Raw genomic sequence first — 1,050,574 nt, 5'->3', positions numbered from 1 at the left:
TCCTCAGATGGTTGTCTAGCTTCCCTGCAAATGGATCTGTAGAATTCACTTCAACCAATATTGTATTCAATTCAGCTGGGGTTGTTTTGCTTGGAGCAGAGGGGGCTGAAGGGTGACACGATTAAGATGTGTAAAATTATGAAGGGCATAGACAGGAAGGAAATTTTCCCCTTCGTGGTCAGATCAGTGACTGAAGGCTTAGATTTAAGGTAAGGGTAGCAGATTTACAACAGATGTGAGGATCAAAGAGGCAGAAACCCTCATAACATTGAAGTGGTGCTCAGATGTGCAATTCTGTTGCCAAGATATAGAAGGTTTTATGGACTAGACTAAACCCCTCAAAATATATTAAGAAGGTAGTCTAGGCCCTCACTTCTGTTCTTTTTAAATGCAAGTGTCAGGCATTATATTCTGGATGCAATTCGATTGGTCAAACCACTTATTAAGCAAAGCATATTTTATTTTCACATGACATGAATGAATAAATTAACTTCATTGTTTAATGTAATCAAATGAGTACAGGGGAAAGTTTATATGTCACCTCTCACAGTGCCATCTTACGTACAAATGTTCCTAGATACAGTTTCTTCAGTCACGAGATTCGCTACAGTGTAACAGTGTTGCCAATGCACTGTGCCATCTTAGGTACAGAGTACCAAGGTACAATCCTTAGATATAGAATTGAGAAAAGAAGAAAAACACGTTACATTACAGCTATACACAGTATAACCATAGGTCAGAAGAACACAAAAAATAAATATCCTAGCCTCTCTCCAAGGGCTCTCTGCAGCAAATCAGTGCAGGGGGAACCCCCCAACATGGTCTGCTCATCAGCTACCACCATGTGCTGCACCGAGCTGCTGCTGCCACGCTCTACTTGTTGGCATCCCCACTTCGGGCCATTGGCTGCTGATGTCCCTGCTCAGGACACATTGGTTGCATGTGACCCTGCTTCAGGCCACTGACCACTGACCCCACATCGGAGGCCAGGAGTCGGAGACCAGGACCAGGCGTCCAAGGCTGAGAGTCTGAGAAGACAGATGAGGAGAAGAAAACTGTGGAAGGGAGGAAAAGAGGGAGAAAAGTAAAGAAAAAATGGACGAAGTGGATGAGCATTGCCTGGATCATCCTACTCAGCCACCAAGAACAGTTAAAATACAGATGGAATAAAAATAAAGAGAAGAATTGGCTTAACTCTAACTGTATCAAAATGCTCAACAAGATAATATATGTACTACCTACTATCAATTACCTGTTCCAATATAGTAACATTCCGTAAACACACCCATGGCAAAGCCAAATTCAGTGAAAAAGATTGTCTTGCATATAATTCTAGCAGCAGGAAGAGAACCTCGGTTTTTAGCTATAACAGAGAATGGGCTAAGAGCTTTCACATCTAGCTTCCAGATCCCAGCAACCATTACTGAAGGCTAAAACTAAAAAACATCCTGAGGGAACTTGACCTCACCCATTCAGGCTGCTTCTCTTTATTCCAACTTTAAAAAAACCTAAGGCTTCACAAGCCGTTTACTTTATTAGCTTCGGAGCAGACCACTGTCCACCTCTGTCTCAATCTTCCTTCATTAAAAAAAAGGACAACTTAATTCCTCTTACATTGGTAGTGTCATCACAAAGACTAAGGGGCAAGTGCTGGGAAATGGAATTAGAATAGTTAGAAGGCTTGCAATGACAAATGTGGACATGATGGGCTGAAGGGTTTTTTCCGTGCTCCAGACATCTACGACTCTCCAACTGTACTACTCCATGGGTAGTGAGTTCCTGTTTCTGAGCATTCTTTATTCAAAGAACATTCTTGAGTTACATGTTTGCCAAAAGCAGAAGGTGCCATGGAAGGAACTTTGGTCAATTTATTGCAGTGCAACTTGTAGATGGTACACAATTCTCCCACTGTGCATGACTGGTGGAGAGGATGAATGTTGAAAGTTTTCAATGGACTGCCAATCATGGAGATAAAACAACAAACTGCAGATGTTGGAGATCTAAATAAGAAACAGAAATTTATGGAGAAACTCAACAGGTTTGGCTGCATATACGGGGAAAATGCAGGCTTAACATTTTGAGTCCGGTGACTGTTCATCTGACTGTGTTGACCTGGACAATATATGTCTGATGTTTGTTCATATTGTTACTACAATAATGTCTTTTAGGTTATTCAATATTTAACATCCAAGCCCAGTTTCTTATATTAGGGAAGATAACTGAAACATTGCAGCATCAAGTAAAACATCCTGTTTGGAGACAAAAATCAAACCAGATGGTTTCAAGTTTCTTGAGTGCTGTTGGAGCTGCACTCACCTTGGCAGCTAGGGAGTATTCCATCACAGTCCTGACTTGTGCCGTGTTGATGGTGGGCATGCTTTGGGCAGTTAGAAAGTAAGCTGCTCACTGCTGATCCCTAGCCTCTGACTTGCTGTTGTAGCCACAATATCATATGGCTAGCTCTGTTCAGTTTCCGGTCAATAGTAACTCCCAAGATGTTGATATTAGGGGATTCAATGATCATAACACCATTGAATATCAAGGGGCAAACAGTTGGATTCTCTCACATTGGTGATGTTCATTGCCTGACTTTTGTATGGTGCGAATGTTATTTGCCACTTGTCAGCGAAAGCCTGGATATTGTTGAGATCTTGTTGCATTTGGACATGGACTGCTACAATATCTAAGGAGTTGCAATGTGCAATCATCAGCGAACATCCTCATTTCTGACTTTATGATGGAAGGAAGGTCATTGATGAAGCATCTGAAAATGGTTGGGCCTAGGATACTACTCTGAGGAACTCCTGCAGAGATGTCCTGGAGCTGCGATGATTTGCCTCCAACAACCACAACGATCTTCCAATGTGCCAGATGTGACTCCAAACAGGACAGAGTTTGCCCCCAATTCCCATTGACTCCAGTTTTGCTAGTGCTACTGGATGCCACACATATTCAAATGTGACCACGATCTCAAGGGCTGTCACTCTGATCTTGCCTCTGGAATTCAGCTCTTTTGTCTGAGTTTGAACAAGGTCTGTAATGAGGGCAGGATCTGAGTGGCACTGACAGAACCCAAACTCAGCATTAGTGAGCAGGTTATTGCTAACCAGGTTGATAGCACAGTTGATGACACCTTCCATCACTTTACTGATGATTGAGAGTAGACCGATGGAGGTGGTTGTTTGACCAGGTTGGATTTGTGTACAGGAAGTTTTCCACCTTGCCAGGTAGATTCCAATGTTGTAATTCTACTGGAACAACTCGGCTAGGTGTGTGGCAAGTTATAGAGCATGAGTCTGTGGAGTTCTGGAGGAGGCCAAAGTGGATCTTCCACTTGGCACTTCTAGTTGAAATTTCTTGCATGCTGTGTTGGTTCTCTGATTATTGAGGGCAGGGATATTTGTGGAACCTCCTCCTCCAGCGAGTTATTTAATTGTCCACTAACATTCAGAACTGCAGGGCTTAAATCTGATCTGTCGTTTGGGAAAATGCTTAGCTTTATCTATTACATGCTGTTTATATTGTGTGGCATGCAAGTAGTCCTGTTTGAAAGCCTATTAAGTACAATGATAGTGCCACATAACATAATAGGGGTTATTCTCAATGTGAAGTCGACACTTTGTCTCCACAAGGACTGAGCGGTGGTCACTCTTACCGATGCTACCATGGACAGATGCATCTACAGTCAGCAGGTTGGTAATGATGGGGTCAAATATGATTTTCCTCTTGTTGACTCCCTCACCACGTTACAGACCCAGCCTAGCAGCTACCACCCCTAGGACCCCACCAACTTGATCGATAGTGCTGCTGCTGAGCCACTCATAGTGGTGGACATTGAAATCCTCCATTCTGCACCCTCGTTCGTTCCTCCAAATGTTGTTCAACATGGAGGAGTGCTGATTCATCAGCTGATTGTGTATATGGGTAGGGTGATATATGGCAATGAGTAGGAGGATCCCTGGCCCATGTTTGATCTACAGTCATCAGGCTTCATGTGGTCCAGTGTTAATGCTGAGGACCCCCAGGATAACTCCCCCGTGATATTGTCTGTAAGGTATAATTCTGTGAGTATGATTATGTTGGGCTGTTGCTTGACCAGTCTGTGAGACAACATTCTCAATTTTTGCACTAGCCCCCAGATTTTAGTGAGGAAGACCTTGCACGGTTGACAGGGCTGTTTCCAGTGACTTTGTCAATGCCAGGCAGTCCATCTGATTTCATTCCTATTTTTGAGACTTTTTTTTGTAGCCATGGTAATTAAACGTCAAGTCTCTTATTGAAAGTGGTCATTACCTCCCATCTGGATATTGCAAATGCAATTCCTCGTTTATCAGCCTAAATCAGATGTTATCTAAGTCATGTTGCATTTGAACATGGACTATTTCAGTATCTGAGGAATTGCGAATGTTGCTGAATGTTGTACAATCATCTGTGAACATCCCCACTCTGGCCTTATGAAGGAGGGAAGGTCATTGCTGAAGCAGTTGAAGATGGTTAGGCCTTGGGCACTATGCTGAGAAACTGGGCCCTCTTGTGGCATTGTGATAGGGTTCCCTACCATAGATGCCTAAGTTCAAGTCTCACCTGCTCCAGAGGTGTGCAATGACATCTTTAAACAGGTTGATTAGGGAAAAAATGTGTTAAATTAAGAAAATATACTGAGGGCCTCCTGCTGAGATGACTGACAACAGCACCTTCTTTTTTAATGGTTTATGACTGCAGCTAGCAGAAAGTATTCCTCTGAATTCCACTGACTCCAAATTTTGCTCGGGCTACCTGTTGCCACACTCAGTCACGCTTTGATGTGAAAAGCAATCATTCTCACCTGAGTTCTTGAGGTCAGCTTTTATTCCCAAGTCTATATCAAATGCTAATTATTCAATTGTGCGACTATAGAAATGGATATTAGAATTTCGTTGTGTACAGTTTTCAGAAATTTTAAATTGTCATAGAAATTAGGGGCAGGGCTTTGAAATTTCTGAATGGTGGAAAGTCTTTGATGTGTTACTCACCAAAGTTCTCAGACTCTGAGGAACAAAAACAGTTCTGTGGACCCAAAACATTAACTCTGACTTTTTTCTTCACAGATGCTGCAAGACCTGGAAAGCTTTCCTAGCAACTTCTGTTTTTGTTCCTGATTTACGGCATCTGCAGTTCTTTCAGTTTTTCCAGGATGCTGAAGTGCTCTTGTAGCCACAGTATGGTTGTCCTGTTAGGTTTTTGGTCAATTGTTGTTACTAGTTGTTACAATTTGTCATACCTGCAAATAAAACTATCAATGTTTTGATCTTGATACTCAAGGATTCATTCTCAGGATATGTGAACGATATCTGAAATGTCGTCTTTTATGTTATCTTCTTTGCTGCATTTACCGACAATGGTTTGTAATGAACTTTTCTTGGAATAACACAGATGAAATTTATCATTTATCAGCGTAAATCTGGATATTATCTAAGTCTTGTTGCATTTGAACGTGGACTACTTCAGGAATTGTAAATGGTGTTGAACATTGTACAATCATCTGCGAACATTCCCACTCGAATTGTTAATGACATAATGCCACCACAAGATGGTGCAACATATTGCCTAGACACTTCACAAATAATCATCTGTGAAAATGCATCTTTCTGGTTTGTGTAACATGCTGCTGGGAGGAAATGAAGGTTATTGGAGAAGTGGACTGGTAATTATAAATGTTGATGGAATTAAAAACTGCTAATTCAAATCATTTACATATGTGCACAGTTGGGTCTCTAAGTGTCCCACTTTGGATGCCTAAGGATGAGAATCTTCAATGATCTTGACATTTTAAGAGCCTTGAGTACGAGGCAGTCATTCTACCGACTCTTCTAAATGGCTCCAAATCTTGCACTACATATAGAAGCCACCTTAAGGCTCTTGCGAAGTACCATCTCCCTGCTTGAGATGGATTCTCTGCATCACCCCGAAGGATAAGTATATTGACATCAACATCCTTGAAGCAGCCAACAGCATCAGAATCAAGGCCATAATCATCAAAACTAACTCCACTGGTTGGCCACATGCTTAGGCTGCTCGAGTTCTGGCTGCCAAAACAGATCTCAAGGAAGGCACTCGAATGAGAGGACGATAAAGACTTCCGAAGGCTTCCCTCAAGAAGAGCAATATAGATGTCCACGCCTAGGATACCCTCATCCATAAGAAACCGACTTGAGGGAAACTCCTGTTGAAGGTACACAATTCTTTGAGAGCACCTATTGGCAAGATGGAGTAAGGCAAAGGAGCTGGAGAAAGAAATATCAGCGACCTCAAAGCCAAAGACTAATCCCACCTCCTGGAATATCTCCCAGATGTGTGATCAGAGATGTGGCTTGAGGATTGTGCTCTCAGCTGCACAAGGATCCACAGAACTGGTGACAGGGAATTTCCTCAGTGGATGAGCATATAGCAATTGCTGGGACCAGTTAGCTCAGATGGTTGGAGGGCTGGCTTACAATGCAAAGTAATGCTAGCAGTGTGGGCTGAAATCCTGCGCCAGCTGAGGTTATCAAGAAGGATTCTCCTCAGTCTCTCCCCTTGCCTGAGGCATGGTGAGCCTCAGGTTAAATGACCATATGTCTCTCTCTAATCAGTGAGCAGGCCTATGGTTGTGTAAGATTATGATGACTTTACCCTTATCTTGTACTTTCTTTCACTCAACATCTCTGTAAGTGATTTTTCATCAGCCCTAAGGCAAGAAGGCAAGGTTTGGGTCTTCCTTTGTCTTGCAGGATTTCACGGCTATTTACTTGCGATTGTTTGGACTTGTCTTTCTATATACTCATGTCCACTTGGGTGATGATGCTGAACCCATTGTCTTCAATGAGTTGTGCTCAATTGTCACATACTATGGTTCTTCCAGGAGTCCATTAGTCAGTGGAAAGAAGTCATATTGCTCAGGAAATTGACACAGCTCTCAAACATTTCACCTTTTGAATAAAAGTGAAATTGGGGTGGTAGTCTGCAATTATAGGATAGAAATTTGGATTAAATACAAATCAGCTCTCAGACATGGCATGGCCCTGATGGCGTCTTTCTGTTCTATATTTCTGTGCTGACATACACTCTTGAAGACCCCATTCTTTCTCTGCTTTTGTAGGTGTCTGCCCATTCCACTGCTGATCTGGCTCTGAGGTTATGCTCCTCCATTCCTACACGGCCTTCAGCTATCTTCTGGTGAAGTTCTTCCTGCCCTGCTTTGAATGTGATTATTCTAGATCCAACTGGCCAAACAGCATCTCCCAGTGAGATGGTTTTTCTGATAGACTAGTGGTGTCACATTGCTCACGTGTTTGTTGCATCTTATCAGACCAACTTTGAATCACGTGCTGACAGACAATCTATAACTCCTCATCTTCAATGGCCAATCTCCATTTGGCTCAGTTTTGGTAGGGCTATGTTAACTAGGTGATGGATCTTTATACTGAGATCTTTTATCACAAGTTTATCCTGTGGTGACAATCATGATAAGGCACTTGTTCACACCATCATTCCTCCTGCCTTGTATTTCAGAGTGAAATTATAATTCTGAAGCTTACTGAGTAACGTTTGTCGTCTCTCTGGAATTTTGCATTGACTTTTCTTATAGATCTGTTCTAACGGATAATGATAAATCCAAAAGCTTCTTCCCATAGAGGTATTTTTGGGATTTCTCACATCCACACACAACTGCTGAAAGATCTCTTTATAGCTGGTCTCAGCCGATGATAGGCCATTTTATCTGTCTCTTACAACTGGAGATGTTGGTAAGGTTCTTCAACATACTGCAGAATTTTAAGAGCAAAATATAGATGGAATATTTCAAGACTAGAAGGCACATATTTATGGTGAGAGGAGAGAGATTTAAAAGAGACATGGTGGACAAATTGTTTGCATATATGGTGGTTCATGTGTGGAATGACCTTCCAGAGGAAGTGGTGGATGCAGGGACAATTACAACATTTAAAAAACATTTGGATAGGTACAGGAATAGGGAAGGTTTGGGGCATCTGGGCCAGGAGCAGGCAGGTAGGTCTAGTTTAGTTTGCGATAATGGTCAGCATGGACTAGTTGGACCCAAGGGTGTGTTTCCATGCTGTATGATTCAATGACTCTGTGCATTTCAGCTCAAAATTGAGAACTGTTGGTGTCTTGGTGATGTGTTGTTCCATGCGGTATTTTAAGAAGGTTCTCAGCATTCTTTTGAGCCTGAGCAGTATTCTGCCTGCACTATCTTGTTCTCTATCAGAAGGTTACAGTTCCATTCTCCTCAACCAAGAAATATTTTCAGAAAAAATAGTAATATTAGCCTGGGGTCAAGTTTGAAATGAATTAGATGACTGTTAACCTGTTTGATATGTCGCATATCCTGTTCAGATGTGTCACATATTAAGCCTAGGAGAAATAGATTCACATCTTCCAAAGACGACATCTTATGACATAATGATATATGTTCTAATGAAGGTGAGTGTTAGTATTCTGGGTTTTCTTCCAGAGGTACTTGCTGTAAAGTCTTTCTGCACATTAGAGTGATTGACTCTGTGGTTTAACAGCTATTTTTAATTCTTGCACATTCTATGGAAATATCCCACTTTTACACTAAAATCGCATTGGCGTTATAAAGCTGGATATTGTTTCTGTTTGTGTAGGTTTTATCTCCATGTCTGGAACAGTAACTTTTGCATCAAACGATTTTGTGAGTATTTTGTGTTGGCTTACCATGCAATGTTTTACTTGGCTCATACCTTAGAAGATTGGTACAATCTGATTAGCTTCTTGAGCAAGGTTAGCTTTCAGTTCCTGTCACTCTCCTGTGCTTTCAGTTTTCAGCTTCTACCACTTCTGAGTGGCTCTTTCCAATGCAAGTTCCTTTTTGAATTGTAACACAGCTGAAAGAGATGTATCACAAATTCCAGTAACAATTCTGACTCAAATTAGTTCTAGTTATGTGTTGCTTCAATCAAAGATTCTGACAATGCATAAAAGGTCATTTACAAAATTGTCAACTTGTTCCCCAGGAAGCTGTATTCTTGTTAAATCTTGCTCGATATATTATACGACTGAGACTTGATGTTGAGTAACTGTTCTTATAATATTATCAAATGTATCTACCTTTTCTCGCACACTGTCATTTTAAAAGATGTTCTGCAATAGGACCTGCAGGAAAAAGAAATGTTCACTTGCTCTCCCTTGATTCTTCTGTAATGTGGAGTAGGGGGATTATGTCGAATTGGCATAAAAGATGAGCTGACATTTGAGGCAGATGAGCTATGATCTTGTAGAACAGTGGAATAGACTTGAGGGGCTGACTGGCCTACTGCTGCTATTTATGTTCTTGTTTTTGTTTGGATATGTAACTTGGATGGAAATAAAAGCTTCAGCTTTTCTGACAGTTGTTATGGACCAGGCCATAACCCCTCAACAGATACTAAGAAGATAACCTAGACCCTTAACTGTACTTATTTTAAAGGCAAGTGCCAGGCTTTGCATTCCAGGTGTAATTTGCTTTGTCGAAATACCAGACTTGAAGCAAAACACTCTTTATTCATACACCATAGTTAAAATACAATAGAATAAAGAGCAAATTGGAATAATTTGACTCTATTAGAAAACTTAACAGAATAATAGATGATTTGACTGCTAAACAGTAACTGTTCCAATATAGTAACATCCCACAAACACACCCTTGGCAAAGGCAAATTCAGTAGAATAGATTGTCTCACAGGCAATTCTCCAGTCCAGGAGGAAAAACATCAATGGAAAACTCTGAGTGAGAAAGTAGCAGGGAAAGATGTACTGCAGCTTTCAAACCCAGCTTCAAGACTCCAGCAACTGCTACTAGCAAACTAAAACTAAAAGTCCTAGCTCTGAGGTAGCTTGACCCCAACCGGCTCTTAAAACTGTTCCAGCTCTTAAAAAAAACCCCAAGGCCTCACAAGCTGTTCACTTTATTGGATTCAAATAGATAGTGTGGTACCTCTGTCTTAAAACCTTTCTTCAAATTTTTTTTTAAAAAATCAGGAGGCAATAAATCTCTTTCAGCCATAGAATCATCACACAGTATCCACATGGTACATAGAACATCGAACAATACAGGCTCTTCAGCCCATGATGTTGTGCCAAACTCTTACCCTAAACCTAAGGTCCACCCCTACCTTATACTATCATCCATATGCCTATCTAATTGCTGCTTAAATGCCCCTATTGAGGCCAACTCCACTACCCTCTCCAGCAATGTATTCCACGCCCCTACTACTCTTTGAGTAAAGAACCTACCTGTGACATCTCCCCTATATCGACCTCCACTCACTTTAAAACTATGCCTCCCCATAGGAAAAAGTCTCTGGCTGTCCACTCTATCTTTGCCTCGAATCATTTTGTACACTTCTGTCAAGTCACCTCTCATCCTTCATCATTCTAAAGAGAAAAGCCCTAGCTCTCTCAACCTTTCCTCATAAGACCTGCCCTCCATTCCAGGCAACGTCCTGGTAAATCTCCTCTGCACATTTTCCAACACTTCCACATCTATCCTGTAATGAGGCGACCAGAACTGGACACAATGCTCCAGATGTGGCTGAACCAGAGTTTTGTACAGCTGGAGCATAGCTTCATGGCTCTGGAACTCAATCCCTCTATTAATGAAAGCCAATGCAGCATACACTTTCTTAACAACTCTATCCACCTGGGTTGCAGCTTTCTGGGAACTGTGGACATGAACCCCAAGATCCCTCTGCTCCTCCATACTGCTAAGAATCTTACTGTTAATTCTGTATTCTGCTTTCAAGTTTCCCCTTCCAAAATGAATCACATCACACATTTCAGGGTTAAACTCCATCTGCCACTTCTCAGCCCAGCTCTGCATCCTATCAATGTCCCTTTGTAACCTAGAACAGTCCTCCGCACTGTCCACAACTTGACTCACCTTTGTATCGTCTGCGAACTTACTAATCCACCCTTCCACTCCTACATCCAAATCATTTACAAAAATCACAAATAGAAGGGGACCTAGAACAGATCCTTGCGGTACACCACTCATAACTGAGCACCATGTTGAATATTTTCCGTCCACTAACACCCTTTGCCTTCTAAAGGTCAGCCAATTCTGAATCCAATCTGCCACATTTCCCCCTATCCCATGCCTCCTTACTTTTTGCATGAGCCTACCATGGGGAACCTTATCAAACACCTTACTTAAATCCATGTATACCACATCCACTGCCCCACCTTCATTCATGTCTTTGGTCACCTCTTCAAAGAATTCAATCAGGTTTGTGAGGCTTGATCTACTCCTCACAAATCCATGTTGACTGTCACCAATCAAATGCCTTGGTGTGTCAGATTTCTCCAGATGTACTGTCTGACTGGAATTTGCAAGCTGTAATGCTGTAGTTACTTCTTAGACTTTGTTGTTGTGATTGAGTGATTTGGAAGAGTTGTAAATATCTCTCGCTTTGTTCCTCAGATGACTCTTCTTTACATGCTGCTGTGAAGGATTGTGTTGTGATTTGGATTTCCCTGACCACTTTTATACAATTTAGGCTAATGTTCTCCAGTAGAATATTGCTTGCATGTGTCATAAAAATAATGGCACAATTTTGATGAGTGAGATAATCTACATCCCATACAAGATTTGGGCATCGTGCTGTTCTTTTGGATGGTTGCAAAGTCAAGCACTTGGAGATGTTGCTGTCCTGCTACAATTCCTCTTAAAAGGATTTTGTACATGTAGAGACAGTGCCCAGATCTGGAACACAGCACCTTACACTTGCTTTTAAATAAGATAAAAGTGAAGGCCTGGGCACTGTCTACATGTTATATTTGATGGAGGTTTTGTCTGGTCCATAATACCACCCTCTCAGGCTGCCCCTTCCAGACTATAAGAACTCACTGTATTATTTTATGCAAAAAACACTTCTTTTTCCTTTCCCTCCATCACTGTTGTCCACAACCTAAGAATGATTTTTCCACTTCTCTGTATCTTCTGGTTACTGCTACTGAATACATTTCTTCATGTCTTCTCTATGAAGACTCCTAATGATTTAGATTATTGCAGCGCCCCCCACCCCCACCCCACCCCAGGCTTCCTATTAACATTCTCTATGCAAAGGAGAATAATCTCAGGTTCTCCAGTCTCTGCACTTGATTGCTTTACCATATTCTAGTTCCCATTCTGATAGATCTCCTCTGGGTACAGATAGACAATTTGGGCAAAATTTACGTGGGCTCCTGGAAATGTGGCGTTTGTAGTGGCCTCTGGATTAGGGTTATCTGTCCTAAAGGGCCAAGATTATTAGGGTGGAAATCTTTTATACATAGAACACACTACAGGCCCTTCAGCCCACAATGTTGTGCAAACCTATTATCCTACTAACATCAAACTACCCTGCATGTCCTACATTTTACTATCCTCCATGTGTCTATCCAAGAATCACTTAAAAGCCTCTAAATTATCTGATTCCACTACGACTGCCAGCAGTGCTTTCTACATGCTACCGCTCTCCGTGTGAAGAACTTACCTCTAATGTCTCACCTATACCTTCCTCCGATCACTTAAAATTATGCCCCCTTGTACTAACCATTCCCAATTTACAATTGGGTTCTTCTGAGTCTCTCAAGATGTTTCACATCAGGAAGTTTGCAGTCTGAACTAAGTCACAGGGATCTATTTTATTTGGATGGGCCAGCACGTTCAAATGAACAAGACAACAATTAATAGGCCACTTGGCCGTTTGATGTTGCTTCTCCATTCAGTAGATCATGGCAGATCTGACTTTAACCTCCACTGTACATTCCTGCATATTCCCAATAATCTTTCATGCCCCTGTAATGAAGAATCTACCTATCTCTGCCTTAAAAATATCAAAAGGTTCTGCAATCTGCCTCCAGAGGAAGGGAATTCCAAAGGCTATTTCCTCATCTCATCTTAAATGGGTGATCTTTATATTTAAAATCTGACCCTTAGTTCTAGATTCTCCCACAATAGGAAACATTCTTTCCACATTTACCTGTTTAAGTCTCCTCAAGATCTCATATGTTTCAATAAAGTCACCTCCGATCCTTCTAAACTCCAAAGGGTACCCTCCTCATCTGTCTAGCTTTTCCTCAGACAATTAGCTCATTACAGATAGTGAAAGGGTTTAGTAAATGTTCTCTGACCTGCTTCCAACACATTAACACCCTTCTGTGCAAACAGTGACCTGTTCTGTACACAGTACTCCAGATACAGTCTCACCAATGCCCTCTATTGTAGAAGCATAATTTCCCTAACTCTTGCATTCAATTCTCCTCACAATGAAACATAACATTTTACTAGCTTTCCTGATTACTTGTTGTATCTGCATTATAACCTTCTGCGATTTATTTTTTAAAAAACCGTTCATGGAATGTGAGCTTTGCTGGCTAGGCCAATATTCATTGCCCATCTCTAATTGTCTGAGGGCAATTAAGAGTCAATTACATTTCTGTGGGTATGGAGGCACATGCAGGCCAGATCAGGTAGGAGTGGCAGTTTCCTTCCCAAAAAGACATTATTGAACCAGTTAATAAAATGTGAGGCTGGATGAACACAGGAGGCCCAGCAGCATCTCAGGAGCACAAAAGCTGATGTTTCGGGCCTAGACCCTTCATCAGAGAGGGGGATGGGGAGAGGGAACTGGAATAAATAGGGAGAGAGGGGGAGGCGGACCGAAGATGGAGAGTAAAGAAGATAGGTGGAGAGAGTATAGGTGGGGAGGTAGGGAGGGGATAGGTCAGTCCAGGGAAGACAGACAGGTCAAGGAGGTGGGATGAGGTTAGTAGGTAGATGGGGGTGCGGCTTGGGGTGGGAGGAAGGGATGGGTGAGAGGAAGAACAGGTTAGGGAGGCAGAGACAGGTTGGACTGGTTTTGGGATGCAGTGGGTGGAGGGGAAGAGCTGGGCTGGTTGTGTGGTGCAGTGGGGGGAGGGGACGAACTGGGCTGGTTTAGGGATGCGGTGGGGGAAGGGGAGATTTTGAAACTGGTGAAGTCCACATTGATACCATTAGGCTGCAGGGTTCCCAGGCGGAATATGAGTTGCTGTTCCTGCAACCTTCGGGTGGCATCATTGTGGCACTGCAGGAGGCCCATGATGGACATGTCATCTAAAGAATGGGAGGGGGAGTGGAAATGGTTTGCGACTGGGAGGTACAGTTGTTTGTTGCGAACTGAGCGGAGGTGTTCTGCAAAGCGGTCTCCAAGCCTCCGCTTGGTTTCCCCAATGTAGAGGAAGCCACACCGGGTACAGTGGATGCAGTATACCACATTGGCAGATGTGCAGGTGAACCTCTGCTTAATGTGGAATGTCATCTTGGGGCCTAGGATAGGGGTGAGGGAGGAGGTGTGGGGGCAAGTGTAGCATTTCCTGCGGTTGCAGGGAAAGGTGCCGGGTGTGCTGGGGTTGGAGGGCAGTGTGTAGCGAACAAGGGAGTCACGGAGAGAGTGGTCTCTCCGGAAAGCAGACAGGGGTGGGGATGGAAAAATGTCTTGGGTGGTGGGGTCGGATTGTAAATGGCGGAAGTGTCGGAGGATGATGCGTTGTATCCGGAGGTTGGTAGGGTGGTGTGTGAGAACGAGGGGGATCCTCTTTGGGCGGTTGTGGCGGGGGCGGGGTGTGAGGGATGTGTTGCGGGAAATGCGGGAGACGCGGTCAAGGGCGTTCTCGATCACTGTGGGGGGAAAGTTGCGGTCCTTGAAGAACTTGGACATCTGGGATGTGCGGGAGTGGAATGTCTTATCGTGGGAGCAGATGCGGCGGAGGCGGAGGAATTGGGAATAGGGGATATTCATCCACTTCACCAACACCTTCCACCCCAACCTTCAGTTCACCTGGGCCATCTCCAGCACATCCCTCACCTTCCTGGACCTCTCAGTCTCCATCTCAGGCAATTAGCTTGTAGCTGATGTCCATTTCAAGCCCACCGACTCCCACAGCTACCTAGAATACACCTCCTCCCACCCACCCTCCTGCAAAAATTCCAACCCTATTCCCAATTCCTCCGCCTCCGCCGCAGTGGTAAGTGGCAAGTGGCAGATTGGTTTAACGTCTTGAGGATTTGGTGGCACCTCTGACACTGCAGTACCCCTTCCATATTGTCCTAGAGCGTCAGCTTCAGTTTTGCAGTGAGTCCCTGGACTTGTCAATCTTCTGGCTCTGATAACAGTCCCACCACTGAGCCAAGGCTGGGGTACAGAGGGCTAGGTTTGTTTATCAGCTATCACCAAGGTGAGTTTAGCTTGTACATCAATATTGCAACAAATTCCTAACAGTATTAAGGAAGTTTTGCTTCTTTTGCATTGTGTTATAGTTAAGGAGTATCAAATTAAATATTGCAATCAAGTCAATTCTGGGCAGTTACTTTATTACTGTTTCACTATTACATTTAATAAACACTTGCTTATTGCCCAAAACAGAGATTCTGACAGCAATTTATTCCTTCATTATCTGAAGACATGTGTGGGCTTGTCATTTCTCGGTGGACATATTATTAGAAGGAGGATTGAATCCTGGGTAACATGTCACAGAAAGACTTTTTGTGTTGCTTGTTTGGTTACTAGGGATTCAGGGCTCATTTTTAGGAAGTGTTCCTCAGTATGTCAGTATTGTCTAGCTCAATCTGGAAATCTGAGCTGCTTGTTGTTCAGGTGCAGGTTTAAGAATGCCTAACATAAGCCATGGTGAGGGGGTGAGATAATGATGCAGTGGTAATATTCCTGGAGTAGCCATGCAGGAATTGACGTTAGTGCTTTTTGGGGGGCATGGGTCCAAATCCCATTATGGTGATCAGTGAAATTTAAATGAAATAATCCCATTTCACTGCTGTCATGACACCACCTGTTAATCAATCAGCAGTTTCTGCCCATACAGTATCAATTGTTGTTCCCACTTTACTTTGGTATTCTTGCAAATGAACTGATTAGAGCAGGACAAAATACTAAAGCACTGCATAACCAAGCAATAACTAAATTAAGTGAATAAAATATGGTACATGGATCTTCTCTCAACTATCATCAATTGTTATGAAAATCTCTCTTGCCCACTAATATCCTATAAGGGAAGAAATCTGCTCACCTTGCACAGCCCGGCCTTAGTATTGCTAACTCTAATTGAAGCAATGCCTAGAGACATTTTCCCATAATGATAATATGATTGCTTCATTTGTCAGTTCGATGTGTGGAAAATAAACCACACTATAGCTGCAAAAACAACGTACAGAGCTGAATGAACACAGCAGGTCTAGCAGCATCAGAGGAGCAGGAAAGCTGACATTTCGGGCCTAGACCGTTCTTCAGAAATTTCTGATGCTGCTCGGCCTGCTGTGTTCATACAGCTCTGTGCTTTGCTGTCCGGGATTCTCCAGCTTTTGCAGCTCCTGCTATCTTTGAAACACTATAACTGCACTGCCCCTGTAATTATTAGCCTGCCACCCTCGGCACATTAAATGCTATTTGGCAGTTTCAAGAAGTAGCTCAAAGCACTGAACACCTTTGTGGATGAAAAGCAAAGGATGTTTAGATCAAAAAGACTTAAACAGAGGCATTCAGAGACATACAAGGCATATGCTAGGTGAGATCAATGTTAGCAAGATCAGTGTTATTTGAGGCTAGAGAGTCCATTCATCAGTCTGATGTTGGCCAGCAAGAAGCTGTTCCTGAACCTGTTGTGCGTGTGTTCAGATTTCTGTATCTTCTGCCTGATGGAAGAGGTTGTAAGAGATCATTACATGGGGTGCAATGGGTCTTTGATGATGTTGGCTGCCTTTCCATGGCAACAAATATGTAAATGGAGTCCATTGATGGAAGATTGGCTTCCATGACACCGTGAAGGTGGGCTATGCACACCATCTTATGTGGTTTCTTATGATCCTGGGCAGAGCAGTTGCCATACCAGGCCACTGTGCACCCGGACCATGGTACATCTGTAGATGTTGGTGAGGGATCTTTTGGACATGCCAAATTTCCTGAGCTGTCTGAAGAAGAAGAGATGTTGTGTCTTCTTGACTGTTGCATCCACGTGGGAAATCCAGCACAGCTTATCAGTTATCGTCACTGCAAGGAATTTGATGCTCTTCACCCTCTCAACTTCTTCTGTTCTGGGTTTCCTCAAGCAGAGAAAATTGTTTCTACCCACCTACCTAAGGGCTACACAGTGGCTCAGTGGTTAGCACTGCAGCCTCACAGTGCCAAGAGCCCAGGCTTGATTCCAGCCTTGAACAGCTTCCAGTGTGGAGTTTGCGCATTCTCCCTGTGTCTGCGTGGGTTTCTTCCAGGTGCTCCAGTTCCCTCCCACAATCTGAAGATATGCAGGTTAGGTGGATTGGCAAGGCTCAATTGTCCACGGTGTCTTGGGATGCGTAGGCTAGCCATGGATTAGCCATTAGAACTGTGGGATAATGGTCTGGGTAGGATGCTCTCTGGAGGGTTGATGCAGACTTGGTTGGCCAAATTGCCTCTTTCCACACTGCAGGGATGCTGTAGTGTAATAGCTCTTCAATGGTCTTGATTCTAAATGACCCCTGGTCTTGTATGCCTTTGTTTGTGCCATTTGTCTTAACAGGGCCAATCTGTTTACAATAGCAATTCCTTGCGGTTCTTCAGAGCCAGGACTGTGGGGTGAATGTGAAAGTGGATAGCGGGGTAAATATGCATCACGCCAAAAGCAGCTAGAGAAATTGAAAGATATTGGTAGTGATCTCCTGGGTTCAGGATAGTCCCTGTCATTCAAGAGGCAGTTAGGTGCTTGAGCTGTGAGTGTATCTTTTCTACACATACTCCCTCCTTGATGTCTGAGCTGGGCCTGACCTATATCTTGACAACACTCAGTCATTATAAATGGAAAACTTTAACACCCACTTGCAATTCCTAACTTTAATCACACGATGTCACTGTAAAGCTGAGTTGTAACTTTCACATTAGAAACTCGACAAATTCATTCAACACTCAGCCGCCCTCGTGAGCATAAAGGGATTTTATTATTCTTTTTCTTTGAAGAGGTTGTGTTTTTCCTGGATGTGTCTGTTACTGGCAAGACTGGTATTTGTTGCCCATCCCTAACTGCCCTTGTGCAGAGTGGCTTGATCAGCTATTACAGTCAAATTGTCACCATAGTCTTACCAGATCATTCAGGAAGATGGCTGGTAGTGATATAACTGAAAGCCACCAAACCTCAGGTAAGGGGAGAAGTTGGGAAGGAGAGTATTTCATGACAACCTTGGATGGTATGGGGATTGAACCCACACTGTTAGCATCACACTGCTTCTACAAACCAATCGTCCAGCCAACTCAGGTAAACAGGCTTAGTATATCAGGAAGGATTAGCCTATAGCGGTCACAGTGATGTTAACTATAATGCTGTGAGTCACCATTGCAACAGGGAGTGTGATCTGTGTAATTGTCTGGACAGTAATGGTGCATTGTGAGACTTGGATACATGATTGTAGTTTGAGGCTATGCTGCTTTAAGAAGAATGGCTGTAAGGGAGTACTCCTTTGCTGATTGTTGTTTCAAAGGTTATAGAATTCCTACAGTGCAGAAAGAGGCCCTTCAGCCCATCAAGTCTGCAATGATGCTCTGAAGAGCATCCCATTTCCCCCAATCCTATCCCTGTAACCCCACATTTCCTGCAGCTTATCCACCCAGCCTGCACATCCCTGTACACTGCGGGGCAATTTAGCATGGCCAATCCACCTAACCTGCACATCTATGTACTGTGGGAGGAAACTGGAGCACCCAGCAGAAACCCATGAAGGCATAGGTAGGATGTGCAAACTCCACACATTAGGAATTCAATGTGATTGTCCCAATACATTAGGGGAAAATCCCTTCCGATATTATAACATCTCCACAAGCACTGGACCCAGCAAAAGGAGTGTGAGCTTGTATTTATCACACCTTCCACTACACCTGCCTGTCCCAAAGCCCATCACAGACGATAAATGTCTTTTGAAGTAATTGCTATTATTTTTGAGGCAAGTGAGGCAGGCCATCTGTGCACTGTAAAGTTCTACACACACACATAACTGGAACAGATGTAGACAGTTCAGTGCCTCAAGCTGGCTCCGCCATTCCCATTGATAAGCTTTGGATTTCCCTGTCAGACAAGAATCTACCCACCTCTGCCTTAAAAGTATTCAAAATCCTGACTTCATCTCCTTGGAGGCAGAGAGTTCCAAAGTTGCATAACCTCTGAGAGAAAATAGTTCTCATCTCTTTCCCCAAAATGAACAAACAAATCTGTTTTCTATGATGTTACATGATGAAGTTCTAAATACGTCTACAGGTTGACATGACTGCAGTTTTAATGTAGCTGGAAGCATGTGTGCATTTGTGTGCATGCATGTTCATTTGTGCAAGTGTATGTTCATGTGCGTGTGCATGTCTGTGTATATGCGTGTGTGTGTGTGCGTGTGTGTGTGTGTGTGTGTGTGTGTGTGTGTGTGTGTGTGTGTGTGTCCACATTGTGTCCTCTTCACCATCCCTTCCACAATAGACCCCAATACTGTCTACTTCCTCCTGGACAAGATTGATTTATTCAGCGCCTACAAATTTTTCAACATTTTCATATCTTGCAGGTGGGAGGAAAGGAACATCTTCAAGCTAGGCCATTACCATCTTTTCATTTATTCCTTTTATTTCCTGTTTGGCTTTGCCTTTCTTCTCCCTGTCATGAAAGTGTTAAATGTTAAATACAGACCATTGAACATAAATGCCATCATCTGACTGTTATAATTGAGACACACCACAGTGTGTCAGTGGTTAGCACTGCTGCCTCACAGAGCCAGGGACCTGGGTTGAATTCCATCCTTGGGTGACTATCTGTGTGGAGTTTTCCTATTCTCTCCATATCTGTGTGGGTTTTCTCCCACAGTGCAAAGATTTGCAGGTTAGGTGGATTAGCCATGCTAAATTTCCCATAGCAAGTAGATTAGCCATGGGAAATGCAGGGTCACAGGGATAGGGCAGGGTGATGAGTATGGATGGGATGGTCTTTGGACAGTTGTTGGGCTCAATGGCCTGTTTCCATACTGTAGGGATTCTATGGTTGAAATGATTTTTAAAATGGAAGGACCATGGACCTAAAATGGCTGCAGTGATCCCTTGATCATAGAGTGAGGCAAGCTGCAGTTGACCCATCTGGAACAAAACAAGCTGTCTGGACTAAAATGGCCATTGTTTTCCTAAAGATATTTAGACTGGGCAACAGATTCATTGTCTAAAAATTTATACCTTCTGCTTTAATTCACACATGTATGATAATTTCACATATTGGCTCACCTGCCAGTTAGTTCTTGTGGAAAGGCAATGGAGCTAGACTCAAGGAATACACACTGAACCATCTTTCAACAGCTGCTTTTCAGCAACACAGCAGGGGATGAGAAGAAAATAATGCATATGCGTGCAAAACTAGAAACTCACTCCCTCTCCTCTCCTGTTTCTTTCATTGTCTCAGAATATAGCATCTGGTGGAAAAGTAAATTGGGGAAACAACCTTTACTGACACTTCCAAGGTATCTATAGGTTCTGCTCCTGCTCAGGATACCAGTCAACCATTAAATGGCTGTGACTTCAGTTAAGTCAGCCAAGGCAAACAAGATGGCAGCACCAGGGTACATAGGAAGTGTTCAGGCTCCTGAACCCATCTGCTTTTGCTCAACAAGCCTGCTCTTCTTTTAAAGACTTTTTTCATTGATTTATTTTTAACATCAAAATACATCTAACCTTCTTTCAATGACTTCAGTGGAGGAAGGATGTTTCGGTAGGGTACTGCAATGTGGTCCATTCCTCATGGATATTCCAGAATCCAGAATATCTGGATTATTCTGGTTTGTCCTGTGGAGTGGTGATCTGCTTCAGTGGCATTGGTGTCTTTGGCGGCAAGATGGGTCTGGACCAGGATTCTTCAAGAGAGCTTCTTAGGCGTCTTCTGGCCTGGGATTCCAAAGGCCCGGCATAGTGGTATGCTTCTGCAGCATCTTTGGTGGCATGTTGGTCTGATCAGGGAGCCCAAGTGCCTAAGTTTCGGCTGCTCTGATGTTGGCTTTCGCCATTGGTGGAGAATGTGGTTGCTGTCTTTTTCTCAACCCTGGGGACCCGTGAGCCATGAATTGAACAAAGATGTACTTTGTCTTAAATTTTTTAAACATGATTTCTGTTATTAAAATAGGTGCTAGAGTATGCTAGCTATGAAGAGAGGTTGAATAGATTAGGATTATTTTCATTAGAAAGATGGAGATTGAGGGGGGACCTGATTGAGGTCTACAAAATCATGAGGGGTATAGACAGGGTGGATAGCAAAAAGCTTTTTCCCAAAGTGGGGGACTCAATTACTAGGGGTCATGAGTTCAAAGTGAGAGGAGGAAAGTTTAAGGGAGATATGCGTGGAAAGTTCTTTACACAGAGGGTGGTGGGCGCCTGGAATGCGTTGCCAGCGGAGGTGGTAGACGCAGACATGTTAGCATCTTTTAAGATATATTTGGACAGGTACATGGATGGGCAGGGAGCAAATGGACACAGACCGTTAGAAAATAGATGACAGGTTAGACAGAGGATCTTGATCGGCGCAGGCTTGGAGGGCCGAAAGGCCTGTTCCTGTGTTGTAGGTTTCTTTGTTTCTTTGTTTCTTTGTATGGTAACGTAAACTCTTCCCATGTACATTTTGTAAAAATAAAAATGAAAATAAGTTACTGTTCTATTCTATTCTAAGTTAATACCTCAAGGACACTACAGACCTTTAACTTTAGTATATTTATCCTCTCTTTCTGTACCAGGCCCTCTCTCTTTTAAATGTTTTACTGTGCTCATGCTGTGCCTGATGCCGTGCTTTTATTATTTTCTCGAGGTTTATAAATATTAAAACCCCCTATTCTTTTACTAGAAATCTTTGGTAATTGATTCCTTCATTTTCTAGCAAACTGCAAATTAATTTAACCATGTGTGTGCTAAAAAGGAAATAAAGGTATTTGTGGCATCTGACCAAGGGGAAGTTAAGAATGAGATGAACTAATTTTCCCACACTCCTGGTCAAAACACTTCCACCTGAATGCCTTGCCAACTCTTGTCTCATTTCCCCCTATTTTGTTTCTTTTTCCTAATGAAAACTCATTTAAATACCTCGAAACTGATGTGTAGCGATTATGAAGAGGTCAACCTCTTCAAATATGAGTTCCCTGATTGGGGCTTTTAACCTGGTCCAATCAGAGAGCCTTGGCTTACAGGTATAAACATCAGTGTCAGAGGTTGTGATCACTCCGAAAGCTGGCTCTGAGGGAGCTGGATCAGTGTCAAGGACTCTCCATGTATAAATAAAGAGTGACTTGGTGTTATGAAGGATTGCTTGACGCCTTTCTGATTATTAAAACTGAAACACTCAGAGAAGCTCGTGTCACCTCATAAACTGTTAAAGGAAGTGTGAAAAGTGATATAACCTACTTCTCACACCCAATTCTGTTACAAAGCAGTGGTTAAATGAGAGAAATCACTGATACACACTTTATAAGCAAAAAGTAACCACTTATTTATCTAAATTTTAACAGTGAATAAATTAACAGAACTACTAATAAACCAAACAATTCCTCCTCAATTATTAATTATTCCCAAATAAAACGAAATCTGATGGTATCTGTTCCAAAAGATATAACTCCCACTTTACAAACCACATTAAGAAAAAGAAAACTTAATGTCTTGAAATTACAGCCAAGTTAAGTCTTCCAGAATGTTCATTGCCTTCCCTGCTGTCCTCCAGTCAGGAACACTTTCCTCCGTCAAACTCATATGTCAGGAATATTAGCTAAGAGTGCTGTGGGACCTTTATTTGGATGGTGCTTACTCTGAGATCTTAGAGATTTCTGTGAGAGCCAGTGATTTTCTCTTCCTTTAGATCTGGTGTCTGTTAAGAGCTGTTCTCGTAACAGATGGCAGTTTGTTCTCACCCTCATTTTCAAATGCCCTCTTCTTTTATAGCCTTGATAACCTATTAATTTCTTACAATAGGATTGTTCTGAGGTTGTCAAACCATCAGGTTTGAATTTAATTGGGCTTTGGCGTCCCGTGCCTGGTTTAAATTAATTGGCTAAATTCAAAAACCTGTTGTCTTGGTAAAAACGCAGCTTGGCTTGCCAACAGCATAGCCTTTTGATACAACGTTTCAATTTCAAGAACTCTCTGTGCATCTGCTGCTGCCTGCAGACATTTCATGCCTTCCAAACCACAAATACAATACCAACTTTGCAACACTTGGTGATGGGATATCAGCCTCTATGGAATTATCTCATTATGAATTGCTTATCACCAAAATGTACAGACGTGTTGCTGAAATGATACATTGACATTAAAGTAGTGAGATTTACCCAGAACCCCGATTTTGGGAGCAGATTGCAAGCTGGAAGAGGACAATCAACTTGTTTAGAGTGAAGAGCGGAGTAGAACAAGCCTGAGTACTGTTGCCAAAATTATTCAAACTGTGCACAGAGCAGATATTCAGAGAATTAGAACCATTTCCAGGGCTAAAGATTGGAGGCAAGAACACAAGTAAATAGTTCACTGATGACACAGCACTACTTGCAGAATCAGAAGAGTGCAACAAAATGTCATAGGTTAAGGAAAATCTAGAAGTTTAGAATCTAGATTGAGGATGAATACCAGAAAGACAGAATCAATGGTTGTTACAAAGTCCATGAGAAGAAACTCAACTGAAGATTTAAGTGGATGGTGTACCACCCAAACAAGTTTATCTGTTCAAGATAAATACTTTCAGAAGGGGGATGATGTGGTGCGAGCTTGAAAGAACGATAGAAATATGCAGGAGCACATTTTAGAAGATGGAGGATGTAGTGTCAAGAAGAAAACAGAAATTTGTAACAAAGAAAATTATTTAGAACTTGTTACATTTTATTCACTTTCCTGTCTGCCTCAAGAACCTGGATATTGAGTAAAGATCAGAGGAGGAAAATAAGTGCCTTTGAAACGTGAATGCTAACATAGGAGGTAAATATTCCATGTACAGTCCACAATTCAAATGGAGATGTGTTTCAAACTGCAAGGGCAAGAAGAACTCTGTAAAATGACAACTGGAGAATATATTCTCAATATTTCAGCATTGGGGATCCGGGCTGGAAAGCTAGAGAGAACTCTGCTCGAAGACAAAGTGGAGGTGACAGGATAAGGAGTTGACTTAGGTGTAGTTAGATGATGATGTCATGCAGTGATTACAAATGAGCTCCAGCGGATTTGTGAGGAGCAAGAGAAGTGACTATGACATACCTGGACAGCAGATCTCCCACCAGGATTAGCTACAAACAGCAGCTTGAGGGCTTTGTGTTACAAATTATAATGTTTTATTTGAATATTTGAATGAAAATTCTATCTGCTTTCCATTACATGCTTGAACTTTCCTTAGATAAGCAATAGTGTCTCCCACTCTCCCCCTCGCTCCCCCTCCCCCATCTCTCTGAGTGCAAAACAAACTGATGATTCCACCTCCACACCAAGAACACAGGCAAATTACAGGTGTGCAGCAAGAAGAAACAGCACAACATACTTAGTGCTAAAGTTCATATTTGTGGAAGATACTTCCTATAAAAAGCTTGCTGACCTCTCCACATGAGAACCACTGTAATTGCAAAATGTCAGCTTGTTCCTAGTACAGGGCTTCCCAATGTAGGAGGGGCTGGGACTCCAAGTGGAGTTGCAAACTGATATTTTGGGGACATGACTGCTAAGGCAGCCACGGCCACTGTGGAACTCTGATAGGGGTCATGACAGCTGTACCCGTCCCACCCCATTCTACCTGGGCCCATTCTCACATGGATGGTACAACATTTTTCAAGATTCAAGATTCAAATGATGTCACAGTGGTGTAAGGGAACAGATATTGTTTTTCTTTTGGACTAGAAACTGGAGTGACAATCAGATATTGCTATTGCCAAGATACACAGGGTGTTTTGTAACTTGGAAGCAGTTGAGTGGTGCACATGTTTAGTAATACAGTTCAATGTTGTTGTTGGAGCAAGGACAGTGGTACTTTACTGAGTCAATTGGCATCAGGATTCTTCATGTTAAGGAAAGACTGTCTAAGCCTATGGCTTGGTCAAACTGCAAATTGTTACAGTTCTGTAAATGCAGAGCAGCCAGAGACCTCCAGAACCTTCAAACTGGAAATATCACTTGCTCCCTTGTCTTGGTCCAAACTTAAAGGCAGAAAAAAACAAGAAATTTAAAATAAACAATTCTAACAAGAAAAGACTTAGGTCTATTAGATCAACCATTGAAGTGAAGAACAAACATTGCTTTACAGGACCACAGCACGTGATCATCACTGAAATCAAAAGGAATTACATGAGATAATTTAACCAACCTCCGTTTGAACCTTCAGAATTTTGTGTTCTCTATCAATATTTTTCTACCCATAATATTTGTGCCAAACCATCATTTGTCTGTCTTAATTGAGAATGAATGATAGATTCTGTTTATTTGAGATTTCTAAAGGGGTGTAGTTTCAGTCACACAGTAATGGGTTGAAGGGCCTTCTTTTCCCTGCCATCTGTTAAAGTTAAGTATTGTTATAATAAACGGTGATATTTTCTGTTAATGATAAAACCTGGTGTGAATAGCTTTTGTCCTGAATAGCAATCAGTTAGGAAAATTGGTCAGCTTAACATAAGATCATAAGAAATAGGAACTGGAGTAGGCTATCAGCCCCCACGAGCCTGCTCCATCATTCAATAAGATCATGGCTGCCTTTTCTAATGGACTCAGCTTCACTTACTCGCATGCTCACTGTAACCCTCAATTCCTTTACTGTTCAAAAATATATCTACCTTTGCTTTAAGGACATTTAATGCAGTAGCCTCAACTGCTCCACTCAGCAAGGAATTCCACAGATTCACAATCATTTGGGTGAAGAGGATCTTCCTCAGCTCAGTTCTAAATCTACTCCCATTTATTTTGAGGCTGTGTCCCCTAGTTCTAGTTTCAACCTCCCTGCTTCAATCTTGTATATTCCTTGCATAATTTTATATGTTTCTGTAAGATCTCTCCTCATTCTTCTAAACATCAATGAGTATATTCCCAGTCCACTCCACTGGGATTTTGTTTTGTTTTATGACAGCATGTGAAACAATGGAACTTGATTACCAGTATACCATTTCCATCTTCTGGGATCCCTGTTTCACTTGTGATGAGAGGACAGTTAATATGGGGATGTCAGGTGATAGTGAGAAAAAAAGGGTGAGGAAGTAGCATCTTCAATGCAGTTCAGTTTTAATTACATTTTGGGAGGAAATAGTCTAGTGGCATTATCATTAGACTACCAGTCCAGAAACTCAACTAATGTACTGGGGACTAGGATTCATATCATCCCATGGAGATGGTGAAATTTGAATTCAATATAAGTCTGGAACTAAGAGTCCAAATGATGACTATGAATTCATTGTCGATTGTCAGGAAAAATCCCTTTGGTTTCCTAATGTCCTTTAGGGAAGGAAGTTGCCATCCTAACTTGATCTGGTCTATGTGTGACTCCAGACCCACAGCAATGTGGTTGACTCTTAACTGCCCTCTGCGCAATTGGGGATGGGCAATGTATGCTGGCCTGGCCAGTGATGTCCCCATCCCATGTGAGAATAAAAATTGAAGCTAATTTTGAAAAGATCTCTGACAGAAAATTTAGAAGATGAGAAACTTATGCTATTGACACAATGCACACAGATGTAAGTACTCTTATAATGAAATATGGGCTTATCTAGCAATGCAGATGAAACATTTGCTGTGTTTGTTAAATAAAGCATAAGTCGAGAGATTAGACTGTCAGTCTTCTCTTGAACTCTCAACCATACACTTCTCATCTGGGCACTGCTGGTTTGCACTCTGACACACACACCCTCATGTAGTTAGAAAGCCATGCTAATGTCACAAAATGTTGACCCAAATTTTCAGATCTGGGTTGCAATCCCCTTTTCAGACCCAGGTTGGACAATAAGTTGCCCACTTACTTTTCAAGAGCTCATCTGCCCTGACATCTATATGCAGGATCCTTCAGAACTGGAGCAGACCATCACACAACACAAGCAACATTGCAGTGGATCTGAACACATCTATGAAGTGTGTAATGTGTGTGGGAGAGAGAGTAAGGTGGTGAGTGGGTGGGACTGGTGTTGACAGGTGGTAAAGTAGAGAGTGCCATGTTGTTGGTGTGTTGGAGTAGTAGGTGGGCAAATGGTGTAGGTGAGTGAGAAGGAAGGGTGTGCCATCTGTCATGGGGAAGCATTCAGGTACCTGAGTAAGGGGATGAAAGGGTCAGCTGTGAGTCCCAGGAGGTGAGAGGTGTAGCTGGTTTTCGGTGCTGGCATGTGGGCCTTGTATCAGGAATCTGTGATGCTGAAGAGGTGTGGTGGTGATGGTGGGGGCAGGGTGTATGGAGCCAATTGTCTGTGAGGGTGGAGATGAGGAGATCATAGTAGGGATGGGATATGAGGATATTGCTTGGGTTTTGTTGACAGTAGGGGATGGACGAGGGTCAGGTGCATGTGAGAAATGTGTGGACTATTTGGTTGGGTGTCTGGGGGAGGGGAGGGTGTAATGTTGATCAGGTGGCCATGGGGTAAGGTGATGGAGGTCAGGTCGGGTGTTCAATAAGGGATCAGAGTGAGTGATTTGGGAGCCACTTCTTTTTTTACTCAGGAACTACAGCAGTTTGAATCTTTTCACTTTTGTCTGACTGACTCAGAAATTGAGACTTTTTGAGGAAGATTCCAGGCAGTTTACACTTCCTGCAGAGTCAGTATGTCAGGAGTTCTGAGGGATTATCTAGTGCACCTTACATGGCATGTCTGGTTTCTCAATGCTCCGCAACTACAGGATCTAGGCTATTCACTCTTTACTCTTTCCACACACAGTGCTTAGCATTAATATTTGCTGAACATCTGTTCATCCCTTTACTCACTTGCTGTAGAAAGACTATCAGCTTTTAAATGGGACAATCATTAATAGTGGAACCTTAACAACATGCATTAATGTAGTCTTTTTCTAGAAAAAAATAGCTACAAGGCATTTCACAGGAGTTATAGAAGACAAGGGTTGAGAGTGAGGCACATGAGGAGATAATGGGACAAAAGTTTATTCAAAGAGGTAGGTTTTATGGAGTGTCTGAAAGGCAGAGAGATGGAATGGTGGAATGGCTTAGGATGGGTATTCCCTGAGTTTACTGACAAGATAGCAGAAAGCAGAAACTGCTGAAAATAATCCAGGACATGCAATTAGACCGGAACTGGGAGGGGGTGAAGTTGCAGATAATTAATACCTTGTAGGGCTAGATTGGGAAGTTACAAAGACTGTGAGAGGTGATGGGTAAAGGGTTTTGTGTATGAGAAGGGGAATTTTAAATTTGAAGCACTGTGAAATGGTGAGCCAGCAGAAGACAGTGAGCACAGGGGAAGGGTGAATAGGACCTGGTGTGAGTTAAGATACAGACAGCAGATATTTGATTGTAGTCAAGTGGACGGAGGGTAGACAATGGGAAGCTGGCCAGTCAAGGTGATGGAATAGTCAATTGTGGAGCCTACAAAGGTATGGATGAAGGGTTCAGCAGTGGATAAGCTGCTGCAGTCCTGCGAATTAAGCAATGGTCCCTGCTTTTTGCTCAAGCTAATGATTGAGGCTAGAACAAATCTAGGATTGAACATCAATCTTGCAGTTTGTGATGGTTCAAGTATGTCCTCGACCAGTCTGCTTCATGTGTAAGGCATGCAGTTTTCCTTATTAACTCCCCAGTACTGGGAAGGGGTTCAGGAGAACAGCTGATGGGGTCGTGGTGGAGTCAGTTCAGAGGCATGGAAGAGTGGAGTGGGAACGGCCAGGGGTCCTAAGTAGTGGGGACATTCAGTCAAGGTAATAAAATGAGGAGTTTGTCAGGGGCAGTGTTGGTATTATCCATATGTCTATCTTCCTCAGTGTAATGGCGGCAGATCCTTCACAGGGCTGTGAGTTTCCCTGCACCACTGCAAATATTGCCAATGAGACCAATCTTGGACAATATCATTTCAAATGCTGAGGTCAGGTCATCCACATTCCACAGGATGTTGAGCACAGCATTGGAGACTAACATGACCATTCAAAAGAGAGTGAGAAAAAAACACAGCATTGTTTTTGTCCTCAATAAGATACCTGATCCTGACACCAAGTAAGCATCAGTGCATGACAACCATGAGATATGCCAGTACCTTTAACCTTCTGATTGAGCTAGATTCAACAAATAACTGTGATGCAAACCAACATAATGACATGCAACCAACATAATTAAATATTTGCAAGTGCAATTTAATTTTGAAAAATAAACCCTGTGTCAGCTTTGTGCTGTCACATCTTATGATGTTGGAAATACAGTTAGGCAGCATTCTTTTGGTTGTAATACAAACCCTGCCTGTCTTTGGGATTCAGAGCCCACTGCTAGCTGACTGGATGGGGGTGGCGTAATTTCTTCATTGACAAGCTTCCCCCTCTACTAACTGGAACATGATTTGCATGCTAACCCCTGGCACTTCAAATATTAATTGTAATTATGTGGGAAAGACGAAATAAGAGAAACTGGAAGTGGAGCATGATTCTGATTACAATGTTAGAAATGATACATATTGATATAGTCATCCAACTTTAGGATTTGGAACGATAACCACCAAGTATCAGTACTGAGGTTTCAACAAGGCTGCTCCCTAAACTTCAGAACCAGTGTCTCTCAAAAACTTGGTAATTTCACTGTTGTAATATTTCTGTACGTGTTTTGAAAACTATTTAAAACAACGGTTTTGTGGGGAAGTGAGGGAGTACGGATACTCTTTAATGTGCAGTGGGCTTACTAACTGAGAGTTAGTTTGCTGTCTTGCAAAATAGAATTCTAATCAAACTACAAACAGAGCTAAAAGAAACCTTTGACGCCTCCTAATAGTCCTTTGGCACACGTACTAGAAAGGCTAAATTGTGTTCATGAATTATATGCAAAAAATTGACTGTAACAAGGAGTTGAATTTCAAGTGTTTGACTCATTATATGCACAGGAGTTACACAGAATAATTGAGTAGCACAGTAGGAGGCCACACTGCACCTTTATTCTGCACCAGCTCCTTTAATGAGCAACTTAGTTAGCTCCACATGGCATGGCGCAGTGGCTCAGTTATTAACAAGGTTCAATTTCAGCATTGGGTGACTGTCTGTGAGGAGTTTGTACATTCTCCTCATGTCTGTTGGATTTCCTTTGGATGCTCCAGCTTCCTCCCACTGACCACAGATGTACAGGTTAGGTGGATTGGCCATGCTAAATTGCCAGCAGTGTCCAGGGATGTGCAGGACTAGTTGGGTTAGTCATGGGAAATGCAAGATTACAGGGAGGGATGCTTTTTGGAGGGTCGGTATGAACTTGATTGGCAGAATGGCCTCTTTGTGAGCTGTGGGGATTCAATGATTCACACACTCTTGCTCTTTCCTTATGTTTCTCCAATAATTCTTCTTCAAGTTTATTGCCTCTGAAATACTATTTGCCTCTTAAAGGTAGTGTTGAATTTGTTTCCATCAATCTATCAGACTGTGAATTCCAGATCAGGAATGCCCACAACATTAAAATATTCTTTGTTTTGTTACACCTTGTTCCATTGACAGTCTTAAATCTTTGTCCTCTTGTTGATTGACTCGACAGCCATTGGAAACTATTTGTCTTTACTGACAACATCAGAGTCAGGAATTGAACTCTTCATGATGTTAAACATCTCTATTGATCTGCTATAAAGAAGGTAACCCATAGATTTTTCTGTCTATCCTGGTAACTGCAATCCCTCTTTCCTTGGAGTACATCTCTTCTGTTCCCTTTTGAAATATATTACTACATTCCCCAATGTTTTGTGTCCAGAATTGGCTGCAATGGCTGGGATTCTTTGGAACGAATGGAGCACAGTGTAGTGGGGGGCATGGAGGGTACCTCTAATCATGGGGAGACTACATAGTCATGGTGGGGACACTGACTCTCACTTATTTAGCAGTGGGCACAGGCTGGCACAGGAATCTGCTGGTGGGCTAACACAGCTGATTATTGGGCTGTGTCCTCATTGTGATTTTGCCCTGGCTCAGACATTTTCCATGATGTGTACATGATTCCCTCCCCTCCCAGAGGTTTCCCTGTTTCAGAGGCAGCCTGTGTGCCTGATCAAAGAACTGAGATCCAACATTTTATGGCTATCAGAGCCCCTATCCTCCCTAATCATCTACTCCATTTCCCTGCCACCCAAACTGACCTGCTCCACCAACCTGTCTCCAGGGACCAGCCATGGTCCCTGGCAAAGACCTCAGAACTTTTACTAGCTGCAGAAACCGCTCCCAGAGGCTCGGCCTATACTGTTGAGATGCTGACCTCTCGAGGAAGGGATTTAGATACTTCAGGACATTAATTCTTTAGAATGCCTGGCTAAATGTCCACCTAAGATCCTGATTCCACTTAAATAGTTTTGGGGTAACCCCAGGAGAGGTCATGTTGACTTTACACCAGGTTTCCTGCCAATGAGCTGAACAAACGTCAAACAGAGACTAAATTCCACCCAGTATTCCATACAAAGTTGCAGGAGGAGAGCCATCATTTTATGTTAACCCTCTGGTCAAATTATCCACGTATCCAGTCAATTTGCCAAGTAGCTCATTTCAATTCCTGACTGATACTGTCAGTAAATACATGACATAAATCTAAAGATATTTTGATATGGGGTGGGACTGGGAGAGAGACAGAACATGTGGAGGTGTCTTAAATAGAACAGGTTGATTGGTCTATGCAGGGGTTTATTCCCCACAGAAGCTTCCTCCCATCCCATTGCTTCTCATCCTGGTTGTATATCCTTTTATTCCTTTCTCATGTTTTTAGTTTGTGCATGGACACGTGAAAGCTACCCACTCAAAACTATGTCAATGCAGTGTGGAGCTGGAGAAACACAGCAGGTCAGGCAGCAGCAGTGGAGCAGGAAAGCTGACGTTTCAGGTTTACACTCTTTATCAGGAAACTGGAAACGTCGACTTTCCTGCTCCTCTGATGCTGCCTGGCCTGCTGTGCTCCTCCAGCTCTATATTATATTGACTCTGACTCCAGCATCTGTAGTTCTTGCTATCTCCCCTAAATTATTCTGTATGAATGAAATTTCTTGAATACTTGTTTGTTTATGAGCAATCATTATGTTTTTGCTCTCCTGCTGTCCCACAAATGAAAGTACGTTGGTCTCATTGTAAGGAACTTTCTGCTCCGTACTGAGCTACCAATCCCTATGAACAAAGCTATTGGGATTGAAAATGGTAAAAGTAGCATTTGGACAGGAAATGGGGAATGTTTAGCGGGGTGGAGAGAAGGTCCTACAAAAGCGTTCTTTAGAGATCAGGAAGGAGGAGATTCACTCTACATTGAGTTACTTTGCCTGACCAAGGGCAGGTTTATCTGCATGGACTTTAGTTCTGATCTCAGGACTAAATCTTGATACTGTCTGAAGAACAGACACACAGCTCAGAGATTTCCTGAATCGGCCAATGACTGTCCAAAGGGAGAGTTCCCTGTCCAATTGTAGGAGGGCTCTCAGAGCTGGAGAACCAAAAAGATGCCTTCAAGAAGTGAGGGAGTGGTAGGCTGCCTTTCTCAGTAAGAAAGAAAGAAGCGTCCTTCCGTCAAGTTTATTGAACTATAAACTGCAAGAATTGCAATGGCAAGGGCAGGGATAGTTTGTGGTTGGGAAGTCATTCTGCAGGGTGTTGGAGCCTCAGTTTGAAGCCAAGCCTGGAGCCTGGCCCCAATAACCCCATGTCCCCGTTAGGATCGGCCATTCCCTGGATCTCCTCAATGTATCTTGAAAAGAATGTGAATAGATCCCTATTATTTTGTGGACATTTAGTCCTGCTGACCCTATTCTCATCTCTGGGAAAATGGTTTGGGGGTCAGGAATGATGGCTTATTGGCAGGCTCCCTGGCATTGCAAAATTCCATACCCTCTCAGGCTATACATTGCATGCATCAAGGCCTAAAAATCTATGTAAATCATTTGTGGGGGTGCTGGGAAGGGAACAAAATTTCCTAAGAATTGGTTCCGTTAGCATAGATTTTGAAAGTGCCCATTATAGGAGGGCGAGAAAAGACAACAAAGGAGAGAATATTTGAGGCACTGGGAATGAATGTGTTGGAACAGACCAAACCCGCTCAAACTATATTAAGAAGATAGTCTAGACCCCAACTTTTTTTAATTTTGAAGGCAAGTGCCAGTCATTATGTTCTGGATGCAATTCAATTGGTCAAACTACCAGGCTTGAAGCAAAATACGCTTTATTCATACACTGTGGTCATATACAGCAAAAGAAAGAAGATATTGGAATAACTTAACTCTACTGGAAAATGTAACAGAATAATGTATTATTAACTACTAAACAGTAACTGTTCCAATATAATAACATCCCATAAACACAAAGGTAAATTCAGTAAAATAGATTGTTTCACATGCAATTCTAGCAGCAGGAAGAAAAACCCAGCTTGCAGCAGTAACAGAGAGAGGAAGAACAGCTTCCACATACAGGTTCAAGACACCAGCAACTGCTGAAAGCTGGAACTAAAAATTCTGGTTCTATGGGAGTTTGATCCTATCCATTCAGGCTGCTTCTATCGATCCAAGTTTAAAAAAAACCCAAGGCCTCACAAACTGTTCACTTTATTAGCTCTGAGTGGACAGATTTCCATCTCTGTATCAACCTTTCTTCGTTAAAAAAAAGTCCAAAATATACCTCTTAAAGCAATTGTATTGTCACTAAGAGGACAGCTTGAAGGTTTTTTACATGAGAAGGTAGTGCTGAGGCCATTCTTCCACTGGGGAGATATCCGGCTCCCCAGAATAAAGATTCCTCAGCTTGCTAAGTACAAACACCCAGCTATATTGAGAAAAACAGTAAGGTTGACAAACATGTTGCAGCTGTGCAGGACATTGGTTAGACCACTATTGGAATACTGCGTCCAATTCTGGTCTCCCTGCTATAGGAAGGTTGTAGTGAAACTTGAATAGGTTCAGAAAAGATTTAAGGACATTGCCAGGGTTAGAAGGTTTGAGTTATAGGGAGATGCTGAATAGACAGGGGATCTTTTCCTTGGAGTGTTAGAGGCTGAGGGGTAACATTATAGAGGCTTATAAAATAATGAGGAGCATGGCTAAGGTAAATGGACAAATTCTTTTCTCCGGGATAGGGGAGCCCAGAACTAGAGGGCATAAGCTTAAGGTGAGAGGGGTAAGATTTAAAAGGGACCTAAGGGGCAACATTTTCATGCGGAGGATGGTGCATGTATGGAATGAGCTATCAGAAGAAGTGGCTGAGATTGGTACGGCTACAACATTTAAAAGGCATCTGAATGGGTATATGAATAGGCATGGTTTAAAGGGATACGGGCCAAATGCTGGCAAATGAGGTTAGATTCAGTTAGGATACATGGTCAACATGGATGAGTTGGACCAAAGAGTCTGTTTCTGTGCTGTACATCTCTATGACTCTATTTAGCCTATTATTTTAACACCTATTTAATAAGACGAACATATCCTAATACAAAGTTCCAAGTGAATTGCAGAGAGGGCTGTGAATCTGGGGAAAATACATAAGAAAGCAGAAAGAGCTGCCTGAATAATAGGATTAGATAATGCAGTTCAAGATGTTTCTGGTCTGATTTCTCTCTTTCTGCTTATGAGCTTGTATATGCAGCTCACCATTACCTTCTGAAGGGCACCCAGGGACAGGCAATAAATGCTTGACAGAGAGCAACAGCCGAGTCCCACAAGTTAATAAAAAAAATGGCTTTTAGTCTATGACATAATTTAAGACTGATATATTACAAGCTGCTGATCCTATATCCATGAATATTTAGGATCTATGAAAATAGTTATTCCTTTTATCTTTTCCTGCTATTTTCTACATTCCTCATTCTCTTTTTTATTTCATTGTCTTAAAGTCCTGGCAATCTGTGAGATGTCTGGTAAGCATTAGAACACAAGAACTGGGAGTAGGAGCAGGCCATTCAGCCCTTTGATCCTCCCCTGTCATTCATTCAGCCCCACAATTTTGCATTGGAGTAGGGCACATTTCAAACTTCCTCTTCCGATAGGGTGGAAGGGAAAATGAGCAAATTTCAGAAAGGAGAGCCCTATCACATCAACAGGCATCAACTACATTGTGAATAATGAATAGAAATTACTTTTAAAATGTGCCCAAGCAACAAACCTTAATAATAAAGCTGTTTTGTTCCTTCTTGCTTAAGAAGCAGAGATAGAGTGAGAAATAGAATCAGCCCCAATTATTGGGCACCAGAAAAGGGGGCAGTGATTGGGTTGAGCTAAGGGGTGAGATTTAACTAAGGCTGACCTTAACTCACCTCTGGTGAGGGCACACTCTGAGCTGGCCTCACCAGAATTCACATGAATGCAGGACTTGAAAGTGAGCTGACTTTCAGCCTGGAGTTTCCTACTTTCTCAGTCAGCTTTCTGTCTCTCTGTCACATGTTGTCCTCACCCCATGTCCTTATCCCTTTCACTCTTTCACTCTCATCACTTTCTCTCTTTTTCTCACCCCTTCCCTCTTCTCTTTTCACCCCACCCCTTTCTCTTTACATAAATCCCTCTCTTTTGTCTTAGTTGACCCCTTCAAAGAAAAGAAAAATTGGTCAGAGTAACCCAGCATTCTCTCATTCCCTCCCTCACTGACACAGCTGACTCTCAGCTCCTTTCTGCCATCTCACTCTCACTACCTTCTCCCTCTGGTGTGACTCGCAACACTTTCGTCTTCTCCTGAAAGGGTCCTGTTCCCAAACATGGCTGCAGACCATTGCCACAGCTTCAAGCCTCAGTCTGCGCTCAGCTCCAGGCCTCAGGCTTTACGAGGCTCTAGGGCTCAGGACTCTCAAGGGTCTTGGCCTCAGGCTGCTCAAGGGTCTAGGTCAGAAGATGTTTGAGGCTCCAGGCCTCAATCTGCTCAAGGGTTCAGGCTTCTGGCTGTAAGAGGCTCCACATCTCGGTAATTAATGTCTTTGGTACTCATGGGTTCTGGCAGTGTAGTGGATAGTTGCTTTATAGAGCATTGGCATTTGGACTGTGACACAATTCCCTCAAAGTGTCATTAGATGTTTGAACACTGTGAATTAAGTTGAAATTAATTTTGGTACAAATTTAAATACAAATACAAATATAGCCACTTATTTAATAAAAGGGAAATGTATCAACCTGAGTGATTGCAGTATCTTCAAAACAACTGTGTGTAGCGTTTTGAAGCACAACTGTCTTCCCCTTCATGCTAAAGCATGTGCTGGACACATTGCATTACAGTATGCTGCTTCTGGGCTGTCTTGCTGCATGATGCAGTATGGATCCCAGATGTTACAAGACTAGATGAATTGATGTTCAGCTGTTTAAATCAGCACAATTTGTAAATTTTCATGGCTTTTATGAGGCATTTCAGCTATTACCCACAACACCTGGAGGGGAGTGAAGCAGCTGATTTAAACAGCAGTTTAACCATTAGTGCAATCACTCTGCTTCCTGCCATACTTGGATTTAACGAGTTTATTTTGTATTCAGTCATTAAACCCGATCATGGTTAAAGTACTCTCTCTTTTTCTGTTTGCCTGCTTGCCTCTTCCTTTCTCATTGGTACAGTCTCTCTGTAAAGACCTTTCTACATAAATCACAAGTCCAATATTCCATTGTGGCCACTTCTGTCAGGAGTGAGCCTGACAAATTTTGTCCCCAATAGTAGCCAGAACAAAATATCTTTCAAACATAACTTTTAACAACAAGGTCGGGTTTATTGCTGTTTGCTGTTGCATTGTTTTCCTAAACAATTAATGGTTTATTTCCTATTTCTGTAAATAAGATTGGCCAACATAATCACCTCTTCTTGTCCCTACAGAATGTATGTGTGTGTGTGTGTGTGTGTATCTGAGTGTAGAAGTTTATAAAATAATGAGGGATATAGATAGACTAATAGTAGTTAACTTTTCTCTGCGATGGGGATTTCTAAACTAGGGGCCACATTTTTAACGTGAGAGGGGAGAGATTTTAAAAAAAAGATATGAGAGACAAATTCTTTACACAGAGATTGGTTCATGTGTGGAATGAGCTTCCTGAGGAAGTGGTGATATGGGTACAATTACAACGTTTAAAAGGCATTTGGATAAGTATGTGAACAGGAAAGGTTTGGAGGGATATGGGTCAGGAGCAGACAGGTGGGACTAGTTTAGTTTGGGATTATTGTATCAGAGATAATAGGAACTGCAGATGCTGGAGAATCCAAGACAATAAGCCGTAGAGCTGGATGAACACAGCAGGCCAAGCAGCATCTTAGGAGCAGGAAAGCTGACGTTTTGGGCCTAGACCTTTTCCTGATGAAAGATATAGGTCTGAAATGTCAGCTTTTCTGCTCCTAAGATGTTGCTTGGCCTGCTGTGTTATTCCAACTCTACACCTCGTTACCTTAGTGTGGGATTATGTTTGGCATGGACTGGTTGGGCCAAAGGGTCTGTTTCCATGCCATATGTCTCTATGACTATGACTCTAAGAGAGAAAACAAGGAATTATAGATATGTTAGTGTTACATCAGCAGTCAGGGAAATGCTGGAATTTATTATAGAGGATGGAATAAATAGATACCTCATAGAGTCATAGAGTTATACTTGGTTGACAATGTTCAGATTGGGCATAGTATTATTGATTTGCAAATGGAAAATCATGTTTAATGAACTTGTTGGGGTTTTTTTGAAGATGTTACATTCAAATTTGATAAAGGGAAGCTGCTGGATATTGTATACTTAGACTTAAATAAGGTTTTGTATAAAGTCTACCACAGAAGGCTGGTTTGTAAAATTTAAAGCACAGGGGATAGGAGTTAATGCACTGAAATGAATTAATGATTGGCTAACACACAGAAAACAGAGTGCAGAATTAAATGGGTCAATGTCATGTTGACAGGCGCTAGAGGGGTACTGCGTGGATCAGGACTTGGGTCTCAGCTGTTCACAATATATATCAGGGTGGAGGTGGAGGTGGAGGTGACTAGCAAGTGCAATATTTCCAAATTTACAGATGATACAAAGTTAAGAGGGAATGTACGTTGTAAGGAAGATATAAAGAGGCTTCAGGAGTATTTTGACAGGCTTCTCGATTGGGCAAGAACATTTCAGATGGACCAAATTGTGGAAAAATGTAAACTTTTTATTTGCAGTATCTTGAATCATGAGACAATGCATGTATCTTTTTAATGGTGTCTCCCATAGAATTGTATACACCATTTTGGATTTGTTTCAGTGGATTTTAGTTCTTACTCTGTCTGTAGACCTGTGCTGACATAGTTAGAACTTATTGCTCCAATTCATTAATTGGTTTTAGTTTCCACATGTGTCCTCTGTGATTGAATTATTGTTGAAATCAATTTGTTGTCTCCTTCATTGTGTTTCTGGGAAATTCCTTCCTACTTGATGTGGTATTCATGTTAATTATTGAGGATTCCTCTTTTGAAGGTAGGGAGCTCAGATGTTCTACTTGGTCTTGCCCATCCCTGGCCATCTCAGCACCTAATGTGTGACTTGGACCTGTCATAACTGAATGTTCACTCTGCTGTGATGCAACCTGACTCTATGCAGTTGCAAATTTTTCTGCTGTCTCGAGTGGAGTATTTTCATTCACTTGATGTGAGCATCACAGCACTTATTGTACATTCCTAGTTGTCCTTAAGAAGGTGAGTTTCCTTCTTGAACTATTGCAATCCACGTGCTGTCAGTAGACTCACAATGCCACCGGGGAGGGAGTTTGAGGATTTTGACCCAACAATAGTAAACGAATAGCTATGTATTTCCAAGTCAGTACGATGTGTGACTTGGAGGAAAACTTGCAGGAGGTGGTGTTCCCACATATCTGCTGCCCTTGCCATTCTGGATGGTATTGGTCAAGTGTTTGGAAAGTGCTGTCTAAGAAATCCTTGGTGAATTCCTTCTAAGCAAGTGGGAGATAGTGCACATTGTTGATACTGAGCGTCAGTGGTGAAGAGAGTGGATGTTTGTGAATATGTTGTCTATCAAATGGGCTGCTTTATCGTGGATGACGTCAAGTTTCTTGAGTGTTATTGGAGCTGCACTTATCCAGGCAAGTGGGGAGTATTCCATCACACTCCTGACTTGTGCCTTGTAGATGTTGGACAGGCTGTGGGGGTCACAAGGTCAGTTATTCATTGCAGGATTCCTAGCATCTAACATATTCTTGTAGCCACAGGATTTCGATGGCTGGTGCAGTTCATATCCTCCTGTGCACAAAATGGTTGTTACGTTTCAGAATCATCCTGATGCCGTGAAATCCCTAAGGTAATTTTTTCGTGAGGAGCGAATTTTTTTACATTCAGTGCTCTGCAGATGAGTGGATATGTACTTTAAATATATTTTTGACACGGAAATAGTTGGTGGAAAGCCAGCAGATGATGAAAATTGCTGAATAATTCCCTAAACATGTGCTTAATATCCGATTCAACAAAACAGAGCTGAAGACAGGACAGTGTAATTTGAAAAGGAACAGTATGTGGTTTTAGAGATAATGGGAACTGCAGATGCTGGAGATTCCAAGATAATAAAATGTGAGGCTGGATGAACAAAGCAGGCCAAGCAGCATCTCAGGAGCACAAAAGCTGACGTTTCGGGCCTAGACCCTTCACCAGAGAGGGGGATGGGGGGAGGGAACCGGAATAAATAGGGAGAGAGGGGGAGGCGGACGGAAGATGGAGAGTAAAGAAGATAGGTGGAGAGGGTGTAGGTGGGGAGGTAGGGAGGGGATAGGTCAGTCCAGGGAAGACGGACAGGTCAAGGAGGTGGGATGAGGTTAGTAGGTAGCTGGGGGTGCGGCTTGGGGTGGGAGGAAGGGATGGGTGAGAGGAAGAACCGGTTAGGGAGGCAGAGACAGGTTGGACTGGTTTTGGGATGCAGTGGGTGGGGGGGAAGAGCTGGGCTGGTTGTGTGGTGCAGTGGGGGGAGGGGATGCACTGGGCTGGTTTAGGGATGCAGTAGGGGAAGGGGAGATTTTGAAACTGGTGAAGTCCACATTGATACCATATGGCTGCAGGGTTCCCAGGCGGAATATGAGTTGCTGTTCCTGCAACCTTCGGGTGGCATCATTGTGGCAGTGCAGGAGGCCCATGATGGACATGTCATCAAGAGAATGGGAGGGGGAGTGGAAATGGTTTGCGACTGGGAGGTGCAGTTGTTTGTTGCGAACTGAGCGGAGGTGTTCTGCAAAGCGGTCCCCAAGCCTCCGCTTGGTTTCCCCAATGTAGAGGAAGCCGCACCGGGTACAGTGGATGCAGTATACCACATTGGCAGATGTGCAGGTGAACTTCTGCTTAATGTGGAATGTCATCTTGGGGCCTGGGATGGGGGTGAGGGAGGAGGTGTGGGGACAAGTGTAGCATTTCCTGCGGTTGCAGGGGAAGGTGCCGGGTGTGGTGGGGTTGGAGGGCAGTGTGGAGCGAACAAGGGAGTCACGGAGAGAGTGGTCTCTCCGGAAAGCAGACAGGGGAGGGGATGGAAAAATGTCTTGGGTGGTGGGGTCGGATTGTAAATGGCGGAAGTGTCGGAGGATAATGCGTTGTATCCGGAGGTTGGTAGGGTGGTGTGTGAGAACGAGGGGGATCCTCTTGGGGCGGTTGTGGCGGGGGCGGGGTGTGAGGGATGTGTCGCGGGAAATGCGGGAGACGCGGTCAAGGGCGTTCTCAATCACCGTGGGGGGAAAGTTGCGGTCCTTAAAGAACTTGGACATCTGGGATGTGCGGGAGTGGAATGTCTTATCGTGGAACTGGAAAGATGTGGCTAACCAAAGTAGCTGCTTAATGAGCTAATGTTATCTGGGAAAATTCAAGAGCAGCATTTGGGTTGGGAAAGAGAAATGTGGATAAAGGGAATTCCTGGTGAGTGGAGCATTCAAGACAGGATGGGCCAAATGGCCATTTCCTGACTACATTATTCTCTCCAGAACCATATAAGTCTGGGCTATGGTCAATTTCACTGCCTGTCTTTAAACCTCCTTTACTAGAGCTCCTGTAATAGGAAGCACAGTTTCTACTCCATTTCCCTTCCACAATTGGAAAAGAATCTCCCAGATTTTCCCCCTAAACGGCTATAAGATTTCATTCCTTTGCTCTTATTTTCTCTACCTCCCACAGGAGCGCCAGTGAATAGTTGCTGGAGAGGATGGCGCCTGAGGGTGTGATATCTAATGGGTAAGGTTAGCCTGATTGCCTTCTCCTATGGTCAATTTTGTGCTGCAGTTTCATCTTTTGAGTTAGCAGCACCAAGCCCAAATGTTAATAACATTAGAAGAGCATGAGAAATAGGAGCAGGAGTAGACCAATTTGCCTTGTCCTTCAATAAGATCATGGCTGGCCTGATTATGGCCTTAACAACACTTCTCTGCCTGCCCCATAACATTGATCCTATTGTTAATCAACTCAGACCTGACTACATTTAGTCAGCAGGTCTCCACTGCTCTGTTTGGTTGTGGGGGGTGGGTGGTGGGTGTTGCTGAAAGATTCCAAAGACTAATGACCCTCAGTGTGGTGAAATCCCTCGTCATGCCCCTCATAAATGGGACACCCTTTATCTTTCATCTGAATCTTGATTCCAGAATCACCACAAATTCTCCCAGTATCTATCCTGTCACGTGCCTCAGGGTCCTATATCTTTCATTAAGAAAAACTTGCATCAGTGCCCTAGCATAGGGCAGGGGTGGAGACCTAGGAAATAACTTTATTTAACTCAGGGCAGTTAAAGGCCCTTACAGTCAAATAAATACTTCTGAAGTAAGGTTCGTGTTTCCAAGTCCATAGCCCCTTTATCATCTCGAAGGACAAGGACACCAGTAACATAGGAAGAATACCACTTCCATATGACACACCATCCTGGCTTGGAAATGTATCAGCATTTCTAACTGTGACTGAGTCAAAATCCAGGAATTCACTTCTTAATGGAATTGTAGATATCTGTACGCTACAAGGATTGCGACTCATCACCACCTTTCCCAGGGCACTCAGCAATGGTAAATAAATGCTGTCCTAGCCAGAGATGCTTACATGCCATAAACAAACTTAATAGATAATTTATTTATCATGCTCCCTAAGATTTTCCTGCAGCATCTTCAGCTGATTTAATTTATAATTTATAACCTTTTAGAACCATTATTTCTTATTAAAGGAAGAGTAGCTTGGTATCAGAGGCAATTTCTTCAGCTTTGTTTTGTGCTCTGAAATAATTTTAAAGGCTTTGAGAGTGAAAGCCACCCAGCTGAAACTAATGTCAAACTCATCCAAGCCATCTGGGCTGAACAGAAAGTGGCATATTGCAGAGATATGCAGACTTATTCAATTGTTCAGCATCTGGCATTTTCAAGTCTCAGTTCTGAGTGGAATACTATTAGGGTAACCAATTACACCACCTGTCTTAGCAATACTCCTTAAGATTTACGGAGATCCTAATTTACAGTATTTAATAGGGAACCTCACAAAGCTGTACAATCTTACCAGCAGGGGTTATTGAATAGAGAAGAACCTTTCTCTTACCTGAGATACTTGGAGTCTTTGCCTTTAACCGCGGCAGGTTTGATTTTCTGTGTTTGACTCAGAACTCTGCTGAATTAGCCTTTCAGAGCCAGCCATGTTGGCACAGTGGATCAGTGGTTAGCACTGCTGCTTCACAGCACCAGGGACATAGGTTCAGTTCCACCCTTGGTTGATTATCTGTGTGGAGTTTGCACATTGTGGGCTTCCTCCCTCAGTCTAAAGGCATGGTGGCTCAGTGGTTAGCACTGCTACCTCATGGCACTGGGGACCTGGGTTCTATTCTACCCTCTGGTGACTGTCTGTGTGGAGTTTGCACATTCTCTTTGTGTCTGCATGGGTTTCCTCCCATAGTCCAAAGATGTGCAGATTAGGTAGATTGGCCATGCTAAATTGCCCATAGTGTTCAGGGATGTGTAGATTTGGTGGGTTATAGGGGGATGGGTCTGGGTGGGTGGATGGCTCTAAGTCTGAAAGGCAAGCATGGTAACAAAGATGGCCTAATGTACGCAGTTTCCTTCGCAAAGGAACCTTCTGACTTACCCCTTGTGGTAAGTATATTTATGATCTTTAGGCTGAAAACACATTGCCAGTGGAAGGCAGTATTTTGCTGAATTGGAACAGTTTTTCTGGGAGCATGGCTAGGTCTGGAGCACATATTTTTAGCACCACAAACAGCATGTTGTACGGGCCCTTAGCCTTTGCAGGAACCAGAATCATCACCTGTTTCTTGATATCATGTGAAGTGAACAGAATTAGCTGAAGACCTGCATCTGGGAATGCTGGGGACCATTGAAGGAAACTGAGATCCACTCAACATTTTTGACTGAAGATGGATGAAAGTTCTTCAGCCTTATCATGTCAAGCAAAGTGGCTTTGTGATAATTAGCATGATGGATAGGGGGGGTGTAATGCTGTTTGTACAATATTGCATCTGAAAGGGTGCGTCATTTATTAACATAAAATGTTAACTCCTGGGATCTAGGGAGTAAGGGATGGTAATGTGTTTAGCTTAGGCTACATGGTTCTATACTTCCAGGGGTGTTGTGACACCTGATGACTCTCATCTTAAATCAATGGGAAGATAATCATTTGGTAGTTTAGAACATGTGAAGAGGTTGACATTGTTGATGCAGATCAACTTGCACTCATCAGGACAATTTACAAGAATATCATTAAATGGGAAAAACCAACATTTACACTGGATGAGATGAGAGTGCTGATTGGTTGACAAGTGGACTCAGCGAACTGAGGTCAATTTTAAGGAGATTAAGTGCCGTACTCAGATCTGTGAATGAACCAGCATCAATTTTATTTGTATTGCTCATGTAGAAGCAACACTGTGACCAATGGGTATAAGACTAAGAATAAACTTGATGTCGATGGGACTTAATTGTTGTTTTTCCCGAATCAGCCTGTTCAGTGATGTTAAATCACGTAAGACCATAGGCTATAGCAGCAGAATTAGGCCATTTGGCCTACTGAGTCTGCTGCACCGTCCGATCATGGCTGATTTGTTTCTCAGCTCCATTCTCCTGCCTTCATCCATAATCCTTGATCCCTTATTAATCAAGAACCTACTCAATCTAAAATACACTCAATGACTTGTCTTCTAGAGCAGATGGGACTTGAACCTGGGTCAGTTAGCAAAGGGACCCTACCATCATACCACAAGAACTCCTTGGGACTTAGTTATTAATGGAAGTGGTAAAGAAGTTCAAAGTTTCTGAAATAAAGGAACTCAAAGTGGTTACTCTGCCAATATCCTGAATGTTACTGTTTTTGATTTATTTGTAAAATAATAACAAAGCATTTTGAATATGCTCAAGAGGCCAGTCAGTCTCTGAGAGACTAAGGAGAAGTTGTTAGTGGACTGAGAGCCATCACTAGGATTACAACCACGTCCCTTTGGATGAAAGGCCACACCAGAAACGTAATTGGAGACAGTAAGGACTGCGGTTGCTGGAAGCTAGAGTCAATAAAAATGCAGCTGGAAAAGTAGAGCCAATCAGACAGTGTCTGATGAGCAGTAAAGTCAATGTTTTAGGCTGAAACCCTTCATCAGGACTTGGGCCTTGGAGGTGAGGGGAGGGGTGGGCGCAGGGAAGCTCAGAAAAACTGTTCTGGGCTCCCATCTCCTTCCCCAGTCCTGACAAAGCATGTCAGCCCGAAACATTGACTTTTCCTTCTCCTCAGATGCTGTCTGACCAACTGTGCTTTTCCAGCTCCGCATTTATTGACCCTGAAAAGAAATTGTGGTTTTTCTTCTTTTCCCTCTCCTGTGGTACTGTCTGATATTTTCCGTCTAGTGTTTTTGATTGAACTTTCTGCGTCTGCAGATTTGTGGCTCAGTGGTTAGCTCTGCAGTCTCACAGCACTAGGGACCTGGGTTCAATTCCAGCCTCGGATGACTACCTGTGTGGAGTCTACACATTCTCCCCATGTCTGCGTGGGTTTCCTCCGGGTGCTCCGGTTTCCTCCCACAGTCCAAAGATGTGCAGGTTAGGTGGATTGGCCATGCTAAATTTCCAGTAGTGTTCAGGGGTGTGTGTTTTACAGCGGGATGGGTCTGGGTGGGATGCTTCAAGGGGCGGTATGGGCTTGTTGGGCCGAAGAGCCTGTTTCCACACTATAGGGAATCTAATCTAAGAGTTGTGTAAGTTCACTGTGTTTTGGCTCCATGAGGTTTGAGAAGCAGTGCTGGATGTAATTATTTTCTCAAATTTGTTGCCTTGTTATGTGTTTCTTTTACTGCTTAATTGTTTACAACTCCTCCGATAGTTAAATATAGGGTGGCAAAATTTTACGCTGATGTACTTTATGGAATGCTTAATGAGACTCCGCTGTAAATTATACCCTACTCATCTTTCCTTAGAAACAGCCTGGCAAAACAAGAACACATTTTTATTCATTGTTGCCCCACCTCCATCTTTGTGCAAGTTTTATCTGAGACTAATTGAGGGTGAAACAGCTCGTCAGGATCTTCAAGTCAAGTTTTCCTTTCCGATGCCGCTGCAGTCTTAGTGACCACCTGTTGTTAGTTGTTGCAAGGGTGGGCAAGATTGAACAATGACCAAAGCAACTATTTGTATTCACCCAGGACACCTTTGAAGGAAAGAACATTCTCTAACATGCTTCTTGGCTGGGTTTTGAAAAAGAGTGCGCAGCCTGTGAAGAAGGCAGATGGAGGGGTGAAAGTGAGGTTGGTGGAAGACATTAATTTTGAGGACATTTCTGAATACAGAGGGAAAGAGGCCAACTCACTTTGAATTCTTTCGTAGGTCTCAGGACATTTGGCTGTTTTCTTACCTAAGAACTCCTTTTCTTACTGAGTAAACTTTCTTCCACAATGTTTCTTCCAATTATTAGCTGCTTGCATCATTTCTGTGGGTTTTCAACCTAAGTTATGGAAGACAAGTGTGAGACCATGTGCAGAAATCCCTGATTGGCCCATTTTTATCTCCAATGATGCCAATGGTCTTTTAGTCATCTATTTATGCAGGCAGATCCAAATGGGTTCTGAGGATATTCTGGGCTGGAAATCTTGGACAACCATTTGCTGTTCCTTCACATGACACTTTCATTTGCTCCCCTTCCTTATGAGTGCCTCTCTTGTTGCACCTTCCTTCAATTGTCCACACAGCACACAGGAATGCTCATCCAGGGCACTGAGCATGGTGTAGTATAATGGGTAGAAGAGCTTGATGTGAAATGTCTTCTCTTTGTTATCATCAAATGGCTCTTACCTCATTGTTGACAAAGAGTTGAAGAGGTGATGAAAACTATAAAGACATATTGCTTTAATTTCTCAATGGTGTTATGGAGATCAGATGTGGACGCTTGTCCATCGGCACTGTGTGGGTTAATAATCAAGAGATAATATGTATGAGTAATGAAAAGAAAAGGATACATAAGTGCTATTAGAATGAGATAGTAACTAATAAGTAGAATAAGAATTAGGTTTAGTGTCACATGCACTCATTAACAAAAGAACAGGAGTACAGTGAAAAGTGTACAATGTCGCCAAAACACAACGTCATCTTAGGTACAAGTACCTAGGTGCAAATCTTAGGCACAGAAAATAGAGAAAATAAAGAGGAAGGTTACACTACTTTACAGATATAAATAGTACAAAAGTGAGGAAAATAAGAAATAAAGCTAAAAAGATAGACATTACAGTCTTTCTATAAAGGCTTCCACATGCTGTGACTGGGCTTTATCAGTTGCCAACCAGTAGCCATCTTTGCTCCAGGCAATTAGTCAGAACACCAGCTTTGCTTTCCATCACATTTTCAAGGCATATGCTAAGCAATTTCCAATCTTATGACTTTATGGATTATGTCTTTTTCACAGCTCAATCCAAATCTTTGAATGTATCTTTGGATGTGGCTCAATCCAATTTTGTGACAATCAGTCAGAACCTGCACTGCTTCCATTAAAGTTCTGTTGCTACCTGTCAGTCAAAGGACTTTAAAAAACATACACACGTATCATTTGCAAAATTAAAAGCAATTATCTAAATGAATTGGTCCAGTGTGGTGGAATCATTCTAAATTGTGAATTTAGTAAGACGACTGTCCATTTGGAAATTATGTAAATTGGCCATCTTACGTCCTCCCCATTATATTTTGAACAATATATTTGGAAGTGCAGTAAGTGACATGACAGTGTATAATTTCATTATGGTAATACATCAGTACAGATTTGGATTAGCGAGCAGTAAAGCTAATTATCTAAATTATAGCTCAAAGCGATGTAGGGTGGAAAGCCCAAAGAGCAAAAGCAAAACATCTGGGGCTTTATGTTCATATTGAATTGGAAGATAATCAAAACAACTGCACTTTGCTATTTCCTCGCTCTCTAACACTGGTAATGCAATAAAGTGCAATGCAATGTCCATTTTTCATGGTCCTAACAAACTAGGACTCTTATATATTTCCCATTGAAAGGCATTCTCCACTTCAATCTGCCCTTTGCATCGTCTGTGAGTGTCATGACAAAATGCTGATCTATAATCAGCTATGCTATAATGAATGAAAGGACAGTCTTGAGGGGCTGAATGGCTGATCCCTGTGTGTTGTCTGTGTTTCCCTTAATTTGAACTCAGTAACTTGATTACTTTCATTTTGCTGCTTAATTATTTCCTTATTTGTGTTTTGAAAGGGCCTTTCCTTTTGCAAGGAACTAACACCGCCCAGGAAAATTGGAAATAATTTTATATTTTAAAAAGAATTACCTCACCAAAAATAGCTGATGCCTCTGTCAGCTGCATTTGAGCACCTTAATGCAGCAACACTCAATTTTCATGTTGTGACTCAATATATATGTCGGTTCCTAACTTCAAAGCTCAACCTACGTCCTTAAGCAATTATCACAACACATTTTACAGATCTATTTAGTCACCACTTGCTTTGAAGGGATCTGAAATTTTGTTGCTATCATTACTGTCTGGTATTAAAACCAATAATCCATCTTATGCCTCTCCCAAGCGAAATTGCACTCTATATTTTTGTTAGAAAAGGTTTATTGCTCCAGATCATTGGCTTTCCACAATTTACTCAACTTGATAAAGTGTGCTACCAAGGATCACAGATGGAACTGTTTCATCTTCTCCTGGGAAGTGGTTGCAAAAAAATGACTAATCTTTGTAGGTAAACCAGCCAAGTTGTGCGAAGCATTGCACAGATTTTTATTTGTTGCCCATTTTCGTTCCTGCATCAGCTGTAGATTTTGACTCTTGTAGGCAGGGAGACCATTCCACAGCACTTAGACAAGAATGGAGGAGGATCCTACTTGTACCTTGTTTAAATACGTGAAATTTTCTTCATCAGTGACATTGGGCAGCAAATGTTAGCAGGTAATTAAAACATTATCCTTCCCCTCTGTTGGAGCACAAACTCAGTACCATTTGAACAAGGATTGGTGTTTAGTGATTCCTGGATTATGATCCAGAGCCATTTGCCCTAAATTTTATTCCAATCCTGCAAAATCCAGGACAGAGCAGCAGTATTCTGCAGTTCATATAGTTTTGTACTGAATTGAGTATAAAACATAGAAACGTAGAAAATAGGACAGGAGTAGACTATTCAGCCCTTCAGCTACTCACCATTCAACATGATCATGGCCAATCATGCATATCAGTACAATGTTCCTGCTTTCCCCCCCAGGCACTGTGATCCTCTTAGCCACAATAACTCTACCTAACTCCTTCTTGAAAGCAGTCAAAGTGACAGATAAGTCTGTTGAATTGCACTCTATATTTCTGTTGAATTAGCTGTCCTTTGGGTGAAGGGATTTCTCCTCATCTCAGTCCTAAATGGCCCACCAGGTATCCTTAAACTGGGACTCCCTGGTTCTGGATTCCGCAGTCATCAGCAACATCTTTGCTTTATTTACCCTGCCTAACCCTGTTGGAATTTTGTAGGTTTCTAATCCCCACTCAGTCTTCTAAACACAAGTGAATATAATCCTAGTAATAGTATGAACTGCCGATGCTGGAGAATCTGAGATAACAGGGTGTAGAGCTGGATGAACACAGCAGGCCAAGCAGCATCAGAAAAGTAGGAAAGTTGACGTTTCAGAAATTTTCTGAAGAAGAGTCTAGACCCAAAACATCAGCTTTCCCTTCCCGAGATGGCTTCAAAAATGTGTTCTACGTGCACCTAACAAACTCCCCCTATCCAATTCCCTGACACTAAGTGAGTCTCTGTCATTTCAGGGGATGTTAAAATCACCCACCACAACAAACCTGTTGTTTTTACATTTTTCCATAATCTGTCCACATCTCTGTTCACCTAACTCTTGTTGGCTATAGGCAGGGCTGTAGAACAATCCCTTGAAAGTCTGTGCTCCCTTCCTATTCCTGAGCCCCATCCATTTGGCCTCGCTGGATGATCCCTCCAAGATGTCCTCTCTCAACACAGCTGTGACTTCTCCCTATTTAGTAATCCAACTCCCCTGCCTCTTTTATATCCTTCTCTATCTTGCCTGAAACATCTAAATCCTGGAGTATTAAGTTCCAGTTCTTCCCTTGTCTCAACCAAGTACCTGTAATAGCTGCAACATCATAGTTATTTATGTATTAATCCAAGCTCTAAATTAATCTGCCTTACCTGTCACACAGCTAGCATTAAAACAAATACACCTCAGACTCCCAGTCATGCCATGTTCAGTGACTTTAAATTGTCTGTTTACCCTCTTTGTCTTATTAGTCCCCTGAGTCTTCCTTGGTCTTTTTACTTGCTGACCTACTGTGCTGGTTCCTATCCCTATTCCACACTAGTTTTTTTTATTCTTTATTCATTCACTGGATGAGGGCATTGCTGGCTAAACAGCATTTATTGCCCATCCCTAATTGCCCAGAAGGCAGTTAAGAGTCAACCACATTGCTGTAGGACTGGAGTCACATGTAGGTCCGCCCAGGTAAGGATGGCAATTTCATTCCCTATAGGACATTAGTGAACCAGATGGGATTTTCTGACAATCAGCAATGGATTCATTATCTTCATTAGGCTCTTAATTCCAGATATTCATTGAATTCAAATTCCATCATCTGCCTTGGCAGGATTTGAACCTGAGTCCCCAGAATGTTAGATAACAAAGTGTAGAGCTGGATGAACACAGCAGGCCAAGCAGCTCTACACTTTGTTATCTCAGATTCTCCAGCATCTGCAGTTCCTATTTATCCCCAGAATGTTACCTGGGTCTCCGGATTAACAGTCCATGATAATATCACTAGGCCATCACCTCCCTGAGGCCTCCTTCTGAGTGGCACCAGGAGACATCCTTGCCAGGATAATGGTGCCCCTTCAGTTTATGTACAAAATGTCCTTCTTAGACAGGTCCCACCAGGCCTAGAAGACATCCCAATGACCCACATGCATGAACCCTTCCCTCCTACAACAGCTGTTTAGCTACATACTTAACTGTACTATCTTCCTATTCCTAGCCTCACTAACATGTTACACAGGAAGTATTCCGGAGATTACAAGCCTAGAGCTCCTACTTCTCAACTTCTTACCCAACTCCTTGAACTCCCCTTGCAGGGCCTCATCTCTCTTTCTGACCCCCTGTGATCTCCAACACTTTGTTTTCAGTCTCGTTTTGCCTATCACCATCTAATGTGTCTGCCCCCATCTCAAACAAGGATGCTGTTTGGGAAAATGTAGCAGGTGATGGACTGTCAGGGTGATGTTGTACTGACCGCCAGGTTTCTGGAACAGAGAATCGCTCCTATGTAATAAGGGGTACACCAGTTCCAAGTGGTTGATTGTGATTGGGGACTCTCTACTCACAGGCACAGACAAACATTTCTGCAGCCAATGGCAAGACATCAGAAAGGTTTATTGCCTCTCTGGGGCAGGATCAAGGATATTCTGGAGAGGGTTCAGAATATTCTGAAAGGGGATAGGGATCAGTAGGAGGTTGTATTGTACCTATTGGAACTAACAGCATGGGATGAGAAAAGGACAAGTTTCTGAGGAGAGAATATAGGAAGTCAGATAAGAATTTAAACAGGAAATCCTCAACGGTAGTAGTAACTGGATTGCCCCCAGTGCCACGAGCTATTGAGGGCAGGAATAGAAGGATAGAGCAGATGAATGCAAGGCTGAGGAGCTGGTGCAGGGAAGAAGGATTCATATTTTTGGATTATTGGAATCTCTTTTGGGTAGAAGAGACCTGTATAGGAAGGGTGGGTAGCACCTGAATTGGAAGGGGTCTAATATACTGGCAGGGTGATTTGTTAGAGCTGCTCAGGATAAATTAAACTAGTAAAGTGTGGGGGTTTTGCCAGGACCCAGGGAGATAGTGAGGAAAGAGATCAGTCTGGCAGTAGTACAGTTGGGAAAAGGGGCAAGTCAAACAGCCATGGCAAGCAGGAACTAAGCAGAGATCGAGTTAGGTCTGATCATTAAACTGCATTTATTTCAATGCAAGAGGCCTAACAGGTAAGGCAGTTGAACTCAGGGCATGGGAGCATGGTTCTGAGATATCATATCAATTACAGAGATGTGGTTCAGGGATAGACAGGGCTGGCAGTGTAATGTTCCAGCATACAGATGCTTTGGAAAGGACAGCAATGGGGGGAGAGAGGAGGGGGAGTGACATTTTTGATTAGGGATAACATTATGGCTGTACTTAGGAAGGATATTCCTGAGTACATGTCCAGAGAAGTTAATAGGATAGAACTGAGAAATAAGAGATGATCACCTTAATGGAATTGTACTATAGGCCCCTAGTAGTCAGCTGGAAATTGAGAAGCAAGTTTGTAAGGAGATCACAGTTATCTGCAAAAATAATTGGGTGGTTATGGTAGGGGATTTTAGCTTTCCAAATACAGTCTGGGACTGCCAAAGTCTTAAAGGCTTGGATGGAAAGGAATTTGTAAGTGTATACAAGAAAATTGTCAGATTCAGTATATAGATGTTTCTGTGAGAGAAGGTGCAAAAATTTGACCTACCATTGGGAAATAAGGCAGTTTAGGTGACTGAGGTGTCAGTGGTGGAGCACTTTGGTGCCATTGACCATAATTGTATTAGTCTTAAAATAGTGACGGACAAAGCAAGAGCTGACCTAAAAGTTAAAGTCCTAAATTGGAGGATGGCCAATTTTGACAGTATTGGGCGAGAACATTCAAAAATTGATTCAGGGCGAATATCTGCAGGTAAAGGAATGACTGGAAAATGGGAAGCCTTCAAAAATGAGATAACAAGAGTCCAGGGATAGTATGTTCCTGTTAGGGTGAAGAGCAAGGCTGGTAGATGTAGGGAATGCTGGATGGCTAGAGAAGTTGAGGTTTTGGTCACAAATAAGAAGGAAGGATATGGTAGGTACAGACAGCAGAGACTGAGTGAATTCCTGGAAGAATATAATAGCAGTAAGAATATACTTAAGAAAGAAATCAGGAGAGCAAAAAGGGGACATGAGGTAGCTTTTGCAAATAAGGTTAAGGACAATCCAAAGGGATTCTATGAATATATTAAGGCAAAAGGGTAACTAGGGAGAGAATAAGGCCTCTTAAAGATCAGCAAGACCACCAATGTGTAGAACTGCAGGAGATGGGGGAGATATTAAATGAGTACTTTGCGTCAGCGTTTACTGTGGAGGAGGATATGGAAGATAGAGAACACGGCAAAATAAATAGCAACATCTTGAGAAGTGTCAATATTACAGAGGAGGACATGCTGGATATCTTAAAATGCAAAAAGGCGGATAAATCCCCAGGACTTGATCAGGTGTGCCCTAGAACTCTGTGGGAAGCTGGGAAGTGATTGTTGGGCTCCTTGCTGAGATATTTGTATCATTGATAGCTACAGATGAGGTGCTGGAAGACTGGAATTTGGCTAATGTGATGCCACTATTTATGAAGCGTGGTAGGGAAAAGCCAAGGAACTGATGAGCTTGATGTTGGTGGTGGATGAGTTGTTGGAGACAATACTGAGGGATAGCATTTACATGTATTTGGAAAGGCAAGGACCGATTACAGAAAGTCAACATGGCTTTGAGTGTGGTATATCATGCCTCGCTAATGTCATTGAGTTTTTTGAAGAAGTGACGAAGAGAACTCAGTGCTGAGTCTACTGCTTTTTGTCATTTATATAAATAATTTTAATATGAACATAGGAAGTATGCTTAGTAAGTTTGCACATGACACCAAAATTGGAGATGTAGCGGACAGCGAAGAAGGCTGCCTCAGAACACAAAAGGATCTTGATCAGATGGGCCAATGAGTTGAGGAATGGCAAATGGGCTTTAATTTAGACAAATGTGAGGTGCTGCATTTTGGAAAAGCAAATCAGGGCAGGACTTATGCACTTAATGGTAAGGTCCTGGGGAGTGTTACCGAACAAAGAGACCTTGGAGTGCAAGTTCATTCATCCTTAAAAGTGGAGTCACAGGTAGACGGGATAGTGAAGAAGGTGTTTGATATGTTTGCCTTTATTGGTCAGTGTATTGAGTATAGGAGTTGGGAGGTCTTGTTGCAGCTGTACAGGACATTGGTTCAGCCACTTTTGGAATACTATGTGCAATTCTAATCTCCTTGCTATAGGAAGGATGTTGTGAAACTTGAAAGGATTCAGAAAAGATTTGCGAGGATGTTGCTGGGTTGGACAGTTTGAGCAATAAGGAGAAGCTGAGTAGGGTGGGGCTATTTTGCCTGAGGCATAGCCTTATATTGGTTTATAAAATCATAAGGGGCATAGATTAGGGTGAATAGTCAAGGACTTTTCCTCAGGATGTGAGAATCCAAACTAGAGGGCATAGGTTTCATGTGGGAGGATAAGGATTTAAAAGGGCCGTTTGGGGCAACATTTTCATGCGGGGGTGGTGCATGTATGGACTGAGCTGCTAGAGGGAGGGGTGGAGGCTGGTACAATAACAAAATTTAAAAGACATCTGGATGAGTATATGAATAAGAAGGGTTTAGAAGGAAAAGGGCCAAATGATGGCAAATAGGACTATATTAATGTCAGCATGAATGAGTTGGACTGAATGGTCTGTTTCTGTGCTGTACAAATCTATGACTCTATGAGCGGGAGAAAATACAATCAAAGGTAATAGCATTACAGCTGAATAAAGGTAACTACAGAGGTACGAGGGAATAGCTGGGCAGAATTGACTGGAAGAGGAGCCTAGCAGGAAAGACAGTGGATCAGCAATGACAGGAATTTCTGGGAGTAATTCAAGAGATGCAGCAAAAATTCATCCCTTAGAAAAAGAAGTACGGTACAGAGAGGATGAGGCAACCATGGCTGACTAAGGAATTCAGGGATAGCATGAAAGCAAAAGAGAAAACATGCAATATGGCGACGGGCAGTGGGAAACAGAGGACTGGGAAGCTTACAAAGACCAACAGAAGGCAACAAAAAAAAGGAGGGAGAAAATTAAAGATGAGGGTAAGCTAGCCGGTAATATAAATGAAGACTGTAAGAGTTTCTCTAGGTATATAAAGGGCAAAAGAGAGGCAAAACCTATAGGCCACTGGAAAATGACAGTGGAGAGATTGTAGTGTGGAACAAGGAAATGGCTGAGGAACTGAATAATTACTTCGCGTCAGTCTTCATGGTGGAAGACACAAGTAATATTCCAAAAATTGAAGACAATTAGAGGGCAGAGCTGAGTATGTTGGTCATCACCAAGGAAAAGGTGCTAGTAAAACTGATTGGCCTGAAGATGGACAAATTACCTGGGCCAGATGGACTACACCCCCGAGTTCTAAAGGAGATAGCTGAAGAAATAATGGAAGCGTTAGTGGTGATCTTTCAGGAATCGCTCGAGTCAGGGAGGCTCCCGAAGGACTGGAAAATCATTAATGTGATACCCCTGTTTAAAAAGGGAATAAGGCAAAAGACTGAAAATTACAGGCCAATTTGCCTAACCTTGGTCTTGGGTAAGATTTTGGAGTCCATTGTAAAGGGTGAGATTTCTGAATACTTGGAAGTGTATAGTAAAGTAGGGCAAAGTCAGCATGGTTTCATCAAGGGGACGTCATGCCTGACAAATCTGCTTGAATTCTTTGAGGAAATGACTAGCAGGGTAGACCAAGGAGAGCCAATGGATGTTATCTACCTGGACTTCAAGGCGGCCTTCAATAAGGTACCACACAGGAGGCTGCTGAGTAAATTAAGGTCCCACGGTGTTAAGGGCAGGGTGCTAGCAACGGATAGAAGATTGGCTGTCTGGCAGAAAGCAGAGGGGGGATAAAGAGGTCTTTCTCAGGATGGCAGCTGGTGACAAGTGGTGTTCCATAAGGGTCGGTGCTGGGACCACAACTTTTCACTTTGTACATGAATGATCTAGATGAAGGAACTATGGGCATGCTGGCTAAGTTTGCAGATGATACAAAGGTAGGTGGAGGGACAGATAGTATTTAGGTAGGCAGGCTGCAGAAGGGTTTGGACAGGTCAGGAGAGTGGGCAAGGAAGTGGCAGATGGAGTACAACGTGGGAAAGTGTGAGGTCATGCACTTTGGTAAGAAGAATAAAAGCATGGACAATTTACTAAACGGTGAGAAAATTAAGCCTGAAGTACAAAGAGACTTGGAAGTTCTAATCGAGGATTCTCTCAAGGTAAACTGAGATAACAAAGTGTGGAGCTGGATGAACATAGCAGGCCAAGCAGCATCTTAGATTTGGCATGCTGTGTTCATCCAGCTCTACACTTTATTATCTCAGATTCTCCAGCATCTGCAGTTCCCAATATCTCTGATCTCAAGGTAAACTTGCAGGTTGAGACAGTAGTCAGGAAAGCAAATGCAATGTTGGCATTTATTTTGAGATGACTTGAATATAAAAGCAGGGATGTACTACCGAGGGCTAATAAGGCTCTAGCCAGGCTGCATTTGGAGTATTGTGAGCAGTTTTGGGCCCCATATCTCAGGAAGGATGTACTGGTCCTGGAGCAGGTTCAGAGGAGGCTCACGAGAATGGTCCCAAGAATGGAAAGCTTAACATGAGGGATGTCTGAGGACTTTGAGACTTATACTCATTGGAGTTTAGAAGGATAGGGGGGATCTAATTGAAACTTTCAGAATACTGAATGGCCTGGGCAGAGGGAATGTTGAAAGGATGCTTCCATTTGTAGGAGAGTCTAGGACCCAAGGGTTTAGCCTTAGAGTAAAGGGAAAATCTTTTAGAATGGAGATAAGGAGAAACTTCTTCAGCCAGAGAGTGGTGTATCTATGGAATTCACTGCCACAGAAAGCTGTGGAGGCCAGGTCATTAAGTACATTTAAGACTGAGATAGATAGGTTCTTGATTATTAAGGGTTATGGGGAGAAAGCAGGACAATGGGGTTGACAAACTTATTAGTCATGGTTGAATGGTAGAACAGACTTAATGGGCCAAATGGTCTTATTTCACTGATCCCTGCTCCTATATCTTATGGTCTTATGTTGGTAATACCAAAATGGACCGTGACCTCTGGCTGGTCAACCTCACGCTTCAGCATATCTTATACGTGCTTAGAAACATCCTTGGCCATGGCACCAGGAAGGAGACACACCATCCTGGAATCTCACTAGCAGCCACAGAAATGCCTATCTGGGTCCTTGATTACAGACTCCCCTTTCACTATTGCTCTCCTGCACTTCAACCTCAACAGAGCCAGTCATGGTGCCACTGCTCTAGCTGCTGCAGCTGCTTTCCCTGGAGAAGCCATGCTCCCCCAACAGTATCCAAAATAGTTTCCCTGTTGGAGGGTGGGTATGGCCGCAGGGGACTACCTGCACATGCTTACTCATATTCTTGGTGGTCATCCAACTCTTCCCTACCTGTGTAGCTCCTGCTGGTGATGTGACCAACTTGCTAAATGTACTTTCCATGACATTCTCCGCCCTCATGGATGCTCCATAGTGAGTCCATTTGCAGCTCCAGGCACTCCATGCAACAAATCAAGGGCTGCAGCTGAAGACACTTCCTGCATACATGATGATGACGTGTTTTTCTATGCTTAGTGATTTAAAATGGATGTCTGTGGCAGCAGCTTGAAAGTTTGCAAGAAGACAGAGAGCACCCAGATTGAAACATTTGTATCAAAAGGCCAAACAGTTGGCAGACCAAGCCGCAATTTTTACCAAGACAATAAGTTTTGAATTTAGTCAATCAATTTAAAACAGGCATTTAGATACCAAAAGCCTATCAAATTTAAATTTGATGGCTTTGACAACTTAGAACCAATACTATTGTAAGAAATTGATATGTCATCAAAAGTATAAAAAAAGGGGGCAGTTGGGCAAAGATTCTCACCTGTGGATTGAGACTGCAGTACTGATGTTGGAGTAGAGCAGTTGGATCCAATTGCAGATTCCCTCTCCAAAGCCCATTTTGGTGAGCACCTTCCACATGTACCTGTCAAAGGGCTTCTCCTGGTCCAGGTTGATGAGGAAGGCATCCACCCAACTATCCTGCATATAGATGACCAAATGGAAGCACTTTATCTCTATGCAGACACTACTGACTCAGTGTGCAAACCTGGTTCCTGAGCAGCCAATCCTATGTTTGCGAACCCCTTCTCAGTCACGGTGATTGAGTCGATTGCTCAGTTGCTTCTCACCAGCGCCGACTGTTGAAATTAGCAATGCATTGAGCTGGTAACTGGCAGGATGGTGTCAGCAAGCTTGAAAATACTACATTTGATTCCCAGATCAAAATCATTGATGTATATATATTGTGAACAGTTAGGATTCATTCACTGATCCCTGTGGAACCCATTTGTGACCACCTTTCAGTCTGAAAATACTCAATTTTTCCTTTCATCTGTTTCCTGCCTGGTGACCAATTCACAATCCATGCTAGTTTAGTGCTTTAATTTCAGTCAGAGAACAGTGATTCCGTGGTGTTTCTTTGCAGAGTTTTTATGCAGTTAGATACCTTGATATCATTGATGTAATATACTGGATATTACAAGATAGTATATGGTCTGAAATCTCAATGTCCCTATGTCGTTTCCAAATAAATAGGGATGGAGAATGATTTCCTATCACCTTCTTCTAAAATAATAAACTATTTGATGATTCTTTATGTTCTTTAAAATTTGATGAATCCTTGACCACTTGCTATTGCTTCTAACTTGAGAGTCAGGCACTGTACACTGTTCAATATGTTATCATCGTAAAACTCCCACTAAGTATGTTCCTGGTTTCTTCTTAAATGGGTATTTGGCAATACATTGTGCAACTTCTCTCTTTCTGCTCTCTCATTCTTTCCTTCATTGTATCAGCAATCCCATCCACTCATGATCAGAATTCATTCATTCAATGCCAATGATTACACTCTGCATTCAATAATTTTATTGTCTTAGTGATCACAACATCCTACAGTACATCTCATTGTATATTCTATCCCCCTATAATTGGCCAAAAAAGTACTTAGCATAGGTATTGTTGATGATAATACACCTTATTTTAAAATTGTTGAAATGTGTTCTGAACTTCACCAGTAAATCCACTGTTTGTTTCTTCACTGATTCATACAGCTTATTCATGTCACTTTCATATTGGTCACTAAGACTGCTGCTATGTCATGTCTGCAATGGCTTTCTTTTTTGCTTCGTCCTTTTCAGTGATGTGATGTCAAACTGGAACTCCTCCACTGCTAATTCTGCCTCCCAGAAACTTGGTTCACTTTTGCCATGCCAATCACTCAACAATGGTTTTCATTTACGTAGCACCTTTAATGTGCCAAAATTTGGCGCAGAATCACACTAGGCATTAAAAGGACAGGTGGGCAAATTTCAACATAGTTCACTTTTAAGGCTTATCCAAAAGGTGGAAAAGGGATAATGATTCAGATTTTCTCCACAACAGAGACACTTTCCACACAAAAAAAAGCTGAATGTCAACCAAAATCACAGCAGTGAATGCAGCATTGCATGGCACGGTGGCTCAGTGGTTAGCACTGCTGCCTCACAACACTAGGGACCTGTGTTCAATTCCAGCCTCAGGTGACTGTCAGTGTGGAGTTTGCACATTCTCCCTGTGTCTGTTTGGGTTTCCTCCAACAGTCCAAAGATGCGCAGGCTAGGAGGATTGGCCATGCTAAATTACCTGTAGTGTCCAGGGATATTTAGGCTAGGTGGATTAGACATGGGGAAAATCAGGTGTAGGGCATTGGGTCTGGGTGGGATGCTTTTTGGAAGGGCAGTGTGAACTTGTTGGACCAAATGGTCTGACTCCATGCTGTAGGGAGTCTATGATTTCTCATTTTTGTGAGAGCATTCCATGGTTCACACAGTTTACAGAGGTAGTTATTGGGAAATGATATAGGACATTGATATTTGAGATCATATATAGTCTTCCTTAAATAGTCATCTGCCTCTAGTCAAATAATTTTAGGGTCCCTGACATCTGAAACCTGGAGTGTAGAGATTTGATCAGTTGAGAGCAAGTCTTTTCTCTGTACAATTGGATAACCAGAATACCCATTTGCCAGCTGAGGTACCCATGATGGAATGATCTTAAGACACCTTTGGTACAAATCCCCCTTAGAAGGGTGGATTCAAAACTTTTTTTGGCATCTTTTCCCTTTAAGATTCGTTGCAGCAGTCTCAGATGTGCATTTGGAGCATTAATTGCAGAAGAGATGGTCCACAAAAGATGTATAAACATCTTGGAACTATCAAACTTGTCATGAGATGTCAAGAAGTGTCAGAAACTGTCAAAATCTGTCAAGAAACATTAAAACATGTTAAGAAGCACAAAGGAGTGTCAAAGCAATCAGGACTTGTAGAAATGTATTTTTATAAATGCTTTTCCCAGTGGAGCACAGACTATAATGTTGACGTTTGAGCAGTAAAGCTTTTTTTTTCTCCTGTGTACATATTATCATGGATACCAGGTGAGTTGAAATTGCAAATGAAGAGAGAAAGAATGGTCGATGGAAGGAGGTAGTGTTGGCATGGATGTATGAGGGATCATTGAATTGGTGTAGTGAGAATGAGGGGCCATGTGGAATGGGTAGGCGACGTTAGAAGGGCATGAATGGGATATGGAGAGTGTGTAGGGGTGAGGGGAGTATGAGGGGTGAAAGATGCAGGAATATTTTATTTCCATTTGTTATATTTTAATCATTAGACATAGCTTTGGAACACTGTGGCAGGTTTTTCATCCAGCCACCTATGCAAAAGTTAGTCCTCTCAAACTTTCCAAGTCACCTGGCCGGGCTCCGAATCTGGTCTGAGACTCCAGGCCAAAAATGGGAAATATAATGCATTTATGGGTTGGGTTCATGGCATTGGGAATTCTCCCATGGGAACAAAGGCAAAGTTCAAATGTTGTGGAGATTTAGGGAGAGGTTTCCAGAGGTTTGGCCTTGATCGCAGTGCAATGAAAATTGCTGTCTGATGGAAAACAGGCTCAGTCCCCCAAATTAAATTCAGTTTCACACTCTCGGTTATCACGGCCATTCTATTTTGATGCCAAAATATGCCAACACAATCCATCCTTGGTGCCTCACTCACAATTTCTTTCCTGATGCTTTTACGAGCTTAATATCTTTTCCTCATCTGTGTCGAACACTCTTTTTAAATATTTCCCTGCACTGTTTCACAGCATTGTTTGCCAGTGGTCACCCATTTTATTTTCTCACGGTCTAATGTTTGCCTTTTAAAATGGACATTTCTCCAATTCTATCTTTGTTGACTTTTTGTCCTTCACAATCGTTATCTGAAAGTTAGTCTGACAGTGAAATTGGAAGAAATGTTATGGTCAATATTGTCTGGAAATGCTTTGACTTCTACTTTTTGCACCAGCTGAAGTGCACTTTCCTTGTTATTAGAAACATAAAAAGAGACTTCCTGTTCACTTCTATTATGTATAATATTCATTATACAGCCTTAATATTCCATGACATGATCTTCAGGTTAATGCTTTGCATTTTTATTGGCCATCATAAATGCAAATTGTCAACACAGCGCATCAGTAATCTTTTGTGCATTAACTCCAGCTCATAAATTTCCTCATTTCATCCAAGTGTTTACATCCTGGAATAAAACAGCCTTCGGTATGAATGACCAAAAATTGTCCTTTTAATTTACAAGGTGTCATAAAGAAAGGTTTGTTTCTCTGGCTTGATGGCAAACATCAACAGGCTTTTTTGAAATGCACCATGATTTGGTCAGTCTGAACAATGAGGAGGATGAGCTTTGGGTATATTTTGCAGCTAGCAGGCACTCATTTTTGTTTTCTGAGCTTCTTCCTTCCAAAAATAGTTAGCCAGATTAGTGAAGGTAAGTGAAAAGAGTTCAAGTGTGGTAGATTCAAAGTACGATTAAAATTAAAATAATAACATTAGATTAATGAACTGTGAGAGAGTGATGATAGATAAAAGATAATAGGGCAAGCAGATTAATGATCTGGACGACTTCTCAACCTGTCTGACATGAATGATGCAGGTATCAAAGTGTTGGCCAGTTAAGTGTTGTGAATTCTCATGATACACTCCTGGCCCCATCATCATTTGTAAATCAACTCAAAAACACTGGACGGGGCTCTCCACTCCAAAGCCTATTTTACTGCACAGCAACAGCAATCGACACTGAGTGCCCACAAAACATTGAGGCAAGCAGTTTACCTTCCATCTGGGCCAGGAGGATCAGAGATTCCCCAGTTGGCCCTGCATAGAGTCCTTGGGCCATCTCAACAGTCACCCTCGTAGTTCTGCACTGTCTCTCAAAACTCTTAACCTCCAAAGCACATTGGTATTGTATCTGCTTCTACCACCTCCTTACAGCGTGTTCTGCCACCTCCTCACAATGTGTTCTACCACCTACCTCCCTCTATGTAAACAATTCACTTTGCATATCTCCTTTAAATTTTCCCTTTCTCACCTTAAACTTGTGTGCCCTCGAATTAGACATTTCCATTCTGGGGAAAAAAAACTCCAACTATCAACCCCATCCATGCCTTTCATAATATTACATACTTCTTTCAGGTTGTTCCTCAGCCTCCAATGCTCTAGTAAAAGCAATCTAAGACTGTCTAACCTCTCCTAATAGCTAATTTATTATAATCCAGTCACTATCCTGGTAAACCTCTTTTGCACCCTTCCCAAAGCCACCACATGCCTTCTATAGTGTGGCAACCAGAACTGCACACTTCAAATACTCCATATTCCAAATGTAGCCTAACTAAAATTTGATACAGCTGCAACATGACTCGCCAGCTTTAAATTAAATCCCTGACCAATGAAGGCAAGTATGCTGCACCTTTTCTTTACCACATTATCTACTTAGATTGCTATTTACAGAAAGCTATGGGCTTGTAACCCAAGATCTCTCTGTATAAGGGTCCTGTCATTAGCTATAGAATTTCCTTTTGCACTTGACCTCCAAAAATGCATCACCTCACACTTGTCCGGATTTAAGTCCATCTGCCATTTCTCTACCCAACTTTCCAGCTGATCTATACACTTGTTGTATCCTTTGACCACCTTCCTCAACCTCTACAACTCCACCAATTTCTACATTGATTGCAAACTTACTAATTAGACGAGCTGCATTTTCATCCAAATGATTTATATATATTACAGACAACAGAGGCCCCAGTACGGATTTTTGTAGAACACAACTGGCCACAGACCTCCAGTCAGAAAAACACCCCTCCACAAGTACATACCTTCTATGACCAAGCTAATTTTAGATCCAATTTGCCAACTTACCATGGGGATCTCATGTGACTTTAATATTCTGGGCCAGTCTCCCATGAGGGGCCTTCTTAAATGTTTTAGTAAAGTCTATGTAGACCACAGCCACGGTCATCAATCATCTTTGTTACTGTCTCAAAAAAATTCAAGTAAATTTGTGAAACAAGACCGCCACACAAAGCCATGCTGACTATCCAGAGAAAGTCCATTCTTTTCCGAATGTGAGCAAATCCCACCCTAGGATTCTTCTCAATAATTTTCCTATGACCAGCCTATAACTTCCTGGAATATCCCTGTTGCCACTTTTGAACAAAGGATAACATTGGTTATTCTCCAATCATCAGGGGCCCCACCTGTGCCTAAAGAGGATACAAAGATTTTGCACGAGGCACCAGCAATTTCCTTCCTCACTTCTCTCAGTATCCTGGGACAGATCCTACCAGGACCTCCGGACCTAACTACCTCATGTTCTTCAAGATACCCAACTCCTCCTCCTTCTTAATATCAACATACCCTAAAAATATCCATGTATTCCTTCCTAATGTTGTCAATATCTATAACATTCTCCTTTGTGAATATTGATGCAAAATACTCATTAAGGACCTCACCCAGTTCCTCTGGCTCCACACATTAATTCCCACCTTTGTTCTTGAGTGGACCTACCCTTTCCCTACATACCCTCTGTATAATACACATAAATAATATACACATAAAATGCCTTGGAATTCTTTTTGATCCTACTCACCAAGGAGATTTCAAGGCCCCTTTTAGACCTCCTACTTCCTTGTTTAAGTTCTTTCCTGCTTCTTTTATATTTCTCAAGAGCTTTATCTGATTTCAGTTTACTAAATCTTACATCTGCTTCCATTTTCCCTTTTGACTGAACTTTCAACATTTCTTGGCATCTAGTGTTCCTGAATCTTGCCATCCTTATCTATCATCCCCACAGGAAATTGCGGTCATGAACTCTGATCAACTAGCCTTTAAAAGACTGTGTCAATTACTGTCTGACAGCTGTCCAATCCAATTTCTGCAGTTCCTGCCTAACACTATTAAATTAGTCTCCTGAGATAGTAGGAACTGCAGATGCTGGAGAATCTGAGATAACAAGGTATGGAGCTGGATGAACACAGCAGGCCAAGCAGCATCAGAGGAGCAGGAAAGCTGACCTTTCAGGCTTGGGCCCTTCTTTAGGTGCTAGGCCAGAAACGTCAGCTTTCCTGCTCCACTGATGCAAATTAGCCTCCCTCCCAGCTTAGCACTTTCACCTAAGCACCAGTCTTATCTTTTCCATAACTATCTTAAAAAGTACAGAATTATGATCGCTGTTCGCCAAATATTCCCTCACTGAAACTTCAATCGCCTGACCAGGCTCATTCCCCGATTCAAAGTCTAGTCTCATTCTTTCCCTTGGTGTACAATCTATATTTTGTTTCAAGAAGCTGTCCTCAATGCATTGAACAAATTCTACCCATTTTAACTCCCTAGCACTAAGGAAGCAAGAGCTAATATTGAGGAAGTTAAAATTATCCACTTCAACAACACTGTTACTTCTACATCTTTCCATGATCTGCTCTGAGGATCAGGGATAGTCAGAATGAACCTGGAGATGCACAGTGGAACAGGATAAATATCTGAGGGGCAAGGTCAGTCAGAGCGAACCTGAGGATGAACAGAAGGATTAATACCTGAGAAGCAGCGCCAGTCAGAGTGAACCTGGGGGTGAACAGAGGGATAAATATCTGAGGAGCAGGGCCAGTCAGTGACCCTGGGGGTGAACAGAGGGATAAATACCTGAGGAGCAGGGTCAGTCAGAGTGAACCTGGGGGTGAACAGAGGGATAAATACCTGAGGAGCAGGGTCAGTCAGAGTGAACTTGGGGTGAACAGCGTGATAAATACCTGAGGAGCAGGGTCAGTCAGACTGAACCTGGTGGTGAACAGAGTGATAAATACCAGAGGAGCAGGGACAGTCAGGGTCAATATTAAGCTGAATCTCGGGGCAGAGAACCAGAGGTGCTGTTACAACTCAAAAAGTGATCCAGGCTTGGCTGCTTAGGAAATAAAAACTGAAATAACTGCAGATGCTGTAAATCAGGAACAAAACATAAATTGCTGGAAAAGCTCAGCAGATCTGGCAACACCTCTGAAGGAAAAAACGTGAACGTTTCGGGTCCAGTGACCCTTCCTCAGAACTGGCTGCTTAGAAACTAGGTTTGCAGATTGAGTGAGCAGTGTCTGGAGGGAGATAAAGTATTTAGTTTTTGTAGTTGTTATCAGCTAGGAATGGAGACGGGGAGTGAGAGTTTGGTGACTAGTGTGTAAGGCTCTGTAATCAATCTGACATTGATAAAGTTGTTGGTAAGGTTCACAATGGCAGGAGAAACTGTGCCCCATGGAATGCTGCTTCCACAATATATTGGAAAGCAGGGACACTTCTAGTTTCCATGGTGACTACATACGCAGGAAATGTGTTCAGCTGCAGCTCCTGATTTGCCTCATGGATTGCCTGGAGCTGCAGATAGACTCACTATGGAGCATCCATAAAACTGAGAATGTTGTGGGCAGCATATGTAGTGAACTGGTCTCACCAACAGTAAGGGCTAGACAAACAGGGAAGTGTTGGATAACCACCAGGAAGGTATGTAAATGTGGACAGGCAGTGAAGGAGTCTCCCGTGACTATTCCCCTCTCAATAGGGATGTAGTCTCCGATGGTATTATGTGGAAAGCAGCAACAGCAAGAGGCACCACGACTGACTCTGTTATACAGCAGGGATGGTTACAGCAGGGAGCAGCAGTGTTAGTGGGATCTCTCGTTAAGGGCATACAGATGTTTCCTTGGCCGGAGGCAAGACTCCAGGATGATGTAGTGTCTCCTTGGTGCCAGGGTAAAGGATGTTTCCGAGTGGGCACAGGATTTTCTGAAGGGGGAGGATGAGCAGCCGGAGGTCATGGCCCATATTGGTACAAACAGTATAGGCAGAAAGAAAGGTGAGGTCCTGCCAAGGCAGTTCAGGGAATTAGGTAGGAAGTTAAAAATCAGGAGCTCTAGGGTTGTAATCTCAAGATTACTTCCTGTGCCACGTGCCAGTGAGGCTAGTATTAGAAAAATAGTACAGTTAAATACATACCTAAAGAGCTGGTATAGAAGGGAGGACTTCAGTGAATGGGTTATTGCGATGTCTTCTGGGACCTGGACAAGAAGGACAGGTTGTACCTACATTGGATGGGCACCAATATTCTGGCAGGGAGGTTTGCTAGTGCCACACAGGGTGGCATAAACCAGGATGTACTGTGTGGAGTTGGATTATCAGCTGTGATCCTATTGAATGGTGTGCAGCTTCAAAGCGCTGGAAGGCCTACCCTGATCTTATTTTCAATGTTTCTATGTTTAATACTCGATTCAGTGCACAGCTACATAAACTGCAGGATATCAGGTTTCATTGTTGCTCTGTGCTGGATTTTCTGGCATTGGAATAAAATTAAGTGCAATGGCTTTGGATCACAATCCAGTGATCTCTGTCCACAATTCTCTGTTGAAATGGTCTTGAGTTTGGGCTCAGGCACAGAAGAAGGATTATGTTTGAATTGCCTGCTAACATTTGCTGTCCAATGTCACTGATGAAGAACAATCAATTCAGTCAAGCAAGGTACAAAGGATTTCAAAAAACACACACTCTGCAAAATTAAATGCATTTATTTTAATGAATTGAGCCAACCTGGTGGAATTATTCAAAGCTGTGAATTTAATAAGACAACTATCCATTTGAAATTATGTAAATTGGCGATCTTATGTCTTTTCCTTACTGCTCATTGTCTTATTGAATGGGGTCCCCACACACAGCAAGAGTCAACATCCACAGTGGATGAAGGAAGGAAAATATGCAACAATATAAAAATCTGTGCAATGTATTCTACAACTTGGCTGCAAATCAAAAAAGGATTTGTCATTTTCTGCGAGTAGTTCCCAGGAGAATATGAAATAGTTCCATCTGTGATCCTTGGCAACACTCTTTATCAAGTTGAGCAAATTATGGAGAGCCAATGATCTGAAGCAATAAACCTCTTCTCTTAAAAATATTGAGTGCATTTTAGTTTGGGGCAGGAATAAGATGGATTAATGGTTTTTAATAACAAGATGTGGGGTTGGATGAAGACAACAGGCCAGATAGCATCAGAGGAGCAGGAAATCTAACATTTTGGGTCTGGACCCTTCTTCAAAAATGAAGGGTCTGGACCCAAAATGTCAGCTTTCCTGCTCCTCCGATGCTACCTGGTCTGCTGTGTTCATCCAGATCCACACCTTGTTATCGCAAACACCAGCATCGGCAGTTCCTACTATCTCTTAATGGTTTTTAATACCAGACAGTAACGATAGCAACAAAATTTGCGATTCCTTCAAAACAAGTTCTGATAAAATGTATCTTTTTTTTTCCCAGAGTAAAAATGTCAATCACTAGGTTTCAGGGAAAAGGGGGAAAGTTTAAAAGAGATGTGAGAAGCAAGTGTTTTACACAGAGGGTGGTAAGTGCCTGGAATACACTGACAGTGGTAGAAGTAAATACGAAAGCAATGTCTAAGAAGGCACCCTGACAGATACATAACTAGGCAAGAAATAGGAGGATATGGACCATGTAGAGGCAAAAGTTGTTTAGTTTAGAAAAGCCTTGTGTTAGTGCAGGCTTGGTTGGCCAAAGAACCAGTTCCTGTGCTGTACTGTTCTTTGTCCAACATTCAGTCCTCTGGTTTCAAAATATGAAGAAAGGGAAAATATGAAAAGTCCTTACGAACTATTGATCTGACCCCAGCTGGAGCAAATCTGCAGTTGCGCCAGCAGCTCCCAGCAGCCATGTTTCATAACATCACATGTTGGGAACATATACTCTGGAAACTAATATACTGCAAAATCTCTCCCATCATGGCGTCACACTTGCTTTGCAACATCTTAATATAAATGCAATGTGCTAGAATCTTATAGCACAGAAGGAGGCCGGTCAGTCCATTGTGCTAGCTCTTTTAAAGGTCTATCCATGTAGCCCCAATTCCCATGCCTTTTCTAGCCATACAAATTCTTCCCCAGTTCCCAAGTTACTATTGTATCTGCTCCCTATCTTTCAGGCAGTGAATGCCAGACGCTGTACCTGAAAGATAGCAATTGAAGAACCGATAAACTTAGAGCGGCAATGTGGGATGCGGGTATTGCTGGCTGGCCAGCATTTCTTACGTATCCCTAGTTGCCTTTAAACTGAATGGCTTGCTAGGACATTTCAAAAGGTATCTGAGAGTCAACTGCTGTGGGTCTGGAGTCACATGTAGGCCAGACCAGGTGAGGACGACAGATTTCCTTCCCTGAAGGATGTTAATGTACCAGATGGCTCTTTTTCAACGAAGGCTTCATGTGCTATCAGAAGATTCTTAATCCTAAATACGTATTTTTTTAAAAATTGAATTCAAATACCACCATCTGCCATGGTGGGCTTTGACCATGGGTCCCTAGAACATTAGCTGAGTTTTTGGAATAATAGTCTCGTGATAATACCAATAGGCTACCGCCTCTTACACTTAAAGAGCAAACATTGGTTCTATTTTGTGCTTCTCATTAATCAATCTCGTGCGATGATGACTTGTATTATCTGCATCCGTCCTGATGAGGCTCAGGCAATTTCTGCTGCATTCTCTGCAGGGGAAGACAGCACGCTGGGAAGATTCACAACTCACAGGCCTCTGTTTTCCAAGGTCACCCTTCCCGGAAGCTAGACTTTGTGCTTCAGAACTCCTCTTCCAATGCAATTGTATATGGTCAACCTCCTCGGGTCACAACCCGTGGCATTCATTCCCAAGCTGGCAGTGTTAATGGATTCACCTTCACTCCTCCCTGTCCATTGCTTGTGACAGCATTGTCATCAAAAGATGTTGTCTAAGAGACCAGTTCCCTGTACAGAGGGCTTCGGGTATTGCTAAATTCACGATACTTTGAGCATTTCCATTTTAGTGTCAAATTCTGTTGTGTCCACAGCACGAGGGGTTGCCATCTTACTCCAGGTCTGACAGGAGATGGGGCTGAACTGGGGATAGGTTTCAGAGCATGAACATTGCCTTGTTACAGAAGGAAGTCGCTAACAATGAGCTTGCATCATGTAAAACAGACGTATCAACAAGTATTCTCCACAACAGATTTGTTTAAGTTTGTTGGATCTCAAACAGATTGCCCAAGGAATAACTGGACTGCTGATCCATGAAGGAAATAAATGGCAATCCTATCTTGATTTGTTCCAGTCAAATCAGCTTAACCTGACCTGCTTCTCTGAGCCCCATAGAGTTAAATGATTGTCTAGCGCTAGATAAATGCTTTTGGAATTGCTTTCTTTATATAACTCTAATGTGTTTCCAATACAAGTGTCAACACATAATTGAAGTTAGTATTAGCATTTTCCAATATCTAATACTTATCCCTGTATTTAATGAGCTGCAAAATAAATTTGTCCCATTTCTTACCTGAATTTCCCAAGGTATTCTTGGATGCATTCCATTGCATCCTTCTTTTTGCCTTATTCAATGTTCAAGCTCACTGGTTAATTTTACTCAGAGATAATGGGAACTGCAGATGCTGGAGAATCAGGCTCTCTGATGAAGGGTCTAGGCCCGAAACGTCAGCTTTTGTGCTCCTGAGATGCTGCTTGGCCTGCTGTGTTCATCCAGCTCCACACTTTGTTATCTTGGATTCATCAGCATCTGCAGTTCCCATTATCTCTGGATATTGTTTGCGTCTTGTTGCATTTTGACATGGCCTGCTTCGGTATCGAAGAAGTTGGGAATGTTGCTGATCATTGTGCAATTATTGAACTTTTCTGGCTTTATGATGGAGGAGATGTCATTGATGAAACAGTTGAAGATGGTTGGTCCGAGGTCATTACCCTAAGGAATTCCTGGAGCTGAGACGATTGATCCCGAACAACCACAACCATTTTTCATGGGGTCAAGTATGATACTAACTAGTGGGGAGGTTTTGCCTCTCACTCCCATTGACTTTGTTTTGCTCAGGGCTCCTATTTTGTTAGGGGATATGAGGAGAAATTTGCAGGGTTGACCAGTTGGAGTTAGCTTGTTATGTCAGATTTAATTAATTAACTGAATTTAAATTCTCATCTGCAATTCTATCTCTGAATTTTTAGCCCAGTAACATAACTACTGTGTTATTATAACTAAATCAAAATGCATCAGCCAAACAGAATTAACCATAACGAGAGCTTCAGATGAGAATAGGCTTCAGATGGGTTGTGATTTCTATCTAATAACTGGTTAATGTTATATATGAAAGATAGATATTTGAAAACTAATTTTATCAACGAGGCCACATGCCTACCTCAGTGGATAAGGGGAGAGAAGGTGCAAAAGAAATGGGTGAAGCAAAGAAAGATTTAAAAGGGATGCTTCTCCTGTTGCCAAAGAAATTTACAGATACAAAGTCAGTAAGAGTGGGATATCAGAATTCAAATATTACAATATGGTTAAATTCTGCTCTATGATATTCTTCATAGTTATCAATGAGGCAAAAGACAATTTAGTTTTTTCAAAACTGACAAAAGCTCCACTTGGCAGAGTTCTCCACTGAGTATCTTCTTCCATGGATTCTTCTTAGCTTGATGCTGCACCCCTTAATTGTGTTTGTGCAGAGGACCTTAGTTTCTTTTGCTAAACATTAGCTCTCTCTGAAGCAACGGCCTTGGACTATGATGATCCATTATTCTAATTTCATACACTATCTAGTGCAATTGGGATTTCCAGAGATTTGGCTCAACATTTATTGACTGGACTCAGCCTAAGACTTTGAGATTTGTCATCTGATCTTGCCAGCAGATGCTGAGAATAGAGCAAAGAGCAGAATTGTGAAGTTGCTTCAACTACCTTATGTGTTTATGGTATCCATTCCAGAACTCACAGCCATAAAGGAGAGAAGTACTGGCAAGAGTAATATACAAGAGATAGTAGGAACTGCAGACGCTGGAAAATCCGAGATAACTGCCCAATGCCTAAATGTGACTGATTATGGCAGGTACTAAGAAAGGTGATGTGGCTATGGTACTTGGTTTGCTTCAGGACATGGTTGAGCAGTTTCAAGGCTGAAGAGATTATGAGAGAGTAGGACATTGAGCAGCTTTTCCACTGTCTCCCCTTCCACGCTTCCCAAAACCAGTCCAGCTCGCCCCATCTCCCTAACCTGTTCTTCCTCTCACCTATCCCCTCGTCCCACCTCAAGACCCACCTATTTCTCCTTGCAACTAACCTCATCATGCCTCCTTGACCTGTCCATCCTCCCTGGGCTGGCCTATCTCCCCCCTATCTCCCCACCTATACTCACCTTTACTGGCTCCATCCCCAGCTCTTTGAATTGTCTGTCTCCTCTCCACCTATCTTCTCCTCGATGCATCTTCTATCCGCCTCCCCCTCTCTCCCTATTTATTTCAGAACCCCCTTCCCCATCCCCATTTCTGATGGAGGTCTCGGCCTGAAACGTCAGCCTTCCTGCTCCTATGATGCTGCTTGGCCTGCTGTGTTTATCCGGCTCTACACCTTGTTATCTAAGTAATATACAAGTTGATTTTTGCAGAGATTCCATTGCTGTGGTGGTTTAGTACCCTTGTCCAAACCTTCTGAGTATCCAGATCATCCTTGTGGCCTAAACTGATAAGTCTTCATCAAGCAAGTCATTGTTGGAGATTATTGTTCCAATCTGTTTAAAGCTATTAACTTTCTTCAGCTTTGTACTGTTGATGGAGATGTCTGGTTAAACAGTGCCAGATCTTGGCAAGGTCTTGTCTAGAACTTCAGTCTTTCATGACAGATTGTGAATCCAAACAGTTTTGAAGCCTCTGAAAATCTGTCGACCATGATCTGCAAATAATTCATTTCCAGAGCCATTGGGATATAAAAAGCAACAAAAAGAACTGCCTGAACAATTGCCGAAGTTTTGGGTTGTGCGCTAAGATGTTGTAGGTCAAAGATTGAGGCACTAAGCCAAATGGGAGATAAGCTCCCTCCTCAAGATCCCTAGCAACATGGCTAAGGAAATAGATGAAGGATAGGTGAAAGAGGACAGGTGCCAGGATGCAGACCTATTTCATTCTGTTCAAGATCTGAAAGAAAGCTGATGATTCATCATTTAAAAGACATGGCACATCATTCTGTTGAGAAACAGTTTGATGATCTTCAAATTTCTTTTGGGCAGCCACACCATTCTCCAATTGTCCCAGAGACTGTGTCAAAGGTACTTTGCAATTTCAATATAGATGCAATAAAGGGCCACTATCTGATCCAGAAATCTTTGCTAGATTCGTTTCAACTGTGAACATTGTATCCACTGTGATATAACCTGGATGAAAACCACTCTGAACCTCAGGTAGGTTTATTTCTGCTGCGATGATTAGTCTGTTCAGAGTGATGTAAAAAAAAACTTCCCTGCTTTGGTCAAATATGAAATATGCCTGTCATTCCCACTCAAGTTGATGGCAGAGTAGGGCTCCTCACCAGAGCTCCTCCACTTCGATCACTTTTCTTTTTTTCACTCTTTTCTTCCTTTCTTTCTTTTAGTCCTTGAGTCTTTACAGCTCAGTCGTGGAGGTGGTGACGGCCGCAGCTGGGGGAATTTGATGGTCAGCTGCAAGATGGATGATCGCGGTCAGCGTCATCACAGCTTCACCGATGTGCAGAGTGATACCAGAACGGCATGCTGCAGCAAAGTGGCTAATGCAGCAATGGAGCATCGCAGTGGCTGGGGCCTAGTGTGAACCCAGATGGCGGCAGTGGTGCGACACCAGCAAAGGATGCTGGCAGCAGTGGTCATTTGTGAAGGCAGCCTGCAAACACAGGCAGGTCTAGATTTGGTATGGCAAAGGGAAGAGTTGGGGCAAGCCCAGCTCGGACCATCTTCATGCTTAAGAAATAACTGCAATGTTTGACTTTTAAACTTTATTTCTTTATTTTCCTACTTTTATATTAAAAGACTGTAGTGCTGAACTTTTTAACTCATATCTTTATTTTTCTATTTCTGCAACTAAGATTTTGTACCTAAGTATTTTGTTCTAAGATGGTGTCATGCTTGGTAACATTATACACTTTTCACTGCAATCTTGCACCCAGTACTTGAGTACACTTGACAATAAAACCTAAATCTGAATCCTTGCCACACTCTGCTTCACTGCCTTTTGTTAATGGACTCCAACAATCGTGGCATTGGAAAAGCCATTTGGTAACTTTTCTTCATCCCAAGTGCACTTTGGGATATGATGGGCGTCTTCTATCACGTCAGAGGCTGTTGTTTTCAACATTACTACCAGGATTCCACCTTTTCCCAAAACCTTGCCTCAGTTCATCCACTTTTATAAATTCATTCATGGGATGTGGGCACCACTGCCTTTGCAGCATTTATTGCCCACTCCTAGCGGCCTTCTCAAACCTAGGGATGAGGTGCCAGTCATGAGAAGTTTCAACACAGGACTACATGCAAGCTAAAGAACAGAAGCATGTGGTAGTTAGAGGCAAGAATCACCAGATCAGAACTAAGGTCTGAAACCTTGGCACATCCAGTTGCAAAGCTATAGGGAATTTAATTGAAACAGGAGGAAGTGGATCCACAAGCAATTCCATTCTCATTATGGTTCAGCCGAGGACATCAACGCAAAACACAAGATTTAAGAATCTACAACAACCTTCAGACAAAAATGCTGAGAGCTTGCTCTATCTTGATCACATCACAGATGCCCATCTTCATCAATTTGATTCACTCCACATGAAAGCAAGAATCATCTGGGAGCACTGGATACTGAAAAGACTACAGGGCATCTTGACACTCTGAATGCAGAACTAAAGACTTCTGCTTTGCCCCAACCTAAGCTGTGTCATTACAGCTGCCACCCTGGCATTTACCCTGGCAACATGAGAAATTGCCCTGGTCCAGCCCAGTCAATTATTGCCCCATCAGTCTATTCGCATGCATTAGTGAAGTGATTGAAGGTGTCGTGGACAGTGCTAACAACACATTTTACTCAGCAATGATTTGTTCACTGATGCTCTTTCTCAGTTAGATTTCATGAGGACCAGTTTGCTCCTGACCTCATCATGGCCTCGGTTACAAACATGAACGAAAGAGCTGAACTCTATAGGTGAGTTGACAGCGACAGCCCTTGTTAGCAATACAGTATTTGACTCAGCATTGCATCAAGAAGCCATAGCAAAACTGGAGTCAATGGAAATCAGAAGGAGAACTCTCTGCTGGTTGGAGTCATACCTGGCACAAAGGAAAATGGTTGTGGTTGTTGGAGAGGAATTATCTCAATCCCAGAGGAGAAGTATAGGTGTGCTGCAGGGTTGTGACCCAGGCCCATGCCAGGCAAAGACTATCTCCAACAAAGATGAATCTGACCATTGCCCCTTGAATTCAATGACATTACTAACACTGAATCTCCTAGAACATCCTAGGGTTAATAATCACCAGAAATTGAACTGGACTTGCCCTTTAAATACAATACTTACAAAACAGGATAGAGACCGGGAATTCTGCAGTGATTAACTCACTTGCTGACTCCCCAAAGCCTAGCCAGTGTCTATGAGGTGCAGTCAGAATATATAGAACACTCTCCACTTTGCTGGATAAGTGCAGCTCCAACTACACTCAAGAAGCTTGACACTATCCAGGCCAAAGCAACAGCACTTCCAACAATAAACATATGCACATATGCTAAAGGAAGAAGAGTAGGTCACTGTGTCCTTCAAACCTGTTTCACCATTCAATAAGATCGTGGCTAATTTGATTTTAACCTCAATTCTACATTCCTGTAGACCCCTGATAATCTTTCATCTCCCTGGTAACCAAGAATGTATCTACCTCTGCCTTTAGAATATTAAAAGATTCTTCATCCATTGCATTTAGAGAAAGAGAATGCCAAAGATTCACAACCCTCTGATGGAAAACTAATTTCCTCATTTCTGTCTTAAATGGGTGAATCCATATTTTTAAACTCTGACCCATTGTCCTCGGCCCTCCCACAAGAGGAAACATCTTTTCCACATCCACACGGTCAAGTCCCCTCAGGACCTTACATGTTTCTATGAAGTCAGCTCTGACTCTTGTAAACTCAGAGAGTAGAGCCCCAGCTTGTCTAGTCTTTCCTCATAAGGCAGTCTGCTTTTTCCAGGTATTAATTTGGTAAATATTCTCTGAATTGCATTAACATTGTTGCGTACATTCAGTGTCTCGTTTCATACACAGCACTCCAGATGTAGTGTCAGCAATGTCCTGCATAACTGAAGCATAACATCCCTACTCTTTCACACAATTCCTCTCACAATAAAATATAACATTCTATCAGCTTTCCTGATTACTTGCTGTACCTGTATACTAATCCTCAGTGATCCATGCACTAGGACACCCAGATCCCTCTGCACCTCAGAGTTCTACAACCGCTCATCATTTAGATGATATGCTTTTTTTATTCTTTCAGCCAAAACAGATAATTTCACACTTTACCACATTATATTTCACTTGTCAAATTTTTGTCCACTCACGTAACCTGTCCATATCCCTTTGTAAGTTCCTTATGTCCTTCATACAACTGCCTTTTCCACCTCAGCAACACTTCTTCAGTACTGCACTGCGTTGCTCAGTCCTGATCATGTACTCAAGTCTGTGGGCTGGGGCTTCTATCCACAACCTTCGGGCTTGAAGTGGCAGTGTTGTCACTGAATTGCAGCTGATCTGCTAACAAGGTATCAGCCGTAGGGACTGCTTTGGTTTACATAGTCTGAGTTGATTGAGCCATTACTTTTATTCTCTTTGCTTTTGATTCTTATAAACATTGAATGTGGCAATTGGTCATCACCAAATAATGTCTACCCATTAATCAGAGTATTATAATTTAAGCTGCTTTGTCAAGTTAAGAAAATTATTGCAGTCCATATTATTTGTGAATCATTGGGTGCATGCATTTGACTTCCCAGTGTCTTTTGAGTAACCAAATCCCAAATACAGATTTTGCTTAGTTGAGTGCTATCATGTTTTGGGTGGGTGATGGCCAAGTTGCATTATTGCTATTAATCCAGAGACCCAGGTAATGCTTTGGGACCTGGATTCAAATCCCACAATGGGAGATGGTGGAATTTGAATTGAATAATAACCTGGAAGTAAGAGTCGAATGATGACCACGAAATCATTGTTGATTGCCAGAGGAAAAGCCCATCTGTTTCACTGCTACCCTTTAGAGAAGGAAATCTACTATGCTTACCTGTACCATCCTATATGTGACTCCAGACCCACAGTAAAGCGGTTGACTCTTAACTGTTGTCTAGGTGATTAGGGCTGGGCAATGATTGCTGGTCCAGCCAGTGATGCTCACATCCATGAATGGATAAAAAAGAACACATTGCCCAAATGATTTTACAATAGGTAATGATCAGTAGGCTGGCAGTTCTGGTTTCAATCTCACATTGGGTGCGAGTAGAGGGACAAAAAATTGGTTCTGGTACAAAAATATCCTTTAGTGTTTTCCTGCAGCCATTCTTTCCACGATGATCATGTCAGCAGAATTACTTCACTAGAAGATGCATCTTTGTCATATTGAATAACAGAAATCGGGTATTTTCTCAGATTTTTCATATCATTTCCTCTGACTTCTCACTTCAATGCCTCAATGAGCAAGATCGACGAGCACAGCTAGTACAGTCAACTGTCTTCTGAGTTTCACGAACATAATCTGCATGAATAATCTGCTGATGGATCAATTGAACTGATACTAACTGATGATAATTGGAAAAAGTGAATTATAGCTTAAAAAAAATCTGAGGTTGTAAAAGTTAATGGGTCACTTCTTACTGGAGTGGAACATCTTGTAATTTATATTGTATCAGAGATAATGGGAACTACAGATGCTGGAGAATCCGAGATAACAAAGTGTGGAGTGGGATGAACACAGCAGGCCAAGCAGCATCTTAGGAGCACAAAAGCTAACATTTTGGGCCTAGACCTAGCCCGAAACATCAGCTTTTGTCCTCCTAAGATGCTGCTTGGCCTGCTGTGCTCATCCAGTTCCACACTTTGTTATCTTGTAGTTTATGTGCTTGTTGGGATATTGGTCAGTTAATTTTCTGCATCCTTTAGCTCAAAAGTTTGGTGGTTTAACTTGCTGGAGGTGTGAGTTGGTAGCAACCTGAAACGGGCAAGGGGGCAGCTGGAATCTTCGTTAAAGGTGTGACCTACAGTTTATCTTTGGCTGCAAGGTCTGTAAAAGTTCAAGAAAACAGTACACACACCCCCACCCCCATTCCTCAGGACAATTGGGAATGGACAATAAATGCTGGCACACATCCATAACAATTTTAGAAAATTTCTTTAACTAATGAAAACTAAAGATTAGCAAAAAGATAGGAGAGATGAAAAGTGAAATTAGGCACAGAAAGGAAATAAGGAAAAGGAAATAAATATTTCATTGATAGAAAAGGGACAAGAAGAAAAATGGCATCTTTTTGCATCTTGTAATAATGACATTGAAATATTTAAATTGTTTCCTTCCCTTCAGGGCCAGAGATGTTGATTGATACTGGTGAAGTATCTTTATGCTAAAAATTAGCAAACTTAAGTTGTTGTGACATGCTTAATAGACAATTAATGTGCAAATTTAACAAGTTCTGAAAAATAGTGGGATATATCAGGGTGACTTTTTATCTGTGAAGGCAAAAGTGGTACAGTATAAACTGAGCAGCATGTTTTGTGAGATTTGCAACTCGTAACACTTAGCCCTGAATTTTCTGGATAATTTGCCCATTGATAACAGTGTGCACCATGAATATTTACTTTTCCTGTAAGCTCTGGATCAGTGGAAAGACAGTCTTTGCTGAAGGCTTTTTGATACCACTACAGAATTTTTTTTCACATTGAGCACATTTTCTGACCTAATTCTCAGGCGCAGCTGTCGGTATGGCATAAACATATTTGATAAAATAACAGCTTTGAGATGCCTCTAGGCTTTATTGAAGGTATTGTGGTCTGTGATGGAGGTGTTGATTGGAATATGTCATCTTTGTCAGCCATTAGTGAAAACCACCTCTGCAGATTTTCTACTGACACGATCAAAACAGAAGAGAAAGCTGGAAACATCAAGCTTTGCAAAAGCAGGTTGTTCCCTGTGATTGCGAAAAATGGAGCTCAGGACAGAATCACAAGTCACAAAGATAGGAAAGAGTGCTACTTTGTTTGCTGGTATTGTGTTGAACTATTAGGCCCTAGCTAGATGATAGCACAAGTGAGATCACCATAGCAAAGAAACATTGAGAAAGGGGCTGGATTTGGGAATGGGGCAAGAGTCATGGCACAGGCAATCTCATGGCTTTTTAGCCAAATCTCTGAGCAAGCCCATCATTACCATGAGGAGGAGAGTACCTGAAATGTTCAGCTATGATGACTATAAAACATCCATTGTGGCCTGGTACTATAGCTGTGAGCCTGTAATATTTAATCTTTCAGAAAAAAAACACAGACGTAGGTTTGCCCATGACTATATTTTTGGTCATAAGGACTGGGGGGCCTTCAAGCGCACATTGTTTTTCACACGCCTAACAAAGATACGTGTCAGTGTTGGTGGAGTTAGGTAGGATGAGGTGTGATCAATTTACAGGGAGAAGGGGGAAGAAAACAGAGAAACCACAAATTAAAAATCAAATAAATTCAATCCTTTGTGGTGTTTTCTGACTCTTTCTCCGACATTTTGAATCATGACACCTGAATTATTAGCGTATGGCTTGAACAGAATAGACAGCAAGGCAAGTTTTGTCTTAGGTCACAATCTCTGTATTAACATTATAATCCACAAACCGTGGAGAAGGTCTCCGCTCAGCAATCGTACATTACAATCGCAACTACTGTTTGGTTTCCCTGTTCTGGAATGTACCACAATACCCAATCCTAACCTGATTTCCTAACTTAATATCCTAATTTAGTACAACAATCACCCTTGGCTGGTCTTCCAATGGTGTTATAGGTCCTTCTTTATAGTTGCTCAAGCCATACCATCTTCTCCAAATGCCTTCAGGAATAACAGTCCACTACTACTTTTGCTTACTTGGACACTATTTTCATGCTGCTGGCCCAGATGTCTCATGCTCACTGCTTCAAACCTTTAGTTCTAATGGGCAACTTAACATCTTCATTCTTCATATACCTTTTTTAAAATATAAATGGAAAAAGCACTGTATCATTTACCACTGCTGCTGATCAATTTCAGCAAGGCCAATCTTTCACATCTCTTCAATGGTTAGAATTACAGAGAACATGAGTCCACCTCCTTCTATTTCTGGCATTCTTAATGTCAGCTATTTCCTTTATTGTAGTTGCAAAGTCATAAATGTTCATCATTCCCACCAAAACATGAAGTTACAGCAGAATCTCAAACAATGAGTTAACCTTTTGTAATATTTCCGTACCAAACTCATTGGTGTGCGATAGACTGGCCAGGATTACTTGGATCTGGGTTCAACATCACAAATAATGAATGACAAATGGGATTTTCTATTTACAAACAATGTTTCTATTTCACCCCACAGCAAAACAAAAGCCTTCCTGCTAATTAAAAGAAGGCTTGGTGTTGGTGTAACAGAACCTCCAGCTCCAGGTGGTGATGGTGAAGGGCAGTGCCAAGCAGGGCAGCACAAACAGTTGTGCAAGGACTTCAACCTGCAGGTGGCGACGGTGAGGGAGGGCAACTTGAACAGTGGAATAGACCCTCCCTAGAGAAAAGGGGAAAGGAGTCCTCATTGGAAGAAGGACCAAAACAACAAAGGATTCCTCAATAAAATGTAAACCCCAGGCTTCAGTCCATGTGCATACTGTAAATACTTCATTTTTTAACCTTAATTTTTCTCATGTTTGTAATGTCCTGGTGCCAGTGGAATGAAGGATCCCTGCTTTGTGATCTTTGTGCCGTGCGTGTGCTGAAATCTCTTGTTACATTTTATAATATGCTTGTGAAACTAATCAGTGCATTGTTCCATGGCTCTGCTGAGGGAGGGCACTGAGTAGGGGAGACAGGTAGTCCTCTCAGACCTTCTCTAGAGCAAACCCGGCCTTTGTCATATGCTGAAAGCGGAGAGAGAAGCCTGGTAGGGTCGGAGACAACTCAGCTCTCATCTGCACCTACAGATTTGATCCTATGGACACTTGGGTAAACTGGATAAGCCATATCAGAGCAAAGCCAAATACAAATTAATGTACAAGATGATCAGTTTCCAAAGCCAAAATTATTGCTAGTTGCATTTAATGTGTGAACCTATGGCCCCCTCTGAACATTTGTGCCTTGGTCAACAAGCCTCTCCCTTCCCTCTGTTTGTCAAGTCATCATCAACCCCTCAGTCACAACGATTCACTCTTTCCTCAATTTCTCTCCATCAGTGTCCCTCCCAGTCACCAGCACTCTCCCCTGACATCCACACGAGGCCTCTTCCACCTATCCACTGCCTCACCACACACCCGCTTTTACCCAATCCCTCTGATACTCCAGTCACCAGGCTTTTCTCTCAGTCCCCAGCTACGAGGCCTCTCTCTCACTCACCAATCACCAGGTCTTTCTCTCTCTCTTTCTCACTCCTCAGCCTCCAGGCCTCTCGCTCTCTCACTCCCCAGTCTCCAGGCCTCTCTCTCTCACTCCCCAGTCTCTGGCCTCTCTCTCTGACTCTACAGTCATCAAGATTCTCTCCAATGCACCAGTCACCAAGACTCTCTCTCTCGCTCCCTGAGGTTACAACATAAAAATTTGGAAGGGTGCCTGCAGTTCCCAGTCTAGTTTTATCAAGTCACAATAAGGGGTGCGTATGCCAATCAAATTATAGTTTCCTAGCTGCTGGACAGTCTAGGTGTGTGTCATATTAGATGAAAGCAGTAATAGGCTTCCTCACTGAAATAGCTTGTCAACAACATCTAGTCTTGCATTCCGATGATAGTAAAATCAGTGAATCACCAGAGGCTTGTAGCAAGACATGGCTCCATCTTAGCACAGTTCTGTACTTTCACCAGAGGAAGGGAGAAGAAGATTGAGAAAAATATAACGAATGTAAAGTTTAGCACTGCAGAATGAGGAAAGGCATTTGCTTCATTGGTTTTACAGACGTCTTGGCAAGGAAGCTATCATTCGTATAAATCACCAGATTGTTAGACAGAAAGTCCAACTGTTTTGTAAAATAAGGGGTCTTTCTGTCCTCCTGGAAGCTTATCCTGGCTTTACCATTCAAATCACTAGGTCACGAGTCACTGGAGCTCAGGGAAATGAATACGTACATCTGATTGAATTTCAGCACGCTAGGAAAAGGGGTTAGACCCCAAGGTTGATGCCTATTTCCTGACTCTGGAATGTGAGTTTTCCGGAAACTCCTTCATTGATGTGATTAGTAGATAGTACAAAGCTGGATGGGAGGGTGATAGTCTATATCCCAGTGTACTTAAAGAAGTGTCCCCAGAAATAATGGATACATTGGTCATCATCTTTCAAGATTCTATAGAGGCTGAACAGTTCCAATGGATTAGAGAGCAGTGAATGTAACCTCACTATTCTTCATATAGATATATTAATCTTTAATATTGGTACATTCAGACAATGAAGGCCATCAGTTTAACTGGGACAAGATAACAAGATAACCATAGTAGCCCAAGCCCAACATAGACACACACAGAAATTACTAGAGGCATGGTTCTCCACCCATAATGCAATCAACAAACACACAGAATTGGACCCCATATATAAACCCATACAGATCAAAATCGGAAATGACACTACTCACCATAATGAATCAAATAGTATACATTCTAAATGGATTAGAATAGCATCGCGTCATCAGAGGGTCCACTGATGATGTCACTTAGCATGGTTATGAAATGTCTGAATGAGAATAAGCCAGCTCGGTGAGCAAGTCAACAACCTTACCCACAACCTGAGCTACAGATCTTTGCCAAAACTTTAAACATTCTTCCCATGTCTGTGTGGGTTTCCTCAGGTTCTCCAATTTCTTTGTCAGACCAAAGATGTATAGGTTAGCTGGATTAGCCAGGAGATATGTAGGTTTACAGGGTAGAAGGATGGTTCTAGGTGGAATTTTCTTTGGAGAGTTATTAAGGGCTTGATGGGCCCAATGGGCTGCTTCCACGCTGTAGGGATTCTATGAGTGGGGTAGATTAAAACAAATTCTCTTCAGAAATCCTCCCTGAGAAGTAAAGATCAGTTACTGGTGGATTCTCAGCTTGCACAGTTTGCTGAGAGTGTTACAAACAGAAGAACATTGACAGTTGCTCTTCAGACAGGTCAAATTCATTCTCACTTCATTCAAAAATGCAATCATCTTATTCCACCCCAGAGTAGGCCACAGAATCTCTCTCAACTGTATGACTGCATTTGAGTTTCCTCCTCCTTACAGCTACAACATTGTTGCTATTTTTATCTTGTGCCTTATGGTGAACAAATTGTCCTTCGTTTCCAAGTTCAGACATTCATACAAGTCCACATAACTTTTAAGAATAATTTCTGCATCACATCTCTTCCGAACATATTACTTATTGCATGGCTTTATTAAAAATTGGCCAACCAAAGCACCACATGCCATGAAAGATAGTGAGGTAAATTATGAATGAGTTATAAATTGATTTCAAGCTCACATTTTAAATGCATCATGGGTTGTCGAGGGGGACCTGAGAGGACTGGAGATTAGTGTTGGGATAGGGAAATACAATTAATTTTGGTTCTAACCCTGTGTGAAAGAAAAGAGAAAACTGAGCAGAAAGTGGAAAACGGCGACAGAATTTGATTATCAGGGGGATCAGGGGTTACGGGGAGAAAGAAGGACAATGGGGTTGAGGAACTTATCAGCCATGATTGAATGGCAGAGCAGAGTCAATGAGCCGAATGTCCTAATTTCTGCTCCTATGTCTTATGGTCTTATGATCTTGTGATCAATCCCAGACAGGATGGATTCATTAAAGTGAAATCATGCTTGACAAATCTTCTGGAATTTTTTGAGGATGTGACCAGTAGAGTGGACAAGGGTGAATCAGTAGATGTGGTGTATATGGGTTTTCGAAATTCTTTTGGAAAGGTTCCACATGACAGATTAGGAAGGAAAATTAAAGCTCATGGTATCAAAGGTAATGTCTTGACATGGACAGAGAACTGTTTGGCTGACGGGAAGCAGAGAGTTGGAATAAATGGGTCCTTTCTAGTGTGGCAGGCAGCAATGAGTGAGGTGGCTCAGGGTTCACCGCTGGGACCCAAGCTCTTCATGACACATTAATGATGTGGATGAAGGAATTGAGTGCAATATCTCCAAATTTGCAGATGGCTCTAGGCTGGGTGGCAGTGTGCGCTGTGAGGAGGATGCTAAAAGGCTACAGGATGACTTGGACACTGGCTGAGTGGGCAAATACTTGTCAAATGCAATATAATGTGAACAAATGTGAAATTATCCATTTTGGTCGCAAAAACAGGAAGGCAGATTATTTTCTGAATGGTGGCAGTTTAGGAAAAAGTGAGGCGCAATGAGACCTGGGTGTCATGGCGGCACAATTGCTGAAGGTTGGCATGCACGTGCAGCAGTCAGTGAGGAAAGCCAATGGCATGCTGGCCTTCATAGCGAGAGGATTTGAGTATCGGAGTAAGGATGTTTCGCTATAGTTATACAGGGCCTTGGTGAGGTCACACCTTGAATATTGTATGCAGTTTTGTTCTCCTAGTCTAAGGAAGAACATTCTTGCTATTGAGGGAGTCCACCGAAGGTTCACCAGGCTGATTCCCAGGATAGCAGGACTGACATGTGAGGAAAGATGAGGAAAGATGGAATGAGGAGGGATCTCATAGAAACATATAAAATCCTGATGGGATGGGACAGGCTAGATGTGGGAAGAATTTTCCCAATGTTAGGAAATAGGGGTCACGGTCTAAGAATAAGGGGTAAGCCATTCAGGACAGAGATGAGGAAAAAATTCTTCACTTGGAGAGTTGTGAACCTGTGGAATTCTCTCCCACGGGAGGCTGTTGGGGCCAGTTCATTGTAAAAATTCAAGAGGGAGCTGGACGTGATCCTTGTGGCTAGAGAGATCAAGGGGTATTGGGAGAAATTGGAAATGAGAAATTGAGATTGCATGATCAGGCATGATCATATTGAATGGCAGTGCAAATTTGAAGGGGTGAATGGCCTACTCCTGCAGCACACGTTCTACGTTTCTAGTGTATTTGGAGCTTAAAGTGAACAGGAGGTCATTTACTAACCGAACACCAGCTTGATGATCAAACTGTCCACACCATGTGGCTACGGCATTGTAAGTAGACACATCCTTTTGCCTTCCATTCATCCCTGCAACCCCTTCCTCAAACAGCAAAACTTCAGGGAAAGGCAGCATCCACATCACCTGACAATATATTCTGGAGGCTCACTACTCTCTACTGACCCCTTTAAAACTGCCTAACATCCAATCTCTTGCTACTCAATCATAATTTATCCAATATCTCCTGGTCCTCCCAATCTTTTAACATGGAATCAACTGTCATTAGGTGTTAATTTTATTCAATTATTCAACAGGTCCAGATTCAATGATTCATAGATTTGTAGGTCCTTTTTGTGCTCTCTGGAGCATCAAGTCTGCACCGACATGACTGCCACTAAAAATGCACTCATCCAAATTTCTTGCAGTCGTTCCATATCCATTAAAGTGCTTTTGTAAATATTTTTAAAGGTTGTAAAGATTTTGGCCTTCACTACCTTCCCAGGAAGTGCTTTCCAGATTCCCATCACCCGCTGCATGAAAAAGGTTTTCCCAATTCCCCTCTGAAACTTTGCTTTCCCTAAAACTATGCCATCCTGTGATTGACCCCCTATTCACCCTGTCCATGCTCCTCATAATCTTATATTCCCCAATCATGAAGGCCCTCAGGCTTCTCTGCTCTGAAGAAAACAATCCAAGACTATCTAGTTTCTCCTAATAGCTCAATTTCTCCATCCCAGGCAACATCTGGTGAACCTCCTCTACCACTTCTTGTGCTATCACATCCTTTCTGTCGTGAAGTGAGCAGGGCTGTGCACAAAATACTCCAATTGTTGCTTGATCCACACTCTATACATCTCCAACATTACCTCCATGCTCCTCTGCTCTGCCACAACTGATGAAAGCAGGTGTCCCATATGCCTTCTTAACTGTCCCATTCACATGCTTTGTTGACTTGAGGGATCTGTGAATACTAGCACAAAATCCCTCTGTTTCTTTAAACTACTCAATGTCCTGCCTTTTATTAAATACTCCCTCGTCTTGTTTCTTCCAAAGTGCAACACCAGGGTTAAATATCTGCCACTGGTCTGCCCATCTTCCTATAAACCTACAACCATCTTCTCCCTAATAACCACTTTACCAATCTTGGTGTTAGCTGCAAATTTGCTTAAATATCATCCTATATTTTCATCTATATCATTTATACATTTAACAAATATTAAGGTCTCAATACTGATCCTTGTGGTACACCACTGGACACTGGCCTCCAGTCACTCAAACAGCCTTCATTGTGTCCTATTACTAAGTGAGTTTCTAATCCATCTCACCAAGTTTCCATCAATTCCATATGCTTTAACCTGCTCAAACAGTCTCCCAATTGGGGACCTTGTTAAAAGCTTTGTTAAAATCCACACAAACTACATCAACTGAACTTCCCTTATCCACACACTTGATCACATTTTCAAAAAGGTTTGTCAAGTTTGTTAGAGGCATAGAATATGCAACGGATCAACGGAAGGCAACGCATCATCCTCCGACACTTCCGCCATCTACAATCCGACCCCACCACCCAAGACATTTTTCCATTCCCACCCTTGTCAGCCTTCCGGAGAGACCACTCTCTCCGTGACTCCCTTGTCCAATCCACACTCCCGTCCAACCCCACCACACCCGGCAACTTCCCCTGCAACCGCAGGAAGTGCTACACTTGCCCCCACACCACCTCCCTCACCCCTATCCCAGGCCCCAAGATGACTTTCCATATTAAGCAGAGGTTCACCTGCACATCTGCCAATGTGGTATACTGTATCCATTGTATCCGGTGTGGCTTCCTCTACATTGGGGAAACCAAGTGGAGGCTTGGAGACCGCTTTGCAGAACACCTCTGCTCGGTTCGCAATAAACAACTGCACCTCCCAGTCGCGAACTATTTTAACTCCCCCTCCCATTCCTCAGATGACATGTCCATCATGGGCGTCCTGCAGTGCCACAATGATGCCACCCGAAGGTTGCTGGAACAGCAACTCATATTCCGCTTGGGAACCCTGCAGCCCAATGGTATCAATGTGGACTTCTCAAGCTTCAAAACCTCCCCCTTCCCCACTGCATCCCAAATCCAGCCCAGCTCGTCCCCTCCCCCCACTGCATCCCAAAACCAGCCCAGCTCGTCCCCGCCTCCCTAACCTGTCCTTCCTCTCACCTATCCCCTCCTCCCACCTCAAGCTGCACCTCCATTTCCCACTGACCAACCTCATCCCGCCTCCTTGACCTGTCCGTCCTCCCTGGGCTGATCTATCCCCTCCCCACCTCCCCATCTATACTCTCCTCTTCACCTATCTTCTCCTCTATCCATCTTCGGTCCGCCTCCCCCTCTCTCCCTATTTATTTCAGAACCCTCTCCCCATCCCCCTCTCTGACGAAGGGCCTAGGCCCGAAACATCAGCTTTTGTGCTCCTGAGATGCTGCTTGGCCTGCTGTGTTCATCCATCTTCACACTTTGTTATCTTGGACTATTTCCTGGTGTCATGTGATTTCTGGCTTTGCATTAATATTGGGTGAGGAGAGTTCAGACCACGCTGTGAATCCATCACAGTTGAATAGCCGAACATTGCCTAGGTATCAAAAGTGAAGACCCAGAGGATTACCTGCACCTATAGACCAGTGGCTTACTATAAAACACCTTCTCAAACACTTTCTCATGGTTTATTCATTCCTTTGTGTAAGTGCTGTACCTGAAACAAAATTTTACCATATATCTAGTTTACCATGACCTCTCCAATTCTAAATGAGACACAGAATCTCTCTTCATCTTAACTTCTTTACTCCACACCAATTAAATTCCTCCAACCCTTTGCACATCTCCACAGGACGAGCATCAGCATGTGCTCTGTCACCTTAACACCAGGGCCTAAGGGGATCCAATGCAGAAGGGAAAAGCAACAACTTAGAATGGATGTTCACTAACATGGAGTCAAAGATTAAACATGCCGCCATTTTTAAGCATGGCTTCCCGTTAATAAATTGTAAAATTGATTAGGCATCAAGGGTGCACAGTTTCCTTAAATAATTGGGAGTGAAAATTGCAGATTAGTTGTAAACTTATTGACTGATAATTAACTAATGTAGAAATTACTTGGCAAATGAGCCATTTAGGCACCCCTTCAAAAACACCCATTGTTTCCCTTACGGTGATTCTGCTACTAACTAGGTGTCAATTTTGCCTCAGTAACTGCCTCATTTCCTCAGCCAGATGATTTTGAGGTCAAGCCCATCATCCAGGCTGGCACTCCAGACAAGTACGAAGCAGTACTGCACTGCCTGAAGCACTCTCTCTTCTGAATGAGAATTTCAACTAATGTCTTGTCTGTTCTTGCTAGTGTAAGTAAAGATCCCATGACATTATTCAATGAAGAGCAGCAGAGATTTATCCCTGGTGTCTTGGCCAAACCGCAACCGACACCTTAAAACAGATTATTTGTTTGATTATTTCTCTGCTGTTTGCTGGGCCTTGCTGAGTGCAAGGTGGGTGCAGTGTTTCCTATATTCTAATGGTGATGGCCCTTTGAAAACCTAAGCGCTTGTGAAATTCTTTGGAGTTCTGAGGTTCTAAGAGGTACTATTTACATGTGAGATAATAAAATGTGAGGCTGGATGAACATAGCAGGCCAAGCAGCATCTCAGGAGCACAAAAGCTGACGTTTCGGGCCTAGACCCTTCATCAGAGAGGGGGATGGGGTGAGGGTTCTGGAATAAATAGGGAGAGAGGGGGAGGCGGACCGAAGATGGAGAGAAAAGGAGATAGGTGGAGAGAGTATAGGTGGGGAGGTAGGGAGGGGATAGGTCAGTCCAGGGAAGACGGACAGGTCAAGGAGGTGGGATGAGGTTAGTAGGTAGATGGGGCTGCGGCTTGGGGTGGGAGGAAGGGATGGGTGAGAGGAAGAACAGGTTAGGGAGGCAGAGACAGGTTGGACTGGTTTTGGGATGCAGTGGGTGGAGGGGAAGAGCTGGGCTGGTTGTGTGGTGCAGTGGGGGGAGGGGACGAACTGGGCTGGTTTAGGGATGCGGTGGGGGAAGGGGAGATTTTGAAACTGGTGAAGTCCACATTGATACCATTAGGCTGCAGGGTTCCCAGCGGAATACGAGTTGCTGTTCCTGCAACCTTCGGGTGGCATCATTGGGGCACTGCAGGAGGCCCATGATGGACATGTCATCTAAAGAATGGGAGGGGGAGTGGAAATGGTTTGCGACTGGGAGGTGCAGTTGTTTGTTGCGGACTGAGTGGAGGTGTTCTGTAAAGCGGAAGCTCCGGAGGCTTGGGGACCGCTTTCCCCCTCCCCGAAGGTTGCAGGAACAGCAACTCATATTCCGCCTGGGAACCCTGCAGCCTAATGGTATCAATGTGGACTTCACCAGTTTCAAAATCTCCCCTTCCCCCACCGCATCCCTAAACCAGCCCAGTTCGTCCCCTCCCCCCACTGCACCACACAACCAGCCCAGCTCTTCCCCTCCACCCACTGCATCCCAAAACCAGTCCAACCTCTCTCTGCCTCCCTAACCTGTTCTTCCTCTCACCCATCCCTTCCTCCCACCCCAAGCCGCACCCCCATCTACCTACTAACCTCATCCCACCTCCTTGACCTGTCCGTCTTCCCTGGACTGACCTATCCCCTCCCTACCTCCCCACCTATACTCTCTCCACCTATCTCCTTTTCTCTCCATCTTGGGTCCGCCTCCCCCTCTCTCCCTATTTATTCCAGAACCCTCACCCCATTCCCCTCTCTGATGAAGGGTCTAGGCCCGAAACGTCAGCTTTTGTGCTCCTGAGATGCTGCTTGGCCTGCTGTGTTCATCCAGCCTCACATTTTATTATCTTGGATTCTCCAGCATCTGCAGTTCCCATTATCTCTGATACTATTTACATGTGAGTTTCTTTGTCTCATCAGCTTGTTCCCATAGGAATTGCCCATGCCCTTCTTAGATGTCTCAGTGGATTCCTGCTGTACCATCCTTTCAACTTCTATCACCCTGCTTCAGAAAAATACTGCTTTGATTTCTACTTTTCCTTCATACTGTCCTTACTTTTAGCTCCGAGATCTCTGCAGTCCTCGAATTTTATGCTCTTCCATAAGCTGAATTTTAATCACATCAATTGGTATCTGTACTGTTAGCTGCCTGCGTTCTAAGCAATGCATCCCCTTCTCTAAATCATCATTTGAGACACTCCTAACAATTTGCATCTTTAGTCAACCTGCTCAAACATCTCCTCACATTGCTCAGTGTCAGATTTTTCTCTGAAAATGCTGTGAAGCACCTTAGGATACTTTACAATTAAAGGCACTATATCAATTCACCAAGGCTCCTTAGACATCACCTTCTAAATCCATGACCACTTCCATCCAGAAGGACAAAGGCAGCAGATATCCAGGAACACCATCACCTGCAAGATCCCCTCCAAGCTACTCCCCACCCTGACTTGGAAATATATTGCCCTTTGTTCGCTGTCTCTGGGTCAAAATCCTGGAACTCCATTCACACTACCATTGAGGGTCAACCAACAGCACACATAGACTGCAGTGACTCAAGAGGCAGTTCACCACCACCTTCTTAAAGGAACCCTACCTTCCGATATGGTAGCTGCTGTCTCAGGTTATCAAGGTCTGTGATAGGAAGCAGGAGTACAAACCAGCTGTTCTAGGGAACACGTTCATGATGAAGGTCTGTGGAAGATGGTGACAGAAGTCTCAAAAGCTTCTGCCACACACTGCGTTCAAACACTGCACAAGCCATTGAGGGTGAGGAGGAGCTGGCTGAGACCAACCAACCTGATGTTTCTTATCTAATTTGCCCGTGGTGCCCAGGGATGTGTACGTTAGGTAGATTAGCAATGGAAATGCAAAGTTGCAGGGATAGAGTGGTGTTGTCGTTCTGGGTGGGATGCTCTATGGAGGGTTGGTGTAGACTCAAAGGGCTGAATGGCCTTCTTGCACGCTGTAGGGATTCTATGATCGGCAGGAGTTCAGCGTGAAAATACATTTAGGCATACTGTGGTTTTACTGTGTTGTGAATAATTGTATGCTTATAAGGTGTATAGTTCTTCAAAACAATGTGCATGCATTGCCTGGTGAAGGAGTTCGCTCTTTACATTCCCCAGCTCCTGACAGGTGTGGGTATTCTTGAATGAAGGCAGGTCTTATTGCCCACATTTTGAGGATTGGGCCCAGCCTGAGGAAGATAGAGTCAAATGCAGTCACCAGATTTTACCTCCACACAGTGCAGAGCTGCCAAGTCTGCTTGGATGAATTCCTAGATGTTTTATCACATCAATCTTTCTCCATCACTCTGCATCCGCAGTTGTGCCTATTATCATTCAACAGATCCATCCTTACACAACATTAATTTGAAAAGAAGCCCGCTCTTTGTTAATCAACTGGATAACGCTTGCAATTGTTGGCCCATCATCAATAATTCTGTAACTATCAAGGATATCAAAATTAACAGCAAAACATATTAGTTTAGGAGATAGCAAGAACTGCAGATGCTGGAGTCAGAGTCAATACAGTAACACAGCAGGGCAGGCAGCATCCAAGTCTGTGCTCCTCCAGCTCCACGCTGTATTAACCATAATTGTTTAGGTGTCTAGAAACAGGGGATACAGTCTCTGCTTGTGGGGCACCATTTAAAGTTGTATTGAGAAAGTAGTTTTTCACTCAAAGGGTAGTGAAGCCATGGAATTCTCTACCATAGAAGGTGGTGGAGGCAGAGACACTGAATGTATTCAAGAAATAGATAGTTACGTTTTTAGATTTTTGAGGCATCATCGCAGTTTCCTGACATCTCAGAGGGTCCTGCAGAGCTGACAACACTAGCACAAAGGCAGGGTGGGGAATATTGAGGGAAAAGGCCTAACTGCTTGGCCCAGCAAGAGCTACAAGATAGGAATGTCCAACAGGAATCCATATTTTATTACTTGTGCTATATGGTAGTTACCCCTTACTTGATCAGTGTTCTGGTTTGAAGCGCAGATACCATGGGTTGCTCCATGAGAGGCCTGCCCAGTGGATGTAAACCGGTCATATCTGGGCTTCCCGTATAGCTGTGGGAAAGCTATGCATCTTGGGAATCAGTCCAAAGGCACATACTTCACATTTCTTTCTTGTTCTTTCATACGGAACTTATGGCTCCAGAGTGTTTGCAGACGCTGATGACCAACATCAACAGTCATTAAATCCTAATGAAGTCAGAAGACAATGAAAGATTAATTGTGGTGAATGCTGGTGAGATATTAATTCCCTTATGAGTGAAACATGCTGAGATTGAGATGCAACTGAATCATGGTGAGTGGAATAAAACTCAATGGTATAGCCTTTCACCTTTGTATTGCGTGGCAATCTAACATACACAGCAATGAAGACCAAAATAGTGAATGGATCAATTGACTCCAATTGCACAGTTTCTCTACAAGATACAAAGTCAACCTGGATCCAGTAGGATGTTGAAGGAGACTGAAGGAGACTGGTGAATCTTCAGTGTTTGGTTATATCTGTCAGTTGACTGTTCTCTACACTGTGATTAGTTGAGCACATATATGGTAACTGATAACATTAAAAGAACATACAAATTTGGAGGATTCAAACCTTTGTGTCTGCACCACCATTCAATCACTGTGACCTCAGCTTCACTTTCCTGTCTATCCTCAATAAGTTTTGATTCCCTTTTTAGTTGAGAATCTACTTCTACCTTAAAAATATTCAATGACCCTGCCTCCACTGTACCCTGAGGAAGATGATTCCAAAGACTCAAGGCCTTCTGACAGAACAAAATGTCTCATTTCCATGTTGAATGGGAAATCTCTGATTTTTAAACTGTGTCCCGTAGAAACATAAAAACATAGAAAATAGGAGCAGGAGTAGGCCATTCAGCCCTTCAAGCCTGCTCCATCATTCAATTTGATCATGGCTGATCATCCAACTCAGTATTCTATTCCTACTTTCTCTTCATATTCTTTGATCCCCTTAGCCCTAAGAACAATATTTATTTGAAAACATTCAATGTTTTGGCATCAACATCTTCCTGTGATATAGAATTACACAGGCTCACAACTCTCTGGGTAGTCTTGTAGTTCTAGTCTTCCTCAGAGGGAAAACATCCTTTCAGTGTCACCCTGTCGAGAAAGAGACACTAAATTTGCTGGAAGTATGAGATTAGACATTGTCTAATTGACGCAGCAGCCACGTACTACCCCTGCATATTCTCATAAATAGCAACAGCGGACTTTTGAAACTCACCCATCTCCAATTGACTCAGAAGAAATCACAACTGGGTTAGCCAATAAATGGCCCCAGATGTCCTCAAGGATAAAAAGGTACTTCATTCCTCTCAAAACATCACTTCTTTAGAACATAGAACAGCACAGTACAGTACAGGCCCTTTGGCCCACAATATTGTGCCATAATTTTACCCTAAACCTAAGGTCTATCTAACCTCCACCGCTACCTTATACTATCAAGCATATGCCTATCTAATAGCCACTTAAATGCCCCTAATGAGGCCGACTCCACTACCCTCTCCGGCAATGCATTCCACGCCCCTATCACTCTCTGAGTAAAGAACCTACCTCTGACGTCTCCCCTGTATCTACCTCCACTCACTTTAAAACTATGCCCCCCTGTAATAGCTACCTCAACGCTAGGAAAAAGTCTCTGGCTGTCTAATGTATCTATATTTCTGATCATTTTGTACACCTCTATCAAGTCACCTGTCATCCATTGTTGTTCTAAAGAGAAAAGCCCTACCTCTCTCAACTTCTCTCGTAAGGCCTTCCCTCCATTCCAGGCAACATCCTGGTAAATCCCCTCTGCACCTGTTCCAATGCCTCCACATCTTTCCTGTAATGAGGTGACCAGAACTGGACATGATACTCCAGATGTGGCCGAACCAGAGTTTTGTATAGCTGGAGCATAACTTCATGGCTCTTGAACTCGATCCCTCTATTAATGAAAGTTAACACATCATACGCCTTCTTAACAACTCTATCCACCTGGGTGGCAGCTTTCAGGGAACTGTGGACATGAACCCCAAGATCCCTCTGCTCCTCCCGACTGCCAAGAATCTTTCCGTTAACCCTATATCCTGCTTTCAAGTTTATCCTTCCAAAATGAATCACCTCACACTTTTCAGGGTTAAACTCCAACTGCCACTTCTCAGCCCAGCTCTGCATCCTATTGTATCCATTTATATCCTTTCTTTCAGGCTTTATGACCTTAGGAGTTTACAGTGGGTTGTTCAACATTTATTGCGGGCATTTAGCAAATCCTGTACTGGAAAGTTTCAAATAGCTTGGAGAAGAATGTCTATGATAGAGCAATTCATGATCTCTCACCTCACTGGTTACTGAATCTTTTCAGTTGACCTTGGTGTCAGATTGAGAAGGCTTTCACTGAAGGCTGAACTGTTAGACTCGAGCCAACTAATCTTTGTTACAATGACATAGCTGTGCTCTCCTTGGCCACACCATCAAGATTTAAATGCTCTTAAGTGTCCTGCTTTGAGTAAAATGTCCCCCACATTTTGAGGTGTAAATTTTCTTTCAATAGTGTGCAGCAGTGTGGCCCAATGGGTAGCATTGTCACCTGGAGTAGATAGTTGTGTGTTCATATCACACTCCCAGAACTTTAGACCAAAATTTGAGTTGGCCTTTGAGAAGACAACAATAAAGCATGGCACAGTTGGAAGTAGCAGCTTTCAGTGAGATGGTAAAACAATCAAGCTGCCTTCCAAACAAAACTAAACCCATCTGCCTTCTCTAGTGAATTTAGAAGCAAAAATTGCACTGCAGGCTCAGGCCTATATTTATCCTGAGACTAGAATACTGAAATGGTCCAGGGTGACCAGGTTGGGAGGGGGAACATGACTTTGTGGAGTGGAATATCGGGTCATGTCTGGTGGGGTTCTGTTGTGTGTGAGCACAGGTGTTTGGTCAGCTGAGATTGTCAAAGTGCTCAGTTCAAGAGGTGCTGTCATGTCTGATTGGTTTTGGTCTGGGGGATGGTGTCAAATCTGGGGTGGGAGGAGGTGTTGAGGCATAGATGTTAGATTGGGTCAGGGAAAATGTGATGTTAGGTTCAATGGTGAGGGGTGGGGGGGGGGGAAGAGATTGAGATGATGTCAGGAGTGGGAGGCAGAGCTTTGTAGTTGGGAATGGAGGGTGGTGTCAGTCTTAAAATTGGGATACACTTTAATAGTTACCCAGGAGTTAGATTATGACTTTAACCAAGCATGTTTCCTGGGTAACTATTTGGCTTATGTGAGCCTGATCCCTCTGAAAGCCCGAAGGAATTATTTCGTAAGGTTCTAGATGTCAGTTGGTTGGCCAAAAGTGGATTTATATTCCTCGGCATTCCCAATAGAAACAACTGAGTCAGGATTTCCAGTGCCTGACTCTGATCTAAGTTGTTGAAAAGGCTAAGTGGCCATTTGGATGTCTGGACCTATATCTGACCTTGCTAATTGTGGGAGCTTGCTGTGCACAAATCAGCTGTCATCTTTCTAACATTACAGCACTAACAACACTTGGCTGGAAAGTATTTTGGGACACTCTTAAGCCTGACGTGAAAACAAAGTTACGTTCATTTTTGAAAATCAAAAATAGTTGCGAATCACCTGGGAGCATCAATTGTCCTCCCTCTGGGAAACAGATTAGTTGCAGTGAAGCTGCCTCAAACGTCACAACGTTTGCATCAGCTGAAGTACTAATTTCAACAGTCAAATGAGCTAAGTGGGAGCTGGGTTTAGCTATTTTTGGAGACAGCATGATTTAAAATGCAGCCAGTTACAGTCTGGGGAGATGATTCACTCAGCAGTGGCAGAATGTTCAGTAGAATTTCACATTTACACAATCCACCCACTTGTAGCCCACAGATGCTATGTCTGTGAGTCAGGTTGCCAAAGAAAGACTACACCTCGTGTTTACCATTGATCTGTAAGAGATGGTACAAAGTGAGTAAACAGGGACGAGCTAGAATCAGGGTTCAGCTTGCTTTTAAAACTGCAGGAAGTTAGACCAACTCCATTTTAGAGTGGAGGATGGGCTGCAACTCCCTTCCCCCTCATTTCCACGATCGGAATGTAACACCAAGGGAATCCCAGGTCTTCTGCATAGAATCCTCTCAAATTCACAGAGAGTGACTAGCAAAGGAGGCAAATCACATTTTCTAGGCAGCTTTCCTTTCTTGAAGGCATTATTCCTGTAAAAGGGAAACTTCACTAATGGACCATGCAGGGTAAACGCAGGAAGGACATTCCTGGTAACTGCAGAGACCAGACCAGGGGTCACAGTCTAAGCAAATGGCATATCACAAGGAGTCTGCAGAAAGATATGGTGTCGGGCAAAAACATGACGGATGGAATGTAATTTGGAGAAGCACGAGGTGATGCATTTGGCAGGAAGATTGGAGGCAATAAATATTATTTAAATGCAGTGAGACCGCAAAAAGTTGGAGTACAGAGGGATTTGAGGGTCCTCATCCAAGAACCACAAAAACTCAGCATCCAAATTCAGTGGGTAATTGGGAAGGCAAACAAGAGTCGGCCTTTATTTCAATACAATGGAGTATAATAAGTAGTGAAGTTTTGCTCGAACTATGCAAGACACTAGTCAGTCCTTGGCTGGAAAACTGCACAGCTTTGGCACTTTATCTAAGGAAAGGTATACTGGCAGAGGCAGTCCAGAGGCCGTATACTAGGCTGATTTCAGGTATAGAGGGACTGATGTATGAGCAAATATTGAACAGATTGGGTCTGTCCCCATGGAATTTAGAAGAACGAGAGGCGACTTCATTGAATTTGCAAGATTCTTAGCAGACTTGACAGGATAGATGTGGACAGGTTGTTTCCCCTTGTGGAGGGTCTAGCACCACAGGGTGTAATCTCCAAATAAGGGATAAAGCAGAATTTCTTCTCTCAGAGGATAGTGGTCTATAGAATTCTATAGCACAGAGGCCTGCAGAAGAGATTGGGTCATTAAATATATTCAAGGTTGAGACAGACAGACGTTCAATTAATAAAAGGATCAAGGATTATGGGAAAAAGACAGGAAGATGGAATCGAGGATTTTCTGATCAGCCATGATCTCACTGAATGCTGGAGAAGACTTGATCGGCTGAATGGCCTACTTCTGCTCCTGTATCTTTTGGTGAGAGCCTTGGAGGGGAACTTGCAGGTGGTGATGTTCCAATGTGCTCTTCTATGGACCAAAGAAAAACATATCAGACCTGAAAAAAGACTAACTGAACCAAGAGCAAGTTAGGGAACCTGGAAATGTGAGTGATACAAGGCTGATTTGCATTGATTGCTAATGATCTGTTGGAATGGTTCAGAGTTGTCCTTCAGCTAGAGTATGAATGTAAATCAGAACTCTTTGAATAAAGTTGAATTCCTGATGGGCAAAGGAAAACTTGGAAAAAGAAGCTTACAGGTTGGGAAGGATGAAAATAAGTGAAGTACAGGTGGCACAGTGGTTAGCACTCACAGCGCCATGGACACAATTTCAATTCCAGCCTTGGTGACTGCCTAGGTGGAATGGTACATTCCTACCAAATTTGAATTAATTTCTGTCGGGTGCCCCAGTTTCCTTCCACAGTTGTGCAGATTAGGTGGATTGGCCATACTGAAATTGTCCCTAGTGTTCAGGGATGTGTTAGGCTTGGGCATTTTGCTGTGGGAAACATGTAGGTATGGGATATGGTGCAGTGGGTGGGTCTAGGTGGGATGCTCTTCAGAGGGCCAATGTGGACATGATGGGCTGAATGGCCTCTTTCAGCACTGTATGAATTCTATGATTCTATTTTCAACACAGTGTCACTACTATAGTCAGCGGAAAATTGAGAGCCACTGAACTAATTTAAAACAAGATCATACACCTTGGATCATTTCTAAGTCAGAATTGGAGTACTAAAGAGGCAATTCAGAAGTTGGAGCACAGTTTAACAGAAGGAAGGTAGCAGTCTACTGAGGTTGAAGAAAAGGCGGGGATACACATCTTAAATCCTGGTAAAGGCAGGAAGCATTCATTTAAAACACACACACAGAGGGATACATCCAGGAAAACAAAAGTGCAAAACCAAGAGGAATTATTATTTGGAGTGGTATCCAGTACAAATTCTCTCGAAATAATCATTAAAGGAATGAGATTGAGCTTATAGGGCTCTCCCCCTGCTAGTTAAGAGTTGGCACAGATTCAGACTCTGCCATCTGTGGTTTATCTGTGAGGTGGGTGCAGGAGAAATTACACACGACAGTGGATACACAACAGTCAACAAATTACCAGAAATGAGGTAGAGCTTGTTGACAAAATTGAGTTGAATACTCAGTCCATGTCACAAGAGGCTCAAGCAAATACAACAGGAACACAGAAGAAACCGATAACATACTGTGTTGAAGGTTGGCTATATCAGAAGTCCATGGGGTGGCCATGGAAACCTATCTTAAGCACCAAGAGCATTTCACAATCATTGAGGACTCGATTGTGTTTGATGAAAGGCTGGTCATTCCAGCTTCACTGCAGTAAGATTTCCTGGTTTAAGATGCACCAGGTACACCTGGGGATTTCCAAGTGCAGACACAGGACTCTTTCATTGATATGATGGTCAGGGATCAGAAAAATTATTGAGAATATCATAGCCAACTATGAAACTTGTGCGTTCCAGAGACCTGAGCAGTGTGAGCCACTCATACCTCTCACCTGCCCCACCAGACTGTGGGAACATGAGGGCACAGGCTGATTCAGTTGCGGTGGGAAGTCTTACTTTATTACCAATTAAAATTTTTCACAGTGGTCAGGGGTGAACATGTAATGTGTGACCATTACAGATGCATTTGTCAGAGTCTTGCGTTAAGTATTTGCAACACATGAAATCCCTGGTGTGTTCACATCAGACAATGGATCACATCTTGTTCACCAGTAAACATGGCCAGTTCTGGATTTGAACATATTACATGCTCACTGAGGTACCCACAATCCCATGGGGATGACAAGTGTTGGGTCCAGAGAGTTGTCACTTTTGAAGAAAAATGTTGGTTTCTAGGCAGCATTATCAAATTTCGAGTCTACCCACCTACCACCAGAATATCTGATGTGCTGAAGCTAGCTATCCTACCAAGGACATCGATGGGAGCATCAAGATACACATAAGAATGAGTCCTCAAGGGCACTGTTGTGCACTGTAACAGACATTTGATGTTTGAGTCATTTTCAGCCAAGGACGATGTGTGGATACAGGACTGTAACAGGAAAGTTAGTCATTGATGGAGGTGCACACTAACAGAGACTGTATATTGCTCAGTCACCTGAAAGAAACCACAGGAAGCTCATCCTATCACAGAATCATCCACTACTGCTAGGTTGATACAAACCCAATGAGGAATGTCATAACGAAAACTAAAAATTCAGCCCTCACATTGTCAACAAGAGAATTAAAGTTAGCTGACTTCAAATCAGGACTACTAATTTTTTTGAAAAAAAAATTGTTCATGGGCTGGGCCAGCATTTATTAACTGCCCTCTTAGCAATGACTGATGGGTAAAAATCAGCTGCATTGTTGTAGGTCTAGAGTCAAATGCAGGCCGGACCAGGTATGGGCAGCAGACCTCCTTTCCTGAAGGACATTAGTGAACTAGATGAGTTTTTTTTATGACAATTAACAATGGTTACATGGTCATCACTAGACTAGCTAATCTTTTAAATTCCAGATTTTTATTGAATTTGTGAATTCAGAGACTTAAGGGGAGATGCTGCAATGGTAAAAATAATTACATATGAAAATTTATATTATTAAATTATGGAAAAGAAAGCTTTGAGGGCAGATATTGTACATAAGCAAAAGGGTCTGAGGGGCTAATGCTGAGGAGTGCCTGAAGCTAAGGATTTTCAACGAACAAGGCCCACCTTTCAGGTTTACTGCACTGTTATAGACACTGTGTCAACATTATTAATGTGTACCATTGCTATCATGCAATAAATTTCGTTTGTTTGAAGACTTTTCTTGTTAATTAAAACAGAAAGCACTGGAGAAACTCAGGAGGTCAGAGTTAATGTTTTGAGTACAATATGAATCTTCTCCAGAATGCAATCTCTCTTTGATAGACGGCGAATTGGTTTTACTCAAGCACATTAGACGAAGCAGGCCTTACAAGAAGGAAGATGATGGCAGCACATTGATCAGATAGCACTTACAAGATGAGCAATGCTGAGGGACTGACCTTTCGTGCAATCATATAGCACAGAAACGGACCTTTCAGTACAAACAATGCCAGCTGACCATAACCCCAAACTAAACTAGTCCTACCTGCCTGCCCATGGTCCATATCCCTCCCAACATTTCTTGTTCGTGTATTTATCTAAATGCCCTGAGATGTTGTAAATGTACCTGCATCCACCATTTCCTCTGGACGTTCATTCCACACATGACATTCTCTGTGTAAAACAGATGCCCCTCCTGGCATTTTTAAATCTTTCTTCTCTCACCTTCAAAATACACCCCCAGTCTTGAAATTCCCGACCCTAGGGAAAAGATTCTTGACATTCACTTAATCTATATCCCTCATGATTTTATAAACCTCTATAAGGTCACCTCTCAACCTCCCATTCTCCAACGAATCAAGTCCCAGACTATCCAGTCTCTCCTTTATAATTCAAATCCTCCATTCCCAGCAACATACTGAAAAATATCTTCTGAACCCTTTCACCAATCTGTATGAGAGGAAAGACTTTTTCAAGTGGTATGTCGCTACAAGATAGAAGATCAGTTGGCTTAGGATTCGGGAAACTAGTGGTACCAGCTCTGCCTAATTAGTATCTGCTGTCCTCTTCTAGAGATCTCCACTGAAAGCAAGTCTGGTCTGTGGTACCATGAGCTCATGACGGGTGGGCAAACAGGCAGGCCCTCAATCCACCTCAGTTGGAATTAAAGGTTGCATCTATATAGCCTCATCTAAACCAAAGCATCTTCTATAGCCATTGAAATGTAGCCAGTGCCCTGACGAATCTCAGGTGAAACCAAATGTGTTCCACTTCTTTTACATTCTCTCGAGAAGGGAGACAGGGTTAGGAGACAATATCTCAGCTAAAGAACTGTATCTCTGACACGGCTGCACTCCTTAGTATTACACTGGAGAGTCACGCAAAGTTATGCACTCTGCAATGGGACTCACACCCAGGACCTTCTGTTCCAGAGGGGAGTGTGCTATCACAGAACCTGGCTGTATATACAGAGTTAGCAAGAACTGCAGATGCTGGAGTCAGAGTCAATACAGTATGGAACTGGAGGAACACGGGAGGTCAGGCAGCATCAGAGGGGAGCAGGAGAGTCACAATTTCGGGCCTGGACCCTTCATCATGGTAAAGAGCCCATTGCTCCTTTGATGCGGCTTTACTTGCTGCGCTCCACCAGCTCCAGACTGTATTGGCTGTATATAGAACAGTTTTACCACTGAATGGGTTACAATTAATAAAACTTTTAATATCAGTACAAGATTTAATAAGAACAAATGAAAGATTCCCCACCCCTCTCCATCAGGGCTTGAACTAGTAAATTGACTTACCAAACTACATATGCCATTGTCTCAATATTAACACCACACATGGCAGGGAAGACCTCCCACCCATGTAGACATATATCTGTCATGACTATGGGTTGGTCAATTCAGCTGGGAGTTGACAACAGATTACTTGTGATATAATTCAGTAAGCATTGCATCAGTCACATGGAATGATCATATCTCTAACATGCTTATTACAGGATTTGTTTCATGAACATTTTGCTAGCAATTCAACTTTTGGTTCCATTATGATTTTTACCCAAAATGGTTTTCTTTAATTCACTCACCGGATATGGGTATTGCAGGCTGGGCCAACATTCATTGTCTGTCCTTAGTTGCCCTTGAGAAGGTGGTGGTGAGCTGTCATGAACATGCGCTGTAGCTGGACCCACAATACCATTAGAGAGGTATTTTGAGGATTTTGGCCCAGTGATGTTGAAGGAACTGAGATACATTTCCAAGTCAGGGGCTTGGACAGGATTTAGCAGCTGGTGGTTACCCCATGTATCTGCTGCCTTTCTCCTTCCAGATGGTAGTGGCAATGGGTTTGAAAGGTGCTGACTAAGGATATTTGGAGGATTTCTGCAGGTTAACCTATCTTTCTCTTGCCAATGTTGACCTACATCATCCTTTCATTTTGAAAATTTTTTGAATCAAGGTTTTCATTTAATCTCATCAATTTTTGTTTCAAACCACTGCTTTATTTATTGATGCTGTTAGGAATTGTAATTGTGACAATTCTGTGATTAGCTCTCCAGCTAGTATATCTTCAGTAGATACTTTTAACGTAGACAGATTGATTCTTATCGTCAAATTCAAGCTGATACCTTCTGTTATGTCAATACAAAGGGTGAGATTGTTCCTGAATATATCAGCAATGTTTCTTATGCATTGAAAGGGCCACTAGAATTCACATTCTGGAAGGCAATGTAGCTTAGAGGTGGGCCCTGTAAAGATCTTTCATTAATTTAAAAAAATCAGGATATACCTCCTGTAACTGTGAATTACCGACAGGGGTCACAGGAGATACAAGGCACCTGCTTTCAATTTATTTTCCCCTGATACTCCACTCATTGTGTTGGTTTTCTGCAATTTTATTAAACCTGCAAGAGCATGTTTATTGAGTTACTATCGGGGAATACTGTTGAAAAGAGTAAGACCTCCAAAAGATGGTTGGCTTTTTGTCCTACTTTGAAAACAAGCACTAGTTTGGTTGGTGTCATTCTTGACGGGCTGAGTTAATTATTTTGATGACGCATTGTGTTGGTGTAAGCTCCTACGGCTTTGATTCTCTGAAGCATATATTCCACTGCTGCCTGCTAATGTAAATAGAAAGTGCGTTATGACTGGACCATATATGCATTCACCAGTTAGCAGTTCTTAACTGAGCAAAGCAAAATGACCAGATGATACTGGTCATCCGACTTGCCTTTGAAGGGAGTTGGACAGTCACAATGTGAAGGTTATCCAATTGGCCACAATACCTTTGTATGTAGTTTCTCTTGGGCCTGGGATGCTGAAAATCAAATAGGGAACTCACATCTGAAAATAGAAAGCAGAACAAAGCAATTGTTTTGTGAAATTTGCTTATCCCTTGGTGGTGAAAACAAAGATAGGAGATTTAAGATGTAGTTCTTATAGAGTTTGAATTCGGGCCTCACAGATACCTAAGACAGGCAATGGACTATTTATCAGTTTATTAAGTTTGATGAGAAAGAAGTAGTAATTTCAAAGGCCCAGTGGTATTATCGCTAGACTATTAATCCAGAAACTCCACTAATGTTCTGGGCATTCGGGTTCAAATTCTGCCAAACAGAAGGTGGAATTTAAATTCAATAACAATAAATTTGGAATTAAAATTTGGAATCTGATGATCACCATGAAATCATTGTCGATTGTCCAAAAAACCCATCTGGTTCACTAATGTTCTTCAAGGGAAGAAATCTGCCATCCTCACCTGATCTGGCTTATATGTAACTCCAGACCTACAGCAATGTGGTTGACTCTCAGTTGCCCTCTGAAATGGCCTAGAAAGCTATTCTGTTGTACCAATTGCCAAAAAGTCTCAAAGTAATGAACCCAAATGGATCACCTGGCATCGACCTAGGCACTGGAAAAGTCAAAGGCAGAAACAGCCCTGTCAACCCTGCAAAGTCCTCCTCACTAATATCTGGGGGCTAGTACCAAAATTGGGAGGGCTGTCTCACAGACTAGTTAAGTAACAGCCAGACAATGTCAATAGGGTTTGTTTCTGAGAGCATGACAATGTCCCAGACACCACATCACCATCTCTGGATATGTCCTGTCTCACTGGCAGGGCAGACCTAGCAGAGGTGATAACACAATGGTATACAGTTGGGAGGGAGCTGCTCTGGGAGTCCTTAACATTGACACTGGGCCCCATGAAGACTCTTGGCTTCAATTTAAATGTGCAAGGAAACCTGCTGATTACCACATACCGTCCTCCCACTGCTGATGAATCAGTATACCTTCACATTGAACAATACTCAGAGAAGCACCAAGGATGGCAAGGGCACAAAATGTTCTCTGGATGGGAGATTTCAACCTCCATGATCAAGAATAGCTCAGCAGCAATACTACAGATAGAGGTAGTCGGGTCCTAAAGAACATAATTGCTAGACTGGGTCTGTGGTAGGTGGTGAGGGAGCCGACAAAAGGGAAAAATGTACTTGGCCTCATCCTTACCAATCTGCCAGTTGCACATTGACAATATCGGTAAGCATGACCATCGTCTTTGTGGAGATGAAGTCCCACCTTCACATTGAGAATAATCTCCATCGTGCTGTGTGGCACTATCACCATGCTAAATGAGATAGACTTCGCACAGATCTAGCGACTCAAGACTGGGCATCCACGAGGTGCTGTGAGCCATCAACAACCGTAGAATTGTACTCCAGCACAATCTGTAACCTCATGGCCCAGCAAAGACGCCACTCAACGATCACCATCAAGCCAGGGGATCAACGCTGGTTCAATGAAAAGTGCAGGAGGGCATGCCAGGAGCAGCACCAGTATACCTGAAGATGAGGTAATGACCTGGTGAAGCCACCAAACAGGACTACTTGCACAAACAGCGAAAGCAGCAAGTGATAGACAGAGCTAAGCGATCAGACAGATTTAAGCTCTGCAACCTGCCACATCCAGTCGTGAATGTTGATAGACAATTGAACACTCACTGGAGGAGGAGGTTCCACAAATATCCCCATCCTCAATGATGAAAGAGCCCAACACAACAGTGCAAAAGATAAGGCTGAAGATTTTGCAGCAACTTCAGCTAGAAGTGCGGATCCATGGTGATCCATTTAACCTCCTCCAGTAGACCCCAGCATTACAGACACCAATCTTCAGCCATTTTGATTCACTCCACGTAATATCAAGAAACGGTTGCATGAACTGGATACTGCAAAGGCTTCCGGCCCTGACAACATTCCAGCAATAGTACTGAAGACTTGTGCTCCAGAACCTGTCACTCTCCTAGCTAAGCTGTTCCAGTACAGGTACAACACTGGTATCTACCCGACAACGTGGAAAATGGTCTGAATATGTCCTGTACACAAAAAGGTCAAATCCAACCCAGCCAATTACTGTCCCATCAGTCTACTCTCAAGTATGAGTAAAGTGATGGAAGGTGTCATCAACAGTGCTATCAAGCAGCACCAGCTCAGAAATATCGTGCTCAGGATCGCCCAGTTTGGGTTCCGCCAGGGCCACTCAGCTCCTGATCTCATTACAGCCTTGGTTCAAACATGAAAAAAAATCTGAATTCCAGAGGTGAGGTGAGAGTCACAGTTCTTGACATCACGGCTACATTCAACTGGGTGTGGCATCCAGGAGTCCGAGCAAAACTGGAATCAATGGGTATCGGGCGCAAATTCTTCGGTGGTTGGAGTCATATCTGACAGGTAGGAAGATGGTCGTGGTTGTTGGAGGTCAATCATCTCAGCTCCAGGATATATCGGCAAGAGATCCTCAGGGAAGGATTCTTGGCACAAGCATATTCAGCTGCTTCATCAATGACCTTCATTCCATCATAAGGTCAGAAGTGGGGATGTTCGCTGATGATTGCACAATGTTCAGCACCATCCACGACTCCTCAGATACAGAAGCTGTCCGTGTTCAAATTGCAACAAGATGTGGACAATATCCAGGTTTGGGCTGACAAGCGGCAAGTAACATTCGTGCCACACAAATGCCAGGCTATAACCATCACAAATAAGAGACAATTTAACCACCATCTCTTGGCATTCAATGTTGTTACCATCACTGAGTCTCCCACTATCAACACCCTGAGGGTTACCATTGACCAGAAACTCAACTGGACACATCACACAACCAGGGGCTACAAAAGCAGGTCAGAAGCTAGGAATACTGCAGTGACTAACTCACCTTTTGACTGCCCAATGCCTGTCTGCAAGGCACAAGTCAGGATGTGATGACAATCTCCCCACTTGCTTGGGTGAGTGCAGCCCCAACAATACTTAAGAAGCTTGACACCATCCAGGACAATCAGAGCTAATGTTTTGGGTCCAGTCACCCTTCCTCAGAACTGGGGAAATTCTGAGGAAGGGTCACTGGACCCAAAACATTAGCTCTGATCTGTCTTCGCGGATGCTGCCAGACCTGCAGAGCTTTTCCAGCAATCTCTATCATTGTTGCCTGTATTTTTAACGTGGGGTTAGGGAAATAGGGAGAGTGCTGTCAGCCCACTCTGTCAGCAAAACTGAAACCTCGGCAACACAGCGGGGGAGGTTGACAATGCCGGGCAGGTCAAAGGCCATGAGGTCAATGGTCAAGGCCAGAAAATGGTGGACTGCTTCAGTACCTGAGGAGAGTTGCGAATGGTACTGACCATAGTGCAATCTCAATGAACATCCCCACTTCTGACCTTATGATAGATGGAAGGTCATTGATGGAGCAGCTGAAGATGGTTGGGCCAAGAACCCTTCCCTGAAGAACTTCTGCAGATATGTCCTGGAGCTGAGATGATTGACCTCCAACAACCACAACCATCTTCCTACCTGTCACGCAATGACTGCAACACCAATGTCTCACACTTCTCAATGTAGCACATGCGTTCCACCCAGCCAATAGCACTCCCTTATGTTCAGATACCTACCTTCATCCTCACAGACCTATCTCTCAATGACTCCACATAACTTCAGTTATACGGTAGACTCATCAAACAATGCTACACAAATCAACTGCATTCTGCTGTCCCTTTCTATTGGAGGAGATGCAGGAGATTCACCAGGATGTTGCCTGGGATGGAGCATTTCAGCAACGAAGAACGTCTGGATAAGCTCGGGTTATTTTCTTTGGAGCAGAGAAGGTTGAACGGGGATCCTGATAAAAATGTGTAAGATTATGCGGACACTGTATAGGTTGGATAAAAAGCAATTGAATCCCTTATTTGAAGAGCCATTAAGAAGGAGAGACACTTTTAAAGTGAAAGGCAGGAGGTTTAAGAAAAATGTTCTTCGACCAGGGGATGGTGGGGGTTTGGAATACATTGTCTAAGAGAGTAGTTGAGGCAGGTAACCTCATAACTTACAAAAACAGATGATATATGAACACTTGAAATGCCATAGCATTCAAGGCTGTGAGCCTAGAGCACATAAGTGGGACATATGTAGGTCATCATGTATTTCTGGCGGTACAGACTCGAACTGCCTCTTCTGTACTGAATGATTCTACAAGGTGCCACATGACAGAACAGAGCAGACAGGAACAGAGGGGTCCCAACCTGCCTGTTAGCTTATAACAGGCTGGTGTTGTGCACTATAGGGCCACCTGCAACAGAAACAGTAGCATCTGGTATTGCTGAGATCATTGAGAATGACATCAGGTTCCTGTCTTTTTCCTCTCTCAGATCCACACAAACTTTCATCCTGTTCTCTGGGACAGATAAGCAAGCAGCTGATGCTGGGGCCATAGATCTCTTTAGCCTCCTCTCCCATGCACCATCCTGCCCCAGGTCATTTTTTGCTTCCACCCAAGGAATGCCACCTGCTCAGCCAAAGATGGGAGAGACCACAGAGGCCTAATGTAGAGATCTCATCACTTAATCTGACACTTGTAGCCATCACTGAGATTCTGGGTACATTGACTGAAGTACAAGATAGCACCTCACTGTCCCATCAACAGGCATCAAGGAAAGTCTGACTTCAATTAGTCAGAGAGACTCTACAGCTTGCTTTCCTGTCATGCTGCTGATTCAGCGGTACTGCCACTGCCACAGCACCTTGTGTAGACAAGTCACATCCTCCTCTGAGGATGCGGGACAACACTCTCAGCAACTCCAGGCCTCCAAAACATAAGACTTCTGGATTCACTCCAGAATACTTTCAGGCACCCTGCAGTAGAAAAGTTACCTTAGTTGCAATTGCACTCCTGGCCCTTTGAAGAAGTTGAGTGCAGGACTGCAGCCTCAAACCTGACCTTCGTGATGAATGGGCGAATGTCAGGACCTGGATGGTCCCATCTTGGAATCCTGGCATCACATCTGCTGGCTGGGCTGTTTGGCTCCAGAATGGTGCAAACTCAATGCCTCTCAACGCAGGCAATGGGTGCTGCAACTTGCTTCTTTCTCTTTCTGCAGCACCACTTGGGCAATGCAGGAAGTGGCATCTTCTTTATCCCTTGGAATTGAGGATGACTGCCTTCCATTCTGGGACTGTATGTTCCGAGGTGACCAAACTGTCCAGTGCTTGTTCTGCACATGCTGCTGCAGCTGGGGTTAAGATGGTGTTTGCTGAAACAGGCGTTGGAACAGTTGGGTTTTGTGCAGCCCCTCCACTGCTGGCTTGGGCGGTCCAGGACAAGCGATTCCTTCAAGTGGGTTGGGGGTGTTACTTTTTCTTCAGGGAGCTTTCGAGAATGTTCTTGCAGCATTTCCTCTACCCTCTCGGCATCTGTTCGTTGTGATGAAGCTTGGGATAGAGAGCTTGTTTTGAAGTCTTTCTCAGGCATATGGATGATGTGGGCACCCAGCACCCCCCTCCCAACCCCTCAATGCAACTAACCACTGCAACAACACTGCGGAGTTTTATCTGAAAAACTGTAATACTGATCCTCTCATTGGATTCGCAGAGTTTTGTGAAGGCGTCGATGATGACATACAACAAAACTGGGACTAGGCCACAGTGGCACCACTTAGAGTAAGCTCTCCATAAGGGAACTCCTAGCTCTCTCAGTCCTAGCACTTGACCTTTTCTGCCGAGTCAGGATTGGCAACACTCCTGAACCTGACAAGTACTTGGATATTGGGGTCTCTGCAGCAGCCATTCTGTCTCCACAATGGCTAGAGGACTATGTTGCTTTTTAACAAGAAAAGCAAGAGGATTTCTAAAGCATTCTTATGACATCAGGCTGTCTCATGTTATTTTGTAGCCCAAGTAGTTTAGAAGTGTAGCCAATGCAATGTGAATTAAACACTTCTGTTTATTTGCTGTTAATACAATTTCGATGGAAAATAAGGTTTTTTGGCATAATGTTAAATATCACCAGGTGAAGGTGAAGGGTTGGTCAATTAATTTACCAATCGGCATAGGGAGATGGGGCATGGCCATGAAGGATGCGTTAGGTGGTCAACACTGGCAGTCTGGGAAATTATGATTTGAAGCCAGTCAAGTGGAATATGTTTCAGCAGAGCTGACAATCCGGCTGCATACCCACAATAGGGTGGCAGCAGGTGACTGTCACTTCGACGACTCTGAAGATATGGACACATCAGTGGAACAAAACACTGCAATGCTCACATTTCATGAAGCAGACTTGGCTGCAAACAGTTTATTCTTTAAGAAAAGAAAAGCAGACAGTAACGAGGACAAAGGTACACCAGTCAAATCATTTGACCCAAACAATAAAGAGCCAGCCCCACTTGCCCTTTCCCTCCCCAATAAATAAAGTACTTTTACCCAGTAGGATAAGCCCCTAACACAAAACAGCCACAGCATGTCCTAAAGCTCAGGGTGCTGAGTCATATCCAGGACCACCCTTCCCCCTCCCCTCCCACCCCCAAACCCATCCTATCAAAATAAGGGCCTGGCAGTTCTCATGCAGTTTTAAAAAAATTGCGGTACAGAACAGCATAATTAACTGCAAATTCACTTGTCCTTTTTTTAAAAGGATGAATAGGGCTGGTGAGCCTGTGCTTTTACACTGAATCTTAACTTATGCCTCCCTGCACCCCCACTTTTAATTTCTTAACAAAAATGCTGAAATAGATCAAGACACTCATTTAATTTTACATTTACCAGTTTTGTTTTTAAATTTGATTTTCCCTTGTTGCAGTACAGAAACTTAAGACTTATTTTTTAAGAAGTGTTCTTCCTCTCTCGGATACTGGTTATTTTCAGTAGTCCGGGGGCAACACGCACCTTCCGTCTTCACTTAAGTGACAATTCTTCACACGGAGCTTAAACCCAGCGCTATTCTGTAACAAGGGCAACTCTGTCAAGGCTGGGCCTCCCCTCACCACAGCGTAGTTTGGGGGGGGGGGGGGGGGGGGGGGGGTGGGGGGTGGGCAGGGGGCTGATTTATTTCATATGAACGGCTCTGAGATCAGCTAACCAGACAGAGCCCTAAGGGTTCAACGCTGCTTTTCTGGTCTACATTATTCAGTTGCCCATTGTCATTACTCACTGAAGCTGAACAGTAAGAGGTGCTCAATAAGATTTATCTATTATAAGTAGATTTTTGGATCAGCAAATGAGTGAAGGGTTGTGTAGCAAGGTTTGGACAGGAGGAGGAGCGCAGACAGGAAAGTGGTGAGGAAGATCAGCCATGAACATACTGAACGGCAGTGCAGGCTTGAAGGGCTGAGTAGTCTAATCCAAAGTCCTATGTCCCTAATAATCACATTAGCTGCAGCAGAAGAATATAAATTCCTTCTTGGTAAAGGCTCCAGTCAAACCTTCCATCATGGCTGACAAGACAGTGTAGCTTTATTCTGGTATAGTGTCAGTTTTAGGTATTATAAACAGAAAATGTATACTAGATTCCTTGCTCTAGAAGAATCGAACTAAGAAAACTTGTGCGCAAACCGCCAGGAGCATATTAACAGACGATGTTTCAAAGAAATTAGATACCAGAATGTAACTTTCCGTTAAGGGAAAGTGGGGGTTGGGGGGGTGGGGCGAAGAAAGAGACAATTTTCAGATCTGACATAATTAGGACATCATTTAAAAGTAAAACTTGTTCAGTCATTATACGCAATTACTCCCATTATTAGATGTAAAACTTTGAAAAAACTCTACCTACAAAAGCCCCGACAGTCTCGGGGCTTTAAAAATCTACAATTACATTTTCAAATTGGCATTAGTATAGTTAACTTAAACATCTTCTAGTTTGCTTGTTCAACAATGCAAGTAAATTCATTCTTTCATATACTGAGCTACAAAACTGCTCGGGTCATTTCACAAATAAGAGACTGCTTTTCGAGGAACTGTGTGGAAAATTCCCTGATTCGTTACATACTGCTCATTACATTATGCTGACTAGCACTCAATCACCCTCAATCCCAATGAATATGGAAAAAGGAGGGACGCATTTTATGGGGAACAAAGAAAAATAAAAAACGTACACTCCAACATTTGTCACCTTCCAGAAGCAGCTGTCAATCGGTGCAAGTATTATTATTTTGGATAAAGAATGCCCAAGGCATTAGCAGCTGTGGAGGAACAAAATACACACAACATAAGAATTCGTCCCTGTTTCCATGAAGGAAAGGGGAAAAAAAAAATCAAATTTACAAGTCAGTGTTGAATATTTACACCTTTAAAAGCCAGAAGAATTAGATGGAAATTCAGTGCCTTATAAACAGAAGCCATTTTGTTCTAGAGTAGATACATCATGGGAATTACAGACCCACATACCAGAAGGCACCACAGCTTCATTAAGACAGACAACCTGACAAAAAAAAACTATTGTTAAGATTCATTCCAGAGGGCAACTTTTCCTTTTAAAAAATAATAATAATTTGATATTTAATTGTATGCAGTGCTGAGGTGACCAGTCAAACAAAATTTTCTAGTTCACTTTGTCCTGGAATATATAGAGGTTGTTTGTGGCGGCTACTGCTATGATATTCTCTGATGGATGCCACGCTGTGTGCAGAATCTTCTTACTGAAGTCCAAACTGTCAACACTAATTTCATCTTTCTTCCTTTTCCCACCCATGCATACTTTGCGAGGCTTGAGTATTGCTCTGGGTTTGCTGTTTTCCCGCGATGCCTCCAGTGTGACGTCACGCTTCGTGTTACGGTCAAACATTCGGAAGAAGTTGTTGTAGGAACCAGTCATGATTACACTGTGAAATCAATAAATACAGGGGGAAAGAAGAGAGGAAAGCTTGTTTAATATAAAGCTTCTCACAATGTCAAAAAGCATGTCAACACTTTTCAGACGCACATGGAAGGAACTGCCTTGTAATATTGTAATTGGTCTGTCCGTTGCACCTTTTTTAAACAATGGCATGATGTTAATGGTCCGCCAGCCTTTCAGCACCATGTCTGTACCCAGCAAGAACTAGGAGCGTGATAGTCAGAGTCTCTGCTCTTTCTTTCTTAGTTTGTTTACAACTTGGGATACATTACATGCTTGTGCAGCAATTTAGCTACTTTGGATAATTCTAGACCACCTAATATTTGCTCTTCCATTATAACAACCCCACTAAACTTTCATGTTCCCTTCATTAAGTAGGACTTCATCATTCCCCTTTTCTGTTAAAACAAACACAGGGTATTCATCAAGAACCATGCACAAGCCTCTGTCTGTGCATTCACTATTTTTCGGTCTTTAATGATGGATATGTCTAGAAACTTTAACTAGAAGAAGGCCAATCAGCCTACAGAATCTGTGCCATCATCCAAAGAGATCATGGTTGATCTAATAATTCTAACTTTACTTTCCTGACTTTTCCTCATAGCAGTGGATTCTGTTACTGATTAAAATTTGCTGCTTTCAGATTGGAATATATTTAACACTCTAATCTCGACAGCTCTCTGTGGTAAAGAATTCCATAGATTCATTTCTTCTCAAAGAAGATATTCTCCCCACAGATAGTAGGAACTGCCGATGCTGGAGAATCTGAGATAACACGGTGCGAAGCTGGATGAACACAGCAGGCCAAGCAGCATCAGAGGAGCAGGAAAGCTTGACGTTTCGGGTCGGGACCCTTCTTCAGAAATGGGGGAGGGGAAGGGGATTCTGAAATAAATAGGGAGACAGGGGGAGGCGGAAGGAAGATGGATAAAGGAGAAGATAGGGTGAGAGGAGACGGACAAGTCAAAGAGGCGGGGTTAGAGCCAGTGAAGGTGAATGTAGGTGGGGAGTTAGCCGGGGGGATAGGTCAGTCCAGGGAGGACGGACAGGCCGGGGGGGGCGGGATGAGATTAGTGGGTAGGGAGGGGATGGGGGTGGGGCTTGAGGTGGGAGGAATGGTTAGGGTGGCGGGGACTGGCTGGGCTGGTTTTGGCATGTAGTTGGGAGAGGGGAGATTTTGAAGCTTGTGAAGTCCACATTGATACCCTTGGGCTGCAGAGTTCCTAAGCGATTTGTTTAGTGTAGTTGTTTGTTGCGACACCTCCCAGTCGCAAACCATTTCAATTCCGCACCCCACCCCCAACTCCTCGGACGACATGTCCATCCTGGGCGTCCTGCATTGCCACAATGATGCCACCTGAAAAATGCAGGAACAGCATCTCATATTTCGCTTGGGACCTCTGCAGCCCAAGGGTATCAATGTGGATTTCGCAAACTTCAAAATCTCCCCTCCCCTACCCACATGCCAAAACCAGCCCAGCTAGTCCCTTCCGCCCTAACCATTCCTCCCACCTCAAGCCCCAAACCAATCTCCTACCCACTAACCTCATCCCACGCCCCTGATCTGTCTGTTCTCCCTGGACTGACCTATCCCCCCCAGCTAAACCCCACCTACATTCATCTTCACTGTCTCTAACCCCACCTCTTTGACCTGTTTGTCTCCTCTCACCCTATCTTCTCCTTTATCCATCTTCCATCTGCCTCCCACGTATCCCTATTTATTTCAGAATCCCCTTCCCCTCCCCCATTTCTGAAGAAGGGTCCCAACCCAAAACGTCAAGCTTTCCTGCTCCTCTGATACTGCTTGGTCTGCTGTGTTCATTCAGCTCCAGATATTGTTATCTCAGATATTCTGCCCATCTGTCTTAAATAAGTAACCACTTGTTTTGAGATTATGCCCTCTGGCCCTACACTCTTCCATAAGGGAAAACAGTCTTTCTGCAGCTACCCTGTCTGTCTCTTAACAATTTTGTACTTTTCAATAAGGTTTTGTCTCATTCTTCTAAACTCCAATGTGTACACGCCCAACTTATTTACCCTCTCCTCATAAGACTCTCTACCCTATACCTGGTATCAGCCTAATGAACCTTCTCTGGCATGCCTCTGGTGCCAATGTATCTTTCCTTAGATAAGGTGACCAAAATTGTTCACAATATTCCATCTTGTTTAACTCATGCTTTGTACAAAATAAAAACCGAAAGAACTGCAGATGCTGTAAATCTATTTCGGGTCTGGTGACCCTCCCTCAAAACTAGGGAAGGGTCACTGGGCCCGAAACAGTAACTCGGATTTTTTCCTTCACGGATGCTGCCAGACCTGCTGAGCTTTTCCAGCAACTTCTGTTTTTGTCCATGCTTTGTACAGTTTTACTAAGACTTCCCCATTTTTATATTTCATTCTCTTTGAAATAAAAGCCAACATTCCATTTGCTTCCTCTATTACTCTCTGGAATTTAGCTAAATTATAGGCAGTACCACCACTACTCTTCCTGTACACACTTCTTCACATTTCTTAACAACACACTGCATCAATTCCTCATCTCCAAACCAACAGCCCCTGATCTTTTACATTCAACCCCAACATTTGAGATCCCCCCCCCACCTTTTCTAATTTACATCAGGGAGCTTCAATACTGTGCCCAAGCCTCACTGATCTGAAGGAATCGCAAGAATGGCCAAAGATCTTTACAGCCCCCCACTATGCTTATCCTACTTACTGAGCGCCAATAATCCTAATCTTTGCTTTCTGTCCCTGAACCATTTCCATGTGGCTGTACTTTCTTTCATGTCATGGAGATTTTATGTTTGTAGTAAGTCAGTTATGTAGTCCCTTATTAAATCCGTTCTGAAAATTTTCAAAGATAGGATCAGTCAATTTTCCTTTATCCATCGCCCCCCACTGTGATTTCCTCAACAAATGATCTTGATCTTCTGAGGTTGGAATTTTACTTGGATGTTGTGATATCAAGTAACCATTCCCGGTATACTTCAGCCTAGATAATGAATGTCATTTGGCATTGACTGTCATAGCATAACCCATTCCTGTTCACAGAGGGCTATACACGTTATTGCAGGAGCCCCAGTAGTTCTATTGCTGCTGCTTGATTTTAGAATTAATGCACAAATTCACAAGATGCCAAATTTCTGGCATTGTTTACAAACTAGTGGCAGCTGGTGTAAATGCACTTTGTCCTCTAAAGGAATCATTTAGATGACAGTTCCAGTTCATGTAAAAGAGTAAGAGATACAGGTTATTTCACTGGCCTGTAGCTGGCATTCAGGCAAATTCAGATCAGAAGCACCACTTACCTGTCAGAGCCATTCCACACACACTCAAACTTGTCAAAGATACAGTCATTTTCATAGAGGGAACACAGCTTACTCCTCAGATATTCATGCACCTGACAAAATACCAGAAGTAAAGAAATAGGGGTTAGAATGGCCTCCACATAACCATGGGTGACAAGGATGATTTTTTTGCTCAATTATTAGGTACTAAGGGGCTAGTTGTGCTTGCTGTCAGTTATGGCTTAACCAGGAGGCAGTATAGGTCAGCAAGCACAGGATGAACAGGGCTTGGTGTGAATTAAGATTTGGGTGCAGTGTTTTAGATGACCTCAAGTTTGCAAAAGGGTAGAATATGGAAGATCAGCCAGGCTTGCACTGGAATCGTCAAGCTAGAGGGAACAGAGGCACAGACAAGGGTTTCAGCAGATGAGACAGGGATAGAGTAAGGTAATGTTACGGAGGTAGAAATAGGTGGTTCAAGTAATGGTGCAAATGAGAGGATGAAAGCTTATCTTGAGGTCATGTAGGACATAAGGCACCTGGCTCAGTCATATGTCCATTGAGAGGCATGTAGTCAGTGACTGAGATGCAGACCTTAGTTCTGATCTTCCCTATACTAAATTGGAGCAAATATCTGTTACAGCACTGGATGTCAGAAAAACAATCTAATCATACAACATCAATGGCTGAGCCAACAGAGAGGAGTGGGCAGACCAGGTGCTCTAACAGCGCACTTGAAATTTGACAACGTCTGTGGGTGACATCACTAAGGGACACCCAAAGTAAGAGTGAAGAAGCGGGAAACCCTTGCAAAGGATTCTCTGGCTATGATTTGGCAGATAAGAATGGAACCTCAGGCGTGGGCAGTCACTTATGTTACAAGCCCAGATGATGATACTGCTGGAGAATTCAGATTCCAAACTGAAATCTTGTGGGTTAGATTTTAAAAAGATGTTAGTTATCATGGTGGTCAGTCACTGAAATATAGTCACATGAGGCTGCAAAGATTCTTTAGGATTGGTAACAGATGCTTACACAAAGGATGAAAACTAAAACAAGAGAAAAACAAATGATCTAGATGCAGGACATAAAACACACAGCAAAATCAGATCCAACTTTCCAACATTATCTATTTATAATGATTCAGATCTGGAGAAATGACCTCTCCACAGCAAATATTTTAAGGTTGACTCAGTGGGTTCTCTATACTTCTTTCCTGCGAATCTTGAAGTCACAAATACTCAAAATTCGAAGTTTAGACTTTCTCAAGTTTTAACAGCCTGCAGTCTTCAAAATAAACATTCCCAATCTGAAACTTGCACAAACTAAACCTTTCTACTGAAGTGACTGTGTTTTCCTCAACTGGCCTATATTCGTTTCCAGGAAATAAACTATATTTTGTGTCTGACACTAGTCAGGTATCCTCAAACTACCCAAGTGCTCAATCTCTGTGTTTACTAATTAAAAATGATCCTCGATTATCCTGAGCCAGGAACATGCAAAAGACCTTCAAGGTTTACCCCACCTGTTGTAAACCACTACAGTAGAAATGGGAGAAATTTCTTCATCCAGAGAGTGGTAAGCCTGTGGAATTCTCCGCCACAGAAAGCTGTAAAGGTCAAAACATGGAATGTTTTCAAGAAGGAGTTATATGTAGTTCTTATGGCTAAAGGGATCAAAGGGCATGAGGAGAAAGCAGGAACAGGGTATTGGCTTAATGATCAGCACAACAATATTAAATAGTGAAGGACACTCAAAGGGCTGAATGGCCTATTCTCATTAATATTTTCTAGGCTTCTATGAAAGAATAAAGAAAAAAGTTTCAAAGGAAAACCAGCAGCTTTTCCCTTCTTCAAACTCTATTTGACAAATACCTGATATGTTTCTATGGGTCTGTTCTCCATGTTTAAATCCCAGACTTTGACAGTGAGGTAATCCCTCGTCATCATATATCTCCCACTGTGACTGAACTTCACATCTGATATGGAGGAAATGATCTCGGAGAAGAATGACCGGTTGCTGGGGTCCTCTGGCTCTTCGAAAACTGGAGAGTGATGCAGTCAAAAGGAGAAAAGAAATAAAATATAAAAATTAACATCTCTTCATTCACTTAACTGAACTATCAAAAGGCACAGATGATCATTTAAAATAATAAAGGCAGTAAAAACCTTAAAATTGGAAAATGTTCTCTTGCCTCTGGGATGGCAACTCAAATTCAAGTTAACATGAAACACACTTAATTTATCTCCAACTCAAAGTCAGTGTTAGTACAGAGCACATAAATACAGTGAATTCAGTTCGAATCTGACAATCTCAGCAACTGGGAAAGGGTTGGAAGGATTGTGTGTGGCGGGGGGGGGGGGGGGGGGGGGTGTAGTGAGGCAGAAGTCATACTGTGTTCCACGCTGGTCTTCAGAAATTGTAATTTTCACACATGTTCATTGAATGACCCCTTGTTCTTCTATCCTCTCTCAAAGGAAATAGCTTTTGGCCATCTTTGTAGCATTTTGAAACACCTCAAGTCTATACTCAAGGGAACACAGACGGGGTTTGAGTTAACAATCCTTTAAATTTACATAGGAATGTAACAACTATGAACAGGAGCAGACCATTCAGACCCTTCAGCTTACTCCACACATTCAACAAAATCACAGCTGATTTCCTGCTTCCAACCCACTTACACACCTGATTTCCATATCCCTTGATTCCTTAAGAGACCAAACATCTGTTCATTCCAGCCTTACATCTTTTCATTAATGGAGCATTGACAGCCATCTGGGGTAGCAAATCCAAAGATTCTCCTAATCTTAGGCTACATAACTGGTCCCTTATCCTGAGGCTTCCATCATGTTCTAGCTCCCCAGTCCAGGTGAAACATCTTAGCAGCTAACTTGACTAATTCTTTTTGTATGCTTCAATGAGTTTGCCTCTTATTCTTTGTGGAGGCCCAATTTATTTCAGCCAATCTATTGAGATTTTGCTGTAGCACCTCCAAAGGAAGTATATATTCACTTAAATATGAAGACTCAGTACTGCACCAAGTAACATGTATTCAAATATATGAATTAGGGGAAGGATGAAGACTGGGCATTCAAACCTGCCCTGCCATTCAAGAAAGTCATGGCTCACATGGTTGTGATCTAATTTTTATCAATCCCTAAAAGTCTGTGGCTCCCTTCCAAAAGTGGTGTCACCAAAGCCCTGTTGAATTGCAGCAAGACTTACTCATTGCAATTTGACTCCCCTGCAATAAACAGCAACATGGCATGTGCCTTCCTGACTACATTGCAATGATAAGATGGCTTTAAGAGGTGTATTTTGAACTGTTTTTCTTAATGAAGAAAGGTTGAGACAGGTGCCATGTGGTCTGCTCAAACCTAAGAAAGTAAACAGCTTGTGAGGCCTTGGGCTTTAAAGTTGGAACAACAGAAGCAGAGTGAATGCGTGGGGTCAAGCTCTAACAAACCAGGATTTTTAGTTTTAGCTTTCAGCCATTCCTGGGGTCTTGAAGCAGGATATGGCAGCTCTTATTCCTCTCTCTTTGTTACTGAAGAAAGCTGAGGTTCTCTTCCTGCTGCTAGAATTTCATGTGAGACAATCTATTTTACTTAATTTGTCTTTGCCAAGAGCATGTTTATGGAATGTTACTATATTGGAACAGTTAAGTAGCAGTAAATAATATATGTATTATTTTATTAAGCATTTTGATAGCTGTAGTCAAACCAACTCTTTTCCTTTATTTTTAATTTTGTATTTTAACTGCAATGAGAATAAAGTGTGTTTTGCTTAAAGTCAAGTAGTCTGCTCAATCAAATTGCATCTAGAAAGCAACACCTTGCACTTACCTTTAGAGTAAGAGAAGGTTAGGTTCTAGGCTATCTTCTTAATTTGCTGATAATTGCAGGGGAGTCAAAGGGCAATGAGTAAGTCTCGCTGCAATTTTGAAAGCGTTTGGTCTGGTCATTAAAATATACTACCTTTAAGAGTACAGCTACGTTTCTCTGTGTCAACATTTAGACGTTTCACGTCTTTCCAAATTTAACCTTCCATCATTCCGGTGAATCTGTGCAGTGCCGGCTCAAGGCTGAGAATCATTCCTGATGTGTGGTGCTTAAGTCTGAATTCAGTCCATGAAGAAAGAGCTGACCAAATAATTTCCTTATTATCAGTCCAACTACAGTTGCCATTGACTGTACATTGTTTGGAAGCTAATATAACCATGCTGTATTCTTGGAGTCTTCCTTGTGTCTGCCTTAGGGCCTGACTAACTTATTATGTGTGATAAACAATCTACATGTACAGCACTCCAAAAACCTGGTTAGAAATAAATCATGTAGTCTCTCTCTCTCTCTCTCTCTCTCTCTCTCTCTCTGAAGAAAATAGCCATTGGCTTCTTCTGTTCAAATTACATATTAATGACTTGAAATGGGGAGAAAGGGTATTACTTCCAAATTTACAGTTGGTACAAAACCTAGAAGAATGTATGTTATGAGGAGGATGCAAAATGGCACCTGAAGGATTTGGACAGACTTAGTGAACAGGCAAGAACACAGCAGACAGAATATTAATGTGGAAAAATGTGACATTCTTCTTTTTGGTCAGAGAAACATGTCTGTAGAATATTTCTTAAATGGTAAGAAGTTGGAATTGTAGACATACACAGGAACCTAGGTGTCCTTGTTGATAGGTCACTGAAAGCTAACATGCAGGTACGGCAATGAAATGTTAGCCTTTATTGTGAGAAGATTTGAGTGTAGGAGTAGTGGAGTCTTCATTCAATTGTATGGGATCATGGTTAGATTACACCTCGAGTACAGTGTGCAGTTTTGGTCTTTATATCTTAGGGAAGACATTATTGCCATTGGGAGTGCAATGGAAGATCACCAGGCTTGTTCCTGGGATTGCAGGACTCTTGTATGAAAACAAAATGTTGGGGCAAATTGGGCCTGTATTCTCTGGAATTTCACAGAATGAGAGGTGACTTCATTGAAAACATTTAAAGGGTTGAACAGGGTAGATGTAGGTAAAATGTTTCCCATTGTTATGGAGTTTAAAACTAGAGGGCATAATTTAAAAATAAGGGAGATGTCACTTAGGTCCAAGATCAGGAGCATTTTATTTCACTCAGTAGGTTTGGAATTATCTACACTGGAGGGCTGTGGAGGCTTAGTCTTTCAGTCTGTTTAAGGTAGAGAAGGCTATATTTCTGATCACCAGTGGTATACAGGTATATGGGGGATGGGATGGGTAATTAAATCAAATTTTAATAGTTTTGTATGCACAAAAGGAAAGTAGTATTTTTCAAGTTTTAATATATTCATAATGCTAAAATTTTAAAAACCTACTTTTTAGAAATAATTGGAGGCACACTGTAGAATCTTTTCCTCTTGCACTCATCAGGACCAAGCAACAATGCCAAATTCTGAATGAAGCAACAACTTATACTGATGAGATGATGCTGCTGAATGGTTGGTAAGTTAACTCTGATTGGTTGAGGTATTGTCATGGAGATTGTGCTTTCGTTTTATTTTGAAACGGTATAATGTCTGGTCAATGATAATGAAATGTGAGGCTGGATGAACACAGCAGGCCCAGCAGCATCTCAGGAGCACAAAAGCTGACGTTTCAGGCCTAGACCCTTCATCAGAGAGCTGTTCCCATTATCACTGATACGATAATGTCTGGTCACGTTTCTTTATCCTGCAGTGGACTCCTCCCTCCTGAAGACTATATGGAGTTTCTAGCAAATATATGTAAATAACATTGTAATCCTGACTGAGAATCTTAAATCGCTTATTAGCGCATCAACAGCTATTAGCAATTAGCCCGTTTCACAACTGCAAAACTCAGAACATGATGTTTAACGTTAAGCTGTGATTCCACACTGTCCCATTGTTAAAAACAGAGTTGGGATTGAAAGGAAATTGCAGGCCAGTCAATCTAACCTCATTGGTCAGCAAGTTATTACAAAGAATTCTGAGGGACAGAACATATCTGAACTTGGAGAGACATTGATTAACCAGGGATACACAGCATGGTTTGTTATTGGAAAGCTAAGTTTGAAGAATGTGATCAAATTTCTAGAGAAGGTGACCAGGAGTGTTGATGAGGTTAATGCGAGTGGTCTACATGGTCTTCAGCAAGGCTTTTGACAAGGTCCTGCATGGCAACCTGGTTAAGAAAGTAACCGTCTAAGACAAAATGGATGTTAGTTGCTAAATTGAGAGGCAGGAAGAAGCGGGTGATGATAGAGGGTTATTACTGTGACTGGAAGTCTGTTTCAGTGAGGGTCTGCATGACTAAGTGTTAGGGATTTTTGCTATTTGTGGTATACATTAAAAGTCTAAATTTAAATGTAGAGTGTGTGATCAAGAGGTTCATGGATGAAAGAAAATTGGTAGGGTGGTAAATAGAATGATAGTCATAATCAGCAGGTCATCAATGGAATGGTTAGCTGGGCAATGCAATGGCGAATGAATTCAATCCAGAAAATTGTGAAGCAATGCACATGACAGCAGCTAACAAAGCAAGAGACTACATTATGTTAGAACTCTGGAAAGTACTGAAGATTAGAGGTACCTTGGTGTGTATATCCATAGATTCCCAAGGACAGTAGCATAAATAGATAAGATAGTTAAGAAGGCATAAGGAGATATTTGCCTTTACTAGCTGAGGTATAAAATACAAGAGGAAGGAGGATATGCTGGAACTGTAAAAAACATTGGTCAGGCCATAATTGGAACACTGAATGAAAGTCTTGCCATCACATTATCGAAAGGATATAATTGCAGTAGAGAAGGTGCAGAGGAGAATTACCAGAATGCTGCCTAGGCTAGATTATCTGAGCTGTGTGGAAAGATTGTGTAGGCTGGGGCTGTTTTCCTCAGAAAAGTGAAAGTTGAGAGAGAATCTGTCAGATATTGTGAGAAGTCTTCATGAGGTCTCAGCCTTGACCAGTGAGTCAGTTCCCAGGAAGTGCAGCTGTGAATTGGATATAACATTGGCTCGACAGTCAGAGACAGAGGATGGTGGTCGAGGGTTGTTGTACAGACTGGAGGCCTGTGACAAGTCATGTGCCGGAAGGATTAGTGCTGGGTCCACCACTATTCGTCACTTATATAAATGGTTTGGATAAGAATACACGAGGCATGGTTTGTAAGTTTGTAGATGACACCAAAACTAATGTTATAGTGGACAAAGAAGAAGGTGATCCAAGAGTGCAACAGGATCTGGATCAACTGCACCATTGGGCAGAGGAGTTTAATGTAGATAAATGCGAGGTGTTATTAAGACCACAGGGCATGACTTAAACAGTAATGATAAGGCCCTACAGAGTGCTGTCAAACAAAGAGGCCTAGGGGTACATGTACAGCCTTCCTTGAAAGGGGCATCTCAGGTAGATAGTGTGATAGAGAAACTGTTTGGCACACTTGCCTTAATTGGTCAGGCTATTGAGAACAGAGGCACTGAGACATTTTACAGCTGTACAAGACACTGGTAAGGCCACATTTGGAGTCCTGTGTTCAATTCTGGTCACCCTTTACAGAAAGGATGTTATTAAACTGGAAAGGGTACAAAAAAGACTTACAAGGATGTTACCAAGACTGGAAAATTTGGGTTATAAGGTGAGGCTGAATAGGCTGGGATATTTCTCCTCCCAGCATAGAAGGCTGAGGACTGACCTTATAGAAGGTTACAAAGTCATGAGGGACAGAGATAGGGTGAATAGCCAAGGTCTTTTCCCCAGGGTAGGGGAGTCTAGGGCATAGGTTTAAGGCAACAGGGGTAAGTTTAAAAGGGACCTGGCAGGCAACATTATCACATAGAAGATGATGAGTACATGAACTGAGCTGCCAGGGGAGTGGTGGAGGTGGGTATAATCACATTTAAAAGACATTTGTACAGGTCCACAGATAGGAGGGATATGAGCCAAATGCAAGCAATGGGACTAGTTTAGTTTAGGAAACCTGGTCCCCATGGACGAGTTGGGCTGAAGGGCCCGTTTGCATACTGTGTGACTCTGTTATGGAATATTGATCAGGACAGAATTCACAGTTGTCAAAAAGTACAGAGACATACAAAGAGTAGTAGGCTATTCAGCCCTTTGTGTGCATTCTGCTTTACCTGGATTTGCTCATGGCCAAAACGATCACAATGTAAAATGCCACTGGGGCACAATGCCCAAGACCATCTACAGGGTCATGTGTCTGCGCAAAATTACATCTTCAGTCGGGGAGATAGGAAAAACAAGGGATGAAGAGGCATAAGCTTTGAACAATGGCAGAAGTGCTGAGACAACAGTCATATTATTGCAATACCTACACACACAGATCTCTGAATCAGCCCACATAAATTGACCTGTCTGCATGGAAAACAAAGAAACTACTTGTTACCTAACCAAGTGGCACATTTTAAAATTTTGTTTGTTTGCTTCTTGTTTTGTTGTGGATGGTTGATTTTCTTTCTACTGACACAACAACATTGTCTGAATAATGGATTTATTATTCCCACAAATGCGATAAAAGGTGCACGATTTTCCCAGTTAGAAAAATCAGGTGATAATTTGAGATCTGTTCACAGGCACTTGGTACAAGTGGTACAGTTCTGTATTTTTAACCTGCAATGCACTTTTGTTTTTCTGGAGTCCTTTCTTACCAATCCAATTAAATCAATTTCATTTAAGAGGGGATAAGCAATAACGTCTCTGAATTGTATCTGCCACACAGGACCCTTGAGTGAGAGAAGGCACTAACAGGATTAATTCTACACAATGTGCAGGGTTAGGGAGCTGACATTTGCAAAAGAAACCAGTGACCAACTGGGTCAGCTCAGTGCCAAGTCTTTTCAGCACCCACTAAATAACACTGTGATTGCAATTAATCTACAATTAGCAGAGATTAAAAGAAAACAATACTGAGAATAGGAAATCTGAAATCAAAGCAGAAAATTCTTGGGGCAGGATTCCTATCCCTTTCTCGCGTCTCCAGGTTTCCCACACCTCTTGTGTTGCTCCCTTTGGGCCTCTCACTCCAAATTGTTTCAGGGACTAATGCTACCAGCTTCACTTTGCGACTCCCTTGACACAATTCAATCTCTCGCCCACTGATTTTCTGGCTCTGGTTTTAACATCAACAAAGTAGCTCTGCTGAGATGCTTGTTTACCTCAATGATGTGAGCTATCCCACCTGTTCCCTCAAAGGTTGTGGGCTCAAGCTCCACCTCAGAGACATGGGCCCAAAATCCAAGCTGACACTTTATTGCCACACTGAAAAAGAGGGCACCTTTTCTTCAGTCATCATCAATGATGCCTTAAAAAAAACTGCCTTAGGGACTATAAAAAGCTTCAGGACATCATGAAAGCCTCCACATAATTATCATTTCCCTATTTCCGCCATTCTATCAAGGTCAAAGGATGCAGGCTGTGTGCACCGCATCCGTGGTTTCTTGATGAGTTCCCCAATATATGTGGGGCCTCATTGCTGCCACATGGCTTCAGAACTAATCTTCCCTGTGTCTTTCGAGGGGGTAGAGAAAACTCAGTTGAAAATGTGAATTTTTAAGATGAAACTGAATTGTACTCTGTTATTTAGAACAACACCATAATGTTCCGGCTAGCTTAAACAAAGTATTTTCCAATAAATGTACTGTGCTGCTAATGCACCAAGAAAGGTCCCAAGCAGGGCAATGGTTTTGTAAATGCTCTATAGATCTCCTTGAATTGCGTGTAAGACACCTGACAAAAACATGCCAGCCAAGCTTGATAATGAGTTGGAGTAACTGATTCCAATCAGGAGGCAACTCCCAACTGGCCTTCTACTCTCACTCCACATTTTGTTTTAAAATTCATTTAAGATAAATTTAAGATTCATAAAATCTTACAGAAAGAGAAGGTGAACATTTGGCCAATGTCGATTCTCTAACAAACTACCACTTCATCCCATTGGTCTATTTTATCCCAGCATCCTTTTAAAAAGAAAGTTTCTTTGTCACATATTTATTCACTTGCCTTTTAAAATCTATTCTGAATTCTGTTTCTGGAGGTATTACTCCAACTTAAAGGGCTAAATGAACTCCTTCAATGCTTTACCGTCCATGAATTTAAATCCTAATAAATTCTCTGGGCACTGACTGCTTTTCTGCTCCAAGCAAACTTTGATTGCTCACTGGATTTGGTACTTCAGCTTTGAATTGCAGTGGTGTCATTTTTATCAATGCTTGAAATTCCAAAAGAAGGGGCATTCAATGGGCATAATCTTCTGTTCTGAAGTCCAGGTTCAGTGGAGGCTGTGGAATTGTGAGTCATTTATAATCAGGAGTGGGTTGATTATTTTTGCACAATTATACCGTTCTCAAGAACATGCTGAATCTTGTGGCAGAGATAGTGGCACACTGACCTGCCCCAGAGGTTAACAGCTCCAGTGCTATATTTAAAGGAAACCCATGTAGGCATTCATTCCCTGCAAGCAGGAGCATCACTCAGTCTCTCCACCTAGATGCATGAAGCTAATCATTTTCCAGTCAGCCTAGCTTCCTTCCCAAGGTCAGCTTGCAATCTCCCCACACCCCCAACCTCCCCAGTCAGACCTCCACTCTCGGCCAGCCTCCTCGGGATGTGCCAATTACACTCCAGCCTCCCTTCCTTGTTTATCCTTCGTGGACAATCAAACTTGGACTACTGCCACCCGATCTCAATCATGGCAATGGCACAAACAAATACTCTCCAAATGAACTCCATCCCATCCTATTCTCTGTCTCTACTGTTATCTCCATTGACAATGCAATCTTCTATTAGAACCACTTCTGCTAACTCTTTCTCTGTCATCGATTCAGGATTGCAACTCCCAACACCCAACCCACCTCCACATGCCCCCACATTGCATTGTTGATAGGGCCTCTCACAGTGCATCTGTTCCATTCTCTGCACATCTGTTCTCACCCCTTCCCTCTTCTCCCAGAAATAGAATGTAGTTCCCTTTATTCTCATCTTCCATCCCACCAACCTGAATTCAATGGATTAGCACCCCTTCCACAAACATTCACTCCCTCCACCAATGACACTAGGTAGCAGAATTGTGTACCATCTACAAAAATGCACTGCAGAAATTCACTGAAGTTCCTTAGACAACATCTTCCAAACCCACAACCAACTTCCATCTAGAAGGAAAAAGGGCAACACATACATGGCAACACCAGTACCTGCAAGTTCCCTGCAAGCCAACTCCTATGAGTTAATTAAAAAAAGGTAACTATTACATATAGTTATCAATCTGAAATGTTAACTTCACCAATGCTACTTGATCTGCTGTTTATTTTCTTTGTTTTAAGTCAAGCAAACCTTGTTAGATTCTCTGCTTATGGTGAGTTAGTTTAATTCCAGCTTAAGTAGTACAGTGATAGTTGGAGATTACAAGGTGTAGAGCTGGATGAACACAGCAGGCCAAGCAGCATCTTAGGAGCAGGAAAGCTAAACATCAGCTTTCCTACTCCTCTGATGCTGCTTGGCCTGCTGTGTTCATCCAGCTCTACACCTTGTTATCTCAGATTCTCCAGCATTGGGAACTGCAGATGCTGGAGAATCTGAGATAACTAGGTGAAGAGCTGGATGAACACAGCAGGCCAAGCAGCATCAGAGTAGGAAAGCTGACATTTCGGGTCTGGACCCTTCTTCACAAATGGGGGAGGGGAAGAGGATTCTGAAATAAATAAAGAGGGGGGGTTGGCGGATGGAAGACGGATAAAGGGGAAGATGGGTGGAGAGGAGACAGGTCAAGGAGGTAGGGATGGAGCCAGTAAAAGTGAGTGTAGGAGGGGATGTAGGGAGGGGGGTTGGGTCAGTCAAGGGATGATGGATAGGTCAAAGAGGTAGGGATGAGGCTGGCCGGTAGGAGGTAGGGGTGGGTTTGAAGTGGGAGAAGTGGAGAGGTGGGAGAAAGGACAGACAGGTGAGGGAGATGGGGATGAGCTGGGCTGGTTTTGAGATGTGGTAAGGGCAGGGGAGATTTTGAAGTTTGTGAAGTCCACATTAATACCATTGGGCTGCAGGGTTCCCAAGCGAAATATGAGGTGCTGTTCCTGCAACCTTTGGGTGGCATCGTTGTGGCACTGGAGGAGGCCCAGGATAGACATGTTGTCCGAGGAGTGGGAAGGAGACCTGAAGTGGTTAGCGACTGGTAGGTGCAGTCGTTTGTCATGAACCGAGCGTAGGTGTTTCACAAAGCGGTCTCCAAGCCTGCGCTTTGTTTCCCCGATGCAGAGGAGGCCAAATCGGAAACAGCAGATATAGTATACCACATTAGCAGATGTGCAGGTGAACATCCTGGGGATGAGGGTGGAGGCATAGAGGCAGGTGTAGCACTTCCTGCAGTTGCAGGGAAAAGTGCCGGGAGTGGTGGGGTTGGTGGGGAATGTGGAGTGGACGAGGGAGTCAGAGAGAGCAGTCCCTCCAGAAGGCGGATAAGGGTGGGGAGGGAAAAATGGTAGTGGGGTCAGATTGCAAGTGGCAGAAGTGGCGGCGGATGATGCGTTGGACCCGGAAGTTTGTGGGATGGTACATGAGGATGAGGGGGATTCTGTTTCTGTTGTTATTGTGGGGAGGGGGTGTGAGGGATGAGTTGCGGGAAACGTGAAAGATGCGGTCAAGGGCGTTTTCGACCACTGTGGAGGATAAACTGCGGTCCTTGAAAAACTAGGACATCTGGGATGGCCAGGAGTGGAAAATGTCTCCTCTTGGGAGCAGATGCAGCGAAAGCGAAGGAATTGGGAATAGGATTATTTCAGAATGTAGCGAAGATGGCGATATTAGGAAGTTGGGTGGCACCTGTGGCCCATGTATTTCTAGAAGGTGGAAGGAGCAAGTTTGCTAGCTGTTCTTAAAGAACAGTTTGCGATTTTCTGCAGCTTGTATGGTGCACAAAATAACTGTTGGTGGGGGAAGTGAACATTAATGTGGAAGCATGTCATTGCAGCACAGATGAAGTGAAGAATTCAGAAGAAACCTCTTCACCCACAGACTGGTTAGAATGCAGACTCACTGTGGCAAATATTTGAGCTGGATATGAGCAATTGAGATAGGTCTACCTCTAGCGAGAAGCACAGAGAAAGTTAGAGGCTGGGGGAGGATGGAATGAGGAGCGAAGAATTGGTAAGTAAGGAGGAGAAAGTGTGAAAGTGCAAATGCGAAAGGAGTGCGGAGGTGGAATGGGTAAGGAGAGAGTAGGGGAGGGGCAATAGGGAGGGAGGATAAGTGGGTAGGGAATACTATGGAGATGGAAAGAGAAAGCTAGTTAAATCCATGGAAGATAGAAATAAAAGGATAAAGTTAAATGAAGTGGAAGGAGGCATATGCAGAGCATGAACACCAGCATGATCTGTGCCAGCGGTGTAGATACTACATTATAAGTTGCTCTATAAAATATCTTAAAATATACCATACCATGTCTCTTTGTAAGAAGTAGCCACTTCTGTGCATCTTAATACTAAAATCATACAGTTCAGTATGTTCAAGTCTTTCAAAAAACACGTTGGTAGAATTTTATTGCAGTAAATTATGTACAAGCTATGTGAGCTGCATCAGCTCCAATTCATTTGGCTAGACAAATTCCTGCCATTGGTCTCAGCTCAATCCCATGACAACCGACGGCTGCAGAATGTAATTATCACCTCATCACATCTCATTATTGGGCCTGCTCTGACAGACTACAGTGTCCCACACAAGGGTCACTTCTTCATGTGAGCCGACAGCCACGTGAGCTGATCACGAAAAAGAACCTTCCATTCCTGGAGAGGTGGATCAATCACATCTACTTAATCGGGAAATTGGGAAAATGGAATCACACCTTCCAAACTAGACAATTATCCAGGCTTAACCGCTCCATGTTGCAAGGTTAATGTTATCAATCAAAGATGTAGGATCCATACAGGAGTAGGTTGAGGCTATGAAACTGCCGCAGTACCGCAGTAGAAAATCACTTTCTCTGTTCAAGTATCCACCTAATAAGATCCAAGTATGCCTGTAAAACCCACATCTGATTAAAATTTTGGTCACCTACAGTGTGGAAAGAAGCCATTCAGTCCATCAAGTCAGCACTGACCCACCTAAACCGAGCCCCCAACCCTGTTCCTGTAGCCCTGCATTTACCATGGCTAATCTACTGAGCTCTGCACATGCCTGGATACTAGACAGCAATTTAGCATGGCTAATCCACCTAACCAGTGTGAGGTGATGCACTTTGGTAGGAGTAACCGGAAGGCAAAGTACTGGGCTAATGGCAGTGTAGATGAGCAGAGAGATCTCGGTGTCCATGTACACAGATCCTTGAAAGTTGCCACCCAGGTTGACAGGGCTGTTCAGAAGGCATACAGTGTTTTAGCTTTTATTAATAGAGGGATCAAGTTCCGGAACCAAGAGGTTATGCTGCAGCTGTACAAAGCTCTGGTGCGGCCGCACTTGGAGTATTGTGTACAGTTCTGGTCACCGCATTATAAGAAGGATGTGGAAGCTTTGGAAAGGGTGCAGAGGAGATTTACTAGGATGTTGCCTGATATGGAGGGAAGGTCTTACGAGGAAAGGCTGAGAGACTTGAGGCTGTTTTCATTAGAGAGAAGAAGGTTGAGAGGTGACTTAATTGAAACATATAAAATAATCAGAGGGTTAGATAGGGTGGATAGGGAGAGCCTTTTTCCTAGGATGGTGACGGCGAGCACGAGGGGGCATAGCTTTAAATTGAGGGGTGAAAGATATAGGACAGATGTCAGAGGTGGTTCCTTCACTCAGAGAGTAGTAAGGGAATGGAACGCTTTGCCTGCAACGGTAGTAGATTCGCCAACTTTAGGTACATTTAAGTCATCATTGGATAAGCATATGGACGTACATAGAATAGTGTAGGTTAGATGGGCTTCAGATCGGTATGACAGGTCGGCACAACATTGAGGGCTGAAGGGCCTGTACAGTGCTGTAATGTTCTATGTTCTATGTAACTTGCACATTTTTGGACTGTGGATGTAAACTGGTGGAAACAGATGTGGGCATAAGGAGAACATGCGAACCCCACACAGTCACCCAAGGCTGGAATCGAACCTGAACCTGGGTCCCTGGTGCTGTGAGGCAGCAGTGCCAACTACTCAGCCACTGTGCTGTTTCCATTCTCAGTTTTGAGAATGCTCCTGTAAAGCACTTTTATGCAGCTTACTAAAGTAAAGGCACAAAACAAACACAAATTGCTCATCTACTGGGAATTGCTGAAGTCAACACTGCTATCACCTGAGGTAGATCGACACTCAGAAAAAAATCACAACAAACTTTATAAATTTGGAATTGTGCAATACATTCAGTTCTGACACTGAGTCTTATATACAATTCATTGAAGAACCTGCACACATTGAGGTTTGTCATTTAGTCACACAAGGCAATGGTAAGGAGTTATGCTATTGAACTATAAAGATATTTACAGCACAGAAATAGGCAAGTTGGCCCAAACTGGTCCATGCTAATATTTATACTTCCCACGAGCCTCCACAATATCTACTTTCTTTTTCGTGTACTCAAACAGCTTCCCTTGAAATATATCATAGACATTTGCCTTAACCATTCCCGGGGTATTGACCTCCACATTCTATCCAGTCTCTGGGTAAAGTAGCTTCTCCTGAACTTTCTTAACATTTATTAGTGACTCCCCTATTTTTATGATCTCCCCAACAACTGGAAACATCCACTTTATCTCTATCCTGTCAAACACTTTGGTCTCATATACCATTTATTTGTTCAATTTTTCTTGCCTAGTTTCTTCCCACTCCTTCGATAAACCTGTAGTTTGCTGCATGTGATTGCATAGATTTATCCTGGTTCATTACTCACTGAAGGTCTTTGATAAATTTTAGCTGTAAGTGCGAGCAATACAAACATAGGGTCCTCACAGCTAAGCTAAATGCTGTTCTACTGTCAGAGATAATGGGAACTGCAGATGCTGGAGATTCCAAGATAATAAAATGTGAGGCTGGATGAACACAGCAGGCCAAGCAGCATCTCAGGAGCACAAAAGCTGACGTTTCGGGCCTAGACCTTCCACTCCCGCACATCCCAGATGTCCAAGTTCTTTAAGGACCGCAACTTCCCCCCCACGGTGATTGAGAACGCCCTTGACCGCGTCTCCCGCATTTCCCGCGACACATCCCTCACACCCCGCCCCCGCCACAACCGCCCCAAGAGGATCCCCCTCGTTCTCACACACCACCCTACCAACCTCCGGATACAACGCATTATCCTCCGACACTTCCGCCATTTACAATCCGACCCCACCACCCAAGACATTTTTCCATCCCCACCCCTGTCTGCTTTCCGGAGAGACCACTCTCTCCGTGACTCCCTTGTTCGCTCCACACTGCCCTCCAACCCCACCACACCCGGCACCTTCCCCTGCAACCGCAGGAAATGCTACACTTGTCCCCACACCTCCTCCCTCACCCCCATCCCAGGCCCCAAGATGACATTCCACATTAAGCAGAGGTTCACCTGCACATCTGCCAATGTGGTATACTGCATCCACTGTACCCGGTGCGGCTTTCTCTACATTGGGGAAACCAAGCGGAGGCTTGGGGACCGCTTTGCAGAACACCTCCGCTCAGTTCGCAACAAACAACTGCACCTCCCAGTCGCAAAACATTTCCACTCCCCCTCCCATTCTCTTGATGACATGTCCATCATGGGCCTCCTGCACTGCCACAACGATGCCACCCGAAGGTTGCAGGAACAGCAACTCATATTCCGCCTGGGAACCCTGCAGCCATATGGTATCAATGTGGACTTCACCAGTTTCAAAATCTCCCCTTCCCCCACTGCATCCCTAAACCAGCCCAGTTCATCCCCTCCCCCCACTGCACCACACAACCAGCCCAGCTCTTCCCCCCCACCCACTGCATCCCAAAACCAGTCCAACCTGTCTCTGCCTCCCTAACCGGTTCTTCCTCTCACCCATCCCTTCCTCCCACCCCAAGCCGCACCCCCAGCTACCTACTAACCTCATCCCACCTCCTTGACCTGTCCGTCTTCCCTGGACTGACCTATCCCCTCCCTACCTCCCCACCCACACCTTCTCCACCTATCTTCTTTACTCTCCATCTTCGGTCCGCCTCCCCCTCTCTCCCTATTTATTCCAGTTCCCTCCCCCCATCCCCCTCTCTGATGAAGGGTCTAGGCCCGAAACGTCAGCTTTTGTGCTCCTGAGATGCTGCTTGGCCTGCTGTGTTCATCCAGCCTCACATTTTATTATGCTGTTCTACTGTCATTCAGTTGCACAATTTTCATCTAGAGGATAGCTGTCTTTCCTATTGCTATTTACCATGGAGAAGGAGGTACTGAGTTACCTTCTTGAACCACTGCAGTTTGTGCAGTAAATTTAGGAAGGGAGTTCCAGAATTCTGACCCAGTAGCAGTGCAGGAATGGTGATCAAGATGACATGAGTCTTGAGGGTTGTGGTGTTACCAAATACCTACTACCCTTGTCCTACTAGACAATCTTTGTGACAGTGTTCAACTTGGCTCCTATCCCAACTCAGCTGCTGTTGAAACCATCATCTGTGTTTTTGTTACCTCTGAACTTAATTTATCCTTGATCTGTGGCTGGTTTCTCGCATTCTATGCCACATAAACTGAAGCTTATCTCAAACTCTACCTCTGTTTCTTAACTTGTAGTGAGTCCTGTTCCCCGATCACTATCTGCACTGACTTACTGCAACTCCCAGTCAACATGCTTCTAAAATTCTGTTTTCAAATGCCTCATTGGACTCACTCTTCCTTATCTCTGAAACCTCCTCCAACTGTACTATCTGAATTCTGGCCTCCTGTGCCTATTCCCAATCATAACTGCTCCAGTATTAATGGCATGGTTTCTGCTGCTTTGGCCCCCAAATTCTGTAATTCTCTCCTGATATCTCTTCAAGGGCTTTTGAAACCTACTTCTTTGGCCAAACCTTTGGTCAATTGACATCTTATTTTCTTATATAGCTAGGTTTACCTTGGAATGATTCGTTATGTTTAAGCTGCTATGTAAGTTAATGATACTCTTGCACATAGTGAGGAAGCTCTGCACGAAGGGAGGTGCCATCTTCAATTTCAGTTATGAAACTGAACCCGTATTTGCTCTCTCAGATGGGCATACAAGATCCTAGTCTCTTATTCTGAAGAAGAGCAGGGGAGTTGTTCCTGGAGTCAAAGCCAGTATGTTTCTTCAACCAAAATCAGATAAAACTGATGATCTGGCCACCACGAGAAAGTGTTCTTCACACAAATTAGCTGTCACATTAGCTACAACAGTGGCTAAATTTCAAAAATGTAAAGTGCTTTGAGGGGTCCAGTGATTGTGAAAGGTGCTATATAAATGCAAACATCTTTTATATAAAAGTAGAAAGTGTTAATTTCAAGAATGGCGGATTACAAAGGCAAGGAAATGGCACCACTGTTGCATAGATTACAACCTGGTTCAATCCCACATTCAGAAATCTGTTCTCGACAGCACACAACAGGAAACTTATGTTAGCCTTAGAGTGGCTGCAGCACAGAATGATAAACTTAAATCAAAAGGTGCTGGAGAATCTCAGCGGGTCTGGCAGCATCTATGGAGACAGAAACAGTGTAATGTTTCAAATCCAGTGTAACTCTTCTTCAGACAAGTCATGCTCCAAAGAAGAGTGATACTGGATTCAAAACATTAACTCTGCTTCTCTCTCCAAGATGCTGCCAGACCTGCTCAGTTTCTCCAGTCTGTTTTTATTTCAGATGGCCAGCATTTGCAATATTTTGTGGCACGGTGGCACAGTTATTAGCACTGCTGCCTCACAGCGCCAGGGACCTAGGTTTGATTCTACCCTCATGAAACTGTTTGTGTGGACTTTGCACATTCTCCCCGTGTCTGTGTGGGTTTCCTCTGGTTTCCCCCCACAGTCCAAAGATGTGCAGGTTAGGTGGATTGGCTATGCTAAATTGTCCATAGTGCTCAGGGAATGTGTAGATTTGGTGAGTTATGTGGGATGGGTCTGGGTGGGATACTCTGGGGGTTGGTGAGGACTTGTTGGGCCGGGGGGCTGTTTTCACACTGTAGGGATTCTATAAAAAAGAATTTAAAAATTACATTCATTCACCAGAATGAGACCAAGTTAACAAGGTAACACAGTGAAGGCAAGTTGGAGAAACTTGGTTTACACTGTGTTGATTATGGCAGAATAATGGAATGATATGATTAAGTGTTTATTATGTTGAAAGAGTAGATAGTGACTAATTACTTCCACTGTTAAAGGAAATCAAGAATTAGGGGACATAATCTCAAAATAAGAGCTCTGGTATTTAGAAGGGAAATCAGGTATCTTAAAGGATAGTAAAAATATGCAATTCACACCATCACAGGTTTAGAACATAGAACATAGAACATAGAACAGTACAGCACAGAACAGGCCCTTCAGCCCACAATGTTGTGCCGACCATTGATCCTCCTGGATGCACCCTCAAATTTCTGTGACCATATGCATGTCCAGCAGTCTCTTAAATGAGCCCAATGACCTTGCTTCCACAACTGCTGCTGGCAACGCATTCCATGCTCTCACAACTCTCTGCGTAAAGAACCTGCCTCTGACATCCCCTCTATACTTTCCACCAACCAGCTTAAAACTATGACCCCTCGTGCTAGCCATTTCTGCCCTGGGAAATAGTCTCTGGCTATCGACTCTATCTATGCCTCTCATTATCTTGTATACCTCAATTAGGTCCCCTCTCCTCCTCCTTTTCTCCAATGAAAAGAGACCGAGCTCAGTCAACCTCTCTTCATAAGATAAGCCCTCCAGTCCAGGCAGCATCCTGGTAAACCTCCTCTGAACCCTCTCCAAAGCATCCACATCTTTCCTATAATAGGGCGCCCAGAACTGGACGCAGTATTCCAAGTGCGGTCTAACCAAAGTTTTATAGAGCTGCAACAAGATCTCACGACTCTTAAACTCAATCCCCCTGTTAATGAAAGCCAAAACACCATATGCTTTCTTAACAACCCTGTCCACTTGGGTGGCCATTTTAAGGGATCTATGTATCTGCACACCAAGATCCCTCTGTTCCTCCACGCTGCCAAGAATCCTATCCTTAATCCTGTACTCAGCTTTCAAATTCGACCTTCCAAAATGCATCACCTCGCATTTATCCAGGTTGAACTCCATCTGCCACCTCTCAGCCCATCTCTGCATCCTGTCAATGTCCCGCTGCAGCCTACAACAGCCCTCTACACTGTCAACGACACCTCCGACCTTTGTGTCGTCTGCAAACTTGCTGACCCATCCTTCAATTCCCTCGTCCAAGTCATTAATAAAAATTACAAACAGTAGAGGCCCAAGGACAGAGCCCTGTGGAACCCCACTCACCACTGACTTCCAGGCAGAATATTTTCCTTCTACTACCACACGCTGTCTTCTGTTGGCCAGCCAATTCTGTATCCAAGCAGCTAAGTTCCCCTGTATCCCATTCCTCCTGACCTTCTGAATGAGCCTTCCATGGGGAACCTTATCAAATGCCTTACTGAAGTCCATATACACCACATCCACAGCTCGACCCTCATCAACCTTACTAGTCACATCCTCAAAAAACTCGATAAGGTTTGTAAGGCATGACCTACCCCTCACAAAGCCGTGTTGACTGTATTTGATCAAGCCATGCTCTTCCAGATGGTCATAAATCTTATCCCTCAGAATCCTTTCTAACACCTTGCAGACGACAGACGTGAGACTTACCGGTCTATAATTGCCGGGGATTTCCCTATTTCCTTTCTTGAAGAGAGGAATTACATTTGCCTCTCTCCAGTCCTCAGGTACGACTCCAGTGGAGAGCGAGGATGCAAAGATCTTCGCAAGTGGCGAAGCAATTGCATTTCTCGCTTCCCAAAGCAGCCGAGGACAAATCTGATCCGGGCCTGGCGACTTGTCAATCTTAATGTTTGACAAAATTTTCAGTACATCAGCTTCCTCTATCTCTATCCATTCCAGCATGCACACCTGCTCTTCAAAGGTTTCATTCACTACACAGTTCGTTTCTTTCGTAAAGACAGAAGCAAAAAACTCATTTAGGGCTTCCCCTACCTCCTCAGGCTCCACACACAAGTTCCCTATGCTATCCCTGATCGGCCCTACTCTTTCTTTGACCATTCTCTTATTCCTCACGTAAGTGTAAAATGCCTTTGTGTTTTCCCGGATTCCTTCTGCCAAGCCTTTCTCGTGCCCCCTCCTGGCTCTCCTCAGACCATTTTTGAGCTCCTTCCTTGCCTGCATGTAATCCTCTCTAGCTGAACTTGACCCTAGCTTCCTCCACCTTATGTATGCTACCTTCTTCCTTTTCACTAGAAGCTCCACCGCTCTCGTCATCCAAGGTTCCTTTATCTTACCCCTTCTTGCCTGTCTCAGAGGGACATATTTACTCATCACTCCCAACAACTGTTCCTTAAACCATCTCCACATGTCTATAGTTCCCTTACCATGGAACAACTGCTCCCAGTCCATGCTTCCTAACTCGTGTCTAATCGCATCATAGTTTCCTCTTCCCCAATTAAATATCCTCCCATTCTGCCTAATCCTCTCCTTCTCCATAGCTATGTAGAATGAGAGAGTGTTATGGTCACTATCACCAAAATGCTCTCCCACCACAAGATCTGATACCTGCCCCGGCTCGTTTCCGAGCACCAAGTCTAGAATGGCCTCTCCCCTCGTCGGCCTGTCAACGTACTGCGTTAGGAAACCCTCCTGAACACACCTTACAAAAACAGCTCCATTCAAATCTTCTGCTCGAAGGAGGTTCCAATCAATATTAGGAAAGTTAAAGTCACCCATTACAACAACCCTACTGCGTCCACACTTTTCCAAAATCTGTCGACCTATGCTTTCTACAATCTCCCTGCTGCTATTGGGGGGCCTGTAGTAAACCCCTAACGAGGTGACTACTCCCTTGCTGTTCCTAATTTCCACCCATACTGACTCAGTAGGCAGATCTTCCTCAACAAAGGAAGCTTCTGTAGCTGTGATACCCTCTCTGATTAGTAGTGCTACACCCCCTCCTCTTTTTCCCCCCTCCCTATTCTTTTTAAATGTTCTAAACCCTGGAACATCCAGCAACCATTCCTGCCCATGAGAAACCCATGTCTCTGTTATGGCCACAACATCATAGCACCAGGTACTGATCCATGCTCTAAGTTCATCACTTTTATTCCTGATACTCCTTGCATTAAAGCAAACACACTTTAACCGATCCCTTGGTTCCTTCCCAGGAAAATCCTTCCCACTAGCTGGTCTACCTCTTGCTACTGCCTCACCTGCATCAACGCTCACCTCTGGTATACAGCTCAGGTTCCCACCCCCCTGCCATACTAGTTTAAACCCTCTCGAACTACTCGAGCAAACCTTCCACCCAGGACATTGGTCCCCTTCCAGTTCAGATGCAACCCGTCCTTCTTGTACAGGTCCCACCTTCCCCAGAAGGCATCCCAATTATCAACATATCTGAAGCCCTCCCTCCTACACCAGCTGCGTAGCCACGTGTTCAGCTGCGCCCGCTCCCTGTTCCTCACCTCGCTATCTCGTGGCACCGGTAGTAAACCAGAGAACACTACTCTGTTCGTCCTGCTCTGCAGCTTCCATCCTAACTCCCTGAAATCACTTTTTATATCCTCAAACCTATTTCTGGCTATATCATTTGTGCCAATATGTAACACGATTTCTGGCTGTTCACCCTCCCCTTTCAGAACTTTATACACCCGATCGGAGACGTCCCGGACCCTGGCACCAGGGAGGCAACATACCTTCCGGGAATCCCGATCTTGCCCACAAAATCTCCTGTCGATTCCCCTAACAATCGAGTCCCCTACCACGAGTACTTTTCTATTCTGCCCCCTTCCCTTCTTTGCCACAGGTTTGAAGATACTGACTGATAATCGGTGCTTTCATGACAGATCAATGAGTTTCCGTTAGATAAGGGCATCACTGAATAGGCAGCTAAGACTGAAAAATAGGATTGAGACAAAGATCAGCAATGCTCAATTTTAATGGTAGACCAGGCCAGAGCCTGGACAGCTTTCCTGCTCTTCTGATGCTGCTGGGCCTGCCGTGTTCATCCAGCTCTACACTTTGTTATCTCAGATTCTTCAGCATCTGCAGTTCCTACTATCTCAGGAGCTACATAAGTACTGGGTTCTTTAGTTCTTTTCCTTAACATCACAGTCACAAATGACAATTAATATAATTTCCTTCTAACCTCATTCCTGAATTATTTCTTCAGCTTAACAATGCTCAGTTCCTCATTATACGTTTATTATTGTTCATTTCCTTAATGATTTGGAACACACAATTCACTGCACCTTGCACTGCGTTAAGGTGAGAGCTGATAACTCGGTAATCTCTAAAGAGCTTTATTTCTTCTCCTTTTAGTATGGAAGCAACTAATTTTCCCACTGAGCATAGCTAACTCAGTTATAAATGGATCTTTAGCCACTCAGGTTGCTGACTTGAAATCTTAACTCTATTACTCTCTCACAGACGCTGCTTGACCTGCGGAGTGTCTCCAGTATTTTTTTGCTGTTAGAAATTTCATTTTGATTGCATTTGATCTGTTTCTGTACTTCAGTTTCCACCTTAGTTGCAGTTGAAAAGAATTGCCTTCCTGGATGATTCGATTTATTTGACTTTAACTCTCTTGCAGTTGGATAATAGAATCATAGTATGATACAACACAGGAGGAGACCATTTGGCTCATTGTGCCAGTAGCAACACTTTGAAAGAGCTATGCAATTAGTCTCACCTCCCCCCCGACTATTCCCCCAAAAGACTGAAAAAATTCTTCCTTTCAAGTATTTATTTCATGCCCTTTAGAAAATTATTGTCAAATCTGATTCTATCATCTTTACAGATGGATCATGATTCACTGTTTAAAGAGAATTCTCATCTCACCTGATTCTTTTGGCAAACACCCTGAAAAAAAAATGCAATCTTTTTAATCCACCTAGAAAACTGATTCACCATGACACAGTTCAAAGCTTTCTGACTGTATAATGAATTCCAAGCTTTCCACATGGCACATAAATCCTTTAAGTATGATACTTAGTCCCTGTAACACAATATTGATATAAAGCAGTGTATTTTCCGTACACACATATCTCTGCTGGATGTGAGTGATGAAACACCAGTGCTCTGATCCAATCTCTTAATAACATCCTTCATCTGACAGGTTTGAATGATGTACACTGCTTATCAGATCCTTAACAAATATCACAATCATAATGTGGTGAAGCATTCACGTGGAAAGCACTGATGGATAGTGAATGATAGATAGGCCACAGCAACCGAATCCAGCTGAGATGGAGGGGGAGGAGCAGTGGGAAGGGGTTTAAGGATGAGACAGAATAATGAAGACAGGCAAGACATTTGAAGAAAACCATGAGCTGGGAAATTCCTCTGTGGCACTTTATTAATCACACACGACAAATTCCAGAGAATTTGTTGCCACGCAAGGCTGAATGGCAGAACTTATAATATGGACTTCAGAAAATAATACATAAAGAATGCAAAGTGAAAAAGCCAAGGTCTATAGTGCAGATGCTGTCAATGTTCGAAAGGAGAAGGTAGGGCAGCATAATGGCAAGTTTTGAAAAGCTTGTTGATCGTGTGAGGAAAGGAGGTTAAAGAATTAGACTTGGAGCCAACGTTTTCATCAGGTTGCTGGGGAACAAGAGGGAGCATGACTTGGAATAGGAATAACAAAGGAAGTACCACAAATCTCTGAAAAGAAAGTGGATTAGGTTTCTCAGATGCTGTACGCTTCTTTATGAATGATTGGATTCAAAAATCTGGACCATATTAAATCACAAGAGCTTTGTGAAGTATTTCTTGATTTTAGCCCTCATGGCCATATCTATCCATTCTGGTGTGTACCTGTGCAAAACCAAGACAGAGAACTATGCATATTCAGCACTTCATAGAACCACAGAATTACACAGTAAGAGATGGAGGCCATTTGACCCAACTCGCTTGTGTTGGCTGTCAAGTGTTTATCCATTGAAGAGTCTTTTTCCGTTTAGCCTGAAGGCTGATGTTACACTAAGGGATCCTGCAATCCCACACCAAAACCCTATGCCTGAGGGTCAAACTCGGTCTCAGTCAGCTGGTTCACCACTGAGGAGGCTGCAGAATCTCATTTTCTCCATGAAAATCTCACAGACACAGAATTTCACATAAATACAAGCCATTTTTATCCCTTCTAGTTTTGCAGTTATTGAAGAGACTGCAGGATTCTGGTTACTGCCCAGACAAGCCTAATTAAACCCGTGCAAACTGTTGTCAGACCAAGGAATTTGGATCTGTTTGGTTTAAGCCAATTGTGAGGGCACTATTACTCACGTCCCTAAATTCCCAAAAGCATACTTTCATCAATATTTTGTCCTCTGTGTTTCAACCAACTTCCTATCCATCATGAACAAAAACAAAGTTGCTGGAAAAGCTCAGCAGGTCTGGCAGTATCTGTGGAGGAGAAAACAAAGTTAACATTTCAGGTCCGGTGACCCTTCCTCAGAACTGATGGTGGCTGGGAAAACGTCAGTTTATACGCAGAAAATAGGGAGGTGGGTGGGATAGGGAGTAAACGATAGGATAGAGCCCAAAGAGAGAGAAAGACGGCTGGACAGACAAAGGAGTTGCTAATGATCAGGCTGGGAGGGTGAATAGTTGTTAATGGGGACTGTTAGTGACTAACAACAGGGGGTATGTAGTGGCAGGCTATGTGGTAACAAGGTCTGGGACATGGGGAGTTTAGGCCCTAAAATTATTGAACTCAATATTGAGTCCAGAGGGCTGTAGGGTCCCCAAGTGGAAAATGAGGTGTTTTTCCTCCAGCTTGTACTGGGCTTCACTGGAATACTGTAGCAAGCTGGAGACAGAGACATTGGCCAGGGAGCAAGGTGGTGCATTGAAGTGGCAGGCAACAGGTAGTTCAGGGTCTTTTTTGCAAGCAGAACGTAGATGTTCTGCAAAGTGGTCACGAAGTCTATGCTTCGTTTCCCCAATGTAGAGGAGACCACATTGTGAGCAGCGAATGCAGTAGACTAGATTTTTGGAAGTGCGGGTGAAGTGCTGCTTCACTTGGAAGGTATGTTTGGGCCCTTGGATACTGGGGAGGGAGGAGGTAAATGGGCAGGTGTCGCAGCTTCTCCGGTTACAGCGGAAGGTGCCGTCGGGCTGTAGGGAGGTGTTGGGGGTCAAGGAAGTATGGACCAGGGTATCTTGGAGGGAACAGTCCCTATGGAAGGTGGACAAAGGAGGAGAGGAAATGTGTGTCTGGTGGTGGCATCTTGCTGGCGGTGGTGGAGATAGCGTCTGATGATCTTCTGGATGTGGATGCTGGTGAGGATAAGGGGGACCCTATCGCTGTTGCAGGAGAGAAGAAAAGGGGTGAGGGCAGAAGTGCGGGAGATGGGTCGGACCCGATTGAGGGCCCTGTCGGCAACGGAGTTGGGAATCCTTGGTTGAGGAAGAAGGTGGACATTTTGGAGGCTCCCTTGTCGAAGTTGGCCTCATCTGAACATATGCGATGGAGATGGAGGAACTGAGAGAATGGATGGAGTCTTTACAGGAAGTGGGGTGTGAGGATGTATAGTCCAGGTAGCTGTGGGAGTCGGTGGGTTTGTAATGGATATTAGTGGCCAGTCTATCCCCAGAAATGGAAACAGAAATGTTGAGGAATGGAAGGGAGGAGTCAGAGATAGAACAGGTGAAAGTGAGGGCAGGGTGGAACTTGGAGGCGAAATTGATGAAGTTTTCCAATTCTTGATGATAGAGGGAAGCAGCACCAATGATATCATCGATGTATCAGAGAAATGAGTTGTGGGTGGGAGCCAGAATAGGACTGGAACAAGGAATGTTCCACATACCCCACGAAGAGATAGGCATAACTCGGGCCCATGTGGGTACCCATGGCAACCCCTCTTACCTGAAGAAATTGAAGAGGAGTTGAAAGAGAAGTTGTTGAGGGTGAGGGTAAGTTTGGCCAAGTGGAGGAGGGTGGTGGAGGATGGGGATGCTTCTGGTCTTTGCTCCAGGAAGAAGCGGAAAGCCCTAAGACCCGCCTGGTGGGGAATGGGTGTGTAAAGGCACTGCACATCCATGGTACAGAGGTGGCGGCTGGAGCCGGTAAACTGGAAGCTTTGAAACCGGCAAAAGGCATCAGATGAATCATGGATGTGTGGGGGTAGGGATTGGACCGGGCAGTGAAGACTGAGTCAAGGTAGGAAGAGATGAGTTCTGTGGGGCATGAGTAGGCTGACACAACGGGTCTACCTGGACAGTCCTGTTTGTGGATTTTTGGCAGGAGGCAGAAACTAACTGTGTGGGCTCAGGGGACTATTGACTTGGGAACGGATGGGGGAAAATCACCAGGTGAAATGAGATCCGTAACCGTAGTGGATACAACGGCCTGATGTGCCATGGTGGGGTCATGGTCCGGGGGAAGGTAGGAGGAGGTATCCGAGAGCTGGTGCTCGGCCTCTGCAAGGTAGAAGTCAGTAAGCCAGACTACAACAGCACCACCCTTGTCAGCAGGCTTGATGACAAAGTTAGGATTAGATCTGAGTTCACAGAGTGCAATCAGTTCGGAGGGAGATAGGTTGGATTTGTTGAGGGGGCAGTGATTTTGAGGCGACTGATGTCATGTCGACAGTTCTCAATGAAAAGATCAAGTGCAGGTAAAAGGCCAGAGGGTGGGGTCCAGGTGGAGGGAGAGTGTTGGAGTTCGGCAAAGGGGTCTGTGGGGTAGGGAGAGGAATCTTGTCCAAAGTTGGTACCTATCCATCATGTCTCTCGCTCTTCTATTCGAGTCGTAATTATATTAGCAGATGCCCTAAGTGGTAACATGTGAAGGAAAACCCACCTATAAAAGATTTACACTGCTACGACTACTAACAAACTCTTATTTCCAAATAGGTGGGTAGATGACTGTTTTGTAGCTGTATGGAACAGCTTGGTAATGGGAGTATTAGGTTATGGAACACATATCTTCACCATTATTGCCAGAATGTTGTCAGGAGACCATCGGATTTGCAGAGCCCACTGCCTTCAGCAGCTTGGTAATATCATGTGGAGTGAACTGAATTGGCTGAAGACTGGCAACTGTGATGTTGGGTTCCATGGGAAGAGACTGTGATGGATTGGCACTTTTAGCTGAAAACTGTTGCAAATGGTTCAGCCTTACATTTTGACTGATGTGTTGCGCTCTTCCATCATTGAGGATGGAGATATTTGCAGAACCTCCTCCTCCAGTGAGTTAACTGATCGCCCACACCATTCATGACTGGATGTGCCAGGACTGCAGAGCTTAAAATCTGATTGGCTGACGGTGGAATCACTCAGCTCTGTCTATCAATTACTGCTTATGCTGTTTGGCATGAAAGTAGTCCTGCTTTTTTAGCTTCAGCAGCTGCTGCTCCTGGCATGTCCCCCTGCGCTCTCCAGTGAACTACATTGATCCCCTGATAACAAAGTGTGGAGCTGGATGAACACAGCAGGCCAAGCAGCATCTTAGGAGCACAAAAACTGACATTTCGGGCCTAGACCCTTCATCGGTTTGGCACAGCGATAGTACCATTCAACAAAATGGAGGGTGTTGTCAATGCGAAGACAGGACTCATTCTCCTCAAAGACTGCGTGGTAGTCATTTTTACTGATATTGTTGAGGACAGATGCATCTGTGGCAGGCAAAGTAGTGAGAATCAGGTCAAGTACGTTTTTCCCTCTTAATAGTTCTCTGACTAGCTGCAGCAAACCCAGTCTAGCAGCAATGATCTTTAGGATTTAACCAGCTCAGCAAGTAGTGCTGTCGCTGAGATAGTCTTGAAAACCCCCAGCCAAAGCACATTCTGTGCCATCCTCAGGGCTTTCTCCAAATGCTCTTCAACAGCGAGAAACACTTCATCAGTCAAGGGTCAGTGTTAGTTGACAATCAACAGATGGCTTCCTTGCCTAGACTGACCTGGTACCATGAGAATTCATGGTGTACAGAGTCAATGTTGAGGGCTCCCACAGCAACTCTTAGTGCTTAGCACTGCCGCCTCAGAGTGCGGGACCCAGGTTCAATTCCCTGGCACATTCTCCCTGTGTCTGGCTGGGTTTCCTTCAGGTGCTCCAGTTTCCTCCCACAGTCCAAAGACGTGACCCTAGGTGGGATGGTTTTCAGAGGGTTAACGCGAACTCAATGGGCTGAATGGCTTTCTTCCACACTGTTATACTACTGTGCTGCTTTATCCGCTGGTCTGAACTGCCTGTGGGACAGAACAGACCCAGGAGTGTTGATGGGGTTGATGGTCTGGGAAGGTGTGTCAGATACGATTCTGAGTACAACAATGCCAATGCCTATATATGACTTAACCAGTCCGTGACAGTTAGTTACCCTAATTTTGGCACTAGTCTCCGTATATTAGAAATGAGGACTTTGCAGAGTTGACAGGGCTGAGTTTGCTTTTGTTGTTTCCAGTGTCTTAGTTAATATCAGGTGGTCTGTCTGGTTTCATTTCTTTTTTGAAACTTTCTAGTGGTTTTTCAACTGAATGGTTTGCTAGGCCATTTCAGAGGGCAGTTAAGAATCAACCACTGAGTGGATCTGTCACATGTAGGTCAGAGTGGATAAAGGTGGCAGATTTCCTTCCCGAAGGGATATTGGTGAACCAGATGAGGTTTTATTTCAATTGACAGTGGTGTGTATTACGGTCACCATTTAGTAAATTCAAATTCCACCATATTCTGTGTGATTTCCGAGAACAATACACGGGTCTCTGAATTATAAGTGCAGTGACAAATGCATTATGCCATCTTTGCCCCCAGTTAATAATGGAGGTATTATGAAGGATCTGAAATTTAGTGTTCTCCTCCCTCCTCACCGGCAGAAGGAAGGCCATACATTGAAGACTGGAATAAGGTTGTCCCAGATTCCGCATTGTCTGTAGAAGGATGTTACTCTAACACAAGGAATTGAAAGTCAAAGAGCCTTACCTTTCAGTTAGACACTTGCCAGCCGTCTGACCTCAACACACAGATCATTTGAAGGTCAGTTGGGGCCAAAACGTTAACACACTCTCCACATATGCTTCCAGACCTGCTGAATTTCTCCAGCATTTTCTTCATTAGTTTCAGATAATAACCTATGCTCCAATTTTATTGTGTAGCAGGGGTTCTGATAATGGTTGTATCTATGCTTTCCTCTTGACATGTCCTGCACATCCTCTGGTCATGTCTCTTGTGCTACTGGCTCCATTACCATATACTTCGGTCCTGTGTCATCATCACATTTAATTTCTCCTCCCTACCACCCCACTTGCAGAGCTTCCCTATTGTTCTTTCCTTCCAGCTCTCTCTCTTTGTACTCACTTTTCATTACATTTTACTATTTTATGATTTTCAAATTTATTATCTAGAAATTCATTTCAATTCAATTTTAACATACCACTGTAATGGGGTTTGAACTCACATGGAATAGTAGAGTTACAGCTACACAGCATGGAAAGAGATTCTTCGGTCCAACTCGCCCATGACGACCAGATATCCAAAAGTAATCTAAAGCCATTTGCTAGCATTTGGCCCATATTTTTCCAAACCATTCTTATTCATAAAATCATTCAGATGCTTATATATGTTGTAACTGTCCCAGTCTCCACCAACTCCTCTGGCAGTTCATTCCATACACACAACACCCTCTGCATGACAAAGCTGCCCCTAAGGTCCCTTTTAAATCTTTTCCCTCTAGTTTTAGACTCCCTATCCTGGGAAAAAGGTCTTGGCTATTCACCTTATCCATGCCCTTCATGATTTTATAAACTTCTATAAGATCGCCCCTCAGCCTCCGATGCTCCAAGGAAAATAGTCCCAGCCTATTCAGCCTCTCCCTATAGCTCAAACCCTCCAACCCTGGCAACATTTTTATAAATCTTTTCTGGACCGCTTTCAAGTTTTACAACATCTTTCCTATAGCAGGGAGACCAAAATTGGATGCAGTATTCCAAAAATGGCCTAATCAATGTCTTGTACAGCCATAACAAGTCCTCCCAACTCCTATACTCAAGGTACCGGCCACCCTGGGCTTCATGGTTACAATGACATTGCCATTGTACTACTTTTTCTCTATAGTGCAGTTACTGATTCTGTGGTTCATTCACTCTCTCCCTGTGCAGAACTTCTTGTCTCCACTTGGCAGCTCCTCAGATATCATATCTAGAATATTCAGAGCTCTCCTGCCTGGGGGAAGATGGAATCACCAATGGATATCCACCCACCCCCACCCCGCCCCCGTCAGTGTCCATTCATCAGATCGACCACTGAGGAGGACCTTGACCTATGGCCAATTCTGTTAATGAGTAGCATACTAAGGTGGCTACTTACGTTTGGAGTGTTTGTCACATAGCGCCGATGCTCGCATATCACACAGTCGAATTGTTCCTTTACTGCTACTGTACACAAACATGTTACACTGGTGTGGATGGAATTCTGCTGCTGTAATCACCTCAGTCAGTTCCTCCATGTTGGCTGGCTTTATATCTACAATATCTGGAAGACCGTGATTGAAGGAAACAACCAGCCTGAAATGCAGCGCATACCTACTCATCATATAACGTTATGCTTTATCTCTTGCATCCTGGATACACAGAGCTCAAAGGGGCATAAGTTTTCAAGTTGATAACCACCATTTCCCATCACTTTGCTGTGTGGAACTTAATGCCTACACTACAACAGTGACTACACTTCATAAAATACTTTACATCCACTGAAAAACTTCTTGATGTCACAAGAGACATTATATGAATTCAAAACTATCTTTCTTTCCATATTTATTAATAGCAAATAAACGCAACTCACCAACAGATGACTAATGGGCTTTAATGCAAAATACAGTGTACAACGAATCTTTCACTTTTACTCTAAGTGAAGGAGACCTGCATTTTGAAACAGACTGTAATTATTTGTATTCTGAAAGGTTCGTAACTGTTCAGTCCTCTGATTATTTCATGCTTCATTTTTATTTTAATGAGGACCCACATCCATGTTACAAATTAAATAAGTAATCATAATTCACAACATCACAATTCTGCACCTGTTGCCATAGCGATTTTTTTCAATAAACCAATTATTAAATTATCTGATTCATTAAAAAAGGATAATGGAATCTTAAACAGCCTGGAATGCAAATGGTGAATGTTAATTCAACTGAAGTAAAGTATAATATATCCAAAGATCCAGGGTACTCAGGGCAAATATAGAACCTCACAGCATTGCTTCAGCATGGATCAGCTCATTAGCAACAAAAAAGTTAACTAGACAACCTATATTTTGTATGTTAGAGATGTAAAACACCAGAACATGGATTCAAGCAAACCCAAGATAAAAAGAAAACAGTGGCATTTATTTCAAGAGATGGCGCTTTACAGAAAACAAGTTAAAACTTCTGTTCATTATTCATCAACCATAAAGGATTGGTCGATTGACAGTCAAGGATTATTCAGTTCAGCAATTAGAGGTCTATTCACTTGCCCATAGAATGTTGGGTGACCAGTGGTGGGAGTCTGGGGTGAGGGGCGGTCCAGAGGTAGGTCAGAGGCAGATCACATTCAGCCAGAATTGGCAACTCTAATTGGAGGGCAAAGGGCAGAGAGCTTGTCCCTCAGTTAAACAGCTACCCCCTTGTAAAGGAATGACATAAAATATACAACACAGAAATAGATCAGTTGGCCTAACAGGTCGACGTCAACATTTATGACCCATTCAACCCTACTCCCACCCCCCCACATTTTCATCTAAGTACACAATTGAAGACGTTTGTTGCCAGTATAATTAGGCTGTAAAGGTTACTTGTGGTTCAGAGACAATGAGAACCAAAACTGAACCACAACAAGCTCTATTAAATGGCAAAACAGTGTATATATTTAGCCCATTTAATTTTTCTGGCACTCTGTCAAGAGGTTAATACATATCTACAACTGACAAGTGGAATATAAAGGAAACTAACAACTGAATAAAGTAGTTCAAATGAAAATAGTTTTCACCCTCAAAGCCTCATTTGAACCATGATTTAATTTTCCTAGTTAGTTCTGGATCTAACTTCAAGCACAAAATAATCTAAACTTTTCCTTAACTATTTGACACCCTGTAGTAGGCCCTGAAGCACCTGATCAGCTTCTGGAACACCAGCATTCTGCTAAAGTTATTGCAACCAAAAACAAATCTCTAAAGTGGTTATGTTCCTTGCCAGCATTTATTTTTTCCATAAAGTGAGCCAAATGGAAGTCAAGGTAACAGAGATGCAAATGGACCTTTGAGGCAAACCCATTCCCAAGTTCCACGAGGCAGCAGCTCTGAGTACTATGGGGTCCTGCAAATCCACTTACTATTGATCAGGATTTTAAGTGCTCCTCCCACTGGTACAGGACACAAAGGGGCTGGTGTCCGATGGAATGAGATCTGTTACCAAAGAATCAGTATCAATAATTATTCTCATCATCATGGGTTGTCACAAACTCATGCGAGTCCCTGGATTGGGACATGGTGATACCTATTAAATCTCACAGCATAACATCTACAGTTGACATGAAGGAGGGAGAGAGTGACACATCAAAATGTGCTTCTGACACTGCACTGAGAAAGTTGATTGAAACACAAGTTCAATTTACACCAGGCTTCTTGATAGGTCAAGGCCTTCCCCTTCAAAATGTAAGGAAAGTCACCATCTTCTACTTGCTGATTGCTCATCCTTCCTGTTCAGAAAGGGAGGGCAGTTTTGCATGGAGGTGAGAGTGGTCTCACCCATTGGATAGAAAGGTGATGAGAGCCTCGCATCACCCTTTTCAAGGTGTTCTACTGAGGTTCCTTGTTGGATACAGCAGCAATCCCTGGAAACAAGAACCCTGGGGGCTTGGAGCTCCAACCTGCTAATAGCTGTCAAGTAACCCAGAAGCAGGGAACTCTGTCTAATGGCAAGATTAATAGGCAGGAAGGAAGTGCTGCTGCTGCTAGTACCACATCCACCCGAGGTGGAGACACCCACCTCCTTTCTAAGTCCAGGTTCTTTAAATAGGCACCCAATGCCTTTAAAATGGGAACACTCCCAGCCTACCCTGGGATTGCATGCTCCCTAATGGACAGCCCCTCTCCCGCTGCCAAAGGATTAATACCAGTGATGGTGAGGTAAGACTCTAAAATAGGCATTGACTGCCTACATAAGGCCTCAAATGGTAGCAGAGCGGGAAGATCATCCACTGGCTTTTCTGCCACAGACTTATTTGGGGAAGCAGGAAGACAGCAGGGTCTCTACTCAACAAAATCCCATCTGACTCAACACTCCTCCGTGCCCTCAATATGACATTATTAAGTCCCATCCCTTGTGTATGAACTGAAACAGGCTTTGATTTGATGCTTCCCATGGTTTAACAGCAGCCAGTACTCACCCTATTGAGACGTACATGGGGTAAGAATACTTGGCTGAGGTATTGAACAAAACCTGTGAAATTATTTAAGTGACAATTGGAACATCTGCGCAAAGAGAGGAAGCAAATTAAAATTTCTTTTTTAAGATACAGATTAAATTAAAGGCCATTTATTTGCTCCATTTGTGGTCCCCATTCTATCAGACATTATCATGCACCAATATTCTATTGATCATAAACTCAGTCATGTGAAAAAGATTACTTATTGATGAAACATGCTTTCGCCGTTCAAGGATACTGAAGCTTCGGTTGGTAATCTCCAGGTGCCAAAGGTTTATCCTCAAGTCATCTGCTGACATGTATGTCTCATAGTCACTATTTACGGAGATGGAGTTGATGTGATATGTGTGAGCATTGGCAAACACCCTTCGAGGACTGGCCTCCACCATCAGATCCATGGGCCTCAGCACCGGCACCTGGGGACAGAAACATACATCAATTTGAGAAACAAAGTAGAGCCCCGAGGTACACCAGGCCAGCCAACACTATAGCCGCAAACTGTGTTCCTCTCGTCTTTACAAAGTATATAGATTAGATACAGGCCAGTTCAAGTTCTAGTTTGTACTCTACGTGAAACTCCTACAATTGGCTTCACTTAACTATCGAGATAATTATAGGCTGAAGGGCCTGTACTGTGCTGTACTGATCATAAATTCTATGCCTTTCTCACTCTCATGTATTTTTCTAACTTACCAAGAAAAGCATCTATGGCACTCTCCTCAACTCCTCCTAGTGGAGATGAGTCCCTTGTTCTTATTCGTGATTGTTTTTCATACTGGAGATGGGTAAGTGCTATCCTGGCACAGATAGTGGAAAGAAAAGGAAGAAAGGCATTTGGTCTATTACTGGGTCTAGAGTCACATGTGGGTAAGGATGGCAGATTGACTAAGTGTTTTAGACAGAAACTTTGATTTACCTGCTCCTCGGATGCTGTCTGACCTGCTGTGCTTTTCCAGCCTCACACCTATAGACTCCGGCTTCCAGTGTCGGCAGTCCTTATTGTCTCAGGTTTCCTTCCCTGATGCCCATTAGTAGTGACAAGCTCTTACAACAGTGACAGTTTCACAGTCATCAATACTGAGACTAGTTTATTAATGGAACTAAAGTTCTACCCACTGTTGTTGTGAGATTGCACTAATGCAGCATTAATTTAAATCTCTGGATTATCACTGTCACACCAACATATCCCTGATCAATTTCAGCAATCTCTTCTGGATAGTGCAGTGGCCTATGGCTCTTCAGTATGTGGGCAGGATTGGGTTGCTTATCTGCAAGATCTCCGCATTGCTGAATCCAATGGGCCCAGGAGAAGGGGTTACCAGACAGTGTGGAGCCTGTCTCAGCCAGGACGTTCAGGGAGTGTGACAAAGCATCGGGGAAGAGGTGAACATGACAGCGCCATTTTCATGACACCACCAATGATGAAGTTTCTTGATAGTTAATGTTCACCGTATTTCAAAGCAATTCCAAGATAAAAATGAGAAACAAAGTTATTGAGTGTGACTTATTTTAACCTGAAATATTCCTGGATGTTACTGAAAGTCTTTAACAAACAAGCTGGAATGTCCACCAGTTCCATTAAAATAGTTTATAATCTATTCATGTCATCAGGGCCTTCCTAATCATCTAGAGCATTAGCTTCCAACTCTGAGCCACTAATCATGTTACATTTGCAGCAGTGAGGATGATTCTACATGGAAGGAGGTATTACTTTGCACCTGTGAGCAAGTATTTGCATTTGGGTATATATGCACATACATGGCTCAATAGGAGTGGGTACATGCAAATGTATACATGGGTGTGTGTGTGTGTGTGTGTGTGTGTGTGTGTGCACGTGCGTGTGCGTGTGCGTGTGCGCGCGCGACAGAGAGACAGAGACTGCTCCAAGACAGAGTCATCCACAGATGCCAAGTCACCATTGGGACGCCAAGGGTGGAGTGACAGCAGGGTCCTGACAGCAGCTGTGGCTGCGAAAGACACATTGACCAATGCGGTGTGAGAAAAATCGGCGATGCGTTATTCAGCAAGGCTGGATATTACCAAATACCCGGAGCCGCAGGTTGAGCTGTTCGTTCCGAGGCAAAGCAAACCTGATTGTCAGTCAATCAGGCAGTCAATTCTGTCGGGGAAAGGCACCACTGCCTCGCCAGCAGAACCTACTGGGCAAGGCAGAGAGTTCTTACTGAATTATTGAATGAAACCCAGTGACCCATCTCTAATTAGTCATGCAACTTCAAAAGGTCTCCAAGCACAACGATCCAAGTACTAATCTATTTAACATGACTGTCAGACAGTGCACACACCAGAGCAAGATGAATTACGTTGAACAAATAATCTATGATTTTTGTTTTACTCAGTTATGCTGCACTACTCCAAACATTCCACAGGCACACATTACGGTAAACTTGGGAAAGAAGTTAATTGTCTTTTTGCTATTCTTTCTTTTGCCTTTAATTTCAAGTATACCTCTTAATGTTTAACACCAATCTGACTGATGGGTGATCAGTTTTGAGATCCAATTAAGTGCTAAATATTTGTGGCATTCCTTTCATTACTTTTATAAAGGAACAATGTTCTGTTTCAGAGGCAATACTAAACCACTGCAGTTGTTGGCACTGATGGATGTTACTGTAGCAATACCAGAATAAGAGCAAGGGCTCCTTGTACCTTTGGCAATAGCCCTTCCTTAACCAACACCACAGATTTAAATAAAAATGATGCTTCTGCGGATGGAGGGTACGTTTGCCTATGTTGCATGATTGTACGTTTTGAGATTGCTTTTAAATGACTGACCCACCATTACTTAGTTTGTTTGCTGTAGGATCTTACAGTGCATCAAATGGGTCCGTGTGCTTCCCAAATTTGCAGTCAGTAACTATATGACAGGCTTGAGATTGGCAAAATATTGAGAAGCGATGTGTGGGCATATTACACAATGATCAAGAACATGTTGTCTGTACTGTGATTAAAGTAAATTCGATAATAACTTTCAAAAGAGATGTATATATTAGGGAAAACTCACAGGAACTTAGGAAAAGGTCAGATAAATGGGACTATGACTCAATGACTGTATTCCATTAGCTATGAATGAAGGGCTTTCGAGCATTCCAGTCGGTAAAAGCTGTAAGTCCTTTTATCCTTCAGCCTTCCACACAGTCCCCATGCCACCTCCATGTTTACAGACAGTCATTCAGTTCCACTCAGAGTTCTCATATCTGTCCTCATTATAAATCATGGCTGAGAGCTCAGGCCTGTAAAAAGAATATTTCAGCCGGAGATTCTGTTGTGACATCTGGAGAGAACTGTTGACTTTGCTTGACTGGCATCCTTAAGTGGTTAAAATACGTTGTTCTTTCTGTGGTCTCTTTTGTCAATGCCTCAATGTTTATTTGCTCAACAATAAGGAGGTGTGATATATCTGAAACCTCTGTTATTTTTACCACAATGCTCTGTATGATTGACCTCATGTAGAGTTATAGTTTCAGGACCATTCTTCTGCATTCCTCAAGGTCCTTCTTAATTCACCTCAGCCTAATATAAACTACAGCCTCTGTAAAATTGTCTAGCAGTCTCAATTTATGCACTTTATTTTTCTTTCCTATTCACATATGCTTGTGACCATCCCACTGCTAATTTAGCCTAAATCCTCCCAAGCACATTAATGAGTCTCCATATGAAGACAGTAGTCTCAGTTCTGTTGAGATGCAGCCTAGTACTTTTTAATAGCTGCCTGCTACTCTTGAATTGGTTCTAAAAGCCTCAGAATTTGAAGGCTTCTATTCTATATTATACATCAAGACACACATTGATCTACGCTATCTTCCAAATTCAATTCTTGCTGGCATACAGCACTGGGAATAACCTACAGATTATTTCCTCTAAGGTTCTACTTTTAAATCCACTTCTTACCTCCAGAAAATATGACTGTAGAAACTCAATTCTTGTCTTCTCTATGTTGTTGATATCAAAATAGACCACAGCTCAATGCCTTGACCCTGCAGAAGATTCTGCATTATCTCTCTGTAATTCTTCAACCTGGGGTCAGGGAGGCAGCATACCATGCAGGACTCATGACAATGGGTACAGAAATGCCTCTCTGTTCCCTCTCACAGTTATGGAACATGCTATAACAACTGTATTTCTAAATTCTGGTGCTGCATCTTCATCCATTGGAGCAATGGCCTAGATGGCAATGCATTAACAGTCTCATGCTGAGCACTGCTGCTTGACAGAGGCACACACCTTGCAGACTTTTGTATTTCCTCCTCCCACTTACAGCTACCCAACTAATGTCCTGAGCTCTTACTGCTCATGTGGTGACAACCCCCTGGATTGTGCAATTCAGGATGCACTCACACAAGCAGAAATCCTCAGCTCGATTTGGAGATACTTCCTTCATACATGGTGCCCCAAGACAGAGGAAGTATCCACGTACTCTCTTGAATAGTCTTGCCTCTACCACTTAAACCATTAAATTCACACTAGTTCTTGTCAACCTGCTCTGTATTTATACTCTATCAATTTACTTAGCTTTATACTAACCTTGGTTGAAGGTATGGTCTTCAGCAAACATTAAACTGAAGCTCCATTTATCTTCTCAAGTGGATATAAAAGATCTGCTGGTATTATTTCAAAGGTGAGAGGGAAGTTTTTGCTGTCCTTACAAATATTTGATGTCCAACCAATATTATAAAATCTGATTTCTGGCTCCTATTTCATCATGGTTTGTGAAATCTTCTTGTGTGTAAATTTCAATGATTAGCAATGATCACTTCAACAATATAAAGTGCTTTTAATATTTCCTGACATTTGAAGGGTAGCATACACGTGCAAATTCTTTCTTCGTTAAATGTTTATTCACAACACACAACACAAGAACACAAGAACTAGGAGCAGGAGTAGGCCATCTGGCCCCTCAAGCCTGCCCCGCCATTTAATATGATCATGGCTGCTCTTTTTGAGAATCAGCTCCACTTACCCACCCACTCACCATAACTCTTAATTCCTTTACTGTTCAAAAATTTATCTAGCCTTGCCTTAAAAACATTGTGAGGTAGCTTCAACCACTTCACTGGGCAGGGAATTTCACAGATTCACAACCCTTTGGGCGAAGAAGTTCCTCCTGACTACATCTGCTTCCCTTTATTTTGAGGTGATGCCCTCCAGTCCTAGTCGTTCAGCAGGAAATATCAATCAAGCCATCTGCCAATATCTGAATTGAGATCATTGTTCACAGGCTTTTCTGTATATTTGTCATTGACTATCGTTTTACCTCACAGCTTCAAAAAAGATCTAAATCCTGACCCAAGACTTATTAGCTTTGAAGGAGCACTTCTGACTGTAAACCTATCTCCTGTATTTTTCTGTTTTGAATGCTTTATGAATGAAAAGTATCCCCAGGGTTTTTAGCATCTCTATACATTTACTATCCAAATACTGTCATGAAAAGTATGAGTGTATATTGTGCTACTTTTAACTAAATGCTGGAATTCCCATAGTTCTGAAGGAAATAAAATCAACTCCTCACAAATCCCAATGATTGAGAGATCATGTCTAAAGATATATTCAGTGTAAAGGTCACAAATTGCTCTGGTATCCTATAAAGCTAATATTACACCAAGTCCTGCTCAGCCATCATCCCTGTGCTCACTAACTTGCACTGACTGCTGGTTTGGCAATACCTCAATTTTAAAGATCTCATTTCTTTCTTTCAAATCCCTCCACATTCCTATCACCACCTTCAGCCCTGTGACTCAGAAATAATTACATTGCTCCATTTCTGGACATTCAACATTTCTGGCCTCAAGTTGGACTGATGCCATCTACTAAGATGGGAAAGAACAAGATAGATGGCAGGAGAGAGAGAGGAAGTGACAAAGGTTGAGAAAGACATAGAAAGGAGAGAGAAAGAAAGAGAGAGCGTGAGAAAGAAAGGGAGGGAGAAATAAATAAGGGAGATTTCTGCTGTAATGCTAAAAAAGAATTCTGTTTTGGACCCCCTAATCAGAAATTAATGAATTGTTTCTATTAAAAAGGAAGAGATGTTGCGCGTCTTAACAAATATTAAAGTAGGTAGGTCCCCAGGTCCTATCCCAGAATATTGAGGGAGGCAAGAGAACAAATTTCTGGAGCATTGACTGACATCTTTGTATCCTCTTTGGTCACTAGTGAAGTCCCAGAGGACTGGTGAATAGCCAATGTTGTTCCAATGTTTAAGAAGGTTAGCAGACATAATTACAGGTCTGAGTGTCTCACGTCGGTGATAAGGAAATTATTGGAATAGATTCTCAAGGACAGGATCTATACACATTTAGAGGCAAATGGACTTATTAGCAATAGACAGCATAGTTTTGTGTGGGAGAGGTCATGCCTCACTGACTTAATCGCATTTTTTGAGGAAATGAGGTGATTGATGAGGGGAAAGTGGTCGATGTTGTCTACATGGACTTCGGTAAAGCCTTGACAAGGTCCCTCATGGCAGACTGGTACAAAAGGTGAAGTTACATGGTATTGGGTGGGCCGGCAAGACAGACTCAGAACTGGCTTAGTTATAGGAGAGATTATGAAGAAAGGCTGGCTAGACTGGGTTTATTTTCACTGGAATGCAGGAGGTTGAGGGGTGACCTTTTAGAAGTTTATAAGATTGGGAATGGCATGGATAGAGTAGGAAGTATGAACTTTTTCCCAGGGTGGAGGGGTAACTTACTAGGGGACACAGGTTCAAGGTGGGGAGAGTTCAAAAGAGATGTGAGAGGCAAGTTTTTCACACAAAGGGTGTTGGAAGCAAACACAATAGCAGCATTTAAGCACCTGGATAAATACACAAATAGGAATGGAAAAGAGAGATATGGATCCTGTAAGTGAAGATAGTTTTAGTATGGAAGCGCAAAATATGGCCGCACAGGCTTAGGGGCTGAAGGACCTGTTCCTGTGCTGTCCTGCTCTTGGTTCATTTTTATTCTTTGACCAGGTCACTTGATTCAGTGTTTGTGATCAAGGGATAGATACTGGCCAAGATCAGAGTGGATTCTACATCTTTTTTTCCCCAGCATGCTATCACTGAGTCAAATTGGCACTTGTCTCCAGGTCAGTGATATTAAGCTAATCCTTGCCAAGGGAAGTGTGCTGCGATTGTTGGCACCAGAATGGTTGGGAGAAGAAAGGTTTGCACTCTTTACTACTATTCAAAAAGGCCACTTTCTGACAGTGTGAGGACAAGATAGGGCTTGATTGTGACGTGTCCCCATGGCTTTTCAACATTGCCCGTTTAGTTTTGCTTACGACGCCCCCACCCCCACCCCCACCCCCATGCCCCCGATGTGAGAGGTTTTGGGAGGGAGGGACAGGTTAGGGTCTGCACTCCTCATTCCAGAACAATCCAGGAGAAAACAAAGATAAAATAAGACAATGAGGTGGGGGAGGGGGTGTATCTATGCTGACACATTCAGAGACAGCCCAGTCTGTTCTCAGTGACAAGCAAATGGCATTTTCTGACAGTTTAATGCCACCAATTTTAATTTCAGCTCTTAATATAGCACCGCACACCAGCGATGTAAAGCACTTACTGGTGCACTTCAGCAGCATACAGGCGAAAACAAAGGACTAATTGAAGTGGAAAACGTTTAAACAGACAGAAGGGATGAAAGGTTGATTGGAGGACTATAAAACAATGGCAGCAGCATACCAGGAGGTTAATCTGATTTCATACACTGTGATTTTCCTTTTGCTTCTGCCTTACATTTTTCAATTTCCGGCCACTCCCAATTTAATCCTGGGTTTGAATTAGGGGAATTTTATCACAAGCTTCCCTTTTATGAGGCTGGGGGTTGGGAAGGACTCCTATCCTTTTGAACTAAGTCATAAAAGAAATGAAGTCATAGCAGGTCAGGATGATTCATTGTTGAATCGTTGACACAACCATTACCTCATACAGAGGGGGGGAAATTCATAATAACGGGGGAATGGATGGTGCACACAGGGGTGACACAGCTTTTAATTCTTCAACAGGCTTTAAGCAGGAAGGAATGCACAGCTCAACCGACTGTTCACAAATGCTCCATCAATTAATGCAACAGTGACCCTATCATCCCAGTTGATGAAGTGCATTAGAAGAAATGCAACAGTAACATATGTTTTAGTGAACCTTTGCCTGTACAGAGTTTTCTGCTCTGTTCCATTGGACAGTGCCTGTTGCTGAAAAATGACAGAATTAAATTTTACCCACAAACAGCACAGCTATTCAGTCCATTCAGTCTGCACTGGTGCTTATTCTTCATTCGAGCATCCTTCCATCTTTTCTCATCTGAATCTACCATCAATAAACATCCACTCTCCCTTTGGTCCTTGACATTGAGTCATACAGCATGGGAAATGGTCCTTCGGTCCATCCAGCCCATGCCGAACATAATTCAAAACTAACGTAGTCCTGCCTGCTCCAGGCCCATATCCCTCTAAATCTTTCCTTTCATGTATCTTTCCAAACGTATTTTAAACATTCTACTTGTGCCCACATCCACCACTTCTTCAGGAAGTATGTTCTACATGCAAACTGCCCTCCATGTAAAAAATTTGCCTCATGTCTTTTTTTAAAATATCTCTCCTCTCACCTTAAAAATGTGCCCCCGGGCTTGCAATTCCCCCATCCTAGGAAAAAGACAACTACCATTAACTCATCTATACCTCTCATTATTTTATAAACTTCTCTCAAACTCCTATGCTTCAGTGAAAAAAAGCCCCAGCTTATCCAACCTTTCTTTATAACTCGAACCTTCCATTTCCAGCGACATCCTGGCAAATCTCTTATGAACCCTCTCCAGCTTGACAGTATCCTTCTTATAACTGGGCAACCAGAACTGGACACAGTAATCCAGAAGAAACCTCACCAATGTGGTGTACAACCCCAACATGAATTCCCAACTCCTATACTCAAAGGACTGAGCAATGACAGCAAGCCTGCCAAACACCTTCAAAGAATTACATACCTGCACCCCTAAGTCCATCTGTTCTATAACACCACTACCATTAATTATATAAACCTTACCCTTATTTGTTGTACCAAAATGCAATACCTCGCATTTATCCAGATTGAACTCCATCTACCATTTTATAGCCCACTGACCCATTTGATTAAGATCTCCCTGTAATCTTAGAAAATCTTCTTCACCGTCAATATGTCACCAATTTTGGTGTCATCCACAAACTTACTAATCATGTCTTCTATATTCTCATCCAAATCATTTATACATATGACAAACAAGAGAGGGCCCAAAACCGAATCCACTGGTCACAGGCTTCCAATCTGAAAAGCAACCCACTACCATCACTGTCTCCTGCTATTAAGCCAATTATGTATGCAATTGGCAAGCTCATCCTAAATCCCATGTGACCTGACATTACTAATTAGTCCACCATGCGGAACCTTGCCAAAGGCTTTACTGAAATCCAAATAAACAATGTCTACTACTTTGTTATCAATCTTTTTGGCAGCTTCCTCAAAAAGTTCAATCAAGTTTGTGAGATACTATTTTCCTCACACAAAACCATGCTGACTATCTCTAGTCAATCCTGACCTCTCTCAATGTCCAAGGAGCCTATCTTTTATAATGACCCCCCAACAATTTACTCACAAAACAGACTTAGACTCACGAGTCTATAGTTCCCTGATTTCTGCTTCCAATCTTTCTTAAACAAAGGAGTAACATTAGCCATCGTCCAGGCCCTATCAGAATGCCAGGGTACAGCTCTACCACAGATTTTCAAGATATATAAAAAAGCAAACTGAACACTGGGCTTTAGTTCTTGAGGGATGGAATTGAATTAGGACATTATGCCACACTTGTATCGAACTTTAGTGAGACCACACAGCACTACTGGTTCTATTATGTGTTTGAGGTACTGGGCAGATGCGGAAAAGGTTTTGATGGATGATACCAGGAAATGTGTGGGTATGCATAGTAGGAAAAGATCCACAGCTTGGGTCTCTCTCTTCCCTTGGGTGGGAGGGGAAAGATTTAAAAGGGACCCAAAGGGCAACATTTTCCACTCAGGATGGTGAATACATAGAACAAACAGCCAGAAGAAGTAGAAGAGGCGAGCAAATTTACAATATTAAAAAAGATTGGACGGATATATGACTAGTTAAGGTTTAGAGTGATATGGGGCAAATACAGGTAAATGGGACTTGTTCAGTTTCAGAAATCTGGTTGCCATGGATGAGATGGAGCGAAGTGTGGGTTTTTGTGCTGCATGACTCTATGATTTGATCCACAAGTTTTCCTTTGGTTCCTCAGAATTCAGTGGAGCATCTTCGGGACATATTTCCTCATCATGAAGGCAAAATAAAGGGAAGTTGTCGCTCTGCTAAAGAGCTACATGATGCAGTGGTGTTGTGTCTGAAAGAGTAAGAAATGGCCTGCCTTCCATGTGGTTGGCAGGATGATGGTGGAGTAAGAGAAATAGTCAAAAGAGGCATTAATAAAAGAATAATAACATTTAAGTGGCAAGGTTGAATTCTTTCCAGAATAAACAAAACCTATGACAAAGTCCATTCAGGCCAACCAATTTATTCATGACACGAGCATTAGTAGGATTTAGCAGCAGTATAATGATGGGGACTCATGATTACTGAAAGTAAATTGAACAGCAATGTTCGCTGATTACATATCGACCACAGTTAAACACAGAAATCAGGAAAATGCAGTCCAGGTTATGCTGCTCTGCCAGGAGGTGAATAATCAATGGTATCTGTTGAGAGAATTAGAGTTGAAACAGCTTTCTCTTCGCTCAAGTATTCAATTTGAAAAGCAGGGTTTTTTTTTAAAAGCAGGTATCAAAACTTACTGATGCGTGCATTTGGGCAGGGACACACAGTCAATATTGCAGGCACAACTAGCTACAGTAACTGGCCAAGGCAAATTCTGTGCTGTCTTTATTGTGATGCGATTGGAGTACAGGAATAAAGTAGGTGGGCTTCAATTATGTGTGGCAGCGCCTCAGAATATGGATGAGCATGCTCATGGCAAGAACCTGTGCCTGGAATCTTTGAATACAGGGAGGCTGTAGCATCAAACGGTTCTGGTTGATTAGGAACTCTCTTGCTCATCATCGGATATCAGAAGCATTTTCAGAATGATACTTAACCTAATTGGCCTTGTTACAGCGCAACCTTCCCTACCTGTCAAGTCCCAGGTGGGACTGAACCCATTGCTTCCGGCTCAGAGGTAGGGACAGTAACCAGGGTGCCACAGACCTCCTGCCAAAATTGTACAGGGCTCTGGTGAAACCACATTTGGGAGTACTGTGTACAGTATTGGGCTCCATATACAAGATGCCTTGGAGGCAGTACAGCAAAGGTTCACTAGATTGGTCCCTGGGATAAAGAGGCTGCCCTGTGATGAGACACTGAAAAAAAACTCAATGAAATTTAATAGAATGAAAGGTGATCTCACTGAAATTCCCAGCTTCTGAAAGGGTTTCACAGGGTAGACAATGAAAGGTTGTTTCCCTTGAATCTAGAATGCAGCCCACAGACTCGAGGGGCTGAGCACTGAGAATTGAGATAAGGCCACTTATCCACTCAAAGGATAAGTGGCTCTTTTGAATTCTCCACAGGGTTGTGAATGCTCTATCACCGAATATATTCAATTTGGTGTTTTCAGTGATTCGGCTACATGGGGAGCAAAGTTGAAGCCCAAGATCAGTTATAATTGTACTGAATGGTTGGATCGGACTCAGTGGTTATATGGTGAACTCCTGCTATCTCATGTTTTTACAGGAACAGGAATAGGCCATTCAGTCCATCAGGCCTGCTTCAGCATTCAATTAGATCATAGCTTATCATTTGTGTCAATGCCACTTGCCTGCTTCATCTCCACATCACTTGACGTCACCAGTCTCCAGAAATCTATTTATTTCTGTCTTGAATCTGATCACTGACTGTGGTCCCAAAGCCCATTTAGTCAGAGAATTCCAAAGACTCACTTTGATTTAAGTGAAAAAATGTTTCCTCATCTCAGTCCTTAACTTGAGATTACATTTCAGCCTCACCAGCCAGTGGAAACATCTTACTGACAGTCATACTGTCACGCCCTGAAAGAATTTTGTAAGTTTTCAATGATCACATCACATCCTGCTGTTTGAACTGTGTTATGGTATCAAGGCGTCAGTTTTTGCTTAGTGATTAGAGCTCTTGCCTTTGACGCAGAGGTTTGTGTATTCAAGTTTCTCTCCAGAGACCTGAACACAATAATTTGGGCTGACACTGCGGTGCCAGATACAAAGTGAGAAGCCCCTTTGAGATGCTTCAAATTTGATACTACATCGATCGAAGTATATAATATTAGGTTAGAGGAAGATAAAATGTAGGAAGCAGGGATATGTGCAATGTCCACAATTATTCAGTCATTTTTCTCCAAGGGATTATTTACATTATGTTTCAGTAATAGCCTGACTTATGAAAGGGCTGTGGCTCTCATCCAGATTAGCGGGCTGGTGCATACCATAGGGTTTAAAGGAGGACTGTGGCAATCAAAAACAATATGATATTCCAAGTTTGAAAGCTGCTCACATAAATTATTTGTATACTCCAGTGATTGTGTTTTTATTATTTTTGCACACACTTATAATATTCATACATAATTCCGGTGCCATCTACCTTTCTGCATTTATTATCACTACCATAAAAAAGAAGCCAGATTTGTACTAAAAATATCTCATATTTTGAAACTTAGACAGACTCCCCTGAGAGCTTACGGGACAGTACGAGCTCCATTTTGTTTTCTTTCCTTCATTGATTCATCAACAACCGATTAAAATCAGAACACTCAAGAGGCTTGGGTTGAGGAACACAGTGATCTTAACGAGTTGTAGGTCACTGACATAGGGACCAACTTAGTGCCCTGAAATTTCCCTCTTCCTCTAGTTTCAGCTGCCTTTTGATTTCCCTCTCGATTTCTTTTCCTTCCTCTGTTCGATATACAGACTTGGTCATTGGTCAATGGAGTACACTTCACTTGAGGTGAGGATGTTTACCCAATTAAAAATAAACAGGTTAAATTTTCTGTTCAAATAGCAGGTAGCGATTGTATCGAGATCATCCAGGTGGACCTCATAGAATATGAGTTCCCTGATTGAGCTAACCTGGTCCAATCAAGGAACCCTGGCTGACAGACATAAACAGGAGTATCAGAGATTTTGCTCACTGACGGCTGGGTCCGAAGAAACTGGATCAGTTTCAAGTACTATGCACTTGTAAATGAAGGGTGGCTTGGTGACAGGATACCAGCCTCTGTGAAGCTTTTTATCCCCTCCTTGTTCATTAACGGAATGAGGGAGTTGCTGACTAGGCAATATTAATTGCCCACCCCTAATTACCTGCAGGGCAGTTCAGAGTCAACCTCATTGCTGTGGGTCTGGAGTCACATGTAGGCCAGACTAGGTAAGGATGGCGGTTTCCTTCCCTGAAGGACATTAGTGACCCAGATGAGTTTTTCCAACAAACGACAATGGATTCATGCTCATCATTAGATTCTTAATTCCAGATTACTAAATTCAAATTCCACCCCACATAGTGGGATTCAAACCCACGTCCCCAGAATGCTATCTGGGCCTCTACATTAACAGTCTAGCAATATTACCATCAGGCCATCGCCTCCCCTTGTCAGCTATTTCAGTGGCAACATAAGAAAAAGTTATGCTCCTGAATAAATTTGCAGTCTTTGAGTTAGGGCAAGCATTTCTGGCATCATGTCATTTTTGCCATGCTTGACTCATTCAATCCTGCAGTTGAACACCGAGCCCAGTGGGTGGAAAGGAATGTGTTATTTTTTCTAGGCAAATGGCACTGGGGCAGATGAAAAACAACAAGTAATTTTCCTGACAGCTTGTGGACCCAAAACATTTTCAGTTATTAGGAGCCTAATGTTTCCTAAGGCATCAGATACTAAAACCTTCAAGAGTTAATGAATTTAGTTTAGCAATATTAGGACACCAAGTCTTCTCTAATTCTGAGATGCTATTGGTTTTACTTGGCAATTTAAGAACAGGGCAACCTTTGTTGAGATTTTAGACTAGGTTAAGGCAACTGGTAGAGGCATGTGATTTTTACTTAACCCTTAACGAAATGCTGAGAGACCATTTGGTATGTGGGATTAATGAGGTAATCATGCAAAAGCACTTACTAGCTGAAGCCCAACTGGACTTCAAACAGGCACTACAACTGGATTTGTCATTAGAAAATGTGGCAAGTGGAGCATTTGAGTTACAGGGTACACCAATGGAACTGAACACCCTCGCAAGGCTGACTGAGCTCAGGGAACACCACTTGAGTGAATGTAATAGCACAACCTCACAGGCGTATTCTAGGTCAGCCCACAGCAAACCCCAAAATGAAGCTAAGCCTCAGCCCAATGTGGTTAACATTTCCTTTAAGATCCGGACTGACAAGCCATTTTAGTTGCTGCCGGTGTGCGGACTCGCGACAGCAAAATAGTCCCACTAGGCCTGAATTCAGTAAGAGAATAAATAGGCCAGTATCCACCAGAGTGAATATGCTGGAAAGCCCCAACATCTGGCTTGGAACACAAATTGCTTAGTGCCATCCCAATCAGAACCAATCAAAATAAACATCTGGTTAATTGGTCACCCAGTTCTGCGGAGGTCAATACCAGTGCGACTGTATCAGTGATTGCAGAAGTAGTCTTGACCAAAATTCACTCTGGTCTCCAACCCTTACGTTTGGCTAGACTAAGGACCTATGCCGGGGAACCTTTACAGATTAAGGGTACAACTTCAGTTCCTGTCTGTTACGAGATCCAGCTGGTTCAATGACTGCTGATTGCAGTAAAAGCTCAAGCCCAAGCCTGGTGGGGTGAAATTCATTGAGAAAGATTCACTTTAATTGCTCAACATGTTTCAATTAGAAAATGGCTGCCTGATGAAGTCCTAATTAAATGCCTGCAAGCTTTTCAGAAAGGTCTAGGGACTCTTAAAGGAGCCAAGACCACCTTCCATGATGACGAGGAAAACATTCCATGATTCTGCAAGGCCAGTGCCATTTGCATTATGGGCAAAAGTAGAGGCAAACATCAGACAGTTGGAAAGTGAAGGTATCATCAAATCAGTCAATTTGAGAAATGGCAGCACTGGTTGTACTGGATGCAAAGCCCAACAGGTTAGTTCACCCTTATGGAGATTTTAAACAAACGGTAAACCACTTTTCACAGCTGGATAAATACCCAATACTTTGCATAGAGGTCTTATACAGAAACCTAGTGGAGGGGGCTGTCCTTTATGAAGCTGGACATGAGCCATGTGTATCTGCAATTGTGGTTACCTGAGGATTCGCAGACGTATGTTACAATTAATACCAATATGGGGTTTGTACTAATATGTGAGACTGCAATTTGGGTTATCATCAGTCTGTGCTACTTTTTGGTGGATGATGGGGAACATTTTACAAGGTCTTATCTGGATGACCTGCTAATAACCAATAAAGAGCACTTAGAGAATGTGGACACAGTCCTCAGACTTTACGCCAAGGTAGATAATATGCCTAAGAAAGGAAAAATGCATGTTCCAGATGCCCCAAATGACATACTTGGCCGAGAGAGCTGGCAAGACCGGGTTACACCTGTTGGAAGATAAAAGTGAAAGCGATCAAAGGTATCCCAGTTCCCACATCTGTACGAGAGTTTAGGTCTTTCCTTGGACTGGCGAATTATTACAGAAAACCCATACATAACCTGGCCTCCAACTTGGTACCCTTACATTTGTTACTGAAAAGGGGGTTGCCTTGGAAATAGGTCTTGTAGTCAAGACATTGGTTTTAGGGAAGTGAAGAAGCAGCTATCTCCATCAAAGGGTACACTATGATCCCAAACGAGATGTGGTGCTGGCAGCATGTGATACCTCTCTGTTCGATATCAGAGAAGTGTTGGCTCACAGGTGGCCCAAAGAGGGGAACACCCAAAGGCTTATGCTTCCTGGATTTTGGCTGATGCAGAACGCACATACACCTTGAGGAGGAAAGTTTGGTGGTCATCTTTAGTGTGAGAAAGTTCCACCACTACCTTTATAACTTTGTAACAGTAATAGAGCACAAACCCCTGCTAGGGCTAGTCAAAGAGGACAAGACTGTGCTACCCATAGCTTCAGGTCGAAATTCAGCAGTGGAATCTCTTTATAAGTGCATACAATTACAAGTTGGAACACAGTCTGGGAGGTCAAGTAGCAAATTCAGATGCCTTGAGCCACCTCCTGCTGGCGGATATATTACCAGTGGTACTGCTACTGGAAGAGCCCGATCTGGTTTTAAACTTTCTGGACACCCTAGTCATCACTGACAATATCTGACTGCGAAAGCAAAAAGATCCAACCCTGGCAAAAGTAAAACAACTGGTGGTGATGGAGGACACAAAAGGGTCATCACAACTTAAACTGATACTTTTCTGGGCCCTGTGGGACCAGGTCACTATACAGGATAGCATTTTATTATGGGAGAAAGAGTGACGGTCTTGAGCAAAGGTCATGGCCAGATCCTCACTGAACTCCACCAGGGTTATCCAACAGTGTCCAAAATGAAGGTATCGGCAAGAATTTTTGACAGGAAGGATTAGATGCAGACAGCCACATTGGTGGGAAGTGCCCAGAGAGCCAACAACCACAAAACCGACTGTCAGCAGCTCCCCCACATTCATAGAATGGCCGGGTAAGCCCTGGACTCGGATACACATTAACTACGCAAACCCTTTCATGGGCTGAAAGTTCTTAGTCATTGTGGATACCCGCTCAAAGTGGTTGGACATACACAGAGTTCATTCTCAAATGGAAACGTTGATAGAAATGCCATAAGCAGCTCTTCCAATACACAGACTCCCAGAACTGTTGGTCACAGACAACTGGCCATCATTTACCAGCAGCTCCATACCATCCATTGTCCAATGGTCTGGGAGAGAATACAGTCCAAAACTTTGAAGGCAGTCTTAAAGAAACAGCCTACAGTTTCACTTGATACCAAACTGTCCTAGTTCCTACTTGATTATTAGATCACCCATCATGCAAACACTCAGATAGTTCCAGCAGAACTTATCAGCCATGACTGAATGGCAGAGCAGACTTGATGGGCCGAATGGTCTAGTTTCTGCTCCTATGTCTCATGGTCTTAAAGACTAAGATGGGCCCAATACAACAGAGAAAGAAGAATTTAAGATGGGGAATAAGGAACTGACAGAGAAACTGAACAAATACTTTGGCCTGAATCTTTCTTATTTTTGCCTAAGTCTGAGTTGTATTGAATTTTTTGAAGGAATTCACAAGGCCTAGACAGTTTCCTCACCTTATCCGACCAAACTCCCTGTATTGTCTACTTACTCTGTCCCTATGGTATCCATCATGTCTGATTCTGACCTTACCTTACCAATTGCTGCCCTGTATAACGTGCCATCATCAGGTATTCCAGAATCCTTTGCTCCCATATGATCTTTAAAAGCATGTTGTGCACTTAGATTGGTACTATCATCTGGAACTGCCCTGCCATTGTTCCTGGTATTTGTTTCAGACATGGTAGATAGGGGAAAATCAGCATCCTGCTGTGCAGACAGGGACCTGGAAGTCCTGATGGATGGGATGCTACAGAGGCATGACATCGTCTTACCCCAGGACAGCAGTAGAGGCCCCAACGCCATACCGTGTTAGCCTGGTCTGAGGCTGTCATGTGGGACGAGCAGTCTCAGCTGTCTGCTGGAATGCCCAGTACTGCAGGTAGAAGGTTAGTATCCTTCACTCTGCCAGAGTAAGTGCCACCACCTTCTTTCACACTCATTCTATTCCTGCTACTGTAGCCACATCCTATCAAGGTTCAAAATCCACTACTCTCACATTGCCTGCAACAAATTTCCCTCACTAGCTGTCACTCACTCCAACCCCCGATCCCAAGAATCCTGCTTGCGCTCTGTGTTGCCTACTCACTTGCTTGGGACATCTCCCCTCCTGTACCAGCTGTGGTCACCCTCTTTCATTGCCTGTAACACTTGCCTCTCTCTTATTTGAGGATGAAACCAGCATGCAATAGGGCAGAAAGAATCAAGACGGGCATGGGCAGCTCTACATTCAGCTCTTTACCTCTAATATGGCAAGCATCATGACTCTGTCCACCCCAAACAGCTGATAACTGCATTCAAACCCCTAGACTGTTACTGGAGGTTCCACTTGACTCAGTGTGCCAGGGCCCCCAGCGCAAATGCCTGACTTGACTGAGACCTGCAATTCAAGCTTCCTGGCTTTAGATCTATGTTAAATGCCAAAGCAAGACAGCAGTTTTGTGAGTATTCAGGTAGATTCAGAGTGAATGAGTGCTATGATAACAAACAAAGTGCCCAGAGATAAAGTCTAGTCCAGTCTAAGAGCTGGGTGCATTTCCCTGAACAGTGTCCTTGCTGCTGCATTGGTGCACCCTGAGGTGAAGCACTGAAGTGCAGAAGCATACAGTAAGTGATGTGCAGATATACCAAGAGAGTTCTCAGAGGCTGGCACGTAATGGATACCAATGTCCATAGACATTAGGTGCATATGGCTGGTACCCATGGAGTGTGCCCTGAGATGGGTCCCTGGTATTCACTATGGATACCACATGAGCAAATGCCAACTGAATCCACCAGGCATCTACTCTGGCTTCCAAGTCAAAAGTTTTCTCTGGTGAGTTTGTCAAAATAGAAGCTGAATACTAATAAGATGAGTTGGGCAATCAACAAAGTATTTAACAAGCAATTACCCCCCTTAATTGGCAACTTATAGCTGCCTAGTGAGAATCTCACCACATGATGTGAACAGCACAAAAAATGAAGCAAGATACTCCCAACAGAGATTGGTTCTCATCTGATTCAGTCACAAATTTTGCCACAACCCACATCAAGGTACAAAAAAAACTTCTAGAAGTACAAGTGAACCAAGCAACTAGTAAGGATGAGGAACTGGAAGGAATCAGAATTAGTAAAAAGGGAGTATTAGAGAAATTATTGTGATTGATCCCTAGGGTCTGATGATCTACATCCTTTTGTGTTAGAACAAGTAGATGGGGAGATAGTGGTTGCATCACCTTCCAAAATTATTGATTCTAGAATGGTTCCTGCAGGTTGGAAGGTAGCAAATATAACACCATTATTTAAAAAAGGAGGAAGAGATGAAATGGGGAACCACAGGCCTGTTAGATTAACATCTCTATGAGAAAAATGCTGTATCTGCTATAGGGGATGTGACAACTGGACACTTAGAAAATAATGCTGAGACTAATGTGATATGTGATGTATGGAGTGCAATTTATATCTTTTTGAATAACATTTGTTTTGGATTATTGAACTTTGAACTAGAGGCATGCGTCTGAAGTGGTTAAATGATTATTTTTTAGGTCTTTCTGTAGCCATGGTGTTTTGTTTTTTTTTGAAAACACCCTGGGAGAGATTAGGGAAATTCATGAGTATTTTGTTTGCATTCGAGGTTTTTATGAGATGATCAAAACCAATAGGTTTTAGGTTTAAAGCTTAAAAGGTCAGGAACTTACTTTTGCTTTGTATTGATTAAGGAAATGCACATAGGCTGTTTTTCTAAGCTTTCATTTTCGGTGTGGGCAGGCTGCAAAAGTTTTAGCTGAAGCTGGATTTATAAAACAGTTGGACCTCAAAAAAGGAGGTTGGTCAGGACTGTTAGAAGAGGTCACCTCAGTGTAAAGAGTTTATTTCATAAGTTCTAGGCCAAGAGTGTTTATTTAAAGCCCTGAAAGGTTATTTGAAGCTGAAAGTCTAAGATTAATTATATGATGAATCAAGGGAGGGGCTTTCAGATTCTGATGATGGGGAATTGACACCACAGCAAAGTCAAACCCTATATGGGACATCAAAGGGAACTCTCTCTGGTAAGCGTATGGAGTATTTTGGGTGTTATGAGATTGTACTTTGCAGGGTTTCAAAATATTCAAATTTGTGTCATAGGAAATAGTTTGGTTTATTCTATTTCATCTTCACTTCATTTTCATAATAAACTTCTTTTTCGATACCAAACCTGAATCTGTAGCATTGCGGATTTGTTTCAGTGACAGGCCACCTTGTCAAAACCAAATAAAAAATGATCAAGCCTCAGTTCAGACTGGGATCTAACTTGTCCAGGAATAACATCAGCTGGAATCCCAACATTAGGCAGACTCACAAGATTTACGAAAGGGAATTATGATAACCAACCCTGCTGGAATTTTTTTTTGAGGATATAATTCACAGAATAGGTAATACCAAACCAGTGAATGTATTGCATTTTTTAAGAAGAATTTTGATAAGGTCTAACACAAAGGGTTAGTTAACAAAATTAGATCATGTGGGATTTGGGCTGAAAACTAGTTAATGGCAGAAAACAAAAAGCAGGAATAAATGGCTAATTCTCAGGTTAGTGAGCTGTAAGTACTAAGGTACCAAAGGATCAGTGCTTGGACCAGCTCTTCACGATCTATATCAACAATTTGAATGAGAGGTATGAAGTGTAACATCTACAAGTTTACTGATTACACAAACTAGGTGGGAATGTGAGCTGGATGCAAAGAGACTTTGAAGGAATTTTGACAGGTTGAATGAGTGAGCAAGAACATGACAGATGGAATATAATGTGGAAAAACATGAAGTTATTCCCTCTGGTATGAAAAAAACAGACGCAGAATACTTTTTTAAATGCTGAGTAAGTACAAAGTTTGACGTCCAAAGGGACACCGCTCTCCTTCTGGATGAGTCACTAAAAGCTAATATAGACGTGCAGCAAACAACTAGGAAAGGCAAATGGTATATCGGTCTTCATTGTGGCTCGATAAAAGTCTGCAAGAAAGAATGTTTTGCCACAATTCCACAGAACTTTGGAGAGACGGCACCTGGATGTACTATGTGCAGTTTTGGTTCCCTTATCCAAAGAAGCATATAATTGTCATTTTGGATCAAAATAAGATGTTATTGTTTAATGTATTTAATTTTCTGCTTCCATGTGCCTTGCTAATACAAATCCATCTATTAGAAATCCCCACCAAAATAGCTTTTCCGTGCTACATTCAGTCTTCAAAATGAATTTTAATAATGAAGGACACGTCCTGATGCCCCTGTTGGCATGCCACTATAAAAGAGATTGTTAAATCCTTTGGCAAATATTTATGCCTTCAGCAGTTGACAAACCGCACTCCTTTAGTGGTGTCCACCCTACTCTGTTGCTAGTCTAACTAACCACTATGCACATCCATTTTCACAATGCTCCACCTTTTGCACCCACTTGCCTTTACCTCTCTTTTCACTAGACATTCAGATGTGGCAGAAGGATGTTGTGGAGGAGTGATAATGGAATGACAGACAAATGTTGAAAAAAGACAAACACAATAAAAAGAACAACTTCCTTCTGAATTCAGTTGTCCACATTTTAGGCTTCACAAGTAACAAGAGGGGAGCATCCCTAATCATCTTTCTCACTACTTCTGACACTTCTTCATTATTCAATCCTCTTTCTTCCAGGTGAAACACTACAATGCTAATTTCCCAATTATGTTATGAAAGGATCAATTGTTTTCAATGTGGGGAAGTGATGACAGGTCTGTTCTTATAAAAATGATGCTGTTGAGTGGTTTATATAGTTGAGGATATTCTTCACAAAAATAACAGATGTAATAGTTATTTAAACCTTTATTTCATTCTATCTCAAAGTAGCTGTTCAGAGCTGCTCAGGTCCGCCCAGAGTGCAAACTAGATAAGTACACATGAAGGATGTAAGTGTGGTGGAGGGTCATGGGCTGGCTTGGATATTGGGCAGGAATTGCAATGAAGTTGGTAAACAACTCTATCAAGGGTCATGGCGGGCTGGCATTCAGAAGTTAGCAAAGAAAACAAGTGAAGAGGTTGAAGGAGCATGAGGCAGAGGAGCTAGGGAATCAAATACTTAACAAGCTAACGAGTCAGAAGTCTCATAGAACAAAGGTAAATCTTATAAAACAGCCTACTCTAGCACTTGGCATTTTTGATCCCTATCTGTGGATGGCAGCCTGCCTGCATCTGCACCCAGCTCCCAGAACAAAGATCGGGCCTGACCTTCCCCTTCCTCCTCCTGAGGTGGGTGCTGTGAGTTGGAGCCTTTCCAAACCCAGGCTAATCACCTTGTGAGGGAAAGTGCAGAGTTCTGGCTCAGGAGGGGGGCCAGGGAGACTGCCACCAATACCCACCATTGGCATCCTGCAAAAAGCCACAGCATTATCCACTCTTTCCTCAAAATAAAACAAATAGCTAGGTCTAAACAGATGTTCTCCCCCCAGGGATGCATCCTTTCTACTGCTTTTATCAGCCAATGCTATTTAAGTACGTGGTCAATGAACCATTTTTAATATGGCCTTTCTCACATTCACCCAAGGTGGAATCATTCATCTACTGAGTCAGCTGACTGTGGGCAGAAGTGGAAAGAAAACGACTATCACAACTGAATAGCCAGAGAATCCCAGACTCTTTAGCATTTTACCCTGGAGGAGTCAGGCCTAATCTCTCAATTTCTACTGCAGTAAGCAAGCCATGGCCTCATTTGTTTGTTAGACAGGCTGTGTCATATTGTTATGGTGGCAAGAAAGTGAGTTAGCACTGTGGAACCAGCTAAGCCATTAAGAGTAGCAAAAGCTTCTCCTGAACATGCCCCACACAGATCCAAAGCTTTTGGGCATTTTTCAGCTGTGTTATTCCATGGCACGTTTATACATTGTGACCTTCACATTGCACGCTTCAAAGCATCTATTTTTAAAAGACCCGCCTAATATTACTATATGAAGTAATTCAGGCAGAAATGGGGAAGGGAGGCATGAGAGTGAGTTGAACCAACTGAGCTGCAAAAATTTGGAGAAGCCCCTAAAATAAAAAGTTAGGTGTGGTGAAAACAGAATTGTGTGTCACAAGGATTAAAGATAATTTAATGTATGGTAACTTCATGTGTCTTTAATTTCTCTGTACTGTACATTTTCAGTGTACCATTTAAACATATTCATGTACATTCATGCCTTTTTAATAAATGACCCGGTTAGAATAAATAGGGTCATGCTTCTTAAAGGAGTGAACTGTCAGAGGTGCACCATCCCACTAGGACTGGGGTGAGACTCTGAGAAGGCCAAGTAAAATCTGATCTCCCCAGCAATGCTCACATCCCAAGAATGAATTTTAAAAACATGCTGCGACACATTCAAATCCATGCTGTACAACTCTATGACTCTATTCAAGACCAGCAGCTAATCTATTTATTGTCTGTAGAACCTTGTCTCAGTTGATAGTATTTGGTGGAGGTTGGCTCCTGCCAAACTCAGATTCTGAGATGAGGATATTCTCCTACCTACAGGGTTTGCTTCAGTTGAGGTACAGCACTGCTGATTCTGGTCACTGAATGGCACCAACTCAGAGCATCATCACCTTAAGTAACTGTCAAGATCAATTCAAAATATCTCTGCACGTTTGCACAGTGATATCATCATGTACAGTCAGTTGCACAGTGATGTCACTATGTACAAGTATTCCTGGGCTTCTGAACACTCAGCTTGAGGCTCAAGTGTCACCAATCAGTTCATGGTAATCAATATTAACATGAGTCTGCATAGAAATATCTATCTGCACGGATTTCCACAGAAACAGACAGGAGAGAGAGAGAGAGAGAGAGAGAGAGAGAGAGAGAGAGAGAGAGAGAGAGAGAGAGAGAGACATAGAGAGCGAGAGAGCGAGAGAGCAAGAGAGAGACACAGATCTAGGTGGAAATGCCAGCACTCTGTCCTTGCTCCCACACACAGGACTCTGTGTTTCACTCATCCTCCTGTAACATGGATGAGATCCAGCCTGTGGGAGGGCATTTGAGGGAACAATATGTCTAGTAATGGTAAGAAGTTGCTCCAGTTAAGACATTATTTCCATCCCAAATGGGTTTGAGGTAAATGATCAGTCATGACGTAGAATGATCAAGGGCTAAAGAGCCTACACTTGTGCCTACATTCCCAGCCTCCTACCTACAGGAAACATGTGCACAATTTTACAATTTACTTTCAACACTGAATTAAAAGACTGCATGGTTACAATTTGCTGAGTTGTCCGTGTTGGTTCAGCCAGTGTGGGTGCCGTTGTGGGTCTGTGCTCGGGGTGCTGGACAACTGCGACATGATTACTGGAGATAGACTGTCACTCTCAGAAACTAACCCAACTCAAACTAGAAGCTAATAAAATGTGAGGCTGGGTGAACACAGCAGGCCAAGCAGCATCTCAGGAGCACAAAAGCTGACGTTTCGGGCCTAGACCCTTCATCAGAGAGGGGGATGGGGAGAGGGAACTGGAATAAATAGGGAGAGAGGGGGAGGCGGACCGAAGATGGAGAGTAAAGAAGATAGGTGGAGAGAGTGTAGGTGGGGAGGTAGGGAGGGGATAGGTCAGTCCAGGGAAGACGGACAGGTCAAGGAGGTGGGATGAGGTTAGTAGGTAGTGGGGGGTGCGGCTAGGGGTGGGAGGAAGGGATGGGTGAGAGGAAGAACCGGTTAGGGAGGCAGAGACAGGTTGGACTGGTTTTGGGATGCAGTGGGTGGGGGGGGAAGAGCTGGGCTGGGCTGGTTGTGTGGTGCAGTGGGGGGAGGGGACGAACTGGGCTGGTTGAGGGATGCAGTAGGGGAAGGGGAGATTTTGAAACTGGTGAAGTCCACATTGATACCATATGGCTGCAGGGTTCCCAGGCGGAATATGAGTTGCTGTTCCTGCAACCTTCGGGTGGCATCATTGTGGCAGTGCAGGAGGCCCATGATGGACATGTCATCAAGAGAATGGGAGGGGGAGTGGAAATGGTTTGCGACTGGGAGGTGCAGTTGTTTTTTGCGAACTGAGCGGAGGTGTTCTGCAAAGGGGTCCCCAAGCCTCCGCTTGGTTTCCCCAATGTAGAGGAAGCCGCACCGGGTACAGTGGATGCAGTATACCACATTGGCAGATGTGCAGGTGAACCTCTGCTTGATGTGGAATGTCATCTTGGGGCCTGGGATGGGGGTGAGGGAGGAGGTGTGGGGACAAGTGTAGCATTTCTTGCGGTTGCAGGGGAAGGTGCCGGGTGTGGTGGGGTTGGAGGGCAGTGTGGAGCGAACAAGGGAGTCACGGAGAGAGTGGTCTCTCCGGAAAGCAGACAGGGGAGGGGATGGAAAAATGTCTTGGGTCGTACAAGACATTTTTCCATCCCCTCCCCTGTCTGCTTTCCGGAGAGACCACTCTCTCCGTGACTCCCTTGTTCGCTCCACACTGCCCTCCAACCCCACCACACCCGGCACCTTCCCCTGCAACCGCAGGAAATGCTACACTTGTCCCCACACCTCCTCCCTCACCCCCATCCCAGGCCCCAAGATGACATTCCACATCAAGCAGAGGTTCACCTGCACATCTGCCAATGTGGTATACTGCATCCACTGTACCCGGTGCGGCTTCCTCTACATTGGGGAAACCAAGCGGAGGCTTGGGGACCGCTTTGCAGAACACCTCCGCTCAGTTCGCAAAAAACAACTGCACCTCCCAGTCGCAAACCATTTCCACTCCCCCTCCCATTCTCTTGATGACATGTCCATCATGGGCCTCCTGCACTGCCACAATGATGCCACCCGAAGGTTGCAGGAACAGCAACTCATATTCCGCCTGGGAACCCTGCAGCCATATGGTATCAATGTGGACTTCACCAGTTTCAAAATCTCCCCTTCCCCTACTGCATCCCTCAACCAGCCCAGTTCGTCCCCTCCCCCCACTGCACCACACAACCAGCCCAGCCCAGCTCTTCCCCCCCCACCCACTGCATCCCAAAACCAGTCCAACCTGTCTCTGCCTCCCTAACCGGTTCTTCCTCTCACCCATCCCTTCCTCCCACCCCTAGCCGCACCCCCCACTACCTACTAACCTCATCCCACCTCCTTGACCTGTCCGTCTTCCCTGGACTGACCTATCCCCTCCCTACCTCCCCACCTACACTCTCTCCACCTATCTTCTTTACTCTCCATCTTCGGTCCGCCTCCCCCTCTCTCCCTATTTATTCCAGTTCCCTCCCCCCATCCCCCTCTCTGATGAAGGGTCTAGGCCCGAAACGTCAGCTTTTGTGCTCCTGAGATGCTGCTTGGCCTGCTGTGTTCATCCAGCCTCACATTTTATTATCTTGGAATCTCCAGCATCTGCAGTTCCCATTATCTCTCAAACTAGAAGCTGTCAAATGCAGTGTGACTGGTGCAGACAGATCCTGAAATAATCAGTGCATGAAACTGCATTTAGAAATAGTGGTGCACCACCTGCCACACCTTCCTAATCCAGAAGACAAGTATACAGGAATAAACGGTCATACATATCAACAAAACACGGCAGAAGTTGGGTTTGGTTTACAATTTGACCCATACACTCTGTGACAACCAGCATAATCTTTGGTGCTGGCAACTGCCCAAGATATCGCTGACATTTTGTTCTGGGCCTGTGGGCATTGCTGGCAAGGCCTGCATTTGTTGCCTGTTCCCAACTCCTCTTGAACTCAGCGACTTGCCATTTCAGAAGGCGATTAAGAATCATCCATGTTGTTCTAGGTCTGGAATCACACGTAGAGCAGACCAGGTAAGGATGGCAGAATTCCTTCCCTAAAGGATGGATGTTGCAACATAGAAACATAGGAAGTTCGGTGCAGGAGTGGATTGTTTGGCCCTTTGAGCCTGCTCTGCCATTCAACACGGTCACAGCTGAACATTCAACTCATTATCTTGCTCCTCTTCTCCCATTCCTTTGATCCCTTTATCCCTAAGAACTATAACCATCTCCTTCTTAAAAACATTCAATGTTTTGGCCTCAACCACTTTCTGTAGCAGAGATATTCCACAGGCTCACCACTCTCGGGGTGAAGAAATTTATCCTCACCTCCAATCTAAATGGACTACGTTTCCTGCATTTACCCTGTCTAATTGAAATTTATAGGTTTCCGTGGGATCCTTCCTCATTCTTCTGAATTCCAGTGAATATCCAGTTTGTCTTAATATGTCAGTCCCGCCATCCCAGGAATCAGTCTGGTAAACCTTCATTGCACTCCCTCCGTAGCCAGAACATCCTTCCATAGATAAGAGGAAGGCACACATACCATTCCAGGTGTGGTCTCACCAAAGACCAGTACAATCACAGCAAGTCATTACTGTCTCCAACCTAAATCCTCTCACTATGAAGGCCAACATACCACTTGCCTTCTTCACTGCCTGTTGTACCTACATGCTTATTTTCAGCAATTAATGTACAAGGACAGCCAGCTGTCAGTGCACAGGGTCCACCTTTCCCAATCTATTGCCACCCAGATAATAATCTGCCTAGAGATAACAGGAACTGCAGATGCTGGAGAATCTGAGACAATAAAGTGTAGAGCTGGATGAACACAGCAGGCCAAGCAGCATCTCAGGAGCAGAAAAGCAACGTGGATTTCACAAGCTTCAAAATCTCCCCTCCCACTACTGCATCCCAAAACCAGCCTAGCTCATCCCCGCCTCCCTAACCTGTTCTTCCCCTCACCTATCCCCTCCTCCCACCTCAAGCTGCACCCCCATTTCCTTCCTAATGTCATCCCGCCCTCTTGACCTGTCCATTCTCCCCGGACTGACCTATCCCCTAGCTCCCCACCAACACTCACCTCTACAGGCTCCATCCCCGCCTCTTTAACTTGTCTGTCTCCTCTCCACCTATCTTCTCCTCTGTCCATCTTCAATCCACCTCCCCCTCTCTCCCTATTAATTTCAGAACCCTCTCCCCCTCCCCCATTTCCAATGAAGGGTCTCGGCCCGAAAGGACAGCTTTTCTGCTCCTAACATGCTGCTTGGCCTGCTGTGTTCATCCAGTTCCACACTTTGTTATCTCTAATAATCTGCCTGCCTGTTTTTGCTACTAAAGTGGATAATCTCACATTTATTCACATTGTACATCATCTGCCATACATTTGCTCACCCAATTAACTTGGCCAGTCAATTGTCTAGTCAATGATTGTCGTTATGATTACTACTTCTGATGCTAGTTTTACATTCAATTAATACATCTGGAATTTAACTTCCACCAGTGAATACAGTAGACTTGCTAAAGTGCAAGTAAATTGCTGCTCCACCTGGAAGGAATGACTGGGGCCTTGGATGGTGAAGGAGTAGGTGAATAGGCAGATATTACACCTTCTGTGATTGCATGGGAAGGTGCTGTAGACATGTGATGTAGTGTTGGGAAATGGAGGAGGAGTGGACTAAGCTCTCAAGGAGGGAACAGTCCCTGAGGAAGGCTGGCAAGGGAGGGGTCAGGAACACTTGTTTGGTTGTGGCATCCTGCTGGAGGTGATGTAAATGGTGGCTTACAATCCTTTAGCTGCAGAGGCTGGTAGAATAGTAAGTGAGAACCAAGGAGATCCTATCGTGATTGTGGGCCAGAACAGAAGGGATGAGGGCAGAAGTATAGGAAATGGGTTGACGTCAGCTAAGAGCCCTGAAGACCAGGGTAGTGGAGAATCCGTGATTTAGGAAAAAGGTGGACACTTCTGAGGCCCTCCGACAGAAGGTGGCTGTGTAAATATGGAGATACTGAGAGGATAGCATGGAGTCCTTACAGGAAAGGAAGTGAGGATGTAGAGTCCAGGTACTTTGGGAGTTGATGGGTTTGTAATGGCCAACCTATCTCCAGAAAGTCAAACAGATGTTGAGGAAGGGAAGGGAGGAGTCAGAAATAGACTAGGCGTAGGTGAGAATGGTGAAACTTTCCCAATTCTGCTATAGAGAGGGAAGCAGCACCAATTATGTCATTGATATACCAGAGAAAGACTTGTGGGTGGGGACTTGAGTAGGATTGGAACAAGGAATGTCCCACACATCCCACAAAGAGACATGCATAACTGGCACTCAGGAGGGAACCCATAAGCACCAACACGCCAACCCATCTTTGCAATAATACCACTCTTTCCTAACTGCTATCAGTTCTGAGGAGTCAGTGGACTCAAAATGTTAACTGTGCTCTCTCCTCACAGAGGTTGCCAGGCCTGCTGAGTTTCTCTAGGAATTTCTGCTTTCACTTCAGATCTCTAGCACCTACAGTTCTTTGTTTCATTTAATAACCAGATAATTAGCTTGGGTGACTGGACACTTCCACAATGGCACTATCTTGCCTGTGCACTGTGGTTGCATATATGAGGTGAATGCTTCCCCAACAGTATATGCATCATCAAATTAAACCTTTGTGGGGCCTTCTCCAAACATCCTGATACAAAAAAGCTTTTCTTTATATCAATTATTTATCTTCCTGGCTTGAGGTTACTGATCCATTCCTGGGCCATTAATCCAGAGATACTGGAATCCCTGCATTTCAGAATTTGGATGGCTGGGATCCACTTATTCAACATAGGCCAGGGGCTGAAACTGGGATCTTCCATGTGTGGCACCTGCTGTATTAAGTAGTAGCGTTTGCAGTACAGTGACGATCTGGTTATTTCCTGCCCTGCAAAATTATATGAATATAATTTACAGAACCTCTGTGAGGACTGAATCCGTTTTGTATTTGTGATATAGGTACCTGTATTTGGAAGTGCCTGTATTGGTGCGTCATCAAGTTGCCAAAAACCCTAATGTAATGAATAACCAGACAACATAGAAAATAGGGGCCCAAGTCAGATATTTGACCTTTTTGGCCTATGATGTTGGTCAAGCAATGCATATTAACTAGGGCATGCTTCTGTTCTTCTTGAAATAGTGACATCATCTTGGCTGGGATTTTGTAGTGGGAGAGACTGTTGACAGTGAACATTGTTTACTGTCACTACCACTTTGTAACTGACTGTAACTTCAAGTTGTCAGCCATGTGTAGATGAATACAGAAATCCTGATGTTGCAATCTGTCTCTTAATTGGACTCGGGCTGTGCTGTGGACACCTCCCACAACAAATGCCCGCCCTCTGTCCCACCAACAAACCGCTCTTCACCCAACCCAAGCAACAAATCTCACCACCTCAAGGGCCATAGGCCCCAAAATCAGCAAGAATTTGAACTTTCCCATTCCCACATCATTGTCAGAAAACCCATAAAACATTGCACCTTATTAAATCAGCCTTTTAAAGAAAACTTTGTCGATAAATTTTGATGAATTGATCCTGAAAATTTGATCATTACCCCACTGTGTATGTCCCAATCATTAATTTGTTAGTGGCAACCATAAAGGGTGCAGAAAAAAATACAAGGGACTTGAGGGTTTGAGTTAAAAGGAGAAACTGGATAGGCATTGACTTCTTTTCCTAGAGAGTTGGAAATGGATGGGTGACCTTATAGGAGGTTTATAAAGTCATGAGAGGCATAGATAAGGTGAATAGTCAAGGTATTTTCCCCAGGGTAGGGGAATCCAAAACTAGAAAGCACGGTTTTAAGATGAGAGGAGAAAGATTTAAAAGGGACCCGAGGAGTAACTTTTCCACACAGGGGGTGGTGCATGGATGGAATGAACTGGCAGAAGTAGTAGTAGAGGCAGGTACAATTTCAACATTTGGGAGACATTTGGACAGAATAGAAAAGGTTTAGAGAGAAACAGGACTAGTTCAGTTTAGGAAACCTGGACAGAGGGTGTGTGTTGGAGTGAAGGGCCTGTTTCCGTGCTGTTTGACTATGATTTTATATCAGCTCCTAGTGTTTCATTGTTATTCATCTGTGAAAAGTCTTTAATGTGATTGAATGCTTGTACAGTCTATCGAAAGCACTTTAGTTCCATTTTGTGGATCCCCAGTCAAAATGCTGCAACCAGTCTGAGTAACCTGCATGTGAAACAGGAGAAATCCTCACCAGAGACATCACTTAAAATGTTCTGGTGCACTGTGTTACCAGTGAACCAAAGGGTTGCATTACCCATATTCGAAGTGATTCATCTGAGAGCATGTAATATTTGCTCACTTACCTATGGTTCAACTCTGAACCATACATTGGACAAGATGCGTACAAGAGTATGAACCAATCAGTATAAATGTTATTCACCGTAGAGTTGGGAGTGAAGAACATTTAATACCCCTGCTCAGTGCATCGGTAATCTATGGCATAATGTACAACACAATGAATGACCTTACCCGTAGGGTTGTGATTGTGGAGGGATCTTTGATTCTACCATCTTCATCCTTCAAGTTGTATCCTTCTGGCCTTTTGTCCCGCTCGCTGATTTTCCACAATTTAACCGTCTTATCTATTTCCAAAGAAAAATTGAACTGTTCAGTTAATCCTACAGGAGATTTACTACATACACCCTGTGAAATTCTGGCTTTCCCATTCAGGAGGTAAATCCATTTAATTCAGATTACTATCTTAGAATTTGTAATAATTCTCACAATATTCTCTGCATGAATTATCACTTTCTGTTTTCCGTCAGTTAGATGATGATGATGGCTTGCAAATCGAGTTGATTTGAGTCATAATATGTTTTAAACTATTTTATATTCATGTTCAATCAAGAAGAAAAATGGACAGACACATGTAGTTGGGCAGCATAGTGGAAAGACTGCAGTCATGTAAGGGTTCCTGGACATTGCCACTAGGAACGATACCATTCGTTTAGTTCCTCTCTGCCACTTCTCCCCTCTTGCCTACCAAACCAATCATTCTCAGGCTCCCCAACACCAGCCCTGAAACCCAACTTGTTTAATTTTTTTTTCCACAGCCTAATTGGACTCATTTTGTCCAGAGGATGTTTTAAAAGGCTCCTGCTCAGTCTCTACTCCGTGGCCTACAGCTTGACAGCACAAACCCTTCACTCAGGAAATCCTCCAGTAAAACCTGCCTCTGATACTGGCCGTCCCAGGGCTAGCAGCCTGTTACATTTGGCTAACAGAAATCAGGTGAAATACAAATACTATAGTGTGTTGCATGGGATATATACGTGGAAAGGGGCAGTTTTTCAGGGGAATGTATGAGAGAGTGTAGCAGTGAGATGAACTAAATACATGTTTCAATGAGTTAATGGAAGCATATTGGGTTCGGTGAACTCAGTTTATGTGGTGACGTTTTATGATTCTAATTTGACAATAGGACAGGGACTAAAAGGCAGGTTGCTTCAATTCCCCATCCCACCACATTAAATATCCACAACATTAAAAATCCTAGTCCAGATGACCTTAATGTTTTGCAGCCACTGGCTGTGAAGAATGAGTACGTTTTGTTCCCAGAATCACCGCACAAAATAGCAGCCGCTGGAGATCACATGAATTGTTAATACTATGAAAAATGATCTTTATAATGAGGTTCTCTACCTGTCTGTTCTGTGCAATGCACAGGACAGCCACATGCTATATATGATTGGAAATGATTTAAAGTAATATATTTTCCAAATATGTCTTGTTAATGAAACATAGAATGCTCTCAATTGATTGAGATCAGAGAACAAGTTGTGTAAGAATATTTATTAAATATTAACAGACCTTTGAATCATGAAAGCTCCTCTACCCTCTGCACCCCTTCAATGAACTCTTTCTACCTCATTTCTGTTGTATTAAAAAATGGGGATTCTCTATCCATCGCTCCCCAACTCATCTCTATGTCAAACACCATCCATTAGAGGGAAAGCAGAAGACCAACATTCTGCCACTAACTGTACATGAGGGCAACTTTGTAGTCAGGAATGCCTCTCTTTTCCTCTCCTCTTGCTTTCCCTTCCATTGGGAAAATATGATGCCTTGGTATTAGAGGGCTGTACCCACTCAGCTACCACTTTGCTGTTCCACGTGTTACAACTCCAAGCTACCTGGGGCTACCTTGTGCCACTGTCTCAATTTAGTTTTAATTCCAGGCAAGCAAAACTAAATGTTATCGCAAATTGTTCCCCTGAATTTGGGTGTAGAAGTGTTTGTGTAATTGATCTCCATTTCCTGGAGATCTTCTGACACACCTGCAGGGTTGTCAACATTTTGTTTCTGCCCAATCATCACATACAGTTCAGTCGTAGTGAGGACTATTAAGATTGCTTTGCGGGCTTTTAATAGCACAGTATAAATATCTAGAGCAAATTTATCAGTAGATAGACATAGACAGACAGTTTAGAGTGTTGCTCAAAAAGTCTACAGACAACTTTCATCAGGAATTTTTAGGGCAGGGGTTGGAGAGTGGAGTTGAGACAATGAAATGGGAAACTCCACGCTCAGGGTGATCTGTTCGAGTTGTTATAAATGTTAGAAGGAATTGATATGGGCAGAAGAACGGCACTCTTCGATGGCAAGCATTGAGATAAAAGGGATAGGATCTTCAAAACAAAGCTGGGTTGATTGAAAAGGAAATTGGAAAACAGTTTATCCATGCAGTTTGACACGAAAATGAGGAACTTTCTCCCCAGTAAAGCTCTGCATGCTGGAAGTCAGTTGGAGTTTTGAAGACTGATATCCAGGGTTGGGTAAGGATACAGAAAGATATAGAGATAAGGCGGGGAAATGGAGTTAAGCTACAGATCAGTAATGGAAGGTGCAGTTGACCTAAGGGATTAATATATAGCCTCTTCCTGGTCCTAATATTCCTCAAATGCAGCAGGAGTGAAGTTAGATGACCAAATAATCCTTACTATCTCCTATTTTCAGGTCCTCAAGTGAGCACAGGTTACTTGAACTGGAACAGATTTACAATTTTACATTCAAACCTCAGTAACATCTGCCCATACATACCATTGGTTGAGAGAAGGAAGTAGGCTGCATTCTGCTGGGGTAGCCACCTGATTTTATTTATCTTCTCTTCGATCTCTAGACTCTTCAGGTAGTCAAACTCCGGTTCATGGCTCTGGAAAGTGCTGTAAACATTATATTCTCCTCTGCGATGAGACTGGTTTTTACTCTGGGGCAAACAGGGAAAAAAAACACAATATAAAAAGTGCTCAGAATTCCTTTTCCTGCAATACCACAAAACGATAGGGATACCTGTGGCTGTTATTGGCCTGGCTAAAAATCACTCTCAGTACCAGTGATTTATAGCATACTCCCAGATATTCCGTCAATACAAATCAAGATCAGAGATGCCACAGATCATAATGATAGGGATGCAGGAACAGAGATTAAAGAGTGTCTTATAGAGCATTAATTTTTGGAAAGCAGTAACTTGATTGACTCCACAGGCAACTATTGGCTTCATCATCATTAACTACACTTACAAGCAATGATTTTCTGAAATGGGATTTGCACCCTTATTTAAACATGTTCAGAAACGTCTATAAAATTCTTTTCCTGAAGGCCTATCCATTATAACAATTAAGTGAATTGCTGAGAAGACCTTAGAGATCCAGTTTACAGCACCACAGTCCTAGTTTGTTTGAGTTCCTTTACCTTGGGGCTTTGCTCTGATATTTTCAGCAGCAGTGCTTTTGAGAGAGAGGTTAGGACTTGGGTTGGAAGTGCATGTCACAAGGACAAATGATCCTGCGGCTGACCACTGTCGTCAAATCTGGGGTCATGCCGTTTGGTACTCCCACATACACCCCAGTTTAGAATAATGATCTTCCAAATGTTGTCAATGGAAGACCTATGCTGAAGGCTGTGTTTCCCAAACACTTCCCTTGTGTAATCTCAGAGTGAAAATTTGTGAGTTTTCCCTGAAAAGAAGTGGAGACCCAACTTTTGGAGTTCAATCTGGGCAAATGCGAGGTGATGCATTTTGGAAGATCAAATTCAAGAGCGAACTATACAGTAAATGGAAAAATCCTAGGGAAAATTGATGAACAGAGAGATCTGGGTGTTCAGGTCCATTGTTCCCTGAAGGTGGCAACGCAGGTCAATAGGGTGGTCAAGAAGGCATATGGCATGCTTTCCTTCATTGGGCGGGGTATTGAGTACAAGAGTTGGTAGGTCATATTGCAGTTGCATAGGACTTTGGTTCGGCCACATTTGGAGTACTGTGTACAGTTCTGGTTGCCACATTACTAAAAGGATGTGGAAACTTTGGAGAGGGGGCAGAGGAGGTTCACCAGGATGTTGCCTGGTATGGAGGGTGCTAGCTATGAAGAGAGGTTAAATAGATTAGGATTATTTTCATTAGAAAGACAGAGATTGAGGGGGGGCCTGATTGAGGTCTACAAAATCATGAGGGGTATAGACAGGGTGGACGGCAAAAAGCTTTTTCCCAGAGTGGGGGACTCAATTACTAGGGGTCATGAGTTCAAAGTGAGAGGAGGAAAGTTTAAGGGAGATATGCGTGGAAAGTTCTTTACACAGAGGGTGGTGGGCGCCTGGAACGCGTTGCCAACAGAGGTGGTAGACGCAGACACGTTAGTGTCTTTTAAGATATATTTGGACAGGTATATGGATGGGCAGGGAGTAAATGGACACAGACCGTTAGAAGATAGATGACAGGTTAGACAGTGGATCTTGATCGGCGCAGGCTTGGAGGGCCGAAGGGCCTGTTCTTGTGCTGTCGATTTCTTTGTTTCTTTTCTCCAAGTTGCGGTTGGAACAGTAATTGGGGCTCAGAGGACAGACACTAAAGCTCCACCAATAGATGGAACAAAACACACAAATTAAACTGGCCTCAGAGTGTTAAAAGTGAGTTGGAGCTTTAAAGTTTGCAACTGCTGCCTTGAAACTTGTTACCTCAAGCTCCCGCCCTACCAGCCCAGAGGGCTACAACCCATAGTGTGGGAACCCATGGCTTAGAGGGCAAACAAATGAAGACGCGGGCATTAAAAGTGTTGAATGCCTCATTTACTAGTTTTATGGCTATCTTTGACATCATGAAGCATTGACTACACCATTCAGTGCTGAATGCAAAATGCAACAGAGCCTTAAGACTGTATCCTAGGCAACGGCACAAATAGCTTTCCTTTGGGACAATCATGCTCCTGAAACTCGTGTTTTAGGGATTGCATTGTATCACGTGATCTAAACTCAATAACAAATCTTTGTTTCATCCATTCCAGCTCCGAATACCCTTCAAATTTTACAATGCCAGGAAAACACAAAATCATGACATATTTCACCAAAAAGGCAATCTTGTTACAAGTACATTTGTCTCAATGTTCATGTAAACGGATCTTGTCAAAATTGGAAAGAAAATTAAGGTTGCCTTTGAATAGGAATCTTGCAATGAGAATGCCTAGAGGGCTGGACAATATATGGCCCTGACCCTGGAAAATATAGATTTAATTGCCTGTCTCCAGCATTCCAGATTTATCAACAAGCTGGAGGTAGAGAGGTGCACCAAGGAAAATATTGGCATTTCCAACTAAGAGCGCTGGACATTTGTAATATCCATACCTCTGGGTATAAAACCTTTAATCATAACAGATTGCAACAACTGGAATTAATCTGTAAGAGCAGTAGAGGGGTGATACCGTCTAAGGAGCAAAGAGAAAGCTACCGTTTCGCACTTCTCATGTAAAGATAGTGCAGCAACATGCAACCTTTCAGTAGCAGCCGCCACCTCCTCTCCAGCAGTAGTGGTAGATAATTAAAACACATAAAGGGGTAATTTTGTCCTGTTTATGGACACACATGAAAGTTTGTGAACGACCCCCCCCGTATTCATTTCCCTTGAGGGGAGGTAGCTTCAAATCCTGAGGGTGAAGACTTGTTATTTTTGAAGATGAACTTGCAGAAAATGGCTAGATGACTTGCTGAGGTGCCATACCCCAGCTCAGCCACGGAGTAGTGAAATGAAACTGTACGCATCTACTCCTGTGATAGTGATTGCAGCTACGACGCTGCTCGTCTGTCACTATGCACTCTAATGCAGCTCAGCAGCACTCTCTGTGCTCTTACAGTAGGGGCTGTCAGACTCCATTGAGAGTTGGCAACAATTACCTCCACCCCTGTTACCAGAACCCATCCACTATCACTGATCAGACAGCTACCTGCAGCGGAAACACGCTTACTAGCTATTCCCCATTATTTGAGGCTGCTGGGCGTGTATTGGAAATATGTTCGGTTGGGACAGGCGTAAAAGTCCTGACTAAGGGCTCTTGATCGCTTATAGGAGAAACGTTACTCCTGGCAGGATCAACCATCTTAACAGAAGTTTTCTGGTACAGTTAGTGGTGACAATGGCTGAATTATTAGGAAGGGGTCATGAATTCAGGAATGTCATTCGATGATCAAAGAAGAACCCTCCAAGGCTCCTTTGAAAGCAGCCACAAACCCATGACCCCTACCATGGAGAAGGATAAAGGCAACAGATAAATGAAAATACCACCATCTGTAAGTTCCCTTCCAAGATACTCACCATCCTGACTTGGAAATATATTACCATCCCTTCACCTTTGCTGTGTCAAAATCCTGGAACTCCCTCCCTACTGGCATTTTAGATGTCACTACAGCCCAAGGATTGTAAAAGTTGAAGACATCAGCTCACACCATCTTCTCCAGGGCGATTAGGGATGGACAATAAATGCTGGTCTACCTAGGATTACCTGCATGTCATGAAAGTAATTTTTAAAAAGTATGTTTGAAAACAAAGTCAGGATTAAAGGATGGTGAGAAGTAGGAAGTGGTGTTTTACAGGGATTAGTGCTGGACCTACCCTTATGGTGAATATATCATTTGGAATTAAAAGCACAATTGAAAATGTGCAAATTGACATCCAACCGGATGGTGCCCAGGACGATTCTGACAAAATAGGGAAAGATATTAATGCGCTTATATTGCATGAAATGGCAAATTAACTTTAGTATAGACAAGTGAAATGGGGTGCTTTTGGTGGACAACAAGGGAAGCAAGTGTTTAATTGATGTAGTGGAGCAGAAAGGGCAATCTGGGGATACAGATACATAAATCACAAAGTATTGTGATAACTTAATAAATCATGAGACAGAAAGGACAGCACAGGGAATATTTTCAGAGATAAAACTGAAAAACTGAGAGGTTATGCTCAGAGATAGTAAGAACTGATGATGCTGGAGTCAGAGATAACATTGTGTGGAGCTGGAGGCACACTGCAGGCCAGGGAGCATCAGAGGAGCAGGAAAGTTGATGTTACGGGTCAGGACCCAAGTTCAAAAAATTTTCTAAAGGGTCCCAACCCGAAATGTTAACTTTCCTAGTCTTCTGATGCTGCCAGTCCTGCTGTGTTCCTCTAGCTTCACAGAAAAGTTATGCAGATCTTTTACATTGCTTGAGCTAGACATGGGAGTGTTGTGATCAACTTTGATCTACTTATAACAAAATGGATATGGAGCCAATGGAGATTGTGCAATATATTTAGAGGAAGTAAGTCCTGCAATAAGATAACATCTTTCAGATTCCATGTGGGACATCAGGAAGCATCATTTCATACAAATGGTGGTAAAAACATGAAGCCTCTCCCTCTGTGGAGATTATGGATTAATTGGGATATCTAGGTACCTGTAATTGGATTGAAGGCTGGAATATAGTAAAGTCAAGATCAGCCTTGATCAAAATAAACAGTCAGATAGGCTGAAGGGGCTGAGTGGCCTAATCCTGATCTTTATTAAGTACATTATCACTATCTTTCAATCCCAAAATGGACATGCACTATTCACCTTCAAAGCTTCATGGTAGCAGAGCTTCAGCAACAGCCCAGCTATGGAAGGCATTAAACTCTGGAGACACATATTCCCGTATCCCATCATAAGTAATGTCATCCCATAGCTCTCATGTCAAGTCTCAGTTTCCTCATTACCACTAATATATTTTTAGGCCACCATCAGACCCGGTCCACTTGAACTCAGCGCTACAAAACAAACATAAGATGTGCTGGATCTGAGCTGGCAGGATCCCCACTCATGCTCGCCACTCGAGACATATCCTGAAATACAGTGAGGCCTGGACTAGGTTGAACTGCAGTGTTTAGATCAACAGCCTATTGACTCTCACTGTCTAACTCAGTAGCTGGCTACTCTCACATCTGAATCAGGAGGTTGTGGATTAAAATCCCACACTAGAAGACTGAAGCACACAATCTCGGCTGACACTGAGATGTTCAAAGCACAGACAGAGCACTGTAGCATCTGTGATGCTGTGTTGCAGATGTGACATTAACTATAGCCTTGTCTGCCTTCTCAGGTGAATTAAGTGAAGAGCAGCATCAAATTCTCCCCTTCACCAACAACTTGTGAACAGGTTGCCTGGCCATTAGCACATCACAGTTTGTCGGATTTTCCTGTACACCATAAGCTGGCTGCTGCATTTTTTACATACTATCATGTTATTATGTCACTGACTGTAAAGCACTCCGGCATATCCTAAAGCCATGAAAAGCGCTATATAAACACAAATTTTTTCTTTAGTCTTGCAAGTTGTAGAATGGTTGTTTGAGATGTTGATGTTCAAAGAACTTTAGCTCAGCACGGAGGGAGAAACAAGATTAAACTTGTACAAGCAGATGTGGGTAACAGTGGGATCAGTAATTAGTTTCCTTCCCTTATTAGTCCATTCAAGCCTCTTGACAATACCCCAACTTGAAAGCTTGCAAAAACACACGATTAGTTCCTCTCTACGGGAGAGCAATGTTGTGTGATTTAATTTCAATTTTTTCGATACTGACATCAACTCTGCTGTTTTTTTGCTGTGGAGAATACAACTCCAGGACAATGATTAGTGTGGGTTATGAGTTGATTGATAGTGACACAAATGCCTAAGGCTTTTTCTCTGATTCGAACATTGGTAGCTGGGAAATCAGTGAATACAAGTCAAAAACTGAGGACTGATACAGTTAGACTTCACAAGACAAATAACAAATACATCAATAGGCCTGATTTCAACCAATAACATTCATTCATTTCCTTGGGTCCTTAGTGCTAAGATCTCATTGTTGCCAATCCAAACTTGCCCCTCAGCTCCAGGTGGCTCACTGGAGAAATACATGCCCTACTATAAAACAAAATCAAACCAAACACCAATGCCCCAAACTATGATTGGACCTTTGTTCAATGCCCTGAAATGGGCAGGGAAAAACACAAGGTTTCAATTGCTGATCGTTATCCAGTAATCTCCACCGGGGTATCTCAATGTCATATTCCTGTTTCTCCCCTCCCCATATCCCTTGATGCTTTTAAGATCTAAAAAATTATATCTACCTCTTTCTTGAATATATTCAGTGGTTTGACTTCCGCTATAATACAGAATTCTACTGGTTCACTACACTGTATCCTGCAACAGCGTTTGGGTTAGTGTCCCTTGTCCTAGGCCAGGGGAAACATCCTTCCTGTATGTAGTCTGTCCAACCCCGCTACAATTTTAGATGTTTCAATCAAGTCTGAGTTTGGAAATGCAACTTCCTTAACACTTTCTCACCCTGGTTTCTGCACTTAGAATAAGGACCGCATCCCTTTCATGCTCATCTCCAAGTGACAGACTGATTCCACTCCGGCATGATTCCAGGACCTCAGGGCATCTCCTCCTCAACACACACGTCTTGCTGCCAGCTTACTATGATGTCACTTCTACTACAGTTTATGGGAACAGGGAGTGGGGTGGAGAGTGTACGTTTGCAGTGCCAGGCTGAAGGCTTACCTGAAGCAAACTCCTTTGTGCCAGCCCTGTTGCTGTTCTGTCCCTGTCATTTCATGCATATCCTGGAACTCCATACCTAACAGCATCATGGGGGCCCCTGCATCACATGGGCTGCACCAACTCATAAAATCTTCAACAACTCAAGTGCAACTAGGGACGAGCAATAGAAACCAACTCTGCTAGCAATACTGCATCCACTGTACCCGGTGCGGCTTTCTCTACATTGGGGAAACCAAGCGGAGGCTTGGGGACCGCTTTGCAGAACACCTCCGCTCAGTTCGCAACAAACAACTGCACCTCCCAGTCGCAAACCATTTCCACTCCCCCTCCCATTCTCTTGATGACATGTCCATCATGGGCCTCCTGCACTGCCACAATGATGCCACCCGAAGGTTGCAGGAACAGCAACTCATATTCCGCCTGGGAACCCTGCAGCCATATGGTATCAATGTGGACTTCACCAGTTTCAAAATCTCCCCTTCCCCCACTGCATCCCTAAACCAGCCCAGTTCATCCCCTCCCCCCACTGCACCACACAACCAGCCCAGCTCTTCCCCCCCACCCACTGCATCCCAAAACCAGTCCAACCTGTCTCTGCCTCCCTAACCGGTTCTTCCTCTCACCCATCCCTTCCTCCCACCCCAAGCCGCACCCCCAGCTACCTACTAACCTCATCCCACCTCCTTGACCTGTCCGTCTTCCCTGGACTGACCTATCCCCTCCCTACCTCCCCACCTACACCCTCTCCACCTATCTTCTTTACTCTCCATCTTCGGTCCGCCTCCCCCTCTCTCCCTATTTATTCCAGTTCCCTCCCCCCATCCCCCTCTCTGATGAAGGGTCTAGGCCCGAAACGTCAGCTTTTGTGCTCCTGAGATGCTGCTTGGCCTGCTGTGTTCATCCAGCCTCACATTTTATTATCTTGGAATCTCCAGCATCTGCAGTTCCCATTATCTCTGCTAGCAGTACTCATTTTCTAAGAATGAATATTAAGGCAAAAATGGCAATAGTTCGTTCTCATCTGCCTTTAAATCTTTGACCTTGGGGCTTCAGTCCTTTGATTCAAATCAATTCAGAAGAGAAAATTCAAGACATGCCACAGTGCTTCATGACAGATTGGTCCAAACTACTTTAATTCACTTTAACTTGAAGTGCAAAATGTACTGTATACAAAACAGTACCTAACATCATTGGATATGTGATCTAAAGTGGAATTTTGAGCAACATCAGACATTCAAGAAAGATATCAATTATTATAAGGGTTGTCTTCCATATGATACAATTACTTTGTTTTTACAGCAAACAAAACACAATTGCTGAGCTCAATGATGTTTGTGCTGCACATTAGACTCTTCTCGCCCTCCTTCATCATACCCTTTCAATAAATTCCACCATTCATTGCACCCTCATGCACTCATCTAACTTCTCCTTAAATTAATTTATGCCATTTAACAAAAGCATTTAGAGAACACCCAACACATTTGCTTCAATTACTTTGCGTGCTCTGCATTCTAACAACTTTCCAGGAAAAGAAGCTTCTCTAGAATCCTAATTGGGTTTATTAATAAGCAAAAATTTGTTTTAAGACCCAGACTTTTCATTTCTATAAGTTACTAAAACTGATGCTCTGTCTGGTTCTAAGCCTCATGATCTTATATGTTTACCCAGCTCCCTTATACCAATATCATTCACCTCAAAGACTTCCAGTGGTAGCGACTTTGTAAATGTATTTCCTTCTGAGTAAAGAGGTCCTTTCAAATTCTTGACTGTGTTGATTGCAGACTGTGTTTCGTTCTGATTTCCAATATGAGCACCACCACTGCAGGTCGGATTGGATCCACTAACTCAGCACATGCTCAAGCATAAAACTAACTACTTGCTCAATCTGCATGACTCAGTACTATACTGAAACAACTTACAAATGAAATTGGCCAAGTAGGTCAACTGTTACGGAGCTGGCAAAACAAGAGGAAAGGACTTGCAGTTCTACACTGTATTTCACAATCCCTTCCAAACTCTTTTTTTTAAACTGTATTCATTAAAGGGATGTGGGCCAGCATTTACTGCCCTCCCCAACTGCCCTTGAATTTTATAAAAATGAAGCTTTCTTTGCATTATAGTTACTGCTGTATTACAAAAAAGATGCACTTACATAGCAGTTTTAATGTAATAAAACATCTCAAATCACTTCACAGGAATGATGTAACCAAACAAAACTCAACGACAAGCCACATAAGAAAATTTACAACTAAGGGCTTAGTCAAAGCAGTAGGTTTTATGAAGCATCTTACAGAAAAAGAGGATGGAGAAGTTTGTGGAGGGAAACCGAGAGCATAGGACCTAGAACCTTAAAGGATAAATCACAAATGCCAGAGCATTTAAAAGCAGGGATGCTTAACAGGCCACAATCAGAGTAGCACAGGTAGGACTGTAGAACTGGAGGAAGAGATGGGGAACAGGACAAGGCCATGGTGGGATTTGAAAATAAGGATGACAATTTGAAAATTGAGCCAATCTGGGTCAACAAGCAGAGGGGTGACTGGTGCAAGTGAGCATGAGTACACAGTTTTACATAAGCTTAAGTGCCAACACAGTAGATCACGGGAGGTAAACCAGGAGTTTGTTGGAATGCCAAAGTGAGAACAAAATTTCCAACAGTAGATGAACTGAGACAAGGATGGAGCCAGGCAATGCCACAGAGGTGCAGGTAGATGGTTTTAGTGCTGAAGAGGGGATGTCATCAGAAGCTTATCTTGCAACCAAAAATGGGGTGACAAATGGTCTGCTGTAGCTTCAAAACATTTCCAGGGAAAGACAGAGAGTGAACCATTAGCCAGGGAGCAAACCTTGAAGCAAGACCTGAAGCTAACTGCTTGGATTTCCCACTGTTTAACTGGAAGAAGTTGCTGTAATTTGGTAATGGACACTGGAAAGCAGACTGAAAACCTAGAGACAGTAGTCAAGTCAAGAGTGTTGGTAATGGTGTGAGAGAGGGAGACAGAAAGAGCTGGGTGTCACCAGTACCGATGTGGAAACTAACATCATCCTTTAAGGTGACAGGACTGAGGGGGCAGGGTACAAGGATAGATCCTTGCTGGGGTGCGGAGGGTAAAAGTAATGGTGCTGGAGTGGGAAGAGAAGCTGGTGCATGTGTATCTTTTGCTAGATGTGGAAACATAAGAATGGAATGAGGTATATGTGGTGAATCCATTATCGATTGTGGGGGAAAAGCCCATCTGGTTCACTAATGTCCTCTATGGAAGGGAACTGCTGTCCTTACCTGGTCTGGCCTATATATGACTCCAGACCCACAGCAATATGGTTGACTCTGAACTGCCCTCTGGGCAATTAGGGATGGGCAATAAATGCTGCCTAGCCAGTGATGCCCCTCATCCCGTGAATGAATTAAAAAGAAAAGCTGGGTGACAATAGAGGGGCATCCAGTGATGTTGGTATGGTCAACCTTGTTAAAAGTGGCAGACAGGATGAGGAGGGAGCAGGGGGAAGAGTTTGCTGCGGTCACAATCACACAGGGCAATATTTGTAACTCTGGAAACAGTCTGTCAAATTATCCCCCAGGTCTTGAAAATATGTTAATGAGTAAACAATCTGTTTTAAGGTCAGCAACAAATATTAAGCTGGACAGCAGGAGAGTTTCTCAGCTCTTCTTAAAAAAACATGCTTCGGGATGTTTAAAATTCTCTGTGGCAGCAGATAGAGCTTTGGGTGGATGTCTCATCTGAAAGATTATATCTTCAAGAATGTTGCACTTCCTCAGCGCTGCAAGTGAGGTCTCAGTGTCTAGATTCTGAAATCGTCATCGAACAGGACTCAAAATGTTAATGCTATGTCTCCCTCCACAGATGTGTTTCTCTGGCATTCTCAGTGCTTGTTTCAGATTTCCAGCATCTGTTTTGCCTTGATTCTAGTGCCTAGGTATGGTGGCCTAAGTGTCAAGAATGAAATCCAAACCCATAATTTTCTGACCCTTCTGGACAATGATGTCCTAATCCTGTTCCTGGTGGATGGAGGCAGAAATGGCAGAATAAAATCTCTAAGTAGCAATCATTTCAATATGTTATGAAAGAAAAGGTGAGCACAGTTTGACAGCTGGAAAGGATCTGTCAGCATTGAAAAGAATATTAAGATGCAGCCTCATAAAAGCCCGAGAAATAAAGGTTGCTCGTCAGACAGGGGAATACATTTTCCAAATCACTTCTTAGGAAGCTTTATAGCCTGATAACTCTGTGGCTTGTGAATCAGCAGGATCCTGGTTAATAGGAACAAAGCAGACATACTAGCTTTTCAGAGTAACTCACCTCCTGCTCTCGCTGAAATATTACTACTCGACCCCCCTTGTCCCCTGTCGCTAACAATTCTCCAGTGTTGTTGAATTCTACTGTAGAAATTATGTCGGCTGGAAAACAAAAGCAAAAGGACAGAATGTAAATTGAGGGATTTTCTTTGCATTTAATAAACAAATCAGCCCCACTTCTCGCTCCCACACAAAGATCACATTATCAAGTCATTATCCCACATCTAATTCTCCTTCATAGCCCAGGTTACTGCCCTGGACACTTTCCAGCTGGTCATTCGGTGGGAGCCAAAGGATCAGACATATGGGAAGACTTTACAAAAGACAGGTGACTTCAACAGTCATTTTCATCAACACATCTGATCAATGAACATTGCGCTTTTCAGCAGTTTGACAGAAGATAATATTGTTTATGTTCCTTTATTCTCACAGACCAAAACCGAAAACAGTAACGATTTTGCTTTATTCTGAAAGAAGTTGCTGTTTCCAGTTTGGAAGACTGGAACAGGATCAGGCAATTCAGCTCTTCAATCTGTTCCGTTATTCAATTAGCTCACAGCTGATCTGTACTCTGTTTTCTCCAGCTACCATTTTGGATCTGTAATCTGTGACATGTTCATCCAACTAAGAAAATTCAACCTCAGTTTTAACATTTCTAATTGTGACTCAGTCGCTGTTTGGAAAGTTGTTCCAGATTTACACTGCCCTTTGAGTGAGGAGGAGGATTCCTTACATTGCCCCTGAACAGCTAAGGTCTAATTTAAAAAAAAAGCCCCTCTTTCTGAATTCTGTTAAAATGGGAAAATTGCTGGGCAACCACCCTGCAAGTTCAAAGTGTGAGCTGGTGTGGTGGCCTTTACACTAACGGTGGATGCTGCAGCCATGCATCAATGTATCCACATTTTTCAGCTCAGAAATGCAGCACAATTGTGTGAACAGCAGCATGACCTCTCACGCTTGCACTATCGTGGAAACTTCCAGCTGGCTCTCGCATTCTATAAATCAGGCAAAGTACTAGAGAATCTGTATAACAGTATCACCCTTCAAAACTTCCTCGTGACTTCTCTCCAGAAACTTCCTCGAAGTAGATGTGGCAATAGCATGAGGCCTGCAACAATACCCCCACAGGTTATAATATCAGTATAAATTCAAGCACTTAATAAAGTATGAAATGGCCAGCCAATTATCTTAGGTAACAAATGACATCTTTGTTGGTGAGACCTGAAAATTGAATAGATCGTAGAAGGCTGAATAATGCAGTACATTAAATCACTCCCATGAATGAGCAGCAATGTCAGACTTCAACTGATTTGAACTTCTCTTCTTCCTTCAATCTGTGAACAAGCCACATTATATAACAGTCCTTCATCTACATTCTCCTGGTACTGACATCAAGATTTATCCTCTTTTGCTTTAACTCAGCCTGTCTCCGACACTGTTATTTTCCATTTCTTCAAACAAAAATCCTCAACTCATTAGCTCATCACCACTTCCCAGTTAATCTATTTCTTCCCTTTATCTCATGGGCTGTTAACTCTTTGCCTCTTTCTTTTACAAAGTCCTCAGCGTCAAGCTGCCCATAACCTCCTGGCAGACTTACCTGTACAGCTTGACTGAAGAACTACAAAATACCTACTGAAACGCATTCTGCATACAAGAGTTATGGAGCAACTAAATTATTGCTGCAATCCAGTCACCAGAAAATCGTTAGTTAGGCAGAGCTGAGACAGTTACTGCATAGAGTGTGTGGGTGTTTATTTCTTCTGGATATTAATAGAATCTGTGCATTTTATCATTAATTTCCTCTTTTACCATTTACAGCTTGTTAATTTGATGAATGATCGAAAGAAAGGCAAGTACTTTACGTAAACCTGTTTGTGGCTCAAATGCTAAGATTCAGGGTGCACAGCAGAACCAAGTAGCCAATGGAACATTTCCACAAACTGATCCATCAGAGAGCAATCTGCCCAAGGAAACAGTGGGAAATATGACCAGCACATATCCCTCTCAAGACAATGGAATAGATATTTGTCTTGAGTGTGGCTGTAAGTTGGACAGTGTTGAAAAGTGGGCAGCATCTGCTTGGCTGCTTATCATACACAATTTCTAATACTCAGTTTCATTGCACTCAGTTTCTTTGAACCTCTGGCCCAGTGTATCATGTACTAGGCTATTAATTTAGCCATTAATAATTTCTTCTATTTAAATAATAGGAAGTCTAACCATCAGCTTTGGGTCAAACTACAAGGTTTGCTTCCCAACCACTGACTCAAATCGCTCTCCATGGAGAGACTGTGAAAGATATGGAAGAAAATTACATGCTGGGTGTGATGCCAAAGACTTATACAACAGAATGTGTTGCTATTCCAGGAGAGCTGTAACACCAGCATCAGAGAGACACAGCAGAAGATTGCTCACATATGTCTTAACCAGAAAAATAACCTAACCAGGGCATAGCAAACCGGCCCTATCACTAGCAACATAACAGAAAAAATCCTCAATAGTCCCATACCATTCTGTCAATAACCTGACCACCTAAGTCCTATGATAATGGGAACTGCAGATGCTGGAGAATCCAAGATAACAAAGTGTGAAGCTGGATGAACACAGCAGGCCAAGCAGCATCTCAAGAGCACAAAAGCTGACGTTCGGGCCTAGACCCTTAGGCCCGAAACATCAGCTTTTGTGCTCCTGAGATGCTGCTTGGCCTGCTGTGTTCATCCAGCTTCACACTTTGTCACCTAAGTCCTATGTTCAGTTCAGTTCCATCAGAACTATTCAAATACAGATCTCCAAACAGTCGAGATCCAGACTTGGATAAATGAATGGATGCTGGATGAGAGATGAGAATAAATGCCCTTGGCATCAAGACAGCAAGTGACTTTTCAGAATACCACAAACTTAATGAAGCTGAGGACAACGTGGAAGGAGAAGCAAATTCTCCAGTGGCTGATTTCATACCAGACACATTGGCAGATGGTTAAGGATGTTGTAGGCCCTTTACATAGTTTCAAGAGTTCAGCATGACAACGTGTTCCCAATTTGCTTACTGCCAATTCTACAGTGTCGAATTCCACTCACAACCCCTCTGCTTATGAAACCAGGCTACAGGGGAACCTGGGACCAAGGCAGAAACTGATGCGGGAGCCATATAAGTACCAAAGCAATCACAATGTTGACCAAAAAGGCCCAATCACCTGCCAATGACAATTAATAGCATCACCATCAGTATCCAATAACCAGACGCTCAAATAAAGCCAAAAAACAACAGCAGGGAAGGGTAGACTATTTCCTGACTTTAAAGTTTACCATCAGTAAGGTTCAAGTTAAGGATGAAATGGATCATTTACCTAAATGATAACAGCAGCATCAAATTGTGGCTGAGGTGTATTCAGAACATAAGCATTGACACCAAACCCAACATTCATCAGCAATGCATTATTTTAGGTGTTGGCTGGCAGCCTGATCACTCAGTGCTTAAAATGAATGGAATGTCTTCAGAATTCTTTCGAAAGTGAAGTTCAGTTGCATTTCATGGAATGGCATATTAAGTTGGGAATGCTTTATTAGTATTGTGTATTAGTCAAAAACTGTCTGCAGTATCTCTGCAACCTTTCTACAATTTGTCACATCGGAGGCTGATCATTCCTAATTTTTTTCTGAAAGTCTACTGTTTATTTACTTATTAATGTTGATTTATCACTCAAACTACGCAATTAGTGGGAATATAATCTGGGGTCAATGGGATAAAATTCTTATTTCTCTGCTACCTATAAAGTTCTCACACCTCAAAAGCTGGGGTTGATTAACATTCTGCCCAAAGAACGTCAGCAGTGCCTTGGTAGGGCTCACTGTACTGATTTAAACACAGAAGCCAGACTGACATTCTAGCATAATACTGGGGGAATGTTGCAATACTAGAGGGTGCCTGCTCAGCTAGGTGCAACAAATCCTCCAGCACCACTGTGAAGGATGGCTGGAGTATCAATGTCCAGATCAATACTTAACCCTTGACAAAACCAAGAAGGGATTATTTAGTCATTATCATTTGCTGCTTTTGGGAACTCTTACGCTCAAATTTCATTCCCATATCAAATTTAGGTTGGTATGAGTTCCTGGAAGGTATAGGGATCCAAACTGTTTTCTATTTAACTCAACCATAAATTGACAACCACACTCAGAAGCTAGAGGGCACAGTAAATAGGGATGCACTGGCCCAGCACATTGATCCGCTCCCGAGATTGAAGCTGGATCACAATATTGAGAAAGGACACAGCAAGTTTCATTCTAAAACTGACCGAACCTGACAATGCTCAGTGTCAGCACTAAATGCCTGTAATAATAAGCAGTTACCCTACGGCTCAGTCTCCACCTTCAGTGAATCAAATTGTTTCTTTAAAAGAAGACACTGTTGAACACCTGAAAGTAAACATGTGGTTGTTTCCATAAGAGGAACAGGCAAAGTTGACTGCTCCTTTGCTTATCATCACTAATCCTAATACGTTCTTAGGTGATGCATCTGTCAAGTTCTGTCTACTATGATCCTAAGAGGTGTTCTTGAATACTTTATTACGATAAAACACAAGTTGCTGTTTTTAATACTGATAAAGGGAGAGCGATCATATGAACAAATGTGGTGGATGGCAGTATTCATTTGAATGCAAAGTGGAAAACTGTTGTGATTTGAAGTTGTCATCAAAAGTGATGTCCTAAAAAGATGAATGCAATTCTTCAATGTACAGAATAAACTAGGAACAAATGATAGCAGGGAAAGTGAAAAAGTCATTCAAAATTATGCCGTGAGAGGGAGCCTGGTGACAGTGTCCTGGGATAGATACTCTCACATTTACAACTTTGATTAAAGCATAAACGTTGGACAAAATCTCTATCAGATGTATTGGGTCCCCCTGATCTTGTTTAGGATCAGCCAGATGATCTGCTTTAATCAGTTGTCTGTGTTCAAACACTAAGGTTGAGAAATCCCAACTAATTTCACAAGATTATGGAACTCAGAATAAAACTGTTTCTCAATTTGGTGATCTCTGCCAGAAATGGCACAAAACTGACTGATGCGTGAAATGAATAACAAATTAATTTGCATATATATCGCAATTTCATAACATCTCAAAGTGATTTATAGCCAATAAAAAACTTTTTCAAGTGTTGTCACTGTTATACTGTAGGTAAATGCAGCAACTATTTGCTAGATGCCCTAGCAAAACTGGAGTCAACGGGAATTTTGGAGGGGAGGAGCAATCTCACCATTGGGCGGAGTCATATCTGACGCAAAGGAAGATGGTTGTGATTGTTGGAAGTCAGGCTTCTCAGTTCCAAGTAACCACTGCGGAAGATCCTCAGGAGAGTGTCCTAGGCCGAACCATCTTCAGCAGCTTCATTAATGGCCCTCTCTCCATCATACAAGTCTAAAGTGGGTATCTTCGCAGAATTTTAAATGATGTTCAGCAACATTCACAGCTCCTCAAATACAGAGCAGTTCATGCCTTTATGCAGCAAAATCTGGGTAATATTCAAGCTTGGGCTGATAGGTGGCAAGTAACATTTGTGCCACATATTGACCAACTCCAATAAGAGCAAATCCAATCATCTCCTTCTGACATTAATTGGCATTACCATTGCTGAAAACCCCGCTATTACCATTCTAGGGAGTTACCATTAACCAGAAACTGAACTGTACTAGCTACATACTTACAGTGGCTACAACAGCACCTCAGAGGATAGGAATCCAGGTCCACCTTCTGACTCCCCAAAGCCTGTCCACCATCGACAACGCACAAATCAGGAGTGTGATGGCATACTCCCCAGTTGGCTCGATGAGAGAAGCTCAAACAACACTCAGGGAGCTGGTCACTTTCCAGAACAAAGCAGCCTACTTTACTGGCACCACATCCACTCCCTCCAGCACTGACACTCAGTAACAGCATTGAGTGCCATTGCAAGACCACAGAAACTCACCTAAGATCATTGCAGGCTCTTTGGCCCAATGTGTCCATTCCAATCCTATTTCTCAAGATGAACTAATCCTATTTGTATGCGGTTGACCTATATCCCTCTAAACACAATGTTATGGAGACAAAAGATTTGAGTTATAAGGAGGGACTGGGACTTTTTTCCCTGTAACATAGCAGGCTGAGGGACAATCTTATAGAACTTTATAAAATCATCACGGACACAGATAACATAAATAGCCAAGGTCTTTTCCCCAGGGTAGGGGAATCCAAAACTAGAGGGCATAGGTTTAAGGTGAAAAGGGCAAGATTTAAGAGGGACCTGAGGGCCCACATTTTCACACAGAGGGTAGTGTGTAGAAGGAACGAGCTGCCAGATGAGGTGGTAGAGGTGGGTACAATTACAACATTTGAAAGACATTTGGATGCAAGAAAGAATCATCGCTTGCAAATTCCTCTCTAAGCTACTCTCAGTCCTGGCATAGAACTGGATCACCATTTTCATATAATCATAGCATCCCAATAGTGCTTAAGTAGGCCATTTGACCCTATCCACATATCCACACCAATGGTCTGAAGGGAATCTCACCCAGATGCCCCTCCCTAATGTATCCCCATTACCCAGCATTTCTCATGGCTAATCCACCAAGCCTGCGCATCCCTGGACACTATGGGCAATTTAGCATGGCCAATCCAGCTAACCTGCACATCTTCAGACTGTGGGAGGAAATTGGAGCATCCAGAGGAAATCCACACAGACACAGGGAGAATGTGCAAACTCCACACAGACAGTCGCCTGAGGGTGGAATCGAGCCTGATTCCATGGTACTATGAAGCAGCAGTGCTAACCACTGAGCAACCATGCCGTCCCAAAGTTCCTTCAGTGTTGCTGGGTTAAAGTCCTGGAACTCTTTGCTGAACAGTAGTGTGGTGTATCTACACCTTGGACTACAGCAGCACAAGGTGGTGGCTCACCTCATGCTCTTCAGGCAAAGAGGGATGAAGAATAAATCCTGACCTAGGCAGTAACAGCATGTGATCAAATAGAAAAGGAACTGGTTTGCATCCAGTAAGTTTCTAATTTAGAAGATTTGGGCAGAGGGGTAATAACGAGTTGATCTGTTTCACTAATGCTGATTTGGGGATAGATATTGGCCAGAATATTGGGAGCACCCACATACGTGAATCTCACATTGGGAATATTTTTTCATATCCTCACAGAAGCAGATAAAGTCTTTGTTTCATATCTCATGCAAAAGATGAAAATATCAATAACGGAGCACACTCTCAGTGCTATAAGGGTAAATTGTAAGTCTGAATTTTGTGCTCAGGTCTCCGGAGTGTGACTTGAACCCACAACCTACTCAGAACTGAGAGCGCTGCCGTTGAGCCTAGGCTGTCACCTGGCAATTGGAACAATGCTGGATCAGGGTGCGTAGGTACCTTTGTGTTATATGGTGTATCTGCTTTGGGGCAATGCTGGAGCTACTGCTGAAACATGTCTGTAAAATCACACAAGTAGCGACATCCCTCACTGTGATGTATGAACAAATATTTACAAAATTAGCTATTCCTATCAACTGGCCTATTTGTTAACTACTGGAGCTGAAATGGAGGAAGAGGAAAATGGAGTGAAGGTGTGTTATTTCCATCGTAAGACAATGCAATAGATGCACCTCATGTATCATATTTAATGATATAAGGCACAATGTCCTTCATTAGAAGGATATTCCATTTTTAGCACCTGCACAATAAGCACAATGTTATAGTGCAACGCAGCTATCTCTGACCTTACCCTCACTGAAGAATTCAATTGATTCAAGGCTTTATTTTTATTTGTGCATAACTGATACAGCTAGAAGATTTTAATTAAAAATGCATGTTTTACCCCCTCGAGACTCCAGTATTTAAATATCTGCAATATAAGCAGAGAACTGCTGTTTTTTTAAAGTTTGATCTTAAAGGATCTACCTTTAAAGCCTGCGCGCTGCAGTTCCAAGGACCTAGTTTCTATGGCAACACATTATAGTGCTTGCTGTTTTTGTTTAAGAGGTGTTCTGGGCATCAACATACATTTAGAGGTGGCAGTAACAGAGATCGTTTTTCCCTAAAGGTCTCTTCCCATATGCTGCTCCTCCTCAACATTTGCTATTAAGCAATTCCATGGGCGCTGGCCTCAGTCAGAATGGTCTGTCTTCATATAATAGCTTAAGTTAGTGACTTTTGGGAAAGCTATTCGACTACAGGGGCATCACACCAAACCTGTATTGGACATTACTGAACAGCCATTCAGCGTGGGATTGACAGCTGGCACTCAGTAACACACTCTTCCTCCAACTCTGGTCTTCAGGGACAATGCAAAATTAGAATTGGAAGGTATTATTCTGCCTATCATATCAGTTATAGCTACCAGTTTCTCCCACTCCCCGTCTTTCTCCGCAACCATTTAACTATGCTTTTCCTCTTTAAGTATATACTGTTTCCTTTTGATAGTTGTCACTGAATCTTCTTCTGCCACTTTTTTAAGCGATGAATCCCAGATGATGACAACTTACCACCAAGTCAAAACATTCCTGTTTGCCCAGTACTTTAAATCTAGGTCTGTCTGACAGTGAAACAGTTTGCCACCATTTACTCAATTCAGCCCCTCAAAACTAAAACTTGTGTTTTATTAAATGGAACACTTTAAACAAGAAGGGCTAACCAGATCTTCAAAATATATTTAAAAATTAAAACCTACTTTGAACAGTTTAAAAAACACTAACCAACCTAATGCCCTAGGTATTAGCTCTTCCACTTGGGATAGAATGGAGTTATATTGAGCAAGATGCCTGTCTGTTCCCTAGTGTGTTGCTGAGTTCTCTGATTTCTGTTGGTGCTGTACAGGGATCTACACTTTGCCCCAGTGGCACTGGGTCAGGGAGGGGCTGAAGACTGTCGAATTCCTTAGGGATTTTGATACTGTCAATAATCATGGTATCAAGGCACCTCGAGCATGGAACATCAGGTTTGGTGTCTAGTTGAATTTGACTGTATTTTCTGTAATCGTTAATTCATCATGTTTTAGAATATATTTTTCCAAATTTTATGAATATTGAATATTTTGGGACACTGGGTTGGGTGTCCTAATTTTAACCTTGGTCCCTATTTCTCATCATCATCCACTGACTTCTGCCAGGATGACAGTTTGGATAAATAGTAGGGAAGGATAGCAGCTGCGAACAGTCTTCATGGACAGCTTGTACACTCCAGGACCACAAATGAAGTACAGTCAATGACGTGAGGCACCAGAGTGCTGTCGGATTTCCCTAAACTTTATGTGAGGCTGTGACTCGAACAATGGGATTTGGACAGGAGGGCAAGAATTTCCCCACCGAAAAGAAACAGTATAATTTATATGGAGAGAGAGAGATAATGGGAACTGCAGATGCTGGAGATTCCAAGATAATAAAATGTGAGGCTGGATGAACACAGCAGGCCAAGCAGCATCTCAGGAGCACAAAAGCTGACGTTTCGGGCCTAGACCCTTCATCAGAGAGGGGGATGGGGGGAGGGAACTGGAATAAATAGGGAGAGAGGGGGAGGCGGACCGAAGATGGAGAGTAAAGAAGATAGGTGGAGAAGGTGTGGGTGGGGAGGTAGGGAGGGGATAGGTCAGTCCAGGGAAGACGGACAGGTCAAGGAGGTGGGATGAGGTTAGTAGGTAGCTGGGGGTGCGGCTTGGGGTGGGAGGAAGGGATGGGTGAGAGGAAGAACCGGTTAGGGAGGCAGAGACAGGTTGGACTGGTTTTGGGATGCAGTGGGTGGGGGGGAAGAGCTGGGCTGGTTGTGTGGTGCAGTGGGGGGAGGGGATGAACTGGGCTGGTTTAGGGATGCAGTGGGGGAAGGGGAGATTTTGAAACTGGTGAAGTCCACATTGATACCATATGGCTGCAGGGTTCCCAGGCGGAATATGAGTTGCTGTTCCTGCAACCTTCGGGTGGCATCATTGTGGCAGTGCAGGAGGCCCATGATGGACATGTCATCAAGAGAATGGGAGGGGGAGTGGAAATGGTTTGCGACTGGGAGGTGCAGTTGTTTGTTGCGAACTGAGCGGAGGTGTTCTGCAAAGCGGTCCCCAAGCCTCCGCTTGGTTTCCCCAATGTAGAGAAAGCCGCACCGGGTACAGTGGATGCAGTATACCACATTGGCAGATGTGCAGGTGAACCTCTGCTTAATGTGGAATGTCATCTTGGGGCCTGGGATGGGGGTGAGGGAGGAGGTGTGGGGACAAGTGTAGCATTTCCTGCGGTTGCAGGGGAAGGTGCCGGGTGTGGTGGGGTTGGAGGGCAGTGTGGAGCGAACAAGGGAGTCACGGAGAGAGTGGTCTCTCCGGAAAGCAGACAGGGGTGGGGATGGAAAAATGTCTTGGGTGGTGGGGTCGGATTGTAAATGGCGGAAGTGTCGGAGGATAATGCGTTGTATCCGGAGGTTGGTAGGGTGGTGTGTGAGAACGAGGGGGATCCTCTTGGGGCGGTTGTGGCGGGGGCGGGGTGTGAGGGATGTGTCGCGGGAAATGCGGGAGACGCGGTCAAGGGCGTTCTCAATCACCGTGGGGGGGAAGTTGCGGTCCTTAAAGAACTTGGACATCTGGGATGTGCGGGAGTGGAATGTCTTATCGTGGGAGCAGATGCGGCGGAGGCGGAGGAATTGGGAATAGGGGATGGAATTTTTGCAGGAGGGTGGGTGGGAGGAGGTGTATTCTAGGTAGCTGTGGGAGTCGGTGGGCTTGAAATGGACATCAGTTACAAGCTGGTTGCCTGAGATGGAGACTGAGAGGTCCAGGAAGGTGAGGGATGTGCTGGAGATGGCCCAGGTGAACTGAAGGTTGGGGTGGAAGGTGTTGGTGAAGTGGATGAACTGTTCGAGCTCCTCTGGGGAGCAAGAGGCGGCGCCGATACAGTCATCAATGTACCGGAGGAAGAGGTGGGGTTTGGGGCCTGTGTAGGTGCGGAAGATGGACTGTTCCACGTAACCTACAAAGAGGCAGGCATAGCTGGGGCCCATGCGGGTGCCCATGGCCACCCCCTTAGTCTGTAGGAAGTGGGAGGAGTCAAAAGAGAAGTTGTTGAGTGTGAGGACGAGTTCCGCTAGGCGGATGAGAGTGTCGGTGGAGGGGGCCTGGTCGGGCCTGCGGGACAGGAAGAAGCGGAGGGCCTTGAGGCCATCTCCATGCGGAATGCAGGTGTACAGGGACTGGACGTCCATGGTGAATATGAGGTGTTGGGGGCCAGGGAATTGGAAGTCCTGGAGGAGGTGGAGGGCGTGGGTGGTGTCACGGACATAGGTGGGGAGTTCCTGGACCAAGGGGGCGAAAATGGAGTCCAGATAGGTGGAGATGAGTTCGGTGGGGCAGGAGCAGGCTGAGACGATGGGTCGACCAGGGCAGGCAGGTTTGTGGATTTTGGGAAGGAGATAGAAACGGGCCGTGCGGGGTTGGGGAACAATGAGGTTGGAGGCTGTGGGTGGGAGGTCCCCTGAGGTGATGAGGTCATGAATGGCGTTGGAGATGATGGTTTGGTGCTCGGGTGTGGGGTCATGATCGAGGAGGCGGTAGGAGATGGTGTCGGAGAGTTGGCGTCTGGCCTCGGCGATGTAGAGGTCAGTGCGCCATACTACCACTGCGCCACCCTTGTCTGCGGGTTTGATGGTGAGGTTGGGGTTGGAGCGGAGGGAGCGGAGGGCTGCCCGTTCTGCGGGGGAGAGGTTGGAGTGGGTGAGAGGGGTGGAGAGGTTGAGGCGGTTAATGTCTCGACGGCAGTTGGAGATGAAGAGGTCGAGGGAGGGTAGGAGGCCTGGGGGTGGTGTCCAGAAACCAAACTCAGATTAGTGCAGTTCAAGTAAACCATAAAGATGGGATCCAAACTTTTTATCAAAATGATACACCATTTTCAGGCCAGTCTGTGTCCAATGAACTGTCCGAGAAGAAATATTGAAAATGAAAACCAAGCACCAAAGATCCATTCCTCTTTCACTCTTACACATTGTCATGTAGACATTTAATAATTTGATTAAGGATCTCAACTGTCATAATTGTCATACTTTAGAAAGAAGATTGAGTTTTTGTTGCTTGCTCTTCTTCCCATCCTTCATCTCACAATCTTGCTCGCATTCAGCTTTAGCTTCAAGAAAACAGGTCTAGACATTGATAAATGCCTTTCCTCTCATGTAAAAGCAACACGTTCTTATGTACATTATAAATGTTGCAATTGCCAATAGTTGGTGCCATGAGGACAATTAAAACCACCTTGTATATGGATTGCAACATGTATACAGCGCATTCTCCTAATCTTTCAACAACTCATTAGGTTTAAAATTAATGACAAGCAAAAAGAGAACAGGCTGGGAACAGACAGCCATGCTATTAAGGAGCAGCAGCCACGCCTGAAAGAGAGAGAGCAGCATTCAAGTTGACGGCAGAAAGCTTCGGGAAAGGATGGTGGGGAGCGGGGAGGGGTTTGGAGGGGAACTTCTCCTGGCCACTGCAAACAATCATTTCTAATTTTAGAGAGAATTAACAGCTGTTTTATGGTGTCTCATAAACGAGAGTTATCACACTTTGCAGGAGAAACCAATCAAGAGTTCCTGACAGATTTATCACTGAGATTCGGAATGAGGGTGACATCTGTTTTTGGAAGTCGGGTGTCAGCACCAACAAATTGTGACTGCAGCGTGATGTGAAATTATAAGCCTTGATCAATGACATTTCTGTGTGACACATGCTTAATTATTGCAATTTGAAATCTGGCAAAATGGATTTGTGAAGCAAATCAATCGACACCTCATTTTGCTGGCCTTGGGTTTGCGGATTACAGTACTCCCCTTCGTAAGGCAGGCCCTTTACTACATCTAAAGCAGGGCCCTGGTGCTAAATTCACCAACACATTCTCAAGGGGAATGAGGCAAGGACAATCGATGCTGGCTTTGCCAGCAACACCCACAGTCCGGGAACATTGTAAAACTAAAAGTCACAGATTGTTATGATGATTAATAGCTGTTACGGAATGCACTGCCCGAAAGAATGGAGGAAGTAGCTTCAACAATATAGTTTGAAAGGGAATTGGATCAATAGTGGAAAGGGAAAGTAATTGCACAGCTATGCGTAAAGAGCAGAGGACTGGACTAATTGAATAATTTTTACAAAATGCCAGCACAATCCCGCTGGGCCAAATGGTCTTTCCGTAGGCACTGGCCCAACAATGGTGCCTGCGTTTGAGAATTCAGCTGAGTGAATGCTGGATTCTAAAAGTGTAATTATTACTATATATTATTACTATTATAAACTATTAGTTTAATAGATTAATTTAGCAGATTACAAAAACATGGGCAAAAGCTTTTAAATGACTATATATAAAGTTCAAAAAAGTAAAGAACGTAAGTTTATAAAGAGCCCTCCACAACTTCACAGCCAATAAAGTACATTTTTTGAAATGTAGCCACTGTTGTAACATAGGAGAGATGGCAGCCAATTTGTCCAGAGCAAGCTTGCAAAAGCAGAATGTATTAAAATTAGTTAACCTGTTATAGAAACACTGGTTGGAGGGTAAATATTCGTCAAGCTACAGGGAAGAACTGCCCTGCTCTTCTTCAAAATGGCTACAGATTGCGATGGCCAAAGGAGCCTCAGTTTACTGTCTCATCTGAAAGGTGGCCTGCAACCTCCACAGTGGGACTTGAAGCTGTGCCTTTCTGACCCAATAGACAGAGTACCGTGGCACAGCTAACACATAAAATACACTGCAGTGCAGTAACTACATACCCCTCAAACCCTAAGTAAACTTTGGGAGTTGAAAAGCAGTTTACACAAAAACGAACTGCAAATCTCTCTCCACAGCAAATTATCAGCTTCAAAAATTCCTTGAAAGATTAACTTTCTCCTACTTCTGTTTTGGGTTCCTGCTTCCTAAACATGTCCTTCTATTTTAAAATCTGACAGTCACAAAGAGAGAGTAGCAGCAGATGTAATGTCCAGCATTGTCCCTGTCCCAAGAGAGAGCTCCGCGCCAAGGACTTTAATTGGAAGTTGCTGTCCATAGCTCTTAGCCAACTGGCTCCATTTGCGAGGTCAGTGGAGCAGATATTTATGCGGTTCCTATTGGACAGGATGAATTCTATACACATGTCTGTGTCCAGATGGGCTCATGATATTTGTCAACCTGAACCGAAAATCATTTCTGTGTTCTGACAGTGGAAACAGCAGATGGTGAGGGAGAGCAGAGTATTCGACAAAAATGTGAGCTTACTTCAACTTGACTGGGTTGATGGGATTGATTTGCAGATAGCTGCAAATCAGCTTAATTGTAAAATGATACAGCACTGCAAGGGGAAGGCCATTCTGCACATCGTGCCTATGTTAGCTTTATCAAAGATCTATTCAATTTGTCCCACTACCTTACTCTTTCCCACAGCCCTTTTCAAACAGATAACCAATTTCCCTTTTCAAATTACTGCTGAATCTGGTTTCACACTCTATCAAGCAGTCTATTCCAGATCAAAACAACTCAGTGCATAAGATTTTTCTTTGCATCTTGGTCTTGCTCCTTTCTCTAATTATCTTTAAATTGGTAACATTTGGTTGGTGCTTCCCTGTCAGTTTCTTCCTGGCAGTTCAATCAAAACCCTTCAATTTTCAGAAAAAGAAAAGAGTACACTTCCAGTCTCTCCAGGTAACCAAAGCCCCTCATTCCTGGTGTCTTTCTACTACATTTCCCCTCTGGATTTTCTTGGTTTCTCTTTTCAGTGGAGGCTGAAGCTGCCAGCCAGTTAAATTACTGGGTAATGTCAACAGAAAGCAATGTGGCTTGAAGTTTAGCTTGCAGCTGAGGCGAGACAGGCAGCAAGAGTGGAGGTGAAGCGAAGCTCTGTAACTTAGCTAGGTTGGCTCAGCTGAGACCAAGGGCTACAGCTGGACCTGAAGATACAAGTAAGCAGCTGGCCAGCCTTGGCTCCAAACACTATCATCCAATTACACTATTTTTGGGCATGTAGCTGTAAACAATTTGTCATTGACACTCCTGACCTCAGGAATAGTGGCTCCTCTTTCCATTTGACAGCTTATGAGCTCCTAGCATCAGCATTGAGTTCAGCAATTATATATCTTAATAATTATTTTCTCTTTCTTGCACATCCTGCAAAATATTTGCAGTTTCTCTGGATCTATACTTAGTTTCCATATTTTACCCATTATCAGCTCCTTTACATGAAAGCAAAGTATTGGTAAAACATCACAGACCTGAAATGTTAACTTGATGTTTCTCTCTCCACAGATGTTGCCAAACTGCTGAATATTTTTTCCAGCACCCTTTGCATTTGTTTCAGATGTTGAGCAATTTTTAAAAATTAACTAAATCTTTTTTACAGCTCTCCGTGTGATAGCTGACAGCTCCCTGATAATTGGCCCAAGTGCAATCTCGGTATGCCATTTGACTGCAGACAGTATTATTGTCAATGTTCATCCTGCCCTCCAGGGTACTGTGGCCAATTATACAACTCCCAGTCTTATGAAGAGCAGCTAAGCTGCTCAGATGACCTCCGATCCTATGACCTACATTCAGCCATTGTGCCACTTCAGAGAATAATTTGAACAAAACATGTTGTGATACGTACAGACATCCTGCAATATCCAACTGCACAGTTTGTAAATGTATTTTGGGGACCTGGGACTTTGACAGCGAATATTGGTCCCTGCTGGAAAAGAACTGTGCACATCAGCTAAAGCCAGAATCAGATCATCCAATATGGCCCCCCGGGTACCTGAATATCAGCACAACCTTCTGAGGTGCAACAACCTTATATAAAAGTCGGCAACACACAAGGAGGCTGAAATTGGGTCTTGGTGGGATATCTGGCCAAAGAAGAAAGCCTCAGGTAGGTCAAAATAAAGTGCACACTTGTTTAGGATTTAGCCAAATCTTGGGCTGCACATAGGAATCCAGATTCCAATACACACTGAATTTGCAACAGGTTGGACATTTAAATGCAAATGTGATTTGTTTCCTGTCTGCTTTTGACAGATGCCAGGGGTCAAATCCCATCTTTATGTTCAAATGTGCCGGCTCGTGATAAGAGACATTCACCTCCCGTTATAACATGGCAAACAGGATATCATCACTCAGGCGAGTTAGCTGTCATAATTACATCAGCACACTCCAGTGCAGTAAGCCCCCAAGAAATTAGATAGCAGATACATTAAAGCTGAAACCAATTTATGTACTGCAGCTACAACACTGTATTCAGAGCTGGCCTTGGGTTTCAACAAAACACATTCAGAAAGCTTCAAAATGATTGATTCCTTTTTTTGCATCTATAACTTTCCTGAGGGATAAACGCATTTCAAGTTTCAACGTAGTGCAGAATTGTAACCTGCTTCTCACCAAGCTACACCAGTATCTGGTCCAGGAACAGCTAAAATTCAATGTTCTCATCCTTGTGGTTTCAGCCTTGTAACTCAGCAACCTCAGCTATCCCAGGAAATTAGGGGATATCGGAATAGTGTGGGCAGGTGGACCCAGGTTAGGTGAGCTGTCAAAACATTGCTGACTAGCAGATAAAACTTGAGGGTCCAAATGTCCTACTCCAGCATACATTTCTTGTCTCCTTGTGACTCTCTGCAATTGCTGTGTTCCTCCAATTCAGGCCTCTTCTGCATCTCTATTTCCATCGCTCCACCTGCCTTCTGCAACCTGCGCCTTAAGTTTTGGAATTTCCATCCCTTACTCTATTTGCCCTCTCCCCATATTTGTAACAGCAATTTAGAATTTGATAGACATAAACAGAAATTGTTGGAGAAGCTCAACAGGACTGGCAGCATCTGTGGTAAGAAAGCAAAGTTTACATTTCGAGTCCGGTGACTCTTCAACAGAACTTTTAGTGGCTTGAAAACGGTGACACTTATGCTGAAGCCAAAGTGAGGGTTCAGGGAGGAATAGTAAGCAGAAAAACAAAAATGCTGGAAATCTCAGCAGGTTAGGCAGCAGCTGAGAGAGAAAGCAAGCTCATCTTTGGAGTCGAGATGACCATCTTAGTTGACGTGAAGCGTACAATAGTGTGGGGGTGGAGTGTTGGGGGAGAAAGGGTGCTGATAGTGCGGATTAAGTGATCGGAATGTCAGAATAGCAGAACAATGATGTGGCCAATCTGGAAAGAATAAAAATGGTCCAACTGGGATGGAGGGTGGGAAGACAGGCCATGGTGACAGAGAATGCAACAAGAAAAGCTAAAAAGGAAGAAATGGAAGTGATTTCACAATCTGAAGGTGCTGAACTCAATATTAAGTCCAGAGGTTGAAAAGTTCCTAGTTTGAAGATGAAGTGTCATTCCTCCAGTTTGCACCAAGATTCACTGGAGTGCTGCAGCATACTGAGAACAGAGCAGGATGTTGTGTTAAAATGACCAACTGTGGGAAGATCAGGATAATGCTTGCACACGGGCCAGAGGTGTTCTGCAAAGCAGTCACCCAGTGGTTGGCAATGGAGCCCAGAGACAGATATGAAAGGGGTAGGTAAACAAGGGCATTATGGATAGCAGGCCAGTACTGAAGAAAAGCCGAATAGGCGTTACTAATAGCCAAAAATGAGAAAATGGGTGAGCTGCGCTGAAAGCAGGCCATAAAATCTGATAATGGGCCTTGGAGTACGTGGGAAAGTGGGAATGGGGGAAATGTGCTAAAAGCAAGGCATGTTATAACAGGACCGGATGTGGAGGTGGGTGAAAATCATGTAAGGAGGAAATCAGACTCTAAAGTTACTTTAATTTAGAATATTATAGTGCCTTTAATCGATTTGAATGGAACTGCACCAAAGTGGTTCACTGGAGCATCATACAGCAAAATTACATACTGACTCCATTTAAGGACAAAAGCTTTGTTAAAGGATAAGGTTCTAACAAGTTCATTAAAAGACAGAAAGTGAGGTAGCAATCAGAAAGATTGAGGGAGAAAATTCCAGCGCTCAAGGCCCAGATATCTGAAGACTCGATCACCAACGGCAGAGCAATTAAAGTCATAATGCACATGAGACAGAGTAATGAAAACAAATATCCTGGATATCTATAGTACTGGAGGAGAACAAACAGGGGATTGACAAGGCCTTGCAGGGAATTGAAAGCAAGAATGAGAATTCTTAAACTCAAAAGTGGCTTGACCAGCACAATGAAGGTTAGGGAGAACAAGGCAATTAGTGAACATGATTTGGTGTGTGTAAAAACATCAGATCTCAAGTTTACAGAGGGCAACATGTGGAAATCCAGCCAGGAGTGTGTGGACATAGTCTAGTCCAGTCCGGATGTAACAAAAGGATGAGTTGGAGGTTTACTGGCAGATGGGCTGAGACAGGGGCCAAGTTGGGTGCCAGTTACAGACATAGAAATAGATGGACTCAGTAATGTTCTGGATATGTGTGGAAGCTCAGTGGATATCGAATATGACACCAAAGTTTTGAATAATCTGGTTGAGAGTCAATAGTTAGGGAGTGGAGATTAAGACTGATACAACAGTTTCCCAAATTGTAATTGGAAGATATTTCTGCTCATCCAATATTAGATGTTAAATAAGCAATCTGACAAATTAACATCAGTAGAAAGTCAAGAATGGTGGTGAGTTAAAGCTGGGAGTTGCCACTGTACATGTGAAAACTAACACAGTCCTTTTGGAACATATTGCCAAGAGCGGTCAAAAAAGTTCAAATAGGCAGTCAAGGACACGTCCTTAACAGAGGTCATGGTGAAGCATCATGGTGAAACGTCAGCTCTTGTGCTCCTGAGATGCTGCTGGGCCTGCTGTGTTCATCCAGCCTCACATTTCATTATCATGGTGAAGCATTTCCTCAATCTCTCAGCCCTTTATTCCTCACTGAACAGGAGCAGATTTCCTTGGGTTATTCCTGCTGATTTAACCAGTGCTCTAAGCTCAGAAAAGAGGAAGAATCTCTTAAATCCTAACTAATTTTGTAAGGGAATGATGGATGACATCATGTAGCATTGCCGGACACTTCAATGTACTTCTGCAAAGGCCTGTCCCATATCCCAGGCCTCTGAAGTCTGGAAAGTCAATGGATGTCTGTAGAATGGTCTGGGAATGTGCTAAATCGTATAGATTGTTTTTCCCCTTTTCATTTCTACAAGTGTTACCTACCATTTTAAGATAACAAGCAGCAAAGCATTAGTCCCAAAATGGATAAAGGTTCATTTAATACAAAATTACTGCTATTTCAGTAAAACTGATTAAGTGTTAGCTAGAAAGAACTACAGCTACAAAATTTAAAAGCAGGTACAGATAACATATACTTCTAAAGATGGAAGTAATATCAGTCTATTATCATTGGATGCTTGGTTTGCATGAAGAATTCTATTTCTGACATGAAGTGGTTGAAAACATGAGTCAGAATTCAGCTAATATGAGGACCTATGAAGTTGAGTAATTGGAGTTTGGTTGTCTGAGCGAACTCAGTAGATAGAGCAGGCTTGGGGAAAGAATGAAGGTTTCATGCTCCTCACTACTTCTGCGATGACAGGACAAACAGACTGCCTAAACTCTTTCCGCAGAGCAGCAGTTGATTTCTGAAAGCTCTTCTCCTTGTGATTTTTTTTTTTGCTAAGCACTCTCTTTTTGGATATTCTCAAAATTATTCCTGAGGAGTTCTGGCCAATATAGTGTATGAGTCTGCCTTGATCAACTTATAATAGCTACTATATTATGTAGTATACACTATACTACACATTGATGAATCACTGATCCACCGGGAAAAGTTCATTAGTTTGGAATTCCCTGTTATCCTTCTACTTTCCTCTTGTTTAGAAGCTTTGAATTCTCAGAGCTTAAGAAAGACTCATTGTTTTATCCTCGGATTAATCAAATTCTAAATGTCTCCCATTGTGATTGATAAGCTGGCTGTGATAACTCAACAGTTTGTACATTATTTGGCTTTAAGCCAACAAAAGCAGTCATGTGACTTCTGGAAGCCATCTTGTAAGATTTTATGTCCATATCAAGAAGATATATTACAGTGTGTATTTTTAAAAGGAGAATAATTACACATGTATGACAACAGGGCAACTCCTTCTTTCTCCTTCTCAGATGATCTCAGGGTCTTAGGGTCTACTTGGCTGCCAACATCCAGAAGACCTTCAAGGTGACAATGGCGTGCAGGACCAAGCAACTGGACCAAGCAGAAAATCCTACGGGTAGCTACATCCATACAGCTACAGGCCTGTGTCCGTCAGCCACTAGAGTAAGAAAAAAGGAACCTACCATCTTAACAAGTGGCAGAGAGTCACACTTTCAAAATAAATGACTAGCATTTATGTAGCACCATTACAAACTAAGGCCAAAAGCATGTTTCAGGCAACGCAGTACTTTTGAGACATGGTCACTGTTGCGATGTTGGAAACAGCAAATTCCTGCAAGCAGCACAACCTGATCAGAACAAACATTGATCGACACACCAGAAAAACTCCCTTAACAAAGTGTGGAGGTGGAGGACCAGAGCAGGCCAGGCAGCATCAGATGAACAGGAAAGCTGACTTTTCGGGTCGGGACCCTTCTGAAGAATTTCTGAAGAAGGGTCCCGACCCAAAACGTCAGCTTTCCTGTTCCTCTGATGCTGCCTGGCTTGCCGTGTTCCTCGAGTTCCACACTTTGTTACCTTTGACTCCAGCATCTGCAGTTCTTGCTATCTCAGAAAAAACTCCCCTTGCTACTTTTAGAAATAATACCAAGGATTTTTTTATATATCCACCTGAAAGGTCAGAAATGACATATTTGGTGTGGAGCAAAAATGTTCTGAGGAAGGGTCCATTTGACTTCTCTCCACAGGTGCTACCGGCTCTGCTGAGCTTTACGAGCAATTTCGGTTTTTGTTTCTGATTTCTAGCATCCGCAGTTGTTTTGGTTTTTACTGACATTTGGTGTGAGTTTGCCTCTAATGGGGTGTTTTACCCGATGCAGCCAATGTTCATCTTACCTCACATTATATAAGAAACTGGGCACAGTAGCACTGACTTCTGAGTTAGGAAACCTGAGTTCAATTGCCACCTATTCCAGACATGTGTGATAACGTGCCTGAGTAGGTTGATTCTGAAATATTTAAATAGAAGGAACTAGGCATGGATATTATGGTTTTTGAAGAGTCCAACATACATTTATTACAACCAATTATTGTATGTAAACAGTGCATTCCTCAGCTAGGCGGACTAACCACAGTAAGTGTGAGGTTACGGAGATAGAGTGGATGGGTAGATCTGAGTGGGATATACCTTGGAAAGCCAATGCAGACACATTAGGCTGAATGGCCTCTTTCTGCACTGTATGGATTCTTGCATACTATGATTCATATAAGCATGTGGGCTAATATTAAGCTATTAGGTGACAACAGGAGAGCATATTTCCAGCTGAGTGTTACGCTTCAAGCTATCAGAACTAAAATGGAGTCAGAGATCTTCATACTGTTAGCTCTCATTCTGTGATGTAATGGTGATTTCATAAGTTTGTTTCTTAAAGGCGTACTGGCTTTGAGACATAACCTAATACTGTTTACATCTGATTTGAAAGGCAGCATCTCTCAGTGCAGCACTTCCCCAGTACTGCAATGCAATGTCAGTCTAGACCGTAAGTTTCAGTATCTGGATCTGAGCCCAGGACTTTCTGACTGCGAGTTGAGCATGCTACCCCTGAAAATTGCACTGACTCTTAAAAATATACATTCAGAGAATGGGGCAAAAGATCGCCACCTGCACTTAGAGCTAGCAAAAAAACCCCTAATTTTTGATAATGAATCATAACAGGATAGGTTTGAAAATTAATGTTGTTAATTCTAAACTCTAGAAGGCAATAAAATCTTGAAGAATTAGACTGAGAGGACTATCATCCTAAACGCTATGACTGCAGGGGGAAAAAAAACCCAGCAGACTTATCACATGGTGGCTTTGATTTCCCACAACATTTGCAGCCTATATGGCATCTGGGTCAAATTCTGTTTGAACACTTACGTTGGAAGACAAAAGGATCAGGATATTGCATACTTAGAGTTCTGGTTTTGCATGGAATCAAAAAGCTGAAGATTAGAACCTTCTCCCTTGCTCCCACAGAATCTTGAACATGGTTGGAAATCTGGCACACTTACTTAACCTGATCCATACGTGAAACCAGATTCCTGGCAACGTAGCTGACTCACAGCTGCCCTCTGGGCATTTAGGACTGGGTACTAAATGCTGGTCAAGCCAGCAACACACACATTCCATGAAAATTTTTCTTAAAATAAAAAGGCACTACACTGAAGAATTGTTCCAGTGATGTCCCGTGACTGAGATGGCTAGCAACCACAACCATTTTCTTTCTTGCTAGGTATAAATCTAGATTCCCCCGATTCCCATTCACTCATGCCTTGCTAGGATTTCTTGTTGCCAAACTTAGTACAGGGCTGTCACATTCCGTTCAATTTTGGAGTTAAGCTCTTTTTTCCAGCTCTTTTGTCCGTGTTTGGGCCAAGGTTGTAATGAGATGAGAAGCTGAGTAGTCTGAGCGTCAGTGAGAAAGTTACTGCTGAGCAACAGTCCCCTGTTGACAACCCAGTGCATCAGTTTGCTAATGATTGGGGAAGATGTTGGCAAAATCGCAAGGTCACTGGATTAATAATTCAGAGGTCCAACTCTAGGGACACAGGTTCAAATCCAATCGGATGCTGGTGTAATTTTAATTCCATTAATAAATCTGGACTACATTTCCAGTCTCAGTGATGGTGACAATGAAATGGTCATTCATTGAGGTGGAAGCCCATTTGATTCACTAATAAATACTCTACAGAAGGAAATCTGCCATCCTTACCATGTCTGACCTACATATGACGCTAGACCCACAATGATGTTGCTAACTTTTAATTTCACTCTGAAACAACTGAGGAAGCTACTCAGTTCAGTGCAACAAATCTTAACCTTACCAGCAAGGCCCACATCCCAAGAAAAGAATAAAGAATGACTGACAGTAGATTGATAAGGCATAACTGAATAGATTGGATTTATCCTCTGCCTTTGACAGACCATATTTGGACAAACTTCCACATCAATGTGTAGATACCAGCGTTAAACTACATTGGGTCATCTTGGCTAGGGGTTTCACTGTCTACTATCTTTATAATCTTTAACCTGACGCTTTGCAGATTTCAATCAAGTTCCAAATTTATAGGTTTTCATTAAGTGGTTAGCACTGCTGTCTTGCAGCATCAGGAGCCTGAGTTCAATTTCTCCTTGGGCAACTGTCTGTGTGGAGTTTGCACGCTCTCCCCGTGTCTGCATGGATTTCCTCCAGGTGCTCCGGTTTCCTCCCATAGTCCAAAGATCTGCAGGCTAGGTGGATTGGCCATACTAAATTGCCTGCAATGTTCAGGGATGTGTAGATTAGGTGGGTTTGGGGAATGGGTCTGGGTGGGATGTTCTGAGGATTGTTGTGGACTTGTTGGGCCGAAGGGCCTGTTTTCACACTGTCGGGACTCTATGAAATCAATGAACCTTATCCTTGTTCTACACAAGTGAGAGCGTGGGGAAAGTCCAAATCTTTAACTTCTTGATTCCATCTGAAGTAGTAAATCCAGCCCATATATCCAATTCCGGTCATCTCCCCAGCTCAACAATGCAGCCAAATAGGCTGAAAATGCAAAGACTTCAAAATGTAATGGAAGATGGCTGAGTGGGTTCAATGACACAGTAAGAACTTTGCACTTACAAAATTGCAGCCTTTAGTTGGAAACATTACATCACAGGGACAACAGAAACACAACAATTATTACCAAAAAGTAAATCTGTAATAATAAATCTTTTATACCCAGACAGGGTGATTTTTCTGAATAGAATCAAAGAATGATCCAGCTACAAGGGGACTACTCACCCCACAGTGTTTACGCTGGGCCTGTGAGCATACCATCAATTCATCTCACTCCTTAGCTCTTGTCCTTTAGCCAAGTCAATATTTGTCCAGCAAATATTTATCCAATTCTTATCAGAAGCTAGTATTAAATCTGCTTCCACCAGCAGTGAATTCTAGATCTGAAGCAATCTCGGACTTTTACCATTTATTTAAAATCCATGTCTGGCCAAGTCATCAGCCAATGCAAAGAACTTTCTCGTCATCAATTCGATCAAAGTCTTTCATGATTTTGAACATTTCTACTAAACCCAGTACACTGCTCCCCCACTGCCCGCCACCCATCTCTTCTGCTCTCAGGATGAAAATCCCAGTTCTTTTAATAATCTCCACGGCATCAGAAACACAGTCACAAAGGGGTTGAAAGTGGAATTGGACTGTTGCCTAGGAGTGACAGCCAGTGGACGGTTGAGCTTGGATAGATCAAATTGTCCTTTCCTGTTCTTGACTGCTTATCTGATTTCTGAGCAGCTGAAACTGCTGACTATTACTAATGGAATAAAGGACAACACAAAGAGGGAGCAAGGAAGAGAACAAATAGACTGTAAATAGAAGCAATGTCAAAGCTCAAACATGAATTAATTCTGTTAAAATTTTACATTACAGCCAGGAAGTTTCTGTCAGCTGTTACTAATATTACAGTGGGAAATCTCTGTAAAAATAATGCTTTAGAATGTTAAATCAGGGTATGTTTGGTTTTGTTTTAGTCTGATCTCAGTTTGTCTGGGAATAGTGACAACCATGCAGAACATTCACTGAAAGGCATTAAATGTCACCCAGTGAGCTGCAGCATTCAGCCCATGAGGTGTGATTTTACAAGATTAGCCTGTGCTCTTTCCATATATAGGCACATCACAGATCCAGTTGTCTGAGTATGTCCGTAGGGCATCATCTGGAATTAAACTCGTTTTGGAAAGACTTCAACACGAATGGCTGGTGTGAACAATGGCAAGGTCAATGATAAGGGGACAGGAATATCACTGGTGCATATTGATTTTAGAATTAGGGTTAAGCACTGCCTTGAGTATGACCTGAACAGTTAAATGAATGTAGAGTTAACACGTGGGCAAAGAAAGAGATGTGTAAAACAGAAGCAAATGAAGCTGATGGAACTGTCTAAAATGACTTCACAGGCCTTTTGTACTTTACAGAGGTGTGAACACCTATTAAGCTGCCAAGCATTTATGACAGTCAGGCAGGCTCACAGGAGGATACAAATGTGTGTGCTGAAGCGACATATATTAATATAAAATGTGCTATTCTTTGCAGACAGCAAGAATATGTACAGACACTGTATCTATCTCAATACAACAGACAAGCAAAGGAAAACAGTTTTGGACACAAGTCCTTCAGATAGCGGTCAGCACATAACATTCTTGAGACCCTGCAGGAAAAGGAGAAAGTTGATCCCATCAGGTGGTTCCCTGAACAGATTGTTAAAATCATTTGGCAGAATGCCTCATCACCAGAAGTTTCAAACAAGCACTAAGATGTAACTTGACTGGCGGTGAGAAGAGCACTACCTGTCAGACATTTCATGTATGTCCAGACTTTCTCTGCCAGTGCACACTGTCCTTGAAGCAGCTGCAGTGGTGAGGAGATCATTATATGTCTCCTTCCAGAACTTTTGCAAAATAGATCTGGGGAAAGACGCAGTGGATTTCGCTGAGGTTTATCCCAAACAGCTTTGTAATGCAGGACTAAGTGCTCTACAGGCTGTTCCCAGGAACACACACAAGACAAACATCAAAACTCCTGGAGAACCATCAACCCGGTGAAAGGTGCTCTTTTGTCTGCCTGAAACTTGTTGGTATTCTAGTTGACCTCAACCAAGTGTTGTAAGTTGGCACATTCTCAGGTCCAGGTCTATGTGCTGAGAGGCACACTAAAGCTTGGGGCAGCTGCCGCTGAGGTGCAGTGGGGAAACACCGGCATCGAAGGTATTTCTGCTAAAGTACAAGGGTCTGTTACATTGAGATACTGCGAATGTAAATAGTTTCCATTCATGTTTAAAACATGTCTTTCTTGTTGTAACTAATTAAAACTCTAATAAGGAATATCAAAATTCCACTGTAGTTTCTGCAAAGGCTGGGCTGAACAGTTTTGGACCTTTTGCACTTATAATTTATGTACAAAGTATACTTTTGCAATAAACAAAACAGGCAACACCTTTTCTCTTGTTCAGTTCTCAGGTTAACGCCTTAATCAGAGCCAACTGGTCTGTTTAAATTATTATAAAAGCAAGACAGTTCACCATCAATCATCATTATTTGGTACATTCTCCATGACAATGCCTCTACTAAGTCCACTTGCCAAACAATTACTTTACTCTCATTTGGTATAAACGATTCACAGTTTGATTTTCTCGCAAGTTGTCCTGATGGGGCAAGATGAAATTTTTGACAAAAGTGTGTCTTTTCTCAGTAATACTTTAAAAATATTTATTCATGGGACCTAGGCATCACTAGCTGAGCCAGAATTTATTGCCCATTCCTAAATGTCCTTGAGCAGGCTGTCTTCTTGAACCAATGCAGTCCATGTGCTGTAGTTAACTCACAATCTTGTTAGGGACAGAGGTCCAGGATTCTGATGCAGCGACACTGAAGTAACTATGAAATACTTCCACGTCAAGATGGTGAGTGGCTTGGAGGGGAACTTGCAGGTGGCAGTGGTCCCATGTATATATTGGTCTTGCCCTTCTGGATGATAATGGCCATGGATTTGGGAGGTGCTGTCCAAGGAGCCTTGATAAGTTGCTGCAGTGCATCCTGCAGAGAGTATACACTGCTGATACTAAATGTTGTTGGTGGTCAAGGAAGTGAATGTTTGTGATGCCAATCAGGTGGGTTGCTTTATCCCGGATGGTCCCAAGCTTCTTTCGACTTGTTGAAACTGCCCCCATCCAGGCAAGTACGGAGTATTCCAACACACTCTTATGTCGTGTAGATGGTGGTCAGGTTTTGGGCTGTCAGGTGATGAGTTACTTGCTACAGGATTCCTAGCCTCTGACCTGCACTTGTAATCACAACACTGATAAAGCTAGTCCAGTTCAGTTTCTGGTCACTGGTAACCCACAAGTTGTTATTCCAGGTGTGAATGTTTGCATGCGCTACCCGAAATTGCTGGCTGGGTTAGAACAACACCTTGACAAGTGGCTCCTCTGTTGATGTAAATTAGCAGTGCCATTTTGCCTGACAAATACAACTTCTACAGAGAAATAATAATGATGCAATTAATTGGACCTCAATGGCTAGAATTGGATACAATAATCAAGGTGTGGCATAGCCAAGCAGAGACAATAGTGAAAATGATAGAACACAATTCAGAGCAGGTAACAATGAAACTGGCCAATGTTCTGGTCAGACCACATCTTAAATACTGGGTGCAGTTCTGGTCATGATCACATGCAAGTACTTAAGGCTGTGCAATGAGGTGACACAAGAATGGTTCCCAGAGCTTGGACGAGACATGAGTAATCTGAGCTTCAGAGTCTGAAAAAAAGTCTCCTGAGAGATGATCTTATAATGGCAAGAGATTGCTGAAAGATTATTATTTTAAACTAAACTACAGGAAAAGAATGAGAGGCAGGGGTTCAAACCTGGCATATAGTAATGTGAGAATTGAAATCAAGAAATTCTTCACACTTGGGACCTCAACTTGCAGAAAGAGTAGAGACAAAAATCCTGTAACCATTTAGGAACTGTAAATGCCATAAAATGGGCTAAATGGCCCTCCCCACCTATGAAGTTTTTAAAAAAATAATGGACCGAGAATTTTTCTTGGATTTCACTGAGCTACCAACTTTTGAATAATCCACTTCTAAAGCAGCCATTGTGAATGACCCAAGATTAATGCCAGAATTCTTAATTCACGTTGTATCTGAGAATGCCTGAGTTTGACTTGTTATAAAATTGTGAAAGGACTCCAGTTCTCTCTCACTCACAGTCATTTCAACACAAGTGAGAGGAGAGAAAAATTGCCAAATCCACTGCCAATTGTGTGGAACAATGAAGAATAATGGGTAGGAAGAGTTATTACAAGTGTGTAATCGGATCAAGGGCTTCAGATGCAGCACTAAACCACAAGAGCAGAGAAGCAAAGGTTTGGTATAATGTAGTTACACAAAGGTCCCAATGCTTTCAGTCTTTATGGTTTGCTCCTCTGGTAACTAGGAATCAGGCTGCTGCAGCGAGAGAGAAATAATTCGGGGATATTCAGAAATGAAACATCCTGTATTTACAGAATGTGCAGCTAAGTTCCAACAATTCATCTTTTCACAGGAGTAATGAATGGACATTTTCATTTCACCATCTTTCACCTAAAATGTGCAAAATTTGAGCGAAGAAACTGCGCGCACCCAGCAGATTTGACTATAACTGCAACTCCAGTTTAATTCCCTTTTTGACAGGCTCTGACCAATTTCACAAATGTAATCCCAAGGGGACCCTCATTAAACTCACAACCGATTTGGGTAACATTCTCCTCTAACATACGTCCGAGATACCAGTGAAAAGTTGATCATGACTCCAACACTTCGCTCATTACAATCATTCTCAGCTTTCGATAATGGGCAGGGTGTCTTGAAATTCACCACCTCGTTCATTCTTACTAACTAAATATACAGAAGTTTAAACTACTAAGGGGACAATATCAGTAGCTTCAAAAAGGGAGCTGAAAAGGTATTTAGGGAGAAAAATCACTTGAACAACAGTGGGGATCTTCTTACTGAATTCTGGGACCAAGAGTTTTTCCTTCGTCTGTACATTGTTACATTTTATTGCATCTTCATGGAGTCTCAAAGAAAACTAAAGTCAGTCTCTAATTCACTCTTCACTGCCAGTCATTAAGCTGCATGCTCCCTGTGCAGATATTCAATAATGTTTTTAGTGTAATGTGTACATTCTTAATCTCTTCAATTAGCAGAGATTACCTCTCATGGCTGTCCAGTATTTCTTCAATTGCCTTCTAATGAAATTGAGTCACTGCATTGTATTGTGCCTGAATGTGCAATGCAGAGGTGAGGGTGTGGAGAAAGGAAGAGGGCTCATGCTCAAAAAATGACAGACCATTAGAAAGTATCTGTGCAAGTCAAATATCACTGCAACATCAGGTCAATTGGGGGCCAGAGTTTTTCATTTGGCCTAGAAACACTCAACGTTACCTTAGTCAGCCAGCAAGCTTTGAAATGTGACAGAATTTTAAAAACAGTACAGTCAATACGAATGTTAGAAGGCTTGTGTGGCAACTCTAGTTTGGGGGAGGCATTGTTTGACTGACATTTTCAACTAGTCCCTGAGAGAGAATTGATCAATATATCAGCTAATGACACTCAGATTATGCGGACTGCATCTTCCTTAGAGAACGATCTGAACACCAACTATAATTTTGGAGAGCTCTGGGACAGAAGCAGTGCATTGTAACCACTGACCTTATGCCAAATATCTCCTCACTCTGCATCATAACACTGCTTGCTCCCTGAAATCATTACACCAAAATTAATTCCAACCTCTGGCAAACTCCACCCCTGCACTGCAGCATTCAAACGCTGTCATTTACCGCTTTACCAATATGAACAAAGGCAGAATGCTCGGTATGTCAGTATACATTCCATCAAATACAACTTCACCTCCAGTAACCTGTCAATAGGCACATGGCCTTGACCAGAAGCACACAGTAGAAATTCATAATAATGACAGAGTGACGGAAATAATTTGCAAGTCAGGTAGCATCAACAGATAAACAGACAATATTTCAGTTGAGATCTTCCAGTCTAACTCATTGCTTCCCTTTTAGTTCTTGACCCACCCCCACCCTTTTCAACTTCTCAATGACATTTCCAAATTTATTCAAGTCTAAATGAAGGACCTGAAAAATCAACTCAGTTGCTCACCACAAATGTCACTACAGAAATGATCTATTCGGCTCATCTTGTCAACGCTGTCCCAAAAATATGGGCGTACATGGAATAGTGTGGGTTAGATGGGCTTGAGATCGGTATGACATCGAGGGCCGAAGGGCCTGTACTGTGCTGTAATGTTCTATGTTCTATAAAAATACCCATTTTGATCCTATTTTCTTGCACACAGCCCCTAGTTAGGCAACTTACAGAACTCAAGATGTAGATCCAGGTATTTTTAAAAAAGAGTTTAGGGTCTCTGTCTCCACCGCTAACTCAAGAAATTCGAGCACACACCTACCGCCCGTTTTATAAAGAAGATTTTCCTCACATCCTCCCTAAATCTTCTGCCATTTAGTTTCAGTCTACAACGTCTAGTTTTGAACTCTCTGCCAAGGGAAACTGGTTTCCTCTGTCTACATTTACTCTACCCTTACTATTTTATATACCTCAACTATGTCACCTCTTAGCCTTCTCTGTTCCAAGGAAAATAATCCCAACCCCTCCAATTTCTCCTTGTAGTTAAAATTCTCTAGCCTAGGCAACAGTGTAGTAAATTTTATCTGCACTGTCTCCAGAGCAATTACGTCCTTCCTGTAATGTGGTGACCAAAACTGCACACAATACTCCAGCTGTGGCCTCGCCAGTGTCTTATACAGTTATTGTCTTTCCATGAATGATAAACTGAGGCTCCACACCCCTGTTCAGGTGAATGTAAAAGATCTTGAGGCTTTTTGTCACCTAGCCAACATTCATCCTTCAATTAACATCACAGAAACAGATCACCTGGGCATTATCACATTGCTGATTGTGGACGTTTGCTATAGGTTTCCTGCAGTGCAATACTGTCCACAGTACTTTACTGGCTGTAAAGCATTTTCAGATTTTTGCTGGTTGTGACAAGAGGTATTTAAATACATGCCAACTTTTCTTCTCCTTTTATAATTGAGGAATAGTTAAAATTAAAGAAAATATGAAAAGAAAGAACTGGAATAAAGACAATATTTACACTCAAAAGCACAAAAATACACACGAAAATGAATTTATAAAAAATACCAGTGTTGCTGAGAGGTATGATATGGCATTTATTACTCTGGTATTCCAGCTGATAACGGAAGTGGGTCCAAGAGTGGGTAGTTTTGCACTATGGAGAAAAAAGGGTGCTTAAACCTTATGCATGATGTCACCTTCCGAAGAAACAAGTTTTTAATTCCTCTTGTCATGTCATAAAAAAACAACCAAATTGATAATTCATAAAAAGTTCTGTGGACGAAAGCAAGTCACAATGAACAAAATCACTTATGGCATGTTGTGACACTTGACAGGAAATTAACCTATTTTGTTGCTGAGTGCATTTTGTGCACTGGCTTGCATTGTTTGCAGAAACAAATGATAATGAATCATCCTGTGATCGGGTCAGGGTTAGGATCATCCCTAATCATCTTCTCAAATTGTGTACAATTAAGACAAAAATAGTCCCTCACTTTGAGTGATACCCGATGAATAAAGATCTGATTAAGTTGTCCTGTCGTTTCCTGTTGGAGCCAGCACGGTGTCCAAAATGTCACCATTTCTGAGCAACTTACTAGGTTTTTCAGCCACTGTAGGTGGTGTAATGCGGCAGAGTCTGGTCCACTCTCATCTGCTATCCACATACAGACATTTCACCTAAGGATCAGTGGATGAAGACAGCCTGGTACGTTCCTGGTCTACACAACTCAGGGACTCAAAAGGACCCAGTAGTCATATTTCACTGTCTGCACATCAGGCAGCAATTTACAGGTCAAACCCAGGGAGGCACAGTTGTCGTATGGTGTACTGACCTTTACATCGCTGAGGCCAGACGCCAAATCTCTGGCACCTCCTCCAACCACCCCTTGAATCATGAACCCCACCCCCAAGCACCAAACCAACATCTCTCAAACCATCCACAACCTCATCACCTCAGATGACCTCCCACCCACAGCCTCCAACCTCATTGCTCCCCAACTCCGCACTGCCCGCTCCTATCTCCTTCCCAAAATCCACAAACTTGCCTGCCCTGGTCGACCCATTGTCTCTGCCTGCTCCTGCCCCACCGAACTCATCGCCACCTATCTGGACTCCATTTTCTCCCCCTTGGTCCAGGAACTCCCTACCTATGTCTGTGACACCACCCACGCCCTCCACCTCCTCCAGAACTTCCAATTCCCCGGTCCCGAACACCTTATTTTCACCATGAACGTCCAGTCCCTATACACTTGTATTCCCCATGCAGATGGCTTAAAGGCCCTCCGCTTCTTCCTGTCCCGCAGATCCGACCAGTCCCGCTACACTGACACTCTCATCCGCCTAGCTGAACTCGTCCTCACCCTCAACAACTTCTCTTTTGATTCCTCCCACTTCCTACAGACAAAGGGGGTGGCCATGGGTACCCACATGGGCCCAAGCTATGCCTGCCTCTTTGTAGGTTACATGGAACAATCCCTCTTCCATACCTACACTGACCCTAAACCCCACCTCTTCCTCCGTTACATGGGTGACTGTATCGGCACCACCTCATGCTCCCACAAGGAGCTCAAACAATTCATCCACTTCACCAACACCTTCCACCCCTACCTCAAGTTCACCTGAACTATCTCTAACACCTCCCTCACCTTCCTGGACCTCTCTGTTTCCATCTCAGGCAACCACCTAGAAACCGATATCCATTTCAAGCCCACCGACTCCCGCAGTTACCTAGAATACACCTCCTCCCACCCACCTTCCTGCAAAAATGCCATCCCCTTATTCCCAATTCCTCTGCCTCCGCCGTATCTGCTCCCAGGATGAGGGATTCCTACTGTACATATCAGATGTCCTCATTTTTCAAGGACTGCAACCTCCCCCCGTAGTGGTCAAGAACGTCCCCGACGTGTCTCCCACTTTTCCTGCAACTCATCCCACACACCACGTCCCCGCAATAACTACCAAAAGAGAATCCCCCTCGTCCTCAAGTGCCACCCCACCAACCTCCGGATCCAACGCATCATCCTCCAACACTTCCACCATCTGTAATCCGACCCCACCCCAAAGACATTTTTCCATCTCCACCCTTATCTGCCTTCCAGAGGGACCACTCTCTTCGTAACTCCGTTGTCCACTCCACACTCCTCTCCAACCTCACCGTACCTGGCACTTTCCCCTGCAACCGCAGGAAGTGCTACACCTGCCCCCATACCTCCTCCCTCACCTCCATCCTAGGCTTGAAGAAGACTTTTCACATCAAGCAGATGTTCACCTACACATTTGACAATGTGGTACACTGCATCCAGTGTACCTGTTGTGGCCTCCTCTACATTGGGGAAACCAAGCGGAGGCTTGGGGACTGCTCTGCAGAACACCCACGCTCAGTTTGCAATAAACAACTGCACCTCCCAGTTGCAAACCATTTCAACTCCCCCTCCCATTCCTTAGACGACTTGTCCATCCTGGGCCTCCTGCAGTGCCACAATGATGCCACCCGAAGGTTGCAGGAACAGCAACTCATATTCCGCTTGGGAACCTTGCAGCCTAATGGTATCAACGTGGATTTCACAAGTTTCAAAATCTCTCCTCCCCCTACTGCATCCGAAAACCAGCCCAGCTCATCCACGCCTCCCTAACCTGTTCTTCCTCTCACCTATCCCCTCCTCCCATCTCAAGCCGCACCCCCATTCCCTACCTCCTAACCTCATCCCGCCCCCTTGACCTGTCCATCTTCACCGGACTGACCTATCGCCTCCCTAACTCCCCACCTACACTCACCTCTACTGGCTCCATCCCCGCCTCTTTAACTTGTCTGTCTCCTCTCCGCCTATCTTCTCCTCTATGCATCTTCGATCCGCCGCCCCCTCTCTCCCTATATATTTCAGCACCCTCTCCACCCCCCCACCATTTCTGGTGAAGGCTCTAGTCCCGAAACATTGCCTTTTGTGCTCCTAAGAAGCTGCTTGGCTTGCTGTGCTCTACACTGTTATCTCCGATTTCCAGCATCTGCAGGTCCTATTATCTCTGATGCAATTTACAAGCACTTTGTTTTTCAATTTTCATTTCTATATTACAATATAATCTCTGAGATAGTATCCAAGATTCCTTAACTACATTGTAGAGTGAAATACACTAATTAGAGTACAACCTGTGGTGACCACTATCCACTCCACCCATTCCAGGTTACATTGAGCCTCCATGTCTTGACTAAATTTATGAATGGTGACCCCTCTCTCTCAACCTCAGCCAGTGGTTTCCTGGGGAAAGGCGAACATCCGTATCACAGCCAGGGCTGCAGCTGGTAAGCTGCACCGCTTTCCAACCCGTTTTCCAGCTCTGAAGCGAAAAGGGTGAGGCTGGAACAGCTCAGCACTGAGTGGACTCCAGACACAGGAAAGCACTCACCAAGTGAGTGTAAGATAATAAAATGTGAGGCTGGATGAACACAGCAGGCCAAGCAGCATCTCAGGAGCACAAAAGCTGACGTTTCGGGCCTAGACCCTTCATCAGAGAGGGGGATGGGGAGAGGGAACTGGAATAAATAGGGAGAGAGGGGGAGGCGGACCGAAGATGGAGAGAAAAGAAGATAGGTGGAGAGGAGAGTATAGGTGGGGAGGTAGGGAGGGGATAGGTCAGTCCAGGGAAGACGGACAGGTCAAGGAGGTGGGATGAGGTTAGTAGGTAGCTGGGGGTGCGGCTTGGGGTGGGAGGAAGGGATGAGTGAGAGGAAGAACCGGTTAGGGAGGCAGAGACAGGTTGGACTGGTTTTGGGATGCAGTGGGTGGGGGGGAAGAGCTGGGCTGGTTGTGTGGCGCAGTGGGGGGAGGGGACGAACTAGGCTGGTTTAGGGATGATGCCACCCGAAGGTTGCAGGAACAGCAACTCATATTCCGCCTGGGAACCCTGCAGCCATATGGTATCAATGTGGACTTCACCAGTTTCAAAATCTCCCCTTCCCCTACTGCATCCCTAAACCAGCCTAGTTCGTCCCCTCCCCCCACTGCGCCACACAACCAGCCCAGCTCTTCCCCCCCACCCACTGCATCCCAAAACCAGTCCAACCTGTCTCTGCCTCCCTAACCGGTTCTTCCTCTCACCCATCCCTTCCTCCCACCCCAAGCCGCACCCCCAGCTACCTACTAACCTCATCCCACCTCCTTGACCTGCCCGTCTTCCCTGGACTGACCTATCCCCTCCCTACCTCCCCACCTATACTCTCCTCTCCACCTATCTTCTTTTCTCTCCATCTTCGGTCCGCCTCCCCCTCTCTCCCTATTTATTCCAGTTCCCTCTCCCCATCCCCCTCTCTGATGAAGAGTCTAGGCCCAAAACGTCAGCTTTTGTGCTCCTGAGATGCTGCTTGGCCTGCTGTGTTCATCCAGCCTCACATTTTATTATCTTGGAATTCTCCAGCATCTGCAGTTCCCATTATCTCTGACACCAAGTGAGTGTAGGTCAGTTGTGGTGACCTCCACGATTGGTCAAAAAGCTGACACACTATCCTGATTCAGACATGTAGGTGCAGACCCAGAGTTCACCTATTGATCACAGAGCGGTATCCACAAGTCCTTCAGGAAAGACAGCCAGTAAAGTGGTAAGAAGCCGCCTCACACAGAAATCACTGGCATGTCTAACCAGTGGAGAATTGGCTTACAGTAGATTGAAGGAAGGCTATTAAACTGCATCACTGCCACGGGTGTCCCCAAAAGCCCAATGAGACCTGTACATTTTTGAACATCCGCTCCGGTCATTTACAACAATTGTTTGGTGTGGGGACAGTGGGGTAAAACTGTCACTAACTTGCTGTTTGAAAGAAAATGCAGGAAGGAATCTTGAGCAGTCTTTAATAGAACAATATCACATAAAAAGGGCCTTCTATTGCTCCATTGGTTATTACAACTTATTTTGCTTCCTTTACATAACTAGGATGTTAAAATGTTAATTAACCTCATCTCTATGGATTAATGCCCTGAGGAAATGAAGCACTGTACAGGTCACAAATCATAAAACCAATGCCCAGGGGACTAGGCGTGATTATAGAGCATTATTATTTCTCTAATTTGCACACTTTAATAGATGTGTGTATTAACCATTTAATACACACAGAAATGTAAATCAAACTATCAATTTACATGATTTAAGTTTAGGTGAACGTTTGGGTCTACGCGGACAGAAATAATTTTTTAGGTAGCACTTCTTGCACTCCTAACATTAAAATTCACTTGAAAGGCAACATCAAAGGCTTCCTGACTCAGCTGCATGTTAACAGAAGTCACTGAATAAAGGATAGAAAACACAGGGGACCAGATACTTGTTCCAGGAACTGCGTGGAAGGTCAAGTGTTAAACCACACGACGCCTGACATTTACCTGGAGTTTGTCGCAAGAGAAAACACTCACTGGGAGAAATGGCTGCAAATATAGAGGGAGGTGGGGGAGGGCAATAGCTGATCAAAGTCATCATTTCACAGATAGCTTCTGAAGGAATATAAACAGAAAATCTGAAGGGATGATGTATTTTTTTTCTCCCCCACTCATCACTTGTGGCCACCATCTACTGCCTACCCCTAACTGCCTTGAAGAAAGTGGTGGTGACCACGGTTTTAAATTGCTACGGTCCTTGGGGTGTTATGGGCACCCGCAAAACACTTGTGGTACTGGTGGGTTCCTGGAATGTTGACAGTGAAGCAATGACAATATAGTTCTGAGTCAGCATGTTCAGTGCCTTGGAGGGGCATCTTGTAGGTGGTGCTCCCATGCACCTGCTGCCCTTGTCCTTCTGGGTGGTTAAGGTTACAAGTTTTGGAAGGTGCTGTCAAAGGAGTTTTGGTGAATACCGTTCTTCACGTTAAACATGGTACATGCTGCTGCTATTGAGCTTAAGCAGCAAAGAGAGAGAGTGCTCAAAATGGTGGATGGGTGACAATCTCAAGCTGTGATGGTGTCAAGCTCCCATATCCACATATGCACGGACAGTATTCTATCACACTTATGGTTTATGCCTTCTAAATGATGGACAAGTAGTGGGTCAGACACCTAGTGAGTTCCATACTGCAAAATTCCCCAGCCACTGACCTGTCCTTATAGCTGCAGTATGTTTATAGCTAGTCCAGTTCACTTTCTGGTTAATTGTAACTCTCAGGATGAAGGAAGATCCAGTGATGGTATTGTCATTGAACAATCAAGGAGTGGCGATCTTGTTGGAGATAGTCATTGCCTGATACTTGTCTGGCATGAATATTAATTGTCACTAATGCTGTCCAGCTCTTTCTGCAAATGGACACGGGCTGCTGCAACATCTGAGGTGGAATAAAACGTGGTGAACTTTGTTCAACCATCAGCAAATATTCCCACTTGACCTCATGACATCTGACTTCATGACGGAGTCAAGATAGATGGAAGGAGGTGCAGATGATAAAATGCAGCATTTTCTCCCCTGAACAGGCCAGGCATCACTGAAGGTTGAGGACGGTATGTATACTTGGCTAGACTTTCACAAGTTCCATCACTTGTTGGGCAATATCAAAGTGGCTAATGTTTTATCATTGTCACAGTCACAAGCAGACTGAACAGAAACCACCCACGGCATAAATAGCACATTAATCCCAATATTAATCTGATCTGAATGATAATCCCAGTCTTGATCGGATTAGTGCCCACACTGTTACTGGTAGCAAATCCCACAAATATAATCCCAGCACAATCCGATCACAAAATTGGACGCCACTTGTTAAGTATTTGAATACAGAATCAGAAATAGCCCACTCTGCTGTTCAATTAGATCATCTTAATGCTACCCAGCTGCATTGTTCCCTAACATGTCATTGGCATAACAAATTCCAGTCTTGTAATTTTCAACTGATTCAGAACATTAACAGTTTTTGTGGGGTGGAGGGCTCTTTGGCCTGGACTTTACACACCATACCAACAAGTGTGAAGGTGGGGGATGGTGAAAATATAGTGCAGCAGAAGGCCTTTGCCAATGCAAATGGCCTGCCTGTCAACAGGACATGAGGGCCTCTCACAGCGCCTAGCATTTCACCAGCAATAAAGAGGTGCCCACAGCAAGTGGTCAGACTGGCACCTTTGTCTGCAATGGGCTGGTGGTGGGCAGAAGTAGAAGGCATTGCCTTCTTAACAGATTTCTCGTGCCCTACTGTAGGCCTTCTCCCTAGAAGTCTTAACCCCAGCACCATCAATTCCATGCCATAACCAATCTGCCAGATTTTCCTCCCCTCTGGTCTTTCACACATCACCCTTATCTGTCCCACAATGGTGCAGTGACAGGCCTGTACACTTCTCATGTCCCAGTCTGCCTTGTCAACCCAAGACTGTTCCCACTGGCACTGTTAGGGCAAAGCAGCAGCCAACCTCAGATTAGCTGGTAGCTCCTGAGGCTGGACCTTGCATATCTGAGGAGCAGACACGTCACTAAGTCCATCAAAGGACAATCTGTTAGCTTTTAATGCTCCCAGACCTTTCAGCTGGGGTGTAGGAGTGGAGGGATCCTGTAAAATCCAGCCCTATGTCACTCTGCAAATGAACCTTATATGACGGGTGAACTAAGATTGACAATGTAGAGTATGAGCATAGTTGAAAAGGTGACACTACCAATCAGGAGTCAGTGACCAAGCAATGGCAACTGGCAACAGGTTGTTGGGACTATCACATACATTAACTGAATTGGGTGGCTGTCACAAATTTCAGGAGACATAATGTAACGTAATATTATGTAAGTGTTGTACAACATGATTTGGTAATGCTGATCTCACAAAAGAAACAGATCACCTAAAATTACAATAAAAAATACAGGCTACTCATTTTCTTTGGGAAAAATTTCCTCCACTTTCTGGTGCTAATCACTGGAAACTCATGAAGATGCAAAAACTAGTTGACATGCAAACAGCATTGCTTCTCAAATGGGGTCAACAACACTGGAGGGGGTGTGGCAGTGAAACTCCCAAGAGCTTCCTGAGTTAGTCACCTGTCAATTAGATTTGCATAACTCACTTGCAGGATTTTACTTTACATAAATAACGCTAACATCTGCAACGATAGCAGTGCTTTCCCATGGGCCAGCCAAATGCTGTCTTTCAAAAGATAAGACAGTGGACACTTAGGAGCGTGACCTCCACAGCGAGGCATTTGAGAATCCCAAAAGAATGCAAACAATAAGGTACTGTGTCTGGTTAGATTCATTTTTTTTCTATCGTGTCATCAACCTCAGCTCTCAATCAGGTCAAGTGAAGCTCCAATCTAGAAATAAGAGTAGGTAATCTGGACAGTCAGTTCCATGCAGTGGGGAGATTGCTGCACTGTTGGAGATGAATGAGACAAGATATCAAGGCCTTGTCTGCTCTCTCAAGTCAAGGTCAAAGATCCACTTGCACTATTTTGAAGACCTAAAGGGATTTTTCATCACAGCATTAAATAATTTTGCAGCACAGAAGATAAATTTTGGTCCATTCAGTTTCTAGCGTGTTGATACAGACACACAATCTCAATCTCCCATCCTTTCTTTAAAACCTTGCCCTCTCAGGAGGCTTTAGATTTAAAAGAAAATGACAACATTTGAACAGCAAGGGATGGTTCTCCTACTGCCCTGGCTGACATTTATCCCGAAACCCTCCATGTCATTCAACCAGGCGATGTGCTGATTTATCTCACAGCTGTTTGCAGGAGCTGATATTAGGTTATTTGTCTGACAGTCTGTGATACTGAAGCAGTGACTCTCCTTTTGAGGTGATTGCAGAGTACTTTTAAGATATTCTGAGGAAATGAAAGCCTAGTTTGTTCTTTCTGGGGGTGACTGGGATGTCTTTTCTAATAGTGACACAAGTACTTCCCATCGAAAAAAATGGTAGAAACAGAATTAAGAAAAATTTTTAAAAGTAGATAAGTCATGAAGAGAATTAACAGCCTGCACATGTAAAAAATTATGGGTCAATTGAGCCCACTAGAAGTTCAATTGACTCCAATATTATGCTGCTGCCAGGACTCTTGTGGCAAAGTAATATTGTCCAGAAAGCTCAGGCTTAAGAACCACCTGTTCCAGACCATCGTCATTATACAGTTGGTATTGGAAATCAGGTGGGAGTGGGATTTTTTTTAAAAGTAGTGCTGAATATGGTGGGAAGGAAGCAAAGTTGGGGATACTATCATTGCTAGGGGTAGGATGCTCCCTACTCATCACGGACCACCCCTCGAGATAACAGCATACCCCTTTATTCCCACTAGATGTGCATTAAAGCGCATCTCCTGCCTTAAATGGTGAAACAAAATGAGCGCAAAGACTTTGGGCTTTGTTGGATCTGGGATTCATGGGGATCCTGCTTGGGCAGGCTTAACAGTGCCCACTACTGAGCTCTGGTACTGATGGGACAGCTGGGCTACTAGCTTTTTAATCCAGAGAGTGGATTAAAATCCATCGCACTGAGAGAAAGTTGCCCCACCAGGAGTCTGATCAACCAGCTTACAGTGTATGGTTGTGGAACGGGCTTCTAATCACACCGTCTCTCTCTTCTCGTGGTGGACAGAGGGGGCAAAGCAACTCACTGCCCCTCAGTAATTCTCCACACAAAGGGTGAAATAACTTTCTCTTCTGCTAAGTCTCCAAATTTTCCATATTATTTTCCTTCTTTAAAAATCCACATTGCGCTATTTCTCTAGAACACATTAAGCTAGTGTTTCTCAAATTGCTTTGGAAACCACAATAGAGTTATCTCCTACAATGCTTCTGTGTTTCTTTTCTGTGTATATTCAGCAGGCGAATGGCAGTGGAAGTGCCAAAGCCTGGCATGGGGACATGAGGGGCCAAGGAACGGACAGAATGGCATAAGGAGCACTTTTTGAACTCACCTTTTGTAAATTCCCAATGGTTCCTGACACCTTTGAGGTGCTGTGAGCCACTAGTCCTTTGACGAACTGGCCTGACGATGTAAATTGTGGAAGACTAGGAGAGACCTGACCCCACAATGGAGCTGGGCAGGTCAGGAATGCAGGCTGTGTAATTATGGCCCAAACTAGCCCACACTGGGCACTTTCCAAAATCAGAAAGCCCGTATGGGCTCAGGAATCCAATGTTTTTAAAGTGCTCGTGTTAACCTGATGAAAATCCAATGATTCGCAGGTTTGAAAAACTGCAGATTTTACAGCATTTCTGAACAGTTTTATCACGCAAATGTAGAATCTTAACAGCACAGAAGGTCAGTTGGCCCATTGTGCTAGAGCTAGCTCTTTCAGGGAGCTATCCAACTAGATCCATTCCCACATTCTTTGACAATAACCTTGCAAATGCTTTTGTTTCAAGTACAGAACCAATTTCCTTTTCAGAAGATGTTATTGAATCCACTTCCAGCAATTTTTCAGGCATGTCAGTCCAGATCAGCAGAGCCTGCTGTGCAAACAATTTCTCTTTCACTCTCCTCTGGCTCTTTTATCAGTGATCCTAACTGTGCCCTCTGGCTAACAGGCCTCCTGCCAGTGGAAGCAGTTCTCTGTATTCATTTGATCAAAATGACTCAAAATCTCAAAGAATCAAAGGTAAGTCTCCCCCCGACTTCTTTACTTTAAGCGGAACAACATCAGCTCCCTGCACAATTTCTTCAGCCAGTGGCCATTCCATTAATCAACTCTGTTCCCTCTCCATGGCCATTAGAAATTAAAAGTGCACAACTGAAAATGAAAATGAATTGATTTCACTCCTGTCATTAGCTCTGCCTGCTTGATTAGAAAGCCTTTACTCATCATATGCATATAGGAGCAGGGCGCAAACCACATTCATTCTCACTGGTCCCTATGGCAGCATATTGCAAAGAAGGAACATACTCCATAAGCAGCATTCAGGAAACGGCTTTTTATAGTGACCCTGGGATACCAGTCTGGTGGATGTTGGATTTAATGCTATAGTACAATAGCAATAGTTTTGTACCATCAGCTGAATTTCAAGCTCTCCCTATTTTCAGTTGCACTGAAGCCAAGGATAGGCTATGATCTGACTGAATGGTGGAACAGGCTCAATGGGCTACTCCTGCCTCCATTTCTTGTGTTCTAGTAACGCCAAGTCTAAAATCTATCCCACTCTGTTGGATAAAGTCAAGTGCCCAGTCATGTGGAAAAGTGCTGCTTTCGAAACAATGGTTCTGAAGTTTGTATAACAGCTAGGGTTTAAATCAAGCGAAAGCATGCATGTTACTGCTGGCTTCTGACAATCCTTCACAAAGACTGGAGTTGAAATTGAGCCCAGTTTCTGTCAACAGTACAGGAGAAATTAGGCTTTGTAATCTCAATGCAGTTCCAACTAGGCACAGGCCCACAGCGCTGAATCGACCTTTTGCGCTGTCTGACTTAGACTGGTCATAAGATGATTAGCATGGAAAGGGGAAAGATATCATTGTAAGCTAAGAGGCTGCTTTCCTGAACTTGAAGCTAGGCAGAGCAAAGGGGAACTTCTCAACCAAACACACTGCGCATGACCCGCTTGAATTATTATTTTAATCAGGAGCTGTTCCAGACACATTATTTTGCAGCAAGTTGAAATGGCAAGTATCCCAGATAGAGCTAGAGAAAGTCTGGAACAGGCCATGTCAATTTGGAGAGTTTTGTCAGAATGCAGGAGATGTGCCAACAATCATCATTATTTAGCAGAAGCAGGACTACAGGACTTGTAGGTACATGGGAAGCTGAATGCAGGGGCTTTATCAGCAGAATTCTTGTTTTCAATTTCTGAACATCATATTCCCTCAGCCTGGATTTCCCTTATTTTGTATTTTATCATGTTTTAACAACGCCATTACCCGCACCTTCTCAGTTGTTTAAATCACAATAAAGGCTACTGGGCATATCTTCAGGAAAGAATCTTAATTTTTAAACTTTTGTTATTACATTTTATCAATTGCCAAAAACTATTTGCCTTCACGCAAAGCAGCAACCCAACCTCATATTCCTGTAAAATTATTCATTTACAATCATCTATGGCAAAAGCTGGCGTCTTGCTGAACGTCGTGCTACCAAAGCAAACAAAATTAAAGAGACAGAGATAATGAGAAAATGACCTGAGCTTGGTCCTGCAACAGTGCATTAGCAAAGCCAAAGGATGATTAGGGAAATGAAGATAACGAGGAAGCAAAGACTTATTTTATTAGGGCCCATTAATTTTATTTGCTTGCTTCATTGAGGAACAGCAGTAGATGGCTTCTGATAACGTGACCCAGTCAAAGAGGAAAAAAATTCTAATAAAGCTTTATAGCATCTATGGTTTATGACTCTAACACCACAGACTGACGATATAAATGTTACGGATAATGGTTCACTGATGTATCTACAGCCTGAAATAACAGAAGGTTTCAAGTCATCAGAATTGTCATTAAAAATATCCTTGATCAGAACTACTGGATCACCTTTTCCCCTTGGCCTTTGTACATGCTTTCAACCAGAATAGTCTTTGACAAACACTTTTACACTGAACAAGATGGTTCAGGGCAATTCTCTGTGGATTCTTTTTATGGGGAGTTGTTCTTCGGACTGGAGGCCTATGACCAGCGATGTTCCACAGGAAGCAGCGCTTGGTCCACTTTTGTTTGTCGTTTATATCAATGATTTGGATGAAAATATAGAAAGCATGGTTGGTAAGTTTGTGGATGATACCAAGATTGGTGGTATAGTGGAGAGTGAAAAAGTTATCGAAGATTACAAAGAAATCTTGATCAATTGGGTCAATGACTTAAAGGGTGGCAAATAGAATTTAATTTGGATAAATGTAAGATATTGTATTCTGGTAAAACAAAGACAACATACATACAATTAAAAGTAGGGCATTGGGCCGTTTGTAGATCAGAGACACCTAGGAGTTGAGGTACATACTGCTTTGAAGGTTGCATCACATGTAAATAGGATGGCTAAGAGGTCATTTACCATACCTGCCTTCATTGCTCAGACCTTTGAGCACAGGAGTTGGAGCATTATGTGGAGTGTACAGGATATTGGTGAGGCCTCTTAAGCATTGTGTCCGGTTCTGGTCTCTGCGTTATAGGTAGGATATTAAGTTGGAGAGGGTTCAGAAGAGATTTACTAGGATGTTGCTGGAAATGGAGGACTGAAAACAAAAAATGTCAGAAATCACAACGGGTCAGACAGCATCCATGGCAAGGTAGCAACCTGACGTTGAGTGTCGATGCCTGTTCATGACCATTTCTAACCTCAATGACTCTAAAACATATTCATATCAATAGAATGGATAGTGTCACTCTTTCTGCTATCTTTAAGGAATTTTATGTGAAATGAGTGTGAGCAATCAAAACCAAATAAAGCAGGACTTATTGTCAATCTCAGCAATGAAGGTGGGCCTCACCATAGAGATAAGGGCTGAATGTTTGCAAGTTTGGGATGGTTCTGGAAACCTTTAAAAACTGACAATGGGATCTGGATATGGAAACCGTGTCTTCATTTCTGGAAGATGCAATTTTTGTCAACAAGGAAAAGAAGGTGGAGAATGACTGTCTCAGGCACAAAACACAAATCTAGTCTATTTAGCAACTGGGGTTGGTTTATTCACATCCACTTTCACTGTTCCGAAGGTCTTAACTCACACTGTGAAAGCCACAAGTTTATGAAGAATAGTTATAGTTATACAGCTATACAGAATGGAAACAGACCTTTGTTCCAATTTGTCCAGCCAACCAGATATCCTAAGTTAGTCTAGTCCCATTTTCCAGCATTTGAACCATATTCCTCTAAACCCTTCCTATTCATATGCCATCCAGATGCCTTTTAAATGTTGTAATTATATAGTCTCTGCCACTTCCTCTGGCAGCTCATTCCACACATGATAAACAGCCTTAATTGCCCTCCTAAAGTTTAAGTGTCATGATCTAAAGTGATTGGCGGAGTGCACAGACTGACAGGCCATCTGGTATAGCTTAGAAAGAAGTCGTCATTACCCTCTAACCCTGCAGTGTCGAAAGACTTCACTGTTGACATTTCCCAAGAATATTTATTATAGTTAAATGTTTGGCCGAGTTTTACACTATTTTCTTGGTGGTGGGAGGGGTAGTGGCTGATTTCATTATCTTGATGGAAAGTTTCAAGAGTCTGTTGAAAGGATCAGTTATCTTTGACAGTAAATTGATCACTTGAGGGGATTTAAAATATCTACCTAGGCTACCTGAAAGTCAGTATTTTCTGTATCGGGTCTGACTAAGAGTTCTATTAGATTGTTACAGTTTAATATTTTGCATCTTCATATGACTCCTGAATTTTGTCCATCGTTGATACTGAGTACCTACTGAAGTTGGATTAGAGGTATGAGGTGGATCAGAAAGGGCACTGTTGCTGAGGGAGAAGACTAGAAGGCCTAACACCTATAATAAAATTACGCTGAAGTCTTTAAAAAACTGATATTGGACTTAAACCCCAATCCTCCCCTTGGCATTCATGTGCCTCTGTGCCAGCCTCCAAAGACAGCAGGGCCAACTTGAACACATTGCCACCTTATGGGTTGAAAACAGCATGTTTTTGGGAGCCTTTAAATCGAGGCACATCTGCCAAGTTAAAAAATTTCCCAACTCAATCTACCCTACCTTGGTAATGAAAATTCTGCCCACAGTTTAGGCTGGCACTTCAGTGCTGCACTCAGGGGATAATGGATTGACAGAGGTGAGGTCTTTGAAATAGGATGTTAACTTGAACAATTTCAGGCCATTGAGTGGATGTAAACGATCATTTGGCATTTGCCTGGTATTTCAAAACAAGGAAGGTTGCGGAAATAGAAAAAGAAGCGAGGATCGTTCTGACACATGGCAACGAATATTCAAAATGGAATCTGCATGTCTCATTATCCCTGACATTACTGTTGTATCAAATTCAGATTATTTTTCATTAAAAATTAATAGTGTTTTAGCAGCTTGGCTCAGTTCATTAAAATCTAATTACAAGAGTTGTTTTGTCGAAATGGCTTTAGAGCTCATGGATATTTCCGGTCTCATGACTGTAAGATATAGTTAGAATAGCTTGAAGTGATGTATTTTTTTTAAAATAGTGAAATGCAAAATTATCACATTAAGACTATTAGGGTCTTTACTTTTAATAATACTTTACCCGAGGTGTTCATCTCCTTTCACTCATTAGCACACATCCATTTTATTCTGGAAAAAACAGATCACCACTGTTTTCCTGTGGATTTTCGTTCTCCCTCGCTCTCACAGATTTTAGTTCTACTTGCACCACTACCATCCTGAACAGCAAAATAGACATTTCATGTCTGTCGGCCTAGATTAGAGGGTCAGCAGCCTTGATTACACTTTAAAGCCATTTAAATGTAGTCAAAAATGCAATATCTTAACAGCTGCAATGTTATCACTCAAAAATAAATTTCCAATGTCACTGAAACAGGGGCATTTGATTATCAATGATAAAGGTTTTCACAAAAAATTGTTTGTTGATAGTTTCTCACAAGTATAATGTTAATACATTTTTTTTAAAGGACAAGCCATTTAATTACATTAAAATAGGTTTAATCAACTAAACTTGGAAACCACGTGTCCACAATGTGCCACATGCAGCTGCAGAGCTGCAGCTTGCAAACCCTGTCCAATCCAGCAAATGAGGCCAATCACAGTTCACATCATAGCCACACTGGGCCTCACCCTTTACTGTTAACTCTACGCGCCGCTGGATTGAATTAGAAGAGGAACTTTGATTTTAACTGTTCCTCATCTGACTGGGACCACTTACTGCAACATCACACCTTTCTGTCCTCCCACACCGCACCAATGCCAGCTGAAAGCAGGACAGAAATGGGCTGGAAGTGGGCATTTGGCACTTCTCCATTCAGATTATGTTTAAAGAGACAATTACATTTATATAACACTTTTAATCTCCCAAGGCGCTTCACAAGATGTCATTTCCAGGACTTAAGGCCAAAACAATGAAGGCATGGCCATGAAAACTAAGGCAGAGGAAATGGGGTATGCAGTAATGGCCAGGGTTAGAAGAGTGCAGAGTTATCAGCATTCAATGTTGGTTGTAAATAGCTGACTCTTATTCACGTTGATGGTTTCTTGGAGCATTTCCATTCTGTTTGCATCATTGGTTTGACCACCAAAATAGTTAAGACTGAGATTGCAGTGCAGTTCTAAGGGACTGCTACACTGTTCAAGGTGTACTCTTTCAGAGAAGATTAAATTTAACGTTTATCTCGCTCTTTGTGTGCTTTCTTTGCAGCCGTAACATTGTATTCCTTCTCGCTGCCTTGGGAGGGGCAGATGACATAATCAAAGACACTTCCCACCCAGTTATAGTCTCTTCCAACCTCTTCTGTCCAGGAGAAGATACAAAAGCTTAGAAACATGTACTGTCAGTTTTGAGAACAGCTTCTTCTCCAATGTTAGCAGACTTCTGAATGGACCTCTAAAATTTTAAATGTATTGTTGATGTCACTCTTTGTGAGCCTTCTCTGCAGCCACAACATTGTATTCCTTGCTCTGTTCGATTACCCCATGAACTTTGTATGGCATGAATCTGCTCATACTGCACGCAAAACAAAACTTTTAACTGCACATGTGACAACAATAAATCAAATAAAATTAAAAAGATAACCTTGTGGATTGATCAGGTTTTGCGTTAAGGGAGAAAAATCGCAGAATTTCATTGGAATACTGCAGTAGGCTCAGGATGAAAATGTTAGAAGGGAAGCAAAATGGCTTATTAAAATGGTAAGTAATTGAAAGATCAGGGTCAATACGACAGACACAGTGGAAACGTTTTGAAGAATGGTCACCTAATCTGTGCTTAGTTTTGCCAAAGTCACAGACACCATATTGCTATGAGTGAAGGCAGTAGAATAGATTGAAAGCAGTACAGCTAAAACTCACATGGAAGGTGTGTTTGAGGCTGAGGATAGTGAGGAGGAAGGAGAGGAATGGGCGAATATTACATCTTCTGCGATTAGTGGGAACATGCCATGGGTGAGGAAGTGTTAGGAGTGATGGAGGAGTGGACCAGTGTGTCACAGAGGGACCAGTCCCTGTGGAAGGTTGACTCTGGGGGAAAAGGGAAGATGGGTTTAGTGGTGACATCCTACTGAAAGTGGTGGAAGTGGAAGAGGAATTACCTGATCATAATCACATCAGAAAGTGCGCAGGATTTTGCTGTACACAAAATGACTATTACATTCCCTACATCACAACAATGACCATTCTTCAGCAACATGCCACTGATTAGAATGTGCTTCAGGAAGGCACAAAGGGTAGAATATCAATTCAAATTCTTACTTAGCCTGTCATGCAGGTACACTGAATTCCCAAAACCTGTGTCAAATGATACTCATGGTTTTCAGTCAACACTTAGTAAATGACAAGATTTCAAACAGACTGCAGCCATTTCATATGATTAAAATTACTCAGTATTCCCTTTCCATTTCAGTTAATACCCCAGCACCTAATTGAATTTAGCTGTATACTTGTTTTATAATCATGGACAGGGAGGGGAAACAAGACCGGCCACATTACAATCTATGCTGGCAAGTCAGTATAATGGCCTCAGTGCTCTTTATTTGACCTACGTGAAACTCTACTGTCATTTTGCTGTCAACATTTATTGCTACTTGACAAATGTAAGTGGCACAAAGCTGAAAAAAAAACTGGAACCTGCACCTTCCGGGAAAGGGGAGTACAAGTGCTGTCCACTTTCCAGTGATTAACGGACTCGTTTGTAGTTGAACACAATAAGCAATTACAGGCTTATGGTGAATATGCCAAGACAGGCAAAACAGACAGCATGTTACCCACCACAATTAGCATTTGGAGTATGGCTAACATACAGGGAACACCTGATGAGGTGTGTGGAGTGGGGAAGGGAAGGGACTGTGTTATTAATAATAGGACTCTGCTTACTGAAAACATAGTCTCTGTTGCTGTCTCATTGGATTTATTGAAAATTTGGTAACTGGTTTTTACCCATAACGTAATGGGGTTTAAATAATTTATTATTAATTTTAATCATTTGTTCTGTTCTGCCTTTGCTTTTAATGGGCATTACCACCATATTCCTACATTGACGAGTTCTTTATTTTTCTCTCCCCCATGGTCTCCTAGTGTCGTTGGCCCTGAATACAGAGGAAAAGGTTCCCCAAGGGTGTCAGATCTCCTCCAGACCACACCTCAAGCAGCCATATGCCGACTGTTTCAGAGTAGGGGAAGAGGTCAACATTACATCTCACCCTATACATTCCTAGGCTTGGGTAATAGGACAGCGATCAGGGGTTCTAATCTCTGTTGTTATGTAGGAAACACATCAGTGATTTGTCCACAGCATGCTTCCACAAATGGCAATGAGGTAAGTGACTATGTAGATCTGTTTCAGTGATACTGCTTCAGGTGTAAATATTAGCCAGGACAAAGAGTAAAGCCACCTTGTTCTTTGAGTAGTGTTGAGAGACCTCCTTTTGTGACCTGATGAACTTTTGTGAACTTTCCTTAATAAAGCTTGTACATTAAACGTGTTAATTAAATGTAAGCTGTAGCTGTTGATTTTTCTTTTCTAATTACTATGGGCAGAGTGATTTGTCAAAACAAAAATCAAAATCCTGTAGGAATTGGAATTCTGAAATAAAAACAGTGAATTAAAAGAGCAATACCTGATATGATTAACTTGTCACTGTTCTCCAGAGACACTGCCCCAGGTTTGCTGAGCACTTCCAGCAGGTTTTCCTCTTGTGAGTAATTTTTTTGTGCTGAGGCAAGAAAGAGTCTTACAAATTTGTGTGGTTCAACAGGAATGATCCCTGCTTCCTGAACAGTTAGGCCTGAACCCACTCCCTTACCCTTACTTTATTAAGCTGTGATAGTCAGTGACATTGAACATCAAGCGAATTGCAGGTGAAGCATGACATGATTTGGTCGTTATTGACAATGCAACCTCACTGGGGTGTGTGTCATCGCAAGGAGAGAGGGGAGGCCAGGTCAGGAGGTAAAGACAGCAATCAGCATGAGGGGAAGTGAAGGAGGAAAATTAGCATCTTCTGAATGAGAGTTCAAGAAATGTCCTGCTTCTTTCAGCTCCATATTTAAGCAACTACACTGGAACATTTTAACTTGTTGGCTATGGTCTAACAGGAAATCTGATCCCTTGGCCACATGTAGATCTAGTTTTCCAGAGCAGATGAAGTATGGCATCAACGTCAGCAGTCATTAAATCACTTTATTTTTACATGAAAGGAGGATGATGCTTGTTCCAGGTACTGGCATTTCATGTCATCTTATTGGCTTTTGCCAGCGGTAATGGTTGGCCATTGAACCATGCCTTTTATTTTGGAGTCTTCGGGTGGCACAACTTAAATTGATGGCCAACAGCAGAGACCACCCAGTGAAGTACTCTAGAACATTTTGTTCCCTCAGTACGAGCAAGTTTCGATGCCTTTAGGAGAGGGGAATAACAATACATTTTGAAAAATCATCCAACATGTCAGATCCCCACTTGGCCGAAGATGAAACAAGTTCCTGCACCTTCTGGCATGGTTTAGTACAACACCAACGGCTCACAATGCTAATTTCATCCCCAACTTTCCCATATACACATGACTCCAAATATCGCTCATGGCTCATATGGAAGTGCTCCCTAACCTTGAGTCAGTTAGTGTGGGTTAAAGCCCCACTGCAGAAACACAAGAAAAATATCTAGGCTGATAATCCGATGTAATACTGAAGGCATACTGCATTGTCAGACACGTCAGTTTTTGAACGAGACATGAAGATTGAGGCATTGTTTGCACTTTCAGTTGGATGTAAAGATCTCAATGGTATAACTCAATGAAAAGGAGGAGCATTCACAGTAGCTATGCCGGATAATATTGATTTTTTCAAAAAATATCACAAATCATTACTCTGCCATTATCACAGAACACTACTCAAGGGAGCTTGTGAAGGGGAAACTCAGCGCCAACTATAACACAGAAACACACAGAGGCTGTCTACACAGTTGAAGCAGTACTGTAGCTCAGCCTCGACTAAACACGGTGCGCTGTAACAATCATTTTCATCCTCAATTTCATTACAGATAATGCTGAACTCCATCACTAGACCCTGCTGGTATTAGCCCCTTTTGATCTCATCACCAATTAAGCTACTTCAGTCCAATTCTGTAGAACATCTGCTCCTTATTCTGTCAGATCTGTGCTCTTCACACCAACTCATTTGTGATCTGAAAGCACATCACTTCTCATAAAGTGTTACAAAAAAAAATTAAACACTGCTGGGAGTGCAGCACAGCAGGACTTGATTATTCTTCTAGCCCCCAGGTGATAAGCTTGTGTACGAAGTAAATTGCCAAGAGATTCACCGTTGGCTTTTATTGAGTCCATTTTCTTCACTTCAGACTATATGGAATTAAGTTGCATAACTTCTGTGTATTTTCTTCCACATTTTCTTCCCTTGAGATCTTTAGTGTTTTAATATTAATGAGCACCTATTTTTAAGAAGCATATATAAACTGTTATTTCTTCACCATGCAGCCTCACACTTGCTGAAAGCAGAGACTGATTGCACCATTTCCTGCTTTTTAACTCAGTTTCTCCTGGCCTTAAAACAAAATCTGTGACAATCCTATTTTCCGTCACACTGTTTTCACCACATTCTAATATGTTCCACGTTTTGGGAATCAAGTTTGGAATCGTGCAATCGCTACGTCTGTATTTATGCAGCCTTTCTAATAAGGTGGCCTTAGCCTTTAATCAACTTCTTATTGAGTTCTCTGCCTGAAGTCAGACCTGACCCACAAACTCCACCCGCCCTCTCCCCGCTTTTGCCATCTGGTGTGTGTTGAATTGATTTTTCAGATTGAAACTCAATATGTTTTAATTATGTGGGCATTGGTGGCTAGGCCAGTATTTCTCGCCCATTCGTAGAGTCAACTAAATTGCTGTGGGTCTGGAGTCACACGTAGGCCAGAGGCTGCACAGTGGCTTAGTAGTTAACACTGCTATCTCAGAGCACCAGGGACCCAGGTTCAATTCCAGCCTCAGGCAGCTGCCTGTGTAGAGTTTGCACATTCTCCCCGTGTCTGCGTGATATGGTTTCCTCCCACCGTCTAAAGATGTGCAGGCTAAGTGGATTGGCCATGGGAAATGCAGGGTTGTAGGGGCAGTGAGTCTGGGTAGTATGGTCTTCAGAAAGTGGGTGTGGACTTGTTAGGCCAAATGGCCTGTTTCCACACTTTAGGGATTTTAGAAAATAGGATCCTGGACTAGATAAGGATGGCAGTTTCCTTCCTTAAAAGGATAATGGTGAACCAGACGTACAATCAGCAATAGTTTCATGGCTTTCTTAAATTCTAGGTTTTTGACTGAATTCAAATTCCACCACCTGCCAAGGCAGGATTTGAACTCAGGTCCTTAGAACAGTATTTGGGTCTTTGGATTAACAGCCATTGCCTCCCACAGCCTCATTTGGCCATGCTGTGACTGTATCTTTCCTGATCGTCAAGGTCTGCCCTGCGACCTGAGCCTGGAGCTTCTGGGTTCAGACGCAAGGACACTGCCCATTGCTCCATAAGACAAACTGCCTTTAACCTGGACCTCTCAATTTAGCTTACAAGAAACAACAATCGGAAATCTTGTGCCTCAGCCTTTGACACAACATGTGCATCGTTCCTGGAAAAGTCAAAAACTTAGTATACATTTAGATGGGTTAAACACTAATAAAAGTACTGCTTGCACTGCGCCTTTATATTTTGAAGCGTATCTGTCCTGTTTTATGACACAATTTGAGATTTCACCTTTATGACACAATTTGGCTCATGAGCTAGTTACACTTAATTTAAAACCAATTAAAACAAATGATCTGGTAATTCAAATAAATGTAGCTCTAAATTTACATTCTGTACGATTTACACTGCAAAAATTCAAATTATTGGGAAATTCAATCCTTTTCAACTCAGCCAACAACTGCATTTTCAGGAGAGGATTTCAGAAGAAAAATCTCGAAAGGTATAACTCGGCAAACCAGACAGTTGATGTAATACAGCTCACAGTAATTAAAATTCAGGGTGTTACAGCCACCCGCTGGTACAAGGTCAATGCAGGTTGCTCTCACTCATCCAGCTCCAATAGATTGAATATTGATCATGTCAATATGGATACACAGGACAAAGTTTATACAAGTCCTGAAATCCTTTTTTTGCCATAAGCCTTTTCAAAATGAGTGTAAAAAGCAATGTGACAGCCAGCCAGCTGCAGCAGAAGAGAAGTACACTCCATTTGAAATACTTTTCCCTACAAAGTGAAGTTCCTTGCCTGCTCTTGTATCATTCAGAAGAAAAATTGACCATTAGATTTCTAGTATCGGAAGAAAGGAATAAAACAGTTACAAAGAGAATATTTAGTTTGGTAATAGTTGGAGTCTGTTGATGTCTGTGGTGGTGCACCTAAGTGGAACAATTATTTATGGAAGAGAGCAAACACAATCGGGCAAGATTTGTCTGTGTCTTTTTTAAATCCTCATTTCAGAGGATGCGCTTTGGCTTTGCTTTGGATTGGGATATGCTTATGGGCAAATTGTTGCAGTGATTTGTCATGCCTTCTGCTGGGTGGCTGACCAGGAAACTTTCCCATTCTTACTACCTGCTATGAGTCACACTAAGGAATTACAGGCTGTCAATGAGCCTGTAGGCCACATTAGGAACACATCTTCCCTGGCCAACAAGTCCTGGCACAGGACTCAAACACAAACAATGGAAGTTAGCTAAACCTTTTTATATCCCTGGTTAAACCTTTGGCTCTCATCTCCAATTTGAGCCATCAGCAATTAGAATGGGCATCCAGTCTGGAAGATCGTGTGGAGGAAGTTCACTCGGAGGTGGTTTGTCTTGAAGGTTTCAGCTTTTTGAAGAGGCTGGAGAAATTGGGATTGTTCTAATTACAGCAGAGAAGGTTAGAAGGTAATTTGATAGTAGTGATCAAAATTATGAGGTTTTTTGTTACAGTGAGTAGGGGGTTTCTACTGGAGGAAATTTAATAAGCAGAGGACGCCAACTTAAAATACTTGGTAAAACAACCAGGAAGAGAGGAGAACTGCTTTGAACAGAGTGAGTTGTGACGATCTGAGAAGCGTGGCCTGAAAGGGTAATGGAAGCAGATTCATTAGCATTCAAAAGGACTTTGAATCATGGCTTAAAAAGGAAGAATGTGCACAGGATGGAGATAAGTTGGAGAGAAGGACTAACTTTGGGAAGGCAGTACAACACAATGGGTTGAGTTGTTTCTCAGTGTTACAAATCTTCTGCTGATGCTCATTTCTATTTGAAGAGACCATCAATTTTGCTTTAAAACTAATCACCTGTTTCACTGAATAAAACTGAAAGAACTGCGTATGCTGTAAATCAGGAACAAAAACAAAGTTGCTGGAAAAGCTCAGCAGGTCTAACAACATTTGCACCTGTTTCACTAGTCAGGCAGCAGAGGCACAAAAACTAGCCAGCATTTACCACCAGATCACCAATAAAGGGGAAGATTCATTGCCCATGTCTTTCTATTGACCCCATTAGTGTTCAAGGATTCAGCAGAATACTTTCCACGTAGCCTCTTCTAATGGGTTTGCATTTGCAAACTGTGAAGGTCAAAGGTGGCCTCAGTTGGTGAAAGTATCCCAGAAACAGGAGAGAGAATTTTGCATCGTCTCAACAACTTAATGTAAAACTGATATAAAACTGCCTCTCCCAATCCCAACTCAATTGGAAGACATTTATCAGGTCTCTCCACATTATCCAGGTAAATATGCACATGGAGTTTGAAAAGACTGATTTGCATTTACATAGCAAAGTTACTTCCATAACAGGATGTCCTGAAGAGCTTTTACAACCCACTCCATTAAGCTTTTGTGGAAGTGTAGTCACTGTTGTTACATAGGAAACACAATAATCAACTTACAACAAGACTCCTCAAACAGCAATGTAACAATGACCAGATAATCTGCTGCAGTCATTGTTGTTTGAAAGGTAAATATAGGCAAGGGCAGCATGAATAATGATAAAGTAAATGTAAATATTGGCCAGGGCACTTCCTCTTTCCAAATAGTTTTGCATGATGTTTCCCCTTCACTGAGGACAGGAGATGGGGCCTTGATAATAATGTCTGTTTGAAAAATGGCATCTCTAACAACACTGCAGCCTCAGTTTACTTTACGTGTCAATTAAGTTATTGTGCTCAAGTCTCTGGAGTGGGAAGTGAACCCACTACCCTCCCACTCATCTTCGGTCTAACTCTCCATGTCAAACCAGGTTTGCCAAACTTAACTAGGCCCACATGCCTGCATTTGGCCTACATCCATCTAAACCTTTCCTCTCCATGCATCTGTCCTGATGTTTCTTAATTTGTAATAGTGCCGGCATCTATCACTTCCTCTGGCAGTTCATTCCACATAGGAACGACCCTCTGTGTGAAAAGGTTGCGGCAAGACCTCTTTTAAACCCTTCTCCATTCACCTTAAAAATAACCCCCATAGTTTTGAACTCCCCCATCTATGCTCCAGCGAACCACGTACCAGCCTGTCCTTATAACTCGAAGCCTCCAGTCCTTGCAACATCCTGATAAATCTTTTCTGAACCGCACCAATTTAATCATTTAACTTCCTTCGGCAGGACTAATTCAAACACAGCATATGCAAATAGTAAGAAGCAGAACTCAACTGTGAGAACTCCTGCAGTTGAAGAACCTAGCATTACCATTCAATCTCAGTTGATGGGTGCAGGGGGACATGTCTGGAGCAACACCAGGGATACCTAAAAATGAAGTGTTAACCTGGTGAAGCTGCATCACTGGCCTAGCTGCATGGGAAACATCAAAGTTAAATGAGTCCATGATGGACAGATCATGGCTCTGGAGTCGTGCTACAGCCAGTCATAAATGATGGCAGACAATTAAAACAATTGACTGGAGGGAGCAGCTCACTAACGTCTACATAGTTAATTCGTGGGGAGACCATCACTTCAGTGATAAGGCTGACGCATTTGCAACCACCTCTAACGAAGAGTGTTGAATGGATGACATATTTTGACATCTGTTTGATGCCCCCCAATATCACAGATGTTAGTCTGCAACCAACTTGATTCACCAACAAATGGCTCAAGTCACTTTATACAATGAAGACTATGGGCCCTGATAACAATTCTGTGGTCGTACTGAAGACCTGTGCTCTAGAATAAGCCATGTCTCACACCAAGCTATTCCAATATAACTATGGCACGATGAAATGGATTCTTCGGTCCAACACATTCACGCAGACCTAAATTAATCTAGTCCTATTTGCCAGCTTTTGGCACATTTCTTTCCAAAAGCCTTCTCATTCATGTCCCCATCCAGATGCCTTTTAAATGGACTAACTGTGCCAGCCTACTGCACTTCCTCTGGCAGAAATTCCTTACATGCACCACTCTGTGCTGAAGATTTACCCCCAGGTCCCTTTTATATCATTCCCCTCTCACTTTAAACCTATGCCCTTTAGCTTTGACTCACCCACCCCAAGAAAAAGACCTTGGCTATTCACCCTATCCATGTCCTTCATGATTGTATAAACTTCAATAGGATCACACCTTAATCTCAGATGCTGCAGGAAAAATAGTCCCAGCCTATTCAGGCTCACCCTATAGTTCAAACCCTCCAACATTGGCAACATCCTTGTAAATCTTTTCTGAACTCTTTCAAGTTTCACAATATCTTTCCTATAGCAGGGAGACCAGAAGTGAATGCAGTATTTTTAAAAGTGGCCTAACCAATTTCCTGTACAGCCACAATATAACCTCCCAACCCCAAAACTCAATGCACTGAACAATAAAGGCAAGCATACCGAATGCTTTCTTCAATGCCCTGTCTGCCTATGACTCCATATGAACCTGTGTTCCAAGGTCTCTTTATTTGGCAACACCCCCCAGGACCTTACCATTGAGTGTGTAAGTCCTGCCCTGATTCGCCTTTCCAAAATGCAGCGCCTCACATTTATCTAAATTAAACTCCATCTGCCATTCTTTAGCCCATCAGATCAAGGTCCCACTGTACTCTGATTAACCTACTTTGCTGCCCACTACACGACTAATTTTGTTGTTACCTGCAAACATACCTCCTATATTCACATCCAAATTATTTATATAAATGACCAAAAACAGTGGACTCAGCACCGATCCTTGCAGCATACTGCTGGTCACAGGCTTCCAGTCTTAACAGCAACCCTCCACTTGTCTCTGTCTCCTGCATACCAGCCAATTTTGTATCTGAATGGCTACTGTTCCCTGTATTCCATCCGATCTAATCTCGTTAGCCAGTCTACCACGTAGAACCTTGACAAATGCCTTACTGAAAGTATATACAAGCAAAAATCTGTCCATACAAGCCAACTATTCATGTGTCAAAACAAAGTAAGGAAATATAGCCAATGAACGTCACAGAGATGAGATAGCAGAGAGCTGGCAAATTCTGGGGAACATTAAACCTGCAGGAGTCGGCACCTTTGAGATGAGAGGCATTAGCCAAAAGGAAAACCTAGTGAAGAAACAAAAGCTTAGAGCTAGCTACACTGTACTGGCTTCTAAGCGAGAGATCAAGGACTTGTCAACCATAGTTTCATTAAATGAAAAAAATTGCTGCATCAATGATAACTCAGTTTGATGGAATCGCCAGGAAATGATTCTATTAGTAACTCAGCTGGGTGTGTTTGGTACTTTTTCAGATCATCACAAAGATACTTTTCCAATAACAAAAGATTAATTAAGTCTGACCCTTCAGTGCCTTTTATCCATTTAATGGGAATCCATTTGATTTAAACAAAAACTTAATTTATATCTTTTTAGATCATGGGATGGATTTGGCAGCTACTTTAGAATTGCCTAATATCTGCAAGAACCTTTTACAAATTGCCTGCAGAATTGCTCTCCCTGTCAAAGACCCAATGCTGCAGACTGTTAAATGCTTGGAGCTTTATTTAAAGCTTCTGAATCTGTCATCTTTCCTTTTCTATTTCTGTATATTCTGTCTTCATCAATGCCAGGACTGTGGAACATTTCAATCTACCTTTTACATCCAAGGGGATATAGCACAGCAAACCTCTGATGCTTTATTTGAGCATTGTGCCTCAGAATCTTTCTTTGAAACCAATTACATGTCATTTCTCTGCTTTCAAGAGCCATCCAGTCATCCCTCTAAATAGTAGCTGCTACACGCTTGTGAGTGATCCACACTAGACTGAGACTACACAAACTGATTTCCTGCAAGACTGTTACCAAATGATGTTTACCTTATGATAAAAATCTTCAATTAGCACATGAGAGAAACAAGAAAATAAAACAAAGAACTGTGGATGCTGGGAGTCTGAAACAAAAACAGAAATTGCTGCCAAAACTCAGCACGTCTGGCAGCATCTGTGGGGAGAAAGCAGAGTTAACAATTCTAATCTGGTGACTCTTCATCAAAACATCTTTCTCCCTACAGATGCTGCCAGAAAAACAAGCAAGTTACCAGACAGACTGAATTATTTTCTATATTTTGTAATAAATGAGACATTCTCATGTGATGGTGAAATAATCCTGGGTATTGCTTTGCTTCAGATCCTGAGGGCAGTGCGGCGGCACAGTAGTTAGCTCTGCTACCTTACAGTGCCAGGGACCTGGGTTTGATTCCAGCCTTGGGTGACAGTCTGTGTAGAGAACACATGTTCTTCCCCTGTCTGCATGGGTGTTCGCCAGGTGTTCCAGTTTCTTCCCACAGTCCAAATATATGCAAGTTAGGTAGACAGGCCATGTTAAATTGCCCGGTACCAAAACAAAAATTACTTGAAAAGCTCAGCATCTGTGGAGAGAAATCATAGTTAACATTTTGGGTCCAGTGACCCCTCCTCAGAATTTCTGATGCTGCCAGATCTGCTGAGTTTTCTAGCAAGATCTGTTCTTTTTTCTGATTTACAGCCTCTGCGGTTCTTTCAGTTTCTAAATTGACATGTAATGTGCAGGGAATGTGCAAGCTAGGTGGATTATCCATGGTAAAATGCGAGTTTGTGGGGATAGGGTTGGGGGTGGGTTGGGTGGGATTCTGTTCCAAGGCTTGGTGCAGACTTAGTGGGCCAAATGACCTCTCTGCCTGCACTGCAGGGATTCTATGATAACAAAGATACCCATGGAGAAAGGAAAGTGAAATGAAAAACATGTCCAAAATTTTCTTGTGGGCTAGACACATGAATATTTCTTGCTATGATAGCTTACAGTGAGCATAACAATTATAGTATTATATAACACACAAATTATAGCATATTATAGTAACACACAAATATGTTCTACAGTACAGTGAGTTCACTAATCTGCGATGCTTTATATTATAGTGACTACATCAATCCATGTATATAAAAGCACACTATTGTTTACAATGATATAAATTCATAGACAGCCTGTTCAGAAGAGTCCAAAACATTAATATTGTTTCTGTCTCCACAGATGCTGCTCTATTTGCTGTGATTCTGCAGCATTTGGTTTTTATTTCAGATCTTCAGTATTGACAGTATTTTATCTTCAATAAAACAGAGTAAAATTGTCGATGATAACAAAGTGTGGAGCTGGAGTAAAATTGTGTTGTCTGTGAATGAGAGACACGGGGAGCAGGGGTGGGGGGGATGGGGGAGGGAGAGAGAGATATGGTGGTGGTGGTGGAAGGGAAGGGATTTTTTTGACCTCCACTTTAGTGACCTCCAAACTGACTGTAGGCATTCAGTCACTACCTTGATTTATCCAATAAATCAGAGGTAACCCTATTGTCATGACTTCTCAAGATTACACAGCATCCTGAATTGCAGACAACTTCTGTATAACTAAGATAATAAAATGTGAGGCTGGATGAACACAGCAGGCCAAGCAGCATCTCAGGAGCACAAAAGCTGACGTTTCGGGCCTAGGCCCTTCATCAGAGAGGGGGATGGGGTGAGGGTTCTGGAATGGTTCCCATTATCTTCTGTATAACTAACGTCTTTGGTCTCCCTGGTAGCTGCAGTAGTCACTGTACAGAAGGTGTACCTAGATCGCTTATACAGACCGCTGTCTGCAATCACAAGTATGAAATACCAGATATAAAGGCAACAGGGTTATAGCAAAAGGTAACTATAAAATATTTCCTGACAAATCAGACTGGGATTAAGTATTTGCTGCCCTCAAACCATTAAACAGTCTACAGTTCACTCTAATTTTCGGACTTCTGCATTCCACTGGTCTCATGTTCCCTTCTGAAAACACTAGGTTCTCTTCAGATGCAGTTCCAAGGGAGTTGGCCTCTCCTTCTTCACATCAGTCAGCAACTTATTTTGATAAGCAAAGATTCAAGGTCAGGTGAATCCACCTTCACTTGGCATCTGCACATGTCCATTTGGATGCAAGATAATAAAATGTGAGGCTGGATGAACACAGCAGGCCAAGCAGCATCTCAGGAGCACAAAAGCTGACGTTTCGGGCCTAGACCCTTCATCAGAGAGGGGGATGGGGAGAGGGAACTGGAATAAATAGGGAGAGAGGGGGAGGCGGACCGAAGATGGAGAGTAAAGAAGATAGGTGGAGAAGGTGTGGGTGGGGAGGTAGGGAGGGGATAGGTCAGTCCAGGGAAGACGGACAGGTCAAGGAGGTGGGATGAGGCCTTTTTTTCTTTTTTAACCCAGCCTGGTCAACACGGTAATAAATCTGTTAGAATGGAACCACGCTTGTCATCCACCAATAACATTTGACTTTTATCTGCAGTGGAATCAATGGGGTACCTTGCAGCCAATTTCTTTAAAAGATAAGTGAGCCATCTCAATGTATTACTAGCAAGTCGTGTAGGCAGAAAATACCTGTCCCATGCTCTTTGTTACCTCATCCCACTCTCCTCATCATCCCTTCATCATCTAGATTTCTGAGTAAAGAATGAATATTTGTTCATGAGACTTCAAGTATATTGTTACCCAGCAGTCAACATCAAATTTGGGAGAACGGAGAAGAGAACTCAGATCTCAACTGTTTGTAGTTTATGGATCAATCATTTTGATTATCTGTTATTGCATGAAGTAGTCTTAAATATCACCATGTGAATGCACACTATTGTATTTTTGAAGCCTTGCCTGTATCCTTTGTGAAAACACCCCTCAAAAAGATCAAAATCTAAAATCACTTTTCAAACGCCCTGCATTTTATCCATCCATCACCTCCCAGGTTTAGCCTTCCATCTCCTCAGTTGCCTGTAGCAAAGCTTATTGACCTCGTTGTTGAGGTTAAATTGCTGTGAAATTGAGCTACAGGAATTAGAAAGTAAAAACAGCTGGTAGCCCTGTATGGTCACTCCAGGGAATAACAAAACAGTAGTCCGTCTGAGTAGTAGGAGTTTAAATGAAACCAGTCTTGTCACAAGGCTAATTTGTTATATTGGCACCATGGGGATCATTGGAATTCTGTCAATATGGTTTAAAGTTGTACATTCAAATTTGTTTCAAACTCCTAACTCATTGATAGACCTTACACATTGGCAGCAGGAGAGGCAGTGAGGAGTCAACCTCTGAGGCAAAAGGCCTGGGTTCAAGTGTCACCCTCTCCATAGCCTGGAAAAAAAATCTCTGCCCAAGTTGCTTAGAAAATATCTAGCAAGGGAGTCACATAGTTTAGGGTGCTGGCAGAAAACTGGTGCCAAATCAGCCCATTATTTTATCCAGTGGCAGAGCAGGTCTGGGGAGCTGAGTGACCTTCTCCTGTTCCTAATTCAGAAGTGGGAACAAGTAGGTAAATCAGTGATCATTTGCATGTCCCCTAAGTTGTATTTGGTAATTTGTCTGATTAGACACCTTAGTGTCTTTAGGATAGCCCATCCTCTCAAAATGATTTCTGGAGCTAGGTAGTTGAAAGTTTTCTTCCCTTCACCAACATCAGGTTTACCTCCTTTATTTCAATTCCTTAAGAAGCTGTCACTTGTCAGAGTATACATTCATGAGCACTGGCACCTCACTGAAGAGACCATTATTCATGAGAAAATCAACGCACAGAAGGTCAGCAGATTATCAACAGCAGTGAGCATTACAGGTTGAAGGTCACCCTATTCACTTTGCCAGCAGAGGGTGATGGACAGAAACCAGGAGCAGGATCTACCTTCCAAGGGACTAGTGAGAGCAATGATGAGACTGTGGGACATGCTGCATGTGCATTGGCTATGTACTGAGCATACTCATTGAGCCATCAGAGGACTCCAATTTGTGGATATGTGGGAAACAGTTCAATCACTGTTATATTTTCCTGAAGGACCCAACTTAATACTTCCAAATATTTTCATTCAAAACATGTAAATCCTTCAATAAAATGGAAAAGCTTCTGAACCAGTTCTGACAGGGCAGGAAAAATAAAACTGCAGAACGTTAAAGTCTGGCCTTACCACAGACATCTCAGCAACTAGTCGCCAACAAAGTAAACAATTGAAAGGCAACTTGCAGAAGCCTGCCAAGCACAGACCAGGCTAAAGGATATGGTTTCATAGTGTGAGCCAAGCTGGATTATTGTTACAAGAAACAAGGCTATTGTATTCTGTTTTAATGGAGTATTCCCTCGGAAGGATCAAGGCCCTCAGTGCAGAACACCACCAAATTGGAAGGGAGGTGGAAATAATTTCTGTCAGCAGAGAACTGTTGGAGCACAAGGTGATTCAGTACTGGGAGAAGTTGAGGTCAAGATCACTGTGTCCTTCTGAACAACAGGCAGACATCCACCTGCATTATAAAATTCCATGATTTATGTTAATATTTAAAATATTAATTGTTAGAAGCAAGGAGAAATGAAGTTTGAAGTAGCTAAAGGAATTTGAAAAATAAACACTGTGTCCCTAAATCAGTCCCTTGGGCAGGACAGCAAAAAATTAAGTCACAGCTCCTAACTGCTACTTATAGGATTCTTATTGTATCTTGCTATTGTATCAGTAATTATAAAGTCAACCTCTAATTCCTTTCTACTTAACAGAGTCTTCTCTTGATAATTCTTCAAGGGAACTAATTAGGAGTTCATCTCAAGTCCCTTCTACAGTAACTGGATCTTTCTGCTCCTGCCTACTGCCATTTCCAACTGGGACAAATCTCAGCAGATGCCTGGAGATCGACTGTAAAACAGTCCTGCAGCATCGGCGTGGAAGGCCAGCTTCTTCATTCAAGTCTTAACCTGGCTGCAATTATAAGGACTTAGGATTCTGGGGCTAAGCTGGTACTCATTCCCTGCAGGTCTAGCAATGAGCAGCAATATTCCCAAACATCACATCTGCGCTCAAATACCTTCCAATCACATAAATAGCCTATATTTAAAGAACATGGAAGAGCTATGTCAAGTCAACAACTGTAAGGTAAAGGTTTGAGTGTAAATGACTGTGGCTGACCTAGCAATGCCTAGAGGTATTATCATTACATTATTAATCCAAAAACTCAGCTAATGGTCTGGGGCTAAGGTTCAGTAACAGCAGGTGGTGAAATCTGAATTTGATTAAAAGAGAAAATATCTGGAATTAAGAATTTACTGATAACCATAAAGCCATTGCTAAATATCAGAAAAACCTAACTCAGCAATGTGGCTGACTCTCAACTGCTCACTGTAATGACCTAGCAAGCCAATGAGTTGAAGGGCAGCTATAGGCAGGCAATAAATACATGGTCAGCTAGTGAGGCCCACATCCCACGAGCGAATAAAATATCCTGAAATAACCAACAGGACAATGCTGTAGAAGTTTCTTCGCCGTAAAGAGTGCAGCATTCAAGGAAGAAGCTGATCATGATCTCTGGAAGTTCAATTAGGGACAGGTGATAGTTTATGTATTATATAAATTATTAATAGGCTTTTTAGTGACTCCCACAACTAGTGATGGCTTTTAAAAAGAAATCTTCAATATTTTAAATATCTGAGCTTGATGTAATGTAGACCACCCTCTCACCCCTGTCAGCCACAGTGATGTTTCTCACTAATACAAGAAACCCATTCTGAAGCTGAGCAATCTGAATTCTTAAATGCAAGTACAAACCTGTTCTCACTAGCTTTTCTTTTTCAAATTAGCTTGATAAACATTAATTTCCAATTTACTGAAATAACCTTTCCCTTGCAATTTTTTTCAACCCGAATGTACACTCAGTCTGAAATGGCTTCTTTCTCCTCCTCTTCTTTATGAAGTAGATTTGAACAAGGCAAATTAGAACTAGCCTTGGCTGTTCATTGATTTAATCATAACTTGTTAATTTGTGTGCCTGTGCGTGTGTATCAAGTAATCCATTTGATGTCACTGGTAGTTCCTTACAGATCAAGTTTATAGGGGTCAAAGGGAGCACACATTTTGAAGCAAAATGAATGAAATGCCAAAGGATTAGGAGAGTGTACAATAGCATTACTACATCATTGGGTAAAAACAAATTTACCTGCTTGGATCAGTTCAGATCAATAAACTGCTTTAACAAGGAGCTTCATGACTTTCTAAGTATGAATATGATGTATTGTTAAAATATGGGATTTTATAAGATAGTTATGTTTTAAACAGTCTCCTTTCATTCAGGAAAGGGACTGGAATCTACCCAGAGACAAACCCATGTGACCAATTTATAGTGGAGACAGAGGTCCCAACTGCAACATCCAAAGCCAGGTGCAAACTTTAACACCTGGACGTAAAACAGCTGGCTTGCTGTACACAGACACACAGTCTCAGAGTCAGGAAAACTAAGGGATTTTGGGGGAAGAAGATCAAGATTGGGTGCTACTTGGCCAGTGAAAAAGGAAAATGGCGCATTTGAGTTCATCATGAAGCAAAGTGCTGGGGAGAGCAGAATCCTTGTTTGGGGAAAATAAGGATTGTGGAAAGCTAAAAATCAAGAAATCACAAGACAGTACCTTGCCACTACAAGTCCGTTTGATCAGATCCAATGAAGGAGGCACAAGTGTGTTCAGGTCAAGTTTGAATGAGTGATTCTTGCTGTGAGGCTGAGTGACATTTGGATCGTTTGGTGTTTTAGTCCTAATGGCAAGTATCATGTGTTAACTTCTGCCTTATCTTACCATGTGCCATTTCCAGAGAAACTCACCGCTCACCAGGGATCCCACAATCACTGACACTGGTTTCATACTTAAAAGCCCACTGTGCACCTGGACAAGCACTGGCAGTCTGGAGCTGCCCTGCACAATTCCTGACATCTGCCCCAGACATGGCAGACGAGAGGAAAGTTAGCATCTTGTTGTGCAGACAAGGACCTGGATGATGGTAGATGGATGGGGTGGTGCTGCCACAAAACATTTTTTTTGTTCATTTGCTGGATGTCAGCATCACTGGCTGGCTAGCACTTATTGCCTGTCTCTAATTGTCCTTGAACTGAACCATTGCAGACGGCAGTTGCAAGTCCAACACATTGCTGTGGGTCGAGTCATATGTGGGCCAGACCAGGTATGGATGGCAGATTTCCTTCCCTGAAGGACACTGGTGGATCACATGGGTTTTCTGACAATCAGCAAGGGTTTCACGATCATCTTTTGATTCTTAATTCCAGAGTTTTTATTTACTGAATTCAACTCTGCCATGGCAAGATTCAAACTTGGGGGTGCCCTGAACATTAGCTGAGTTTCTGGATTAATAGTCTAGTGATAATACCACTAGGCTGTCACCATCCTAACTCTCTCCAATGGAAGTAGAGTGGAGACCACAACACCAGACTAGGCCAGGCAGGTCCAAGGTTCCCACCTGGATCTGTATAGTCTCAGCCATCATGAGGAAGGCCCTGCAGTGTCGCAAGAAAGCCAATGTCCTTCTCCATATCATCTGCATATGTGCCACCACCTGCTCTCTGATAGCTCACATTAACACCGTATCTGCTCTTGAACCCATCTCTCACCAAGGTTCATGTTCTCATATTGCCTGCAACATCTTTCCTTATCCGCCATCATGCACCCCAACCCCTGACGCCACATACCCAGCATGCCCTCTGTGCTGCCAACTTATTCACCCAGGACATTTCCCCAACAGCAGCAGTAACAGCTTTGCCACCGAATTGCAGCTTTAGAGATAGATGCTCCATATTCAGTCCAGGAGGGAAACAGCCCACAATAAGGAGGAAGAGTCAAAATGGATTACAAACTGCCCGATATTTGACTCCTCATTCATTACACTGAGAGGATTTTGATGCTGACAGCACCGAGCATGGCCTGGACTGGTATCCTTACAGTGCCAGAATTCCCTGAATAAGGGGTATCCCCTTTGACTGGGCTGAGGCCTGCTGAAAACAGCTTTCTGGTTTTGTTTCTAACTGGTACGGCAATTCAGCCAATGAGAACCTGGTATCTCTCACTGAGGGACAATGAACAAAAAGGCAAGGCCAATGTAAGGCAGGGATTCTACGAAGGTTCAAGTAGGCCCAGGGTGAATGAGGGCAATGGTAGGGGGTGAACAGCCCAGAGATGCAGCCTGGTCCGTCCATGAGGTGAGTACGTATCCTTGCGCACTTGCAATGAGAGTTGCGCTGCAGCCCAAGGTATATTGCTGAAGGGCAGATGGGTCTTGTAAGCAGATTGGAAATGTGACCTGAGGATTCTTAGAGGCTGACATGTGTCAGATGCTAATGTCTGTGGATTTGGGGTGCATATGGCTGGTGCCCATGGACTGTGTCTGATATATTGATGCCTTATGTCAAATGGTGGTACTTTGGAGCATGCAACAATCCCAACAAGAATCCACTCTGGCTTTCATGTTGAGCTTTCCCTATGGCAAGTCTGTATGGCTAGATTGGAAAGATTACAACCCATGAGTTGGGCTATTAACAAGGCCCTTTTAAAGACCCTTAAAAATGGGGAAAAAATGGGGAAGGGGAAGAAAGTATTCCAAAGCTGGGAGGACCTTAGGATTTTGAAGCACAGGACTAAATATAAATTCTCAGCAGAAATAATGTATTATCATAGCATGGAGGTTTTGGGTTGTGATACAAAAGTTAACAATAAGCATTTTTATTTGTAGTTTTTGTTTTGTTAGCTACTAATAGGTGAAAGTTAAATTTGCCATAGTCCAAGAGAACAACAGGGGTGCCCACTTCGGAGATTCAGAGAGAGGGAGAGGGAGAGTGTAGCTGATGGTTGTTTAACCTAAGGGTCACTGTACCTCAGGCAAGGGAAGAGAGAGATTGAGAAGCACTGCTTTTCATGGTAACCTCAGCTGATGCAGGAATCGCACCCATGCTGTGGGTATCGTCTTTGAATTGCAAACCAGCCCTTCAGCCAACTGAACTAACCCACTCCCAGTTAATTACTAAGAAATGTTTGAATTATGTTGGTTTTAGTTTTTTTTTGTTCAGAGGCTTAAAATATGAAACCTTGCCATTCCTCTCTTTGTGTTGGTCAGTGGGGAATTCAGAACCTCTTTTAAAGGTTACAGGCTTCGTAATAGTATACATTTTTATATTCAACTCACTCAACACCAAGTTAGAAGATTGTGTATTGAAGTCCCATGCCAGAGTCAGAGTATATTATCCTCTTTGTCTTCAAACAATGTCATTTAATAGCATCTCCTTTGTGTGTACAGTCACACAAGTCAGCAGTAAAACGGTGCTTTGTCCTGCCATTTTTGTGAAATAGAGGAATGAGCATAGTAACGTGGAGCTTCCTGCTTCCAGAGAAGGTATGCCACCTTGGGGTGGGAGCTGTGATATAAACAGGGCATCAGTGGGCTCAAAGATCAGTCTGCGCTTCTGAAGATGGTCTACTACTCTGCATCATTGACATAGTAGCATGACCGGCCTCTTTAGTAATTCACCCTTGTCAGTTTTCCACTACATAAAATTTTAGCACTGACACAATTTCAGCAATCAATTTCAGTTAACCCCTTGATACAGATGCCAGAGATATTTATTTCTCCTGCCTTCGAGGGACAGATCAGTGGCAGAAAAACAACACAACAGCACGTGAAGATACATTACATAGTACTGTCAGCATTGTACTGAACCTAAAAACCACACAACTGGGGAGGCACACTTTTCAATCTAAAAAAAAACCTTGTCTGTCTTAAATCAAATACCTCAAGGCACAGGAAAGACACAAAGATCTACCCGCATAACAATGTGAGGTTTATGGTGGAGCATTAGCCACACAGGGTACGACTAATACACTATATAAAAAAGTCAATAAATCAGATGTACGTTTAATGCAGGTGCATCCAGTGTTCACAAAGACTCCTGAATTCCTGATTATGTTTGAAATATTCAGCAAGGGACAGCCCACCCCTGGTACATTTAATGACCTTGTTGTCCTTCAGTGCTTTTGAGAGGAATCTAGATAAACGAGAGAAAGAAAAGACTAGAAGATTACATTAACATGGTTCACCAAAGATGATTTAGAGGTGGCTCATGTGCAGCAGAGACTCTAGCACAGATCAGTTGGGCCACATGGAGAGTTATTGGTCTGCAAGTTCATTACTGTATCATATTAAGACACCATGATGTGAACAACAGTGTCAGGTCAGGTGGTGACATCTCATGCAACAGTTTTTATTAGTCCAGAATGGATTCACTTTATTTTTGAGTGCGATTATTTTTTGCAACCTCAAGCCCCCTTCTTTGTTGAGTTAACAAATCCTGGGTGTCAGGAAAGGCCATTCATGTTCAGTCATGTCCTGCCACTCAATTAAGTCACATTTGATTTGTGTCTTTTGTCATCTAATCAGCTTTATTTCTGCAACCCTAAATACTCATGCTCAAAAGAATTTATCCATCCATTTAGGTTTGACAGTTTCAATTGATCCTCACCCTGAACAGCTGTTTAGTTGGATAAAATTTCAGATTGTCACAGCCCCCCTAAAAAAGCACTTCCTGGCGAATCTTAGTAGGGGTGATAGTTGGGTGTCTTTACCCCTGTGCAGGATAAAAGCCTTAACCGGAAGATAGTTAGTAAAAACTATTCTAAAAATTGTCTTCAACAGCTTTAATAACTGCATAACAATAACAGTACCATTATCTCCGATTTTCGACAAGGTCCTTAATGGGACTCTCCCAGTCCCATCAGCTGCTGAGAGAACAATGCTTCCCACAGCAGTCTGGGTAAATAGTGATTTCATTCATTAAGGTCACACAGTCAGTACCAAGATGGATGACATGTCGTTCAAAAATCATTGAACTATCTGGGATTACTGAAGACCCTGACCTGTGACGGCATTGGCCCTGCTCCTTCCTGTTGATGGAATACATCAAAGCCACTTTTAGTTAGGGTGAACAGCCAATTCAAGGCTGGGTTAGTACGGCATGCAGGTCTTCAGCTGTCAAAAGCCAGATGTGCAGTGAAATCAAATTTGTAAAACAAAATAAAGCATAATGGTCACAAAATAAATACTGATTGCTGTTCCAGTGTTGTTTCTAAGATTTAACAGCTTTTTTGAAGTGCACTTTGAGGTTTCCTCACTTGACAACGTTGGGAGTTTTATTTATTCAATTTCTCCCCACTTCAAGTAAGGGTATGTCTATTTTAACAAGCCAGCCAAAAAACAGGCATCTCATTGCTGTGATTCCCTCACTCCATTTGTTACAGTCTGCTCGTGCACCTCCTCCAATATAGTCTGTTACTAAATCCACTACATTCTAAGTCATCTATGCACAAATAGTAATGCTTCAAATATCATTTGGACAAGTATCTTTGCATCAGATTTATAATAAAACAAAGGATAAAAGCTCATTGCCTGGAGAGTGGAGCCATTAACTTTAGTTGGATCTTGAGAAGGCGTTGTTTTAAAGAAAAAGCTCCCTTTTACCAAAAATAATAAAGGTCATTGGGTATGGTCATGTTGTTCACTCAAAGATCAAAAAAAACTAATCTGAAAAATACAATCGTGCTGCCCTCTCAGAAGCCTGAACATAAATTCCATAAAATCACAACTTGCAAATCTATTCCCATGAGCTCCACAGGAGTGATGCCCACTGTATTAGTCGTAGCAGCCCACTGCACCAGGTTCAGTCACCAATTAGACAGTGGGTCTGACCTGGGCCACTGAATTATGGAAGATGCTGGAAATGAGTTTTCCATTGTTTTCATTTATTATGTACAGGAGTATGTGCTCCATTAGTGTGACTGGGTCGTGATTGGGAATGCAAGCTAATCTTATCCTCCATTGTCTTCTTTGACTATGTCATTCCAGGAAAACCCCATCGCAGCCAAGATCTGCTAGTTCAATAAAATTAAAGATTGAGCCTCAGATTTAATGTGGTCTTCGCATGGTTCATCATCCTTGGGTTGACTGAAACCATTTTTCAGTTCAGGCACTTCCTTAAACCTTGTGAAAGAGAAGCAGGAACGAAGTAAAAACCAAAAGAAATGCGAATGCTGGAAATCAGGAACAAAAACAAAGTTGCTGGAAAAGCTCAGCCAGTGTGGCAGCATCTGTGGAGGACAAAACCGAGTTAACGCTTTGGGTCCAGTGACCCTTCCTCAGAAATACATTAACACTGAAAAGACCTACGCTGACACTGAATGAAGATCTGTACATAGGTTGTCCATTTATATTCCCTTCTATCATCCCGTACAGACGGACAGTGGTATAGATGAACATTTAGGGGAGGCAGGCATCAAACTGTGGGCAAACCTCGAAGTTAATTTTCTCCTGACCTGACTTTCTTTCAATTTCATTTATGCCACAAATAGTACAACAGCCATATGCTGCAAAAAGAAACTAAAATCTCTTACTGTTTATTGCAACTGAACAGAGAATTTGGTCTGATGCACCAACACTATATTCTGCATTGAACACTATACTCTGCATTCTGTTCTATCACCCTGATGTACTTATGAAAGGTATGATTTGTGTGGTTAGTGTGCAAAACAACGTTTTTCACTTTTAGAGATAGTAGGAACTGCAGATGCTGGAGAATCTGAGATAACAAGGTGAGGAGCTTGATGAACACTGCAGTCCAAGCAGCAGAAAGCTGGCGTTTCGGGCCTAGACCCAGAAATGTCATTTCTGAAGAAGGGTCTAGACCTGAAACATCAGCCTTCCAGCTCCTCTGATGCTGCTTGGCCTGCTGTGTTCATCCAGCTCTACACCTTGTTATTTTGCTTTTCACTTTTTCTTGGTACATGTGACAATAATAAATTTAATCCTCTGTACTTAGTTCCATGATCAAGCAGAAGAACTCTCCACAGCAACAGACGCAAGGATATTCAAAGATGTTCAGAACTTCAGAGAATAAATCCTTCTACCTAAAGTGTATGGGCCTCAAACTTCCCAAAGTGACCCTTGCATGGAAAGGTGCAAGTGGATAATGACTGGCAATTGAAGAAATGAATTTACATTTACTATATCTAACAGCTCTCATGACCTTAGGATGGAGCACTTTTCAAATGGCTGCTGTGGAAAATATGGCACCAGTTTGGGCACAGCAAGCTCCTACCAACAGCAATGATCTAATGACTAGATCTGTTTCTGTAAGACACTGGTTGAGGGAAAAATATTGGCCATAGGGAAGTTGCTGAGCTCTTCAAGAAATTTGTCTACAGTTTTTTTTTAAACTCTGTGGTAGAGGATAAATGACATCTTGATTTCACATTGCACATGAAAGACAGCGCCTCTGACAGCGGTGTGGTCCCTTTAGTACTGCACTGAAGTGTCAGCTGAGATTTTCTGTTCAAGCCTTTGAAACAGGACTTCTGAATCAGAGGTGAGGCAGTACCACTGACTGATCCACGACTGTCAGCTCCATCTGTCTATGCTCATCTCAAAGCTGACAAAGGAATTACAATAGCCTCATCGAGCTGTGAGGAATAATTGACCCAGCTACTTGCTCTTGACTTCTTGCCTGCAAGATATCAGCCATGGAGAAATCTGGAGAGGACAGCTTTTCCATTTTGTCTCCCTTAGTACATGCCTTCTGATCTTTATCAAGACTCACATATGAAACATACACAAACTATCACTGATGTGCATCCCAGCGACAGTTGAACCTTTCCAGACTGCAAGATGGAGAGAAAAGAAGATAGGTAGAGAGGAGAGTATAGGTGGGGAGGTAGGGAGGGGATAGGTCAGTCCAGGGAAGACGGACTGGTATCAATGTGGACTTCACAAGCTTCAAAATCTCCCCTTACCCCACTGCATCCCAAAATCAGCCCAGTTCTTCCCCTCCCCCCACTGCATCCCAAAACCAGCCCAGCCTGTCTCCGCTTCCCTAACCTGTTCTTCCTCTCACCCATCCCTTCCTCCCAACTCAAGCCGCACCTCCATTTCCTACCTACCACCTCATCCCGCCTCCTTGACCTGTCCGTCTTCCCTGGACTGACCTATCCCCTCCCTACCTCCCCACCTATACTATCCTCTCTACCTATCTTTTCTCTCGATCTTCGGTCCGCCTCCCCCTCTCTCCCTACTTATTCCAGTTCACTCTCCCCATCCCCCTCTCTGATGAAGGGTCTAGGCCCGAAACATCAGCTTTTGTGCTCCTGAGATGCTGCTTGGTCTGCTGTGTTCATCCAGCTCCACACTTTGTTATCTATGTTAAACATAGGAAGTTAAACAGAAAAAAATTGGAAAGGCCAATTCACTGGGAGCTGTCCACAGTCCTGAAAACACAAAGTTTCAAAGTTAACGTTCAAATAGTTTTTCTGAAGAAGGGTCCTGACTCGAGATGTCAACTTTCTTGCTCCTCTGATACAGCCTGGCCTGCTGTGTTCTTCCAGCTCTACACTGTTATCTCTGACTCCTGCATTTGCAGTTCTTGCTATCTCTGATGTTCAAGTAGTTGCACAGTACTGTAGAGTGTTACACAATCACACATTGCAGGAACACAGTTCTACATTTTTAAAAATCCCATTATATTTAAAGGTATTATCATTCTTTCCTCCAGAAATGTCACCCAGAAGTTCTAATAGCAGCACTTAAGTCTGATTGACAGAACAGTGACATATACAAAATGAAGTATGCTTTTTATTATCCTCTGACATAACTAACAATCTCTCTAAATTACACATTAATCATCCACAGAGCATTAACTAATGACTGTTTCAGAAACTTGAAACTTTCATTGTTCCAAATCAGATGGCATTTTCAATTCAAGAAAATCACAAACTTTAAAAAAAAATTCAATTTTATAGCCCCCATCTTCTTTTGTTCAAATTATACATCGCCCTCACCACTCCTCATCTCTGAGATTTCCTTCAGTCCACCCAAGATCCCTGTGCTCCACCATTTCCTGCTTTTTGCCCTTCCCTGATTTGATTGCTCCACCACTCACAGCTGTGCCTCTAGTTCCCTCAGTTCTAAGTTCTGGAACTCCCTCCCTACACCCTACTGTCTTGCTTTCCTCTTTCAAGACACACTTTAAAACATTTTAAGACACACTTTTCACTGAGCTTTAAATAATGCGCTCTAAGGGGAAATGAAGAGAAATCTCTTCTCCCAATTAAAGTTGACCCTGTGGAATTATCTGCCATAGAAATCTCTTCTGCAGAGCCTGTGGAATTCTCATGTGATTACACAAGACTGAATACTTTCAAGAAGGAGTTAGATATTGTTCTTCGGACTAACAGGATCAAAGGGTATGGGGACAAAGAAGGAACAGCGTACTAAGTTGAACAATCAAACATGATCCCACTGATTGGGTGGCAAGTTTGAAGGCTGAATGGCCCATTCCTACAACGATTTTCTATGTTTCTTCCAAGTAATACTTGTTTACATGTCTTGGTGTCAAATTTCACTTAACAATGTTCCTCTATTATCTTTTGTCATTTTATTGTTAGAAACATTATATAAATACTACTTCTGAAGAAGAATCACATTAAGCTCGAAAGGTTAACTCTATTTCTCCCTCCACAGATTTTGCCAGACTTGCTGGATATCTCCAGTTTTCTGTATGTTGCATGTATTAGTAGTTGGAGTTAAAATAGCATTGGCAGGCACCCACATAGAAGAGGTGCTCATTATTTTTTCCCCAGTAAATCCATACAAAACAAAATCAGGCAAAATTTAACAAGCAAATTAACTCATCCAGAATAGGGTATCTATTAATATGGCCAAGGCCGAACAGGCAAAGGAACAGAAGAGATTCATTAGCGATGAACGTTTTTACCAGTCAGGTTGATTTTGTGTCTGAGAGCTCTTCAGCTCAGTAACAAATATTCAATCCAAATCCCTTGATGTTACCATCTCCTTTCTTGGCTTCCTTTAATGAGCAATCATGGAGGGAGAGAGAAAGGAAGTCTCCATTAATAAGGCCCACAGTGCCAATTTAATGTTTAACAGTAGATGCCTCAGATTAACAAGGCTGGTGGTCAATTTCAAAGAAAAATCAAGAGCACTAACTGGGTTGAAAAGATTTGATGGCTCTAGTTGAAAATACTAATCAGTTGACATCAAGCTTGACTAGAAACGCTGGCAGGCTGAAGGATGGAAAGAAGACAAGGAGGAAGGGAGTGCCTTGATTCTCTTGAAGATTCAAAAATAAGTGACAATGATACATATAATTCCCTCATATCGCTGGTATGATTGCGAATTGTATGGGGGAAAGAGGGTATAGATGACTGTTCAACATTTATTGCTTCATTCAGCTAACTGAATACTGGAACAAAATAGACCATTTAATCCTTGGAGATGTTTCACGATTCAATGAGATCACTGCTGATCTGTGGCCTAACTCCACACACCTACCTCTAACCCATAGCCCTTAATACCCTTTGCTGAACAGAAGTTTATCTATCTCAGATTTAAAAGTAACAACATGTTTTTTTCTAAGCTTACTATAACACTCATACAGGGCAACATAGAGCATAACATAAAACACAACAAAGACCTTTCTAGTAAGAGGCATGACGTCTGTTATTCTGCTGAGGATCCTGCCACACTATCTTTTATACTATTTAAGAAGGTGAACAAAGTTCATACTCTGACAGCAATTCCTTTTAATTTTATATGTCCACTTTCCTACGTTGTAGTCCCCTGTCTTTTTTCAATTCCATCATTATTTCTGCAATGATTGTTCTGCCAAACTGTTTAACTCAACCATCAAAGCTTTGGGATACACCAGAGTTAGTGAATGGAGTAAAGCTCACATCAATGACTTAAGAAGAGGTTACAGAGTTGGTTGAAAAACAGAGGCAAGGGGGCATACTCGCGCAGCGGAAATAGAGATGAATGGAAGATAGACACGAGCAGGAACTGGTTTATCCAACTTGTTTCTGTAGCGTTGGAATAGAAGAAACAGAAGCTCCTCAAGCCTATCCACCTTCTATAGGTTCATGGTTGATTTATAAATAATTCAATGAAATTCATTGCAGCCTTCATGCTCACTTATGCTTTTCCAAGTCTTTTAAAACAGAACCTCATTACCTCCTGTCATCTTCTTTACCTCCAACAAGCTCGCTATCATCTACTAGTTCTCAATTTACCTCATTTGTCAGTTTTTAAACATTGTTACTGTTTGGAAATGGGAGCCTCAGTTGTTACAAAGCAAATAGATCATACATCTTGCAAAGATAAATCATGGCACTGTGTTTGGTTAGCTGGATAGTGTATAGTACTTCTACCAATTTTGGCTTTACCATGCTGTATTGCAGAGTAGTATTTGCAATCAGAAATGATTATGGGTGCTATGTTTACCAAACAACAGCAGATTAAGAAGAATAAGAGGTGTATTGAGGACAAAAATGGATTTGATTTGATTTATTTATTGTCATGTGTATTTTGTTACAAAATAACAGTGAAAAGTGTTGAATAGCGTCACCACTCTCCAGCATTATTTTAGAACACAGAAAAATAAACCAAAACAGAATATCATGGCAGAAAAATAAAGAAATAAATAAAAAGTATTCAGCTCCACAGTCATCCTTGTGGTTGATACAACAATCATGCTACCTTTTAATAAGCAGGGGAATATATCTAGTTAAACAGTATATAGGTATTCTAGATACATACAAGTAATTGGTTAGGCTGGACTTGGAATATAATATGCATATCTTTGGGCACCCTACTTTGGGAAGGCTGTTACAGCCACAAAAATGGTGCAGGAGAAACCCACCAAAATGACGCTCGGGCACGTCAGAATTTAGTGTTGAGGAGAGACTAGAGAAAATGAGGCTTTGTTAACTAAAACAAAAAAAGTTAAGGAACAATTATCAGAGATTTCAATGAAAAAGATATAGTTAGGAAGATTATTTCTTCCATTTTAAAATGGAAGTGAGTGGATATTTAAAAAAAAATGTAATAATTGAATAGAGAAGGACTAAGAATGGGATTAAATGGAAACTTTTTCCAGGTGCAGACTTGGTATAACCATGAAGGATCTCTATAATATTAACATTCTGGGAAAAGCAATAGTTTGCATTCTGCTGCTGCATTAAATATCCAATCCTTGACAAATCAAAAATGTGTAAAATAAAGTCCTGCTCCTTGTCCAATTGGTTGGACTCTATTAAGAGACTTATTCTATTGGTCATTAGAATGTTATTTGCCTCGTGCAGATATCATCTTCTCACCCAAAACAAATTAAATACTATCTGGATTACAGCCTCCTGAGTTTGAAATATTGACCACCCTTTCCACTGTAATAATCAGGCCTTATCTAATGCAAAATGCAATCTCTTATACATGCTCAACTGACTGAATACAAATCACATAAATGCTTGACTATCACTAAGAGCTTAACGGCAGCATTTAAACTGTAAACTGCACGTCAAGGTCTTGGTAATAGAAGAGATTTCCCACCACCCAAGCCACGAAGTGGGGGGTGGAGGTGGGGGTGGGGGAGGCAATAAGTAGGGTTTAGAAGCAGAGGCGGGGCTTAATGGCTGACTTACTGTTTCACATAATGCTATTATTTCTGTTGTAAAGTTCTTCCATTATGACTTTGATTTTTTTCTCCCATTCGTATTTCAATGAAAAAGGTCATGTAGCTCTCTAAGGCCAATTTCATTCTGAGCATTGAGTGAAGGCATATACTCAGACACAAAAGGACTCTCATTCCACTCTGGTATTTTTTTTAATTGATCCACTTATTTAGTGAAAGATTTCAGTAAAGCCATAAAACCACTGAATAAAATATACACTTAGGGGAGAGTCCCCTGTGTGATAATGGCTTGGAAAGCAGACCAGCGAGGTCACATGTTGAAGTATCAATCTGCATAACGCTAGTGTTGTAAAGTAGGGGATGCTGCCTTTTGGAAGAGGCATTAAAACAAAGTTCAACCTGTATTCCCTCTCACATGAACATAAAAAAATTTCAAAACAGTATTAAATGAAGAGCAGGGAAGTTCTCCCTGGTTGTCAGACTAATATTAACCCTCATTAATATTAATGAAACCAATTAATTTGTTATTTATCTCACCGCTGCTTATGAGAACTTGTTGTGGAAAAATTGCTTGCCACAAATTCTGCATTCCAAAATGTCACTTGGAAAGAAATATCTACAGTCATTTGTGGACTATGCTTAATTATGTACTTACCGAATCAAAGCAATACAATTGCGTGGTGCAAACACATCATCCACTCCCTTCACATTTCTTTATGTAAGCGTGGCTGGCAGTGCCTTGTCTAGGCACTCACTCTGCTATGCCTTCTCCACCACTCAGCAATCCCACTGCCCCACCATGACCTCATTATTTGGCACGTGGAGACAGAGGGCTAGCATGAGAGATGCTGCCTGTTTGCCCCAAATAATCCCTGTATGCGGGCTTGCTACAAGATCAGCAGAGAGCCCGTCTGATGAAGCAAAGCCTGTATGTGTGTTGTAAAGGTGCACAGAATGCACTATAATGGAATGCTCTAATGTTTACAGGTCTCTTCCTATTACGTCGTGATAATGAGAAGGTGAGCTGTCCGTATGTGGGCTGGCCTTTTCATTAATCTGAAACTAAGCTTTTGTGGGCAGAAAGAGAGTCACCATGTGGAGCACAAATACAACACTGTGGCCACTTTTCCCTCTGCACTATATACTGACATCCATTCTGCAAGTGCACATGCACAATCAGGGTTTGTCCAATACAGATGCAAAATTCAGGAATCTCAGAATATACACAAATGACTAGCTCACACATGACAGAAATGAAATGTGACTGTTACTGACCCGTGAAGCCAGACTGTCTGCGTCAACTGAGGTTCAAGACGACAAACACCACAAGATTGGATATTTCATTTAGTTAAGGTGATGACTGAACAATTTAAGATCTCCCTCCTTATTTTAAGAAGAAATACAATCTACTTGAACTCATAAACTTAAGAAGAGAGAAACTAACGCTAAATTCCCATTCACCCTTCATTGATCTGCTTAATCTCTTTGAATTGTTTGACTGGAGGTGGCCTGGGAGAAGCCAATCCATCTAGAATTCTTCTCCTAAAATGTCAGCTAGTAGTAATCATGATGGTTTGTGAGAAAAGGATTAATATTGTCACCAAAGCTAAACTTCTTCAAACATGTAGGGGAGCTGGACACAAAATGAAACTTCCCAGGTTACTTCTCAATAAACAGTTCAAAATCAAAGCCTGCAGTGTGAAGTAGAAAACAAGTTCAAGGCACACTGCCAATTACTACTGATTTCATCCTTAACGTATTTTTGTGGCAACAGAACTATGGACTGGCCTTATTTTCAAAAGGAAATAGTATATATGTCTGAAAAGGACTCAAAGACAGCAAAGAGGTGGGCAAGTGAGACTAATTGAATAGTGCTTTCAAAAGAGCTGGCACATGCACGATGGGCCAAACAGCCTTCTCCGTGCTGTATGATTCTACTTAAGACATGGAACAGCTCAGCCAAATGTGTCTCCCCCTTAGCGAAAAGGCTGCAAGTTGTAATGCATTGTTAAAACTATATTTGATTCAAGTTATTATTGATGGAGAAAATTAATTTTAAGACAGTCTACATACAATGCAAACATGTGAAATAAATATGTAGAAAATTATTTGGCAGCACAGCCAGGCTCTGAACAACCAGCTGAAAAAAAACCAGAAAGGAGCATGTACTGAACCATCAGCACAACATTTGCCTAAGGCATCATGTCAAGATATGAGCCTGTGAGCGCACTACACACCCATGCAACTGCCTTGAGACACTTTCAGTTTATTATCTGTAACCATCTGGATGTCTCCAGTAGACCTGTGGCCTGCAGCTGAGTGTTAGCATGGCACCAGCAGCTATTAATAGCAGCAGTGCCCCAGTCGCTGACTGCTGCAAATAGAGGAATACAGGTTCCTGCAGCCACAGTCTTACAGTGAGTCAGTTTAATGCTGCTGATCAAAGGAGTCAATGTGCGGCTCTTCCACTAAAATGAGGCCTAATGAACTATAAACTAATAATAATTTAGCACAATTACAGAGTACAGCTGCACTTGCTCACTATTCAAAACACTAAATAACAAATATTTAATTCTTCAATGAATTGTTCAATTAAAGCCAATGTTTTACGAGGGTGTAATTTATTATATTCGTGTTTTCTCCCCGAAGAAGTAATTATTCTATAGTGCTGCCGTTTCCTTCATGTCAGCGGTAGTACTGTGAGCTTTTTCAGGTGTGCAGCGGATTGCTTAATGCTGCCTACTTGCCCGGGTTATAATGAAGACCCCAGGCTCGGTGAGCTGATCTCTGGCCAGGGGCAGGAATGGGAAAGACTCTAATTGGCTTCTGTATCCCAGGGTGGGAAAAATCTGTCAGGTCAGAAATGGCACAGTTCACAGCAGCTGGCAACAGTCTTGCACACTTAATCTGAAAGTAAAGGAGTGACAAATAGAGAAACTGACACATAAAGGCAGAAGAGATAACAACAGAGAGGGACACATACGTATAGACTTCCAAAGATAGGTACTGAAACAGACACAGATGAAGGCAAGGAGAGATACTAATTGAAAAAGACACAGGGAGGCAGGAGAGATTATACACATATATAAATACAACGGAGAGAAGTGAGTGAAACAGAGATATAAAGATGGATGGAGACAAAGACAGACAAAGATAAACCTGAAACATACACATATAAAGGAAGGGAGAGCTGGACAGACAGGCAGAGAGATTCAGAGAAATAGAGGAAAGTGCAGGTGAAAGAGAAGTGGATAGTGCCCGGAATTTACTATTCCGTTTCCAACAATTTGCCTTTACATGCTCTCTCTTATGGCAATGAAAGCTTTTCTTCTGCCATAGTTTCAAGGGTTTCCAAACTCTTTATCTCTGAAGTTTTCTTTTTTTAAAATCCCTTTCCTCTTTTGATAACAGCTGTCAACAGCTCAGGTTCAAACTTTATGATTTCTTTCACTTTTTTATGTTTCAAGCTGCTTCATTTGCAACTGAATTGCAATCTGGATTAAGCTTTTTTAGTTCCACACAGAATCACACAGTACAGAAAAGGCCCTTCAGATAGTCAAGGCTGCACTGACGAAAGAAAAACTACTCTAAATCTACACGAGTCCCACTTTCCAGCACTTGGCCCATAGTATTGAAGGTTATGACATTACAAATCTCCACCCACACACTTTTTTAAAAAAAAGGCTGAGGGGTTTAAAGCTTCCCCCCAGGCAGGGCAATCCAGATTCCATTACCCACTGGATGAAAACCTTTTCCGTCAAATTCCCTCTAAACCTCCTATTTTTCATCATAAAATTAATCCCTTGTTATTGACCCACAAACTAAGGGGAAAAGCTGCTTCCTAACCAGCTGTCCATGACCCTCATAATCTTATACACCTCAAACAAATTAATGTTAACAACATGACCCACCTCCTGTGGAAGTCACTAAGGCTAGTCAATATCAAAACGGTAATGATTAGGTGTATGCCATTGTTTATTATTCCTCACTTTTAAACCCCTCTACTAGCCATCCAGCCACGCACCCACTAATTCTCCAATATTATCCTACCAGTTAATCCTAACCTCCCTGAGGAGTGAAAGTCCTTACTTTTTATTCATTAACGGGATGAGGGTGTTGCTGGTTAGACAACATTTATTGCCCATCCCTAATAATCCAGAGGGCAGTTCAGAGTCAACCACATTGCCGAGAGTCGCATGTAGGCCACATCAGGTGAGGATGGCAGTTTCTTTCCCGAAAAGACATTAGTGAACCAGTTGGGATTTTCCGACAATCAACAATGGATTCACGGTCATTGTTAGATTCTTAATTCCAGATATTTAAGGAATTCAAATTCCACCATTTGCCGTGGCAGGATTCGAACCCGTGTCCTCAGAATGTTATCCGGGTGTCTGGATTAACAATGCAACAATAAAACCACTAGGCCATTACCTTCCTTTAAATGTTTGTAATGGACTGAAACCAGTAGCTGGATAGGATAAATCTGCCTGCTTTTGCAATACTTGAAGTAGCCACCAACCTGATTCTGGTGGAGACACAAAGGATGAATCAAAGTCTGCTTCAGCTGCTCTTAGGAGTTGCATATCAACGCTGCATTGATTTAAGGACATGTCTGGTGTGAACGCTTTGCACAGGTACTTTGTCAGATATCAAAAAATACCAGTTACTGAAACAAACGAGTCAGTGGCCTCCATTCCCTCCCCCTTCCTCACTTGCCTACAAAGATAATAATAAAAACACACACTATCAGCAATCTCCCATATCAATAGCAACCAATCTCAGGATTTATTGAAAGTCTGTCCTTCACAAACTATTCTATATTGCATTATCCACAAGCAGGCCTTTACCTAATCAATCATGAATTTAGCTGAGGCAAGCTTTTAATCTCACTGCTCAATTTATGCTCTCATTGCTATGACAGGTTTAGCCACCGATTATTGAGGAACTAATTTTCACTGCTCATTATTGAGGCAGATTCAGTAAGCATTTCTCCTCTTTAGGCTTTCTTATTAACCAATTGCCCCGATTCTCCAGCCTAGTAGGTAATACGTAGCCTAAGTAAAAGCCTTAAGTACCTAATAGAAATTAGACAAAAGTTCTTCTCCGAGGCTCTCACATTTATCTGTTATCTGCTATCTGCTACCTCCGGCTGGAGTGATACTTCCGTTTGTCCACATGCTAAACACGAACATGGACTTACTGCACTGTAGTCAAGGTGGGTACAAACCACTGCAAGCCCTGCATCTGGCCACTTGTCCAACTCATTATTCCCAAAATATATTTACCGCAGAGTCAGTTAACCATTGGAAAATGTGAAATGCTTTCAAACACATTAATTCTTTCAAGGCTGTGGTTATACGCTCTTCTATAACAAATGCTCAGTATTAGACCTCTACAGACAATTATTTTCCTAAGCGTGCAAAAGAAAGGACTACTGGAACCCATTCTACCCAAGAGTCAAGGATGACAGTCCACTGTACACAGGGATACTTTATTCATGAATATTCAGGTTTACAAGAAGTTTGAGTTTTAATGATTTTAAAAGGATGATAAATAGAATGATCTTCATGGCCAGGAAACCCTGGGTAAAAATGGATTTGTGTAGGAGTGTTGACTGGGAAACAAAGGTTAAATTCTGCCTTTATAAATGCCAAGTAATGTTTCAAAGGCTGCTATCACATTCCAAACTGAATGAAAATTAGGTGTGATTTATTTGACAATGGAAGTTAAGGCATCAAGTATTAGAAATATTCACAAGGAATTCTGCATTCAGGAGGCAGTTAACCTACAGGTGAAAATGCACCATTCCAGCTTTCAATTAAGGGCAACGTCAATGAACAGTTCAGCTAAATGGAATTACACTTTTAAAAAAAAATCAGAGAGACAATGGATATTTGGATAAATTTTACATTTATTAGTTAACAGAAAAATAAAAAGCAATTGAAGATTAAATCAGCTTGGACACTGTAGGCTCAAATGGGCTGAACTTTATTTCCTTGCATCGCATTCATAGATATCAAGTGTTACTTCTATGTAACAATGGGACTGTTGTTTTATTCACCAATATTCTGTGCTGCTGATTATTTGAGCAATTGAATATGTTTGAAACATCACCACTTTATAAGGATGAATGGCCTCATGCAGAGTGAGATAATCAGACTGTTTAACACCCAGTGGACATTTCTATGCCCTGCCTCACCATCTGACATAACAGCCCACCACCTGTCATAATACAATAACTACAATGAGTTCAATTCTTGGTCTTTGCAGATTATTAAACTGGGATATTGCAAATGGATTTCTCAGAAGGAACAAATCAAGAGTTCTCACCACTGTTTACCATAGGCATGATGTTTAGGCAAGGGCTGAATTATTCAGCTATCGTCCCCCATGCAGCCAAACAGCTTGTTGTCCTATACTATTTGGACTCGTGTCTGTTAGCGCACCTTAGTTAATGGTAATGTCACCACCGCAGCTATTACTATGGGTCATAATCATCACATAATCTGTGCCAACACTTCGGTCCACACGAAAAGGTAATCCAGAGCGACACTACAATGCAGTATTAAAGCATGCGCTGCATTGTCTCAAGGTTTTGAATCAAGGTTCAGATGCACAGTTAGGATTCCCCATCACTAACTTAGTATGACAGGTATCCATGGGATTTTGCTGTGCGCAAATTATTTGCCATGTTTGCAACAACAGTCAAGCAACTTAAAACAGCTGACTGAAGAAAAGATAGTGCACACGTAACGTCTTTGAGAGACATAGGGCATTTTATAAATGCAAACTTTTCCCAAGGATTTGAAATAAGAGGCTATTGTAGCAAATCACTGCATTTCAGCGTGCATTAGCTGAACCTGTGGAAAACATCAGTACCTGCAGGAAACAAGCAGCAAAAGAAATGGTATAAAAGAGTAAATATTATGAACCTCACGCTAGTACAAACAAGACAGTGCATCAGTGCTGATATTTAGTCAACACCATCCCTGTAACATCTTTCACCACAACAATCGTCAGAAATCACTCCGATTCAGCATTCTCAATTTGATCATTCTACTCCTAGTGCCGTCAGTTGCCCAGGTTATGGGCTGTCCATCTTCCTTGAATACAATGCATAAAATCTACCTGACAATCTATCCTAATAGCTCCTCATGGGGCTCGGTGACACATTCTTGCCTGTTCACACCTTTGGAAGGTTTACTACATTATAGAACTGAAAGTTATAGTGATGGAAGGCACTCACACAAATTAGTTGAGCTGAGGGGAGTGAGCCCTGGAGTAAGCGAGCCCAGAAATGATGATGTAGTGAAGTCATATAGATTTACATTACAGAAAAAGGTTCTTTGGCACACTGGGCAGAATAAAACACTCCATTTCTGTCTCCCATTACATGTCTTTCTCTCTTGCTCCTTAAACCTGTCCCCACCCACTCCATCTCTCTCAGTCTCCCGCACCATCTTTCTGTCTCTTTCTATCGCACTCCAGAACTTGCATCACGCATGCACAACTAAATACTACTTAAATGTTGTGAGGATTTCTGCCTCTATCACCCTCACAGGCAGTGAGTTCCAAATTCATCTCTATGTGGAAAAGTGTTTTGTCACATCTCCTCTAAACCTTCTGCCCAGAGACCGGATGCCGTTGAGCAGTGATGCATATAGGCTACACGGGGCAAAATTGTAGTTATAATGCAAAGCCCCAGCTAGATTATTAAACAGTGTGGAGCTGGAGGAACACAGTAGGCCAGGCAGCATCAAGGCTGCAGGAAAGTTGATGTTTTGGGTCTGGAGCCTTCTTCAGAAACGAGGCAGAATGGTCCTGACCCCAAACATCAGCTTTCCTGCTCCTCAGATGTTGCCTGGTCTGCTGTGCTCCTCCAGCTCCACACTGTGTTATCTCTGACTCCTGCATCGGCAGTTCTTACTATCTCTAGGTTATTAAACCATTATCATTTAGATGTAAAAGCCCAAAGAACTGCAGATGCTGTGAATCAGGAATGAAAACAAAGTTGCTGGAAAAGCTCAGCAGGTCTGTGAAGGAAAAAAAATTAGTGTTTTGTGTCCAGTGACCCTTCTAAACCAATGTCTTTTCTCTTTCTGTGCCTCCATGCCATCTGCCTTCACTTCTACAGATAGGTTTTCGTGTCACCTGTTTCTTCACAAATGCTGCCCGACCTGCTGAGCTTTTCCAGCAACTTTGCTCCTGTTCATCATTTAGATGTTGCAGGTTTTGTTTCCTGCATTCTATTCATTTAAGTTTATTTATGACAACTGATGTGATTCAACAGACCAATTCATCATAAGGGAACAAGGCACTCACTGGAGAGCATATCCTTTCCACATTATGTTAATTCAAATGATTACAATTATACAGCTCTTCCGTGAGAATTTTCTCTGCCTGACGGATGCACTTTAACCATAAAGCTGCAAAAAAAATCATCTGATAAGTGTTTCTGTCTCATACAGGGGACTTCATACCAATCCACATTCAACAACCTGCACTGAAATACTGCCCACATTTTGATATTTGGATTTACATTTGAATCGTACTTTTGATATTACATCAAACACTGAAAGCCTATCTGTAGAAGTGAAGGCAGATGGCATGGAGGCATAGAAAGAGCAAAGACATGGTAAAAATTGTTGAGGCTGAATGTGAGCAAGGTACACGGAATTGGATGAGGTACAAGTGAATACCATCCAGAAGAAGGAAAAAGGCACATAAATGATTCAGAGGGATGTACTAGAGGGCTAAAAACAAAAGGAGAGAGAACAAAATGAAATGAATAATGCATGAAGCTTCATCTTCTAAGAACTGTAAGTTTGAGAAAATAGCAAAGGATGAGTCAGGAAACTAGAGGCCAGTCAATCTAACCTCGGTGGCGGGGAAAATATTAGAAGATATTCTGACGGACAGAATTGATCTGCATTTGGAGAAACAGGGGTTAATCAAGTACAATCAGCATGGTTTTATTCAGGGGAGGTCATGTCTATCCAACTTGACTGAATTTTTGAAGATGTGACCAGGTGTATAGATGAGGGAAATGCTTTTGAAGAGGTCTACTTGGACTTCAGCAAAGCTTTTGATAAGATCCTATGTGGGAAACTGAAAGCAAAGGCAAGAGCCCATCTGATCCGAGGACATTTGGTAAATTGGATCCTCAACTAGCTGAGTGGCAAGAAGCAGAGGGTGATGCTGATGGGTGTTTTTGTGACTGGAAGCCTATGCCCTGTGGCATCCTCCAGAGGTAAGTGTTGCTGCTCTTGCTGCATGAGGTTTACATAAATGAATTAGACTGGATTGTGGGAGGGTTAATCAGGAAGTTCGCAAATGGTACTAAAATTGGTGGGGCAGTAAATAGTGAGGAAGATAGCCTTGGATTGCAGGAGGAATGTAGGCAGGCTGGTCAAACGTGTTGATCAATGCAAATGGAATTCAATCTGAATAAATGTGAGGTAATGTGCTGGGGCAGGATAATCCAGGCAAGGGAATACATGATAAGCACCAAGCATCAGAGGGACTTTAGTGTGAACATAAGGAATCAGGATAGGTGGATTAAGTGGCTAAAAAAGGCATATGGGATACTTGCCTTTCTTAGTCGAGTTTAAGATGGGTTATGCTGGAAATGTATAAGATGTTGATTAGGCTGCAACTGGAGAGAATTGTGTGTAGTTCTGGAATCCACTTTATAGGAGGGATACAGAGATGATTTACCAGGATGTTGCCGGGTGGAAGACTTTCATTTGGGAAGAGGGATTAGACAGACTGGGGCTGTTTTCCTTACAGCACAGGAGATTGAGAGGAGACATGATTGAGATGTACAAAATTATGACTGGCGTTGAAAGGATAGAGAGGAAGAAACATTTCCCTTTGCTGGAGGGATCAATGACCAGAAGGTGTGGATTTAAGATAAGGAGCAGAAGGTTTGGAGGGAGATGTAAGGAAAAAACATTTTCACCCATGAAATGGTGGGAATCGGGAACTCACTACTTGACAGGGTTGTACAGATAGAAACCCTCATAACACATTTTTGTGGTATGTAGATATGCCCTCTTGATGCCAAGGCATACAATGGGTCAATTCTGGAAAATGGGATCAAAATAGTTAGGTATAGAGATAATGTGAACTGCAGATGCTGGAGAATTCAAGATAACAAAGTGTGAAGCTGGATGAACACAGCAGGCCAAGCAGCATCTCAGGAGCACAAAAGCTGATGTTTGAGAGATGAAGGGTCTAGGTCCGAAACGTCAGCTTTTGTGCTCCTGAGATGCTGCTTGGCCTGCTGTGTTCATCCAGCTTCACACTTTGTTATCAAAATAGTTAGGTGATTGCTTTTAATGAATACGGACACAATACATGGAAGGACCTCTTTCTATGCTGTGGACCTTTACGAATCTATCACTACTGGCCTTTTCAGTTTCTTTCCCCCCCTTTCTTGTTCTATTGGGTATTGATCACTTTTCGTCCTGGTCACTGGGAATTCATCAACATGGAATTCCCCAGTGTTCTGTTGCATTAGCAGATTTCTAAGCTATCATTAAATCTCTATCAGAAACACAATTGTGCCCTCCTCCAAATTATACTGTGTTTCACTGTGTAAGCGGTGTCACAATGATCAGACCAGAGAGATTTTTATTCCCTTTTACGAGCTCCTCGCAGACCTCTCACCAGTCACCAGGATACAGATAAAATATCATGAACATACTGCACGCCACGATGTAGCCATTCAACAGGATGGTTGCAGGAACAAGCCCAGTTATTTCCTGACTGTATTTTCAATACAATACAATATAGCACAGGAACAGGCCCTTTGGCCCACTAAGCCTGCGATGATTCCTGATCCTTATGTAGACCTATTACCTGTTGTCCAAATGCTGTTTCTATCTCTATGCTCACATCCCGTTCATGTGTCTACCAAGATACACCTTAAAGGCTGCTAACATATCTCCTTCCATCACCCTCTGTGTGAAAAATTTTCCCCGCAGTTCTCCCCTAAACTTGCCCCCTCTCACCTTGAACCTGCACCCATTTTTAGTTGATCTTTCCTATTTATTTAGGGACACACCTTGCCTCACAGTTTTTCAGAACATTCACACCCATCACATAAAGAACAGTGCATGCAAACTGACATCCGATCCGACAAGGTATATGGAGTGGGAAATAGCGGGAAATGTACTTTCAGCTCACAAATGTATCAAGTAGAAAAGGTCTATTTTACATTCATGCCATAGATTGAATGCAATGCCTAATTGTTCCACTCAATTTGCTTAACTGCAGTGATTCATGAAGTGATTCTTTTTTAACAAATTATTTATCATATATTGTTCACACTGTTGCATATAGAGACAAAATTTTCATGCTGGGATACAATAGCTTTTCATTTTGCCTATCCATTGATAGAATTAAGCACTCATGTTTTTGATTCCATGTCACGGAAGCCAGTTTTCTCAAAAGGTCATCATCAAGGAGGAGATCAAGCACACAAACAGTTGAACCAGTGCAGCCATCCAAAAGTTCCTCAACTGAGTCTTTGACAACAGAGATCTCCTTAAGCAGACAAAGGATTTCGACTATAAGGCTGCTGCTGTAATCATCTTCTATTTGGCAATGAGACTGGTCACCTGACGAAAAGCATCTCTGGGTGCCGAAGAATTTCCACTACTCACCTTGCTCAATGACCCGAAATCCCCCACCCTGGCGCACCCGTGACAACATCCCCAGTGTTTCCACTGGACAGCCAAAGTTAAGCAGGAAGACAGCAAGCAAACACCAATACCTTCCCCCAAGCTGATTCCTCTATGCTCACAGCCATGATAACGTGAAATGAGTTCCGCCAGTCTGGACACTTCAGCTCCATGCAAGTAATTGGCTTCTGAAGCTGATCCACTTCTCACAACTTAAAGATAACAACTAAATGGAGAGAAGGCAGAGAGCATGTTCTATGGACACTCTGAGGATCTCATTGGAAAGGAGACAACCAATACTGATGCTTCGCAGGAACTTGCCCTCGACTGTGCCTCAGCGAGCAAAGTGATTGCATAAACTGTGTTATGGAGAAGCTACAAAAGCAAAAGGAGAGCGAATGAGAGAAGTGAGACAGAGAAAGAGAGGGAAGGAGAAATGAGATAGAGAAAGACAGAGAGTACAGCATCCCAGCTTGAGACCCCTCACTTGCATGAGGGCAACTTACCCACTTTAGACAAAAGTCAAGATCAGTTCACAGCTCTCATCCTCAATTCAAAAAAAAAAAGGCAAGGTCAAATGGATACAGAATCCTGCTTTCTTTATGACCTAGCTTAACCCAAATCATAATGTAGCATCCACAGTGCATGCTGTGACCATTGTGGTCCCACACCAAGCCCTCCCCTAGGAGACTATCAATTTAGATGGCTTCCCCTGTGCACCTACATGTTAAACAATTCCAGACTTTATTCTGTCTATAAAGCAGATTAATTGATTTATTTACACATTGACAGAAGAACCTGCCACTTTAGAGTTCATTCCTGCTGTATTTAGGGACATTTTACACCTTGATCCCATGTCCATGAGTGGAGATTGGTCAGCCTTGTTTAATCTTTGCAGCCTACGAATGGGCTTTCATTCAATCAATGGGCGATCCACTCTAAAGCAAGGCCTCACCTCATACACAGAAATGACTGTAAAGTGAAAAATTGAAAAAAAAATCATGCCCCACATTTCACAAATAAACCCATTCAGGACTGAGCACAATTACCTGCAGTTTTTTTGCCTCATTTCTGTAAGCACAGTAAACATACTTGAAATGAATTCGATGAATGCTTACCTATCACAGTGATGAGGCAGGGTTAGCACAAGACATTAAAGTGAAGTTATGGCGGATTAGTACTGCAGCAGATCCAAGACAGATGAAGCTGCTATTTAATAATTAATTCACAGCAAGGAGTCTACTCGGAGCATTTCCATTCTCAGCAGATGTCACATTATCAGACATTCATTCCCAATATCTAGCACACTGTGCTCCAAAGTGAAGCAATAACAGACCAACCTCACAGGAAAAGCTTTGAGTTGCACTGCTTGCTCTAATCCTATGCCAGTTCTGTGTCCTTTGCCAACATGTGCAGTTTTTGTTAACACCTGGCGAAAGACCTCCAATAAAATGGAGAATGGCAGAAATTAATCAACAGTACAGCATAGAACAAGATTATTTGGCATTAATGGTCTATTCCGTACCTGTACTCTACACAAATCTCCTCCCACATCTACTCATTTTAACCCATATTCTTCTACCAATTTCTTCCCTATTAATTTATCTAGCTTCTCCATAAATGTGACTGCAATATTCACCTCAACCACTCTATATGCTAAAGAGTTCCACATTCTAACCACCTGGTGGGTAAAGAGGTTTCTCCTCATATTCTTTAACGATTTATTAGTGACAATCTCATATCTATAATCCTAGGCTTGGAATCCCTTTCAAGTAGAAATTCTAAACCCCTGGCACACCCCTCAATTCAGTGCTGTTCTGCATAGAATCTTGCTGTATTAATCATGCTCCGTAATGTGCACATGGCATGATTTTTATTTGCAACACTGTGCAGACTGCAGACCTTCTGCTTCTCCCGCCCCGCCTGAAGAAGTTGACTCATGCTGTGCAAAGGTTCCTTGGTCAATTACAGACACTATGTCACTCGCTACTCCAGCTGAGACACAGGCTAACTCCACAGGCCGTCGAACCCCATAGACTGCATAGCTTTGTGCTACATGCAATGCGATAACAAATGCCAACAAGGCACAAATCTGGCTAAGGCAGCAATGTTTCAGCCACATAAACAACACTTTTGTGGAAAGTGGAGTCTGACACCCCACACAAGTGAGTGTATCTAACCCATCACCGTATCATAACGAAGTTCCTCATAATGATCAAAAATCATTAATACAATATGCTACTCATCTTGGTATTTCATCAGCAAATGCACAAAATTATTAAGTTAATTTGCAAATATTAAGTTGGTCAACTCTTCAAGGATTGGCATAGAATCTTCAAGAATTGTAGGTTCATCTCTCAACCTCTCTAGCCAGCAATTCTAGGAGAAAAATTGTAAGGGCATTGAAAAAATAGTGTCTCATTTTCCTGGAATACTTTGGTGGTAAATGTCATAAAATTTCAGATGGGAGAAAAGGCTGTTTGACTGATAGTCACCAATAATCCATTTGGATAACGAAGACTTCTTGCTTTTCAACTAGTCTTTAGAAGATGATGCGCCACAAAGATGGATCTGTTGGACAACCACAGATTTGGGGGGTGGGGAAAGCATTTGACGAATCCACCTGGAATACAATTAACCAGCACTGGCAATCCTTGTACAATTTCCAGTTAGGAGTACTGTGAATCAAATCTCAAGAATGCAGTCTCTACGTAATTTTGTATTTACTAACCATCAGCCATGCTAAAATGCCCGTAAGTGTTCAGGGGTGTGTGGGTTACAGGGGGATGGGTCTGGGTGGGATGCTTCAAGGGTGGTGTGGGCTTGTTGGTCCAAAGGGCCTGTTTCCATACTGTAGGGAATTTAATCTAAACTAATCGGAACAGCAATTAACCATGTCATGATTCCTAACTGTACACATGTGGCTGGTACATAACATGTTGGATAACAATGCAAAAGAAGGACTCTTGTGTGACGGTGGTACTGTCCCTACTTCTGGAATAGGAGGCCTGGGTTCAAGTCCTATCTGTCCCAGAGCTGTGTTATAACATCTCTGAACAGGTTGATTAGAAAATATCCAATACTGGATTAGTATTGACAGGGCTGCTGGCTAAAATCTTTTCAGCAAAGATTTCTTATAACTCATAAGAAAGGAGGTTTGCTAAAATAACTGATGGATGAGGAATTTTGCAGTGAGTTACTATTATAAAGAGATCTGTACCAACGTCTACTTACAATTCATGAAGCTGCCAATTCATGCCTAGGCCCGTTCTGCTGGAATCAGTGCTTCACGTTCAGTGTACAGATTTATTACATGATTAAGAAAAAAATCTACCTTTCTTACTCCAAGGACTGTACTTCTTTATACAGACAGAAAAACAATTCTGAAAGCTGGCTGAAATTCTTTAACCACAAGACATTTTGAATGAATTATTCTGTACCAGTTTGGAAGTAAGGCCAAGCTGCAATTGTAATTTGCAGCAACTGTTTCTATGGTAACCATTTTTGAACGTTTTGCCCAATCTGAGGCGTGTGAAAGGATTGCAATGCAGTTCAAAATCTTGCTAATTAAGATTACGGAACAATATAATTAACAAGCTCAGCATGTAAATGGATTTGGAAGTTAATTTCTGAATTATTATATATGCATAACATATTTTTTAAACATTGCACCACCTTTCTTCAATGTAGTGTAGTATCATATTGACAAAATTGTAGCTCACACCTTGTACATTGAACATAACATCCTAACGTTTCAAATTAAGCAGGAAAAGAATGATTTAGGATTGGGATAAGTCTAGAATTCACTAAAATGGGGTATTTGATCAAACAGCATTTTCTTAGAAATAACCTGCTCGCCAATGGCTATTTGGGTTCCACCAGAAAATGCAGCTTCTGAACTCATTAGAGTCTTGGTTCAAAAATGAAAGAACGAGCTTGAGTCCAGAGGTGAGGTGATAGAGACTGCCTTTGACATTAAGATCGCAGCTGACCGAGTGTGGCAACAGGTGATCTAGAGAAACTCAAGGTAATGGGAATCAGTGGGGAACTCTAGGAGCGGAGTCATACCTGGCACGAGGGAAGAGGGTTGTGGCTTTTGGAGGTTAGTCATCTCTGCAGGAGTCCTAGATGCAACCATTTTCAGCTGCTTTATCAATTACCTCCTCTTTATCATAAGGTTAGAAGTGGGAATGGTTGCTGATAATTGCGCAATGTTCAGCGCCACTCATGAGGCCACAAATACTGACACCGAACATATCCAAATGTAGCAAGACCTGAACAATATAGAGATTTGTGGTGATAAGTAGCAAATAACATTTGCCTAACACAAATGCCAGACAATGACTATTTGCAACAAAAGAAAATCTAACCAGCACCTCTTGATATTCAATAGCATTACTATCACTGAATACCCACTATCAACATTCTGAGGGGTTACTATTGACCAGAAACTGAACTAGACTAGCTGTACAATAGTGGTTAGAACAGCAAGTCAAAAACTAGGAGTACTGTAGTGACTAACTCACTTCCTGATCCCCAAAGCCTGTCCACCATTGACAAAGCACAAGTCAAGACAGTGATGGAATAGTTGCCATTTGCCTGATTGAGCCCAGCTCCAACAACGCAAGCTTGACATCATCGAGTATAAAGCAATGCACGTGATTGGCACCACATCCAAAAATATCCATTCCCACCATCACCAACACTCAGTAGCTGCAAGCTGTACTATTTATAAGATGCACTGCAGAAATTCACCAATGCTCCTTCGACAACATCTTCCAAAACCATGACCATGTCGGAGGATAAGGGCAGCCAATTCATGGGAACACTACCACCTGCAAGTTTCCCTCCAAGACAACCACTATCCTAACTCGGAAATACAATCCCCATTCCTTCAGTGTTACTGGGTCAAAATCTTGGACCATGCTTCCTAAAACCATTGAGAGTCCACCTATTGACATGATTCAAGAAGGCAGCTCATTCCCATCTGCTCAAAGAAAATGAGAGATGGGCGATAAATGCCAGCTCAGCCAGCATCACCCAAAACCCATGAATTAATTAACAAAAAGCCTTGACATGCAGTGAATTTTTTCATTGTTAGGATGCCGATACTAAAATACACTCCTTTGAGACATAAAGGGCCTCATTCAGATTCCACTTCAAACTCAGGGACAGAGCAGCCCACTCTAGTCTTGCTGCTTGTGGCTCACCCATTCTGTAGACCAGGACAGTTCTAAATTATCACTCCAAGTGAAGGCAGGTGAAAATGCTGGTCAGCTTAAAGATATATAGGCATCCCCTTATTGGTAAGTTTTTATATTGGGGTCAACTGTCATTTATGACATTTAAGGCAAGTATATCATCTGCACACAGATGTGTGCGTGCCTTGTGTACAACAGCACATTACTAAGTTGGATCATGCCAGGCAATTAATGGGCATCATGCAATTTTTTCTGTCCTTCTGCTCCCACTGCACTGGGTGTCACTCCCAAAAAGGAACAAAATACTTCATTTCAAAAATCTGGCACCCTACACCAATGCAAGCATTATCTAATATGACAGGCAGCATTTAAAAATTACAGATAATATGTAAATGTGTAATTGTTATCTAAGATAAATAAAGAAGAATTTAAAGTTATTATTCTACCGAGTTTTTGAGTTATTCTACACTGGGATCCATAAAGGATCTACAAAGCAAACAAAAGGCTTCAAGCAGGGATGACAGCCCTGTTCCAAATTCATTCCCTACTGGAGTTAGGCCCCTTTGCACTTGGCCTTTTCATAATCTTAAGTTGCCTCTTTTTCTTGCTGTGGGCTACATGCTTCAGCCCGTCTCAGCAGTGACCACTGGGCCTGCGGTGCCCTCTACCTGGACCTGGCCACGACATTTAATAGGATGCAAGCCCCAGAAGCGGCCATTGCCACCTGGAAAATTCTTCCACAATTTAAGTCCCATTACATTTTCAGGACACATTCAGGGATGCTTTTGAGTGGTCATCTTTTTGGAAGCTGTTGGCAATCTTTTTAGCAAACGGATATTGCAGGCTTCAACAACATTTCCTGATAACTATTTCACATCCCAATCACCCTTCCAATTAAAATAAATGTTCCAGTGTCCCTCGTAGTATCCCAATTTTGGAAGATCTACGCAATCCACTGTTACAATGAACAATTTGTTTGGATTCACATTATCGAGCCCAAGGTTTAAATTAGATCATTCGGAGGCCTATTTGCCTCTACTCCACCTTCCTGACTTCCCAATGCCCAAAATCACTGCCTCTGTTTCCCTTCAAGTGCAATACAACATCAAGTTCGGATGAGCGGAAGCACTCCTGTTTTTGAATCAATGACATTCTGATTCAAACACTACTCCAGAACCTGAGTAAGCTGTCACTACAGTGCAATACTCAGAGTGCTGTGCGTATGGAACGTGCTGAAAACTGATGCCTCACTGGTTTTTTCTGATGTGAAAATAAAATTTTATTGCATTATTTAAGGGAAAGCGAACTGTTGCTTTCTGTAACATCCTGGCCATTATTTATCAATGATCCAACATTAGCTTAATGGGACAGTCAGGTCACTCCTGTTTAAGGGACATTGCAATGTATAAATTGGCCACCATCTTTCATGCATCACAAAACTGACTACACTTCAGAATGATTCGTTTGTCAAGTACTTTGACACGTCTAAATATTGTGAAAGAAACAAAATAAGAGTAATGCCCATCTTTCTAACTATACTCTTCATGCCCAGAACATGTAGTGCAGCAATGGGCATTTGCACTCTAACTTTCTATTAACCCAAAACTGCCTTAATTCTCAAAGAGAGTAGTGCAACTTTCTGACTTTAACACTGAATTTCACAAATTTCCATCTTTTTTACAGATACTGTTGAACTGGAGCAACAGGGAGGGGGATCAGGGAGGTGTGGTGGATGGAGTAAGGATCTGCTATATGTGCACAGCTGGCGGGCACGGTTCACATCTCTGCAGTCCACTTGCCTTTCTCAACCATGCTAAAGAACCACTGGAACCTTTTCCTTGCTGCTTGAATTTTCTAGATTTCCTGTCTTCCTTCTACTTTAATGAAACCATTTGCATGTTATCTGGTGCTGTCTTTGGTTTCTCCACTTGTCTCATTGCCGCCCTGGTTTTTGGATTGCACTACTATCTCCTTTGTCATTCTTTCAGTCCAGTTCTTCAACTTCTCACGAACATTTGCCTCTGTTCTTTCCTTTCCCTATCCTTTATTTTCCTCCTTCCTTCTTTTCTTCCTGGCTGTGTGTCAACTTAGAAACAAACAACACCTTCTAGTTCTGATGAAAAGTCATCAAGAATGGCAACAACTTTCATTCGTATAGAACCTTTATAGTTACAGATATGCTACTAAACACAATTCAGTAGCTGGTTACACGAAGAGATGCTTAGTTGGGGTGTCCAAATACTTAGTTTGAGGTAGGTTTTCAGCAGGATCTTTAGGAGTGTGAGCTAGAGGTGGAAATGTTTAGGAAGGGGATTCCACGATTCAAGACCAAGGTATCATAAATGATGACTGCGGACAACTAATTAAGATGGGGGACAGTGGTGACATAGAGGTAGTGTTGGGGTTTTGTCTTCCAAAGGCCCAGGACAATGATCAGGGGTTGTGGATTCAAACTGCTGCAGGGCACCTGCGGAATGTAAATTCAATCAATAATCTGGATATATAAAGCTAGTTTCAGTGATGGTGACCATGCCAACCATTATTGGTTGTCACAAAAACCCATCAGGCCCATTAATGTGACTCCAGATTCTCAGTAATGTGGTCAACTTCTAAAAGCCCTCTGAAATGGTCTATGAAATCCACAGGCAATGGGCAACAAATGCCAGCCTTGCTAGTGACCCTATGAACCATGAAAAAACACAAAGAAGAGGTTCTGAGGAGGGCAAAGATCTCAAAGGGCTACAAAGAGGGGCATTATTGAAATTGGGATGGCAAAACTGAGATTTTAAAATCTGGGCATTACCAGGCCAAGTATCAATGTATGCCAGTGAGCTCAGAGATGATAGATGAAGAGGATATAGGCAGTGGAATTTTTGATAAACCCACATTCATTGATGGTGGAAAATAGAGACTCATTAAGAAAGCATCAGGGTAAAACTGTCCAACGGAGTCGGGAAATAGGAAGTGGATTTGATTCTGGATCAGAAAAATCATCTCCAGGGGAACGGATTAAAGACTTTCAGGTAGGATATCTTAACTGACATAGAACCAGGTTTCCTATACCCAGGCAATGAGTGAGCGTTTGACGCTGGAGGGCCAATCTGAATCCTTTCAACTTCAGAGGATCACCTGGCTGCAGTCCAGAAGAGAAGACAGCTGGAAGGCGGGCATCCTTTCTTGTACGGTCTTTGGCTTAAATCACTGATGAAACAGGAAGGATCTGCACCATATGAATGCAATGAATAGAAGCACAGATAGATCACAGAGCCCAGTGAATCTATCCCACCATTCAATGTAATCATGTTTAATTTTGGGCTTTAATTCCACTTTCATGCTCACTCCCTTATGTCCCCCGAGTCTGAGACACCAAAGCTTTGACTATCACAGCTCTAATTCAATTCAACAGTCAAGCGTTGTTACCTTATGGGGCAAAGAATTTCAAGGATTCACAACCCCGAGTGAAGTACATCTTCATCATGGCCCTCAATGATCATTCCTTAGTAATTAAGTTCCCAACCAGTTGAATTCTTCCTATCTACCTTACCAAGCCTATTTAAAATCATGTTTCAATGAAATCACTGTCTTCCCAAACTTCGCAGAATATTGACTCAATTTGTTCAGCATATCATCCTAATGGATCCTGGTTGTTCTGTTTGCAATGCCAATACATCTATCCTTAAATACAGAGACCAACACTGCACTGAATATAGCAACAAAATGAAGCAGGATTCTTTATTTTATTCTCCATTTGCCCTGCAATAAAGGTCAACATGCCTGTCAGCAGCACTAGCACCAAGGCCTGCTGATGAGTGCCTATTTCCAGGCTGTCAATATGCTCCTTATCATATCAGGGAATTTGGGGCCACTGGAAAGTATCAGATTACCTTCTAGCTATTTTAATCAACCTGTTCGAACAGGATTTTGACACTGCTCCGGGGAAGGTGGAACTGAACCTGGATCTTCTGAGCCAGAGGCAGAGACACTACCACTGCACCATAACAGCCTTCCAGCTTGCCTACTACCTTATCTTTAATCATGGTCTATAGCTTAACTGCCTGTCCCAAGGGTCAGGTGGCATTCCCAGATCATGAACTTGTCTCCCCAAAGTAGATGGTGCTCGGAACAGCATCCTGTGATTAACATACAGACAGTATTTTCACTCCTGGTCTCTGTTCTCACCTTCTCAGTAGTGGGGTCTGGGGGCAAGCTCCTTGAACACTGACCATTTACTGTTCATTTGAACAGCTCGATCAGCTGTTTGTAATGTTCGCTGCTTTACTGATCTGTCCTATACAGCGATTAAAGTTTTTTGTATACCATTAAACCTATGCATCTAGATTCCAGTGAGAATGCACTGTAAGCACCATTGCTGTTGTGAAAATAGGTCAGTTGCTTTCTGTGATGTCCTTGTATCTGAGGTGATTTTGCTCTTATACATTATTGATCTGAAAGGCACTGCAACAGATTCACTGGGGCATGTAGGCATTATACTATTAGGAATCGATTGTTCTATAATTGTGACAGTAAACTTGTATTGTAGTCAGTAATTTCAATGATACGTTATCCTGAATCGTTCAAGACATTTTATTTAATGCAAGTGCTTTGTGAATAAATCAAGCAGTATTTCAACCTATCAAAAATAAACACATAGTGAAAGGGGGGGTGCAGATAGGAAGACAAGGGTGTCCAGCATGTGCTCAACTCATGGAATCATCAAAGGGCTAAAGCATAGAAGGAGGCCATTTAGTCCATGAAGCCAATATGCTTTTGAAAGTCATTAAGTAATCTATTTCCATCAATATTTCAGCAGCAATTCTCGATCACAAACACAAGGCATAAAAAGAAAGTATGATAATAAAATGTGAGGCTGGATGAACACAGCAGGCCAAGCAGCATCTCAGCATAAAAAGAAAGGTTTTATTCAACCCTTAACATTTAATGAAATTACCATTGCTGAAATCCCACAATAACATCTTGGCAGCTACTACTGACCAGACACAGAACTGGACTAGTCACATATATGCTGTAACCACAAACGCAGGTCATGAGCTTGGTATTGTACAGTGGGCTAATGTGTATGAATGCATATTTTGTATTTGCTTAAGTAATCCTAACAACACAGAATAGACTTGACACCATCCAATACAAAGCAACCCGTTTGATTTGCGGCCCATCCAACACTTTTAACATTCACTCCCTCTACCACTGACACACAATGGCAGTAGTGTGTACCATCTACAAAATGCTTTACAACAATTCACCAAGGTTCCTCACACAGCACCTTCCAAACCTGCAATCACTACTGCTTAAAAGGACAAGGTCAGCAGATAAAAGAGGACAAAACCTGCAAGTTTTGCTTCAAGCCACACACCACCCTGACTTGAAACAACATTGCTGTTCCTTCAGTGTCATTGTGTCAATAATTGCCTTCCTAGCATTTGTGTGGGTGCACCTACACCAAATCAAGCTTAGAGGTTCAAAAAGGCAGTCAAATACCATCTTCTCAAGGACAGTCAGGGAGGAGATTAAGAAATGGACATTAAGAAATCTCATGGCATCAGGTCAAATATGGGTAAGGAAGCCTGCTGCTGATTACCACATACCATCCTTCCTCAGCTGATGAATCAGTACTCCTCCTTATTCAGCAACACTTGAAGGAGGCATTGACAGAATGCACCGTGTGTGCGTGCGTGTGTGCGCCTGCGTGGTTGGGGGGGCTGGTTTCAATATCCACCACCAATAGTGACTCAGTAGCAGCACTACCAAATAAGCTGGTCAAGTCTTAAAGGGCATTGTTCCTAGACGAGGTTTGCAGCAGGTAGTGAGGAAACCAGAAATGGACAAAAGCATACCTGATCTCATGCTCACCAATCTGCTTATCACAGATGCAACTGTCCATTACAGTAACAGTGACCACCACACAGTTCTCAGGGAAAGGAAATTCTACCTTCAGCAATATTATCTTAAATCATGTTGTATAATACTATCACTGTGCTAAATGGGACAGATTTTAAACAGATCTAGCACTCAAGATTGGCATCCATGAGATGCTGAGGGCCATCAACATCAAAAGAGCCATACTCCTTCACAATCCCAGCATATACTCCACTCTACTAAACCGGCAAGCCAGGGGATCAACCCTGGTCAATGAAGAGTGAAAAGAGGCGTGCCAAAAGCATGCAATAGTACTGAAGACTTGTACTCCAGAGCTTGATGACCCAAGCCAAGCTGTCATGGACAGCTACATCTAAATAACAATGTCGAAAATTGCCCAGGTATGTCCTCTACTCAAAAAGCAAACCATATCTGATATGGTCAATTACCAGTCCTTCAGTCTAGTCTTGATCATCGGTAAAATGATGGAAAGCATCATCGACAGCACTATTGAGCAGTACCTGCTCAACAATAATCCGCTCAGTGATGCCCAGTCTGAGTTGTGCCAGGGTCACTCAGCTCCTGACTACATTTCAGCTTTGGTTCAAACATGCACAAAAGCAATGAATTCTCGAGGTTAAGTGAGAGTAACAGCCCTTGACATAAAGGCTGCATTCGACCAAGTAAGGCATCAAGGTACCTGGGCAAAACTGGAATCAATAGGCATCACAAGGAAGCTCTCTTCTGGTTAGAGTCATACCTGGCACATCTCAACTCCAGGACATCTCTGCAGGAACTCCTCAGGATGGCAAATAGCAGCTCACCACCACCATCTCAAGGGCAACTGAGAACACTTAATAAATGCTTGCCCAGTCACCGATGCGCATATCCCAATAGTGAATAATTTTTTAAAATGTTGAAAGATTCACAGCCTCAAATGAAGGAACTTCTCAGCTCACATTTAACTGGCTATGCTCTATTTCAGAGTGAGTCAGAGGTCTAGTCAGTGTTCAGCCAGTGAAATCATCCTCCCAGCATTTACCTTATCAAACCCCTCAAGAACAATATGTGTCTCAATGAGACAAGCACTCAATCCCCCAAATTCTGTTGAAGCTGAGCCCAGCTGACTTGCCTTTTTACAACAATTCCCCAGTCTCAGGAAGCTATCTAGTAAACTTTTGTCACACTTCCTGTAAAGTTGATATACTCTTCTTAGATAAGATTAAAACTCTTCACACGACTCTAGATGACATCTCACCAAGGCCCTTTGCAACTACAGCAAAGCTTCAACTCTTATAGTCTAATCATCTAATAATAAAGAGGGACATATCATTTGCTTTCCTATCCCTTTGCTGGATTCAAATGCTAACGTTCTGTGGTTGTGTACTTGGAAGTCCAGGTCTCTATAAACTCCGAAAATTTCAGTCTCTAATAATTTGAAAATGTTCTGCTTTTCTATGCTTCCTTATAGAGTAAGGAACTTTGCAATGCCTCAAATTATATTACATCCAGCATGTTTCTGATCCCTCAAGCAATCTGTTTATATCCCTTTGCAGCAACCTTGCATAACTCATGGGGAGTAACAAGCAGGATAAATAAAGGGAAGTGCTGGATGTAATATATTTGGATTGCCAGAGGCATTTGATAAGGTAGTACATGTTAGACTACTGAATAAAAGCCCATACAACCTGAGGTAGTTTATGAGTTAGATTGAAGACTCACTAACTAGTGGAAGACAGAGAGCTGGGATAGGAAGACATTTTCAGGGTGGCAACTTGTAACTAGTGGCGTGCCACAGAGATCAGTGCTGGGGACACAATTATTTACAACATACATTAATGCATTGATAAAGGTAGTGAATGTGTTACAGCATTATTTTCCTGGACACCATAGCACCAAAATTGGCATTAGTTAGAAACAAGTGTAAATTAAAAAAACTGACACACTTCTATACACAAAAAGCCATCACTCTGAACACATTTCTCTGGACTGGAGAGGTCACGGCTAAACAGGTAGATGTTTGTCATTAATACAGTCACTGCACCTCAGGTAATTGACTTTGGTAATACAAATGCAAATTTTAATGAAATAATTTGTTCAATTTAAATTATACAACTGACACAATGTTAACTAATAAAGCACCCATTACATTTCCCCAATAAAAACTGAAAGAACTATGGATGTTGTAAATCAGAAACCAAAAACGAAATCTTTGGAAATGCTCAGGTCTGGCAACATCTGTGGAGAGAAATCAGGGTTAATGTTTCAGTTAGAGGAAGCGTCACTTGGTGGTCCCTCGACGTTAACTTTGATTTCTCCTCACAGATGCTGCCAGACTTGCAGAGCTTTACCAACACTTTCTGTTTCTGTCACTACAATTCCCGCTTTGTTTCTATTCTCTCTTAAATAAAAGCATGTTTGGTTTCATTCAACAGTGCATGACATCACAATTTTCCCACTTTGAATTTTGTGTGCTATAGTTCTGCCCATTCATTTAATCAACCTAACATTCCTTTTCTCTATGTTGTTTTTCATTCCCATATACAAGACTTAGTGTGCCCTAGCTTACTGACATCTGCAAACCTGGTTATACAATTGTCTATTTATTCATCTAACTCATTCTAAAGCATGGAGAAGCAGAGATCCCGATGGCGATCTACAGAAACAACCCATTGTTTCAGAGAATATTCCATTAATTCCTACATTCTTTCCACTATATTTCAACCAATTACCAGCACTTTTATTAGAAGTTACAACCAAGGTTTTATTCCTGGCAGAGTTGGCAAGGCCAGGATTTACATGCCATCCCAAGTTGACCCGAGAAGGTAACGTGGGCTAACTTTTCGAACTATTACAGTCCAACTCGATGCAACTAGCTATTACAGACAGCAATTAAGAGTAAACCACAGTGGAGTGGGATTGAAGGCACACAGAGATTGGAATAGGTAAGATTTTCTCCCCCAAATCAATTGCGTGTTCTGACTTTTCAAGTTTTTTCACATTTAATTAAAACCTTCAATTTGTCCTGCTGCAATATAAACTTACATTTGCTGAATCAATAATTCAGGCCATTAGGCTATTAAGTTCAATAACATAACTGCTGCAATCCACTTACCTCCATTCTAGTGGCTCTTTTCCCTTTTAAAAAAAGAGTTTAAAATTGTAAAAGCTTGATGCCTCAAACTCTGGAAGGATCCAAAACATGAATTTATTATCCACCAAGTGATACTTGCAAAACATGAGTTTGCAAATGTCACTTGGTGAATAATAAATTCATGGAGAAATTAAGAATTTTTTCCTTTTAGATAATGGTTAGAATATGGAACTTACTACTATAATTTAGAGTGTAGCACAGAGAAATATAAGGATTACTGCTTATGTTCTATTTTTTCCACTGCAGCCTCGTCCTTTCCTTGCTTGGTATATACGGATACTATATTAACATAATCTTTGACTTGTATCTTCCTCATATGATTATCCAGCCTCTCCCTAAATGCATTTATTATATTCATGAGAAAGGGAACTGACCTGCTCATCTTTTCCATTTCTGGTTTTACAAAAGAAATCAAGTAGAAGGTTGTACTGATAGGGTGAGGTGAAGTAGCAAGGAAGCTCTTGCACAGCATAAATATCTTGTACCTTCAGGGCCCTATTGGGAAAATAGCCTCTTCATGTGCAAATTCTTTGAAAGAAAATATTCTGCTCTTCCCTCCATCCGAAAGAGACCACATTACCTTCCACTGAACAATTTACATAGTGCGTTAATATTAATAGCTACAGTTCATGTTATGATGAATTACCCACTTCTCATATTGAGAATCTGGTTATAATTTGCTATTGTATATCGGATTCACGTGAAAGAGTGATATTTGGGAGAGTCTGCCAAAGGAGGAAAAATAGCTTGGAATTTCAAACACATCAATAAACATCGACCTATCTACCAGAGGAAGTTCTTCAAATTCACATGCATTTCAATTCTGCAAGGCTACAGTTGTTGCCAAAGACATGAAAAGGCCAAAGCACAACACTAGGACAGAGAGGCATTTGTAAGAGAGGATTCAGCAGGAACAATGTCACTCATTAAACTTGGCTGAAGACCTCAACACTGAAGCAGCAAAAGTAAATTGCTACGAATTAATTCTAAAATACCAGTCAGTGGAAAGCGCTGCTTAGTTCTGCAAGCCTTGCTTAAGAGAAAAAACACGCTCAATAAATTCAAAGCAGTACATGACTTTGTTATCGAGAGCAGTTTCTAGGCCATCAGGAGACAGATCTGCCAAACCTATCAGAATTTTCTTTTACTTGTTTGTTTTGGTATTGACCATTGTCTAATGCACCTCAGATTATCCTGAAAGAATAAGGTGCCTCAAAACACTTCAACAACAAATGAAGCTAGCCATCTCACACTGTTACTTTTGCTGCAGGAATCACACAACTGGTTTTTCTCCACTAATAGAACGCTGCCAGCAAGTCAAAAATACATTTTGCAAAAATACAAATGAGCAATGTAGTATGTGAGATTTCTGGCATGTATGCCATACATCCCAATGTTTGCAGGAATTTATCAAACAACATGCCCCCTTGACTGTCCACAGCAGAGGGTGTGTTGACCTTGTTCAAGTAACACATGCTTGCAAAACTCACACCACTCAATATTAGATGTAACGACTGAACACAATTTACCATATAATCTAGACAGTGTTAATAATTACACAGTAAACAAATTTAAATATCAAACAAATTAGATGTCCTTTTCAGACAATGTTTTGATGAGACCTCAGCAGATTTTCAGTCAATGTTTCACACCTATTTTAGCTTGAGGAAGAATCTTGCTACTGAATAAATCCAGTTCAACTATAAGTCCCAGAAGCCAGGGGAAATCAGCAAAGTTCTTAATAATACATTAGAATTGACCAGGTTTTGTGGTCAGGGTACATTGAAGGCCGAGTGTATTTAAGATAAAATAGTGGTCGGTATCATCGATGACAAACTCTGATTCCCTTCAGGTTCTAAAAGCATTTATATTTAGAATAGAAGGTCTTGCATAAAAGGCAGGCAGAATCAGGAGCACAAAATTGGGATGTAATTTGAGACAACACTAAGGCTCAGTCTGAGCCCATTAGTTGACTAGGTCCGAAGATGTCCTCCCGGCTCACGAAAACTCCCCTGGAGTCAAGGAAAAAATGGGAACAGTTGTTTTGAAACACTGGTGCAGTGATGCAATATGGATGACGAGACTGTCCAGCAAGGGCAGCCAATGCTTTTACTGTGGCAGAATTGGTCAATTTCAACAATTTTGTAATTCAAGATCACCTGAGGCAAGTCAAATAAATCATGGAGAATCCAACAAACTGAACAATAAAAAAAAACATAGTTGACCTGTGCTGTAGTATTAATGACTTGCAATTGACCAAAAAACTATCTGGACTAAGATTTTTGCTCAGTTACCTTAAAAGTCAAGAACTATGATCTTAAATTTCATCTAGACACAGAAGCAACCAGTCCTGACTGGCTGGGACCTCAGAGAGGTCAAACACTACACCTTCATCCATTAGAAATCAGGTGCAGAGTCCTGGGAACAACACTTAACAGTTGCTCTGTAGCAGTTTGGCTTAGCTGCCTGAACAAGTGGTTTACAATGCAGAGGGACACCGACAGTGAGTGTTCAATTCCCACTCCGGCTGAGTTTATGATGGAGGACTTTCCTTCTCAACCTCTTTCCTCACCTGAGCTGTAGTGACCCTCAGGTTAAACCACCACCAGTCTTCTCACTCCAAGGAGGGAGCAACCCTTTGATCTGGTAAGACTAGTAACTTTACCTTTTACTTTATTTCTGAGGCAACAGGTCATTAATGAGAGATAGTAGGAACTGCTGATGCTGGAGTCTGAGATAACAAGGTGCACAGCTGGATGAACACAGGCAGCGGAGCAGGAAAGCTGGCGTTTCAGGTCTGAACCCTTCTTCAGAAATGGGGGAGGGAAGGGGACTCTGAAATAAATAGAGAGGGGGAAGTGATGATACAATGCGGATAGAGGAGCAGATAGATGGAGGGAAGATGGACAAGTCAAGGAGGCGGGCATAAAGCCAGTAAAGGTGAGCATAGGTAGGGTGTTGGGATGGAGGTTGGTCAGTGGGGAGGAAAGGTGAGTAGGTGGGTGAAAAGACGGACAGGTCAGGGAGGCAGGGATGGCTGGGCTAGTCTTGGGATGAGGTCGGGGGCAGGGAGATTTTGAAGCTTGTGAAGTCAACATTGAGAGCATTGGGTTGCAGGGTTCCCAAGCAAAATATGAGGTGCTGTTCCTCCAGCCTTCGGGTGGCATTGTCGTAGCACTGGAGGAGGCCTAGAATGGACAAGTCATCCAAGGAGTGGGAGGGGGTGTTGACGTGGTTCGTGACTGGGGGTCGTAGTTATTTGTCACAACCCGAGCTCATGTGTTCCGCAAAGCAGGCTCCAAGCCTCTGCTTGGTTTCCCTAATGTGGAGGAGGCCACAGCAGGAACAGCGGATACAATATACCACATTAAACAGATGTTCACCTGCACATCTGCTAATGTGGAAGGTTTTCTTGGGGCCTGGGATGGAGGCGAGGGGGGAGGTGTAGGGGCAGGTATAGCACTTCCTGCAGTTGCAGGCAAAAGTGCCGGGAGTGGTGGGGCTGCTGTGGAGTGGACGAGAGGAAGTCACGGAGACGGCCGTCCCTCTGGAAGGCAGATAAGGGTGGGGAGGGAAAAATGTCCTTGGTAGTGGGGTCAGATTGCAGGTGGTGAAAGTGGCGGAGGATGACGCATTGGATCTGGAGGTCGCGGGGGGTGATACGTGAGGGTGAGGGGAATTCTGTCTTTGTTGTTATTCTGGGGTGGGGATATGAGGGCTGAAGAATGGGAAATGTGAGCGATGCGGTTGAAGGGGGGTATTAATGAGCCTTGCAGAACAGAACAGAAGCATCTCCGGGTTTTGAGATAATGGGAACTGCAGATGCTGGAGAATCCAAGGTAACAGAGTGTGTAGCTGGATGAACACAGGAGGCCAAGCAGCATCTCAGAAGCACAAAAGCTGACGTTTCGGGCCTAGACCCTTCATCAGAGAGGGTGATAGGGAGAGGGTTCTGAAATAAATAGGGAGAGAGGGGGAGGCAGACCGAAGATTACGCAATAAACAACCTCACAGTCGCAAACCATTTTAACTCCCCCTCCCATTCCTTAGACGACATGGCCATCATGGGCCTCCTGCAGTGCCACAATGATGCCATCCGAAGGTTGCAGGAACAGCAACTCATATTCCGCTTGGGAACCCTGTAGCCCAATGGTATCAATGTGGACTTCACAAGCTTCAAAATCTCCCCATCCCCCACTGCTTCCCAAACCAGCCCAGCTTGTCCCCACCTCCCTGACCTGTTCTTCCTCTCACCTATCCCCTCCTCCCACCTCAAGCCGCACCTCCATTTCCCACCTACCAACCTCATCCCACCTCCTTGACCTGTCCGTCCTCCCCGGACTGACCTATCCCCTATCCACCTATACGCTCCTCTCCACCTATCTTCTCCTCTATCCATCTTCAGTCAGCCTCCCCCTCTTTCCCTATTTATTTCAGAACCCTCTCCCCATCCCCCTCTCTGATGAAGGGTCTAGGCCCGAAACGTCAGCTTTTGTGTTCCTGAGATGCTGCTTGGCCTGCTGTGTTCATCCAGCTACGCACTTCATTATCTCCTGGTTCTGCTGGCAGGCTTGTGTATTGTTAGGGCTTCTGCAGATGATACTCAAAACCAAGATGATGACTACATTCCAATTTGAGAGATATTGCTTCAGTCTCTACAGAAACACAAGAATAAAGGAATATTGAATGACATATTGCTAAGATTTACTTCAACATTAATAAACAACTTAAGTTTCATACCAAGATGACTGCATGCTCTTCTGTCATGAAGGTCCCCAGCTTCATGATGTGCCCCATCCTCTGATAATTGAAGAGGATAAGCCAACTCTTCAGAAGTTCCCAGGGAGCACAGCCCAGGTGGGGGTTCAAGCTGCTCACAGAATAGGTCACTACCTGAACTAGTTACAACAGTTCAAGAAGAAAACATTACAGTACCTGATTCCCCAGTCTACAATGCAGAGCATCAAGATCTCTCTAACTTTTCTCCAGGCGTGGGACAGCAGAATGCTTCATCTATTCCGACAGCAATGTCAGTTTGTGAGATTAGGAGTGCCAATAAACAATTGCCACATGCAGCCACTAAAGATGTAATGAAGTACCAATATTCTCAGCTTTTAAAGAGAATCGCAATGATCTTCCAACTGTCAACAGACAGATTAAGCCTGATGAGATCTGTCAGATTGGAAATTATTAGAGAGCACGTAAAATTCCACCCGAAACGCTGACTTTCCTGTTCCGCGGATGGTGTCTGACCTGCTGTGCTTTCCCAGCTTCACATTTTTTGATGCTAGCTTCCAGCATTTGCAGTTGTCTCCAAGTCACATAAAATTCTGATCCTGCAGCAAGGTCCCTCAGCAATACAGCCACATAAGAATAATGCTCTACCTTTGCATGAAAATGTAGAAGACTCTTTAACCTTGCGTAGTTTTCTAGGAACATTGTCAGAAATGGCAACATTTGATGATAAAATCCATAGGTATTTCCTTTCCAGACAGAACAGATGTTTTGCAGCATCCACAGACTTTGCCCCAAAATTCCTAGCTCCAAATGTTCTACCCTAAGGAACAATGTCTATAATGACTGTAGGCAATATTTTACTCTCCCCATGCAAGCCTTTTGATACCCCCAGAAGATTAATATCTCTGTTCGTCCTCAACTTATGAAAATGGTACAAAAGTTCAAAATGTCATTAACTGGCTCCTGAAGACCAGTGATGACATTTATCAGCTCTTCTTCAATGATGCAACTTCATTCAGCCATGATTCACTGTCAATGAACTTTCAATGCAAGATTTCATGAAACAGTGCAACAAGATGCGAGCAATTAAAATCCAGTCAAGAGGTGGTACCTTCTCAAAAAATACACACTAGTTTTGGCACTGATGTAGCCACCCAGAGACTCTCATTCCTTTCAATCCTTTGTGTGAACTTGCCACTTCTCAGACCTAGCCTGAATGATGTCCAGACCTTGCGCATGTGGGCGAGTACTGGTTCAGTACCTGGGGAGGAGTAGTGAAAGATGCGAGCTTCCCCACTTTTAACCTCATGATGGAACAGTTAATTGATGAAGCAATAGAAAAGAGTTGTTTTTGATGAAAAATCATCGATTATAAACATGAACTTTCTCCCATTGATAATATTTTTTGCTAGCATCATGATGCTACCTCTGCTGAGCTTTGCTAGTTTTTTTTCTGTTCTTATGTTAGATTTACAGCATCAGCAGTGTTTTGCTTTTAAAGGTGATTGGGCCCAAGTTCCAACTCTAAGGAACTCCTCCAGTTCTCCTACGATCTAAAAACCCCAACCACATTCCTTTGTGACAGCTGTGAATACAATAAGGGAAGAGTTTTCCATGTATCCCATTGACTACAGTTTTGTGAGATGTCTTTGATGTGATACTTAGCCAGTGTTGCCTTGGTAACAAGGGCACTCACTCTCACCTCATGACTTAAAAAGAGCCCAAGGTTGTTGAGGTATGATAGGGTACAGTTAAACAGAGAAAGGGTGTATATCGGCATGGATAGATAATTGAAGATAGAAGACAGAATTGGGATAATGGGGGCATTTTCAGGATGGCAACCTGTAACTACTGGAGAGTCACAGGGGTCAGTGCTGCAGCTATAATTATTGACAAATCTACATTAATGACCTGGATGAGGAAGGTGAACGTACTATGTCAAAGTTCATAAATGATACAAAAAACCAAGGAAGGCAAGTGGTGAGGATGACACAGAGTCCACAAAAGGAACATAGATAGATTACTCGAGAGGATAAAAACTCGGCAGATGGAATATAATTGAGAAACATATCAGGTTATGCACTTTAGCAGAAAGAATAGAGGAGGTAAAAATTATTTAAATAGAGAATGCAGAAAACTACAGAACAGTGTGTTCTGGCAGTCTCCATCCATAAATCATAAAAGGTTATCTCCAAATCCAGTGGCTAATAGGAAAGGCAATGGAATGCTGGCCTTTATTTCAGATGGGAATGGAATACAAAAGTAGGGAGGCATTACCAAAACCATACAAGGCACTTGGCAGTCCATTGCAAGGATACTGTGAACAGCTTTGGGTCCTGCTCTATGGAAAGACATACTGGAATAAAGACAGAAAATGCTAGAGAAACTCAATAGGCCTGGCAGCATTGTGGAGACAAAGCAAAGTTATTGTCTCAGGTGCAGTGACCCTTTTAAATCTTTTCCCCTCTCACCTTAAACCAATGGCCTCTAGTTTTTGACTCCCCTATCCTGGGGAAAAGGCCTTTGCTATTCACCCTATCTATGTCCCTCACAATTTTATAAACTTCTATCCGGTCACCCCTCAGCCTCCGACACTCCAGGGAAAATAGTCCCAGCCAATTCAGCCTCTTGTTATAATTAAAACCCTCCCCCCATCCTTCCTATAGCAGGAAGACTATAAGTGAACGCAGTATTCCAATAGTGGCCTAATCAACTACCTGTACAGCCGCAACATGCCCTCTCAACTCCAAAATCAATGCACCAACCAATAAAGGCAAGTATACCAAACATCATCTTTACTATCCTGTCTACCTGCAGCTCTACTTTCAAGGAACTATGAACCTGCAGTCCAAGATCTCTCTGTTCAGCAGAACTCCCCAGGGTCTTATCATTAACTGTATAAGCCCTGCCTTGATTTGCATTTCCAAAAATGCAGCACCGCACATTTAGCTTAATTAAACTCCATCTGCCACTCCTTGGCCCATTGGCCCATCAGATCAAGGTCCCAATGTACACTGAGGTAACCTTCTTTGCTCTCCGCAACACCACCAATTTTGGTGTCATCAGCAAACTTACGAACCATACCTCTTTATTCATGTCAAAATCATTTATTTAAATGACACAAGATGGTGGACCCAGCACTGATCCTTGTGGCACACAGCTGGTCACAGGCCTCCATTCTGAAAAGCAACCGTTCACCACCACTCTTCTGTCTCCTACCTTCAAGCCAGTTATGTATCCAAATGGTTCATTCTCCCTGTGTTCCACACGATCTGACCTTGGTAACCAGTCTGCCATGAGGAACCTTGTTGAATGCCTGACTGAACTCCATACAGAACAGGTCCACTGCTTTGCCTTCAATCCTTTTTGTGAGTTCTTCAAAAAACTCAATTAAGTAAGTGGGACACAGTTCCCCACGCACAAAGCTATGCTGACTATCCCTAATCTGTGCTCACTTTTCCAAATACATGTAAATCCTGTCCCTCAGGATCGCCTCCAACAACTTTCCCACCACTGATGATAGGCTCACAGATCTATAGTTCCCTGGCTTTTCCTTACCATCTTTCTTAAATAGTAACACCACTTCAGCCAACGTCCAGTCTTCGGACACCTCACCTGTGGTTATTGAAGATACAACTTTCTCAACAAGGGGTCCAGCAATCACTTTCCTAGCTTCCTACAAAGTTCTATGGTACACCTAATCAGGTCCCAGGGGTTTATCTGCCTTTACGCAGTTTAAGACATTTAGCACCTCCTCCTCTGTACTATGGACACTTTCAACATGTCGCTATTTATTCCGAGTTCTCTAGCTTCCATATCCTTCTGTTCAGTAAACACTGATACAAAATTCTCATTTAGTTTCTCCCCCCATTCTCCTGTGGTTCCACACATCGGTTGCCTCGCTGATCTTTGAGGGCCCTATTCTCTCCCTAGTTACACTACTGTCCTTGATGTATTCTCCTCAACCCTATTTGGAAAACTATCTCAAGTCCTGTTTTTGCCCTGCTGAGTTCCCTTGTAAGTATACTTCTACTGCCTTTATACTCCTCTAGGGGTTCAGTTGATCCCTGCTGTCAATACCTGACATATGCTTCCTTCTTTTTCTTGATCAGAACCTCGATTTCTCGAGTCATCCAGCATTCCCTACATCTACCAGCCTTGCCCTTGTTACTAACAGGAACATACTGTCTGTGGACTCTCGTTATCTCATTGTTGAAGGCTTCCCACTTCACAGTTGTCCCTTTGCCTGTCATATCCGCCCCAGTCAAGTTTTGAAAGTTCTTGCCTAATACAATAAAAATTAGTCTTCCACCAATTTGGAATGTTAATTTTTAGATCCAGTGTATACTTTTCTATCACTATTTTGAAACTAATAGAATTACGATCACTGGTCGCAAAGTACTTCCCCACCAACACCTCAGTCGCCTGTCTTAGGAGGTCAGGTTTTGCATCTTCTCTAACAGATAAACCCACATATTGAATCAGAAAAATTTCTTGTACATATGCCAAAAATTCCTTTCCATCCAAACAAGCCATTAACACTATGTTTGGAAAGTTAAAATCCCCTACTATTGCCACTCTAAAATTGTTGCAAAGTTGGGTAGAGTACTTCTGGACAGGCAGGCAGGGCATTAGAATTTGATATTTATATAATGACGGGGGGGAAAGAGTGCATGACCCCTTTAAAAGATGATTTTAAAAAATGTCAGCAGTAGATGCAGAGAGTGCTCTTAAAATTGAAGCATTGTATCAAAAAGACTGTACTGTTAGCTGGCAAAGCAGCATTTTTATCAAGATAACAGGTTTTTGAATTTAGCCAATCAATTTAAAGCAGGCCCTGGATACCAAAAACCCAATTAAATTTAAATTTGATGGTTCTGACAACCTAGGACCAGATCTATTGTAAAGAAAGGTCATCAAGGGTATAAAAGAAGAGGGCTTTTGAAAATGATATGAGAGCACTGCCATCTATAAAGAGAACAGTTCTCAACAGACACCAGCTTTAAAGAATGAGAAAATCACTAAGAAATCTCTAAGCTCTCAGAGGAAGCATAATCTAAATAAAGGTACCACAACACTCTTAGCTAGTATTCCTGACCCAAGAATTCAATGGAGAAAGGCATTCCTGGCAGTAAAATTGGATGGAGAAGAGTGTAGCTGACTGCAGAACAGCAGAGAAGGCAAAGAACATTCCAGGTGTCTTATCCTGGCTGTAATTTTGAGCGACCGTGCTTTAAATTATTTGTCTTATTACTTTGGTTTAAGTGGGTCTCGTATTATTGGAACAGCATATGATTAGGGTTTGCTTTGTTCGGGAATAGTTAGTCGTTGAGGGGGAAATTGTTCGGTTTGTTAGTAGTTCTATTAATTTGTCCACGTTAGAGTTTGATAAATAAATTGTTACTTGTCCATTATCAAGCAAGTAACAGATTGGGGTTAGAGGCAAGTTATACCACTTTTCACACTTCCTTCAACAGATTATGAGGCAAAGTGAACTTCTTTAGGTGTTTTGGTTTTAGTTATTCAGAAGGGGGTTGACCTCTGCTTCATAACTTTATTCTTACCAATAATTGAGATTGCCTTACAAATTGGTTCTCACTTTCCCACTGACTATTAAGGGGGTGGTCAATCCCAATAAGGTGGTCATCCCTTTCTTATTTCTCAGTTCCACCCAAGTAATTTCCCTGGAAGTACTCCCAGGAAAACCAACCCCAAAAGTACAGGCATAATGTTATCCCTACTCAAGAACGCCAGTCAGGCTCCTCTCTCGCTGACCCCCAATTTCTATCCTTCCTATAGCATCTAAACCCTGGAACATTAAAATGCCAGTTCTGTCTGTCCCTGAGCTATATTTCTGTAATCACTATAATATCCCAGTGTCATGTTCCCAACTATGCCCTGAGTTCATCATCTTCAATTGTTTTATTGTTTCCTGTCACCAAATGAAATATCAAAAATTACTGGAGTTGTTGCATCAAACAAATCGAACTGCAAAGAATGACACTCATTTGCTGAGCAGAGAGAAGTCCTGATTTGCCCTTTTTCAAAAATTCTCTTCCTTCCCTGCTTCTGTCATCCTGTGTCAGGCTAATCCCTGACAGTAGACTCAGTTAATCCACAAATATTAAGTATATTTCAACATCACAGCAACATTTTTTTTCATGTATTGAAGGGGTTTTGTATGAAATGTTGAAGGCTGCAACGGAGACATCATTATTGCACATCCTGCCGATGCACTAAGTGTCTCAGCAGGATCTCCATCAAACCTCGAAGCACTAGCTTAAAAGAGATCCATCCTTCAGGAAAGCTTGTCAGTCCTACTCCAAACCAACTAACAAAAGAAATTGAACGATGATCTAAATTTTAACTTCGTCACTAATCTCTCTTTTTTGGTGTTAATAGCTGTTAATAGAGCAAATCATTGACGTTTTATAAAGACAGAATATTATAACCATGAAATACAAATTATGCTATTCTCTTGAAGCTGTCTCTTGGGAAAATTTATTACAGTATGAGAACAGCCTATTATTGTTCTTCAGGTTACGCACCAGAACCATGTGCTGTAAGAGAAAGGTCACTAACTAGAGGGCACAAATTTAAATTATTCAGAAAAAGAAGCAGAGGTTAAAAGTATTTTCTTCACCTAGCAACTTGCTACAATTTGGAATTCACTGTCTGAAAAGACAGTGGAAACAGATCCAAAAATAACTTTCAAAAGAGAATTGGATAAATACTTGGAGAAGAAATTTGCAAGGCTGTAGGGAAAGGGCAAAGGAATGGGACAAAATAGATAGAACTTGTAAATAACCAGGACAGGCAAGCTTGGCTAAATGGTCTTACTCTGTGGTGTAAGATTCAATAAGGTGATTGCAGGATTCTTTAAAAACACTTTCACATCTTCTAAAAAAATGTTACAGGGAAGGGCAGTCAAATGTCCTAGATGTTCTGACCCCTCACTTAAATAAGGCATTATGGTAGTAACCATTGGGTGACTTGGCACAGTCCAAACTTCAAGAAGCTGGTTTAGGAGGCTGGATTTCCAAAAATTTAACCTTGAAATTTTGGATTTTTTCATTTTTAGAGCTCAGCCGATGTGAGGCATTGGAAAGGCAGTGGTGCAGGATGCCGTTCAGTGATTTTTTTTTAAACATAGAAAAGAATCAAAGATAAAAACGTCTTACATGCTATATAAAAATCATTATTCCTGACTTTCCTGATTCATTTAAGGAGAACTGGACAATAAAAAAAAATCCTGGGTCACTGCTCAATCTCAAATGTCAAAGCCAACAAAAGTCTTAGTATTTGAATTTATATATTAAATTGATAACTTTATGTTAAATAAAATGCACTCATTCTCCACTGGAAATAAGTGTGGAATTAAGCCAGAATGAACTTTGCACTTACATACTGTTACACAATTAGGGTTGGAAACTCAGATTATACATACTCCTGGAGGTTTGCAGTCATAAACTTGGATCTCCAATCTCCTGTCCACACTCTTGTGCTGGTTATCCTCCCTCACATAGCTGTGATTTTCCACTCCAATTGGAAAGTAACTAATTCTACATTATGCATGTGCATGGTCTTTGACTGTCAATTTATACCCTATCAGTAAGATTTTCAGCATCAATGATGTGTGGATTCAAAGAAAACAAAGAAACATACACTTTTAACACATCCAAGACTATCCAACCAGGTTGCTTACAGCAGCATTTGGAGATTCATAGTCAATCCTGGAGGATTGTCAACCTTCTGCAGTATTAATAATTGTGACTTTAAACAATTGAGATTTCACATTTAACTGTTTGTTTTATTCAAAGATTGTGAGAAACTATCTGGATAAATGATAACATTAAAGTAATGCAATAGAAGAATGTAGGTGCAGTCCACACCATCTTATGAATTGTCCCCATTATTTATTCACTGCTAATCCCACATTTTCCACCAAATAGGCAGCTGAGCACATTTAGACTGTGGTTGGCTGGTTGAGCTTCAAAACTTTCAAGGGCATGTATGTAGAATTATGTAAAGTTTGCTGCACAGAAACAGGCCATTCAGCCCAACTACCTACAGTAACATTCATACCTGACACAAGCCTCCTTCCAAGATAATAAAATGTGAGGCTGGATGAACACAGCAGGCCAAGCAGCATCTCAGGAGCACAAAAGCTGACGTTTCGGGCCTAGACCCTCTCTGATGAAGGGTCTAGGCCCGAAACGTCAGCTTTTGTGCTCCTGAGATGCTGCTTGGCCTGCTGTGTTCATCCAGCCTCACATTTTATTATCTTGGAATCTCCAGCATCTGCAGTTCCCATTATCTCTCAAGCCTCCTTCCATCCTTCTTTATCTAACTACATCAGCATAACCTTCTATCTGGCTCAGCAAGAAACAAACCTTCAATTCTTTAATGAGGTGTCATTTTTCCCTCCTGAGCAGAGATGGATGTCTAACACCACCAAAAATGATCAGACATGCAGCAGGCCAAACGGACAGTCAGTTTTTTCAGAGTATTGAAGAAGTCACCTGCAAAGGCCACGAACTGCATTTGCCCCTTCTTCTGTACAATCTATTCCTAATGACTCTGAAGCAGTCCAAAAAAAGGGAAGGAGCAGGATGGGCCTTGCTGTGAATTCACAATCCCCTCCAAGCATTCTCTCAGCAGACCGAGGCTCTGGACTGATGACGATGCAAATCCTTGAGATGGCCCTTAGTAAAGACAGCAGTCCTTCCCAGACCCGTCCCAGCTCTGTTTCATCGTATTCCATCAGTGATTTGCAGCAACTCATTGGGTGACATGGTGGTTCAGTGGTTAGCATTGCTCCCTCACAGTGCCACAGATTCCAACCCTTGGGCGACTGTCTGTGTGAAGTCTGCACCTTCTCCCCATGTCTGCATAGGCTTCCTCCCACAGACTAAAGATGTGAGGTTAAGTGGAATGGCCATGCTAAATTGCCCTGTGTCTAGGGATATGCAGGCTAGGTTTAGCCATGGGAAATGCAAGGTTACAGGGATAGGGAGGATGCTCTTCAGTGGGTCAGTGTGGACTCAATGGGCCAAATGGCCTGCTTCCATACTGTAGGGGTTCTAATATTCAATGTGTACAGGTCCTTGATTCTATTTCTCATATATCTACATGCCCTATAATGCAAATATGCTTTAAAGACAGTTCCTTAATGTACTTGAAAATGCAAGATCATTATTAATTGCATTGCTTGAGTCTGAAAAAATCTGATGCTATTGCAAATGTAACTGACACCCAATCTTTCTGCTGCTCTGCCCATATAGATGAACTGTACCAGAAGGACTGCATAAGGAATTTAGCATCTGCAAATAACCAGTCATGTCAGCCAGGGGAAATAAAATTCCACAATAACGTTTTAATCTATTAAAGACTACTCTAAGTGCAGCTCCATGACAGGGTGTCTCTCACTACCTGAGCACCACTATCCTCACTGGCAACAAGTCTGCAGTGCTCTCTAGATGCACCCCCCTCACACCATTCAACTCAGTTTGAGAGCTGGGCCTCAGAGGAAAACTGGGAACATCATACCTCCTTTTAAATTAGCGAGGTTTTCGTTGTAGAAAACAAAATCGACACCCCCCAACGCCACGAGCTCCACTGTTAAACTGCAGCACCAAATTCGCTGAACAGTGTGACTGGAGTACCGATACAAATAAAAGGAACCTGACAACTGAGCCAAGAAACAAGGGAATCTCAGGCTAGAGGCTTACGAGGTCAACGTGTAAAGGTCAAAAGTTAGAATATTGCCGTTAAAGATAGAAGGCAAATCAAGTTTCAAGAGGTGAAGGGGGTGGGGGCATTTTCTAACCCATTTTTTGGAATCTGCCATTGAAAAATTTCCTTGAATTCATTACACCATGACCGGGATTGGGGCGGGGGGGGTGCAGTCTGTGGGTATTCATAGACCTTTAATCAAACAGCAATCGTGGTGAAATCAAATTTCTCGGCAAAGGTGTATCCCTAAACCTTTTGAAAATTAAAACAGAAAAACCTGCATCATGCCTGTAACCATCAGTGGAAGAAATAAATCGAGCTTCACCCTGCACACCTTATAGTGCAAGGGGAAAACGTACTGAATGTCACCTCACCTGGACTGTGGCCAGTCGAGTTCATCGTGTTACATAAGCCGGTATCTGTGTTCATAGAGTAACTGCAGTTCGCCTTACAGATCATGAAGGAATTTGTCTTTTTCTTTCTCACCCTCCCTTTTGATCGAGGATATGTATCAGCAATGTGTGCTCAGAAATCCGACGCGTAACTGCGGATTAACAATTTCAGGCAAGATGTTCCCTCCCCATCCACCCCCTTTTCTCAAAAGAAGCTCTGCTTCGGGCGGACCCAACATCCCAGAGGAGTTTGTCTTATTTTTAAACCAAAATTCACCCACAGATTCCCTGTCCCTGCAGCACTGCAATCTTAAATCAGCTACAATTGCCCTCTAGCCTTCCACTCCTTAAGTCATAGTCAAGAATCTGGGGGCGGGGGGATCATTTGACTCAATGATCACAAAATACAGCATTTTTTTTCTGAAAAGAGGACCAAGACAGACAGTCACATCACACGCACCCACGTTTAAATAAACCACCCGGGTTAAATAAGAACAAAAAATACCTTCAGTTGCATAGTTATGGTCGCGCAGAAAACTGTTGTTGATTTTGCGGGTGTCAATCTCCTCCTCCATTTACAGCCGGATTACTTGGAGATATGGGAATGAAGCAGACAGGTATCCACGATCCCATTGCCCTAGTGGTACGGGTGGGACAGCCAGCTCGCACGGCGCGACATACTCCGAAGGAAGACTTGGGGAAACCGCGCTGCAAGCCTGCGCTTCCCTCACCAAATCGAGAGGAGACTCTCAAACCAGAAACGCCAACTCCTTCCGCAGTCCCCAAGAGTCCCCACTAGCAGGACATGCTTCTGGTGTAACCTGTACACTGCGTGTCCTTTTGTCTACTGGCTCTTAAAATAAGAGACACCGAGAGAGAAAAAAAACTCGAGTGCAAATAAAAAAATCTATATATATATATATTCAGGCAATTGTTCCAGTGCCTCTTTTTTGAAGTTTGCCTGTTGACATCAGTCACCCTAGAGCCCAATCTAAAGGTGTAAGTGCGTGTGAAGCAAGCAGGCGTCTGAGAGAAGATTTCAGGATTAAAATTCTGTAGTTACTTCAGGCAGACAAAATGCGTCAGCACCTCCTGTGCCGATCCCCCCTCTCTCTCTGTACAGTGCTGCATGAGGCGGCCTCCGTTGCTGCTGGAGCCGTATGCTGCATTAGGGCAGGCTCCTCCCATACAGCTTGGCAATGTCCAACCGCATCGGAACCACTCTCTCTCATATACACACACACGCACACTCGTTAGTTCTAAGCTGCAGTAACCAGAAGCAACAGACTGGAGAATTGCGAATGCAACGCCATCGCTGTCGAATCTGATGCCTATAACTGCTCCCCTTGGTAAGGCTGGGTGCTAAACTGGGTGCACTAGCGAGCACTTAACAAAGAGAAAGCCTTCTGCTGCTTAATCAGCAGGAATGGCCAAAAGTTAAAACCTCACTGAATGGCAGTGCACAGATGCCAGGCATTGTCCAACACTGCAGCAGGTCATTGTCACTAAGTAGAGGAACGGAAGGTACCTCAGAAAATCCACCAAAGCCACAGTTTGCAGGTCACTGAGAGATTGCTGTGAAAGGAACACATTTTAAAAGGATTAAATAGGGGACAGCTTGCTCAGACTATCCCTTTCCCAACACCAAGTATCGAATTGAGGTGTATGAGATGATTGAAGGTTGCAGATAGAGAAGAAACATTTTTCTAGTGAGGGTGTCCAGAACAAGGGGGCAATAACATTAAAAATCAGAGACAGGTCATTTATTGGTGGACATGAAGCATAGCTTTACACTGAGATTCAAGGAAATTTATAATTCTCTGCCTCAAATAAACTCTCGGGTCAGTTGAAATTTTGAAATTAGATGAACAGCTTTATGTTTTGCTAAGAAATTTAAGGAAATACACAACCAAGGCAGGTAAATGCAGTTATGATAAAGAACATCAAGATCAAACAGCATAGCAGCGCAGGCTCATGGAGGTAAAGAACCTCATGCTTACTTCCAAAATGACTGCTGTGGAACTTGGAAAGCTGTGTGTTGGAGGAACAATATCTACACAATGGTAAACTATATACTACAGAGTAGTACATAATTAGAAAAAGTTAAAAGACATATGCAGGATAACACGGAGAACTAAGACGGGGGATAGGTCTGGGTGGATAGCTCCAAGAGGCAGTGTAGACTTGTTGGGCCGAAGGGCCTGTTTCCACACTGTAGCAAATCTAATCTAATCTAATCTAATAGCTGCATACATGGGAATTAGCTCAGAAATTTAAAAACAGAGGATGTTTTCCACCGGCAGTGGGAATCCCCAGTGGAGGGTTCTCTGTGCGGGAGTCCTTCCTTTTTCCCTTGGGGATCTGGGTTGGAGGTTGTTGCACGCAGCAGTCCTTTATAACCACAGATCCCAGTGGTTTACGGACTCCCAGCCCAACTATTTACTTTGTGGCATGTGGAGTATGTGCACCATATGTATATTGGTTGTGGGCATTTGCGCTCCCTTTTTGGTTATTTGAAGAACCTCCCATTATGTTTTTGGTTGCACTTCACCCCATGGTCCTGATCTTGGTCACCAGGTGCAGAAAGGTGTGGGCAGGTTGGAGGATCACCTTGTGGGTCTGCTCTGAGGCCTGACCAGGCTGGCTGTAAACAGATCCAGGCAGTGGGCCATGGAGGGGGTCATCTCTACCAACCACCTGCCCCTCTTCTGCAGCTACGTTCAAGCACAAATATCCCTGGAGGGGGAACACACGGTGTCCACCAATGCTCTCATCTTTAGGGAGAGATGAGCTCTGGGCAGGGGAAGGAAAGGGAGCTGGAGTGCTTTATTTTCCCTTCCAATTCTAATTTTATTTAATCCCTACCTTCTCTCTTCACTTTCTTCGTGTAAGCATTGCCCTTATCAGGCTTTGCTTGTTACTAGTTCACTGACCACGTAGGTGTTTTCCTGGTGCTGGAAAGTATAGAATGAAGTTTTTATGTAATGGTGTATTTTTACTGAGTCACTGCACATACTCACATTAAAAAAGCAGAGGATGCAGATTAATGAACACATCCTGTGGGAAAATCAGCGTAGTTCACCAAATCACTCAAGGAGGTAAACAAGTGGCTGGAAGCATGCAGTAAAAACCATGTTACCCTGAGAAATAATTGGGAATCCTTCAAAAATAAAGAAGACTGGAATAACAGAAACTGACCCTACTTGGTTTATGCATGGTCATAGGATGTTGACAGAGCAATGGATAAGTGTGTATATAGAATTTATAGCATGGTTCGATTGATCTATGGAAGTAACATACACACTTCACACAAGCCTTCTTCCACCTTCCATTCTCTTCCTAACAGCAGAGCCTTCTAGTCCTGGTATCGTCATTTACTTAACTTATGTGATTCACTTCACCCACTCTTTGTGGCAGCAATTTCCACTTTTTCTGAATAAGTTCCTTCTGGATTCTTCATTTGATTTATTGCTGATTATCTTATCTTTATGACTCCTAGTTCTGGTCACCTTTGTAGGGTGAAGCACCTTCTCCACATCTAAATTTTCAAACCCTTTCATGATACAAAAAAGCTCTACTATTTGAGCTATCTCCTGTCCAAAGAAAACTACATATGTATAGGTGGTATTAGAAAGAGGTAACAGGATCCCATACATGACAGACCACAGGCTAGAAATAGATAGGCATAGATACACAGTAGATAGGCATATATACATATACCAACAAACATATTAATAACAGACCAGGAGTATACAGACACTGGGAAACTATAGGATGCAAATCTATAATACTGTGTATACTATTTTCATTCTTTTGTGGCAAGTAGGTAATTTACTGTGCTTTAACTGAGTGGTTTGCTTCAGCATTTCAAAGCGTAGTTAAGAGTCAACCACATTGCTCTGGGTCTGGAGTCACATGCAGGCCAGACCAGGTAAGGATCACAATCATTTTTTTCCTAAAGGACCCTAGTGAAGCAGATGAATTTTTAAAATAATCAATGATAGCTGTCAGGGTCACCATATCTAACATTCACTTTACATTCCAGATCCATTAGTTGTACATGAATTTCACAAGCAATTGTGGATGAATTTGAATTCACGTCTCTATAGCATCAATCTGCGTCTCTGGATTACTAGCCTATTGGTATTATACTTAGATCACCATCTGCTAGAAGATTTAGAAACAAACTGGTGGGAATTAGCATCTTTACAGTGTTAGGGACTGTAACGGACCTCCTGATAATGATAAAGATGATAACTGCTCAATGCAAAGACAGGTTGGATAGTTGAGACCAGGGAAATTATTTCAATGGCTGACATTCATCACCCCAATGAAAATCTGACTGGTTTGGAGTGAGGTTATGTTCACCTAGAGTACTAATGGCACCAAAAGAGTAAATGCTGGAGCAAGGGAGTGGAGCAACTTGTTGCAAACTATGCAGACTGCTCCAGCCAACAAGCATAACAGTTTTTAGCTGTAATATTAACCTCACTGCTACATTGCTATTTCATTCATATGGGAGTGAGCCAATTACCAGGTTCCATGCTGGCTGCAAAGGTGCAGTGGGTCTGCCCTTTTAATATTCATGCCATATATATAGAGCTACTGTCTCCCCTCATTTCCACCAGGCTTAGTCCTGAAAATAGTCTCTTACTTGGTATTACTGTTTGTTTAAAGTGGGAGGAATTCAATCAGCTGGTCCACAAAAATAGAAAGAAAAGCTGCCACAAATAATAGCTGAGAAAATATACCAGTCTGTGTGACCCAAGTTCCAGTGTTCCTCTAGCTTATTCTGGTTTCACTTCTGTTTCTCAGCAATGTTAGTGTTAGGAAAAGAAAGATTTTCCATTTCAGGTGCTCAGTCTTGGGTGAAAGGCAACTCAGGTCGGGCACAGAAATGCATGCTGATAATTTGACAAGGTCAGCTCCATTCACAACTCCTGTAGTAGTCTAACAATCCATGCAAGCCTACAGCAGGTCCTGGGTAAAAAAAAAATCAGGCTTAGATTGGGCTATCACACTATGCCCAAAGCCATTCTGCATGTGTTTTTTTCCCTGAAAATGATCATATTATCGATCAACCGTTTGTTCAACCCATTCAAAGTAATGGACCTACGGAGCCAGCGCTATGTACCTGCACCTCTCCTGATGCTATTGTTAGTTTGCTACCATTTGCTCTTTTTACCTATTCAAAACTTGCCAGAGACAAGAAAACTGGTAACAATCTCTTTGATCATAGCAGAGACGGAGGAGGGGCAAGAGGAACAGACAGTGTAGACACTGAGTATAAAAGGCAAAGGGATGGTAATGGTGGTTACAGGGTAATAGAGATCTAAAATGGGTGCAAATTAAGGTGTGAAAGTAAGACACAAACATGATAAAGCTGCGAACAAGATCACAGGGAGAATGTAAGAAAAATCAAGAACAGACAGCGGGTTCCGAAGCATAGAATTCACTACTGAGTTGTAGACTTTGGAAAGTGCCTTACAGAAAATGAGGTGTTGATCCTCAAGCTTGTGCTGTGTTTCATAAGAACACTGCAGTAGGCCCAGGACAAAAAAATGTTAGAATGAGAGCAAGGACATTTATTAAAATGGCAAGCAAATGGTTGATTAGGGTGATTCATATGGACAGAGTTGAGATATTTCACAAAGCCATCACTTGGTCTGCATCTGGACTTGCCAAGTAACGAAAATGATCTGGAGAGCAACGAATGCACTAGACTAATTGAGAGAACTACAAGCAAAATACTACTTCATCTGGAAGGTGCGTTGGTGCCTTGGACAGTGAGGAGGAAGGAGAATGGTCAAGCGTCACATCTTCTGTGACTTAATGGAAAACCACCAGGAGGAAATGAGGAAATGTTGGACATAATGAGAGTAGACTAGTGTGTCAGGAAGGGGTCAGTCCCTGCAGAATGCTGACAGCAGAGGTGAGGGGAAAACGCATTCAGTGGTTCTATCCTGCTAGAGGTAGCAGAAATGACAGAGGACAATCCTTTGAATGCAGAGATTAGTGAGGCGGAAAATTAGGACAAAGGGAACACTATCATTCTGGGAAGGAATGGGAAAGGTGAGGGCAGAACTGCAGCAAATGGTTGGACAGAGCTGAGGGCCCTGTCAATCATAGTGTGGGAAAATCTTGTTTAAGGAGAAAGGAGGAACTGTCTGTGGACTGTCTCCAATATCCGTACATCTTTCCTTACATAAGGGGGCCGAAACAATTTACTGTATCGTTGTATAGTTTTAGAAAGACTTCACTACTTTCATTCTCCACCCTCTTTGAAATAAAAGCCAACTCATCCTATACTGCATCCGCTGTTCCCGTTGTGGCCTCCTGTACACGGGGAAACCAAGCGGAGACTTGGGGGCCGCTTTGCAGAGCACCTACACTCAGTTCGCACTAAACAACTGCACCTCCCAGTCGCAAACCATTTCAACTCCCCCTCCCATTCCACAGATGACATGTCCATCCTGGGCCTCCTGCAGTGCCACAATGATGCCACCCAAAGGTTACAGGAACAGCAACTCATATTCCGCTTAGGAACCCTGCAGCCCAATGGTATCAATGTGGACTTCACAAGCTTCAAAATCTCCCCTCCCCCTACCGCATCCCAAAACCAGCCCAGCTCGTCCCCACTTCTCTCACCTGTCCTTCCTCCCACCTATCCCCTCATCCCACCTCAAGCCCCACCCCATTTTCTACCTCATCCAGCTCCTTTGATCTGTCTGTCCTCCCTAGACTGACCTATCTCCTCCCTACCTCCCCACCTACACTCACCTCTACTGGCTCTATCCCTGCCTCTTTGAACTGTCTGTTTCCTCTCCACCTATCTTCTTCTCTATCCATCTTCTATCCACCTTCCCCTCTCTCCCTATTTATTTCAAAAACCCCTTCCCCTCCCCCATTTCTGAAGAAGAGTCTAGGCCCGAAATGTCAGCCTTCCTGCTCCTCTGATACTGCTTCACCTGCTGTGTTCAAACAGCTCTACAACTTGTTATCTCATCCTATCCCCTACTGTGTACTGAATTTGGACGACTCCCGTGTTCCTCTGCATTGCAACTTTCTATAATTTTTCCCAATTTAAGTAAAATTCAGCTCCTCTATCCTTCCTACCGAAGTGCATAATGTCACATTTTCCCCTATATTCCATCTGCCAAATTTTTGCCTATTCACTTAACCTATCTATATCGCTCCGTGTACTCTTTTTGTCATTCTCACCACTTGCCTTTCCTGTTATTTGGGTGGTGCAGTGGCTCAGTGGTTAGCACTGCAGCCTCACAGCACCAGGGACCCGGATTCAATTCCAGCCTCGGGCAACTGTCTGTGCAGAGTTTGCACATTCTCCCCATGTCTGCATGGGTTTCCTCCAGGTGCTCCGGTTTCCTCCCACAGTCCAAAGATGTGCAGGCTAGTTGGATTGGCCATGCTAAATTGCCCGTAGTGTTCAGGGGTGTGTGGTTTATAGGGGGATGGGTCTGGGTGGGATGCTTCAAGGGGCGGTGTGGACTTGTTGGGCCGAAGGGCCTGTTTCCACACTGTAGGGAATCTAATCTAATCCATTTCTGTGTCTTCTGCAAATTTGGTGATAGTACATTCACTTTCCTTATCCAAGTCATTGATGTATATCATAAACAATTACAGCCCCAGTCTAGGTCCATTTGATACACTACTCATTATAGGTTGCATTCCTGAAAAAGATGCTTTATCCCAACTCTTTGCCTTCTAGTCATCAGTCAACCCTCTGTCCACGCTAACATACTATCCAACTCCATGGCTCTTATTCAATGCTTTTTGGACATTCAAATATATTACATTTGCTAGCTACCCTTTATCTATCCGAAAAGAATGCTTATATAATTGTTAGACATGAATTGTCCTTTATGAAAATGTGCTGACTCTGCTTGATTAGATTATGTATTCCTAAATACCCTGCTGTTACATCCTTTATAATAGACTTTAACACTTTCCCAATGACATATTAAGATAACTGGCTAATAAGTTAGTTATTTCTTTTATGACTCCCTCCCTTTTGGAATAATATTAGCAGTTTTTCGATCCTCTAGGAATTTTCCATCATCTAAGGATTCATAGAAGTTACAGGTCTATCCTGTAGCTACTTCCTTTAATATATTTTAATATCCTTTAATAATTTAATCAGTATGGTAAGGTTCTAAATAAGAGATTAGTAAATAAAATTGAAGTGTTTGGGATCAGGGATAGTGATCTGGCATGGAAACAGATCTGGTTGTCAGATAGGAAACAAAACGTATTAAAAAAATGAAGGGTCTAGAACCAAAACATCAGCTTTCCTGCTCCTCTGATGCTGCTTGGCCTGCTGTGTTCATCCAGCTCAACACCTTGCTATCTGGTACAAAAAATGGGTCTTTTTCTGAGTGGCAAGCAGTGACTAATGAAGTACTGTAGGGGTCACTACATCAATACTATATTTTGTGAATAGCTGGGAATGAATTAGATGAGGGAATTAAATGAAATATCTCTAAGTCTACATCTGACACAAATCTGGGTTGAAGGGTGAAGTGTGAGGAGCATACAGAGATACCTCAGTGTTAGTAGGACAAGTTGATTGAATGAGGAAATGATGGCAGATGAAGTATAAAGAGGATAAATGTGAGGTTATCCACTTTTGTAGCAAAAACAGAAAGGGAGATTATTGTCTGAATGGTGATAGATAGGAAAGCTGGTGATGCAATGAGACCTGGGAGGTCCTTGTACACTAGTTGCCAAAAGTGAGCATGCAGGTCCAGCAGGCAGTGAAGAAGGAAAAACCTCGTTGATACCACACTTGGAATGCTGCATGCAGTTTTAATCTTAGAGAGGATGCTCTAGTTATGGAGGCCTGATTCCTGGAAATGACAGGACTGATGTAAGAAGACAGACTGGATTAGTTAGGACTATATTCATGGGAGATTAGAAGAATGGTGGTGGTGGTGGTGGTGGTGGTGGTGGTGGGGGTCCAGGGAATCCAGAACTTAAAGATATGGAGTGGGCCATGTAGGATTGAGATAGGGAGAAATTTCTTCAGAAATAAAAACAGAAAGTGTTCTAAAGAAGAATAACTGGACTCGAAACATTAGCAGATGCTACCAGACCTGTAATGCTTTTCTGTTTTTGTTTCTGATTTCCAGAATCCATGTTTCTTTGGATTTTAAGAAATGTCTTCAACCAGAGAGTTGAGAGTCTGTGGAATTCTCTGCCACAGAAAGCGGTTGAAACTAAAACATTATACATTTCAATGGAGGACACAGATATACTTCATAGGGTTAAAGGAATCAAAGGGTATGGGAAGAAAGTCGGAACAGGGTACATCCATCCCCTATTCCCAATTCCTCCGCCTCCGCCGCATCTGCTCCCACGATGAGGCATTCCACTCCCGCACATCCCAGATGTCCAAGTTCTTCTAGGACCACAACATCCCCCCCCACTCCCCCCCCCACCGCCGACAGTGGTCGAGAATGCCCTTGACCGCATCTCCCGCATTTCCCACAATACATCCCTCACACCCCGCCCCCGCCACAATGGCCCAAAGAGGATCCCCCTCATTCTCACACACCACCCCATCAACCTCCGGACACAACACATCATCCTCTGACACTTCCGCCATGTACAATCCGACCCCACCACCCAAGACATTTTTCCATCCCCACCCTTGTCTGCTTTCCGGAGAGACCACTCTCTCCGTGACTCCCTTGTTCGTTCCACACTGCCCTCCAACCCCACCACACCCGGCACCTTCCCCTGCAACTGCAGGAAGTGCTACACTTGCCCCCACAACTCCTCCCTCGCCCCCATCCCAGGCCCCAAGATGACTTTCCATATTAAGCAGAGGTTCACCTGCACATCTGCCAATGTGGTATACTGTATCCATTGTATCCGGTGTGGCTTCCTCTACATTGGGGAAACCAAGTGGAGGCTTGGGGACCGCTTTGCAGAACACCTCCGCTCGGTTTGCAGTAAACAACTGCACCTCCCAGTCGCGAACCATTTCAACTCCCCCTCCCATTCTTTAGATGACATGTCCATCATGGGCCTCCTGCAGTGCCACAATGATGCCACCCGAAGGTTGCTGGAACAGCAACTCATATTCCGCTTGGGAACCCTGCAGCCCAATGGTATCAATGTCGACTTCTTCAGCTTCAAAATCTCCCCTTCCCCCACCGCATACCAAAACCAGCCCAGTTTGTCCCCTCCCCCCACTGCATCACACAACCAGCCCAGCTCATCCCCTCCCCGCAATGCATCCCAAAACCAGCCCAGCCTGTCTCTGCATCCCTAACCTGTTCTGCCTCTCACCCATCCCTTCCTCCCACCCCAAGCCGCACCTCCATTTCCTACCTAACCTCATCCCACCTCCTTGACCTGTCCATCTTCCCTGGACTGACCTATCCCCTCCCCACCTCCCCACCTATACTCTCCTTTCCACCTATCTTCTTTTCTCTCCATCTTCGGTCCGCCTCCCCATCTCTCCCTATTTATTCCAGAACCCTCACCCCATCCCCCTCTCTGATGAAGGGTCTAGGCCTGAAACGTCAGCTTTTGTGCTCCTGAGATGCTGCTTGGCCTGCTGTGTTCATCCAGCTTCACACTTTATTATCCTGGATTCTCCAGCATCTGCAGTTCCCATTATCACAGGGTACAGAGTTGGCTGATCAACTGTGATCATGTTGAATGGGCACAAAGCTTGAACAGTCGCGTAGCATTCTCTTGTTCCTACTTTCTATATTTCTATGTGAGGATGCAATACATCATTTCCAGGAAACTTGTTAGCATTTAGTTCCTTAGGTACCCTAGCAGTCTAGTGATAGTTACTGTATGTATTTCTTCTCCTGCTTTTCTGCTTGATTGTTTAATGATTTAGGAATGCCATGAGTATATTCTACTGTGAAGACTGATTGAAAGTATTGACCCAGCTCTTTTGCCAGTTCCTGGTTCACCATCATTATTTCCCAGTCTAATTCTTTCAGGAGTCCGTGATCACTTTGGCCTCTCTCCTCCTTTTCATATATTTAAGGAAGTTCTTGGTACTCTTTTTCTATATTTTTTTGCTAGCTTCTCTTCAAAGGTTATCTTCTCCCTCATTCCCAATCCTCTGGTTTACCATAATTTCTGCCAACAATTTTTCTTTCAATTTAAACTATCCTTAACTTCCCTGGTTAACCATAGTTGGTTTGCCCCCCTCTACTTTTTTTTTTAAAGAGAATCCACAGTGACCCTCTGAACAGCATCCAATCCAGACCCACCCCCATCTTATTCCTGTAACCATGGCTAATCCTCCTAACCTTCACATCCATGGATACCATGGGAAATTTAGCATGGCCAATCAACCAAACCTGCACATCTTTAGACAGTGGAGATAAGGAGTACCCGGAGGAAACCCACGCTGACAAGAAAACGTGCAAACTCCACACAGGCAGTTGCTGGAGGCTGGAATCAAACTGGGTCCCTGGCACTGTAAGGCAGTAATGCTAACCACTGAGCTGCTGTGCAAGCCCCTTCTAGCATCCTCTTTCCTCACCAGGCTGTATAACTTAACTGTGAGTCATAACTATTTTCTTAAACATTTCCATTGTTCATCAACTATCTGGAATGCTAAACACGTTTCCAAGTCCACTACAAATGGCCCTGTCCTCATTCCTTTGTAATTACTCTTACTTAATTTGATTACATCTGTTTCTGACCATCGTGCCTCACTCTGTAACTGAATATGAAATTCTATCACATAATGGTCACTGTTTCCTAGGGGATTTCTTACTCTGACATCTTTTTATTAAACTTGCCTCATCTCACATTACTAGATCCAAAATAGCCTGATTCCTGTTTGATCTACAATGTAGATATAAACTTTTTTATTGTGGCTACCTTGGTCAAATTGATTTTCTTGGCCTACGTGCAGATTAAAATCACCCATGATTAATATACTGCTTTTTTTGGATTCTCTTATTACTTCCAGATTAATTCACTGTCCTACAGTGAGGCTACTGTTAGGGGGCTAATAGAAACTTCCACCAGTGTCATCCTCTCATTGTTATTTGTTCCCTCCATCCATATTGTCTTTACATCTTCTGGTCAAGATGATTTCTGCTATCATACTTATTCTATCTCGTACTAACTACTAAAGCTACCCCAACATTTTCCTTGCTGTCTGTTTGTTTGAAAAGTCATATAATCCTGAATATTTAGTTCCTAACTTTGATCTGTTGATTCATTAGGTCATTGTGGACATATGAATAATATTAACACATTTTTGAGTTCCTCATGAAGCTGTCAAACTAAGAAAAGGCCATTTAAATTAAATTTGTGAGAGAAACTGAAATGACTTAGGAGCTCATAAAACTGTCAATCAATATAAAGCTCATAATTCCCTGGGTAGTTGTATGCTGAAGTCAATGCATTACTGGGGTTTGGACCTTAGCTAAGCTTTCATAATGAGATTTTATTGCACAGCTGGATCAATAAGACCTTCAGAGCTTAATAGATTAAAATTAAGTCTAGGACAAATGCCAATCCATTGCTTCAAAGGGTGAACAGATGGCTGAACTGTTAATAAATGAGGTAAATCATCTCTTTTGCTATTTCAAAGGTTGAGCAACTGAAAGGTAAGGTATCAAAGCCAAAACGAAATCTTTGCTTGCCAAATGTCCACACTGCACTGAAGCAAGGTAATATACCTGAAATGATAACGGTGTATCTCTCTGTTCAGTTTCCTCCTAAGCAGGAATGGACCCAAAAGATTGATTTAAAGTGAAATCCTCAGATTTACAAATATCTAGAAACCTGTGAATGGTTCTCAATAACCTGTTCCTAAGCAGCCATAATAGTTCAGTGCAGCACAGGAGTAATAAAACAGCTATTCCATGATTGGAAGCCATCTTCATTTCTGTTCCTGTAGTCAGTAAGCTCTACAGGACCCAATCAACAAATCAATGACTCATTCCCTTCAAGTCCTAGTACTGGCAAAGGGAGTTGTTCAAGGCAGGATCTTTAGTCTGCTGCTTATAGAATGAATAGATATTGACTCCAGATTGCACCTTTGATGCATAAATCAACAATTGTACTGAATATAACAGTTGCCTAATAATAAATGACAACAATTCTTGTTGTATTTAGTAATTCTCAGTAACAGAGTCTCATAAGCATGATTAAGCTCCTCTGTAAGTAGGTCAGAAGCAGGATTAGGGAGGTGCAGACATTTCCCTGGTAAGTAGGTCAACCTGTGGTAGAAAAGCTATGATGTTCCTCTACAGCACGCAAGAGGCATTTGTCATGATGCATCTCCCTGTGAAGCACAGCAGGGAAGCACTGACAGAACAGCTAAAGCAAGGCAATCTGCTTAGCACAAGAGCCTGATGCTTACGGGAAGGAGGTTTCTTATTGTTAACAACAAGTACATTCAAGCATTGCTATGGGGTGAACACTACTGGCTGATGGTTGGCACATGCGCGTGTGTCTAAGTGGCGTATTCTGGCTGGGAGATGTAGTGAGAAGACAATTAAACACAACTCAGCAAAATGGAAAAATAGTTCCAACATTTAGTAACTACATGAGTTGAACTTTCCAGGCAGAAACAATTCTTAATTTAGGGCATTAGCATGTGTTGAGGAGGCAAACAACACAAACTATTCAGTGTGATTCTCTCATGATCTTCTTGCTGTCTATGGGAACTTGCTATGTCAAGATTTGAAGCTAATAAAATGGACTGCAAATTCAAAAGTACTTAATCAGCTCTAAATTGCTTTAAACATCCTGAGGTTGTATAAGACTCTTCCTAAGTTCAGTTTTTGATAAGAAGTTATGAACTTTTTGGTTTCAATTTGCTTCTGTTTTGAGTGCTTTGTTGCTTTTAACTTCTCAAAACCTCTGATTTATTTTGCTTCGCTTGAACCTCTTCCCGCGTTTGAAAGACAGCCCTCAGATTTTACCAGTAATCCCCCTCATTCAGCACTTATCGTTATACCTGTAAAAAGTTTAAGAGGTTTTATGTGATACTAAAGTACAAATGTCTGTCATCCTGTGACCCCAGTTCTCCCCTTTTTTCCAAGGGATAAAATGTTCTCATTTGTTTCAAATAATACACTTGGATTCTGAGCACTACTGTCAACACAACTTCCTTTGGTCTCTGGTATGTGTGTGTGTCCAAAGCTGCCTCTGTCGCCTGCAACATTTGCATGTAAAGAGTTTGGATAATTTAAGCTAGCTCCAACTAGCCTACCAATAAATTGCATTTATATTACCCAGTTAATGTAGTGTAGTTTCCCAAGGCATTTTAAGGGGGTATTATCGGTGTGATTTGATATTAAGCTAAGAGGGAGTTATTGGGATAGAAAGACATAACCTTCCACCTTACAAAACAACTTAAAGGAAGAATGAGTTGTTGAGCTTTGGAGAGGCACAAGGAGAAAATTCCAGAGCTTTTAGGGTTCAGGCAACTGAAAGCACAGCCACCAATATCAGAACAGTGAAAATTGTGGATGCACCAGTATTGAGAATTGGAGGAATACAGATTTCAGGAAGTTGTCAGGCTGGAAGAGATTACACAGCGAAGCAGGGGGAGAGGCATGGATTCCAAGAAGATGGTAGTCCAATGGTTACAGATATCAAAATGTTAATCCTGAAACATCAAAAGGAATGGTGAGTGTGGCACCTAGGATAATTAATATTAGTACAGTAAGTGTTACTGTTTGAGTTCATTGGTTTAATACATGCCGACATTGAACATTACAGGAAGCTTTGCTTTGCATTTTGGGCTTTGACAGGTGTCCAATGTTAAACTGGATGATTACAAGTTGGCCAACAGACTTATTCCCCAACACCAATATTCTTCATCAATCATGTGGCCTCAGCAGTGTCAACCCCAAGTTAAACGTAATTCAAATATTTTCACTCAATCATTTCCAATATTTGTTTACAGGACAATTTCACTTTAATCAAACCCAATCCTGACTGTGCCACCTTCCACCCCCATAAATACTTGCTAATTCCAATTCTGAATGTTCTCCAAATAAGTTATAAGCTTTACTGTAATTGTCCTCTTTTACCAAAAAAAACCCTCTTTTCTCATTCTACAAACTTCCCTGCTGCCAGTGAAGTTTAGTTGAGTCAGTTCCACTGCACTTGTTCCTTTGCCAACTCCAAGCACTTCCTATCAGCAGGCAAAGACAAAAAAAACTCAGCTCTTTAGATGACAAGATCAGTATCCATACATTGATGATGCTTCTGACTAATGCTAATTATTCAAGTTGCCACACTCACCACTCATTTTGATACTTCAGGATTAACAGTTTGATGCCCGTAACCACTAAACTTGAATGTTTTTGGAATCCATGCCTCTCCCCCTACTTCTCTCTGTAATCTCTTCCAGCCCCACAACTGTCTGCAATCTGTGTTCATCCAATTCTCAATACTGGCGCATCCCTGATTTTCATGGTTCTGCTATTGGTGGCTGTGCTTTCAGTTTCCTCAACCCTAAAAGCTCTGGAATTTTCTCCTTGTGATTCTCCAACTCTCAACCATCCATTCTCCCTCTCTGATGAAGGGTCCAGGCCCGAAACGTCAGCTTTTGTGCTCCTGAGATGCTGCTTGGCCTGCTGTGTTCATCCAGCCTCACATTTTATTATCATTCTCCCTTTAAGTTGTTTTGTAAAGCCCAAAGTTACGTCTGTATGTCCCAGTAGCTGAACAGCCTGTGACTCTGTCTGTGCTAGTCCAATGAAGGAAGAAAGCCAGCTGATACATACTTGTGTATGGGTACGCAGTTTCAGGAGACGGAAGGAGAAAGCTGGAGGGAAATGGCTGTCCTCTCCAGAGATGTGTAGGAGAAGAGGAAACCACTGACCATCAGCAGATGCCATCAACTTGTACCAGTGACATATCACTATAATTCTTTCATCTTATGCTCAGGCAAATGTTTTCTGCATTAACAATTTCCCTCTTCAATTAAATTGTATTTAAGAGCCTCTCTCCACTGATTATTTGTGGCAGAGTCGTGTTGTGAATTAAAATGTGCTCAATCACATTTATAACCAAACACCAAATTTTGATTCCACCTAAAAAGTGAGCATGAGAGAGAGAGAGAGAGAGAGAGAGACAGACAGACAGACAGACAGACAGACAGAGACAGAGACAGAGACAGAGAGAAGAGAGAAAAAAAAACAAACATTCTATCTATTGCTGTTGTGCAAGCTTAGTTGGGAATGGTTTTGGGTTTAATGCAAAGCAGCAGACAAATTATGAAGAAAATCCCATTCTTCCTAAGCATGGGAACTAAATTCCTCACAAACAAATAATGTCGAACATAACATTTCCTTTTACTTAGTTTTCAGTTTTCTCACCTATCTAAAGTTGCTATTCCCTCATTGAGAAATAGGTCCAAAAGCACTGGCTACTCTTTACCATCAATGAAATCCGCAGAAGTGGTGAAAACAAGTGGCACTATCATGGCACACATCCTGAAATCTGGTCAGATTTTGTGCCTAATGCACATTGTTAGAGTTAATTTCTAGTCTAGGAGCATTGGAACCTGCCATCCTTTAAATAGATATGAACAATAATAAAACCTAAGAACGAATTGATGAATTTTGTATGACTTGACACTTTCAAATGATATGCACAAATAAATGTTGGCCTATTTACACATGGGACTGAGAGCTGGGACATTGTAGAAACGTCCATTGTGAGGTGGTTTTATGCTCAATGGTTTACTATTATCTCACATCTCTATTTATATCAATTGTGCCAATTTCAAAATTCTCCTTAGCAAATCCTTCCATGGCATCACTTCTCCTTAACTCTGCAATCTCCATTTTGTCCATCCCCGACTTCTGTCAATCCACCATTGGCGGCAATGCTTTTAGCTATTATGAACACTCTCTGCCCCCTCTCTCCTCCTTTAAGATTTTCCTTCAAGTCAAGCTCTTGACTACCTGTCCTTGTACTGCTGTTGGTCACTTGTTCTCAAAGTCTGTTTGACAATGACCTTATGAACTGTTTGGGGAAATTTTATAATGCTCGAGGGCTGCAGAAATACAAGTTAATGATTGTGTTATTACATCTAATCAGCTGTGGTCTGAGGTCCTCTTTTGTTAATGCAATGAATCTGTTAGCACTTCTCACATAATAAGTCTTCAACTACTACAGAACCATAGGCCATGAAATGATATAAGGCCCAAAAACAAGCACAGGTATTTTGACTGGTGATCTTGAGCAGTGAAGGTCTTGTTTAAGTTCACCAGATACCTGCCTTGTCCCACTTCATGTCGCAGCCTGACCTTTGTATACAAATGCTGCAGGGATTATGCACTAGAACCATGAGGCATGATGTAAAAGGATAGTCCTTGTCACCCACTATCACCTTCTGGCTTGTGCATAATGCAACTGGTAGTTAGAAGGTAGGCATTAGTGGCTGCTGCCAAGGCATTTAGCATTAGCGTGCAGGATATGTTGATTATGATTGCAAGCTAGGCCTTGGAAGGATGGAATCACTTTCAGTTGCAATATACACAAACTCTGTCAAGTTTGCTCATGACCTTCTGGAGTGGGATGGGGGGTAGGTTCTTAATCAAAGGCCACAGTGCCTGATTGAAAGACTTGGCAATGGGGAGAAGGGTGCCCACTAAGAGCCAACACCCTGAACTTATTGTCAATACACTACCCTCAATGGCAACCCACCTCCCCATTCCGCAAACCACCATGTAACCCTCACTTATCTTTCTCCTGTGATCACCAGCGAAATTTCAAGTGAATTAACATTGCTCAGACATGAAATGACATAACTCTGAGGCAGGTGAAATATGAACCTGAACCTGAACCTTCAGGCCACGAAAAAGAGACAGTGCCACTGTACCATAAGATCCTCTCACCAAGCAGTTTTACATCTTCAAAATTAAATAGTTAACCAGAAAAAAACAAAATTAGAATCAACAGCCCTTGAAGGCAATGCTAACAAAAATCAAATCACAAAGGAAGTTTATAAATTTAAATCAATATCTCATTTGAGGCGCTATTACAGCCCAGCCCCTCATTGTGTCCACCTGTACCAGCGGACATCACAATCTCCACTTCCAAGGGCAGCTGCTTGCAACATAACCACAGGAGAGGCAGAGGGTTGGATGCAACAGACGTTTACGTGGCCTGCTGCCTGGGCTTGTCAATGACCACATTGACCAGATGCACAAGCTCATACACAAGGAGGTCTTCCAATCTGCCTGCCCTTCTAGCACTGATCAAAATATTTCAACAATTAGCAGTTTGGATACAACAAAACTTGAATATTGCTGAACAAATGCACATTTTGTCACACATTTCATTTTGTGCTCAACAGGATAATTCACAGGAATGCCAATTCAAAAGGAAAACCAAAACTTGTACTGCATGAGAAGAAAACACTGATTGACAAATGCACTCTGCTTGCCAGAGGCACTACCTTTTAGAATGTAACCGTTAGTGTTGATCGACGGCTAACAGCCAGGTTTTATTTAAAATGTAAGCCAGACAGGTCAACTGTGATTGATCAAGGCATAGACCTGAAAGATGAAGCAGCAAATTGCTGTCACTGACTTTATTGCATTGAAACAAGTGCAGAGGGTATACATGTTGATTCAGTCTGCAAAGAACAGGTCTCTATGCATTAATATGTGTTGCTTCTAATATATATGCCACACTGCCCGCTTAACAATCCTAAATTGGTTGTCAGTGTAACTTCTCGCACATTTGGGATTATCCAACAAATGCTGTCCAATGGCCGTTAAACACTGTGTTGTAAGTGTGGCAGGTTGGGTATGGTCAGTACTTTGATTGTTGTAAACAGCCAAAAGCATAAGTTGTTAGATACAATCTGCTAGTCTTTGGGATATGCAGCCTTTATACCTGACATCGCACCAGTGAGATGCCTGTCTTCAATAGTATGAGATATAACCACCCATCCTTGCATATTTTTGGTACACTGACAATTTGTTTGCTATATTTGAATCCAAAAATGTATGTAAGAATCTCCTTAGTCTTAATGAGCTTCATTCTCAGCCAAAATTCAGGTTTCAAATGGACAGTAAAATAAGCTCCCTTTCTTCAGTCTCCAAGTTGAGAAATTGGTCTGACAGCTCTCTACTACTGCCCACAACAATCGGACCTTCATTGGTCAGTAATCACATAGGGATTTCTACAGTTCACGTGCTATAAGATTGATCTTATCAGTAAGCCTTGTAAATAGGGCCCAAGCCATTTGTTTACCTGCAAATCTGATACTGAAACTGGGAGCATGAAAGCCATCCTGCAGGATAATGGTAAATCTGACCAGATCATTTCTTGCTGAATACCACACAAACGTATAGAGGCGCTAAACTCTTGTTCCTGAATGATGCCCTACCTACCTTTGATTAGCCTGGAAGGGTAAAGGTGTCAAAACACTTGAGCAACAGGTAAAGCCAGCTGTTTCACGCTACTAGTACGCAGTAGCAACAGGAGTGGTGTTTGCCACTAACAGGACACTGCCATCAAGCCAAACATGCATTCTGCTTATAAGATAAATGAGTACTGTGGTACATGAATTTCAGTGCCAGTGTGATGCCAGGTATGTAGGCCATATGCAGCAAAGACAGGTGGGTCATATCAAATAGTTTAGCTGTTTGTAACAAGCCACTCTACTAGACCATCCTTGCAAAACATGTAATGCATTGTCTAACTGCAACTGAACAACATTTATTGGATAATCGTGAATGAGTAATGAATTACACTGCCAAGCAATTTTGCGTAATTGGTTGGGATTGCACTGTATATAGATGCAAGCTACATATATTAATACACATGCCTTGCTTTTGACTGTTAACTGTCAATCAACATGAATGGGCGCATCCACACCTGTACCAATCAAAATCACCTTGCCAATCAATCAGCGCTCTCCTCTCATGCAGTATAAATGTTGGTTTTACTTTTGAACTTGTATTCTTGTGAATCGTCCTGATGAGAGCAAGATAAAAAAACTTTGACAAAATGCCTCCTTATTCCGCAATACTTCTCCCATTGCAGAAATCAATTGACCTGAAAAACATGTTATCCTTTTAAATAGCACTGATGGGTGGGGTCCTTCAGTGAGGACCTTCTTATTCTTGAATACTTGTCTAGATGTGAAAGGTCAAGAGATAGCATTAACTGAAGTGCTCAGTGCCAGCAAGACAACATTGGCATCTAATCAATGTGCTTTCGCCCTCTCTAAAATGTCAAACATGACTCATACCAATGTGTAAAGTAAAAATGAATAGTATCTTAGTCCCTGAGGCCATTGGCTACTCTTTCATTGGAGAAAGATGACTGATGGTAATTGGTCACTACAGCTCAGACAAGGGACAAGGTTGACAAACTGGGGCCTTCATGGTGACCTCAACCAGCATGGAAAATTAACACACGCCGTTGGCGTGACTGTCAAATATCAGCCATCCAGCTGGGATCACTAACATTTATGTCTCATCAGATGTCTGTACGAATGCTATGAAAGCCATTCCATATGTGAAATGGAGCTCAAGCACCAAACCAAAAAAAAAAGAGGTTTTAAGGAGTTAAATTTCACAGAATCTCACAACATAATAGACCATCTGGCTCATTGAACCAATGCCGGCTCTTAGAAAGAACCATTCGATTCTTTCCACCTCTGCTGCTTTTTCACATTATTTTGCAAAATCTTCTTTTCAAATTCATATCAAATTCCTTCTTGAAAGTTACCATCAAATCTGCTTCCATCCCCTTCAGACTCTGCAAAAAGAAAGGTTCTCATTTTTCCACTGGTTCTCTTGCCAGGTTCCCATGTATACAGAATCAGACATGGGCAGAAAATGTTTTAAAGAAGCTGGATGATTTGACTAAAATAGTAATTTAAATAGCAATGACATCAGATATTTAGGGTGTCATCAGTCACTTATTGAGAAGTTGTACAATGCAAGCAGACATTTTGATCTGTGTTCAAAAAGACAACCAAATGTGGATTTTCGCTCAATATATATTTAATTACACATACCTATCATTTTGACGCTTCTAGCTGTAAAATTAAATAAGACAGCCTATTTTTCAACCTTACGCTTCCATAAACTAAGCTTGAAATCATTTTGCACATTGCCCAAAATCAAGTTTAAAAGATGGTTGTATTCACAATTTCTGCAATAAAATATTTTGGTAAGATCTATTTAGAAATGAGTTGGATATACATAATTATCAACAAAACAGGTAAGTCATTGTGGAAAAAAATCTTGTTCTTCATGTTGGAATATCTATAGCTATACAGATCTACAAGTCAGAAAGGAAAATGACACCTTCTTTAAAAATGCTGGTTGACATAAAAAGCGCCGGCTCCAATGAGTACAGAATCTTCATATTAAACTAATTATGACAGAATAAAAATGGTTAAGTTGCATATTGAATTGTCTGGAAGAAGTACTTAGCAAAATTTGAAATATACACAACAAGTAAAAAATGGAATAAAATAATTTAGGGAATTATACGCAACAAAAAAGGTTCTTTTGAAAGAAAACATTTTAAGTCATTCCATACATCAACTATGCTTCATATTATGAATTAATTCAACTTTGCTTTGCAGAATCTGGGTACAAATTTACTCAAACTGAAATTATAGGTGCATGGTGCAAGACCAAAGCATGGACACAATCGCTTTTCAACTTCGCACTGACTAGGATAGATATTTATGTTATGTGTTGGTATAAAATGGGTGATGGCAGTCTGCTCTGCATGTGTACTGATTCCATTTCCTTTAACTACAAAGGAAAGGAAATCAGGACAGACATAAAACCAGCTACTGACATAGTATCATTAACTTTATACTGTCTTACAATGGAAAGAAGGACCCTACTGCATCGCAAATGAATAGACCTTTAAAGTACTCAAACCTTTTCATCACTTTTGAACAATTTCTGCTTGATTAAAAAGATACTCTCATAGTTTCCACAGCTTGTATACATGTGTACAGTAAGCTAAAGTGGTTCCGAAGTTGCAAAACTAGCTATTGTTCAGAGTCATTTGACAATGATTTGTACGATTCAACAGCAGGGTGGCAGAAACCCTCAGCCCTCAATAGACATCACTCTCAAATCAAGGGTCAGCCACATGTTACCACCTTTTCGAAACCAATCTGTTGATGTAACAGCAAGTTTGTTACTGTATTTGTAGCAACCAGTTCACAAAGGAGTTAACCAGTGATTTTGAATACCTTTGTTTTAAATAAATACAAATACTGGTGTTGTCACAGTGCGACAGATCAAATTTATATCACAATCTAGAACATGTATAAATAAACACCCATATGCTTAAAACCTCTTCAAAACTATAAGTTCATTTTTGACATCTGTACAAATGTTTTTATACATTCATAGAAGACTAGGATCTTTAATACAAAGTCAAATATCTTTAAACCTTTCACTTTATGCAGATATTCAAGATTCCATCAGCATTTCAATTTTTCTGTGAATGCTCCATTCTGACCCTATGACAAAAATTAAAACCACTGGAGAAAGGTCCAATGAGCTTGCAAAATGTCAGACCCCCAACTCTCCTTCCTGTGAGAATCTGGAAACTGATTATCTCTCCAATTAACTACAGCAAAAGTGAAAATTCCTTTCAAAATGAAAAACCCATAATTTTTAACACATTTTAGTTTTATCTGCAGAATGGACTTTTTCTTACAAGCAATTTCTACTACAGATGCAATGTCATATCAGGATAGAGAAGGATAAGAAAAATAATTTGGTTCACCCATCCAGAACAGAAAAGAGCTGCAAACCCCAATCACATCAACCAGTGTCTCTGAATTGACCTCCCTCACTATTCAAACTGAGAAAACTATTATACATATAAAAGCATGAATTACGAGTATAAACATGCAATTCAGACCTTCAAGCATGCTTCACCATTCAATAAGGCCACGACTGATCTGTTTACATTGCAAATTCTACATTCGTACTTAAATCTAATGACCTATGATTTCCTTGCCTAGCAAGAATCAACCAATCTCTCCCTTAAAAATATTCAACAGTATTTCATGAGTAAAGTGATGGAAGGTGTCATCAAGAATGCTATCAAGGAGCACCTGCTCAGCAGTAACCTGCTCAGTGATGCCCAGTTTAGGTTCTGCCAGGGCTACTCAGCTCATGACCTCATTACAGTATTGGTTCAAGTATGGACAAAAGAGCTGAATTCCAGAGGTGAGGTGAGAGTGACAGCCCTTGACATCAAGGTTGTATGCGACTGATTGTGGCATCAAGGAGCTTGAGCAAAACTAGAATCAATGGGATCGGGGGCAAACTCTCTGGTGATTGGAGTCATACCTGACACATAGGAAGGTGGTCTTGGTTGTTGGAGATCAATCATCTCTGCTCCAGGACATCTCTGCAAGAGTTCCTCAAGATAGCGTCCTCAGCCCAACCATCTTCAGCTCCTTCATCAATGACCTTCCCTCCATCATATGGTCAGAAATGGAGAAGTTTGCCAATGATTGCACAATGTTCACCACCATTCGCGACTCCCCAGATACTGAAGCAGTCCATGCTCAAATGCAACAAGATCTGGACAATATCCAGGCTTGGGCTGACAAGTGCCAAATGACATTCACATCACACAAAATCCAGGCTATGGATATCACGAATAAAAGACCATCTAACCACCACCCCTTGACATTCAATGGTGTTCGCATCTCTGAATCATCTACTATCAACGTACTGGGGGTTATCATTGACCAGAAACTCAGTTGGACGCACCACATAAATAGAGTGGTTACAAGAGCAGGTCAGAAGCTATGAATATTGCGACAAGCAACTCACCCCAAGTCCTCAAAGCTTGTCAACCATCTACAAGCCACAAGTCAGGAGTGGGATGGAATACTCCCCACTTGCCTGGATGAGTGCAGCCCTAACAACACTCAAGAAGCTTGATACCATCTGGGACCACTTAACTGGCACTACATCCACAAGCATCCACTCCCTTCATCACCAAACCTCCGTAGTAGCAATGTGTACTATCTACGAGATGCACTTCAGAAATTCACCAAAGATCCTCAGACAGCACTTTCCAAACCCAGGCCCAATTCTATCAAGAAGGACAAAGGCAGCAGTTATATGGGAACATCACTACCTCCAAGTCACTCACCATCCTGACTTGGAAATATATCGGCATTCCTTCACTGTTGCTGGGTCAAAATGCCACGATTCCCTCCCTAATGGCATTGTGAGTGGACTGCAGTGGTTCAAGAAGGCAGCTCACCACCACCTTCTCAAGGGCAACTAGGGTTGGGCAAGAAATGCTGGCCAGCCAGCGATGCCCACATCCCACAAATTAATAAAAGAAAATCCTGTCTCATTCGCCTCCTGAGGAATAGAGCTCCGAAGACACACAACTGTCTGAGAGGAGAGAACTCTCATCATCTCTGTTCTATAAGAGAGTACTGTGTCTTAAAACCATGTATCCTCTGACTGCTGATTGTTCTCTTTGTCAATAAGAACCTCTTAAAAAACGGTTCTAAGTTTGCCTTGCACCTAAGTGGTTCAATGTAAACTCCTCAAAGGCTGCCCTGAAATCCCTGTCAGAAGAATTTCTCCTTCTTCATCTCTTAGGTGCATGCCTTAGAACCAATCCCTTTCACATGTTTGTCCTGTCCTAATATCCCCTTATATAGGTTGTCTCAACTTTGCCTGAATGTACTCACGTGTATCACCAAGAAATTTTGTAACCACTTTAATAGCCCTACATAAGTAAAAGTTGTTGTTGTGATGGATTTGCACAAGCAGCACACTGGAGGTGCTGTGCCATGGAGCAATGCAATCAGGAATACAGGTTATGACTCTTCAAGTAGTGAACATAGAACATAGAACATAGAACAGTACAGCACAGAACAGGCCCTTCAGCCCACAATGTTGTGCCGACCATTGATCCTCATGGATGCACCCTCAAATTTCTGTGACCTCGTGATTTCAATCATTGGCCAGTTGGAGACCAGGCACTTCCCCAAGAAAGAAAACTAAGTTGCTGTAAACCATCTCATAATCAGACAGGCTACTGGAAGGAGGCCTACAGGCACAAAGACTAGCAAAGTTGGCTGAAGTTCTTAATTGACTAAGACTCAAGGTTAAAAATGAATCATGTCAGAAGTATAGCATCACCATTCTGAAGTATCAAGGCTAAGTTTGCACTGATAATTATCCAAACAGTTCTGTGGTTTCCCCAATTAACAAAATAATCAGAGGTTTCCCCAATTAACAAAGTAATCAAGCACTGATAGTAGTCAAGAAAACCTTATCCATAAATAACAGGGAAGCTTTCAGAGTTACACAAAGCCTATGCTGTATACATATGAGAAAAAAAAAGCTGCTCATTGCAGATAAAACTATGGCGCAGATGCGGTGAAGAATTCATTGACCATTCCAATCTTTATGCTTTAATAGAGAAAAAAGGTTAAACAAAGTCACTAGTTAGTGCAGTATGAAAAATTACCAGCAAGTCTATCAATTGAATCCACAGTCTATGCTGAGCAAGGTCATAGAAGGGTTATACAAATGCCTTTAACGTTCTTGGTCAAGAGTTAACAGCAAACTCAATCAGGTTTCAGTTCTTCAGCACTCTGTAGTGACATCTGCATGCATGAAAATGTTGATGGCTTGAGCTAAGCAAAATGTGATCAAACCACTGTTTGACATTCTGCACCCTGCAAGAAATATCCATTTGGAGGGGTAGTTTGAACGAATTTAGGAACATCAACCATGGGGCAGCACGGTGGCTCAGTGGTTAGCACTGCAGCCTGACAGCGCCAGGGACCCGGGTTCGATTCCCGCCTTGGGCGACTCTGTGTGGAGTTTGCACATTCTCCCCGTGTCTGCGTGGGTTTCCTCCGGGTGCTCCAGTTTCCTCCCACAGTCCAAAGATGTGCAGGTTAGATGGATTGACCATGCTAAATTGCCTGTAGTGTTCAGGGGCGTGTGGGTTATAGGGGAACAGGTCTGGGCGGGATGCTTCAAGGGGCGGTGTGGACTTGTTGGGCCGAAGGGCCTGTTTCCACACTGTAGGGAATCTAATCTAGAACCTTTGAGACAGGTGGAAAGTAGCAAAAAAAGCAAATCAAATGGTTGCTTTTTTAAATTGGTCTGTGAATAGGGTAAACTGGTGGCAAAAGAACTGGAATAGCAACTGAGAGAGAGAGAAAGAGAGAGAGAGAGAGAGAGAGAGACAGGCCGATTAAATACAGAGAAATATTCCTCTGAAGGGTAATTGTAAGAAAAAAATTTAAGATAATTGTGTAAAAGATTCCACAGGACAGATGAGGTGGTCATTTATATGCAGCATGTTGCTACACTTTGGAATGAACTGACTTCAGAACGATAGAAGCAAATTTAATATTAACTTTCAAAAGGCATTCAGAGGAATAAGTTTAAGAGCTTTGGGAAAAAAGATGTGAAACTAAACAGATAGCTGTTTTAAAGAGCCAGTAAAGGCATAATGGGCTAAGTGGCCTTGTTTAGTGCAGTGTGATCATAATGCCACAATAAAGTTGTAGGATCTTGATAAGTGCAAATTTTGCCATGAAGTGTTCTGGATGTTGAAGTTTACAGGACAAGTAGACAGATCATCAACTAACAGGGATTTAAAGGTTATTGGGAAAAGTGTGTCTGTGAAGTCAAGACCACAATAAAATCAATTATAATCTTACTAGATGGTGGGAGAGGCTAGGCAGGCCAATGGCCTGCTCCTGCTTCTAATTCATTAGTTGAACAGTTGATATTGTACAAATTCAAATAATTGTTTCTTTCATTTTGAGGTCATGATGTAACTTCAGTTGTGGAAGATTTGGGAATTAAATTCAGTGAATCTGCGAATTTGCTAGCATGTGATTAAATTCCCATAAAAGGAAAACAAAAATCCAATCTACTTCACAAACTATGCTTTGGCAATAGAGTACCTTATTGTCACTACCTTCTGGTGCCCCTGAAACTGACTGATTATTCATGTCTTCTGGGAAAGAAGATGGGCTTTAGATAGTGCCTTGACAATATGGAACACATTCCATGATCGAATTTTGCAAAACCCAACTCCAGCAAAGAAATACACTCCTACATTAGTTTTGTTTCATCACAGATTTTCTCTTTTATACCAAACAAGCCTTACAGAGAAAGAAAACTCACTCCATTTTGATTTGAACAGTGTACTCTATCCTAAACCTCTCAAATCAGTAAGACTAACTGTCTTTGCCTGTAAACAGCTTAACAGGTATATAGTAACTTTAATGTAACAACTTCTGAGTATAATGAAAGGGCCACCTCAGCTCACCATTCATTTCCCACAAAAGATTTTGCTCACATATGAACTAGTTTGTGTCAGTTCAGCTCAGCTAATAGCATTCACAGCTTGGATGGCTAAGGCTTTCTAGTCCCAAGAGATTTGGAAAACTTGCCTTCACTTCTTCAAATAGTCTATAATTAGAATGGATAAAATGTGGGTGACAATTGGGGTTTCAGTTTAACCAAAAGGCAGCCCTTCTGACAATGCTGCACTCTATCGCTCAGGCACTAAAGTCAGCCTAGATTCTGTACTCAAGTCTTTGAGTTAGGTCTTGAATCTGCTCCTCTGATTCAAAAGCAAAGCTCCATCATTTCAGAAATCTAACGAGAATCCAAATAGATTTGGTGATAATGGAAACAGTTCACATCTGAGCAAGGAATGAAATTGTTATGTTAATTTCTTTTTTTTTACTATTGCACTCAAAAGCCGTTAGGCTTTGGAAGGACAACATTGACATTTCTGTTGAGAATTGCTAACATTGTACACTGAGGAGTAAGGTGACATTTGCTTCTTTGAAATCTCATAGTGTTGAACTGTTTGATTTACAAGCAGAATAGGTTTTCTTTCTGTTTGAAACAAAAGCAAACAAAAAAATATTGTGGGGAATAGCTTTGCGATCTTCGAAACTAAGTGTGTAAAGGTGTTCTCCTCTCCTGAAGAGAGTGTGCGATCACCTCAAAATTATTCTCTACTTCCTCACTCAAGTTTTCGGATAAAAGATAACAGTGTCAAGGGGGTTGGGGACATCAAACTAAAGTATTTTCAGACAAAACCCGCCACTCCAATGTTCATTCAACAGTTGTTTTAAGCCAAAAGCACGTGTTTGTTGTTGAAAGAACATGTTAAAAACTTGTACCTGTCCTTGACTCACCTTGTGTGTGATTTCAGAATCATACAGTTACCTGTGGATTTATCTGTTCCAAAGCTCTCTTGGCCAGCTCTTTCCAATTTCTTCTGTAAACATGTGTTAATCATTTCGTGGTCAGTATATTTTTAGCCCAAAGCGGAAACAGGGATTGCAAAATCTGTTCTGGTTCAAGTGTCATTCAGAAACTTTCTGGCAAGGATCAGTCTACTGTGACATATGAAGGTTATCAGCAGAATTGAAGCTCACGGAATAAAAGGTACAATGGCAAAACAGATACAAAGTGAACTGACTGACATCAAACAGGATATAGTGCTGAGACATTAAGAACTACAGATGCTGGAATCAGAGATAACAAAGTGTTGAGCTAGAGGAACACAGCAGGCCAGGCAGCATCAGAGGAACAGGAAAGCTGACCTTCTGGGTCAGGACCCTTCTTCATTCATGCTGAACAGTTGTGTTATGGACTGAAAGACATCTTATAACAGGGTTCCTCAGAGGCCATACCAGGACAACTGCTTTTTTGATATATATTAATACCCAGTCTTGAGTGTACAGGACACAATTTCAAAATACGCAGGCAACACAAACTTTCAAGTAGACTGAAATGTGAGGGAGACAATGATAGATGCAAGAGGTCATAGGCAGGCTGGTGGAATGGGCAAAGACGTAGCAGACGATATTCAATACAAAGAAGTGTGAAGTGGTATGGGGAGTGGCAGGTGGAGTTTAATTTAGATAAATGTAAGGTGCTGCGTTTTAGATAGACAAATCAGGACAAGACTTGTACACTTATTGGTAAGGTCCTTGGGAGTGTTACTAAAGACAGAGACCTTGGATTGCAGGTTCATAATTATTTGAAAGTGGAGTCATGGATAGATAGGACAGTGAAGAAGGTGTTAGGTATGCATGCCTGCGTTGGTCAATGCATTGATTATAGGAGTTGGGAGGTCATGTTGCAGCTGTACACTACATTGATTAGGCAACTTTTGGAATACTGCAGGCAGTTCTGGTCTCCCTGCTATAGGAATGATGTTGTGAAACTTGAAAGGGTTCAAAAAAGATTTACAATGAATTTGCCAGGGTTGGGGATTTGAGCTAATAGGAATAGGCTGAGGCTATTTTCCCTGGAATGTCAGAGGCTGAGGGCTGACCTTATAGAAATTTATAAAATCATGAGGGACACTGATAAAGTAAATAGATAACTAAAACAAAGTTGCTGGAAAAGCTCAGCAGGTCTGGCAGCATCTGTGAAGGTAAAAAACAGAGTTAATGTTTTGGGTCTGGTGACCCTTCCTCAGAGAAGGGGGCAGGGGAGTCCAAAACTAGAGGGAATAGGTTTAAGGTGAAAGGGGGAAAATTTCAAACGGACCTAAGGGGCAACATTTTCATGCAGAGGGTGATGCGAGTACGGAACAAGGTGTCAGAGGAAGTAGTAGAGTCTGGTACAATTACAACAGTCAAAAGGCATCTGATAGGTATATCAATAAGAAGGGATTAGAGGGATGTCAGCCAAATGCTGGCAAATGAGACTAGATTTATTTAGGATATCTGGTTGGCACGGACGAGCTGGACCGAAGGATCTGTTACCATGCTGTACAGCTCTATGACTATGGCACATATTAGTACAACAGTAAGGAAAGGCAATGGAAAATAAGGCAAAGAATTCTAAACATATTGCATGAACACAGACCTAGATGATGTAGAAGTTCGCCTCTATATTGTCCAGGGTATTAGATTTAGGCAACAAATACTGGCACACTCAGTGACACTCACATCTAATGAACAAATAAAAAAAATTGAAGTGTATGTTCATAAATTGCTGATACAGCCCAAACTGAGAAAAGGATCCTGGGCTTCATAAACAGATGCAGAGATACCAAAGCAAAGAGGTTATGATTAACCCTAAAAAAAACTCTGGTTCAGTCTCAAACAGAGCACTGTTTTAAGCTATAAGATATAGAAGCAGAAGTTGGCCATTCAGTAAATCAATCTGCTCTGTCATTCAGTCATGGCTGATATATTTCTCAACACCATTCTCCTGCCTTCTCTCATTAACACTGGATCCCTTTGCTAATGAAGAACTTATTAATCTCTGTCTGAAATTTGCTCGATGACTTGGTCTCCCCAGCATTCTGTGGCAATGAGTCCACAGAATAAGCACCCTCTGGCTAATGAAATTCCTCCTCTCACTCCTAAAGAATCGTGCCTTCTTATTTAGACTGTGCCCTAGTCTCCTACAAGTGGAAACATCTCCTCCATCCCCACTCTATCCAGGTCTCTCAGTATTTTTTTTTTTCTATTCATTTGTAGGATGTGGGTGTCGCCAGCTGGCCAGCAGTTCTTGCTCATCCCTTGAGAAGGTGATGGTGAACTGCCTTCCTAAACTGCTGCAGACCACCAGCTGTAGGTTGACCCACAATGTCATCTGGGAGGGAATTCCAGGATTTTGACCCAGTGACAGTGAAGAAACTGGTGATATATTGCCAAGTCAGGATGGTGAGTGGCTTGGAGGGGGTGGCATTTCCACATGTCTGCTGCCCTTGTCCTTCACGAATTGGTCATGGGTTTGGAAGGTGTTGTGTCTGAGGATCTTTGGTGAATTTCTGCAGTGCATCTTGCAGATAGTACACACTGCTGCAACTGAGTTTGGTGGTGGAGGAAATGGGTGCTTTTGGACACAGTGCCAATCAAGTGGGCTGCTTTGTCCTGGATGATATCAAGCTTCTTGAGTGTTGTTGGGACTGCGCTCATCCAGGCAAGTGGGGAGCATTCCATCCCACTCCTGACTTGTGCCTTGTACATGGAGGACAGGCTTTCAGGAGTGAGGAGGTGAGTTACTCGCCATAGTATTCCTAGCTTCTGATCTGCTTTTGTAGCCTCTGTGTTTATGTGGAGAGTCCAATTGAGTTTCTGGTCAATGATAACCCCCAGGACATTAATAGTTGGGGATTCAGTTATGTTAACATCATCGAATGGCAAGCGGTGGTGGTTAGACTGTCTCTTATTGGTGATGGTCATAGCCTGGATTTTGTGTGACGCGATTGTCACTTGCCACCTGTCAGTCCAGACCTTGTTGCATGTGAACATGAACTGCTTCAGTATCTGAGGAGTCATGAATGGTACTGAACATTATGCAATCATGGCAAACATTCCCATTTCTGTCCTTATGATGGAGGGAAGATCATTGATGAAGCAGCTGAAGATGGTTTTGCCTAGGACACTAATCTGAGGAACTCCTGCAGAGATGCCCTGAAGCTGAGATGATTGACTTCCAACAACCACAATCATCTTCCTACTGTCAGGTATGACTCCAACCACCAGAGAGTTTGCCCCCTGATACCTATTGGTTCCAGTTGTGATAGAGCTCCTTCATGCCACAATCTGTCAAATGCAGCCTTGATATCAAGGGCTGTCATTTTCACCTCATGTCTGGAATTAAGCTGTTTTGCCAGTGTTTGAACTAAGGCTGTATTGAAATCAGGGGCTCAGTGGCCCTGGCGGAACCCAAACTGGGCGTCACTGAGCAAGATATTGCTGAGCAGGTGCTAGCACTGTTGGTTTCACCTTCCATTACTTTACTGATGATCAAGAGTAGACTGGTGATTGGCCGGGTTGGATTTGTCCTGCTTTTTGTATACAGGACATACTTGAGCAATTTTACACATTGCTGGGTGGATACCAGTGTTGTAACCACACTGCATCAGCTTGGCTAGGGGAGTTGCAAGTTCTGGAACATACGTCTTTAGTACTATTGCCGGAGTGTTGTCAGAGCCCACAGCCTTTGCAGTATCCAGTGTCTCCAACCATTTCTTGATATGGCTGAAGACTGGTATCTTAATGCTGGGGACCACTGGGAAGGCCAACAAGGATCATCCACTCAGCACTTCTGGCTGGGGATTGCTGTGAATGCTTCAGCCGTATCTTTTTGACAGATGTGCTGGGCTCTTCCATCATTAGGAATGGAGATATTTCTGAAGCCTCCTCCTCCAGTGAGTTGTTTAATGTCCACCACCATTCACGACTGGATGTAGTCCTTGGTTAAGCATACGGATGATGATGGGATAGTGTAGGGGGATGGGCTTAGATTAGTTCACAGGTCGGCACAACATTGAGGGCCGGAGGGCCTGTTCTGCACTTATTGTTCCATGTTCTATGAATGCAGAGCTTAGATCTGATCCATTGGTTGTGTGATCGCTTAGCTCTGTCTAACACTTGCTGCTTTTGCTGTTTGGCGTGCAAGTAGTCCTGTTTGGCAGCTTCACCAGGTTGAAATCTCAACTTCAGGTATACTGGTGCTGCTCCTGGTATGCCCTTCTGTACTCTCTGTTCAACCAGGGTTGATCCCACGGCTTGATGGTAATGGTTGAGTGGGGGAGATGCCAGGTCATGAGGTGACAGATTGTGTTGGAGTACAGTTCTGATGCTGTTGATGACCCACAGCACCTCATGGATGCTCAGACTTAAATTGCCAGATCTCTAAGTTTCAAACTGATTTCCCCCAATTCTTCTAAATTCCATCGAATACTCAACTGCTCCTCATATGGCAAGCCCTGGATCATTCTTGTAAACCTCCTCTGGACCCTCTCCAATACGTACACATTCTTCCTTAGTTACAGGGCCCATAACTGTTCACAATATTTCAAATGCCATCTAACCAGTGCCTTATACAGATTCAGCAGTACATCTCTGCTTTCATATTCTTATATCTAGAAATGAATGCTAACATTGCATTTGCCTTTCTAACTACCAACTTAATCTGCATATTAATCTTAAGGGAATCCTGAACTCAACTTCCAAGTGGCTTTGTGCTTCAGATTTCCAAAGCCTTTCCCTGTTTACAAAATTGTTCATGTCTTTATTCTTCCCACCAAAGTGCATAACCTCACACCTCCTACATTGGAATTCATCTGCCACTTTTTTTCTCTATTCTTCTAACCTGTCCAAGTCCTTCCACCGTACCTCCGCTTCCTCAACAATACTTATCCCTCCACCCATCTTTTGATATCTGTAACTTAGCAATAATGCCCTCACAGTTCCTTCATCCAAGTTGTTAATGTATAACAAGAATAGTTCTGATCCTCACACTGACCCCTGCAGAACTCAATTACTCACTGGCTGCCATTCTGAAGTAGACTCCTTTATCGCCAGTCTTTCTGCCAGTTAGCCAATTCTCTATGCATGCCAGCACCTTGTCCCAGCACCATAGACTCTTATGTTATTTAGCAGCCTCTTGTTTTTCTTCTGCAAATCCAAACAGATCATATCCACTGGCTCTCCTTTGTCTAACTTGCTCATTATCTGCTCAGCTATGCTGACTTGGCCCTATTTGACTGTGCACTCCTGGAAAACAGTGCCAAGTGGGTAGCCCCTGTTGCTTCCACAGTAACTCTGGCAAAGTGAACTGGAAATGGGAACTTGTCATCCCACCCCAACTAATCTAACTGACATCTGTTCGTTGTAGCTTTCACCATGTCCCACATCAAAGCCATTTTGGCAGGACCAGTAATTTCCTGTGGGACAAATTAACGTCACTGACCATAAACATAAAATCCAATACAGAATTCAAAAGGGCTTTGAAAAGGATCATCTTTATGTAGAGAGAGTGATTAGAATTTGAAATTCAGTGTCATGGGCAGCAATTGAAGCAATGAACCTTAGTGTGGTTTAAAGAGTGTATTAGTTAAATAGAGGAGAGAAAGAATTGGAGAATTATGTTAATAGACATGAAGAAGCATGGGAAGAAGATCACTCTCATTCAGGTGGATGAAAATGTTATCACCTGGTTCCATTCTTGTTCCAATTATGGTCATCTTACAATAGTTTCTCTTCTGAGTCCTGCGCCGCTATCTCTGGGTTTTACCCCAAACATAGACTCTTTTTCATCTACAAGCTTCCCCTTGGCAACATCTTCCCGAAAATGCAATATTTGTTTTCACAGGTACATCGAAGACACACAGCTTGACCCCACTGCTCCCTCTATTCACTCCTGCACTGTGCTAAATTATCAAACTGCTGATCTGAAACCCACTTATCAAGATAAGCTGACATTTCCTCCAACCAATATCATGAGGAGAATGAAGTCTTTCATTTTCGCCACAAACTATGTTGCCTGGCCACTGACCCCATCCATGTCAGGATGGGTTTCTGACCACATATCTGTGGCACCACTAAGATGGTCTCTTTTCACCTAAGTAACGTGGCCCAATTACTTCCCAGTCTCAGCCCATATGCTGCTTCCACTATGCCTTTGTTCCCTCTCAATTTGATCTATTTGTGCTAGCCTCCCGCTTACTATTCAAAATGAATGCCAGGTCATTCAAAGTTCTGCTGTCTACAACCTGGCCTGCACTAAATTCCATTTACCCACCACCCCGTCCCCTGCTCACTCAATAACATCGATGCCCAGTCAAGCCAAATTTGCATTTTAAAATTCTCATTTTTATTTCCAAACCCCACCATAGCCTCACCCCACCCTATCTCTATAATCTCCTCCAACCCCACAACCCTCTGAGAAATTAGCAGGTATCTAATGCTGACTTCTTAAATATCTTAAATTTCACTCACTCGTGGAGGTGCCTCCAACTGCACTTAGTTTTGGAGTTTCCTCCCCGTTTCTTTCTTCCTCTCTTTCCTCCGTTAAACACTCCTTCAGAGGTAACGCTTTGCTGAAGCTAACGCTTTTGGTCATCTCATGCAGGTCAATGTCAAACATTGCTCTATTACATTCCAGTGAACAACCTTGAAAGATATGTTACATTAAAAGTGCTACATAAATGCAGGTTCCTGTTGTTCATGTGCAATGTAAATACTGGCATGGACTAGCTGAACCAGTTTCTATGTATTATGTGCCCCAGGTTACCAATGATCTCTTGTTGACCACTAATGGGAGGAGCCCTCATCAGATGACGTATGTTGAATTGTGTGGGTTTGCTGTGATACTTTCACAACTGAATAGTCTGCCACTTCTGGTTACGCTCACACAATAAGAACAGCTCTATGAAGGAAACACTGGACAATGATCAGTACTTAAGATCTCCCTCCTCAGGGGATGAAGAGAAACACTAGGAGGCAAAAACAGCTGTTTCTATAGAACTGACACCTAATTTCCATTTTATTCAAACACCAGTTTCCTGTGACTTGATTTCTTGCCGTCCCTGCTTGCCAACCATCACTAACAGAAAGGAAAATTAAATAAATACTCATTGTTGTGATAAACATCCTGTTATGATGCCCTAATTACAGCAGACATTATGAAAATCTCATAGGATGTTATCATTACGTACTTTGTGTAATACTCTTAGCAGAGACATAAGTACTAGTGGCAAAGTCAAATAATATTTCTGAGCAGCTAGCACTTCAGGCTGTGAAGCAATCACTGTGAGATAACAGCAGTATATTAATCACTGCCTCACACATCCACATAAAACCAGTGTTGACCACACTCTCATATCACCACTGAAATTAGAAATGAGTAACATGAAATGCATCAAATCAATTCACAATATGTTCAGTGAAACAAGGGTAAAGATTATAAAATGTGAGGCTGGATGAACACAGCAGGCCAAGCAGCATCTCAGGAGCACAAAAGCTGACGTTTCGGGCCTAGACCCTTCATCAGAGAGGGGGATGGGGAGAGGGAACTGGAATAAATAGGGAGAGAGGGGAGGCGGACCGAAGATGGAGAGTAAAGAAGATAGGTGGAGAGAGTATAGGTGGGGAGGTAGGGAGGGAATAGGTCAGTCCAGGGAAGACGGACAGGTCAAGGAGGTGGGATGAGGTTAGTCAGTAGATGGGGGTGCGAGGAAGGGATGGGTGAGAGGAAGAACCGGTTAGGGAGGCAGAGACAGGTTGGACTAGTTTTGGGATGCAGTGGGTGGAGGGGAAGAGCTGGGCTGGTTGTGTGGTGCAGTGGGGGGAGGGGACGAACTGGGCTAGTTTAGGGATGCGGTGGGGGAAGGGGAGATTTTGAAACTGGTGAAGTCAACATTGATACCATTAGGCTGCAGGGTTTCACCAGTTTCAAAATCTCCCCTTCCCCCACCGCATCCTTAAACCAGCCCAGTTCGTCCCCTCCCCCCACTGCACCACACAACCAGCCCAGCTCTTCTCCTCCACCCACTGCATCCCAAAACCAGTCCAACCTGTCTCTGACTCCCTAACCTGTTCTTCCTCTCACCCATCCCTTCCTCCCACCCCAAGCCGCACCCCCATCTACCTACTAACCTCATCCCACCTCCTTGACCTGTCCGTCTTCCCTGGACTGACCTATCCCCTCCCTACCTCCCCACCTATACTCTCTCCACCTATCTTCTTTTCTCTCCATCTTCGGTCTGCCTCCCCCTCTCTCCCTATTTATTCTAGAACCCTCACCCCATCCCCCTCTCTGATGAAGGGTCTAGGCCCGAAACGTCAGCTTTTGTGCTCCTGAGATGCTGCTTGGCCTGCTGTGTTCATCCAGCCTCACATTTTATTATCTTGGATTCTCCAGCATCTGCAGTTCCCATTATCAAGGGTAAAGATTATTATTTGTCACAATACTTGAAGCTGAAGCAGTTTAAATCATTTTTGAAACTGCTCTGTTAGGAAAGTTCTGTTAGCAATGTCTGAGAATTTCTTTGCCCACCTCTAAAACCTTTGTAAGGATTACAGGGGAGATATATTTACTTTCAGGTAGTCCGAAAGTGGAGCTTTTAACTTTTCCCAAATTTTTCCAATAGTCAAAAATGCATAACAAAGTCAGGTTATTTCTGAAAGAGAAGGAAAATTCTGGAACCAACTCAGCCAGTCTGATGGTGCTAGAAACATTTGATCCTCTCACAACGGTCTGACAGAAGGTATTTGAGATCTAAAAGTTCACAAATCTTTTCCCTTTCAGGTGCTGATTCATATTTGTATTTTCACTACCTGTAGCTTTATTTTTGAACAGCTTCTGGCATTTAAATGCAACTCAGAGCATTGCTAACTCAACTGGCCATGGTTTACGAGAAGGTGGGAGTGGAGGTAGTTGTGTTTGGGAAGAGGATTACCCGTGTTTTCAATGTGTGCCATGTACACAAGCAGCACTTTAATCCAATAACTCCCAATTACATTAATGGGATTCGCATGCAAGGACGTGCATCAGCACTTAATCCCACTATGTAAGCAATGAGTTAATTAGCCAGTGCCAGAGCACCAGACAATCAACCTAAAGCAAAGAGAGTCACTAAAAGGTAGGCTCTGGAGCTCAAAACAAGATTAAATTTGTTATGCATTGTCAAATAAGCAGGCAAATTAAGACTCCAAATCAGATTCTTTTTTCTCGATTCATTTAACTAAGCAATTATTTATTTTGTTATTTCATTTAAGTTAATGCACAGGGCGTTGGGGAAAATCTGACAATTGTAGGAATATTCGCTATTGTTGCCCGATGATTTTTTGTAACCATTGTAAAAATATGTTCATTGTTTTCATTAAATGGAGTCAGCAGCCTGAATACATGGGGAGTGAGGAGACGAGGAAGGCACACCTGAGTTAAAGATGTTACGATGCATTGGAGAAAGCACTACAAGAATCCATGAGAAACAGATTGTATAGAAAGACAGAGAGATTACCAAAATGACATGAAGATGGAGATGGAGATGGACAGACTCAAAGACAGGCAGTGAGCAGAGAACAGGAGAGATAGAGAGAGACAGTGAGAAAAAGAGAATGGGTGTGATACATACAGATTTCAGTAGGGCAACAAAATATTTGGGTAGGATATGCATAATTCTGCGGATGTGTCAGGTCTTGCAGAAGGAACAACTTGAACAATCTGAAGTGGAGCTAGGTTAATTTGTGATAATTTTATATAAAGAAAAGAAATGAAATGTGAGGTGTGAGCTAGCAACAATCTTCCTTAAATTACAAATGTCAGGTTCAGCAATGCTGCAATTGTAGGTTTAGGGACATGCCAGGACTTGCCAATATCTTCATATATCATTTCATAATGTAGGGTGTAGCAATGTATTATTAATGACAACAGGAATTGATCTTGCCTCCATTTAGTGGTTCACAAACAGGCTAGTCAGCATCCCACTATCAATTCTTTTCCTTATCCATAGTGGATTTTCAGCAGAAATGCTAAGCTGCTACAATGGCTGTTTTACATTTAGGGATGTCCTGACCTGTTAGAAGGTATTATATAAATGCACTTCTTTTAATTTGTAGTAAAGAGGTTTACTCCAAACAATGTGTGGATACCACTGAAGGTCTAAAACATGGCATTAAAATACCCATTTCCTACAATAATGCTGGGAATATCATAAAATCATAGAATCCCTACAGCGTGGAAGTAAGTTATTCTAACCATTAGTCAACATCAACCCTCCAAACAGTTTGCCATGCCACCAAAACCCACCCCACCTGCTGTCCCCCCACCTTATCCCTATACCCTACATTTCCCATGGCTAATCCACCAATCCTTGACCACTATGGAAAATTTAAAATGGCCAATGCAGCTAATCTACACATCGCTGGACTGTGGGAGAAAACCAGAGCACCTGGCGGAAACCCATGCAAATGCAAGGAGAATGTGCAAACTCCACACAGTTGCCTCGGACTGGATTCAAATCCGTGTCCCTGGCACTTTGAGGCAGTAATGCTAACCAGTGACCCACCATGCTGCTCCAGAATATACTGCCAGATGCCTGATGTCATGTTGACATATAAAAATACCCCTCTTCCTCAGTGACTCCAGAATGCAACTGCAAGGAGGATTTTATGCCTGTGCAAATTCATTTCAGATTCAAATACTACTGTTCAAAACTAATTAATTCCAAATTTCAACTATGATAATGATGGTGAAAAACCCAGAAATACAACACTGAGAATTAAAGTTAGTAGGTAGTGATGCCACCTAACTCCTCTGTCTGAGTTAACCACGAAAGAATCTAGTCACAACATCAGGGTCTACAACAAGCACCACAGTCTAGATATTCTAACAGAGCCATAAAGTATAGTAAGGACAATGTACAGGGATGACTAACTAAATAACTAACATTGTAGTGAAGGATCTTGTAAAGTGAGACTATAAAAAGTCCAAACTATTCAATCTACTTCTTCATGATGGAGCAGTAAAGTGTTGTTTTGAAACACTCTTTTTGTGTGTGTTTGCAGAGTTGGCTCTACGCTTGAAGGTGAAAGTGGACATCTATTTGAAGTGTTGCAAAGATCGACAGAAGCATCTCAAAATCTGATAACTGTTTGGAATACAAAAAGATTAGGGGTGCTCACAATGCAGCTGCATGTTAACAAACAGTTGTACTAAAGATGCAACAGATTCATGATGAGCAAATGGTCTCCTTCTGTGCTTCTATTGTTCTACACTTATTTGTGTTTGTATTATGTCAAACACATTATTCTAATACCCTTTCAACTCTGTAAGAAACCACTGTTTCAAAAAATTGTGTGCAGAATTTTGAAACACTTCATTTGTGACAAGAGGTAAACATACTATCAGCCATGGCTCAGCAGGTAGCACTCTTGATTCTGCGCCCAAAAGTCATGCATTCAAGTTCTATTTAAATACAAATCTAGGCTTCCTCAGTCCTGCACTGAGGTAATGGTACACTGTTGGAGATGCTACCATTTGAGACAAAGCATTAAACCACGATCCTGTCTGTCTTCTCAGGTGTGCGTAAGTTGTCTGATGGTGTTATTTGATAAAGAATAGGGGTCTAATACTACCCCTCAACCAGCATTTAAACCAAATCACACCTGATCATTAACATTTTAAAATATAGTAAGTTATATCATTAATTTGTTCTGCATGATTTACCTGTTAAAGGTTAATTTCCTCAGTGATGCTGTTGTACACAAGTCTGCAGGACGCATCACATCAGGAAAAGTTGTCATAAAGAACAGGGAAGATATCCCAAACAGACATTCTTAGTGTTTGGAAGAAGTCTGGTGATTTATAACACATAAATTAATAGTTGTGAATCCCAGAATTTTGGAATTGTTAACATGGCCAGGTTTTGGAATCATGCTTCCATTGTCAGATGCATCAAGAGTACAGGACTTTCCTTGGCACATCTGGTCAATCTTAATATTGGACTACAGACTGACCATAAGGTGAATAAAGGAAGGAACTAATCAAGGATTGAAAGCAAGGATTAGTTGCCACACAACCGCAAGTTTTTTCTTCCTATGTCCTGGTTGTCTCTTGGAAAATCACGGTATTACAGGGTCCCTACCTGGATTACCTCTGTGGAATGTTATTCAAAGCATTAACCAACGAATGTTTGATTTGTCCAATGTGAAAAGAACAACGAATAGACGAATTAACAGTGAGACTCCAATATATATAAACACTAAAAGAAAAAGATTTATAGCAGCGGTGATCACTTAGCCTACTATGTCCACACCAGGTGAAGGAGAGTTCTGCAGACTAATCATACCTTCCAGCTCACGGTCTGTAGTCAAGTAGTTACAGCAACTCAAGTGTATATCTAAGCAATTTGCACGATTTAAGGCAGATCTCTACTGCACTATGGTCTTACGCTTGAACTAATGTTCTGCCTAAACAAATAACTAGGGCAATTGAAACAGCTTTAAACTAAATAATGGAGAGAAAATATTAAGTGACAGGAGATAGTACAAAGGAAAATAACAAAAGTTTACAGCAGAACAACAATTTAGCTAATTAGAATGTGAGAAGAAGGGACACAATATATAAGGCCAAAAATTGTGAAAATGGCCAAGAAAGCAATTGTGGAAAAAAGGGATAGGTAATAAGCAGATAAACAGATTAATATGTATGGTCTTAGAGACATCAGAGAGACGGAATTGAAAGGTGACAAAGGCTGGGATCTGAACTTTGGAAAGTATGAGACATGCAGGCTTGACAGGAAGTTAGGAAAAGATACTGAAGTAGCTCTGTTGTTTAAGGAAGCACTGAGAGATGACCGAGATGTAGAATATGTTGGTTAGAGATAAGGAAAGAGGTCATTTGTGGGAGTAGTTTATAGGCCCACTAACATGTTGCAATGCAAGACAGCCCATACAGGAAGAAATATAAGGACCGTGTAAGACAGGTACCACAACAATTATGGGTGACTTAAACCTACAATAGGATTGAGAGAATCAGATTAGTAAAGGTAGACTGGAAAACGAGCTGCATGAATATTTCCAGGAAAATTACTTAAAGCAGCATTACAATGCACTAGATTGGGTTTCCCACACTGGGAACATATTTGTTACGAATCAGTTTTACTTTGACCTCAACAGTCTTCTTCTGCTTTCATACTGATTTCCCTTTAAGTGGCTGTTTCCAATCTACTTTTGTCATATCAAATCTCAGCATAAAAAAAGGCCCTGCCTGAATTTTATTTGGATTTGTAATCAATGGTTATCCTTTCCATAATCTAAATCTAGTTGAATTATGATCACTACCACTAAGACATTGTTCAATTGGTACCCTTTCACCTGGCCAGCATTATTTGCTATAACAACGTCCGGAATTGATACTTCTGACAATCAGTCAGGGACCTAAAACTTTTAACTCTGTTCCTCCTTCCGTAGATGCTTCCTGATGTATTGAGTGTTTCCAACATTTTCTGTCTTTATTTCAGATATCTAGCATCCACAAAATTTTGCCTTTGTATTCTTGGGACTTGGCCCATTGGGTTTGCTACAGGCTGGTTAAAAAAAATTCTTTCATAAACAAGGTAGAAATTATTAGAATAGTCTTGCACTATGTAATGAAAGCTATTGATACAAAACTGCACATATATACATTGGTTTAATTGCCAGGGTTTTAGAATCACCTAATGTGCTGAGTCACAGACATGTTAATGCTGGAAAATGGAACTTGGCCAATGGCTAATGCAAACATCCCCAAGTCAGACAGAGTAGTCAAATGCAGCACGTACTCTACTTAACAAAACTGCATTAACCCACAATCTCAGAAGAACAACCTGTCTGCCTCCCCTACACGACAAATGTATGACATTTTCAGCTTGTTAGTTTTATGCCACGAAATGTCCAACTGCATTATACATGAGACGGAGAGAAACCTTCTCCCCATCAGTCTGGCTTTCATTCAAATCCAAGTCCCAGAGGTACAACATACTATGTTAAACTAGTGCACTACCCACTACTTAATCAATTACTTTGAAAATTTAAATAATCAATAGCCATCCTACATTCAATCGGAAATCTAAAGGATGCAACTGTCAGCAGGTTAGGTTCAATTTTCCATCATTCAATCCACTTAGATGAGAGATGAACAAAGGTAATTCACAGACTTGGCAGAACTGGGCAAGTTGAAAATGAAATGTTAGGCAATCTGAGCTGTAAGTAATAGTTTGGTGATAATATATAAAATTGCATTTCTCTCCAATTTGAAAAAAATATTATGCCTGGGAAAGTAGAACATCTAATACTGAAACTAAATCGGAGCAAACATTTATAAAACAGAACAACGGCCACTGTATAGTTTCATGAGATAAAAAGCAAACAATGAAACTTCTTCCACATATCATAAAGTTTATCAGAAAAAGTTAAGGAATTGGGATGCTTTTCTTCAGAAAAGTGGAGCCTTTGACATGGCCTCATTGAAATTTTGAAGATTTTACATAAAAAGAACTGACCAACAGTTCATTGTGCGAAGGATTTAAATACATGGAGGCAAATGTTGAACACCAGCAAGTTAGAACATCATCAATAAATGTGGGATCAACACCAACCCAACCGTATTCACTACTATCACCGTTGATTTCAGAGTATTAATCCACTCCGTATGAATGAAATGCAGGATTGATAAATTTGGTTATGCCAAAGCCATTCTTTCAGTCTGTGTCAGAACACCTAATTTCTCTAGCTTTGATTCCATTAAACCCCTTGAATGTTGCACTCTGCTGCAGTGACTCACATTCTGTTTCACCCGCATGTGCCTTTGTTTTATCTTTGCCTTTTTATGTACTTGCCTCAACCCCTCATTCTCTCAAACACTGTTCCATATCATTCACACTTAAAAATGCATTTCAATAAAGCTTTCCTCCAAAGGATGACACCATCCAATCTTCATAAACACCCACAACTCATAGCATCTGTGCCCCAAGTCTCCACCTCTCTCCTTTCTATCTCCATTGGTTTCCTGCACCTGTTGGTTCAGCTTTAGACTTGTGAACACAGCCCAGTCCATCATTCAAGCTAACCTTCCATCCATTGATAACAAAGTGTGGAGCTGGATGAACACAGCAGGCCAAGCAGCATCTTAGGAGCACAAAAGCTGATGTTTCAGGCCTAGGCCCTTCATCAGAAAAGGGGGATGGGGAGAGGGTTCTGAAATAAATAGGGAGAGAGGGGGAGGCGGACTCAAGATGGATAGAGGAGAAGATAGGTGGAGAGGAGTGTATAGGTGGGGAAGTAGGGACGGGATAGGTCAGTCCGGGGACGACGGACAGGTCGGGAGGGGGAACGGGATGAGGTTAGTAGGTCGGAAATGGGGGTGTGGCTTGGGATGGGAGGAGGGGATAGGTGAGAGGAAGAACAGTTTAGGGACGCGGGGACGAGGGGCTGGTTTTGGGACGCAGTGGGGGGAGGGGAGATTTTGAAGGTTGTGAAATTCACATTGATACCATTGGGCTGCAGGGTTCCCAAGCGGAAATGAGTTGCTGTTCCTGCTATCTTCGGGTGGCATCATTATGGCACTGCAGGAGACCCAGGATGGACATGTTGTCTAAGGAATGGGAGGGGGAGTTGCAATGGTTCACAACTGGGAGGTGCAGTTGTTTATTGCTGCTTGGCCTGCTGTGTTCATCCAGCTCAATACTTTGTTATCTCGGATTCTCCAGCATCTGCAGTTCCCATTATCTCTTTAGTGGTGGGGTCAGATTGTAGATGGCGGAAGTGTCAGAGGATGATGCGTTGTATCCGGAGGTTCTCCACCTACACTTCTTGATGATGGCTCAGAAAGGTGGCCAACATCAAAGACCCCTCCTATCCCAGTTATAATCTCTTCAAACCTCATCCGTCAGGCAGAAGATATGAAAGCTTAAACACATATACTAACAGGTTCAAGTTCAGCTTCGCCCCCATTGTTATTAAACTTCTGAATGCACCTCTCAAATTCTAAATCCAATGTTGATCTTGCTTTTTGAGCACCTTCTTTGCAGCCATAATTTTGCATTCCTCGCTCTGTTCTATCACCCCACGATCTTTGTATGGCATGTTCTGCCTATACTGCATGCAAAACAAAACTTTTCACTGTACCTAGGTACATGTGACAATAATAAATCAAATCAAATTAAAAATCCCAAATTTCCATCACAATTCTTAGATATTATTGTCCAATGCAGATTCTCTATTTTTCTAACTCTGTATTACAACTTCTGGCTTCCCTATCCAATCAGTCAATCATTAGAGAGACTTTGTCATGGCCTTGAGACTTAAAGAAAGATTGTAGCTTATTTTTAAAATAGAAGAGTATAGCTTTTAAGTAAACTTGTAACCAATGCTTATCATATTTTCTGGACCACGATTTCTGGAAGGACTCTAGTCAGCAATTGCCAGAACGAAATTTCGACTTCATTAGCCTGAAATGTCACAGCTTTGCATTATGCAGGCTTCACAATCCACAAACACAAAGTGGCCAACAGATAAGATATCTCTGTCACTAGTTCTGAATAAAGGGTGGCTACTGACACTCATTATGCTTGAAATGGCACTAACAGTTCACCGTTGATTTCATGCAAGTAAACAATGGTTATGGCCAGAGGAACAAAAATCGATTGTTGCATGGAAACTACCTCATTAAGTTGAAATAGTTTCATCCAGGAACACTTTCACATGACCAAAACACCTGGGCTTTCAAAATAGTTTTAACTATACATTGTCTGAATGCTTGCTTCAGTTTTATAAGAGTCTAATTATTGTTAATATCAGTTTGCTGGAAACTATGGTTTGCTACTATCACAGCAAAACTCCAAGCAAGGCGAAATCTTAACTCTCAATCTCTTCAAAACCTGGTTTCCTGAGCAAACATTTTATGTGCCTAGTTAAGTGGACTAACATCACAGGACTATGCATTCAGCAACTACGAAATGAAATTCTGTCACCAAATCTTGCCTTCCTCAACTGCATCTTCCTACAACTACTTTCCTATGGAACAGAACCAGCACTGAACCTTCTGGACTCAGTCTTAAATCATGAGAATTAACGTCACAATTTTCTTGTTATAAAAATAATTTTATCCTTAAATTCTTATTCATTCTGCATTGTTTTCTTTTATCCTTGTAGACTTGTACATGCGAATGTGTTGGGATAACTGTTCCCCATGGTGGACTGCATAAATAAACCATACTTCTGATTCAATCCCAAAAGAGATTTTGACGCAGGACATTTAAAAATAGGACATCATAAACTGAGGGTGAGTCAGGGGGCATAACGCATAGCCTAGTTCAAAACAGAAATGAAACAAGAAAAAAAAATAGAAAATAGAACACCCCTGCATACGGACAGAGGAGGAGAAAAACAAATTAATTCCATTCTCTCTTTGTATCGCCCGTTGGTTATCCAGCCTGGGACATTTATAGATCGCATTTATTCAGATCTGATGTACAATCACAGCCCAAGCCTTTAAAACACATTTTAAAATGTTTATTGCCTTGCTCCTGACTTCCTGTCTTCAAAGGTTTACTTGAAAATATTTTTTTCAACCTTATCTTTGGTTTTTCATTCTGAATCCTGATTTCCTCAAATTGTGTCGACCATCTAGCTCTCCATCTTGCACTGTGTTTGGAGTTGTTCTTTAAAATGTGGAACACTGCAGTAGTTCAATAATACAATACTTTTGACTTATCAAGCCTGCGCCAATTCCTAGTCCTTATTTAGACCCTTATTGTCCATGTGCGGTTTCTATCCCTCCGTTTGCCTCCCGTTCGTGTGTCCATCAAGATACACCTTAAACGTTGCTAACATGCCTGCTTCCAACACTTCCACTGGCAGTACATTCCAAGCAACCACCATCCTTTGTGAGAAAAAGTTTCCTCACACTTACACCTAAACTTTTCTCCCTCACCTTGAATCGGTGAGCTCTTATAGTTGATTTTTCCACTCTGGCAAAAAGCCTCTAACCATCTACCCTATCTCTGCCTCTCTTAATTTTGTGGAACTCTATCAGGTCACCCCCCTCAGTCTCCAGCTTTCCAGTAAAAACAATCTGAGTTTATTCAACCTCTTCACATAATTTAAATCCTCCAGACCAGGCAACATCCTGGTAAACCTTCTCTGCACTATCTCCAAAGCATGCACGTCCTTCTGGTAGCACGCTGACCTGTACTGTGCACAACATTTCAAATGTGGCCTAACTAAAGTTTTGTACAGCTGTAACATAACTTGCCAGCTTTTATATTCGATGCCTGGCTAATGAAGGCAAGTGTGCTGTATACCTTCTTGACCACCTTATTTACCTATGTTGCCACTTTCAGGGATCTGTGGACCTGTACACCCAGATCCATCAGTATGTCAATACTCCAAAGGGTTCTGTCATTCATTGTATAATTCAGAACTGAATTTGATCTGATTTTAAAATGCATCACCATGCATTTGTCTGGATTAAACTCCGTCTGCCATTTCTCAGCTCAAATCTGCAATCTATCTATATTCCACTGCATTTTGTAAATCTTCCTCACTATCTGCAACTCTGCCAATTTTGCTTTCATCCTCAAACTTAGTAATTAGACTATCTACCTTTTCAGATAGGTCATTTGTATACATTGCAAATAAAAAGATCCCAGCACTAAACCCTTACTGATCTCCATTTCAAAAAAAACATCCTTCCACCACCACTCTGTCGTGAATGGCCAAGCCAGTTTTGTATCCATCTAGCAAGCTCACCCCAGATCCCGTGAGACCCTACCTCCTGTACCAGCCTGCCATGAGGTTTCGTATCAAATGCCTTACTAAAGTCTATGTATTTAACATCCATTGCACTTCCCTCATTAATCATTCTTGTCACCTCCTCAAAAAACTCAATCAAGTTGATGAGACATGGCCTTCCTCCCAACAAACCCATGCTGCCTATCACTAATAAGTCCATTTACTTCTAAATGTGAATATATCCACCTCTCAGTATCTTCTCCAACAGCTTCCCCACCAGTGACATCTGAAAAAAGGAACAACATTGGCCATTCTCCAGTCCTCTGGAATCTCATCTGAGGCCAAAAGAAGATACAAACATATCTGTTAAGGCCCCAGCTATTTCATCCCTTGTCTCCTACAGTAGCCTGGGATAGATCTACCTTATTACACTTCAAGACCACCAACGCTTCCTCCTTCAATAAGTTGACCTGCTCAAGAGTATTCCCACACCTTTCCCTAACATCAACATATCTCACTTTCCTCTCTGTAGTGAATAGCTATGTAAAGTACTCATTAAGGATCTCACCCAGTTCCTCTGGCTCCATACATAATCTCCCTCCTTTATCCTTGAATGGGCCTACTCTTTTCCTCGCTACCCTCTTGCTCCTAATATGTGTATAAAGTCCCTTGGGATTCTCCTTCACTCTGCTAGCCCAAGGACATTTCATAGCCTATTACAGTGCTCTTAACTCCCTTTTTGAGCTCATTCTTAATTTCTCTAAATTCTTCAAGGGCTTTGTTTGTTTTTTTGCTCACTAGACCTTAGATATGCTTCCTTTTTGTTTTGTCTAAGCTGACAATTCCCCTTGTTATTCAAGATTCCTGAATCCTGACATTCCTGTCCCTTATTTTTACAGGAAAATACCTGTCATGCACTCTAATCAGCTGGTCCTTAAAAGCCTCTCACATTAGACGTGAATTTACTTCCAATCTCCTTCTCTAATTCTTGCTAATTTGGTTATAATTGGCTTTCCCCCAACTTATCTGAGGTTCATTCTTGTCCTTATCCATATTTCTCTAAGTTGTTGGATGCTTATGGTCACTATTCCAATGAAACTTTGATTACCTGGCAGAGCTCATTTTCCAATACCAGGTACAATATGGCCCCCTTCCTCATTTGGCTATGCACATATTGTTTCAAAAAACCTTCCTGAACAGACCTAACATGTTGCTCCATCCAAACCCCAGGCACTAAGGGAGTCCCAGTCAATTTGGGGAAAGTTAAAATCACCCGTTACAACAATACTGTTATTTTCACAGAGTTATTGTTCCAGAGTCTGACTACATATCTCTTCCTCTATCCTCCACTGGCAGCTGGGAGGTCTTTAGCACAATCCCAGCATTCTGTTTGCACCCTTCCAATTCCTGAGCTCTACCCATAATGTCTTGCTGCAATATCTCTCCAGGATATCCTCCCTCAACACCTGCGATATGCTTCCTAACTAGTAATGAGAAAAGCAAGGAAAAACTTTGTTTCTTGAAGTGCTTCCAATTCCACATTGTGTTAGCTGTGACTCAGTTCAAAGCAGAATGGAATCATAAGGTTCTATGTAGATTTCACATTCCAGGATGAGTATAAAACTCAAGCTGAACCTCTATTGCAATATTGAGGGAACACTATACTTTCAGAGGTGGCATCTTTCTGATATAATATTAATCTCAGCCTTAGGTGAATATAAAAACTATAGCTGCATTTCAAAGAGCAGCAGAAACAAGTTATCTCTGGTGTTCTGACCACATGTATCCTTCAAACAGTACAAAAATACATTAACTAACCATTAGCACAATGCTGTAACTTTTCAGAGTAGAAATTACAATAGTACTAGACTTCATTTTTAAGGTGTAAAACACTTTGAGGCATCCAGTAATTGCAAAAAGCAACTACCTCTTCTTTAAAATGGTAATGTAGAATGTTAAAGTAAGCTTTGAAAGCATACTTCACAATCCCTCCTGAGAGTATTTGTGAAGCCACATGTAAAATAGAGGCCACTGCTGTTCCCCACACTTCTCTCACACTTGGCTTGACTTGAACATTATGGAATGTGCACTGCGATTCTGATTGAAGCTCTTCAGCCAGTGGGACAAGACAAATAAGAAGAATTTTCACAATGACCTTACCTGTGGTGGTCATCAAGGAGACATCTCTTTAGTTACAGTAATTGGTCTTATCTCCTTTCTTGTAGATGGTCACAATGTTGGCATTGCAGAGGTTTGCTATGTGTTCTCCTCCTTCCATTAGGGAGATGATATTGTGTATTTATGCTAAGCATACTTTTCCACCATTTTTCAGTATTTCGGATGGGGGAGTGTGTCTTCATCTGTGCCTATCACTTTGTTAGTTCTCAACTGTCAACTAACCTTTTCAACCTCATCTGGGGCTGTGTGGTGATGAAGTACCACGCGTGGAATGCACTCAAGGACATCCATGACAAGGCCCATGTCTCAGCTGAACAGATCCTTGAAATGCTCCTTCCAATGAGTGCTTAGGGCCTCTCTGTCCTTGATGAGCCACTGCATTCTTAGCTGTAAATGGGCTAAGTCATTGGGTACTTGGGTTGTGGATGGTCTTGAATGCATGGAGGAAGCCACACACACCATGACTGTTTTACATTTGTAAAACAGTAGCTCCTGGATCTCCTAGTTATTCTCATGGTTCCTGGTAGCAACACTACCATCTACTCACTGGTGTTATGACGAATTTAAGGGCAGATCAAGTGTTTTGGACATCCGGAGACTCCTGTTCATTGAGGTTTGTTGGGATTGAGAGGCTCTGATTGTGCAGGGTTTTTTATACATGATCCTTAAGTCATTCAACATACAAGTTCCTGCATGTTGCCTTTTTTGGGCTAGGTTGATGGAGATGTTAGACTAGATTAGGAGATGATTAGTCCAACAGTTGTCAACTCCTGTCATAGCATGGGTGATGTGCAGCCCTTTGCTCAGATGGTAACACAGCCAAGATGATGCCAGGTCTGCAATAACATCTTGCAATTGTTTCTTTGATGGAATAGAGTATTTCTTATGATCAGGCCATGCTCTGGGTATTTTGTCAAGAGGAAGATCCTTTTGGTATTTATTTTCCCCACGTCTTCCATGCAACACGCACTTTTTCTGAGGTTTGCATTCCTCCCAATTATGACATTGAAATTACCAGTGACAATCAGCTTGCCTTCCTTTAAGACACAGAATAATAGCTGATCAATGCAAGAGTGAAATTCCTCTTTGACCCATCTGTTGCTATTACGCTTGTAGTATGTGATTGATGACTGGGATTTACTGATTTTGGACTGGATGGCACATAGGGTCATGAGGTGTTTGTCGATCCAACAATGGGTCAACAGGCAGTCAAGCAGTTAGTTTTTTTATGACAAACTGGAGAAGAAGAATCACGAAGGTGCCAAAAAACATGCATTTTGACAGGCATAGATAGAGGGCAAGTGCAAATCATGGAAGGTGTGTGCTGAATCCCAAACATCCCACCCACTTGCATCGTCAAACATCACCTGCCCCACATGAAGCAGTAGGTGCAGACTATTCAATCACTTCAAAACTCTCAATCTCAGAGCGGATGACAGTCACCCTCCACCTTAAGGGACAGCCTAAAAAGGAGAGTGAAAGTATGTTATTGAAATGAGCTGCAGAAGAAGATAGGTCGGTCACTTAAATGTATGTCTGGAAATGAAAGGTGCTGGGCTTTCCAAAATATGATTTTTCATTTGTAATTATCATATGAAGGTATTACTGCAGTCACAGTGGTAAAGATGCTTGGCCATCATTTTACAATTAAATGAAGCTTATTTTATCTTTGGACATAAACCAGAGATGCAACAATTTAAATCGGATGGGTTGGAAAGAAGTAAGACAGTATTCCAGTCTTTATAAACAGCGTGTGCTTAATCCAGTCGTAATGGTAGAAGTTGAGAGACAGGTTCACAGATTGTGCATGTGGTTTGAGATCTATGTCATGCCTCAGGATCACCAAAAATAACTGGCCTCAATACTTAGTAGTAAATAGGATTTACAGTAAATAAGGTAAGCTACCATATGCATCACTGGTGTGACTTGGTTTCAACAAAGCTGGAGCACAATTATAGAACATAGAACATAGAACATAGAACAGTACAGCACAGAACAGGCCCTTCAGCCCACAATGTTGTGCCGACCATTGATCCTCATGGATGCACCCTCAAATTTCTGTGACCATATGCATGTCCAGCAGTCTCTTAAATGACCCCAATGACCTTGCTTCCACAACTGCTGCTGGCAACGCATTCCATGCTCTCACAACTCTCTGCGTAAAGAACCTGCCTCTGACATCCCCTCTATACTTTCCACCAACCAGCTTAAAACTATGACCCCTCGTGCTAGCCATTTCTGCCCTGGGAAATAGTCTCTGGCTATCGACTCTATCTATGCCTCTCATTATCTTGTATACCTCAATTTGGTCCCCTCTCCTCCTCCTTTTCTCCAATGAAAAGAGACCGAGCTCAGTCAACCTCTCTTCATAAGATAAGCCCTCCAGTCCAGGCAGCATCCTGGTTAACCTCCTCTGAACCCTCTCCAAAGCATCCACATCTTTCCTATAATAGGGCGCCCAGAACTGGACGCAGTATTCCAAGTGCGGTCTAACCAAAGTTTTATAGAGCTGCAACAAGATCTCACGACTCTTAAACTCAATCCCCCTGTTAATGAAAGCCAAAACACCATATGCTTTCTTAACAACCCTGTCCACTTGGGTGGCCATTTTAAGGGATCTATGTATCTGCACACCAAGATCCCTCTGTTCCTCCACGCTGCCAAGAATCCTATCCTTAATCCTGTACTCAGCTTTCAATAACAGCTTATACAATAACAACCTTTCAAACTCAGGCACAAATAAACAGATTGTGAAACCTCTCCTGTGCAAGTCTCTCTCCCAGTATGATGGCATACATATCGAAGAAAAGAATAACTTGGAACAGCACTGAGATGTCAGAAGTTACAATGTGAGCACTTACTAATGAAGTAGGATGTACGGATGAGCCCTGCATCAAGCACCGCATCAGTTTACTGTCAAAGAGATTTCCATTTCTGTACAGTAGCTAGACATTGAGAAATATATAAACAATCTGATTAAAGGAAGACAATTACATTGGGGGAAATTTTAGAATGAAGAGGATTCAATGGACTATATTTGAGTATTTAAATGACACTTTCTATCTAAATAACTTAAAACCTGGATAGAAATTTCATGATCTCAATTCAGTTGGTCCATTTTGGGATGATAGTCTGAATGAAGGCAGCTTCATTGTGGAAACTCTCAAACTGGGTGCTTTCTCTTCCCCATCACCATTAGACAGAACTTTAGATAGAAAATCTCCCATTTTGGAAGGCAAATTCCCAAATTAATGGATAGTCCTTTGACTCATGCACGGACTAGCGGTAGATCAGGAGGTTCTGATGAAAAGATAGCAACCTGAAACATAGAGACTATTTCTCTATCCACAGCTGTTTCCTGACCTTTTGAGTACTTCCACGACTTTCTATTTTCATTTTGAATTTACAGCAGGTATAAATTTGCTTGCTCCACATTAGTCTGCACATCTGCTTAACTAAAGACGCAGAACTTCACACAGGAAGTCTGGGAAATTTTTCAGCTGTTGCCAGTTCGACTAATATTGTCAACATAAATAACTGTTATATCTTTTTAACCTTTGAAATATTAATAGTTGGTTTATGTCTAAAGAATAGTTCTTATTTCCAGGGAGAAAGAAAACATAATGCTCAGAAGAAGTTACTAGTAACAAATGAAAGGATGAAATGTTTAATTCTATTAGTGAAGCATATTTAGAATTACAATTGCAGGAGATTGGATAACAAAGTAACCACAGTTCCACTTTCTGCATTTTACTATAAACCCTCCTTCTCTCAGTCTTAAATAGGTGTCCCTTAATTCTGAGACCACATCCTCTGTTCTAGACTCTCCCATGAGGACTAACATCCACTCAGCATTTACCCTGTTACGCCTCTTACGAATCCTATAAGTTTCAATTAGATCACCTCTCATTCTTCTAAACTACAGTGAGTACAGCATCAACCTGTTTAGTCTTTGCTTATAAGACAATCCCTTCATACTGGGGATTATCCCAGTGAACCTTCTCTGAACTGCCTCCAATGAAATGATATCATTCTTTAAATAAGGGGGCCAAAATTGCTCACATTATTCCACAAGTGATCTAACCAGCACCTTGTACAGTTGCAGTAAGGCTCCTGTACTCCAAACCCCTTGAAATTAGGGCTAACATTCCAAAAGCCTTTCTAATTACTGCTGCACCTGTGTGCTAGCTTACCGTGTTTTGTGCACAATTATCTCAAAATCTCTGTGATGCAACATTCTGCAGTTCTGTCTATTTAAACAATATTCTGTTCTTTTGTTCTCCCTTCAAAAGTTAATAACTTTGCATTTCGCCACATTTTACTCCACTTGTTAGCTTCTGCTCACTTACTTAACCCATCAATACTTTTTTTCTTTTACATGTAACTATGCTGACTCTGTTTGATTAGATCATGATTTTTCAAATGTGCTGCCATGACTTCCTTATTAGAATTGATTCCAATACTTTTCCAAAAATAAATGTTAGGCAAATCAGCCTGTTGTTGCCCACTTTGTCCTTCCCTCCTTTTTTTGAATAGGGGTGTCACATTAGCAGTTTTCCAATCCTCTGGTGCTTCTCTAGAATCCAACTAACTTACAAATACTGCATCCACTATCTCTGTAGCTACTGGTTTTAGGATCCGAGGATGCAAACCATTGGGGCCAGGGGACTTATCTGCCTTTAGCCCATTCATTTGTCTAATGCTACTTCTTCAGTAATCATGATGGTACTTGATTCTTCCCCTGTATTCTGTAACAGCAATGAAACATTCAAAGTATCTTCCACCATAAAGATGGATACAAAATATCTGTTTAACCTCTTCTGCCATTTCCCCATTCTCCAAAGCTCTCTTTGAATTCCCCCTTTCAGTTTATATATTTCAGTTTTTATATTCCTCCCTAGTTTTCCGTTATAGTTTATTTTCTCTGTCTTTAGCATCTTTTTAAGTCCTCTTTTACTGGATTCTGCATTTATCACAGTCTTCAGGGCTCTCACTATTTTTGGCCTTCCTATATGCTTTTTATTTCAAATTAATATGCTCCTTGACTTCCTTGGTTAGCCATGATTGGTTTAATCCTTCACTTAGAATCTTTCCTCCTTATTGAGATGTAATTTTGCTGAAAGTCATGAATTACCTCCTTAAATATCGGTCACAGCTTATTTACTGTCATTCTACTAACCTATCTGCCCAGGTCACTATGGCTAACTCACCTTCATTCCACCTTAAATTGCTTTATTACACACGATTCCTTCTGACTCAAGTTTATCATTCTCAAACTGAACTTTAAATTTTATCATGTTATGATCACTACTTCCTAGAGGACATTTTACTGAGGTCATTTATTAAACCTGCCTCAATACCAATAACCAGGTTGAAGACAGCCTGCTCCCTTGTTGACTCTATAACATTTTACTCTGCTAACTCCCTAATACACTCTAGGAATTTATTTTCACAGTTACTTTTCCAATTTGATTGACTCAACCAACAAGAAGATCAAAGTCACCCATAATTATTGCTCAATTCTTTTAATACTCTCCTGTTATTTATTGATGTATAGCCTTTTCCACAAAGTGGCTACTGTTTGGGAGTTTGTACACTACTCCTACCAATATCTTCGTTCCTTTGCACAATGGACTTTACATAATCTGAGTCTTGAACACTTCTCACAACTGTCTTCAATTCATTTCTTATTAATGGTCATCCCCACACCCTTCATCTCTCACATCGCTATAAAAAGTCAAATCTTCCTGAATATTATGTTCTCAATCTCGATCTCCTTGTAACAATGTTTCCACAATAATTATGAGATCAAAAAATGCCAAAAATCACAGCAGGTCACATAGTATCCGTGGACAGAAAGTAAGCTAACATTTAAGTCTAGATAACTCTTCATCAGAGCTGACAAGAAGTGTGGAGGGAGTCCTACAGTGTGGGAATGGAGTGCTGGGGGAGAAAGGGTGCAGATTAATTGATCAGAATGTGAGAATGGCAGAACCACGGTGTGTCCAATTGCCAAATTGAAAAGAAGAGGCGGTCACTCTGGAGTGAGTGAAGAGGAGAGAGGACATGGTGGCAGAAACTGCAACAAGTCTCCAGCACTCCACTGATGCGGCCTGACCCGCTGTGATTTCCAGCATTTTTTGGCTTTTGGTACGATTCCAGGATTTGTAGTAATTTGTTCCTAAGTTATGAAATCATATTCATTTACTTCAATTTGCGTCATCAGTTCATCTATCTTATTCCGATGCTTTTACTACGAGCAGGAAAACTAGAAGCCAGCTGGCTATTCATCCACTGTTAAAAACAAAATTAAATAACATAAGTGTTCACACACTAACATAACTGCATGTTAGCTGTCAATGAATTGGTTGACTCTAGCCTCAGAAATATTTGAACCATCGGCTCAGATTTCATATTCAGCTCTCTTAACTGGGAACTCAGACCTTCAATCTCAGTGGAACATGTACTACTAACTAAGCCACAGATGCCAGGCTACATAGGTTCTGTCAGTCAATGGTAATCTTGATGTTCAAAAGGAAAATTTCAACAATATCATTTATGTTAACAAACAAAGACAAGCATTAACAAATTATAAGTTATTTCTAAGTGTAGAAAATATTTGTTTTAAAATGGTGACATCCACTTTTTCTTTCAGGTGTTACCTTTTTCTGAAATATGTTATTAAAAATAAACACAAAGGGCTGAACTTTACCAGCCCAACATCAAATTGACAATTACAAATCAGTTGGGTATATTTTGCAAGTTTGGAAAAATACGAATCTCAATGTCAAGAAAGTGACCACTTGCACCTCCCATCCATGGAGGGTAGCATGGGACACATACCAACCACATCACATCCGCATGGCACATTTCCAACTCACCGAAAATATAGTTCTCCACTTTAATGGTTCACTTCAGATGGTAAAAGCATCTTTCATTGCAAAGCTGCTGCCAGGTCACTTTGAGCACTGAGACTTACACCCGTTACATGCATTGGAGCACACTGCATCTGAGGATACTTAGCACTCGCTCTTTGAATTGGCGTTCTTTTTTGTACATTACCATCTCATTCGGAACTCTCAGGATCATAGACCTTCTGCCTTGTCTTCCTTGCCTGTTGGTGCAGACACAAAGCCAGGCCATTTGCTACGATTCTAAGTGGTGCTCAGCCAAGGGGGTGAACAGACCATGCTACAGCACTATCAGACCTGCAGCACATGCCAACAACTTACCCAGCAAACATACTGTGTGCACTTAGGCCAATATCCATTGTGCAAAGTCTAAGCCATGTAATCCTCGAAAAAGTCACTGGGTCTGTCATCAGTAAGGGCCCCTCCAAAGTCTGTCAAGGGCAGCTATCAATCTCCATATAGGAGCTTGGAGATAGTTAAATGGTTGCTTGGGCAGTCAGAGTCAGGGGTTTTGTATCTCTGCATTCCAGAGTGTGGGCCATAGTTAGTTCTTGCAGGTCCAGTGAAACCAGTCTAGGAATGTGTGATAAGTCAGTCAGGGGTCTAGTCACACATCACTTGGTGCTCGACTTCTTACTGGTCAGTGAGGTAGACCCTGGTTAGTCCTGAGGGTTTGTTAACTGAAAATCAGGGTCATCACTGTGCGAGGGAAGTTGGAGAAATCATACGGTTTGGGATGGTGAGAGGTCAATAATTCCAAACGGAGGCAACTCGACATACAAAGATCAGAGACATTAGTGTTTGGAGGATATGGGCTACTAAATTGGGGCATTGATTGTCACAGTGAACCTGGACTTGGCAAGGGTTGGGGTGACAGTGGGGTGGAAGGAGGTAATGGGATGGCACATGGCAGTTGCAATGGTGAAGCTGTAGGGTCAGGGCTCAGAGGTGGTGCACAGAGACGAACATACAAACAGATTGGATGGGAACATGTGAAAACTCAGAACAAATGGGACACATGAGATCATGAGAACAGAATTCCAGAGATTCTCTATCCTCCAAGAGAAGAAATTTCTCTTCATCTGTCTTAAATGGGCAATGCCTTGTTCTGAGATTACGCCCTGTAATCATAGAATTTCTGACAGGGGAAACAACCTCTCCGCATATAACCTACTCCCTAAAAATCCTGTGTTTTCATAAAGTCTCCACTCAGTCTTCTAAACTCCAATGAGTACAGGCCTAATGCTACAAAATGCAGCCCACTTTGCCCAATTACTCTTCATAGGATGGTCCCACCATACTATGTCCATTGACTCTCCTGTACCAATTTTGCAAATAACATCTTTGAAGAAATCAAACAAGCTCATCAAACATGATTTCCCGTTTGCAAATCCATGGTGACTGTGTCCAGGTCTCGATTCCATCCTTTATAACAGGTTCTAGCATTTTTCACATTGATAGGTCTATCATTCCCTGTTTTCTCACTTGTTCCCTTCTTAATAGTGGGGTGACATTTTAACCTTTTTTTAAAATTAAAACTGCTTCACATTTCACTGACCATATGGGAGGCATTCCTGGTAGCCGTGGCATATGTGAAAATCACACCATTAAACAAAAAAACAGGAAAGCACTTACATTTCAAATTCCGAAGTCTCACGGTTAAACCCTTGCCTAAAGATCCGTAGATGTGAATGCATTCAAAATTCTACTTCTTGCTTCCCAACTCCCAAAAGAATCTCACTTACTCATTAATCCCTTGCTCAATGATTTGCGCTGGCTCCAGTATAGCAGGACTATAATTTAAAAATTCTCATCCTTGTGTTCAAATCCCTCCATGAACTTGTCGCTTTGTTCTATCTGTATCCTCCTTGAGTCCTACAATCTTCACGGATGTCTGCACTCCTCCAATTCAGGCCTCTTGCACATTTCAAATTTTAATCTCACCCTCACTGGCAGCAACAGGTTTCAGCTGCTTAGGCTGTGAGTTCTGAATGTTCCTTTTGAACCCTCTTTGTTTCTCTCTTCTCCTTGAAAATACTCTAGAAAATCATTTCAGAGATAGTGGGAACTAGACCCTAGGCCCAAAACATTGGCCTTCTTGCTCCTCTGATGCTGCTTAGCTTGCTGTGTTCATACAGCTCTACACCTTGTTGTCTCTGTAAAATCAACTCTTTTGAGCAAGCTGTCGGTCAGCTCTGCTAACAGTTCCTTATATGGCTCATCATTGAATTTTCCCTGGTCAAATTCTGTAGAGACATTTTACTGTTAAAGGCTCTTTATAAATGCATGTTGTTATCGTTGGTATCTACTGTCATTTTGTATGCAATACACAACTGCTGACATTAAAAAAAAATTCTGTACCTTTCCTTTGCTTGGAATAATCTGACTTCCTGATTGATTTCCTTTTCTATTTCTTGTGGGACAAACTTGAAGGAGGACTTTACCAGTCTGGAAATATTCTGTGGATTGTGAATGAACGCTCAAGGACACATTCTCTGTCTGGATTCATGATGAAAAGGAAGTTAGCCCAACAGTTGCACCCATTATAAGTTATATAGGCGAAGATGTGAATGAGAGAAAAGCTAGTGTTGACATTAGTCCTTATGAACACATGTTGCATGAACAGATTGGTATTATGTTTATTCCATACTTTAATGTTAAAGCATTTCTCCAATGTGGAATCCTGAACAACAATCAAATGGATAAATATTAACAGCTTGTGGCCTTTAAATTGATTTATCCATGCCTATTGCTCAAACCTGGCATTTTATCAATGGTTTAAGTGAATTATCCTCGACCTCCTTAGATGTCTATTACCTCCTCTTATCATTTTCATAGGAAACCGTGAAGTTTTGCACAGTCAGATCACTCAGCCATTTTTAACTTTGATCAAACTCCAATTTTCAAGAATCACATCTTCATGATGAATGATTCCAATATGAGAAAGGATAAAGAGAAATGTCACTCAATAGCACTCATCTCAAACACAGCAAGTTGCAGGTTGCAAACCTGACTGCATCACCCCTTCCCCCGTGGGAAACAAAGCAGTCTGTCAAATCCTTGTTCCAAAAAGACAAGGTGGCAAATGAGGCAGCCTGATATCTTCTGATGTATATTTTAAGGCTCTGTGCCAGCTACTATAATGAAGAGTCACATTCTGTCCTAACATCACTGTATTACCAGCGATTAATTCAAATGACAACAGTCATTTGCATTTGTATAGCACCCATAACATAATAAAATGTTGCGTGGCACTTCACAAGAGCATTATTAGACAAAAATCTGACGTTAGATTAGGAAATATTCAAACTGCTTTCAAAAAGCTTGGTCAAAGAAATAGGTTTTGAGGAATATAAGAAGTATTTCAAAGGAGAAGAGAGAAAGCGGTTTAGGTTGAGAATTCCAGAGCTTAGGGCTCATGACAGAAGGTAAAGGACATCGGGGATATGCACCAGGCAAGAATTGGAGGAGAGCGGAATCTCTGAGGGTATGGCAATACAGAGTAACAGGACAGTTAAAACTATGGAGATATTTGAAAACAAGAATGAAAATTTTAGATTCAAAGCATTGCTGAACCAAAGCAGAGGTTCAGAAAGATTTTAACAGCAAAATCTACAAATGAGTACTGGTGATTTTTGAAAAACCAACAGTCAATGGTTGAGTATGCTGTTTCCCTTCCATTATTTTAATAAATGTCAACACATTTATTTTAACAACTTAAAGACGATAGAGGAATTTTCGATAAATATTGGAAACAGCATATTACTATCCTTAGATAATGGGAACTGCAGATGCTGGAGATTCCAAGATAATAAAATGTGAGGCTGGATGAACACAGCAGGCCAAGCAGCATCTCAGGAGCACAAAAGCTGACGTTTCGGGCCTAGACCCTTCATCAGAGAGGGGGATGGGGGGAGGGAACTGGAATAAATAGGGAGAGAGGGGGAGGCGGACCGAAGATGGAGAGTAAAGAAGATAGGTGGAGAGGGTGTAGGTGGGGAGGTAGGGAGGGGATAGGTCAGTCCAGGGAAGACGGACAGGTCAAGGAGGTGGGATGAGGTTAGTAGGTAGCTGGGGGTGCGGCTTGGGGTGGGAGGAAGGGATGGGTGAGAGGAAGAACCGGTTAGGGAGGCAGAGACAGGTTGGACTGGTTTTGGGATGCAGTGGGTGGGGGGGAAGAGCTGGGCTGGTTGTGTGGTGCAGTGGGGGGAGGGGATGAACTGGGCTGGTTGAGGGATGCAGTGGGGGAAGGGGAGATTTTGAAACTGGTGAAGTCCACATTGATACCATATGGCTGCAGGGTTCCCAGGCGGAATATGAGTTGCTGTTCCTGCAACCTTCGGGTGGCATCATGGTGGCAGTGCAGGAGGCCCATGATGGACATGTCATCAAGAGAATGGGAGGGGGAGTGGAAATGGTTTGCGACTGGGAGGTGCAGTTGTTTGTTGCGAACTGAGCGGAGGTGTTCTGCAAAGCGGTCCCCAAGCCTCCGCTTGGTTTCCCCAATGTAGAGAAAGCCGCACCGGGTACAGTGGATGCAGTATACCACATTGGCAGATGTGCAGGTGAACCTCTGCTTAATGTGGAATGTCATCTTGGGGCCTGGGATGGGGGTGAGGGAGGAGGTGTGGGGACAAGTGTAGCATTTCCTGCGGTTGCAGGGGAAGGTGCCAGGTGTGGTGGGGTTGGAGGGCAGTGTGGAGCGAACAAGGGAGTCACGGAGAGAGTGGTCTCTCCGGAAAGCAGACAGGGGTGGGGATGGAAAAATGTCTTGGGTGGTGGGGTCGGATTGTAAATGGCGGAAGTGTCGGAGGATAATGCGTTGTATCCGGAGGTTGGTAGGGTGGTGTGTGAGAACGAGGGGGATCCTCTTGGGGCGGTTGTGGCGGGGGCGGGGTGTGAGGGATGTGTCGCGGGAAATGCGGGAGACGCGGTCAAGGGCGTTCTCAATCACCGTGGGGGGGAAGTTGCGGTCCTTAAAGAACTTGGACATCTGGGATGTGCGGGAGTGGAATGTCTTATCGTGGGAGCAGATGCGGCGGAGGCGGAGGAATTGGGAATAGGGGATGGAATTTTTGCAGGAGGGTGGGTGGGAGGAGGTGTATTCTAGGTAGCTGTGGGAGTCGGTGGGCTTGTAATGGACATCAGTTACAAGCTGGTTGCCTGAGATGGAGACTGAGAGGTCCAGGAAGGTGAGGGATGTGCTGGAGATGGCCCAGGTGAACTGAAGGTTGGGGTGGAAGGTGTTGGTGAAGTGGATGAACTGTTCGAGCTCCTCTGGGGAGCAAGAGGCGGCGCCGATACAGTCATCAATGTACCGGAGGAAGAGGTGGGGTTTGGGGCCTGTGTAGGTGCGGAAGATGGACTGTTCCACGTAACCTACAAAGAGGCAGGCATAGCTGGGGCCCATGCGGGTGCCCATGGCCACCCCCTTAGTCTGTAGGAAGTGGGAGGAGTCAAAAGAGAAGTTGTTGAGTGTGAGGACGAGTTCCGCTAGGCGGATGAGAGTGTCGGTGGAGGGGGCCTGGTCGGGCCTGCGGGACAGGAAGAAGCGGAGGGCCTTGAGGCCATCTCCATGCGGAATGCAGGTGTACAGGGACTGGACGTCCATGGTGAATATGAGGTGTTGGGGGCCAGGGAATTGGAAGTCCTGGAGGAGGTGGAGGGCGTGGGTGGTGTCACGGACATAGGTGGGGAGTTCCTGGACCAAAGGGGAGAAAATAGAGTCCAGATAGGTGGAGATGAGTTCGGTGGGGCAGGAGCAGGCTGAGACGATGGGTCGACCAGGGCAGGCAGGTTTGTGGATTTTGGGAAGGAGATAGAAACGGGCCGTGCGGGGTTGGGGAACAATGAGGTTGGAGGCTGTGGGTGGGAGGTCCCCTGAGGTGATGAGGTCATGAATGGTGTTGGAGATGATGGTTTGGTGCTCGGGTGTGGGGTCATGATCGAGGAGGCGGTAGGAGGTGGTGTCGGAGAGTTGGCGTCTGGCCTCGGCGATGTAGAGGTCAGTACGCCATACTACCACTGCGCCACCCTTGTCTGCGGGTTTGATGGTGAGGTTGGGTTTGGAGCGGAGGGAGCGGAGGGCTGCCCGTTCTGCGGGGGAGAGGTTGGAGTGGGTGAGAGGGGTGGAGAGGTTGAGGCGGTTGATGTCTCGACGGCAGTTGGAGATGAAGAGGTCGAGGGAGGGTAGGAGGCCTGGGGGTGGTGTCCAGGAGGAGGACTTGTGTTGGAAGCGGGTGAAGGGGTCAGTGGAAGGAGGGTTGGGTTCCCGGTTGAAGAAGTAGGCATGCAGGCGAAGACGGCGGAAAAACTGCTCTATGTCCGACCGTGACTGGTATTCGTTGATGTGTGGTTGTAGGGGGACAAAGGTGAGCCCCTTGCTCAGGACTGACCGTTCGTCCTCAGTCAGTGGGAGGTCTGGGGGGATGGTGAAGATTCGGCAAGGCTCAGGGTGGCTGTCTCCTCTGGGGTTACAGGCCCATCACGAAGCCGAAATAGCTGGGCACCTCGCCTCCAGTCAGTTTCGTAATCTCGGCATTCAGGTGTTTATATTTTTCCACTTTTTCTCGCCATCCTGATTCCAGTGCTTTATTGTCATTTTCGTACCGCACTGTGACATCTACAACCGCGATCTTCCTGTCTTTCTTAAATATGAGATCGGGTTTCCATAGTGAGCCGTGTTTATCGAATAGTCTGGGCTCTACGTACGATGTCCAGCCGTACTTACTGACGTGTTTCTGCAACTGGTCAGCGATCTTATTATGGCGTTTGATTCGAGCGTTCTTAACGAATGGGCAGTTTCCTGAGATGTGTGGTAGGGTCTCATTTGCCATCTCACATCTACGGCATAGTTTGTTTCTGTATTTATTCTGCATTTATTCCAGTTCCCTCCCCCCATCCCCCTCTCTGATGAAGGGTCTAGGCCCGAAACGTCAGCTTTTGTGCTCCTGAGATGCTGCTTGGCCTGCTGTGTTCATCCAGCCTCACATTTTATTATATTACTATCCTTAGACAGCATTAGTGATACAAGATGGACAAGTCCATCACTTTATAAATAGATTATAAAATATGTATGCAATTCTCTAAGAACATTCCTCAGTTCAATAAATTCAGAAGTCACATGACACCAGTTTATAGTCCACAGGTTTATTTTAAATCACAAGCTTTCAGAGAGCTGCTCCTTCATCAAGGGAAGACTTCACTGGCATTTCCACATGTCAGTTTAATCGGATATATACTCTCATGTAAAATCGTGTACTTGTCAGAAGATACAAAGTGCATTAAATACAATCAAATTTGCTTTTCGGTGTCACAGTTTAAGCTCTCTTTCGAAAATAATGGGAGGTCAATCTAAACCAGTCTGCTCCCCGCAACAATTCTAACAGATGACACCCTTCCTAGGAGTTCTATGCAATTGCCCGCTCCCCGCATCCAAAACTTCACATCACACCTACCCCTCCTTCATCTCTACCCAAACTCCTTGATCTCCATATGCCTTCACAACTCACCATGAGAACAATGGCTCAGAGTGCAACCACAAGACAAATGGTACTGAGCAATTCTGTATATTGCCACCGTTCTGTGTACAACAGCAATTCAAGTGGATTCATGCAGTTTGACAGTGGAAATGAGGAACTTAGCATGGTATTAGAGAGTGTGCTGGAGAAACTCAGCAAGACTGGCAGCAACTCTGGAGAAAGAAAGCGTTAACATGTCAAATTCTGCTTCAGAATGGCATCTGGAGTTGTGAAACTGTCCCAGAATATCATAGTTAGGCTATTCATAACTGGAAATTTAAGTGATGGTAAAAATATCACATGAATGTTCAAGAATTTTCTCCACCTTTTGTGTAATTTATTTGTACAAGTACAACATTGGTGAATGGATAGCTCATAAGGCAAAGCACAATAAGTAAGTAACATGCAATTATATTAATTTTCTTAAATTACAGAAAGGACATAATTGATCTGGAGAAAGCGCAGAGAAGATTTAGTAGAATGTTGCGAGGGCTGAAGAATTGGGAAAGATTGAAGAGGTTGGGGTTGGTTTCCTTAGAACAGTGAAGGCTAAGGGGTGACATGATTGAGCTACACAAAATAGTGAGGGGTAGAGATAGCATAGACAGGAGAAATCTGTTACTCTTCGCAGAGAATTTAAATATCAGGGACTGTAAATTCATGCTAAACAGCAGAAGGATTAGAGGGGATGTAAGGAAAACCATCCTTGCGCAGAGAGTGGTCAATATCTGGAATTCTTTGCCAAGTTGGTGGTGGAGGCAGAGACATAAACTCTTTTTAAAAGTGCCTGGATCTGCACCTTAACCGCTGTAAACTGCAGGGCTACGGGCTGTGTGCAGGAAGATGGGATTAAAAAGGGCATCCAAGTGTCTTTGTGTCAACACGGACAAGACAGGCTATCATTTCTATGGTTTGATGGAATAGAGAATAGCGACTTGCTAAAGATGTTGCACCTTTATCGCAGACATTTCATGGCAATGTAATCAGATAAAATAATTAACAATGGGGTCAAGGGAGAATAAGGCCAATATGTTAAGTTAAAGACGCAAATTTACAGGACTGACCTAAAGGAGCACGGGTGGAATGATGTAGCAGTTTCCGTGATGGAATTCCAATGATGGTAGAATACACAGGCACCAATGGTGTGGCAAGAAATCGGGGGATGCATGAGGTAGAGTCACAGAGACATACGGCAAACAGATCCTTCAGTCTAAATCATCCATGTCAACCAGATATCCAATGTAAATCTAATCCATCTGCCAGCATTTGGCTAATTTCCTGCTAAACCCTTCCTATTCATATACTCATCCAGATGCCTTTTAAATGTTGTAATCATACCAGCCTCCACCATGTCCACTGGCAGCTCAATCCACACATGCACCACCCTCTGCGTGAAAAAGTTGTCCCTTAGGTCCCTTTTATTTCTTTCCCCTCTCGCCTCAAACCTTTTCATTACTTCTTCAAAAAACTTAATCAAGTTAGTGATACACAATTTCGTATGCACAAATCCATGTTGACTATCCCTAATCAGTCCTTGCCTTTCCAAATACATGCAAGTCCTGTCCCTCAGGATTCCCTCCAACAGTTTACCCATCACCGAAGTCAGGCTTATCAATCTATAGTTCTTTGGCTTTTCCTTACCACCTTTCTTAAATAAGACCGTAAGACATAGGAGTGGAAGGAAGGCCATTCGGCCCATCGAGTCCACTCCGCCATTTAATCATGGCTGATGGGCATTTCAACTCCACCTACCCGCACTCTCCCCGTAGTTCTTAATTCCTTGCGAGATCAAGAAATTATCAATCAATAGTGGCTTAATTGGATGAACTCAGTGAGTTACAAGGGTTGGAGGGCTAAACAAGCTTAGGGATAGGGAAGGTGAGGCCATGGAGTTATTTGTAAGCAAAGGTGGGAGTTTGAAACCCCAAGTATTGGTGAGCCTGTGACTAATGAAGGCTAGTGAGCACAGCAGTGGTCAATCAATGGGACTTGATAAAATTAGGCTACAAGCCAGAGTAATCATTCCAAACACAAGGTAGTGACCTAAAGTGGCAGCAATAGTTCAGGGACTGATGACATCACTGTGTTCCATGTGATATATCTCCCTCCAGACCTGGGTGAAACAGCATGTTATAAGATGCAAGACCATAGCACAAAGCAACACCCCAGTTTACCCTAGAGATAATGGGAACTGCAGATGCTGGAGAATCCCAAGATAATAAAATGTGAGGCTGGATGAACACAGCAGGCCATGCAGCATCTCAGGAGCACAATGGGGAGAGGGAACTGGAATAAATAGGGAGAGAGGGGGAGGCGGACCGAAGATGGAGAGTAAAGAAGATAGGTGGAGAGAGTGCAGGTGGGGAGGTAGGGAGGGGATAGGTCAGTCCAGGGAAGACGGACAGGTCAAGGAGGTGGGATGAGGTTAGTAGGTAGCTGGGGGTGCGGCTTGGGGTGGGAGGAAGGGATGGGTGAGAGGAAGAACCGGTTAGGGAGGCAGAGACAGGTTGGACAGAGCTAGGCGGATGAGAGTGTCACTCTCATCCGCCTAGCTGAACTCGTCCTCACACTCAACAACTTCTCTTTTGACTCCTCCCACTTCCTACAGACTAAGGGGGTGGACATGGGCACCTGCATGGGCCCCAGCTATGCCTGCCTCTTTGTAGGTTACGTGGAACAGTCCCTCTTCCGCACCTACACAGGCCCCAAACCCCACCTCTTCCTCCGGTACATTGATGACTGTATCGGCGCCGCCTCTTGCTCCCCAGAGGAGCTCGAACAGTTCATCCACTTCACCAACACCTTCCACCCCAACCTTCAGTTCACCTGGGCCATCTCCAGCACATCCCTCACCTTCCTGGACCTCTCAGTCTCCATCTCAGGCAACCAGCTTGTAACTGATGTCCATTTCAAGCCCACCGACTCCCACAGCTACCTAGAATACACCTCCTCCCACCCACCCTCCTGCAAACATTCCATCCCCTATTCCCAATTCCTCCGCCTCCGCCGCATCTGCTCCCACGATAAGACATTCCACTCCCGCACATCCCAGATGTCCAAGTTCTTTAAGGACCGCAACTTTCCCCCCACAGTGATCGAGAACGCCCTTGACCGCGTCTCCCGTATTTCCCGCAACACATCCCTCACACCCCGCCCCCGCCACAACCGCCCCAAGAGGATCCCCTTCGTTCTCACACACCACCTTACCACCCTCCGGATACAATGCATTATCCTCCGACACTTCCGCCATTTACAATCCAACCCCACCACCCAAGACATTTTTCCATCCCCTCCCCTGTCAGCTTTCCGGAGAGACCACTCTCTCCGTGACTCCCTTGTTCGCTCCACACTGCCCTCCAACCCCACCACACCCGGCACCTTCCCCTGCAACCGCAGGAAATGCTACACTTGTCCCCACACCTCCTCCCTCACCCCCATCCCAGGCCCCAAGATGACATTCCACATTAAGCAGAGGTTCACCTGCACATCTGCCAATGTGGTATATTGCATCCACTGTACCCGGTGCGGCTTCCTCTACATTGGGGAAACCAAGTGGAGGCTTGGGGACGCTTTGCAGAACACCTCCGCTCAGTTCGCAACAAACAACTGCACCTCCCAGTCGCAAACCATTTCCAATCCCCCTCCCATTCTCTAGATGACATGTCCATCATGGGCCTCCTGCAGTGCCACAATGATGCCACCCGAAGGTTGCAGGAACAGCAACTCATATTCCGCCTGGGAACCCTGCAGCCATATGGTATCAATGCGGACTTCACCAGTTTCAAAATCTCCCCTTCCCCTACTGCATCCCTAAACCAGCCCAGTTCGTCCCCTCCCCCCAGTGCACCACACAACCAGCCCAGCTCTTCCCCTCCACCCACTGCATCCCAAAACCAGTCCAACCTGTCTCTGCCTCCCTAACCGGTTCTTCCTCTCACCCATCCCTTCCTCCCACCCCAAGCCGCACCCCCAGCTACCTACTAACCTCATCCCACCTCCTTGACCTGTCCGTCTTCCCTGGACTGACCTATCCCCTCCCTACCTCCCCACCTACACTCTCTCCACCTATTTTCTTTACTCTCCATCTTCGGTCCGCCTCCCCCTCTCTCCCTATTTACTCCAGTTCCCTCTCCCCATCACCCTCTCTGATGAAGGGTCTAGGCCCGAAACGTCAGCTTTTGTGCTCCTGAGATGCTGCTTGGCCTGCTGTGTTCATCCAGCCTCACATTTTATTACCCCAGTTTACCCTGCCTCCCTCAACAGGGCTGTCGGGATTTTTATCATGTAAAAATGTGGTACAGACACAGCCGCTCCACTAAAAATGAAGGAGATCCCACCAATCAGTAACTGGGTCAACTCAGTCGCAGGACTCAAACTGATCTTGCAAACCCTGCCTGCAGTCCAAACACTTAGCAAGATTTTGTTCATTAACCTTCTCCAAAAGACTTCCCATAAGCTGCAGTACACAATGACAAAACCAGTTAAAACACATCCGAATGTGATGTACAAAATTCCCTGGCTTCCATCTCACTCCAACTTCTCACTAGAATTTACATTTATATGATGCCTTCACAACAGTAAGGCATTTCACTGGGTGGAGTTGTAACCATCTTTGAAACCAAGCTCCATAAGGAGATATTAACACGCGAGGCAAAGTTTGGCATCTGAAGTTAGTTTTAAGGAGCGCCTTAGAGAAAGAGAGAGAGAGAGGGGCACAGAGAGAATTACATGCAGGGAACTTCAGAGTTAAGGGCTGAGACTGCTGAAAGCAACAGTGGTAAAAGCTGTGGATGTGCAGAACACCAGCATTAGAGGGCTGTACTGATTTCAGAGGGTTGTAATGCTCAAGGAGGTTACTGAGATTGGGACAGACAAGGCCCTAGAGGGATTTGAAAGCAGAGTTAAGAATGATGGGATTGAATTTTACAAAATACATTGGGCCACTGACACCCTGGTCCCCAAAATACAGTAGTGAGTAGGTAGATGCAGAAATTATGGCCCACCAGCCATTACAAAAAAAAATGAACGGGCAGTTGAGCTTGTCGTAAACAACTGAGCTGAATATTATGCTACCCACAACATAATATGGTTGGTGTGACAGGGAGAACAGGGATACTCCATTTAAAAATTTCCTTTGGAAAGGCAGGAAGAGGAGGCATATTCATCGGGGGCATGCCTCCTCTTTCAGTGGCCTCCAAATTCATCCCCCAATTTCATTGACCCTCTCCTGAGGCTGATCAATTCCTCCAGGCTCTTAAATTCTGGACTTAACCTGGCTCCAAGAGCCTACTTACTGTCTCAGCATCACCGGTTATTCAGTTCTGACAGTGCTGGGGTTACAAGCGCTGCTGGTCAATAAATTAGCTGGCCACTCTTGGAGGCAGGACTTCCTCTTACCAGGGGAGGGAGGGGACACTATATTTTCCCACACCATATACAACAAAATTCTATAGTGCCTTTAACATAATTAAACTTTAAAAGGCACACCACAGAAACATTGCGAAACAAGGTACGATGTTGAGCCACATAGGGAGATAGTAGGTCAAGTGGTTAAAAACTTATTGAAACAGGTAGGGCATTGAATATCTTAAAGGATGAAAATGAGGTGGAGATGAAATTGTAGAACTATTAGTCTGGAGCTATGGCCAATAATGTGAGAGTGGTTAAAATTAGAGCTGCACAAATAAGCCAGAAGTAGAGGAGCACAGGCATCTCGGAGGATTATGTGTTCAAGAAGCATACAGAGATTGGGAGAGGATAATACCAAAGAAAGATTTCAAAACAGGCATGCAAATTTTAATATCAAGATATTGCATGCTCAAGAGTCAATGTACATCAGCGAACATGGGGGTGATGCAGGATGGGGCTGCTCCCAGTTAAGTATGTACTAAAGGCAACAGAGTTTAGGATGCCCTCAAGTTTAAGAGGGTAGAATATCTGTGCAACTGGAGTGTACTGAAATAACCAAGTCTGGAAGTGACAGAGGCATGAATAAAGCCTTTATCGACAGGTGTGCTGAGACAGAAGTTAAGTCAGGCAATCTCGTAGAGTTGGAAACTGTAATGGCATGAGTCGGAGATCATTGAATTCCTACAGTGTGGATACAGACCATTTGGCCCATTGAGTACACACCGACTCTCTGAACAGCATCCCACCCAGACGTACACCCTGACTGTATCTTGTAACCCTGCATTTTCCATGGCTAACCCACATAGCACGCACATCCCTGGACACAATGGGCAATTTAGAGTGGCCAATCCACCTAACCTGCACATCTTTGGACTGTGGGAGGGAATCAGAGTACCCGGAGGAAACCTACGCAGACATGGGGAGAACGTGCAAACTCCACACAGACAGTCACCCGACTGGTATCAAACCCAGGCCCCTGGCACTGTGAAGCAACGGTAATAACCACTAAGCCACTGAGCCAGAAGGTTGAAAATTCATCTCGGGATTAAATATAATACCAAGGCTGTGAAGATACTAGCTTAATCTCAGGCATTAGTGAGGCAGCACAAGCTTGTGATAGATCTTCATATTAATATACTTCTCCCCTTTGAATATGACAGTGGCACAAGGATACTAGGATCAGCATAGGAAGACTGTAGTCCTAGAACTTAGCAGGAGCTAACCATGATCTTCGAAGTAAAGTATCAAGTGGTAAAAGATGCTCATGTTGCATTGCCAGCCTGAGAGCAGCTACACAGCTGCATTTGAAGGGTGCAAATGTGAAAACAAAATCTAAGCGAGCACATACAATGTAGCAATAAACAAGGTCTACTTATCCCATCAAACCTGTAACTCCATATTTTCTATACATTTTCTCCTGTCATGATTTCCACTGAACATTCATACATTAATGTTCCAATTATATGTATCCAGAAATTCTCCATAAGCTTCAGGACAGGCCAAGCTAAACTGCAACATATTGACATAAAAACTAAAGATAACTTGGTTAGTAATGGAAAAAATAAGACTGTAACTAAAAGACAATGACTATTAATACAAGTTTTGTAATTTACTGCAGAGTTAAGCTCACTGATCATTTATTTATTTTACCACTTGATCGAAACATAACTTCATTTTACTCTGAAAATATTATTTCATTTGTTGTTAAGCAAAGTAGTTTATAATTTTACAGAACAATACATTTCAATTTATTCAGTTTTATATTTCATAATGCACTACATCAAATATTAAATCAATTAAAATGATTGGAATATTTTTAATTAATCTAATCATTAGATCCTGCTATCTCATAGCTTCTCATTAGTCAAACAACAAATCTATGCACTAGACAGATACAGACAAGACAAATTACTGCTTTGTGTTTAATGGATTAAAACTAGCTTGTGGGGAGACAGTCTAATAACACTTGGATCACAAGGCTAAAATATAATAAATTTCACCTCAAAAATCCCGAGATTTAATCTGGCATTTCTTTCCTAAGAGTCAAATAATAAATTTCCTGGAACCAACAGGATGAAGTAGTGCAATTTTAGTGACTTGGAGGGTTGTTCAAATATCCTGTCCAGTGTCTATCTGTTGATCTTCAGGTACGAAAGGTTAAAACATAGATTGGCTAACTGACTGAGTCAGATCTGCTGCACTAAGCTCGCAAGCAGTAGCATGTTGTCGACACCATCTTGTCTCTGAATTGCACAGAAAACTCAGTATTCACGTTCACTTGTGCTAAACTCCACTCGAAAGGATACAGATGTATAATAAATCAGAAAACACTCCTCACACTAACACTCACCATTAGGGTTGAGCAAATGTTTCCCTCTTATACAAGTAACTACTATATTACATCTAGGTATATTTTATTCATCAGCTTACTATTAAAATATTTAAACATGGCCTTTTGTTCTCAGTGTGATAGCAATCTAGGAACAGTGCTTCATTAAGTAACACTTGGGGGCAGGTTGTTTAAACTACTTAATTTTAAAATAAATAGTTGTTTCTTAAATTTGTAGCATTGCTTTTGAAAATTTTGCAAATATTATTCTTTGTGCAATTAGAACAAACATAGCAAAGTAGCTAAATTGAAATGGCTTAAAGCTGGTGTTAGGTGAGATTGATTGAGGGCTGTGTTGTCTTTCCCTTCCTTCTCTAATACTCAGTTTTTTTCCCCTTTGGTTTTAATTTTCATGTTCAATCTTTTTTCAAGTTTTGCGAAATTCTGGTCTTTTGTGCTTTGTGATTCAGACAAATCACTTTTTATAATCTTGCTCTAATCTCTGTTTGATGATGACTGTGGAGGTGCACATCAGCAAAAATAAAGTAACAGGAAGGATGGTCATGAGTTGTTTTAATAGGAAAAGGTCAATCTTGAGTTACAGGCCATGAGAAATAGGTCAGTTCCCAGGGCAGGTCAGTCTGGAGGAGCAGCTCAGTTTAAGGTAAGGTCAGTCCAAAGGATCAGGTCAGTCTGAGGGCAAGTCAGTCCTTGTCAATCCTGAGGGGCAGGTCACACCTTGTCAGTCCCAAGGGGCAGCTCAATTTTATTGGTATTTCAGGGTATATACCTTTGGATTCCTTTAATCATCATTTTGGTTAAACCACAAACTCAGAATCCACATCTTTTACTACGGTGTTGCAAATAAATGCTTATGTCAGTTCTTTAATGAAATCACTTAAAACAGTGTTGATATTGGAACTAGCTACGTAATACTACTCAGTTTGAGGTCTTGCCACAATTAATGACCAAAATATTGCTTTCCACAGCTCTCAGCAACTAGAAATAATCACGGTTGATTCGGGACAATAATTGTGTTAATACAACAGTTCATCATGAAACAAAAACTTACAAATTATTTCATACAACACAGTCAATTGGAAACTGCAGCAGTCATTTTTTACTACCCAGGCAAGCTGTAGGTTTTCCCCTACTAAAACCAGTCTGCTCCACCTGTCTTTGTAGCACTGCTTCTGATTCCAGAAGTTGTTCACACATCCCTTGAGATTACAGATTTTTAGATGCCTCGGAAAGGCAGTTGTCCAGAGTTAAGTCTCAAAACAAGTTGGGTCAAAGGCTGCCAACTTCATTAAATATTGGAATTGCTAACTGTGACTGGATTGGATAGAGTCAGATGTAGGCTGGTCGCAGTCAGGGAATTCATCCGAACAGGCAATGGAAGTTTTCTAAAAATGAACATGCGAGTTGAAACGAGCTCTGAGGAGTTAATGAGATTCATGTAATTTATTGAGGATGAAGATACTAAAGAGTCCTTTGACTAACCAGAAACCATTTCAACAGCCAATCATCAATATACACAGAACAATGGTATACATCAATAACAAGCCCTTTCAGAAAGGCTTTGGACTGGTAAGATGGCCCACTCCTTACTTACATCACCCACTGCAACAATTTATCAGATAAAAGCTAATTGCCTATAACTCAATGAAAGTCTACAGTGCAAGGTGTCATTTTATTTTGGAATTCCAATTTCTATCATCTCCATTATATGTTTTATCAGATCAGACTGGCATTAGATACACATGCAGTATCTCTCCTAGTTTCTCACTGCAGTCCCAACAGATAATCCCTATCTCTCACTGACACATTGCAACTTTGTATAGATTTAGAAGTAAGTGAGTGAGATGGTCCGCCATGATAATGAGCTCATCAAAAGCAATTATGATGAATGGCAGCACTGGAGCTAACTGAGAAGGACTGTGCAAAAAGAAAACAAATAAATCACGATAGATTGACTAATGAAGGCCGGTGACCCAGACATACACTGAAGCCTCATGAAGAAACAGCCTCTTGAACCGCTTTGCCAATGAATTGAAGGGAATTGCTCAATCTTTTCAGGCCCTAATCATTTTGTTCTATGATCAGGATGAGGAACAACATTGCTGGGAGCAGAAATAACTAAAGAACTTAGATTGATATGCATCCTTCTTTCTAAATAAGCAATTTATGCAATAAGTGACTTTAAGGATTGTCTCTGCAATAGGGAGTGAAACAGTGAGACATGCTCTCAATACTGCTGTTCTGCAGCATGGGGCTGTCTGGGGTGAAGTAAAGGTTAAAAAGGGTAAAACAAAAATCTTGCAGACATGGGCTACTTTACCATATGACTGAAATATCCCAAAACACTTCACATCATTTATTGAATTATTCTGAAAAGCAACAACTTTCACTGGCAAATACATAGAGTTGCCAACTGTTCTGAATAGCTCAGGACTATGCTGCTTATACTTGAATAGAGGCTTATGTGACAAAATTCCAAAACATTCACTCTTTGCAACTTTGTGCATGATTATTCCATTTATTATTTGTTTAATTCTGGAAATTCAACCAATTTACAGTCCAGTGGGTATTGTAAATTACAGCTCACTTTCTTCTGATCTTTACATTCATAAATAAGTACCGAGTCCCACATACCTACTTGCACACTGAAAGACTCACCCATGTTTTCACTAAAACATGCTCCCCAGGTCATATATTTATCTCTAACTACATCGATATCCACACGTAAACAAACAGCCTCAGGCATGCACTCACACACAAACTTGTAGCCAAGCCAAAACATGTTCCCACACACACATATGATCACAGAAACAAGCATCCACACACACACTCACCTGCACCGACACAAAACTGCACCCTCACAAACACACGCATCTTCCCACACATAAATATATTCACATACAATCATACAGCCAATCAAAAAAACATTCAATGCACAATATAAACCTAAACGTAAACACATACTTGCATGCAAACATAAGCACAAACACCTCCCATCACCCACACAGAAAGACATGCACATACAGTCCCACACACAATAGTGTCTGTGAGCAAGTGTGAGATTGAGAGTGAGAGTCCATATTTGCAAGCAGGACATTCTTCTATGCAATGTAGATGTTTGTGTTTAATGTCAATTCAAATAAAAGTATATTGACACTTCTTTCTTCAAGCCTTCTGACTGAACAAGTACTATTAAATCCAGCAGAACAGGGGTAAGTTGGAAGTAGGTCATCCTTCTCAAATTCTCTAGTGGTCTCACCCCTCACTATTGCTCCTTCAGCTCTACAATGTACAACAATACTTATGATCCTCATGGTATGGCCTCTTTCAAAGAACAAATTTTAATTGTTTCACCATTGATGGCTCTATCTTCAGTTGCCTAGGTCCTAACTTCTGGAATTTTGTCTTTATACCTCTCTTGCTTTCTCCCTTTAAGATCCTCTTTAAAACTGATACTTTTTGCACATGCGCTTGGTCACCTGCACATATATTTCAAATGCCACACTGTCAGATTTTTTTTATTAATGCTTTTGTGAAGTGCCTCAAGAGATTTTTCTTACTACATTAAAGGCACTACATGCAGCTCCGATCTCATGTCACTAGTTCTACTGAAAAATTGTACAGAACCAGCATTTTCTGTTAAATGAATAGAATACAGACATTAAACACAAACATTTACCCTACATGGAAGCATGCCCTGCTTGAAAATATGGAGCTGCACTCTCTCAATCTCACACTTGCTCATGAACATTACTGTGTGTGGGACTGCGTGTGCAGGACTGTGTGCACACGTCTTTCTGTGTGGGTGATGGTAAGTGTTTGTGTTTTTGTTTGGGTGCAGATGTGTGTTTACATTTAGGTTTGTATTGCACAGAAGGATTGATGCAGGGACTGGGAACAACTCCAGCAACCGTAGAAAGAAACTGAGGACATCTCATGACACAGTGGGTACTTGCCCTGTCTCTATGCCAGAAGCTCAATGTTTAATTCCCACTCCAGGATTTGATGTCTAAGGAAATTGTGTTCAAAGTATGGCCATACAGTTGAGTATGGGCTTTCAATCTTTTCTACACACAATAATAGGGGCGGTAACAGCAAGAAAAATTCCTGTTCAATCATGTGAGAGAGAAGTTACAATCTTTACCATCACTATCCATGGGTCAAGACTGCAATGTGCACGTAAATGTGTGTGTTGTCACAGTGACGTAGACTTGTGCATGGAAATGTTGAAATGGCCAGTGTGGATTGAATTGGTGCCACCAGAGCCAGATTCATTCCCCCTAGCAGTTGGGGTGGATTTGTGATCTGCCTCTCCCAATGTGTGTGGAAGGTCACAATGTTATGGGTCAGACCTAACTTCTAGCAGACAACTCATAAAGAAGAGGAAAATGCCAGCAGCAACTCAAGAAAGAATGCATATTGTACATACAGTCCACAATCAAACATTTACCTAGTTTCTTGAAGAGAGACTGGCTCAGTTAAGGCTATATTCTCTGGAGTTTAAAAGAAAAGAGTCATAGAAACCTATAAAATTCTAACAGGACTGGACAGGGCAAAGGCAGGAAGAACATTACCGATGGCAGGGGAGTCCAGAACCAGGAGTCACTGTGTAAGGAAATGAATAGGACATTTAGGACTGAGAAAAGGAGAAATTTATTCACACAGAGGGCGGTAAGTTAAGCATAGTTTTTGGAGCTAAAGGGATCAAAGGGTATGGCAAGAAAGCAGGAAAAGGTTACATAGTCAGATGATAAACCATGACCATAGTGAATGGCAGAGCAGGATTAAAGGGCCAAATGGCCTACTCCTACTGCTACTTTGTGTTTCTTCTGTCACACTGCTCAATGAAATGATACAATGTTGTGAACGATGACTAAAAAAAAGAATGATACTCAAAACGAACATTTAGATACAGCAATTTTTGTTGACTGTCTCAATAACAGCAAATTACTTTGATTTGCTCTCACAGAAATTAAGTTAAGATTTCTTTCCCCTCCCAAGTATTATGCTCTTCTGATTGTGCTGGACACAGTTAAGTGTGACAAATCTATCAGATGTTTAGGCAGTAGTGCTAAGGGAGTGTATAAAAATGGGACAGTGGAACTCAATACCTGTATTAGACATGTGTTAGTTTAGATTCCAATATGTCAGAAGTTATTTTGAATATTCGACAGTTTTAGATCTGAATTCAAATGTAATCATGGCAGATTCTTGGCAGAATATGCATCAAACAATTGCAGACGAGGCTCATACACTCAAACATTAAACTAACAAAAAGAAACAAAAAAGAGACAGATGTCTCAAAGTTGGGAAGGGGTGGTGCAAGAGAGTAAATGAGGGACAAAACCAGGGCAATTTATCAGAGAGACTAAAAACATGAGGAGAGATAGAAGGAATAAATAAGCAAGCAAGATAGGAAAACTGAAAAAGAGTTTGCGCACACAAGTACAAGAAAGAATGAAGGCAGAAATAATCTTAAACCGTGTTTTACTAAACAGGTTAAGAAAGCCCGAATGATTGGCTCAAGCTATGAAATTTGGAATTCTGTTTTAATTTTTATTTTCAGATGCCAAAGATGACTGATCTGGGAGAGTAATGCAAATCCCACAAACACCAGACATTGCACATTTTAAAAACAACAATGATTCAATTTATTTTCTACCAGTTTTCAATAGTTTTAAAGTACAGCAACAGTCCTTTTGCCCTTTTCCCACATTGACAATTTCTTGGATTCATCTGAGCACCAATTTAATTATCCATTCTTCTACTGTTCCTCTCAAAATCTTACAATCTCCAAGGCAATGGTAGCTGGAGATTGTAAGTTAGAGGTCAAATATTATGCTATTGTATCAGCACTGGCTGCCATACTTCAATTATCCATGCTTTGACCTTGCTTTGATTTTACTACAATGTTCCAATTATCTTTTATTTCTCCAGAAATTGCTGACAAGTGTCAGGGCCAATCCAATGGTTTGCCCTAGTGGCTATTCTTGCACAGATTGCTCTCTATAGTGAGTGCTTGTAGATATCTGATCACTGGCGAGCATCACAGCTATTTTAGGTCCCTATTCTGTCCTCACTTGATACTCTCAAAATTCCAACAGGCAATGGACAGTGATCTGGAATGGGAAACACAATATGATAGCTGAGATAACAAGGTGTGAAGCTGGATGAACACAGCAGGCCAAGCAGCATCATAGGAGCAGGTAAGGTGATGTTGCGGGACTCGAAACATCAACTTTCCTGCTCGGCCTGCTGTGTTCATCCAGATCTACACCTTGTTATGTCAGACTTTCCAGCATCTGCAGTTCCTACTACCTCTGAAACAAAATGATAGCTGCCAGTTTTGCCTTTGCTGGCAGCACTTTACTCTTAAGATGTGTGGTGAATTCGAGACCTGGTCTAAAAGCTGTGTACATGGCTGACACTTCAATGTAGTACAGACAACATGCTGAATTATTCGAGAGGTGATCTTTTGGTTGAGATGTTAAAACTGAAGCCTTAACTGCCACCTAAGAAGAGGTAGTAATCTTAATTTGAAGAAGAGAAAAGAGCAGGAGAATTCGTCACAGTGTCCTCAGCCAATATCACTTAAGCTGATGATCTGGTCATTATTACACAGCTGTTTATGAGAACTTGCTGTGTACAAATGAACTGTCATATTTCTGAGCAGATTCTAAGAGTGACAATCACCAACAATCCATCTTGGTCCACCCATGTTGGTGCAACGGTCAAGAAAACACAATAATGCTTCTACTTCCTCAGGCAGGTAAGGATATTTGGCATGTCCATAAAGACTGTTACCAATTTTTATACATGTACCATTGAAAGCATTCTATCTGTATGCATCACAGCTTGGTATGGCAACTGCTAAACCCATGACTGTTAAAAAGCTAGAGGGAATTGTTAACACAGCCCAGTCCAAAACACATGCCAATCTTCCATCCACTGGCTCCATCTATACTTCTCGCTGCCTCAGAAAGGCAGCCAACATAAGCAAAGACCCCTCCTATCCTGGTTATAATCTCTTCCGAGCTCTTCCATTGGGCAGAAGATACAAAAGCTTAAACATACTTACTAAGAGATTCAAGGACAGCTTCTTCACTGCTGTTACTGGACTTCTGAAAGGACCTCTCAAATTTCAAATTTAACGTTGACCTTGCTCTTTGTGCACTTTGTCTGCAGCTGTAACATTGTATTCTTCACTTTAATGTACTTTGTATGGTACGGTCTGCTGTATTGCACACAAAACAAAACGTTTCACTATACCTAGGTACATGTGACAATAATAAAACCAATCAAATAAAGTCACTGGCTGTTAAGGACTTTCAAACATTCTATGGCTGTGAAAGGTGCTGCAGAAATACTTGTTTTCTTTTCTTAATTCAGAAGATGCTGACTCATGCTAGATAGAGTTTGCGAGATAACAAAGTGTTGAGCTGGATAAACACAGCAGGCCAAGCAGCATCTTCGGAGCACAAAAGCTGACGTCTAGGCCCAAAATGTCAGCTTTTGTGCTCCTAAGATGCTGCTTGGCCTGCTGTGTTTATCCAGCTACACACTTTGTTATCTCGGATTCTCCAGCATCTGCAATTCACACTATCTCTGATAGAGTTTGCGAGAGCCAGGATAAACCTATCGCCTTGCCTAGAGGCTATTTTTCATCAGTGAGCTGTAACAGTAACTGCTCACATAGCATGTCAGAGTGTCACAGGGGATGAATCACATCTCCGCCCTGTCCTTAATTAATATTCATGCTTAGTGCAAAAGCCAGACAGGAATGAGGAATGGGAACCGTTCTCCAGCCTAATGAGGACAGTCCCAAATTAAACGCTCAGTAAGTACCACAGGTAAACTGGCCCTTGAGTTTTGGGAGAGAAGGGGAGGGGAGTTAAAAATACATATGGGTAAGAGTTTCTGTTGCCTAGTGACTGAATAGGAAATGCACAAGCAGAAGCATTTAGTTGGGCCAGAATCAGTCTCAGTCTCAGTACAACTTCATTTGGTCAGTTAGCTCCCATCACTTATCACTAAAGATTTGAAAAGAGGCAGTGTACCAAGCGGCTCTTGATAAGGGAAGCTAGTATCTTGATGGTAATGTCACTGGACTAGTAATCCAAAGGTCCAATCTATTACTCTGGAAACACTGGCTCAAATCCCACCATAACAGCTGGTGGAATTTGAATTCAGTTAACACCATAGACTACAAAGCTGGATGGTGACCACAAAACTCTCATTAATTACTATGAAAACTCATCTGATTCACTAAAGCCCTGTAGGAGTAGAAATCTGTCCTCCTTACTTGGTCTGGCCTACATGTAGTTCTTAATTTCTCCCACTGAATTGGCCTAGAAAAATGCCTAGTATAAAAGCAATTCGGACAGGTGAAAAAAAATGACTTTTACTGATGCGTACATCTCATGAAAGCACAAGAAAAAATTAGCAAACCATATCCCTGAAACCACAGAATTTTCAGAAAAGCGGCAGCGGGACGTAATAAAAAAAATCACCATTTACAACTAAAGCTGAGACACACAACCTTAACAGTACAGTACACTATTTGTTTATCAGCTTTCTCTTGGCGATCACATAGTGATAGGTACAAGTTTGGCTATCAGCATGTGCCAATAAGAAATAGCTGACAACGCTGTAGGAAAGGTTACTGGAGCACATGACTTGTCACCTTAATGCTGAAGAATATGCACCAGAACTAGCTGGTCATTGGGCGATGCTAATCCTGTGTAGCTACAATACAGTTCAACCATCTGACAAACTGCACATATTGCTTGATTTACAAAGAGGAGAAAAAACAAATCCAATCCAGCAAATTAATGCCAACTAATGAGTGAAAGAAAACTTCCTGTCACATGATCATCAAAAGTAGAGGACAACATTATTTTGTAAACAAAGTTGCTCCTATTGTATAGATTTTTATACTATTCGCGAACCTAAAAACTTGTCTCGTTAAAATCAGTTGGCCTCTATTTTATATGAGCCCGTCTACTCAATGAGACTTCAGTGTTTCAAAGAAACAGGTCACAATCATAGTCCCAAAATTTATACCGTATAACGGTGTTACATTTCCATGCATTCCGGTTTACTGCTCAATAGAGTCTACAGCGTGTAAATAGACAATTCAGATGAAGTGGTTTGGACTGGTTTTTATGCTCCACATGAACCTCCTGCCAGTGCTCTTCATCTAACCCTATCTGCACATCCTTCTGTTTTTTCCTCCCTCACGTGTTGCATTAAATATTCCCTTAAACACTCAGAATTCTGATTAACACTATGACATATTTCATTACGTAATGAAATATAAGAATCTCATGTATAACAAATGGCAATACACAGGATTACACATTAAATATAACATTCTCATGGTTTAGGATATCATTAGACCTGTTTATAATCTTGCACAGCCCAGCTACAATCCAGGCTGAGATTTGCATTTAATTAGTGGCATTACTATAGCGGCCATTTTCATTTGAGCAAGGGAGAAATTCAAAATGACTGAATATATTCATATTATCACAGGCTAAACAGATTGCTAAATATTAATCAAGCTGCCTGTGGCTCTGATATTAGCTCTTGATTCAAGTACTGGCAATGTCAATTCTTATTCAGTGACCTTCAGTGTCAGAAATTATGGATGCCCCTCAGCTAAGTGTAAAAGATACCATTCCACAAATTCAAAGAAGAGCAGGGGGACGTCCTCCCTGATTTCCTGTTAATATATGTTCATCAAATGACATCTTTGAGGCAGGCTATCTGTTCATTACCATTTTGGTGTTGTGGGATATTTCTGTGTGAAAATTGATTCATGCATTGCCTAAATTTCAACAGTGACTACACTTCAAAAATACTTCATTAGCTACGGAACAGTGTTTGGCATCCAAAGTGTGGGAAAGGTGCTATTTAAATGCAAGCTCTTTCCTTTTAGAATCTCATACTTTGACATTTTTACTAGCCGTTTTGGCTTGTTCCTCCCAAAGTTGAGTGGAATCATAGCTCAGATGTAAATCCAAAATTACTAATGACACAGGTTTGCTTTTAAGTGTAAAAGGAACAACATATATCACCCTTCACAACTTCAAGTTGTACCAGAGGGCTTTACACCCAATGAAGCAGTTTGAAAATGTAGGAGTGTTGGATGTACGTAAACAAAACTCTCACAAGAAGCAAATTGTCGATGGCCAGGTTAAGAGTTTTCCATAATATTGCTTAAGGGATAACTACTGGCCATGACAACAGGCATAATACTCTGGTCTTCTTCAAAATTATGTGATGGGATTTTTTTTTACTTCCATCTGAGAGGGCAGGTTTAAAATCACACCCAAAAAATGGCACAAGCAATGAATGGTGCAGCAAACCCAGTACTACACTGAAATGTCAGCCTTGATTTTTGTCCTCGAGACTCAAACTAAGGCTTAAATCTGCATATCTTCTGACTCAGAAGTAAATGAGCCACAACTGGCATATAAATAGTGATAAACTCAAATGTTTTATCATCAAGTTAACATCACCTCCTCTACTGCTCACAAGTTAAACCATATGGTGTGATATATTTCCAGGAAAATGATGAAGGGGCCATGTTTGATTCAAGGGCTGTGATGATCTCAAGCAGTTTGGAAATGATAATTAGAAATTGGGCTTAATAGCTTCCTCTGCACATGGGCAAGAAATATTTGCTGTGTCCACTCAAGATCAATATTAACCACCGAAGATGGAAATAAACACTTTCCTACACACCATATTAGTTGAGGGTGGAATGGTTTTACATTGGCCCATTCCCACTCCCATCTTTCACACCAGTCCGACAGCCTCCAACACTCTGTTTGGGCTCACATAGGGGAAATATCTTACTGATGAAAGACTAGACTGTACTGCAAAACTAAATCTCTATCAGTATTCAAGACCTTGATGAAGGGATGGGGAAAAATCCGGCACAGAAAAGTGTGTCCTTCATATTCAAAAATGGAAGACAAATTTAAACAGTGGGAAAGCTGTGATGGACGAACTATACATTAGTTAAGTGGTTTTAGACTATATAACATCACAAGCTCCCTTACACATTCCAGCAATTTAACTGATGATTGGTACAGGACCCTTGATTTATGCAGTCTGTCATTTACTATCACACAATTAAAAATGTTCAAACCAATAGCTCCAGGTCACAAAGGGAAGCTTTAGATTACAAATCATACTTCATACTTTTTGTTAAGTTTGTAACAGCTTGAAATGTAGGTGGTTGGGCAGTCAGAATTACTACTTATGCAATGTGACAGATGTTTGAAGTAACTGATGTGCCAGTTTCCACTGTGTTGCATTAAAATTGCAGGGTGGATACAAAGGTCTTGCTGGGAGTGGGAAACAAAGCGGACAGGGACATTTAGTTGTGTAGGAGGCAAACATCAGCTTCCCAATAGTGGGATAAAAGTCAAGAGTTAGGGTGGTGGCAGATTAAAAGTGGATCATGGCAAAATGCCGAGATCCAGTTTTTAACGTCACAGCCTGTCATGCATACTTATTAAAACTCACGGTGGCCAGAATAAATTCGATCTTCACAATTAAGTTGATAATAAACAAGGCACACACATCTTCAGACCATAAGAAATAGGAGCAGAATTAGGCCATTCGGTCCATCGAGTGTGCTCCACCATTCAATCATTTTTCAATCTTATTCTCCTGCCTCCTAACCTTTGATACCCTTACTGATCAAAAATCTATCTATCTCTATCTTAAATACACACAGTGACTTGGCTTCCACAGCATTTTGCGGCAATGAATTCCACAGATTAACCACCCTCCGGCTGTAGAAATTCCTCCTAATCTCAGTTCTAAAGGGTTATCCCTTCATTTTGAGGCTGTGCCATGTGTCCTAGTCTCTCCGATTAATAGAAACGTATTGTCCACATCCAGGCCTCTCAATATTCTGTAAGTTTCAATCAGATTCCCACCAATCCTTCTCAGCTCCATCAGAGCACTCCCAGAGTACTCATCTATTCCTCAAATGCCAAGCCCTTCATGCTTGGGTAATTCTTTAAAATCAGCATATTCTTCCTTTGTTACAATGGCCAAAACTGCTCACAATATTCCAAATGTGATCTGACCAGAGCCTAATATAGCCTCAGCCATACATCACCGCTCTTGTATTCTAGCCCTCTTGAAATGAATGCTAACATTCCATTTGCATTCCTAACTGCCAAATGAACCTGATGTTAACTTTAAGAGAATCTTGAACTAGGACTCCCAAGTCCCTTTGTGCTTCAGATTTCTGAAGCAGTGCCGCATTTAGAAAATAGTCTGTGCCTCTATTCTACCTACCAAAGTGCATAACCTCACATTGTCCCACATTGTATTCCATCTTCCACTTCTTTGTCCACTCTCATAGCCTGACCAAGTCTTTCTGCAGCCTCCATGCTTTCTCAACTCTACTAGTCACTCCACATATCTTTGTCAGTGACACAAATTCAGGACACAAGACTCGTTAGAAGAGGAATAAAAACTGAAAATGTGGGAGAAAGTCAGCACGGTGGCTGCACCTGTGGAGAGAGAAACAGACTTAACGCTAAGTCTAATTTAACTCTCCTTCAGAACTGCTTAAAGGAGGTGTGTGTTAATTAAGGTGGTCTGCCTGCTGGGAAGTAGGGCTAGGGTGGTGTGGTTGTGAAAATCAAAAGTGATTGAGGGGTTAGTCTGCAGCTCCAGTGTTCTGGGAGTATCCAGGACAGTAGCATCAATAGAAAAAGGCAGTCAGAGACCAGGTCAAGAAGCGAAGCGGTAACAATAGGGAAGGTGCAGACCAGGGTATGCTCATCTATGTAGCAAAGACCACCCCGCACCTGCCTCTGCCCAGACTCATTCCCCCAATTCATTCCTGAGCTCCCATTCCCCTTGCCAGTCCTGACGAAGGATCCTGGCCCGGAACACAGACATTCCTGTTCCTTGGATGCTGCCTGACTTGCTGTGTTCCTCCAGCTCCACACTGTATAGACTCGCTTCCCACATCTGCAGTTCTTGCTGTCTCCAATTCCCTTTAACAGCCTGCAGGCATAGGACAGATAATATCACCTACTTAATTTACATATCACTAATGTTGCTGAGCTATTTTTATCTTGTCATATGTTCACTGTTTTCTTGGGTCAGGTTTTTGATGTATACAGGGTTCATTCCTGATGATCAAAGGATGATATAGCATTCATTCCATGAGTTAAAAATCTATTGTAATTTGCAAGATGAAAACTGCAGATTAACAAAAGGTCTCAATAAAGGTTTCTTGCTTCTAAAGCTAATTTTCCAGATTCACAACAAGAACATCAGAATGTTTAGAAAAGGAAAAAAATTAGCCCAACCTGGAATGTTTGTTCCTCTTTGGCAGCATTTCTCTCTCCACTCCCTTCAATCCTCCTCCTCCTCACTATCACTCCCATTGATTCCTGTCTCAAAACACATTGCATTGCATTCTAAAATATTCAGTCATAAACTCAGTGGTATGTTATTCTAGAACTCTACTATCCCTTCAGTTGGTAGTTCCAACAGTTCCTGCAAACTTCCTAATCATTAGCTTGTCTGGTCAAAGATTGGAACTTCAAGCCTTTAATAACAGTGCCTGATAAAACAAACAGAAGAGATGTCATGCAACCCTGTTGGGAGTTAAGATATTCATTATCTTGCTTGAAACATTATCAGTCAAGGCTTGAACCAAGCAGTAAAAATGTCAAACATCTGGAAGACAGAATACATGCCTAAGCACGTGAAGAGATATAGAGAAAGAGATAGAGAAAAAGAAAGAGAGAGAGACAGAGAAAAGGAGATAGAGAAAGGCTCAGACAGACTGGTGTAATGAACTTTGTGCCCTCTTTGCCTCAATCTTGCCCAGATTGATTCATCACATTTATCACACTATTTTGAACCAATGAAAAAGATCTTGATTGCTTGGATTACAATTGTCAGCAGGGCTGCTAGTGAAGTGAAATCAATTCAAAGCCACTAGCTTCTATTCTTTGACAGGCAAATTAATCGAAACATGAACCGTTTCTGCATTTTTGTCTTATCAATTAAGCTAGAATTTCTCTCCATATTTCGAAATTATGGGGTCACGAAAGTATAGCAAGTGTCAATATGCAGCCATCAGGGATAATACCATCTTTCCTGCTTACATTATGCACTTTTCTGTTCTGCATGTAGACAAAAGAGAAGAGCACCATCTGAATAGGCAACACATCCGGGACAAGGTACTGAAATTGCTAAATCTATCACTTGTGTGGATATTACAGTTGCCAACTCTGGCTCAATACATTCCTGAAAGTTTCATTACAAAACCCTCCAAAGAGGCATATTGCTGTTGCAAAGATGAATTGCACTACCATGACTTTATCCCATTTCCTTTCAAATGGAATTTACTAACCAATTGGGCTCCATTCTCCAACCGTGAAGTAAACAAAGTCTTTCAAAGCCGATATCCCCATTCCACTCCAAGCACTCAAATGAAAAGCATCACATTTACTGAAGCACTCACGTGAGATTTCCAACCAGGAAGGTGTTGCTGTGGGAGCAAATGCATTGACATATATCATGAACCTTAATCTGTAAATGCTCATAGATATTCTTCTGATTGGGTAACACCTGGCAGCAGTATAGGGTCACTTCTGACATTCACAGAGATTAAGATTTCTGACAATGCTTTGCACCCCATCCTTCACTTTTCCTTTTCATTCTGTGGCCATGGACCCATGGGCAGAAGTTTCCACATTTTTTCCACAGACGGAGTCACTCTTCCTCAACCCCAATTCCACCCTCTTGCAAACCAGGCTTCATCTCAGCCCTTCAGCTCAGGATTTCCTAAGTCGATAAGCCATGCCATAAAGGAATTTATTAACAAATGTTGGCTTTTCCAGGGCTCCCCCGGTTACAGAGGGCGAGAACAGAAGTTGACGACATGTAAGCAAAACAGTTGTGCTGCTTCTTTGGGACTTCTGCCAGTTTTTCACTGAAGTTACATCTGTGAGTGTACGAATTACCAAGGAAATTTCAAGCTTGTAAATTCATTTAATAGAAATGAAGGCCATCTTTAATCACATGGTTCAATCTGTCACAGAGAGCTATACAGAATAGTAGTGTAGAGTTTCTACATTGACTCTAATCATTACTGTCAGAACTGCAATGGTATTGCAAGTTGATTTTACAGGGCACCTTTCATCTGAAGCTCACTTAGATAATCACCTCTTTAAACTCTGCCTTGAACTAGGACAATTGTGTAGCTTCCTGAAATTTTTCTCTATTGATTCAGGAATATGGGCGTTGCTAGTGAGGTGTTCATTGCATGTTTATTGCTCGTCCCTGGTTATCTTTGAGTAGGCAGCAGTGAGCTGCCTCTCAAACTGCTGCAGTTCACGTGCTGTAGGTAGACCCACAATGCCTTTAGGGAGGGTGTGCCAGGATTTTGATCCAGCAAAAGTGAAGGAATGGTGAGCAGCTTGGAGGGGAATTGCAAGTGATGTTCCCATTTATGTGCTGTTCATTGTCCTTCTAGACAGTTGTTGTCATGGATTTGGAAGATGCTGTCTATAGAGCCTTATTTCCACAGAGCATCATGTAGATTCTGGCCATTGCTACTACTGAGCATCGGGGACAAAGGGAGTGTATGCTTGTCAATGTACCCAATCAAAGAGGCTGCTTTTTCCTGGAGGGTGTCAAGCTTCTTGAGAGTTGTTGGAGCTGCACTTATCCAGGCAAATGGAAAGTATTCCGTCACATTACTCACTTATGTCTTATAAATGGTGGACAGGCTTTGGACAGTCAGGAGTTACTCACTGCAGTATTCTTGGGCTTTGATTAGTTTTTACAGATACATATGGCTGGCCCAGTTCAGTTACTGTTCATTGGTAACCCTGAAGAATTTGATAGCAATGGTCAGTAATTGCAATGCCTTTGAATATCACAGGGTTATGGTTAGATTGGAGAGTAGTCATTGCTCAACACTTGTTTTGAATCAATGTTTCTTGCTGCTTATTAGCCCAAACCTGGATACTGTCCAAGTTCTGCAGTTTAAGGATATGGACTGCTTCAGTGCCTGATGAGTCTTGAATATTGCTCAACATTTTGCAACCATTAGCAAACAATATCATTTCAGATAAACTAAAATATTGCAGATGCTGGAAATGTAAAAAGAAACAGAATATGCTGAAGGAGTTCAGGCAAACTTGCAACATCTATGGAGCGGGAAGCTGAGTTAACATTCCAGGTTGAGCATGACTCTTCTTTATAACTAGAAGGGGCTGGGAAGTTGTGTCTTTTTACACTGTTGACAGATGTAGGGGAGAAGCAAGTGGGACAGATTGTAGGGGCGCCCAGACCAAAAGTCAAAGGAAGTGTAATTGTGGTAAAATGAGAGGTGGAAATGTGAAACAGGTGTAAATGTAGGTATTTCTGCTATTTGATGCAGGGAAGATCATTGATGGAGCTGCTGAAGATGCTGAGGGACTTCTGCAAAGATGCCCTGGAGCTGAGATAACTGACTTCCAACAACCATAAACATCTTCCTTGTTATCAGGTATGGCTCCAAACAACGGAGAGTTTTCCCCTCGATTCGCATCTACTTCAGTGTTGCCAGGACCCCTTGATGATATATCAAGCCAAATGCTGCCCTGCCTTTTTTGGACAGGACATACCCAGGCAATTTTCCATATTGTCAGTTGGATGGCAATGTATTAACTGCACAGGAACAGCCTGTAGCAAGTTCAAGAGTGCAAGTCTTCAGTATTATTGCTGGAATGTTGTTAGGAGCCTTGCCTTTTCAGTATCTAGTGCCTCCAGCTGCTTCTTAATGTTATGTGGAATACAGTGAATTGGCTCAAGACTGACATCAGTGCTGTTGGGGACCTCAGGTGGTCACCAAGATGGACCATCCACTCAGCACTTCTGGCTGAAGACAACTGCAAAAGCTGTAGGGTTATTTTTCTACATAGGTGTGTTGAGTGCTCCCACATTGTATGGGTCAGGATATTTGCGGAATACTGTTCATCACTGGACTTAGTGACATGTCACCAAGCTTAGATTTGTTCCACTGGTTGCGGAATTCCTTTGCCTTGTTTAGCACTTGCTGTTTCCAATGTCTGGTGTGCATGTGTTCCTTTCACCAGGTGGGTACTTTATTGTTTTTTTAGGGTATGTGTGGTTACCTTCCTGGCTTGCCTCCTGCACACTTTCATGATTCTGGCTAACAGCAAGCTGAACTTAGTAGCTACATCTGTTGATACAACATATCAAATCAAATCTTCTAAGCACAGCGGTAAAATGGGGCCTTCTACTGTCCCATTACCAACAGTCACAACAACTGTACGATCACCTTGGAGACTTCCTTCTCAACATCAGTACTTTGTTAAGATTTTACTTGAACTTAATAGTACTATGATTCACGCGTAGCACAAGGCAACATTGCAGTTTTGAATCATCAGAACTTAGGCAATACAGGAAGCAGCAGTGACTGCTTCTCAGAGATGATGATGATGATGATGATGATGATGATGGTCCTTATTCTTGAATGGCTGCAGTCTCTGTGTTGAAGGTGCCTCTGCATTCATCAATTACTGAGTTGCACAGACTTGGATCAAAAGTCTCATTTAATTCCTTTGAAAAAATTAAATAACAAAACAATGTTGCTGACATGAACTGAGAAAGCGACTAGCAAGATGCACTGCAACCAATTATTTATTCATCTTTCAAAGACACAAGGGCACTTTCCAAGATGTCACAAAACAGCATCCAGCAAAATGAATTAAACCATGATAGTGCTGGCCTCAGTATCTCTGCTGCAGACTGCAAGGTACACTACTCCAACATACTATGAGGGGGTTAGCTTGCCTTTAAGTGAGGCAGAACTTCTCTGGAGCTTTACCAACAGGATTTCTATTGCAGTTGTTTGCCTTGTTGTTGGTGAGCACTTGATTATATTGCTACAATACTAAACACTGGGTATTAAAAACATGCACTTGCTAATTGTTTCAGAGATAGTAGGAACTGCAGATGCTGGAGCCTTTTCCCTGCAACCACAGGAAGTGCTGCACCTGCCCCTATGCCTCCACCCTCACCTCCATCCCAGGCCCCAAGAGGACTTTCCACATCAAACAGATGTTTACCTGCACATCTGCTAATATGGTATGCAGCATCCGCTATTCCCATTGTGGCCTCCTCTACATTGAGGAAACAAAGCAGAGGCTTGGGGGCCACTTTGCAGAACACCTATGTTCGGTTCGCAACAAACAACAGCACCTCCCAGTCATAAACTACTTCAACTCCCCCTCCCATTCTGCAGACGACATGTCCATCCTGGGCCTTCTGCAGTGCCACAACAACGCTACCTGAAGGTTGCAGGAACAGCAACTCATATTCCACTTGGGAACCCTGCAGCCCAATGGTATCAACGTGGACTTCACAAACTTCAAAATCCCCCCTCCCCCGATCGCATCCCAAAACCAGACCAGCTTGTCCCTGCCTCCCTAAGCTGTCCCTCCTCCCACCTATCCCCTCCTCCCACCTCAAGCCACACCCTCATCTCCTACCTACTAACCTCAACCCGCCCCCTATGGCCTGTCTCTCCTGCCTGGACTGACCTATACCCTCCCGACCTCGCCATCTACGCTCACCTTTACTGGCTCCATCTCCACCTCTTTGACCGGTCTATCTCCTCTCCACCTATCTTCTCTATCCATCTTCTATCCGCCTCCCCTTCTCTCCCTACTTATTTCAGAACTCCCTTCCCCTCCCCCATTTCTGAAGAAGGGTCCAGGCCCGAAACGTCAACTTTCCTGCTCGGCCTGCTGTGTTCATCCAGCTGTACACCTTGTTGTCTCACTTGCTAACTATTAGTTGTTTTGATACCATTTGTAGAAGATGAAAGAAGAGGAAATATGATTTCTAATTTTCACAAGAGTTCAAAAAGTGCTGGAACGTAAGCTGAGAGCAGTAGATATACACTACTGTTTTCAAAAAGAATAAGGTTGATATTTCTGGAGGAGGATTAAGGTTCGGGCTAATACCATTAACCTTACTGTCAATGACTAGGGGTGCCCCTACAGTGTCCTCAGTTCGATCAGAAGTACAAATTAATCAGGTTCATCTCTTGCCCCTTAGCAACAGAACAAACAATCTATCAGTCGGAAACTGCAATTCTAGAGCCTTCAGGATTTTTAAAATTCAAAATTTTGTTAGATCCTTGTTGCCAAGCAAGCCTTGTTGCGTCCGTCAAACTTATGCACTGCAAAATTACTTGCCAGAATAAGATCAGGTGAACTCAATTTCAGGACCATAAACAGCTACGTGGGCTAAATATTCATAAGTTACATGACAATGATCACCTACCCTTAAAGCTCAGCAAATAGTAATCTAGCCATAAATTTAAATTTTTTTTATTGAACAAAGGAAATTGCCTAAGAATGTATACACATCCTAGAATATAAAAAAAATCAACCAACCAAACCAACTGTTGACTTTCTTTTCAAATGAAAATGTTTTTGATATCAAAAAGGTTCCACAAGAGTTTAACCCTTAGTATTTTTCAGCAACAATATCATTTGACAACACTCTTGGTTTTGTTGATAATATCGGGTCATTTATGTCAGAAACTTCCAGTTCCCATTCCAAGTTTGCACCAAACTCACTGATTGCTGATGGCAGAAGAAATGATCAGAGCTCATAACTAAACAACTGACACACTTCATTAATATAGCACCTCTCACGTGCACAATATGCCCTAAAGCACTGCACAGCCCAAAAATAGCCTGTCAGGTGTAACTAGCACTACGAAAACAAACACAGCAATCAATTAGCACAGATCCAATGATGGAGATGACTAATTAAACACTGATGGTGATACATGGTCGAAAGTTTATTAGGCCAGAGGGCAGAACTCCGCCTTCTTCTTATAAAGAACTGCATTTATTTTTTAACCTAATAGTATTCGCATGGATCATTAGACAGTATCTAGTTTAAAATGTGTCAGCACTTCTATCGGACATTATTAAGCCAGAGCTTGATATAACAGCAACCATCCTTTTGTGTTCCAGCCTTCTTGAATCAGCATTGGCATTGTGAAGGTTTACAGCAGCATGATACTATTACTGGGAAAATTCATTCAAATCAATTACGTTTTGAGAAGTGAATATCTTCTTTTAAAATTGATGTCGAGTTAGTTATTTCATTAATTAATTTGTGAACATCATTTTATTTCCCAACCTTTGCAGATGAGCTTATATCCCAAGAAAATCCATGTTTTATATTTTCCTACAGTATCCCAACCCTTGCTTCACCCCACTGCCTCACCACATCCAAACAGGACAATTTCTGTTGGTACTTTGCCCAACGGTCCATTTGCCAAACATGAACCTCCAGCAAGAACCTAATAATTTGTCTGATCCAGGGCACGGAGGCTCATTCAAGTACCTGAACTGACGTCGCTGAGCTAACTCAGCAGAAACTGCCAATCAAACTTTCTTCTCTTTGCTACAGGCTTCACTTTTGATTAGATGCTCATTTATTCATGATTGCATGTCACCGTCTTTTCAAGAGTTCAAGTTTCTTTATGATTTTGTCCTTTGATGTGGTGAACACAGGACAGAATTATCATATTCAGCAGAAATGCAAAGAGATTTACTGATTCCAGGCAAGGCTAAAATGCCAGCTGTCCTTCACATCACCGCATCTGTCTTTTCACCACAGGTATCACAGCAGCGCCGATGTTGTCAGCTTTGATAAGAAATGCATTTGCATTGTGCCAAGTGTTTGTAATTTTTGCACAAGAAACCTCCATCAGGAAAGATGAAATAATACCAAGGACACCACAAACCCTTTCCATCATATATCTGAATATCAATTGAAATTGCTTCTGCCAACAGCGTAACTAATTGCTTTACTGAAAAGTATATGAAGCTGAAAGGTTCAGACTATTTGACTTTGGCAGGCGCTGCACACTAACAGTGAAATCAATTGCACCAACCCACAAGTGATGGGCCATTTTGCAAAGTCTCCCTCAAAGTACAGCCCAGCAGCTGCTGGCATGTGGTTCCACAGGTTCTAACACCCTCACCCTCCTGACAACAAAGGCAAATGGTTACTTTGTGTGGAATTATAGCACCACACCCGAGAGACAGAGTATCCAGGTTAAGGTCTGGCAGCTTCTTGGGCAGCCACTGTAGTGCTCTGCAAACTGCTGTTGCCGGATTGTGATCACAGGAACAAAAATTCCAATAGTGCATATGCTGAACTAGTCTCGTCCAATGATGCCAAAACTACAGCGCGACCAGCATTAAAGTCAGAGGTGATCCTGGTCTGAACGGCTCCCTGTGCTTTAACGCATGAGCCATTTAAAAGGTGTTACATCAACATGTCAAGGCTATGTGCTGTTTACTCTGCCAATAATTTTTACACGAAATGCATAGGTCGGTTTGTCACTGAAAGCAAATGTAACAGAATTAGACTCAGCATCAAGTCATTCAAATTTTAATGTTGCAGGAGGGTTAAATCTTTACTTCACTGCTTCATTCTCCTCCCCCAAGAAACTTAAACAACGTCCAATTTTACTGAGATAATGGGAACTGCAGATGCTGGAGATTCCAAGATAACAAAATGTGAGGCTGGATGAACACAGCAGGCCAAGCAGCATCTCAGGAGCACAAAAGCTGACGTTTCGGGCCTAGACCCTTGATCAGAGAGGGTGATGGGGGGAGGGAACTGGAATAAATAGGGAGAGAGGGGGAGGCGGACCGAAGATGGAGAGTAAAGAAGATAGGTGGAGAGGGTGTAGGTGGGGAGGTAGGGAGGGGATAGGTCAGTCCAGGGAAGACGGACAGGTCAAGGAGGTGGGATGAGGTTAGTAGGTAGCTGGGGGTGCGGCTTGGGGTGGGAGGAAGGGATGGGTGAGAGGAAGAACCGGTTAGGGAGGCAGAGACAGGTTGGACTGGTTTTGGGATGCAGTGGGTGGGGGGGGAAGAGCTGGGCTGGTTGTGTGGTGCAGTGGGGGGAGGGGATGAACTGGGCTGGTTTAGGGATGCAGTGGGGGAAGGGGAGATTTTGAAACTGGTGAAGTCCACATTGATACCATATGGCTGCAGAATTTTACTGACTTATCTTTCACATACCACCTCCTTGCAGCTTAGATAATTGTACAACTCATACTAAAAACAAAAAGTGCTGGAAATCAAACAGGTCAGGCAGCATCCATGGAGTGAGAGTATTGTTTTGAGGCCATTGTTTTGAGTCTAGATGACTCTTCATCAGAGCTGATGTGAAGTGATCCTTCATGTCAGCTCTGATGAAGATTCATCTAGACTTGAAACGTTAGGTTGCGCTGTCTCTAAGGCTGCTCTCTGACCCGCTGTGATCTCCAGCATATTTTGTTTTCAGTACAGGTCCGACATCTGCAGTAATTTGCTGCTATAATGATCTCATTCTACCCTAGCACATTGTGTCTACCAAATCTAGCTCTACATAGATTACTCTTACATCAAGTTCTTCACAGCTATGTTAGAGCAATCAAACAGTGTAAATTTTGAAAAAAAGCAAAGAATTACAAATGCTGGAAATCAGTAACAATACAAAAAACAGCAATTACTGGAAAAACTCAGCAAGCCTGGCAGCATCTGTGGAGAAAGACAGTTAATATTTTGGGTCCAGTGACTCTTCTTCAGATTAGAAACTTATACTAAAACACAGTAAAAACCTTTGTTTACGAACAGTACAGGCAGACCATACTGTAAGCAGGGTACATACAGATCATAGGATGAAAGAAAAAATCTTAGACAGAGGCGTACAGGTTTTGTCACTAGGCAAGATCAACATTAGCAAGATCAGCATTATTTGAAGTTACACAGTCCATTCATCAATCTAATAATGGTTGGATAGAAGTTGTTCCTGAACCTGCTGGTGCCTGGATTCAAGCTTCTGTACCTTCTGCCTGGTGGAAGAGGTTGTAGGACAGCATTACCAGGATGTAATGGGTCTTTGATGATGTTGGCAGCTTTCCATGGCAACAAGCTGTATAAATGGAATCAATGAATGGAAGATTGGCTTCTGTGATGGTCTGGGCTGTGCAAACAACCTTCTGTAATACCTCAGAGATAGCAGGAACTGCCGATGTTGGAGTCTGAGATAACAAGGTGTCGGGCTGGATGAACACAGCAGGCCAGGCAGCATCGGCGGAGTGGGAAACCTGACGTTTCAGGTCTGTGGTACCTTACAACCTAGGTAGAGCAGCTGCCATGCCAGGCCTTTATGCATCCAGACAGTGTGCTTTCAGTGGTGCATCTGTAAAAGTTGGTGAGGGTCCTTATGGACATGCCAAATTTCCTTAGCCATCTGAGGAAAAAGAAGCATTGTTGTGCCTTCTTGACCATTGCATTTATGTGGGAAATCCAGGACAGTCCACTATTCTCACTCCTAGAAACTTGACACTCTCCACCCTCACAACTTCAGCTCCATTGATGTAAATAGGGGCATGTTCTCCTCCTTTCTTTCTGAAGTCAACGATTAGTTCCTTAGTTTTGCCGATGCTGAGAGAGAGGTTGTTCTCATTGCACCATGCCACCAAGCCCTCCATCACCCTTCTGTATTATGACTTGTCATTGTTCGATATTAACTTTGAACTCCCTGTCTTTCCCACCTCTTTGGTGTTCATGAAGAGAGTCACTGTATTTACATTTGCAAAGAAACACTACAAAATGGAGATTGTTTTACACACACACACACACACACACACACACACACACACACACACACTCTTATTACCACATCAAACACTTGCTTTGCAGGAAGACTAGTACCCAATGATTCTCATTCTCACCAGCAGATGCCACTGTTGTTCACATCTTCAGTCTGGACAACCCTGGTACTAGCTGCAGCTGAGCATCGAGAATAGAAATATCACTTACCTGGAAGAGAAAGAAAAAGAGGGAAAGAGAAAAAATACACAAACATTTCAAGCATTAAAAAATGTGCAGAATCATCGTGAAGCACCTTCAGAATTAAAGTAGGAATTAAGATTGTGATCTTATCACTAATCTTCTCCCTGTGTTCGCTGTTTCTTCCTGGCTTGTTCACTAACTGTGCTTTGATAAACCAACCAAAGATGTGTTGAGATGTTTGGGAGCTATTTGACTGCAAGGGGCAACACCAACAAATCTAACGATGCCCACTGCTTTCAAGAGGCAGTCACTGCAGAGTGATTTTTCATCGTCGAATCCATTTCTAACTGAAGGCTAGTTTAACCTTCACCAGTTATCTGGCAACTCATGGGATTGGGTACAATGCTGGTTTTGCACTCTGCCCTAATGTAAACTCAAGTGTCATGATCAAGAGTGAGACTCCTGAAAGGCTGTATGGGCAAATTTCAACAGTAACATCCAAAAAGTGGATAAATATTTGGACGGGAAGTATTTGAAGAATGAGGTGAGAGCTGAGGGGAGAGTGGGCATATTTACATAGTTCTCTTAAATAGCAGGATCCATCACATTGGCTGATTGGTCCCTTTCACTGTCCTATGATTGCACTGAACGATTCAATGCAAGGTACAGGAGAGGGGCAGGGTATAAAAATCAGTGATCAACCTGACCATGTGGATTTCTTGACTGGAGAGTTAAGTTAAAGCTACAGCTGAGTCCACCAGCTGCTCTCCTTCTGAACCTCTGTCACTATGGGCAGGATTTTCCTTGTGGTCTTTGGAGCACACTGTCAGGCTCAGACAGGGGTCCGAGGCCACAGTGTGGGAAACAGGCATTCTGAGTGGTTCTACTTGGATATGAGAGAGGGGGCCGGCTTGCCGTTTGGTTAAGGATGGCAGGTAGGCTCTGAGAGTTAGAAGGGCAATGAGACAATTTCAGCCAGGAGGCCTTGGCAGGTAACTAAGAGAAAAGGTACCTCATGCTGGAAGCAACCAGCACCCTGGGTCACTGCCATTGGTGTGGGATGTTACCACTCTGCACGTTTGAAGGTGCCTGGGGAGCTGGGCCCTGAATCTCTTGACGCAAACTTACCTCCAGACAGGTAAACAGTCCCCTGCTACCTTCAGGAACCTGGACTCACTGAAAAATCCTAGCCTACCCACAACAAACTGGCCCAAAGTGGCATTTAATGAGCAGAAGGGGCTTGGTGGGAAGTCTCCCACCTTACTACCCTGCGCAGTGGACCGTGACACCAGGAAATTGATAATTTTTGATCGATGGAGAAAACTTCTATATTAGTCTGTCCCTGTTCCTGGCCCCAGTGAAATCTTGAAATCCTGCCACAGGCCTTCATAAGCCTCCAGCATTATGCCCGTGGATAGCTAGGCTGGACTTTGATCCTTCTTGCATACTCCCTTGCTCCCAACTAAAATCCTATGAAAAGGCAAGATGGCTTCATCACAGGCAATTGATTGGAGTCTAGGAACATATTGTCTTCGGTCTTATAGGTTCTGTTCACTGCCATGGGAAGTGCCTAGACTCTTCCTCAGTGACTGCTCACTGGTTTGATTAAATTCTCATTTCAGCAACAAATCAGTTAGATCTTTAACTATTAGCAAAAAGTCGTAAATGAGTAACTCTTACTAAGAGGTGGCGTTGAACACTGCTCTATTTACATAAAAGACAATTAATGTACACTCTATAATCTTGCCAACCCAATATTTCACTGCAAAAATTTCCTTATCGATCATATTTTGTTACAAACGGATCCCAACAAGCTCACATTGTCGGTATCCAATTTCCATTGCACATTTGGGCTCATGCTGCGAGATGAAGCTCAGCATCCTCTAAGCAGTAGGCAGGGATAAAAATAAGTGTGTGCGCGCAACCAAAGCAAAATGACATAATTGTAACCGGCAATTGTGCATTGTTGCCATTACGCAGGCCTGAGGAAGTGTGCATCATCAGGATATTGAGTGAATGGGCAATAATGACAGCTCATCAACAGCACACATAGTCTCCACTACATTCAGTCCAGATACATTTCTGCAGTAAACAAAAACACAGTCCTTTTAATTATATTCTGTTTCTTTCAGCTAATGCCCCACTCTTTTTTCCAGTCACTCCTCTTTGAGATGAAAAGTTACGCCCAAGGCCTCAAATTACAGTCAAGAGGATGCAGAAGGACACATGGTATTATCTTAAAAAGGAACAGTGTTATTTTCCCTGTGTCAATGTCTAGTATTTATCCCTCAACCAATATTACTGAAACAAATGTTCAAGTCCTCACTGCACTGCTGTTTGTGGGATCTTGCTGTGCATGGAACTCTGTGCAGCATTTCTTACATTTCAACAATGCACCTCAAACTGCTTCATTGATTACAAAGCACTTTGGGACATTCTGAGCTTGTGAAAGGCACTATATAAACGGAAGTCTTTTTTCTTCTTTTCTCAGTCTCTTCTTCCCCGAGGACTGTAACTCCTGATGGGTTGCATTTCTATTTGTATGCATTTTCTAAGTGGCAATTTTTACATCTGTAAACTACTCAGTCTGTTGTGCTCTCTTCATGCTAATCTGTCTGATCTTTCTGACAGTAATCAGTTCACAATGGGAACCAGCAGTGCAAGCCATGCTATCGAGCCCAGCGATGCAAAGTCAATGACTGCATTCTTACAATCATATTATCAAACCGGACCTGACTAAGCACTGGTAGTAAATGAATCCAGATCCTGCTAGGTCACTGAATTGATTTGGTGCAAAAGGAGTCCATTAAGCCCATCCTGTATACACTGCCTCTTCAAACGAACAATTTACTTAGTGCCACTCCCCAGCCTTCTCCCGGTAACTGCAAATCTTCCTGACTGTTCAGCACAGTGATGGAAGCTATACGTGCTAGAGCTAGCTACTTCCTTAGCCAATCTGTTCTCCAAAAAGGTGAAGGTGACTCCCTTCTTGAACTTTTACCAACAGCAAATGGACTGCTGCAGTTCAAAAAGGCTACTGACTTCCACATTCTTTGGGGCAAACAGGGAAACAGCAATAAATGCTGGCCCAGTCAGTGACCAAATATTAAAAAATATTGCTATGGCATCAGCCTTCTGTGCAGATTAGACCCATCCACAAAAGTACTGGATAAATCTAGCCTGGACAATTATCTCAAAATCAACAAAATGTTGAGAGGACTCATCAATATCGTCATCGGGTAACAGCTCCTCTGAAATATCTTACTCACCAATATTCAGTGTGGGTTCTGATAGTACCACTCTATTCCCAAAACTCAGCATACCCTTGATTCTAGTAGAAGAACCAAAGTAAATTACACACAGGAAGTGAAAGTAGCTATTTCCAAAATCAAGGTAACAAAGTGTGGAGCTGGACGAACACAGCAAGCCAAGCAGCATCTCAGGAGCACAAAAGCTGACGTTTCAGGCCTAGACCCTTCATCAGAGAGGGGGATGGGGAGAGGGAACTGGAATAAATAGGGAGAGAGGGGGAGGCGGACCGAAGAGGTCTCTTTGGTCCGCCTCGCCCCTCTCCCTATTTATTCCAGTTCCCTCTCCGATGAAGGGTCTAGTCCTGAAACGTCAACTTTTGTGCACATGAGATGCTGCTTGGCCTGCTGTGTTCATCCAGCTCCACACTTTGTTATCTTGGATTCTCCAGCATCTGCAGTTCCCATTATCATTTCCAATATCAAGACAGTTTTTGGCTAGGTCTTGATAAATCATTTACAGAATCTGCACAACACTGCAAGCCAGAATTTACTGCTGGTCCTTATTTGTCCTTGAGACGGTAGTGAGGATCTGCTTTCTCAAACTATTGCAGACCATATGATGAAGGTCACAGTGAATTTAAACAGCTCAGCCATTTCAGAGTCAAATGCTTCATTATGCAGATGGCAACATCAACTCTAATCTCTCAAAAAAGAATATTCCAGCCTTGTTTAATGCCTTTAAAGAAGTTTAATGCCTTTAAAGAAGTCTAATGAAGAAATAGCTTCAGCCTCAACCTCAAGACCAACCCAGATCCTTTACCAATCTGTCCGAGGTCAAGTTCCTGTCCAACCCTCCATCAAGATCAATGGAGAAATGCTCCCATATGTGAAGCTACCTCTCAAAGTCTGACATGCATGCAGATATTTAACATGGTATCCAGTCTGTAAGTGGCACCTCTGAATGCCTAAGTATGAGTCTCCAATGACCATAACATCCATGCTGATACCAAGATCCTTCTGTACATGGCAATCATCCTTCCAACTCACAGTACCAGCATACTGCTTGAGAAGATTCTCTGCTGGGGGGGTACAGGTGTACTAACATCTGCGTCCTTGAAGCAGCCAACAGCACTAAGACCACGATCGTCAAAACTATCTTTGCTGGGCCAGCCATGTGCTTAGGATGCCTGAGTTCCAACTACCAATGCAAATCTTCTTCATCCAAGTCAAGGAGGGCACTCAAATGAGAGGAGGGCAATGACTCCCTGGAGGCTTCCCACATGAAATGCAATATAGATGTCAATGCATAGGAGACCCTCATTCAGAAGAAATCAACTTGCAGGAAACTCCTGTATGAAGGTACACAGTTCTTGAGAATATCCATTGGCAAGAAGTATGGAAAAGGAACTGGAGGAAGGAATGTCAGTGATCTTAAAGTCAAAGATTAATGCCACCCATCTGGAATACCTGCCAGATGTGTCGTCAGAGATGTGGCTCTTGGATCAGGGTCACCAGTCACACAGTGATCCACAGAGCCCGTGATCAGTGACACAGAAATTCCTAAGTGGAAAATCGTACTCGTTAGTGAGTGGTTGCTGACGACAACAATATATTTAGACGACAGGAGGGAGAGTGTGTTGAAATTCCTCAGGCTTTCAAAATATATTATAGGATTCCTTTACTAAAATAAAGATCGCAAAAATGATTTGCCAGATCCAGCGGAACATCCCTCACATCAGGATGGATAATGTCAAGGGGATGAAACTAGCTTCAAGTTATTAAGATATACCTCGATTCAACTGGAATTGAAAAAAAACCAGGTAGTTCTTGTTATAGTGGTATAGTCTACAAAATCAAGCTGGTGCCCGTGCGGCAAGTTGAAAATCAACCCCAATGACTGTGAAGTCCAGTGAAAATTGCTTGCCGTAGAAAACGTGAACAGAAACAAAGCTATTTGATACTTTCAGAATGCTGACCCAGCACCTGCTTGCAATCAACCTTTCCCATCTAGACAGCAGAAAATTATTGCACTAAAACCAAAAAGCTCACAAGGGGCTATTTCTCTGCTGATGAAACACACACCATGTATCTGAACAGGATCCTCAATTAAAGAACTATTCTCCATGGCATACTTTGTACTCATTACTTTCAGGAAACATCAACACTTTTAATCACCGCAAGCAGCCAAAAATAAGGAGCCAGAGCTTCAAAGGGTCAAAAAAATGCAATAGCCCTTTAAAAATGAGGCAGCAGCTTGGAGTCATTGATAAAGTGGGGGGGTGGGGGGTGGGGGGGGGTCCCATTCTTATCTGTAACACATTCAATTTTTTGCCAGGACAGGACGGGAATGAGATGTGAATCATACTGAAGAGCAATTCAAACTCAGCTGTCTTTGATGTGGCTATTGAATATAAATATAAAATTTCTATTAGATTTACTTCTTGAAGGGATTTAAAACCTTTGAATGTGATTCCTGAATGGAAAAATCTTTTTCTGCTTTGACCTATAGCTGTATTAGATTATTAGAAGGCAATTTAACTTTCATCTCCCCATGTGGAGGCTGCCCATTGTGGATACCAGATATAGGCTGTGAGATGGAATGGGGGCAGGGAATGACATTTTGGGTAAAAGAGGCATGGATGGGAGGGGGTGTTAGCTGATGGTACTGAGAATACTGCACTTTTGGAGATCCTACCTTTGGGGTGAACTATTAAACTGAGGGTCTGCTTGACCCCTCACAAAGGGAATTCTTCGTGGTATTCTAGTATTCTAGCCAACCTTCAATCCTTCATAATACATCATCAATTCAGATTTATGTTTAGGTTAATAATCTTCCACCTGCATGCATAAATGGCCATTGACTTAAAAGGTAAAGTTTCTTTCTCTCCTTACGTACACTGCCATACCTGACAAGTATGCTCCTTGCTTTTGTGTCACTGATGCAGATAGTCAGGTCACTTATTGTTGCTTACGAGACATTTACTGTGAACATGGTGGTTCAACAAAAAAAAGTGGCACCTCTGACTGTGTAGCTTTCCTTGAATACTGCACTGAAGTACCAGCATGGACTTTGTGCCCCAGTTTCTGAAATCAGTTTTGAACCCACACATTCTGACTCAAAGGTAATAGTATTATTAATGAGTCATAACGAACACACACACACACACACACACACACACACACACGTTATGGCAGTATGGGAAAGCAAGGCAATAGAATTAATTTTGGATGGCTCTAGCAATGATGCAGCACAGATAGAGTGGACCATTAGGCATTTGTGATGCGTCTATGTTTACTACTGGAGCCAAGCAAGATCTGTGCCAAAATCTGGATCAGTAACTGATTCAAACAGGTTATTTAAAACAAGGACAATCAATAAGGACTTTAGTTCCCAGTCTGGTAATACCTTGATATTACAGACCTCCCATGTATCAACCTCTATAAATTTCTCCTGTCTCCGCTGCATGACACCCTCGAACACCCAACTCACAAAAAAGATATTTACATTCTTGAGCTTTTTTACTTGTTGTGACGGACTTCTTTCACTCAAAAAAACAATTAAAAACAGCACAGTCCCTGTGTTACTAATGCTGGAGGTTTGTCATGATTCAAGGCACTGACAGATGCTGTTGCTAAGGATGGGAGTTCAGATTAGTCATACAAACAAGTAAAATTTCCAATCCATTGGGTTTCAACACCACTTAGTGCTTTGAACCACCACCAGTTCAGCTGGAAGACAGAGCATATTGACACATATTCTACTGAAGCAACCGATGAAGGGTATGAAAAATGTCAATTTTCAAATTGTCAGCGGTCGTATTCTCCATAATAACTGCCCTTTATATGTCATGCTTACAGAGTCAAGAGACTCAATGGTCCTGGTCCTAAGTCCATTATCCTACATATCATTGGCCTCTCTTTAAACATTTCAGACGTTATATTTTTTCTTGCTCAAGGACAGGTGCATCACTGGCTAGATCAGCATTTATTACCCATCCTAATTGCCCTTGAGAAGGTGATGGTGGTGAGCAACACTCCCTCTAAGCTGCATGGCTTCAAAAGCATATGCAGCCAGTAAGAAATGAGAAGGGAACACTGATGGTTGGCTGCCTTCTTGAACTGCTGCAGTCTACATGTTGTAGGTAGACCCATAATGCCATTCAGGAGGGAGTTCCAGGATTTTGATCCAGCAACACTGAAGGAACAGTGGTATATTTTCAAGGCAGCACGTTTAGTGGCTTGGAGGAGAATTGCAGGAGGTGATAGAACATAGAACATATATCTATACTTTCCTCCAACCAGCTTAAAACTACGACCCCTCGTGCTAGCCATTTCTGCCCTGGGAAATAGTCTCTGGCTATCAACTCTATCTATGCCTCTCATTATCTTGTCTACCTCAATTAGGTCCCCTCTCCTCCTCCTTTTCTCCAATGAAAAGAGACCGAGCTCAGTCAACCTCTCTTCATAAGATAAGCCCTCCAGTCCAGGCAGCATCCTGGTAAACCTCCTCTGAAGCCTCTCCAAAGCATCCACATCTTTCCTATAATCGGGCGACCAGAACTGGATGTTCCAAAGTATCCCCTGTCCTTGTCCTTCCAGATAGAAACGGTTCTGGAATTGAAAGATGCTGTCAGGGGGACTCAGCACATTTCTGCAGTGCATCCTTTGAAAAGGTACACTCTATTGCTAAGTATCAGTGGTGGAGGGAGTGCATGTTTGTAGATGTGGTGCCAATCAAGCAGGCTATTTTGTTTTGCATGGTGTCTAACTACTTGAGTGTTGTGGGACTGCATTAATCTTGGAAAGTGAGGAGTATTCCATCACAATACTGACTTGTGCCTTGTAGACAACAGACCAGCTTTGGAGGTCAGGTGGTGAGGTAATTTTGCATGAATCCTAGCATCTGAGCTGCTCTTGTAGCCACTCTATTTGTATTGCTAGACCAGTTCAGTATCTGGTAAATGGTAACTGGTAGGATATTGTCAGTGGGGGATTCAGTGAATGGTAACGACATTGAATGACAAAGGGTAACAGGTGGATTCTTCTTTGTTGACTCTCCCACTTCTTTCTCAGGCAATGTTACAAATGTTACTCCTGTTCATGTACTTCTTGCTGCAGAATTATCCACCTGCACCCAAAAGTTCGTTCTAGCAGGAATTTCCACCAGTACAAAGCATTTCTGGTTTATTGTTCAAACCTCTCAGAATGACCAGTCCTTAAACAAGTGGCTGTTCTTCCAAACACTAACTGTAGGCATGATTCAAATCTTTCTGCAAATTGTCGGCTTGCTCCAACCTTTCTAACTGTAGCCTGCTGCCCTATTCCAATTAAGTTTTGTGTTGTGAAAGATGATTTATCTCAATTCCAAGGCTGCGTTTTGGGAAGCAGGTATCTTGGACCAGTGAGACAGCTGAATCTAGACGACATCCCCAAAATTAATCCTGGGATGATAAAAATAACTCCAGCGCCCCAATTACTGCCTGAGCAGAGGTCAGCAAACTTAGAGAAAATAGGTACCAAATACCACCAGAAACTTCTGGCTCACAGCACACTAATTCACGGTTATCAGGCGAAAATTGATTTGTATCACATTCATTGATAATTAGCTGGACACGTAGGTAACAGAATAGAATCATAGTATGATACAGTGTAGCATGAGGTCATTCAGCCCATTCTGGCTATGTCACCTCTCAGAAAAGAATTATCCAATTTAATCCCATGCGCCAAGTTCCCCACTAGATTGCAACATTTTTTCCATTTTGAAGTACTTTTCCAGTTCCCTTTATGAAACTTATTCTTGAATACACTTCCATTACTCTCGCAGGCAATATATTCTAGATGATAGCAATTTGGTTACAGATATCAAAACAATGACAGATGATGGAGAATCTGCCACTTTCTGGCCAGCTGAACATACTACACAAAAACACCAAAGGGTTACCTCACTGCAAAGAAGCTGGTCTGAATTTAGTTTGCATAAACCAAATCACAGTGGTGCATGGGCTTCCCCAGCTTTATAAACTGACAGGCTGAAATGATTCCATATAGGCTTGTATCCTGTCACCAAGTCATCCTTTATTCATACGTGCTAAGTCCTTGACTCTGGCACAGCCTCATCAGAGTTAGCACCCAGAGTGTTGGAATCTCTGGCACTGCTCTTTTTGTCTGACAGACAATCAGGGCTCTCTGATTGGACCAGATTAACAGCACCAATCGGGGAATTCATTTTGTATGAGGTCCAGCTGGCTGACCTCGTTACAATCACTACATCCTTTCCCATTAAGTCCAAGGGAATAGGCCGATCCTTTGTCCTGGGGAGACTTTTGGGGTGTTTCTGACTCGGCATCTGACATGGGCGGCATGTAACCCCCAGCAGCTTGCCTCAGTAGGAAATCACTCTACTTCCACCATAAAGGGGTCAACATGGCTACAATTGTTACATCCATCTCTGATTCAGAAGTCTCGTCAACACTTGATTGAGACGGTGAACGCACGGGTCTGGTGGCTTTTCCAACGGCTGTGTGGTGCAAGGCATATTTTGCTTCCGCACCATTTGCCAATTGGCAGCTTTCATATGGTCCACGTGCTTGTTCAGGACCATTTCATAGACCCAAACTTTATACATCACTGGTCCTGACCTCACATCGACCATACCACTTACCCTTACAGGGCCATTTCCATTGTTCCTACACCAAAATTCATCCCTGTGGCAAACTGGCTCTCTCACTGGGTGGAGTCTTGGGTCTAACACTGGCTTTCCTGATGCCACTTCACCCTAACCCCCAAGTCCCAGAAGATCAGGTTTAACCTGGTGTGAAGTCTTCTAGCCATCAGCTCAGGCAGAGTTGCTATCTCTGTTGTTGCATATGGGGTAGTCCTATAATCAAATCAAAACCAGTGCATCTTGGCCTCTAGTGAGGCTGCAGACTGTTTCTTCAAGATTGCCTTCAAAAGTTTGGATTGCTCTTTCTGTCAGGCCACTGGATAAATGATGGCCCACTATCTGTGACCAACACTTCCAGGAGCCCACATATTGAAAAAGATACACACAGTTTTTCTATTTCTGTTGTTACTTCTGTGTTTGACAATTGGATTCAATGCAAGTCCAACCATTTTGAGTGGGTATCTACAATGAATAAAAACACTGAGCCCATGAAAGGACTTGCATAGGCAACGTGTAACCCAGCCCAAGGTTTACCAGCCATTTTCATGAATGTGGAGGAATTGCTGTCAGTAATTTTTATCCTTGTTGGCACTCTGGCCCCACCAACACAGCTACGTCTGTGTCTAGGCCTGGCCACCAGGCACAACTGCTGCCAGCATGTTCATTTTGGAGACCCCTGGATGAATAAGGTGGAGTTCAGCTAGCATCTGGTGGTGGCCTTTACTCCAGACAATCACTTTTGCACCCTATAACAATATGCCATCCTTTACAGTGACTTGGTCTCTCCACTTCCAAAAAGGTTTCAATTCAGTTGTGACGGCCCTTTGGTTTCCCCAATCACCACCAACTGTTTCAGTTTTAATAAATTTGGATCTTTCTGCGTCCAAAGTCTGGAACTGTCAGCTGTGACTGAAAGTGTGTCCAGAAAATTTAAAAACGTTAAAGACTCTTCCACTGGTGGTACCACAGTGGGTATCTGCCAATGGAAAAAGCTCCATGCATCCAAATTCGCTACTTGGCCACCTGGATGGTGTTCCAACTTTTAATTATAGGCACTTAATATCAGAGGCCACCACTGAACCCTGCCTGAGGCTATGGCGGCACCGCCATGTCCTTTCTAAGGCGTCCTAGTAGGGGTTTGTGGTCTACTATTACCACAAAGTTTCATCCATAGAAATATGAGTGGACTTTCTTGGCTCCAAATATGACCCCCTAACACTGCTTTCTCTATCTGGGCGCATATACACTCTGCATTAGCCGAATCTTAAATACATACACTATTGACACAGCATGCAGTACAGCTATATAGCAACAGATTATTTTAAAAGAATAGTTTCCTAAGATGCTGCTTGGCCTGCTGTGTTCATCCAGCTCCGCACCTTGTTGTCTCGGATTCTCCAGCATCTGCAGTTCCTATTGTCTCTGAGTTTCCTCCTTCCGATTTTTCTCCTTCTCTTCTGAAATGTTAAATAAGAGAAGCAGATCGGCCTTCCAGCAGCTCTATAAAGCTTTGGTTAGACCGCACTTGGAATACTGCGTCCAGTTCTGGTCGCCGTATTATAGGAAAGATGTGGATGCTTTGGAGAGGGTTCAGAGGAGGTTTACCAGGATGCTGCCTGGACTGGAGGGTTTATCTTATGAAGAGAGGTTGACTGAGCTTGGTCTCTTTTCATTGGAGAAAAGGAGGAGGAGAGGGGACCTAATTGAGGTATACAAGATAATGAGAGGCATAGATAGAGTTGATAGCCAGAGACTATTTCCCAGGGCAGAAATGGCTAGCACAAGGGGTCATAGTTTTAAGCTGGTTGGTGGAAAGTATAGAGGGGATGTCAGAGGCGGGTTCTTTACACAGAGAGTTGTGAGAGCATGGAATGCGTTGCCAGCAGCAGTTGTGGAAGCAAGGTCATTGGGGCCATTTAAGAGACTGCTGGACATGCATATGGTCACAGAAATTTGAGGGTGCATACATGAGGATCAATGGTCGGCACAACATTGTGGGCTGAAGGGCCTGTTCTGTGCTGTACTGTTCTATGTTCTATGTTCTATTGGGCGTTCCTCTCCATCGGGCCACCTATGAGCTAATGTCATGCAGATCTCTGTTGGGATCACAGTGTGCTGTTTTTTCACTTCCCTGAAAGCTATGGCTTGGCTACATTACCATTTCCACAGCTGACCTTTTTCTTTAAGAAGAGTTGATGGAGAAGTGCCAGGACGGAGGCCAAGGTTATGGATGAACGTTCCATAATAATTCACCAGCCCACGAAATGACCTAAGTTCCTGGGCAGATATTGTAACTGGGCCACCTTTGATTGCTCTCACTTTATCTTCCAATGGGGGTAAACCAGACTTGTTGACTCTGAAGCCCAAGTAGGTCACTTGTGGGGGTGTGGAACACACATTTTTGTTTTCTTAGGTTAAAGCCCATTACAGAAAAATGTCTAAGAACTAAGTCCAAGCTCTCTAAGTATTCCTCATTCACCTTCCCTGTTATTAGCACATATAAATAAATGGTGACCTGAGGAAAACCTTTCAAACTATTCTCTACCATCGAATGAAAAATTGTAGAAGCTGACAATACTCAAAATGGCAGTCATGTATACTGGTACAAAACGTCTGGGTATTAACTGTAACATACCTCTGGAAATCCTCGTCTAAACACACTTGCAAGTAGTATGGCTCATGACTGGCTTCATAAAGGACAGTTGCCAACTTGCCAGCTTTGTGTATAAATCCTCTATACAAGAGATTGGATATTTGTCCAGGTGCGAAAAGCAGTTTGTTGTTTAAAATCCCCACAGAGATGAACCAATCCATTGGGCTTTGAAAGCGGTACAACTGGTGCGGTTCATCTCACAGATTGGACTGGTTTTGTGATTCTTTCACTTTCCAGCCTTCTGATTTCTGCCTCTACTTTTGCCTCTGAGGCAAATGGCACAGGCCAGGCCTTGTACTATCTTGGAATTGCTTCCTGGTCAACATGCAAGGTGGTCTTAGCTCCTCTGATAGTCCATAGAACTTCCGAGAAGACTTCTGGGTATTTCATTAGGACTTCACTCAGATGACATTTCCTAGTTGAAAATGTTGAGCAAATCTAGGAGAATCTTCCTCAACCAATTTCATCCCATTAAGCTTGAGCCTGAACCTTTTACCACAATCACTGGTAACTGATTCAGCTGCTTCTCAAGAGAGTGGAGCCAAAGTTTTACCATTAATCTGTAAAGGTTCGCTGATATAGGTTGTCAGTCTAGCTGAGATCTTAAGGGTCGGAAGCCAGAGTGCATTTTGTTGATGAAGGGTCTAGGCCCAAAACGTCAGCTTTTGTGCTCCTGAGGTGCTGCTTGGCCTGCTGTGTTCATCCAGCTCCACACTTTGTTATCTCGCATTTTGTTGAAAACTGGTTCTGCGATCACTGATACAGCCGCACCAGTTTTGACCTCCATTAGAACTGGATGATCATTTAACCAGACGTTTATTTTGATTTGCTCTGATTTAAATGTTACTAAGCAATTTGATTGCTCCAACCCAGATGTAGGTGGATTTTCCAGGGTATCCACTCTTTTGGATGTCAAGCCTATGCATTCTCTTACTCAATTTAGGTCTGGCAGCAACTAAAACGGCTTGTCAGCCTCGGTCCTGAAGGAATTTTAACCATTTGGCTGAGGCTTGGTTTTGTTTTGGGGTTTTGCTGTGGGCTGACCTCGAGTCCTTCCGTTCAGATATGTCCCAAGTGAGGCCGTGCAATTGGCTGCACTCAAGTAGTTTTCCTCAAGCTCACTCGGACTGGTGAGGGTGTGCTTCCACTGGAATACCCTGCACTTCATATACCCACTTGTTGCATGTTCCAATGATAAAGCTAATTGCAGCACCTGTTTGGAGTCTGGTTGGGCTGAAACCAGTAGGTGCTTTTGCATGGTTACATCAGCTGGTCTCTAAGCATCTCCTTAATGGATAAACCAAAGCCACATGCTTCTACCTGTAATCTTAACTTAGTCAAAATTCCTAATGCAGATTGCCCTGGTTCTTGAATTGTTGAATAAAAATAATAGAATCACACAATTAAAGGAGGCTTGGGGTCATAATATTCCTTAACTAAATCAGTCAACTTTTGAAAAGTTTTAGTATGTGGTGCCTTAAGGAAACCTTGGCTCACACTAACAGAAAAATCTGCAGGTCCACAGGCTGTCAGGAGAGTTTCTCATTGCTTTTCCTCTACCCCATTGTCATTTGCCCAAGAAAAAATACACATTCTTTCTGCACACTGGGCCCGGTCTTCAATAGCAAGGTTGAATAAGTCAAACTTCCCAAATAATGGCATGACGCCAATTCAAAGATGGCTATTGCACGGGAGTTTCTTCATGAATGGGCTTTTCTCTCATCGCCACTGAAATAATCCACAGAGGTTGGTATCCTGTCACCAAGACACCCTTATTTACACGTGGAAAGGTTTTGACTTTGCCACAGCCTCAACAGAGTTAGGCTCGCTGACACTCCTTTTTTTTAAAATCTGTCAGCCAGGGCTCCCTGATTGGACCAGATTAACAGACCCAATTGGTGAACTCATATGACGTTCAGTTGGTTGACCTCGTTACAATCACTACACAAACCACAGCAATATAACTGGATATAGCCACTATCTGCTTTTGAAGAAGCCACGTGTCTGCTCTTAAGCAGTTTTCAACGTATCAAGATTTCCTTCGGTTGCTGCCCTAGGTTGTACAAGTGGATTGCTACAGATTTGTTCAGTACCAAATCAGGGTTAACAATGTGACTTGCTGTGACAATAATGGCAGACTTTCATGTTTGTACAGGTCCTAAAACAAATGGTTAGCTCTTAATGATCTCTAAGCTAGCACACCATTCAACTGGAAAGGAAAAGACAACCAGACAGATCTTTCAGCACTGATCCAGGCCTATTATACCAAGATAAGATCAAAGTAATTTCTTCTTCAGCTGTTGTCAAGTCATAAATGCCTTTATTCTGCTGATCCTACTGTCAGGGATGTTTTTTTTGTGAGGACTCTTAACTAGGAGTGCAGTGGTGGTACCTTTAATGGATAGATGGTGCTTTCTCAGATAACTTCACAATTCCTTGTGAGGGCCTGATGATTATTTCTTAGATGATGGTTCACTGTGACATTGATTTTCAAAAACCCTCTCCTTATATACCTCAGATGACTTATCAATTTGCTTACAATAGCATTGATCCAAGGTTGTCAAAACCATCAGACTTAAATTCAATTGGCTTTCAATCACTAAGTGCTTGGTATAAATTAATTGGCTGATTCCAACCTATTGCCAAAACATCCCCAAGGTTTCCAATCACACAGCCAATTAATACATGTTTCAACTTCAGAACTGGCTGTACATCTTCAGATACATATAGACACTAATGTTTCTGTACAAATCTCTAAGCTTAGAAAAGCAATTTCTCTTAAAGGGACCAGGCACTTCTTTTAAATTAAACAAATTCTAGCTTCCTGCCTTCTAATTCACAATTATTCTACACAGCTTCATAGCAACTACTCACTCTCCCGCCACCATTTGTGCATAGGTACCAATTCTAGTGTGATGAATCTTGTGGAAGAGATGTGAGAGACAACACTAAGATATATGTTGGAGTGAATCATTAACTGCATAAGGATACTACTTTGGGCTAACTGCATACTGTTGGTATCTAATTATTGAATGGTAACAATTTTAGGCAAAAGATTTGAAGTCTCAATAAGCTACTTAAAATGTTTACATGCAATTCCTTTAACTTTTGAGATTTTTACTGCAGAAAACCAACTAAAACTAATATCAACTAAACAGGCAAGGAATAGAGGGATATGTACCATATACAACCAGATGGGATTAATTTAGAATGGCATCATGGTTGCCATGGACATGGTGGGCCAAAAGGCCTGTTCTTGTGCTGCACTGATCTATGTTCTATTACCCAGTAAGCGACTAATTCTCAAAACTGCAGAAACATTAATCGTTATTAACACTAGAATGCAACAAATAATGCCACACCACACCCACAGACGTTACACCACGTTCTCCACAGGATTACACATTTTATAGGGAACGGTTCACAGCCAACCTCATCCTTCAATAGATTCAAATTTCCCTATTTTGCTGAGTTACAGTTTTGAGCAACCATTGAAAATTGCCCTCCATCTTCAGGCACTGTACCAATATGATCCCTTCTGGGGATTTTCCTCCCAACCATGCAAGGCAGCTTTCTCGAGTCTTTAGATTACAATGGAATGCATCTATTTAACCAGAAACAATCCTTTCTCCCATGTTCTGATTGGCAGCTCACAGAGAACTTGCCACTTCTTTGTTTTTCTGATTACATTAGCTGTAGCCTATGCCTCTCACAGATTTGGGGTTCAAGAATTTGTAACCAACAATCTTCCTCCTCAGACATCTCCATTATACATGCACCCAATCTGTGCATGAGAAAGAGCAGGGTGGTACCCAGAATTACACAGAACTTTTCCATCATCTTTCTGGTTGGGCATGTCACAGATTCCCCAAAACTCTCCCCACCAACATTATTGGGAGATACCAGGATTGCACTTCGTACTAATCATTCCCCATTCTCCCCATCACCCCACACAACACACACAGTCTGAAAAAGTACTGAAGAACTGGGCTGGAATGTATTTGGTTAGCATTTGCACACTATAGAATTATGAAAGGTTACAGACAACCACATTAGAAGAAGGAAGCCAGCTTGCACATTCCAAGTCTTGCAATATCAAGGTCAGAATTTACCTGCAGGCATAAAACAAAGCATAATTTTATATTCCCAGTCATCCATGACTTCTCTGTTGTGTACAAGATGAGTCCTCTACAAAGGAAATGGAGGGGTACAATGTGAATGTATATTGGGATGCAAAACTTGAGACTCTGAAGTAAACAAACTTGATAAATACTTCATATCGCTGAACAGCAAAGACCCCTTAAACTCCATCATCATTTATATAAAATGATTGTATGAAACACTGGATATGAAGCAGCTGACAAACATACTGAATCGTTGCCAACCAGTGCCATTTCAACAATGCCCAAGACTCAAGGGTAATGGATCTAATCCAGTGCAAATTATTTTTTGCCGGCCAGCTTACACTCTCTCAGCTCATCTAGTTGAGGCAGGTAGCAGCTATGTCATAGCCTTGACAAGTATCTCAATTTATATATACATACACAGATATACCCATCTATGCTTATTGTGACCAACCCTGCATATCAGGGGAACCAAGACTAGCATTTTGCCATTCACACAGATGTCAATCACAAAGAGACCGCTTGCCTTAAATGCTTTGGCTATGTCAGGTTATTGCCACCTCATGATAGTGTCATGACTCTGGCTACCTTCATATCTATCACTGGATCTGGTTACAGTTGACTCTAATGTCCATTGACTGTAATAGCAAATTAGGCTAGGAACAGGAAAGCAATGATAGACTTTAGGATGAAAATCAACAGTTAAACGAGTTGAAAGGGTCACCACAAGTGGGGCAAGACTGTAATTATACTGATCTGTTCTAGGACCAAAGAAAAATAGCGCAATTACTTGCTCTATATCAAGAAATCAGTCATAGTTTGTTGGCTTTTGTATAAATAAAGTTTGTGATACATGCACATGAAGATTTTCTTTGCTATACATGACTACTAAAACACCAAGTGTCAACTAACATTTGACCAATCCCTCATGTCAGCAGATCCAGCAGGCAGCCAGTCTGTGGACCAGAATGTGGCCCCAGGGCCAAAGTGCAGCCCGTGAGCCTGAATACATCCCACCAAAAGCCTCTATCTAGCCCTTGGCCCATAGTTCAAATCCAGATAAGTACACATGGAAAATTCTGCAAGGAGCTGCTCCTCCAATCCTTTACTCACAACAAAGCCCATCAGCTGGAGGTACAGAAAAGACCGTTGGGTAAAGGAGGAAAAGCTGTGCCTCCATTCTATCCTCTGCCCAAATACTGTGAAAAGCATGGGGAGTCTGCAGTTGTTAGGGGAAACTGCAAAGTGCAGTCAGAGATGCTGACTGGGAGTCAGCAAGTGGCCCAGTTATGCTTTCAACTGAGAGCCAGGTCACTGAAAGGATTGGAGGAAGATGCTCCAAGTTTATCAGCTAGTCAGGTAGGGGGACAGACTGGCTCTATCCTCAGCTCACTGCATAGCCACTGGCCCTGTGAGGAATTGCAGTCAAAAGAGCAGAGTGGGCCACCTGCGCCCACACAATATGACAAAGGGTGGAGGAGTAAGTGAGGGAGGATGAAAAATGTGACAGACAGTGGAGCAGAGTGTGTTACGTGGGTTACATTGGAATGAGGAGAGTTTGCGTATATTTGTGTGGGTGGATGATGGGGATTGAGCGAGAGGCTTTGAGTATTTAGGAAAAGAGGGAGGGAACAAGAGGAGAGTGTGTATGTGAGGACAGAGAGTGAGTGAGGCGGGTGTGTGCACATGCATTCAGGTGTGAGTGAAGGGGAAGCGAGACTGTGTCATACACGGTGAAGAACAATCTGCTTCAACCCCCACTAGCAGTAAAAGTTATATTAGTGCTACTTAAATTCAACTCCTTAGATCTCTTCATTGTCCACTCCACTTCCTTGTTGATCAGGATTGGGGGCCTAGTCTGTCTCTTTCCAGCTCTGCTTATAAACTGAAAAGGCAAGACAAGTTTTTGTTAGCAAGCTCTGCTGCTCAACACTTTTTAATTTTTATTAATTACTAATTTGTTTCAATAACTAGTTTATTGCTTTGGAATGATTTCTGAAATTCACGCAAACTGTTGTGCCAAACATTGCCTTTCTGAAATTCGCTCACTGCCACCAAGTGATAGGAATATTGAAAATTGGCATTCCACCACAGTAAAAGTCCAAGTGATCTTCCAGAACGAGTAAACCATATCAGAATCATATAACCTAATATAATGGATGCAAGCTATAGGTTTGTTTTCTGAACTCATATATATACACAACACATTTCTTGAGCTAACTGTCCCAAATCATCTAACACAGCAAATTGATGTAATTTTGTTGTATTACTGGCAGTGTGGGGAGGTAGGGCCCAGATCCAAATCAGGGATGAAATTCTGTGCTGTTGGCAAGAATCAGATTCATACATCAGCTGAATCAACAACACAGGAAAGCCTTCCACCACCACCCTGCCCTGCTAGAAAAGAAACAACTACCTTCAAGCCCACTTAACACAGGTCTTTTACTTGCACCTCTGTTTAGCCAACCTGGTCAGAGATCTGTTACGAAGGAATTGATGAATCAACTTGGCTGATTAAACTGCAGGAAAATCCTGGTGAACAAACTAACAATCGGTTCCTGTAAGTAAAGCTTCCTGAAGTTGGAGTTACACTAAAACTTGGTAGAATTTCTCCAGTAACAAGAAGCTTGCTTTTTAGATCAAGAATGGAACTTTGTCTATTTCAGCACCATTGTGATAGATAAAAATGAAACAACAGCAAACCTGCCAAGTAAAACACAACTAGTGAGAAAGACAAAAGCATTACACTTACCAAACAGAGCACAAGAGGAGATTTACAAGTCTGGAACTGATGATTGTATCAGACCTTAAGACAGAAGCAGAAGCTGGCTAATCAGTCCATCAAGCCTGCTCTGCCATTCAATGAGATCATGTCTGGTCTGATCTGATCTGATCAATCGCAACTCCACTTTCCTGCCTTTTCATTGTAACTCTCGATTCTTTCACTGATTAAAAGCCTATCGATCTCAGCTTTGAAAAGAATATACTATGAAATCTCAGCCTTGAACTGAATTTTGATCAAGCCTCGACTGTCCTCTATGATAAAGAATTCTACAGATTCACTACCTTCTGACAGAAGAAATTCCTCATCTGTCTTAAAATAGTGGCCTCTTCATCTGAGATTATGCCCTCTGTCTCTATTAAGGGAAACAACATTTCCACATCTGCTCTGTCAAGTCCCTTAAGGATCATTTATATTTCAAAAAGGTCACCTTTTATTCGTCTAAACTCCAATGAGTGCAGATCCAGCTGACACAACTTTTCATGTGACAGTTGCTCCAAACTTGGTGTCAGCCTACTGAACCTTCTCTGGACTGCCTCCACTGCCCTTATGCCTTTCCTCAGATGAAGTGCCCAAACCTGTATGAGGGGTCCGAGTGGTATAGTCTTTGTCTTGTTTTAACAAGACTTTCCTAGTTATATACTCCATTCCTTTGAAATAAAGGCCAAAGTTCAATTGCCTTCCCTACTACCCATTGAACTCAGATGTTAGCTTTTAGTGATTCATGGAGGAGGGCTTCCATACAGTGTTATCAATAGTTCCATGGATTACACTCTCCTGTTTCATTCTTAAAGTTCTGATCCGAGTCCTGCTTCCAATGTTTGACCAGAAAACCAAGGTTGAAACTTCAGCGCAGTACTTAGTGGGTGCTACAATGGGGAGATGCTGACTTTATTTCAAACTGAGAATATACCACTACTGTGTATGTTTCTACAGGACAAATCATAATGAGAAACACTGGTAAATACCACTTAGTTAATTTTTTAAAAAATCAATATACATCTAAATGTTTTCATATAATTTTATTACCTTTTACATTATACATCAAGTATTAAAAATAGTAAATAACATCCGAATCCAACCTGATTCAGTTTCTGATTCCAAAAGTTAGATTTAGGGAGGTGAGACTCAGTCTTTAGATGGTAGTATCTGTGAAGGAGTCAACTCCAGAAACAAAGTACATTATCCCACAGCATAATACCAGAGCCCTCTCTCTAATCTTTGTCATTCTTTGTTTTTAAGTTTGTGCTTTCTCTTTTTCTCTCTCTCTCACACACACACACACACACTCACTCCCCTCAGTCCGTGTTGCACTCTCTCCAACTACTCTTTGGATTCGAGTTTCCCTGTGACTTTTTTGAATCAATTCAGTCACCTTCACAATGTATTTCCAAAGAATAGGGAATCAGCAGGCGTCAGACTATATGGTTCGATTGTAAACTATGATGGCTAAGCTACTGAGAGCAGAGGAACCTGTGCTTACAGGACTTTCTTCTGAGCCTCCAGCAGCAGTGAACAGGAGATCAGTTCCCAACCTGCCCAAAGTGGGACAACCATGAACCTTGATTTAATAGGAAATAGTTTCTCTGAGTCTAATCTATGATAGGAGAAACACAAACAAGCGATGAGAATTTATTTTAGTCAGAGGGTTGCGAACCTTTGTAATTCTGTACTACAGAGGTCTACAGATGTTAGTCTTTGAGTAAGTTTAAGGTAGACATTGATAGATTTCCAATTATCAGGGGTGTAGAGGGTTCTGGAGATGGGTGGATAAAAGGCACTGATGTTCAATAAGCTATGATCACAGTGAATGATGGGGCAGGCTCATTGGTCTGAATGGTCTATTCTTATTCCTAAACAGAATAGTATAATCTTACAATTAGAGCCAGGAGTGAAATCAAGTCATGCAGTTTCACATAAAAGAGGTCTGGAGTTAAAATTGGAGGGATGAGGATAAGATATGAATCAGCCTTAATCTAATTTAACAGGGGAGCAAACTTGAAGGGTGGAATGGCCTATTTCCTTGCCTACATTCCTATCTTAAGTGCAAGGTTTTTCGTTAGTTACCTTATACAAACTGTCATCATATACGACAATTTCCGCTTTTCACCTTTTGGATACAAAATTAATAGTACCAGAGTGAGGAAAAAGATCAATAGAGGTTTACGCAACAATACAGATATGTGTTTTGGTTTTGTTCAGACTGCAGTTTATTTGAGCATAAATACAATAGGTATTTGCTTAAAACTTAAAAACAGCTTTTTATACACTTCCAAAAAGTTGGTACAATTTAATAATTTGCATATGTTATGCTGCTGTCAAAACAGCAGCAAATATTGAATCAAGTTTGGATTAGGTTTAAAATATACATGTTGACTAGTTGTTAATAGTGGCCTGATGATCAATCAAACATGAGAAATTTCTTAGGTTGGTGGGATGCTGGCTAATAGAACTGTTGCAGCTGATCACACACCACTTGTTTTTCACCTTATGTTTAGCTTTTCCTCCCAAAGCTCTTGAGTTTTATTTAAAATAAATAATTGGTGGTCTACCTGCAGCAAACAAGTGCTGAAATTACCAGGTGATTGATCTTGTACACCAGGAGCAGGGACTTTCCATTACAGCATGTGGACGTCCGTCAATAACTATTGAGACAAGCTTAATGTTTTGACGTCTTTGGGAAGCAACATCAATGTTTACTTCATTGGCATTTCATTATAAGCCTCATTCATTAAAAACAGGTCAACTTACACAAGTACTCTTTTGTTTTCAGAATCTAATATTTGAATGGAACATCATTTCATTTCCATATCGAAAAAGTGTGAACATCAGGCTCCTGTGAGCTTGTTCTTTTAAAATTCTGCAATATTTCCTTTTTCTAAAAAGATTGCATTCTAGCAAAACATCACTTAGGCAGCAGTTATCCTGTGTTTAGCAATCTATACTCAGATTATGTTTGAAAACACATTAGATATCCTGTCTGGTGAAGGGTCTAGGCCCGAAACGTCAGCTTTTGTGCTCCTGAGATGCTGCTTGGCCTGCTGTGTTCATCCAGCTCCACACTTTGTTATCTCAGATATCCAGTTCAGTTGGCTAGAAGGTGATGTTATGATGCAGAATAATTTCATACTGGCTGTGGCAAATCATGGAGTCTCTGCCTCCTCACCCTACTGAGTGGCAGCCACTCAAACTAAAACTGGTCAATTGGCCTCTCTCTAATGGGGAAACAGGTCTGTAATCCTTTGGGACTATGACTAGATGATGATGGTGAATTACTTAGACTTGGTTCCTGTGGTCGTGTAAAGGACACCCATTGTAATTTCTTTTGTTCCAACCCCGGTGTTGTCCCACTCTTGAAGCTTCTGAAATTTACTTCTTGGTTTTCTTTGGCTAGCCATATCTTCTCCTATCTGGTGGCGTCTATTCAACCACCACTCTGACAGGTTGCACATCCAGGAGACAAAAAAATTAACCTGTCAGTCTCAGTCATCTCTCTGTAACAAAGTCCTGTAGGCACCTCTGACCAGTCCACTGTAGCAGTTCTTCATTAGTAATATCTCTCCAGGTGATGCCCAGGTCTGTACAGAGGCAATACTGGTGGAAGACATCCAACGTGACACTTTTGCCGTTTCCTCAGGATGATAGGTCCTGAGATAATGCCAGTCGTACATTTAGCTGTTTGTAAAGTGGTGAACAGGCTGGCTTCAGTTCTTCCTAAAGAAAATATATCACCAACAGTCATTCAGAATCATCACATATTTAGTTTATTGTAAGGGGGGACCGTATTTAGATAATAACTTTAGCGAACAGAATTTCCCAAGGCACTTCATATGAGCATTATGAAACAATGTTTGACATAAGATAGGACACTAGGACAGATGATCAAAAGCTTTATAAAGATGGAAATTGTAAGGAATCTTAAAAAGTGAAGATGAAGGTTTAGAGAGGAAATTCCAGAGCTTGGGATTGAGCTATAGGGAGAGGCTGAATAGGTTGGGTCTATTTTCCCTGGACTGTAGGAGGCTCAGGGTTGACACTATAGAGGTTTATAAAATCATTCGGGGCATGGATAAGGTGAATAGCTAAAAAGTCTTTCCTCAGGATGATGGGTCCTGAGATAATGCCAGTCATACATTTAGCTGTTTGTAAAGTGGTGAAAAGGCTGGCTTCAGTTCTTCCTAAAGAAAATATATTATCACCAACAGTCATTGATAATCATCACATATTTGGTTTATTCTAAGGGGGGGGGGATTGTATTTATATAATAACTTTAGCGAACAGAATTTCCCAAGGCACTTCATATGAGCAGATGAGTTGGTAGGTGAGTCAAAAACTAGAGGGCCTAGGTTTATGGTGAAAGGGGAAAGATGTAAAATGAGCCTAAAGGGTAACTTTTTCACTCAGAGGATGGCGCATGTATGGAATGAGCTGCCAGAGGAAGTGTTGGAGGCTGGTTCAATTACAACGTTTGAAAGGCATCCAGATGGATATATGAATACGAAGTGTTTACAGGGACACAGGCTAAATGTTGGCAAATGAGACTAGATTAATTTAGGATATCTGGTCAGCATGGGTAAGTCATACAGCTTCACTGCTCTATGACTAGACAGTGGAGGGCACAGCACTGGATCTGTTATATTTAGGGATGCCTGGTAAAGTGATCACTGCGTATGAAATTCATGGCACTCTTACTTTGCGTCTTTCGTGAATCCCGTGAGTTCACGAGCTTCAGACACAATGCAGGAGTCCCACACACTGCTAAAAAAATTGTATACCCCACAAAAATTTTCAGCTAATGGTCTCCACAACAACTACAATTCATTTTCAATCGTTGTTGGGAAGGTTGTCATCAGTACTGAAGCCTCCTCAGTAACAGTGCATGAAGGTAGACAAACATTGGAAAGTGTATGCTATTTTCTTTCCTCCAAAATATTCAGAAGATTCCACAGCTTCCCCAGGCAAATTATATTTTTCAAATATCTGACATTTGTAAAAAATGGTCCTCTTCTGTTGCCACCCTACATATGATCAGACCTCAAAGTCCAATGTTGCAACTTGCCACAGTGGGATTTAAACTTCTAACTGATAATTTGCCAGTCTATTATCAGAGCCCAATAGCTTACGATTTCTGAGATAATGGGAATTGCAGATGTTGGAGAATCAAAGATAATAAAATGTGAGGCTGGATGACCACAGCAGGCCCAGCAGCATCTCGGGAGCACAAAAGCTGACGTTTCGGGCCTAGACCCTTCATCAGAGAGGGGGATGGGGTGAGGGTTCTAGAATAAATAGGGAGAGAGAGGGGGAGATGGACCGAAGATCGAGAGAAAAGAAGATAGGTGGAGAGGAGATTACAGGTGGGGAGGTAGGGAGGGGATAGGTCAGTCCAGGGAAGACAGACAGGTCAAGGAGGTGGGATGAGGTTGGTAGGTAGGAGATGGAGGTGCGGCTTGGGGTGGGAGGAAGGGATGGGTGAGTGGAAGAACAGGTTAGGGAAGCAGAGACAGGTTGGACTGGTTTTGAGATGCAGTGGGTGGAGGGGAAGAGCTGGGCTGGTTGTGTGGTGCAGTCGGAGGGGGGGGGGGGGGGAGAGAGGACGAACTGGGCTGGTTTTGGGATGCAGCGGGGGAAGGGGAGATTTTGAAGCTGGTGAATTGGTGAACCACTTCCACTCCCCCTCCCATTCTTTAGATGACATGTCCATCATGGGCCTCCTGCAGTGCCACAATGATGCCACCCGAAGGTTGCAGGAACAGCAACTCATATTCCGCTTGGGAACCCTGCAGCCCAATGGTATCAATGTGGACTTCAACTTCAAAATCTCCCCTTCCCCCACCGCATCCCAAAACCAGCCCAGTTCGTCCCCTCCCCCCACTGCACCACACAACCAGCCCAGCTCTTCCCCTCCAACCACTGCATCCCAAAACCAGTCCAACCTGTCTCTGCTTCCCTAACCTGTTCTTCCTCTCACCCATCCCTTCCTCCCACCCCAAGCCGCACCTCCATCTCCTACCTACTAACCTCATCCCACCTCCTTGACCTGTCCGTCTTCCCTGGACTGACCTATCCCCTCCCTACCCATACTCTCCTCCCCACCTATCTTCTTTTCTCTCCATCTTCGGTCCGCCTCCCCCTCTCTCCGTATTTATTCCAGAACCCTCACCCCATCCCCCTCTCCGATGAAGGGTCTAGGCCCAAAACGTCAGCTTTTGTGCTCCTGAGATGCTGCTGGGCCTGCTGTGTTCATCCAGCCTCACATTTTATTAGCTTACGATTTCTGTCAGCTTTCATCTAAATGACCACAAAAATGTTCTATAAAAACAATAACGACATAGGGAGGGGAACGCAAAGAGACTGCAAAAATGCAAGCCATAACAGAGAATTGGCCAGTACAGAGCAAAGGCAACATGTGTGTTTGCTAAACACTTAGGTAACATTATATTAGGTCAACTGCACTAATGGAAGTACATGTCTACGATCCAGCACAACTAATTTGTTACATCAGCATCTCTGTATATGTACTGCATCTTTTAGTCAGAAATACCTTTTAAATACCAAATGTGCGGTTTCTATTTTGTGCTTACTCAAAGCTAATTTAAGCAATTTGTCATTTTGTTATTCCTGTGGCGACTATTTTTAAAGTGAGATTACCTCAGCAAAAATCAGGTTTTCTCACAGAGCATTCTGGCAATCTGCCTGCAACTTTAGTATTAACACAAAAAATGCGCAGAGCAGGGAGAAGGAAGTTGGCCTGGAAACCATTTCCCAAACAGAACTGTTCATTATTTCCCACTATGCACATGGCTTTATTTCATGCTTGCCATTTATCTTAAACTCTCTCTTCTCCTCTTCCTCCTTTCATCCAATCAGTTACAACTTGAGTCTTCTTCAACCTTAGCTTCCTCTTAGAAGGCCAGTGTACCACAGAAAAGAGATTGTCACTGGGATATTTAATTTGGCCCCATTTGCAAGTGAAGAATGTAAACCAATGAAGGGAGGAGGATGGAAAGAGGGAGGTATTAAAGGGAAAGGAGAATGAAGTATAGACAAAAGAAGAGTTAGAAAGCAGAAAGACAGACGACCACCAGGCTAGAGAGTTATAAAATTGAAAGTGTTGGATCTTCCTTAGGCTATTAAAATCGAAGACAAAATAAAAGACTCTTCAAAACACTAGAAGCCATCAAATCATGACAGTTGCATGTACAGTTTCACATAATATTAGTTACAAAGTTTTAAAAGACTCTCATTTATCTAGCATTGCTCACGACTGCCACCCGTGAAGTACTTTTGAGGTGTAGTCATTGTTATAACATAGATAACATAGTAACCAGTTTGCACACAGAAAGCTCCCAGCAAGCAAAGAGCAATATGATCATGACTACACAATCTGATTTTCTACAATGTTGACAGATAGAGACATATTGACCAGGTCCCTGAGGACAATTCACTTACTCTTCCTCAAAATAATGCCATGGGATCTTTTGGAAACGCTCAAGCAGGCAGATGGAAACTCAGTTTACTTCCTCAGTACAGCACTGGAGTGTCAACCTTGGATTTTTGTGCCCAAACCCTAGAATGAGATTCCAGCCTGGGACCTTGTGACTCAGAGGTTAGAGAGCTACAAAAAGTGAGCCACGGTTTTGATCAAATAGTTCACGAGAGAATGCTTCAGGAAGACAATCAGTGACTTAATGCTGGCAGGTAGGCTCCCTATCATAGAAGGCAAACTGAACATGCTGGGAACATTCAGCAGGTCAGGATTCAGATCATATGGGGTCTTTAACTTTCCAAATATTGAATGGAAACGTTATAGTTCGGGTACTTTAGATGGGTCAGTTTTTGTCCAGCGTGTGCAGGAGGGTTTCCTGACACAGTATGTACATAGGCATCAAGAGGCGAGGCCACATTGGATTTGGGTAATGAACCAGGCCAGGTATTAGATTTGGAGGTAGGTGAGCACTTTGGTGATGGTGGCCACTATTCAGTTACATTTACTTTAGCGAAGGAAAGGGATAGGTATATCCCGCAGGGCAAGAGTTCTAGCTGGGGGAAAGGCAATTAGGCAAGATTTAGGATGCATAGGATGGGGAAGGAATCTGCAGGGGCTGGGTACAATTGAAATGTGGAGCCTGTTCAAGGAACAGCTACTGCATGTCCTTGATAAGTATGCACCTGTCAGGTAGGGAGGAAGTGGTTGAGCGAGGGAACCGTGGTTTACTAAAGAAGTTTATTGTCTTGCCAAGAGGAGGAAGGAGGCTTATGTAAAAATGAGGCGTGAAGGCTCAGTTAGGGCGCTTGAGAGTTACAAGTTAGCCAGGAAGGACCTAAAGAGAGCGCTGAGAAGAGCCAGGAGGGGACGTGAAAAGTCTTTGGCAGGTAGGATCAAGGAAAACCCTAAAGCTTTCTATAGGTATGTCAGGAATAAAAGAATGACTAGAGTAAGATTAGGGGCAGTCAAGGACAGTAGTGGGAAGTTGTGCGTGGAGTCCAAAGAGATAGGAGAGGCACTAAATGAATATTTTTCGTCGGTATTTACATACTGAGATACAGGCTATTAGACTAGATGGGATTGAGGTTCATAGGGAGGTGTTAGCAATTCTGGAAAGTGTGAAAATAGATAAGCCCCCTGGGCTGGATGGCATTTAAGCTAGGACTCTCTGGGAAGTGAGGCAGGAAATTGCACAGCCTTTGGCTTTGATCTTTATGTCATCATTGTGTACAGGAATAGTGCCAGAAGATTGTAGGATAGCAAATGTTGTCCCCTTGTTCAAGAAGGGGAGTAGAGACAACTCTGGTAATTATAGATCAGTAAGCCTAACTTCGGTTGTGGGTAAAGTTTTGGAGAGAATTATAACAGATTGGATTTATAATCATCTAGAAAGGATTGGGGACAGTCAATACCGTTTTGTGAAGGGTAGGTCGTGCCTCACAAACCTTATTGAGTTCTTTGAGAAGGTGACCAAACAGGCAGAAGGGTAAAACGGTTGATGTGGTGTATATGGATTTCAGTAAAGAATTTGATGAGGTTCCCCATGGTAGGTTATTGCAGAAAATATGGAGGCATGGGATTGAGAGTGATTTAGTGGTTTGGATCAGAAATTGGCTAGCTGTAAGAAGACAGAGGGTGGTGGTTGATGGGAAATGTTCATCCTGGAGTGCAGTTACTAGTGTGGTACTGCAAGGATCTGTTTTGGGGCCACTGCTGTTTGTCATTATTATAAATGACCTGGATGAGGGCGTAGAAGGATGGGTTAGTAAATTTGCAGATGACACTAAAATCGGTGGACTTGTGGATAGTGTGGAAGGATGTTGCAGGTTACAGAGGGACATAGATAAGCTGCAGAGATGGGCTGAGAGGTGGCAAATGGAGCTTAATGCAGAAAAGTGTGAGGTGATTCACTTTGGAAGGAGTAACAGGAATACAGAGCACTGGGCTAATGGTAAGATTTTCAGAAGTGTGGATGAGCAGAGAGATCTCGGTGTCCATGTACATGGATTCCTGAACGTTGCCACCCAGGTTGATATGGTTGTTAAGAAGGCATACGGTGTGTTAGATTTTATGGGTAGAGGGATTGAGTTTCAGAGCCATGAGGTCATGTTGCAGCTGTACAAAACTCTGGTGCAGCCACACTTGAAGTATTGTGTATAGTTCTGGTCACCACACTACGGGAAGCATGTGGAAGCATTGGAAAGGGTGCAGAGGAGATTTAACAGGATGTTGCGTGGTATGGAAGGAAGGTCTTATGAGGAAAGGATGAGGGATTGAGGCTGCTTTTGTTAGAGAGAAGAAGGTTAAGAGACAACTTAATAGAGACCTACAAGATGATCAGAGGATTAGATAGGGTGGACAGTGAGAGCCTTTTTCCTTGGATGGTGATAGCTAGCATGAGGAGACATAGCTTTAAACTGAGGGGCGATAGATATAGGACAGAAGTCAGAGGTAGATTCTTTACTCAGAGTAGTAAGGCCGTGGAATGCCCTGCCTGCAACAGTCGTAGACTCGCCAGCTTTAAGGGCATTTAAATGGTCATTAAATAAATATACGGATAATCATGGAATAGTGTAGGTTAGATGGGATTCAGATTGGTGCAACATCGAAGGCCGAAGGGCCTGTCCTGTGCTGTAATGTTCTATGTTTTATGTTCCATGAAGCATTTCTGGAGAGAAACTGTTTTCATGTTTCAGGTCAGAACAGTTCTTCAGAATAGTGGCCACCCAACGTTCTGCATACTTTCAGCATTTTTTGTCGTTATTTTGGATTTCCAGCATCTGCAGTATTCTGATTTTGCAATACTGTCAATTACTATTTAATAACTGCCGGAAAGCAGGGGCCAGTTTTTTTTTGAGAAAAAAAAGTTTGCTTTGTTTGCACTTCTAATCAAAAACCAATGGATATGAAAAAAAATTAACGTTTGCCTAATTTAAAAATGGTCATTCACAGCCAAAACAGGTATTCTTTTGCCACAATAGTGAAACCAATTTATTGGTTCTGAGGAAGGATCACCAGACCCAAAATGTTAACTCTTTGTTTTCCTTCACAGATGCTGCCAGACTTGCTGAGCTTTTCCAGCAGCTTTGTTTTTGTTCCTGACTTACAGCATCCACAGTTCTTTCAGTTTTTCAACCAATTTATTAATCCAGTAATTCAAACTGCACAGAAAACTAGGAACGTTGTTAAAAAAAATTACTTACAATGCAACTTTAAAGACAGGAGTTCGATTAAAAAGAAAGCAAGACTGGTTGATGACACTGTCTGCTTTCTGTTCCAATTCCAAGACCTTATTCCCCCTCCTTCAGAAGATGGAGTGCTACTGGTATACACAGAGCACAGAACACTACAATGCAGTACAGGCCCTTCGTCCCTTGATGTTGCACCAACCTGTGAAACCAAACTGAAACCCATCTAACCTATACTATTCCATTATCATCCTTATGTTTATCCAAAGACTATTTAAATGCCCTTAAACGTGGTGAGTCTACTACTGTTGCAGGCAGGGCATTCCACGCCCTTACTACTCTGTGAGTAAAGAACCTACCTCTGACATCTGTCCTGTATCTATCAGCCCTCAATTTAAAGCTATGTCCCCTCGTGCTAGCCATCTCCATCCGAGGTAAAAGGCTCCCACTGTCCGCCCTATCTAATCCTCATCATCTTGTATGCCTCTATTAGGCCACCTCTTAACCTTCTTCTCTCAAACGAAAACAGCCTTTCCTCATAAGACCTGCACTCCATACCAGGCAACATCCTGGTAAATCTCCTCTGCACACTTTCGAATGCTTCCACATGCTTCCTATAATGCGGCGACCAGAACCGTATGCAATACTCCATGTGCGGCTGCTCCAGAGTTTTGTACAGCTGCAACATGACCTCATGGCTCTGAAATTCAAGCCCTCTACCAATAAAATCTAACACACCATATGCCTTCTTAACAACCCTATCAACCTGGGTGGCAACTTTCAGGGATCTATGCACAGAGGCAGAGATCTCTCTGCTCATCGACACTACCAAGAATCTTATCATTAGCCCAGTACTCTATTCCTTTTACTCCTTGCAAAGTGAATCACCTCATACTTTTCCACATTAAACTCCATTTGCCACATCTCAGCCCATCTATGCAGCTGGCGTATGTCCCTCTGAAACCTGCAACATCCTTCTGCTGTATCCACAACTTCGCTGACTTTAGTGTCATCTGCAAATTTACTAACCCATCCTTCTACGCCCTCATCCAGGTCACTTATAAAAATGACAAACAGTGGTGCCCTTAAACAGATCCTTGTGGTACACCACCAGTAACTGAACTCCAGGATGGACATTTCCCATCAACCACTGCCCTCTGTCGTCTTACAGCTAGCCAATTTCTGATCCAAACTGCTAAATCACCATCAATCCCATGCCTCAGTATTTTCTGCAATAGCCTACTATGGGGAATCTTATCAAACGCTTTACTGAAATCCATATACACTGTATAATTTGAGGCTTTCCAGATTGAGCCTTCATGTTAAAAGGGCAGAAGCCACCTCATCTAGAAACACAGCAGAAACTTAGCCTGAGATAACAAGGTGTAGAGCTGAACACAGCAGGCCAAGCAGCAGAGGAGCAGGAAGGCTGACGTTTCGGGTCTGGAACCTTCTTCGAAAATAGGGATAGGAGGGGATTCTGAAATATATCGAGAGAGAGGGGGAGGCAGATAGAAGATGGATAACGAAGCAGATACATGGAGAGAAGACGGACAGGTCAAGGAGGTGGGTATGAAGCCAGTAAAGATGAGTATAGGTGGGGAGTTAGGGAGGGGGGGGTTGGTCAGTCAAGGGAAGATGGACAGGTCAAGGAGGTGGGGGTGGGGTTTGAGGTGGGAGGAGTGGATAGCTGGGAGAAAAAGGACAGGCAGATTGGGGAGGCAGGGACGAGCTGGGCTAGTTTGGGATGCGGTCGAGGGCAGGGAGATATTAAAGCTTGTGAAGTCCACATTGATACCATTGGGCTGCAGGGTTCTCAAGCCAAATATGAGGTGCTGTTCCTGCAACCTTTGGGTGGCAACATTGTGGCACTGGAGGCGGCCCAGGGAGGATAAGTCGTCCAAGGAATGGGGGGGGGGGGGTGTTGAAGTGGTTCACAAGTGGGAGGTGCAGTCATTTGTCATGAACCAAGCCTAGGTGTTTCACAAAGTGGTCTCCAACACTCCATTTAGTTTCCCCGATGTAGAGGGAGCCACAATGGGAACAGCGGCTACAGTATACCACATTAGCAAATATGCAGGTGAACATTTATTTGATGTGTAAGGTCTTCTTAGAGCCTGGGATGGGGGTGAAGGGGGAGGTGTAGGGGCAGGTGTAGCACTTCCTGCGGTTGCAGGCAGGAATGCTCGGGTGGTGACGTGTGGAGCGGACAAGGGAGTCACGGAGAAAGTGGTCCCTCTGGAAAGCAGATAAGGGTGGGGAGGAAAAAATATCCTTGGTAGTGGGGTCAGATTGCAGGTGGTGGAAGTGTTGGAGGATGATGCGTTGAATCTGGAGGTTGGTGGGGTGGTATGTGAGGACAAGGGTGATCCTGTTTTTGGTGTTATTGCGGGAAGGGGATGTGAGGGATGAGTTGTGGGAAACATGAGAGATGCAGTCGAGGGTGTTTTCAACCACTGTTGGCGGGGGGGGGGGGGGGGGGGGGGGGTGGGGGGGCGTGGTGGAGATGTTGCAATCCTTGAAAAACGGGGTCATCAGGGTTGTCTGGAGTGGATTGCCTCAGCTTGGAAGCAGATGCGGTGGAGGCGAAGCAATTGGGAATAGGGAATGGTATTTTTGCAGGAAGGTGTGTGGGAGGTTGTGTATTCTAGGTAGCTGTGGGAGTTGGTAGGCTTGAAATGGATATTGGTTTCAAGGTGGTTGCCAGAGAATGGAAACAGAGGTCCAGGAAGGAGAGAGAGGTATCGGAGATGGTCCAGGTGAACTTAAGGTTGGGGTAGAAAGTGTTAGTGAAGTGGATGAACTGTTTGAGCTCCTCTTGGGAGCATGAGGCGCCGCCGATACAGTCATTAATATAATGGAAGAAGAGGTGGGGAAGAGGGCCAGTGTAGCTTTGGAAGAGGGGTTATTCCACGTATCCTACAAAGAGGCATGCATAGCTTGGGCCCATGTGGGTAACCATGGCCACCCACTTTGTCTGTAGGAAGTGGGAGGAATTCAAGGAGTTGTTAAGGGTGAGGGGGAGTTCAGCTAAACAGACAAGAGTGTCAGTGGAGGAAGACTGGTCGGGCCTGTGGGACAGGAAGAAGTGGAGGGCCTTTAGTCCATCTGCTTGGGAACGCAACTATATAGGGACTGGACGTCCATGGTGAAGGTGAGGTGTTGGGGACCAGGGGATCGTAAGTTGTGGAGGAGGTGGAGGGCAAGGGTAGTGTCACGGACATAGGTGGGGAGTTCCTGGACCAGGGGGAGAAAATGGAGTTGAAATAAGTGGAGATAAGTTCAGTGGGGCAGGAGCAGGCAGAAACAATGGGTCGACCCCAGCCTGAAGCCTGGGAGAGTGTGGAGTTGGTCATTGCAGGGATATATCACTGGAGATTTCAGACAGAGAAGAGTAGTCTGTGAGTATGTTTAATAGTCTTTGTGTTGAAATTTTAGTCTTTTTTGTTCTACATACTTTAGGTTAGTGGGCACCTTTGTGCCAAAAGCCACAAGACATTTCAAACAATGTAACAAAGTGTAGGGCTGGATGAACACAGCAGGCCAAGCAGCATCTCAGGAGCACAAAAGCTGACGTTTCGGGCCTAGACCCTTCATCAGAGAATCTTGGATTCTCCAGCATCTGCAGTTCCCATTATCACTGATGCAATTTCAAACAATGTCTCTGGTTCTGGTTGCAGGTTGCAGATTGACAACGTGACATACACTTCACGTGACATTTTTAATGCAAATTACTACTTGGGCATCACTCCAAGGAGAATGATAACAGGAATTTATTTTGAGCCTACTGCCACTATAAACAAGCCTAATGCATCAACACTGGACTAAGTGGTCATATCTGCATCACAATTTTTATTCTGTTTAATATTTCATCAAGGGTGGTTTGATATTCTTCCTCACTCTTTCAAAATTCTCTTTTTATCAAAGCACAGTGCAGTGGATGCTGATTCATACAGACCAAGGAACTCTCAGGTCCAAGTGAGCTGAGCCCCGTCTCAAGGGAGAGCCAGAGTGCAATAATTAGCTTCAGATAATGAAAACCTACAATGGAAAGGAGTACAGTATGGGAACCAGAGATTGAGAAGAGGATGCAGGGAACTAGTGGGATGGGAAACCAGACAGAAGGACGAAGGAGTAGCCGTGTGACAGAGACAGACAGAGAAACTCAAGATTAAAGGGTGCGAAGTGGACGGAAGCTTTTAACACAAAAAAAACATATGTCTGTCGTGACTCACTTTTCTATGAGATTGCAAAATGTTTTCAAAGGAGATTTTTAAAGCCTCTACTTGAGTGACCAGCTTCAGCAGAATTTCAAAGACTTGCCAGAGTGATTAATGATATTTTTCACTTTATTCTTTCATGGAAAGTGGGCGTCATTATCAAGTCTGTGGCCCATTCCTAATTGCCTTTGAATTGAAGAGCTTGCTAAGCTATTTTAGAGGGCAGGTACAAGTCAACCACTCCGCCTGGAGTCACAGCTAGGTCACACCAGGTAAGGATAGCTGACTTCCCTCGCTAAGGAGGTTTTACTGGATACAGCCTTCCATCTGTTTCTTGCCAATTCGGAATCCAACTTCCCCTTTCTGTTAGAACCCCTGAGGTTATCAGTTATGATTTACTGACCAGTCCACCATAAATGACCTCAAAATTATTACTTAAAATCAATATATGACAAGATCAACTGCACTGCCTTGATTAACCCTCTTATGTTATGTCCTCATAAATATCGATAAGATTAGCCAGACAGGATGTTTTCTTAAAACCAGTTTGCAGTGAACAATGAACTTTAAAACAGAAAAATGGTAGTTGTTATAATCATCATTTCCAAGGCTAGCTTCATATTTCAGATTTATGAATGGAATTCAAATTCCACCAGCTGCCATGGTGAGATTGAACCCACGCTCATTTAACATTAGCCTGGATGTCTGGACTACCAGTCATGTGACATCATCACACTGTTACCTTATTCAATGGTTCTGTATTTGGTGGATACTGAGAGATTAGGAATGGGACTACATGAAGGGGAGGGGTTTGCTGAATCAACCAGCATGAGTAATGGAATGGCAATGAAGTGGTGGCCATAGTGGGGACTATGATAGGTGAAAGGTTTACAAGCTGGTTCTCATCAGGCATCACACAAGATGCACAAATTTACTTGCCTGGTGAGATTCCAGGCTTCAGGAACCCACCTACCTACACAAAACCTCAAAAATCAGAGAAATTTGAATTCCCAGGAGGGCTTTAAAGCTCAAACCTGACATCATTTTTTTAAGCAGGTTGCAACCTGCTAAGATTTTGAACCCAAAAACATGGAGAGTGGCAGGAATCACTGTGGAAATGCAAAATTGTTGCACAGAGATTTCTCTACTTTGTTCCCAGTCCGTTTTCACAATAAAAAGGACAGAATATCCCGTCTAAATAATTTAGTCAGATGATTCTTTGCTAAGAAGGAGATGAAGCTCAATGAAGCTCGTACACTTGAGCTCATCTTACATTGATTCTATGATGAAGTTCCACATGGCAGGCTGGGCAGTAAGTTAAAACCTCAGGGGATCCAAGAGAAAGGGGAAAGTTCGATCCAAATTGTATCAGTGGCAGGAAGCTTTGAGAAGCTTGTCAAGGCCTACATCAAAGTTAGCCTCCCAGCCTGCCATGATCCCCTGCAATTTGCCTATCAGCAAAACAGGTCCACAGTGGATTTCTTTTCCCTAGTCCTGCACTTCTCCCTGGAACACTGACAAAGACATCTACGTTAGACTCCTGATCATAGATTACAGCTCCGCTTTCAACAACACAGTCCCCTCCAAACTAACCTCAAAACTCCAAGGCCTATGTCTTAGCTCTGCCCTCTGCAACTGGCTCCTCAGCTTCCTGACCCACAGATCACAATCAGTGAAGATAGACAACTGCACCTGCTCCATGATAACCCTCAACACTGGAATCACATAAGGATGCTTTCTCAGCCTCCTACTCCCCCTGTATACCTAAGACTATGTAGCCAAACTCTGAACAAATGCCACCCGTAAGTTCGTTGACACCACACCTTGGTAGGTCAGATATCGAACGACGATGAGTCAGACTACAGAATGCAGAGAGAGCGCTTGGTGTTATGGTGCAATGATAACATCCTCTCTCTCAATGTTGGCACAGCTAGAGAACTGATCATTGACTTCAGGAAGAAAGGAAGAGGTCACCCCCCCAATTTACAAGAACAGAGCTGAGGTGGAGAGGATAGAGATTGTCAAGTTCCTTGGAGAGATGACAACATATCCTGGGCTTCCCACATATATACGATGGTCCAGAAGGCACAATAATGCCTCTTCTTCCTCAGGTGGCTGAGGAAATTCGGTATGTTCATAAGGACACTCACCAACTTTCACAGATGTGCCACAGAAAGCATGCTATCTGGGTACTTAAAGGCCTGGTACGGCAACTGCTCTGCCCAGGACCATTAGAAACTGCAGAAGGTTGTAAGCACAGACCATCATGGAAACCAACCTTCCATCTATTGACTCCATTTACATCGCTTGTTGTGATAGAAAGTAAAAGAACCCCCCACGCCACCTCCACCCCAGTAATGCTCTCCCACAACATCAGGCAGAACCTTGAATACACGTACCAACAGGTTCATGAACAGCTTCTTTACCGCTGTTATTAGACTGATGACTCTCTAACTCCAAATAATGTTGGTCTTGCTTCGCACCACTCCTATGTAGTGTAACTTGTAGGCCTCAGTCTGGCTAAGCACCCAATGATCAATATGTCCTTGTTTGCTATGATCTGCCTGTACTGCTCACAAGGCAAAGCTTTTCTCTGTACTTCGGTACACGTGACGACAATAAATCGAATCAAAATCAGGTCAAAGCAAAGGGTTGTGGTTGACATAAATAAGAGATAACACAGTGTGGAGCTGGAAGAATGCAGCAGGCCAGGCAGCATCAGAGGAACAGCAAAGCTGATGTTTCGGGTTGGAAATTTCTGAAGAAGGGTCCCAACCCGAAATGTCAGCTTTCCTGCTCCTCTGATGCTGCCTGGCCTGCTGCGTTCTTCTAACTCCACACTGTGTTATTGCTGATTCTAGCACTTGCAGCTCTTGCTATCACAGTTACAGCCGAGAGATGTTTTTGCGGCTAGAGGCTGTTCCCAGTGAAGTTCCTTAGGGCTTAGTACTGGCTCCATTGCTGTTCCTGGCAGGTACCAATTATTTAGACTTAACAATAGGGAGCATGATTAGAAAGTTTATAATCAAAATGAAAATTGGCGATGGAAATGGGAATGGAAAAGGTTGGAGATTGTAGGATGGTATCAATGGGTTGGTCATGTGGCAGGTGGAATTCAGTCCAGATGGGAGTGAGGCGATGTGTCTGGAAAGGCCAAAGAGGCTGGAAATACACAATCAACGAAAGGATTCTGAAGTGCAGATGAAAAGGGAAAACATGAAGTGCATATCCATAAATTCCTGAAGGCAATAGGGCAGCCAAATAAGTTGCTCAGGAAAACATCTGACATACCTTGTTTTATGACCAAGGCAGAGAATATATGATCAAGGAGGTTAGGCTAAAAGTGTACAAAAAATGAGTTAGACTAAACATAGCATACTGCATATAGTTCTGGTCACAAGATTACAGGCAGCTGATCAGATTGAGAGCATACAGGAGAGATTTACTGCCAGGTATGTAGAATGTTAGCAATGAGGTAAGATTTTATAGGCTGGAGTTTTATTTCAGGGAACAGAGGAGACTGAGGGCAGATTTAAGATAACAAAGTGTGGAGCTGGATGAACACAGCAAGCCAAGCAGCATCTCAGGAGCACAAAAGCTGACGTTTCGGGCCTAGACCTTTCATCAGAGAGGGGGATGGGGAGAGGGAACCGGAATAAATAGGGAGAGAGGGGGAGGCGGACCGATCATGGAGAGAAAACAAGATAGGTAGAGAGGAGAGTATAGGTGAGGAGGTAGGGAGGGGATAGGTCAGTCCAGGGAAGATCAACAGGTCAAGGAGGTGGGATGAGGTTAGTAGGTAGGAGATGGAGGTGCGGCTTGGGGTGGGAGGAAGGGATGGGTGAGAGGAAGAACAGGTTAGGGAAGCAGAGACAGGTTGGACTGGTTTTGAGATGCAGTGGGGGGAGGGGATGAACTGGGCTGGTTTTGGGATGCAGTGGGGGAAGGGGAGATTTTGAAGCTTGTGAAGTCCTCATTGATACCGTTGGGCTGCAGGGTTCCCAAGTGGAACAGGAGTTGCTGTTCCTGCAACCTTCGGGTGGCATCATTGTGGCACTGCAGGAGGCCCATGATGGACATGTCATCTAAAGAATGGGAGGGGGAGTTGAAATAGTTCGCGACTGGGAGGCGCAGTTGTTTGTTGCAAACCGAGCGGAGGTGTTCTGCAAAGCGGTCCCCAAGCCTCCGCTTGGTTTCCCCAATGTAGAGGTAGCCACACTGGGTGCAATGGATACAATATACCGCTTTGGCAGATGTGCAGGTGAACATCTGCTTGATATGGAAGGTCATCTTGGGGCCTGGGATAGGGGTGAGGGAGGTGGTGTGGTGGCAAGTGTAGCATTTCCTGTGGTTGCAGGGGAAGGTGCCGGGTGTGGTGGGGTTGGAGGGGAGTGTGGAGCAGACAAGGGAGTCGCGGAGAGAGTGGTCTTCACCTCTCACCCATCCCTTCCTCGCACCTCCATTTCCTACCTACCACCTCATCCCGCCTCCTTGACCTGTCTGTCTTCCCTGGACTGACCTATCCCCTCCCTACCTCCTCACCTATACTCTCCTCTCTACCTATCTTGTTTTCTCCCCAACTTTGGTCCGCCTCCCCCTCTCTCCCTATTTGTTCCGGTTCCCTCTCCCCATCCCCCTCTCTGATGAAGGGTCTAGGCCCAAAACGTCAGCTTTTGTGCTCCTGAGATGCTGCTTGGCCTGCTGTGTTCATCCGGCTCCACACTGTGTTATCTTGGATTCTCCAGCATCTGCAGTTCCCATTATCACAGAGCAGATTTAATTGAGGTGTATGAAATTATGAGGGGAAGCTATATAGGACGAATAGGAAGGACCTCTTGCATTCAGTTGAGAGGCCATTAATCAGGGGATATAAAGTAACTGGGGGATATATTACACGGGAGTTGAGAAACAACCTCAGGCAGAGGGGTCTACTTGCAATGGTGGTACAGGCAGAAACCTCAACATGTTTAAGACAATTGGAAATGCACTATAACCTTGAGGGCTAGAAGCCAAATTTGCAAGTTGGGAGTTGAGATTAGACTGGTTCGACAAGGTTGGGCATGGTAGACTGGTTAGCAAGGTTAGATCATTTGGAATACAGGGAGAACTAGACATGAGAATATGAACTGGCTCAAAAGATAGGAGACAGAAAGTGGTGGTGGAGGGTTGTTTTTCCAGACTGGAGGTCTGTGACCAGTGGTGAGGGGGATTCTGTTTTGGTTGTTATTGCGGGGGAGGGGGTGTGAGGGATGAGTTGTGGTGTGCCACAAAAATCGGTGCTGGGTCCACTGCTTTTTGTCATTTATACACAATGATTTGAATGTGAATAAAATGGGAGGGGTAGTGAAGAGCAAAGAAGGTTACCTCAGAATACAACAGGATCTTATTCAGACGGGTCAATGGGTCGAGGAGTGGCAGATGCAGTTTAATTTAGATACATGTGAGGTGTTGCGTTTTGGTAAGGCGAATCAGGGTAGGACTTACACACTTAATGGTAAAGTCCTGGGGAGTGTTGCTGAACACAGACCGAGGAGTGCAGGTTCATAGTTCCTTGAACGTGGAGTCCCAGGTAGACTGGATATTGAAGAAGGCGTTGGTTTGGTTGCCTTTATGGATCAATGCACTATATATAGGAGTTCAGTGGTCATGTTATGGCTGTACAGGACATTGGTTAGCACAATTTTGGAATACTGCATTCAATTCTGGTCTTCCTGCTGTAGGAAGGATTTTGTGAAATCTCAAAGGATTCAAAAACAGTTGCAAGGATATTGCCAGGGTTGGAGGATGTGAGCTATAGGAACTGGCTATGAAGTCAGGCAATTTTCCCTGGTGCATCGAAGGCTGAGGGGTGACCTTACAGAGGCTTATAAAATCATGAGGGGCATGGATAAATTGAATAACCAAGCTACCTAGAAGACACCTCCTCTCACCCGCCTTGCTGCAAAAATACCACTCCCTATTCCCAATTCCTTCGCCTCCACCACATCTGCTCCCGAGATGAGGCATTCCACTCCCAGACATCCCAGATGTCCTTGTTTTTCAAGGACCGCAAGTTCCCCTCCACAGTGGTCGAAAACGCCCTCGGCTGTGTCTCTCACATTCCCCACAACTCATCCCTCACACCCCCTCCCCGCAATAACAACCAAAACAGAATCCCCCTCATCCTCACATACCACCCCACCAATTTCCGGATCCAACGCATCATCCTCCAACACTTCCACCATCTGCAATCCGACCCCACTACCAAATGACATTTTCCCTCCCCACACTTATCTATTTTCCGGAGTGACTCCCTTCTCCGCTCCACACTCCCCACCAGCCCCACGATCCCCGGCACTTGTCCCTGCAACCGCAGGAAGTGTTACACCTGCCCCTACACCTCCCCCATCATCCCCAACCGAGGCCCGAAGAAGACCTTCCACATCAAACAGATGTTTACTTGCACATCTGCTCACGTGGTATGCTATATCCGCTGTTCCTGTTGCGGCCTCCTCGACATTGGGAAAACCAAGCAGAGGCTTGGGGACCACTTTGTGGAACACCTCAGCTCGGTTCGCGACAAATAACCGCACCTCCCAGTTGTGAACCACTTCCACTCCCCTTCCCACTCCCTGGACGACATGTCCATCCTGGGACTCCTGCAGTGCCACAATGATGCCACCCGAAGGCTGCAGGAACAGCAACTCATTTCGCTTGGGAACCCTGCAGCCCAAGGGTATCAATGTGGACTTCACAAGTTTCACATTCTTCCCTCCCCCCAACCCCATCCCAAAACCAGCCCAGCTTGACCCGTCTCCCTAACCATTCCTCCCACCCCAAGCCCCACCCCTATCTCCCACCTACTGGCCACATCCCTCCTCCTTGGCCTGTCCGTCCTCCCTAGTCTGACCAATCCCCTCTGTAACTCCCCACCTACACCTTGCCTTTACGGGTTCCAACCTGCCTATTTAACCTGTCTGTCTCCTTTCGACTTATCTTCTCCTTTATCCATCTTCTATCCACCTCCACCTCTTTCCCTATTTGTTTCTCTCCCTTCCCATCCCCCATTTCTGAAGAAGGTTCTCAACCCAAAATGTCAGCTTTCCTGCCCTGATACTGCTTGGCCTGCTGCGTTCATCCAGCTCTACATCTTGTTATCTAAGATTCTCCAGCATCAGCCGTTCCTACTATCTCTGTCCTAAGGGTTGTTAAGATTAAACCAGATTGGCCTACACATGACATGACAGACTCCAGAAGGACAACAGATTTCCTTCCCTGAAGGTCATTCATGCACCAGGTGGGTTCTTATGATCATCAACAGATACGTAGTAGTACAAGTGTTAATTTTAACAGTTTTTACATCTCCACCATTAGACTAGACTTTTAATCCAGATTTTTTTTCCCCCAATTCAAATTTTACCATTCCACAATGAGATTCAAACCCATGGTCCATTAACCTGTCACTAATAGTCTAGAGGTATGACCACTACACTATCATCCACTTCTGTTCTGTAAACATTTGTGGTGCTCATTCTCTGGCCAGAAGTGCATTGCTATGTCAAGAATTCAATCTCTTTTCTGCATATTCAATTGCTACTCTCGTATTTAAGATATCAACACTTGTCAAAAAATACATCATATACAATGAATTCAAAATTGTTATTTAACAAAAAAGTGTGCTATGTTATATTCATTAGTTTTCGTGAATACTATATGTCAAAGCTGACAGCCGTAGTATCAAGTCAATTCAAAAGTGTCACGTGAATTCCACTCTTCCCTCCAAAGAAAACACAGTTAATACTAACACATAATTGCCAGTTACTTTCTTATTATATATAGATGCATATCAGGTGAAGGACGTACACTTCCCCACATTGTAAGGTGTAACCAATGCACAATCACATCAACAAATTATAAGAATGAAAGTTCAATGAGCATCAAATTAACACATTCCAACTCCATCAGTCACTATTTTCACAAATACCAATCTCTTCTTGGATTCATTCCAGCTAGCTGATAGTTGAGGCAATTTTGCTAATGTTCTGACATGACCATGTCAAATCATCACCTGCATTTGTCTACACGCCAGGGAGGTGTTAGAGACAGAGAGCTAATGGCCATCATTTCCGTGAAGAGTTTGCACCAACACACCAGAGAAACTCAGGGGTTTTTGCCATTTATTCACAGAATCATAAAATCCCTACAGTGCACATAGGGGCCATTCAGCTTATCCATTCTGCACTAACCCTTCAAAGGGCATCACACCTAGATCCAGACCCATTTCCACCACCCCATTCCTGCAAACCCACACTTACCATGGCTAATCCACCTAGCCTGCACATCCTAAGACACTATGGGGCAATTTAGCAATCCACCTTACCTGCACATATTTAGAGTGTTGGAGGAAACCAGAGCACCTGGTGCAAACTCCAGACAGTTGTCCAAGGCTGAATCAAATTTAGGTCACTGGTGCTGTGAGGCAGCAGTGCTAACCATGGTGCTACCACACTGCCTTGTTTGCCGAGAAAAAGACTGAGAAGAGGGGGAATTTCTTCTCTCAGAGGGTTATGACTCATTGGAAATCTTTGCCATGGACGGCTGCGGGTGCAGAGTCCTTGTGCATATTTAAGGTAGAGATAGACAAATTCTTGATCAATTGTGAAATTAAGGGCAATGGGGAAAACTCAGTAAGGTACTTATGAGGTATGCAGGCTCAGAATGGCAGAGCAGGTTCAAGAGGCCAAATGGCTTACTCCTGTTCCTATTTCTGATGGTCTTATGATATAATATGAGCATCACTGGCTAGACCAGCATTTTTTGGCAAACTCTAATAGCCCTGAATGTGGTGATGAGCGAGTCTCTTGAACTGCTGCAGTCCATGTGGTAAAGGTACACCACAGTGTTGTTGGAGAATGAAATTGAAGGATATAACCCAATTAAAACAAATGACAATACACTTCAATGATGGATCGTGGGAGGCTCGAATAGAAATATGCTGATAATGGTGTCTACTTAATCATAGAATCTCTAGTGTGAACGCAGACCACTGACCCTCTGAACAGCATCCCACACACACCCAATCCTGTAAACCTGCATGTCCCATGGCTAATCAACTTATCCTGCACATCTTGGGACACCATGCAAAATTTAACATGGTCAATCTATCCAACCTTCCAATCTTTTGACTTTAATCTCAAAGGCAATTGCTATTGAATGGTGCAGAAATTATGTCTTGCTGTAAAGCATATCCTGCCTTTTCCTGTCTTTATGCAGGGGTCAGTTCATCATGAAAATCAGACAGGTTAGTCCTCAGACAGTTCAATTCACTCCAAGTGACATCAAGGAACAGTTCAGGCATTGGATACGGTGAAGGCTTTGGGCACCGATGACATTCCAACAATAGAGCTGAACACATTGTCCAGAACTTACTGTGCCTCTAGCCAAGCTGTCCTGGTATAGCCACAACATTAGCATCTACCCGACAAAGTAAAGAATTGTCCACACATATCCTGTACATGAAAAGCAGGTCAAATTCAACCCAGCCAATTACCATCCTATCAATTTACTCTCTATAATACTAGGGGGTTCAAAAGAGTTCAAAAGAGAGAGTATATTTTTAAGGTGAGAGGAGCAAGTTTTAGAAAGAACATGAGGGGCGACTGTTGTTTTTAAACACAGAAAATGGTTCATGTGTGGAATGAACTGCCACAGAAAGTGATGGGTGCAGGTACAGTTACAATATTTAAAAGACATTTCAATAAGTACATGAGTAGGAAAGGTTTGGAAGAATATAGGCAAAGCTCAGGCAGGTGGGATTAGTTTGTACTGGGAACATGATTGGAGTGAGCCAGTTAGACTGAGGAGCCTGTTTCCATGCTGTATGACTCTATAAAGTGATGGCAGGTGACATCAGCAATGCCACAAAGTAGCACCTGCTTTGCAGTAACTTGCTCACTGACACCCAGTTTGAGTTCTGCCAAGGCTATTCAGCTCCTGACCTCATTACAACTTTTTGTTCATATCTGAACCAAAGAACTGAATTCCTCAGGGCAGGTAAGCATGTGACAGCACCTGACATCAAGGATATATTTGACTTAGCGTGGTGTCGAGGATCCATAAGCAAAACCAGAGTCAACGCAAAACCGGGAGAAAGCACTCTGCTGCTTGGAGTCGTACTGAACAGACAGAAACATTGCTGTGGTTGTTGGAAGTTGGTCAGGTCAGCTCCAGGACATCTCAGCAGAAGTTCTTCAGGGCCGTGTCCTTGGCCTGACCGTCATAATGCCGTAAGTAGGGATGTTTGCTAACGTCTGCACAATGTTTAGCAACATTTAGAAAATGCCCTGCAGTAACTTACCAAGACACTTTAGACACCACCTTCCAAACACACAACTGGTACCACCTCAAAAGGAGAAGGCCAGGAGCTACACAGGAACATGACCTCTACAAGTTCCCTGTCAACTCACCACTGTAATTTGGAACTATGTTGCCATTCCTTAAGTATTACAGAGTCAAAATCCTGGAACTCCCTTCTGAACAACATTATGGGTGCATACCTACCGCAAACAGACTGCAGTGATTCAAGAATGCAGCTCACCATTATCTTCTCAAGGACAATATGGGATAGACAAGAAATGCTTGCCCAGTCAGCAATGCCCAGATCCCATTAGTAAATAAACACGAAACATCCAGGATTTCAAATCTTGAATGCAGCCAATCTGATCAATTTCATTTTCAGACATTTCATCACCATTCTAGGTAACAGCATCAGTGAGCCTCCGACAAAGCGCTGGTGTTATGTCCCGCTTTCTATTTATCTGTTTAGGTTTCCTTGGGTTGGTGATGTCATTTCCTGCATTGGTAATGTCATTTCCTGTTCTTTTTCTCAGGGGATGGTAGATTGATTTGGAGCCAATGTGTTTGTTGATGGAGTTCCGGTTGGAATGCCACGCGTCTAGGACTCCTCGTGCGTGTCTCTGTTTGGCTTGTCCTAGGATGGATGTGTTGTCCCAATCAAACCACTTTGATTGGGACAACACATCCATCCTAGGACAAGCCAAACAGAGACACGCACGAGGAGTCCTAGACGCATGGCATTCCAACCGGAACTCCATCAACAAACACATTGATTTGGAGCCAATCTACCATCCCCTGAGAAAAAGAACAGGAAATGACATTACCAATGCAGGAAATGACATCACCAACCCAAGGAAACCTAAACAGATAAATAGAAAGCGGGACATAACACCAGCGCTTTGTCGGAGGCTCATTGATGCTGTTACCTAGAATGGTGATGAAATGTCTGAAAAACGAACCTTCCAGCTCAGCGAGCAAACTCACATCCAGAACCTCAACCTGAGCTACAAATCTTCTCAAAACTCGCTGATTAATTTCACTCTGGCAGGTTGGTTTAAATTATTCTCAATACATCATCTTTAAGATTCTCAACCTTGTTTGCAAATCCTTACATAGCTTTATCCCTCACAATCTCATCAACATTCCCAAGCCCTATAATCCTTTGAGGTATCGCTGCTGCCCTTCAATTCTAAATTCTTGCTTGTTCCTGATGTTCATTGCTGCACTATCAGCAGCCAGAACTGCACAGGTCTAGGTCTTAAACTCTGGAATTCCCTCCCAAAACCATTCAACCTCCTTAAGGCTCTCTTTAGAAACCTATCTGACTTTCCTAATGTCTTTATGTGGCTCAGTGTCAAACTTTGTTTGGTAATCTTCCTATGAAACACCTTTTACACTGCTCCAAGTACCATGTGAAAAAGAAATGGGTGTTGCTGATTTAGGTAAAGAAAGAAAACTTGGACAGAGATAATTTGTTTCTGTTGAATTAAAACTTGATAATTAGAGTTTCTGTCATGTTTTATTGCAGAAAGACACATTTGAATAAGGTCCAGTTGAGAGATGCCAACAGGTGAGGTAGAGGAAAATCTGCTCTCCTCTTTTTAACTCCGTGTTGGTTTGTCACAACAAATATTTGCATTTATATATTTTGATCAGACAGGGCTGTTGGACATCAACAAAATTAATTAACTAGATCAAAATTAAGACAAATGATGAAGTTTTTTCTTGAGTGCGCAAGAGGAATTTTATTAGACTTACCAATCCTGTAAAATAGTCAAATCACAACATCAAATGCACATAAAACCAAGTAATAAGTCTGAAAAGAAGAAAATGTCTGGTACAGTCAGGAGTTCTTAAAAAAAATTCATTGAGGTGTTGAATTTTAAACCTGAGATTAGTTGTTTAACTGTTGACTCATGCTATGTAGCAATGAAGTTTGTAAATTTTATACTCTGAGTTGTTCTAGTCCCAGTTTGATTTTTTTTTCATAGGAACTGCCCATGAGATTGAGGGGGACAAGCAGTTCTTTGTTATCATCAATCCATATTTCTTTGCCGTCTCTTTCTGCTCAAAAGCAGTTATCTCATATACAGTTAATTTGTGAATTCTGGTGTCAGGCACCATTGTGCTTTGTTCAAGCTGCCAGATCTACAGGTAACATTTATTCCAATGTGTAACTTTGAGAAAGGTGTGAATCAGCCTGAAGATACAGATCTGAGTTTCATTGTCTTTTATAACAATGTTAGTTCGGTTCAAATTGATCCTATTCAAAGATGGTTTTCAGAAGTTTGGTTCAACCTGATGAGATGATCACAGCATGAATTTTACGTAGTACTTGTCTTCTTTTAAAAAGTCACTTTAATCCATTAACATCTCATTAAAATCAGATGGTACAAGTTGAAAGTTAGGATATCCCTTGTGATAGTTTTAGAACTACATAACAATCAAGCAAAGGCAGCATGGAGGAAATGATACTGACAAATTATTAGCATTCTCTGAAGAGGTTACGAGCAGGACAGATGAAGGAGAATCTAAGAATGCATTATATTTGTATTTCAGGAAGGCAAATGATAAAGTGGCACATTTAAGGAAACTTCGTAAGAGCTCAGGGCAAGCAAATTTTACACGGTAAGAACTTTGGATTAATTTGGACAACCATGCTATCCCCTCAGAGAGGCAAGGCAACCTTTTGGATCTGTTTCCAGGACACACAGGCATAGTCTAGCTTGGTAAGGGAGCCTTCAGGATTGTTAGAAGTAGGCAATGTCAAAACAATTCGAATAGTCCACATATATATCAAAACCAACTAGTAAACTCAGTGTCAAGATGGCAGCACCCGCAACACATCCGTCAAAGGCAGCTATCAATGTATTTAAAATCTGCTCTTCAAAACCTAGAATAAGATTTAGGGTGTTTAAAGGTTCTGTTGCTATTTCACTTTTGTCGAATTTGTGCTTTAATGACTGATTTCACAACCAATTGTTATAAGTGTAAAGGTGCCTACCATTTAACAGCACGCTTGACAGCTACAAGTGGTTACAGGCTGACGTCAGACTATGAACTCCAATGCTTTTTGTTATAAAGGATTGAGCACTAGAATGAATGTTTGTCGCTATATAAGCAACGTTCCTCTATGCCACAAGATGTTCAGCTACTCCAAGATGCCAAGTGGGGCATTAACTTCTAGATCCAGAAGTTGCTGCTGCTTACCGGACTTAGAGGCTGGCACATTTGGTAAGAAAATTAGAGGGAATGCTGGTTTAAAAAGGTTTTATTGAGCTGGTAGAATCTAAATGTATTTTATGAATCGAGGGGTTTTCCCTCAATTAGTGAAGTCAATTAGAAACATGTTTCATTTTAACATCTGTATGTGGCCAACACTACCCCTGTATAAAGCACCTCTTATGTATGTACAAAATTGTAGCAGAATTAAAATACGAATTAAACAGGGTCACTAGAGCCAAAGGTATGCAAACAACATTTGGAGGAATCCATGGCACTGTTTAAAGTACTGACTGTTTGAAATTTTTACAAGATCATTTTTGCTGTATTTTACTATGTATGGATTTTACTTCCATTGGCACAGCTGAGGCTTCTCTTCCCGAGCTATCATTTTCGTCTTGCTATTTTTAGTTATGCCAAAACTTGACCATTGTGCAACTTTTTGGAAGTACATAAAGAGCTTTTACACGCATATCTGTCAAAACTTTCATCCTGTCACTTGTCGTTGCAGACATACAGCACGTGTGCAGGCACATCACAACAGACATTTTTAATGGCTGCACCTTATCTCCTGCACTGGGAATACATATTCCATTATTTTCTAGAGCTTTTTTCAAATCACATCTTTGCATGGTTCCTGAGGTCTGCCAATGGTACATATTAGGTGAGTTAGCATGGTAAATGTAAGGGCAATGGGTATGGGAGTGGTAGAGATTGGCACCAAATTGGCATAGGGCCTATAAAGGGTCATGGGATGGGAGGGGGCATGCTGGAGGATTTTAAAAAAAGGGGCTACATGGAGGATAGGGGGCCATAGGCTAACATGGAGGAGGTGGCAAGTAGTTTCGCATGGGTTGGCATCATTGGGGCATAGGGAGTGCATGGGAAGTGAAATGAGGGTTGGAGGAAAGTTACATGTTTTATGCTATATTTTTAAAAAGAATTTGAACATGATGTCTGATCCTCAAGGCAGGCTTTCCAGATGTCCTGCCTCTGTTGCTGGCAGTAGCCTCACCTTTTTCTGGGGTCACTTGTTCCAACTTCTAATTAAGCTCACACCTCCCCGCCCCCCAGACTGAAAATCCACCATCTAGGGAGCCACTTTTAAAAGTCAGGTCAGTGGAGCTGGGTATTCTCAACTCTATATACCTGGCTTGGGAGCAACGATCCAGGCCTTAAATCGCCTGATAGATCAGACTCAGACAAACAACTAGGAACATACTCCCAACAGAATCACAGGATACCTAGAGGCCATTCAGCCCATCAAGTCCACACCATCCCTCCGAGGAATATCCCACCTGGACACTCCCCCTTAGTCTATCCCCGTAATCCTGCATTTCCCATGGCTGCACATCCCTGGACACTATGGGCAGTTTATTATTGCCAACTCACATCTTAAGCCTAACATTCATCTCATTTAGGTGCGTCATAATGGGCTAAGTATGTCATTTTCCACATGACAAAACCAAAATCAAGTACACCATCACTCAAAGCCCAATAGAATAAAAAGTAGTATAGATTACTGCCGAGAGAAGTGTAACCATTGCTCTTACTGCTGAATTGTCATGACAGGTGATCAAATGAAAGAAATACATGAGGCTGCTATTGAGACAATGCTGTCACTTTAAGAAGGTTACTTTGCCCATGGTTTTTTTATTGAAGAGAGGGTGTAAAGGCAGAGATATTGAAGAATCAGTATAAATGTTGGAATATAAAAGCAGCGATGTGCTTCTGAGGCTTTAAAAGGCTCTAGTTAGGCCAATTTTGGGCCCCACATCTCAGGAAGGACATACTAGCCCTGGAGCGTGTCCAGCGGAGATTCTCACGGATGATCCCTGGAATGGTAGGTTTAACATATGATGAACGGCTAAGGATCCTGGGATTGTACTCGTTAGAGTTTAGAAGGCTGAGGGGAGATCTAATAGAAACTTAAGATAATGTATGGTTTAGAAGGGGTGGACGCTAGGAAGTTGTTTCCATTAGACTGGGAGACTAGGACCCATGGGCACAGCCTTAAAATTAGAGGGGTAAATTTAAAACTGAAACGAGACGACATTTCTTCAGCCTGAGTGTGGTGGGCTTGTGGAATTCATTGCCGCAGAGTGCAGTGGAGGCCAGTACGTTGGATGCCTTCAAGGCAGAGATCGACAAATTCTTGATCTCAGAAGGAATCAAGGGCTACGGGGAGAGTGCAGGGAAGTGGTGTTGAAATGCCCATCAGCCATGATTTAAATGGCGGAGTGGACTTGATGGGCCAAATGGCCTTACTTCCACTCCTATGTCTTATGGTCTTAATGTGCAAAGATGGATAAATCTCCTGGTCCAGGCCAGATATATTCAAGAACCCTGCAAGAGGCTAGGGAAGAAATTGCAGGGGCCCTGGCTGATGTATTGGCATCGTTAGCCACAGGTGAGGTCCTGGAAGACTGGAGGGTAGCAAACTGTGTGCCCTTATTCAAGAAGGCCTGCAAAGAGAAACCTGGGAATTTTAGACCAGTAAGCTAACATCTGTGGTATGTAAGTTACTTGAGAAGATTCTGAGGGATAAGATACACATGCATTTGGAAAAACAGGTTTTGATTAGGAGTCATCAGCATAGCTTTGTGCATGGGAGATCATGCCTCACAAATTTGTTGGAGTTCTTTGATGAAGTGACCAGGAAGGTTGATGAGGGCATGGTGGTAGACATAGTCTGTGTGGATTTCAGTAAGGCCTTTGATAAGGTTCCATATGGTAGTCTGCTCTGGAAGGGTAGATCACATGGAATCTAGGGAAAGCTGGCAAATTGGATACACAATTGGCTTGATGATAGGAAGCAGAGGGTAATATTGAAAGGATGCTTGCCTGACTGGAGGCCAGTGACTAATGGTGTTCCTCAGGGGGCAGTGCTGTTTGTTTTTCATGATTTGGATGAGAACGTATAAGGCACGATTCGTAGGTTTGCTAAAACAGGCGTATTGTGGACAGTGAGGAAGGTTATCAGAAATTGCAGAGGATCCTAATCAGCTGGGGAAGTAGGCTGAGAAATGGCAAATGGAATTTAACATAGATAAATGTGAGTTTATAACTCACTCATAGATAGTAAGAACTGTAAGAAGTGTGAGGGGTTGTATTTTGGAAAGTCAAACCTAGGTAGGAGTTTCATAGTGAATAGTAGGACTTGAAGGAGTGTAGTGGAAGAGAGGGACCTTGGAGTTCAGGTGCACAGTTCTCTGAAAATGGAGTCACACGTAGACAGGGCAGCAAAGGAGGCTTTTGGCACAGCGGGCTTGATCAGTCAGGGTATTAAGTAGAGAAGTTGGGAAACTAGGATGCAGTTGTACCTGACACCAGTGAGGCCACACTTGGAGTATTGTGTTCAGTTTTGGTCACCTTGCTATAGGAAGGATGTTATTAAACTGGAAAGGGTGTGGAAGAAATTTACAAGGATGTTGCCAGGACTCAAAGGGCTGAGTTATAGGAAGAGGTTGGACAAGCTAGGACTTTTTTCTTTAGAGCATAGGAGGCTGAGCGGGGGGGATCTTATAGAAGTGCATACGATCATGAGAGGCACAATCAAGTGAATGCACTCAGTCTTTTTCCCAGTGTTGGTGAATCAAGAACTAGAGGACATCAGTTTAAAGTTGAGAGAGGAAATAATACATGGGAACTTGAGGGGCAACTTTTTTTTAAACAAAGGGTGGTATGCATATGGAACGAGCTGTCAGCCAAAGCAGTTGAGGCAGATACATTAACATTTATAAGGCATTTGAAAAAAATACATGGATAGGAAAGGTTTAGAAGGATATGGGCCAAGTGCAGGGAAATGGGCTTAATGTGGATGGGTATTTTGGTCGCCATGGACCAGTTGGACTGAAGGGCCTGTCTCCGTGTTGTCGGACTCTGTGACTGAGTCTAGGGAGTAACAATTTAACAGTGGAAGGGTGGTTGGGGGAGGGGGGTGGCAGTGGCCAGTTCTCCTATTTCAGGTTTTGCTTAGTTTCTTTTAAAGCTGTAGCAATCAAAATGTTTTGAGTACCCAAGCGTTGCAAGCTTCAGTAAAGGATTCCTCTGGCTTTGCCCGAGATCTCTCGACTGCCCGTAAGGATCTGCGTTTGAATTTACCTTTTTGCCAAGAAGTGTGTTTATGGGATGTTACTATATTGGAACAATTAAGTAGTTAAGTTGCTGTATCGGGTCAGTTAGGTTTTCCATTAGCTAAGTTACTCTGAATTCTAAATTTATTTGTTCATTTTTCAACCAAATGTGTTTAACTAAATTTTGTTTTGCTTAAAGCAAGTGGTTTGACCAGTTGCATCAGACTGGAACACCCACTTCACGTCTGCCTTTAAATTAAAGAAGTTAGGGTCTAGGCTACCTTCTTAAAATATGTTGAGGGGTCTAGCCTGGTCCATAACAGATTAGGGGCTCTTGTCGGGATAATTCTGTAATTGTTATTTGGGTTTAGGGTTGTTGGACTCAATAGGCAGCAAGTGGTAGATGTTAGTATCCTTTGTTTCAGTGTGGAATTTGGTTGGTTTAAAACAGTGCTTTGAGTAGTAATCAGAGATAATGGGAACTGCAGATGCTGGAGATTCCAAGATAATAAAATGTGAGGCTGGATGAACACAGCAGGCCAAGCAGCATCTCAGGAGCTCTGATGAAGGGTCTAGGCCCGAAACGTCAGCTTTTGTGCTCCTGAGATGCTGCTTGGCCTGCTGTGTTCATCCAGCCTCACATTTTATTATCTTTGAGTAGTAATGTCTCTTTTGGTCACAAAGAGCTTTCGCAGGGTCGAAAAAGTGACTTTGGGGTCTTTACAAAAAGTGAGCAAGGCAGAGCTGTTGGAATTGGCAGACAAGATGGGGTTGGGGTTGCCTTTGTCTGTGAGAAAAGGAGCGTAATTATAGCAACAGCTCAATATTTACATTTGATGGAAATTCTATTGAAATCTTTGGAAATGGCTAGAATTCAGTTGCAGATGAAGCAGCTTGAACATGAAAGGGAGCTGAAACAGTTTGAAATATGATTAAAAGCAGGAGGAAAGAGAAAAGGAAAGAAAAGAATCAGCCTTGCCAAATAAAAAGGACATAATCGCACTGGCAGAACAAAAAGAAAAGCAGAGAAAGTCCTTAGCAGAAGAAAGGTAGAAATAGTGGGAAGAAAAGCAGAAAAAGAGTTTGAACTTCAGAAGTTGGCAATTAAACAGAAATGTTGACTTAAAAGAACGGAGATGAAGGTAGAAGATAGGCTTAGTGAGGATGAGTGAACACATCGCAGCCAAAGGCCTGTTGGGGATCTGCGTACAAAATATCCAAGCATTGCCTAAGTTTGTTGAGAAGGAAAAAAAAGCCTTTTTCAACTCATTTGAGAAAGTGGGTAAACAAATGAAGTGGCTGGTGGCATGTGGGTTTTGTTCCAAACAAGGTTGGTAGATAGAGCTAATGAGACATTTGCATAACTATCAGAGGAGGTATCTGGAGAGTATGAGGAGGTGAAGGAGGCCATCTTAAGTTCGTATGAGCTTGTATCAGAAGCTTACTGGTAACATTTCTGGAATTTAAAAAGGGACCCTGGTCAAACATACATAGAGAGTTTGAAAGGGTCAAACAAAGTATTTCGCCAGGTGGATAAGGGCATGAAAAACAGATCAAACATATGACACTCTTAAAGAGATGATTATTTTGGAGGAGTTCAAACATTCGTTTCCTGAGGTAGTGAGAGCTCATGTGGAAGAGCAGAGAGTTAAAATGGCAAAATTAGCAGCTGAACTGGCTGATGATTGTGAGTTGGCTCATAAAGTTTGCCTTTTTGACGTTAATTTCAATCCGAGGGATAGAAATTGGGCGGTTGGGGGAAGGCGGGGTGGTGGGAGAGAGAAAAAAAGATAAATCCTCAGATGGTAAGGGAAAAGTAGATCAGAGAAGATAATAAAGATAGCTTATCACTGGGTAGAAAGGAAACCCATGAAGGAGAAACAGAAAAGTTAAAAAGCTAGAAGCTTTCACTGCGATAAAGTAAGCTGCATGAAGTCAGTGTTGGTGGTTTAGGAAAAGCCCTGGGAAGATGGATGCAGGAGAATAGGATAAGACAATGAATTTTGTTAGTGGTAAAAGAAAGCACAATGGAGGCTAAGGAGCTGCACCAGAACATACAATCTGGTCAGAAGTTGGTTGAGAAGGAAGTGCCAGATTTTCTTAGTGATAATGGGAACCAGCCCAGCTCTTCCCCTCCACCCACTGCATCCCAAAACCAGTCCAACCTGTCTCTGCCTCCCTAACCTGTTCTTCCTCTCACCCATCCCTTCCTCCCACCCCAAGCCGCACCTCCATCTCCTACCTACTAACTTCATCCCACCTCCTTGACCTGTCCGTCTTCCCTGGACTGACCTATCCCCTCCCTACGTCCCCACCTATACTCTCCTCTCCACCTATCATCTTTTCTCTCCATCTTCGGTCCGCCTCCCCCTCTCTCCCTATTTATTCCGGAACCCTCACCCCTTCCCCCTCTCTGATGAAGGGTCTAGGCCCGAAACGTCAGCTTTTGTGCTCCTGAGATGCTGCTGGGCCTGCTGTGTTCATCCAGCCTCATACTTTATTATGCCAGATTTTCTTATACCATTTATTGTGAAGCTCAAGTTTACTCGCATAGGCCAGTAGCAGCAGGTAAAGAAGTTAGTGTTGAGAGACATGGGATCATGTTGATCTTTGATGTTGAGATGAGGAGATATGTAATTTAGAAGGACTATTGCCAGAAAAAGAAGTGCTGGTATGTGAAATTCATGGTGAGACAAGAAGTGCTCCATTATGTACAGTGAGGTTGGAGCATCCAGTGAAAAATAGAGAAGTGGCGGCAGTAGTACTAGAGAAACTCTCAGCTCCAGGAATAGACTTTGTCCTTGGTGACAATATAGCTGGATCACAGGTAGGAGTGCTGCTTACTGTGGTTAAAAAGCCAACGGAAAATCAAGCAACTGAGATATTACAGGAAGTATATCCTACTATTTTTCCTGACTGTGTAATAACAAGGTCACAAAGCCACCAGTTGAAACAGGAGGAGAAATTAAAGAATACAAAATTAATCAAACATCATGTTTGATCGAATGGTTGAGAAAAAGAAATACGAACAGGTGGAGGACAAAGTGGATATTTTAAGCACAGAGAAGTTAATTGAGTTACAACAGAAAGATTAAAAAAACTGAACCAATTGTATCAAAAAACATACACAAGAGGAATCTGAGTGTTTTCCTGAATGTTACTATCTGAAAAACGATGCCTTGATGTGGAAAGAGACCATCACACATTCAGGCAGATGGGAAATGAGCAGAACTTCATCAAGTTGTATTACTAATGGGTTATAGAAAGGACTTATTGCAGGTAGTACACGAACTACCAGCAGGTGGTCATTTAGGGGTGAGAAAAACAAGGCAAAAATACAAAAACATTTTTACTAGCCTAGATTGGTAAGGATGGAGTTGAATTCAGTCTGCAAACTGACAGGAAATTTCATAATTGGTTATCTGCTGTTCAGCGTAGAGTAGCTTTGTTAATCCCTACCCTAATCCACTCTGGGGTACAAGCAGGTGGGTGCTGGCAGTTGCCATGGGCTAGCAATCCAGGGTCCCAGCTACTGCTCTGGCAACACAAGTTCAAATCTTAGCAGCCGGTGGAATTTAAATTCAGTTAATAACTGGTGAACTTGAGAGTGATAGTTTCAGTAATAGTACTGTGAAACAGTCATTAACTGCTATAAAAATTCATCTGATTCAATAATGTCCTTGAAGGAAGAAAATGTGCCATTCCTACCCAGTCTAGCCTGCCTGTGATTCCAGATCCACAGCAACATAGTTGACTTTTAACCAGCCCATAATGTGGCCCTAGCAAGCCACTCAGTTCAAGGGGAACAAATGCTGGCCTTACTAATGACCTCCATATCCCATCAAAGAATACGGAAAACAAACGACACAGTACTTGATCATATCACTAATGGTGGTACCTAAGATTTCCCACATCATGCAAAGGCACATATAATTAAATGGACAAGCCCTAGCATTTTCCAAACATAGCCCAAAAGGCCATTTTTGGCTCTTCCTGCCACGGACTTAATCAGGACAAAGGCAAAATGTGTCAGTGTTGCTAACCAGGCACTCTTCCCTTCCAAGCTCACCAAAGAAAAAGGCACAAGATTTCACACAAACTCAGTCTGGGCAATTTACAGATGCACAACTGTTTGAAAAAAGTAGCATTGAGTACAGACAAGGAAGGGGGGCAAAGACAGAAAATTGAAAAAGTGGCAACACAGTGACAAATCCACCGGACTAGTAATCCAGACGTTCAGGCCAGTGTAATGGGGAAAATGAGGCTGAATCCACTGTAGTGAAATTTAAAGTCAATTAAAATATTTGGAATTAAAAGCTGGTCCAATAATGGCCACAAAACTCTGGATGTGAGTTTGCTCGCTGAGCTGCAAGGTTTGTTTTCAGACGTTTCGTCACCATACTAGGTAACACCATCAGTGAGCCTCAGACGAAGCCTTCGTCGGCGGCTCACTGATGATGTTACCTAGTATGGTGACAAAACGTCTGAAAACAAACCTTCCAGCTCAGCGAGCAAACTCACATCCAGAACCTCAACCTGAGCTACAAATCTTCTCAACTCGCTGGCTGCAAAACTGTTGTAAATTATTGTAAAGAGACATCTAGTTCACCTATATCCTTTACAGAAGGGAATATGCTATCCTTGGCTAGTCTGGCTAACATGTGATTCCTGACACACATCAATGTGGTTGGCTCTTAACTGCTGTCTGGGAAATTAGGAATGGGCAATAAATGCTGGGCTAGCCAACAATGCCCTCATCCCATGGATGAATAAAAAAAAGTTTGACTTGTAACTGCTCTCTGAAATTGTTGTATATTTGTGCAAATATGGTGAACCGACGGTTTAAGAGTTTGATCATGGGATATCAGCCATTATGGGCAAGAAACAACTTATTCTAAACTCATTACCTGTAGAGATAAACACCTCCTTAAAGACTCCTGCTGTTAAGCCTTCAGTTTCCTTGTCGTTGGAGCATAACACGAAGAAAGTTATCAATGAGGATTAAAATCTGCTCGGAGATCCGCCTGATCAATCCACCAATTTGTTAAAGAAAATGAACTGTGGTCCTCGCTACAGATATCAGAAGCACTTTAATGCAAGGAAAAGGATCAAAAAGGTGCCATCGCTGCACCAAGGTAGATTCAGTCAACGAAGAAAAATAAAATTCACGCCAGAGAAGTAGTGAACAGTGCAGAAGAAGCCCGCCAAGCGAATGAACATTGAGTAATGAGTACCCTACAAGGAGTAAAAGATCTTAAGCTAGGGGTGTAGACTCGGAAAGAAACCTCAGGAATACCTTATTTTAAATAGGAAGAAATGAGGCAGCTCTAAAATATTTGCAGTACAACAGTACGCTGCACTGGCCTTTCCCATTTAAAACAAAATGGTGGGAAATTTTGACATGTGGGACTATATAATGCAAATATACAGAGAACTGGAGTTCCTACACAGATTCCATTTTGTTTCAAGCTAACACAATTGAAGCAGATATACTTGTCCTTGCATTCCTGAGATTTTTTTTTTGGGGGGGGGGGTTGGGTCACAGAATCTTATGTGTAGCAATTTAAGAAGTTAGCCAAGCTATGCAAATTTGGAAACAACTTAAATGATGGTATCAGAGATAGGTCGTTTTCAGAAATGACGCAATCCTGAAGAGATTGGTAAGGGAAAGGAATCTATACTTAAAAGAAAAAAAACTGGAAGCAGCAGCCAAGGAAACTCAGCAGCTAAGCTCAAACATGAGTTCACAAAATGACAGGTGAGAAACGAACACCATTGCCAACAGAATTGCCATAGGTGTGGAAAAAGTCATGCAGCAGCAAATTACTGGTATAAAGAAGCTGCATGCAGAATCTGTGACAAGAAAGAGCACACTGAACGGGCACGTTTTGAGGAAGAAAGCTGAACAATGTACAGCATAAGCAGGAAAACTGAAGACTAGGAACAGAATCTACATAATGCAAAAAGGGCATGAGAAAAGCCCAGGCAAAGGAAAGTTTCCAGCTTAATAGTGGAGAACCTGTTTGGGCAAAGCCAAATTCAACTGGCCTCAAGCAAATTGCTTATTAGATTCTGAAACAGATCTAATCACAAATTCTAAAAGAAACACGCAATTGTTTTCAGTGGGGATCTGGGAAGCATGGGAAAAGATATCCACTAAATTGAAATAGTATCAGAGATAATGGGAACTGCAGATGCTGGAGATTCCAAGATAATAAAATGTGAGGCTGGACGAACACAGCAGGCCAAGCAGCATCTCAGGAGCACAAAAGCTGACGTTTCGGGCCTAGACCCTTCATCAGAGAGGGGGATGGGGGGAGGGAACTGGAATAAATAGGGAGAGAGGGGGAGGCGGACCGAAGATGGAGAGTAAAGAAGATAGGTGGGGAGGTAGGGAGGGGATAGGTCAGTCCAGGGAAGACGGACAGGTCAAGGAGGTGGGATGAGGTTAGTAGGTAGCGGGGGGTGCGGCTTGGGGTGGGAGGAAGGGATGGGTGAGAGGAAGAACCGGTTAGGGAGGCAGAGACAGGTTGGACTGGTTTTGGGATGCAGTGGGTGGGGGGGAAGAGCTGGGCTGGTTGTGTGGTGCACTGGGGGGAGGGGACGAACTGGGCTGGTTGAGGGATGCAGTAGGGGAAGGGGAGATTTTGAAACTGGTGAAGTCCACATTGATACCATATGGCTGCAGGGTTCCCAGGCGGAATATGAGTTGCTGTTCCTGCAACCTTCGGGTGGCATCATTGTGGCAGTGCAGGAGGCCCATGATGGACATGTCATCAAGAGAATGGGAGGGGGAGTGGAAATGGTTTGCGACTGGGAGGTGCAGTTGTTTTATGCGAACTGAGCGGAGGTGTTCTGCAAAGCGGTCCCCAAGCCTCCGCTTAGTTTCCCCAATGTAGAGGAAGCCGCACCGGGTACAGTGGATGCAGTATACCACATTGGCAGATGTGCAGGTGAACCTCTGCTTGATGTGGAATGTCATCTTGGGGCCTGGGATGGGGGTGAGGGAGGAAGTGTGGGGACAAGTGTAGCATTTCCTGCGGTTGCAGGGGAAGGTGCCGGGTGTGGTGGGGTTGGAGGGCAGTGTGGAGCGAACAAGGGAGTCACGGAGAGAGTGGTCAACCTCACCATCAAACCCGCAGACAAGGGTGGCGCAGTGGTAGTATGGCGCACTGACCTCTACATCGCCGAGGCCAGACGCCAACTCTCCGACACCACCTCCTACCGCCTCCTCGATCATGACCCCACACCCGAGCACCAAACCATCATCTCCAACACCATTCACGACCTCATCACCTCAGGGGACCTCCCACCCACAGCCTCCAACCTCATTGTTCCCCAACCCCGCACGGCCCGTTTCTATCTCCTTCCCAAAATCCACAAACCTGCCTGCCCTGGTCGACCCATCGTCTCAGCCTGCTCCTGCCCCACCAAACTCATCTCCACCTATCTGGACTCCATTTTCTCCCCTTTGGTCCAGGAACTCCCCACCTACGTCCGTGACACCACCCACGCCGTCCACCTCCTCCAGGACTTCCAATTGCCTGGCCCCCAACACCTCATATTCACCATGGACGTCCAGTCCCTCTACACCTGCATTCCGCATGGAGATGGCCTCAAGGCCCTCCGCTTCTTCCCGTCCCGCAGGCCCGACCAGTCCCCCTCCACCGACACTCTCATCCGCCTAGCTGAACTCGTCCTCACACTCAACAACTTCTCTTTTGACTCCTCCCACTTCCTACAGACTAAGGGGGTGGCCATGGGCACCCGCATGGGCCCCAGCTATGCCTGCCTCTTTGTAGGTTACGTGGAACAGTCCCTCTTCCGCACCTACACAGGCCCCAAACCCCACCTCTTCCTCCGGTACATTGATGACTGTATCGGCGCCGCCTCTTGCTCCCCAGAGGAGCTCGAACAGTTCATCCACTTCACCAACACCTTCCACCCCAACCTTCAGTTCACCTGGGCCATCTCCAGCACATCCCTCACCTTCCTGGACCTCTCAGTCTCCATCTCAGGCAACCAGCTTGTAACTGATGTCCATTTCAAGCCCACCGACTCCCACAGCTACCTAGAATACACCTCCTCCCACCCACCCTCCTGCAAAAATTCCATCCCCTATTCCCAATTCCTCCGCCTCCGCCGCATCTGCTCCCACGACAAGACATTCCACTCCCGCACATCCCAGATGTCCAAGTTCTTTAAGGACCGCAACTTTCCCCCCATGGTGATCGAGAACGCCCTTGACCGCGTCTCCCGCATTTCCCGCGACACATCCCTCACACCCCGCCCCCGCCACAACCGCCCCAAGAGGATCCCCCTCGTTCTCACACACCACCCTACCAACCTCCGGATACAACGCATTATCCTCCGACACTTCTGCCATTTACAATCCGACCCCACCACCCAAGACATTTTTCCATCCCCTCCCCTGTCTGCTTTCCGGAGAGACCACTCTCTCCGTGACTCCCTTGTTCGCTCCCTTCGTCCCACCCCAAGCCGCACCCCCCGCTACCTACTAACCTCATCCCACCTCCTTGACCTGTCCGTCTTCCCTGGACTGACCTATCCCCTCCCTACCTACACTCTCTCCACCTATCTTCTTTACTCTCCATCTTCGGTCCACCTCCCCCTCTCTCCCTATTTATTCCAGTTCCCTCCCCCCATCCCCCTCTCTGATGAAGGGTCTAGGCCCGAAACGTCAGCTTTTGTGCTCCTGAGATGCTGCTTGGCCTGCTGTGTTCGTCCAGCCTCACATTTTATTATCCACTAAATTGAAAATCAGGATTGAGAATTCAGCCAAATGTTGCAAGGCCAGATCAATGCCTCTGAAATCAGACAAAAAAAGGTTGAGGCAGAATTAAACAGGCTAATCAAGATAGGAGCCCTTGAGCCCACAAATAGGAGTAATTATGTTATGCCTATAGTTCCAGTGATGAAGGTGGATAGGTACGCATCTGTGGTGATTTTAAGGTCACTATTAATCCAATATTGTTTTCACAGCAGTATCCTTTGCCGCTAATTCATGAGCTATTTGCTGGACTAGCTGGAGGTCAGTCTTCTGGTAAATTAACTCCAGAAGTAGATTCTAAGTTCCAGAAATAATTGATGATTATAACACAAAAATCAATACCAGAGACTCCATTTGGAATCACATCTGCACTTTTGTTATTTCAACATGCCATGGATCAAATTTTAAATGGATTGTAAGGAGTTCAGTGTTACCTAGACAATACGTTAGTCACAGAGAGAAACAAAACGAAGCATCTCTACAATTTAGATTTTACCCTTATAGAGTCTTGAAGATTACGGCCGAAGAGTGAGGAAAGACAAAATGTGAATTTTTAAAAGATTCCATTGACTATTTAGGTATAATCATTGATGCTCAGAGTAGAGTTCCAGGCCAACTACCTTCAGCTGCTTCAAAAATGACCATCCTTCCATCCAGGATTGGGCATGCTTGCTGATGACTGCATAATGTCCAGCACCATTCACGACTCCTCAGACACAGCAGCAGTCCATGTCCAAATGCAGCAAGATCTGGGAAATATCCAGGTTTGGGCTGGCAAGTTGCAAGTGACATTTGCACCACTCAAATGCCAGACAATGACCATCTCCACTAAAGAGACAACCTAACCACTGCCCCTTGGCATTCACTAGTGTTATTATCACTGAAACCCTGACTTTCAACATCCTTGGGGTTACCACTGAAACTGAACTGGACTTACCATATAAATACAGTGGTTACAAGAGCAGGTCAGAAGCAAGTAAAACTGTAGTGATTAACTCAACGCCTGACTCTCCAACCTTCCACGATCTGCAAGGCAAAAATCAGGAGTGCAATGGAATAGTACCCACTTGCTCAGATCGGTGCTGTTCCAGCAACACAAGCAGCTTGACACCATCCAGGACAAAGCAGCCCACTTGACGAGCACCACGCACACAAGAATCCATTCTGTCAACCACCACTCAGTAGCAGCAGTGCATACTATCTACAAGATGCACTGCAGAAATTCACCAAGGTTCTTTAGACAGGCCTTCCCATACCCACAGTCACTTCCATCCAGAAGGGCAAGGGCAGCAGCTACCTGAGAACACCATCACCCCCAAGTTCCCTTCCAAGGCACTCACTAGTCTGAATAAGAACTCTGTCATTCCTTCACTGTTGTCAAATCAAAATCCTGGGAATTCTCTCCCTCAGAACATTGTGCGTCAATTTACAGCACAGGGACGGAAAAGGCTCAAGGCAGCTCACCACAACCTTCTCAAGGGCAACTAGGAATGAACAATAAATGATTTTGTAGACTTCCTTGCTGAACCAGCGTGCTTGGTTGCAGGAGTTTCGTCACGTTGCTAGGCAACGTTGTCAGAGCGCCTCCGGTGAAGCATTGGTGTTCTATCCTGCTTGTTATTTGTATGCCTCTGTTTACTGGTGTGGTTGGCATTACTTCAGGTTCTACTTCTATCAAAAGTGATAGACACGGTACTTCGTGGCAAGATCACTGGAACAATGGCAGAACTAAATACATATGTTACACAGAAGCTAGAACTATCCACACAAGGAGAATGTCTCCAATGGGAAATGAGGATTGACATTCCACAATAGCGAAGGAAATGTGTGCTGAATCAACTACGCAAGGGTTACTATGGATTTCAGAATGAAGGAAATAGCCAGAAACACTCTTTGATGTCCAGGGCTCACCTTGAAATGGAGTAGAAGGCCGGAACATATGCAGCTTGTGCAAGAGATTGCATCACACCTCTTGATGTCATTCCACCCATGGGAATTGACACAAAGGCCATAGCAAAGAATACATATTAACTATGCTGGACCTTTTGAAGGATGGTTTTTCATAATAGTTGACATACATACTAAATGGTCTGAAGTCACAATCATGAAGAGGCCATCTTCAGAGGAAAAACCACAAAGACTGGCGGGGGGGATCTTAGCGAGGTTTGGTTATCCAGCACAACTTGTTAGTAATAATGGTTCATGCAGTTTATATCACAAGAGTTTGCAGACTAAAGCAGAACAGGATTCAACGTATTCAATCAGCTCCTTATCACTGAGTACAAAAGGTACACAGGAAAGCCACACACACTGACCAAGTACTGAATTTCGACAGCAACCACCCTAACACATACAAAGTTGCATCAGAACATTATTGAAACAGGTAGCAACACATTGCAACAGCACAGAACTACACCAAGAAGAAGAATACCTCTTCCAGGTATTTAAAGATAATGTGTACCTGAAAAACTGGGTCAGAAAATACCTATTACACAAATGGCACCAGGAAGATACTACATGCCCTGACATACTCATCACACTACCTTCCATCAGGAACACATTTGAACTTACCACAAGACTCATACAATCACTGGGCATCAGAGTTGAACAGACACCCACATCAACCCTATGACAACTGCTCACCCGAACCAAAGACCCACTACCCACTATGGACAGGACCAATGTCATATACAAGATTCCCTGCAGAGACTGTGAATAACACTACGTCAGACAATCAGGAAGGAAATTAACAAGGGTACACAAACATCAATTGGCTACAAAAAGACACGACCAATACTCACCTCATCCCTATCCACATAGATAAGGAGACCCACTAATTCAACTGGGGCAACGTCAAGATCCTGGGACAACCAAAGCTGAGACTCACACAGGAATTCCTAGAAGTCTGATACTTCACGGAGAGAGCCATCAACAAACACAGAGCTCGAAGGGAAACAGGAAGTGAGGTAATCCAGTTCAACAGACACCAGAGTTTAAATAACAGGCAGGTGAACACAATGGCACTTGGTAGGAGGCTGCTCTGATGATGTTATTCAGCCGGGTAATGAAACGCCTGCAGAACAACAAACCAGCTTGGCAAACCAACCAACCAAGCACAACAACTAAGCTGATTTTTGTTAACATACTGAAACACAACCCACCTGACTCAAATTCTCCAGTATTGCTCAGAGTAAAGTGTCAATTGCGCACAACATTTGATTTGCTGAAACCGATGACAATAGACATTGTTGATTGGAAACAACAGAAACAGGTTTTCCAATAGAGAACAAGGTTAAACGTCCCATTTTCCAAAATGGTCAAGAAGTGATAATGAGGAATTTTATACTATTGGCAAGAAACGGTTACCAGCTATCATTGCAGCACATTACACCAACAGACGAGAGACAATGTAGCATGGAGAAGACATGCAGATCAAATCTTGTTAACCAGAACAAATGTGTCAGAGACAATATTATTTAAAGATCCATAAATAACTATGCTTAAAATAGACAGACAATTTGAGATTCTCAAGGACAGGGCAGTAACCAGTGCATCAGAGAGAAACGGTACCTTTAAATGATGAAAACCACAATACTGTTTGAATCTCCAGACATTGTTTTCCTGAGATGACAATGCTAGATGATGTTCATAGTACACCTAAAACATCAGAAGTTAAACCAAATGTCAAAAAATAAACAGAAATGGCTGGATAACCACTTGGTCACTTGGCTTAAACCATTAACTACGGTTTCTCTCCACAGATCTTGCCAGGCCTGCTAAGCTTTTCCAGTAATTTGTGTTTTGGTTTCTGATTTCCAGCATCAACCGTTCTTGCAGTTTTTACAGATATAAACATATGCGTGAGGTGTGCCAACAATCAATCAACCAGGAATCAGCATCCTCCAGAATATCTTACCTACTGGCTGTTGAATATATGATGGCGAAGATTGCAAATGTTTTCGTTGCAGCAACCTTTGATGTAAGGGGAGAGTGATATTATGTATTTGGCTAAGTATGATGGACTGTCACTTTAAGATTCCAAACAGTTGACAAACTGATGGAGCGATCAGCCAATGGGCAGAAAACTGCTTAGTTTAAACCTTGCTGCCCATTGAGTGAACAGTTCCCTAATAAATCTCCTGCTGTTAACACTTTGGCATCCTGGTTCTTCTTGGAACGTAACAGAAGTAGTGTAGCAAGCAACTCAGTTCAAGAACCATTAGGATGGGCAATGAATCTTGCCAGTGAAGAAGATTTTCCCTTCATACAGATTCTCAAGGCCCTAGAAAATCCAAAGCACTTTGCAGCCAGTACTTTTGTAATGGATTGACTACTTGTTTTTATGGAGGAAATACAACAATAAATTCATCCACAGTAAAGTCCCACAATCAATAGGTAACAACCAAATGACCTATTTTTTGGTTGAGACATAAATATTGGTCAGGACAGCAGGAAGATCTCCTCTGCTGTGCTAAAACAGTGTCAATGGATCACTTGCATCCATCTGAGGGGGTAGATGGGCCTTGTAGTTTAATCCAGTTTCTGAGAAGCAGAACCTCAGGCAATGCAACACTTGCCTCAGCCCAGCCCAGCTTCAGCCTTGATTACATGCTCAAGTCTCTGGAGTGAAATTCAAATGTGAAACAGAGACAGCAGTGCTACCCATTAAGTCAAAGCTGCAATCTTGGTCCTGAGATAGGGTACTTAATACCCACTAATAAATAGGTTCATGGTTACAAAAATCATCAGAATATCAGAATCTCGGCACTCTTAAGGGCCTAATCGACTCTTGGTTTCTATCCAATGTTCCTAATTCTTTCTGGATAACCTCCAGATTCATATTTCTATAATTTACAAATGCTTTGAAACCTAAATTTGCATTCTTAATTGTTTCAATTTTTTACGAAATCCTGAAGGGAATTTAAGTGGAGCAGTTTAGTCATAAAACAATATGAAGCAAAGTTGTTGGAATGGAAATTTGATATTTGCAAACAAGAAGTTCAGAGAAAAGAAATTGCTAAAGTTGTCCTGGGAAACTGCTCACACGTAAAAGGACTTCATGGTCATGAATAACTAGTGCTTGATAACAGAGTTTTACTCACATTCCTGAGGGGCACAAACAGTGTCTCCAGCTGAGATAAGAGTTGCGCCAGGACGTCAGCAGTCAGTTCAGGCACAGCCAGAATGATGGGATAATTTATGACTGGATGATAAGAACACGGTAGGAGTGCATGCAGACTAAGGCAAGACAAACAGTATAAAGATAAAGTTCTCCCTCCTCTTTAAAAACTAGAATTCTTGTGACAAACAGGTACCAATAGACATCATAGGAAATTAGGACTGACTGGGGTTTTAGGAACCAAACTGTATTACTTACACATTATTTTCTTGCTTGTCATTTAACGTCATCTGCAGTTACATTTTAATACTTAATTCAACAGGCAGTAAAACATGTGCTTAGTAAACCAAGACAACAAAGTGTGGAACTGGATGAACACAGCGGGCCAAGCAGCATCTCAGGATTACAAAAGCTTTTGTACTCCTGAGATGCTGCTTGGCCCGCTGTGTTCATCTAGCTCCACACTTTGTTGTCTTGGATTCTCCAGCATCTGCAGTTCCCATTAACTCTGCTTAGTAAACCACAAGCTTGAATCACACCAAAAGTAATGGATGAAGGATTAATAATCCTTTTACGGAAACAGAAATTATGGTAGAATTTATCTGATTTCATTAGCACATTATTGCTACGTAGTAGAATGAACTAGTGTATATGTCATAAATTATTCAGTTGCATCCCACTTTACTATATCTTTTCATGAGCAGACTATAAAAGAGAAAATATTTTGAAGCTACTTGTGGTTGGATTGATGATTTCATTAAAATGTGTTGAATATTCTCACATTACTGCTTGATTTTCTTCGCCCCTTCCCCCATGTCTAGACATCAAGGGAGGTTTTTATGATGTGACACTCAATTGTCAAAATTCTCCAAGCAAGATGCAGGAGGCAATAATAGTTTTCACCATTCATTCTTTTATATAATCACAATTAAACTGTGGGTTCAACTACTGCTCACCCGATATATCAGGCGATACTAAACCCAATCTATGATATCTGCTTCTGGTTAGGTTTTGTAGTATGACTTAGTTTCCTCTTGGTTGTATGCCTCTCACCCTTGCTTTTAGCCTACTGGCAGGTTTACAGTGCAAAGTTGCCAATAACTAATGCTTGATTCCAAGGAGGATTGAACTGGTATCAACAGTTACAAGATCAATGTCATAAGTATTCTTTAAAGTGAAATCCATTTGGCTTTGAGCCAAGGATTGTTCTGGTGGTAACATTTATTCCAGGTTTGTAAATTTGGGACAAACAGAGATATGCTGGTATGGTTGGGCCCAAGGACAAAAGAATGGAGTAGAGGAAAATACGGGTGCTATAGCATTCAATGTTAAACGGCCCAAATATTGATTAGTCAGTTGAGCAACACTGTTCATTACATCCCTCTAAGAAAACTGTCTGCAATGATCAAATGATCTCAGTGGCTTGGACTTCCCCTTCCTTGACAGCAGTTTAAATCCAACACCAAGTCAAGGGGATCTCCAGACATGCAGATGCAATCATGTCAGCAAATAAGGTAAACATAATTACTTTGAGTCGTCCTCAGTCAACAACTCTGGATTCCAACAGAATTATTGATTAAGTTCAGATTGATAATGATAGTTCCTGTTTTCAGGGGAGAGAAAAGGATGTGGTAGATGGCAGTATTAATAAAGGACCCAAATTACAATGTTAGAATGTAAGGATGTTCTGAGTTCAAGTGGAGTCATTTTTAAAGAACATGAAGGAAAATTATACAGTTCTACAAAGTTTACCATGGGTTTAAAATAGCAGGGGCGAGACCTGCAAACTGCAAGGTAGGAGAACAATAATGACATTTACTGTTTAAACTACCTCGACAAAAATTGAGAGAAGAGTAATGTGTAATGACAATGCAATATTTAAAATTCACCTAGAATTCACTCAAATATCAAAAAGTCTCTAGCACAAAGACGTAATTATTCACAGACATAATTCTGGAGGGTGACATTTATTAGATAGCCTACTTGAGTGTGGGGGAATAATGGCATGAGGCTGAACAATCATGTTGACGGTCCAGAAGGATAATCCTAAATCAAATGTTAAAAATGCTGGACTGGGTAGAACATAGAACAGAGAACAGTACAGCACAGAACAGGCCCTTCAGCCCACGATGTTGTGCCGACCATTGATCCTCATGTATGCACCCTCAAATTTCTGTGACCATATGCATGTCCAGCAGTCTCTTAAATGACCCCAATGACCTTGCTTCCACAACTGCTGCTGGCAACACATTCCATGCTCTCACAACTCTGTGTAAAGAACCCGCCTCTGACATCCCCTCTATACTTTCCTCCAACCAGCTTAAAACTATGACCCCTCGTGTTAGCCATTTCTGCCCTGGGAAATAGTCTCTGGCTATCAACTCTATCTATGCCTCTCATTATCTTGTATACCTCAATTAGGTCCCCTCTCCTCCTCCTTTTCTCCAATGAAAAGAGTCCGAGCTCAGTCAACCTCTCTTCATACGATAAGCCCTCCAGTCCAGGCAGTATCCTGGTAAACCTCCTCTGAATCCTCTCCAAAGCATCCACATCTTTCCTATAATACGGCGACCAGAACTGGATGCAGTATTCCAAGTGCGGTCTAACCAAAGTTAGATAGAGCTGCGGCAAGATCTCACGACTCAATCCCCCTGCTAATGAAAGCCAAAACACCATATGCTTTCTTAACCCTGTCCACTTGGGTGGCCATTTTAAGGGATCTATGTATCTGCACACCAAGATCCCTCTGTTCCTCCACACTGCCAAGAATCCTATCCTTAATCCTGTACTCACCTTTCAAATTCAACCTTCCAAAATGCATCACCTCGCATTTATCCAGGTTGAACTCCATCTGCCACCTCTCAGCCCATCTCTGCATCCTGTCAAATGTCCCGCTGCAGCCTATAACCGCCCTTTCTACTGTCGACGACACCTCCAACCTTTGTGTCGTCTGCAAACTTGCTGACCCATCCTTCAATCCCCTCATCCAAGTCATTAATAAAAATTACAAACAGTAGAGGCCCAAGGACAGAGCCCTGTGGAACACCACTCATCACTGACTTGCAGGCAGAATATTTTCCTTCTACTACCACTCGCTGTCTTCTGTTGGCCAGCCAATTCTGTATCCAAGCAGCTAAGTTCCCCTGTATCCCATTCCTCCTGACCTTCTGAATGAGCCTACCATGGGGAACCTTATCAAATGCCTTACTGAAGTCCATATACACCACATCCACAGCTCGATCCTCATCAACTTTTCTAATCACATCCTCAAAAAACTCGATAAGGTTTGTGAGGCATGACCTGCCCCTCTCAAAGCCGTGTTGACTGCATTTAATCAAGCCATGCTCTTCCAGATGGTCATAAATCCTATCCCTCAGAATCCTTCCTAACACCTTGCAGACGACAGACGTGAGACTTACTGGTCTGTAATTGCTGGGGATTTCCCTATTTCCTTTCTTGAAGAGAGGAATTACATTTGCCTCTCTCCAGTCCTCAGATACGACTCCAGTGGAGAGCGAGGATGCAAAGATCCTCGCAAGTGGCGAAGCAATTGCATTTCTCGCTTCCCAAAGCAGCCGAGGACAAATCTGGTCCGGGCCTGGTGACTTGTCAATCTTAATGTTTGACAAAAACATAGTAAAAGGGTAAAAGGAACAATGTTCAGCAAGCAAAGGGATGCATGCTGGAAATGTTATCAAACATGACAATGGATGTGTGGTAAAATGTGTGTTGGGAAAAGTCCTAAATAAGTACATTTCTAAAGAGAAAAGGGTAATTTCAAAATAGTTTTGTGGATAAAAAGTGACTAAAACTTAAGAGGTTGGTGGCTGAACCAGGGCTAAAAATAAAGAAAATGATGAGAATAATAAAAATGGGAGATTATCAAGCCCAAGGTAATGATCTTAAAATTGCGGAGGTAGCAGACTAGGTAAACACAAGGCTGAGGGAAATGAATTCATCTTTCGATTTACTAAATCAGTATGGAGTTTAAAAACTCACAAAAACTCAGCAGGTTTACCTGTTCTCCTTTCTGCTGTTACCAGCTATTCAGTGTGTGCATTAACTCCTGTGATCCTTTCTTTTGCTCCAAGTAATATGAATTCAAATTCATAACTACAAGTTAAATTATCCTAAACAGAAATCCAGGTTCAAGTTGCTTTGCCAAGTTGTGTATAGGCTGGGACCTAGTGGACTGGATTTAGGCTCATGGAGGATGTCTCACAAACCAGAAGTTTTTCCCCTTAAAACTGCCGTAAGTTTGACGCAAATTGTCAAGAATTCCAACCAAATTTAGAAACCAACGATATTAGTAATAAGAAGTGAAAGTTTTTCTTCTGACACTCATCAGGACTAACATGTAAGAAACAGACTTGTGGACGGTCTTCATGTGGTGCAGTAGCAGTCTCTCTACCCTTGGACCGAGACCAGAGTTCAAGTCCCACCTATTCCAGAGGTGTGCAAGAACATCTCTGATCAGATTGATTTGAAAAATAGGTTAAATAAGAAGAAAATAAAACATAGAAACACTAGTTTACATATCATAAATGGAGAATGCTGACTGTATATTGTTGGTGTGGAGATGCAACCAACTGCACACAGGTTCAGTACGTCTTTGATTGCAATCCTCAGAACATGATATCCACCAACAGAATGTGATTCTGCAATTGGACAAGATTTATTAAGTAATCAGGACTCTGCTTCAAATTACACCAAGAACCAATTCAAGTTTAACAGTTGGGCATGCAGGGTGATGCATTTGAGCCTCCTAGATGTTTCATATATTAATACACAGGACCATGTTTTATATAAGCAAAAGGAACTTGTACATGCATAATAACATTTGATTGACAGTCTCTGCTGCATTTCCATGGAAATGCCTTGACCAATCAGTTCACAGACCAGGCAGATCATCTCTACGATTGTTAACTGTTCTTGCTGCATCTCCACACCAATAATCAGCACCCTCTTCTCATGCTAAAAAGATTTTTTCCCAGTATTTTTTCTGCATCCCAATTCTGATGAACGCAAGATGAAAAGCATTGCTTGAAGGGGACAAGAAGTCAATGTTTAAGTCTTGTATTATCAAGCAATTATTTAACTAAAAAGGGGAAAATACAGTACCTTTGGAGCCTCATTCACATGTTGGAATGAGACTTCAATAGGGTGGGGACAAATCAGATGAAGTTCCTGCCAAACCTAGGCATTCTTACTCAATGCCTGCACATTAGGGCAATAGTATTTGGATGGTGCAAGTCAATTCTTTCCACATTGATGCAAAGACATTGGCAATGGGACAGGATGCACACATTCTTACTATACATACTACGTGAGTCATTGTAAATCGTAATTTCTTAATTTGCAAATAACATTGTACAATTCTGACTGCTCTGCTATAGGAGGGTTGTTATTAAACTGGAAAGGATGCAAAAAAGTATTTACAAGGATGTTATCAAGAGTGGAAGGCTTGTGTTATAAGCAGAGGCTGGATTGGGTGGATAGCCGGGGGTAGGGGAGTTTGGTTTGGGAATAATTGTTTTAAACGCAACAAGTTATGGTGCAGAACATACTGCCTGAATCTGCTTCCAGCAGCCTTTCAAGCAAGACAGAATTGGATAAAATCCTTGAAATGGAAAGGCTGTAGCACTACAGACAAAGACCAATGAAGGGTTATTATTTTAATTGAAGGTTTCCTGTCAGGGCATATCCTAGTTTTAGGAAAAGGGTCATTGTTCAAAACCCAGGATGTTGCCCAATACCTGAAAGGAGAAAGCTTTTCAAATACTAAAACCAACCTCACCTAACAGAGACATTAATCACCTCATCACTGGCACCAAGTTGGCTCGGGAAGACAATGACATTCACCGGTCCACAGGATTCTTTATGGAATGGACACACCGTTGTGTACACACATTGCAGAAAATAATCCACGCCAGCATGGTGGCTCAGTGGCTAGCACCACTCCTCACAGCACCAGGGACCTGGGTTCAAATCTGCACTCAGGTGACTGTCTGCGTGGAAGTTGCACACTCTCCCAGTGTCTGCATGGGTTTCCAGTGGGTATTCCGGTTTCCTTGCACACTCCAAAGATGTGCAGGCTAGATGGATTGGCCATGCTAAATTGCCCAATGTTCAGGGATGTGTAGATTAGTTGCAGGGTTACAGGGAAGAGGTGGGGGGGGGGGGGTCTGGGTGAGGTGCTCTTCAAAGATTTAGATTTGGTGTTGACTTGTTTCCTCACTGCAGTGATTCCATGAAATAATTCCACTGAGGTTGGTAGCCCATCATCTAGTCATCCTTTATGTATACAAACAGTTCTTCACTTAGGAGGACAGCCGCTTAGAAATACAGCCGCTTCAGAGTCAGCTATCGGAATATCAGTGCCTCTGACATGCCAGTTTTATCTGTCATGCAGGGCTCTTTGACTGGACCAGATTAACGGCCTCAATCAGGTAACTCATATTCCATAAGTTTCAGCTAGCTGGCCTTGTTGCAATCACTTTCTTCTGTGTCTCAGGACACAGGCCAGTCCTTTCTCTTGTAGAGACAACTGAGATATTTTAGCACGAATCAAGTTCTTCCAATTCACTGTCCAATACAGGCAGCTCACCTCTTGCGCCAGGAGTGCCTCAGTAGAATTTCATTCTTCTTCCAGCGGCAAAGGTGTCAAGGCAGCTACATCCTTCATGTCCACCTCTGATTCTGCAGACTCATCAACATTTGATGCAGAGGGTGAACCCTTGGGTCCCAGCAGCCTTTCAGCAGTTGGGTGGTGGGGACAGGCACACGTTGCTCCCAAGCCTTTTGCGGATTTGTGGCTTTAATATGGTCGTGTTGCTCATTGCACCTACTCCAATTTTACAGGTCACTGCTCCTGACCTCACATTGATCATGCCTCTTACTGACATAGGGCCATTTCTGTCATTCTCACACAAAACTTTGTCCCCAAAGTAAACTGTATTTCTCACCTAACAGAGCCTTGTGTCTGGTTCTAGCATTCCTGATACCCTTTCCCCCTCTTCCAGAGGTTTGGGAAGATCAGACTTAAAAACTGATGTAGAGTCTTCTGTACAGTATCAACTCTGCCAGTGTTATACCTGTAGTTGCAAGTGGAGTCGTCCTACAATCAAACATGAACAGTTACAGCATGGTATGGTGTAGCTGTAGGCTGTTTCTGCAAGCCAGGGTTCAAAATTTTGACTGCTCTTTCTGCTAGGCCCTTGAATCTTGGTTGGTATGGAGCTGTCCTTATACAGAGTCATAGAGATGCACTGCACATAAACAGACCCTTTGCTCCAACTTGACCATGCCAACTAGATATCATGGAATCTATGATGGAATCCATCATAGAATCCCTGTAATGTGAAACAGGCCATTTAGCCCAACAAGTCCACACCACCCCTCTGAAGACTATCCCACCCAGATCCATTCCCTTAATGTCCCCATGTCTAACCCACCTAACCTATACATCCCTGGGCACAATGGGCAATTTAGCACGGCCAATATCTTCGCTTAATCTAGACCCATTTGCCAACATTTGGCCCATATCTCTCTAAACCATTCCTATTCACATACCCATCCAGATGCATTTTAAATGTTGTATTTTTACCAGCCTTCATCACTTCCTCTGGCAGTTCATTCCACATCCTCCATGTGAAAGAGATTTAGGTCCCTTTTAAATCTTTCCCATCTCACATTAAACATGTGCCCTCTAATTTTGGACTCCCCTACCCTGAGGAAAACACCTTGACTATTCACCATATCCATGACTGTATAAACCTCAAGGTCACACCTTAGTCTGATGCTCCAGGGAAAATTGATCTAGCCTATTTGGCTTCTCCCTATGTTTCAAACCCGCCAGCCCTGGCAACATCCTTGCAAATCTTTTCTGAACTCTTCCAAGTTTCACTATATCTTTCCTACAGCAGAGAGATCAGAATTGAATGCAGAATTCCAAAAGTGGCCAAACCAAAATGTCCTGTACAGCCGCAATATGACCTCCCAATTCTTATATTCAATGCATTGACCAATAAAGGCAAGCATATCAAACACCTTCTTCAGTACCCTGTCTACCTGGGACTCCACTTTGAAAGAACTATTAACTTGCATTCCAATGTCTCTTTGTTCAGCAACACTGCCCAGAATCTTACCATTAAGTTCTGCCATGATTTGTCCTATCAAAATGTACCAACTCACATTCATCTAGATTCAACTCCATCTGCTATTCCTTGGCCCCTCGGCCCATTTAATCGAGGTCCTGCGGTACAAAAAGATAGCCTCCTTCACTGTCTGTCAGACCACCAATTTTGGTGTCATCTGCAGATTACTAACCATACCTACTATATTCCCATCCAAATCATTTATATAAATGACAATACCTTGTGGACCTTCACAGGCCTTCAGACCAAAAAGCAATCATCCACCACCACCCTCTGTCTCCTATCCTGGAACCGATTCTGTATCCAAATATCTAGTTTTCCCTGTATACTGTGTTCTAACCATGTTAACCAGTCTACCATGCAGAATCTTGTCAAATGCCTTGCTGAAGTCCATACAGACAATGTTTACTGCTCTGAGATACAAATATCTCAGCAAGGGGTCCAGCAATCACTTCTCTACCTTTCCACCACGTTCAAGGGTAAACCTGATGCAGTATTTTTCAAGATATTGGGCAGCACGGTGGCTCAGTGGTTAGCACTGCTGCTTCACAGTACCAAGGACCCACGTTCGAATCCACACTTGGCGACTGTGTGGAGTGTGCACATTCTGTGTCTGTGTGGGTTTCCTCCAGGTGCTCCGGTTTCCTCCCATAATCCAAAGATGTGCAGGCTAGGTCGATTGGCCATGATAAATTGCCTGTAGTGTTCAGGGATGTGCAGATTGGGTGGGTTACGGAGGGGTGGGTCTGGGTGGGATGCTCAGAGGCTCGGTGTGGACTTGATGGGCTGAAGAACCTGGTTCCTCACTGCAGGGATTCTATGAAATTGCTATTTATTGCCCCAAGCTCTCTAGCTTCCATATCTGCCTCTACATAAACACTGATAGAAAATACTCCTTTAGTATCACCGCCCCCCCCACCCCCACCCCGGTTCCACACATCGGCTGCCTTGCATATCTTTAAGGGGTCCTATTCTCTCCCTAGTTACTCTTTTATCTTTAATGTATTTGTAGCAACACTTTAGGTTTAGGAAGAATGCATTTGCCAAAGCTCTCTCATGCCCCATTTCTGCCCTCCTGAGTTTCCTCATAAATATACTCCTGCTGCCTTTATACTCCCCTCAGGATTCACTCAATCCCTGCAGTATGTACTTGACACATGCTTCTTTTTTTTCCCCCTTGACCAGAACCTCAATTTCTCTAGTCATCCAGCATTCCCTACACCTATCAGCCTTGCCCTTCACCCTAACAAGACGATACTGTCTGTGGACTCTTATTGTCTCATTTTTGAGGCTTCCCACTTTTCAGCCATCCCTTTACCTGCGAATAACGGCACCCCTCCCACCACCCAATTAACTTTTGAAAGCTCTTCCTAATACTGTCAAAATTGGCCTTCGACCAATTTAAACCTTTAACTTTGAGATCAGGTCTATCTTTTTCCATCGCTATATTAAAACCAAAAGAATTATGGTCACTCACCCCAAAGTGCTCCCTCTTTGACACTTCAGCCACATGCCCTGCCTTATTTCCAAAGAGCAGGTCAAGTCTTGCTCCTTTGAGTAGGTATATCCATATACTGAATCAGAAAATTTTCTTGGACACACTTCACAAATTCCACTCCATTGAACCCCATAACATTATAGCAGTCCCATTCTAAGCTTGGAAAGTTAAAATCTTGTACCGTTACCACCCTAATATTCTTACACATAACTGAGCTCTCCTTACAAATTTGCTTCTCAATTTTCCAGTGACTATTGGGCTAATAAAAAGGTAATTATCCCCTTCTTATTTCTCAGTTCAACTCAAATAAATTCACTGGACATAAACTCTGGAATATCCTCCCCACGTACAGCCATGACGTTATCCCTAAACAGAAATGTCACTCTCCCTCCTTTCTTGCCCCTTCTTCTATCCTTTCTATAGGATCTATACCCTGGAACATTAAGCTTCCAGTCCTGGCTATCCCTGAGCCATGTCTCTGTAATTGGTTTGATATCCCAGTCTCATGTTCCCATCCACGACCGTGGTTCATCAGCCTAACCTGTCAGGCTTCTTGCGTTGGAATACATACAGTTTAACTTGCCAGTTCTAAATTTTTCCTCTGTTTTGCTCCCACCTGCTTTGACTATTTGACTTTCTCAGTTTCCCAAATGCTCCAGCCTCAGATTGATTTCTTTTCTCTCTCGCTCTCTGGTAACACCACATCCACCCCTTTTTTAACTAGTTTAAATTATCCTGGCTGGCTCAAGCAAATCTCTCCACCAGTATATTAGTCCCGTTCCAAGTCTGATGCAACTTGTCCTTCTTATACTGGTCACTCCTACCTCAGGAAAGGTTTCAAGGATCCAAAAATATGTATCCTTCTCCCCAGCACCAACTTGTTAGCCACATATTCTGCTCTATATCCCATTTCCTATCCTCACTAGCACGTAGCACCAAGAGTACACCAGATACTACCACCCGCGAGGACCTACTTTTTAAATTCCTGCCTAATTTCCTATATTGTCTCCTCAGAACCTCATCCTTTTCTCTTCCAATGTAATTGGTTCGATGTGTACAATGATCTCCTGCTGGTCTCTCTCCCTTTCGAGAATATTCTGCACTCTGAGGCACCCTTGACTCTGGCACCTGGAAGGTAATGCATCAACCTGATATCTCATTGTTAGTCACAGGAACACCTGTCTGTGCCTCTGACTCGAGAGTCTCCTATCACAAATCGATCACTTAGAATCTTCGAATACCCTTCATTACAGTAGACCAGTTTCATTCCCAGAAACTTAGTTGTCAGTGGTACATTTCCTGAGAGTCCATCACCCCCTAAAATTTCCATAACAACATCTTGTTTAAGATGGAGATTGTCACAGTAGACTCCTGCACTACCTGCTTACCTCTCCCACATTTCTAAAGGTAATCCATCAACAGGCTGTATCTACAGGTTTTATACCTCCCTGAGACTGCCATCCATCACACCCCCTAGCTCCTGTAAATTCCTCATTGCCTTCAACTTCAGCTCCAAGCTATCCATGTGATCCAATAGGATTCATAACCAAATACACTTCTTGCAGACAATCATCTGCAACACTGAAATTCTCCCTAATCTTCCACATTCTACAGGAAGAGCACATCACTCTACTAAAGGCCATCTTTACACGTCATATTTTAAAAACTGCTCAAATCTGGAGATAGATCTTCTCTACTTACAAAAGGTCAGCTTCACAGTTTGTTTATTTTTCTTAGACTGAATTCAGATGCCCAGAGGTACTGGAAACTCAACAGCGCAAGTCAGCTGTCAAAGTTCACTGCCTGGCCAGGCTCCCTTTCTTCCCCCCACCTCATGGTACCTGCTTCTGCCCTTGTTTTAAAAGTACCTTTTTTGATCTTTTTCAGAAGTTTTAAAACAATACAACTGTTTATAAAACAGTAATTACTACTTCAAGGAAATCAACTCCACCATTGAAAAATACTCTCAAACAAGGAGCAGCTCTTGCAGCCACAATTTTCTCCTGTCCTCTATCTGGGACTACCCAGAATCCCAATATATGTTGAATCCCATTTAACTTTAGGAAATACCCAAACTCTCTATTGATAAATGATGGCATGTTATCTGTGGCCAACCTTTCTGAGGCTCTGTATTAGAAAAACTGCAAGCATCTTTTACATCATTGTCCCATGCTCGATGAACAGACTCTATGCTTGTCCAAACACTTTCAGTGGGCATCTACAAAAACTAAGAACATTGAACCCATGAAAGGACCTGTACAGTCGATGTGCAACTGAGTCCAAGGTTTATCTGGCCATTCCCATGAGTGTGGGGGTGCCGCCGGTTGTAGTTTTTGTCTTGGTTGGCACTCTGGTCACTGACCCAACAAGCTGGCTATGTCTGCACACAGGTCTAACGTACAGACATAACATCTTCATTTGGTAGAGCCCTGGATGGAGTTCAGCCAACATTCAACAGTGATCTTGCTGGGGACAATAATTCTTGCTCCTCATATCAATATACCATTTGCTAGTATGAGCTGGTCTGATGTTCCTAGCCTTTTGATTTCCACTTCTACTTTTGCCCGTAAGGCAAATTACACTGGGCAGGCTTTACAGATTGTGGAATTGCTTCCTGGTCAACATGCAAGGTGGCTTTGGCTCCTGTGATAGCTCCTAGGTCTTCTTGCAAAACCTCCAGATATTGAATTAGGATTTCACTCGGGCAGCCAATTTCTCATTGAAAAATGTTGAGCCAATCTAGGTGAATCTTTCTGAACCAAATTTCATGCTATCAAGCTTGGGCCGAGCTTTTTATTATAAAGAGTGGTAATTGAACCCGCTACTTCTCACAAGAGACTGGAACCAAACTCATACCCTGAATCTGTAAAGGGATCCCCACTATAGGTTTTCAGTCTAGCTGAGGTCTTGTGCTGGTTAAGGGCTTGAATCCAGTGAAGTTTGGCAAAAATTGGTTTTGCGATCATTAATATGATCTCCGTTAGAACCAGGTGGCCATTTAACCAAACGTTCATTTTGAGTGGTTCTGATTTTGATGTTGCTAGGTATAAACAAGTATAAAAACTCTCCTGGATACAAGCCTATGAATTATTTTACTCAATGTAGGTTGAGTAGGACTCTTGCTTCCTTAAGTCTGCATACTAGCAGTAACTACAATGGCTTGCCAGCCAGGATCCTGAAAAATGTTTTAACTGTTTGGCCAAGGCTTGGCTTTGTATTAGGGCTTTGCAGTGGGCCAACCTGGAGTCCCTCTGATCAGGATATAGCGAGAGTACGGCTGTGAAATTGATGGCCACAATGTTGTTTGCCTGGAAAAAGTAATGCATTCTTTCCATATACAGGGTCCAGTCCTCTATAGCAAGGTCAAGCAAATCAAGCTTTCCCAACAAAAGGCATGATGTAAAAAATGCTTGCCCTCAACAGCAAGTCAAGAGTTGCAAGTGTTTTTTCACTGAAGAAACTCACCACCACTGAAATAACTCTAGAGCGGCTGGTACTGCCTCTACAGAGTCAGCTATCGGTGGTATCTCTGACGATCCCCTTTTTATCTATCAGCTATGGCTCCCCAATTAGATCAGATTAGCACTCCCAATCAGGGAACTCATATTCTATGAGGCCCACCTGGCTGACCTCATTAGAATCACTACAGTCCAGGCCCTCAAGATAGATGTTTAGGGTAGAGGATGGATGATATAACTGACAATAACAGTTCAACTTAAGAGAATAGAAACCTATTTGCTGGAAAAGTATTTGACAACTCAATCTGTTCAGTCTTACAATGCCCCACCTTGACGGCAGGTGAGTCTCGATTGTGCCACAGAAAACCTCCCAGAAAATGTTCAAATTACAATGTGCTCTGTCCAAATTTTTTTCCCCCCTGGTACCCAGACTGCCACACTAAAATCGAGGAAAGCAACAATTCCAAATTTGTAACTGTCAAGGCAAACTGCAAGAATCTGAAAAATACAGTTAAACATTTTTGGGCAGCATTTACGTAATTTGTGCCTCCCACACCCACCCAAGAGGCATACAAATGAAATCTGAAGCAATCATTTTAGGTTATAGATGTTTAAATTGCATTGTACAAAGTAAGACATTTCAGTCCCTGCAGCAAATTTTCTCTCTTCTTTGCTCTTCATAGCTGAATAATTTCCCACTGAAAGCAGTTACTTTAATACACTTAAACTGATAACTGCCAAAGTTTGCTGGCAACAAGCTGAGTCAAGTGTAAACTTCAGAAATGCTAAAGTCAAATAAAACAAAATAATGCCAGTACACATTCCGGGGACACAAAAAAATGGCAAGTTCACTGGCTAATGTCTGCCAGGATCACAGCACTTAGTGGTTGTTGTATCAGCTTATGGGTTTGTTAAGAATCCATATGGTGAGTCACTATCCCATCAAAAATTAATCTGATCCGTGTCACAAAACTCTCTCATTTGACAATACTTAGTGATGGCACACCTTTGAACCATTCAAAATAGATGTGGTAGTCACTGCTAATAACAGAATTTATTGCCTATCCCTCAATCACAGAATTCCTACAGTGCAGATGGAAGCCATTTGGCTCATCTAGACCAACACTCCAGGGGATCCCACTCCCACCTACCCTTTTCTCGTAACCCCACACTTCCCATGGCTAATTCTCCTGGCCTGCACACCCCTGGACACCAAAGGGCAACTTAGCAAGGCCAATCCAACTAACCTGCACATCTTTCGACTCTGGAAGAAATCTGGAGCACCCAGTGGAAACTCCATGTAGACGTGGGAGAATGTACAAACTCTGCAGTCAGCCATGGCTGGAATCGAACGCAGATTCCAGGCGCCGTGAGGCTGCAGTGCTGACCAGTGAGCCAACAGGTTGCCATTGAAATGTCCTTGAAAAAGTGGTGGTAAGCCTTTTCTTCAAATGAGGCAGTCTTAATAGTAAAAGGTCATCCTGCAGGGTTACAAGTTGTTGAACTTTACCCAGCAGCAATGAAGGAATAGTGATAAGCCTCCAGCAACCTTAGCTGGGGTGAGTGGGTGAAAAAAAAATACGGACAGCAAGAGACAGAGACAACTGCTCGAATAAAAAAATGAAAGTGTTAAAGTATCAAATGTGTTCAGGAGAACGCTCTTGATCAGTATCTTTTTGCCAATTAGAAAGGAAGCACTGCTGAACATGGTGCTAGGAACTGAGACAAACCAAGTGTCTGTCAGGTCTTTTGATCCCAGCTTATATTATTACAGGACAAGTCAGATCCCAAATTGAAATGGGGTATGACAGATTTCTTTTTTTGTTTTATTGAGATTGTTTCTCACAAACATAAACACACAATATTACATTTAAGAATAAAATACCAGCTTATCACATGAAAGAAGACTGAATAACACAAATGTAAAAAGACTTCAAAGTGCATGACATTATACAATCCCATTAATCCCAACAACACTCCTTTACATTACTCACAATAGGCTTAATTCATTTGTGACTTCAATTCGTTGACTCAAAAATCTGACAGCCTCTGCCTGAACCCTTCAAACAACTCAGCTTAGATCCTCTAACTTCAAATAACCGCTTCAAGGTTTTTACCAAATGTTTCCATTCCAGAAGCTACAAAGAATTAGTTCTAATTTATTTATTTAGTTCTAACTCCCTATATAGTGGTAACTGATTTCTTGTCCATTCTAAAGTACCTCCCTTTCTCAGGAGCAACTGTTTTACACATCCAACTTTAACAAATTGCTCAAACTTGAAATTATTCTTTTTCCAAACTCAGTCTTTCCCCTTATACAAAAAGGGAAATCAACCCCTGACTTTCTAAGCTGAAAGCCTAATACACAACTGTTTACTTTGTTGTTGCAGAAACATTCTAATGCAAATTCCCATTATTCTCAAAACAATCACTTTGGGTGACAAAAATATCTACAAGTTAATCATTAACTCATTCAGACACAAGAAAACACATGTCACTAGTTCAGCATCCAAAGATCCAAAATAAATGTATTAAAATATTATATAAAGCACACTTTTTACATTGTAGAGGGGAATCTGGGTAAGAATGATCACAGGGCAAGGTTTAGATTAGAACTGGAGGAAAAACAAGGAACAATTTAAAATAGATTACCTAGTTTGGAACAGGGCTAATTTCAACAGGATCAGAACAAATTGAATCAGGATAAAACAGAATGTTTATAGATTCCCTGTCAATTTTTCAGAGTAATGGGTGATTTTGAAGGAAGAGAAGCTTTCGATATTAGCAACGAATATTCCCATAAAAGGGCAAGGGATTAGAAAAGCAAAAAGGGGATTCTTAATGATAAACAGATAGGAGAATATGACAAAACTAAAAAAAGCACGTGATGCTTGTTAGGTGGGAATCAGATCAAATACAGGAGTAAATATTTAGCCCTGAAGATGATCCCACTATTCCAGACCAAAGGTTCAGCAGGGAGGTAAAGAGGAAAATAAGGCTGGCAGAGAGAATGAAAAGAAAGTTGTAATCAATATGAAAAGGAACACAAAAATCTTCTACAACATGTAAAAGGGGACAAAGAAGCCATTTAATTGGCATGCCTTCAGTCAACATTCACTCTGTACATTATCAATCCAGAAAGGCCCCAGGATGTACTATCCATAGGTTATACTGCAGTAACTCAGCAAGGATTCTCTAAAAGCAACCTCTACCACCCAGAGACAGGAGATCAATAGAGGAACACGACCACCTGCAAGATCCCCTCCAAGCCACTCACTATCCTGACTTGGAAATATATTGCCATTCCTCCAATGTGGCTCAGTCAAATCTTGGGCCTCCCTCCCTAACCATACTGTAGGTGTCCCTAGATTCCAAAGAGTGCAACGTTTCAAGGCTGCAGCTCACTAACACGTCCTCCAAAGTAATAAAAGCTGGCCTAGCCAGAGATACATACACACACAAAGAATCAAAGGTTAACAGTAAGCAGTGAACCCTATTAGGAAAAATAACTGATATAATCACAGTGGTTGTGGACAAGGCTAGAATATTGAATGAGTATTATTTTTCATCCTTACTGAAACAAAAAATTACACAGATCAGTAAAAGTCCAGATAGCAGGAGCAATGGATACAGTGAAAATTGAGAGGCAGCAGATATAGGAAAGGCTGGCTTTTTTTTGGAAAGGGGAGACAAATCACTTGATCCAGATGGCTTAGAGACCGCCAAAGAAATTGGCAATGGAGATACCACAGAGGTTTGGTAATAAGCTTTCAATGATTTCAAAAGGTGCAAGAGGTTTCAAGAGTAGCAAACGTGACATTGCACTGAAGGGCCCAAGCACAATGCAGCAGAGTTTTAGAATCAATAATTATGAACACATGAAAAAAAATCAGGAGTCACTTGAAGAAGTTTGAGTTAATTCAAAACAGCCAGATTAAAAAAAAACATGCTTGACAAATCTAATTAAATTCTCAATTTGAGAGACAGTTGATGAACAGAATACAGTGGATTTTTTAAAATGGATTTTAAGAAAGTGCAACGTAAGTATCACATAAATGCAAAATTAATCTCTTGTAGTAGGAGAGTTCATGTACAATTTGATACAAAAACTGGCTTAAGGACCAGAAAACAATAAGTTGTGGCAATGGTTATTCTTCAGATTACAGGAAGAGGAGGGGGGAACCGGGTATTGACAATAAAGAAGCGGTGGTGTGTGAATCGTAATGGCTCTCTAACCTGATATTGGGTCCTTCTAACAGGCGCTGAATACCTCCGTGCCAATAAAAAGCAACCTAGACTTCTTGGGCATCCCACATGATGAGACACGCCCACCCACCCCACCCCAAACCAATCTTGTCCTTAAATGAGCATTAATTGTTCACTTAACCACCTTGAAATGGCAGCAGGAACAGAAGGCTGTCCACAAGCTTTCCCACTGCAGACTTAATCAGCAAAAAGATATGAAGGCAATTGGATCCCAACATGCCAATCCATTTCCGGATTAAAATGCCCTCATCACCACCAGACTCACCACGGAAGTGGACATTAAATTCTGCCCACAGAAATATTTAAAACACAGGGAGGAAGCTAATCAAACCATCATGTCCACCCTGACCGAGCTGGTTATCCAGTCTAATCTGGCCTTCCAACTGTGTGAAAGAAAACACTTCAACCACCCTCTATAATTCTTCTACAAATCACTTTAAATCCATGCCATCTAATTATTGGCCTCTCTGTTAATGGAGACCGCTCCTTTTTATTCATTTCATCCCTGGCAGCTTTTTGACACTTCAAAAGCCAAGAGGGCTACTGTTGAGCTGTAGCTGAACATACAGGAAGTGACAGTGTATGTAAAAGAGAGAATAAGAGTATGGGGGTCAAGAGACTCAAGACTGAGTCTTTCATAATTGGAAAATATTCAGGCATCTAAACCATTTTTGGCTCCTGATTACATTCACAGCAGCAGCAGCAGCAGCAACTCAGGCATGATCTTACATGAGCCAGTTTCTGGGAACATTGTTTGGAGGTGGGAGGTGGAGACAATGTAGTCCTGAGCTGGAGTGGCTTACAGCTTTCATTTGCATTGTCAAGAAGAGGGAAGCAAGAAAACAGAGAATTACACTGAGAAAAGAGATAAACAGAAGTACACCAGCTATCCATTGCCACTTAATAAACAATGTGTCTGCAAAATTTATACATGCACCTAGAAAAATGTAAAAATGAACCAAGTGCGGACCCCTCGGAAGAAGGGTCCCGACCCAAAACGTCAAACCTTCCTGCTTCTCTGATGCTGCTTGGCCTGCTGTGTTCATCCAGCTTCACACCTTGTTATCTCAGATTCTCCAGCATCAGAAGTTCCTACTATCGCTGTTTGAAGTGATGTTCTGTTTCGATTGGATTCTCTGAACCAATTGAAGATTATTGATAAAGGCTAAGTAATTTGGAGCTACAGATATCTGACCATTAGGCATGGAATGAGATGTGCAGTTGATAGATCAGAATAATGTCTTCAACTATGTTACACTGCAATTACTGAGGAGGCAGTTTTCTACATAAAGGTTAGGACACACAGACAAGGTTTCATTGGCAATGAAACTAATTTTAAATGTTGGCAGCAAGCCACAAGAAGATCGCCTCATCTAAGGTTGCAACATTATTAAGTCTCTATAGCACCAAAGATAAAAAGGACTACCCGAGTCTTCTACATTGCTAGAGTTCATAGAATCCCGGAGTGTGGAAACAGGCCATTTGACCAAACAAGCCCACAGCATCCCATCCAGACCCATTCCCCTACATTTCCCACATATAACCCACCCAAGCTACACATCCCTGGGCACTATGGGCAATTTAGCATAGCCAATCCACCTACCCCGCACATCTTTGGACTATGGGAGGAATCCGTAGCACCTGGGAGGAAACTCACACAGACACAGGGAGAATGTGCAGACTGAACACAGACAGTCGCTGGGATTGAACTCTGGTCTGTGGCGCTGTGAAGCAGCAGTGCTAACCACTGAGCCAGAACTATTGGATCTGGCTCCCACTCAATGTGAAACTAGTGGAGAGTATTCCAAATGAAAGTGAGGGCAAAGGGTAAAATTTGGGAAGATATGGTAAACTAAAGGAGCAGAGACTAAGTAAAAGAGAAACATATTAATATGGGAAAGGATTAACAGAGACAGGCAGGGTTAGAGAGTACATACCTAAAAGTAAAATCAACAGATAACACTATATGTTACAAGAATAAAAGGATAAAAATGGAGACTCTGGTATGTGAATGCATGTAGCATTTGAAGCACAACAGATTAAAGTGTCAATAGAAAAAAAAGTATGATCTGGCAATGATCACAAATGATGTGAAGGTGCTGGTGTTGGACTGGTGGAGACAGAAATCAGAAGTCACATGACACTAGGTTATTGTCCAACAGCTTTATTTGAAATCACAAAAGTTTTCAGAGTGAGCCCCTACAATTGGGTGAAGTGAGAGAGAAGCATACAGAACACAGAGTTTATTGGCACAGAGATCCATCACATTTGGGAACTCCACCCACCAAATATACGGCAGATACTCCTGTGAATCAGTCAATGTTGTCTCTCTCACGTTGCAGGCAAGGATGCCCCGAGGCATGGTATATTGGTGAGATCGTGCAGACACTACGACAATGGATGAGTGAACACCATGCAACAAATTGCCAGACAGAGTGTTCCCTCCCAGTCGTGGAACACTTCAGTGGTCAAGAATGTTCAGCTTCAGATCTTCAGGAAGTGTCCTCCAAGGCAGCCGTTGAGATACACAATGCAGAATTAACCACGCAACGCAAACCAGAAACTGACAGCTAAGTCCCATACCCATGAAGATGGCCTCAAACGCGATCTTGGGCTAGTGTCATGCCAAATGTAATCCCACCATACTGTTCTGTATCTGTAAAATCTTCATAACAGTCCTGTTTTGACACCATCACCTGGATAAATTGTTATGATTTCTCTACTGCAATTAGTTTGTACAGGTTTGGAATACTTACTACTTTGGTTAGAACCTCAGCATGCAACTCTTATACTTTACCAAGCTATTCCAGTCATTTGGTTTGTCTCCATCACCTTATTTTTAATTTTTTGTAATTATCTCTCTGCCTAATTTACTTGGATTATAGATCACCCCTTCACTTGTTACTCAGGTGTTGACACTTTACTTGCAACATCTAACACTTCTGACACCTGCAGAGACTTATTATTCAACACTCCACTCACACCGTTTGTATTGCAACAAATGACAACACCTCCCAGTTGCGAACCACTTCAACTACCCCTCCCACTCCCTGGACAACATGCCCATCCTGGGCCTCCTCCAGTGTCACAACGATGCCATGCAAAAAAAATGGAGGAACAGCACCTCGTATTCCGCCATACAGCCCAATGGTCTCAATGTGGACTTTACGAGCTTCAAAATCTCCCCACCCCCAACCTCATACCAAGACCAGCTCCACCCCTCATCCTGCCTCCTTGACCTGTCCACTCCTCCTACCTCACTGATCAAACCCCACCCCCACTTCCTACCTGCACTCACCTTTACTAGCTTCATCCCCACCTCCTTGACCTGTCCATCTTCTCTCCACCATCCACCTTCTATCACCATCCCCCCCCCTTATTTATTTCAGAGCCCCCTTCCCCTCCTCCATTTCTAAGAAGGGTACAGATCCGAAACATTAGCTTTCCTGCTTCTGATTCTACCTGGCCTTTGTTTCTCCAGTTCCACACCTTGTTATCTCAGACTTCAACATGAGCAGTTCCTACTATCTCACACCATTTGCATGATCTTTTGATCTCACCGCCTACAAATTCTGTGGTGTGCGCTTCTCTTTCACTTCACCTTACAAAAGGTGCTGCGTTACACTATGAAAGCTTGTGATTTCACATAAATCTGTTGGACTATAACCTGGTGTCATGTGACTTCAACCGATTACAATGACAGAACTGCACAACGACATTAATGGGACCTGAATTTTGAAGGGCACATGACTTTTAGAAAGATCAGGAAGCTTAGAAAAGATGGAGAAGCAGTTCTTTATTTAATGATGACATTAACCCAATCGAGAGGAATGGCCTAACTTAAAGAAACCAGCATGCAGAAACAGTTTGGGTGGAATTGGTAAATTATAACAGCAGAGTCTTTTGTGCACAGTGGTAGCATCTCTACCTATGAGCCAGGTTGAAGTCAAATCTGCTCCAAATGTATGTTGTAGCATTCTGAACAGGTTGATTAAAATTATCTAAGCCACTTTGCATTGATGTGAAAGTTAGTTTAAGTGATTTACATAAGCTATTGTTCAGTACAATGCTTTTCCTTCCTACTTAGGGCATACTGACACACATACTGACTCAATGATTAGAGTTGTTGGTTAGCATAAAATTTTTTTAAAAAGTCAGAGCATCCACTAGCCCTAAAATTTCCCACAATTCTCTTTTGTGCACATGACAGTGAGAGCCCCACAACAATTAGGAATAGAGCAGGTGGTAGCAGGAATTGCTACTGATGTAATCGACCTAATTGCTGTTTTACTCTTGGAAGAAATTTCGTATTGAACATTTTGTTTTTCTTGTTCAAGGTATTATATAGAGGAAAAAGGTGCTACATTCACCTTGATCCAACAGCACCCTGATTATTCATGACATGAAGCTGAAAGCATCTGTATATTGCATCTAATCACAGAGCTAAGGTTTGCATTTGAAGTAAAGTGATTTCGAAAAGTTTAAAAAAAACTTAAAGCAGATATATAAACACTAAAGACCCAGAGACATGCTCATTAAATGTTGATCGTTGTTGTCATATATGCCTAGGCAAACATTACCTCGTCAGCATTTCCCGAGGGGAAAAAAATTTTTTAACCTCCTGATGAATCACTTGAGGTTCATCAAAAACACCCTGAAATTCTTGGCTGCTCATGTTCAACCATCGAATCACATTGGCCTTGTTAACAACTTGTCACCTGGTACAAAGTGACAGGCAAATCGAACAAGAACAATACTTGGTTACATAGATGTCATAGCCTGTTGCACTTAAAACCTGATGGAACTACAACGAACATTTTGGCATACAACATGGCCTGTTCAAGTGCACTATACAACAGGATGATTAATGAGCCAATGTTCCCACAGGATTTAAATAACTATACGCCTATAAATCCTGTTCTTCAAGTTGGGTGCTCTGCAGCAATTCTGCAAAAGGAAAAAGATTCAGTCTTGGCGCTTTACGTTATAGAACAGCTTTCATTGGATTTGTCAAACAGAAAGACAATCCAGGCTTTCACAAGATTGTTAGGAAACTAATTTGACATAAAGCCATGGTAACCAAAAGCTGAGCTACAGAGGCAGATTTCAAAGGAGCAGCTGCATGGAGGAAAATAAGATAGCAAGACAGAGGTTTAGGGAAGGTATCTCAGGAGGTTAGAGCCCAGGCAGCTGAAGATGGCTGACCAATGGTGGAGAGAAAACAACTGGAAATTACACGACTGCAGACATCTGGAAGGGTTATCCTGCTAGAGAAGACAGTGCGGTAATGTCACATAGGGATTTGAATAAAAGGACGATTATCTTAAAATCAAGGCAGTGACACAGCAGACAACTTCACAGACTCACCAAAAACAACTCATGTTGTTGGACCAAAATCCTGGAACCCTCCTGAGCAGCATTGTGAGGGAGCTGAAACCAAGCGGACTGCAGAGGTTCAAGAAGGCTGCTCAGTTACTGAAGCAGTCCGTTTACAAAAACGGCAAGACTTGGACAGTATCTAGGCTTGTGCTGGCAAGTGGTAAGTAACATTCTTGCCACACAAAGTGTTAGGCAGTGTTAGATTCCAACAAGACAGAATGTAACCATCACCCTTGCAATGGTGTCACTGAATCCCCAACTATCAATATCCTTAGAACTCCATTGACAAAAAATTGATCTGGACTTATCATATAAACACTGTGGCCACTACAGCAGAACAGAGGCCAGGGACTTTGCAGTGAGTAACTCACCTTCTGACTCCCTAAAGTCTGTCATTGACAAGGCAAATTATTGGGAGGAAAATGGAATACTCCCCTTGGCTGAATAAGTGCAGCTCCATCAACACAGGAAAAACTTGACATCACACAGGGCAAGCAGTCCTCTTGACTGGCATCACACCAAACATTCACTCCATCCACAACTGATCCAGAGTAGCAGCAGTGTACAGACTGTATTGTAGAAATTCATCAAGGCTCCTTTAATAGCACCTCCCAAATCCACAACCTCCACAATTTAGAAGGACAAGGGCAGTAGATACATGGAAACACACCACCACCGCCTGCAAGGTCCCTTCAATGTCATTCACCATCCTAACCTGGAAATATATCACTGCTCCTTCAACATATGTAAGACAAAATCCTGGAACTCCCTTCCAAATGGCAGTGTGGACCCACCTACAGCAAATGATTCACAGCAGTTCAAGAGACAACTCACCACCACCTTCTCCAGGGCAATCTGGGATGGACAAATGATTGTCCTACCAGTGATGTTCACATCCCACTAATGTATTAAAAGAAATTAATATAGCAAAGATGCATCAGAGCAAGTTCTCTTGGATCTACAAAGCATGCGGACATGTGCCCATATCTACCGAACCCTACGGAATAAAGTTCATTTCTCAATAATGCTCATCATTGTATAATCTTCAGTGTTTTACAGCATTGATTAGCTTTTTTGTTAAAAGACATTCCAAATATGCACTGCCTCACACACATGCTATCTAAAACTCTGTGCCAATCAAGTGGTATACTGATTGGTTTATGAAGCTATTGTGCCTGGTAAAATAAAATGTACTGCCAGGTATAGATGAGCAGAGACTGAACATTTGGCTTTGTTCATGAACTAACAGAATGAAGTAAGTCAAAGGAAGACGTGTTGCAATTTGGTAAAACTCAACCTACATGGCATCCCTCCAGAAAAGAACCATTGAATAAAACATCAGTTGGGATTGTGACCCTTAACTCCACAGTGGAAAGAATCAATCCTTTCAAATAAAATGCAACAGAAATAACTGAAATAGGTTGTGCTGGGTTTAAATTGATTACATCTGAATGGTCTGCTGATCCAGTTAAAGAAAGCCTCAGCACTTCTAGATCAGTATGATGCTGAACTGACTGGCTGTCTATCAAATCACTCAGTTCAAACTGCATTGCAGTTTAGTTATTCCAATTATTTTGACCACAGAGAAACCGCAAGTTTAAAAAGCCTACGTAAGTTACGAACTTAGCAAAAAACCTTGTGGGTAAGTAGGACGCTCACCAGTTCTTGTAAAGGCCTATGAAAATGTTCTTACTTTTCTGCTCTTTCTCCACAGCCCTGCAGTTTTCTCCACTGAATGGAGCCAATTCTAGTCACCCCACCACTCCAGCAATGCATCGCAGAAATTTCCCTGAAATCTGTGCCCCCATCTACTGAAAATTTCTGCCACTGGAAAAAGAAGGTAGTTTCTTAATAATTGTATAAAATGGGTTGGGAACTGGAATGAGAAGGTGATGGTACAGGGTTGTTTCTTGGACTGGAGACCCGTGACCAACGGTGTTCCACAGGGACCAGTACTTTGTTTATCATTTATATAAACAATTTGGATGAGATAAGAGGAGGCATAGTTAATAAGTTTGTGGATGACACTAAAGTTGGTGGTAAAGTGAACAATGATGTTATCTACAACTACAAAAAGGGATCTTGATTAATTAGGTCAATAGGCTAAGGAGTGGCAGACAGAGTTTAATTTGGACAAATGAAAGTGTGGAAGTTTGGTAAAACAAGCAAGAACAGAACTTATGATAACAAAGCGTGAAGCTGGATGAACACAGCGGCCAAGCAGCATCTCAGGAGCACAAAAGCTGACATTTCAGGTCTAGACCCTTCATCAGAGAGGGGGATGGGGAGAGGGTTCTGGAATAAATAGGGAGGGGGGGGGTAGGTGGATCGAAAATGGATAGAGGAGAAGATAGGTGGAGAGGAGAGTATAGTGGGGAGGTATGGAGGGGATAGGTCAGTCCAGGGAAGATGGACACATCAAGGAGGCGGGATGAGGTTAGTAGGTAGGAAATGGAGGTACGGCTTGAGGTGGGAGGAAGGGATAGGTGAGAAGAAGAACAGGTTAGGGAGGCAGGGACAGGCTGGGCTGGTTTTAGGATGCAGTGGGGAGAGGGGAGATTTTTAAGCTTGTGAAGTCCACATTGATACCATTGGGCTGCAGGGTTCCCAAGTGGAATACGAGTTGCTGTTCCTGCAACCTTCGTGTGGCATCATTGTGGCACTGCAGGAGACCCGTGATGGACATGTCGTCTGAGGAATGGGAGCGGGGAGTTTAAATGGTTCGTGACTGGGAGGTGCAGTTGTTTATTGCGAACCGAGCGGAGGTGGTCTGCAAAGCGGTCCCCAAGCCTCCGCTTGGTTTCCCCAATGTAGAGGAAGCCACACCGGGTACAGTGGATACAGTATACCACATTGGCAGATGTGCAGGTGAACATCTGCTTAATGTGGAAAGTCATCTTGGGGCCTGGGATAGGGGTGAGGGAGGAGGTGTGGGGGCAAGTGTAGCACTTCCTGCGGTTGCAGGGGAAGGTGCCGGGTGTGGTGGGGTTGGAGGGGAGTGTGGAGTGGACAAGGGAGTCACGGAGAGAGTGGTCTCTCCAGAAGGCAGACAAGGGTGGGGATGGAAAAATGTCTTGGGTGGTGGGGTCGGATTGTAGATGGCGGAAGTGTCAGAGGATGATGCGTTGTACCCGGAGGTTGGTGCCGTGGCATGAGAGAACGAGGAGGATCCTCTTGGGGTGGTTGTGGCGGGAGCAGGGTGTGACGGATGTGTTGCGGGAAACACAGGAGACGCGGTCAAGGGCGTTCTCAACCACTGCAGGGGAAAGTTGCAGTCCTTGAAGAACTTGGACATCTGGGATGTGCGGGAGTGGAATGCCTCATCGTGGGAGCAGATGCAGCGGAGGCGGAGGAATTGGGATGGAATTTTTGCAGGAGGGTGGGTGGGAGGAGATGTATTCTAGGTAGCTGTGAGAGTCGGCGGGCTTGAATTGGACATCAGTTTCTAGCTGGTTACCTGAGATGGAGACTGAGAGGTCCAGGAAGGTGAGGGACATGTTGGAGATGGCCCAGGTGAGCTTGAGGTTGGGGTAGAAGGTGTTGGTGAACTGGATGAACTGTTCGAGCTCCTCTGGGGAGCAAGAGGCGGTGCCGATACAGTCATCAATGTAACGGGGCCTGTGTAGGTGCCGAAGAGGGACTGTTCCACGTAACCTACAAAGAGACAGGCATAGCTTGGGCCCACGTGGGTACCCACGGCCACCCCCTTTGTCTGTAGGAAGTGGGAGGAATCGAAAGAGAAGTTGTTGAGGGTGAGGACGAGTTTGGATAGGCGGATGAGGGTGTCGGTGGAGGGGAACCGGTCGGGCCTGCGGGACAGGAAGAAGCAGAGGGCCTTGAGGCCATCTGCATGAGGAATACAGGTGTATAGGGACTGGACGTCCATGGTGAAAATAAGGTGTTGGGGGCCAGGGACTTGCAAGTTCTGGAGGAGGTGGAGGGCGTGGGTGGTGTCACGGACGTAGGTCTGGAGTTCCTGGACCAAATGGGAGAAAATGGAGGACAGAACTTATACACAGTTAGTGGGAGGGCCTGGGTAGTGTTGCAGAACTGAGACACCTCAGGGCTCCAGTACTTAATTCTTGGAAATTTGCATCACACGCAGGGAGGGTGGTTAGAAAGTATTTAGCACATTTGCCTTGACTGCTCAGACCTTTGAGTATAGGAGTTGGGATGTCACGTAGAGGTTGTACAGCACATTGGTGAGGCTTTTACCACAGTATTGTGTGCAGTTCTGGTCACCGTGCTAAGAAGGATATTATTAAAATTGGAGAGTGTTCAGAAAGGACTTACAAGGAGGTTGCTGGGAATGGAGGGTTTGAGTTGTAAAAACAGGCTAGAAAGGCAGAGGCAGAGGCTGAGGCTCCCCGCCCACTGGAACATAGGAGGTTGAGGTGCAACCTTACGGACATGTATAAAATCATGGGCACAGATAAGTTGAACAGCAAGAGTCTTTTCCCTAGGGTGGGGAAATTCAAAACTAGAAGACATTTTTTTTCAGGGGAGAGAGTAAAGATTTAAAAAGGACATAATGGTCAACTTTTTTATCTGCAGAATGCTTCATGTATGGAATGAGCTACCCAAGAAAGTAGTGGATGCAGGTATAGTTACAACATTTAAAAGATATTTGGTTAAATACACACATAGGAAAGATAACAAAGTGTGGGGCCTGATGAACACAACAGGCCAAGCAGCATCTTAGGTCTAGGCCTGAAACGTCAGCTTTTGTGCTCCTAAGATGCGGGTTGGCCTGCTGTGTTCATCCAGCCCCACACTTTGTTATCTTGGATTCTCCAGCATCTGCAGTTCCTGTTATCTCTGATCACATGCAAAGGAAGGGTTTGGGAGACATGGGCCAAAGGCAGACAAGTGGGACTAGTTCAGTTTGAGAACATGGTCAGCGCAGAGTAGTTGGATTAAAGGGTCTGTTTCATGCAGTAAGGCTCTATGCCTGTATAGAATCAAAGAAACTCAAGTCACGAGATGTACTTTGTGTCACTAAATAAGGGAATAGATTTTCCCAGCTGTCTCCATGGGACCTCACTCCTTGCAATACTAAGCAGACTGGCTGATCCCAGTTGCAATTCTTAATACATGTTGATTTCTGGATGTGAGTTTGCTCGCTGAGCTGGAAGGTTAGTTTTCAGACGTTTCATCACCATTCTAGGTAACATCAGTGAGCCTCCGGTGAAGCGCTGGTGTTACGTCCCCGCTTTCTATTTATCTGTTTAGGTTTCCTTGGGTTGGTGATGTCATTTCCTGTTCTTTTTCTCAGGGGATGGTAGATTGGCTCCAAATCAATGTGTTTGTTGATGGAGTTCCAGTTGGAATGCCATGCTTCTAGGAATTCTCGTGCGTGTCTCTGTTTGGCTTGTCCTAGGATGGATGTGTTGTCCCAATCAAAGTGGTGTCCTTCCTCATCTGTATGTAAGGATACTAGGTGATAGTGGGTCATGTCTTTTTGAGGCTAGTTGATGTTCATGTATCCTGGTGGCTAGCTTTCTGCCTGTTTGTCCAATGTAGTATTTGTCACAGTTCTTGCATGGTATTTTGTAGATGACGTTTGTTTTGCTTGTTGTCTGTATAAGGTCTTTTAAGTTCATTAGCTGCTGTTTTAGTGTGTTGGTGGGTTTGTGGGCTACCATGATACCAAGAGGTCCGAGTAGTCTGGCAGTCATTTCCGAAATGTCTTTGATGTAGGGGAGTGTGGTTATGGTTTCTGGGCACGTTTTGTCTGTTTGTTTGGGGTTTGTTGCTGAGAAATCGGCAGACTGTGTTCATTGGGTATCCGTTCTTTTTGAATACATTGTATAGGTGATTTTCTTCAGCTCTTTGTAGTTCCTCTGTGCTTCAGTGTATGGTGGCTCATTGGAATAGTGTTCCAATGCAGCTTAGTTTGTGGGTGTTGGGATGATTGCTCCTGTAGTTCAGTATTTGGTCCGTATGTGTTGTTTTCCTGTAGATGCTGGTTTGAAGTTCCCCATTGGCTGTTCGCTCTACTGTGACATCTAGGAATGGCAGTTTGTTGTCGTTTTCCTCCTCTTTTATGAATGTTATGCCAGTAAGGATATTATTGATGGTCTTGAAGGTTTGCTCTAATTTGTTTTGTTTAGTGATGACAAAGATGTCATCCACATAGCGGACCCAAAGTTTGGGTTGGATGATTGGCAGAGCTGTTTGTTCGAATCTCTGCATTACTGTCTCTGCTAAGAACCCTGACATCAGAGATCCCATGGGTGTTCTGTTGGTTTGTCTGTAGGTTTTGTTATTGAAAGTGAAGTGGGTGGTAAGGCATAGGTCCACTAGCTTGATGATGTTGTCCTTGCTGATGAGGTTGGTGGTGTCTGGTGTATGTGTCTTTGGTAAATAGAAAGCGGGACATAACATCAGTGCTTCACCGGAGGATCACTGATGATGTTACCTAGAATGGTGACGAAACGTCTGAAAACTAACCTTCCAGCTCAGCAAGCAAACTCACATCCAGAAACTCAACCTGAGCTACAAATCTTCTCAAAACTCGCTAACATGTTGATTTCATTGAAGACTGGCCACTTCAGTAAGGCAGTGAGGCAGCAGAGTATAGAGCACAACTTGGGAATCATGGACAAGGAGGAAAAGAAGGTGGAGTTATACAGCAAATGTACTTATTCTGAAATCAACATCAAAACAGCTCTCTTATTTGAAGAATGAGATGATTTCACAGAATCCCTACAGTGCAGACGGAAGTCATTCATACCAACCAATCTGCACTGACCCTCTGAAGTGCATCCTACCCAACCCCTGCCCCCCCATCCCAGCATTCATTATGACTAATCCACCTAGCGTGTGCATCCTTGGGGACTATGGCGCTATTTAGTAGGGTAAAAAAAAAACCAAACTGCACATCTTAGTAACATGTTTGTCTCACTAACTCAGTTGGAGTTTTTTGAGGAAGTGACAAAGATGATCGATGAGGGCAGGGCAGTGTATGTTTTCTGCATGGACTTCAGTAAGGCCTTTGACAAGGTCCCTCATGGCAGGCTGATACAAAAAGGTAAAGTCACATGGGTCAGAGATGAGCTTGCAAGATGGATAAAAATCTGGCTCGGTCGAAGAAGACAGAGGGTAGCAGTGGAAGGGTGCGATTCTGAACGGAGGGCTGCAATTAGTGGCGTTCCTCGGACTTTAAGGAAAATGCAACTGGTCTGATTGAGTCATTCACACTAAAGATTGGTGGAATTGCAAATAGCGATGTGGGCTATCAAAGGATACAGCAGGATATAGATCAGTTGGTGATGGAGATGGAATTTAATCCGAAAAAGTCATGATCTGATTCATATTAGACAATCACAGAAATAAGAAAATACAGTTGGCCAAGAATTGCATTATTACAGATGAATAGTTCAAGATAATAGGCAGTCACAGTGAAATGACAGAATTAAGTCAATATTAAAAACCAAAAATTGCTGGAGAAACTCAGCAGGTTTGGCAGCATCTGTGGATAGAAGGCAGAATTATCATATCAAATCCAGCAACCCTTCTTCAGAACAGATCTAAGTTTGTCCAGCAATTTGTTTATGTCTCAGATTTCCAAAATCCACAATTCTTTGCTTTGTTAAAATCAATAATTTGGTTCAATATTTTCCAAGGAAACACAGTCAGTGGGTATGAAATCTTAATAAATAATCTCATAAGACAGTTGGGGCATTATTACACAAATGTAACAATTAATTAGAAAAAAAACAGTGCCAGGAGACACAGTCAGATTGCTAAATATTACATCTCTATTTGATGAGGGAGGTTGACATACAATTCCCTTGGCATATTCAATCAGCTTAGCATTGATGGTAGGAAAATAGATGGAATCACTATTGTAGGAAAAAAGTAGAAAACAGAAATCAAAATATTATAAGAAATAATCAAAATACATTTTAATGGAAAGGTCCTGCTCGTCAAACATCATTGAATGCTTTGACGAAGTGAAAGACAGTACACCAGGTAATGCAGAAGATGCAATACATCTAATTATCCAAATGGCCTTTAAATAAGGTCTGGTATAGTACTCTATTGTTTAAGATGGCGGATCGCCTCTGCTCAGTAGCTCCTTTTCCCCTACTTTTTTTCTCTCCTCTTGCTGCAGTTTATCTTTCTCTTTTCTCTTTATCCCAGAGAGGGAGCAGAAAAAGCACAGGCCAAGACCCAGAAGCAAGTTGTGGCTAGAGACGGGAGCAGAGCAAGCCCTGTCTGAGCTGGGAGCCGAGTCGCAGTTGGAACCAGAGCTGGAGCAGAACGAGCTTGGGGCGAACTGGGAGCCGAGTCACAGCTGGAGACGGAGCAGGAGCAGAGTGAGCATGGGCCGAGCTAGGAGTGGAGCTGCGATTGGAGCCGAGACACGGAGCGGAGTGAGCCCAGGCTGGCCGGGGACAGGTCCATTGCACAGAGGTAGCCAGGCCATATGTTCTGAAGCCTGATAGGCAGGGTTCAGTGGAAAGGAACCACAACTTGAGTACTTTGAAGACACTTTCTATGCTCATTTTGTATGCTTAAGCTCTGTATTCTGTGCTTAGTCTTTTTTTACCATTTCAATCTTGTAACACTTAAAACTTCTGTTCCTCAATACCCGGTACCTATTGCCAAGAGGCAACGTTACAAACTTTTCACTGCACTCATTCGAGTGGCTATTCTAGTCTAAAAAAACATCTGAGCCTGTGGAGTCAGGAGGCAAGGAACAACTAGCAGAATCGATAGTTAGCTGGTTGCAAAATTGAAACCAGATAACAAGGTTAAAGAGTAGCTATTCAAGGTGGCAGGAGGTAGAAAGTAACGTCTCACAAGAATCAGTGCTGGATCACTATTGTTCACAAGTTATATTAACAATTTGGCACCAAAAAGGACAACATTTAAATTTGTAAATTACGAATTAAAGGTGATGGTACGCAGTGCTAAGGAGAATTGCAACAACTTACAAAAAAGACAATACTAAACATACAGAATGAGCAAATTAATTTCACTAAGTGCAAGACCTTAAATTTTTGTATTGATAAGGCCACCTATCTGGAAAAGAAGAATTTAATGTGGTAAAAGGAACAAAGGCGTCAGGGAACACAAAATACTTACAAAACTACAAGTTAAAATGCTGGCTACCTTGACCACAATAAAAACAAATCAAGCTCCACAATTTACTGCTAGAGGGATATAAATGAAAAGCAAACAAGTTAAACTCGGCTCATATAGAGCCTTGGTTAAACTATAATTGGGTGTTGTGCTCAATTCTGGTCACCATGTTACAAAAAGAAAGTTGGACACACAGAAGTGATAAGAGTATTTTAGAGGAATGATAGCACAAGTGTAAAATTATACCTCTCAGGAAAAGATTAATAGGTTGGATTTCTGCTTCTAAAAAGTAAGAGCTACGCAGTGACCTTGTAGATGTATTTAAAATGGTAAAAGATTTTGATAGTGTACACACTAAGGAAGTGTTTCCACTTACGGGAAACAGTAAAGTGAGAGGTCATCGATATAAGACAGCCACCAAAATATCCAACTGGGTTTTCAGGATAAACTAGAGATGTGGATGAAATATATGACTCATTACTTCATCAGCAGATGCATTTAAGCAGAAGCTAGATAGGCCCTGGAGGAAGAAGGGAATAGATAGCTACACTGATGGAGTTAAATGAGGGAAAATAGCAGGTGTCTCAAGCTCAGAGGGGGTGGCAGTAATTATATGCCACAAGCTTTGGAGGATTGAATGGTCTGAATCTGTTCCTATGTCCTGTCAGCCAGTAAAGGACGTTGACTGTTCCTGGTCCGTCTTCATCTATTATCCTTAAATTGGTGCAGTTCAGGCTGGTTTCATTACTCCCTTTACCACTAATGCACAGTGACAGCACTGTGCATCATATACAAGATGCAGTGCAATAACTAGCCAAGGAATCTTCAAGAAACCTACAACCTCTGCCATCCAGAAAGACAAGGGCGGCCAATACATAGGCACACGACCATTTGCAAAACCTCTTCAAGGCATACACCACCCTGACTTGGAAATATGTTGGCATTTCCTCACTGTTGCTGGGTAAAAGTCTTGCGACTCCCTTCTTACCAGCATTGTGGACAACCCTTAGATCCAAAGACTGCAGTAGTTTATGAAGACAGCTCACCACCATCTGTTCCAGGGTAACTAGAGATGGGCAATAAATGCTAGTCAAGCCAATGGCACCACACCCATGAGAAAAAAAGTTTTAGAAAGTAAATTCTAGGTACTTTAACCATTTTTTTCCCTTGATGCCTATTCACTCCAAATGACTTTTCTCTAGGTGTCAAAATTCCCATACAAAACAAACAGAAGCCATTCACAAATATGAATAATAAAGTCCAAAGGGCCACCTTGGTTTGGATTCTTCATGAATGGCCTCAGTTTCCTAAATCCTGGCTATTCACATATTTCTGAGAACTGCCTCCAGACACGCCTTACTGTGAATGACATTCAAAAGCAACCAACATCTACATCTTTGTCAAGTTGGAACGGTACCAACAGGCGCTTCTAAAATTAATGAATCTCAGAGCTGAATTCCCAAACACACTGCTATGCTTGCAAGCTCAGCCAGATCAATATTAAAGAATCTATATTTCACACTGGCTTGAATTTGCCATTTGAGATAAAAACAGTGATATAAACTGGAACAATATCTCTTTCACTCTTCCTGACAGACGTCAACAGCAGCTCAGGGGGTAGCATTCTCACCAAGGTGAAAGGTTAAGATTTGGATTCCCACTACAAGGGCAGCAGCCAAAACTCGAGGCTTGTACCAGTATAGTACTGTACTGATAAGTTGCCTGCACTGTTGGAGGTGTGGCCCTGTGAATGACATGTTAAACGGAGGATGTGTCTGCCCTCTCAGGTAGGTGAAACAAAGTGCCATTGTGGCACTATGAAGATGATCACTGCCAAGGCACCTGAGAAAACTCTCCCAATGTTCATCCCTGAACGAATACAGCTAAGCAATAAACTAGACCACCTGGTCATTGTCCTCAGATACTGTTGTGTTCCCTACATTATTTTAATTAAGTACACTTCAGAAAGTGACTCATTGGCTGTAAAATGTTTCAATGGCTTTGGGCATTGCCAAGAGAACTACATAAAAAAAATCTTTCCTTTACCTTTTTTTCCTCCCTTTCATGAGGTCTTTTTCTTTTTCATCTCTCCCCACTGTGGACCATTCACTATTCAATATAATGCAACATTTTCACTCTCTCAACTGTTTAAAATCGAAAACAACTGTGCAAACCAGAATAACTGCTGGACACCACCCAATATATAACAGTGGCAGGAGTTCCAACGTCAGCAGACAGTAAGGAGGAAAAGACAAACTGTAACAGTCTCACACATCTCCTCAACAAGGTACAAGCTTGGCAGCAAGTCATTATCCAGTTGGTCACAGAATGGGAGAAACAGACACAGTGCTGTCAGATGGAGAGTTAGTGCAGCAAAACAGTGCTTCTATCAGGAAATTTGGAAAGAGGGGGCTTTCAAGGTTGACTGCTTTCTAAAATCTGCGTAATGCTGCGTTTAGTGTTTAACTTAAAAGAATATTGTAGTTTTTATTCAGACTTAGGTGATAAACAACATACTGCTAAAGGCAATATAGGAGTTGATGACGAAACGGATTAGAACTGGTTCACTCATCAAGTCATCTGCAGCTGAGTTAGTGCAACAGAATCTGAGCTATTATAAATAGAAGAGGTTCAGCAGGCACACAAAGCTGAAAGCATGGAAATGACTGCTGCCAACATTGTGCAGGGAGGCAAAGTATTTGAACTTGATATTTGGTGCAGTGAGGGAACAGGTTCTAGTCTGGCTTTTTATACAGATAAGAAATTCTCTGAAGACTTAGATCCATGACATGAAACCCAGGGGAAAATAATTAAGTGAGCTGGTAGATGACTGATAAATTTCAATTTGTTCTCCTGTAAACACCAGCAATAGAGATCCAATCCTGGTAAGAGTTAGGTATTGCATTTCTGTACGATATTAGTCTAGTTAAACTCCACAACATCTACAGTTAATGTACAGTGTTATCTGTAACAATGAAACCTATTAAGTAAAAACAAAGGCAAGTTCCCAGGACAGGTGGTATGTTTCAGCAGGGCCCTGATGGACACTGATGTAATCTGCTGAGCGCTGTCTGCAGTTTAAGGAACTATTGCTTAAGGAACAGTTGCTTAACTGAAGTCTGAGCTTTTGATACAGATTCACAAATTACTTGGACAATATTATTGAAGATGGCCTCACCACCTACAGTAGGTTCTTCAGCACTGGTCTATGGTCAAGGACAGGAGGGTATGACAGCAAGGGGCGGGTATGGGGATCTAAAAAGTAGCATTAGAACAGCCTCAGTGCTTGCAATCATTTAAGGGGCTTGAAGCTTATTTAGTTATATGATTGAAGTTAGATTGTCCAGCACCTTATACACTTCAGCCTTGACAAGGTGGATTTGGTGAATCTAGAACTAGGTGAGATGGTTTTCAATTTACAAGTCACCCTCTTAGCAGAAATGGAGAGTTTTGCTCCCAGTCTCAGAAGGCTCTGCTACTTTGGAGCTCTTGGTCTCAGAAGGCAGGGAAGAGGGAGGCAAGAGAATTTAATTGCTGACATCTTTGTATCCACTTTGGTTGCAGCTGAGGTCTTAGAAGACTATACAGTAGCCAATGCTGTTCCATTATTTAAGTAAGGTAGCAAAGATAATCCAGGAAACCACAGCCTGTGAGCCTTATCAGTGGTAGGGAAATTATTGTAAAAGATTCTCACAGACAAGACCTTCTGTATTTATGAACAAATCGACTTATTAGGAATAGGCAGCACGGTTATGCATGGGGGAGATTGTGCCTCACTCGCCTGATTGAACTTTGAGAAGGTGACAAAGACACTTGACGAGGAAAAAATGGTCGATGTTGACTACATGGACTTCAGTAGAGTCTTTGACGAGGTCCCTCACAGCAGACTGATACAAAAGGTGAAGTCACATGGTATTGGGGGTAGGGAGCTGGTCAGTAGGATACAGAACTGGCTTAGTATTGGAGACAAGGGGCAGCGGTGGAAGAAAGCTTTTTGGAATGGAAGGTTGTGTCTAGTGGTGCTCCACAGGGATCAGTGCTGGGATCTCTGCTGTTTGTGGTCTACACCAACGAGTTGGAGAGAAACCTGGCTGGTGTAATTAGTAAGTGTGCGGATGATACAAAGATTAGTGGAGTTATGGACAGTGAAGAGCATTGTCAGAGGATACTGCAGGATATAGATCAGTGTTGGCATAGGCAGAAAAATGGAAGATTGAGTTTAATCCAAATAAATGTGAGGTGATGTATTTTGGAAGGTCAAGTACAGGTGAAAATTATAAAGTGAATGTTGGAAGTATTGATATCCAGAGGGATCTAGGTATGCAGGTCCACAGATCAATGAAGGTGGCAATGCAGGTAGATAAGGCAGTAAATTTAAAAAATGCCTGTGGCATGCTGTCCTTCATTGGAAGGGGCATTGAATACAAGAATAAACATGTTATGCTGCAGCTTTATAGAACTTAGTTAGGGCACACTTGGAATACTGCGTGCAGTTCTGGTCATCACACTACCTGGAAAGATGTGGGCACTTTGAAAAAGGTATAGAAAAGTGTTTTACCAGGATAGTGCCTGGTACAGGAGATTTTAACTCTGAAGATTGGCTAGACTGGGTTTGTTTTCACTGGAACACAGAAGGTTTAAGGGCAACCTGATAGAAGTTTAAAAGAACATAAATGGCATTGAGGGGAGGAAAGTATGACGCTTTTTCCCCTAGAGTGGAGGGGTGAACCATGAGGAAACGTAGGCTCAAGGTATGGGGTGGGGGGAGCATTTGAAAGAGAAATGTGCGAAAAGCTTGCCCTGCACTAAAGGGTGGCGAGTGCCTTGAACGCGTTGCTGGAGGTGGTGGTGGAAACAGACACAATAGCAGCATTCGAGAAGCACATGGCCAAAGCGATGAATAGGAAGGAATAGAGCGATGCGGTGGCTGCAAGTAAAGACATTTTTAGTGCGGAAAGGCAAAATATGCGTCAGTGCAGGCTTGGAGGGCTGACGGGCCAGTTCTTGTACTGTATTGTTCTTTGTTCTGTAGATCACTGAAAATTTTTAAGGCAGTGGTAGGTAGATTCTTGTTAGGCAAAGGAATCAAAGGTTATCAGGGTTAGATGGGAATGTGGAATTCGAAACAGAAACAGATCAGCCATGAATTTAGTGAATAGCAGAACAGTTTTTATGGGTTCAATAGTCTATGTCTGTTCCTATATCTTTTGTTCATGTTTGTTCTGCAGGGAGCCATTCAAGCGGAGGATGCACGAAGAATGGGATAGTACAGCTTGGAAGATCAATGTTCTCTGATGTGGAGAACATGAGTCCTAAAGGCATGTTGCTTGCTTGTGCCAGGATAAATCATATCTCCACAGAGTTGGAGAAGAATGTAGAATTGGAAGGGAAGGGTCTAACTGTCGTAGTCTATGTTTGTACCTACCACATGCAAAACTAAGAAAGAGATTTACCAAGGCAGCTGAATTTTTTTTTCATAATTTAAGATTTAGCTAATTTAGATATATCTAAGTCTCTGGATTACTGTATGAGCCATAAGCAAAGTTAGAGTAGATAAGATCCAAGCATTGGATCTAAGACTCAAAAAGGTGTGTGCGGGACAAATGTGTGCTAATCCTTGTGGCACAGGCAGCAGTATTAGGGAAAACAAGGAGCTGTAACATTGAAATGGCCTACTCTGAACCAGGCAGGCACCAGAGTACTGGCAGATTGTATAACTAGGGTTGTAGAAAGGGCTTTAAACTAACTGGGGGGTGGGGGGGGAAAAGAAAGAGGGTTCACACAAGGGGAGATTTGGAGAATTAAGAAAAAAAGCAAGACAATAGCAAAAGGGTATGGAGCGCAGGTAATGGTCACTAGAGTATGATGTGAAGATCAAACTGACAAACATAGAAGTACACCAACAAAAAAATGCAACAGTAGGAAAAAAATGGTAAAATGCTGAATTAAAACCTTTTTATTTAGATGCACATAGCATTCATAACAAAGATGGATGAATTATTAACACGCAGAAATTTTGGTTTCCTTGCTTAAAGAAGAGAACGCTTGTACTGCAGTCAATTCAGAGGAGGTTCACTGAACTGATTCCAGGGTTGCCTAATAAGTAAACATTGACCAGGTCAGGCCTATTATTCACTGTAGATCACAGCAGTAAGAATACCTCTCATTCAAGCACAAAAGCACTGAGGGGGCTTGATAAGGTCGATGCTTAGAGAATGTTTCCTTACACTTTTTTTTTAAAAAGTCTCCTATTTAAGATAGAATAGGGCTCCTGGCAAATAAATTCTTTGGATTTCTATTCCATACAGAATGGAGGCCAGGTCATTGAATATATTGAAAGCTCGCTAGGTACATTTTTGATTGACCTGGCAGTGTGATCTAATTGAATGACAGCCTGTCAAGTCTGCTCTGTATGGTCTGCTCCCATATCTTAGATCATATGATTTACTAAACAGTAGTGTTATGTTGAGGACTGCAAGTTCATAATCTCCCGTGGGTGTTTTGACAACGTGAATTCAACTTAAAGTTTGAGGTTGTATTTTCATAGGTGCTTTCCCATTAAATTGCATTAAATAGCGTTTTCAAATCTTTAGCCAATTGAAAGGCTAGAGGGTGGGCTCACTATCCAATAAAAGGGGCAGTGGGCAATCTCCCCAATGGTGAAGGACCATCAGGAGGCCTTCCAGCACTTGATCAGTTGCCTCATTGACAAATCTGAAAACAGAGACAATAACAATGCTTATGCTTTTGGGATGCTCTTGTGGTGTGGTGGTAGTGTTCCTACCTCTGAGCCAAGTGGCCCAGGTTCAAGCCCCACCTGCTCCAGCAGTGCGATTAAAGGTATCTAATACTTTTGAAAGTCACAACTGTCGACAGCACTTCCCTGGAAGCAGTCTGGCTCTGGGAACAGAAGGTGGGGGTGTGAGGAGAGAAGAACCCCTTGTGCGATTTTTCAATCCTACCCTCTTCCTGTACTGAGCCTACCAAGTTTAGCCAGACATGATCTAGATTGGCTACACAGGCAGCCCATGTCAAATAAAAATCCCAGTTGGTGTGGGAGCAAGTACTGTTCAGCTTCGGAATTTAAAACAACTGGCTTTAATTGGCTGTTTGTCGTCATCTCTGAAAATGGCTTGACCCTGATGAGGTATTGGCAAAAAAAGGCCAGCAGCAAATTTCATACCTATCTGCCTTCAATCTAGACCCCAAATTGCTCTGACCAAAAGAAAAGTGAGCATAAATAAAAAGCTGACATCAGCAAGTGACCATGAAGCTAAAATGATCATTAAAAAAAAAAATCACTGATTCATTTGTGTTCTTAAAAGGAAGCATGTCTGCCATTTATAATCAGTCCACTCTACATGTGACTCCAATCTCACAAATGAAGTCAACTCTGAACCATTAAGTCACACTCTCTCTCAGCAACCAGCATTTTCCTTAAGCATAACAAAACAATGTTTCAGAGCTCTCCAAAAAAAAACGCAAGGCTCTTTTATTTACTGTACTACGTCTGAAAACTACCAAAAATAAATGAAAACTCAATTAAAACAAAAGTTAGCACTGCAGCCTCACAGCTCCAGGGACCCAGGTTCAATTCCAGCCTTGGGCAACTGTGTGTGGAGTTTGCACATTTTCCCAGTGTCTGTGTGGGTTTCCTCCGGGTGCTTCGGTTTCCTCCCACAGTCCAAACACGTGCAGGCTAGGTGGATTGGCCATGATAAATTGCCCGTAGTATTCAGGGGTGTGCAGGTTACAGGGGAATGGGTCTGGGTGGGATTCTTCAAGCGGCGGTGTGGATTTGGTCGGGCTGAAGGGCCTGTTTCCACACTGTAGGGAATCTAATATAATCTAATCTAATTATCCTCGAGGTGAGTCTGTAGATGGTTGTACAGACTGATGTGGCTACTACAGACTCTGTTACACTTGGGTAGGTAGTGGTCACAGGAAGGCATGAATTCTCGCAGCGTACTCCTGTCGCTATTTTCACCCGAATTCCATTTTTCCCTGACAGAAAAAGCTTTGAGGTGCTTGACTCTTTCCCTGATGCTCCTCCACTTTGGAGAGTCTTGGTCCAGTGATTCCCAGGTGGCTGTGGGAAAGCCGCACTTCAAAGGTGAGTCCTCGAGGGTATCACTGAAGCATTTCCTCTGACCACTTGGGGTTCGCCTGTTGTTTCAAAGCTGAGAGTACAGCGCATGCTTGAGGAGTCTCGTGCCCGGCTCATTGCAACCAATCAAGAGTGGCCAGTGCCTCAATGCTGGGGATGTTGGCCTGGATCAAGGACACTAGTGTTGCTGCATCTTTCTTCCTAGCGGTTTTACTGGATCTTGCAGCATTGATGGTACTGTTCCAGTTCCTTAGGTGTCCACTGTAGACAGTCCACGTCTTAGGGCCATACAGGAGTGCAGGAACCAACACAGCTCTGCAAATCATGATCTTGGTGTTGGATCAGATGTTGTTGCTCTCAAATCCCCTCTTCCACAGGCAGCTGAAGGCTGCAATAGCGCACTGGAGGTGATGCTGGACCTCGCAGGAATAACTGCTTTGACCGATAGGACAAGGTATTGGAAGTCATCAAACATCCTCTAAGGCCTCTCTGTGGATTGTGATGATTGGGGTTTACTCCAGAATGCCAGGCCAGGTAGATGGAGGTCTAAATGTCTTGCGGATGTTCAGGGTCTATGCTGTTAGTTATTATCCACATGAGTCTCCACCCATCCCTCTTCATTTAGCATGATCAACCTTCTACTCCTTTCTCCTTCAAGCATTTTTGTTTAAATGCACTCTAGATATTGACTTCAATTACACCTGGTGATAGCAAGTTTTACATTCTAACCACTAACAACGTTACTGCAAGATATATTTAACAGAAATAGGCCATTCAACCCAACCAATTTGACGGTTTCTGTTCCACCTTACCTTTTCTCATCTGAAGCTACCCATTGTATCCACCAATTACCTCCTACCTCTCATTCTTACACAGTTTCCTCTTAAATACATCCATACAATTCAGTGCAATTCTCCTATGCACCTTTTCCAGTATCTCCCCATATTTTTTATAATATTGTAACCAGACCTGTATGTAATTCTCTAAGCATAATCAAACCAAAGTTAGATACAGGATTAGCTCAATTTTTAGTAAGTAGTTTATAGTTAGAATAACTAAACTTTAAGCAAAGACAATTACAAGCATCTCCAGAACAGATATTCTGTTAAGTCCCAATGCATGACTTTAACAGCATGCCGTAATTGAATGTAAGCACATTGCCATATGTAAGTAACAAACAGAAGCAAAAGCATTTTTAAAAAAACTTTGTATCAACCTTAAAGGAAGATGTGTGTTAAGAATTAATGACTATAAAAAAAAACAACTCATATTTAATATAATTGGGCCACATTAAAAATACAGACAAAGGTTACAAACTTTCTGAATTAGACACCGATACAAGGGAAAAAAAAAACACCTTCTGCCATTGATGTCAGTATAAACATTAAATATTGCTCCTTTCTGGACCAGTATAGATTTTTTTGTAAGGTCACCAAAATAATCTCCCTCTACCCAATTACAGCTACCTCAATAAAAGTACCCTAATCAGAGTGGTTGGTATCCACAAAATATAACCCGACTTATGGCCTGTAGGATTACACTTGTAAATTTACAATCACAACATTGAAAAACAGCATAAACATTCTAAATGTGGTTTGCATTGTCCAACCTGTAGGGCCTCATTTGTGTACATGCTGCTGTTTAGTCTGCTCAATCTACAAGATGCAGTGCAGCAATTCACCGAAGATCTTTAGGTGACACCTTCCAAACCTATGATCGTTTCCAACTAGAAAGACAAGGGAAACAGATACATGGGAACACCATCGTCTGCAAATTCCCCTCCATGCCAATTACTATTTTGACTTGGAAATATATTGTCGTTCGTTCAGTGTTGTTACATCAAAATCATGGAATTACCTCCCTAAAGGCATTGTGGGTCTACTTACAGTAGATGGACTGCAGTGGTTCAAGGCAGCAGCTTATCAACACCTTCTCTAGGACAACCAGGAATAGGAAATATGACCAGCCAATGCCCACGTCCGACAGTGAATTAAAACACATTCAGAGACCTGGAGCTGCACATTAAAGTGCAAGTGGGAATAATGACTTATACTGAAGCCCTCTGCACACTACCTGCTAGAAACGACATTTGCAGTGAACCTCTTTGACAGGGTTATCAGTAATTTTAATTTTGAGTGAGAGTGTAATATCAACTTTAGCATCACAGCAGCCTCATTAATGTTGAAATGACATGTGTCTGCATAAATATTGCTCATTCTATACCAACACTCAAGCAAAATACCCTGTCTACTAGCTGTTTCTATTCTCACAAAACATTAAAGAGACTCTGTAGCAGGTCTGTGGAGCGTCTATGCTTGGTTCGCAATAAGTGACAACACCTCCCAGTCACAAGCCGCTTCAACTCCCCCTCCCATTCCCTGGACAACATGTCCATCCTGGGCTTCCTCCAGTGTCACAACGGTGCCACCCAGAAACTGGAAGAACAGCACCTCATATTCTGCCTTGGAAACCTACAACCCAATGGTCTCAATCTGGACTTTACAAGCTTCACAATCTCCCCACCCCCCAACCCTCCCGCCACCCTAATCTCATGCCAAGACCAGTGCTCCCTCTTGTCCTGGCCTCCTTGACCTGTCCATCTTCTTTCCCACCTATCCGATCCTCCCACCTCACTGACCAACTCTCACCCTCACTTCCTACCTGCACTCATCCCTGCCTCCTTGACCAATCCATCTTCCCTCCCACCTACTCACCCCTCCATCCTCACTGACCAACCCCCATGCCAATACCCTACCTACACTCATCTTTACTAGCTTCATCCCCGCCTCCTTGACCTGCCCATCTTCTGTCTGCCTATCTCCTCCTCTATACACCTTCCATCATTGCCTCCCCCTCTCTCTATTTATTTCAGAGCCCCCTTAACCTCCCCCCATTTCTGTAGAAGGGTCCAGACCCAAAACGTCTGCTTTCCTGCTCCTCTGGTGCTGTCTGGCCTGCTGTGTTCATCCAGCTCTACACCTTGTTATCTCAGACTCCAGCATCAGCAGTTCCTACTCTCTCATTAGCCAACTGGGCACTTCATAAGACCCTAAGCACTTTTTTAACCCTGTCTAGATTTAGCCTTTGCACGGCATCAGGCCAAGCAAAACTGCTTATTGTAAGTCATAAAGAAACTTGTTCAATACTTGCGAAAAATAGAAGAATGATGCTGGGGCTCAAAGGATTAATTTATGAGGGGGAGTTGTATCAGGTGGATCTGCATTTTGTGGAGTTTAAAAAGATTATGACTTGGTGCAATTGGAATGTTTAGAATTCCATGTGGTGGGCAAAAAAAAGACACTATTTCCTCTGGTGGAAGTAGTCAACAAAAATGAGGCAAGACCTTAGAATTAGAGTGAAGTTGTTCAATAGAAACAAAGTGAAATCTGTAACTCTTAGCCTCAATTCCTTTTTGGGGAAGGGTGTTGATTAAAAATAAATCATGGATTTTTGTTAAGCAAGAGTAGTATGGGAACAAAGGTAGATAAAAAGGAGATAAGATATTAAGTCAGCCAACAAAAGCCAGCATAAATGGACTGGTATTGCATTCAATCATGTCATACCGACCCTCAAGAGTGACCTGGTTTTGTCAATATGTCACTATACTCCACAACGCGCAAGTCAAAACAGAGAATTGCTTACCTATATGTATGGTCAGAGACGAAAGCTTAATCCCAACCCAACATACTTGGGTGTGATTCAAGACAGGGCTTGTGTCTCTCAGGTAGCATCTGAAGAAAACAGTGGTCAAAACCAGATGCAATGCATTAACCAAAATTACTAGATTGTCATGGGGCAGCACTACCGCAACACTCTGGTCCTCACCACTTACTCTATCATCCTCTGCAGGAGAGTACCATGCACCTGTCTGGTTTCTCTCTCTCTCTCGCTCTCTCTCCCCCCACAGACACACTTTATTAACATTCATTTGCACCATAACTAGAACCTTTCTCTCACTCATTCACTCACTCTCTCCTGACCTTATCAACACACCTGTTGCCAGCCTCCAATCAGCATCCCAAAGCAACCTTTCCTGAGCAACATCCAACAGCACCTGTGCTTTGGATTAAAGGAATATAAAAAAGGAATGAGAAGTTACTAATCAATCCATTGTGACAAATGCCATCTGTCAGATAGCAGGGCTTGAACTATCAGAGTGTGACGATGGTCCTTTTTAAACAGGTTCTGGATCCTGGCTCGTCCTGAACAGCCAACCAGTGGGACCTCAATACAAAACCACTTCAGTAACATGAAAAGATACAAAGAATCCTGCACATTACCAAGGAATGACCCCTCTGCAACCTAATGGTAGACAAAGTGAGCAAAATAGGAACCTATTATTTGCTTTGGGATTTGCATTTGTTAAAATAAACTCCCAGTTCTCTGCGCACAGCGTTACACCTTGAGCTGTCTGTCTATGGAGTGATGGGGACAGTACAAACTACAAAGTTCACTTCCAGACGTCCTCTCTCAACTGGCAAATACAATGGGCTACTTTGCATTTTAGAGAGTTGAAAAGGTAGAAGAACAATAGAAATGTAAAGAGTAAACAAGCCTGAACAATCATATCATAACCCTTTCGGGTAGTGACTTCTCAACCTGCAACATAATGAAATGCTCAGACTCACAGATTATTCTCCAACAGTTCGGTTTCTTGTGCAACTGGTTAGTTTACCGTCTTGAAGGCTTCTGCATGTGGCTGTTTTGTTCATTAAATCTTCCCGACTGAATGTTGGGAAATCTAAATTAAAATGGGGTGGTTCAGGGCTACCATTTCTGTTTATTTCTACAAACAGCCTTGGAATGAAAGTATATTTTGGGCCACAATCACTTCTGACACTGTAGGTTGTGCCACATGGTCAGAATTCTCTCCCTCCCTCTAGGAGGCATCCTGCAAGTACAGACAGCACAATGTCAAGGAAGAGTTATCCAGTGTTCTTACCTTAACTGACGCACCAAAAACAGATTAGCTGTTAAAACTTCCATCACATGCAGATTGAAAGGTCACCATTAGGCAACCAAAGTAATTCACTGCCTGTAAAATGCTTAGGAATATTCCAAGAAAACACTTCCTTCACTTCATAGCAATGACTTATATAGCAAATGACAACAGGATCAGTGATAGGTTTCCAACATGGGCACGCTCAAGTGAACTAAATAAGAAATTTAATTCCAGCAGTCGAGGCACTTCCTGACAAATGCTGGAACAGATTAGTGGTAGGCCTTTTCCAACAGAAACAAATCTGCACTCCGTTTAAAGCCAATTGCCTCATTCATCCCAGCAATATTTCAATTAAACTGATTTACCGAACAATACCAGGAAGTACTTCCCCATACTTCTTCCTAACAGTGTAGTGGGATCTTTCATGCCCTGAGGAGGCAGGCAAAGCCAAAAAGATGACACTTTGACCATCACAGCATACCCTCAGTACTGCATTAGGATCATGTGCTCAAGTAGCTAGAGTGGAAATTTAATGCAATGCCTTGTTGAATATATTGCCAAACAAGCCAGGGCTGAATCCTTCACCTAACTGAATACTTTCCAGTCATGATACTGGCAATGGATGAATCTTCAGTCTCTTGCTTCCTGCTGCTGCAGGAAAGTGATGGGAAAAAAAGCATTTCCTTATTTTTCTACCATCATTAGAGTTTAACTTTACTGAATTCCCTTTGAAATCTTTCACTAATCAAACCTAAGTTAGTTAGCAGTATAAACGATGATCGTCCATTTCTGATTGACTAGCTGCAAACTATTTGACCCACTTCCAAAATTTGACAGCATACAAGGAGAGAAACCAAAGAGCACATTTTGTATGGGAAAGGGTAGCATACGCTCCTGTGGTATTGATCACTGTGGCCAAGACATGTTCTGCTTTCTAACTAGTGGCTTCTTTATGGCAGATAACAAGGTGTAGAGCTAGGTGAACACAGCTGGCCAAGCAGCAGAGCAGAAAGGCTGACGTTTTGGGCCTAGACCTTTCTTCAGAAAAGGCCAGGCAGCACATAACCTTTAGGGTCTGATTTGCACTGGCTGAGAAACTTGAGCTCCACATATAGACTTGGTATTTTGAGATTTGTATTGGTCCTGAAAGTCTGTCCATCATTGGGTGAAAACCAAAAATGAGCAATCTTTAGCTTGTAATTGCTCCTCTGAGCAATTTTCTTTTTGATCGACTGTTCTTTCAAAACTAGTAATACACAGAATGCTTGCAAAGTCTTAAAGTTGGAGATAGAAAGCAATTACTTCACGGCACTCAAGTTTTAAGTCTCAGAATTACCTGCATAGTGGAGGGCAAGCAATAGTTCTAGGCTTTGTCACCACAGGGAGCAGTCTGGACTTTGATGACTCAAGAAGCATAATACAATGCTTTTTGTAGTATGGGTTTCTGTGGACGGTATCACTCTGGAAAAAGCAGCCTGAGTTACGTAGTGCATGAGGTTTACCTCAGGAAATTTGCTTTATTGGAATGGGCAAACACAGGCAATATCGAAATCCTTAAAAATTGATGAGTCATTTCTACACTGTCACATCTCTGTCCATTAAAAGAAACACAAAGCGAAAATAGCAGATTTAGGGCTGAATGGCCTTTCGAGCCTGCTTTGCCTTTCAAAATAATCATGACTGATCATCTAATTCAGTTCCCTGTTTCCACTTTCTCCCAATAATCTTTGATTCCTTTAGCCCTAAGATCTGTAACTCCTTGAAAATAAAGTGATTTGGCCTCAACCACTTGCTGTGGCAGTGTTCCAGAGGTTCACCACTCTCTGGGTGCAGAGATTTCTCCTCCTCCTCCTCAGTCCTAAATAGCATATCCAGTATCTTTGGACCATGTCTCCTGATTTGAGGTTTTCTAAATGATCAGGTTTACACTTTCCAACCATTAAGCAAACACAGGTGGCTGTAAATTGGAGGCTGTCAGCCACCGAAGTTGTCAAATTTCAGCTTTTGGTTTTAAAAATTGCGCAGAAGTTAAGATGTTAAATTAGAATGAAGGAAGACTATGTTAGTTTACTGTCTGAATTAAAAAGCGATCTTGCTTATTATGAATGGTGTACCAAAATTAAGAACGAAGAACAAAGAAAATTTCAGCACAGGTACAGGCCCTTCAGCCCTCCAAGTCTGTGCTGATCGAGATCCTGTCTAACCTGTCATCTATTTTCTAAGGGTCTGTATCCCTTTGCTCCCTGCCCATCAATATACCCGTCCAGGTACATCTTAAAAGACACTGTCATGTCTGCATCTACCACCTCCACTGGTAACACGTTCCAGGCACCCACCACTCTCCATGTAAAGAACTTTCCACGCATATCGCCCCTAAACTTTCCTCCTCTCACTTTGAACTCATGACCCCTAGTAATTGAGTCCTCCACTGTGGGAAAAAGTTTCTTGCTATTCACCTTGTCTATACCCCTCATGATTTTGTAGACCTCAAATCAGGTCCACCCCTCAATCTCCGTCTTTCTAATGAAAATAATCCTCATCTACTCAACCTTTCTTCATAGCTAGCGCCCTCCATACCAAGCAACATCCTGGTGAACCTCCTCTGCACCCTTTCCAAAGCATCCACATCCTTTTGGTAAAGTGGCAACCAGAGTTCTTCGAGGAGGTCACGAGACAGGTTGAGGAGGGTCGAGCAGTGGATGTGGTGTACATGGACTTCATCAAGGCATTTGATAAGATTCCCCATGGCAGGCTCATTCATAAAGTCAGGAGGTATGGGATACAGGGTGATTTGGCTGTCTGGATTCAGAATTGGTTGGCTGACTGGAGGCAGAAGGTGGTCGTAGATGGTAAGTATTCTGCCTGAAGGTCAGTGCTGAGCGGTGTCCCACAGGGCTCTGTTCTTGGGCCTCTGCTCCTTGTATTTTTTATTGGATGACTTGGATGAGGAGGTTGAGGGACGAGTTAGTATGCTTGCTGAAGACACAAAGGTTGGAGGTGCGGTTGATAGTATCGAGGGCTATTGCAGGCTTCAGCGAGACATCGACAGTATGCAGAGCTAGGCTGAGAAATGGCAGATGGAGTTCAACCTGGATAAATGCGGAATGATGCATTTTGGAAGGTCGAACTTAAATGCTGAATATAGGATTAAAGGCAGGATTCTCGGCAGTGTGGAGGAACAGCAGGATCTTGGTGCTCGAGTGCATTGCTCCCTCAAAGTTGCCACCCAAGTGGATAAGGTTGTTAAGAAAACATATGGTGTTTTGGCTTTCATTAACAGGGGGATCGAGTTTAAGAGCCGCGAGGTTTTACTGCAGCTCTACAAAACCCTGGTTAGACCACACTTGGAATATTGTGTCCAGTTCCGGTCGCCCTATTATAGGAAAGACGTGGAGGCTTTGGAGAGGGTGCAAAGGAGGTTTAGCAGGATGGTGCCTGGACTAGAGGGCTTGTCTTACGAGGAGAGGTTGACTGAGATCGGACTTTTCTCACTGGAGAGAAGGAGGAAGTGAGGTGACCTGATCGAGGTGTACAAAGGTAATGAGAGGCATGGATAGAGTCGATAGCCAGAGACTTTTCCCCAGGGCAGGAGTGACTGCCACAAGGGGTCATAGTTTTAAGGTGTTAGGAGGAAGGTATAGAGGAGACGTCAGAGTGAGGTTCTTCACCCAGAGAGTTGTGAGCACATGGAATGTTTTGCCAGTGGTAGTCGTAGAAGCAGAGACATTAGTGACATTTAAGCGACTGCTGGACATGCACATGTAGAGCAGTGAATTGAGGGGAATGTAGGTTAGGTTTTTTTATTTTTGGATTAGGATTAATCCACTGCACAACATCGTGGGCCGAAGGGCCTGCCTGTGCTGTACTTTTCTACGTTCTATGTTCAGAACTGCATGCAGTACTCTAAATGTGGCCGAACCAAAGTCTTATACAACAGGCTATGACCTGCCAACTCTTGTACTCATTACCCCATCCAATGAAGGAAAGCATGCCAAATGCCTCCTTGACCACTCTATTGACCTGCATTGCCACCTTCAGGGAACAATGGAGCTGAACACCCAGATCTCTCTGAACATCAATTGTCCCCACGACTTTTCCATTTACTGTATAGTTTACTCTTGAATTAGATCTTCCAAAATGCATCACCTCGCATTTGCCCGGATTGAACTCCATCTGCCAATTAAGGAGAGTTCATTGTGCCATTTTGCTGTTAGTTGATGTTCAGGTATTCTGATAGCTAGTTTCCTTCGTGTCTTGTCCGACGTAATGTTTGTGGCAGTAGTTGCATAGTATTTTGTAAACCACGTTGATTCTGCATGCTGTTGGAATGGGGTCTTTAATTCTTGTTAGTGCTTGTCGTAGAGTGGCTGTGGGCTACCATGATTCCTCGAGGTCTTAGGAGTCTAATTGTCAGTTCTGATAGGTTCTTAAATGGAGGCCAGTGTGTCAGGCTGTACTGTGTCCTCTTGATACAAAATGTCTGAACGAGAACAAGCCACCTCAGCAAGCAAGTCAACAACTTCACCCACAACCCAAGATACAAATCATTGCCAAAACTTCAAATGAAACGTGCTCCATCGACCATCTAGTTTTGTATAAAGTGATTTTGGGGCTTGGACCAATTGGGTGCTACCCTCCAATTACCATCTGCTAGTGTTGAGTTAATTCTGGCAGTCTGATGTACTCTCCATAACATGGTCCTTCAGAGGAGGTGGGCTCAAGGACAGTGAGATCCTGGAGGAAGAAAGCTCCCCTGCATAAAATGTGGAAGATGAAAAGAGGAATAACGAGGAGAGAGCTGACACTTAACAGCGAGATGTCTCAATCACTGGGAAGAAGATTTTCCTCTTCTCCCTCATAGCCTCCACCATTAGATTCAGAACAGTAATGAGGCAAGCATCGATCCTCTCCTAGTGGATATGGAAATCTGGAACACAGGAACAATCAGCCAGTCAAGCCTACCCCACTATTCGACATGACCACAGCCAATGGAAAACTTTGATGCCTTCTATCCTCCAACAATTTCCATAGCCCTGCATCCACTGGTAATCAGAAATCTATCAACGTCTATCTTATTGAAAGACTAAACTTCCAGAGCACTCTGCGGTAGAGAATTCCAAAAGTTCACAACCCTCTGAACAAACTAAAAATTCTCTTCATCTCAGGCCTACGTGCACCCCACTTACTTTTCATAATGCTCCATAGTTCTGGACTCCACAATCAAGGGAAATATCTCACCAGCATGGATGGTCACTTTTCAGACAGAAGGCCTGTGACCAGCGGTGTGCCACAAGGATCGGTGCTGGGTCCACTGATTTTTTGTCATTTATAGAGATGATTTGGATGTGAATGTTTTAAGTTTGCAGATGACACCAAAATTGGTCGTGTCACGGACAGTGAAGAAGTTTACCTCAGAGTACCATGGGACCTTGATCGGACGGGCAAATAAGCCAAGGAGTGGCAGATGGAGTTTAATCTAGATAGTTGCAAGATGCTGCACTTTGGTATGGCTAAGGAGGGCAGGACTTATATATTTAATGGTAAGATCCTGGGAAGTGCTGCTGAACAAGGAACCTTTGGGGTACAGGTTCATAGTTCTTCAAAAGCAGGGTTGCAGGTAGACAGGGCAGTGAAGGTGGTGTTAGGTACACTTGCCTTTATTGGTCACTGCATTGAATATAAGAGTTGGGAGTACATATTGTGGCAGCACAGGGCATTGGTTAGGTCACTTTTGGAATACAGCATTCAGTTCTAGTCTCCCTGCTATAGGAAAGTTGTTAGGAAACTTGAAAGGATGCAGAAAAGCTTTACAAGGATGTTGCCAGGGTTGGAGGGTTTGAACTATGGGGAGACAGACTGAATAGTCTGGGGCAATCTTCCCTGGAGTACAGGCTGAGAGGTGACCTTATAGAAATTTAGAAAATCATTGGGGGAAGGCATGGATAGGGTGAACAGCCAAGGTCATTTCCACAAAAGTAGGGGAGTCCAAAACTAGAGGGCACAGGTTTAAATTGAGAGGGAAAAGATTTAAAAGGGACTTAAAGGGGCAATTTTTTTTATGCAGAAAGTAGTGCATGTATGGAATGAGCTGCCATAGGTGGTGTTCAAAACAGATGCAATTGCAACATTTAAAAGGCATTTGATGAATACGTAAACAGGAAGGGTTTAAGAGGGATATGAGCCAAATACTGGCACACAGAACTAAATTAATGTAAGATATCTGGTCAACACGGACAAGTTGGACCAAAAGGTCTGTTTCCATACTGTGCATCACTATGACTATGATCTTGTCCATTTGTTTAAGTATTTTCTAAGTTTCAATACCTTTAACCCTCATTCTTCAAAACTCTACAGAATACAGACCTAGTTTGTCCCATCTCTTCATATGACAGTCCCACCTTCCAGGAAGGAAGTCTGGTGACCTTTCATTGCATTCCTGCAACGGCAATAGTATCTTTCCTGAAATAGGGAGACTAAAACTGCACATGTTACTTCAGGTTCACTCTAATCAAGCCATTATAAAATTGAAGTAAGACTTCAAAAACTCCTATACTCAAATCACCTTGCAACAATCGTTAACATTCCATCAGCCTTCCTAACAGCTTGCTGCAACTGTGTTAGCCTTCAATGACTTATTAACAAAGACACCTTGGTCCTGTGTACATTTAAACTTTCAAACTACTTACAAAGTTAAGAAATGCTCTACAAGTGAATAACCACACATTTTCCCAATTAGTATTCCATCTGCCATGTTTTTGCTTGTTCACTTAGTCTGTCCAAATCCTCTTGAAACCGCTTTACATCTTCCTCAGCACACACTGGACTGAAGATTTCTCATAGAAATATCAGAACATAAGTATTAAAAGCATCCACTGCCTCGACCACTGATGCTCAGTTGCAGCAGTGTGTCCTATCTACAAGATGCACTGCAGAAATTCAAAGATCCTCAAACAGCACATTCCAAACACACAACTACTTCCAGCTAGAAGGACAAGGGCAGCAGATATATAGGAACACTACCACCTTCAAGTTCCCCTCCAAGCCACACAGGATCCTGACTTGGAAATATAATCGCTGTCTCTTCACCATCACTGGGTCCAAATCCTGGAATTCCCTCCCTGATGGCATTGTGCATCAACCCACAGCAGGTGGGCTGCAGTGGTTCAAGAAGGCAGCTCACCACCATCTTCAAGGGCAGCTAGGGATGGGCAATACATGTTGTTCAGCCAGTGACGCTCACATCCACAAATTTAAAAAAAGACAAACCAATATAGATAAGTTAATCATTTTTAAAATGTTAATACTGAGCATTAGAAATTTCAGTTACTGAACAAATTGAGATGCATGGGATCCATGGCGCGGATTCAGAATTGGCTTGCCCGTGGAAGACAGCCAGCCATGGTTGAACCATGTTTTTCATGCTGGAGGTTCATGACTAGTGACGTTCTGCAGAGTTCCAAAATATGACCTCTGCTGTTTGAGACATACATATAAATGACTTGAAGAAAATGCAGATGGGTGAGTTAGTAAGTTTGCAGACAATACAAAGATCGGTGGAGTTGTGGATAGTGTAGAATATTATCAAAGAATACAGCAGGATATAAATCAGTTGCAGATATGGACGGATAAATAGCAAATGGAGCTTAATTTGGGTAAATGTGAGGTGCTTCACTTCGAGAGATCAAATGGTAAGGAAAAGTATACAGTTAATCGCAGGACTCTGATCAGGATTGATGTATACAGGGATCTTGGGGTTCAAGTCCACAGCTCCCTGACAGGAGCTACGCAACTAGGTCAGGTGGTAAAGAAAGCATATGGCATGCTTGACTTTATTGGTCAGGGAATTGAGTGCAAATGTCAGGATTATAAGACTTTGGTTAGGCCACACTTAGAGTATTGCATTCAAATCTGGTTACTACATTACAGGAAGGATGTGGAGGCTTTGGAGAGAGTGCAGACGAGGTTTACCAGGATGCTGCCTGGATTAGAAGGTATAAACCATCTGGGGAGACGGCAGCTGAGGGGAGACTTGATAGAAGTCTAAAATTATGGGATGCATAGATAGGGTTGACAAACAGAATCTTTTTGCCAGAGGTGAAATGTCTAAAACTTGGGGAAACGCTTTGAAGGTGAAAAGGGGTAAGTTCAAAGGAGATGTGAGGAGCAAGTTTGTTTCTTTAAAAAGACGGAGTGGCAGGACTCTGGAACGGACTATCAGTGATGGTAGTGGAGGCAGATACAATAGGGGCATTTAAGGGATTTTAAATAAGCATATGATCATGCAAGGAATGGAGGGATACAGACGAATGGCAGGCAGAAGAGATTAGTTTCATTCAGTGTCAGGCTTGGCACAACGTCATGGGTTGAAGGGCCCATTCCAGTACTGGACATTTCTATGTTCTTAAATAAAGAAAAGAAACCAAAATGTTTTCAAAATCTTCTGACTGGGTAGGTTAGTTCAACTCCTTTTGGCATTTATTTTTGATGGTTAGTTCTCCTAATTCAGTCAGAATTGACTGTTGTCATCAATTTTCTAGCTACTTATTTTGTATCTGATTTGTATATCCCATACCTCCTCATGATTTGAAGGTAGCATAATGTCAGCCAATCTACTTTTCCTTACCATTTGATGTCTCAAAGTGAAAATTCATCAACAGGAACTTCTATTAGTTTATTCCAATCAATGTTAATTAAGAAAAGATGTCATGGTCTACACACATCAATTTTATAAAGTATATTTAAGTGAAATATTTGTCAGCTATTCTCAGTACTATTGTTCGCCCTTACATAGTTTTTATTAATTTTTTAACAATGTTAATAGTGTTAGTCAACATAATTCTTCATGTCATTTCAAACATTATGCTCTTTCATATTGCACTTCAACTTTAATTTCAGCAGCAGTATGAAGCTGGACATACATGTTTTGGGGGCACTCAAAAAACTGTCATAAAGAAGGCTTCCAAAAACAAAAATGCTTACTCTCAAAAACTGCTCATTCCGGCAGGTTCCAGTCTTCCCAAGGGTGAGCTTCACCATTAGTTGCAATATTGTTACTTAGGAAAAAAAACAGTGACAGCATGTCACAGCCAATCTATGTTTGCAAACTTTAGATTTTTATTGGACCGTGAAATGAGCTAATTCCAAATTTTCTCATTCACCAAATGTCTACTTTGTTTCCTGTAACACCTGTCCCTGATTCTAATCAATTGCACTGAAACCCTTATCCACACGACTGTTATACCTATACTCCACCATTCTAATGTTTTCCTGCCCACCATCACCCCTTAAATCACCATGAAACTTGAACTCATCCACATCTCTACTGTCCATATCTTAGGCCAGAGAAAGGATCCTTCATGCGTCAACCCTGTGCTCACTCACCTACATCAGTTCCAGTTGCCTCAGTTGTAAAAGTCACAAATCTCTTTATGTATTTGACCCTTTATCTCTGCAAACCTCCTGCAGTTCCATAAACCTCAAATCTCTGCAGCTCCAATTCTGGCCTCTTGTGCAACCCTGACTTTCACTGTTCTATCACGGGCAGCCGTATTTTCAGCTGCTAGAGCCTTAGCTCTGTAATGCCCTGAAAAAAACTTACACAATTCTCTTCCTTTATAACTCTTCTTTAACAAACAAGCAATTTAACTAACCTTTTACTTTACAGGCATATGCATACTTGACATTTATTTAACATGCACGCATAAATCAGACTGAGAATGCACCTTGATTGTCTTGTAGCTCTAAGAGGCCAAAGTCCAAAATAAATGGTAGACGCAGCGGCACAGAGCAGCAAGTTAGGAGTTTTTAAAATGTTTATTTTTTAAAAAATTGATTTGAAGCAAAAAAAATGGAAAAAAGTGAAGATAAAAGCAGAGGAGACTGGGGAAGCATGGTTAAAACACTTCATATAGATAGTACTATTTTTGGAGAAATTAAGTGACCCAAACACTGAATTTTATTGAGTCAGAAATAGACATATTTCACTTTGACATATCTATAGAAGGAAATACTGCCAGGGCAAGTCACCTTGGCTTCGCTGAATTGAAAAAGAACAGGCATGGAAAGGGGGGCTGAATGCACTCCATCAGTTTTCAAACAACTGTAGTTGTCAAACTTGAACTGAAAGCTGACTTGGACAGAGAGGAAGACAATATTGTTCCAGAACTGCCTGGAATCAATGGGGTAAAGGGTATGAGATGCACATTGTAGGTATTGGCTCATTTAAAAAAAAAGAGAGTGGCCAGCCCAGAGAACAATGGCTGCTGACATCCTAAAGGGTTCAAGCATCCGGAACCGAGCACTGTAATTATTAGGTATAAGCACAAGCAGGCAGAGAAGCATCTTCAGGCAGAGCAGCTCAACTCTAAATGTTAGAAATTTTTACAGAAATTTTAAAAAAACTTTATACAACATAAACAAACTCTCTCTCTCAAACCATTTCCACTCCCCCTCCCATTCTCTTGATGACATGTCCATCATGGGCCTCCTGCACTGCCACAATGATGCCACCCGAAGGTTGCAGGAACAGCAACTCATATTCCGCCTGGGAACCCTGCAGCCATATGGTATCAATGTGGACTTCACCAGTTTCAAAATCTCCCCTTCCCCCACTGCATCCCTAAACCAGCCCAGTTCATCCCCTCCCCCCACTGCACCACACAACCAGCCCAGCTCTTCCCCTCTACCCACTGCATCCCAAAACCAGTCCAACCTGTCTCTGCCTCCCTAACCGGTTCTTCCTCTCACCCATCCCTTCCTCCCACCCCAAGCCGCACCCCCAGCTACCTACTAACCTCATCCCACCTCCTTGACCTGTCCGTCTTCCCTGGACTGACCTATCCCCTCCCTACCTCCCCACCTACACCCTCTCCACCTATCTTCTTTACTCTCCATCTTCGGTCCGCCTCCCCCTCTCTCCCTATTTATTCCAGTTCCCTCCCCCCATCCCCCTCTCTGATGAAGGGTCTAGGCCCGAAACGTCAGCTTTTGTGCTCCTGAGATGCTGCTTGGCCTGCTGTGTTCATCCAGCCTCACATTTTATTATCTCTCTCTCTCTCTGGTTTGTCGTCATTTTATTAATGTGCCACTTCTCAAGAACTGTGTTGTGCACGCATGTGTGTAGATATGTATATACAAACTGCTGCGAATACTGCAGATCCCACCTAGCTTAATCAGTCTGGGTGGAGAATCTGAGTGACATACTGCTGCACTGTATAAATCTGCTGTAGCCTTGGCACTGAAAAGACACGTTAACAGCTTTTCATTAGTTGTGACCCAGATAGGCATTGCATGAGAAAAAGCACAATCCATTTGAAAATCTGCTACAGTGCCTGAATCAGCATTCTACAGGCAAACCGAAACAAACAATTGGTTTTAGGTTCCCACTGGAAAATAATGGGAATTTCAGACCTCAAAAAAAAAAATCACATTGAAAGCTCTCATTCATCTCATTTTACTGTCAAAAAAGCTGAAGTCCCAATTGCAAGAACCAAACTTTAAACTGTAATCTACTGTAGAATTTCTGTTCAAAAACAGCAAACTCTAAAGAAACAAACAGGAAGCTTTTTGTTTACCTTAACCCCACTATTTCTCAAAATGTTGGATCATCCATCTGCCAGGGTCTGCATACAAAAAACGTTGACAATGTTTACCTTGTACAAGACGATAGAACTTATAACCTTAACTGTTTGGAGTTACCTGTCTTAACAAACACACCATCTCTCCTTTATGGGAAAACAGAGCATTACAGACTCCAGTTTCTGTGCACGAATGCGAAGGCAAAGTCTGGTAGAAGTGATGTGGCACGTCAAGTCACAAAAGCCCTGGCCCAACATCAATATTCAATGTCACATTTCAAAAAGAGCAGCAGCTTGAAAAGCAGTTCAAAAATTGTGTATGAAAACTGAATGCAGATTACATCACACTTTGATTTTGTTGGAATCTGAAATATTAATCAGAGAGACTGAGCTACACAAACTATTACAGCAATGCACATCCAAGCTGTTTAATAGCTCATCCCTGCTTTCTACAACATAAATATTTAATGTGTTCTAGTAGTCCTGTTTATAATTCATTAGTTCAGCCCTCCACTATGAAATGTACACAACAGCATGATACTATTATACCTCATAGGCCAAACTAATTAAACTGTTTTAAAAGTCGCTCCATGTAGTTGAGATATTTATGAAAAACAAACTTTACCTCATTACACTCGTAAAAATTGACACAATTTTTAAACTGTATATCATCAAGCAGAATTGTGCTTATAGGCACCTTTATAAGCAGTTACTAACGATCACAAATTTTGTTTTTTCAGAAGTTCTAATGACAAGGGATGTAGCGAGGTACCCTGATGATATTAGTTAGGTCACTGACTTTTAAAAAAAAAAGCGTTTCTGGCTACAGTCCCCAAAACCTTAGCACACCCGTCTCCTGATCTACCTGACCCCACTCCAAAACACCACCCCCAGAACCAAACGCCCTCCGTTTTACTTCTACCTTCTGTGTAGCAGCTTGACGAGAAGATTGTACTGGGAGGTCTGAAGATGTAAGGCAGGTATCGAGAGAAGCATTTCATCTTCCAAAAGGAAATAAGAGCAGCTTCTTCAGTCCACGTGGATGGCACTTTTCATTCCTCCCCACCTTGCATGCGGATTTATTCTTTCACAGCTCGCCTGGGCTGATGGAGATGGAAGCTGGTCATGGCGTGGAGACAGATTCACCATACTTGCCTCCTCAGACACCAGGGTACAGAGGTTTGCGTTTCGAGAGGAAAGCCATTTAAATCCCAAGGCACCAGGATGTTTAAGTCATTGGCCGTTGTCCATCAGTTCTGAAAATGCTGACTAAGAGCACTATAAACCATTCAAAGCAATGATGCTAAAACACACCCATGTCACAAGAACTGCAAGTTAGTAGCAACCAAGTCAATATTAACCCTTTCTGAACCAAAAAAATAAAATGTAGCAGAAACAGATATTTTCCAAAATTAATAAAAATAATGCACCACAAGCTTTAATCTTCGAGCAAACGTGAAGGTAAAAATGCAAAAAAAAAACCTTTAAAGCAATTCCCTGTTTAGAGTACTAGTCGTTTGCATGCAGTATAATCGAGACGCTTGGAGACAGCTCCCTTCTCCAATTTCAAGCCACGCAGACTGCAAGCCCTGCTGAAGCCTGCTCCCATTAATCTAAGCAGTCACGTTAGAGGCTGTACAGAAGGGAAACCTTGCAACCAATTACCAGCATCTTACGTAGTCGTGGGAAAAAAAGCCACCCTGTACTGCTAACGGAAATGCCAGTGCTCACTCTTCAAGTGTTAAAAAGCACAACATTTTTGTCAGATTCGGTGTTTAAAGGTTTATCCAGATAATAACTGCTCGCATTTGTATAGCGCCGTTAACGAAGTAAAATGTCTCAAGGGTCTTCAGCGGAATGTTATTAGCCAAAATGTTACACTGAGATATTAGAACAGGTAACCGAAGCCTAGCCAATAAGGTTAATTCCAAGCAGCGCCTTAGAGGAGGAGTCAGGCAGAGAGGATATCGAACAGAGGACAGGAACAAGTCTTTCGGCCCACCACGTCTCCACCAACATAACGAATTACCTAAAACTCGGAGCTATTTGCAGTTATCAATATTGCACCAGGCAAGCTAGTCGTATATAGAACATGTTGCCCTAGGTAGAGGGCTTTACAACTTGTTGTTTTATGTTCTGTCTCCTAAAGAATTGTGAATTCAGGGCTGCTTTCTTTTATTTCACCCATTTTCCTAGGCAGTTTGTTCAGATATATTATTACACGCCTCTGGAGCAGGTGGGCCTTGAACCCAGGCCTCTTGGCCCTGGGGTATGGACTCTACCACTGTGCCTTAAGAGTGGTATTTGGTGATCTGAACTCTGAGGCACCAGGAACTATCAAGGTTCTAGTCTTTATCAATTAACTAATAAATTAATCCATTCAATCCTGTCATTAACTCAAAAACTAGCTGCAGCGATCAATGCTAGAGAATCACTTCATCTGTAAACTCAAGTTTGTAAGATGGTAACAGTGAAACTAACAGATTTGGTACATTAAAAACAAACTCATTGGGATCAGAGATAATGGGAACTGCAGATGCTGGAGAATCCAAGATAACAAAATGTGGAGCTGGATGAACACAGCAGGCCAAGCAGCATCTCAAAAGCACAAAAGCTGACGTTTTGGGCCTAGACCCTTCATCAGAGAGGGTGAGGAAGAAGGGTCTAGGCCCGAACTGTCAGCTTTTGTGCTCCTGAGATGCTGCTTGGCCTGCTGTGTTCATCCAGCTCCACACTTTGTTCTCATTGGGATCAGGTTCATTTACAGCTTCAGATTTTGAACCTGGAGTTCATGATGTTCTGAGAATTTTGTTTGGCTGCACAAAACCAACCAAGCATTCCCTACAAACTGTGTTTTTGCTTGTTCAATGGATATGGGGATCATTAGCAGTCACAGCATTTTCTGCTGCTATGAAATGGCTTTGGGAAGGCATCTTCTTGAACTGCTAAAGTCTATGTGGTGTAGGTTACACCATGTTGTTAAGAAGCACACAGCAATGAAACAATGGCAATATAGGTACAAATCTGGATAGCATCTGGTTTGAAAGAGAACTTGCAGGTGGTGATGTTCCCATACTTTTGCTGGCTTTGTCCTTCCAGTTGGTAGAGGTCACCGGTTTGGAAGGTGCTGGTAGAAGCATCGGCAAATTGCTAAACAGTGTCAACTTCTTGAGGTAATAAAATGTGAGGCTGGATGAACACAGCAGGCCAAGCAGCATCTCAGGAGCACAAAAGCTGACGTTTTGGGCCTAGACCCTTCTTCCTCACCCTCTCTGATGAAGGGTCTAGGCCCAAAACGTCAGCTTTTGTGCTTTTGAGATGCTGCTTGGCCTGCTGTGTTCATCTAGCCTCACATTTTATTATCTCCTCAACTTCTTGAGGGTTGTTGGAGCTGCACTCATCCAGGCAGTCAGGAAATAAGTTACTTGCTGCATAATTCCTAGTCTCCTGCATTTGCGTCTGTAGCACAGTTTTTACAGAGTTGAATCTGTTAATTTTATGGTTACTACTAACTCCATGATGGGATGAATTCAGTAAAGGTAATGCCATTGAAGATCAAAGGAGATAGTTACATTGTCTTTCTTTGGAGCTGTTCATTGCTAGGTACTTGTGTTTCATAAAATGTTTATTCCCAGCTTTTGCTGACATATTAGCATTTTAAAGAACCATTCTCTAAAGCTTCTGCATTAAAATTCTGACCCAGTCTTTCAAATTCTTCCTTCCCAATGATCTCATTCTTCCCCATCTCTGTATGCTCATCCAGCCCTACAACCTCTGCACTTCCAATTCTAACTTCTCATGCATCTACAATATTCATTCCTTCAACACTGACTCCAGAGCCTATGCTCAGAGTTCTCAGATACCCTTACTAAACACTCCTCTATCCCTCTCTCTTCCTTTATGATGTTACTCAAAACCTGCTTTAATAAAATTTTTGGTTACTTGTCTTAACATATTCTTAAGTGGTTCAATGTCAAATACTATTTTGTAATACCCCATGAAATGTCCAGGAGCATTTCATCGTGTTGAAGGTGCCAGATAAATATAATTCATTGTTTCTCTTGATTTACATCAAGATTTCTGTATAAGCACATTCATCCATACACAGCATTCCTCACTCTTCAAGTCACTGACATTCTGTGTCATGGGTAATGGATTAAAATTTAAAATACAATTGCACTTTTCCCAAGTACTATAAGCCAACAAACAATAAGACATGAACAGGCTGCATGCAGTCTGTGAAATGCAGTTGACTTGGGAGAATGAATAAACATGCTGAAGTGTTGCTTGAACAGGAGGCACATATGTAGAACTTTATCCTTAACTATGAGTAGAGCTTAGATCAGGATGAATGGTATATATAAAAATGAAGCATTTCCAGCTCTGGATTTTTTTTTTGTCACAGTGCACAAGGAATTAAAATCAGCTCATATACAGAAAATTATATTACAGCTTAGCTTATTGCAAATTGCTAAATTGTGGTATTATCTCTCAAAGGATTTGGCCAAACAATTCAAAATTGTTAAATGAATAATAACAACAACATCTTATATATAATAACATAATGAATAAAAAGATGTTGTCATGCTTTCTCAGAGATATTAAACTGAGAAGACTTATGAAGTTAACGCTTATCTAAATTTGTTTAATTGGTCCAAGTTTATCTAACCTAGCTGTTTCAAATAAGCTTTCATAGATTGTTTTGTAGGCCAGATTGCGCCCGTAGCAATTGATAAAGAAAGCCACCAAATAACAACACATGGTGTATCATAGCAATTACAATCACTTTAGACAATCTTAGAGGATTTCACTGGGGTAACCGTTATTTTGGAAAAAAAAGTCAGGTGATTTTCAAAATGTGACTGGATGGAAGGACAGGATTGAGTGTAATGTTCTGTTGATGCTAGGAAATTGTGTTTTGTCAGTTGTGTGGTGTAGCAGGGCTCTCCACTAGCCAGATATATCTCAATGCAGTTCTTCTTAAGCAGTCCTTAGGGTGACTTGCCTCCTCCCCAGTTTGATGAGTTCTGGGATGGCCAAGAAATTCAATATGTGATTTCAGATTCTCCCACAATGTTGGACAGATGGTGTTTAAAGGGGAAAGCAGACAAGGTGTTTCGAGTTTTCTATGTGCTCCTTCCATCACTGACTTCTCTCTGCGTATTCCCAATGAAATCTCTCAACGTGTTTAATGCATTCTCAAATAAAGCTTATCCATTTTGGTCAGTAACATGCCAGGGACTCCCACTTCTTCAGGAACGGTAGGAGGGTATTCTTAAAGCGCTTTTGCCATCCTCCTAGGCATTTCCTGATGTGACTGAGTTCCAAGTAGAGCAGTTGCTTTGGGAGTCTGCTCCTAGCCAGTGGAGCTTGTTTTGACTGATTAGTGTATCAAGCTAGACATACCAGCCTGAGAAAACATGCTACTGTTGGGACCACTTTCTTGTTTCTAGGTTTGGAGGATCTTGTGTAGGCTCTGTTAGTGATATTTCTCAAGTGCTTTGAGGTGTTGTAGATTGTCCAGTGTTCTAAAACATATAGGAGTATGGCATCACTGCTTTCTAGCAGACCATGAGTTTTAGTCTTTTGGTTTGGAATCCTGGTTCTCAAACACCTTTCTCTTCAGTCAGCCAAATTGACAGAGTTGGCTTATTGGAGGTAATGATGAATTTCATCATCTGTTGTCTGTGTTCATGAGGCTCACGAGGTATGGAAAATGGTCAGTTTTTTTCTAAGATCTCATTCAAACTTAATCAACAGGAGCATGAATTGTGATGCAAGACCTGCTTGGTAGATTACCTTAGCTGTTCCAGGTGATAGCGAAAGCTTATTTTATGATTTGTTTCAGGAAGAAAGTTGATTTGACAATGGTTGTGGTCCACATTGGTACCAACAACATAGATAGGAAGAAGGGTGAGTTTCTGAAAGCAGATTTCGGGGGATTAAGAATGAAATTAAAAAGTAGATCCTGAAAGGCAATAATTTCAAGATTACTCCCAGTGCCAAACACTAGTGAGGATAAGAACGGGAGGATTGATCAATTGAACACATGGCTGAAGAACCGGTGTAGGAGTAAGGGCATCAGATTTCTAAGGAATTAGCACTGGTTCTGGGGCAAGTGGGACCTGTACAAACCGGATAGGTTATACCTTATGGACTGGGACTGATATCCTCAGCAGTAGATTGTTAGTGCTGTTAGGATGAGCTTAAACTTGCCTGACAGGGTTGTAGGAACCAGAGGGTGTAACCCAAATTGGAAGGATATAGAGTTGGGAACAAGAAGTCAAACTGATATTCAGGAGACTAGAAGATAGAAGAAACAAAGATGCGTATGCTTCAAAAGCATAATGATGTTAAAAAGGTAAAGTTAAGGGTGCTCTACTTGAGTGTACATAGCATTTGCAAAAAGTTTGGTGATCTAAAGGCACAATAGAGACATGTGGGAATGATCTAATTGCCATTACAGAAACATGGTGTATAATGACCAGGACTGGGAACTGAATATTCAAGGATAATTGACATTTAAGAAGGTCAGACAGGAAGGAAAAGGAGGCGGAGTTGTGCGGATGACAGGGGATGGAATCAGTAAATTAGGAAAGAAGGCTCTCAGGTAGGAAAAATAATGTATGACATCAGTTTGGGTGCAGTGGAGAAACATCAAGGGGCTGCAGACAGTGTGGAGTTATTTATAGGTCAACAAATAGTCATGGTTATGTGGGTCATGTCATTAATCAGGAGATGACAGAAGATGTAACATTGGAAATATAATTATCATAGATGACTTCAATCTGCATTGTGTAAATACATTGAGGACTAAAGCTATGGAGAGCGAATTTCGGCAGTGTGTTCAGGATGGTTTTTCAAAGTGGTATCTTACGGAAGCAGCTACAGGGCATTTTATTTTAGATGTCGTATCATGTAATAAAAAAGGACTATTTTAACAACCATTAAAAGTGAGGTCATTGAACTTGAAGCAAGGATGATCAATTTGAATATGGAAAACTATGAGGCACAAATTGGCTGAGGGGTATTGGGAAAATACATTAAAATACATGACAGCGCATAGGCAACAGGATAGTCTTTAAATAACATCTACATGACTTAATGCAATTATACATTCTTTCAAGGGACAGAAAATATTTTTTAAAAATCAGCCAAATGCAGCTAAGAAAGGAAGTCGAAAATTGTATGAGATTAAAAGCAAAGACCCATGAAGTTGCCAGAAATATCAGTAATTCTGAAGATTGGGAGGTTTACAGAAACAAAGGAGGACGAACAAACTGATAAAGAAAAGGGAGAACAGAATATCGAATGCAATTGAGCAAAACATAAATTGGATTGTAAAAGCTTTTGTAGGTGACTAAAAAGAAAATGTTTGGCTCAAATGAATAAAGTCCATTTCAAGCGGAGTCAGGAGAACTTATGACAGGAAAATAGAGAAATGGCAGAGAAGCTAAAGAATTACTCCATATCTGCTTGTCCCGAGGAAGATACCAGAAATCTCACAGAAGTAGAGATTCAAGTGACTAGGGAGAATGAGAAGTTGAAGTTTAATTAGCACTGGTAAGAAGATTGTACTGGAGAAATTAATGGGCTGAGAATTTAGAAATCCCCACAAACTGATGGTCTACAATCCAGTGTGTTGAAGGAGGTGGCTTTAGAAATAGTCAATGCATTGGTGATTATCGTTAAAAATTCTCTTGATTCTGGAATTATTCCTTTTGTCTAGGAGATAGCAAATGTCACCTCAAAAAAGGGGTGAGAGAAAACACAGGAAACCATAACCTTTCATCAGCAGTAAGGAAAATGCTAGTATCTATCATAAATAATGGGATAAATAGATCCCTGGTCGATGATGATCTGATTGGGCACAGCCAGCAATGGGTTTATAAATGGAAATAGTGCTCGACAAACTTGGAATTTTTTGACTATGTCATAACAAAATTGATAAAGGAGAGTCCATAGACATATTATACTTAGACTTGCAAAAGTTTTTGATTATGTTCCTCATATAGGCTGGTTAGAAAGGCAGTGTACCGGCATGGACTAATCTTTGGCTAACAGACAGAAAACATGGAGTAGAAATAAATGAATCATTCTTGTGCTGGCAGGCTATGACTAGTGGGGTACTGCAAGGATCAGGTCTCTGGCCCCAACTGTTTATAATATATGAGAATGGTTTGAAGGTGGGGACGAAGTGTAATAATTACAAATTTGCAGATCATACAAAGCTATGAGGGAACATGTGTTGCGAGGAAGATGTAAAGTGGTTTCATGAGAATGTAGACAGGCTTAGTGAATGGGCAATAACAATGGAATGTATGTCAGAAAATGTAAGGTTATCCACTTTGGTAAGACAAACAGATAAGCAGAGTATCTCTTAAATGGTACATGGTTGCAATGTGTAAATGTACATACAGGGACCTAGGTCCTTGTCAATAAGTCACTGAACATTAATATGCAGGTGCAGCAAGCTCTAGGAAAGGCAAATGGAACATTGGCCTTTACTGTAAAAGGATTGGGCTACAATAGTAAAATCTCGCCTCAATTTTATAGGAGTTTGCTTATACCTCCCCTAGATATTGTGTGCAATTTTGGTCTCCTTAATTTAGAAAAGATATTACAGATACCATGGAAGGAGTGTCTGGAAGGTGGGACTGTCCAATGAAGGGAGGTTCAGCAAACTGGGCCTGTTTTCTCTAGAGAATTGAAGAACAAGGGCTGGTTTCATTGAAACCTGTAAAATACTAAGGCATGGATAGGTAAACAAAGGAAAGATGTTTCCCCTGGTTGAAGAGTTCAGAACTAGGAGCACAACTTTAAAATAAGGAGGATGCCAAGATGAGGATTTATTTTTAAAACTTTGGAATTCTCTATCTTAGAGGGCTGTGTCTTTGAATATGTTTAAGGTAGAGATTGATAGATTTCTGATTACCAGTGCATACAAGATTATGGGGATGGGGTGTGTAAAAGGCATTGAAGTACTCAATCAGCCATGATCTTATTGAATGGCAGGGATGACTCATTGGACTGAGTGGCCTATTCTGTTTCTATGTTCATATAACCTGAAGCACAACTTCCGAGTGATAGCACATAAATTTTATGAGCATAACGAAGCTCAGTGATTGAACTTGGAGTGGTTTTGGTTTTGGTTTTGGTTTTGGCAGTGTAGGTTGAAGGGCTTCCAATTTATTCTGTAAATTATCTTCAGAGCTAAGGGTAGTTTGCTGGATATGAAAAGTGCAGCAAGTGAAATGAAGAAGAGGGTAGAAAGAATGAGATAATCATGACTGGTCAGAGTTGAAGAGACATGGCCCACAGGAAGGAGGATACTTGCTTAGAGGCTCCATTGATAGGTGAAATGCCTTGGATGGATTGAATGTAGAAAATAGGAGCAGGCATAGGCTATACAGCCCTTTAAACCTGTTTCACCATTCAACATGATCATGGCTGACAATCAAACAGTATTTTGATCCCACTTTTTCTCCAATACCATTTGACCGCTTTAACCCCAAGAACTATATTTAACCCCTTCTTGAGAATATTCAATATTTTGGTCTCAACTGCTCTGTGGTAGAGGGTTTCACAGACTCACCATTCTTTGGGTGAAGAAATTTCTCATCTAAGTTCTAAATGGTCTACCCCATATCCTCAAATTGAGACTCCTGGTTCTGGACTCGTTGGTCATTGGGAACATTCTTCCTGCATTTATCCTGACTAGTCCAGTTAGAATTTTAGACATATCTATAAAATCACCTCCATTCTTCTAAACTCTGACATAACTCCACAGAGGTCAGTATCCTGTCACCCTTTATTTAAAAGTGGCATGTCCTTGACACTGATCTAGCTCTCTGAGTGGCAGGATGTCTGACACTCCTATGTTTATTTATCAGCCAGGGCTCCCTGATTAGACCAGATTAAGAGCCCAATCAGGGAATTTATATTCTATGAGGTCCACTGGCTAACTTCATTACAATCATTATAAACTCGTTAATATAGTTCTAACATATGTCTATCCTGCCATCATAGGAATCAGATGATCAATCCCTGGTTCATGCCAAATTAGCCGATTTGATTTGGGGTTGTGGCTCAAACGTAGCTAGGGCTTGGGCATAAACTGGGATGCTTCTCTTCTCAGAAAAGATTAAGTGGCCATTTGATGGAATCATCAACACCCCTGAAGGGTTTTGTTTGAGTAAAGAGAAACTGATTCTTGGGAGAAAGCCAGGTAACGAGAGGACACATCTTTAAAAGTTATTGACAGAGGAAGATAAGGTTGGAAAAAAAATTGTGTAGCACATTATTATGATCTGAAATGTACTACCTTGAAGGCTGGTGGAAGCAGATTCAACAGGAAGCTTCAAAACGAGCACTGAAATAACTTTTGAAAAGTAAAAAATTGAAGGGCTTTGCAGGAAGAGGAGCACGAATAATTGAAGAGCTCTTTCAAAGAGTTAGCCCTATCACAAGGGGCCAAATGGCCTGTTTCCATGAAACAGAGAGGATGGCCCGTGGGCCACATTCATGTCACATTGATTTTTTTTTGATGGGGAATGCAAGTGAAAGAGGCCATGTGGTCTCACCCCTTGACAATTTACCGAAGAACCTGCCCCTGAGTACCTATCATACTTCATGGGACCTCTTCCACTCTCTGCAAAACGGGGAATTAAACATGCAAACTGGCAATCTGTCACACAGTCCTTAATGCATTCATCATGCCTCTGGCAAGATTGGCCACAGGCAGGAAATCACTGGCCTGCCACCCAGTACTTTCCCTCTTACATTCCTTGCATTCCCAATGTCAAGGCAACCTAAGTAGACCCAGTAAGATTGCGCCTGTTGATTCGAGACAGAGAAAGAGAGAGAGAGAAAGATCCCCTTTGAGCACAAGTTTAGGATGTACTTTAATGCCTGTCTGTTCTGTACAGAGTAGCTATAACTGGGAATGAGAAACTGAAAAGCACTCAGCATGTTAGTAGCTCCTAGAGAGGAAATGAGAAAATTACAGTGCTAATAAGAATAAAATTGACAGTAAGGAAGATTCAAAGCATCAGATCACAGCCAGATTTAATGTTTAAAAAAAGCAAACCTTGAGGAAAAAAACCAAGGACAAGAGAAGACTGTGAAACCAAATATGCCGGTAGGCATTTAGAGCAGTCCTTTCTTTACTTAAAACTACTAAATCTTAAAGAAATCAAACTACAATAAATGTGCCAGAGCACAAATCGGATTTCCTAAGCAAATAGTCTTGTGCTTTGCTTGGATGTACAATTCTGTTCATGTTATATGGACAGCATCCTAAATTCAAACGTAAGTAACCCTTCATGTTTTAAGAAAATAAAGGAACCAAATTCAGTTATCATGGTATAAACAGTCCTCTGTGAACCGACTTGCACACTTCTGTTTGTGCAAACACCGAGCAGCAAGAAATGTAATCCCTATTGTAATACTGGCAGTGCTTTTTTATTTCAACTTAAAAAAAACAACTTTGAGGATATATATTCAGATTTTCTATTTCATACACTTTCATATTTCAATTTACTTAAAAGTCCATAACCTCATTGCCCAATGTTCCAGCAATCTCCTTGCACCCAAAAGATCTACAATGGGTTTAAGAAGAAGATTGGGCTTTGTAGTGTTCATGAATGCGTTCAAGTTCCCCCAGGTCAGAAGCAGGAAAGTACAGAAAACCAGACCAGTTAATGACCTTTGAAGTGTAATCACTATTACTAATGTAGGAAATTCATCCATGCACAGCAACATCCCAAGAACTGCCAAGGAGAAAAGTATATTGAAATTTGTTAAGGGACTACAGCTGGATGAAACATAAATAGCTCTTCCAAAGCTTCCACAACATCATTGCATGGGCCTGAAGAGGCTCTAAAAATGCTTTGTAAAAGTAGATTTTAAAAATGCAGTTCTGATCTGTCATGTTTTGGACACTGTGCAACCATACTTTCTAACTATTATTACAAGGAAGGATACAAGCTTTTATGTTAAGAATCTAACTGAAAAGCAGAGCCTTATGTAACATATTAGAGTGTGATTTATTCCGAGGCACTGCCTGCACTATAATCTAGATGTTGATGGCTCCACTTGACAGTCAAGAGCTACCAGTTTTGGGACACACAGTGCAGTACCCTACACAAATTTTGTAGAGTCTGTCGTAACAGAAAGGCTTAATAGTATTGTGAAGAATTTGGATAAATCATCTTTTCATCTGTGCCTTGTCAGGGCTGCAGAAGGGAGATTTTCACTTACAACAAATGCATTTATATAGCAATTTTTAATGAAGCAAAACGTTAATGAACATTATCCAAGAAAACACCATACCAAGTCAAGTGATATTAAGATGGAAATCAAAAGACCAGTCTAAGATCTACACTTTGGTTTATTTATTTATTGTTACTTGTACCAAAATACAGTGAAAAGCTTTGTTTATGGGGTAGACAGGCAGATCATAAGCAGCAACGGACGTACAGATCAAAAAGACTTCAAGGCATACAAGTTGCATTGTATAGGGTGTGTGCTAGGCAAGATCAGCATAATTTGAAATTAGAGTCGATTCATCAGTCTGATAATGGGTGGGAAGAAGCTATTGCTGAAGTTCCTTGTGTGTGTCCAGGGTTGGTACCTTCTGCTAGATGGAAGAGGTTTTAGGAGATCATTACTGGGGTGGGATGGGTCTTTGATGATGTTGACAGCCTTACCACAGCAGCAAGCTGTGTAAATGGAATCCATGGGTGGAAGGTTGGCTTCCGTGATGGTCTGGGCTGTGCTCCACCTCCTGTAGCTTCTTATTGCCCTGGCAGAGCAGTTGCCATATCAGGCCATCATGCACCTGGACAGTGTGCTTTCAATTGTGCATCTGTACAAGTTGTTGAGGGACCTTATGGACATGCCAAATTTCCTGAGCACCTGGGGAAGAAGAGGCATTGTCTTCGCACCTACGTGGGAAGTCTAGGACAGGTCACTGGTTATCATCACTCCAAGGATCTGGATGCTCTTCACCCTCTCAGCCTCCATTCCATTGACATGGATAGGGGAGTGTTCTCCTCCTTTCTTTCTGAAGTCAACGATCAGATTTTTACAGCAGGCCAAGCAGCATCATAGGAGCAGGAAGGCTGATATTTCGGGCCTAGACCCTTCATCAGAAATGGGGGAGGGGAAGGGGGTTCTGAAATAAATAGGGAGGCGGATAGAAGATGGATAGAGGAGAAGATAGGTGGACAGGACACAGACAAGTCAAAGAGGCGGGGATGGAGCCAGGAAAGGTGAGAGTGGGGGTGGGGGGCAGGGGAGTATAGGTCAGTACAGGGAGGACACACAGGTCAAGGGGGCGGGATGAGGTTAGTAGGTAGGAAATGGGGGTGCAGCTTGAGGTGAGAGGAAGAAGAGGTTAGGGAGGCAGGGATGAGCTGGGCTGGTTTTGGGATGCGGTGGGGGGAGAGGAGATTTTGAAGCTTGTGAAATCCACATTGATACCATTGGGCTGCAGGGTTCCCAAGCAGAATATGAGTTGCTGTTCCTGCAACCTTCAGGTGGCATCGTTGTGGCACTGCAGGAGGCCCAGGATGTGCATGTTGTCTGAGGAATGGGAGGCGGAGTTGAAATAGTTTGCAACAGGGAGGTGCAATTGTTCATCGCGAACCAAGCATAGGTGTTCTGCAAAGCAGTCCCCAAGCCTCCCGATGTAGAGGAGGCCACAACGGGTACAGTGTATGCAGTATACCACATTAGCAGATGTGCAGGTGAACATCTGCTTGATGTGGAAAGTCTCCTTGGGGTCTGGGATGGGGATGAGGGAGGTGGTGTGGGGGCAGGTGTAGCACTTCCTTCGGTTGCAGGGAAAAATGCCGGGTGTAGTGGGGCTGGAGGGGAACGTGGAGTGGACAAGGGAGTCACGGAGAGAGTGGTCCCTCCGGAAAGCAGACAAGGATGGGGAGGGAAAAATGTCTTTGGTGGTGGGGTTGGATTGCAGATGGCGGAAGTGTCAGAGGGTGATGCCTTGGATCCGGAGTTTGGTGGGGTGGTACGTGAAGATGAGGGGCATTCTTTTTTGGTTGTTATTGCGGGGACGGGGTGTGAGGGATGAGTTGTGGGAAATGCAGGAGACACAGTCGAGGGCATTCTTGACCACTGAGGAGGGGAAGTTGCCGTCCTTCAAAAACGAGGACATCTGAGATGTATGGGAGCGGATTGCCTCATCCTGGGAGCAGGTACGGCAGAGGCGAAGGAATTGGGAATAGCAGATGGCATTTTGCCGAAGAGTGGGAGTCGGTGGGCTTGAAATGGATATCGGTTTCGAGGTGGTTGCCCGAGATGGTCCAGGTGAACTTGAGGTTGGAGTGGAAGGCGTTGGTGAAGTGAATGAATCGTTCGAGCTCCTGGTGGGAGTGTGAGGCTGTGTTGATACAGTCATCAATGTAACAGAGGAAGAGGTGAGATTTAGGGCCAGTGTAGGTACGGAAGAGGGATTGTTCCACGTAACCTACAAAGAGACAGGCATAGCCTGGGCCCGTGCGGGTACCCATGGCTACCCCCTTTGTCTATAGGAAGTGGGAGGAATCAAAAGAGAAGTTGTTGAGGGTGAGGACGAGTTCGGCTAGGCGGATGAGGGTGTCAGTGGAGGGGGACTGGTCAGGCCTGTGGGACAGGAAGAAACCGAGGTCCTTTAGACCATCTGCATGGGGAATGCAGGTGTATAGGGACTGAACGTCCATGGTGAAAATGAGGTGTTGGGGACCAGGGAATTGGAAGTTCTGGAGAAGGTGGAGAGCGTGGGTGGTGTCACAGATGTAGATAGGGAGTTCCTGGGCCATGGGGGAGAAAATTGAGTCGAGATAGGTGGAGATAAGTTCGGTTGGGCAGGAGCAGGTGGAGATAACGGGTCAGCCAGGGCAGTCGGGTTTGTGGATTTTGGGAAGGAGATGGAAGCGGGCGGTCCGGGCTTGGGGAGCAATGAGGTTGGAGGCTGTGGGTGGGAAGTCACCAGAGGTGATGAGGTTGTGGATGGTTTGGGAGATGATGATTTGGTCTCGGGGTGGGGACATGACCCAGGGGGCTGTAGGAGGAGGTGTCAGAGAGTTGCGCCTGGCCTCAGCGATGTAGATGTCAGTGCACCATACTATAACTGTACCTCCATTGTCCGTGGGTTTATGCTGAGGTTGTTATGTTATGTTCATTGGAGCGGAGGTCTGCACGTTATGCGGGGAGATGTTGGAGTGGGTGAGAGAGGTGGAGAGGTTGAGGTGATTGATGTCTCAATGGCAGTTGGAAATGAATTGGTCGAGGGAGAGTAGGAGGCCTTGGGGTGGTGTCCAGGAGGAGGTCTTGTGTTGGAGGCAGAAGAAGGGATCAGTAGAGCGAGGGTTAGGTTCATGGTTAAAGAAGTAAGCACAATTCCTTCACCTCCGCCGCATCTGCTCCCAGGATGAGGCATTCCACTCCCGAACATCTGAGATGTCCGCGTTTTTTAACTGCAACATCCCCCCCCCTGCAGTGGTCGAGAACGCCCTCGACCGTGTCTCCCACATTTCCCGCAACTCATCCCTCACACCCCATCCCCACAATAACAACCAAAAAAGAATCCCCCTCGTCCTCATGTACCACCCCACCAACCTCCGGCTCCAACGCATCATCCTCCGACAATTCCGCCATCTGCAATCCGACCTCACCAAAGACAATTTTCCCTCTCCACCCTTGTCTGCTTTCCGGAGGGATCACTCTCTCCGTGACTCCCTTTGTCCACTCCCCACTCCCCTCCAACCCCACCACACCCGGCACTTTTCCATACAACCGCAGGAAGTGCTACAACTGTCCCCACACCACCTCCCTCATCCCCATTTCAGGCCCCAAGAAGACTTTCCACATCAAGCAGATGTTCACCTGCACATCTGCTAATGTGGTATACTGCATCCACTGTACCCATTGTGGCCTCCTCTACATTGGGAAACCAAGCGGAGGCTTGGGGACTGCTTTGCAGAACACCTACACCTGGTTCGCAATAAACAATAAACATCCCAGTTGTGAACATTTCAACTTTCCCTCCCATATCACAGACGACATGTCCATCTGGGCCTCCTGCAGTGCCACAATGATGCCACCTGAAGGTTGCAGGAACAGCAACTCATATTCCGCTTGGGAACCCTGCAGCCTAATGGTATCAATGTGGATTTCATAAGCTTCAAAATCTCCCCTCCCGCTACCGCATCCCAAAACTGGCCCAGCTTGTCCCCGCCTCCCTAACCTGTTCTTCCTCTCACCTATCCCCATTTCCTACCTACTAACCTCATCCCGCCCCCTTGACCTGTCCGTTCTCCCCGGACTGACCTGTCCCCTCCCTACCTCCCCAACTACACTCACCTTTACTGGCTCCATCCCTGCCTCTTTGACTTGTCTGTTTCCTTTCCACCTATCTTCTCCTCTATCCATCTTCTACCCGCCTCCCCCGTCTCCCCATTTATTTCAGAACGCCTTTCCCCTCCCCCATTTTTGATGAAGGGTCTAGGCCCGCAACATCAGCTTTCCTGCTCAGCCTGCTGTATTCATCCATCTCTTCACCTTCTTATCTCAGATTCTCCAGCATCTACAGTTCCTATTATCTCTGATCAGATTTTTAGCTTTGCTGACATTGAGAGATAGATTTTCATTGCACCAGACCACCAAGCTCTCTGTCTTCCTTCTGTGGTTCGACTCATTGTTAGATATCTGTCTCATTATGGTGGTGTCAGTGAACTTATCGATGGCATTTGTTTGAAATTTCACAACACAGTTGTAGGTATAAAGGGAGTACGATAGAGGGCTGAGGTTATTCTTAGGGGCCACCAGTGTTGAGTGACTTTATGGGGGAGGTGCAGTTACATATCTTCACTAATTGCGGCCTGTGGGTCAGAAAGCTGAGCACCCAGTTTCAGACGGCAGAGCCAAGAGCAAGATCACAGAGTTTTGAGATCAGTCTGGATGGGATAACGGTGTTGAAGTTGAAGCTGTCATCAACGAGCAAGAGCCTGACATAAAAACCAAAAGAACTGTGGATGCTGTAAATCAGGAACAAAAACAATGTTGCTGGAAAAGCTCAGCAGGCCTGGCAGCATCTGTGGAGGAGAAAACTGAGTTAATGTTTCAGGTCCGGTGACCCTTCCTCAGAACCGGTGTCTTTGATGTGCAAATGTTCCAGGGATGAGTGCAGGCGAGGGATATGGCATCCTCTGTGGACCCGTTACATCGGTAGGCACATTGTAAGGGATTGAGGTGGGCTGCGAGACTGGAGTTGATGTGTGCCATGACCAGCCTCTTGAAACACTTCATGATTATTAACTAAGGAATATCCTGAAGGAGGACAGAGAACTAGAGACAAGGTGAGGCTGAGGTTGCATTGGCCCACTGGACCATGCAGCCAAGATCACAAGTCCCAGCTTAAACTGCACAATTTCGATGTGCAGCAAGTTTTGTGGGGACATTGTCACTGAGCAACTGGAGTTCTGAAATGGCAGAGAAACTGAATAGGTACTTTGTGTCAATTTTCATAGCAAAATACACCAACATCATACCAGAATTTCGAGGGAATCAGGGGTAAAGGTGAGAGTAGTAGCCACTGTTAAAGACAATGTATTGGGTAAGCTGAAAGGTCTGAAGGTGGATACATCACCTGGACCAGATGGACAACATCCCAGAGTACTGAAGGAGCTAGCTCAGAAGATTGTAGAGATATTGGAGGTGATCTTTCAGGAATTCTTAGAGTGTCCCAGAGGACTGTAAAATGGCTAATGTAACACTCTTCCATAAGAAGGTAAGAAGGGAGAAGGCAGAAAACTATAGTCGGGTTGGTCTGATCTTTGCTGTCGACTAAGATTTTAGAGTCCATTGTTAAGGATGAGATTGCGGCGTACTTAGAAGCACATGGTAAAATAGGGCTGAGTCAACACATCTACATAGGTGGGAGGTCATTTGAATCTGTTTGAATTCTTTGAGGAGGTAACAAGCAAGTTACACTGGAGAGCTAGTAAATGTGATCCATTTGGATTTCCAGGTGGCCTTTGACAAGCTGCCGCACAAGAGACTGCTAAATAAGATAGCAGCCCATGCAGTTAGGGGCAAAGTACTAGTATGGATAGAGGGTTGGCTGACTTGCAGAATACAAGAGCAGGGATAAAGGGGTCTTTATTAGGATGACAGCCAGTACTGTTGGAGCTGGGCAGGGGTCTGTGCTGTGACCACAGCTATTCACATTATACATTAACTGGATGAAGGAACTTTTGCAGATTTGCAGATACACGAAGATAGGTGGAGGGACAGTTAGTGTTGTGGAAGTAGGGAAGCTGTGGAAGGACCTGGACAGGCTGGAGAGTGGGCAAAGAAGGGGCAATTAGATTATGCACTTTGATGGGAAGAATTGAGATGTGGACTATTTTCTAAACTGGGAAATACTTTGGAAATCTGAAGCACAAAGGGACTTGGGAGTCCTAAGAGTAACATGCAGGTGCAATTGTCAATTAGGAAGGCAATTTCATTTCAAAAGGATTAGAATACAGGAGGAAAAATGTACTGCTATGTCTGTATAAGGCTCTGGTCAGACTGCATTTGGAATATTATGAACAGTTTTAGGCCATGTACCTAGGAATGTATCTGCTGGCTTTGGAAGGATCTACGGTAGGTTTACAAGAATGATCCCAGAGATGAAAGACAGTCATATGAGGAGCAGTTGAAGACGCTGGGTCTGTAACTCGATGGAGCTTACAAGGATGAAGAGGATCTGATTGAAACTTACAGAGTACTAGAAGATCTGGATAGAGTGGATGTGGAATTGTTTCCAATAGTAGTAGAGACTGGGACCTGATGGCACAGCCTCTGACTGAAGGGACCACCCTTTAGAACTGAGATGAGAAGGAATTGAGGAGGAATTTCTTCAACCAGAAATTGTTTGATCTGTGGAACCCATTGCTGCAGAGGGCTGTGGAGGCAAAGTCATTGAGCATATTTAAGACAGAGATAAGTTCTTGATTGCTAAGGGGATCAAGGATTTTGGGGAGTCAGCAGGAGAATAGGGTTGAAAAACATTTGATATTATCAAATTGTGGAGTAGACTCAATGGGCCAAATGGCCTAATTTTGCTCCTATATCTCATCGTCTTCTGAAAAAGAGTTAAATCTGCTTTCATTTAATAGATGCTGCCAGACCTGCTGAGTTTCTACGGCAATTTCTGTTTTTATTCAAATGTTAGTTATTCTTTATTTAACAGATCATCTACTTATTGATATCAATTGTTAACTTCCCTTTTATCAGTTGGTCATCATATTCCATTTCTAATTTTTAAAATATTATTTTCCCTAATACTTAAAAGTTCCACATAGCATTTTGTAAAATATTGAATTATGCTCAATCAAAAAGTATTGGTAACCTGGGTGATTACAAGACTGTATTTTAACAGTGAAAGTTGCTTATTTCTTTGGAAATACCCCAGGTAAAAACTCAAGAATAGGATGGACAGAGTTTGTATTTATGTTGCAACATTCATGATCTCAGGACGTTGCAAAGCGCTTTACAGGCACTTAGTAGCTTTCAAAATGCTGACTGGATGGTTCTAATTGTTTCTTGCCTATTGTTCCTTAAATGGCATCTTTTGAAATGCCAGTCTTGGCTCAGTGGTAACATGCTTATGTCTTGTCACAAACAAGTGTGTAGGAGCCCTCTGTTTAACCCTCTTAGTTGATTACAAATATTTCATTTTTTTAAAATCATGGAGCTATCGCAAATTTCAATTCAAACAGAGTTACTAGATAAGGACCATGGAACTAATTGCAACATTTTGAGTGGAAGAATTATTTTCTATTAAACCTGAGAAAAATAATAAAAGACAATTTCAAACGCATAGAAACACAGGAATAAGACTTAAGAACGGGTCAGTAGCTGATATGAAAATATCATGAATAGGCAGTTTAGAGAATTAGTCTGTACCTTGAGTTCTAATAGTTGAAACTGAGACCACAGTTGTTTAGTTAATACCATGTATTTGTGGAATTCTTGGGTTTTAACTGAATAGATGTTTCTCTGATTTGTTTTACTATTGGTCCTGGCTTTCAAGATTGTGAGAAGAAAACAGAGGGAGGGAGTGATAGAGAATCTTCTATTCTTTAGTGTTACCAATCCATTTTCTTGCAGTCTGTCTGCTATTCTGCCAAGCAGCAACTGAAACATGGCTCATTTATGTAGTTGTGAGTCTGGTTCCATTATCTTTCTAAGCTGGATAGTTACAGGCATGATTCTTATTTAATATGTGAAACTAAAAAAGGAGATATGAATTTCTTGAGATCTGACTCAGTCGACTGGTTTCAGTCTTTTTACATAAAATGGTAGTTTCAGTTCAGGTGGTTTTGTGTGTTCCATGATGGTTTTCTGAATAGGCCTCAATCTGCAGTCAGGTGTTCACTGCAATCCTGTCAGGTCTATTTTTTTTTCTTTTTTAAAACCATTTTAGTCCGTGAATACCTCATGTGTTAAAGCAAGATGAAGGAACAGGAACATGAGCACTGATCATTCATAATTCACCACTATCAATGCAGACGGAGTCAAGATATCATGGGTTAATGCTCCACTTCAGAGATATACATGCATAACCTGGCCTGGCGCTCCAAAGCGAGCTGAAGGAGTGCTAGTTTGCACCTCAATAATGGCAGGTATATTTAACATGCTGCTCTTTCCTAGCAAGATTCTACCTAAAATATAACAATATGCATGCAAGTTCATTCTTCCTTTTCATCAAAACTAAGACATTAAACCAAGATAATAAATTCAGTCTCACCATTCATATCATACAGGCAACTTTCTTATAGTCATTATCTTAACTGTAGACTTTTAATCGCAAAAAAGCAAGAATTTTATCAGTGTAGAGATTATCAAACGCAAGTTACAGAATAGAATGTTGCAGGGAAGGGAACTTGCGCATTGTTACAAGGGTCTATTGTAATGCAAATCATTTATGGCACACATACGCACAGATCAAATGGTATTCTGTCTGTGATCAGTTTTCTTACGCATCCAACATTTCTCATCTTTATAGCTACTGAAGGCACAGTGCTGTTTTTGCACAGATGAAACCAACATAATCACAGCTCTTTCTCAAAAGCTTATCCTGTTTTGCAAGTGTAATTACAGACAGCTGAATCACTTTTCCAAAAGCAGGCACAATTGGTGGTGTCCGCCCAACACCATTACATCAGGGGATATTTTTGAAAGTTTCTTGTTGTTACATATGTCTCATTTTTCTCCTACGTTCTGGAGGTAGATGTACTTTTCAGTGTGGAACTAATCTACAGACATCTAGAAACTGTATCCTTGAATCAAGAGCAGTGTTGAAACAATGGCTGAACTCTTATCATTACCTCAGTCTCTGGGCTTGGGGGATACAGGCAGGATAGGGCAAAGGTTAGGTAATTTCCAGCATTCCTGCATCTGATCACCAACCACTGGCCACTACCCATGAAATTAAAGTCTGTCCACAAGGTTCATTTAATCATAGCTTGTACTTAACAGTAACTTATACATATTTAAATTGTCTCAGCATGCAATACAAGCAGCAAGGTTAGGAACTGTGGCATTGAATAAATATTTTTATAGCATCTTTAAAATCATAAACTTCCCAAGGCTGGGACAGGAGCTTTATTAACACAGCCCAGTAGTATTCCTCTGCCATCATTCCATGTTCAGTTAACTCTTAGATAAGCCTACATCCTCCCTCTGTGCCACATTTGCCATTTTTGAAGGGCCCTTCGAGTCACTCATTACTACAGCCTGATGAACTGCAGGTCCAGTTGTCCCATTGTACTCTTTTGGTAACTTTTCCATCCAACATGCCAACTGGGAGCTAACCTTGGTAAGTGTCTCATGACCAACTTTTCCTGGTACAGACTGTGTTGAGTCATCCTGTGGTCTAATTTACCACCAGCCCTTTCTGCATCTCCTTCAGAACATCTGTTCATTCATGAACAAAGCCCATACAATCCATGGTATTTTTGCTTATGATTGCCTCAATATCATGAACCTAAGGGATGATTACTCTTAGCCCTAAATGAATTTTTCTTTCTGCCACTTGCTTCGCTCAGGGCTATAGTGGTGATGCAATGGTTCTTATAAGTACATCTCACTCTGCCCTACCCACTACATTTCTGTAACTTTATCTTCATATGAATATTCCACCTTGTTCCATTCTTCTGACTGCTCATTTAAAATCTTGCCTTTCTACTGCCTACCCAAGTACCATGGCATTTGGTGCACCAAGCTACCTTCATTGTGTTCTTCCATTAGCTTCTGCACCAAGCAACTTTTCATTCAAAGTCACTTCAAGCTCCATCTCAATTCATACTTTTTAATCTCCTCCAAGTTATCTGCCATGCCTTCTTCCTATAATCTCAATTTTCATGTAACCTCTCTAGATTATTTTCACTGACATCCTCAGTGATTGATTTTAACAATGTAAATTGCCTTGCTACTCCCATAGCATCAATCGCAGATAAGGCCAGGTGTGATCACTTCCTTGCACTGCTCTACAGCCAAATCCCACTTTCCCCTCCAAGCCTCATTTTCCTCCTGCAAAAGTAAACTGTCCCTGACATCACCTGCAATGACACTTTAAAAATCCCAATTTGGCTTTACAATCACCTTGACAGTTCTGCAGTGATTGATCTGCTTAGCCATACCCTCAAGGATCTAATCCTGATTCAGAATATTATTCTGTCTCACCATAGCTGCTTCCCCTGGTGTGACCCTATTGCTGCCCCTTTAAATTAAAGTTTCAAATTAAAACAGGTGACCGGTTTCACCCTTCATCGCCAGATCTGGCTGGAACACAAAGTACAGTGGGGCCCTTCTCACACATGCCAAAGCGTGTCACTATTCCAGGATCATCCTCAAATGTAAAGCTAATGTCAGCTTTTTTTGTCTAAGGCAAATCATATTTTCAAGCAACCCTTCCCAGTCTGCTCCAACCTCACCTCCAAAAAGTAGGAGGAGCTAACAAAATAAATCAGGGATATCATAGGGAAGCAGACAGTTAATTGGTTCATGATATTTTAAAATAAGTCCATATTTTTTGAAAGAAGGGATTAACGGATAAACAATCGGCATAAGTGAAAGTCAGGGCCAATATAATAAAGGAATATAAGTGAGGAAAGTAAGTAAAGGGAAGTAGAGTTAGCACAAGGGAACCTAGTTAACAGCATTCTTAAGCATTCTTTTTTTCTTAGAAGGGATGTTTACTGAGAAGCTTAAAAGCAGTCATGGCAGCAGAGGCTGCACCCGTGATGTGCTCCCCCTGCGCAATGTGGCATATCATGGAAGCTTTACTTGTCTCTGACGTGAGCAAGAAGTGTATCCAGCTGCAGCTACTGGCTAACCACATTTCCAAGCTGGAATTGCAGGTGAACTCACTGTGGAGTATTCAGGATGCTGAGCATGTCATTGGATTGCACATTCAGTGAGGTGGTCATGTCACAGATGTAGACTGAACAGGTAGAAAGGGCATGAGCAGCCATTAAGCAGACTAGAAGGAACTGCAGGAGTCTGCTGTGACTGTCTTCCTTTAGGAGACTGTTAGGGGTGATGGCTGTGCAGGGGAAAGCAATGGGAACCAAATACATGGCACCATGCGTGGATCAAATCCAAAAGAGGAGAGGGGAAAAAAGCAACAGTATAGTAGTAGGGGAGTTAATCATAAGGAGGACAGACAGGCATTTCTGACTCCGCAAAAGAAATTCCAGAATCGTATGATTACTCCCTGATGCTAGCATCAGGGATGTCACTGAACAGCTGTAGGGTATTCTGAAGGGGGAGGGCAGACAGACAGAGATTGTGATATGTATTGGTCCCAACAACAGATAGGAAAAGGGATAAGGTCCTAAAAGCAGAATTTAAAAAGCTAGGAAGCAGATTAAAGATCAGGACCCAACAGGTAGTATTACACTGGATTACTTCCAGTACCAAGAGCAAGTGAGCATAGAAATAGGAAGTTAGTCCAGTTGAATGCATGGCTGAAGAAATGATGCAGGAGCGAGGACTTTCAACTTCTGGGACATTGGGACCTATGCAAGTCAGATAGGTTGCACCCGAATCAAAGTGAGACCAGCATTTTTGTGGAGAGGTTTAATCTAATTTGGCAGATGGATGGGATTCAGAGACAATTTTCAGCTAAGGTGGACGAATGGCCTAAATTAGAAATGACCTTAATCAGAAATGACCTTATAGGCTAGTTAAGGCACAAGCAATTCAGAAAGGTTGGCTAGCATTTATTTTACTGCTAGGAGTCTGATGAACAAGGCAGATAAATTGAGGGTACAGATTAAAACATGAGGGTTTGATGCAGTTGTTTGTTTGCTCGCTGAGCTGGTTGTTCTGTGGTGTGCAGACATTTCGTTAACATTCTCGGCGACAACAATGGGAGCTGTTTGTTGTTTTCTTCCTTCCATTCTTAGAGGTATTGGTAGAGAGACTAACTAATGTTGAATTCCAGACCCAAGTGTACAGGAAGGCCACAGACAGGGACCAAATCTTGAACTTCAACAGCAACCACCCAAATATACACAAACAGCTGCATTAAAATACTATTTAAATGAGCTATATCACACTGCAACACCTCAGAACTCCGCAGAATGGAAGAGGAACACCTGCACAAAGTTTCGTCTGCCTTTGCCTACAAAACAAACGATGGTCAGAGGACACAGTACAACAGAAGACACTAGTAACTCTACTGTACATCCTCCTGCATAGGATCATGACTGCAAACAAACCTACATCAACATTGTATCAAATACTGTCTAAGACTAAAGACCCCATACCAGTAGTAAACAGGACTCACATGCAATAGACGTTACATTGGACAAACAGGCAGGAAATTGACGACCAGAATACATGGACACCAGCTGGCAGTAAAAAGACAGGACCAATGTACGCTTCTTTCGATACACAGAGACAATTAACGGAATAAGTTCGACACGGCTAAAATGACTATACTGGGACAAGCAAATAACAGACATGCACGGGGAATTTTTAGGGGGCTAGTTCTCAGCATGGCACTCCATTAACAAACACAGAAATAGACTCTGTTTGCAGACTGCTGCTGGAAAACAGAACCAGAAGGGACAAGACCCACCACACCAGAGGATCATATAAATTCAGAACCGAGCAGAACACCAACACTTCGATTAGAGGTCGCACTGATGATGTCGCCTAGAATGGTAACGAAATGTCTGCACAGCACGGAACTGTCTTGGTGAGCAACGAACAACCGCATCCACAAACTGAGCAATAAATTTTCGCCAAGACCTTAAAAATGGGGTGTCATTGCTGTCATTAGACATGGTTAAGAGAGGGACACGACTGGCAGCGCAATAATACAGGATATAGGGTCTTTAAGCAAGTAGTGAGAAGGTAAAGGAGCTGGAAATGTCACAATTTCGATCACGGAATGTATTTCAGCATTTGGGGGATGACATCTTAAAAGCCTCCTCAAATAAAGGCATATGGATAAAACCTAAAAGTCAAACAGAAGCAATCTTAGAGCTGGGAATGTATCATTGGGACCTAATAGTCCAAGAGAAATAAACGAGTAGATATGTAGGCAAATTTCAGGGAAGTGTGAAACTATTAGGGCAGTTATAGTAGGGAATTTCAACTTCCACCAACATTAGCTGAATAGCAGCGGATGGAGTTCAATTTAGATAAATGTGAGATGTTGCGTTTTGGTAAGGCAAGCCAAGACAGGACTTATACAGTTAATTATATGGCTCTAGGGGGTGTTGTCGAACAAAGAGACTTTGGGCGACAGATGCATAAATGCTTGAGTGTGGAGTTGCAGCTGGACAGGGTGATAAAGGAGGCATTTGGCACGCTGGATTTCATTGGTCAGTGTGTTGAGTATAGGAGTTGGAATGCTATGTCGTGGCTATACAGGAGTAAGGCCACTTTTAAAATACTGCATACAATTCTGGTTGTACTTCTATGGCATGTTGTTAAACATGAGAGTGCGCAGAAAAGATCTTCAAGAATGTTGCTGGGACTGGAGAGTTGAGATATAGGGGAGACTGAACAGGCTGGAGCTTTTTTCCCCCCTTGAATGTCAGAGGCAGAGAGGTGAGCTTATAGATATTGCAGGTGGTGGAGAATGCAACATATCATTCTCCAGCACTTCCGCCACCTGCAATTGGACCCCACAACAAAGGATATATTTCCATCCCTACCCCTACCTGCCTTCCGTAGGTACAGCTCTCTCCCCAACTCCCTCGTCCACTCCTCACTCCCCACTAGCCCCACCATGCCTGGCACCTTTCCCTGCAACCGCAGGAAGTGCTACACCTAGCTCTACGCCTCCCCCACCCTCACCTCCATCCAAGGAACCAAACAAACCTTCCACATCAGACAGAAGTTCACCTGTACATCCACAAATGCAATCTACTGCATCCGCTGCTCGCAATGTGGCCTCTTCTACATTGGGGAGACCAAGCGGAGACTTGGAGATTGCTTTGTAGAGCACCTGCACTCTGTTCGCAACAAATGACAACACTTTCCTGTCACAAACCACTTCAACTCCCCCTCCCACTGCCTGGGTGACATGTCCATCCTGGACCTCCTGCAGCGTCACAATGGTGCCACCTGGAAACTGGAGGAGCAGCACCTCATATTCCGCCTTGAGAGCCAACAGCCCAATGGTCTCAAATGTGGGCTTTACCAGTTTCGAAATCTGTCCCCCACCACCCCCCCCAGAAACCCTCCAAACTTTAAGTAGTATTTAAATGTGTACTTGCAATGCCAAGACATACAGACTATGGTCAAAGTGTTGAAAAATGGGTTTAGAATAGTTAGGTGTTGTTGTTGGCTGACACTGATACAATTGGCTGAAGGGCCTTTTTTCTGTGCTGTGGATCTGTGGTTTTATACCCCTTCCAACACCTCTCTTTCATCTTTTAGGTACATGGAACTATTACATTCCTAATCACACCCAGAATACAACTTGCAATTGCTTGTCTTCGCATTCTCACAGTTACCTTGTGTTCCTCAACAATCTATCCTTAGGCCTCTCCAATTTGTCTCGCAGCAACATCACTCAGAAAACTACACTGGTTTTAGCACATTACGCTGACAACACCCAGCTTTATCTCATCACATCACTTGGATTGCACCATTGCTTCATATTGTCAGCCAAGTAATTAACATTCAGGCCTGCATGAGCAAAATGTTCCTTTGATTACAAAGCAAGAAGATTGAGGTCATGCCATTCAGTCCCTCACCATCAATTCCATCCTTTCCTCCCCAAGAACTATTTAAGGCTTAGCCAGACTGTTTGCAAACTCAGTTTCATATCTGACACTCAGAGTCTTCAACCGCTGAACTATACTGGAGCCTTTCTACTTCCACCTCCATCCTCATCTTAGTTCCTCTATTACTGAAGCCCTCATTTATGTCTTTGTTACCACCAGACTAACTATTCTGAAATACATTTGGCTGAAATACATTTGACTAAGGTATTGATTATCTATCTTGATATGTGAATTTGATGCTGATACTTTCAAGAAAAAAATTCATATAGCTCCTGCGAAGTGCCTGTGTTGAAAATTACAACAACTTGACCTTGTGTAGCTATTTAATGGAACAAAATGCTTACAGTGCTTCAAAGAGGCCACAATGAAATAAGATATGACACTAAGCCCAATTAGGAGATACTCGGGTAAGGGACCTACAGTTTGGTCAAAGAGGTGGTTTTAAAGAGTGTCTAAAAAGAGGAAAATGAGGTAGCAACGTTTAGGGAGAGAATTCCAGAGTCTATAGCCCAGGCAGCTGAATATTCAGCCACCAGTAGCAGATGACTTGAAATCCAAGTGCTGTAGGGGTCAGAAATGGAGGAGCTCAGATATCTTGGGCACTGTAAGACTGGAAAAGAATAACAAAATAGGAAGAGGCAAGGTCATTGAATGATTTGTAAACAAGGATGATTGATTTTAAAATCAATGTGTTGCTTAAAAAGAGGCTAGTGTCGGTCAGCAAGCCCAGGATGCTGAGTATGTGGTATTTGATGTGAGTACAGATACAGGTTGTAGGATTTTGAGTGACCTTCTGATATGGAAGACAAAAACCTCTGCCTAAAAGGATGCTAATATGAGGTGATGACACTTGGTGATGAGGTGGGGAGGATGGTTATTGATGATTGGCCTCACCTCAAAATTTTAATCTCTCCATCATGTACATCAATAAAGTGAGCATGGAGCATTTTAAAGGTACCAGATATTTAATTCACATTTAATGTAAAGTTCCAATAGTCTAAACAAGTCTCCCCTTCACATAGGTTGCAACATGAAGTCTGACAATGTCACCCAAATTCAAACAGAGCGTTGTTACAGCAGTTGGTTCACTGAAAATGACATACATCAAAAGAATGAGCATTGAAACCCATGTGATTTAGGTAATCAACTGCAATCAGATTAACATTACAAGAAATTACACAGAAGCAAAACAGCAACAGAGCATTCATGTCATGAACTTGTAAACATTCAATTCACACCCTCTCAATTCACAAAATAATGATATAACACAGCGCTGCTTCTGCTGTACAAAGGTAAGATTGTAGACAGGGAGCCTTCACACGTCCAACTGCTCATGTCCAAGCTGCAAGATATATTTTTCATCTTAGCACAAAGCTTTCAGTCAGTAGTTCCCTAAGGATGTGGACTAGCCACAGCCATGACAAATTCATGAACTGTGGTCATTCCTGTGGGGAATCTACAGTGATCAAAGCTGTGAAGATTCTAGTTTAGACTGATTTCATACAAGAAACAAGCAATAAAAGAAAGTGTGATCAGAGATAATGGGAACTGCAGATGCTGGAGAATCCGAGATAACAAAGTGTGCAGCTGGATGAACACTGCAGGTCAAGCAGCATCTTAGGAGCACAAAAGCTGATGTTTCAGGCCTAGACCCTTCATCAGAAAAGGAGGATGGGGAGACTTTTCTGATGAAGGGTCTAGGCCCGAAACGTCAGCTTTTGTGCTCCTAAGATGCCTGCTGCGTTCATCCAGCTCCACACTTTATTATGAAAGGAAGTGTCATGTACATGACCATCCTTAATGATGGCTGACCCGGCATGTCAATGCAAAAGGCAAGGATGAAGTATTCACAACGATCTTTAGCCAGAAGGTCCAGTTTGCTGGTGCTTAATTTGGGCTTTGCCAGGACCACATGGCTCCCAGACTTAAATATAGCCCTGATCTAAATATTGACAACACAGCATGTAAAATGTAGGGAAAGTGGTTATTCAACTGAATGTTCTGAAGGAACCAATGTAAAATTCAAAACTATGGGGATCAGGTGAAAATTCTCCAGTAGCACAAAGGATAAAGGATTTTTTTTGTAGACCAATCATGTGAAACCCAGGTCAGCACCACTTCTGTTACGCAGGGCAGTAAGATGATCCCTGGTATGGAGGGACTGACTTATGACCAAAGACTAAACAGGTTAGGACTCTATTCACTGGAGTTTAGAAGAAGGAGAGGTGATCTAATTAGACATGTAGGATTCTTAAGGGACTTGACAGGATAAATGCTGAGAGGATGCTTTCCCTCATGGAAGAGTCCAGGACTAGATCACATAGCCTCAGCGTAAAGGGGTGTCAATTTAAGACTGAGATGAGTTGAAAGTCTTTGGAACTCCTTGCCACATAGAGGTGCGGCGTTCAGATATTGAAGCAGTCAATGCCCACATGTAGCAGACCAGATTTCTGAACTAACAGCACTGTTGTAGTACATTTACCACATAGGCTGAAGTAGTTTAAGAAAATGACTCCCTACTACTTTCTCAAGGACAACCAAGAGTGACAATAAATGCTTGCTTGTAATGACATCGTTATTGATTAAAACAAAGCTTGAGTTTAAAATGTGCCCTTCATGCCTTCAGGCCTGTCCCAAAATAGTTTCCAAACAATTAAATGCTTTTTCAAGTGTAAGCTTTGTTGCATAGAAACAAAGTAGAATCAACAGCATTTGGCCCATCAAGCCGGTCCAAAGTCATCATCTATCGCTATACCAATGCCCTTTAATGCCTTTAGCCCCTAGATAGATGGATTGGGACAATCACCCTGTACCAGGGATTATCCTAGTGCACCTTCGTTTTTATCTCTCTCTCTCTCTATATTAAATTATTTCTTAACATATTCAGTGACTTGGTCTCTGCTGTCTTCTGCGGTAGAGAATTGCACAATTTGGCTACTTGCTGAGTGAAAAATATTTCCCCTCATCCAATCTGAAGTATCCTATCATGTATCCTGAGACCAAGGTCCCTCGTTTTTGACCCGATGGCAAAGGGAAACAACATCCCCGCATCCAGTCCATCCAGTCATTTCAGAATTTTACATGTTTTGATGAGATCCTCCTCTCATTCTTCCGAATTCCAAATCTCACCTCAACGGACAAACCTGCCACCCCAGGAATCAGTATGGTGAATCTTTGCTGCACTCGTCTATGGCAAACGTACATTTTCTTAAGTAAGGTGACCAAAACTGTACAAATACTCCAGAAGTAGTCTCAGCAGAGCCTTGTAAGCTACTGTAAGACTTCCTTACTGCTGAGCTGAAACCTTCTTGCAAAAGACCAACACCTCACTTGCCTTCTTAACCGTTTGCTGAACTTGTACTGAACTTAACTGTCAGCTTTCGGTGACTGTTTAAAAGGGTATCCAAGACCCTTTGTACATCACATTTCCCAACCTACCACCCAAATCATGCCCCAAAACCTTTTTAGGTACTGTCTAGTTTTGTGTTGTTAGCAACTTGGAAATATTGCATTTAATTTCCTCACCAAATTGTTTATAATGAATAGATGGGGCACAAACAGTGACTCATATGGTACTCAACTCATCACTGCCTTCCACTTCTAAAATCACCCACTTATTCCTACCTTTTGGTTAGCAGACAGGAAACAATGTTCAATCCATGTCAGTATGTCACTTTGATTTTCTAAATTAACTTCATTGCACCAGACAATTTGCTGTGTACAAAGTTTAACAAACTAGAATGAAACAAATGACAAGAGTGTCCACTTTAAATGTCACTATTAGGAAAATTGTTAGCCAAGACAATAAGGAGAATGTGTAGTGTTGCATCTCCATCTGAAGGGATTTGGTTTAACAGGGATTTGGTTTAACAGCTTGTCAGAAAGATGCTGCCTTTATCAGAGTAGTATTTCCCCAGTACTTTACTGAAGTTTCAGCCTACATTGTGAGTTCAAGTTTCTGGAGTTGGCTTGAACCCACACCTTCTGATTCAAAGGCAACAGTGGTGGCACTGTGCCAAAGCTGTCATGTACATTTCATTATAAAATTGAAAGCACTGGGAATACTGGTGAAAAGGGGAGTCAGTTTGGACTCCAAACATTAACTCTGTCTCTTCATTGATGCTGCAGACCTGATGAGTATTTCCAACGTTTTCTGTTTTTATTTCGGATCTCCAGCATCTGCCGTCCCTTGTTTTATTGCCCACATTTCATTCTTCACTTGGCTGCAAAACCCCTTTGGACTAGTTCATCGCTAACAGAACAAAGCATGCATTTGGATTAGGCATTTTGTTCTTGAAATATGTCCACACTGAATGAGTTTACAGTAAAAACATACACATAGACAACATTTTGGTGTGTGTGTGTGTGTGTGTGTGTGTGTGTGTGTGTGTGTGTGTATGTGAACTATCTCCTGCACAAATGCAAAGACGGTTTCCTGGCTTGAATGAATGTGAAAGGTCAGAAGTATTACCTATACTCCTGGAAGGTGGCTTCCATAGAAATCAATTCAAATGGAAAAGTCCTAGGGAAAATTGACGAACAGAGAGATCTGGGTGTTCAGGTCCATTGTTCCCTGAAGGTGACAACGCAGGTCAATAGGGTGGTCAAGAAGGCATATGGCATGCTTTCCTTCATTGGGCAGGGTATTGAGTACAAGAGTTGGCAGGTCATGTTGCAGTTGTATAGGACTTTAGTTCGGCCACATTTGGAGTACTGTGTACAGTTCTGGTCGCCACATTACCAAAAGGATGTGGATGCTTTGGAGAGGGGGCAGAGGAGGTTCACCAGGATGTTGCCTGGTGTGGAGGGTGCCAGCTATGAAGAGAGGTTGAATAGATTAGGATTATTTTCATTAGAAAGACGGAGATTGAGGGGGGACCTGATTGAGGTCTACAAAATCATGAGGGGTATAGACAGGGTGGATAGCAAAAAGCTTTTTCCCCAGAGTGGGGGACTCAATTACTAGGGGTCATGAGTTCAAAGTGAGAGGAGGAAAGTTTAAGGGAGAAATGCGTGGAAAGTTCTTTACACAGAGGGTGGTGGGCGCCTGGAATGCGTTGCCAGCGGAGGTGGTAGACACAGACATGTTAGCGTCTTTTAAGATATATTTGGACAGGTACATGGATGGGCAGGGAGCAAATGGACACAGACCGTTAGAAAATATATGACAGGTTAGACAGAGGATCTTGATTGGCGCAGGCTTGGAGGGCCGAAGGGCCTGTTCCTGTGCTGTAGTTTTCTTTGTTCTTTGTTTTTTGTTCAAAGCTACAGACATCTGCAGTAATCAATTTAAAGTGATTGCCCTGTGAAATCAATAGTGAAAATAATGTGCTTATGATCTGAAATGAGACAGCTCTCACTGTCATTCTGGTCACTCTCAACCAATCAGCAATGGGAAGTGGGGCTAAAATTAATTAGAAACAAAAATAGCTTCTTCTCCACTGTGTTTTGCACGTAGACAAGGCAAAGAAGCTTTAAAAATGACCCTGAGAATCTTCTGAGAATCACAGTTAATATGTGCATGCTGCAAAATAAGATGCTAAAATGCAGATTTTACTTTTATTTTTATCTGTTCACAGGACCAGAGGAATACTTACACTATGTTCCAGAGCCTACTGACCATGTTGGTCCAAGTTCCTACCCAGGTAAACTCCTGCAGTGATGCCTGGGACCGAGATGATGATAGGTCTCCAACAACTTCAGCCACTATTTTATATGATTGGTATGACTTCATAATTGCTTCAAAAAACATTTTGCTAAACATTTGGCCATTTTTCTTGCTAGGTTTACTGCAATTAATTGCAGCTGTTTTGTTTAAAATGAGGAGGATATTCCCTATTGTAACAGCATTACCTCAGTTTTTCTAAAGCACTTATTGCCAAGCTCTGGAAATACAAATATAGAAGTCAAGTACCAATGAGTTAATATTCTTTTAACAAACAGCACTCCCATATTCAGCTTTTTGATTCAATTGGACCACTGAGGTTTGGCAGAGGGCCAGGGTTTGATATGTTCTTTGAACTTTGAAAATTGTTCACAATTTGTTTTTGAGCTTTTCTCACAATCACTATTTAGTGATGCAGTCAGAGGGAGAGCCTGCGCTATCCATGTGGGATAGCCTTTAGCCACAAACAAATGTGACAAGTGACATTGTTAATCAAGAACAGATAGATTGCAAATCTCATACTGGCGGTTGGAAAACAGTCAAGTCTACCAAGTGCTTAAGATTTAACTCCCAAAGTCTGTCAATGCCAGCCACATTCTCATACATCGTCAGTTTTAATGAAGATAATTGCAGTATGTGATTTTTTTCATAATGCCTATAGAAACAAGAAAACCTTTTTAGATAAGTTAAAAGAGTACTGTAGGCTAGGAATCACTGGACAACAGCAGGAAGGAAATCATTGAAGTGTCTTCACAATGTCACTCAAAGCCTGTTTAACTGTCTGTAAATCCTTGCCTTTAGCCTCGGGTATGGCAAACAAAAAATTATTGGAACAGCTGGTTGGCATCAGAAATAGGAAAATTGACTCAAATTATTTTTAAGTAACCTCCAGAGGGATAAAGCAATAGTGCAAATTTGTTAAGCCAGAATTACCTAGTCCTGCAGGACAGGAGCCGTCAATTCACAAGTTATGTTGCAAAAGGGGTTTATTCACAAATCAACGCAGTACATCTGAAGAATAGATTACAAACTAAGGATTGGGACCTGGGCAGAGTTTATATTTATTGAATGGGAACATCCGCAGAGGTTGGAGAAATGGTGGGAAGCTCACATCGCTCATATCTGGGGAGTCTGATGCAACTTAAGTACAATCAGAAAACTACCTGGCCAGTATTGGGCCTTCCATGTGTTCAAGAACTCTAGACAGCAGAAATTCCCCCCAAAGGTGCATGCTATTTGGAGGCCAACAATCCTTGGTTGCCAACAGTGTACTGGGAGTGGTGAATTCTATCAGTAATGCTCTGAGGGCTTTATCAGGGGTCATAACTGGAGACAGGTGATGGGATCGGGGGTTGGGGTCGGAGTCAGATGCAAAAGCAGAGTTTAAATGCCCCATCCCCAACACTCCTTTGCGAAACTATATCCCTTAAAATGGAGTGTTTGTGAATGACCACTCTACTGCAAGGCCTCTGGAATATTATAATGTGTTCTGACTCAGCTCTTGAGCAGGTGAACCTGAAACGCCAGAGTCAGGGACATTACCGGTGCACCACAAGAGCCTAGTCCATTAGATTAGCTGTTGAGAACTACAGGAGACCCATGTGAGTTCCGTTAAGTTTCTGAGTCACCAATGTATTCCATTGGGCTAAGGGATAACCGCCTTTAAGTCATTATTGCTTAGATAACTGTGGTCTCACAGACAACAGTCCTTTTCTTGAGATAATATTGATTAGATGTGCAGTCACATGGATTCAATCAAATTCTGTAACTGCATATTCTATCATTAGCACCAAGCCAGGGGACCAACCCTCGTACAACAAGGTCTGGAAGAAGGGCATGTCCAGACCAGCACAGGGTGTACCAAACAATGCATCATAGAGATGTACAGCATGGAAACAGGCCCTTCGGTCCAATTCATCCAGATATCCCAAATTAATTTAGTCTCATTTTCCAGCATTTGGCCCATATTCCCTCTAAACCCTTCCTATTCATATAGCCATCCAGATGCCTTTTAAATGTTGCAATTGTACCAACTTCTACCACCTCCTCTGGCAACTCATTCCATACACACATCACCCTCTGCATGAAAAAGTTGCTCCTTAACTCGCTTTTAAATCATCTTCTGGTCAGCTTAAACCTATATCCTCTAGTTTTGGACTCCCTTACTCTGGGGAAAAGACATTGGCTTTTGACCCTAAACCCTGCTGTTGCATCTGACCCCTATCCCAAACCCCAATCCGGTCACCTGTCTCCAGTGACGACCTCTGATAAAGGCCTCAGAACATTACTGATAGACTTCACCACTCCCTGTACACCATTGGAAATCAAGAATTGTTTTTATGAGTTTATAAATTTCTATAAGGTTACCACTCAGCATCTAACGCTGCAAGGAAAATTGCCCCAGCCTATTTGGCCTCTTTCGACAGTTCAAACCCTCCAACCTTGGGAACATCCTTGTAAATCTTTTCTGAACCCTTCCAAGTTTCACGATATATTACCTACAGCAAGGAGGCTAGAATTGAATGCAGTATTCCTAAACTGGCCTAACCAATGTCCTCTACAGGCACAACATGACCTCCCAACTCTTATACTTGATGCACTAACCAATAAGGTGATGACCTGCTGAAATTAAAACATAGGACTACTTACATGGCAAACAGCAGGTGCAGCATCTGATAGATGGGGGTTAAGTGATATTACACCAGCCACAAAAATGGTAAAAATATAACCAATTCTGACAGCATAGACCCAACTCTTACGTGCTCCCCAGAATGAAAGTTCAGAGAATGTTTTACAAGTTGAGTACACAGAGCCAGATATTTTTCCAACTCTGCACTTCTGAATCAAAAGTGAAACTTCAGATCTTGGTGTCTCACACAAACAGAAATTGTAGGGAGAATCTATAGGTTTGAAAGGTATTGTGACTTGTACAGTACCCAGTTTAAGATTATCTAACTTTGCACAGAAATAGTTATGTACGCACGCCTCCAGTGTTTAATAACTTCCAGCTGGGAGATATGCGCAATCCCCAGGCTCCATTTATGAGTTTAAAATATCTTGAGAAGCAGTTTAGTCCATTTGTGCTTAAATAATTTGTATTATAACCCAATGTTTTCAAATTATTTTCTGTATCATATAATTTTCATATGGACACCAGGTCCATGCCCCTCAACTTAAAACGAGTTGCTCCTTAGCTGGATTTCACAGTTAAACAATGTTTGATTTCCATACTCCAAGAACAAGGCACTAATACTGCTTCAAAGGTCGGCGCAACATCGAGGGCCGAAGGGCCTGTACTGTGCTGTAATGTTGTATGTTCTATAATTGTTTCATTGGTATATATGGCCTATAGCCTTCCATATTATCTTTGCAAAAAACAGGGTTTAGAGACAGCGAGGCAGAAAACAGTTGAATGTCTTTGAGAGAAAGTGGGAAGCCCCTTTTAATACAGGCGTCAACCAAGAAATTCCCAGTTTTGATTCCAGTGTGTTGTCAACACCTGGGCTGAGGAAAGTGTTGGACTGAATTTGAATGGCAGCTGCACTCACTCTAGTTACACACCAAAAAAAATTAGCTTGGGCAAGATGACAGCGGGTTAAACATGTAACACGACCCCAGCAGGGAGAGGGAAGAAAGAACATTTGAATGCGGAAAAAGTATATCAAAAACAAAACACAGCAGTATCAAAACATAACCAGAAAGTAAAACACATTTTAATTAAAATAAAACCTGTAAATCAATTCAAACCATTTGTTGGAAGCGGTGCAAGAGAGACAGGGTGAGAATGTGAATGTGGAAAAAATGCACTAATGAGCAGATGAATGTGAACACGAGAAAACGAAGGAAGAGACATAATGCATTTCTGTAACATCTTTGACAATGTAAGAATGGTTAATAACGTTTCACTTAAGTACAGTCATTGTTGCAAGGTAGCAAACACAGTAAGTAATTTTAACATAAACAGTTACAGTTTTAATGATATTAGTTGAGACATAAGTATTGGCTAGGTTACTGTGGAGAACTTCCATGTTCTTCCACAAATGCCAACTTAAAAATTCTTCATGTTCACCTCAAAGGGTAGAAGATGCCTCAGCTTTTATGCATCATGCAAAAGACAAATCCACAACAGTACAGCAATGCCTTAATACTGCACTGAAGTATCAGTCTGGGTCAGATGCTCAAGTCCTGGCCTGGAGCTCAAATTTGTAAACTTGTGATTCAAGTCAGCAACTACAGTTGACTTAATCTCCACCAATAATAGCCAATTGGTAGACTGACTTTCTTTCTACGTAAAATTCAAGATCTATCAAGCCCTCTATTTTACAACATTTAAAAAAGTTTCAGCTTGCTTCCCGACTTTAAAGTTAAGGCACATCAGGTGGCCACAAAAGTAGATAGGGTAGTGAAAAAGGCATGTGGCATCCTTGCCTTTACTGGTGGTGTCATGTTGCAGTTTTATAAGACTTCGGTTAGGTCATACTTAGGTAGGTTACCACATTACAGGAAGGATGTGGAGGCTTTGGAGAGGGTGCAGAAGAGGTTTGCCCGGATGCCTGCCTGGATTAAAGGGTATGAACTCTAAGGTTAGGCTAGAAAAACTCAGGTTGTTATCTCTGGAGCAGCAGAAGCTGAGAGAAGACTGTATAGAAGTCTATGAAATTATGAGATGCATAGATAGGATTGACACGGAGTTGAAAATGTTGATTGTAGGGGACGTGCATTTAAGGTGAGGGGGTTAAATTCAAAGGAGATAGAAGGGGTGAGTTCTTCTTTTACATGGAGAGGAATAGGAATGTGGAACAGATATGTGGAATGTGCTGCAAGGATGGTAGCAGAGGCAGGTACATGAGGGGCGTTTCAGAGACGTTTAGATAAGTACATGGATATGGACCAAGGGCAGGCAAAAGGGATTAGTTTAAATTGGCATCATGTTCAGCACAACTCTGTGGGCCAAAGGGCCCAATCCTTTGTTGTACAGTTCTATATTCTAAGATTTTTTTGAAGGTTTTAAAGCAAAACCGACAGCTAAAGGGCTTAAAATTAATATCAGAAGTCAAGGGATACTGATAGTCTAATCGCAGAGCTCCCCTGTTTAAAAGAACTGCATTTCAAGCACTCAAAAAGTTGTTTCCACGTGTAAACAAGCTTACCCCTGAACAGAGGTTAATTAGTACTGGCAAGGCTGTTAAAATTTGGCACCAAAGCTGGTATGACATCATCACTCCATAGTTGATGCAAACTCCACCTAGTGGCTGAAAGTGGCCTTTATCTCTGATAAGCAAAGACCCACACTGAAGAAAACCTATGAAAGACACCTTAACTGTAAAAAAAATTAAAACAGAAGTGAAGAGAAAATAAAAGCAAACAAGCCCTGCACGTGACTTCACTAACTCAAAAGCCACTGACTGTCAACAAGAAATGGAAGACAAACATTTGATTATGGATTGGGGCAAGTGACGGGGAGAATTGCAATACAATTAAAGAAATTAGCACAGACAAAGGGAAGGTTCTAAGTGGTCTGGCAGGCTTAAAAGAAGATAAATATCCAGGGCTTGATGAAATGTATCCATGTTATTGAGTAATACACGGGAGAAAGTAACAGGGGCGCGTGCAAAAATTTTTAATTCCTTTTTGGTCACAGGGGAGGTACTGAAGAACTGGAAGACAGCCAATGTCGTACCATTATTCAAGATGGCAGCAAAAGATAAACCAGGAAACTACAGGTCATCAGCCTAACGTCTGTGGTAGGGAAACTCTTGGAAGTAATTCTGTGGGACAGAATTAATCTGCATTTGGAGAAGCAGGGATTAATCAAGGACAATCAGCATGATTTGTTAAGATCGTCAGACATGACCTTCCCTTAACCACATTATTCAAAGATGTGGCACAGTGCAGCACTGCTGCTTCAGAACACCAGGGGCCTGGTTTCAATTCACCCTTGGGCCTCTGGCTCTGTGGAGTTTGAACATTCTCCTTGTGTCTACATGAGATTCCTCCTGGTGTTCCTGTTTCCACCCACAGTCCAAAGATGTACAGGTCAGGTGGATTGGCCATGCTAAATTACCCATAGTGTCCAGGGTGTGCAGGTTAGGTGGTTGGCCATGGTAAATATAGAGTTACAGGGATGTAAGATTGGGCAGACATGGAGCACAGGAAATTGTAAGGAGACATGCTTGAGATATAAAAATTATGAGGAGCATGGATAGAGTACATAGGAAGAAACATTTCCCTTGATGGAGGATCAATGGCCAGGGGGCACACATTTAAGGCAAGCAGCAGAAGGTTTAGTGGAGATGTGAGAAAGACTTTTTTCACCCAAGATGGTGGTGGAAATCTGGAAATAGCTGCCTGTAGGGATGGTAGAGGCAGAAACTCTCGGAACATTTAAGAAGTATTTTTTTGTGCACTTGCAATACCAAGGCATACAAGGCTATAGGCCAAGTGCTTTTGACTGGCACAGAAGCCAAAGTGTCTTTTTCTGTGCTATAGATCTCTATGACATCTTCACTGAATTACAGCTGTTCAAGCAACACATGCAACTTACTTAAGAACCAAAAGAACTGTGGATGCTGTAAATCAGGAACAAAAACAAAGTTGCTGGAAAAGCTCAGCAGGTCTGGCAGCATCTGTGGAGAAGAAAGAGAGTTAACGTTTTGGGTCCGGTGACCCTTCCTCAGAACTTACTGAGGACCCTTCTTCAGAACATGCAACTTATTGTCAGGTCAAACCATGAATGATGCCAAAAGGAGATTTGAAAAATCCTACTGGCTGTCAGCAAGAAGGGGTTTCGCAGAAGCCCGAGGTCAATAAAAACGATCCAGAGAACATCTGGAGTGTACTGAGGACCAGCTCAAGATATTAATTAACTTCTAGATTAGAAGACTCCAAATTACGTCATACAGACAGGAAGCCAAGCGTCCAAAGACAACTTTATTGCAAGATGCTGTAGCAAAAGACATGAGTGTGATTTCACTAAGAATAGAAGGTTGCAGAGAGGTTAGTAGTGTTAGTAATCACCTCTACTCTGATCAAAGATCTTCATACCAACAACACCTTCCTGGATGATGGACACTAGTATGAAACTATCGTAGCAGACCAACCTGAATTTCATGATTTAGGTGCAGAATTCACTATGCCTTAGTCATCAAAATCTGTCATTGATGCAGTTGGTTACAATTAGCCAGAAGTTGTTTGACGTTTCATCATATCTACAAAGCAATTTTGAAAAGCCAAACTAGACCGCAGAACAAGATCAGGTGAACAACAACGTGGTACTACATCACAAAGTGGACAGTACAGATAGTCATACAAACATTCAGAAACCAAATCCACCAATGAAGTGAACAGCCAACAAATCTAAAAGTGACCTTGAAAGATGACCAAGCTTTTCATTGTCAATCTCATAAACTATATCAATGGTGTTAGATGATTCAGAAGCTTTGACCACCATAAATATTTTACGTCCCCTGAAGGCAAATCAACACATCCTGAAAGCCAAACTGGACATAAAAATTAGTGCCAAGATTTTACAACTGCCCACCCTAAAGAAGAAACATAGACCAACAAATGGTGCTCCATGGTATAACCTCCAAAATACTATCATACAACATATTCATCAGTTCCATGCAATGACATAATTACACTTTGGTGCAGAATATGCAAGTTCAGCATGGATTTGCAAAATCATACACCTAAAAGATAACTGGTCCAGGAGTGGTAGGACCATTAGTATGCACTAATCTCAGCATAACAACTATTTATGAGATTCAAACCACAACCACAGTAGTGGAGATGAATGAACCACAGAGGTCACAGAGGAGAATGAAACTGGTAGACTACCAGCAAGCAGGTAGAGAACTAGAACAACAAAGCACAGACAGTGCAGTCAGAAATCTAGTCACAAATAGCAGGAGACCAGCAAAGGTTTCTAAGACACAACTAGTAGAATAGGTAAAGGTGATCCAGTGGATATGGTATATTTGGATCTCAAGAAAGCATCTGATAAGGTCCTACAAAAGATGTCAGTGTGAAAAATTAAAGCTGATGGGTTGAAGTAATATATTGGCATGGAATGAGAACTGGTTGACACACAGGACACAAAAAGTAGTAATAAATGGGTATTTTTCTCATTGGGAGGTAGTGATTAATAAGGTTCCACAGGGATGAGTGCTTTGGCCCCAGGCTGTTAATAAACTATTTATTCATGAATGGTATAGATGTAGGAACTGAATATGGACGGAATTGTGACTGGTGAGAAGAATGCAAGGTGGCTTTACGGGAATCTAGCCAAGTTGTGTTTTTGGGCAAACACATGAGAGATACAGTATAACATGGACAAATGTGAAGTTATATACTAAAGTGTGAAAAACAGAAAGGCACAGTCTTACTTAAATGATATGCTCAGAAATATGGGGGTGTTTTTGCACACCAGGCAATCTAAGTGATTAGGCAGATGAGCAAGTAATTAGGAAGGCAAATGGTACGTTGATCCTCATTGCAAAAGGATCTGAGTTCAGAAACAGAGATGTCTTACTGCAGTATACTGCACCTAGAGTATTGGAGTATGGTGAGACCGTACTGTATGCGGTTTTCCTCTCCCTCCCTAAGATATACTTGGCTTATACCAGGAATGGCAGGGCTGTTGAGGAGAGATTGGTTTGGCTGGGCCTGTATTCAACTGAGTTTAGATGAATGAACGGGGACCTGATTGTAACATAAAAGTCTAACATGGACAAATGCACAGACTAGATGCAGAGAGGATGTGTTCCCTGATTGGGATATCTAAAATTGGAGGTTACAGTCTCAGAATAAGACCGAATTGAATTCCTTCACTCAGAAGATGATAAATCTGTGGAATTCACAATTACAGAAAGCTGTGGAGGTCGGGTCACGGAATATATTCAAGAAAGAGACTGATACATTTTCAGATAAAGGCATCAAGAATATTAAAATAAAGTAGGAACATGGCATTGAGGTAGAGGATCACGACCATATTTAACGGTGGAGGAGATTCAAAGAGCCAAATGGCCTATTCCTGCTCCTTGTTTCAAAGTTTCCAATTCTGATTGCATGAAATCATTACCAATCTTGGTGCTGCTGGAAGCCAGCTCAGACCAATGTACGACATGCCAATCATATACAGAGTGAGGGAGAAAACTCCAATAACAATAATTGTGTGATGATGCTGAGTGACTGCAACCAGCAGCAAGACAACCAAGTTGTCAATCAAAAGCAACAAAGAATGACACATACCTCACCAGATCAGGATGAGTTTTCAAGTTTCCAAAACACTATATTAAAGTTTGAACTGTTAATCTTAGTAGTTCAATTTTTACATGGACATACAAAATTGTTGAATTGACAACACATGCCTAGGTATTAATCACGTATACCTGTTTGAGATTGCATGTCTCTTTTTCTAAAGAAAAGAAATGTGTATGCACAGGTGAGGCAGAGATTCTACAAGTATATTAAGGGCAAAAGAGTAACTAGGGATTTTAAGATCTATGAGGCCATCTTCAAATCACAGGAGTTTGGCAAGATCCTAAATGAATATTTCTCGTTGGTATTTGCTGTGAAGAAAGAAATGGACGGTAGGGAACTCGAGGAAATAAACAGTGATGTTTTGAGAAGAGTCCACATTACAGAGGAGGAGATGCTGGAGGTCTTAAAATGCATAAAGGTGGATAAATCCCCAGGACCTGATTAAGAATACCCCAGGACATTATGGGAAGCTAAGGAAGAAAATGCAGTGCTCTGAGCAGAGATATTTGTATCATTGACAGCCACTGGTGAGGTGTCAGATGACTGGCAGAATGGTTATACCATTATTTAAGAAAGGATGCAAGGAAGAGCCACTAGAGACCAGTGAGCCTGATATCAGTGGTAGATAAGTTGTTGGAGAGGGAGAGGATTCTGAGGCAGGATCTACATGCATTTGGAAAGGCTAAGAATGATTAGGGACAGTCAACATGGCTTTGTGTGTAGGAAATCGTGTTCCGCAAAGTTCAAGGCGTTTTTTTTGACAAGGTGACCAAGGGGACAGATGGACGTGGAGTGGTAGACATTGTCTAGATGGACTCTAACAAGACCTTTGACAAGGTTCCGCACAGTAGGCTGGCTAGTAAGGTTAGATTACATACGATCCAGGGACAGCTTGCCAGCTGGATATAGAATTTGGCTCGGAGGTAGGAGACAGAAGATGGTGGTCCTGGTTTGTTGTCCAGGCTGGATGCCTGTGACCAGACGTGTGCTGCAAGGATCTGTATTGGGTCTACTGTTCGTCAGTTAAGTAACTTACATGAAGCAAGGTTAGTAAGTTTGCAGATGACACCAAAATTAGTTGTATAGTGAACAGTGAAGAAGGTCATTTGAGAATACAACAGAATCTTGATCAACTGGACCAGTGGGCTGAGAAATGGCAGATGGGGTTTAATTTAGACAAATGTTAAGTGTTGCATTTTGGTAAGACAAACCAGGCCAGGACTTACACATTTAATGGTAGGGCCTTGTGGAGTGTTATCAAACAGAAAGAACTAGGGGTACTGGTACATAGTTGTATATACATGAAAGTGACATCACAGACAGACAAAATGGTGAAGGAGGCATTTGGCATGCTTGCCTTCATCAGTCAGAGTACAATGTTAGGACATCATGTTGCAGCTATACAAGACATTGGTGAAGCCACGTTTGGAGTACTGCATACAATTCCAGTCACACTGCTAAGGAAAGTTACTATTAAACTGGGGAGGGTGCAAGAATGATTTACAAGGATATTACTGAGACTGCAGGGTTTGAGTTATAAGGAGAGTGCAACAATGCTGTTAAGAGGCTATTTTGTCCTGGTTTTTGTTTTGTAAAGAGGTTGTAAGGCAAAGATGCCAAGCAGTCTACCAAAACCACAAGAATAAACAGCTTGTGAGGCTTTGGAGTTTTTTCCAAAGTTGGTACAATGAAGGCAGCCTAGCTGGGTGTGGCCAGCTCTCAAAGGCCAGGCTTTCTAGTGATTTTTAGTTTTTAGGTTTAGCTTTAAGCAATTGCTGTAGTGGGGTTGAAGAAGTAGAAGCTATCTATTCCCTCTCTCAGTATAATTGCTCCACTGATTGATTTATTGAAGTGCAAAATGTTTCAGTAGATGAAGGAATGTCAAAAAGCTCCTAACAGCTTGAAAGCTGTATTAACCAGTGCCCCAATGTTAGCCACACTTAATTATGCAGTCATTCAAGGTAGCAAACAATGCGAGTGATGAGAGTGTTGGTGCTATATCCTTACAAGACAAGAAGATTGAAAGACCTATGGGGTGTTTTTCCAGAGAATGTAATAATCATCAACAGAAATGTTCCATGATTGAGAAGGAAACCTTGAGCTTGGTGTTGGCATTACAACATTTCTACATTAATATTGTTAGTAGTGTGTCTGAGTCAATTGTATACACTGATCATAAGTCATTAAAGATTTTGGAAAAATTTAAGGACAAAAATCCAGACTGTCTGGATGGAGCTTATTATTGCAGACATTCAGTTTGAAAATTGTATGTGTGGCAGGATGAGAAAACGTAATTGCCGATATGTTGTCGTGACTTTGATGAAGAAAACGGAGGTGTTTTATGGCAGGACTGAAATAGACTCCTGTACTAAATGTTTGAATGCTTACAGTCAATATAACATATTGTATTGTAGTGTACTAACAGAGTAAGACTAAGGATTTTTAAAAATGAAGCCATCTTTGTATATTGATAGTTCATTATTTTTAAAGTGGGAGGGAGAAGTGTGACAATGCTTTAAGACACTATTTTGTTCTGTTTTTCTTCTGAGGAGAGGTTATAAGGCAGAGGTCTCTAGCTATCTGCCAAAACCACTTGAATAAAGAGCTTGTGAGGCCTTGGGTGTTTTTTAAAGTTGGAACAATGGAGGGAGCCTGGATGGGTGTAGTCAGCTCTCAGAGACCAGGCTTTGTGGTTTTTTTTATTTTAGCTTTAAGCAGTTGCTGTTGTGGGCTTGCAGTAGAAGCTATCTTTTCCCCTTCTCAGTTACAGCTAGAAGTTGGGGCTTTTCTCTGCTGCTGGGTTATCTGTGAGACAAATCTATTTTTCTGCATTTTCCTTTTTGTCAAGGTATGTGTTTATAGGATGTTACTATATTGGAACAGTTAGTTAGAAATAGTTACTGTATCTTTTATTCTGTTGAGTATTCCATCAAAGTTATTCTAAATTCCCCTTTCTTTGTTTACATTTTAACCATAGTGTTTAAATAAATTCTGTTTTGCTTAACATCAAGTAGTTTAAAATAAGAAAAAGTTAGGGTTTAGGCTACCTTCATTTTGAGGGGGTCTGGTCTGGTCCATAGCAGAGACGCTGGATAGGCTGGGACTTTTTTCCCTGGAGTGTAGGAGGTTAAGGGGTGACCTTTTAGAGGTTTATAAAATCCTGAAGGGTAGAAATAAGGTGAATATCCAAGCTCTTTTCCCCAGGGCAGGGGTGTCCAAAACTAGAGGGCATAGATTTAAGGTGAGAGGGGAAAGATTTAAAAGAGAAATGAGGGGCAACATTTTCACACAGAAGGTGGTTGGTACATGGAACAAGTTGCCACAGGAAGTTGTACTATTACAACATTTAAAAAACATTTGGACAGATACATTGATTGAAAAGGTTTAGAGGCAATATTGGCCAAATGCAGGCAAATAGGGCTAGTTCAGTTTCAGAAACCTCATTGGCATGGATGAATTAGGTCAAAAGGGTCTGTTTTTGTGCTGTTCGACTCTGTGTACCTACAAGGAATATACTTCATTTGTCATCAGCAGCATGTGGCCTCATGGTTGAAAACTCTCAGAATTCATCTTACTAAGCTCTGTCTTCTTGCAGCATGACGCCCTAAGGGAAGCATCCTACATTGCATCCAAATTGCTTAGCTTGAGGCCAGGCAAACGAGTGCCCTAGTGCGTAATGTACAGGAGTAAATACCAGAGGCTGTAATAAAAATTCTTAAATTATTCAGTTCTGTGTAACCCATCGCTTATATTTATTTTATTATTCATTTATTTATATTGAGATGTGGGCGTCACTGGCTGGGTGGCCATTTATCGCCCATCCCTAGCTACCCTTGACAGGGTGGCAGTAAGCTGCCTTCTTGAACCTTTGCAGTCAATTGGTTTGTTATGACGTAAGTACACATCACGATAGTTGAAATTATCAGTTAACATATCTTGCCAGCTACAGGACTAAACATTCAGCTACATTCAGACAAGATCCCCCTTCATCTCCCAGCCAGAAAAGACAAGTTCAGGGAACCAGATTCAAACATAGCTCATTCGGCTGCAGACACACGCTATAAAGGCCAGTGAGCTACTTCCTGAACTAAAAGGAAAATCATGCAAATCTTCACCAGATGCACAGAAATCTTGCATAACAAGGATTAAAACAACTGACAAAAAAAATGGGGAAGAGATTTTTCTTAACAGTGTTACAGCATGAAATACTGTACCTGAAAGGCCTATGAAAGCAAATTTAATAGCAACTATCTAGGAGGGCCTGATAAATAGTTGAAAAGGAAATGGTTGCAGAGGTATAGGGAGGACAAGAGCTTTGTACCAAACAGGTTACTCTTTTCAAGGTATAATTGGTTCAATGATTGAATTTTGTGCTATGTCTATGACTCCAGGGAATTTGATATGTCACAAGTCTAGCTTGCAAGAGATTTCATACCAAAGTTACTCTTCCCCTTTTCCTGATACCTACAATACAGTTATGCCAGCCATCATGTAAGTAATCCAATGAGCTGAATAGAGTCTTTGTGCTTAAGATTTTGGCTAAGTGCCATAAGTGTTGGCTTTTATGGAGTGATTTTCACTGCAAGGCCTACTGTGTTTTCACTGTAACTTGCTAAACTTGCCTTAACAAATACTTATCTCGCCGTTATGGCTTCCCTTTTGTTTATTTCTAGCCCAGTCTTACCATGTACTGTTCCCAGAACACCTTGCCTCTGCCGGATTGAATTGACTAGAATCCCTTGCACAATACCACCTTTAAGATCCCATTGGGCACCCAAACAAACATTGTAAATCAAGAGCTGCTCTGTACAGTTGCCGACGGTTGCCCTGTCATGACAGATGAGGAAATCTGCCACCACACCTTATGGGTAGAGACCTGGAAGTCCTGGTGGATAGGGTGATGCAGAAGCAGGACATCCTGTTCCCCCAAGATCAGCAGGGAAGGCCACAACATCATACCATGCCAAGATAACAAAGTGTGAAGCTGGATGAACACAGCAGGCCAAGCAGCATCTCAGGAGCACAAAAGCTGACGTTTCGGGCCTAGACCCTTCATCAGAGAGGGGGATGGGGTGAGGGTTCTGGAATAAATAGGGAGAGAGGGGGAGGCGGACCGAAGATGGAGAAAAGAAGATACGTGAAGAGGAAAGAATAGGTGGGGAGGTAGGGAGGGGATAGGTCAGTCCAGGGAAGACGGACAGGTCAAGGAGGTGGGATGAGGTTAGTAGGTAGGAAATTGAGGTGCGGCTTGGGGTGGGAGGAAGGGATGGGTGAGACGAAGAACAGGTTAGGGAGGCAGAGACAGGCTGGGCTGGTTTTGGGATGCAGTGGAGGGAGGGGAAGAGCTGGGCTGGTTTTGGGATGCGGTGGGGGAAGGGGAGATTTTGAAGCGGGTGAAGTCCACATTGATACCATTGGGCTGCAGGGTTCCCAAATGGAATATGAGTTGCTGTTCCTGCAACCTTCGAGTGGCATTTTTGTGGCACTGCAGGAAGCCCATGATGAACATGTCATCGAAAGACTGGGAGGGGGGAGTTGAAATGGTTCACGACTGGGAGGTGCAGTTGCGTATTGCGAACCGAGCGGTGGTGTTCTGCAAAGCGGTCCCCAAGTCTCTGCTTGGTTTCCCCAATGTAGAGGAAGCCACATCGGGTACAATGGATACAGTATACCACATTGGCAGATGTGCAGGTGAACCTCTGCTTAATATGGAAAGTCATCTTGGGGCCTGGGATAGGGGTGAGGGAGGAGGTGTGGGGGCAAGTGTAGCATTTCCTGTGGTTGCAGGGGAAGGTGCCGGGTGTGGTGGGGTTGGAGGGCAGTGTGGAGCAAACAAGGGAGTCACGGAGAGAGTGGTCTCTCCGGAAAGCAGACAAGGGTGGGGGATGGAAAAATGTCTTGGGTGGTGGGGTCGGATTGTAGATGGTGGAAGTGTCGGAGGACGATGCGTTGTATCCGGAGGTTGGTCAGCTGGTGTGTGAGAACAAGGGGGATCCTCTTGGGGCGGTTGTGGTGGGGGCGGGGTGTGAGGGATGTGTTGCGGGAAATGAGGGAGACGCGGTCAAGGGCGTTCTTGACCACTGTGGGGGGAAAGTTGCGGTCCTTGAAGAACTTGGACATCTGGGATGTGCGGGGGTGGAATGCCTCATTGTGGGAGCAGATGCAGCGGAGTCGGAGGAATTGGGAATAGGGGATGGGGATTGGAATTTTTGCAGGAGGGTGGGTGGGAGGATGTGTATTCTAGGTAGCTGTGGGAGTCGGTGGGCTTGAAATGCACATCAGTTACAAGCTGGTTGCCTGAGATGGAGACTGAGAGGTCCAGGAAGGTGAGGGATGTGCTGGAGATGGCCCAGGTGAACTGAAGGTTGGGGTGGAAGGTGTTGGTGAAGTGGATGAACTGTTCGAGCTCCTCTGGGGAGCAAGAGGCAGCACCGATACAGTCATCAATGTAACGGAGGAAGAGGTGGGGTTTGGGGCCTGTGTAGGTGCGGAAGAGGGACTGTTCCCCTGCTGTGTTCATCCAGCTTCACACTTCATTATCTTGGATTCTCCAGCATCTGCAGTTCCTATTATCATTGAGACAACAAATGCTATTCAGCCTGAAAAAAATGGCCTCATAGCCAAGACAAATGAACAGAACTTTTATATACCTGTATTTCAGGAAAAGACAGTATCTCCAGCTGCAAAATTTTGGAAACATCATCGTTTTTTTGTGAAAAAGCTAATCTACCTAACTGAAAAGATGACTCACAACATCAGAATAATTAAACATTTTCAAAAATAAACTACACAATCCTAGGCTAGGCTGGAAAATAATTGTAAAAAATAAAAATGACGAGCACTCAAGATCTGTAACATAAACTGAAAATATGACAAATGTAATTAGTTCTATAAACATATTCTGACTTGATTTCTACCACTAGAGGCCACTAATGACTTATTTTAATGGTATCACGCATAAGAAACATCAATCACTTTAGGCAGGCATTTTAGTTCCATCATTGAACTTCAAACATAGAACACGATGTGAAATGTAATATAGGTGATAAGGGTCATGTCAGCCAGCTGGAGAACTGACTAAAGCTCCTCTTTAAATGTAAATCAATCACTTATCTGGGTAGTGGTAGGCAATCCTCAGGATCAAGGGATGTGGGGTATTGGAGATCTGCTGGTGAAAGGACAGCAGCTCTTCATTACATTACAATGTCACTGAGAGGCAGAGGCTATCAGTAATACCTAAAAAGACCAGGATAGCCAAGGTTCCCAGGTCACAGGTGAGTGATGGCGGGAGAGGTGATCTCAAGAATGGGTTCCAAATGAAACTGACAGCAAGGGTGAGAAGATGTGTCTCAGCAGCAACCCTATGTCCTAATGCCTGGAACTTTGATCAGGTAGAGGGATGCCTTCTTCCCCTTGGAGGCTCTCAAGCAACCCTGACAAAATTTGCTTGTTATGCTGCTAGCACTGCAAGTCCCCAGTCTGCCCCTGCCACCAGGACCTGTGGGATAAGAACCTTAAAATGCAATTTATTGCTAGGTCAGAATGTTATGGGTCATTTGACCTAGAATGTTGTGAACTGTCTCAGCAACTAGGGTGGAATTTGTTTCAATTATTAAAACACGAGCTGAGTTTTAAGAGCATATTGTTGAATATTTCTTGTGCATCCTCAGCTGTTCTCCTGCTGTTTTCCCAATCAACAAATTTTGCCCAAATTTGTTGATGACAGTCTCTCTCAAAGCACCGGACTCAGCCTTTCCTAAATATTGAATCTAAGGAGCTGTTGGTTCCTCTTTCAAAAACTACATTCACTTGAAATATATTATGACTATTTTAGAGGGAGATTCTTGCATTATTTGGCTACTAACTAACTCAGGCTCTGATAGGTCATGCCTCCTTGTTGGTTCTTGGATACATTGCTGCAGAAAACCATCTCAAATACACTTAAAACATTTATGTCGATCATTTTAAAAGTAGTCTCTCAACCTATGAATAAAAACTTCAAGTAATTCTAGAATTCATCCATCCCTTTTCCTGAAATTGTCAGCTTACTTTGAAAGTTATTCAGAGGTCCATTGGGCCTCACCCAAGTAGTAGTTCAACTGGGAACCTGGTTGGTGACTGGTGGCACATTATTCTATTATGGTTTCCATCCCAGTTCATCATGATTCTGCTGATAAATAAGCATTTTCCTTAAGACTCTCAAAGTAAAAATCGGAAGTGTTTCAAAAAATACATTGACCTCTGGCCCACTACCCTCACTCCCTCAACCAGGCACCACCATTCCATTCCCTAGTCTAGCAGCCCATTGCAGTTCCTCAAATCCAATAGAGATTGAAGGCTCAACACATACAAACATGAGACCGAATGAACTATGGGATCAATTTGCCAAAGTCGTCAGTTATCAATTGGGTGAAGTCTCCAATAAAACTGAAGACAGTCACTAATTCAAAAAGGACTTCAGGCAAACCATCTTTGTTAATTGAGTGGTTAGAAGGTGTAACTAACTACCACCGGTAGTTGTGGTGATTACTGGAGACTAACATCAGGAAAAGCTAGATAAATCCATAAGTGAGAAGGAAATAGAAAAGTTAAATGTTCAAAAGTTAAAAATGAAGTGGGAAAGATTTGAGTGCAGCATGAACACCAATGTAGGTCAATGGTCTATTTTTGTGTTATACATTCCACATTATCAAAAATAGCAAGGGCGACTCCTTCCTTAAATCATGGTCTTTAACATTTTTAAAAATAGAAGCTGACATCACAAATGAGTCTTTTGATCTAGAGTATCTCTTAAAAGCTGACCTAAATTATTATAGGAAAGCAGCATGATCAAGAAAATGAGCGGTACAGGAGATAAACTGCAATAGTCAATAGGAGCAAGTAAAGATTGGAAATACGTCAACAGCTCAAATTTACATTGTATCTCAGTATCTTCAATTTGGACTGATGAATCATCTCTTGGAGGTTAATGTACTGTAGTACTGGGATACAATAGGTGATACATGTCCTATATAGTATCATGAATTTTGTTTATACTTAGATGAAGAATATAGACATACTCCAAGTGTGAAGGACAAATCGTTTATAGTTGTATCTTGTAATTCATACATCATTTGAAAAACATGAAATCTGGAAGAAAACATGAAATCTGGAAGAAAACCAGAACCCAGGAACTCAGGAGTGCGAATAACTAAGGAATTCACACTTGTAGTAACGGTAATGTAGAAAAATATTTCTGAATGCTTCATGGAGCTGGAGCAAAATAATCAACAAAAGCACAGGAGAGAGCCATTCAGACTCCATTAATCCTCTTGGACTGTGTAACTCTCCAAAACAACCCACATTTGTACATTTTTAACGTAATTAAATGCTCTGAGCACTTTGCAAGCATGTCACTGAAAAATAAAAATTGATATCTAGCCAAATGAGGTAGCATTTGGACAGGTGGCCAAAAGCTTGGCCATAGAGATCGTGTTATAAAGCATCATAAAATGGAAAGAGAGAGAGAGGGACAGTTGGAACAGTTCAGGAAGGAATTTTCATAGCCTGGGATCTTGGCAGCTAAACAAGCAACTTGACACGGTAGCCAAGAAGAAGGTAAAACTGGAGGAACACAGAAGTATCAGAGTTGTAGGGTTGAAGGAACTGACAGAATAAAAAATTGACAAGGCCAAGGAGACTTCCTCTATGCCCATCTTTTGTTTCTTTATTCGATCCATTTTGCTTTCCACAATCTTCCATTTCCTGGAATCATAAGGTCATACAGCATGGAAACAGATACTTCCATCCATGCCAAACATAATCCCAAACTAAACTAGTCCCATCTGCATGTCCTGGTCCATATCCCTCCAAACCTTTCATTTCATGTACTTATCCATATATATTTTAAATTTTAATTGTGCCCACATCCACCACTGGGAATTCCATCTGGGAAACACCCTCTGTGTAAAAAATTGCTTCTCATGTCTTTTTAAAATTCTCTCCTCTCACCTTAAAAATGTGCCCCCTAGTCTTCAAATTCCCCATCCTAGAAAAAAAGATAGCTACCATTAATTCAATCTGTATCACTCATTACTTTACAAAGCTCCTATAAAGTCACTTCTCAAATTCCTATGTGAAGAAAGTCTCAGCCTATCCAGTCTTCCTTCATAACTCAAATCTTCCATACCCAGCAACATCCTGGTAAATCTCTTCTGAACCCTCTCCAGCTTAATAATATCCTTCCTGTAACTAGATGACCAGAGCTGGACATAGTACTCACGGACATCCTACACTCAAGAATTGAGCAATGAAGGCAAGCGTGCTAAAATGTCTTTTTAACCACCCTGTTTATGTCTGACAAAAACTTCAAAAAATTATGTACCTTAACCCGTAGGTCCCTCTGTTTTACAATGTTACCAAAGGCCCTACCATTAATTATGTAAGTCCTACCTCTGTTTGCTACACCAAAATGCAACACCTCACATTTATCCAGATTGAACTCCATCTGCCACTTCTCAGTTCATTGACCCATTTGATAGAGATCCTTTTGGAATCTTAGAAAACCTTCTTCACTGTCTGCTCTGCCACCATTTTTTTTACTGTCATCCACAAACTTATTAACAATACTTACTGCATTCTCATCTAAATCATTTATATAAACAACAAACAAAAAAGGGCACAGAACCAAACCCTGCTGCCTGGCCTCCACTCCAAAAAACAACCCTCCGCCACCAAACTCTGTCTCCTGCCATTACATTTAATCACTCGTGCCCTCCACTATCTTTCATGAGTTTCATCCCACTCCTATCTTTTGTTGGCTCACCGCTTGCTCATTAACCATTAAATACTTATCCATTACTAGTTATGATGGATTATGACCAGCCTAAATCATTGGCCTGAATTTGAAGACACTGATGGAGATGAGCTTGGAATAAGGATGGGCATGTAAATTCAGAGCCCCGGAAGGCTTGGTTTATTAGCTATCACCCACTCGGGTTGTTTTCCCAGAGGTGGGTTTTGGAAGATGGTAAGATTACCCACCCACAGTTGGTAAGTCACTCGTTATTAGTTTATTAAGGCCTATTGTCAGAGGCTGACTGGATTTCTCCTCCCGGTGGTAGGTCCAGAAGAGCAGCCAGCGCTCCAGGCAGGCTACTATACCCACTTACTTGATTAGGTTCAGCTGCAAGCCTCCCTGTGTTGGAGATCCCCTTCCACTATGATGGACTGCCTGTTCAATCACATTTTTATTTCAAAGTTAAAAATGTCAGAAAGAATGCCTTCACTTTGGAATGTTCCCCTCACACTGACCTAGAAACTCAGCGTTTGCTCCTTTCAAGGTGGAAGGCCCCTAATGGCTTTGAGAACCTAACCACTATCCTTTTCTGATAGTTTAGCCTTTCATCATTGACCAGAAAAATCACAAAAAGATGATTGCTCTCCAAACAAAGCGGGCTTCTGACCCCCAACAATGGACTCCAAGCCAAGGAGAAAAATCTTGCCATATACTCGTCTCTCCATATACGTTATCACATCTGCTGAGTGTTTTCAAAATGTTCTATTCTTAACCCAATAAATTTATATTTCCCATACAAGCCAAACCTTGACAGCCTCATGGAATCCATCGCTACGTACTTTTACTCAAATTTGTACTGGAACCAACATTGTGAGAGAATGTAACCCTCGTACAGAGTGCTACTTTTTCATTCTTGTCAACTCAGTTACTAGATGACGAAAATCAAATAGTAACAATGCTTTCTATATTCGTGTCAACATTTATTTTGACTCTCACAAAGGCAGAATGAAAATACCCTCACTAATGATCCATTACACAGTCACAACACACAGAAAACATTAATTTAATAGATACCACAGTTGTTAATTTAGTACAAGACAACAGCCATTAAGTTAACAACAAACTTTCCTTTTTCTGTCCAAAATAACTGACGTACTTCCACATACTGAAAATCAGCACCCTAAATATCCCTTCCACAGATGGGAGAGAGTTAAGAACATATAAGCCAGCCTTCCATTCTCTCCATCTATACTTCTCGCTGCCTCAGGAAGGCAGCCAACATAATTAAAGACACCTCCCACCTCAGTTATGACTTCTTCCGACCTCTGCCTTTGGGCAGAAAATACAAAAGCTTCAACAACAGCCTTTTCCCATTGTTATCAGACTGCTGAATGATCCTCTCAAATTTTAAATTTAATGTTGATCTAACTCTTTGTGCATCTTTTCTCTTCAGCCATAACACTGTATTCTTCACTCTGTTCTATTACCCGAATGTACTTTGAATGATATCACCTGCCTGTATGCAAAATTAAACTTTTCACTGTACCTCAGTATATGTGACAATAATAAATCAAGTTTTCTACATTAAACAGTAGATGCCAATGTTGTAACTGTACTGGCCAGGGGTGCAGCAAGTTCTGGATTTGTCACAACAAGTCTTCAGTACTATTGCCAGAACGTTGTCGAGGCCCATAGCCTTTTCCGTATCCAGTGCCTCCAACCTTTTATTGATATCATGTAGAATGAATAGAATTTTCTGATATCTGTAAAACTGGGGATTACTGGAGGAGGCTGCGACATGTTGGGCTCTTAATCAGTAACAATGGGGATGTTTGTGGAGTCTTCTCTTCTAGTGAGTTGTTTAATTGTCCACCGCCATTCGTGATTGAATGTGGCAAGACTGCCAAGCTTAATCTGATCCATTGGTTGAGAGATTACTTAGCTCCAACTAGTCCTTGCTGCTTACACTATTTGCCATGCAAGTTGTCCTGTTTGGGGTTTAACCAGATTGACACCTCATTTTTCAGAATGCTTAGTGCTGCTTGTGTCATGCCACCCTGTAATCTCTATTGAACCAGGATCAATCACCTTGCTTGCTGGTAAATGTTAACTGGGGAATATATCAAGCCATGACATTGCATATTGAGCTGTAGCATAATTCTGCTCCTGCTAATGGCCCACAGTGCTTCGTATATGCCCAGTCTGGAGGTGTTAGATCTATTCAAAGTCTATCCCATTTAGAATGGTAATGGTGCCACACAATGTGATGGAGGGTCTCCTCAAGATGCAGGCGGAATTTGTCTCCACAAGGACTGCATAGTGCTCAGTCTTACCAATACCATCACGGACAGGTGCTTCTGCAGCCAGCAGACTGATGAGGATCAGGTTGAGTATGCTTTCCCTCTTGTTGGTACTCTCACAGCCTGCCACAGACCAAGTCTAGCAACCATATCCTTTAGGAGTCAAACTGCTTGATTAGTAGTGTGACTACCAAGCCTCTTGGTGAGCATTGAAATTCCCCACCCAGAGTACATTTTGTGCCCCTACCACACTCAGTGCTTTCTCTAAATGCTGTTCAACATGGGGGACCTCATCAGCTGAGAGAGGATGGTATATAGTAATCAGATTTCCTTGCCAATGTTTACCCTGAAGCCATGAGACTTCATGGGGTCTGGAGTCAATATTGAGGATTCACAGGGCAACTCCCTCCTGGCTGTATACTACTGTGCCACCGCATCTGGGCTTGTCCTGTTGGTGGGGGCAGGATACATTCAGGGACAGTGACTGGTGGTGTCTGGGATATCGTCTGTAAGGTACGATTCATTGAGCATGACTATGTCAGACTGTTGCTTGAATAATCTGAGAGTCAGCTCTGCCAGTTTTGACACTAGCCTCCACCCCAGATGTTAGTAAGGAAGACTTTGCAGGCTGACAAATCTTTTCCTGTCATTTTTTTTTGGTGCCTAGGTATATGTCAGGTGGTCCATCCAGTTTTATATCTTTTTATGGAAAATTTGTAGCGATCAATACAACTAAGTGCTTGTTAGGCCATTCAGAGGGCAGTTGAGAGTGAACCACATTTCCATGTCTGGAATCACATGTAGACCAGATCAGGTGAGGATGGCAGATTTCCTTCCCTGAAGGACATTAACGATGGTTTTTCTGAAAATCAATAATGGTTTCATGGTCATCAGTAGATTTTTTTATTCCAGATATTTTATTCAAATTCCACCATCTGCCATGGCAAGATTTAAACCAGAGTCCAAGAACATTTGCTGAATTTCTGGATTAATAGTCTAGTTATAATAGCTCAAGGCCATCACTTCCCCTTAGATTTTAGTCCATGTGAAGAAGCCCCTGAAGTTAAAAAGCCTTAAACTAGGCATTCCATATTAATTTCCAAAAATACTTTGTTGCAGAAATTTAAAGATTTCTTGGATCCAGAATATTTGAGTGTTCCTTTACTGATAGTTTTAAAATGGTTCTCTCTTCATTGCAGCTTCCTATTCCCCATCACAAGCCTCAAGCAGCTTTAACTAACAGCACCCCCCCCCCTCCCCTGCGCAACTCTCTTACCATCCTCTTTTCTCCAAGAGCCTCTGTGGAGCCTCATTACTACCCAACACCATCTTACCTACATAAGATAACAACATGTGGGGCTGGATGAACACAGCAGGCCAAGCAGCATCTTAGGAGCACAAAAGCTAATGTTTCGGGCCTAGACCCCTGAAACGTCAGCTTTTGTGCTCCTATGATGCTGCTTGGCCTGCTGTGTTCATCCAGCCCCACATGTTGTTATCTTGGATTCTCCAGCATCTGCAGTTCCCATTATCTCTGATCACCATCTTACCTACAATTGGAGGAGTGATTCTTCATTATTTCCCTTCCATTCTATATACCACAACACAGCTTTTCAATGATTCCATGAACAAAGTTCCCACTTTCCTTGGCATTTCAGAGACCTTCAAAGGGTGATCTGCCCATCTCCACCACTGCGCATTTTGTGCGTGCCATTTAGGATATATTCAGTGCAGAGGGTGCTACATCTGACAGTTAAGAAACATTAGTTGGGTGAATTTCTTTCCCAAAAATAGGAGCACATCTTATTGCAAGGTGACCCAGGATGATTATTAAGGAGAAGGTCAAAATTTACAGACAGTTCAAACAGTGAGTGAGTTAAGTTGTGATAAGCACAGACAGATTCCGTGTCGGGTTTGTTGAAGATAACTGTACTGTTGGGAAGGTAGCATAAATACACACTGTGTATAGGGGATTCAACAAGGAGTCAAGAGGGGGGAGTTGGATGGCTGTATACTATTAGAACTCAAGAAGTCTTAGGAATTAGTAGGCAACTGGGCGTCAGAGTCAGGACACAGAAGTCGTCCTGGCGAGTTGACGTTAGCTCTGTATTTAGGGAAGACAATGAAGGGTTTGGAAGAATAAGTAGTGCAGTTTTATACAGTAAGGATTGACAAGCTGACAAACTATGTTTGTCTGACACAACTGTGCAAGATTTAAACTTGGGGTATTAATCCAGAAATAGAGCTGGCTTGGCAAATGTAGTGATTGTAATGAGGTCAGTCAGCTGCCCTCAAAGAATGAGTTCCTTGATTGGTCAAGATTAACAGCCCCAATCAGGGAGCCCTGGCTAACAGATAAAAAGAGAGAGTGTCAGAGATACTGACACTCGTAGTACTAACACTTCAGAATCAGCTACCAAATTCAAGGACTGTTCACGTGTAAATAAATGATGACTTGTCCATGGAAGCCAGCGTCTCTGGGGTTTTTTCAGCGGTGATGAGTAAAGCACATTGCTGAAGAAACCTGCTCACAACAGGCATCTCTCACTTGGAATAAGCATTTCTTACATCATACCTTTGTTTAGGAAGCTTGATTCATTTAACCCTGCCATGGCCCAGAATATGAAAAGAATGTAATATTTTTTCCAGGCAAACTACACTGTGGTAGAAGGAAAGCAACAAGTAATTCTCCTCTCAGCCATGGAGCTACAACCTTTCCTGTTATTAGGAGCCTAACTTTTCCTGAAGCACCAGCTCACGAAATCTTTCCAGAATTGATGGATATATTTAAAGAATATTACAACACCTAGCCTCCTCAAATTCTGAAGTACTATTATTTTTATGCAGCCATTCGAGAACCAAGGAAATTTATATCAGGATTTTTAACTAGATTAAGGTAACTGGCTAAAGACTATGACTTTAATTCAACCCTGAATGAGATAATAGCTGGACTTCAAACAGGTGTTACAATTAGCTTTATCATTGAATGCCATCAAGAATGCCAATGCCAGACATATAATTCTGCCAAGCGAGAAACAATGTTTGCTAAAAGAGACAAGGTTTGGTATAAAAAATCATGGATATGGCCCCTCAAGGTTGAGAGGCCTGGTCAATGCGAGGGCAGCATGGTGACTCAGTGATTAGCACTGCTGCCTCACAGTGCCAGGGACCCAGGTTCAATTCCACCCTTGGGTGACTGTCTGTGTGGAGTTTGCACATTCTCCCTGTGTCTGCGTGGGTTTCCTCTGGGTTCTCTGGTTTCTTCCCACAGTCCAAAAATGTGCAGTCTAGGTGGATTGGCCATGCTAAATTGCCCATAGTGTTCAGGGATGTGGAGATTAGGTGGGTTAAAGGGAGATAGGTCTGGGGGTGGGGATATCGGAGGGTGGGTGTGGACTTATTGAGCAAAAAAAAGGGCCTACTTCCACACTGTAGGGATTCTAGGAGTACCAGTGATGTATAAGGTTTGGTTGGGTGTTACAGTCCTGAAAAATGAAATCATTTGAAAGCTGCAAATTTGCAAACTGTGCGGGAGCAAAAATGTGCCCTGCCCTTACAACACTCAAAAAGGCTGCCAGAACCAATGAGTTCACAGTCTCTGTCAAGTGTTGATGAGTCTTCACAATTGGAGATGGACATGATGGATGCAGCCACCACGATACCTTTGCTGCCAGAACAGTATGAAACTCTACCAAAAGGGTCCTGGTGCAAGAGGCATGCTCCCGAGCATCATACATTGCCCATATCAGACAAGTGAGGGGAATGTGAACCAGTGCTAAAACACCACAGGAGGCTCTGCAAGAGAAAGTTCCCTGATTGGATCAGTTTAAGAGCCTCAACCAGGGAGCTCTGGCTGACAGATTAAAAGAAAAAGAAATGGTAGAGATACTGATACTGCAACAGCTGACTCTGAAGAGGCAGTACTAAAGTCAAGGACTGTTCACGCGTATATAAAGGATGACTTAATGATGGGATAGTGGCCTATGTGAAGTTATTTCAGGGAGACTAACTGAAGGGTTTGCAAATTAGGACTGCAATGTAGCTTTGAGAAAAGGGGAGATTAGACCCAGGAACAGAGGGAGATTAACCACATGAGGAGCAGTTGAGACAGCCTGATGGAACTCTCTCCTCAGCTGTACCAAGGCCGGATTGGCAAAAGTGAAGAATTGTGACCCCTTCTGAAGTTTAATAAGATCAGATGACTGACTGTGACATTCATGTCTGAGGAGAATTTGAGAATTCCGAGCAATCTATTTACTATTTATTGTGCATTATACAGTGGAGGTTGTTAACTTGCTCGCCAAGCTGGCTTGTTCTCATTCAGATGCTTCATCACCATGCCAGGTAACGTCAGCAGTGAAGCCTCTGATGAAGCGGTGTTATTCTACTCCACTTGGAATTTATACTGTCTGGTCTGTTATGACGAGTCGTGTCATTTCCGGTTTTGATCTGGACCAGTTTATATAGGGGGTCCAATTCTGTGTGTTTGTTGATTGAAGTATGGGTGGAGAACCATGTCTCTAGGAATTCCTGTGTGTGTGTGTCTGTTCAGCTTGGGCTACTGTAGTTACGTTGTCTCAGTTAAACCGATAGCCTTCATTGTCCAAGTGTGCCGTTACTAAGAAAAATTTGTCATGTTGTTTCGCTGCTGGCTGATGCTCATGTATTCTGATGGCAAGTTTCCTTCCTGTCTGTCCAATGTAATGTTTGTGACAGTCATTGCATGGTATTTTGTAAACCACGTTGGTTCTGTATGTTGTGGGAATGGGGTCTTTAATCCTGGTGAGTGTTTGTTGTGGAGTGACAGTGGGCTTGTGCGCTACCATGATTCCTCATGGTCTGAGGAGTCTCACTGTCAGTCCTGATATGTTCTTGAGATAGGGCAGTGTGGCCTGTGTGGTAGGACGTATTATGTTCTCTTGTTGTTGCCTATTTAGTAGGCACCTGCGATGACTTTGCGGGGAGATCTTTCATAGCGAAGACTTTGTATAGGTACTCTTCCTCTTTGCTGCGTAGTTCTGGATTGTTGCAGTGTGTTCTGGTTCGTTTGAACAGTGCCCTAATGCAGCTTTGTTTGAGACTTGGTTAGTGTGGGTTGCTTTCCTGGATTGAGGTTTGGAACTCCCCATTGGTCATACACTCAATTCTGACGTCCAGAAACAGAAGTTGATTGTTGTTTCCTCTTCTCTTGTGAATTTAATCCCTGTGAATACATTGTGAATGAGGTGGTGGATCTCTTCTAGTTTGTTGCGTTTAATAATGACAAAATGTGTCATCTACATACCGGATCCGTAGTGTAGGTTGAATGTGGGTGAGGGTGGTGTATTCTGGTCTTTGCGTAACTGCCTCTACGATGAGTCGTCAGATGGGTGACCCCATGGGTGTGCCATTAATCTGTTTCTATGCTTGACTGTTAAAGATGAAGTGTGTGTGGTGAGGCACAGGTCAAGTAGTTTGAGTATGTTGTCACTGTTGATGGAGCTGCCAGTCTGTATTCCTGCTTCCTCCAGTAATGTGGCCAGTGTTTCTTTGGCTAGTGAGATATCGACTGACGCAAAAAAAAAGCTGTGACGTTAAAGGTTACCAGTGTCTTGTTGTCACTAATTTTTATGTTTTTGGGCGTATTGAGGAAGTCTTGGGTTGAGTGGATGGAATGGGGTGTTCCGTCAACTCGGTGTTTCAATCTCTGTTGTAGGTCCTTGGCCAGTTAGAGAAACAATTGATCTGAGGGGGTTGTCTGGCTTGTGTACTTTAGGAAGACCATAGAAGTGGGGGATGTTTGTGCCTTCTGGTTTCATTCTCATGTAGTCCATCCTGGTTATCTGTCCTGCATCCTTTAGTCTCTTCAGTGTCCAGGTGATCCTATTACCTGGCTGCGGTGTTGGGTCTATCATCACCTGTTGGTAAGTGTTTGTATCTGGAAGCGATACCTGTGCTTTCTTGACGTGGTCCAGTTTGTTCATACTAATGCTCATGTGGCCTTTGTCTGCTGGTAGGATGATAATGTTCTTGTCTTTCTCGAGTTTATCTCACGCTTTTCTTTCTTGTATGTTCAGGGTGTCCCATTTGTTCTTTCAGTGTAACTGGAGATTATAGTTTGTCAGATAGCTTGTTATGTTTCATCCGTGAGTCTGTTGTCTTTTAATATAGTTTCCAGGGCGGCCATGAAGTCTGTCTGTTCTTATCTCAATATTTTATATTTGCATTGTAAAGTGTTCATTTACCAATGGTAATTCTTGGTGCTAGAAATGTAACAGGTTATACCTGTATTGGCAATTGTATTACTGCTTTACTAAACATTGTTGGGGTTTGTTAAAAAAAGGGAAAATATTTTGGATCCATCTTTTTAATTAAGTTCCTGAATCTCACACTTTGGTCCCCAGCCATATCATAATAGACATTTAGTGGTCAGATCCCAATTCAGAACAAGACTCATGATTATCGGGTCTCTTTTCCTCAACAGCATCCAGACATCACTGGTAGAAAGTGCACAAACAAACTTTGGGCAGAACCTGCTTGATTGTAATGCTCAGTTCAAATGAACATATAGCCTGTTGGCACAGAAGCTCACAAAGAATAGTCATTGGTCAAGATAGGAGGGCCATAGATCATTACCTTAGCATAAGAGACCAATCCAACAAAAGGCATCAGCTGTTTGGCCCATTGTTATCTGAATACCAGCTCTTTGAAAAAGATATTCAGTCTTATCTACTGATTTTTTCCATCTAACCCCACAATTTTTCTCTATCTTGTAAATCACTACCAAATCAATTTTGATCATAGTTTTGACTCACTTCACGGTGTAAAAAGAAAAATTAGAAAAAAGCAGTATCATGTATATTTCTATTTAACTTATCTGCGCTAGAACAAGGTTGTCTCTCTGATTATCAAGAACGATATCTGCATCACAGCAATGGCACAATAAATTCAACCCAACACAAAGTTCTGCAGTCTGCAAGCTACTACTCATAATATTATGTAGAACTTAATACAATGCTGTCCTCTGCAATTGGATCCTCAGCTTTCTGACCACAGACTGCAAATCAGTGAGCATAGGTAACTGTACCTCCTCCACAATAACAGTCAACACTGGAGCCCCCCCCCAAGGATGTGTCCTCAGCCCCCTACTCTACTCTCTGTACACCCATGATGGTGTTGCCAAATTCCAAACGAATACCATTTATAGGTTTGCTGATGACACCACCACAGTGGGATGGATATCTTACAATGATGAGTCAAGATACGGAAGGGAGGTAGAGGGTTCGGTGATGTGATGCAATGAGAACAACCTCTCTCTGAACATCGGCAATATTAAAGAACTGACCATTGATTTTAGAAAGAAGGAACACTCCCCCATATACTTCAATGGAACTGAAATTGAGAGGATGGATAGTGTCAAGCTCCTCCGAGTGACAATAACCAACAACCTGTCCTGGACATCCCACATAGACACGATGGTCAAGGCGGCACAACAACATCTCTTCTTCCACAGGCGGCTCAGGAAATTTGGCATGTCCAGAAGGTCCCTCGCCAACTGCTACAGATGCACCACTGAAAGCATACTGGCTGGGTGCATAATGGCCTGGTATGGCAACTGCTCTGCCCAGGGCAGTAAGAAACTACAGAAGACACTGTGCACAGCCCAGGCCATCATGGAAGCCAGCCTTTGGGCAGGACGGTAGTTCAGTGGTAAGCACTGCAGCCTCACAGCACCAGGGACCCACATTTGATTCTAGCCTCGAGCGACTGTCTGTGTGGAGTTTGCACATTCTCCCCATGTCTGCGTGGGTTTCCTCCTGGTGCTCCAGTTTCCTCCCACAGTCCAAAGATGTGTAGGCTGGGTGGATCGGCCATACTAAATTGCCCATAGTGTTCAGGGGTGTGGGGGTTATAGGGGGATGGGTCTGGATGGGATGCTTCAAGGGGCGGTGTGGACTTGTTGAGCCGAAGGGCCCGTTTCCACACTGTAGGTAATCTAATCTAATCTAATCTAATCTAATCTTCCATCCACGGACTCCATTTGCACGGCTCGCTGCTGTGGAAAGGCTGTCAACAAAGACCCATCATGATCTCCTACAACCTCTTCCATCAGACAGAAGATACAGAGGCCAGAACACGTGCACAAGCAGGTTCATGAACACTTTCTTCCCAGCAGTTATCAGAATGATGAATGGGTTGTCTAGCCTCAAATAATGCTGATCTTGCTAACATTGATCTCATCTAGCAAACACTCTGTGCAATGTAACCTGTATGCGTCTTAAGTCTTTTTGATCTATACATCCTTGCTTACAATGTTCTGTCTGTACTGCTCATAAACAAATAAGCAAAGCTTTTCACTGTATTTGGGCAAACATGACAATAAATCAGAAGAACAGAACTGTGACTATTTAAAAATACATTCCAACATTCTCATCTAACATAGCTTGAAAAATCGCAAAATTTAAAAAAAATTATAGCAAACATTACTTTGACAAAAATGAATATATATATGCACTGTGGACTAAAACCAGTTATTCAAATTGCAAGTACTTAGCTATTTCCTCTAATAAGGAAATTGCACACCAAGTATGTGTGAAAATGTGCTGGCTACTCATATTTCCAGTAAAATTCACTTGCATTAATACAAACGTAAAATCTTCATTCTGCATTGAAATCTAACAGCATTACAGAACATATTCATTTCCACATGCAATAAAATATTTCTCAGCAACATATGAATAGTGTCCTGATGCAATTTGATTATTAGATGAAAATAGGTTTATCAGCAAAAATAAACATTTGTTATAAGTGTGCAGTTCTCCTCGCAGGAGTAACCACATATAAAACCACTGGAAAGATACTTAAAAAGTATACTTTCTAGTTAGTGTACTTAGCAGTTTAATTGGCATATACTAATTGGTTTCCTAATACATTAAATATACTGAACTGAAATGCCCTTCTAAAACATGCTTATAAATGTCCAGTCTTAAGAAATATAGCACAATTTTTAAGGGCCATTTTAAACTATTGTGCGCTCAATTTTAGCTTGGAGATGTGTGCCCACTTTGTGGACAGGACCTATTCAGGAAAAGATAAATCTGAAAATACTAATGCATGTGTTTCGGGTTACAACTTGGAACTTGCAATGCTGAGGCATACGAGGTTATGGGCCAAGTGCTGGAAGATGGGATTAGAATAGTTGAGGTTGCTTTTCACTGGCACAGACTGTGCTGTGGATCTCTATGACTATTTTGAATTCCCCAATCTTTCACATTGGTTTTGGCTACTCTACATGAATTGCACTGAGAATTTGGACACAAAACAAGAATAAGCCTAACAGTCTCCTCCCCCAACTTTCCCACTCTCCGATTCAACTGTGATGTATTCACTGACCCTAAAGCAGATCCAACATATTAGTGAGAGCATTGCTTTTGAGACCTGGACCAGCTCGCAGCAGGAGGAATTGAATCACAAGCATTTTCATAAATGCCATCCTTCCTGGTAACATCGAAGTATTTTGTTTGATCTCCTTCAATCCCATCATTAGTCAGCAGGATTACAAAAGGGGACAAACCTCTGAAAGAAAATAGCTAATCTCCAATTTTATAAAGAGGAAATATTAGCATGGTCTGCAGAAGACTAAGACAAGGCTCATAATATATTGTCTGCAATTATTCTAATGGGTTAGAATATTATTAGTAGCTTTAAAAATTATTTTCTGTGGTCATTCATACGAGTTAAATGAAATAGTCAGCAAGTACACTGTCACCTGAAGTCTGGAGTCTGTCTCCTATTTTAAATGTAATTTATTTCTAATTCTGAGAGTAATAACTTTGTACACACAGTATAGGGTATTGCTGACTAATTTGACTCAAAATGGAACTCTTCAAGAGGACAAATCAAATTCTAAAAAAGACAGAGCAGCCTGCAGCCTGAAATCATGCTTTTTCTTTCCAGGCTTTGCCTACATATCAGTCATTATGTTTCAATGTAGTAATTCATTGTGTGGAGAGGTCATATGCCTTTGGTGTGAAAGGCTCAGTATAATATTCTTATTTAATTCTTTATTTTGTATACATGGCTAATTTGGGTCACCAAATATGTTTCATGCAGGCCAGATTACAAACAAAATAGATTTTTTCTGTAAATTGCACTGCACCAAGAAAGCACAGCTTAAAGGGTTGCTAATTTTCTGGAAAGAGATAAAGAATAAAAATAGCACTTCCTTAGCTGGACAGACAAAAGAACAATTACAATTCCTTCACTCTCAAGACAGGTGCTAGGAAGTTAGCCTATGGGAAAAAAAACAAAAGCTTACATTTGTATACTGCCTCAAGACATCACAAAGCATTTTACAGTAGACAATGAAGTACTTTTGAAGTGTAGTCACTGATCTAAAGTAGGAAACAGAGCAGTCAATTTTCTGGCAGCAAACTCAAAGCAACATTAAAGCGATGAGAGGGTAAATGGGATGTGATAATGGGAACTGCAGATGCTGGAGAATCCAAGATAATAAAATGTGAGGCTGGATGAACACAGCAGGCCCAGCAGCATCTCAGGAGCACAAAAATGGGACCTTTATCTAGTGTATCATCCAAGACATGGCACTTCCAATATCACAGTAATTCTTTGCACTGTTTTGATCAGTTCCTCAAAACAAAGTTGATGTTTGCCATCTTTCATAATTTGTGTCTTCACATGGCTTAGCATACCAATTCTGGGGCACGATCTTTGACCAGAGGAAAATACTTGCCCTCTGGAAGAGGGGGAAGCAGTTCTCAAGCCAGAGTTCTGCTGTGTCTCCTCTTTCACTTTTGTTGCTTCTCTGCAGAATTCATGTGATCATTTTCCAATTGTATGGCAGTGTGGGTGGGTAAGAAAGACACTGCCACGTGGCAGTTGGCAAGTAGTGAAGTCTCATGAAGAAGAAATATTCACCCAGATCTTGACTTTCCAGTGCAGGTGAACACAGAGACATGTTCATAACAGGATCACAAGACTTCAGTTCTCCATGGGGGCCCCTCACTGATGGTCATCTTCACCAGGAGCTGACAACACGTAAACTTAGGCTTTTAGCCCAGCTGTTATTTACCTAGGTTATTAGCCTCATTATCTGGTTTGTGTCTCTAGCAGGCATGAAGGCTGCTAGGAATGCAGCTCTTTCCTTTAGGAAGATTGACAGACTCCAGTACTTTCAGGCCTTCGAAACAGGTCACACCCCTAATCCTAGCATTGCTCATCTACTCCCATACACTGACGCTGCCCACCCATCCCCTGACATTGCTGCTTCTGCAAGTGAAACAGAGCATCATGTTGCATCATAGACCATCATTTCACCATCTGCTTGAACGCTTGGCCCTGAAAGTAAAGATGGCGTAACTGATTCAGAGTTACTGTTTTGTTCCATGCTTATAGCAATGGATAGATTATTTTGCACATTTTAAATTAATTTGTTTTTATATCAATTTAAAGGAACATTGTCTCTTCTGTTTTTATTCCAATTAATGTCACAATATCTTTGCACAAAAACAATTATACCAGCTGTTTTTACTACAAGACATGACTGATTATTGATGGTTGAATACTTCCAAATCAATATGTTAATCTATGAAAGCTGCACAGTTTTGGCATAGGTTCATAAACTGTATAGAATAAATTCTGCTTTTCATCAGCTTACTCTATCAAAATTACATCAGCTAGGTTTCAGCTCCTTGGCCGACTTGAAATTAAAGACATAGCCAGATCAGAAAAGGAGAATAGTAACCTGTGAATTATAAATGCTGTTCCAACTCATTATATTCCTCAACTGGAGCTCCACTATGACAACATATGTCCAGTCTCAGGTATTACTGTTTTCTCATTCCGGAAGTGCAGGCAGATGGCCAGTGTATTGCTCCTGCTCACAACTGAAAGTACCTCTGCAAGGACATCACGTGTAGATAGTTTCTTCGAAAGTCAAACATTTGGGCAAAATACCAAGAGGTCATCAACATCACTTGAACCAAACCCAAGATGGTCATTCAATATACTGTGATTTGGTTCTCAAATGTGCGTTAGCATAAAAAGAGCATTAGTCAGCAGTCCATTTTACATCTCTCCCCATTATTCAATTGAAGCCATTACCCATTGCCTGCTCTCACAAAATCACAATCCATTTTATTCATACTATTAATAGCTTGGTACAGTGCTATTATTCATACAATTTTGAGAATCTCCACTTGTCCTCATGTTAGTAATAGCCATTAATCCCTTTAAAATTTTGTTGTTGCATGTAATCAATTTTTGCAGTGCAGAATAATGACCCAGATCTTCCAGAGGATGTATAACCCAAGATCTCGGTGTGCCGGTCTCCATGGGTACTGCCCAGAAAATCTCAACTGCTGATCAGCAATTCTGCTGTATCCCAGAACTCTCCACAAATATCTTCAACTTGTCATCAGTAGAAAGAAAACTCCAAGTCTAACTGTTTGATACGTAAATGATTTAACCCACAAAGATCATTCACACTGACACTCTTGACTCTACCCTTGACCCTCTCACTACCGTCTGAATACCCCAACCTGATTAGCCCTCACCACCCAACTACCCCAACTCCAGTCCTGAGGAAGAACTGGAACCAAAATGTTAACTCTGCTTTCACTCAGAGGATGTTGCTCGATTTGTTGAGTTTTTCCATAATTTCTGTTTTTATCATTTTACGAACTAGACTTGACAATACCATACCACCTAATTACATCCCATCCCAAACTAACTCAACTATTTCTCTGACTCAACCTGACTCGCCTTAAACATGAGGAGCCCACCCAATCCATCTAAACACTCATCCACCTAGCTGTTCACTAATATTTATTCCCAACAGTTAAATGTCTTTTATGACACCTACTAATATAAAATAAAGGCCACAGCGAATCTTCTCCAAATGTTACAGCACAGCAGCAGAGTTGTTCATAAGACTGAGCATTCCACATTTCTGATGCAGCCAGACTTGGAAGATCCATGTAGAAATGCGTAGCAGTGTTGGGGGAGCAACAATCCAGTGGTGGCTACCACACTGCAGAAGACCCATATCACTACGTTTCATTTGTTTTTCACCCTCCACATACACATGGGATTTGATACAGAGCAAAGCCCGGATGGTACCTTCCGGACTGCTGCATGAACCTGCGCAAATGCAGCTCTGTGGGAACACTACAGTGACACAACAGAACATATTACTTCTATTTATTTCATAAATATGAAACCATTAAACAATTAGATGTTATAATGGGATTATAATGTCTTTCCATGTGGACAAGTTTTCTTCACCTGGATCTTTCCATTATCTGATGAAATTTGATGAGGCAAAAGAGGTTTCTTCATTGTACATCCTCTGCCCTGTCTTCAAATCACTCCATGACTTCACCACATCCTATTCTGGTATAAGAGTAAAATATTGAGGCCAAAAAAAATCTGAAGTAAAAGCAAATTCTGAAAATATTCAGGTCTGGCAGCATTTGTGGAGTGAAATGGAGTTAACATTTTGGGTTGATTGCCTTCCATCAGAAATGACAAAGGGTCATCAACCTGAAACATTAACTCTTTCTCTCCTCTAATGCTGCCTGACTCATCAAGTATTTCAATCTTTATCAAACCTCTTTTGACTCTGTACCTACAGCTGTAATTCTTAGTTCCTCGACTATGGCTTACAAGACACACCTGCCCCTTCCACACCAATATGCTCTTGCTTTCCATAACACCAAAGCTTGTTATCACTTATTTCAAAATTTTTCATCTGACATAAATCTCCCAGTGTCCTACAGCAAGTTCAGTTTGACAAACTTCTTAAAACATAGGGCATTGGATACTGTTGTCAAACAGAGAGACCTATGGGTTCCGGTACATAATTGGTTGAAGTTTGTGTCATATATATGACAGGATGGTTAAGAAGGCATTTGGCACATTGCCTTCATTGCTCAGACCTATGAATATAGGAGATGGGAAGTCATGTTGAGGTTGTACAGATACTGGGGAGACCTCTTCTAGAGTACTGTTCTGGTTGCCCTGTTATAGGAAGGATATTATTAAGCTGGACAGGGTTCATAAATGATTTATCAGAATGTTGCTGGAAATGGAAAGTTTGAGTTCTCAGGAGAGGTTGGATTCGCTGGGGCTTTTTTCACTGGAGCAGAGCAGGTTTTGGCGGGGTGGGGGGGCGGTTTGCAGTGATCTTTTAATGGATTTTAAAATCAAGAGTGATTTAGATAAGGTGGATGGCAGGTAACTTTTCTCCGTGATGGGGGTTTCAGAACTAAAGGGCGTATTTTGAAGGTGAGAGGAGCAACATTTAAAAAGGACATGAAGGGCAACCTTTTTTTTGAAACAGAGTGGTTCATGTGTGGAATGAACTTCCTGGGGAGTGGTGGAAGCAGGAATAATTAATGTTTAAAGACATTTGGATAAGTATGTGAATAAGAAAGGTTCAGAGGGATATGGGCCAAGCACAGGCATGTGGGGGTAGTTTAGTTTGAGATTTGGAAGGCATGGACTGGTTGGACCAAAAGGTCTGTTTCTGGACTCTGTATGGAAAAATAAAAACTTGCTTGCTGACCACTAAAACAGCTCCACATGGAAATTGAAATGGATGTTGACAGAACGTAGTTGGCACACAGTTGATTGAGCTGCAGAAAACATTCCTCAAATGTTAAAACTGAAGTCAATTTTTCAGACGAGGAGCTTCAGGTTTCTGATGCTTTCTAGCAATGAGGCAGTTCAAGAGGCCTATAAAAGCCAATGTGCTGCTCAGGTTGCATCAGGTCAGGCAAGGCGGATAAAAAGGGAAATAATAATGGACAGTTCAAACTCAAAATACAACTCTTGGAATAACATTGAAAAGAAATTAAGCAAATATGTGGAATTGTGGCAACAGTTGAACTAGATGGCCTTGATACATAAAAGGGAGATGCTTGATGCGTGCAAGGGAGAAGGGGCTAGGAACAGGTTGTGAAGAGATAGAATAGACAAGGATCATGTGGTGTAGACACATTGGCAACTGCCGAGTTTCTGTGCTGTCAATTCTCCCATTCCATACGCTATAAATGCCAATAAGATGTGTTCTGGTTCTGGATGTCACACAATAATAGAAAATAATAATCCAAATCATTATACAAAATAATTAAGAAACTATCTTTAGACTATTAGCCAGTTGATTGATCAGCAATGCATTAATATAAAGTCAATGATCAAGTCTGAAATAATATTCTTCTTTAAATGTAATAAATATTTTCTATCAATCTTCAGAAGTAATTCTGTTAATGTCATCTAAGGTTACCCCACAAGCCTGAAGAATCTATTCTACTGGAAAGGAACATGGCTGTGCCAACAGCTACAGCCATACAACTCCATAGATGTAACAGAAACCGGTGTTGACTTCCACATTTTGAAATACTTGACCTGGATTTGGTTACCATGGAGCAACTCAGTTGTACTGCACATACCAACATTAGAATATTTATCAGGGCCCCAGTTTCATCTCAGTCAATTCTGATGTTCAGTTACTTATGATAGTGAAAGTCCTCAAGTTGAATATTTTGAAAATGTTCAACATTATCTACTGCTAATAGAATCCAGGACACAGATCCAGGGAGCAAAGCCTATCCAGGTCCATCAGTGACCAGAAGAAGATTATCCTAAAACAACTAGACAACAGGATTTCCAGTTACCTACCACTTTACCACTCCATGTTCCTATGCCAACATAGCGGAAATGTTCCTCAATCCTATTCTCTTGCCTTCTCCCTGTAACCTTTGACACCTTGACCAATCAAGAACCTACCTCTGTCGTAAATATACTCGATGAATTGGCCTCCACAAACTTCCAAAATGTCACCACACCCTGAATGAAGAAATTCCTCCACCTTTCAGTTCCAAAGGGTCGCCCCTTCATTCTGAAGCTGTACCCTTGGATCCCAGCCTGTCCAGCTAGTGGACAATGAGAATGAATTTTGTTCAGTTTCCAGTACCAAACAAAATTTGCCAATGTTTTGAATGCAGTGAAAGTTGCTATTCTCGTGAAGTAGAAAGAAGGTACACAGCAAGAATCAAGTCAGCCAATCAGGTTATTATTGCTATGTAATTCCAACTGCATTAACCTGATTGCTCTATTCATTCTCTTTCAGTCAACTCCTTTTTGTCCACTACTTGCTGAACAAATTCCACACCAAACGATATCCTCCTGTGAGCGTAAGAGGACAATGGAGCAAGAACAGACCACTGATCCAACCAAATCCTCTCCAACATTCAACATGTTCATGGCCAATCTATAGCTTTAATTGTTTCCTGCCCTCTTCTCATTTCCTTCCATTCCCAGTGAAATGGGTCGATCTCAGCTTTAAGTATATTCAACAATGGGACATGCACAATCCTTTGGAGGTAGAAAATTCCAACGATTCACCAGCCTTTGAATGAAGATATTTGCCTCACTTCAGTCCCAAGTGATCAACCTGTTACCATGAAACTCTACCTCCATGTATCAGATACTCAAACAAATAGAATAACCTCCCAGTGGCTACACTCTCAACATCCACATTTAAATAACATCTCCTTTCATTCTTCTCAACTCCAGAGAGACTGTGCCCAATTTTCCCAGCTTCTTATTGTTCAACAACTCATTCATCCCATAACCAAGCTAGTGCACGAACAATCTGCAGACAATATTCCGGGGTGGTCTCAGCAAAGCTTCGTAATAATTGCAGTAAGACTTCTCCATTCCCGCACTCCAATCCCCTCGCAATAAAGGCCAACATTCTATTTACCTAGCTAATTGTTTGCTGTTCCCACATGATTATATTTTGTTTCCGAGTGCATTCAAGGGTCTCTAACATCATTGTTTACAAAGGTTCACACCTTTTAGAAATCTACTCTTAGAGAAAACTTTCCCTTGCAAAGGAAGTAATAACTTTAATCTCCTATATAATACTTCATTCATTATTTTATTTCTCACTCACTTAATCCATCAATATCTCTTCTCATTGTGCCTCACCATTCTAGGATTTATTTGAACTTACAAACCACCATATTTTTCTTAAGAGAATTTTACCCTTATTCTTTATTCCTTCTAGTCTAATGGAGTCTGTAGCAATCTCACAAACTTTAGCATTACACTAAAATGATAATATTACAACAGAATGAATGGACCTGATAGAGACCATCTTTGTTCATCCATGTAAATTTAAAGCATTACGGCTCCCATTTCAACAAACGAACAAACTGGATTCAGGTTTGGCAGCTATTCATCCTACTATTTATCAGCATTACATGAATTATCTGCCACTGGTCTTAGCCTTCACTCCGGGCTTACCTTGAAGCAAATTTAAAAAGATTTACATTTTCAGTATCAGAAGAATCCACCATCAAATACTTTCAAGTCAAAGATCCTGAGTCCTACCCAATTATTTTGATCTTCTACATCCCAGTGGATAAACTTCCAGCTTTTACTTAAACAACTTCTGAGGAAGTGTCACTAGATCTAAAACGTCAACTCTGCTTTCTCTCCACAGATTTTGCCAGGCCTGTCTCTAGCTATCTCTGTTTGTGTTTCAGATCTCCAGCATCCACAGTTCTTTGTTTTACATTATGCCAGCTTTTACTTGCTATTTTCCTTCCAGAGAATTGGGGACTGAATGCTCTACATCCATTCCTAACAGCCCATTGAAAATGTAGAACAGCACACCATAAACAAAAACAAATGAACAGACTGAAACCACATGCAGCAGCATCAACGATAAAGGATGCAATAATGACCACTTGGCAGACCGTCACTTCTGATATCCACGTTCTTTTGTAGTTGTATGCTATTCAGCTATTACTTGCCTGACATTCTGCCTTCCCCTTGATTCTACAACACACCCCTCACCCTCTTTCTTAGGCTGTTCATCAGGCCTAAGGATGACTTCTACCCATTGTAGGGTTGAGTCTTGAGCCCAAATACCTCGATACTGCATCTGCACATCCAGGCAAATGTGGGCCAGACGGTACTTGCTGAAATACAAAGCAGAGGTATGTTCCTTCCACTGGTGGGCTTAGGTTCTGTTGGAAATAGTCAGATGATTGGCACTTTCATGGACATTTCTTCTCAAGTTGGGTGGTCTAGGGCAAGAGATTCCCATGAGTCAATGGGAATATTGCATTCTTTTCAGGGAGGCTTTGAGGATGTCCTTCACATGTTTTCTGTACTGTTCTGGTAACTGCATACTGTGATGTAGCTTAAAATAAGACAGCTTATTTTGGAAGTCTTGTGTCAGGCATGTTGTCGATGCGGCCCGTCTAATACAGCTGTTTGACAGCCACCAGTAACAGTGTAACAATACTGGGAATGGAGGCCTGAGAGCAGATGCTGTCACTGAAGTACCTAATCTGTCATTAAATTTACACAATTTTATGGTAACAATGCTGGTGATGTCTTTCCATGGATTTAAGATGTCTGCTGTATATTGTCATATCCCCATGAACTTAGGGCTAGGTTTAAAATTTTTGTGATCAAACACTCTGCTCCTCAGACAACAAAGGGGAATTTGGCCTTGTGGTATTATTGTTGGACTATTAATCCAGAAACTCAGCTAATGTTCTGGGGATCCCTGTTCAAATCTTACCACAGTAGATGGTGGAATTTGAACTCAATAAAACTACCTGGAATTGAGAATCCACTGATGACCATGAAACCATTGTGAACTATCAAAAGAATCCGTCTTGCTTATGAGTGTCCTTCAAGGGAAAGAAATCTGCCATCCTCACCAAACCTGGCCTACACATCATCCAGACCCACAGCAATGTGGACGACTCTCTCTGAAATGGCCTAGCAAGCCACTCAGTTGTGTCAATTACGACAAAGTCTTAAAGAAATTAAATTGATTGGACCACCTAGCATCGACTTAGGCTCTGGAAACAACAACGGAAAGAACAGCCCTGTTGACCCTGCAAAGACCTCCTCGCTAACATCTAGGGGCTACTGCCAAAATTGGGACAGTTGTCTCATAGGCTAGTCAAGGAACAGCCAGCATAGTTATGCACACAGAATCAATACCCTAGACATGACCATCACCATCCCTAGATGGGATGTTATGTTCCATTGGCAGGACAAACCCAGCAGGGGTGGCCGCACAGTGGTATACAGTTGCCCTGGGAGTCCTCAACATTTGACTCTGGACCCCATAAAATCGCATGGCTTCAGGTTAAACATGGGCAAGGAAGCCTCTTGCCAATTATCACATACCATCTTCCCTCAGGTGATGAATCAGTACTACTCCATGTTGAACAACACTTGGAGGAAACACCAAGGATGACAAGGGCATAAAATGTACTCTGGGTGGGAGATTTCAACGTTCACCACCTAGAGTGGCTCAGCATAAGCACGACCAATGCGGCTGTTCGGGTCCTAAAGGACATAGTTGTGGGTCTGGACTGGGTCTGTGGCAGGTAAAGAGGAAACTTACAGGAGAGAAAAATTAACTTGATCTCATCCTTACCAATCTGCTGGCTGAGATACTCTTAATGATACAGTCATGGACAGATGTAACTACCACAGAGTTCTTGTGGACATGAAATCCTACCTTCACTTCAATGATACCCTCTATTGGTGTTGTGTGGCACTATCACCATGCTGTTTGTGACAGACTTTGAACAGATCTAGCAACTCAAGACTGGGCATCCATGATTTTGATTTGTCACATACTTTACAGTAAGAATACAATAAAACTCTAAAAGGATGTTATTTGTTGCCTCAAAATGGCACCATTTTAAATAATTTTATAAGGAGGTAAGAAAAAAAGATGTAGCTTGAAGAGAGTCCTAAGTCAGCTCATCACAGTCAACAGCACCTGCATCACCATCCCTCTGCCACTATCTATGCCGGACCCAACCAACATCAAATTCGCTGGATATCAGGCACTATCTTTTGCTGCTGGGCCTACCCTGCTGACATCACCTCTGCTGATGTAGCAGCCACCAATTTGATGTCCTGTGCTGGCTCTGTAAAACTAAGTATGGGGTCACTCTCCTCCCCACTGGGTCAACTCTTGCTACCACTGATGCCGTCCAAGCTCAGGGCAAGTTGAGTTAAAAGACAATGTGAGGGGGAGGGAGAGGGAGATGGAGATGGAGAGGGAGAGGGAGAGGGAGAGGGAGACAAAAAAAGAAAAACAAAGTGATTGGAGATTGAGGTTTCAACCTGAAGCTACCTAACAGGAATACTCGCATGCCAAAAGAGCATTAGCAGCAAGTGACAGGCAGAGCTAAGTAATCACACAATTGCGGATCAGATTTGAGCTCTGTAGCCTTGCCACATTCAGTAGTGAATGAGGGTGGACAATTAAAAAATTCACTGGAGAAAGAGGCTCCACAAATATCCCCATCTTCAATGATGGAAGAGCCCAACACATCAGTGCAAAACGTAAGGATGAAACATTCACAGCAATCTTCAGCCAGCAGTGTCAAATGGCCACGCCATCTCAGTATCTTCCAATGGTTCTCAGCATCACAGATGCCTGTCTCCAGATAATTCAGCTTATTTCATGTGATATCAAGACACATTGGAGGTACAGGATACTTCAAAGTCTATTGGCCCTGACAACATTCTTGCAATGATACTGAAGACTTGTGTACAAGATCTTGCTGGTCCCGTAGCCAAGCAGTTCTAGTACAGCTACAACACTGGCATCTGCTCAGGTATGACTGGTGTACAAAAAGCAGGACAAACCCAACTCAGCTAATTACCACTCCATCAGTCCACTATCAATCATCAGTGATGTGATAGAAGGTGCATCAATGCTATCAACAAGCAGCACCTGCTTAGCAACAACCTGACATCCAGTTTGGGCTCTCCCAGGGCCACTCTGTTCGCGACCTCATCACAGCCTTGGTTCAAACATTACCAAAAAGAAAGTTGAATTCCAGAGGTGAAGAGAGAGACCCTTGGGATCAAGGCATCAAGGAGCCCTAGCAAAACTGGAATCAGTGGAAATAAGGGCAAATTCTCTGCTTTTTGGAGTCATACTTGGCACATAGGAAAATAGTTATGGTTGTTTGAGATCAATCATCTCAGCTCCTGGACATCTCTGCAGAAATTCTTCAGGGTAGTTGCCATAGGCCCAAACGTCTACACAGTTGCTTTATGAATCATATTCCCTCAATCACAAGGTCAGAAGGGGGAATGTCTGCTGATGATTGTGTCAAGTTCAGCAATGTTTGGGACTGCTCAGATATTGAAACAATATTCAAATACAAGATTTGAGTAACATCCAGGTTTGGGCTGACAATTGTCAAGTAACTCTCACACCACACAAATGCCAGGCAATGACTATCTCATCCATAACCCCTTGACAGTCAGTGTTATATCACTGAATCACCAAATACCAAAATCCTGGGGGTACCATTGAACAGAAACTCAACTGGAGCCACCATAAAAATACAGTGGCCAGGAAACTGTGGCGAGTAACTCAAAAGCCTGTCTATCACCTACAAGGCACAAGTCAGGAGTGTGATATAACACTCCCCCCTTGACTGGATGAGTTTAGTTCCAACAACACTTAAGAAGTTTGACACCATCTAGGACAAAGCAGCCTGCTTGAATGGCATGACATCCATGTCCTCAACCACCAACACTCAGAAACAGTAGAGTGCAATATGTGCTGAAGAAGGTCACCAAAGATCCTTACGCGGCACAAACTCACAATCACTATAATCTTGAGGGACAAGGGCAGCAGAAACATGGGAATACCATCACCTGCAAGTTCCCCTCCAAACCACTCACCACCCTGACTTGGAAACATATTGCCATTCGCTCACTGTCGCTGGGGCAAAATCTTGGAATTCCCACCTTAAGGGCATTGTGGGTCTTTCTACATTACATGGACTACAGCAGTTCAAAAAGACAGTTCACGGCCAACTTCTCATGGGCAACTAAATGCATGCAATAAAATGCTGGCCAGCCAGCAACACGTCCCATGAACGAATATACGAAACAAAAAGGCTGCACTGACAAAATGGAGATGTTGTTGTATTGTTAGGTTTCTATGCTTTTTCGTGGGGCGCAGATGATACTGAAAAGGTCGGTATTAGTTGTCCATTCCCAACTGTCCTTAACTGAACAACTCCCCCTCCCATTCCTCAGATGACATGTCCATCCTGGGCTTCCTGCCATCCCACAACGATGCCACATGAAGGTTGCAGGAATAGCAACTCATATTCCGCTCGGGAGCCCTGCAGCCCAATGGTATCAATGTGGACTTCACAAGCTTCAAAATCTCCCCTCGCCCACTGCATCCCAAAACCAGGCCCGCTCGTCCTCACCTCCCTAACCTGTCCTTCCTCCCATCTATCCCCTCCTCCTACCTCAAGCCCCATCCCCATCTCCTACCTATTAATCTCATCCCGCTCCCTTGACCTGTCTCTTCTGCCTGGACTGACTTATCCCCTCCCTAACTCCCCACCCACACTCACCTTTACTGGCTCCATCGCTGCCCCTTTGACTGGTCTGTCTCCTCTCCACCTATCTTCTCCTCTATCCATCTTCTGTCCGCCTCCCCCTCTGTCCCTATTTATTTCAGAAGCCCATTCCCCATCCCCATTTCTAAAGAAGGGTCTAGGCCTGAAATGTCAGCCTTCCTGCTCCTCTGATGCTGCTTGGTCTGCTGTGTTCATCCAGTTCTGCACCATGTTATTTCAGATTCTCCAGCATCTGCAGTTCCTATCTCATGATAAATTACCTGACTAAATAACAGCTCACAGTTCACAAAAGGAATTTTCACCAATAATTAAGGAACAATACAAAATGATATAGCATCAGTAGGAGGAATCCAAACAGAGGGTCAACACCCACAGTTGCAATGTAGGAGGGACCAAATAATATAAAGAGACTCACTGAAATTTCAGAAGTGTAGGGACCATCAGATCAAACTTCTCAAAGACACTTTCTCACACAGGGATGGGATAATTTACTCTCGAGGCTTTAATGTAGAACTTTACTTTGAATATTAATAGATATTCTATTCTTAGCTCTTCTCAGATGATCTTGGATATTCCTGACTATTTATAAAAAAGAAACAGAACTATTAGATTTATATATTTTAATTATTTTTGGCACAGCAATATTACTTATGCATTTGAAATGTTGATAGTTAATATATTAACAGAAATTATGACATTAAATCATCTTAAAGTTTTTCTTTCACAATTGAAAAAACCCTGATGCACATTGCTAAGAGGGAAGTGCATTTTCTGAATGAGGAAATCCCAAACCCTTAAATTATCTGTGATGTTTATAATGCAACTAAGACTTATTAAAGTTAAGCAGACTATTTGAAGGAAAGTAACATTCTCAGGCAGCACCTTATGGAATGGCTATGTGAGTCCTCAAAAACCCAAAACTAAGCAATAGTGGTGTTGGCTGGCTTGGAGTCAGCAGACACAAGTTAATGAGGGAAAGCTATACATAACTTCAGGCTGCTGTGGTGGAATGTGAACCCATGTCTCCACAGCATTAACCTCAGCTTCTGGACAGTGCCACAGGCCCAACCATCTACAGTTGCCTTATCAATCACATTCCCTCTATCATAATGTTAGAGTGGGAATGTTTGTAAATGATTGCAATGTTCTCAGAGGAGTATCGGTGACTCCTCAGATACTGAAGCAATATATATCCAAATGCAACAAGATGCGGACAATATCCAGGCTTTGGCTGAAAAGTGGCAAGTAACATTCATGCCACACAAATGCCAGGTAATGACCACCTTAAAAAGAGAGAATCTAATCATCATCCCTTGACATTCAATAACATTACTAATGATTCCCCCACTATCAACATCCTGGGAGTTACCACTGACCAGAAACTCAAAATGATGAGCCACATGAACACTGAGGCAACAAGAACAAACTACAGGTTAGCAATCTCACAGCAAGTAACTTACCTCTCAACTCCACAAAGCCTTTCCTCCATCGACAACAAACAAGACAGGAGGGTGATGGAATATTTCCTGGATGAAAGCAGCTCTGACAACACTCATGAACCTTAACACCAACAAGGACAAAGCAGCATGTTGGATTGGCACATCAACAAACACCCACTCTTTACATCACCGATACTCAGTAGCAGCAGTCTATCATCTCCAGGCATACCACAACCAGTAATAAACTAGTTATCCATAAAGGAAACAGGCTCGAAACAAAAAGCAAATTATACAGGACTGAGATGAGGAGGAACCTTTTAACTCAAAGGGTGGCGAATCTATGGAATTCTGTATTCCGGAGGGTTGTGCAAGCTCACTTATTAAAGCATCAAGAGATATGGGGACACTGTAAGAATATGGCGGAGGTGGACGATCAGCCATGACCTTGAATAGCAGAGCAGGCTCGACGGGCTGAAAGACTCTTGCTCCTATGCTTCTGAATATCACTTAATGCACAACTGAATGGAGTGTAAAATTTCACATTCCTTCTGTATCAAAGATCCTTCAAAGGCTGGGACTAAAGAACATCAGGAAGAATTTAAACCAGTAGTTAACTGTACTGTACCCACCCTGCTTGTACTCAGTACTCATCTAGCTGATCTTCCCATCCCCATTCAAGAACATTTATTCTACATTTTTTAAATCAAAAGCTTATATTCAACTCTCATAAAATAGAATAATTTGTATTCATTTAGTTTACTGCAAAATTGTGTGAATTTTTGCACAGGTCAATGTGCCTAACATTTGCAGTGAAGAAAATTCTGCAGTCCCTTATCAAGGGCTTTATAGCAGAGCATTTAAAAAACAGTGGCAGGATCAGACAGAGTCAGCATGGATTTATAAAGGGGAAATCATGCTTGAAAAATCTGTTGGAATTCTATGAAGATGTAACTAGTAAAGTTGACAAGGGGGAGCCAGTCAATGTGGTACATTTGGAGCTTTAGAAAGTGTTTAACAAAGTCCCGCATGAGAGATTATTGTGCAAGATTAAAGCGTATGGGATTGGGGGAAGTGTATTGAGATGGACAGGAAACTGTTTGGGAGCGAGGTAACAAAGGGTGGGAATTAATGGGTCATTTTCAAATTGGCAAGCAGTAACTAGTTGGGTGCGACAGGGATCGGTACTGGGACCCCAGTTATTCACAATATGTATTAATGATTTGGAGGAGGGAACAAAATGTAACATCTCAGTTTGTGGACGATACCAAGTTGGGCGGGAGGGTGAACTGTGACGAGGATACAGAGATGATCTGGACAGGTTGAGTGAGTGTTCAAATCAACGGCAGATGTGGATAATTTGGATAAATGTGAGGCTAATTACTTTGGAAGCAAAAACAAGGCAGCAGATTACTACCTGAATGGTTGTAAATTGGGACAGGGGAGTGTGCAGCGGGACCCAACGTCCTTGTACACCAGTCATTGAAGGTAAGCATGCAATGCAGCTGGTGGTAAAGAAGGCAAATGGTATGTCGGCCTTAATTGCAAGAACTTGAATACAGGAGCAGGGATGTGTTGTTGCTGTTTTACAAGGCCTTGGTGAGGCCACATCTATAATATTGTGCGCAGTTTTGGTCTCTTTCTCTGAAGATGCCTTTGCTGGAGGGAGTGCAGCGAAGGTTTACCAGGCCAATGGCGGGTCTGACTTACGAGGGGAGATAGACAAACCTAACCTCGTCATTGCTGGGGTTCACACTAATGGGGTGGAGGGGAGGGATCTCATAGAGACTTAGCAATTTCTAACAACAGGACTAGACAGGGTAGATGCAGGGAGGACGTTCCCAATGGTGGGAGTGTCCAGAACCAGGGGTCACAGTGAGAGGATGCATGGTAGATTATTTAGGACGGAGATGAGGAGACATTCCTTCACCCAAAGAGTAGTGAGCCTGTGGAATTCATTAGTTAATGTCAAAACATTGAATGCATTAAAGTGACAGCTAGATATAGCACTTTGGGTGAATGGGATCAAAGATTATGGGGAAAAAGCAGGATTAGGCTATTGAGTTGGACAATCAACCATGATCATGATCATAATAAATGGTGGAACAGGCTAAGAAGGACTGAATGGCCTCCTCCTACTCCTATCCTCTGTCAGAGATGGGGAGGTACAGGGCTTGAGCTTATCATTGTTCAAAAGATGACGGCCCTCCTCCAAGTTTCACATCACATTATTTACTTCAAAAGATTCTATAAACAGATCAAGAAAAATCGCCAAAACAGAATAACTTCTGAACTTTCATCGTCCATAATTAATTGAGTGCATGTGCCACAAATAGAGTCATTGCTCAGCATGCCATTGACTATTTTTAGTTAGTAATTGAAGATCTACTAATTATATAACTCAAAAGGAAAACAAAATCTCTATCCTCTCTCTAGGTATGCAACAGTGATAAAAGTTATGTGCCTCTCAGTTCATACAAGGAGTTTGAATAAAACACACTCTCCATATATGTATAATGCAGTTAGAAACATGTTACATTCCTCCAAAAACCTATTTCAGCTCTAATCTCAGTGGGGGTCTCCTTGTATGGATAAGGCAGAACATGGTAGGAAAGACCTCTGTCCAGTCCTCATGGAAATCACGTAGCATAGTAAAAACTCAAAAAGAAGAAACTGCAACACAGCATCCCAAAGATTCTGAGCCAACACTTTGACAGACCAAGATATCACCATAATTTAATCTCAAGATGTGAGGCATCTCCTATTCCTCTATCACCATTGAGTGCTGCCATTTAACCAGGGCTATTTTCAAGTATAGAAGGATGATCCAGAATTAATAGCAGGCATTCCTTAAGCAACAAATGAAGTTGAACGGGGTCCTACAAAGCCTTATCTGACACAGTGAAGAATTCCTGTACATTGTCATCCTCAGTGATGATAGAACCCATCAGAGAGAAGACCTGGCTCAAGTTTCAGCCAGAAGTACCAGATGAGCAAAAATTACTTGCTCACGAGAACCTCGCCACAAATTTCAGGGTTCAGTTAATTCACCTCATTTTAATGAAATCAGTGAACTGCTGCATAAAGTGGAAAAAGCAAAGAAGTACCATTGTCCCTCACGGCATTCTGATCATAGTACAATAAACCTGCTGGACCTCTAATAACCCAAAACAAAAAGGACAGCAAAACGAAACATAATTTTGAGGGAAAAGTCTGAGAAACTGATTGATACTTTAAAACAATCACATCTCACTGGGGTCTGAGTAGCATGTGCTAATGGTGAGATGTGTGGTAGAATCAGGCAACAAATGCAGCAAGGTCCATCTTGACATTGGGAGCAACTCGTACCATCTTTAATGCTTTCACAAATGGCTTAGCAAAATTCTTGCTGGGCAATGGCAAGTTGCCAACTTTCAGAGGTTATTATTTGTTCAAAACCATGTTAACAAGCTTGATGTTGGGAAGCCCTATCAAGGAAACAGGAGTGAGCATTTGGCAGATTCCACTCAACATTTCCTTGAATGACATCAGTGTAGGGTACTGGACAACACCTCAGATCAAATTCCAAGGGACAAGCCACATGCACCCCATGGCCATGGTCACCAGCATCTGATATATGCCAACCTCTAAGAACCTTGACTGTAAATCTCCAATCCAATGTAAGATGTTTCTGTACTTCAATGTTGCATCAGCAACTACCATTGCGATGCTGCTGCAAGAATGCTGTGTGCTCAGGGATATCCACCTAGTTCACAAGCTGGATCAGTCTGCATCTCCACTGTGTTTCACTTGCTGTAATGGCACTCACTCACTCTGAGCCCACCCGAATGCTCACAGCATCTCTGCCTTGCATTGCCTTTGCTTACTTCTTGCACTTTTCCCCCTCAGTTAGAGAGTTTAACCTTATTTTATCCGGTCTCGCACTGCCACTTAGCACATACACAAAGTCAGAAAGCTTGTAATGATTGTCAGCTGGCCTCAGTCCAATGAAGGAAGCATAGCCACACTTAGGGTATCCTGGCACAGCAAGTCAAGGGCAGCCTCCTGTCCCAGTCCAGGCCCTGCTCAGGGCAATGAGAGTCAGGATGATTTCCACACAAGAGGAGAGGGGGTCAAATGACAAACAGCACACAATCCATCTCAAGTCTTTCTGCCATTTTGTGGGCAATTTCCCTCAAGGAATGAGTGTGGCGGGAATTATGGGAGATGAAAATGGGTGGCTTAGTTATTACTTTTAGTACAGATGGGAAGGCATCTCGAATAAGTAGACCATGCAGAGGGCATGCAGGGTTAATAGTATCATAGGTTGTGTTGGGGGAGGGCAAGCATGGACTATATTGCAGGCAGTATTGAGAGTGATAGAGAATTTGTGTGAGGAGTGTACTGTGATAGAGTGAGTGTGAGTTATTAGAGAGAAAAAGGTGCAATGTACCCTGGCAGTATGGACAAGGACACTGGGTTTCTACCTACAGTGCTGGACATTCCTCCAGATGACTGAGGCTGCTTTATCACAGGTGGCGACCTCGGGCAAGGACAGCATGATCTGGGGTCACAGTCACCACTGCTGATCCTATGGGAAGGGAAGTCCTGTCTCCACATCACCTGGTAATTCCAGGATATCTGCTGGATGACAGATTGTCCCGGGAACAGTAGAACAGAATAAAAATTAGAGGCAAGAGACACCATACATCCAGGTAGGCAATTAGGGTCTAGGCCCGAAACGTCAGCTTTTGTGCTCCTGAGATGCTGCTGGGTCTGCTGTGTTCATCCAGCCTCACATTTTATTATCTTGGATTCTCCAGCATCTGCAGTTCCCATTATCACTGAGGCAATTAGTAGGATGAGTTTGTTAAAATAGTGAGGAAACTCATTCGGCCTTACAGCATCAAACCCTCCAAAAATCTCAACGCAACTTGGACTTAGTCACAAAATATGAAATTCAGCCCATAAAGTCTCGACGAGAGTTCTACAAAAATCAGTAACCTAGCGTCTTGGTGGGAAGGGAAGTGACAAGGATACAGAGTCTACAGAGGGATACAGACTGCTAAGCAAGTGGGCAGGATCTCGTTAAATGGGGTAAAATATGGGAAAATGTGAAATCGTGCACTTTGGCAAGAAGAATTAAAGGAGTTGAATACTATTTAAATGGAGCGACAGCAGAAAACAACACAAGGATTTGAGAGTCCTCATGCAGAAATCTCAAGTTCAGCAAGAAATAGGAAAGGCAAATGGAATATTGGCCTTTATTTCAAAGGGAATGAACTATAAAAATAGGTTAGGTTTGTTAAAACTTACATAAAGCATGAGTCAGACCATGGCTGGAATACCGTGACAATTTTGCCTTCCTAATCCAGAGAAAGATATTGGACATTGTCGACAGTTCAGAAAAAGCTCACTAGACTAATCTCTGGTACAGAGGTATTCTTTTAGAAGAGGTCAAATAGGTTGGGCCTGTTCTCTTCGGAGGAATTCAGAAGAATGAGTGATGATCTCTAACAGTGAAATATACTAAAATCTCAACAGATCTAACAGATTAAGTACAGAAAAATTATTTACTCATGGGAGAGTCTAGCACCAGACATCATAATCTCAGAATATAGGATCACCCATTCAAGATAGACATGAGGAGGAATTTCTTCAGTCAATGGTTGTATGTTTCTGAATTTCTTTGTTACAGAGGGCTGTGAAGTTGGATCGTTAAATATATTCAAGGCTGAGATAGCCAGATTTTTAGTCAGTAAAAGAATCAAGGGTTTTGGAGAAAAGACAGGAAAGTGCAGTTGAGGATTATCAGATCAGTCATGATCTGAATGGCAAAGCAGACTCAATAAGCTGAATGGGCTATTTTTGCTCCTGTGCTTGATAACCTTATCTTCACTAACAAAATCCGATGAAAACTAATTGCGAAGGGCACATTGGAATTAACCCAAATCTGCATTTAATGGCCATATAAAATCCTCAGTGGCTTTTTTACTGCTAAGTAGCCTTAAATTGTTACAGTTCCCCATTTCTCTAGTGTCAATCGAGATCCTCTAAAAGCAGTTTTCATTGCCTTGAGTGGAGTTTGATGCCTATCACTGTTCTCCTTAACAATTATTTTCTTTAACCTTATATAGAAATTTCTGATAAGTTGTAAAGTAATCTTTCTTTAGACATGACCTGTTAGCCAATGAGGTTTTGCCCTACTATATAACTCTGTGTACTCAGGAGACATCCAAGTCCTCTTTTCACATAAGGTTCGTTCTGACAGCATTGAAATTTCCTTGTGTCGTTCTTATCATTGTTTAGGAATCCAATCAATTTTACTCAAGTTGTCTGCAATCTTTGGAATTTAACTCTCTTGAAGTCTAACACAGGCATTACATTTTCATGTCTTGCTTTGGCTGATCAAGTTAAATCTGAAGAATCTAATCCAGTCTATTACCACCCTACCATCACTCCCTAATCATTTATCAACATATAGAATTAGTTATCAATAGTGCCATTGAATGATGCCGACTCACTACTATCAAGCTCACTAATATTCAGTTTAACATACACTAATACCACTTAGCTTCATATCTTATTATAACCTGAAGCCAGAGATGGACATGGAATAAAAACTTAGACACAGTCAAGTGTACTGAATCTCTACATCAAGGAAGTATTCAACACACTGTAGTAAAAAGACATTTTAGCAAAGCTGTGGTCTATGGGGTCAAGAGGAAATCCCTCCAGTATTTGGACTGAACCACACCAAAACAAAAGGAAAACTATTGCAGTTATTGAAGGCCAATTAATTGCTGCTGAAGCCCAGGAAGACAGGTCATAACCCAACAATCTTGTGCTGCTTCATCAATAGCCTATTACCACTCATCAGATCAGGAGAAGAACAATGTCCAGCTCTATTCAAAACTCCTCCAACAAAGCAGCCTATATCAGTCAGTGATTCAACTTTGAAGCAACCAAGGCTTCAACTGGCAAATGGCAGACAATGCCGATTCCTAGTAACAATCATCTCCAATAAAATCCACTTCCTTATCACTGACCCACTAGTACTACCATCATTTTCATGGTCAACATCAATCAGAAGCATAACAGGATGAACCCTACTAATAACAGTGCCAAGAGCGATGCAAAGTTTGGATATTCTGTGATAAGGTAACTCATATGCTTTCCACACAAAGCTACCCCACTATTTACAAGGCTAAAGCCAGGAGTGTGATGGAATATTTCTGCTCATGTGAATGAGTACAGCCACAACACTCAAGGACCAAGATTCAGGACAGATCATTCCACCTGAGCATTTGACCACTGTAATGAATATTAATCTCCTCTTCGATTGACAGTCTGGGTACAAACCGAAATATGAATGGTGGGTTTGGTTGCAGGCAGGGTTGAAGTCCCCCATAAATACCATATATTGGAACCATGGCAATAAATGAATCAAACCAAACCAAACCAAAAATGTGTTTCCTGAGCTGTATATAAGTCACCAACATGAATAAATGTGATAGTCATTGTTTAATGAAATTGACAGGCTGACAAACCTTTCAAGAGTAATCCACATGGCTGCTTTCTTGTGTATGTGAAAAAAATTTGCTCATTGTACATGTCCTGAGAGTTCACTCTCATTGCTTTACTTCCAAATTGAAAAATTTCTGTAAAGTAATTTAGTCTATTTTGCACTTTCTGCTCATCTTGTTACCTGAGAATTCCTCAAAGGCCTCACACAGGAACGCATCAGATTATCCGAGTCTGTAAATATTATCCCATGGCCAATTCCCTCCTAGTCAAGAGTTTTAAAGTACTTCCTGCTCTTTGGTCCAATGCCCAACGTCCAAGCCATGATTTTCCTCTGTCCTATTTAAAGTGGCAAACTGCATAGGCATCAGAGAGGCTACATATGCAATTGGCCTTCTGTCACGCCTCATGCTGCATGGTTTGGCCATCAGTGCAATTACCTCATACATCATGACAGACTGCTCAATTGCCACTCGAGTGTGCATTGCTTAACAAAGTGTTGACAAAGTCTCACAAAATGTTTGTTGCTGCTCTTAAACTGTCCTTTTTATACACTGCCTCTAAGGCACAGCATCTACATCCAGCTGAACAATGTTTGGAGGATTCTGTCTCCCCCAGGCAGTCTCCAGTGTTGTGCCTGTCTCCAAAGCCTGTTCTGCCTGATATGGCATGTGGCTCACCATTTGATTATCCAATTATCGTGAATGGAGCCCCCCCCCACTCTCGTGTGTGTATCTGCACTGGTAGAGGACGGCCAGGGGTTCTGTGATAGTGCTTACGCTGTGCGTTTGAAGATCCTTAGCCTTTCTCTGTTCCAGCATCATCTTTGAAGGACCTATGGGAGATGAGAGACAAGAATTAGGACTGACATAGGGAAAAGGCAAAAAGTAAAAAGTTGGCATTGTGCAAATGTTCACAATACAGTTTAGAGGTAGTATAAATTCAAAAACAGACAGTGTTGCATGCTATGTAGTTGTGTCATTTACAATACTGGCACCAGGTATCTGTGACAACCCTGCATCACAGTAGATGCAGTCTTGACGACCTCCAAGACCTCCTCATCCTCCCAGAGTTTCTGGCGACTATCATGGGAGGGTCAGTTCTGGTTCCCTGTCTCTTCTAGGAACATTCTGCTCTTCTCTGCAAGGAAAGAGAGCAGAAAGTTAGGAGTACAAGAAGTGAAATACATGGAGAGGATGCAATGGCAATATTTCTTGAAGGTGACTGTAATGAATAGGTATAAGATGCCACTAGGATGAGGATGAGTGAGGATTGTTAGCTGACCAGCTAGAGATATGAGGTGGTGCCTGGAGAAAGATTAACAAGTGGAACTACACACAGCATTCCCTCTAGTCTTTTTCTCCTCTGCCGTGGACCTCTGAAGTCTGGAAGTGGAAATCATGTGCCACACATGGGAACACTGTCTGCACAGTATGTTGATCTGACAAGTGCTGTGGAGAATGATGGGGAAGTCAGAATGTAGAAGTTGACATCTAAAAGTGGAGTACTACTCACCTTTCCTGCCTTCAATGTTACTGAAGGTTTTGTGGCTCCCAGTCCAAGCTTAAGGATCGCTCTCCTGCTGCTCATGACTTCCTCCACTTGTTCGGAGAGATTGACCATTTCCTCCCTTCCAGAGGCAACACACTTCTCTGCAGTTTCTCAGCCTAGAGTCCAACTCCATTTATTGCAAAAGCGGATCACGAAGCAAAAATTCTGATCCGTGTGCCTGCACTACGTCTACACTGTAGCAGATCACTAAGTTTTCATCAACATTTTTCAGAAACACAAAAACAGCAAAACAATCAGAAGGCCAAGGGTCTAGGCCTGAAATGTCAGCCTTCCTGTTCGTCTGATGCTGCTTGGCCTTCTGTGTTCATCCTGCTTACACCTTGCTATCTCGCTGTCACCGTGAGGTTTGCTTCCACGTCATGCACCATCTTCAGTTGGATTGTGTACTGTCATTAGGTCAATGATCTGATAAGTTATCAAATACAGAAGCACCATCACCATGTCAACTGTATTAGCTTTAGAAAGTCAACATGTTCATTCTCAGGTTAACTCTCACAGTATGACCAAATTCCCAAAAGTTCAAAGACAGAGGAAGTAACAAAGTGAAAAACTTAAATTATTTTAGTCAGAGTAATACACAAGACAGACAAAAGTTTCAACCATATGTTTATGGCATCACTAAGATCACCTGTTTTTACTTCCATAACATTGCTAGTCTCATCTCAACTGCTACTGAAACCCCATTTACTACCTCCAGACATTGTCCATTTTAAGGCATATCTGGCTGGTTTCCACGTTCTGGATTCAGTGAACTCCACGTCCTCCAGAAGTCTGCTATTCTGGCCTTAACTTGCACCAAGTCCCATACCAAAACACCCTCCATGATCACTGATCTACCATGGCTGCCTGTCAAATAATATCTTGATTTTAAAATCAATATCCTTGTTTTCAAATTTTTCCATGGTTTCATCCCATCCTATATCCTCAAGTCCCCGCAGCACTCCCAGATCTCAGTGTTTCTCTAATTCTGATCACCCCAATATTAACTCTGCTTCAAAATTGGTGATTGTGTCTTCCATTGCCTCAGTCCCAAGGTTTTGACCACTCTTTTTACGCCTCTGCATCTTACCCTCCTCCTTTAAGACATTCCTTAAAAGCTGTTTTTTTGGCCAAGCTATTAGCCACCTGACACAATATCTCCTCAAGCGGCTCAGTGTCTTATTTTATGTTATGAGCAGCACATACTGGGACAGTATTAATACAAGTTGTATAAATACAAGCTGTTGTTTTGATAGAGAAATTCAGAGTAAATTGTAATTAAAAAGTAAAACCATTTTATGGCGCCTTTCAAAGTACATCACAATCAATGTGCCCTTGTGCAGTAAAGTGTAAACATAGTTGCTCCGTCAGCAAGAAGTACCAGTTTGCACACATCAAAGTCTCCCATACAGCACAGCTTATGGTAGGTTGACTGATTTAAGCAATATTGGCTGGGGAAAAAAATAGGGGCCAAGTTCACCAAAACACCACTCTTTTTTGAGTAGTGCCATGGAGGCTCAGTTTAGTATCTCAATTGCCAAAACCAAAGCTAAAGTTAAAAAGCTAAACCAGCTAATTTCTACAAATTCCCAGCCATTTTGGACAAATAGTAAACAACCAATTACAACTGATGTTTTTAGTAAAACTAAGGTCCTGCCAGTAAGAGCCACCGTCTGAGTTGCGATACACATCATACTCAACTACTTGACTATTTGTACAAGAAAAATTCATACAAAGAAATGCATTGGAGTGGTTTAATAGGTTGTGACTGCAATTTGAATTTCAAAGGATTTTATAAATAGGTTCTTTGTAATTCTGTACAACATATGCCGTTTCATGGTGACATATCAAACAAATATCAATAATCAAATATAAATAATTAAGAAAAGCACATCTGTTGCTGAGACAATCAGCAATTTGTCCCACATAAAACTGGATTAATGCCAGGAACTGAGAAATCAGAGATGGTATACTTTGTTAAAATGCAGTGTAACATAACTTGTTCCTGCTTTCCAAAAAATTATCAATTTCTTTTCCACATAAATGTATAGGCTGCCAACTCTAGGTTGACATCTTTCTGGAGTCTTCATCACATGATCTCACTCTTTCATCCATCACATTACAGATCTGTCCAACCCCAAACCTTCTCATACTAAATGGAAAACAAAAAAACTGCTTTTTATCCATTTGGGTGATCTTTTGAAGTGAAACATTCCTCCCCATTTCCAATACGTGTTAATCATAACAATTGTTCAATGAAATATATTAAAACACTTTATTAAGTCTACACCCCATTCCCAACCTCTTCTCTGACTTGTCCCTGAAGACAGTAAATCTTTAATTCCTGAAGACATCAGGATAGTTGTATAGGACTGGCAAAAGTAGACATTTCTCTTCAATCAGTGCACACTAATCACTCCAATTCTGGGACACCTTAACAGAAAGTTAATGCCAATCCTTGCCTGATCCCACAACTGGTCTGTTCCAGAAATGCTGAAAGGCAGGTTCCTTTAAAATCCCTTATTTCTAACAAAAAGGGAGACAAAACTGCAATTCTATTCAAGCACGTTCTACTATTGAGTGGGAAGTAATAAAGTGTTATATGAACGCACACCTTTGCAAGGGAAAGTACTGGATGAGGCAATCAGTACAGGAAAAGGTTAATTGACATCATAAAGATAAGCTAATCATTCAGGATATAATGGATTGATCCTGAAAGGGAACAACTAGTTTGTGCATACGTTGTAGGAGCTATAATGTGTACTTATTTGTAAGTTGAGGTTGATGGTCTCTTGGGAGATAATCAAGTATGTCAGATGTAATGCAACTACCTATTAACTACTATGCAATAAACCTATTTACTATTTATCAAGATTGAGTCCTTTTTCTATGACAGACTTTGAGTAGGCATCTTTCCCAAAGTGTTAGCAGCAGCTTAATACCAGCAAGATGATAAGGGTGAGCAAGTCTCCCAAAAGATTCTTAGTCTCAGTTTGATAATATGCTGGCAAAGGCCAACATTACTGTCTTGCATCATGTAGTAGTTGAGGTGGACACAGCTTGAAGAAATCTTCAGGTTTTACAAAAGCCACAGTCAAATTCCAATCAAAAATCTGAGTGGATCTCTCAAATTCAGCAGGCCAAAACTGCACATTCAGCTTTTGTAAAGTAGTAGCCATCAGTTAATAGAGCAATTGCACTGATAGAAGTACTAAGCCTGCTTCCAGAAGCTGCAAACAGCTGCAAGTATTGAAAAACATTGAAAAATCTTATGTAGATCATGAACCATAAACATCAAATCTGAATCATAAACTAGTCAATGTTGGAAATTCGAAGAGTTTAAGTCCCTTAAAAAGGGTGAAAATTTTTATATTTGTATAAATTATAGGCTGAGAAGTTTAAAGATTTCAATTGCTAAATTACATGAACATTGTTAAAATAGTTGAAAATAAATCAGAAACAGCTGTGAAAATATCTTGGACAGAAACTTGTTAAGAAACTCTTAAGTGGCAAAATAATTTGACTAATTGGCATGAAAAAAAAGTCAAAGAGAAGAAAACTTCATTAAAAATAAGCATTTTGAGCAAAAAAGACTTTCTTAAAATGTATTGGGTTAACCTAGAAAACAGATAGGCATGACCAAGGCCTGCTGATCTCATTTCAGAAAGACTGGTTTACAGTAAATTGTTTAACCACAAAATGTGCTATTTTCTGTGATATTGTATTGTATTCCAATCATAACAGAATTGATCACATTTAGTGTCAGCGGCGTCCTCACCACGAGGTGGGGTCTATTGTGTTCTGCCATAAACAACAACACAAGAGATGAGCTAATCAACCAGCAGGACGCATTCACTGACACCAATTATAAGCTAATTTCCAGAAGTTCTGGTCATGCATGAAGAAAGAGGGATAAAAGGAAGACCGAAGCTGAGCTGAGGTTGGAGGATCCCGAATAAATACTTCTGAAGCAGATTCAAAGTTGGAGTTTGTGAGCAAGTATCTCACCAACAGGCTTGATCAACCGGAGGCCAGGCAGCTAATATCACATATACAAAGAGTGTATTCGGCTAATGTAGTTGGGATGTCTGATTGAGTTGCCTTTAGTAGAATAAAGCATTGTGTGGTTTAGGTAGAAAATTGAGTGTCCTAGTTGTTACTCAATATCACTGGCAAACATGTAGGACATGCCAGACATGGGTCATCAAAAGAAACAAAAACAGCACATCATATTTTTCAAGTAAAAGTGGCACAGAGATGTCAAAGAAAGCAGAAATGGTATAAAGTCATGAAGGGCAAAATATTGTAAATAATACTTTCCAGCCATGTTGGGAGAATATAAAAATAGTGTTTCTTCAATACAAAGCATTTCAATGATTTTTTAAAATGGTTGAAAGTTTTTCCTTCCCCCAGCACAAACGGGATGGGAGTTATTCTAAAACATTTAGTATATCTACAACATCAGTTAACTGAAACTAAAGAAAATTTTTGTAAAAGAACATAAGCTTGAAGTTAAAAATCAAACTGAAAGCTTATTATTAGCAGTTTATACTCATTATTTATTTATTGTCATGTGTATCTTGTTCCAAAATACAGTGAGAAGTGTTGACAGCTACTGCCGTTCTCTGATGCCACCTCAAAACGCAGAAAATTAAACCAAAACGCAGAATGAGATAATGGGAACTGCAGATGCTGGAGAATCTGAGATAACAATGTGTGGAGCTGGATGAACACAATGAAGGGTCTAGGCCCGAAACGTCAGCTTTTGTGCTCCCAAGATGCTGCTTGGCCTGCTGTGTTCATCCAGCTCCACACTTTGTTATCTCAAAACACAGAATGTAAAGGCAGAAAAATTAAGAAATAAAGGGTCCAACTTTACAAACTTCCTGGTTAAGTGCTCTATCATGAGCAAAGGGCCTGGTGACCATGTATGAGTCCCTGTTACCGCACCGCTGGAACAAAAGCTGCTACTCTTCTGCACCAACTTAACCAACACCATCTTGGTTATACACTTGATTACAAAACCAGAATAGAAAAACAGCATAAATAAAGGAAACAAAGCCCAAAGGAATGAGAAAATGTCCAGACATGAAAGTTTTATCTCCATGCAGGCACCCAGACCAAGCCACAGCCTGGGGTGGCGGGAGGAGCACAGTGCTTGCTGCAGTTGTCACTGCTGCCTCCAAATCTAGAAGTACCAGTACCGCAACTGGGTGCTAGAGCATGCAGGGCCCGCTCAGAGCCTCCAACCACCGGGCTATGAAACACAGCCTGTCACCAAAGCCCTGCTGAAGCAAGAGACTTCAAACAAAAAGGGGGAAGAAAGCAAAAAAAAGAAAAAGCAGACAGAAGCGAACAAGCTTAAGTGCTTGAATGCAATGGTGCTACTCCACCGCCAGCTTGGAATACATAACCCAGTAACAAAGGAAAATATTTACAAAATTTAAAAATCGTGAAGCCAACATTTAATACAGTTGAGCTTGTTGAACAATTTAAAAACACTGAACAGTAAACACAGCTACGTCTACAACGAATGAAATTTTTGCAACAACTGCTAAATAAGTCATTTAAATGAGAAACAACAGCAGTTAAATACAATTACAATGGATAACAATATTAAACTTCCAAACATATTTAAAATCACAAATGCTTCATTCAGGGTATTGAACTGTACTATATGGAAGAGATAATGCATGGAAATACAAAAGTACCTAGAGAAGAACAAGTGAACTTTTTTTTAAATCAGAAAGTCCAGTAACATATGTTTCAGAACAACAGAATAAAAGAGAAGAGACAGGTGCCGTGATGATATTGCAAGAGCATTTGACAATTAATTACTCATCAAAATGGAGAGCATGATTGAAAGAAAGGAAATAGCTTCCCACAGAAATTATTGGCAACTTGATTAATAATCGTTGTAGACTGCCAGAGTTTTATGATCACAGTGATTCGCAACCAAAACTAATTAGCAAAAGAGTTGCAGTCAGAATTTTTGATACATTTCTTTCTCATAGGTTTATAAACAAAGAGGATTTCACAAAAGCTAACAAAGAGCAATAGAAACTGAATTCCAAGATCATCACAAAAAAACGATGGGAATTTAAAGTCAACTTAATTCAAGAAGCTCATCAGACTTCAACCATCTTCTAGAGTAGAAAAACACAGAAACTAGATGAACAAAAATTGCTTTTAAATCCTTTGATGATCGGAGTTATAGTTCTAAATGTGGACTAAACAACATGCACAAATAAAGCCAATGTCCAGCTTTATCATGTCGATGTGACTTTTGAAATTGGATGGAATATTTCCAAGATTGTGCGAAAGTCAAAAATGATCTCAAGCAACTAAATCAAGAGTAATTATTTTTACAAAAAGGTCAAATCTTACAGCAAATGCCTGTGGAAGAACATTCAAAATAGCAAGACATTCTCTAATACTATACTGAGTTGCCACTTTTGGCAGATGTGAACCAAACTTTCTTAGGGGTACAGATAGTTGATCAGAACCAGATATGACCCCGATTACGCAGGTTAACAGTAATCCAACTAATTTCAAACTTGACACCAGGGCAAGTGATACTTGGTCATCTGCAAAAATCCCTTGAATAAAACTACAATCTTTTGATAGCACACTACATGGCATAGATCAAATGCCACGCAAATGAAAGGAGCATGTGAGGGTAGTCTTAAAATGTAGAGACCTACACTATATGGAACAACACTCACTTCTGAGCAGAAAAGCACATACTGTTCTCATTATTCTATAGCAGTTGATGAATCTCAACCAACTCAGCAGCCAGGTACCAATGATCAAAGTAACTTGACTCAACAAGAGGAAGACCTTCATAGATCTCAAGAAGAATATCTGTTGAATCCAAGCAAATGTTTGCAGCACTGAAGACAAATGACTTTGGTTGTCTGACTACTCTTAATGGAGAGATCAGATCTTGTACTAATTTCACAAGTTTGCAGAAATCACTCGACCATATTCCAACCAAGGACAAATCTTCAAAATCTGACCATCTGATATCCTTGACAGCAAAGCTACCAGATGCAAGTAATAAACTCTTAATATAAACCAAATTAGCAGTGACAATGAAGTAGGATCAAAACAACAGTCAGCTTTACTCCTGATGTTATCAGAAAGCATGTTAGAATGGAAGGATTATATTGAGTCTATCTTGTTATGTCAGAAACCCAACTCTCTTCTCTTACACAACGTAAAGAAACCAAAGATCTTCAAAGGGAAACAAGCCTTCAACAGTGACACTGATGTCAGAGGACATTTTCTGCAAAGGGCATGCAGGAAATTAAGCATCCACCAAGGGTCCTATAAAACCACAAACTGTACCTGAATATTTCATCCTCAAGCAGCACCCATTCAAGTTGCCAACCATTTATAAAGTCAAAGACTCTGGGAAGAGATAGGGTAAAAGTAAACATTCTTTGGCTGATTTGAAACTGGTGTGTAATTAATATAATAACCGAAAAAGAGCTAGGGGTTGGAAATGTTGCAGAAGATAGTTAGTGCTTAAATGGGTTAGCTGACATGGAGTTAAGCTAAGAGTGTAAAGGGCTGATCCTGAGAAGCTAATGTGACTGAAAACAAAAGAAGTAAATTGAATATTTTAAGGTTGACAGCCTTCAACCAACAAATTAGCATATGGATCAGGACTTGGGTCTCAGCTGTTTGCCAACCGATATTAACCACTTTGATGGGGGAACTTGGTGTTAGGTATCCAGTTGTCCTGGAGCTACAAAATTATGTCGGAAAGTAAGTGGTGAGTTGGAGGCAAGGACACCGCAGAGGGATATAAGCAGGTTGGGTGAGTGGGAAAGACTTTGGGAGAAATACATTGAAATTAACAATTGTAGGAAATTAACTGTTGGACAAACTAAAAAGCAAAATATTTTTGAATTATGAGAGAAAGGGAAATATTTATGTTTAGAGGGATTTGTAAATGAATCACAAAAGGCGAACGTACAAATGCAACAAGCAATCTGAAAAAAAATGCATGTTACCCTTCATTATAAAAATAGTTGCAGCATTAAATAAATAAATTTTATTTCAGGACATCGGTGATGCTATACTGTGTTGTTTTGGTTTCCAGACCATCACCAGGACTGCAAAATAAGATATTGCAGCCACTGTGTCCTCACATGCAAGATAAAGAGCTCTAGGAAAGGTTTGGCAATGGTACGGTTGGATTTGGTTGTGACTGCTAGAAACTGCTTAACACCAAGGCCACACTGACTCTCTTCTGAGCCAAATTCAATGAAGTCAGAATGACCATTGTACACAAAAAGTTGTGTCATCAGCCTAGAAGTAATCCAGATGTAGTCAATGCTTCTAACGGTGACAAGGAGCTGTCCTCTCAAGCATGGAGTGTATGTTGGTTCGGGACTTGACTTGGCGCAAGACTAACTTTTCTAAATTCATAAACTAGGCCTTCATGGGAAAACATGGGTGGATGCAGTGCCTATTTAAAACTGACTGTATATTTTCATTTGCTGTTCTTGGACGTATCCTGAAAGCACAAAGACCATGATCAACACTGTTGTGCTTCTCGTGTTCCTGCAGCTCAGAAGCCAAAGACTCTGTAGGCAGCAGCTGGAATATTAGTAGTAGCCACCTCCAAGGCACCGTGTTACTGTCTCACATCAATGGCAGCAGCTGGACAAGGACCTGCTGCTACACAGATTGAGTGCAATCTTACCCCAGTAATCTAACAGCTGTCCTTACTTTCGGTGGATCACTTCAGGGAGCTTGTGGGGACCTCTATGGCATTTCACAAATGCTAAGTCAAATTCAAAAGGGATGTCACTGAGACCTCTCTTCACAGGAGCCCGTTATCATCTAATCTGTTCTGAGGGAATACCCAAAACTGAATACAATGAGGGAACAGCTGATAGAAATATCTGTTAAGGGTTAGTTGTGTACGAGTTGGTGGTATCAATATCCAGAGCAAGAAATAAGTGAAAGTATGAGAAATTTCAATGGAGAAATTTAAAAAGAAATTGATGAGACTGTGGAATTCTCTGCTGCTGAAAGCAGTTAAGGCCTAAACATTGACGGTTTTGAAGAAGTCATTAAATATAGTCCTTACGCTAAAATGATCAAAGCGTATGTGTGGAAAGGGTACCAAGTTGGATGATCAGCCAGGATCATGCTGAATAGCAGAGCAGGTTCAAAGGATCAAAAAGCCTATTCCTGCTCCTATTTTCTTTGTTTCTATGTTTATAGAGTGTGGTTAACATTAATAAAGCTCTCATTAAAAATGTGGACTTGGAATATGTTTTTAGTTGCAGTTATCTTTTGGTGTGTAACAGAACCTACTAATTTATCTCTTTTCCCCTTTGAAATGGGGAATAAGGCCACTAGGTCAAGAGGAATTGTGACCAATACTGGTTTCTTGTGAGCTCAGAGCCAACTGCATGCACGTACCAATTGAAGCATCCTCTCATGAACAAGCAATTTCATAATCAAAAAAGGATTCCACCTGCTCAATCTACAAATCATCTGTGATCACAACAGCCACATAATGCAGGTCTGTGCTACCTAACTAGGCAGTTTTGCATCTTAGACCGGACCTGTCAGCTCAGTTTTGAAGACCCTTAGCACATGTAAGGATGGTTGCAGGGTAACAAGAAATACCCCCTTCTTTCCTGGCTGATGACATCTGTAAGGAATCCACAAACTGATGCTGAGAAATACAAAGCAGCCCACAAACAGTACATACCATACAGTGTCCTATATCATCCATGTCCATGAGTGAATAAATAAAACGTCGGTAAAGTGGGTAGGGTTGATGACAGAGGAGGAGATGCAAGAGCCAGAGACAACCTCTGGCAGAGGATGATGAGGGTGAGGATCCTCAAATGGACCAGAATAAACATTAAAGAAACAAAGAAAACAGGGCAACAGTTCACCAAGCCAGACAGGCTAGATATAACCATAGAGGAACTCGCTTTCAGGATGATTCAGTTAAACCCTATGAGAACCAGGGCAGAGGCTTCAAAGACCATCTGTGGTGCTCATGTAGAGTTTCTACTCTTGGCCTGGGAGACCAGGATTCAAGTCCCAGCTGCTCCAGAAGTGTGTAATCACATCTCTGAACAGGTTGATCAGAAAAATCGGTAAATAAAAGTCACCATTTTACAGTATAAAGGAAGCAAATAGAAATGCCAATTCAATCCCAAGATACCTTGCTGTATGCAACAGAGGGCCAACAGCAGAGTGTAAATGGAAGTATAACATATTAAAAAAATGAAACAGACATGTTACTGAAACTATTTCACTCACCTAAATGAATATAAGAATACCAAATTTCAAACAGTTACACTCAGTTTGACTCAGGACAAGTGGGTTCAAGAACGTTCAAAAAAAAATTAAATAAGGTCAATTGTTAAGGGCATGAAAGCAGAGCGGCCAAGATAAATCAATAAAGACACAGAGGCAGACAAGAAATTTTTGAATATACAGAATTGATCTATTCCAAAAAGTTTAAAAATTGTCAGGGTTAGGGTTACTGTTGGAATTAATGACCTGTGATTAACTAGAAAGATTATAGTGGTATGAAACTAAAAGAAAAGACATCTAATTATGCAAAGAAAGATAGCTGATTAGGAAACTGGGCAGACTATAAAAAACAGCAAAGAGAGACCAAAAAAAATTTAATGAGGGAAAAATTAGTGTACAAGAGAAAGCTAGCTAGAAATGTAAAAACAAATAGGGTTTCTCCAGACATTTTGAAAAGTAACAGGGTGAAAAAAAATGAGTGATTGGTCCTACAGAAAATGAATCAGAAGATTTGTTAACAAAAATAAAGAGAATTGAGCCAGCATTTTCTGTCAGTTTCATGGTACACAATACGTTTAACATCCCTACAAAAGCATGAAATCAGAAATTGGAAATAGAGAGGGAGGAATTGAACAAAATTACATTCAGAGAAGTATTCATGTAAACTGTTAGCTGTCACAAGTGCCAGGGTTCTGATGGATTCATCCTAGGATCTTAAAAGAAGTGACTTGTGAAACAATTGATGCATTTGGTTTAACTTTAATTCAAAAGTTTTTTTGGTTTGGGACGTTCCCATTAGACTGGAAGATAGCAAATGGAACTCATTCAACAAAAAGGAGAGAGAACACAGGAAACTGCAGGCCAATTAGCTTAACAGGGAAAATAGTAAAGCTATTATTAAGTATGTAACAGCAGGGCACTTCAATAAGTTTGAGGGAACCAGGCAAAGTCAACATGGTTTTGTGCAAAGGAAATCATATTTAACAAATTCATTGAAGTTCTTTAGTGAGCTGACATGGGCTATGGATAGAGGAGAACTAATGGATGGACTGAATTTAGAGCTCCGGAAGGCATTTAATAACTTGCTACAGGTAAAAAGGGTAGTGGCTGGTTGGTAAAGTCAACTCTGATTGGCTGTGCCATTGCCATGGAAACAGCAACAAGGAATTAAAGGCTCCTAAGCTCCCAGTTAATTCAATTCCTTTTGCTTGTGGAGAACAGGTCCCTTTGTATGAAAACATATTGCTTCTAGTAAGACTAAATGACCAACGTTACAACTCAAGTGACATCTCAGAGTGGCTGTCAGTTCAGCTATTAGCTTACTCAGATTTATTTAGCAAGTGTTGCTCAATCATGGAATCAAATCTAATGAAATATGTTTTGCCCTGAGTATTGCAAGACCAGACAGTTGGTTGAAAATAGTGTGTACTCCCTCTATTATGAATTACTGAAGAAACATGCCATTTCATTCAAATCAGCCAATTACTGGGAATGTATGGTCTATGGACATGGCAATATGCTGGAACTTCATACATGATGTTGTTGACTTGTGTGGTAGGATGAACATTTTTGTCAGAGTCAACTGACAAGAATTTGGGGGTAGGGGCTAGGGTAGAGAAGAGGGGATCTCTCATGCAATAAGTATTCTGTGTCATATCAAGGGATCTGCCTTTGGGAAGGGTGTGGATCCACTGAGAAGGAAACCCTGCCTTTGTCGCTGCCTTCATTATTTGAGCCACATATCACAAACTCTATCCCATTATGACCTATTTCTGACCTAGGTCACTTGGCAATCCTGAACCTCATGGATAAATTGCCAGCAGCTACCACTGCTTCTGCTGACAACTGACGAACCAACAGCTCTCAACACACAGGAAAGAGTTTCCATTTCCAGGGTCTTTAATCCTAGTGAGGACCTGCCATTGCCAGCATAGTTTCCATGAGAAAAGGCAGCGATGCTCTCACCAGTTCCCCCATAGTTAGGTGAGGCCTCTATAACCTCCACTAAATACCGCCTAACAATAACATCATTTACATAACCATTTTGACAGAGTAAAACATCCCAAAGCACTTCACATAAACAGACAGAAAACAAAAGTCAAAAGAAGGGACATCCTGCGAGATGACCAAAAGCTTAGTTATATAAGTTTTAAGAAGTTTTGTAATCAGGAGAGGATGACAGAGAGGATTAGGCAAGCATTACAAGAATAGGTTCTATACAGCTAATGCATGACCACTAATGTTACTGAAAGGAATCTGGGAATCCTACTAGGCAACAGAGCTTTATTAAAAGCAAGACAGAGTTTAATTTGGTTTCATAGATGAAAACATTCCTTGAAAGGAAGCTTTCAAATGGTTACGTTTCTCATGTGGAGCTTTAACAGATCAGTTAAACAAGTGTTTAGGAAGAAATTATACTATCTGTGCTGTGAGTAAAACTGCTCAATAACAAATTCTAGCCTACGCAACTCAATGTTTTAATAGCCTGTGCATGAGTCACCCTAGAACGCTGAAGTACCACGCACACAGCTTCATATTATGCATTCCCAGTTATAACATGGTGGGGTGACAGTCCAACACTCAATTTTCAGTACCTGTTCATTTTTTTTGAGTTTATTTTATTTAAAATTCAGTATATACCATTATTCCGAGAGAGAGAGAGACAGAGACAGAGAGTAAAAAAGGTTTTAAAAGCAATTATGCTTCCTTGGTGCTTGGCAATAATCTTATTTGTAAGCGTATCAAGCACTTTATTTTAGGAGTACACTACGCCACATGCATAGATGAACACATTTCACCTCTCTTTCTACATTGCAGGGGAGCAAATTGATATTCTCACAGCATTGATTCCTTCCCATTTCACTGACCTCCTCCACATAAGATACTGTAATCTCACAACAGTGGTCATTCGAAGTGCTATTTTTTGGCCAAAGTCCAAATACATTTGAAGAACAGATCATCAAACACGAGATAGTCGGAGACAAGACAATATATGGGTTAGGAACAGCACACAGGCTGCAAATAAATCAAATTTTCTGTACTTTGTTTTTGGTACAATTTTGACAACTGGCTTACTGATATTCTCTTTGGTGCTATAGTTAAGAAGTACATTTGCCAGATAAGATGCATTTAAAAAGCATCCTAAAAAACAAGGTGAGCAATACGTTCCAATGGAAAGTCACTGACCTGAAATGCTAAATCCTGCTGAATCTTTCAAGCATTTCCAATCTTTAGTTTAGCAAAATTTGACATTACAACATGGCTTTTATTCTGGAGTTTACTGCACAAACAAAAAAGTAATCAGAGATTTTATGATAACACAATAAATGAAAAAAATTCAAAAAAGATCAAATCTTTTTATATCCTCCTGTCAGTCAGAGTTTTCCACCCAACCCACTCAGAAACTGGATTCTAGCCCACACTGACACTGAAGTCACACTTGATAATATCTGCTGTTCTGTCACCATGAGAAGACTCAATCACATTAACAAGTGAAGACAGGCTATTATTTCAACAACTTTCTTTTAAATCAATCTCTCTCTGGTAGAACTGGAGTATTGTGTTGTTTTCAGTATCCTTATCAGAGCAAGAATGTTTTGGCTAGCAAGGGAAGACAACAAAGGTTTACCAAACTGATTCCTGGGATGGCAGAACTGGTTTAGTTAGGACTGTGTTCAGTAGAGTTTAGAAGACTTTGTAGGATTTGGGTGGTGGTGAACTTTTAAAATTCCAAAAGTATGATGTAGGAAGCACATCTGTTGATCATGGAGTCCAGAACCAGAGCCATTTATGATGCAGATGAGGAGAAATTTATTCACCTAGAGAGATTGGACAGCCTGTGGATTTCTCTGCCATATAAAGCAAGTAGGACCAAAACATTGGAAGGCTTCAAGGCAAAAGATACAGGTCTTAGGGCTAAAGGGATCAAAGGGCATGGGATCCAAACAGGAACAGGTACTGCTCAGGCCACTGAGTTGGGTGATCAGCCATGCACATACTGAATGGCAAAGAAGGCTCCAAAGGAGGCAAAGGCCTACTCCTGCTTCTACGTTTCGATATTTTTAACTCACAAAGGTACAAACCTGGTGAATGTTGCATCTTGATGGGATGGACGTATATAAAATGGTTAGGCGTGTATTTTTTGTAAAAATTATTATTCTGCCTTTTTTGGGTGCCCACCAGGATACAGTATTAGTATACAGTATACAATTCAGAGCCATACCTAAGTTTAATTCATTTTGGTTTGCAAACACTACAATTCTGAGTTAACTCGTTCCTAAAAGTGAAATGCCAAACTTGCAGTTGTTGGCACTCTTTGATTTCATTCCTGACATTTGTCCAGAAATTGACGGGTTTGTCAATTGCTGAGACCAGCACTGTACAATGACTGTGCTGGAATGGCAAAACCTCGCTGATCCAACCAGCAGGTCTCCTTTTTAACTGACCTGCACTTCAATTTCAGACTGTTTTTTGAATGAATAAATGAATGGGAGAGAGAGAGAGAGAGAGAGAGAGAAAGAAGCACTAGATTGTCGAACGAGAGACACTAAACCAAGATCTTGTCTGACACTTCGGACAGACATAAAAAAAATCCTATAGCACTAGTTTGCACAATAGTAGAGAAGCTACCTTAGATGCAAGGTCAGTATTCTATCCTTCAACCTACTTCGCTAGATCAGGTTATCCAGACATTATCATGTTACTGTTCATGGAATCTTGCTGTGCTCAATTTGGCTGTCACTTTTTCTGTGCTTCAAAATATCCTGAAATCGTGAAAGTTGCTCTATAAATGCAAGACAATTCCTGTTTTCAAAAAAAATTGTAGAATTTAATGGATTTCAATCAACCTCTTATTTCACAAACTTCTCAAATGCCCTCTCTAAGGTCAAAACGTTCCCACAATATCTTTTAAATCTTGTGGAAAAGAAGACTCGGCATATTTTTAATTCAGATATTTCATCCTAAATATGTTCAGCTGTGTTAACATATCAGATGAAGTGAGGAATTAAATGCTTCATTTTGCAAAATTCCAAATTGCTGTCATTGCTCACTGCATTCCACCTCAGTCTTGTTTGATCCCTGATCTCAGCTTGAAATCATATCTTTGGAAGCACAAAGATTGCCAAGTTCTGCAATGCTGTATGCCGACATACCCATGTTATCCCTGGATGGTAAACCCCTATTTTCTTGGCACATTGTGACATTCTTCTGATGGGTCTACCAAATTGCACCATGGATGAAATGCAATTCATGCAATATCATATCATTCATACTCATAAAGCACCAAGTACTGTTGATGCTGGACTGCCTAACCTCCTCTGTTTCTCTGCCACTCAGTCACAGAATTCAAAATCTCTATCCTCTTCAATAAATCCATCCACAGCTCAGCCATTTGTTCCTACCTCTACAATCTCTTCCAGTACTACAAATCAAATACACCCTTCATTTTCCAAACATACTCCTCATTTGTACACTATTGTACACTATCCCTTTACACTATTAGTCCTCATGCTTTTGCCACAACTTTGGAACACTCGGTCACTTCCCTGATCTTTCTCTTTTCAGATGCCTCTTTAAAACTCAGCTCTCTAATTGTGCTTTTGGTCACCATCTTCTTCCATCACTGCATGGTGTTCAGGCAGCTGCTCTGGGGTGTTCTGCTCCAGTATTGGCACTATGAAATTCAGCAAACATTGTACAACTATATTGCCATTCACAATTCTACACTTACTAGGAATAGGCTCAACAGGCTGTACGGTTCAGTTGTGCTTCTATTTCTCACCTTAATGTTAGTGGCCTTACTGGTGATGTCAGACTGACCACCCAAAAAAAAGTCTTACCAGAGATAGTTAATTCAGTGTCTGTGCGTGTACTGCCACTTAAGGATATGTGGACAAACAAGCACCCACTGGCCCAATGAGCTTGCAAGTACAGGACCAGGAGAGAAATCTGAAAGGTCATTGTGTAGGCCTGCTGACCCATCAATCTAGTCGTGGTAGTTAGCTGATTGGTGTCAATTTAGGGCTGAAATGGGGCACCACCAGTCTCACAACAGCAACAAATGAACCTATACTGTCAATGATAAGGCAAGGGAGTCTCTGAAGTCTGCATTTCAGTACAGGCCAGGGTTAGTGGACAAATAAGGACACCATTATTTATCTTCATAACCCAGAACAGCTTCTGCTATGGAGTTACAGCTGCAGCCAAAGGCCATCATGCAGATGGTGTCCTCTTCCATAATGACAGCCCCTCGGCTGTGGCCAAAACCAATTTTAATAATTTCACATCTTCCCAGATCTCCTCATAGACCTGTCTGACACATCAGGACTCGACTATCCTGGTGAGGCCGTCAACAAGACAGTATACCAGAGTGCTCCCATTAGGCTGTTCTGTCAGGTATCCTGAATTGACAGTACACCCACTAGCAACCTCTTAATTGACTATCTCTTGTAGGCTTTATTGGGTTAGCAGCCTGGCATCAATAGTAAGATCGAGATCCATTTTGGATTTGACTTCAGAAAATTTTCAAAGACAGTATGATTAATGAGTTAATAAATAGAGGCACAACTAAACCATACAGCTGTCAAGCCTAAGTGCACAATTATAGCTGGCAATATAGTTGCACAATTTATCGGATACTAACAGCGCCACAAATATCAGACTGAAGCTGGCAAATAACTTGAGAATTTCTTGTCCCATGATGCAGTCACTATAGCACATTTACCTATCATTGTACTGCTGTCATCTTAATGTAAGTGCAATAATGCACAGAATAACTGTGAGCAAAGTCTGTGTATGGCTACCCCAAGTTCACAGCAAGAATCCACTAAATGTACATAAATACTTGCAAGTCAAAAATCACACATCATCCTAAGTTAATAATTAAACTCAACAGTTTACTACCATACAATCTAGAGTTCAGTCAGCATTGTTATACACTCACTAGTGTACAAACAGACATAACCAGTAGCTGTTTAAACCAAACAACTTGTTTGCTCTTACAATATTTCACCACACAGATTCGAGGGATCCTGTCAAGGGAGTCTGGTGTTGACAGTTAAACACATGTTCAGTTCGTATTATTTTTTAAAAAGCATCAAACACTTTTGTTTTCTGCAACCAATGACATTTGTAAACAAGCAATTAGTCGCAGCAGCAGCAGCGATTACTCATCAGTGCTGCGATTGTAAAATTTGAATGCAAATGGTAAGAACGTCTTTCATTATTTTGTTGGATGCAGGGAAAGAAAGAAGAATGTTTAATTTGGATGCAAAAGCTGCCATTCAAAAAGGTTACAGCTCTACATGGCACTGAAGAAATCAGCTCACACAAACGCTCCCCTGTTTCAACCAGCACTGCCAGGGAAGTTGTGACTGCGTTATAGTACAAATTATATTTATTCTGCGGGGAGGCACAGAGGGGGCAGGAAAATAAGATTTACCTTCTGACACATCCTCGTCAACAGTTCCTTTAACCTGAGAGAAACACCACTGCATATCGTTTGCATTGCCTCCAAACCCTGTAATGTATAAAAAGACATTTTTAAAAAATGAAAGGGAATAAACCAAACATCATCATTCGCGTTGCGCGAAATACACTTTTATCCACAATGTGAGGCAGCTCTGGGTTTTAAGGGAAGATGTTACTGCCGCTGCCTTACCCGGCATCATTCTCCGATAGACCGTACAGCTGGTGCCGGCTCTGAAGAAGCAGCCAGGAGCTCCTGTCAATCACCGGTGCCCTCAGCCATCCTCCCGTACATCGACCAATAGGAGGCCACCGGAAGTGCAGCGCGATCCCACTTCCTTAGCAACGGCAGCCATCTTTCCCTAGGGAGTTGGATGTTGAGGTTGTCCTTTTCTCTATCGGAATTAGGATGGTCTAAATTTTACTTTTCCTCCTGAGACCGAATGTGTCAACTGTTAGGTCTCATTAATTCCCCAAAGCTGCGTCTTTAGAGAAGCCTTCTCAGCAATCACCATTGTGGACGTTTTCTTCAGCGTTCACTTTTGATATCACGAAGAAGTTTACCAATTTAAAATATTCAAGTGGAAAAAGGGCAGGCTAATTAGACAAGTCACTTTTTTTTACTGAAACAATCGTATATTAAAACTCTGCCTTAAACCATGCTGGGATTTACAAATGGTGCGCAAAAAATTGTAGGATTTCAACCAGAATGCCTATCATCACCTCACCTGGGGAAGGATATAGACAGTAAATTTGATCTTTTTAATTTCAACCATATAACAAGAACACATTTTTACGTGTGAAGCTGACCACGAGCAATTTTTAAATCTAATTATTATGCTGAGGGGAAGGATGGCAGTTAACTACATAATAATGTCATGCAAACAAAATGTCATCCTGTAATGAGGTTATGACCAGATATTCTGTTTTTCACGACATCAGTTCTGGATAAATATTAGAAAGGACAGTTCTTCAAATGGCATTTTTAGACCTTTTACATTCTCTCAAAAAGGCAACTGAGGCTGTTGGGTATTCTCCTGGCTAAACAACACCACCTCCAAGATCTCAGCATTCCCTTGAACTCATACTGAATGTGTGCTAATTCTCTGCTGCAAGACAGGCACACATCTTTTTCAAAGTGTTAACTGCATGATAAGGAAAGGTGGAATGATTCGGCAAAAGTGGTTGTTCAGACTGATGACCCATTATTTTAAAAGGTATGAGGGGTTGGTTGAGAAAAGCTTCAAAAAGTTATTATGCAAGTCCAATGCATTAACAATAATATAATGATAATTGATCTGTGAGCATGACTAATGAGTCATATTTATTATCATAACTGATGCTGTGTTTTTTTTAAGATACATCGGTTACCAATCAGAATCAATCATCTACTGTTTAAGGCTGAATCACCTAACTATTAAATGGCTAGTCAAATCAAATTACAAATCACTCTGGCTATTTATAATAGGCAGAATACAGTCAGTCAGTTTACTTTTGGATAACCCAAAACCAAATGTTAAGATGTGATTCTATGATTAAACAGCTCTTGCTGAAAAATCATGAGTGCTCTAATAGCTACTCAAACAACCAATTAAAGGTAATCAGTTGAACTCCTAACAGTGTTCATTTACACTTGCTAGAAGTAATATACGTAGAGTCACAGAGTGATACAGCACAGAAGCCCTTGTGTCTAACTTGTCCATGCTGACCAAGTTTTTTCAAACTAAACTAGTCCCATGTGCTTACTTTTGGTCCATATCCCTCTAAACCTTTCCTATTCATGTATCTATCCAAATATCTGTTAAATATTGTAACTATACCTGCATCTACCATTTTATCTGGCTGTTCATTCCACACGTGAACCACCTTCTGTGTGGAAAATGTTGCCCCTCAGGTCCCTTTTAAATCGTTCTCTCATTTTAAGATTATGCCTCCCAGTTTTGAACTCGCCCACCCTAGGAAATCAACCTTTACTACTTACCTTATCTGTGTCCCTCATGATTTTATTAACTTCTATAAAGTCAAACTTCAACCTCCTATGCTCCAGTGAAAAAAATCCCAACTTATCCAGCATCTCCTTATTACCCAATCCCTCCAGTCCCAGCAACATCCTTGTAAATCTTTTCTATACCCTGCCCAATTTAATAATATCCTTCCTATTAGCAGCATGACCAGACTGTACACAGTCCAAAAGTTGTCTCATTATGACCTGCAGAGGTAACTAATTTATTCAAACTCGCATATATTTTGAATTAGCCAGGAATTAATAATTCCCCTTTAGTTTTACCCTGTCCAATTATACTTGTTAGAAAGCACTCTTTTCTCTGTAATATAAATTGTTGTCTTCGTGTGAAATTGGGAAATTGTGCATTTTTGGATTTACATAGCAGGTTTAAGGTAGAGATGAGAAGGATTTTCTTCTCAAAGGACTCTGAATCTGTGTCATCCACCCAGAGAGTAGTGGATATTGGGATGTTGAGTAAATTTAAAGATGTGTAGACAGGTTTTTAGTTAGTAATGGGTTGAAGGGTTATGGAGAGCAGGTAGGAAAGTGCAGTTGAGATTGAGATGAGATCAGCCATGATCATAAAAAATAGTGGAGCAGACTCGAGGTGTTGAATTACTGCTCCCAGTTCCTATGTCCCCAGAAGTACAAACCAAAAAACTTTGGCAACATGTCTCTCTTTTTAGAAATGGTCACCATTTGATGATCAGAAACAGGAAACCTGGCTTATTCTTTTTCTCCGACCATTGTCCCAACTGAGAGTAGTCTACGCCGCTCCGATCTGGAATCTATCTGATCTCTATGATTTGGACAAAATATTGAGTGAGCAGTTATCCACTAAATCAATGGTAGAAATATTTTTAAATGATGACTGATAACATATCAGTCATTGAAATTTATGGCACAAAAGAAGGCCATTAGTCCATCATGTCTCCACTTGCTGTCATGTAGCCATTTATCCTAATCCTACTTGTTAGTTCATGATCTGTAGCTTTGAAGATTACAGTGCTTCAAATACATAGTCACCCTTTCGGGCAGTGAATTCCACATTCCCACCAAACTCTGAATGAAAAGAATTCTTCTTGAATCACTTCTAAACTTGTAGCAAACCATGATTAAAACTGACACAAGATGGCTGACTGAGGCTTTTTAGCTGACACTGGTAAAGGTATAAAGTGACATAATTTCACCCTCATCAGTGGAATTTGAATAGATGCTTTCTGGTAAGAAAATTAGTAGTGGGAGGTGTTTACAGTATTAATAGTGAAAGATTCATTCAAGAACTATCCCCTGGTTTGAAACTCATTTATAATATGAGAATAGTTGGGTTGTAATTACAACTGCAAGTCAGAAGGACTGTTTGTTTGATCTCTCAGGCTGAAGTGAGAGAGAGGTTGTTGCCAATTTTTCAGCCGCTTCACAGATTTGTAGTATCTTAATATTAAAGTTAATTTTAAAGACTTTATAACAATTGGCAGATATTATTATCCTTCCTAATCTGCCATACTGAAGTTAGTAGAGAATTTGGAAGAGTCTTCGGTGATAAGCAAGGATTTAGGTTATTGTTAAATAATGCAGTGCAGTTGGCAAATGTCTGGAAAGGTGTATAACTGTCAAAAGCATTGTAAGATCCTAACAGATGTTGGAGATATCTGTTAAACATCATAAAATTATGGGAGGACTATGGTTGTCCATAGGGTTGTCTATCATTGATTGGGTCTATAGATTGGGGCATGTGACTAAAAACAATGTCAGTTTTGCTCATAATCATTGTAAGCAAAATGTATAAAAATGTTGTATTCAGCTGGGAATAGTTAGAATGTCATTGACTTCTCCTTAATTAAGATGGCAACTGGGTCCCACAGGAAAGTCAGATTTGGAGCAGTCTCTGGCCTCTCCCACATGTGTTAAAAGAGCTCTGAATAAAGATTGCATATACTGCTGAACAGAGAACTCACAACCCCTGTCTGATATTTCTCCCTTTAACACTTCCAACCTCACCTCAACTCAGTGAATTCTGCCTATGGATTCCTCAACAGAAATAGGTGCTTTAGATACATTCTTTCGAGATCCTTCATAATTTTAGACTCTTCAATACTTTTCCCATAGGTTGACTGGCCTGTAAGTACTCCATCCTTGCCTCCCCTTTGAAACAATAGTACAGTATTAGCTATTTTCCAGTGATTTGGCACCACACCTGAAGCCAGAGAGGATTTGAAAATGATGGTCAAAGTCTTCACTATTTCTGGTCTTGCTTCATTTAACAGTTTAGTATATATTTTGTCCACTCCTATAGATTGTCCATTTCAAAGATGTTAAATCCCTCAATAATACTTTCTCTCTCACTATGTTAATTTAATCGAATACTTCAATTCCTTGCCCTCTCATCACAATGTCTATTATTAAGAAACAAATGAACATGTTATGCCTCCATATATTGATTTGTCTCTTTAATGGCGGATCATTTGCAATTTGATAATAGGCCAAAGGCAATTCCAGATAAGATCTAAAATCCAACTTGACAATGCCTGATTGTCAATGAATCTGATCGATTTTCATGTATGAAAGATCATCCAATGTAGCCAATAGCCTGCTTTTCTTAATAAGTAATCACAACTCTTTGCTGTACCATTAATACTTCATTTTACAAATGCTGGCACATAATCATCTCTTACATCCAAGTGATAACAGTTTAAATACAGCAAATATTATCTGTTGGGGAAGACCATCAGCTACATGATTATAACATAAATAAAACAAAAGATAAGTAAAGGCCAGTTAGTCTCCTCAATACAGCCTTTTTTGAAAACAATCTTCCTGATTGTGGACTGTCTACCACCGATTACCAGAGGGAAAGCACTACATAAGTACTCAATCCCAAAATGAAAAGAACGATGTTGCAGAATATTTAAAATAAAATCAGAAATTTCTGGAGAAACTCAGCAGGTCTGTGGATAGAAAGCAGAGTGAACATTTGGAGTCCAGTGATTCTTTAGAACCTCCCGCTGAAGATTTATCTATACTCAAATCTCCATCACACAGCTTTTACCAATTTATTCCAAGCACCAATCATCTCATCCCCCTTCTCCAAATCCTACCCCAACCCCACACAAACACTTTTGACATACCCTGACAGTTCCATGCCTCATCAGGTACTTATGCTGCTCTTTTTTCAAACATGTCAGCCACAACTGCCGAAATAACATTGGGCTGAAATTTACCAGAAAAAGGTTAAGTCATTTAAATGTCTTGGAGGATTTCTCTCTTTCAGCCTAGTGTTTTTCTCACTGTATCATCCAAAACTCACCTCATTAACCATGCACCATGACCTTATAGCGCTCCTCTCATCCAATGCTAGCCCGGTTCTCTTGCTTGCTGTACTTGCCACTACTATATTATCTATCTGTCCTTGATCATATCCCAGTACCTGCAACAGTCTCTAAGTTATTGCTACTCTTTCTGCATTGCTCAGCGTAGCCCAGCATTTTATCATTGTTCAATAAGGGACCATCAAATGTAGGAAAACTTTCAAACGTTTCAGAACAGCCACTTTTATTCACCAATAGCAGTAATGAATAGAAGTCAATCAAACAGAAGCCGCATTTACCTCTCAGAAGGGAAAACAGACTGCTTTTTTTTTCTAGTGCCAATAAATTTAAAGACAATAAATGATCACTGCTGTCGGCTCTCATCTACAGAAACTGGATATCAATTAAGTCCTATCTGGCTCATAGTGCCTGATGCTCACACTCACTAACACACTGAAGATTATGTTTCTCCTGTTCAGTCCTCCTCTATGGAAGTCTACTCCCACTCTCCCAGCTCGTCAGCATCCATCACATCCCCTGTTCCTCAGCTTATTTTGTGCGTTGCATAGCTTACTCGGATTATGTTGCACACCTTGTCCAAAATATACTGAGGCCCCATGCTTCAACCCCCAGACCAATCCAAGCAGTGAAACCACAGGCCTATCATCTGCTCCACCAAGGCTCTGATCAAACAATGAGCTGCATTGTGTCTGTACTCCACTTTCGTCAGGGATCTTGGAAATGGGTCATCACCTATGTTTGCAGAGGTTACCCCTTGTTCCCCAGTAAACATCCTTGTAAGACATCTTCCCCTCCTATACAGCAGGAACATGAGTTCTCAAAGATCTAGACATCATGGCTGCTCCTAGGGAACCTGGTGTAGATCTTTAAGAAGTAATACCAATGATCAGAAATTGCTTGCACATTGATGGAATTAAGCCAATTTCTATTGATGAACGAAGCTGTGTTTTGATATGGCCCTTTCTACATGATGCATGTACAGTCTATCATCCCCTGCACCTTCAGAAAGGCAGCTGTATTTCCAAAGCCTAGTCCCTGGGCTGCAGCTCTGAGCGCATCACGGGGTGTGATCTGGCACAGATGGCACCAGTGATAACCTTGAAACATTTGTGGTTACATGATTGAGAGATCCCACACAGGTCCCAGTGTCTCCTTGAAAGAAGCCAATAACATTAAGGTACCACACCTCTGTGATAGCTGGCATAGGATGACCACCCACTCCATCAGGCTGCATGTCCCACACTAGAAGCTGATATAGTCTGTGACAGTGTCCTGGGATATTCACAGTCTGCGCCAACACTGCCTCGCCTGTTTAGAAGAAATGACATTGAGGATGAAAGACTCTAACCCTCCTGTCCCTCCTCTGCATCTTGAGGGGCCCTTCAGCTAATACATTTTTAAATGGAGGCTGTTCAGCATCTGCTGGAGGTCATTTTTGATCCGAAACTTGCTAGAGTATCTGTTCCTACTTCATTACCTTTCACCTTTGTTACACCACAATATCAGTGACTAAAATCCCTGCCGTGGCTTGATCTATCATTCACAGTTTGTAATGAACCTGGGTGGGAAGAGAAGAAACAGGACAGGCCCTCAAAAAATGAATGATAATCTTTTGCCTCATTCACAAATGATAGCGTACTTCTATTCTACTTCTCCATTATGTGTTATGTAAAGCTCTCCAGTGAGGATGGCCATGGAACATCTCTACATAGTACTTTGACATTGCCTCTGTCCAATGAATGCAGCAACAACCATGTCACAGACAGTAGGAGATTATAAGTGACACACGTGTGCTGGAATCTTAGGCTCCCAGATCCATATTACCCAAGAAAGGCATCGTTAAATGTAAGAGCACGTTGGAGAATACTTTATAGTTCCAGGTGAGAAGAAATCAGTTCTGTGACCCTGCGCAGCCTGTATGATCTTGCAGTATCTTTGTGACCCTCATGTGCCACTTTTAAGGTCGCCTGTAACCATTACTTTTTCGCCATCTTCAATCTATAATGACCAATGGCATGGTCAAGATTGCATGTCACCAGCTGTTGCATCCCACACTTTTGGACACCACACATATTTCACATGCACAGTGATATGACTGCAAAGGAATGTACTCACCAAATACATTATTGATCCAGTTGCCCCATGAAGGGCCTCCTGTCACTCAGAAACAGAATCCACATGTTGGGATAAAAAGAAAACAGTGACTCTGTCCACTGTCAGTGTGGCTGCAGTCAATTTCTATTTGTGTTACAGAATTAGGAGTTGAAAAAATATGAGGACATTCCATTCGTGCTAGCCACCATGATTAGCAGGTTCAGCCTGTTAATCAATGCTCTTTCCCCTAAATATCCATGTCCATTTCTCCTGAGCAGTCCATCACTACTTGTCTGTAACATGCCTACACCACCTGGAATTACTAGTGCATTGCTCATCCTTACTTCTAAAACCCTCGTAATGTCCTGCCCATTATTGTGCTAGCGGTCCTCCTGTTGAGGCCACAATAGTGGTAACTGCCGATAAGACCCCCTCCCACAACATCCCATTTACTCCCATGCACTACTGCCTCCTCATCTTATTTATCAAATATCCACCTTTCACTGTTCTTGTCCCCACTGTATCCCATGACCCCTGACCCCTGACTGCTGTCCATGCAGGTTCCTGACTGATGATCTGCAAATCCCCTGATTGGCTGTGCCTGACCTGCTGGACTGACTGTGACCCACTTCCCAGGCTGCAGTGAGGTGGACTTTCTGAATCTGACTGCCAGAAGCTGTCAGAAGACTGAACATGTCTAAATCCCAGGACTAAAATCAAACTGTGCCCTTGACTGGCTGTACTAGGACCCCATAACTGATGGCAGCCTTCCTTGACTTGACTGAGGACTACTGTCTTTCAATTTTGAGACATGGCCATTTGGTGAAAGAACATGTGGTATGTTTGCAGTATATGTCTCTGGCGCATGCATTGTACTGTACAGCAAAATGTCTGCTTCCTTGACTGATGACAAACATTACAAATTGCCTGTCCTTGTGAAAACATTAAACAAGTGGTAAAACAGAAGCACTGTAAGACTTTAAGGTGCAACTGTGGTGACAAAGCTGCAGAAGGCATAGCAAGGCAAGATAAGACAAAACAGAGATGCTGTGAGTATAAAAAGAGTGAGTGCTAAGGTGCCAAGTGAGCAGCCCTAACTTTGCATGCTGGTCCAATCCATGAGCCAATTATCCAAATTTCTTGCCAAGGCCCACATTGTTCAGGAGCTGGGAAAGTGCTGCTCAATCTCCAACAGAATTGAATATATTTACAAATTAAGATAATGAAAAGATTTTTTTATCTCACAGAGTTTCTTAAATGTTTGAAATTCTGTTCCTCAGTGAGCTGTGGAGGCAGTGCCGTTGAATATTTTTAAGGATAAGATAAATAGATTCTTGACTAGCAAGAGAGTCAAAGAGTATGGCAAGGGTGGAAGGAGCAAGGAATAGGCAGTAAGGTGGAGTTCGGATCTCAGTCAAATCTACCATGATCTTATCACATGGTAGAGCAAGCTTAACTGACCAAATGGCCAATCTCTGCTCTTCAATTGTACATTAGTATTTTACTTTGCAGTTGCATGGCACATAATAAATTATGTATATTTTCAGACTTGATTCGATATTTTGCTGGGGAATGGCTTCAATACAACAGAATGTCCATTCTTGTACATAACTTTCCTCACTTCCTTCAAACAAAATCAAGAAGTATGGTCAATGTTAATTGATTCATCATAGGATTATAGCATATTTGCAGCACAGATGGAGATCATTTGGTCCATTGGTGGCACAGTTGCTCAGTGGTTATCACTGCTGCCTTACAGCACCAGGGATCCATGTTCAATTCCACACTTGGGTGAGTGTCCATGTGGAGTTTGCACTAGTGGGTTTCCTCCGTGTGCTCTGGTTTCCTCCCACAGTCCGAAGATTCACTGTGCTAAATTGCCCGTAGTGTCTAAGGATGTTTGGATTAGACATGGGGAAATGCAGGAGTGAGGGAATGAGTCAGGGTGGGATGCTCTTTGGAGGGGCAGTGTGGACTTGTTGGGACGAATGGCCTGTTTCCACCCTGCAAGGATTCTATGATGTATGATCAAGCTGTTGCTGGATCTTTGCAACATCAATTCAACCAGTGCCACTCCCTTAGCCTCTTCCTATACATTTTGCTTTATCTTTCGGTGATCATCCAATTCTGTTTTAAACGCCTGCGCATTCCAGATCCAAATCACCTACAGTTTTCTGATTCACCACTGAATGAATGGATTTTGAATGGATGATTTTATTGTCACTGTAGTGATTGGAACAAGGTCAGCCAGGTGAACATCATAGAAGAGTTGGCTCTGAGGTAGCTGGATCAGTGTTAAGGACTTTCCACCTGTAAATAAAGGGTAACTTGGTGACGGGATACTGGCCTCTGGAGTTGTTTCAGTCACATCTCTTTTCTAATAAGAATACAATAAAGTACAGTGAAAGGCTTTAATTTGTCACCATGATTCAGTGCCGTTTTGAATAATTTAAGAATAAGGGAAAAAGAGAAAGATATAGCTTGAAAACAGTCCATCAGTCCTGAGCCAGCTTATCACTATCAATAACACCTGTGCCACCATCCCACCGCCACTGTTTTTTTTGCCGTCTACATTGGACCAACCAACATCAAAGTTGCCGATCCTTAGGTGCCATCTTACCCTGTTGGGCCAGTACTTCTTCTCCGTTGCCTGCAAACGGACCAATCAACTTCAGAGTCTAAACGCCTCTCGCTGCTGGGCACCACAAGATGTCTTTCTGTCACTGCTTTGCTACTGCTAGCACTAGACCCAACCAACATTGAAGTCACCAATTCTCAGGTGCCATCTTTTGCCGCTGGGCCTACCTCGCCAATGTCACCTCTGCTGATGTAGCAGCCGCTGATTCTGATGTCAGGTCCCGTATTTGCCCCTGAAAAGTAAGTAAGGGCTCACTCGAGATCTGTGCTGGACCCACTCAAGGTCCGTGAGCTGGGCTTGCTCAAGGTCAACATGCTGGGCCTACTCGAGGTCTGCAGTAGGCTTGCTCAAAGTCTGCGCTGAGCTCTCACTGCCACCGATGCTGTCCGAGCTTCAAACATGAGGTAAGTAAAGATGGCGAGAGAAAAAAAACGAGAAAAGAGAGATAAAAAAGGAAAATAAGAAAAGTGGTTGGACGGGAGGTGCTCTTGCTGGGGAACCCTACTCTGCTGCGATCTTATTTCAGTCCTGAATTCTTTTGCCAATCAATTTAAATCTCTTTCTCTGATTCTTGACTTCTCCACCAAGAGGAATAGTGTCTCCCTGGATATTTTATCAATTTTAGCACTTGGATCAACAGGATTCAGTGGACCTTACCAAAGGGGAAGAAATTTTCACAAATTTTCCCTTGAAACTGATGTTCTTAATCAAAATTCTCATGAATCTTTTCTGCACCCTCTCTAAAGCCTCAGAAACATTAAGGTCAGTGTACTTGTGTTCAGTAGAAATATTTATTAATCCCAGGTTTTTTGTTTGAATGTAAATTGAGCCAGTTAAGTCTTCCTACAGGTTAAAGCAGCACAGTTGAACAATGTTTTATGAAACTGAGAAGTGGATTGGATATAATGATGAAAACACTGAGAATATGTAAATTTGTTCATTTGTATGAAGATAATACAAGGCTGTAGCTCATTTTAGGTTAGGATCTGAAATTCCTCAAATTAGTTTCTGACCTCCACCCTGTCACCATCAATCCCTGCGGTATGGTACATGTATAAATTGATGTAGCCATTCATTGTTTTGAAATAATATGTCATAGAAATTTGAAATGGTAAGAGAAATTAGCTGTGATCTTTGTAATCCTTCAGACTTGAAATCAGGGGGATCAAGGGTTATAGGGAGAAAGCGAGAGAATAGTGTTGAGAACCTTATCAGCCATGATTGAATGATGGAGCAGACCTGACGGACTGAATGGCCTAATTTCTGCTCGTATGTCTTATTGACTTGTGATCTAACAGGATTAAGCTTGGCTAAGATGAACTCTACCACTGGATCAACAAAATGAAATCACTGTTTAATGCATCCATGAGAATGAACTGGTATGTTTTTCTCTTTTATGTTCATTGAAGATGGTAAAAGAAAGTGACTTACATTTCTACTGCAACTGTTACAATGTCAGGATGTTCCAAAGCATTTTAGAGCCAAAAACATTAATCTTTTCTAATGAAAAGAAGCATTTCATAAAGCTGCATAATTTAGAACATGTGGCGGGTAATTAATGTGAAGCATGGTCTCACAACAATAATTTAATGATGATTAGGTAATCTGTTCTAATGATGTTTTGAACACTAGATTGTGTTTATTATGCCTTTAAGAGTGATGAACTTCTAAGAAGCTAAATGTCAGATGAACCAGGTACCTGGATGTCACTACATGACTAAAAGGCACACCTACTTTAAATTATATCAATGCAAACAAAGGATGTGTCTGGAGATTATTGTGATCTGTTGCTTCAAATTTAGCTGAACGTGAACTCATCAGAATTCATCGAATAAACGGAATCCACATTCCTAATTTGAGCTACCTGATTTCCTTTTCATGAAGTAATGCTGACTGTTCCCAATTACATTGATTTTTTGTAAATATTCAACGATAATGAATGATTCTAACACCCTCCCACAACAGATGTCAAACTAAATGGTCTATAGTTTCCTATTTTCCATCCCTTCTTGAATAGAGGGTTTGTATTTGCTACTTTCCAGTCTGAGAGAACATTTCTTGATTCTAGGAAATTTTGGAAGCCAAATCCCTGCACTGATCCCTGGAACACCTGGACAACAAAGACACCTATGTCAGACTCCTACTCACTGATTACAGCTCAGCCTTCAACATCATTATCCTCCCTAGACTGATCCCAAAACTCCCTCAGCAACTGGATCCTCAGGTTTCTGACTGCAGACTGCAATCAGTGAAAATAGGTAATTGCACCTCCTCCACAGCAACACTGAACACTGGAATCCCCCAAGAATGCGTCCTCAGTCCTCTACTGCACTACCTGTACACCCACGACTGTGTTGCCAAACTCTAAACGAATGTCATTTACATGTAAGTGGACAACACCGCCGTGTTGGGATGGATATCTAACAATGACAAGTCAGAATACGGAATGGAGATAGAGGGCTTGGTGACATGGTGCAATGAGAACAACCTCTCTCAACGTCAGCAAATCTAAAGAACTGATCATTGACTTCAAAAAGAAAGGTGGAGAACATGCCCCAATCTATATCAATTGAACAGAGGTTGAGAGGGTGGAGAACGTCAAGCTCCTCAGAGTGACGATAAACAACAACCAGTCCTGGACTTCCCATGTAGGTGTGACAGTTAAAAAGGGACAACAATGCCTCTTCTTCAGATGGCTCAGGAAGTTTGGCATGTCCATCAGGATTCTCATCAACTTCTATGGATGCATCATTGAAAGCATACTGTCTGGCTGCATAACAGCCTGATATGGCAACTGCTCTGCCCAGGACCATAAAACCTACAGAAGGTGTTGTGCACAGCCCAGACAATTATGGAAGCTAACCTTCCATCCATGGACTCCATTTACATGGCTCACTGCCATGGAAAGGCTGCCAACATCATCAAAGACCCATTGCACCCCAGTATTGATCTCCTACAATGTCTTCCATCAGGCAGAAGATATACAAGTCTGAACACACGCAGAAGCATGTTCAGGAACAGCTTCTTCCCGGCCTTTATTAGACAGATGAATAGACTCTGTAGCCTCAAATAACGCTGATCTCCCTAATGTTGATCTCGACTACTGGACACCCTGTGAAATGTAACCTGTATGCCTCTGTCTTGGTATGTTTGATCTGTATATCCTGGCTTACTATGATCTGCCTGTACGGCTTGTAAACAAAACTTTTCTCTGTACTTCCATACATGTGACAATCAATCAATCAATTGATCAACACATCTACCAACTCATTAGCAATCCCTTTTAGTTTTCTAGAGTAAAGGATATAAACACTTGTCAGCTCACTGATCTATTGGTTTGATTAGTTCCAATTCCTGATTGTAATTTCACTAGTTCCTCTCTGCCTTCCACCTCCTGATTTAAAATCATTACTGGAATGTTTTTGTATCCTTTATGGTGAAGACAACAGGAAAATGTTTGTTCACTTCATCTACCTAATCCGTATTATCTACTATTAATTCCCCATTCTGAATCTCCAGAGGACTGACTCTCATGTTACAAACTCTTTTCCAATTTAAATAGTGTAGAAACACTGGTTTAACATCTTTATATTCCAACCTGACTTTCTCTCAAAATCTAATTCCTTCCTTCTAATTAACCTTTCAGTCATTCTTAGATGTTCTTTATATTCTGACCAATCATTTGACGTGTCACTCATCTTTGCACAGTTATGGAGTCATAGTGTCATACAGCATGGAAACAGATCCTTACACACTGACCATGTTCCCAAACTAAACTAGTCCCACCTGCCTGTGTTTGGCCCATTTCCCTCCAAACCTTACCTATTCATGTACTTACCCAAATCTCTTTTAAATGTTGTATCTGTACCTGCATTCCTCCTATAACAGGGTGACAAGAAGTGCACACATTACTCTTAAAAGCCTTACCAACGTCCTGTACAACCTCAATATGATGTCCCAGCTCCTATATTCAAAAAAAAATGAGCAATGAAGGTAAGCATGCTAAATGCTATCTTAGAGATAAATGCTATCTTAACCACCTTGTCTACCAGTGATGCAAATTTTAAAGAATATGTACCTGTACCCCTAGGTCGCTGTGTTTTACAGTACCATCCAGGCCCTACCATCAATTGTATAGGTCCTGTTGTTTGTTTTACCAAACTACAATACCTCGCATTTGCCCAAATTAAACTCAATTGCCATTCCTCAACCCAATGATCCAATTGATCAAAATCTCTTTGTAATCTTAAATAACATTCTTTATTGTCCACTATTCCATCAATTTTGGTGTCACCTGCACACTTACTAACATGTTTACTGTATCCTCATCCAGGTCATTTATATAAGTGACAAACAAAAGCGGACCCAGAACCGATCCCTGTGGAACACCTCTGGTAACAGGTCTCCACTCCGAAAAACAACCCTCCACTACCGCCCTCTATCTCCTACTGTACAGCCAATTTTCTAATCAATTGGCAAGTTCACCCTGAATCCCATGTGATCTAACTTAACTAATTAGTCTACCATGTGGAACCGTATTAAACAATTTACTAAAGTCTTAGTGAACTACATCTACCATTCTGCCGTCATCAATCTTTTTGGTTACTTCCTCAAAAAATTCAGTCAGCTTCTGAGATGCGATGCCCCTCGCACAAAATCCTATGATGTTCCTTGCACAAAACCTTAATCATTCCTTGCCTGTCTAAATTATGTAAATTCTGTCTTTCAGATTCACCTACAAAAACTTACCCACCACCAAAGTCAGACTCACAGGTCTATAGTTCCCAAGCTTTCCTCACAGCCTTTCTTAAATAATGGCACAACATTAGTCACACTCCAATCTTCTGGCACCTCACTTAGATAATACAAATATTTCTGCTGGGCGTCCCACAATTTCCTCCCCAACTTCCCATAATGTCCTGAGATACACTTGATCAGGTCCCAGATATTTACTCACTTTAATGTTTTCTAAGACCACCAGCACTTCCTATTATATAATGTGAGCTGTTTTCAAAACGTCAGTTTTCATTCCCCTGAGTTCTCTAGCCTCCATTTCTTTCTCCAGTGTAAAAACTGAAATATTAGTTTAATATCTCCCATCTCCTGTGGTTCAACACAAAAATGACATTGTTGATCTTTAAGGGCCCTGCTCTCTCTTTAGCTGCTCTTCTGCTGTTAATGTACATGTAGAATCTCTTTGGATTATCCTTAACTTTATGTACCAAAGCTATCTCATATCCCCTGTTCACCTTCCTAATGTCCCCCTTAAGCATGCCCCTACATTCCTTATATGCTTCAAGAGATTCATTTGAACCCAGTTGTGTATATCTAATGTATGATTGCTTTTTATTCTTGATTAGAGCCTCAACATCTTTATTTGTCCATTGTTCCCTAATCTTACCAGCCTTACCTTTCGCTCTAGCACGGACATATTGCCTCTGAACCCTCATTGTCACAGTTTGGAAAGCCTCCTACTTGTCAGTCATGCCTTTGTCTGCGATCAGTCTATCCAACCAACTTTTCAAAGTCTTGTCTTGTAACACTAAAAGTTGCCCTACTCCAATTAAAAATTTTAACTTTTATGGACGACTTATCCTTTTCCATAACTATTTTAAAACTAAAAGAATTATGGTCACTGGTCCCAAAGTGTTCTCCTACCAACACTTCAATCACTGGCCCTGACTTATTTCCTAAGAAAATATCAAGTTTTGCACCTTCTGTAGGAGGAACATTTACATTTTGATCAGGAAAATTGAACAAATTCCTCACTGTCCAGATCTTTAACACTATGGCAGTCCCAGTGAATGTTTGGAAAATTAAAATCTCTTATTATTACAACCCTATTATTCTTACATATATCTGAGATCTTTCTACATATTTACTCCTCAATTTCCTTCAGACTGCTGGTAGACCGATAGTACAATCCCAAGTGATCATCCCTTTCTGATTTCTAATTTCACACTATATATTTTCTTTGGTTGATCCCTTAGAAATACCCTTTCTATTTAAGTAATAATGTTTTTCTTAATCAAAAACATCACTTCTACTCCTGTCTTGTCTTCCTTTATATTCCTTCCTATAGCATCTAACAGTTATATGGTTTTTCCTTAAGTTTGATGTTTTCCCCAAAGTCTTTACTTAAATCGTAACTTTTCTTTATGTCAGAATGTTCTCATTCTCAGTATTCTGAAATATCCCCCTAAATGTCTGCCAGTGTCGCTGTTGATCTGTTGGCTAGCCAAGTAACTAGAGCAGCTTTCATGCCCACATAGTTGCCCTTATTTCAATTAAAAATTTGAATCTTAAACCCAATCTTCTCCCTTTCAAAGTGCACATAACATTTAATCATATTATGGTTGCTGCTACCCAGGGTGCCTGAATTCTAAGTTCTGAAGCGAAGTCATATAGTGCTTGAAGCATTGACTTTGTCCTTTCATAGATGTTGTCAGACCTGCTGAGAATTTCTAACACTGTTTTTATTTCAGATCCACAGCATCTGCACTACTTTGCTTTCTTAATTAAGCCTTTTTGTAGCTTCTCCAAAGTCACTTATTGTTCTTTAAAACCAAAGGGTCCTTGCCGAAGACATCAAAGTATTAGCTTCAAGAAATCGCAAAGTAAACTCCTTCCAGTCCAGAAAATGGCAAAATTATGCACCATCTTCCAGTATTTCCCAGTATTTCTTTGAATATACATACATTTCTGGCATTCTGTACTCATAAATTTTACTAACTTTAACCCTATATTCATAAATTTTACAATCCCTGTCTCTGTATAACTAATTTCGTCATGTGAAATTGTTCATTCTGTTCATTTTGGTAGGAAGGATAAAACTTAATCTCTAATCTAAATGATGAGAAATTGCAGAGCTCGAAAATGCACAGGGAATCTGGTTATCGGAATGCATATCTTGCAAAAGGTTAATATGCAGGTGCAATAATTAATGGGAAAGCAAATAATATTATATAAATCATTCGAAGAGGAATCGAATACAGGTGTGGGGTGTTTAAATTTCAGTTATAGAGGGAAATAGAAGGACCTCTGTGGTGCATACATAATGTCCCTACACCTGGAACGGGAGGCCTGGGTTCAAGTCCCACCTGCTCCAGAGGTGTGTAATAACATCTCTGAACAGGTTGATTGGAAGAAAAGGTTAAATTTTTAAAAAGATTTAGAGATAAATGGTGAGACTATGTTTGGAGGACTGTGCTACTACTTAACTTTCATAGGAAAGGATGTAAAACAATGGAAGCGGTTAAGACAAGTTTTACCAATTCCTAAAGCCTGGAATGGGGGTTTTGTCTTATGAGGAAAAATTACAGGCTAGGCTTGTATCCACTGGAGTTTAGGTGAGTAAGAGATGACTGGATTGAAACATATAAGATCCTGAGGGTCTGAAAGGCTGGATGTTTCCTCTGACAAGAGAACCTGAAACAAGGAGTTACCATTTTCAAGTAAAGGGTTGCCCATTTAAAACAAGGATGAGGCTATTGCTCTTCTCTCAGAGATTATAAGTCTTTGGAACTCTCTTTCTGAAAAAGGTAATCAAAATAAAGTATTTGAATATTTTTAAGGCAGAAGTGGGTGTAGATTTTTGGTAAACAAGGAAATGAGACGTTATTAATGATGTAGATGAAGGCATTAAAAGTAATATTAGCAAATTTGCTGATGACACAAAGCTGGGTGGCAGTGTGAAATGTGAGGAGGGTGTTATGAGGCAAACTTGATGAGGGAGCCAAAGGTGAAGGAATTCCAAGGGGGCAATGGCTATAACATAATAGAATTCACCCTGCTGTTTGAGAGAAAGAAGATTGGATTAGATGGGACGGTATTATAATTGAGTAAAGGTATTTACAAAAATGTGAGACAGGAGCTAGCCTGAATTGATTGGAAGGGTAGCCTCGCAGGAAAGATAATTGAGCAACAATGGTACGACTTTCTGGTGATAATTTGAGAAACACTGCAGAAAATCATCCCAAGGAAAAAGAAACATACCCGACGGAGAATGAGATAACCGTGGCAGACAAGGGAAGTCAGGAACAGCATAAAAACAAAAGAAAAACCATACATGTAGTGACAGTAGAAACCAGAGGACTGAGAATCCTTTGAAACCCTGCAGAGAATAATCAAAAATGCAATTAGGGGACAGAAGATGAAATGTGAGAGTAAGCTCACTAGTAATATGAAATCAGATTGCCAGAGTTTATTTTAGATAGCCGAAAGGTAAGAGAGAGACATTGGACCGCTCGAAAATGAGGCTGGAGATGTAGTAATGGGAACAAAGAAATAACAGAGGAACTGTAAAGGTACTCTCTATCAGCTTTTACAGTAGAAGACACCAGCAGCATACCAGAACTTCAAGAGAGTCAAGGGGCATACGTGAGTAAGGCAGTCATCACTAAGGAGATGCTGTTGGGGAAGCTGAAAGGTCTGAAGGCCCATAAACATCTTTTTATCTGATGTAGATACCCTACAGTGTGGAAACAGGCTTTCAGCTCAAGAAGTCCACACTGACCCTCAGAGCATCCGACCCAGACCCTTACCCCTATAACCCACCAAATCTACACATCCCTGAACACTAGGGGCAATTTAGCATGGCCAATCCACCTAGCCTGCACATATTTGGACTGTGAGAGGAAACCGGAGCACCTCGGAGGAAACACATGCAGACATGGGGAGAATGTACAAACTCCACGCAGACAGTCACCCGAGGGTGGAAACGAATTGAAGTGTCCGGCGCTGTGAGGCAGCAGTGTTAGCCACTGAGCCATGACCTGGACCAGATGGATTACGCCCCAGAGTTCTGAAAGAGATAGCTGAGGAGATTGTAGAGGTATTCATGGTGATCTTGCAGGAATCACTGAAGTCAGGGAGAATCCCAGAGGACTGGAAAATGGCTAATTTAACATCCCTGTTTAAGAAGGGAAGGATGCAGAAAACAGGAAACTATCGGCCAGATGGCCTGACCTCAGCCATTGTATGATTTTAGAGTCTGTTATGAAGGATGATATTGCAGAATACTTGGAAGTGCATGGTAAAATAGGGTGGAGTCGGCATAGCTTTGTCATGGGAAGGTCATGCCTGACAAATCCTTTAGAATTCTTTGAGGAGGTAATGAGCAAGTTAGACAAAGGCCAGCCAGTGGGATGTGATCTATTTGGATTTCCAAAAGACCTTTGACAAGATGCTATACCCAATGCTGCTGAATGAGACAGGAGCATTAGAGTCAATGTACTGGCATGGATAGAAGATTGGCTGACTGGCAGAAGCCAGACAGTGAGGATAAAGGTAATAAAATGTGAGGCTGGATGAACACAGCAGGCCAGGCAGCATCTCAGGAGCACAAAAGCTGACGTTTCGGGCCTAGACCCATCATCAGAGAGGGGGATGGGGAGAGGGAACTGGAATAAATAGGGAGAGAGGGGGAGGCGGACCGAAGATGGAGAGTAAAGAAGATAGGTGGAGAGAGTATAGGTGGGGAGGTAGGGAGGGGATAGGTCAGTCCAGGGAAGACGGACAGGTCAAGAAGGTGGGATGAGGTTAGTAGGTAGATGGGGGTGCGGCTTGGGGTGGGAGGAAGGGATGGGTGAGAGGAAGAACCGGTTAGGGAGGCAGAGACAGGTTGGACCGGTTTTGGGATGCCGTGGGTGGGGGGGAAGAGCTGGGCTGGTTGTGTGGTGCAGTGGGGGGAGGGGACGAACTGGGCTGGTTTAGGGATGCAGTAGGGGAAGGGGAGATTTTGACACTGGTGAAGTCCACATTGATACCATTAGGCTGCAGGGTTCCCAGGCGGAATATGAGTTGCTGTTCCTGCAACCTTTGGGTGGCATCATTGTGGCAGTGCAGGAGGCCCATGATGGACATGTCATCTAGAGAATGGGAGGGGGAGTGGAAATGGTTTGCGACTGGGAGGTGCAGTTGTTTGTTGCGAACTGAGCGGAGGTGTTCTGCAAAGCGGTCCCCAACCCTCCGCTTGGTTTCCCCAATGTAGAGGAAGCCGCACCGGGTACAGTGGATGCAGTATACCACATTGGCAGATGTGCAGGTGAACCTCTGCTTAATGTGGAATGTCATCTTGGGGCCTGGGATAGGGGTGAGGGAGGAGGTGTGGGGGCAAGTGTAGCATTTCCTGCGGTTGCAGGGGAAGGTGCCAGGTGTGGTGGAGTTGGAGGGCAGTGTGGAGCGAACAAGGGAGTCACGGAGAGAGTGGTCTCTCCGGAAAGCAGACAGGGGTGGGGATGGAAAAATGTCTTGGGTGGTGGGGTCGGATTGTAAATGGCGAAAGTGTCGGAGGATGATGCGTTGTATCCGGAGGTTGGTAGGGTGGTGTGTGAGAACGAGGGGGATCCTCTTAGGGCGGTTGTGGCGGGGGCGGGGTGTGAGGGATGTGTTGCGGGAAATACGGGAGACGCGGTCAAGGGCGTTCTCGATCACTGTGGGGGGAAAGTTGCGGTCCTTAAAGAACTTGGACATCTGGGATGTGCGGGAGTGGAATGTCTTGTCGTGGGAGCAGATGCGGCGGAGGCGGAGGAATTGGGAATAGGGGATGGAAAGTTTGCAGGAGGGTGGGTGGGAGGAGGTGTATTCTAGGTAGCTGTGGGAGTCGGTGGGCTTGAAATGGACATCAGTTACAAGCTGGTTGCCTGAGATGGAGACTGAGAGGTCCAGGAAGGTGAGGGATGTGCTGGAGATGACCCAGGTGAACTGAAGGTTGGGGTGGAAGTTGTTGGTGAAGTGAATGAACTGTTCGAGCTCCTCTGGGGAGCAAGAGGCGGCGCCGATACAGTCATCAATGTACCGGAGGAAGAGGTGGGGTTTGGGGCCTGTGTAGGTGCGGAAGAGGGACTGTTCCACGTACCCTACAAAGAGGCAGGCATAGCTGGGGCCCATGCGGCTGCCCATGGCCACCCCCTTAGTCTGAAGGTAGTGGGAGGAGTCAAAAGAGTTGTTGAGGGTGAGGACGAGTTCAGCTAGGCGGATGAGAGTGTCAGTGGAGGGGGACTGGTTGGGCCTGCGGGACAGGAAGAAGCGGAACCCCGCCCACGGCTGACGGAACCCCGCCCACGGCTGACGACCTCATCACTCCGCCCACAACCTCCACAGCCAGCAACCCCAGAGGAGACAGCCACACTGAGCCCTGCCGCATCTTCACCATCCCCCCAGACCTCCCACTGACTGAGGACGAACGGTCAGTCCTTAGTAAGGGGCTCACCTTTGTCCCCCTACAACCACACATCAACGAATACCAGTCACGGTTGGACATAGAGCAGTTTTTCCGCCGTCTTCGCCTCCATGCCTACTTCTTCAACTGGGAACCTAACCCTCCTTCCACTGACCACTTCACCCGCTTCCAACACAAGTCCTCCTAATGGACACCACCCGCAGGCCTCCTACTTTCCCTCGACCTCTTCATCTCCAACTGCCGTCGAGACATTAACCGCCTCAACCTCTCCACCCCTCTCACCCACTCCAAACTCTCCCCCGCAGAACGGGCAGCCCTCTGCTCCCTCCGCTCCAACCCCAACCTCACCATCAAACCCGCAGACAAGGGTGGCGCAGTGGTAGTATGGCGCACTGACCTCTACATCGCCGAGGCCAGACGCCAACTCTCCGACACCACCTCCTACCGCCCCCTCGATCATGACCCCACACCCGAGCACCAAACCATCATCTCCAACACCATTCACGACCTCATCACCTCAGGGGACCTCCCACCCACAGCCTCCAACCTCATTGTTCCCCAACCCCGCACGGCCCGTTTCTATCTCCTTCCCAAAATCCACAAACCTGCCTGCCCTGGTCGACCCATCGTCTCAGCCTGCTCCTGCCCCACCGAACTCATCTCCACCTATCTGGACTCCATTTACTCCCCTTTGGTCCAGGAACTCCCCACCTACGTCTGTGACACCACCCATGCCCTCCACCTCCTCCAGGACTTCCAATTCCCTGGCCCCCAACACTTCATATTCACCATGGACGTCCAGTCCCTATACACCTGCATTCCGCATGCAGATGGCCTCAAGGCCCTCCGCTTCTTCCTGTCCCGCAGGCCCGACCAGTCCCCCTCCACCGACACTCTCATCCGCCTAGCTGAACTCGTCCTCACCCTCAACAACTTCTCTTTTGACTCCTCCCACTTCCTACAGACTAAGGGGGTGGCCATGGGCACCCGCATGGGCCCCAGCTCTGCCTGCCTCTTTGTAGGTTACGTGGAACAGTCCCTCTTCTGCACCTACACAGGCCCCAAACCCCACCTCTTCCTCCAGTACATTGATGACTGTATCGGCGCCGCCTCTTGCTCCCCAGAGGAGCTCGAACAGTTCATCCACTTCACCAACACCTTCCACCCCAACCTTCAGTTCACCTGGGTCATCTCCAGCACATCCCTCACCTTCCTGGACCTCTCAGTCTCCATCTCAGGCAACCAGCTTGTAACTGATATCCATTTCAAGCCCACCGACTCCCACAGCTACCTAGAATACACCTCCTCCCACCCACCCTCCTGCAAAAATTCCATCCCCTATTCCCAATTCCTCCGCCTCCGCCGCATCTGCTCCCACGACAAGACATTCCACTCCCGCACATCCCAGATGTCCAAGTTCTTTAAGGACCGCAACTTTCCCCCCACAGTGATCGAGAACGCCCTTGACCGCGTCTCCCGTATTTCCCGCAACACATCCCTCACACCCCGCCCCCGCCACAACCGCCCTAAGAGGATCCCCCTCGTTCTCACACACCACCCTACCAACCTCCGGATACAATGCATCATCCTCCGACACTTTCGCCATTTACAATCCGACCCCACCACCCAAGACATTTTTCCATCCCCACCCCTGTCTGCTTTCCGGAGAGACCACTCTCTCCATGACTCCCTTGTTCGCTCCACACTGCCCTCCAACTCCACCACACCTGGCACCTTCCCCTGCAACCGCAGGAAATGCTACACTTGCCCCCACACCTCCTCCCTCACCCCTATCCGAAGCCCCAAGATGACATTCCACATTAAGCAGAGGTTCACCTGCACATCTGCCAATGTGGTATACTGCATCCACTGTACCCGGTGCGGCTTCCTCTACATTGGGGAAACCAAGCGGAGGGTTGGGGACCGCTTTGCAGAACACCTCCGCTCAGTTCGCAACAAACAACTGCACCTCCCAGTCGCAAACCATTTCCACTCCCCCTCCCATTCTCTAGATGACATGTCCATCATGGGCCTCCTGCACTGCCACAATGATGCCACCCGAAGGTTGCAGGAACAGCAACTCATATTCCGCCTGGGAACCCTGCAGCCTAATGGTATCAATGTGGACTTCACCAGTTTCAAAATCTCCCCTTCCCCTACTGCATCCCTAACCAGGCCCAGTTCGTCCCCTCCCCCCACTGCACCACACAACCAGCCCAGCTCTTCCCCCCCCACCCACTGCATCCCAAAACCGGTCCAACCTGTCTCTGCCTCCCTAACCGGTTCTTCCTCTCACCCATCCCTTCCTCCCACCCCAAGCCGCACCCCCATCTACCTACTAACCTCATCCCACCTCCTTGACCTGTCCGTCTTCCCTGGACTGACCTATCCCCTCCCTACCTCCCCACCTATACTCTCTCCACCTATCTTCTTTACTCTCCATCTTCGGTCCGCCTCCCCCTCCCTCCCTATTTATTCCAGTTCCCTCTCCCCATCCCCCTCTCTGATGATGGGTCTAGGCCCGAAACGTCAGCTTTTGTGCTCCAGAGATGCTGCTTGGCCTGCTGTGTTCATCCAGCCTCATATTTTATTATCTTGGAATTCTCCAGCATCTGCAGTTCCCATTATCAGTGAGGATAAAGGGGTCATTTTCAAGATGGCAGCCAGCAACTAGTGGAGTTCCATGAGATCAATGTTGGGACCACAACTATTCACATTATACATTAATGATTGGGTTGAAGGAACTGAGGGCATTTTTGCTAAGTTTGCAGATGACATAAAGATTGGTGGAGGGGCACGTAGTGTTGAGGAAGCAATGATGCTGCAGATGGATTTGGACACAGTAGGGGAGTGGGCAAAGAAGAGGCAGATGTAATACAGTGTGGGAAAGTGTGAGGTTATACACTTTGGTAGGAAGAATCATATGAGGACTCTGGTCTGTGCCTGATGGAATTTAGAAAGGTAAGGAGTATTTGATTGAAACTTACAGAATACTGAGAAGACTACACAGAGTGGATGTGGAGTAAATGTTTCCATTAGCAGGATGAACTAGGACATGAGGGCACAGCCTGAGAGTGAATAAACAACCTTTAGAATTGAGATGTGGAGAAACGTCTTCAGGCATTGGGTAGTTAATTAGTGGAACTCATTGCCACAGAGGGTGGCAGAGGTCAAGTGTATTTGGAGTGTATTTAAGGAGCGATAGATAAGTTTTAGATAGATAGCCTAGTAAGGGGATCAAGGGTTAAATGGAGAAGCTAGGAGAATGGCATTGAGAAACACATCAGCTGGAGCAGACTCAATGAGTCGAATGGCCTAATTTTGATCCTGTATGTTATGATCGAAAAAATCGTCGACCGACTGATATGCACAGCTCAAGGCAAGGCAGCAGTGTAATTCAGAATACTTTGCTAGGTGTGGATTGACGACTGCAGTTGTCTCTGGCCTGCCCCTTTCATACCAATTGTTCAATTTTTTTGAAATTGATCAACAGGTGAAGCCAGTTCATTCAATTACATGAACCTCTGAGGCTTTTTCATCAGATATGCTTGTTTTACTGTGTGCACAGAGAATGCTGGAATACTAGAGCAGGTCTGGAAGCATCTGTGGAGAGAGGAAAACAGAATAAATGTTTTATGTTTGGTATGACTCTTCTTCAGAATTCAGAATTCACAGATAATTAGAAAGGCAAGTAGAATGTTGACTTTTATTAAGGTAAAAAAGAAAGTTTTGCTACAACTGTAAAAAGCGTGGGTAGATAGTACTGTATACTGTTTTCATTGCCTTATTTGAGCAAATATATGCTCGTATTGGGGGGAGTTGAGAGAATGTTACTAGGTTCATTGCAAGAATTTATAGTGACGAAGGATGCTGTAGGTTGCAGAGAGACATAGATAAGTTGCAGAGCTGGGCTGAGAGTTGGCAAATGAAGTTTAATGCAGACAAGTGTGAGGTGATGCACTTTGGTAGGTGTAACCGGAAGGCAAAGTACAGGGCTAATGGTAAGATTCTTAGCAGTATAGATGAGCAGAGAGATCTCGGTGTCCGTGTACACAGATCCTTGAAAGTTGCCACCCAGGTTGACAGGGCTGTTAAGAAGGCATACAGTGTTTTAGCTTTTATTAATAGAGGGATCGAGTTCCGGAACCAAGAGGTTATGGTGAAGCTGTACAAAACTCTGGTGCGGCCGCACTTGGAGTATTGTGTACAGTTCTGGTCACCGCATAATAAGAAGGATGTGGAAGCTTTGGAAAGGGTGCAGAGGTGATTTACTAGGATGTTGCCTGGTATGGAGGGAAGGTCTTACGAGGAAATGCTGAGGGACTTGAGGCTGTTTTCATTAGAGAGAAGAATGTTGAGAGGTGACTTAATTGAAACATATGAAATAATCAGAGGGTTAGATAGGGTGGATAGGGAGAGCCTTTTTCCTAGAATGGTGACGGCGAGCACGAGGGGGCATAGCTTTAAATTGAGGGGTGAAAGATATAGGACAGATGTCAGAGGTAGTTTCTTTACTCAGAGAGTAGTAAGGGAATGGAACGCTTTGCCTGCAACGTTAGTAGACTCGCCAACTTTAGGTACATTTAAGTCGTCATTGGACAAGCATATGGACGTACACGGAATAGTGTAAGTTAGATGGGCTTGAGATCGGTATGACAGGTCGGCACAACATCGAGGGCTGAAGGGCTTGTACTGTGCTGTAATGTTCTTTGTTCTATGTTCTATGAAATGGTTGTCTTGTGAAGAATGGTTATGTAGGGTGGACTTGTACTCATTACAGTTTAGTAAAATGAGAGTTAGTCTTATTGAAACATACAAGATTCTGAGGGATCTTGATATTGCAGCTGCTGTGAGGATGTTTCCTCCGCATAAATTTAGAATTAGGGCGTAATTTCAAAATAAGGGGTCTCTCATTTATGAATGGAATGAGGAGGGACTTCTTTTCTCTGAGGGTCATTAATCCTCAGAATTATCTACCACAATGAGCTGGTACACTGAATATATTTAGAACTGAGTTAGACAGTTGATCTGATTGACAAGAGAGTCGAGAGTTATGAGAAGTGGGGGAAGCAAGTCTGAAATTAGAATAAAAGCCACAATCAGATCAGCCATTATCTCTCTGAATGAGGCTTGATGGACCAAATTGATTCTGCTCCTATTTCTGATGTACTTTTGCTTTTAAACAACAGACCATTTAGGAATGATGCTAGAAAAATGTCTTCATGCAAACCATGAGAGTAGTGTGGAATTCTGTTCTCCAAAATGCAGTCGACACTTAATTAATAATTTTTCAATTAAAGGTCAATCAATTTTTGCCAGACAAAGATAAATAAAAGTATGGAGAGATGGCAAATGCAGATCAGATTAGTTCAAGGTTGTGTGGCTGACTCTTGTCCCAATCCCAAAGCATAAAATAATTTAATGAAAATGTGAGTTGCAATAATGTTTAGTACATTCCAGCTGGTTTTAAAGTAAAGCTCTACAATTCAAATGTAATGTGAAACTTCATTTCCCTTTCTGTTATCAAATTCCTAGACTCAGCATTTAGCAAATACTCTCATAACTTCTATTTAACCTTTTAAAGATTTCTGCCAAGCCCAGTCTGTGGTGTCTTCGATTGTGAAATACAAGTGAATGTTATCTTATTGGACTTGAACTGTTCAGATGCCTCTGCATCTTTGTGTGTCTCACCTTGCCTACAGTCAGTACACTTGAATAGCAATGAATGTTCTTGATGTAACTTGTAATAATAGATATCTGATGCTGTTAGCCAAACTTTAAATAATCTAACAATTTTCCAAGCAATGTAATTACACTGTGCATATTCTTGCATAATGGAACTTTACTGAATACAACTTGAACAAAAAGGTTGTTGCAGTTTAGCACCAAAAGATCATTGACACTGCTATACAGAACTGTAATTGTTTCGTCAAGTAGTGCGTAATAGTTAACTCATGCTCAAGCACAGCTGTCCACTAATAGTGTTGTTTCTCCGCCAACCTCTGTAAGTCCTATCCAACATATAGAAATTCTTAGGTGCTGTAGTATTTTCTTTTTTCTTGCTTTTTGATCCGAGTGTCACTGACAAGGCTGGAATTTTGTTGCTTATTCCCAATTGCATCAATAAGGTGGTAATGGTGAACTGCTTTCTTGGACTGCTGAAGTCCATCTTGGGTAGTTACACCTACAATACTGTTAGGTAGGCAACTAGGATTTTGGCCTGACAAAAAGATGTAGATATGCATTGGGAATGCTTTTGTTACTGAATGAGTTTGTTACTCCCTGTACACTTCCAACATGGTTAAAATGAGAAGTTTGCTTTTACTAATCAAAAACATTGATACATGTGGTAAATTCTAGCCCTGTTGCCATAAATTCACTTAATTCAAATTATCCTGATTTTAATTTGAAAAATATTTTGCTCCAAATTTCTACTTACTAATGTCACAATTCAAAATATTAGCTAATTCAAATGACACTAAAATATCAGCTTTTACATGGAGTGATGTAAGGCAAAGTTCCTCGAATTACATACATTATAATAATATGCCTCTTAAATGATACATGTTCATTGTTAATAATTCTTGTTCATTCCATCATAAATTAAATTCATTCCACTCCTAGATTCTCTGAATGAGCTTTATCCCATTTGTATCTTCATTAGGCCATGACAAGTGAACTGTAAAGGTTATTTTTGAACTGAAAGAATTACAACAAAATCCAATTGCCGTTTTTAGAATAAAGCAACCGTCTTCTGCTAATATTACTCAGCTTCAAAATATCCTACTGTGGTTTTCAGTGGAGATTTGTGACTTTGTTACACATAGCATAACAGCACGTGTATTGTGTTACACACATACCATCGACTGTGAATCTATGAAATTGGTAAACGTTATTCCTTTTTAAAAAGCAGTGTGAAATTAGCCAATTTACCTTGAGCCAAGTTAGACCCTATCGGTGCACAGGAATTAACTCAGCCTCTGGAAACGTATTAAAATATAAACGTCCATGTGAAGGCCTGTTCCTGGCAGAAACATTCAGAAGCAGTATCACTTGTGGAATTTACAGCTTCAAATTTATGGTCATCGTCTATGACAATTAACACCCCAGCCTGAATACCTGCAAATTTTTAAACCTAACAAAGAGAGGTGTGGAAAACCATTTTAGCAGAGGCTGATGTTAATAACCGCCATGGATTCCTGAATGTGTGGCAATGGCTTATAATCGAAGTATTGTTTCTGTGATCACATGATCAAAACTGGTGAGAAATAGCAAATCTTAGGGGATGTTAGATTAGGACCATTCGCCATCACCTCACAAAGAAAGGAACTTTGCCTAAACAGACAGTCACCTGAAATAGTAAACAGAAAGGCTAACCTGCAAGATTATATCTCTTCTCCATTGAAGCTTGGCTACAATTTTGCATCAAAACTCATCAAAAACCAGAAACGTGAAACCTCCAGTCAGCGTTAAAGAACAAAGAGAGACAAACTCTTCAGGCCTGCAGTCGTTTCATCAAAAAGGATAAGTTGAGGATACATGATTCATTATTTTGTCCTTATTGTGAACCAAATTCAACTAAACTTTTCTTGTGACTATGTGTCTTTATGTTCGAAAGTGTTTGTCCTTGTGTTCATATTTCGGGTATTTATAAATAAATATTTACTGTTCCTTGTAATTTAAACTTACTGGAAAGCCTGTTTGTGCCAATCATTTAAACTCACAACAATAAAAATGTTAAAAATGCTCATTCGATAAATTATATGTTGTTACAAACAAGCGATAGGTGACAAAAAGCAAGAATAATTAATTCGCTACTTTTCCCCATTTAACAATTTCTATGTTGCCTAAAATAAACCTAAACATTCCAAGATGTTTCACAGGAACCTTGCCAAACCAAATTTGACACCAGGCCACAAAAGAAGATGTTAGGATAGATTATCACAAACTTGGTGAAAGAGGTAGGTTTAACTAGCACTTTGAAAGAGGAAAGAGCTAGTGAGGTTTAGGAATGAAACCTCTGAGTTTAGGTCCTTAACGTTTTGTGTATTTGGCTGCCAGTCATATAGTGATTAAAATTGGGATGCTCACAAAGCCAGAATAAGAGCAGTGCAGACATCACATTTCCATCACTTGGTTAGGACCTTGAAAGATTAAATAGAATTCTGCTCAATCAGTAGTTGCTTTCTACCAGCGAATCTGAACTTTAGAGATAATGAGTCTTCGCTCTGCATCTCTGGATGATGAACTAAATCAGAAGGAACAGAAGCTGAATATGAATGTTTTATGGATCATGAGCCCCAAATCCCACTTTTGGATTAAGTGCAGTGTCTTTTGGCCTTTGTCCTTTGTCCTATTGCCACTATCCTTTCTTCTATATTCAGACATACCTAAAGATTGCAGATTTCCCAATGACAATGATTTCCCAGCCAATTTATGAGCTTGTGATTTCCTGATCTCCATGTTTTGGGACCACTATTCTGTGTTGGAAATAATTGATTACAGCTTCAATTTTATATTCAGCTTCTTAATTTAGATTAGTGCAAACCTCTGTGTTCCACTTCTGTTACTTGTGGTGTGGCTGAACTGATTGCTCCAGAAATCTTCTTGGATTTGATAGTTTTTGGCATTTATGCTCTACGAGCACATGCATCTGCAGATTTTTAATTTTTCTTTTGAGCTTTTTAATTCCTTTCAATTTTCCTGCTTCTTGATAATTGAGTTTTGTCTGTTTTGCTAGTGTTGATGCGAAGGCTTTAAACTAACTTGGCAGCGGTATGTGAATCAAGGGAGAAAAGTAAGGAAGGCCAGGGTTCACAAAATACTTAAGAGGTGCAACTGACAGGAGCAAAGACATTGACAAGTTAGCAAGTGAAATCAGAGAAAGGAAGAAAACAATGAAGTCTATATAAAGGTTACTGTGCATATGTGTGAATGCGTGGAGTATAGTAAGTAAGATTACTATAGATTACTCTAATACTGGCAAATTATGAATGCAGATTGCCAAGTGAAATCAGAGAAAGGAAGAAAACAATGAAGTCTATATAAAGGTTACTGTGCATATATGTGAATGCGTGGAGTATAGTAAGTAAGATTACTGTAGATTACTCTAATACTGGCAAATTATGAATGCAGATTGCCATGTGGAATTTTCATGTTGTGGTGATAACAGAGACCTGGCTCAAGGAAGGACAAGATTCAGAAAAGATAGGAAAGGAAGAGGGGCAGCATCATTGGTTAAGGAGAAAATTGCATTACAGAATCGATTTGGCTGGAACGAAGGAACGAAAAGGATGTAATTACATTGCTCAGTCCAGTCTATAGATGTAGAAAGACAAATCTCAAGGAAATTGCAGAGAGATGCCAACCTTGTAGTATAGTTATGATGGAATGGTTCAATTCCCTAAACATAATCTGAGATACTGGTAGTGCATTGGGGTGAGGGGCATTTGTTCCTGGATTATGCTCAGGAGTGCCTTCCACAGCAGTATGTTTCCATCTAACAAGAATAGATACATTGTTGGACTCAGCTCTTGGAAATGTGTTGTCAAGTGGCTGAAGTATCATTTGGGCAACATATAGGAGATAGTAATCATTGTATTGTAAGTTCAGGATGATAGTGGAGAATGACATACAACAACTGAATGTGAGAAAAATCAATTTGCGGACATCAATGAGACAAGATCAGAGCCGGACAGGATTGACTAGAATGAAAAATTGGCAGGAAAAACAGTAACTAAACAATGGACTATCTTCGATGATGCAATGGTTTGGGTTTGGTCAAACAGGAAAGGTAGACTAAACAAATTCATGGCTCCCTGGATGACAAAGGAGATAGAAATTAAAATAAAGAAGAAAATGTGTGCTTTATTACAAGTATCAGCTAAAAAATAAAACTGAGAACCAAGAGGAATATTGTAGATTCAAATGGGAGGTTAAAAAGCAAATAAATGAAGCAAATAGGAATTATGAGAAGAGACTTGCAGCCAACATGAAGATGTGTCCCAAAGTCTTCTATGGCCATTTAAATAATAATCTCAGCATATAAACAGTAAAAGGGTGGTAAAAGCAGAGTAAGGCTGATTAGGGATCTAAAATGGGATTCACACCTACAGGCAGGGGTCATGGCTGAGATGAATACTTTGCGTCTGCCATTACCAAAGAAAAGATGCTACCCAGGCCATGGTGACCAAGAAAGGAACTCATTCAGGGAATGAAGAAAATGCAGGAGATTAACAACAGGTAATGATGCTCATTTAACAAGCTGGTGCAGCCTTGGTGGACCAAATGGCCTTCTCCTGTACTGTAACACTTCTGTAATTTTGAAACTGTGAAACATGCTTGTCTATTTAAGGAAACTGGCAAAAAAAGAGACAGGATAATACTGCCTACAAAGCTAATTAAAGTAGATTTGGTAGTAACCTTCAAAAGGAAATTTGCTAAGCATCTGAAGGGGAATAATTTGGAGGCCCAGGGGAAAGAGGAGGGAAATGGAACTAAGTGAAAAACTCTTTCAAAAAGCCCACACAGGGAGAATGGTACAAACTGCAAAATTCAATGATAGGTTCCATTTAGCACAAGAGACAATTCTTCCCATGTAAGTACATACCTTTTCTTTTTACTGAGCATCCACGTGTGTTTCACAACAGAGATGTGTTCAGGTCCATTGTACCCTGAAGGTGGCAACGCAGGTCGATAGAATTACGGCATGCTTTCATTCATCAGACAGGATATTGAGTACAAGAGTTGGCAGGTCATGTTACAGTTGTATAGGACTTTAACCACATTTGGAATACTGCGCACAGTTCTGGTCGCCACATTACCAGAAGGATATGGATGCTTTGGAGAGGGTACAGAGGAGGTTCACCAGGATGTTGCCTGATATGGAGGGGACTAGCTATGAAGAGAGGTTGAGCAGATTAGGATTAATTTCATTAGAAAGACGGAGGTTGAGGGGGGACCTGATTGAGGTTTACAAAATCATGAGAGGTATAGACAAGTTGGATAGCAAGAAGCTTTTTCCTAGAGTGGGGGACTCTGGGAAGTGGTGTGTGCATGGTGGGTGCCTGGAATGCATTGCCAGCGGAGGTGGTAGAGGCGGGCACGATAGCCTCATTTAAGATGTATCTAGACAGATACATGAATGGGCACGGAGCAGAAGGATACAGATCCTTGGAAAATAGATGACAGGTTTAGATAGAGGATCTGGATCGACGCAGGCTTGGAGGGCCAAAGGGCCTGTTCCTGTGATGTAATTTTCTTTGTTCTTTGAGATCAACAGTTAACTATCAGAAGCAACAGCCTCATTTGGTTTTGCAGATCTCCTTACAGACACTAAGCCAATTCTAGTTTCTGCAGTGCTGCATCAGCTATGATAAACTAATGCAGCCAGATGATTAATTAAATCCTTAACCTTCCATAAAAGATTTTCAATCTTAACATAGGCTATACCCTTCAATGGCTTTGAGTCTTTAAAGGGTTTCACCATTATGTTGCTCTTTGCTGCTAAATACTGTGTTACTTTAAGGAGAGATGATGGCCTAATGATATTGCTGCTATTAATTCAGAACTTCAGTCAATGTTTTGGAGACTCAACCTCAAATCCTGCCTCGGCAGATGGTTGAACTTGAATTAAAAAAAGACATGTGAAATGAAGAATCTTCCGAGGACCATGAAATGATTAGCAGAAAAATCCATCTGGCTCATGAGTGTCCTTCAGGGAAGGAAATCTGCTGTCCTCACCTGTCTGGCCTACATGTGACTCCAAACCCATAACAGGGTAGTTAATTCTCGACTGCCCTCTGAAATGGTTTAGTAAGCCACTCTGTTATGACAATCCCTACAAAATCTCAACAGGAAATAAAATCACACAGAGCATTTTGTATCAACCTAGGCATCAGAAATGACAATGGTAAAAACAGCCCTGTTGACCCTGCAAAGCCCTCCTGATTAACCTCTGGGGTCTAGTGCCAAAATTGGGACCGCTGTCACATAGACTAGTCAAACAACAACCTGACATATTGATACTCATGGAATCAATATCCCAGACATAACCATTAACGTCCCTGGATGGGATGACTGTCCCACCAGCAGGACAGACCCTGCATAGGTGGCAGTACAGTGGTATACAGTTGGGAGGAATTTGCCTTGGGATTCCTCAACATGTGACTCCAAACCCAATGAAGTCTCATGGCTTCAGGTTCATGGGCAAGGAACCCTCCTGCTGATTACCATGTACCATCCTCCCTCAGGTGATGAATTAGTAATCCTCCATGTTGAACAATGCTTGGAGGAAGTATGAAGGGTGACAAGGGCATAAAATGCAGTCTGGATGGAGGATTTCAATGTTCAGCACTTAGAGTGGCTCGGCAGCAATGCTACTGATCCAGCTGGTCAGGTCCTAAAAGACGTATCTGCTAGACTAGGGCTGTAGCAGGTAATGAGGGAACCAACATGTGAGAAAAACCTACTTGACCTTATCCTGAACAATCTGCTGCCTGCAGATGCATCTGCCCATGACACTATTGGCAAGAGTGAGCACTGAATAGTCCTTTTGGAGACAAATTCCAACCTTCACATTGAGAATACCCTCCATCATGTTGTGTGGTACTATCATCGTGCTAAATGGGATAGACTTCAAGCCATTACCATCAAGCTACAGGATCAAATGGAGAATGCAGGACAGCATGCCAGGAGCAGTACCAGTCATACCTTAAAATGAGGTGTCAACCTTGTGAAGCTACCAAACAGGACTATTTGCATGCTAAACAGCATACACTGCAAATGACAGATAGAGCTAAGCAATTTCATAACCAATGGGTCAGATCTGTGCACTACAGTGCTGCGACATCCAGTTGTGAATGATGGTGGAAAATTAAACAACTCATTGGAGGAGGATGCTGCACTATTATCCCCATTCTCAATGATCGAAGAGCTCAACACATCACTGCAAAAGACAATGCCGAAGCATTGATAGCAATCTTCAGCCAGAAGTGCCAAGTGAATGATTCATCTCAGCCTCTTCCTGTGGTCCCCAACATCACAGAGGCTGGTCTTCAGCCAATTTGTTTCTCATCACGTGATATCAAGAAACATTTGGAGGCACTAGATACTGCAAAGGCTGTGGATGTGTTGCAAATCAAATAAGAACATAAGAACTAGGAGCAGGAGTAGGCTATTTGGCCCCTAGAGCCTGCCTTGTCATTTAATAAGATCATGGCTGATCTTTTTGAGTCTCAGCTCCACTTGCCCACCCACTCACCATAAACCTTAATTCCTTTACTGTTCCAAAATTTATCGAGCCTTGCCTTAAAAACACTCAGTGAGGTAACTTCAACTGCTTCACTGGTCAGGGAATTCCACAGATTCACAACCCTTTGGATGAAGTTCCTCCTGACCTCAGTCCTACATCTGCTTCCCTTTATTTTAGGGTGATGCTCTCTAGTCCTAGTTTCACCTGCTAGTAGAAACAACCCCCCTGCCTTCACTTTATCTATTCCCTTCATAATCTTATATGTTTCTATAAGATCTCCCGTCATTCTTCTGAATTCTAATGAGAATAATCCCAGTGTACTCAGTCTCTCCTCATAAACCAACTCTCTCAACTCTGGAATCAACTGAGTGAATCTCCTCTGCACACCCCACCCCGCAGAGCTAGTATATCTCTTCTCAAGTAAGGAGACCAAAACTGCACACAGTACTCCAGGTGTGGCCTCACTAGGACCTATACAGCTGCAGCATAGACTCCCTGTTTTTAAACTCCATCCCTCGGGCAATGGCAGACAAAATTCCATTTGCCTTTTTAATTACCTGCTGTACCTGCAATCTCACATTCAGTGATTCATGCACAGGACACCCTCTGCACAACAGCGTGCTGCAATTTTTTACCATTTAAAACATAGTTCGTTTTGCTGTTGTTCCTACCAAAGTGGATGACCTCACACTTATCAACATTTACTCCATCTGCCAGATCTTTACCCACTCACTTAGACTGTCTACATCCCTCTGCAGACTTTCAGTGGCTTCTGGACACTTTGCTATATCACTCACCTTAGTGTCACCTGCAAATTTTGACACACCACACTTAGTTCCCAACTCCAAATCATTTATGTAAATTGTAAACAATTTAGGTCCAAACACTGATCCCTGAGGCACACCACTGGCCACTGACCGCCCACCAGAAAAATACCCATTTACCCCTACTCTTTGCTTTCTACTGGTCAACTAATCCTCTATCCATGCCAATACATTACCTGTAATACCATGCAACTTTATTTTGCGTAGCAGCCTTTGGTGTGGCACCTTGTCAAATGCCTTTTGGAAATCCAGATACACCACATCCACAGGTTCCCCAGTGTCCACCGTGCCAGTAATGTCCTCAAAGAATTCCACCAAATTAGTGAAACATGACCTACCCTTCATGAGCCCATGCTGGGTGTTCCCAGCTGGACAATTTATTTCCAGATGTCTTTCTGTTTCTTCCTTAATGATAGATTCAAACATTTTCCCCACTACCAAAGTTAAGCTAACTGGCCTCTAGTAACCTGGTTTATGTCTACTTCCTTTTTTAAACAGTGGCGTCACATTGGCTATTTTCCAATCTACAGGAACCACCCCAGAGTCTAATGAATTTTAGTAAATAATTACTAGTGCATTTGCTATTCCCCCCATCACTTCTTTTAGTACCCTGGAATGCATTTCATCAGGGCCAGGAGACTTGTCTACCTTTAGCCCCATTAGTTTGCCCAGCACTGCCTCCTTAGTGATAATGATAGTTTCTAGGTCCTCACCTGCTATAACCTTCTTGCCATTACTTTTCAGCATGTTATTTGTGTCTTCCACTGTGAAGACCGACACAAAATAACTGTTTAATGTCTTGGCTATTTCCTAATTCATTCCCAGTTGTTAAATGGCCTTCTCAACCTCGAAAAGCCCAATGTTTACCTTTGCCACTCTTTTACAGTTTACATATTTATAGAAACTTCTGCTGCCTGTTTTTTTGAGCCAATTTATTGTTATAATCTATCTTACTTTTCTTTATGACTTTTTTTGTGGCTTTCTGTTCGCCTTTAAAGATTTCCCAGTCTACTAGTTTCCCACTACTCTTCGCTTTTTTGTATGTGTTTTTTTTCAATCTAATACTTTCCTTTATTTCCTTAGACAATCCGTGGCTGGCTGTCTGTTTTCCTGCAGTTCTTCCTTATCACTGGAATATACTTCTGCGAGCACTGCGAAAAATTGTTTTGAAAGTCCTCCACTGTTCCTCAATTGACCCACCATATAGTTTTTGCTCCCATTCTACCTTAGCTAACTCCTTCCTCATTCCTTCATGGTCTCCTTTGTTTAAGCACAGGACATAAGTACTGGATTTAACCTTCTCGCGCTCCATCTGTATTTTAAATTCGACCATACTGTGATCGCTCCTTCCAAGAGGATCCCTAACTGTGAGATCATTAATTATTCCTATCTCATTACACATGCCTAGATCTAGGATAGCTTGCTCCCTCGTAGGCTTCATTACATATTGTTCAAGGAAATTATCGTGGATGCATTCTATGAACCCCCCTCAAGGCTGCCATAACTGACCTGGTTTGACCAATCGATATGTAGATTAAAATTCCCCATGATAATTGCTGTACCATTTTTACGTGCATTAGCTATTTCTATGTTTATTGCTCGCCCCACCACGATGTCATTATTTGGTGGCCTATAGACCACACCTATCAGTGACTTCTTCTCCCTGCTATTCCTAATTTCCACCCAAATGGATTCAACGTTTTGTTCAGTAGAACCTATATCATGTCTCACTACTGCCCTGATATCATCCTTAAAAATCAGAGCGACACCACCTCTCTTACCTTCCTGTCTGTCCTTCTGGATAGCTTGATACCCCTGGATATTTAACTCCCAGTCATGACCATCCAGTAAACCATGTCTCTGTAATGGCCTCTAAATCATACCCATTTGCTATGATTTGCACCGTCAGCTCATGCACCTTGTTTCGAATGGTCCAAACATTCACATAAAGTGCCCTTATGCCATTTTGGCACCTTCTTTTTGGGTCCTATTACCTCCCTTACTAACAGCTCTTGAGTTCTCCTTCCCTTTAACTTTTTTCCTAATTTTCAATGGAGTTGAAGCTTCCTCATCACCTGCTAATCTGCTACTTTGCCTTACATTAATTGTTATTCTCCCTCTACGCTCACTCTCTCTTCCCTCCTACTTCCTAGTTTAAAGTCCTATTAACCACCCCAGTTACCCTTTTCGCCAGAGCATTGGACTCGGCCCTGTTCAGGTGGAGTCCATCCCAGCGATATAGATCCCTCCTGTCCCAGAACTGATGCCAGTGCCCTATGAAAAGGAAACTGCCTTTCTCACACCACTCTTTTACTAAGTGTTTACTTCCCTGATCCTCGCCTCCCCATGCTGATTGGCACGTGGCTCAGGCAGCAATCCAGAGATTATGACCCTTGAAGACCTGTTTTTTTAAATTTTGTTCCTGGCTTTTCCTAATCCCGAAACAGGATTTTTTCCTAGTTCTGCCTATGTTGTTGGTACCTACGTGGACCACAACAACTGGATCCTCCCCGTCCCTCTCTAGTATCCTCTCAAGCCGGTCAGAAATGTCTCACACCCTGGCACCAGGCAGGCAACACACCATGCAGGATTCTCTATCTTGCTCGCAAAGGACACTGTTTATCCCCCTGATGATGGAATCCCCTCCAACTACTATCTGTCTTTTTGCCTCCCCTCTTAAATGTTCTCCTGGACCATGGTGCCGTGGTCAGTTGACTCATCCTTCCTGCAGCCTTGTTCCTCATCCACGCAGAGAGCAAGTGCCTCATACCTGTGGGACAATGTCAAGGGCTGTGGCTCCTGTGTTCCTGTCTGCAGGGTCCCTCGACCTGCCTCACTTGCAGTCATGTACTGTTGTCCTTGCCCACCGATCAAATTAACATTAGTTAATCTACCAGGTGTGACTGCATAGTGGAACACAGCATCCAGGTATTTCTCCCCCTCCGGGATGTGCTGCTGTGTTTGGAGTTCAGATTCCAGCTCATCAGTTTTGAGACAGTGCTCCTCAAGCAGCCAACACTTGCTGAAGATGTGTTCACTGCCGTTCTCAATGAGATCAGCTAGCTCCCACATCATACAGTTACAACACATCACTTGGCTTGCTATCTCTACTTGGTTAATTATTTAAAATTAATTAGTTTATTTTTAATTTCGCAGTGTTTGCTGCACCAGAAAGTTTACTTCATTATATACTCAAACAGACTCCAGCTTTGCCTTCCGACCTGCTCCCGGAGGATTTGGTGTCTAGGTGACCACCCCAAAAGATAACAAAGAGATGAGGAAAAAAATGCAAATAACTTACCTGCTCACCACACTTAGTCGTCATTATTAGGTTAGAGGAGGTGGAAGGGTGGGAGACAGTCGCGTTTAGTGTCTTGGGTGTTAGTCAATGCCCAAATTTATTGGGTGTAAGCTTACCATCACAGGCTGCCCTTGCACTTTCTCCTAGATTTCCACCGCTGAAACAACTGAAATGGGCAACTTTGTCTGAGATGATGTCACGAATTTTGAGTGTTTTGGATCTGCACTCATCCTGGTGAGGAAAGAAGTGTGGGAATTGGATTGAACATAGCTGAGGGCCCAGTCAACTATGGTGAGATGGGGGCAATTCTTGGTTGACGAAAAATGTGATTATATCAGAGGCACCCCTGTGGAAGGTGGCATCATCAGAACAGATGTAATGGAGACAGACAAACTGGATAATGATAGTTTTTCTTAGAAATATGAGAGTGACTATTCTATTCTATTAATGGAGCCTGGGCACGTAACAATCCTAGGTAATTTTAACATGGTCATAATTGCAAATATTAATTCAGTGTCCTGATCATTAATCAGCACGTAAAGGGAATTTAATGAAATAGCTGCTTAGTTACCCCGAGAGACTGTTAATCTGATCAGTATAACATAGATAGTATGCCAGTTCTGAGAAATTGGAAACCCTAAGATCAGTTGTTCATTATTAAGCAATAAAGAATATCCACTTGAAGTGTCATGGAGGTGGAAAATGAATTTAAGTAGCTGTATTGAAGGCTACATTACTCAATGCTATTCAATTACATTCAAAGTTCAAAAGACAAAATGAGAATAAAATTACATTAACTTCTACAAATGATTTATCCATGATCCTGTCTATGATCCAGTTTACAGACCATCACTGGATAAACTCTTACAGTATTAGCATTAAAGAATGAAACAGGAGCTGGCAACAGAGTAATATACCTGAATGTGTGTACAGTAGTAGGTGGTGTGCTTTAGAAGTTGTCAGAAATTAACTGTCGACCTCTAGGAGCAAAAGTGCTTTGAACAGCAGTTTCTAGATAGCGTAGAATTGGCTAACTAAACAGGAAACATAGATGCAGAATAAAAGTGCCAATTTCAGCTTGGCAAACTGTGGAATAACGTCAGGGAATCAATGGTGGGTCTTTCAACAATTCACAATCTATATTAATGATTTGGATGAAGGGAGAGTTTATTTTAGGAAAATTTGCTGATGATTCACTGTTAAATTTGAAAGCAAGTTGTGAAGAATGCACAAATGGTCAGAAAAGGGACATAGATAAATGAATGTTTGGATGGCATAATGTGGATAGCTGTGAATTTTTCCACTTTTATGGGAAGAATAGAAAAACTGAATATTATTTAAATGGAGAAAGATGCTGAATGATTTGTTGCAGAGGGATTTGGATATCATATTACAGTTATCACAAAAAGTTAGCACATAGGTACAAGTAATTTGGAAGTCAAATGTATTGTTGGCCTTTATTACATGAAACCAGCAGCTGTGTGGTCCCAGCAATGGTCAGCACTGTGTTCTGGCATTGCTGCAACTACAAGGATCCCTCCCCAAGGAAGGAAAATGAATATTGGGCTACAAATTAACTTTGAGGATTCCAATTGGGCAGGCGTCAAGGAACAGGAGCTGGCAGGGTGGTACTATTCAGATTTTAGACACCAGAATGGAAGGCACAAAGGGTGCGTATCATACTTGCAGCGAGGAGGGGCTGGGAACCTAATAAACATAGGGGACCCCCTTAAGGAAATTATAGCCCTTCTATTCCCTCTTTCCAAACTACCTTCTGCCTTCTCTCACCCAACATATCATGATGGTGCAGGTGGAATGAGAACCTTAAGTGACCTCTAATTGGCAACTTAAAGCTCAAATTTGGCCTCAGGTGAGTGAGCTGAATGATACCTTGCCCAGCCCCTATGATATGAGGCCAGCTAGAAGTGGAAGGGAAGCCTGTCCACCCGCTATACTTCATGTGAACATCTTGCTGCCGTGGCACTGTAAAATTTACCCAGGGCTATTCATTTCATGTTAGTTTCTCCTGTGCCAGCCTTTAATAGGCCAATGCTTATTTTCACTAATCTCTTCCATATGCTGTTATGAAAATGATAAAACATGGTCTATGGAATTTCGAACTCCATCATCTAATTGTAATATCTGGACCTTCATGCACTAAAATGGTTTTAAAATCGAAAATACTGACTAAAAGTGACCACAGCAGTCAGCTGACCGCATACATTAGCCAAAGTCTGAAATCAATGTGGATAAATAAAATCACCTGAATTGAAAATGAAACATAAAGAAACCCTCATCTCTTACTTTGATTTAAACCTGTTAGTTATGTTTCACATTGGAGATGAAAGACATTGACTCGTGATGAAGGGACAGTGATATACTTCCAACCCAGGATCATAATTTGGAAATGGTAAATGGTGTCAAAGAAAGATGAGAGATCCAATGCAAGGTATCTTGTAAACAGAGGATATATATATTTAAGATAGTGGATGTGGTGCTGATCTAATGTTGAGCTTCTTGTGTGTTATTGGCTGCACCAATCTAGATAAGTGGACAGTATTCCATCACCTTGTCATCTGGGGATCCACTCCCCTCACAGCCTCCAACCTCACAGTCCCCCAGTTCCATACAACATGGTTCAATCTTCTTGCCAAAATCCACAAACTGGACTGCCCAGGAAAACCCATTGTTTCTACCGATCCCTGTCCTACAGAATTTATCACTTCTTTCTTTGATCCAATTTTTCTTTTTTTGTCCAGTCCTTTCCCACTTACATCTGTGACTCTTCTGATGCTTTACATTTGTTTCAGAATTTCCCATTCACATGCACCAGCATTCGCCATTGCATGTGATCCCTCTACATATCCACTCCCCACCAAGATGATTTTGGGGTTCTCCACTACTTTCTAGAAAGAAGACCTGAACCGTCCCCATCGACCACCTCCCTTCTCCACCTAGCTGAGCTTGCCTATGCTTTGAGCAACCCCTCCTTTAACACCTTTCACTTTCTTCAGATCAAACATGTGGCCATGACTACCCCCATGGGTACCTCCATGGGCCCCATTACCTGTTCCTCCCTCATTATCCAAGACTCCAGACAAATCTTCTCAGTGAAGCAGTGATTTACCGGCACTTTACTGAATCTAGTCTAATGTATTCTCTGCTCACAAATGTGGTCTCATCTACATTGGGGAAAAAAATTCAGACTGATCAACCACTTTGTGTTCTGTCCACCAGATGACGTTCAGTTTCCAGTTGCCTGCCACTTACCCCATTGCACCACTGTGTTCCCTGGCCAATATTTCTATTTCTACAGTGCTCCAGTGAGGCTCTACGTAAGCCAGAAAACCAGCATTTGATTTTCCACTTGAGGATCCTGCAGCCTTCAAGACTCAATATCAAGTTCAATAATTTCAGAAGCTGAACATCCTCTCTGGCCTTTACCCACCCCCATACAACAGACACTATCATGTCATGGTCTGCTTTCGGCATAGCCAACTCATTTTTATCTCCTTATGATCCCTATTAACAGTTTTACTTTGCTCCCTGGCATACTATCATCCGTTCCTTTGTCTGCCTAACTGTCATTCTCTCTCTTTCTCTCTCTGGGCACAATCTTCATCGATCGGCTTACTCCTTTCTCATTCCCCCATCCCATGTCTTCAGCATGTATGCGACCTTTTCCTAGTTAATATTATTTCTGAAGAAGCATCACTGGACTTGAAGCATTAACTCTGCTTTCTCTCCAAAGACAATGCCAGACCTGCTGAGTTTGTCTAGCAGTTTCTCTTTTTGTCAGATTTCCAGCATCTTTTGTTTCATTTTAGTGTTCAATCACTTCTTGACAGTGCGTTTCAGATGTTGGAAAGACTTTGAGAAATCAGTGAGCCACACACTGTAGAATGCCCAGCTCTGAACTGCTCTTGTTGCCTAAGTGTTTATGCTTCTTGAACTAGTAAGGCTATCACATCTAAACCTAAATTAATTTTTACTTGAAGCAGGGATTCTGAGATAGCATCAGAAGTGAGAATCAAGCTACCTTTTTCACCACAAGAGTCAGGACAGCATGGTTTAGGCATTGAACCTGGAACCTTCTAGTTCTAACTGGGTCAATCACATTTCAATTAGTTAACAGAGGGTGCCCAAGATGGTAAAATTAATTGTTTTTCTTTTGAAACTTTTTAAAAAATCGTTTATGGTGTATTGGTGCTGATGGCTTTTAAATAAGATGTCATTAAATACTTTAAAGGCTTATTTCATTCCTATGTCTAAAAATGCTCGTCTGACCTCATGTTCTATTGTTGTATGAAATTGGCCTGTTCTGATTGCCAATTATAGTAACATTTTATATGTAAGCTTCTTTTTATGACATTTGTTATTTGTAAAGTCCTTTAAATACTCACTGTAAATATATATTGCATGGTTCTTTGCAATTATGTGAATTGGTGGGCTGCACATTTAGTTTGTTTACAGTAGGAGAGAACAGATTTCAAGAGCATCAATTAGCTTGTTCATTTCTCTCCTCCCCCATGAACCTAACATACCAAATGTGTTAGCAACAACTGCAGATGCTGGACTCAGAGATAACAAAGTGTGGAGCTGGAGGAACACAGCAGGCCAGGCAGCATCAGAGAAACAGGAAAGCTAACATTTTGGCTGGGACCATTCATCAGAAATGGGGAGGGTAGGGGACCTCAGAAATAGATAGAGCAAGGAGGGGTGGGGTTGGGGAAGGTAGGTGGGATGGTGATAGGTGAGTGCATGTAGACAGTGGTCGGGATTGGTCACTGAGGTGGGAGTGGCGGATAGGTGGGGGAGAAGATGGACAGGCCCTTTCAGGAAAAGGAGGCAAGGATGAGAGGGAGGATTGGTCATGGAATGAGGCCGGGGGTAGGGAGATTTTGAAACTGGTAAAATCCATGTTTAGGCCATCGGGCTGTAGCTCCTGAGGTGGAATGTGAGGTGCTTCTCCTCCAGTTTGTAGGTGGCGTCATTGTGACACTGGAAGTGGCCAAAGATGGATGTGACTCCCAGTGAGTGGGAGGGGTAGTTAAAACGTTTCATGACCGGAAGGTGTTGTTGTTTGTCGCATACAGATCACAGATGTTCTACAGAACAGCCTCTGCTTAGTCTCACTGATGTAGATGTGGCCTCCTTTACATCGCTGAGACCAAGAGGAGACTCGGATACCATTTTGTAGAACGTCTGAGCTCTGTGCGCTACAAACAACACAAGACACTACATCAGACCCAAAGTAAATTTTGCGGTAATTATCCAAACGTAACTCTGCAAAGTAAAATCCTTGTAAATGACAAGGACTTGTTCCCGTATCTGTGTTATGTTTGCTGACCCAAGCCAAGGTACCAGTCAGAAAAATATCGTCCACCTTCAGTTTTTCATGTGGGCACACAAAAAAACTCATCCTGACCAATGTGGGGTGAAGTTGTTTGGAAAATGTATACAACGATGTTGAGTAGCAAACAATTGGGACAAGCTTCAGTGTGATGTTTCCTATGATGTTAAGCATTGATGAATACTTCAGAATGTCAGCCTATATTTTGTATTCAAGTCAATGGAATGGAATTTGAGCCCACAGTGCACTCCTGACTCACAATACAACTACTGAGCCATGGTTGACCACAGAAAGTAATAACAGACCTGCTTGTTCTGCTTTTGTGTATCTGTTTTTCTGTTGAGGCAAGTGAAATGCTGGTGATGTTTTCCAACACAAAAGTCTTGCCCAGCTAGTGGCAACCTCAAAGTAAATTTATCTTCTGTTTTAAGGCTGGTGGTCAGCAACACCCATTTCCTCTACCAGATCAGTATAGCAATTAACTATTGTGCAACAAGGATTGCCAACACTGGCTGAACGTATTCCTGGACATTTTGTCACATACCCCTCACCTCAAATCGCCTTAAACAGACCAATGTGCACAATATTTTGTTTGCTAATAAATTCAAGTATTGGAAGAAATTGGAAATTGTTTGATGTCTCTGTGATTTTTTTTCTTGACTTTTTTGCAGCAGTGTCCAGGACATAAACTTTCAATTCTTGGAGCATTAGGGCAATCCTGGAGTCTCAATCAGCTGAAGTACAGCTAGTGGAATGTTGCTCATCATGCAGGACCAATGGGTCAGCACCCAATAGCATTGAAATGGTCTTGCATCGTATAAATGCAGTGTCAGTCTTATTGCTAAGCTAAAATTTATCAACATAAATGAGCAATTTGAAATGTATAAAGCTGTTTAAACCTTATGAAAAGTTGAGTGTGGTTACTCTTGGCAGCATTTACATCACAGTTACATACAGCTTAAAAAGCAATGTCTGTTCTGGAGAATTTGACATGTCTTGAAGATACAAGAAAACTTAATTATTCTTACCAATTATACTCAACTTCTGAGCTCCAGTTGAATATTCCCACTTAAAGTTCTAAATGTTCTGTAGTGCCATAATAGTTAACACATCTGTACAATATTCTGAGTGAACTCTTTTAAATTAAGCAACTTTATAAAATAAACAGGTTAACAACTCCATTAAAATTACTGCCAGAATTCATGCAAAACCATTATCTAGTGAACAGCCGGAAGAAGAGGCAGAACAACAGGCCTAAATGGATGGTTCTGGAGGGAGCAAACACAAGTTTGGTGGCCTTATTCTTAGCTGCATCACTCAATGATTTTGTGATAGCATTAGATTAGTTTAACCAGTGCATTGTCAGGAGAATGGATGAATGAGCTGGGACTCTTTAGGAAAGTGAAGGTCAAGGGCTGAACTTAACAAAGGGCTTTAAAGTTTCGAAGTTGTTTGATTGGAAAGATGTAGAGAAAATTGGCGCAATATTTCCCTCTCTGGAGGTGGCAAAAAGGGCAACAATTGGTGAGCTGTTCCTGGACAGTGTTAAAATCCCAGGTCTCACTGCCAAAATACAGTTATAATCTGACCTGTCTACAGCAGAGATGTCCAGGTGCTGGAGCAGTACCACCTGTGTAAGATACTGCTAACCCGCTGGGACAACAGATGCAGCTACACCAGCATCCTCGACAAGACCAAAATCTCCAGCTTCAAGGCACTGACCGCCCTTGATCGGCTGTGATGAGTTGGACTTGTGATCCACATGAATGACATGAGAGTCCCTAAGCAGGTGTTCTACTCCCAACTCCAAAACGGTAGACAGAGGAAAAGCTTCAGGGATCCCTCAAAGCCTCACTGACAAAGTGCAGCATTCCCACAGGCACCTGGGAATCAGTGGCCTAGGACTGTCCAAAGTGGAGGAGGAGCACCCAGGAAGGTGTCAAGCACCTTGAGACTTGCTGTTGAAAAAAGGCAGAAGCCAGGCAAAAACAGCATAAGGAGCATGCTGCCACACCAACCCCCCAGCCATCCCTTCCTACGACCACCTTCTGGTCCAAGTGTGGCAGAGTCTATGGAAGCCACTTTGGACTGGACAGCTACCTGCGGACTCACCCTGAGTGTGAAAAAGAATTGTCCTCATCTGCAAGGAACTGCCTGTGTTGATCTAGCTAAGGACTAGTAACTTTTATTCTTAAAATAGACAAAATGTGAGCTCCAGGGCACTTACTAATAAAACCACAAGATTCTACAGTAATGAATAAGGCTGCAATTGCTCACACCAGCACATGCATGCCTGTACTGTTTGAATTTGCGCATATGCATTTAAATGGATTTGGGGACTAGGTGGGTGAGACATGGCCCAGGAGAGGCAGAGTAGGAGGGTGGATGCCAACAGGATAGGGGAGAGAGGGAGTTGCAGTGGATGCAGCCCGGGAGAATGGCGAGAGGTGGGCTTGTTGTGGGCCAGGAGAAAGGAAGCCAGGGAGAGGGGGAAATAGAATAGAAGCATCCCAGGAAAGGAGTTGAGGGAGAGGAGGTGTTGTCCTTCACCCCGGTCCCATGCCCACATGGCTCTGCATCCTCACTCCCCACCCACTCGTCCTGTGTCCTCACTCCTCCTTTCCACATTCTCAGTTCCTTCCCTCCAGGTCCTCACTGACCCACCTACACACTTACTCCCCACTGCCCTCAACCCCATGCAATACCCTGTTTCAAAATAATGCTTTCTTATCTGTGCAGATATAGTGCAGCCTTTGCGTTTGATATCATTGAAATTCTTATGAAATAGTGTCTGGAGTTGTCCAGATTAGCCAAATGCGCAGTTCCCTGCACTTATGGGTGTCAGCAGACACTGCCTTTGAACAAACTATTTGAACTTTATTTTACAATGTTGGAATGGTAATACAACCCACAATATATGCATCGGTTTCTTTAAGTTGCACAAATGCACATCCATCTCAATATGCACCAATCACAGCACTGACCAAAACATAAGATTTGGAGACCTGCATAGCCAGTAAGAAAAATAGTGGGAATGCTGAATATGTATGCAATTTATTTCTAACATGCAGAAATGATGAGGTAAATGAATTTAATGGACTGAGTGAACACTCCACAGTGCACAGCAAATGCAATAACAAAATCCCATGAATTTCTCAGCAACCCTCCCTAGGCATTATTAACATAGTGGGTTATCAAATCTCTTTAAACTTCAGTACCATTCAAAAAACAGAATTGTCCTTTTAGATCATAGAACCCTTACACTATGGAAACAGGCCCTCAGCCCAATGAGTCCACACTGAACCTCAGAGCATCCCACCCAGACCATATAACCCACCTAATCTACACATGCCTGAACACTATGGGCAATTTTGCATGGCCAAACCACGTAGTTTGCACCTCTTTGGATGGTGGGAGGAAACTGGAGCACCCATGCAGACACAGGGAGAATGTGCAAACTCCACACAGAGTCACCTGAGGTGGAATTGAACCCAGGTCCCAGGTGCTCTGAGGCAGCAGTGATAACCACTGAGCTTCTGTGTCACCCAAAATATTATTGGTCAGTATATATTCTTCTGTCAACTGTAGACATTGTCTGGTCATGATTTTCCTGCTGTTTATGGACTGTTTGCTGCACAAATTGGCGACCTCATTTGCTTGCTTTTCAGAAATACTGCATTTTAGGATGTGCTGAGGATGCTGAAGTTGCAATATAAATTATTCTAAACCGAAGAACCTAAGAATAAAGAGCAGATGTAAACAATCTAGCCTCTTGAGCTTGCTCTGCTATTCAATACTATCACGGCTGATCTCATTGGCCAGAACTCCACTTTTTTGCCATAACCCTCCAACCCATTACTAACTAAGAATCTTGTCCAGCTCCTCCAGAAATTTACTAAATGTCCCGACATCCACTCTGGGGTAGTGACTTCAACAGATTTATGACGCTTTAAGAGAAGTAATTTCGCCTCAGCTCTGTATTCAATCTGCTGCCCCTTATCTTAAATCTATGACCTTTTTCTCAATCGTCCTGCAAGAGAAAACGTCTTCTCTGTGTCTACTTTGTCAATTCCCTCCAGCATCTCATATACCTCAGTTAGATCTCCACTCATTCTTGTAAACTCTAGAGTGCATAGCCCTAAGATTTCAATCTCTCTTCAAAAGACAAGTCCTTCATCTCTAGAATCAATCTCGTGAACACCCTCTGAACTGTCTACAATACAATTACATCCTTCTGCAAGTAAGGGGATCGAAACTAAGCAAAACTAATACTTGAGATGTGGTGTCTCTGATGCTTTGTATAGTTCCAGCAATACTTCCCTATTTTTACACCCTATTTCTTTAATAAGGCCAGAATTCCAAGAATAATGTTTTTTCTTTATTTAGTGTGACTGAAATCACATTAGCAGGAAGGTCTTATGCAAAAGAGAATTCTGGCAATATTTGAGGCATGCAATGAATGCAACAAAATGCAAAAGCTTTGTTTTGAGCAATGACTTATTGTATCCAGTTCTTCATTTTTGAAGTATGCTTCCTTTTTCTGTGGAGTCGGATACTTGCGAAGATGCCAAAGTTGCCCTGTAGTTACTGCTACAATGCAAGTACACATTGGTAGCTTAATATCAAATAGAACTAATGATGATTGCTGATCTTTGTTGCTGATATTGTTTTCCATCACAAGGAGATAAGTGGCATGTGTTGTTGAATTAAGCCTAGGACTAATTCTGGAGAAAAGCTGGAACATAAGTGACTGCTAAGTTTTTTGCTACTGCTTACTTTTGCTATTTCATTATCTGTGAACTGTTCAATTCCTTTTCATATGTAATTACACATTGGGCTATTTGATGCAATTGTAGTTCTGGTACCTATAAAGGAATACTATATCACCCACTTCCTTGATCCTACTAAGTCAATTTACGAAAGATGACTTCTCCAATATCTGTATAATTCATAGGCTTGTTTGTAGGCATTGAATGTATTCTTGCCTTTTCAGTCTTTACAATTCTTCTGAACAAGAAAACATCAGAGTTCAATTAAATCCATGGCAGTCTCATGCATTCCTTCATCTGGTTCTGCTGAATAATACACTCCAACAGTCAGAAATTCATTCCCTATCCTCAATTAGCCTGCCTTGTTTTTCTGCTTTAATTATTATTGATTACTGTATGAATTATTTTAGTATTAACTTTGCTTATGAAGAGATCTAATGCTTCAAATAAACATTTCCAATAATATGTGTATTTATTTGTAACAAAAATATAAGGTGGCCTGATGCATTGTGTTGGAAAGTTCAATATTGATTATCTGACTGACTCAATAATTTTCCAACCCTCATACTTTTAAAATAATTCTAATTTACTTCTACTATTTTCTCCAGAAGCAATAATTCTGCAAACATATGAGTGCACAAGAGAAGCCATTAACAGAATATGGTAAGTATAATTGTAGTTATTTTTTCTTTATTTGCATTTTGCTTTGCAACATGCATTTGCTGTCGGTTATATTAACTGTTCCTCCTTGGCCTCAGTCACAGATACATCTTGTTATAATTTGTGATTCAGGATGCTGAGAAATAGTTTACAATGTGTATAGGAAGACATTGTGTTACGAAGACATTCAAATCTCTCTGCAGTATTTGGAACCCACAACTGAAATAAATACTGGATGAGTGCCATTATGTACTGATCATATTTCAGATTCTTCATAACTATTTGTGGTTGGAGTGTACAATAGTTAAACTCTTAAAGAATCCATTCTATATGAGTTATTATCTCTTTCACCTTACAAACTGTCAACCTAGTGGGTACCTTTTGGTACATGCTTCTTGTCCTTTAAGGTGCAATCCTGCCCAGTCGTTGCTTTTTGCAGGACAGTGCTGGAATTCATTTATTCTTTCATGAGATTTGGGTGTCACTGGCTAGGCCAGCATTTATTGCTCGTCCTTGTTGGCCAATAAGATGGCTGTTGTGTCTACCTACATAACAATAGGTACATTTTTAATAGTTTGATTTGATTTATTATTGTCACATGTACTGAGATACAGTAAAGTGTATTGTATTGCTTGTAAATCAGACAAATCATACCCTACGTAAGTACATTGGGGTAATAGAACAGATTTCAAAATATAGTGTTACAGCTACAGAGAAGGTGCAGAGAAAGAGCAAGTCTAATACATGATAGGTGATATGAGAGGTAATATATGAGAGTTGTGATACAAATGCTTCATAAATGCAAGGTTGTCTGACCTTGTTGCATCTAAAGCAACAGAGTTTAAATGTTTGCTTCCATTTAAAGTAACTATTAAAGGAATTTCATAAAAATCCATTGAGTATTCAAATCCTGATATCTTAATGGTGTTAGTTCAAAGCATTATAAATGGGGCTTGGAAATAAAATGAATAACTCACTGCTGATTGTCTCTTTATTTTTCCTCAGCTCCAGAAAAGATTTCTACTTCCACTTAAGAACATCATGTATTGACAGCATTCTGTGTTCTTGAAAAGTTCAAATTTCCTGTGCCAAATCACAGAACCTAATGTGTTTCCATCTGTTGTTATTCTGCTATACTGCCCCAGTTTGCAAGTCTTTCCAAATTTCTTTCACATTATGATTAGTTTACTTGCCAACTCCTGTCACCCACGTGCCTATCATCCAGTAGCAGTCAATTTCTGACCTTGGTATCAAAAGTATCTTACTTCGTTTGACCAATGTGCCATGCCAGCTTATGCCATTTTTTTTAAAGCTACTTTCCATTTTGTTTCTTTTCAAAGTATTGATTTTCCAAAGTTTCATGACTTTCTGCAATGAACCATCTATGAAGCTACTTGGCATCACCCCCTGTTCCTCGTTCTATCACAGTGTCATTGGTTCAGCCTCCTTAACGGTTGAGCACTATGTGCGTTGTGATTTTGTGAGCCTGTTCCTCAATCATGAAAACACAATAAAAAAACCAAGGAGTGCTATTTATTGGCATTTAGAAACTCTCAGCAGATACTTAGTGACTGAAATCTGTGACATTAGTGTGAGAAATCTGGAGTGTTCAATTTAACTTTTATTTGTAAGAACTAATTCAATTACAATTATATTCTAAGTTCGAGGGAGCCAATCTAAAGGTTTTTTCAGTCCCACCTAGCTACAAGATGACCCTGTGTACAAACAGTTTGACAGTTTTCACAAAATTTATTAACTTTATTTCAACAATTAAAAAAGAGTTACACTTACTAAGATGCATAAATATTTATTCAGTTGGTTCACTTCAGAACACCAATGCACAAATACTGGCTGACCAGACTCTGGCCTCTTGAGCTGTTCTGTTCTGCCAAGACACTACCAAAGTAGACACCAAAGTTTTCTTCTTAGAGGAGGTATAGTATCACATCCTAATGATTAATATCATCTCAAATGTCTGATTGATACAGCCAAATGTTCTGCAGAATTCCAAGAATTACTTAGTTTAAACAGTTTCTTAAATTACTCCTTTCATGTGAGATTCCACAGTAACTGCTGCTGCCTGTAACAATTTAACTAAAAAGTCACCTTGAAAAGCCTTCCTTTGTTGTCCAGAGAGAGTGTTACATTACCAAAATGCAAATCTTATCACTACACTGAACCTGCTCAACCTAGATTGTCTTAGAAGTAATTATATAAAACTAATTACAGAGCATAATTCCCAGGTCCTCTGTAATTAAAGCACAACACTGTTTTTGAGTCAGAGATAATGGGAACTGCAGATGCTGGAGAATCCGAGATAACCAAGTGTGGAGCTGGATGAACACAGCAGGCCAAGCAACATCTTAGGAGCGCAAAAGGTGACGTATCGGGCCTAGACCCTTCAAGAGAAAAGGGGAGAGAAATAAATAGGGAGATAGGAGGAGGCGGATCGAAGATGGATGAAGGAGAGGATAGGTGGAGAGGAGACAGACAAGTTAAAGTTCCGGGGATGGAGCTTGTAGAGGTGAGTATAGGTGGGGAGGTAGGGAGGGGATAGGTCAGTCTGAGGAGGATGGACAGGTAAAGGGAGTGGGATGACGTCAGTAGGTAGGAAATGGACGTGCGGCTTGAGGTGGGACGAGGGGATAGGTGAGCGGAAGAACAGGTTAGAGAAACAGGGATGAGCTGGGCTGGTTTTGGGATGCAGTGAGGGGAGAGGAGATTTTTGAAGCTTGTGAAATCCACATTGATGCCGTTGGGCTGCAGGGCTCCCAAGCGGAATATGAGTTGCCGTTCCTGCAAACTGTTTTTGAGTAAAAGCTTTTCGTTACGAAGGGTCTTCATATTTGTTAGCCTGAACTTGTTAACTGGAGCCATAAAAGCAAGTTCCAGCATGTGCTTATTTTCACAGACATGCATTCACAAACGACTACATGATACCAATGGCGTACAATAACCATCAGTAAACTGAACTCAATATTAATACCTTACTTGCTAAGCAAATGCATAGCCAAACTGTAACTCATTATAGTAAATTAAAACTCAGATCTACATGTGTATTTTTAATTTTCCCTAAATTTTAGGTATCATCACCTGACTTCCCTTGTGTTAAACCATGTTAATCTAGAATGGTATGAAGCTCATAACTCTTGCTTCGCTGTAAGGCGCAAGTCATAGATTCCCTACAATGTGGAAGCTGGCCATTTGGTGCATTGAGTCCACACATCCCTTTGAAGGGCATCCCATCCAGACCATCCCCACCCCTGTTATCCCTTGGCTAAACTATCTCTCCTACACATTCTTGGACACTTTAGACAATTTAGCATGGCCAATTCACCCAACCTGCACATCTTTTAGACTGTTGGAGAAAACTGGAGCACCCAGTTGGGATCCACACAGACACAGGTAGAATGTTCAAATTCCACACAGACAATCACTGAAGATAGAATTGAACCTTGATCCCTGGTACTGTGAGGCAGCAGTGCTAGTCATTGAGCTACCATGCCACCCAAATATGATTGTGTTTCTGCTGAATGCACAAAAAGTAAGATGGAATTTTGCACTGTTCCCTCAGAGTGAATTTGGTAGTGGAGGAATATTTTTTTAGGCGGAAGAGACGAGTAAGAATCCTGCCACCTTTCTGCCTACAAATTAAGCCTGTGACAGAAAAGTCCAAGGACAGCCTTTTTGAGGTGTGAATGAAACTTGAATCAGACGGCCATGAACACTTTCACCCAACATTTGAAATGCATTCGCTGGTGAAGGAAACACAGAAACCAATTTTGCATCGTGAATTCCCACAAATAGCAATGAAATTAATGTCCAGATGATGTTTTAGTGATGCGTTTAGCCACCTGGTAGCACTGGTGTTTTCTTTCAAAATGATCTCATGCTAATTCATGCATATTGCCATAGATCTGATTCCTGCCTGGCGTCCTCTTTCATCATGGCTAAGTCTCACACGTCAGCAAAGTTTCAAAATCACTTAATTTTACCAGACTACTGAATTTCTGAAAATGCAAGCAATTATTGATGGTGGCTACATGGCCTTCTTGATGCTTGGGCACCTGGCAACAACTGACATGAGAGTCCTAGAGTCTTTGCAGCATGGAAAACAGCCTTTCGCTCATTGTGTCCATGCTGGTTGTCAAATATCTCTCTTCTTATATCATTTTCCAGCACTTAGACAATAGCCTTGCATGCTATGCTAGTTCAAGTGCTCATGTAAATACTTCTCTAATATCTTGAGGGTTCCCACCCTTTTAGGCAGTGAACACCAGATACCCACCAAGGTCTGGGTAAAAAACGTTTTTCCTCAAATCTCCTGTAAAGCTCCTGCTCCTTACCTTCAAACTGTGTTCCTTGGTATTGATCCATCTCTAAGGGGAAAAGCTTCTCCCTGTTTATGCTATCTTTAGCTCTACTAATTTTGTACACTTCAACCAGGACGTATCTCAGGAAAAAAACCAGCTTATCGAGTCAGTCATTATAACTGTATTACTTCAACCAAGGCAAAATCCTGGTGAATCTCCTCTGCACTCCGTGTCATGCAATCACGTCATTCCTATAGAGTGGCTTCAGTTTTGCCCTGACTAAGCTTATATGCAGCTCTGTCATAACTTTATTGCTCTTGTGCTCAATGCTCTGACTAATAAAAGCAAATATAGATATAGTGGCATGTCAAATACCACTGACCAGTAATTGGCAGTAACATCTCAAATAAGGCATTTGCTTGTGCAGTTAACAATCGTAATGGTTTAATGTTGTGTCAGTTGTGTCAGTAAAGTGATGTCATTACCTAAATGGAAATTTTAGAGTTTGGCAAAATCCCTGGCAATACCCAGGTAAAATACTTTTGTATGACACTTATGTAACAATTAGTGTAAGTAAATGCCTAAACTGGTTCAACTCACACTTTTAGCTACAATGCCTAAACTGGCTCAACTCACACTTTTAGCTGCAGTAATTTTATGCCTTCAGGATAAAATCCAGCCCATACTTTAGAAGATGAGGTACAAATAGTATTCAAAAATCAAGAGTTGTGTTTTTTCTAAAAAAACGTTCATGATTCATGCAATTCAGCTATGATCTTCTTGATAAAAGCATCCAAATTATGCACCAAGTTTGGTCCCTAATGTCTGCTGAACTCACTGATCTCAACTGCAAGTAGCAGTTGAGAAGCTAAAGTTTTTAGTGACTGTCAACTGAAAGGAAAGTTAATTTCAGTAACAGGTTCCCATTACTGACTGCTGACCTCTGCTGGCAAATTGTAGTGAAATATTTATTATTGTGTAGTTTGATAAATTTGCATTCATTTTATACAATGATGCTTCTCAAAAATCTTTCTTGTTCAAATCTTTCACAGAATGATCTGTATTCAGTAGAGAGATTGGGAAAAAGGAATATGTTATCTTGGGTTTACTTAGGAGGCAAAAGCGAGGGAGTCGTGATAATTTTTTTGTAAAACACTGGTTCTGCCTGAACTGAACTATTGTGTCCAATTCTGAAACTGTACTTCAGAAAACGTGTGTATGTGTGTCAGAGAGAGAGAGACAAAGAGACAAAGAGACATAGAGACACAGAGCGAGCCATACACTCATACAGTGATATGGTGGTTTTACAACCCCGGTTAATGTTCTGGGATATGGTTTTGAACCCTACTATTCAATTCTGGAATAAAATGTTACCCTAGTAGCAACAATGTAACCACTGTCAATTGTTGTAAAACCCATCTGGTTCCCTCATGCCCCTTTAGGGCAGGAAATGTGGCATCCTTATCTGGTTTAGTCTATATGTGATGCCAGCCCACAGTACTGTCATCAACTTTTACATCTTATAGTGATTGTACAAGCTGGATCTTGTTGACTGCAAGATTCTTGATTGGGATTGTTAAACAGGGCCATTCAGGAAAGCCCTGGCTGACCAATATATCCAGGAGACCAGATGGCACCATCCACCTCTTTTTCTCCATCCACTGCCTGGACATGCTTAGGTGTGCCCATTTGCCACGAGCAGCAGGAATCCCCAGTGGAGGGCACTTTATGCAGGAGTCCTCCCTCTTTTCCTCAGGGATCTTGGGTGGAGGGTACTGCATGCAGCAGTCCCATATAACTATAGATCACGTTAGCTCATGGACTGTCTGTTTTGCGGCGCTGTGGAGTCTATGCACCACGTATATATGGGTGTGGGCACTTGTGCTCCCTTTTTATCTATCCTAAAGACCTCCTTTTATGTTTTTGGTTACACTTCAGCACAATGCTCCTGATCTTTGGGCGCCCAATACGGAGAGGAACGGGCAAGTTAGAGAATCTCCTTGTGGATCTGCTCCTGGGCCTGGCCAAGCTGACCAGGTTGTGTCCAGGCAGTGGCCCATGGAGGGGGTGGTCATGGCTGACTGCCTGTTGCTTTTCCGTGGCTGCGTTAATGCCCGCATGTATTTGGAGAAGGAGCTTGCAGTCTCCACCAATACTCTTGCTGCCTTTTGGGAGAGATGGGTACTACAGGGTGTGGAATTCTTTATCTCACCCCCCCCCCCAACTCCAATTCCATTTTGATTTGATCCCTACCCTCCCCTTCATCTTTTGTTCACATATGCATTGCCCCCATGGGCTTTACTTGCTACTGGTTCTTTAGTCACATGGGCATTTTTCCTGGTGGTGGGATGTTAATAAAGTTATTTGCACACCTGGTGTCTCTCATCTGCACATGCACAGCAGAGAAATATAGAACATAGAACATTACAGCACAGTACAGGCCCTTCGGCCCTCGATGTTGTGCCGACCTGTCATACCGATCTTAAGCCCATCTAACCTACACTATTCCGTGTACGTCCATACGCTTGTCCAATGACGACTTAAATGTACCTAAAGTTGGCAAATCTACTACCGTTGCAGGCAAAGCGTTCCATTCCCTTACTACTCTCTGAGTAAAGAAACTACCTCTGACATCTGTCCTATATCTTTCACCCCTCAATTTAAAGCTATGCCCCCTCGTGCTCGCCATCACCATCCTAGGAAAAAGGCTCTCCCTATCCACCCTATCAAACCCTCTGATTATTTTATATGTTTCAATTAAGTCACCTCTCAACCTTCTTCTCTCTAATGAAAACAGCCTCAAGTCCCTCAGCATTTCCTCGTAAGACCTTCCCTCCATACCAGGCAACATCCTAGTAAATCTCTTCTGCACCCTTTCCAAAGCTTCCACATCCTTCTTATAATGCAGTGACCAGAACTGTACACAATACTCCAAGTGCGGCCGCACCAGAGTTTTGTACAGCTTCACCATAACCTCTTGGTTCCGGAACTCGATTCCTCTATTAATAAAAGCTAAAACACTGTATGCCTTCTTAACAGCCCTGTCAACCTGGGTGGCAACTTTCCAGGATCTGTGTACACGGATCTGTGTACATATGTGTATATAATGAAGAGATCAGACTGCTGCTGCACACCATCTACGTCTTTACCTTTATCCAGCACCCAGACACACCTTGGTGTGCCCATTTGCTAACAGGCCATGGAGATCCCCAGTGAAGGGTTCTCTATGCAAGGGTCCTTCCCCTTTCTCTCAGGGATTTGGGGTAGAGGGTGTTGCATGCAGCAATCCCCTGTCACCGCAGATTGCAGTGGTTCATGGAGTCCCAGCCCAAATGTCTGTTTTGCTGTGCTGTGTAGTCAGTGGACCATGTCTATGCTGGGTGTGGGCAATAGCACTCCCTTTGCTGTTATCTTAAAAAACTCCTTTTGTGCTTTTGGCTGCACTTCAGCCCTACACTCCTGATCTTTGGGCACCCGGTGCAGAAGGGAGTGAGCTGGTCGGAAGACCTCCTCGTGAGTCTGCTCCTGGGCCTGGCCATTAATAGGTTCAGGCAGTAGGCCAAGGACAGGGTTGTTATGGCCGACTGCCTGCCCCTTTTCCATGGCTAAGACCGTGCCTGGGTGTCCTTGGAGAGGGAGCACATGGTGTCTACCAATATTCTTGATTTGTTTCAGGTGAGGTGGGCACCACAGTGTGTGAAATGTCTTATCTGTCCCTCCAATTCCATTTTGATTTGATCCCTACCCTCCTCTTTACCTTTTTGTTCACATGTGCTTTGTCCCCAGGTGCTCTGCTTGCTACTGGCGCCTTAGTCACATGGGTGTCTTTCCTGGTGGTGGTGTGTTAATTTAAAAGAAAGTGAAATGGAAAAAAAGAGAAAACAAAAATATAACCAAGAGATCAGACTGCTGCTGCGCAGCGTCCACCTTTTCTCCTTTATCCAGGCTCAAACTTGCTGGGCCGAAATTGATTGAGAAAGATTCACTGAGATTGGCTCAACAATCCTAGTGAAATACCCTACTAGCCAAAGCCCATCTGGACTGGAACAGGCCCTACAATTGGCCTTGTCATTAGAAAATGAGGCAGGTGGAGCATGGGAGCTACTTAGCAACCCAGTGGATGTGGACTTCCTCACCTGTCTGACTGAGCTTGGGGAGCACCACTTGAGTGTAGGCAATCGTAGAGCCTCATGCAGGCATATCCCAACCAGAGGGAACCTAGACCAGCCCACAGAAGAACTCCACAACAAAGCCGGGCCTCGATGAAGTGGCTAAGACATTCTTCAGGATCTGGGCCAGCAAGCCAATTTAATTGCTGCCATATACAAAATCTAGACAACAAAGGAGGCCTATAACGCTTGACTTGGGTAAGAAAACTTGTAGCCAGTACTCAAGAGAATGCATACCCTGGAAAGTCCTCATACATGTGGTTTGGGACAATTAACTTGCTTAGCAAGGTCCAAATTGGAACCGATCAAATTTAGTGTTTGGTTAAGTGGTCAACCAGTTCCCATGGAGGTTGATACTGGTCTAGCTGTATCTGGAGTTGCATAATCTGTCTTTAACAAGATTTGCTTGGGACTCCAACCCTTGAGTTTGCGCAAGACTCAGCCAGGCTGAGAACATACACTGGGGAACTGTTGCAGATTAAGGGTATGGCTTCGGATCTGTCTCCTATGAGAAGCAGTTGTTACAATTAACACTGACAGTAGTGAAAGGCTTGGGCCCAGGCCTATTGGGGTGGAATTGGTTGAGAAAGATTCATCTAGATTGGCTCAACATTTTTCAATTAGAAAATGGCTGCCTTAGTTAAATCCTAGCAAAATACCTAGGAGCTTTTCTGGAAGGCCTTGGGGCTGTCATGGCCAAAGTCACTTTACATGTTGACCAGGAAGCAATTCCGAGATTTTGCAAGGCCCACCTGGTGCCATTTGCCTTGTGGACAAAAGTAGAGGAGGAAATTAGGAGGCTGGAGAGTGAAGGAATCAGCAGTTTGCAAAATAGACAGCATCAGTCATATCAATTGTGAACCCTAATGGCTCAGTTGGCCTTTGTGGAGATTTCAAGCAAATGTTAAACCGCTTCTCACAGCTGGGTAAATACCCAATCCCTCGCATAGAGGACTTGTATGCAAATTTGGCTGTGGTGGGGTACTGTCCTTTACAAAGGTGGACATGAGTCATGCCTACCTGTAATTGCAGCTGGGTGTGGAGTCCCAGAAGTACCCTACAATTAATGCCTACAAGGGTTTGTATCAAAATGCTGCCATTTGGGGTATCATCAGCCTGTGCCCTTTTCCAGTGGACTATGGAGTACATTTTACTAGGGCTACCCCAGGTTGCCATTTATCTGGATGATGTTCTAATAACAGGGAAGAACAATAAAGCGTACTTGGAAAATTTGGACATTGTGCTCAACATTCCTCCCAGACAGGTGTACACCATAGAAGGGAAAAATGGGGGTTCCAGATGCTCCAATCTTTGGAAGATAAAATGAGGATGATCAAAAGCACCCTAGCTCCCATGTCTGTACCGGAGCTTAGTTCTTTCCTTAGTTTAGGGAATTATTACAGAAAATTCATACGTAACCTGGCCTCAATCTTGGCTATTGCAAAGGGGTCAGTCTTGGGAATGGTAGCCTAGCCAAGGAGTAGCCTTTAGGAAAGTGAGAAAGCGACTATGATTATCTAAGGTGCTGGTCCACTATGATCCAAAGTGAGAGGTAATGCTGACATACAATGCCTGCCCCTATGGTATCGGGGTAGTGTTGGATCCCAGTGACCCAATGGAGAGGAACACCCCACAGTATACGCTTCCCGGACTTTGGCTGATGCCGAATCAAATATACCCAGATAGAGAAGGAAGGTTTGGCAGTTGTCTTTGGTGTGAGAAGGCTCTACCAGTAACTGTACAGACAGGAATTTATGATAGTAACAAATCACACACCTCTGCTAGGGCTACTGAAGGAAGACAAGGCTGTGCGGCCAGTAGCTTACCCATAGAATTCAGCATGGGGCCTTATGCTCAGCAAGTACAAGAACAGCTATAACACTGTCTCGGAAGCAAAGTGGCTAATGCAGATGCCTTGAGTTACCTCCACTGGTGATACCTCCCCTAGAAGAGTCCATTTTTATTTTAAACTTCCTAGACAACCTTCCAGTCACCGTGGACAATATTCGACTGTGGACACAGAAAGGTTCTGTCCTAGTGAAACTACAACAGCTGGTGGTAATGGGGAAACAGAAGAGCCATCGCAACTAGGATTGAAACCTTTCTGGATGCGGCAAGACCAGATCACCATAGAGGATGGTATATTACTATGAGGAGAAAGATTTATTGTCCTGGGTAAAAGTTGCTGCCAGGTACTGGCTGAATTCCATCAAGGTCATCCAGGAGTTTCCAAGATGAATTTGTTAGTAAGGAGCTATGTCTGATGGCTAGCGTTGGATGCCAACATAGCTGCATTGGCAGTGCAGCACCCACAGTACCAACAAGGGCACTAGCAGTGCCCCCATATTTGTGGGAATGGCCGGGCAAACACTGGATTCGGTTGCATGTTGATTACGCCAGTCCTTTCATGGGCTGAATGTTCCTGGTCATTGTGGACACCCATTCAAAGTTGTTGGATTGCATAAATTTCATTTGGCAAACTCAGGGATGATAATTGTGAAGCTACGAGATTCATTTGTTATACACGGACTCCCAGACGTATTGGTCATGGACAGTAGGACATAATTTGGCAGCAGGGAATTTGAATATAAAAGGACATAAGGACAGCTCCATACCATCCATTGTCCAATGGTTTAACAGAAAGATTGTTCCAAACATTGAAAACAAGCTTAAAGAAGCAGCCTACATTGTCACTTGATGCCAAACTGACCCAATTCCTTTTCGATCATAGGACCTCTACATATGCAACAACAGGAATAGCTCCAGCAGAATTACTGATGAGAGGAAGACTCCGCACCAGGTTAAATCTGATATTTCCAGACCTGGTTGGGGTGGGGGTTCGGGGGTGTTGATGGTGGTGGTGGTGGTGGAGTGAAATGGAAGCAGGAACTATTTAATTCAGGAGACAAAGTTTGGTGGAGGAAACATGGAAATGGTCCTGTATGGGTACGAGGTGAGGTTGACAAAAGGTGAGGTTCTGTGAGTTACAAAGTTTGGATGGGTTATACAGTCCTGAACAAACACTTGTATCACCTGAAAGCTGTTCATTGCAAACATGGCAAAAGCAAAACATGCCTGGCCCTTCAGAATAGCCAGAAGGCCTTTCAGAAACCATAGGTTCTGCCCACCCCCACCCTGCCGCTCTGTCTAGTGTCAAGGAAACCTTAGAGTCTGAGGCAGATGCAACCTTGATACCATTACCACCGGAAGAAGATGAGGAAACTCTCCCGAGATAATCCAGATGCAAGAGTCATGCTACAGTCCAGTACATGCCGCCTGTGTCAGAGTCTAAGTCAGAAGGACTGGACTTAGGGTGAAAACATCACAGAGAAGCTACAAGAGAAAGACCAGGTCAACATCCCCGGACTAAGGGAGGGGAAGGATGTAGTGATTGGAACCAACTCGTTCTTGTTGACTGTAACATCCTTCATTGGGATTGATAACCTGGGCCAATCAGGAAAGCCCCAGCTGACCAATAATACCCAGGAGATTAGAATCTCCTCAGTTCAGGGGACTGACTCCGAGCTGGCTGGCCACAGCGAGTATACTGTGCACAAGTAAATAAATGGGTGACTTGGTGACAGGATACCAGTCTCTGTTGTTTCATGTATCCTCTGAAATGACTTCACAAGCCACTCAGTTCAAGGGCACTTAGGGATAGGCAAAAAATGCTGCCCTAGCCAATGATACCCATATCCTATGACTGAATAAAAAGGCAAATTTGATTGAAGTGTTCAAAATCATAAGGCTCCTGGGTACAGTACCTGTAAACTACTTGGAGATAAACTGTCTCCATTGCAGAGAGTTCAAGAACCAGAAGACACAAATTTTGGCAAAAGAATTAAAGATGAAATAATACAGTGAATAGTTAGGACCTAGAATGCCCTCCCAGATAGAGTGATGGAAGCAGTTCCCATCATGGCTTTGAAAAGGAAATTGGATAAACTTCATCCTGAAGGGGAAATAATTTAAAACAATGGGTCTAGGGAGTGAGAACAGGCAGATTGTTCCTGTAGAGTGCAGGCATGGGCTTGATGGGATGAATGGTTTCCTTCAACTTTACAACTGTATGGATTTTCACTTTTATCAGGTCAAAATACTAGAACTTCACTGACTCCAACCACTACCAACAGTGGATATACCTTCACCAAATAGACTGCATCAATTTAAGAAGACAGCTCACCACCACCTTTTCCAAAGCAGAATGGGTGATAAGTGCTGGCCCAGCCAACAATACCTATGACCTATGAGTGAATAAAAATAATTGGCAAATAATAGGCTGAAGTCAGAAGTTCCATACTTCTGGAACAGTAACTTTTGTCTCCAGCACTTTCAAATGGAGATGTGCAATATTGACTTGGGAACTGAGGTTTGAACTATCTTTGGAGAAGGGGAATCTGGGTGCAGATATAACTTTTGTGGATGGAGGGGGGCATCACATGGGCCCAGATGACCTCTTAAGGAGGGAGTGCCCTTCCACCACTAGCTCTCATAGGGTTAGGGCCTTTCCTGCTGCCAGTTAAGTCCCAATAGTAGTGGCATAGCATTGTTAAATGGGTCTGAATTGTCCATTTAAAAGTGTGAATTAACTCACTGGTGGTGAGCCACTAAATGCTATCCCTACTGCTAGTCTAATTGCAATGATTGGGTAGGTGATGGTCTTGTGACATTACTACTAGAATATTAATCCAGAGACCCAGGTCATGTTCTGGGAATTTGGGTTCAAATCCCATCATGACAAATGGTGGAATTTTAATTCAATAGTAATCTGGAATTAAGAGTCTAATGATGACCATGAAACCATTGCTAACTCTCAGGAAAAAACACCTGGTTCATTAATGTCATTTAGGAAAAGAAACCTGCCAACCTTACCTGGTCTGGCCTACATGTGATTCCAGACCCATAGTAATGTGGTTGACTCTTAACTGCCCTCTGGGCAATAAATGCTGGTCTAGCCAGCGACTCCCACATCCCAGGAATGATTAAAAACAAATGAAGCTGGGGCAGGCACAAAAACAAAAATTTCAGGAAAAGCTCAGCAGATCTGATAGAAACCAATGGAGAGAAATTAAAGCTCATGTTTCAGAACTAGGAAATGGTCACTGGCCCCAAAACATTAACTCTGATTTCTCTCCGCAGATGCTGTCAGGCGTACTGAGCTTTGACAGCAATCTCTGTTTTTGATTCTGATTTCCAGCATCCACAGCTCTTTCAGTTTTGCAGGCAAGCAGGCAGCTTTCAGACTGAGTTAACAAAGTGTGGAGCTGGATGAACACAGCAGGCCAAGCAGCATCTCAGGAGCACAAAAGCTGATGTTTTGGGCCTAGACCCTTCAAGGGGGATGGGGAGAGGATTCTGAAATAAATAGGGAGAGAGGGGGAGGCAGACTGAAGATAGATAGAGGACAAGATAGGTGGAGAGGAGAGTATAGGTGGGGAGGTAGGGAGGGGATAGGTCAGTTTGGGGAGTACGGACAGGTCAAGGGGGCGGGATGAGGTTAGTAGGTAGGAAATGGAGGTGCGGCTTGAGGTGGGAGGAGGGGATAGGCGAGAGATAGAACAGGTTAGGCAGGCTGGGACGAGCTGGGCTGGTTTTGGGATGCAGTGGGGGGGCGAAGAGATTTTGAAGCTGGTGAAATCCACATTGATACCATTGGGCTGCAGGGTTCCCAAGCGGAATATTGCATCCCAAAACCAGCCCAGCTTGTCCCAGCCTGCCTAACCTGTTCTTCCTCTCACTTATCCCCTCCTCCCACCTCAAGCCGCACCTCCATTTCCTACCTACTAACCTCATCCCGTCCCCTTTACCTGTCCGTCCTCCCCAGACTGATCTAGCCCCTCCCTACCTCCCCACCCATGCTTTCCTCTCCACCTATCTTCTCCTCTATCCAGCTTCAGTCCGCCTCCCCCTCTCTACCTGTTTATTTCAGAATCCTCTCTCCATCCCCATTTTCTGATGAAGGGTCCAGGCCTGAAACATCAGCTTTTGTGCTCCTGAGATGCTGATTGGCTTGCTGTGTTCATCCAGCTCCACACTTTGTTATCTTGGATTCTCCAGCATCTGCAGTTTCCATTTTCTCTCATCACAGCTTGCAGATTGAGTGTTGGATTTAACTTGCTTCCTGCTTGCGAACTCATTGGCTGGGGAGGGCAGAAACTAGCCATATGATTCTCTAGTTTGAGAAGGTAAGGACTGGATTTCACAGCTGAATAAAGCTTGCTTGCAATGCCACCTTGTGGCCAGAAAGCTGTATTAGATTTTAAAATACTGACTTGTTGAAGGCATCAGGTTCTGGATAATTCTCATTTGGATTCCAATCGTTTCTCTCTATTCAACGCTATGGCACAGTTAGAGGCAATATGATCCATCATGCCTGTCCCGGCAAGACTCAACAATTTAAATCTGTTACTTTTTCTGCACCATTTCCTCCCAAAGGTGATGTTACACTTAAGGACAGATTATTCAACCCCCATTCCCCTCGAGCCTGTTCTGCAAATCTAGATCATCACTCATCTTCTACTTCAATGCCATTTTCCTGCGCCACTCCTATATTCCCTGATATCATTAGTATCTATAAATATATTGATCTCTATCTTTAACATACTTAATAACTGGACTTCCACAATCCACCAGGGTAGAGAATTCCAAACTTTTAGCATCTTCCGGTGCAAGAAATTCCTGCAAGTCTCAGACCTAAATGGCTTGCCCTTTATTCTGAAATTGTGTCCCCAAGGTCTAGGATTCCACCTTTTCCTGTCTCCAATCAGGGGAAAGATCTTTTCTGGATCTAATGTTGTATATCACTGAGAATTTAAGTACGTTTATATTTGATATCTCATTCTTTTAAAATCTAGAGAATATAGGCCTGTATTACTGTCTCCTCATAGGTCAATCCCACTATCCCACGAATCAATCTGGTGGACTACCTCTATGGCCTCTATATATTCCTCCACCGTCAAGGGGACGAAAATTGCACAAAACACACCATGTGTGGTCTCCCCAAGGCACTGTCCAACTGCAATAAGCCATTCTTGTTTCTGAACTCAAATCCTCTTGCGATGAAGACCATGAAGTGATTACCTCACTAATTACTTGCTTCATCTGCTCATTTCTTTCATTTAAATGGTGAGACATTGGGACATGTTGATCAACAAAGGAACCTGAGCGCCCTTATTCTCACCATTTAAGAAATTCCTCTGTGCCCTTGTCCCAATTATCAAACTGGACAACCTCACACTAGTGTCTCCCACACCTACAGGGCACCTAAAAGTCACTTCATTTTACATGGACCCGCCTCTTTATGCCTTTGTGTATCTTCCAGCAGAGGTAACAAGATGGAGATTAAAAGAAAGCTTTCCTCTGACCAGTAGTTTGGCTGGAAATGCTGAAGGCAACATAGGAAATAGAAGGAGAAGTAGATCATTCCGGTTTAGCCCCCCAGAGTGCGTTCAGCCGTTCAACTTCAACCTCAACACCATTTTCTCGCACTATCCCCATATCCGTTCAGAGACACTAAGAACAGCCGATGTTGGAGTCAGAGATAACGTAGTGTGGAGCTGGAGGAACACAGCAGGTCTGTTCTGAAGAAGGATCCCGACCCGAAACGTCAACTTTCCTACCCCTCTGATGCTGCCTGGCCTGCTGTGTTCCTCCAGCTCCACTCCATATCCGTTGATATCTATAATGTCCAGAAATCTATCAATCTCTCTCATGTTTGAAATCGATGACTGATCACTTCCAGCCCAATGTGATAGAAAATGTAATGTTCACCACCTCCACTGCTGTGTCAACAAGAGTACAAACACAGGAAAACCAAGGATATTCTTGCCCTGTTTTCTTCAGTACCAACTCAAGATAAGGTACGCCACTGAGGCATTGAGGGGAAACCGTTAGAATCTATTTATCCACATTCGCGTATCTTGTGTCAACTTCACTACGTCTTTACTGACATTTCTCTCCCACTCGTTGGCAAGGGGTTCACATTGAACTGCATCAGGAAATTATTCTCTTCCCTCTCCACCTGTGAAAAGGACTTTGACTGATTACAATAGCCCTAACTATACCCAGGCTGAGGTCAACTCATTGAATGCAGATCAGGATTCGATCGAGGAACTCGTCCGCTCTGTACAGCTCAAAAGGCATCAGCATTGCACAATACCTCTTAACATTAACTCCAACTTGGGCTTCCAGTTTAAGTTCAACCCCATTTACTGCTGGTAGATGAAAGACCGCTATTTTTAAAATTAAAAAAGCGAGAATGAATACTGTATTTTTAAGTGCTGCCACCTGCTAGCAATACCTGATGATTACAGCAAAACATTTCATACTGTTAACTTAAGACAATGGAAAGTCCACAGCTACCCATATATTTGTTATGCAGTAGTACCCGCAAGGCACTTATCAGAATCAAGAGCACAATTTCCCGACTGTTAAAATTCTTAGCACTGACTGAATGATTTAGTAGACCTCTATGGTTAATGAAACAGTAGAGCGCTGAAATCCAAGTCAAAGCATCTTCATAGTACCCTGTTAATAGAATTCTCTATATTTTAAACACGATTGTAAACACATTTTTCCTTTACCTTACATATGTAATACAGTTTCATATTCAGAATTTTTAAATTCTGTACAGTTTATTCTGGTTGGTTTTGAGTTACTAAATGTATTCTGAATCTATCCCATATTATATGGCTAGTGCTGAAGAACTTGGTGGATTATTTCTTCAATGTGAAAGTGGGACATTGTCTGCTTAATGATTGTATGGTGAACAGTAATAATAATGCTATGGACAGGTGGGTCTGCAGTAGATAGATTGCTGAAGATACTCAGGTAGATTTATCCCTTTCATTGTTTCTCTCAACACTTGTCTTAGATCTAACCTGGCGGATATGTCCTTCAGGGCCTGGCTAGTTAATTTAATAGTGTTTCTACCAATTCATTCTTGCTGGTGCACATTGAACTCTGCCATCTAGAATGCATCCCACCCTTGCCACACTTGGTGTTTCTTCTAAGAGATGAGGCATTACTGATCCTTCAGTTAATGAAGGGGCAGAAGTGATAATTAACAGATTTTTCTTGAGCTAATTCCATCAGACTTAATGGGTTTGGGAGTCAATATTGATGTCTTACAGGCCCACTGCTTCCGGAAGGTATACTACTGTACTATCCTCTCATGTAGCTGATGGGACAAGACATGCCTGGGGATGGTGATCAGAGAGCCTGGGGCATTGACTATAAGGTCTTATTGTATGAGAATGACTGTGTTAGGCTGATTATCTGATTTTGACACAAATGTGCATATGTTAGTGAGGAGAAGTGTGCAGTTTCAACTGGGTTGGATGTGCCCTTTGCATATCCAATGCTTATTCTGAGGCTGGCTGGTCTTTCTGCTTTCATTCTTATGCAATGTTTTAGTAGCAATTAGATACAACTGCACAGTTTGCTAGGCCATTTCAGAAGGTAGTTAAAAGCCAATCACAATGCTGTGGGTCTGGAGTCACGTACTGTATCATCCAGAGCAGGTGGAGGATAGATTATCTTCTCAATTGGATATTAGTAAAGTAGATGGGTTTTTACAACAATCTGATAGTTATCATCACTGAAACTTTTCTTTTAATTCCAGACTTATTTAATCAAATGAGTTTAAACTTCCCAGCTACCATAATTGGATTTGAACTTATGCTTCTGGAGTATTAGTTCACGCTTCTGGAACACTAGCCCCTACAAAGTGTCCTGAATCTGTCATGATTGTAATGAGGTCAGCCAGGTGGACCTCTTAGAACAAAAGTTCCCTGTTTGGGGCTGGTAATCTGATCCAATCAGAGAGCCCTGGCTGGCAAATGTAAACAGGAGAGTCAAAGGTCCTGTTCGTTCTGAAAGCTGGCTCTGAGAGCCCGATCAGTGTCAAGGACTTTCTAAGTGTAAATAAAGGGTGACTTGGTGATGGGATACCCGCTTCTCTCGAGTTATTTCAGTGGTAATGAGAGAAAAACATGCTCCAGAAGAAATTTGCTCACAGTAGTTGTCTTTGAGTTGGGGTAAACATTGCTAGTATCATGGCATTATTTGGGAAACTTGACTTGTTTTATCCTGCCAACAAAACTGGGCACAGAATATGAAAAATGTATATTATTTTTTCTGGCCAAATGACATCAGGGCAGATGAACAGTAATGAGTAATTCTCCCGACAGCTTCTGAACCTGCAGTTTTTTTCAGTTATTTGGAGCCTAACTTTCTCTGAGGCATCAGATACTAAAACCTTTCAGGAGTTGATGGATTTAATTAAGCAATAGTATGACCTAAAGCCTCCTGTAATTTTGAGACACGATTTGTTTTACTCAGTAATGCAAGAACCAGGGAAATGCACATTGGGAGTTTTGACTAGGTTAAGATGACTGGCAGAGGCATGTAACTTTGGATTACCCTTATTGAGATGTTGAGGTACTGTTTGGTATGTGGGATTAATGAGGTAACCATGCAAAAGCGGCTACTAGCTGAAGCCCAACTGGAATTCAAACAGGCACTACAACTGGCTTTGTCATTGGAAAATGTAGCAAGTGGAGCATATGAGTTGCAGGGTATTCCAATGGAAACTGACACCCTCACCAGTATGACTGAGTTCGGGGAACATCACTTGAGTGAAGACAACTGCATTGCCTCACTCAGGACTTATCCAAAAACGGAGGGACTCCAGGTCAGCCCACAGCAAAACTCCAAAACAAAGCCAAGCCTCAACAAAATGGTTAAAAGTTTCTTCAGGATCCAGGCCAGCAAGCCATTGTAGTTGCTGCCAGTATGTGGACTCGTGACAGCAAAAAAGTTTCACTAGATCTAAATTGAATAAGAGAACTCAAAGACTGGTATCTACGAAAGTGCGCACCCTACAAAGTCCGTCTACATCTGATTTGGAACAGTTAATTGCTTAGAATTATCCAAATCAGAACCAATCAAGATAAACATTTGGTTAAATGGTCACTTGGTTCTAATGGAGATCAATACCAGCCTGCTGTTTCAGTGATCGCAGAACCAGCCTTTTACAAAATTCGCTGTTGGACTGCAATCCTTAAGTTTGCACAAGACCTTGTCTTGATTGAAAACCTGTGTAGAATCCCTACAGTGTGGAAACAGGCTACTCAGGAATCTTTACAAGATTAAGGGTACAACTTTGGTTCCAGTCTCTTATGAGAAGCAGTTGGTTCAGTTACAGCTGATTGTAGTAAAAGGTTCAGGCTGAAACTTGCTGTGCCGAAATTGATTGAGAAAGATTCACCTAGATTGGCTCAATATTTTTCGATTAGAAAATGGCTGAGACCTAATTAAACACCCAGAGGTTTTTCAGGAAGGTCTAGGGGATATCAAAGGAGCCAAGGCCACCTTGCACTTTGGCCAGAAAGCAATTCCACAATTCTGGAAGGCCTGCCCAGTGCCATTTTCCTTATGGGAAAAAATAGAGGTGGGAATTAGAGGGTAGAAAGCAAAGTAACCATCAAACCAGTCCAGTTTGCGGAATGGGCATCACTAGTTGTACCAATTGTGAAGCCTGATGGGACAGTTTACCTTTTTGGCGATTTAAAACAATCGGTAAACTGCTTTTTTCAGCTGGATAAGTACCCAATCTCTCTCACTGAGGATTCATATACAAAGCTGATGGTGGGGTGCTGTCCTTCACAAAGCTGGACATGAGCCATATGTACCTCGATTGCGATGAGATGACAATTCCCAGAAATATGCTACAATTAATATCCATAAGGGTTTGTACCAATGTACAAGACTGCCATTTTGGATAACATCAGCCTGTGCAATTTTTCAGAGGACGATGGTGAACATTTTACAAGGTCTACCCCAGGGCGCCATTTACGTAGATGATGTGCTAATATCTGGAAAGATTAATAAGGAGCACTTAGAGAACTTGGATATAGTCTTTATACATCCCTCCTAGGCGGTGTAGGCATTAGAATGGAAAGCTGTATGTTCCGGGCACCTCACCTGCTTGGGCTACAGAGTCGACAAGACCGGTTTATACCTGTTGGAAGATAGAGAGAGGCTAATCGAAGGTTCTCCAGCTCCAGTGTCTGTACTGTAGTTTAGGTCTTTCTTGGGCTGGTGAATTATTACAGAAAGTTCATACATAACCTGGTCTCCATCCTGGCACCATAGTATCAACTCTTAAAAAAGGGTCAACCTTGGAAATGGTTGTATAGCCAAGCCATAGCTTTCACGGAAGTGAAGAAACAGCTATCATCCTTTCAGGTGTTGCCACTCTAGGATCCCAAGCAAGATCTGGCAATGACATACTATACGTCACTGCATGGCATCACGGTAGTATTAGCTCATAAGTGGTCTAATGAGAGGAATGCCCAATATCATATGCATCCAGGACTTTGGCTAGTGCAAATCATAAATATGCCCAGATCGAGAAGAAAGGTATCAAAGTCATATTTGGAGCCAGGGTATTCCACCAATACCTTAAATTCGTAATAATAATGGACCGCAAACCTCTGTTAGGCCTACTTAAAATGAACCCGGCAGTGCTGCCCATAGCTTCCAGGCAAATTCAGCAGTGGGCTCTAATGCTAAGTGCATATAATTACAAGTTGCACACCCTCTTGGAGGCCAAGTAGCAAAGGTGGCAACATTGAGCCACCTCCCACTGGCAGACATACCGCCCCTAAAAGAGGCTATAATGGGTTTAAATTTTCTGGACACACTTCCAGTCACAGTTGACAATATCAGACTTTGGTCGCAGAGAAATCTGGTCCTGGCAAAACTGAAACAGCTGGGTGGTGATGTGGGAAACCAAAGGGCCATCACAATCAAAATTGAAACCTTTTTGACCCAAAAAGACAGACCATAGTATAGGACGGCATCTTATTATGGGGAGCAAGAGTGATTATCCTGAGCAAAAGTCACCGCTGGATACTGGCTCAACCCTGCCAGGGTCATCCAGTGTTTCCAAAGTGAAGACGTTGGTGAGATATTATGTCTGATGGCTGGGATTAGTTGCAGACATAGCCGCGTTGGTGGGGCAGTTCCCAGAGTGGTAACAAGGTCAAAATTTACCACCAGCAGATTCCCCCATATTCATAGGAATGGCCAAGTAAACCCTAGACTCAGTTACACATCGACTATGCAACTCCTTTCGAGGCTCAATGTTCTTAGTCCTTGTGGACACTCACTCAAAATGGCTGGACCTGCATAGAGTTCATTCATCAAACACGGAGACAATGATAGAAAAACTATACATGTCTTTTGCTATACATGGACTCCTAGAAGGGTTGGTCATAGAAAACAGGCCATTGTTTGTCAGCACAATGTTTGAATAGTTCGTAAAGTCAAATGGTATTTGACATGTAGGACAGCTCCATACCATCCATCATCCAATGGTCTGGCAGATAGACCAGTCCAAACTTCGAAGACGGGCCTAAAGAAACATCTTACAGCTTAACTCAATACCAAACAGCCCCAGTTCCTATTTGATTATAGAAACACCTGTCATTGCAACAATTGGGATAGCTCCAGCATAAGTGCTAATAGTGATAAGACTCTGCACCAGGTTCAATCTGATCTTCCCAGCTCTAGGTGAAGGATGAAACAATATCAGGAACATCAATACAAGATCCAAGACTGCACTAAGTGAGAGAGACAGGTAACTTCAGAGGTCAAAGATTGGTGTAGGAACCACAGGATTGGCCGTGCATGGGTAAGAGGCATAGTTGACATGAGGCCAAGTCCAATGATGTTTAATGTTTGGATAGGTGCAATGGCCTGAACAAGCACATGAAAGTTGCAAACTCTCAAATGGTGCAGGAGCAAGACATGCCTGGATATTCAGCAAACTTTACAACTGGTCCAGAACCTATGTGTTTTCCCTCTCTGTCAAGCATTGAATGTACCTCAGAACCTGAGTTGAACATGATAGATGTTGTACCTTGATGCCTTTGAAGAACAGTATGAATTTCTTCTAAGATGCTCCGAGCACAAGGGTTAAGTCCGTATCAGAGGCAGAGTTGGAGGACCCTCCATGTGTAAATAAAGGATGACTTTTATTTAGAATCCTGACAGTGCAGAAACAAGCCATTTGGCCCAACAAGTCCACAGCAACCCTTTGAGGAACATTCCACCCAAACTCACCAGCCCCCCACCCTTTCCCTGTAACCTTGCATTTCTCAATAGCTGATTCACCTAACCTACACATCCTTGGACACTATGGGCAGTTTAGCAGGGCCAACCCACCCAACATGTATATCTTTGGACCGTGGGAGGAAACCGGAGCACCTGGTGAAAGTCCATGCAGAGAGAATGTGCAAACTCCTTGGTGATGTGATACCGACCCTCCAAGGAACATCTGTGGAGTTACTTCGGTATCATCTTCACAAGCCACCTATGTTTACGGGTGCCCTGACAATATGCCCTTAAGTCCAAGTTATTATACTATTTGTACTTTGATATTTCCAATTTGTGCTTGCTCGGTTTGGAAATTATGACCTTGGAGTTTTGGACTGAGTTTTTTTAACGATAAGTAAAGAACAATATAACCCTTAAGTCACAGTTTGAGGCTATTGATACTTTTATCTATGGATAGATATCTGCAAATTAGTAGAAACTGAAGGTTAAACTTCATATAGGACAAGCTGTATTTCTACATAGCGTAAAGCAGTGGCCTCTCCTGCCATAATTTATCTGATTGTGCTTAGTTTCATAGAATCCCTACAGAGTGGAAACAGATCCTTAAGCCAAACAAGCCCACAACCACCCTCAGAGCATCCCACCCAGAGCCATCCCCTTATAACCCACCTAATCCACACATCCCAGAACACTATGGGTAATTTAGCATGGCCAATCCACCTAGCCTGCACATCTTTGGACTGTGGGAGGAAACCAGAGGAAACCCACACAAACGTTGTGAGAATGTGCAAACTCCACACAGACAGTCACCCAAGGAATTGGGTCCAGGGTGCTGTGAGGCAGCACGGCTAACTACTGAGCTACCATGCCACCTGTAGCTTTTCAAGCAAATGGTCTTTTACCCAGAATGTATGCCTTTCATCTAATTGAACACAAATTTGTGGGAAATGTCATAAAAACAATCAATGTAAAATGCCAGCCATGAAACATGAAGTTCCAGAACTCCAAACGATTCATCATTATTGGAAATGTGGCTTAACTTACTTGTTCTGATGTTCACACATTCATAACTAGTCTTTGCACACACTGTGCCTGGCAACTTCCGCAAATTATAGATTGATGTGCTGAAGTTGTAATTTTATTACCAGTTAATCGTTTCATTGTTTACACAATTTGGATGGGCAACATCCGGAACACAAAATTATTACTTTCCTTCTGAAAAATGTGTAGTCATATGGTTTGAGAAGCTCTGTCTGACTGCAGAAGGGAGCTGCACCATAGCAACAGGGAAATGTGTTCAAATAATTGGACTCAAATGTTACCTGAAGAAGAATCTTCTTTATGTAGTTAACTTTTCAGTTTTTTTTTGAATGCAAGAAGTAAAGTTGAATAGAAATTGTTTACTGCCAGATTAGAATTCTTGTAATCTGCTGCTCCTGGTGCTGTCTACTTTTCTGATTACAATAGAACAGTGGAAAGCAAGCTGCTCTCCATCCCGTGACTAGTTTCAATGCACAGGACCAAGGTTACTTAAAGTCAGCGATTTGATACAATCTGCTAAAAGAAATTAACAGGACAAAATGGGACGACACCCACATCCTGTGAAAAAATAATTTTCACACCCTTCCTGATCTATTAGCATTCCAATCATTTAAAAATAATGCCCTAGATTTTGTATCATTGTGATCCACCGGGGGTAGCACACCATAAATCAAGCCCTGCTATTCCTGGAGTTGTACTAGATGTTAAAAGCACTTTTAAAGTACATGCAGTAGCCCAACTTACCTGACTTTCAAACCAAAGTTGATAAGATGCACAGACCAGGTTTCTATACTAACCAAGAATTATTATTTAATATAAGTGATTGGATGATAGCTACAGCAAACCAATAGAAGCTATTGACAAGTATTATCAATTAAAAACTAAAACTCTCAATCCCTTATAAACTAACTGTTACACACAGACACACATAGATAAACATGTAGGGATATTGATTATTGATAGAGATGGAAAAAGTAGAAAATTGGTTCATTGGTCATTGCTTCTTGATTCTGATGTTGAGATGATTCTTCTTCAGCTGGCCAGACCATTTGTTGTTCAGATGTCTTTCTTTAGATACTTCCGCTAGTTTGTAAGAAGTAACAAATACCTGATTCAAAGGAAAAATGTCTCTGAATTCAAAAGCCACAGCTTACAGCAACTACGACAGGAAATGTAATTGATCTCTTTCAGGTTTAAACTGAGTTTTTGACTACAGAGAAAAGGCTGCTTCTGCGCTGGGAGAAAGTCTGCATACTTCATTGTCTCCCTCTTTCTATCTTTGTAATTTGTTTCCAGCTCCAACCTGTGCAACCACCAAGAACCAATCACATAGTTCTTAGTAAGCAAAAGGTCTCTGTCATCAATAGCTGGTTACTAGCTCATCGACCAGTCAACTCCTTGCAGCCACTCAGCTGCCTCTGAATGCAGAACCCCTTGACTCCTCTTCTGTTGGCTCAAACTTTAATTACTGATAGGTCCAACAAACAGTCTTCTATACAGTGTGGAGCTAGAGGAACACATGCAGGTCAGGCAGCATCAGAGGAGCACGGAAAGCCGATGTTTTGGGTTTACACCTTTCATCAGGACTGATGAAGAGTTTAAACTCAAGACATCAACGTTCCTGCTTCTCTGATGCTGCCTGACCGGCTGTGCTCTTCCAGCTCCACACTGTATTGACTCTGACTCCAGCATCTGCAGTTCTTCCTATCTCCAACAGCCTTTTATGATTCTTGGCATAGGTATCAGGTCACTTGCTTTTCAAAACATGCACCACCCTTACAAAAAACTGTTTTTAAATCATTCTTTCTCATTTCAGTCTATTTTTTAAAACAAAAAACTAAAAAGACATGGTCATTTCAGAAGTCAATATAATATAGGGGTTTCTGTGATTAGATCAGTATCTCTGATGTTTTACCAGATTCACACTTTGGTTTTAGATATGGGTAAGGCTCATTTCTGTGGTATCCCAATGTCTTGACTTCTCACTAATGCCTCCAAGTTGCTGGTAATATACACCAACAGACAGCCTGGTAATTCTTTATTGTTAGCTAGCAAACTAAACTAAATGAGAATATCCTTGGCCTTGCCTTGTGTAACTAGGAGATGTCACTACTTGAAGCACATGAAGTCAGGAATGATGAAAAAGGTGAGTGGCCTCCTATCAAGAGACCAGTGGCTCTGAAGCAGATTTATGACTAGTTACTTTGGAAAAGGAGCAGCTTTGATTGTATCATCCCATCTTAGCAATGTAGTGTGGTTGTGAAACTGTGAGTGCATTAGGCTAGGAATGACTGTTGCAGCATTGTGTTGAACACTTGACAGGAGGAAGGAATGGGGAGCACTGGCACCAAGCACCAACTTGAAGAAAGTCACTCACAAAGATCTCTGGCGAAGACAGTCCCTTTCCCAATGGCAGTTTAAATCTCATGCCACTTAAAGGTATCTCCAAGCATGCTATGGCAGTCGACAAAATAGGTAAGCAATCAACCACATTCAAGTCTACTCCCTGACAGCAAACCAGGATGTTAAAAGTGCTTTAACCTTCAAATTTAATTTAAATTTTCAGGAAGCTGAGTAAATGATTACAATCAGATTTAGATTGAAGCTGAAGTGTCAGTATAAACTATTTTTAAAAGCTAAGTTTTTTTAAAAAAAAGGAGAAATTTAACATTTTGCAAACAAAGAATTGTCTTTTCAGACACAGTGAATGTGTTTAACCATAATTATAAAGTTAGTGCTCTGTTAAAACCTCCATTGTAACACATTCAACAAGTTGTATTTAAGAGTTTTTTAAACAGTGAAGTTCTCATCAATTCACTGGTTGCTTAGTATTATACCATAGAGTGGTGACGCGAAGAGCAGAAGGAAGGGACTTTAACATTGGACCCTCTGGAGGGCTTTAAATCATGATACTAATATTGGAATTTCCATATTACTTTGCATGTGTGCAGGCTCCCAAAGTTTTGTTGGAATTATGGCTCCCAACGTTGAGAGTTTCTCTAACATTGCCAATGTAACGTCTCAACCAGATTGCTTTTATGATAATAAAATGTGAGGCTGGATGAACACAGCAGGCCAAGCAGCATCTCAGGAGCACAAAAGCTGACGTTTCGGGCCTAGACCCTTCATCAGAGAGGGGGATGGGGGGAGGGAACTGGAATAAATAGGGAGAGAGGGGGAGGCGGACCGAAGATGGAGAGCAAAGAAGATAGGTGGAGAGGGTGTAGGTGGGGAGGTAGGGAGGGGATAGGTCAGTCCAGGGAAGACGGACAGGTCAAGGAGGTGGGATGAGGTTAGTAGGTAGCTGGGGGTGCGGCTTGGGGTGGGAGGAAGGGATGGGTGAGAGGAAGAACCGGTTAGGGAGGCACAGACAGGTTGGACTGGTTTTGGGATGCAGTGGGTGGGGGGGAAGAGCTGGGCTGGTTGTGTGGTGCAGTGGGGGGAGGGGATGAACTGGGCTGGTTTAGGGATGCAGTGGGGGAAGGGGAGATTTTGAAACTGGTGAAGTCCACATTGATACCATATGGCTGCAGGGTTCCCAGGCGGAATATGAGTTGCTGTTCCTGCAACCTTCGGGTGGCATCATTGTGGCAGTGCAGGAGGCCCATGATGGACATGTCATCAAGAGAATGGGAGGGGGAGTGGAAATGGTTTGCAACTGGGAGGTGCAGTTGTTTGTTGCGAACTGAGCGGAGGTGTTCTGCAAAGCGGTCCCCAAGCCTCCGCTTGGTTTCCCCAATGTAGAGAAAGCCGCACCGGGTACAGTGGATGCAGTATACCACATTGGCAGATGTGCAGGTGAACCTCTGCTTAATGTGGAATGTCATCTTGGGGCCTGGGATGGGGGTGAGGGAGGAGGTGTGGGGACAAGTGTAGCATTTCCTGCGGTTGCAGGGGAAGGTGCCGGGTGTGGTGGGGTTGGAGGGCAGTGTGGAGCGAACAAGGGAGTCACGGAGAGAGTGGTCTCTCCGGAAAGCAGACAGGGGTGGGGATGGAAAAATGTCTTGGGTGGTGGGGTCGGATTGTAAATGGCGGAAGTGTCGGAGGATAATGCGTTGTATCCGGAGGTTGGTAGGGTGGTGTGTGAGAACGAGGGGGATCCTCTTGGGGCGGTTGTGGCAGGGGCGGGGTGTGAGGGATGTGTCGCGGGAAATGCGGGAGACGCGGTCAAGGGCGTTCTCAATCACCGTGGGGGGGAAGTTGCGGTCCTTAAAGAACTTGGACATCTGGGATGTGCGGGAGTGGAATGTCTTATCGTGGGAGCAGATGCGGCGGAGGCGGAGGAATTGGGAATAGGGGATGGAATTTTTGCAGGAGGGTGGGTGGGAGGAGGTGTATTCTAGGTAGCTGTGGGAGTCGGTGGGCTTGAAATGGACATCAGTTACAAGCTGGTTGCCTGAGATGGAGACTGAGAGGTCCAGGAAGGTGAGGGATGTGCTGGAGATGGCCCAGGTGAACTGAAGGTTGGGGTGGAAGGTGTTGGTGAAGTGGATGAACTGTTCGAGCTCCTCTGGGGAGCATGAGGCGGCGCCGATACAGTCATCAATGTACCGGAGGAAGAGGTGGGGTTTGGGGCCTGTGTAGGTGCGGAAGATGGACTGTTCCACGTAACCTACAAAGAGGCAGGCATAGCTGGGGCCCATGCGGGTGCCCATGGCCACCCCCTTAGTCTGTAGGAAGTGGGAGGAGTCAAAAGAGAAGTTGTTGAGTGTGAGGACGAGTTCCGCTAGGCGGATGAGAGTGTCGGTGGAGGGGGCCTGGTCGGGCCTGCGGGACAGGAAGAAGCGGAGGGCCTTGAGGCCATCTCCATGCGGAATGCAGGTGTACAGGGACTGGACGTCCATGTTGAATATGAGGTGTTGGGGGCCAGGGAATTGGAAGTCCTGGAGGAGGTGGAGGGCGTGGGTGGTGTCACGGACATAGGTGGGGAGTTCCTGGACCAAAGGGGAGAAAATGGAGTCCAGATAGGTGGAGATGAGTTCGGTGGGGCAGGAGCAGGCTGAGACGATGGGTCGACCAGGGCAGGCAGGTTTGTGGATTTTGGGAAGGAGATAGAAACGGGCCGTGCGGGGTTGGGGAACAATGAGGTTGGAGGCTGTGGGTGGGAGGTCCCCTGAGGTGATGAGGTCATGAATGGTGTTGGAGATGATGGTTTGGTGCTCGGGTGTGGGGTCATGATCGAGGAGGCGGTAGGAGGTGGTGTCGGAGAGTTGGCGTCTGGCCTCGGCGATGTAGAGGTCAGTACGCCATACTACCACTGCGCCACCTTTGTCTGCGGGTTTGATGGTGAGGTTGGGGTTGGAGCGGAGGGAGCGGAGGGCTGCCCGTTCTGCGGGGGAGAGGTTGGAGTGGGTGAGAGGGGTGGAGAGGTTGAGGCGGTTAATGTCTCGACGGCAGTTGGAGATGAAGAGGTCGAGGGAGGGTAGGAGGCCTGGGGGTGGTGTCCAGGAGGAGGACTTGTGTTGGAAGCGGGTGAAGGGGTCAGTGGAAGGAGGGTTGGGTTCCCGGTTGAAGAAGTAGGCATGCAGGCGAAGACGGCGGAAAAACTGCTCTATGTCCGACCGTGACTGGTATTCGTTGATGTGTGGTTGTAGGGGGACAAAGGTGAGCCCCTTGCTCAGGACTGACCGTTCGTCCTCAGTCAGTGGGAGGTCTGGGGGGATGGTGAAGATTCGGCAGGGCTCAGGGTGGCTGTCTCCTCTGGGGTTGCAGGCTGTGGAGGTTGTGGGCGGAGCGATGATGTCGTCGGCCGTGGGCGGGGTTCCGTCGGCCGTGGGCGGGGTTCCGTCGGCGTCGACCGTGGGCGGGGTTCCGTCGGCGTCGACCGTGGGCGGGGTTCCGTCGGCGTCGACCGTGGGCGGGGTTCCGTCGGCGTCGACCGTGGGCGGGGTTCCGTCGGCGGTTGGAGGATCGGGGTGGGCGGCAGCAGTTGTGGTGAGGGTGGTGTGTGGGCTGTAGTGCCTGGACGTGGAGGTGGTGACTGCAGCAGCGGTTCCGGAAGTTCTGTGATAATAAAATGTGAGGCTGGATGAACACAGCAGGCCAAGCAGCATCTCAGGAGCACAAAAGCTGACGTTTCGGGCCTGGACCCTTCATCAGCTCTGATGAAGGGTCCAGGCCCGAAACGTCAGCTTTTGTGCTCCTGAGATGCTGCTTGGCCTGCTGTGTTCATCCAGCCTCACATTTTATTATCTTGGAATCTCCAGCATCTGCAGTTCCCATTATCTCCGGAAGTTCTGTGGCCGGCGGAGGCCGATGTGACGTCATCGGTGGGGTCTCCGGCCGTGTCCTCATGGTCAATGGCGGCGGGTGCATGGTGGGGGAGGGGCAGGGACAGAGTCGGGATTTGGGAGGCGCAGGAATCCTCTTGTGGGTGGCAGGGGCCCGTGAGTTGGTTGTACTTACGATTTGTGGTGTCCAGTAAAGCTGAGTGGAACTGGGTGTTCAGTCTGTGGATCCTGCGGAGGATAAAAAACAGCAGGGGTCCTTTGCAGGTCTGGGAGAGGGAGGCTCTGAGCTGGGGCAGGCTGGATTGCAGTGCCTGGAGGTGCCGGCGCACGGTTGCGAGTGTCTGTTTCAGGACTCGCAGGGAGAACCGCTTCTGAAGGGTCTGAATATTCTGGGTGTAGAGGTGGTCACGGTTGGGGCCAAATTGGGAAGGCTGAAATGTGGACTGTAGTCCCTTGGGGATGATCTGGTTCCGTAGGCAGGTGCTGAGAAAGGTGATGTGGCTGTGGTACCTGGTTTGCTTCAGGACATGGTCGAGCAGTTTCAAGGCCGAAGAGATTACAAGAGAGTTGCAATGGGAGAGAGATTCCCTGAGGTTGGTCCGGAGGGAGGAGGTGTTTTGTTTTCCCTTCCTTTCTGAAGCCAGGGTTTTTTTTGTCAGTGGGTACCAGCTGTCTGCATGTACTTGCCTAAAATGACCTTTTTGGCAGCTTATTTGACAAATGTGACAATGAAACTGAGTTTGATCATGTTCTTTCTCCTTTCTTTGTGTTCACACCAACTGGCTTCCCAGCAGGAGTAGGACGTTGGCTGATTTCTACCTACTATCCATTGCAGGACACTAAGACTCATTTGAAGATGGCCTGAAGCCTCTGTCACAGCCACAATCAATTAAACTAGCACACCCTGAAGATCAAAACTGGAACTTCTGGTGCAATATTTCAACATCAGCTGGCAGGGGAAGGCAAATGTAGATTGGAAGATCTCACCTACCCTCAAATCAACCTGACTATGCAAGGCAGTATCAGATTAAGATGCTATTACTCAGCTAATATGGAACATCTCTTGCCATTTCTGCAAGTAATGTAACCTTGAAGATGCTTGCTTTGCGAAAAGTCAACTTTATATAACAAAGCACATAAATACATTTTCAAAAATGACATCTTGTTGTTTGGCATGTTCAAGTTGTAGTGCTTGCTTTTCTCCATAATACACTGCAATCATCCGTCAAGAACACAAGCTCCTGAAAAATATTTTGAATGTTCCATGTCAAATAATATTGCAGGCCCAAATATAGATGTAGTATGTTAATTTGATGAGATCAGAATCAATATAATACTGCTCTGTTCTGCAAGGATTGATTAAATATGTTGCAGTTCCACATTCATTCTAGCTGTATTGGATTAAGGCTTATCTTTTACTGTTGACAAGGAATGAAGTCACTTTGGATACCTTAGAACCCACTAGCAATAGGAGAAGTGCTTTGAGGATAAATTAGAATGGTAGTGATCTCTGCAGCAGCCTCCCTTGGAGAAAGTGTGGTCAAAGAATTGCTACTCCACTGTTGCAGTGACAATAAAGGAGCAACAATGTATTTCTAAATTGCAATGATGGGTGACTTGGAGAGGAATTTGTAAGTGATAGTGTTCCCATCTATCTGCTGGCCTTGCCCTTCTAGGTGATGGTGGTCCTGGGTTAAGGTTGTCTAAAAAGTCTTGATGAATTTCTGAAGTGCAACTTGTACATGATACATTCTGCTGCTACTGTCTGTCAGTGGTGGAGGAAGTGAATATTTTTATGAATGTGGTGCCGATCAAGTGGGCTGCTTTGTCCTGAATAGTGCCAAGCTTTTTGAGTGTTGTTGGATATGCAATCATCCAAGAAAATGGGAAATATTTCATCACACTCCTTGACTTGTAGCTTTGCGAGTCAGGAAACTACTCAAAGCAGATCCATCCTCTCTGACCTGCTTTGTAACCACAGTATTTATATGACTGGTCCGGTTCAGTTTTTCATTAATGATAATGCCCTCAAGTGTTGATAGTCGGTGAATCAGTGATGGTAATGCCATTGAATGCCAAAGAGTGATGATTAGATTCTCTAACTTGGTGATGATCATTGCTTGGCACTAATATGGCATAAATGTTCGTTGCCACTTGTCAGGCTAAGTCAGGATATTGCTGCAGTTGAACATTCCAGTACCTGAGGAATCAAAATGATACTAAACGTGTGCAGTGATAATGGGAACTGCAGATGCTGGAGAATCCAAGATAATAAAATGTGAGGCTGGATGAACACAGCAGGCCCAGCAGCATATCAGGAGCACAAAAGCTGACGTTTCGGGCCTAGACCCTGTCTGCTTTCCGGAGAGACCACTCTCTCCATGACTTCTTTGTTCGCTCCACACTGCCCACCAACCCCACCACACCCGGCACCTTCCCCTGCAACCGCAGGAAATGCCACACTTGCTCCCACACCTCCTCCCTCACCCCTATCCCAGGCCCCAAGATGACTTTCCACATTAAGCAGAGGTTCACCTGCACATCTGCCAATGTGGTATACTGCATCCACTGTACCCGGTGTGGCTTCCTCTACATTGGGGAAACCAAGCGGAGGCTTGGGGACCACTTTGCAGAACACCTCCGCTCGGTTCGCAATAAACAACTGCACCTCCCAGTCACAAACCACTTCCACTCCCCTTCCCATTCTTTAGATGACATGTCCATCATGGGCCTCCTGCAGTGCCACAATGATGCCACCCGAAGGTTGCAGGAACAGCAACTCATATTCCGCTTGGGAACCCTGCAGCCTAATGGTATCAATGTGGACTTCACCAGTTTCAAAATCTCCCCTTCCCCCACTGCATCCCAAAACCAGCCCAGTTTGTCCCCTCCCCACACTGCACCACACAACCAGCCCAGCTCTTCCCCTGCACCCACTGCATCCCAAAACCAGTCCAACCTGTCTCTGCCTCCCTAACCTGTTCTTCCTCTCACCCTTCCCTTCTTCTCACCCCAAGCCGCACCTCCATCTCCTACCTACTAACCTCATCCCACCTCCTTGACCTGTCCGTCTTCCCTGGACTGACCTATCCCCTCCCTACCTCCCCACCTATACTCTCCTCTCCACCTATCTTCTTTTCTCTCCATCTTCAGTCCGCCTCCTCCTCTCTCCCTATTTATTCCAGAACCCTCACCCCATACCCCTCTCTAATGAAGGGTCTAGGCCCGAAACATCAGCTAAACGCGTGCAGTTTTGAGCAAACATCCCAACTTCTGACCTTATGATGGAAGGACAGTTATTGTTGAAGTAGCTGAAGATGGTTGGACCTAAGACACTGCCCTGATGAACCTCTGCAATGATGTCCTAGAACTCAGATGACTGACTTTCAACAACCACAACCATCTTTCTTTCTGCCAAGATGTGACTCCTTTGACTCCCATTGACTGTAGTTTTGCTAAGGGTCTTTGATGGTATGCTTGGTTAAAATGATATCAAGGGCAGATAGTCTCACCTTCACCGGCTTCTGAATGAACTAGACAATAGTCAATTTGTTTTTTTATTCTGTCATAGCATGTGGAGGTTGCTGCCTATTTCTAATTACACTTGAGGAATTTTAGAAATCGCTTGCCATAATCATCAATTTGACACATGAATACTAAACTTCAAATCCCTACCAAAGTCTACTAAACCCAAGTAGCTGAGCGATGAGCAGCTCTGGTTCCAATGAGCATTGGATCTTGTTATTATATGGAAACCAAAGGTTTGACTGATAAAATATAATAGTTTCCAAAAATTCACAATGGGTGTCATAGGATAATGATTGCATTGCACGCAAAACATATCACAAAGATTACTTGCATGAAATTTGAATTTAGCACATTGAGAAAGAAAATCTAATGAGAATCTTAACTCTTTACATACCGCCTTACATGGCAGCACCATGATGAGGTACAAGTGTCTGATTAACTGGACTGTTGGCTGCAGCACATTCTGGCAGCGTCAATCAGTCACCTTCTCCATAGCCCGTAGGTAAGTCCGCAGTTTTGACATCACACAGAAATTCTGTGAACCCATACATTTCCAGTTGATAACAGCAGCCAACACTTAATTATTGAATTAAAAATTGCCCCTCACATGACTTAACCAACAGGATACCTGCAAACTGCAGTTAGCAAACTGTCAGCTTTGTATCCTTTGAGTGACAAACTCTCCTGATGCATTTAAAATCATGTCTGTAATTTTAGCAACATGTTTTACCTACCAATGTCAATATAGAAAGTATATAATATCCATAGTATTATTCAAAATAAGCATTCATTTTAAAAATGGAACTGCTTCATAACGTACACCAAAGTCTCTTTTTTTTGAAGAATACTGTGAACATTAATTAGGAACAGGAGTAGGCCATTTTTTCTATCAGCATGTTCCACCATTCCATAAGATCATGGTTGATCAGATTAAGGCCTCAACACCACATTCCCACCCATTGCCTGATTATCTTTGGCTTTCTTGTTAGTATTATTCTACTTCTGGCTTAAAAATATCACTCTGCTTCTACTGCACTCTGGGGAAGAGAGTTCCAAATACTCAGTCCTTTGACTGAGAAAAAATTCTCCTCATTTCTGTCCTGAATGGAAGACCACTTATTTTTAAACTGTGTCCTATGATTCTGGTCCCTCCCACAAAAGGAAAAATCTCTTCAGCACACATCCTGTCAAGTTCTTTAAGGAACTTCTGTGTTTTGATAAGATTACTTCCTTACACAAAAGCAGAGTCTCACCTAAGATAATCCTTGATGTTATATATGCACCCTAATTAATTATCTTTATCCACTTTCTGGAGTTATTTATTTTGGGGGTCTTTTATTATTTCAGCAAAAACAAATGCTAGAAGTTTAGCATATACAGCTTAATATTTCTACACTATTATGACATAATACAAACTTGGCTCCCAAAAAAAACTGAATAGTTATTGGTAATTTGTTAAAAAGCAATATTAGTCTGCATGTGATTGGCATTAGTATGTACTGTTGCAGATTGCTCTTTTAGTTGGTTGCAGAGATTGCAAAACAGTAAAGATTTTGTTTGTAGGTTTTTATTTCTAGGAAACAATATTCTGTCCAGTTTGAAAAGAGCAAAACCCCTTCAATGATTACTATCTATGAACAGCACGACAAAACAGGGTAATGAAATATCAGTAACAGAAACAATCCTGTCTGGCAGTTGTTTTTAAAATGATTCCATTATGCAATTAACTTAATTTTATAGACCAAGTGGATAATAAAAGGTTGAAATAGCTTCATACATTATTAGTGAACAGAGTTAATTTGAGAGTCCTGAATCCAAAATATAAATGAAGCCTTTAACTTCTTTATTTTATAACTTCATTGCAACAATTTCCTGTGTGCATGTAGCAAATTCATCATCAAGAAAGAATTGTGTCACTTCAATCCTGAATCTATAACCTTCTACACTAATGTATCTTACTGATAAGTGGGAAATAAAAAAAAATTACTTACATGGGTATCTATGTGCAGGCCAGGCAGCTTAGCGACACAATGTTTCTTGAAGGTATTGGAGAGAAGAATATAAAATCTAGTTAGTTGACAGCTATAAGTTCCCCTATTCCATCCCCAATAACATATGAGATAGAGTGCTCACTGTGAATTGTTTTGCTTGCAGGTTCTCAATGCTGCTGTTGATTTCTTTTCTCGTGCCCAACATTCTTGAGTAGCAGGTCAGAGGAGCTGCATTGGTAACCATTACAGCAGATAGGAACAAGACCAAATCCAAGGACAACAGCATGGCAGAAACCAACATGAACAACTACTGATGACAGTTCGGCTAGGCACTAAATAGTTCAAGGTTTGCCCACCTGACCTGCTTCTAGACAAATCACACCAGGCGGAAACTAATGGTGTCAAAATATTTATATTATTTAAAAAAAAAGTCAATGAAATTCAAATGTAAGACAGTTTTATGAGGTATCCGGATGTTTTGCTTTAACAGCTTTTAGGTGTTACCAGTTACTTGAGTTTTGATACCTTAAATTCAGCCTTTGCAATGTTTGCACAATATACACCACATACACAACCTTTTGTACCTTTTGAAGCGCTGGAAGAATTCAGAAATTTCAGCTGACGATTTTTGTCTAACTAAATGCTGTTTAACAAGGGACAGCCCTGTCAGTTTTGGGAGAAGTGGAATGTTCCTGAGTACAATGTTTATTAGAAATATCCCAGTTTTATATCTCCAGTCTCAACAGTCAAGTTCTATTCCCAGATTGTAAACACCACTCCAGACTGAATAAATATTTTCATCAAAGCACATTTTTCACCAGAGAAAAATGTCTATGCCTTTTAAACTTTTGCTTTCAGACTAAACGCATAACCACTTCCTTGACATCGTCCTACAATAGGAGATTCATAGATTGGAGTTAGTTCCATTTAACTAATGTTTAAGACAGATGAGGCAAGAGATCAGAAAATAGGACCCAGCATTCAGTGGAAACCGAGATAACAAAGTGTGAAGCTGGATGAACACAGCAGGCCAAGCAGCATCTCAGAAGCACAAAAGCTGACGTTTCAGGCCTAGACCCTTCGTCAGAGAGGGCGATAGGGAGAGGGTTCTGGAATAAATAGGGAGAGAGGGGGAAGCGGACCAAAGATGGAGAGAAAAGAAGATAGGTGGAAAGGAGAGTATAGGTGGGGAGGTAGGGAGGGGGTAGGTCAGTCCAAGGAAGACGGACAGGTCAAGGAGGCGGGATGAGGTTAGTAGGTAGGAAATGGAGGTGTGGCTTGAGGTGGGAGGAAGGGATAGGTGAGAAGAAGAACCGGTTAGGGAGGCGGGGACAGGCTGGTTTGGTTTTGGGATGCAGTGGGGGCAGGGGATGAGCTGGGCTGGTTGTGTGATGCCGTGGGGGGAGGGGACGAACTGGGCTGGTTTTGGGATGCCCATGGGAGAAGGGGAGATTTTGAAGCTAGTGAAGTCCACATTGATACCGTTGGGCTGCAGGGTTCCCAAGTGGAATATGAGTTGCTGTTCCTGCAACCTTCGGGTGGCATCATTGTGGCACTACAGGAGGCCCATGATGGACATGTCATCTGAGGAATGGGAGGGGGAGTTAAAATGGTTCGTGACTGGGAGGTGCAGTTGTTTATTGCGAACCGAGCGGAGGTGTTCTGCAAAGCGGTCCCCAATGTAGAGGAAGCCACACCGGGTACAGTGGATACAATATACCACATTGGCAGATGTGCAGGTGAACATCTGCTTAATATGGAAAGTCATCTTGGGGTCTGGGGTGGGGTGAGGGAGGAGGTGTGGGGGCAAGTGCAGCACTTCCTGCGGTTGCAGGGGAAGGTGCCGGGTGTGGTGGGGTTGGAGGGGAGCGTGGAGCGGACAAGGGAGTCACGGAGAGAGTGGTCTCTCTGGAAGGCAGACAAGGGTGGGAATGGAAAAATGTCTTGGGTGGTGGGGTCGGATTGTAGATGGCCGAAGTGTCAGAGGATGATGTGTCGTATCCAGAGGTTGGTGGGATGGTATGTGAGAATGATGGGGATCCTCTTGGGGTGGTTGTGGCGGGGGCAGGGTGTGAGGGATGTGTTGCAGGAAATGCGGGAGACGCGGTCAAGGGCGTTCTCGACCACTGCGGGGGTAAAGTTGCGGTCCTTGAAGAACGTGGACATCTGGGATGTGCGGGAGTGGAGTGCCTCACCGTGGGAGCAGAAGCGGCGGAGGCGGAGGAATTGGGAATAGGGGATGGAATTTTTGCAGGAGGGTGGGTGGGAGGAGGTGTATTCTAGGTAGCCGTGGGAGTCGGTGGGCTTGAAATGGACATCAGTTTCTAGCTGGTTACCTGAGATGTAGACTGAGAGGTCCAGGAAGGTGAGTGATGTGTTGGAGATGGCCCAGGTGAACTTGAGGTTGGGTGGAAGGTGTTGGTGAAGTGGATGAACTGTTCGAGCTCCTCTGGGGAGCAAGAGGCAGTGACGATACAGTCATCAATGTAACGGAGGAAGAGGTGGGGTCCGTGGCCTGTGTAGGTGTAGAAGAGGGACTGTTCCACGTAACCTACAAAGAGGCAGGCATAGCTTGGGCCCATGCGGGTACCCATGGCCACCCCCTTTGTCTGTAGGAAGTGGGAGGAATGGAAAGAGAAGTTGTTGAGGGTGAGGACGAGTTCGGCTAGGCGGATGAGAGTGTCGGTGGGGGGGGACTGGTCGGGCCGGACAGGAAGAAACGGAGGGCCTTGAGGCCATCTGCATGAGGAATACAGGTGTGTAGGGACTGGATGTCCATGGTGAAAATGAGGTGTTGGGGGCCAGGGAATTGGAAGTTCTGGAGGAGGTGGAGGGTGTGGGTGGTGTCACAGACATAGGTAGGGAGTACCTGGACCAAAGGGGAGAAAATGGAGTCCAGAAAGGTGGAGATGAGTTCGGTGCGGCAGGAACAGTCTGAGACAATAGGTCGACCAGAGCAGGCGGGTTTGTGGATTTTGGGAAGGAGATGGAAACGGGCCATGTGGGGTTGGGGAATAGTAAGGTTGGAGGCTGTGGGTGGGAGGTCTCCTGAGGTGATGAGGTCATGGATGGTATTGGAGATGATGGTTTGGTGCTCGGGGTGGGGTCATGAGCAAGGGGGCATTAGGAGGTGGTGTCGGAGAGTTGGCATTTGGCCTCAGCGATGTAGAGGTCAGTGCGCCTTACTACCACTGCACCTCCCTTGTCTGTGGGTTTGATGGTGAGGTTGGGGTTGGAGCGCAGGGCTGCCCGTTCTGCGGGGGAGAGGTTGGAGTGAATGAGAGGGGTGGAGAGATTGAGGCGGTTAATGTCTCGACGGCAGTTGGAGATGAAGTGGTCGAGGGAGGGTAGGAGTCCTGGGGGTGGTGTCCAGGAAGAGGACTTGTGTTGGAGGCGGGTGAAGGGGTCAGTGGAGGGAAGCTTAGGCTCCCTGTTAAAGACGTAAGCGTGGAGGCGAAGGCAGCGGAAGAACTGTCCTATGTCCAAACGTGACTGGTATTCATTGATGTGTGGGTGGAGGGGGACAAAGGTGAGCCACTTGCTTAGTACTGACCATTCGTCCTCAGTCAGTGTCTGCCTTACGGAGAGACCACTCTCTCCATGACTCCCTTGTCCGCTCCACACTCCCCTCCAACCCCACCACACCCGGCACCTTCCCCTGCAACCGCAGGAAGTGCTGCACTTGCCCCCACACCTCCTCCCTCACCACACCCCAGGCCCCAAGATGACCTTCCATATTAAGCAGATGTTCACCTGCACATCTTCCAATGTGGTACACTATCCACTGTACCTGATGTGGCTTCCTCTGCATTGGGGAAACCAAGCGGAGGCTTGGAGACCGCTTTGCAGAACACCTCCGCTCGGTTCGCAATAAACAACTGCACCTCCCAGTCGCGAACCATTTTAACTCCCCCTCCCATTCCTTCGACGACATATCCATCATGGACCTCCTGCAGTGCCACAATGATGCCACCCGAAGGTTGCAGGAACAGCAACTCATATTCCGCTTGGGAACCCTGCAGCCCAATGGCATCAATGTGGTCTTCACTAGCTTCAAAATCTCCCCTTCCCCCACTGCATCCAAAACCAGCCCAGCTTGTCCCCGCGCCCCCATCTGTTTTTCCTCTCACCTATCCCTTCCTCCCACCTCAAGCTGCACCTCCATTTCCTACCCACTAACCTCATCCCGCCTCCTTGATGTGTCCGCCTTCCCTGGACTGACCTATCCCCTCCCCACCTCCCCACCTATACTCTCCTCTCCACCTATCTTCTTTTCTCTCCATCTTCGGTCCGCTTCCCCCTCTCTCCCTCTTTATTCTAGAACCCTGTCCCCATCCCACTCTCTGATGAAGGGTCTCGACCTGAAACGCCAGCTTTTGTGCTCCTGAGATGCTGCTTAGCCTGCTGTGTTCATCCAGCTTCACACTTTGTTATCTTGGATTCTCCAGCATCTGCAGTTCCCATTATCTCTGATCACACTTTGTTATCTTGGATTCTCCAGCATCTGCAGTTCCCATTATCTCTGATTCAGTGGAAACCGCTCTGTTTCTAGAACTAAAGACAGAGATGCAGGTTAAGAACAGCTCAAGGATACAAGAAATAGAAGCAGGAGTAGAACAGAAGCAGGGGTCTTCAGCCCCTCATGCCTGCTCACCAGTCAATGTGATTGTGACTGATCTGATGTGAATTTCATGCCACTTTTCTGTCTGCCTGCATCATCCTTGACTTCCTTGTCAATAAAAAATCTGTTACTCAGCCTTGTGAATATTCAATAACTCAGCCTCCACTGCTTGCTAGAGTAGAAAATTTCAAACATCAACCATCTTTTGAGGGAAGCAATTTAATTTTGAGAGAGTAAATTCGGAGAAACTTGTTTCATAGGCAGGTGGATACAAAGGATACAAATTTACAGTAATTGGCAGAAAAGCCAGAGGTGAATTGAGAATTATTTTTGAACAGTAATTTGTAAACATCGGGAATAGATTGGCTGAAAAGACAGCAGGAACAGATTCAATTGTAACTTTCAAAAGGAATTTGGATGATTACTTGCAGGGGAGAAAAAAGTAAAGAAAGAGGAAGGGACTAAAAGTAAATGTTAACTCAATCAGAGAGCCAGCAAAGTTACAAATAGCCTCTGTGCTGAGATTCTGTGATGTCTTATGATATTGCTCCTGAACAGTTGATGTGCTATGACATTTATTTGATAGGGCCACCCACCTTCGGACGATCCCTACCTAATTTATGCACTGTCGTGCTATTGTCGAAGAGGAATGCGAAATCAGGCATTTCTGCTCATCATTGAGACTATCTGAGATGGGAAGGTACAGATCGAGGTACAGAACTAAATGGACACATCCTTCATCCATATGCACCTCGCATATAGAGATCGTAACATTTGACACTACCAGCCATTGTAGTTGTAATGAGGTCTCCCATAGATATCTTAGAGATCCCCAACTTTTTGAGGTGGTTGGCACTTCGATTGTAGATAAGCCCACGGCAAGATATCACTACCGGGTGTTGACAGGCTGTCGGCTGAGCAAATGGCGGCAGTGGAGGTCAATATCTGGGCCGCATATTTTAATATCATCATCGCTCTGGCATATGTTCCGAAAAGACTCCGTATGTCTAGGATAACATTGGTCCCTAAGTCCGAAGGGACGATCAATCACCCGACAGACTTGAGACCGATAAATGTGACATCTGTGGTACTCCGGGTACTACATAAGATTCACGCCCGAAGATGGATGTCCTGCCTTGACCTGCCATCCTTTCAATTCGGCTTTCTGCGGACGGATGGAACATTTGAAGCCACTCAGCTAGTAATGGCAGTGCTGTGAGAGGCTGGTTCAAGATATGACAACTTGTCTTGTGCATTCATCAATGTGTCAAAGGCATTTGATCTGGTCGCTCATGACACTGTCTTCAGAGCAGTGGCAGGATTTGGTGCACCACCCCCACTGGTGGCTCTGCTGAAAAGTGGATATGATGGAGTGGAGGCCCTGTTGGGTGGTTCCACGGTCAGAGCCGCCAGGGGGGTGAGGCATGGCGATCCTCTCTCACCACTACTTTTTATTATGGTAGTGGATGAGGTGATTGAGTTGGCCGATCGTCGCATCAGGTACCAGTTTGCGGGAGTAAGAACAAATGAGGAGCATTCTTTACCTATACCTGAAGGTGGTGCTAGGCTTTTATGTGTGCAACTCGAAGATCAAGGCTTGGATTTTCAGTATCAAGGCAGCCTGCTCATGTCAGGAAATTTCTTTACATGGGAACTCCATCAATTTCAAGTTCTCTTCCAAGTCACTTAACATCCTGACTTGGAAATATTTCATCGTTCCTTCGGAGTCTTTGTGTTAAAACCCGAGAACTGCTTCCCTAATGGCAATGTGTGTATCTATATTAAATGTGTTACAGAGGTTCAATAAGGTGGCAATCTAAGACCTTCCCATGAGGAACTAGGAATGGGCAATAAATGTTGACTAGCCATTGTCACCCACATTCTCTAGGTAAATTAGAAAAAAGCTCCCACAACATTTCATTTAAATATTGAATTTAATATATGGCTCTACAGCCCTAGTTATTTGGTTCACCCTGACACTAGACCCTGGATGATTCAAATGAAGCTTATTGCTAAAGTGAGAGCTCCCTCTTTACCCAGTATGGTCACCATTGAAAACAAATTTTCCCACACCAATTTTTGAGCCAAACTTCAATTCCCTGATCTTATTATCCACACAACTATTTATTTGTGGCACAGGCAGTAATCCAGATCCTTCAGACTCATGCTTTCAAGTGCAGAGATTAATACCTATCCCTCTAACTTCAAGTGCCCTGCCACAACAGCATTCCTCTTTGACTCCCCAACTTGACCAGCCTCCAGCTTATCCTCCCTACTCTCAGTTATACAGGCTCCAAGAACCTCATACCTCTTGCATGAATGCAAGGATGAAACTCCTCCATAAAATTGTAAAATGTAGGAGCAGAAGCAGGCCATTCAGCCCATCTGCTCTGCTCCACCATTCAATAAAATCATGGCTTATCTGATAATTCTCAACTCCACTTTCTTGTTTTTTTCCTATAACCCTTGGTTTCTCTCCTCACTAAAAATATGCCTAGTTCAGCCTTGAATAAACTTAACACAGCCTTGAGAGCCCTCTGCAGTAAAGAATCCCATAAGTTCACTAGTTCTAAGAGAAAGAAATTCTTCCTCATTTCTGCCTTAAATGTAAAACCCTTATTCTGAGATTATTCCCTCTTCACCTATGCTCATAGAATTCCCTACAGTGCAGTAAAAGGCCATTCAGCCCTTTGAACTCTGCACAGAATCTCCAAAGAGCATCCCGCCCTTTCACCATAACCATGCATTAACCATGGCTATCCACCTAGCCTGCACATCCGTGGACACTACAGAGAAATTGAACATGGCCAATCCATCTACTCTGCATATCTTTGAACTGTGGGAGGAAACCAGAGCACCCAGCAGAAACCGACGTAGACACAGGAAAAATGTACAAACTCTCCCAAGGCTGGAATTGAACCGAAGCCAATGATGATGTGAGAATTCTCAAATCGCCCTTCTGTACCCTTCACAGTCTTTATCCATTTAAATAATATTTGTCTCCACTATTCCTCCTACAAAAGTGCATATTCCCACTTTATATTTCATCTCCTGAGTTCTTGCCCACTCGACTTCCCACTTGCCTGTATTCCTCTGCAGACCCTTCGTGTCACCCCACCACTTGCCTTCCCACCATTTGTGTGTTATAATTCATTCACTTCCCTTATCCACATTATTAAAATATAATGTAAATAATTGTGGTCCAAGCATTAACCCTGTGGTACACCACTGCCATCCCGAAAAATGCCCTTTTTATTCCAACTCTCTTTTTTCGATCAGTTAGCTAATTCTGTACACGTGCCTATATTCTATGTCCAATATCTTATCTTATGAAGTAACCTAATGTATGGCACCTTATCAAATGCCTTCTGAAAATTCAAATATATTGCATTCACTGCATCCACGTTATCCAACCTGTTTGTTACCTCCTCAGAGTGTTCTAATTCATTTGTCAGGCATGATTTCTCCTTCATAAAGCCATGCATGATCATGTCATGGATTTCTAAATGGTCTGCTATTACATCCTTTAGAACAGATTGTAATATTTACCCTATAACAGATGTGAAGCTATCTGGCCTATAACTACCTGTTGTTGGCAGTTTTCCAATTCTCTTGGACTTTTCCAGAATCCAAGGAATCCTAATTAATTACTTTGATTATTCTGAAACTACTTCATTGATATCCAGGGATGCATCCTTGGGACCTATCAATCTTTAGTACAATTATTATGTCTAGCATTTTCTCTCCAGTGGTAATTATTGTAGGTATATCTTGTCCTCCTTTTGTCCCTTGATTATTAAGTCATTTTGGAATGCTATTAGTGTCTTCTACTGTGATGACTGTTGCAAAATATTCATTCAACTCCCTCTGCCATTTCCTGGTTACTCTGTGATATTTCTCTTACTTCATTCCCTCAGGGGCTAGTGCTTATTTTAGCTTCTATCTTGCTTTATATATATAACAAGAAGTTCTTGCTGTCTGTCTTGATATCTCTTGTACATTCACTGTCAAAATTTGTTTTCTCCCTCTTTCGTATTATTTTTGGTTGTATTTTGTTGATTTTTGAAACTTTCCCAATCCTGTGGCTTACCACTTTTCTTTGCCGCATTTTATGTTGATTCTTTCAATTTGCTGCTGTACCTAGTTTCCCTGGTTATCCATGATTGATTTATCCCCTCCTTGAGTCATTCTTCCTCTCGAATGTATATTTGTTATGAGCCATGAACTATTTTCTTAAATGTCTGTGATTGTCCCTCAGCCATCTTTGCTGCTAAACTCCTTTCCCAGACCTCTCTAGCCAGGTCTGTCTTCTTTTCTTTGTAAAGGCCCTTGTTTTAGCTTAGCACAATTGTTCCTAACCTAAGATACTCCTCTTCAAACAGATTCTGCCATGTTATGATCACTATTTTCTTAGGGATCTTTTACTCTGAGATTATTTGTTAAAACTTCCCCATTACACATTACCAGATCCAACATAACCCGATCCCTGATTGGATCTGCAGCATAATTGTCTGGGAAACTGCCCCAAATACACTCAATGAACTTTTCCTCAAAGCCTTCTCTGCCAATCTGACTACCCCAATCTACATGATGGTTAAAGTCACCTGTGGTTAATGGATTGTTTTTGTTACACGCTCTCGTCATCTCCCAATGTATTCTCTGTCTCACTGTATATCTACTGTTAGGGGTCCTACAGACTACTTCTACCTGTGTCTTATTTATCCTTTTATTTCTTACCTCCAACCCATATGGATTCTGTGTCCTCCAATACAAGATTATTTCTTGGTATCGCACTTATTCCAACACTATGACCCCTCACTCTTTCCTTCCTGGTTGTCATCTGGAAAAGTTATTTAGCCTGAATATTTATTTCCCAGGTTTGATCCCGTATGTTTCCACAATAGTGATGAGGTCATACTTATTAATCTGTATTTGTGCGGTTAATTCATTTATTTAATTCCAAATACAGCATACATTCAAGTAAAGAGCTATTAATTTTGCCTTTTTATCATTTTCTCTCTTTTGATCCTATTTACTGCTTTTTTTCTCTATCTTTCTGTAGACTGTCCCTTCCTGACCCACTCTGAGTATCATTATCCATGATAATTATTCGCCTTGCAGTGTTGCTGTATCCTCTTGCTGAGTAAGTGTACATTTCCTCTCAACAAACCCTTCTCCCTTTTGACTAGTGAAAGCTCTCTCCTCAGCTAATTTGATTTGCCAGTACACTGGTCCCAGCGTGATTCAAGTGAATTCCATCTCATTAGAACAGTTCCTCCTTATTTTAAGATTAGATTAGATAGATTAAGATCAGATTCCCTACAGTGTGGAAACAGGCCCTTTGGCCCAACAAGTCCATACTGCCCTTTGGAGCTTCCCAATCACACCCATCCCCCTATAACCCACACACCCCTGAACACTGTGGGCAATTTAGCATGGCCAATCCACCTAGCCTGCACATCTTTGGACTGTGGGAGGAAACCGGAGCACCCAGAGAAATCCCATGCAGACATGGGGAGAAAGTGCAAACTCCACACAGACAGTTACCCAAGGCTGGAATCGAACCCGTGTCCCTGGCGGTGTGAGGCTGCAGTGCTAACCACTGAGCCACCGTGCCACCCAATACATAATACAGGTGCCATTGCCCACAAACTGAAACTTATCTCACCCATACCAATTTTTTCGCATGCATTTAACCCATTAAGTTTATTTACCTTATGCCAGTTTCCCCATAATCCAAAAATTACACAGGACCTGAATTAGGCCATTCAGCCCATCGTGTCTGCTCCTCCGTTCAATCCTGGTTGCTATATTTCTCAAACCCATTTTCCTGCCATCTCCCTGTATCCCCTGATCCTCTTACCAATTAAGAACCTATCTTTCACTGTTTAAACATACTCAATGACTTGGCCTGGACTCCAAAGCCTTAAGTTCAGGCAAGAACTCAGCTAGACTGAGAACCTACACTGGGAAACCTTTACGGATTAAGGGTACAATGTGGGTTCTGGTCTCTTATGAGAAGCAACTGGTTCAGTTACCACTCAATTGTTGTAAAAGGTTCAGGCCCTAGCTTGATGGGGTGAAGTTGGTTGAGAAAGATTCACCTGGATTGGCTCTACATTTCTCCATTAGAAACCGGCTGCCTGAGTGAAGCCCTAATTGAATAGCCAGAAGATTTTCAGGAAGGTCTAGGAACAATCGGATGAGCTAAGGCCACCTTACGTATTGACCAGGAAGTGATTCTGCAAGGCCCACCAGGTGCCATTTGCGTTATGGGCAAAAGTACAGGCAGCAATTAGAAGGCTGGAAAGTGAAGGAATCATCAAACTAGTTCAGTTTCTGAAATAGGTAGCACCAGTCATACTGTGTGTGAAGCCCGAGAGGTCATTTCGCCTTTACAGCAATTTTAAACAAACGGTAAACCACTTTTTGCAGCTGGATAAATATCCAATCCCACTGCATATTAATGCAAAGCTGGCGGGGGGAATGTTGTCCGTCATGAAACTAGACATGAGCCATGCGTACTTGTAATTGCGGTTAGATGAGTATTCCAATAGTATGCTACAATTAAAATCCATAAGGGCATGTACCAATATACAAGACTGCCACTTTGGTTATCATCAGCCTGTGCAACCTTTCAGTGGACTGATGGTGAACATTTCACAAGGTCTATCCCAGGTCGCCATTTATTTAGATGATCTGCTGAAAACAGGGAAAACCAATAAGGAGCACTAGAGAACTTGGGTATAGTCCTTAGATGTTTTCTCAGGCAGATACATGCCTTAGAAGAGAAAAAACATGTGTTCCATACATGCCAAATGACCTACTTGGACTGCAGTGTTGTGAAGACCGGGTTACACCTGTTGGAAGATAAAGTGAGGGTTACCAAAGGAACCCTAGTTCCCTTACCTATGCTGGAGTTTAGGTCTTTCCTTAGACTGGTGAACTATTGTGGAAAGTTCACACATTACTTGGCCTTCATCCTGGCATCTTTGCATGAACACTTAAAGAAGCTTTGGAAATGGTGACATAGTTGAGCTATGGCCTTCAGGGAAGTAAAGAGAAATCTATCATCCTCTAAGGTGTTGGGACGCTATGATCCAAATGAGATCTGGTATTGACATGTGATGCCTCCCTGTACAGAGTAATATTAGCTCATAGGAGGCCCAATGGAGAGGAACGCTGAATAGTGTATGCACCCAGGACTTTGCGTACTGCAGTGCATAAATACACCCAAATTGAGGAGGAAGATTTGGTGGTAATATTTGGAGGTAGGAAGTTCCACCAATACCTTTACCAGTACCTCAAATTTGTAATAATGATGGTTCGCAAACTCCTGCTAGGTCTACTTAAAATGAACATGGTGGTGCTGCCCATAGTGTAAGGCCAACTTCAGTGGTGGGTTCTAATACTAAGTGCATACAATTACAAGTTGGAATACTGTTCGGGAAGCTAAGAAACAAATGTGGCAGCATTGAGCCACCTCATGCTGGCAGATACACCACTGGTAGTACTGCAACTGGAAAAGTCTATTATGGTTTTACATCTTCTGGACACAGCTAACAATATCAGACTGTGAATGTGGAGAGATCTAGTCTTTGCAAAACTGAAACGGGTGGGTGGTGATGGGGGAGACTAATGGGACATCACAAGCATAATGGAAAACTGTTTGGACTCAGAGACTAGATCACAGTCGAAGATGGCTTATTATAATGAGGAGCAAGAGTGATTGTCCTGAGCAAAGATTGCTGTCAGATACTGGCTGTACTCCACCTCAGTCATCCCGGGTTTCCAAAATGAAGATGATGGTGAAAAGTTGTGTCGGTGGCCAAAATTGCAGTCATAACAGTGTTGGTGGGGCAGTGCCCAGAGTGCCAACAAGGATAATAATGATAACCAGCAGCTCCCCACATTTGTGGGAATGGGCAAATAAACCTGGACTTGGTTACATGTTGATTATGCAGATCCTTTCATGGGCTAAATGTTCTTAGCCATTGTGGACTCCCACTCAAAATGGCCAGACGTGCATAGAGTTCATTTGAAAAACATGGGAATGATGATAGAAAAACCGTGCACATCTTTTGCAATACATGGACTGTTGGTTGTGTTGGTCACTGATAATAGGCCATCATTTACCAACAGGTATTTACAACAGTACTTCCTAAAGTCAAATGGTATTTGACATGTAAAGAGAGAGCCATACCATCCACCATCCAATGGTCTGAGAGGAAGAGTAGTCCAAACTTTGAAGGCAGGCTTAAAGAGACAGCCTACAGCCTCACTTGATACCAAACTGTCCTGGTTCCTATTTGAATATAGATACACCCATTATGCTACTACAAAGATAGCTCCAGCAGAACTAATGAGGACAAGACCCTGCACTGTGTTCAAACTGATCTTCCCGGATCTGGGGCGAGAGTAAATTGGCATTGGGAATACCAATGCTAGATACAAGACTGCACTAAGTGAAAGAGATAGTTTACTTCAGGGGATGAAGTTTAGTGTAGGAACTGTGGGAATGGCCCTGCATAGGTATGAGACATGGTAGACGTGAGGCCAGGTCCAGTTACATATAAAGTTTGAATAAGTACAACGGTTCTAAACAAGTATATGGACCATCTGAAAGCTGCAAACTTGCAAACGGTATGGTGTAAACCATGCCCAACTCCTCAACTGCCTTTCCAACTGTTCCAGAATCCGTGGGTTGTCCCTCTCTGTCAAGCATTGAAGAAGATATATTGGAATCTGAAATGGACAAGGTGGATGTTACTGCCTCGATGCATTTGCTGCCTGAAGAGGAGAATGAATTTCTTCCCAGATGCTCCACGCACAGGAGGCAAGTTACTGTGTATTACATGCTGCCCATATCTGAGGAACCTGAACTGATTCTAAAATGCTCCAGGAAAAGTTGCACAAAACCAGAACTGGCCTATGCCTTTGGATTCAGAGGAGGAAGTATGCCTTATACTTTATTAAACAACTTTTTTTACTTTCTTGCTTCCTACTGCCCTCAAAAATCTGCCTCACAGTGCCAGGGACCCCGGTTCAATTCTACCTTAGGGGGACTGACGGTGTAGAATTTGCACATTCTCCCTGTTTCCACATGGGTTTCCTCCCACAGTCCAAAGATGTGCAGGTTGGGTGAATTGGCTGAGCTAAATTGCCCACAGTGTCCAGGGATGAGCAGGCTAGGTGATTAGCCATGAGAAATGCGCGGTTACGTGGATAGAGAAGTCGGGACGGGCGGGCGGGGATAGGTCTGTGTAGGATGCTGTAATGAGGGTCCTGTGGACTCGATGGGCCAAATGACCTGCCTCCACACTGTAGGGATTCTATGGTTCTAACTTATGATCTATGGACATGAACGTCAAGATCCCTCTGCTCCTGTGTATTTCCAAGGGCTCTGCCATTCAGCGTGTACTCTTTGTTTCCGATACAGAAGTGTTTGATAACAGTTGTTGACCGGATGGGCCTTTTCCCACGCTATTAAAACTGACTGTACGACTCACGCCACACGTATATATGCGGTGACTGAGATACTATAATCTCACTTGCCTGCGGAAGTAACTTTAATTAAATAAAAGCTCTGTTCTTGCTCTCACAACCCATTTGAGATTTAAAGGTTCGAAAAAAATGTTTTCTTCATATCCTGAGTATGTGATCTTCGTCCACACAGGATTTACTTGGCCCCTGAGAGAGTGGGTGTTTAGTTTTTGTGGTAGCTCCTTGGACTGGATTAACATTTGCAGGGATCACCATCACCACACAGAATCATTGACAAACGCATTCCTGTTTTTGTTTGGGTGTTGTTGTGCTTTTAGTTTTTTACTTTTTGTACCAGTAGATGTCACTTCGAGCGGCGGTTATTTTCTCTGGCACTGAAAGATGACCGAAACCTGGGAAACAGGAGAAGGAGATAAGAAAGTGTGGAGCTGGATGAACGAACAGCGTTAACACTCTTAGGGGAACATTTTAGTTTTTGTTTTTCACTGTAAAGTAATTAACTATCAAACACTGTCTTACGCTTTAATTGATTAAGCTACAACGTGGACGACTTTTACTTATAAAAATTCCAACTGTTAAACTGAATTTTTAAAAAAGCTCACTCGATTAAGCTTAGAAAATTTGCAAACATTCATGTGAACTCTCAATGTCCTATTAACAACATTTTAACTTCTGGACAGCAGCTACACAAATTTCAGCTCTGCGCGGTCGTTGCATCAGGTTTATATCCTTGGGTTGTTTTCTTTTGACTTTCGATTCCATTCTTTTTCTGCCACTCGTTTCCGTTTTTTTGTTGTTCACAACCTAGTTCCCTGTTTGCATCCGTGTAGGTACCCCCCGCGAGGGGCGGGGGCGGTAGTTCGCAGACATGGTGCTCTTTGCAACTCCAGAATACGGTGGACAGCATAGGCGAGTGAATGACACAAGACTCGCCCAAAGTGAACTAGCAACTTCAAAGCCGCTCAGACACCACACCAGCTTCATCTGTCTCCAGTGACTCACTCCATAGTACAGGACCGATCTAAAAACACTGCAACTGGTTTCATTTGTCAACCCACGGTACAGATGGCCGTGGCATTGTACAGATCATACACCTTTTCAAGGGAGATCGATCGTATATGTTAAGCAAGCCATCGGACGACAAGCCTGAACATTTCAGAATTAAAGACTAAAATAAGATATCTTATAGATTTAGCAAGGCGGTGGAAATGGCTGGTGATTGATTCCACGTTTGCAACCTCTTTCTCCAATAGGGCTTCCTAGACAAGCCGGCTCCCCAACAACCGGATTATCTCTACTCTTCCCCCGCTCCGTGTCCGATCAAACAGGAGACTCAAAAGTGAATCTGCATCACTTTTTTTTCGGAATTTTTTTCCGGAACAGATAGTGGTGGCTGTGGCTGGAAAGGCTGGTGCTTTGGCGATAACAACTTCTCCCATCTCTATCTGGCAGTGCCTTTACGACCTAAGACTGTTTGCACCCGACTCCAGACTGAGACTGCCCAACACCGAGGGCTGGACCTGTGACGCCGCAGCTCGTCTTCTGACGCCCTTCCGATAATGTAATTTTAAACAGCGGTGTGAGGAGCTGAAGATGGGGGGCAGTCATTCTCACAAAACTCCGGTTTTTGATGAGAACGAGGACGGTAAGTGTATTCAACATTAAACTTTGGAATCATATTTAGTTTGAAGTGGAATTGTGAAAATGTTCAGTCTCCTTCAATATAGGGTTAACATTTGGAGTCAATGCTGCAAATAGATTTTTAATGTGTTCTGAAACTATTCAAAACAAACCTGATCAACTGTCCTTATGAAATAAGGAGCAATGTGAAGATGATCATCATGCTTGGCAGAGAAAGTGGGAAATAAAAAAATTCATAATTTTAGACAAGGAAACTGGAACATTGATAGTAACTTTGGCAGACCGTTCCTCTTACAGTCTGTAGAACCTAAAATACCCTGCAATGTGTTTGCATCATTTCTTTCCTTTAATCAGAGTAAACAATTCCTGTCCCATTATCTTGGGACGTGTCCTATATATCTGTTAAATGTTTCTGGTTTATCTGCGGTGAGGCAAACAAACCAGGTGTTCTAAGTTCTTTATTTTAAGAAATAATTTCAGAAATATATATTGTTTTTCATGAGAGTTGTGCCAACTTACTGGTGGCCCCTCAGATGCCTTCACATATTCTAGTTGTGTTCAGGCAGGCTGGTTGACTAAGGACGGTACCGTAGTCAATTCCGAACCTGCTCTTACTGTACGCTTTGTGTCATTATCAGAGATGCATGAACCTTGGAAAGAAAGGGCAGATTCAAGCTTTTTGAGAAGCAAGTTGATTGGTGTGGACAACAATAATGTAGACTTAGAGCATTCCCGTGCTTTTTCTTGGAGTCCTTGCTACCTTTTTGCCGGAGGCTATAGCTTAAGGTTTACCGCTCCACATCAAGCATGATGGACGGGAGACTTTCGACTCATTGTATACAATCAGTATATCTCAAAGATTTATAGATTAATAATCAACTTGCTTCATAACGTTATGATTGCATCTTTCATTTTCTGAGGAATAGGAGCTGATGTGGCCTGTTCAACGCTTTTAGCCCATTCAGCAAAATCTTTTGTGGTATTTTAACTCCATTCATAGAATACGGAAATGTTTCTATTTTGGCAAAGATCGGAACAGCACCAGGAAGTTGGGAGCCAACTAACAGCAAAATACTGTGGATATTGGCAATCTGAAGTAAAACAAAACAAAAAAACTGCAGAAACTCAGCAGGTCTGGCAGCATCCGTGGAGAGAAAAAAGAGCTAATGTTTTGAGTCTAATATGACTCAATTCATTAATTTAAGAATTAAGAAGCCTCTTCCACATAACCATAACATTATTAGCTCCATCATGCCTCAGAACAGCTGCTACTGAGCCCCTCACTCGTACCTTTTTACTCCTAAGGTAAACTATACCGATTTATCACCTGAAACACTGCATAAAACTTGAATACCAGTGAAGCTTTGGACGTATCCTAACATGCACAAAAACTGCTCACCCATCTCGCCTGCGCTCATTAGCTGAAATTTGTTCTGTGTAGTGATGTATGATTTTTGAGTTCTCATCCTTGTTTTCAAAATTCCTCCGCAGAAGAGTCATGTTGGAGTCGAAGTGTTAACGCTGTTTCCCTCTCCAAAGGTTCTGTTTTTGTTTCAGTCGAATGATAAGGATCTGGCTATGTTGGAAGTTGGGAAGAAGTTAAGTTGAAGAATTGGGAGAAACCTGCAGAGGGGAATTTTGGGTCAAAAGAGGGAGTTCGGAAGAGACTGCTACAGCCTCAGCCGGCCCAGAGAAGGTGCAACTGAGCTTTACAATGATGATACGAGGACTGAGAGCTCGCACTTATCAGGAAAACTGAATAGCTGAGGCGCAATCTCTAGAAAGTTGAGGGCGAACTCAGAGACCGTCAAGAATATAAAAAGATTTTATAGGATAGAGAAAGATATGTTGCACCTTTTGGGCAAAACTAGTAGAGGTAAATATATAATAAAAAAACTCGAGGGTGGTTAAAATAGGAAATTTATTACTACATTGTGTAGCTGAGTGCATTATATTGATATGTTGAAGGAGAGATTAGTTCAACATGATGAAGAACGGAATGGAAGGTTGTGTAATGGAGTTCAGATAAAGAGGTGATGTGGAGGTGCTGGTATTGGACCGGGGTGGAAAAAGTCGGAAATCATGCAACCAGGTTGCAGTCCAACGGGTTTATTTTGAGATCAAAGGCACTTGGAGTGCTGCTCCGACGTCAGGTGAAGTGCTTCACCTGAGGAAGGAGCAGCGCTTAGAAAGCTTGTGATTTCAAATAAACCTGTTGGACAATAATCTGATGTCATGTGACTCCAGATAAAGCGGGTTCGTGGGGAGCAGAAACATTGTCACAAGCTAGTTTTTTAAAATTGAATGTGCAGTCCTATATATATTAGAGACAAAGTTTTTATGGCTTTCCCCGATGCAACTTGTCTCTACACAGAAACAAAATGTATTGCTCCGTATGGTATAAATATTTTACCCTGATATATTCCTCTGTTATTGAATGAAAGTGAGATATTTAAAACAAAACTGCATTTACAATTACCTCACTCCCCTGACTTGCTAAGGATTTCACATCTTTTTATAGTGACCATAGCTTTTAAAGTTAAAGCAAGCTATTTTTAATGGTTTGCATTCTATGTATATTAAAATAGTACAAGGCTATATGAGTACACACATACATTTATGATAGTACTTTTTAGAAAAAACATTACTAAGGAACTTCATAAGACTGTTATATAAAATGTGACACCTAGCCTTGTAAGGAAAAATTAGGTGAGGTTACAAAAAGTATAATCAAACTGTCTGGTTTTAAGGACCATCATAAAGGAGGATAGAGAGTTGGAAAAGTTTAGGCAAGAGATTTCAGAGCCAAGGAACTAGACAACTGAAGTTCTGGCTGTCAACTTAATCCAGGATATGCAAGAAGCTGAAATTGCTGGAGGACACAGAAGTTGAAGGGTTATAGGGCTGGAAGAGAATTCAAAGGTAGTGAGGGATGTGTCAATGGAAGAATTAGGAAACAAAAAGGAGAATTCAAAAACAAGACATTGCTGGACTGAATTAGTGTAGGTTATTAAACGCAGGGATGCTGGATGAGTAGATGTTTTTGCTGAAGTTAGGATATATCCAGCAAAAATTTAGATATACTTGAGTTTTATGGACTGTATAAGGTGTTAGGTTGTGCAGAAGAGTATTGGAATAATTCAGCCTGAAGTAGGAACAGTATGAGTGAGGGTTTCAGCAGCAGATATGCTGAGGCATGATGAATGTAGGCAATGTTATGGGTATGTGGGACAGGCTGTGGTGTTCAAATGATGAATGTAATGCTTAATCTTTCCACAGCACCAAATGATGCTTAAAGAAAGGTTAGAACAAGCTCACTTAACAATTCTTGGGCTACCAATAAATTCAGGGATATTCTTATTTCAGTAGGCTGTCCGCGTCTCCTGATGAATCATTATGGGGAGGAAATATTATTTTAGCTGTCATACAATTTTATTGTTTTGCATGGCTTGCTTGCAATGGAAAATAATGACATACATGTCAGAAATGACCAATAAATTCAAGAAGGATTTCAGGAAAAAAGTCTTTATCAAGAAAGCAGTTAGAAAGTGAAACTGAGTTGAATCATATGAGCATGTTTGTGACAAAACTAGATAAAGAGGAAGGAAGGCATAGGTTGTTTGATAAAGTCAGATGATACAGGGTAGTAGGAAACTAGTAAAAAAGACATTGCCTGAACTGAATATGATGTAATTTCTTTTATTCTTTGATTGGACACGGGCATCACTGGCCAGGCCAGCATTTATTAGTATCCATATTTGCACAGAGGGCTGTTAAGTGTCAACCATATTGCTGTGGGTCTGTAGTCGTGTGTAGGCCAAACCAGGTAAGGATGACAGTTTCTTTCCTTATAAGATATTATTGAACCAGATGTATTTTTCCCAACAAGGGTTTCAAAATCATCATTAGACTTTTAGTTACATATATTTGTTGAATTTAAATTCCAGCCCTGGCTGGATGCAAACCTGTGCTGAGTTTTTGTATTAATAGTCTAGTGATAATATCACTAGGCAATCACCTCCCTGGAAGTGATACCTGATACCTAATAATAGGTGATATGTATTTATTTGCTTTAAGTTCATCTGGCTGGCCACGGCCTGCTCAGAACAGAGTAGTAAACGTCACTGCATCACAATTGCTGCAGAACTTCATTCACTGTTTATAGACACCACTTCGATTTTCCTCAAATAAATCTTGGCTGTGTCAGATGTTCTATGAACATATAATCATAGAATCCCTACAATGTGGAAACAGGCCCTGTGGCCCAACAAGTCCACACTGACCCACAGAGCATCCCACCCTGACCCATCATCCTATAAACCCATTTAATCTACACATCCTGAACACTCCGGCAATTTAGCATTGCCAATTCACCTAGCCTGCACATCTTTGGACTGTGGGAGGAAACCCACGCAGACAAGGGGAGAACATGCAAACTCCACACATAAGTCGCCCAAGGATGGAATCAAACCTGGGTCTCTGGTGCTGTGAGGTAGCAGTGCTAACCACTGAGCTACCATGCCGTCCTGTGAGAAGCCTAGGCTCATCTGGGAGTTGGACCCAGGACCTCTCGCATGATAAATGCAATAAAAGAAAACTGTGTAACCCCAAGTCTCTGTGTACCCTCTTGTCCCCATGTAATTCTCCTGTAAAATGCATTATCAAAGTCTTTTGTGATTTATACAAAATGCAATAAACTGCCAATGTTTTATATTTCTTAAATGTGGATGTTGGCTACCTATTAGATCTCTGCATTAAAACTGAATTAATGAGGTTTGATTAATCTTTTTAATCTGTTTCAAAGCAATAACTTGCTTACATGGCATTTTTTCAATACATATTCAAGAAGTTAATTCAGTAATCTTGTTAAAATATCACTCCATTTTATGAGTTGTCAACAGAGTGTAGGCTCATCTATTCTAGTTATTCCATTCAGGCACAAAGTACAATGTTGTTGACAGTGTGCAGGAGAAGAATGTAAGACCTAAAAGAATGGGACATTATTTCTCCCTTTTATTCTTCTCTAACACTATGGTGCTAACTCATGCTGGGGTGCTTGCAGCTTTCCCATTCTAGTCACTGGCTATTCTTCATGTAGCAGCTTGAGGCTCAGGTGACAGCATCAAAGCTGGAGTTGATTCTGATATGCATATTTCCAACAGGAATCTGTTGGTACAAGCAGAAATGTGAATCCTATTTATTTGGGAAATGGAAAATGCATAAAGCTGTATTAGAAAATACTGTTATGAGTTTGGGACCTACCACAAGGAGATCTCCTCTGCTGTAACTAATCTGGAATTGATAGTCACAAACAATGGGTGCCTGAAAAATGAATTAATTCCCACTGAACCACCATGCCACCCCAAATGGCCAATTTAGCTATGGCTAGACCCTTACCATCACCCTAGTGGAGTCAACTCATAACAACTCTTCTTCCTCTTGTGTGCTTGTCGTGGAGGAAACATTTTCTCACATTGTATTTGTATCTATTATTGTATTCTGAATTTAGAAAATGTTGTCTCCGAGTTCATGGTGGTCATGTGCCAGATGTTAACCCTTTGCTAAAAGCATCTTTTAAGAGAAATCCAGTATTGAACTGGAACCTGAAATTTACCAGTTTCGGTGACCTGAAACGTTAACTCTGTTTTCTCCTCCACAGATGCTGCCAGACCTGCTGAGCTTTTCTAGCAACTTTGTTTTTGTTCGTGAAATGTATGCATTGTATGGTAGCATAGTAGTTCAGTGGTTAGCTCTGCTGCCTCACAGCGTCAGGGACCTGGGTTTGATTCTAGCCTTGGGTAACTGTCCGTGTGGGGTTTGTACATTCTACCTCCAGATGCTTCATTTTCCTCCCACAGTCCAAAGAAGTGCAGGCAAGGTGGATTAATCGTGCTAAATTGCCCCTGGTGTCCAGGGATGTGCAGGCTAGGTGGATTAGCCATGGGGAAACGTGGGATTAGGGCAATTTAAATTGAGGGGTGGAAGATATAGGACAGATGTCAGAGGTAGTTTCTTTACTCAGAGAGTAGTAAGGGCATGGAACGCTTTGCCTGGAATGGTAGTTGATTCGCCAACTTTAGGTCCATTTAAGTCGTCATTGGACAAGCATATGGACGTACATGGAATAGTGTAGGTTAGATGGGCTTGAGATTGGTATGACAAGTCGGCACAACGTTGAGGGCCGAAGGGCCTGTACTGTGCTGTAATGTTCTATGTTCTATGTTCTAATAGGTTTGGAGTTTAGGCTGGTTGGGATGTTCTTCAGATGGTCAGTGTGTACTTGATGGACCAAATTGCTTGCTTCCACACTGTAACAGTTCTATATTGCCCCACAAACCACACCAGATAAAGGAGCAGTTAATCTGATTTCTAGCATCGTTAGTTGAAAGAAGAATGACAGCTCATACACTGGGAGGAATTCCTGCTTCTCTGTGAATAATAATTAAAATATGGCTTCATTAAGGTCAATTTGCTTCATACTGCTAAGCAGCCAAAATCTTGGTGTGTGCCTCTTCCAAAAGATAGCAACCGTAACAAACTCTGTATTTCATGAGGTTATGTTTTTGGAGAAGGACTTGATGTCCTGACTTTCTGATTCAGAGGTGATAGTGTTGCCACCTGAGGCGGGCTGCATATAAAAGATCCTAACTCCTTGTGCCTTTCTTTCGGAAAGTAGTTTACATGGCATTTTTCAATGAAAGGACAGTTTGATGTCATCACTGTTTTATTCTACTTCTGATTTATAGATTTATTAGTGGCTCCTTTGGACAATAAACTAGACAATTATTTCATCAATGTACTAATGAGGAATGGAGACCAAGTCTACTTACCAGTGTTTGTTATGAGTTGACTCCACTAGGGTGATGGTAAGGGTCTAGCCATAGCTAAATTGGCCATTTGGGGTGGCATGGTGGTTCAGTGTTTAGCACAGCTGTCTTACAGTGCCAGGGACCTGGGCTCGACTCTAACCATGGGTGACTGTCTATGTGGAGTTTGAACGTTCTCCCCGTGTCTGTTTCCTCCAGGTGCTCCAGTTGCTTCCCACGTCCAAAGATGTGCAGGTTAGGTGGATTTGCCATGCTAAATTGCCCATAGTGCCCTGGGATCTGTCGGTAAAATGGATTAGTCATGAGAAATGCAGAATTACAGGGAATAAGGTTAGGGTGGGATACTCTTTGGAGAGTCAGTGTGGACTCGACAGACTGAAGGGTCTGCTTCTGTTCCGTAGAGATTCTATTAGCGTCAGCTTTGATAAACTAGATTGGGCTAAATTCATTCCAATTTTTCTCTGCTGGTTTCTTTTTCAGAAAGGTGTGTGTAAATGAGTGTTGTGTATAGAATTCTGCTGATAGTGATAACATCAAATAGAGTGCCACTTTGCGAAGACAGAGGAGAGGCATAACCAAGAATATGGAGGAAGGCATAATCAGTGATATTTCTAAAATTCTAAAAATAGTTCGATAAATCTGCAATCTAATTTTAAAAGATTGTGGAATAATCTTGCTGTATACATTATTTACATAGTTTATATAGTCATAGAGATATACAACACAGAGACATACCCTTTGGTCCAATTTGTCCATGCCGACCAGATGTCCTCAATAAATCTAGTCCCATTTCCCAGCATTTGGCCTGCATCCCTCTGAACCCTTCCTATTCATAGATGCATCCAGATGCCTTTTAAATGTACTAATTGTACCAGTCTCCACCCTTCCTCTGGCACCTCATTCCATACATGCACCACCTTCTGCTGAAAATGTCCCCTTGATTCCTTTTAAATCTTTCCCCTCTCATCTTCAACCTATGCTCTCTATTTTTGACATCCCCATCCTGGAGAAAAGACCTTGTCTATTTACCCTATCCATGCCTCTCATAATTTTATAAACCTCGATAAGGTCACCCCTCAGCCTCTGACATTCCAAGGAAAATAGCCTCAGACTATTCAGCCTTTGCCTATAACTCAAACCCTTCAATCTTAGCAACATCCTTGTAAACCTTTTCTGAAACCTGTCAAGTTTTATAACATTTTTCCTGTAGCAGGGAGACCAGAATTGCATGCAGTATTCCAATAGTGGCCTAACCAATGTTCTGTACAGCCACAACATGACCTCCCAATAAAGACAAGTATACCAAACGCCTTCTTCACTATCCTATCTACCTGGACTCCACTTTCAAGGAACTGTGAACCTGCACTCCAATGCCTCTCTATTCAGCAACACTCCCCAGGACCTTACCATTATGTGTCTAAGCCCTGCCCTGATTTACCTTTACAAAATGCAGCACTCACATTTATCTAAATTAAACTCCATCTGCCACTCCTCAGCCTGTTGGCCAATCTGATCAAGATCCTGTTATGCTCTGAGGCAACCTTCTTTGCTATCCACTACGTGTCTAATTTTAGTGTCATCTGCAAACTTACTAGCCACACGTCCTATGTTCATATCCAAATCATTTATATAAATGACAAAAAGCAGTGGATCCAGCACTAATCCTTGTGGCATGCTGTGTGGCATATTAAGTCTTGCTGGGACTATTTTTATTCCAAATATTTTGCAACCTGTATCCTTGAGTCCATAGTTTATGTGTTTTTTTTTGGAGTCACTGGCCTCCAATTTGAAAAGCAACCCTCCACCATCACCCTCTGCCTTCTACCTTTGAGCCAATTCTGTATCAAAATGTCTAGTTCTCCCTGTTTTTTGTTGTGCTCTAACCTTGCTAGCCAGGCTACCATGAGGAAACTTTTTGAATGCCTTACTGAAGTCCATATAGATCATGTATACTGTTCTGTCCTCATCAATCCTCTTTGTTACTTCTTCAAAAAACTCAATCAAGTTTGTGAGACACAATTTCCCACGCACAAAGCCAAGTTAACTTTCCCTCGCTTTTCCACATACATGTAAACCATGTCTTTAAGAATTCCCTCCAACTTGCCCACCACTGATATCACGCTCACCAGTCTATAGCTCCCTGGCTTTTCCATATCACCCTTCTTAAATAGTGGTGCCATGTTAGCAAACCTCCAGCCTTCTGGCACCTCACCTGTGGCTGTCGATGATAAAGTTGATTTAGCTAGGGGCTCAGCTTCCCACAGAGTTCTAGAGTACACCTGATCCGGTCCTGGGGATTTATCTGCCTTTATGCAGTTTAAGACGTCCAGCGCCTTCTCCTCTGTAACATGGACATTTTTCAAGATGTTGCTATTTATATCCCCACATTCACTATCTTCCATATCCTTCTCCACAGTAAACACTGATGCAAAATACTTGTTTAGTGTCTCCCCCAACTCCTGCTGTTCCACACATAGGCAGTTTTGTTAATCTTTAAGGGGCCCTATTCTCTCCCAAGTTTTGTCCTTAATATACTTGTATAATCCCTTTGGAACCTCCTTAAGCCTATTTGCCAAAGCTAATTCATGTCCCCATTTTGCCCTCCTGACTTCCCTCTTCAGTATACTGACTGCCTTTATACTGTTCTGGGGAATCACTCCATTTCTGCTGTCTAAACTGAACTATGCTTCCTTGTTATTCTTAACCAAACATCAATTTCTCTAATCATCCAACATTCCCTACACCTACCAGCCTTGCCCTTCACCCTAACAGTAACATACTGCCTCTGGACTCTCGTTATCTCATCTTTGAAGGCTTCCCATTTTCCAGCCATTCTTTTCCCTGCGAACATCTGTCCCCAGTCAAGTTTTGAAAGTTCTTGCCTAATATCATCAAAATTGGCCTTCCTCCAATTTAGAACTTAAGGTACAGTCTATCCTTTACCGTAACTATTTGCAAACTAATAGAACTATTGGATCATAAATAATAATTTACAAAGTACACATCAAAAATGCTTAAACCATGTAGAGAGATGTTCCATAAAGTAGAATCTCTATTTTTCAACAAATAGTGAAGAGTCATTTTCTTTGAATATAGAAGTTGTGTGTGTTTATCTGGGGTGGGGTTGTTGATGTGGAGATAGAGAAAGAAGCAAAGAATGGAAAAATGCTGGCAACCACTGTTCACAGTCTCCAAACCTGAATTCATGGGCCCGCTTGATCACCTCCCAAAAACAAATATGAGATATGTTTGGATAATTTCCATCAACTAACTATCCTGTTGAATTGAGAATGTAATCTGTGAAAGAACAATCAATAGCTGGATTTTTAAACGTACAATTGAATTTCTACAAAAGCTGTGGTAGAATGAGACTGTCAATGCAAACAACTGCTGGTAAGTGGGGTGACGAGTTTGATGGATGCTTCTGTGTGCAGGTATTGTGCCCTCAAGTTGCTCTGCCTGGGCCTTCACCGAAGTAAGTTTAAAGGTATGTCTCATTCAGATGTGCTATGTGCAATCCAAATGGAATTACAAGTGCTGTAAAGAGATGGTGAAAGCCCGAATGAGTTGACTCTCATTCCAGAATGTTTGAAGTTTAGGTACAAATCCAATTAAAATGTCCTGTTTTCCAGATCTAGTTCTCCTAACCAGAGTGTTAGTTCAATTTTGTTGTTTTCTGAAAGTCAACTGGTGAAGTATGAATCACCTTATATGTTGTAATTAAGGTAACAGAGATATGACATACTTTAGCTGAGCTATAAATTGCTTGACAGATGATTCTGCTGGGGTGATTGAAGCAAATAAACTGCTTCTGTCTGAACGTATCTCTGAACATATTGCAATGACATTGGAATTACACATCTCTTCCTTTGAGATTTTCCTGTGCATGATTGATGTCTGTAATGACAATGTTGAAAAAATGAAATCTTTTTATTTAAATCTTTCATCACAGTCAGGAGGCTTCAGGCCAATCAACATCCAGCAACCTCCTCTGTAAACTCTGACATTTTGACAACAATTACAAATTCTACCACAGCAACTGAGACAATCTGCAACATTCTAAAACATTCAACAATGTTCTAAATCAAACAATCCACAACATTCCAAAGCAAAAATCAATTCATCCTATTTCCCAATGTTAATAGATCTTTTAAACTTATAAACTTAAACTCTTCAAATGTCTTGCCCTAAGAGTTCTGTGGAGTTGATTCTACTATTGGTGCTATGAAAATTTACCCCCAACCTTCGGAGGCAGATGATTCTGTGAGCCAGTAGGTTTTCTTTTGTGGTCCACACGGTGTCCACCATTGATATGGACACATGCAGCTGCATCTTCTGCATGCACTCAAATATGTGAACATTTCTGATGCGACACCAGGCTACTGAAACTGGGCGGCACAGGTCATGACTATACTTAATAAAGACTGCAAGATCTGAAGATGCTGGAAATCAGAAACAACAACAGATATTGCTGGAAAAACGCAGCAAGTCTGACAGCATAAAAAACAACTACTTTCTAGCTAACATCAGTTCTGAGGAAGGGTCACTGGACCTAAAATATCTCCATAGATGCTGCCAGATCTGTTGAGCTTTTCTAGCAAGTTATGTTTTTGTTTATGGCTATACCTAGCTAGTCTACTCTCTATTTTACTAAAATGAAATGGAGTGCAGAACTGCTAAGTCTTGGTGTAGCATTACTTAAAAGAATGGAACTATTTTTATTCCAAATATTTTACAACCTGTATCCTTGAGTCCATAGTTTATGTGTTTTTTTAGCATCTGGTATTATACTTCAACTGCTTTATCAGGCTTGCAGTATTACAGCAATGGATTATTGCTGTAGAATGTGACCACTGGAAAGATCATGAAACCTTTAATGAGATGCAATGGCCAAAGAGATTTATTTGCCTTATACAGAAATAAGGTGTGGTGTGTTCTGAAGCACTAACACATTCTTTTGAGAGACTGAAACAAATTGCACTTTGTTTTTAATACTAATGCTTTGTCTCAAAAATGCACATGGTGTGTTATTTTTAACAGCTGCACCCCCAAACACTATCAATACATAACAGTGCATGTTGCCACAGTGAATTCCTCGTGACAGCATTAGGCAGCTTAAATTTATCTGCTGTCAATCCCGCAATTGTCTTATATTGTTTTAAAACTTTGCCTTATTGTAAAAATTTCAAAGGCATTGTTAAAGAGTTCCGAATCATCCCTAACAGTGAAATGTGAACCACACTGACACATTGTATGTATCATCATAATCATACCAGAGTAAAGAGTCCTAATTGCTACTAAACAGCGGCAGGAGTTCCAAATAATACTGTTAAGCAGCTCAGTTAGTAGGATTTTTGTCGTAAAGTTGTGGTCTTGAGCCCCTACTCCAGATACTTGAACAAAGTAAGAAGCAGTACAGAGAAGGATTCTTCCCTCCTTTCAAAAAGTAGTCATTATTTCACATTCTTGGCAGGAGTAAATTATTGAGTGAACAGAATTATAGTGAAAGAAACTGCAGAAAGAAGTCTTGCAATGGGGCAAAACACTGGCAAGATAGAATGCAGCATGGAAAAGTAGATAAACATTCAATTCCATTAATCTATATGGCATATTTCTGAGTTACAAAAAGCAAAACAAAATTGAAACTATACACAGAAAGTGAATTCCCAAGCCAGAAGCTAGAAAACCCCAGGAGTACCTGTATTGTATGGGTGAAGAACACTAATGAATGAATAGGGTGATTTTTGGCATGTGACCAATTTCTATCTAATTGCCTTAATTTAGGAGGTGTAATGAAGCTCTTGTGTACTTGTGGTAATACATTCAAAATGATTGAAAATTTCTGGCTGCTGCCTCTGATGCCTCACAAATTGGTTGCTGCAGGCTGACGAAACAATTGAATGAGCTATAATTACTGACTACGCCCATTAATTAATCACCGTTTGTGTCTTATTTAGCCGTCCTTCACTCTTATTACAACATGACCTATTATTCATGAACAAAGATGCCTTTCTTTGAAAGGACTTGCATTTTTATCTGATGTGAGATTCCATCTATTTTTATATCAATCCCTAAACTTAAGAGAAACTTTGGAGCCCCTGATACTCGAAGATTATTACAGTCTTCTGCAGAATTTTCTCCAATCAATGCCTGCTTAGATTTATGGTTAGGTTCACACATTGAAAATGGATGTCTCAAATTTATGTCAGCAATGAATAGTATTGCATTTTACTGTGCTGCGTCTAAAGTATTGGATAAAATTCTGCAAGTATGAAAATATCTAGTTATCAATATTTTCGCTTGGGAAGTGTGTCAAGTTATGCTTGCTACAAATCAGCTGATCTTCCAATTTAGTGTAAACTGTTCTACAGTTTATATGCAAAATGGTTTTTACAGCAGCGCTTTAGGGCTAGTACCGCCAATTTCACTTTATGTTAGTATGAGAGATTACACCAAATCTGCCCTCTCAGGTTTACATAGTGTATCCTATAACATAATTTTGAAGAAGAGCAAGGGGGTTCTCCCAGATGTCCTGCTTAGTATCCATTCCTCAACAACATCACGTAAACTATTTGTTGGCTCTTACTATGCACAAATTTGATTGCCTTGTTTCCTACATCATGCTTCAAAACTACAGCATTCATTGTAAAGTGCTTTTGTCATGTCCTGACCAACATAAGAAATTTAATAAAAAAGGAACAGTAGTCAAACAATCCGCACATTTTAAGAAGCTTTTTAAAGTCATAACTGTACTTTTTTTATGATACAGTTCCTCATTCGCACTTCTACTTCTGTGAACAGGCCACATTCATAAACTATTTCTGCTCTCCACTGTTAAGTTCGTGCATGGGATAAACCATTTTCACATCTGACTATAGGAACCTTAACATTCGTTTAAAAATCGCTTACTTAGTATTATTTTCATCAGAGCTCAGGAGGTTGAGAGTTCAAACCCCAATCTAAGACTTAACATTCCAATGCATTCCTGATGTAACTGTTGTAATAATGAGACATTACCCTTGTGCCATTTATATAAGCTATTCCATAAATGACTGCTGCTCTTAAATGGAGATATCACGAGATTCTGTTATACATACTTTATCATTAGTATAAATTTGAGGGCTAGGTTATGATTGAAAATATCTGACTAATGCCTTTTACTAAGTCAGATCATTGAGATCAGAAAACACAACTCATTGCATTCAATAGGTTATGAGATATCCATGTAGTAACAAGTATTTTGTGTATTTTGTGACGCACCATGTGGATACCATATGTCATTGCATACTGTGCACATGTGAATTCATCTCCTGTCATTTAGTGTAGGCTGCTAGCATTTTTATGCATGTCTTTGATGTCTTACCTATAAACTTTATTGCAAAATGAAATTATCTAGACTTGAGTCAAGTGAAAATCGTCATGGACTGGAGTCCATCAAGCAATTGGCATTCCCTTTTTCATACTACTCTTGCAGTGTTAAGAGTGGCTTAATGCATCTCTGTCTTTGTGAAATCTATTTTAATCTAAGAACTCTACCTTCTTGTTCTGATAGTAAACTGGAAGGATTTCAAAAGGTCATGAGGAGCAGGACAAGCTGCTGGGAGATGGAGGAGAAAGTGGACAGGTAGAAGCGTTCTCAGCAGGAGCCTGTATCCGTAGAAGAACTGAAAGTAGCAATTCTCTTAGCTCAACTTCAGTGAAGACCCGTACTTGCCAACCTTGTTTCACAAAAGCGTGATGACTGAAACCCGCTGCAGTCAAAACTACAGCCTCACAGGTCAAGGAGAGCACAGTGTGGTCTGAGGGCTGCAAGTGTAAGGGTGAAGATGTCTCTGATTCTTCCTTGTCATTTATCTCTATTTTCACTGACTAGGGACTTACTAATTATTGGGTATCTGAAATATAAATGCATTGGTGTGTACTGAAAAGAGGAAGTAAGAAGCATGTACTTCCAAATAGTGCCATGACTCATAGAGAACAGACCCTTTCAGGCCAACTCATTCATGCTGAACAAGTTTCCCAAATTAAACTAATCCCATTTGCCTGCATATGGCTGATATACCCCCAAACCTTTTCTGTTCATGTACCTGTCCAAATGTCTTTTAAATGTTATAACTGTGCGTGCATCTACCACTTCTACTGTCAATTTGTTCCACGTATGAACCACCTGCTGTGTGAAAAAAGTTGCCCCTCAGTCCCCTTTTAAATCTTTCTTCTGTCATCTTGAAAATATGCCCCTAGTTTTGAACTCACCCATTCTAGAGAAAAGACCTTTGCTATTCATCTTATCTATGCTCCTCATGATTTTACAAGCCTCTATAAGGTCATCCCTCAACCTCCTATACGCCGGTGAAAAAAGCTCGGGCCTATCCAGCCTCTCCTTATAACTCAAACCCTCTGGTCCTGGTAAATCCTTTCTGAACCTGCTCTAATTTAATAATATAATTCCTCTTGCAGGGCAACTAGAGCTGCACACAGTATTCCAAAAGTAGCCAGAAGACATTGGGAAATGAGAGAGAAATGGGATGACAGGAAGAGAATTAAGTAGTCCAATACCCTTCTCTTCTGTCCTTTTAGCACAGCTGGTGACCATAGGCTCAATGATTTTTCCTTCCATTATGTCCATTATTATTTCCTCCGTGGAGGGTAAAACATGCAGGCATGCTTGTATTCTTTCAGTTGTTTTTTTAACCATTGCATATGGTTATTCACCATCATGTCCTGCAAGGAAGAGGAAAATCTGTCTGTGAGTGTACAGAATATGTGATGACTGTCAATGTTAAATAGCTGCTAGTGTGTACAAGCTTTGAGTTGTGAGAGGAATATTTGCAAAAACTGCAAAGTAGTGAATATGAATTAAGGTGTTGAGTGCTGATTGATGGATTTCTGATAGAATTAGTGATGGGAAAGTCATGAATTGAATTCAGTGGCTGAGACGAGTGGTGCAATCGAAAGGATATACCATTTGAAGCACCATGTAAGATTATTAATATTTTTCCTACAGTGTATACATATTCTTGAAGAAATAATGTTGCATTGATGTCCATTACTAACTCTACCCACTGCCTCCTAAATATCTAGTCTGAAGAGACTCCTGCCAAAATCTGAACACAAGATGCGTCCTTTCCTTTCACCTCTTCTACATCTCCAGTGCACTAAGAAAATCTCTGGGCTGTGTCCCTTGCATGTTCAGCTGTTGCTGAAAGAATCACAGTCAAGATTGTCATTTGACAATGCTCTAACCACATCCTGTAGTCATAATGCAGCCTCCCTTTGAAGTGGTGTAGGCTGTCTTTATGTGGTAGTAGAAAAAATATCGGACCACCTATCGGTATGTACAGCTAATGTTTTTGTCATTTACTGGTGTATTGGTAATATCACAGGTCCAAGAATTCAAGCTTATGCTTTAAGGACCTGATTTCAAGTCGCCCCACAGCAGCTAATGAAATTTAGTTTTAGATATAAGGTTATGAAGGGCATGGATACATTGAAAGCAGCTATTTCCCTTTGGTTAAGGGTTAATAACAAGGGGACACAATTTCACCATGAAAGGTGGGAGATTTAGAGGGAACTTGAGAAAGATCTATTCAACCATATATGGAATGCTCTGCCCCAGAAGGCAGTGGAGGCCAAGTCTCTGGATACTTTCAAGAAAGAGATAGATAGAGCTCTTAAAGATAGTGGAATCAAGGGTTATGGGGATAAGGCAGGAACAGGATACTGATTGTGGATGATCAGCCATGATCATAATGAATAGTGGTGCTGGCTCGAAGGGCTGAATGGCCTACTCCTGCACCTATTGTCTATTGCCTATTGTCTATTGTCAACCAGAAGGTGGTAGAGGTCTGGAATACATTGCCTGGAAGTATAATTGGTGCAGTTAAACTCACAAACATTAAAAAGTATTTGGATGAGCACTTGATGTGCCATAACATCCAAGGCTATCGGTCTGGTGTTGGAAAGTTGGACTAGTATGGATTTGGTGTATTTTTGGCTATACAGACTCGCTGAGAAAGGGATTTCTTCTATACTGTATGATTATATAAATTATACGTATTTAATTGAAAGTTAGCCTCAGTAATGATGAACATGAAGCTATCATCGTGAAATAACATCTGGTTCACCATGTCCTTTATGGAAGCAAGTTTGTTGTCTTTACTTGGTCTGGCCTATGTGTCTCTCCAAATCCACTACAGCATAGTTCTGTCTTAATTGCCTTCTGAAATTGCTTAATAAGCCGCTCAGCAGAGTGCAGTTAAGGTTGAGTAACAAATACTGGTTCACAAGAGAGAATTAAAAAACATAGTGTAGGTGGTCTTGGCTACACACAGCAAATAACACAAATTTACTGTAATGTCCAGATTCTTAATGAAAAAGCATCGGATAAAGAACCATTATAATCACTATGTCTGTTTTTAGGGATTATTCAGTTTGTTGGCCGTCTGAGCAATGGGTATGACAGGGTTGACTTTGTCTTTCAACATCAGTATTTAAGAACTTGGTGGCGCAAAATCCTGATTACAAAACTCACGCTCAACTTGTCCAGTGTAGATGTAGATCAGTCAAAAATCATGAGCACTTTGTTCTAAATTTTGCAATTCATAGAGGACCTCTGAACCATAACAATCCTATTCAATTTCTATTGAAAGATATTTCATAGTGTTCTGTGCAGAAGCAGTGAAGTCTTACTGTACATCATTTCCCTGTATTTCCCAATAACATTTCAAAATGGCTGATAGCCTGATGTTCTTTTTGGGAGATATTGAAAGGGCCAAGGCTTTCCTCTCTAGGAAGAAGAGGTATTTGAGATTATAGAAAAGCATGACCTAGTAGACATGAAAGTTGTCTCCAGTGGGAGACCTAAAGTTCATACCAGAAATGCAATATAGTCACAAATAAATCCAATGGGGGACACTTCTTTACCCAGAGATTGATTAGTTAGAATGTGGAACTTCTATCAAAAGGAGTAATTGAGGTGGATAATGTAGATGCCATTAAAGGGAAGTTGGTTGACTACATGAAGGACACGAAAATAGAAGGATATAGTGATAGAATTAGAAAAGAGTTCCAATAATGGTTCGGGGACCTGGGTTCAAATCCCACCATGGCAGATGGTGGAATTTGAATGTATAACCTACAAGTATGAGTATAATGATGTCTGTGAAATGATTGCCGATTGTCAGGACCATCTGGTTCACCCAAGTCCTTTACGGAAGGCAATCTGCCGTCCTTACCTGGTCTGGTCTACATCTGACTTCAGAACCACAGCAATGTGGTTGACTCTGGGCAATTAGGGATGGCAATAAATGCTGCTTCTGCTGGTCATGCCTACATCCATGAGTGAATGAATAAAATAAAAAAGTTACAGAAGTCGTAAGGCACAGAGGAGGCCATTCAGCCATTATGCTGGCACCAGCTCTTTAAATGAACATCATTACATAGTGCCAATCTCTTGCTTTGTCTTCATAGCCTTGCACATCATTTTTACCCAATGCCCCCTTAAATGACTCAATTAAACCTGCTTCCACCACACTTCCAGGCAAGGTATTCCACACCCTAACTTCCCTTGCTTCTTTATCAGATCACTTTAAATCTATGCCCTCTTGTCCTTCTTACTTCTACAATCTGATAGAAGTTTATAAAATAATGAGGGTTATAAATAGAATTGATAGTAAGTGTCTTTTCCCTAGGATGGGGGATTTCAAGACTAGGGTACACATTTTTAGGGTTACAGGAGAGAGATTTAAAAAATACATGCGAGGTAAGTGTTATACGCAGAGGATGGTTCACATGTGGGATAACCTTCCTCAGGACATGGTGGATGAGGGTACAATTACAACATTTAAAAGATAGTTGAATAGTTACATGAATAGGAAAATAATATGGGCCAAGAGCAGTCAAGTGGGACTAGTTTTGTTTGGGATTATGTTCAGCATGGACTGGTTTGTATGTTTCTGTGCTGTATGACTCTATGACTCTAAGTGGGAAAAGCATCTCAATATTTATTTTATCCAGCCTGCTCATTATTTTGAAAGCCTTGATCATATCCCCTCTTAGATTTCTTCTCTCCAAGGAGAACAGTCCCAACGTCTTCAATCTATTCTCATAATTGAAGTTTCTCATTCCTAGAACCATTTTTGTAAATCATTGCTGCACTCTCTCTTGTGTGTTCACATCCTTCCGATACTGTGGTGCCCAGATCTGTACACAATACCCCAACTGAGTGCCAACAAGTGCTTTACACACGTTCTTGTACTTGCTCTTGTACTCTATGACCCTATTAATAAAGCCAAGGATACTGCATACTTTGTCAATTGCTCTCTCCACCAGTTCTCTCATCTTCAGTGAGCTGTGCACATGTACACCCAGGGCCCTCTGCTTCTGCTTCCCCTTTGGAATTGTGAAGTCCTGCCTTTCAATGTTCTTCCTATAAAATATTATATTAGAATGAAGTCACTTGAGTTTCTTTTTAATCAACAAACATTAATTAGTTTTACTAACAAAGCTTGTGACCAGATCTCATTTTGAGTCGCAGTAGTGTTCGAGATTTTTCTGAAGTCTGACTTTTACACATAGCTGCCTGCAAATCCTAGGACTTTATTTGCGTTTAAACAGCCCAGAATGATCAAACTACACAGAATCAGAAGTTCAGTTCCTTTCCAGCAGTATTGCTCAATACATTCTTCTTATTCTCGGAAAGTTATCTCTGGTGTTCCTCAAAAATCTATCTTCAATCATCTCTTCCACAATAATTTCTCATCTACATGCTGCTGTTCAATGATGCCATTCAAATAAAGCCATCCAATTTCTGCATGGAGCATGCCTCTGTATGTATGTCTTTTCCAATTAACTGTGATTCCAGAACTGCTCTTCAGTGACTCCTGAACTGTGTTGAATGACCTATAGAAAACCTTGCAACACTTAAAGTTATCCTTGTTCCGAGGCAGTATTGAATGTAACCAAAATTTTAGAACAATCAAGTATAGCAATCAGTAGTGGGACTCTAATGTAACAAACTTTTAGAATGTTTTATGCCTTGAATATTACAATTTAACTTAGTGCTGGCTCTGATAGTACAAAAAATGCGTACAAAACAAATTATATCACTTCTGTTCCTCATCAATTTTTTTGGACCATGGTGACACCATCTGCAAGGAAATTGTTTATCTCTTTCCTTAACCTATTTTATAGGTTTCCAAACCATGTTACAGTAGTGGGAAAATCTTTATCAAAGTTACAAATGGCATCTTGCTAACTGTAACCATAATAAAATGCCCCTCCTCATACTTCTTGACCTGTCTGCACCTAGTGACAACATTCTCCTCCTCTAAAACTGTTCCCTTCCCTGCTCAAATGGATGGGTGGAATTGCTCTTTCCATGTTCAAGTCTCTTCTCTTTAACCCTGAGAAGGAAATCTCCTGCCATAGATTCATCTTATTGTCAGAAAGTTATCTCTGGTGTTCCTCAAGAATCTATCTTCAATCATCTCTTATTTCTCATCTACATGCTGCTGTTTCATGATCCCGTTCAAATAAAGTCATCCAATTTCAATGTAAACTTACAGAACCCATCTCATCTGAGCTTTCAAGCTCCTCATCACCAAGACCACCGACTTGCATGTCTATAATATTATTGATCTCCATTCTGCTTCTGCTTATCTGTTGTTGAAACGTTCATCATGCTTTTTGTTACCTTTTAGACTCAACTTCTGGCCTAGTGTTCTACCTTGCAACATCTGTAAACTTTGAGCTCCTTCAAATTTTGCTACCTGAATCCTTACTTGCACAAAATTTTATTCACAATGACCTCTGTTCACCAGTTCACATCAGCTTGCAGTCAGCAATACTTCAATTTTAAAATGTTAATTTTTGTTTTCCAACCCACCTATGAACTCACCCCTCCCCAGCTCTATAATGTCTTTCATGCCAAGAGTCTCCTGAGATTTCCAATTATAGCCTCTTGCTCATCTCCAACTTCCATGACTTAATTTTTGGCAGCCTTGTCTTCAGCTGCCTAAACCCTAAGCTTTAAATTTCCATCCATGTACCACTCAGGGTTACATACATTTACATACACTCGGGGTTATTCCTTGTTCTTCTGTCTCCTTATGTAGCTTGTTTATTATTTTTCTTGTGAAGAGTCATAGAGGTATGCAGCACGGAAACAGACCCTTTGATCCAACTTGTCCGTGCTGACCAGATATCCTAATCTCGTTCCTTTTGCAAGCATTTAGCCCATATCCCTCTAAACTCATCCTATTCGTATACCCATTCAGATGCCTTTCAAATGTTGTAATCATACCAATCTCCACCAATTCCTCTGACAGCTCATTTCATACACACACTGCCCTCTGTGAAAATCCTTCGGTCTGTGGGATCGTGTTCAATAGCAACAGAGATCGGTGAATGGTGAAAGGTGGGCTCATCTACGACAAAAGCGCAAACATCCTCCAGAGGCTCGGCATCTCCAGAATTTCGATAGGAGACCTGGTTACAACAACTATGGCAGGAAGTCTCAATTGTTATGATATGTATATGCGCGGTGCATGTGGGTAGAATAATGTTCAATAAAAGCCCCGAAAATGATCTGTGCCCCTTATATTTCGCAGAAAACATTTATGATGAGCTAATCGCCTGACCCCGCGTCCCTCGGCGACAATAGCACTTTAGTGCAGTTTTTAGGGATTGGGTACCACCACTGTGTGTCCCAACCAAATATATGTTATAGCCTCTTTACTGAGCATCTGCAGCGCTACAGTTCAAGGTGGCAATAGAATCCAAAGTACAGTTTTACAGCATCTTCTTTTATGCACAATTTTTACATACATTAAAACTTTGGCACAATAGTGTCACATAGTTGTATCTATTGTACTCACGTTTGCATGACATCTGTCCTGGGAAAGCAGGAGATAGTTTAAGCATTTGTTAAATGCTGGCTGTTACTCCTGATGGGATTAGAATGTCTGTCCTGTCTGAGCTTGCATAATTAAGAGGTGTTGGTCATTTTGTCTTTAAAGTTAGTAATGTTAGTAGAAATACTAAACCTATATGATCTAAATAAGTGAGAAATTATACATGTACTCAATAAAAGTTTAGAGAATATTAAACCAGTCTCCCACAGCTGAGGGAGTCGTGAGATTTCATCTACTATTGCCAGTTTTTGACAGCTTCTACATGTTCACTATGCAGTTTCACCAAAGCGCTGTTTTGGTAGTAAGTTTCTTAATGGGGATAGCGGCCCTTTTTAATATATATTTAAAAAGCATAACTCCATAAACTAGTACAAGATGGTAGTCCTAAATAAAAGTTAGAAATTGTTAGTACAGTGTTATAGAAATAGGTAGTGTATAAAGAAAGTTCAGAGATAAAAAGCAGCAGACTGACAGGACATGCTGATGGAGGAAACTATTTGATGTCCCGTAGCCTATTCAGGTCCTCAGGGATGGTTACTAAGGGCTAATTAATATGATAATCATTCCATTGTTTCAAGTGAGTTAAGGAAACATGATGGCTGGGATGGAATTTTTTTGAGTAGGTTATAGCATTCACACTTACTCAGGGGTAGCCTTTGGTTAGAATCAAGTCTAATCGCTGCTTGAAGTATGGAGCTGATAAGAATTGAAAGGTGTAAAGAAACAGTAATGGGTTGGCAGCCTAGGAAGGGATGTTTAATTTTGTTTATCTTATAAGAGTAAAATGTACTACAAAAATGCAGCTTTATGAATGAATGAAAATACAGCATTGTAAACATAGAGCACTTGTGAGTGAGTTAGTAAAGAGAATTAAAAATACAATATTTTTCCCTTCTTACTTTAAACCTATGCCCTCTCATTTTGGACTCCCCCACCCCAGGCAAAAGACCTTGCCTATTCACCCTATCCTTGCCTCTCGTGATTTTATAAACATCCACAAAGTCACCCCCCAGCCTTTGATGCCCCAGGGAAAATAGCCCATTTATTTAGCATCTCCCTGTAGCTCAAATCCTCCAACATCCTTATGAATCTTTCTGAATCCTTTCTACTTTCACAACATCCTTTTTATAGTAGGGAGACCTGAATTGCATGCAATACTCCAAAAGTGGTTGAACTAATTTCCTGTACAGCCACAACATGACCTCCCAACTCCTGTACTCAATGCACTGAACAATAATGGTAAGCATTCCAAACACCTTTCTTCATTATTCAATCTGCCTGCAACTCCATTTTCAAGGAACTATGAAACTGCACTCCAAGGATTCTTTTATCCAGCAACACTCCCCAGGATCTTACCATTAAATGTATAAGTCCCGCCCTGATTTGCCTTTCTAAAATGCAGCACCTCACATTTTTCTGAATTAAACTCCATCTGCCTCTCGTCAGCCCATCTGATCAAGATCCCGTTATACCCTGAGATAACCTTCTTTGCTGTCCTCTACACCTCCAATTTTAGTGTCATCTGCAAACTTACCAACTACTGATAGAAGGTTTGCCGGGAACAAAAGACACTCATGGTTGGTGTGTTGCCTCCCAGGTGCCAGGGTCCATGATGTCTCGGATCGTGTCTTTGGGGTTCTGAAGGGAGAGGGTGACCAGCCCCAAGTCGTGGTCCACATAGGCACCAACGACATAGGTAGAAAGAGGGATAGGGATGTCAGGCAGGATTTTAGGGACATAGGGTGGAAGCTGAGAGCTAGAACAAACAGAGTGGTTATCTCTGATTTGTTACCCACGCCACGTGATAGTGAGGCAAAGAACAGGGAGAGATTTCAGCTGAACATGTGGCTGCAGGGATGGTGCAGGAGGGAGGGCTTCAGGTAAATGGAGAATTGGGGCTCATTATGGGGAAGGTGGGACCTCTACAAACAGGACGGTCTCCACTTGAACCAGAGGGGCACTAATATTCTGGGTGGGAAATTTGCTAGTATTATTCGGGTGGATTTAAACTAGCTCAGAAGGGGGATGGGAAACTGAGGTGTAGCCCTAGTACACAGGAGGATGAGCGTAGGGAGGACATGGACAGGACCTCACTGTCACAGGAGTGTGCTGGCAGACAGCAAGCTGGGTTGAAGTGTGTCTACTTTAACGTCGGGAGTATCCAGAATAAGGTAGGTGAGCTTGCAGCTTGGATAGGTACCTGGGACTTCGATGTTGTGGCCATTTCGGAGACATGGATAGAGCAGGGTCAGGAATGGATGTTGCAGGTTCCAGGGTTTAGATCTTTCATTAAGGTCAGGGAAGGTGGTAAAAGAGGGGGAGGTGTGGCTTTGTTAGTCAAGGACAGTACAATGGTGGCTGAAAGAACTTTTGATGAGGACTTGTCTACTGAGGTGGTATGGGCTGAGGTTGCCGAGGAAGGTTTGTCAACTGAGTCAGTATGGGTGGAAGTTAGGAACAGCAAGGGAGCAGTCACCTCAATGGGGGTTTTCTACAGACCCCCAAATAGCAGTAGGGAGATCAAAGAACTCATAGGCCGGCAGATTGTTGAAAAGTGCGAACCTAGTAGCGTTGTCGTTATGGGTGACTTCAACTTTCCCAATATTGATTGGAACCTCCTTAAGTGCAGATGGTTTGGATGGAGCCGTTTTTGTCAGGTCTGTTCAGGAGGGTTTCCTTACTCAGTATGTGGACAGGCCGACGAAGGGGGAGGCCATTTTGGATTTGGTGCTCGACAATGAGCCAGGACAGGTGTCAGATCTCGTGGTGGGAGAACACTTTGGCGACAGTGACCACAACAGCCTCACATTTACCATAGCCATGGAAAGAGAAAGGAGCAGTTACCAGGGGAAGATATTTAACTGGGGAAAAGGAAACTATGGAGCTATCACGCAGGAGTGGGGAAGTACAGATTGGGAGCAATTGTTCCACAGAAAGGGCACAACAGACATGTGGAGACTGTTTAAGGAGCAGTTGTTGCGAGTGATGCATAAATTTGTTCCTCTGAGACAGGTAAGAAGGGCTAAGATTAAGGAGCCTTGGATGACGGGAACAGAGGTGCTTCTCATCAAAAAGAGAATGGCAGCGTACGTAAGGTGGAGAAAGCAAGGGTCTAGCACAGTTTTAGAGGATTACAGGCTTGTTTGGAAGGAGCTCAAATGTGGACTGAGGAGGGCCAGGAGGGGGCACGAAAAAGGCTTGGCAGGAAGGATTAGGGAGAACCCGAAGGCATTTTACTCATACTTGAAGAATAAGAGAATGATCAGGGAGAAGGTAAGGCCGATCAGAGATAGCATAGGGAGTGGAGTCTGAGCAGATAGGGGAAGCCCTAAATGAGTTTTTTGCTTCAGTTTTCACGAAGGAAAGGGACCTTGTTGTGAATGAGAACGTTGAGGAGAAGGAAAACAGGCTTGAACAGATTGAGATTGAGGAAGGTGATGTGCTGGAAATTTTGGCAAACATTAAAATTGATAAGTCCCCAGGGGCAGACAAGATTTAACCTAGGTTGCTCTGGGAAGCGAGAAGGGAGGTTGCTAAGCCGCTGGCGAAGAACTTTGCTTCCTCACTCTCCATGGGAGTCGTACCAGAAGATTTGAGGGAGGCAAATGTTGTTCCTCTTTTCAAGAAAAGGAATAGGGAAATCCCTGGAAATTACAGACCAATCAGTCTTACGTCTGTTGTCAGCAAGGCTTTGGAAAGAATTCTGAAGGATAGGATTTATGACTATTTGGAAAAGCATAGCATGATTAAAGGGAGTCAGCATGGCTTTGTGAGGGGCAGGTCGTGCCTTACAAATCTTATTGAGTTCTTTGAGGAGGTCATGAGACAGGTTGACGAGGGTCGAGCAGTGGATGTGGTGTACATGGACTTCAGCAAGGCATTTGATAAGGTTCCCCATGGCAGGCTCATTCATAAAGTCAGGAGGTATGGGATACAGGGTGATTTGGCTGTCTGGATTCAGAATTGGTTGGCTGACTGGAGGTAGAGAGTGGTTGTAGATGATAAGTGTTCTGCCTGGAGGTCAGTGCTGAGTGGTGTCCCGCAGGCCTCTGTTCTTGGGCCTCTGCTCTTTGTAGTTGTTATAAATGACTTGGATGAGGAGGTTGAGGGGTGGATTAGTATGTTTGCTGATGACACAAAGGTTGGAGGTGCGGTTGATAGTATCGAGGGCTATTGCAGGCTTCAGCGAGACATTGACAATCCGCAGAACTAGGCTGAGAAATGGCAGATGAAGTTCAACCTGGATAAATGTGGAGTGATGCATTTTGGAAGGTCGAACTTAAATGCTGTATATAGGATTAAAGGCAGGATTCTCGGCAGTGTGGAGGAACAGCAGGATCTTGGTGTTCAAGTGCATAGCTCCCTCAAAGTTGCCACCCAAGTGGATAAGGTTGTTAAGAAACCATATGGTGTTTTGGCTTTCATTAACAGGGGGATCAAGTTTAAGAGCCGCGAGGTTATGCTGCAGCTCTACAAAACCCTGGTGAGACCACACTTGGAATATTGCATCCAGTTCTGGTCGCCCTATTATAGGAAAGATGTGGAGGCTTCGGAGAGGGTACAAAGGAGGTTTACCAGATGCTGCCTGAACTTGTCTTACGAGGAGAGGTTGACTGAGCTCAGACTTTTCTCTCTGGAGAGAAGGAGGAAGAGAGGTGACCTGATCGAGGTGTACAAGGTAATGAGAGGCATGGATAGAGTCGATAGCCAGAGACTTTTCCCCCGGGCAGGATTGACTGCCACGAGGGGTCATAGTTTTAAGGTGTTAGGTGGAAGGTATAGAGGAGATGTCAGGTGAGGTGCTTTACCCAGAGAGTTGTGAGCGCATGGAATGCTTTGCCAGTGGTAGTCGTGGAAGCAGAGTCATTAGTGACATTTAAACGACTGCTGGACATGCACATGTAGAGCAGTGAATTGAGGGGAATGTAGGTTAGGTTATTTTATTTTTGAATTAGGATTAGGATTTGGATTAGGATTATTCCACGGTGCAACATCATGGGCCGAAGGACCTGTACTGTCCTGTACTTTTCTATGTTCTATGTTCTATATCTCCTATGCTCACATCCAAATCATTTATATAAATGACAAAAAGCAGTGGACCCAGCATCCTTGTGGCACACCGCTCGTCACAGCCATCCAGTCTGACAAGCAACCCTAAGATCCTTGCAATTATTAGTTTTTGCTGCGGTGTACCAAGACTTACCAGTAGAAAGGGGCTAGTAAGTTCACTTTCATGAAGGATATTAGTAAACCAGCTGGTTACGTACATCCATCCAGAAACCTTTTATAATTACATATGTGTTGCTGCTACTCAAAATTATCTGATTTAATTAAATTGGGTCTCACAAGATGTCATGGTAGAACCTGAATTCAGCATCTCTGGGCGTTGGCCACATACCATAACAGCACCCTCTTATTTAGTATAACAAAGTGTGAAGCTTGGATTCTCCAGCGTCTGCAGTTCCCACCCCCTCTTATTTAGTGTTTGCTTATTTTTTGCTTATCATTTAACAGATCTGTGGTTTCATGATGGCATTGAATATCTGAGCCATACTGCCCAAACCAGCCCCAATTTTGATACCTGGAGTGTGCTGAAGCCAAGTTTCTCACCACCTGTGAGTTGGGAAACTGGAGTCAGCCATGGCTCCCACTCCTAATACTTTTGGGGAATACATGTCCTGTTAGGAAAGGGTCTGCTTCAGTTCTGAAATCATTGATGCATGTGTTGTTCTGATGCACTGTCCAAATTTGTCCACAAAGGAAGTATCAGTGGATATCTGGCACTTGTTAAACCGTGTAATCAACAGAGAGAGTGGGTAGGAGCTTTTGAAAAGGGTACACTCCAAATTTACAGGTTTTCGAAGGCCTTCAGAAATACTGGTATTGGGAGGAATTTGTTGCTTCTGTCTTCCTTCCTGATTACTTAGTTTTCTCTTTTCACAACCTAAGCCCAGAATGGGTGTCTCGGCAACTGTTAGTATTGAAGCTTTCTTATCTTTTAAAAAACAGTTTCAGGGCCTTATGCCCCATATCTTACTTACTTGAAAGTTGTACTTGCCTTTCTCCAAAGCCACTTGATCATCAGTAAATAGCAAATGACTTACAGCACGCATGTAGCTGTTGACTTCATTTCTTGATGAAACCATATGGTAAACCCATAATAATTTAGAAAAGGTCCATGCACTTCCGCCCTTCCAATTTTCCCCATAATCCTTAAGTTGTTGATTCAATGGCACAGCACTTCTGTTCCTCTGTATGATAGCGAGATAATTTCTGCAATTCTGAGGTGAGTTTTGATGCAGTCCGCATGAATTTTAGGAAGACTTTCAACAAGATCCCAAGTGGCGGACTGCCTCCAGCAGGATATTTACCTGATCTGATAATGCTTCTCTTGCCTCTTATAGTATAAGAAACTGAGTATGGATAATAAATTGTGGAAAGATCAAAAATGTTTTTTTACAGCTCACTAATATGTACAAATATTACATTCATCAGTGTCTGAACTAAAGTTATTCTACAAAGTTACACAGAGCAGTATGCTTCCAAAAGTGTGACGTGTTTCTAGTTATCCTCTATGGGATGGCATATAGATCCTTTTATATCGTTGAATTGCACGTTGTGGTAGTGATATAGTGAACATGTCTCTTAAAGTTGTATCCATACACTTCATCTTTTAAAGGTACACTGATAGACTGACAATGAAACATAACACAACAGACAAATCAGAAAATTAATAGTTTATAAGCAAGGCAAAGTGGTAAATTGGATTCAAAGTTTTTTCCACTGACAGGAAGCAAAAGGTTATGGTCACTGGTGGTTGATACCTGTGAGGTTCATTAGGATGCCTTGTTGCCCATAGTATCAATCAAGAATTGTGACTTAAATGCATGGGCTATAATTAAGAAGCTTGCACAATGAATGAAAATTGAAAACGAGAAGAGTTTCAGACTGCAGGAAAATTTTAATCAAGTGGTGACATGTTCAGGCAAATAGGAGTTCAAAGTATGAAACAGTATATTTGGTGAGAAAAGATGAAGCCAAGTGCGCAATAAATGGTAGGATACTGAAACTGAGAGATGTACAGCAACAGAAGCTGTATGTTTACAGATCCCTGAAGATAACTAAATGGGTAGATTAGGTAGTTAAGAAGAAAAGGGCATAGAATGTAAAAGCAGGAAGATTATTCTAAAACTGTATAAAATGCTAGTTAGACCCTGGTTAGAGTACTGAGAATAATTCCAATCACCACATTACAGGAAGATCATAATCACACTTGAGACAGACCATAAATATGTAATTCATGGTTTGTGTTTTCAAAAGATTTTTTGTTTTGCAAATTAAAGTTTAACTGTGGAGAGTGTGATAAGTACACTTGAAGCCTATTACACTTGAAAGATTGGAGTCATGATCCTTTGAGGTTTAACAGCTGAATCAATAGAATCATAATAGAGGATGATAAGGTGGTCTGTTGATGAAATTGTAAATGAGGCATACAAAATCCTAAAGGTCAGATTAAGGGCACCACAGAGCAGGCTGCATCATCATGCATAAGACTGGACCTTAAGTTTCTCTGCTTTAGTTTATCTGGCTGTGTGTTTGTTGGGAGAAAGTTTGGTTGGAGTTTGAGATTGAGTATGCTGAAGCAAAGGAGTGGTTTCAACTGGATAGTGTATTGCTTGTCGCAGGCTTGGGGCTGTTAGGGCAGGAGAAATCCCTAGAAACCTTTCATAGAATCATACAGTACAGAAGAGACCCTTCAGGCCATCGAGTCCATACTGCCAAAAATACACCACTACCTACACTTGTGCCACTTTCCCAAACTAGGCCCATCGTCTTGAATGTTATAATACTTCACATACTCATCCAAGTACTTTTGATAGGTTGCGAGGTTCCCCGTCTTAACTCCAGGCCCCTACCATCCTAAACCTCTTGCCTTTCATGTTAAAGTCATACCCCCGTGTTATTGACTTGTTGACTAAGGGAAATAGCTGCTTTCTATTTACCCTGTCTATGCCCCTCATAATCTTATACACTTTTCACAGCTCCCCCCAACTTCTCTACTACAAAGTGAACAACCTGAGCTTATCCAGGCTTTCTTCGCAGCTGAAATGTTCTCTCCCAGGCAACTGCATTGACTCTGTCTTGATTTGCTGTTTGATATGCTGTATGGAATGTTCAACCACAGTTCGTCTGTTAACTCATATGTGCCTCATGTCAATTCCTGATGTTAGAATATAAGTTTATGTACAATAATTTATGTTCCAACTTTGTATCATAAATTTTAGTTTGTTTGTTGAGGACTTGTGGCTATATTTTGGCTAAATAACTGGGATTTACTTTAAGCGGAAAAAGACTAAAGGTTATTGGTCGATAACCAGGTTGTAGCATAAAAAAAGCTTTCTTGTCAAGGAACGTAACAGTGTGCAGAGATTTATGAGGATGAGGATTTGGAAGATGGGATGTTGAAAGGAGAATTAATCAAGGTGTATAAACAATGATATGGAAACAATGAGGGGCCTGGAAAAAGTCGAAAGGAAAATCCTGTTTCAATCAGCAGAGAGGTCAATAACTAGGGAACATCTATTTAAAGTAAGTGATGGATATACAAGAGAAAATTGAGCATCTTTCAGAGGGTCAAGAGGGTCCGGACCTCACTGGTTAAAATTATGGTAGGCAAAGAAACCTTGATCACATCTTAAAAACAAAATTTGAATATGTTCTTGATGTGCAAAAACAGACAAATCAAGTGGGATTACACTAGTTAGCTCCGTTTTTTCAACTGGCACAGGCATGTTGGAGAAAATGGCTGCCTTCTGTGCTGCAAATCATTTTTTAACCATGTTTTCTTTTGAGTAGCTAATACTCATGTTTGTCAGTTAATAGCATGTTTAACTTTGGTAGCGTTTGCATTTAGAGATTGCTTGTTGGTGTATTACAATAATTTCCTGGCCTAACCTGGAGTATGCCCACATTTACGTACTGTGGCACGAACATATCAAAATTTATAGAAAACAATTGATGGTGAGTCAACATTTGAATGAGGAGGTTTGGTGCGGACATGATATTTACAGCATGATCTTGTGATTAATTCAGTATTTACAGAAATGTTATGTTCTTGGTAGCTAGTAGAAGGAAGAATCCAAAATCAGTCCTTTCTTGGAACAGATTCGTTTACAGTGTGAAACATTTACAGCTGTATATCTCGTGAGTCAACTCTGGTCCTGTGTCAGAGAGTATTTCCAGAATACATTTTTGAGTGATCAAGTCAACAAATAAACTAATTATTTGGTGCCTTTTCAAACAAGCACTGTAACAAAGACCAAATTACAATGTAAACTTAGATTTAAATCAAATATGCTTCTTTATATTTGTTTAAGTAAACATCCAGTCAAAGCCTGTACACAACGTCAATTGATACAGTTAACAAGAGGAAACTTGGGTGTACAGGAGGCCTCTGCTTAAGTTTTGGTGTTTACAGAGAGTCCTCAAATGTGTCAATATTTGGTAAGATTTGCATGAGCATTTTAATATTGCTGAGGAGCCCTTGGGGGCAATCTGCTGGTAAATCAGATGTTCCATGCTGACAAATTTGAAGGCTGCATAGAGATGTTTTATCTTCCAAAACCTACTCTTGCAGAATCTCACCACAGTGGCATTGGAAGGGATTTAGAAATTCGGAACTGCAACGATCAGGCTTAGTAGCAGTGCTAACAATAGATGTCTAAGTGACATTTTAACCAAAGTATAAATCTGCTTTCATTGGACATTTTAATAAGTGGTGTCTTGAATGCATATTCCTTGGCAATATTTTTTTCAGTCCAGTTAGGAATATTCATCTTTCCTGTTTGTCCTTTTTCCTGACGGATTAAGCAGACACAGAAGGCTTTAGAGTCTTTCTTTAGAATCTTACTGTGGCATTGATGTTGGATAACAAGCTGCCTTGCTATGAGTTAGGAGGCAGTTATTTCAATTGAATGCTTTCTCTGCATGAATCGAGTAATCCAACCGAACTAGCAAATTTGATAGAATTTGTCAGATATTCCCACGTGATGCAGGTTAACATTAATTGCTGTCTGATATTGAATTCTCTAACTCTGTTTCCTCCCCTACATGGCCCTTTACTTTCATTTTAGAGCTTGTTTGAAGTGCCAGCTGCCTTCCTCTTGTTGCCACAGCACTGAGGAGGTTGCGTTGTATAGTAACCAGGTAAACCTGGTCAACATGACCTCAGAGATAATGGGAACTGCAGATGCTGGAGAATTCCAAGATAATAAAATGTGAGGCTGGATGAACACAGCAGGCCAAGCAGCATCTCAGGAGCACAAAAGCTGACGTTTCGGGCCTAGACCCTTCATCAGAGAGGGGGATGGGGAGAGGGAACTGGAATAAATAGGGAGAGAGGGGAGGCGGACCGAAGATGGAGAGCAAAGAAGATAGGTGGAGAGAGTATAGGTGGGGAGGTAGGGAGGGAATAGGTCAGCCCAGGGAAGACGGACAGGTCAAGGAGGTGGGATGAGGTTAGTAGGTAGATGGGGGTGCGGCTTGGGGTGGGAGGAAGGGATGGGTGAGAGGAAGAACCGGTTAGGGAGGCAGAGACAGGTTGGACTGGTTTTGGGATGCAGTGGGTGGGGGGGAAGAGCTGGGCTGGTTGTGTGGTGCAGTGGGGGGAGGGGACGAACTGGGCTGGTTTAGGGATGCAGTTGGGGAAGGGGAGATTTTGAAACTGGTGAAGTCCACATTGATACCATTAGGCTGCAGGGTTCCCAGGCGGAATATGAGTTGCTGTTCCGGCAACCTTCGGGTGGCATCATTGTGGCAGTGCAGGAGGCCCATGATGGACATGTCATCTAAAGAATGGGAGGGGGAGTGGAAATGGTTTGGAACTGGGAGGTGCAGTTGTTTGTATGACCTCACCCTGCTCTCTGCTGTCTGGCACTACATTAGGTTGAAGTTGTATTTCAGCCACTAGTAAAAGTATTGACTATAAACCTAACTAGCAACTTCCTTTATGTCTGAAGGCACAGTCAGATCATTAGTTCTCAAAATAGGGCTCCAATAACATTGAAAGGTGTCAATTTATTGACAGAGTCATGGTTAAGAATCCTGTGGTGCTATTTGGAGAAAAGCAGAGATGTTCACCCAAGGTAACATTACTAAACCCCAGAACAACTGCATGTTTACTAGTTTTCTCTAAGTGGATCTTGGCTCTGCACAAATTAGTTGATATATTTGCCTACAAAATGACAGCTTAAGTTGCAAGTGTAGTTCCTTGGCTGGAAAATGCTTTGAGATGTCCCAGCGTGGAAACGATGCCATGTGAATGTGAAGCCTTTTTCTGTTTCTTCCTATGTAGCTATCCAACTACATTTGAAAGATAACAACTCATTGTTGCCCTCTGTGGCCCTCTAAAACAGTGAATTATTGAATTTCACATTCTGATAGCGTTTCTCAGATATGTGTGATGGTCTTCAATTCTGTCCTCAGCAGCAATGAAACACTGCTTGCTGCCAACCCAGCAACCTCCAAACAAATTGCACACTTGTCAATGGCAATTTCCTCTAATCTGAGTATTTTTTACATTGATCCCTCTAATGATGATCTGTGTCATCTGTGAGCAGGGTAAGTAACTGTAAGTTTTTTAGCCCTCTTCATACGTATACATTGAGGCCAACTGCAGACTTCACCTCAGCCTCCGATCCTAATTAAGCTTATCTAATTTGTCAGAGACCAAGGATCAAAAATTGGACTTCATGCTCATTAGTGCAGTAGTAGGTTGAGAATCAGGAATCTCCTCAATTGTGACAAGTAGCAGCATAGCTATAGTTAAATCACTATAATGCTTCCCCTTTTACAGTATATTGGACTATCCAGTAATCAACTATTTCCCGAAACTAGAGACCGTAAGTTATAGGAGCAGAATTAGGCGATTTGACTCATCAAGTCACCTCCACCATTCAATCATGGCTGATATGTTTCTCAAGTTTATTCTGCTGCCTTCTCCCTGTAATCCTTCATCCCCTTATTAATCTAAAGCCTACCTATCTCTGTCTTAAAGACACTCTATGACTTAGCCTCTACAGTATTCTGCGCCAATGAGTTCCACAGATACACCACTCTTTGGTTGAAGAAATTCCACCTCCTCTCGGTTCTAAAGGGTTGTCTGTTCATTCTGAGGCTGTGTCCTCCCGTCCTTGTCTCTCCTACTAATGGAAACAGCTTCTCCATGTCCATTGTATCCAGGCCTCTCAGTATTCTGTAAGTTTCAATGGGATAGAAAGTTAAAATCAATTGGAAAAATGAGTAGAATGGAACTAGTAAGTTTTTACCTTTGATGTAACATTACACAACTCTGCAGTTCCTTCTCAAAGTGCCTCAGACCTCTTTGTGGCAAACTTTAACTTTGACAGTTTTGGCATTTTCTTTTGAGAATTGAAAGAATAAACAGTGCTACACAAATAAGTTAGGATTTTTTTACATTGTAATGCAGTCAGGGCTTTTTACTGAATTACAATTTTCTGGTCAACTGCTAATCTAGTCTGCCTTTGGTTTACATTGGAATGTTGTAACTTCAGATTCCAGAAAACAAATTGAAATCCTTGTCTCAATTCCATCAAATTATTGGTTGTAATGTAAACAGCTCAGATGTAGCAGAACCAAACAAAAATAAATTATCTTCCAGAAAACAGAATTTTATTTTGGTGGTTTGTTAGTGTTCTATCTTGAGAGATGGAGTAAATGCTGGTTGGATACTTTCTGTGATCTGTCCAAGGTCCTGAAAATATTTTATGAGCTAAGGATGATTTTTTTTATCCCAATGTTTGATCTCCACTCTATGCTGACATTCTAACAATTATAATCTGACATTTGATGACTCTTTCAATGATAAATGGGCTTGTTGTGTAATAGCTTGTGGTGCCTGCATATAAGAAACAGATTGTGTGTCTGTGTGTTGCAGTTGATGAAACCAATTAAAATATCTTGGCAGATGTTAGTTTTGTGATCAGCCAAATTTTGGACATGTTAATTCACATTTGAAAGCACAACGTAATGAAAGCCAAGTTCTCAGCAACAGTATGAAACTCACACAAAAACACTTTTTCCAAGGCAGTCTTTATTTTCACACTTCTATCCAGAATTCCAATTACAATCTGGTTAACTTATTCCTTCTGTTACTTAATGAACAGTTAAATTAATTTGTGTTATTCAGATCACATTTTCCTTCCTTCCTCTTTAGTCATGCACTATTTCTAGGAAGTAGAGTCCACCTACTCCCAATGCTCCTTTTAATTACAATGAAGCTGAAATCATTCCTTAAATCAATGGTAAAAGAAATGAAAATGATATGTCTGCAAATGAGATTTCATATGCTTAATGAGTTTCAAAGCTGCTGAGATGTTATAAGTTGCAGATTGCTATGGCCTTGGTGTGTTATAGCAGCAGATATTATGCCTGTTAAATTTCACCGACGGCATCCGAGTCAAACGGGTAATGTTAGTTTCATTCCCTTTATTCCTGGCTGTTAGTAGGGTACAGGTACTTAAGTTAGAGCATAGATTAACAAGTGTTATCCTAAATAGTTAGCGATAACAGGCCATTTCATCCTGAAGACTACTGTGACAATCAACAGGCCTGAACATATGCTTGTCCAAATCCATTGCCATTTGCTTTTCATCCAGGATGGGGTGGTCATTCAGTAGTTGGAAGGATGGAGAAGCTTGTCCTTTATTTTCGTTTTCTCCATATAGCAAAATCAAGTTTTGCCTAAGAACACCAGTTCACGGAATGCTATGTCAGAGGACGAGGCATTCAGCACATAATGCCTGCACCAACTCTCTTGAAAGCTTCCTATGATGTTACTCTCTATAATTCACCTAAACCCTGCAATTTTACCATTTTCAAGTACATATTCTTTTTGAAAGTTGACAGTAAATCTGGTTCCATGGCCTTTCCAGATAGTGTAAACTATAACAACCCATTGCATATAAATCTGGGATCTTCAGTTTTAGAGCAAAATGGATAGTGCCCCTTATTTACACATGTGTTCATGTTAGCCAGGTAGCTACTGGAAAGGGTTAGGTTTTTAATACTTTTGAAGCCTCTCTGCTCCACTCTCACTGACTGCCTAGTAACATGCATTTCGAATATATATGTATATCCATACACATGGTGCTTGCGCGCAGTGCTGGAATGTAACTGATAGACATGCAGCAGTCTGCGTCTTTATACTCAGAGACCTCAGTAAAAGAGAGGTCAGTTGTTATGTTGGTTCTAAGGCTCAACATGAGTCAAGAGTAAGGCCAGGCATAAGTCTATTTCCAAGGACCAGATCCATTCTGTGAATAAATAAAAAACAACTGATCACAAGAAGCTTTACTCTGAGTACATTAGTCATGGATACATTTAAGAGTCATAGAGTCATAGACATCTACAGCCCATTGTGTTCATGCCACTCAAGACTAACCATCAAACTATTCTAATTCCAATTTCCAACACATGACCCAGTAGTAGGCAGGTGAGAGGATCGTTCAACCCTATCACTTGCTTCTCTGCTATAATTAGGTGTCCAGGTGTCTCTGGAGTGGGAGGATGTGGTGTCCATCTGTACACTTGAGGCCTTCCAAGATCAGTGGGCACTGCAGGAGTTGAACTGTATCCATAATGACTGCACCCATATGATGTAAGAGCACAAGTAGACCATTTAGCTGAACAAGTCTGCTCTACCGTTTAAAGAACTCATGGCTGATCTGCTCAATCTCAATTCTACTTAGCTGCATTTTTCCTATGACCCTTGTTTCTCTTACTAATTTTAAAAATCTATCTAGCTTGAAAATATTCAATGACACAAACTCCACAGCTCTCAGAGATAAGAAATTCCACTACCCTCTGAGAGAAGAAATTCTTCATCATCTCTGTCCTAACTAAGCAACCCTTTGTTCCAAGGTTATGCCCTCTCGCCTTCGACTCTCTACAAGGGGAAACAAACCTCAGAAGAATCTTTGTGTTTCAATGAAATCTCATGCTTCTAATCTTAATGAGTACAGGCCCAACCCACTCAACATGTCATCATAAGAAAATCCCTTCAGAACTGGGATCACCATAGTGAACCTGCTCTGGACTGCCTCCAACACTAGCATTTCTTTCCTCACGTAAGAGGGCCAAAATGATTCATAGTATTTTAGATGTGGTCTGGCTAAGTGCTTTGTATAGATTTAGCAATTCTTCCCTACTTTTATATTCCATTTCCTTTAAAGTAACGTCCAACAGACTATTTGCCTTTCCTATTACTGACTGAACCTAATGCTAGCTTAGTTCATGCACAAGGCCCCCAAATCCCTCTGTGCTGCAGCTTTCTGCAGTCTCTCTTCATTTAAATAATATTCAGCTTTTCTCCTTCCTACTGTATAATCAGACTATGTGAAAAAATTTAAATGTTTCCTTTGATGCTTTTGCTTGCTCTATAAATAAACTTATACACTGTTAAAGGATGTTGAAAGGAAATGTTCATCAGTTAATTTGTCCATTTTTACTCTAAAGAATATAAAGAGATGATTTTTGACCTTGGTGGTGTGTTGTAAAATTAGGAACTATATATCTGTCATGTCTACTTTGTGAAAAACATTCAGTTGGAGTAAAGAATGAGTTATGATTTCTTCCTTCACCAGTTAGCTGCAAGAAGTTTAACAACTGTAATAAAGTTGGAGTCAAGATAGCCATTTGCCCCAGTCAAACTCTCACAAACAGCAACCCTTGAAAATTACCAGATAATCTGTATTAAGTGATTTTGGTTGTGAAAGAGTATTGACCAAGACACTGGGGAAAACTCCCCTTCTCTTTGGAAGTGAATCTATGAACTGAGCAGTTGACTGTGGCCTCAGTACTACAGTGGAGCATCGGTTGGATTTTTGTGCTAAAGTCCTTAAGTGGCCTTGAAGGTGAATATGCCTCCAGTCACAGGGCACTGATGTAAAGTAATTTTCATTTTTAAAAAAGCAATGAGAATGCTCTTCCTAGTGAATTGTTTGCATTTGAAATACACTGCATGAAAGGTTATGGAAGACTATTTAATAGTAACTTGCAGAAGGGAACGTGATTTCAAAGCAAAGGGAGGCAAGGCATAGTGGTATTACAATTGGTCTAGTAATCTAGAGACCCAGGTGATGTTCTGGAGACCTGGATTCGAATCCAACCACATCAGATGATGGAATTTGAATTCATTTTAATAAAATTCTGAAAGAGTCTAATGATGACCATGAATCCATTGTCAATTGAGAAGAAAAAACCCGTTTGTTCACTTACGGAGGGAAACTGCCACCCTTGACTGGTCTACATCTGACCTCAGACCCACAGCAGAGGGTCACAGCACCCACAACATTGCAACCAGCAATGTGGGTGACTCTTTATTGCTGTCTGGGTAATTAGGGTTGGGCATTAAGTGCTGACCAAGCTAATGACACCCATATCCCATGGATGAATAAAAATAAACTTGAAAATGGCCGTGGATCTTCTTTCAGAAAGCTGGCAAATGCATGCTGGCTCAGTTGGCCTCCTTTTATGCTGTTTGATTCTGATACTAGTATTCCAATCTAAGTCTGGAATAAGGGCATAAATTGGTATTTATTCCTTTTTATATTTAGAAGATGAAAGTTTAGATTTATGAGGGCCTGGTTGCCACCAAAAAGGAATTGGGGAAAGTTGCTGCTTTTAAATAAAGTGAATCATGTACAAGAAAAACTGCTGAACGCATCCCAGTGGCATTGCCTTTGCATTCTTTATTTTGTTTGCATCAATTAATCACCTGTAATTCTGGGTTCATTATCTGTTGGCTCTAACATTCCCCTTGCCGCTTAGGAATGAGTTCAACTACAGCAGCTCACTTCAAAAATATTAATTTTACTCCTAACCTTGATGATTCATAATGGCCTATACAACTGTTACATATCAAATTATTTTTAAGTTTAGTTATTATGTTGATACAAAACAAAAATACTGGAGAAACTCAGCAGGTCTGGCAGCATCTAATGAGAGAAAGCAGAGTTTATGTTTCAAGTCTAGCGATCTTCCTTCAGAATTGATTGTAGCTAGGAAAAGTTGATATGTAAGATGAGGATATGGTGGGGTGGTAGGGATGAGGAGTAAACAATAGTTAGAGATGGAGCCCTGAGAAAGATTTCTAGCATCCGTAGTTCTTTGTCTTTTTTGGTTATATTGTACATTTTTTTTAGTATCCCATGTTGATTTTACATGTTCTATGGAATAGGCCACAACACCACTGGGCAGGGAATGGAAAATATTACCTGGGGGTCTGCTCCTGATCCTTTTCAGGGACCATTGTTGAATGTATATGTTGGATGGGGAAAAAATTGTACCTATGATGCACCCTGATGTTGAACGATCAGATAGCAGCTTTGCATATGAAAAAGGGAAGAACTGGAGAATGGCTGCAAACCATAGATCTACACTCCTGCATCTTCAGGGAAGAAATGTGTAGTGACTGTTACTAGGTCAGCCAGGTGGACCTCATAGAATGATTTCCCTGATTACAGCTGTCTTTTTGGCTCTGAAAGAGCTGGATCAATGTCAAGGACACTCCACATGTAAATAAAGATTGACTGATGATGGAATATTGGCCTCTGTGGAGCTATTTCAAAATGGAAGGCCTGTTTAATCAACAAATATTGTTAACATTACCATTGAAACTACAGTTTGGAAATATGCTTTTAGTTTGTACTCAAATTTGTGAAAGAACTATTTCTGGATTTCCTTTTGTCTCCCTTATTAAATAAGCTAGAATATAGTCCTCTTGAGTATATCTTCAATCTTTTGCATCATTCCAATGTTTGCTAATATTGGGGTTTTTACTCTTCCTTTCCACAAATTCCTCAATCGTGATTTTATTTCTCTGGTATGCCTCCTGATTACTCATGAACAAATGATACTAAGGACAGTAATCTCAAGAGATCTGCACTCATATTTTCTCCACCAAATACCCTCCATCTCAAACATCTATCCCTCCCTCCAGCAAGCCTGTTCAAACCTGAGCAAATGTAGTGCAAAAATTACTGTTTCCAATTAACTTATCACCTGAGGTAACTGAAACAGAACACACACCCAATATTTTTAGAAGACAAGATAAAAGACATCCAAGTGCTTAGCCATGTACAATTAATTGAATGCTGAAAATGTGCAGTTTTCTTTGTTTTCAGAGATGTGGAGCCAGGCTGCCACAGAACATATTTTTGAAATTTCATTATGTGGCTTGCTGTGTTTCCAGAAGTTTGGATTCTACTGTGATCCTGGCACAAAGCTGAAATGCAAATACATTTCTTCAAAAGAACAAATCATGTGTGAGGCAGAACATGAGTAATAAGATGAGGTTGAGTCTTGGTAATGTGGTGCAATGAGAACAACCTCTCTCTGAATGTCAATAGGACTAAAGAACTGATCATTTTCCTCAGAAAGAAGGGAGAAGGATACTCTCCCAACTATATCAATGGAGCTGAGGTTGAGAGGGTGGAGAGCATCAATCTTCCTGGACCAGCAACCGACAATAACGGACAACTTGTCCTGGACTTCCCACATAGATGCAATAGTCAAGAAGGCACAACAATGCTGCTTCTTCCTCAGACAGCTCAGGAAATTTGGCATGTCCCCCACCAACTTTTACAGATGCAGCATTGAAACCATACTGTCTGGGTATATAATGGTTATGTCAACTGCTCTGCCCAGGACTGTAAGAAACTATAGAAGGTTGTGTGCACAGCCCAGACTATCATGGAAGCCAACCTCCTATTCATGGACTTCATTTACAAAGCCCGTTGTCACAGAAAGGCTGCCAACGTCATCAAAGACCCATCGCACCCTGGCAATGCTGTCCTACAACCTCTTCAATCAGGCAGCAGATACAGGAGCTTGGACATACGCACCAGCAAGTTCAAGAATAGCTTCTTCCCTGCCATTATTAGACTCATGAATGGACTCTGTAACTTCAAATAATGCTGCTGTTACTAATGTTGATCTTTCCTGGTGCACACCCTATGTGATGTAACTTGTATGCCCCTGTCTAGTTTTTTTCACCCTATGATCTGTATGTCCTTGTTTACTATGATTTGCCTGTACTCCTTGTAAACAAATCTTCTCAGTATACTTAGGTATACATGACAATAAGTCAATCAAATCAAATCAAATCAATAATTTTCACCCATCACATCCATGCTGTCAGGTCATCACAGAGTGCAGGCACATCCTTGGGCCAACTAGAGGTGGCTTTCTCATTAACCGCACCTGTAGGTGTAAGAGATTCTGAGGTACTATTTTGAAAAAGAGTGGAAGAGTTATTCCTGATATCTTGGCCAATCGAAATTGTAAACAATTATCGCATTTCTTTTTGTGTAGCTTTGCTGAGTGCCAATGCTCATTCCAACTGTTCTATTCCTTACATGCAGTGTATGTCAAACAGCACTTTATTGACTGACCATCTTTCTTTCCTTCTTTCATTCCTTCTCTCTTCAATAAGAGGTTAGGGAGCATTAGGTTGGTAAAGAATAGTCTCTTGGCAAAAGAAGTTTGTAAATGTTGGAATTTATAAAGAAAACTTGTTACGAGACTAGTGTCAAGGTGTGGGTCTTTCAGTGGTAGTAACGTGAGCTGGAGGTGAATATTATTGTAAAATAAGCAGTAATACAATGAGGTTACTTTTAAAGTTGCCCCATTTTATCAGTGTTTTGTTTTATTGTCGGTCACTTGTTTAGATTGGAAGTCTTGATAAGCGGCACAAGATTACTCTTTTCATGCTATTGGTTACACTACCATTCCCGACTCATTTAACTAGAAACTGTCAAGATTTGGTATGACCCCTCACTCAGACTTGACACTGCACCCTAAAGCCAGACTTACCAGAACCCTGAAAACCCACTGAAGCTGCTAGCTGCCTTTGTCCCCAGGCCCCATGTATTGGACACAATGGAGCTACCTCAGAGGGTTCGATAGTCTTCCTTAATCATCTTGCCCACAAGTGGCAGTCACAACTGAATTCAGTACTCACCATCGCCAATGATTCCATTGTCAGAGGGCCCATTCTAGGCGTTACTATAAGTAAAATGTTACATTATTTATGGTGTTTGGAAAAATTATTTTCTTCTATTAGTTATTTCATTTATCAATGTCAGAATTTAGCCATTTAAATCACTGTATTTCAACTTTGACAAAATGGGTATAATACCTGAAAGGGCTGCCAGAACCTAATTCCAGTTCTAACATTGATTCCTTTGGAAGTCAGTGCTTCACTTAAAGGCTTTTTACTTAAAGTCATGGTTTTCAGGAATGCCATCTGACTTTATGAGGACACACTGTAGAAAAGCAAACCACAACAGGTGCCAAAAATCTGAAATAAGCATAAAAGAGTTAGAAATACTTAACAGCTCCAACAGCATCGGTGAAATTAAACAGCTAATATTTCAGGTCAGGATGGCCCTTCTTCAGAACCGAGTCAAGGTAGAAATTTAATAGGCTTGAGCGAGTGGAATTGGGCAGGAAGAGTAGAAAGGGAAGGTCTGTGATAGGGTAAAGGGTAGGAGAGACAAATTACAAAAATTACATACTATTCAAGCCAAAGGTAGTATGAATATGTTTAGTTAAGAAACAAGATATGTTCAGATGAGATAGTGCGACCTGCCAATGCTGGACAATCTAAGATAACAAGGTGCCGAGCTGGATGAACACAGCAGCCAAGCAGCATCAGAGGAGCAGGAAAAATGATTATCGAGCTCTCTGAGGTAGCTCCATTGTGTCCAATATGTGGGACCTGGGGACAAAGGCAGCTGGCAGCTTCAGAGGGTTTTCAGGGGTCTGGTAAGTCTGGCTTTAGGGTGCAGTGTCAAGTCTGAGTGAGGGGTCATACTAAATCTTGACAGTTTCCAGTTAATGAGTTGGGAATGGTAGTGTAATCAATAGCATGAACAATTTTTTCCGAAGAAGGGCCCAGACCCGAAACATCAGCTTTCCTGCTCCTCTGATGCTGCTTGGCCAGCTGTGTTCATCCAGCTGTACACCTTGTTATGTCCAGATGAGTTGTGGATGACCTAGCAGCCATATGAATGCAATGTGCATGAACTGAAAAAAAAAGCAGAATGTAATCAAACCAACAACAAAAATGGAATGAAACAGAATGAAGCGTAGGATATAGGACGAGGAGTAACAGTGAGCCTGCACTGCCAGTTGATATGAATGTGACTGATCATCCATTTCATTGCCTTTTATCCACTATTCCCTGAGCTCTTTACATTATTAATATTTAGAAATCAGTCAATCTTTACTTTCAACAAATTTAAAGACTATGCTTCTGCAGCGCTCTTGGGTAAGCGCTTGCAAAGATTTACAACCCTCTAAGTAAAAGTAAAACTCACCGCAATCCCAAGTGCTTCCTCCTTATTTTGAAATTGCATTCCCTGGTTCTAAATTCTCCAAACAGGGGAAACATCTTAGCTGCGCATATTTGTTATATCTCTATTAGTATTTTGTTGGTTTCAATGAGATCACTTCTTGTTTTTAGAAACATTAGAGAATACAGGCCAGGTTTGCCCAATCTCTCTCAATGGGAGAGTTGCAACATCCCAAAACAAGTCTGGGGAACCTTCATTGCACCCACTGTATGGCCATAATATCCTTTCTAAGATAACGAGACCAAAATTGTACCTAGTTATCCCGGTGCAGCCTGGTCAAGGTTCCAAATAACTGATGCAATACCATTACTCTTGTACGCATTCTCCTGAGCCTTCCAATGCTCGCTGAACTTGTGTAATAGGCTTCTGTATTGAAAAAAAATCCCCAGGTACATCTATACTTTCTAACCTTTTATTGTTTGCGAAATAGTCTGCACATCTGTTTCTCCAACTGAAGTGGATAACCTCAAATGTTTCCCAAAGGTTAAAATCTAACTCTGTGTTGAATCCAGAAAGATGGTTAAAGATGATGTGCTGTTTGTTGAGTTTTAATTGAGCTTCATTGGAAAAATTGTAACAGGCCAAGAACAGAAGGGGCAGAAATAAAAAAGAAACAAATTGCTATAAAAATTCAACAGGTCTGGCTGCATCAATGGAGTGAAATTGAATTATTATTGCGGGTCCAGTGACCCTTCTTCAGAAGGGCAGAGCTACTTGCTAGGTGATGCTTTATGGATCACCTCTTTTCAGTTCTCAAGCAATACCCTGAGATTCCTGCCACTGGTCATTTTCAATTCTTCACCTTGATTCTGTTCATCTGTGTTTATAGCAAAGGACAAGTAAGCTGTGACCAATGAATGTGATCGGTCTGGAACAAATAAAAGTTTGTTTATAATGCTGTATATAATGCTCTAATCACTGGTGGATAAACCCAAAGTCAAAATCCCAAGAATAATAATGAGAAACTTGAGATCAGCGCAGATTAATAGGATTATCAATTTAAACTGTTTCTGACCCACGAGTTTCTATTATACACAGTTAAGCACGCCCAAAGACTGAAGACAGCAGTTCTGACCAAAGGACTATGATGCAGGATATTGAGACTCAAACATTGCCACGCTATGCTTCAGAGCAAAATGAAGATGAAATTATTTGAACTGTGAAACTAGGAACTGAAGAAATGGATTGATGTACATCTGACTCAGTCTTTCACTCACTGGTCAGCTACTCAGCTCACTCACTTGCAGGCATTCTCCCATGTCACTATCTGTTGCAATCCTGTGAGGTTTGATAATTAAAATGTCTGAGGAGCTGTATGGGATGGTTATTCCAGATTTTAAAGGCCGTGCTGTTCTTACAGCTACACAACTGCTACTCCTTAAGACCTCCCTGTTCTTCCTTCTTCAGTTATCACTGGGACCACGGGAACATGTGTTTGCCTTTCAGATGTGTCTTTGAATATGGAAAACTTTCTCTCTAGAATTCCAGTAAAAGTTTGCTCCGCACCCAGTGGAGTGGGTGAGGGAGGGCGGATGGTGATCTGGCCTTGGCATGATGTCAACAGCTGGAAAAAATGGGCAGCAATAGGATGCTTGAAAATTTACATTTGTTTCCTGATGGCAGGAAACCTATCCAAAGTTGATCCCATTGTTAATAAAATTCCCTTGTATGGTCTGACAAAATTCTCTCAATTACTGACTGCCTGGTAAAATGGAAGAACAAATTGCTCAGAAGCTTCTGTCAATGTTGCCTTCCTAAGGCATGGATCCAACTCATTGTACCTTCTTTGTCCACCAACTAATTCTTTTTCACATTTGCTGCTAAAAAGAACTGTTATGATAATAGTAAACGTATACTAAAATGCTTTATAAAAGGAAAAATCCTAACCTAAAATAGCTGCCATGATCACCTGACCACAGGTTGAGGTATATTTTGTGAAACAATTATGAGTTATATAAAATTACTATTTCATCCAAGAACAGTGAAACCAGGCAATTAAGTCAGTGTAATGAAATTCACATCCTTTTTAGATCAGATGATAATTTCAGACACTGAGAGATGAAAGATTCACCTACCAGCTAACTAGCTAGGAAAGACAATGGAATTAGATTCCAGAATACACATTGAAATATATTATGAATAGCTGCATTTGAATAGCAGAACAGAGATGAAAAAGAATCATGGATAACAAAGTGTAAGGCTGGATGAACGCAGCAGGCCAGGCAGCATCACGGGAGCAAGGAAGTTGTGAGCATCGGCAGTTCCTACTATCTCTGAAAAAGAATCATGTTGGGGTTGTATGGAACAAGTTGCCTGAGGAAGTGGTGGAGGCAGGTGCAATTACAGCATTTAAAAGAAGTCTGGATTGGTATGAACTGGAAGGGTTTAGAGGGATATGGGCCAAATGCTGGCAAATGGGACAAGATTAATTTAGGTTGTCTGGTCAACATGGACAATTTGGGCTGAAGGGTCTGTTTCTGTGCTGTACAACTCTATGACTCTGTGACTGGAAAATTAGTTTATTCCCCTGTTTCCCTCTACCTGTCCCTCTCAGATATTCCCTGTGAAAAAGCAACTTAGGATAGCAACCATTTGCTGAGAGTCAAATATATCCACAGATGATGTTTCTGCTCTGGATACGACTCAGCAATTGATCAACTGTAGCCTCAGGTTTATAATCTAACATCTCAATGAATCTGGGATTTCTAAAATGTGTAGCTTTATTTCAAACACTTGCCTTTTACATTTTTACACCCATGTTTGTGTGCAAAATTGTCTCTGGGGTATAAAAATTTATTTCTCTTTCTCTCAAAAATACCTTAATAGTTGGTTCCATCAATGTTTAGCAAACAATGTATGGAACTTTATAGAGGTTTGAGCAATGTTGGCAATGGCGAGATTTGTGGCAGACTCAGACAAGAAGTTTCATGCGGCTTGTCTTGACATTGGGAGCATTTGATACATATTTTAAGCTTTTTCTGTGCATGTAGTAAATTCCTCGCTCGGCAATGGTGTTGTCAATTAAGGGGAATTGGAACTTGTCAAATGCCTTGTTAAGACACAGCTTACCTCATTAACATTGAGTTTACTATCTTAGCGTATATGCCAAGCAAGCTAGACATCAAATAATGTCAGCATAATAAGTCACAGCAGGTACGTGACCACTTCAGCTCACCATTTTCTCCAAACGACATCAATGATGGACACACATACCAACATTTTGAGGCGTATGCTATGCGCACTGGCCACACATGTGCCACATCCACTAACCTTGACGTCTGACATGCAACGCTGTAAAAACCCGCATAACACATCTTCAACTATTAACAATGTACTTCTGCATTTCAGTGCTGCACCTTGGAATGCATTGACAACTGTCATTGTATTGTAATGCTACAGCAAGGACGTTGTGCATTCAGAAACCACAGAGTGTGTGGTAACAAAGAAGATGGCAGCGTGGAGAAGGACATTGATCTTCTTCTGCCATTGCTGAGTATATCTCCAGGTGGCTGAGACTGCATGAAACTGGGTGGCATCCTCAGACCAGGGTAGCCTGGTGTCATCTCCTCCACTACTAGGCCTGGAGGAAGAGGAAACATAGTGTCTTTGTGCACCATGATTTCCAGGTCCCTCCTGCAAAGCATGGCGAAAAACCACCCCCCAAACCCGCATGCCAAGTCTGGAGCCAATGTCAAGAACCTTGCAGAGCCCATCTGGACTCATGGTGCTCCCCAGGCACATAACGGGCTTTTCAAGATGGCATGGAATCTAGTGATAGCAGATATCCATTGAGTTATTCTGGTAAGTGGGGCTAGAATTGGATGTGAGGGGTGCCATTGGAGTTAATGAGGTGCAACAGAAATTGCTGGAAAAGGCCAGCAGGTCTGGTAACATCTGTGGAGGGAAATGAGAGTTAATATTTTGAGATGCTGCCAGACCTACTGAGCATTTCCAGTAATCTCTAGTTTTGTTTCTGATTTCCAGCACCAGCTGTTTGGTTTTTAGTTAGTGAAGTGCAATTGGTAAGTTATGGTGAGAATTCTCACTCGGCCTCACAGTAAGAATCACACCGAATCTTGACACAACTTGCACTTAATTTAAAAACTTAAAATTTAGTCCTATGTTTTAATTGCTGTGTGCTAAACAAGAGATAAAATCACCTGTTGCGACAGCAAAAGTAGGGGTTAAAAAGAGGGGAGTGCTTTTCCCCTCCTCACCTGGCCATGAAAAGGCACACTAGTAAATCCGTCAAGAACAAATGTTAGAGTGAAACAATCTTTGCTTGGAGGAGCAGTTTCTTGCAAAATCTCCCAGTTCGGCACGGTGGCTCAGTGGTCAGCACTGCAGTCTCACAGCGCCAGGAACCTGGGTTCGATTCCAGACTCGGGTAACTGCCTGTGTGGAGTTTGCACGTTCTCCCCGTGTCTGCATGGGTTTCCTCCAAGCGCTCTGATTTCCTCCCACAGTCCAAAGATGTGCAGGCTAGGTGGATTGACCATGCTAAATTGCCCATAGTGTTTAGGGGTGTGTGGCTTATAGGGGGATGGGTCTGGGTGGGATGCTTCAAGAGGCAGTGTGGACTTGTAGGGCCGAAGGGCCTGTTTCCACACTGTAGGGAATTTAATCAAAGTTTCTTCGCTTATCTGTATTTTGAGCAACAGTGTCAAATGCCAAATAGGTACCCTGGATGGGTCATATTGTGGCATGTGGACAGGCCTGCTTTAGCGTTTCAGCCAGATAGCCATTCTTCATATGTGAGCTTGGAGCCTTGGGAATTAATCTGTCATCTGGGATATCATCAAACTTCCCTTTGAGAGGGAGGCATGTTGCATCTCACTTGTAATAAGAATGATCAAGAGGAGAAACCCCAACTGGTTTATTTTTCTCTCCTTTCCTAGCACAAAGGCATTGAGGTCAATATCAGTGCCTAATCGAAGAAGCCAGTGAATTCAACACAAACCAAATGTTGACTGTGCTTTGATCCTGTTGTGTGTTATGTGTTTTGATACACTTTTTCCTACTTCTCATTTCCTTTCTGGGTGCTCATCTGAATTTCTGCTGTGGGTAGAATGAAGTCTTTTGGCAGTTGGACAGTTGTTCAGAGAGTGAAAGACACAGGTTCTATTGATCAAGGAGTCGTCAGGTGGAAAGGATAGGGCTATTGTGATGCAGGGGAAGTATCCCTTCTTCTGTATCAGGAATCCTGAGTTCAAATCTCATCTGCTTGGGAAATGTGTCATAATATCTCTGAACAGATTGCTTACAAAATGTCTAAGTTGGAAAGGACAGGTTTAAAACACAATGCAAGTCTCTGATAGATACCAGTAAGTGTTTGGATTACGAGCACAAAATGTAGAAAAGGCCATTCACCTTATTGAGCCTAATCCTTCTAATATACCATGGAAAACGTGCATTATTATGGCATCTTACATTTCCAGATTCAACACAGCTAAACTTTAGAGATTAATCTGAATAACATTAACACTCCTTAATGAGTATACATTATAAGAGGAAGCTAACTAGGTAAAAGGAGTCAGAAGGGACATTGATAAGATTTGGTGCAGGCGTGTAGAAGAAGATCTTGTGGAGCATAGACACCAGAATGAATCTGTTACGTTGCATGTTCATTTGGTACATTGCTGCACAAACTAATCAATTGCCTTCTCCAAAACCACCTAGTTATTTTGATGAACACCTCAGGCAATTTGACCTTCCTTATCCTTCTAATGTGTGAGGTGTCAAAGAGAAGGGCATGCAATTATCAGTTGTTTGTTTTGTATGATAATCAGAAGATTAAGTTGTGTGGCTTTATTTTGTCTTCAAAACAACATCTCAGGAACACTTTGTAAAATAAAGCCTATTGTGATTAGAAAATAATGGAAAAAGAAACTGTTCTGAGGAGGATGATTAATGCCAAGGAACACAATGGCAGTTTTGAGTAGTGCAAATTATCATAAAGCACATCTATTCCTCAGAAGCCCACACAAACTAACTACGTGCTTCTGTACTTCTGTAAATCATAATACACAGCAGTTTGCTCGTACAAATGAGCAGATGGTGATTTATCTTTCATTCTTATTTTCTTCCACCTTCCCACTTAATGTTTGCACATAATGATCTCTTCATTTGAACGTAGAACAGAGAGCAATACAGCGCAGAACAGGCCCTTCGGCCCTCGATGTTGCGCCGACCTGTGAACTAATCTAAGCCCATCCCCCTACACTATCCCATCATCATCCATATGCTTATCCAAGGACTGTTTAAGTGTCCCTAATGTGACTGAGTTAACTATATTGGCAGGCAGGGCATTCCACGCCCTTACCACTCTCTGAGTAAAGAACCTGCCTCTGACATCTGTCTTAAATCTATCACATCACAGAAGATTCAATCAATGAAGTTAACACGTAATACCTTTTATATTTAAACTGTGGATAAACTTTCTCACTAACCAACCAACTAATTGTCTGATGATGTACCTGGGAAACGGATGCTGAATCGGGTATATCTTCTGGATTCAGATAGATTCATTGAAATCCAGTTTCTTTGAGATCAACCAAGGGCTTGATTAGCATTCCGAGATTTCATAAAATTGATTGATTAGGCTTCCTTGGTCCCTGAATGTGCTGCACACATGGTTCACTTGTATGAAACAGCCTGTGGCCTCTTAACTAGAGATTAGCCGTTCTTAAAACTTAGACTGGCTGCTTTTTAGATTAAGTTTAACTGCTTTTCTGATTTGCTATCCTTCTCTCTCTTCTCTTTAACCTTTTGCTGCCAAAGGTTTTGTACTTAAAGTTCTTTTACATCCATCTGCAGCCACTATCATCACAAGGTTACAACTATTATGTTGTTGTTTGTGGAGCTTGAAACAAGTGACTAAACTGCCACATTTATGCTCTAAAGACAAATTATTGAAACTTTTCATCTTGCAGTCATCACAACAACCACAATAATGCCAATTTTCAGATTATTACAATTTATAATACAGGAACTCCGATCAAGGCATTACTATGGTGATAGGAAGAAGCAAAGAAATAAACAAGAAGCAAGCAGATTTCTGACTCAATATGTAGGTAGGCCATCTAAAGGGGAGGCCATATTGGATTTGATGCTTGACAATGAACCAGGCCAGGTGTCAGATCTCTCGGTGGGAGAGCATTTTGGTAATAGAAATCAGAACTCCCTGACTTTTATTATAGTCAGTGAGGGGAATTGGAGCAGATGGTGTAGGACATTATTTAATTGGGGGCGGGGGAAATACAATGCTATTAGACAGGAACTGCTGAGCATAATTTGGGAACAGATGTTCTCAGGAAAATGCATGACAGAAATGTGGAGGTTGTTTCAGGAGCATTTGCTACAAGTACTGGATGGGTTTGTCCCACTGAGGCAAGGAAGGGATGGTATGGTGAAGGAACTTTGGATAACAAGATGACAAGACATGTGGAACAGCTAGTCAAGAGGAAGAAGGAGGCTTACCTATGGTCAAGGAAGCAAAGATTGGACAGGGCTATAGGGGGTTACAATGTAGCCAGGAAGAAACTGAAGAATGGACTTCAGAGAGTTAGAAAGGGGCATGAAAAAGCCTTGGCAGGAAGGATTAAGGAAAACCCCAGGGCGTTTTATACTTTTGTGAGGAACAAGAGGATGGCCAGAGTGAGGGTAAGGCCCATGAGGGATAGTTGAGGGAATTTGTGCCTGGAGTCGGATGAGGTAGGAAAGGTCCTTAATGAATACTTTGCTTCAGTATTCACTAATGAGAAGGACTTTGTAGTTTGTGAGGACAGTGTGAAACAGGTTGATATGCTTGAACAGCTTGACGTTAGGAAGGAGGATGTGCTGGAAAGTTTGAAAAAAATGAGGATTGATAAATACCCTGATCCAGGTGGGATATACCCAAAGGTATTTCGGGAAGTGAGGGAAGAGATTGCTGCCCCTTTGGCAATAATCTTTGCACCCTCATTGTCCACTGGAGTAGTACCAGATGACTGGAGGGTTGCAAATGTTATTTCCTTGTTCAGGAAAGGGAATAGGGATAATACTGGGAATTACAGACCAGTCAGTCTCACTTCTGTGGTGGGCAAATTATTGGAGAGGATTCTGAGAGATAGTGTTTATGATTATTTGGAAAAGTTTGTTTAGAAATAGTCAGCATGGCTTTGTGATGAGCTGATCATGCCTCACAAGCCTTATTGAATTCTTTGAGCATGTGACAAAACACATTGATAAAGGTAGAGCAGTGGATGTGGTGCATATAGATTTTAGCAAGGCATTTGATAAAGTTCCCCATGATAGGTTGATTCAGAGAGTAAAGAGGCATGGGATTCAGGGAAATTTGGCTGTCTGAATGTAGAGCTGGCTGTCCAATAGGAAACAGAGAGTAGTAGTAGATGGAAAGTATTCAGCCTGGAACTCAGTGACCCGTGGTGTACTACAGGGATTTGTTCTGGGACCTCTGGTCTTTGTGATCTTTATAAGTTGAGGAAGTGTAAAGGTGGGTTAGTAACTTCACTGATGACATGAAGGTTGGTGGAGTTGTGGATAGTTTGGAGGGCTGTTATAGTTTACAATAAGATATTGACAGGATGTGGGAGCTGGGCAAAGCAATGGCAGATGGAATTCAATCCGGAAAAGTGTAAAGTGATGCATTTTGGAAGGTTGAATTTGAATACAGGTTTAATGACAGGATTCTTGGCAGTGTGGAGGAACAGAGGAATCTTGGGTTCCACGTTCATAGATCCCGCAAAGTTGCCACCCAAGTTGATAGGGTTATTAAGGTGTATGGGCTTTCATTGACAGATAGATTGAGTTTAAGAGCCATGAGGTTATGCTGCAGCTCTATAAAACCCTGGTCAGACCACACTTGGAATTCTGTGTTCAGTTCTGGTCAACTCATCATAGGAACGATGTGGCAGCTTTCGAGAGGGTGCAAAGGAGATTTACCAGGATGCTGCCTGGACTGAAGGGCAGGCCCTATGAAGAAAGGTTGAGGGAGTTAGGGCTTTTCTCATTGGAGAAAAGAAGGATGAGAGGTGACTTGGTAGAGGTTTACAAAATGATCAGTGGCATAAGTAGAGTGGATAGCCAGAGACTTTTTTCCAGGGCAGAAATGACTATCATGAGAGGCATAATTTTAAGATGATTAGAAGAAAGTATAGGGAAGATGTCTGAGGTAGGTTTTTTTACACAGAGCGGGGTGGGTGCATGAAAAGCACTGCCAGTGGTAGTAGTAGAGTCAGATACATTAGGGACATTTAAGCGACTCTTGGATAGGCACATGGATGATGTTAAAATGAAGGGTATGCAGATTAGTTTGATCTTAGAGTAGAATATTAGGTCGGCACAACACTGTGGGCCATAGGACCTGTACTGTACTGGCTTCAATTAATTATATGTTTGACACCTATAATTCCAGATTTTCAAAATAATTCAAAAATGACACAAGGCTTGAAACATTTCCTTTTGCTTACATGAAATGAATCCTTGCAAAGGATATTTGTCATCTCTACCTTTTCTGGAGCAGGTGGGACTTGAACCTGGCCTCCCAGTCCAGAGGCAGGGACACTGACACTGTGCAGAAAGAGAGCCTCTTCTCTGTCAGTTCTCATGAGTGTAAATGTAACATATTAAGCGCTTGAATAATTATCTTAAATTGGTTGTCAGTGCAGCTATTAGCATACCAAGGATTGTTCAATAAATGCTGCCGAACCATAGAATCACAATGAAGAGTCGATGTGTTTGATTGAGATTCGCAAGTGTAGGCCAGATGAGCGCATTAATACATTGTATATGTGAAAACATTAAAATATTATATGAGTACATTATATTCCAAAAGTAATTTATCCACCTTGGGACGTCTAGATGTTTTGAAAAGTGCAACGCAAGAACAATTCCTTTTTACATTTTTTAGGAGGGTGAAAGCATATGTGATGACACAGCATTTGTATTAAATTGCAGGCCTCACTAATGTAAGGGGCCTCATTGGCGCACAGTCAGTAACAATTTACCAGTATGTATGATTAAGAAAAGCTTTTATTGCAAGCGATACCCTCAACCTGGGAATGAATTAAAGAATTTTATTTTAAAAATTGGAGCATATTACAACACACCTTTGGGGCAGTTCAGACTTTAATCTGGACCTTCTGGCCCACAGGTGGGAGCACTGCCATTGCATCACAAGAGGCCCTAGCTTTCAATTTTATTAATTTGCAAGTGAATATGATCTGCAAAATACATTACTTGAAGGTATGCTATACAAATGACACTTGTGGGATAGGGTTAGCTTCACTGAATTCTTGCTGTTAACACCACTGAAGATTCTGAAACAAAACTATCTGTGCAGATCACATGGCGAATTTTCAACTGCCTGAGAATCTTTTTGAAAATTTTCAGCCTACTGTATCCTCATAGTTTCACAAAGCAGAGAGAGGAACTCAAATATTCAGAAAATCAATGACATTGCCCTGTAGCCTTGGCGGAAGGTGGGGGGAGGAAATGAAACAGATGAGGCTGACGTGCAGCTAGCATTATTGTTGCATGAGCCACAGGTCAATATAGAAGCTAATTCTGCTGCTGTGCATTAATAGCTTTCATCCTGTTTGTACTGCATTAGACCAATTGGGGTCAGGTAGCTCAGTTGGCTGGGTGCATCATTTGAGATACAGCAATGCCAACAATATGAATTCAGTTCCTGGAACCAGTTGAGGTTACCAAGGCAGGCTCTTCTTCTCATTCTCTACTTTGCCTGAGATGTGGTAACCCTTTGATGTGAGGCAAGTCCCGTGGTTTTGACTTCTAGGCCAGTTAACACCCTGATCAACCTCACAACACTACCTGGATGACTGTACTCTCTGTTCTGCACTTTTTACCAACAGGTTTATCCAGTACCATCCAAAGAATATGCCATTGATTTAATATCTTACTCAAGTTGCGTGTATCTCTTTCCTTCCCTGGCTAGCCAATGCTCTTGCATGTGTAAAATGTGAATTGTCTAGTGTCAAATGTAATGTTCTATCCGAATACCATGTCAGCCAGAGTAGCAAAGATGGCACTTTCTTGGCACAAATACTTGTTGCATGCTTAGTGCAGGCACTTTGTTAACCTTATCTTTAGCCTATACTTTTCCTCTGTTTCATCCATGGCTCAATGGCGGTGCTATTGCTACTGAGTCAAATGTTATGGTTCAACTTCAAATACTTGAGCATCTAATCTGAACTGGTACTTAGTTCTTTGCATTGCTCTGCAAAACAGAGGACTCATCCGCCTCTCCTTACAAATGTAAATATTCCAATGGTATCATTTGAAGAAATGTATGTAACTTGTCTGGAGCATTGGCCAGCAACTGCTTGTCATTCACCATGGTAAAACAAGTAATCTGGTCCTTCACCTAAGTACATAATGTGAAATATTGCACTAGCCAAACCCTTATTACTAAAATAATGATTACACTGTGGTCTGTAAAGCATTTCAGGATGTGTAGGGTCTGAACTGTATGACATAATATAAGTTTGTATCTCTTTTGTTCTCATGATCAATGATTTGTGGGAATCTGCAATTAGACATTTCATAATTCATTGCCGTGCTTGCTGTCAAAGAAACAAGACTTCCTTAACAATATATTTGAGCCTTTTCCTGATGACTGATGTCTTGCTGGTTTTTTTTCTCTTCTCTCTCCTTCCTTTCTTGATTAATGGTGTTGTATCCCACACTATTTCTTTGTCCTTTCTCTGTAACTTTCCAAATCTCCCATTGAAAACTTTCCTTCCCTTTATCTGGTTTAAAGCCTTTTTATAGCCATTGTTAAATGAATCAGCAGATATTAGTCCCGCCACAATTCATATGAAGACTGTGCCATAGCAATGACTCACTCTTTCCCCAGTACTGTCAGTGCCATAGAACATAGAACATTACAGCACAGTACAGGCCCTTCGGCCCTCGATGTTGTGCCGACCTGTCATACCGACCTCAAGCCCATCTAACCTACACTATTCCATGTACGTCCATGTGCTTGTCCAATGACGACTTAAATGTACCTAAAGTTGGCGAATCTACTACCGTTGCAGGCAAAGCGCTCCATTCCCTTACTACTCTCTGAGTAAAGAAACTACCTCTGACATCTGTCCTATATCTTTCACCCCTCAATTTAAAGCTATGCCCCCTCGTGCTCGCCGTCACCATCCTAGGAAAAAGGCTCTCCCTATCCACCCTATCTAACCCTCTGATTATTTTATATGTTTCATTTAAGTCACCTCTCAACCTTCTTCTCTCTAATGAAAACAGCCTCAAGTTCCTCAGCCTTTCCTCGTAAGACCTTCCCTCCATACCAGGCAACATCCTAGTAAATCTCCTCTGCACCCTTTCCAAAGCTTCCACATCCTTCTTATAATGCAGTGACCAGAACTGTACACAATACTCCAAGTGCGGCCGCACCAGAGTTTTGTACAGCTTCACCATAACTTCTTAGTTCTGGAACTCGATCCCTCTATTAATAAAAGCTAAAACACTCCATGCTTCTTAACAGCTCTGTCAACCTGGGTGGCAACTTTCAAGGATCTGTGTACATGGACACCGAGATCTCTCTGCTCATCTACACTACTAAGAATCTTACCATTAGCCCAGTACTTTGCCTTCCGGTTACTCCTACCAAAGTGCATCACCTCACACTTGTCTGCATTAAACTCCATTTGCCACCTCTCAGCCCAGCTCTGCAGCTTATCTATGTCTCTCTGCAACCTACAGCATCCTTTGTCACTGTCCACAACTCCACCGACCTTAGTGTCGTCTGCAAATTTACTAACCCATCCTTCTACGCCCTCATCCAGGTCATTTATAAAAATGACAAACAGCAGTGGACCCAACACCGACCCTTGCGGTACACCACTAGTAACTGGTCTCCAGGATGAACATTTCCCATCAACTACCACCCTGTGTCTTCTGTCAGCAAGCCAATTTCCGCTCCAAACTGCTATATCTCCCACACATTTATCTGATACCAATCTTTGAGCCATGCATTCATCTCTCTCATGTTATGTACCCAATTCCAATTTACTCATGGCTCAAGTGGCACTACAGACATTGTTAACTTATGTAGTTCGGATTTTTAGATAACCAAGCTGCTTAAACCGCTTCAGCAGAACCTGTCTCTTAGAGTACCTATGTTGTTATCCATGTACACGACGATTGCATCCTTCCTTCCCACTCCACCATCCTCTCCAGCCTTAAGGAGAGGTCCTTAATCCTGACACTGGCAACTGTAGTGACCCATGCCTTAGCAGCAAGAAATTATGCTTATTCCCCTAACTATTTGCAAGGCATCTGGATGGGTACAAGAATAGAAAGGTTTAGAGGGATGTTGGCCAAATGCTGGCAAATGGGACTAGATAAGTTTAGGATATCTGTTCGGTGTTGTCGAGTTGGACTGAAGGATCTGTTTTCATGCAGTATAACTCTATGACACTATATTCATCCCTAATGCAATCACATTTCATTTTTACTTCCCCACTTAAATCGTCCCCTGAAGCACAAAGTTAGCAACACTCCCTAAAGTTGCTGCTTTCTTTCACACAAGCTGCAAGAATCATGAACCTTTTGGACAGTTATATAGTCCGAGGCTCCTCCACTGTAACCTTTGGATCCAAATACCAGCCTCAATTGCAGTCACACCCACCTATTCCTGACTACAGACTGAATCAGAAATACCTCTTCTCTATAGTGTAGCACATAATCATTCTTTTCTAAATTTCCTTTTTGTTTAATTAATCTCTTTTTAGACTTCTTTATTCATCTATGGGATATGGGCGTCACTATTTGGGCCAGCATTTATTGCCCGTGCCTAACTGTCCTTGAGAAAGTGGTGGTGAGCTGCCTTTTGAACCACTGCAGTCCATTTATTGTAGGGTCATTCACAATGTTGTTAGGGAGGGAGGTCCCTGATTTAAGCTCAGTGACACTGAAAGAACGGTGATATATTTCCATGTCAGGATGGTGAGTGGCTGTAGGGAACTAGCAAGTGATGATGTTTCCATATATCTATTACCTTATTTTTCTAGGTTGTATGGGTCATGGATTTGGAAGGCTTTGCCAAAGGAATCTTAATGAGTTGCTGCAGTGCAGATTATAAATTGATGTCTACTAAATGTTATAATGGACAAGGTTTACATTGAGGTTGGTGGTGAGTGCCATTCAAGTGGATTGTTTTGTCCTGGATGGTGTCAAGCCTTTTGAGTGTTATTAGAGTGCACCCATCCAGGCAAATGAGAGTATTCCATCACAGTCCTGACTTTGTCGATGGTAGATAGGCTTTGGCAAGTCAGGAGATGAGTTACTTGCTGCAGGGTTCCCAGCCTCTAACCCGCTCCCATAGCCACAGTATTTATATTGCTGGTTCAGTTCAGCTTCTCATCAAAGATAAGCCCCAGAATATTGGTAGTGGAAGATGCAGCTGTGGCAATACCATTGAAAGTCAAGCTGAGATGTATGTATTCTCTTGTGTTGGAGATGGTCATTGTCTTCATTCGTGTGGCATGAGTCTTGCCACTGATCAGCTCAATCCGGAACATTGTGCAGGTCTTGCTTCATTTAAACACAGACAGCTTTAGTATCTGAGGCTTTGTGGGGTCAGAAATCAATGTTGAGGATTCCTAGGATAACTCCCTCCCGAAAGTGTACCACTATGCCGCCACCTCTGATAGTCCAGATCTGTCAGTTGAATGAGATGTACCTATAGATAAATGATAGGCATTTGAGGCATTGTCTGTAATGTACAATTCCATGAAAATGACTGTAAATTTGTGTTGGCACAAATCACTGATGTTATTAAGGAGGATTTCACATTGTGGTTAGATGTACCATATTGTCTTTCTGGGTTTTTCGGAGGACATGGAGAGTCTACTATGTTGCTGTGGATTTGAATCACAACAAGGCCAGACTGGACAGAGATTGAATTGCAAGGGCCAGACTGAGAATGGTTTTACTTCTCTAAAGGACATCAGTGGAGCGAGTGATTTTAACCGCAACATATAATGGTTTCATTGTCATCAATAGGCTAGCTTTTAATTCCAGATATGCTTCAATCTTCTCCAGTGGAATTCACATCTTTGCCCTTCAGATCATTAACTTGGGTGTCTGGATTACTAGTTTGGTGACAATACCACTAAGCTACCATATCCCCTTGAGTAGGTCATTCATAGCTAATTCTTCTTCATGTCACTTATGTTACAGGCATGTTGTGGAATAGTATTCAAGTATTCAAGGAAAATAAGAAAACATTGAAGGAGGAAGGTTGAACCTGCTTACAGTGAAAGGAAGCACATATCTCAGCACATATCCTGCAAAGGCTGCTCAGAATCTGACATGTTTCAATAATATCACTTCCTGTTTTTCCAAATTTCCATGAGTATAGGACCAACCAGTTCAACCTCTTTGTTCCGGGTCTAACCCAATGTACCTTCTTGGAACTGTCTCCAATGCATATATTGCCTACTTCTGCAGAGAGTGGGAGGTGGTTAGCTTGCTGATAGCTCTTGCCCATGGCATCAGGGTAATACTTAGAATGGAAGTTAAAATGAAGTAAAGAAACTGTATTTTTTATTCCCTGATGGCTCTGGTGAACCAATTATGTGCATCCCATGAAATACAGACTGCTCAGGGAAATTATTAAACTTAATTATTAGCTCTGCTGGTGTCACTTATAAACCAAAACTACAAATACTATATCTGAAGTATTAAATGCTTGTTATTTTAAGCGTGAGTTTTTTGCAGCAAGTTCAACAGAATTTCGGAATATGCTATATTTAAATGTTTGTCATTATTATTATGAGCTTTCTATTTTAATCATGTTATAATTTTGCAGAACACTATCTGTTTATGTTATATACTTGCTGCCATTTTTAAAAGTGTCTTCTCAAGTCTCTCTCTCACAACACAAGCTCTGTGAAATTTGAGTGGCACAGCTTGATTACTGAGGAGAATGTGCTTTGCGTTGTTCACCCTGTTTGTGAATGCATTGTCAGTGCTGAATATGTTTTCAAATTGGTAGGCGATGTAATCTCTGCTGACAAAGAGATTGTTCACAGTTGAAGCCATGCCAAACGTGCATCTGAAAACCCTGATGCTATACCGCTTTTAGAATTCAGTCAATGTGATCAATTGAAAAATTTATCTGCAATGTTGGCACACGGCTTCAGTATAGCAACTGTCAATTGGGGAGCGTTTATAGCAGGATGGCTGGACTTAATGTGTTGAACAAAAGAACAAAGAACAAAGAAAATTACAATACAGAAACAGGCCCTTCGGCCCTCCAAGCCTGCGCTGATCCTCTATCTAAACCTGTTGCCTATTTTCCAAGGATCTGTATCTCTCTGCTCCCTGCCCATTCATGTATCTGTCTAGATACATCTTAAATGACGCCGGTGTGCCTGCCTCTACCACCTCTACTGGCAACACATTCCAGGCACCCAGCACCCTCTGTGTAAAGAACTTTCCATGCATATCTCCCTTAAACTTTTCCCCTCTCACTTTGAAATTGTGACCCTTAGTAATTGAGTTCCCCACTCTGGGAAAAAGCTTCTTGCTATCCACCCTGTCTATACCTCTAATGATTTTGTAGACCTCAATCAGGTCCCCCCTCAACCTCCGTCTTTCTAATGTAAATAATCCTAATCTACTCAACCTCTCTTCATAGTTAATGCCCTCCATACCAGGCAACATCCTGGTGAACCTCCTCTGCACCTTTTCCAAAGCATTCACAACCTTTTGGTAATGTGGTGACCAGAACTGTTTGCAGTATTCTAAATGTAGTCGAACCAAAGTCATATACAACTATAACATGACCTGCCAACTCTTGTACTCAATATCCCGTCCGATGAATGAAAGCAAGCCGTATGCCTTCTTAATCACTCTACTGACCTGCATTGCCACCTTCAGGGTACAATGGACCTGAACACCCAGCTCTCTCTGTGCATCAACTTTCCCCAGGGCTTTTCCATTTACTGTATAGTTCGCTCTTGAATTGGATCTTCCAAAATGCATCACCTTGCATTTGCCTGGATTGAATTCCATCTGCCATTTCTCCACACAACTCTCCAATCTATCTATATTCTGCTGCATTCTCCGACAGTCCCCTTCACTATCTGCTACTCCGCCAATCTTTGTGTCATCTGCAAACTTGCTAATCACACCATCTATACCTTCCTCCAGATCATTTACGTATATCACAAACAACAGTGGTCACAACACAGATCGCTGTGGAACACCACTGGTCACAGTTCTCCATTTTGAGAAACTCCCTTCCACTACAAATCTCTGGCTCCTGTTGCCCAGCCAGCCCTTTATCCATCTAGCTGGTATACCCTAGATCCCATGTAACTTCACTTTCTCTATCAGCCTACCATGGGGAACCTTATCAAAGGCCTTACTGAAGTCCATGTATTAGACATCTACATGGCTTCCCTCATCTATCAACTTTGGCACTTGCTCAAAGAATTCTATCAAGTTGGTAAGACATGACCTTCCCTGCACAAAACCATGCTGCCTATCACTAATAAGCCCATTTTCTTCCAAATGTAAATAGATCCTATTCCTCAGCATCTTCTCCAGCATCTTCCCCACCATTGACATTAGGCTCACTGATCTCTAGTTATCTGGATTATCCTTGTTACCTTTCTTAAACAAGGGGACAACATTAGCAATTCTCCAGTCCTCCAGAACCTCACCTGTGCTCAAGGATGCTGCAAAGATAGCTGTTAAGGCCCCAACTATTTCCTCTCTTGCTTCCCTCAGGAACCTGGGATAGATCCCATCCAGACCCGGGGACTTGTCCACCCCAATGCCTTTTAGAATACCCAACACTTCCCCACTCCTTATGCTGACTTGACCTAGAGTTACCCAACATCTAACCCTAACTCCAATAGCCGTCACGTCAGTCTCCTCGGTGAATACCAACGCAAAGTATTCATTAAGAATCCGACTCATTTTTTCTGACTCCTCATGTAACTTCCCTCCTTTGTCCTTGAGTGGGTCAACCCTTTCTTGAGTTACCCTTTTGCTCTTTATGTACGAATAAAAGGCTTTAGGATTTTCCTTAACCCCGTTTGCTAAAGATATTTCATGACCCCTTTTAGTTCACTTAATTCTTCGTTTCAGATTGGTCCCATGATATGCTTCCAAAGCCTCGTCTGTTTTCAGTTGCCTAGACCTTATGTATGCTTCCAAAACATACCACGAGAACTCAAACTAACCTCATTGGAGGAAAGGTTGGGAGGGAAGGACTTCAATTCTTCAATGAATAACACAGATCCATTTTTCTATTACATTAAACTGTACGTTTTAGAAATTAATTCACAGAATGTGGGCATCACAGACTAGGCCAGCAGCTTTAATTTCTAATTTAAGATTTACATTTTATTGTCATATGTACTCAAGTACAGAAGTACAAGAGTACAGTGAAAAGTGTTTCATATTACCCTAAACAGCACCATTCTTAGGTACAAAGGTGTCTAGGTATAAAAAGTTCAGGTACAAAGTAGTCAGAGAAACAGAGTTAAAATGTTAAGATTTACCTTCACTGAATAAGTAAAAAAAATGAACTAAAGTAACAGTTAATATTAAAATCCATCTTAATTTCAACCGGAAAAATAAAGGAATTAAGTTAAAAATTAGCAGTCTGATGAATCCTCTGTTTATCTCGCTTTCTGGGAGACCTCAGCTGCCTGTTCGTTATACCTCTGCGGCATATGCTGGGGAGCATCCCTCACTACCCGCTATTTTTGCATGGGGCCGGATTATCGAAGCTGCCGCCTCTGCAATCTCACCCTTTTGCCTCCGGAACATGCCCGGGTGGTACCCACTCATACGCTGAGAGATCACCATGCTGAGCCAAGAGACCAGCATGTCAAGCCAAGAAAGCGGGCCGAGGGATCACCATGAGCCACTGAGAGACCGGCTGAGCCCCCGCCGTGTGCCGCCAAGATGCCGGGCCGAGACATTGCTATCGACCCCTTGCTGGGGAAGAAACACCAAGAGAGAAAGAAACAAAAAGAGAAAAGGAGAGAAAGAATCAAGAAAGAAATGGACAGAGTGGACAAACTCCGGCTGAAGCATCCTACTCTGCCACCTTCTTGAACACAAATCGACCTTGAGAAAGCGATGATCGTGAATTGCTTTATTTGCTGCTGCAGCTCTTAGGGTGTGTGAACACTCAGAAGGGAGTTCCAGGATTTTGATCCAGCAACAATGAAGGAACAGAGATATAGTTCGAAGTTGAGATTGTTTACAGCTTGGAGGCACAGTCGCAGGTGATGGTGTTGATTTCCTCTAGGTGATACAAGTCACAGGTTTGGAAGGGACTGTCTGATGAACCTTCAGTGAGTTGTTGCAGTGCATCCTGCAGATACCGCTGTTCCCCAAGTGATGCAGGGAGTAATTGTTGAAGGTGTTGGATGTGGTACCAATTAATGGGTTGCTTAGTCCTAATGTGAAGCTTGTTACGCATTGTTGGAGCTGCACCCATTCAAGCTAGTGGGGGAGTGATTTGTGTCCTATAGATGATGGGTGTGCTTTGAGGAATCTGTGAGCTACTCACTGCAGAACTTCCCAGTCTCTGAAATGCTTTTGTAGCCATAGTATATCTATGGATAGTCCAGTTACGTTTATAGTCAATGAACACCATCAGGATGTTGATAATGGAATAGTTCCCATTGAATAATATGGAGTGATGGCGAGATTTTCTCATTTTGAAGACAGTCATTGCCTGGCACTTGTGTGGCACAAATGTACTTTCTGCTCATCAGCTCAAGTCTAGATGCTGTCCAGATCTTTCTTCATATAAACATGGACAACTTTAATATCTGAGGAGTCATGAATATTGGAGAACATTATAAAATTGTCAACCCACTTTTGAGCATGTATTGGAGGGAGGGTCATTGATGAAGCAGCTGAAGAGGCCATGATACCATCCTGAAGAACTCCTGCAGTGATATCCTAGTGCTGAGATGAATGAAAAAACACAACCATCTACCTTGGAGGTGTGACTCCAGGCAGTGGAGAGTTGTTTACTCCTTCCCATTGAACCAATTTTGCTGGAGTCCTTTGATGGTACACTGAGTCATATGCTGCATTTATTTTAATTTTGTGCTTTCTTGAGTTCAACTTTGTTATCCATATTTGGACCAAGATTGTAATGAGGTCAGGAACTGATTGGGCTTGGGGAATCGAAACTGAGTGTCAGTGGGCAGGTTAGTTTTTGAGTAAGTGTCATTTGAAAGCACTATTGATGACACTTCTCATCACTTTGCTGATGGTTGAGACGAAACTCCAGAGGTTGTAATTGGCTGGGTTGGATTTGTCCTGCATTTTGTGTAGAGGACATATTTGGGCAATTTTGCACAATACCAGGTAAATGACAGTGTTATAGTTGAACTGGAACAGGTTGGCGAGGGGCATGTCCAGCTCTGGAATACATATCTTCAGTCCTGTTACTGGAATGCTTTTGGGGCCCACAGTATTATTCAGTGCTTTCGGCCATTGCTTGGTATCACATGCAATGAAGTGAATGGTAGAAGACTAGCATCTATGATGCTGACAACTTTAGGGAGAGGCTAAGTTGTATTGTCCACATCACACTTCTAGCTGAAGATGCTGGCAAATGCTTCAGCCTTGGCATTTCCACTGAATATTCTGGGCTTCCTCATTATTGAAGATGGGATTATTTGTAGAATGTCTGGTAAGTTTTAAATTATCCACCACCATTCGCATTATGGCTGGCCTGTAGAGGTTAGATTTGGTCTTGTGGTTGTGGTATTGGTTGCTGTTTGGCATACAATTTGTTATATATTGTATCTACCTCAGGCTGGCACCTCATTTTTAGGTTCTGAAGAAGGGTCACAGGACTTGGAACATTAACTCTTTTCTATCCACAGATATTGCCTGATCTGCTAAGTTTTTCCAGCAATTTCTGTTTCCTTGTGGTCGTCATTTTTAGGTGTGCCTGGTGCTGCATCTTGGATTCCTTCTTGCACTATTTATTGTGAAGGCTCTGTCTCCACAAGGACTGCTGTAGTCACTCCTACCAATATTTTCATGGACAGATGCATCTATTTGTGGATAGATCAGTAGAATGAGTATGTTTTTCCTTCTTATTGGCTCCCTCACCGCCTGCCGCAGACCCGGATTCTTTTGGACTCTGTCAGTTTGTTCAATAAACATATTTGGTGATAAACTCTGACAATCCTGAGTACATTCTTTGTTCTTGCCATCCTTACTGCTTCCTCTAAATGGTGTTCAACATGGTAGGGAATGAATTCATTTGGTGACGGTAGGCAGTAATTAGTAATCAGTAGGGTTTTTTCTGCTGATGTTATACCTGATGCTGTGAGACTTTGTGGGATCTGGAATAAATGCTGAGGACTTCCATGACAACTCCCTCTTGACGGTGCACCACTGTGCTGCCACCTCTGTCAGTGGGACTGGACATTTCCAGGGATGGTGGTGTTCAGTATGTAGTCATTCTAATGGAATCATACCTTACAAACAGTGCAAAACTGTTATTTGATGAGAATGGGACAGCTTAACCAATTTTGACATAAGCTCCCAAATTTTAAATGGGAGGACATTTGCAGGGCCGAGAGGGTTGTATGTGCCATTGTAATGACCATTCTGTTTGATAATGTCAGGTAATCTGTACAGTTTCATTCCTTTGCTCAGACTTTGTAATGATTTTATACAATTCGATAGCATTTAAGGAGACTATTAATTAGATTTAGGCCAGATCTGGTGAACATGGCATATTTGCTTTCCTGGATGGAAATGGTTTCATGATCACTATTTATTTCCAGATTTATCAATTGAATTAAAACTTCAACATTTGCCATGGTGAGATTGGGGCGGCAGTTCCAAATCTTTGGCTGGGACTCTGCACTACTAATCCAGTGACATTGGTGGAGCACCACCATTTTGGGATTTACCATTTGGGGTTGATGCCAAGTTTTTACCCTGCCGCAGGGGACAAGATTCTGAAATGCACAGGGTAATGAGAGAAATTAAGTAAGAGAAGAATAATGCCTTAACAGTCACCAAGGGCTACATTACGTGTGAATTATAGTAAGAAAAGAATAGAGATAAGGGTTAAAAAAAAGTATCAGGATGGAGGTAAAGAAGAGAGAATGAGGAAATATTAGTCTGTATTTTTAAGTTAGCAGTGAAGCAACAACACTGCATTGACCTCAATAAACTTTGCCAGTAAGGATTTTACAGTGTAATTTGCACCTTTTAGGACATTAATTTGAAACTCGGACGAAGAAAACTTCTTGCATCCACCAGCAGAGACATCATCAAGGTGGATAAGTAATGAATCACATTGAAAAGTACTTACAGACAGCAAACCAATCCTTCACCTTGTTCTAAAGTGATTTATCAGCCCAATTTGTTACATTACAATTTTTAATTGCAAAATGGATTGAATTTAGGATCTTTCGCTACATTTTCTTTAGCATCTGTATGCTTTTCTGTAGCTTTCCCTTATTTGGATGAATGTTGTATAAGATACACATAATCTGAAATTTGGTGCAGTACAGAGATGTATTCTGCAGGGGAGCTGATTCCAGAATAGGCTTTAGTGGGTATTAGATCCAGTTTCACCACCAGACACATTCTCTGGGCTTGAAGTCAAATGATTATGAATCACAGAACAGAACTGTTCCAATTTTAACACATATTGAGTAAAACCTGTCAAAAGATATTTGAATGTTGTGTTCAGTTTAAGGTAATTAGCCAAAAAAAGTGTGATGTCTTGAGTTGATACAGCAAAGGAAAAGCTTAGAGTTGGGCAGAAATGTAGAAGCCTTTTTATTTTCTTGATTTAACCAGTTATTGTTTTGGCATTATACAGTTAGAATCATAGTAGAAAGGCTGTTGGAGCTTAATATCTTTTGCAGGTTCTTTAGCAATCATATTACTTCGCCTTTTCCCACTGCTCCTCTCTGGTCTCTGAACATACTAATAGAAAGTTGTGTCATATCTCAAAAGAATTAGAATGTGAGGAGGAGTAAGTTGTGCTTCAGTTGTATCAAACTGAACCAATGCTCTATTTGAGTGCATTTCTGGACACCACTCATCTGGAAGGATGCATTGGCCTTTGAGAAAGTACAATGCAGATTTAACAAAATATAGCGAAGAAAAAAAATTGTATTATGCATAGAGTATTATCAGAGATAGGCCCCCCTTAAGATTAGACATTTGATTAAAATGACTTAATCAAATTGACACAGGGAAGCCATGACTACTGGGGAGGGTAGTTCAGAACAAGGACGTATAATTTTAAAATTCAAGCTAAGTCATTTATACATGAAATCAGGAAGTACTTTTTCAGTATTCTACTCTAACAGAAATGTAGACCTTCCTCCCCCAAAAGGCATTGCTGATGGTCAATTAAAACTTTCAAGAGTGCAATTGAGTTTTATACTGTAAATTTATTGAGGAAAATGGGGCTACATACAGGCCTACCAGGATCGCAGTAAATGGTGGACAAGACTCTAAGGGCTGGGCTGGCCTTCTGTTATTATTCATACTCCTGGCTGGTCTTGCAACATCTGTAGTGATAATTTGATGATAATTGTCAGCTGATTAGTTGCTGACTGAGAAGGGGAAGATGGTCGCCAATGCTAAAAATCTCTTCAATCATGACTATTTCCAGCAAGGGGCATTGGACCTCTAGTTTAAAGTGAATTGTTGCACCTGTATTACTGTATAGGCTGGGATAAGCTAATTTAGGGCAGGCCACAGATTGGGATCTTCCTGTTCTGTGGAACTAACCTACTCACTGGATAAATTCACCTACACATCAGTGGGGCAGGAGAGGAAATAGTTGAAACCAATGTGCTGTTATATCTAAAATCAATGATCATAGTAGCTGTGACGAGTAATTTGAGGATAATTGTCCTGTGGTTTTCTTTCCTCTCCAAAGGGAATTGTCTCTAATCTTCCTTATTTTTACCTTACAGTGAGTTCACCAGAAGCTCCACTTAACTTCTATTGCTATTATTAAAAGCCCTTCCAACAAGGACTGTGATTAGTTTTCTATGGGAATGAGCAAACCTGCTGTATTTGGTACTCACCTCAAATTCTGTTCTTCGGTGTGAGATGTCTGAGAATCAAATTGACTGCAGTATACAATTGTATATTGTATATACAATAATGCCAATATGGGTATAACATTTCTTTAAACATACGTGTGTCTACAATGTAACTAGTGTTAAAAGAGGACCAATATAGTAATGTAGGGAAGATGTGGACAGTAACCTCAGAGGAATTTAATGAAAAAAAAGAGAAAGCCAGTTTCTCAGTTAAAGACTAAGGTAATGGGAGCCTCACAGGAATCATCAAATGTCATCATCAAATGTTCAAATACTGTAGTGTATTAAATCTTGCTCATACTGAAAGAAGGTCAACTGTCTTTGGGCATCATGGTGGCATAATAGTTAGTACTGTTGCTTCACAATGCCAGTGACCTGGATTCGATTTCACCCTTGGGTGACTGTCTATATGGCGTTTGCGTATTCTCCCCATGTCTGCATAGGTTTCCTCTGGGTGCTGTAGTTTCTTTCCATAGCACAAAGATATGCAGGTTAGGTGGATTGCCCTTGTTAAATTGTCCTGTAAATTGGTGTGTGGGCTAGGTGGATTAGTCACGCTTGTTACAGGGATAAGGTGAGGGAGTGGGGTACTGGGTGGGATGTTCCTTAAGGTCAGTACAGACTCAATGGGTTGAATGGCCTCTTCCTGCACTGTAGGGATTCTATGTTACTATAACTAATATAGGCCAACGTAAGATCATTGGCAATTAAGGTCTGGAAAAGATTACTGTAGCCAGTGACGTTTTACTTCTGACCAACTGGCTGAGACTGTTTACATTCTAGGTGATCTATTTGACTGTACATTGTTTCCTGTCATATTCTGTCTATGAACAATACCACCTATTTAATCTCTACAACATTGTCTGACTTTGCCTCGTCCTCAGCTCTTCTGTTGCTGAAACCTTCAGCCATGCATTTGTTCACTTCAGATTTGACTGTTCCAATGCATACCTGGCCAACATCTCACATTGCATTGTCTATAAGCTTCAGCTCATCTAAAACTTCTGCTATTCTAATTTGCACTGAGTCCGACTTGCTTATCTCACTCAAGTTTGCTGATCTACATTGGCTCCTGCTGTAGGAATACCATGATTTTCAAAACTAAATAATTGTCATTCTTAGTTTTTGTGTTCCTCAATAGCCTCAACTTTATCATCTCTGTAAATTCTCCTATCCTGATGACTCTGAGCATTTTTGTGTTTCTTTAGTTCTGGCCTTTTTTGTATTCCTGATTTTGATTGCAACATCATTAGCTGTGCCTTCGGCTATCTGTGTCATGAACTGAAGAATTCCATTCCTAAACATAAACAGATAACTCTTGGTTAACAAGAAACGATCTACTTTTGACTTAAAAATATGCATGAACTCAGTTTCTATCATCTTTTGAGGAAGAGTTCCAAAGACGCATGATCCTCGAAAAGAAAAATTCTGTCTTTTAAAAGCTGTTTTAAAAACACTGACCCCACATTCTAGATTCTTCCACAAGACAAAACATTGTCTCCACACCAGCCTGTCATGACCCTTCAGGATGTTACAAGTCAAAATCAAGTCACCTCTTACTCTTGTACCCACTCCATCCTCGCTGTCTCAATACCTCTTTCCTCACTTAAAAAGTATTTCTTTGATTAAATTTATTGTTACTGGAACATTAATCCAGATTGTAGAATCCCTACATTGTGAAAACAGGCCACACTGATGCTTGAAATAGCATCACACCCAGACCCATCCCCCTACCCTGCATCTCCCATTGCTAACACATCTAGCCTGCATATGATGCGCAATTTAATATGGCCAATCCACCTAACTTGCATATATTTGGACCAATGGAGGAAACAAGACCAGCCAACAGAAACAGAGCGAATGTGCAAACTCCACACAGACAGTGGCCCAAGAGTGGAATTGAACCTGGGTCCCCAGCACTGTGATGCAGCAGTGCTAGCCACTGAGTCATGATGCTGCCCTGATCTGTACAGCAAAGTTCAAACTCACCAAAATGCATTTTTGTGATATAACAAAAATGTCTTATTACTCTCTGACTTAAACTTTTTCTCCATACCTGCATCTTCATCTTTCATGAAGACAGCATCTATAGCTGACATTAGTCTTTTGCGTAATAGAAGTATGTGATGCTTCATTGTGACCTGCGGCATCTGACTCTTCTCATTTTTTTCCTCCAGTAAACTTTGACCATTTCCAGATCTTAAGAGCAATTGGCAAAGGCAGCTTTGGCAAGGTAAGTTGTTTCATCTTTGCTAATCTCTGCATAATCATCTTTAATTCTTCTGTGTTGCAGCAGTGTACCTTAATAATTTATTGCTACCAGTGTGTGGATGAGTTATTTTGTCTCCTTTTCCTCACCCAAGCTAATTGTACAGATATCATCTAAAAAGAGAGTAATACAGTACAGATTTGTCATTGAATCAGAATCTAGTTGGTGCCAATATCATTTTTACTAATGTACATTTATACAAGACAGTAATTGGAGAGAAGAGTGTGAGGAGTGCAGGCATGCATATAGGCCCTCGCGCTCTCTAAACAAGGTGTACATGCTGTCCGGCAAAGAAAACACAGTCAGATTGTGAGGATGCAAATCTAATGCCTACCTTTCATTCACGTACATTCACACAAGTGCATTTACACTTGCCTGCATAGACTCTGCCCAACACAGTTATGCGCTTGTATGCACCTTATGTCAGCCGTTTACATATTGAAAATCCACTTCTGATCAATATTTTAATATTATCTTATGTAACAAAAGGGAGCATTAGAGCTCAGTGACTAGATGGCAAATCACTGGGTAATCAATGAAAGTTTAGTACAGTGAAGTAGACAGATTGACATTATGCCACTCTGTGGACCATGGTGAACCTCGATGCAAGGTTTAGGGGTGGTGGAAAACTGAAACATAGGCTAATGGTTCATTATTTATTCCCAAAGACTTTAACTTTCATACTATGACATTGAATGTAAAGGGAAAGGGAAAATAAGTTCAAGTCACATTTATTTTATGTGCTGAACCAAATTTTTGATTTGCATCTTTGAGGTTGGAAATGCAAATCAGATTGTTTCATGATATTACAATCCTGCCTCCGGCCCAACGAAAAGGTGTTCAGATGTACAGGTTAGAAGACCTGGCTTGGTGCTCTGGTAGCTCAGTTCTATAGATAAATTTTAGGCACCTTAGCCCTGACACTTTGCTCACCAGGTGCCCCTGGCAAGCCACCCTACCCCCTCAAAATCTCCAATATGTTATTCAGACCAATTTCAGGTGTATTTGATGCAGTGGAATCTGAAGCTCAACACTGTTCAATGCAGAATATGTGAAGTAGGCAGCGCTCCTTGAACACTATTGTCAAAATGTTGCTGACTCCATATTTGAGCTTCCTGATGGACTACAATACTCCTGAAGTGCAACACACCATTAACCATGTCACACACAAGATGGAAAAACCAGATTAACTTGTAAAAAACCCATAGCTCTGATAGAAGATCCATATAACATGTAAGATAACAAGGTGTAGAGCTGGATGAACACAGCAGGCCAAGCAGCATCAGAGGAGCAGGAAGGCTGATGTTTTGGGCCTAGACCCTTCTTCTGAAATGTCAGCCTTCCTGCTCCACTGACTCTGCTGGGCCCGCTGTGTTCATCCACCTCTACACTTTGTTATCTCAGATTCTCCAGCATCTGCAGTTCTTACTATCTCTAACCCATATTACATGTATGTTCTTTTCCAAATATGACTGTTTGGGCTATCAAAAAGGACCTGACTCCATGAAAATACTGCTGGGTGGGATACGTGTGTGTGTGGTACGTGTTCTTTTCAAACCCCTGAATTGGAGATGGTGAAATTGGCTGTGCTATGTACGGGCTCATTGCTCATGTTCTTGTCCCATGCAGCTGAAATAGCCAGTGATGGGAATGGGGACAAGAATCCCAGAACCACATCCATTTTTTAAAGCTTGGCTGCCTCAGACCTGAGACAGAAGCATGAAATTCCAGATCTTAGTTAACTTGTACTTGTCTAACTAAAATGCCAACACATAAATATGAAAACAACTGTACTTTATTGCCTTCTCTAAGTGAGCATGTACCTGTGCAGTACAAAGGCATATTGTGTTATTTTCAGAGTATAACTAACCTATGAAAAATGCAATCCCTACTTGCAGAAAGGCATAGAGAATTGAATGCAAATACCAAGAAGTAGCAAAAGAAAACCATCCTCTTAATGAATCCTCTGGTATTTCTCTCAGTGTGTTCATCTCCGTTCACAAACCAACCTGCAGACTGTCCAGCACACTGAAATCAGAGTCAAATGTAAACCTTTGCAGCAGGTCAAGTGCTATACTTGGTCCCTGCAACTTTAATACAATTCGGTTTTTGAGTAAGAACGATATTATACTATACCACCAAAACTAAAAAAGATTAGGGATAGTCAGCACGGTTTTGTGAAGGGAAGGTCGTGCCTCACAAATCTTATTGAGCTCTTTGAGAAGGTGACCAAACAGGTAGATGAGAGTAAACCGGTTGATGTAGTGTATGTGGATTTCAGCAAGGCGTTCGATAAGGTTCCCCACAATAGGCTATTGTACAAAATGCGGAGGAATGGAATTGTGGGAGATATAGCAGTTTGGATCGGAAATTGGCTTGCTGAAAGAAGACAGAGGGTGGTAGTTGATGGGAAATGTTCATCCTGGAGACCAGTTACTAGTGGTGTACTGCAAGGGTCGGTTTTGAGTCCACTGCTGTTTGCCATTTTTATAAATGACCTGGATGAGGGCGTAGAAGGATGGGTTAGTAAATTTGCAGATGACACTAAGGTCGGTGGAGTTGTGGATAGTGACGAAGGATGCTGTAGGTTGCAGAGAGACATAGATAAGCTGCAGAGCTGGGCTGAGAGGTGGCAAATGGAGTTTAATGCAGACAAGTGTGAGGTGATGCACTTTGGTAGGAATAACCAGAAGGCAAAGTACAGGGCTAATGGTAAGATTCTTAGTAGTGTAGATGAGCAGAGAGATCTCGGTATCCATGTATACAGATCCTTGAAAGTTCACCCAGGTTGACAGGGCTGTTAAGAAGGCATACAGTGTTTTAGCTTTTATTAATAGAGGGATCGAGTTCCAGAACCAAGAGGTTATGGTGAAGCTGTACAAAACTCTGGTGTGGCCGCACTTAGAGCATTGTGTACAGTTCTGGTCACCGCATTATAAGAAGGATGTGGAAGCTTTGGAATGGGTGCAGAGGAGATTTACTAGGATGTTTCCTGGTATGGAGGGAAGGTCTTACGAGGAAAGGCTGAGGGACTTGAGGCTGTTTTCATTAGAGAGAAGAAGGTTGAGAGGTGACTTAAATGAAACATATAAAATAATCAGATCGTTAAATAGGGTGGATAGGGAGATCCTTTTTCCTAGGATGGTGACGGTGAGCACGCGGGGGCATAGCTTTAAATTGAGGGGTGAACGATATAGGACAGATGTCAGAGGTAGTTTCTTTACTCAGAGAGTAGTAAGGGAATGGAACGCTTTGCCTGCAACGGTAGTAGATTCACCAACTTTAGGTACATTTAAGTCGTCATTGGACAAGCACATGGACGTACATGGAATAGTGTAGGTTAGATGGGCTTAAGATCGGTATGACAGGTTGGCACAACATCGAGGGCCGAAGGGTCTGTACTGTGCTGTAATGTTCTATGTTCTATGTAAAACAAGCTTCTGCTTGACAAAAAAATGAAGGTATGATTATTTTCCAGATCCACTTCAAAACAGCATCTTGCTGAGGCTACCAAACAGCTTTGACTCAATTCCATATTCCCCTAAACTTGTTCTGACCTTCCTCTGCAACACTGAACCGTTGGGTGATTTCTAACCGCCCATGTTACAGTGGAAGCTGAAACCAAATTATTGTGCCACATTATTCATGTTCATTGACACTGAGAAAGCTCTGTGCCAAATCACCAAACATCTAAATGCTTATGCCCATCAGGATCAGGGTTTTCCTCTATGTTCCCTTATTGAAGTTTTACTCTGAATCCTTCACAGTAGAATTCATCTGTGACCTTATCATCTGGGGAATTGGTGCACAAACCACATTTTCTCCTTGCTCTGCTGCAACACACTTGCACCCAGCAGCTCATTTACATGGTACCAGTGTCTTGAGCTTAGAGCTACGAGTGTCAGATTAAGTGACAGTGCTTCTTCATCAGAGATCTTGTTTGATATCGCACTTCATGATGAGGCTGCAGTGGCAGGCTAGGTGGAAGCTTTCGGATATCTGAAAGTACAAGTGTATGGGGGAGCACTGGCATAAGGGAGGAGGTTTGGGTGTCAAGCAAAATGTCCAAGATCACCCTAACTGTAGCTTATACTTTATGAAGGATTACAAGATGAAATGCATTTTAAAGAGGGAGCCTTCAGGTTGGGATTTTGAACTTAGCACATCTTGAATATCTTTAATAATGTCAAATATAGCAACTTCAATCACAGCCATCCCATGGTGCAAAACTCCATGATGTCCAGAGGTTTCCAGATGTGCCTGACCTAACCAGGTCTGGATTGCACCCAATGATAATGGGCTGCCTTGTCCTGTAAAACGAGGGAAAAAATGTCAGTGAGTGTCATATATTGCGTTTGGGTGATGTTTCTGACATAGCTGAATAATCAAAGGTATGTGAAAACATCAGGTCACTTGTGAGGCTGACAACATTAGTTCGTTTCTGAGGGTGAGGTGAAGTGTTTGGTTTGAGTCTTCATTGCAGATGGATGAGTTAAGTGCTGTGAGAGGTGTGATCTGCTGGGCGGGAGATGTCACTTCATGATACATTCACCAACCTTAACAACCAATGTGAACTTGTTGAACTTTTCCTGATCCTGCAGCCAACTTCTCCCTTTTTGGAGCATGAATAGCCTATCCAGGAATTGCCTCCTGAGCCACCCATTTCCTCCTACAGGTGTGTTATGTAGCCTCTTGACGCCTATGAAAGCAAAACATCTCTTCTCCTTTCCACCTCATTCATTAGGGCCTCCAGTGCCACATTTGAAAATCTGGGAGTCCTCTCTGCCCTACTGCTCCATCTGCTGTCCTGTTCGTTGCAGCCAAGTACTCCTTGGCAGTTACAGGAGCTTCTGTTACATAAGAGCAGCTCTCATTTAAGGGGATGGGCTGTCTTTAAGAATGGTAGGCTAACTGTATGTTGCACTTGCTATGCATACTGAATATGCAGCCTGGGAGTTGTGCAGTCTCACTAGTGCATAATGCTGCCATCATGGATTATCAAGCAACATTATGCTCACATACTTCTACCTTCAACCACTCTGCACTTGATTGTTTGTTTGTCAGCAGGCCCTGCCAGTAGATTTCTAGATTTTGACATCCAATTTGAATAAGATCAGGGTCAGGATCAAACTGGAACTAATACCTCTTACCTCTAATAACATGCCAATGTTGCCTGTTTGGTGATCAAAAGGGAGGTGTTGATTCAGAAGAATTATATACTAAACTGTCAATTGATTAACCTAGGTTATGTTCCAGGCATGAGTTGGAATCCCACCATGGCAAATGGTAGAATTTTAATTGATTAAAAAATCTGGAATTAAGAGTCTAATGATAACTATGAAGCCGCTGTTAATTGTTGGAAAACCCCACTTGGTTCACTAATGCCCTCGAGGGAAGGAAATCTGTCATCTTTACCTGGTCTGGTCTACATGTGACTCCAGACCCATAGCAATGTGGCTCTTAAGGACTTGAGCAAGCCATTCATTTGAAGCAGTAACTGCAAAGTTTGAAGAAAGACACAAAACTGGACCTCCCACACGTGGACTGCTGCAATTTAAGAAAGCAGTGCACCACAACTAGTAATGGAAAACAAATGCTGGCCAAACCAGTGATGCCCATGTCCGAAGAGAGAATAATAAAAAACACAATGGAAGGTGGAGGATGCTTGTGGAATTTTATTAGAGGACAAGTCAGCGTACGAAGAGCAGCCAAAAAGATAGATCAAAAGCAGCCAGAGAAATTAAAATTAAAATGAAGTTGCAACCTCAGCAGATTTCTCATAAAAGAATGAGGACTTTGTTTGAAATTAATTAGACTGTATGCTGAGGCCATGATGGCATCTTCTGAGTCCACAAATAATGCATTGTTATGAAAATGTTCCTCCCTGAAGGGAATATATCCCTTGGATCGAAGCCAGTTGTACAATCATTTTGCAAAACCACTGTCATTTCTTCATCAGGCATGTAGCAGAGATTTGTGCAATCAGCAGTCCATTGAACTCAAACCACAGCAGTCAGTAGACCACTATTATGGACATACGTAGTCAGCATCTTTCTTACTACAACATCTGTAATGACTCAAGTTTGGGAAGTCAAGTAAACTGGTTGTTTACTAGTGAAATGGTTGTACAGGCACATTCATAGCAATCCCCCAGCCATTATCCATAGATCAAAAAGGTGTAGAATAAAATTGTACAGACAGAATTGCCAATCAATGTCACACACACTGAGTACAGGCTGGGAAATCATAAGCTTTCTGTTACCGATTGTTTGCCCCTTAACTGAAGAAGTGGACAGTCATGACATTCAGGTCCCTTTCCCAATCAACACTGCTAGCAAGTACCCAGTCAGTGCCTCCTCAGGAATTATTATATTAGATATCAATATCCAAGTGCACCCTCCCCTTACTTTTTTTTAGAGGTAGGCAAGTTATGCCCAAAACATTGATGACATTTGTTCATTTCTCTATATTTCTTCCTTAGGATTCACTGCCTGATAAAAGAAATAAGTACAGGTGTGAAAAAGTAATAAAAACCAATTCTGATGGGATATGATGAAAAAATGGAGGCTTGGGTGGAATACCAGCAGAAACTAATTGTCCTGAATGCTCTCTTTCTGTGTTCTAGAGAGTCAGGAAAATCACTTTGGCCAAAATTGCATCCAACATTATGATAAGATTTCTATAATTTCTTCACGAGCCTGTAAACAAATGGGGTGGGAGGGGAGCAAAATGTTTTCAACCACCTTTTTTGGTAGGCCTTGGTTTATTTGAGATGATTCACAGACTGGTAGCAAATGTACAGAAAGGCTTGTGATGCCTTTGTGTTCTGGTTTTATTGAGGTGCCCTTTATTCTTGTGCTTCTCCATTATTTAGGGATAATTCAACTTGTTGTTTAATGGTGTCATTTCTGAAAATTCCATACACTGAAACTGTAATTTGAGCAAAAAATTGGAAACAGCAAAAGTAAGATAATGCATTAATGCTGCATTCCCTAGTTACAGAAAAAGTAATAAACTGGAAAAGAAATTATATATGACTGTAATGAATTAAAATGAACTTAAATAGTGGAGTACTTCCCAAAATGACATGAAGCAAGAATTCTTTAATATGAAGAGCAAGGCCATTCACTAAATCAACTACATTTATCCGCCTTTAAAACCTAAAACTTTGACCTCAGGCTCTCAAAATGCTCAATTATTGTTGAATTTGATCTGTTGTGGGCTAAAGTAGTGGTGAAATCTTACAAATAACAAACGAGTAAGTAATCTGTTTTGGAAATTAACTCATACCACTGTGAAGGCTTCTTCTCCTTTTGTCCAATTCTAAAAAGAGAAATAACACAAGTATTAAAATTGTAGAACATAGAACATAGAATAGTACATCACAGTACAGGCCCTTTGGCCCACGATGTTGTGCCGACGTATTACGCTACTAAGGTCAAACTACCCTACATTTTACTATCCTCCATGTGCCTATCCAAGAGTAGCTTAAATGTCTCTAAAATATCTGACTCCACTACCACTACTGGTAGCACAATCCACACACCCATCACACTCTGTGTAAAGAACCTACCTCTGAAATCTCCCCTATATCTTTCTCCAATCACCTTAAAATTATGCCCCCTCATAATAGTCATTCCCGCCCTGGGAAAAAGCCTCTGACTATCCACTCTATGCCTCTCATCTTGTGCACCTCTACCAAGTCACCTCTCATCTTTCTTCACTCCATTGAGTAAAGACCTAGCTCCCTCAACCTTTTCTCATTGGACCTGCCCTCCAGTCCAGTCAGCATCCTGGTAAGTCTACTCTGCACCCTCTCCAAATCTTCCAGGGCATTCCTATAATGAGGTGACCAGAGCTGAATACAATATTCCAAGTCTGGTCGAACCAGAGTTTTATAGAGCTGCAGCATAACCTCACAGCTCTTAAACTCAATTCCCCTGCCAATGAAAGCCAACACACCATATGCCTTCTTTACAACCCTCTTAACTTGGGTAGCAACTTTGAGGGATCTATGCGTGTGGACCCCAAGATTCCTCTGTTCCTCCACATTGCCAAGAATCCTGCCATTAATCGTGTATTCTGCATTCAAATTTGACCTTCCAAAATTAATCAATCATAGAATCCCTACAGTGTGGAAACAGGCCCTTTGGCCCAACAAGTCCACACCAACCCTCAGAGCACCCACCCAAAACCATGCCCCTGTAACCCACCTAATCGACACATCCTGGACACTATGAGCAATTTAGCATGGCCAATCCACCTAGCCTGCATATCTTTAGACTGTGGGAGGAAATTGGAGCACCTGGAGGAAACCCATGCAGACACAGGGAGAACATGCAAACCCCACACAGACAGCCACCCAAGGGGGAAGTCGAACCCGGGTCCCTGGTGCTGTGAAGCAGCAGTGCTAACCACTGTCACTGTACCAAATCACTTCAAAGATAGTAGGAACTGCAGGTGCTGGATTTTCTGAAGAAGGGTCTAGGCCCGAAACGTCAGCTTTCCTGCTCCTCTGATGCTGCTTTGCCTGTTGTGTTCATCCAGCTCTAGTTAGCTCTGTGCCAAATCACTTTACGCTTTTCTAGGTTGAATTCCATCTGCCACTTCTTTGCCCAGATCTGTATCCTGCCAATGTTCCGTTGCAACCTACAATAGACCTCCACGCTGTCCACAACTCCACCATCCTTCATATCATCAGGAAATTTACTAACCCACCCTTTCACTTCCTCATCCAAGTTATTTGTAAAGATCACAAAGTTTAGAGGCCCCAGAACAGATCTCTGAGCAACACCACTGGTCGCTGAGCTCCAAGCTGAATACCTTCCATCTACTACCACCCTCTGTCTTCTATTGGACAGCCAGCTTTGTACCCAGTTAGCCAAATTTCCCTGAATCCCATGCCTCCTTACTTCCTGAATGAGCCCACTATGTGGAAACTTATCAAGTGCATTGCTAAAATCCACATACACCACATCCACTGCTCTACCTTAATCGATATATTTTGTCACATGCTCAAAGAATTCGATGAGGCTTGTGAGGCATGACCTGCCTCTCACAAAGCCATGCTGACTATTTCTAATAAAACTGTACTTTTCCAAATAATCATAAATACTGTCTCTCAGAATCCTCTAATAATTTTCCCGACACAGAAGTAAGACTGATCGGTCTATATTTTCTTCTGGTACTACTCCAGTGGACAGTGAGGACGCAAAGATCATTGCCAAAGGGGCAGCAATCTCTTCCCTCACTTCCCTTAGTAAAACCTTGGTTCTATCCTGTCTGGCCTAGGGGACTTACCTATCCTCATGTTTTTCAAAATTTACAGCACATCCTCCTACCTAACATCAATTTGTTTGAGCGTATCTGCCTGTTTCATGCTGTCCTCACAAACGTCAAGGTCCCTCTCACTGGTCAATACTGAAGCAAAGTATTCACTAAGGACCTCCCCTACATCCTCAGACTCCGCGCACAAGTTCCCTCCACTATCCCTGATTGGCCCCACCCTCACTCTGGCTATCCTCTTGTTCCTCAGATAAACATAGAACGCCTTGGGGTTTTCCTTGATCCTGCCTGCCAAGGTTTTCTCATACCACCTTCGAGCTCCCCTAAGTCAATTCTTCAGTTCCTTCCTGGATACCTTGCAGACCTCTAGAGCCCTGTCTGATCCTTGCTTTCTCAACTTTACATAAGCTTCCTTCTTCTTGTTGACTAAGTGTTCCACATGTCTCGTCATCCAAGATTCCTTCATCATACCATTCTTTCCTTGCCTCAGTAGAACAAACCTATCCAGTACTCGTTGCAAGTGTCCCGAAACAACCTCCACATTTCTGTCATGCATTTCCCTGAGAACATCTGAACCCAGTTGGTGCTCCGTAGTTCTTCCCTAATAGCATTGTAATTGCTCCTCCCCTAATTAAATACTTTCCCATACCGTCTGCTCCTACACCTCTCCATAACTATTGTAAAGGTCAGAGAGTTATGATCACTATTACTGAAATGCTGTCCTACCGAGAGATCTGACACTTGGCCTGGTTCGTTGCCAAGCACCAAATCCAATATGGCATCCCCTCTTGTCAGCCTATCTGCATAATGAGTCAGAAATCCTTCCTAGACACACCTGACAAAATTTGCTCCATCCAAACTGTTTGCACTTAGGAGGTTCTAGTCTATATTAGCGAAGTTGAAGTCATCCACGACAACAACCCTATTACTTCTGCACCTTTCCAAAATCTGTCTCCCAATCTGTTCCTCGGTGTCTCTGTTGCTTTTGGGGGGTCCATAGAAAACTCCCAGTAAAGTGACTGCTCCTTTCCTGTTTCTGACTTCCATCTATGCTGACTCAGTGGACAAACCCTCCTCCACGACCTCCCTTTCTGTAGCTGTGATACCATCCCTGATCAGCAATGCCACTCCCCTACCTCTTTTACCTCCTTCCCATTTTGTTTAAAACATCTATACCCCGGAACATCCAACAACCATTCCTGCCCCTCTGTTATCCAAGTCTCCATAATGTCCATAAGTCCCAACGTCATAGTTCCAAGTAGTACTCCCGTGTTTCTCCTTACATCCCTTTTTGAACAAAGGCGCAAGTATTTTTAAAAAATCTCTCCATGGCCTTTCTCCTCCCTATTTTTAATCACCAGTCCTGCGACTCTCTGAGATAGCTACATACCACAAATTTTCCCTTAAACATCCTAAATTTTAATCAGTCTACCGTTGGCAACCCTGCCAGGGCCTACTCTCTGGAGGAACTTCCAGTGGTCTCTGCCACTTGACCTCAATTACCCCCTTTAAGATGACCTGTAACTCTTCCTCCTTGACCAAGTTTTCAACCATCTGACCAGTAACACAATAAGATATAGTAGCAGAATTTGGCTATTCAGCCCATCGAGTCTGCTCTGCTATTCCATCACGGTTCTTACAATCCCTACAGTGTGGGCAAACGGCCCTTTGGCCCAACAATCCACAGTGAACCTCAGAGCATCCCACCCACACCCATCATCCTATAACCTACCTAATCTAAACATCCCTGAACATTATGGGAAATTTTGCTTGGTCAATCCACCAAGCCTGCACAACTTTGGACTGTGGGAGCAAACCAGAACACCCTGAGGAAGCCCACACAGACACAGGGACAATGTGCAAACTCCACACAGACAGTGGTTCGAAGGTGGAATCAAACCCAGGCCCTTGGTCCCGTGAGGCAACAATGCTAACCATTGTGCCACCGTGCCACCAGTTGATATGTGTCTGAAACCCATTCTCCTGCATTTTGCCCATAACTCTTGATGACCTTTCCAATCAAGAACCTATCTATCTCTGTCTTAAATAATTCAATGTCTTGGCCTCCACAACCCCAAGTAGCAATTAGTTCCACAGATTAACCACTCTCTGGCTTAAGGATTCTTCCTTATCTCAGTTTTAAAGGGTCGTCTCTTCACTCCAAGGCTCTCCCAATGGTTGAAATATTACTATATCCAGGCTTCTCAGAAAACTACATTTCTGTCAGGATTACCCCTTATCCTGCTGAACACCATCAGATACAGATCCTTTCCACATCCCTTTAAGCCCTTCATCCCTGAGATCATTCTTGTTAAACCCCCTCTGGACTCCATCCAATGCCAACATATCCTTCCTTTGATATCGAACTAAAAGTTGCTCACAATATCCTAAATGCAATTTGACCAGAGCCTTATACAACCTCAGCAGAACGTCTCTACTGTAGTATTCTAGCCCTCTTGAAACTAATGCTAACATTGCATTTGTCTTCCTATTTGCCAACTGAACTTGCACGTTAACCTTAAGAGAATCTTGAACTCCCAAATTTCCTTTGTGCTTCAGATTTCCGAAGACTTTCCCCATTTACAAAATAGTCTATATGCCTCTATTTTTCTGACCAGTTGGCATAACATCACACTTTACCAAACCGCATTCCATTTTCCATTTCTTGCGCTCTTTGCATGCATATTCACGTGCTTCTGTAGCTTCTGCAGATTGTCATCACAACCCATTCTTCCAACTATCTTTCTGTCATCTATAAACTTGGCAACAATGCCCTCAATTCCTTCACCCAGATCATTAATGGAAAACATGAAAAGCTGTTGTCCCAGCATGGGCCTGCAGAACTCCACTATCACCAGCTATCTTCCTGAAAAAGACCTTTTAATCCCTTCTCTTTGCTTTCTGCCAGTCATGCAATCCTCTACCCATGCCAGTAGCTCACCTGAGGTACCATGGGCTCTTATCTGATTTAGCACATTTGCCTTGGGACACCTTGTCAAAAGCCTTCTGGAAATCTCAACAAATCACATCCGCGGGCTATCCTTTGCCTAACTCGATTGTTAGTCCTCAAATAATTTAGTTTTGATTGTCAGGCATGACCTGGCTTTAACACAATCTTGTTGACTCAACCCCAGTTTACCATGAACCTGCAAGAATTCTGTAATCTCATTCTTAAAAATGGGACTCTAAAATCTTACCAACAACTGAGGTCAGGCAAACTGTCCTGTAGATTCTTGACTTCTGCCCCCCCACTCCTCCCTTCTTAAACAAGATGTCACATCAGCCATTTTCCAGTCCTCTAGGAGTCTGCCTAGAGGACTCTAGAAATAGTTTGCAAGGATGTGGGGAAAATAGTACTGAGTCTTGGTGCTCATTTGGACAGCCAGCGCATAGCAGGTATAAGAAACCAAATGGCCTCCTTCTGCACCATAATGATTCTACAATCATCTGAGAAAGTTGGAAAGCTTGTAGCTGGTTCAATCATTTGAAGTAGTTACTTCAGCTTCAACAGGATCACCGTTCATTCTTTTAATTTCCATTGAATGGGTCAAATGAATCTCTGCATTGCCTCGTCCGTAAAGAGGCCCAGATAGTCCACTGGCTAGAAAGCTGTTGGCAAAGGATAGATTGGAGTTGTGCATTGCAACTGTGCAGAAACCTAATGTGGTAGATTCTGTGTGAATTTCCAGGGATTCTGAAATTTCAAGTGGACAAGTCTCCTGCATCTGGAAGCTTGAGAAAATGATCCTTACAACATCGAAAACATCTGAGGGTTTGGGTAACCCAATTAGACTCAGTTAAGCTCCATAGTTACCCAGGAAAGTTGGAGAATAAAAACCAACTCTCACTCTTGGGTAACTATTGACCAGACCCAGACCTCAATCCTAAACTTGCCCCTTCAAAACTACATCTTACACTCCTATCAGTCATTCTACATTTAAACACTACTTGTCCACCATCTTCTGGCTTCCCAACCTGCCTTGATTATACCCCGTCTATTCTCCATCTCTCATTTCTACTTTAACCTGTTGACCTCCTAATCTGCAATCTCAGCATTAAACTGCAGTCTACTAGAGCTCAATATTGAATAACACTAAAACAGGATTATATTTCAAAAAATTATGAAACTTTACACATTCCTGCAGGCAGACTTAACGGATCTAGACACCGCTTTCTCCTCTTTTCCAGCAAGAACATTTTTTTGTAACAACAAAGATACTTGTGATCTAAAAAGCAGTGGATTATGCATAGAAACAGTTCTTGCAAAGGGCTAGAAGTCATTTAACTCATACACCTGGACTGTAGTAATGATTGCAGCCTCTTTGTTTAAACAATCCAATTAGTCCCACTGCCCTTCTTTTCCATATAACATGTATTTTTTTGAAAAGCAGAAAGCGCTGGATAAACTCAACAGAACTGGAAGCAAGTTACCGTTTCGACTCCTCAGATCTCAATTGTCATTTTGAATTGCACAGTATAGAGACAGAAGATTCCACCCAACCAGTGTTTATGCAGCAGGCAAGCATCCTCACAGCCCTCTCCATCTAACCTGGGGAGGCAATGGCCTGCTAGTATGATTGCTAGAATGTTAATCCAGAGGCACAAGTAATGTTCTGGGGACTCACCAAAGCAAATGATGGAATTTGAATTCAATAAGAATGTCCAGAATTAAGAATCGATTGATAACCGTGAAATCATTGTGAATTGTTGGAAAAACCCGACCGGCTTACTAAAGTCCTTCAGGGAAGGAAATCTGCCGTCTTTGCCTGATCGGGAATAGATGTGACTCCATACTCACAGCAATGGATTGACTCTCAACTGCAGTCTGAACTGACCTAGCAAGTCACTCAGTTGTATCAATTGCTATGAAATCTCAACAAAGAGATTAAACTGTACAGACCACCTGGCATTGACCTAGGGATCAGGAAAGACAATGGCAGAAACAGTCCATCGCCCCTGTAAAGTCCTCCATACTAACATCTGGAGGTTAGTAGGAAAGTTGTCTCACAAAATAGTTAAGCAACAGCCTGATATAGCCATACTCGTAGAATCATATCTTACACACAATGCCGCCGATACCACAATTACCATCCCTGGATATGTCCCAATGGTATATGTTTGGAAGAGAGTTGCCCTGGAGCCCTCAGCATTGACTCTGGACACCATGAAATCTCATGGCTTCAGATTAAACAGAAGCCAGGAAACATCCTGCGGATTACCACATACCGCCCTTCCTTGGGTGATGAATCAGTACTGTTTCATGGTGAACAACACTTGGAGGAAGCACTGAGGATAACAGAAGTGCATAATGTACTCTGGGTGGGGGATTTCAATGTCCACCATCAGGAGGAGTTCAGCAACAGCACTATTGACCAAGCTGGTTGAATTCTAAAGGACATTGCCACTAGGCTTGGTCTGTGGTTGTTGGTGAAGGAACCAACAAGAGGAAAAAACATATGTGGTCTCATCCTTAATCATCTGCCACATGCAGATGTATCTGCCCATGAGAGTGACTGCTGAACAGCTCTTGTGAAGATGAAGCCCACCTTCACATTGAGAAAACCTTCATTGTGTTGTGTGGCACTAGTACCATGTTAAATGGGACTTCAAACATATCCAGCAACTCAAGACTGGACATCCATGTGATGCCGTGTGCCATCAACAGCAGCAGAATTTTACTTACAGCACAATCTACAACCTCATGGTCTGGCATATCCCCCACTCAACTGTTGCCATCAAGCCAGGGTTTAATGCTGGCTCAATGGAGAATGCAGGATGGCATGCTGTCGAGGACCACTTGCTTGCCAAACAGCAAATGCAGCAAGTGATAGATAGAGCTAAGTGACCCCACAACTAACAGATCAGATCTAAGTTCTGCAATCTTGCCACATTCAGTCATGAATGGTATAGACAATTGAACAACTCACTGCAGGAGAAGTCTTCACAAATATCCCCATCTCACAGACAGAAGAACCCAACACACCAGTGCAAAAGAAAAGGCGGATGCATTCTCAGCAATCTTCAGCCAGAGGTGCTGAGTGGAGATCTATCTTGGCCTCCTTCAGTGGTTACTGGCATCACTGATGCCAGTCTTCAACCAATTAAATTCATTCCATGTGATATCCAGAAACAATTGGAAGCACTGGATATTGCAAAAGCTTTGGGCCCTGACAACGTTCTGGCAATAGTAAAGAAGACTTGTGCTCTGGAACTTACCGCTCCCTAGCCAAGTTATTCCAATATAGCTACATGACAGGCATTTACTTGACTGTGGAAAATTGCCAAGGTATGTCCTATACACAAAAAGCAAGACAAATCCAACCTGGCCAAATACTAGAACATAGAACATAGAACATAACAGTGCAGTATAGGCCCTTTGGCCCTCGATGTTTGGGCGACCTGTGAAACCAATCTGAAGCCCATCTAACCTACATTATTCCATTATCATCCATATGTTTATACAATGACTGCTTCATTAGTCTACTCTCGATCATCAGTAAGTGATGGAAGGAATCATAAACAGTGCTATAAAGCAGCACTTGCGCAGCAATAACCTGCTTGCTGCCATCCAGTTTGGGTTCTGTCAAGGCCACTCAGCTTTTGGCCTCATTACAGCCTTGTAATGCCTTGCAATGTCATGTACAACCTCCTCAAACATGGACAAAAGAACCAAATTCCGGAGATGAGTTGACAGTGACAGCTCTTGACAGAAAGTCTGTATTTGACCAAGAATGGCATCAAGGAGCCCTGGAATCAATGGAAATCAGGGAGCAAACTTTCTGGTGGTTGGAATCATGCCTGGCACATAGGAAGATGCTTGTGGTTGTTGGGGGTCAATAGTCTCAGTTCCAGGCCAACTCTGCAGGCGTTCTCCAGGCTATGTTCGCATTCATTTCAAGAGGGCTAGAATACAAGAGCAGAGATGCACTGTTAAAGCTGTTTAAGCTCTGGATAAGTCGCATTTGGAATGTACTGAGTATTTTTGAGTCCGTTTCTAGGGAAGGATGTGCTGGTCTTGGAGGGGGTCCAGTGGAATTTTACAAGAATGATGCCAGAAATGAAGGGACTTGTCAGATGACGAGTGGTTGAGGACTCAGAATCTGTATTCAATGGAATTTATAAAGATAAGGAGGGATCTGTTGAAATTAGAACACCGAGAGGCTTGGATAGAGTGGACGTGAGGAAGATGTTTCCACAAGTAGGACAGTCTAGGACCCGAGGCCACAGCCTCAGAGTGAAGGGATAACCCTTTAGAACTGAGATGAGGGGGAATTTCTTCAGCTAGAAGGTGGTTATTCTGTGGAGCAGAGTGCTGTGTAGGCTAAGTCGTTAAGTGTAATTAAGATGGAGAGAGGTTCATAATGGGTAAGGGATCAAGGTTTTTGGGAGAAGGCAGGGGAATGGGGTTTAGAAATTTTTCAGCTATGATCGAATGTTGGAGCAGACATGAAGGGCTGAGTGGTCTAATTCTGTTCATCAATGTTATGGCCTTGAGGTAGTGTCCTAGCCCTGACCATCTTCAATTGCTTCAGCAATGACCTTTACTTCATCATAAGATCTGAAGTGGAGATGTTCATTGATGGTTGCACAATGTTCAGCACCATGGAGTACAGAAAACTTTAATTAACTCCTGATGGAAGAGCAAAAGAGTGTAAATTGCCTTTAATATTCAGGAGGCAGAAGTTCTGTCTGGAGGGGAAGCAGGAATGAATTTGATATAACTCACCCAGAGAGAAACTGATGGACTTGGATCAACAATGATTTACCAAATTTTACTTTAGTTAAATTCAGTTCCCAACCATCAGTGACCCTTTCCTTCAGTAGTTTTAAATGGGTAGGAATTGGTATGTGGTGCCCCAGCTTCTTATGCAAGTCAATTGGGCACAAACTGCCCACCATCCTGATTTTAGTGCATTCACCCAGAGCTATCTCACTTTCTTTAATTGTATTTTGTTTGATTCCTAGGTCTGTATTGTGCAGAAGAAAGACTCAAAGAAGATGTATGCCATGAAATACATGAACAAGCAACAGTGCGTGGAGCGTAATGAAGTGCGAAATGTATTTAAAGAATTGCAAGTTATGCAGGGTCTGGAACATCCATTTCTTGTCAATTTATGGTAAATTACTGCTATTCTTTAGGTACAATTAATTGTCTTCTGCTGAATTTCATATTAGTTGATGGGTTTATAAGAATCCTGAGTTTTGAGTTACTGACTAATGCTTTGGTACAGTCTACAAAGCCAGTCTTTATACATCTTGTTTCGATAAATACTATCAACTTAGTCTGCATTCCATATATCCTGTCTACCTATTTGGATTCTAAATATCATGTTTACTTGTCTATTCTCTATATGTTATCGACTGATCTTTATTATTTTTGTTGACTGTTCTATTCTGTATGTCATGTTTACCTATCCCTATGTTATAGATAGGGAGGTGTTGTGACAAAGTTTTAGCCTCCCTTTCTCTGGATGAGAAGTTCCGATTTCAAGACCCAGACCAGGACTTATTCAGTATGGAAAATGTATTTGTAACATGGTCAAACATGTTCTTTATCAGTCCTGAAAGCTTTCTTAATAGCAAGTTTTGAGAAGATTTGTGGAATGAGAAGAAGCTTTCTTAATGCCCAATGGCAGGCAGTAAGTGCTGAAGAAACTCTTGGTCAGCCATCCTTTTGAAGGCAATGGAAAACCACTGCAGTAGTTTGCCCAGTCCAATGGTCGATGGTCCAACCCACAAGTGAGAACAGATATGTTGTAAATACAGTTTTCTTATTTCTTAACTGTAAACTAAATAGCATGCATGACGTCCAAATTCTGAAACATCCTCTTTCAGCATTCCAGATACTGGTAAATAAACAACAATGCAATATCAAATTAAGTAGCACAAAAAAGCAAATTAAAGATAAAAGACATAAAGAGAAAAATATGTAATTGTATATTCTAGTGTGTGTATATTGTATATAGCAAGAGAAATAGATGGAAAGTAATCTGATACAAGGCTTCAGTTGATGGGAGAGATTCTGACACAGCACAAGTTAATTCTCCAAACTCGGTTAGATGTCAGTTATAATACATTATTTTACTCCATGTGAAAGTTTATTGGCTTGTCATTTGATGCGTAATTCTGATGTTAAAAAGTCCAAATTGTGTTTAGCCAAGAAAGTGTGGTATCAGTTCCAGAAGGGGGCTTCTCATCATTTTGACTTCAGTTTAGGCTCCATTTAGGAACCTTCTAAGCTCCATATTTGATGTTAGCAGATACTTAATGGGACAATTGGCAAAATGATTGTAAAATTCTTGCAGTATTTGCATCCACATAAGCAGAAATTTTAGTGTTATCCTCTTTGGTGAGCTGTATAGAATCAGATTTACTCACCATGAATAGCTCTCAGCTAGTATTGGCCTTAATTTGGTATGAGGTACCACATTAGAATGAAATAATTTGGTATTTAGCTGCAAATTACCCCATGGTGATTCTCGATCCTCTCTGCAATCAGGCGTAATTTTGTCCTGCACCCTTTACTCTTCTGATTAATACTTATTTATCACTATTTCTCCATCTGATCTCTCTCATCTCCCTTCCAAAGTTCTTTCTCCTCCATCCAAAGACCATCACCTTTCTCTCCCAAGTCAATTTCCTTTTCACGTAACTCCTTCTTGGGATATCTCCGTCTCTAGCTACCTGCTTCGTAGGACTCCTCAATCTCCCTCTGTCTTGCTCCGAAGACAGCTCTGGCTTCAACATTGGATACTAAATTGGCTGAGTGATAGGAAACAGAGAGTAATGATCAATAGAGTTTTTTTAGGCTGAGGAAGATTTGTAGTGGAGTTATCCAGAGTTCAGTTTTGGGACCATTGCTTTTCCTGTTACATATTAATGAGTTGGATTTTGGTGTGCCAGATAGCAAATCCATCTGCAATGACACAAAACTTGGAAGAATTGTAAACTGGGAGGAATACAGTGTAGCTGCACTGAGGATGTTACCAAGCATGGTAATGAAACATCTGCAGAACAACAAACCAATTCGGCGAGCCAACCAACCTCAAAATACAGTGTAGTACTCAAAGGACATTGACAAATCGGTACAATGGATAAATGGGTAGCAGATGAAGTTCAATGCTGAGAAATGTGAAGTAATATGCTTTGGGAAGAACAATGGAAAACAATATAAAATAGGGAGTAAAATTTTAATGTGGTTGCAGGAGCAGAGAGCCAGATCTGTGCACAGATCATTGAAGGAAGCTGGACAAGTAGAAAGAGCAGTTATTAAAACATACAGTAACCTTGGCTTTATTAAGAGGTACATTAGAGTACAAGTACAACGAGCTGATGTTTAACTTGTGCAAGACACTGGTTAGACCTCAGCTGAAGTAATTGTATGTAGTCATGAGCACTACATTATAGGAAAGATATGAGTGCATTGGAGAGACAGTGGAAGTGGTTTACAAGTATCATTTCAGGAATGACGAACTTCATTTATGACAGTAGATTGAAGAAGCTGGGACTCTTCTACTCTGAGAGAAGAAAGCTGAGAGAAGTTTTGATAGAGGTTTTCAGAATCATAAGCCAGTTGGAAAGAGTAGACAGGGAGAAGCTGTTACCGTTCATAGAAGGAACAAGAACAAGAGAGGATAAATTTAAAATGACCTGCAAAAGAAGCAAGAGTGAGGGAAGTAAAAAAAGTCAGTGAGTAGTTAGGGTAAGGAATGTGCTTTTATTACTCCTCCTAAAGACTTTCCCTTGGATTGTGTACTGTAACAGATAACTGTGGAATCATTTGTTCTAAATCAAGTAGTAATGAGTTCCAGTGGTTTCCTTTGTTTAGAACAGGCTGGGATAACCATCTTGTCTGCTTGTCTGCTTTTCTGATGAAGTGTCTAGGCCCGAAATGTCAGCTTTTGTGCTCCTAAGATGCTGCTTGGTCTGCTGTGTTCATCCAGCTCCATACTTTGTTGTCTGCTAGTGTTTTGTATTGACTTGACAGAATGTTCATACAATGCAAAGAATGTTGCATTCCAGGAGGATGATATAGGCTGGAAATTACTGGAAGCGGTCAACTTGTTCCATTCTGTGTTTGATAGTAGCCATTTCAAAATTCCAACAACAGTCTATTTTAAGAAAATTTAAGGAAGAGAATATAATTTTTACAGAACAATTTAAGACCTCTCTTTCTATCCTCTGGGCATTACATGAATTTGAGTAAGTATTCTTTATCAGCCTAAAAACTTCATTATTTTATTGACCTCAATGTATACAGCTCAAGGAGCTTGTTGAAACCCATATTAAGGAATATTTTTCTAAGAATCAAGGATATGCTGAGGTGCACAGATATATTGGCACACTATGATCTGTCCTTTCTAACCATAGCAATCAACATTTCAGCTTCAGGCTTAGGAACAGTACTTTTCCAGGAGCAAACAGAGAGGTGTTGCAATTCAGCCTCTTACATACCAAGAGAATTATCAGACATAAAAATTATATGCTGGACTGGTTACATAAGTTTGAGATTTTTAGACTACATCTTAGGTCTGAAATCGATCTTAGAAATAGATGAAAAAAGCTTTACGTTCTCCATTGGATACAAAGAAATGACACAGATGCCGACAAAAATACAAAGATTTTGACATTAACTAATAAGGTTTGCCTATGAAACACTATGTCAACAGTCATAAGGTTTGCCTATGAAACATAACATGTACAGAGAAGTTGCAGACAATGCAGATGCCCATTCCAGGACAACAGTGGATAGCTCAAGGCATTATGTCAAGTTTACGTATGAACCAAAGGCCAGCAAGCTATGTGTAGCTCAGCCTGATCTGACAAGAACAGTTACGGGGCAAGAGTTGTCTCAACACTATTGATAGTGTTGAAGGTAAGCTAGAACAAAAATCACAGTGGGTTGACTGTGGAAATCTATTTTGAGTACTGACAACATTTTACAATTATGGATGACATACTAGAGTATGCCAAACATCTTCCAGCTTCACTTTGGCATGATGTCCCAGGAAGTAACACCAGGACACTGGAGATCACCAAGTGCAAAGCAGAGTTTGGTCAGTTGTTTGATGCCTAAAATCATCAAGGACATTGAGGATCTTGTCACCAGCTGTAAGACTTGTGCCATCTGAAGACCAGACCCATGATAGCTGTTGATGCCCAACACATTCCCCACCAGATCATGGAAAGGTACAGGCACAGATCTATTTGTTTTTGATGATCTTACCTCAATTATTTCTCCCAAAACTATAATGCAGTTATCTGAGTTCTGCCTGACCTATTTGCAACACATGGTATCCCTGATGTCATCATTTTGGATAGCCGGCCACAGTTTGCAAATGAATGCTTCAGCTAATATGCAACCAGCTGTGGATTTGAACACACACCAGTTCACCAAGGTACCCAAAGTTGATTGGGGAAGCTGAGCATGGGATCAGGACAGTTAAGAATATCGACTTCTGTGCAGCATTGCTAAATGATGGATCAACCTGACTTCTGATTGACAGGAAGCTGAACACTTAGCTCCCAAACATACAAAAGAAACTGACTCAACATTTGCACTTACAGGAATATTAAAATGCATACAATAAGGAGTAGTTGTATAGTGAACAAGAGGCCATACACAATAATAGGTACTGATATGCATGATGGCTGTCATGATGGTACAAGGGTGGACTAGGCTTCTGAACAGAAAAGGTGATGTTACCCAAGGAGCTGCAGACCAACTGAAATTATATACTGCTCGCACTGCTGAAAAGGTCATACAAAGGAACTACAGAAATCTTATCCCATTACAGGTTATTAATCTATCTATGATCAATTGCATGGGGAATTTGATAAAACAAGAGATCTACAGACCTCAAAGTGTCAAGAAGAGAACTAAAGAAAGTGATCGTTTAACCAGCAAACTACCAGTCTTCCAAGTCTGAAGAGAATCAGTTCTGGAACAATAGTGAAACATCCACATCACCTGAATTTGTAAAGTCTGTGATTTGGATGAAGATTAGGTTAAAGTAAATATAGTTATGTTCACAAAGTCTAATATTAGTAGTGGATTAGATGCATAACAGTCCGAAAAGGGTCTCTTAGGCATATCCAGCTGTGATGATATGGACTTGTGAGCTGAACAGCTTAGAACATTGAAGCAGGGAGACCTAACATGTGGTCCTCAAATTCTCTAAAAATATTGGTCATGTCAGTGTAATACCATGCAATAAACTTTATCTTATTACCTATAAGAAACCCTTCTAGTTGGCCCAGGAAGTGATTTTCTCTCTATCCCACTAAACTAAGCTAGTGCTTTCATTTCCTACCCTTAGAGGATCGTGACAGTAACATTCATCATGAGCATCAGCTCACACAAGATAGTGAGTTGACATGACCATACGATAGCAAGCATATGGAGTAGTGGAGGCAAAAGGCATTGATGCATTTAAACAGGATCTAGACAGAGAGAAATGTGTATAGAATTTTGTGGGAGGGTTGAGATGCAGTAAAGTAGAAGACCTGAGTACATAAACATGAAATGGACCAATTGAGCCAAATGGTCTGTTTCTGAGCTGGTCATTCAGGTACTCTAACAAAGGTGGATAATAATGAACTTCAGAGCAATGAGGGTAGTGTATTTATTTTCTTCTCTGAAGTACATAATTCAGGAAAACTATTTCGTTGCCTCTCCATTTGAAGATGACATATTTACAAAGCCATTGATTCATTCAGTTAATTTAATCATTTGATTCTGTTTCATAAGTTAATCAATCAAAATAATCCAAGTTTTCACAAGGGTTCCATGGGGTTTATGGATGGGATAGCATGGGTTGGGTAAAGTGCATTTGTTTGATTGCCCACTTTTAACTGGAACTATTCTACAGCTTCCTTGAGCCTTCCACTTCAAGCGGGTGGACCAGTGACATCTTTGTTGGGATATCTTCTCAGCTGAACACTGCTGTCCTTATCCATCTTAACGCAAATTCTGCAGAAACACCTCTGACCTTGTTGCAGTGTGTAACACCTGTAGACATTCCTTTATGTATGACTGGACTAGTGCTTACACTTGTCAAGTAGAAGCTTTTACCATATTTATACTCATATAGCTCATGACTCTGAGGCAATGCACAGCATAGTGGCCACAAGTTACAGTGAAAAAAAGTAAGACTAATCTGAAAACTCTAAAATAAAACGAAGAACTGTTATACTGGAAATTTGAAACAAGGACAGAAAGTGCTAGAAAAACTCAGCAAGTCTGGCAGCATCAGTAGAAAGTAAAACAGAATTATCGTTTTGATTCCAATGACCATTTGTCGGGATCAAAGATAGGTGGACAAGTGTGGTATTTATGTTGATGATGGATGGTAGGTGGGGGGAATGAATAGCATACATGGAGGGATGTAATCTAGAGGGGGAAAGGTGAACAAAGAGATTGTTGATAATAAGACGAGAGAGAGAGAGAGAGACAGAAATCTGTTGCATGCGAACAAGAAGTGTAAATGGTTGAAAATGTGTATGCAAAGCAGGTCCTTGGGATAAGGGATAGGTAACAAAGCAGGTCCTTGGGATATGGGATAGGTAACAAACATGGAGTAAGGTGATTACATTTTGAAATTTTTAAACTCAGTGTTGAGCTCTGAAGCCTGCAAGGTATCTAGGCAGAAGATGATATGTTGTTCCTTCAGCTTGCTTTGAGCATTGCTGGAGCACTTCAGCAACTCTGAGATTGAAATATTGGCCAGGGAACAGGATGGTGTTCTTCACTCTTCTTCCTTTGTCTCTGTGACCATTTCTTTGGACAGGAGTCCTCTCCCAGTTCCACAGTTTGACAGACTCCTTTACCCCACTCCAACACTCTCCATCTATCTTGACTTCTCCCCATCATCTCTTAGTGCACTTGACCTGTTCATTGAGAATTATCAACGTGAGATTGATCACTTTAGCTTCTCCTTGCCCTTCACCCACTCTAACTTATCTCCCACTAAACCGCTCTCCATACTCTTAGATCTAACCCTGACTTTATAATCAAGGGTGGTACTGCTGTTGTCTGGTGTACTGACCTCTTCAGGAGGCTGAGCACGAATACTCAAACACCTCCTCCATTCTCCCCCTGGACCATAACTGCACTGTCAATTATCAAGCCATTGTGTCTACAATGGTCACTAACCTCATCTCATCTGGGGATCTCAGCCCCATAGCTTCCCATGTCATAGTTCCCCAACTCTGCACAACTTACCTTTCTCTCAAAAACCCCAAACAGGACTGCCTAACAGGCCTTTTGTGTCAGCCTGTTCCTGCCCTACAGAACTTATTTCTTTATATCTTGAGTTGATTTTCTTTCCCCTTGTCATATCCTTTCCCCCTTACATTTGCAATTTGTCTGATGTTTTACATATATTTCAAAAATTCCTATTTGTGCATACCAGCCACCTCCTTTTTACCAGGGATGTATGATCCCTCTACATGTCCATAACCCATCAGGAAGGTCTTAGAACTCTCTGACTCTTCCTTGAGTGTCGGCTTGTACTGCTCCTATCCATCACTACCCTCCTCTGTCTGGTCAAGATTGTCTTTGCTTTAAACAACTTCACTCTTAACTCCTCACACTTTCTTCAGATCAAAGGAATGGCCCTGGGTACCTGCATGGACCCGAGTATTCCTGTCCCTTTGTAGGGTGTGTGGAACATTATTTGTTCTAATTCTACTCGGATTCCTCCCAACAACTGTTTCCCCAGCACATCAATGACGTCATTGGTGCTGCTACCTTGTCTCATTCATAAATGGAAAAATTTACCAAGTTCGCTGCCAACTTTCACTCCGCTCTCACTTTCACCTGGTCCACCTTGGACTCCTCCCTAGACATCTGTTTATATTTATGGAGATAGGCTGGTCACTGGTTACATTGTCTACATATCTTCACATCTTGCTTCCTAGAAAGATTCCATTCCATATTCACCATCTCTTTGATACATCTGTTCTTATTATGCCATATTACAGAGGGGCCTTAGAAATGCTCACCTTTTTTGTCAACTGAGGATTCTCCACCATCGAAAACACCACCAATGGCGTCATCAATATATTGGCAAAAGTGTTGGGGGAGGGACCAAAGCGAGATTGGAACAAGGAATGTCCCACATACCCTACAAAGAGACAGGGCCCTTAGTTGTGTTCGACTCATCTGCATTTCTGCCTTCACCCCTTCCCATTCCACCCACGATGACAATAGGATGCCCCAATCGTCACTTTCCACCTCACCATATCTGCATCCAAACGATCACAAACTGCCATTTCTGCCATCTCCAGCGGGATGCCATGACTAGATACACATTCCCCTCCCTTGTCAACATTCTGCAGGAACTGTTGCTTCTGTGTCACACTGGTCCTCTCCTCCTCCATTCCCAACACCACCTCACACCCACATGGCTCCTTCCCATTCAATCACAGAATCAGCAAAATAGTCTACTGTGTTTGCTGCTCATGATGTTGTCTCCTATATACTGGGGAGGTGAAACACAGACTGGGTGACTGCCTACATTCTGTTCATAAAAATGACCCAAATTTCCAATTTCTTGACAATTCGGTGCACTAACATGTTCGCATGCCAGCGTTTCTGTCGCAGGCCAGCTGCAGCACGCCAATATGGCACAGCACAAGCTGGCGGAGCAACACCTTATTATCTGTCCAACTACTTTACAGCCTTCAAGACTCAACACTGAAATTAATAATTTCAGAGAGTGGATATCTTCCTCCGTGTTCATAACCCATCCCCACAAACCTTTGGTCCTGTTTTGTATGGGCACAGTGCACCCAACCCATTTTCAACTGTTTACACTTCATGTTAACACTCTATTCAGCATTGCTCTCAGATCACACTCTCTCAGCTTGTCATTATGGCAAATGCAAGAGGATTTGCTTATCGGAGAAAGGATATCTTGCTCCAGTTATATAGGACCTTGGTGAGGCCACACTTTGAGTATTCCGTGCAGTTTTGGTCTCCTAGTCTGAGGAAGCACATTCTTGCTATTGAGGGAGTCCAGCGAAGGGTCAGCAGACTGAATTCTGGGATGGCTGGACTGACATATGAGGAAAAACTGGATCAATTGGGATTATAAAAACCAAAAGAACTGCAGACGCTGTAAATAAGGAACAAAAACAAAGTTGCTGGAAAAGCTCAGCAGGTCTGGCAGCATCTGTGAAGGAGAAAACAGAGTTAACATTTTCGGGTCCGGTGACCCTTACTCAGAACTCTGATCATCAGACGCCATTTCCGTTACCTCCAGCAAGATGCCACCACCAGACACATACCCCCCTCCCCTTCCTTGTCCACCTTCCGCAGGGACTGTTCCCTCTGGGACACCCTGGTCCACACTTCCTTCACCCCCAACGCCTCCCCACAGCCCTACGGCACCTTCCCCTGTAACCGGCGAAGGTGGAACACCTGCCCATTTACCTCTTCCCTCCCCAGTATCCAACAGCCCAACATACCTTCCAGGTGAAGCAACACCTCACCTGCACTTCCCAGAATCTAGTCTACTGCATTCGCTGCTCACAGTGTGGTCTCTACATTGGGGAAACGAAACATAGACTTGGCGACCGCTTCGCAGATCATCTACGTTCTGCTTGCAAAAAAGACCCTGAACTACCTGTTGCCTGCCACTTCAATGCACCACTCTGCTCCCTGGCCAACATCTCTGTCTCTGGCTTGCTACACTGTTCCAGTGAAGCCCAACACAAGCTGGAGGAACAACACCTCATTTTCCGCTTTGGGACCGTACAGCCCTTTGGACTCAATACTGAGTTCAAATAATTTTAGAGCCTAAACTCTCCCATGTCCCAGGCCCTACCCCACACATCAGGCCTTGTAACCACATAACCTGCCGTTACACACTCCCTGTTGTTAGTCATTAACAGTCCCCATTAACAACTACTCACCTACCCAACCTGATCGTTAGCAACTCCTTTCTCTGTCCAACTGCCTTTCTCTGTCTTTGGGCTCTATCTTATCGTTCACTCTGACACCACACACCTCCCTATTTTCTGCATATAAACTGACGTTTTCCCAGCCACCATCAGCTCTGAGGAAGGGTCACCGGCTCCAAAACGTTTACTCTGTTTTCTCCTTCACAGATGCTGCCAGACTTGCTGAGCTTTTCCAGCAACTTTGTGTTTGTCAACTGGGATTATACTTTCCGGAATTTAGAAGAATGAGGGGGAACCTCATAGAAACATATAAAATCCTGATGGAACTGGTGGCACAAAGGCTCAGTGGTTAGCACTGTTGCCTCACAGTGCCAAGGAGCCGGGTTTGATTCCACCCTCGGGCAACTGTCTGGGAAATTTGCACATTCTCCCCCTGTCTGTGTGGGTTTCATCCGGGTGCTCTGGTTTCCTCCTAGTCCAAAGATGTGCAGGTTTGGTGGATTGGCCATACTAAATTGTCTGTAGTGTTTAGGGATGCGGAGATTATGTGGGTTATACGGGTATGGGTCTGGGTGAGACGCTGCAAGGGTTGGTGTGGTCTTGTTGGGCCGAAGGGCCTGTTTCCACATTCTATGATTCTATGATTCTATGAAATCCTGATGGGACTGGACAGGCTTGATGCAGGAAGAATGTTCCTGATGTTGGGTAAGTCCAGAGCTAAGGGTCACAGTCGAAGAATAAGGGCTAAGCCATTCAAGACTGAGATGAAGAAGAATTTTTTCTCTGAGAGAGTTGTGAACCTGTGGAATTCTCTCCCATGGGAAGCTGTTGGAGCCAGTTCATTAGATAAACTCAAGAGTGAACTAGTTGTGGCTCTTGTGGCTAAAGGGATCAAAGAGTATGGAGATAGCACGAGAATGGGACACTGAAATTGCATGGTCAAGCACGATCATAGTTAATGGTGGTAGAGGCTCAAAGAGCTGAATAGCTTACTCCTGCACCTATTTTCTATGTTTCTATGTAATCTCTCGTTTGCCTCACCTTTGTTTTCTCTCTCGCCGGGCACTGTCTCCAAGTTCACTCCCCAGTTGTCAGCATAAATACCAACCTTCTCAGCTATTTTGAGTTCTGATGAAGAATCACTGGAATTGTTTTTCTCTCTATAGATGCTCCAGATCTGCTGAGTTTTTCCAGTACCCTCTGCTTTTGTAATCAGTAAACTCTTGGACACAGAGGCCAGTTTATTTTGTTTTCCAAGTTAGGTGATATTTTAAAATGAAAATGATTGTTTTTGGCTCAAAATAAATGAAGCTCGATAGGCCTGTTTGATTTTCTGGCACATATCAGAATTTGGAAATTATTGGTCTTTTTTTCATGTGTGTGCATACACACAATGCAGATAACTTCTTAAAGCTTTGACGATGCCTTCAGAAATCCATCTGTATAAGTTTCAGTAATATCACTAGATTAACGAAACAGTAAAATAAAAATCCATTTTAATAGTGTTAGCTGCTAGGCTTAACCTGTGCAGAGATATATTTTCTGTTTAACTTCACAAAGGGATAATAAATCCAAGGACTAAGCTAACTTGCTGTAACTTACTTTTATAGTGTTTCCCCTCTATTTAATTTAATCACTGCTGGGATCTAGTTTAATTTAAATTATGTCATGAAATCATACAGCACAGAAGGAGAGATAATGGGAACTGCAGATGCTGGAGAATCCACGATAACAAAATGTGGAGCTAGATGAACACAGCAGGCCAAGCAGCATCTTGGGAGCACAGAAGGAGAATTGTTTGTCCTATCGTGCCTGTGTTTGCTGTTTGAAAAAAAAACTATCCAATTAATTCCACTTCCCTGCTCTTTTCCAAAAAGTCTGCAACTTTTTTTCCTATCTTAAGAATGCATATAACTGCCTTTAAAACGATGCATTCTAGATCACAATAATTCATTGTGCAAAAAGAATTTTCTTTATTTTCCAAGTTCTTTCGCCAATTTTCTTTAGCCTGTGTCCTCTTGTTAGCTGTTCTTCTGCCAGTGTGTACAGTTTCTCCTTGCCCATTCTACCAATGCACTTCATCATTTGAACACCTCTTAAATTTTCCCTACACCTTTTCTGCTAAAAACAGAATAATCCAAGTTACTCTCATCCCTCCTGGCAAATGAAATCCTTTATCTCTGGTCTCATTAAGGTCAATCAGCTCTGCTCCTTCTTCAAGTATGCACCCCTCACTACCACACCCCCCCACCCCCACCCCCACCTCCAGCCCTGGGTTTACAACCAGACTGTTACTTTGAAAGTTCTCTCTGGGATTTTTAAATTCATGCGCCAGAGAGTGTTATTCCCATGTAGCATAGATTAGGCTGACAATGTGTTGGGGTGTCAGTGGGAGGCACGATAAATATGCATTGTTGAGCTTCATTTGCATTGACTGATGATGCTTGTGGAAAGATGCTAAATCTATCAGGACAACTGATTCGCATGGACCCAGAGAAGTATCTTAAAGGGAAGTAGTGAGGACTGGAACAGAGCAATAGTTCTCAGGAACATGGATACATTTTCAGCATTTATTGTAGCAATGAGATGAAATAATGGAAGCTATTAAAGATTAAAATTTCAGGAGATTGAATGGTCATCTTCTGAACTGCATCACCCATGATTTTGTTGATAGATTTAAGAAGTTATGCTGATCATAATATCATTTCTCAGCATCTTGAAAGCTGGAATTAATTCTTCCTTCAAGTCTGATGAAATTTGTAATATTCTGTTGGATTCAGCTTTGTCCAAGAATTTGAATTGCTTATAACTGTTAAGCTGGTTTTTCAGCATGATTGTATTTAATAAAAGAGACACCAAACCAGAACCAGACTGAGATACTTATGACTTGACCATGACAAAACATGTGTAATTAAGGGCACATAAGCAGCAAACCTTAAAATGCCAGGTGATGCACATTGGTAGGAAAGATAGAAGCTTCACCTATACCTAAAAAAATGTAAAAGCAACGAGGGATCCAAGAGAAAAATCAATTTAAAAAAAAGCAGCACAGCTTCACCAAGCAATTAAATAACTACCAAGGCCCTCACCCCCATCCTAGGCCCCAAGAAGACTTTCCACATCAAGCAGATGTTCACCTGCGCATCTGCTAATGTGTTATACTGCATTCGCTGTTCCCATTGTGGTCTCCTCTACATTGGGGAGACCAAGCAGAGGCTTGGGGACAGCTTTGCAGAACACCTATGCTTGGTTCGCATTAAACAACTGCACCTCGCAGTCACGAACCAATTCAACTCCCCCTCCCATTCCTCAGACGACATGTCCATCCTGGGCCTCCTGCAGTGCCAAAACCATGCTACCCGAAGGTTGCAGGAACAGCAACTCATATACTGCTCGGGAACCCTGTTGCCCAATGGTAACAATGTGGACTTCACAAGTTTCAAAATCTCCGCTCCCCCTACCGCTTTCCAAAACCATTTAGATAAGCACATGATTATGCAAGGAGTGGAGGGATATGGACCAAGGGCAGGCAGAAGGTATTAGTTTCATTTGGCGTCATGTCCTGCACAACATTGTGGGCTGTAGGGCCCATTCCTGTGCTGTACAGTTCTGTGTTCTATGTATATGTTCTATCCTCCAGTTTCCTGCAGTATCAACAGTGCCAACTAGTCAATATGGTCCAATATTAACTGCCTGGGCTGTGACTAGCCAGCAGTTCTCGAGGGCTAGACAACTGTTCATCACTAGGAAATGTGGTGGAAAATGCCATCTGCTAAAGCCAGGAACCCCGACAGCAGCAATAGACTGCATAATTAGATTTACTCCCACAAGGATTCCTGGAAATTACTGTGATGGGATTGCCACCCTTCTCCAGCCCATGGACAAATCCATTTGCAGTGATTATTGAATTCCATCCTCAGAACTAGCAGAATCAAGATCTTTAAAATTGTGACTGTGATAAGTGGGATAAACCTGGCAGGAATGTTTTCATTTGTGAGACAATCCAAAACTAAAGGCCATAAGTTCAAGATAGTTACTGCTAAATCCAACAGGAAAGGTTTGATTTTTGTTTAGCTCAAAGAATGCTTAGAATGTGGAATTCACTAGAGCCGGAAGTTTCTTTTCCATTATTCATTCAGGTTATGGGTGTCACTGGCTAGGCTATTAAATACTGCATCTTGAAACTGCCCAGAGGGGAGTTGAAAGTCAACCAGGGGTCACATGTAAGTCAGGATGGCATTTTCCTTCTTTAAAGGACATTAGTGAACCAGATGGATTTTTTCAACAATTGACATTGGTTTCACTGATCGTTATTAGAGGCTTAATTCAAGATTTTTATTGACTTCATATTCTACCATCTGCTATCGCAGGATTTGAACCCAGACCCTCAGAATGTTACCTTGGTCTCCAGATTAGTAGTCTGGTGATAACGCCACTGGGCCATCATAAATAGCTCAAATGCTTTCAAAAGGAAAGTGTATAACAGAAAGGGAAACATTATGATGCAGTGAAAGACGTTATAGCGGAGAAGTATGTGGAAGATAGTGAATGTGGGGAAATAAATAGCGACATCTTGAAAATTGTCCATATTACAGGGCAGGAGGCGCTGGATGTCTCAAAATGTATAAAGATGGATAAATCCCCAGGACCTAATCATGTGTACCCTAGAACCCTGTGGGCAGCTGGAGAAGTTATTGCTGGGCCTTTTGCTGAGATATTTGTATCATCAATAGTCAAAGGTGAGGTGATGGAAGACTGGAGGCTGGCTAGCATGGTGCCTCTATTTATGAAATGTGGTAAGGAAAAGCCCGGGAATGATAGACTAGTGAGCCTGTCATTGGTGGTGGGCAAATTGTTGGAGGGAATCCTGAGGGACAAGATTTATATGTATTTGGAAAGGCAAGGACTGATTAGGCATAGTCAACATGGCTGTGTGTGTGGGCAATTGTATCTCACTAACTTGGCTGAGACTTTTGAAGTAGTAAAGAAGAGGATTGATGAGGGCAGAGTCATGGATGTGATCCATAAGAACTCAAGTAAGATATTAGACAAGGTTCCTCCTGGTAGACTGGTGAGCAAAGTTAGATCACATGGAATACAGGAAGAACTAGCCATTTGGATACAGAACTGGCTCAAAGGTAGAAAATGGAGGGTGATGGTGGAGGGTCATTTTTCAGACTGGAGACCTGTGACTAGCGGAGTGTCACAAGAATCGGTGCGGGTTCCACTACTTTTTGTTTGGTGTGCTTGCCTTTATTGATCAGTGCATTGAGTATAAGAGTTGGGATGTCTTGTTGTGGCTGTGCAGGACATTAGTTAGGCCACTTTTGGAATACTATATGCAATTCTGGTCTCCCGGCTAAAGGATATTGTGAAACTTGAAAGGGTTCAGTAAAGATTTACAGGGATGTTGCCAGATTTAAAGGGCTTGAGCAAGCGGAAGAAGCTGAATAAGCTGAGATTATCTTCCCTGCAGTGTGGGAGGCTGAGAGTGACCTTCTCAAGTTTCATAAAATTATGAGAGGCACAGATAGGGTGAATAAGCAAGTCTTTTCCCAAGGGTGAGGGAATCCAAAGCTAGAGCACCTAGGTTTAAGGTGAGAGGGGAATGATTTAGAAGTGACCTAACAGGCAATCTTTTCATGCAGAGGGTGGTGCATGTATGGAATGACCTGCCAGAGGATGTGGTAGAGGCTGGTACAGTTACAACATTTAAAAGGCATCTGGATGGGTATATGAATAGGAAGGGTTTAGAGGGAAATGAGCCAAATGCTAGAAAATGGGACTAGATTAATTTAGGATACCTGCTCAGCGTGGACAAGTCAGACGGAAGGGTCTGTTTCCATGCTGTACAGCTCTATGACTCTATAAGGTAGATGGAATACAGAGAGACTGGTGTTGAGTATAAATATCAGCACAGGCTGGTTGGGCTGAATGGCTTGTTTCAGTGTTGTATGTTCTACGTAATATATGTGGATTGGTATCACAACTTTCTGACAGCACTCCCATTGTTAAATGAAGAACGCAATTAACTTGATAGTTGCACCTCTGAGAACTAAAAGCAAGAACTGGATGGACATTAATTTGTCAGAGGTCATGCATTTACAAGCAGACAATTTTCTCTTGTACTGATAAATGTCAGTCATAATTCATGTCACCAGCAGAGAGCCCCTTGGGATCAGCTTAACAAGGAAAATTGTAGGGAAACTGATGTTTCAACCAAGGTTGAACATTTTTGGGATCACTAGTGTCATACAACAGATCATTCTGATCACTGTGCCACGATGAATGCTTCCACGTCAAATATATACAGCTGCTTTGTGTATGCCTTTTCCCTTAGCTGCTGTTCATCTTGTGTATGGTCAGACTCTGGTCCGATCCTTTTAAAGACAGGGTGGGTGAGAAAGGGGGGGGAGTTGCATTTGGGAATACCTTATAATATTTAATGATGTCTTGTCGCAGAGACCCCGCTGATACTGTAAATGTAAGGTTTCAAAAATAATGAGATGAGTTTACTGAGGCCAAAGATTGTCCCCACATGACTTTTTTCATGGTGCCAGAGTGTAGCTTCTAATGGTTATGTTTTCAGTTTGCTACATGTGCTCATTACAGTTACAGATCATAGAAGATCAGCGTACTAGTGCGAATAGAGACAGAGCAGTTGCTTGGTTTCCACTGTGATTTCCAGTGTGGAATTTTAAAGGGAAAGGAGTCACTTTGTGAAAGTATGATCAGAGATAATGGAAACTGCAGATGCTGGAGAATCCAAGATAACAGAGTGTGGGGCTGGATGAACACAGCAGGCCAAGCAGCCTCTTAGGAGCACGAAGCCTGACGTTTTGGGCCTAGACCCTTCATCAGATGAAGGGTCTAGGCCCGAAACGTCAGCTTTTGTGCACCTAAGAAGCTGCTTGGCCTGCAGTGTTCATCCAGCTCCACACTTTGTTACTTTGTGAAAGTATGTCTGGCATGACACAGTGGACTGGATATTTCCTATGGAAGCTAGAAACAAAAGTCAGGGCGATCTTCTGACCTGATTCCCCCGCCCACATGCACTCCCTCCAGGCGCCCATTTTTGTTGGAGACTGGTAGTCTTTCAATGAAGGGTTACCAGTGAGAGAGCAATCTGAGTCCTTTTTGTCTGAAGGTATCAAGTAGAATACTGCGTTTTTCCAGGGCAGCCTGTGACTCACTCAAACACAGGCAGGCAAGATGGCCTTATCTAGAGGGGAAGAAAGTGGTGTGGTGTCACTGGATTCATCATCCAGAAGCACACAGTAATGTTCTAGGGAATATGTTCAAATCCCACAGCACTTTAGGAGAACTTGCTGCAAAAACCCATCTAGTTCACAAAAGGAACTAGCCAGCTTTACCTGGTCTGGCCTACAGTGATTTCAGACCCATAGCAATGTGGTTGACGCTTAACTGCTCTCTGAAATGACCACACATCATTCAGGACAAGGAAAATTAAAAGTTGCCCTTTTCTGCAAAGAATTTAGAAAAAATTAGACTGAGTTAGACCAAATCAGAAGAGCATAAAAGATCCTCCAGCATTATTCGAACAAGAGCAGGGTCATTCTCCTAATGCTCCACACAATATCTATCCCTCAAACAATACTACAACCATAGATTAGCCCGCCTGTGACTTTCCTTTCCTTTCTGTGGGACATTATATGCAGATTGACTACACTTTCCCATGTAAGTGACTGTACTTCAAAATACTTATTTCCTGTAAATTGACTTTTTTGTTTAAGGATGTGTTTTCACTGCAGGTTCTGTTATTCTCTTTTTTTAAATTCATTCACGGGATATGAGTGTCACCAGCTGGACCAGCATTTACTGCCCATCTTTAACTATCTCTTGAAATGACTGACTTGCTGGGCCATTTCAGAAGGTAGTCAAGAGTCAGACCACATTGCTGTGAATCTGGAATCACAAATACACCAGACCTGGAAAGGATGGCAGATGGGTTTTTGCTAACAACAATCAACAATTGTTATAAGGTCACCAGTAGGCTAGCTTTTTTAAAAATTCTAGATTTTCATTGATTCACATTTTACCATCTACTATACATAGAACATAGAACATTGAACATAACAGCACAGTACAGGCCCTTCGGCCCTCGATGTTGTGCTGACCTGTCATACCGATCTCAAGCCCATGTTGGGAATTGAATCCATGTCCCAAACCACTAGGCTGCACCTCTGAATTACCATTCCAGTGCCAAAAACAATACCACTAAACCTCCACTTTCCCCCTCTTTATGTCATGCTTCGCGGGTAGGTCGAGGTAGTTCTGAGGAAGGGCCATTTTCCTCTGTAATATGTGAAAGCATTTGATGACAAGGGATGGGACAGGTGTGAAAAGTCCCCTACATTGCAAACTTATATGCCCTATTTTCCCCTTCTCTTCCGTATGCCTCTCACATTCCATCTAAAAATTGCCAGTACTACTTCCATGACCAATCTGTTCCTTGTCTGAACTTGTGCAAGTTTGTTAAGTCAAATTTGTTTACTTCGTTTCCCTTCTCAGAGCTTGACTCCCTGGTTTTCTGCATAGCACTTGCATCATGGAAGCATATTATCATTTTAATGAACTCCTACAAAGCAGGAGAGCTCAATTTATGATACTAAGACTTGTTGTTGAAGATGATTGCTCCACCACCTTTCAATGCTAACTTGATTGCTGTTAGAATATTTGTATGATATCAAATGTTGTAAGATTCATTATTTGCTTCAGTTTAAGAAGGTCAAAGTCATCATTTTCAGCCGTAACTGTAAATTACTATTCCATGTTGACAATTCCACCCTTCCCCCGGCTTCTTCTTCAGAATGAACAAGACCATGCAAAACCTTGCTGTTCAATTTGACCCCGTGATTAGCTTCAAAGCTCATACCTTATCCTATACCAATACTATGTCTTTACACCCCTGCCACTGTGCCCACCTTTACTCCCCATCTCAACTGTTCGGTTGCTGAACCATTCTCCGTGTTGTTCACTTTTGAACTAAATTATTTTAATGTCTTTTCTTCTAGTCTTGCAAGGTAGAAGAGATAGTTTTTAGTGGAGTTGGGCTGACACTGAATGTCTTTAGAAATGAAGGGTCAGGACTAGATTGCTGTAATGGCAACCCCATTCATATATCTGGCAATTTTCAGTTTGTGGATTAAGAATGTGAGTAGTAAGTCCACATCCCCCACTTCAACTTGACTGGTTCCATTACAGGAGTAGGCATTTCATACCTTACTGCAATTTTTGTAGTTGGCAAGATTTTCTTAGGCTCACAGCTCACAGTCCCTCAGAGGAATCAGGAACCATAGGTTAAATTAGAAAATCTTTTGAAAATGATGCTTAAATGGCCTTACCCATGCCACTTTGATGACTCCATACCACCTCCTTGACCTGACATACCTCCATACCCATTCTATTCAGTGTGCAATTTGTTCAGAATCAACAAGCCATCTAATACCAATGGCAAGTTTTGAAAGGCAGAATGAAGGAAGACACCCATTGAGAATTTTGTTTTGAAAGAAACTGTTGCTCTTGCAGACTACAAAATATGAACCAGACATGGATTTGAATGCGTCAATATACAGAAACTTTCGGCAATCATCCCATTTTAGCATGGAAGAAAAGTGCTGTACTGAATCAATCCATTAGTGAATCTTGGAGCTCAGTCAAGCCTTTAGCCTGAAGCCCCCTTGGAGAGATAGATGTCTGAACATCTGTTTCTGTTGAAATGATTCCCATCTGGCTTAATTTTTATGACTAGAGCTTCCTATTTCTACAATGAAAATCCAGCCCAAAGGTTAAGAAATTTGCCACTAATCTACATGATAGAATGGCTTTAACTGTGCCAATTGTGCATCTTTGCATCAAGCCCTTGGTGAAGGCAGTGTTGCTGCAGAGAAAGTTATCCAACAAGCAGCAGAAACTGTGCAGGTATAAACTCCTCTATGATTTGCTTTGAAGACCTTATTTTTAAGTAAGCAATTAGTTTCCCTGTCAGTTCATTAAAAAGTATTACTACCTAATGATTGGGATCTGCTGAATTAACACAGACTGAGAACAGAATTTGAGATTTTGTCATCCTATGTAGCTAAGGTACAGAATGGATGAACACGATGAACCACGGTCCTTTAATATATAAAGTGAAAATCATGTCTGAAAATAATTCATGCACCAATCACAGTGTGTGAAAAGACACCTAGTGTTGCTCATTGCCTTTAATAGTAAACTGGCTAGAGAACTTAATCTGTTTTGTAGCTAGATCTGCAGGAATGCTACTGTTCCAAGTTCTTGTCTTTGCTTGCCAAACAATCACAGCAGCTGAGAAAATTAATTCAATTACATTTAAGGTACAATTTTCATGGGTGAATACGCTTGTACAATTATTTAGGTCATTTTGAATGAATTGAAAATCGTTCAGATCATCTTTTCTCAAACTATATGTGCCATACCTAAATTACCAACAATTTTATTTCCCATTGTAATGTAAAAACAAAGTGGTAGATTAGGGTAGTAGTAAGTAGTAAAACTAATGGCAATACTATGGCAGTTATGTAGTTCAAAAGAATTGAATAAACATCGGGAATAGAATTTTAAAGTATAAGCATCAATGTCAATAGATAAAGAACATCATTGTTGCTGTGCTGATTTGACCGTGAAAATGACACCTATGGAAAGCAACTGATGTGATATGGATAAATGACTAAATGTAGAAGAGCATTTCCTAAATGCCTTTGGGAATGTGGATCAATTTCACAAAGCACCCCCTCAGAATGTTAAACTAATCATATAATCAGTAAAGACAAACTGATGTGTGGGAGAAACAATGTCAACCATTTTCAATACGTATTCCATGGTCTTTTTAAGTATTTGACATTATCAGTTGTCAGACATGGCATTTTGGAACCCCACTGATTCCCTTAAATAGGAACAGGAATAGACCATTCAGCCTATTGAGTCTGTTCCACCATTGAATGAGTTCATGGCTGATCTGTGATCTAACTCTATTTAATTGCCTTTGGCCATTATCCCTTAATACCTTTGCTTAACAAAATAATGTCTCTGATTTAAAACTAACAACTAATCCAGCATTCACTACTGTTTGTGAAAAAGAATTCCAAGCACCTACCATTCTTTTTGTGTAAGGTGTTTTGTAACATCTCTCCTGAACAGTCTGGTCAGACTGTCCCCTAGTTCTACAATCCCAAACAGTGGAACCCTTTGATCAGATCACCTCTTCTAAATTCTAGAGACAATGTAACAGCTCAATGAATCAATTACTTATTTTGTTACAAAATGCTTTTAGTGCCTTCATCCGTCAATCAACATAATAATACACCATGAATTGATATGGGCTGAATTGTTGGTTTTGGACTTGCTGTGCAATATAATTGAAAGGTTAATGACTTACTATACTCAGTTGTTAATTACAATAGTATCAGCCTTGTTTTATTTTATGATCCAAGCTTGCAAGGAGCATTAAAAGGAAGTTTCTTGGAGTGTTACTAACTATATACGACATTATTTGTGGATAGGCAGCTTGAGGCTCAACTGAAAATGCCTAGGTTACTGCACAAGAAGAAAGGAAGAGTAGAAATAGGACTGGGAGAAGACAATATGGCATCTCGAGCTTGCTATGACATTGAATATAATCATGACTGATCCTCAACTTCAATACTGTTTTCCTGTCCACTCCCATTCCTTTCATTCACTGAACATCTAAAATCATTCTATTGCAAGCTTAGATATAATTCATGTTAAAGCATTGGTAACTTCTACGGTAGAGAATTCAAAGACTCTCAACCTATGGGTTTGAAACATTTCTGCATATTCTGGTTCTCAATGTTCAATATGTTATCCTAAGGCTGTGGCCTCATGCTTTTGATTGCTCAGCTAATGGGAGCAATCTTTGTGTCTACCCTGTTGAACCTCTTCGGAAATTTGATCATCTCTCTTTCTTCAGAACTGAAGAGAATATTGACCTGATGAACCTTGTCATTCCATAAACTAATCTGGTGAACCTTGAGTGTACCACCTCCATATGAAGGTTATCCTTCCTTGGATATTGAGTCTGCAATTGCACTCAGTACTCTAAATGCAAATATTTTCCAAAATATTCATGGTTCATAAACCAAGTAGACACTCAGATAAAATGCAGTACTTAACATTGGACAAAATATTCACTTTACTGATGTTTGTTCTGATAGCGTGTAGGTGAATAAAGTATTCCATATTTTATGGTTCTGCACTAAACAATCCCATATATTCACTATCACCGGCCACTCCTGCAAACCAAACTTACAGTCCCCACACTGAAGGGTATCTTTGCCACCCAAAAGCTAATTAAATAATTGTGTTGCCTCAGAATTGTAAAGTGAACTTCTTTGTCCTGTAATCATGCACATGCTTCCTTTTGCATTTCCCTGTCATTACAGTAATCTGACATAAAAGCATTCTACTGAGACAAAACACAATTATCAACCAACAAACTAATTCATTTTGCATAGAATATGTGAATGAAAGCGGTGTTTTCCCAATGAGAAGTGTTTGTTTCTTATTCCAATTTATAACATGTGATACCAAACCAGGCGTTCCAATGGACTTTGGGAGATGGCTGGTTAAGGTATGGAGGGTACATTTACAAGCCACTAGACTTTCAACTCACTGGCAACAACTTCTTGTCAGTCAGGCTGTATGTGTTCTATACCAAAGACCTGAGTCTCATTGGCATCTTGAATATATTGCGTCTCCCAGTGCTTCAGATTATCAGACCTTTCTGTCAACAGTTAGAAATAGGCAAAGAATGATCTCTGACTGTTTACTCTCTGTGTAATAAAGATTGGTTTGCTGAGCTACCATTCAAGGTTCTTAAATAATTTTCCCTCCACCCTGTAGTGTGGAAGTCCCTGTCACTTGGATTGTCTGATTAGCTAAGCTATTTGGCAGTTGCATTCAGGGGAAAAACCCATTCTAACTCTAAAGTTCAAATCTGTTATGAGATACGTTCAAAGAATTGCCAGTGAATTAAAGTTAATGCAACAAGCATAGTGTGATGGCTGTTCTAGTAATAAATTGAACAAAACAGTCATTAAATACTGCGCCTTATCTAAGTGCTTACTTGGTTCATGAGTCATGAAAGGTGTATAAGTATATTTAATATATAAATATAATTTTCAAGTTTGGATTTCAAATAGTTCCATATAGGTGTTGATTACTTTTGTGAAGCGTTTTCTTTTGAAAAAAAAAGGTCAGACATCTTTCTGGAATAGTGATCTAACCCAGTATGTGGCAGAGAGTGGTTAACTGCACACTCCTGTGGTGTTAATGGCAAGTTGTTTTAGATATTTTAATCAACCTGGTGAGATGTTATGACACACCTCTGGAGCAGGTGGCAGCATTGACTTCTGGTTCCAGAAGATGCTGCCAAGCTGAGACCTTGGAGGCCTGTGCAGTGGAAAAAAGATTACAGGGAATGTTGGGTGGAAGTTGGACCCAAACCTCTGGTTCAGAAGTAAGGACACCACCACTACACCACCAGAGTCCTTGCAACAATCAGGAAAGTTGATTATACCATGATATTTATGACAGTTAGAATAACACATAAAGCTTTGTTTTCAGTTCAGGTGAATCTAGCATGAACATGTTTTATTTTAAAAATTCTGTTCAAAAAACAAGTTGTCCCATTCAGAAGACACCAGCATTGAGTTTAGAAGCGAGTTTAATTTCCTGCTCTTAGAAGAAAATTAAGGGCAGTTTAGGAGTAAAGTTACCACAGCAACAGAATTTAACTTGTGAAACTTCTAAACCCAGGAGGGTTTAGTTCGAAATTTGCAGGTTATTAGATCTGGAAAAGTTTAGGCTCTCAGTTTTATTGAAAATTTCACAGTGCAAGGCAGAAACTTTCAGGAGTCAGGTAAAAAGAACCCTAAAAATTTGAGATATGGTTGTAATTTGTTTAGTGTTGAGTCTTTGTAAATGGGTTGCAACTTTGTTTTACTGTGTGTTTTAGATCTTGCAACTGTCTTCCAAATTAAGATTGTCTTTTTCAAAATATTTTGTCTAATGAATCTCTGTTAAAGAAAGTCTGCAACCTGATGTGATTTTACCTGTAATTAACAACTTTGAGTTAACTAACTTCAAAAAAAAGTATGATCTCCCAAGCCAGATTTCATTCTGGAATCTGATTTAGCCAATAGTACTCACAGGTGGAATCATAAAACTATTGAATGTCAATTGGTATTACTTTAGTTTTTTGTTGGAAAGCTTTTTGGGACTGTACAAAGTCACACTGTATAGAAGTAATGGCAGAATTTGCATTTATACAGTAACTTCGAATATCCTTATCATGTACAGAGTGCTTTGCCACAAGTTAATTACTTTGGAAGCTGACCTTTACATTGTAAAATCAATTGGGAACACATGCTGATCAAAGCTCAGTTTGATCTTGATATAATTAGACCATAAAACCATAAGACAGGAGTGGAAGTAAGGCCATTCAGCCCATCAAGTCCACTCCGCCATTTAAATCATGGCTGATGGGCATTTCAACTCCACTTCCCTGCGCTCTCCCCGTAGCCCTTGATTCCTTCTGAGATCAAGAATTTGTCGCTCTCTGCCTTGAAGGCATCCAACGTCTCAGCCTCCACTGCACTCCTTTGCAATGAATTCCACAAGCCCACCATTCTCTGGCTGAAGAAATGTCGTCTCATTTCAGTTTTAAATTTACCCCCTCTAATTTTAAGGCTGTGCCCACGGGTCCTAGTCTCCCCACCTAACGGAAGCAACTTCCTAGCGTCCACCCCTTCTAAACCATACATTATCTTGTAAGTTTCTATTAGATCTCCCCTCAACCTTCTAAACTCTAATGAGCACAGTCCCAGGATCCTTAGCCGTTCATCATATGTTAAATCATAATTGTTTTGCCATTACAAAACTGGGCCAAATGGCTCATTAGTTTAATCACTGCAGCATCTAGTTGAATCTGTTTCAAGAGTATTTTTCACTTTGAATATAATAGGTATTACAAAAGATTTGCAGCATAGAGACAGACCATTTAACTCAATTGGTCTGTACCTCTTTGTCAAAACTCTTCATTCAACAATATCAGCACAACCTTCTATTTCATTTTTCATTTATTTATCTAATATTCTCTAAAAGGCCTCTTTGATGTTGCTTCTAGTACCTCTATAAGTTTAAAGTTCTACATTCTCCCTGCTCTTGGAGTAAAGATTTTTTTCTAGAATTCTCTGTTGAATTTAGTAGTGACAGTCTTATATGAATGACTCCAAGTTTTGTATTCCCTTTAAACAGCTTCTATTTTCACAAATTCTCTCATCATCTGAGGTGCACCCCCACTCCCCATTTGTTCAATCCTTCCTGATACATGTGACCTCTGAGTTTTACTATTATCCTTGCAAATATCCTTATGCATCTTTCCCCCTCCTGTATACCATTTGGCTGATTTGTGGACAGAAATTGTTTGTGCCAGTCTCAGTTAGGTCTTTTAGGGTAACCATAATTTGTCTTTTAGATTTAGTCAGATGTGGATTAAAGGTTTAATAAAGCTCATTAATGCCTTTGGTTTACCTCTGCCTTTCAGGTATTCATTTCAGGATGAGGAAGATATGTTTATGGTAGTGGACCTTCTTCTGGGCGGAGACCTTCGTTATCATCTACAACAGAATGTTCACTTTAAGGAGGAAACAGTGAAACATTATATTTGTGAGCTGGCTCTGGCTCTGGATTATCTTCAGAGCAGACACGTCATTCACCGGTCAGTAACTCAGACCATACTGGAACAATTCTAATGATAACTGAGCCATTATATCTGGTATAGTGAAATCCCTTTTGGATATGGTTACTATTAAAGAGTATGAAAAGTTATGTTCAAGAATAGCATAAGTGAAATGCACCACCTTGTTTGGGGCCTGCTCCTTTAGGAGTATTATTGGTAGAATGGAAAATTACCTTTGATAAACTCAACAGATCTACTGAATTATTTGTTGGTAATAACCTGCAGTTCATTGGGAAAGGGCCTGATTCTCAAATCTTCTTAGAAATGCAGTTACTTTTCATCAGAGTCAAAACATTGGTGCAAATATAATACTTCATGACACTAATTATGTAAATTCACATGCAATCAGTTCTCAGTAAAACATTTTTTGTGACACTGGATTGAATGACAGTATATAGCAGTTTGGATCGGAAATTGGCTTGCTGAAAGAAGACAGAGGGTGGTAGTTGATGGGAAATGCTCATCCTGGAGACCAGTTACTAGTGGTGTACCGCAAGGGTCGGTGTTGAGTCCACTGCTGTTTGTCATTTTTATAAATGACCTGGATGAGGGCATAGAAGGATGGGTTAGTAAATTTGCAGACGACACTAAGGTCGGTGGAGTTGTGGATAGTGACGAAGGATGCTGTAGGTTGCAGAGAGACATAGATAAGCTGCAGAGCTGGGCTGAGAGGTGGCAAATGGACTTTAATGCAGACAAGTGTGAGGTGATGCACTTTGGTAGGAGTAACCAGAAGGCAAAGTACTGGGCTAATGGTAAGATTCTTAGTAGTGTAGATGAGCAGAGAGATCTCGGTATCCATGTATACAGATCCTTGAAAGTTCACCCAGGTTGACAGGGCTGTTAAGAAGCATGGAGTGTTTTAGCTTTTATTAATAGAGGGATCGAGTTCCGGAACCAAGAGGTTATGGTGAAGCTGTACAAAATTCCGGTGTGGCCGCACTTGGAGTATTGTGTACAGTTCTGGTCACTGCATTATAAGAAGGATGTGGAAGCTTTGGAATGGGTGCAGAGGAGATTTACTAGGGTATTGCCTGGTATGGAGGGAAGGTCTTACGAGGAAAGGCTGAGGGACTTGAGGCTGTTTTCGTTAGAGAAAAGAAGGTTGAGAAGTGACTTAAATGAAACATATAAAATAATCAGAGCGTTAGATAGGGTGGATAGGGAGAGCCCTTTTCCTAGGATGGTGAAGGCGAGCATGAGGGGGCATAGCTTTAAATTGAGGGGTGAAAGATATAGGACAGATGTCAGAGGTAGTTTCTTTACTCAGAGAGTAGTAAGGGAATGGAACGATTTGCCTGCAACGGTACTAGATTCGCCAACTTTAGGTATATTTAAGTCGGCATTGGATAAGCGTATGGACGTACATGGAATAGTGTAGGTTAGATGGGCTTGAGATCGGTATGACAGGTCGGCACAACATCGAAGGCCGAAGGGTCTGTACTGTGCTGTAATGTTCTATGTTCTATGTTCTATCTCTTTACCTCACCAAGTACCAAGGCTAGAATGCCAATTCACTGTCACTTGGATTCTTTCTTAAAACTTAGTTATTGATATTTGTACAGTACCTTAGCTATCTTTGTTTTGTCTGGATGGGCTGAGTCTAGAAATTACAGAAAGCAATGAGGCATATGCAAATTATTATCTGATATTTTAAAGCAAGTACTAGCCATCTTGAATAACAACCCTGTTAAGCTGATGAGAAAGTGTCTGGGAGGGATGGGGGTTGGAGCTGGTGGTGTTCCCATGCCCCTACTATACTTTTTAAAGGTAGGAGAGGTAGTCGTTTGGGTTCTCAAGTATTGAATGGAGTCTAACCACAAGTAGGTGTAGGATTGGACCATATGGCTCATCAAGCTTGTTCTTGCATTGATTATGTCTGATCTTGGCTTTAACTCCATTTTCCCCTGTTTCCCATTTTCCTCACGAAACCAAGTATTTGTTTGTCCAGTCTTAAATATATCCAATGAAAAACACAGCCACCATCTTTCAAATGTTCAAAATGTGAGAATTCTAAATGTTCAAAATGCTTCGAATGCAAAAATCTTTCCTCATTTCCATTCGAAGTGCCCATCCCCTTACCTAAGACTGTGTACCCATGTTCAAAGTTCAGCAAGTAGAAATCATTGTTGTGTTTGCCCCATTGAGCCCCTTCAGAATGTTATATGTTTTAATAAGATCACTGTTCATTCTTCTAAACTCTAGAGAATGTAGAGTTAGAATTTACTTAGCCTGTTGTAATAGGAGAGCCTTCTCAATCCATGCAGCAATTTGGTGAATGTTTGCTGTTTTGTGTCCAATGCAAGTATACCATTCCTTAAATATGCAGACCAAAACTGCATGCAGTATTCCAGCTGTGGTCTCACCAAAGTCCTGTGCAAATACAGCAAGATTTCTTTTGAATTGTATTCCAATCTCCTTGTGATAACTGCCAACAAGCCACTTACCTTTCTAATTGCTTGCTGTACCTGTATGTTAACTTACTTTGAATACCACTTTTTCCTAGCAGCTAACAAGTCTGGTGAAGAGTCACCAGACTCAAAATGTTCACTGTGCTTTCCCTCTACAGATTCTGTTAGACCGGCTGGGTTTCTCCAGCAGTATCTGTTTTTGTTTCAGCTCTCCAGCATATGAAGTTCTATGTTTTATTTCATGCTAACATACTTTGTTCCTTATCTTTTAAATTTTCTTTGCTTTTCCTTTCTTAATGATTAAAATGAAAAATCTCACACTTCTCAATTATGCTCCATCTGCCATCTTGTTGCCCATCCACAACTCTAAGATTCAAAAGCTGGAAAGCTACTGGACAGGGGCAGAGTTTTGCACTGTCTTGCTAATATTGCATGAACATGCCTCAATTGAACTTGTGTCCTCCATACTCTCATGCCCTGCATTCTCAACCCTAATCACTCATTGCCTGAAAAGCATTTTCCTCATGTCACCAATTACTTTAAAACTGTGTCCTCTGGTAATGAAGTTGATGCTCCCTTTTCACTCTGTCCACACCCCCTTGTGATTTTAAATACCTCAAACATATCTCGTCTCAGTCTTCTCTTCTGTAACCTATCTTTGCAACTGAAATTTCCAATCCCTGGAACCATTCTTGTGAGTCTTTCTGCATCTTTTCCTATGTGTTCATATCTTTCCAAAAGTGTGCTGGATAGAACTGGATATCATGTTCCAGCAGAGGCTGCAACCAATGTTTTATCAAAGTTTAATGTAGGATACTTGCTTTTCCACTCACTGCTCCCAATTAATAAGTCTGATAAAGCTTTATTAATTATGCTCCCAACCTGCCCTGTCCTCTTCAGTGATTTATCTTCAGTCCTTCTGATACACCCTACGTACAAATAGAACCTCTAGCTTTTGTTTGTTCACTCATAAGAAGTGGGTGTCTCAGGCAGGGATAATGAGAACTGCAGATGCTGGAGAATCCAAGATAACAAAGTGTGGAGCTGGATGAACACAGCAGACCAAGCAGCATCTCAGGAGCACAAAAGCTTTTGTCTGCTTGGCCTGCTGTGTTCATCCAGCTCCACACTTTGTTGTTTCAGGCAGGGTCAGCATTTGTTGCCCATCCTTAATTATAGTACAGACATAGACCCTTTGGTCCATTGCATTCTTAACTATTCTAATCCCATTTTCTAGAACTTGGTCCTGTATGATTTGGTGCAAGTTGCCTTTGAGAAGGTGGTTGTGAGCTGCCTTCTTGAACCTTTGCAGTCCACCTAAGTACCATTAGGGATGAAATTCCAGGATTTTGACCCAGTAACGGTGAAGGAACGGTGATATATTTCCAAGTCGGGATGGTGAGTGGCTTGGAGGTGAACATGCCAAGAGTGGTGTTCCCATGTATCTGCTGTCCTTGTCCTTCTAGATGGAAGTGGTCCTGGATCTGGAAGGTGCTGACTGAGGATCTTTGGTGAATTCCTGCAGTGCATCTTGTAGATAGCACACACTGCTGCTACTGACCGTCAGTGATGGAAGGGGGTGGATGCTTGTGGATGTAGTGCCAATCAAGCGGCTGCTTTGTCCTGGATGGTGTCAAGTATCAAGTACCTTTATCGAAATGAATCATTTCAAACGTCTCAACATTAAATTTTGTTAGATATTTGTCCATCCATTCTGCCAAATTTTATGTTTTTCAAATTCTAAACTGCCCCCTCTCACAGTTCACAATGCTTTCAAGTTTAATATTGATTTTGAAATTTTACTGTGCACACTAAGGTCTAAGCCATAAATATATACTAGGAGAAACAACAGTTCTAATACTGGTCCCCAGGGAATTCCACTCCTGAACATCCTCGAGCCAAAGGTTGTTCATTGCTTCCTGTCACTCAGCCAATATTTTGTCCATGTTGCTGTTGTCTTTTTTATTCAATGAAGTTCCAATACTGCTGACAAGTCTGTTGTTTGGCACTGTATTAAATGTCTTCTGGAAGTTTATGTACACCACATCAGCAACATTACCCTTATCAATCCTCCCTGTTACCTCTTTTAAAAAATACAGCAAGTTCATTTACATGATTGGGCTCTAACACCACTTCTTGGCTTTCTGTAATTAACCCACAAGCGATTATTAATTTTGTCCCAGGTTATCATTTTGAGAAGTTTCCCCGCTGCTGAAGTAAATTTGATTGCTATGCAACTACTGGGATTAGCTGTACATTCTTTATGAATGAGGGTACAACGTTTGAAATTCTCTAGTCCTCTGAGACTATACCTGATTCCAAGGAAAGTTGAAAGCTGAAAACTGACTTGGAATTTAATTGTAGATTATATTTGCTGACTATTAGATAGCTCTTTGTGCACTAAGTGAACAAATTTACCTTTTGATCATTGTTCAAGTTGTGTTTATTCAACATTTTATACATATAATGTCTACTTTCCTTTCTAAAAACCAAAAGAACTGCAGATGCTGTAAATCAGGAACAAAAGCAAAGTTGCTAAAATAGCTAAGCGGATCTGGGACCCTGAGGAAGGGTCACCAGACCTGAAATGTTAACTCTGTTTTATACCTTTTACCATTTCTTTTATCATTTCTTTTACCACTCCTGTTTTCAATTTCACTGTTCACTCTCACTTTGTGTTCTCATTGACTCACATTGTATTTCTTAACTATGTTGCTGAATCCTTATCTTCTCAACTGTTTAGATTTTACACCTTCGTTTAGTTGCTATTTTATAAACCTGCCTTCTCTTTCCCTCTGTTTTACTGCTAATTAACTCCATTTCTCCAGTTCCATCTCTCTGCTTCCCTTTCTGTCACCCGGCTCTCTTTTCCCCCTCTCCTATTCCCCTCTGCCTCTTTCTCAAATAGATGTTGTTTTTAGACTTTACTTACAATGAGTCATACTTGCTTTTACTGCTCCTGTTGTACCTTTTCAAAACTATCTTAATTAAAAGTTAGAAACTGTTCCTCATGTTCTTGGATTTTCTGTTCCCATTTGTTTTGAGACAAATTGACATGAAAATAACAGAGAATAATGTTGACACAGAAAAAGAGAATGAATAGTTAAATTGAATTACAATGAGCAGCTTGGCAGAGTTCAGCAGGGCAGAGAATGAGAAATTTGTTACCATCATGTGATTGTGGGTTTATTCCCTGTGATTTATAATGCAACCAACATGAGTCAGCAGTGCACACTCATGCTGACACTCACTCCGTACTAGACACAATTGCCCACACACAGTAAACCAGTCCATTACTTCAGAAACATTGATGTTATGCAATCAGACTGACCAGTAGTGCATCAAACCAGAAACACATTGGCCCAGGGTTTTCTGGAGCAGTTCACCTCGTGGTCTACAAGAGACCTCTTCATGGCTTTCAGAATATTTTTCCACAGCATTGCTGGAACAAGGGTAACAGAGCATCCAGGATCTCAGGAAACACAAAAGAAATAAAGATGGGGAAAGAAAAGTTGGATAAATACAGAGACAGAAAGAAAACAAATACAGAAATGAAAATGAAGTACACAGAGCAAGATGCCATTTTCATGCAGAAAATAGCAGAACAGTGCAAATTATCCAGCAGCTGTGGTGCTTCTCATTTCTGAGAACATCTCTTCTGCTTTGTAAGCGATGCATTTCCAAAGCCAAATAGGGTCAGCATGGAGTTAGGCAGCTTTATAGTTTTGCATGGCCAGCTGTGTGCTGGTTCCCTATCACAGACTTGCCTCCGGACCATTTCCCAAAGGGTCGGATCAAGGTCAGAATGAGGACAATTATATGGCCAGTTGAGGTAATTAAGAGATCTGTTAGTTGATGTTTTGGGTCTGGACCCTTCTTCAGTAATGGGGGAGGGGAAGAGGATTCTGAAATAAATAGGGAGAGAGGGGGAGGTGGATAGAAGATGGATAAAGGAGAAGATAGGTGAGGAGGAGACAAACAGGTCAAAGAGGTGGAGGTGGAACCAGTAAAGGTGAGTGTAAATGTGGAGTTGGGGTGATAGGTCAGTCAAGGGAGGACGGACAGGTCAAGGGGTTGGGATGAGGCTGGTAGGTAAGAAATGGGGCTGGGGTTTGAGGTTGGGGGAGGAAGGACAGGTTATGGAGGCAGGGACGGTTTTAGGATGTGGTAGGAGGAGGGGAGATTTTGAAGCTTGTGAAGTCCACATTGATACCATTGGGTTGCAGGGTTCCAAAGCAAAGTATGTGGCGTTGTACCTGCAACCTTCGGATGGCATCATTGTGGCACTGCAGGAGGCCCAGAATGGACATGTTATCTGAGGAGTGGGAGAGGGAGTTGAAATGGTTCGCGACTGGGAGGTGCAGTTGTTTGTTGCGAACCGAGTGTAGGTGTTCTGCAAAGTGGCCCCCAAGCCCCCGTGTGGTTTCCCCGATGTAGGGAAGGCCATATCGGGAACAGTAGATACAGTAGCAGATGTGCAGGTGAACATTTGTTTGATGTGGAAGGTCTTCTTGGGGACTGGGATGGAGGTGAGGGAGGAGGTGTAGAAACAGGTGTAACACCACCTGCAGCTGCAGGAAAATGTGCTGGGGGTGGTGGGGCAGGTGGGGAGGTTGGAGCGGACCAGGGAGTCACAGAGAGAGTGGTCCCTCCGGAAAGCAGACAAGGGCGGGGAGGGAAAAATGTCTTTGGTACTGGGGTCAGATTGCAGATGGCGGAAGTGTCGGAGAATGATGTGCTGGATTTGGAGGTTGGTGGGGTGGTACGTGAGGATGAGGGGAATTCTGTTTTGGTTGTTATTGTGGGGAGGGAGTGTGAGAGATGAGTTGCGAGAAATGTGGGAGACACAATTGAGGGCGTTTTCAACCACTGTGGGGGTATGTTGTGGTCCTTGAAAAACGAGGATGTCTGAGATGTCCAGGAGTGGAATGCCTCATCCCAGGAGCAGATGCAGTGGAGGTGAAGGAATTGGAAATAGTGGAATGCCACTTACTTGGGTCTACATGGTGTCATTGAAACTTAACTGCGCAAGTTGCCAAATTCATGAGTTTGCTGAACACAGACTCAGATGTAGGTGGCACATCTAAAAATATAAAACAGGTAATAATTTACACAAATAATTAAATAAGAAAAATGTAATAAAAGTGAGCAATGTTCCCTTAGAGATTGAGACTGATAAATTAATAATGGGAAACATTTCATGTCAGTCTTCGTGAAAACATTCCAAGAATACTTGAAAATTTATGGATAAAAGGGAGGGAGAAACTTAAAACAATCACAATCAAAAGGGAAAAGGCATTTAGAAAGCTATTAAAACTAGGATTGATAAAGCTGTTGTATCTGATGGTTTAGATTGTAGGATTTTAAAAGAAATGGCTGCAAAGATAGCAGATGCATTAGGTATGATCTTTTGGAATTCCCAACATTGTGGAAAGATCCCAGCAGATTGGAAAATCATAAATGTAACACTCTTCCTCAAAAAAAGAGGGAGACACTAAGTAATAAACTATATGCCTGTTAGCCTAATGTCTGTCAAATGGAAAATGCTAGAATCCATCGTAAAGGAGTTAATAACAGGACATTGAGAAAGCCTTCAGATACTAAGGCAGAGTCAGGATTGTTTTGTGAAAGGGGAAGACTAATATGTTATAGTTCTTTGAGGAAGTAACATGCAAAGTGGATAAAAGGGGATTTGTAGATGTAGTGCATTAGATTTCAAAATTCATTTGAAAAAGTGTCACATCAAAGATTACCCTACAAAGTAAGTGCAAACATTGTAGGGGAGTAATGTATTAGTATGCATAGAGGATTGGTTTTGAACAAGAAGCTGAAAATAGGGGTAAATTGGTCATTGTCAGGTTGGCAAGTTGTTTCTGGTGGAGTGCTACAACGCTTCAGCTGGATCTCGTCTGCTCCTTTCATTTTTTTCTCTCTTCTTTTTCTCTCTTCTTTTTCTCTTCATCTTTTTTTGCTCCTCTTCTCTCTTCTTGCCCTCTCGGCCCCAATCTCATGGTCTCTGATCTCTGGGCCTCAGAACACCTGGTCTCTGACCTCTCAGCCTTGGAACTCTTAGCCTCCGAACTCCAGGTCTCCACACAGACCCAACGAGGCGTCCTCTCAGCTTGGCATGGAGGCCTCCTGGCCCAGCGTCGCAGTCTCTCAGCTCGGCATGGTGATCTCCCAGTGGCCCATCATGGCAGTCTCTCAGACAGTATGGACTTCCAGTCTTGAGGTGATTCCAGAGCGATCTCCTGGCCTCTTGAACCCTGAGGTGAAGCCCAGCATGGTTTTGAGTCAAGGCCCAATGCCAATGGAAGGCTAGGTGCCAGCATGAGTTGTGGATTGGTTTGGAAGACAATTGCATTAAAATTATTTTTCTCGTTTTTATGAGTTCTTCCTAAAATCTGCAATTCCAGACATTTTACTTCCCTACTTTTCTAAGAACTGTAACTGAAGAAGCTGTACCTGGGGGCGTTGTACCTAAGATGGTGCCATAAGCGGTGACTTACACATTTAATCACTGTACTCATTTGAGTACGTTACAATAAGGGTTATTCTAATTCTATTGGGGCATCAACTATTTACAATGTGTACCAATGGCTTGGATGAAGGCACTGAATGTATGAAAACTAGATTATGACATGGCAATCTACAATGAATCTACAAAGGGATTTAGCAGGTTAAAAGAGCAGGATAAAGATTCACAGATTATAATTAGAATATCCTTTATTATCACGTGTATTCAAGCAATGAAGTAGAATGAAACATTTGCAGTGTCGCCCCATGTGGCACCATCTACAAAGTTCCAGATCCAAAGATCCTAGATACAAAATACGGAAATAAAGTGAAAAACCAAGTAAAAAATAGTTCTATTACTGACAGTTGTTCATAGTATAAATTAGAAAACTAAGAATAAAGTTAAAAAGATAAACACTGTAGTCCTTCAGTAGATCAGCACAGGGGGCTTCCTCATGTGGACTGCCTGGGTTTGCAAGCTGCTGACCGCCGACACCAGTGGTCCCCAGTCCAACAACTGTACCACCCCGCTGTATCCCACTGACTGTCCCTGCTCTGCTTGAGTGTCCAGTCCACTAGCCATTCCCATATTGCTCGTGCCTCCAGCCTGCTGCCCTCCTCCCCCCCCCCCATCATTCAGGCCTTCAGTCTGCTGGACATCCTTGCTCCACTTGGGCCTCCGGCCCACTCTGCTCCATGCCTCCAGCTCACTCTACTTCAGGAGAGAATGCAAACAGGAGGGAAAGGAGGGAGAAAAAGGAGTAGAGGAGCTCCGGTTGGAGCATCCGACTCTGCCGTCATCTTGACCATATGGAATATAACAAGGAAAAATGTGAACTTGCTTGCTTCACCCAAAAAAAAAAGAAATAAATTGAATGGAGAGATTGTGGTAGAATTCTGTGGTGTAGAGGAATCTGGGTGTCCTGGTACATGAGTCAGATAATGTTGTCATGCTGATGCATTAGATGATGAGGAAGGCAAATTGACTGTTGCTGTTTATGCCAAGATTGGTGGAAATATGTGTCGTGGGAAGAATGCAAAGAGACTTTAAGGGGCTTGCTGAGTGGACAGGACACAGTTGTGGAACATGATGTGACTAAGTAACAGGTTAACCACTTTGATAGGGAGAATGGAGGTACAGAGTATTTCATAAATGGTTAGAGCTCGTGAAGTGTTGATTTTGAAAGAGACATGATTATCCATGTTTCTAAGTCACAGAAAGCTAACACGCAGCAAGCATGGAGGCAGGTAGTATGTTGACCTTTATTACCAAAGAATTTAAGTACGGAAGTTAAAAAAGACTTGCTTCGATTAGAAAGAAACTTGATGAATGTTTGAGTATTGCGTGCAGTTTTGGTAACCTTTCTGGAGGAAGGAGATGCTTGGCATCGAAGGAGTGCAATGAAGGCTCACAAGTATTATAAGGGTGGTTGACACCCCCCGAGAACTAAAACCGAAACGCCCAAGAGGAGCACCTCGCCCTATAATCTGTAAAAGGAGTGTAATAAGCAGTGTAACCTGCCTTTCAACAATTTCTAGTGATTAAATGAAATAAATGCTGACACTCACTATAAAATCAACTAGTAACAATTTAGTTATCCGACTCTAAAAGTGAACAAATTAACAAAACAATTTACAACCAAATAAACCCCTTCTAACTGCTAACTATTTCTGAATAAAACAAGATTCTAAAGGTACGCTGTTTTAATAAATAGAAATCCCACTTATAAAAAATGAAAAAAAATAGAATTTAGTCTCTCAAAATTACAGGCAGGTTACACATCTTCTGGAATATTCTGTGTTTTCTCTGTCGATTCTTCTATCAGGAGTGTTAACCTTTGTTATTTAGATGGTGCTTTCTCCAAGACGTAGCAGATTCTGTCTTGAGAGCTGAGGACTGTTAGCTCTGACGGATGGCAGTTAGCTCTGCTGTCTTTGTCGAACACGCCCACTTCTTTTTATACCCTTGATGACGTAACAATATTTCTTACAATAGGATTGGTCCTACATTGTCAAAACTATTAGAATTAGATTTGATCAGTATTTGCTATCTAAGTGCCTGGTTCAAATTGATTGGCTAAATTTAAATGCCTTGGTAAAAACTGCTGCTCGACCAGCCAACTATACTGCCTTTTGATACAGACATTTCAATTTGGGTGCTCTCTGTGTACTTGCAAACTTTCAAGCTGCTGTTCACAGACATTCATTTTAAATCTCTAAGCATAGAAAAAGCACCTGATCTTTTAATGAGACCACTCAGTGCTTTCCCCCCTGGTATTTTACAAACACCTAATTCTAACTTCCTGCCTCCCAATCCACAAGTACTCTACTCAATTTAGCAACACAAGACTGAATGATAGGTCAGAGATAATGGGAACTGCAGATGCTGGAGAATTCCAAGATAATAAAATGTGAGGCTGGATGAACACAGCAGGCCAAGCAGCATCTCAGGAGCACAAAAGCTGACGTTTCGGGTATTGAGTCCTGGAATGATAGGACTGTTTCATGAGGACAGATTGATGAGACTGGACCTGTATTCATTAAAATTTTAAAGAAAGACATGCAATCTCATTGAAACTTATAAAATCCTCCAAAGGCTAAACAGGGTAGCAGAAAGGATTTTCTCCATCTGGGAGATCTTCATTCTAATGTGGCAGCACAGATAGATTTCAGGGAATAGGATAGGTTGAGAAAGAGACTCAAGTATAGCATAAATGCTGACCAGGATTGATTGAACCAAATCTCCTTTTCATGAATTATAGAGTTTATGTAGTCAGCTGTCATGTTGTCCACCATTTACAAGAACCATCATACACTGTGACTGTTTGACCTGATGGAACCTTTATGCAGCAGAGAAATGCCTTCAGTAGCTCTGAGAAAGGAGAAAGTTTCACATTTATACATTTTACAAGGTCAGGATCCTAAAGCTATTGAAGTATTTTCTGAAGTGTAGTTGCTACTATAAGGAAGAAAATGTGTTGATGACCAGTAATCCATTGTTGATGATAATAGTTGATTGTTCAGCTGTTTGGTATTTGATTGTGTGTTTCTGTCAACTGTTGACAATTTACTGTGTGTGATTGGTTAAGTTTGGGTGTGGCAGTTGAGAAAGTAAAACTAAAGAGGCAAGGAACTAAGTACCACCTCTCTGCCCCCAATCTTGCTTTCAGAATATATATCAGTTTTCATGTGAGGACTCGAAATGTTAACTGTGCTTTCTTCCCATAGATGCTGCCAGACCTGGTGAGTTTCACCTGCAATTTCTGTCTTTGTTTCAAATCGCTGGCATCCACAGTCTTTTGTTTAATTTAAGTATGAGAGTGGACTTTTTGTGACTGCAGAAGCATTTCAAAAGAATTTGTAAAGAAAGTTCCTGCAACATATAGCTTATAGAATCCCTACAGTGAAACAGGCCATTTGACCGAACAAGACCACATCAACTCTTTGAAGACCATCCCACCCAAATTCAGCCAACCTACCCTATCCCTGCAGCCCCCTTGCCAACATACACATCCCCTGATATTATGGGCAATTTAGCACCGTCCAGGTGCTCCGGTTTCATCCCACTGTCCCACTGAGTCACCATTCTACCCACTTGGTGTCTGCCATCTTTGCATATCTCTGACGCATTAAACACAACAGCCACGACATTCAGAGAACATCTTCCCTCATTTTTGAATGTGACATGGGACCTCCATCTCTAGGACTGTGTATTTGGTTTCTTAATTTAAAGAAGGCACTTCTGTGCAGGTAGCATGTTGCTAATGCTATGTTGAAGGTTTGGCCTAGATTTTTCTGCTGCAGTCTTTGGAGGCAAACTTGTACCCATAACTGTTTAATATAGCGGTAAGAATGTTGTCATTAAGGCAACACTGACTGCAGTGGAATCCTTCCTTTAATGTCAGGGCAGTTTTGGAAATATATGCCAACAATACATGCGCATTTGTTTAGGAGACACAATTTACATTGCATGACCCAGCGATTTAAATAAAGGGGTGATTCAAAACATTGACCATTAATTCCTGTGGAAAACCCTGAGGTGCCTCCTCATTTATATAACACCAGCTGTAATGTTATTAGTAATACTTATTATATCTTTGCAGCTCATGGTTTGTGTTTGTATAAGTTCTTGTAGTTCAGTCTGAAATGTTGGCAGAAACCTAATTCTAATTTAGTACCATTGAGTTTGAAGTGATTTAATGCTATTTGTATCAAATTTGGGTACTTCTGATTAATGGCTTATATTCACAAGCAACACCAAAGTAAATTTGGTGGCTCAACTAAAGCTAACAGGTTGTTTCTTCTTGACCACAGCTAATGAATTGCATTTATATTTACTTTGATCTAAATACAGCAGTGCTGCACATACTGAGAAAATCTGTACAGAGTCAGAGATCTGGACAGAGTTATTATTTCAAGTTAATCAGAAGCTCACCATCTTATAATAATCCCATGCCTTCTGCATCAGATATGTTGCTAACTTCCAGTATTAGCACAGTATTCAAGCATTGTGCAAGTAACTTGGAAGGAAATGTTTGATTTAATTGTGTGCCCCATCTCATTTTAATCAAACGATATTGAACTGTAATCATCTGGTGATTGCGGCTTAGTATGAAGCACGCACACTTTGACTAATTATCATTTAGTTGCTTTGTATGCAATTTCAGAATCACGCACGTTGTTTTCCAAAATGTCAGCTGTTGATTGCATCTCAATTTAATCAAGCAGTAGAGCTTGCTTTTAAATTGATTAACTGTTAAGCATCGGCAACAGTAGGGAAATCTTTGAAAGCAATAATTACACTTAACATGAAAACTTCAAAGAGTCTCACTCAGATGGGTGCCAGCCAACCTAGAATGGTTCCTAACTGCCTGTTGCTTGAAAGGCATCTGACTGTTCTGCCTCACCTAGCACAAAGGGGTGGTGAATTTTTTTAAAGTTGTTGATATTTAGGAGCCTTTGTTCTACTGTACATAACTGGACCCACATTAAGAGCCTTTCATCCACTGCATCTGCGCTTACTAATTGACTAACTCCTGGTTCAACAATGCCTCATTTTAAAATCTTCACCTTCAATTTAAACCTCTTCCTTCACTTTGCACCCTCTCTATTCCCATAGTCTCATCCAGAACTAACTTTCAAAGATCTCTGTTATCCTCCTATTTTAATCTCTTTGTATTCTTAAATGCCTATCATCTGTGGCTCTGTGCTTCCAACTACCGAATGCTAAGCTCTGGGATTCTCTTTCTAAACTGCTCCATTCTCCCTCCTCTTTTCAACTCTGTTAACTCAATTGTTTTAAAACTCTTTGACCAAGCTTAACCAAACTGTTAACTGCATGCAAATCGCTGTTGCTGGAGTCATGAATCAAATGTGTTCTTTGGAAATTAAAGGCAATAATGTAGATTTATTCTGGGTGTGATATTGTTGACTGTGCTGGTTGCCAGCTTTTTAAAGGTTACATTAATCAGGCATGATAATGTCATCCAATAAGCAACAAGACTGAAATAAATAATGATGGTATTCACAATCATAGCAGTGGATTGTTCAGAATACACATCGATGAGCTCAGTCTGATCCCAGTGATACTTTTATTTACCTTTATTAAGTCATCAAGGTGATTCTTAAGCAACTGCCTTCCCCAAATATAAATGGAATGTTCAACTATCTGTAACATGAGATTTGAACAGGGACAGCCAAAAGATCATGCTACAGGTAATGAGGCAAGCTTTTCATTGAGGATGCAAAAGGACTCTTCACGTGCTGAAGTGTTACACCTCATACATCCTACATCCTTTCTCAATGACTTTTGCAGAATTCTCCAATTTCCTCATAAAATTGTGATGCAGGGCGGCTAATGGTCTGTAGTCTTACCCATTTCTCCCATAATAACCCCTGGACCAAAGAACCCACACAGTTCTGTCCTCATCTTATACTGGGGAGGGAAGCACTGTTCTACCACTCAGATTTTCTCTTTTCAGAAGCAATGGTTTCCTTGGTAATGAAGTGGCAAAGGTACCATATTTTTGTCTAGAAAAGTTGGCACTTGTCTGGTGTGACAGAGTCTTGTCTTGCTGGAACCTTTTTGACTGGCAAGCTGGTGATGAGCATGTCTTCTAAATACATAAGGAATGACTGGAAGTTTAAGTCACCAAAGGCTTTTTCCATTACACACATGAAGGTGACAGGAGCATTTCAGAGTCCAAACAATATTCCTATGTATTCATAAAGTCAGTGATGGATGGCTGGTAATAACCATTAGCTGACTTGAGACTCTAGATATACCTGGCACCTTTGAGAACTTGCAATGTCTTTTCAATCCTAGGTAGTATGCCAGCATCCATATGGATCTTTGTGTTGAGTGCCCTCTAATCAACGCAGATCCTCAATGTTCTATATTTGTTCGTCACAAGAACTGTTGAGGGGAGGTGTACAGAGTTGATAATTCCCAGATGATACCCCATTGCAAATATTTCTGCAGGTAGTCTTAGACTTCCACCCAGTCATGGGATGGAATTGGGTGTAAGGAATCTTTACAGGACAGTTATCTTTAGTCACAATCCTGTAGCTTACTGGGCCAATGCCATTATCATCTTTACCGAAAGTTGTCCTGCGCTTACTAATCATACCTCCTGTGTTCACATTCAAATCATTGATGTAAATGACAAAAAGCAGTGGACCCAGCACCAATCTTTGTGGTCACAGGCTTTCTTTCTGAAAAGCAACCCTCCATCACTATCTTTTATCTTCTACCTTCTAGCCAGTTCTGTATCCAAATGGTTAATTCTCTCTGTATTCCTTGTGATCTAACCTTGCTAATCTGTCTACCATGAAGAACCTCAATGAACCTCTTACTGAAGCCCATATAGGTTCTGCCCTGTTATTCTTCAAAAAATGCAATCAAGTTAGTGAGACATGATTTCCTTTGCACAGAGCCATGTTGACTATCTCTAATCAGTTCTTAAACATGTAAATCATGTCCCTCGAGACTCCCTCCAGCAACTTGCCCACCATCAATGTCAGGCTCACCGGTCTGTAGTTTTCCTTACCACGTTTCTTAGTGACACCATGTTAGCCAACCCACAGTATTCCAGCATCTCACCGATGATACAAGAGTCTCAGCAAGTGGCCCAGCAATTACTTCTCCAGCTTCCCACACAGTTCTAGGTTACACCTGATTAGGTCCTGGGGATTTATCCAACTTTTTCTGCATTTTAAGATATCTAGCATCTCTTCCTCTGTAATATGAACATTTTTCTAGAGGTTGCTATTTATTTCCCCACATTCTATATTTTCCATAGCCTTCTCCACAGTGGCCACTGATGCAAAATACTCATTTAGGATTTTCCCCATCTCCTGCAGTTCCACGCATAGGCAGCTTTGCTGATCTTTAAGGGACCCTGTTTTCTCCCTAGTTACCCTGTTTTTTCCTTAATTTATTAGTTGAATCTCTTTGGAACCTCCTTAAGCCTATTTGCCAAAGCTATCTCATGACCCCTTTTGGCCCACCTGATTTCCCTCTTAAGTGTACTCCTACAGCTTTTATACTCTTCTAGGGATTCATTCGATTTCAACAGAGATCTGACACATGCTTCCTCCTTTTTTTTTGACCAAAACCTCAACTTCTCAAGTCATCCAGCATTCCCTTCACCTTCCAGCCTTGCCCTTCACTCTAACAGGAACATAGTGTCTCTGGGCTCTTGTTATCTTAGTTTTGAAGGCTTCCCATTTTCCAACTGTCCCTTTATCTGCAAACATCTGCCTCCCCAATCAACTTTTGAATGTTCTTGCCTAACACTGTCAAAATTGGCCTTCTTCTAATTTAGAACTTTAACTTTTAGATCTAGTCTATCCTTTTCCATGACTATTTTAAAACTAATAGAATTATGGCCACTGGCGCCAAAGTGCTCCCCCGCTGACATCTCAGTCACATGCCCTGCCTTATTTCCCAAGAGTAGGTTGCATCTTCTCGAGTAGGTGCATCCACATACTGAATCAGAAAATTTTCGCATATACACCAAACAAATTCCTCTCCATCCAAGCCCTTAACACTATGGCAGTCCCAGTCTGTTTGGAAAGTTAAATCCCCTACTGTAACTACCCTATTATTCTTACAGATAACTGAGATCTCCTTACTAATTTGTTTCGCAGTTTCCCTCTGCCTGCTGGGCGGTTTATAGTACAATCCCAACAAGGCAATCATCACTTTCTTATTTCTCAGTTCCAGCCAAATAACTTCTCCAGACATTTTCCCAGGAATACCCTCTCTAAGTACACCAGTAATGTTATCTCTAATCAAAAACGCCACTCTCTCTCTTGCACCCCCCCACCACCATTTTCTATCCTTCCTATAGCATGTATACCCTGGAACATTAAGCTGACAATCCTGTCCATCCCTGAGTCACATCTCTGTAATTGCTATGGTATCCCAGTATCATGTTCTGAACCATGCCCTGAGTTCATCTGCCTTACCTGTTAGGTCTCTACCAAAGATGCATCAGTTGGGTCATAAAACAGCAGAAACCCAGACTATGAAAAGTGTGATTGAGGAAATCTTGATATAGCCACAGTTAGATAAGTCTGGCCCCTAAAAAGCAGTGACCCAGACGAGCAAAATGACATCAATCAGCTCACATCCCTCAGCAAGGCACGCATAGAAAATCTGGTACGTGATGGTTGACACGTGCACTCCTGTATCAATTAAACATAATACATTTACATTGCCAAATTTCATGCTCATTTCAGGTATGTCCCAGGAGCTCTACATAAGATTGACCCTCCTCCTTAAGGAATCTCACCTCCTGTGTGTCTCTGTGGGAATTTTTACATCTGTGTAAATGGCACAGGATGGGGTCAATGCCTGATGATGGTAGTGACCATGGTTGTTGAGGTAGTCTTGTTTGAAGTGCCCAGCTCTAACACAGTTCCAGCTCCTCTTTGGAGTATTCCTTGGCTGGAATGTCTGTGAGGCTTACAGTGAAGAATGGCCTCAATGACTTGCAGTGCAGCATCTGTCCCACCTGTTTTTTTTCAGCCTAAGGTCCACAACCCCTTCAGCACCAACAGTTAATTCCCCAATAGTACCCTCTTTCCTGGTCTTGGGAGTCCAATCTTTCCCCATGACCCAGGGGATGTGACCATGCACTACAAAGCAAGACAACTGAAGTTTGTCACCATGTCAGGGCACCTCAACTCCATTCAGAGATTTCCATCCTTCACTGCTTTAGCTAGGTGGTTCTTTAGCTGCCTGCCCTGGTCAATTTAGAGGATGGATCCAGGAAATCTTTGTGGTTGAATGACTTCACAAGCTCCAGGGGTACAGAAACCACCCCTTTGTCTTGTTAATACTTATAAACCTCTGCTGTCAATGTATCAGTCTACCGATGCCCTCCAAAACCCTTGACAGTACCTCAGAGATTTGCTATGGACCTCTTCGAACATGCATTTCTTCCCACAAGGCTCTGAGATGGAGGAGTAGAATTAGGCCACGTGGCCCATTTAAGCCTGATCGCCATTTGATCATGGCTGATGTGTTTCTCAACCTCATTCTCCAACCTTTTTTGCCTGTAATCCTGAACTGCTTACCAATCAAGAGCCCACTTATTTCTGTCTTAAATATGCTCAATGACTTGTTCTCCACAGCCCTCTGTGACAATGAGTTCCAAAGATTCACTACGCTCCAGCTGTAGAAATTCCTCTTCCTATCAGTTCTAAAGAGTATCCCCTTCACTCTGAGGCTGTGCCCTTGGGTCTTAGTCTCTCTTACTAGTGGAAGCACCATCTCCATCTCCACTCCATCGAGGCCTTTCAGTATTCTGTAAGTTTCAATCAGATTCTCCTATATCCTTCTCAACTCCACTGAGTACAGACAAAATGCGGAACCATTACTTGTATACAACAAGCCTTTCATCCCTAGGATCATTCTTGTGAACCTCCTCTGCACTGCCTTCATAGCCAGTACATTTGTCCTTTAGATACAATGCCCAAAACTGCTTACAATATTCCAAAGTACGGTCGGACCAGAGCCTTATATACCCTCACCAGGGTATCCCAGGTCTTCCCTGCATTTCCTAACTGGCTTTCTTGTGCAGATGTTGTATCACAAACATTGTCTGCTCACTTACGTTGAGGCCTCCGGGTGCTATCGTCTGCTATGTATTCTTAATTCACTATTCAATCGCCGGGTTATTGGTTGTTTCTGTCTTCCCTAAATGTGCCCAACTTCATAACTATTGGCAAATAGAATATCCTTGCAGGTGTACCACTTTCTTCCTCCTTGGCATCAAAGAAATGCACATAAGGAGCCTCTGCCTGGGTTTGGCCACAAGGCTGATTTCCTCAATGCCTCAGTCTCCAACAATTGTGGAGCAACTTCAACCTCCCTCACTGATATTGCCAGTCTTAACTCTTCCAACATTTGCTCCATCTCGGTCAGGCCCCATTAAACCTTGTCTACCATTACTTGGTGCCTGTGTTATGGAATCCTGCCAACTATGCCTAAAGTTAAACATGAGATTTGACTGATTAGAGGGCTCAAAGATCATGAAGAAGGAGATCTTTATTCCTCTGGCGTTATGTCAATACAAAGATGAAGAGAAACTAAAGTTAAACATGAAAAGCAAAGTATATACATGGACTTATGCCAGTGGCTTGCATCTGTGTGAGGAAATCTTTTTGTCCATCTGTTCCTCCCTTCCATGCGTTCTCCTTCCCCAAAGACATCATTTCATCCAGAAGGAGCCCACTCGGTTCTGCAGCTCCCAAGCGCATTGATTTCTTTCACCATTTCCATCTGTTGCTGGAAGTTCTGTTGCATCAGTTACTACATAACTTTTGTACTATTTATTTTGTGCTGGTGTTAGCTGAACCAAGTGGTCAAAAAACTGGAGATATTAAAACATTGCCATGCAATCTTACACCCAGCTGGATGCTTTGTTTAATAGCTCTTCAACGTGTCATTTCTTAGAATATAACAGCACATAGAATTTACGTAGGATTTACTCCCAAAATGTCCTCCAGAGAAAGGAAGATTGAGGTGTGGCCAAATTGAACATTTTAATACAATGAAATAATATTTGGAAGACACTGAGGGCTGAGACAAGACAAGGGTCATAAATATAAAATATAAGATATCAAATTTAACTGTGAATTCAGGAGAAGCATCTTTATCCAGAAAATTGGTGTAAAGCTGGATGAACACAGCAAGCCAGGCAGCATTGGAGGAGCAGGAAAGCTGACTTTTCAGGTCCCGACCTTCTAAGGGTCCACACCTGAAACGTCAGCTTTCCTGCTCCTCTGATGCTGCCTGACCTGCTGTGTTCATCCAGCTCTACACCTTGTTATCTCAGACTCCAGCATCAGCAGTTTTTACTATTTCTTATCCAAAAAGTTGTTAGAATGTGGAGTTTGCCACTATGGGAGCTCTTGAGCCAAATAGCAAAAGTACATTTGAGGTTAGAATCTGAGAGAGAAAGGATGTGTATGTTGATGCAGTTCAATTAAAAATTTCGGTAGAAAGTTTGTGCAGAACATACATGTAGGTTTAGATCAATGGTTTAAATAGTCTTTTCCAGTACTGTTGTTACTTTGTAGAAATGGGCTGTTTGGCCTGCCTAGTCAATGCTCTCAATAACACTCCCCTCACTCTCTTCACCTAACTTTACCAGCAGATCCACCTATTCCTTGGGTGCTGATCTAGATTCCCCTTAAGTGCAGCAGCAAGATTTTAATTTAACCTAAGTTTTGAATACAAGTTCTTCTGCCTCTGAGTGTCACTGATTCAGTCAAGCTGACACTGAGTTGCCACTTTCTTTTTATTGTCCTGACAATAAATTTCTGCCCAGAGTTCAAGCCAAACTATTCCTTTTTTGGGTATTATGTCCTGTACTGTATTTCCAGCATTTCTTCTTGTAAGATACCAATTAAACAGGCATGAATGATTGCAAAGGTCAGTGTGTGTTTTCATTAGGTGTTCTTGTTGGACTTTAGTTGCTGAATCTGAAAACATTGTTCTGCCTCAATATCATCACTTATATTCAATAAAACAGCACAAGCTGCTTTAACTTATCTAACGGGGAATTTAGGTAGAAGATTGAATAAGTTTGTGGATACAGTATAAAGGTGTAGTGATCTTCAATACCTCCATCATGCTAACCCTCAGTTTTCCCATTGCGCTCCTCTCTACTTACTATCAGAAGAATTATTTCAGGGAATCTGGTTAACATACAAATGCATAAAATTGACAGAAATTAACAAACTGGTTTATTGATTTTCATCCATTTATGGCCAGAGCATGAACATTAAACAATCCTTAAATAAAAACTGAAAGAACTGTGGATACCGAAAATGGAGAATAAAAACAGAAGTTGCTGAAAAAGCTCAGCAGGTCCAGCAGCATCTGTGAAGAAAATATCAGAGTTAACATAACGGGCCCATTCTGAGGAAGGATTACCAGATCCAAAATGTTAACCCTTATTAAACATTCCTTTTCTGGTACCCTCTTTCCTTCAGAAAGAAAATTTTAAAATAACACTTGTCATTTAAAAAATTCCTCACCAACTCCCTCAGGTGACTGCAACCAGATCAGAAGAACACATGACCAAGGATACCTATAAAAATACTGACCAACAAACATGATGCAAACCCAGTCTTAGTTGAAGCCACTCCTGCTTTATCAGCACATATCAAATCTGCTGTCAGTGGATTCCCTGAGAAAAGGTGAACCACCTTGCATTAAGTGCATCCCCATTACAGTAAGAGGCAAGTTAAATTACAATGCTGACTATAAAATAGCAAACACATTAAACAAGTAACTTTTATCTCTGTTCATGTAGAACATATGCATCCAAAAATAATGGGGAACTAGACATCTAACAAGAATGAGGAACTAAAACAAATCAGTTTAAGTAAAGCTTGTTTTATTGTGTGACAGCCACTCACTGGTTCATTTCTTAGGGCAATGCCCCAACCAATCAGAATTGACGTTTTTGGTGTAAAATTTAAACAAAGCCTGGTAGTCAATCATAGAATCCCTACAGTGTGGAAACAGGCCCTTTGGCCCAACAAGTCCATACTGACTCTCAGAGCATCCCACCCAGATCCATCCCCCTATAACCCACCTAATCTATACATCACTGAACATTATGAGCAATTTAGCATGGCCAATCCACCTAGCCTGAACATCTTTGGACTGTGGGAGGAAACCAGAGTCCCTGAAGGAAACTCACACAGGCACAGGGAGAACATGCAAACTCCACACAGACAGTCACCCAAGGGCAGAATTGAACCTGGGTAGAAATCAGAGTCCACTTGCCAACCAATCAGCATTCCTTTTATGCATCATATTTATTGGTTTTTCCCTTGACTAGGTATTGATGTGAATTGTCTGGCTGAGTGCAAGACGAAAATCTTTGACAAAATGTGATCTTTTTCACCAGTATCCAAATTTGCTGATGATTCATGGTTAAGTTTGGAAGTGAGTTGAGGGGGTCACAAAGGGTTTGCAGAGGGATGTAGACATGCTGAATGAGTGAACCAGAACACCGCAACGATGAAGTGCAATGTGGCAAAGCATGAAATAACCAACTTTGGCTTCTGTCTGTCTTTTCTCCTGTGCTCGCTTCTGAAGGTGAGCTAAGGACTTCTATTATATTATCCTACATTCATGGGCAAAGTCCTGCAGACCCATTTTCATAGGCAAAATAAGAAAAGCAGAATATTTTTTGAATAATGTTTTACTGGGAAGTATTTGTGTTTGGGGAAAGCTTGGTATTCTTGTACGTGAATCACAGTAAGCCAACATTAGGTATAGCAAGTGATTATAGCAAATGTTGATTTTCTTAATATTGATCTTGCTTTGCGCCTCCCCTGTGCAGTGTAGCCTGTAAGCCTCGCTCTATTGAAGCATCCTATAATCTGTACGTCCTTGTTTGTTACGATCTGCAGGTACTGCTTGCAAAACAAAGCTTTGCACTGTGCTTAGGTATGCATGACTTCAGTAAATCAAACCAAATAAATCAAATCAAATCAAATGTTAATTTTTACAAAATATTGGTGGGGCTGCATCTGGAGAATTGTGTGCAATTTTCATCCCTTTACAAAGAGAATCTCACTCTTAGCCTTGCAGTTATTTTTAAGAAAACATTGGATTTGAATATAATTGCTCATTAAAATGTTATACCATTTCATCTTCCATCTCCATCGTTACACTATTTACGTTCTTATCTCAGATATGTGTCTTTATTTTTCAGAATGACACACTGTTTGGTAATGATACAAATATTATAATTGCTCACAGCAGGCATGACCACTCAAGAAAGAGGCATAACATAAAGGTATAGAATAATTCATAACATTATGGGATGGTAGCGGCACAGAAGACCATTTGATCCATTGAGCTGTTGCCAGTTTCTGCAAGAGCAATTTTTCTGCTCCCGTTGTTTGCTGTTGCCCCATAATCCTACAATGTTTTTCTCTTTAGGTATTTGACTCATTCTGCTTGAGAAGCTAGGATTGAGTTTTCATCCACTACTTTCTTTTGCAATGCATTCCAGATTGTTACTGTTGAGTAAAAACAAAAGTTATTCCTAATGTTAGTAATACTAATAACTGCAGATGCTGGAAATATGAAATAAAAACAGAAGTTGCTAGAGAAACTCAGCATCAGAAAGGTCACTGAACCTGAAACATTGACTCTATTTTCTCTTCAGAGATGCTGCAAGACCTGCTGAGTTTCTCCAGAAATATCTGTTTTTATTCTTTGTCAACTTTGGTTCTTTTGCTAACTCCTTTATGTCAGTGTTCTCTGGTTTCAACTCTTGCTTGTGAAAATATTTTCTCTATATCTACTCTGCCCTGTTCCCTTATGATCTTGAATACTTTTATCAAACCTCCTTGTCATATTTAGCACAAGCAGTCTTGATCAAGCCCGCACAGGCTTTGTTTTCATGGTTGATCTACATGGATGCTATCCATTGCAAATCCAGCATAATCCCTGTCATAGCGGAAGTAAGAACTTGAAATTGTATCGGAGAATGAATTAAGAATGAATGCTTTTCATTGAACAAATAAATTACACTATGGCAAATGTTTTGCACTAATGTTCATGGCCTTCCTGTTGTATTTAATAATATTTCTGGAGACGTTTTGTTTAAGGCAAATGCCGCTTTATTCACTGCATTTGCCTAGCACTGAGTCGCAAAGGTTTCTTTCAAAGATGGATGTTTGCAAAAGGAACATGTTAAATAGCTCAGAGTTAACAGATTTGAAATCCTACACCCTTTCCTAAAATGTCCAGCACAGCGGTTGACTCAAAGCTGCTGTGCAATTGATAATTTGGTGAAAATGATAAACAGACATAGTAATAGGTTGCAATTTCTGATCAGGACTCTCAAACAGGGCATCAGCAGATGCACTGAGAAATGGAGTCAACAACTAGAGATAACTGTTTACATTTTTCCCAGGGAATTCAACTCTTCTCTCTCCAAGTTTATGCTGACAGACCAGGAGAATCCAATATCAGCACTGCAATGAGTATATTGACTGCATATGTCATTACCAGGTCACAAAAAACAAAGCTTGTGCTACAGTTAATAAGCTTTGAGAGTAAACAACTTTAATAATTACAGTTTAGAACTTGTTTTTAGATTGCATGTTTCTTTGTTTACATAATTATGTTTCGCGGTAGCTATGGACTCAAGGTATGATTGTCTGTACGCAGACGACTAGGTGCAAGCTGATGTGAACGGTGACACTAGATGATAGTGGATAAGCCCCAGTCACCAGCTAGAGTCGCACCCCAAACTTACTGACGCAGGAAGAGAGGACACGAGGCCTTTAGAAAAAGAGCTTTTACTGTCTCAGTCCAAAGACACAAAATGGACATAACTCGTCTGTATTTATACATTAGGAATGACCTCGACCAATCAAATGCGGAGTAGCGTACTTAAGCGTCCATCAGCTAATGAGAGGCGAGCTTATTGATAGGCAGTCTTTTCGGCTGGGAAAGCAACATGGCAGAAATGGCGTGAAAAACTCAAAACTCAAAACTCAAAACTCAAACCTTAGAAAAAGCAAACCGTCTGCAGTGAGTAAATGACACAGATCTTGGGGATGGAAACATCCCCAACAATAATACATACAAAAGCCAAAAAAAATTACACCTTGGTATATAGACTTCTATATTACTAAAATTATCCTATTGATATGGGATTGCCAATATGTCATGAAAAATGTCACCATGGCATGCTGTCATGCTATTCTCCAGAGTTTCAGAAAGTCAGGCTGTTAAATCAGCCCTTGTCAGAATGTAGAGACAAATTGTTTTGTGGTAATGAGTGTATTCATTTCTAGTTTACTGCCTTGCACCTGTTCATAGACCAAAATAGATCTGTATAATATTCCAAAGCAATCAGTGTAACATGAGAACTTAATACTTCATTGTCCCTGACAACACCTGATCCCCATCCCCTCCCCTTTCAACTGCAAAACCCAATATTCTTGAACAGTAGATCCCTTTCCTCCAGGCTGCTGCTTTTCAGCTTTTAGATGCTAAATTTTGATGACTTGTGAAGATTCACAGGGCTGATTTACGTTAATTCAGATTGAGATGATAGACTTAACTGTGAATATGCCTTCGCAATAACAGTGTTTAACTGTGCTCCGAATATTAAAATTGGACACAGCAGATCTACACACACAAGAAAATGATAAAGTAATAGTGCAGAATAATTCATGGAAATATAGAAGCTGAGTTCTATGGCACAGAAGGAGGCCCAAACAGACCTAAAGCTTTTTTGCCTTCCTCACTAAATCAGTTTAGCTGATCCCAATCTTCCATCTTTGTAAGCCTACCCCGGTCTTCAGGTGCTTATCTAATTGCCTTTGAAAGCCTCATTAAATGTGCTTCAATCACACTCTCAGGCCATGCATCCCCAACCACAGTGCTTTGTTGAGTGAAAACGTTTTTCCTCAGACTGTCGTTGGTACTTTTGCCAGTTGCTTTACATGTTTATGCTCTGGTTCTCAGCCCTTTCGCCAATAAAAACATGTTTTCTCCTATCTACTTTCTCCCTTATAACTTTGACATTTCAATTAATCATTCAAGGGAGAAAAAACTAATTTCTTCCAATCTATCCACATGACTGAAGTCTGTCATTCCTGGAAGTACTCTCATAAATAGTTTCTGCACTCTTCACATCCTTCCAGGTTTGAACAAAATACTCCAGTTGAGGATGTTTTTATATAGATTCATCATAATTCTTGAATTCTGAGTAAAGATCCTTTACTTGAAGCATTAACTCTGTTTTCCTCTCCACCAATTGAGTATTTCCAGCATCTTCTGTTTTTGTTTCGTTATAACTACCTTGCTTTTGATTTTATTTACCTTCTACACCATTTCTCACAGTCTACCCTTCTACCTACAATAATTTTGGCATATCTACTGCCCGATTTCTGTTCCTGTACCCGCTTTAGTTTATATTCCCTCTCCTCATTCTTCTTTAAAAATTAACACTGTCATTAAAAGAGATCCAATCCTCACACAATTATTAATGCAGACAGTAATCTTAAACTGAACAAACTCTAACTTGCCTGGACTGGAATTTTCTAATCGAATGACTTACATAACAGAAAAGCATCTGGAACTTGAGGAATTAGTTTCTGAAACAAAAGACAAAGTACCTGATTTTTTAAAAATGGAATACACAGTACATGAAAACATAGCAAATAGCCTTAAAATGTAAAAATGATGAAATGTGGACAAAATAGAAGGAAAAAGAGCAGACAGGAAACCTCTAGAACTGTGATTCCCCAACATGAAAATACTGCAGGCTACTTATTACATCCACACTCTGTGGAATAGTAGAAAGAAAAAGTCTATGCCCAGTTTTCCTTCTCTATTGCTTGAAGAAAGTGACCTATCCTTGTGTTAAAATTTGACAGGTGCAGGCAATATTAAAAAATCTATACCTAACAATTTGAACTTCATCTACGAGACTATACATTAGTTGCAACTAAACGAGTGGAACAACAAAGCCCCAGAATGTTGTCTTAATTTGATGCCTTTGCACTTCCTGACTTTATGACTTTTACCTTACAGAAGTTTAAAGTGCAATTAGAGGCTGTTTTGTCCATCGTATATGTGCTGGTTTTTCATTTGAGCAATCCAATCCTGATTCTTTGAGTTTGTAATCACCCGAAACCTCATCTACTTTGAATTTTTTTATAAAGTATTTTCCCTTTAAGTGTCTCAGTCTTTGCCTTGACCATCTTCTATAGAAACCCATTTTGTGCTTTATGGTTCTTCTTTTCTGAGAAGTAATTCCTTCATACATTGCTCTGCATTCTGACAGTTTTACATTATTAACCTCATTATTGGCTTCAGACAGGAAATAATTTTTTTGTCCTGGTTAAAGCCTCTATTAAATCTCTCTTACTCATCAGCCTTAAAATTTTAGCATGATCTTAAGTCTTCGCTCTTTTGCCATATTTTTGGTCCAGAAATAGACAGGGGAGTTAGAAAGGTGTTTAGCTCGCTTGCCTTCATTGTTCAGACCTTTGAGTTTAGGAGTTGAGGTTGTACAGGACATTGGTGAGGCGTCTTCTGGTATACTGTGTCCAGTGCTGATTGCCCAGTTATCGGAAGGATATTACTAATCTGGAAATGGTTCAGGAGAGATTTACCAGGATGTTGATGGATATGGAAAGTTTGATTTGTAAAGGTAGCTCGGGACATTTTTGACTGGGGCGTAGGAGGTTGAGAGGTGACCTTAGAGGTTTATAAATAATGAGGAATATAGATAGGGTTTATGGTAGGTGTCTTTTCCCTAGGATGGAGGATTGCAAGACAAGGGTGTGCATTTTTAAGGTGAGAGGAGAGAGGTTTAAAAAAGACATGAGGGGCAAATTTTTTACACTGGGCTGTTCATGTGTGGAATGAACTTCCGGAGGAAGTGGCATGGTTACAGTGTTTAAAAGACGCTTGGATAAGTACATGAATAGGAAAGGTTTGGAGGGATATAGGCCAGTAACAGACAGGTAGGACTAGTTTAGTTTGGGATTATGTGTGAGTGATAATGGGAACTGCAGATGCTGGAGAATCCAAGATAATGAAATGTGAGGCTGGATGAACACAGCAGGCCCAGCAGCATCTCAGGAGCACAAAAGCTGACGTTTTGGGCCTAGACCCTTCATCAGAGAGGGTCTCTGATGAAGGGTCTAGGCCCGAAACGTCAGCTTTTGTGCTCCTGAGATGCTGCTGGGCCTGCTGTGTTCATCCAGCCTCACATTTCATTATCTTAGTTTGGGATTATGCTCGGCATGGATTGATTGGACTGAAGGATCTGATTCCTTGCCATAGGACTCCATGACATACATGTAGATTATTCTAGACTGGGCAATTGGAGAGTCTCTGACAATCAATCTCACTACCCATGATGGTCCCTTGCTGCGGTCACATCACTTATCATGACTTCTGTTTCTGGAAGCTGTGTGGCTAGAAGAGAGTGTGTGCTCTTAGCCGGCTTTGCCAGGATGTTACACCATGTTTGTTTGGCCAAGATGGACTACCATTGCAAGGTAGGGTAGGTTTTGTGATAGAAATGCAAACAAATGAATAAGAAATATGCTAGGAACTGAAGTGTGAAGCGGTATGTTATAGTGGTAGAAACACTGAAGGCTATTCAATCCATCATGTTCATGTAGACTGTCTGTAAGAGCAGCTCAATAAGTCCCGCACCTCTGCCCATTCTGTGAAGGGCATTTTTTCTTCTTCAGTTGCCTATCCAACGTTTCTAAGAAAGACAAAGGAAAATGACAAAGTTTGCTGCTGCAATTCACATCTACTATCTCAGCAATGCAAGCTGACCAGGTGCTATGGAACCAAATTGTGACCATGGAAGTGACTACCCAGGCCTCCACATTTGGAAGTGGCCATTAACATGCTAAATGTTCCAGAGGCACAGATCCAGAGCCTACTTGTAGCCTAACTAGCTGCTGAGTGACAAATGAACCAGTAAAGACTATGACTTCATGTATTATATGTTTGATTTTGGACTGAAATGGATAAAGAATGCATCTAAAGCCAAAGATTATTGAGGAATTTCTGCATTCTTTGAAAGCAAGTAGTTGGATGGTCATGCTGTTTACACAGAAATGGGAAGGTTTGTGGACAAGATAGAGCCGAGGGCAGTACAAATGGAGCTTCACCTAGCAACAAATACCTGACTGTTCTGTGGACTAGTAACCAGTTATTCATGGCAAGGGCTTTCTTCCTGATATCAGCTACATGACTAGCTCCCAGGCAGCTCAACAGCTTTGCTTTGAACAAGACAGTAGTGCTCCACAGGCTCAGGAGGTGTCTCTGAGGTCTGTCTATATGTATAAGAGCGCATTTACAAGTAGATATGGGATTTAACTAGTAGAGTTATATGCTAACATTTTATAATGGCTTACTTGTAGCTAGAGTCTACTTATATGTAATAAATAACAATTCTTGTTAACTAGAGTAACCAGGCTATGGTCTCTGTCAACCTGAGTCTGAAAGTCAAGTCAAATTTAGGGTCTTCTGCTTTCTAACTTCTGTGAAAACTCCGGAAATAGCGGGCCTTGGATTTCCAGCATGTTACCGCAGTGAGTTGGAACACACTACAAGGTGAAGCAATAATGATGCATGATGAACCATTTAAAAGACTCCAAAAAGGTACGACTTCCACTGTTGTAAATTCTGTTCACAACTGTTAAAGATAAACCATTTGCCTTGTATGTTGCCAAAGTATACTGAGAAGTAAAAAGGAGAATTTGGAACAACACCACAAAATGATACCCTTCAAATTCAAGGATAGTTTTCACTTGAACAGCATGCTTCAAATGAAGAAATTTGATGAGCTGAAGGCAGTTTTGTAAGGTTGCCATTTCTTCCTCAAACAGCAGGACAGCTAAGGCCTGCACCAGAGCAACATTTCATGTTTGTCATCTTCTAGCAAAACACTCAAAATCATGCACAGATGGTAAAGCAATTAAACTAACAATCACTGTGACTAGTGATGCTTTATTCAAAATTTTTAAGAACAAAGAAGAAATAATAGCAACAATCCAAAGCATGTCACTTGGTGCTTCCACAGTCACAAGATATGTGAAATCTTTGTCCGATGACATCTTTCAGCAACCACAACAAGCCCTGAAGGACTGTGAATTCTTCTGACTGCTGTTCACTGAATCCATTGGCATGACCGACACAGCCCAGCTGATTTGTTTTGTACATATGCTTTTTAAGGTCATAACAAATAAATAGGAACTTCTCACTCTTTTGGCCCGTAAAGAGAGAACACGGCTTGAGGATATCAACAATAAGTTCAAAAGGTATATGCTTGAGAAGAACATTGCAATTAAGAAACTGTTTTCCATCGCAACTAATGGCGCAACAGCCATCCTTAGTTCAAATGCAGGCTTTGTTGCACTTTACAGAAATTACCCTAATTTCCCCTCATTGGTCAATAACCACTGTTTATTCCATCAAGCATTGGTGAATAAAGTTATGGACTTTTCCTATGTAATGAGGTGTTCATAAGAAGATTGCAAATTTTATTCAAAAACAGCCCTTCAGAATCACTTGTTTAAATCTTTACTCAATTAACTCATTGCTGTCAATGATGAACTAATACTCCATCTGATGCAAGGCAGTTAAGTTGAGGGAAGGGCCTCTGAAAATTTTTAGATCTGATGCCTGAAATCATCACTTTCCTTAAATCAAGGCATGAAGTGTTTTTTTTTCAATCCATTTGCGGGATGTGGGTGCCGCTGACTGGCCAGTATTTCTTGCCCATTCCTATTGCCCTTGAGAAGGTAGTGGTGAGCTGTCTTCTTGAACTGCTGCAGTCTTCCTGCTGTAGGTTGAACCACAATGCTATTAGGGAATGAATTCCATGATTTTGACCCGGCAATAGGGAAGGAATGGCTATATATTTCCAAGTCTGGATGATCAGTGACTTGGAAAGAAAATTGGTGGTGATGGTATTCCCATATGTCTGAAGCCCTTGTCCTTCTAGAGGAAGTGGTCGTGAGTTTGAAAGGTACTGTCTGAGGATCTTTGATGAATTTCTGCTGTGCGTCTTGTAGATAGTACACACTGCTGCTACTGAGCATCAATGGTAGAGGGAGTGAATGCTTGTGGATGTAGGCTGCTTTGCCCTGGATGGTGTCAAGCTTCTTGGGTGTTATTGGAGCTGCATTCATCCAGGCAAGTGGGAAGTATTCCATCACACTCCTGACTTGTGCCTTGTAGATGGCGACCAGGCTTTGAGGAGTCGGGAAGTGAGTTACTCGCCATAGTATTCTGAGCTTCTGGCCTGTTCTTGTAGCCACTGTGATAATGTGGTGAGCCTAGTTGAGTTTCTGGTCAATGGTAACTCACAGGATGTTGATAGTGGGGGATTCAGCGATGGTAATACCATTGAATGTCAAGGAACAGCGGTTGGATTGTCTCTTATTGGTGATGGTCATAGCCTGGCATTTGTGTGGCACGAATGTTACTTGCTACTTGTCAGCCCAAACCTGGATATTGTCTACATCTTGTTGCATTTGAACACGGACTGCTTCAGTATCTGAGGAGTCGTGATTGGTGCTGACCATTATGCAATCATCAGCGAACAGCCCCACTTCTGACCTTATGATAGATGGAAGGGCATTGATGAAGTAGCTGAAGATGGTTGGTACTAGGACAGTACCTGAGGAAGTCCTGTAGAGGTGTCCTGGAGCTGAGATGATTGACCTCCAACAACCATGACCATTTTCTTATGTGTCAGGTATGATTCCAACCACTGGAGCATTTGCCTCCTGATATCCAGTTTTTCTCGGGCTACTTGATGCCACGCTCAGTCGAATGCAACCTTGATATCAAGGGCTGTCACTCTCACCTCAGCTCTTTTGTCCATGTTTGAACCAAGGCTGTGATGAGATCAGGAGCTGAGTGGCCCTGGTGGAACCCAAACCGGGTGTCGCTGAGGAGGTTATTTCGGAGCAGGTGCTGCTTGATAGCACTATTGATGACACCTTCCATCACTTTACTGATGTTTGAGAGTAGACTGATCGGGTTGTAATTGGTCAGGTTGGATTTGGCCTGCTTTTTGTGTACAGGACGTACTCGGGCAATTTTCCACATTGTTGGGTAGGTACCAGAATTGTAACTGTATTGGAACAGCTTGGCTAGGTGAGTTGCAAGTTCTGGAGCACACATCTTCAGTACTATTTCTGGTGTGTTGTCAGGGCCCATAGCCTTTGCAGTATCCAGTGTCTCCAACCATTTCTTAATATTACATGGAGTGAGTCAAATAGGCTGAAGACCGGTATCTGTAATGCTGGGGACTACTAGAGGAGATCGAGATGGATCATCTACTCGGCACTTCTGGCTGAAGATTGCTGCGAATGTTTCAGCCTTATCTTTTGCATTGATGTACTGGGCTGTACCATTATTGAGGATGGGGATATTTGTGGACCCTCCTCCTCCAGTGAGTTGTCTTATTGTCTACCACCATTCACAACTGGATGTGGCAGGACTGCAGGGCTTAGATCTGATCCGTTGGTCGGGAGATTGCTTACCTCTGTCTATCACTTGCTGCTTTTGCTGTTTGGTGTGCAAGTAGCCCTGTTTGGTGGCTTCTTCAGGTTTATACCTCATCTTCAGGTATGCCTGCTGCTGCTCCTGGCATGCCCTCCTGGACTCTTCATTGAACCAGGGTTGATACCCTGGCTTGATGGTAGTTATTGAGTGGGGGATATGCCGGGTCACAAGGTTACAGATTGTGCTGGAGTACAGTTCTGCTGTTGATGGCCCACAGTGCCTCATGGATGCCGAGTTGCTTGATATGTGCGAAGTCTGTCCCATTTACCACAGTGATAGCGATTGACACATAGTCATTGTGAAGGTGGGACTTCGTCTCCATAAGGACTGTACAATGGTCATTCTTACCAATTCCGTCATGGACAGATGCAACTGCAGCTGGCAGATTAGTAAGGATGAGGTCATGTATGTTTTTCCCTCTTGTTGGTTTCCTCATCACCTGCCGCAGACCCAGTCTAGCCGCTGTGTCCTTTAGGACCCAACCAGCTCGATCAGTAGTACTGTTGCTGAGCCACTCTTGGTGGATAGTGAAATCCCCTGCCCAGAAGACACTTTGTGCCTTTGCCATTCACAGTGCTTCCTCTAAGTAATGTTCAACATTGAGGAGCACTGATTCATCAGCTGAGGGAGGACAGTTTGTGGTAATGAGCAGGAGGTTTCCTTGCCCATGTTTAACTTGAAGCCATGAAATCTCATGGGGTCCGGACTGCATGTTGAGGACTCCTAGAACAACACCCTCCTGACTGTATACCACTTTGCTGCCTCCTCTGTTGGGTCTGTCCTGCCAGTGAGACAGGATGTATCCGGGGATAGTGAGGGTGGTATCCAGGACATTGTTTACAAGGTATGATTCTGTGAGTGTGACTATGTCAGGCTGTTGCTTAATTAGTCGGTGAACCCCTCGCTGTTACTGAGGAGGAATTTACAGGGTTGACAGGGCTGTTTCTGCCATTATCTTTTCCAGCGCCTGGGTCGATGCTAGGTGATCCATGCAGTTTCATTTCTTTGAGTCTTTGTAGCAAATGGTACATCTGAGTGGCTTGCTAGGCCATTTCAGAGGACAGTTGAGAGTCAACCACATTACTGTGTGTCTGGAGTCACATATAGGCCAGACCAGGTTAGGGTGGCAGATGTTCTTTGGTGGCAGAGGGGGGTGGCATTAGTGAACCAGTTGCGTTTTTCCTGACAGTCGGCAATGATTTCATGGTGATTCTTAATTCCAGACTGTTTCTTTGAATTCCAATTCCACCATCTGCCATGTTGGGATTCAAACCCGGGTCCCCAGAACAGCAGCTGGGTTTCTGGATTAATGGTCCAGTGCTAATACCACTAGGCCTAGTGTACAGTGAGCTGTCATACAATGCTTGGTTGCTCAATTTTGGTTCCTTACAGCTGTAACATCAAAATTGATTGAACTGAACTGTGGATTTAAGGCAAGTGACAGAGACTTACCTCATATGATGAGTGCTGTGAATGCATTTAAATTGAAACTGGGTTTGTGGTCCTCCCAGTTTAAATATAAAATGCTGCAACACTTCCAAAGTCTGGAGAAAGTGCTAGAAAACCAGCAAAGATGAAGAAAAATTGTTCCACCCAGAACTTTGGCGCATATCTGAAGAATTTAGCAAGCAACATCAGGAATTAGATATGATAGAACAATCGTTGATTGTCTCAAATCTCTTCCTTCAAATAGATGTTAGTGGGATTGCTGCCAAATTCCACCAGGTGTTTGATTTACAAAGCAGTGGAGTTGATACGGTGATCATTATGATCAAAATGATATTGAATTGACAATCAGAAGAAAGTACAATGAGTTTTGGGAACTCATAAACAGAGAAAATACTTGCTTCTATCATTGTGTTTTTAAAGTGAAAGTTTAATTTGATCCCACATACCTCTCTGAGACAGTGTTCTTGCAAATGAAGATAGCCAAGGTACCTAGCTCAGATACAATCCATCAAATGGGTAAATAATTACCAGTTTCAAATATCAAAGCAGACTTCAAGGCACTGGCAGAAAACGTGCAGTCACAGGTGTAATTCCGAGATTTGGTGAACAGAAGATAAAATGAACAATTAAATATATTTGGTTTTTAGATTTATACAGCATTAAAAATAAACTGTTCTTTATTTCATTTTGGGTAGATCCTGGTTGCACTCAAATTCAAAAATGATCCTGTGCTTAAAATGTTTGAAGACAATTGCTGTAGAAAATACAATGCGAATAAAACAAGCAGAAAGGAACCTAAAAGAACTAAGAAAGCATATGACTTCTATTATATCCAGTGTAATCTGAGCAGACAGAAGGCTGGAGTTCCTATTTTGGATTCTGAAAACTTAATTTTCATAATGAAGGCAAGAAGCAGGAGTTGTCAGAAATCTACTTTTGCTGGCAAACTGATTTACATTTGGATTTTCCGATTGACGAGTCCTTAGTGGATATAGGAATGGGTACCCTGACCAATTAAAGTGGGAGTGGAAATGGACACAGTAAATGAGAGGTGACTTGGTGACGGAACACCAGCCTCTGTGCAGTTATTTCAGACTGGCGGCGGTTTAACAGGCGGGCCGCACATATCAGATGAGGGGAAGAGGTTGAGAAGGAGAATCGGCCTGTGCAGGAATTGAACCTACTCTGTTGGTATTCCTTTGCATCACAACCAGTCAACTGAACTAACTGACTCCAAATGTGTGTATAAACTGCTCCCTCTAGATCTTCTTTTGCATTTAGGGAAATGAAATTGTCTGCATGGCATGATGAATTTTAAGTTCCTTCGCTCGAAACCAGACACTTCCAAGTTTTCTGTGGCTCTGCATTGCTCTTTAGAATTCTGCTATAATGGCCATCTCAGGTGTCTTGATTGTAACTGATAAGTCATGTAATTAGATCATTAAAGTCATGTAATATGTCAGAAACATTCCTAACTCTGAGGTCAGATGTATCAGTTACTGACTGTTCAGCAGGAGGATATATTTACTGTTTCAGCTGAAATGATTGAGTTGCTTCTCCTGAAAACATAACACTGAACATGTTGTTACTGGTCATATAGTTGCAGTAACCCTCTAGAAGCAGAAAACAAGTACCAACGTTGACAAAGCTACCAATAATTGGAAAGTGGTTGTATTCTATCAATTTTCTTGTGTTGCTTCTTCTTTCCTGTTTAAAATATTCTGACTTACTGATTTGTCTTGCCAATTTAAAACCTTTTAATCCCCTTCCTGTTGATTACCAAGTCCTGTTGCCATTGGAGACAAAAATCAGCAGTTGTATTTCCTATTACACAATGTGACTCAATACAAATGATTCTTTCCACACTAATAAGTATGATCCAATTATGGATCAGTGGCTTTTTGTACTGCACCCTTTGAGCTGCTTGTAGCCACATTCAGTTTGACTTAGTTGATCAGACGAACCCTAGGATGTTCCAGTGCGGTTTCCTGTTTCGATTGCTGAACTTGGGGCAACATTAATTGGTGCAGGATACAGTTGCAAAGTGATAAGATGAAAGATAGCTCTGACAATTGATAGTGGGGTTTGAATGTATTTTATAATTATACAGTGATATAGCGGAATATTTATGAAAAATAATTTTCTGAATCCATTCTCGCAGTGGAGAGCCTGCCTCATTAGGAATTCAATTGGAAAATTGTGTGCAGCACATGCACATGTTTCTGCAATATAGCCTTTGTGGGTGAAGCTCCCAAAGAGTGTGCAAAGTCAGGAGATTTTGCAACAGATGTTAGTTCTTTCAGTTCTTTCCAGTTCTTACAGTTTGGGATTTAGGTATATTCCCTAAATAACCAGTATTTACCTAACTAATATGTTCCAAATTCCCCCACAGGCTTTGGAAAATTGGCCTGAGCTTTAGGCTTTGCCAGGAACAAGTACAAAGGCAAGACAAAAATAGCACCACTGGCTACCTTGCCAGTTTCTGGGTTCCATCCGATACTTGGGCCATTTTCACAGAGGCCAGCAGGGCTATCCACTTTTCATGACAGGTATCCAATGCAGCTCACCAAGAGCCACTTAAGATTACCAAAGAGGACAAGTTGGCATTTTCCAGTCAGCCTCTTGGCTCCCATAGGTTGCAGGGTTCAGATTAGATTTCTGGAGAAATCCTCCCAGCAAAGGATATGGTTGCCGACACTCAAGACCAGCCCAGAGGACCTTCCTGCCTACCTGAGTGCAAGAAGAACCCATAGAGGGGTTTTATTTAGTATTTTGAAAATTGGGGAAAAGGGCACCTCAATTTGAAGCTCTCTCTCACGCTTACCTTCCATAACATCCTGCTGCTGTATCAAGTTGGATAGCTTTGCAATAGGCCTCCAACTTCAAAAGCCAGCCCACTGTCCATGTTTAGCCTCTGTCCTTTCTGGGTAAAACCACAATAAGTGAAATGAATACTGAGCTCAGAAGGCATGGAAAACCCTTTCTTGTATCTGTAAATGAGGCTGAATCACTGGAACCTTCTGTCAGTGAGGATGGTTTAGACCATCTTAACAAATAAAGAGGACTGACCTGCTGTCGTGAATGAACATATAAGATCCCACAGTGCCATCTGAAGGAGAGTTGGGGAGTTCCAGTGAATGTCCTGGTCAACATTTTATCGTCCTAAAAACAATAGAACCAAAGAACTGTGGATGCTGGAAATCAGAAATAAAAATGGGAATTGCTGGAAAAACTCAGCAGGCCTGGCAGCATCTGTGAAGAGAAAGCAGAGTTAATGTTTTGGGTCCAGTGACCTTTCTTCAGACCTTGCTGGACCCAAAACATTGGGGCTACCTGCGGGTACTTCATTTTTACGCATCATAGAAACCAGTTTCCTACTCATTTATCAAATTTTGCTTGTGGGATCTGACTTGCACAAATGGATGTTTAAGTAACTACATTACAAAAGTGACTACTCTTGCAAAGCTTATATTTGGCTTAGAGCACTTTAGGTCATGCATAGCACAAAAATGACACTAAATAAACAAAAGCATGAGCTTTCTTTACCATTTCTCTTCCACCTAATGAAACAAGGCCATGCCACAAGCACAGATTTTAAACGTCATCAGGTTACAAGGTGCTGTTGGGATCAAAAGTCAGACTGGATGTAATCATGGAGGTGTTACTACATTGCCTTGTTCCCCCAACTGCCCCACACCTGTACTCCTACAATTGATTGGCTAGCTTGCTTATACCATGCTTTCCTGCCTTGCCACATTAATCAGAAAGCAAAAGCAGACACATCATTCTCTGGTTGGGACTCTTCACTTTCTGGTTGGATGACACTTGACAAACAGTCAAAAGGTCTTCACTTTTATTTGTTCATAGGCTGGGGCAGCATTTATTGCCCATCCCTAATTGCTATTGAGAAGATGGTGTTGAGGTGTTTTCTTGAAACACTGCAGCCATGTGTAGGTATATACACGGTATTGTTCAGAAGGGAGTCCAGAATTTTGACCTAACGACAGTGAAGGAATGGCTTAGTGGGAAACTTGCAGGTGATAGTATTCCCAGTAACTCCTATCCCTTCTGGATGGTAGTAGATTTAGAAGATGCTGTTTATGAAACCATGGTGAAGTAATATACCACGTAACTGGTACACTCTGCCTGCTATTGTGTTGGTGGTGGATGGAGTGGATGTTTGTTGACATTGTGCCAACCAAGTTGGATTTTTATTCTGAATGGTGTCAAAATTGTTGAGAGATGTTGGAACTGCTCTCACCCAAGCATGGAAGTATTCCATCACATTCCTGACTTGTGCCTTGGCTTTAAGGAGTCAGGAGGCGAGTTACGCACTCTACGATTTCTAGCTTCTGACCTGCTGTAGTAGCCACTGTATTTACATGGTTATAGTAGTAGATTTCATGACAGTAATTTCATTGCATGTCAAGGGGCGATGGTTAAATTCTTTTTTATTGGAGGTAGTCATTGCCTGGCATTTGGGTGGTGTAAATGTTATTTGCCACTTATCTTTTTGCATTTGAGCATGGACTGTTTTAGTATCTATGGAGGCATGAATGGTGCTGAACATTGTGCAATTATCAGTGAACTTTGCAATTTCTGACCTTACAATGGAGGGAAGGTCACTGATGAAGCAGCTGAAGACAGTTAGGCCAAGGACACAACCCTGAAGAACACCTGCAGAGATGCCCTAGGGGTATGATGCCTGACCTCCAACAATCAGAACCATTTTCCTTTGTGCCAGGTTTATTTCCAACTAATGGAGAGTGCTCCCCAATTCCCATTAACTCCAGCTTCACTAGAGCACCTCAATGCCACACTAAGTCAAATGTGGCCTTGATGCTAAGGGCAGTCACTCTCACTTAACCATTTTTGTGAAAACACGGTGTGAAGCTGGATGAACACAGCAGGCTAAGGCAGCATCAGAGGAGCAGGAAAATTTGACGTTTCGGGTCGAGGCTACAGGACATACCATTGTGTGCTCTGAGCAAAAGCAGCGCAGTCGGTTCCATGGACAAACTTTCCTACTCCTCTGCTGCTTGGCCTGCTGTGTTTACCCAGCTTCACACTGTGTTATCTCAGATTGTCCAGCATTGGCAGTTCCTACTATCTGTTGCCATTTTTGTCCCTGTATTTGAACCTAGGTTGTACTGAGGTCAACAGCTTATCTTTTAAGAAAATGTACACTGATTACGGAATTCCTGGATTTTTGTTTATTTATTTGCTGACATTTATTGCACATCCATAATTGCCAAGAGGGCAGTTAAGAATCAACCATATTGCTGTTGGACAGGAGTCATATGTAGGCCATTACCAGGTAAGGTAAAGACAGATTTCCTTCCCTAAAAGATCATTAGTGAACCAGATTTTTTTAATGATAATCAATAATGGCTACATGGTCACCATTAGACTAACTTTTCATTCCAGACTTTTGTTCAAATTTCATCCATGTCCACCAAATTAATTACTTAATTAGCCTTGGGGTCTGGATTACTAGCCCAGTCACATTACCGTTCCACCATCTCCTATCCTATAACAACACTGGGGGTAACCCAAACTAAAAGTCAGTGTGCAGATTATTGCTACACAGGTGCTGCTTCCTTGCATTGTGCATGAATCCTTCCTTCACATGACTGAAAATCTAGATTGATGGATGGTAATTGGCTGGGTTGACTTTGTTTTTTTATGTGTATGGAACATAGGTGGGCAATTTTCTTCATTGTTGGGTAGATACCAGTTTTGTAACTGTACTGAAGCAACTTGGCTAATCGGGTGGGAAGATCTGGAGCACAAGTCTTCAGTACTACTAATGGAACATAGCCAGGACCCATAGGCTTTGCAGTGTCCAGTGTATTCAGCCATTTCTTGATACAATGTGAAGTGAATTAACTTAAATTGGATGAAGATTGGCATTTATGAAATTGGGACCTCTGGAGAAGGCTGAGATGGATCACCCACTCAGTGCATCTGGCTGAAGATTGCAGCAAATGCTTCAGTCTTATATTTTGCACTGACACGCTGGGCTTTTTCATCATTGAAGATGGGATATTGTGGAGCCTCCTCCTCCAGCAAAATGTTTAATAATCCACCACCAGTCATGACTTTATGCAGAGCTTAGAAATTATCTGTAGACTGTAAGATTGCTTAGCTTTGCCTTTTGCTTCCAGCTTGTACCGTTTGGAATACAAGTAGCTACATTTGCGGCTTCACCAGATAGGTACCTCATTTTTAAGTTTGTCCATTCCTGCTCTTGACATGCCCTCCTGCATCTTCACTGAATTGATTTGATCCCCTGTCTTGATGATAACGACAGAGTGGGTATAAGCCAGGCCATAATGTTGAAGAATGTGTTTAAATACAATTCTGCTGATGCTCATGGCCCACAGCACTCATGATTACCCAGTCTTGAGTTGGTAGATGTGTTTTGAAGTTTATCCCATTTATCACAATGCCTCTATGCATAAAGAAAGATATCCTCACTGTGAAAACAGAGCTTTGTCTCCATAAGATTGGACTCAATAGTTGAGGGAGGGTGATACGCAGTAATCAACAGGAGGCTTCCTTGCCCATTTTAACCTGATCCCATCACACTTCATGTTTTGTGGAGTAAATTTGAAGACCTGCACGGCAACTCCTTCCTGATTGTATACACTGTGCCGCCACTTCTGCTTGATCTGTACTGCCTGTGGGACAGACCATACCAATGAATGGTAACATCTGGGACATTTTCTGTAAGATATTATTCCATGAGTATGACCACGTTATGTTCTTGCTTTAGATGACACAGTGTGAAGCTGGATGAACGCAGCAGGTCAAGCAGCATCAGAGGAGCAGGAAAGCTTGATGCTTCAGATCGGGACCCTTCTTCAGAAATGGGGGAGTGGAAGGGGATTCTGAAATAAATAGGGAGGCATTGGGAGGCAGATAGATGGATAAAGGAGAAGATAGGGTGAGAGGAGACGGACAGGTCTAAGAGGCGGGGTTGGAGCCAGTGAAGGTGAATGTAGGTGGGGAGTTAGGGAGGGGATAGGTCAGTCCAAGGAGGACGGACAGTTCGGTGGAGGGGGGTTGGGGGTGGGGCTTGAGGTGGGAGGAATGGTTAGGGAGGCAGGAACTAGCTGGGCTGGTTTTGGCATGTGGTCAGGGAAGGGGAGATTTTGAAGCTTGAGGTCCACCATGATATCCTTGGGCTGCAGGGTTCCCAAGTGAAATATGAAATGCTGTTCCGGCATCTTTTGGGTGGCGTCATTGTGGCACTGCAGGAGGCGGTGGGGGTGGAATTGAAATGGTTCACGACTGGGAGCTGTAGTCCCCACTAATTTTGGCAGTAGTCACCAGAGGATCTTGCAGGGTTAGCAGGACTGAATTTGCTCTTGTCGTATCCAGTGCCTAGGTTGATGCCAGGTGATCTGTCTGGTTTCAGTAGTTTTCAGAGGATTGTTAGCATTTTGAAACTGCTGAACATCTGAATGGCCTGCTATACAATTTCAGAGGGTAGTTAAGAGTTATTCATCACCCTCAATTTGGAGACAAACAGCAAACTTTTATCAGGCCACCACAAACTTTGAAGGAATTAATGGTCTGTCCAGTCATTGTAACAAGTGAAGAAGCAATGTAATTTTCAACTTGGCTCTGGACAGCTGGTGACAATTTGACATTGTCTTTCCTGTACAGCTCATTCAGGGGGGCAATAATTAAGTAAGAAAATGCACTTGGTGCTTTGGTCTGAGTCCACAGAACCGATTTAGGATAGTACGTCTGCTTTCTCCCAACCTTCATGAATAAAAGCTTTCTTTTTATCAGGCGTTATGTAAATCAGCCTTATTTGGTGTCAAAGGACATCTTAATGGCTTCTTTTTACAAACTTAGATTGCTCATTTTCTTTTCCTTTAGCGTGTCACTCAAATCACAGGCTAGTAATGGCCTGCTCATCTTTGAAACATGCTGCATGATCTTTCATACCATCCACAAACTATAGACAGGCCTCACTTTAATGTCTCATGTAAAAGAATGCACCTCTGACTGACCATGAATATTGCACTGAAGTGTCAACATGGACAAGACGTTCATCTGTGAAGTTGGTATTATACCCACAAACCTATGATTCAGCAGCAAGTGTTACCACTGAGCTACATCTGATACTTACTCTACCAGTTTACTCCTGTCAGTTCTTTGGACTGAACATTGATGTTAGACTAATGTGCTTCTGGTTCCTTGGGCCAGATCGATTCCCTTTTTAAAAGTAAACAGTTTTTCTGCTTGTTCGTGATCCTATGGAAATTCATTAAAGACTCTAATCATAATTTTTTTCTAATACAACCACCCCACACATATTTAGCACACTTAATGTGTTCCCAAAAAAATTGTGCTAAATGAAGCCAACCTGGACCAAAATAGCTTCCCCATAAAATAACATGTAATAAGAATGAGCTACATTTCTGGCTTGGTGTTTTATAATTACAATTTTATAATTACAAGCCTATTCTTATTTATAAATTTAGTGCATTTAACATAGTTTATGTATTAATTAACACAATTTAAGTGACAAGCAAGACTTAACAAACATGTAGCAAATGTGTATTAGTTGATAATTAGTTAAACATGTATGAATTCATGAGAATCAATGATGGGCTGAGACACAGCAAATCATTTGCCTGATGACAGGGTGCAATCTTTTTGACCATGATGAGTGTATGGAGGTGCAAGCTGGATTCCAAGAGACATCATGGAGGTGTGATTTGTGACAGAGTCAGGGAATATTATGTCTCTGCTTAAAATCCTATCTGCAGCCATTTTGGTTAGGGATCTGGATGAGTGAAAATTTTGTCTACCCCGTAGAAGTCAAAAGGGACCTTTGTCTACCCCAGAAATGCCTCTCCTCGTAATCAAATCTATAGTCACCTGCTATTTGCAATCTCTCCCATGGCCTTCAATAAAATAAATATGTATAATGTGTTTTTGACTCACTGTCAACCCAATTAATGCAACTGCATAAAGTTTAGATCAATATGCCTGGACTGATTTGAATTCAAAGTTTTTTGCTCCACAGCCAGTTCTTGTTATTGTTCTTGTTATTGTTCTTGTCATAACGAGACTAGACTTGCATGGGCACATTGGGGGATGGTGAGAGAGTGATGTGTAGGTTAGGTGAGTTATAGGTGGATGGGTCTGGGTGGGATGCTGTGAGGGGCAGCGTGGACATGTTGGGCTGACGGACCTGTTTCTACACTGTAAGGATTCTCTGATTCATGAATCAATGATTTGACTGAGCGCAAAGGTACAATATTAGCTAGTCATATTTGTCTCACCTCTTTACACATTGACAAGAAAGCTTTAATTTCTGAATAAGCATATGGACGTACATGGAATAGTGTAGGTTAGATGGGCTTCAGATCGGTATGACAGGTCGGCACAACATCGAGGGCCGAAGGGCCTGTACTGTGCTGTATTGTTCTATGTTCTATGTTAAATAGAGTGGGATTGAGTTGAAGGTGGGCATGGGCAGGGATGCCTAAGCAAGGTGACCTGTTATAATTCATCGAGTCCCTGAATGTCTCCTATAAACCAAAATATTGTGTCTAAGGCTTCAAACAACTTGTTTTTACTTAAACAACAAAATTGTGGACAATTAGAAGCTGATAGGAACGTCACCTGGAAAATTTACAGGCCTGAGCAACTCTGCCTACAAAATTATTAGTGGAGGATTGGAGAACTCTGCCCCAAAAGGAGATGTGAGGCAAGACGTGCAGCAAATTAAGATAATTGGTTGTGAATTGGACTGACAGCCTGAAAATCTCCTTGCTAATTAGAACTGGCTGTGGAGCCAAACCTTGAATTCAATTCAGTCCAGGGCATATTGATCTAAACTTTATGCAGTTACATTAATTGGGTTGACAGTGAGTCAGTAACACAGTGTACATCTTTATTTTATTGAAGGCCATGGGAGAGATACCAAATAGCAGGTGACTATAGATTTGATTATGAGGCGAGGCATTTATGGGGTAGACAAAAGTCTCTTTTGACTTCTATGGGGTAGACAAAATTTTCACTCATCCAGACCCCTAACCAAAATGGCTGCAGATAGGATTTTGAGCAGAGACATCAGCAGAGACTGGTGATGATGCTGAAAAGACTTAAAAGTTATACTAGAACTGAGATGATGTGATAATCAGGAGAAAATAAAAAAGGTGGACTCTCTCTTTCTCTAGAAATGGGAAAGCTGAGGGGTTACCTAATGAAATGTGAAGCTGGATGAACACAGCAGGCCAAGCAGCATCTCAGGAGCACGAAAGCTGGCGTTTCGGGCCGCGACCCTTCATCGGAGAGGGGGATGGGGAGTGCGTTCTGAAATAAATAGGGAGAGAGGGGGAGGCGGACCGAAGATGGATAGAGGAGAAGGTAGGTGGAGAGAAGCCTCTCCACCTACCTTCTCTTCTATCCATCTTCGGTCCGCCTCCCCCTCTCTCCCTATTTATTTCAGAACGCACTCCCCATCCCCCTCTCCGATGAAGGATCGCGGCCCGAAACGCCAGCTTTCGTGCTCCTGAGATGCTGCTTGGCCTGCTGTGTACATCCAGCTTCACACTTTGTTATCTTGGATTCTCCAGCATCTGCTGTTCCCATTATTTCTGGTTACCTAATGGAGATTTTAATGTTAAGTAGTTCATAGGGTAAACATAGAAAAGATGTATCACAGGTGGGAAACTTAAAGCCAACAGTCTTACGTTTAAGATACTCACTATCTTTGTTACACAGGAAGGAGTGAGAATCTTGAAAGACAAATTAGGAGGAAAATAGTAAATGGTAGCACTACTGGAGGTCAGGTGAAGAAACGGTGAGAGAACGTTCATGAGGAACTTAAATGCTGGCAGGGAATTGTTGGGCCAAATGGCCTGTTTCTGTACTAAATGCAATCTGATGTACGTACTTGCATTTCTGATAACTGCTTAAATAATACATAGTCTGTCTCATTCCCAATTTTGCCTTGATTACCATCTTAATCTGCATAACATGCTATTAATTTATTTTAATTCAGAAAACATCTGTAGCTGTTGGATCATTAGCATGGTATAATTAGATGCAATCTTGAAAAGCTTTAATGAGGGGCCTTAAAACCAATGAAAAAGTGCTTATTGAAATTAATACCACTTTGTTTTTTTTTGTAGGGACATTAAACCTGACAACATTCTTCTTGATGATCGTGGTAAGTGGCAAATATTGCCCAAGGTAACAGTAAGTAAAACTTATAATGTAATGCAGGATACATTTATGGCTTATTACAATGTATAAAGTAGTATGCAGTAGCAGATGGTTTGATGGAGTTCTGTCTGGTTAGCTGATCCTGGATGATCAGTCAGTGAAGCTAAAGCTGGCCTTAGTACCCCTGTACAGTAAAGGGCAATTTTATCAATGATTCCAACTATTTGACTGGACAGTGGATACAAGGTCTGGAAATATTTTTATAGCAGAGGCAGATAATTTTTCATTACGGAGGGTTTGAAACATTATCAGGATAAGTAGGAATCTAGAGTTGAGTCCAAGATTTGATCACTCATGATTTTATTGAGTGGCCTATTCTTATTGCTTATTCATATAGATTTATTTTGGAATGTTTACCTGCATGAATTTCAAGGATTAACATTGGAGGTGATCTCATAGACTGAATGTCCAATTTCCTGACTTGCAGGTTAGTGCTGGTTCTGTGATGTGGGATGTCCCACTGAGGAGCAGCACTGACTGGTAATTGTTAGACGAGAAATCGCAGAGCTGTAGTCTTGATTCTCCCTCATTCACTGAGATGGATAGAATATTAAGGTCTCCAAGGGCTTGTGATTTACTGATTACACCTTTTCCTTTTTTTTGATTTATTTGGCCTCTTCAGTTGAAGGAAATTGCTCCATTGTAGGGGTTTTATGCCAAATCAGGTTTCACAATACCAGCTGGCTTCCTGCTGGGTCTGACACCAAAACTATATTTACAGAACCACAGGAGCTCAAAGAAATGATTTGGGTCATCTTGCCTGTATTGCGTCTTTGTGCTGTTTGCCATTTTGTTCCTTCTGGAGTTAACCAGACATCCCAGCAAGGGTTTTCTTCAGTGGCAACACAGATTGGATGTTGGACCCTGCCCAGATGGTGATGCCTCCCGGAAGTTTGTTCAGTTCCTTTATTATTTTGAATAGCAAGCAGTAGGTAATGGGGAATGAAGCTGGATCATTATAGTGGCTCGTTGGTTAGCATTGCTGCCTCACAGTGCCAGGGATCACATTCTCCCTTTGTCTGTGTGGATATCCTCCAACAATCCAGAGATGTGCAGGTTAGGTGAATTGGCCATGCTAAATTGCCCATAGTACCCAGGAAAGTGGAGGCTAGGTGGATTAGCCATGGGAAATACGCCATTAGTTAGATTCGGAAGGGAGCATAGGGCTGGGTGGGCTGCTGTTCGGAGGCTCAGTGCAGAATTGATGGGCCGAATGGCCTGCTTCTACACCGTAGGGATTTCCTGATAATGCGTGTTGCCTTGTTGTCATTGGCTTTGTTGCTGGCCAGTGTCACAATTTCTATGGTTAAATACCCAAGGACAATGGTCACATAAAAGGGGCACCAGCCCTGACATAGTCAGCAAAGTGACCCTTGTGTAGCAGCTAATGGATGTGGTTAATGGGAGGTTGAGCGCATCTTAGAAAGGCAGGTCTTAACCTTAGCCTTAGTGCATTCTTTCCGTACGTGGATGTTTTCCAAGATTTGCTTTTATCAACGTTGAAGGATCTGTCCAGTCTATCCCCACTTGCTTGCCTTTCCCTGTAGCCATGCAAATTCCTCTCCCTCAAGAAGTAATCTGACTTACTTCTGAAAATTATAATTAAATCACTTTCTTTGGCTTCTCAGGAATGATGTTCCAGGTTTTTGAGGCAACCTCACTTGGAGTGATGTGACGAGTTGTGCCCAACCTTGTCTTGGATTTGTTCTATTTAACATGCAGAAATAGAACTGTACACTCATATTAGCGATTCTACTGCAATCACTTCTCTAGCTTCCCACAAAGTTCTGGGATACACCTGATCAGGTCTCGGGAACTGATTGCTGGCCTCCTTGCTGAGATATTTGCATCATTGATAATCATGGCTTAGGTGATGAAAGACTGGAGAGTGACTAATGTGGTGCCATTATTTAAGAAAGGTAGTAAGGAAAAGCTAGGGAACTTTAGATCAGTAAGCTTAACGTCAGTGGTGGGTAAATTGTTGGAGGGGATTCTGAGATACAGAATTTACACGTATTTGGAAAGGCAAGGACTGTTTAGGGACAGTCAACATGGTTTTATGCATGGGAAATCATGCCTCTCTAACTTGTTGAGCTTTTTGAAGAAGTGACAAAGGAGGTTGATGAAGGTAGAATGGTGCATGTTGTCAATGGACTTCAAGACACTTGACATGATTAACTGGTTAACAAGGTTAGACCACATGGAATACAGGGAGAGCCTTGAATGTAGGAGACAGAAGGTGGTGGAGGGTTGTTTTTTGGTTAGAGGCCATTGACCACTTGTGTGCAGCAAGGATTTGTGCTGGGTCTGCTGCTTTTTATTATTTATATAAATGATTTGGATGTGAATATAGGAGGTATGGTTAGTAAGTTTTGTAAGTTTTTAGATGATACCAAAATTGGTGATTTACGGTGGACAGTGAAGAAGGTTATCTGAGTACAACAGGACCGTGATAAGAAGAGCGGATGAGCCGAGGAGTGGCAGATGGAGATTAATTTAGATGAAGGTGAGGTGTTGCATTTTTGGAAAGGCAATCGGGGCAGGACTTATACACTTAATGGTAAGGTCCTGGGGAGTGTTGCTGAACAAAGTGATCTTGGGGTGCAGGTTCATGTTCCTTGAAAGTGGAGTCGCACATTGACAGGGTAGTGAAGAACATCTTTGGTATGCTTGCCTTTATTGATCAGTACATTGAGTATAGGAGTTGGCATGTCTTGTTACGGCTGTACAGGACAATGGTTAGGCTGTGAGAGGGCATTGGTTAAATGTGAGAAAGTAAAGATATGAAAGGGACCAAAGGGGTAACTTTTTTGCAGAGGGTGGTGTGTGTTTTGAATGAGCCATCAGAGGAAAGGGTGGAAGCTTACAACATTTTAAACGGATTTGGATGGATACATGAAAGGGAAGGGTTTAGAGGGACTTCGGCCAAATGTTGGCAAATGGGACTAGATTAATCTAGGTTATCTGGTTGGCATGGACGAGTTGTACCAAAGGGTCTGCTTCTGTGCTGTATGACTCTATACAACTATGACAAGAACTTTTACCTTCAGTGCCCAATGCCTGTATTCAATACTTGGAAAAAGAAAAACTGTAAAGCATTTGTACATTAGGTTGCCTTAAGATGGTATGGTACTTTATACCTTGAGGAATATTGACCAAATGTTTGGCGCTATATCAAGATTGTAGCACTCCACGGAATCTAAACGTCGCTAATGCCATTTTAAAAAGTCATAAATGACAACTCCACAGCTAAGCATTTTTTATTGCAAATGCCCACTGAATGGATGAAAGCTTTTAGCTTTGAATTGACTTCATGTAGAATTGTTTTTCAGAACAGATTCCAAATGCTTTGGACAACTGTTTATGACTTGCTAAATATCTTTGATTGGATTAATTTAATACATCGTTAATGTACATGCCCATGGGGTTAAAAATTACTGCGGAAATTTTGTTAGTGTACAAGGAGATTTCATCTTTCAAATTGGTCACTTGGATGATAAACTGTTTGTCTGGAGTTAGTGGTAAACAACTATCTTATTCATTGAATCAGTCACATAGCCTTTAATCCCTTACATTCTCTCATCTTCCTGCACTGCCTACCTGATCTGTGTTACATCTCTTCCAAAAATGGATAGTGGTTTGAGAGAAAAGGTAGGATTATCTAGGAAGGAGGAACAATTTTGGCCCAGCAAGGAATTATCTGATGAGTTGTGTAATTATTGACTGCTGAGACCCTAAGATCTGGAATTGGCTCCATTTCCACCCCTCTTGCTGTCTCTTCTCTCTTAAGATGCTCCTGAAAACCTGCCTCCTTTGACTAGCTTTTTGTCATCTCTCCTAATATCTCCTGATATGGCAGTGTCAGATGTGCAAAGTGCCTTGGGATTTCTTTTCTATTTTGAAGGTTCTCTTTATAAATACAAGTTATTATTCTTGAAAGTTGATACCACATATCAAAGCTAATTCTATTCGTCTACTTCTGCAAAAGTAGTTAAGCAGCTAGGAGGCTGGGGACCCTGCTGGTTTAGAAGCTTTATCCACCGTTTTTTTTTTACTGATTCATCCAGACCCTAGTTCCCCACTCCCAGCTGGCAGGGTGTTGATGCTTCAACTGGCATTAGTCCCTAACACTGGAGAGGGGAGAAGGATCTAGGATTTCCTGCTCCTCTTACCTTCTGCTATACATTTGAAGTTATGAATGGTTCTTAATGGGAGGCTCAGGATTGTGATATCCCCTCTTGGAGTCATTGTCAAGGCTATGGCTGCGTTTTGCTGAAATGGCTAGGAGTGCTCATGGAATGGAATTGGTCCAGAGTGAGGGAGCTTCAATCTAACTTTTAAAGATAGGCCATCCAGAGATGATGTCAGGATCTTTCACTTAAAATCTGGAGCTCTTTCCTCAAAAGTGTGGAGACTGGGGGTGAATGAAAATTTCTAAACTGAGAATGGGGTTGATAAAACCTCCAGAACAAATGCAGGTGGCTGGAGTTATGTTGTGGATCGGCCACATGATTACATTGAATGGTAGAAGAGGTGAATCCTGTTCCCACTATTCTTAGACTCTAACATAGTACACAGGCAATGAAATAGTTGCTGGACTGGACTATTTGATCATTTGAGTCTGTTTTGCCATTCATTTGGCTTTTGGTTGGTCATCATCTTCAGTTTCAACATTTTGCAACATCCCCTTATCCTGAGTTTCCCTCATTACTCTAAAATCTATTAATCTCTGAGTGCTCTCCATGAGCAGCTCACCTCATACATCTTCTCCTATTCGTACAGGTCTGCCTCCATTTTCAATAGGAAATATTCAGAGGCTTATGACCAGCTAGAAGGCCAGGGCTCAAGGGGATCAAGTGCCCTTGAGACTGAGTGCTAGAAACCTCAGTTTCTCAGATTCAACCTGAAAACCAAAGGCAGCTGACAGAGGCTATTAGGAGAGAAGCAGTCAGGAGGGGTCACAGAGTTGATCCTTTCAAATCCCTTATTAACTAAATATCATCATTGGGAAGGTCATGATCCTCACCTGACTACCAATTGATCTGTTGCTATACAAACGCCTAGGGACTACTTTCTCCTAATATTTCTTTGCATCTGTGTTTATCATTTGTTCTAGAGCTGCCTGTGCTGATTTTATCACATCACTTCTTGTCCTAAATGTCCCACCATAGGTTCTCTGATCCCTTTAGTATAGTCAATTAGGAAATAGACATGTGCGGGTCATTTATCTCTTCCCCTCCTCCCACCAAGCTAGTGGTGGGAGGAGGGGAAAATGGGAGGGGTGGGCTAGGGGAAAATGGCTAGTTAAAACATTGAAAATTTCCAATTTCAAATTACAAGCCCCCTTGAGCCCACCACATTGAGTTTTAAAGGATGGGAAATGGGCGACCAACCACTTTTAGCAAGTTTAAGGGGCTGTATATCTCCACTTTAGCAAGGCCTGTATGTTTACGGCTGACTTCCTGGTTACCTGAGCTTCAGATGACCCCAGCATGTAAACAGATGAGAAGGGATGGGTCAAATAGCTTTTATTCCACTATTTGTGCATCAGGAGGTCTTGGGAGTATTTGCTTAAATTAAACATATTTCCCTTGTGGCTGTTCAACGCATGTTCTCCCTCTAAATACCATCCATTACCTTCTTCCTGATTTGCCTCCTAGTACAATCACCAATCTCGAGATATCCCCATCTTTCCCCATCCATCCCAATGTGATCATCAACTCATCAACTTCCCAACATCACCTGATGCCACCAGTTTCTCAATATATTACCAAACCACCTAAGGAGACAGTTAAGCCAGTGACTAAAAACTTAGTCAAAGAATTGATTTTAAGGAGCCCCTCTGAATGGAGGAAAGAAGCAGTGAGGTAAAAGGATACCAGATCTTGGAGTCAAGGCAACTGAACACGTAGCAATTGACAGTGGAGTGATTTAAATCGGATGTGCAAGAGGCTTGAATTAGAGGAGTGACAGGATTTCATGGGGTGGGAAGAATTTACAGAAAAACGGAGGAATAAATGCAAGGAAGGGATAGGAAAACAAAAATAAATAATTTTAAAACTGAAGCTTTGTTTGAAGGCAATGTCATAAAATTACTACTACGCAGGGGAAGTCAATTGGAGCATTGTGCCTGCAGTGGTCCTAGTATCTAATGCAAATCTCTTGCCTTTTCCCATATTCCTGCACACCATTTCTCTCCAGGTCATCATCCAATGCTCGCTTGGATGCTTCAATTGATCCTGTGTTTACCACATTTCCAGACATTGTATTCCAAGTCCTAACTGCTTATTGTGTGACAACATTTTTTTTGTCATATTGCCCTTGCTTCATCTGTATATCACTTTGAATCTATGTTCTTTTATTTTATTTTTTCCTTTACAAGCAAGAACAGCTTCTCCTTAACTCTGCTTCCTATCTCCTGTCTAGCCCATTCATGACTTTTGAAAACCTCTGCCAAATCTCCTCTCAATCTTCTTTATGTCCCAGTTCTTCAATCTATTCTCATAGCTGAAGTTTCTCTTTCCTGGAACCATTCTAATAAATTACTTCTGCATTCTCTCCAAAGAATCCACATCTTTCCTATAATGTAGCACCAACTACTGAACACTACTCCAGGAGAATTCTAACAAATGTCTTGTCCAAGTTCAGCACCTCCCCCTTGATCTTCTGTGTTATATCCCTGAGCTGTGAATACTATATACTCTCATAACTGCACTTTCTACCAGTCATGCCACCTTCAATAATATGTGCAATGTGCACCCCCTTTAGAATTACACCCTCTATTTTACATTTTTTTCAATGTTCTTTCCCATTAAAGTACTTCAGCTTGCACTTTTCTGCATTGAATTCCATCAGCCACCTACGGTCCATGCCACAAGCAATATCCTCCTTGAATTCCACACTGTTCTCATAGTTTAAAATTCTTCCAAATTTTGTGTATTCTGCAAACTTTGAAGTGACCCTCCAAGATTCATGTCATTAATTTACATGAAGGAAAGTAAAGGTTTCAATACTTATTGTTGGGGAACTCTGCTACAAACCTTCAACCAGCCTGAAAATAACTACTGACAATTATTCTGTTTCTTATCACTGAACCAATTTTGTAACTATGTTACTACTGTCTCTTTTCTACTATGACCTATAACTTTCCTCCCAAGTCTGTGTGGCACTGTATCAAACACCTTCTGGAAATCCAAATATACCATGTCCACAGTGTTACCTTTTCAAAAAAAAATCCAGCAAGTTCATTAAACACAATTTCCCCTTTAGAAATCTGTGCTGAATCTTTCTAATCAACCTATGTTTTTCCAAGTGACTACTAATTCTATTCCAAATAATTGTTTCTAGATGTTTCCCTAACACTGAAGTTAAAGGGTCTAGGCCCGAAACGTCAGCTTTTGTGCTCCTGAGATGCTGCTTGGCCTGCTGTGTTCATCCAGCTTCACACTTTGTTATCTTGGATTCTCCAGCATCTGCAGTTCCCATTACCTCTGGTCTGTATTTACTAGGATTATCCTTGCAGACTTTCTTAAACAATGCTTAAGCAATCCTGCAGTCTTATGTCACCTCACCTGAGTCAAGGGAAAACTGAAAGTTAGTGGCCACAGCCCCCACAATTCCTGCCCTCTGTTCCCTCAAAATCCTTAGAGACATCCCGTCTGGTCACAGTGCTTTGTTCATGTTAAGTGCCAACAATCCATCTAAGAGTTCTTCCTTTATTAATTTTGAACCCTTCTAGTGACAGACTTTCTTCCTCTGCTACCGTAGCATGGATAGTAACCTCCTCTTTGGTGATGTCAGATGCAAAGTGTTCATTTAAATGTAACTCTCAGCCATGTCCCCTGCTTCCATGTGTAAATCATCTTTTTGGTCTCTGATCAGCCCTACTCCTCCTCAAACCACTGTTGTACTGTTTATGTCCATAGAAAGAGGACATTGAAATTTCAATTTATTCACTCATGGGATGTGGGTGTCTCTGGCTGTCTAGTATTTATTGCAGGTCCCTAATTATTCCTATTCTCTTTTATGTTGGCTGCTAATCTTTTCTCATAGTTACTGTTCACTTGTCTTATTTGCTTTTTCACTTCCTACTTACTTCAGTATGCCTATTGCCTCTCGATTATATTTTCTTATGATGAAAATCGCATTGAGGTAGATGATCAGCCATGATCTAGAATGGCAGGGACTGAATGATCAACTCTTGCTCCTGTGATCCTGTGGATGGTCTGAATGTTAGGGGCCTTCTATTCAAGTGAATTGACATTCTGGAGAAATAATGATACCTGATCCATTAGCAGAGTCAACAGGGTCAGCAGTGAGAGTAGTAAATTGGACAGGAAGGAGTTTGGCCCATGGCAAACAAATATTGGTGAGAGAGCAGCATTCTGGCTTGCTGCTCAGAGGGAGGGCAGCACAGAGAATGAGCCCATCAGAGGATGACCAGAGGCAAGCTGTAGATTTAAACTAATGAGTAAACAAGCCCTGGGATAAGACATTAAGAAATATGAACAGGAGTAGGCCAACTGGTCTCTCAGCAACAAGAAGGCTGATCAGAGTGCTGAGGTGTGGTGGTGGATAGTCATGAGGGTAAGTGTGTTTGGCATGAGAAAATGAAATGAGGCATGTTGACAAGAGCGAGGGATCTTGGAGGGATAAATAGAACTGAATTTTTTTAAAATCAGTATTTCATTTCTTCCCCCATACCAAAGCTAAACGGTTAATTCAGCCTCCTGGGGTGTTTTGATTTATGTTGAGGTGCATTGTTTCCATGTATTAACCAAAATTGCCAACAGCAGTTTAACTGTGAGATGGAAAGGCATCACATATATGTTGACATCTGTGCCTGTCTTCCTTTCCAAAATTGATGCACAACATTTGCAGTCTTTCAAAATTATGTGCAATTACCACAACTAAGCTGCATGGCTAGTCAGTGCCCAGGCTTGTCAATGTCTTGATATGCCAACTACTCATCTGTTTCTGGGCGAGCTGCCCATTAGTGATGTAAGGCCAGTGAGTTATGCCAGGACTCGAGACTACAACACAGCACAAAGAATTTTGTTTTGCATTATCTTGTTCTATTTGGTACATTTCACACAATGACAGAAAGGCTCAACATGCAGCAACCCAATTTTCACACACCCACACACACAAAAAACCTGAATCTTCAATCTTCCTCCAATGTAATTAGCTGCTTTGCAAATTGGAATTTGTTTTCACTTAAAGTTTAGACTGATACATTTTGACTCTCCCATGATTTGTTTTGCTATAAAGTGAGCTGTTGAAATGTAAAAGTATAATTACTAAGATGAGCAGTGACTGGGAATTTGATATCAAAAAAGCTACAAGCTAACCATTGCCAGGCTTTGTGAATATCTGCCTGCCACAGGGATTCATTTCAGTTTACAGCCATGATGCAGCATAAATGATGACCATGACAAGAATGGTACACAGCACTGGGCTCTAAATAACACAAGAGCCTCTTCAAAGTATATAGTTTTCTCCTACTTTTCTGGTGTCCTCTTCTGACAGAAATGATTGCCCATTGAACACAATGCAGCACCCTTAGATGATTCTCATTGTACATTTGCTAAGTGTCCAATGAAACAGTTAGAAACTCGTTAGCTATAGTAGGCCAGAGTTTCTGGGTGGCCTTCTATAGGTGGAACCCCTACATGTTTCTACAAAGTTGGCATCATCCAGAGGATGGGAAGGTAAAGCTAGGTGAGATAGTTCTGGACTTGGGTTGGTGTACAAGAATATCCCCAGAGATGAAGGGCTTGTTATATGAGGAGCAGTTGAGGACTCTGAGTCTGTACTTGATGGAGTTCAGAAGATGAGGAGGGATCTGATTTAGACTTTTAGAATGCAGAGAGGCCCGGATGGAGTGGGTGTGGAGAAGATATTTCCACTGGTACCAGAGACTAGGACCCAACGGCATAATTTAAGAGTGAAGGAATGACCCTTTAGAACTGAGATGATGAGGAATTTCTTCATCCAAAAGGTCTTTTTTTTTTTCTTTGGAACCATTGCTGAAGAGGGTTTGGAGGCCAAGTCCTTGAGTTCATTTAAGACAGAAATGATTCTTGAATGATACGAGGATCACAGATTATAGGGAGAAGGCAGGAGAATGAAATTGAGAAGCCATGCTGAAATGGCAAGGCAGATTCAATGAGCCAAATGGCCTATTTCTGCTCCTACATTTTATGATCTTGAGGTCTTATGGCGTTTCAGGCACTTAATTTATCAACTTCTACTCAAACACGAACTTAGCATTCTACCAAATCACCAAAATAGGTTTGTCTAGCCCCACACAGACAAAACTAATGCAAAGAAATTTATTAAAAGTTAAATGGAAGATGGCCAATTCTTGTATCCTAAAAGAAATTATTTTGAATCGTGCTTGAAAGAGTGGTGATACACTCCCACAGTACTTAAAACAGACTTTCAGGTCTAGAGATAGGCGCTCTACCACTGTGTCACAAGAGCCCCTAAGCTCCTATGTTGTATGTTGACTATATGGATTGCAGGTTTGCTACTGCAGTAAATTCAAGTTTTATGCCTACATGCCAATCTCTGAACTCCAGATTGATATTTATGTACTTCCCCTGGGTGTGCTGGGTAATACCCAGGTAGCCATGCAGAAGTATGAAGTTTGCAAGAGTTCATACATTTTAGGTTAATTTGATTGTGTGCTTCAAGTCCCAAGTGTGCAATCTATTTCTTCTTGATTGTTAATATCATTCCTTCTTTACCTGTGCTCTAATGCAAGTGATGTGAAGTACGTTTGCATCTTATACATAAGATTGTGGAGGAGCGAGGTTTGAGAAGATTTGTTGAGGTTCTGGATGTGAGTTTGCTCGCTGAGCTGGAAGGTTAGTTTTCAGACGTTTCGTCACTTTTTTTTAATTTGAAAAAATAGACTTTATTCATAGAATGTACAAAAAATAAAACGTATTTATACACCTACCCAGTCCTGCAAGCCACTCCGGGTTACCCAGGGGGTATGTACACCAACTAAAGGGGAAAAAAAAGAAGAAAAAAAAACAAAGCAAAGAAAATACCCCAGCAGTCATCACCCTGCACAGTTCCAGATGGCCCCCTGACCAGTTGGGGAAGGCACAAGTTGGGCCCAGTTACCAGATAGGGCACTTTTTTCTATTCTGGACGAGGGGATTCACACAGTGGTCTTTCCCCACCGCGCCTTGGCGGCGGCTGCCCCAAGCTTTAGCGTGTCCCTCAGCACGTAGTCCTGGACCTTGGAGTGCGCCAGTCTACAGCACTTGGTCGGGGTCAGTTCTTTCAGCTGGCAGACCAGCAAGTTGCGGGCAGACCAAAGAGCGTCTTTCACCGCATTGATGGTCCTCCAGGCACAGTTGATGTTGGTTTCGGTGTGCGTCCCGGGAAACAGCCCGTAGAGCACGGAGTCCCGCGACACGGAGCTGCTCGGGACGAACCTCGACAAATACCACTGCATCTCCCTCCAGACCTCCTGCCGATAGGCACACTCCAGAAGGAGGTGATCAACATTCTTGTCTGCCCCGCAGCTGCCTCGAGGGCAGCATGCGGTGGCGCAGAGATTCCGGGCATGCATAAAGGATCTCACTGGCAGAGCCCCTCTCACCGCCAGCCAAGCAATGTCCTTGTGCTTGTTTGAAAGTTCTGGCGATGAGGCATTCTGCCAAACAACTTTGGCAGTCTGCGTGGGGAACCACACGATGGGATCCACCCTCTCCTTTTCCCGAAGGGTCTCGAGGTTACTACATGCTGACCACTGCCTGATGGCTTTGTGGTCAAAAGGTGTTTCCCTTCAAAAATTTCTCCACGAAGGCCAGGTGGTACGGGACGGTCCAACTACTCGGAACGTTCCGCGGCAACGAGGCTAGGCCCATCCTTCGCAACACCAGGGACAGGTAGAACCTCAGTAAGTAGTGACACTTGGTGTTTGCATACTGAGGATCTACGCACAGCTTGATGCAGCCGCTCACAAAGGTAGCCGTCAGGGCGAGGGCAGCGTTCGGTACGCCCTTTCCCCCATTTTCCAGGTCTTTGTACATGGTGTCCCTGCGGACCCAGTCCATCCTCGACCCCCAAATGAAGTGGAAGATGGCCCGGGTGACCGCAGCGGCGCAGGTCCAGGTAATAGGCCAGGCCTGCGCCACATACAACAGTACCGAAAGCCCCTCACACCTGACAACCAGGTTCTTACCCGCGATGGAGGGGAACCGGAGCGTCCACTTGCCCAGCTTCTGCTTCAGTTTGGTGATATGCTCCTCCCAAGTCTTAGTGCATGCCCCAGCTCCATCGAACCAACCACCCAGCACCTTCAGGTAGTCTGTCCTGATGGTGAAGTGGATGAAGGAGCGGTCGTCCCAGTTCCCGAAGAACATGACCTCGCTCTTACCGTGCTACTGTGCTCCTGAGATGCTGCTTGGCCTGCTGTGTTCATCCAGCCTCACATTTTATTATCTCGCTCTTACCCCTATTGACTTTGGCACCCGAGGCCAGTTCAAACTGGCCACAGATGTCCAACAGCCTACTCACCGACCGACGATCAGTGCAGAAGACGGCGACATCGTCCATGTACAGGGAGGTCTTGACCTGAAGGCCTCCGCTGCCTGGGATAGTCACTTCCTTCAGGCTCATGTCCTTCCTGATGAATGCGGCGAAGGGCTCCACACAGCACACGAACAAGGCATGAGAGAGCGGGCAGCCCTGCCTGACTCCAGATCTAACAGGAAAACTGTCTGATTCCCACCCGTTGATCGAGACTGCGCTAACGATGTTAGCGTAGAGCAGCCGGATCCAATTGCAGATGCCCTCCCTGAACCCCAATTTGGAGAGGACATCCCTCATGTAAGCATGAGACCCCCTGTTGAAGGCCTTCTCCTGGTCCAGGCTGACGAGGCAGGTGTCCACCCGGCTGTCCTGCACGTAGGCGATCGTATCCCTGATGAGCGTGAGGCTCTCAGCGATCTTCTTGCCTGGCACAACACAGGTTTGGTCCGGGTGAATCACCAACTCCAGGACAGACCTGACCCGGTTGGCTATGACCTTGGCCAGGATTTTGTAGTCCACGTTCAATAGTGAAATGGGACGCCAATTCTTAATTTCTTCCCTCTCCCCCTTTCTCTTGTAAATGAGGCTGATGATGCCCTTCCTCATGGACTTGCACATTTCCCTTGCCCAAAGCGCACTATCATACACCTCCAGCAGGTCCTGGCTGACCAGGTCCCACAGAGCAGAATACAGCTCGATCGGTAAGCATTCGCTCCCGGGAGTCTTAGTCCTCTCCAAGGACTTGAGGGCTCTGGTCAGCTCATCCAGAGATATCGTTCGGTCCAGCCACTCCCTCGGGCTGTCGTCTAAGACCTCTGTGATGGACGACAGGAACGACTCGGAGGCCATGCTGTCCATAGCCTTCGTGTCGTAGAGTCTGGCATAGAAGGATCTGCTGATCCTCAAAATGTCGGGCTGAGACGACGTCACCGAGCCGTCGTCCTCCTTCAGCTGGCTAAGGACAGAGCTCTCTTTGTGCACCTTCTGAAAGAAGAAACGTGAGCACGTCTTGTCCTGCACCACGGAGCGGACCCTGGACTGGAAGATTATCCTGGAGGCCTCCGTGGCGAAGAGCGAGGCTTGCTGGCCCCTCACCTCGTGGAGGTCCTCCGTGACATCGACCCCCCCCCCCAACCAATCAACTGCAGAAGGAGCAGGTTCTGCACCCTATTCTGGAGTCACGACAGCTTTCCCCGCCTCTCTCTCGCCTTCCAAACACCCTTGAGGACAAAGAACCTCTCAATGTTCTCCTTCACCATCTCCCACCAGTCGCCTGGAGACTCAAAGAGGAGTTTCATGGTTCTCCAACAGGCGTACTCCCTCTTAAGCTCATCGACATTCTCTGGGGTCAACAGAGTCGTGTTGAGCTTCCACATACCCTTGCCGCCGGCTGGTCATCCTATAAGTGACAGTCGGCCAGCAGGAGGCAGTGGTCAGTGAAGAACACCAGCTCGACGCCGGTGGACCTGACTGAGAACGCCCGTGACACAAACAGGAAGTCTATCCTTGAGCGAATAGACCCGTCTGACTGCGACCAGGTGTACCTCTGCTGTGCTGCGTCTGCAGGGGTGCTGAAGATGTCGAGCAGCTTGGCGTCCTTCACCATGCCCATCAGGAATCTGGATGTGACCTCCAGTTGACTCCCCCCACCCACTGTCCCCACGCCGGATCTTCCATCTGCATCGATGATGCAGTTGAAGTCTCCGCCTAGGATGACCGGCCTGGACGTAGCCAGCAGGGGTGGAAGCCGCTGCAGGACGGCCAACCACTCACTCCGTACTGCTGGGGCGTACACGTTGATCAGCCTCAGGGGAGCGTTCCTGTAGGTGACATCAGCCACTAGGAGGTGTCCCCCCCACCACCTCCTGAACGTGAGAGATGGTGAAGTTGCGCCCCCGCAGCAGAATAGCCAGGCCCGAGAAGCGACAGTCATTACCCCCCAACCAGATTGAAGACCCACAGGTCCAGGCGCTGGACCATTTCCCGTACCTGCTGAGGCACGGTATCCCACACTCCTGCAGAAACAGGAGGTCCGCCTTGACAGTGGTCAGATAGGCCAACATGGACACACATAGAACATAGAACAGTACAGCACAGAACAGGCCCTTCAGCCCATGATGTTGTGCTGACCATTGATCCTCATGTATGCACCCTCAAATTTCTGTGACCATATGCATGTCCAGCAGTCTCTTAAATGTCCCCAGTGACCTTGCTTCCACAAATGCTGCTTGCAACGCATTCCATGCTCTCACAACTCTGTGTAAAGAACCCGCCTCTGACATCCCCTCTATACTTTCCTCCAACCAGCTTAAAACTGACCCCTCGTGTTAGCCTTTTCTGCCCTGGGAAATAGTCTCTGGCTATCAACTCTATCTATGCCCCTCATTATCTTGTATACCTCAATTAGGTCCCCTCTCCTCCTCCTTTTCTCCAATGAAAAGAGTCCGAGCTCAGTCAACCTCACTTCATAAGATAAGCCCTGCAGTCCAGGCAGCATCCTGGTAAACCTCCTCTGAACCCTCTCCAAAGCATCCACATCTTTCCTATAATAGGGCGACCAGAACTGGACGCAGTATTCCAAGTGCGGTCTAACCAAAGTTTTATAGAGCTGCAACAAAATCTCATGACTGTTAAACTCAATCCCCCTGTTAATGAAAGCCAAAATACCATATGCTTTCTTAACAACCCTGTCCACTTGGGTGGCCATTTTAAGGGATCTATGTATCTGCACATCTTGCGGTGGACGTGACGCTGCGCACATTAATGCTCGCAACTCGTACCCCCATTGTGGGGAGTGACCGTAGTACCCTCCCCAAGTCCAAGGTCCAGCCCCTCCACCTGTCCCTTCATGCTCATTGCCCGGGCCCACTGCTGGATGCTCTCCGGGCTCAGGAAACCGTCCGTGCTGCCTTCCGGGTGGCATCCCCCCGTCAGGGGTATGGAGGCAGGAGAGTCCGGCTCTGGGTCAGGCTGGGGACGCGATGTTTCCTCCTTCCTGCCAGGAAGTTCCGGGGGGCCCTCCAGTGCCCCAGTGGCACATGACTGGGTGTCGGAGGGAGCCTCAGGACACCTCCTGTCACCTGGAAGCGGGGTGCTGCTTTCCTTCTCCCTTTGAGATCTTTAGCTTCTGCTTTGGGCGGGCCCTCTGCGAATCCTCCTCGTCAGAGGAGCTCTTATAGCCCCCCTGTAGCTGCCTCTTCCCGCCTGATGGTTGCGGTTCCTGGGCCCGCCGACGCGCCTTCCTCCTCACTTTCCGGACCTTCGTCCACTCCCCTGGGTTGTCTGTCGCCGCCTCCATCGACTCCGAGTTGTCGCGGGGGAAGCGGAGCCTGGAGGGGCGCTTTGCTGGCCTTGGGCCCCCCTGCACGACCTGGCCCTCCTGCACATTAGTGGGGTCCTTGCAGGGCTCCGGTGCTTTCCTCTCCTCCGGGGGGGGCTGGCCCCGCATTGCCCCTGCCGGCGACCTGGGTGTAGGTTGTCCCCCGCCGCGAGCATGCCCTATAGAGGTGGCCCGCTTCTCTGCAATGGTTGCAGCTTTTTTCTTGTGAGCAATCCTTTGCAAGGTGTCCCTCCTCCCTGCAGTTCCTGCAGATGGTGGCTTTGCAGTCGGCTGCCACGTGACTTGACCTACCACAGGCATGGCAGACTTTAGGTTGCCCTGCATAGGTCAGGTAGCCCTTGCTCCCGCCGATCGCGAAGCTGGACGGTGGGTGTACAATGTTCCCGTCCGCGCCCATCCTCAGCATCACCTTGACTTGCCTCTTACTGGTCCAGATGCCAAAGGGGTGCATGATGTCACTTAAGTCCCCTTCCACCTTCACGTACCTTCCAAGGAAGGTCAGGACATCAACTGCTGGCACATGCGGGTTGTACATGTGTACAGTCACCATACGGCTCCTCTGCGCTGGCATCACAAACAGCGGGACAGCAGTCAATACAGAGAGGGGGCCCTCCCCTCCTTTCTCCTTGAAAACCTCCAGGAAGCGCTCGCAAAGCTTGGCACTCCTGAAGGTTACATCGTAAAAACCTCCTCCGGGGAAATCCTGCAGGCAGTAAATGTCCGCAGCAGCAAACCCACAACAGTCCAACAGACCCTCTTCACGAAGAAGGTGCGGTCCACAGGTGCACCTTCATCCATCTTCTTCACGGAAACACGGATGGTGTTCCGGACCCCCTGACCTGGGGCACGAGCACTTGCCGCAGCCATCGTTGCAGGTTGGCTGCTCCCCTGAACCAGCATTAGGCCGAAGCCAGCATTAAGATCCACCAGTTGCAAGGGTGCACAGCCAACCTGACGTCTTCCTTCCACCTCCAACACAGCGCTCTCCTCCTCTCAGCCCACAGAAGAGTGGGTCTTTATTTTGTTCCAAATGTAAGCTGGTTCACTGAGTTGGAAGATTTGTTCCCAGATGTTTTGTCACCATTCTAGGTGACGGTGAAGCGCTGGTGTTATGTCCTGCTTTCTATTTATCTGTTTAGGTTTCCCTGGGTTGGTGATGTCATTTCCTTTTCTTTTTCTCAGAGGATGGTAGATTGATTTGGAGCCCATGTGCTTGTTGATGGAGTTCTAGTTGGAATGCCATGCTTCTAGGACTTCTCGTGAGTGTCTCTGTTTGGCTTGTCCTAGGATGGATGTGTTGTCCCAATGTTGCCAAGAGGTCCGAGTAGTCTGGCAGTGATTTTGGAAATGTCTTTGATGTGGGGGAGAGTGGTTATGGTTTCTGGGCCCGTTTTGTCTGTTTGTTTGGATTTGTTGCTGAGAAATCGGCGGACTGTGTTCATTGGGTACCCGTTCTTTTTGAATACGCCGTATAGGTGATTTTCTTGTGCTCTTCGTAGTTCCTCTGTGCTGCAGTGTGTGGTGGCTCGTTGGAATAGTGTTCTAATACAGCTTCACTGGGTGGACCGGGATGGACCGGGTCCGCAGGGACACCATGTACAAAGACCTGGAAAATGGGGGAAAGGACGTACCGAATGCCACCCTCGCCCTGATGGCTACCTTTGTGTGCAGCTGCATCAAGCTGTGCGTAGATCCTCAGTACGCAAACACCAAGTGTCACTACTTACTGAGGTTCTACCTGTCCCCAGTGTTGCGAAGGATGGGCCTGGCCTCATTGCTGCGGAACGCTCCGAGTAGTTGGACCGTTCCGTACCACCTGTCCTTCGTGGAGAAATCTTTGAAAGGAAACACCTTTGACCACAGGGCCGTCAGGCAGTAGTCAGCACGTAGTATCCTCGAGACCCTTCGGGAAAAGGAGAGGGTGGATCCCATCGTGTGGTTCCCCACGCAGACTGCAAAAGTTGTTTGGCAGAATGCCTCATCGCCAGAACTTTCAAACAAGCACAAGGACGTGGCTTGGCTGGCGGTGAGAGGGGCTCTGCCAGTGAGATCCTTTTATGCATGCCTGGAATCTCTGCGCCACCGCACGCTGCCCTCGAGGTGGCTGCGGGGGGTATGAGACTGTCGATCACCTCCTTCTGGAGTGTGCCTATGCGCAGGAGGACTGGAGGGGGATGCAGTGCTATTTGTTGAGGTTTGTCCCGAGCAGCTCCGTGACGCGGGACTCCGTGCTCTACGGGCTGTTTCCCGGGACACACACCAGCATCAACTGCGCTTGGAGGACCATCAATGCGGTGAAAGACGCTCTTTGGTCTGCCCGCAACTTGCTGGTCTGCCAGCTGAAAGAACTGACCCCGACCAAATGTTGCAGACTGGTGCACTCCAAGGTCCAGGACTACGTGCTGAGGGACGCGCTAAAGCTTGGGGCAGCTGCCGCCAAGGCGCGGTGGGGAAAGACCGTGGTATGAAACCCCTCGTCCAGAATAGAAAAAAGGGCCCTATCTGGTAACTGCGCCCAGCTGGCGCCTTCCCCAACTGGTCAGGGGGTCAATTGGGACTGTGCGTGGTGACGACTGCCGGGGTATTTTCTTTGCTTTGTTTTTTTTCCTTCTTTGTTTTTTTCCTTTCGTTGATGTATGTACCCCCTGGGTAACCCGGAGCGGCTTGCATGACTGGGTAGGTGTATAAATATGTTTTATTTTTTGTACATCATCTTATGAATAAAGTATATTTTTTCAAATAAGAAAAAGTGACAAAACATCTGAAAACTAACCTTCCAGCTCAGCGAACAAACTCACATCCAGATTGCGGAGGAGTTGGGGGTGTGGGGTTTGCTGGCTGAGTAGTACTGTCTTTATCCCTTGACATTTACTGTAGAGACCCAGGTAATGTTTTGGTGGTCAAGGTTTGAATCCCACCAACCATCCAGAGTTGGAGAGTGGTTTGTGATTTTACAAGGGCTCATGTGGCATAGTGGTAGTATTCCAGCTGCTGAGTTAGGAGGCACAGGTTCAAGTCAAAGCTGCTCCAGAAGTGTGTCAAAACACCTACAAACTGATTGAAAATATCTCTGCAGGAATGAAGGGCCCTTCCCCGTGCAGTCGTAAACAATCACCATTATTCATGTAGTACCTGTAATATGGTAGAGGCATTATCAACCAAAATTTAGAATTGTGTTGCCAAATAAGATATTAGAATAGATGATCAAAGAGGTAAGCTTTAAGATACTCTTTCAATCAGAGGAGGGAAAGAATTCTAAACTTCGAGACCTCAGCAGCTAAAGGTAGGACTGCCAGTGGTGAGGCAATTAAAATCAATGATGTGCAAGGAGCCAAATTCAAGGGGAGCATTGATCTCAGAAAGTTGTGGTGCTGAAGGGGATTACAATTTGAAAGCAAAGATGAGAACTTTAAAACCAGAACAATACCAGACCAATAGCCAATATAGGTCAGCAAGCAGGCCCAGGTCATGGGTGCAAGTTAGGATAAGGGCAGCAAAGTTTGCAAGGGCTTTACAAAGGGTCACAACTGTCAGACCTGAACATAAGCTGTACAAAACTGCACAGAAATATTTCAAACTTTGATAATATATCATAATGTAAAATATAACAGTATTAAAAGCTTGCATTTTCAGGACTCAGTTTGAATTCCCTTTGAATAAAGTTAAACTCATTGTTATACCAATTGTATTTAATTTCCAAGCATGCCAATTCCACAATTGAAGTAATGCAATGTTTAAATGAAATGTCATTTTGGATTAAACATGATCTGACTGAACTGTGGTGCAGGATGAATGGGAACAGGAGTAAACCAATGTTCCGAATATATTTGCAGCAGGACATACCCACCTTTTTTCCAAAAAAGGTCTGCTGCTAGTTTCTGAAAAAAATGAAAACAGTGATCAAAAATTGCAAGTTATCTTTCCTTTGGCGGATAAAAGATAAATCTAATGAGTATGACTCTTGAAGATCATTGTTCATCTGCAATGAACTGGTATGGAAGCAACACACGAGGGAGAAGGTATTTAATTGGTTCTAACAACTAACTCACTGTCCTCCAACTGATCTGAATGCCTTGCATTGATAATTACAAGTTGAGTGAGAAAACTTGATGCTTTTGCTTGTGAAATGCTGACAAGTTGACACATATCTTGAAACACTGATGTCAGCTGAAATGGTTGACAACTTGCATATATTTACACCTAGTTGAAGTTATACAATTTTACAACTAATGCTGTGAGAGGCATAAAAACCATTGGGGTTTGGAGATACCAAGATAATAATATGTGAGGCTGGATGAACACAGCAGGCCAAGCAGCATCTCAGGAGCACAAAAGCTGACGTTTCGGGCCTAGACCCTTCATCAGAGAGGGGGATGGGGGGAGGGAACTGGAATAAATAGGGAGAGAGGGGGAGGCGGACCGAAGATGGAGAGTAAAGAAGATAGGTGGAGAAGGTGTGGGTGGGGAGGTAGGGAGGGGATAGGTCAGTCCAGGGAAGACGGACAGGTCAAGGAGGTGGGATGAGGTTAGTAGGTAGCTGGGGGTGCGGCTTGGGGTGGGAGGAAGGGATGGGTGAGAGGAAGAACCGGTTAGGGAGGCAGAGGGAGGCAGGAACAGCAACTCATATTCCGCCTGGGAACCCTGCAGCCATATGGTATCAATGTGGACTTCACCAGTTTCAAAATCTCCCCTTCCCCCACTGCATCCCTAAACCAGCCCAGTTCATCCCCTCCCCCCACTGCACCACACAACCAGCCCAGCTCTTCCCCCCCACCCACTGCATCCCAAAACCAGTCCAACCTGTCTCTGCCTCCCTAACCGGTTCTTCCTCTCACCCATCCCTTCCTCCCACCCCAAGCCGCACCCCCAGCTACCTACTAACCTCATCCCACCTCCTTGACCTGTCCGTCTTCCCTGGACTGACCTATCCCCTCCCTACCTCCCCACCCACACCTTCTCCACCTATCTTCTTTACTCTCCATCTTCGGTCCGCCTCCCCCTCTCTCCCTATTTATTCCAGTTCCCTCCCCCCATCCCCCTCTCTGATGAAGGGTCTAGGCCCGAAACGTCAGCTTTTGTGCTCCTGAGATGCTGCTTGGCCTGCTGTGTTCATCCAGCCTCACATTTTATTATCTTGGAATCTCCAGCATCTGCAGTTCCCATTATCTCGGGGTTTGGAGATACACTGAATTGGGCATCTGGTTTCATTAACCCTCAGATTTGTTTATGGATCACAGTTCCCATATCCAGGGCCCAGAACATAGGGTAAAGAAAGTGTTCTTGTGTGATGAGATATTTGTAGACCAAGTTAGGTTTGGTTCAGTGGTAGTATGTCAGTCTCAACCGTAGAAGGGTAAGGATTCAAGATTCACCTTTTGAGAACATACACGTGGCACATATTTTAGAGTTGTGCTTTCAAAGAGTGCTGACCATCAGAGTAGCTTTCTTTCAAAAGCAAAGTTAAACCAAAATCCACTTGGAGAATCTTAGAAACCCTCCCCATGACTTGACCAATATATGTCACTCTGCTATCATAACTGTTAACAAGCTGTCTATTCCTTTATCTCAATACTGTCTGTCCATTATTGGAACTGTTGCCTTTGAGATGAGAAATTAATTTCAGCCCATGTCCACATTAGTCATCCATCTCATTGCTGTTTAAAGGAAGAAGGAAATATTTGCATCTGTATGTCACAGAACAGAATGCACCCAGTAAGTATTTGCCAAGTGTAATCATTGCTGTAGTATTGGAAATATGGACGTCAATTTGCTCAAACACATAATAAATTGCAGGTGTCTTGTTTGCTGATTTAAATATTGGTCAAAATGCTGGGGAGTCCTTTCCCTGGTCCCCTCCAAAATATTTGCAAAGAAATCTTGGTTTATTAGCTCTTCCAAAAGTCAATAGCTTTGATAGTGTGCACACCCTCAGCACTATGATGGAGTATCCATCTGGATTGCGCACGTCTTTGAAGTGGGAATTGAATCAATAACCTCTTGCACAGAAATGAGAATGTCACTGTGAGCCATGGTTGACTGTGGGATCTTACTATTCCATTCAGAGCTGCATCTAATGATTAGACTTGGAAACAGACGTGTAAAGTTATAAAATCTAATGGAATATCTTGAAATATACAAGATTCACTTGAAAATACAAGTTATTTCTTTAATGTGAATGATATCAGGAGGTTGATTGACAAAACAAGCAACAAACTGCAGCTTTTTTATATTGCTTTCTTTTCTTCCAGCCACCGCCTTGAAAGTTGATTGTACAGAGTGTGGGTGGGTGCATCAGTTTCTGGTTCAAGTTTACCTTGGTTGTGCAGGGTTCTCGGTGCCTGTATTAAGTCCTAATAGCAAGGACTGTTTCAGGTTTCTAGTCTGAGGGTATTGGTTTGCTATGAAGGGCTGTAACTCCAGGACTTGAGCTGATTGAGCCTCAACACTCCAGTATCTTCCTGGTCTCCCATCCATGTAATCCTTTATTGCGGACCTCGAGGCAATGGATACTAGAAGACCGTTCTCTTGGAGGGTTTCACAGTCTAGTTTGACTTTGACTTTGAACCAGATGCCCACGTTTATTGACATACTTTATAGTGATTAGAACTTGGTGTCCTGGCTGATTTTTCACTTACTCACCAGAGGATTGCAATGACAGCTAAAATCCGTTATCTCTGACTCGAATAAAGATTAAAACTACATTATTTCTCGTCTTTTTGGCTGAGTTGCACAAAAGCAGTTCATTAGGAACTCGGCTAATAGTGAGACTAATCTCGCCCCTTTAAATGGGATGTATTTATACAGCATCTTTTATACCTACAGTTCATTCTAAACGCTATAAAGCCAGCAAGACACTTTTCGAAATGTAATCACTGCTACCATGCAGGAATAAATTGCAGATTAATTTGTCGGAATTCTTTGAGTGCTAATTTTGCTTGGTCATATCAACTGCACCTCGGGACTGTAAAAGAACAGAGCTTCCATTCCACTACTACATGATGTAGTATCATCATATCATATCAAACTATTCTACATCAGTAGGATCTTGGGGAAAGCCTCAGTTAAGTTTTTGTGTGAGTACACATGGCAGAAGGATAAAACTTTTGAACGATCTAAAAATTGATACTTGTGTCAGCAACAAGTAGCAATCTACAGTCTGTGCACTTTGCAAGGCTGTATCAGTTAATTTGTTTCTTTCTCTCCAGTTCGCTGAAACATTTAAACAAAGGATGCAAATTTATTTCATAGTCCCAATGAAAAGAGAGTCAAATGCACCTGGCTTTCTTGGGCAATTTGGGAAGGGTAACTCCACAGTGTTGTGCCTACTTGGTTGTGGATGTGTTTCTCTGTGTAAGGGATGTGAATTTGATTTATAAACAGCATCACAAGAAGCACAGTTGAGTGGTTTTTAATGTCTCTGCATATCTGTAATTTCAGTTGAATTAATCAATTGAAGTTGACCGTGCAGAAGGATGAACAAATTTAATCTGGCAGTGTTGCTAGAATCAGTGTCAGCATGATAGTAACCTTTTATTTTGCCGATTTTTCTCTTTTTTTTGTTTCATCATTGTCAGCATCCTGCTGAGTGCAATTCAAGATGACTACCATTTACACCGCCATTATTGTTTTATTTGTTCTATGCTTTATACAACAACCTGGATTTATATACTAGTTTTAATGTAGTGAAATGCCAAAAGGCATGGGTCAGCAGCCTTATCAAGCAAAAATGCTCCTTGAGACACATAGCGAGCACCACCACTTGCACATTCCCCCAAAACATACATCATCCTGTCTTGGAACTAATCACTGATCCTTCACCACTGCTACTGGATTAAAATCCTGGAACTACCTTCTAAACAATATTGTTGGTGGCCCCACACAACATGACGACTGGCTGCAAAACAGTAGCTCACCACCATGTTATCCTGTGCAGTTAAGGTTAACTCTGCCAGTAACACCATCATGCAAATTTTTTTTTAAAAAATCAGGTGGCCAAAGTGGGGGGCGCGGGGGTGGTGTGTGTGTGTGTGTGTGTGTGTGTGTGTGTCATGTTGGTGGTGGGAAGGAGGCGGGGAAATTTTCTAAATGTTGGGACCTCAGAATCTGAAGACATAGCCAAAAGTGGTGGAGCAATATAATTCATCTCTGTTCATAAAGCTAGATGTGAGGCAGTGGAGCGATCTTAGAGAGTTGTGGAGCTGGAAGAGATTTCAGAGATAAAGAGCAAGGATAATGAAATTAGTGGTTGTGGTAGGTAACGAAAACCTATTGGCCCTCAAGTAAGTGCTAACATAAGACCAATGGAGACGATCTGATATGGGAGGTACTGTCAACCTCAAACTAGGTTGATGATGTAATAGGTAATGTTGCTGGATGGGGCAAGTGTAAGTCCCAGCTTGTGGATCCAGGCCTGCAATATTTCTACTTAAGAGGCATTGTCTGGTAGGTAAATGGGAGATTTTGTATCCGTTTTTCTCCCATCCCTCAGACACGCCACAGACACCTAAATTTGCTGCTTTTCCCCCTTCTTTGGAGCTTTAAAAAAAACAGTCGTAGTAGTTCACCCCTCACCCAGTTTGTGTAAATAAATGGTCAGCTTATAATTGTAGCAACAATGCCAGAGGTCATGAAATAGCTGAAGGCATTTGCACCACAATCAAAGACTATTTCACTCATCCCTTTTCAAAGGTACTGGGTCAACACCTGTCCTTTCCACTCTTTCATGTAGGTGGTTATTCTTGTACAAGCCCTGAATGTCAATAAGTGGTAATTGCTGTGCAGGAATGTCCAGTCTGAACCAGATCCTTTTCTTGTCCATCTTTTCAAATGTGAGCAATATGATTGCCATCTCCTCCAATCCTGCACTGTAATTTTATACCACCAGCAACCATGCACCAAAAGAGAAAAACCCTGTCGTTTTGCTGCATGTTTTATAACCCAGGGCATCCCGAAGAACTTTTATGTACAATGAAATGCTTTTGTAGTGTCATACTGCAATTCCCTTGCTAACGGCATTGTGTATCTACCTACAGTACACTGACAGCAGCAGTTCAACAAGGTAGCCACCATCAACTTCTCAAGGGCAACGAAGGACAGGCAATAATTGCTGATCAAGGCAATGATGCCCATGTCCCAGAAGTGAAATAAAAAACTCACTGTTGAAATGTAGGAAATATTGCAGCCAACAGTAAAATTCCCAGAGGGCTGGATGTTCCAGCATTGAATATATTTGGTAGCGCGTTACTCCCTCAGTGCACATGAAATGTCTTCTGTACTTGCAGCTGTGAATTTTGACTTGAACTGACGATTCATTGACTCCGAGACAAGAATGTTGTCCATGTGGTGATGAGTATTAGTTCTGGGGAAGGGGGGAAATAGCTGTTTCCATATTCTACTTATGATCTATTGGAGAAAGTGACTTGATGTGACACAATATCTACAAACATTCAACTTAGAAGTTGAAGTAAATCGGGAGGAGCAGACTCCACCATTCAATAAGATCACTTCACATGTCTGTCTGTCTCTGAGAATCTGTCCACCTCCTCCGTAAAATTGTTCAAGTACTTTGCTTTCATAACCGTTTTGAGGAAGAGAGTTCCAAAGTCTCATGACTCTCTAAATTTCTTCTTTGACCTATCATAAACTGACAATCACTTATTAGTTAAAGAGATTTCGTGTTCTGGATTCTAGATTAGAGGCAGAGAAGGTTCACTAGGTTAATTCCTGTGATGAAAAATGTTTTGCTTTCATGAGAAGAGATTGAGCATTTAGGCCAATATTGACTAGCGTTGAGAAGAATGACAGGCGATCTAGTTGACATATGTAAGATGCTTTACGAGATTGAAAAAGTAGACATAAAGCAGATGTTGGAGGGCAACCTAGAATGTGAGGTCATAGCTTTCAGATAAGGGGAGATGAAGAAGAGTTACTTTTACCAAAGGGTTGTGAATCTATGCAATTCACTCCCCAGAGTATAACGGACTTTTGGACACTTATTAAATTTTGAGGAGTAGATGGATTTTACTTCATAATGGGTTGAAGGGTTATGGAGAGAGGGCAGGAGGGTAGAGTTGAGGCCTAGCTGAGAGATGCTATGATCATATCAGATGTTGGAGCAGGCTTGAGGGGCTGAATTGCCTACTCCTATTCCAACCATTACCATCAAGCCAGGGGATCAACCCTGGTTCAATGAAGAGTGCAGGAGGGCATGCCAGGACCAGCACCAAGATACCAGAAGATAAGATGTCAAACTTGCTGAGCAGACCACCTATACCTTCCTTCAAATCATTTATGTATATTACAAACAACAGTGGTCCCAGTACAGATACCTGTGGAACACCACTGGTCACAGGTCTCCAATTTGAGAAACTCCCTTCTGCTAGTACTCTCTGTCTCCTGTTGCCTAGCCAGTTTTTTATCCATCTAGCTAGCACACCCTGGACCCCATGCAACTTCACTTTCTCCATCAGCCTGCCATGGGAAATTTTATCAAACGCCTTACTGAAGTCCATGTATGTAACATCTACAGCTTTTCCCTCATCAATCAACTTTGTCACGTTCTCAAAGAATTCTATTAAGTTGGTAAGACATGACAGTTTTGTGCAGGGACAATGTTGTCTATCGCTGATAAGCCCATTTTCTTCCAAATGGGAATAGATCCTATCCCTCAGTATCTTCTCCAGCAACTTCCCTACCACTGACGTCAGGATCACCGGTCAATTAATTACTGGATTATCCCTGTTACCCTTCTTAAACAAGGGGACAACATTAGCAATTCTCCAGTCCTCCGGGACTTCACCCATGTTTAAGGATGCTGCAAAGATATCTGTTAAGGCTCCCGCTATTTCCCCTCTCGCTCCCCTCAAAAACCTGGGATAGATCCCATCCGGACCTGGGGACTTGTCCACCTTAATCCCTTTTTGGATACCCAACACTTCCTCCTTCATTCTGCTGACTTGACCGAGAGTAATCAAACATCTATCCCTAACCTCAACATCCGTCATGTCCCTCTCCTTGGTGAATACTGATGCAAAGTACTCGTTAAGAGTGTCACCCATTTTCTCTGACTCAACGCATAACTTTCCTTCTTTGTCCGTAAGTGGGCCAATCCTTTCTCTAGTTACCCTCTTGCTCTTTCTATATGAATAAAAGGCTTTGGGATTTTCCCTAAGCATATTTGCTAAAAATATTTCATGTCCCCTCTTAGCCCTCTGAATTCCTCGTTTCAGATTCGCCCTACATTCCCGATATTCTTCAAAAGCTTCGTCTGTCTTCAGTCACCTAGACCTTATGTATGGTTCCTTTTTCCTCTTGGCTAGTCTCTCAATTTCACCTGTCATCCATGGTTCCCTAATCTTGCCATTTCTAACCCTCATTTTCACAGGAACATGTCTTTCCTGCACACTAATCAACCTCTTTTTAAAAGCCTCCAACATACAAATGTGGATTTACCTTCAAACAGTTTCTCCCAATCTACATTCCCCAGATCCTGCCAAATTTTGGTATAGTTGGCCTTGCCCCTGTTTAGAACTCTTCCTTTAGGACCACCATCATTTTTGTCCGTGAGTATTTTAAAACTTACAGAATTGTGGTCACTATTTCCAAAGTAGTCCCCGACTATAATTTCAGCCATCTGGCCGGGCTCATTCCCCAACACCAGGTCCAGGATGGCCCCTTCCCGAGTTGGACTACGTACATACTGCTCTAGAAAACCGTCCTGGATGCTCCTTACGAATTCTGCTCCATCTTGATCCCTAACACTAAGTGAATTCCAGTCAATGTTGGGAAAATTAAAATCTCCCTTCACCACCACCCTGTTGCTCCTACACCTTTCCATAATATGTTTACATATTTGTACCTCTATCTCACGCTCGCTGTTTGGAAGCCTGTAGTATAGCCCCAACATTGTTACTGCACCCTTCCTATGTCTGAGTTCCTCCCATATTGCCTCACTGCTCGAACCCTCCATAGTGCCCTCCTTCAATACAACTGTGATATCGTCTTTGACCAGTAATGCAACGCCTCCACCCTTTTTACCTCCCTCTCTATCCCGCCTGAAGCATCGATATCCTGGGACATCTAGTTGCCAATCATGCCCTTCTCTCAACCAAGTCTCAGTAATAGCAATAATATCATACTCCCAGGTACCGATCCAAGCCCTAAATTCATCTGCTTTATCTACTACACTTCTCGCATTAAAACAAATACATCTCAGACCACCTGTCTCTTTTGTGTTCATCATCTGCTCCCTGCCTACTCATCCCTTTAGACACGCTGTCTTCATTATCTCGTTCCCTACAGGCTTTAGTTATTACCTCCTTTCTGTCCAATCACCTATTTGGTTCCCATCCCCCTGTCACATTAGGTTAAACCCTCCCCCACAGCGTTAGCAAAAGCACGCCCAAGGACATTGGCTCCAGTCTGGCCCAGGTGTAGACCGCCCAATTTGTAATAGTGCCACCTTCCCCAGAGCTGCTCCCAATGTCCCAAAAATCTGAACCCCTCCCTCCTGCACCATCTCTCAAGCCACGCATTCATCCTGGCTATTCTTTCTTTTCTGCTCTAAGGAGCACATGGCACTGGTAGCAATCCTGAGATTACTACCTTTTGAAGTCCTACTTTTTGACATGGCTCCTAACTCCCTAAATTCTCCGTGTAGGACCTCATCCTGTTTTCTACCTGTATCATTGCCTATATGCACCATGACTACTGACTGTTCGCCCTCCCCCTTCAGAATGTCCTGCAGCCGATCTGAGACATCCCTGACCCATGCACCTGGGAGGCAACATACCATTCGGGAGTCTCGTTTTCGACCACAGAGCCGCCTGTCTACTCCCCTTACAATTGAATCCCCAGAATACTGCAATGAATAACTCACCACCTGACTCCTCCAAAGCCTGTCCACCATCTATATGGTGCAAGTCAAGGGCATGATGGAATACTTCCCACTTGCCTGGATGAGTGCAGCCCCACCAACACCCAACAAGCTTGACATCCTCCAGGGCAAAGCAGTCCGCTTGATTGGCATTACATCCACAAACACCCACCCCCTCCACCACTGATGCTCAGTAGCAGCAGTGTGTACTATCTACAAGATACATTGCAGAAATTTATCAAAGATCCTCAGACAGCATGACCACTTCCATCTAGAAGGACAGGGGTATCAGACACATGGGAACTCCACCACCTGCAATTTCCCCTCCAAACCACTCACCATCTTGACTTGGAAATATATTTCTGTTCCTTCACAGCCTCTCAGTCAAAATCCTACAATTCCCTCCCAAAATAGTGTTGTGGGTCAACCTACAGTAGGAGGGCAGCAGCAGTTCAAGAAGGCAGTTCACCACCACCTTGCGGGCAACTAGGGATGGGCAAGAAATGCTGACCACCCAGTGATGCCCCCATCCCACAAATGAAAAGGAAAGTTAAAAATGAAAGTTCCTAGTTCTAGTTCTTTGCACAAGAGAAAGCATCATATCCACATCCATTATTCCAACCCTTCCTGATCTTAATTTCCAATTTAGTTGCTTCCAAACTCCAGCAAATAGAAATCTAGTTTGTCCATCTTTCAAAGTCTCTATACCACTTAAGCAGCTTGATGACTGCACATTGGTATAAATAATCCAAGAGTCCTTGCAAACACTGGAATCTGAGTGCTGATATTTCATTTACTTTAAGAAACAATTAGAAATAACATTAATCTTCTGTTATTTACTTTAATCTGGTTCATTCTAGGACACGTGCATGTCACTGACTTCAACATTGCAGCATTGGTAAAGAAGGAGAAGCAGGCTACTTCAATCGCAGGCACAAAACCTTACATGGGTAAGTACGGGAGACTGAGGATTGGCTGATTAGTAATAAAAACTAGTACATATTTAGTACATTTCACAATTTTGGTGTGTATTGAAATACTTTACAGCCAATGAAATATTGAAATGTGGTCACCGTTGATTTGTATGAAGTACCACAAGTAATTTATGCACTGCAAACTCCCATGCACAGCAATGTGATAACAACCACATCATCTCTTTTGTGCGAAGTTGGTTGAGGGATAAATAATAAGCGACTGTAAAGAGCTCTACTATATACTAGTGCCCGAAGATCTCTCTCATCTACTCGAATGTGAAGATCAGGCCTTGGTTTAATGTCTTATCTGAAATATGGCCCTCATTCAGTACTGCACTGCAGTTTCAGCCAGGATCATGGGTTTAAGCCACTCAAATGCACAAATTTATTTGGTCAGTTTTCCTACAAAACGATCAAATTGTGCTGATACGTCAGAAATTATATTATGGGATGTTTTATTATGTTCAAGATGCTATATTAGAACACAAAACAGTACAGCACAAATGGCCTTCAGGCCCACCATATCTGTGTTGACCATGATGCCATTGTGAACTAGTCCCATCTGCCCGCACATGGACCAAATCCCTCCATTCTCTGCCTGTTCATGTGTCTGTCTCAATGTCTCTTAAACTTTCGCTATTGTATCTGCTTCTAAAACCACTCCTGGCAGTGTGTTCCAGGCATCTCCCACCCTCTGTTCAAAAACCAAACTTGCCTCAGGCAACTCCTTTTAAACTTTCACCCCCTTACCTTAACTCTTTGGCCCCTAGTAATTGACATTTCCACTCTTGGAAAGAGACACCAACTGTCCACCTATCCGTGCCTCGTTATTTATGTTCTAAATATTTTCTATGTTTCTATGGTTGCCTCTCAGCCTCTGATGCTCTCGTGAAAATGATCCAAGTTTTTCCAACCTATCATTATGGCTAATACACTTCAATCCAGGCAACATTCTAGTAAACCTCTTCTGCACCCTTTCCAAAGCCTCTGCATCATCTCTCACCTGTCCAGATTAAATTCCATCTGCCATTTCTCCACCCAACTTTCCTGTTGATCTGTATCTTTCTGCATCCCTTTGACATCTTCCTCACTATCCACAACTTTACAAATTTTCGCCAACTCACCATGGATTCCATGTGATTTGATCTTCCATCAGGGACCTTGTTATATGCAGTAGGTAAAGTAGGAGTTATGACAATGTAGAACAACAGTTTATATTTAAGCAATGTCTTTTAATGTAAAATTCCTCAGGATGGAGGTGGTAATATCATGATGGTGTTACCAGAGTAGTGCTCCAAGGACATCAATTCGAATTCTCCCATAGTCATACAGCACTAAAGAGGCCCTTCAGCACGTCGAATCTGTGTCAACCCATCTATACTAATCCCACATTCCAACATTCGGTCCATGTTCTTGAATTCTATGATATTTGACATACTTTTTTAAAAATTGAGATTGCCCAGCTCTACTAACACTCCCCCATCGCTCCCACCCCTAGTAGTGCATTCCAGATCTCCATCACCCTCTAGCTGCAAAACATTTTCTTTACATCCTCTTTACATCTTTTCTAAACCTCCTGCATTTCACCTTAAAATTATGCCCCTTAATTATTGACCCTTCAACTAAGAGGTCAGACGATGAAATCTGAATCACCAATCTTCTGGAATAAAAAGTTAATGAAAAGGACACCGTGTAAATGTTGTTGATTATTCACTAAAGCCCTATGGGAGTATCTTTACCTGGCCTGACCTGCATATGATTCTAGACCCACAGCAATCGACTCTCAACTGCCTTCTGAAATAGCCAAAAACTAGTCAGTTCAAGCAGTATTAGGAATGGATAATAAATGCTGGTTGAGCTAACAATATCCACATCCAATAATTTTTTTTTAAAAGGTGCTGCACGAGAGCATGAACAGAATCATCCCCTTGCTAGTCTGATGCCGGGTCTGTTCTTTTGGGGTCCAGCTCCTTTTGTTACAGATTGTGGAGTTCTATGTGGCTAGTACAGAACATGCTGTGCATCAGATGTGTACAAAACTGATAGAGGTCTCTCCTCAGGCCAGAACCAAAGAGCTGGTATGGTGAAATAAGATGGAGAGAAGCAAAGTGAATACTTTGAATTTCCATAAAATAGGATCAGTTTTTCTTTCAGTAGAAGCCACTTTTTCTCAACCCTTAATGCATAGGACATCGAGCCCCACTGGAGTAAGTATAACTGCAAAAGCCACATTCTGATCCTGCCCATGGTAGCATTCCAGATATATCAAGCCCCATGCACAGGGAAAGTCACTGAGATAGTCCAATGAGTGGATTTTGTTGTATTGTATGAGGCACATGATGTGGCTTGTGACATTATAGTTGAGAGCTTTTTTCAGCATTTATTCGGCTAAAGCCATGCTTAGTTTGGAATTGAAGCAGGACAATGCAGCAAGTATCTTTTAGGGGAGGATGCTGTGAGTTTGTTCTGTTGTTAACCAAAGATCTCGCATTATGCTAACGTGAGTGCTGTGACAAAGAGCTTAACCACAACCAGTTTACAACAGTGCATTCTAGAAAAGTAATCCTCCTTACTGATTTTCAAATATCTGAATACAGTTGGCTGGTCCGCAGACAACTTCAGTTATTAATTACCCACTTCCACCTCTAAACTATAACCACATAAACTATAACTATAAACTATAACTACTATGATGTGTTCCAAGGCCCACCTCAGAGGGAAAAGACAGATTCCAGAGACCCAGCCATATTTGAACTGTGATAACATAAAGTCATGGTGGCGTGTTACCTTCTACAAAATCTACCAAATGGCAAACCATTTTACAATGGGAATCAATCACATAGGTTTCAACCATCCAGAAACATGATATGTAAACCACACAGTAAAAATTAAAGTACAATAAGTAATCTTTTTAATACATATAAAGAAGTCCTCCTAAAAGGTTACCCCATAATATAAGAAATACATAAAATCGGTCACACTGGACCTTATTGTAAATCTGTCCAAAAAAATGCGATGACCATTACAACAATGAATATGATTATGCAGAATATCAGTGGCAACATGATAGATAAAGCATGCACATTGTGCACATTCATATCCAGGAAATTGAGTACATCATGGACACCTCACTCTAGTAGTTTGTTTTAGCAATCATTTGGATGCTTTTTTAAATTTTTTGACATATTGTCTAAGTTTTATTTTGTTCTGACAATTTTTAAATTAGGAAACATTGATCAAAATCCAGGCAATGGGCAATAAGTTCAATTCTGGTCTCCCTGCTACAGGAAGGAAGTTGTGAAATTTGAAAGGGTTCAGAAAAGATTCATAAGGATGTTGCCAGAGTTGAGCTTTGGCAAGAGCCTGAATATGCTGGGGCTATCTTGCCTGGAGTGTTGAGGCTGACGAGTGACCTTTAGAAATTTAGAACATCATGAGGCGCATGAATAGGGTGAATAGCCAAGGTTGTTTTTTTTGTTGGCGTAAAGGAGTCCAAGACTGCAGGGCCTAGGTTTAAGGTGAGAGAGAAAAGATTTGAAAGGGATTTAAGATTTAATATTTTCACCTTGAGGGTGGTACATGAATGCAATGAGCTGCCGGAGGAAGTGGTGGAGGCTGGTATAATTACAGCATTTAAAAGGCATCTGGATGGGTGCATGAAAAGGAAGGTTTTGGGGAGATATGGGCCAAACGCTGTCAAATGGGGCAAGATTGATTTGGGATATCTGGTTGGTACGAATGAGTTGGAATTAAGAGTCCATTTCCGTGCTGTACAGCTCTATGACTCTTAAGTAAATTTGTTAAATACTGAAGATGCAGATGGAAGAGTTTAATTCAGTGAGCTATTTTAAATCTATTACACCAGACAAACCAATTCAGATGTATGAGTTTAATTCATGCAATTAAATGTTTAGAGAAACAATCTCCTTCACTCGGGTACAGATGTTAATTAAGAATTGATTTTTAATTAACAAGCACCATCTGGAGCTGGAATGCAAGGCTCACAGCAAAGTTTTTAGCAATAGTTGCTCACTGGCATTTAGTTTTTACCAAAACACTCAGTTCACAGCCTCATTCTGTGATCCAAATTCTCAACCCCCTGATACTGTTGTTTCACTAAGAGCATTTGAAGTTTTTTTTTCTTGTTGCTGCTGTATAGAAAACAGGACTTTTTTTTGAGAAATTGGCTTCCTTCCCTCACACACATTCTGTGCTCTGAAAATGCCATGATACAGGCTGGAATCTGACACCAATTAACTTTATTTATTTATTCATTAATTAAATTTTCATCCCTATAGCCTGCAGTCAAATGGAGATTTCTTGGGCTTAGAGATGATATTAGGTAAATAAGAAATACAATCTTTTCCCAAAGCACACAGGCTGTCACAACTGGCATATGGAACATTTTCACCAGGATATTTGTTAAGAGATTGTTAGTAAATCAGACAGAATGGATGGTAGCTTGTGGAAATGATAGGGGTTTTGCCAGCAAGACTCCCATCCTTTGGGAAAGGCTCCACAAACCATGAACCAGTCAAGAAATTGAGAGGCTTTTAAGCAGGACTTTGCCTATGTTCAGGGTTCCAGGTGAACGTCCAACCTATCAGGAGCTGGCAGCTAAAGACAAGTAACTCAACTGCATTTCCCTGGGACGTGGTGAATGCCGCTGGAGCAATGACTACCAGAGGCCCAAGCTAATGGAGCAATCCAGGCCAGAGATGAGTAGTACTGTGAAGTCAGCAAAAAGGTAATGAGGGTGTGGGGAATGCTGGCAGTAGAGTCAGGAAGGTGACTCATAATAAGCTCTTCTTTCCTCTTGCTATGCCTGCCATTCAGGCACTGAACATCTTTCAAGGAGGGAACCCCCCACCCCCACCCCCGAAGACCTTAAGCAGCCCACACGGCTTTTCATGTCATGCTTCCTGCATTGCAACAGCGTACTGGAGAGGGCAGAAGTTTCCATGTAATACCTCTGGTCAAGCATAAAGTACAGATTAGCAGAGGAAGCCAAGGTAGTTTGCCAGAGGACAGGTGAAGAATTGCACTTGGCTAAGAAACTGCAACTCGTCTCAGCCTCTTGGTTTCAAGCAGACCGTGATACAGGAGCACCCTTTCTTGTGGACTGAATCAATTTCCAAGTGTAAGATGCAGTTGATGAATAAGTTGTGCAAGTCCACTAGCTATATCTCTGGCATCATGAAAGAAGTGTGCAAGGACATGTTGATCATCCTGTCATCAGTGCATGAAATATCAATTGGTACAAGATAGCAAGATGAAGCCTGGATGTTGTCAAGACTTTTGGAATGGCAACAATAACTATGCCACAGAAATGTTGAGAGTCAGCTTTAACAGGAACTCCAGGACGTTGGTGGAATACTGGATCTCTTTTTCAGCTCACCTGAGCTCTAAGTGTGCCTACATCATTCGGCTTCAATGTTGTCTCTTGTGATGGCATCAAAGGTGCCAGGCATCTGGTCCCCTCTAGTGGTAAGGTTAAAAAAAATAACTTTTTAGGCTGAGATTTCATACCAATTTCAGTCAGAAAGGTGAACCAGCTGGAGGCAGATCCTTCTAAGACAGCAGTATTGAAATAAAGAGCACTTCCACCCTTGGAGACTTCATTTGAAAAATTTCAGCTACCCACCTCTCAACCTTCACAGGGTGCACCATCTAGAAATAAGGAATTGGAACATTCAAGAAAGGAATTTTACTATGATAAAGGTGCTATACAGATGCATGTTGTTGAAATTAGGTACAGGAGGGTAGATACAATGATCAGAAAGACTTGATTAGCTGTCCATTTTAATTGAGTCATTTTTTAAGATCAAATTAATAGTTTATCTTAATGATTTACTTTAAGAATGTATGCACATGGTTAAACTGTGGAGTGACATTGAATTACTAAATGTGATTATTTGAGGACCACAAGCAGGGAATTACTTAGAACTAGTAGATTTAGTAATGTAATATTAACAGCATCTTGGTTCATGATAGTCCTTTCAATAATCCGCTCTGGCCCACAGTACAACTAATATCATACAATGTGGTTGTTTCTTAATTCTATCAGAGTAATTAGACTTGGATGATATATAGTGCCTAAACAGTGTTGCTCACATCTACAGATACACTCAAGAATCTGTTCTTGAGTAAGATTTATTTTGTACTGCCTTCTCTCAAGCTGCAGGCACTGCATCAGGCACCGTTGCTTTCTTTTGTTCATGATCTGGTAATGAAGGGGCCGTTCCTTCTACATATTTGTAAATTCAAAGTGATACAGTGCCAATAGATTAGGACTTATTATTATCACAAAATTCACAACTGGATGGAGTGAGCAACCATGGCTACAGTCAGAGATAATCGGAACTGCAGATGCTGGAGAATCCAAGATAATAAAATGTGAGGCTGGATGAACACAGCAGGCCAAGCAGCATCTCAGGAGCACAAAAGCTGACATTTCGGGCCTAGACCCTTCATCAGAGAGGCTACAGTCAATTGCTTTATATCTGTTTTCGCTAATGGAGAGAATTCTGCCAAACTCATAGCAATGAAGGAGATTGTAGAGGATTTTTAAAATTTGCTCAAGGGATGTGGGTGTCACGAGCTGGGCCAGCATTTATTGCCCATCCTTAACTGCCCTCTGGGCCATTAAGAGTCAACCACATTGTTGTAGATCTGGAGTCTAATGTAGGCCAGACCTGGTAAGGAGACTGGATTTCCTCCTGTAAAGACAATTAACCAATCAGGTGAAGTTTTACCCCAGTTAACAGCCCTTAATTCTAAATTTGTCATTGAATTTAAATATCACCATCCATCATAGTGAGATTTGAACTCATGTCCCAAGAACATGAGCCTGGGCTGCCAGATTACTAGCCCAGAAACATTGTTGCTCCACCACCACCATCGGGGACGACTGTTTCTGAATTGAAACATTAACTTGGGAACACAAGGTATAACTGGATGAGATAATATTAGATAAGAAAGAGGTAGTTAGGCAATCAGTCTTTGAGGCAATCAGTCTTTGAGGTGGACAAGGTAAGTTGAGGAAGTTGTTGCAATGGTTTACAAGATCCTGGATTTTATAAACAGAAGGTACGGTGCAAAAGCCTGGAAGGTATGGTAAACATTCATTATTAACCAACAAGGCTGGAGTATTTCTAGACCACACACTGTAAAAAGGTGGTCAAGGTCTTGGAGAAATTACAGAAGATATGTACTAAGATTGTATTAGAAATAAAAGGCTCCATATTACATGAGAAGACTGGATAAACTGTGGTTGTTTGTCTTGAAGCAGAGAAGGTTAAAAGGAGACTTGAATGAATTATTCAGAATTATGACAGGTGCTTTTTATCAAGTAACTTAAAAGAGAATGAACAGGCTATAGATATAGCCAAACAAATCAGAAGTTTCATGAAGGAAGAAACAATGTACATGTGTTGAGTTATATGACCTGCAGTGCAATTCCAGGAAGCATGATGGAAACAGATTCAGTAATAAACTGCAAAGGGGAATTGAATCAGTGCTTGATGTGGAAGATGTTATAAGACTACAGGGAAAGAGCGGGTAAATGAAACTAATTGTCTACTCTTCTAAACAATCACATCCAACATGAAGAGTCTGATGGCCTCCTTCTGTCTGGTAGCATTTCATGATTCTGTGAATTCCAGAGACCCCTTACAGTCTTCATTTAAGCTTGTTAAGGCACCAGAAAGAAGTGTTCAATGTGCTGTAATAGGTATACAGCAGCAATACTAAATGTTCTGCATCGCTCTTAAGTGTAGATGCCATTTGGAGTCAAATACCCAGGCAAAGGTATCCCTGGTCTGCACTAAAACATCAGCTAGTTTTTTTGGTTGTTTGTTAACAGATCCAGTGAGAAAATTGTGTAAGGCATCGCAGCATTTAGGAATAAATCCAGCCTACTGACCACCTCCAAAAGTTGAAATTGATGGATATGATGTGGGTATTACCAAGAGCAGGCAAAAAAGGATCAGGACTGGGAACTAAAGATCCAAGAGTACATGTCCCATTGAAAGGACGAGCAGATGAGTACTCAGAGTAGTAAGGGAATGGAACGCTTTGCCTGCAACGGTAGTAGATTCGCCAACTTTAGGTACATTTAAGTCGTCATTGGATAAGCATATGGACGTACATGGAATAGTGTAGGTTAGATGGGCTTGAGATCGGTATGACAGGTCGGCACAACATCGAGGGCCGAAGGGCCTGTACTGTGCTGTTATGTTCTATGTTCTAGATGGGCAGAGTGGATCTTCCACAGTCCCTTCTGTAACCAGCCGATAAATATTAACCTGAAATATCAGAATAAAACAATGGATACTAGTCAAAGTTACAGCCACTGTGGATATGGGGAAAATGAAACAGGCACAGACCTAGTGCCTGATCACAATCCAATGTCGCCCCGCCCCTTCTTAGTAAGAACCTTCTTAGTAAGAAATGAAATTTATTCAATAACAAGAAGGTTGGAAGGTGTTGAATCTGTGAAGTAGACTTAAGGAACTGCAGAGGGGAAAAAGAACCTGATGGGAGTTGTGTACAGCCTCATAGCAGTAGTTAGGATGTGGGGATTCATTCTTCAGATGAATCAGGAGATACAAAGGCACATAGGAAAGGCATGATGACAATAATCATAGCAGTGTACAGCATGGAAACAGGCCCTTTGACCCAACTCATCCATGGGGGACCTCAGTATGCAGGGGGACTATGGAAAATTGGGCTGCTCATAGATCCCAAGGAAAGGAATTAGAGGAATGTCTGGTGACAAGTGGAGTTCTGCAGTGTTCAGTGTTGCGACCACAATTATTCATGTTCTACATTAATGATATGGATGAAGGAACTAAGGGTATTGTTGCTTAGTTTGTAGATGATGTAAAGATAGGTGAAAGGTCAGATAGTATTGAGGAATGGGATGGCTGCAAAAAGACTTGGAAAGTCTATGAGAGTGGACAAAGGAGTGGCAGGTGAAATATAATGTGGGAGACAGTGAGGTTATGTATCTTAAGGAGAATAAAGGTGTAAACTATTCTCTAAATGGGGGTAAAAGCTTCAGAAATCTAAAGCACAAAGGGACTTGGGAGTCCTAGTTGGAGATTGTCTTAAGGTTAACTTGTAGAATCAATTGGCAATCAGGAAGGCGAGTGCAATGTTAGCATTCATTTCAAGAGGGCTAGAATACAAGAGCAGAGTTTACTGCTGGAGCTGTGAGAGTCTCTGGTCAGACAGCATTTGGGATATTGTGAGCCGTTTTGGGCCCCATACACAATGAAGGATGTATTGCCATTGGAAGAAGTTTATAAAAATGATCCTGGGGATGAAGAACTTGTCATAGGAGGGGTTGTTGAGGATTCTGGGTCTGTACTTAATGGAGTTTAGAAGGATGTCAGGGGCGGGGAAGAGATCTGATTGAAGTTTACAGAATACTAGGAGGCCTGGACAAACTGGAGAAGATCTTTCCATTAGTAGGAAAGACTAGGAGTGGGGGCACAACCTCAGTGAAGGGAGGGCCCTTTGGAATTGAAATGAAGAATTTCTTCACCTTAAGGGTGTTGAATCTGTGGAACTCATTGCCACAGAAGGCTGGAGAGGCCGAGTCATTCAGCACAAAACAGACACTTCAGTCCAACCAGTCCATGCCAAATATAATCCCAAGCTAAACTAGTCCTACCTGCCTGCTCCTGTTCCATGTCTTCCCAAACCTTTCCTATTCATGTACTTTTCCAAATGTCTTTCAAACATTGTAAGTGTATCCATATCTACCCCTTTCTCAGCAAGTTAATTCCACATGTGAACCACCCTCTGAAAAAGGTTTGTGTCTTACATCTTTATAAAATCTCTCCTCTCACCTTAAAAATGTACCCCTTAATCTTGAAATCCCCCACCCGAGGAAAAAGACAACTACCATTAACTTTACCTGTACCCCCATTATTTTATAAACTTCTATAAGGTTGCCTCTCAACCTCCTACGCGCCGGTGCAAAAAGACCCAGCCTATCCAGCCTTTCTTTTATAACTCAAACTTTTCATATCTGGCAACATCCTGGTAAATCTCTCTGAGCCCTCTCCAGCTTAATAATAACCTTCCGATAACTGGGTGACCAGAATTGAACACAGTATTCCAGAAGAGGCCTCACCAATGTCCTGTACAACCTAAACATGACTTCCCAACTCCTATACTCAAAGGTAAGTATATTTAAGACAGTAATCAATTAAATAGGTTCAAGATTATTAAGGGAATCAAGAGTTATTGGGAGAAGACAATAGAATAGGGTTGAGACATGTATCAGCCATGATCAAATGGCAGAGCAGACGCGATTGGCCGAATAGCCTAAATTTCCCCCCATATCTTATGAATAGGGCAGCTGATATGCATGTTATGTGGTAGGTATTGCAATTGATTTGAATGTAATCAGAATAGAATCACTTGTAACATTGGAAGCTTTCTTTCTGCTTTGGTGCACAGCTGCAATATTCTTTTGAAAAACATCACTTGAAGTAACCAAAAAATAATTGCCATGGTCTCTTTACAAAGCAAAAATAATGATGGACTTCTTGTATAATTCCGCAACAACCTATGAAGGGGAAGACCATGTTGATAGCTACAGAGGATATCAACTGATGTTATTTACATGTGTACAGTATATACCCTGCCATCCTCACCACATCAAAATTTTAAATCCACAGTCATTCTGCTCTTCAAAAAATATTACAACTTCTCAGAATATTTGCATGGCTTAATGATCTTTTGGTTTGCTTGCTATTATTAACAAAAACAAGGAAGACGGAGTGACTTGTTTTACCAGTGTCTAAGAGCACAAGAAGAGAGTTCTCTGATGTATATGGCCCTCAGTTAGTCACAATATCCATTGGCCACCTTCAGGCTGTCCCCAAAGTCATTGATACGGTGGCAGTGCCTCCTATGAGGTGGAAGGTGATATCGAGGCAGAGATTGAGCTCAGTGGCAGAGATTCAAAGATCTCGCCCCCCCCCCCCCCCACCCCTCAATAATTGCTTGCAGGCTTTGGCTGAGCAGCCAAGTTGACTGATCATTTCCTGGCAGGAAACGAGATGCAGATAATTTACTTTGAAGTGTGGTCATGATGGAGAACACCTCTGCTCTGTTTTTTGACATATAGTCACAAAAGTAACAAGGAAATGCATACTGGTTGTTTTCAACTTTGCTATTGGGAACACGGACTCCAGTAACTCTTCCCAACCTTGTATAGTGTCTTGTAGTGACAGAAGATGAATCTGGAATCGTTGTGGTCATATGATTTACTTCCTCTTCCATGGTGTTGAGATGCAGCTAAGCATACTACGTGTTCTTAGGAAACTAAGGAAGCAACAATTCTCTGCATCTCCTCTACAGATGGAACAGGATGACAGTACAACTGACATCATTACTGTTTCTGAAACAGGAAATTGACACACACTGTTTCTGTATACAAATACATGATACAGCTGATGTCATTGTTGCACATTTGCTCTCTACTGAACATTCCTCCCATTTGTTTGTCCCTTCAGCCCCACATTCTGCCCCATCACCATTTCATCTCCCTGCCTGTAACCATCCTGTCACTGACCCTTTTCCTATCTCTGGCAGCTTTTTCATTGAGCACCCCCTGCCCACTCTGTTGCTTTGCTTGCCAATCCTCTCCCTGCCCCACTCACCAGCCACTTAAAAACATAAATCATGGAATTGTAGAATCTCTATTGTGCTGAAAGAGGCCATTATTCCCATCCAGTTTGCATTAGCCTTATCCCCGTGGCCACGGCTAACCCACCCAGCCTGTACATCCTTAGACACTATGGGACAATTTAGCATGGCCAGTCCACCTAACTTGCACATCTTTAGGCTGTGGAAGGATACCAGAGTACCTCGAGGAAATCCACGCAGACATGGGGTGAAAGTGCAAACGCCTCGCTTCCCAACACCTAAATACACTCACTGCTCTGTTCCCTGATCTACCTTGCTACCATACACAAGATCCGAACAAGGTGTAGAGCTGGATGAACGCAGTAGGCCAAGCAGCATCTTAGGAGCAGGAAAGCTTGAAGGGTCTAGGCCCAAAATGTCAGCTTTCCTGCTCGTAAGATGTTGCTTGGCCTGCTGTGTTCATCCAGCTCTACACCTTGTTATCTCGGATTCTACAGCATCTGCAGTTCCTATTATGTCTGATACAAGATCTGAACACTTCAGTGAACAAAGCTTGTAGCTTAAATGCATATATGAATTTTAAGTAAACTGTTTATTGCTATTAGTTGCAGTTGTTTGAATTTATGTGCTTTAATGCAGGAAGCTGTCTGTGGATGTGCTGACAGCAAATGCAGCCATAACCATTAGGCTGATACTGCAAAGTGTTCAAACATGTCAATTTTTTTTAATCCTGTTTTTGCCCTGATTTTTGCCTTTGAACTCTCTCCCTGAAAATATTCTCCAGTCTGACAGAATTCTCACTTGGGACACAAGTGGAAAACTATGCTTACTTCCTACCTGTGCTACTATAGAATCAATATTAATTGTAATGAAAAACTGCAATGCTAAATGTACTTATTTCCCTTCTCTTTCGCTAGCTCCTGAGATATTCCATCCTTTTGTAAATGGTTGTACTGGCTATCTCTTTGCTGTAGACTGGTGGTCTCTTGGAATCACAGCCTATGAGCTTCTCAAAGGACAGGTAGGGAGAGCTGTCTGTTGATCCATGCATTCATGTTAAGGAACTGTGTAATTTATTGCTGCCCCCTTCCCTCAATTACTTAAAACCTTGTAAATGTGCTAGGTAAAGTTTTAATGCTATTGTTGTCAGGGAACATCATTCATGTTTTAGTTGTGAGTTTCAGTAGTGTCAAACTATTTGGGCTTCACCCTCTGGTACCTAGCTGTCGTTATTTTGCAAAGCACCAATTAAGGTTTATAGTTGAGACCCAAGATGTTTTGATTTCAGATTCACCAACACCCACGCACGTAACCCCTTTCCCTCACAGTTGAGTAAACCTTCAATGGAATCCTGCAGATATACAAGTAGAAACTTTGTCTGTGAGCTCCATCATTCCTGGGAAAGACAGTTTCATTGAACTTTGATAAGTTTGCTTTCTGTTACAGTCTATCTGAACCACTTTTGTTCATCTGTAAGGTACAAGCTTCTCTGGAACCTCCTCTTCCGTGAAATCTATGACTAACATGAGGCTTCTGATCTGTCTGCTTTGACAGCATCTTTGCCCAAACAGAACCAGCAAGAGTTAGTTGGTTTTCTGGTGGGTAAATCACCACATTACCTTTTAATTTGGCTGCTTATTAAGAAATCTTACACATTCAAGTACTGAAACGAGAATTTTAAACTTTATTGCACGTAGCAACCAAAATAAGACCCTCGAGAAGCAAGTTAAACCTCACAACCCAACTTAGCTATTATCCAATTAATAGTGCAATGGGGGCAAGATTTCAACTAATGGTGGTCTGACTTTGGAACTGTCCACAGTTCAGTCCTTGTGCAGTGTTGTTCTTTGAAGTTCTGCTAAAGGGTGTTCAATTCTTGGACAGTTTTTTATCCTCCAGTCAATGTGTGATACAATTGATTTCTTAAAGTTCCTGTAACCATATTACTGCAAGTTTTGAGAAGATTTGTAGCTCAGGTTGAAGTTCTGGCTGTGAGTTTGCTCACTGAGCTGGAAGGCTAGTTTTCAGACGTTTCATCACCTTTTTTTATTTGAAGAAATATACTTTATTCATATGATGTACAAAAACTAAAACATATTTATACACCTACCCAGTCATGCAAGCCGCTCCAGGTTACCCAGGGGGTACGTCCACCAACTAAAAGGGAAAAAAAACAAAGAAGAAAAAAAACAAAGCAAAGAAAATACCCCGGCAGTCACCTCGCCGCACAGTCCCCGTTGGCCCCCTGACCAGTTGGGGAAGGAGCCAGCTGGGCCCAGTTACCAGATAGGGCCCTTTTTTCCTATTCTGGACGAGGGGTTTCATACAGTGGTCTTTCCAGACCACACCTTGGTGGCGGCTGTCCCAAGCTTTAGCGGGTCCCTCAGCCCATAGTCCTGGACCTTGGAGTGTGCCAGTCTGCAACACTCCGGTCGGGGTCAGTTCATTCAGCTGGCAGACCAGCAAGTTGCGGGCAGACCAAAGAGCGTCTTTCACAGCATTAATGGTCCTCCAGGCGCAGTTGATGTTGGTCTCGGTGTGCGTCCCGGGAAACAGCCCGTAGAGCACGGGGAGTCCCGCGTCACAGAGCTGCTCAGGACAAACCTCGACAAATACCACTGCATCCCCCTCCAGACCTCCTGCGCATAGGCACACTCCAGAAGGAGGTGATCGACAGTCTCGTACCCCCTGCGGCCACCTCGAGGGCAGCGTGCGGTGGCGCAGAGATTCCGGGCATGCATAAAGGATCTCAGTGGCAGAGCCCCTCTCACCGCCAGCCAAGCAATATCCTTGTGCTTGTTTGAAAGTTCTGGCGATGAGGCATTCTGCCAAACAACTTTGGCAGTCTGCGTGGGGAACCACACGACGGGACCCACCTTCTCCTTTTCCCGAAGGGTCTTGAGGATACTACGTGTTGACCACTGCCTGACGGCCTTGTGGTCAAAGGTGTTTCCTTTCAAAAATTTCTCCACGAAGGACAGGTGGTATGGGACGGTCCAACTACTCGGAGCGTTCCGTGGCAACGAGGCCAGGCCCATCCTTCGCAACACCGGGGACAGGTAGAACCTCAGTAAGCAGTGACACTTGGTGTTTGCGTACTGAGGATCTACGCACAGCTTGATGCAGCCACACACAAAGGTAGCCGTCAGGGCGAGGGTGGCGTTTGGTACGCCCTTTCCCCCATTTTCCAGGTCTTTGTACATGGTGTCCCTGCGGACCCGGTCCATCCTCGACCCCCAAATGAAGTGGAAGATGGCCCGGGTGACCGCAATGGCACAGGTCCAGGGAATAGGCCAGGCCTGTGCCACATACAACAGTACCGAAAGCCCCTCGCACTTGACAACCAGGTTCTTACCCGCGATGGAGAGGGTCCGGAGCGTCTACCTGCCCAGCTTCTGCTTCAATTTGGTGATACGCTCCTCCCAAGTTTTAGTGCACGCCCCAGCTCCACCAAACCAAACACCCAGCATCTTCAGGTAGTCTGTCCTGACAGTGAAGGGGATGAAGGAGCGATCGTCCCAGTTCCCGAAGAACATGACCTCGCTCTTACCCCTATTGACTTTGGCACCCAAGGCCAGTTCAAACTAGCCGCAGATGTCCAACAGCCTACTCACTGACCGACGATCGGTGCAGAAGACGGCGACATCGTCCATGTACAGGGAGGTCTTGACCTGAAGGCCTCCGCTGCCTGGGATAGTCACGCCCTTCAGGCTCACGTCCTTCCTGATGGATGCGGCGAAGGGCTCCACACAGCACACGAACAAGGCAGGAGAGAGCGGGCAGCCCTGCCTGACTCCAGATCTGACGGGAACACTGTCCGATTCCCACCCGTTGATCGAGACTGCGCTAACGATGTTGGTGTAGAGCAGCCGGATCCAATTGCAGATGCCCTCCCCGAGCACCAATTTGGAGAGGACGTCCCTCATGTAAGCATGAGAGACCCTGTCGAAGGCCTTCTCCTGGTCCAGGCTGATGACGCAGGTATCCACCCACCTGTCCTGCACATAGGCAATTGTATCCCTGATGAGCACGAGGCTCTCAGTGATCTTCCTGCACAGCACAGCACAGGTTTGGTCAGGGTGAATCACCGGTTCCCGGACAGACCTGACCCGGTTGGCTATGATCTTGGCCAGGATTTTGCAGTCCATGTTCAAGAGTGAAATGGGACACCAATTCTTAATTTCTTCCCTCTCCCCCTTCCTCTTGTAAATGAGGCTGATGCCCTTCCTCATGGACTTGCACATTTCCCCTGCCCGAAGTGCACTATGGTAGACCTCCAGCTGGTCCTGGCCGACCAGGTCCCACAAAGCGGAATACAGCTCGACCGGTAAGCCATCGCTCTCGGGTGCCTTATTTCTCTCCAAGGACTTGAGGGCTCTGGCCAGCTCATCCAGGGATATCGGCCGGTCCAGCCACTCCCTCGTGCCGTCATCTAAGACCTCCATGATAGACGACAGGAATGACTCGGAGGCCGTGCTGTCCGTGGGTTTCGTGTCGTACAGTCCGGCATAGAAGGATCTGCTGATCCTCAAAATGTCGGGCCGAGACGACGTCACCGAGCCGTCGTCCTCCTTCAACCGGCTAAGCACAGAGCTCTCTTTGTGCACCTTCTGAAAGAAGAAACGCGAGCATGTCTCATCCTGCTCCACGGAGCGGACCCTGGACCGGAAGATTATCCTGGAGGCCTCCGCGGCGAAGAGCGAGGCTTGCTGGCCCCTCACCTCGCGGAGGTCCTCCGTGACATTGACCCCCATCAACTGCAGAAGGAGCAGGTTCTGCACCCTTTTCTTGAGTCGCGACAGCTTTCCCCGCATCTCTCTTGCCTTCTGAACACCCTTGAGGACAAAGAACCTCTTGATGTTCTCCTTCACTGTCTCCCACCAGTCGCCTGGAGACTCGAAGAGGGGTTTCACGGTTCTCCAACCGGCGTACTCCCTCTTAAGCTCCTCGACATTCTCTGGGGTCAACAGAGTCGGGTTGAGCTTCCACATCCCCTTGCCGGCTGGCTGGTCGTCCTGTAAGTGACAGTCGGCCAGCAGGAGGCAGTGGTCAGAGAAGAACACCGGCCCGACGCCGGTGGACCTGACCGAGAACGTCCGTGACACAAACAGGAAGTCTGTCCTTGAGCGGATAGACCCGTCTGGCCACGACCAGGTGTACCTCTGCTGCGCTCCGTCTGCAGGGGTGCTGAAGACGTTGAGCAGCTTGGCGTCCTTCACCGTGCCCATCAGGAATCTGGACGTGACGTCCAGTTGACTCCCCCCACCCGCTGTCCCCACGCCGGATCTTCCATCTGCATCAATGATGCAGTTGAAGTCTCCGCCTAGGATGACCGGCCTGGACGTAGCCAGCAGGGGTGGAAGCCGCTGCAGGACGGCCAACCGCTCACTCCGTACCGCTGGGGCGTACACGTTGATCAGCCTCAGGGGAGCGTTCCTGTAGGTGATGTCAGCCACTAGGAGGCGCCCCCCCACCACCTCCTGAACTTGGGAGATGGTGAAGTCGCGCTTCCGCAGCAGAATAGCCAGGCCCGAGGAATGACAGTCGTTACCCCCCGACCAGATCGAAGGCCCACAGGTCCAGGCGCCGGACCATTTCCCATACCTGCCGAGGTGCGGGTATCCCGCACTCCTGCATAAACAGAAAGTCCGCCTTGATGGTGGTCAGGTAGGCCAACGTGGACACACATCTCGCGGTTGACTTGACGCTGAAGCACATTAATGCTCGCAACTCGTACCCCCATTGTGAGCAGTGACCGCAGTACCCTCCCCAAGTCCAAGGTCCAGCCCCTCCATCTGTCCCTTCATGCCCATTGCCCGGGCTAACTGCTGGACGCTCTCCGGGCTCAGGAAACCGTCCGTGCTGCCTTCTGGGTGGCATCCCCCCGTCAGTGGTGCGGAGGCAGGAGGGTCCAGCTCCGGGTCAGGCTGGGGACGCGCTGTTTCCTCCTTCCCGCCTGGAAGTTCCGGGGGGCCCTCCAGTGCTCCAGCGGCACTTGACTGGGTGTCGGAGGGAGCCTCAGGACGCCTCCCGTCACCTGGAAGCTGGGTGCTGCTTTCCTTCCCCCTCGAGACCTTTAACTTCTGCTTCGGGTGGGCCCTCTCCGAATCCTCCTCGTCAGAGGAGCTCTTATAGCCCCCCTGTAGCTGCCTCTTCCCGCCTGATGGTTGCGGTTCCTGGGCCCATCGACGCACCTTCCTCCTCGCTTTCCGGACTGTTGTCCACTCCCCTGGGTCGCCTGTCGCCGCCTCCATTGGCTCCGGGTTGTCGGGGGGGGATCGGAGCCTGCAGGGGTGCTTTGCTGGCCTCGGGCCCATCCTGCAGGGCTGGGCCCTCCTGCACGACCTGGCCCTCGTGCACATTAGTGGGATCCTTGCTGGGCCCTGGCGCCTTCCTCTCCTCGGGGGGGGCTGGCCCCGCATTTCCCCTGCCTGCGACCTGGGCGTCGGTGGTACCCCGCCGCGGGCATGCCCTATAGAAGTGGCCCGCTTCCCCGAAAAGGTTGCAGCTTCTCTCTCGTGGGCAATCCTTTGCAAGGTGTCCCTCCTCCCTGCAGTTCCTGCAGATGGTGGCTTTGCAGTCGGCCGCCATGTGACCTGACCTACCACAGGCATGGCACACTTTAGGTTGCCCTGCATAGGTCAGGTAGCCCCTGCTCCCGCCGATCGCGAAGCTGGACGGTGGGTGTGCGACATTCCCGTCTGCGCCCATCCTCAGCGTCACCTTGACCTGCCTCTTACTCGTCCAGATGCCAAAGGGGTCCACGATGTCAGTTAGGTCCCCTTCCACCTTCACATACCTTCCGAGGAAGGTCAGGACATCAACTGCTGGCACATGCGGGTTGTACATGTGCACAGTCACCATACGGCTCCTCTGTGCTGGCATCACAAACAGTGGGACAGCAGTCAATACAGAGAGGGGGCCCTCACCTCCTTTCTCCTAAAAAACCTCCAGGAAGCGCTCACAAAGCTTGGCACTCCTGAAGGTCACGTCGTAAAAACCTCCTCCGGGGAAATCCTGCAGGCAGTAAATGTCCGCAGCAGCGAACCCACAACAGTCCAACAGGACCCTCTTCACGAAGAAGGTGCGGTCCACAGGTGCACCTTCATCCACCTTCTTAACAGAAACACGGATGGTGTTCCGGACCCCCTGACCTGGGGCACGAGCACTTGCCGCAGCCATCATTGCAGGTTGGCTGCTCCCCTGAACCAGCGTTAGGCCGAAGCCAGCATTAAGATCCACTGGTTGCAAGGGTGCACAGCCAACCCGACGTCCTCCTTTCACCTCCAAGATAGCACTCTCCTCCTCTCGGTCCACAAGAGAGTGGGTCTTTATTGTGTTCCAGATGTAAGCTGGTTCACTGAGCTTGCCGGTTTGTTCCCAGATGTTTTGTCACCATTCTAGGTAACATCAACAGTGAGCCTCCGATGAAGCGCTGGTGTTATGTCCCGCTTTCTATTTATCTGTTTAGGTTTCCTTGCGTTGGTGATGTCATTTCCTGTGTTGGTGATGTCATTTCCTGTTCTTTTTCTCAGGATAGTAGATTGGCTCCAAATCAATCTACCATCCTGAGAAAAAGAACCGATCGTCGGTCGGTGAGTAAGGTGTCGGACATCTGCGGCCAGTTTGAACTGGCCTCGGGTGCCAAAGTCAATAGGGGTAAGAGCGAGGTCATGTTCTTCGGGAACTGGGACGATCGCTCCTTCATCCCCTTCGCCGTCAGGACAGACTACCTGAAGGTGCTAGGTGTTTGGTTCGGTGGAGCTGGGGCGTGCACTAAGACTTGGGAGGAGCGTATCACCAAACTGAAGCAGAAGCTGGGCAGGTGGACACTCCGGTCCCCCTCCATCGCGGGTAAGAACCTGGTTGTCAGGTGTGAGGGCCTTTCGGTACTGTTGTATGTGGCACAAACCTGGCCTATTCCTTGGACCTGCGCCGCTGCGATCACCCGGGCCATCTTCCACTTCATTTGGGGGTCGAGGATGGACCGGGTCTGCATGGACACCATGTACAAAGACCTGGAAAATGGGGGAAAGGGTGTACCAAATGCCACCCTCGCCCTGATGGCTACCTTTGTGTGCGGCTGCATCAAGCTGTGCGTAGATCCTCAGTACGCAAACACCAAGTGTCACTACTTACTGAGGTTCTACCTGTCCCCGGTGTTGCGAAGGATGGGCCTGGCCTCGTTGCCGCGGAACGCTCCGAGTAGTTGGACCGTCCCATACCACCGGTCCTTCGTGGAGAAATTTTTGAAAGGAAACACCTTTGACCACAAGGCTGTCAGGCAGTGGTCAGCACGTAGTATCCTCGAGACCCTTCGGGAAAAGGAGAAGGTGGGTCCCGTCGTGTGGTTCCCCACGCAGACTGCCAAAGTTGTTTGGCAGAATGCCTCATCGCCAAAACTTTCAAACAAGCACAAGGACATTGCTTGGCTGGCGGTGAGAGGGGTTCTGCCATTGAGATCCTTTATGCATGCCCGGAATCTCTGCGCCACCGCACGCTGCCCTTGACGTGGCTGCGGGGCGGACGAGACTGTCAATCATCTCCTTCTGGAGTGTGCCTATGCGCAGGAGGTCTGGAGGGGGATGCAGTGATATTTGTCGAGGTTCGTCCCGAGCAGCTCCGTGACGCGGGACTCCATGCTCTACGGGCTGTTTCCCGGGACGCACACCGAGACCAACATCAACTGCGCCTGGAGGACCATCAATGCGGTGAAAGACGCTCTTTGGTCTGCCTGCAACTTGCTGGTCTGCCAGCTGAAAGAACTGACCCCGACCGAGTGTTGCAGACTGGCGCACTCCAAGGTCCAGGACTACGTGCTGAGGGACGCACTAAAGCTTGGGGCAACCGCTGCCAAGGCGCGGTGGGGAAAGACCACTGCATGAAACCCCTCGTCCAGAAGAGAAAAAAGGTCGCTATCTGGTAACTGGGCCCAGCCGGCTCTTTCCCCAACTGGTCAGGGGGCAACTGGTACTGTGCGGGGTGACGACTGCCAGGGTGTTTTCTTTGTTTTGTTCTTTTTTTCTTCTTTGTTTTTTTCCTTTAGTTGGTGTACGTACCCCCGGGTAACCTGGAGCAGCTTGCATGACTGGGTAGGTGTATAAATATGTTTTATTTTTTGTACATCTTATGAATAAAGTATATTTTTTCAAATAAAAAAAAGTGACGGAACGTCTGAAAACTAACCTTCCAGCTCAGCAAGCAAACTCACATCCATATTACTGCAAGTCTGCAGTTTGCCTTCTTATCAGAAGTGGCTTCTTTGTTCGTAATTACATTTTGGCCTTAACTGCCTGTTCGAAGACACAATTTTTATGATTAATTCCATAAATTCCTCTGTTGGCCAATCCTTTTCTATTTTTGGCAATAAAGCATCCAATTTATCAAGCAGGCATCAAACAGTTTCGGCTATGTAATCTTGCTGACTCATGGATAATTGCTTTCCATTCCGGTATAAATTTGTGCTTGCTTTTCATAGTTTATGCCTAACAGAGTTATCACTATTTCTTTCCATATCTATGTTTGTGTTTTGTTGATTCATTTAATCAGTGAACTGTTATTAAAGTTCTGAAACCTATATTATAGCACTTCAGACAAGCAGTTAAGTTCAATCAAACAATCAACTAATGTTCACATACATGTGCTTTCCCTCACACAGGTCACTGGACTATGTAAGGATGTTGAGACTACTGTCATTTCCCTTACCCCTCCCCCACCTTCCTCCACACTGCTGAGACTAGTTAATTTAGCAATGACTGAGATCAGATCTTGCATTGCCCAATTTTTAATGGACTAATCTCATTCTGTGACATGATAGAAGCTAAGAAGGCATGGGATAGGGGGAAATGTGGCAGATTGGATTCTGAATTGGCTGACCTTTAGAAGTCAAAGGATGGTAGCGGATGAAAAATATTCAACATGGTGCTCAGTTACGAGTGGTGTACCACAAGAATCTGTCCTGAGTCCTCTTCTATTTGTGATTTTTGTAAATGATTTGGATGTAGGAGTGGAAGGGTGGATTAGTAATTTTGCAGATGATACAGAGATGAGTCAAGTTGTGGACAATGCAGAGAGCTATTCTAGGTTACAAAGGGACATCGATAGGATGCAGAGCTGGGCTGAGAAGTGCCAGATGGAATTTAACCCTGAAAAGTGTGTGGTGATTCATTTTGGTGGGACAAACTTGAAAGCAGAATACAGGGTTAATGGAAACATTCTTGGCAGTGTGGAGGAGCAGAGGGATCTAGGGGTTCTTGTCCACAGTTCCCTGAAAGCTGCCACCCAGGTGGATAGACTTGTTAAGAAGACATGTGGTGTGTTAGCTTTCATTAATAGAGGGATTGAGTTCAAGAGCCATGAAGTTATGCTCTAGCTATACAAAAGCCTGGCTTGGCCACATTGTGTCCAGTTCTGGTTGCCTCATTTACAGGAAAGATGTGCAAGCATTGGAACAGGTGCAGAGGAGATTTACGAGGATGTTTCCTGGAATGGAGGGACGGTCTTACGAGGAAGTTTTGGGAGATCTGGGGCTTTTCTCTTTAGAACAAAGAAGGATGAGAGGTTACTTAATACAGGCGTATAAAGTTATCAGAAGTATAGATCGAGTGGACAGCCAGAGACTTTTTCCTAGGATGGAGGTAGCCATTGCAAGGGGACATGGTTTTAAAGTGAGTGGAGGTAGATATACGGGAGACATCAGAGGTAGATTCTTTACTCAGAGAGTGATAGGGGCATGGAATGCATTGCCGGAGAAGGTAGTGGAGTTGGCCTCATTCAGGGCATTTAAGCAGCTATTAGATAGGCATATGGATGATAGTATAAGGTAGGGGTGGAGGTTAGATAGATTAGGGTAAAAATTCGGCACAGCCACGTGGGCCAAAGGGTCTGTACTGTACTGGACTGTTCTATGTTCTATATATACTGAGCCGCTGCAGAGCTTTTCATTCCTAATTTAATTAAATGATAGATCTCTCTAAGGGACTCCTTGAACCACAATGTTTCCCTTTACTTAGTTAGATCTCTCAGGGTACCAAGTTAAAAATCTTCCATTCAAAATATAGTGAAATATTTAAGAGATTTAATAATTATGTTACTATTCAGACTATGAAAGCAATGTTTGCAGATAATGTTTACCTCCTCCCTCTCAGAGACCATATGAAATCCGTTCCAACACTTCAGTTAATGAAGCCGTTCACATATTCAACTCTGTCAGCATAAGCTATCCCTCTAGCTGGTCCAGTGGATTGGTGTCACTGCTTCGGAAGGTAAGGAGACCATCAACACCAAGTGTACTGTCTTTATTTCTAATTGGAGGAGTTCTGATGAGCTTCAGCATCTCACCTCTCCAGCCTGCCCCTCCACACACTTACTGTTAGTTTCTCACACCAATTCGAAAGTGCACAGATTTTTTTTTAGTACAGACTTTTTAAAATTCACTTGTAGGCTGTGGGTGTCACTGGCTGGCCAGCCTTGCTAGTCCATCCCTGGGTACCCTTGAGAAGGTAGTGCTGAGCTGTAATCTTGAACCATTTCTATAGGTAGATGACCCACAATGTTGTTGTGGAGGAAGTTCCAGGATTTTGATCCAGTGACACAGAAGGAATAGCAATATATTTCCATGCCAGGATGGTGAGTGGCTTAGAGAGCAACTTGCAGGTGATAATGTTCCCATGCATCTGCTGCTCTTGTCTTTTGAGATGGAAGTGGTAATGGATTAGCAAGATGCTGTTGAAGGAGCCTTGATGAGTTGCTGCAATGCATCTTGCAGGTAATATGCTATATGGCTCCTGAGTGTTAGCAGTAGAGCGTGTGGATGTGGTGCCAATCAAAATACAGCTTTGGCTTGGATAACATCAAACTTCTTCGATTGGATGGTTCTTAACTGTCAGTCAAACAGAGTTTCATTCCATCACCAATATTTTTCAATGGGAAACAAAACGTCTTTTTTTGAAAAAAAAAATGGGGTAAAAAGACACACAACCTTTTAACTTCCCTTTGATTTTCATCTACACACCTGGTCTCCTCTTTGAGTCAAGTTGTTTGGACATGACCTCCCGTGAATGAAATCGTGCTGACAGTCCTTGATTAATCACTGTCTCTTCAACTGCAGAATATATCTGTCCCTCCGAATTGCTTCCAATAGTTTTCTGACCACTGAGGTTAGACTGACTGGCCCATAGTTTCTGGTGAATAAACAACAAAGAACAAAGAAAATAACAGCACAGGAACAGGCCCTTTGGCCCTCCAAGCCTGCGTCGATCACGATCCTCTGTCTAACCTGTCATCTATTTCCTAATGGCCTGTGTCCATTTGCTCCCTGCCCATCCATGTACCTGTCCAAATATATCTTAAAAGACGCTAACGTGTCTGCGTCTACCACCTCCGCTGGCAACGTGTTCCAGGCACCCACCACCCTCTGTGTAAAGAACTTTCCACGCATATCTCCCTTAAATATTCCTCCTCTCACTTTGAACTCATGGCCCCTAGTAATTGAGTCCCCCACTCTGGGGAAAGAGCTTTTTGCTATTCACCCTGTCTATACCCCTCATGATTTTGTAGACCTCAATCAGGTCCCCCCTCAGTCTCCGTCTTTCTAATGAAAATAATCCTAATCTACTCAACCTCTCTTCATAGCTAGCACCCTCCATACCAGGCAACATCCTGGTGAATCTCCTCTGCACCATCTCCAAAGCATCCACATCCTTTTAGTAATGTGGCAACCAGAACTGTACACGGTACTCCAAATGTGGCCAAACCAAAGTCCTATACAACTGCAACATGACCTGCCAACTCTGATACTCTATACCCCGTCCAATGAAGGAAAGCATGCCATATGCCTTCTTGACCACCCTATTGACCTGCATTGTCACCTTCAGGGAACAATGGACCTGAACACCCAGATCTCTCTGTTCATCAATTTTCCCAAGGACGTTTCCATTTACTGTATAGTTCGCTCTTGAATTTTATCATCCAAAATGCATCTCAAAATGCATTTGCCCGGATTGAACTCCATCTGCCATTTATCTGCCCAACTCTCCAGTCTATCTATATTCTGCTGTAATCTCTGACAGTCCCCTTCGCTATCTGCTACCTGGCCGGGCTCTTTCCCCAACACCAGGTCCAGTATCTCCCCTTCCCAAGTTGGACTACATACATACTGCTCTAGAAAACCCTCCTGGACACACCTTACAAATTCTGCTCCATCTTGACCCATAACACTGAGTAAATCCCAGTCAATGTTGGGAAAATTAAAATCTCCCATCACCACCACCCTGTTTCTCCTACACCTTTCCATTATCTGTTCACATATTTGTACCTCTATCTCACGCTCACTGTTGGGAGGCCTGTAGTACAGCCCCAACATTCTTACTGCATCCTTCCTATTTCTAAGTTCTACCCATATTGCCTCACTGCTTGAGTCCTCCATGGGGCCGTCCTTCAGTACGGCTGTGATATCATCTTTGACCAGTACTACAACTCCTCCACCCCTTTTACCTCCCTCTCTACCCCGCCTGAAGCATCGATATCCTGGGACAACTAGTTGCCAATCATACCCTTCTCTCAACCAAGTCTCAATAATAGCAATAACATCATACTTCCAGGTACCAATCCAAGCCCTAAGCTCATCTGCCTTATCTACTGCACTTCTCGCATTAAAACAAATGCACCTCAGACCACCTGTCCCTTTGTGTTCATCATCTGCTCCCCGACTACTATCCCCTTTAGTCACACTGACTCCATTATCTAGTTCCCTACAGGCTATCATTACTACCTCCTTTTCTGTCCAATATTTGGTTCCCATCCCCCTGCCACATTAGTTTAAACCCTCCCCCACAGCATTAGCAAAAGCACCCCCAAGGACATTGGTTACAGTACGGCTCAGGTGTAGACCGTCCAATTTGTAGTAGTCCCACCTTCCCCAGAACTGGTTCCAATGTCCCAAAAATCTGAACCCCTCCCTCCTACACCATCTCTCAAGCCACGCATTCATCCTGGCTATTCTTTCATTTCTGCACTGACTAGCATGTGGCACTGGTAGCAATCCTGAGATTACTACCTTTTGAGGTCCTACTTTTTAACATGGCTCCTAACTCCCTAAATTCTGCTTGTAGGACCTCATCCCGTTTTCTGCCTATATCATTGGTGCCTATATGCACCACGACAACTGGCTGTTCACCCTCCTCCTTCAGAATATTCTGCAGCCGATCGGAGACCTCCCTGACCTGTACACCTGGGAGGCAACATACCATTCGGGAGTCCTGTTTTTGACCGCACAACCGCCTATCTACTCCCCTTACAATTGAATCCCCAATGACATCACCCTTCCACTTTTTTTCCCACCCTTCTGTACAGCAGAGCCAGCCACGGTGCCATGAACCTGGCTACTGCTGCCTTCCCCTGGTGAGCCATCTCCCCCAACAGTATCCAAAATGGAATACCTGTTTTGGAGGGAGATGACCGCAGGGGACACCTGCACTGCCTTCCTGCTCTTCCTGTGGTCACCCATTCGCTATCTCCCTCAGCAATCCTAATCTGCGGTGTGACCAAATTGCTAAACGTGCTATCCACGACCCCCTCAGCATCGTATATGCTCCAAAGTGAGTCCATCCACAGCTCCGGAGCCATCATGCAGTCTAACAAGGGCTGCAGCTGGACACACTTCCTGCACGAGAAGGAGTCAGGGACATCAGCCCTGTCCCTGAGCTCCCACATTGAGCAAGAGGAGCACAACATGGGTGTGAGATCTCCTGACATTATTAAACTTAACTTAGATAAATGTAAAAGGAACCAAAATGTTTTTGGCAATCACACGATATATATATAAAGAAATGTGAAAATAGAAAAAGCGTTACCTTATCTATACATCACTGTGTCTTTTATTTTTTTTGCTTCTTTCTTAAGTGATGGTACTACATTGGCCATCCTCCAGCACTTTTCCTGTGGCCAATGAGGAATTGAAAGTTTTTGCAAGCATCCCTACTATTTCCTTACTTATTTCAACCAGCACCCTGGAGGACATTTCATCTGGCCCTGAATTTTGTGTATTTTTAAACTTGCCAGACCATTCAGAACTTAAACTGTATCTATGCTAACTTCTTTAACTGCATCACAAACCTTCTTTGGGGTTTCTATACCAACATTGCCACTCTTACCAGGAAAGCTGACCAAAAGTATTCATTTAGAACTTTACCTACATTATCTGGCTACACATATAAATTACCATTGTGGTCCTTAAAGGGCCCTGTTCTTGCCTTTGTTTATTATTTTTAATGTACCTGTAAAATAACTAGGAGTTTTCTTTATTTTACCTGCCAGTATACTTTCTTATCCTCTTTTAACTCTCCTAATCTTTTTAATGTCCCTCATGCACATTCTATACTCCTCTAGGGCTGCTGCTATTTTGACCCCTCAGCATCTGCTGAAGCCTCCCTTTTTCTCTAAATGCTGTATATTCTTTGATTAAAGTTTTGGCAAAGATCTATAGCTCAGGCTGTGGATGAGTTTATTGACTTGCTTGCCATGCTGGCTTGTTTTTGTTCAGGCGTTTCATCACATTTAGGTGACACCATCACTGGAGCCTCCGATGAAGCAATGTCATTCTACTCAAGCTTGCAACTTGTACTGTTTGGTCTGTTATGGTGAGTAGTGTCATTTCTGATTTTGATCTGTATGGGTTTGTATATGGGGTCCAACTCTGTGTTTGTTGATTTACTTTACGGGAGAGAACCAAGTCTGTAGGACTCCCTGTGTGTGTCTGTTTGGCTGGGGCTACAATGGTTACCTTGTCCCAGTTAAATTGATGGCCTTCATTGTCTAAATGTACCAATATTAAGGAGAGTTCATCGTGCCATTTTGCTACTAGCTGGTGTTCATATATTCTGATGGCTAGTTTTTCCTGTTTGTCTGATGTAATGTTTGTGGCAGTCGATGTATGGTATTTTATAAACCACAATGGTTTTACATGTTTTGGGAGTAAGGGTTTTAATCCTTTTGTAAGTGTTTGTCATAAAGTGGCTATGGGTTTGTGGACCACCATGATTCCTAGTGGTCTTGGGAGTCTTGTTATCAGAACTGATAAGTTCTTGATGTAGGGCAGTGTGGCCAGTATGGTAGGCCGTACTGTGTCCTCCTATTGTTGTCTGTTTGGTAGGCATCTGTGGACGAAGTTGCGGAGAGATCAGTTTAAAGTGAGGGTCTTGTATCAGTGTTCTTCCGCTTTCCTGCATAGTTCTGGAGTGCTGCAGTGTGTCCTGGCCCATTTTAAACAGTGTCTTAATGCAGCTTTGTTTGTGGAAGTTGAGGATTTGATCCGTATGGATTTTTTTTTGTCATTTGGAACTCCCCATTCATCAATCACTCTGCTTTGACATCCAGAAACAGAAGTTGACTGAGGTTTTTGTCTTCCCTTGTGAATCTAATCCCTGTGAATATGCTGTTGATGAGGTGGTGGGTGTCTTCTAGTTTGTTGTGTTTAATAATGACAAATGTGTTGTCTACATACCGGATCCACGGTTTAGGTTCAATGCAGGGGAGTTTGGTCTGTTCTAGCCTTTCCGTGACGGCTTCTGCAATGAGACCGGAGATGGGCGACCTCATTGGTGTACCATTGATATGTTTGTATATCTGACCATTAAAGACGAAGTGTGTGGTAAAGCAGAGGTCTAGTAATTTAACTATATTGTCCTTGCTGATGGAGTTGCTGGTCTGCATTGCTGTTTCCTCTAGTAATGTGGCCACTGTTTCTTTGGCTAGTGTGATGTCGATTGATATGAATAAAGCTGTGACGACAAAGGATACCAAAGCAACCCATACGGATCAAATCCTCAACTTCCACAGCAACCACCCCAACTTTGTGAACCAAGTGTTTGTCATAAAGTGGCTATGGGCTTGTGGATCACCATGATGTCTAGTGGTCTTGGGAGTCTTGTTATCAGTTCTGATATGTTCTTGATGTAGGGCAGTGGTCAGATAATGCTCAATGGTTAATGGTCAGATATACAAAGGAAACAAACACTGTTGACACTGTGTTTAAATGGGCGAGGACACGCTGCAACACTCCAGAACTATGCAGGAAAGAGGAAGAACACTGATACAAGATCCTCGCTTTAAACAGAAAACCCCACAACTTCATCCACAGATGCCTACAACACAGACAACAACAGGAGGACACAGTACGCCCTAACATACTGGCCTCACTGCCCTACATCAAGAACATAGCAGAACTGATAACAAGACTCCTAAGACCACTAGGAATCATAGTGGTCCTCAAGCTCATAGCCACTCTAATAAAGAACACTTACAAGGAATAAAGACCCCACTCCCACACCATGCAGAACCAACATGACTTACAAAATACCATACAATGACTGCCACAAACACTACATCAGACAAACAGGAAGGAAACTAGCCATCAGAATACATGAACATCAGCTAGCAGCAAAATGGCACAATGAACTCTCCATAATATTGGTATATTCAATCGAGGGACAAGGTAACCATTGTAGCCCAAGCCAAATATAGGCACGCACAGGAGTTCCTTGATACACGGTTCTCCACCCATACTTCAATCAACAAACATATAGAATTGGATCCCATGTACAAAACTGTGCAGATAAAACCAAAAATGACACTACTCACTATTACAGACCAGACAATATAAATACCAAAGAGAGTAGGATAATACCGCTTCATCGGAGGCACCACTGATGATGTCACCTAGCATGGTGACAAAACGTCTGAACAAAGACAAGCCAGCTCGGTGAGCAAATCAAAAACCTTATATTGTTTGATATCCAGGGTTTATAGGATTTGATGGCCCCATCCTTTTTTAATTTATTGGAACAAATTTTCCCTAAACTCCTCTTATCCTACTTGAATGCATCCTATTGTTATGGGTGATTTACTTGAAAGTATCTGCTCCCAGTCCACTTTGACCAAATCATATATAATCTTATGAAAATCAGCCTTCCCACAGTTGTGAACTTTGATTCCAGGCCCATCCTTGCCCTTTTCTATAACGATCTTGATTTTTGCAGAATTATGATCGCTGTCTGCCAAATGCTCCCCCATTGATAATTCAACAACTTGCCCAGCTTGTTACCTAAAATTAAGCCCAGAACTAGTCCCTCTCTTGTGTAGTGCCTTCTATGTACTGCTCCCTCTAAACCTTTCACATGATGACTATGCCAATTAACATTGGGGAAGTTGAAATCCCCTTCTATCACTACCCTATCACTTTTACACTTGCCTGAAATTTGTCTACATATCTACTTTTCTATTTCTCTCAGATGTTAGGGGACCAATAGCACACATCCAGAATGTGATTACTACTTCTTGGGTTTTAGTTCTACCCATTTGGTTTCATTTGAGGAAACTTCTTCGATGTCCTCCGTCCTTACTGTTGTAATACATTCCTAATCGATATTACAACACCACCTCCTCTGGAACTTCCTTCCCTGTTTTGCCTGGAAAATTGAGCTGCCAGTGCTGTCCACCTCTCAATAGTGTCTCAGTGACAAAACGCCTTTGTATTCCAATTTATGCCCTCAATTCATCTGCCTTGCTCATCAGACTCCTAACAGTAAAATGAATTTTATCTAAGCTTGCTCAACTTCCTTGTGCCTTAATTGGCCCATAATGTACCTTCCTGACTCACTTGCTGTCAATTCTCATTTTGGCCATTCCCTTTTTTCCCTTTTTCCCCCACTTCCCTCCCCTCCCCCCGAGTCTAGATCCCACCCCGCAGCAAGTTGGTTTAAACCCATTCACATGGTACCAGCAAACATCCCCATAAGAATGCTGGTGCATTCAGGGAGCTAATGTGAAGGCTAAGTGCAACAAAAATTATTATTTTTCTTGCAATATATGTATCACTTCTTTCCGATGGCACTTCAGTTTGTGCTCTCTGGTGCTTAATAACCAACTGAGAAGTGGAATAAGCACAGTATACCTTTTGGTTTCTTGGTAATTCTGAATGCACAGAAAATGGTGGACAGAATTCTGTGTTGAATAAACATTCTCGATTTGCAAATGCCCATGGATATATTAATGACTTTTTTGCACCGGGTGTTGTCGTCTGCCAAATACTTGAGACGTGCAGTGTCCTCTAGTGCATCTGGGGTCTGAGGGGGCAGAGCAATCAACTGTCTCTGTCTATAACCAATAAAATTTGAGAAACATTAAAGAATAGTGCAGCCAGTGTCAGCTAGAATATTCAAAATCAAATAAGATTCAAAAAGAATAATAAAGAAAAATGACAAAAAACGTTTGAAACATGAAAGAAACTGAAACAAAGTGTCAAATCTTTTCAGCATTTTAATTTTTAGATTTGTTTTAAATTTCACATTTATTAAAGTGAACCCTCAGTACCTGAGAAGTTGTTTGTCATCTGATATTACAAAAGGGGTACTTTTAATGGAATGATGAGCTTTGTCTTTGTCTGATGAGTGGGCGCATGAAAGTTTGTAATGGTAAATTCACATGTAATGTACTTGTATGATGTTTCTCCAGTAGGAGAGGCACAGACATGAGGGCACAGCCTCAGACCGAAGAGACATCCTTTAGAACTCAAATGAGGAGGAATTTCTTCAGCTAGGGGTGATTTAATCTGTAGAACTCATTGCTATGGAGGGCTGCAAAGGCCAAGTCATTGAGTATATTTAAAACCATAATAGGTCCTTGATTGGTAAGGGATCAGGAGTTATGGGAGAAGACAGGGGGATGAGGTTGAGAAACATATCAGCCATAATCAAATGGTGAGGCAGACTTGATGGGATGGAAAACCTAATTCTGCTTCTATGTCTTACGGTCTTACAGTCTTATGGTCTCTCAGCTATGTACCATAGCTGTATAATGCAAGTGGCAGCCAGATTCAGACAGCAGCTGCCTGAATTACAGTTTAACTGTCATGTGGGGTTGCTGAAAGTTTTTGCCAGCTTATTGGATAATAATATTGAGCCCTTTGAGTCCTCAGTTATTTTTATTGCAGAATCAAGACGATTGTTTTATTCATTTCAATAGATGAATGGAGATGAGGAAACCATTCAACACCTCTTAGTCTAACCATCCAGTTAAACCCCTGAACTGGTATGATAACATCCAACTTGTGCATATGGTGAAACAATATAACACTGTTGCAGTTGTCAGACGTACTAATGTGTCATTCTGTTTGTAATCATTTCTTGCATATGATTATTGCCAGCAAGAGTGACATTTATTGCTTATCCCTGGTTTTTTCTACAGAAGATGGTAGTGAAGCTTCTTTTTGAACTGTTACCAACTGTGAGGTGAAGGTACTCTTTAAACACTGTTGAGGAGGAAGTCTCACTAATTTAGCCCATCAGTTGTGAAAGGATAGTCATGTAGTTAGAACGTATGGGAGTGGATCCTGAAAGTGCAGTCACTCCCATGCTCCATATGTCCTCCTTGATGTTTTCATGACAATTATGCCCTTTTTAAATAGACAATGGCTTTGGTGCAGACTGATCCTAAAAGAAAGCCTTCTGGAGTAACTTGATTGAGTTCTTTTGAAGAAGCAACATCGAGAATTGATGAGGGCAAAGCAGTGGACATGATCTTTATGGACTTCAGTAACGCGTTCAACAAAGTTCCACATGGTAGACTGGTTAGCAAGGTTAGATCACATGGAATACGGGGAGAACTAGCCATTTGGATAGAGAACTGGCTCAAAGATAGACAGAGGGTGGTGACGGAAGGTTGCTTTTCAGACCGGAGGCCTGTGACCAGTAGTGTGCCACAAAGATTGGTGCTGGGTCTACTGCTTTTTCATCATTTTATATAAATTATTTGGATGTGAACATTGGAGATATAGTTAGCAAGTTTGCAGTAAACACCAAAATTGGTGATATCGTGGACAGTGAAGAAGGTTGCCTCAGAATACCTCAAGGACATTGATCAGATGGGCCAATGGATCGAGGAGTGGCAGATGGTTTTTAATTTAAATAAATGAGGTGCTGTATTTTGAAAAGATATATCAGGGCAGGATTTACACACTAATGGAAAGGTCCTGGGGAGTGTTGCTGAACAAAGAGGCCTTGGAGTGCAAGTTCACAGTTCCTTGAAAGTGGAGTCGGAGGTAGATAGGCTAGTCAGGAAAGAATTTGGTATGCATGCCTTTATTGATCAGTAATTGAGTAGAGGAGTTGGAAGGTCATGTTGCAGATGTGAAGGACATTCGTTCAGCCACTTTTGGAATAATGCATTCAATTCTGGTCTCCCTGTGAGAGGAAGGGTGTTGTGAAACTTGAAAGGATTCAGAAAGGATTTACAAGGATGTTGCCACAGTTGGAGGGTTTGAGCTAAAGGGAGAGGCTGAATAAGCTAGGTCTATTTTCCTTGGAGCACCGGAGGCTGATGGGGTGATCTTGTAGAAGTTTATAAAATCATGAGGGGAATAGGTAGGATGAATAGCCAAGGTCTCTTCCCCAGATTCATGAATCCCAAAACAAGAGGGCATAATTTTATGGTGAGAGGGGTAAGATTTGAAAGGGAGCCATGGAGCAACAGTTTCATGCAGAGGGTGGCGTATGTTTGGAATGAACTGCCAGAGGAAATGATGGAGGCTGGTGCAATTACAACATTTAAAAGGCATCTGGATGGGTATGTGACTAGGAAGCATTTATAAGGATATGGGCCAAATGCTGGCAAATGGGACTAGATTAATTTGGGATATCTGGTTGGCGTGGACAAGTTGGACTGAGGGTCTGTTTTCATGCTATACTGCATTTTGACTCTGTGAATCTAAGTGGCACTTTGTGTTTGAAAGATTGGACAATCTAGTTTATTGGGCGTATGAATAGTTAACATATACCAGCATCATTCCATTGGCTTTTGTCATGCAGGGATAGTGTACCTACCTCTGGGCCAGAAGATTCTGGCCCATGTCCCACCTGCCGCAGAGGTGTATCATAATACCTGAACAGGTTAATTAAAAGAAATACCAGTCCTACAGATTGTGGAAATCTGACGTGAAGCATTTTACATTGTACAGATCTGTATCTGAGTTAGACGTCAAGTATCTAGCATTGCCCCAATCTGTGTTGTTAGTTTATTCTTCTTTCATTAGTAATTTTTATTCATTCTTTTCAGCTGCTTACAATTAGTTCAGAGCAACGCCTCTCCAGGCTGGCAGACATGCAAACCTTTCCTTACCTCGCCGATATCAACTGGGATGCCGTTTTGGAGAAGAAGCTCACTGCTGGTTTTATTCCCAATGTAAGTCATCAGTCAGTTTGTCGATGGGACTCAAATCCATTGATTTTCAGATACAGTGCCTCCTAACCACTGTTAATTGAATGCAACAAAGAGCTGGAGATCTGAAAAAAAAAGTCAGAAATTTCTGGATAAACTCAGCAGGTCTGGCAGTAGTTGTGGAAAGAAATGAGTGTTAATTTTTCTCTTGAACAATTTTGAAGAAGGGTCACCGGATCCAAAACGTTAACTGCTTTCTTTCCACAGATGCCTCCATTCCTCCAAAACCATGACTCCTGCTGGTCTCTTAACTCCAAATCCTAATCCCTGTGGCTCCCTGATTTATCCTGCCATTGTCCTGGTCTAATATTCTATTGTCTTTACTCAAAACTAAAATTCAGAGTTAGTTGAATGATATATTCTATAGGGCACCAGACCTATAATAAAAAGAACATTGTTATGCAAAACTTAATCTAAACTCCCTGGAGTAATTCAGCACGTTGGAGTGTTTCTGTGAATGTTTGCAGACAGAAGGCCTCAATTTCAAGTTCTTCCAAAATGTAGCATAATGGCTTGTTAGCTTGGAAGGTAATAGATGACAGTTAAGAGCAAAGAAAAACAGCTGATGCACTCCAAAATCACAGCAGAATGCACATTGAGTCAGTCCAAAGCACTAACTGCTCCATTCAAATACTGACTAACATTTGGACTTTTGAACTTCATATCTCCAACGTTTTCTTTTTAACTTGCTTTCAAAATCACAAGTCTCAAAAGTTAGTATTCGGGGGTGGGGGAAATGGTTGAGTCACATGACATTATTAATTATAAATCAGACAGTTCTATATGTGGTTTACTTACATTGCTTAAAGCACAGATAAAGTTACTTGGAAGAGATTAAAGACCATATTAAAAGACTACCTTGAACTTCATTTGGAGTGTCGTGCACTTTTACACTTTGTTTAGTCTACCATGTGCAGGAATAATTTTCTTGATCATACGAGCTTGTTGACTGCTCAGTCCCTGGTGGTGCTTGTTTATTTAGCTATGTGTAGCATGGAATTGTCATCAAAGCTGCTTAAGTTGTTTTTTATGTGAATGGCACTTTCTCCCCATCAGGGTTTGAAAGAGAAGGGATGGTTCCTGAACTGCAGAAGACTGCCGATATGATACTGGTTCAGTTTTCTTCACAAAGAAGAATTTATATCATAGAATATATGTGAACAAGTAGAGATGCTGAATAAATGGTACTGTATTTTTGTGTTCACTTCACAAAATTGGACTTTGTAAGGCTGACAGGTAGAGCTGCTAAAACCTTCACTTCTTCACTGACTGAGTTCTACTGCAAACGGAGGAATATCCTCAATGAAAGAAAGATTTCTCCTCCATGTTCCTACTAAAGAAATGACCCATCGTGGTAATCATCTCAGTCTCTGAGCCAGCAAGGCCCATTCTAGGGCATAATGTCTGTGGAAATTGCACTTGTAACATGTAATAATGGAAAGTTGCTTATCAGCCTGTAGACCCTTGTGGTATGCTTATGGCAGGTAGTCCTCTCTCAGCTGTTCAGCCATTTCAAGCAGAGAGGCACACCTCCAGCTTAGAGCCTCTGGAATTAGGCTAGCTACCTGTTCCAGAAATATCTAGATGTTGAAACAGGAATGAGCATGTGCTTTGTGTGCCTCCTATAACGCTGAGCCTGAGAAGAGAAAAGAAGACATGCATACTGTTGATACAGAAATACTGTTCCATTGGTTGTAGCATTAATGTAATCAATGAGCAGCCACCTGGACTGAACTGTGGAAGGCATTGCAGACACTCCAAAGAGACGCAATTGACTTCTCAAGCTGGGCTAGGATTCCAGAACCTAAGCAATAGGAACTCAAGGTTAATGATTTGGAGATATTTCAAATCCCATAATGGCAAGTGGTAAAATTTGAATTCCATACAATCTGGAATTAAAACCTAGCCTAAAGTTGACCATGTAACTATTGCCAATTGTCATTAAAAACTATCTGGTTTATTAATATTCTAGAGGGAATGAAATTTGTACAGCAATATGGTTGACTCTTATCTGCCCTCTGAAATGGGCTAGCAAACCACTCAAATTAGATCAAATTGCGACAAAAATCTCTCAGTACTGTGATGGTCCCTACAATCCCCAAAGAGTGCTGCAATTTAAGAAGGCAGCTGACCATTGCTGTCTCCAAGGAAAGTAGGGATGGATAATAATAAATGCTGGAGAACAGCACATGCCCACATCCTGTAAATGTGCTTTTCAGAAAGTTGCCTTCTAAATTGCAAAAGGTTTGTCCTAATGGATTTCCCAGGTGGTTTTCAGTCAGGAGTGGGAGGGTATTGAGTTGAGTATTAATACTGACATTGTCATATTCGACTAAATCACCTGTTTCTGCATTATACATTATAAATAATGCAATGATCTGTTCTAAACATTTTGAATGTTTGCTGAAGAGCTCCTGCTTTGAATGTAATCGATGAAAACGTTAACAGCTGGTAAACCAAAATAAAGGTTCTATCTTCAAGAGGGAGAGATAGGACTGGCAGTTTAATGTTACAGGGTTTAGGTGCTGTACAAAGGATGGAAAGGGAGGCAAGAGAGGCGGGAAAACGTTACTGCTGTACCTAGGACATTCCTGAGGGATGATCCAATGAAACTATATGGGTGAAATTCAGAAATAAGGGGATAATCACCTTGATACGATTGTACTATAGGACCCCAATAGTCAGCAGAAAACAGGGAAGGAAATATGTAGAGAGCTCTCAGATATGCTGTTTGACTTTGACTCCATAATAATAGGTTTCATATTATTAACTTTGCAAGCATTGACTGGGACTGTCATATTGCTAAGGATTTAGATGGGGAGGAATTTGTTAAACGTTTGATAAGGCATTTGATAAGGTTCCCCATGGTAGGCTCATTCAGAAGGTCAGGAGGAATGGGATACAGGGGAACTTAGCTGCTTGGATACAGAATTGGCTGGCCAACAGAAGACAGCGAGTGGTAGTAGAAGGAAAATATTCTGCCTGGAAGTCAGTGGTGAGTGGAGTTCCACAGGGCTCTGTCCTTGGGCCTCTACTGTTTGTAATTTTTATTAATGACTTGGACGAGGGAATTGAAGGATGGGTCAGCAAGTTTGCAGACGACACAAAGGTCGGAGGTGTCGTTGACAGTATAGAGGGCTGTTGTAGGCTGCAGCGGGACATTGACAGGATGCAGAGATGGGCTGAGAGGTGGCAGATGGAGTTCAACCTGGATAAATGCGAGGTGATGCATTTTGGAAGGTCGAATTTGAAAGCTGAGTACAGGATTAAGGATAGGATTCTTGGCAGCGTGGAGGAACAGAGGGATCTTGGTGTGCAGATACATAGATCCCTTAAAATGGCCACCCAAGTGGACAGGGTTGTTAAGAAAGCATATGGTGTTTTGGCTTTCATTAACAGGGGGATTGAGTTTAAGAGTTGTGAGATCTTGTTGCAGCTCTATAAAACTTTGGTTAGACCGCACTTGGAATACTGCGTCCAGTTCTGGGCGCCCTATTATAGGAAAGATGTGGATGCTTTGGAGAGGGTTCAGAGGAGGTTTACCAGGATGCTGCCTGGACTGGAGGGCTTATCTTATGAAGAGAGGTTGACTGAGCTCGGTCTCTTTTCATTGGCGAAAAGGAGGAGGAGAGGGGACCTAATTGAGGTATACAAGATAATGAGAGGCATAGATAGAGTTGATAGCCAGAGACTATTTCCCAGGGCAGAAATGGCTAGCACGAGGGGTCATAGTTTTAAGCTGGTTGGTGGAAAGTATAGAGGGGATGTCAGAGGCAGGTTCTTTACGCAGAGAGTTGTGAGAGCATGGAATGCGTTGCCAGCAGCAGTTGTGGAAGCAAGGTCATTGGGGTCATTTAAGAGACTGCTGGACATGTATATGGTCACAGAAATTTGAGGGTGCATACATGAGGATCAATGGTCGGCACAACATTGTGGGCTGAAGGGCCTGTTCTGTGCTGTACTGTTCTATGTTCTATGTTCAAGAATTTGTTTTTATCAATACGTAGATGAAGGAGCAAGACCTGACCTTCTATTTGGGGATGGGGAAAGGCAGGGTAAGTGACTGAACTGTTGGTGGGAGAACATTTTGAGACCGGTGATCATAATTCTATTAGTTTTTAAACTAGTTATGGGAAAGAATAGGCCTTATTATAAACATCATACTTCTGAATTGGAATAAGGCCAATTTTGATGGTATGAGACAGGAACTTTTCAAAAGTTGAATGGAGCAGATTATTCAGAGGTAAAGGAACTGACAAGTGGGATGCTTTCAAAAGTGAGATAATGAGTTTTCAGAGGCAGTATGTTCTGTTAAAGTGAAGAGTAAGGCTGGTAGGAGTAAGAAATAATGGACGGTTGAAGATATTAAGGCTCTAGTCAAAAATAAGAAGGAGGCATATGTTAAGTAGAGATGATTGGGGTCAAGTGAATCTCTTAAAAAGTATAGCAAGTGAATGGGGTTTCATAAGAGTGAAATCAAGAAGGAAAAAGTGGGTATGTGCTAGCCTTGGCTGATAAACTGAAGGATAATCCAAACAGATTCATAGTACATTTAAGAGCAACTATAGAGCTCAACAATGTTGTCTGCATGAGACCACGGGAGATGGGAGAGATACTAAATGAATATTTAACATCAGTATTTACTGTGGAGAAAGACACTGGCTGGGGAACTTGGAGGAAATGAATATTGATGTCATGAAAACAGTTCACATTGCAGAAGAGGAAGTGCTGGAGGTCTCAAAAAAATATATAAAGGTGGATAAATCTCCAGGATTTGATCAAGTTTACCTAGGGATGTTGTGAGAAGCTAGGGAAGAAATTGCGGGGCCCCTAGCAGAGATTTGTACCATCTACAGCTACAGGTGAGGTGCCCGAGGACCAGAGAGTGGCTAATGTTGTACCTTTCACTTAAGCGAGGCTGTAAGGACAAGCCTGGGAACCATAGACCGGTGATTCTGACAGCAGGTAAGTTGTTGGAGGGGATTCTGAGAGATAGGATTTACATGCATTTGGAGAGGCAAGGACTGATTAGAGATAGTCAGCATGGTATTTTCCATGGGAAATCATGTCTCACAAGCTTAATTGAGCTTTTTGAGGACATGACCACAAATCTAGATGAGCAGTAATGTTATCTTCATGGACTTTAATAAAGACTTTGACAAGGTTTTGCATGGTAGTTTAGTACTGTGGATTTAGGAGTTGGGACATCATGTTGTGGTTGTACAGGACATTGGTGAGGCCTGTGGAGTACTGTGTGCAGAATAAAATTCTGGTCTCCCTGCCAATAAGAACGATATTATTAAATTGGGGAGGGTTCAGAAAAGATTTACAAGGATGTTGCCGAGGCTGGAGGGTTTGAATTGTAAAGAGGCTGGACAGCCTGGGATGTTTTCCACTGGAGCATTGAGAGGAGATCTTTTTTAGAGGCTTATAAAATCATGAGGGGCATAGATAAAGGTGAATAGCAGAGGTCCTTTCCTGAAGGTAGGAGAGTTCAAAACTAGGGGGCATAGGTTTAGGGTGCGAGGAGAAGGATTTAAAAGGGACTAAAGGGGGGCAGCCTTTTCACAGAGAGTGGCTTGCATGTGGAATGAACTGCCAGACAGTGTCGAAGATGCAGGTACAGTTACATTTAAAAGACAATTGGACAGGTACATGAATAGGAAAGGTTGAGATGGATATAGGCCAAAGGAAAGCAAATGAGATTAATTTAGTTTGGGAAAATTGGTCAGCATAAATAAGTTGGACCAAAGGGTTTGTTTCCATGCTGTATGATTCTGTAAGCCCCTCATGAGCAGAGTTTGCTAGTATCTGGAACTGAGGATGGCACAACTAGATTTGATGCGCTCAACTTAAGCAAAGGAAAAACAAATCAAAGCGTCTGTCCATAATCACTGTCAAGAGATCCCAAGCTGAATATGCCTGCTTAAGGACTAGATCAGGCTCTGCTGTGATGACCCCACAGTTGAATAATTCACAACCACTACTATTGAGGCTCTCAGTCAGTTCACACACTTGCAAAACCAGTTTTTGACTGAGATGGATAAATGTATAACCTAATAACGGTCAGAATGGTCGCTTGGGCTGGTTGTGATTGTTTAAAAGGAGTTGGAAAGGAATTTTTCAAGAGTGTTCCTCTCCTAATTGATCCAAGATTTTATCTACTTAACATTACTTTGCAGATAATACCAAAATGAGGGTATGGTAGACTGTGAAGAAGGCTATTTTAAGATTAGAAAAGAATCTTCTTTTGGAAGATTTTGGAAATTGCGAGGACTTTCAGGCCAAATGGGTTTTGCATGGGTTATGAATAGGATGTATATGGCATCAGAGTTTTATGGGACTGCTTGTCTTGTCCATTACTGTTTATGTGAATGTTAATGTGAGCCTATTACCAAAAAAACTGCATGAAACCAGATAAAGCTTAAGGGAAAAAATGAGTGAAAACTCTGGGTGAAATGCAAACACAAAGCAAGCTTTGAGTCCACTGACCTGACAGCCCACTGTTTCTCTGATATATTTATTTTGCTTTTATTGCAGAAAGGACAACTAAACTGTGACCCCACATTTGAACTCGAGGAAATGATTCTGGAGTCTAAACCCCTTCACAAGAAGAAAAAGCGTCTGGCAAAAAAGTTGAAGGAAAACAGAAAAGACAATTCATCACTGGTCGGTGCAAATATTTCACCCTCTAACTGGGATCTAAGGGGCTGGCATGGAAGTGATCAGGAGTGGTGAATTATAGGTTAAGGCTTGTGTTTTACCTTTGGGCTGAGTCACCGATTTCAGCTGTCCTGTTCATTAATTATATGATTATTGATAACTGACTTCACGACTGTTATGATCCCAGTTGATTGAAATACTGTTCAAATTAGATCGAGGAGTGAAACCTGACTTGATATATCCTAATTCAATTTTTATTTCAGTTGGTTACCATGGTGATTAGTCACTGAAAGGTTCAGAGAAGGCTGCAAATGTCCTTTGCCAAAAGAACAAAGTTTATTACACAAAATAAAAATCTAATAAACTAAGAAGTTTAGAAAGATCTTAACGTTAGCAGCAAAACAAGGCTTTAACCTGTTTCCCAGCAACATCTTTTTACAGATTCTCAATCTCAGAAATATTTCACTCCTAACTCCGCTCTTTAATTTCTTACTTATCTGATTCCTTTTTGGACTGAAGAGGCTGGCCTATGTCTTCTTTCAAATGCTTCTGGCTTGAACTACCGTTCAGTTTTGATGACTTGAAAACTTATGTGCAAACTCTCTTAACTTGTAGACTTCACAAACTAAAATCCTCTCAGTGTGAAAACATTGTCCTTAACTGAAAACTTGATTCTTCTGCGAGGAGGAAATTTTCTTTTTAAACTGAATTCCTGATGCTTCTGAACTGAAAACTTAAACCAGTGTATGGTATAAAATGCAGCAGCATACAGATTCCATCAATTAACATCATGGGTATCCTACTAGGTACGTACCAGAATCACACTCTTCCTTGGGAAGAATGTGTTTAGATAGCTGGTCCAAGTGACTATTTTTACAAAAAAGTTACTTCCAGAAAAATGAAACCAAAAATCTGTCTGCCTCAATATTAAAAATCCTAATTCCGGAACTTATGTTAGACCATTATCACAACAAGATGGTCAAATCTCAAGGGTCCAGGTCAGATCTCCAGCCCACTGTGAATTATAGAATCTCTAATGGGCAGAAAAAGGCTATTCAGCCCATCTGGTCTGCACCAACCCTCCGAACAGCATTCCATCCAGATCCAGTCTCCCCACTCTATCCATGCAATTACAATTGTTGACACACGTAACCTCCACGTCCCTGGACACTCCAGGGCAATTAGCATGGCCAATTCACCTAACTGGCACATGTTTGCATTGTGCAAGGAAACCAGAGCACCCAGTGGAAACCTGTGTTGACATGGGGAGAATGTGTAAACTCCACGCAGATAGTCACCCAAGGCTGGAATCAAACTCTGTTTGGAGGGCATGGCTGGTGCTGTGAGGCAGCAGTGCTAAACACTGAGCCACCGTGCCTTATTTTTATTGTAAAATAAAAAAAGGACTGAAGTGCATGTAAAGGTTCTAATTCCATTCTCTACCATCTTTGCAAAGAAAACAAAATAAAATATTGAATTTTGATGTATCACAGAGCTGCTTTGCAGTTGCAAATACAAAAGCATTTTCTACTTCTATTTTTTATTACACCAACAGGTGAAGGGATAACAGCTTCAGAGTCAGCAGCAGTGTGGAGAGAGGCAGGATTAATTACAGTGCAGCCCAATGGGGAAAGAGGCACAGAACTTGTGTCAGAGTATCATAAAAATTCATAGAGCACAGGAAAAGTATCTGATGGTCTGCTACTGACACAACAATGAGTTTTTGCTAATATTACGAGGGCTGATTAATATGAACCACCACTCTCCAACTTGGACACCAACTCGGAAGCAAACAGAACTGTGGAGTCCTAGAATGGAATTGATTGATTGGGAATATTTGAATGTAGATGCTGTAGTGAGGAATGGTATCAACCAATATTAAGGTATACTATTTATAGCACAGAGTCCTGGGTTTGACTTGCAATTTGTACCAATATTACGTGAAGTATCATAGATAACTTCAATCTGTTGGAGATTGTGGTGTCAAGTTTGGGGGAGAGGTCAGGCATAATCATTCAGTAATATCTTCACCTTGATTGCTTTCTATTGTCTGCTGGCAGTCACTGCTCCTAGAGTAACTAAGAATGGCTGCTTAGATCATATACCGGAAAGTAATCAAGGAATCCAAGTTTATTCCAGAAAGGAATGGGCAGTATCAGAGGTGAATAAAATAAATGCTGTGGGGGGGTGAAAAAGAAATATCTGCAAGCTTGTGTGTTTAACAAATGGGCTCTTGGCTAATAAAAACAATTCTAATTGTCCATTCATAAGCTTTAAAATTAAATATTAATTAGTATAACTGCTTCTACTATTTAATACACTTTCATTGTAGTTCCACATAATTACAAATGAATAACTTATAATTAAGATTTAAATGGTGGGTGATAGCAAAAGCATTGCTGTGAACAAATGTAATTGCTGGGTTATTACTTTTTATAATCAGATCCTAATTTAAACAGCACTAAATGTGAACAATTCTTAAAACGCACAGCTTAGTTCTGTGCAAATTAACAGCTTTTTTAATTTGTTTGCTTAATATAATCACTCTCTTTCTTTCTAAAATTATATTTGTTCTAAAATAACAGTTTCTGCCCTTACATTTAGCAACCAATTAAACTCCTTGTCAAGTATGCAACCTGAATCATACAGACTTGAAGGGCTCCAGGTTTGATTCCCAGTTGTGACGATTGAGCTGAGCTTAGCTGAGCTGGTGGTTAGGATTCTGTGGGTACCCATACCATTGCTGGGCTGGCAATAGTGAAAATATACACAGGGAATTTATGCATCTTGTCATATCCAAAATACATATGTGTGGTTGTGTATCTAGAAGGATATTTTGTTTTTTTGTGGATGTATCAAGGTTGAGGAGATGTGTGTGAATGTGTAAAGATGAGTGAGTGAGTGTTTGTGGGTGTGCATGTAGAGATGTGGGGTGGGGAATGGTGTGTGTTTGTGTGAGTGAGAGAGAGGTAGGGTTGTGTGTGGCAGATTTGTAAAATTTGCAGGCGTTTACATGTATCTGGGTTTGTGTCTGTGTGGGCTTATGTTTCTGTGTATCGTAATCTGTGGTGTTTAGGTTGGTATTTGCATCTGTTTAGGTAAGTATGTGTGGGTGTTCGATTGTGCATGTTGTAATTTTTGCTGCTCCAGGCAGATGGAACAGGTTTGTTACAAAACTCAGCAGGCTGCCCAGCACTAAATGAGGCCACAGTTACCCTGCTGTGATCCTGGAGGAGGAAAGCCACTATTGGCCATCCACCACTTGATGGCATGCAGCTGATTAGTCCCTGAGTTACCCTCATTGAAAATGTCTTGATGTTGTCGTCATGATAGGAAGCCAGTACAGGGACCAAAGGCACACAATTGTGCACAGGTTTTAATCATTAACTGATTTGGTAATCCACTTTTGTGTGTGTGTTTGTGTGTGGATAGACTTGTCAAAATGTTAGTCTATTCTTGAAACATGTTCCATGGGCAAAAACGGAAAGGTTTGTGGATGTGCTTTTATAAAATGTATAAATAGCAATCGGTCATTTATCCGTTTGATCCTATCCCATTAATCAATTAGTTCATGGCAACTTAATTTCATTGGCCCAGGTTGCTTCTGTAACCCATAATGAATGCCCTTAGCTACTAAATGTCTTACCAGTTTCATTTTCAATTTACCCCAAACCTGACTGCTTTTTAAGAGAGTGGAATTTTGAGATTTCTTTCACATGGAAACGTCTTTCCTGATTTTAACCTGTATATGACCTCCCTTTCACTTGCTGACAGCAAAGTCTGGCCCACCAAGTTGGGAAATCTGGAGACAGGTCCGACAAACTCCCCACACTCTCTTACCAATCTGTTTCAACACTTAGACTGTTGGCACCTTTGTACAACAAATTTGGTACCAAAACCAAAGGCATTTCACATTACTCTTAATTTTCATTTCATAATAAGGGTTAAGGCCCAAAGTGGCATTGAAATGAAGGAATGTGAGACCAACACCTTCAAGGATTCTCCTTGTGTTTCGGCCAGTATTTGCCCAGTAACACTTGTCGGATACCCCACAGGTGTAATAAAAGTGAATCACAGACCAGTAGGTTCAAGCTGCAGGAATATCTGAGTATCTAATGGAAAATCATCCATTTTTACTGAAAAGTGACCACAATTTCCGATGAGATACATCTTTTTGGGACTATGATTTCATAAAAATTATCTTGACTTACTCATGTCGAGTTACAAATTTAAGCATGTATATATATTTTGGCAGAATTCTTCACATCTACAAACAGGCTATTATGGCTAACCAGCTCCCCTCAGTATTTATAGAATCATAGCAAGGGATAGTATCACTAAAAGGTTCTGAATTTGGTAGGTAAATCAAAATGTGATTTTTTTCTGATATCTCTTCTGTGTTAACTCAATATTATTACAATTATGCAGTTCTTCCTTGAGACATTCCCCAAGTGTTTGTTTATTTTCCGTAGCTGCAAAGCTGAAGAAAAATCATTGTCGTCTTTTTCTTTTGGGTGGCTATTCTTCACTGTGGCTCAGTGGTTAGCACTGCTACCTCACGGTGCCAGGTTTGATTCCAGCCTCCAGTGACTGTCTATCCGTGTGGAGTTTGCACATTCTCCCTGTGTCTGTATGGGTTTCCTCCGAGTGCTCTGGTTTCCTGCCACGATCCAAAGATGTGCAGGGTAGGTGGATTACCTATGCTAAATTGCCCATTGTGCCCAAGGATGTTTAGGTTAGTTGGGTTAGACATGGGAAATGCAGGGTTAGGCGAATGGGTCTGGCCGGGATGCTCTTCAGAGGGGCAGTGGGAACTTATTGAGCCGAGTGGTCTGTGTCCACCCTCTCAGGATTCTGTGAAATCAGAGCTTCTATCTTTGAGGTGTCTTCGGTGCTATCCACCTCCAATAACCTGCTCTGTAAACCCTGTTCACACTTTTTGCCAGTTGTGACAAATTCCATCACAGCAATTAAAATGATCCACAGTATTCTATAATCCAGCAATCTGAGCCATTCTAAGCCAAACAATCAGCCATGTTCTAAATAAAATAATAAATCAAGCAATTGGCAATAAATAGTGGAAGTACTAGTAGTAATCTTCCAAGAATCCTTAAATTTTGGAAAAGTCCCAAATGATTAGAAACTGTCAATGTAACACTTTTTATTTAAAAAGAGAATGAGACTGTAGGTCAGTGAGCTTAATGTCTGGTATTGGAAATACATTACATAATCAAAACAGAATCAGCATGGCATCATGAAGGGGAAATCATGCCTGAGAAGTCTACTAGAATTATTGGAGGAGAAAGCAAGCAGGATAGATAAAGGGAAAGAAATGGATGTAATATATCTGTATTTTCAGAAAACATTTGATAAGATACCTAATAAGGTAAGAACTGATGAAGTTGGAGGTAGTATATTAGAATGGCTAAAGGATTGACTCATAAAAGGCAAAGTTAAGAGAAGCACTTTCAGGATGGCAACCTGTAAGCTAGTGGAATGCTACAGGGATAATTGCTGGAGTCACAATTCTTCTTAACATTCATTTTCCTCCTCCAAATATTTTAATGTATAATAGTGAAGTTTGCAGATGACACAAAATAGGGGGGAAAGTAATGCAATGAGGATGACACAAAAAGAGACGGACAGGTTAAATGAATGGGCAAAAATATAGGCAGAATATTAATGTTAGAAAGTGAGGTTAAAATGAATACTATTTAAATAGGGAAAGACTGCAGAAAGCTACAGCACACAGAGCTTTGGAAGTTCTTGTCACAAATCACAAAAAGTTCAGTGAGTAATAGAAAGGGCAAATGGAATATTGGCTTTTATTTAAAAGGGAATGGAATATAAAAGTGTGGCAGTTTTGCTAAAAATATAACGTATTAATCAGGTACAGCTGGAATGCTGCAAACAGTTTTGAACCCCTTGTCCAAGAAAAGATTAACTCCCATTGGAGGCAGTGCAGAGAAGGTTCACTAGGCTGATCCTGGGTATGGAGGGACTGTTTTATGAGGTGAGATTGAGTAGATTGAGTGTGCGCTCACTGGAATATAGAAAACTGAGAGGCGACTTTATTGAAACATACAAGGTTCTTCAGAAACTTGTCAGTGTAGATGTGAAAAGATTGTTTCTGTTGTGAGAACTGAGGAGCAGAGGGCATCATCATAGAACAAAGGTTTGCTGTTTTAAGACAGGAAGGGTGGGGAGTTTGAGATAACAGAGTGGAGCTGGAGTAACACAGCAGGTTGGGCGGCATTAGAGTAGCAGGAAAGTTTGACATTTTTGATCAGGTCCCTTCTTCAGAAATGGGGAGGGGGAAGGGAGCTCAGAAATAGAGAGAGGAGGGGAGGGGCTGGGGCTGGGAAAATGTAGGTAGGACGGTGATAGGTGAGTGCAAGCAGGGAGTGGTGGGGATTGGTCAGTGAGGTGGGAGAGAAGATAGACAGGTTGTGTCATGTCAAGGAGTCTGGGGTTGGGGAAATTTTAAAACTGGTAAAATCCACAATTAGGCCATTGGGCTGCTGGCTCCCAAAATGGAATGAGGTGTTGCTCCTCCAGTTTCCAGGTGGCATCATTGTGACACATGATGAGGCCCAGGAGGGACATTTTGCCCAGGGAGCAGGAGGGGGCGTTAACGACTGACTGGAAGGTGTTGTCGTTTGTTGTGATCAGGGTGAAGATTGTCTACAAAATGGTCTTTGAGCCTCCGCTTGGTCTCACCAATGTACAGGAGGCCACATCAGGAGCAGCAGATGCTGTAGACCATGTTGACAGATCTGCAGGTGAACCCCGGTCTAATGTGAAAGGTTTGTTTTGGGCCTTGAATGAAGGCGAGGGGAGAGGTGTAGCACTTCCTGTGGTTGCAGATAAAGGTGCCGGGGTTGGTGGGATTGGTGTGGAGTGGATGAGGGAGTCACATAGCGAGTGGTGCCTTAGAAAGGCAGATGGGGTGGGGAGGGAAATATCTCTTCGGTTGTGGGGTTTGATTGTAGGTGGCCGAAGTGGCAAAGAATGATTGGATGTGGAGGTTGGTGGGGTGATATGTGAGGACAAAGGGGATTTTGTCTTTATTTTTGTTGGGGAGTGGGGATGTGAAGGCAGAAGTACAGGAAGCACAAGATGCAGTTGAGGGCATTGTTGATCACTGAAGTGGAGGGAAATTGCAATCCTTGAAATAAGAGCACATTTGAGATGTACGAGAGTGGAACACCATATCTTGGGAGCAGATGTGGTGGAGGCAGAGGAATTGGGAGTAGGGAATAGCAATCTTGCAAGAAGGTGGACGAGAGGAAGTATAGTCTAGGTAGCTGTGGGAGTTGATGGCTTGAAATAGATGTCAGTTTCGAGGCGGTCATCAGAGATGGAAACAGAGGTCCAGAAAGGAGAGGGAGGCATTGGAGATGGTCCAGGTGAACTTGAGGTTGGAGTGAAAGGTGTTACTAAAGTCAATGAACTGTCCAAGCTCCTCGTGGGATCATGAGGCAGTGCTGATGCAGCAGAGGAAGAGATGGATAGTGCCAGTGTACCAGCAGAAAAGGGGCTATTCCACGTATCCTACAATGGCTGTTAGTGAATCATGGGAATTATTTACTGCTGAGAGTAGTAGAGGCTGGATTTAATGTATTCAAGTCTGAGAATTTATTTTTCTTAAAATTGATGAGGAAATCAATGGATAAGGCAAGAAAGTGGAGTTGAGAATTATCAGATCGGCCATATTTCATTGAATGGCACAACAGATTCAATGGGCTAAATGACCTGCTTCTGCACCTGCACCTCATGGTCAACAGTTCTATAGCAAACAATCCATAGCACTTTAAAAAAGAAGACTATTTTCATTGGGGAAATAGAGCCTTAATAAATATTTCCAAGATCTTGTTCTGCATCTTTGCCAAAAGTGAATCATTTCTTCCTTGAGTCATACCATTTCTGTGTACCTCGTTTGACTGAAATCTGTCAGATAGCTTATGAGAAGTATTGTTTACAGACAAGCAGAGCTGAAAGCTACCTCTGTCACAATATTACCCCCACCCACATTTAGTGATAGAGGTAAAAAGTGGCACCAACACAAGGAAAACAGCTGATTGGTGACTTCTGTTGAATAGGTCAGTGGTATAGTCAATTGAAGAATAACAGATCATCTCAGTCCAATGCATATCCTATTACATGCAGGAAATCCAGGATACTACCTGTGTTTGGACAGCCATACGTGCACGAAGTGTTGTCAACTGGACCAGCGTGAACTCCACATTTTAGTGCTTGAGCAAAAACTAATATCACTGCATTGCAACTTGAAGGCTAAAAGAATTTCTTGGATTTTTGCTGACTATCTTGTGCTCTTTCTCACAAGAATCAGCTCTATCAAAACATTCATAATTTTAATGATCTTTATAAGGTCACTGTAGTGATTGTAGCAAGGTCAGTGAGGTGCACCTCCTAGAACAAGTTCCCTGATTTGAGAATATCGATCTAGTCCAATCAGGAACCTTTGCTGACAGATAAGAACAAGAGTGTCAGACATCCTACTTACACTGGGAGCTGGATCAATGTCAAGAAATCTCCACATGTAAATAAAAGATGACCTGGTGATGGTATATTGGCCTCTGTGGAGCTATTTCAGTCAACACTCAGACTTGCCCTTTTACCAGAGAAACAACCCAGTCTTAATCATTAAGAGATAACAAAGTATGGAGCTGGATGAACATAGCAGGCCAAGCAGCATCTTAGGACCACAAAAGCTGACATTTCACTCTAGGTCTGAAATGTCAGCTTTTGTGCTCCTAAGATGCTGCTTGGCCTGCTGTGTTCATCCAGCTCCACGCTTTGTTATCTTGGATTCTCCAGCATCTGCAGTTCCCCTTATCTCTTAATCAATAAGAGCATTGATATAGATGTCAAACCTTGTACTTCTATTGTCTTCCTTTTATAATTTTTGTCACCTTCTCCAGTGTCCTTTTCATGAAATGGCAACCGGAACCAGTGCTCCAAGCGTGCTCCATGTAAGGTTCGATTCTGGTCTGATTGGTTCAGTATCAGATGACAGCACTGCAGGAGAAAGGGAGGTTATGAAGTGGGTGGTTAAATGACATGAACTCCCTGAAACTCACTCCATAAGTAACAAGTAACAATTTCTTTATCAAACTCTAAAAGTGAACAAATTAATGGAACTACTAACGAGGTTGTTAGTTGCTCACCGACCTGACTTGTTCTCATTTAGACGTTTCATCACCATGTTAGGTGACATCATCAATGAAGTCTCCAATGAATTGGTGTTATTCTACTCCACTTGGAATTTATATTGTCTGGTCTGTTATGGTGGCTACTGTTATTTCTGGTTTTGATCTGTATGGGTTTGTCTATAGGGTCCAGTTCTATATATTTGTTGATGTGCTTTATGGGTGAAGAACCATGCCCCAAGGAATTCCTGTGCATGTCTATGTTTGTTTGGCTTGGGCTACCATGGTTACCTTGTCCCAGTTAAAATGATGGCCTTCATTGTCTAAATGTACCAATATTAAGGAGAGTCCGTTGTGCAATTTTGCTGCTAGTTGATATTCACGTATTCTGATGGCTAATTTCCCCCCTGTTTGTCCGATGTAATGTTTGTGACAGCTGTTTCATGGTATTTTGTAAGCCACATTGGTTCTGCATGTTGCGGGAGTGGGGTCTTTAATCCTTTTGTAAGTATTTGTCATAGTGGCTGTGGGCTTGTGAATCACCATGATTCCTAGTGGTCTTAGGAGTCTTGTTATCAGTTCCGATATGTTCTTGATGTAAAGCAGTGTGGCCAGTATGTTAGGGCGTACTGTGACCTCCTTGTTTTTTTTTGTAGGCATCTGTGGATGAATTTGCGGGGATATCCGTATATGGTGAGGATCTTGTACAAGTGTTCTTCCTCTTTCTTGCATAGTTCTGGGGTGTTGCAGTGTGTCCTGGCCCATGTAAGCAGTGTCTTAATGTAGCTTTGTTTGTGGATATAGGGGTGGTTGCTGTGGAAGTTGAGGATTTGACCTGTCTGGGTTGCTTTTCTGTATACTGTGGTTTGGAAATCCCTGTTGGTCATATGCTCAACCTTAACATCCAGAAACGGAAGTTAATTGTTGTTTTCTTCTTCCCTTGTGAATATGCTGTTGATGAAGTGGTCGGTGTCCTAATTCATTGCGTATTTGCAGGGATTAAATTCACAAGGGAAGAAGAAGAAAACAACAATCAACTTTCATTTCTGGATGGTAAAGTTGAGCATACAACCAACGTGGATTTCCAAACCGCAGTATGCAGAAATGTAACCCATATGGATCAAATCCTCAACTTCCACAGCAATCACCCCTATATCCACAAACAAATCTGCATTAAGACACTGTTTATATGGGCCAGGACACAATGCAACACCCCGGAATTATGCAAGAAAAAGGCAGAACACTGATACATCCTCACATTAAACGGATATCCCCATAACTTTATCTGCAGATGCCTATACAACAGACACAGTATGCCCTAACACACTGGCCACACTGCCCAACATCAAGAACATATTGGATTTGACAACAAGGCTCCTACGACCACTAGGAATCATGGTGGCCCACGAGCCCACAGCCATTCTACAACAAACACTCACCAGGATTATAGCCCCCATTCCCTCAACATGCAGAACCGACACGGTTTACAGAATACCATGCAACAACTGACACAGACATTACATCGGACAAACAGGAAAGAAACTAGCCATCAGAAGATGTGAACATCAGCTGGCAGCAAAATGACACGATGAACTCTCTTTTAATATCGGTACACTCAGACAATGAAAGCCGTTAAGTTAACTGGGACAAAGTAACCAGAGTAGCCTGAGCCCAACACATACATACACACAGGAATTCCTAGAGGAATAGTTCTCTACCCATGCTGCAATCAACAAACACACAGAATTGGACCCCGTATACAAACCAATACAGATCAAAACCAGAAATGACAGTACTCACCATAACAAACCAAACAGTCTAAATTCCAAGCTGAGTAGAATAACACCTCTTCATTGGAGGATCCACTGATGATGTCTGAACAAGAACAAGCCAGCTCAGCGAGAAGTCAACAACTTCACCCACAACTGGAGCTACAGATCTTTGCCAAAACCTTCAAGAACCACTAATGAACCGAGCAATACCCCTCTTAACTACTAACTATTCCAGAATAAAACAAAATTCTAATGGTATGCTGTTCCAATAAATATATAAATAAATAAATATATTATTTCAACCAAAGCAATAAAAGAAATTAAAACATAGTCTCTCAAAATTACAGATTACAAAGTGTGAAGCTGGATGAACACAGCAGGCCAAGCAGCATCTCAGGAGCACAAAAGCTGACGTTTCTGGCCGAGACCCTCCTTCAGAGAGGGGGATGGGAAGAGGGTTCTGAAATCAATAGGGAGAGAGGGGGAGGTGGACCGAAGATGCATATCCATCAGCCATCCATCGCCTGCTGTGTTCATCCAGCTTCACACTTCGTTATCTTGGATTCTCCAGCATCTGCAGTTCCCATTATCTCTCAAAATTACAGCCAGGTTAAGTCCTCCTGAATATTCTTTGCCTTCTCTGCTGTTTTCCATTCAGGAACACCTTTCTCCACCAAATTCTTGTCAAGAATTTTAGCTAAGAGTGCCAATGCACTTTTATTTAAATGGTATTTGCTCTGGTAGCTTAGAGATTTTCTCTTCAGATGGCAGTTTGCCCTCTCACTGATCTTCAAATAACCCCTTCTTTTCTCCCCTGATGACCTATCAATTTCTTATAACAGGATTAACCATCAGATTTAAATTTAATTGGGTTTTGGTATATAAGGTTTGGTTTAAATTAATTGGCTAAATTCAGAAACCTGTTGTCTTGGTAAAAATGCTGCTTTGCCTAATAGCAGTATACCCTTGAGATACAATATTTCAATTTCAAGAACTCTGTGCATTTGTGTTGCCTACAAATATTGTTTTTTTTTTAATTTTCAAGCCTAAAGCAAAATCTTTTAAAGGAACTATGCACTCTTTCCCCACCCACTCCCATCATTTTACAGACAAATTCTGAAGTCCGGCTTTCTAATCCACAAATGCTAAACCCAACTTCGCAACAGAGATCAATGTCCAAATTGTGTCATCGAAGTTACAATCATTAAAAATCAAGTTACAGTTGAAATGTAATAAGAAATAGGCAAACTGCAAAACCTTACACAGTGCCCAAGTTTATGTTAACCATGCCTATTACAACTTTACCCTGAATCCTCCTCCTGTAAAGGGTAAAACCTCCTCCGTAGCTCCTATCTCTACATATGAAAAAATGGAGATCAGGTATTTGGGTCACAACATTTGAGTCACAATGCTGTCCCTAGTAAAGGTTTTCATCATCAGAGTTGTTGTGGAAAAATGATTTTCCTTTCTCCTAGAAACAGTGTTTACTTTAAGAGCTCATCAGCTTCACTTCACTGCATTGTGTTTTGGAAGTCAAACCACATTGTTAGTACATAACTCTGCTAAATTCCAAAAGGCAACAGTAAATCACTGTATTCCCATTTGTGTTAAATTTATACAAATGTTACATTCTAAATGATCTCAGAGTACCCCACACAGCCACATCTTACTTGGATGTGAGGTTGTAATATCAAAGGTACGTTGCTCTTCCCAGACTAATGACAAAGATATGAATCCAATAAATGTTCATCACTGACACCCAACCTCCACCTATCTGGACTCCATTTTCTCCCCTTTGGTCCAGGAACTCCATACCGACGTCTGTGACACCACCCACGCCCTCCACCTCCTCCAGAACTTCCAATTCTCTGGCCCCCAACACCTCATTTTCACCATGGACGTCCAGTCCCTCTACACCTGTATTCCTCATGCAGGTGGCCTCAAGGCCCTCCGCTTCTTCCTGTCCCGCAGGTCCGACCAATCACCCTCCACCGACACCCTCATCCGCCTAGCCGAACTCGTCCTCACCCTCAACAACTTCTCTTTCGATTCCTCCCACTTCCTACAGACAAAGGGGGTGGCCATGGGTACCCGCATGGGCCCAAGCTATGCCTGCCTCTTTGTAGGTTACGTGGAACAGTCCCTCTTCTGCAACTACACAGGCCCCAAACCCACCTCTTCCTCTGTTACGTTGATGACTGTACCAGCGCCGCCTCTTGCTCCCCAGAGGAGCTCGAACAGTTCATCCACTTCACCAACACCTTCCACCCCAACCTCAAGTTCACCTGGGCCATCTCCAACACATCCCTCACCTTCCTGGACCTCTCAGTCTCCATCTCAGGGAACCAACTTGTAACTGATGTTCATTTCAAGCCCACTGACTCCCACAGCTACCTGGAATACACCTCCTCCCACCAACCCTCCTGCAAACATTCCATCCCCTATTCCCAATTCCTCCGCCTCCGCCGCATCTGATCCCACGATGAGGCATTCCACTCCCGCACATCCCAGATGTCCACATTTTTCAAGGATCGCAACTTTCCCCCCACAGTGGTCAAGAACGCACTTGACTACGTCTCCCGCATTTCCCGCAACACATCCCTCACACCCCGCCCCCGCCACAACCGCCCCAAGAGGATCCCCCTCGTTCTCACATACCATCCGACCAACCTCCGGATACAACGCATCATCCTCCAACACTTCCGCCATCTACAATCCGACCCCACCACCCAAGCCATTTTACCATCCCCACCCTTGTCTGCCTTCCGGAGAGACCACTCTCTCCGTGACTCCCTTGTCCGCTCCACACTCCCCTCCAACCCCACCACACCCAGCACCCTCCCCTGCAACCGCAGGAAGTGCTACACTTGCCCCCACACCACCTCCCTCACCCCCATCCCAGGCCCCAATATGACCTTCCATATTAAGCAGATGTTCACCTGCACATCTGCCAATGTGGTGTACTGCATCCATTGTAACCGGTGTGGCTTCCTCTACATTGGCGAACCGTTTTAACTCCCCCTCCCATTCCTCAGACGACATGTCCATCATGGGCCTCCTGCAGTGCCACAATGATGCCACCCGAAGGTTGCAAGAACAGCAACTCATATTCCGCTTGGGAACCCTGCAGCCCAATGGTATCAATGTGGACTTCACAAGCTTCAAAATCTCCCCTTCCCCCACTGCATCCCACAACCAGCTCAGTTTTTCCCCTCCCTCCACTGCATCACTAAAACAGCCCAGCCTGTCTCCACTTCCCTAACCTGTTCTTCCTCTCACCCATCCCTTCCTCCCACCTCAAGCCACACCTCCGTTTCCTACCTATTACCTCTTCCCGCCTCCTTGACCTGTTCATTTTCCCTGGACTGACCTATCCCCTCCCTACCTCCCCACCTATACTCTCCTCTCCACCTATCTTCTTTTCCCTCCATCTTTGGTCCGCCTCCCCCCTCTCCCTATTTATTCTGGTTCCCTCTCCTCATCCCCCTCTCTGATGAAGGGTCTGGGCCCGAAATGTCAGCTTTTGTGCTCCTGAGATGCTGCTTGACCTGCTGTGTTCATCCAACTCCACACTTTGTTTTCTTGGATTCTCCAGCATCTGGAGTTCCCATTATCACCAATCACCATATCACACTGGTTTAATGCCTGAAAGTGCCATTTTGGAGTCCAACAGTGAAATTTGCTTTCTCCTGTAACTTAACGCATATTTAGCAGTAGGAAGGTGTCCTTCCCCACCAGCACTGTTTGGAGGGATGATCTACAGCAGAGTTGTTAGTTAATTTCTTTTGCTTGGTGTTATGATCCGACAAATGATTAGTCTTTTCGTAATTGTTACATGGAACACCATAACATTTTGCAGACTGCATGTGCAAGGCTTCTGCTCAAAGCTAACTAGATATGGGAACTTGTAGGTATTTCCCATGGAACTGACTGACCAATCAGAGCAGGGAAACTGCTAGCTGAGGAAGGGGGAAGGTTTCTTAGCACGAGGCTACTATCCATCCAGTGTGTTCAGGAAGATTTTCTCTGAACTGGACCTCAACAAGGAATAATATGTTGATAATTTGTGCTGCACATAAAATGCTGCACTGAAATCTGTCATATGTTGCAGTTGCCACTACATGTCTTTGCCCTGCTCTAGGCACCTCACAGTGACTGAAGGTAAATGTGGCCATGTGCTTTAATATGTATGACTTTCTTCCAGGTTGGAGTTGAGAAAGGTGCAAACCATCTGTCTGTATTGTGAATGAGTGTGCATGTGCACTTGGGGTTTACAGGGTATATAGTTTAAATTGCATCAAAGTAGATTAAAAATCCTTTATTTTCTCCTGCCATTTGTTACAATAGTGGATGTGTTTTTTGCCAATAATAAAACCTGGTGTGAATTGTTTTTGTCCAGAATGGCAGTCAGGAGAAAAACCGTTCTCATTGGAATTTTACACGCTTTGCGAAGGTTTGTAGAACAGTGGGATGTAATTATTGTCACACTTTGGTAATTAAACTGGACAACAGTAATAGGCTGCTTCTGGTAGTTTAAGACTATCTTTAGCATTTCTAGTTAAGCATGAATGATGGATCCATCCCTTGGAATGCTATAAAATATATGTACTGTGTATTCTGAAATGGCCCTTTAAATGTCTGCCACTGCATGCCTGTTGACCTCTTTTAAACTACTTTCCCAATTCATAGAGTCATACAGCATGGAAAAAGATCCTTCTCTCCAACTAATCCATTGTTAAACCATGTGTACTTTATCTAGCTCTACTTTTCTTACTTTCACAATTCCTTTTATTTCAAGTTTGAAAACAATCTTAAACCCACTTGCCTTTCTCAAACCGAACGTAAAATTCAATCAATCATATTACATTCACTGCAAACCAGGCACACCATTGTTATGAGATCATTGGTTAATTCTATCCCTTGAATAAAACCAGGCCTACTGCAGCCTGTTCTTTAATGGATCTTGAGCATGCTGTTACACAAAACTTCCCAAAAACATTCTATGAATTCCTCATCCAGGTTATCCTTGTTTGTCTGATTTTCCTAGTCTACATGCTGTTAGATTTTTGGAGGACAGCAATTACTGAATAGAAGCAGTTGGCTGTTTGTAAGGAATTTTCACATGGTTTATTAAGTTTGTAAGAAGCAGCAGTTTAAATATGATACATTAAATTTTAAAAAATGCCCCATGACAATTGAAAATGGTTCACTGATACCAAAGGACAAAGAGGCAGCTTAGTACAGAGTGCGTCAACCTCAATAAAACTGAGAGTCACATCCTGCTTTCTAGTTGAAATGTCAAGGAAATTTCCCCTGGGTCTTCCTCTTCTTTTTTGTTTCTTTCCTGGTCCATCTTCTATCTGAAAGAGGCCCTGCTCGGATGCTCACTGATGATGTTACCTAGAATGGTGATGAAACGTCTGAAAACTAACCTTCCAGCTCAGCGAGCAAACTCACATCCAGAGGCCCTGCTGCCTGATGAGAGTTTTGGTATACACAATTTTTAGAGGCCTGTGGATTATGATCTGTCAGTCATTCATTTTGATCTTTCTAGCCAATGGACATGGGACAAGTACACAAGTAAAAGGATAGTCACCTCCCTCTTCATTCACTTCCTAGTTTGAGGTCAGATTTTGATTATTCTAGAAACAAAAGACCAGAAGAAATAGGAGTGGAAATAAGGCCATTCAAACCATCGAGTCCACTCCGCCATTTAATCGTGGCTGATGGGCATTTCAACTCCACTTTCCTGCACTCTCCCATAGCCCTTAATTCCTTGCAAGATCAAGAATTTATCAATCCCTGCCTTGAAGACATTTAACATCCCATGCTACATCAGCCTGATTTCACTGAGGCCAGTTTGAACAGCTAAACAGCTGCACCGTCTGAGAATGCCTCAGAACAAACAGAGAATTGAAGTTAAAAACTGGCCTTGCATCAGTTATGGCTCAGTGAGTAGCACCGTAGTCTCTCAGACAGAAGGCTGTGGTCAAGCTACATGCGAGAGAAACCCATAATCTACATTGCCACTTCAATGCAGTACCAAAGGAATAGTGCCATTTTTTGATTAATGTGTTCAACAGAGGTTCCATCTGCCCTCTCAGGTAAAACGTAAATAATCTATTTTGAAGAGTGATGGCATTTTCCTAGCGACCGATATTTCTCCCTTAGTTAACACCCAGATGAGACGACTTGGTCATTTATTGTAGAATCACAGAATCCCTACAGTGTGGAAACAGGCCCTTTGGCCCAATGTGTCCACACTGATCCTCTGAAGAGCATTCCACCCAGATGTATAGGTGAAGATTATTACAAGATAATGCATGGTTTAGAAAGGGTGGACGCCTGGGAAGTTGTTTCCGTTAGGCGCGGAGACTAGGACCTGTGGGCACAGCCTTAGAATTAGAGGGGGTCATTTTAGAATGGAAATGAGGAAACATTTTTTCAGCCAGAGAGTGGTGGGCCTGTGGAATTCATTGCCACGGAACGGTCTTCCCTTTCTAAACATAGGAATAGATAATATGTAACACCAGCCTCCATTCTACCAATTAGAATGTCAATATGCAGCCCTGATTATGTGACCCATTGCTCCAAGAGACTGTGTGTTTGTTTTTTGGCATTGTTTATAATATTGCAAAGAAATAACATCAATGCTTTAATAGATAACAAAGTGCAGAGCTGGATGAACACAGAGGCCAAGCAGCATTAGAGGAGCAGGCAGGCTAACATTTCGGGCCTAGACCCTAGGCCCTAATCCTACTGCCATGCCTCTCTAATGGCTACCAGATTGTACATACTCATTTCTATTTGTGCCTTCAGTTCATCTGTTTTGCTTTGAATGCTATGAGTATTCAGATACAGAGCCTTTAGTTTGTTTTTTTTTACCATTTTTATAAATTCTCATCTCCTTGGATAGGATTTTGGATTAGTACACTTTATCCTTTCCTGACATAGTTTGCTAATTATTTTCCATATTAATACCTTTGTCTTTGGGCTTGACTCTGACTCTTTGATGTAGCAAGTTTCATTCTTTGTTCTCACAATTTTGATCAAAATCCTCTCTACTTCCCTAATTATGCAGGGAGCAGGTATACCAGCGCTCTAGCATGGTTTGGGGGAGACTACCTTTTATCAGCATAAGTCCCATTACCTTCAATGCTGGTGCCAGGCTCCCATTTCTCCCACAGTGCTCTTTCAACCACAGATTCATGTCTCTAACCTATGTTGACTCACAGATGGCTCAGGTAATAATGTAAAAACCAGGACCTTTTGAGAGGTTCTGATTCTGCTCTTCAGGCAGAACTTCCTCCTTTTGTTCTGCTTCTGTCATTGGTACATCCATGGGCTATGATGACTGACCCTCAGTCTCCCACTATTAGTTTCTCTGTCTAGTCCTGAGCCCACACTGATGAAATTGGATGATCCAACAGTACAAAGTGTGATGGCCTCCTGATACAAACAATCCAGGTGACCGTTCCCCAGCCACATCTGTCTGTAGTTCAGCCTCTAGTTCATACACTCTGAACCAAAGCTGCTGAACTTCAAAAATATGCCACAAGCATGCTTTTGCTGGACTAAACTGGTATTCAAGAACTCCCACATGTTGTGACTGCAACACATCACCTGTCCTCCAGCTAATCACCAAATTATCAGATTATTTTGCTGTAGCAGAATAAGAATCAGTTCTTGAAGCTGAACAAGTACAAGAAAAGTTTTTAAAAAACAAAATTATACTTGTTTCCTTGGAGAAGTAAGAACTGCTGATGCTGGAGTCTGATATAACACAGTGTAGAGCTGGAGGAAAACAGCGGGCCAGGCAGCATCAGAGGAACAGGAAAGCTAATGTTTTGGGTCGGGACCCTTCTCGAGAAATGGGGGAGGGATAGGGAGCTCTGAAATAAATAGAAGTGGGATGCGGCTGGGGTATGTAGGTGGGATGGTGATAGGTGAGTGCAGATAGGCAGTGATGGGGATTGGTGAGGTGAGAGGAGTGGATAGATGGGAGAGAAGATGGACAGGTTGTGTCAGGTCAAGAAGGCAGAAATGAGAGGGAGCGTTGGTCGTCAGATGAGGCCAGAGGTGAGTGGGGTGATACTTGAGGACAAGGAGAATTCTGTCTTCACTCTTGTTGCAGGGAGGGAATGTGAGGGCAGAGGTGCGGGAAACGCAAGAGATGAGGTTGAGAGCATTTTTGACTACTGAAGAGGGGAAGCTGTGGTCTTTGAAATAAGAAGCCCTCCCCCTCCTGCCTCCCCAGACAACATGTCCATCCTGGGTCTCCTCCAGTGTTACAATGATGCCACCCAGAAACTGGAGATGCAGCACCTCATATTCTGCCTTGGGAGTTGACAACCCAATGGTCTCAATGTGGACTTCACTAGTTTCAAAATCTCTCCACCCCTGCCCTGATCCCATGACCAACCCTCCCTCTCATCCTCACCTGACACAACCTATCCATCTTTTCTCCCACCTATCCGCTCCTCCTGCCTCACTGACCAGTCCCTGCCACTGCCTACCTGCACTCACCTATCACCATCCCACCTACCTTCTCCAACCAGACCCCTCCTCTCTATTTATTTCAGAGCACCCTTCCACCTCCCCCATTTCTGAAGAAGGGTCCCGACCCGAAACCTCAGCTTTCCCCCTCTGATGCTGCCTGACCTGCTGTGTTCCTTCAGCTCCACACTGTGATCCTTCTTTCCTTTCTTCCCTGTAAGTAACACACAAGTACTCAATTACTCCTAAATTTTTATATGCTCCTAAAACATTGGTCTTAGCTGATTCATTTTGATGAGGATCCAATTTCAGCTATTTCTTACGTAAACTGTTCTTACACTTTTAACTTGCTAAACCCTGCTTAAGGCAGGCAAATGCAAAGTTTAAGCTGTAGATTTCAGTTTAATGCCAGCTACAAAGTAAATTAGATTCATACAAAGCAATAAATTAAAGTTTCTTGCCCAACTCATGCACATAATCACCCAGAAGACGGTGTCCTCATGCTATGGTGATCTGTTTGGCAAACTGCATTTGAATCGCCACAGTAGCTTGCTATTGGGAGATAAATACTATGCACCGATAACATGGCTCATGACTCCGATACATGCTACACTGTGACATATGATATAATAGAACAGACCATTAATGTGCTACAGTTAAAACCTCTGCTGCCTGGACCACTCAGCAGGAGTTCTGGAGCACTCTGGTGAGAATCATGTTAGTCTGCTGTTGGCTGCCTCGCCTTGTGACCAGATAATACAAAAACAAAGCCCTCTGCTGCTTTGAAAATCTGAAATAAAGCTAGAAAAGATTGGGAAATACTGTTCGGGTCAGGCAAAATCTCCAGAGACAAGAGTCCAACTTTCAGGTTGATGATGAAGTTTAGCAAGCTGTAATAGATTTTAAATAACTACAGAAATGAGAGAGAGTGAGGGGGTGAGGGAGTAAAACAAAAGGGAATGTCCATGGCAGGATAACATACAAAGAGATTAAATAACAAAAGGGAAGGATGAAAGAGAATGTAATGGAACCAATAAAGAAACCAAGATGCGACTTAAAGGAGGTGTAAGTGGGAAATGTAAAATCGTCAGAAGCAGCTCAAATATTAAGAAACAATCCAAGGTTATGATCTGAATTTGTTGATCTCAATGTTGAGACCAGCAGGCTAGAATTGAATTTGAGATACTGTACCTGCTATTGTGTTGAACTTCAATGTAACAATTCAGAAGGCCAAGGACAAAAGGTCAGTGTGGAAGCAACATAGAGAATTAAAACGAAGGTCAAGATCATGCTTGCAGATCGAATTAGAGTGTACAGGAGACACCAAGTCTCTCTTGGAGTATGGACGAGACTACATTATGAATCGTGAAAGTGATAAACTAAATTGAAAGAAGTAGACCTAGAAGGAGTATTTGGGGCCCCTGAACGCCAAATAAGTTGGGTGGGTATGGGGATTGCATATAAAGGCGTGGGAACTCATGGCATTAGGTGACTGGGGAGTGAGCCAGGGTGTCACAAAGGGAATAGTCTCTTTGAATGTTGAAAGGGAGTGCAGGCCAGGAAGATAATTTGGTGATGGTGTTGTGTTAAATGTGGTAGAAGTAGAGGCAGATGTACATTGAATTTAGTGACCAATGATTTGGAAGATTAAACCATGCAGGCTATTCAGCACTAGCTACTTGATTAAAACTATTTAGTCCTATTTCTCTCCCTTTTCCTGAATCTGTTTATTTTATAACTTCAAATTATTCTCCAGTACTTTTTGAAATGATGTTGTGGTCTGGCTTATTAGTCTGCTGTGTTGAAGCATGATAACACAGTTAAATGAAAACTTATTTGTGCTTTGATATTGTTCCATTTGTACCAACATCCATACAAATAAAAAGCAATGTACAATCCAGCACAGATCCTTGGGGCAAATCACTTGCCTCATCTCACTAATTGGAAAATAATCTGGTGTATGTTGACTTATCTCTTTCTGACAGTTATATTTCTTAATGTCAAAGGTGCGTTCATGGGGATAAGAGATTAAATCGAGGTGCTGTGTGCCTCTTAGGTGGATGTAAATATTTCCATAATATTATAACGAAGGGGAGCAGGAGAGTTCTACCTAGTATCCTGACCAATTTTCGCCCCTCTACTGCAACCTTAAAAACAGATTATCTGCTCATCATCACATTGTTGCTTTTGGAATCTTGCCATGCGCAACATGGTAGTCATGGTTTCTGTACTACCAGAGTCACACACTTTAAGAAGTACTTCATTGGGTGTAAAGTGTTTTGGGAAGGCCTGAGATAATAAATGGCATTCTATTAATGCAAACTTTTCTTTTTATTCATTGGGGCACACAAATTTAAATAGAAAAATGATAACAGATGCAAAATTGAGATAGTCAGAACCTAATTAGCACAAGACTTAAATTTTATTTCAAATGTTCAAGGCTCCATAATAAACTGCTAAAGAAAATAAATGGTTGGACACCCTTGAACTTGGAGATTACTTGGGGAACTTTGTCTGCTTTGAAGGGTAATGACCATGGGTGCATCACTTCCAAGTTCTCCCACAAGAACACACAGCTCCAACTTAAATACTTCTCCCAAGCCCATTCAGTCAAAGTCTTGGAACTTGCTAGGTAACTGTGTAGTATGGCAGGAGTATCTTCAGTGTATGGGCTGCAGTGATTCAGGAAGAAACCTAATCTTCTCTGGAGTAACTGGTGATAGGCAACAAGTAAAATTGCTTCGCTAATGATGTCCAGGGAAATCATGCTTGACAAATCTCCTGGAATTTTTTGAGGATGTGGAGAATGAGTAAAGGCAAATCGGTAGGTGTTATGTATTTGGACTTTCAAAGGACTTTTCACAAGGTTCCACATGAGATTCGTAAGAAAAATTAAAGCTCATGGTATCAGAGGATTTGATGTGGATAGAGAACTGGTTGGTAGACTGGAAGAAAGAGTTGGGAATAAATGAGTCCTTTTCAGAGTGGCAGGCAGTGATGAGTGAGGTGCCTCAGGATTCAGTGCTGGGCTCTCAGCTGTTCACAATATACGTGAATGATTTGCACACAGGAATTGAATGCAAAATCTCAATTGCAAATGACACTAAACTAGATGGCAGTGTATGCTCTGAGGAGGATGCCAAGAGGCTACAGAGTGACTTGGACAGACTGGCTGAGTGGGCAAGTACTTGTCAAATACAATATAATGTGGACAAATGTGAGGTTATCCACTTTGGTCGCAAAAACAAGAAGGCAGATTATTTTCTGAATGGTGGCAGTTTAGTAAAAGGTGCAATGAGACCTGGGTGTCATGGTGGCATAGTTGCTGAAGGTTGGTATGCAAGTGCAGCAGGCACTGAGGAAAGCCAATGGCATGCTGGCCTTCATAGTGAGAGGATTTGAGTATCAGAGTAAGGATGTCTTGCTGCAGTTATACAGGGCTTTGGTGAGGCCACATCTTGAGTACTGTGCGCAGTTTTGGTCTCCTAGTCTAAGGAAGGACATTCTTGCAATTGAGGGAGTGCAGCGAAGATTCACCAGGCTGATTCCAGGGATGGCAAGACTGACGTATGAGGAAAGATTGGATCAACTGGGCTTGTATCTGCTGGAATTTAGAAGAATAGGGGGATTTGTGTAGAAACATGTGAAATCCTGATGGAAGTGGGCAGTCTAGCAGAAAGCATATTCCTGATGCAGGTGAAGTCCAGAACTAGGTGTCACAGAATAATGGGTAAGCCATTCAGAACTAACATGAGGAAGAATTTCTTCACTCAGAGTTGTGAACCTGTGGAATTCTCTCTCTCAGGGAGTTGTTGAGGCCAATTCATGAGATATATTTAAGAGGGACCTGGACGTGGCCCTTGCAGCTGAAGGGATCAAAAGGATATGGGGAGACGGTGGCAATGGGATACCGAGATTGCACGATCATATTGAATGGTGGTGCAGGTCCAAAGAGCTCAATGGCTTAGTCCTGCATCTATTTTCTGTGTGTCTATACTCTGAGAGATTAAAGGTTTTGCTGAGACTTGATTCAACATGTTTCAAATACTTAAACATTGAGCAACAAAGAAAAAGTGCTGACAGAAAACAGCCCAAGAGAATTATTATTTAAAAAGTGAAATGTTCTGTTGAGAATAGGGTGATGTTCAGAGGATGGATTTCATCCCATTCCTAAAAGATTGAATGTAGGGGAGTGTTATTACTGCCTCAACAGATATTGAATTCAAATTCTACTCTAAAGAAAAGATTCTAACAATGACCATGAATCCATTGTCAATTGTCGGAAAAACTCAACTGATTCACTAAGGAAGAAAACTGCCCAGCCTGGACTATATTTTATCCAGACAAACAGCCATATAGTTAACTATTTAAAAACTGAAAGAACTGCGGACACTGTAAATCAGGAACTGAAACAAAGTTGCTGGAAAAGCTCAGCAGGTCTGGCAGCATCTGTGAAGGAAAAAACAGTTATTATTTCAGGTCCAGTGACCCTTCGTGTAACCCTGCGCCAATGTGTTGCGATGCTGTTGGAGAGAAAGGTTGAGAGCATGCATGTGGCGCCACATGGCACTGAGTGTAGATTTCAGGATGCGGCAAGAGCAGCAGTCCATGGAATGTTGAAAACATCCCGGAGATAACTGTGATCCTGGGAGGATTCAAAACATGATGGATGAAACTTCAGTTGGAATCTACGTGGAGTGAGTCTGAGCTGGAGAGAGTCGCTGAGGAATGTGATACAGCTGTGGAAACGCATTTTAGCAAGTACTTGGTCAAACACCAGGAGTGACAGTGAAATTAATGTCAGTGGGCAGGAATACAGATTGGAACGGAAATTCCGTTGGAGAGAGGAACAGAGCTTCTTCAAGTTGGGCATGCCTGGAAGAGATGTCCAGTGCCACTGGACCCGAAACGTTAGCTCAGTTTTTTCCTTCACAGATGCTGCCAGACCTGCTGAGCTTTTCCAGCAACTTTGTTTTTGTCATTGTTGTTGTAGTTGATTGTTAACTACACACTGGGTAATTAAGGATAGGCAGTAAGTGCTGGCCTCACTAGCAATGCCCTCACCCTGTGAATGAATTAAAAACAAGAATGTCCTCCATAAAATCCAGTCAGGCTAATATTTGCTGGGTAATATACTTGCTTGAGTATGATGTAGTTAAATTCAGAAAGAAGGTTTACCCCAACAACGGGCCAAATCCCCTGGTACGATAATGAACTGCCGATGTTGCACCCCACTATTAAGGCACAAATCAGCTAACAGGTTTACGAGTTGCGAATCCTCACAAATTTGTTTAAATCTCCAGAATGTACTGGTTGATTTATGGCTGCTAAGCTGTTTGTTTCATGCAAATAGATGCTCGTGCCTCACCTTTCTTTTATTTGGATTTGCACAATCATTGCCAATTAAACTTGCCACGCAAGATTGGTGTTCTTAATCATTGTCATAAATGCCATTTTATTGAGCCAATAATAGTTAATGCACTTAATCTCTTTGAGCCAGAGAGGGAACAATTTAAACTGCTGACTGTCATTCGTGTCTGCAGTAAACTTATTGATTTTAACAATGAAACCATTTTGTTCTTTTCCTTATTTTGCCATTCTCACCCATTTTCCCTCTTAATCCAAACTTACTTTCTCTGTTACTGTACATCACATAACTTCATTACCTGCAGTTCCAATAATTCACTGGCGAAAGGAATTTTGAATGGAAAGATGCAACAGGACGTGTAACTAACCACATGTAATGCAAGGTGCCCTGCTGCAGCAAAATAAAGCCAGGGTCTTTCAATCCCTACTTCAGCCACACATGCCCCACTACATCAGTATGAAAAATTGCCATTTCTTAAGCGAGCCACCTTATGACCACACAGAATGAACAATTTAAACTGCACTAAATTAGGAGCAACTTTGTCCTTTGGACCTATTCTTAGTTCCAAAGATTATTCCTTGATTCCTGATCAGATCTGGTCACGTTCTAGGATGTCCCTGTAATTTTCAGCAATTGAATTGCTACAATTCTGCAGGAAATTTTTCCCAAGATTTCACTCACATTTTGGCAGTTTAAACTTTGTACTTGTTTCCCAGAAGAAAATACAAATTAAAACTAGTACAAAAATGCAACCGTGTCTGTCTGCCCCCTAAGCAAAATAACTGGTTTGTACTGGGAATAAGGATCAGTAAACATAGCCAGAAATAATTTTGCATCTGATCGTATTCGCAGACCTCAGCTGTGACCATCTGTGATTAACTAGTGACATGCAATGCAGTACAATATAACACAACTGCAAACACTGGAGAAACTGGGCAGGCTGGCAGCAACTGTGGACAGAAAACAGAGTTAACGTTTAGAATCCAGTGACCCTTCTTCAGAACAGGCGTTAAAAGCTAGGGACTAACCCACATGGCTAACCTTTACTCTGCCAATCATTCATTCATCCACTTAATTCACTCACTCACCTTGTACTCTCCCTCACTCGGTCTTTCACATTTGTACACAAACGCTACACCACAAAACAATGACTAGCAGCTGCCTAGACCAAAGATAGCACTGCCTTTGCATTCACATGGCAGGGCAGAAACAAGCTCCTGTGTGTGGCTGCACACACCCTCAACATCACCCCTCTCACTGAAATCACTGACATTTTACATTTCCTTTGAGCATTTTTGACCACTGGAGCTAGAGCGACAAGAGCTGTTTGAATGAGAATCAGAATTCATTCACTTGAGAAATAAGGAAACTCTGTTCCCAATTAGCTATGCGAAACTGGTAAACTGCAAGGCTAGGCGTGTTGGGCAACCAGTGGTGGGCGTGTGGAGGTGGGACAGTTGGCAGCTGATCATGTAATGAATTGTTCACTAATGCATTCAACCTGAGTGGCAACCCTCTGAGCAAAGAGTGCAGATCTAAAGTAGAGCCATGAATTTGTTGGAAGACTACCTTGAACAGTGTTTAAAAGAGAAAGAGATAAAGAACAGGAGGTGTCCTAGAAAAGGTGAACGACTTTGCATGAGTTCCTGGCAAACTGACTTATGATTTGTGCACATTTTGCTGCACTGAATAAAAAAGGGAACAAGCAGTGAAATAGATTTAAATAAGCTGTAATGATCAAATTAGAAAATCCAAAATCTCATTAGGCAAAGGGTAAAAAGCTGGGCAACAGCAGGATAAAGCCCTTTACAACTGCAGGAAGCTGTATCTTTCACACTGACCTATATATTTCACACGTTTCTCCCTGAATTACTCTCACTAGTCACATTAAGCATTCATTTTGAAGAGGCTTGTTATTGAGCCTTTGTTCAAACAGGGAATAGTGATGAATAAAAAGAGACTGATAATTATACTTAGCAGTTAAAAGACCTTGTACAGGGACCAAGGTGCAATTGACTATGTATTACAGGAAGAGCAACTGCTGTTAATTAGACAGAGGATCTGAACTATGATGTTTCAATATTAAAGAGTATCATTTCTTAGGTTATATCATTTTGATATTTAGTTGAAACAGATACTTGTTCCTCTACATTGGAGAAACCAAGTGGAGGCTTAGGCACCGCTTTGCAGAACACCTCCACTCAGTTCGCAATAAACAACTGCATCTCCCAGTCGCGAACCATTTTAACTCTCCCTCCCATTCCTTAGACGACATATCTATCATGGGCCTCCTGCAGTGCCACAATGATGCCATCCAAAGGTTGCAGGAACAACAACTCATATTCCGCTTGGGAACCCTGCAGCCATATGGTATCAATATGGACTTCACAAGCTTCAAAATCTCCCCCTCCCCCACCGCATCCCAAAACCAGCCCAGCTCATCTCCACCTCCCTAACCTGTTCTTCTTCTCACCTATCCCCTCCTCCCACCTCAAGCCACACCTCCATTTCCCACCTACCAACCTCATCCCACCTCCTTGACCTGTCCGTCCTCCCCGGACTGACCTATCCCCTCCCCACCTCCCCAACTATATTCTCCTCTCCACCTATCTTCTCCTCTATCCATCTTCGGTCCGCATGCCCCTCTCTCCCTATTTATTTCACAACCCTCTTCCACATCCCCCTCTCTGATGAAGGGTCTGGGCCCAAAACGTCAGGTTTTGTGCTCCTGAGATGCTGCTTGGCCTGCTGTGTTCATCCAGCTATACACTTTGTTTACTTGTTGAGATGTCACTACTGTTCTATGATTCCCCGGGCATACAGTATCCAATGCTGTTGTGTCATGAAAAACAATTGCTTACTGACCACATGTTAAAGGCAAGTGAGAGGGTGCAAATGAAAGGCGGACCGCCTAGGAGAGAGGTTGGTATAATATTGGTGAGCTGAGTGCCGACAGCTCCCTAATATAGTCTCAGCTCTGGACGCTGTAAAAATCTTTCGCTGTACTCCATTACAGGATTACATGTGACAATAAAGGATATTCTTTTCAATATTCTATTGTAATATCGCCCAGTGACGAGCTGCAAGGTGAACTGTGATGGGCAGCCACTTTATATGTATAGGCCCTATTAGGAACCATTTTAGGGAGATTTTCCCCAGGTGGGGAAGTGGTGGAACCAACTTAATGGATACAGCCTTCACATGGGATCTGCAGTGATGGAGGTGGACAGGGGTTATCATAGCAGAAAGTGATTCAGTACCAGATGCTGAGAGAAACGTTTGATATGATGGTTTGGAAGCACAGCCAACAAGTATCTGAAACATTAAGCAGAGCGTTATTGGACCCTGAATGGCGTGGGTGTGATGACAAATCTGGTGCAGAGATACAGTGAGGCCTATCTGAACACTGGGGTCAACTCGTCATATTTTATAATGAAGCTCAGAATATCAAGATTCTCACTAGGCAGCAATGAGTTTACTATTAATGTAATTATGCCTTGGTAATGACAGTATTAGCAACAAATCACACCTCATTAACATGTAACTTTTTGTCATACAATCTGCCACAAACAAACTGAGTAGAGTTACATGGCTGAACAGCATGGAAACAGACCCATCGGTCCAACGCGGCCATGCTGACCAGATATCCTAAATTAATCCAGTCCCATTTTCTGGCATTTGACCCATATCCCTCTAAACCCTTCCTATTAATATACCCATCCTTTTAAATATTGTAATCATACCAGCCTCCACCACTTCATCCGGCAACTCATTCCATACATGGTCCACCCTCTGTGTGAAAAAGTTGCCCCCTAGGTCCCTTTTGTATCTTTCCCCTCTCATCTTAAATCTATGACCTCTAGCTCTGGATTCCCCACCCCAGGAAAAGACTTTGCCTATTCAACCTATTTGTGCCCTTCATGGTTTTATAAGCGTGTATAAGGTCACCCCTCAGCCTCCAAAGCTCCAGGGAAAATAGCCCCGGACTATTCAGCCTCTTCCTATAGCTCAAACCCTCCAACCCCGGCAACATCCATGTAAATCTCTTCTGAATCCTTCCTAATTTCACATCCTTCTGACAGCAGGGAGACCAGAATTGAATGCAGATATTGACAGTTCTCAACATGGAAAAAAGGACCAGTAGCTGTTGACTTCTGCTCAGTAGGAGCAAATTACTAGAGATACTAGAATCAATAGTGAAAACAAAAATGCTAGAAATCACAGTAGATCAGCTAATATCCATGGAGAGAGAGAAAGCTAATGTTTAAGTGTAGATAACTGTTCGTCAGAGCTAAACTTCTACTCACTGCTGGCTCCAAAGGACCTCAATGTTTGACACCAAGCACCAACATCTTGGGGCACACTCCATGGGCTCTGGACATACGCACACAATGTCCTGATGACCATGAAACCATTGCCAATTGTCAGAAAAATCTTGGTTCATTAATGTCCTTCAAAGAAGGAAATCTGCCATCCTTGTCAGGTCTGGCCTACATGGGCAGTATGGGGTTCAGTGGTTAGCACTACTTTCTCACAACACCAGGGACCCATGCTTGATTCTAGCCTTGAGTGACTGTCTAGGTAGAGTTTGCACGTTCTCCCCAGGTCTGCATGGGTTACTGCCAGCTCCTTCAGTTTCCTCCCACACTTCAAAAATTGTGTTAAGGTAGATTGGCCATGCTAAATTGCCCATAGTGTCCAGGAGAATGTAGGATAGGTGGATTAGCCATGGTAAATATAAGGTGACGAAAATGGGGTAGGAGGCTGAGTCTGGGTGAGATGCTTTTTGGAGGGTCAGTGCAGACTCAATATGCCAGAAGGCCTCTTTCCGCATTGTGAGGATTCTATAATTCTATTTCATGATACATGTGAATCCAGGACTGCAGCAATGTGATTGACTATCAACTGCTGTCTGACATGACCTAACAAACCACTTAGTTCAAAGGCATCTAAGAACGAGTAATAAAAGCTGGCCAGCCAGCAATGCTAACATTCCATGAGTGAATAAGAAAAAAGCCCTTATGGCATTTTCTGATCCACTTTTTGGTATACTTCATTGCTGCACCTCAGGGCATGCTAACAGTGATCACTGTAATGCTACCAGAAGGACATTTTGAGTTGGGGACACACCAAACTCATGGACAGGAACAGACTACACCTCAGGGCTCTTCAAGTGCTCATTTAGCACTCACACACTTTGAGCCTACTTGGTTGTTCATAACATCCCTGCCTTGCCATTTCACAGTCATGAAATCAGGAAACTTGTCATAGTTGTCAACAGTTCAGTCAAGTCAAGCCTTCAGTTAGGGGTTTCCCAGCCAGTAAGTCAAAGGCAAATCCATTACCAATCCAAGTGCTTGGACACCATTAGTCAACTGCACCGGGTGGTCAGAGTCTGGTTTCGTTCCTCAATATGGGTAAGGAACTGGATGACAGTCCTACTGAGCATTGTTTTCCTCCTGGAAACTGAGAGATACAGGTATTAAGGGAGACAGAACTGCTGTTGGTGAAGGGAGGGTGGGCAATGAATGAATAGGGAGCACAGAAGGCATACAGGGCTAGTAATGGGTGGGACTTGGGGTAGTTGATAGCAAGCAAAGGAGGCAGGTTGATGTTGCAGGCAGTAGAGAGTGTTATGGGCATAAGCTTTGTTGGAATGTGGGCACACTGGCAGACAGAGAGTGTGAGTGTAAGGTATCGGAGAGAAGATGGTGGCACTTTCACTGGCAGAGTGGAGAAGATCATTGATTTTCTTCCTAAAGTGGTGGCATTCTTCCAGATAGCTGAGATTACAATGACCCAGGTAGGAACCTCAGCCCAGTCTGACACAGGCTCGTGGTGTGGCCTCCTCCAGCTTCCCAAAGGGAAAGGACATTCCTACTCTGTACCACCTTGTACTCCAGGGACACCATGCCCCTATTCACAAAGCAGGCCACCCTTGTTTGCCATGTCTAGGGCAAATTTCAAGGAATGTGCATGGCAGCTACAAACTGATAGTACTTGTCTGGGTACACTAGGGCCATTTAAAGATGGTGTTATTTAGAATCAAACTACCTTTCAAATTGGACAAGAAAAGAATTATAGAGTTTTATTTCTTTATCCTTTCATGGGATGTGGGCATCCCTGGCAAGATTAGTATTTGATACCCATCCCTAATTGTCTTTGAACTGAGTGGGTTGCTAAACCAGTTGGGAAGTAACTGCTTAGCGGTGGGTTTGGAGTCTCATGTAGGCCCAACCAGGTAAGTATGGCAGATTTCCTTCCTTAGAGAAGATAGGCGAACGAGGTGGCTTTTTAATAACATTCAATATTATTGTTTCTTTCAAAATTCCAGCATCTTCAGTATTCTGCTTTCATTCAATAATGGTTACCATTACTGGGATAAGCTTTATATTTTGACATTTATTAATTGAATTTAAATTGTACTAACTGTTGTGGTGGGATTTGAATCCATATCTCCAGAGGATTGGCCTATGCCCTTGGTTTATTAGAGCAGAGACCTTAGTGCATCTCACCCTAAATCCAGAAGAGGTAACCAGTTGTTTCCAATGTTTCGCAGCAACACTTCTGTTTCCTATTTATCCACATCGGAAATTAATTTGTATTATTGTTGGCAGAAAGGTGCTGCTAAACTGCCAGAGGCTTGTTCCAAAGACATCTGGAGATATATGCTTACTAAATTTAGAATACAATGACTTATTTATGATGGATTTTCAGGACTTTAAAGCAGTAAAGCGACATATCGTTGATGGCTTTTAACCTCAAATGATAGCAAGAGACTGAGTACAATTTAACAATTCCTTTATTGGGGTTTTTCTCACTGTCCTATCAAATCCTGGCATCTGATCTGTTTTTAAAGAGGTACTAAGCCCAAGTCTTTTTCTGTTTTCTGATAGTCATATAGTTCAGGACTTATTGAACTCAAGACCCACTTATTGCTGTGAATTTGTGACAGACTATTTCATGGGATGCCAAACCAAGTAAACGTCATAATTGACTGCATGAGAGTTTTTGTTTTGCAGCTTAGCATTTGGGAAGAATTACTGAGGCCATCAAACCTGATTTATATAGATGGATCTTGCATATTTTTCTGCTCACTAAATGTTTGTCAAATTTTGATGTTTGCGGAGAGCTAAAAGAGATGTTTGATCCGAGACTTGAAGAAGGAAGTGGGGAATTATAGTTTTGATTGTCAACCACCAGGTAACTTTACAAATGTGGTCACTTAGATCAGGAGCACTATGGGTTTATGTTAAAGCTCATGATTAATGGACAAGTGTTCATATGTAGAATAGAATAGAGTAGCAAATTATTGTCACGTGTATTTTACAGTTTTATAAGTCTCCATACTACAGCATCTAAATTAATGTCAGACTTCAAAAATAAAAAGGAAAAAAAAAGTGAAAGTTCATCACAGTTCCATTAACGGCTCAGGGTACACTGGAAAACTGGGCCCAAACTGCCATGCAAGGCCAGGTCGAGATTGCAATGCTGAGCTGAGACTGCCCTGCCATGCAGAAGTGAGACCGCAATGCTGGGACTAGACCTCTATGCTAGGCCATTGGAAGACTACGAAGCCGCCTTTGAAACAAGGACAAGATCTCTGCACCAGGCTGCTGGAATACCTGGAAGCTACCAAAGAAGACCCCACACCATGCTGTGGCCATCTTACTGGGAGACAGCCCCATCAGGCATTAGGTCTATCCTGCCATTCTGTACAGAGTTGTCAGTACCTGCCAAACTGTAACCACCAAAAATAAATTAATGGCTTGAGGAGAGAAAATTACAAATAATAATGATAGAGATGTACAAACATGTGACAAAACTGACTAGCAAAAATGGTCATCAGTCTTCAGAGTTTAGGCTAGCTTCCTTCCCAAGGCATTAGTGTTTTGCTCATTGTTCCAACTGTTAGGAAATGTGAAGTTCTTATATAATAGCTGTCCTTTACATCTCATCATCTTATATAATCAATGACTGTAATATGCTTTGAGATATCCAATGGTCATGAAAGGCTCTATTTAATTGAAGCTTTTCCTTTCATGGCCAGTTCCAATTAATTGCTCTTTTCAATTTTGATAATGTTCTGCATCATGGATTTTAAAGCACACTGTACTGTATTTATATTGAAAATACATACCTTACCATTTTGTTACCTAGAGCCTATATAGTGCAGTCACTATGAAAGGTTTTTACTGTGACTTGAAAGGCAATAGATTTTTTTTTTAAAGCTTAAAGTCAAGTGAGAATACAATTCATACCACTATTTTGTAAATTATCAATTTGAATAAGTTAAACATTTTGCAAGTGTCACTCTTGTGAGATCAATTCCCAGTCCAGGGACCTGAGCTTAGACTTTCAGATGACATTCTGATACATTTCAGGGAATATGATGCAGTCAGAGGTCCTTTCTTTGGATAAGTCATTAAACTGAGGCCCCCAGTTTTCTTTAAAAAAAAGACCAGCACTATTTCACAGCCTGTCAATGTCCTCCTCTCTGTTCACTGCATTCCAAGCTTGGCATCATCTACAAAACCTGAAATAATGATCTGTTACTCAAGTGTGGGTAATTGATGTATACTGAAAAGAACAATGGTTTCAATACCAGTGGAATGTCACTGTATATCTCCCCCAAATCTGATAAACAACTGTTCACTCCTAACTCCAATTGAGTTAATTACCTACAGCTCAGACTTGAGAATGTGATGTAGATGTTTTCTGTAACCAAATGGTAGATTGAGTCCTGTCACACTCCACAAAATTAGGCTCTTATACTGTGATGCGTTTTAAACTTTATTGGGTTCCATTAGTCACCATTGTTGTCACATTGTGCCTTAAATATTAAAATATCAAATATTACATCAGTTTTTTGATAATGTTAGAAACGCCTTTGGCTGGAGCAATTTACCAGCAGATCCTCCATTATGTAGACATTTGAGTTTGGTAATCCCCAACCGGGGAAATGGAGGGCTGGATGAAAAATGTACCTTCTATTACTAATGTACTCATTAACACATCGTTATGAAACAATTGACTTCACAATTTTAACAAAATATTAATATGACTGAGGGGATTGAGAGTTGTGTTGAATACAGAGAAGACTGGGAGATGGTCTACAGAAAGTCTTTACAGTTATTTAAATATTCGTGAGAAAAGAAGCTATTTCCATTTGCAAAGGGCACACTGAATGAGGAGTGAAGCCAGTCACTAATAAGTCTCGTTGAAAATTAAGGTAAATCTTTTTATTCAGAGGGTGATAGAATTCACTACCGCAAGGAATAGCCAAGCAAATAGAATAAATGAGTTAACAGGGAAGTTGGTTAAATACACAAGAGAGGGATAGATGGATTTTGTCATACAGTTTGATGAAGTAAGATGGAAAGTTGCTTATTTGAACCACAGATGATCTGGACCAAATTATCTGTTGTAAAATGCTATATAATTGAATGAGTAGCAACTTCATAAATATAGCTCAGAAAGCTATTGCCCGTGAATATCTTGCAGTATAGCTTCATAAAGTCCACAAGATGTAATGAGAATTAACTAACTGAAGAACACACATTCAGCTGTAAATCTGATGATTTAATATTCTTAATAGCGCTACACAAGTACAACAAATTGCTTGTGCACAATTAAATGACAGGCTTTTTGTTCTGGTATTGTAGCCTTTTTTGTGAATTATTGTTGTGTTATATTGTGATATCGGTAATGAATTCTATGAAGGAACTGTTTATCTGATTTTGTCAGCCCACTCTTAAAAAGCACAATAGCTTGAAGTAAAACTTGAATTGTGCATTTTTATATGCCTGTCAAAAAGGGATATCTGTTTCCAAGATTTCCAGCAAATGACAAATATTCATGTCGAAATTGCATTATCCAATGTTAGTAACAGATGTACTGATGCCTTATTATGAAAATCTTGCTCTGTTTTTTATCAAAAGCATTAACCTTTAAGAAAACAGCTTAATGACATCACCGATAAAACAGGCAAAGGGATTGCACGTGAATGTGCAACATCACAGAACCCAAAATACTACTTCTTTCCATGCATTTACTTTTTATTTAGCTAATATATTTTAAGATTATTGACACCACTGTGTCAACCATTGGCAAAATAAGCCCTGCCCAATGTCATGGTCAAACTACAGCAGTCTCTTTAGTGCACCAGACTCATTTTGTGGAAAAAATGCAAAAAGATAATAGCCCACTGGACCCTTGAGTCTGCCCTCCCCCATTGAATAAAACCATAACTGATCTCATTACAACACATTTCTGTCTGCCTATGGTAACTTTTTACCCTTTTCCTTATCAAGAATCTATCAATTACTGCCTTAATACTCAAATATGCTGCTTCCTCCATCTTTTGAGAAAGTGCATTCCTCTTGGCCCTCTGTGAAAAAACAATTTTCCTCATCTCCATTTCTTGCAAGTGACTGTTAATTTTTAACCAGTGACTACATAGTTCTGGACTCTCCAAGAGGGGAAACATTGTTACCACATCCACCCTGTCAAGAATGCTCAAGATAATTTGTTTCAATCAAGTCACCTCTAACACTTCTAAACTCCAGCAGATAACTCCTAGATTTTTCCAACCTTTCCTCATACGAGAATTGCACCCATTCCAGGTATCAGTCTCATTATTTTCTCTGAACTACTTCCAATGCTACACATTGCTCCAGATGTAGTCTCACCACTGCTCTTTATAACTGAAGTATCACCTCCCAACTTTTGGATTCAATTCCTTCACAATAAGTGATAACATCTATTAACGTTTCTAATTGCTTGCTGTACCTAATTACAAAACCTTTATGTTTTATGTGCTAGAAAACCCAGATCTGTCTGTCTCTCAGAGCCTTGTAATTATTCACCATTTAGATAATTATTTTTTCCTGTCAAAATTATAAATTTTACACTTTTCCATATTGTACATCATTTGCCAGCTCTTTGCCCACTTAACCTGTCAGTATTCCTTTGTAGTGACCTTGTGACTGCTTCATGATTTACTTTCATACCCATTTTTGTGCCATTAGAAAATTTAGCAACCCTACCTTTTGTCCTTTCATCCAAAACATTTATATAAATTCTATAATGTTGTAGCCTTCATTTGTGAAGAAGGTGCACTTTTAAGAAACTATTCTGAAACTATACACATAGTCCATGGAGTCTTTCACTTTCTGACATGGTTGACTTGGCTCTCTAGTTATGTTTGCAGGCAGCTATATTTCATCCAAAGTGTCAGTTAACATTGATAAGCCACGCACATTGGAACCCCTTCTTACATGGATCATGTCAGTCCTCATATAACATAAACTGCCAGACCTCCTTTTCAATCAATCAATCAACAATACCCACTTCACAATCTGGCATTATGATTCATTCAGCTCTTGTATATACTTTAGGCCTTTGACAAGGCCCCTCGTGGCAGGCTGATACAAAAGGTACAGTCGCATGGGGTCAGAGGTGAGCTTGCAAAATAGATTTTTAAAAACTGGCTCAGTCATAGAAGACAGACGGTTACAGTAGAAGGATGTGTTTCTGAATGGGGGCTGTGACTAGTGGTGTTCGTTAGGGATCAGTGTTGGGACCGTTGCTATTTGCAATATATAAAAAAGATTTGGAGGAAAATGTAACTGGTCTGATTGGTAAGTTTGCCGATGACATAAAGGTTGGTGGAATTGCAGATAGCGATGAGGACCGTCAAAGGATACAGCAGGATATAGATTGGTTGGTGACTTGGGCAGAGAGTTGGCAGATGGAGCTTAATCTGGAACTATGTGAGGTGATGCATTTTGGAAGATCAAATCCAGATGGAAAATATATGGTAAATGGCAGAACCCTTAAGAGTGCTGATGGGCAGAGGGATCTGGGTGTACAGGTACACAAGTCACTAAAATTGGCAATGCAGGTGGAGAAGGTAGTCAGCAAGGCATATGGCATGCTTGCCTTCATCGGCTGGGGCAATGAGTTTAAAAATTGGCAGGTAATGTTGCAGTTTTATAGAACCTTAGTTAGGCCACATTTGGAACATTGTGTTCAATTCTGGTCACCACACTGCCAGGAGGATATGGTGGCTTTGTAGAAGGCACAGAAAAGATTTATTAGGATTTTGTCTGCTATGGAAGGCATTAGCTATGAGAGAGGTTGGAGAAAATTAGGTTGTTCTTACTGGAACAACAGAGGTGGAGGGGTGACCTGATAAAGGTCTACAACATTTTGAAGGACAGGGACAGAATGGACAGTCAGAAGCTTTTTCTCAACATGGAAGAGTCAGTTACTAGGGGACACAGGTTTAAGGTACGAGGGGCAAAGTTTAAAGGCGATGTACGAGGCAAGTTTTTTTTTACACAGAGAGTGGTGGGTGCCTGAAACTTGCCGCCAGAGGAGGTAGTGGAAACTGATACAACAATGATGCTTAAAGGGCGTCTTGACAAATACGTAAATAGGAAGGGAATAGAGGGATATGGTCCCCAGAAAGGTAAGGGGATTTAGTTGTGATGGGCAGCGTGTCACTGCAGGTTGGAAGGCCAAAAGGCATGTTCCTGTGCTGTAATTTTCTTTGTTCTTTGGTATATCATAGATCATAGATCATAGCATCCCAACAGTGTGGAAACAGGCCCTTCAGCCCAACAAATCCACACCGACTCTCAGAGTATCCCACCCAGACCCATCCCCCTATAAACCCTCCTAATCTATACATCCCTGAATACTATGTGCAATTTACCATGACCAATCCAGCTGGCCTGCACATCTTTGGACTGTGGGAGGAAACTGGAGCACCCGGAGGAAACCCATACAGACACGGGGAGAGTGTACAAACTCTACACAAACGGTCGCCCGATAGTGGAATCAAGTCCGGGTCCCTGGTGCTGTGAGGCAGCAGTGCTAACCACTGAGCCACCATGCTGCCTGTATCTAAGTTCTGCCAATAGATATCTGCCAGTATCTAAGCTATTCACACAACTTTTGCAGTTCAGTTTATTTAAACTCACTTGCACATTACTTCTCCAAGAGTTTCTAAAATTCTAGTTTTCTAGTTGCTGTCAAACAGCCAACTTTTCAAAAAGAGTTTAGCAGGCTTCACCTTGCATGAATTCTGCTCCTTTTTTCTGTCTCTGTATCCTTTTTTCTTGTCTCTACCTATGTATGCTGCTCGCCTCTGCCTTTAGTTCCCCTTTGTATCTAGTCTGCAGCATCTGTATTTTAACTTCTTTCCTGCTGGTACTGTTCCATGGTCCAAGATTTCTTGATTCCTTCAGACATTTTAAAGATATTACTCATTTTCCTATATTAGTTAGGTTAAATGCCATCACAATATTGATCTATTAACTTGCTGTGTGAATTGATTGGCACACCTCTTAATGCTATTGGCCATTCTAGTATCACTGACTTGATCTATTTTTTTCTTTTGGTGACCACACAGTCTATGGTCATTTTTTTCTACACTTTTCATTTCCTGGAGGCAGCCATTTTGACTTGAAGAAATATGTAAATTTAATCTGACTTGGAGACTGCAATGACTTCAAACTTCACTCATTCATTTCTTGATCTGCTGAAAGTTTTTGAATGCAATTCTAAGTGACACAATTTCCATTCTAAAAATAAGTGGGACAGACTGGGTAGGCAAAAATAATTAACCACATATGTAAAATAAATTATAGAATAGGAAAATTGGGAGGAAGATGAAAAGTGTTATTTATATATTTTTAGTATTTTCTCTATACTGATGATATCAAACATTGCTATTATATTAAATTAATGGTCAACAACTTGTATTTCTATACCTTTAACACCTTTGGAATATTTGACATAGACAAAATTGATACCAAACCAAAGACAGAGACGTCAGGGCAGATAGCTAGAAGTGTAGCTAAAGAGGTTAGTTTTAAAGAGAGTCTCAAAGGAGGGGAGAAAAATGGACAAAGAGGTTTAAGCAGGGAATTTCAGAACCTAGTGCCAAGGCACCTGATTGCATACTGTGGGTTGAAAGGAGTGCAAGAGAGAGGAGACTAGAGTTAGAGGAAAACAGAGTGCCTGGGGGGCTTGAATAGTGGATGATATTATAGTGTCACATAGCACATGACGAGATGTATTAAAAATAAAATGATTGGTTTGGGGGTAGCACTCTAAAGGTGAGAATACTTTACTAGTTCAACTCATATAATTACTAAAAATCATCCCAGGATAAAGGAGTTGGAGTGTACTTTGAATGTGAGTTAGGAGACTGCATAATCAGAAGACTACAAATTATATTCTGCAAACCAGCCATTTTTAACTGATCCTGATTTTGCCCATGGCATTTAACATTCTGAGAGAAATGTTACGTAGTATAACAACTTACTGTATTTCTCTTTTCTATTTTCAATGTCTCTTTCATCATCTACTGGTATGACCGTTGGAAGAATGGACACCTTCAGCAACATTTAGACACAGTCCGGAAGGAATTTATTGTTTTTAACCGAGAAAGGTAAGTTACCAGTTAAATCAATTCTCCATGGAATGTAATGATTTAGCATGATGTATATTTACAATAAAATCAACATTGCACAGGTTTTCGTTCTTTAAAAGTTAGCCTTAGCACACATCAGTCTTATTATGTAACTTCCATTTTGTTAGGTGACAAAGTTACATTTCACTTGTAAAAAATATCTAAATGATATCTTGTCCGGTATTACTATATTATGCCAATTCATGACTATTTCTCCGTTACCAATAATGTACTTGTAATGGCAAAGGCAGGCATCTCAAGTCAGGAAATTTCCAGAGTCACTTCCGAAACAAAAGCAGGCACAGCTGCCAAATTAACAATATGGAGGGAGTGTCCTCAACTAAGTGCACTTTGGCAGAGCTATAGCACATTAGCTGGTGGGTGTTATGAGGTTGGGGCTGGGAGTCAAAGTCACACTGATAGGCTGGCTCCACGTTCTTCCAGTTCAAAAATTCTACTCTGCCTTATCCAATCTTCCTGCAAATGCTCAAGGATGAGATGACGCCGGAAAACTAAAAAGCCAGCTGGCAGTACAAAGATATGTGCCTGCCCAGCAGCCCACCGGTTCCTGGTCCCCTTGGCCTCCAGTAGTCCTGCCCTTGGTGAGATGGGGCTGGTAGCGGTGGAGGTGGGGGAGCGGGGAGTGGTGGAGATGTTTTGGGTTGGGGTGAGGGTGTTCTGGTTGCAGTGGGCTTTGCCAAATTGCAAACTAGTCTGGATATTTTCCTGATAGCAAAGTGTGGAGCTGGATGAACACAGCAGGCCAAGCAGCATCTCAGGAGCACAAAAGCTGACGTTTCGGTCCCAGACCCTTCATCAGAGAGGGGGGTGGGATGAGGGTTCTGGAATAAATAGGGAGAGAGGGGGAGGCGGACCGAAGATGGAGAGAAAAGAAGATAGGTAGAGAGGAGAGTATAGGTGAGGAGGTAGGGAGGGGATAGGTCATTACAAGAGAGTTGTAGTGGGAGAGAGGTTCCCTGAGGTTGGTCCGGAGGGAGGAGGGTAACCTTTCCTGCCATCATTTCCATAAAACTATAGCTCTGAATCCTCTAATCCCTGATGCCTTCCAGTTTAGTCCCATTGCTGGCGGCGACAAATTAGTTTTATTTTTTCCAATCCCCAATTTAACAAAGGATGTTCAGAAATAACACATGGCATGACACCTGAAATTTTTCCATCATGGGAGGAGTGACACTCCAAGAAAGAACTTATGTTGCTGCTAATCTCTGGAGAAATCCTCCACCCAACAATTTAAAAAAAGATAACTGGATTATGGAAATTATTTTATTTTTGGCTCTGCCTCTGCTGCTAAAATGAGGTAACTTTCCAATTTAATGAAGTATGTTGTTAACGCATTTGGCAGGTACACAACTAGCTGGATGTATGAACTTGGACTTAAGAGTTTCTGAGCCAAATAGGAGCGCAAGAAAAAAGGTTACATATAATGACACCTCACTGGAAACAATGTATACTCCATATAATCACACCTGGAGATTGTGCTGCTGTCTGTAACTGTCATTGTTTTTTTTATCCATTCATGGGATGAGGGCATCACTAGCTCGGCCAGCATTTCTTGCCCATCCCAAAGGGCAGTTAAGATTCAATCACATTGCAGTGGGTCTGGAGTCACATGTAGCTTAGACCATGTAAGGACGGCACTTTCTTTCCCTAAAGCACATGAATGACCCAAATAAGTTTTTTCGACAATTGACAATGGTTTCATGGTCGTCATGAGACTCTTAATTCCAGATTTTTGAATTCAAATTCCACCATCTGCTATGGTGAGATTCAAACACGGGTCCTCAGAACATTAGAGTTTTAAAAAGATCACAATACATAAGCATGCCATCTATAAAACCAGCTATGTCTCAGATCATGTTAATCACCACTGCAAATTTCCACAAATTTTGTTTATTTATGGAACTTTAAGAAACCTCTTGAAATTAAAATTCTTTTTGAAGAACCAATACCAGTAGGCAGGAGTAAATTACTGCAAATGCTAGAATCTCTTTTGAAAACAACAAATGCTGGAGATCATAGTGGTCCGACAGTATCCATGAAGCGAGAGCAAGCTAATGTTTCGAGTCTAGATGACTCTTCAGAGCTGACGTGAAGTGTGGACGGAAGAGCATTTATGCAACAGTGGGCAGGGGGTTGTGGTTGTAAAGCGCTGGTAGAGAAAGCATGTTGATAGCTCAGATTAAGTGATTGGAATGTGAGAATGGCAGAATCTTGGTGTGTCTAACTGCCAGATTTGAAAGGACAGGCAGTCCCACCAGGGTGGGGAGAGAGGACATCTATTACATGAGAATATAACAAGTAAAGTTAAAAGAAAGGGAAGGAATGGGAGTTGGTTTACAATTTGAAGGTGTTGAACTCAATATTAAGTCTAGAAGGTTGTACCAGTGGGACTGTCTGTTCTTTTCCAGTCTGGCAGTTAGACATACCATTATTCTGCTAATCTTACATTCTGATCACTTAGTCTGAACTATCAAAATCATTTCTCCCCCAGCACTCTACACTCCACCACACTTCCCCCCCCCCCCCAAAATTATAGCATAAATGCTGTACCCAGCAAGCTTCACTTTAGCTCTGAAGAAGAATCACTAAACTCAAAACATTAGCTTGATCTCTCCATAAATGCTGGCTGACCCACTGTGATCTCCAGCATTTGTTGTTTTCATTACCAACAGACATGTTCTCTGGACCTGAACTGCCAATCTTGCCTGGTATCTTGCACGTTCAGCCTGAACTAGTTGTTGAGGACAGCTGCCCACATGAAGGCCAGGATGTAATTTGAATGATGCAGGCACTGACCACAACAGAACCCTAAATCAGATACCTTAAACTGTAACAGGCAAAGCATGAGACAAGTGACTAGATGAGATACTAACCTTCCTTTTAAATGGATTAGGTTAAAGGATTAGATAAACCTGTCAAAATGATGAAGGAATCCCAACCCCAAACATAGCAGGACACCCTGAGCCAGTACCTGTTTTAAAAAGTGGTCGAAATGAGCAGCATTTTGCAGTAAGTTAGACTGGTCTCAGGGCGAAGATTCACTGGCAAGAAGCCCAGAAAGAACTGAGAAAGAAAGCTGCAAAGCTTGCCCCAGCAATTGCTGCTGCTTGCAGCTTCCAGACTCCCAGAGTAAGGCAGTTGAGATCCGGTTGCTCTAAAGAAAGCTACAAACTATGACAGAAGACAATGCAAGGCTAGAGCTCTTAAAAAAGTAACAAGACAGAAAGTTGCTGGAAAACTTATATGGGACAGTTTCAGTCACAACTCGAAAGATCCTATGCTACCGAGAGGAGAGCTGTTGAGGACTGGGAGGCAGCCTTATTGTATATCGAAGTCTGAAACAACAGTGTAGTGAGCTCCAAGCAGCTGTACGGATCCTCTATGCCTGCAACACACAGCAATTTTCACCAGATCCTAACGTGGAGCATTCGAAGTGCCAAGAACCAATACAGTCCCTGGAGAAACAGCTCTCTGCCCAGAATGGAATAATATGTGCCTTTGGGGTTCTACTTTCCCATGAAGATAGCAAGGGGCTCTGCACTTACCCACCCACACCCAATCCACCTCTGCCCCATGGATGGGGAACCCCTGCCACCCTTCCCAGGTGGCTGTGCCTCCAGGACCCAACCTCGACCAATACCTAGATCTCCACCCCAACCTACAGCCAGCACTACAGCCCATGAGTCCTGTGGTCACCCAGCATCACACAGCTGATGATCGCACTACATATATCATACCTATTCCAGTTAACCAGCCAGACGGACATTGCCAAAAAAGTGACACTTTTTGATTCCACCTCAGACTCATAATTTTTAAATGAAATCTACTGAGTGTCTGTCATACATGGACTGAACATGGTGGGAAGCAAGCCAAATTAATCACCATGTGCCTTAGTCCTGTGGTCCATTCAGCCCTCCCTGGGACCCTTGATGACATGACGAAGGCAGTCCCTACCATTGTAGGGCAGGATAAGGCAGACTGTATAGAGTCTGTGCACAAGTGCCAACAACAAGGGCAACACCCCACCAGCTTTGACTGGGGACTCTTGGTTCAATTTGTCCATGTTATCAGGGACATGACCTGCACCTGTCTTACCAATGAACAACGGAAGAACAGGGTCTACACCCTTGTCTCCCAAGCCTCAGAAAGGGGGAGGGATGCATGTGTGGGATTCAGCCTCTCTGAAGCCTCCTGTAATGAGGCTTGGGTCCTCTGCAAATTAATTGCTGTACAGGAGAGCAACTTGACGACACAACAGCCGTCTGGAAAGTCAGTCTGTCTAAGTGCGGTCCAGTCTTTTAACTCCCCTGCAATTTGGAAGAATGAAGGAAGAGGCAGAAACACATGAAGAAGCCCCAAATAGACCTCATCACCATACACCTCACTTGACCCCAGAAAAGGAGAATACCCACCTCTCTTTCTCCAGATCTACCCCATGCTACAACTGTGACCAAGTTGGACACTTTGCCCATAACTGCAGGGCACCCCAAATTTCGTCATGATCTCAGGAAAATTGGCAGCATGGCACACTACCTCAGGTTCCCTCCTCGAAGCAGGAGCTGTGCGGGCAACAGTCGCATCTAGCCCTGGAAGGCCCAGTTAGCCACAACCCAATGGCCCCAATAGAAACCACACTCACCTCAAACCCTTTCTTCAATCCCAAACTTCTGTTGTAACCAACAAGGCATAATAGTATACTACTGCACTGGTCTGGTTATGTCCCACCACCTAGGACCGTGTTGGGAGATCCCTGGTACAAGCTAAAATCAATGACAAGCCATATGAATTCCTCTGGGACACCAGGAGATCCCAAACGACTGTTTACACAACCAGATGCATGTATACAGGTTGGCAGACAAGAAACACAATCACTTTAAGTTGCTTCACTGGATATGTCCAGCAGGGCAGCGAAACATATTCAGTTCAATTTCAAATCGGCAATTTAACTTTCCAGCACACTGTGATTCTGTTTTCCCTCAAACAAATCATGGAACACATTTTTGGAGTTGATATCATGCATAAATGTGTCCTATTATTTGATCTCGTCAACCAATCTATCTGGCATATGGGCAGCTCCAGTGACTACGCCATACAAATCCCTATTGGACATTACCACTACAGAGTATCCAACTTTGAGGAGCTCCGAGTCAAGCCTCTAAAATGACTGACCATGTTCTGACTCAGAATTTCATTTAAAAAAATACCCTACAAACGTTCACCACCCACAAACATGATTATGGTCACACAGAAGGTAAAGTAAGCGTAGAGGAGCCTAAGCCAAGACCGCAAAAGCAATATGGGTTCTCGAAGCAAGCAGAGACTGAAGTAGCCAAGGTTAGTGGATCAGGGGGTCCTCAATACAGTTCTTTCCTCTAACAATTCCCCAAACTGGCCAGTCCTCAAACCTGACTACTGGGAATTAAACAAAGTCACCCTCGTTACAGCACCAACAGTGGCTACTAGCCATGAGACCATGATAAATAGAGGTATCGAATTAATTGGCTTTATCACCTTGAAATACTGCTAATAGCTCTCAATGGTTTGCTTAACTGTAGCCCCTTTAATGTATTTGCTCTTGGGCCTAGAAGTCTGGTTTTACCCCAGAATATTCATCAGGTCTTCTGTCTTACTGAGGCATGTCTGACCGTGCATCTAGTGTTGTTTGTTTGACAGGAAGACTTGAATTGCCCTTTCATACTTCCTGATATGTTCTGGTGCCTCTCTGGTTTCACTTCTCTGGGCTTGGACTCTCTTCCTAACAGCGTTGTGGGTGTACATACACTTCACGGATGACAGTGGCAAAGAAAGCAGTTCTATGTGTTCTTAAGAGCAATTAGGAGTGAGCAACAAATGCTGGCCCAGGCAACAATGCTCACAAACTATTGAATATTTTAAAAATAGCTTTGTTTGCTCTAGTCTATGGAGTGGGATTTGAACCCATAAATATGTGATTCAGAGGCAGAGTTTTACCAACTGAGTCCCAGGTAACAGATTAGTGATCTTTATTAGTGATGAATTTTAATGATTGTACAATGTTTAGTAGTGAAAACATAACAGTAATATATAGTGGGTTTATATAATATAGTTATCATTAGTTTTAGTTCAACATATTGAAGGGAAATTAAATCCTTTTAACTGTAGACAATCATTCAGTCATAATATGTTCATCCAATTATTATGAGTACATTTCTAACTTAAATTTCTATCTTGTATTCTCAGTTTTGCACATGCAAATGAAAATCATTTGAAAACCATTTGTCTCTCTTGTTAGAGCTGCTCTCTTGGTCTGCAATAAAAGGGTGTTTGTGCCTCAAAACGTCCAGTGACTGGCAAAATCAATGACTAGAGCATTTGTAAACTGAGTGCACAAACAGACCATTTATTGTCTCATGTTCAACAAAAACAGCTCACCTCAACTGAGGCCCTGAACTTTTCCAATTATTTTTCTCCAGATAATTTTGTAATTTATCTTTGGAAGTCCTCAACTGAATCTGCCTCACTGCACTCCCAGATAGTGTATTCAAAATCCGCACCATTCATTGTGTGAAAATGGTCATCTTAGACCATAAGACCATAAGACATAGGAGTGGAAGTAAGGCCATTCAGCCCATCAAGTCCACTCCACCATTTAGATCATGGCTGATGGGCATTTCAACTCCATTCCCTGCACTGTCCCCATAGCCCTTGATTCCTTGTGAGATCAAGAATTTGTCAATCTCTGCCTTGAAGGCATCTAACGTCCTGGCCTTCACCGCACTCTGTGGCAATGAATTCCACAAGCCCACCACTCTCTGGCTGAAGAAATGTCATCTCATTTCCGTTTTAAATTTACCTCCTCTAATTTTAAGGCTGTGCCCATGGGTCCTAGACTCCCCACCTAATGGAAACAACTTCCTAGCGTCCACCCCTTCTAAGCCATACATTATCTTGTAAGTTTCTATTCGATCTCGCCTCAACCTTCTAAACTCTAATGAATACAATCCCAGGATCCTTAGCTGTTCATCATACGTTAAACCTACCATTCCAGGGATCATTCGCGTAAATATCCGCTGGACACGCTCCAGGGCTACTATGTCCTTCCTGAGGTGTGGGGCCCAAAATTGGACACAGTAAATCTTCATTTTGTTGTCCTCTGGATCTTGACGCTTTACAAACTGAAACATTTTCTCTCAAACTGTTCTGTCCAGACCTGTCATGATTTTCAATACCGCAATCAAATTGCCTTTTAATCTCCTCCAAAGAGAATAGTTCCAGGTTCTCTAAGCTAGCCACGTCCACTATAGTTAGCCATCCCTAGGATCACTTTCACGAATCTTTCTCACTCTCTCTAGTGTGTACGTTAGTGGCTTTTCATCAAGATCTGCAACCTTCTGCTTTTTGATTAAGAATTAGATGGTTCTGAATTTGGAACCCAGAGATCATGATTTTCAACCTGCCATGGCCATTGCGATATAATTGGGCAGTGCACAAGCTCCCACCTATCCACCTGATGTGATCAGACTGCTGTATTGGCATTATCAGTTCCCACACAGAGTACTCCTCTTGAACACTGCCAGCCCCAGCTGAGCAAGATTGCCCTCCAGCATTGTTTGCAAACCAAACAGCATAGCCAACCTGCTCCTAAGGGCAAGTTATACCTTAAAAGGAAACTGCAAAAAAAAATTACCTTAATGTAAATTAGTGCAAAGTAACGGAGGCAAGTCTTCAAAAACATTAGGTCATCGTCCATATAAACTACAAAGACTGTTCATTCCAAGCAAGCAGTCCATGTTTTTTCTCCAACATAGTGAAAATAGCAGAAGTAACCTAAAATCCTCAGTGCCACCCCCAAATAAATCCCAATTTTGTAGTGTGGATATGGGGTCGGCTCAGGATCCCCATAGCTTGTGGAAGCAGTTGGCTACTTAAATCATCAGCTGCCTTAATTCCTGCAGGATTTTGGTGCGATGGCCTCTGAAAACTGAGGCATATAAATTAGGCCATGCATGATCAGGTCTGAAATTTGTGATTCATTTGGACAGCCAGGGAGTTCCTCTTTTGGAGAGACTGGGGAGGTAAGCTGCCCTTTGGTGGAAAAAAAAAGGCACTTCTTGGGAGAGATAAGATAGCACTTGAGGATTGTTGAAAGAAGACGACATGTTCATGCATAAAAAGTACATAAACTCACTGATTACACCTCCACACTAGGCATCCTCTAGATGTCTTCCTAGGTCAACTGCCCCAAATTCCAATCAAATTCCAACCCCTACCACCAAAAATGTGAAGTTCCAGGTGATTTCTTTTTAAAGGTCAGACTCATGGACAACAACAGGAATTGCTAGAAAAGCTCAGCAAGTCTGGCAGCGCCTATGAAGAAAAGCCAACGTTAATGGTTCGGGTCCGGTGACCCTTCCTCTGAACTGAGGGTTCTGAGAAGGGTCACCGTGTCCAAAAAGTTAACTCCATTTTTTTTTCTCAGATGCTGTCAGACCTGCTGAGCTTTTCTAGCAGCTTAAGTTGGTGCTCCTGATTTAGAGCATCCGCAGTTCTTACAGTTTTTATTCACATTCATGGAGTCAGGAATTCTCCTATCTCTGAACACTTAAATCAGAAATGAAAATCAAACTTTCTTTCTTCCCGAGCCCAATCCCACAATGGAAAATAAGCTGCCAAAAGAAAGACCTTCAAGCCTCATCACTTGAAATCTTCACGACCTATCTTTAGGTTATTTCTGTTTAAAAGTTTTAATTGCCAGGATGGCCTTCTCAGCAAGTCATGCCTGGTTTAGAATGTAGAAAATATAGAAGTTTGTCTGTGATGCCAACGCAAAGAAGACAGCAGCACAAGAGCTGCATAAGGTAATTTGTTATCCAAAATCTTTTCAGCTCTTTCCATTCAACTCAGGGTGATGAAGATGGTTTTACTTCTTCTTGCAAGTAGTATTAATGTAGTTTACACATAAACCACCTTTTAACTCAGTCACTGTTACTCAGAGACAGAACTGAATGACTCGATGTGCGAGGTATACTCTTACAGAAACCTAAGTTGGTGCTTGCTGTAAGCCGTAATAAAGGGGGAACTGTTCATCAATTTTAAGTAAGAGCTAGGCTGTTCAGGGTGATGTCAAACCACCTGTCTTCACATGGAATATAGTGTGAAGTTCCCAAAAAGAAACGAGACAGGGACTAGGCAATTAAACTAACACTTCACTTCAAAACTGTTACAGCATTTTCTGATTGCATTTTTCTCCAGGGAATTGTGAGAAAGTAACCATTGCATATATGACCTCAAAATCTGATGTCTCTCAGTGGGTAGCACAGCTAGATTCCTACAATAACAGCAATAATCACTCACACAAACTGTGTTTTCTGGGACATTAGTGAATCTGAGCAGAAGACCGAGTTGGCTCAGTCGTTAGACTGTTCCAACTGTAATGAATTTCAATCTATAAATTTCAAAGTATAATCAATAGAAAATTAAATGACAATTCAAAAATGTGTCACTTTACAGGCCAGTAAAGGCATGTTGCTCAATTTAATGCAGTCACTCCAATTCTTACAGCAGAAAAGACGTTAACATTTTTTTCACTTTACTTCAAATCTCGATTGTTTCTAGAAAGTAAAGTTAGCAAGCACAGCCTCATCCCCTATGATTCAACATCCTATCTATTATATCAGAAGAGATCTTCCTCAAACACAAAAAAATGCATTAGAAACTCAGCAGGTCCGACAGCATCTTTAGAGAGAGAAAGCAGAGTTAACATTTGAGTCCACTATGAATTTTATTCAGAACTGAAAGGAATAGAAAATATTTTCTTTATGTAGTTTTGATTTAGGTGGAAGAGGGGTAAGGGAAACAGTGGCTTAGTGGTTAGCACTGCAGCCTCACAGCACCAGGGACCCTGGGTTTGATTCCACCCTTGGGCGACTTGGTGGCTAGCACTGCAGCCTCACAGCGCCAGAACCCGGGTTTGATTCCAGCCTCCGGCAACTGTCTGTGTGGATTTTACATGTTCTCTCTGTGTCTATGTCTATGTAGTTTCTCTGGATGCTCCGGTTTCCTCTCACAGTCCAAAGATGTGCAGGCTAGATGGATTGTCTGTGCTAAATTGCCCATTAGTGTTCAGGGATGTGTAGATGAGGTGCATTATAGGGGGGTGGATCTGGGTAGGATGTCTGAGGGTTGGTGTGGACGTTTTGGGCCAAAGACCCTGTTTTCACACTGTAGGGATTCTATGATCTTCTCTGACTGTCTGTGTGGAATTTGCATGTTCTCCCTCTGTCTGCGTGGGTTTCTGCCAGGTGCTCCGGTTTCCTTCCACAGTACACAAATGTGCAAGTTGGGTGGATTGGCCTTGATGAATTGCCCATATTGTCCGGGGACGTGTAGGTTAGGTGTGTGTTAGCTATGGTAAATGCAGGGTTACAGAGATAGGGTGCAACTGGGTAGAGTGCTCTTCAGAAGGTCAGTGTGGATTTGTTGAGCTGAATGGCCTGGATACAATGGTAGATGGGGTGGAGGCCTAGTGTACAAGACAACGGGATTGCTAATGATGGTGGAACAAAAATAGAGACATAAAATGGGTGTGAATTGAGGGAGAGACTGGTCCTCTCTGTTGAGAGCATGATGTGGAGGTGCTAGTATTAGACTGGGGTGGACAAGGCCAGAAGTCATACGATACCAGGTTATAGTCCAAAAGGTTTATTTGAAATCACAAGCTTTTCAAACACTGCCCCTTCGTCAGGTGAAGTGGCAAAGTAAACAAGACACATACAAGCCAAGCCCTGGGATTGGGAGCGATTGTAAGAAAAGTGCAGTCAGACTTTGAGGTAAGTGCCTTGGTGGAAAACTGGGTATGGCTTATTGTGTTGTGCTTCATTAGAACCTTAATGTACAGGTACATCAAGAGAAGGCAGTAAAATTTCAGACAGGCTGTCCTCATCTCTGAGAGAGTCTTGTAACAGTTAAATAAATAGGAGAATCCTAATGAGATTCCACCCCCACATGTAAAGTCTAGACAGCTCCTTATTTAACATGATAAATAGGGACAGTCAACCTAGGGCAGCAATTTTTCTTGATACTTTCAGTGTAGTATTAAGTAAAGTAAAATAGAAAGAGCATGTTTTTCTACATAACCTTTCACCAGCTAAAAACATCCCAAAGGATTTCACGGTCAATAAAGTACTCTTGAATTATATTCACTGTTATAATGTAGGAAGCAGCCAGTTTGCACACAAGTTCCCACAAACAGCAATGCATTAGTAACAAGATCATTTGTTTTAGTAATGTTAGTTGAGGGATAAATGTTGTCCACAATATCAAAGAGAACTCCCCTGCTCTTCTATGAAGTAGAACAATTGGAGAGGGCGGAGACTTGGTTTAATACATCTCTGACAGCGTAACATTCACTTAAAACTGCACTAATGTGTCACCTGTATTACGTGCTGGAGGCTCTAGAAGATGAGTCCTGTATGAAAGGTCACATGCCTTACTTGATTTCACACTCTAATAAACAAAACAATGAGAAGCAATAACAAAGCATCAATATATTTTAAATTAAGTGAACCTGAATGAATCAGTTTTATGGGCTGCTCTGTTTTGGGAGGGCAAAGCACTGGTTCCTGACTGATTCTACCATCCCAACAGCACCAGAACAGAAATTGTTGCCCTATGTGGACCTTGTGTGTGTTCTTGAGGGCAGTTCATCAAAATAGGATCTGGATGTTTCCTGTGCAGGCCACTAGGTGAAAGGGCAGTGATCTTCCTCCCACCGTATGAGGCATCCACTGAGAGTCCAAGTCTGGCTGGTTACCTATCCAGCACAATCAAGGATTTGCAGTATTATTGATGTGAAGCAAGGATGCTAACAAGATAGAGGAGGAATATATAGAGCCTGTGTTCACAATCTTGCTTCGACATATTGGTCAGAAGAATGCCTTTCTTTGAATCTTTGATTATTATTGCATGTATGGGCATATTAATGAATGACAGGAACAGCTATGAAGTGGGTATTTTGGCAATTTTTGGTCTGTGATCTTATAATGGAAGTTGATTGATTAGTTATTCTCCTCTTCATACAGCATAATGTCAATATGCATGTGATTCCTTTTATAGTTGCTCATTATTCATTATCCCTTTATTTCTTCTTTAATTCATTCCTGAAAAGCTGCAGCACAAACACAATAGCATGGTAGACAACAGTGTTCAATAGGGTAGTAACTTCATCATTATTCTGAAATACATTTGTTAAGACCAAATTATACATATTCAAAAGAAAAATGATTCCAACATTGATCTCTATGGCTTACTATCATTTGTATCCCTCACAAATGGGTTACAGTCTATCATTATTACTCTTAATTTTTTTGCATTGTTCCATACATAATAAAAACAGAAAAGATTAGAAACCTAAGATAATAAAATGTGAGGCAGGATGAACACAGCAGGCCAAGCAGCATCTCAGGAGCACAAAAGCTGACGTTTCGGGCCTAGACCCTTCATCAGACTCTGATGAAGGGTCTAGGCACGAAACGTCAGCTTTTGTGCTCCTGAGATGCTGCTTGGCCTGCTGTGTTCATCCAGCCTCACATTTTATTATCTTGGAATTCTCCAGCATCTGCAGTTCCCATTATCTCTCTCCCAAAGATTAGAAACCTTCAGTGTTTCTAATGTGAGAAACAGAGCTCAGAGCCTTTCTTCACATTTACTTCAGTAACACGGGTCTTCTTTTTTTTTAATAAACTTTGTGCATACAAACACATTAAATGTCTTCTGAAAACTATTTTCAATAGGTATTGGTCAATTTTTATCAATATTCCTTTTTTTGGAAACTGTATTAAATCTTTCAGACATGACCTACCTTTTACAAATGCTTGTTTTTTTTAAATTCAAGTATTCTATCTCACGTTGAGTCTTACCAATGACTGAGATTAGACTGATAAATGTGTCATTACTGATTTACCCATTTTTAAATAGTGAGGACGTTGTTGTTTTGCTCCATTTACTACACTTGGAATTGATTATATATCATGAGATGCAGGAAATTAAGGATATTTACTATTACTGAGATCCTAGGACTGTTCTTATCTGCAATTGAGGATGGGCACTTGTGTCATAAAGCTCCAGTTCACTGTTCACCTTTGCCATTGGTTATGCTGCCTGTTCTCTTTAATCCAGGACAAGGTAATGGCTCATGGTGGAGGAAGCGGGGCAGACACAACACTATAAAATAGAGTCATAGAGCTGTACGCTTGGGAACAGACCCTTCGGTCCAACTCATCCAGGCCGACCAGATATCATAAATTAATCTAGTCCCATTGGCCAGCATTTGGCCCACATCCCTCTAAACCCTTCCTATTCATATACCCATCCAGATGCCTTTTAAATATCCTAATTATACCAGCCTCCACCACTTCCTCTAGTAGCTCATTCCATACATGCACTACCCTCCACATGAAAATGTTGTCCCTTTTAAATTTTTCCCATTTCACCTTAAACCTATGCCTTCTAGTTTTGGACCCTGCCACCCTGGGGAAAGACCTTGGCTATTCACCCTATCTGCCCCTCATGATTTTATAAACTTGCATAAGGTCACCCCTCAGCCTCCGATGCTGTAGGGAAAATAACCCCAGCCTATTTGCCTCTCCCTATAGCTCAAACTCTCCAATCCTGGCAACATCTTTGTAATTCTTTTCTTAGCCCTTTCAAGTTTCAGAACATCCTTCCTATTGCAGAGAGACCAGAATTGAATGCAGTATTCCAAAATTGTCCTAATCAGTGTCCTGTGTGTTCCCAATGTTCCCAACTCCCGTACTCAATGCACTGACCAGTTAAAACAAGCGAATCAAACACCTTCACTATCCTGTCGACATGCAACTCAACTTTCAAGGAACAATGAACCTGCACTCCAAAGTGTCTCTGTTCAGCAACACTCCCCAGGACCTTCCCATTAAGTGTATAAGCCCCTCCCTGATTTGTCTTTCCAAAATGCAGCATCTCACATTTATCCAACTTAAATTCCATCTGCCACTCCTTGGTCCGCCCGCCAGCACATCTGATCAAGATCCCATTGTACTCTGAAGTAACGTTCTTGGCTGTCCGCAGCACCACCAATTTTGATGTCATCTGCAAACTTACCAACCATACTTCCTATGTGCATATCCAAATCATTTACATAAATGACAAAATGTAGTGAACCCAGCATCGATCCTTGTGGCACACTGCTGGCCACAGGCCTCTGATCTGAAAAGCAACCCTCCGTCTCTACCCTCTGCCTCCTACCTTCAAGCCAGTTCGGTATCCAAATGGCTAGTTCTCCCTGTATTCCATGTGATCCATCCTTGCTAACCAGCTACATGAAGAACCTTGTTGAATGATCTTATTGCTGTCCATATAGACCATGTCTACTGCTTTGCCTTCATCAATCCTCTTCGTTACTTCTTCATAAAACTCAACTAAGTTAGTGAGACATGATTTCCCATGCACAAAGCCATGTTGACTATCCATAATTAGTCCTTGCCTTTCCAAATACATGTAAATCCTGTCCCTCAGAATCTCTTCCAACAACTTGCAACAGTGGCAACACAACACCTTTGAGACCTATGTCAATTTATGTTGCAGCCATCCTCATCTGTCAAAATATCAGAAACCTAGCAGTGACCATTCACATCCATGATTTACATGCCAACTATACATTCATCAATCGATACCCATTCTGCCATGAAGAGGACAGCATGGGGGCGGGGAGGTCCAAATGCCTCTATCAATAAATGCCCACTTCATGAAAACCAGATCATGGTCTTTGAATGTGTCAAGATGTCAGTTGGCTTGTGCGGACATTCGTGAAGGTCTAAGGTACCCATTACATGAATGTGACCTTGTGCACATCCCTTGAGCTGGCCCCAGCAGACTGCCCATTCCTGTCACTGCTTCCCTTGTGAATTGTAGCTTCTTAAAACAGATTGCTTCTAATTTATGATGGTAAATCTGGGTGCACAGGTAGTGTATGCACATGAGTGCAACATGACTGTTTTAGTATGTAAATACATCACTATCTCATGCCTAAATAGATTTAATTAAGTACGGGAATTGAATGAGGATGTGCACTAAAACCAGTTCAAGAGGAAAGGGTAGGAAGCACTTCCTTAACAAGGGGTGTACAAACTATCCAGTATAATTGCTGAGGTCAGTTTGAAAGCTATTTTCTGTTTCTGTCTTTCAACTGACATTTTTTAAACTACTAGGTGGGTAAAGCTAAGAAGCGATATGGAATAAAGGTGAGTAAAAGGATTTGAGGTGCAGAGCACCCATGATGTGAATGATTAGTGGGATAGGCTTCAGCAGATGAATTACCTCCCCCTAGCCCTGTGGTGGGCAGCATATGGAGTAAAGGCAGGTAAATGAAGTTAAAGATCAGCAGATGCACCTAAAATAATAATTGAAAATGCTGGGAATAGACAGTAGGTCAGGTAGCAGCTATGGGGAGAGAGAGAAGCAGATCTAACATGATAGGCTGATGACCTTTTGCTTCAATATGAAACATTAACCGTGTTTCTTTATGCACAGGTTTTGTCTCTTTTATTTCAGGTTTCTACCATCCACAGTGTTTCACTTTTGTCTGAATATACTTAGATCACCTTTGGTCTTCGTGCTCCTCGGCATTAGTGAGCAGTCAATTCAGCGCAATGGAACTCTTGTCAGAATCTGTCTTAATAAATTTCACTTGATAGGAGGTAGTTTCGTAATAAAAAAAAGGTGGAAAAACAAAGTCAGCCAGCAAAAGATTTTCAGAACCCATATATCAAATTCCTTTTTAGACAGCAGGCTCCCAAATGTGTGGCTTTCAGTTAATGTCATAGAATGATACAGCACAAGAAGAGTCTATTCAGCACATTGTGCCTGCGCCAGATCTTTGAAAGAGCTGTCTATTTAATCCCATTCTCATGTTACGGGAATAGTAAAAGAACGCAGCAGCTCTTACCAAAAGAGACGCTTGTCATGACCGCCCATGAATAAATAAAAAAAGTACTTTTGTCTCGTCGTCGTGTTATTATCTCGACAGCCGAAATTCTATTTTCACTTAACAGCAGTGTAACTTGTCTGTTTAAGGCCGTATATTAGGATGGTCTTGAGGTCACTTAGACAATAATTAATGCTAGCCAGATCTTCAACTGGTGAGAAAGAAAGTTAAGGGTTTTTTGAACTTACGCTTCCAGTGTAAATGTTAAGGACAGTTTGAAGGCTGTTTTCCGTTCATTAACAGGTTTCTCCGCACTTCGAGTGCCCTTACTTTTGAAGCTAGCAGCTTGGATAGAGAGACCTGTTGTTTTATTCTTTACTGTTTCTCTGACCCACTCGCTGTCTGAAAGGACAATACTGTCATCTAGTATCATTTCTGTGTTGCCAGCGATATTTCACACTTCCGCTCGTTTGTTTCAGACTCAATCAAAATCCAGGTCAAGCACAGCAAAAATGCACAGCAGACAAAATGGAGCATCAGAAAGAAGGCGATGACGGAAAAAACAACAATGTGATAAGACAATTCGCACGCAGCCATGTTAGTTAGGCTGCGCTCCGGGAGCATAGCACCTCTGGGAACTTCAAAACTAGATAGGAAACGCACCATGAATCTGCATAGTACATGTCAGCCCTAACCGTTAAAAAAAGACATTGTCATAGCTGCTATCAGTGCTTGAATGCACCACATAGCATGGTACTGAGCAACACAAGCTAGAAGATCCCAGGTTTAATCCTGAATTTTGCTGAGTCTCCGCCCGGGCAGCAGGTGAGAGGGGTGCCACAATTGACCTCAGCACTTCTGAGCAAGGCAAGTGAGGAAATGGGGTGTGCCGAGGTGGGTGGAGATGGAGTTCAGGGAACCTGCCGATCACACAAAAACACTAAAAATGGCTCTCAGGCCAGTGAGCATGCGGACGCCGGTACTCTGCATACGTTTCCAGAGGAAGTAAGCTCCTTAATGAGGCATGAGGGAGATTACTGGCAAGTCTTTGTGAAAGTGTTTTTCTTTTGCAGAGAGAGTGCAAACCAGACGGCAAAACACAAATAGTGCAGACGCTGGAAATCGTAAAATATACCGTACACAGCAGGAGAGAGTAACTGTGGAGAGCGGAAAGAGTAGGTATTTCAGGTCATTGACCTCTTAGCAGTAAAACAGTGATTGCCTTGAAATATAAACTTGGTTCATCTCTCCACAGATGCTACCAAACCTGCTGAGTACTTCCAGCATTTACACCTTTTATAACAAATCCAAAAAAATGTATATCATTCACATATCATTGCCACCATGCTGTCTAGAGACGGAAGGTTGTTCAAACAACAGTGCGACTTTAACCATGTGCATTAACTAGATACTAACTCTATCACACAAAAAAATGAAGCCATGTTGGCTCAGCACCAGATCAAAATACTTGTTACAGATTTGGAATCATTATCAGTTGAAAAAAAAGTCTGGGTTGCCAATGAAGGCCTGAGTCTACCCAGCTACCCTATGCCTTAACCTCCCAAGATGCTGTTGCCACTGATGGCGACAACTTGGGATTCAGCAGCACTCACCAGATCCCACCATTAGTAGCTTTGAATATGTGTCTGGGAAATGCAGTAGAACAGTTTGTTTTCTATGCTCCAAGTTTACATTTAAACTTTTTTTTTGGATGTTACTGTTATTAAGTATGGAAAATGCAGTTTTAAAAACATAAATTAAAGACTAACCTGTTATGAAGTTTTTAACAACCTATGTTCACTTTTTAACCAAATAAATAATCTCATAACGGCTCGATGTTTGTTGTTATTGGTAAATGATGCTTTCTGTTGCACCTCAAATGAATGCCATCTCCATATAAACAGGAATCTTTAACCTCTACAGCCTCCTGGTTTCCATACACTGACAAAACACAAGACGACCAACTGCTTTGCCTTTCATCATTGCTAATGCTCTACTGCTCAACCAAAACATTAACACCTTCCATGCTGCATTATTGGTGGAAGGTCAGGGGCTCCTTCCTAAATTGTGCAACAGAGTTTAGTCCTGCACAGCTGCAAGTGTGAGCTGGAATACATGCTGTGGATGGATTGGAAATGAGATCTGAGTGGGAATGGAACAGAATGAGGAGAGGGAGGAGTAAGAGCAGTGATGGAACAAAGTGGCACTTCAATTAGAAGGAGGAAGAAGAGGCAGCATGAGCTGAGAGAATGAGGAATGAATCAAAATAACAGGAATGAGAGCAAACGCCAATGGTAATGAGAGTAATCAACATGGGGATGAGGACAAACACCAACAGAATGGGCAATGAGAATAAATACCAGGGGAATGAGGTAAATAACAAAGAAGAATGAGGAAAGAGGATAAAAGAAAATTTATTAGAAGTGAGAGGCATTTTCCCAGTTTCCTGTCCATTTTTTTATTCCTTAACCAACATAGTTAGAAAAAATAATCACCTGACTACTATCAGATTATTATATCTGGGACTTTGCTGTTTGAAACTGGCTGCAACATTTCCTACATTATAACAGCAAATACTCTTTAATACTGGTCCAAATCTTACAGCCTCCATGTAAAGGGAGGCCCAGATACATCCAGAGTGAAATGGTCAGGACTATTGGTCATATTATGTGACACATTGACTGTGGGGTAATTTCTCGGAAAGTTTAAATATCCAATAGGCTATTCAAAAAAGGTTCCTAATCCTGAGTTTGAGTCTGAGATTTCAGAAGGTTCTAATCTACCTCCCTAAATAATTGCCTAAGTTAGAAGAATCAAAAACTGTTCTACCTCATGGCTAACTATTTAACTGCAACCATTTAGTCTCTCCTGCTCCCTAAAACTGACCATAAAACTTCTTTACTTCTTAACTTTCTTTTAAGTTCTAATAAAAGGCCATCAATTGAAATGTTAACTGCTTCTCTTCATTGGTGTTGCCTGATTTGCCTTATATTTCCAGTATTTTCTGCCTTTTTTGGCAAATTCTGTAACAGTGGTTAAAATACGTTGTAGCTGAAGCTCCCCTTGATCTGTCAATTATATTGAATATGAAAAAGTTTTTCAATGTGTTACACTAGCATAAAGCAATATAAACATTGTTGTTGTTGACCTTGAAACTTCTTGTGGTATTGCAGAGTAGGATCAATTAATTCTTTATGATTAGAGCTCAGCACTTAAACTGACTAATTGCTCGGCTACCGTGCTGTCCATCCTTGCTCGCACCTTTTCTCTTTGTTCCTGTTTTTGTTCTCAATTTTACCATTCCTTTCTTCACTTTTATTTTCTTTCTTTTTCCCTTTTTTCCTATTTATTCCCTATCTTCCCTCCTTTCCTCTCTATTTTCTCTATCCCTCCACTTGTTTCTCTTCTTCTCACTTTAACTTTTCTCTCCCTCACTATTTTGTGGTTTTTTTTCCCCACTGTTTATTGCTTTTCTTCATCTCTGCCCTAATTCTTCTGTCTCCAGTCTACTTCCTTTCTTTCATCCCCTAGCTGTGTATCCCCATTGTCCCTTTCATTATTTTCTTTTCATTAATTTTTCTTCTCATTTGTGTCTTTGGGAGTTTGCTATACATGAATGACATAAGAACTCAATGGTTGTGAAGCACTTTTTCATAACTCTTGGCACGTTTTATTTATTTTCTTTAGGAAAGAAATTGTACATTTTGATCAAAATTACTTCCTCAAGGCATAGTGGCACCTAAGTCATGTGATGCCACACAATGTGCTGTTGCCATGACAAGTTGCTAAGGATTGCCATGGTACTGCAAGACTTGATATTGCACTGGTCAAGAAGCCACTCTTACTGTGTAAAACAAAACAAAAACAGAAAATAACTTAGATACTTTTAAGACTACTATTCCCATTACTTACCAGTTTGGTTGATTAACTTCATATAGGCGTTGAATGGATGAGATACTACAGGTGATATTGAACCAAGTGCATTGGTACCTTAGGTTGCAAATTCTAAAGTGTCAGAGATAATGGGAACTGCAGATGCTGGAGAATTCCAAGATAATAAAATGTGAGGCTGGATGAACACAGCAGGCCAAGCAGCATCTCAGGAGCACCTGAGATGCTGCTTGGCCTGCTGTGTTCATCCAGCCTCACAAATTCTAAAGTGTGCCTGGAGTGCTCCAGCAAAGTGTGACGAAGCTGAATGAAGCTGGGAAAATGAAACTGTGATCATAATTTAAAGAATCAAAAACAGAAGGAGCACTGGAAACTCAAGACAGATTTAAACCATTCCAAACATTATCATCATCATTCCTTAACTCCACTCCTGCCTGTTTTAATGATGGTATGTTGCTATTCATTCTTCAGTCAGGCTTAATAAAGCCTCCCAGCTATCACCCACTGTTCATGATTGTACAGCTTTTGACAGCTTCCTTAAACTGGTGGGGGTTTAGAAACTCCTTCTGCTGTGTATAAATTCCTTTGATTTTCCGCCAGCTTCTACTGATATTCCAGAATGAGGTCCAGTGGAATGACACAAGAAACAGCCAGGACCTAAGTACAAGAAGGTTTGGTTACTATGTGACAGCATCACCTAATAAGGGAGTTAGTGAGACTGTAAAATGAACACCTGAAAATCAATAAAATAGTCCTTGAGAAAATCTCAAAAAATGTCCTAAAAGAAAAAATTGTGCCGTCCTTACCCACCCAGGAAAAAGCAACCTGCTTGATCATCACCGTCACATTAAACATTCATCTTTTCACCAGCTGTGCATAGTGTCAAGAATGTGGACCATTTACAAGATGCATTGCATTAATTCACCAAGGCTCCTAGACAGCATCTTCCAAACCTGTAACTTCTACCATCTGGAAGGACAAGGACAGAAGATGTATGGGAATACCAGCATCTGCAATTCCCCTTCAAGCCACTCACCATCCTGAATTGGAACTATGTCATTGCTTGTTCACTGTCGCTGGGCAGAATCCTGGAACTCCCTAACAGCACGAGAGCCCAAGGAATACAGCAGTTCAAGGGGCAGCTCACTCCCACTGATTTCAGGGCAATTAGAGATGAGCAATAAATACTGCCTAGTTAGCGACACACACAAACTAAGAATCAATTTTAAAAGATTCTTTTTCCCTCCAATGGCGTTACATTGTCAAGCAACATAGTTCCCATTTCCATTATTTCTGTATCATGAAGGAATAAAATATGTCATGTTTAAGTTCTATTGTCATTTTTCTCCTGAGACTGTTTGCAGCTGTGTATAGAGATTAATCTACAATTCCTGCAGACTCCAGGCCAGTTCTGAAGGGTTGGTTACTGTATATCTAGAATGGGAATTACCACTTACTCCTTCACAATGGTCCAGATTTTGTGGACAGAAGTGAAAATCAGTGCAAGGGAGGAAAAGCCCAGTCAGGGATATAAGCCAGACCCATAAGATTTGAGTGAATGTGACTTCTAATTCTTTTAGTTTTGGTCTTATGCAAATGGGGTAAGTTTGGATGAAGGACAGCAGACCACATTCATACAAACACAAGTCAGAAGGAGGCACTTCAGCCCATCATGTCTGTGCTGGATCTCAGCAGATGCAACTCAGCTCGTTTTCACTTCTCTGGCCAATAATACAATTCCCTGTGAAAGCCAAGATTGAATCTGCCTCCATGATTCCCTTTCAGACAATGCATTCACATAGATCCTAAATATCTGCTGCACCAAAGAGTATTTCTTTGTGTCACCATGTTATTCTGATAACATGGTCAGGAAGCCCATTTCTCTCACTGTTATAACATCAAGGAAATCCTTCAGTTTTGTGTGAACCTTTTCTCCATCAGAATCCACTTTGTCTAATTACACTTTCCCAACCTCCTTGAATTTACATATCATGAATTTGTGTTGCCTCTTCTGCATTGGTGTCAAGACCCACACTCTCAGGTATGCAGTATTGTGAGGGCAGATTGTGTGAAGAGAGGGTGAAGGCTTCCTCTTTTCACATATTGCCAGTTTAGGTCTAAACCTCTGCAGGTTCAGGGTATCCAGCTGATCACTAATGCCAGAGGCATGAGAGCTGATATCTTCATTCATTGACATGTAAAGAGGAGTAGAAGGAGACTATCATAGAAAATAATGGAAGTTTTGCTTTGTATATGGCTCATGCTTGGAACTGAAACGAGTAGAATCCCACTCCATTCGCTGCTCCACAGCTCTTAACTACCATACACCTCCTCCAAACATAATAAAGATAGGATTGCCCTTGTCCTCGCTTTCCACCCCACCAGCCTCAGCATCCAATGTACCATCCTCAACACTTCTGCCAACTCCAATTAGACCCCACCACCCAAAACACCTTCCACTCCCCACCCCTCTCAGTCTTCCACAAGGACCATCCCCTTCTTCACCACTCCTCAGTTTGTGCCACACACCCCACTAACCATTCCAACCTTTCCCTGTAACCATAAAAGATGCAACACCTGGCCACACACCACCTCCCTCACCTCTATTCAAGGTCGTAAATAGCCCTTTCAGGTGAGACAGAACTTCACCTGCCTCCCTTCCAACCTAGTCTATTGCATCTGGTGCTCCCAATGTGGGCTTCTCTATATCGGTGAGATCAAACATAGCCGAGGTGATTATTTTGCCAAGCATCTCTACCTGGCCCACAACAGCCAGCCTAACCTTCCAGTCACCACCCATTTCAACTCCCTGTCCCTCTCCTCCTCCAGCATGTCCATCCATGGCCTCGCTCCAGTGTCGTAGTGACTCAGAATGCAAATTTGAAGAACAGCACCTTATCTTCCACCTGGGCACTCTACAGCCCGGAGGACTCAACATTGAATTCTCCAATTTCAAATAACCTTGCCATCCAATCCCACCTCCCCCTCCAGCCCTCCTGCCTCCCTTCCATTCCACCTTCTGACCCTCCCTTCCAGCCACCACTCAGAATCATCCCTCCCGTCAACCAACCAGGTCATACCTACCACCAGTGTCCACCTATCACCGCCATTCTGCCTTCACCCCTTTACCTCCCCTCTTTATCTGCAGCTCCCCCTATCCATACATCCAGTCCTGAAGAAGGGTAATACCCGAAATGTTGACTGCTCCTTTCCTCCAGATGCTCCCTGTCCCACTTTGTTCTTCCAGCTTCCTGTTTGTCTACCTTCATTTGAAGGTTAGTTGTCATTCTTTCTCAGCAAAAGAATTCCTGTTTCCCCAAACTCTGCATTGATAACAAAGTATACATGACACTGGATAAATCTTTGATATCAGTGAAATATTGTGTTCTTAGTGATTTTGGTGATTCTTGTGACATTTCCTGTACCTTCCTTCTTCTTTAGGGAAAAAGTATTTAGTTTGGGTTACTACTGTAACCACATTTAAATAAGATCTTATGCTTCACAAGAAATACTAGAAAAAATCAGTTTTAAAGGAACTGCAGTTTCCAACACTTTGGAATTGTTCAAGAATGCACAGTTAGAAGGAGAAATCCCTCAATTTGCTGATGGATCTTCCTTGACTATTCTTATCTGTGTTATTGGTGTTACAGCTAGGGGTATCCAGAATCCACGAGTGTCCAGGATACTGCTCCAAGAGAAACACTAACATAGCATTCAAAAAAACTTTTCTAAATGCTTCACTTAATTGTTAGAAGCATATTGGAAAAAAATGAAAACAGGCTGTTTCACTAACAGAGATAATGGGAACTGCAGATGCTAGAGAATCTGAGATAACAAAGTATGGAGCTGGATAAACACAGCAGGCCAAGCAGCATCTTAGGAGCACAAAACCTGATGTTTCGGGCCTAGACCCTTCATCAGATGAACGATCTAGGCCCGAAACGTCAGCTTTTCTGCTCCTAAGATGCTGCTTGGCCTGCTGTGTTCATCCAGCTCCACACTTTGTTATCTCTGTTTCACTAACTGTCCAGGTTAAACCAATCTTGTAACAAAGATACAGTTAGCTAAGAAATGGCCAAGCCAAATGTGTCGGGATGGTGGGGTGGGGGGTAGAGAAAGAGAGACAGTTCACAGCAGGAGGTCATGTATAAAAAAACTCCCAGGGACATACGCAACCTGGCAACTCTGGATCTGAGATCAATGCCTGGCACCAGCCTCATCATGACAATCCCAGTGCAGGATAGCAACTGATCCAGTTGCAGACCAAAAGGTTGAGACTTTGAGTGGAATTTCTCTCCCCTGGTGTAGCGTATGTTAGGGTGATAAAGGAAGAAAATACAGTGGAACAGATTGAGGGAAGACACTGGGAATCGTTGCCTAAACTTTGCCTAGAGAGCAAGTTGTGAATGAACCAACCTCATTGACATCAAGAGAAAGTTCCTAACAAGCATAAATAGTGAATTGAGAAATTGTCGCATTTTATTAAATTCACAGTTCTTTTTGTGCCTCATTTCCAGTTCTACTGTCCTACCCAATGTGTAACTCTGAGCCCATAGCTGATAGTGATCTGTCACCTAATGCTTCAGGCAACTGTTTCTCCATCACAACGTCCCTGCCTGTTCCACGGCCAACATTCTGCTTGGCCCTTCACAATGGAAATCAGCATCAGCAAACCATCAGTGTAACCAAATCACCATGTCAACTCTCAGTCCAAATCATAGCCTACTTCAACCCTTTACTCAGGATCACCTACAACTTGCACTCAAGGTCATACACATATCTGATGCATTTGCACAGAATGCACCTTATGGCCCTTAGCTTGCTTTTCTTAGCACTCACTCACTTTACTGCTTACTTGGAACCTGCCTGTGTCTGTACACATCACATTGCTTTCTTAGGGCACACTCACCTGAATTCAGCACTGCCTGTAAGGCTGCCAGCCTCTGTGTAGCTCTCATTGCTTTCTTAGCACACAGGGTTTTCAGCACTCACTTACATGCTGCCAGCCTCTGTGTTAACACTTTTATTTTTAAAGGGAATGAGACAAAAAAAAGGTACTTATAGACCAGTTAGCTTAGTATCTCATTTGGGAAAATGTTGGCGTCTATTATAAAAGATGTAATAACAGAGCATTTAGAAATACATATGACCAAGTTGAGTCAGCATGACATCATGAAAGGGAAATCATGCCTGTCAAATTTGCTAGAATTCTTTGAGGAAGTAACAAGCAGGATAGATAAAGGAAAAGACCAGATGTAATATATTTGGATTATCAGGAGATGTTTGATAAGGTACCACATATTAGGCTGCTTTACAAGTATTGGAGGTAGTTTATTGACATGGATAGAGAATTGGCTAACTAATAGAAGACAGAAAGTTGTGATGAAGAGGACCTTTTCAGGAATGACAAACTGTAATTAGTGGAGTGCCATGGGATCAGTTTTGGGGCCATAGTTTTTTTAACAATATATAGCAATGACTTGGATGAGAAAAGTGAATGCACTATCTTCAGGTTTGCAGATGACACAACATAGATGGAAAAGCAACTAGTGAGGATTGCACAAAGAGTCAACAGAGAGGTATAGATTAGAGAGTGAGCAAAAAAACTTGGCAAATGGAATATAACATTTGAGGCTGAAGTGGCTATATTTTCAGTCAGTAAGGAAATCAAGGGGAGTACTGAACGGTCAATTTATTAATCACACAGGAGGTGGGCATTTTATGTCAATGTCAGGCCTGCAGTATGTTCCAGCAGTTTACTGACAAAATTGCCAATTGTGAAAGTTAAAGGATAGCAGTCCTTAGTGAAGTAAAGGGGGATTCCAGTCAGTCAAACGCACAACTGTGTGGCACAAATTCCACCCAACTCCATTTACAAGTTTGCTGAAAACCCCACTATAGCAGGACGATCTTAAACAACGACGAGACAGAATACAGGAAAGAAATTGACAGCTTAGTGGCATGGTGTAAAGACGACAGTCTCGCCACCGACATCAGCAAAATGAAGGAGCTGGTCATTGACTTCAGGAAGCGGAGTGGAGGGCACACCCCATCTGCATCAATGGTGCTGGAGGTGGAGATGGTCAAGAGCATCAAGTTTCTGGGAGTGATGATCACCAACAATCTGTCCTGGACAACCCCGGTTGCGCAACATTCAAGAAAGCACAACAATGCCTTTACCTCCTCAAGCAACTAAGGAAATTTGGCATGTCTGCATGTCTTCTTACCAATTTTTCTAGATGCACTATGGAAAGTATCATATCTGGATGCATCACAGCATGGTTTGCCAACTGCTCTTTCCAAGACAGCAAGAAACTACAGAGGGTCATGAACATAGGCTGGTCCTTCACGCATACCAGCCTTCCATCCAATGACTCTATCTATACTTCCCGCTGCCTGTTAAAGTTAAGGCCGAGGAACTTTGGCAAAGCCATCCAAGATGCATTGCATATCTTCCACAGAGTGTTCTGCGATCATCAGCATAAAGAAGCTCCAAAACGGACATGGTGGAGATTTTGCTTTTGGCCTTGAAACTACTAAGGTTGAACAGTCTGCTGTCCAAAAGGCAAAAGATTTGAATTCCCTTGGGCAGGTTTTGGCCAGTGAGATGGAGGATGGCAGCAATGAAGATGGTGAACATGGTTGGTGTGATGATGCAGCCCTGCTTAAACCCCATCTCCATGGTGTAAGTCTCAGATTGAGTCTGAACTAACAGAGCACACACTGAACAGTAAACACATCACACACTAGACAGCTAATACTGCATACCCTGAAAAACTAAGAGAGGACACACTAGAAACTGCTTAGCTCCTCCCAGGAAACCTGACGGTAACCTGATGGACAGACCTTACTCGTTATCTCAATTAATCCTTCCAGGTCCTAACTGTCTTTTACATCATTGTCCAGCAAACTCTTTCCGGCAGGTTGTATCTCATCCCCATGGCCATCAAAGAAATGACAGAAGTATAAAGGTTGGAAAGAGGGTGATAGAAAGAATTGACGATGCAAAGTAAAACAACAAGAAATAAAAGATTTAGAAACACTCAAAAGTGGCAGTCAAGTGGAGGGAGACGGGAGACAAATTCTTTTTAATCTATAACCAACATCACCAGAAAAATAACAAAAATATAAAATCACTTTAAAAAGATGCAACTAAATAATGCTCAGGAGAAAGCACAATTTAGCTGAAGACTGTTGTCAGGATCAGTCAGGCTGTCTGCTCTCAGTTATAACTTTCTGTACAATTAGACCCTATTTATCTTTGACCTACTGTAACACCTCATGGGAGTTTGTAAACTATTTGTAGAGCTATTTCAGGAAGTATTTGCTTTAATGCTTTATAATTTCATACAGATTAGGCCTGGTTTAATGTAAATTATTTCATATATATGCACAAATAAGTAAAGGAAATGATCTGAACAGAATGTTCATTTGAATGTTTGCACTGGATGTCCTAGAGATACCACAGTGAGTTACAAGGTGAATGGTTCTTTCGCTCCCCCTGCTGGAATTTTCAGTAGCTACAACATTCACCTTCCTCTTGGTAGATCCAATTTTCAATTGTTGTGGTAGCAATTTTGTCTTCTGTGATTGGGAGATAATCTGGTGGATGAACCTGTGCATTGACAACCCACCTGATTTCACAAAATTAATCAAATGAAAAATAGGTGGATTCTACAAAGGACAGGGAATCTGACTGGGAATGGGGTAAATGTCTCTTGACCTACATTGTCTCCCAAAGTGTCAACGCCTCATTTTTAAAATTCTCATCCTTTTTTCAAATCCTGCCAATGGTGCCACTACCCCACCCCTGCTCCCTCCAAATGATTGATAGTTAACTGACAGGCTTTGTTTAAATTTTAAACCAGGCAGATTGACCCTGATTGGTCAGGGCATTGCCCTGACAAATGAATTAGCAAATGGCTGTCCATTATCACTAATCTCCACGGCACACAACTACCAAGCGGAGTGCATTTGCCAAAGCAATTAGCACTTCCAACATGTTGGTTTTCCCCTTGAATTGGTCATCTTTTCCTGATGACTGCAAGACCTAAAGCTTTGACAAAATGAGTGTATTTTCAGCCATACTCAAGATCTATACAACCAAGTGACATCTTGAAGGAATGTCAAGTAAGTTAGAATTCTATAAAGCTCCAGCACAACCCCATCTGGAACTATACATTCAGTTCAAACATTGCAAAGGAGAAAAGGTGTATCAGCCTTGGAACGGGTTTCCCAGTATGATAATGGGAGTCTTGGAACTAAAATATGAGGAGCGTGGATTATGTAGACTTGGTCTGAATTCCCTGAGACACAGATGAAGCGATTAAATCTTTCAGATGTTTAAAGAACTTGGTGGAGTTATTCAAGAGAAATCAGTTCTTCTGATGGGAGAGTCTAGAACATAAAATCCCCATATAGCCATAAGATATAGGAGCAGAATCAGGTCATTTAGACCATCAAGTCTGCTCTGCTATTCAATCATGACTGATATGTTTCTCAGCCTCTATTCTCCTGCCTTCTCCCCACAACCCTTGATCCCACTTACCAATCACAAACCTATCTCTGTTTCAAATACGCTCAATGACATGACCTCCGCAGCGCTCTCTGGCTGAAAAAAATTCACCTTCCTCTCAGTTCTAGAGGGTCATCTCTTCACTTAGAGGCTGTCCTCTCAAGTCCAAGTCTCTTCTACTATTGGAAGCATCTTCTCCATGTCCACTCTATCCAGGCCTCTGAGTATTCTGTAAGTTTCAATCAGATTTCGTATCGTCTTTTCAAACTCCATTGAATACAGACCCAGAGTCCTCAATCACTCCTCATATGACATGCCCTTCATCCCTGGGATCAGTCTCATGGACCTCCTCTGGATTCTCTCCAAGGCCAGCACATCCTTCCTTAGATGCAGGGCCTAAAACTGTTTACTATATTCTAAATGTGGTCTGAAAGAACAAGGTGGAGGCATTACCTTAAGGTTAAAACTAGGCCTTTGTTAGGTACAGGCTGCCTAAAAACAACTTATTTTCTTGAGCTCACACAGACAGGAGGGGTTACTCTCTGGTACTCTGTCCTGGGTGCTGTTACATTTTGACAGGTAGTTTGGACTGGACACTGCTCAGTGAGTATCCAGCTGATGGGGCACTTTCAGACCTGACCTGGGGCAGGATGAGTCAGGCAGGGGTTTTGGCTCAGTCAACAACAACAGAATCCCAGGTTCAAGTCTGCCTGCTCCCAACTAACCCCCACCCATGCCCCGTGCCCCACCTTGTGGAAATGTGGTCCTTTCCATTCTCCCCTGCTATTGGTCACACTGCAACAGCATTAAGATGCAAATCAGTCTCAATCTAACTGAATGGTAAGACAGACTTCAGAGGTTGATTGGTGTAGATGTGGGAATCTTCACACCCAACCAAAAAGCCAGACAGGAGCTAGATTTAATATTTCACTAGAAAAGACAGCTCCTCTGGCAGTAAAGCTTTCCCTCAGTATGACACCCAATTCTTAGCCTGGGTTACAGGTTTATGCTTCTGGAGTGGGACTTGAATCCGCAACCCAGTCCCCCAGGCAAGGGGGCTACTAGTGATCCAGAGCTGATGAAACACTGGCTAAACATAGAAATTAGGAGCAGCTGTAGGCCATTCAGCCCTTTGAGTTTTCTCCTTGGAGCTGATTATCCAACTGAGTTCCTGTGTTCTCCCATTGATCCCGTTCAGCCCCAGAGCTAAGAACTAGCTGATACAGCTATTTGAGCATAGGTTAATGATGGAGGTAGGCTATTGACTGCAATGTGGATTCACAGCTGCAACGGAGATGATGCTCTCCAGACATTGGTTTGTAACCGAGCACCCTCACTTGACACCTAGTGGCAGTGAATCTATACTGCAATGACATTTAAACAAACCTATGGGGTCCGGGGTTTTGTCATGTCCTCACCTCTCATTGTGCTTTCACAGGGAAGGGGTGTCAGGAATCACAGAAATAAGCAGAAACCACCACAGACACCATAAACCTGCACAGGATTGCCGGGTAAACAGTTAAGGTTCTGCACCAGTCCAGGGTTGGGTTTTTGTAATTTCTGTTTTGGCTCAGCTCAATGGAACATCCTCAGACAGTCCATGAACTCGAGACACTGCTGGAATGACAGAAATGAGGAGTAAACTGGAGCACACCAAGCTCCCACAAACAGCAACACAATACTAACCAGACCATTTTTCTTTTGGTGGTGTTGGTTCAGAAGTAAATATTGGACAGGACACTACAGAGAGCTTTCCGTCTCTTCTCTGAAACATTGCCATACAACCTTTTACATCCACTCGGTTGAGAGAAGAACATCATTCGCTGTAAAGGGCTTTGAGAAGTTCTGTGATCCTACAAAACCTTCTTTGCAAATATGCCTTTTTTTTTGTTTACAATCTCTATTGAATATTTCAGACTAATCAGGAGAACTAGTTTGCAGAAGTGTTGAAACAATCTACTCAGTATCCTGGCTAACACTTCCTCTATAAACCAATATCACTAGAAGATACAACAGCTCTGGCAGCACATTTCCCTTGGTACTGCACTGGATCATTAGCTTTGAGTTTGGAGTCAGATTTCTGCAGTACTAACACTGCTACCCACTGTTAACTCATCAATACCTTGTGGGCATGGACACCAAGGCCAAGCACAAGGCTTGCACAGTGGAAGGGTCATTAGTAAAGTGACCTTGAAGTCCAGCGCATAGCAAGATTTCCAGCTCAACTTCAATGTGAAAAAGAATTGAGGAGTCATCCACTGTGAGGGTACGATGAGGGAATGTTCAGATACATGGACAACACTCACAGTGAGAATGAATGGGTCTAGTGCCATTTGATACTCTGCCATGTCCAGCCCGCTTCCCAAACAACAGGATGGACAGGAGGCTGTCAACTATTGTAGTCGCAGAAGATCACTCAGAATCATTTACAGAAGGATTCCAGATCTCGGATCAAACCAAAAGGGTCAGACTGGACGTGCCATTGCCCTAGAAAATTCATGTCCATTGTGAAAGTGTTGCACCATCCGAGGCTCTGGGTTGTAGAGGAGGTATTAAATTCTGCCTATGTTCTCAAGTTTTCCCATACTATCTGCAATGCTATTGAACAGTAGGAGGATTCTTCCTGCCATCACTGTAATTTATCCCTCATCCACCAAATGAACTGGTCATTATTAAATCAGAGATAATGTGAACTGCAGATGCTGGAGAATCCAAGACAACAAAGTGTGAAGCTGGATGAACACAGCAGGCCAAGCAGTATCTCAGGAGCACAAAAGCTCCTGAGATGATGCTTGGCCTGCTGTGTTCATCCAGCTCCACACTTTGTTGTCTTGGTCATTATTAAATTGTTGGTTTGAGATGTCACTGCTTGTAAACTGATTGCTGCATTTTGTGTCTTACAAAAGTGATTGTACTTCATGAAATTTCTCCATCAGTTGAAAAGAGCTTTGAGAAGACCTGAGGTCTGAAGAGCCTTCTTTGAATGCAAGTCATCCTTTTCTTTCTTTTATTTACAATATAGCTCACGCATTTCAGTATAAAACACTACCTTGCTCTATCATTCAAAGAGAGTGGAATCTCTGGAATTCACATCCACAGAATGCTGTGAAGGTCAGGTCATTGAGTACATTTAAGACTGAGGTGGATAGGTTCTTGACTATTAAGGGGATCCAGGATTACAGGGAGAAAGCGGGAGGATGGGATTGAGGAACTTATCAGCCATGATAGAATGGTGGAGCAGACTTGATGGGCTGAATGGCCTAATTTCTACTCCTGTGTCTTATGGTTACTTATCAATGAAGTTCTCGCATAAGATAGGGGTCCTGTTGCCACAGAGCCTGTTGAAGGACATCCATAGCACCCCTTCCTTTGTGGATGACAGCATCCAGTAAACGCCTGGCCTGCTCAGCTCGAGTCTCCCCAGCTCGGACTGTCTCATATTCATCTAGGTTGAGGACTTCAGCTTGCCTGAGGATGTCAGCGAGAGGTTCGACAAGGGAAATCCTTTGTACCAGGTCCCACCGATGTTTCTCAATGAAATGTCTTAGTGGTCTGACATCTGGAGAGAAAGGGACAAATGTACCATCATAAGCCAAAGGAAAATGACGGGCATCTCTCTCTCTCTCTCCCCCCTTTTTTCTCCAGAAGGTCCTGATATCTTGCCCACTTTACTTGTAGCTTAAAATTCATGGCCGAATGTCCATTTGTCAGCCTGGTCCCCACATAGTCAGCACAGTAACTGCCAAGCATGGGTCCATTTATCTACTTGAAAACGCCCAGTATTCAGTCAGCACATGTTTAGTTTAAAAGTTAGTTCATTTAGCATTAATGGTGGAGAAGGCTTTGAAGATAACAAGCAGGGAAAATCACAATGAACAGACATTAGGAGACATGTGAATTAATTCAGGAGACCCAGTGTTGATTGGTAAAAGACTTGACTTATATTGAATGTTTTAATGGAGTAACCGAGATGATTAAAGAAGAGAAAGCAATGCATGTTGTCGATGTGGATTTTTAAGACAGTATTTGACAAAGTATTACATAAAGGCACAGGAAGGTAACTGTCACAACAAAAACAAAGTTGCTGGAAAAGCTCAGCAGATCTAGCAGCATCTGTGAAAGAAAAAACAGAGTTAACGTTTCGGGTCTGGTGACCCTTCCTCAGAACTGATGGTGGCTGGGAAAACATCAGTTTATATGCAAAAATAGGGAGGTGGGTGAGGTAGGGAGTAAACGACAGGAATAGGGCCTTAAGAGACAGAAGGACAGTTGGACAGTCAAAGGAGTTGATAACGATCAGGCTGGGAGGGTGAATAGTTGTTTTATGGGGACTGTTAGTGACTGACAATAGGTAGTGTGTAAAGGCAGACTATGTTATAACAAAGCCTGGTATGTGGGGTAAGGGGCTCGCACATGGGAGAGTTTAGGCCCTAAAATTATTGAACTTAATATTGAGTCCAGAGGGCTACAGGGTCCCCAAGCAGAAATGAGGGTGTTGTTCCTCCAGAGATAGTAGGAACTGCAGATGCTGAAGAATCTGAGATAACAAGGTGTAGAGCCGGATGAACACAGCTGGCCAAGCAGCATCAGAGGGGAAGGAAAGCTGTTTCAGGCCTAGACCCTTCTTCAGAAAATAACAAGGGCTGGTGTGTGGGATAGGGAGTGGGGACATTTGCAAGTTTAAGCCCTAAAATTAATGAACTCAATATTAAGTCTGGAGGACTCCAGGGTTCGCAGGCAGAAAATGAGGTGTTGTTCCTCTGAAGAAGGGTCTAGGCCCGAAACGTCAGCCTTCCTGCTCTTCTGACGCTGCTTGGCCTGCTGTGTTCATCCAGCTCTGCACTTTGTTATCTCTGTTGTTCTTCCAGCTTCTGTTGAACTTTAGTGGAACATTGCAGTGAGCCAGAGACAGAGATGCTGGCCAGGGAACAGGGTGGTGCGTTAAAGTGGCAGGCGACAGGTAGTTCAGGGCCTTTTCCAGGTCTCCTCTACAGTGAGGAAATGAAGCGTAGACTGGGTGACTGCTTCACAGAACATTTACATTCTGCTTGCAAAAAAGACCCCGAACTACCTGTTGCCTGCAACTTTGACACCCACCCTGCCTCCTGGCCAACATCTCTGTCTCTGGCTTGCTGCAGTGTTCCAGTGAAGTTCAATGCGAGCTGGAGGAACAACACCTCATTTTCCATCTGTGGACCCTGGAGTCCTCCAGACTCAATATTGAGCTCAATAATTTTAGGGCCTAAACTCGCAAATGTCCCAACCCCCTACCAGCCCTTGTTATCACATAGCCTGCCATTACACACCCCCCATTGTTAGTCAATAACAGTCCCCAGTAACAACTATTCACCCTCCCAACCTGACCATTATCAACTCCTTCGTCTGTCCAACTGTTCTTCTCTCTCTTAAGGCTTTATCCTATCATTTACTCCCTACCCCACCCACCTCCCTATTTTCTGTTTTCCCAGCCACCATCAGTTCTGAGGAAGGGTCAACAGACCCGAAATGTTAACACTGTTTTTTCCTCCACAGATGCTGCCAGATCTGCTGAGCCTTTCCAGCAACTTTTTTTTTATTCCTGACTTACAGCATATGCAGTTCTTTTGGTTTTTATGAAGGTAACTGTCAACCTGATTAACCCAGTGCATTACGGCAAAGACTGCTTGATGATAGGTCATGGTGTTCCTCAAGAGTCAGTGCTGGGACCATGGCTTTTTAAAAAAGTTTTTATCTCTTAAATGAGTGACTTAGATATCGGAACAATAATATTTCCAACTGCAAAACACGTAGGTAGGCTAACAGCACAGGCAGATAGATGGTAAATGGAGTTTAGTAGAGAGGTGTGTGGTGATGTGATTGGCAAAAGTGATAAGGAAAAGCAAAACACACTTCATTCCACAGATCAGAAGTGTCCAAGGAAAGGGAGACACATGGGTTCATGTCCTCCAACCTTTGAAGGTGTGGTACTGAGAGAGTGATTAGTGAAAATATGGGTTCTCAGGCTCCAAAAATAGAAGTAAAGATGGGGTGTTGTTGTCCAGTTGGATGGGGCTTGGAGGTGTTGGGGGGGGGGGGGGGGGGGGGAGGTACAGAGTACAACAGGACCTGATCAGATGGTCAAATGTGCCAAGAAGTGGCAGATGGAGTTTTATTTAGATAAATGTGAGGCGCTGCATTTTGGGAAGACAAATCAAGGCAGGATTTGCACACTTAATGTGAAAGTGCCATGGAGTGTTGATGAGTGAAAAGACCTTGGGGTGCGAGTCCATAGTTCTTTGAAAATGGAGTTACAGGTAGACAGGGTGCTGGAGAAGGTGTTTGTTAGGCTTGCCTTTATTGGTCAGTGCATTGAGGAACAGATCTGTTATAACATGCGTTTCATTACCGCGAATTAGCTGTAATGTGATTGATGAATAGTGGACGCTGTTTGGATAACGTGAACTTTCTGCAGTACAGGTAAAGCGATTTTCCTATAATGTGATTTTCTATAGCATGAGGTCACACAAGAATGCAACTATCACATCATAGAAAAACGGCATCTGTCGGAGTTGAGAAGTCATGTTGTGGCTGTACAGAACATTGGTTAGTCCACGTTTGGAATACTCCTGCATTCAATTCTGGTCTCCCTGCAATAGGAAAGATGTTGTGAAACTTGAGTGGGTTCAGAAAAGATTCACTAGGATGTTGCCAGGATTGGAGGGTTTGAGCAATAGGGATGGCTGAATAGGCTGGTGCTACTTTCCCTGGAGCATTGGAGGCTGAGGGGAGACCTTATAGAAATTTATTTAAAATCATGAGGGGCATGGATAGAATGAATAGCCAAAGTCTTTTCCCCAGGATAGGGGAGTCCAAAACTGGAAGGCATAGGTTTAAGGTGAGAGGGGAAAGATTTAAAAGGGACCAAGGGGCAATGTTTTCACACAGCAGAGGGTGTGTGTATGGAATTAGCTGCCAGAGGAAATGGTGGAGGCTGCAACAATTACGATGTTTAAAAGGCATCTGGATGGGTGTATGAATAGAAAGGATTAAGAGGGACACAGGCCAAATGCTGGCAAATGGGACTAGATTAATTTAGAATATCTGGTCGGCATGGTCAAGTTGAATTGAAGGGTCTGTTTCTGTGCTGTACATCTCTATGGATCCACAAATCCAGGTAGCCAGGTCATCAGGGGAGAAATAAGGTTAGGAGATAGTTGCAGGGCCTGGGATAGTTTGGGGTCAGTCATCCAGAATGGAGGATATTTGTGGGGAGTCATATGAGGCTGCTCAGAGATTGTCAATGTGACTGGTTGGAAAGTTTATTGTATTGTTATCCAAGAATTTGAACAGGAATATCCTGCCTCACGGTTACTCAGTAAGCAGGTCGGTAAATTAGAATGGAACATTCTACAGAGCAGCAAATTTGCCTGTCAGAGATTCCCATTTCCTGGGTAATTGTTACAGAGGTCAGAACGTCAGGATTTAGAATCATCCTGGGTCATACGGCCAAGCTCCGATGATCATGTGACTGATATCTTCACTAGGGGCCCCGCAATTACCCCTTTATGTCCCACAGTGTTCTGGGATACACTTCCATCAGATCCCGGGATTTATCTACCTTAATGTTTCTTAGAACTTTCAGCACCACCTCTTCTGTAATGTGGACTCTCTTCAAGACATAACTCTTTATTTTCCTAAGGCTATTCAATGACCTGGAGAGAGGCAATCAGGAGATATTAAATTACAGGGTCATATTAAAATTCTTGCTAAGGGGAACAGGTATTGCCGTTGACTTATCAACACTCATACTGAACCTAGACTGGCCAGAATGGGAATGATAAAATAAGAGAGCATTGAATAGTGAATGGAGAGTGCTGGAGGAGAGAGAATAGAGGAACACAGTGTGATGGTAATTAAAAAGATTAAAATGGTAATAAGATTCGGCTCGACAGTAATAAAGAAGGGTGGATAGATTTGAAAGAGGGGTGAAGGTTAAACAAAGACATATTGTGTGTTAATGATGAGCAGAATTATCACTAATAATGGAGAAAGTGATGGTGTGGAAATACAGTGGATATGGAGTGAACCACAATGAAAGGAGAAAGCATAAGTTGGGCTACAGGAGCCTGAGACATATCCTGTTGTCAAGGTCAGTGTTTCAAAGCTCTGGATCATAAATTAGTTTCATAACTTGAGAAATACAGAAGGCGTCGGAGTACATTTAAGAGAGAAATCAGGAGAGCTAAACAGGGACATGAGATGGCTTTGGTAGATAAAGTAAAGGAGAATCCAAAGGGATTCCACAAGTACATGAAGAGCAAAGGAGTAACTAGGGAGAGAATAGATCCTCTTAAAGATCTACAAGGTTGTCTGTGTGTGGAGCTGCAAGAGAAGGGTAAGATCCTAAATGAATATTTCTCGTCAGTATCTACTGTCAAGAAAGGCATGGATACTAGGGAACTTAGGAAAATAAATAGTTATGTCTTGAAGAGAGTCCACATTACAGAAGAGGTGGTGCTGAAAGTTTTAAGAAACATTAAGGTAGATAAATCCCGGGATCTGATGGAAGCGTATCCCAGAACACTGTGGGACATAAAGGGGTAATTGCGGGGCCCCTAGTGAAGATATTTGTATCATTGACAGCCACGGGTGAAGTGTCCGAAGATTAAAGGATAGCTATTGTTGTAGCATTATTTAAGAAAGGCTGCAGGGAGATGCCTGGGAACTACAGTCGGGTGACCTTAATGCCTTAGGTAAGTTGTTAGAGGGGATTCTGAAAGACAGGATCTACAGGCATTCAGAGAAGCAAGGACTCATTTGGGATAGTCAGCGTGGATTTGTGCATGGGAAGTCTTGTCTCACCAACTCGATTGAGTTTTTTGAAGGGGTGACCAAAACGTTAATGATAACAGTATGGTAGACGTTGTCTACATGGGCTTTAGCAAGGCCTTTGACAAGGTACCATATGATGAGTTGTTGAGTAAGGTTAAATCTCACAAGATTCAGGGAAAGCCAGCCAACTGGATAGAAAATTGGCTTGAAGGTAGAAGACAGAGAGTGATGCAGGTAAAAGGTAGTTTTCCAAACTAGAGGCCTGTGACCAGCAGTGTGCCACAGGGATCGGCACTGGGTCCACTGCTTTTGGATATTTATGTAAACGATTTTGACAGGAATTTAGGAGCTTTGTTTAGTAAGTTTGTGGATGACACAAGCTTGGTGGTATAGTGGACAGTGAGAAAGATTATTTGGGAATGCAGTGAGATATTGATCGACTGAGACAGTTGTCTGAGGAATGGCAAGTGTAGTTTAATTTAGACAAAGGTAAGGTCTTGCATTTTGGTAGGTCAAACCAGCACAGGACTTAGTCAATGGTAGGGCCCTGGGGAGTGCTATAGAAAAAAAAAAATCTAAGGATACAGGTCCAAAACTCCTTGCAAGTAGAGTCATAGGTTGACAGGGTGGTGAAGGCGGCTTTCGGCATGCTTGTTTTCATCAGTCACAGCACTAAGTGTAGGAGTTGGGATGTCTTACTGCAACTGTACAAGACATTGGTAGGACCACATTTGGAGTACTGTGTGCAGTTCTGGCCCACCCTACTTTAGAAAGAATATTATTAAACTAGATTTATTAGAAAAGATTTACAAGGATGCTACCTGGACTAAAGGTTTGAGTTATAAGGAGAGGATGTATAGGCTGGGACTTCTTTCCATGGAGCATTGGAGACTGAGGGGTCATCTTATAGAGGTCTATAAAATCACAGGAGGCATGGATAAAGTAGACAACCAATAGCTTTTCCCTGTGGTTGGGGAGCCTAAAACTAAAGGGCATAGGTTTAAGGTCAGAGAGGAGAGATACAAAAGAGTCCAGAGGGGAATTTTTTTCACACAGAGGGTGGATAGTGTCTGGAACTGTCTTGTCATTTAAAAAAAACATTTGGACATGTACATGGACAGGATTGGTATGAAGGCCTATGGACCAAATGCCGACAAACAGGACTAGACCGATTGTGGAAACTGGGTGACATGGACAAGTTGGGTTGAAGGGCCTGTTTCCGTGTTGCAAACTTCTTTAACTTCTGATTCCCTGAGCAGGTCATCAAAGTCATCTGGCAGAATGCTTCATTGCCAGAACTTTCCAATAAGCACCAAGACATAGCCTGGCAGACTGTGAGAAGGGCAATGCCCATTAGATCCTGCATGTACACCCGTACTCTGCACCACTACAAACTGCCTTCAAAGTGGCTTCAGTAGAGACTATCATACATCTCCTTCTGGCATGCACATTTGCAAAGAAGGTTTAGGGTGAACTGCAGTGGTTTTTGTTGAAATTTGTCCCGAGTAGCTCCATGACACATGACTGTGCTTTAAGGACTGTTGCCTGGGACACACATGGAGACAAACATCAACTGCACCTGGAGGAACATCAATTTGGTGAAAAACACTCTTTAGTCCGCCTGGAACTTGTTGATCTTCTAGCATGAAGTGTTGACCTTGACCGAATGTTGCAGACTGGCACACGCCAAGGTTCAGGACCACGCGCTAAAGGATGCACCAAAGCTTGGGGCAGTTGCTGCCAGGGTAAAGTGGGAAAAGACCACCATCTAGGGTATTTCTGCTAAAGTACAAGGGTCTGTTCAGTTATCCACTCTGTCTCAAAATGTATATAGTGTCCTGCATGTGTAGAAAATGCCAGGCAATGTCAAATCCCAATATTTGTTCTTTCATTATATGTAAATACTGTGCAGGGCTATTTGAGTACCTAGCGTACATACATAAAGATAATTTTCTACAAATAAAGTATACTTTTACAATAAAAAGTTATTTTCCTGATATATATTAATGATCCATATCTTGGTGTGCTGGGACATTTTCAAAGTTTGTGGATGAGAGTAAACTCAGTGAACTAACTCCACAGAAGCCAGTATCCTATCACCAAGTCAATCTTTATTTACACAGAGTCATAGTGTCATATAGCACAGAAACAGACTCTTCGGGCCAAACAGACCATGCAAACAATAATCGCAAGTTAAACTAGTCCCACCTGCCTGCTCCTGGCCCATGTCCCATCAAACCTTTCCTATATACCCACATCTACCATTTCCTCAGGAAGTGCATTCCATATGCAAACTATCCTCTGTGGAAAAATATGGCCCCTCATGTCTTTTTTATATCTCTCTCCTCTCACATTAAAAATATGCCCCCTCATCTTGAAATTCCCCATCCTAGGGAAAATACAACTACCATTAACTCTATCAATACCCCTCAGTATTTTATAAGATCACCTCTCAACCTCTGACACTCCAGTCAAAAAAGTCCCAGCCTATAAATCTCCTTTCTGTATAATTCAAACCTTCCATTCCCAGCAACATCCAGGTAGGTCTCTTCTGAACCCTCTCCAGCTTAATAATATCCTACTACTTGGCACTGGTATGGCTTCATCAGTCATTTCTCAGGCTGAACAGAACCTCAAACACGCTTTTATCTGTCGGCTGGGGCTCCCTGTTTGGGCCAGATTAACAGCCCCAAACAGGGAACTCATATTCTATGAGGTCAACCCAGCTGACCTTGATACACTCACTACCCAAAGAAGCACTGTAAACTAGGAGGAGGGCAGTGTCCAGAAGAACTGAGAAATTTGTAGGTGGTGGATAGGTGGCAGATGAGATTCAAGTGGAGAGGCATAAGGTGATGCATTTTGATCAGAAAACATGAACAATCTAAATCTACAATACTGAAGGGGATGCAGGAACAAAGTGGTCTGAGTGCACACGTATATAGGTCACTGAAAGTGGCAGGGCAGGTAGAAAATGCAGTTCATAAAGAATACAGTGTCCTGTGCTTTACTGATAGAGGCATAACATATGAGAGTAAGAAGGTTCTGCTGAACTTACACAAGACCTCAGCTGGAATATGATCAGACTGCAGAATGAGCAGAAGTAGTTTATAACAATCACTCCAGAGATGAGAAACTTCATTTATGAGGATAGATTGGAGAGGTCAGGGCTGTTCTCCATGGAGAGAAGGAGGCTAAACATTTGGTAGATCTGATGGAGGTTTTCAAAATCATGAGGGATCAGGATAAAGCAAAAAGGGAAAAACTGCTCCCAATAATAAAAGGATAGAGAATGAGAGGATGCAAACATAATGATTTTCAAACTTAGTAAATGTGATGTGAGAAAAAAATCTTTTCACACAATGAATGGTTCGAGTCTGGAATACACTACCTGATGCATGGTGGGGGCAGGTTCAATTGAGGCATTCAAGAGGATGATCAATTAAATAGGAGTGTGCAAGGGTATGGGGAAAGGGCAGATGACTGGCACTAAGCCATAATGCTCATTGTATAGCTGAGCAGGCACAATGGGCTGAATGGCTACCTTCTGTGCTATAACAATTCTATTGACCAATGTCAGAATTACCTGTCCCACTCATAGCTCAGTCACGTTGTCGGTAAGTCTGTCCTGTGGAAACAATATGGAGAGGAGGAGTCAGATAAATACTAAAATAACTATAATCAGTTCTGAACAATACTAATTCTGCTTTCTGCAAATCTTTCCAGAAGTACTCCAAAAATACAATTCATGGAATACAAACTACTGGCTGGAAGAAGTTCTGTCGTGTTTGCTTTCTAACACACTGGTCATTGCTGGACTAATCTTGGCAATGAATCTCTATCAACTGGTCTACAAAACTTACAGAAAGCACTCTTTTATAAGGCTTCATGACTCAGTGTGATAGTGGTAGCCACAGGAGCTAGAATGTCTTAGCTTCAAACCCAATTACTTGAGCCAGGATACAGGCTGGGAACCTCACAATTGGCCTCAGTATCCTGGAACTAAATTCAACCAGGGCCACTGCTCCTCCTCATTGTGTGGTGGCTTTAAGTGTGTGCATCAGATTGGAGCATGATTAGCTTAGAATATCTGTCATGGGAGGCTATGGCCTTGGTGGTACTGTCGCTGATTAATAACTCAGACACCCAGAAAATGTTCAGGGGTTTTAATCCCACTGTAGTAGATTGTGGAATTTGCATTGTAATTTTTAAAACCATGAATTTAAAAGTTGAGGGTGGCTTGTGGTAATGTCCTTACATCTGAACCAGAAGGTTTGAATTCAAGTCCCATATGTCCTAAGGATGTGTCACACACTTCTGTCTAGATTGACTGAAACTGACTTTGATACTTGTCTCAATGCACAATGCAATGACACTCAGTGCCTAACCCTATACTTCTGCAGAATACATGAGGACTTCAAGGTGACCACCCAGTGTGGCAGAGGAGAAAAGAGTAGGAGTTTTTGGAGAATATCCAATTCTACCCAGGCTCAGCTTTACCTGGTCCTAAAATCCTCACTTGTACTTTTGTTGCTGCTAGACTGGACTATTCCTAAACAGTGTTCAGATCATCCACTAACAACAGACTTTAGAAGACATAAAGCTTTGCGGTCTGTGTTTTAACTCACACACTCTCCAATCACCATGTGCCCACTGCTGGTTATTCAACACCTCAATCTTGAAATTCTCATCCTTGCTTCCAGATCCCTCTCCGGTTTCATACTTCCCCACTCTGTAATCTCCTCCAGCTCCACAACCCTGCAAATTTTCTGAACTCGTCTAGTTAACTTTTATCAGAATTGTTCAATCTCCAGTTATGAAAAGACCCCAATTTCCTCCAATTAAACACTAAAGACACTGAAGCCATTGCTTTGAGCTCCACTGCAAACTTCATTCCCTAGCCATTGATCTCCACTGCAAACTCCATTCCCTAACTATAGATCTCCACTGTAAATTCAACACCCTAACCATTGAGCTCCACTGCAGACTCCATTCTCTAACCATTGATGCCAACCTCCCTCCCTGTCCACAGTCTCAGTTTGACGGAGATTGTTAAAACTCTTGGTGAAATTCAGTCATGAGTTGAGCTGCTGATCCTACATCCTCTGCATCACCTACTTCCAGCTGTGGAAGGTCGCCTGTTTCTGCACCTCTTCTGCTGCTGAAGGCAATACCTGTGCTTTTATCACTTGCCTGTTCAGCAATCCCAATGCTCTCCAGACTGGCATTTCTATCTTGAAATTTGAGTTCATCCCTAGCTCCACTATCTTAATTCCTACCAAGACCTTCCTGCCCATCATCATTATTTTTATGGATTTACCTCCAAATATTTCCATTTTAAAATCTTAAAGTCTAAGCTTCTCTGTGTCTTGAGCCCTCTCTAACTCAGTACCTCTTCCAGCCTGGCAACATTCCATCTCGCAGGGATTCAGTAATCATCTGATCCCAGTTTCCAGTGTGTTCCTTCCACCTTGCTTTCATCCAATCTTTGGCAGCTTTGCCTTCAGCTGTCTGGGGCTTTAACTCTCACTGTCTCTCCATGTGCATTTCCTTTCAATAAGTCCTGTCTTAAGACACAACACTTTGATTAAGCTCTCAGTCACTCAGTCCAAATCCTGCTGTAGCTCAGAGGGTGGTGTTGCTGATTCGGAGTCAGCTGCTCATGTGCTCAAATGCCTCCAGGAAACATACAACAATCCCACACTGTGCTGCCCTGCTGGAGGTGACATCATCCTGGAGGAGATGTAAATCAAGCACTTCCCACGCAGATGTGAAAGATCCCACTGCATTATTTGAAGAGGAGCAGAGAAGTTCCCTGGTGACTTACTAATATTTATCCACCAATCAGCATGACTGGAACAGATTATCTGGTCATTATCACCTTGCCGATTAGCTGTAAAATGATTTGGGATGTGCTGAGTCTAATAAAAAGACTGCAAAATGTAAATTGTTAGCTCCTAACTTTTGTCTTTATGAAACCCACTTTTTTTGAACGAAGGGTGAGACTATCTGGTCAGGTGCCTCAATTTATCCACCATTCCAGACTACCTCTACCAAACCCCTACTCTAGATCTGAACTTGTATTCTTTTTCTTGTTGCTGTCTTATCTAACCCATACCTCATCTCTGAGTTCAGCTTGTTCATGACACCAACCACCTGCTCCCCGACCCTATTTCCACGAAACTAATGACCATTCAATATGCTCCTAATATTGTTTGCTTCTGGTCTTTTTGAATCATAGAATCCCTTTGGTGTGGAAGAGACCATTCAGCCCATCAAGTCACACTGACCCTGCAAAATGCAGCCCACACAGAAGCACCCCGTTACCTTATCTTCATAACCCTGAATTTCCCATGGCTAATCCCCCTAGCATACACATCCCTGGACACTGTGGGCAATCCAATTAACCTGTACATCTTTGGAGGAAACTGCAGCACTCAGAGGAAACCCATACACAGACAGGGAGAATGTGCAAATTCTACATGGTTGCCTGAGGCTGGAATTGAGTCCAGGTCCCTGGTGCTGTGAGGCAGTAATCCTAACCACTGAGCTACTGTGCACTTTAATGTTAGCCAAAATTAATATTAGCCAAAGTCAGCCTTCCTGCTCCTCTGATGCTGCTTGGCCTGCTGTGTTCGCCAAGCTCCCCACCTTGTTATCTCGGATTCTCCAGCATCTGCAATTCCTATTATCTCTTAGCCAACATTGTTAGCTTCTACCTCCTTTGAATCTAGCATCAGGAATCCAAACCTCAGCTGCACAATGTTTGCAAACCACTGCCTCATCTCCAAGCTCCCTTTCCTCTCTAAAGTCCCTGAACATTGTCACCTTCCAACTTGTCATTGCCAGATTCTCAAATTTATAGCAGTTACAGATGAGAAAGCTCACACTGTTAAACTCTCAGGTAAAGAGGATGAGCTGCTTCCCACTCTTTATTCAGTCACATTGTCACTGCAAAGTTAATTTAAAAAAAGGATCCCTTCCCTTGTGGAGATAACAAGGTGTAGAGCTGGATGAACACAGCAGGCCATGCAGCATCAGAGGAACAGGAAAGCTGATGTTTTGGGAATCAGCCTTCCTGCTCTTCTGATGCTGCTTGGCCTGCTGTGTTCATCCAGCTCTACACCCTGTTATCTCAGCTTCTCCAGCATCTGCAGTTCCTAGTATCTCCTTCCCTTGTGGATACCTTTCTCCCAGACTCTCATGAACGATCCTTTTAAAAAGGAGCCAATTGAATTGGGCTTTCTTGAATTAACAAAATGGGTGAGTTTATTAATTACTAAATGTGAGAAAAGTTAGTAATACAGCACACATATGCATAGATCGGAGATAAGTGGAGAGTCCAAAGGTTAAAAATTAAATACACAGCTGTTGCAATGGGGGTCACCAGTAGCATTGACATACATATCTGATTTTTGAGATTCCTGATTTTGTGGGCTGATTGAAGTTCCTATGTCCTGATTTAGGATTTTTTCAAAATTGGATAGTAGCATTCACAGTGAGTTTGGACATTTATATGCAACACGGGGGTTAACTGGGGGATAGTTCTTTGACTGTGAACTATATAGCATGCTAATAATTGAACCCAACCTCATACACAGTATTCAGAGTTGAACTTTTTTAACCCCTGCCTTTCTGTATTCTTCAAAGGGAAAAACACAAATATGTCAATATTTGACATAATGCAGAGGGGCAAGTTGTTTGCTGTTAAGCAAAGGCTCATCAGCCTCTCATTATCTTTGTAGTCACAACAGAACACAGTTTGTTCTGTTTGAAGTTTCTTAACAATTTAGCTGTTACATTCCACTGGTCTCTATGTCATTTACATCCACAGCCAGATCCATTCTATTTCATTACAAAGAGCTGAATGTATAACACAACAGACACATATACATATTTATTCTCTTCGCATTGGTCAATATTATCTTTTTAATTCTAACCAATCTGTTTAATTTTTGTAGAGGGCATCTACAATTACAAAAGGTGAAGTCGCATAGAATCCACAAGTGAGGTGGTAAAATGGATACAGAAGTGGGTTAGTCATAGAGGACACAGAGTAGCAGTGGAAGGGTATTGTTCTGACTGGATATCTGTGACCAGAGGTGTTTGACAGGGACATATATATATTAGTTTGGAGGAAAATATAGGTGGCCTCATTAGCAAGTTTGTGAATGACGAAAGATTGGTGGAGGTGCAGATTGCGAAGAGGATTGCCAGAGAATTCAGCAGGACATGAACAGACTGGATAAAACCAAAAGTTCCTGTAAATCAGGAACAAAAACAAAGTTGCTGGAAGAGCTCAGCAGGTCTGGCAGCATCTGTGGAGGAGAAAACAGAGTTGACTGTTCTGAGGAAGGGTCACAGGACCCAAAACATTACCTCTGTTTTCTCCTCCACAGATGCTGCCAGACCTGCTGAGCTTTTCCAGCAATTTTTTTTGTTCATGAACAGGCTGGAGACTTGGGAAGAGATATAGTATGAGGTTTATCCCGACAAGTGCAAGGTGATGCATTTTGGAAGATCTGATGCAGGAGGGAAGGGTACAGTAAATGGCAGAACCCTTTGTAGCATCAACATGCAGAGGAATCTAGATACATAGGTCCACAGGTCCCTGAAAGTGGCAATACATGTGGATAAGTTGGTCAAGCATAAAAATTGGCAACTCATCTTGCAGCAGAATAGAATTTAGTTTGGCCATATTTGGAATATTGTAGACAAAAATCAGAGTTAACGTTTCATGTTGAATGACCCTCTGAGGAAGGGTCACTTGACCTGAAATGTTAACTCCAATTTGTCTCTACAGATGCTGCCAGATCTACTGAACTTTTCCAGCAACTTCTGTTTTTATTTCTGGATTTACAGGATCCGCAATTTCTTTTGATTTTTATTTGAAATAATGCGTACAGTTCTGATCGCCACACTACCAAAGGATGTGGAGGCTTTGGAGTGGGTACAAAAACAGTTTGCTGTTGCCTGGTTTGGAAGGTATTAGCTAGGAGGAGAGATTGGACAAAGATGGTTCGTTTCCACTTGGACATCAATGTATGAAGGGTGACCGGATAGAGGTTACAAAATTATGAGCAGTGCGGATAGAATGGATAGTCAGAGTCTTTTACCCAGGGTAGGTAGGTCAATTATTAGGGGACATAATTTTAAGGTTTAAGGGGATAAATTTAGAGGAGAGGCGGTTTTCTTTCCACAAAGTATAAGTGCCTGGAATGCTCTACCAGAGCAGGTGATGGAGGCATCTTGACAGATTTTAATAATAGGCAGGGATTAGAGGGATGCAACAGTGCAGTGGCAAAAGATTTTAGGTTTAGACAGACATCATGATGTCTGGGCACAGGTGGGCCGTATGGCCTGTTCCTGTGCTGTCCTGTTCTTTGATCTTTGAATGGTTCCCTCCCGTCCCATAAATCTGTTTTCTAGAGCACATTCGTGAATGGGATGAGACAGGTCCCGGTTTCCTCTGAGGTCTGACCTATCCAGATATCCTTGAGGATCCTGCAGCCCTGTGTGATCCAGCCCATTGCTGGATTCCCTCTGTCACTATTTGCACACATCGTTCTCACTTCCATTCGCAATGCACACGGGATCCGACCGCGGGGCATAGCGTTACACATCCCAGATGACAGGGAATGAGCTTTAATCGGATCGCTCCCTCCTCGGGGTTTAATTCGCAGCGAGTTGCGGATCCGCGGACACTAACCTGCGTACTCCTGGTCCAGAGACAGAGGAAATCCGGCTCCGGCAGCTAGGCGGGCTCAGAGGAACTGAACGAATGAGGAAGTGAAAAAGGTCGGACTCAAAGTGAAATTGAAGCCGAATGGAGAGAGTAACCAGCTGAGAGTAACAAGGGCGGGCGACAGGGCAAGAGTAACAAAAAACAATGACAAAATGAGATGGAGCAAGTCCAAGATTAGACTAACAAAAGGAGGGAACAGGGCAACTAAGAGTGACAGCGAGTAACAAAGTAGGTGAGATGGGGCCAGAGAAACAAAGAGATAAGGAAAAGGAAGAGAGAGTAGCAAACAGACGGAAGAGTAACAGAGTGACAAGGTGAGTTTGTCAAATTTAAGAAAAGCATGCCGAAAGTAATAAAGTGTGACGGGGTGAGCAACAAAGTGACAGAAGAATGAGGAGTTACAAAAAAAAGTAAGTCACAAAGTGAGAACCAAAAGAGATAGGTTGAGTAATAAAAAAGAGAAACTGAGTAGCCAACCTGTCCTAAAACGAGAGTGATACATGCTGCGTGACACATTTAGAATAGCAAAGTGTAACAGTAACAAAACAAGAATAACAGTGACCAAATGCAAGTAACAAGGAAAAGTAAGTGTTGGAAGTGATTTATAACCCTATACATGGCTCCTTCATAGTTCATTTAGTTGTATCCATCAAGAGGACGAGAAGATATACGGAGACTAAGTGCTGACTTATTCACAAACATTCAAAACTAAAGATAATTTGCACATTATTACCTTACAGAGAAACAGCTGGTGGGGGTTTAACCCAACGGCTACCTGCCTCAGATGAGGGAAGAGATTGAAAAGGAGAGTCCTTCATAATAACCTCAGCCAGTGCAGGGACTGAACCCAGGCTTTTGGTACCTCTCTGCATCACAGACCAGCTCAGCCAACTGAGCTAACTGTCCCCCTGATTTGATGTGTCAATAATCAAAGGACAAGAGAACAGTCATACTTAGAGGGGTTAAACTGTTTACACTTCCTTATCGGTCACCTACCAATTTAGATTGCGCGGGTTATT

The 1,050,574-nt window shown here is 42.4% G+C and overlaps 2 protein-coding genes and 1 long non-coding RNA gene across 9 annotated transcripts; 2 read left to right on the top strand and 1 right to left on the bottom strand.

Annotated features, from left to right (window-relative positions):
* Positions 1–109,168: 109,168 nt before the first annotated feature.
* Positions 109,169–634,925, bottom strand: LOC125458425 (serine/threonine-protein phosphatase 2A 55 kDa regulatory subunit B beta isoform). 5 transcript variants are annotated; one of them, XM_048543679.2, is made up of 10 exons: positions 634,811–634,925; positions 634,592–634,669; positions 193,567–193,664; positions 182,462–182,627; positions 179,891–180,003; positions 149,016–149,193; positions 145,683–145,847; positions 116,138–116,307; positions 114,285–114,376; positions 109,169–110,962 (listed from the first exon to the last, which is right to left on the bottom strand). In XM_048543679.2, the coding sequence occupies exons 1-10, from the start codon at positions 634,818–634,820 to the stop codon at positions 110,683–110,685; spliced, it is 1,350 nt and encodes a 449-aa protein (XP_048399636.1). In that variant the 5' UTR covers positions 634,821–634,925; the 3' UTR covers positions 109,169–110,682. The 5 variants fall into 5 exon arrangements, with proteins under 5 accessions (XP_048399636.1, XP_048399638.1, XP_048399639.1 ...); XM_048543681.2 differs by lacking the exons at positions 634,592–634,669; positions 634,811–634,925 and adding an exon at positions 529,519–530,148; XM_048543682.2 differs by lacking the exons at positions 634,592–634,669; positions 634,811–634,925 and adding an exon at positions 311,407–312,092.
* Positions 634,926–713,499: 78,574 nt separating this feature from the next.
* On the top strand, positions 713,500–715,059 carry LOC125449876 (uncharacterized). Of its 2 annotated transcripts, none has more exons than XR_009446594.1 (2): positions 713,500–713,605; positions 714,693–715,059. It is a non-coding gene; the product is annotated as an uncharacterized LOC125449876 (long non-coding RNA). The 2 variants fall into 2 exon arrangements; XR_009446595.1 differs by having other exon boundaries at positions 713,509–713,605; positions 714,696–715,059.
* A 19,315-nt stretch (positions 715,060–734,374) lies between these two features.
* Positions 734,375–1,020,425, top strand: LOC125458523 (serine/threonine-protein kinase 32A-like). Of its 2 annotated transcripts, XM_048543864.1 has the most exons (13): positions 734,375–735,190; positions 804,665–804,720; positions 822,007–822,158; positions 847,556–847,729; positions 892,906–892,943; positions 922,629–922,718; positions 935,327–935,430; positions 945,557–945,673; positions 956,517–956,642; positions 963,219–963,347; positions 978,686–978,739; positions 1,002,550–1,002,614; positions 1,019,073–1,020,425. In XM_048543864.1, exons 1-13 carry the CDS (start codon positions 735,139–735,141, stop codon positions 1,019,197–1,019,199), a joined length of 1,284 nt encoding a protein of 427 aa, XP_048399821.1. In that variant the 5' UTR covers positions 734,375–735,138; the 3' UTR covers positions 1,019,200–1,020,425. The 2 variants fall into 2 exon arrangements, with proteins under 2 accessions (XP_048399821.1, XP_048399822.1); XM_048543865.1 differs by lacking the exon at positions 978,686–978,739.
* Positions 1,020,426–1,050,574: the final 30,149 nt, after the last annotated feature.

The sequence above is a fragment of the Stegostoma tigrinum genome, chromosome 13 (genome assembly GCF_030684315.1).
Source record: "Stegostoma tigrinum isolate sSteTig4 chromosome 13, sSteTig4.hap1, whole genome shotgun sequence".
NCBI lineage: Eukaryota > Metazoa > Chordata > Chondrichthyes > Orectolobiformes > Stegostomatidae > Stegostoma > Stegostoma tigrinum.
The sequence above is the reverse complement of the archived record's forward strand: the minus strand, read 5'-3'. Positions and strand labels throughout refer to the sequence as shown.

What these genes read in the sequence shown, in the direction of transcription:
- LOC125458425 (XM_048543679.2), bottom strand. An exon ending in GATTACCAACCGAAGCTTCA is followed by an intron (nt 145,848 to 149,015) that starts GTATCCTTGAAC and finishes ACGGTCTTCCAG; the next exon opens with ATATTGTAGATATAAAGCCA. An exon ending in ATGTGACAAACACTCCAAAC is followed by an intron (nt 116,308 to 145,682) that starts GTAAGTAGCCAC and finishes ATCACTCTCCAG; the next exon opens with TTTTCGAAGAGCCAGAGGAC.
- LOC125458523 (XM_048543864.1), top strand. Translation starts at nt 735,139, where the DNA reads ATGGGGGGCAGTCATTCTCACAAAACTCCGGTTTTTGATGAGAACGAG. An exon ending in GCAAAGGCAGCTTTGGCAAG is followed by an intron (nt 804,721 to 822,006) that starts GTAAGTTGTTTC and finishes TTTGATTCCTAG; the next exon opens with GTCTGTATTGTGCAGAAGAA. An exon ending in CATTCTTCTTGATGATCGTG is followed by an intron (nt 892,944 to 922,628) that starts GTAAGTGGCAAA and finishes GGTTCATTCTAG; the next exon opens with GACACGTGCATGTCACTGAC.